We start from the raw sequence: 1,153,433 nt of genomic DNA on the forward strand, positions 1-1,153,433 counted from the left end.
GCATTATCCCCTTTCCTTCACTTCCAACCCACCACTCCCCTTTTCCCTGTGACGCCAGAGTGATCTTTCTAAACTTCGTATGTGGTGTCTGAGCTTTTTTTTTTTTTTGAGATGAAGTCTAGCTCAGTAGCCCAGGATGGAGTGCAGTGGCATGATCTTGGCTCACTGCAACCTCTGCCTCCTAGGTTCAAGTGATTCTCATGCCTCGGCCTCCCAAGTAGTTGGGATTACAGGTGCATGCCACCACACCTGGCTAATTTTTGTATTTTTAGTAGAGGTGGGGTTTTGCCATGTTGGCCAGTCTGATCTCGAACTCCTGACCTCAAGTGATCTGTCAGCCTCAGCCTCCCAAAGTGCTGGGATTACAGGCGTGAGCCACCAGGCCTGGCCTGATTGAGCTCTTTATGATGAAACTCTTTGATGACTCTCCAGTTGCCTCTGCTGAATACAGCTGAAGCTTCCCAGCACGGCACAGATGACCTCACAGTCAGGTCTCTGTCCCACACGCCTGCCTCTGCTTTTCCTTAATATTTATTCTCCAGTTATTCTAAAATACTTAAGGTTCCCCAAGCATGCCATGCCATTTTAAACTTCTTTCTTTTGCCACCTAGAATTCCCTCTGTCTGGAATGTTCTTCATGTTCTGTGCTAATTTTGAGCTTTTTATTTGTCCTTCAAAATTAATCCAGTTAAAACAAAAGTCAACCCAGTTATCATCCTTCTCCCTGAAGGGGCTTAGAAACTAATAGTAATTCAAGTGACTTCCCTGAGATGACTCGGCTGGTAGTCAGAACTGGAACCCAAGTCTCCTGACTTCCAACCCATTGCTCTCCTACTGCCCTATGATAGATTTAACCTGGAAGAGGTCCAGTGGACCCTGAATTCTCCTCTGTTTACAAAAGCACATCAGTTGCACTGGATCACCCTTATTCCCCACCCTGGCATCTGGATGGCAGCAGCAGACTTCATTGTACAGAGTTTTTAATGTGCCACCAATTATGTGCTGTCTTTCAGGTTGTGCTAATAGCATAAAATGCTTGATGCTGAATGTTTTTCTCTTATCTATTCATGTATAGTGGTAGCTCCCGGCTGTAAGCATCTGGCCTGCTAACTGCATGGTAAATAATAGGAAACATGCTGTAAGTCTTAATGAACTACTTGTCTAAAATTATTTCTGTATAATCAGAATACTATTGTTGCTATCAATAAAAACAGCCACTGGGGACAGGTGCCTGGACCCCACTCTGGCCCAATTAAATAAGAATTGCTGAGGGTGAAGCCAGGCCTTGTGATTGTGAAAGCTTCTGTGGTGATTAGTGTGCGGTCAGGGTTGAGAAACACTGGGCTCATCAGTTCCTCCTTGAGAGGAGGCCTAAGCAGGAGTGACAAAAGTTTTGAGCTATGGAACCAAAATAAGGTCATAAGGGGAAGATGTGACATTTTAAAAGAGTTATAAAATATATTTACTTTTTGGCTGATTCTAGGCACACTGCCTAGGAGTTAGCCCTGCTCTGCAAAGGTATTTTTTTAAAAAAGAAGAAAAAATAATATATATTATATATGTGTGTGTGTGTGTATATATATATATGTACTTTTTAATTGCTAAAGCTAGATGTTGTCTGTATACTAAACATCATTTTCATTGTTTCTTTATTTTTTCCTCATTAAAATATCATCATAAAGTGCTGCCTTATTGCCAGGAAAATAGAGAGGAGTTCACCTAGTTAGCTTAACCTTTCGTGGAGACTTTGTTCTACTTGATCACACTTTGTGTTCCTAACTCTCCTCGTTCCTGCAGTGGTGAGAATACAAAAATTTCTACAAAATGCTCCGTTGGCTTCTTTTCCCCCTTCCCTTTGCCTCTCCAGCGTAGCACTGGTCTGTACATTGTATCTAAATGCACTAACTGAACCCATTTTGTTTTTACATTTAATTCCTCCTAAGTGATGGATTTCTCCTCTAGTTAAAGAAATCGGTAAAATATTCAAAATTTTACAGTTTTAACAAAATCATTCTTGCTTAGTTTTGCTTTGTGCCTGGAATACACAGCATCAGGCTATCTTCAGAGTTCATACATGCCTTGGCAAGTGGCAGCAGGGCTTTCTTGGCTTTGGGGATCAGGTATGGAAAACCAAACTCCTCAGAACTTGTTCTGTGCGTCTGAATGCTGTTTTATTGTTTTACTCTCTCTGCAAACGTGCTACAAGTCCTTTTTTTTTTTTTTTTTTTTTTTGGAGACAGAGTCTTGCTCTGTTGCCCAGGCTGGAGCGCAATGGTGTGAACTTTGGCTCACTGCAACCTCTGCTTCCTGGGCTCAAGTGATCCTCCTGCCTCAGCGCCCCCCAATAGCTGGGATTACAGGTGCATGCCACCACACCTGGCTAACTTTTTGTATTTTTAGTAGAGATGGGGTTTCACCATATTGGCCAGGCTGGTCTTGAACTCCTGACCTCAAGTGATCCACCTGCCTTGGCCTCCCAAAGTGCTGGGATGACAGATGTGAGCCACCATACCTGGCCATGATACAAGTCTTAGTGAACTACTTGTATGAAATCATCTCCTTTCCTTTTGACTGGGAGTAGAAGTGCTATTTCATATAAGGAACCCATTCCATGTGGCTTGAGCAGGGCAGCCCCTGCCCTTATCTCATAGGAGGAGGATTTGACTTAGACCTGGCCAATCAGAGAGCTCCATTTCTCCATTCACAATGGTCTTTGTGATTCATAGGGAACTCAGGTTCAGAGTTTCCTGTGTCCAGCTCTTCACTTTTCTCTTTTTTTTTTTTTTTGAGACGGAGTCTCGCTGTGTCGCCCAGGCTGGAGTGCAGTGGCCGGATCTCAGCTCACTGCAAGCTCTGCCTCCCGGGTTTTTACACCATTCTCCTGCCTCAGCCTCCCGAGTAGCCGGGACTACAGGCGCCCGCCACCTCGCCCGGCTAGTTTTTTGTATTTTTTTTTTTAGTAGAGACGGGGTTTCACCGTGTTAGCCAGGATGGTCTCGAACTCCTGACCTTGTGATCCGCCCGTCTCGGCCTCCCAAAGTGCTGGGATTACAGGCTTGAGCCACCGCGCCCGGCCTCTTCACTTTTCTCTTACAGTGGAGAAATTGATTCCTGCACTTCCCAGCCATGGAACTCAGTGCCCAAGCCGTGGCAATATGTCAAACGAGAAACACATCTGTGAATCCCTCCACAAAGAGAATGAAATAAAACAGACATAGCCCATGTTCTAGTGTCTGTAGAGAATGAAACAGAAGTTCATTTTAAAGTGCTACTAAATTCACGGTAGCTTGTGCTATACGTTTTTCAATACCAGATAGTGAAAGTAAGCCTCTGTTATGGTGGGAGGTGGAGTGAAAAAAAAGCATAAATTTTTCGGCTTTGAAAAATGAGTCTTTCTCTGGAAATGGTGGGGAACCATTGTTGTGCATAAAGACACTGGTGCATTGGTGTTCCTTATACTCTCCCTTTACAATCCACAAGATGATGAGTTTAGAGCAGGGCTTCTGAATTTGAGGGACACAGCATACTCCTCTCAAACACAAGGGCTCATTGCCACGGTGATCCTCAACTAGCGCTCTGCGTGCTCCTAAGGAGAATAATTGGAATCTAAGGGTGGCCTGGGACATTGCAGTAGGCAGGTATGACTGGAAAAGAGACACCATGGTGATGTTTATACCTCTATCCCCATTCAGAATGTCGGAGAATGTGATTTGAGACTTTAACCGTAATTGCTACTTAATGGCAAAACCAAGAGGGTAAAACAGCTCAGGTACTGTTTAGTTCCTGCTCCTTGTTTTGCATCACCCACTGTTCATTCCTTCATTTGTTCATCAAAATTTTGCTGAGTGCCTCTTGTGTGCCAGATACTATAGTACTAGGCAATGGAGTTATAAAGGGAGCAACACAGACAAGATTAATATCGAAAAGAGATCTTGCAGTGTGGAGACGTTACTGCTAATGAAGAAGCCTGAGAAAGTTCTTTTGAACAGGAGCGTTCCTTAGCTGCTGGATATGGTAGTCAGGTGGACAATGTGTGTTTTCCAGGAACCACTACAACTTTCTCCAAATGGCTTTGTTTTATAGATTTTTCTCCCAACTCTGCCACCTATTTTTAACCTTGAAAAGGGAATTTTACTTGCAATGTAAAAGAAAAAAATGGTCTTGGGGTTATTTCCATCTCAAATAGAATTTACTTTCACAATACAAAATAGTTTTTAAAAATAAACATTCTGAAATTGCATTAAATTATAAAATTTCAAACTTATAGAAAAGAGCATAAAGTTTAAATTTAAAATGAAAGGAGATCTTATGACCCATCAATTCTATTCCTAGGTATTGTATGCAAGAGAAAGAAAACATTTGCCCACACACACACACAAAAAAAAGAACTGTGCAAGACTGTTTCATAGTAGCTCTGTTCATAATAGTCCCAAAGTGGAAACAACTCAGATGTCCATGACCACGAGAACAGACAAGCTGTGACAGATCCATAAAAGGAATACCACTTAGCAAAACAAACAACCACCACAAAATAACTACTCTAAATATAACAACATGGATCCATATCAAAATATGCTTAATGAAGTCCAGGCTTCAGTGAGCCGTGACTGCGCCACTGTACTCCAGCCTGGGCGACACGAATGAGACCCTGTCTCGAGTAAAACAATAACAAAAACCCCCTGCATGCCACATAATTCCATTTATGGAATTTCGAAACTGGTAAAATTCACCTGTGGTGATAGAAGTCTGATCAGTGGTGTCTTCTGAGGGAAGTGGGAATTGCCAGGGAGTGGGAACGGGGGACTTTTCTGGAGTGGTGAGAATATTTTCCCTCTTCATATGCATTTGGCAAAATTAGATTAAACGGTATATGTAAGACCTGAACATTTCACTCTGAGTAAATTATGCTTTAACTAAAAAATAAGAGATATTTTATGAATATAGTATGTTTCTGTCCCTTTCCCTATTAGCTTGGGAGTTCCTTAAGGGTAAGAAACGATGTCTTGTTCTTTATTCTCTTTTAATTTCAACATCTACCGCAGAGTAAAGATAAAATAAATGTTTGTTGAATGAGGAAGAAATAATATTATCCTATACTGATATAGTTCTTTCACATTTATAATCTTATTTAATCCCTGTAGTAACTCTGTAAGTTTACAGCTGAGGCCCAGAAAGGTGACCACCTGAGGTCACACAGCAGGGACCGGTATGGGTCTCCTGCTATCATAATGTAACTCCAAATCTCATGCTATTTCCATGACATCCCAATGAGGACATTTGAATAATTATCTGTATTTTTTTTCTTCAATTTTGTCAACATATATTATGCATCCATAACTTCAAAGTTTTAAAAAATTTAACAGTTATTTGGAGTTAGAAACTTGGCACTGTCCTTTAATATGCATTCCACCATAACGTGTCATTTTCTTTAGACTTCAGACATGATTTGGTAGCTCCTGGCTCTGAGTATCTCACCTGAGAGGTAACTGAGAATCAGAGATAAAGAGAAATCCTTTCTGTTGTCTTGAATCAGGTTGCTGTTGAAGCTACTGAAGCAGCCCTGCTAATGTTTAATGGTGTTGGCTGACAAAGAAAGGCCACCAGTCTCCTGTCCACCTTTAACATTCTGGGGCAGAGAAATCCTCTTTTCACTGAATTCAGTAGTGTTTAACCTCATGTCAATATAGTGAAAATCAGTATGTAGCTGGCATTAATGCTACTGTACCCACTTAATGGGCAAGTGAAGGAAACTGACTCACATTTATTCCACACCTACTGTAGTTTTATGTTTGTTCTCCCCTTTGACCATTACAACAACAAAATGAAGTAGGCACTGTGGCCCTGCTTTAGAGGTGACAAAACAGGCTCAGGGGGTTTGAGTCTATTGGCTAAGGTCACATAGCTAGAAAGTGGCCAAAGCCAGGATTCAAATACTGTCTCCCTCACTCCCCAAATGTGTTCCATCCACCCCTACTATGCTACCTCTTCAGGATACTACACAATGCTAAACGCCAGTTTCAGAAGGTATGGTTGGGAGAATAACAGCCTTGAAAGATGTCTATGTCCTAATTCCTGGAATCTGTGTTACCTTGCATGGCAAAAAAGACTTTACAGATGTGATTAAGGATCTTGAGATGGCAAAAAAGACTACAGATGTGATTAAATTAAGGATCTTGAGATGGGGAAGTTACCCTGGATTATCTGGGTAGGCTCTAGGTAATCACAAGGGGTCTTATAAGCATGAGAAGGAAGCAGCAGAGTCAGGGTTCAGAGTCAGGGAGAAGTTTGAAGATGTGATACTGCTGGCTTTGAAGGTGGAGAAGGGGCCAGAAGCCAAGGAATGTAGGCAGCCTCTACAAAGTGGAAAAGTCAAACAGACAGGTTCTCCACTAAATCTTCCAGAAGGAATGCGGCCCTGCTGACACCTTGATTTTAATACAGTAAGACCTGTTTCAGATGTCCAATTCAGAAGTGTAAGGTAATAAATTTGTGTTGTTTTAAGCTATGAAATTTGTGTTAACTTACAGCAGCAATAGGAAACAAGTACAGAGGAATAGCAGTTAACTAATACAAAAAGTATCTTCTTTTGGCATTGTAAAGAAGCAAATTTAATTAGGAATCCTTATGGTCAATACCAAATTAAAATGCGCTTGTATTGTGAGTCTTAGTACTGTAGGAGAAATCCAACATTGCCAAGGCTTTTGTAGAGAAATGGTAATAATTAAATATAACAATAACAATGCCTTAAAATTCATAGAGACCCAAATAATGTGGAAATTTGTTACTTTCTCCACTATTGTGGACATTATCTGACATGCCATCTTAATTATAATATTTATTACATTTATTCATCATTCATTTAATAATCAGGTATAATTATGCAGTAATAAGGTAAATGTGTAGGGGTATACATTAGTAGATAGGTAAATAGACATATCATAAGTTCTACAGGGCCCTAAGTTCTGACAGACAGATTTTCCATTTTCAGTATTAGTTCACTTGCCATCTTTGAATTAGGTGAATACATAAATGTTTAAAAGTTTACCAGGTATCTGATTACAAGAGATTATAAATAATTCAATACAGAAAATTACCCCTTTAGAGTTGATAGAAGTGGCAAGTAATATAAATTTTATAATATAAATGATAAATTTCAATCTTATACTATCAGTTGCTTTGATGATTAATCTTTTTTTCAAAAAAAGAATTAGAACTCCTACCAGAGAAAGAACACTCTGACAGCTATTAGATCTTATAAAAGGTTGATTTATTTCTTTTTTATCAGGTTAATTTTGAAACTTAGGAAAAAAAATCTTGATGCTGAAAGATATGGAAAATGATTCCATGCAGTATAACACGACCCAGTCAGAATTCCGTCCCAATCAAATTGCAAAGCTGCTCATTTTTCATTAGGCTTGCTTGTCCAGGGACCTAAAAGTAGGTCCTGCAGGGTGTGTGAGGGGCGGTGAAGGGCCTAGATTCAATGCAAAACTAAATGTATATCTGAGTTGGCCTAAGAGTGCTATTTTAAGAGTCCAGTAATCTAGATGAGCTCTTTGAGCCTCTTTTTCTTGTTAAATGAGGATATGTTCTCGAATTCTCTTCCTTTGCTAAAATGTTATCTGTTCCCAAATCATCCTGGGATTTTTCCCCCCTCATAGTAGTCTTAATATAATTATGAACTAACAATATACTCAATCTATTTAACGCTTGCTGATGGAGCGTCTTGGCATATTTAAAAACTTTGCTGCACTTGGTTGAGGAATATGAATAAACAAAACAAAGGACTTGTCTAGTGCTGTTGTGTGAATTGCAGAAAGCTGTAAAACTTGGTGAGCAAATGTGCCTTTGTGATCATTAGAAAAAATTGCCCCTTTCTCTGGGCAGATGAAGCCCCACACTAGGGCACATGTGTTGGTGAACAGAGAATGGGCTAGATGACAGCTTCTGCATCTCTCCTTGGCTAGGTCAATTTGGGCAGGCACAGCCTCTCTGACTGTACTCAGCAACTCAGTCACCACTTTGTAATCTGCTTGTGGAAATAGCACATCTACTCTACATTCAGTTCTTACAAATTGCTTCTAATGGTGCATTGTTGATTCCTCTAATGAAATCACAGGAACTAAGATATTTTCATTCTTAACAACCCTTGTGAGGAAATCACCATATGGCTGTTTGCAAACTGTTTTGTTTTGTCAAGATTGTTTTTAAATATCCAAAGTGTTTATGGATTTCACACATCTTGCATATAAAAGGGAGGTTGCTAAATCTTATATATTCATCTAGCAAACATGTTTTGAAAACTATTGTCAAGCACTAGGAGATCAGCAGTGACTGGTAAATAGACAGCCACCATCCCTGCCTGCATGGAGAAATAGTCCGGGGTGGGGGGGATTAGTAAAATAGGGATCCTGATAAAGTCTTATTCCTGCTAATATCAGGGCTTACTGAGCAGGAGTTGTTGGTTGTTGGGGCAGTGGTGCAGATGGTTGCCAAGGAAACCTTTCCCAGTTGAAAAATAACAGGTGTGGGCCTGGGTGTGCAGACGTGCGTATCGTCATGCTTAGCCTTTCTATCCTGACTCAGAAAGAAAAGGAAGCTGGAGGCTTCCCCTTGAAGGCCTGGATAGGCAGTTAGAGAGTGCCAGAGGTACTTAGGAAAATTAAGAAGGCTAATTAATTGGTTTCCTGAGCCAGCATAGCATAGCTTCTCTGAAGCTGCAATGCAGGTTGATGGGAGAGTTTCCTTGGGGACTGCATGTGCCTGGAACCTGGATGTTTGACACCTAAGTAAGAAAGAGAAAGGCCAAGGTTGTCTTTTACGTAGGAGAACCAGTGATTGAAAACAGTTCATTCATTGTAAGAAATGTTCTTAATATAGTCAAAAGTTTTTATATATTTTGATCATTCTCTAGTCTATGCTACATCTTTCACCAAAAGTTATTCATAAGCCTTAAAAATATTCAAATCCTTTTGTCTAGCAAGTCTATATCCAGGACTTTAACTTAAAACCATTAGGTACGTATATATGAATGTTAAGATGTTGATTGTAGTAGCTCATAAATAAGGAAAAATTGGAAACAACAAAATGTTTATGGGGCATCAGTTAACTAATTTGGTGTGCCCATGTAAGGGAAAGAGGAATGGTCAGTAATACCACTTGCAGACTAGCAGTTCTCATATGTCTGTACAAGCCCTAGCCTACCAAGATATCTTAATGTGAGGGTGGGTGGAGGAAAATTGTACCTTCGGAAGGAAGGTATAATTTTTTAAATGCCTCTTTGCTGATTCTGATATCCTGAGAGTGGATATATCCCCTTTTAAGAATCATGATTATAGTTAAATGATGTTAAAACCTACTAATGTAATGTTTTTAAAAATACCAAATATCAAACAATAGGTAGTCAATGCTGGTAAAAAAAAAAAGCACACCCACCCATAGACACTCTTGCACCTACCCACATGAATTTTTTTTTTTTAAAGTCTGAAGGAAAGACATGTCAACAAAATGTTGAAAGTGATTAGTTTTGGGGTAGGATTAGGGGTGATTTTATTTGATTTGTATCCTGTCTGTATTTTCCAACATCTCACCTACAAACATGTACTACTTTATAATCAGAGAAAAAGACACAACACTTTCTTGAATTTAAAAAGAATGTAAAAATTAAAATAGTAGCCAATATTTTCTGAAGAGTGTTAATTTTGACAAAAAAATTCCTGAATTGTTTGTTATACTTGTATGGTCTCTAAGTTATCCATAGTTTGCCTAGCCTGTTGGCTTATGGTAGAACCAAACCCAGACATTACTTCCCCCTCATGGCAGCTACCCACATTTCAGGACTAGTGTCTAAGAATGTGATAACAAATACCTGAGTTCTCTTCCAAATCTTTACATTCTCACTGAATTTTCTTTTCTTTTTTTTTTTTTTTTTTTTTTGAGACAGGGTCTCGCTCTGTCATCCAGGCTGGAGTGCAGTGGTGAGATCATAGCTCACTACAGCCTTCTGGGTTCAAGGGATTTTCCTGCTTTAGCCTCCTGAGTATCTGGGACTACAAGCACATACCACCGCATGAGCTAATTTTTAAATTTGTAGAGATTGGTGGGGGTAGGTCTCACTATGTTGCTCAGGCTAGTCTTGAACTCCTGACATTAGGCAATCCTTCTCTCCTGGCCTCCCAAGGTACTGGGATTATAGGCATGAGCCATCATGCTTGGCCTTAAGATTGAATTTCTGGGGAGTCAAATAGTTGTCTAAACATAGCCAGGGCCTTCTGGAATAGTCCCCAGTGACACATGTATAAATGCTATGGGCAGGTGTGTATGTTACCACCTATGTAGAGAGCTGGTTTCTTCTGTATTTTTCTCAGCACTTTGATGAGAATTTTCTAGAGGACTGGACTTTTCCATTTGTGGGTTGAAGTAAACGTGGGAGGGTAATGAGCTATAGTAGAAGATGACCAGACCAGAAGACTGATAATGGGGTTCTAGACCTGGCAAAACAAAGGTAGGAGTGCCAGGCCTTCTTGCATTCCAGGATTTCTTTAAGAATTGGATGAGATAACACTTGCAAAAGTGTCATGAAAGCTATAAAATGTTAACCCTGCATAGACTGTTATTACTTTTTAATAATAAGTCAGCCTGGATTTTTCATAATCTGAGAGTTAAGAAACCTACTGATTGGACAATACTGCTGTGGCCAATCCTTGTGAAGAGGAGCAGGCTCTTTTGCTTTGTGGAGTTGTAGCAGGACAGGCGGTAGACAAAACTCCTCAGACACCGAGTTAAAGAAGGAAGGGGTTTATTCAGCTGGGAGCATAGGCAAGACTTCTGTCTCAAGAGCCAAGGTCCTTGAGTGAGCAATTCCTGTCCCTTTGAAGGGCTCACAACTCTAAGGTCATGCATGTGAGAGGGTCGCGATTCATTGAGCAAGCAGAGGGTACATGACTGGGGGTTGCATGTACCAGTAATTAGATCGGAACAAAACAAGATATGGAGTTTCACAGTGCATTTCTATACAATGTCTGTAATCTAGAGATAACAGAACCAATTAGGTCAGGGGCCAATCTTTAACTACCAAGCCCAGGGTGCGGCACTGGGCTGTCTGCCTGTGGATTTCATTTCTGCCTTTTAGTTTTTACTTCTTCTTTCTTTGGAGGCAGAAATTGGGCATAAGACGATATGAAGGGTGGTCTCCTCCCTTAGAGTCATTTTTTCTCAGTCAGAATCACAGATGGCAGGGCCAGGGTTTGTGTCCACCTGTCACTGGCCTCACCCTGCGTGACTCTATCCCTACCCCCTAACCTCTGGCCATGCCTCAGATCTTTCGGTTCCAGGAATATTTGCTCGACCCAGTGCTATCTCCACTCTGGGCATTCACACAGTGCTTCCCTCTGCCGAAAACACTCCCCCGTCCCCTATCCCTTCAGTTCACTTCCTCAGTTGACCTTCTGGAGCAGTGTTTCTCAAAGGGTGGTCCAGCATCACCTGGGAACTTGTTAGAGATGCATATTCTGGGGGCTCTTCTCTACCAGCAGGATCAGAAACTCTGGATGTGGAGTTCAGCAGCTGTGTGTTACCAAGGCCTCCAGAAGATTCTGATGAATATGAAAGTTCAAGAACCACCCCACTAGAGCAATGATTCACAAACTTTTTTGCTTCATTGGGAAGCTTAACAACTGCTGGTGCTCAGAGCCATACTCCAGAATCTCCAGGGAGAGGTGGGACCAGGAATCCATATTTGTAAATCTCTTCAGGTGGTTCCAATGTGCAACCTAGTTGGTGAACCACCTCAGAGGCCTGATTTCCTTTGTCATGGGCTCCTATAGCACCTTGCACTTCCCTTCTGTTACACTCATACTCTGAGCCCCATAGGGATAAGGAGGCTACTTTATGTCACCAAGACCTGCCACACCATAGGCACCATGGAATGTTTTTGTTTTGTTTTGTTTGTTTTTTGTAGAAACAGTATCTCACTCTTGTCCAGGCTGGAGTGCAGTGGCAAGATCATAGCTCACTGCATCCTGGAACTCCTGGACTCAAGCTATCCTCCTACCTCAGCCTCCCGAGTTGCTAGGACTACAGTTGCACACCACCATGCCTGGATAACTTTTTTTTATCTTTTACTTTTGTAGAGATGGGGTCTCACTATATTACCTAGGCTGGTCTTGAACTCCTGGGTTCAAGCAATCCTCCCATCTTGGCCTCCCAAAGCCACTAGATGTTGACAGAATGAATTACACTGTGCTTTGATTACAGGGTATGTTGGAAGGATTGATTTAAAAATACTAATACCAAAAAGATTTCTGCATGACATTTTCTAAAATACGATTAGGGAAGTAGTATGGAAGATCATAGTAGTTTCACTGTATTCAGGATGAAGGAAGGAAGATTGAGCTTTATGGAGAGAGATGTATAGAAGTGTAGGAACAACCCCCAGGGATCTCTGTGTGTACCATGCGTGTGTGTGTGTGATAAAGCAGATCACACACAGGTGATGTGTGTGTGCCCAGTGTGTGTGTGTGATAGAGCAGCAAACTCCAGATCCACACATTTTTAAAATCTGAAACTGGATGCATTGTTTGCCCTGTTTTTCAGGGCAGACTTAATACCCAGAGATTCTCCTTTTACCATTAGGATTTATTTATTTATTTTTAAGTATTAGCTGATGACTTTGGTTAAGTTCTTATCTAACTTAGAATGTCATTTGGAATTGAGGGATAAAACCCATGAAATGAAAATTGTGGATATTAAAATGGAGCAGAAAATGGATTATTTGGTTCTGCCAAAAATTCATCTGTTTAGAGTAAAACTTTTTTTTTTTTTTTTTTTTTTTTTTTTGAGACGGAGACTCGCTCTGTCACCCAGGCTGGAGTGCAGTGGCCGGATCTCAGCTCATTGTAACCTCCACCTCCTGGGTTCAAGTGATTCTCCTGCCTCAGCCTCCTGAGTAGCTAGGCTTACAGGCACCCGCCACCACACCCAGCTAATTGTTTGTATTTTTAGTACAGACAGGGTTTCACCATGTTGGTCAGGCTGGTCTTGAACTCCTGACCTCAGGTGATCCACTCACCGTGGCCTCTCAAAGTGCTGGGATTACAGGCATGAGCCATCGCATCTGGCCTGTTTAGAGTATAACTTAATAGGATGTTCTTTGGAAAAATTATCCAGGGGAAGACACTCAAAAGTTAGGTATTTTTTTTTTTCCTTCTTTGCAATTTGTCAGCCATCAAGTGTGGTGCCTGGCACTCCATAAACAGGAAGAAAACTAAGAAGTTTACTTGTGGTAATTCATTTTACAGTGTTATTAAATGCTTTGCTAGCTTGAAATGTTTCTGCTATGACAAAGAATTTAAGACTTAAAGTCCTTTCTTTTCAATGCAGTTCCTTCTGAAGGTGTTCTCACTTGAAGGGTGTGTGTGTTTGCCTGTGCACACATGTGGGCACATATGCTTATGAATGAACATGATCATGTAGTTCTCTGGAAAAATAAATCTTATGCATTTATTTCTTAGGTATATTAATTGCCTTTGTTATGTAAAGAAATCCCATTCATTCATTTATCCGGTAGGTCATTTCTTTCAACATTATGTAGCCACATGCCAGGCCCCATGTTAGGCATGGGAGATATAATGGTGGAACTGATAGGCATGGTTCCTGTCCTCCTGTTGCTGTGTAGTGGTTTCAGCACTTGGAAAAGTAGTCTATGAGATTCTTTTGCTTCTGGGTTCTTCTTAAATTTTTATTTTTGAGGTGGGGTCTCACTTTGTCCCCCAGGCAAGAGTGCAGTGGTGTGATCATGGCTTACTGCAGACACGAACTCCAGGGCTCAAATGATCCTCCCACCTCAGCCTGCCAAGTAGCTGGGACTGCAGGCATGTGCCATCATGCTTGGGTAATTTATTTATGTTTTGTAGAGACAGAGTTTTGCTATGGTACCCAGGCTGGTCATTTCTGCATTCTTGAGTCATTCCTGACTTGATGTGTGTGTGTATTTTATTCTTGACATTAATTAGCATTTTTCTGCTACTCTTGGATGAACTTTCTAAATAAGCTGCCTTCCAACCTTATCAGTACATTCAAACCAAGTGGACATCCCAGAATAAGGTGGTGATTCTATAGTAACACAAATTAAATGTCTATTCCCCAAAATGTCTCATTGGAGAGAACAAATAATACACCACAGAGTTAATAGATTTAAAATCTTTATGGTACTTTAGCTTCATTAAAGATAGCAGCTCAGGCAAATTTAAAATTAATGGATTCTAATCTAGTCTGCCTATTGTTATTTTTGAAGTCTGTTACCGAAGAGAAATTATGCAAATGGCTGTCAGGCTATTGCTGCTGCACTCACACTAGGAATGCATTATAATTCCTTTCTTAGAGGAAACACTTATCTGGAGCAGACCAGGCCCTCGGTTCATTCGCAAGAGTCTGTCCCTTCCTTCAGATGGTCCATTTTGAGCTAATAAGTACTGTCAGGGTTGAGGTGGAGAGGCGGGGCTGTGGGGAAGGAAATTAGGATAAATTACTGGGGCACAGCGACTGAAAAGGCCTGGGGCAAATCCCTGGTAAAGACAGTCTAGCCAGTCCTCCACTGCTGGGGCATCTGGTATTTTTTTTCGCTTGGGCCTGGGCAGGCTGTCGGTCACCTTCCAGACTGTATAGCCTTTAACTCCTTGTTGCAATGGAATCCCGCTGGCCTTCTGATTTGCCTTTTCCTGCAAAAATCTGCCAAGGCAATCTTTCTCAAAGAAAATTTCCTGTGTGACTCCACTGTTTAAAAGCCTGGTGTGGCACCCTGTCACTTTTGAGGTAAAATTCCAACCCTCAGGCTGCCTGAAAACTCTGCCCTCGACTGACTCTTGTATACAAATTTAACTTCATCCGTTGATTATTTGTATAATTCTTCTACTGGAACCAGGCTGATCTTTTTAATAACCTGTTCATTTATTCATTAATTTATTCTGCAAGTAAATGGGATAAGTTCAGTCCAACTGTAGGAGTAGCAATTATTATGTGCAAATACTGTAGGAAATACAGGAAGATAGAACACATTATCCCCATTCTGAAGATTCTTATGACAGTAAATGGAAACACAAAGGCCATTATTGACTAGTGGGAGTAAGATCGCTGTCCTTTAAATCACCTTCTTCATATTTGCATTCTCTGTGTGCTGTTTCTTGGCTCTGGATTTCTCTCCTGCCTCATCTACACTAATCCTTTTCACTTCTTCATTCAAAACTGTACCTAGATTTATCTGCTCCAGGAAGCATTCCCACTCAAGTCTTGGTCCTGGGTTGAACTGACTCCTCCTCAGAATTGATGGATATAGCTTATCCAGTGTTATCTAGCTCTTGCTGCCTGCTGCTTTGCAGTCTTCAGCTATTTCACATGGGCCTATGTGTCATGTTAGCTGGCCAGAAAAGAAGCTTTCTGGGGACCCTACCTTCCCGTTTCTCACTTCCCTTCTCTCCTCTATTTTTTTTTTTTTTTTTGAGATGGAGTCTTACTCTGTTGCCCAGCCTGGAGTGCAGTGGCACGATCTCTACTCACTGCAACCTGTCTCCCAGGTTCAAACAATTCTCCTGCCTCAGCAGCTCGCAGTAGCTGGGATTACAGGTGCATGCCACCTGTAATTAATTTAAAAATTAGCCATATCCTGCTAATTTTTGTATTTTTAGTAGAGATGGAGTTTCCCCATGTTGGCCAGGCTGGTCTCGAACTCCTGACCTCAGGTGATCCATGTACCTCAGGTGATCCACATGCCTTGGCCTCCCAAACTACTGGGATTACAGGCATGAGCCACCATGCTCGGCCCCCCTCTTTCATCTTAACCTACTGTTCTGCATATAGCCCAGGGCACGCTACTGAATGCTGTTGAATAGTCGCTGTTTTATTTCTTGGTAATTCAGATCAGAAACTGATGGTGTTTCCCCTGGGTTTATCTGCAGTTTAGAAAAGTGACCTTGACTACATGCTTTGTACCCTTTGCTCACAAAAAGATGATTAGTTTTGATTGTGCAGCATTTGGAATGAAGGAATTTAATCTGGAATGAAGGAACTTTAAAAGGTTGGGGGAATATCACATTGGAACTGTTAAATGACATGCAAACGGATCTGTGAGAATGGTTTTGATTCTGCTCCGTGTCCTGGTAGGAGACACTAGATCAGGCTCACTACCAATTAGCATCATCTTAATCTTGCCTAATAGTGAAGCAAAGTCCCCAAGGATTTAGTGGATTTATCAGCTCCTCCCAAAATAGTCATCTGAGGCTAACACCTCTTGGAACCTAGGTCAAAAGAAAGTCCTTTGGTAATGATGTGTCATACATTCTAGTCATCAAAGACACCATTTTCTTGGCTTGAAGTGTTCTGGTTTTTGGAGGAATGAGAATCCAATCTCTCATAAGCCGGATTCAGAAAATAGGTCATCGATGTGAGTTGCAGTTATTTTCCTTCCAGCTTCCTTCTGTGCTTGCTTTAGATTGCTTTTCTGCAAAGGGCAGATGCAGCTGCCCTGGCTGGTGGGCAGTCGAGGGGGATGACAGCCGCTCTGGCTTTGGGCCACTGTCTGACATCACCCAGATTCCTGGGTCCTCTCAGTTAGCATCTGCCTTTTGTGTGGGTGGTTAAATTTCTATTGAAGGAGTAGAAGAAATACCCTCTTGAGTATTGCTTTTTACACACATTCGCGTGCACGCACACACACACACACACGGCATAGTTCATAGTCACTTGATTTGCCACCTGCAGTTTATAATAGAATGGACCTGTGGGATTATAAACCACTTTATTTCTGCACAGAATTTCTCAGCTTGAGGCCAAATTGAAGGGCATTAATCATCAGTAATTTGCAGATATTTTTAATGTTTTTCACTCAAGAGAGGTTTAAGGCAGCTAAAGCTAAGATAAATTTCCTCATGCTTTGGTGGGGCAATGAAAAATCTGATATTTAGTTAATCATTTGTAAGAGCTGTAGGTATGTATTGTTCCTTAGTGACTGCAATATCATGACAGGTTTGTGAATCTGGTGACATAACAATGTAAACAATAGTAGATAAATTCCATTATGCCACGATTCTTTTCTTCCTCTCAATAGTTTCATATGTTAAAGGTTTAAAATCCATAGAACGTTAGAGAAGGGAATTTAGAGATCAACCTAGTGATCACTGGATTCCTCTACCAAGCTCTGTCAAATGCCGGTCCTGAGTCTCCCCCTGGAGCATCAGGATAAATAGCTAATGCATGCGGGGCTTACTAGGTGCAGCCAACCCACCATAGCACATGTTTACCTATGTAACAAACCTGCACGTCCTGCACATGGGTCCTGGAACTTAATTAAAATAAAATTAAATTTAAAAAAAGAAAAGAAAAGAGTACATAATCAGTGGAACCATAAAGGAAAGGTCAGTTCTAGCGGGAAAATTAGGAAAAGCCTCCTAGAAAAGAAGACATTTGAGTTATACTTGAACGGGCCCTATCTAGCAGTGATTCGTGAAGAAGCCAGTTCCTACTCTTACGTCTTTACCATTGCTATGGTTTGAATGTCCCCTCCAAAGATCATGTTGAAATTTAATTGCCATTGTGGGAAGAAATGAGACCTTTAAGAGGTGACTAGGTCATGAGGGCTCTGCCCTTATGAATGGATTAATGCAGTTACTGTGGGAGACGGCTCCTAGTAAAAGGGTAAGTTCAGTCTCCTTTTTCTCTCTCTTGAGCTCTCACTCTCTTGCTCTGTCTCACTATGTGAGACCTTCCACCATGTTATGATGCAGCAAGAAGGCCCTCACCAGATGTGGCCCCTTGATCTTGGACATCCCAGCCTCCAGAACCATGAGCCAAATAAACTTCTATTGTTTATAAAGGATGCAGTCTGTAATATTCTGTCATAGCGGCAGAAAACGGACTAACAACAACTTTTATGCACTTGCTTATGTGTTGGTTTGGAATTATTCTCTAATTTGCTCACGCTTGTATGGTATGTGTTTCCTTATTCTGTGTATCTCTGGGTGTTATATTTAATATTTGTACAGACTTCCTCTGACATTTCCCAGTTCAGGTTTCTGATTTCTTCTTTCTAAAATCTATTCTCGAGATTTGAAAGCATTCTTCTATGATTTGTTATTCATATATACCATACTATAACATCTAGAAAAAAATACTCTGAATAGCATACTGAGCAATGGAGATCTTCATCATGAATTTTCTAATGAGTATAAAATGTTGCTGGGCAAGTTTCTATTTAAGTCATGCTCGCTAGGCTTGACTAACTGCAGACATTCACAGGGTGTATGCTGCAGAGGGCTTTACTTTCAACAAGGTAAGGCTGTACCTCCCTTAGGGACTAATTCACGGTATTCAACAAGGGATCAGACTAGGCCCATTTGGGGTTGTTAAGGCACTAAAACTAGCTCACGAGAAACTCAAATCAGCTCTTGAAAAGAGGGGCTGCTTAGAAGAATGCAGTAGGAAATTTCATGGGATACAAGGACAGACAGCAAAGCTTAGCAGGCTTCAGAGGGCCAAAGTGTAGAATTCATAGTGAACCCACTCACTAATCCTCTCTGTCTCACTCTCTCAAGCATGGTTCTTTCAGTTTCCTGCTTCTCCGTTTTATTTTTCTTCTCAGGATGAGCTTCTGTTTCATATGGTTTCTGCTCTCCCATGACTTCAGCACGCATCTGGGTCAATAATAGTCTCCTCTGTAGAGATCTCTTATATGTTTTTTTAAAAAGATTTATTTTTAAAAATAGAATAACATATGCACTAGCAAAAACCATGACTAAAAATGTATAATAATTTTTAAAAGCATATTAATTTCTCTCTTTTCCAAGCTCTCTGATTTTTAGTACCTCTCCCCAAAGTTTAAGAGTTTCCTGTGTAGCTTTCTGGAAAAAAAAATATATATAAGGATATACACATACATAGATACATACACACACATATACACATAAAATGACTAGAAATGCAAATATTCTTTTTATTTACACAAAAGTTGTCCTCCCTATACACTACTCAACACTTTTAAAACAAATCTTAATTGCATATTTGGCATTCTTTCCGTATTAGTTGGCACAAAATTTACCTTTTTTCTTTTTAGTGGTTACATGTGGCTAGATTGTATTTAATTTTATGTAACTATTATGATTTATTAGATAATCTCTCCATGATGATGGGCCTCTAGGTTGTATCTGGTTTTCTGTTGAAAATAATACTGTAGTGAACAATCTTGTATGTCTGTCTACTACAAGTTTAATGGAGTTTTAGCTCTTACATCTGTTTAATGATTAAAGTTAATTTTTATATGTGGTGTAAGGATAAAGATTCTTTTTTCCTTTTTGCATATTGCTATACAATTGTTTTAGCACTGTTGAAAATTTTCCTTTCTAGTATGTAGAAATACAGTTGAATTTAAAATATTGACCTTGTTTGTATCCTGTAATTTTGATAAACTCACTAGTTCTAGTAATGCTTTTATAAATTCCATCAGATTTTTAAATAGATAATCATGTAATCTTCAAATTAAGCCTATTTTACTTCTTCCCCTCTAATCTGGATTTTTAAATTTTCTTTTTCTTGACTTATTATTCTGGCTTCACCACAGTATTCAATATAAATGATGAGAGCAGACATCCTTGGCTTGTTTCTGATCTTAAGGTGAAAGCATTTAGATTTTCACCATTAAGTGTGGTGTTAACTTTAGGTTTTCCCTAGATTCCCGTATCAGATGATGTTCCTTTCAATTTCTACTCTATTGAGTTTTTTTGTTGTTTGTTTTTAAATTTTGAATACATGTTGAATTTTTTTCAAATGCTTTTTCTGCATCGATCAAGATGATCAAATGGTTTTTCTTTTATAATCTGTTAATATGAATCTAAGTGTGCTTTTTTGATTATATATGTAAAGTGAATGCCTACCAGTAGAATTACAGAGACAAAGGGTATGGGCATTTGGTAGATTTTGACTAATAATTTCTCAAAAAGATTGTTTACACTTTCATGTTGTCTCAGAATGCTTATTTCTCTTAACACTATTATCAAACTTTTTAAAATCTTGACAGTATGAGAGGAGACAAATGGTATCTCATTATTTTGATTTGCCATTTAGTGAGATTTAGCATCTTTTATACATTTGAATTTTTTAAGTCTTTTTCTTGTTTATTGTATATACTCTTGATATAATAAGAAAACTAGCTCCTGATGCAAACCTTCTTTTCTAGGTATTTTTTGGAAAAATATTAGTACTTAAAACAATTCTCTTGGTTGTAGAGACTTTTTTCCTTGTATGCAATTATGTTTATCAATTTTTTTTCTTAGGGCTTGTGAGTTTTCTATTCTACTTGAAAATATTCCTTGCCTACACCAAGACTACAATGTATTTACCTTTTTTTTTTTTTTTTTTTTTTTTTAAATTTTGAGCCACCATACTCTATTTTGGAGAAAGGAATGAGGTAGCAATCTGGCTTAACTTTTTTTTCTAAATAGCCAGCAAGTTAAGCCAGCATTATTTATTGAACAGTATTATTTAGTCCATCTTTTGCCTATTGATTTGAAATGTGATTTTTATCATAAACCCTATTTGTGTATTTGAGTCTACTTTTGGGTTCTAAAGATCTGACTACTTATTTCTACCCCTGTGGCATAATGTTTTAATTACTATAGCAGTATAACATGTTTTAGTGTCTGGTCAAATTATGTTCACTAATTATTCTTTTGCAAAATTTTCATGTTATGTGGTTTTCTTTTTTTCTTTTTTTTTGAGACTGAGTTTCACTCCATTGCCCAAAGTGGAGCGCAGTGGCATGATCTCAGCTCTCTGTAACCTACGCCTCCCAGGTTTAAGTTATTCTCCTGCCTCAGCCTCCTGAGTAGCTGGGATTACAGGCACCTGCACCACGCCTGGCTAATTTTTCTGTTTTTAGTAGAGATGAGGTTTCACCATGTTGGCCTGGCTGGTCAAACTCTTGACCTCAAGTGATTTGTCTGCCTCGGCCTCCCAAAGTGCGGGGATTACAGGTGTGAGCCACTGTGCCCAGCCCTCATGTGTTTAATTTTCTAATGAAGTTTAACATCATCTTGTCAAATTCTTAAAAAAAACTTAAAATGGCTGGACGCAGTGGCTAACACCTGTAATCCTAGGACTTTGGGAGGCCAAGGTGGGTGGATTGCCTGAGCTCAGGAGTTTGAGACCAGCCTGGGCAAAACAGCGAAACCCTGTCTCTGCTAAAATACAAAAAAATTAGCTGGGTGTGGTGGCATGCACCTGTAATCCCAGTTACTTGGGAGGCTTAGGCAAGAAAATTGCTTGAACCTGGGAGGCAGAGGTTGTGATGAGCTGAGATCACGCCATTGCACTCCAGCCTGGGTGACAGAGTGAGACTCTGTCTCAAAAAAAAAAAAAAAAAAAAAAAAAATTATAACATTTACTTTCAGACTAAATTTAGGAAGAATTGACATCTTCACAGTAACATTTTTCTATCCAAGCATAAGGTATATGGTTTTGCATTTTTTTTGTCTCTTTACATTTAATCCATTGATTTTAAGATTTTACTTTTGTGTATTCTGCTCTGCTCTCGTTTGGTTTATCTTTGGGCATTTTATTCTTTTTAATTCCTATTAAAATGGTATTTTCTTTCTGGCTGATTAGTTTTAACATATAGAAAAATATATTTTGAAATTGCTTGATTTCTATATACTAATTTTATACTCAACTCCTCAATAAATCAACTTAATTTTTTTCATTGTTAAACTTTGATTTTCCAGGAATAAATCATTCCACTATTTATTTTATTTTCACTATCTTCCCAGTGTTTATTTCTATTCTTTTTTTTTTTGTCTAATTGCAGTGGCTAATACTTCAAAAACAATGAAAAATTATATAGTGTTTGTGAGAGATACTTGTCTTTTTTCTTGATTTTTATTAGCAATGGTTGTAGAAATCCACGATTAACTAAGATGTTGTCTTTTGGTTTGAGAGAGATGTTTCTGTGCTGTTTAAATGCTAGGAAGGAATTAACCCATTTGAATTTTTCTAATGGTCTAAAAATTACAATGGATATCAAAATTTACCAAATTAATTTTGGATTTCCATTTTTAATGGTGTTTTATACTTTGATATATTAATGGGAAAATCATAGTAATATATTCCCTAATGTTGCATTATCTTCGCTAAATTCTAATCGTTGATTTTTTTTCTGTGGTTTTATGTTTGTTTGTTTTTAATTTTAAGTTTTTGTGGGTACATAGTAGGTGTATATATTTATGGGGTACATGAGATTTTGATACAGGCATATAATGCGTAATAATCACATCAGGGTAAATGGGGTATCCACCTCAAGTATTTATCATTTCTTTGTATTACAAACAACCTAATTATGCTTTTAGTTATTTTTAAATGTACAATAAATTAGTGTTGATTGTAGTCATCCCATTGTGCTATCAAATGCTAGATCATATTCAATTTTTTTGTACCCATTAACCATCCCTACTCCCCACCACCACTACCTTCCTAGCCTCCGGTAACTATCCTTCTACTCTGTCTCCATGAGTTCCATTATTTTAATATTTAGCTTTCACAAGTAAGTGAGAGCATGCAAAGTTTGTCTTTTCATGCCGGGCTTATTTCACCTGACATAATTACCTCCAGTTCCATCCATGTTGTTGGAAATGACAGGATCTCATTCTTTTTATGGCTGAATAATATTCCATTGTATATATAACCTGATTTTCTTTATCCATTTATCTGTTGATGGACACTTAGGTTGTTTCCAAATCTTGGGTATTGTGAACAGTGCTACAATAAACATGGGAGTGCAGATAGTTCTTCAGTATACTGATAACTTTTCCTTTGGGGTATACCTAGCAGTGGGATTACTGAATCATATGGTAGTTTTGTTTTTAGTTTTTTGAAGAACCTCCATACTGTTCTCCATAGTGATTGTATTGATTTATATTCCCACCAACAGTGTACAAGGATTTACTTTTCTCCATATTCTTGCCAGTCATCTGTTATTGCCTATTTTTTTGGATAAAAGCCATTTTAACTGGGGTGAGATGACATCTGATTGTAATTTTGATTCACATTTCTCTGATTATTGATTTTGAGCACCTTTTCATAAACCTATTTGCCATTTTTGAGAAATGTCTACTTAGATCATTTGTTCATTTTAAAATCAGATTAGATTTTTCTTATAGAGTTGTTTGATCTCCTTATATCTTCTGGTTATTAATACCTTGTCAGATGGATAGTTTGCAGCTATTTTCTCTCATTCTGTGGGTCGTCTCCTCACTTGATTGTTTCCTTTGCTGTTAGAAGCTTTTAAACTTGATGTGATCCCATTTGTCCATGTTTGCTGTGGCTGCCTGTGCCTGTAGGGTATCACTCAAGAAATCATTGCCCAGCCCAATGTCCTGGAGAGTTTCTCCATTATTTTCTTTGAGTAGTTTCATAGTTTGAGGTCTTAGATTTAAGTCTTTAATCCATTTAGATTTTATTTCATTCGTTTGCATATGGATAACCAATTTTCCCAGCACCGTTTATTGAGGAGCCTGTCCTTTCCTCAATGTATGTTTGTGGCAGCTTTGTCAAATATGAGTTCACTGTAAATGCATTGATTTGTTTCTGGGTTCTCTATTCTGTCCTATTGGTCTATATATCTATTATTATGCCACTGCCATGCTGTTTTGGTTACTATAGCTCTGTAGTATAATTTGAAGTTAGGTAAAGTGATTCTTCTAGTTTTGTTTGTTTTGTTCAGGATAGCTTTGGCTATTCTGGGTCTTTTGTGGCTCCATATATATTTTAGGATGTTTTTTCTATTTATGTGAAGAATGACATTGGTATTTTGATAGGGAATGCATTGAATCTGTAGATTGCTTGGGGTAGTATGGACATTTTAACAATATTGATTCTTTCAAACTATGAACATGGACTATCTTTCCCTTTTCTTGTGTGTCCTGTTCAATTTCTTTCATCAATATTTTATAGTTTTTGTTGTAGAGATCTTTCATTTTTTTGGGTTAATTCCTAGGTATTTTATTTGTAGCTATTGCAAATGGGATTACTTTCTTGATTTCTTTTTCCAATTGTTTGCTATTGGCTTATAGAAATGCTACCGATTTTTATATGTTGATTTTGTATCCTAAAACTTTACTGAATTTATCAGTTCCAATTTTTTTATAGAGTTTCGGTTTTTCCAAATATAAGATCATATCATCTACAGACAAGGCTAATTGACTTCTTCCTTTCCAATTTGGATGCCTTTTATTTCTTTCTCTTGTCTGATTGCTCTAGTGAGGACTTCAAGGACTACGTTGAGTAACAGTGGTGAAAGTGGGCATCCTTGTCATATACCAGATATTAGTGGAAAGGCTTTCAATGTTTCCCCGTTCAGTATGTGGGTCTGTCATATGCAACTTTTATTGTATTGAGGTATGTTCCTTCTATACCCGGTTTTTTAAGGGTTTTTATCAAGAAGGGATGTTGAGTTTTATCAAATGCTTTTTTGGAGTGAACTGAAATGATCATATGATTTTTGTCCTTCATTCTGTTGATATGATGTGTCACATCCTGGAATAAATCCCACTTGGTCAGGATGAATAATCTTTTTAATGTATTGTTGAATTTGGTTTGCTAGTATTTTGTTGAAGAGTTTTGCTTCTATGTTCATTAGGAATATTAGCCTGTAGTTTCCTTTTTTTTGATATGTCTTTGTCAGGTTTTGGTATCAGGTTAACACCAGCCTCATAAAATAAGTTTGAAAGTATTCCCTCCGCCTCTATTTTTCAGAATAGCTTAAGTAGGTTCGGCATTAGTTCTTCTTTAAATGTTTGGTAAAATTAAGCAGTGAAGCCATCAGGTTCCAGGATTTTCTTTGTTGGGAGACTTTTTTTATGGCTTTGATCTCATTACTTGTTATTGGTCTATTTAGGTTTTTGATTTCTTCATGGTTCAATCTTGGTAGGTTGTATATGTCTAGGAACCTATCCATTTATTCTAGATCTTTCCAATTTATTGATATATAGTTACTCATAGTAGTCACTAATGATCATTTGGATTTCTGTGGTATCAGTTGTAATGTCTCCTTTTCATCTCTGATTTTATTTGAGTTGTCTTTTTTTTTTTTTAAGTCTGGCTAAAGGTTTGTCAATTTTATGTATCTTTTCAAAAAAGAAACTTTTTGTTTCCTTTACTTTGGTATTGTTTTCTTCATTTCAATTTTATTTCTACTCTGAACTTTATTATTTCTTTTCTTCTAGTAATTTTGGTTTTGGTTTGCTCTTGCTTTTCTAGTTTTTTTTGTTTGTTTGTTTGTTTTTTGAGATGGAGTCTTGCTCTGTCTCCCAGTCTGTAGTGCAGTGGCACAATCTTGGCTCACTGCAACCTCTGCCTCTTGGGTTCAAGCGATTCTCCTGCCTCAGCTTCCTGAGTAGCTTGGATTACAGGTGTGTGCCAGCATACCTGGCTAATTTTTGTATTTTAGTAAAGACAGGGTTTCACCACGTTGGGCAGGCTGGTCTCGAACTCTTGACCTCAAGTGACCTGCCTGCCTTGTCCCAAAGTGCTGGGATTACAGGTGTGAGCCACTGTGCCCAGCCATTTTTCTAGTTCTTTAAGATGCATCATTAAGTTGTTTATTTGAAGTTTTTCTACTTTTTTTGATGTAGGCACTTGTAGCTATAACCATTCCTCTTAGCACTGCTTTCACTGTATCCCATAGGTTTTGGTGTGTAGTGTTTCTGTTATCATTTGCTACAGTACACTTTTAAGTTTCCTTCTTAATTTCTTCATTGACCCACTGGTCATTCAGGAACATATTGTTTAATTTCCATGTGTTTGTACAGTTTCCAAAATTCCTATTGGTACTGATTTCTAGTTTTAATCCATCATGGTTGGAGAAGGTATTTGATATAATTTCAATTATTTTGAATTTTTTAAGACTAATTTGGTGTCATAACATACGATCTATCCTCGGGAATGATACACGTGCTGGGGAAAATGTGTATTCTGCAGCCATTGTATGAAATGTTCTGTAACTATTAGGCCCATTTGATCTGTAATGCAGATAAAGTCCAATGTTTCTTTGTTGATTTTCTGTCTGGATGATCTGTTCGATGCTTAAAGTGAGGTATTGAAGTCTCTAGCTATTAATTTATTGGAGCCTCTCTTTAGTTCTAAAATTTACTTTACATATCAGAATGCTTCAGTGTTAGGTGCGTATATTTACGTTTGTTATATCCTTTTCCTGAATGAACCCCTTTGCCATTATATAATGACCTTATTTGTCTCTGTATAGTTTTTGTCTTGAAAACTATTTTGTCTAATGTAAGTATAGCTACTTCTGTTCTTTTTTGGCTTCCGTTTGCATAGAATACCTTTTTTTCATCCAAATAGAAGCCCAAAGTAGTCTATTTTCAGTCTATGTGTGCCTTGATAAGTGAAGTAAGTTTCTTGTAGGCGACAGATCATTAGGTCATTAAAAAAAATCTGTTCAGCCACTCTGTCCTTCGATTGGAGAGTTTAGTTCATTTATATTCAATATTATTGATAAGGACTTAATTCTGCCATTTTGTCATTTGTTATACTTTCTGATTGTTTTTGTGGTTATCTCTTCTTTCTTTCCTTTTTTTCTTTTTAGTGAAGGTGATTTTCTCTGGTGGTATGTTTTGATTACTTGCTTTCTATTTTTTGTGTATCTGTTATTTTTTTTATTTGAAGTTACCATGAGGCTTGCAAATAATATCTTATAATCCATTATTTTATTAATAAACTAATGATAACAGTGATTTCATAAGCAAACAAGCAAAGAGAAATTAACTCTTTAACTTCATCTCCTTGCTTTTTTGGCTGTTTACATCTTATTGTATTGTCTATGTCTTGAAAAGTTGCTGTAGTTATTATTTTTGATCAGTTCATCTTTTAGTCTTTCTACTCAAGATATGTGTAGTTTATACACCACGATTAGTGTCATAATATTCTGTGTTTTTCTGTGTGCTTACTATTACCAGTGAGTTTTGTACCTTCAAATAATTTATTCTTTTTGATATCCTTTTTTTCAGATTGAAGAACTCTCTTTAGCACTTCTTGTGGGTCAGGTCTGGTGCTGATCAAATCCCTCAGCTTTTGTTCGTCTGGGAAAGTCTTTATTTTTCCTTCCTGTTTGAAGGATATTTTGGATGGATATACTATTCTAGGATAAAAGTTTTTTTCCTTCAGCAATTTAAATATGCCATGTCACTCTCTCCTCTTCAGTAAAGTTTCTACTGAGGAGTCTGCTGTCAGATGACTGGAGCTCCTTTGTATGTAATTTGTTTCATTTCTCCTGCTGCTTGTAGGATCTTTTATTTATTTTTCACCTTTTGCAGTTTGATTACTAAATGTCTTAAGGTGGTTTTCTTTGGGTTAAATTGGCTTGGTCTTCTATAATCTTCTTATACTTGAATATTGATATCTTCCTCTAGGTTTAGGAAGTTCTCTGTTATTATCCCTTTGAATAAACATTCTACCCCTTTCTGTCTTTCTATCTTCTCTTTAAGGCCAATAACTCTTAGATTTGCCCTTTTGAGGCTACTTTCTAGATCTTATAGGTGTGCGTTCTTTTTTTATTATGTATTTTTCTTTTGTCTACTCTGACTATATTTTCAAATAGCCTGTCTTCAAGCTCACTAATTCTTTCTTCTGCTTGATCAATTCTGCTGTTGAGACTCTGATGCATTCTTCAGCATGTCAATTGGATTTTTCATGACAGAGTGTCTGCTTGATTGTTTTCAATTATTTCAATCTCTATTAAATTTATCTGATAGAATTCTGAATTCCTTCTCTGTGTTATCTTGGATTTTGCTGAGTTTCCTCAAAGCAGCTATTTTAAATTCTCTGTCTGAAGGGTCAGATATCTCTGTCTCCCCAGGATTGGTCGCTGGTACCTTATTTAGTTTGTTTGGTTAGGTCATGTTTTCCTGGATGGTCTAGACATTTGTGGATGTTTCTTGGCTAGGCATTAAAGAGTTGGGTATTTATTGTGTTCTTCACAATCTGGGCTTGTTTGTACTTGTCGTTTTAGGAAGGCTTTCCAGGTATTCAAAGGGACATGAGTGTTGTGATCTAAGTTTTTGGTCACAGCAGCGATATCTGCATCAGGGGACACCCCAAGCCTGGTAACATTGTGGTTCTTGCAGACTCATATAGGTACCACCATGGTGGTCTTAGATAAGATCTGGAAGAATTCTCTGGAATACCAGGTAGAGATTCTTGTTCTCTTCCCTTACTTTCTCCCAAACAGAGTCTCTCTCTCTCTCTCTCTTTGCTGAGCTGCCTAAAGCTGCGAGAGGGGTGACACAAGTACCCCTGTGGCCACCACCACTGGGACTATGCGGAGTCAGACCTGAAGCCAGCACAGTTCTGGGTCTTGCCCGAGGCCGGCAGTAACCACTGCCTGGCTACTGCCTACATTCACTCAAGTCCCTAGGGCTCTACAGTCAGCAGGTGATGAAGCTGGCTAGGCTTGTGTTCTCCCCTTTAGGGCAGCAATTTCCCCTGGTCCTACGTGGGCTCAGTGATGCTGTCTGGAAGCCAGGGGCTGAGTCAGAAACCTTAGGGATGTACCTGGCGCTCTATTATACTGAGGCTGAGCTGGCACCCAAGCCACAAAACAAAGTCCTTCCGACTCTTCCCTCCCCTTTCCATAGCAGAGGAGTCTCCCTGTGGCCACCATCCAGGCCACAGCAAGACTGCCTGACTACAGCCAATGTTCATTCAAGGCCCAAATGCTCCTCAGTCAGCTTATGATGAATGCTGCCAGGCCTGGGACTCTCCCTTCAGGGTAGTAGGCTTCCCCCACCCCTGGCCCAGAGCAGGTCTGGAAATGCCATCCAAGAGCCAAGGCCTAGAACTGAGGACCCCAAGAGCCCACTTAGTGCTCTACCCTACTGTGGCTGAGCTGCTGCCTAAGCTGCAAGGCAAAGTCTCCTTTACTCTTTTCTCTCCTTTTCTCAAGCAGGAGTCCCTCCCCATTGCTACCACAGTTAGGTAGATCACACCTGAGGCCAGCATGTCTTTGAATCTTACCCAAGGCCCGCTGCAAATACTGCCTGGATACCACCGCTGAATATTCAGGGCCCAAGTGATCTTATTAGCAAGTGATGAATCCTGTCAGGACTGGGTCCTTCCCTTTAGGGCAGCAGGTTTCCTTCTGGCCCAGGGTGTGTCTAGAAATGTCATAGAGGAGATAGGGCCTCAGGACTCTTCCTGGTGCCCTGTCCTACTGTGGCTGAGCTGGTATCCACGTTGCAAGACAAAGTCCTCTTTACTCTTCCTTCTCCTCTCCTCAAGCAGAAGGAAAGAGTCTCTTCTGGAGCTGTGAGCTGCACTGCCTGGGGTTGGAAGAGGGGTGGCACAAACACTCCTTGGCCCTGGCTGTTGTGTTACTAAGTTGCATACCCACCAAGTCCACTGACTTTGAGCCCAGTACAGCATCAGGACTTGCCCAGGAATTGCAGTCTTTGTGGCCTAGACTACTTTTCAGATTTCTTTAGAACCCCAGAGCAATTTAGTTCATGGTGGTGAGGCTTGCCAGAACTCAAGTTCCTGTCACTGGGAGGTACAATTTCCCCCTGGCTAGGTTGTTCTAAGTGCTTCCTCTGTGGGTGCTGGCTGAGTTCTGCCTGGTGTTACTTTCTACTGTGACAGGGCAGCACCGAGTTCCAATGCAAAGTTCCCCAATCACTGTGCTCTCCCTCCTGCAAGTGCACAGACTATCTATGTGTGCCACATGGCTGCCGCTGGGAGACTGGGGGAAGGGTGGCATCAGCAATTCAAGATTGTCTTTCCTACCCTCTTCAGTGCCTCTTTCAGTAATATGAAGTTAAAACCAGGTATTGCGATCACTCATCTGATTTTAGGTTCTTATGAAGGTGCTTTTTTGTGTGGATAGTTTTTCAGTTTGGTGTTCCTATAGGGAGGACTATCAGTGGAAGCTTCTATTTGGTCATCTTGCTCTGCCTCTAACCCAAGATTCTCCTATTGGCTGATTTTTAATTTAGCATTTTTATACAGGTATTCTTAAATGAGGTTGATTGTAGTTTTATTTTTCTGTGCTACTTTTATCATGTTTTGGTAGGAATATTTTGTTATCTTACTCTAAGTGATTTGAAGCTTTTTTTCTTTCTTCATGACCTGGAAAACATAAATAGCATTGGAATTATCTTTTTCTTCATGACCTGGAAAACATAAATAGCATTGGAATTATCTGTTCTTTGAAGGTCTGGAAGAATTTATTGTTAAAACTATCTGAGCCTGTGGCTTTTTGAGGGCTAGCTCTTTTTTTTTAATATTCTGAATTTCTTCCATTATTATGTCTTCTTAAGTTTTCTATTTCCTTTGGGTTCAATTTTTGTTATTTATATTTATCTAAGCATTCATTTTATAATTATTTATAATCACAAAAATATTTATAATTTACTTAGTGATTTTCAAAGTCAAAATTTTTAAATTTCTTATGCATCTTTTTCTTTTCTATTTTTATTTGTGTTTTTCTCTTTTGATTAATCTATTTTATCTATTTTACTGTTTTGTCCCCAGAGAACCACACCTTTAATTTAATTATATATTCTACTGTTTTTCTGTTTTCTAACTCATCAATTTCTGCTTTTATTTTTTTTCTACTTTCCTTATGCTTATTTTATTTATCTATTTCTACCTTTTTGAATAGAATATTTTAAAAAATTCTTTTAAATTATAATTTGCTTGGTAAAATGTTTAATTCTGTAAGATTTTGTTTTCAGCCCAGTTTCTTAAGTTTTTTGCTTAATAGTATCTTCAATATTTTTATTTGTATATACTCTGTAATTTCAGTTTTAACTTTTTGTTTTATATCAAGACCTACAAGAATTTTAATATTTTCAGGTGGCTAGGTTTCTTCTTTTCATTATTAATATTTAGTTTTATTGTAGTGTGGTCAGGGAAGATTGTTCAAATTTCATTTTCTTGGAATGTATTGAGGCTTTACTTTGTGGCTGAATGTATTTTTAAAATTAAAATATCCCATTAGTGCTTGAAAATAAATTTTATGTTAAATACGCACTTATTGATGTGCATCTAATGGGTTAATCTTTTTATTGTATCATATATTTCTTATTGTCACCTTGTTCTGTCATAGCTGACAATGTCTTTCACTATTATTGTGTTTTGTTGATTTCTTCTATAAGTTTATGCTTTTATGAATTTTGACACATTGTTTTTGATACTGAAGGATTTATGACCTCTATAAGCTTATTATTGGTTTAAACTCTGCCCATTCTAACAGTGTATGGAATAGTATCTGGTGCCTAGTAATTGCTCAATTACTATTGTTGAATGTAAAATAACCCCTTATGTTCTTTGATAGTTTTTAACTTTACTGTTTTCTGATATTAATATTATGACTCTTTGGTTTTGTTACCATTTACCTGGTTTATCTTTGACTTTTTTTTTTTTACTTTTAAAGTTTCTGAGTCATAGATAGACTGAACAGCTTGTTTTAGATGTGGATATCTATAGATCTGTTTTTTCTATGTTTTGACCTTATTTAAGAATCTTATGTTTATTGATAGAATAGATATTTACCTCTGTTTTTAATGTCTGGCTCACCACCACCTTCGCTCGTCCTCTCTTACTCCACGGATTGTCTTTTTGTTGTTTGATGTTTGTATGTGTGTTCATATGAGTAAGTGTGCTTTTTTTGTTATGTCAAAGACTTATAGTCTATTTTTAGGTCTTTTAGAGATTTGATAACTTTATGTGGTTTTAGCATCCATTTATCAATTTATCAATTATCTATTGCCTACTTACTGAAATTCGTGAGAAAATTAACATACGTATTTTCTCCTTATTAATATTGTCTTTTTGCTTGGTTACCTTAATTTTAAAGAGGATATTTAAATCTCAGTTTCTTAATTTAGCATCTAAAATATAAAGAAAAGTGAGGAAATTTCACCCTTATTTTTCTCTCTGTTTAATTTGATTATTCACTTTTATTTTTGAAATGTATAACATTTCCCTTTTGTAAACATACTTCACACTGTTGATTAGCTTTATTTCTAAGGATAAATGGGTTCAGTTCTTATTAGACTTTTTACTAGGGCTTCACATTTATCTCTCGGTTAGCTGGATTTTGGAATCATTGTGACTTTTTCAGGAAGGACTCAAGCTGTTGCATGTCTGAAAGTGTCTGTTGTTGTCTTTATACTTCAACAACAGTTTGGCTGAATATAAAAATATTCACTCACACTTTTTTTCCCTTCGGAACTTTGTACATTCTGGGCATGGTGGCTCATGCCTGTAATCTCATCACTTTGAAAGGCCAGGGTGGGAGGATCACTTGAGCCCAGGAGTTCAAGACCAGCCTGGGCTGTTAGGAAGACCCTGTCTTTACCAAAAAAAAAAAAAAAAAAAAAAAATTCACCCAGGTGTGTTAGTGTGCACCTGTGGTCCCATCTACTCCAGAGGCTGAGGTGGGAGGATTGCTTGAGCCTGGGAGGTTGAGGCTGCAGTGAGCCATGATTGTGTCATTGCACTCCTGCCTGGACAACAGAGTAAGACCTTGTCTCAAGAAAAAAAAAAAAAAAAAAAAGAGCTTTTTCATATACATGGTTTACATATTTTTCTGGTTTTGAATGTTAATTGGAGAGAAACCTGAGCTTGTGTTTTATTTGCTTTTATTTGGTTTGGGGGCTGTGTGTGTGTGCATGTATCCTATTGCATTAGGGTTCTCTAGAGGCACAGAACTAATAGGATATATGTATATATGAAAGGGAGCATATTAAGGAGAATTGACTCACATGACAAGGTAAAGTCATCTGCAAGTTGAGGAGCAAGGAAGTCAGTGGTAGAGCAGTCCAAGTCCCAAAACCTCAAAAGTAGGGAGGCCGACAGTGCAGCCTTCAGTCTGTGGCCAACAGCCTGAGAGTCCCTGGCAAACCACTGGTCTAAGTCCAAGAGTCCAAAACCTGAAGAACTTGGAGTCTGATGTTTGAGGGCAGGAAGCATCCAGCACAGGAGAAAAATGAAGTCCAGAAGACTCAGCAAGTCCAGTCCTTCCATGTTCTTCTGCTTGCTTTATCCTAGCCGCTCTGGCAGCTGATTAGATGGTCCCACCTAGATTGAGGGTGAGTCTGCCTCTCCCAGTCCACTAACTCAAATGTTAATCTCCTTTGGCAACACCCTCACAGGCACATCCAGTGATATGGACAGGAGACAGGGAAATACTAGGTAGAAGAGGGCAGTTCCCTAGCAAAGACCCCACCCACAGGCATGGAAACCCATGGCCCTAATGGGAAGAGGCATTGTCTTTTCATGCCCAAAAGCTGCCTTTTGGCATGCCATGCCCTCCTATCCTGTACCCATATAAACCTCAAACCCCAGGCTCCACAGAAGATGAGACAAACAGAAGAACGGCAGAATGGCACAGCAGAGAGAAGAAAAGGAGCATCTGAACACCAAGAGGAATTCAGCTGGGGGCAGTTGGAGAAGAGATCTGCCGCTGGACAGCCAAGCTTCAGGGGAAGATAATCTTCCCACCCCATCCCCTTTCCAGCTCCCCATCCATCCCACTGAGAGCCACCTCCACCACTCAATAAAATCCCCACATTCACCACCCTCAAGTCTGTGCAACCTGATTCTTCCTGGTTGCTGGACAAGGTCCTGGGTACCGAGGGCACTGAGCTGGTTAACACTTAAGCCATCTGCAGATGGCAATGCTAAAAGAGTGCACTATAACACAAGCCCGCTTGGGCTTTGGGAGTCTTGGGTACCCACCTCTAGATGCTAACTTGGGTCAGGAGCCCCCAAGATGCTCACCCCAGATCCTGCACCTGCCTGTCTATGTGCTCCCCATCCCATAAGGAGTTTGAGCAGGCACACAGCCAAAGAGTCAAGCCACACCCCTGTAGCATGTCCTGCGAGAGGGGTCAGGGAACTCTCCCGTTTCACGAGGAACAATAATTCGGATCTTTTAATCCAAGCAAGTCGACACTAAATATTAACCATCACACATATACCTAAAAAAATATTTCTCTACCTTGATGTTCAGTGATTTTAACAGGAAATATTTGTTTTTCTGAGAGTTGTTAATTTTTCCCTCAGATTTGTGGGTTTCTGAGTGTTAGGGGCAGCCACAGTTGATGGATATCAGCTTTACTCTTCTTTCTGAAGTGTCATTTAATGTGCTGTTTAGGGTCATTCCACCTGATAGGCAACTCCTAGAGCATGGTTTTGGAAATGTTCCTTGTTTTAGAATAGAGCCTGATTATTTCTCCTACTTCCTTTTAAGAGCCTAGTATTGGCCAGGCGTAGTGGCTTATGTCTGTAATCCCAGCACTTTGGGAAGCTGAGTCAGGAGGATCGCTTTAGCCCAGGAGTTTGAGATTAGCGTGGGCAACATGGGAAGACCCTGTCTTTACTCTCTACCCCACTAAAAAAATTAGCTGGGTGTGGTAGCACACGCTTGTGGTCCCAGCTATTAATACTTGGGAGGCTGAGATAGGATGATTGTTTGAGCCCAGGAGGTTGAGGCTACAGTGGGCCATGATCACACCACTGCACTACAGCCTGGGTGACAGAGTGAGAGCCTGTCTCAAAAAAAAAAAAAAAGCCTAGTGTTGAGTAATACATGTAAAAAGTTCTTAATAAATTCTTATTGAATGTATAAGTGAATGAACCTAGACGCATTTTCCTGCTGCTGTCTTTCCTTCTCTATTTTTCTCTAAATAGAGATGAAATGGCCTTTGCAAAAATTATATCAGTGAGAAAATTATGGCAGTGGGGGAGATTTGATCTAGCCAACCCCTCTAGTGCCGTTAGCCTTCAAGCTGCCTTCAGTTATTCCTGGGTTAGCTTTAGGAGACATTTAGTTTATAGTTATAATAGCCCTTCACCAAAACTCAGCTGCCTTTGCAAAGCTAATGAGAGAGCACCAGGCTAGAAGGAGAGGAGCCTGAATTCTGCTAAGGTGTAGACAAACCTGATTGCCAGCCATTATTTCGGAGGTCACAAGATATGCAACTTCCCCAATTACTCCTGGAGATAACATCACTATTTTTGAACCTAGGATTGGTCTTTTAAGATATCTTTTCAGGTTTTTTTTTTTGACATGTCTGACACCTGGCTCCACATGGATGACCAACTCCTCCTGTGGCCCCACCCAGCAGCAACACAGAGCAAGAGGACAGCTTCAACTCCCTGTGATTTCATCTCTGACCCAACCAATCAGCAGCAAGTACCCAGTACCTCGCCACTCCCACCCCTTTCTTCAAGCTGCCTTTGAAAAACCCCTAACCTTCAAGCTTTCAAGGAGATTGATTTGAGTAATAATTCCATCTCCCACGTGGTGTGGCTGGCCTCATGTCAAACTTTCTTTACTGCAATGCCATGAATTGATTTTGTTTGTGCAGTAGGCAGGAAGAACCCATCAGGCAGTTACAGGGAGTGTTGCTGGGATTTTTCAATATTTTGTTCCTTCACCATATCATAAATCCCATCACACTCGTGAGAAGAGAGTGAACTGCTTGAGCAGTGTGATTCCTGGGATCTTCTATCTATCATTTTCACTGACTGCTACTCTTCAAAGATTATGGCACGAAGTTATATCACTTCTTTTGTTTGATTACTGCTAGTATATTTTGATTTGTTTGCTGGATTTCAAGTTTCCATTTTAGTGTTGTTCATTCATTTTGTTTTAGGGAGAGAAGATACTTGACTTCACTTTGCCATCTCATCCCAGAAGTCATAAAATTTTTTTAAACAAATTTGGAACCTCCAGAGCAGAGCTCAGTTTCTTCTTCCTCCTTATATTTTTTGGTAGAACCTAGTGTAACTTGAATGAAATTGGCATTTATTAACTATTAACTTAATGAATAAATAACTTACGGAAATTTTGGCTAATTTATGACCTGTTATTGAAAGAAGTATAGATGGTGTACAGTCACCTTGAAAAAAGTATCATTTCTGATTAATCTTAAGAGGTGATGGGCAAAGCAGCAAGGAATGAGCAGTAAGACATGGGAGAATCAGCCACACGTTAGACTGAGCATGCTTAGTGCTCACTGCAACCCTGAAGAATTGAGTTCATCTATTGCTTTTGACCTAATGTTGGAAATAAGCTCCTAGGGCCTCTGAAAAGATACAGGTAAATGATCAGAAATTTATCAGGAGCACCTTTCTCCTTTGTTTTTAGGTTTTTTTTTCCTTCTTCACTAAACACATCAGTTTTAAGGGCACCATGTGAAATTTCGTTTTTGATTCCTTTTATTGCTAACCCCAAGGCCCACTTTAGACTATTCTTCATTTTCCCTCCAGGCCTTTCACTGGCTGCTTAAGGGCTAGTTAATGCATATTTCTCTCTTCTTTTATGTGACTCTGTTTAGCCTTGGGCAGATGTAGCTTCATGCCAGTGGGCAGTTTCTTTTCAGGGACAGGATGAGAAAAATCACACAGCTTTGTAGTGATGAGTGGTTTTGTTTATCTCAGTTTCTGCGTGTTGATCTTCTTTCTCTTTTCCTCCTTCAGAAGGAAGGAACAAGAGTTGGACGGGAAGAAGAAAGTCATTTGTATTCTTCTGACTATTGATTTTCCTTGTACCATTCAGCAGTTCAGTAGTTTTTCGTAACTATAGCTCTGCATTTAGCGGCAGTTTGGGCTGGGACATCAGCCATATTGTGGGACTGACTGTATTTCAGTAAGCAAGAAGTGGATTGAGAAGGTGAATTTCTGACAATATGAGTGTGGGTGCTTTATATTTACTTTTCACTCAAATTATCTAACATAGAGTGAGGATAAAAAAGAAGAAATATGAGTCAAACGCCTGGTTGGTTTTTGTTGGTCTTATGTTAGTGGTTTACTGTTTCTTACACAAGCAAAGTGCTCACCCACATAGACTTAGTAACTTTTTAGAGTAGTTTCAGGGGGGTGGTGGGGAAATGCTTCGGGGAGATGGGATTCACCATGGGTATGAATACCAGAATATATACTGTTACAGGTTAACGACACAGATGTCTTAAAAACCTTATTACGGAAATGGAAAAACATACAAAAGTAAACAGAACCTAATCATGCAACCCCATATACTCAGCTCCAATAATTATCCCCACATGACCAATGTTGTTTCAAGTGTACCCATTGTTATTTTCTTCTTTCCTATGTTATTCCAGACATATCATTTCATTATGTATTGTTACAAGGACACTTTTATTTTTTTGAGATGGAATCTCGCACTGTCACCCGGGCTGGAGGGCAATGACACGATCTTGGTTCACTACAACTTCTGCCTCCTGGGTTCACACGATTCTCCTGCCTCAGCCTCCTGAGTAGCTGGGATTACAGGCACACACCACCACACCTGGTTAATTTTTTGTATTTTTAGTGGAGACAGGGTTTCACTATATTGGCCAGACTGGTCTCGAACTCCTGACCTCGTGATCCTTAGCCTTTCAAAGTGCTGGGATTACAGGCGTGAGCCACCATGCCAGACCCAAGGACACTTTTAAAAAACATAACCACAAATACAATTATTGAGATGGAAGATCAATTTCTCTTGACCCTTTCGCAGGTGGGAACTGGAATGCACCGGCTCTGGGTCCAGCCAGCCACTTTGGCACTGGCAGTGACAAACTTCACTCACTGGAACCCACTGGGCTCAACCCCTCATGGGAAGGAGCACGCAGGCAAGCAGGTGTCTGGGCCAGGGCAAGTTCTTTTGGGCTCCGGCCCCATGGCAGTGTCTAGGGGTGTGTTACAATTAATGCTCTTTCAGCTTTGCTGCCTGTGGACAGCTTAGGTGTTAAACAGCTCAGTGAAGAGTCAGTGTGACAGCCTTTCTGGGTTTCTGCACCCAGTGCATCCTGAATTCTTGTCCAGAGTCCAGGAAGAATCAGGTCACACAGAAGTTTAGAAAGGTGATGAATGTGGAGAATTTTATTAAGCAGTGGAAGTGGCTCTCAGCAGAAGCGGAGCTGGAAAGGGGATGGAGCAAGAAGAAGGTGATCTTTCCCTGAGGCCCAGCTGCCTGCGGCTGGGCTCCTCTCCAAAGTCATCCCATCTGAAGTTAATCCACATCTATCCATAGTGTCCAATGTTCAGTTGCTTCTTCTGTCAATGTCCAGCTGCTTCTTTACCAGCAGAGGTCTAGGGTTTATTTGGGCACAGAATAGGAGGGGCGAGGAAGGTCAAAAAGGCAACATTTGGGCAGGAAAACAGGGATAACTGTTCTCATTTAGGGCCCTGGTTTCCAGACTTGAGGGTGGGGCCTTTGCCCGGGAACCATCCTCTTCTACCCAGTATTTCCCTACCTCCTGTCTGTATCATTATCACAACTAAAACATAATTAACTATACTTTCTTAATATCAGATAACTAGTCAGTGTTCTAATGATCTCATAAATGTTACAATTTTTTAGCTTGATGGTGTAAATCCATACTTTATTTCACATTTGATATGTATTTTAAGCTTCTTTTAATCCCAAGGTTACCCTTTTCCATTCATTTATTTTTATTTGCAATTTATTTTCTGAGGAAATTGGGTCATTGGTCTTGCAGAGTTCCTTACAGTCTAGTTTTTGCTTATTGACCTCCATGGTGTTTAACATGTTGCCCTGCCCTTTGTTGTTTCTGTAAATTGGCCATCTAGAAGCTTGATCAGATTCAGGTTTCATTTTTTTGGCGAATCTGTTTCTTAGGTGTTCTTGCATGAGGAAACAGAATGTTCGATGTTCTATCTTTTTTGTGATGCTAGAAATCTAGAGTCCAAAATCTCTATGGTGTAATGTTTGACAAAACTGAACCACAGATTATTTCATGGCTTAAAGTATGTCCTCTGCTGATAATTGAAACCACACTCTGATGGAAGTCTGTAGACATTCAATCCTGGTAAGATAAAGCAGTGGCTGGGACATCAGTTTACAGCCATATGTGAAACTACTCATTATAGTGTGATGTTTATATGTGGGCAATTTACCACTCTCTTGGGGTGGCGGTGGGAGTGGATCTGGAGCTCAGCTGTTCTCTGGTGGTGCAAGACCAGCCCTTTTGTTGTTAATCACAAAGAGAGGTCATGTTAAGTGCATTTGTTCTTGTCAAGAGCCATAGAGAGATACAGCCCCTGCCCTTTAGTTTGCTTCCTAAAAAGAAAGAAGAATAACGGCAAGCAAAACACAATTGTTCTTAACTTCTAAGGTACCACAAGGATAAAGTATTCTACTAAATTATCTATCATGCCAGGTGTGGTGGCTCACAGCTGTAATCCCAGCACTTTGGGAGGCCAAGGCAGTGGATTACCTGAGGTCAGGAGTTTGAGACCAGCCTGGCCAACATGGTGAAACCCCGTCTCTACTAAAAATACAAAAATTAGCTGGGCATGGTGGTGCACGCCTGTAGTCCCAGCTACTCGGGAGGCTGAGTTAGAACTGCTGGAACTCAGGAGGCAGAGATTGCACTGAGCCTAGATTGTGCCACTGCACTCCAGCCTGGGCAACAGAGTGAGACTCTGTGTCAAAAAACAAAAAAGAAAAAAAATCTACCTACCTACCTATCATCTATCTGATAGTGGCCTAAGTAATGAGAAGTTTGGGTATTTCCTAGATATTTGGTGATGTGTGAGCAAAGATAGGCAAATATATTCCTTTAATACCCAATTGCTCTTATTTACTAACCAGGAATATCTTCCTAGGTGATACCCGCTTTGCCCTGCTAATAACTTGGCATTCCTGGTAGTGGAAGGTTTTGGGTGCCACAGGAATATGGGGAACATCAGAATCTTGCTCTGAGAGAGTAGGCACTTTGATGAGAAATACATTTGTGGCATTGACTTACGAAATACTACAACATGCAACAACAAAGAGTGTTGACCAGATCTATATTTTAGAACAGCTGCACACACAGACACATCTGGGCCAGTAGGACTTCTGATTGGTTTGCAAACTACGTGAGCCTCCCACACACAGACAGTTGCCCTTACCCACCTCTGCCTAGGTAGACCTAGTCCTCCTATCTGTCTTTCAATGAATGTAGAACCTGTAACCTGTGTAACCTGAATTTTCTAGTCTCCTGAGGCTACTGGTTTATTTCATGCCTAAATAAATGCATGAAACCCCCATTTCTGGGGACTGTAAGAAGACCAAGTGCCTCTCTTGGGACTTCTGAGGGTCAGAGTTCTGAAGTTTCCAGGTATTGTCCCTCTCACTCCAAACTGCTGCTAACCCTTTCTCGGGTCAACCCAGACTACTTCCATGAAGCCCCAGCTCTGCCATGCCCCAAACACAGACACAGGCAGAAGTTTAGTCTACCCTCAAGGTTAACACATTGGCCAGAGGTAGCTTTTTGGCTGTCAAAAGGGTTGCTCCAGCTGCCTCCCAAGACCAGATTATCACCACCTTTATAGGCCTGTATAAGCTGCTACTGTTTGTGATGACTGTTTAATCAATCCTCAGAGAGTTTATAGAGTCAAGTATTGATTTTAAAGACAGAAGCCAGGCAATGCTGTTATGCAGTGCACCTGCTCTGTTGCACCTTTATTTAACCTTGTCTGTGGATGCCCAGAGAGTATGTGATGGACATGGTGGCAGAACCTGATTGGTCTGCCTTCTGCCCACCCATCATTGGTGCCCTCTGTAGCTGGATCCTCTGAATGAGTTGTTCTCATTTAGAAGGAGCAGAGATTGCTGTTGAGTAGGTCTGTGGGGCACTTAGCTTCCATGTGTTTGATCTTCCGTCTGTGTCTGTCTGTGCCCTGTCTCTTCTTTTTATAAGGACCAGTTGTATTGGATTAGGGCCTCCCCATATGATCTCATTTTATCTTAATACCTCTTTAAAGGCTCAATCTCCAAATATGGCCACATTCTGAGGTACTAGGGGTTAGAACTTCAACATATGAATTTGGGGAGGGGACATAGTTCAGCCCATAACGGGGGGTGTGAGGTGGGGGTGGGGGTGCTTAATTGATGGTTTTCTTAAAACGCTCTGAGGAGGTGCATGTCCTTGGAAGGTCCCAGAAGCTAGGGTGGCACATTGTCCCAGTTTGCCCTGCTCTGAGAGGTTTAGCAAGGCATGGGACTTTCAGTGCTAAAACAGAAACAGCTTGAGGCAAACCAGGATGGTTGATCACCCTATCGGGCTCCCATGGAGGGCACAGGGCAGGTGCTTCATTTCCCAGCCTACCTCAGCCAGAACTGCATCACTTCCCTCTGCTTATGTGTCCGCATGCTAATGAGATAAATTTAACAAAGGAGTTTTGATTCAGTGGCCTCCAAGGTCCTCTCCTGCTGCCACATTCTGTGTTTTAATTTCATTTGCACACATTGGAATTCAGTAGCTGGATTCAGACAAATTCAGCCATGTGTCTGAAACTAATAACTGACTGGAGCAAAACTCATTGAGTTCGTGGTTAAAAGTGACATATAACAAAAAGGGTGTTTGTTAAGCCTTGTCTATTCTGAGGCAGAGCTTGGTGCTGTGCTGTTGTGATGACAGATGGTACTTGCTGAGCTCTCACTATGCTTACTAGATTCTGTTATCCTAATAGCTGCTCTGTGAAGTAGCTAGCAGCCGCCGCCCCATGACGCAGGTAAAGAAACTGAGGCTTACAGAGATGAGTAACCAGCCCAAATCTCATGCTGGCCAAGGCAGGGCCAGGCTTTTGCAGGCAGTTTGACTTGAGCAGTACTGTGTTCTAGTGCTAAGGCCAGGTGCAGGTATCCCTGCTGATGGGGAACAGGGGCCATATTTTAAGTGTAAGGTATTGACATTTAGACTAATGGAGTCTTATTCTGGTGCTTTCTTCTATCTGGCCTTGACCAGCAAGCACTCCCAGCTGGTCCTACTTTTTGCTCTTATAAAAGCTAAGCCTGGCACAGTGTTCTCAGGTTGTCAAGAGGTTTTGGGGATCTCACAGTAAAGAACACTGAGTCATACCATGACAAATGTTATTCCTTTGCTAATTAATTCTCTTTCAGGTCTTCTGATTACATCAAGGGAAAAGTTTTTGCCAGCGTTTAATTCCTCTCCATCACTAAATGATCTCCCCTTTTAAGAAAAACAGTAACCTTAGGCTGGAGCCCAGGGGCAGCAGTATCGGGCTGGGCTTGAATAATTCTTTAGTGTTTTTAATCATCTTTTTGCAGTTAATTTTGATCTATGGTAAATGATACTGGTTTTACATTGAGGATAATACTATAAAGTGCCTTTAAAGGACATTTATTTAATTGAAAAGGAAAGTTATTTAAAAGTATTTTGTAACTAATAGCACGATGATGTACAGATAATGGCACAGATATGAAGCACGTGGTGAAAAAGACTGACTTTATAAAACACTGGCTAGGCGGAAAGGCTGCAGTTCCTGAGAATCTTGAAACCAGCACATGAAAGGCAGAGGTTGTTTGACCAGCTGAGGATCCCGCCTCAGCCCATAGTGGGCTTTGCCTGGGCCCTTAAGGTGCTGAACTGGCTGTAGGCCCCTTTGTTGTTGTTTTTGTGTTTTGATTGTAATGGTGTTCAGTGTTTTTGAAATGCTCTCATCAGACAGGGTAAAGAAAAGAAGTGAATTTTTGTGCCAGGTCAAAGGCTTTGCTTTGGGAGAATTCAGTGTAGAAAATAACTCGAATTAGAAGTGCAAATTGGAATGCCTGGCATGAGTCAGAAGTGCTCACCCTGGGTAGACACGAAGCCTCAGTGTGGGGATTGGATATGGTGGCTCTTGTTGTTGGAGCCTGATTGTCCCTCCTCTGGGGTTTAGAAGCAGACCAGAGATGGGACCTCACACCCAGCCTGAGAGCAACCGAACTTGGAGAGGATTTTTCTTGGGATCAGTTTTGGTTGACTTTGCCTGCCAAGCTTGCTGTTGATACTTACTCAAACTCCAAAGATCTGTGTCCTTATTAAATAGAGTACTGCTAAGGCAAAGTGAGTTTGCTGCTCCTGGTTAACCCCTCAGTGTGATTCCCACACTAGGTATTATTGTATGGATGAGGTCTGAGTGTGGCTAATGTTTGTAGGCCCCAAGACCTATGCAGCAATATGTGTTGTACACTGACTAATGCTTGGTACATGCACCAAACCTCCTTCTTAGCAGCCCAGACTTTGTACACAGATGTTGGGGATTAGCTTCCAGTGGCTATCAGAGAGCCCTCATCAAGGTTACCATAACCTAGGGACAAAGGTGTTAGACTTACTGTTTTCAGCCACTTTCCCTGGCAGCAGCCACCATTCAGCAGCCTATCAAGACAACTGTCCAATCATGACCAGAATATCCTCTTTGGCCATTTTACTCTCTCCTGTGGTGTGTACATAATTTCCAGTTTTAGAATCATGTTTTTAGGATGTTTCAGAACCATGCTACTCCTCGACTCTATCTTTTATTACCATTTCTTAAGGAGGGTTCAAGTTCTTTTTCAAAAAATTTAACATAGAGGAAGAAAATAAAAAGTAACACTAGGTTGCTGGTTTAGAAATAAAAATCTTTTTGTTTCAAAAGTTCACTGCCCCCAGTTCTGTGATCTGTTGCACATAACAAATTATTCTCCCTACCAGGAAACATCTGTATGGATTATTTCACTATAATCCTATGATGCTTGGACTTGAATCACTTCCAGATCCCACGGACACCTGGGAAATTATAGAGACCATTGGTAAAGGCACCTATGGCAAGGTCTACAAGGTAACTAACAAGAGAGATGGGAGCCTGGCTGCAGTGAAAATTCTGGATCCAATCAGTGTAAGTAACAGCTGTAAATTATAACCAGAATTTGGTGTTTTATGCACACTAAGTTTTCAACTTCTTTTCTTGATTTTAGGTTTAATTTTCATGAAACCTGGCATGAAATCTCAAAATGGGTCATGATTTGTCAGCTTCTCTGAATGAAGGGACTCCACTTGGAGTTAAAGCTTCCCTTGACTTTTGTTTCTTGTCCATTTTACTGTTGTTTTGGTTTGGGACCACTGGGATCTTCAAAAGTTATTCTCTTGGAAACAGTGATATGTTTTACTACCTGGTCTTTCCGTAAGTTACAAAGTGACCCAGGCTTGTGAGATTTGATCATCTTAGGCTGACATCTTATTTTAGAGCACCGAGGTTATAATGCTGTATGCTGTTTTGCACAGTGAGGTTTTACATGTCCTATTCTGTGTTAGGTCCCTTCAAGCAACTTCTCCTTAACTGCTTTGAAAATTCAGACTTTTCAATAAAACAGATATTTGTGATAGTATTATTAAAGAAAAAAGAATATCACAAACACTATAGATAAAATAATTAGGTAATAATCGAAGGTATAGGTTGTAATAATAGAATGTAATCATGTAATAATAGAAGGTATAGGTTGATATCTGAATGTCCATTGTTAGATATCTTGAAGATATGGTAATGAGATTGAAAATACCTAGTAAATATGTTTTACTAAGTACTTGAGCATGATATCATATCTGTAACCTTTACATATTAGATTTAATCCAGCTTGCATTTTTCTACCCTGTTTAGGATATGGATGAAGAAATTGAGGCAGAATACAACATTTTGCAGTTCCTTCCTAATCATCCCAATGTTGTAAAGTTTTATGGGATGTTTTACAAAGCGGATCACTGTGTAGGGGGACAGCTGTGGCTGGTCCTGGAGGTAAGAGGCTCCCATTGGGTAACCAGTGATTTGAACAGAGTGCCAGACGCCAACAGATGCTTTATTACCTAGAAGGTGTTTTAAGGTACACATTTGAGGAGTAGGTCCCTCCTGCATGTCACAGGTACCTCACCAGATGTGACGTTCTCCTCCACAGTTCTTACAGGGAGGCCATATGCTAAAGGTATTTTTGTTTCTCTGCTTCAGAGGTTTAATAATCTTTTATTCTAGTACAGGGTGAATATAGGAATATAATTGAAAAAATTAATTTTCTTCCCTAACATTTAATTGTAAACATGTTTGAATCGATTGCAAATCATTTTCAAAAATTGTTAACCCAAGGTTTACTTGGCTTGCCAAGTTTGGATTTGCCCACTCACGTTCATTAGTCCTCATTTTAGATTGGGTTTCCTGAAAACTGACTCTGAGAATTGTGTATGGAAAGTTTGTTGAAGAGTTCTTACCAGAGATAGACCTAGAAAAAAGTGAGGAAGGTAGAATCAAGCAAGGGAGACACTGAACAGCAATATGGTTATAACAGAGGCCTAAGCTGGTCCTCTGGGAAATGGAGAGCTGGGAAGTTTTTGGAATGTTGTGCTGAATTGTATCTCCACATCGGCCGTCATTGGCTGCATGCCACCCCGGGAAGGAGCGTGACTTTGGCGGAGTCAGTTCTCTGAAGTGGATGCCAACTCGGGTGAGGGGTGCAGCTGAGGACTGGGAGCTGTTGATATTTCTGGCAGCATCCACTGTGAAGAGGGAATCTGAAGGGAACAACACTGTATCCACTATAGCCCTGCATTTTTTTTCTCCAACAAACCTTCCATACACAATTCTCAGGGTCAGTTTTCAGTTATTAATGGGAATGAATGTGTGCATCTGGGTGCAAAAGAGTCAATTCTGAACAAATACAATTCCCTATGAAACTAAAATGACAAGGAAAATAATGATGATACATGAATTAACACATTAGGACAGGTCTATTGCCACATTCTCACTAGGCCTACCCTGTTTTGTTCTGGGCTCTGACCACTGAACCAGCTCATGCCTCCATGCCTGAGGTCACATAGGTGACCCAGCACTGTGTGGACACAAGTGGAAGCCTTAAGAGAGAAGTACCAGGGGAGAAACCAGCCCTCACTTCACTGTCTGGTACCTCTTATCCACATGTTTCTGGCTCTGGGAGGGCCTGAGCCTGGGACAATATGTACTGGCTGCCATGACAACCATGTTTGGGGAATTGATTTGTTATATTCAAATGGGATAATCTGCAGGGAAACTGGTTTGAATTTATTTCTGTCACATCAGTTGCCTTCCTCAGAATATAAAGATGTAAGGGATTTTGGTTTTCTGATTATCTTTGTTCCTTTAGTTGACTGGTTAAGTCATATAACACACTTCTTTGGGGTTTTATTAACTCTCCAACCCCCACTCCAACAATAGGATTTTATCTTGCCCATGAAGCTCTTTAACAATGCTATTTGGAAATGATAAAGTATTGTTCCTGGGGTCTCTGATTATATTTGTCTTCAGCTCTGTAAGACTTCTGTGTTTTAAACCTCATTGTGACTTAGTAATGGAAGTACAGTGACCAAGGAACCTCAGTTTCTGCTCATTTTTAACTCCTGACTAAAAAAGGCTCTGCATCAAACAGAGAGAACTGAAACTTTCAGGAATTTTCGAGGGCCTAAAAAGGAGCCTTCTCTCCATGCAACCAGGCAGGCAGGTGGGCTGCTCATACCTGAGGCCACCTGGTGAATGAATGTCCTTCCTGATGAGGAGTGACTCTCAGGCATGGCACCTCAGGTATGGCCAAAGCAGCCAGGAAGGTCACACATGGCCTTGAAAGATGAGAAAGAGCCCAGAACTATGAGCTGAGCCCTGTGCAGGTGCTCCCTTGCCAACTGTTTCTAGCTTTTTCAGGGTGACCACGATAATGAGGCTGCCCTAAGACACTGAATTATTCATACCTCTGCAATACATTATGCTGTAATTTATGACTTTTGCTGGTTGTTTCGATCCATGCCAAAGTGGGTGATATGAGATGCTGGATGTCCTCAGTCTTTTCTGTCCCAGGATGGGCAGTCTAAACCAGGCTGCTAGATGGTCATGTGCATTCAGTGCCTCCAATAGTCTTAGAGAAGCACAGGAATTCCTAGACTCCTAATACCGGCAGAAGCCTCTCTGTTCAGTCTCCTAGCCTTCAGATGAGGGACAGAGGCCCAGAGAGGTGAGTAATTTGCCTATGGTCACATAATTGGTTGCATGGCAGAACTGGAAGGAAAAGCACATTTCAGCACATTTTCTTTCACCATGTGCAGCTGCTCCTGTGATGCTGTCCATTGGCTCATGGAAACACAGATGTGAAATCTCTAGCTGGGATCATGGCACTTCCTGACCACACACACAGAGCTGGATGGCAACGACAGTCCACACAGTACCCTATTTTGTTCCCTCTGCAGCTTTTTAAGGCATGCTTTAGGGGACTCACACAAAAAAATTATGATCTGTTTAATATTGTTCTCCTCATCTTGTATATTAAGATTAAATTTATGTTGCCTTTGCTCTTTATTTGCCTGACTCGATGAAAGGACAAGTGAGAAACTATTTCACAGAGCAATTCTAGAGGATAGAAAAATGTTATTAATAATCCCCTTAAATCACCACAACTCTGAAAACAAAAGCAAATAAAAATGTCATTTTCTGAAATTCATTACTAATTGTTAGTAGAAAGCAAACAAAAGCTCTCTTTCATGATAGACACCTACTATATTGGAAAGATATGGAGAGAAAACACACATACATAATAGTGTTTTGGAAAATCTGTGAATGCATTTTAAGTGAATATTACATTTTTAAAAATCTATAAGTCTCTTTCACCTAAATGATATACATATTAATAAATTAGACCTTTAAGAAAAACATGATACTCAGAAAAAAATACCTAACATGTGGTAGCTAAGGCATGAACTATATTTTCTTTTTCCTTTTAGTGTAAAATCTTTGGCAGGTAGAAACTTAATTTCATCATGAATCAAGTGTTCTACTTAAAAGAAATGGTTTGGAGTACTGGTAAATGAGGCTGGAAAGTAAAACAAAAAACTTTGTTCTTTAAACCATGTATGAGAATTAGTTTTACATCTATTTTTTCCCTTCAGAGATCTCGGTATAAGTTCAGTATCTAATATGTAAAGACAAAGCAAAAATGGGGGAGGGGTCTGAGAGAGAGAGAAAGAGAGACAGACAGACCCACTGACCGACCTTTGTCCAGGTTTTGCTTTTATCCAAGGCTTTAGAAAGTATAATCTAGGCCTGAATATCACTGGAAGTGCTATACATCGAACCATTTTCACCTGTTGATACTGTGTCATGAATTAAGTTTATCAGGTTAACAAATCAGGGTCTTAGTCATACTCTGATGGACTCAAACGTAGGACTGGTGGATTTTGATTGGGCAGAAGTGGTTAGAAAGTACTGCAGCATTGAACACTGACTCAATGGGTTCCAGAGTGAGAGACACTGGAATGCTGGGAGCCAGGATGAAGGCACAGAAAACTTGAGACTGGAGAAGGGAAGGACTTTGAAATGGAACAGCATTGCATCCTACAAACATATATGTGTTCAAAAGAGAGACAGTTAAGAGGCTGAGGCGTGGGAGTGATTCTGCCCACTCTTGGCTCTATTCAATAAGGATGTGCCCCGGAAAGAGAATGAGATGGGAGGTCACTCTCAGGGCCCACTTCCCTCTCGTGGTATGAGCATCTCTCCACTCTGATAGAAGCTCGAGAGTTTCAAGTGACACAGTATTCATTGGTCTTGTGGCAAGTCAGTGACTTTAGCTGGCTTTCAGTAAAATAAACATGATTTGTCCAACACAGGAGGAAAAAATGTGCTGTTCTGAAATTACTGAGAGGTGGACAGTGTCCAACATGATACTTCCTAAGGGATTTTCTACAGTAATTTTGACTATCTTTGACTTTTCCTTTATGTTATCTGTAGAACCCAACACCCTTAAAACACAAAGTCTACTGAACAAAGGGGCACCCAAAAGAAATTCCTCTTAATTCTGCAAACTGACTAGGTCAAAGCAGCATGCTCATACAGAATCTACTTGAACGTTGGAGTCCAGGTCTGGTGATTGTGTTGCATGGGCCGTTCTTTAATAATGTGGAAGAAAGTTGATGGCTTATTGAGCAAGGAACATTTCATTGCTTGAAATTATGACTGTCTTAGCAAATGCACATACTGTGATTGAATCAATATTCAATGACGTTTTGGAAAATAGATGTGGAATGTAAATGATTTTTCTATTTTTCTTGGTTTGGAGCAAAATGCTCATTAAATTCTAGATGCATTCAGCTGCCACATTTCCTGAATGCTGAGGGTGTAGGGAGGAACTGCAGGAATGAAAACACACTTCTGTATTTGAATCTGGTGGCTGACAGAGTGGGTGGGAATAAAGGGCTGCTGTGCCAACCCTCAGGGCTGGGGTGGGAGGCTTGGTTGCCTTCTTACAATTCTAAAGGGATTATTTTACTTGATGCATTTAAATATAATTCTTTGTCATGCTTTTAAAACGTTCAACCCATTTCACTGAACATTTATTCTGATTAGACAGTTGTCAGTGTATACCTGCTTTCTTTTTTTTATATCCAAGTGCCCAGTTTTTTTTCTATAACCCATAGGCTGCCCTTGAAAACCTTGCTGGTGGACTTATCAACTTCACAGGACAGCTTCCTTTAAAAGTGTCCTGAGCAGTTTAATTATATGTTTCTGTGAGTTCTGGGAAGTCAGACAGCTCTTATACTCTGACATTTAGTGAACAAAAAGCACTGGTTGGGTAAGATTCCTTTGTTGTTTTTAAATCCATAGCTGAGTTTTGATCCTGCTGACAAATAGCTACTCTTAATCCCTTCATAGGTTCTAGAGTTACAAATAAAGTTTGTAAGTTGGCTACCTATATGAAATATTGCTGAAGAGGCCTTTGTTGCAAAAATGGTCACACTTAAAGTCGGGCGGGGAGAGAGACCAAAATGAGGTGTCAGGGGAAAATTCCAGGGTTGCATTTTCTTGGATCATCAGCCAGCATTTAACTTAAAATTTCCCTCAGTACAATTTTAATAGCATACTTGCAATGCAAGAAAGCCTGTGCCTCCCTGAGATGTGAGCTAGGGTGGGGAGTGGTCCTGATGAAGGTTCTCTCATGCTTTGAATCCCTATTACTGCCTTTGCTTTAGAGGAGCGAAGACTATTGATATTTTCCTAATTCTCGCAGTTTCCCTAGACTCTGTCTCTTCCTCATCTTTCACATGTGGCTGGTCAGAAATTCCTGTCATTTCTATCTCAAAAGTTTTCCTAATCTCTCCCTTCCTTTTATCCTCATGACTTTTTGACCCTGCCTTCCTTGATGACCTCAATATGTTCTAATGGATACTCCAGTTCCTGGTGGTGTCTTCTGTCCATCCTCCAATCTGCCGACCAAGTCATTTTTCTAGAATGGCGATCTGAACATTGAGACCTCCTGCCTAAAATCTGTTAATAGTTTCCCTTTTTTGTCTAGTGATATATCATGGTATTATATACATAGAATATTATATGGGTAGTATATGGGTATATATGATATGGGTAGTATATGGGTATATATGATATGGGTAGTATATGGGTATATATTATATGAGTAGTATATGTAGTATATTACAATAAAGCCCATACTCCTTGGCAGGGCATACCTGTCATTCCCTGTCATTGGCCTTCTTTCTCCATCTCCCTGCCCCACAATTCTGGCACCCTTTGTCCCAACAATAGTAGAGTATTTAGAAAACTCATCATTCACATGCACACTCACATGCACACTCCCCCTCATTCTTTCATGTCCCCTACATTTGCACAAGATGTCTCCATGTTCCTTTTCACAGCATCTTCTTTCCCTTCTTGCCCACCTGCCCAAAATCCATTTGTCCTTCAACCACCTTGTAAATGTTACATCCTCTGGAAAGTTTTCCTAGACTGTCTTTGCTCTCCCTCTTTGCCCTCCCTCAGCAGAGTTCACTCTTCCTTCTTTGGTGCCACCACACTACACTAGGCACAGCCCTGCTTCCACATTCCACACTGTAATTACTCATATGTCCATTACTGGGCAGTGACCTCTTTGAGGCTAGAGATTGTGTCATATTCATGATTGAGTAATAGGTAATAAACTGGACATTCACAAACTATTGAGAACAAAGAGGGGACTTTCTTCTCACTAACTGAACTAAACTGGGTTCTTGAGCCCCCAGCCTGACGAAAGGAGGCAACTGATTCTAACCCATTTTGTTAAACTTAAGTCCACTTGAGTGACTTCTTTGTGGAGTGGCATATTCCAGTGTTTATATCCAATTTTCACTGTCCAGTTCAAGGCTTAGTCGTTTGGGTAAGTACTCAGTTTTATAGGGCTTCTTCTCTCCCTCTTTCCTCTTCCTTTTCCCTGGGTGGCATCTGGATCTGGGTACAAGTACATGCTTACATGATGCCATGGTAGTGAGGGCAGAGGCCTCTGAACTGTATGGTAACCATGAAGTTCTTGTGATAATAAAACTAGTTTCTCTCTTTGGTATCTTTGATGTTCCTGGTCCCTGACACTCCCTCCTGTCATGAGGTCCTCACATTCTTCGTCCTTCTTATTTAAACTCTAACCTTATCCCTGTCCCCAAATAGAGCATGAAGTTCTGAGTGTCTTACAAGTTGTGAGCAGACTGTAGAAAACTATTATTACAATCTCAAGCGTGGTCTGCCTCACTATGTCATACTTTCATTTCACTTGACACGGACACCCCTTGTTGTCAAGAGGTCTCCTCTTAGATTTCCAAATGGGAAGAGGATCATAAGAAACTGACGTTTCTATTATCATTACCCCCTTACACAGACAGCCCCTCCCAGAGGGAGCATCCTCATTCTAATCTTGTCGTCTTAATCTCCTCTAACTCCATAAGGACTCCTCTTTTTTTTTTTGTCAGGTGAGAACTTCCCTTATGTCAAGTCCTGGGTTCTTCCCTGGTCATCAGTGGACTCTGTGGTCAATTATCCAATTTTTGTTTCTTGATATGTAGAGTATATTTTGGGGAATTCTGAAAACATTTTGTCTCTCTCAACAGCCTAGGTTTTAAGACTGTTCTATGAATTATGGCACTGAAAATGCATTCAGTGCTCAAGGATGTTAAAGTGAATACTGAATGTTATTTGTCCTTTCAGAGTCATGTGAGCCATAGTTAGAATCAAAAGAATATAGAATCCTTTGGAAGACATTATGCTGGCACTTAACGTTTGGGCCACCATCAGAGCCATGGGTGTTGAGTTGCAAGTTAAACTTGAAATTGGCAGACAGTGGATTTCAGGGTCACTTAATATAGTCCCAAACTCAAGGAATCATCATAGCCTTCAATGCATTTCACTGCTTTTAGGGTCCCTTCTAAGTCATTCTAAGTCATTCCTGAGACAGTAATTTTATGCTAGTTTTAAAGATTCCTTAATTCTGTATTAATTTTTAGTCACATACTATTGTATGGTGAAAACATGGGCAGGTTCAGTTCTAGGCTATCTTGATTTTTAATATGTCTGCAAGGTATCTGCCAAGTATGTAGCAGGGACTGATATACATGTGAAGTAAAAACATCTGTTCACCCTTTATTAAAATGTTGCAGAGCTCCATAATTAGAGTTGAATAGATCCTAATGTATTATTATCTTGATAAAAGTTATCTTCTTTCAGGGAAGCTGTTAATCTGTGCTTCCTCAGTTTTCCTTTCTTAAGAAAAGCCAGACACAGTGGTTCACACCTGTAATACTGGCACTTTGGGAGGCTGAGGGGGGTGGATCACTTGAGCTCAGGAGTTGGAGACCAGCCTGGGCAACATGCAAAATCTCATCTCTATAAGAATAAAACAATTAGCTGGGTGTGGTGGCATGCACCTGTAGTCCCAGCTACTCAGAAGGCTGAAGTGGGAGACTGGCTTGAGACTGGGAGGCAGAGGTTGCAGTGAGCTGAGATTGCGCCACTACACTCTTGCCTGGGCAACAAGAACCAGACCCTGTCTCAAAAAACAAAACAAAAAACTGGACTCTGTTTAAAAAAAAAAAAAAAAATGTAAGCTGACTTAAGCAGCCACAATGCAGGGGATCACCTGCTGTTCACTAGTTAATTATTTCCCAAATTTCCCAAATTGCAGCCTAAGTGCCAAGAGGAAACCTAGGGCTTTAAAGTAAGGATTTTACCTTGATAACACACACCTTGATAAGGTCAAGGATACTGTTGCAGAACTTTCTCCTTAATTCAGCCAAAGCTGGGTTCTTGTCCCATGCCCAGAAAAGATCAGGTTTGTGGACACATAGAAGGGTGAGGGGCAGAATTTACTGGGCAAAAAGGAAAAAAAAGAAAAAACTCAGAAAAGTGAGATGGAGCCCCACTAACAGGCCCTCTACCTCACTGATGGCTTCCCAGGTCACCACATGAGCCGAAGAGAGCAGAGTGCTCCCCTGCATAAGGCAGGGATTCCCCATGGCTGTAGCTCCACCCATTTTCCCCAGTGTGCCTGTGTGCTCCGGTTTGCTGTGGGCATGCCCAGACAAGCCCTGGGCAGGTTCCCTCATCTGCACAAAAGCAACAGATGTAAACACGTGTAGGGCAGGTCAGAGATTCTCCAGGGACCCCTTTTTATTTGCCTAGGCATTTGGCTGTCTCATTCCCTCATCTAAAGAAGTCCATCTAACTGCCATTAGAATAAGGATAAGGGTAAGGATGAAGACCACTCTTAACTGCTTCCTGCTGGCAGGGGGTGCTCTTTTGGGAAAACAGCAGTCAGATCTCCCCCAGAGGCCTATCTAAGGGTTCCCAGCCAAAAGGGCCATCATCTGAGGCTCCGGTTGCATGACCATTTGGAGTTTGATGGCATGAAGGTGAGAAGAGACAAACTGGGTTATTAGAAAACATGTATTAAAACGAAACGGGGGCGAGGGCTAAGGCTAGCTCAAAAGTCTTGAGGCCTTTTATGTTTGCACAGGAAGAGGGAGGCCAAAAGCCCAACTGGTTAAAAAAAAAAAAAAAAAAAAAAAAACCTTTTACCCTTCTGCCAGCATGTCAGGCTTTTGGGTTCCCTTCTCCTGAGCCCAATCCTAAGCCAACCAGTCTAAGGTTTGGGAAATTAACTCTTCCTAGTTTGAAGGATGCATCTGAGGGAAGTGTCCCATAGTACAGAGAGACAATTACCTATCAGTGAAGAGAGGAAGAGAAAAAAAATTTTTTTTTTCTCAAAGGAGTCCCAGGGGTTCAGGATGCATTCGAAAGGGGTACAGACTGAAGATGAATGGCTACTCATCTAGAAAGAGGAGAGCAAGGCATCCCTGGTTCCCTTCTCTTCCTAGCAAATACCTGGGGTATGTGAGGGACAGAAAGTGAGCCATTCCTCTTTCTTTCCTCCACCCTTGTATCCCCAAGTTCCAGCGACCATGACAGAATACTGCTCATGGTGTCAAAGCAGCCTTCCCCCTTGTTAAAAGGGGGTCTAGGGGCTGGGAGTATCCATTCTTAACTACGTATGCCCTATCTCCCCTCCTGTCAGTAGCCTTTGAATTTCCTAGACCTCATTTCTGCCACGGATAGTAGCATGACCTTTATCCGTGAAATGGGAAGCTTGGCTTAATTGGCAGGAATCAGTCATGTTCACCTGTGCTATGCCTTTTAACTTCCATTATCATCTACCTCTGGATCCCTCAGATCCAGTTTTCTTTCCTAGGGCTTTGACTTGAAGCTTGGAATTGAGTCTGGGACAAAAATGTGCCTCTGAGAGGGGGTGTTGCATGGACTCCATATCATAAGCCAAATGCTAAGGTGAAGCTGTGGAACTGAGTCCTCCAACAAGGGAGAGAAAAGGATGTCTTGTGACATGCCCAGATAACTGGTGGCTATAGTTATGCTTGCGAAGATCTGGGTGCATGGGGCTTGGCTTTGGTTAGCTCCCTTGGTCTTACTTTCCCAAGAAGGAAACCTCTGGGTGATGGGCACCCTATTTATACCCATCACCTGGCAGGATTTGCAGGATAATTGCTCAGAACTAGAATTTTGATCCAGGTTTTTACATCACCCATCCCTTTTATTCTTTCTAAGCTGTAGCTGGAGATTCCTGGTTGGTTCACAAGAACAAGCAGGGTTAGTCTAAAATGTAGGCAAAAACTTAAAAACAACTAATGAGTCTATAATTTAAGGACAAATGTATGATAAGTTTTGAAACATAATTTCTGTCTCTCCAGTCCTCATTTTTTGTTTAAAAAAAAATCATGATAGGACTGAGTTGTTCGCAAAATAGACTTTAGTCTTATACTTGACCTGATTATTTGCATAAAGTACAGCAAGAATAATTGTTTCTATATAGGCCTTTTAGATTGGCTTTGATGGAACTCTGTTCCACAAGGAATTTCAGGTAAGACCTTTTACAGCTGAGCACAGCCATGGGTTAGTATCCTCAAATACCTGTGAGTTGGGTGATCCTCTCCTCTTAAGGTCCCAAGATAAACTTAGAGCTCCTCGTCCTGTCATAAAGTGACAGTCTTTACTTACCACAGGTCAGGAAGCCTATACAGGTACTACATAGATAAGGGTGTGAGGCCAGTTTTCCCAAGGGGCTTTTATCAGCTCTGCAAGTCGAGCTTGACTCCTTAAAGGGAAGCATACCCTTCCAGTCAAAGCCTTGGAAAAAGTTTCTCCAACTGCATCCTACTGCAAAAGAAAATGGATTCTTATTGCACTGATGCAAACAACTACATTGCCATAAGTTAAGAATACTCACAACTAGTTTCCAAATTCTGGGGAAGCCAGGCAGAGAGAGAGAGAGAGAGAGAGAGAGAAATATATGCTCCAAATTTTGTTCACAGGAGTGTACCTTAATCATTAAAGGCCATAAATAGTTCAAAATAAGTTTCCTTGACTCTGAAAAAGAAAACAAGCATCAGCAACATTCCAAGCAAAAGTTGAAAAGATAGCTTCAGTTTTCTATGAGTTCAGTCCATTTAGTTAACTTGGTTTGATATTCATGAACATTTCAGCTCTTCATGAGTCCTATATGTTTTCCCTTTTTTCCAATGTCACAGTCTCCAAAGTTATCAGAAACCTGTATTTGAGAGCACCTGTTAGAGTCCAGTTTATTATAAACTGTCTTTTGAAAAGAACCAAAACAAGACAACAATTGTCGGGAATAACAAAATTGCCCAGGGTAGTTACAGTTAGAAACACAATTGACAAAGAAGTTTTGTTATCTCTGTGGTTTACAATAACATAACAACCTTAATTATGATTGATAGCACATACATTAGACATTAGAATTTTAGAAATCCCATACAATTTTGGAACAGACATTAACATTTTCATCAAAATATAACCTAAATATGATTGAACACCACTTTGGCAATTCCATGTAACTAAACAACTTAAATGATCCCTTTTACCTCTCTTTTGTATACTCCAGGGCCCTCTGGAGCATCCAAAACCCAGGCGTCAGGAAAGACAATTTTGAAACTGAAGTTTGATTTTGGGAAGCCTGTTAAATATGTTAGTGGTTTAAAACACTGAAATAGAATTACAGATTACCATAAGTTATTTATTTTGCCAAACGATGACTCAGAAATTTAAAAAAGCAAAAACATTTTATAACCCTTTACTAATTTTGCTAAAGAGCAGATTAGTGCCTTAAGAGTACCTTGTTGTGCTTTTATTTCAATGCTCAATTTACAGAAAAATCATATAATACCCCTTTGAATTTAGTCAATCTGTTCAAACACTGAATTTTTGCAGTACTAATTTTTACAGTCCTTCCATCATTTGTTTAAACCATCAGCTTTATTTTATCTAATTCAAAACAATCCTTTAACCCTAGGCAGGTACTTACATTTCCATGTCTTGTAATCTTTTACTAAAAAACACATCTTACTGTTCCTACATACCTTGCATGTAAATCTATTTCCAGTAGTTTCAATTACATGTTATAATGGTAACCCCTAGCAATTTTAAGTTTAATACAAAACCTGGTAAGTTGTTTTAATTATGTGCTAGGTTCAGCCAGGGTTTGATTCCTTCCAACATAATTAAGGGTGTGGTTAATTCCATATGTCCCCAGGCCTTACCAATTGTCAAGCTGACAAGTTGAAAAGTTCTTAAAAACCAAAAAGGCAGTTTATAACCTTAAAACACTTAGCAAACCTAGTATCTGACCTGCATAATTTAGTTCACCTCTGTATATTTGAAATATCTGCATTTTACCAATAATCTTTAAGGCTGTTTTTATTTCTCAAAGATTAAAGTCACATGAACTAAAACATACTACAGCTTTTATCTTCCCTTTAAAAAAATATTTGATCCAAGCAGTTGTCTTCCATTAGACCAATTAAATTAGAGCTCTTTTTTTATAGACATCACACACACAACACATATGTAACTACACAGACAGGCAAAAGAAAACCCAGAAGCCATAAGATTTTCATTTGCCCATCTCCTATTTGGATTACTGCCTCCGGGTAGAGCCCTTTAAGAGACAGGGCTAGGAAAACATGCAGCTTTTAAGGCCTAGTAAACAGGCATGACTAGGGGCAAAAACAGAGTCTGAGAGGGATCTATCTATTTTTAATTCCTGGGGTTCCATGAGAAAAACAGATTTCTTCCCAAAATGGAGTAGTGCCTCGTCTGTTTTTCCCAAGGAGTCCCATGGTCCCAGGAGTTATCTTAGGGCCTGCCATGCATGCATTGAGAGTGGTAAGGCAAAATGGAGAAAAATAATTTAGTCAACTGAGGAAAAAGTCTTTTTCCAGCAAAGCAAGATCCTAAAAGAGGAAAAAGCATAAAGGCCTTTTAAATATACCATAACTTGGACATCCACTTTTAATTAAGCTGAGCACTCTCTAAGAAAATCCTTTTTACTCCCTTATTAACTGATTTTAGCCATGCCAACCATCTAGTATTTCTGACTTTCAAACTTTACTAAAGGTAACCTCACAGGTGAAACCAACAAGCCTCACTTAAGGTTATGATTTCACTGTGAGTGTATGTGGTATTTTCTAAGGAGATAAGGGTAAGCAATTCTTACAAAATTTAGAACCTTTAAAGGTAACCCAGAGAAAGGACAATTTAAGAAAAAGCCTAGATGTTGTTCATGGTGGGGAAGAGAATCAGCAAATGGCAGAAGTCACACAGATATTAACTGGAAAGTACTCATTTCCTAAGCCAGGATTGAACCTAGGCATCCTTGCGAAATTAAAGAACAAAAACATTGCCACATGGTTACAGGTCACAATCCCAAGCACATAAAACAAGATGGAGGCCTGCAGCAAAGTTTGCTGTTGACCATACAGGAAGTCATGCAAAGCACATCAGATTGACTACAGCTTAAGACCAACCTCACAAATCCTTTTTCATAATTAAAACTTTACAGAAAATATAAACCCTGATATTTGGGGTCCTGGCCTGGTAAAATGTTTAAAAAAAAAAAAAAAAAAAAAAGCCGGCTGGGTTCTGCAGCTCAAACCTGTAATTCCAGCATTTTGGGAGGCCGAGGTGGGCAGATCACCTGAGGTTGGGAGTTCGAGACCAGCCTGACCAACATGGAGAAATGCTGTCTCTACTAAAAATACAAAATTAGCTGGGTGTGGTGGTGCATACCTGTAATCCCAGCTACTCGGGAGGCTGAGGCAGGAGAATCGCTTGAACCCAGGAGGTGGAGGTTGTGGTGAGCCGAGATTACACCACTGCACTCCAGCCTGGGCAAAAACAGTGAAATTTCCTCTCAAAAAAAACAAAAAAACAAAACAAAAAAAAAAACTCTGGGGGAAGAATCTCTTACTTTTATGCCAATGGGTTTCTCCAACAGGGAGAGAAACTTAAGAGGGCAGCTGGTGAGTCACCAGTTTGTCCCTCCAGCCAACATTCCTGACCCCCAGGAATGACATGGTGGGCAAGGCGGGGGGCATAATTTCTCTACCCTCAGAAGAAGTCTGAGGACAAAAAGGCTTAGAAGTCAAAAGAAAAAGACTTTTTGGTTTGCATGTTACTCACCTTTCCTCAAGCCCCATGTCTGGATGCCAAAAATGTTGCAGAACTTTCTCCTTAGTTCTACCAAAACGGGGTTCTTGTCACATGACCAGGAAAGATTAGGCTGGTAGACACATAAAAGGGTGAGGAGCGGAATTTATTGGGAGAAAAGGAAAAAAAGAACTCAGCAAAGTGAGATGAAGTCCTGCTAACAAGCCCTCTACCTCACCGATTGATTCCCAGGTCACCAAGTGAGCTAAAGAGAGCAGGCTCCTCCCCTGCATAAGGCGTGAGTTCCCCCTGGCTCCACCCATTTGCCCCCAGTGTTCATGTCCGGCTCCAGTCTGCTGTGGGGATACCCAGATAAGGCCAGGGCACATTCCCTCATCTGCACAAAGCATCAGATGTAAACACTTGTGAGGCGGGTCAGAGATTCTCTGGGGACCCGTTTTTCTCTGCCTAGGCATTTGGCTATCTCAGTAGCTTTCAGAATCTGGTGAAAGCTCTGCATTTTCTCCCCAGTAAACTGCAAGATGCATATACAGCATGTTGCCTACAGTTTCAGGGTATTTCCGTGCTCTGCTTAAAACAGTTAAGAACCCTTGATTTAGGATGGCTTGTAGCAAACCCAAACCTGCACATTGACTTCTGCAGTTAGTAAGAGTTATCTTTGGAAATCCTTAAGTTGATGAAAAAGTACAATATAACTGCTTTATGTATGTACTCAAACTTCAGTAAGATACAATATATGACAAAGAACAAATATGCAAAATAAAATTACAGTGTTTTTAAATTACAGACAAAAAAGAGAGAAGAGCATAAAGTTGCTGAGAGCCTAAAATTGAACACTAAAAGGTTAATAAATGCACTTATGATGCAACTTCACTACATAAAATCTATCTGCAATGGCAATTCTAGGAAGAGCTGCTGGTTGGGTTTCTGATACCTGCTAGCACTGGAGAAATCACTGAAATGTATTCTCTGTCAGGTATCAAGGGCATCCATCTTGCCTCCTAGTTTTATCCTCAAAATGCATGTTAAAAAATAGACAATATTCACATAAAGTGAAAAATATCCAATAAGTTGCCATGATTACTTATATGCTTTTTCTTTCCAAAAAATTTTCTTTCTAAAAAATTTCTAAATGTGCTTTACATTTTATTTTTATTTTATATTTGGCAATTAAAAAGTTAGCATTTTGGACATGCACTTTCACTCACAAATCATCACTTCAAATAAAAAATACATACACAGAGAATTAGATTAGACTGGGTAATGGAAATGTGAAGTCTGAGTATTCCAAGCTGGAGTTTTGTAATCTGCAAATTTACTACATTGAATCAGTATCAGTTGGCTTTTCTTCTTAATTTCTTTTTCTTTTCTTTCTTATATGTGATCTCCTGCTCTGCCTGTGTCTGGCATCTCTTCTCGCAGCTGTGTAATGGGGGCTCAGTCACCGAGCTTGTCAAAGGTCTACTCAGATGTGGCCAGCAGTTGGATGAAGCAATGATCTCATACATTTTGTATGGGGCCCTCTTGGTAAGAACATCTATCAAATGGGGTATGACAGCAAATGGGATGGTTTGTTCATTGCTTGGGTCCTTATTGCATATTAACAATGGGGAAACTGCCCTATGATATGCAAGATTATTAACAGCAGGAAGGTGTAGCCAAATGTAGACTTTCATGAGACTTTTCAATACTAGGGTTATTGCTTTAAAATAATCATGTAAATTTCCACTTTCTCTTTCCTGTTGTTTGGTGGTGGTGGGATGCCATGCAGGGCCTTCAGCATTTGCACAGCAACCGAATCATCCACCGTGATGTGAAGGGGAATAACATTCTTCTGACAACAGAAGGAGGAGTTAAGCTCGTTGACTTTGGTAATGACTGCTTGTCGTTTGTTTTCTTGATGTGTGCAGTTTAGCCAAAGGGGACAATTTATTGCAATCTCAGAAGACTGGGGCTTCTCTGCTACACCATAGGCTGAGGGACTTTTCCAGTCAAACACAAGCTAAGGGGGTGGGGGCTCCAGATGGATCACCCTAGGAGATGCTGTTTACTAATCTATTTTCAGCTTTAGAAGCAATTTTATTAAAGATTGAAAATAAAAGTGTTTCAGAAGAAGAACTTGATGCAAAAACTTTTTGGTTTTCTGCTAAGAATTTCACATCTCAGGGCAATTGTCTATAATTTACATTTTGTCATTTCTTCTTTTGCATATGAAAAGAGAAAGCAGTTTGGTCTTTCAAATGACTTTCACTAGCCTTAGGCATACTTATTCCCAGTGAGCAGAAGGTAAAATAGTCCTCTGGGCCTGGGAGCTAACATCCTTTTAAATTGTGTTTATTGCTGCTACATGTGAGGCTGGTTGAACTGGAAACATTAACGGGAGATGGAAATGTGAGAGGAAATACAGGGCAATATCACCTAAGTCCAGAGAACTATTAAATATCTCCTTGTAATATCATATGTTGATATTTACAAAACAACAAACCATTTGTTTTGTTTTTTTTTTAAAGTTTATTGAAGGTTTAGTCTTCTAAATGAATTCAACAATAGTACTTCAGAGCCATTGTTACAAATAATGAGAAAACATTTAGAGAAACACTTTAAACATGTTGTCAATGTCATAGTAAACAAGACTGATTATTTTTGAAAGATATTTGTGATAATATTGCTAAGAAAGAGTTCAGTGTAAACATGTATCAGTTCATCATTTGCTCAGATGAAATTACTTAAAAATAAATGAAGTTGCTTTAGATGTACTGGTGTATTTTTACTGAAACACAAGCAAAGAAAAATAGCAGAGGGAGCATTTTGTGTAAGTCTTATGCTCCTCTTTATAAGGAATGATGTAACTCCAATAATATGCTGTATGTTTAACATTTGAGATGTTTTTTCCACGTGATTCTGGGGACTGTAAATATATTGTGAGGGCAAACAGACTGGAAGGATGAGGATGGGATGGGAATTGATACTGATTTATTCACTCAGCAGCTTTGTGATTTGACATAGCGTAAGTGTTCCTAATCTTTCCATTAGAAGGTTCCGAACTTTCAGTGGCTGCAAAATAAATTTCTAGAAATTAAAACTAGAAAGGTATAGTTGTTTTTACCAAAATTGTGGTGGAGAAGTTGGTAAAATGGGAAAGTATCTGGGTCTAATAGAGTTTAAAGAGCTTCTTGGCTCTCTGATAAAGAGAATGTCCACAGTTAACACAACAGTCATCCCCCAACAAAACAACCCACGAACCCTTGGCAAATCTATGCCGATGTTTCAAAGGTGTGTCCTTTGCTAAGAACACACAGTGTTCAGTTTCTAAGTTTTTGTCATCAGTGACTTTAGTGGCAACTCTGGTCATTCTCTTAAGGGCTATATGAGACTTCTGTGTGGTATAAAAGAATACCTTACATGTGTAAAATGCTTTGCAATTTATAGATCATTTTCACATTTGTTCTCCTAGTTGGTCTTAAGAAGAACCCTCTGTGTTTGGTGTGACTGTTGTGATTATCCCTAGTTTGAAGATGAAAAAACTGAGGCTCCGAGGTGAAGCAATCACATAATTAGTAAAAAGCATAATTGGGATGGACAACATTGATTCTTAATCCCGTGGACCTTTACGCCCTCATGATATGAAGAAGAGAGCTGGTTAAAGGACATAGGAGTTACATTAGAATTCAGGTCCTCAACATTGAGCCCCAGATAATGTTATTAGTCATATTCTTTTTCCATTTGACAAACAGAGCTTTCTCACCAGGTTTCCAGGCTTCTAGGCAAGATAAGGCACTGAAGTCTTTTTATGTCTGTACTGATGCTCTGTTAGTGATAGCGCATGCCGATCTTCTTTCTCCATAAAATGAAGCCCCTTATTAAGAAAGAAGTCATGTGAAATAATTTGGAAGTATAATAGGACAATATTTTGGATTGATCCTAGTTGTTGATATTTTTCTTTTGATTTTTGCAGGGATATAGATAGGGATGTCCATTAGGAAAAAAAAAATCCTAATGATTTAAATAGAGTGATAAATGCTCCAGAGTTGTAGTTTGCCGGCTACAGTTAGTATGCCAAATATGACCTACCTCCTATTTTCATATGGCCTATGAGCTAGGAATGGTTTTTACATTTTTAAATGATAGGGAAAAAAAAAAACCCAAAATATTTTGTGACGTGAAAATTATATGAAATTCAAATTTCAACATCTATAAATAAAGTTTTATGAGAATGCAGCCACATTTATTCATTTATGTGTCTACTATGGCTGCTTTTGTACTATGGGAGCAAGAGTTGAGTAGTTGTGACAGAGACCATATGGCCCACAAAGCCTAAAGTATTTATTTGGCCTTTATGGGAAAAGTCTGCCAATCCCTGGTCTAGCATCATACTTGGCTCACTTTTGAATTCTGATACCCTTTCCTTATAGGTGTTTCAGCTCAACTCACCAGTACGCGTCTGCGGAGAAACACATCTGTTGGCACCCCATTCTGGATGGCCCCTGAGGTAAGCTGGAAATATCTAGTTCTTTCTTTGCATGTGTTGAATGCCTTGGTACTATGTCTTTTTATGGGTAAGTCATATGCTCTCCAGAACTTCAGGAAGAAGAAAGTCCATTATCCTCATTGAACTGTAAGAGTGTTAGTTTGGTCAGTGATGCTGGTGAGATGTAATCTCAGAAAAGCAAGATTAAGTCACAGCTATCCCATAGGGTACCTTCATGCAATTAGAAGGTGTCCCTCCAGAAGATGCAGCCCTCTGCAAGGGCTGTGGCTTGGCAAATTCATCCAGCCCTTGTATAAATTAGAAAAAGTCAACTTCCCTGGATAGATGCAGCGTCAGAGGTATATGGCTTTGTGAAGAGCCAGATTTCAGCAGCAGCTGGCCTACAGAACTATATGTGGTGGCCCTGGTTGTTTTTTGTTACCAGATACATAGCAACTCATCTTGTGTACTTTGTTGGCTCTCTGTAGTAAAACTTGGGATTTATTCCTAAGTTCGGTTTGGCATCATCATAGAACTGTTTGGAAAATGACGCATGTAGAAGTTTGGGGAACCTTCTAGCTACATGAGGCATGCTCTGTAACACTAGTGCAGTTTAGTTTGTCAGGTCATTTAATTCCACAGTATGCTGACCTTTGCCTGAGAGCAGCTTTCTGGATTAAACAAATGGGTTCTTTTAATAAACCAAGATGGTCACCTCCCTAGATGTCTTTCCATCTCTGCATGATGGTATTTCCTCTCTGTGACTGCCAAAGTGGTCTCCTAACAAAGTAAGTGGTTCATACTAATCTCTGCTTAAATTTCTTCAATGACCCTCCTGCCTCCCATCATCTATGGCTCTTTCTTTCATACCTGAGTAATGGATAGGCCCATTTTAAACAAAAAGAAAAATGCTGCAAATTCCAGTGTTTATCTAAATCTTAAATATTTCTTAAATAGGTTTTACAAAACATAAAACTAGATATAAACTCCTTGTCATTTTTATTTATAGAAATATAAAACCAAAAGAAAAAAATGTATTATGAAAAAACTATTATACAAAGTCAGTAACATTCAAGTAAGCAGCTTTAATTTTATGAGACAAATGATACTGTTTTGTGAATCTCCATTGTCCTTTGCAGTGTGCTTATGTTTCAGGACACAATCATATGGGTTATTTTGAGTCTGGCACACCTACAACCACGTACCATGTGGCGACTCAGTTCTCCTACTACTTTATTCTATTTCAGCTAGCATAATCTCTTTGTTCAAACAGCACCTCCTTTGATCTCCAACTGTTACATCTCTGTTGGCTTGATGCCAACTTAATAGTAAACATAATATGAACACTGTGTGACAAATGGTCATCCAGATGATCTAGAATATGTTTTTACTCCTCCTTCTCCCATTATTATTATTAACACAATTATCACTGAAACAAAACCAAAAACATAAAAAATTATCTAGGGACTTTGTGAACTCCACTTTGAGAAACACTGCAGGATAAAGTCAAAACTTCTTTGAATTGTGAATAAAGCTCTTAATATTCCAATGCCTATCTATCCAGCCTTATTTCAGATTACTTCTCCCAATTTACTGGTTCTTAATGCCCCAACAGTAGTGAACAACAGGTGACTCTCCAAATCCCTACTGATGTGTCTTTCCTTTAAACCCTTGGTGTACTATTATATCATCTGGAATGGCCCCCAGGCCTCTGGAAAATTCCTCCTTAATTGACAAGTCTCAAATGCTAGCTCCGCTGGGAAACATTCCCTAATCCCTTGCCCACATGGAGGCTCCTTTCCCTAAGTTTCCACCACGTCCTTCCACCCTCCATTAATACAATATCACTACTGCACTGTAGTTGTTGGCAGGCAGATCTCCCAACTGGACTCAGCTCTGGCAGGGACTTGGGATGCCTAAGCTCTTAATAAAGTGCTTGATACAGAGTACAGGCTCAAAAATAACAAATAAAAAATAAAATCTGTTGGGTCAGGAGCGGTGTCTCATGCCTGTAATCCCAGCACTTTGGGAGGCTGAGGCAGGCAGATCATTTGAGATCAGGAGTTTGAGACCAGCCTGGTCAACATGGCAAAATCCTGTCTCTACTAAAAATACAAAAATTAGCTGGGTGTGGTGGCACACAGCTGTAATTCCAGCTACTCTGGAGGCTGAGGCAGGAGAATTGTTTGAACCCGGGAGGCAGAGGTTGCAGTGAGTCGAGATGGCACCACTGCACTCCAGCCTGAGTGACAGAGTTAGACTCTGTCTCTCAAAAAAAAAAAAAAAAAAAAAAAAAAAATTCTGTTGAATGAATGAATGCATTGGTAAGAAAGCCAAAGGGATAAGATACACTTGGAGAACAGTTTGAGGATGGCTTCACAACTATTGATATTAGCAAATTTCTCTGTAGATTTAGATCTGTTCTGAAAGGAAAGCATAACTAAGGTCATTCAACTAATATTTGGGGTGGCATAACATGGAAGATGGTATTCCTGTTCTAACCTAGAGCAAATTGGTATTTTCAAAATCACAAAATATAATTAAGAGAAGCATTTTCTTGGCTTTGTACGTTTATTAAGAGGTGTTTGTGGCTGGGCGTGGTGGCTCACGCCTATAATCCCAGCACTTTGGGAGGCCGAGGCAGGCGGACCATGAGGTCAGGAGATTGAGACCATCCTGGCTAACACGGTGAAACCCCGTCTCTACTAAAAATACAAAAAATTAGCTGGGCATGGTGGCACGCACCTGTAGTCCCAGCTACTCAGGAGGCTGAGGCAGGAGAGTGGCGTGAAGCTGGAAGGTGAAGCTTGCAGTGAGCCGAGATTGCGCCACTGCACTCCAGTCTGGGTGACAGAGTGAGACCTGTCTCAAAAACAAAACAAAACAACAGCAGCAAAAAGAGGTGTTTGTGACTTTCCAACTTTAACTGGGTTGAATAAAATATGTGGAGTGTTTCTTTAGGGAACAGTTTATGGTGAGCTTCTTTTTGCTCAGATTGCCTGGAAGTGGTTCCCCTGTTAGCTGGGGAAAGCCAGCACTGCATCCTGCCTGTTGCAGTGAATCAATTGAAGAGTAAGCAGTTTAAGGTATGGACACCTTGACAGCACATTGCAGGAGTGAATGTCTGACTGTTCAGGTGCAGGATTCTCTCAGGATGCGTGATTGTGTCCAGTATGCTCTGGGACCCAGGCTGCAGCTCTTGGGAATCAGGCCTTCACCATTCTCACATTTTTATTTTCTAAATGGAGAAGTAGTTTTTCCAACAAAGTCTCTTTTTGCTTCATAATCCTCCATAGGAATGTCCACAAGAACAACCTTCCATTTTTCAGTTCAATTCAACAAACATTTATATTGTTCATGTGAGCAATGCTTTCAAGCAGTCCTTGAAAGTATAATCAGTAATGGTTCAAATTAACACTGTCTTCATATGATGGCCTGTGTAGTATATTGATCCTGGTATGTTCTCACTTCTGCTTGTATGAATAAGTGGTCTTTAGATTAAATACAACAATGCATGCAATACCAATGCCAGTGGAATAAGAGCATTGCAGATGACTTGTGCTTTATTTTTAAAATGCAGCTGAGAGATCTTTGATCCTATTTTTGAGGAATTGAACAAAATTGTTTTTTCCCTTTTTTATTTCCATTTTTATTCCACAAACCTGAGTAAGTGTAGTATTTAATTCAGATAGCTGTTCTATAAACCAGGTAGCTAATGGAATGTGACCACAGTACAATCAAATGTTGATGAGCACTCAAGACACACAGTTCACTGGGGCAGCTCAAAGCTGCAGCATGAAATGACTGTCATACTGTCAACACTCTCTACTCATGTTCTCTTACTACCTCATTTGGACACTACTAAAGTTGAAAGATACTGGCAGAGTAGTCTCAACTCAGCAATGTAGAAGAGTTCTGGGGATGCCATTAGTGTATTAGTACTTTGAAACAATACTACTAGGGAAAGAAATTATTTAGCATAGTAAAAGGGTTAATGTAAAAGTCAAGATGACTACAATTTTTTTTTAAGATGGGGTCTTACTATGTTGCCCAGTCTGGTCTCCAACTCCTTAGCTCAAGCATTCCTTCCACCTCAGCCTCCCAAGTAGCTGGGACTACAGGCATGCATCAACATGCCTGGCTTAAGATCAGAAATGTTTTTTATAAACTAAACACACTGTATGTGAGTAGCATACTGTGACTACAAGAAAGATTATCTTAAAAGAGAAAGAAAAAGTGTCACATCGAGACTATTTAGCAGATTATCATGAGCAAAATGACTTGAACATTAGATAATTAAGTTTCTTATGTAATAAGATCAGAGGTAGGTTGTTCTGGAGTTTGTTGATTTAGCAGCTCATAATAAAGTCATGAAAACTTCAGATTTTTCAATCTCCCTGGCTATGAGTGCTGCAAACTGCATGGCTTCATCGTTCAGGGACTGACTTCAGGGCAGTTACAACAACAGTGCCTGTGAATATCTGAGGGGTAGTAGTGGCTGCAACATGCCAGTAGCCACAGGTGAAGGCACGCATGGTGCAACCAAACAGCAAGAAGTTAAAGTGGGTTTTCCTCATCTCTTGGGGTTGAAGACTTGTCCGCCGTATATTTATTTCCCCGGTCTGCTCTAATCAAGTAGTACAAACTGGGTAGCTTTAAACAACAGAAATATATTATCTCACACTTCTGGAGGCTAGAAATCTGAAATCAAGATGCCAGCAGAGTCAGGCTTCCTCTGAAGCCTCCAGGGGCGGGATCTTGCTTTGTCTCTTTCCAGCTACTGGAGGTTTGCTGGCGATCTTTGGCGTTCCCTGGCTTGCAGCTGTGTAACTCCAGTCTCTGCCTTTGTAGTGCCATGGTGTTTTCTCTGTGTGTCTCTGTCTTCACATGACCCTGTCTTCTTATAAGAACACCAGTCCCGTCGGATTAGAGGCCCACCCTACTCCAGTATGACCTCATCTGAATTCAACTAATTGTAGTGCAGTGACCCTATTTCCAAATAAGTTCACATTCTGAGATTCTGGGGGCTAGGACTTCCATGTATCTCTTTTTTGGAGGACACAGTTCAACCAATAACAAGTTCCCAAATAGTAATAGTTAGCCCCCTTTCTTTGTATTAAATCATTCAAGTGTCCAAGGTAATTAGTTCACTATTTAGAACCTGCAGGGCTGCAGGTTAATAGATGCTAGCATAGTTAGAGGGATCAGCTTTGCCTGTTTACACACACATACACAACCACCTCCCCTACTCCACACACACCACACGCATACACTGTCTGTGCTCTCTCAGCCTTTGGTGTTGGAGGCAAACATGGTTCTTTCTGAATGTACAAAGCATACCAAATTGCCTTCCTGTGTGGGCTCCCAACAACCCCAGACTTTTGTTCTCTCCTACCTACTTTCAAGCAAAGCATTTTAAAAATTATTATTATCTCCTGAGATGTTTGGCCAGCTCATGGTCACTTCCTTGAACCTTCTCTTTACTTGATTAAGCTTCTCTGGTCTCCTGGCCTATAACTTTAGCCTGCATTTTACACACTTAAAAAAACCCACAAAAACAACACAGTCTTCCTATTAGCCATGTTTATTATCTCTTTTCTCCTCCACTGTCTCCTGACATCCAATTTCTTATAGTAAATAATATGAATAATAATATCCCACATTTGCATAGAATTTTTACAAATAGTATTTTAAAAGCACTATAATCTACCTGTGAGAGTGCCATTTGGGCATGATTACATTGATGTTGCAGATGAAGAATCTAAGGCTCTTTCAGGCCAAGTGTCCATAGACACAGAGTAGTAGGTGGGTAATTGTGACTGGAATCCATATTTTGTGATTCATTCAACTAAGGGATTCCAATATAACCCATGTCCACTGTCAATATTGCTCAACCAATTTTTGTATCAAACACATGCCAGGTAATATCCTGCCCTATAACAAAAGGGATACAAGCCTAGTTTATGTTGATTAATGGTAATGGCAGGGGGGTTGGGGTAGTTGATACCTAAAATACTTTTTCCACCATCACATATAGCAAGGAATTAAATTCAGTGCTTGTAAATGACTGAAACCCAAGAGAAAGAACCAATGTTGTCATTATCGTTTTTATTGAGGACACCAGTAGACTTTTAAAATAATGGCTTATATTTAGCTGATGTACACTGTGTGGCCAGGCTGCTTGTTAAAATATTAAACTGTGTTCATTCTGGATAGTAAATGGCAGCCATCCAGAGCCCCCTGAGTGCTCCTCAGCCACCAGAGGTGCCCTGTCTTTTACCCTGGAACACTTCTGACCTAATGATCCAGCAACTATGGGGGGGAAAGGTCTGTTTGACAAGCAGGGATGGCCAGTGCCACATGCCTCCTGCTTGTCAGATATTTTGAACATTACACTTGCTAAGCAGAGGCATAGTGGGAAGGAAACTTTCACTTACTGAGGACTGACTCTATACCAGAGACTATGATAGAGGCTTTTAAAATATTTCATTTTCACAACAGCTCTCAATAGTGGATATTATTTTCTCCATTTTATCACTAAGAAAGTGAGGCTTAAAGAGCTATAGGCGAAATCGTACCCAAATTCACATACCTAGTAAATATTGAAGCTGTTTGGCTTTTCAGAGAGCATGGGAATGCAAGTCCCATTTTACAGATGAAGAAACCAAGGCAGGGAAAGGATACTTGTACTCTTTCACTTTATTCTTTCACAGTTACAGTGTGTTCATGTGGGATATCCAGTGTGGAAAATGTGTACCAGCTAACTGAGACAACAGTTTATATAACAAAGACGCGCAGAGATAGAGCGGAAGTGGACTCTGAAATTGGAATGCGAGACACATCATTTTAAAAGATGCACGTGGAGGGGAGGGATGGCGTTGGGAATTATACCTGATGTAAATGACAAGTTGATGGGTGCTGACGAGTTGATGGGTGCAGCACACCAACATGGCACATGTATACATATGTAACAAACCTGCACGTTGTGCACATGTACTCTAGAACTTAAAGTATAATAAAAAATAAAAATAAAATATGCACGTGAAGGACCTATCACCTATAATTTATAGGTTGACTACACTTTGCAATTCCACCATGCATTAAGGATCTAGTATAGGCAGCATCTTCCTAAAACAGCAAAAGGTCTGTTTCTTTACTGGAAAACAGACTTGTGGATAAAATAAACATTTGCTTCTTTTTAGAAAATTTTTCCCCTCTTTACTTCCATCTGCTCATTGTTGCAAACAAGAGCTAATCAGCTGAGCAGAGAAACAGATGTGCTGTGACGGCTCCAAAAATGGGTCTCTCTCTGCCTGGCAAAGGGTCGCTGACAGGGGACGGTTGCCATAACAACTAGCTTACACCAATGCAGAAATATCGCAAGCTTTTTGCAGCCACTCTTGCCTTTGTTAATTATGCCATTCCTAGTAAATGATAAGATAATGCTATTTCCTTTGGCATTGCCAGGGCTAGAGATGACAAATGAGATATTTTGTGTCAAAGGGCTGTGAAAGACATACGACACTATAGAGTTGAATTATTATTATTGTCATTATTGCCATTTTGTTCCCTAAGCTCTAGCTAATGGGTTTGGTTCCCAAATAAGAGCTAGCATTTAGCGAGTGCTTACTATGTGTTAGGTGCTAAGTGAGTTGTGTGTATTAACTCATGTATAAATCTCGCAACACTACCAAAAAAGCTGGTGCTATTGCTAGTCCAATGTTTTAGATGCAGTAGGTGAGTCATAGAAAGTAACTATTCTTGTCCTTGGACAAGTTATTAGGGGATGCCAACAGAATTTCAACCCAGATATTTGTCTCCAAAGTCCTTACTTTTAACCACTATACCACAGCAAATTATTTAATTGTGACAACCGGTGTACCAGATAAGTCGTGAATGTTTTTTTCCCCCAATTCTTAACTTAGATGAGAATTATCCTTCCTAATATATGAAGGAAAATGTAATATTTCAGTGTGATGCTAAAAGCCAGTGTAATTATTGCCCAAGAGAAGGATATGGAAAAAATAAAGTTCTTTAGAATTGAATTTAGGAGATTTACTCATTTTCTAAAAAATGATGTGGGTCAGTTATTTCAATATGGCTTCAGTTTGAGTAAAAATGCACAAATTTTAGAGTCAGATAGATCTAGGAGCAAATCATAGATATCTGCTACCTATATAACCAGTAACCTCAGGCAAGTTACTTAGTATTTCTGACTAGTAAAATGGGGAGAAGTTAAAAGAAGTAAAATGGCGAGAAGTTAAAAGAGGTAAAATGGGGAGAAAAAACCTGCCTCAAACGATAAAATGAAATAATGTACTGCAACTGTTCAGGGCCGTGCCAGACATAATAGGGGCTTTTAACAACGGTGGCATATGTTGCCCCTCCCCCACCTCTGCTTAGCCTGTTCTCATCTGTGAAAAAGAAGAAATTGGCTTAGGCAGTCTTTGCCTTTTAAGTTCCTTTCTATTTTACAGGGAACATTTACTGTTTTTAGAGGGAAGACCCACCTTCAGTTCTCATATTCCATGGAGCTGATGTTCCACAAGCAATGAGGGTGGGACAAGTTCTCAGTAAGAGTGAACTAATGATGATGCCATGGCTGCTAGGATCTATTTTACCTGGCTTTCTGTTAAAGACTGGAGATTCATGGGACCCTGTCTGCCAGTCATATCACTGTGAGGAATGCAGGCTTTGGGAGCTCAGGAGAGTTAAATGAGAGGTTTAGAACTTCAGATCATTGGCTGAAAGACCTGCCTACCTTCTCTAGAAACATTCATCTCTGAGATTCCGTCACTTTTGCTGTTCACCGGTTCACCCCAGGCATTGTGTATCAGGTTCAAAGAAACAGAGATTCCGTCTCTGGTTCTGAGGCTGGCCCTGGCCTGCCTACATTTGCAGAGTGGTTCTGTCTTCTAAGGCACTGAGGCAGAGCCCAGACGCTCAGTGCTCCAGCAGGCGAAGGGCCCAAGGTGTGGGGTGTGGGGAGTGGATATGACTGGAGGCCGCCCCGGGGTTTTCACCTCAGCTCCAGCAGTAGCTCCCTCTCAGCTGGAGCTCTGTGGAGAGGTTGAGTCATGTGTCATACGTCAGTGTGGAGGCGGGGAGCTGGCTCTGGAGGAGCCGGTGATATGTTATTACCCTCTTCCTGGTGGGTTTAAATATAAGACCCTATCTGAGGGCTTTAGATCCCAGATGTGTAGAAGCATGTGAGGCCCAGGGCCGAGGCCTCACGTGAATCCCCTCCGAGTGCTGAGCGAGAAGTGCTAAGCCAGAAATGTCAAAGGAACAACTGCCAGGAGCATTCGGGCTTTTTAAGGCTATCCTCACTCCTCTCCGGGGAGGTGAAAAGCGTCAAAGCATCTGCTGTTGCCCCTTCTCTTCATCCACCAAAGAGGAAAAGAGGAAAACGGATTCTGTTACTGCAGGAACAGAAGTGTTTGCTGGAGGAATGTCAGAGTTGGCCTCAGCTCTTCCTGAGCTCTGGGTCCCAGATGACCCATGGCTGAGCTCCAGTCAATGCCTTCACTGCCCTGTTCTGGGGACAGTCTTAGCCCATGAAAGAGAATTCCCACCCAAGCCAAACTCTACATTTGCTTCCTTGCCTGATGGCCACTGAGCCATCATGAGAGCAAATGGAGGAGAGCAGTCAGCGTGAGGGATGGAACCTCAGAGGAGCCTTGAGTAGGATGAAATAGGAACAAGTAGAGGCAGATGGACTAGTGTTTCTCGTGCTCTATTTTAATGTCCTGGGTATTTCTCATACCTTTTTGTGGGGGGATGTAGGGGGTACAGGGTCTTGCTCTGTCATCCAGGCTGGAGTGCGGTGGTATGATCTCGGCTCACTGCGACCTCCACCTTCAGAGCTCAAGTGATTCTTGTGCCTTAGCCTCTCTAGTAGCTGGGATGACAGGCATGCACCGCCACGCCCAGCTAATTTTTGTATTTTTAGTAGAGACGGGGTTCATCATGTTGCCCAGGCTGGTCTTGAACTCCTGGGCTCAAGTTCATGACAGGCATGAGCCACAGTGCCCAGCCTCCCATACCTTTCTTAATTTTAGAGAGTTAAACAGAATCATGGTCTAATAGGAACATACAACATTCTCAAGGACATCCTTATTTGCATAGTGCTGTCAGCCTGGGTAAGGACAGAAACCACAGATACTTGCTGATGAAGGAGTATGTCCAAGTGGGAACTTTCAGATACTCTGCTTGATTTGCTTCTCTTCCTGTTTTTCAGATGCATCATGAAGGAGAAAAACATTTTTTTCCTCAATAGTTTCTGATTGGGCGCTCATGCTTCGGTTCTATCGCCTACTAGCTATGGCCTTGAGCGCATATGTCTCTTAACTTTCTGAATCTGTTTCCTGACCTGGTGTAATAATATGTGACCTGACAAGCTGTAAAATGGACTGAATTGTAGAGGTCCTCCTTGCCCTGTCCTTAACATACTCTGGTAGAAATGGAGCACTAACTGGCAAAGGAAAGGGGCAGCAAGGGAGAGTGAAGGGACAGGTAAGTGAGAGGTGGCAGGAAATCCATCTGCTTAATGCTTGCATGCTGTGTCTACGGGCTCATAGCGTAGACATTACTGTGACCGCGGCTCTCTGAATATGGAATGTATTTGGAAGTGGCTCAGCATTCTCCATCATTATGAGGATTCCCAAGAGATGCATCACACAGGAAGGTGGTAGGTAACCATGGAGTTAACTCCTTCTTTGGTCATGAACCAACTGTGTGATTTCAGACAAATCAACTGACTCTCCCCTCAGGCCCTAGTTTTCTCTTCTGTAAAAGAAGGGGGTTGAATGAGTGAACCCTAAAGGTCCTTTCATCGTCCATCTGTGTATGAGGAAGCTCTGGATCAGGCGACCACAGTGGGAATGCACTGGGAGCAAATGTACTCCTTCACTTTTTGAGTACCAAGGACACATACGAAATTTGGACATGCTAGGAGTTCTGTAGATATTGGTCCTGAGTCTGAGAAGGGGACTTAACACACAAGTAAGAATAAATGATCTGTTTTCAGGGTTTCAGGGAATTTAGGTGCAAAAATCAGCATGTGGGCTGACCTCAAACCCAGAGTGAGTTCCCCTTCTACCCTCCACTAGCCATGGTGGGAAGTTGGTGTTGTATACGCATGCTTTGTGTCTTTTTAATTTGAACCTGGCTTTATTGCTCTATAGACTTAAGCTGAACTTACAATCCTGAGAAAAAAGAGACCCATAGAATATCACAATATAATGAGAGACCTTCCTGAAGTTCGTAAGAACAGTCTAATTTAAATTACTGCTGGCAATTTTACAGTGTACAAAATGTGGATTCAATCTTAGCCCCAGTTTTAGTTTTATGAAAGACCATCCCTTGCCAAGTACTTCAATTTCAGTTCATCTAGTCCATATTCCCTTACAAAAAAAAAAAAGAACGAATCTCAAATATATCCTCCTTTGAATTTATGTATCATCTTAGGTAAGAAACTTCATTTATTTATTCAGTCTCTCAGCTTATAACACTTTAAGATGTTCATTTGCAAAAGTGATAGAAATATTTGCCAGTGGAATATTTATACTGTAACCACAGTTTCTGATTCCAGAGAAGTTCTGACTTAGAAATCTTTATGATCAATAACATTTATCAATTATGCTGCATGAATTGTGTAAGCAAAATTAAGAATCTTATTTGCCTTCCTACCTCTCAGCCCATCTTATTTGCCAGTCTATTGCCTGCATTTTTGGGCTCAAGGTCAGCCAAGGATTAATAGCTTTAGGTCTGTTTGCCTTGCCTCTTATTTAGCTGAATTTAGCTCTTGAGATAACAGCATTTTGCCTGTGTACTTGAGTGAAATTTTAATCCCGACCTTTGGTTATAATTTTGGATCGCACGAATGATTCTAGTAAGGTGAGAAATCAGAACATAGAAGGCAAACCTAATTACATTTTTAATGACATTTCAAAATATTAGTGGAAAAATAAAGTAGTCTGAATAATTCCTGTTGTTTAAGTTTGATAAATTCTTATGACAGCAAAAATACTATAATGCTATTTCCTTGAAAACATTGCTTAAAATTACATTATTGGAAGAAATTTCAGCCCAATAGCTCTTTGACATATAATTTGATAAATGGTTTAACTATCTTGTTAGAGAAACTAGGTTTTCTGAATCTGGAAGCTCATATATTGATTGCTTTTATCCCTTTCACATATAGTATAATGCAGATGCTCTTTTCGGATGATGAAGATCTTGAGATGAGGAGCTGTTAGCTCAGGTTCTTATACAGCAAGTCATTGTGCAAGAGAGAGTGGAACTCACCCTTGTCTTGGTAACTTTATTAATAAGTTCTAGTCATGGATCATGATGGCCCGAGAAAGTGAAAGTGCTTTACTCATGCCCTGTGCTTACAGCAGAAAGGGATATAGTTGGGAAGGGAATTTCATTTGTAAAACTGATTTTTAAAAATCTGCCACTGGAATAGTTATACTGTAACTACAACTTCTGATTCCAGAGAAGTTCTATTTTAGGAAACCTTATGATCAATAACATTTATCAATTATGCTACATGAATAATTATGCTTCATTCTTCTGGTATTAATCTCATGGGGACCTAGTTTTCTTCTTCTTCTTTTTTTTTTTTTTTTGAGATGGAGTCTTACTCTGTTACCCAGACTGGAGTGCAGTGGAGTGATCTTGGCTCACTGCAACCTCTGCCTCCTGGATTCAACCAATTCTCCTGTCTAAGCCTCCTGAGTAGCTGGGATCACAGGCATGCGCCACCATACTTGGCTAATTTTTATTTATTTATTTTTTATTTTTAGTAGAGACAGGGTTTTACCATGTTGGTCAGGCTGGTCTCTAACTCCTGACCCCGTGGTCTGCCTGCCTTGGCCTCCCAAAGTGCTGGGATTACAGGCATGAGCCACCACATCCAGCCAGGGACCTAGTTATATTATCAAGACACCACCTTTAACCTGCCAACTTCTTGATAAAGAATCCCAGCAGTCAACAAATACTCCAGAACAAAGAGGCATGCCCTTGAAAATTAAGGCAAACTTTTCAATATTTATTTATATTTTCAAGACAAAAAAACACAAAATTTGCTTCTTTTTATTATAGAAATAATCCATGCTCTCTATAGACATTTTAGAAAACACAAAAGGTCTTAAAGAAGTAAGTAAATAAAATAATTATTACCCATGTGTCAGTGATCCAATGATATCTACTATTAACATTTTAGGGCCACAGTAAAAGCTGAATAACCAGCATTTTCATAAGCAGTGCTTCAGATGAGGCCCATGAAAAAGGGGTTGCTTGGTTTGCTTGCAAAGAAGAGGTACAGGGAGATAAAATATTTTGTCAAAGTCACCCAGTGACTTTGGTTTTGGTGGCAAAACCAAAACAAAGATGCCAGGCTCTGGGATTTTCTAGCACTAGCCAGAGGTGAAAGTCTCTTCGTGACCCAAGGGCTGCTGACAGTTGTTTTTCTCTGCCATTCTCTGGCTGGTGGCTAAGGAAAGGAACAGCCATCTTCAACAGAACACAGCTGACCTTGCTCAAGGTCAGACAAAGGGATGATATGTGTCAAAGCAGTTGTGGATGTGGTTTCATCGCATAGATTCTCGTAGGAGAGGGGAGGTGTTCCCTCTGTGGGGTAGGAGGGAGTGACTGGGGGTAGATGTAAGGAGTCTGGATCTGTGGAACTCCTTAGCCTGAAGAAGGCTAAAGAGAATTGCCTCAAGCAATTGAAGACGGATAATGACTAGCCTTTGCTCCAAAGACCTGTCAAGCTAAGCCGTTAGTGAAAACTTGTTTCTTGTTCTCAGTCTCCAGAAAGAAAAGGTTTTGGCAGCTAAGGTGGCAATGACCAACATTTGGGAGCCTCAAGCCCACTGCCAGGTAAAATAGCTATTGGCCTTGGGCACTAAAGCTGCCAGTGCGTAGATATTGCTAGTAATCCAGCATTAGTGTTTTCTTCTTTCTAAAATAAGCAGCAGTGTAATCTAACTGTACCAGGAAAGCCGTGAGTTTGCATTTCAAGGTGGGAACCTGGACATGCTCCATTAACCAGCATCCAAACAATTGCTCGGTCGCGAAGCTCTTCTTCCTTAACAGAGGCATTATTACAGCAACCAGCATGTTGTCATAGACCTTAAGACCTTCTACAAAACATTGGCAATAAAATCCCCTCAAAGTTCCAGCCATCCTGTTCACACCTCAGAATAATGTACTGTTCACTCTAGCTAATTTGTATGGCGATGTTAGCCTACTAGTTTGAGATACTACCCAAAGATCACTTACTTGGAAATCACAAAGTCGTGGAATATTACAGCTAGAAGGGATGGTAGAGGTTATTTATTTCCACCTTGCCACTTTGTAGATTGAAAGAGGTCCTGAGGATATGATTTGTTTTCAGAGGTGAAAGGGTGTGCATTTGGGGTCCTTTGCACAACACCATCTCATTTTTATCCACTCCTTTAATGTGACTTACAGAACCTGGAAAACTTGGTCCCAAAGCAGTGCACTTACTTGCCATCCCACTCTCCTTTCTTTTTTTTTTTTTTTTTTGAGACGGAGTCTCGCTCAGTCGCCCAGGCTGGAGTGCAGTGGCCGGATCTTGCTCATTGCAAGCTCCGCCTCCCGGGTTCACGCCATTCTCCTGCCTCAGCCTCCCGAGCAGCTGGGACTACAGGCGCCCGCCACCTCGCCCAGCTAGTTTTTTTGTATTTTTTAGTAGAGACGGGGTTTCACCGGGTTAGCAAGGATGGTCTCGATCTCCTGACCTCGTGATCCGCCCGCCTCAGCCTCCCAAAGTGCTGGGATTACAGGCTTGAGCCACCGCGCCTGGCCCCACTCTCCTTTCTTAATGGAGCATCCTAGCAACCGATTCAGAGAGTTCTTTTTGAGGTCACCTTCTCCTTGGGGCAAGAGAAGAAAGACCATTCGACCATCCAAGCATCCTTAACTCAGCTTTATTTCACCTAGAGGCAAGGAGAATGTTGAGCTAAAGAGAATGATAGTACTGTTTTCTCTTAAAGAAACAGCTTCAGACTTTGGTATTGGATTGATAGGGAATCCCATTCCAGGGTGTTGACCTTCAGTTGCCCTGCGTCCTCTTAAGAGTGCTTCTTTAACTCTCATCATATGTATAACCTGCAGAAAGGGCTGTTTCCTCCTGGTGAGGAGCAATCCTGAAAGAGACCCCCGAAGAAGATGGAGTTGAAATGACAGAACTTCAGAACACCTGGCTAGTGTAGTCAAAATATGAGTGCAGAAGCTGATAATTTTTACAGTTTTAACCAACTATAACTTTTATTATATATAGCACTTATATGGCAATGACTTGTTTAGTTATTCTTCTCCCTGCCTGGGTTCAAATTCTGGCCCTGACAATTACTAGCTATGTGATGCCAGGTGAGCTGTTTAACCATGCTATCCTCAGTTTCCACACCTGCATAAGTGATCATTGCACCTACTTTGCCAAATTATTTTGAAGATTAAGTTCACTGTGTATTTGACTTTCTCTTCCCGGGGCGTACTATCCTGCCAGACTAATGGGTACTCAATAATTGTTTGTGAATTATTTTATTAGCATAATTTTCAATAAACTTCCTTGGAAGGCTGAACTTAAATAATTTCTTTGTTACATGATGCACTGAAGAGAAGAATTAGGCCAAGATATGCTTTTCTGTTAATCAGAATGAGCTGAAGATAATGTTTGTCTGTAAAGAGAAGCTGAAATCAGATACAAGTTTTGAATATTTTATGACAACACTTGAGAAATGTTAGAATATCTCTATTTTCACATTGAGATATGTTCTTAGAATTGTGTTTTGTGTCCCATCCAAGTTGGCTAGAAGCTGATTTGAATTTCCCCACAGAAGTTGTAGACTATGGGTACTGGATACTTTGTGTTGTCTTGCTTAGCCAGCAGTGGTCTCCTTCTAAAATCTTAAGCACTTAGAGCCCATATCCTTTATTGGACATGTTACTACACATTGTCTTAGGGCATTTATAGTTGTCATGGTTTGTCATTTAATTATGATAGGTTCACTTTATATTTCAATTGGCCATAGCTCCTACTGGGGAAGGACAGAGTCTTATTTCTCTCTCCCTCACAGGCCCTATCACAGTGTCATGAATAACAGTGAACTATTTGTTGATTGATAGGTCTAAAATTATGTTTGTCTTGCACTTTTGAAAGTGTCATTTCTGAAAGGAAAGGTGTTGAATAGGGATCTTTAAAAATAATGTAGGTTCTCACCTGATTGGGGTGAGAAAAGGGAGGTCTTTGGGGGCAATGAAATGGCCTTTGGTTCTGAAATTGGAATTATTTGAACTTCAGTTTGAATGTACATTTGAAAATAACATGTTAAAAGTATGACAGGATATTCTATTTAGAAGATGGGGCTGGGGCCGGGCCAAGGATGTCAATTTGTAGAAAATGTTCTCCAGCTCAGAAGAGAAGAGTACAGGGCAATTATGAGAACGAGAGCACAGGGTCTAGAGCAAGGCAGTTGGCACATTTCACCAGGCCTTACAAGTCCAATGCACTGTCTGGAAGAGAGCAGGAATACTAGTTTTCTATCACTGCCATAACAATACCACAAACTTAGTGGCTTAAAACAAACACCTGTTTCTTAGTCTTAATCTGTTTCATGCTGCTGTAACAGATTATCTGAGACTGGGTAATTTATAAAGAACAGAAATTTATTTTGTCACAGTTCTAGAGGCTGGGAAGCCTAAGGTCAAAGTGTTGGCATCTGGTGTGGGCCTTCATACTGCGTCCTCACATGGCAGAATGCAGAAGGGAGCAAACCCAGTCCTGCAAGCCCTTTTCATGGTAGTATTAATCCATTCACAAGGGCAGAATTCTCATGACCTAACCACCTCCCAAAAGGATCCACCTTCCATTGGTTGCATTGGGGATTACATTTCTAACACATGCATTTTGGGAGACATGTTCAGACCATAGCAGTTATGTTATGATTCTCTAGATCAGAAGTCCAGTATGAGTCTCACCAGGTTAAAATACTCTTCTCCATTTGGAAGTGTCCCAGGCATCTCAGACTTAATATATCCTAAATGGAGCTCCACTCTTCACCCCAAACCTGCTCTTCCTACTGTCTTCCTCATCTTAGTAAATACCAGTTCTATTCTGGTGGTTGCTCATGTCAAAAACTTTGGAGTTTTCCTTAGCTCTCCTTTCTTCTAAGCCCTGTTCAGCAAATCCAGTTGGCTCTACATTCAAAATTATATCTAGAATCTGATTATTCTCACCATCTCACAATCTCTCATCTGGATCCCTGCAGTAACATATTGAACTGGTTTTGTTTCTTCTTCTCATAATCTATCTTCTGCACAGTAGCCAGAGTGATCGTGCTAAAACATAAGCTAGATCTGTCACTCCTCTGCTCACCACAGTCGGTTGTCCCATCTCATTTGGAATAAAAAAGCCAAAGACATTATGACGGCCTAAGAGGGTGGCTCTATTACTCTGGTCTTCCTGTGCTCACCGTTACAGGTGTTGCCCCCTCACTGGTGTTTTGGATCATCAGAAATCAAAGTTTCCCACCTAGCCATGGCCATCGGTCATCCTGGTGGCAGACTTTAAGTGAAATAGGGGTTCCTGATCCTCCATGTCCTCTGGCTCACTCCCGACTTCTCCTATCGCCATTGTGATAGTCATCAGAGTCTGAGTGTAGGAGATGTTCTTGACTGACTCAATAAGTTGATAAAAACATTCCTCCACAGGGTCACGTACTCCTCAACCCAATGACAAGCCCAGGGTCATTTTCTGGTTCTGCTGCTCTTGTACCTAGTCAGGCCAAGTAACTGGAATGGCAGCTGTTTCTACGATGTACACCATTGTTGGAGTTTGAGGAGGGGAAAGATGCTCTTAGAAAAAGGGGAGGGTGGAGTGGGGTCATTTTTACTTTATATTAACCATGTGAGTCTTCCAACATCTCTCTGCTTAGCTGGTCATACTCTTGGGGATTTCATGCATCTCAAAGTACACAAACATCTTTGAGAACAATTGTTTCTTGTTATTGAATTCAGTAGCTGGTAATGAGTTGAAGGATGTAGACAAAGCCTTTCCTTAAAGAATAGCAGGGTTGGGATGGTGTGGTATACACTGGCTTTCTCCCCTTGTGCTGTTCTTGGTACTTGGACGGTTCGATACATGCTTTTTAAAAACAAAACTGACACATTTTTAAAAGTTAATGAACGAATAAGATAATAAATTAGTTACGCACAAATAAGGCCTAGAATACACACATCTCATTACTGGAATTCAATAACATTGTGGCCAAGGAAACTGTGAAGGGGGCTAAGATCAGCCCAGGGCCTTTTTAGGACATCTGATGTGGCAGTCGGGTTGATGTGTTGTGTCCCGCTTTTGTCTAATAGGTCATTGCCTGTGAGCAGCAGTATGACTCTTCCTATGACGCTCGCTGTGACGTCTGGTCCTTGGGGATCACAGCTATTGAACTGGGGGATGGAGACCCTCCCCTCTTTGACATGCATCCTGTGAAAACACTCTTTAAGATTCCAAGGTAAGACACAAGATGGCGCTCTTGACTCATTAGTACTTTGTGAAAGTGTCTAGTTAGAGGGATAATAAATAGTTTGTAAGCAATTTCCCTCCAAACCTGACAAAGCCTGATTGTGAAATATATTTTCTTTGAAAAAACAAGGGGGGTGGAGGGGGATCGAGAAGAGGATGTTCCTGAAAGATAACATACCCCAAGGAATAATAAGACCATGTTGGAACAATTGCATATTTTTTAGCACTCAGCTTTTTCTGAGATATTCATTTTTTGTACTTTGCACGATAAGATTACGAATGGAATTGTGAATTAAGTAATCTGTCTAAATGCTAGTGTTTTCTTTTTAATTACATACTTTCTCTAGTATTCAGTGTAAACATATGTGTATCATATTGCTGTATTCACTCAGACCAGTATTGAAATGTATCAGAAAATGTTACATCAGCACTATAGATCTTACTCTCCATCCCTTAATTTCTGTCTCAATGGAAAATTGTGCAGAAAGAGGTCTGTTTGGAGAGCATTTAAATGCAAGTATACTTTCTATTCTGTGTATTCATTAGGGGTTTGTACAAGAGGTTGGGTTGTGTTTCATTGGAATCGGGCTGATGTGTGGCCAGCTCACAGCTCTAGTTACAGAAAATGAAGCTATCCAGGGATGCCTTCCCAACCAGGGTGCAGATTGAGAGATAATTTGTACCTTCCAAATGTCTCTTTCAAAAGAAGGCTCTGGGCAGGCTGGGAGCCATTTAACTGCCTTAACAATACAAGTGTTGACCTTTCCTTATCTGCACAATCACACAGCTATCACAGCCTTTAAAAATTTCTCCTGATTGCAATTTGCATTTCTGATTAGGTCTATTTATATGCAGATGAGGCTCTCTGGTGTTCATCATCATAATGTTATCATTTTATACCTAATCCAGATGTGAACAACCACCAACCACTATTCCAAAAATGATTCCCACCCAAGCCAGAGTTAGTCTTTTGGCTTTTTCGAATCACAAAAACAGGTCACAGTGATTAGAGGAGCAGACGAAGCACCTGGCTTTTTAGATTAATAGTCTGGTGAGCATTCAAAAGGATATAAGAATGCAGTAGCTAAAAGCTGCATTGTGTACAGTAATAAGTCAGAAAATGGGAAATGGTGTCTGGAATGATTTGTGTGTGCGCTTTGATTTTTTACAAATGGTTTACCCCTCACCATTTATTTAATGTGGCAACATAATTTCCTGAATATCAGGATTAAGGTATAGCTTCTTATTAGCAAAATACTATGTAGTTTTGATAAGAGATCATCTATATTTTTTTCCTTTCTTGTTATGCATTTGTATATAGACCAGGTGTTCAAAAATTTCTTAAGGTGATAAATGTGAGGCAGCTAAGAGAGAGAGAGAGAGAGAGAGTGTGTGTGTGTGTATGTGTTTAAATAGACCCTTCCACTCCAGTGACTCCACTTAGCTTGCTTCTGTGCCCAGCCAAGCTTCTGATCTCTAATAATCTCTTTATTCTCTCACTACTCATCTCTTCCATCTTGGGAGAAGCCTCTAGATCTCCAGATGTGGGATACGAGTAACTAAGTCTCCACTGCCTGCCTCGGGACAGAGTGGATCCCAAGAATTGGGCAATTGTTAGAAAAGGATCCTTATCCCAACTTAGTTTAAGGCTTTGCTTCTCTCCTCCTAGTGTAACCTCCTGCCCTTTTAATGTCTCTTGGTTCCTGTGCAAATGATGAATCAGATCGAACTAGGCAATGTCAGCAATAATCAGTCAGCAGATTCTCAGTGTGATTATGTGTGCTCATGTGCGTTCAACACTTGCCATTGTCACAACCTTAGTGGCTGACTTGATGTTCTTGGATAGGAATGATAAGAGGTTTTATTTTATTATTTTAAATCTTAGCATATTTACATACATTGTACAGCTTTCTTCTTCCCCAAACCAGGAAAAATATGTTGGGTTTATATTCACCAAGTTCTTTACTTTAAAATTACCCTGTCAATTAGAATTGCACAGTTCTCTTTGAAGGGTTACGAATTGACCAAATGTGTGGGTCACGTGTGAGTGCTACTAATTTTTAGTGCTAAAAATGTATCCTTTCCCGAAAAAGCTCTTTGATGAAAAGTATAGACATTAAGCATTTATGTATTTTTAAAAGGCACTCAAATTATTTACCTGTGTGTTTCATTGGAATCGATCTCAGTCAGTGCCTGCCTGCCTGCCTGCCTGTCTGTCTGTCTGTCTGTCTCTCTCTCTCCATCCCCCACCTCAGTGGAGAAAAGCAAATGAAAAATAATGACAAAAATCCTTTGAATACATTTGGTTTCAGAATTAATTTTTTTTCTATTTGAATGTGACTATTTTCAGTGTTTTGGAATTTCTTGTCAGTGAAACAATGAAATCCATTTCAGGGTATGCTGGGATCTAGAATGCTGTGTGTGGCTTCTTCCTCTGGCTTTCCTCACTGACCTTTTCCCTGCAACCCTTTCTTTACTGGAAATAAATTGAGTACATTACCAAGTAAGGGAAGAAAATAAAACCTTGACTGAGTCAGGGAAGAAGTGACTTTCACAAGTTGGAAAAAGATTTATGAGTTAATGAAGTGCTGGTTACCTGTGAGCCTCAGATGTCAATAAAACAGGTAATTAGGAAGGTTCCCTGGGTACTGTCAGGAAATAGGAAGCAACTTGCCTTGATGTGGTTGATTCGCCTGTACATGGGTCTCCTTGCTTTTCCCTTTTCTTCCTTTATCCACTTTCTCCTTTCGCTTGACCGTCCTCATTAGAAGATCTCACACAAGGTCATCATGCCCTGTCTTTGAAATACTGTGTGACTCACAATCTTTCCCACTTTGCAACACATAGAAATTATCTGCTGATTGGCAGGGCATCCACTATTTGCTGAACCTGTCAGTATGTGTCATCTCGTCTAATGCCTTTGCTCCAAAAAAGTCACCCCTCTCTGACTGTCACTGCTCTGTCTGCTGCTATTTTTCCCCAGGAGTTATAAGAGAGCAAATGAATGAAAATCATTTCTCTCAGCATCAGTGGATTCAGCTCTCTCTCATGACTCTTTACTGAGGACTTCTTTAAAATTCCAGAGGCTTAAAAGGATCTTGAAGATGACCTGTATATATTTTTCACTTAAAAAGAGATCCGTTTCATAGATATAATTCAAGAATCAACAGAGTTAGTGGAAATACACAATTATGTTGGTCTCTTGACAAGCAGGTATCTTTCCTTAGCTTTGAGTCTTTGGCTAATGACCCCCTCAACTTCCATAGAGGGGAGCGAGGAAGACTGTGGGCATCAGTGTGATTGTGTTCACTGGTCAGTCACTGGGGAGAGCTGCATCATCTGCCCATTTATTTGGGGCCAGGTAGGAGCTGACTCTGTCCAGTGTCTCGTCACACATTGAATACTTCCACTTTATTCCTTGTGGGAAAATGCAGAATGTTTTCAGGATTCTCAGCAGAAATGTCTTTGGCTGGAAGTGGACAGAACAGGCTGGCCCGAACATTCCAGTCCCTGAAGCTGGTGATTTTCCCTTCCCAAAGAGAATTTCCCTGCAGTACACAATTCAAAAAAAGGAGAGCTCATGATAATCACCAATTTGCATTTCGGCTTGTTTCCTTCACTAAATCTAGGTTGTTCCAAAGTCACCTGGACCCAACTGTATTTGTTTCTTAGGGCTGCTACAGCAAATGACCACAAACTTGGTGGATTAAAGCAACAGACATTTATTCTCTCACAGTTCTGGAGGCCAGAAGCCCCAAACCAGCGGGTCAGCAGGGCCACACTCCCTTTGAAGGCTCTAGGGAAAAATCTGTCTTTGCCTCTGCCAGCTTCTGGTGTCTCCAGCTTTTCCCTGGCTTGTGGCAGCATGATTCCAACCTCTGGCTTCATCTTCACGTGACTGCCTTTCCCACGTCTTTGGGTCTTCTTCTCTCATCTCATGTAAGGACATAGACTTAGGGCTTATCCTAATTCAGGATGATTTCATCTGGGGATCCTTGCCTTAATTACATCTGCGAAGATTCTTATTCCAAATGAGGTCACATTCTCAGGTTCTGAGTAGACATATCTTTTGGGGTTCATAATTTAGCCCTTTATACCAACCAACTTTTATGTTTACCAAATTCCCTGAGAAACTAATTTGGGGGCAAGATACAAGACAATTAGCTCAATGATGATGGAAAAATAATAGCTGCTAAGGTCTGTCAAGTGCTAACTATGGGGCAGGTACAGTGTTCTGTGTTTTAGCTACAGAAATGCATTTAATCCCCACAGCAACTCTGGGAAGTAAGTACTGTCACCACTCTTTTTTCCAGATGAGAAAACTCAAGGATGTTAGGCAGGCTGGCTTCCTCTGGTCATGCACCCAGGGAGGAAAAATGATTTGCATCTGAGAAGTTTGACTCTGAAGCCCACACGTTTTGCTACTACATTGAAAAGTTAAAGCCCTTTCTTAAATTATATTATGTGTTGATGAATTATGTGTTGAGCACTGAGGGGACTGGGGTATATAGAAATGAATAGAAAGTGGTCCTGCCCTTTAAGAAGCTTACAGTCCAATATCTTTCCTTCTGCTCTCAATTTTAAGCCGACATTATCAACCTGAAAGTTAGAATTTTATTAGCATCATGACTGAATCAGCCAAGAAACTGAAGAACAGAAATCAAGAGTGTTGTCGTAGGTGAAAATAGGCTGTCTTTGGCTCATTGATTTATGACCCCAAGCCAGAAATCTCTCCCTTCTCCAAATCCTGCTTCAAGCAACTGCTTTTTAGTTTCTAATTTAGAACACTTAAGACAAGTTTTTAAACTAAAGAATTATAGAACACATGTTATATAAAAGCAGAAAAATACTTCAGGATATCATCATTCTCACCCAGAAATTTGTCCCATCTCACCTTCCTCGCAAAGCCGTATCTCCCACGTCAGGGCTATTTCTAGTATAGCCAACACCTTCTCCCCCTTTGCCTCTCTTATTTTTTCTCTTCCCTTTCATTTACTTATTTTTTCAGTGGGGAAAGCTCATTCTTGGTCTTGAGGAAAATGGAAATATGTTTCTGGCATCCTAAGTTGGAACACATTTTCTCATGAAAGCAGTATTTTCAATGGTTATTTGGGAGGAAGCAGTAGAATAGCTGAAGTTCTCTACTTTGGATGCATTATTAGGTTTTTGTGGCTAAATAGAACTGTATGACCTGGTCTAAGGACTTAGGCTCTCTCTAGAGCTTTATCCTTATGGAAAAAGAAAATGCCTTCCAAGTTCTAAACTACCAATGTACAAAAGCACTTTGGAGCACAGTCCACTAGGAACGTGGGAATGCCCACGTCCTCTACCCTAGGACACCTTTAACTTTGTTCATCCAGACTCAGGCTTGGATTGGGTGCTCAAGTTTGCTGTCAAGGAGCACATCAGTTTACTGCCTCCTTCTCATTTATCGGTAAAGGTGAAATGGAGAGAGTTTGTATAACAAAGAGGAGAAATTAGATTTTTGGGAACCTAGGGTCTGGATCCTTGTGGGCTGCCTGGATGCTGGGGTTAGTGGGGCTCAGATGGGCAAGTGACTGCTTGAAACATTTGTGTGTCTATTTGAAAAGCTTCCTCAGGAACTCAGTGCCTACAATCGACTCTTGTCCTAAAATAGGATCCTTGGGCTAAATTTTTATCTTACATAGGCATTTTTTTTTTTTTTAAGATTCCTTTTGATTCTGACTTTCCTAATTCACAAACCAAATTGTTCGTATATGGGAAGCAGTAGTCCCTGCCTGCTCCTCAGCTGTGAGATGCAGAGGCAGCAGGGAGCTCTGAGTCACCAGTAATTGTCTCACTATTACAGAATTGTCACAGGACATTTTCCTTTAGGGCTGTGAAATATAAAGAAAAGAAATTAAAACTAAACTATTGTTGAAGTGTAATGAGTGAGGGGTGGTGAGTGTTTAATGGCACAGTGAGGCTGGATTTGCCCTGGGGAGTGTTGGTTTCTCTTCACCAACCCAGGTCACTTAGCTATTGGCCTTTTGAGCAATGAATCCTCTCAATCCAAGCTTCACTCATAAAATAAGAAGTGCTAGAAGAATTAACATCATTTAGCATTTATTGAGTGCCTAATAGCAAAAAAAGTTTTAAAATATTCCAATACAAAAACAATGATTTCTTAGGAATCTTTTTCTTTCTTTGGGAGATTTCTAATCCCATTTTTAATGGATTGCCTTCAGTATATACCCCGCTCCAGATCCCCAGAATATCTTCTGGGCCCAGGACTTGACACTCCATTTCCTTGGAACCCAGTAGCTGGAGGCATCTGGCAGAAATGCCCCAGAAGGCTTTCACTCTGTGGAACCCATTTCCAAATTATTTTTAAATTCGAGTTGAGCAGCTGGGGCTGTTCAGTCCTGTGGAGGTACTGTTTGCTGTTCCCTGCCTGAGTCCTGGCAGGCAGGGAGAATTTAACTTTGCAAGGTTTCATCTGGGGATCAGGTGGCAAAGCAGGAGCATGCCTTCAGGGACTTTGGGTCCCCACCACCACTGAGTAAAGCTCACCCTGAGAGAAAGGCCAGAGGTGCAAGGGGTTGATTCATAGCGCTATCTGTGCCTTCTTCTCATTACCCTGGTTTCATTATTTTGGCACCACTGACTGTGGCTAATTCCAACCCAGCTCCTAAATGATGGAGAGACAGGCAAAGAGGTAGGCAAGGAAACAGAGCTCAAAATTGTACTAGAGTTGAAGCACCCTGGTTTCCTCTCTACTCCAGAAAACACTAAGGAATAAAGGTGAGGAATAATTCTAACTGCCTTTATGGGTTGGCATAATGGTAGGGGCAGGGGTAAGATAGGGATGAAGTGCAAGGAGGTGATAGTCTTAAGGAAGGTTCTTACAGGTGGAGCTGTCCATTCCTGGAGGATCCTAGAGTCAAGTGAAGCCAGTATCATTAGAAGGAAAATATAGTATAGTGATCCAGCATGGTTGTTTGTATCAGTTAACTATTAGTATGTAACAAACCATTCCCAAACTTTGTTGCCTAAACAACCAACATTTATGATTTTTCATGAGTCTATGGTTTCTCTGGTTTGCAGATCTTGGCTGGGCTTGCTCATTCATCTGTGATCAGTTGATGATTTGGCTGTGTTGGTTGGTCTAGGATAGCCTTGGCTAGGATGACTTGGCTCCAGTCCTTGTGGTTTCTTATCCTCCAGCAGGCTAGCCTGAGGTAGTTCTCATATTGGTGTCAGGATTCTAAGCATAGATAGAGGAAGGAATAGAAAATTGGACCAGTTTTGCTATCAGGTTGTTACAGTGTTCTACAGTCAATCTGCACGGGTTCAACTAGCAGCTCCATCACTTTCAAGTTCACCAGTGTGAACTTGACCAAGTTACTTCATGTCTGTGTATCTCAGTGTCCTCCCTTATAAAATGAGGATATGAATAATATCGACCTCATAGAGCTATTGTGGGAGTTAAAGAATGTAAAGTGCTCCGAATAGTTCATAGTAAGCATTCAATTCATGCTGGGTGCTACCAAGGAAAATATCTCAAGGGCATATTTATATTGTAAGGAATTTTCTTTCCCTTGTTGCTGAAGAATTGAAAGCTTCTGTTCGAAAAGAGCCACCCATGAGATCAGTCATTTGAACATTTAGCTAATTGATTGATTGATGATTGTATGAGGAATTAAGAGAGAATGAAGGATGATTTCTCAAGTCCCTATTACTTACATTGCATCTATGTGAAGGACTCTGCCATTAGTATCCATTGTCACAACTCCTTTGTAAATAGACACACTCTTAAGAGATGTGGTCACACACACCTCGCCCTCACATACATACATGAATGCTGTGACAGGAACTGCACATGAGGAAGCAGGGCTGGCCTTAGTCTCCACTCCCATGATGTCTCCAATGAGTGGTGATGCTGTTATCCTCTGAAGAGAACTAGGGCCATGGTACTTTTCTTTGCTATCAGTTCTATCAGTTTTTGTGGTGGCTTTGTGCTTAGTTGATGAGTTGTATGACTGATCTTGGCTGCCTCCTTCTATAGGGTCCTTTTAACCCCCTTAGTAGGTTCAATCTTCTCCAGGGTTCTAGAAATTTTTTTGTCTGCAGGTAAAGGGACAGTAGCAGGGGTTCTAAACTTAGGGTCATTGATTCAAAATTGAGTCCCATTTTGCTCCTATTTCCTCTACCACAGAAAATACTTTCTTTTTCAGCCCAACCTGGAAAGGCTCAAAACACTGGCAAAAGGAGAGAGAAAACTGAAGCCAGGTGAGGGGATTGTAAGGAGAGCACCTGGTTGTTGCAGATAAGTTCAGGTTTCTTTGGGGAGGAGTGATACTCCAGGTGCTGAGGGAATATGCAAGTGAGACCGCTGCCCCACTATCGGTGCTCTTAGAATTCTGGGGAGCAGGAACAGTATTAGAGGAGTGGAAAAGGGAGAATGTGCTTCAGTTCTTCAAATAAGGGAAGAGGGCAGAGCCTGCAGACTACTATCTGGTGAGCTTGACTTTCATGTTGGGATAATTACTAAAAATTTATTTTCTCCTTGAATAGTGTGTGAATTCTTAAAAAGCTGTGATCACTAGGAATTAGCATGGGTTCATTGTAAACAAGCCATGTCAGACTAATTTCCTTATTTGGTGTTATTGTGAGACTGGTATGAATGGGAACTATTTTAGACATAATGTATTTGTATCTTTGGCCTTAAGTAAAATCTGTTGTGATATCTTAGTGGCTAAGATGGAAAAGCATAGACTGGAGAATGGTGGTAGAGAGGGAGTCACACCCCGGGAAAGATTGTGTTGAGGAACACTGGATAATTGTGTCAGTATGAACACACTGGCTGGGGGAAAATTGTGTCAGTATGAACACACTGGGGGAAGTTCTGGGGGCCTGAGGCAGGACTCTGCTGACCGTCCTGCCAACTGAACATTTAAAACTATTTAATGAGTTGGAGGATATTGGCAGCCTTTCTGTCACATTCAAGGAAAGTGATGGTTGGTGTGCTGGATGACAGACTTGGAATCCCAAAATATCTTAGTTGTTAAAGGCAATGGAGGTCTCTAATTAGCAAATAGAACCCTCGAAACTGTGGTGAACTGTGTAGGCTGAGAGAGCCGTGACTTAATAGCCCATGGTGAAAAATGAATTTATTTGTATTTGTAAGCCCAGTGGGGGGTCAAACAGTAAAATACCATCTTGCATGAAACATGAGGTTTGATAGAGCGTCTACTACCACCATCCCCCAAAGTGGCTCTGTCCTAGCCAGATGGAATGATGTCTTCCTTCTGAGTACCACACCAAAACTGCCACAAGGGAATCTTACCCTGGCGGAACTCTAAACCTGAAGCTGACGTTTCAAACTGGGATTCAGATACCTGGGTTCTGGTTGTGCTCCTGCTCTGTTACTATTCCATCATTTCACCTTTCAGAGGGGAACAAATGGCTACCATTCTTAAGCAAGACTGTTCTGCACTCAGGTAGCAGGGCTTATGTGAAGTTTTCTTTATCCTCTTCACATTCTATGGCTTCTCAATAGAGAGGAATGAGAATAGCTACCAACTGCAGGGCTGGGGCCACTCACTACAGCAGCAAGTCTCATCCAGGACAGGGTCCTCAGTCCTTGCTCTAGATGAGAATACCCTGGGAGCTTTAAAAAAAATACCAGTGCCTGGGTACTGTTCCCCAAGAATTTCAATCTAATTGGTTTGGGTCAAGTTCAGCATTTATATACAAATACAATTAATTTTACAAATAAATTTTTGGGATAACATGCATATTATTGTATATTTGCAAGTACCCTAGATGATTCTGAAGGGGTTGAGTAAAACCCTTCCCTGAAACAACTATCAGACCCTTGTTTGTTTTTTTGTTGATATTTTAAAACTACGGAGTCTCCCTCTGGAAATTCTTGCTCCTTCCTTCTCTATTCCCACCCCATGGTTGAGAATTGAGAAATGAGAGATGATATCAATGGGACTCTGTTGCACATTATGAAGAATGTAAAGTAGAAAAAAGGATTCTAGCAGAATAGCCAGTGGTGATGTTATAGGTTAAACTGTGGTATGCCCCCCACAAAAAGATATGTTGAAGTTTTAACCTCCAATACTGTATTTGGAGATAGCATCATTGTGGACATAATTAGCTTACTTAAAATGAGGTTATACTGGAGCAGAGTTGATCCTTAACCCAATGTGACTAGTATCCTTAAGAGGAAAATTTGGACACGGACACACACACACACACACACACACACTAACATCATATAAAGAGAGACACACAGGAAGAAGGTCACACTAGAAGAGGCAAGGAAGGATCCTCCCCCAGAGGCTTCAGAGGGAGCATGGCCCTACCAACACCTTGATTTTGGGTTTCTAGCTTCCAGAACTGTGAAAGCATAAATTTCTATTGTTTAAAGCCACCTGACTTGTGGTATTTTCTTATGGCAGCCCTAGGAAACTAGTACAATGACTATCTAGTTTGGAGTCCATTGCTCCTAGTAGCATCCTGGAGGTCTGCCTAGGGGCATGGTTAGGGATGGGACAATGCAGGGAGGGAGGGAGGTACTCTTCCTGGGAGAGTCCTAGGGGTGGGTATGGTGGTTAGATTGGCCAGCCTTCCATTCTTCAACCCCTAAGTGGCATTTCTGTAGAAGTCAAGACAATCTTACATAACGTGCTTGTCAGGTCTCAGTCTGCTTCTGGGTATGTGAGAGATTCTTCCTCTCCCTTGCTCTAGACAGCTGAGCCAAGAACTTCCTTTTCTATCCAGACTCTTCTACAGTGCTCAGGGTGGAGAAGGGAGCTCTATATTTCTTCTCTGAGTTCTTCCCAGACTCAGTATTTCCAGAATTGAGTACAGAAGAAAGACATGGCTTTTAACCTTCAATCTTTCCATCTCAGAACAAAGTAGTACTTGGGGGCATTGAGAGGTAGCTGTTGTGGACTATCGGCCACAGGCCTATCGGTCCTTCAGAGGACCTGTCCTCTGAAGTGAGGATTTCCAAAAAGATTCAGGCGTCCATCTGGGCAAGGGTCAAGTACTTGTGGAATACGATCCAAAGAGCAGCACGATCTGCTTCTTATGTCCCAGAGGGGCTTAAAACCTGCACAGAGGGCAGGCAGCATCCTGACATCATGCTTCATCCTGGTCATGGGGAATGGGCATTGACTTCTACCACGCCTCATCAAGGTTTTGTTCTTTATCTCCACACCAAACAACTGGCCCATTTAGGGTGTCTTAGTCCATTCAAGCTGCTATAACACAATACCTGACTAGACTGGGTAGCTTATAAACAGTAGAAATTTGTTTCTCGCAGTTCTGGAGGCTGGGAAGTCCAAGATCAAGATGTCATCAGATTTGGTGTCTGATGAGGGCTCACTTTCTGATTCATAGATGGTACCTTCTTGCTGTGTCTTCACATGGGCAAAGGCATGAGGGAGTCTCTCTTAGGCCTCTTTTATAAAGGTACTAATCCCATTCATGAGAAGTCTGTCCTCATGGCCTAATTTCCTCCAAAGACCCCATTTCCTACAACAATCACACTGATGATTAGATTTCAACCTATGAGTTTTGAGAGGACCTAAACATTCAGGCCATAGCACAGGGAATGGTGAGGAGCACTGTGTGGGGAGTCCCCTCCTGAACCCTCCTCTCTTATTGCTTCCTCTACATCTGAACCTTCAGCTCTTGCTTCCTTTGGCCTCATATTCTTGGTGGCAAGTTTGGCTTGCTCTCTGGATTCATGGTTCCTAGCCCCCCCTCTTTCTGTGCCACCTGTTGCTTGGACTGGAAGCTCTTGTGTTCATGCTGCATTACTCATCAGTCTTGATTGGCAAGACACCTCCTGGCTGCCCTTACTCTTACAGTCCACACTCATCTCTGATGAAAATCTCTCTTTCCTCCTTCCTTCCAGAAGAGTGAAGGGATAGGAAGTCTCCCACTCGAAGGACTGAGGAGGGGTTTCAAATTAGTCACACCTAGGCCTCCAAGTCACAGGGATCCTATCTGCCTGATAATACTGCTTTATATTTATGTGGTTGTGATGTCTTCAGGCTCAGTCCCATACTAGCAAGATCTGAGCTGCATACCTCTTGTGTTAGTTTTAAGAAACTACAGTAACAAATTACGATAAATTTAGTAGTGTAAAACAGCAGATTTTTTATTCCCTAGTTCTGAAAGTCAGAAGTCTGAAATGGGTCTCCCTGGGCTAAAATCAGGGTGTCATGGGGCTGTATTCCTTTCTGGAGGCTCTAGGGGGCAATCTGCTTTCTTGCCTTTTCCAGCTTCTAGAAGCTGCCTGGATTTCTTGACTTGTGGCTCCCGTCTATCTTAAAAGCCACCAGTGGCTGCTTTAGTCTTTCTCACATTGCATCACTCTGATACTGTATCTTCTACCTCCCTCTCCCCCAGTTTAAAGACCCTTTTGATTATATTGGACCCACTCAGGTAATCCAGGATAATCTTCCTATTTTGTCAGCTGATTAGTAACCATACCTGCCTGGAAACTCAATCCTCCCTTGCCATATAACCTAACATATTCACAGGTTCTGGGTATTAGGACACGTACATCTTTATTCTGCTTACAACACTTCCCAAAGTATTGCCCAATAATTTTTAGAAACCTTCAAGAGCGTGCTCCTTATGTACTCAGCCATTTTGAGCTATCATTATTGTGGGACCTCTGCCTTGTCATTTCTCTTCCATTTGTTCTTCTTTGGCCACGTTTACTGCCTGCTTATCTACCATCAGAACATCTAGGCCTTTGCGGGCTACTCATTCTGGCTACTCCCAAAGCCTCCAGTCCTGGGTGCCAAAGCACTGGGTTCCACCCAGAGGAAAGGAGGTAGCCCCCGTCCTGAGCTCTGAGCCATTTTCCGCCACTTAGGTCCTTGAGCACCTCTGCTTGTGGCCAGAGCCTCACCATTTTGGCTCTCCTCTCTCAACAGAGTAACATTGACTCCCTCTATATAAACAGGCCCTTCTATTTTTATCCTTATTCTTTTAATTAGTCCAAGGAACTAGAAAGAAAACAAACCCACACCACCCTGCCCACCTTCCTCCACATTTCCTCTGCCCCAAACCTAACCCTTTTGGCCTCAGCAGTTTAGTAACAGATGTTCTTATTAGTATCAACATTTGCTTGAGGGAGAAGAGAAATAAGGGAGAGTTACCGACTATTCCTTTGGTCTCCAATGTGGGAGCACCTGAACCAATCCCTCGGAGTGCAGAGAGAAAATATTAAAACTTCTGTTCATAAGTATTTCAAATCGAAAAACAAGAAACAAATTATGCTTTCCTATTACTAGGTATAAAGATGATCACTGCTGCCTTTGCTCAGTCCAAATGTCGGACAGTCTTGTCTGGTTGGGTTTACAGATGAATCATGAGGGAGCTCCACAGCAAAAAGGCTGAGGAAGCTCCACTTGTGGGTTCAGTTCTAGAATTCTGGAAAGCATTTTCATTTAAGGGTGCCTCGTTAATGGTTATATGGCAAACGTCCTTGAGTTTCAACTAAAGAGACCTTCACAAAATGGACAAGTGGCTTTAAAAGATTTCTATAAGGAAACCTCAGACTGAATCTAATTCTTCTAATACAAGCAAAAGTGAGCAACAGAAAAAATTGGCTGAAATGCTGACACTTATCCTCCTATGACAAGCTCTTCATCAGCCACTTGAGATTTAGAACAATGACAGCTAATCAGGTCTGCCAAGAAATCATTAAAAAATTCAAAATTACCATGAAGACTATTGGAAATAGGGATTTATATTCACTATTATTGATGATGAGCCCTCTTCATAAGTGTGTTTTATGCATGAAGTGATTAGCATGACACCATCAAGATTATGCAGCATTCAGATCAGAAAGATAAACCACTATAATTCAACTACCAAATATTTTGTGGGTACTGTTAAAACATGTTATTTATTTCATCTTACTCATTTTAAAATTTAGTAACACTTGTACACAACTGATAAGAAAAGAAGTAGTTACTGGACCATGTACTCAACATTTGTTACTAATGAAGTGTGCAGTCAAAAAAGTTTGGAGACCACTGTCTTAAACCAGTAGCTTTGGGCCCCAGTTCAGCCACTGTGAAATGGGAGTGTTCCCCGACCCCCATCGCAGGACGTGACAGGGGTGTGGCTTTTCTGTTCTGTTGCCACTGCTGCTCAAACCCATTACAGGAAGGGGGGGCATGCAGATGGACAGGTGCAGGAGCCCAAGTGGGCGTGTGTTAACAGTGAGTTCCATTAGGTTTGCCATCCATGGATGGCTTAAGTGTTAACCAGTTCAGTAGATCCTCTGCCTTTTTGCAAGGGTAGAGGGCCAGTGTGATAGCCTTCTGTATCCTGAGCTCTTTTCCAGTGTCCCGGAAGAACTGGGTCACACACAGACTTGAAGAATGTTGAATGCGGGGTTTTATTGGGTGGTGGAGGTGGCTCTCAGCAGGATGGATGAGGAGCTGGACAGGGGATGGAGTGGGAAGATGAATTTGCCCTGGAGTTTGGCTGTCTAGCAGCCAACTCTCCCATTGTTCCCAGCCGAACTTCTGATGTTCAGACTCTCCTCTTCTGATGCCATTCTGCCATTTGTCTGCCTGTCTGTGCTGCTCCTTCTGGAGCGTGGGATTTGAAGTTTATATAGGTACAGGCAAGGGGGTATGGGGGGCCAAAAAGCAACTAGTTGGGGTGCAAAAACAGGACTGCCTATTCTCACTTAGGGCCATGGGTATTCAGGCTTGAGGATGGGGCCTTTGCCAGGGAACCACCCTCTTCTACCTAGTGTTTCCCTGTCTCCTGTCCGTGTCAACTGTACATAGCTTTTTTACAATTGTTTGTCCTTTCACAATTTACATTTACTGTCTTACACAGTTTCGTTGAATCTTTACTGCAACTCTGATAGGTGGAGTTTTTTGTTTTTTTTTTTTTTTTTCCTTCATGTTAGAGTTCAGAGGATTCAGGACTCGGTGTCGTGATTTGCTCAAGGTCACACAGTTAATAAAAACAAGTAAGTGGCAGAGGGCAAGCTTGAAGGGATCTGCATTCAATCAAGATTGATTGCAAAATGCACCATTTTTAGGAAAATGGTTTTTATGGGTTGAATTGTGTTTCTCAGAAAAGATACATTGAAGTCCTAATCCCCAGTGTCTCAGAATTTAACCTTATTTGGAAACAGGGTCTTTACAGAAGGAATCAAGCTGAATGAAGTCATCAGGGTGGACCCTAATTCAGTATGACTGGTGTCTTTGTGGAAAGGAGTTAATTTAGACCCAGAGACAGACACATAGAGGCCCAGGAATGCCTGGGCTACCAGAAGCTAAAAGAGGCAAGGAAGGATCCTTCCCTTACAGGTTTTAGAAGGTGAATGGTCTTGCCGAAACCTTGATTTTGGACTGATAGTTTCCAGAATTGTGAAACAATAAATATCTAAGCCAGCTAGTTTGTGGCACTTTGTTATAGCAGTTCTAGGAAACTTGATACAATGGTCCATTGCTCTGAAACGGGTCTAGGATCCAAAAGCAGCTAAAACCACTGATATAATCCAGTACAACCGTAAGCAGAGGAGGAAGCCCGGAGACCGGGAGTGAGTTTTCCTATGTGATATGGCTAGTTAGAGAGATGGCTAGTTAGATCCATGGCTGGATCTCATACATTCTGACTCCTAAGTTCAACTTTAAGGCCAGGAGAAGTGAATGTGGGGAAGTTGGCTTACCTCTCTCATCATTAGGCTTGGGGATCTGCCTTGATCCGGCATAGTTCACCATTCTTCCAATGACTTCAGAGGAACAAATGGAAAATATGTTGCATCTTTGCCTTGATGATAATGCACTTACCTGAAGATCACAGTCCTCCTGCTGGCTCCACCGTTCACTCCCTTCCTTTCCACAGCTTGCATGTTATCACTTCAGTGTCTATTAAAAAGGAAAATAACCCAACTGTTACTAAATATGTATATCTACAAGGAAATAGTTCATTGGATTGGTAATAATATGTTCTCCAACTGGAAAGGGATTTTAAAAAGTCAATGCACCTGGCACAAAATTGTAAGTAAGGAAAGAATGACCTTAGGGAAAAAATGTTTGCCAAATGAGTTTGGCAAAATACAAGGCATTTAATTAAAATTATTTTAATTCTCTAAGAGCATGTGTATGAGTAGTGGCCTACTTACACATGGACTGTAAGTTGATGCTTGGAACTAGTTTATTCAATCATTTATTAAATAGTTTTTGAGTATTTACTATGGTCAGGAACTGTGTCAGGCATGGCAGTAAACAAAACAGTCCCTGTCCTCATGGAGCTTACATTCTAGAGGGGGAAAGAAATAATAAACAAGTAAAAATAAATAATATGCTAGGTGACAATATGTGCCTGTATGAAGACAAATAAAGTGAGATAAAGAGAATATAGAGTGACAGTTGGGGTGGGGTTTGTTACATAATGTGCTGAGAGAAGGCTTCTCTGATGAAGAAAAATGTCTCAAGGGAAAAAGGGAGCAAGCCACATTTAGAGGAAGCATAAGTGCAAAGGTCCTGAGGTGGGAATGAGGTGGGGGACATGGTGGGGACATTTTAGGAATAGCGGGAGACCAAGGCAGCTGGAGCAGGTGAGAACGGTGGAAAGTGATAGGAGACGATGCCTGGAGAGAGCTGGGGACAGATCATGTAGTGCCTTGTGAGTTATTGTAGTGATTTTGAGTATTTCTGTGAATGAGATAGGAAGCCATTAGGGTTTGGAGTAGAAAAGTAACATGAATTAGCTTCTGTTTTAAAGGGATCTTCTGCATACTATGTGGAGAATGGAATGTTAGGGAAGGAGGTGGTAAGAATGGAAGCAGAGACACAAGGTAAGAGGCTCTTGTCATAATTTAAGTAAGGGAGAATGGCAGCTTGGACCAAGGTGGAGGTAGGGAGACATAGTTGGATTATGGATATAATTTGGAGGTAATGCTGATAGAATTGCTTATGGACTGGATGTAGAGCATGAGAGGGAGAGAGGACTTAGTGAAAATCTCAAGATTTTTGCTTCGAGCAACTGCAAAACAGGAGTTTCCATTTTCCAAGTTGGAGACGGTTGTGCAAGGAGCTAACTTGGTGGGAGCATGCGGCTGAATCAAGAGTTCGTTTTCAGACATCAAGTTTGAGATGCAAATTTGTCATCTGAGTGGCGACATTGAGTATGCAGCTGATTCAAGTCTGGAGTTGAGTGGAGACACCTAGACTGGAGACATAAATGCAGGAGTCATCAGAGTCTAGATATTTAATGTCATGGGATGAGTAGAATTTACCTGCGCAGTGGGGGTGTATAAAGAAGACAAGAGCTCCTGAGGGCTACTCCCACATTTATAGATAAGAAAGATGAAGAAAAACCAGGAAAGGAGTTTGAGAAGGAGTAGCCATTGAGATAGGAGAAGAGTAAGAGGGTGGTATTCTAGAAGCCAAGGAAGAAAGGGCTAAGAGAGTAAATGATCAACTGTATCAAATGCTTCTGAGTCAAGCAAGGTGAAGATTGAGATTTCACCATTGGATATGACAACTCGGAGGAAACTGGTGATGCTGTGAAGAGCTGTTCTGGGGTGGTGGGTGGGGGCAGTGATAAGACAGCTGACTAGATGCAGCCAGGAAGTGCCTCTCCCACTGAGAGAAACCAAAATATGCAGTCAATCATCACACTTTGAACAGATCTTTTGAGAAAAAACACAAAGTTCATAAGAGAAGTGATGCAGACACCAAGATTGAAGAGGGAGGAAGCTGGGAAGCCCACATGGAGTCACTGAGCACCAGGACTAGCTCCTGGTCCTGAAGAGGTTCTCAGGAAGGGGTGAATGAAGGAACTTTGTGGCACTACGCTCCTGCCATAAACCTCTGGGATCCTAGCTAGAAAAGATCCCATGACTCCTACATTGGCAGGAGGAGCTGCCTGTAGAGTAGGCAGAGGTAGAGCTTGAACCTGCATGGAGCCCAGAAGGTTACACTCATGTGGAGCAGCTGCAACAAAACACCATAGATGCCCACTCGCTAAGGCTCTCCAGTTTACTCTGAATGACCACAGCCCCCACTGACTGCCAGCCTGAGAGAGAGCAGAGCTGCCTTTCCTGCGGGACTGGGGCGCATCTGATCTGTGTGCTCCCAATGTTTCCTGGCCCCTCCCAAGACCTCCTGCCTTGCTGCTCCCACAAGACGGTGCACACAACAGAGCCACCACTGTCCTACCTGAGTGTTTTACTAGTGGGCTGGGAACAGTTCAGCACCACCCCCAGTACAGCTGGTGCTTGACCAAGAGGGGTCAGAGGACAAAGCCACAGGCATTATCCCAACTTCCCAGAGTATGAGCATACCACCCAGTGATATTGAGCTGAGATCTGTGGCTAGAGCTTGAGTGAGATAAGAGGCCCCACTCTCAGAACACAAGAGAGGAGTGAGGCACAGGTTCATGTGCCAGCATGGGAAATGGGTATCCCACCCTTTGCAAGACCAGTCTGGGAAGGATGTAGCCTGTTGACTAGCCACAGCTTCTACCTGAGTGAGCCCCATATCCCTGAACACCTGGAATGGTGCAGCAATCTGGGTGCTGCAACACCCAGCTTAGGACAAAACTAGTTGAGTGGGCCTGCTCCTGGGGCAGACACTGGAGGGAGATCTGGTTTGGGAACAGAGAGCTGGACAGACCCCATAGTCCTCTGCTGGAATAAAAGCCCCAGGCCACAGGTACCACTCCTCCATCTGCACACCCATGGCACTACTGCCCTGCCTGGGGATCCTATGCCCTTGACTCATTGCATCACCAGAACACCTGCACACATACTCCATCATCCGCTCTGACTCTGCCAACCTCAGAGGATGAGTGGGTCTCTTTGTGACCTAACCTTTGGCTTGAGCCACTGCTAAGAGAGGTGGGAGAACAGCCCGCCAGGGTCCCCCTTGGAGTGAGGAAACACAGGTGCAATGTCAGTGATTGTAGGAGGCTCCCCCAAAACCCAGGAATGGACTTGGTAAGGGAGTCATCTCTTGTGCACCTCCCCCCTACTCCCACCATCTCTCCCTTCCCAGGGCACTGCTGTGCACATACTGAAATACAAAAAAGGCACATTACTAAGAGCCTATCTGCTGGCCCTTACTCTTAAGGACTGTCTACAGGATTGCAGCCTGAATTATACAAAAATAAGTTCCTTCAGCACTCAACATGTGAAACTCAATCCAGGAAATTAGCTACAACCAAGGAACCCATACAGAGCACTGGCCCTCTGAAAGCACCAGAAACGAAGCCAATTGACTGTATATAACATACACCACAGTCAAACCCTGAAGGGGAAAAAAGCCCAGAACCCCATTTAAGCAACAGCAAAGTCAAAAGAAAAATACCAGGCCCCTCAGATGAGAAGCAGTCAGCACAAGAAATCTGGCAATTCAAGAAATCAGAGTGTTTCCTTACCTATAAAGGATTGTACTAGCTCCTCAGCAATGGATCATAACCAAATTGAAATGTCTGAAATGACAGGCATAGAATTAAGAATCTGGATGGCAAGGAGGCTCAACAAGGTTCAAGAGAAAGTTGAAATTCAATCCGAGAAAGCCAGTCGTTTATACAAGAGTTGGAAGATGACATAGCCACTTTAAGAAAAAATGGAACTGAACTTCTCGAATTGGAAAATTCACCACAGGAATTTCAGAATACAGTGGAAGCCTGAACAACAGACTAGACCAAGCTGAAAATTTCAGAGCTCGAAGACTAGTCCATTGAATCAACCCAGTTAGACAAAAATAAAGAAAAATGAATTTTAAAAATGAGCAAAGCCTTTGAGAAATGGATTCTATAAAGAGACCAAACCTATGACTTATTGGCATTCCTGTGAGAGGAGAGAGAGTTAGCAATTTGGCAAACATATTTGGGGATATAGTCCACAAAAATTTCCCCAATCTCACAGGAAGGGTTAATATGCAAATTCAAAAAATTCAGAGAACCCCTGCAAGACACTATATAAGATGGCTATCCCTAAGATGCATAGTAATCAGACTTTTCAAGGTCAGTGTGAAAGAAAACTCTTAAAGGCAGCTTAAGAAAAGAGTCAGATAACTTACAAGGGGAACCCCATTATGCTAACAGTGGACTTCTCAACAGATATCTTACAAGTCAGAAGAGAATGGGGGCATATTTTCACCATTTTCAAAGAAAATAAATTCTAACCAAGAATTTCATATCCCACCAAATTGAGATTCATAAGAAAAGGAGAAATAAATTTTTTCCAGGTAAGTAATCATGAAGGAAATTCATTTCCACTAGCCTGGCCTTACAAGAGATCTTTAAAGGATCTCTTGTAAGAATGATACCCGCTACCACAAAACTACTGTTAAGGACATAGCCCAACTACGCAATTGAGACTACAAAGCAACTACGCAATTGAGACTACAAAGCAACCATATTGGCTGGTTATTATTAGCAACCAGCTAATAACATCATGACAGGATCAAAACCTCACATAACAATATTAACCTTGAATGTTAATGGTCTAAATGCCCCACTTAAAAGGCACAGAGTGGCAAGTTGAATAATAAAACAAAACCCAACTGTCTGCTGACTTCAAGAGACCTATCTCACATGTAATGACACCCATAGACTCAAAGTAAAGAAATGAAGAGCTATCATGCAAATGAAAAATAAAAAAGAGCAGGGGTCATTGTTCTTATATTAGATAAAACAGACTTTAAACCAAGAACAGTAAAAAAAAAAAAAAGGACAAAGAAGGGCATTACATAGTGATAAAAGATTCAATTCCTCAAGAATAATTAACTATCCTAAATATATATGCACTCAACATTGGAGCACCCAGATTTATAAAACAAGTACTTCTAAATGTATGAAAAGACTTAGACACAATAATGGTGGGGGACTTCAACAACCCACTGACAGTGTTAGGATCATCAACACAAAAAACTAAGAAATTCTGGACTTAAATTTGACACTTGACCAATTGGACCTAATAGATGTCTACAGAATACTCCACCCCACAATCACAGAATATACATTCTTCTCATCTCCATACAGAATATATGCTGATCAACTGCATTCTCAGCTATAAGACAAGTCTCAATAAATTCAAAAAAATTGAAATAATAGCAGCCATACTCTTGGACCACAGTGGAATAAAAATAGAAATCAATACCAAGAATATCTCTCAAAACCACACAATTGCCTGGAAACTAAACAACTTGCTCCTGAATGACTTTTGGGTAAATAACAAAATTAAGGCAGAAATCAAAAAATTATTTAAAATAATTGGTAACAGAGATGCAACATACCAAAATTTCTGGGATGCAGCAAAAGCAGTGTTAAGAGGAAAGTTTATAGTGCTAAACACCTATGTCAAGAAGTTAGAAAGATCTCAAATTAGCAATCTAACATCACACCTAGAGGAACTAGAAAAACAAGAACAAACCCTAGAGCTAGAACTAACTGAAATCAGAGCAGAACAGAACAAAATAGAGGCCCCAAAATACAAAGGATCAATGAAACCAAAAGTTGGTTATTTGAAAAGATAAACAAGATCAATAGACCAGTAACTAAGTTAAAGGAAAGAGAGAAGACTCAAATAAACACAATCAAAGGGCCAGAGCTGACATTACAACCAATCCCACAGAAATACCAAAGGTCTTCAGAAACTATTATGAACACCTTCATACACACAAACTAGAAAATCTAGAGGAAATAGATAAATTCCTGGAAATGCACAACCTCCCAAAATTGAATCAGAAATCAATTGAAACCCTAAACAGATCAATAACAAGTTCTGAAATTGAATCACTAATTAAAAATTTAAAAAACACTGGCAACCTAAAAAGCCATGGACTAGATGGATTCCCAGCTAAATTCTACCAGACATACAAAGAAGTAGTACCAATTCTACTGAAATTATCCACAAAAGTCAAGGAGGACAGATTCCTGCCTCACTTATTCTATGAAGCCAGCATCATTCTGATACCAAAATCTGGCAATGACACAATGAATAAAGAAAACGTCAGGCCAGTATCCCTGATGAACATAGATACAAAAATCCTCAACAAAATACTGGCAAACTGAATTTGGCAGAACATCAGAAAGTTAATGTATTACAATCAGGTAGGCTTTCTTCCAGAGATGCAAGGTTGGTTCAACATATGCAAATCAATAAATGTGATTCACCACATAAACAGAATTAAAAAATCATATGATCATCTCAATAGATATAGAAAAACCTTCTGATAAAATCCAATGTTCAGTTATGACAAAAATCCTCAAAAAACTAGGCATCAAAGGAACATCCTGAAAATGAGTCATCTATGACAAACCAACAATCAATGTGATACTGAAAGGGAAAAAGCTGGAACATTTCCCTTAAGAACTGGAACAAGACAATGATGCCCATGTTCACTACTTCTATATGTCATAGTATTGGAAGTTCTAGCCAGAGCAGTCAGACAAGAAAAAGAAATAAAAGGCATCCAAATAGGAAAAGCAAGAGACAAATTATCTCTCTTCATTGATGATATGATTTGATACCTAGAAAACCTTAAAGACTCCACCTAAAAGACTCCTAGAACTGATAAATGACTTCAGTAAAGCTTCAGGATACAAAATTGTACAAAAATCAGTAGTATTTCTATATACCAATCTGGTTCAAACTGAGAGCCAATCAAGAACACTGTCCCATTTACAATACACACACACACACACATAACCTAGGAATTTATCTAACCGAGGAGGTGAAAGATCTCTATGAGGATAGCTAGAAATGAAACACTGCTGAAAGAAATCATAGATGACACAAACAAATGGAAAAACATTCCATGTTCATGGACTGGAAAAATCAATATTGTTAAAAAGGCCATTCTACCCCTTAGTAATCTATAGATTCAACACTATTCCCATGAAACTACTGATGTCATTTTTCATGGAATATAAAAAACTATTGTAAAATTTATACGGAACAAAAAAAGAGCCTGAATAGCTGAAGCAATCCTAAGCAAAATGAACACAGTCAGAGGCAACACAGTCAGAGGCATTCAAACTATACTGCAAGGTTACAGTAGCCAAAATGGCGTGGTACTGGTACAAAAACAGTCACATACAGCAATGGAACAGAATAGATTACCCAGAAATAAAGCCACTATAACCATCTAATCTTCAACAAAGTCAACACAGATAAGCAATGGGGAAAGGACTCCCTTTTCAATAATTCATGCTTGGATAACTGGCTATCCTTATGCAGAAGAATGAAGCTAGACTCCTACCTATTACCATATACAAAAATTAACTCAGGATGGATTAAAAACTTAGAACCTAAAACTATAAAAATCCAACTGGAAGCCTAGGAAATGCTATTCTGGACATTGGCTTTGGCAAAGAATTTATGACGAAGTCCTCAAAAGTAATTGCAATGAAAACACAAATTGACAAGTGGGACATAATTAAACACAAATTGACAAGTGGTACAAATTAAGCTTTTGCACAGCAAAATAAAATGTCAACAAACAGATAACTTACAGAATGGGAGAATATAGTCACCAACTATGCATCCACAAAGGTCAAATATCCAGAATGTGTAAGGAACTTAAATAATCTAACAAGCAAAAAACAAATAATCCCATTAAAAAGTGGGCAAAGGGCATGAAGAGACATATCTCAGAAGATGACACACAAGCAGCCAACAAACATGGAAAAATAAATGCTCAACATTATTAATCAGACAAATGCAAATCAAAACAACAATGAAATATCTCATATCAGTCAAAATGGCTATTATTAAAAAGTCAAAAAATAACACGTTGGTGAGGCTGCAGAGAAAAGGGAATGCTCATACACTATTGATGGGAATGTAAATTAGTTAAGCAGTGGAAAGCAGTCTGGAGATTTCTCAAAGAACTAAAGGTAGAATGACTATTCAACCCAGCAATCCCATTACTGGGCATATGCCCCAAGGAAAAGAAATCATTCTACCAAAAAGACACATGTGCCTGTATGTTCATTGCAGCACCATTCACAATAGCAAAGATATGATAGGTGCCCATCAATGGTGGATTGGATAAAGAAAATGTACATATATGTATCATGGAATACTATGCAGCCATAAAAAAGCATAAAATCATGTTCTTTGCAGCAACATGGATGCAGCTGGATGCTATTATCCTAAGCAAATTAATGCAGAAACAGAAAACTAAATGCCATATGTTCTCACTTATAAGTGGCAGCTAAACATTGGGTACACAGGGACATAAAGATCGGAACACTAGACACTGGGGACTACTGAAGTTGGGACGGGAGAAGAAGGGTTGAAAAACCACCTATTGGGTACTGTTCTCACTACTTGGGTGATGGGACCAATTGTATCCCAAACCTAAGCCTCACACACTAATGTAACAAACCTGCACATACACTCTGTCAATCTAACATAAAAGTTGACATTTTCTAAAAAAGAATTCCGTTGAGAAAAAGAGCTGTTTTGAAGGAGCTATGGGGATTAAAACCAAACTGGAATGAGACCTGGGGTGCTGGCAATAGCCTATTTCTTGACCCTAGTGGGTAATTATACTAGTGTTGGGTTATGTATGATATATTTCATAGTAAGAAGAGAGGGGAAACAGAAACAGTCATTTGAGATAGTGAGCACAGACACTCTTAGGAGAAGTTTGCTTTAAAGTGAAGCAGAAAAATGGGATGGTACCTGGAGAGGAAGATAAAGAATACATTTTTTCTTTTCTTTCCTTTTTATGATTTTGTTTTTGTTTTGAGATGGAGTTTCACCGCTGTTGCCCAGGCTGGAGTGCAATGGCACGATCTTGGCTCATTGCAAACTCTGCCTTCCAGGTTCAAGGAATCCTCCTGCCTCAGCCTCCCAAGTAGCTGGGATTACAGGCATGCACCACCATGCCCAGCTAATTTTGTATTTTTTAGTAGAGACAGGGTTTCTGCATGTTGGTCAGGCTGGTCTCGAACTCCTGACCTCAAGTGATCCACCCACCTCAGCCTCCCAAAGTGCTCGGATTACAGGCGTGAGCTACCATGCCCAGCCAAGAATACATTTTTTCAAGACTAGCCTAGGCAACATAGTGAGACCCTGTCTCTACCAAAAAAAAAAAAAAAAAAAAAAAAAAAAAGCTGGAGAGGTAGCGAACACCTGTTGTCTTAGCTACTTGGGAGGCTGAGGAGGGAGAATTGTTCCCATCACCAGATTGAGGCTGTAGTGAGCTATGATTTTGGCACTGCATTCTAGCCTGGGCAACAGAGTGAGTTTCAATGATCATCAGTACATGTGTGTTTTAAGTAGGGAGACTGCCAGTACACACGCATAATCCCATGATATGTGTGCTAAGTGGCCACATATAATGTGATCTTTCATTATGAAGTGTACACAGTATAAAAAATTTTAGGGGAAAATGCCTGGTTGTGGCATGATGCTATGTTTAGCAATGTTTCCTGCTACCTAGGATGATTTGATCCTGTCAGTATTTAATCTGCATCTTTTGGGCTGATGGTACAAATGTCTGAGAATGACATAGATTAGGCAGGCTTAATCAAAGTTCAAATATATAAATGTTTAGGAAGGTTGGAAATAGAATATAGGATAGCATCAATGCATCAATAGAAGATTTTTTATATATATATATCTACAATGTAGGAAGGACTACTCAAGGCTGGGGAGATGTGATCAGTCAGACAGAGCTTCTGCCCTTGAGAGTTCGCAGTCTATTTGAAACTCCATATTGTGACTAAGTGTACACATCAGGCAGAATGGAATGAAGGTATAAGGAAAGGGCTTTGGAAAACGTAAAGGGGAAAATGATTAATTTTGACCAAGGAGATCCAGGAAGGCCTTGTACCTCATTTAAGCTGAACCTACAAGGGGCAGAATTTTCAAAAGGATGGGGAGTGGGGCCAAAGTGATCCTTCAGAACTTTAGTGAGAGCATTAGCAAAGGAATAGCTGTGCAAAAGTGGGTCCAGGTCTGGAGTTGCTAGGGTGAGAGATGGGGCTAGAAGGTTACCTAGAGAACAGAATGCTGAGCACCTTGGTAGCCATGCGCAGCCATTGGGTGGGACTCTGGGGAACTGGAAGCCATCAGCTGCTTTGAGAACAGTGACAAGAATTTTACTTGTGTTTTAGAAAGATCCTTCTAGAGACCATAAGGATGAGTTCGGGAAAATAGGGAGGAGGAGGCAAGGTGAAATGTGAGAGGCTGTAACAAATTTGTAACAAGCAAATCAGCACAGGGCAGAGAACGGGACAATGAATTAAGAGTTGGCCATGTGGACTTGGTGACTGGTTGTGTGACAGGTTCTGAGGGCCAGGGAGAAATCGGAGCTGATCCTTGTCCACATTTGGATAGATGTGCGTCCACGGACCATGTGTGGAAGCCACGCTCTAAATCTGGGGGTCCCAGTCAGAACCCTGGGCCTGTGCTCTTCCCTGTTCAGGTTGCTACTCCAGCATCATCTTTGCTCACTCCCTTGTGTGTTTAGGGCTATTTGTGTATTTGATTCTCTCTCTCCCAGGTAGAGCCTTTGAGGTCTAGGACTATAAATTCCTGAATTTTTGTATCTGTCATAGTACCTACCATGACATTTAATGCATACTTAATCTACTCAAAATGCTTTTAAATTTAAAATTAAAACATGATGTTGACGTTACCCATGATCATTGATCATTGCATCATTAAATGACTTAAAGGAGGATAAATTGGTTTGATAGAAATTAGGAGATGGTAAAAAATTGGAGGGGCTAAGCAGCAGGAGATCTTAGAACCAGACTTTGGTTATTTATTGCTGTGTAACAAACAACCCTAACACTTAGCAACTTAAATAACAATTTGTGGTTTATCGTGAGTTGGTAGGTTAGGAATGCAGGCAGAGCTTGGCTAGATGGTTTTTCTGCTCCACATAGTGAGTGTCAATTGGAGCCATCAACTTGGCTGCTACATTCAGCAGGCAATTGGGCTGGGTTGGAAAGTCCTAGAAGTCTTCATTTAAATGCCCCAGTGCTCTGTTACATGGCCTCCTTTCTCTACCTGGCTTTTTCACAGTACAGTGGTCTCAGGGTAGTTGAATTTCCTATATGGCAGTCATCATCCAAGAGGGTCCTCTCCCAGCACAGGAAAGCAGAGCTGCACATCTTGGAAGGCTCCGTCTTGGAAGTTACACACATCACTTGTGCCGTATTCTGCTGGTCAGGACAAATCACAGGGCCAGCCCAGTTTTAAGGAGAGGACTCCACTTCTTCAGAGGAGGAGGGACAAAGAATTTACAGTTATCCTTAATCCACCATGCAGACATTCAATCTGCCACGTGCTGGTTGTGTGATTTCGGATGAGTTATGTGAACTCTTCTAGCTGACATAATATCAATGTTATTGGGTGCTATGAGGAAAGGAGATGGTAGGACAAAATACCTGATATATAGTAGTTGCTCAGTAAATAATAGCTACTATTATTACTGTTATTACTACTGTCTTATGTTCTTTTATTTTTTTTTTTTTTTTATACTCTGAGTTCTAGGGTACATGTGCATAACGTGCAGGTTTGTTACATATGTATACTTGTGCCATGTTGGTGTGCTGCACCCATCAACTCGTCAGCACCCATCAACTCGTCATTTACATCAGGTATAACTCCCAATGCAATCCCTCCCCCCTCCCCCCTCCCCATGATAGGCCCCGGTGTGTGATGTTCCCCTTCCCGAGTCCAAGTGATCTCATTGTTCAGTTCCCACCTATGAGTGAGAACATGCGGTGTTTGGTTTTCTGTTCTTGTGATAGTTTGCTAAGAATGATGGTTTCCAGCTGCATCCATGTCCCTACAAAGGACACAAACTCATCCTTTTTTATGGCTGCATAGTATTCCATGGTGTATATGTGCCACATTTTCTTAATCCAGTCTGTCACGGATGGACATTTGGGTTGATTCCAAGTCTTTGCTATTGTGAATAGTGCCGCAATAAACATACGTGTGCATGTGTCTTTATAGCAGCATGATTTATAATCCTTTGGGTATATACCCAGTAATGGGATGGCTGGATCATATGGTACATCTAGTTCTAGATCCTTGAGGAATCGCCATACTGTTTTCCATAATGGTTGAACTAGTTTACAATCCCACCAACAGTGTAAAAGTGTTCCTATTTCTCCACATCCTCTCCAGCACCTGTTGTTTCCTGACTTTTTAATGATCGCCATTCTAACTGGTGTGAGATGGTATCTCATTGTGGTTTTGATTTGCATTTCTCTGATGGCCAGTGATGATGAGCATTTTTTCATGTGTCTGTTGGCTGTATGCATGTCTTCTTTTGAGAAATGTCTGTTCATATCCTTTGCCCACTTTTTGATGGGGTTGTTTGTTTTTTTCTTGTAAATTTGTTTGAGTTCTTTATAGATTCTGGATATTAGCCCTTTGTCAGATGAGTAGATTGCAAAAATTTTCTCCCATTCTGTAGGTTGCCTGTTCACTCTGATGGTAGTTTCTTTTGCTGTGCAGAAGCTCTTTAGTTTAATGAGATCCCATTTGTCAATTTTGGCTTTTGCTGCCGTTGCTTTTGGTGTTTTAGACATGAAGTCTTTGCCCATGCCTATGTCCTGAATGGTACTACCTAGGTTTTCCTCTAGGATTTTTATGGTATTAGGTCTAACATTGAAGTCTCTAATCCATCTTGAATTAATTTTCGTATAAGGAGTAAGGAAAGGATCCCGTTTCAGCTTTCTACTTCTGGCTAGCCAATTTTCCCAGCACCATTTATTAAATAGGGAATCCTTTCCCCATTTCTTGTTTCTCTCAGGTTTGTCAAAGATCAGATGGCTGTAGATGTGTGGTATTATTTCTGAGGACTCTGTTCTGTTCCATTGGTCTATATCTCTGTTTACCAGTACCATGCTGTTTTGGTTACTGTAGCCTTGTAGTATAGTTTGAAGTCAGGTAGCGTGATGCCTCCAGCTTTGTTCTTTTGACTTAGGATTGTCTTGGAGATGCGGGCTCTTTTTTGGTTCCATATGAACTTTAAAGCAGTTTTTTCCAATTCTGTGAAGAAACTCATTGGTAGCTTGATGGGGATGGCATTGAATCTATAAATAACCTTGGGCAGTATGGCCATTTTCACGATATTGATTCTTCCTATCTATGAGCATGGTATGTTCTTCCATTTGTTTGTGTCCTCTTTTATTTCACTGAGCAGTGGTTTGTAGTTCTCCTTGAAGAGGTCCTTTACATCCCTTGTAAGTTGGATTCCTAGGTATTTTATTCTCTTTGAAGCAATTGTGAATGGAAGTTCATTCCTGATTTGGCTCTCTGTTTGTCTGTTACTGGTGTATAAGAATGCTTGTGATTTTTGCACATTAATTTTGTATCCTGAGACTTTGCTGAAGTTGCTTATCAGCTTAAGGAGATTTTGGGCTGAGACAATGGGGTTTTCTAAATATACAATCATGTCATCTGCAAACAGGGACAATTTTACTTCTTCTTTCCCTAACTGAATACCCTTGATTTCTTTCTCTTGCCTGATTGCCCTAGCCAGAATTTCCAACACTATGTTGAATAGGAGTGGTGAGAGAGGGCATCCCTGTCTTGTGCCAGTTTTCAAAGGGAATGCTTCCAGTTTTTGCCCATTCAGTATGATATTGGCTGTGGGTATGTCATAAATAGCTCTTATTATTTTGAGGTACGTTCCATCAATACTGAATTTATTGAGAGTTTTTAGCATGAAGGGCTGTTGAATTTTGTCAAAGGCCTTTTCTGCATCTATTGAGATAATCATGTGGTTCTTGTCTTTGGTTCTGTTTATATGTTGGATTATGTTTATTGATTTGCAAATGTTGAACCAGCCTTGCATCCCAGGGATGAAGCCCACTTGATCATGGTGGATAAGCTTTTTGATGTGTTGCTGAATCTGGTTTGCCAGTATTTTATTGAGGATTTTTGCATCGATGTTCATCAGGGATATTGGTCTAAAATTCTCTTTTTTTGTTGTGTCTCTGCCAGGCTTTGGTATCAGGATGATGTTGGCCTCATAAAATGAGTTAGGGAGGATTCCCTCTTTTTCTATTGATTGGAATAGTTTCAGAAGGAATGGTACCAATTCCTCCTTGTACCTCTGGTAGAATTCAGCTGTGAATCCATCTGGTCCTGGACTTTTTTTGGTTGGTAGGCTATTAATTATTGCCTCAATTTCAGAGCCTGCTATTGGTCTATTCAGGGATTCAACTTCTTCCTAGTTTAGTCTTGGAAGAGTGTAAGTGTCCAGGAAATTATCCATTTCTTCTAGATTTTCCAGTTTATTTGCATAGAGGTGTTTATAGTATTCTCTGATGGTAGTTTGTATTTCTGTGGGGTCGGTGGTGATATCCCCTTTTTCATTTTTTATTGCGTCTATTTGATTCTTCTTTTCTTCTTTATTAGTCTTGCTAGCGGTCTGTCAATTTTGTTGATCTTTTCAAAAAACCAACTCCTGGATTCATTGATTTTTTGGAGGGTTTTTTGTGTCTCTATCTCCTTCAGTTCTGCTCTGATCTTAGTTATTTCTTGCCTTCTGCTAGCTTTCGAATGTGTTTGCTCTTGCTTCTCTAGTTCTTTTAGTTGCGATGTTAGACTGTCAATTTTAGATCTTTCCTGCTTTCTCTTGTGGGCATTTAGTGCTATAAATTTCCCTCTACACACTGCTTTAAGTGTGTCCCAGAGATTCTGGTATGTTGTATCTTTGTTCTCATTGGTTTCAAAGAACTTCTTTATTTCTGCCTTCATTTCGTTATGTACCCAGTAGTCATTCAGGAGCAGGTTGTTCAGTTTCCATGTAGTTGAGCAGTTTTGATTGAGTTTCTTAGTCCTGAGTTCTAGTTTGATTGCACTGTGGTTTGAGAGACAGTTTGTTATAATTTCTGTTCTTGTACATTTGCTGAGGAGTGCTTTACTTCCAATTATGTGGTCAATTTTGGAGTAAGTACGATGTGGTGCTGAGAAGAATGTATATTCTGTTGATTTGGGGTGGAGAGTTCTATAGATGTCTACTAGGTCTGCTTGCTGCAGAGATGAGTTCAATTCCTGGATATCCTTGTTAAGTTTCTGTCTCGTTGATCTGTCTAATGTTGACAGTGGAGTGTTGAAGTCTCCCATTATTATTGTATGGGAGTCTAAGTCTCTTTGTAAGTCTCTAAGGACTTGCTTTATGAATCTGGGTGCTCCTGTATTGGGTGCATATATATTTAGGATAGTTAGCTTTTCCTGTTGAATTGATCCTTTTACCATTATGTAATGGCCTTCTTTGTCTCTTTTGATCTTTGATGGTTTAAAGTCTGTTTTATCAGAGACTAGTATTGCAACCCCTGCTTTTTTTTGTTCTCCATTTGCTTGGTAAATCTTCCTCCATCCCTTTATTTTGAGCCTATGTATGTCTCTGCATGTGAGATGGGTCTCCTGAATACAGCAGACTGATGGGTCTTGACTCTTTATCCAGTTTGCCAGTCTGTGTCTTTTAATTGGAGCATTTAGTCCATTTACATTTAAGGTTAATATTGTTATGTGTGAACTTGATCCTGCCATTATGATATTAACTGGTTATTTTGCTCGTTAGTTGATGCAGTTTCTTCCTAGCCTCGATGGTCTTTACATTTTGGCATGTTTTTGCAATGGCTGGTACCGGTTGTTCCTTTCCATGTTTAGTGCTTCCTTCAGGATCTCTTGTAAGGCAGGCCTAGTGGTGACAAAATCTCTAAGCATTTGCTTATCTGTAAAGGATTTTATTTCTCCTTCACTTATGAAACTTAGTTTGGCTGGATATGAAATTCTGGGTTGAAAATTCTTTTCTTTAAGAATGTTGAATATTGGCCCCCACTCTCTTCTGGCTTGTAGAGTTCCTGCCGAGAGATCTGCTGTTAGTCTGATGGGCTTCCCTTTGTGGGTAACCCGACCTTTCTCTCTGGCTGCCCTTAAGATTTTTTCCTTCATTTCAACTTTGGTGAATCTGGCAATTATGTGTCTTGGAGTTGCTCTTCTCGAGGAGTATCTTTGTGGCGTTCTCTGTATTTCCTGGATTTGAATGTTGGCCTGCCCTACTAGGTTGGGGAAGTTCTCCTGGATGATATCCTGAAGAGTGTTTTCCAACTTGGTTCCATTTTCCCCCTCACTTTCAGGCACCCCAATCAGACGTAGATTTGGTCTTTTTACATAATCCCATACTTCTTGCAGGCTTTGTTCATTTCTTTTTCTTCTTTTTTCTTTTGGTTTCTCTTCTCGCTTCATTTCATTCATTTGATCCTCAATCGCTGATACTCTTTCTTCCAGTTGATGGAGTCGGTTACTGAAGCTTGTGCATTTGTCACGTATTTCTCGTGTCATGGTTTTCATCTCTTTCATTTCATTTATGACCTTCTCTGCATTAATTACTCTAGCCATTAATTCTTCCACTTTTTTTTCAAGATTTTTAGTTTCTTTGTGCTGGGTACGTAATTCCTCCTTTAACTCTGAGAAGTTTGATGGACTGAAGCCTTCTTCTCTCATCTCGTCAAAGTCATTCTCCGTCCAGCTTTGATCCATTGCTGGCGATGAGCTGCGCTCCTTTGCCGGGGGAGATATGCTCTTATTTTTTGAATTTCCAGCTTTTCTGCCCTGCTTTTTCCCCATCTTTGTGGTTTTATCTGTCTCGGTCTTTGATGATGGTGACGTACTGATGGGCATTTGGTCTAGGTGTCCTTCCTGTTTGATAGTTTTCCTTCTAACAGTCAGGACCCTCAGCTGTGGGTCTGTTGGAGATTGCTTGAGGTCTACTCCAGACCCTGTTTGCCTGGGTATCAGCAGCAGAGGCTGCAGAAGATAGAATATTTCTGAACAGCGAGTGTACCTGTCTGATTCTTGCTTTGGAAGCTTCCTCTCAGGGGGGTACTCCACCCTGTGAGGTGTGGGGTGTCAGACTGCCCCTAGTGGGGGATGTCTCCCAGTTAGGCTACTCAGGGGTCAGGGACCCACTTGAGCAGGCAGTCTGTCCCTTCTCAGCTCTCAACCTCCGTGTTGGGAGATCCACTGCTCTCTTCAAAGCTGTCAGAGTCGTTTGCGTCTGCAGAGGTTTCTGCTTCGTTTGTTATTTACTGTGCCCTGTCCCCAGAGGTGGAGTCTACAGAGACAGGCAGGTTTCCTTGAGCTGCTGTGAGCTCCACCCAGTTGGAGCTTCCCAGGGGCTTTGTTTACCTACTTAAGCCTCAGCAATGGCGGGCGCCCCTCCCCCAGCCTCGCTGCTGCCTTGCCAGTAGATCACAGACTGCTGTGCTAGCAATGAGGGAGGCTCCGTGGGCGTAGGACCCTCCCGGCCAGGTGTGGGATATAATCTCCTGGTGTGCCTGTTAGCTTGAAGCGCAGTATTGGGGTGGGAGTTACCCGATTTTCCAGGTGTTGTGTGTCTCAGTTCCCCTGGCTAGGAAAAGGGATTCCCTTCCCCCTTGCGCTTCCCAGGTGAGGCGATGCCTCGCCCTGCTTCAGCTCTCGCTGGTAGGGCTGCAGCAGCTGACCAGCACCGATTGTCCGGCACTCCCTAGTGAGATGAACCCAGTACCTCAGTTGAAAATGCAGAAATCACCGGTCTTCTGTGTCGCTCTCGCTGGGAGTTGGAGACTGGAGCTGTTCCTATTTGGCCATCTTGCTCCGCCCCATTTGGCCATCTTGCTCCACCCTCTTATGTTCTTAAAGGATCAATACAGTGAAAATTGGAAAGAGGATGTTTGTTGGATATGACATTTAAGAGACTTTGGGTGATGGTTTAGTTTTGGAGAACAGCAGTAGCGAGGTAAGGAGCAAAAGCTAGTGGCAAAAGTTAAGTTGTAAGTTAAGTTGTAAGCGAGTGCAGATTGTCAGTGAAAAGGGAAATCCTGCTATCATGGGAAAATCATGTTAAGCCAAAGGGGTAAATGGAGAGGTAGAAAATGAAGACACATGAGAGGAGATAATTGTTGAGGGCAGAGTTTTAAAAAGGCTTTTTAGGATGTTACAGAATTCATATTTAGAATGCTGTAAGTATAAGCCAGAAAGCCATTGGGGTTGGCTTTCATAATGGCACCTCATCTCTTTACTGAAACTGTTCTTGCCTCCTGACAGAAGGCTCTCTTGTCCTCACCTCCCAACATCTTCCTCTAGTTGGAGACAGACTTTTAACGAATATGTAGCTCTTCTAGATTTGTAAGTCTTGGCCTCAATTTCAGAGCACCATGAATTCTTAGCCTATAAGTTACATAGCTGGAGGTTCCAAACTCTCAAAAGATTTATGCATTTCAGAAAGGTTCTAAAAGAAAGCACTCTTTCATATAACTTGGAAAGTAATTGTGATAAAAACCTACATCATATGTGAATTTGAGAGTAATTATTAGCATGGCTGGGCCAGAATCAACTAATCAGAGTTATTGGGAACACTGCCAGGTACTCAGTTCCCATGCCAAGATGTGAGTGATACAGAGACAGGGCACAGGCAAGGTCAGGCTAGGTCAGGGCATATGATAGGCATGGGCCAAGACACAAAGTTGTTGTCAGGTCAGAGAGGCATCAAACCCAGGAGCATCAAGATAGGCATAGATAATGGATGTAAAGGAATGTTAGTCCCTGGTTGCATTACAGTCCAGGTAATACCAGATTTTATTGCTTGAAGAAAATTTGTGGTCCTACTGAGAGTCTCCTTTTACCTTCCAGTCCCGTACCTTGATTTTTCTCTTTTCTCTAGTTATGTGTACATCCCTCCATTACTTGGCTCATTCTAAAAAGTATTTAAGACCATTTACAAAAGCACAGAGTATGCAACAAGATGAAAACACATGACAGAGGAATTTTGTATGAATACAACATAAAAATAGAATAGAAAAAAATAGGAAAAAGAAGATTAAGCCAAGGGGAGGCTGGTAAACAAAATGTACACCATACTTTCCTGTTCACTTGTGGACCGCACACTTACTTCTGAGCTCCCTAGCTGCCAAGGCAAAAAGGAAAATATAGTCAGTTAAACTATTTGCAGTATTCAGAAAATTAAACACAAGCAAAACACTCAGGATGGGTAATTATAATTATAATTTTTATGGTAAATCCAGTAATAATTTTTCAGTGTAGATTGAGATAATGATTATAAAGAAAAATTCAGTCAAAATTAATAAAACAATGCAGCCTCATGTATATAGCTCTCTGGTGGCTTGGCCTAATACAAGATTAATTTTTGGATTTTTTAGAGTAATGGATTGAGTGCCTACCTTGGCCATAAAACAAAACAGTTCTAAACTCAACAAAACATTAATTTTTAAACTAGCTGTAAGTCATTTCTTGGTATGCTAAGTTAAATAAATACATTTCTAGGTAACTGATCAAGGTAGTTTGTTGCTGGTTATAAGCTAATTATATTTTTGTAGGATATCTACTAGAAATTATAACTCTGGTTTTACAATACTCTTAAGGTCATTCTTTCAATGGCTGATCTATTTCTTAACAGTTTGTGTCAAAGAGTCCAGTGCTCTGCATATAGAAATGTGCTTACTATGCTTTTTCTGTCAAGCAGAGGAGTACAAGGACTCTGATGCAAACGAGAGAAGAAGTCCCAGGTTCTTATGTAAGTGTCACAATACCTAGGGGTCGATAGTGAGTTCATATTTCTTAGTTCATGACAGATTCTCATCTGTGGGGTCAAAAGTTTATGGAAAGTCAATAAAAGCTGTAAACAGCCCCATGTCATTCCTAATAGGTTTCTTCTGATGGCGATAGAGTAAAACAGTGGATCATGGAGGAATGACAACAGTTGGCATCCTCTGCCCCTCTTGGGGAATATCAGCTGAAAATGACCAAACTTGCAGTTTTCCAGGAAGGAAACTGGTATATAGATTTTATTATTTTAAAAACCTTGGCTGGGCGCGGTGGCTCAAGCCTGTAATCCCGGCACTTTGGGAGGCCGAGACGGGTGGATCACGAGGTCAGGAGATCGAGACCATCCTGGCTAACCTGGTGAAACCTCGTCTCTCTAAAAAATACTAAAAAAAAAAACCAAAAAACTAGCTGGGCGAGGTGGTGGACGCCTATAGTCCCAGCTACTCAGAGGCTGAGGCAGGAGAATGGCGTAAACCCGGGAGGCGGAGCTTGCAGTGAGCTGAGATCCGGCCACTGCACTCCAGCCTGGGCGACAGAGCGAGACTCCGTCTCAAAAAAAAAAAAAAAAAAAAAAAAAAAACCTTAAAAAAGTTTACAAGTAATTAGAATACATAAATAAGTCAAATGAAGGAAACAAACCCCACTATCTGATTAACATCTTAATATACATTTTCTCAGACATTTTTCTAGGGATATATTTCTGTATTAGTTAGAGCCAGGAAAGCTAGCTAGAAATCTTCCTGTTCTTAGTGGCTCAGCAGATGAAAGTTATTTTTTGTTCATAGAAAACTCAAATAGCAACTGGGGTTGGGGTGGGGATTGGGTTCTGCCCCACACAGTCTTTGGGGAACCCAGGCTGATAGAGGCTCTACCATATTAACGAGCACACCCGCCATCTTGCAGGGCCGCTTAGTCCTCTGCTGGATGCTCAGCATTGGCTTGGCAGACACAGGTAGAAAGAATATGGAGGACTGCACAAGAGTGGCTTCTGTTCCTTATAATTGGCCAATATTTAATCACATGGTCATACTTAATTATAAGGCTGGGAATATAATCTAGTTTTGCGTGCAGGAGGAAAGAGAATTGGTATGGCAGACTAGTTGGTTTCTGCTACTCAAACATAACATATTATTCTTCCATAAAAATAGAATTATGCTGTATATACAGTTATATATCTGTTTTTGCCATAGAGACAAGATAAATATCATTATTCACCCAAGGTGTGGAGGGTAAAGTCCCTTAACTGGTCTTGAGCTCTGTAGGGTGATTCATTCTAAAGGCTCATGCCAACTGGTCAAGACAATTTCCACTTTTCCTGTAATGAACACTTTATCTTGTAGAAACTTTCTTCCTCTTGAGATCTGATAGGAACAAAGTTGCAGATATAGTAATCTGTGCTAATATTTATTTTCAAGGACATAGATGATGGAATTTGAAGAATTGGCCTGGAGACTCAGAGTAAGAGATTAGTGTTTAGAAAATCTGGCATTTGGGCACATAGTTGTGAGAGAGCTTAGGGTTGGACAGAATCCATGTTGGAGGAAAAAATGGATAAAGAAACTATAGAAAGTCCAGGTGTGGTGGCTCATGCTTGTAATCCCAGCACTTTGGAAGGCTGAAGCGGGTGGATTACCTGAGGTCAGAAGTTCAAGACCAGCCTGACCAACATGGTGAAACCCCATCTCTACTAAAAATACAAAAAAAAATTAGCTGAGTGTGGTGGCAGGCACCTGTAATCCCAGCTGCTTGGGAGGCTCAGGCGGGAGAGTTGCTTGAACCCGGGAGGCAGAGGATGCAGTGAAAGAAAGAAACTAAAGGAATGGTGCTGGCCTTTATGCATCACATCTGGATGACAAAGGATATATAAAAGAGGAATTTGGAGGTGATTTCTGGAGAAAAGGGCAAACTCCACTAAAGTAGGATCCTATTGACTATGATGAAAACAAACCAAAATGGGTGAGAAAATGGCAGAATGATTAGACCTAGCTTTTATGGTGGTCAAGGTAGTGTGGGCAGAAGAAAAGATGAACTAAAAAGAAGGAATGGTTTGACCCAGCGAATCCAATTGTAAAATCTGTAGGCCAGAGTGACTTAAAGAAAGGATACTAGTGAAAACTGGTCAAAATATTAAATATTGAGTAATATAGCTTTATATGCATAAAACTTTGCTTTTTTAGATAGTCATTTATTCAGTGTATTGAACATTTTTGCCTACATATACCTCTACTACAAACTTGGGGGCTAGAAGGGATGAGGAAATAAATTTTAAAATGTAAGTCATATTTACTGTCCTTTAGTCCTATAGTTGTCTAGTTGGAAAGACATATAAAACCGATAAATAATGTGATAAATAAAGGGGTACCAAACTAGCAACACGCAGATGGAAAGAAAATATTTACAACACATATAACAGATAAAATTAATATACATAATATATAAATAACTTCTTCAAATAAGAAAAAGATAGGCCAAATGAAAAGAAGACAAAGGATAGAAATTAGCATTCCACAGAAGAAAAATGTAAATGGCCATTCAAAACGTGAAAAAGAACTTAACCTGGTCAAACCACTCTACGTATAAATCAAGAAAATGTGAAATAAAACAATGGGACATTGCATGATTCAGGTAACAAAAGTTCATGATAGGTGCGCCTCTGCTACCTGAATCCAGCTCATTGTAGGGATTGAGGTGGGGCAGTTCTGCCCGAGTGAAGGCAAGATGCCAGCTGTGAATCTGCTTTTGCTCAGGTGGTTGTACATCTCACAGGCTGCCTCTTAATCTAAGGGGTTTCTGCCATACAGAGTGTGTGAGCCTGGCGTTTAAAGACATGCACTTTTCATGTGACAATGCCTGCAAACATTTTAAACATTTTTCCCTGGGCTCCAGAGATAACCTAGAGATATCCAGAGATAACAATCTGACTCCGTTCTCCATATTTGGAGTGAGTGTATTGGTCACCAAAGTGGCATATTTCTAAAAGATCTTCAAAGGAAATTTTGACTATACAATATGTGGTTTTCACCTTACCACTTCAGAACCTAAATCTCTCCTTTCCCAATAGCATGTGATTTTATGCTTCCATTCTCCCCCCACCTATCAGAGTAGCAAAACTGGGAAAGACTGGTAAGAATAAGTGTTGGTGAGAATGTGGGGAAACAAGCCCTAGCACTTTCAATGGAAATATTGATAGAGGCTATTAGAGGGCAATTTGGCACTATCAAAATTTGAATAAAAATACACTTGGCACAGCAGTGGCTCTTAAGCATCCATCTATAGGCATGCCACATAAGTTCATTGAGGTAATATACCAGAATGTTCATTGCAGCATTTTCTCTTAATATTAGGAAAAACTAACCCAAAGTAGGGAAATGACCAAACAATTAGGATATATAAATTCTATGGAATAAAATGCATCAATTAAAAAGAATGTGGTAGAGCTGAATGTCCTGACTTGCAAAAATTTCAAAACCAGAGGTCCTCAAACTTTAGTGTGCATCAGAATCATCTGCAAGCCTTATTAAAACACAGATTGCTGGGCTTCCCAGAGTTTCTGATTCAGTAGGTTCGATGCGGAGCAGGACAGGAAGATTTTGTATTTCTAAACGAGTATTAGGAGATAATGATGCTGCTGGTCTGGGGTCCACATGTTGAGAACAACTGTTCCAAAACAGTGTTAAAGAAAAAATATCAAGTTGCAAATTATTGTGCACAATATAGTCCTAGTTACAGTAAATCTTTGCATATTTGACATAAACTCATGGAAGAAGGCTCAAAGGATATACATCAAATGGTTAACAGTGCTTTCCTCTGAGGAGGGGAGTTATTTTACTTTTCCTATACTCTATTATTTAAATCTTTTACACTGAGGATATATTTATATATTACTTGTGTTAAAAAGAGAAATTACAAAAACTGACAGGAAGACTGCAAACCCATTTTGCTTCACCTTTAGAACTAGTAAATGTGCTCAGTAGTGGTAATAAAAATAGTTGTAGAGTTTGGATGGGAAAGACTGATCATGATAGGATGGATGTATCCTGAATCAAGAACCAGAGATTTAAAAAAAATGATAGGGTTTAGAGCAATAGAATTCAAAGCTTTACTTTGAATTTTGCTTATCTCTCAGACTCTGGACACAACTGGCTTAGATCTGATGTATTTGTTTACTTTTCTCTGAGCCTGTTCTGTCAGATTTTGGATTAGATTTTTCTAGTCCTTGGCTTTAACTTCGTGTTGTTTAAAACTGTAGTATTCACCAACATGCACAGTTTAGGCTCCTGTCCTTGCTGCGCTGCCCTGTGTAGAAGCCCTCCATTGCCTGACAGTCACTGCTGGAGCCACTTTCTATGGAATGGTAGTTTAGGAGAGGACATAGCAGGGTTTGAGAGGGTTGGAGCTGTGACCTCAGGGAAGAAGAATACTCAACAACGGGGCTACAACCGATGGCTAGCCATTGCACGAACTTAAACATCTGGTCTTTTCACTGTGTGTTTCATAAGCCTTTTGTAGTTGAATTTGGATGGTAAATGTGAAATAAAGGAAGAAAAGTATTTTATTCCAACAACCACTACAGCCAGTTCTACAACCATAGAGTTGGATAACACTTCACCATTTACATAGCATATCCACATGTATTATCTAAGTTAATTCTCAGACCTTGAAAGGCAATGCTGTATTTATTTGCCAGATGTAGAAATTGGAGCCTGTAAAGATTGCTACTACGTAGCAACTTTGGAATCACATGCAGGTTTTGTAACCTGGTTTCCAGGAGTTCAGAAATGAGAAAGACTTCTTCCTTTTCTCTTCGCGTATTGTTTTAGTATTTGTTAATAGAGTAAAGAAATGGGTGGGGCACAGGGATTGTTTAAGTGGTGAACATTTAGCCTTTAACTGGAGCCTTTAACTGGAAAGCAGCATAATCTTAAAATAAATGTTATTTTGTTTTTAAATAATACACACGTTTCCTTCAACAAAATGAAATCATATAGGTAGCTCATACATCTCTTGTATAGGGGCCTCTGGTGCCTACAAATATAAATAAATCACACTGAGAGAATGGTGAACCATGAAATGACTCTGTTAACATGTCACCTGTCTAGAATATATTTTCAACTCTCCAACAGAAGGGTCTTAATTATGAAGCGAGGTGGCCTACCAAAGTTGATACTTTGATATTTGATGCTTTTAACCTCCTCCATTTGCTGCCTTTGCCTAAGTGTAGATTCTGGCCCAGCGCATAGAGTACAACATGGCCTAATGGCTGAGAGTCATTGTAATTGGTGATTTGAACGTGCAATGAACTCTGAAGCTCCTCAAACTGTGCTATCTTGTGAAGTCATGTATCAGTGCTACTTGTTGGGTCTTATTAAGGAATTCTGAAAATTGCTAATTGTTATAATGAGAATTTTAGCCACAAACAAGCCAAATTTACTGAATTCTTGCTTTATGCCCAGCACTGACTGATACTATAGTGGGTTTGAAAACATTCCCAAAATGACTTTTGTTTTTAAGTTACTCTGAATGTAGTCTCGGCGGGGGGCTGAGACTACAAACTACTCTGAATGTAGTTTGAGGTGGAGACTAGTAGGTTTTAGTGGCCTATTGTATTCAGGTTTCAGTATATAATAATGTGAAAATAACTCTTTGTATCTAGTAAACTCGCAGATACCAGCTGACTGGTGAGAGACTGTTATATTTCTACATTTCATCTTACTGGTTCTAACCCAGTGACGTCCCTCTTTCTAAACAGTGACAGAAGAGAAACTTTTTTTTTTTTTTTTAACTTGGCCCATGAAAATCTGCTATTCCAATGGTGCTCAAAGTTTGGTCTCTGAACCAATAGCATCAGCATCCCTAGGGAACATTTTAGAAATGCACATTCACAGGCCCTAACCTAGACTGACTGAATTAGAAACTTGGAGTGGGGACCAGTGATCTGTGTTTTAATAAGCCCTGTGGGTGCTTCTGAGGCTCACTCAAACTTAAGAATCCTGGGATAGCTCCCTTCCAGCCCCTCCATTACTGCCCTGGTGTAACCCTCATCAATTTGGACCACTAGAGCAGTCCCCAGCTGGTCTCCCTACTTCTAGAGTTAACCTGTCCAATCCATTCTCCACATCAGTTGACCTTCTTAATGAAATACTGATTTTTGTCTCATCACCAGTGGAGTACTCAACACTCTAAAGGGAGCCCAAGTTTTCCTCCTTTACTCACCCACAAGGAGTAGACCACAGTAGTGATAGGGCACGTAGAGGTGGGAGTGGTAACTACCATGGTTTAAGTGTGTCTCCCAAAAATCATGTGTTGAGAACTTAATCCCCCATGCAACAGTGTTGGGAGGTGGGGCATAATGAGAGGCAATTGGGCCATGAGGGTGGAGTGACTCTATTAGTGCTATTATTGTAAGAGTGAGTTCTTTATAAAAGGATAAGTTTGGCCTTCTTCTGTTTTTCTGTTGCCCGTTCTTTGCTCCTTTGCCATGGGACTACGAAAGCCTTCAGTTTTGTACATCTCAATCTTATACATCTCATAATACCATTCTGGTATAATGAACAGAAAATGTATTAGCTTGTGGATACCAGTGTCTGGTATTCCGTTACAGCAGCACAAAACAGACTAAGACAGTAGCCATTATGGGAAGGAGTATTGGGTCAATTGCTCTTTCTCCTTTTTCTTTTAGATGGGTGGGGTGGGGTGGTTTCTATGTGTTTCCCTTAGGATCAACTGTATTTGCCATTTGAGACTTAAGATCAAGAGGGCCAAGATTCAGAAGTGGATCTCTGGGAAGGATCCAAAGAGACTACTCAGCCTGGAGCCAAGGCCAAAAGGATACTCTGAGCAATCTGTAGTCTGGCCCATCTCACCCAATGACCATGTGGGGGTTTGAGGTCAAAGCCTCAACTGATAATTAAAAGTGATTTAGCCTGGAGCAACCCATCTGCATTTCTGTCTTGGGAACTGGAGGCAAAACTAGGGATCTCAGAATGCTGAGACCCTGGATCCTTGCTGTATATTATCCCAATAAGTCTAGGATCCTCCTCTTGCCTTACATCCCAGGATGGCCCACAGTTGCCCAAAGGATGAAGTTCAAATCTCTTGTTTACAGCCTAGAAGGCCTTTCATACTCTAGTTCCTGCTTATTTTCTCTTGACTCTGCCTAGAGAATCCTGCTCTCCAACCATATCAAATTAAGTCTCTGAAGAAGACATAGTCTGTCATTGTTCTTTATGTTGAACACATACTGTATTGTCTGCCTGGGATGCTCATTTCTTCCATCCTCTCACATACTTCATCTTCCATATTCCCCTTGGACCTGCCACTATCGACATAGTGACCATCCTTCAAAACTCAGCTCATATGTCACTTTCTCTGTGAAACCTTCCTCAAACCCGTCAAACAGGATTGGACTCATGTATTTATCACATAAAGTCAGTCTAATAAATATTTTTGTGACAATCGCTTTATTCCTGGAATAAGACATTTCCAGGCTCAAAAGGACTGCAATTCCCTAGCCCATAGCTATTAATGAGAGGCCTGGAGACCTCACTTTAAATGGGGCGGGGTGGGGCACCTGGGGAAGCCATAGATGTGGAGCTGGGCCAACCAGATTTCTTTTCTTGGAAATTTTAACCGAGACACAGGAGTCCTTTAATCCGTGATGTGCATATGAGCTGAAAAGTTGGAAGGAGTTTGGGCTGGGCTGACCATATTAGACATATATCAAGATGCATAAGCAGAGCAAACTACGAGAGAGAGAGAGAGAGAGAGAGAGATCAAGACCGAGAGAGAGAGAGACCAAGTTGACTTTAGACGGAGGGAGGGAGAGAGAATGAGAGAGAGAGACACTGAGAGAGAGAGAAGAGAGAGACCAAGCTGACATTAGACATAGGTGAGGCAATAATATCCAGGGATTAATCTAAATTTCCAGGCTTTCTTCTTTTCTGTTCCTAGCTTATTTACTTGAGGCCTGTCGGAATGTAATTTTGGGTTATCAGATTCATTGGAATTCCTTATCCCTTTGCATCCTTAAATAAAACTCCTTTAACTCAAGCTTTTTTCTCTTCAGTACAACTGGGAAAGCTTTGATGAGCACAAGGATTCTACTCGCTGTATTCTCAGTTCCATGTAGCACAGTGGCTACTTTTAGTAGGCTCAGTAAATATTGGATGGGTGAACTAACAGTAGGCACTAAAGATTTGCTGCAGAGCACCCAGAAAATTATTCTGTAGAGTCAAAACCTGAAAGGCATAGGGTTGTGTGAGAAAGGAGGGAACTGACTACAAGGAGGCATGAAGCTACTACTATTTGGAGTGATGGAAATGTTCTGTATCTCGATTCTAGTGATAATTACATAACTCTATATGTTTATCAAAATACATAGAACTCTACACCTAAAAAGGTGACTTTTACTGTATGTAAATTATAACTTAATAAACTTAACCTAAAAAGAATCAAAAAGAAAAAAAGAATGCAAAGTAAAATAGTATTTTCTCTACAACAGGTTAATTTCCTAATTAAGAATCTCAATTTTTGTTTTGCATCATTTTACCCAATTCTTTTTCTTTTTTCATATGACCGTAGGATCCAGATAATAGAAATGTTGATTATGGAACATGATAGTGCTTTTTGACTTGCTTGACATTATTCAAAATGTTGCCAAAATAGAAAGTACTATTTCTCTACTTTCTAGTTCTGAGTACTGATAAAAGCAAAATATTATGTTCAAAAAGAAATAAGCCCACATTTCTGAGCCCCAGCTTCTGCTAGATACCCATTTAATGTTGTTGCCTAAGTATTAACTATTTGATTTCAAAGCTTTAAACAATATTGATTATACTCTCCTGAGCAGGCATCTTTCAGACTTAAACATTGCTTCACAGGATATTTAAACACACCGGTTGAAACCAATAATAACAATGACAATTTACGAAGGTTGCATTCCCAAATGTATTTGGGAAATTCTAGTTTAAGCAAAGCGAACATGTTTCTTTATTTCAAGACTTCCTGATGTCTTAGAATAGTCACATATCAAGTTTCATCCACAACTTCCAGAGTTGCTATTTCTTTCCCATACCTTTACTTTGGAACTGGATTTAATGGAATTGTTATTGTTACTATGACATTTTTCATGTGTACTATGTCCTAAAAACACTCTGTGGTTGCATTCATTTTATTTTGTTTTATTTTTGAAAGACATGAATCTAGGTCCTCTTGAACTTTTTATTCACAGTTATGCTGAGCACTAGCTTACTTTAAAAAGAAGTCTCCAGTACATGTGAGGAAGACTCATTGTTAGAGCACGAAAGGGTTTTCTGCCTTTTGTTTTGACTTCTAAGGTATGTTTCTTTATTAAGCAATAGTTTTATGCTTTGAAGAAGATGCATTGTACCATAAAAACCAGTAAAATCTGTGCACTAACAACAAAACAACAACAACAAAAAAAACCTGGATTTAAACCAGTTACTTGGCATTCTGTGAGGATAAAGGAATGCATTTTTACCTTAAACGATAGTGTTTATATTTTGTTCACACAGGAAAAAACAAAATAAAAACAAGCAACTCTTGGTGATTCTGCATATAGTTATAGCGGTTGTGGGCCTTTAAATATTCTCCATCAGTTATGTTTTTTTAAAAGCAGATTTTTGTAAACTTTACTAAATTCAAGCTGCTCTCCTGTCTGCGATGGCTGAGGACATTGGAAGAATAGTTCTGTACTTTTCCATGACAGCCAGTGTCACCTCCTGGAAGGAATCATTCGTAGATTACTTGTAAATTTTACTCCTAGAATAGCAATGGTCACTTTAGACAAATGAAATCATGCAAAGAGCTGGTATCAATTTCCTACCTGTACCTACTTTCACCCATCAGGAGGGGGCGATGTGGAACCTGGTATGGGTCCAAGTCCTAAGTGAATTATTCCTAGTACAGCCCATTGAAATGGCAAATGAATGGCCACCTAGAGAATCTTTGAGTGAAACAAATTGGTCCCCTGTTATTTTTAGACTACTTATTCATAAAATCCAAGCTATATTAACTCTGGCGTCATGATACACTAAATAATTTTCTAGTGTAACACCCATATGCTTATGGTTATCCAAGAGCTTCTAAAATCTACTTTGGTAAAATGAGGAAATATTTTATATAGTATACAAACCCTGTATTTTATACAGTATACAAACCCTGTAGCCTAATGGTCCTGCCATCTTAATTGTACAGTTTGCTGCTGTAATTATTAATAGATTGTAAATTAGGGACATCTGGCCAATTATTATTTTCATAAAAATAAATCATGAAATTGTTATGAGAGCCTAAAGTGATGACCCTCTTAAAGGCAGGCAGGAATATTTTTTATTTGGTCCTTCACAGGTAAATAATGTAATGCCTGCCTAATATAATCAATTACCTTTCTTGTAAATTTAATTCTTTGATCTCCATTTCCTTTTGTAGCAGCAATTTCCTATGTAAATTTCAGCAGCAGAAAAAGAATCAGGACCCTATAATATAAAACAACTGTGTTTTTTGCTTTATAATGTATTTATGTGGATCATCATTCTCATTTCTGGTTTCTGTATCGTCTAGTCTAAAAGGCAAGGATTGTTCCCCTCCCCAAGACATGGGCCATTTTATGGATTATATAATAAATGGGCTGTAAAGGTAAATTATTATTATTCAAAACCAGCTGGTCAGGCAGGCAAGGCAGCTTAGATACAGTGAGTTCTGTTTTGCTCTAGTGGAAAATGTCATGCTGACAAGGTCAGTGCTGGGAACGGTGTCGTCCGGCGTGCAGCACCTGGGGAAGACTGAGAAGGAGGCCCCTGCTCTGTTTGCTGTTGGTCAAATGAGTGCCGGAAATGCAGGGCTTCAGCAGCACCTAGAAGCCCAGGTTTAGCAGTAGGTTTGGGGGCTCACATAATCTGTATTAGTGATTGTTATTGTTAATCACATAATTACTAGTGTGTTTTTAGAGCATATTATGCTTTAATATAGGATTTCCCAAGGAGCTAAAATGTAATGGTGTTTTTCACTGACCACAGCTGCCTTGTGGCAATCTCTTGAGCAGTCAACATCTATGGCTGGCACAATAAGTAATTAAATCAAAGTTCATCAATTACTGGTTTTCAAAGAGAGTCTTGATTTCTGCATAATGTAACTTATATAAGGGTAACTGTATTGTTGCTGAGTGTGATTGCACAAAGAACTCACTGGGCACTGCTTTAACAAATGAAAGCAGGTCAGAGGGAAATGCGTCCTTTATAAATGGCTTCATCTATTCATTCAATTTAGGAAACCATTTCTTTTAGGCTGGTAATTTAAGGATAGCACTGCTGAGGACTAGGAATTTGTTTTTACCTGAACTGTTTCATCTGATTATAAAAGTAATATATGCTGACCAAAAAAAATAAAGTATTACACAAATAAATGTCGTACAGAGAATGAAATCTGCTGAAATCCTACCCCTCAGTACCACTGTCACCAGTTTGCTGCACATCTTTCAGATATTTTCGATGTAGAATATATACACATGCATTTCTACAATTTGTTTTTCCCTTGTAGCATTTAAGGGGATATGTATTTTAGATGGACATTTTCTGATATATCTGAATATTTCCGATAGAAATTAAGTTTTCTATATATCAGCTTTTAAAAATTATGTGTGTGACTGGAATAGGTTAAGATAGAGACATTTTCAATATTTATCTCTGTAATATTCAAAATCCCTGAGAGACTATGGATAGTTTATTAGATAGAATTAGAAAGAATAACTGCAGTACTAAGCTTTTTGCTACAGAGTGGGCTTCCAATGCACAAAGCATTATGATTATTTGGAGACAATCTGTAGCCTTGGAAACAATATGGCAATAGTGACATCAGTAGCAATTATGTGTAATTTTTATCCCCAGTTTATCACCAAGGTAACCAGAGCAGGTCTCCCTGCCTGAAATTTTAAGAATGTCGTAGTCTTATATACAGCAAGGATGTAGGAAAGGATTATATTCAGAATTCCTTCTACAATTCATTCTGTTTCCCTTATAAAAGAGCTCTTTAGAATTCGAATAGCACACATCTATTTTTGGCAATAGCTGCAAATTTTTGAAGCTATTAAATATAATTCCAAATATTGTAGATACTAAAAAGAATTCATTCTAGTGCATACATCTTTTCTTTTTACTGATACAGAATATCTGTGCATATATTGAGGTACATGTGATGTTTTGTTTTATGCCTAGAATGTCTAGTGGTCAAGTCAAGGTATTTAGGATATCTGTCCTCATGTGCCTTATAATTTTATGTGTTGAGAACATTTGAGTCCTCATTTCTAGCTCTTTTGAAGTGTACAATACATTGTTACTAAATTTAGCAACCCTACTTCACTACCAAACATCAGAACTTATCCTTTTTAGCTAACTGTATGTTTCTACCCATTAACCAACCTCTCTTCATCGTCCCCCTAACCCCCGCCACACATACCCACATTATTCCCAGCCTCTGGTAACTATTGTTCTACTCTCTACCTTCATGAATTCAATTTTTTTAGTTCCCACATTTAAATGAGTACATGAGATATTTGTCTTTCAGTTTCTGGCTTACTTTACTTAATGTAGTGACTTTCAGTTACATCCTTGCTACCGCAAATGACAGGATTTTATTCTTTTTTTATGGCAGAATAATATTCCATTGTGTAATTCCATTGTGTAAATATATCACATATTCTTTATTCATTCATCTGTTGGCAGACATTTAGGTTTTTAATCTTTGCTATTGTGAATAGTGCTGCAATGAGCATAGGGGTGCGTGTATCCCTTTTATATATGGATTCCCTTTCCTTTGGGTAAATACCCAGCAGTGGGATTGCTGGGTTGTACGGTAGTTCTATTTTTAGGTTTTCTGAGAAATCTCTTTACTATTTTCCCTAATGGCTGTTCTAATTTACATTCCCATCAATAGCATTTGAAAGTTCCCTTTTATCTGCGTCCTTGCCAATACATTTGTTATTTTTTGTCTTTTTGATAATAGTTATTCTAATTGGGGTAAGAAGCTATCTCACTGTGGCTTTGATTTGCATTTCCCTGATAATTTGTGATGCTCAGCCTTTTTTCATATTACCTCTTGGTATGTCTTTTTTTGAGAAATGTCTGTCTTTATCCTTTGCCTACTTTACAAAAACCTTTTAGGTTCAGGGGTACATGTGAAGGTTTGTTACATAGGTAAACTTGTGTCATGGGGGTTTGTTGTACAGATTTATCTCCTCACCCAGGAATTAAGCCCAGTACCCAATAGTTATCTTTTCTGTTCTTCTCCCTCCTCCCACCCATCACCCTCAAGTAGGCCTCAGTGTCTGTTGTTTTCTTCTTTGTGTTCATAAGTTCTTATCATTTAGTTCCCACTTATAAGTGAGAATATGCGGTATTTTGTTTCCTGTTCCTGTGTTAGTTTGCTAGAATAATGGCCTCCAGCTCCATCCATGTTCCTGCAAAAGACATGATCTCATTCTTTTCATGGCTGCATAGTATTCCATGGTGTATATATACCACATTTTCTTTATCCAGTCTACCACTGATGGACAGTTAGGTTGATTCCATGTTTTTGCTATTGTGAATAGAGCTGCAGCAAACATTTGTGTGCATATGTCTTTATGGTAGAATGATTTGTATTCCTTTGGCATATATCCAGTAATGGATTGCTGGGTTGAATGGTAGTTCTGCTTTTAGCTATTTGAGGAATAACCATACTGCTTTCCACAATCATTGAAATAATTTACACTCCCACCAACCGTGTGTAGGTGTTTTGTTTTCTCCACAACCTTGCCAGCATCTGTTATTTGACTTTTTAATAATAGCCATTCTGACTGGTGAGAGATGGTATCACATTGTGGTTTTGATTTACATTTCTTCAATGATCAGTGATGTTGAGCTTTTTTTCATATGATTATTTGCTGTACATATGTCTTATTTTGGAAAGTGTCTGTTTATGTCCTTTGCCCACTTTTTAGTGGGGTTGTTTTTCTCTTATAAATTTGTTTCAGTTTCTTACAGATGCTGGATATTAGACCTTTGTTAAATGCATAGTTTGCAAATATTTTCTCCCATTCTCTAGGTTGTCTGTTTACTCTGCTGATAGTTTCTTTTGCTGTGCAGAAGCTCTTAAGTTTAGTTAGATCCCACTTGTCAATTTTTGCTTTTGTTGCAATTTTACCATGAAATTTTTGCCATGAAATTTTGTCATGAAATTTTTGCCTGTTTCTGTGTCCAGGATGGTATTGCCTAGGTTGTCTTCTAGGGTTTTTATAGTTGGGTTTTACATTTAAGTCTGTAATCTATCTTGAGTTGAATTTTGTATATGGTGTAAGGAAGGGGTCCAGGTTCCATCCTCTGCATTTGGCTATTCAGTTATCCCAGCACCATTTATTGAATAGGGAATCTTTTCCCCATTGCTTGGTTTTGTCAGCTTTGTCAAAGATCAGATGGTCATAGGTGTGCGGCCTTGTGTACCTGTTTTTGTATCAGTACTATGCTGTTTTGGTTACTGTAGCCCTGTAACATAAAGTTGAGTAATATGATGCCTCCAGCTTTGTTCTTTTTGCTTAGGATTGCCTTGGCTATTTGGGCTCTTTTTTAGTACCATATGAATTTTAAAATACTTTTTCCTAGTTCTGTGAAGAATGTCATTTGTAGTTTGATAGGAATAGCATTGATTATATAAATTGCTTTGAGCAGTATGGCCATTTTAATCATATTGATTCTTTCTATCCATGAGCGTGGGATGTTTTTCCATTTATTTGTGTCTTCTCTGATTTCTTTGAACAGTGTTTTGTAATTCTCATTGTAGAGATCTTTCACCTCCCTGGTTAACTATATTCCCAGGTATTTTATTCTTTTTGTGGCAATTGTGAATGGGATTGTCTTTCTGATTTGGCTCTCAGCTTGGCTGTTATCAGAATTCTCCTCCCCAAAACAACAGAATATATATTCTTCTCATTGTCAAATGGCATGTACTCTAATATTGACCACATAATTGGACATAAAACAATCCTCTACAAATGCAAAAGAACCAAAATCTCACCAAACACACTCTTGGACCGCAATGCAATAAAAATAGAAGTCAAGACTAACAAAATTGCTCAAAATCATGTTTGTATTCCTGAATGACTTTTGGGTAAATAATGAAATTAAGGGAGAAATCAAGTTTTTTGAAACTAATAAGAACAAAGATGCAACATACCAGAGTCTCTGGGACACAGCTAAGGCAATGTTAAGAGAGAAATTAATAGCACTTAATGCCCACATCAAAAAGTTAAAAAGACCTCATATTAACAACCTAAAGTCACAACTGAAATAATTAGAGAAGCAAGAACAAGTCAACCCTAAAGTTAGCAGAAGCTGAACTGAAGGAAATTGAGACACACACAAAAACATTCAAAAGATCAGTGAATCCAGGAGTTGGTTTTTTTAAAAAAAGATTAATAAGATAGGCCACTAGCTAGACTAATAAGAAAAGAGAGAAGATCCAAATAAACACAATTAGAAATGATAAGGGAATGTTACCACTGACCCTACAGAGATAAAAATAACCATCGGAATCTACTACAAATATTTCTATGCCCACTTTTTAATGGAAGTTTTTGTTGTTGTTGTTTGAGTTCCCTGTATATTCTGGATATTAGCCCCTTGTCAGATGAATATTTTGCAAATATTTTCTCCCATTCAACATGATGTAGCTTCACTCTGCTGATTATTTCCTTGCTGTGCAGCTTTTTAGTTTAATATCTTCCCATTTGTCTACTTTTGTTGTCAATTTTGCCTGTGCTTTGGGCGTCTTAGCCATAAAATCTTTGCGTAGATCAGTGTCCTGCAGTGTTTCACCTATGTTTGCTTCTAGTAGTTTTGTAGTTTGGGGTCTTAAGTTGAAGTCTTTAATCCATTTTGATTTGATTTTTGTGTATGTTGAGAGATAGGGTTCTAGTTTCATTCTTCTGCATATAGATATCCAATTTTCCCATCACCACTTATTGAAAAAGGTGACCTTTCTCACTGAATGTTCTTAGCACCTTTGTCAAACATCAGTTGGCTGTAAATATGTGGGTTTACTTTGGGTTTATCTTTATTCTGTTCCATTAATCTACATGTTTGCTTTTATACCAATACCATGCTCTCACTTTACTATAGCCTTGTAATATATTTTAAAGTCACACAGTGTGATGCCCCCAGCTTTGTTCTTTTTGCTTAGGATTTCTTTGGCTTTTCAGGCTCTTCTTTGGTTTCATACAAATTTTAGTTTTTTTCCCTAATTCTGTGAAAAATGTCATCGTATTTTAATAGGGATACATTGACTCTGTAGATTACTTTGGTTAGCATGATCATTTTAACAATATTAATGCTTCCAATCCCCAGGCCCTGGGTAGTATGCTAGAGTGGGTGCAGTAGCAGTGCAGTGGGCGGGGAAAGCCTATTCTTAGAGTGCATGCAAACACAGAGCTGTTGAGGGGTCAGGGTTGCTATCTGTGATAGCCACCCCAGGCAGGCAGGTTTGAGGCTCTGAGGAGTACATACTTTGGCTCTCCTTTCCCCAGCATGCAGAACATTGTGTGGGCTAGAGTTCTGGGGACTCTGTTTTTCCGCTGAATCCAAGTGCCATTTCACCATTGCAGTCCTCTGGGTGGACTTGGGGGGATGCCAGTGGTGTGCTCCCAAGATGCAGAGATGCAGAGGCTATTGTGCTCTGGGCTAGGATGCAGTTTGGTGGGGCTGGGCTCTCAAAATCATGCTGTGCTGCCGCTGCCTGGAACTTCAGGGATGTTTGGGACCCAGTGTGAGCTCCTTCTCTAGGGTAATGATATTGTATAGACTCTGGGAGCTCTCTACTTCAGTCTCAAGGAGAGTCAAGGGACTCTCCTGTGGCTAGGGTTATAGGAGCCTGAGGTGAGAATGTGGACTGCTGGAGATCCCTCTCTTATCCATTTCCCACACTGGGGAACCTATCAAGGTTCCCAGGGGATCCCAGCTGGGCTGTCACTTGCCTCCTTCTCCTTCATTGCCTCAGGTGTTTCCTGTCACTTCTTTACTTAGATGTTCTATTTAAAGTGTTACTATCTAGTTACTCTTTTTGTTCTTTTTGCAGGAGTTCATGTCCTGTACCTCTGGTCAGCCATCTTGACCCTCTCCCCTATAGTGTTTAAATTTTGTGATGCTCTTCCCTGTTAGAATATCTCCTTTTGCTCTTAACTGTGGTTATGGGACATACCTTTTTGGTCTTTTGGTCCTTTGTCAACCTCATACAGACTGGCTCATTCCTGAAACCAACTTGTAAAGCTACAAGCCACTAATAACAATCATAATTGTCTCTTCCTATACTGGAAGATTCTGGTCAGTTCATTGTGTGGGTTAAATATCAGAAGGCTGGAGGTGGGCAGTAGTACCTCTGGTTGAAATTGGCAGTTAAAGTGACACATTATATTTGGATTCCTGGGTTATTCTTGATAAATTTAGATAAGTTGCATACTGATTCTGAATGAGTGAATAAGTGGATGAGTGAATGCAAAGATGCATAGATATACATCACTGTGCATTATTGTAGCAATACAGTGGCTTCTCAGTTTTCCAAGAATCCCTTTGGTCCCATAGCTGAGCAGCTCTTATGAATTCTTCACGCATATATACTACTTCTAATCCTTTCCATAAGTAGAACTCCATGGAACAAATACCAGAATAATGACTACTCTACCATTCCTTTCTGATCTAGGCTGGAAAATGTTTGTGTCAGATGCCTATCATTTTAAAGCTGGGGGGAAGAGACTGAAGGAGAGGTGCAGAGGAAATGCCTCTCATTATGGGACCAATTTAATTTAAATGTCCAAATGAGCATCCTATATGCACCAATCGGACGGTGAATCAAACATGGACATTCAAGGACTCCAGAGTCTGACAGCAAAGACAGATATGTAAATATCATTATCAGTTAAACCATATGACATTCCCTGTACTCAAATGTTTTGACCTACCGAAAGCAGCAATCTCTTATGGTTCAGCTCAATACATGTCAGTATGATAGCTAGGATAATAGAGGTGTGTGTACATGCAGCAGGAGTGCAGAGAGGGGAGAGGCAGGCAGAGTGAGGACTCTGGAATTTTTTTCAGGAGTTGAGGCCTACAAAGCATTTTGGTGAATGATGGGGAAAATAGGGAGAAGAGGAAAGGGAGTGAATGAAAACTTTGGAAAATAATAAAAGAATGTATTTCCTGAGGAGAGTGGCCTACATTGTTAAATTTGATTTTGTTTTTATGTTTAAATATTTAAAACATACCAAAAAGCTTAAAAAATAATATGACCTCCCACATATTCAAAATAATGTTTTGAGAAAAAGGAGTTTGCACATTTGCTTAAATTCCTTTTTCTTCATAAATCAAATGTAATAAGGGTAAAGCGCCACTATCCTACATGTCTCTCTCCTTTCCTATAGATGACCATCACACTGAAATTGGTGTGTATCTTTCTTATGCATTTAAAAAAATTTTATTGCATATGCATATATTCATAATATAGAGTATGGTTTGATTGTTTAAAAATGTTATATAAACTGTCTTATACTGTACATATCCAATCGCATCTTGCTTTTGAGTTGCTAAACATCATGTTTTGAAAATTTATCCATGTTGATGCATGCAGATCTAGTTTATTCCATTTAACTGCTGCATAGCATTCTGTTACTGGACTATATCATACTTTATCTATTAATAGCTATGTTCTTATTAATGGGTGGGCATCTACATTGTTATTATGATACAAGTAATACTCTACTTGTCTTCTTGTGGACAAGTATGAAGATTTCTCTATAGGACATATCCAGAAGTAGAATTTTGATGTCAGCTTAATCAGATATTACCAACTCACATTCCAAAGAGGTTTTTTTGGTCTTTATTAATTTATAGGTACATCTTATATATTCAGGAGACTAATATTTTATTTTTTATGTGTTGCAAATATCTTCTGTCAGTCTGTGACCTGTCTCTCTCTTTTTTTTTTTTTCGGGGGGGGGGGAGACAGAGTCTTGCTCTGTTGCCCAGGCTGGAGTGCAGTGGCACAATCGCAGTACCTCTGCCTCCCAGGTTCAAGCAATTCTGCCTCAGCTTCCCAAGTAGCTGGGACTATAGGCATGTGCCACCATGCCCAGCTAATTTTTGTATTTTTTTAGTAGAGATGGTGTTGCACCGTATGTTGGCCAGGCTGGTCTCAAACTCCTGACCTCAGGTAATCCACCTCCCTTGGCCTCTCCAAGTGCTGGGATTACAGGCGTGAGCCACCGTGCTCAGCTGTGACCTGTGTTTTAACTTTATGGTATTTAGTATTGTGCAGAACATTCTAAGTTTAATGTCAAATTTCTCAATCTTTTTATTTTTTAGTATGCTTTTCATGTTATAGAAATCATTATTTATGTGAAAGTCATAATGTTATTTTATATATTTCTTTTACAAGTTTTAAAGGTTTGCTTTTCTCACTTAAGGTCTTTAATTCATCTGGAATTTTAGATTTTTATACATAACATGAAAGAGAAACTTAAGTCTTTCTTACTTGAAAAGCCAGTTGTTCCAATATCATTTACTGATTAGTGTTTTCCCCACTGATTTATCATGTCATATCTACCATATATCTAGGTCCCACCTATATGTGGATCTATTTCTGGTCTCTCTGTTTTGTTCCATTGATGTATTTGGCAATCCTTATGTGAGTACCACACAATTTGAATTATCGTGCTTTGATAATAATTTTTGATATTGTAAAGCAGGCCCCTTTTAATAAGCCAAATCATGGAGTGTGGTCCAGGTTTGAGGATGAGTGAGCAGAACTTCCAAAGCAGCCAAAGCAATGTAAAGGAAATGGATAGGTTTCTCCATTGCTCTGTTTTATCTCATTGAACATCAGATGATGTTCACAGTTCTTGGTAGACCTAGCAGAGTAAGACGCCTTCTACATCTGATTAACCTAAAGCTGGGAGCATGAATATATGTCAATAATTCTATACTGATTGTGGGGTCTTGCTTGTGGGGTCAGTACTGGGGCAGTTGGCTTCTATCTGTACCTGTACCATATGATCTAGGAAGTTTCCCATTTATATCTATTTAGAGGCTTTCCTAGCGCATATCTAGTCATGGTTGCTATATTCTTCTTTTCCCTTTCCTTCTCAAAAAATTGTTATGACTAATCTTGGCTTTTAACTTTTTTATATAAAATTTAGGAACAGTATGTCAAGTTCTGTCTTACTGGGAGTTATTTGGAACTGCATAAAGAGTAATTTAGGAAGAATCAACTTTTTTGAGGTATTAGTCTTCCCAGGTATCAAAATGGCCTAGACCTTCTTTAACTTAGGTCTTCTTTTATGTCCTCCAGTTAAGTTGTTTTTGTTTATATTTTTTCATTTTATTTTTTTATTGGGTAAAAATAAACATAAAATATATCAGCTTTACCATTTTTAAGTGTAGAGTTCAGTGGTAATAACTACATTTATATTTCTTTTTTCCCCTTCATCCCTCCCTCCCTGCTACCCTTCCTGGCTTCTGGTAACCATTAATATACTCTCTCTCTTTATGAGATCCACTTTTTTGAGCTCCCACATACGAATGAGAACATGAGATATTTGTCTTGCTGTGCATGGCTTATTTCACTTAACATAATGGCCTCCAGTTCTATCCATGTTGCTGCCAATGACAGGATTTCATTCTGTTTATGGCTGAATAATATTCCATTGTGTATGTCTACCACATTTTCTTTATCAATTCATCCATTGATGAGCACTTAACTTGATTCCATAGTTTGGCTATTGTGAATAGTAAGGCAATAAAGATGGGGGTGCATGTATCTCTTTTATATACTGATTTCCTTTCCTTTGGATATATACCCGGTAGTGGAATTGCTGGATCATAAGGTAGTTCTATTTTTAGTTTTTTTGAGGAACTGCCATACTGTTCTCCATAGTGGCTGTACTAACTTGCGTTCCCACCAACAGGGTATCAGGGTTCTCTTTTCTTCATATCCTCACCAACATCTGTTACTGCCTTTTTTTTTTTTTTTTTTTTCATGTAAGCGATTTTAACTGAGATGAGGTGATATATCATTGTGGTTTTGATTTGCATTTCCCTGATGATTAGTGATGTTGAGCATTTTTTCATATGCTTGTTGGCCATTTGTATGTTGTTATTTTGGGAAGTGTCTCTTCATATCTTTTGTCCGTTTTTAAATTGTAGTATTTGTTTTTTTTGCTATTGATTTGTTTGAGCTCCTTATATATTCTGGTTATTAATTCTTTGTCAGATGAATACTTTACAAATATTTTCTCCTATTATGTGGGTTGTTTCTTCAATTTCCTTTGATTTGCAGAAGCTTTTTAACTTGATATAATCCCATTTGTTTATTTTTGCTTTGGTTGCCTGTGCTTTTGATGTCTTACATAAAAAAACTTTGCCCAGATTAATGTCCTAGAGCATTTTTCCCAATGTTTTCTTCTAGTAGTTTCATTGTTTCAAGTCTCAGACTTAATTATTTAATCCATTTTGATTTGGCTTTTGTGTATGGAGAGAGATTGGGGTCTAGTTTCGTTCTTCTACATACAGTTATCCTGTTTTCCCTGCACCATTTGAAAAGACTGTCCTTTCCCCATTGTATGTTCTTGGTACCTTTGTCAAAGATGAGCTGACTGTAAATACATTGATTTATATTTGGATTCTCTATTCTGTTCCATTTGTCTATATGTCCATTTTTTATAGTACCATACTGTTTTGGTTACTATAGATTTGTAGTAAATTTTGAAGTCAGAGAGTGTGGTACCTCCAGCTTTGCTCTTTTTGCTCAGGATTGATTTGTCTTTTTGGGGTCTTTTGTGGTTTCACATATATTTTAGAAGTTTTTTTCAATTTATGTGAAGAATGTCATTGGTATTCTAATAGGGACTTAATTGAATCTGTAAATTGCTTTGAGTAGTGTTGTCATGTTAACAATATTCTTCCAATCCATGAGCAGGGAGTATCTTTCCATTTTTTCGGTATCCTCTTCAATTTCTTTCATCTGAGTTTTATAGTTTTCATTATATAGATCTTTCACTTCTTTAGTTAGATTGATTCCTAAGTATTTCATATTTTGTGTAGCTGTTATAAATGGGATTGCTTTCTTGATTTTTTTGTTTACTCTTGGCATATATAAATGCTGCTGATTTTGTATGTTGATTTTGTATCCTGCAACTTTACTGAATTTGTTTATTAGAAATAACAGGTTTTTTGTGTGGAATCTTTAGGTTTTTCTCGATATGAAATCATGTTGTCGGCCGGGCGCGGTGGCTCAAGCCTGTAATCCCAGCACTTTGGGAGGCCGAGACGGGCGGATCACGAGGTCCGGAGATCGAGACCATCCTGGCTAACACGGTGAAACCCTGTCTCTACTAAAAATACAAGAAAATTAGCTGGGCGAGGTGGCGGGCGCCTGTAGTCCCAGCTACTCGGGAGGCTGAGGCAGGAGAATGGCGTGAACCCGGGGAGGCGGAGCTTGCAGTGAGCCGAGATCGCGCCACTGCACTCCAGCCTGGGGCACAGAGCAAGACTCCGTCTCAAAAAAAAAAAAAAAAAAAAAAAAAAAGAAATCATGTTGTCTACAAACAAAGCTCATTTGACTTCTCCCTTTCTGCTTTAGAAGCCCTTTTTTCCATTATCTTTCCTAATTGCTCTGGCAGGGACTTCCAGTGTTGTATTGAATAAGAGAGCTGAAAGTGGCCATCCTTGTCTTGTTCCATTTCCTAGAGGAAAAGTCGAAAGCTTTTTAGTACAATGTTAGTTGTGGGTTTGTCTTATATAACCTTTACCATGTTGAATTTTGTTCCTTCTAAACTCATTTTGATGAGGGTTTTTATATAAAGCAATGTTGAATTTTATCAAATTTTTTCAGCATCTATTGAAACAATCAGTTGGTTTTTGTTCTCAATTCTGTTCACGTGTTGTATTATATTTATTAATTTGAGTATGTTGAACCATCTTTGCATTTCTGGGGTGAATCCCACTTGATCATAGTAAGTGACCTTTTTAATGTGTTGTTGAATTTGGTTTGCTAGTGTTTTGTTGAGCATTTTTGCACGTATGTTCATCAGTGGTATCAGCCTGTCATTTTTGTTGTTTGTTATGTCCTTGTCTGTTTTTGGTATCAAGGTGATGCTGTATTGTAGAATAGTTTGGAAGTATTTCCTTGTTTTCAATTTTTTTGAAGAGTTTGAGTAAGATTGTTACTAGTTATTCTTTAAATGTTTGGTAGAATTTATCAGTGAAGCCATCAGGTGTTGGCCTTTTCTTTGATGGGAAACTTTATTACAGCCTTGTTCTCATTAATGATTATTGGTTTCATGAGGTTTTCTGTTTGTTCATGGTTCAATTTAGATAGGTTCTATGATTCCAGGGGTTTATCCATTCTTCCAGGTTTTCCAATTTGTTGGTATATGTTCATAACCATCTCTAATGTTATGATGTTCATAACCATCTCTAATGACTCTGTATTTATGAGGTCTCAGTTGTAATGTCTTTTTTTCATTCTGACTTTATTTATTTGGGTATTCTCTCTTTTTTCTTAGTCTAGCTAAAGGTTTGTCAATTTTTTTATCTTTTCAAAAAACAAACTTTTCATTTCCTTGACCTTTTGTGTTTTTTTTTAGTCTCAATTTCATTTATTTTTGCTCTGATCTTTATTATTTCTTTCCTTCTACCAATTTGGGGTTTGGTTCATTCTTTTCTAGTTCCTTGAGGGGTGTCATTAGATTGTTTATTTGAAGTCTTTCTAGTTCTTTTGATTACAGGCATTTACTGCTATGCATTTCCCTCTTAGTATTGTTCTTACCATATCCCATAGATTTGAGTATGTTGTATTTCTTGTTTGTTTCAGGAAATTTTAAAATTTCCTTCTTAATTTCGTTGACATATTCATCATTCAGGAGCATGTTGTTTAATTTCTACGTGTTTGTGTATTTTCCAAAGTTCCTCCTGTTACTGATTTCTAGTTGTGTTCCATTGTGATCAGAAAAGATATCTGATGTAATTGATATTTTTTTGAATGTGTTCAGAGTTGTTTTGTGGCCTAAAATATGATTAGTTCTGGAGAATGTCCTGCATGCTGATAAAAAGAATGTATATTTTGCAGCTGTTGGGCCTATTAGATCTAGTGTGGAGTTTAACTCTACTTTTTTCTTTGTTGATTTTCTCTCTGGATGATCTTTATATTACTGAGAATGGGGTGCTGAAGTTCCCTACCGTTATTGTACTGCAATCTCTCTCTCCTTTTAGATCTGTTAATGTTTGCTTTATATACTTGAGAGCTCCATTGTTGGGTGCATATATACTTACAATTGTTATATCCTCTTGCTGAATTGACACTTTTATCACTATATAGTTACCTTCTTTGTTTATTTTTACAATCTTAGATTTGTAGTTTATTTTATCTGAAATAAGTATAGCTATTTCTGCTTTCTTTTTAGCTTCCAGCTGCATGGGATACATTTTTCTACCCCTTCATTTTCAGTCTATGTGTATCTTTATATGTGAAGTGGGTTTCTTGAAGGCAGCATATAATTGGATCTTGTTTCTGTCCCTTCAGCCACTCTCTAACTTTTAGTTGGAGAAGTCAGACTATTTATATTCAGTGTTATTATTGACAAGTAAAGACTTACTATTGCCATTTTGTTGCCTGTTTTATGGTTGTTTTGAGACTCCTCTCTTTCTATCTTCCTGTCTTCCTTTGTGGTTATTTTTCACTGATATTATGTTTTACTTTTTTGCTTTTTATTGTTAGTGAATCTATTATAGACATTCATGCTGCAGTTACCATGAGGCTTACAAAAAAAAAAAAAAAAAAAAAAAAAAAGAACTTGTAGATATAACAGGTTACTTTAAAGAGAAGAAAAGTTATCTTAGATCACAGATAAAATAATAGAAACAAACAAAGGCGTCTGGGTGTGGTGGCTCATGCCTGTAATCCCAGCTCTTTGGGAGGCCAAGGCAGGTGGATCACCTGAGGTCAGGAGTTCGAGACCAGCCTGGCCAACGTGGTGAAACCCTGTCTCTACTAAGAATACAAAAACTAGCCAGGCATGGTGATGGGCACCTGTAATCTCAGCTACTGGGAGGTTGAGGCAGGAGAATTGCTGGAACCTGGGAAGCAGAAGCTGCAGTGAGCTGATCATGCCATTGCACTCTAGCCTGGGCCAACAACAGTGAAACTACATTTTAAAGAAAAAACCCAAAGGCAAAAGACCACAAAACAATCTACACTTTAATCCTCCCAAATTTTGACTTTTAGTTGTCTCAATTTACATATTTTATATTACTTGTCTCTCAACAGATTGCTGTAACTATTATTATTAATATATTTTTTTTTTGAGATGGAGTCTCACTCTCTCGCCCAGGCTGGAGTGCAGTGGCGTGATCTCGGCTCACTGCAAGCTCCGCCTCCCAGGTTCACGCCATTCTCCTGCCTCAGCCTCCCGAGTAGCTGGGACTACAGGCGCCCGCCACCTCACCTGGCTAGTTTTTTGTATTTTTTAGTAGAGACGGGGTTTCACCATGTTAGCCAGGCTGGTCTCGATCTCCTGACCTCGTGATCTGCCCGTCTCGGCCTCCCAAAGTGCTGGGATTACAGGCTTGAGCCACCGCGCCCGGCCTGCTGTAACTATTATTGCTTTTGATAGATTTATCTTTTTGGCTTCATACTAGAGTTATGAGTGGATTGCACACCAAAATTATAGTAGCAGAGTATTCTGGCTTTGTCCATGCAGTTACTTTTACCAGTAGTTTTTATACCCTGAAGATTTTTCCTTTTGTGTGGTAGTGTTTTTCTTCTTTTAGATAGAATAACTCACTTCATCATTTCTTGTAAAACACGTCTGGTGGTGAATTCTCTCAGCTTTTATTTGCCTGGGAAAGACTTTATCTCTATCATATTTGAAGGATCATTTTGCTGGACATAGTGTTCTTGGATGATAGGTTTTTAATTTTCTTAAAGCACTTTGAAAACGCCATTTTATCCCTTCCTGGCTGGTATGGTTTCCGTTGAAAAGCCTGTTACCAGACAAATCGGAGATCCTTTATATGTTATTTACTTCTTTTCTCTTGCTGCATTTAGGATCTTCACTTTGTCCTTGACCTTTAAGATTTTGATTATTATATGCTTTGGAGTAGTCTTTTTTGGGTTGAATCTGTTTGGTGTTCTTTGACCTTCCTGTACCTAGATATTTATACCTTTCTCACAGTTTGGAAAATTTTCTGTTACTTCTTTGAATAAACTTTCTACCCCTTGCTCCTACTCAGTTCCCTCTTGTACATCAATAATTCTTACGTCATTTACAAGATACACTTGAAACATAATGGCTCATCAACATGAAAGGAGGGAGATTTAATAAGATATAAGACAAATACTAACAAAAATTTAATTATTATAGTAAAACTAAAATAAGATTGTATAATGACGAAGGTAACTATTCATAAGTAATAAATTATAGTTCTGTACTTTTAAAAATTGAAAGAATTACAAGGAGAAATGAATCAATTAACAACATGGTGAGAATTATGTTTAATAGACTATTTTTTAGAGTAATTTTAGTTTTGCAGAAAAATTGAGCAATTTCTCATATATCCCCTACCCTATATGTGCATAGCTTCCCCAGTTCTCAATATCTTCCACCCAGAGTGGTACAATTGAACCTACACTGACACATCACTATCACTCAAAGTCCATAGTTTATCTTTTTTTTTTTTGAGACAGAGTCTCGCTCTGTTGTCCAGGCTGGAGTACAGTGGCTGGATCTCAGCTCACTGCAAGCTCCGCCTCCCGGGTTTACGCCATTCTCCTGCCTCAGCCTCCCGAGTAGCTGGGACTACAGGTGCCCACCACCTTGCCCGGCTAGTTTTTTGTATTTTTTTTAGTAGAGACGGGGTTTCACCGTGTTAGCCAGGATGGTCTCGATCTCCTGACCTTGTGATCCACCCATCTTGGCCTCCCAAAGTGCTGGGATTACAGGCTTGAGCCACCGCGCCCGGCCCATAGTTTATCTTAAAGTTCAATCTTGGTGTTGTACATTCTATGGGTTTAGACAAATTTATAATGATATATATTCACCACTATAGTATCATACAGGGTAGTTTCACTGAGTATGAGAATTTTTAATAAGTTTAATTTGATGGTGATAGGTTGAACCTTGCCACTCACAATTAAAGGGTACACAGTAATGGAGACAAGAAGCTTATCCAATGTGAAATAAATTGCTAAACGGCTATCTATGTAGAAGCTGGAGGTGAAATACAAGTTGCTATTCTGTCTGTATAACCGCTAGTAGTTAGCGGTACAGCTACACTCACATGGTACACCACAAGAGGGGTATTCAAACAGACCTATCAACAGGAATTATTTAGACGTCTCCATGTCAATTCATTCAGTAGAAGGTTCTTGTTAACCAGGCATTGGAAACTACAAAATAGCATTGTGTGAGATTAGGAAGAGGCTACAGAACTCAGCAGAATCCTGTAATGGGGAGGTATGGGAGTCTTTATGGGCCGTAAGCCCACTCTTTATTGCCCAAAGGAGAGCAAAACCTTTCACCAACTGACCTCTGTATTAGTCTGTTCCCACATTGCTATAAATACCCGAGACTGGGTAATTTATAAAGAAAATGGGTTTAATTGGCTTGCAGTTCCACAGACTGGAAAGGAAGAGTAGTGGCTTCTGCTTCTGAGGAGGCTTCAAGAAACTTACAATCATGGTGGAAGGTGAACGGAAAGCAGACACGTCTTATATAGCCGGAGTGGGGGCAAGAGAGAGAGCGGGGAGGTCTACGCACTTTTAAACACCAGATGTCATGAGAACTTACTATTGCGATGACAGCACCAAAGGGGGATGGTGTTAAGCCATGAGAAGCCGCACCCATGATCCAATTGCCTCCCACCTGGCCCCACCTCCAACATTGGGGATTACATTTCAGCATGAGATTTGGATGGGTACACAGATCCGAATCATATCAATCTCCTTCACATATTGAATAAGATTATTAATAGGTAAGAACCATGTGAGAAATTCATAATAAGATGTACAATTTTTTCATCTTCAATAAACTTTTATCTAACATCTGTTGTGACTGAGGTATGCCACTAGGTGCTGGGATATAAGAGCTCACCTTAGAAAAAGATTTTTTTCCCCAATTCCCCTTCCATATTTTATAGGCCTGAGGAACAAAACATACCCACTGCCAGTGACCACCCCCTCCCCCAATGACATGCAGTCACAGACAGTTAAGGATGTGTGGGTATTCGTATACCTTGTAAAATGAATTCAGCTAAATTATAGCTTCCCATTTATAAAACAGTGGTAGTCTAAAGCTGCAGAGTGCAAAATTCAGAGATTGCCATAGTAACTCTGCTTTTCCCAGGAAGTAATTGAAAAAAGGCACATTTTATAAAAATAGAATATTGATGTTCATATCTATAAAGGAATTAATTTACTGACTGATAGAGAGGAAAGAAGAAAGATGAGCCATTGAGCTGCATTTTAATGTGATTGCGATTATCCCCAGGGTGGCAAGCAGCTTAAACTTGTTCTTTTATTTTTGCAGCAAAGAGCACTTTTCTTTTCAGCTTGGTTTGTGTATAGAAATAGTTTCCAGAAATATATAGAGTAATAAGGAATTAGAGAGCACATTTGGTAAAACACTGAAAGGCTCCAATTTGTTTCTTGCCATTATCAGTCTGATGAATGTTAAAATTGCTTGGAGTATATTTAATTGCTGTTCATGATTAGTACAGCAGCAATACTATAGGAATAGCTGCAAATGTACCATTAGCAATTAGGGAATTCTGGTCTATCACAGGTGCCATCATGAGACCAAAGACAAATACATGAATGAAAAATGATTAGGCTAGAAAATAATAATGATGATAATCATATTCTAGAAATACTATTTAAAGGGTTGACAGAATTTTGATGAAGACTTATGTATGTGTATATTTTTATGTATGTGGTATAAATATATGACATAAATATTCCAGGGCCTGTTCTCTGGAAATTTTCTTCTAGAGAATTAGAATTATTCTCAAGGTAATTTTTTTTTTAATTTCCCAGTCAGATCCCAGCTGGCTAAAAAATGATCCAGCTGAAAGCATCTCAGATGGTGAACTTTTAGGCCTTATGGCAGGAATAGGGAGGAGAGTTTGAGGAGAGAGCCCTCCCAGTGAGATCACACCCTTGGTAAGGTTGGTCTAGCTGGCAGGAAGTGAGAATAATGTGGTTTTTCTCTCAGAACATTTCTTAAACTAAAGGACTAGAACTTTAAAAGTTGAATTGATTTGAATTTAAAAGTTGAATTTTAGGCTGGGTGCAGTGGCTCACGCCTGTAATCCCAACACTTTGGGAGGCCAAGGTGGGTGGATCATGAGGTCAGGAGTTCAAGACTAGCCTGGCCAAGAGTGAAACCCCATGTCTACTAAAAATACAAAAATTAGCCGAGTGTGCTGGTGGGCACCTGTAATCCCAGCTACTCGGGAGGCTGAGGCAGAGAATTGCTTGAACCTGGGAGGCGGAGGTTGCAGTGAGCCGAGATCGCGCCACAGCACTATAGCCTGGGTGACAGAGCAAGACTCTGTCTCAAAAAAAAAAAAAAAAAAAAGTAGAATTTCAAGCATAGATGCCCTGGCATGAGAGTTTTGGATGGATGGAGTTTTGGAGAGACTGCACTGGCCTCTACTTAGGATTTATATCTATAGTCATACACCACACAGTGATGTTTTGGTCAATGACAGACTACATATACGACAGTGGTCCCTTAAGCTTATAATACTGTATTTCTACTGTACCTTTTCTATGTTTAGATACACAAATACTATTGTGTTAAAATTGCCTACAATATTCAGTAGAGTAACATGCTTTACAGGTCCATAGGCTAGGAGCAATAGGCTATATGATAAGCCTAGGTGTGTGGTAGGCTAGGTTTGTATATTCTGTGATGTTCACACAGGGACAAAATTGCCTAATGATGCATTTCTCAGGATGTATGCCTATCTTTAAGTGATGCATGACTGTATTATGATGTTTATATTTTGGAACAACACTGCTATTTTTCATTTATCTATTGCTTCCCCTACTAGGATATGAGCTCACAGAAGGAGGGAAGGATAGTGTCTTAGTTATCTCTGAGGTCATAGGCCTGGCACAGTTCCTGAAATACAGAGACAGAGAGTGGTCAATAAATACCTGATTGATTGATTAAATGAATGAATCCAGTGAGACAGACTCACATCCTCTCTTTTAGGGCCACCCTTGCTCCCTGACATTGCCACTGACTTGTCTGATATCACAGTCACCTTCAATGCTGCCATGATCCTTCATAGAATTTTACAATAAATTTCTTTTCAAAAAATGAAATTTCTTTTTTTTAGGAGAATGAAAAGAGTCAGTATTTATTGAATACTTGCTATAAGCCAGGCACTGGCCTGAGAGTACTTTATATGTTACTATGTACATTTAATCTTTTCCAAAACCCTGGTAGAGTGTTTTTAATATCCCTACTTTTCAGAGAGGGAAACTGAGGCCCAGAAAGAATAAGTAACTTGGTGAGATTTTGTAACTGGCAAATGGCAGGGCCAGAATTAGAAATCAAGCAGTCATCTTTCATTATTTTCCCCTTTGTTCTCAGAACACTGAGTATAAATGGAAATACACCCAATTCTTAGATCTCAGAAATTAGGGTAAAGATCTTTTCATTGTGAGCAAGGGCAGTAAGGAAAAAAAGATGCATTGCTAGATCACAGGAAGAATTATGTGGGGTCTTTGATAAAATCTAAAAACCTAGAAAGCATTTTCCAAGTATTAGAAAACATTCATGTTTACATTGTTGGGATGAGATTGTAGCATCCCAGTGTGAGAAAGGTCTTGGATAATTCTCAATGCTGTGCCACTTAATGATAACTCACTGTTGTTTTGAGCTTGCAGCTTTTAAAAATACTTTCATATCTTGCTTTGTTTGATCCTCACACCCCCTCTGAGGTATTCAGTGCCGATGGGGCAGACATTAGAGATGCTCAGTATTCTGGTTTTCTTCTTTGGGCACAGGGTAGATTGCACTTACCTGTACCTTTGAAATCGGGTCTGACTATATGAGCTGCTTTGGCCAAGGAAATGTGAGTGGAAATAACACGTGACATTTCTAGTGAAAGCCTTTGAAAGGTGACTCACCATGTTATCTTTTCCCTGCTACAATGATGAGCAATGTCCTGGATAGTGTAAGTTCATTAGCTTGTATGTTTAGAGGACTGATACGGGGGAGGGCCCATATGCAAATTATGACTCCATTATTTTAATATCAATACCTCCTATATTTCTGATTTTCTAAATCCTTATTATAGTGCATATTTTATCTGCATCTCTGCCCCCAAACACGTCCCTCTGGGGAGTAATGTGGATAACACTGGTCTCCCTAGGAGGCTGGTAATCAGGCACAAGGTGCCTGGATGAAGGTGGCAGAATAAGGAGTTTAGTATTATAGATACAAGAATACCTATTTCTCCTTTTCTCTTCATTTTTGGGCTTTGAAAAGTAGACGATCAAGCATTATAGGAAACAACAACAGTATCCAACTCAGAATTCCTGATGGCTGTTTTCACCTTGGCACGTACAGTCTGCAACCAGCTTCAAGTGCTCGTGAAACAGACATCAGAGTATTTTTCTGCTTTTTGAAACCTACCACATTACATCTTAAGTGACTTACTTGAAAATACTTATGTTTAGGGGTTTTTTGTTTTTATTTTCCAGCATCTTAAAATTAGCTAAGCATGAAGATGAAACAGATTTCTGTATGAAGACTAAAATCTCAAGAAGAGGTGCTAAATTACAAGGGGAGTTTATTTAGTTAGTCGATGAACCATGGTGGCTGCCAGCATGTAGGCACATCAGAATTTACAGGCTACATCTTTGCGCCTTGCCTGTTGAGAAGGCATCCCAGCCCAGGATATATCCTCCAAAAGGAAAGGCAGCTGGACTCTAACTGGGCAGCAGTGAGAATAATTTCTTTGAATGTTACACCATTTACTTGTCAGTGTGTGGTGAGCACTCAGCTGAACTGTAATGACCACAGGACTCTGAGTTATCTGCACCAGCTGCTCAATCAGGTTTTATTTTGGTGATTGAAATCCTAGTTAAAAGTATCCTAGTTGACTAATGAAGATATTCTAGACTTACATACGTAACTGTGTCCTAGCAATATATTCAAATGTTAAATTTAGGGATCTTGACATTTTAGATTACTTTATACATCAAATGATTTATCAGGAAACAACCACTTATAATACCTCAGATTGAATTGATAATAGTTTTAGATCACTCTATTTTTATACATTTCTGGGCACCAAATGTAATCAAAATAATGTGGGATGTATGTAAAAAATTTCTCTGCATTCAAACTCTTCTACTAAACTCAATTTACGTTTACAATGGCTGGAAGGTGAAAGAGGCAGAATCCTTTAAGCAGAATGCCCTTAGCCAGAATCCCAGCTTCCATCAAGCAAAACAAAACAATGGCTGGGAGTCGATGGGTGTTTCATGACTAAAATCTTCAATAATATGTGGGCAATAACAAATGATCGTGATCATGAGTAATTGTTTCCTGATTGTGTGATACCCAGTCATGCGCAGGGTGGCAGTGGAGGACATGTGGTCCAGTATTTCATGGCCTTTTTGTGTGTAACAGTATGTGCAAGGTGAGAAAGCCTACAGGAAACGAGCAACATAGAGCTGCCACATAGGCAAAGTGGAGGCTTTTTTTTTTTTTTTTTTTTTGGAGGCTGGCTTTTCCCTCTCAGGCACTGGCTCGATAATTAGAGCCAGCAGCAGGAGGCAAATTAAAGCCTTATTGGAAAATTCTGAATAGATAGGTGTTTGTGGGTTTTGGATATTTCTCCAAAGCCCTGAAGCAAGACTGAAATGTGGGAGCAGGCATAAGCAAGTCTTCCCACCAAGCCGGATATATCCTTTAGCAGCTCTCCAAGTTCTTAAAAACCATAATGCTGCCATAGAGAATGAGGTCTGTGTGACTTCTGATTTTAAAAAAGAGCAGCCATAATGAGTAATAACAATTGAAATTCTGTGACTAAGGTTCTTGTTTGTGGTCTTGTATTTTTATAACTCTTGCTCCACAAGGCATTTTCTTTTAGAATTAAAACATAAATGTACACAATTAATATCTACTTAAATGTGATTTATATTAAGAGTTTCTATAGAAAAAACCCTGAGCAATATTGCATGGAAGTACTTGCCTTAAATGGGTGAGTTCTCTGTTTTTCTGTAATTGAAATGACTTCAGCTGGGGCTGGAACTGTAAAATCTAAATAAGATTATTGTCCACCTAGTGACAGTGACCCCGATCTCAGCTTGAGATTTTGAAGGAACTAACTTGCTAACTTTAGAGCAGTGGTTCCCAAACTTCTTCCTGACTCAAAATTCTTAAAGCTGTAACATCTATTAGGAGGGACTTTCTATATTCTTTAAAGTTTATTCTAGTTTGCTCTAGTAAAAGTCTTGCTACACCATGGCTGGGGTGGGGGAAAAGTTATCTGGAGGAGATGAGGAAGTGTGGTTTAAAAAATTTCTCCTTCTTGTATTGAGATCACTGATTTAAAGAATGAGTCTTGCAAAAAACAATTTTACATGTGTTAATTTCTCAGGTGTTAAGCATATATTAGGAGAAAGAGCTAAAACAGAGGTATTGCCTATGAGGCAAGGATGCAGGCAGTTTTGGTGATATGATGCAGCTACAAAGAGAAGATGGTGCCTGATCTATTATTATCCCTTTAATGTCACTTATTTTTGTTTTTGTTTTCTACTTGAACATTTAATGAGCGGTTATCTTTTCATTCTTGAGTCTACTAAAACAAACATGCCATGTTTTGTTTTACATAAAAGGCAAATACCATATATAATGTTTAGGTTTTTTTCTAGTCACTTAGTTACAACAAAACTACTTCATTCTTCCTTTATGGCTTTATACTTTACTGCTGTGTAAACGTTCCAACTATGTTAATAGTTGTCTATGAATGGAAAAGTATTTTTTTAGTTTCTTGCTACTAAAAAAGTATTATAATAAATGTTTGTGTATGTACATCTTTGCTGTGCAGGGAGATGGGCATTTAGAAGTTTGGCAGATTTTGCCCAATTCTTGCTCAAAGAAGTTTTACTAAATTGTACTCACACCCACAGTGTAGGAAAGTGAATCTCTGCACCCTTGGCTGTGGTATATTGTCATTAAAAAAAATCTCCATCCATCTTATGGGTGGAAAAAATGGCATTCCATGTTCTCATTTACATTTTTAAAATGATGTACAAGGCTGATTATATTTATAATTTTTCTTAACTTTTATTTGGAGTTCAGGGGTACATGTGCAGATTTGTTATATAGGTGAATGTGTGTCATGAGGATTTACTGTGCAGATGATTTCATCACTTAGGTATTAAGCCTAGTACCCATTAGTTATGTCACTTTATTCTTTGATTGTTTTCCTATTATAAAAAAACCTGATTTTTGTTATACAAAGGTTGTTCAATATAAATATACTGTGAATCTCTCCATTAGATGGAGCCACTGTTTACAGTTTGTTTTATATTTGCCCAGATATTTCTTTTCTGGGATGTGTATCTATTTATGTGTTTATGCACACATGTGTTTCTTATGCATGTACTAATATATATTAATATGCAATTATTTGTAACTTTGATTTTTTTACTAAAATATCATACATTTGTGTTTTGCTTTTATTCGCTTAGCAATTTTACTACAGATGTCTTTCCTTATTAGCACATACATAGATCCACCTTATTCTTCTAAAATGACTGTGTTGTTTTCGATAATATAGAAGTTTCATAATATATTTAACTAGGCCCTTATAGGTGGGCATTTTGGTTCTTTCCCTTTTTTTGTTGCTGTTATAAACAAAGCTTCGGAGAATATCATTGTGTGTATATTTGTATATCTGTGTATTTGGTGTGAGAAATTGTAGGATAGTAAAAAACAGAACCTGTGAGTCAAGAGATTACTTATTTTTAATATTGACACATATTGCCAAGTTATTCTAAAAAAATGGCCATAGTGATTTATATTTTCCTTCAACAGTGTATGAAGGAAAATATTTACATTTTTATCAACACTTGATATTACTAATCTTCAAAAATTTTTCCAATATGATGGATAAAATTATATCTTATTTTCATTATTTTGATTATTGGTTGAGTTGAATATAATTCTATATATTTCAGGCCATGAACACTTCATCTAAGTGAATTGCTTTCTCATTTTTTCACCCTTTTTCTTTTTCTTTTTTCTTTTTTTTTTTTTTAGACAGAGTCTCGCTCTGTCACCAAGGCTGGAGTGCAATGGTGTGACCTCAGCTCACTGCAACCTTCACTTCCCAGGTTCAAGTGGTTCTCCTGCCTCAGCCTCCTGAGTAGCTGGGATTATATAGGCATGCACCACCACACTTAGCTAACTTTTACATTTTTAGTAGAGACGGAGTTTCACCATGTTGGCCAGACTAGCCTCAAACTCCTGACCTCAAGTGATCCACCCACCTCGGCCCCCCAAAGTGCTGGGATTACAGACATGAGCTATCGCATCCAGCCCTTTTCATCCATTTTTCTACTGGGGCTTTTATATTTTCTTGGTAATATATTATGGCTCTTAACCCTTTGACTGTTATATGTCACAAGGTATTGTTTTCCCCAGTTTTCTTTTGGCCTTCTAATTTTGTTTAAGGTGTTTTGTTTGTTTGTTTGTTTGTTTGTTTTTTCTGTAAGGATCTGACATTTAAGTACATTTAAATCTGTCAATTTTTCCCTTTATGGCTTTCGAATTCTATTTCATGCTTATGAATCTCTTTTCTGTCTCAAGATTTTAAAAGTATTCTTTATCATTGAAGTTTTATATTTAGATAATATAAATATTTTGATTTTTAGAAATTTAGATTTCTAGTTCAACTAGAACTTTTTCTGATTGATTCAAGTAGGAATATAATTAGACATTAAATATGAATAACCTGATGTTTCAATACCATGGGACACATCCTTTATTCTCTATCACTGTATAGGCTAGTTCATCCTTTCCTAGTGATTCAGAGTATCTATCCTACACTAAAACCTTACATATACAGACATCAGCTTCCTATTTTTTATTCTGTTCTGTGATTAAAATAGTACTATACTGTTTTAGCTATTTTAAGGTATACTTTCTTAACTGAGAGGGTAAGTCCTCATTTTCCGCCCAAAATGTTTCTGCTTGTTTTTCCACAGTTACTCCTCCAGAGGCTTTTCATTTTAAAATATGGTAGTGATAATCTCAAAGGCAGTTTTCTTGGTCCAACCTTTGTAGTTCGAGTTTTCTGGCCTTTCTTCCAAGCATTATCATGTCTTGAATAATAATGGGGAGAAAGAGATACAGGCTTCCCTCTGTCTGCTAATTAGTGCCTTCCCAGGACACTTTTCCCTGTGCCCATCATTTAAGTAGTCTTAGCCCTGAGATCCTGAAAATTTTTGTCCCAAGTACTTATTGCTGCATGACAGACTACTCCAAACCTTTTTGTTAATGGGCCAATTGGGACCATTAACAAATAAATAAAATAAATGTTTATTTATTACTTTTTGAAATGGGGTCTTACTGTATTACCCAGGGTGATCTCAAATTCCTGGGCTCAAGTGACTTCCTCCCTCAGCCTCCTGTGTAGCTGGGATTACAGGTGTGCACTACCACTCTTGGCTCTATCCCAAACCTTAGTGGGTTAAAGCAATGAACATCTTATTATATTTTATAACTTTGGGGTCAGGAATTCGGGCAGAGCTCAGCTGGGTAATTCTTTTATTTTACATGATATGAACTGAGGTCAGCCAATGCTAATCTGCTGGTATCCAGTCCAGTCTACCAGGTCCAAGGTGGTTTCACTCACATGCCTGGGTGCCTTTGGTGGGAATGGCTGGAAGCCTGGGCTAAGCTGGATCCCGCTCCCTATGCTCGTGGTCTCTTCAGCAGCATACTTGGATTCACATGTCTGTTCAAGGCTCCAAGGGCAGGCATTCCAAGACATCCAAGACATAGGAAGTGGAGGCTGCCATTCTTTGAAGATCTAAATTCCCAAACTGGCACCACATATCTGCAAGATACAATCAGAGCAGTTATAGAGTCTGCCCAGATTCAAGGGGTGAGGGCATAGACCCCTGCCTCTTAATGGGAAAAGTGTCAAAGAATTTGCATGTGGCAGTTTCTAATGATTACTTTGTGCGTGCTTCCATAGCATTTAGAACCTAAAATCAGACCATGTGATGACTTTATTGTTTTATGAACTCCAGAAATGTACATATACAATTTATATGAGTGTGTGTGGGTGGTGATATGGGGAAATTTGAATTCAAACAACTTGATCCTTGAAAACAGTTGGTTATCACGCAGTGACTGTTGACTGGCCGTTAGTCTGACTTGTGGTTTTCAAAATGTCCTTGTCAAGTAGAGTTCAGTTGTCTAGGGCACTGAGCCTGTGAGCCCAAAGCCAGTGTGTCCATCCCCATGTCAGACTAGAAAACTTACGTCGTTGTGGCCCTGAGTTTACCTATCTGCCATTGCATGTGTGGATGTGAAGTGGCAACATGACAGATGATTAATTTAGGGAAAAACAAGCCTAAAAAACTTCTGAACTTGGGTCTGAGGTGTCATCTTAGTGCATAAAAATCATAGTTACACGTTGCATGTGAATATTTTGCATATTTGGAGACTCTAGTAGAAAACTACGTTTTAATTAATGTTTTTTTTACAAGTAGCTTTGTGTGTTCTCAAGCATATGGAAATAGGAAAAACATTTTTTTTTAACACTTTTTATTCTCATTCACCCAAAAGTGATATAATTTTCCTTTTATTTCAAAATCTCTGTGTTTCCCAGCCAGAGGTGTCTCTACAGAGGTAAAAAAATGAAAAAATTAGCCGAGTGTGATTGTGCATACCAGTAGTCCTAACTACTCTGGAGGCTAAGGCAGGAAGGTCACTTGAGCCCAGGAGTTTGAGGTTACAGTAAGCTATGATCATGTCACTGTACTCCAGCCTAGGTGACAGAGTGAGGCCTTATCTCAAACAACAACAACAACAAAAACAACTCTGTGATTCATCATTTATTTTAGGTTACTCATAATATTATCTGCTTTTCTCTTGACTATTGGTTTAAAAATCATAGGTACTTTCACCAAAGAACGGGTTCTCTGAAACAGATAACGAATTGTTTTTAACCTGAGAAAATTAAAATGCTGTGTTCAGTGAGTCAAAAGTTTTTTTCTCAATGCTACCTTTCTTGCTGTTATCAATATAATAGAGAATTTATTGCATATCAGTGGTACATGTGACCCTCTTAAACTGTGAAATTCTATTTTGGTGTAGATTTCCTATCCTTCCATATGGTCTTGAAGTGTTGCGGGACAAGGGGGCCCCAAAACTGAGGCTCTGCCCAGGAAGTTTCTTTATTTTGCCCAGGAAGAAATTCAAAGGCAAGCTGGTGGTGAAAGAAAACAGCTTTATTGAGGCAGCAGCGTTACAGCTCCATGATTGCTCTTGCAGAGCAGGGCTACCCCATAGGTAGTGCAGCAAGAATAGCAGCTCAAGGGCAGTCAGGCACTCACATTTATATCTGCTTTTAATTACATGCAAATTCAGGGGCAAGTTATTCAGAAATTTCTAGAAAAGGGTGGTAACTTCCAGGTTGCTGTCAGGGAATGGGTGAACTGTCATGGCTTTGGTGGGCATGTCAGCCCGTCTTCAGTCTGGTCCAGAGTTGAGCCCTGCCTCCTACTTCAGAAGTATGAAGGCAAGACCCTTTGTGCAACAGATGTAAAGAATGATTTATCTCAACTAAGAATGGGAAGTCATTCTCTTGTGTCCCCACATCTAGCCTGCTCTGGCTCTATAGTAAATACTCAATAAATATTTATTGAGTCAATGGCCAGGGCAATGATTTGAATGTACTGATCTGTTTCCAGCCTTTTGTTTGCCCTATTGAACCCCATTGTCTCAGAACATGCTGTGATAATAGACTACTCTCAGGTTCTGAGAAAAACGTGAATGTTCTGTTCTAGCAACATTGCAAAAGGATGTTGTAATTGCTGTAGGCAGTGCTCTTTGGAGGCCCTTCTGGCGTGCAGAAGCCCAAAAGCAAAAATCAAAGAAATGATTGCTTCCTGTAATTATTTTTGTAGCCATGTTGCTGAGTGTGACACATACAAGGAGGAGGAGAAGGAGGAGGAGGAGGAGGAGAAGAAGAAAAAGGAGGAGGAGGAGGAAGAGGAGGAGGAGGAGGCGGAGGAGGGGGAGGAGGAGGCGGAGGAGGGGGAGGAGGAGGAAAAGAAAGAAAGAGAAAGAAAGAAAAGAAAGAAAGACAGACAGACATTGATTTGGTCCAGAAAGGCAGAACAACTCAAAGGTGGGGGATGGTTCCAGGCTATAAGTAAATTTAAACATTTTCTGGTTGACAATTTGTTGAATCTGTCTAACGAACTGGGATTAACAGAAAGGAATGTCTGGGTTAAGATGAAGGATTGTGGAGACCCAAGTTCTTATTTGCAGAGGAAGCCTTCAGGTAGTAGGCTTCAGAGAGAATAGGTTGTAAAATGTTTCTTATCAGACTTAAAGTCTGTGTTAACGTTAATGCCAGAAATGTATAATGATGCATGTTAGACCCCCCCCACTTCTCATCATGGCCTGAAACAGTCTCTCAGGTTAAATTTTAAAAGAACACTGGCTGAGGAGGAAGTCCATTCAGATGGTTGGGGGGCCTTAGAATTTTATTTTTGGTTTATAGGGCTGTTTCCACCTTTTGTCTATTGTGAACAGTGTTGCTGTGAACATGCATGTATGTATATTTGTTTGAATACCTGTTTTCGGTTCTTTTCACTATATATGTGGGAATGGAAATGCTGGGTGATTGTGTTTTAGCTTTTTGAAGAACCACCATCAAACCATTTTCTACAGCAGTTGCACCATTTTACGTCCCTACCAGCAATGTATGGGAGTTTGAATTTCTCCACATTCTCTCCAATGCTTTTTATTTTCCATTTTATAGCCATCCTAGCAGGTATAAAGTGATACTCCTGGTGGTTTTGATTTGCATTTCTCTGATGACTAATGGTGTTTTCACATTTTTTCATGTGCTTCTTAGCTATTTGTATACCTACTTTGGAGAATGTCTATTCATGTTCTTTGACCACTTAAAAATTTAACTGTTTTGTCTTTGTGTTGCTGAGTTTTAAGATTTTTTTCTAATATATTCTGGATACCAGATCCTTATCAGATATATGATTTACAAATATTTTTTCCTGCTTTGTGGGTTGTCTTTTTACTTTCTTGGTGATGTCCTTTGAAACATAAAAGCTTTAAATTGTGATGACATCCAATTATTTTTTTTCTTTTGTTGCTTGTGCTTTTGGTGTGTCATACCTAAGAATCCATTGCCAAATCTAAGGTCATGAAGATTTACCCCGATGCATTCTTCTGAGAGTTTTATGGTTTCAGTTCTTATATTTAGGTTGTTGATCCATTTTGAGTTAATTTTATATTTGTTGTAATGTATGGGTCCAACTTCATCTACTGTGTGTGTATATGCAGTTTTCCCAGCACCATTTGTTAAAGAGACGATTCTTTCTCCATTGAATGGTCTTGGCAACATTGTTGAAAATCAATCAAATATATGGGTTTATTTCTGGACTCTCCATTCTATTCCATTGATCTATACGTCGCTTCTTATGCCGGTAATCACACTACTCTGATTGCTGTTGCTTTGTAGTAAGTGTTGAAATAAGAAAGCGTGAGTACTCTTTTCTTAGTTTTCAATCATACTTTTTGCACTGGGTAACTTTCTATTTGCACCTGACTATATCTTATTTCTTTGCACACCCTCTTCTACCACTCACACAGCCAAGTGTCCTAAGATGCACATTTCTTCAAGGTTTCACCTTTTCTCACAGTCACAAATGTGTCTAGACCACAGTTCAGGTTTGTTGTGATTTCATGATATGACTACTTTAAGACTGGTCTGGGACAGGATAAATTGATAGAAGGGAGCTGAAATGTGACAAGCATCCTTCTCTGACCCATCTAGACAGCATTTACTTATCTATGAGCAAACTGAGTGTGAGAATGGCACCCCTAATAGTTAGTACAGCTCCTGGCTTTTAGTAGGGGCTTACCGTGCCTATTTAGTGTATTGCTGAACAAAGGAATCCCTGACTAAATGTGAGTAGATGTCATGTCATGCCTAGGCAAGGGTTCTGACCCCATTGACAAAGGACTTGTTGGTGGTGATTAATAAACCAGTTCTTTTTTTTTTTTTTTTTTTTGAGACGGAGTCTCGCTCTGTCGCCCAGGCTGGAGTGCAGTGGCCGGATCTCAGCTCACTGCAAGCTCCGCCTCCCGGGTCTACACCATTCTCCTGCCTCAGCCTCCTGAGTAGCTGGGACTACAGGCGCTCGCCACCTCGCCCGGCTAGTTTTTTTTTGTATTTTTTTAGTAGAGATGGGGTTTCACTGTGTTAGCCAGGCTGGTCTCGATCTCCTGACCTCGTGATCCGCCCGTCTCGGCCTCCCAAAATGCTGGGATTACAGGCTTGAGCCATCACGCCCGGCCTAAACCAGTTCTTAAGTTGTGATCTAAGTTTGATCTGAACCAAGAGGCAAATGCCATCAAAGTGAATCCTGCGTGGAAGGCTGGAGGGAAGTTTATTTTGCAATTAGCTAAGGATAAAAGAGACTTTTCCGATTTTTTCCTTGGTAGCTCTGCAGACCACTATTCTAACCACATTCACTAAGGGTCAGAGGCCAGTTTAAATCATTTCTGCTTGTTATCCAGGGAAATCACACCTACGTACAGTTTTGGGGGCATGTTTCCCTACAATTGTTGTTTGAATTCTGGTTGCACTTAAAGCTGATGAGTTTCTTGGTGCCTTCTATGGAGTGCTGATTTCCACCTACATACCTGCAAATGTTTCTAAGCTACACATAGAGGAGCTATTTATATTTCATTTGTGATATAATTATGGTGTTTTGTTTTCTTAGCCATTGTGGAATTGAAGGGCCTAGACAACTGGATATCTGTTTTAGACAAAGGCAATAAATACATTAGCATTGCCCCTTCTTCTGCTCCCAGTAATTGGCATTCCTGCTTTCTAAATTTGTGAGTTTTTGACTGTAATGAGAAATAAAATATTGCACTGTTTGGCACTTTGAAGTTGGCCTGCCTGGGTTGTTCACCTTAATACTTAACATCCTTGAGAGAGTTGTTTCACCTTTCTGAACTTCATTTTCCCCCTCTGTAAAATAAGGGTTATGACCTTTCCCTGGAAGGGCAGTAATATGGATTATGTGAGGCGTGTAGATAACATGTATGGCCAAGTGCCAAACATAGTGCTCGGTAAGTACATGAGAGCTCCCCATATACATACTAAAAAAATAAATAAATAAAGGTTAGGGGTGGGGGTTAACCTTAGAAAAGTGATTCCAGATGAAGAGAGGGAAAAACCTACAGCTGAACCCATCTTCAGGGCCAGCCTTGGTCTATGTCTAATCTTGCTGCTCTCTGATCCAGTGATAGCATCTCTGCACTTGAACACTCAAAATGTTCCTGAAAGGGACCTACATTATTCAGATATGCAGCCAGCCACCTGGACCCTAGAATCAGTTTTAATGTGAGCAAGCATGATCTCTTAAAAATGCTCCTTTGAGAATATACTGAATTCATTTTGTATTGTTTCCCCCTCTTCTGACAGGGCCTCTCTTCCTCTTTCCACGCCCACCTCTTGGCTACCCTCTCATCCCAGCAGCTGCAGGCAAGATTTCTCTCCAGCTGTCCATCAAGTCTTCAAAAGCCAGCCGGAATGTAATTGTAATCTATTTTCCACCCCTCAATAGTAGCGGGTGAAACACACACACAGACACACACACACAGACAGACACACACAGCTCAAAATTGCAAGGAGATGGGAGCCAGAGCTACCTCATGACTCACGCAGAGCCCTGCATGGATAATTACCGCCATTCATTACTGGCCCAGGAAAGAAAACAAGGGTCCAATTGGGTTTTCGTGAACCACAAGCCTGACAAGTAAGAGGGGGAAAGAAGGCGACTGTGCTCCCTCCCTACAGCCCCCCTGCCAATGCCATTTTCAGAAAAGTAACATCCTGCTGGCCTTCTATTCCCAGCACACATCTTTTATTATGTTTATTTAGTGTGCAGTTTAGAATTGGTACTGTGGCCAAATTCTGCCAAGAACCTCTCCCCAGAAGGCCTCCATAACCTTGAGCCAGGTCCTTATTTGCCTATTTTCCTGTATAAGGGCTAAATAGGTTCAGTTTCATTAATTCATGTATATGTTCAACCAACAATTTTCATGAATTCACAGAAAAGAGCTACATTCTGTAGGAAATGTCCAAACTGCATTCATCTCAATGAAGTGTGTGTGCTTTGCTCCCCACTCTAACCCCTGCCTGGTAATATCTCTTGCAGCCGTACTAGGGTGCCATGTGCTGGCTCATCCCACTGAAAGCATTCTCTCCCTCCTCTCAATTCCCTTGGTTGTGCTCTCATCTTACCACCTTTCATTAGATCTTTAACTTGTTGTGGACAGAAAACATCATTAAGAAATGGGGAGTATATACAAAAATACATCTAATCAGCTTTCAGCAGAGTTTTTTATATTGTTGGTGGGAAATTCAATTAAACTATATTGAATGAATGAATGATCAAATAAAGAACTATGTATTTTAAACTAAATGTTTTGTGGTGGCTATGGGGAGAGGCAAGTCCTAGTGAAACAATAGGATTCGGGTTAGTTGGCAGAGTTGGAAAGTCCTAGAATGGGAAGTGTTGGAAGAAAAGCATCTTGTACTGGTGCTGGGAGTGAATCTCTAGAATTAGAATACGTAGAAGACTACACTATGGCTATATTACTCAACGTTGTATTTCTTACTCAGCATTGCTCAGTTTTGTGCCCACTATGCCACTCAAGGCTGGTCCATCAGTATCCATGTATTTCATTTGGCAGCAGCCATTCTTTGCAGGAGCTCATTAACTGTATGGAATTTGTACTGGGTGATTATGGAACCAATTGACATTTTTAGGACTATCAGGTTTTGCTCCAAATTACAGGCATCTTGTTGTTCTTAATGTTTTATTCTGTTGATTTGTGGTTCTCACAAATCAGTACACAAATCTCTATTTCTTTTGCTTCTGAAAAGACTGAAGTTTTAGGAATTAGAAGCAGCATTTAACTTACGATTCCTGAGAGTCTGCATTATTTTGCAGACTGATTGACTGATTTCTCAGAAATTTGTCATACCATGTCAGAGATAATCTGGAGAATTAGTGAGAGTGCAAAGACTTACAATTTACTTATAATCCTTTTTTTTTTTTTTTTTTTTGAGACAGTCTCGCTTTGTCGCCCAGGCTGGAGTGCAGTGGCCGGATCTCAGCTCACTGCAAGCTCTGCCTCCCGGGTTTATGCCATTCTCCTGCCTCAGCCTCCCGAGTAGCTGGGACTACAGGGGCCCGCCAACTCACCCAGCTAGTTTTTTGTATCTTTTAGTAGAGACGGGGTTTCACCGTGTTAGCCAGGATGGTCTCGATCTCCTGACCTTGTGATCTGCCCGTCTCGGCCTCCCAAAGTGCTGGGATTACAGGCTTGAGCCACCGCACCCGGCCTACAATTGATTGTTATTTTGTTCTTAGATGAAATAATTGGCCTAGTATTCCATATTCCCATATCTCACAGTGTTACAATCTTCAAAACTTCAGCCATACATGCATATGCATATAGACACATATATAGGTGTGTATTAATGAAGTATATGTACATATGTGTGTGTATTAATGAAGTATCTGACTGTAAAAGCTAATTAATTATTTTAGGTGTAACAATTTACTGAATTATTTCCAAATTACTCAGAAACCAAGGTATTTCTAGGAAAATCAGTTGAAGTTCTTAAAATGGCCTTTAAATAAATCATTTCCTCTTCCAAAGAATTTGTTTTTGTCCCTAAGAGCAATTTTCCCTCACTGCATCTTCTGAATGCTCATAAAACCTTCATTCTAAACTCTGAAAAAGTCATCTTATCTACCCCCTTATGCCTGGGCAGGAAATCTGAGAAGATATTACTGTTTTTAATGACCTGTAGAGGATGCCATACCGCCTATCTTGGCAGTTTATTGCCTTTCCTAATAATCTAGCTAGTCGGCAGGTACTTCCTAATGTGTGAACAAAATGTCTTCTGCTACCTTGGCTTATTCCATTTGATTGTCATGAGACTAATATCATCTTCTTCATGGTCCTTTTCCTAAGGCCAGGAAATCACAGTATTTATAACTCAGTCAATAGTTATGGTCACATTCTAATTTCCTTAAGTGCCTCCATCTTGAGCCGCCCTCTGAGTCCCAATTTTTGTAATGTGGCTGAGGTGCTGTGAGCATGCCATCTGTTTGCAAGAATGGGCCACTGATGGCTACACATTTGACACTGAAGATGGCACTGCTCATCTAAATCAACATTTGAGACCTATAGAAGCTGGCCGCAGACACCTGTGTTGACGCTCACTTTGTAGAGAGATGTGGCTATTGAAGGTAATTGAATGGAAACATGAGCCTGGAATGTCATTTGTATTGCATTTTTGTTTATTTAGGATAACTGCTGTACTCATCTTTGTATAAAGCATGGAAGTAATAGGATCAAATTAAGAAAACCTACTTCGGTGGAATAGCAGGGAAGTTTCCCTAATGAAAAGATCTGATAGACCATGGAATAGCCTTCCCCAGGAAGGCTGGTCTTACTAAGATGTGGTTATTACCGAGAAACCAAATAGTCCCCCACTGGATGCATCTTGGGCAATTTTCATTTTGGTTGTGACTTTGATTTAATTGGAAAAGTATCTTACATCTGTTGTTGACTACCTAAGGCAGTGTTTCCCAAATTCTAGTTGTGTCACAATTGCCTAGCGAACTTGTTAAAATGCAGATTCCTGGGCCGTGTTCCCAGAGGTTCTGTTTCATTAGGTCTGTGATAATCCAGGACTCTTAATGTTCACGAAATTTCCTGGATGATTCTATGCAAAGGGCTGTAAACTCTGTTTTGAAAAACACGGAGTTAGGGCCACTTTGGGAAGATTTCAGATCGGGTAGTAAGTATATCTGTGTATTTTGATTTGTCCCTTATCCTCATCCTAATACTCTACTTTGCCCCATCACCAGAGTCCTCTTCTATTTGCAGACAGGAGGAAATGTTTGGTGAAAGGCTGGAGGTTGCTAAGAAGAGAGTATTCCTCCAAGGAGCCCTATATCCTTACTCAACCTGGCACTCCCTGTGCTTCCCATGAGGCAGCTTAGTATAGAGTAGTGTTTTTCAAAATTCTATGGGACTTTATTCTTAAAAAGGAGGTTCCATGATCAGAGAAGTGTGAGAAACATTGTGGAAAACAATGGTAACCAGATCCTTTACCGCAGGATTTCCTAGAGTTTTTATCGTGATACAGTCTTCACCATTTTCTAACTTTTCGGTCACAGGATTTCTCATGGGACTATTGATTCATGGGGCACATTGAAAAACTCAGTGAGTTGAAAGCAAGAAAAATTAGTTTATAGCTGCTACTTTTCACCCAAATAATAGAGTGATCTTGGATATGTCCTTTATTTTCCTCAAGTTTGTTTTCTCATCTGTGAAATAAGAGTAATCATGCCACCTTACGTAGGTCATAGGGTCATTTTGAGGATTGAATGAAATACATTTGTGACAGTGATTTGTAAAATATAAAGTGTCATTAGTTGTCATTGGGAAACTAACTAGTTGCATACAAGTTTGGGGAGTAGAGAGAGAGCACTGGACAGTTTATATTCATCTTTGCTTAGACTTTCCTTAGATTGACCAAATGGGACTGAAAAATCTGGTCTGTTTACTTCACCAGGGTTTGTTGTAATACCATGTTAATGGTTAACTAGAAACTCTCTTTTACTACTTTCTAAATTATTCCACTGACACAGTGATTTGACCAAATATTATAGTCCTTAATACCTTATAGTCAATGGAGATCCAGGACTGGGAAGTGGTGGCACATGGTGAAGGAGATGTTCAGGGCTATAACCTAATAGGATGGAGAGGGATAGAACCGGGAAGAACTGGGACCTGGGGTACTGATGTGGTTATTGTGCTACACCCCATGATATGAGTGGTCTTACGCCAAATTTCATTGTCTCAAAGAGTTTGGCCAAACTTGGAGTCAAATAGGTAAGAGTCATATGTAAGAGATCCAGTATACTGGGTGGCAAGAGCAGAGCATTAGGTACCTCTGTGCAGAGAAGATGTGTATAAATTCAGTAGCTGTTGTGCTGTAATTCTGAGTTGTTAGTGTGGGTTGGAGCTTGATGACAACTAACACCCAAAGGTTATGAGAATCAAGGTTCAGGCCTTCTGGAGATGAGGCCAAAAAAATCTGTGTCATGTGTTAAAATCTCACCAAGTGAGCTTAGTAGTAGCCCTAGTGGTATGACCATAGTGTAATTTAGCAAAACAATAGGGAAACCAGAATATACCTATGGAACAAGCACAGTGGAACTTGAGAATAAAGAATAAGAAAGGCTGAAGAGGTCATATATGTGGGGTTAATCTTTCTTACCCCAGATCTCAGGTTTGGAGTACAAAACTAATTTCAGATCATGTCTGCTAGGATGACCAAAATCCTACATCAGCAGTAGTCATAGCAAAAGGTTATTGGGATGCTTATTTTATGACAGGCTTTACTCTAAGCGCTTTATGTAGTATCTCAATTCTCAAACTGCACTACGAGTTAGGCACTTTTCGTATTTGCATTTTCTATGTTATAAATTTGATGTAGAGAGAAGCCAAGTAAATTGTTTTAGTTCACACAGCTAATAAATGGTGGTGTGCAGACTTGAATTCATGAAGTTTGGCTCCAGAGCTATGTTCTTTTTCACCATTTTAGGCTGCCTCCATCCCACCACAGTGATGGTGAAAAGTATAATTGTTGAAATGAAAAAAATTAATTATAGATCTCAGCAGATTAGAGATGGTAAAAGAAAGAATTAGTGAACCTGAAGAGAGATCTGTAGAAATTAACCAACCTGAAGAACACAGAGGGAAAAAAGACATTGAAGAAAAATTAACAGAGCTACAAAGACCCATGGGACACCATAATGCATTACAACATACAAGTAAAGGAACTTCCAGAAGGAGGTGAGATAGCTAAATGTCCAAAAGTTCTTTGAAAAAATAAGATGTTCAAACATTCCAAATTTGATGAAAAACATTAGTCTACACAACTGAAAATCTCAACAAACCCAAAGTAGGATAAATACAAAGAGACTGCAACCTGTACACATCCTAGTTAAACTGCTGAAAGACGAAGAGAAAATCTTGAAATCAGCAAGGGAAAATATAATTGATCATATGCAAGGGAATGTCAGTATGATTAATGGCTAAGTTTTCATCTGAAAAATAAAAGTCAGAAGGCAGTGGGATAACATTTCAAAGTGCTGAAAACAATTGTCAACCAAGAATTTTTTATGTAGCAAAATTATCCTTCAAAACAATGAAGTTAACATAAAGGAAACCCCAGATAAACAGAGATTGAGAGAACTTGTTGCTAGCCAACCTGCCTTACAAGAAATACCAAAGGTTGTCCTTCAGGGTGAATAGAAATGGTAACTGAAGTCCACAGTAAGAAATAAAGAGCGCAGGAAATGGCATAGTTATGGGTTAATATGAAAGATTCTTTAAATATATTTTTCTCATATTCTCAGTCCCCCCAAGTAACTGGTACTACAAGCATGTGCCACAATGCCCAGATAATTTATTTTTAGTTTGCTTTATTTTTTGTGGAGACAAGGTCTCACTGTGTTGCCCAGGCTGATCTTGAGCTCTTGGGCTCAAGCAATCTTCCCACCCCAGTCTTCCAAAATATTGGGATTACAGGTGTGAAACACAGTGTCTGGCCAGATGCTATTTTATAATGAAAATGTAAGAAATATATTTATTTATGACATCACATTCATAAAGCAGAAGCTATGAAAAATACAAGGAGATGCACATTGGTTGCAAAAGTTATCTAATGAACCTCTCTCATTTTATGAGAAATAGATTTAAAAATTAAGATAGATTTAAGAATAAGCAACAGTGTATGTTTTGGTGAATGTCTCATGGGCACTTGAAAAGAGATGCATTCTCTAGTTTCAAGGACAGAGTTTGAGATATCTATCTATATATACTTAGTTTTAAATATAATTATATATTTATGATATATGTTATGTGTGTCATATATAAATATATATATATATATATATATATATATATGCTTATACCTGCTGTGAAGGCTACAGAGACATTCTCAAATTTCAAAAATGTAAGTAGTACAGACAACATTCTCTGACCATAATACATTACAACTAGAAATAAATAAACAAACATAGAAAACAAAAAGTCCTTACCACCTAGGTATGAAAAAACAAAACCATCTTTAACAGGTCAGATGAAAAAATCAAAATGGAAATTGAAGAATACATAGAAAATAATAAATTTCCAAGTGCTGTATAACCAAGATAGGTACAGTGTCATGCACCTGTAGTCTCAATTACTTAGGATGTTGAGGCAGGAAGATCACTTGGGTCCAGCAGTTCAAGGCTGCAGTGCCCTATGATCATGCCTTTGAATAGCCACTGTACTCCAGCCTGGGCAACATAGTGATACCCCATCTGTTAAAAAATCGAGAAACAACAAAAAAAAAACTCCATGTCAGAATTAATGGAAAATAATTAAAGCAGGGATTAGAGGCAAATGCATAGCCCTGAATACTTATATTAATGATCCAGAAAGAATGAAAGCAAATGAATTAAGCTTTCCACCCAAGAAATTAGAATTTTTAAAAATCTAAGTAAAACATAAGAAAGGATTTAATAAAATAGAAGTAGAAATTACTGAAGCAGAATGTAGAAACATAGTAGAACTAATATATAAATCATGAGCTTTTTGGGGACAAAAATAATAAAATAGATCATTTATTAACCTAATCAAGAAAAAAGAGAAAGTTTAAATATAAAAAAATAAAAAGAGGGAAGTAACTACAGATACAGAGGAAGTTAAAAGAACCATGGAAGACTAGTTAGCTTAGTTCCTTGCGAATGAACTTGAACACCTGAATGAAATGGGTCCTTTTTGTAGGAAAATATAATTTAGTGGAAAGAAAGAGACCAGACAGACAAGAATGCAGCATTATTCACTAGTCATTCACAACTAGGGTGAAGTGGGAGCGATTACAGTTTCCTCTCAGGCATGTCCCAGACATCCATGAGGATAGTGAAATGGGCACTGAATGCTCAATGTGTTTCTGATGACTTAATGTTGATGTATTTATTTTTCATCTTAGTTAATGTGCACTATCAGTGATACACTTCCCCAGTTTCTGAAAATTCTTGTGTAAATACACTTGCCAGCACTGTGTGTTCCTACTAGAAGAGTAGGCCGGGTGCGGTGGCTCACACCTGTAATCCCAGCACTTTGGGAGGCCGAGGTGGGCGGATTATGAGGTCAGGAGATTGAAACCATCCTGGCCAATATGGTGAAACCCCGTATCTACTAAAAATGCCAAAATTAGCTGGGTATGGTGGCGCATGCCTGTAATCCCGGGTACTCAGGAGGCTGAGGCAGGAGATTTGCTTGAACTTGGGAGTTGGAGGTTGCAGTGAGCCAAGATCACGCCACTGTGCTCCAGCCTGGTGAAAGAGCGAGACTCTGTCTCAAAAAAAACAAAAAGAGTAGCAGAACTATAATATAGCACAGCTCCTCCACCTTCACCCCACTCCCACCCCAGGAAGTGACAACAGATTGAGTTTTGAAAAGAAATCTATGAAATAAACACTTATCTATAGGTCTTCAGTATCCTCTTTCCTATTTCTGTCCCCTCAAAAGGTTGCTAGGCAACCAGGTAGGAAAAAATGTCCAAAGCCCTTTTAAAGAGAAGACACACTTACAATGTCAGAAAAACAAATGTGTGCTTGCTCAGTTAGGCCCCCTTACAAACTGCCAGGACCCGCAGCATAGTCCATTCAGTAGCAGTTATTGCAACTGATCTTGAGGTTGGTGAAAACAACTGGTCATATTCTGGCTGAGTGGAGACATGACCCAAGCCATCCAGGTGTGACAGAGGGTGCTGCTGTGGTGTCTTTTGCCCTTGAAAGAGGACGAATGTTCGGTAGTTACTGCTGGGGCCTCTCTGCCCGTGTGTGATTCCATTCTTGCAGTTAGCACAGTCTCTAACAAAACCTTTGTAGAACTCACTGTTGTTGATAACCAGTCTTCCTCAGGAACTACTACTACATCTCCTCTGGCATTTCATATATCCCCCTGACTTTAAATGGAGCCTGTCAGCCTGTGCTTCTGTGGGCATTGGCATGCACATTGTTTCCGGTGACCCAGGCTCAGATTGCTCTAAGGAACTGTACAGCCTTCCTACCTGGTGTGTGTGCCAGGGTCTGCTCATGGTGACAGGTGTTGATGTTCAGCTGCTAATTTCCCCCATTAGAGACAATGTGGTAGGATCTGATGGTACAATCTGTTCATCTGAGGTCTGCCCTGATTTTTTCTGTCTAGAATATAATGCTAACTTTATGGAAACAATAAAATAAGGAAAAGATGCACAATCTGCCCTTTAAATGGTTTTGCTTTGCTGAGGGAAAAAAAATCCATAGCAGTCAATTTCTTTTTGTCTATTACAAATTTATTAACAGTGTGTTGTAATTAGGTGCATGGCTTTGCCTTAGAGGACAAATGGTGCTTGTTGAACTGTGACGTTGGTCTTATTGTGGTAAAATGACCCATTTGGTTTTACCAGCTGTGACTTTGGAGGGAGCTAAATGACAGAAAACACATAAAACTCAACAGATGAAAACATTCTCAGCTCATACTCCCTATCGCTGATCATTCAGCATCTCAAACAAAATGTTCTTTGGATTTGCTTGCTAGTGTCTTATAATCTGAAGAATGCTATGCTTAAGTTGATGGGATGAGCTAAATAGTAATATGCTTGAGTTGATGCTCACATTGATAGGATGTCAGAAGGGCAACTGGCCTATCATATCAGGCATGGATTCCCCATTAATATGATATAAATTGCTCTAGCAGAATCTAAAGAGGTGGTGTCTATAAATCCCAAATGCAGAGACAAGATGGTTGCAATTGTGGACTTTGGAATTGGGCTGCCTGCGTTTGAACCTTGGCCACACCATTACCAGCTTCTGAACTTCTCTAAGCCTCTGTTTTCTTATCTCTGAAACAGACTTGTGTATCTTCCTCATAGGGTTTATGTGAGGATTAAATCAGTGCGTTATTGGCACAGGGTTTTCACATAGTTCTCAAGAAGTGTTAGCTATTGTTATTATCATGAATGACTCAGGTTTCAGAAATAATATTAGACTTTGCAGAAAAATGGTCCAGCTTATAGGAAAGTCTTGGGTTCCTGAATGGACCTAAAAGAGCCAGGGGGAGACCCATGAATCGGCTCCCTTCGGCTGACTGCCTGTCTTTGACTTAGCACGCATGACTGAGTTGGTGAGAAATTGGGGCCCAGAAGAAAAAGGAGTTCTCCTTTTATGGCCATGATCCGGGCAAAAGAGTTTCGAATCACATGGACTTTTATGCTTTCCTTTATCTTTCTATGTTGGATTTCTGCCTAGAGGCAGAGCGACAGGAAAGTCAGAAAGGTGCCATGCCACCTGACTCTTCACTTTTTCGGTTCCTACAACATTGGAATCATAGGAATGAAAAACCATAAAGAGATTAAGTCTGTGTTTGTGGTCCTGTCCCCTCACTGGCCCCTGTGCTGGATCCCTTTTTCTACATTTTTGTTCTTGACTGTCATTTATCCCAAGGAAGTTTTGGTCAATAAAAGTTTACAAAAGGATGCCTCACAGAACATTCCCATTTTCAAATAAGGAACTTCTGGAATGAAAAACTGTGAGTCTTATTGAGGAAAGTTCATGCCCATCACAAGACATATCTTTTTAAGTAGGGGAAGAGGGTTTCTATAATTTCTTCACTATCTCTCAAATACATACAAGTGCTCCTCATGTCAGAGGAGACTGGACTCATTCAGTTGATGATAGCTTGAAGTTGCCTATTGCAAGCCCCAAACTGAGATTCCTTAAAAGCTGGTTTTTCATCTTTTTTTAAAGAGCATTATAACATTCCTGGCCTCTCTCTGTTTTCTAATTCACTTCGTTCCTGCACCTTTCAGCGCTGAATCTACCCTTTGCTCTGCTTCGTGATACTGGAGGAGACTTGGTGAACGTTTCTTCTTTGCCATGTGGCAGATGTTAAGCTTTGTCAGTAGAGGGCACTAGAAGGCCACTGCAGGAGGAAAGAACGCTCTTCCAGGTTTCAGTGTGCTTTCTCCTAATTGCTTCTGTGGCCTTTGGCTCTCGGTGGCATTTGGGACACCCTGTGGTGCTCACCCTCCAGCGAATTCTTCTGGCACCTAATCTGGTGGCTTCTCGGTGAGTTTCAAAGGCACCCCAGCAGGTGGTCTTATGCTTGCCAGACCTGGCTTGTCTCACCTCAGAGAACTTCACCACTGAGGCTCATAGTGACAACCTTTCCACTGAGGCCTGAATCTCACAGTTGGGTTTGGGGCAGGGGCTCTTTCAATTTTGTTTCTTCTTGGGTATTCCGTCTTAGTAGAGGTAGCAGCTGCTTCCAATACCTGCTATATCTGTATTCTTTAGAATTCTCTTTACTTCTTAGTATCTAATCCCCTGTTACAAGTTAAACATTCTTTTTTGTTTTGTTTTGTTTTTTGTTTTTTCGAGACAGTCTTGCTCTGTCGCCCAGGCTGGAGGGCACTGGTACAATCTCGGCTCACTGCAACCTCTGCCTCCCGGGTTCAAGCATTCTCCTGCTTCAGCCTCCTGGGTAGCTGGGATTACAGGTGCCTGCCACCATGTCTGGCCAATTTTTGTATTTTTAGTAGAGACGGGTTTCACCATGTTGGCCAGGCTGGTCTTGAACTCCTGACCTCAGGTGATCCGCCCGCCTCGGCCTCCGAAAGTGCTGGGATTACAGGCATGAGCCACCATGCCCGGCCTAAGCTAAACATTCTTTATATTAAATTTTCTTTGTTCAAATTTCCGGTGTGGTTTCTGTCTTTTGATTGGACCCAAACTGATAGATCCTAGAGGATGAGAAGTGATTTATGCAGATGGTGAGTTTGGGGAGGAACTGGTCTTGCATGGTCCTGCTCTTTCCCTTCTGCTTTCTGCTGGAAGTTAGCCTGCCTGCTTGATTGCTGTCAGCTTAGTTAAGCTCAGGGGCAAAGGCTCTGCTCCTGAGTGAGGTACCTGTGGTAGTCCAGCCCAGTCCCAAGACTGGCCAGATAAGTCTACTTCCAACTCTGCCTTTCAGTTTGAGAAAGCCCAGATGAAAGCTACATTCTCCAAGATCAGTTCTATCCATAATAAAGGTGTTATTTTGGACCTTATCTACTGACTGTGTTCATCGTGTTCAGAATCCAGGTAGGGAGAAGTCCTGCTTTTTATTGCCACTCCACTTTCCCCAACAATTTTCATATAAAACAACTAATTTAAAATAACTTGCCACCAGAAAAAGTGATTGATGCGCACGGCGTGTTTAACCTTTGGCTTTAACTGTACCCTGGCCCTCCACCATATCACTGGTTTTTATGCCACCACACGTATAAAGCTTTTTTTTTTTCCTTAAAATGCTTATCTAATTGAGGAGTTATTCTACATCTCTCATTAGACACACTGTAATGATCACCTTCAAGGAACACACTTCCAAAGAACCCAGGTAAACGGTCCAGAATGTGATGATGGGAAAGCATTTAGAGAACAACATGATCTATTTGAAACACATATCTTTAAAATCATGATTTTTTAAAAAAAATTATGCGTTTACAAATGTGTGTGAAAAAGAACAGGCTTGTGGTTTCCACTCTATGTATGAAGGACCACCTAGGAAAAGGATCGTTAGCCAGCCCTGGGGCAAACTCTACTTCCCTGACACATTGGACATTATCAGTTGGAACTGATGATATTGTTGAGTTCTTATTGAAGGAGGAAATTAAAGAATGGATGTCAGTAAAGACCACATTGGCTCAGACAGTGAGCCACACACCCACTCGTCCCTTCCATCATCTCTACTGACATGGCACCTTCTATTGTCCTTGACTTTCTCCTGCACTCTTCACGCATGGCTGAATTGCTTATGTGTCCTGTGTGTTTGCATAAGGAGAGTACAGTAGAAGGAAAGGTACCTCAATGTGCTTTAGAGATAATGAGAAAATGTGATTCATGCGTTTTGTGAACATTTAAGTTTTGAGGTAGTGGTCAAGGATTAATAGAGCTTAGTGACGCCCCCCAACCTCTGTAAGTCATTATCACAGGCCTGGGGTAATAATACTTGACATGGGAAACATGTAATCTTCATATTCTGAGATGTCCTTTGAAGCAGATTGGTGCTGGTATGTAGTAACTTTACATGTTAGGATGTATAGCCTAACATTGCAAATGGCATTATTTAAGGTATAGGACCAAACAGGTCATTCGGAATCAGAAGCAAAAGAATCAACAAGGCCGGGTGTAGTGGTTCATGCCTGTAATTCCAGCACTTTGGGAGGCCAAGGAAGGCAGATCACAAGGTCAGGAGATCGAGACCATCCTGGCCAACATGGTAAAACCCCATCTCTACTAAAAATACAAAAATTAAGGCCGGGCGCGGTGGCTCAAGCCTGTAATCCCAGCACTTTGGGAGGCCAAGGCGGGCGGATCACAAGGTCAGGAGATCGAGACCACAGTGAAACCCCGTCTCTACTAAAAATACAAAAAATTAGCCGGGCGCGGTGGCGGGCGCCTGTAGTCCCAGCTACTCAGGAGGCTGAGGCAGGAGAATGGCGTGAACCCGGGAGGCGGAGCTTGCAGTGAGCCAAGATCGCGCCACTGCACTCCAGCCTGGGTAACAGCGTGAGACTCCGTCTCAAAAAAAAAAAAAAAAATTAGCTGGGTGTGGTGGCACATGCCTGTATTCCCAGCTACTCAGGAGGCTGAGGCAGGAGAATCACTTGAACCCAGGAGGCGGAGATTGAAGTGAGCCGAGATCATGCCACTGCACTCCAGCCTGGGTGACAGAGCAAGACTCCTTCTCAACAAAAACAAAGAAGAATCAACAAGCTTGAAATTTAACTACAAGTCTTTGCTTTTCTCCTTACTACCTTTGGTAATTTCTTCAGTTACTGTAAAGTATCATTGTTATTAATCATAGACACTTCCTTTCTTAGGCAGTGGTGATCTAAGGCTGAGATGTGATTTAGGAGAATTTTGTCTTTGCTTTCTTCCAGACATTTCCCCATCTAATGTTCTTCTTATACACCTCTTCTTCTCTTCCTTTTCCCTACTTTAAGGGATTGACCCTGATTGGGAGGTGCCTTTGTGGTGGATTTAGCACTTAGCATGGATAGGATATCTTTTCCAACCTGAACAAATCTTTCACATTTAATGAGGGTATAGTATGTAGCGTTGTGATACTGATTTCTGTTTCATTTCATATCATCTATTTTCTAATTATAAATGTCTCCAACTATTTCTGTAATTTTTTGAAATGTTTTCTCTAGTGGAATTACTAGCATATGTATATATACTATAATACATATATAAATACATGTGTTTATATATGTACATATAAATACATATATAATATATAACATATATAAATATTATATACAATTACATTATATATAATACATATATAGATATATGTATTATAGTATATATACATATGCTAGTAATTCCACTAGAGATTATGTATTATATGTATTACATATATATACTATAATACATATATATACACAATATATATATATTTTCAAATGTTTTCTCTGGTGGAATTACTAGCATATGTGTACATATATATAAAATGTATAAATATATATATTTGAAAGACAGTCTCACTTTGTCACCCAGGCTGGAGTACAGTGGCTCCATCTCGGCTCACTGCAGCCTCGACCTCCCAGGTTCAGACGATCCTCCTGCCTCAGCCTCCCAAGTAGCTGATACTACAGGCACCTGCCACCATGCCTGGCTAAGTTTTGTATTTTTAGTAGAGACAGGGTTTCGTTGTGTTGCCCAGGCTGGTTTTGAATTCCTGAACTCAAGTGTCTGCCCACCTCAGCCTCTCAAAGTGCTAGGATTACAGGCATGAGCCACCACACTGGCCACATATGTATATTTTGAATATATCTTCGTCTGTATCACATATGCTGGGGTTATTACCTAGGGGTACCTACCACTGGAACAAGGTAGCAGATTCTTGCAAGTGGAACCCAGCAATAGGGTTTAAAGTTTGTAGCTGCTGGAATCCAACAACTCAAGGTCACTATTTACAGTGTGTTCTATGGCCTTTTGGCCCATGGAGCACTATTAATAATCCTGTGGGATCATTTGCTGATTGCTTCTTCCTTGGCTGTAGCTCTGTTGCCCCTACTGCTATGAAATTGCTCATTGAGCCACCCCCAGAAGATGCAGCAGTATATTCTCTCTTTGCATTTAATTTCTTGGAAGGATACTAAGTGTTCACTTGTCAGTGCTTTTGCCACCTAAGAAATATTTTAAAAGTTTGAAATCCCATATGACATGTGGCATATGTAAGCTATTTCAGCCTTCTTTCTAATAGTAACAAAAATAGAAAACCTAAATGTTCACCAATACATGAATGGCTAAATAAACTATAGTTACTCACTTTGTGGAATGCCATTTAGGTATGAAAGTGATATGGATGAACTTTAAGCGGTGTTACTGAATGGAAAAAATAAGTACCAGGACATTTATGTGGTGTATAATCCCATTTCTATGCCTTCAACTGTATTGTAAAAATTAATTATAAAAATTAAGGCCAGGAGCAGTGGCTCAGACCTGTAATCCCAGCACTTTGGGAGGCCAAGACAGATCACCTGAGCTTAGGAGTTCAAGACCAGCCTGGCCAACATGGTGAAACATTGTCTCTACAAAAATACAAAAATTAGCTGGGCATGATGGCAGGTGTCTATAATCCCAGCTACTTGGGAGGCTGAGATGGGAGAATCACTTGAACCTGTGAGGTAGATGTTGCAGTGAGCCAAGATTGCACTCCAGCCTGGGCGAGTCAACGAGACTCTGTCTCAAAAAAAAAAAAAAAATTAATGTATCGCCCGATTTATATTGTAACATATACTTACAGCACAGAAAAACTGTGTGTATGTGCATATATATATATATATATAAAATATTTATAGCAGATACTACAAATGCATATAATAAAAGGTCTAAAAGAATACAACCCATACTGATAATGGGGAGGAGATTGGTATTAGGAGTTATAATGAGGAGGAATTTTGCTTTTTATTCTCTACATTCCAGTATTGGGGATTTTTTTTTTTTTTTTTATGTAATTTCACTCTGTTGCCAGGCTGGAGTAGAGTGGTGCCATCTTGGCTCACTGCAACCTCCACCTCCCAGGTTCCAGCGATTCTTCTGCCTCAGCCTCCTGAGTAGCTGGGATTACAGGCTCAGGCCACCACACCTGGCTAATTTTTGTATTTTTCTTTTTTCTTTTTTTTTTTTAGTATGGATGGGGTTTCACTATGTTGGCCAGGCTGGTCTCGAACTCCTGACCTCAAGTGATCTGCCTGCCTTGGCCTCCCAAAGTGCTGGGATTACAGGAGTGAGCCACCGCGCCTGGCCAGGGAATGTTTTTTACACTGAGATGAGTCACGTATTACAATTAAATGTAAACTTTTTAAAATAATTGATTTTGAACAGGTAAGATGTGACTTAGGGAGAAAAGCAACTTTAGGAACAGCTGGGGCAAGATACTGAGAGAGACACTGAGAGAGACACAGACACATGACTGACTATTCAACTTTATTAATGGGATCTACCAATTATAATCAGAATGGCAGCTCTGTTGCTATAGTTAATACTATCAGGACAGTTAATTACACTCAAATGTCTTGCTTTCTTGCTTTTTTTTTTTTTAATATATTTTTTAAAATTTATTTATTTATTATTATTATACTTTAAGTTCTAGGGTGCATGTGCATAACGTGCAGGTTTGTTACATATGTATACTTGTGCCATGTTGGTGTGCTGCACCCATCAACTCGTCAGCACCCATCAACTCGTCATTTACATCAGGTATAACTCCCAATGCAATCCCTCCCCCCTCCCCCCTCCCCATGATAGGCCCCGGTGTGTGATGTTCCCCTTCCCGAGTCCAAGTGATCTCATTGTTCAGTTCCCACCTATGAGTGAGAACATGCGGTGTTTGGTTTTCTGTTCTTGTGATAGTTTGCTAAGAATGATGGTTTCCAGCTGCATCCATGTCCCTACAAAGGACACAAACTCATCCTTTTTTATGGCTGCATAGTTTTCCATGGTGTATATGTGCCACATTTTCTTAATCCATTCTGTCACTGATGGACATTTGGGTTGATTCCAAGTCTTTGCTATTGTGAATAGTGCCGCAATAAACATACGTGTGCATGTGTCTTTATAGCAGCATAATTTATAATCCTTTGGGTATATACCCAGTAATGGGATGGCTGGGTCATATGGTACATCTAGTTCTAGATCCTTGAGGAATTGCCATACTGTTTTCCATAATGGTTGAACTAGTTTACAATCCCACCAACAGTGTAAAAGTGTTCCTGTTTCTGCACATCCTCTCCAGCACCTGTTGTTTCCTGACTTTTTAATGATCGCCATTCTAACTGGTGTGAGATGGTATCTCATTGTGGTTTTGATTTGCATTTCTCTGATGGCCAGTGATGATGAGCATTTTTTCATGTGTCTGTTAGCTGTATGAATGTCTTCTTTTGAGAAATGTCTGTTCATATCCTTTGCCCACTTTTTGATGGGGTTGTTTGTTTTTTTCTTGTAAATTTGTTTGAGTTCTTTGTAGGTTCTGGATATTAGCCCTTTGTCAGATGAGTAGATTGCAAAACTTTTCTCCCATTCTGTAGGTTGCCTGTTCACTCTGATGGTAGTTTCTTTTGCTGTGCAGAAGCTCTTTAGTTTAATGAGATCCCATTTGTCAATTTTGGCTTTTGCTGCCGTTGCTTTTGGTGTTTTAGACATGAAGTCTTTGCCCATGCCTATGTCCTGAATGGTACTACCTAGGTTTTCCTCTAGGATTTTTATGGTATTAGGTCTAACATTTAAGTCTCTAATCCATCTTGAATTAATTTTCGTATAAGGAGTAAGGAAAGGATCCAGTTTCAGCTTTCTACTTATGGCTAGCCAATTTTCCCAGCACTATTTATTAAATAGGGAATCCTTTCCCCATTTCTTGTTTCTCTCAGGTTTGTCAAAGATCAGTTGGCTGTAGATGTGTGGTATTATTTCTGAGGACTCTGTTCTGTTCCATTGGTCTATATCTCTGTTTTGGTACCAGTACCATGCTGTTTTGGTTACTGTAGCCTTGTAGTATAGTTTGAAGTCAGGTAGCGTGATGCCTCCAGCTTCGTTCTTTTGACTTAGGATTGTCTTGGAGATGCGGGCTCTTTTTTGGTTCCATATGAACTTTAAAGCAGTTTTTTCCAATTCTGTGAAGAAACTCATTGGTAGCTTGATGGGGATGGCATTGAATCTATAAATTACCTTGGGCAGTATGGCCATTTTCACGATATTGATTCTTCCTATCCATGCGCATGGTATGTTCTTCCATTTATTTGTGTCCTCTTTTATTTCACTGAGCAGTGGTTTGTAGCTCTCCTTGAAGAGGTCCTTTACATCCCTTGTAAGTTGGATTCCTAGGTATTTTATTCTCTTTGAAGCAATTGTGAATGGAAGTTCATTCCTGATTTGGCTCTCTGTTTGTCTGTTACTGGTGTATAAGAATGCTTGTGATTTTTGCACATTAATTTTGTATCCTGAGACTTTGCTGAAGTTGCTTATCAGCTTAAGGAGATTTTGGGCTTAGACAATGGGGTTTTCTAAATATACAATCATGTCATCTGCAAAGAGGGACAATTTGATTTCTTCTTTTCCTAACTGAATACCCTTGATTTATTTCTCTTGCCTAATTGCCCTAGCCAGAACTTCCAACACTATGTTGAATAGGAGTGGTGAGAGAGGGCATCCCTGTCTTGTGCCAGTTTTCAAAGGGAATTTTTCCAGTTTTTGCCCATTCAGTATGATATTGGCTGTGGGTTTGTCATAAATAGCTCTTATGATTTTGAGGTACGTTCCATCAATACCGAATTTATTGAGAGTTTTTAGCATGAAGGGCTGTTGAATTTTGTCAAAAGCCTTTTCTGCATCTATTGAGATAATCATGTGGTTCTTGTCTTTGGTTCTGTTTATATGCTGGATTATGTTTATTGATTTGCGAATGTTGAACCAGCCTTGCATCCCAGGGATGAAGCCCACTTGATCATGGTGGATAAGCTTTTTGATGTGTTGCTGAATCCGGTTTGCCAGTATTTTATTGAGGATTTTTGCATCGATGTTCATCAGGGATATTGGTCTAAAATTCTCTTTTTTTGTTGTGTCTCTGCCAGGCTTTGGTATCAGGATGATGTTGGCCTCATAAAATGAGTTAGGGAGGATTCCCTCTTTTTCTGTTGATTGGAATAGTTTCAGAAGGAATGGTACCAACTCCTCCTTGTACCTCTGGTAGAATTCAGCTGTGAATCCATCTGGTCCTGGACTTTTTTTGGTTGGTAGGCTATTAATTATTGCCTCCATTTCAGAGCCTGCTATTGGTCTATTCAGGGATTCAACTTCTTCCTGGTTTAGTCTTGGAAGAGTGTAAGTGTCCAGGAAATTATCCATTTCTTCTAGATTTTCCAGTTTATTTGCGTAGAGGTGTTTATAGTATTCTCTGATGGTAGTTTGTATTTCTGTGGGGTCCGTGGTAATATCCCCTTTATCATTTTTAATTGCGTCGATTTGATTCTTCTCTCTTTTCTTCTTTATTAGTCTTGCTAGTGGTCTATCAATTTTGTTGATCTTTTCAAAAAACCAACTCCTGGATTCATTGATTTTTTGGAGGGTTTTTTGTGTCTCTATCTCCTTCAGTTCTGCTCTGATCTTAGTTATTTCTTGCCTTCTGCTAGCTTTCGAATGTGTTTGCTCTTGCTTCTCTAGTTCTTTTAATTGTGATTTTAGAGTGTCAATTTTAGATCTTTCCTGCTTTCTCTTGTGGGCATTTAGTGCTATAAATTTCCCTCTACACACTGCTTTAAATGTGTCCCAGAGATTCTGGTATGTTGTATCTTTGTTCTCATTGGTTTCAAAGAACATCTTTATTTCTGCCTTCATTTCGTTATGTACCCAGTAGTCATTCAGGAGCAGGTTGTTCAGTTTCCATGTAGTTGAGCGGTTTTGATTGAGTTTCTTAGTCCTGAGTTCTAGTTTGATTGCACTGTGGTCTGAGAGACAGTTTGTTATAATTTCTGTTCTTGTACATTTGCTGAGGAGTGCTTTACTTCCAATTATGTGGTCAATTTTGGAGTAAGTACGATGTGGTGCTGAGAAGAATGTATATTCTGTTGATTTTGGGTGGAGAGTTCTATAGATGTCTATTAGGTCTGCTTGCTGCAGAGATGAGTTCAATTCCTGGATATCCTTGTTAAGTTTCTGTCTCGTTGATCTGTCTAATGTTGACAGTGGAGTGTTGAAGTCTCCCATTATTATTGTATGGGAGTCTAAGTCTCTTTGTAAGTCTCTAAGGACTTGCTTGATGAATCTGGGTGCTCCTGTATTGGGTGCATATATATTTAGGATAGTTAGCTCTTCCTGTTGAATTGATCCCTTTACCATTATGTAATAGCCTTCTTTGTCTCTTTTGATCTTTGATGGTTTAAAGTCTGTTTTATCAGAGACTAGTATTGCAACCCCTGCTTTTTTTTGTTCTCCATTTGCTTAGTAAATCTTCCTCCATCCCTTTATTTTGAGCCTATGTATGTCTCTGCGTGTGAGATGGGTCTCCTGAATACAGCAGACTGATGGGTCTTGACTCTTTATCCAGTTTGCCAGTCTGTGTCTTTTAATTGGAGCATTTAGTCCATTTACATTTAAGGTTAAGATTGTTATGTGTGAACTTGATCCTGCCATTATGATATTAACTGGTTATTTTGCTCGTTAGTTGATGCAGTTTCTTCCTAGCCTCGATGGTCTTTACATTTTGGCATGTTTTTGCAATGGCTGGTACCGGTTGTTCCTTTCCATGTTTAGTGCTTCCTTCAGGGTCTCTTGTAAGGCAGGCCTAGTGGTGACAAAATCTCTAAGCATTTGCTTATCTGTAAAGGATTTTATTTCTCCTTCACTTATGAAACTTAGTTTGGCTGGATATGAAATTCTGGGTTTAAAATTCTTTTCTTTAAGAATGTTGAATATTGGCCCCCACTCTCTTCTGGCTTGGAGAATTTCTGCCGAGAGATCTGCTGTTAGTCTGATGGGCTTCCCTTTGTGGGTAACCCGACCTTTCTCTCTGGCTGCCCTTAAGATTTTTTCCTTCATTTCAACTTTGGTGAATCTGGCAATTATGTGTCTTGGAGTTGCTCTTCTCGAGGAGTATCTTTGTGGCGTTCTCTGTATTTCCTGGATTTGAATGTTGGCCTGCCCTACTAGGTTGGGGAAGTTCTCCTGGATGATATCCTGAAGAGTGTTTTCCAACTCGGTTCCATCTTCCCCCTCACTTTCAGGTACCCCAATCAGACGTAGATTTGGTCTTTTTACATAATCCCATACTTCTTGCAGGCTTTGTTCATTTCTTTTTCTCCTTTTTTCTTTTGGTTTCTCTTCTGGCTTCATTTCATTCATTTGATCCTCAATTGCTGATACTCTTTCTTCCAGTTGATGGAGTCGGTTACTGAAGCTTGTGCATTTGTCACGTATTTCTCGTGTCATGGTTTTCATCTCTTTCATTTCGTTTATGACCTTCTCTGCATTAATTACTCTAGCCATCAATTCTTCCACTTTTTTTTCAAGATTTTTAGTTTCTTTGCGCTGGGTACGTAATTCCTCCTTTAGCTCTGAGAAGTTTGATGGACTGAAGCCTTCTTCTCTCATCTCGTCAGTCATTCTCCGTCCAGCTTTGATCCGTTGCTGGCGATGAGCTGCGCTCCTTTGGCGGGGGAGATGCGCTCTTATTTTTTGAATTTCCAGGTTTTCTGCCCTGCTTTTTCCCCATCTTTGTGGTTTTATCTGCCTCTGGTCTTTGATGATGGTGATGTACTGATGGGGTTTTGGTGTAGGTGTCCTTCCTGTTTGATAGTTTTCCTTCTAACAGTCAGGACCCTCAGCTGTAGGTCTGTTGGAGATTGCTTGAGGTCCACTCCAGACCCTGTTTGCCTCAGTTGAAAATGCAGAAATCACCGGTCTTCTGTTTCGCTCGTGCTGGGAGTTGGAGACTGGAGCTGTTCCTATTCGGCCATCTTGCTCCGCCCCCCCCCCGCTTTCTTGCTTTTATGAGTAAGTAAATAGAATGTCTTTTTAACACATTCCTAAGTGTTTAACTGGATGTTAACAATTGTTTCTTATTTATTATACTTCATTCTTTCTATCTTCCTCTGTTTTTCCCCTTCTCCTCCAACACCCTCCTCCCCTAGTCAGCTGATTTATGTCCCCTCTGTGAACAGAGGTCCTGCTTTAAAATTCACAACTTTCAGGAAGCCTTTCTTAATTAACTCTGCCTCACTGAGAAATTTTTTACTCAGCGTCTCCTTGGTGAGTGTGCTTTAATGTTTGAGGGCTTCATTTTGCACCTTCTTGAGGCATTGCTTGCTAATTGGTTTTCGGTCATTTTTTTTTTTTTTTTTTTGCATATATGTTCTCTTAATTCATTTTCCAAACTAATGGACTCTTCATGAGATAAAATATGGGAAAGAGTGGGGCCTATGGGCATTGGAGACAGAAATACCTGAATTTAAAACCTGGTTCTTCCAATTTTTGCTGAATGTTCTTGAGAAAATTTCTTCTTTTAAGTTGCGTTTTCTTCACTTGTGAAGCTGGAATAATTCCTATTTATAGGGTTGTTGCAACGTTTAGTTGACCTATATGTGAAGCACTTGGCATGAAGCTTTGTGGTAGTAAGCACTCAACATATGATGGTTATTGGTATTCATCTCCTTCTGTCTCTGACCCACTATGTGTGTGTGTATAATGGTCGTGACATCAGCTATTGTCTACAGTGAGGTTTAAATTATGATTTTTTGCTCATTTTGGTTGTATATATTCAGGGACCTGGAGACATTTGGGCTTCAAAAGCAGAGGAATGAGGCTTATATTGTCAAATCCAAATCAAGTCAATATTCCTTTATTCTTCAAATCTGCTTGTTGTGAATAATTTAGTTGGAATTTGCTCACATCCGAAAGGGCTATTCTGTATTTGTCTAATTTTATGCTACTTTGAAGACCAAGTCATATTTTGTCCTATCACCATTTCTTGGCTTACCTACAACATGTATATGTTTGTATGCATTCATTCAAAAAATTTACTGAGTAGTTCTGTGCTGGGCACTATAGATACACAAGAAACATGAGTAGGAGCTTGCCAGGTGGACAAATTAGGGAGAGCATTCTAAACTGGAGGTACATCATGTGCAAAGTTCCTGAGGCATGAAAGAATAGGACCTGTTTTGGAGCCACAAGTACTGTGCAGCACAGTGCTATGGCATCTGGTGAGCAAGTGGTTTAAGATGAAATCAAGTAGACAGGTAGGTGATAGGCAAGACTATTTGTATATATCATGCAAAGGGGTTAACATTTTGTCATTCTGGCACTGTGCATCTGCTGAAGAATTTTGAGCAAGGAAACAACAAGGTCATATTTGTGTGTTATAAAGAAATTCTAGCTACCAAGTACAAGATGGATTAGAGGGGTGTGAGGCAGAGGGAAGGAGAAAAACAAGGAGGCCACTGGAGTAGTATGGGTATGAGATGATGAGTCACTGGACTAGGATGTGAAAGAGGGGACAGGTTATGAGTAAGGGATTTAGGAAGTAGAACTGAGAAGACTTGACATTTGATTGGTATATTAGTTTTCTATTACTATGATGACAAATCACCACAAACTTAGAGGCTGAAAACAACACAAATTTATTATCTTATAGTTCTTTAAGTTAAAAGTCTGCCATGGGTCTCAGTGGGCTAACATCAAGGTGTCAGTAGGGCTGTACTCCCTTTTTAAGCCTTAGGGGAAATTTATTTTCTGGCTTATTAAGGTTTTTAGCAGAGTTCATTTCCTTGCTTCTATAGAATTGAGGTTCTCATTTCTTTGCTAGGTATCAGCTGAGGCCCATTTCCATCTTTCAGATGCTGCCTGCATTCCTTGGCTCATGGCCACTTCCTCCATTTTCAAAGGCAGCAATGACAGGTTAAGTTCCTTTCATACGTTGAATCTCTCCTGACTCTTCTTTTTTCTTTCTGCCTCCCTCTTCCACTTTAAAAGACTCATGTGATTAAGTTGGGCCCATCTAGGTAATTCAAGACAACCTCCCCGTCTCCAGGACCTTTACCTTAATTACATAAATAAAGTCCCTTTGCCATATAAAGTAGAATATTAATAGGTTCTGAGGATTAGAATGTGGACATCTTTGAGGGAGCCATTATTCTGCATGCTCTAATTGGATATGGGAGAATGTAGAATCCAGGTTTCTGACTTCAACAGAATGCAGCCTTAAGAAAGGAAGGTGGAATGCAGCCTTAAGAAAGGAAGATGTTGTGGCCGGGCACAGTGTCTCACGCTTGTAATCCCAGCACTTTGGGAGGCCGACGTGGGTGGATCACCTGAGGTCGGGAGGTTCGAGAGTAGCCTGACCAACATGGAGAAATCCTGTCTCTACTAAAAATACACATTAGCCGGGCATGGTGGCATATGCCTATAATCCCAGCTACTAGGGAGGCTGAGGCAGGAGAATCGCTTGAACCTGGGAGGCGGAGGTTGCAGTGGGCTGAGATCGTGCCATTGCACTCCAGCCTGGGCAACAAGAGTGAAACTCCATCTCAAAAAAAAAAAAAAAAAAAAAAGGGAAAATGTTTGCTTTTGAACATGTTGACCTTAAGATGTCTCTGGGAAATTAAAATGCAACCATCTGGTAAGTAGTCAGATGCACCAGCTAAAAGGCAGACAAGAAATCAAGGCATGTTAGGAAGCTGTCAGCATACAGTAAGCCCTCAGTGAATGTATGGAATGGGAAGAGAATAGGGAGAAGAACGGGATTCTGGGATCGATAATGTTCTAACTGCAAAAGAGGGAGAAGCACTCACAAATGAAACAAGAATAACCTACATGGTTTCCCTTCACTGGTGTTCTTTCTGGGTTGTGAGAGAATTAGAATTTATATTGCCAGTCCAAACAAAGTACTGCAAAGTCTTCAAATTCATTTGGTTTTCATTATGTACAGATAATAATCTTTCACAAGATCTTGCTTTACTGAACCAAAGTAGAATGAACTCCAGGAAAGGCAGGCCATTTACAGGATCAAATGAGGTTCTCTTAACCAACTTTCTATGATGCTGGGCTCCAAAGAAGATGTTTCCTTGTGTGATGGTTATGTGAAGCCATAGAGGGTTGGCGGTGACCCGGGTGAGTGGCGGTTTGCTACCATTCTCCTCAGGCCAACAACTAAACAATACCCCCGTGCATATTTCCTGTGGAGAAAGAGACTGAAAACAGGAAGGTACATTGTTCTCTATATTAAAGTGGATATTCACCATCTATTTCTCACTGGACCCTTGCCGGGTCACTCTCTGCTTATGGAAGAGAGATGCCCCTTCCCTGCTGGGCTGGCCAGTGTTGAGCCTACTAGTGTCATTTCAGTCAAATCTGTTCAATCTGTCTACAAATGACTTAGTCACGGTGAACTGCTTTGGAGGTGAATTAAGTCTATTAGACAGTAGATTGCTTAAGCAGCTCTTCTCTGTGGGACTGACCTCAGTGAGAACAGAATGATCAGTTAACCTGAGAAGATCAAGGGAAGTACAAATCCTGGAAAGTGCTGTAGAGATGATCTAGGATAACCGACTCACTGAAAGATACAGCACCAAAGCTGCCCACAGAGGTGAGCTGGCAGGGCACGTGGATGTAAAACCTCAGATAGCCACAGGCAGTAAGAACTGCCGAGCCAAACTGGGATTGAAGCTGAAGTTATGTGATGGTACTAGGGAAAGATGAAGGCAAATATTGTTGAATGGAGTGAATGAGATAAAGAGGCAGCCTCCTCCTTTGTCTCTGATCCAGGAGAAGGGGGAAAAAAATTAACTGCTATTCTTTCTGGGTCATACACAGATAATTTACTGGTTTTTGAATTATAAGATGTGAAGGGTAACTAAATTCATATGCAGAACAGATAAATCATCTCCTTCCTCTAATCTTTCTTCCTCCTCACCTTATCCTTTCCTGCTGCTCTCTCTTCAGATCCAAAAGATCATATATAGTCTAGCCTCAAAGTTAGTTTTTTTGGACTTACTATGCTTTTTTATGTCCCTATGTCTTGGCACATGTTGTTTTCTGAGCCTGAAATAGCTTCACTTTCCTTCTGTATCTTGAAAAATCCACTCTAATTTTCAGGAGCCAGCTCAAGTTTATCTTCTTTATAAAGTATTTTGGGACTCCCTAGATGGAGTAAGCAGCACCTTAATTATTCTACCCACACACCATGCTTGTGCTTCTAGTATGTCACTTATCGTATTATGTTCTCATCATATGGTAGGAAAATACTCGGAAAGGTTATCTCACTGAGGATTAGACTCAGCTGCATGTACTAGTGGCTTGAAGAAAACGGAAGGCTATTTCTCTCTTATAAAGGAAGATTAGGGGGAAGCAGAGTAAAGCTGGTATGGCAGCTTTGCAATGTCATCATGAATCCAGTTTTCTATCTGTTTGCTTTATCATACTCAGCTCATAGTTTTCATTTTCAAGTTCATCTTGAAATTGATGTCCTCAATGGCTGCTCAAGCTCCAGCCATCATACCCATGCTCTAAAAAGAAAGAAGGGGGAAGAGGAAGAATGTCATGTCTCCCCTCTTTTAAGGAGACTTTCTGGAAATACCATATAATAATTCTATTTATAAATCATTGACTAGAACCCGGTCACAGAACCACATCTAGCCGTAAGGAACTCAAGAAATTATAATCTTTATTATGGCAGCAGTATGCTGAATTAAAAATTGCGCCATAAGAAATGAGAAGATAATGGATGTCGAGGGACAGCTTGTGGTCACATTATCTGATATATATTTATTTCTGGTAATTCTTGCTGCTTCCCATTCCTCTGCCTATTGAATCTGAGCAATCCATGGCTTTAGGAAGCAGTTGGAATCCAGGTAAAAACAAGGATCACATGTGATGGCTTTAAAATTTACAGCCATAATTCAGGTGTGCAGAACTGTCACTTTCTTCATTTTCTGAACTTGAGTTGCCCACAAGCCCCTATTTCCATGTATTGCTAGAAAAAAGTCTCATCAATTAAAGGTAATGTAGTCACTTCTGTTTTAAAATCAGATCTCTTTGGGGTATTCAATCAAATTCAGGGCTCTTCCCCCATCCCCCACCCCCCCCTTTTTTTTTTTTTTGCCCTCTCACCAGGAGGTGATCTGGTTATCTAAGGCTCTTTCTGCCATTCTCTCATTCTCTTGGACCTCCAATTATTAGGTATGGTATATGTCTGTCTCCTTCTCTACCCATGAACTTCACAGAGTCTGGGGCATTGTTTTGACTGTTTGACTTTCTCCAGCGCTTGTTGCAGAAGTTGATACATAGGAAATAGTTAAAAATGTGACTATGGCCGGGCGCGGTGGCTCACGCCTGTAATCCCAGCACTTTGGGAGGCCGAGGCGGGCGGATCACAAGGTCAGGAGATCGAGACCACGGTGAAACCCCGTCTCTACTAAAAATACAAAAAATTAGCCGGGCGCGGTTGTGGGCGCCTGTAGTCCCAGCTACTCGGGAGGCTGAGGCAGGAGAATGGCGTGAACCCGGGAGGCGGAGCTTGCAGTGAGCCGAGATCGCGCCACTGCACTCCAGCCTGGGCGACAGAGCGAGACTCCGTCTCAAAAAAAAAAAAAAAAAAAAGTGACTATGAATTTATGAGTATACTTTAAATGCATCACATAATTAATTCAAATAGTACCATAATGATCTGAAAATCCTGTACAATTAAAAGTCTATTTCACTAAAGCCCCTGGCACTATGTTTATAACTTTCTTATAGCACTAATAATCCTCAGTTCTGTTATAGTAGTTTGTGCGCTTGCCTCACCCCTCATTAGTGTGTCTGCTTCTGGAAGAATGTTCCTGATCTTTGTAACTTTCACAGGTCTGGAGAAGGCCAGGGACATAGTAGGTCTTCAGTCAATGAAAATGAATGACTACAGGAATAGGGGTTGGCACTTTATAATCCACCACTTAAAAAATGACTCTCACATGAGAACAAACAGATTTTATTAGAGCTATTTAGAATGATATCAATAAAAACAAGTTGATATTTTGCCTTTAATGAAACTCTTCTTTTTTAAGAAAAAATTGCTGTTGTTTTTTCAGAAATCCTCCACCAACTTTACTTCACCCAGAAAAATGGTGTGAAGAATTCAACCACTTTATTTCACAGTGAGTATTTCTTCCACTAAAAATTGCATATCTAGCAAGGCCTTGATCAGTGATTGGAGAAATCCAGGCTGTGGAATTTACTTGGCACTAGAGGTTGTTATGTCTGTTAGCACATTATGACTCAGGGTTTCTTTTAGTAAATGATAGAACATCCCTTTGCAAGATGTGAAAGGTAAGGCATTCCATTTGACTCTCAGTTATAATAAGTCCTTCTTATCATATGGATCACATTTATCTGAGAACCTACTTTGTCCTAGGGCAAATATTGACAACTTGTCATGTTTAATGGGAAGAGATGAAACATCTAAAAATCCGATGCCCACACTGGGACTAAAGAGAAGGAAGGTAGCAGCCTCCAACAGAGTTTTTGCAGTGTGAAAGTTGGGCTTGCTGTAGGATGTATGGCTTGGGAACAAGGGTCCAGTTTCCAAGATGACTGAGGGGCAAAGTAGAATCTCAGGCCTGGGGTACCAAGGTAAGGTATCCCAGCCAAGGCTGTGAAGGTATGAGGAACAAAATGGAGGCCAGGCTGATGGTGTGACATACCTGGTAGGAGCTATGTCACTAGGCAAGAATTACTGGGACTCAGACAGGAGTAGAATCAACAGCGAAACCAACAGTGGCTCAGCGGTGGGGTCATGAGCTTTTGGACCACACCAGTCCTAAATCTGAGAAAGATACTCAGACTACTGGAGGGGGTTACAAGACCCCAAGCTAGGGGCCTGGTGAATTGTGGGGACAGGAATCTAGACCAGGCATTACCAACCGTACCAAGGCACAGGAGCTTGGAAGAAGTGCTGTGGGATCTAGCATATCAAACAAGGTGTTCAGAGGTCATGGGAGGAGAAAAGAAGTGACCAAAATAGCTGATAAACAAGAAGCGGGGAAGGGTCAACACAAATTTTTCTAATTTATGCCTCTGTGCAAACTTAGTTTTCACAAAGAAGCCAGGCAATAAAGCAAAGTGGGTCTTTTATCATCTTCCTTAATAAATCACAATACAGATCAACAATCACTTATCCATAATTCCAAAATCCAAAGAGCTCCAAAAGATAAAAGTTATTTTGTAGTCGAGTCATTTAACAGCAAAACCTAACCTTACGTGAACTGATTTGGTTAACTATGAGGCTATTTATAGTTGTTATTTATCTTACTTAATGTGAATATTCATGTGTTTGGCGGCAGATATATTTGTTTGATTATAGTGTGCTGCCCCAGATCCTGCTGGGGCTGTTACATAATATACAGTAAATGTACCAGTTTCCCTTTCTAAAATTCGATAGAATTCTGAATTCCAAAATACATTTAACTCCATGGGGTTTGTGCAAACAGCTATGAACCTGTATTTCATTTTCATTTTCATTTTCATTTCAAATATAGTACAGTTGAGGGTCCCTGAATTCGTTTGCTTGTCCCTTCCCTCCTGAACTTTTGCCATGTTCCTCAGGAAAGGGGAGTGGAAAAGAACTCAAAGAACCCTACTAAGAAAGACTGTGTTGGAACATGACCATGAAGTTGAAGGCCAGGGGTGGAGGGTATCTCGTTGCCCCTTCAGCCCCACATTGACATTTTTGCCCTGGCTGCAGAATGCACTAGGAGCAGCCACAAGTCAAAGGTGATGGTGTCAGGCCATGTTGAGAGGAAAAACAGATACTTGTAGGAGGAATGATGCTCACATAAGAGCAGTGGAAGAGCCACTTCCAGAGGTTTGGGACCCAAAAGACTAGGCAGAGAAAACTAAAGAGCTGAAGACATGCTGGTAGCTTGGGACCACATTTCGGACCACCCCAAGGAAAGAAATCTGGGAGCTAAGGTTCCAATGATTTTGCTGGTAAAGGCTGGATCCAAAGACTTTTCCTTTTCATTTCATTGCTGCACAGAGATACCCTTGACTGACCTTGTCTAAGCTGTTGTCCTAGAAAAATCCATTACATATTCACTAATACAGCTTCCCATACCAGACTCTCCTGATGCCTCTAAAAATGTGATTAGACTCACAAAACTTTGGCTTATGTATTCTTTTTCAAGAGTATGTTTGTAATCATAAACTAAGCACAGTATTCCTTGGATGGATTTGAGAATAAAGGTACATAATTGATGACAGGGATTGGACTACACACAATGCAGTTGACTCTTAAACAATGCAGGGGTTAGGGGTGCTGACTACCCACCACCTTGTGAAGTCAAACATTGCCTATAACTTTTGACTCTCCAAAATCTTAACTACTGATAGCTTACTGTTGACTGGAAGCCGTGCCGATAACATAAGCTGTTGATTAATACATATTTTATATGTTATATGTTTTATATACTGTATTCTTACAATAAAGTAAGCTAGAGAAAAGAAAATGTTATTAGGAAAGTCATAAGGAAGAGAAATGTGTTTACTGTTCATTACTTAGAAGTGGATCATCGTAAAGGTCTTTGTCCTCATCTTTTTCACGTTGAATAGGCTGAGGAGGAGGAAGAAGACGAGGGGTTGGTTCCGCTGTCTCAGGGTTAGCAGAGGTGGAAGAAAATCCACGTGTAAGTGCATCCGTGCAGTTCAAATCCCTGTTGTTCAAGGGTCAACTATGCAGAAATTCCTCCCTAACACTGATGGTTCCTTATGGCAAATCCTATTATACGCCAATTCAGATCTGCTATGTTTTTCCCAATTCTGAGAATTTCAGATGCACTCATTCTGAGCTGCAAAAGGTCTTGAATACTAGAATGGAGGGCTAAACACAGAAAACAATGCCTTTGAATGTGTATACCATCAGGAGCAAAGCAAAAAGCATCCTGTTGAAATTGCAGGGGAGGGAGAGTCTGGAAAGTTTATAATGAATCAGGAAGGCAATTAGAAATTAAGTGATTATGTGGTTTATTCCTAGTTTAAGATGGATATATGTCATCAGTCTTCTTTTTGTTTAATGAGTTGTCTTTACAGTTTTTTATTACTGAAAAATTTTATATAGTAGGTGTTCATAGATTCCTTACGCACCTCAGCCCTCCAATCCTGCTTTCCCATAACATCTTAGGTTCTTCAACCATAAATTCTTCTGCAATATTTTTGGGAATATTTCTCAAAATTGGGGACTGATTATTATATTACATATCTTTAAATAGAAGCCTGCCCACCATTCCCAAATAATATACTTTCTTTTTTCTTTTTTTTTTGAGACAGTCTCACTGTGTTGCCCAGGCTGGAGCGCAGTGGCATGATCTTGGCTCACTGCAACCTTGGCCTCCTGGGATCAAGTGATTCTTATGCCTCAGCTGCCCGTGTAGCTGGAATTACAGCTGTGTGCCACCAGGACCAGTTAGTTTTTGTATTTTTAGCAGAGATGGGGTTTCACCATGTTGGCCAGGTTGGTCTCAAACTCCTGACCTCAAGTGATCTGCCCACCTCAGCCTCCCAAAGTGCTGGGATTACAGGCGTGAGCCACTGAGCCCAGCCCCAGATAATATCCTCTCATTTCATAGGGGAGACTGCTGACACTAGGCTGCCGTTACTCAGCCTATCAAATACAGTTTGACCAAATGCCATTCATTATATTTATTCAGATCTCTAATTCAATATAAACAATGATACTCACTGGTTTTGAAATGTCTGTTTAAAGAGAGAGGCTTAGTTTGTTTTTATACTTATCTTGCTTGTATTAGGAGGCAAGGGAAAGAAAGATGGAGGATTAAGACCTTCAGATTATAAGCTTTTCATTATTGGAGGGACTGGGCTGGAGAAGATGATTATCTGGTAATTTTAGGAAAATTTCTTTTAACCTGAATTATACAGATAATTGCTTCAGTTCCCTTTGTAAACCAAGCCACAGTAAATCTAATTGTTTCTCTTTAAAGAATAAATAGGACTAAAAGTTCCTTAACGGCTTTAAGACCTTTAATACTTTGTCCTCAAGTGACTGCTGAGCCGTAACAGAGTCGATTCAATACTCTAGGTCTTGGCCGGGCGCGGTGGCTCACGCCTGTAATCCCAGCACTTTGGGAGGCCGAGGCGGGCGGATCACGAGGTCAGGAGATCGAGACCATCCTGGCTAACACGGTGAAACCCCGTCTCTACTAAAAATGCAAAAAATTAGCCGGGCGAGGCGGTGGGTGCCTGTAGTCCCAGCTACTCGGGAGGCTGAGGCAGGAGAATGGCGTGAACCCGGGAGGCGGAGCTTGCAGTGAGCCGAGATAGCGCCATTGCACTCCAGCCTGGGCGACTAAGCGAGAATCTGTCTCAAAAAAAAAAAAAAAAAAAAAAAAAAAAAAAAAAAAATACTCTATGTCTTTTTTAGTCCATGCTGGTCACTACCCACCAAAAGATTTTGTATTACTGCTGCAGGGATCTGAACAAGCTGGTCTGGCTGCAGCCTCGTGATTATAGCTATGTAGACAGGGGACAGGGGTGTTTGTGTGTGCATGTGCATATGCGTGTAGGAGGGCCAGGGAGGTAGGAAAGCAGGAGCACTGGGGATGTGGCTTAGTGTGTTTCACATTTATTTCCAGCCTCCTTAATTTGGAGATAGTAGGAGAGATTTTTTAAAACGTCTAAAAGTCTAAAATACTTTTAGTAAACCTGTTTGGGGCATTTTAAAAGAAGCATCAGTCTGTTTGGTTCTGAACCTTTGGTTTTTAGTGATAATTGATTCATTTATACGTATTAGTTATGCATTTGTCAAAGCATGATTCCTGACAGCTTAGTTATGATAAATTTAATGCAATGTTCACATAAATTCTGCACTGCTTTTTATCCATATGCTAGGACCCTGCTTGATGTGTTTTGTCACCTCTATAATGTGTGGTTGGCTTTGCAGAGATTTCATTATCAGCCCTTTCCCCTATGACTAAAGCTATTTGCATAACAAGTTTATCTGGTTCAAGTACCAGCCAGACTTCTGCTTTGTCAGGAGGCTCCATTCAGAAGTAGCCTTTCAATAAGATAAAAATAATTTTCATTTTGTCAACTTCACCTTGGTCCTAATGGATGCCACTTTTCTTTTTAAGTTCAAACTAATTTCAGGTCTTTGGAACAAACTACAAATATACTTTCCAAGTCATTAATCAGAAGGTATTTGTGAGCTATGCTTTCTCATTTTGCCTCTAAAACTTTAGGGGTTTTATTAGGAATTAAATTTAGGACCTCATCATCAAAGGCCCTTGAGCCGATTAGTGAGACAATCAAGATGGATTTCTCTTGGTCAAGGGCAGTTCCACCAACAGCATCATGGCTCCTCAGCTTTGGATTTAATAATGACTTGAACTATATGGTCACCTGCACATGAACTGTTCTTGGAGTGGTTCGCTTGGGTGGTATAAGGGAGAAAAAGTAGTATCTTTTCCTCACCTATTGTGAGGTTAATGGCTGACAGTCCTATAACAAAAGACAGATTAACAAGAGAAAAGTGAAACAAATTTATTTAATGTAAGTTTTATGTGACACAGGAGCCTTCACTCAAAAACCGAGTGAAAACTACTTTTGTGGTTAGGTTTAATGAATGATGGACAGTTGTATAGAAGTATGATTGAACAAAAAAGGGGTATGATCTAATGGTACTCAACTGGGGGAGACTTAGCAAGTGCTCAGATTCTTCTCAGCCTCTCTGTGTAACATTTCTTCCTTCTGATTATAGGGCAGGTCACCCCTCACATGAGGATCTTCAAGAGAGAGGGGCTGGGAGAAGGTCAGAGGGACCTTTCTGTGTTTGTGGTTTTCTTAATTGTCTTCTGCTTAAAATACTCAGTATGCTGAGGAGCCTTGTTTTGGGGTAGCGTTTCCTGAACTGCATCAGCATCTAGCATACTGGAGTGTCTATTTCTCATTTCCCAGAGTGAGCATTGTGGCTGAGCCCTGCCATTTAGTCACAAATGTTGAAGCAGCCTTTCCTATCCCTCTAAATGACATTCAAATGGGTATAAGGCAGTTGCACTGAATGTTAACAAGATCACTCTGAGCCATAAAACTACGAAGACTAATGGTCATTTGCATATGTTTATTCTTTAAAAATTGAAACTCAGATCTGGAACACTTGCTTTCACTGTAGGCCTGAATGCTGATAAAGCTAACCATTTTGGGGTGGTTGTTTGCTTGACATTGATTGTATTTCCCTAAAGGCAACAATTCTCAGCTCTTAGCCTTTCTCCATTTTGTGTTTCAAGGCTGCTTAATTCTACATGGCTTATAGTGTCAATGAACAACACACTTGCAATGATAAATATCGTAACTCAGTGATTAAGTTCCACAGATATTCTTGGCTATTTAAGTCTTGTTGGATTCTCAGGAGGCCATGCGAAGGGTTAATACTTCCTAGAGTAGAAGGATACAATAACCTTTATTTACATTACTTCACAAATTTGTAATTTTAATTAAAATGAGCAGTGGTATCTCTAGTGACAGACTCTCTCCATTTTAGATTTGTTTAGCCAATCATTAGCTATTATGATTTCTTGAATTAATTAGCATCTCTTGAGCTACAGGGAATTAATGAATTAATAAAAACTCATGGAGAAGCTCAAAATTAACAAAAAAAAAAGTTAACCCCCCCCAAAATTATCCACTCCTCACTTAACATATATTGATCAATATGCTTATAAATGCAACTCAAATCCTTTCTTATTTTGAAATATTGGGATTTTGTTTTTCATGAGAAGAACAAATAAAGCTATGTGTGAATTTCAAGGTTATATCTCCCTGAAGAACATCTAATTTAGATTACCTAATAGATCATCTAAAGACTCCAAGGGCCTGATTTGATCTGACTTATACCCTACTTATAAAGTCAGCTAATAAAATCTGATTTTCTCATAGTGTAAACCAGGAAGCAGTTCAGTGTGACTTGAAGTTTGAAACATGGTACTCACATATACCTGAAATATTCTAGGAATATATCCTGTCTTCTTAGGAACCATGGCAATGTGAGATAAATGAAGGTTTAGCCTCATACAAAATAAGAAAAAGGCATAGTAACGTGAGTAATCTAGACTGTTGTCAGCGTATCCTGTTTATTTCCTGACAGATGCTGGGTTTAGATCTTGTGAGAAACCAGATCTGTAGCATATGTCATAGATTTTATGTTAGTGCTTGTGACACATTACGTTAGCTGACTTTTGTAGCTGCTGTGGATTCATTAAATTATGTCTGTACCATTTTCTCCATACTGGCTTTTCTTTCTTCTTTTAAAAAAATTACACTTGATTTTCATACTGTAAATCGAAAAGACTCTATAATTGAAATAATAGAAAGTGAGGGTGAACGCTGCATTGTCTGTGTGTGCTTGTGCCTGGTGGTGGTGGCTCACACATTCGCCTCTCCCCAGAGTGCCGCCTGGATCATCACCAGGAAGAGGCAGCTGTGGAAGAGCAGTGCTATAGCATATGTATCCAGCTGTGTCACTTACTGGCTGTGTAATCTTGGAAAAGATATTTAACCTGTTTGACTGCAGGTCCTCAGTTGTCAAATTGGGGCTGAGAGTAGTATCACTGCGAGGATTAAATTACATAATGTATATAGCGCTTGACAAATAATAATAATTAACATACGTAACTCTTTTTTTTTTTTTTTGAGATGGAGTCATGCTCTGTTGCCAGGATGGAGTGCAGTGGCACGGTCTCGGCTCACTGCAACCTCCTGGGTTCAAGTGATTCTCCTGCCTCAGCCTCCCAAGTAGCTGGGATTACAGGCACGTGCCACCATGCCCGGCTAATTTTTGTATTTTTAGTAGAGATGGGGTTTCACCACGTTGGCCAGACTGGTCTTGAACTCCTGACCTCGTGATCCACCTGCCTTGGCCTCCCAAAGTGCTGGGATTACAGGCGTGAGCCACCGCACCGGGCCTATATGTAACTCTTATGCTAGGCACTCTTCTCTACGTGTTGTATAATTTACTTAATCCTCTTAATTCTATGAAGTAGTTCTAATATCATCCTTATTTTATGGAAATTAAGGTAAAAAGAGGCCAAGAGTCCCAAGACCACAGCTAGTAAGTGGTGGAGCTGGAATTTGCACCCCAGAAAATTTGTTCCAGAGTTCACACTCAACCAGCAGTAGAGATTATTTTTATTACCCTTTGCATTTGGTCTGCGCTGCCATTCTGAAACTGTGTTTTGAAAGTGGCAATGACTTTCTCTTCTTTGACGCCAATGTGGTGTTTCAATCCGTTGTCCACTGTCTCTTTATTTAGACTTCAGCTCACTTACTTCCGCAGTTCAGGCCTCTAACACACACACACACCCCTCCACCCCTGCTTAATGGCAACAGCTCCCTCAACCTGAGAGAACTGGCTGCAACAGGAGTCAAGACAGAATCAAGCCAGATGTGGCGGCTTATGACTGAAATCCTAGCACTTTGTGGGGCTGAGGTGAGAGGATCGCTTGAGACCAGGAGTTTGAGCCTGGGCAACAAAGTGAGACCCTGTCTCCACAAAAAATTTAAAAATTAGCCAGGCGTGGTGGTGTGTGCCTATATAGTCCCAGCTACCAAGGAGATTGAAGCGGGACGATCCCCTGAGCCACAGGAGTTTGAGGTTATAGTGAGCGAATTGTGCCATTGCACTCTAGCCTAAATGATGAAAAGAGACTTTGTTTCCAAAAAAAAAAAAAAAAAAAAAATTCGACGCAGGCTCACCTTCACTTCTTTGCTCAAACCCTACCTTCCCCACCTGGCCCGGGAATACCTTCTCCAAGTTGAGTATCTCTCTTTGCTGTCAGCCAGCCACAGTCTTCTCCATGGGGAAGGAACAGTGGGAATGAAAATGGATGCCTGGACTCTGGAAGGCAGAATCCACAGTGCTTGGTAACTAACTATAGGAGGAGACAGGTACTACAGAGAGGGAAGAGTTAAACATGACTCCAGTGTTTTCAGAATGGAAACAGGGCTTTTTTGAAAATATATATTGGAGAGATTAAGAGCACAGGATCTAAAGTCAAATTGTATTCTAGCACTGCCTATTAGATTTTTGGCCTTGAACAAGTCACTTAACTTTTCTGAGCCTCAATTTCCTCATCTGCAAAATGAGAATAATAATACTTCTCTAATAATAACAGTTGGCATTAAGATCAAGTCCGTATGTGGTAGAAAACCCAAAAAACAGTGGCTTTGAAGAATTAGGCTTTTATTTTTCTCTCACATGAAATCAGCTGGGAGTTAGGCCACATATGTACTGCTGGTGTGGCAGGGCCACATGGCAGCCACCCGCGCTCCTGCCCTCAAGCTGCCCCACCAAATATGATTTCCATTCCCATGGAACCTCATGGGCCAAGATGGCTGCTGGAGCTCTGACATTCACATATGTATTTTAGCTAGAAAGAGAGAAAAATGCAAGTCTCCTTACCTTAAGACTCTCTGGGCTGGGTATGGTGGCTCACGCCTGTAATCTTAACACTTTGGGAGACCGAAGCGGGCAGATCACAAGGTCAGGGGTTCAAGACCAGCCTGGCCAACATGTGAAACCCCGTCTCTACTAAAAATACAAAAATTAGCCAGGTATGGTGGTGGGCACCTGTAATCCCAGCTACTCGGGAGGCTGAGGCAAGAGAATTGCATGAATCCGGGAGGCGGAGGTTGCAGTGAGCTGAGATTGCACCACTGCACGCTAGCCTGGGTGGCAGAGAAGGACTCCTTCTCTGGGGCAGTGGTGGGGAGGCTCTCTGGCAGTGTCACACAATGTATCATTAGCTACAACTTGATCACATGGCCACACCTAGCTGCAAAAGAAGCTAAGAAATACAGTCCTCTGACTGGGCAGCAGTGGACCCAGGTCACTACTGGGGCTCTATCCCTAAGTAAAGGGGAGAGTGTATGGACAGGAAGCAATCTGCATCATGCTACTTTATAGGGTGACTGAGAATTAAGTGAGATACAGAGTGAAAGCTCAGCAAATACTAGTGATGAGTATATTATTATCAAATGAATAGTATCAAATGACAGTGATGAATACGATAACTCACAATAGTGATGCTATCCAAAGAAATGTACGAGTCAGGGAGGGAAACTATAGGGCCCAGAGGGGGAGGAATCACAACAGAGAGGATCTTGAGGAGTAGCTGTCAGGATCCCTCTGAACCCCAGGGCTGACGTGTGGCCTGTGGGGAGAGAGAAGGAAAGTAAGGACAAGGTGGGAGCAGTAGGATGGCCGTGTTGACACCTTTCCCGGTCTTCTCCTAAGAGCTGTGATGTCTTCCTAGTTCAGTGCAAAGCTCCCAGCTTCCTGCCTGCTCTTCCATTCTCTGCTGCTTCTGTTATAGTGCTTCCACAGGCTCTGGTGCAGAAGGAAATCTGGCTCTGGGTCAGTTAGAATTTTAATTAAAAATGGAAATGCAGGCTCATGTCACCAGTACTACATTCTTTCAGCCCGGCGATGATTTCTGGCAGGGATAAAAATAACAGACATAGCCCTTTGGCACTAATGAAGAAAGGGGTGTATGTGTGGGTGTGTTTTAATGAATTAAAAATGTATAACCGAAAATTTAGATACACTAAGTCATCATAGATTCTCTTGGTCTTATGTGCTTTTGGGCATATGTGCGGCTTCCACCACCTTCTTAGTATTTTAATTCAGAACTTTCTAGGGTCATCAAATGCATAATATTTAGCTGTCATACCAGCTTAGTGAATGGAGGGGGAAATCTCATAATTTATTTTTAGTTTGAAGGGCTATTTAATGATTTTTTGAAAGAATAATTTTATTTAAAAGCCCATATTTTAGTGAATAATGAGAATTTTTGCCTTTAAAAGAGGCCCAAAGGTGGAACCCTGAGGCTCAAGCAGTGCTTCACACACACGTACAGAAAACCTGGCTTCAATCCCCCATGTCATGGATCGAATTGTGTCCCCTCAAAATTCCTATATTGAGATTCTAATCCTCATTATCTCAAATGGGGCCATTACAGATGTAACTAGTTAAGATGAGGTCATACTGGAGTAGGATGGGCCCCACTCTAGTATGACTGGCGTGTTTTAAAATGGGGCAGTGTGTACACAGACACACAGATAAGATCATGTGAAGACTGGCGTTATGCTGTCTTAGGCCAAGAACTACCAGCAACTAGGAGAGAGACCCAGAACAGATTCTTCCCTAGTACTTCCAGAGGGAGAATAGCCCTGCCGACATCTTGATCTTGGAATTCTATCCCTCAGACTGGAGACAACCAATGTCTGTTTTTTAAGTCCCTCGGTTTGTGATACTTTATTACAGCAGCCCTAGGAAATGAATACACTCCATGACTGGGTAGTTACAGGACCTTAAGGCATTTGATCTTCCAAGGCTTTGTTTCCTAAGCTGTGGGATAGTAATATTCACCCATCTACCAGTGAGGATCACATGTACCCTTGAATATTGTAGAGCAAGCTTGTCCAATCCTCAGCCCATGGTCCTCATGCGGCCTAGGATGGCTTTGAATGTGGCCCAACACAAATTTGTAAACTTTCTTAAAACATTATGAGTTTTTGTTTTGTGATTTTTTTAAAGCTCATTAGCTATTGATAGTGTTCATGTATTTTATGTGTGGTAGAAGACAATTCTTCTTCCAGTATGGTCCAGGGAAGGCAAAAGATTGGACACCCCTATTGTAGAGCATCACTACAATGTCAAGTATTAATATGAAACCATAAAACCATAGTGTATTTTCTTCCCTCCCTACCTTCCTTTTTCTCTCTTTCATGTTATTTTTTGTTTAAATATGTATTATAAGGGTTATGTTAAATTCCTCCTCCTGAACCAACTGCACAGTAGTAAAAGTGGGGAATTTCTGTAATCATCAATGATTTGCTGGCCTTCATAGAGAACCTCAGGAACTAAATATGTACTGTACCTTAAGATTTCTTGGTAACAAGTATCTCTCCATAAGGAACAAATTATAGAATGAGATGGCCAATTAGTGTCATCTTGCATCCCAGCACTGACCAACTGATCGCCTCCCTGCAATGCTGTGTTAAGGAGGATTCTGACACTGCATCTAGGATAGAGCATCATAATCACTTAGTGATATTTGCTATGGGTCTGAACTGGAGTAGTTGTAGCTCATAGCTTTGTGGACCTACACTTTACATTTCTTTTTAATGGTGACCAAGTTCTTTGTTATGTGAAAATCTTTATTCATGGCAAAATTCATTTAGCCAAAGAAAGCAAATTGGCATACGTTCAACTAAATCAGCTGTAGCCTAAAAATACCTGAGAGCTAAAATAAAAGTAGTTGAATAAATTTGAAGTTGTCTGTGTGAGGAGTACAGATAATAATATTAACAGTAAGATTTATTTAAAGCTTACTGTCAGATGTTGCACATCTGACATGGTGAAATACACTTTACTTGCATGATTTCAATGAATCCTCACTGCTGCCATATGAAGTAGGTTACTACTCACACAGGAAGCTGAGCTTCTTATAAATCAAGTGATGGGGGCGTGCGCGGTGGCTCCCGCCTGTAATCCCAGCACTTTGGGAGGCTGAGGCAGGTGGGTCACTTGAGGTCAGGAGTTCTAGACCAGCCTGGCCAACACAGTGAAACCCTATCTCTACTGAAAATACAAAACTTAGCCAGATGTGGTGGCACGTGCCTGTAATTCTAGCTACTTGGGAGGCTGAGGCATGAGAATCGCTTGAACCTGGGAGGTGGAGGTTCCACTGCATTCCAGCCTGGGTGATGGAGTGAGACTGTCTTGGAAAAAAAAAAAAGAAAGAAAAAGGAAACAAATCAAGTGATGGGTTTTAGGCCTCACAGCTGGCAAAGCTATCATTTAACACCAGGTCTGTGACATATTTCAATATCTGCTCTGACGCTCATGATGCTAGAGTGTGCATGCATGAATATGTGTGTTTGAGGTGAAATTCACATAAAATATTAACTGTCTTAAAGTGAACAATTCAGTGGTATTTAGCACATTCACAATGTGTGCAACCACCACTTTGATCTACTTCCAGAATGTTTTCATCACGCCACAAACAAACTCCGCATCCGTTAAACAGCTATTCCTCATTTCCTTCTCCCCTCCAGCCCCTGACAAACAGCAATCTGCCAGATTTACCTATTTTGGATATTTCATATAAATGGAATCATACAGTAGGTGACTCCCTTTTCTTAGTATAATATTTTTGGCCAGGTGCAGTGGTTCACACCTAGCACTTTGGGAGGCCAAGGTGGACAGATCATTTGAGTCCCAGAGTTTGAGACCAGCCTGGGCAACATAGCAAAACACTGTCTCTGTGAAAAAATGAAAATAAAGCAAAATATAATGTTTTTGAAATTCGTCCATGTATCAGTATCATGTATCGTTATTTCGTTCCTCTTTATGGCTAGATAATATTGTGTTGTTGTTGTTATTTTGAGACAGAGTCTCGCTCTGCCACCCAGGCTGGAGTGCAATGGGGCAATCTCGGCTCACTGCAACCTCCGCCTCCCAGGTTCAAGCAATTCTCCTGCCTCAGCCTCCTGAGTAGCTGGGATTACAGGTGCCTGCTACTACACCCAGCTATTTTTTGTATGTTTAGTAGAGACGAGGTTTCACCATGTTGGCCAGACTGGTCTCGAACTGCTGACCTCAGGTGATCCTCCCACCTCAACCTCCCAAAGTGCTGGGATTACAGGTGTGAGCCACCGTAACCAGCCCATATTGTGTATATTTTGAGGCAGCATATCAGCATCCTATGTACCTCCTTCACCTGGAAATATGAAGAAAACCCAAGTCTGGCTACTGAGACACCTCCTCCATTTCCCCCTGTCATTCTCACATGGTGCCATGGATGACCAGGCTGCTAAAATATCACGTGCTCTCCCTCTCCCTGGACATGGAGTGTTTGGACGTGGTCTTCTGCCCGCCTGATGCATGAGGCCAAAGCACCCACAGGCTCTAGATGTAGGAGAGCTGGCTATAGCTTAGCATATGTGCTTTCCCTAATCCACTTCTAGTAGTAGTTTTTTTATCTGGCTTTTTCTGGCTACCCAGAACATTCCATCTTATAGGTGCTGGGTGTTTCTGGGTGATGATTCAGATCTCTGCTCCAACTAGAGCAGCAGCTTTCGTAATACTCTCCCTGGATCTCATCACAAATTATCGTGCACAAAACAGTCAATGTGATCTTTCTGAATCTCTAAACCGATCAAGTCATGCCCTACTCATAATTATTCTGTGGCTTCTCAGTGCTTATAGGGTGCACTAAAACTCTTTAACACACAAGGTCATAAAGGATCTGCCCCTTTCTCTGCAATATCATTCTCTCCTCCAAACTCCCTGCACATTCTAGAAAAATTGAACAAGCGATGCTTCCCCTGACTGCCCCAGGAGGACTCAGAGGACCCTTCCTTCACGCTTTTATGTCAGCGTTGTGCCTTTTACATAACTTTATAATAGAGAGGGGAGAGGGAGCATGTCAAGCTATACTGGAAATATTTGTTTCCACATCTGTCTCCCCACTCAAACTGTAGATTCCTTGAGAGCAGAGAATGTATCTTTACTGCTTCATATCCCCAATACCTAGCACAGTTCCTAGAACATGGCAGGAACTCAGTAAAGTAAATATCCGTTCCTTTTGAAGAACCATTAATTCTTTAGAGGAAGTGATACTCTTAAAATTATACACCCCATGGCCGGGTACGGTGGCTCACGCCTGTAATCTCAGCACTTTGGGAGGCCGAGGTGGGTAGATCACTTGATGTCAGGAGTTTGAGACCAGCCTAGCCAACATGGTGAAACCCTGTCTTTACTGAAAATACAAAAATTAGCTGGGCATGGTAGTGGGCGCCTATAATCCCAGCTACTCGGGAGGCTGAGGCAGGAAATCACTGGAACCCAGGAGGTGGAGGTTGCAGTGAGCTGAGATTGCACCACTGCACTCCAGCCGGGACAACAGAGTGAGACCCTGTCTCAAACAAAAAAAAAGGAAAAAAAAAAGAAAAAAATTATGTACGTCATATAATGGACCTAGTTAGAAGTTGGATGTTAGAACTCATGATCTTTGGACAATCTCTTCTAATGACAAACACAATGCTAACGAAGAGAATAAGGGGTGGTAAAAGTGGTCAGATACACCTTCCTCTCCCAATATATACACACTATCCCAGAACAAAACTTAACATTTTTTTTCCTTTGAGACAGTGTCTCGCTCTGTTGCCCAGGCTGGAGTGCAGTGTGGTGATCTCGGCTCATTGCAGTCTCCACCTCCCAGGGTCAAGCAATCTTCCTACCTCAGCCTCCCAAGTAGCTGGGATTGCAGGCCCATGCACACCCAGCTAATTTTCTGTATTTTTAGTAGAGACTGGGTTTTGCCATGTTGCTCAGGCTGATCTCCAACTTGTGGGCTCAAGTGATCCGCCCGCCTTGACCTCCCAAAACCTGAAATTTTAACTGTAAGAAGAAACTTGATACGGATTGTTAAATTGATAGCTATGTGGTTAGCTGTGGATTCTTTTTTGGTTGCATTGAATGCATGAAAATAATGTCAAAATGAATCTTCCCTGGCAATCTTAGTGGTTATTCCTCTCCAAAAACTTCTGCCCATTCCTCTCCATCCCTACCTTCCCTCGTTTCCCACCACCAGCTCCTTCATCACGTGGTTTAGAATTCCACAGAAAGGTTGAAGAGAAGCCACTTCTGAACTCTGGATTACAAGAAACATCACCATTTGAAGGCTGCCTTAGGGAAATATGCAGAGATGATGGGTAAAACTCCAGATGTGGAAAAGTTCAAGGCCTATGAATGCAACTTTACTTCCTCACTGTAAAATAAAATTAGGTTAAAATCAAGGTGTTGGCAGGGGAAAAAAGATTAGGGGCACATCTCACAGATGTTAATTTTGGCCATGTACATTAATATCTTAATACCTTAATATGATACATATATTAATAGCTTAATGGCTTCACACTAATAGATCTTACTAAAGAAAAATGATTTAGGATGGTAGTAAGCAGAAGAAATGATTGGATAATTTTGAATTTGAAGGATTTTTGCCTTTAGATGTTTCCATGGAAGATATTTTCTATAAAGGTGATGCCTTAAGTTTATACTTTTCCAAACATGTGATATTGATAGGCCACATATATAAAGAAAAGGCCAAAAACATATTATGAAGGAAGGAAGGGAGAAAAGAAAAAAGAGAGGAAGGAAGAAGGAAGGGAGGGAGGAAGGAAGGAAGAAAGGAAGGAAGGAAGGAAGGAAGGAAGGAAGGAAGGAAGGAAGGAAGGAAGGAAGGAAGGAAGGCAGGCAGGCAGGCAGGCAGGCAGGCAGGCAGTTATATTCAGAATGTTCATTGTGATGGATGAGAATGGAACAAAAACATGAAGTGCTCAGCTGGGCTGAAGTCACAGGTCTGCAGGTGTCAAGAGCAGTGGTGGCTCCTGTCGGTAAAAAGACTAACAGGGCCCCAAACAAGACAGGATTCAGAGTTGGGACTCCTACTGGAAGCCAGTAAATGAGGTGGTTCATTTAGGCTGATAAAAAGTATCTGGGAAAAAGAATGGGATAGGGGACGGGTTATGTGATCCTGTGCTCTAACTATAGCAATTTCTTCTACATGTTCTCCATCGTCTGGAGTGATGCTCACCATCACCAAGGACCATGACTTTTAGCCATCTTCTGGCTGAGGCTGGTAGAAGGATATATAAGCAGCCAAGACCTGTAGCTGCCACAGTCATAGGCTCTTCCATATACCTACTAAGACCATGGGACAGCAGCACAAAATGCCATTCTAAAACCTGGCTCTGGGCTGGAGACCCAGAGAGCCAAGCAGACATAACCATAACGTTATTAGAATAGGAGGGTGAGCACAGGGGAAATGAGAGGGAGAGAGAAAACAAAATCCTCTTCCTCCTCACCCTTTCAGTGAGCCTGCCAACTGAAATTTCAAAACACATGAATAGATCTAAAGCTGAGGAGACAACCCACCAAAACAACGAATGAAGCATAAATTCATTTGAAATGAAATTAAATTCATGGAATGGTCTGAAGGATTAATGTAGATAACTATTAACTTTAAGAAGGAAAACAATTTGGGATAAGATATGTAAAAACTAACTCTAATCATACAGTTGGGGCAGGGACAGCATCCAGTGTGTGATTTAGGCATGCATAGGTTGTTTTTGTTTGTTTGTTTTTGTTGTTGCTGTTTTTGAGATGGAGTCTCACTCCGTTGCCCAGGTTAGAGTGCAGTGGCATGATCTCGGCTCACTGCAACCTCTGCCTCCCAGGTTCAAACGATCCTCCTGCCTCAGCCTCCTGAGTAGCCGAGGTTACAGGTGTGTGCCACAACACCTGGCTGATTTTTGTATTATTAGTAGAGACGGGGTTTCACCATGTTGGCCAGGCTGGTCTTGAACTCTTGACCTCAGATGATCCGCCCTCCTCGGTCTCTAAAGTGCTGAGATTACAGGCGTGAGCCACCGTGCCCGGCCTAGGTGCACATAGGTTTTTGTACTCAGAGAGGGGATAGAACTACTGGAAAATTTATAGTTAAGCAAACATGTTAAACTAATCTGTAGTTAAGCAAATATGTTAAAACTACAGAAAAACAATGTCTAGTTTCTAAACCAAAAGAAGGAAGAAAGGGTCTACAGAAAATTTAATCAATCTAACAGAAAGCAGGACATGAGGGAAAAAAGCATTGGAGGAAAAGGGTGGTAAAAAGAGATTTCTATCTATATGGCAGTCCTTTTGAATTATCGGGCAGTCAGTTTTTCCCAAGATTTCCAGTACACAAGCAGTGGTGTACTGGTAAATGTTTAAACTAGATGGTTGGGCGTAGGGGTGGGAGTGGGGCTGATTTTCAGTGTGTACTCATTTTCATGGTGTAAATATTCCCACCATAGCCGATTTCAAGCTATCAATCTGATATCATCCAGTTCACAGAAGTCCTGAAAATGTAACAATAATGTCTAGTAAGCTTATGCATGCTGGTTCTAGGATACTATTGTTTACTTGTTTGGGATAAACAGGAGTTCCTCATAGTCTTCATACTGCATATAACTTTTGACAATAAAATAAAAAGATTCAACAATGAGATACCACTGCATACCTATTGGAATGACCAAAATCTGGAACACTGACAATACCAAATGCTGGCAAGGATGTGGAGCAAAAGGAACTCTCCTTCATTTTTGGTGGGAATGCAAATGGTACAGCCACTTTGGAAGACAGTTTGCTAATTTCTTACAAAAGTAAACATATGCTTACCATAGGGTCTAGCCATCACCCTTCTTAATATTTACCTAAAGGAATTGAAAACTTATATACATGTAAAAATCTGCACATGAATGTTTATAACAGTTTTATTTACAATTGCCAAAACTTGGAAATCACCAAGATGTCCTTCAGTAGGTGAATGGATGAGTAAACTGTGGTATATCCAGACAACGGAACATTATTCACTGCTAAAAAGAAATTGGCTATCAAGCCATGAAAAGACATGGAGGAATCTTAAATTCATATTACCATGTGAAAGAAACCAATCTGAAGAATCTATATACTGTAGGATTCCAATTAAATGACATTCTGGAAAAGGCAAAACCATGGAGACAGTATGGAGATCAGTGGTTGTCAGGAGTTGCAGGCAGGGTGGGAGGGGAAGAATAGGTGGAACCCAGAGGATTTTTTGGGCAGTGAAAATATTCTGTATGATACTGTAAGGATGGATTACATGTCATTATAAATTCGTCAAAACCCATAGAATGTACAACACTGAGAGTGAACTTTAATGTAAACCATGGACTCTGGGTAATTAAGGTGTGTCAGTGTGGGTTCCTCAATTGTAACAAATGTACAGGTGGACGACGTTGACAGTGGGGAGGCTGTGCATGTTACAGGGGTGGGGTATAAGTGAAATCTCTGTACCTTTCTCTCAATTTTGCTGTGAACCTAAAACTGTTGTAAAAATGAAGTCTTTAATAAAATAAAACAAATTCTCTGCATGCTACTTTTCTAACTGAAATCATAAGGGAATTTATTATGAAAACAGGACTTGGTGGCATTCTGTTATTAGAGTATTCATCATATGGTTATAGAAGGCTAGTAATTTATGATCCTTGCTAGCAAAGCCAGATCAATACAGAGATAAATGTCCTTAGCACAATAGAATTTATATCATCCACATGATAATTGACCACTGTGTCATACATTCAATCATTCATCGCAGTATCTGATATAACTAGCAGGAAGGGTAATATGTCTATGATTTATTATTAATGCATACTAGTATGAAATTCATGATCCATCTAACCTGTTACCTGTCCTTAGCAACATAGCGTGTACAGTTGTCTACCTCCAGTAATAGGATCCCACAGAAAGAATCAGACAACCCTGTTTAATGCTAGGCATTGCCTGTTGAATTAGATCCAAGAAGTGCCTGAGCTAGTGTTACTCCCTCTCTTTTCTCTTCTCTTCCCTTTCTCCTTATCATGAGTTCTGGTTCCTTTTTTGTTTTGTTTTGTTTTTCTTTCCCCGGAGCACAGTGGCCTGTCTAGAGCAGAGATGAGTGGGTAAGTGGTCCTAAAAGAGCCTTTCATGTCACTGATTTGCTGCTATGAGTATATTTTGCGACAGTCATTCTATATCACCTATATATGCATGTCAGTGAATTACAGTCTTCAAGCTCAGGACACACTGTAATACCAGGGCAGGGAAGCAGCATGTCCCCTGGGGAGACAGAATGGAGAAAATTAGAAAGGAAAGCAGAAAGATAACCATTTAGAAACCCATGCATAGAGTTAACTCCCTAACAATAGGAGTCAAAACTATTCCAAACTGTCTCTCCCTCCCCCTTCTTTCCCAACCTCTTGGGAACATGTGTTGGTTGCCTGCAACGTCTGTGCTTTACTTTGCAAGGGTTAATTAGATGGCCTATTATTCAGCAAATTAAAGGCTTGGTTGCCTGAGTTCCTTTCAGAAAGGATTAGGGTCTCTGATGAGGCTTTGATGTAATGGATGGAGCTGTTCTGCTCCATCTTGTTAATGGAGGAGTTTTAAGGACTCCCCAGACTCTGTTTGGCAGTGTCTTTATTCATTCCCTTGCCTAAAAAAGAAAAAATATTTTATCTTGCAAAAATTTAATGTTTGAACAGGGCACTGGATGGACATCCTGGGGGTGGGGTGGAGGGTGAAGTGTTCATTTCTTGTCTAAAATCACACAGAAGCAGCACTTCCTGGCTTCCTTGGGTGGCCACTTCCTCTGCAAAAACCGTCTCTCCAAAAAGGCAGCAGAAGCAGTAATTTGGGCCTTGTGGTTCATTGTCCTTTGAGGCTTTTTTGCTGAGAAGTTAGGCAGAAGAGATGGCAGGTGACAGACATGGTGGTGGTTTGTGTCCTCAGAAACATGAACCAAGAAGAGTCAATAACTGCAAAATCCTAACTTGCATAAAACATGTGCAACTACATGTTATCTGACAAGATTTTTTTCCAGACTTTTTAGTGTGGTTCAGTTGTTATGAAAATCTGGCTTAGTTCATTTTCTCCAATTTGATGTTCACGTAATTGGCAATCAGCCAGAGAAGTGTTTAGTCAATTTTAGTCTACCAAAAGAACACATATTAAGGGAAGGATACAAAATGTGGGTAGACACAATGCCAGTACGACTATTGCAGCTCTAGGTCATTATCCTGCCTCTTTATCTAATCTCCTAGCCCCACTGTGTATTATGGCCTGACATTTTAGCTGGAGTAATTATTGTCATCATTTAGGGAGCAAACCGGCTGTCCTTTTGTTGCCAACTCCCACTTGTGTGATGCTCCAGTCTTATTCCTGCCCTTCCCCAACTCACACTGTTGGGACTGAATCGCTTCCTCCTTTGAGTTGCTTTTGATTCATGGGTTCAACATTTTCAGCAATCTTCTTTTCATTCTTTGCAATGAATAGCACATGGTAACTTGGCATCCACCTTTTCTTTCCTTAATCGATGCCAGCATCCAGACATTCAACATGTCAGGAATCAAGGGGCCTGACCCTATAAAAATTCACCGAGTTGCTGATAGATTTAGCAATGAATTAAGACAGATAGCTCCTTGTCTCTGTATTGGCTACCCAGGGAGTTTTTTTTTTTTTAACTAGATGATATAAGGTATCAGTTTAGATTGAAGAGTGTCATAAGAAACAGCCCTATGAAACCCATAGCTGCATTTACTAGAGGGTGATAATATTCATTACATAGCATACAGCCATTTTTTTTTCTTTTTCTTATTTTTTGAGACAGATTTTCACTCTTTTTGCCCAGCCGGGAGTATGATAGCATGATCTCGGCTCACTGCAACCTCTGCCTCCTGGGTTCAAGCAATTCTCTTGCCTCAGCCTCCCAAGTAGCTGGAATTACAGGTGTCCGTCATCACACCTGGCTAATTTTGTATTTTTAGTAGAGATGGGGTTTCACCATGTTGGCCAGGCTGGTCTCGAACTCCTGACCTCAGGTGATCCACCCACCTCGGCCTCCCAAAGTGCTGGGGTTACAAGTGTGAGCCACCACACCTGGCTGTATGGAGCCATTTCTATGAAAACCCTGGAAAGCTATATCTTTAGTCTTGTTACCTGTCATTACATCATAGTTCTCCAAATTGCTGGTCTGTTTCATTTATTTATTTATTTATTTATTTATTTATTTATTTATTTTTATTTAAAAAAAAAAAAAGTTTTAAGACAAGGTCTCACCCTCTGGCCCAGGCTGGAGTGCAGTGTTACAATCATGGCTCACTGCAGCCTCAACCTCCTGGGCTCAAACAGTCCTCCCACCTCAGCCTTCCAAGTGGCTGGGACCACAGGTGTGCACCACCATCCCCCCCGATTTAAAAACAATATTTTTGGTAGAGACAGGGTCTCCCTGTGTTGTTCAGGCTTGTCTCTAACTCCTGGGCTCAAGCAATACTCCTGGCTCAGCCTCCCAAAGTGCTGGGATCACAGACAGGTGTGAGACACTGTGCCTGGCCTAGTCTGTTTTTATATCTTGGATTTTAAGAAATATAGAACAGAATCCTCATCTCTACTAAAAATACAAAAATTAGCCAGGCATGGTGGCAGGCGCTTGTAATCCCAGCTACTCAGGAAGCTGAGGCAGGAGAATCCCTTGAACCTGGGAGGCAGAGGTTGTAGTGAGCCAAGATCCCGCCTTAAACTCCAGCCTGAGCAAAAGAGAAAGACTCCATCTCAAAAAAAAAAAAAAAAAAAAAAATACACACACACACACACACACACACACACATATATATGTATACTATATATAAAACAGACTACATTTTTTCTTTCACTTTGTCTGATATAAAGCCCAGAGCTCCATTTGTGGACACCTCTAACAGTCTTTTATTTGGTATTCTAATTCCTGTTAGATTCCAGGGGGTATCTTTCGTCTCTAATTTCCACTTTGCTTCATTTTTCTCTTTGGTTTATAATTTTTTTTGTCTTTCCTTATCATATATACCTTTATTTAAGCACCTATTGTTGTAAGATGTCTTAAGTTATTTCTGGAACAAGATGGAATATTTTGAAATTTGCATACATGGGTAGGAATGTAAAATGATGTTATGATTTTGGAAAACAGCCTGGTAGTTCCTCAAGAAGATAAACATAAAGTTACCATAACCAGCAATTCAGGGGAAATGAAAACATGTGTCCCATAAAAACTTGTACAGAAATGTTCGTAGTAGCAATAACTCATAATAGCTTAAGAGTAGAAACAACCGACTGGGCGCAGTGGCTCACGCCTGTAATCCAGGACTTCGAGAGGCCGAGGCGGGCGGATCACCTGAGGTCAGGAGTTCGAGACCAGCCTGACCAACATGGAGAAACCCTGTCTCTACTAAAAATACAAAAGTAGCCAGGCATGGTGGAGAGCACCTGTAATCCCAGCTGCTTTAGAGGCTGAGGCAGGAGAATCACTTGAACCCGGGAGGTGGAGGTTGCAGTGAGCTGAGATCGTACCATTGCACTCCAGCCTGGGCAACGAGAGCGAAATTCCTTCTCAAAAAAAAAAACAAAAACATAGAAACAACCTAAGTGTCTATCAACTGATAGATGGATCAACAAAATGTGGTATATCCATATAACGAAACATTATCTAACAATAAAATGAATGAAATATTAATATATGCTATGATATGAATGAACCTTGAAAACATGTGAAATGAAAGGAGCTAGTCACAAAAGACCATACATATTACGTGAAGTGTCCAGATTAGACAAATCTATAGAGACAGCAAGTAGATTAGTGGTTGCCTGGGACTGAGGAGGTTGAGGGAATATAGGGCATGAATGCTAATGGATACAGAGTTTCTTTTTTGGGGTGATGAAAATGTTCTAAAATTGATTGTGGTAATGGTTGCACAACTGTGTGAATATACTACAAATCATGGAACTGTACATTTTTAATGGATGAATTATATAGTATGTGAATTATATCTTATTAAAGCTATTATAAGAATTATTAGCAATAATCAGTTGTAAATTTTATTGAGTAGTTTTTGCTGATTTTCTTACATTTAAAATTTTTACTTAATGCCAGCTATGCACATTAGAGTTGCACCCACTCATTTTCGCAGAATCTACAGGCTTGTTTGGCATTGTGGGTCTCCAAGAATAGGGGTGGCCTTCTCCATAGTATGCAAATTCCCTCTATATTGCTTAATTTATACATTTGAGCTACTGGGCAAAGGCAGTAGTTATTCAGGAGCAAGTTCTAAGCCTGTGCGCATAAAAGCTGTCAGTTCTATTTTCACTTCTCCTTGTCTTTGCATACCCTATCTCCTCTGCCCTTGTCATCTTATTCCACCTGGTAATGAAAATAAATGAGCAAGAGTGGTCAGAAAAGTAAAAGAATAACTCAGAGATGTAGCATCACTACAGGCAATGAAACAGAATGTTTCAAGAAACCAGGGTAATAGTGGTCATTAGTGACCTCTTGAACAGAGAGGTTGAATACAATGAGAATTAAAAAGTGAACACAGAATCGGCAACTTAATGGCCTTTAGGGTCCTTTGAGAGAGGTTTTAGTTGGGTAGTGAAGATAAGAGATTTTTATGTTCACAGAGATTTAGCTACAGGCCCATCTATTAAATTTAAGTTTACCTAAGATTCCGTTGGTAACCTCTTCTCTTTTCTTTCAACACTCTTGACTTGTCTTCAAGTTCCAGGGCTCCAGTCATCATCTTTCCCTTTCCACTTCATTACTTCAGACTGTATTCTTCCTAAATGAAATCACTCCCTACCTCTAATCTACTCTCTAATGTGGTGCCAGTTTATTTTCTAAAGCAAATATCTAATTGTGTTATATCCTTGTTCATGAACCTTAGTTTAATGTGGCTGAGAAAGCCCAAACTTACCAGCAAGACCTTCTAGGTTCTGAAAAGATGTTCCAGACAGACTCTCACCCCCATCTCTATTATAACTGCATTGTTCTGTTCTACTCATATCCCTAGATGAGCCTTGCATTTTATACCAATGAACTTCCTCAAAAGGCTACTGTACCCTCCACTTGGAATGCCTCTTCCCTGCATTTCCTGTCAATACCCCTTTTGTTCTTTAAGACCCAAGGATCATCTCTCATGTGAAACTCTTGCTCCTAGTTAGAATTATTTACTTCGTCTGAGCTATTCTGGTGCTTATACTTTTCAGCCTTAAATTATTATTATTTATGTCCATGTCTATTCTACTACTTCTTTCTAAATCCCATGAAAGCAAATGTCTCATTCCGGGCATTGTTTTCCCCAAGCATTTGCTGTAGCACCATTCACAGTAAATACCTAGTAAGTTTTTGAATGAATCAATGAAATCAATCTCATCTGATTCTCTAAATCTTTCATACATGTAAGTGTGGTATTACCCCAGAAGCTGATAAGTTTCTTGTGGATGAATATAATGTCTTTTGTTTGATTTGCACTCTCTTAGCCCCAACCCCAGTCCTGGTATAGTCCTGAGCATGTAATGATCATGCACTGTGGAACGGATTGTTCATTTCTGTTAGAGGATGGCTGGGTACTATCTATTCTTTCTTCTTGTAGGGAGAAGAATGCATACAAATGAGAACTGTGGATTTAATTCAGGGAAGGGTGGCAAGTAGGATCACGGGAAGAAATACAATTCATGTGTCCCTAGGCATTTAAGCCTGGACTAAGAAGCAGACCATGACTGTTTGTCAAAATGGAAATTGATTTTCGAATCAAAGAAATGAGCCAGACATTAAAAAAATTACCCAAAGGCATGAACTTGAAAATGCCAAAGTTCTTTGCTTTTGCTGAATTGCCAGACCCCAGAAATTCCCTTCCACTCAGAACTTTGAAAGTTCTGATCAGGACATCTGCTATCAAACAGAAATTTGTCCTCAGTGGTAGGAATCACACTGAGAGAAAGTAGCTAACTAATGAGCACAGTATTATTCAAATCTAACTCAAGGAGCCATTGCATGTTAACATTTCCTTGTTGCTGTGGTTTGAATGTGTCTCCTCCAAAATTCAGGTGTTGCCTTTGTGATAGTATTAAGAGGTGGGTTCTTTAAGAGGTCGTTAGGTCATGAGAGCCTCTCCATGGTAAATGAGATTAAGGATTGATAAACAGGCTTGAAGGGGAGGCAGTTAGTATCTTCTTGCCTTTTGGCCTTCCACCCTGTGAAAACACAGCATTCCTCCCCTCTGAAGGAGCCATCTTGGAAGTAGAGAGCAGCCCTCACCAGACAACTGAACCTGCTGGAGGCTTGATTTTGGAATTCTCAGCCATCAGAACTGTGAGAAACTACGTATCTATTCTTTATGAATTACCCAGTCTTAGGTCATCTGACAGAGCAGTGCAAAATGGAGTAAGACACTTACATAGCACGCATACTGCTAATTATCAATAGGTGTACCACAGCTGTCTTCCTCCAGTGGACTGACTTACTGTATACCCAGCAACTAGTACAGCGTCTGGCCCAGGGAGCTGGCATTTATCAAGTGTTCACTGTGTACCAAACACTACACATGAATTATCTCATTTATTCCCCACAATAACCTTTCTGACCATTTTAGGTGTGATCTCCCAGGGACCACACCTTTTCCAGCTCTTTGAACTAAAGGGTGGCATTTGAACACAGACTAACAATCTGATAAGTTAGTTGCTAGGGCTGTGCAATGAAGTAATGGCTCATGTTTATCTGTTCCCTGACTGTGTCACATGGGTGGAGTTGCCTGGAGAAATATCTGGTTAATTGCAAGGTGCTTTTTATAAAGACTCAACCAAATAAAAAGAAAGCCAGGAGGAGGGAGAAGGTGATGACTCGGGGCCACCAGTTAACAATCCTAAAGACTGCCTTCGTTCTCAGACACAAAATTGACATCTTCTTGGCTGCCACCATGTCCAGCAGAGGGCTTCCTCATCCCCATTCTTTGTCAAATGCCGTATGACAGTTTGAAAGTGTCGCTTAAACACAAGAAGGAGGTGCCAATAACAAGAATAAAACAGCCACCTCAGTCAGTGTGCCTTCAGTGACTTTTTCTTGGAGAAACCTCTCTTTACCTTGAACCTGTGCCCTATCTTGACCTGCTGCTTGGCTCTGGCCTGGTTCACTTGGCCCTTCTAACTTCATCTCATTTGTTTAGCACTTTTACATCTCTCTCCTTTTCCTCCTGCCAGACTGATTCTGCCTGTTGTCTATAGTATAGTCTCCTTTCCTCTGTTCCTCCTCACGGTGGCTCTCCACTTGTCCCCAGACAAGCAGGGCCTGAGGATATAGAATTTTTGTTGCCACATCTCCTTCCCTAAGAACATAGTCAGTTAGTCTGGGCTTTTCTAACTATTTCATATTGACCAAGGGATTAGAGATAGAGGGTAAAGAGGTTCCTGGTTGACAGGTTTCACTCAGGCTGCAACCCTGGGGCATCACAGGGTTACACATTGCAGCTCTCTGCCTTAGTGGGGGTCTCTGATCCTGGGCCTTGTTTTTGCATAGGGACTCTCTCCAGCCACACTGGTGCATACTTCTTAACTCTAGAGGTAGATTCTGTCCCATTTGCTCAGAGATTTGATATTTTGACTTCAAACCACCCTATATGTTTTCTTTCGTCACCTTCTTTACTTTCTTTTAATGTTCTCTGGGTGAGAAAAGTAGATGTTCTTTATCCCCAAGTTTCCTGCCCAGTCTCAGGCTTCAGGAAATGCAGCATTCTTTCCTTTCCATTTCCATCCTATATTCACTTGAGCTCACTCTGGGCCATTGGTGCTGACAGCTTTGTCTAAAGATCAGGCTGACTTGCTTATCTTTCAAACCTTGCCCCAGGATCTCTGGCAAGATGGCAGCTGCCCTGTTGTCCAGTAGCCCTGTGGTCTCTTGTTTTTTACACAGACTCTGTTCCCATTACTCATTTCAAAGGGAGACTCAGCTTCCTGTTCTAAAACTCTCCATCCCACATTCTCGGGGCTTTTTGTTTTTTAGCAAATACTGACTGTTCTCCTCTGATTGATAACCATAGACCTGCGTAACTGAGTAATGCACTCCCAGTTCTCATTTACCTGTTTCAAGGGAGGACCCCACTTCCCCACCCCAAGTGTGAAGTTAGCATGCAATTTCAGTTCTCACCAGTGAAACTTTAAAATAGCATCAAATGTGATATTCAGACTTCAGGAAAGACTTCAGGAAAACTGAAATGCAGTTAAATATTCCAGCAAACAGGGGGGTGATGTTTCACAGAAATACCATGCACAACATCAGGTTTCTGAATCTGCCTTCTTTTGAGGCATTAGTCATTTTGGGAAAATGTCTGTTTGTCATAGTCTTGTCTTGCAGAATGGAAATTTTCTTCTGACACAGAGTACTGTGGGCTCTGATATTTAACCTATAATTAGTGTATCCTCTGGAGGATTTTCTCCCCTTGATGTAGAGGCCTCTTTGTCGGTCAGCCTTCTGTTTGACGATGATAGCAACCACAGGGCAGCACAGTGAATCACAGGGCAGGGAAACGCTTGCTCAGATCCAAAATGTTTAGATCTTCTGTAGCAACGGGAACACGTAACAATTCAAGAAGCAGGCCTACAAAAAAATAGCAGGCAGTATAAAAGACAGAATATTTATAAAGAAATGAGAAGAGACATAAATCCTGAGTTTTGATCTAGTTTTGCCCCAGTGTATGGAATAAAATTGCTCACCCTCATGCTTTTCTTACCCAGTTCACTAGTATTTTTAGTTTTTGCCTTTTCAGCTGCTCTCTATCAAGTGTTTTATTCATTGGCAAACAACAGTCAGAGGCTCTTGACAAATAGCTCCCCCTTGCAGGCACCGGGTTTTTGGTTACGAAATGGCAGTTTACAGGCACAGAGTAGCTGTGTTCCCAGACAGCACTATTGTCTGGGAACGGAAAGTGCACAGACACCACCAACTCGAGAGCCCGACCTTGCTTCTTGCTAAGAAATGTCTCCTTTTTGCCTGTTTTTGGCAGAAGCCAGACTGGGAGATTGCTGCAAATGGCTGCAACAACCTGTGTTTAATGTGGTGACACTAATATATTCTGAGAATTAATCTTCAGCCAAGAAAGCATGATGGAAGGTACTAGAATTTCAAATTAGGTAGTGGATTGATTTCCTTCAAGGCTGAAATTTGCTTCCTTTATCTTCTGGTGGACTTTTCTATCATATTCAAACCACCCACCATAGCCTTATTTCAGAGTCTCTTGTATATATCTCATGGTATAAATAAATTGTTATTCTGTTGTTTTGTCTTTTAGCACAGAGAAAGCATATCTAAATCCAAATTTAAAGAAAAGATTAAAAAAATCCAGGAATGAATGAAAGAAAGAATTACTTATGATTTGGGGGAAAAGTAGTTTATCTCAATCTAGTCCTTGCTACTTTTTTTCTAGAATTAAGGACTCTGGAAAGAACTGAGCTCAGGAAAATGTCTCCCCAGGTTGAAACACTGTCTTTTGCAGAAACAATAGCCCACCAGAGTGTCTCAGATGTGGCAATAATTAAGGGTTCTTCCAGTCTCCCCTCAGTCCACTGAGTTGAGGACTCTGGTGTCCATTCGAAAATCATGCGACTAATTGCTTACAACAGAACTTCCAAGGATATCATTTGTGGGGCCCAAATAAAAGACAAAGCTCTCTGTGGCTGAGTAAGTTTGGAAACGTGGGTTCGAACAGAATTAAACTTTTTTTTACCCCAGCTCTTGTAAGAACCTTTAATAGGCTTGTGTGCATTATGAAACTCCAAACTTACTTGGTTTAGAGAATCACCAAAGTTTTCCAACCTCTTTTGACTAGGAAACTAGTTTCTTTTTTTGATGGACTGCTTTGTGTGTCTAGTGCTTCCCCTAATTCACCTCACATTGGCTGGCCCCCAATCCCATACAGAGTTTAACATTGTGTGCATCCTTTTGTAAAAACTGTTCAGTCTCTGGCTGGGGGAAGACTGTCTTCATTTGGAATTTGCAATTCCTGGTTTAATGAGCAATGCCTGAAATGAATAAGTATATTAAAACTCCTTAATTTTACTTGTTTGTTCTCCAAATCACGTTAAAGGATCCTCTCTTGCTTTATAAAAGGACATGGAGGCTATCAGGAGTTTTAGGAATCCCAGCTGTCAGTTTCATTTTCATCCACTAAATCTCTGCTGACCAGGGATAGAAATGACAAGCTGACAAACTTAAACAGTAAGCATTTTGGTCAACAAACTACAAAGTCTTAAGCAATCACAATTATACCCTAGTTAAAGCTGGTGAAGGGACTAAAGGCAATAATTGTTCTTAGACATTCAAAGGAAGCAGCTTAGGCGGTGAAGGTCAGTGTTCTGGTAGCCTCCTGACTTACTGGCTTTGCAGCTTGCCTAGTCTTGCTTCTTGCATTGCCGATCTGTCCGCAGTATGACTTCTGCCTTTGCTCCCCCAGTTTAGTTCAATTTCGTTCTAAAACTTCTCCCAAGACTTACCTAGCTCAGTTTGCACCAGCTCCAGGAAGTCTTCCCTGACTACAGTTCTTCCCTCTGGCCCCGAAGTATTGTTTTGTACATTGTACCTTTGCCATTTTTAACAACACGGAGCAGAGCAGGAAGGGTCCTCCTGTAGGAGTTGAGGAATTGACCTCATCACTGTCAGGACTTGATCCCGTTTCCTTACCTCTTAAAAGAGGGGCTAGAATCAAAAAATCTCAGTCTCTGAAGCCCTATGCTTTTGTGCTATTATTTCTTACCCTAAAGATACAAGCAAACATATGGCTTTTGCTGTTCCATGTGTTTCTCTTGTCCTTCCACCTTTCCAATTAGATTGTAGATCCTTGAGGAAAAGGGTCATAGTTTTTAATTAATTTATGTATTTCGGCTAATTCTGGTGCTGTGTAATAAACATTTGCTGAGTAAATGATCTGATGCTATGCCCTGATATCTAGTAATGCAGGACTTTCTATCTGTTCTTAAGGAATAACTTTCCTCTATTTATCTGTAAAATAATAATTCCATTTCAGACTGGCTCTTTGCTCCCCATGAGAAAAAAATATATAGAGGAGTATTTTAGAATAAAGCTATACCTTCAAGTTCTTTATGCCCTTTCCCTAAAAATCCTCCAATGCAATTGGAGAGTCACCACTCTGCTTAGCATTCTTCCTCTTTACACTCAGGTTCAGTTTTGCTGATCCTGTGGCATGATGGTGTATGGGAGACACACCCGATAGCAATAATTTAACTTAAGAATATCCTGAGGATGACCCTGTATGGCAGTTGCACCTGAGTGTGTTTGGAGTTCAGAGCATACCCAACCCAGAGATCAATTCCTTGTCTGTGAGGAACATCTGAGCTCTGGGCCCTTCCTGTGGGACATCATCATACAAGGGAGTGAGGCTCTTTGTTTCGGGTTAAATGAAGGTTGCCAGGTGGAGGTTGTTAGGAGGAGGGAGTGAAGGGAAAATGCTATATAAACTGCATGCTTTTTGCATGCAGTGGTGGTTCTTCTGTCAACACACGGCTACTGCATCATCCCTGTATATCCTCCTAATAAAACCCAATGTCTCACTCATTAGTTTTGGGTCTCTCCTTCAGCCTCTTGAACCTGGTGCCATCCCTACTGAAGTTAATAGGGGTTTATCATGACAGACATTCAACCCACTTCAGTCTTTCTTACTTGGATGGAGAACTAACAAAGCCTTTTTTTTTTTTTTTTTTTTTTTTTTGGTGACAGGGTCTCACTCTGTTGCCAGGCTGGAGTGTAGTGGTGTGATCAGAGCTCACTGCAATCTCAAACTCCTGGGCTCAAGTGATCCTCCTGCCTCAGCCTCCTGAGTAGCTGGGACTACAGGTGTGCTCCGCTAATTTTTAAGTTCTTTTTAGTAGAGATGAGGTCTCACTATGTTGCTCTGGCTTGTCTTGAACTCCTGGGCTCAAGGAATCCTCCTACCTTGGGTTCCCAAAGTGTTGGGATTATGAGCATGAGCTACCATGCCTGGCCAACAGATCCTCTTGATCATTGCTTCCAGAAAGTAGAATGCTTACTATCTTCATTTTTTGCATCTTCAAGCAATAACAGATGTACTTGCTAGTTTCTTTGTCTAATTCTCTGACTTCATTGTTCACTCATTTCTTTTTTTTTTTTTTTTTTTGAGACGGAGTCTCGCTCTTTCGCCCAGGCTGGAGTGCAGTGGCCAGATCTCAGCTCACTGCAAGCTCCGCCTCCTGGGTTCATGCCATTCTCCTGCCTCAGCCTCCCGAGTAGCTGGGACTACAGGCGCCCGCCACCTCGCCCGGCTAATTTTTTGTATTTTTTAGTAGAGACAGGGTTTCACCGTGTTAGCCAGGATGGTCTCAATCTCCTGACCTCATGATCTGCCCGTCTCGGCCTCCCAAAGTGCTGGGATTACAGGTCACTCATTTCTTTTATTCCTCCATAATCTAGAGAGGGACCCTCTCCAACATATCAAATGATCTTGTGATCTTGTTGGAAGCCTTGCTTCTCCAGTGGATGCTAACATTGTGAAACAAGCTATACCACCTTTAATGGCATCCCTAGACGCCAGTGGAGACATATTTTCATAAGGCTGGATGGAGTATGGGTTTCCCAGTCTTTCTCAATCCCTGTTCAAGGAGCTTTACTCACTGAAGCACCCAAAGGACCTTGTTTTCAGGCCTCACCTGGAACACTGCCCTGAGGTACTTATCTTAAGGAGGAAGGTAGAGGCAGCTCCAGCTCACTTTCCCCTTCACATGCTATGAATTTTTTATTAATTTCCTCCTCCCACCTTCAGCCTCTGCCCCTGTGTTTACTAATTTGAAGTGTTGCCACCAGTCAATGGGCTATTGAGGGACCCCTGGTCCTTTTGTTCATTCTTTCTTTTCTTTTCTTTTCTTTTTTTTTTTTTTCCTGAGACGGAGTCTCGCTCTGTCGCCCAGGCTGGAGTGCAGTGGCCGGATCTCAGCTCACTGCAAGCTCTGCCTCCCAGGTTTACGCCATTCTCCTGCCTCAGCCTCCCGAGTAGCTGGGACTACAGGCGCCCAGCTAGTTTTTTTTTTTTTTATATCTTTTAGTAGAGATGGGGTTTCACCATGTTAGCCAGGATGGTCTCGATCTCCTGACCTCGTGATCCACCCGTCTCAGCCTCCCAAAGTGCTGGGATTATAGGCTTGAGCCACCGCGCCCGGCCTCATTCTTTCTTTTCAACAAGCATTTCCTAGTAGTCAGATGATGCTTCAACAATTAACACAGGAAGAAAGAAAAAAAAAAATGTGGGGGATGGGTGGTGGGGTGAATATTATGTGAGGAAATAGGAAATTTTTCTTCCCAGTATGTTTGGGAAATACTTCAATACTGTATGCCTATTTGGTGATGAGAAACAGACATGATGTGACTTATTAAAAAATCACTGAGCAGGCTTAGCTTCAGATCCAGCAGTTCCCGGACTCCCGTCCTACCTGTCCCCTCTGAGGTTCCTGGGGGTGTGCAAAACTACCAGGTGCATCTTCAGTAGGAACTCTCAGAGGACATAGGGGCTAAGTTTACCTTAGGAGTTTTTATACACTATTCCTAATGCTAGGAGGACTGGGCCATGCACCTATGTTACTGACAGTATAACTACCTCTCGGATTTCCTCTTTTTTCAGGAAACATGGTTATTAGCATTTTTGCATAATATCAAAGCATATTAACTTTGATAGTTACATATAGAGATGAATATACAAGGAATCAAGGGAAGATTGCTGATGTAAAGACATGAACATAGTCTTTTTAAAGCATATGCACTGATTTTTGATTTTTTACAGAAAAATAATAGATTATACCAAAGGCCCTGAACCTATAAAAGTCAAATGATGTATTTCTTCCCATGGCAAGGCAGAGGTGGTATTTATAGTCCTGCAAGCAGCCGAATGGAGATAATTTAGGTTCTGTTGGCTTTTCTGGCCGAAAGCTCCAGTTCCAATAGATAGGGAATCCCCTGAATCAATTCTAAAACAGACTGGGAAATTTACCGAACATCTTTTCAGGACTAGAAGGTAAGGGATATGAAAGTGTTTTGAACTGAAAACTGCAAAGGCTAAAGCTTTTTTTGTAAATTTAACTGTTGTGGATTGTTTCAAGAACTCCGCTTAAATGTTCTAAAAAGATGTTCAAGGTGAGGCTGAACTTTTTTACCATTTGTCAGTGAATTTCATTAAAAATATGTTGTATGTTAGATGTTGCTGGCATGCCACTATTGAGTAAACTAAAGACGTTTATTTCATGGAGTGGGCAGAATGGCATCCATTTATCCTAAGCCTCCAATGTGGGCTAAAGACTGATAGCTTAAAAGGGTGGATGTTAAAATTTCTTCCTCTCTCCAAGGGCAGCTATGCAGAATAGAAATGTGATGGCAACTGGAGGGGTATTCGTCAGATTCAATTTCACTAGAAATTTCCCTGTGTCAAAATCATCTTGAATAACACAGAAGGTGCAGCAAAATGTACTAAATCATTGTTTGCTTTGAAAAGGATTTTGAATCTAAAACAGAAAGTAGTTATGCCGGTATGATTTTAACCAATTAACCACAGAAGAGTTTAAATGCAACCCAATTTTTACCATTTTGAATGGACTTTTTGTTCCCTGTTTGTATAATTCTATCCCAATTCATCTGAATTGTACTGTAGTCACTTCCTGTTCTGTGGTGCTTCTGGTTCTTCAGAAGACATTAGAAATCAAGCGCCAAACTTTATGTGAAGGTTTCTTTATGATTAGTTTCTCTCCTTTTAACTCCTAAATGCCTTTTCCCTACCATTAAACAAGCGACATTTCATCTATTAGGATTTAATTGAGGTGGTAGTATTTAATTCTACATATTTCTAAAAGAAAGTGTATATATATATATATACACACACACACAAATCAACTTGACTCCACTGAAAATATTCTTCTGTAATGAAAATGCAGGTAGAAAATTGTCTGAGCAGTCTATATTTTCAGTGTTTTGAGTACTTCAAATTGATGGTAAAAAATTGTGTTTTCAACTTTGCTTAAAACAAACTAAGACAGATTTCTGATGTTTTAATTAATTCAACTAATAGAGAATTACTATTTTTTCTATTTTCCAGTACATATTAATAAAGGAGCTGTGTATCATTAACCAATGATCAGGTTTTATAAATGAGCTTTTACCTTCTCTCTCTCCCCCATATTCATAGGTGAACAGGGTGTCTAAGATTGTACTTTGGATTGTTTGTTGGTTTTTGCAAACAGGTGTCTTATTAAGGATTTTGAAAGGCGACCTTCCGTCACACATCTCCTTGACCACCCATTTATTAAAGGAGTACATGGAAAGGTTTTGTTTCTGCAAAACCAACTGGCCAAGGTTCTCCAAGACCAGAAGCATCTAAATCCTGTTACCAAAACCAGGTACTGTACTCTCTTTCTTCTTTCTCCCTGTGGTTGTTTATAAAAATGTCATGTCATGTGTTTTGACTTGCCCAGCATTATTACTGGTAATTATCACATCCCTGCATTTTTAAGAGTTTTATTTACATGCCATTAAGTACTCCATGCCCAGTGGATGAGAGCAGGAGAGCTTCAGAAACAAACTGCCCATTTGTGCTCTTATGGCCAATTTCTCTCAAGTGGCTGAAATCTTACTCTGCCCTGGTGTTCAGTTAGCTCTAGTTAAAAAATCAACAAATATATATATATTTACATTTAACAGAAATTTGGATTTTTTTTTTTTTTTTTTTTTTTTAACCAATAAGGGTAACTGTGGGAAAGCAACCATGGCTGACATTGTGTGAAACATCTTTACTTGGCTGTGGTAGACTGAAGAGCAGTCATGTAGGCTGTAAAGTGAGTTTTGGAAAGATTCTGAGCTAAACACTGGAGGCTGTTTCTCTGATGTGCTCTGAGACCATTTTCTCTTTAGTTCCAAACTCCTTAGGGTCGATTTAGTATTTTTAAGTAAGATTTTTCAGGTATTGTTTATTCTATCTAAAGCAGCCGTGATTCCTACCCTACCTCATCCTCCTTTTTTTTTTTTTTTTTAGAAGGTAGATTTTTATAAAAATGTTTATTTTCAGGGGCAAGTGCTTTAAACAGTATTTCTTGGTGAATCGCTAAGAAGTAGATCTTTGATTTCTGTCCAGAGGGTGGCAGAATTTCTCTTTAAAAAAATTAAATGCAAATAAACCTGCTTCCTAGGCTCAGCAATTATTTGGTTTTATGAAACCATCCAGGATGTAGATAAGCTCCAGTCCATTATTATTAAAAGAACATTTGAAGTACTAGAGGTGAAGAAAATAAAATATCATAAGTTGCAAGTTCCGGAAATACTCACGTATTCTGCAGAAAGCTGTTTAGTAATCAAAAAGCCAAACACTGGCCTCAGAACTCTTGGAGCTGGAGGCGGAGTTTCAAGGTGACTATATTTTGCTGATTTTTCTTCCCTTTTGGATAGCTCAGAGTGCATTTTTTTTCCTACTTGTTTCCTTTTTCCACTGCCATTTCTGTTTCTATGGCCTCCCTACAGAGTAGAGAAATGCAGAGAAATTCTTGTGACTTGGGGTCTGTTTGAAGCAGTAGGAACTTGTGTTTAAACCCCAGGGAGCTGAAATCTCTTGTTTTGTTCCTTTACAGCAGCCACCACCCCTACCAGCCACCTACACACACACACACACACACACACACACACACACACACACACACACACAGCACCACCACCACCAAAAATGAAGACGAAGTAAAAGAAAATACAAACTAAGCAAAAAACAAACCCAACATTTAAAGGGTATGAGTCAAATCCAACATCTCCTCCTTGTCTCCCTGTTCTGGGATTTGCCACGGAATGATTTCTAAGACTTCATTTGCCAAATTATCTGGATTTTCACATTTGCCTGACTTTCCCTGTCTAGATCTATGCTCTCTCTCTCTTTTATTCTTTTTGAAGAAAAAAGGTGCGGTGGCTCATGCCTGTCATCCCAGCACTTTGGGAGGCTGAGGTGGGCAAATCATGAGGTCAGGAATTTGAGATCAGCCTGACCAACATGATGAAACCCTGTCTCTACTAAAAATACAAAAAATTATCTGGGCATAGTGGTGGGGGCCTGTAATCCCAGCTACTCGGGAGGCTGAGGCAGGAGAATAATCACTTGAACCCGGGAGGAAGAGCTTGCAGTGAGCTGGATCACGCCACTGCACTCCAGCCTGGGCGACAGAGTGAGACTCTGTCTCAAAAAAAAAAACAAACAAACCAAAATCTTTCTCCTTTTACCATAGAAAATTGTAACACCAGCCTCTCTCATCCCCTTTCTCTAATTTCTCTTTATCTTTGTTAACTCCTTTGATGTCAGAAGCCTTATGTAGTGGCAAAGGCTTCTCACAGGGTCTTTGTAATCTCGAGTTTCACTCAGTGGTTTGTGTTTCTTTGAACTATCATTAAAAAAAAATACAACCTCACAAATAGGTATCAACACTTTAAACAATCACTTCCTTAGGATGTAGGAAAATTAATTCCAAAGGAAACACAGTGTACGTAATTGACACTTAACCTGTCACCTCTCTTGTACTATTACTTCCTCTTGCAACTGGCAAAGAGCTGGCTACGTAGATGTTTTTCAGCCCACCAGGAAAAACCCTCAAATACCATTCCATGCTGATAAATCAATATATTTAAAGCTGTGATTTTTCAAGTTAAAGCAGACAAAACAAAACAAAACAAAAAAAAAAAAAACCACACACACACACACACACACAGAAAAATTGAGGTGAGTGTATAGATGATTGAGGCCAAATTACCCACTCATCATTTTTCTACACAGTTATGGCCACCGGGCAGGCAGTGCAATGTGGTGGTTAAAACCACTGGCTTGGCAGGGTGTGGTGGCTCACACCTGTAATCCCAGCACTTTGGGAGGCTGAGGTAGGAGGATCACTTGAACCTAGGAGTTTGAGACCAGGCTGGTCACTGTAGCAAGACCTCATCTCTACTAAAAAGTTAAATAAATAATAAAAAGTAAAAGAAAAATTAGCCATGCATGGTGGCACATGCCCGTAGTCCCAGGAGGCTGACGTGGGAGGATCACTTGAGCCCAGGAGTGTGAAGGTGTAGCAAACTGTGATTGCACCACTGCACTCCACACTGGACAACAGATAAAGACCTGTCTGAAAGAAAGGAAAGGAAAGGAAAGGAGAAAGGGGAAAGAGGAAAGGGGGAAGGGGGGAGGGGAAAGGGAAAGGGGAAAGGGGGGAGGGAAGGAAGGGAGGAAGGGAGGGAGGAAGGGAGGAAGGGAGGAAGGGAGGGAGGGAACCTATTGCTCTGCCAGGTTTGGGTCTCAGGCCAGCCACTAACTGGATATGTTTTTAATCTTTCTCTTCCAAAGTTTCTTCTATAAAATGGGGATTATTTTGAGGGTTAAGTGAGTCAATACATGTAAAATGCTTAGAATAGGGCACCTTCCATAAATGTTAGTAGTAGAAGTAGTGTACAAGGCCTATTTAATTCTGAGTCTTTCATTTCTTTTTAACACTAACTACCTCTTGCTCATAATCTGTGCAAATTCATGTTTTTACTTACTGTAAAAGATCATGAAAATAAATAGTACTGAGGTGCTGAATGTTAAAAATATCCCATTTTATCTCTTATTCAATATCTAATTTAATCATTCAAGAGGCATTTATACCTGTGTATGTGTCAGGCCCTGTGCTGAACAGAAGGATTACAAAGGCAAATCAGATGCAGTTCCTGATAAAGAGCTAATAGTCTGGTGTGTGATAGAGACAAGAATCAGGTGAGAACAGTTCAACATGAAAAGTACCTAGATAAAGGAATGCCTGGGATACCTCCCAGAGCACCTGGGAAAGACACCTAAGTCAGTCTGGGGTTGGGATGGTGGGGGAAGATGCCCTGGAGCTTCTGGGAAGATGATCCTTGAACTGTCCTGAAGAACAAATCGAAGATAGTCAAGGAAAGGGGGTTATTTGGGGTAGAGGGGAAAGAATGAGCGATGAGCAAAGGGCAAGGCACAAGGGCTAGAGAGAGCTTGGGGAATCTGGTGAACAATTAGTTGACATGGCTGGAGCTTGGCATGGGGTAGGTGGGAGGCAGAGACAAGGTAGACAGCAGCCAGGTCATAATGGGCCTAAGGAGGTTGAATTTGTTTCTTAGGTGCTAGGGAGCTATTGATGAGTTCTAGAAAGTTGTTCTGATTGCAGTATGGAGAATGAAGCAGGGCAAGGCTGCAACTAAGGAGGCTGGTGAGCAGATCATAGTAATTACAAATGGCAGAAGATATTAAAATAATGGTATTGTCAGGACTTAGTGATGGACTGATTGAGGGAGATTAGGGAAAGAGAGAAGTGTGATGGGGCCTCCCCAGACTGGGCTGCCTCCCTGGCCTGGTTCACAATACAGTCACATAGAAATTGCAAGACACGTCTTCATAGTCTATCAAATGCAATGCTGAGTACTTCCAGATATTACACTAGGCTTCCAGCTTTCTGCCCGAAAGAGAGTTCTTCAACAGTCTAACCAGTCCTGGGCCCTCCAGCTGGAGCAACTCTTTTGGATTTGAGAGCTGATACAGAGTAATGAAATGTATAACCTACAGGGAAAACTTTCTTACTATTCCTGCAAAGGTAAGGAATATTCTGTCCACTTTAGTACTTTTCCCAGGGGAGAGAGAAGTTGGTAGTTTCAGCGGGGCTGCAGGGAAGAATGCGAGTTCTTAAAGGATTGGGGAACACTTGGACAGGTGAAGGGGAAGGATATATATAGAGAGGGAGACATTGAAGACAGAAGAGAGAGGAAACAATGGAGGAAGCAAGAGGGAGTGGGTCAGGGGCCTAAGAGGAAAGTTCACCTTAGAAAGAGAGAAACGCTAAGTTGGGAAAGACACAGAAAGGTTAGATAAAAGTACTCAGAAAACTTAAGTGAGGAGAGGAGGCATTGTGAGGAAATTCATGTTGAATGGCCTTTATCTTTCAAAAAAAAAAAAACAAACTTAGCAAGGTTTCAGAGTTGGGAGTGGAATGTGTACTCCAGGGAAGTGTCAAATCTTTGAGATAGTCACTATGAGGAATATGATAAAGGGTCAATTAAAGATAGACATCATGATTGCTTAATAGCATAGAAACCCCAGGTGGAACATAACTGAACAGCATCCTATTGTAGTGAAGTTAATCCGTCTCTAAGATAATGCATGTGGAGCATTCAGGACAGCATTTGGCACTAGAAACTCTCAGAAAATGTACCATCACCACTGCCGCCTTTCTCATCTGTCATCTTGATTAACTCTTAGCAGCAAGGAGTTAGGAGTAGAGAAAGCAGACATTATGGTCTTCTTCAGGCTGGAGACTGACTTCAGTGGACATGATGAGTGGGTAAGGAAGCAAAGGAATCGAGGTTAGTAGAAGAGTGGCCTTGGGATCTTTGGGGGTAGGGAAGAAAGTGACACCAGACTGGCTTATTGACTTTGAGACTGATCTAGTTCGGGGACTGGCTATTACAACAAAGATGAAGAGCAGATTCAGTGAGGGGATGATGAGGAAAGGGATTGTAGAACTGAGACCCTAGGAACTTTTGATAGATAATTAGGAACTAGGGGTAGCTGAACTTGTGGGCAACTTCAGTGGAATAGAAAGAAATGTTTTTTAAGTGTTGACAAGTTGAGGAACTCTTAGATCAGAATGTGGGAAGAGTTAACAAAGTGATTGGTGGGACATGGGGAAACCAAAGACTGATACCAGGGGAAAGGATAGAGAGAAAGGAAAATTGGGGATCACTTGCCGAAAAGGATGATATCAGAGTGTGATGTGAACTTTTAAAAGGGATTAAAAGAGATTGGTTAGGGAGAGCAATGGTTGGGAAAAGACAGAGGGGAGCAAGGAGAATACACAATATCCCTACTCTGTCACAGTGAGGGGGTGGAAGGTAGTGCTGGGAGAAGAGTATTACAGGAAGTGATCCATCTCAGTTATGGCACATATTCAACAGTATTCAAGAGCAAGGCTAAGAATCATGGAGGGCTTGTTCACATAGAGGAGAAGCTGTACTGGGCATGGAGAGCTTGAGTTTGTTAGGCCCCTGTCTCACCTTTCCTGGTGTAACCATTCAGGCTTTTCTGAGTGCTTTTTTGGAAAGCCGGGATGTGATTCATCCCTATTTCACTATATATACATACATACATACATATACATATATATACACACGCACACATACATATACATACACATACACACACCCACACACACACTATAGATATAGATACAGGACAGCAGAGGCACCTGTGGAGAAGTGACATTGTACTATTTGAGATTTGATAGATACCATTACCTGATGCTGATTACAGTGTATGTATGACACCATTGGAATTTAAGTTTTTCCAGTAAATTATAATTGTGCCAACACATATATTTGATTCAGGTACAATAGAGCGGTTATGAATCCAAGTCTTACTCTTTTAAAGGAGGTTAAGAAGCCCTAAAACTACGTGAACAGTGAGTTGAGGGTACATTGTTACTTAATCTGTTGGGGGTGTTTTTAAACTATTTGGTCATTTCCTTTATATCAGCATCTATTTCCTTGATCTGCAAAAAGGCTTCTTCCCCAAACCAGTTTCCCTGAATTCATTAGTATCATCTGGTATGTCATCATACTGTTAAGGTTCAGAGAAGTAGATTGAAAACATGCTTTTTATCACTTTACAAGGGTTATTGGGAGAAGAGTGAAACCACTCTGGAATGTGAGTGGAGGCAGGGAAAGGACGCGGTTGTCTCTGCCACTACCATGAACTCAACCGTGAACCTCAGTAAAATTACAAGATCCAGCCTGCGGTGCCCCTGCAGGTGGCTTGGTACTAGCTGAAACCACAGATGTTAAACCCTAAATGCCAAGGGTCTGTTCTAAGTATTACTTGGTAGAAGAATTGAGTTGCTGGGGTTTTGGTTTTTTTTTCTGCTCTGTTTAATGGATTGTAATTCTGCCCTTGCAATTTGCCTGAGGCTGATTAAAACAATGACTTCAGCTTTTGATTTCTTTTCAACCTGCAGCAATGACCTTTAAAAACAGATTTCTCACTATTTAACTGTCGAGTTTTCCCCAGTAATCCTTGCTCACTCTCTCCCTCTTCTACCTTCAAATGTGTGCATGCATGCAATCACATACACACACACACACACACACACAAAACACCACATATTATATACACTAATGGGTTCTTGGGTTCTTATGTAAATGAATAACTCCAGAAAGATTACTTCGTAAAGTGCTGAAGAAGCTTGACACATAGGAGGTTAAAGATCCTTTTACCTTCCTAACAGAAGAAATAAATCTACACCTTGCTATAATTAGTATCTGCTATCTATGTATACCTACATCTATCTATCTACAAATGAGCAAATAAGTTCGTTAATATTAATTTTATGCTGGTGTTACTGATTCTTGCTGCTTAGAGAAGTTGGGTATATCAAATACTGTTTAATATGATGAATGATAAGATGATGATTTATTGGGATTCTGGCCAAAACTGTGCTTAGATGAAAAATGGACAGATACTAGAATAAGTTCCACCCAAACAATTATCCTATTTTAAAATCTATGCATGGTATTGTTTGATTGATAGAGCCTTAAGTTCAGGGACAAGATACAGCTCACGTAGTTAAGGGTATCCAGCTGGTATCTCTGTCCATATTTGACTCTCAGTAGAATAACGTCACTCCTCAATGGTGTGCTATTGTTTTTCTCATTCTAGGTCCATTATTATAGAGTTATAGTAAAATAAAAGTTTCTCTTTCATTGTCTCTGTTATCAAAGGGTGTATTGAATGGAAATAAAGATTTAGAAGAAATAGTCAACATCACTGACCTTCGTGTAGTAACAGTACTCCGTTCTCAGTTTTGAGTAATGTTTTCATTCTTTTATGGAATCCATTGGATGTAGTGATAAGGGAGTGATCCCTGGGTTCTCTCTATGGCCATAGAGGCTTTTGTCCTAGATTCTTGAGGACTGACATCTTCAAGCCTGCACCTTTTCTTCCTCATAGCTGGGGAGTGAAGGGAAGAACATATCCTGTCTCACCTACATGAAGTTCTTGCAGCCCTGTTTGTACCTACCTCCATGGAAGCCTCCAATTCCACAGGTGTAATTGGCAGACAGAAAGAGGCTAATTGATTAATGAGTCACTTTTGGGCAAAATATGTTAGTCAATATAGTTCATAGGACTAGCAGCTCAAACAAAGAAGCTAGCAGGCCCAGTGATGGGATATTAGAGAGGATTGACACAGAAATGGTTTTAACCATAATGCAGATATAGAGATTAAACTACAGTGAAAGCTACAACACTTTAGGAGTTTATTTCTTGAGAATAATTCCTCTAGTATTTGAACCAGTTTGGTGCCCTCTGAAGCTCCTTTCCCACTCACTGGCTGGGCCAAAGATTTGAACAAAGACCCTCATCCTCTACCTCATCTATGCTCACTGTTGTCTTAGGGGAACTCCCAGCCTCTACCTCTGGCTCTGTCTTTCCCGTTCTTCCGATTCTATTCTTACGCTGCACCCATTTCCTTGGACTTGATGGTACAGGATTGCCCTCATTCCCACCCTACTTGATCCGTGGATTCAGGCACCAGTTTCCCCTTTACCTGATCCCTGAAACCTAAGACCAGTCCTGCTCTCCACACTCTCCCGCTCCACTGCCTCACCGAAAGCAAACTCCAGGAACCAGTCCAAGCCAAGACTTTCCCTTTAAACTCCAACTTGCAAACTCTGTTTGTCTAAGAAGCCAGCCTTGGCAGCCAACATACTTATAGACTCATAACAACAAGTAGGAAATCTGGGAAGAGCAATATAAACTTTACTGGAATTTGAAAACATCTGAGCCATTAAAATTACAGTGCCTTACCACATACTTTTGATTTAGTAGAATGTTTTTTGCTATTTATCCATTCATTTATCTATGTCTTCATTCCTCTGAGCTTTGGAATACTCAATCCAAGTAGCTTTTAGTTGGACATCTGTAATTTTCACATTACACGAGGAATTCTTCAGCAAAAATTGATAATAGATGCTATTCTCAAGTGGCGCACTAGGTGGAGCATGTGAATTTAAAGGAAATTAAGATCTATAGTTACTAATGACACAAATCACTTAATAAAATTGAAAAAAATTAAACCAAATTTATTTTTATTAATTTCAACTAAAAATAGAGAAATATAAAACAATGTAACACTTTTTGTAAGCTTATGTAAAGTCTAGGATAATGTTTTTAAAGGAGATAAAAATTGAAATAAATAATGCTTTTTCTCTACAATAGACCCTCCAGACCCCATAGCCAGAGGAGGAAAGTTAAGCAGGCAGCAGTTTCCAAATAACACTAGCTGGGGAAAGCAAAAATAGTGTTACACATACATATTTTTTTTTCTGGTTGAGAGAATGAAGTGGTCTTTATCAGAGTAGAGAAGTCTTGCCTCTACATCCACTTCTAGATTGCCTATTTCACTTTTAGGAGCAAGTATTTCTAAAGAATGTGATCGCCTGTAAGTAAGGAAAGAGGCAGTTAAAATTTTTTAAAAGTTATTTTTTGTTAATACAATATTATTGGAGAAGATTTTTTATAGGAGTCAAGCTCAGATTTACAGACAACATCTGCATGATTCTTGGAAGTTATATCTGTGAGACAGATTGGCATAGCATACAGTCTGCTTCAGGCTCAGAAGATACCAGTTTTGATCCTAGTGATATTGCATTGTGTATATTCACACTGAAAATTAAAACTTTCTACTAGACTGCATCTGTTCGTGAGACTGCAAGGAAGGTTTTGTCCACGCTTCCATTTTTAGTTGGCTATAACAATGTCATCCAATGTGAAGGTTGGTACTCCTGAAGGAGCTCAGGCTGCCATTAAGTCCAGGTCAGGTTACTGAAGGAAAAAAAAACCCTGGAAAACTCACCACTGGTTCAGTGGTATTTTGAATTCTGACTTCTTTCCCCAATCTGCCTGTTACAATTTACTTCTCAGAGTCTTAAGATAGCTACTCCATGCATTCCTTCCAGGGTATTTGGTTATCTTCAATGAGGAGACAAGAGTGGAGAGTGCTTACTCCATCTTGACCAGAATCAGATCTGAGGAAATTTTTTAATTATTGATTTTCTTTTCTTTTCTTTTCTTTTTTTTTTTTTTTTTTTTTTTTGAGACGAAGTCTTGCTCTGTCGCCAGGCTGTCATGCAGTGGCTTGATCTCGGCTCGCTGAAACATCCATCTCCCGGGTTCAAGCAATTCTCCTGCCTCAGCCTCCTGAGTAGCTGGGGCTATAGGCGCAAGCCACCATGCCCAGCTAATTTTCGTACTTTTAGTAGAGATGGGGTTTCACCATGTTGGCCAGGATGGTCTCAATCTCTTGACTTTGCGATCCGCCCGCCTAGGCCTCCCAAAGTGCTGGGATTACAGGCGTGAACCACCACGCCCGGCCAATATTTTGTTTTTTGAGTAACTTCAAGCAAAATTATTCTTAGGTTTTATGTGAAGGGGATTTTGATCAGAAATATGTTTCCTCCTGCTGTTTTATTTAACAAAATGGCTAGCTAGAGGCAGGCAGCAGCTCTTGAGTTTTAGTAAAAATCTGTATTACAAACCAATTTGATTTTTCTTTGCCATCACCAATATGTAAAGACACAGATAAATAATTATGTTTAATAATTTTAAAATGCTTAGGTTATAAATTTGATTTGATTAAATAAAAATTAAGCTTCATTCTACTTTGGACCTTTATATGAATTAGCAGCAAAACTGGTTCTAGGACTGGAGATGACTAATAGCATGCTTCAAATATCCCTTTTCAAATTTATCAGTGATGGAGATTGAAAAGTAAGATTTACTGTAATAGGCTAGAAAGAGAGAAATCAGTTTTATCTGGCCATTTCTATTTCATTATAAACTCAAGACTCAATATGAAGAGCTGATAAGTTTGCTTCTTCCTCTTTACCTACTTCTGTGAAATGCACGCCAAAGGGTGGGGTGTGCATCAAGATTCCATGACTTCTAGCTGGTACTTACCATAAAACTTTCAGTCAACACCAGCTTCTAGGATCTAGCTAGATGGTGGGTGATATCCTCATAAGCTGTGATGATGATGGGCATAAAAGTGACAGAGAAGAACCAAGAAGTTATGCTTCTGGGCTAGTGAATTTACAGTATGTAGGAGGACAGTTTATGTATGATTTTGTTTAGTCAGTGATATTTGGAGTGATGTGTGTAGTTATGCAAATCGATTCCAAATTTTAACAAGGATGTAAGAATAATAATTAGCACATGTTTTCAACTTTATTGCATTTTTATATCCATGACTATATGTGCTTTCATAGCTACCTGGGAGATAGACAGATCAGTCATGAGTAATTCTATTTACAGATGAAGAAAACTGATATACTGGCTGTTAAGGGATTTGCTGAGTGTCTCATACCACAATGCTCGCAACTCTGAAACTAGGGTCCAGAGCTCTTCTAGCCAACGTGATCCCCCCCCATAGGACTGAGTAAATAAATAGGTACATATTCATAAAGCATAATACTACCCAGTGATTAAAGTGACTGAACTAGGTAGGTAGGTAAGTGGGTAAGGTAGACAGGTAGATAGATAGATAAATAGACTTTACAAATCATCATGTTTAATGAAAAAAGTAAGCTTACATTATAAAACCTAAGTATGATATCATTTTTATAACTAAACATACAGAACCTGTATATTGCTGATGGGTACGTATATGCCTCTGACTAATATTTGAAAATAGACTGGAAGGAAACCCATCAGATAGTGGTCACCTCATGAGAGAGGAGTGGGATGGGACAAGGGTCACAAAGGGATTTCAAATAAATAAGAAAAATCATAAACAATGATCAATTATTTGTTGTTTACTATATTAATCTCTGGAAGTGTTATGTAGGTTAAAAACTATCACAAAAGTTGGGGGTGGTACTGGTAGATAGAGCAAGGGGACCTCAAGGGAAGTAAGGCATTTAAGGCTGTACCCCAGTGAGAACCATGTGCCTGACACTGAGCAGAAATCAGAGGTGTTTATTCTGGAAGTGCTGTCTTTGGCATTTAAGAAAAGCAAATACGTGTATTAGGCGAGCCCATTTGGTAACACTCCTCACTCTGGCAGAAAGTAGACCTGAACTATGGAGATCACTTTATCCCAACAGTTCTACAGTGGCAGGAGAAGCTTGCAGACCTGGACCGGACTTCCTGTCCCTGTCGCTGACGTCTCTGAACATATCATGTGATAAGATTGTGAATGAGCCATCCTTGCTGCCCACTTTCTGCTACATTATTTGCTGTCTTAATGCTTAAACTCTCTTGATAAATTTCTAGGCATGAGAGGATGCATACCAGAAGACCTTATCATGTGGAAGATGCTGAAAAATACTGCCTTGAGGATGATTTGGTCAATCTAGAGGTTCTGGATGAGGTACTAAATATTTAGTAGACAATTCTCATTGCAGACATTTGTTTCATGTGGTCTGACCTTTCTGTTGTAGAGCATGTCCTCCTCAGGTCATTTGAAAATGTAGTGGTTTGTGTAGCCATGGGATGAAGCTCAGGGAGCATTCAGTCACTGTGACCATGATCCTGTGCTATGTTTATTTAGATAGCCCCTAGAATCATGAAGAGAAAAGGATTTGGATTTTTCCAATAAAGCTCTTTATAGTGTAGCCTTAATGGTGGGTTATATCAGCTGAAAATATTTTGTTTGATAAAATTTGACAAAATATTTCAATTAACCCTTAAGAAGTTGTTTGTTCTTCATAAGAAAGAGCTTCATTTAGGGAAATCATGAAGTTAATATAGCTTGAATTCTAAATTTGAAGTCTCTGATAATCCCTACTTAAAATATGCATGTTTAATAGTGCTGTTAATTGCACTGGACCTGTTTATGCTGAGTCTAACTCTGGGGATTCTTACTTTCAATGTCTAAATCACTAAAGTGTAATAAAAAGTGTTTAATTCTGTATTTATGCCACCTAGGTTTTTAGTGCAGTGCTTTGAGAAATTAACTTACCGTTTTGTCTGTGCTCTATCAGTAGGAACAGCCCATTAAATAAAATTTTAAATAAAACATTTTGACTGGTTGAGATTAGTTCTTTTCACAATAACAAGTAAAATCTTTCTTGGATATCTCAGTGTCTTTTAGCAAGTCCTAAGTAGGCCTAATTCTTTCAATGTATTCCTATTTTTTCTTTCAAGGCAAATATTGGCATTGTTTTAATGAATTAGGATCGTTAGGGTCATTGTATGATTTAAATGAACTACTTTCATCTTTTAAAGAAAGATGTTCTTGGAAGAATAAATTTGTTGTCATTTTTAGAATCTATCCCTTGATTGGAAATAATATTTACTCTCAATACCATTTATCCTCTTCTTAGGATACAATTATCCATCAGTTGCAGAAACGTTATGCAGACTTGCTAATTTACACATATGTTGGAGACATCTTAATTGCCTTAAACCCCTTCCAGAATCTAAGCATATACTCTCCACAGGTAAGAGATGTTTTAAGAGCATACTGCTCCTTCATAGGAAATTAAAACTCACAAGGGCAAATGAAAAGAAATAAAAAGTAAGAATAAAATTATGCTACCCTAGATGCATATACTCCAAACTGCAGATAGTAATGTAATACAAATAGAATTTTTACATCTTGAGGATACCTTTTTAAAGCAAACTATAACAATCTTTATTGAGTGCTTACTGCATGTTGGACACTGGGTTACCTCACTTTTCACACCCTGTGGGACAGGTACTGTTGTTAAACCTAGTTGGCAGACGAGGATACTTAGCATAGAGTGGCTCCCTCTTACTAGCTCACGAAGCCAGTAAGTACAGAAGTGAAATTTGAACTCAGGCCTGCAGGCTCCAGAACCTGTACCCTACAGTCTTCCTAATGCAACAAGTCCCCTAATAAGTGACAGAGTCTTGGTTTCATGGGCAATAGGTAGTGGAGTATTAGATGGTCCAGGGGAAAGTTTCCTTTAATTATTTTTCCTTCAGTTTTCCAGACTTTATCATGGGGTGAAACGTGCCTCTAATCCCCCCCACATATTTGCATCAGCAGATGCTGCTTACCAGTGCATGGTTACTCTCAGCAAAGACCAGGTAAGAACTCACCTTCCTTTCCTATGGAGTCACACGGTTAAGACATGTTCTGTCTTCCTCGTCAGCTCCTAAGTCTTCCTGAAACCTTTCCATTCTGGTTGCTGGTGCCGACCCAAAGAGACAGATGAAATGGCAGCTCTGTGGAACTTGTGCATAGATAAAGCCATAGCATCAGGAGAATGTGAAAATGCTTTTCAAGAAACATAAAGCATTCACATCAAGAGCACTCATTTTCTCTGATAAGATATAATAAAAATGTTTCTAATATGAATATGATGAGAACAGAGCAAACACAACCTGATTACACGGCAATGATTGTAATAAAAATAGCATATAGAATGGCATAAGTGAAATTCTTTCCTATTAAGGTCTTAGAATTTTCATGATTCTGTCTTTTTTGTATGAAATATTGCACAGAGGTTGACAGCGACCATGCACCACACCATTTAGCTGCTGAAAAATTGTAATAGATTGGGTAGAGAATGAACAAACCTAAACTCAATGCTAAGCACAGGCTCATCCATTTTACCTTTCTAGCCTTCTAATTCACAGTGCTGATATATCTAACCTTTCATCCCTCCTTTACTTTCAATAGGTGTATTTTTCTTTGTTTCTTTATTCTGTTTGAAATAGAAGTAGTCTAATTTGGCAAGCAAATTTCCTGAGAGTATCACTGTGTGGATTTCCTAAGACCTGGGAAGTCCCAGCTTTGGGGTTTGTTGAGTAATAGATGACATTATAAGAGTGTAGATTACAAAATGGAATACATGGATTCACTGTAGCTTAGAAACTTAGCTCCTCCAAATTCTTGTTGTTCCATTGTACAGATGTACCATAATGTATTTAATCAGTCCAAGATTTACAAGTCCCAGAGACTTGTAAAATGTCGATAGATTTCATAGGGAGGAAGTAAATGGAGAGAAATATATATTGTTTTTAAGTTAAAAAGTCACCTCACTGCGTTGTCTTTTTTGACACCATTTCTGACACCAAATGTTGTATTTTTTCCAACACCAACCAATTCTCCAAGCCCAGCTGGGTGCCCGACGATTCAGTTCAATTCTGACACTACCTGGAGTTAGCACAGACTCCACAGATTAAGTGATTAGTGCTACAAGAAGGTTCCCACTTGAGATGCCAGCTGCAAATGGAGTACCTAGGCTTCTCACACTTCTGCCTGGCCGAATACCAGTCCAGGGGTTCTTGTGACTCTCTTTAGGTTTGATGATTCACTAGGAATGACTCAAGGAACTAAGGAAAACACTTTACTTACATTTACCAGTTTATTATGAAGGGTATAACTAAGGAACAGCCAAATAAAAGAGACATATGGGGCAGGGTATATGGGGGAAGGAAGGGGATGTGGCATACAGAGCTTCCATGCCTTTTCTGGGCACATCCCCCTCCCAGCACCTCGATGTGTTCACCAACTCAGAAGCTCTCTGAATCTCGTTGTTCAAGAATTTGTATAACTTAATCTTAAATTCCCCTCTTCTTTCTAGAAGTTGGGAGGTAGGGCTGAAAGTTCCCACACTCTAATCACATGTTTGGTCTTTCTAATGACCGGTCTGAAGCTATCTAGGGGCCTCACCTTGAACCACCACCTTGTTAGGAATAAACTGAGGTATGGTTGAAAGGGGCTCCTTGTGAATAACAAAAGATACTCCTACCACTGCTGGAAATTCCAAAGGTTTTAGGAGCTCAGTGCCAGGAACCAGGGACAATGCCCAATATCTAATTTTTATTATATCACATCCACTAATTTCCTTTATACATAAAGAGTTCCCTGAAATGAATGATAAAAATATCAACAATACAATAAAATATGGGCAAACAATATGGACAGGTCACGTAAAAAAAAGCCTCTTAAGCAAATGGAAGGAGGCCTCATTCGTAATTTTTAAAATGCAGAATAAAGCCACACTGAGATACCATTTTTTAAACCTATTAGATTGTCAAAAATCTAACATCCTGTTGGTGAGGCTACAGGAGAGCAGGCACTTTCATATATTGGAATAGTCCCCAGGAAAGCAATTTGGTAATATGTATCAAATTTACAAATGTATTTACCTTTTGATCCAACATCCCCATTTCTAGGAATTTCTCCTGCAGATGAACCTGCATAAAAATATGAATTATGTATAAGGTTATTCATTGTAATATTGTTTATAATTACAAGGAAAAAACTCAAATATCCCAAGATGGACTGATTAAACAGATTATGGTACATCTGTACAATGGAACAACAAGTAGCTATACAAAAGGTTGAAGAAGGTCTCTTAAATAGGAAGATTCCTAAGATCTATTTCTCAGTGAAAAATTAAGGTGTACAGTAGCGGATGTTATATGAAGCACGCAAGTTGCTTCTGTGCCATAAATTCTTCACTTGACGGTCCATTTTCTGTGCCAGTGCATTGTCATCAGTGGAGAGAGTGGCTCTGGGAAGACAGAGAGTGCTCACCTGATTGTTCAGCATTTGACTTTCTTGGGAAAGGTATGGACTAATCTGCTTTATGTATTGTGGCGAGAAGTTCCTACAGAGTAACTGCATATTTTATAAATGATGGAAGTACTGTTTTTTTTTTTTTTATTGAGGCTTACATAAAGACATTCCATCTTTGTTATGTTTGCCTCCTGATAGCAAGGCCTCTTAAGATGTCAGCATGCTATCCTTCTTTCACACCGGGAGGAGAATAATGCCAGCGCAAATTTACTAGATTATTGGCAATTAATTTTCATGTTTTCAATGTAATAGAAACATTCAGCCATTAAGTAGTAAGAGTGGTTAAGCACTAGGAACAGGATCAGGGAAGCCACTATAGTGATTAAAAGGATGGAAAATAGAAGCCTTTGAGCAAAAGTTGAGGGAAATGAAAATTTTCAGCTTGGTGAAATCGATATTGAAAGAATGACTTCAAAAATAGTCTAGTAGTTACACTCTGAATTAGTGTACTAGGTGACTAAGAATGTATGGAATTTTTATACATAAGGTTTATAGACTATTATGATAAATGCCAGAAAAGTTGCGGGATCTATTTAAAAATCTTTCTAAACTGGTTAGGCGTTTTATTTGTCAAGGGTTTTAAATGAAATATAGCTGGATTTTAAAAACTGCTGTACTAATCTAGCCAAATCTGATTCATATGCAGATCTGGGGGGTTGCTCATATGAGAAAATGATGCTGGTGGTTGATGCTAACGTCTCTTTATAAAAGGGCAATGTGGATTTGGGTGGGCAAGGGATGGGTGCCCGGCAACTTTGCTGGAGTAATGTTTCTGGAGTCTCTTCTTGACTGTTCTCTGTTTGGCACAGGCCAATAATCAGACCCTGAGAGAGAAAATTCTACAAGTCAACTCCCTAGTGGAAGCCTTTGGGAACGCATGCACTGCCATCAATGACAACTCCAGCCGTTTTGGAAAATATCTGGAAATGATGTTCACACCAACTGGAGTTGTGATGGGGGCAAGAATCTCTGAATATCTCCTTGAAAAATCCAGAGTGATAAAACAGGCAGCGTAGGTGCACTACTTTGTCACTGTGTTTTTGCCCTGCAGTAAAAACCGGGGGGCGGGGGGGGCTTTGGGAATTTTAACAGTTAAGTTTTCATCCTTGTTCTTAACATTCCCCTACCCTCCCAAGGGCAAAGAATGATTTAAGCAAAGGATCAGTGGTAGATTTTAACCTGAAAGAAATGAATGGAAAGGGTACAAAGGGCTGGGGTAGGTGTGCTTTGGGGATGGGTATGCTTGTTTCTCCTGAGCTGGTTGTGTCAGGTAGAATTTAGCAGCATTGCAGACATTTTTTAAGACCCTGAGGCCCCTTAAAATTGAACTTGTTTGTTAAAAAATAAAAAAAAAAAGACACCAGAATATTTCACACGTTAATTTTGTCCTTAGATTGAGGCAGAGAAAACAATTATTCTGTTTTTAAGGAAAGCATTTGGTAATAGAAATCAATAGCACAGACTTTGATCTGGGTTCAAATGCAGGTTCTGATACTCACTGTGTGACTTTGGGCATTTCACTGACCACCTCTGTGCCTCATCTGTGAAATGGAAATGCTACTAGTGCTGACCTCATGGGTTTGTTGTGAGGATTAACATGTTCATTTATATAAAATTACTTAAAAGAATGCCTAGTGTGGTACATCCTATCAGAGTATTAGCTACTCTTCCTATTATAATAATATAACCACTAGTGTGGTACATGCTATCAGAGTGTTAGCTACTCTTCCTGTTATAATAATAACTCTTCCTGGGGAACATCACACACTGAGGCCTGTCGTGGGGTGGGGGGTCGGGAACGGGGGGGAGGGATGGCATTAGGAGATATACCTAATGTAAATGACGAGTTAATGGGTGCAGCACACCAACATGGCACATGTATACATATGTAACAAACCTGCATGTTGTGCACATGTACTCTAGAACATAAAGTATAATAAAAAATAACAATATCTTCCTTTAATAATAATAGCTATTATAATTATTAATATTAGTAGCTATTATTATTATTGTAGGACACCAGAGCTTCTCAGGAGCATGATTCCGCACTTCCATATTAATGCATTATTGAATCCCTGCTGTTTGCCAGTGCTGTGCTTTGTGTTGGCTTGTAAGAGTAAACTAAATACAAAAGATTCTTGTATTCACGGGGCTTGGAGTATGCGGTATACAAGGAAGGAGTAGGGGAGAATCATAGGCATTAAACAAGTAAACTTAAATGTAGAACAATTGTAATAAGCACCAGAAAGCAAAGTAGGTGCTATTAAGGTGAAACAAGAGAAGGGAAGGACACATAACCTAGTCTAGGGAGAAAGAAGGTCTCCCTGTATGTGAGATCACAGGATCACTAGGAGTTAGGCAACGAGGTGGGGACCAGAGTAAGGAGGAAAAGTGGCAAAGATAAGACTGAGACCAAATCATGCAGAGCTTTGAAACCAGGATGAGGATTTCAAACTTTTTTCTAACGGCGATAGGAAGCCACTTAACGTTTTCAAGCAGGGGAGTCACCAAACCAACTTGCATTTTGAAATGATCACACTAGCTTCAATGGGGAATGGATTGGAGGAGATGCAAGGATTGTGTTGATATGATTAGGATGCTGTTGCCAAATTCATGTGAGAGAGAACGCTGGCCTAGACTAAGGTGGTGGCAGTGGAGATGGAGAGAAGTTGAGGAGTCTGAAAGATACTGTGCAAGTAGAATTTACAGGAATTGTTCTGGGCTGAGAACCCAAGCATCTTCCTCTATCATGTACTTGCAGTTTCCTCACACAGTAGGGATTGGCATGAACATTAAACAAATGAAAGATAGAGTCAGAGTCATTTACGCTTCCCTGTGGCTTTCTGATTAATTTTTATGAGGTCCCCTGCTTCTGTCTCCCCAGCTTAGGATTGTTTTAAAATTTAGGGAGCTACCTCTGACAGAATGGAAAGCATAGTGTTCTGTGTTCAAATGTAAAGTGGTCTTTTACCAAGATAGTGTGAGGAGAGTTCTCGGTCACTTAATGTGATATGTTGCTTGTTAATGTAAATATTCATATACCTTACTTTCCTCATATGCAACATGGGCATAATAATGTGAACCTCACAAGGCTCTTACAAGAATTAAGTGAGAGGAAGAGAAGATGGGGCCTGTGCCAGTCCTGTTCATCCAACTGTTGGGGTTCACCCTCTTCTGGGCACACTGTAAGGTTCCTGTGTGGCTGGGTGTGGTCACATAACTGGTTCTGGCAAGTGGGCATGTAACGGCTACCCTCCAGAGTCTGGCAAAGTGTAAGGCGGGGACTGCTCTGCCAGCCACGGCTCATGAGTGACTGCAGTGAGCACAGCCCCACCACTGACCTGCCATGGACAGGTACTCTGAGCAAGAACTAAACCTGTGTTGAGTTAAGCTACTAAGATCTTGGGGTGTTTATTACTATAACAAAACCTAGCCAATCTTGACAGATAAAGGGATGGAAATCAAACTGAATTGATGCTAGCGATGGATATCAGCAGGAAAAGCTTGGAAGAATTGAGAACTAGATGGATCTGTAGAAAAACTGTAGGAAGGTAAGACTGAGATAGGTCAGCCAAAGCCTGCACATGTAAGAGATTAAAGAACAAGTGACATTCATCTCAGGCCTTTCGGTTCCTGTCTCAGTGAAGGGTGCCACCATCACTAGATGCTCACGCTAGAAATCTAGGAGGCAGTCTCTAGGTTTCTTTCCCTCACCATCCTCATTCAGTCTATTAGGACGTTCTTTTGGTTGTTTCTCCAGAATATATATAATATTTAAGCTTACTCTTATTTTCCATCACCACTACCATTACCCTATCTGAGCTATTATGCTTTCTCACCGGGACCCCCTGACTGGTTTCCCTGTAGCGATCTTGGCTTCTTATAATGACACTCAGAGAACATGAATCCCTTTAGTCCTGTATCCCTGGTACCTGGCGCAGTGCCTACCATGACTGGCAATTAAGATGTTTATTCATTGAATAGTCACATTTTTCTATTTATATGTATATCCTATAACATCATGTTGTACATCTTAAATATACACAATAAAATGTATTTTAAAAAAATAAAAATAGGGGCTGGGCACAGTGGCTCATGTCTGTAATCCCAGCACTTTGGGAGGTCAAGGCAGCCTGGGCAACATAGTGAGACTGTCTCTACAAACACAAAAACATTAGCGGGGGATGTTGGTGCCTATAGTCATGGCTGCTTGGGAGGCGGAGGAGCAAGAATTGCTTGAGCTCAGAAATTTGAGGCTGTAGTGAGCTACGATCACACCACTGCACTCCAGCCTGGACAACAGAGTGAGACCCTGTCTCTTAACTAAATTTATTAGTTAAGAAGTCACAGAAGAGCTTTGACAGGATAAACAATCAAAGGAAGATGAGGATACCCAGGAGAGGCTGAACAGAATGAGGGCCATGCCACAAAGGGGGATAAGGGGAGAAGAAAGACAAGATTTCTTTCCATGGAGCTAGGTTGACCAAAGAAAAGATTTGCCAAAATCCAAGGGTATCTGCAGAAGAGACTGTTCTCCTCCAGAGGAAAGAAGGGGATGTAGAGCAGTGCTTTTCAAACTCTCTGTGCTAAAGGATCAGTTTTGTTTGTTTGTTTGTTTGTTTTAAATATCCCACCCATTTTGAACTAATACCTTTGTAAAATGCAGTGAAAATTAATTATCAGAAAAATTATCATGCTCTTGGATGTCATGGCAATGTCACTTGCTATAAAATGTCTAGGCATGTACTTTCCAGTTCCTTCTCTTGTTATAAACTGACAGCTGTCCACAGACTATGCTCAGAGCTGACAGCAGTCCACAGACTATGCTCAGAGTAGCACCTATCTGAAAGGACCCTGGCCAGGGTAGCCTAAAAGAGGTGGATGGCAGGAGACCAGACTAATGAATGACATTTTGAGTAGTATTTTTAAGAATACCAGCTTGGGAGAGTGAAGACTTCAGTTCTGGACCAATCCTGCTCCCTAAACTGCTGTGAGACTTGCAGGCCGCTTTCTGTCTAGGGCTCCAGTAAAGTAGAGGATTTGGCTGATGTCTGTAAGCTGGACCTCACTGTCTCTGAAGCAACATGTGGTACAAACAGAAGGCAGTAGGCATTTGGGCTGCAATAGAAAGATTTCAACATACACAACCTGAGCTGTTTCCTGTAAATGTCCCATTCTTTGAAACCTTTTGCTTGTAGTAAAGTGTGTTTAATAATGCAACATTATGACAGTTACTATACTAATCCTATCACTGTTCTGTAAGTGGGATTTATAATATTTAATTGCCTGAAAATACAAATTTGCCGTGGGATAATTTTTTGCACAGAAAGAAGATGGTGTAAAATAATTGGGATGGGGAAGCCAGAATACATTATTACTAAAGTCTTTTTTTTTTTTTTTCAGGGGAGAGAAAAATTTTCACATATTTTACTATATTTATGCTGGTCTTCATCACCAAAAGAAGCTTTCTGACTTCAGACTTCCTGAGGAAAAACCTCCTAGGTAAGTGTCAGGGGGGTTGGTTGTTAATTTTTGATGAATGTCCATTTAGCAGTTGACAAACTTGGAAGTAAATGGAGCTGTTTTCCTAACTGGAAACTCACAGTGTATTTAACTAAAGTGCCCAGGATGAGGTGGCAGGAACTATCTCACCATTTTCATTGTCTAGAAAGTTCAAAAACTCAACTGCACATGGTTTATTTTTTCTCAGCCATTTGCATCATTTGGCAAGCTGAAGTGGGAGGATCACTTGAAGCCCAGAGTTTGAGACCAGCCAGGGCAACATAGCGAGACCCTGTCTCACTATGTTTTTTTTTTTTTTAAGTAGCTACTCAGGAGGCTGAGGTGTGAGGATTGCTTGAGCCTGGGAGGTCGAGGCTGCAGTGAGCCAAGTTTGTGCCACCGCACTCCAGCCTGGGTGACAGAGCAAGACCCTGTCTAAAACAAATAAATAAAATAAAATAAAATTAGCTGGGTGTGGTGGCATACACCTGTAGTCGAAGCTACTCAGGAGGCTGAGGCAGGAGGATCACTAGAGCCCAGGAGTTCAAGGCTGCAGTGAGCTATGATCATACCAGTGTACTTCAGGCTGGGCAACAAAGTGAGATCCCATCTTTAAACAAACAACAGACAAAAAATGGAAATGCCTGCACCACTTTCCAAGTCAATGCTCATTCTGTTTGGTCATGCTTCCCTTCATTTAGGTACATAGCTGATGAAACTGGAAGGGTGATGCACGACATAACTTCCAAGGAGTCTTACAGAAGACAATTCGAAGCAATTCAGCATTGCTTCAGGATTATAGGGTTCACGGACAAAGTAAGTAATCAAGAGAGAAACTCAAGTGGCAATATTCTTATATGAATGTGAGTAAAGATGTGGATATTTCTCACTTGGGACAGGATACTTGCTTTCAAATGCCATGTTGGTCGTGTTATAAGGTCTTGCTACTCAAAGTGCGGTCCCAGGACCAGAAACATTGTTATCACCTGAGAGCTTCTTAGAAATGCAGACCCTGAGGTCTATCCAGGGATGACTGAATCAGAATACAACCATTTTAACAAGAAGCCCAGAGGAACATCAAACTAGGAGAGCACTGTTGTGAGGACCATGTGTTGATAAATTGTTATCATTGTCATCAATTCATTACACATGTAATAACAAACACCAAAACAATACTGTGGTTTGTTTTTGTTTTTGTTTTCTGATTTAGGGTTGTTCCAACCATTAAAGTGAATGGGGGGTAGGAGTACAGGAACATGTAGATTACGTCCAAGTCACAGAAATATATTTATGCAAGTAGCTCCTTAGGTAACAAGACAAATTAATTAAAATCCTTTCAACTTTCTTGCAGTTACTTCCTTCTCCATGGTACACAGTTGCACATTATTAACTATAGCTCTAAGTACTGTACTACCTTTTTTTTTTTTTTCTTTTGAGACAATGTTGCTGTGTCACCCAGGCTGGAGTACAGTGGCGGGATCTCAGCTCACTGCAACCTCTGCCTCCTGGGTTCAAGTGATTCTCCTGCTTCAGCCTCCTGAGTAGCTGGGATTACAGGTGTGTGCCACCACACCCGGCTAATTTTTGTATTTTTAGTAGAGACAGGGTTTCACCATGTTGGCCAAGCTGGTCTTGAACTCATGACCTCAAGTGATTCTCCCGCCTCGGCCTCCCAAAGTGCTGGGATTACAGGCATGAGCCACCATGCCCGGCCAATACTGTACTACTCTTATCATCCTTGATACATCCTAGATACAGGCTGTTTGTATTAAATATATGCTAGGGGCCGGGCGCGGTGGCTCAAGCCTGTAATCCCAGCACTTTGGGAGGCCGAGACGGGCGGATCACGAGGTCAGGAGATCGAGACCATCCTGGCTAACACGGTGAAACCCCGTCTCTACTAAAAAATACAAAAAACTAGCCGGGCGCGGTGGCGGGTGCCTGTAGTCCCAACTACTCGGGAGGCTGAGGCAGGAGAATGGCGTAAACCTGGGAGGCGGAGCTTGCAGTGAACTGAGATCCGGCCACTGTACTCCAGCCTGGGCGGCAGAGCGAGACTCCGTCTCAAAAAAAAATAAAAAAAAAAAATAAATAAATAAATAAATATATGCTAGGGGTGACAGACAATATTTATAACCCTGGGCTCAAATATTATTCTGTGATACATTATGTCATAGTTTCTGGGCTTCATGCCATCAATTTTGTAAAATATATAGATTCTTTTGCTTTTCCAACAAAGGGGGTGAATGATTAGGAGGTAGGTGAGAGTGTTAAATCTTAAGGGATTAGATTAAAAGACACTCCAGTTACCCTGGGATGGCCACTCCAGATAAAGGATTACTTCTGTGTAATGCAGTGTGATGGCTAGCCCTTCCCTCCCCTGCATGGTTGATTTTAGTCATAATAGCACCTTTTTTTTTTCTGTCTAGCCAGCTGTTAATTTTCTCTGTCAGCCTCCCACAGACCTTAAACTGACAGACAGTGGAAAATCCCAAAGGTCAGATAAAAATATAAATATATCTTCCTTGGCTCCTTAGAGGGGAGCAATTTAAACAGGTACCAGCATTGTTAAAGGACCTTTGTGGTTATTAACTTATAGAACAGGCTTTTTAAAAATCAAAGATGCATCCCCAGAAGAGTTAAAGCATGGTAGGAATGGCAGTGGAGCAATTTAAAGTCACCTGTGTCATGCCAAAGTATGCAGGGTCACATGTCCTTAAAAGGGTACAGGAACCATAGAGAAGTCAAGGTTAATAATCATTAATAGAGTTAATGTTTTGTTTTGAGTACAAATATAGTTATAGAATACCGTGAAGAGATTGATCCTAGCTGAACCCATTTATGCCTAGTGTTCCATTATTGGAACGCTAACCATGTGGTAGTTATTTATACCCTACTGTTCAAGGTCATCACCAAGGTCTGATTGCAAAAATTCAAAAAATTGCAACCTCAGGCTTAGGTGGGTTAAAAGAAAGTATATAATGGTGCTGTTCTAATAACAGCAATGTACTGATAATAATAATAAAACAGATGCTATCTGTTTCAGGATAAACAACATTGAAAACTGTTAAAATCTGTTTTAGTACAACAACACTAAGGCATTAAAAACAGAAGAAATTTAGTATGTTAAGTATATGTCCTTGAAGTAAGCCATCCCTAGCCTCTCTGGGAAAAAAGGTGCAATAGAAATAAATGAATGACTGTATGAATAAACATGAAAAGAAAAACATGTAAAAGATGGTGAACATTTTTAATTTGTGCCTGGTCTGTACTGTTAAATGAATAACCAGAATGTAACGGTGTCATGTGTGTATATTTTCACCATGTCCCACATTAATTCATACAGGAAATAAACCAATTTATATCAGCTGCAACCTTAGAAATGAAAGGAAGAAGCTGTATCTTATCTCTCTGACTCTGAATTCTGTAGTTCTATCTCTGCAGACAACCTGTTTTGCTGAGTTAACTCAGTTCACTTTATGTTTATAAATTCAAAGTAGTGTGACTAAATTCAGAAAGATCCAGTTGAATGTAGTCAGGAAACAGATGCCAAATGCTGATGTAACAGAACTTTCTTTTAGGTTTTTCTGGCAGACATTTCTAGATAAAGCTTAAATGAACTGGTCAATTCAATCAAAATTATGGTTCTTCTCCTTTCTTATAATGTCACTAGTTCCCTGCAGGAATCCCTTAATTTTTTCTCAAACCCTTAAAGCAAAATTATGAGTAGCAAACCTTCGTGTGGAGTCAGGAGCATGAATTTTAAATCTGGGACACCAGCCAAAGTATCTGAAAGAACACTTGACCCTGAGTTTATTGTAAAGAAATTGCCCTGGTGGAGGAGTCTTCCACTAATGATGATGACTTCTTGTGGAGGGTTGGGGGATTATCCCTAAGACCTTATTGTGAAGATTGTGCTTTTCAACTCTTATTTCTGGAGCCAAACCATACAATTATATACTTGTCTTGCTGGTAGTAATTAACATATTCAATCAATAGGGTTTTAGAGATGTTTCTATTTAATGCTACATGAAAACTTTTTGGGCAGATGATCTATGTGATGGTCAAAACTGGACGTACACTATAGATCCCCGTTGGAGAGGTTAGGGAGAAGCCTTTGAGATCGGCACAAAATTTCTTCCCTTTCTTCAAAATAGATTATGAATTGAGAGAGTACTGCTCTGAAAGATTACATGTGAAAATATGACTTGGGAGTCTTGAGGATTTCTAATGTCTTGGTGACAGACAATAGGATACCATTGGCTTTTAAGATGCCAGATGTTGTAGAGCCTCTGCAAAGGAGACCGAGAAGTGTTGGAACAGAGCCTGTAGATAGGCCCTTCAGCTGGTCCTGATGCAGTGCTTAGGGAAGAACTGATGAAAAACTGAAGAAACTTACAAAAAAGAAAGAAAGGAAAGAGAGACTGGGAAGGGAAGTAAATTCCTAGGGATATACCAGAGAAACAACTACCAGAGATGCTTATGAGCCAGGCCAAGGGGGATTTCCTTAGAGTAGCACCAGGCTAACAGAGAAAACTAAGTTTCCTCTCAACTTTTCAATTAGCCTCAACTCTGTCAAGAGAATATCTACATCAGTAAAAGAAGTGTCTTACGAGAAAAGATAAGAAAATATCAGATATCCTGCAGTGGGGCTTTGATGGAGAAACGCTCTCTCTTCCCCACTTTTGCTGATTGGTAGTGAAATAGTTTATACTCATCAACAATAAATTGAGAAACCCAGTTGGAGGACTTGGTCTTCTTGAATGAAGCTATTCCACTTTATAATATAGAAAGTTGGAAAGTGGTAGAAATAAAAAGAGATAGCAGCATAGCAAAAGTCTGCAGAAAAGGCAGAGATGCCAGGAAAAGCTCTGTAGCTGGAGATGAAGCAAGAGAAAATGGACAAGGTAAAGAAGGTGAAAAAACCTTCCCTGGCTCTCTGTGGGGAGACAATAAGAAAAATTTGATCGAAAAGGTTTAGGACAGGAAGAGTAATCCCACAGGTGGACATACAACTGATTGAATTTTGCCATGAGTGTACATGATGTTTTGACCTGAACGCAGAGGCTCCTAGATCAGAAAGGGAGAACTAATTAACCCAAGGTTATAGGACTGATGGAGTCAAGTGGGTGGAATAGCCCAGAAATATAAACTCCTTGATAAGGTGAGCATTGGTTACCCCTCTGTAGTTCTCACTAAATCAAGGAAGGAGACCCAGTCGATCATTAATTTCAGTGATTCACACAGTGTTTGAACCTAAATGTTTTTGCTCAGGGTCATAGATAGTTTTTCACTTTAAATGGTTGTCTAGGCACTATGCTGAAGAGGATATTGCCAGAGAAGCAACAGGGCAAGATGCTGGTTTCAAGGGTATAGCCTTTGACAGTCATTTTCTATGGTGATTATCTCAGTGGTGAAATGCCTGGAAGTCTTATTTTGGGAGGTTTCAGAGCTTGTACTGTAACACATGAAGAAAGAGAGAGAGAAAGAGTCTTTGTGTGATGCGTGTTTTAATTACAGGAAATACATTTATTTTTTCTAAGAGTACTGAGAGTTTCAGATAACCTCTTGAGATAACTGGGTATAGAAACAGCTGATGTAGAACTCACTGCAAGAGTCTCTGTTTTACCCCCGGGATCTGCCTCTGTGGGAAGTTGCTCAGTGTAGTGAGCAAGCCTCACACTGTATTGATCTAAGTAATGAGGTGCTGTCATGTTAAATCCAAGCAAGTCCCAGAAAACCTATTTAGTAGGTGTTCTCCTTAGCCACTCTTAAGTTGGGTGATTAAACAATGATTCTTAGAGTAAAAAACATGACATATTGCCTTTGATTTAGAAGTTGGAAGAATAACATTTATCCATTGTAGAAGCCTAGTTTAAAATCTTCATTTGTCTTTGTAGCATTATCAGGTATCCAGCAGATGTCACTATTATAGTCTGTGTTCCTCTTTTTGGCTTTACTGAGTAATGTTTACAGGAAGTTGTAATCTGTGAGGCAATGCTTTATCAGTGGTCTAGTGACCGTTCCTATTCCTTTGCTGCTATGTAGAGTACTAAATCAAGTTACCTGCCTGAATATTTTTGTGAAAGTACTTTTCTCTAAGCATAAAATGCAAAATTTTCCTATTTCATTGTTTCACATATAGAAAATGTAAGTTTTTAAATAAGTAAATATACCCTTTAATTTTTTTTTTTTACTATTAATGATACATATGTATTCAACTTTCAATATAAAAATAGAGCTTAGATAATCAGAACTGTTTTTACTCACATTTCTGACACCAAATATGTGGGGTTTTCTCCCCCATACCAACAAATTCTCTGGCACCAGCTGAGTGTCCTACAATCCACTCAATTCTGACACTATCTACCTGGAGTTAGCATCAGATCCCACAAGCTAAGGGCTCAGTCCCACAAGACTACCCTGACTCCAAATACCTATGCTACTGACTTCTATACTTCTGACTGACTGACTGTAAATTGAGAGTCCCCACAACTCCCTCCTCAGGTTTGATAATTTGCTAGAACAGTTTATAGAACTCATGAAAACACTTTACTTACCATTACTGTTTTATTATAAAGGATACAACTCTGCTGGGCACGGTGGCTTATGGCTGTAATCCCAGCACTTTGGGAGGCCAAGGTGGGCAGATCACCTGAGGTCAGGAGTTCAAGACCAGCCTGACCAACATGGTGAAATGCCATCTCTACTAAAAATACAAAAATTTATCCGGGCATGGTGGCAGGTGCCTGTAATCCTAGCTACTCGGGAGGCTAAGGCAGGAGAATCGCTTGAACCCAGGAGGCAGAAGTTGTAGGAGGTTCCATTACATTCACATGATTGGTTAATCATTGGCCATTGGGAATTAACTCGATGTCTAGTCCCTCTGTGCTCCCAGAGACTGGGCTGAGGAGGACCCAAAAGTTCGAACTCTCTAATCACATGATTGGTTCCTCTGGCAACCAGCTCTCCATCCTAAAGTTAACTAGAGGTCCACCAAGAGTCACCTGCTTGGCTGGGCGCGGTGGCTCACGCCTGTAATCCCAGCACTTTGGGAGGCTGAGACAGGCGGATCACGAGGTCAGGAGATTGAGACCATCCTGGCTAACACGGTGAAACCCCGTCTCTACTAAAAAATACAAAAAAACTAGCCGGGCGAGGTGGAGGGCGCCTGTAGTCCCAGCTACTCAGGAGGCTGAGGCAGGAGAATGGCGTAAACCTGGGAGGCGGAGTTTGCAGTGAGCTGAGATCTGGCCACTGCACTCCAGCCTGGGCGACAGAGCGAGACTCCGTCTCAAAAAAAAAAAAAAAAAGAGTCACCTGCTTAGTATAAACTCAGGTATGGATGAGAGGGGCTTGTTGTAAATAACAAAAAGACTCCTAACATTCCTATCACTCACTTTCAAGGGTTTTAGATGCTTTTGTGTCAGCAACTGGGGGCAAAGAACAAATACAATTGTCCCTCGGTATATGTGATGGATTAGTTCCAGGAGCCTCCAATTCATATACCAAAATCCAAGCATACTCGAGTCCTGCAGTCAGCCCTGCAGAACCCACATGTATGAAAAGTCAGCCCTCTGTATATGTGGGTTTCACATCTTGTGAATACTGTAGTTTTGATCCATGTTTGGTTGAAAAATATCTATGTATAGGAGGACCTGTGCAGTTCCAACCTGTATTGTTCAAAAGTCAATTGTTGGCCGGGCGCGGTGGCTCATGCCTGTAATCCCAGTACGTTGGGAGGCCAAGGCAGGTGGATCACCTGAAGTCAGGAGTTCGAGACCAGCCTGACCAACATGGAGAAACCCCGTCTCTACTAAAACTAAAAAATTAATTGGGCATCGTGGCACATCTACTCAGCTACTCAGGAGGCTGAGGCAGGAGAATCACTTGAACCTGGGAGGCAGAGGTTGCGGTGAGCCGAGGTAGCACCATTGCACTCCAGTCTGGGCAACAAGAGCGAAACTCCATCTCAAAAAAACCAAAAAACAAAACAAAACAAAAAAAACAAAAGTCAATTGTTGGCCAGGCACGGTGGCTCACGCCTGTAATCCCAGCACTTTGGGAGGCTGAGGCGGGCGGATCACCTGAGGTCAGGAGTTCACGACCAGCCTGGCCAACATGTCGAAACTCCATCTCTACTAAAAAATACCAAAAAGAGCTGGGTGTGGTGGTACGTGTCTATAATCCCAGCTACCCGAGAGGCTGAGGCAGGAGAGTCGCTTGAACCTGGGAGGCAGGAGTTGCAGTGAGCCGAGATTGCGCCACTGCACTCCAGCCTGGGTGACAGAGCAAGACTCTATCTCAAAAAAAGGTTAGTTATATATATTTCTTGTTATATAAAAATATAATTTCATATACAATTATCACAGATAATTTCTAGTGACTCTCAAAATATTTCCTGACTTCATAACTATATAGTCCATCATTTAACTTTAAAATATTCTAGGAGCCATGAATGAATGTCTTCCCAACTGCTTCATAAAAGCGATATTCCAAAGAGGTTAAGGAAACAGCTCCGCTCTTGCTTTGAACAAAAGATCATACCTGAATTTGGGAGCTGGTATTAGTTAGGGTAAAAGGCTAAAAGTGGCTTAAAGAACAAAGAAGATTAGTTATCTCTTATAACTGTTTCCAGATAAGAGGGTCAGGTTGCAGAACAACTCCCTTTATGCAATTGTTGGTCTAAGGCATCCTCATCAGTGGCATGGTTAAGGCTGGGTTGCTGGGAGTTCCAGCCAGCAATAATGAGAAGGAAAGTATAGAGGAGGTATGCTCATGCCCATAAGGCCTGGGCCCAGAAGTGACCCACATCATTCTGCTTGCTTCATTGTTAAAATGTGGTTATATGATGACCTCTAACTGCAAAGGAGTTTGGGAAATTTGGCTGTGTGTCCAGGAAAAGAGGGAGAATGGACTTTGGTAAACAACTGGTAGTTTCCACTACAGGTCTAGTGGTTCATTAGTTTGATTGGCAATGACCTTCATATATGGTTCTTGATGTCCTTTTCAGGAGGTGCACTCAGTGTACAGAATTTTGGCCGGGATTTTGAATATTGGGAACATTGAGTTTGCAGCTATTTCCTCTCAACATCAGACTGATAAAAGTGAGGTGCCCGATGCTGAAGCTTTGCAAAATGGTAATTATTTGATATTTGTGGGCTGTGTTGTTGCCAAAGCACATGCTTCTTTAGGCTCTGTAAAATATAATGCAGCGTTTGCTAGTCTTTTTTTTTTTTTTGAGACGGAGTCTTGCTCTGTCACCCAGGCTAGAGTGCAGTGGCACGATCTCCGCTCACTGCAACCTCTGCCTCCTGGGTTCAAGCATTTCTTTGCCTCAGCCTCCAGAGCAGCTGGGATTACAGGCACCTGCCACCACGCCTGGCTAATTTTTGTATTTTTAGTAGAGACGGGGTTTCACCATGTTGACCAGGCTGCTCTTGAACTCCTGACCTCATGATCCACCCCCCCCACCATCGGCCTCCCAAAGTGTTGGGATTCGCCCAGCCTGCTGGTCCTTCTAACAGCTCTGGATGTTTTCATGAACTAGTATTTCCCCAAGGATGTCCTGTGGAACACCAGTGTTCCTTCCATAAGCTGCAAGAGTTCTATAGAAAATAATTCTATGGCAGGTAATTTTGGGTATTGGTTTTTAACCTTAGTTGTTTTTGAAAAAATCATCTACAAACTGAAAAAAAATACAGGAAGTTGGGCCCATTCTGAATCCACTATATCAGCATATACAGGAGAAGAAAGCAGGCACCTGTTTATTTTTAAAGTTCCACAGGTAATTATGGTGGCACAAAGAGTGAGAATCCTCAATTATGAAAAACAAACAAACTGATTTAAATAAAGTAAAAACCTTTTTTGTGTTAAACTGTAGGACATTTTAGGGCCTTTACTATAAGAGTATATTTTGTGACTGTCTAAGGGTAAAATACAGTCTGCAGCTATTTCCCCAATTTATTTGGCAAAAGACCACCTCCTCTTCCTTTTTTTTTCGTCAAGCATCTATGAAGTAAGAGCTTTCAGAACAGTTTGGGAGATACTGTGTCAGTCTGGAAGCTTCTTGGAGTTAGGGACCTAGCCTGTTTATCTTTGAGTGAAAAGTACCAAAATGGAGTCTGGCACATAGTGGATGTTAATAAATGCTGACAGACTGAATGAACGAAGGTCTGGCTACATTCTGTGTTATCCTTACTCTTTGTTTCAGCTGCCTCTGTTCTGTGCATCAGCCCCGAAGAGCTCCAGGAGGCCCTCACCTCCCACTGTGTGGTCACCCGGGGCGAGACCATCATCCGTGCCAATACCGTAGACAGGGCTGCGGACGTTCGAGACGCCATGTCCAAAGCCCTGTATGGGAGGCTCTTCAGCTGGATTGTGAATCGCATTAATACACTCCTGCAGCCAGACAAAAACATATGGCAAGTTCCTCGGAGAGCAGAGGGCTCAGGAGAGCTGCCATTGACCCCGCCGTCCCTTAGCGTTTGCAAAAGGAAGCATTTGGTCCTCTCTGGGATTTTCTTTCTTTTTTTTGTGGAGTCAGAGTACCACTCTGTCGCCCAGGCCGGAGTGCAGTGGCAAGATCTCCGCTCGCTGCAACCTCCACCTCCGGGGTTCAAGCAATTCAACTGCCTCCGCCTCTGAGTAGCTGGGATTACAGGCGCGTGCCACCACGCCCAGCTAATTTAGGCCTTCTCTTTTAGAAGACACAATGAGATCCAGGAGAGTTGAAGCGTTTGAACCGGAGAGGCAAAAGACTGAAGGAGCCACTAAAGTGTAGTATTTGAGAGAACAGTCTTGGCTGGGAGCTGGACAAACTGGGTTCGCACCCAAACTCTACAACTTAACCCATTTATGCCTGAGGTGGCAATTTTTTGAATTTTTTCAATCAGACCTTGGCGATGACCTTGAGCAGTAGGATGTGAATAACTCCCATATGCTTGGCGTTCCAATAATGGTTTTAATCAGCTTCATGTTCTAAGTCAGTTTTCTCACCTGTAAAATGAGGAATATAATATCCTCTTCATAGTGTTGTTTTTAGAATCAAAGAGACATTTTATGAAAAATTTTAAAGCACACTATCTTACATTATTATTCCTACTTCTTCGACTACTTTTCCTTGCTCTTTCCTTAAACATAGTGGTTTCCCATATTGTGGAGGAGTTCACCACATCCGATTCTGAAGAGTACTCTTCCAGTTACCTTTGTGGGTAGATAGGTGGGAGAATAAATAAGCAACAGCTTCAACCCCTTCAAACAAAAGGACTTTTAAACATCTATTTTATATATGGAGTTCCTGAGTAAGATTCTAAAGGATTCTACTGCTTAAAAAAAAGAAGTTGGAAATGCTGTTGAAAGTCCGAAAGAACAAATAGTTTAAGACACAAACTGCTTCTTTTCTTAGGGGTGGCAGGATGCTGCTTTCCATGAGTGGCTGAATTGGGTACTTGAGTTGATAAACACTTGGGCACATATATTCTCATCATCTTGAGGTGGGTGTTTCCTCCTCTAAATAGTTTTGTTCTTCTCTCTCACGCAGTAGTGCAGAAGATGGGATGAATGTGGGGATCTTGGATATCTTTGGATTCGAGAATTTTCAGAGAAATTCATTTGAGCAGCTCTGCATAAACATCGCCAATGAGCAAATCCAGTACTATTTCAATCAGCACGTTTTTGCTCTTGAGCAGGTAATAGTGAACTCTGAGGTAACTAAATTTGATGGGGAAAAGGTGTCTCCAAGCTGCCCACAATTTGTAGCAGAAACCCTGTAGACTAACTGGCAAAAGACCCTAGAGAGAAAACAGGGTAAGGCAGTCCTGGCTAAATAGTCTAAATTTATCTGAAAAAGGTCTTGATTTCTGTGGAAAGGTACATTTCCTCACTTGAGTGGAGCTGGTGATAAGTCACTCATTTAAATCTTGCGTCAAAACTCTTTTGTGCATATTGCTCAAAATGCTGTATCTCTTCTACTTTATTTAACTAAAAATATTTATAGTTGTGTTCAAAATGATACAGATGACCTGGAATTTGGGACATAGGTTCTTAACTGCTATACTAGCCCTCGCTATCCCCTATCTGCTATGTACCAGATCCCTCAGTAACTGGAGAGGTATCTCCAGAGAAGAGTAGGATGTGTTCTTGTTTTTCTAGAAATGGAAATTGTCCCTCTGTGAGTTTAATAATAAATTGTGAAGACAGAGTGAGAAACTAGTGGACCCAAGGGATGGAGCTCTTTTCCTGGGGCAGCAGCCTACATAGCAGTCTGCTCAGCCCCAACCTTTACTTAAACCCTAAGACTCTCTTCTGTGTGAAGTAGTTGCAATAATGAAACATTCTGGCTAAGCCTCTTGGATGCAGGGATAATTGTTTTAATGCAGGCATGAGGACACACAAACTAAACTGTGATTAGATACACACAAAGACATTTCGTGAAAATACCAGCATTGCTTTTATCTCTGAAGCTGGATAAATCTGTATAGCACTCCTCTCCCATCCACTCTTGTTTCGGTCCAGGTTCCTTCCACTTATTTCCCTGGCAATCTGGAGTTTTTCTAGTTTTCCAACCCTAGATGATTCCTTTATAGAATTCCTTGCAGAAGAGAATTCTGTTTTCTTGGTTTAAACCACATTTCTCACTAAAAAAAATTTTTTTTCAGCTTTACTTCCTTGTACATTAGTTTCTAAATGATAAGTTACCAAGTCCACGTTTGACAGAGAGATTTTACTGGGTTTAGCTGCCTGCCAGAGGCCACTTGAAGTCAGATTTAAATGCACAGCTTTAATGGTGTTATATGTAGAAGATTCCTTTACTATACACATAAAACATATCCTGCTTTCCACATGCATTCAGTGTTGCTAGACCCAGAAAGTCCACGTCAAAGTATCCTGGTGGTACCAAGGCTGGTTTTGGGCTGGAGAGAATCACAATCCATTTCCCTCCAGATGGAATATCAGAATGAAGGCATTGATGCTATACCTGTGGAATATGAGGACAACCGCCCGCTCTTGGACATGTTCCTCCAGAAACCCCTGGGACTACTTGCACTTTTGGATGAGGAAAGTCGGTTTCCCCAAGCAACTGACCAGACCCTGGTTGGTAGGTACCTTCTGAGAAAAAGGCATATACATTTAGAACAAAACTTGGTTCGTGTCATCAATTGAGTGTACTTTAATGAATTTACCTTACATATTTTGTCTATGTGGTGGGTTGTAAGAATATAGGCCTTCTTTTTAATTGAATTGAAATGTAGTCGTAGAATTTGAATCTTAAAGCAAACCCATCATTATTCCTAACCCTTCCCACTTTCCTATTCCTGCCAACATGATTAGCATTACCCCATGTTGATTTCATTTTTACGCCTTCCTCTCTCTTCTTTCCTATAGCCAATGTTTGCTTCCCATCCTTTGTGTGCCCCCCTCTCATGTCTTCCCCTGGATTCCCATCCACGTCTAATTTGATTTCGTGTAGAAGCCCTTTCCAGTCTCCTTGGCTTCCAGGCTCCTACCTTCCCCATCTACCCTGGATATCGCAGCTAGTTTAGTCTTTCTAAAGCCACCTTCTCATTAGGTTGCTGTTATCTTCGGGATGAATACAGGGCATCTCCTTCTGACGTCAAAGGCCCTCTATTCTGTACCCTATTCCTCTTGAATCTTCAGTGTTTTTCACAACCTTTGTTCCTCACTTAGATTGTGAGGTGCTTGGGGCAATGAAGCCTCAGTCTTTACGTGCTTTTAGCGCTTAACAGTTTCTCACACCTAGTAGGCTTTCAACCACAATAGCAAAGATTGTGTGTTAAAGGAGGAATAAAAAGTTTCAAGCCTTTTCCCCAGAGGGAAAATTGATTTGTGGCAGAGATTCACCTTTATGAGTTGAAATTGTAACCCTCAGTGGCTTTCTTTTATATATAACATTGTCACAAGTTGCCCAGATGAGTTTAAACCAGGGTCATCTGCCTTCCATGGGATACCTTTATGGTTCTAAAACTAACTGGCAGGGCCTCTGGTGTCATCAATGTCCATGCTAGGAGTTCTTAGAAACAGCAGGAGAACATACGACCTTAGAGCACAGGCTGACACTAAAGACAACGCTACACAACTAAGCAAGGATGTGACAAATGCCCATCGTATCGGTGATCTTTCTCCACCCTTGTTAATATCAAGGCCTTATTCTGAAAGCCCTTATTCTGAGTCACTCATGGCTCAAGGAACAAGTTTTTGTTTGAAAGAGAGAATAATTCACATTGTAACTCTCCAACATAAAAATCCACACAGATAAATTTGAAGATAATCTACGGTGCAAATACTTCTGGAGGCCCAAAGGAGTGGAGCTGTGCTTTGGCATTCAGCATTATGCTGGAAAGGTGAGAGCAGTGTGATAGTTACTAGACCTGAATTTGACAAAGGGTAAGTGTCTGTATTACCCTGTCTGTGCTGCTCATGAAATTGCTTACAGATTTCTTTCCCCTTTTAATTCTTCCTGAATACCTAATCATAATTCTTAAAGTTTCTCAGTGGTGCCACTCACAGAAAGTTGCCCCTGGCATAGAAGCAATTTCTTACTGGGGTGGCCCACAGAGTTGCCATCTGCTTCTCACCTGAGGTTTGGCCTAGAACTGACAGCTCTCCAGAGAGGAAACATATTACAGCTTTTTGCGGTGTTTAGTGGTAAATGTTCACATTCTAAAGTCATTTGGAGACATGTAGGTAATGGAGGAAGGTTAATATCACAGTGGGACTCAATTTTTAGTACTTTAATCATATGTCTAAGGGCCCCAAAATGCCCAGATGAAAAGAAAAAAATCCACGTTATTATCCAGATGTTAAGCTTTTACAACTTAACTGAAATTTCCACTTTTCATACATTATGCCTCAGTCTGAATTTCAAGTTCCTGAAGCAGATTAGTGACTGATTCAGGAAATTCCCTATCTTATAACCACAAGCTCCTTGCTTATGTTACTCCCAAAGGAGCCATTTGAATTATGGCTGATTCGTTCCTCTGGGGTCTGATGAGCTGTAGGTCCAGAAAATTGGTAGGAGTTCAATAAAAGGCATTTTTGATTATTTTATTGATTTAAGATGTATTGAAATTGTCTTTCATATTCATATCATGCCGTTGTAACTGATTTTCCTGACTGGATGTTGGGAAATTCTAGTACAAGGGAAGGGGATTGTTTTTCTCTCCAAATAGTACTTTATGGTGTCTATTTTGGATCTTTGTTAGAAATTGCAATTCCGTTTTTGACCTACCTCAGCATATTAATGTCCTCCTCAGAGTCTGAAATACTGGCATCTACCCTGATTCCCCTCCTCATTCCTCTTTTTTGCCTTCCATTCCTGTCCTTCTCTTCTCACCTCTCCCTGTCCTTTTATACCTATGTCCTACCCACCCCTCTTCTTGACTCGTTCTTTTCCTTTCCTGATTTTAGGGGAAAAACTTTTTTTTGCCCCCCAGTCTCTGTGTCCTTTGCTGCATCATTTGCCATTCAAAGCTTATTTGTAGAGAAGGAATTCTCTGAGGGTGGTCCTCACAATTTATATGAACTGGATCCCCTCTGTTCTGAAAACCAAGAACTACTCAGCATCCTTGAGTGATCACTCAGATCGCATGAGGACCTACGGAGGCAGTGAGAGTGCTTAAAGTAGTTGTGAGCATAGAGGCAAACTGCCTGAGTTTTGATACCTACCTACCACCTGTGAAATGTGTGACCAGGAGCACATTCCTCAACCTCTTCCTAAGTCTCTGCCTGTCTACCAGTAAAATGGAGATAATAACAGTGTTTAGCTCATAAGATGGATGCTTTGCACATGGCATCTAATATATTTTAATAATTATTCTGATGTGATTTATCTTCAAAAAGCAACTAGACAGGCCAGTGCGGTGGCTCACGCCTGTAATCCCAGCACTTTAGGAGGCCGAGGCAGGTGGATCATGAGGTCAGGAGGTCAAGACCATCCTGGCTCACACAGTGAAACCCCATCTCTGCTAAAAATACAAAAAATTAGCTGGGCGTGGTGGCACATACCTGTGGTCCCAGCTACTCAGGAGGCTGAGGCAGGAGAATCGCTTGAACCTGGGAGGCAGAGGTTGAAGTAAGCCGAGATCATGCCACTGCACTCCAGCCTAGGCGACAGAGCAAGACTCCATCTCAAAAAAAAAAAAAAAAAAATAGACAATAAGTTAAGATAAACTGGTTGTCAAAAATCCTAATTTTTCCCTTTATCTGGTGCTGTGCATATAAAAGTGTGGCTATGTCAAGATTAGTTCTATATAGAGGTCAATTAATGACTGGCTAAACAATTTGCCAGAGTCACCAATGATGGACAGCTGACTTGGCTAATTTGCCGTTTGCTATTCATGTTACAGGTATTATATGATGCTTCTGGGGTTCTTGAGAAGAATAGAGACACTCTCCCTGCTGATGTGGTTGTGGTCCTGAGGACGTCAGAAAACAAGCTTCTTCAGCAGCTCTTCTCAATCCCTCTGACCAAAACAGGTACCTGAGAACCCTCTGATAGCCCTTCTCCCGAAGCTTTTGCAAGACCAGGTGGAATTTTTCAGTTAGTGTCTGAATACTGCTAGGGCTGCACCACTAACGTTGAATTTCTTTAAGCAGAAGTAAGGGTCTAAATTCAAGAAAAGGAAAGTGATTGTTTCTTTTGTAATTTAATTATGCAGCATCAGTGTGTACACAGACATGTGTGCACGCACACATAAACATACATACACTATCCATAACATGAACTCTTAGACTTTCTCGTCCTTCTTTTCATTCTTCCCTTTATAAAGCCATACGATATCATTAATTCATGCTAAGCACTCTAGGATAGTCTCAGTTTACCAAGACTTATCAGGAAGATTATTTCTATTTGTGTGTGATTCCAAGTGAAAAAAGGAGTATGCTGAATCAGAGGTCAGGGGATCCTCAAAGATCACCTTGGTCCAATTTCTACCCAGTTATGACCCCACCCCACCTCTCTCCTAACCAACTTGAAACAGGTCCATCACTGGCCTATGTATGTGGCCTTCGCCTACTTACAGTTACCTTCTCTTTAGTTGCTGTAGTCCTCATGCCAAAAAAGCAGGAAACTAGGGCCAAAGAACAGAACTTCCAGGTCTTAACTGTTTTTCCAAATGGATTCTAACTGAGTCAGCCTTTTAGAATGTACCTGGGATTCTGCTGCTTTTAGCTGGGTGGCCAACTCAGCCTTCTCACAGCTCTACTCTCAAAGGCTTTGTGTTTTTAGGCTAGGTCTGGAAATAGCAGTGGGCATGCTTTTAAGAAAAAAAGGAAGAGAAACCTCTTTATCACTGTTCATTGTTCACTATTTCCTCTTCTTTTCTTCCCACATCCCTCTTAACTGGTTGCCAGATCTGATTTTTAGCAACTTGCAGAGGAATGAAAAGCCTGGCTAAGAAAAAAAAAAAAAAAAGCCACACTCTACAGCCTTTGCTTCATCTTAACTTGGAAGGAAAGTTGAAATCCGGCTGTTTCTTCAGACATGCTCCTGTAAACAGAACTAGTAGCAGTGCCCATCGGAAGCCTGCCCTACAGCTTCCATTCCATGCCTTCCTTGGGGCAGCCAGGATTTAATTCAGTATGGACTCCCGGGAGCTCGGGGCAGGTGTGGAAAGGGCTGGCTGGTGTTTCCTTACCAGAGACCCAGGGATGTAGATTCCTCATCAGGCGACTTCAGCACAGAGGTGAAGAGACAACCGTTATTGATAGGGGACATGCTCTCTGGGAGAAAAATCTATCCAAATAACTCTTCAGCTGGCATTTACATCCTCCCACAAATATTAATAACGGCTTGTCAAATCTGTTCACAACTTTGGAATTTGCGATTTTTCAACCTTTGGCAAAATAAAAACCATTTAACAGCCTGGACCACTAGGTGGCGCTATGGAGAAAGTAAGGCCCTGCAGCCAGTCTCTTCTCCCTTGATTCACCCAATTGTGGGAGGAACAGGAACAAAGAGATAACCTCCGCTGCTGCTGCTTTTTCACTCCCTCCGGAAGAGCTTTCCTCTTGTCTTGTAACTGTTAATGAATCTTGTTTTGAAACTAAACTCCACACCACTTGATAGAAACGGAAGTGAAGAATAAGACTAGAAACAAACGTGATGCCCCAATAGGCTTCCCAGTATTCCTGAGGTATATATATGCGTAGTAATTTCCTTTGAGATCCTAAGCTTGAGTATAGCTTAGGATTCTCCACATTTTGAGTATAACTAAGAAGCCACAAACATCAACACTTATAAGCATGATTCTGTTGTCTTTTCCCGGAATTATTTATGTAGGAATGAATTCAATCAACAAACATTTATAGAACAGCTTCTAGTAATAAGGTCCTTTTTAGGCAGTGAGGGAAATACAGCAGTAAAGGTAATATGGCTTTGCCATACACCAACTAGAATTTTGTTTTACCTTCATTTTCTATATAGAATTTTCTGTATAGAATTGGGCGCTAATGTATCTCTTTATGACAATAGTTGCCCTCAAACCTCAATTCTAACATGATTGTGCATCCTGTGTTGAATGTCAGAATATCACTTTTCTAATTTTTAAAACACTCATAATCTATATTTTTGGGGGCTGTTATGTTACAGCCTTTGAAGATGGGAAACCTCACAGGACAGAAATAGGTTATGCTGTTCGTTGCCAATGCTTGTTTCAGGCATGTCCCTCTCATGAAGGGGAAGGTGCCTACATATCTTGACATTCCCACTAGAAGCAAGATCCCACACCATCCTGGCACTTTGGAAGAGAATATACTAATATTTTCAATGCATAAGAAACCATTTTCTTGTCATTTTTATTTTTCCTTGCTTTAATTGTTTTATTGAAATTAAATGCAACACTAGTTCAGTAAGCATAGATATTATGGGCAATTACTTCACAAACTCCTTTTGAGGAATGAACTACAGGGAGGAAGGAAAAAGATCAAAGTTGAGGCCAGACACGGTAGCTCACGCCTGTAATCCCAGCACTTTGGGAGGCTGAGGCAGGTGGATCACAAGGTCAGGAGTTCGAGACCATCCTGGCCAACATAGTGAAACCCCATCTCTACTAAAAATACAAAAAATTAGCTGGGTGTGGTGGCGGGCACCTGTAATCCCAGCTACTAGGGAGGCTGAGGCAGGAGAATCGCTTGAACCTGGGAGGCAGAGGTTGTGGTGAGCTGAGATCATGCCATTGCACTCCAGCCTGGGCAATGGTACAAGACTCCTCTCAAAAAAAAAAAAAAAAAAAAAAAAAATCAAAGTTGGCAAGCCTTGGAGGCAATTAGCCCAAAATGTAAAAGGAGGTCCAGTGCTGGACTCCTCAATTTTGAAAGAGGAAAGTACGTTTGTTGGGAAGACTCCTAAGAGATGTTGGCAGTGGTCTGGTTCCTGATCTTAGTGGTGGTTACATTATATTTATTGTGTGGATGCTTGCATTATATTTATTATGCTGTACATTTATGTTTTTCATACTTTGTGTGCATTCTGTGTCACAGTAATTTTGGTTTTTTTTTCTCCAAAAGATAGAGAAGACCCCTTAAAATGCAAAGAAAAAAAAAAGCTTGACGTAGTAGCACATGGCTAGAGTCCCAGCTACTCAGGAGGCTGAGGCAGGAGGATCACTTGAGCCCAGGAGTGCAAGGCCAGTCTGGGCAACACAGCGACACCCCATCTCTGAAAAAAAAAATTAAAATTAAACTTGTTTAAATGCAAAGAAAAACTTTAATTTCTTTATCAAAGGATTCCTGACAGTTAAGTTGAGGTTTTCTGGTAGCTAGATTGCCACTGTCCTTTGCTTTCAACAGAGCCCCAGGATCACTTTCCTATTCCTTCAAGTTGCCTCCTCTCTGGGCTGCTGGGCAGGTAACAGTCCTTCATTAGTATATATCAAAAACAGTGTAGTCACGCATAGCTTAATGATGGGGATGCATTCTGAGAAATGCATTGTTAGTTGATTTCATCGTTATACAATCATAGAGTTCTTACACAAACCTAAATGATATAGCCTATGATAAACCTAGGCTATATGTTGTAGTCTACTGTTTTGGGGCTGTAAACCTGTACAGTATGTTACTGTACTGAATGTTGTAGTTAATTGGAAGACAATGCCAAGTATTTGTGTATCTAAACATATCTAAATATAGAAAAAGTAGAGTACAACTATGGTATAATAATGTTATGGGACCACCAGTTTGTATGCAGTCCATTGTTGACCAAAATGTACATGGCACATGACACTACTGGGGCTTGATTTAATTTCTTGTCAAGGTTGAGAGGATCAACCTATGTGTTTATATGTGCAATCGTAATATAAAATCATAGATAGTAATCCAGTTGGCATTTTCTTGTTTCCAGCTGCCATTTTCCAGAGTGCTGAAGAGATTAAAAACCATGAGGAGTAGAATAATGAGGCCCAAGGTCACCAGGAGATAGGGCTTCTCCCAGGTTTCTGCAGCCCCCTTCTGCTGACACCTGGTTGCATCTGGTTGTGGAGGTGCCTGTGCCTGAGAGGCACATTCTCACTGCAAGGTTCTCAGTGACTTTCTGGTAAAGGGAGGCAGCCACAGTCAATATGAATTCTCTCTGTTCTCTTCTCATGCTTCTGCAACCAGCCTTCTGCCTGCAGATGGGCCACTTCAGACATGATGACATGTTCTTTGTAATACTTCCTATTGATAGGAAATCCTCTGAAGATTTTAGGTGTGAAAATTTGAAGTAGCAGCAACACTGCTTTCTAATCCTTCAGCTGGAACTTTTCACACTGAATAATCTAAATAGAAAAACATTAAAAGGAAGGATGTTATAACAGGGTTTCAAGGCATATTTTCCTGTTTGGGGAATGTTCCACTTGCTACTAGTAAACTGAGAGAAAAGCTTAAAAGGCTCAGGGGAAGAAAGAAAGAGGATTTCAAAAAGAACTTGAAAATTCATTTTTGTCTTTGAATCATGAATTCTGACTTCCAAATAGTAGTTTGGGGTGTTAAAGAAGATGTGAACTTGGGAGAAACTAGGAAAAATAAGAATAGCACCAGAGGGAACATTCTCTGAACCTCAAAGTTTGATTTTTGCTTCAGAACTAGAACTGGGTTTTACGCTCATTGCCTCCTTCTGTCTGAAAACTCAGGTCTCTTCCGTGGAATTTGATTTGCAGTGAAAATCAACAATAAAGTATCTCTTTCTTGACTTCTATTTGCTCCTCTTTTTCTGGATGGGGGGGACAAGATGAGCCCCCCCATTGTCATATCTATAAAGCACTATAGCACCTTCACTGCTGAAATCCTTGCTGTCAATTTTCTGAGTCCTGATTCTGTAATGCCCAAAATGAATTAAGCTCTTAAGAGAGCACCTTTTGGTATCCATCTCTCAGTTTCCATTTTCCACTTATGGCTGTTGCTCTATCCTGACAGTTTAGCAAAAGGGTCTGGCAGATGAGCTGAATCTAAGTGATGAAATTTCAAGGCCACAGACATGGATAGTGCTGGCTTTTCCTGAAATGGAGGCTCTGATGAGCCAGTTCCATCAGGGAGCCCTGGGGAGTGATTCCTCCTTACAAAGAGACCCACCTCTTTCTATTTAATTTGGGAGTGTATCTCAGTCAATCAATAATTATGTATTTGGAATCTATCTAGATATGGTGCTGTGCATAGATTATTTCTAGAAGTAACACAACAAAGTCCCAGCTAGAATGGCCAGAGATCAATAGTGCCAAATCCCAAAATGTATAAAAGATGAACAAAAAATCTAAATTCTGAACAGGCATGTAAATCCATAAGTGAAGCAATATAACAACTATATCCATACAAATAAAAATAGAAGGGAAAAGTCAGGGAAATGTCATGGGTCAACATGAAGAAAGACTTCTTTTAACTAAGAAAGGCTTATTGGACTGGTGTTTGTTGTTTGTTTGTTCGTTTGTTTTTAATAGGAGACTAGAGAAAATTGGACAGTCTGGGAGTAATGAGGCATTCTAAGCCAGGGCCTACAGCCCTGGAAAGGAGAGGGAGGTGGAAGTTAGATGATTAAATGAATAGGACGAGGAGGAAAGAACTCTTTGGGCAGAGGGAGGTTGTGTGGAGGAAGAAATGATGGCAGGCTGCTGAGCAGAGGATGACTCATGATGCTGATCTGAACTGCTGTGAGTGGATGGGCTGGGCTCTTGAAGAGAGTTTTAGGGCAAGAAAGGAAAACTTGAACAAGGGTGTTAAAGACTGACCAGTGAAAGCCAGGGTGCACCAAGGTATTGTGTGTATAGCTGTGTATGAATAGATGCTCAATTAATACTTTTACATTATAGATTTAGATTTAGGGTCCAGTTTGAGTAAATTTTTGTATGAAATGTAAGGTTAAGGTGTTTTGGTTTTTTTCTTCATAACTATGTCTAGTTGTTCCAAAACCATTTGTTGAAATAACTATCCTTTCTCCATTGAATTGCTTTTGCACTGTTGTCAAAAAGCAATTGGTTATTATTTATGTTGGTCTGTTTCATTGATCAAACTATCTGCCTCTTCACCAATACCACACTATTGCAGATTCATAGTAAGTCTTTTTTTTTTCTTTTTTTTTTTTTGTTTTGAGATGGATTTTCACTCTTGTCTCCCAGGCCGGAGTGCAATGGTGTGATCTCAGCTCACTGAAACGTCCATCTCCCAGGTTCAAGCGATTCTCCTGCCTCAGCCTCTTGAGCAGCTGGAATTACAGGCCCCCGCTACCATGCCTGACTAATTTTTTGTATTTTTAGTAAAGATGGGATTTCACTGTGTTGGCCAGGCTGGTCTCAAACTCCTGATCTCGTGATCCACCCACCTCGGCCTCCCAGAGTGTAGGGATTACAGGCATGAGCCACCACACCCAACTATAGTAAGTCTTTTTTTTGAGATGGAGTTTCACTCTTGTTGCCCAGGCTGGAGTGCGGTGGCACAATCTTGGCTTACTGCAACCTCCGCCTCCCAGGTTCAAGCAATTCTCCTGCCTCAGCCTCCCGAGTAGCTGGAATTACAGCCATGCGCCACCACACCTGGCTTTTTTGTATTTTTAGTAGAGACAGGATTTCTCCATGTTGGTCAGGCTGGTCTTGAACTCCCGACCTCAGGTGATCTGCCCGCCTCAGCCTCCCAAAGTGCTAGGATTACAGGCTTGAGCCACCATACCTGGCCCAACTATAGTAAGTCTTAAAATCAGGTAGTATGATTCCTTCAACTTTATTCTTTTTCAAAATGGTTTTGGCTATTCTAGCTCTTTTGTCTTTCCATATAAATTTTGAATGCAGCTTGTCTGTATCTATAAAAAGTCCTGCTGGGATTTTGCATTGAATTGCACTGAATCTACAGACAAATTTAGGAAGAATTGGCAACCTTGCTGTGTTGAATATTCCATTCCATGAACATGGTATATCTATTTATTTGGATCTTCTTTGATTTATTTAATCAATATTTTGCTGTTTTCAGCATACAGATCCTGTACATGTTTTGTTAGATGCAAAACAAAGTATTTCAGTTTATAGAACTAGTATAAATTGTTTGTTTATTTTGATTTTAGTTATTCATTGCTAATATGTAGAAATACAGATGATTTTTGTGTACTGACTTTGTCACTCACAACCTTGCTAAACTCATTAGTCCTAGAAGTCTTTTTGTTTTTGTTTTTGTAGATTCCTTGGGATTTTCTGTATAGACAATCATGTTGTCTGTGAATGAGAACTCTTTTGTTTCTTCCTTTCCAATCTTAATGCTTTTTATTTCTTTTTCTTGCCTTATTATACTGGTGACTTCCAGTATGATATTGGATAAAAGTGTTGAGAGGAGACATATTGCTTTGTTCCTGATCCTGAGGAGAAGACCTTCTGTCTTTAACCATTAAGTATGATGTTAGCTGTGGGTTTTATGTAGGTGCCTTTGCACTTACTGTTCCCTGTATCTGGAACATTTTTTTTTTTTTTCCTAAGACATACCCATGGCTAACTTCTCTTTATTCAGATCTTTTTTCTAAACCTACCTTTTCTGGCTATCCTATCTAAAATTTCAACCTATTCAACATTTTATATCTGCATTCCTGTTTTATTTTTCTTCTTAACATTTGTTATTACCTTACATATTATATACATTTTACTTACGTATCGTGTTTATTGTCTGTCTTCCTTCACTATAATGTAAGCCCCAAGAGGGTAGGGAATTTTTATCTCAGTTGTCCATTACTGTGTCCTCAAAGCCTTAAAATACATCTGGCATATAGTAGGCATTCAATATATTTTTGCTCAATAAGTGAATAGATAGATGAGCCAAATCTACACATCCACTTGCATTGTTCCTGTTTGCTCTATCTTCCCTGTATGTATTTTTTTTCACAAAGATACCACATGATCAATGTATCTATCTTCCTTCTGGTCTAAGGGCTTCTGAATCATCCCTGCTCTTCTTACAGATAAGATGCTCCCTACTTGTACGCAGCATCCCTGCCTCTCTTACCTCCACAAAGATTTTGATCCTGTAGGTATTTCTCATTTCTTCTGCATATCTGTTTATTCCTCTTAATGTGATTGTTCTTATCAACATAGTCTCTTTCATCTTTTCAGTCATTTCTTATGGGTTGAATTGTGTTCCCTCCAAAAAAAGATACATTGGCCAGGTGTGGTGACTCACGCCTGTAATCCCAGCACTTTGGGAGGCCGAGGCGGGTGGCTTACAAGGTCAGGAGATTGAGACCGTCCTGGCTAACACAGTGAAACCCCCTCTCTACTAAAAATACAAAAAAATTAGCCGGGAGTGGTTGCAGGTGCCTGTAGTCCCAGCTACTTGGGAGGCTGAGGCAGGAGAATGGCCGGAACCCGGGAGGCAGAGCTTGCGGTGAGCCAAGATTGCACCACGGCACTCCAGCCTGTGTGATAGAGTGAGACTCCATCTAAAACTACATTGAAATTCTTAGCCCCAGTACCTCAGAATGTGACCTTATTCGGAATTAGGGTATTTACAGAGATAGTCAACTTAAAATGATGTCCTTAGGGTGAGCCCCTAATCCAAGATGAATGATGTTCTTATAAAAAGGGGAAATCTGAACACAGAGACACACACAAGGAGAACACCCTGTGAAGTTGAAAGCAGAGTTCATGGTGACGCAGCTACAGCATCACTCACCTGAACCTGCTAACTGAACTCTGCTTCTCCACTTGCCTCATTTGGCCCAATAGCCATCTTAAAAGATACAAACAAGCCAGATGTAGTGGCTCACACCTTTAATCCCAGCACTTTGGGAGGCCGAGGCAGGTGGATCACTTGAGGTCAGGAGTTTGAGACCAGCCTGGCCAACGTGGTGAAACCCTGTCTCTACTAAAAATACAAAAAACTTAGCCAGGCATGGTGGTGCATGCCTGCAATCCCAGCTACTTGGGAGGCTGAGGTAGGAGAATCACTTGAACCCAGGAGGCGGAAGTTGCAGCTAGATCATATTATTCTTCTGTTTAAAGTTTCCACTGGATCCTCATTACACCTAGAATAAAATCCAAACTCCTTTTTTTTTTTTTTTTAACCTACAAACTCCTATGAGATCTGTCCCTGCCTGTATCTCTGTCCTCACTTCTTTGAAGTCTTTCATTTATTCTGTTTTCATTTTGTTCCTTAAGTATTCCAAGCCTTTTCCTGACTCTGCTTCAGCTGCTCACTCTGCCTGGAACAATCTTTCCCCAGATCTTTTTTTTTTTTTTTTGAGACAGAGTCTCACTCTGTTGCCCAGGCTGGAGAGTGCGTTGGCATGATCTCGGCTCACTGTAACCTCCGCCTTCCGGGTTCATACCATTCTCCTGCCTCAGCCTCCCGAGTAGCTGGGTCTACAGATGTGTGCCACCACACCTAGCTAATTTTTTTTTTTTGTATTTTTAGTAGAGACGGGGTTTCACGGCGTTAGCCAGGATGGTCTTGATCTCCTGACCTCGTGATCTGCCTGCCTTGGCCTCCCAAAGTGCTGGGATTACAAGCTTTCCCCAGATGTTTATGGGTCCATCTCTTTCTTGTGGGCCAGAATTTAAGCTCAGATGTCACCTCCAAAGAGAGGTCTTCTCTGTCTACCCAATGGAAAGTAGCCCCTCTCTTCCCCACTCATTCTATCACATCATCTGTTTAACTGTCTCCTTCAAGAGCCAACATACGTCTATCTCTATTCCTGACTCTACTCCATGCTAGCTGGTAAACAGCTTGAAGATAGAGCCCTTATTGGTCCTGTTTACTACTGTATGTCTGTGACCCAGAGCAGTGCCCAGTGCATAGAAAGTTTCAATAAATATTTGTTAAATAACTCAGTTAACTACTGCAAGATAGAAACTAAAGTTGAAGTCCAAGTCTGGACTGCCAATCTAAGGCTCTGTATTAGTATACTAGGGCTACCACCTCAAAGCACCACAAACAACAGAAATGTGTTGTCCTCATTCTGGAGGCTACAAGTTCCAGATTCAGGTGAAGGCAGGGTTGGTTCTTTCTGAAGGCTCTGAGGGAGCGTTTGTTCCAGGTCTCTCTCCCAGCTTCCAGTGGTTTTCTGGCAATCTTTGGTGTTCCTTGTTTCTGCACCAACCCTCTGTCTGCCTTCACCTTCACAAGGCGTTCTCCCTCCACATCTGTGTTTAAGTTTCCCCGTTTTATAAGGACATCAGTCATAATGGATTAGGGATCCACCCTACTCCAGTATGACCTCATCTAAACTTATTAAATCTGCAAAGGCCCTATATCCAAATAAGGTCACATTCTGAGGTACTTAAGGATTAGGACTCCAACATATGAATTTTTTAGGGACACAATTCAATGTATAACAGGCTCTTTCTGAGTGGGAGGGAATGGGGGACTGGGAGAGCTTAAGGTACTGAGGCATCACCAAGGAGGAGGGAGTGGGGCTGCCAAGCCCTAGGCCTGGGTGAGGTTGGGACCAGATTCCTGAGTTTAAATCGCCCAGTCCTGTGGGTGTGCAGGAGGCTTCAGTGAGGTCAGGTCCTAGTTTGACCTTCATGTCATTGCCAGCATATTGTCCCTAGTGAGTTGAGATTGCTCTCATTTGGGCTGAAAGAGCTAGGGAGCCCTGGTTTCCATGGCTGAGGGGGCCTGTGTGTCTGGCTTGCAGGGCAGAGGAGGGCCCATGCACCCCATACTTCCCTTGCCCTCCTGTGTTATTTCTGAGTCTGACAATAGAGCATCGTCGGTTTGTCTTTTAAAATAACTAAGCATACCATTAAAATGCATCTTTTTATTAGTAGAGGCATTATTGTATTAATATCATCACTACTAAATTTTCTCTTTGCAAAACTGTAATTTTAAGCTGGAATCTGGAGAGGTGTGGTTTCCCTGGAAAAGAGTTTCTAGACCTCTTTATTTGGGAAAAGTGCATCCCTAGATGTTCATAAAAACTCTAGCACCTAACTGAAAAATACAGGAGCTCTTAACAACAGCCAATGTTTACAACAGGGTGGAGTGTGGTGCTCGGTCCAGACCTGTTTTCCTGGAAATAAGGTCCATGAATATGCACCTCATATTCTAAGTTCAGGAAAGGTCTAAGAGTTGTTACCTCCATCCCCTGGCCCTGGGCCCCTGGGGGCAAAGGGAGAGTATGCTTTTCCTCCCCCAAACTGGGGGAAGGAAGCAGTTCTCAAAAGAATCACTGGTGAAATTTGGAGACAATTACTTAAAAAAAAAAAAAAAAAAAGATGCTTACAATTTCATCCCCTAACTGGATGCTTGCTTAGCTAGCAAAATACATAACCTTTCTCTTTGTAGAGGAAAAGGTAACTAGAGAGCAAGAGATGTCATGATGGGGAACTGTCTCAGTTCTTCAGAAAAATGGAGGGATCCTTTGTGAGCCCACAACCCTACCATTGTCTGAGGGCACAGGAGAAATCAAGGGCTTCTGTCTCATTGGGAACCAGATAGTGCAAGGCAAAAAGATGCACACATCAGATAAATGTACTGTGAGTGTTGAGCTCAGGGTCAGTTAAAAGACGTAGCCAGTCTGGCAAGGAATCATATATTAGTTTGACATGGTGCTGGAGGAAATCCCTAGCTAGTGCTAGAACCTACCAGCCTCCGAGGATCAGGATGCACTTTTCACAGATAAAGAGGTCTGGGAAACTCTTTATTTTATCTAGGGCTGCCAGAACAAATTAACACAGACTGAGTGGTTTAAACAATCGGCATTTACTTCTCACAGTTCTGGAGGATAGAAGTTGGAGATCAAGGTGTCAGCAGGTTTGGTTCCTTCTAAGGCCTCTCTCCGTGGCTTGCTAATAAGGGCACCAGTCATAATGGATTAGGACCCACTCTTACAGCTGCATTTTAATTTACTGTCACCTCTTTAAAGACCCAGTCTCCAAATACAGTCACATTCTGAAGTACTGGGGGTTATTAGGGCTCCAACATGGGAATTTTGGAGAAGAAACAACTCAGTTGATAACAGATCATTAAGAGCTTGGGCAGCTGTTGAGTGTGAGCTCCTTAATTGTGGGGCATGTAGGGACTACCACCTTTCCTTATAAAGCCCAAGGACCATTGTGGCCATTCAGAGCGGAGTGGGTCTGCAGCATCCCCAGTCAGAGAAGGAGAGCTCTGTTCCTCTCATCCCCACTCCCTCCGCCACACCCAGGGAGCCAGCCTAGAGATGAGGGGAGAGAAGAACCCTCCAAGCCATGAAAGCCATACATCCAGCCTGGGGGCAGAGGGAGAGTGGGGGAAAAGCAGTGAATTGATGTAATATTAAAGGTTAAAAACAAACAAGAATGAGGCCTGGTGGGGTGGCTCACGCCTGTAATCCCAGCACTTTGGGAGGCCGAGGCAGGTGGATCACAAGGTCAGGAGTTCAAGACCACCCTGGCCAACATGGTGAAACCCCGTCTCTACTAAAAATACAAAAATTAGCTGAGCGTGGTGGTGTATGCCGGTAGTCCCAGCTACTCGGGAGGCTGGGGCAGGACAATTGTTTGAACTGGGACCCGGGAGGTGGAGGTGGCAGTGAGCCAAGATCACACCACTACATTCCAGCCTGGGCTACAAGAGGGAGACTCCATCTTAAACAAACAAACAAACAATGAATTGTCAAAACCATACTATTTAATAGCTGAAAAATCTGTGAAATGGGACTGTGATGCAGTTAAGGAGCTGCCATCTTCACAGAAAGCTGAGTCCACATGGGTGAGGGAAGTTAGAGGGAAAAGTGAAAATGTTTCTGGATTACCCCCAGAGAACTGACATGTCTCAGTGTGCTGATTTCATGCGTGAGGCACAAGCAGAGAACCACAGAGCTTTTGCAGACCTGATCCTGGGAGGCTGGCAGGTTTTGTCACTAGCTGGGGATTTCTTCCAGCACCAACCTGGAGTGGGTGACAGATTCTTGTCTCAGGGAAAGGGCAATGACACAGAGAGTCCCTTGTGAATAATGGAACTAGCAAATGTTAATTACATGGGCTCCTCATCTCCATCAGTTTGCAGCTGGAGCTGTGCAATTCAGCACATTGGTCTAGCCAGCTGCACAGTCCTGTCTCATGTGACCATCTTGTCTGATTGACAAGAACGTAAGTGCCATGAGAACAGAAACTTGGTCCCCTGTTTCATTTATATACCAAACATGTAGTCAGTACTGGTCACATTACTTCACAGCTCCTTGCTAATTCTGCTTTTTATAATTACTTCTGCTCCCCACCCCGACCCCTCCCTCATCACCACAGCTTCCAACCTTGCCCTTCCTCTGCCTCCCCAACCTGTTTGTGTTCAAAACTCGGTCCTAGCATCACCTCTTCCAGGGAGTTTCTAGCCTGGGTTGGGTAAAATTCCTGGTACCACTAGAATGTAAGTTCCATTAGGACAGGGATTTTTGTCCATTTGGTTGGCGTCTCTTTCCTTTGTCTAGAAAGGAGTGTGACAGGGGTTGCTCAGGGAGTCTTTCTGTCCAGATAGAGAGTGCGATTTGTGGACAGTTTCCTGGCAGTGCTGGGAACGCTTTGAAAGCACATCACAAATGGGGGTCATCCTGTGATTTATGGTGCTGGCTGGAAGCCCACCAGAATCAGATCTATTTTAACAAGTTGTGCAATTCAGAAGGAGCTCCATTCAGAACTTCATATTCTGAATGGAGAGAGATGAGTATGAAGCCCTTATTAGGACTCATGCACCAGAGGAGTGCAGATGTAATTGCAATGACTTCTGGCATCTGAAACCAATTCCTGGCCCCCTTCCTGGACTGGGCGGGGTGGGGGCTTTCCCAGAAGCAAACAGTACACTTGTGGCTAAAGTACAGATCTTGAAGCATGAGAACCACGTACTCCCCTCGCATCACTTCCCTCTGAAATGTGGCTGTCTGGGGGTTCCACCCAGCCCTCTCCAGCGCCCTGACTCTGGGTGGATGTGTGAGGGTGAGTCCCACCTTACTGCCACAGCGTGCCGGGAGGACCAGAAGCTGCGTCTGTGAGATGTTGTGAGGGCTGTGCTCTTGTCCTGGCCTCATCTGGACAGCCCCAAGAGGAACTTCACACCTTCCTGGCTCTTCCCCGTTAATAGTTTTCATCCCTTGTTTAGAAGCATCTGATTTTCTTTGTAAAGTTTATTGAGGGTAAAATATGTGTGTGATGTGGCTGTGGAGTGAAAAGAGCATCCCTTGAAATTATTGTTGCCTTTTTCCCCCATCCCTGAATGCTTTTAGGTTTTAATTTGGACTCTGCAAGTGCTGTTTTGTTTTTTGTTTAAGTGTACGTGGCTTAAGTGTTTCTTTCGTTTTTAAAATTCTCCATGCAGTTTCTCCTACCCTATCAGCTATGGTGGAATGAAGAACTCTGGACTGTAAGTCAGGGCACAAGCTAAGAGCTACCTGAACTGGTACTTTGCATCTGGAAGATTTGATTTAAAGTTCTGAGCAGCTTCCACATCTGCAAAGTGAGGGATGTGCATTAAGAAGAGCCTCCAAGGCTGGGCATGGTGGCTTACGCCTGTAATCCCAGCATTTTGGGAGGCTTAGGTGGGTAGATCAAGAGGTCAGGAGATCGAGACCATCCTGGCTAACACGGTGAAACCTGTCTCTACTGAAAATACAAAAAATTAGCCAGGCTTGGTGACGGGCGCCTGCAGTCCCAGCTACTTGGAAGGCTGAGGCAGGAGAATGGCATGAACCTGGGAGGCGGAGCTTGCAGTGAGCAGAGATCACCCCACTGCACTCCAGCCTGGGTGACAGAGTGAGACTCCGTCAAAAAAAAAAAAAAAAAAAAAAAGCCTCTAGATTAGATGGAACCTTAGAATTGAACAGACCAACCCCTAATATCTCTAGATCAGATGTTCAGTCTTGAGTTACTTTGTTGTTGTTGTTGTTGTTGTTGTTATTTAAGGAGATGGGGTCTCACTCTGTTGCCAAGGCTGGGGTACAGTGGTATGATCACAGCTCACTGCACCCTGGAACTCCTGGGCTCAAGTGATCCCCTGCCTTAGCCCCCCAAGGAGCTGAGATCACAGGCGTGAGCCACTGCACCTGCCTGACTTACTCCGGTTTGGAAGTTTTTACTTGGCTCTCTTTAGAATACCTTATGGGACAATGCTGTACAATGAAATGTAAAATGTTCTATTAGCCACTTTTTTTTTTTTTTTTTGAGATGGAGTCTCTGTCTGTTGCCCAGGCTGGAGTACAGTGGCTCAATCTTGGCTCACTGCAGCCAAGGTTCTCCTTCCCAGGTTCAAGCGATTCTCCTGCCTCAGCCTCCCAAGTAGCCAGGATTACAGCCATGCGCCACCATGCCCAGCTAATTTTTGTATTATTGGTAGAGGCGGGGTTTCACCGTGTTGGCCAGGCTGGTCTCGAACTGACCTCAGATGATCCACCCGCCTCGGCCTCCCAAAGTGCTGGGATTACAGGTGTGAGCCACCATGCCCGGCAGTCACATTGTTTTAATTAGCCACATTTTAAAAGTAATAAATAACAAGTCATTGAAATTAATTTCAATAATAGATCTTCAACTCACATATCAAAAGTATTATTCAACATGTAACCAATATAAAAGTTATGGAAATAGTTTACATTTTTTGGTACTAAGTCTTCAAAATCAGATGTGTATTTTATATCTATGGCACATTTCAATTTAGACCAGCCATATTTCTTTATTTTTTTCTTTTTCCTTTTTTTTTTTTTTTGAGACAGGGTTTCACTCTTGTTGCCCAGGCTGGAGTGCCATGGCATGATCTCGGCTCACTGCAACCTCTGCTCCCTGGGTTCTAGTGATTCTCCTGCTTCAGCCTCCCAAGTAGCTGAGATTACAGGTGCCCGCCACCACGCCCGGCTAATTTTTTGTATTTTTAGTAGAGATGGGGTTTCACCATTTGGCTAGTCTGGTCTTGAACTCTAGACCTCAGGTGATCCACCTGCCTTGGCCTCCCACAGTGCTGGGATTACAGGCATGAGCCACTGCACCCAGCCTAGTCCAGCCACACTTCATATGCGCAGTAGCCACCATATTGAGCAGCATGACTGCAGAGAATCACTGCATCGGCCACAGAAATGCCTCATTCCTGCTCTCGAAGAGAAATGCAGAAATGCCAAGGAGCCCTTCTTGTTGATCCTCCCAAAGAAAATAAAGTGAGGTGGGAAAGGACAAAATAATTCTGCAGATTGGCTTCTTCATAAAATATTTGTTTTCTTGTGTGCAGACTTGACTTCAGATTATCTCCCGGTGTGTAAGAGACATTATTGTTCCCAGATTTTCAGAGTTTCAGCAAAAGCTTTTGTTGTTGTTGTTGAGACAGAATCTTGCTCTGTCTCCAGGCCAGAGTGCAGTGGTGTGCTCTCAGCTCACTGCAGCCCCTGCCTCCTGGGTTCAAGCGGTTCTCCTGCCTCAGCCTCCTGGGTAGCTGGGACTACAGGCGTGTGCTACTACACTCAGCTAATTTTTGTATTTTTAGTAGAGACAGGGTTTCACCATGTTGGCCAGGATGGTCTTGGTCTCTTGACCTCGTGATCTGCCTGCCTTGGCCTCCCAAAGTGCTGGGATCACAGGCGTGAGCCACCACACCAGGCCCATAGCAAAAGCTTTTTAGCAGTTTCCTTGGGGTTTTTTTGGAGAGAGAGAGGTGTTCCATATTATCAGTACTGAGCAATGTTTTCCAGAGTGTTTTTCTTGAAACACCAGATTTGTGTGGTGTGAAGAGGTGTGAGCTGAGTAAGATTTCCATGACCAAAAAGTGTGGGAAATATTGATTACGAATATCCAATAGGTATCTTTATTGTGGAAATACCAAGAGATGGCTCCCGTGTACCAGACATCCAAAATCAGTGAGATCCTTTTTGGGAGAAGCACCTTGAGGGTCAAGAATCATGTGGGACCTGCTAAGGCAATGTTGATCAGATGATCTCCCTAAGTCTTCTTTTTCCAGGACATCCTGCCAGTGTGGATCTTAAATCCGTTTCCAAAAGTTCCTCTTGCCTTCCTGGCTCTAAGGCCCTGTTGCTACTGTGTCTTTGAAAAAGAAAAACTAGGCCAGGCACGGTGGCTCACGCCTATTAATCCCAGCACTTTGGGAGGCCGAAGTGGGTGAATCACAAGGTCAAGAGTTCGAGACCAGCCTGGCCAACATGGTGAAACCCTGTCTCTATCAAGAATACAGAAATTAGCTGGGCACGTTGGTGCGCGCCTGTGGTCCCAGCTACTCAGGAGGCTGAGGCAGGAGAATTGCTTGAACCCGGGAGGCAGAGGTTGCAGTGAGCCGAGATTGCACTCCAGCCTGGGCAAAAGAGCAAGACTCCATCTCAAAAAAAGAGAAAAACTAAAATAAACTTTAAATAATGAGTTATGGTAATGACTCTAATCTTGGGAAAATTAATGTCTGTTGTGAATCAGATTCACCATCTTCCCCCAACACATTTTAATAGTTCTTTCATAGGTCCTGAATAGGACAGTGAATGTATATTTAAGTGGAAGTTCAATTTAGAGCCATTTTGTTTTATTTCTTTAATTATCCTGCTAAGTATAGCAAACATAGCAGCTTTGATTTTTCAAATGGTCAGAATACAAGAAAAAGGAATTCTGCTTCTCTCTGCCAGCATCCTTCTCATTCAGAGAATAGAAAAATGTTCCCATTTGAGATGAAAGATTCTTTACTTTTTCCATATTTATTTCATATTTCAATAGCTCATATTGGAGAAAAGGTGTCAAAGCCATTTATAGTTTATTAAGTCATCCCACTCTAAAATCTTTTTATAACGGGGCTTTCAGGTCATTTCCCTGCCTTAGTAACGGATACCTCCTGGCACTTTAAATCAAATAAATTAGAAACAAAACCATTATAATTATCTCTCTACTTCAAGATGGATTAAAACTTCACATTTTTCCCCAGGAATTTAGGTCATGTTAATAGAAACTGTATTTTTCTTTTTAGAACACAAGACCGCCTTCTAACAGTCTGGTCCATATGTTAGAAGCATATAAAGTTAATCATTTTGCGTTGGTGCCAATGTGTTGTGTGCAGAGAGAAGCTGTAAACCACAGCTGTGTGGAGTAACAATTGTGAACTTTACTGGCTTGCACATGTGAGTCATCAGTAAACTAAATTAAATGTTGCTTAACTGAACTCGAGAGCTGGAGGTTGCAAGGGAAGACTGCTAAGATTTTATTAAGTTTTGAATTTAGTAGAGTGGTTCCATTCTTTGCATTTCGCAAGGGACTTCAAATTATACAAAAATCAAATCAACTGTTTTCCAGATGATTAGGTTTGGCTTCTCCATAACAATAGTGATTGCCTGGTAATCAATGGGAATCACTGTTCAGTTGACCTAGTTTGGTGTGTGAATAGCCAAAAATCCAGACATCCTCTAAAGTCAGTTGGGCCCAATCAGTTTGGCCAGGCAGCAATCCTGTCAGCTACTCAGTGGTCTTCCTTGAATAAGATCAAAATCCCTGAAATGACTACGTTGTGTAATGGGAGCATCTTGATAGGTTCTCTGAGGGTTATTACTTAGTGCTATGACCTTGGGCAAGAGGCTTGAACACTCGGCCTCAGTTTTCTTTGTGGACTGGAGACATGGCTCACAGGGTTGTTGTATTAAGTAATTCATTTAAAAACACTTAGCACAGTATCTACCACATTGTACACCCTCAAAAAAGTTAGTGTTTAAATATTATTAAATATTTTTTGATCTGGAGCAGAGTGATAAATATGAGACAAAAGTAAGTAGATTTCCCCATTTATTTTCTTAATCTCTGATTTTTTTTTTTTTTTTTGAGACGGAGTCCCGCTCTGTCACCCAGGCTGGAGTGCAGTGGCCGGATCTCGGCTCACTGCAAGCTCCGCCTCCCTGGTTTACGCCGTTCTCCTGCCTCAGCCTCCCGAGTAGCTGGGACTACAGGCGCCGGCCACCTCACTCAGCTAGTTTTTTTGTACTTTTTAGTAGAGACGGGGTTTCACCGTGTTCGCCAGGATGGTCTCGATCTCCTGACCTTGTGATCCGCCCCTCTCGGCCTCCCAAAGTGCTGGGATTACAGGCTGAGCCACCACGCCCGGCCTTTTTTTTTTTTTTTTTTTTTAACAATAAAGCAGTAGATAACATTTGTTTATCCTCTTTTTTTCTTCCTCTGTCTTTTGTTAAGAGTTTGAGATTTCTGTGTTTACCTTAAGATAAACAGGGGATGCTGGGGCTTGTGCCTGTAATCACAGCTACTCAGGAGGCTGAGGTGGGAGGATTGCTTGAGCCTAGGAGTTCGAGATGGCAGTGAGCCATGATTGTGCCACTGCACTCTAGCCTGGGTGACAGAGTAAGACCTCATCTCTTAAAAAGAAGATATAAAAGAAAGAATAAAATAAACCTCCAAACCTTATATTAATCAATTTATTTCTTTTTTCCTAGTCATCCAATTCAACATTTAAGGAGGCTTTAGGCAGTAGAAAATTGGATGGTCTGTAAAACTCTGATTAACCAAAGCTCCTAATTAATAGCAGTTTTATAAATTTCAAAATATATGCTGAATTCCATAAATTTGTATAATTATTGTGTCAATTATTAATAAAAATAAAATACATATGTACATATGCTGAAGAGATCATTACTTAGCTGAGCCAACTGATTTAGCTGGAACTAAAATTCCTTGGCTAACTAGCACCTCTAAAGGTTCCATGTGGCTCCAATCAAATTCTCTGCACCATCAACATCTGCATCTCCACTCACCATTGAAAACTCTGTTAACTATAAATTTTTTAATTTTTTTTGAGATGGAGTCTCACTCTTGTTGCCCAAGCTGGCGTGCAGTGGCTCAATCTCGGCTCACCACAGCCTCTGCCTCCCGGGTTCAAGCGATTCTCCTGCCTCAGCCTCCTGAGTAGCTGGGACTACAGACACGCGCCTCCACACCGGGCTAATTTTTGTGCTTTTAGTAGAGACGGGGTTTCACTATGTTGGCGAGGCTGGTCTCGAACTCCTGACCTCGTGATCTGCCCGCCTTGGTCTCCCAAAGTGTTGGGATTACATGCGTGAGCCACCACGCCCGGCCTAAACTCTGTTAACTATAAATTTAACAGGAACACTTTATTCCTCACGCTCAGTAAACAATCATCCAGCCCTCTGTGGTGGATGAAACCCAGGTACTAAGAAGGCAAGTAAAGTCACCCAAGCTGTCCTAACAAGTATGTGACAGAGCTGAGACAAATCCCCGGTGGCTTGACCCCAGAACATACATCCTTTTTTCTTTTAATTGTTTTTAATTCTTACGTTTAAGTTTTGTAGGTACTTAGTGGGTATATATATTTATAGCGTACATAAGATATTTTGATACAGGCATTCTCTTTTTTGGAGTTGGAGTCTCACTCTTGTTGCCCAGGCTGGAGTGCAATGGCATGATCTCAGCTCACTGCAACCTCTGCCTCCTGGGTCAAGTGATTCTCCTGCCTCAGCCTCCTGAGTAGCTGGGATTACAGGTAAGCACCACCACACCCGGCTAATTTTTGTATTTTTAGTAGAGAGGGGGTTTCACCATGTTGGCCAGGCTGGTCTCGAACTCCTAACCTTGTGATCCACCCACCTCAGCCTCCCAAAGTTTTGGCATTACAGGCGTGAGCCACTGCGCCCAGCCGATACAGGCATTCTTTTTTTTTTTTTTTTTTTTTTGAGATGGAGTCTCGCCCTGTCACCCAGGCTGGAGTACAGTGGCGCAATCTCAGCTCACTGCAACCTCCGCCTCCTGGGTTCAAGCAACTTTCCTGCCTCAGCCTCCCGAGTATCTGGGATTGCAGGTGCGCACCTCCACGCCCAGCTAGTTTTTGTATTTTTAGTAGAGACAGAGTTTCACCATGTTGGTCAGGCTGGTCTCGAATTCCTGACCTCGTGATCCACCCACCTTGGCCTCCCAAAGTGCTGGGATTACAGGAGTGAGCCACCGCGCCCGGCCCCAGTACGGACATTCTTAACCACTGACTGCACCTCTGCAATCCAGGCATCAAATAGCTTGAGCAAAGAGTCTGAAATATGAAAGGATCTGGCCAGAGACCAGTAAAGAGTTCATGGTATGTGGAGGGAAGTGGGGTAAGCTAGTGTCTCCTTTTAGAGGGCTTTGGATGTCATGTTAAATTTAAAAATTTTTAAAAATATTCAGTGCCACACCATTCATCCACTCATTCACTCACAAATAATTATTGAATGCTTACTGTATGCTAGGTATATTGTACTAAGCACTAAGTATGAGGTGGTAAGTACAATAGACTTAGTATTTGCCCTCATGCAGCTTAGAATGGGGAGTCATAGACAGTGTTAGATTCATGGATAGCTTTCAGCATTGCATCATTAATTAACATCTTTGCCTTTGATGAGACTTTCTCTAGAAATATTTAAACCATAAATCTATTTCATTCAAGTTTGTTTTTGTTTGTATGTTTTGTTTTGTTGAGATGGAGTTTTGCTCTTGTTGCCCAGGCCGGAGTGCAATGGTGTGATCTTGGCTCATTGCAACCTCCGCTTCCCAGGTTCAAGTGATTCTCCTGCCTTAGCCTCCCGAGTAGCTGGGATTACAGGCATGCACCAGCACACCCTCCTAATTTTTTTATATTTTTAGTAGAGACAGGGTTTCTCCGCATTGGTCAGGCTGGCCTCAAACTCCCGACCTCAGGTGATCAGCCTGCCTTGGCTTCCCAAAGTGCTGGGATTAGAGGCATGAGCCATTGCGCCCGGCCTTCATTCAGTTTTATCATTTATCCATGGTGCTACACTAGCCCTGCAAAATGGTTCACAGTCAATTGCTCACCTCCTCAGGATAATGAGCCGTAAGTGTTCTTGGGTGATTGAAAGAAGAACCTGTGATACTGATGTTTGCCAAGAGATAGTAGATATAATCTGTCTCTAGGCAGCAAGGATAGAAACACTCTAAAATGTTCTTCTAGTTCATTGTAACTTTTTCTTTTCTTTATTGTCTATGTGAAGGCTTAGGAAAAGGGCACTTTGCAAGTCTTATAGCAGTTGTTGAAGAAATATTTTTTGAATTAATGAATGGGAGTAGAAATAGATACTTAGTACCTGGCTTCAAAGAGGTTGTAACCTTTATAAGAAGCCAAATCATTTCTAAAGATTAATACTAACATAAGATAGCATGTTTGCATCGATTTTAAAGGACTCAGACACAATTGTACTGACTAGCTACAACCTCTAGAATTAGTGTAGAGTTGTGATGCTTGTAGATTTCCTTCATCAGATAAATAATCTTTGTTGGCCTTTATTCTCATTAAGTTTTTGTCTTTCAAAAAAAAAAAATCAGTAATTGCATCACAAGTCTGTCAGATAATACTTTAATTTAGAAAGTTTTTTTGAAATCAGTTGTTTTGGATAATACACTATTACAGTTCTATAAAGCCAAGGTCTCCAAAAAACAATGCCTGTGCTTAAGAATATAAGTTATATTAACTTCATTCTTCAACACCATGAAACATATAAGGTTCAATGGAAGAAGTGTTTCTGGATACTGGCATTTTATGAATGGGTTATACATATATCTATGAGAAATGTGTGTGCATGGGTGTTCAGAAACATTATGACAATGTAGCTTAGATATGAGTGATGCTGGCCAATTGGGCACATTGCAAGTTTGGTTTCCTGTAGAATACAACCTGTTTCGGTATGCCTCTCCTTATTTTCTGGATTCTCGAGTCGCTACAGTTTTTCCAAGGATATACACATACACATCCTTTTCCCAAGGATATACACATCCTTTTCCCAAGGATATACACATCTGGATGTTTATACTAGGTCCTTTTATAAAAGAGCTAGTGACATGGAATAGTCATTCTTTAAAATATAGCAAAAATAACTGGTAAATGTGAAAATTAGACTTGGATACCTATATATCAAAAGCTAACCTTGAGTACTTTCAGAGACCCAATAGAAAAACAAAGCTCATTTAAGTGATGATTGCCTTCACATTAGCACCCAGTTTTTCAAAATGGCTGGTATTTGCCAGTATGCAAACAGAAGCATCATCTTTTACTAGAAGAATAGATGCTATAAAGATGTTGATAAATGAACACCTCAAATTCATTAATCTTAAAAACATTGAAGAAAGGGAGCAAAAAACCGTACCTCTGTCTCCTCTCTCATGGGCTAAGAAACAAGAATGATACTAAAACATCAGAGAACTGAATAAGCTCACTTGAGCCACAATAGCAAAGTAAAGAAGGAGGAATAACTGAAGAGATCATAGCAAAGAGCCGTTGCTGATTGCCTGTGTTAGCTGTGAAGAGAACACTGGCCAATTAAACATCCAGACCTCTGTAAAACCACTATCTAAGCTTCCTCCATTTATCTAAGCCAGGCTATCATCAACACCCACTTCTTCTGTTGCCTACTGAACTGCTAAGAAATAATACATTTTGCAGATTTTAATTTTATCATCTTTATTTTGTTCTTATTTCCCCCACTTCAGGGGTCTTTTAGGATATATTTCACACCTATAGATAAAATTTCAGAGCTGGATCGAAGCCGAACACTGCTTAATTTTTTTTTACTCCAACTTGCATCTAGTTATTGCACTTACTTGTTTGCTTGTTGTTCAGCATGTTGTTGATTTTTGAACAATACTGTTTACTTCCTTGATTAGCTCTCTGATTTATAACTTAGGTAAAGCTCACACATGTCCTGGCCACAGATGTCACACAATCTTTTATTTTGGCGCCAGGTTGATATGACACACTGTTTGTTGTAGTTCCCTTTCAGAGAACAGTCCACCCCTGTCTACACCACATGCCTGGCACTGATCTAGGTGGAGCTACGTAGCCACAAAGCGTGTCCATTATGGGCACCATGACGGAATGCCATGACACACACATGCAGAACCACTGATCTTCTCAACCTCCTCATTTGACAGATAATGCAAGTGGGTCATAAAGAGTAGACGTGATCTCCTTAAGTCAGTGGCAGGTTTGGGATAGGAATCCTCGTTTCTCACTTTCCAGTGTCCTGTTCATTGCTTCCATGCTAAAGAGGGAAACTCAAAAAAAGCAGTTATAGTTCCAAGCACTGAATCATACTCCTGCACAATGGGAAGTTAACAGCGTCTTGTTTGCTGAAGCCCTGTGTAACTTTCTCAGGCTTAAAAACACAAGGAAGCATAGGTGTTGTGGGAAATTATATGACTGACCTGCCATCAATCAATAAGGTATATTGTGTAAATCTTCTAGGGAGGAATTTTTAAATTTGAAGTAATTAGTTTATTCGCTCCTGCCTGAGCATTTTATTTAGGATTCTAAGACTGTGGAATGTAACTTCTCTATAAGAAACTGCCTGACCCATATGAGATTTTACTTAAGACTTTGGCCATATCAGTACTATACTAACTGGAATGAGTCTCCTAGTAGCTCGTATCCAAACCATCCACCTTTGGCCACACAGATGAATGGGCATTCTACCTGAAGGCCACCTGAAGAGCAGAACAGACTTCTGTTCACAGTCCCACCAGGGACTTATGATACCTTAGCAAAGCCTTCTTACCCATATTTTCTTCCCCCAAAACTGTCCCCATAGGTAGTATTTTTACTGTAAGGGAGTGGTGAGTAACTTGTTCTTATGTTTGCAAGGGTAAAATAATAAATGTTTTAATGCTATTATTAAATGTGTAATTTTAAAATAAGCCTCCTGGAAATTTGCCTTTCAAGCTCTCTGGAACTCTCTGGAACCCTCAGGTTTGCATTCTGTATCTGTCTTGCATGTGTCTTCCAGATACAATACCCTCCATTTCCTGTCAAACTCATGTTAAGCTTTCAAAATCTAGTTCATTCATTGCGTACTCTGCAGTGTTTGTTTTCCTTATTCTCTCATGAAAACTTAGTATCCTGTCCCCTCGTGTCACTTTATTCAGAGATTTATTCTAACACTCACCAGTTTAAATTGCAATGAACTGTTTATATGTCAGCCTTTCCCCTTCCCCCCAAGAGCTTCTCTGGGCTGTCTTCTCCTTAAAGAACTGCATAGTTGGCTCTTGAACAATGTTGATTTGAACTGTGCAGGTCTACTTATACACGGTTTTTTTTTTTCAACCAAATGCAGATAAAAAATAACAGTATTGGTTGGATGCAAAACCGCATAAATGGAGGGCCAACTTTTCATATATGTGGGTTCTTCAGGGCTGACTGTGTACATTTTGGTATACTCAGGGGTACTAGAAAGAATCCCTCATATATACTAACTGCATTCTGTTCATCTTTATAAGACCCATAGAAGGGCTTTACTGTATTATTTCAAAGTGTGAATAACTTGAGCATCGTTAAACGAAAGGCCCCCTATTTCAAAAATGTCCCCCTTACCTGGACACTAGATCATCTACAGGTTTTCAACATTCCCATCAATAGATTCATTCCATAAAAATTTTTCTTTCTAGATAGCTTTTTTTTTTTTTTTGAGACGAAGTCTAGCTCTGTCACCCAGGCTGGAGTGCAATGGCACGATCTCAGCTTACTGCAATCTCCGTCTCCTGGGTTCAAGCGATTTCAGCCTCCTGAGTAACTGGCATTACAGGCGCACTTGTAATACCTGCCCAGGTTATTTTTTTATTTTTAGTAGAGATGGGATTTCACTGTGTTGGCCAGGCTGGTCTTGAACTCTTGACCTCATGATCCGCCCGCTTCAGCCTCCCAAAGTGCTGGGATTACAAAGGTGAGCCACTGCGCCTGGCCTAGATAGCTTTTTATACCGTATAAACATCTCACCTGAGTGAATTAATGCATTCATTTGTCCATTAACAAATTACGCCTGGATTAAGTGTCAGACGAATAGTAACCTGAAGATTTGGAACAAAGACAAAAGGAGATTTGATGGGAATATGGAGGAGGTGTGTGCTGCATTGAAAAGTTCAAGGGTGGGACAATGAAGTAGGGGGAATTGGATATTGGGATAGGGAGGAGACAGCATTAAAGCCATGTTGCACCTTCAGAAGTGGAAATAGAGAGGTAAAAAGGAATGTGGGGAATTTGAATACATCCTTTGCCTAAATTGTGATTTTGCCCACGACTATCCCTGATTGTTCTGAGACTAGAATAAGCCGTTCTCACACTTCACGTCATGGGTGCTGACAGACATGTGTATGTGGCTTTTATTTTATTTTATCTTTAAATGGGTCAAGTCGTCTTGGGTAGATATTGGGTAGATGTCAGCAGTACAGGCTCTTGTAGTTTTTTGAACACACATCAGGCCATGTGGCAGCCATGTTATTTTCAAGCGAACTCCACCAAGAAAATATGGGAAGAGCTTTCTTTATCTGGCTCTAAGAGGAAATTCCTGTCGTTAAAAGAGACCTTCTGCTAATGTGGCAGTAAAGTGCAGAAAACAGAGTAACTCCACTATTGACTGTGTTAGAAGCCTTGTTAGCTCCTTGAAACAGTCTGGGATTCAGTATAGGTGTTTGCTGGACTGACATCCTGTTTACGAGTTTTAAAGCTTAAGGAGAGAGGAAGGAGTTACTATTTTTTCCCTAGCTCTACAATGTGAGATCTCTGGGTCACAAATCTTTAAAGCTGTAGTTTACATTCTAAAAAAAAAAGTCAGTGAAAACATTGGTTTGGCTTTCTTCAAGCAAATAGTGTACAGGTGTTAATTATGCAGAAATTCCTTAAAATGTCAGACAATTGCCAATTAAAAGTCAATACAGGAATAGGGAAGGGGTTTCTTTGGGGCTTTGAATTTCCCACATGCACGATAAAATTGTATATTCAGAAAAGAGTGAATTTGTTATCTGTGCATACCTTTCTTCAATAAAACAGATGGGAGGACGGTCTCCTCTCTTATTTACTCTTGATTCCTTCCCTCCACAAAACTACAATCCCTTCTATATACAGTCATGCATCACATAATGGCATTTGAGTCAATGACAGACTACATATACAACTGTGGTCCCATAAGATTACAATGGAGCTGAAAAATTCCTATCGCCTCGTGATGTCCTAGCCTTCCCAATGCATTACTCAGGTGTTTGTGGTGATGCTGATACAACCAGCCTACTGCTTTGCCAGTTGTATAAAATATAGCAGATACAGTTATGTGCGGTACATAGCACTGAATAATGATAATAAACAACTATGTTACTGGTTTATGTATATGCTATAGTAGGCTTTTAAGTTATTACTTTAGCATGTACTCCTACTTATTTTTTTTTAAGTTAACTGTAAAACTGCCTCAGGCAGGTTCTTTAGGAGGTATTCTAGAAGAAACCATTGTGATTCTAGGAGATGGCAACTCCCTGTGTGTTACTGCCCCATAGACCTTACAGTGGGAGAAGATGTGTGGAGGTAGAAGACAGTGATATTAATGATCCTGACCCTGTGTAGGCCTCGGCTAGTATGTGTGTTAGTGTCTTTGTTTTTAATTAAAAAATAAAAAAATAAAAAAAATCTTAAACATTTAAAAAGGTTTATAGAATTAAGATATAAAGAAAATATTTTTGTACATCTTACAGTGTGTTTGTGTTTTAAGCTAAGTGTTATTTCAAAAGAGTCAAAGTTTTTAAAAATTTTAAAGCTTGTGAAGTAAAAAAGTTATGGTAAGTGGTTAATTTATTATTGAAGAAAGAGAAATATTTTGTATAAATTTGGTGTAGCCTAAGTGTGCAGTATTTATAAAGTCTACATTAGTGTACAGTAATGTCCTAGGCCTTCACATTCACACATCATTCACTCACTGACTCACCTAGAGCAACTTCCAGTCCTGCAAGTCTCGTTCATGTTATGTGCCCTATATAGGTGTACTGTTTTTTTTACATTTTATACCATATTTTTACTGTACCTTTTCTACGTTTAGATATACAGATACTTTCCATTGTGTTATAACTGCCTATAGTACTCCATATAGCAACATGCTATATGGGTTTTTAGCCTAGGAGAAATAGGCTATACTATATAGCCCAGGTATGTCAACCAAAACAAAAAACAGAAACACAGAGAAAATTATCTATAAATATGCTGGGTTTACTTAGGAATAAAAATAAGGGTTATAATCTGGAATAGTATAAAATGGCAAGGCACCAGTGCATTCAGTGAGGGAAGGGTAAGGGGAGCTTTTATTAGCAAAAAGAGATTTACAGGCCGGGCGCGGTGGCTCAAGCCTGTAATCCCAGCACTTTGGGAGGCCGAGGCGGGTGGATCACGAGGTCAGGAGATCGAGACCATCCTGGCTAACACGGTGAAACCCCGTCTCTACTAAAAATACAAAAAACTAGCCGGGCGCGGTGGCAGGCGCCTGTAGTCCCAGCTACTCGGGAGGCTGAGGCAGGAGAATGGCGTAAACCCGGGAGGCGGAGCTTGCAGTGAGCTGAGATCCGGCCACTGCGCTCCAGCCTCGGTGACAGAGCAAGACTCCGTCTCAAAAAAAAAAAAAAAAAAAAAAAAAGAGATTTACATAAGCTGCTTAGAAATAGAGTTCATTGGTTCCAGAGGTTCAAAGCCAGAGTTGTCAGTTCATTGGTGGAGATACTGTTACTGGGCAAGTGTTTTTCTGAGAACATCTTCACTGAATTACTTCAGTCCTATAGAATGCCTAGTGATAAACCTTATCAAAGCAGGAGATGCATGAAGGATGCTAAAGGGTTTTTTGTGGGGTTTTTAGATAGTCCTTGGAAACAGTTCTTATCTCAGACATGTAAGCATGAGTCTCCTCTTTTTCAGGCCTTCCCAGCCCTATCTTGTCTGGGTCTGACAAAAGTGATTTCATCCTGTGTCTGTAACTTTCACAGTGTGCAGAGGCTATAGTAAGTGCACTCTATGCTGTTCACATAATGACAAAATTCTCTATGACTCTTTTCTTAGAATATATCCCTGTCATTAAGCAGCACAGCACGTGACTGTATATAAATTATCCATGTTCTTTTCATAAGACATTAGCTCATGTCCAAGTGGGCTGGGAACTCTCCCATCCTGCTCTGCCCATTTATTGATATTAACCTGAAAGCTGTAGATAAATGCTAAGGGAGAGAGTAAAAACTGCAGAACGAAATTTAACATCACACATGATCTTTTCTTGGCTTCCTACAGCTGTGTCATATTTTGTGGCTATCTTAAGTTACTTCAATTTATCACATCCAGAATAAATCCTTGTTATAAATTTAGGAGAGATGGTTATGTAAAGATGAACCAAGTTTTTGTATCATACAAAATACTATAGGTTTGTGTTTTTTTGAGATGGGGTCTTGCTCTGTTGCCCAGACTAGAGTACAGTGGTGTGTGATCGTGGCTCACTGCAGCCTCAACCTCTCGGGCTCAACTTGTTATATATAAGGTTTTGGTGCCGCAAAAGGAACAGCACTCGAATATAAAATTTTCTTTTTAATTCTCAGCAAGTCAAGGTCCTTCGTATAGAAGGGTGCGCCCTTACAGATGGAACAATGGTGAGCACATACTCGGACAAGGGAGGGGAAGGGGTTCTTATCCCTGAGGCACGTGGCCCCTGTGGCTGTGTCCTTCCCCTATTGGCTAGGGTTAGACCACCCAGGCTAAGCTAATTCCGATTGGCTGATTTAAAGAGAATGACGGGGTGAATGCTTTGGCGGGAGTCAGGGCAGAGCAGGTAGCAGGTAATTGGAATGAGTTAGGGTGGAGCAGGTGATCAGAATGAATCAGGATGGAGGAGGTAATCAACAAAGGTTGCTTTACAAGGACGTTTAGAAGGCAAAGAACTGAACATCCTGACATATTAATTCTTTGAAAAGAAATTTAGAACTTATATCTAACAAACTGATCCTACCACTTCAGCCTCCTGAATAGCTGGGACCACAGGTGTGTCACCATGCCCAGATAATTTTTAAAACTTTTTGTAGAGATGGGGTCTCACTATGTTGGCCAGGCTGGTCTCAAACTCCTGGGCTTAGGCAATCCTTCCACTTGGCCTCCACAGATGCTGGGATTACAGGTGAAAGTCACTGCACTTAACTACTATAGTATTTTTTATAGTATGTTTGTATACAACTATGTACTGAATTTAACTCCTTGCATGTTGTTAGCTACAGTGTTAGAAACTGAAACTGGAACATGTTAATTACTGCAAGTATTGCCCTAGCGTAGGTCTGTCTCAAGCTTGTTCCCAAACATTACTAGCACAACTCACTGACAGGACAAAGTGGAGTTTATTGCTTCCCACCACATCTCAAAGCTTTGGCAATGTGTTGGAGAAGGGAAGTCAAGGTCAGAGTTTGTTGAGAAATCGTTTATTTTTAGGAGGGTCTTTCAAAGTGAGGGCCTTTGATTAGGATTGGGTAAGGATCACAGTGCAGCAGTCCAGTGCTGGTGGAAACAGCAAGGGGAGGACTTTGAAAGGCGAGATTATAGGAATCATAGGGAATGAACTGTCAGGTTGGTCCTTTCCATGGAAGAGCTGATGAGTCTTTCAGGAAGTTTCTGTAATGAGCAATCTAACCGTTTGCCTGGGCTTGGAGACTCCTGAAAAAAGAAAGTCATGCTAATGGAGACAGGAATTACACAAAGTCATTGTATTGTAGACAGTAAGATGTGGTTTCGGTTCTCAGTATCTAAGCTGAATGTGGGGTACACGGTTTCAGTTCTCAGGTCTACTGAGATAAAACTTAATCTTGAAACAGATGAATTGAAGCATCTGATTTTTTATTTACAGCTCCTTATATTTATAACTATTTGACACAAACAGCTTTTTACATTTCAGCATTGCTTTGCAATCATTTCTTAGTTTATTAGCCTATTTCTTGTGTTTGGAGAGAAAATTAAAATCGGAAAATTTCTCAAACAAATGCCCACCAACAAGAACCAATGAAATCCTGCAACAAGTCCTATAAACCCAGAGGGTGCAGCAGAGGGAGACTGAATTCTATGTTTGATTATTTAAAACAACAACCTGTCCTTCGGGGCAGTTAGTAAAAGATGACTACAGATGAAACCCTGGGTTCTGGGTACTTTCCAAGCAAGGAAAATCCTCTGAAGCAGGCGGAAAATTGCCATCTTTTAAAAGTTCCAGCTCTGTCTTCAGACCACTTGTGTCTTTTCGTTTAAGTTGGAAGCAGGGAAATTGTGTGAGATCTTTGTAATCTCCAATTCAGATTCTCTCTTAACACAGTTCCCGCATAGGACATAAATTCCATTAGATGCCTCTGACTTCCATTTTCTCCTTCCAACACAGGACACATGTTGGTAGTTGCAGTTTTGAGAAGCACAGGAGGGTGTTCTGGGGCAATGAGCGATGCTTAGCTGGGAAGAGGCTGTCTAGGGGGTGAAGCACTGAGGATGCTTAACATTTGAAAGAAGTGTGAACACTGTATTTACATTTAAATTAAAATGGAAACTTTGTATAGGTTATGTTTCTGAAAGGTGTGTGTGGCGCATCTGCTGAGGTCTATTGTTTATTCATGCTGTAAATCCTTTGAAATGTGTTAAAATGCTTCCCACTCATTATAAAGCTCCTGCCACCCCTGGATTACGACTTTGATGTCACCAATCCTGCTTCAAAGGGTTCTTTCTGGGCTATTAATCACAGTTTAGCCTCTGAAGATATCGCCAGAGAAAACATTTGGACATCTTTGTGCTAGACTTGCTGAAACTTTGAAATCTTGAGCATCTTGCATATGCACAAATTGCAGCACTTCCTTTCATTAACAACTTTTTATTTTGCTACAGAATCAAATGACACTGTAGGTAAAAATGCAAACAAATCTCTTCACACACTTGGTTTGGGGGAAGAGGAATTAGAGAAGTGGTGAAGGGTGGATCTTCAAAGGTAAAAAGTGGGAGGAATCTGAGTGGCCAAGAGTTGTCCTATCATTTTTTCTCACCTTTCATAGTTTTTTTTGACTAGCCAGTGATCACACAGAGATTTGGTGAGATTTCCTGGTCTTTTCTTTTCTCCGAGACAGAGTTTCGCTCTTATTGCCCAGGCTGGAATGCAATGGGGCGATCTCGGTTCACTGCAACCTCCGCCCCCTGAGTTCAAGGGATTCTCCTGCCTCAGCCTCCCAAGTAGCCAGGATTACAGGCATGTGCCATCACACCCTGCTAATTTTGTATATATAGTAGAGACGGGTTTCTCCATGTTGGCCAGGCTAGTCTTGAACTCCCGACCTCAGGTGATTCGCCGGACTCGGCCTCCCAAAGTGCTGGGATTACTGGCATGAGCCACCACTCCCAGCCATTTTTCCTGGTCTTTTCTTGCTCTCTCCTTTGATACCTTTGTGGACAGGTCACAGAAAATAATAATAAAATACTACCTAATGTGAAATGAATAGTTGCCTTCTTGCTCTAGTCCTGTGTTGACAGTGTTTTTGTGAGTTGTCTTGCTGAGTCCCCATAATAACTCTTATGGGAGGAAAACAGGTGGTGCTGTTTTCTTGTTATGGACTAGGAAACTGAGGCTTTGAGAAGTCAACTTGTTCAAGGTCACGCTCCTGACAAATGCAAAGCCCTGCAAAACTTCACTGGCCCCCAGGACTCAGAGGCTGCTGTCTCCCACTCCCTACCCCACTGACTCACTCGGGGTGGCCAGGTTTCTCCTTATGTGCGGAGGGATTGATGGGGTTCAGGGCTCACTATCCCAAAATATGGCCCCTTGACCTACTGAATAATTTAAGCTAAAGGAATGTGAGAAACTGGCAGGCGCAGGAATGTCACTCTTAACCCCCACCCCCTTGTCCCTTGAAGCAGGTCATAAAATCTAGGAGGGATTTTTCTGACCTTCCACTAAAGCAGGCTGTGACACTGTCGTGTAGGAGCTGCTCTTCCTATACCCACAGAAAAGAAGGATCCTTATCTCTGCAGACACAAGGACACAGAGAAGAATCTGAATGAATAGGCCTTATTAAATTTCATCAGTTTCTTACCCTTAGAGGATACTTTTTCCTGTCATATTTCTTTACTACTCTCCTTTTATTTCCTTATAAAGGCTCCAGTGTCACCTAAAACTTACATTAAGTAAATTTTTATCCTTTTCACTTAGTAATCTGTCCTTTGTTAAAAGGGCCTCAACCATGAACCTAGAATGAGTAGAGAAAAAGATATTTTTCCTCCTGTGAAGGATCCTTACTGCCCGGTCTACTAATCAGTGTCTGCGTCCTCAATCTTCACAATGGTGTGCTCTATTGTCTAACTTCCTTCTCGGGTAAACTTCCTTTGGCACCTTTTTTCGTCCATATTCATCTCTTCCAGTGATTAGCAGTGTCCCAGTTGGAGACTTTTTCTTGTAGTAAAAAAAATATGTAACATGAAATCTCTCTTTTTAAGTATACAATATAGTATCAAATATGTGCACATTTTTGTACAGCAGATCTCTAGAATTTTTTCATATTATGCGACTAAAACTCAATACCCGTTGAATAGCAGTGCCCACTTCCTTGTGCCCCCAGCCACTGACAACTACCATTCTACTCTCTGCTTTTGTGAGTTTGACTACTTTAGATACCTCACGTAAGTGAAATTGTGCAGTATTGTGTTCCTGTGACTGGCTTATTTCACTTAGCCGAATGTCCTCCAGGTTCATCCATGTGGTAGTGTATGGCAGGATTTCCTTTTTTTTTTTTTTTAAGGCTGGGTATTCAGTTGTATGTATATACCAAATGCTCTTTGTCCATTTACCTGTCGATAAGCATTTAGTTTGTTTACACTTCTTGGCCCTTGTGAATAATGGTGCAATGAACACAGGAGTGCAAATATCTCTTGGAGATCTTGTTTTCAATTCTTTTAGGTAAATACTCAGAAGAGGGATTGCTGTGTCATATGGCAGATCTATTTTTAATTTTTTGAGGGACCTTTATGCTACATTTTCCATAGCAGCTGCACCATTTTATATTCCTGCCAACAGTGCAGAGGGTTCGAATTTCTCTGTATCCTCTTCAGCACTTGTTTCTGTTTCTTTGATGATGACCATCTTAATTGGAATGAGGTAATATTTCATCTCATTATAGTTTTGATTTTCATTTCCCTAATGTTTAGTGATACTGAGTATCTCTTCATATACCTGTTAGCCATTTGTATGCCTTCTTTGGAGATATGTGTAATCAAGTCCGTATTTATTTATTTATTTATTTATTTATGTTATTTGGCTTTTTTACTATTGAGTTGTAGGAGTTCCTTATATATTTTGCATGTTAATCCTTTATTAGCTATATGGTTTGAAAATAATTTCTCCTATTCCATAGGTTATCCCTACAATCCATTGATTGTTTCCTTGGTTGAGTAGAAGTTTTAGTTTTGTGTAGTCTCATTGTCTACATTTGCTTTTATAGTCTATGTTTTGGTTTCATATCCAAAAAAACTTGTTGCCAAGACTAATGTTGTGAAGTTTTTCTCCTACGTTTTCTTCTAGGAGTTTTATAGTTTCAGTTTGTTTGTTTATTTATTTTCTTATTTTTTGAGACGGAGTCTTGCTCTGTCGCCGAGGCTGGAATGCAGTGGTGCGATCTCGGCTCATCGCAAGCTCCCCCTCCCGGGTTCACGCCATTCTCCTGCCTCAGCCTCCTGAGTAGCTGGGACCACAGGTGCCCGCTACCACGCCCAACTAATTTTTTGTATTTTTAGCAGAGATGGGGTTTCACCGTGTTAACCATGATAGTCTTGATCTCCTGACCTTGTGATCCACCCACCTCAGCCTCCCAAAGTGCTGGGATTACAGGCGTGAGCCACTGCACCCGGCTATAGATTCAATTCTTACATTTTAATCTTCAATCCATTTTGATTTGATTTTTGTGTATGGTGTAAGGTAACAGTTAAATTTTATTCTTTTGCATGTGGATATTCACTTTCCCTAACACCGTTTGTTGAAGAGATTATTTTACCCCATTATATAGTCTTGGTGATTTTATCAAAGATCATTTGATCACGCATCTCTGCGTGTTTATTTCTGGGCACTCTATTTTGTTTAATTGGTTTGTCTTTATTTCAGTACCATATGTTTTGATTACTGTCGCTTGGTAATATGTTTTGAATTCAGGAAATGTGAATCCTCCAGCTTTATTCTTTTTCTCACTGTTGTTTTGGCTATTCTGGGTCCTTTGTGATTCTATATGGATTTTAGGATATTTTTGCTATCTGCAACAGATGCCATTGGGACTTAATAAGCATTACACTGAATCTGTAGAATGCTTGGGGTAGTATGAACATTTTAACAATATTAAGTCTTCCAACCCATGAACAGTGATGTGTGTCAGTTTATCTGTGCCTTCTTTAATTTCTTCCAGCAATGTTTTGTAGTTTTTGGTGTAAAAGTCTTTTGCCTCCTTGATTAAATTTATTCCTATTGTGTTTTGATGCTATTTTAAATGGAATTATTTCCTTAATTTCTTTTTTGAATAGTTCATTTTTAGTGTATAAAAATGCAACCGAGTGGCTCAAGCCTGTAATCCCAGCACTTTGGGAGGCCGAGACGGGCGGATCACGAGGTCAGGAGATCGAGACCATCCTGGCTAACACAATGAAACCCCGTCTCCACTAAAAATACAAAAAAATTAGCCGGGCGTGGTGGCGGCGCCTGTAGTCCCAGCTACTCGGGAGGCTGAGGCAGGAGAATGGCGGGAACCCGGGAGGCGGAGCTTGCAGTGAGCCGAGATCGCGCCACTGCACTCCAGCCTGGGCGACAGAGCGAGACTCCGCCTCAAAAAAAAAAAAAAAAAAAAAATGCAACCGAATTAGCCAGGCTTGATGGTGGGTGCCTGTAATCCCAGCTACTCGGGAGGCTGAGGCGTGAGAATCACTTGAACCTGGAAGGTGGAGGTTGCAGTGAGCTGAGATCACACCACTGCACTTCAGCCAGGGCAATAGAGTGAGACTTTGTCTGAAAACAAAAACAAAAATGAAAACAAAAACTGATTTTTGGGTGTTCTTTTTTGTTTTGTTTTGCTTTGGTTTGGTTTTTTTTGTTGTTGTTTTTTGAGACGGAATCTCGCTCTGTCCCAGGCTGGAGTGCAGTGGCATGATCTCGGCTCACTGCAGTCTCCGCCACCCAGGTTCAAGCAATTCTCCTGTCTCAGGCTCCCTAGTAGCTGGGATTACAGGCGTGTACCACCAAGCCTGGCTAATTTTTGTATTTTTAGTAGAGGCGAGGTTTCACCATGTTGGCCAGGCTGGTCTCGAACTCCTGACCCAGTGATCCACCTGCCTTGGCCTCCCAAAGTGCTGGAATTACAGGCGTGAGCCACCACGTCCGGCCTGGACGTTGGTTTTGTATAAGTATTATTGCTAAAGTTAGTTCTAACATTTATTAGCTCTAACACTTCTTTTAATGTGGAATCTTTAGGGTTTTCTACATGTAAGATCGTGAACAGAGATTAATTTTACTTCTTCCTTTCTGATGTGGATGCCTTTTATTTCTTTTTCTTACCTAATCGCCCCAGCTAAGACTTCTAGTACTATAATATATTGAATAGAAGTGAGTGTGTGAATCCTTGTCTTGTTTTTGGTGGTGTGGAAAAAGCTTTCAATTTTTCACTGTTTGGTATGATGTTAGTGTTACCAGAAAGGGGTCCCAATCCAGATCCCAAGAGAGGGTTCCCGGATCTTGCACCAGAAAGAATTTGGGAAGAGTTCACAGAGTAAAGTGAAAGTACGTTGATTAGGAAATAAAGGAATAAAATAATGGCTGCTCCATAGGCAGAGCAGCCCCGTGGGCTGCTGGTTGCCCATTTTTATGGTTATTTCTTGATTATATGCTTAATAAGGGGTAGATTTGTTATGAGTTTTCTGGGAAAAGGGTGGGCAATTCCTGGAACTGAGGGGTCCTCTCCCTTTTAGACCATGTAAGGTAACTTCCTGATGTTGCCACGCATTTGTTGTCATGGAGATGATAGGAGTGTCTTTTAGCATGCTAATACATTATAATTAGCATATAATGAACAACGAGGATGACCAGAGGTCACTTTTATTGCCATCTTGGTTATAGTGAGATTTGGCCAGCTTTTTCTTTTTTTAACTGCAACCTGTTTTATCAGCAAGGTCCTTATGATCTGTATTTTGTGCCAACCTCCTACCTCATCCTGTGACTAAGAATGCCTAACCTCCTGGGAATGCAGCCCAGTAGGTCTCAGCCTTATTTTACCCAGCCCCTATTCAAGATGGAGTTGCTCTGGTTCAAATGCCTCTGACATTTCGCTGTGGGATTTTCATAAATGGCCATTGTTATGCTGAGGTAATTTCCTTTTATTTCTAATTTGTTCAGTGAATTTAATACTTTTATGTTCTTTCTTTTTGCTTATAAAACTAATATAAATTGAATTTATTTACAAGTTACTTACAATTTTTTTTTTTTTTTTTGAGGTGGGGTCTTGCTCTGTCACCCAGGCTGGAGTGCAGTGGTGCGATCTCCACTCACTGCAAGCTCCGCCTCCCGGGTTCACGCCATTCTCCTAACTCAGCCTCCCAAGTAGCTGGGACTACAGGCTGCTGCCACCACGCCCGGCTAATTTTTTTTTGTATTTTCAGTAGAGATGGGGTTTCACTGTGTTAACCAGGATGGTCTCTATCTCCTGACCTCATGATCTGCCCACCTCAGCCTCCCAAAGTGCTGGGATTACAGGCATGCACCACCATGCCCAGCCACTTACAAATTATTTTAAACTTTTAAATATTATAATTTATAATTTATATCATCAAAGTTTCAAAATTTTCCAAATTTTAAAAATTCAAAGCAGATGATTTTGAAAATTCAGAAAAATCCAAGGACACAAAGGGAAAAATTACTCGTGATCCTATTCCTTAACTTTTCCTTAATTTATGTTCCTTGTGGTCTCTTTCTTAGGTAATTTGGCCCAGACAAGAGCTAGGATAACAGTGGCCTCAAGATCTTTGCCTCCACATTTCAGTGCTGGGAAAGCCAAGGTGAGTAACAGATTTGCACCAAATATGGTATGGACTTGCAGGTAGTCTTGACCCAGGGGTAATGTTAGAGTAGGCAGCATTAGTTCCCTTCATGCAGCCCTCTGCCTGGGTAGTCTAGTAGAGAGATCAAAGGCATTTAGGAAGTCAGGGGTTAGGAAATTGGAAACTTCATGAAATCCTTACAATCCTGATTATCAGAAAGAGCACGTAAGAACAATGCTACCTGAAAATAAAGTCTGTCTAAGAAAAGATAAAGCATTTCTCTGAAACTACCAGCAAGCTAGTGGACCAAGTGGAATCAGGGAGGAAAGAAACTGCAGTGTTTCCTATTGCTCTGCTTTGCCCTCTGAAAAATGAGTTGTACACTCATCTGTGCAAAGGGGTTATTAGAAGGGTTAAAAATATCCAGCTGTAAAATATGTCGTTAACTGTTCTATTCTTCCAGCTAAAGTTTAACAAGAGTCTTAAGGACTGCTTGGTTAATAGTCACTGTAAGTGATAACACGGAAACACAATTATCTTGAAGGTGTTGGAGTTAAAGCTGGTCACATTTCTGAATTTTCTTAGCTGTTGGTTTACACTGAAAATTTATTTAATAAAGAACAAACAATTTGGCCACACATTAATACTGTTGAATAGTATTCCAAAATTGATACAGATATACATATTTATACTTACTTTGCTTGAGAATAAAAGACTTATTTGCACAGAGTAGGAACTCAAATCATTTGTTAACAATAATTTTTACACCAATATTGCTATTATAATTCATTGTAATACCCTACATTTCAACTTTGCTACTTCATGGCAAGACATTAGAACTATCTGGGCCTCTAGAAGAGATTTACACATGAATTTCAGTGGTTCTGAGGGCCTCTTAATAATGCATGTAAAATTCTATCTGTATTTAATACAGTTGGTTCTCATTATTGGTGAAAGTTGTGCTCACTAAAGTTGCTGCAAACTCTGAATCAGCAAATACTGAACCATTGCTTCTAGGAGGAAATACAGGCTCAATACTTAGGCCACAATATTTTTGTGAAGTGATCAATGCGTAACCTCATTTTACACATTTCTGTTAAAAGACACCTTGTTTAATATATGTTTCTCTAAATAATTATAGTCAGTATTTTAAAATATAAAACAGTATGTCAATTGCAGCATTTGTGTCATTGAACTCACAATCAACACATGCCTGAACAATAAGTATTTTCTCGGCCGGGCGTGGTGGCTCAAGCCTGTAATCCCAGCACTTTGGGAGGCCAAGACGGGTGGATCACAAGGTCAGGAGATCGAGACCATCCTGGCTAACACGGGGAAACCCTGTCTCTACTGAAAAATACAAAAAACTAGCTGGGCGAGGTGGTGGGTGCCTGTAGTCCCAGCTACTTGGGAGGCTGAGGCAGGAGAATGGCGTAAACCCGGGAGGCGGAGCTTGCAGTGAGCTGAGATCCGGCCACTGCACTCCAGCCTGGGCGGCAGAGCGGGACTCCGTCTCAAAAAAAAAAAAAAAAAAAAAAGGTATTTTTTCCATGAGGCATATCACAACCTTCTTGTGCTTAGAAACACTAGACAGCACCACACTCGTGGGGATACCTTTTTTTTTTTTGAGACAGAGTTTCGCTCTTGTTGCCCAGGCTGGAGTACAGTGGCACGATCTTGGCTCATCGCAACCTCTGCCTCCTGCGTTCAAGCGATTCTCCTGCCTCAGCCTCCTGAGTAGCTGGGATTACAGGCATGCACCACCATGCCCAGCTAATTTTGTATTTTTAGTAGAGATGGGGTTTCTCCATGTTGGTCAGGCTGGTCTCGAACTCCCAACCTCAGGTGATCTGCCCATCTGGGCCTCCCCAAGTGCTGGATTACAGGTGCTCGCCACCACACCTGGCCCATTTTTTTTTTTTTTAGACAAGATCTCACTCTGTTGTCCAGGCTGGAGTGTAGTGGCATGATTATAGCTCACTGTAACCTTGAATTTCTGGCTTCGAGGATTCTTCCACCTCAGCCTCCGGAATAGCTAGGACTATAAGTGGGCACCATACCAGGCTAATTAAAAACAATTTTTTTTTTTTTTTTTTTTGTAGAGATGAGGTTTTGCTCTATTGTTCGTGCTGGTGTTGAACTCCTGGCCTAAAGTGATCCTTCTGCCTTGGCCTCCCAGAGTGCTGGGTTTGCAGGTGTGAGCCACCACACCCACCCTGGGTTGGGGAAGAGGGCGGGCAGCATTTTAAACAGCAAAACTACCATTGGAAAACCACAAAAATGCAACAAAAAAAAAATTTTTGGTACTTAAACAGACCTCAAAAAGGACACCTGTTTATAATATGAGAGCTGAAATAAGAAGGCAGAGCATCATCCTCTTTGACCTCAGCTAGAAATGTGTGCATCAGGGGACTGAGCATTTCTGTGAATGACTATGAAAGCATCGCAGGTATTGACTTTGGGTTACAAATAAATTTTAGCAAGTAGGCAAATCCTCAGATAATGAAGATGGATTGTCTATGTGGTTTTTTTTTGGAGTCACTGACTTCTACCAGTTTTAAAAGGGATTATGACACAGAAACATTAAAGAACCCCATGTCATGTTTTCTGTCAACCCACATTCCTCTCCTTTCCTCTGTTTGATTTTTGACTGTTGGATTAAGGCATATCCTTTGCCTTCTATACCCACAGTACCAGTGCAGTGTTGCCTCCTTCCCTGTACTATCTACATGGCTCAGACCCTGCCCACGTGAAAAGTGTGCCTTCTAGTGTGTGGCATATATTTACATCATTAAAATAATAATGTGTATGGGTCTGATGAAAATGACTAAAGATTTGTTTTCACTTAGAAAATGAATTGAAAATTCTAATCATTAAGGCATCAAAAATATGAAGTGCAAGAATAGCAATAAAAAATGAAACAAAACCAACTCCAGTTACTATCTGACTTATCCAAGGTAAAATTACAGAAGTGGCCCTAGATAAAGCTGGGCTGTATAAGTGTGGCGGAAAAGTAATATTGTTTCCTCACCCATCAAAAGGTTTATGGCTGAGACCTCTTATAACAAAAAACAGATTAATGAGAGAAAAGCATAAATTTTATTTAATATAAGTTTTAGATGACATGAGAGCCATCAGATATGAAGACCCAAAGGAACAGGGAAATCTGTGTATTTTTATGGTCAGTTGTGCAGAGTTATGACTGAAAAACAAAAGGGTGTGATTTAGTGGTAATAAACTGGGGCTTACTTAGCAAGGTCTGTTTGCTCAGATTCTTCTTGGTGTCCCTATGTGGCATTCCTTACCTCTGGGTATTCCTTACCTCAGGTCAGGACATCTGTCACATGAGGGTCTTCGGGGAGGAGAGAGGGAAAATAGCAGAGAGTGACCTTCCTAGGTATTCTGGCCTGCTTCAGAGAAGAGCTGAGGGAAGCTGAGAGTGGCCTTCCTGCCTCTGCTGTTTAAATGCCAAAGTCCCATATATTTGGGGATAGCATGTCCTTAACTCTGTCAGCTTCAACACATGGAGCGGCACTGCACAGAGCCAGTTTTCAGTGTGTCTTGCTTTCTACTCAGTACTCTAAAGATGTTTGAGATCAGTGGTGCTGTAGGGTTTTTTTCTTCTTCTTAAGGGATAGATACATCACTTGATAGCAATAAAAATTCTTCTGAAGAGGCTTTGTCAAGAAGATAATAAATATGAGCACTTCTGAGGCTTCAGGATGCAAATAGTGAGCACTTACTAAGAACAGGAGGAAATTCTTCAGTTTTCATTTATTGCCAAAATCTAGAGGGTTATGGGATTCTTTGGAGTCTGTATCTTTGTCTAAGAGTAGATTTAGTTGACAAATGAGGCAAATCTTTTTACTGATACCATGCTTTCAGACTTTTATTTTGTAAGTTATATCAAACCACATTGGGTGGTATAACCACCCAGTGGGTTCACTTTGCCTATTGCCTAGACAGAACCAGTTGATCAAGATGGGAATTACAATAGAGAAAGAGTAATTCACACAATTCTGGCTGTGAGGAGACCAGGGTTTTATTATTACTCAAATCAGTCTCCTCAAGTATTCAAGGATTGGAGTTTTGAAGGATAGTTTGGTAGGTAGGGGGCAAGTGAATCGGGAGTTCTGATTGGTGAGGTCAGAGATGAAATCATAGGGAGTTGAAGCTGTCCTCTGGCACTGAGTCAGTTTCTGGGTTGGGGCTATAAGACCAGATGAGCCAGTTTATGGATCTGGGTGGTGCCAACTGGTCCATCAAGTGCAGGGTCTGTAAATATCTCAAGCACTGATCTTCAGCCTTACAATACTGATGCTGTCCCCAGGAGCAATTTGGGGAGTTTTAGAGTCTTGCAGCCTCCAGCTGCTTGACTCCTGTACCATAATTTCTAATCTTGTGGCTAATTTGTTAGTCCTGCAAAGGCAGTCTAGTCCCCAGGTAGGAAGGGGATTTATTTTGGGAAAGGGCTGTTATTGTCTTTGTTTCAAAGCTAAACTACGAACTAAGTTCCTCCTACACCCAGGAATGAACAAGGACAGCTTGGAGGTTAGAAGCAAGATGGAGTCAGTTACATTAGATCTCTTTCACTGTAATAATTGTCTCAGTTACAATTTTTGCAAAGGTAGTTTCCGTCCCTTCCTTTGGGTTTTGTAACACCTTATTCTGTGAAGATGGAAAAAGGATGAAGACCACTCTAACATCTTCCTGCTGAACAGGGGGCATGGTGGGGTTAGGTACTGACCCCAAGGTAAGAGGAGTAGAACTGCTTTGCAGCTGTCTGCACGTACTTATAGGCGCCTGGTTGGGGTTTCAAGGCTTACATGACAAGGGTGTTAGTGTTCTCATCTATAGTTTTAATGCAGCATTTATAGAACAGCATACTATAAGGTAAATAATGTGTTCTGGGATAAGCAGTGCAATTCCAAGTTTTAAAAGTAAAGATTTGAAAGCATTAGTTTGGGGACTTGTAGCCCACAGATAATTTAGGATTTAATCCACATTGCAGAAAGTAATAAAAACTCGAGAACAACTAACAAGTGTGCTATAGTTGTGTGTTTTTTTTTTTTGGAAGTATAATTTTTCTCTCACTAGTCCCCAATTTTATTAAAGATAAATCATAGTAGGCCAAATTAACTTGCAAAATAAATTTTAGTCCTATTACGCTTGGCTTGATTATTTGCATAAAGTCCAGTAGGAATAATTATTTGCCATATAGGCTCTTTTAAAATTGGCTTTGCTGAAACTTTGTTCTATAGAGAATCTCAGATTGTACTTTTAAAGCCTTGAAGCCCAGTTACAGATTTATCTATATCTGCACATACCTGTATGAGTTGAGTGAATTTTCCTCCTCTGAAGGTCCTAAGATAACTTGGTGCTCCTGGGCCTGTCAGAAAGTAACATTCTTTATTTAGTACAGGTCAGGAACCCTGTACAGGGAATGTGTAGACAAGGCATGAGGCCAGCTTTCCCTTTATTGGCTCTATAAGTCAACTTTGATTATTTAAAGAAAGCATGCCATTCCAGTCAAAGCCTTGGTAAAATAACCAATTTCTCCAATTGTGTCCTGTTACAAAAGGAAAGAGATTCTTATTGCACTTATGCAAAAAACTAGACTGCCATAAATTGAGAATACTCACAAATAGTTTCTAAATTCTGGAGGAATCAGGTGGAGAGAAAGCAATATGCTCCAAATTTCATTCATGGGAGTATACTTTACTCAATTGCTAAATGTTCTAAATAGCTCAAAAGAAAAAGTTTTCTTGACTCTGAAAAACAAAAGGATTAGCAATGTTTATCACATCAGCTCTCCGTGAGTCCTAGAAGTTTGTTTTGTTTCCTCTATTCCAATAACACAATATCTAAAGTTATCAGAGACCTACATTCAAGAGAACCCATCAGAGCCCTATATCTGATTATAAACTGCCTACTGGAAAGGATCAAAACAAGACAGTTTGTCTGTGGATGACAAAAGTCTTAGGCAGCCACTATTAAAGCTACAATTGACTAGGAATTTTGATTACTTCTGTGGCATACAACAATTTTACATAATAATTAAAGGCTTAATATACATTAAGTTATGTCAGAATTATAGAAGCTTCCTATAATTTTTGAACACATACAAATAACATATTTATAAAAATACAGTCCAAAGAAAGCCAAACATCATTTCATAGTTGACAATGTTTCCTGTGTGATTTTTATGTAAAATAAGGCAAATACATCATTTTTGCACTTTAGGGGACCTAATATCTAAAAGATTAATTAGGTCAGAAAAAGACATACTTTATAATTTGACTTTGGAAAGTTTGTCAAATATCGAAGGTCTACAACACTGGATATCACTAAATAGAATCCCAGGTCACCATAAGTCATTCATATAGCCAAAATGATAACCCAGAAATTTTAAAAAGGAAAAAACCTTTACTCTGATAGAGAGGAGACTCAGCTTTCTAGACAATAATATCCGATGAAGACAGCATGAGGTCAACTGAATCTGTCTCTTCTCTCTCCCCTCCCTTTTTTTTTGTAGTTTATTCAAAAGGCAAACAAGATTTGTTTTAATTGCTCTTAATATTACATAAAAATCTTTTTCAAAAGAGAAAAACAAGTTTCGTGTTTGCTTTAGGGCATCTTTAATGCTAAAGCTAATTTTTAATACAATTTTATAAATTTATGTAGTTTTAATTAGTTTGACTATAAGGTAAGATTCTCATAAACTTCTTATAACTAACTCTTTACAATTTTCTGTTAAACAGATCAATTTTTTAAAAAAGAAAACCCTGTTACTCAGACACATAGGACCAGATTCTGGCTCCACATCAATGTGCTTTTATTTTACTGTTCGATATACAGAAAATTACAAAACAGTTCCCCTCAACTCTTAGCCAACTTGCTTCTTTTCACAGAACTTCCTTTACAAGATCAACCCTTCACAAACCTTTCCAACTTGCTTAAACTTCAGTTTTGACCCTTTACTCTTTTAGGTTAAGACATTCTTTAAAACCCTCTGAACTAGACAAAATTACATTCCCTTTAACAAAAACCATATTCCCATGCCTTCTTATAATTTCCCACCAAAACCACATTCTACTTTCCTTCTATACCTTGCAACCTTGCATGTAAAACTCTTTTTCCAGTGGACTCAAGTATGTGTTATACTGTTAACTTTTAGAATCTTTCATTTCTTGTGAAAAGTCTGATAGGTAAATGATTTTAATATATACTGGCTGTGGAGCCTAGGACACCAGACAGAAGTGCAAATAAGGTCTGATTCTTCCTAGTACAGTCAGGGGGTGTGGCTTATGCCACATGTCCCCAGGCCTTATCTAGAACCTAATGGCTCCAAAGTAGGTAAGTCAAACAGTTTTCAAAAGTCAAAGAAGCAGTTTATTACCTTAAAGCATTTAGCAAACCTAATATCTGACCTAATTTAGACCAAATGTCTTGATCAAATGTCTAAATTTTGAAGATATTTTTATTTTACCAATAATCTTTAAAGTTGTCTTTATTTCTGAAAGATTACTAGTCACATGAACAAAACGGCATTAAAGTTTCTATTTTTCTGACAAAATATTTTATTTAAGCCCTTATTTTGCCCCCAGTTGTTCAGAGCTCTTTCATATATAAACATCACACAAACAGATATAAATATACAGAGAGAAGAAGATCCAGTTGTTGTCAAGATTTTCGTTTGTCAATAATTGGATTATTGGCTTCAGGGTGGAGCCCTTGGAGGAATAGGGTCAGGAAAGCTTGCTGTTTCCAGGGCCTAATAAGCAGGCACAGCTGGAAGGCAGAAACAGATCACCAACATTAAGGGTGCCCTTTTTTTTTTTTTTGAAACGGAGTCTTGCTCTGTCGCCCAGGCTGGAGTGCAGTAGCACAGTCTGGGCTCACTGTAAGCTCCGCCTCCCGGGTTCAAGCCATTCTCCCGCCTCAGCCTCCCGAGTAGCTGGGACCACAGGCGCTCACCACCATGCACGGCTGATTTTGTTTTTTGTATTTTTCATGGAGACAGGGTTTCACCGTGTTGGCCAGAATGGTCTCGATATCCTGACCTCGTGATCCACCTGCCTCGGCCTCCCAAAGTGCTGGGATTACAGGCGTGAGCCACTGCGCCCGGCCGAGGGGTCCCATTTTTATATCACATCCTGGATCCCCCAAAAGAGGGAAATACTATGGAAGAAGACAGTGCAATGCTTTTACTGTGCATTTTATTACAAGGCAACCCAAAGCCGATCAGCCCATTTTGTAATCAGCCCATCCCCACGGGAGTCTCATCTCTCAGTGGAAGAGGGGGATGTTTGCATACTTTCCAGGTGACCAAGCATGCTTCTCTAATCCAAGCACGCAAAGAGCCAAGTATTCCTCCATAACAGCCAATATCCCTTAAAGTTGCTATACACCAAGGCTAAAGGCTTTCCCATAATGTAAAGTAATTTCTGATGCCCCCAAAAGTAAAAAAAAAAGGTCAGGTAACACAATGAAAAACCAAACACAGCCTTAGATTTTGAGAGATATTTATCCACTTTCAATTCCTGGGGTTCCATGAGGAAAATAGGTTTTTTCCAGAATGGGGTCTGTGGTGCCACCTCTGTTTTTTCCCAGGAGTCCAGGCTGTTTGAAATTCTTAGATTCTCTCATGTGGGCATCAGGAGCGGGAAGCAGACAAATTGGAGAAAAATAATTCCGTCAACTGAGAAGAAAAACCTGTTTCAGAAAAAAGCAATTCAAGAAGAGGAAAAAGATAAAGGCCTTTTAAATATGTATAGCTTGGATATCCATTTTAATTAAGCTGATTTTAACAGTAGAGCTCTTTTGTTTTTTAAAAAACTTTTAAAATCTCATTCAAGACTCCAGTCAGGAAAGCCAATATTTTTGACTTTTGAATTCTACCACAGGTAACCTCCCAGTGAAATTAATAAGTTTTAACTAAGGTTATAACTTGACCATGGATGCATAAGGTGTCTCAAAGAGACAGTAAACAGTTTATTTACAAGATTTAGAATCTACCCAAAGGTAATTCAGAGAAATAAAAAATTAGGAAATCAGAAGCAGTCCCTGGGGGAAAAGAATAAATGGCAAAAAGTTTCACAAATTACAAAGCAGAAAGGACTGATTTCCTAAGCCAAGAATTGAACCTAGGCTGCCATTGTCAAAAAACAAAGCCTTAGCTATGAAACTACAACATTAAGCAGTTTCTATTGTTCTTCCCAAAAGAGGCCTAGAGTAGCCAATTTTGAGCTTACAAAGGCTTTAAACTGCTTAAGATAATTTTTAGGGCTAGCTATGACATGAACCCCAAAATGCTTGTCCTCTGGATGGCAGAGACTAAAGTATCCCCACATGGTCACAAGGTTAAGATTTTAAGGACATAAAACAACATGAGAGAGAAGCTTCATCCAGTATTGGTTTCAGGGGCCTGCAGCAAAGTTTGTAACTGACAAGCCTGCCAGGCTGGCTTGAAAAGTAGGCATTTAGGGGTTCAAAGCCTGTGTTCTGTCCTGTGACACTGCCTCTCCATTACAGAAAGACAAATTCTTAGCACAAAGTACACCAGATTTGCGGCATCCTAATAAGACTAGTCTCACAAATCCTTTTTTTCTATTAATCAAACCTTTGCAGAAGAGACAGTGATGTTTACCATTCACACACACACACACATGAAAGAGAGAGAGACAGACAGACTGACCAACCGACCAACTGACCAGAAACCTGGCTGGTAAGAAATTCTTACCCTTTTTGCCAGCATACCCGGTACCAGGTTTCTGGGTTCCCTTTCTCTGCAACTTTCAGAAGAACAGAGCAGCTTTTGATGACCCCGCTCACGGCACCAAGCTGTGGGGACCCATTACAAAAGAAAATGGCCACTTTCTGTTTTATGGAACCATAGGCAAAAGCTTTCTAGTTTTGCAAGATGCCACCCAATGGGCTGCATGAGGAACCGAATTAACGTTTTCCATCCCAGCCAAAGCAAAATACACGTAACAAAACAGACACTAGTAGCCTCATTCCACACCCAAAATTGACCTAACAAGGCTCAGACTTTCTCCCGCTGGTCTCTGTCATCTTTGATCCACTTAAGGTGGGGAGGGATGACCTCCAACCAGGAATTCGATGAGTGGTCTCTTGGCAAGACGAAGAGTGGAGAATCACAGAGTCAGGCCTGTTGAGCTTTCTTCAGGGCTCACCGAATGTGATTACACTTACAGAGGGTTCTTCAAGTTAGGCCTGCTGGACTTCGGTCAGCAGTTTCTTCAGAGATCCCTTCCACACATACAAACACACACAACAAAGACAAGATGGACAGAAGGCCTTTCAAATCAAGATCCCTTGCCAAGAATTCCAAGAGTATTCCTTCCAAACTAACCTCCTATTCCCCATCTGAGAAATCTCCCCCAAATCTTCCTGATTGAGAAGAAATCTCCGGAACCAAGCCTCTTCCTACTCATTAGGTAGGGCCAACTGAGACTTTGAAGGAGCCAAAACTATCAGCAGAAGGGAGGAGGTGTTGGCAGCTCCTAGAATACTCACCAAATCAGACACCTCATAATGGGGCTACAGCTACAGACACTCCATGATTTTGCTACAGACAGAGACATACCCTGCAGTACGACTCCAGTTACAGACACCCTGTGGAGGAGCTACAGACAGACGTCCTACCGTGGGGCTGCAGTTATGAAATGTCTCCCCAGGACTATTTCTCTATTGCAATTAAATTCATGAACACTGGGCTGGCACTGACCTGCCAGTACAGACAGTGTCAGAGTCATCCTCTAATCCAAGAGAACTAGGTGGCTGCTTGGGCTGGCCTCTGGATCCATCAAAGGAGAGGGGCTACCGAACCATGGGCAGGTAGCTACAAAGGCAATCCCAGACCAGCCTCCAAATTTGTAACCACCCAACGGGCTCACCTTGCCTGCTGCCTAGACAGAGCCGACTGATCAAGACAGGAATTGCAATACAGAAAGAATAATTCACATAGAGCCAGTTGTGTGGGAGACCAGAGTCTTTTATTACTAAAATGAGAGAATTTGGGGATCTGAATTTTTAAGCATAATTCTGTGGGTAGGGGGGACAGTGCATTAGGAGTTCTGATTGGTCAGGTCAGAGATGAAATCATAGGGAGTCGAAACTGTCCTCTTGCACTGAGTCAATTCCTGGGTTGGGACCACAAGACCAGATGAGCCAGTTTATGGATCTGGATGGTGCCAGCTGGTCCATCGAGTGTAGGGTCTATAAATATCTCAAGCACTGATCTTAGGCCTTACAATACTGATGCTGTCCCCGGGAGCAATTTGGAAAAATGTAGAATCTGGCAGCCTCCAGCTGCATGACTTCTAAACCATGATTTCTAATCTTGTGGCTAATTTGTTAGTCCTGCAAAGGCAGTCTAGTCCCCAGGCAGGAAGGGGATTTGTTTGGGAAAGAGCTGTTGTTGTCTTTGTTTCAAAGCTGAACTATAAACTAAGTTCCTCCTAAAGTTAGTTCGGCCTACACCCAGGAATGAACAAGGACAGCTTGGAGGTTAGAAGCAAGATGGAGTCAGTTATGTCAGGTCTCTTTCAATGTAATAATTGTCTCAGTTATAATTTTTGCAAAGGTGGTTTCAGTGGCAGTATATAATGTTTAAGAAATATGGTTTAGGAATCAAAGTGGGTTCAGATATAGGCATGGCCGTCTACTGGCTGTAGGACTCTGGGAATTTTACCTAAAATATGTTAGTCTTAACTTCCTCATAGGTAGAATAGGAAGAATAATGTTATTTACTTCGTAGGTCATTTTGAGAATTTAGTGACATAACATAGGAAGTGTTTAGTACAGTGATTTCAGATAGGAAACACTCAATATATACTATATTACTCAAGTTTTGATAATCATTTAAAATTCCACGTGTGGAGCCCATATGTATATAGAAGCTTGCTCAACTGCTGTGGCTTGGGGACTGTAACACAATTTGTAAAACTTATTCGTGACCACTCTGAAGGCTAACCATTCACAAGGAACCAAGCAGGACGTTTATCATTGTGGACAGAAAGCACGCTTGCTCAGCTCCAGCTGACTTACATTGTTGTGTAAGTCTGTGTTATAGGAGGAAAGCATACTGGATTAGACAGACAATGGTTTTGTCCAGAATATGGCTTCTATTGATCATTTTGATATTGGTCTTATAGGGACCAAGGGAAAACTTCCTCACTCTCTGAAAGTTTGCTAAAAATAAACTGACAAGAGGCAGATTAATAGGAGAAAAAGAATACAGATGTGTTAACGAGAATAGGGGAGAATCACAGAATGATTACCTATCAGACACATGGTACACAGATGGTTATATACCCTTCTTAAGGGAGAGGGAGATGGAGAAGCGTGGATGATTTTAGGGGTATGGTAAATGATTTTAGGGGAATTTAATGGCCTTGAAAAACATACAATGGCCTGGGACAAAGTCTGTTAGGTCTGCAAAACAAACAATGGTTTGGGACAAGTCTGTTCAGTTGTGTTGACAGACTGCAGCCTTTCTTCCTGTGATATGAGTTTAGTTAATGAAAAACTCAGGGAAGGGATCACAGATAATTGTTTTCTTTGGTGGCTCTAGACTTTAGGCAGATAAAGGAATTTAGAGAACAGCTTCATCCTGGGCTATGGGAGAGACAGAGGATTAAGAGATGGGGGTTGGGGGTATCAGAGAGACCTTGACTCTTCTTTAGTTCAACATGTCAAAGTACCATATTTTGGGGTATATGTTTCTGTACCCCAACAGTTTCACTGGAACTATTTTCCTTACCAATAAATATAAAGATCTCCTTGCTGAGTTGTGTGGTAGCAGAACTCTCCTTCTGCCACTGAACGCACTTTGCATCCTTGATATTTATCACTACACTAAAACTAAACCAATCACAGTAATGATGGAAGGAGAGCTAATGTTATTTGTTATATGTGTGCAAGGCAGCAATTTTGACTAACCAATTTTATTAATGAGGAAAACAGAGGCTTTTAAAAGTTAAATACAGTCATCAGTCACTTAATAACGGTGATATATTCTGAGGACTACATCATTAGGTGATTTTTGTCGTCGTTCAGTCATGGAGCGTGCTTACGCAAACCTAGATGGCATAGCTTACTATGCACCTAGGCTATAAGCTATAGCCTATCGCTCCAAGACTACAAACCTGTGCAGCAGTTTGCTGTACTGAATACTGTAGGCAGTATAACACAGTGGTAAGTATTTTTGTATCTAAACATAGAAAAGGTACAGTAAAAATGTGGTACAAAGGATTAAAAATGGCACACCTGCGTAGTGCACTTACCATGAATGGAGCTTACAGGACTGGAAGTCACTCGGAGTGTGTGGCGAGTGAATATGAAGGCCTGAGACATTAGTGTACACTCCTGTAGACTTTATAAATAACATACACTTAGGCTATACTAAATTTATTTTAAAATGCATTTTCTTCAATAATAAATTAACCTTAGTTTACTTTAACTTTTTTATTTTATGAACTTAAAAAGCCTGCAAAACAAAGAATGGTTTGGGACAAGTCTGTCTAAAAGACTTTTTCACTCTTTTTTTATAATAACACTTAGCTTAAAACACAAACACATTGTACAACTGTACAAAAATCTTTCTTTATATCTTTATTCTATAAACTTCTATTTAAAACTTTTTTACTTTTACTTTTAAAACTTTTTTTGTGAAAAACAAAGACACAAACACATACATTAGCCTAGGCCTACACACGGTCAGGATCATCAATATCACTTTCTTCTACTAACCCCACATCTTGTCGAACTGGAAGGTCTTTAGGGCAATAACACGCATAGTGTCATCATCTCCTATGATAGCAATGCCTTCTTCTTGAATACCTCCTAAAGGACCTGCCTGAGGCTGTTCCATGGTTAACGTTTTTTGTTTTGTTTTTAATGTAAGTAGATGGAGTACACCCTAAAATAATGATTTTTTTTTTTTTTTTTTTTTTTTTGAGACAGAATCTCGCTTTGTCGTCCAGGCTGGAGTACAGTGGCATGATCGCAGCTCACTACAACCTCCTCCTCCTGGGTTCAAGTAGTTATCCTACCTCAGCCTCCTGAATAGCTAGGACTACAGGTGCCCACTACCATGCCTGGCTAATTTTTATATTTAAGTAGAGATAGGGTTTCACTTCATTGGTCAGACTGGTCTCGAACTCCTGACCTCAAGTGGTCCGCCCACCTCAGCCTCCCAAAGTTCTGGGATTACAGGCATGAACCACCACACCTGGCTAAAATAATGATTACTGGTATTGTAAATATGTAAACCAGTAACATAGTTGTTTATTATTATCCAGTGTACTGTACATTATTGTACATGCTCTACTTTGATATAATTGGCAGCACAGGTTTGTTTACACCAAATCACCACAAACACATGAGAAATGAAGTGCACTATGACATTATGATGTCTACAACATTACTAGGCAATGGGAATTTTTCAGCTCCATTATAATCTATGGTACTACTGTAGCATATACAGTTTACCATTGACTGAAATGTCCTATTTCTATGGCACATGAGTATAACAGGTGCGTGGCCACACAGCTAGCAAGAATTTCAACCAGGTGGGAGGCTGAGGCAGGAGAATGGCGTAAACCCGGGAGGCGGAGCTTGCAGTGAGCTGAGATCCGGCCACTGCACTCCAGCCTGGGCGACAGAGCGAGACTCCGTCTCAAAAAAAAAAAAAAAAAAAAAAAAGAATTTCAACCAGGTGTGTCAATAGCAATCACTCAGCCTAGGAAAGCTTTTCTGGTCTCTTTTTTTCTCCTAAGGTAAAAACATAAATACTTTGGAGAGGATTTCTTCTTTGTTAAATCCCCACTTTGGGGAAGAACTATTTGCTAGATGATGCCCTAGTAGAATCCACTTTCCAGATTGTTTCTAAAAGCATTTTTGGTTAAAAAATTAAATGATGCTACCACTATTGTATTAATGAAATTAGCTCAGGAAGAAAATCTCTTAGGCTACACAACAGCCTTCTCAGCCCTTTTGGTTTGGACTTTAGGGGCTGGCTTTGGAGTTCCACGGGAGGCCTGATTCAGAGAGAGGTCTAGTTTAAAGGGTTGAGAGAAGCAACTTCTGGTTTATTCCTTGTCAGAAATTCTCTCTTTTAGATCCATTCCAAGTTCAGGAGAACCTTATGACTATGCAAATATACAAGAGACCCCTCGACAACCAAAGACCTTTCTAAATTCTTAAATTAGAAAATACCCCAATAACATATCACCTATTCTGTCAAACACAGTACTAAGTATGTAAGTGGTGAATTACAGATAAGCATTAGCATTTCCAGGTTGTATATATCAAAGAATAGGTTTTTACTTTATTTCCAAACATCACTCTGTATGTGATTGCAAGGACAGAATTTAAAGTTCTGTTGAAACACAGATGCTGTGCAGTTAGACGGGGCTGTCACTAGCTGGGAGCTACCTTCTGACCATGTAGCCTTATAACTTTTGGAGTACAAATTGGTGCTTAACTCTGCATTTTTCCAATTTGCTGGAGGGAACCAGTGCTGATCTTGAAAACAATACAGATTATTCCTTTGATTTATTTATATTTTATTTGTGCAGATTATGGGATACATGTGAAATTTTCTTACAAGAGTATTCCTTTTAAATTGTGTTTCAGCTGAATTAATACACATCAAGGATTTTTTGGTCACTAAACTGTTAAATTCTCAAATGCCAAGGGTCTGTTATAAGTTCTGAGGGAGGGTAATAAATCAATCCATAAACATCTACCAGTAGAAAAATATAAATGAGCTTTTCAGCTGCCTGGGGGGCCTGGTGCTCACTAGTTAATTTGAATAAAAAGGGAGGGAAATGAAGGAGGAAAAGCAGGTTCAAAGCTAGAGGTGCTTCTTCAGGGAGGATCTCTTAATAAAAAGAAGGGTTGAGGCCGGGCGAGGTGGCTCACTCCTGCAATCCCAGCACTTTGAGAGGCCGAGGCAGGTGGATCACCTGAGGACGGGAGTTTGAGACCAAGGCAGGTGGATCACAATGTCAGGAGATCAAGAACATCCTGGCTAACACGGTGAAACCCCATCTATACCAAAAATACAAAAAATTAACTGGGTGCTGTGGCAGGTGCCTGTAGTCCCAAGCTACTCAGGAGGCTGAGGCAGGAGAATGGCATGAACCCGGGAGGCGAGGTTGCGGTGAGCAGAGATCCCACCACTGCACTCCAGCCTGGGCAACAGAGCAAGACTCTGTCTCACAAAAAAAAAAAAAAAAAAAAAAAAGAAAAAGAAAAAATTAAAATGTCAAACCTACAGGCAGTTGTATCATTGTTTCAGCTGCATGTGAATGGACTGATGGCATCTGCTGTGCAGCCCATTAAAATAAAGCTGCACTGTCTCTGATGTCTTCACTCAGGTCATAGGCCTGCTCACTGTTTAGGTTGCTTTTCTAGGTTTTGAAAACTTAGCACCATGTTTTCTCTCCTTCTTAAATAAACCTATTTTCTTGACCCATCCCAATTGAAGCATTTCCTTCCATTTTACACACAGTCTCCCACATACTCCTTTAGGCGAGCCTCTTTATTCACCCCTCCTAACTCCCATCCCTTTTAGCACCAATTTTTCACTTTCATTGAACAAGCCTGCAGACATCCTTATCCCATGGGAAGGTGGCTGCCTGGATGGCAGTCCACCTCGCCTAACCCACATGCTGACAGCAGTGTCTTCCATTTCAAACATTTCTGCTTTATACCCTTGCCACCTGTTCAGAGCAGATGGGAAGCTGCCACGGCAAGGCCAGTGCTAAATGCCACTCATGCACTCTGCAAACGAAAGCAGAGTTTTTGTCGTTGCATTATAATAATGGAACGCAGGCTGCTTGCAGTCGGTCCCTACAATTGTTTTCATCAATAAATTCCTTCCAGTCAGCCCAGGTAGTTGGGATAGATATTGAGAACAGGTTCATTCCATTGGGTTTCCGAGTGATTTGGTGCCTGAGCTCCTATCTGCAGTGAGCACATGGGAACTGTGGGAGGTAGGAGGAGTGTTGCAGCATCAGAGTCTGATGACATGGAAGGCAACTGGTGCTGGCCTAATTCCCTGTGGTACAACCTGGCCTTTGGGGCCATCATGTCTTTATAATCATTTGGCCTCATGGCCCTTTGCCAAGTTTCCTTGTAGGCAGTAGTTTGGTCTCATGTGACCTTACTAGACAATTTAACGGGGGTTCATTAGAAGATGGAGAAGTATCGAAATAACACAGGTTTACACTGAGACCATATGGTATTTTACAGAGTGAGGTATTGTCAAATGAGTAGAACAATGCGTATTCTTTGTTTCTATGTTTTGAAAAATTCTCCCCACAGTAGGACACTATTGTGTACTAAATACCATGGCCCCTCAGATATTCGGCCAAACAGGCTTTCAGATTTTGGAAGACGTGGAGCATGAGGTAAGTGCCTGGATCCCCAAACCACTTGCCTCCATCTTGCTTCCAGGTGGACACTCTGGAGGTGATACGGCATCCGGAAGAAACCACCAACATGAAGAGGCAAACCGTGGCTTCTTACTTCCGGGTATGGAGTCTTCTTGATCTGTATTCTGCCTACTTCCAAAAAGGACTATCCAAGCTTTCTTATGAGATGCCCAGGTAGAGTCAGTGAAACAAGGGCAAAGCACAGAGTCAAGAAACATCGGGTTGGGGAAGTGGTGGAAGCAGGGCGGGAAGAGAGCACTGGGCACACAATCCTCCTGCCCATTAAATGACTGATTCTGTCAGCATTCAAGCTGCTTCTTGGTCTTAAAGTTACTGGAGGCAGCCACTTTTCTAGCATACTGAATAGTAAAGTAGTTAATAAAGTTCCAGAAGTTGGCTTATTAAGTTCAGATACTAAGAGAATCTGTCTTAGCATTGATTTCGTTTTCCTAGATTAAATTGACCCATTGTAAAATATACTTGTCTGAGCCCTATTATTTCCCATTTCTGCCATCCCTATTTCTGATACTTCATCTAGTTAAATGCCTCCTTTGGGTAAAAACACGGTCTCTAGAAGGGCTCTGTTAAATGCACATTATATAGCAAAGACAAGACACATAGAATCTTGCAGCAATTTGCACAGATTTGTTTGTCTTCAAATTACAAAGCATTAGAGTTGGAAGGCCTTTAGAGATCACGTACCACTGGAAGCTGAGATCCAGATAGTTTCACAGTAGAAATGCTGTTAGGCCAAGCACAGTGACTCACACCTGTAATCCCAGCACTTTGGGAGGCTGAGGCAGGCGAATCACCCGAGGTCAAGAGTTTGAGACCAACCTGGCCAACATGGTGAAACTCCATCTCTACTAAAAATGCAAAAATTAGTCAGGTGTGGTGGCAGATGCCTGTAATTCCAGCTACTTGGGAGGCTGAGGCAGGAGAATTGCTTGAACCTGGGAGGTAGAGGTTGCAGTGAGCTGAGATTGCACCATTGTACTCCAGCATGGGTGACAGAGTGAGACTCCGTCGCAAAAAGAAAAAAAAAGAAATGCTGTTAGATCAAATTTAGAGCTGATCTCAGGGGCAGCGGAATGAGGTAGTAAGGTGGGGTTGGCAGAGGAAAGGGCTTGGCAGGGATGAGAGGTCAGGTGGGTGGGAAGCCGGAAGAGCCAGGCAGGCTGAAGGGCAGGACTTGGGAGCCAGCACTCTGGATAGAAGGCTCCATGGAAAGCTAGCAGGTGCAAGGATCTAAAGTGCAGAAGTCCAGCCTAGCCAACTGTGCTTCAGAGGAGGGTTAGAATTGGGCTCAGGGTATGAATTGCAGGGGCCCCAGACCTTTGAATCCCATACTCCATCATGCAGTGAGTCATGCTATAGCATCTGTGGCAGGTGGGCCCCTGCCTCATCATTCTGATGTTTGGTTATTTCTAATTGCTGCTTATTTCTTATATTGAGACATACCTGGTCCTATACCCATTAGTGGCTCTATCCTCATCTGTTAGTCCATTTTATGTTGCTATGAAGGAATACCTGAGACTGGATAATATATATATATTTTTTGAGACAGAGTCTCACTCTGTTGCCCAGGCTGGAGTGCAGTGGCGCAATCTTGTCTCACTGCAACCTCCACCTCCTGGGTTTAAGTGATTCTCCTGCCTCAGCCTCCCATATAGCTGGGACTACAGGCACGTGCCACCAAGCCTAGCAAATTTTTTTTTTTTTGTATTTTTATTAGAGACAGGGTTTTGCCATGTTGGCCAGGCTGGTCTTGAACTCCTAACCTTAGGTGATCCGCCCATGTCAGCTTCCCAAAGTGCTAGGATTACAGGCATGAGCCACCGCGCCCAGCCAAGACTGGAAAATTTATAAAGAAAAGAGGTTTATTTGGCTCATGGTTCTTCAGGCTATACAAGTGTGGCGCCAGCATCTACTTGGCTTCTGGTGAGGTTTTACTCATGGAGCAGGCATGTTACATGGCAAGAGAGGGAGGAATGGAGAGGGAACAAGACAGAGGGGGGATCCCATACTCTTTTAAACAACCAGATTTTGCATGAAGTAATAGAGTAAGAACTCACTCATTGCCATGTGGACAGCACCAAGCCATTCATGAAGAATCTGCCCCCATAACCCAAACACCTCCCACTCATGAGGCATCTGCCCACATGACCCAAACACCTCCCACTGGGCCCATCTCCAACATTGGAGGTCACATTTCAAATGAGATTTGGAGGAAACACACATCCAAACCGTATCATCCTCCTGGTAACCCTTGGTGTCTGTGTGTATTTTCCCACTGGATTTAGTGGCTCTATTTACTCTGTGAAATGATTCTCAAGATCTTAGGGCCCCCCTATCAGCAGAAAAGCCTCTGGCTTATGGTTTTTCAGAAATATACCCATAACAACCAGTTTGGTGTTCTCAAAATACCAGTTCACAAATGCTAACCCTGAAAAACAAGTTACCTTGGTAAGCTAGGTAACACCAATTTTGATCTGTAGGAGCAGTGACTATGAAATAATGGAACTGATTTCCTTTGACTTATAATAGCCCCTGAAGGTGTGCCCAGAAGAGCTCCAGCAGTGGATGCCCTCAGAAACAACTGAGGCCGCCCCCTTCACAAGCGCCCCTCTGATTTTCCATGTCCTTCCTCCCCTCTTGCTATGAGAGCCCTGTACCAGCTGCTTGGTATATGTTAGTTGATAGTCACCATAATCTTCATTTTGAATACTTCTCTTATTTTCTTTGCCTTGTTTTTGTATTTTTCTTTTCTGTCCCACTACCTTATTACCAATCGTATCAGTAGGATTTGCTTAGACTATCTGGTGGATCTTAGGCTGAAGAAGCAATTTGCCCCTTCCTCAAACGCTGGACATTTTAAATTACAGATACAGATTGTGGAACGTCACCTGGGAATACCAGCGACAAGCATTCTAGTTCTGGCAATGGAATTACAGGATAGCCTAGAGCATGTTCTTAGCTAAGTTTCTGCCATACGGGATATTGCTTGGCACTAGGTGATGTTTAAAGAATGTTTTTGAATCTGCAGATGGCTATAAGCAGGACTTATATTATTATCTCCTATTGCTGATTTCATGTTCTGCCTCGCAAAGGTCTGTAAGCCTCAAACTGCTCTAGAGGCTTCTGCAGGCCCATGTTGTAATTATCCATTGCATTGGTGGTAACCTCGTTCCTTGTGCATTTTTCTCCCTGGTAGTATTCTCTGATGGACCTGCTCTCCAAAATGGTGGTTGGACAGCCCCATTTTGTGCGCTGCATTAAACCCAATGATGACCGAGAGGCCCTGCAGTTCTCTCGAGAGAGGGTGCTGGCCCAGCTCCGCTCCACAGGGATTCTGGAGACAGTCAGCATCCGCCGCCAGGGCTATTCCCACCGCATCCTCTTTGAAGAATTTGTGAAAAGGTCAGACCATCACCTTTGGGAATGCATTCTTGTAAATGTAGCTCTACTCTGGCCATCCCTGTGTCCTAAGATTGTTCCTCCTGCCCACTCTCCTCCAAATATGTAATTGGCTAGTTGCCAGCTACCATTTAGTTCTTTGTTGAATTTTTATTGTGCTTCAACTAAACTGCAGTGATCCAGCAGTCACGTTAAGCTTCCTTCTGATCACATTATTTTAAATGTCCATATACATTTATATGTTATAAATCCTTAGGTCTCAAGTTCTCCAGGTATTTTGTTGTTATGATGAAAGTATCCCTCCATAAGTGGGCCCAGATTCTGGTGGATTGGAATGCACCCAAGCACCAGTTCTTCTTCCAGGTTCTGGCATGATATAATATAATAATTAACACTTATATAGCACCTAAAGTATCCTAAGAGTACAGGACATTTTAGGGCACTATTTAAAATGTATTTCATTTGATCCATAGAACAACCCTATAAGCTAGACTCTATTATTATCCCCATTTTACAAAATGTAAAGGTGAGAAAACTTGGGTATCAAAAGAAAGTAAGTGATTTTCCCATGGTCTCATGCTGGTCAATGTAGAGCCAGGATTTGAACCCAGGCAGTCTGGTTTCAGTATCCATGCTTTTAATCTCTTCAGTTCAGTGCAGTCAATCAATATTTATTGAAATAAATTGCATGGCACTTTCTTAACCCAGAAGTGCCTTTGTCTAAGAATGAAATGCTGCTCTTTTCTGAACAACTGCCATAGACATTATGTATGAATGTGATTACAAGTAGAATTTTCTGTGAAGAAATAAGGAAAACAATAACAAAAAAAAAACCCCTCTGAGAAGCACTGCTGTCTGAGGATGCCTGGAGAGGAATATTGAAATCCATTGTATGCCTGACAAAGACAAGGCAATCAAGAAAAAAAAATACATTGTAGAATCTGCCTCACTCCTTAAGCCATCAGTTAGTGTCTTTTTACCTCCACTCTGAAACATGTGCCCAAGGTTATTTTTTCCAACTTTTTCTCAGGAGAGGATGGGTCCTAAATAAGGTAGCTTGCTTTATCAAGTCTCCCAAACTCTGCTAAATTCCATGGAAAAGATAAGGTCAAAAAAACAAAACAAAACAAAACAAAACAAAACAAAAAACAAAGAGAAAGTTCCTTGCAATGAGAGCTTTTAAATTAAGAACAAAATGGCTTTTTTTTTTTTTTTACATGTTTTTGAGCTTCATTTTTCCTCTTAAATTTGGAGGTGAAACAAGAAAAAAAAATTTAGCACATGAATTTGACTAGTCAAGTATTTTTTGTAACAATGTTTGAATACATAAAAATATTTAAGAAAACAGGTCAAATGCTGAACAGATTGGCACTTCTTTGTTCATAATCAGAAAGTCATTAGGCAAGTATGAACAGGAGTTTCAAAATGCCAGTAAATCTGAGGATATCAAAGATTTCTGAGCCAGCAAGTTAATTGGTATTTTGATCCTTTTGAACAACTTAACAAAATAGATGAGTTAGCAGTTTTCTCCCTTGATGTTATTCGACAAATAGGTACACTTCTTATCTTCCTGTTCAAGAGTGCTGTTTTGTAAACTCTCAGCAGGAAATATGCAGACAGGACAATCAAAGACAGGAAACAGCCATTCAAGGTTTATTAAATGGAGGTAAATAAAAGATAAAAACTCGTTTAATGTTACTCTATACTTGTGTATTTTCCAGCATTCGGGACTGAAACCCCGAGTGTACACCTGGTGGTGGTCTTGGGATCATGTTGTTGGGTTCCAGAAAGGGGAAAGACTTCCCCAGTCCCCAGATGACCCAAGTCTGCAGGCTTGGCCAAACCTCAGATACTTTCTTTCCCCTATTCTCTTTGAGCTTTCTGGCAAAATGATTTGGAAGTGCCCTTCCTTATCTCCTACTCATACAGCCTTTGAGGAAGAGGGTGTCCCCAACATCCTCTCATCAATAGGACCAGGTGAATTGTAAGTCTTTATGTTCTTGACTAGGCATGAAAGAGGCCACCTGGAAATGCTGGAGCCTTACTGTTGAGGGACATCATAGAAAAGCAATCTAAGCATTTATTGTTTTTGTGGTCAATGGATTCCGATGCAGTCTCTCAGAAGGTCTACAGCGGGCAAACACATAACTGCATGTATTGGGATGTGTTCTGACAAATGTCTAAAAAATAGGGCCGAGTCAGGCTGAGCACGGTGGCTCACACCTGTAATCCCAGCACTTTGGGAGGCCAAAGCAGACAGATCACCTGAGGTTAGGAGTTTGAGACCAGCCTGGCCAACATGGTGAAACCCCATCTCTACTAAAAATACAAAAATTAGCTGGCTGTGTTGCACGCCAGTAATCCCGGCTACTCAGGAGGCTGAGACAGGAGAATCACTTGAACCCAGGAAGCAGGGTTTGCAGTGAGCCAGGATTGCGCCACTGCACTCCAGCCTGGGCGACAGGGTGAGACTTTGTCTCAAAAAAATAAAGAATAGGGCTAAGTCTAATTGTTTATTTATGAAGGTATTATAGTAAATAATGCAGTTTAGTAAAGAGACCTGAATTCTAGTCTCCTCTGGTATATAACATCTGGAAAGTAACCCAACATTCTTTAAAAGATGTTTCCTCACCTGCAGGACAAGAAGGCAGGAATATACAAAGCCCACATTCTAAAGATTTTCAAGGATTACTTGCAGATGCCCGGGGCTTACTTAGTTTCTAAGTCTTCTAGGGATTTTTGCCTTCCCAATCGAGCTCACTGGATGAGAGACCTGCATCTACCAGGCTGTGATTCATAACAGTTGTTAACCATTGAACAAAATGAAACTCTTCCCTTTTCTCTTTCATTGGCATCTTCCATTTCTTCTCATCATGATGGCGTGGAGAACCATGGTGCCTTGGTATCTCTTTCATCTCATTCTCCTTTCTATTCTTCTACTCTCTCTCTTCCAGAAACTAGGAATCACCTTTGACTTCTCACTTTCTTTAAATAATCCATCACCAGGTCCTCCAGCTGACCACCTGCTAAAGTTTCTCAAAAACGTCCCCTTGGGAATCTCTCATCCCTTCTTCCATAGCTTTAGTCCAGGCCTTTTGTTATTATTATTAACAGCTCAATTTAGATATAATTCATGTATGATAAAAGTCATCTTTTGGAAGTATACAATTCGGCCACGCACAGTGGTTCACACCTGTTATCCCAGCATTTTGGGAGACCAAGGTGGGCGGATCACCTGAGGTTGGGCGTTCGAGACCAGCCTGACCAACATGGAGAAACCCCGTCTCCACTAAAAATACAAAATTAGCTGGGTGTGGTGGTACATGCCTGTACTGTGGTGGTACATCCCAGCTACTCCGGAGGCTGAGGCGGGAGAATCGCTTGAACCCAGGAGGCGAAGGTTGCCGAGAACCGAGATCGTACCATTGCCCTCCAGCCTGAGCAACAAGAGTGAAACTCCCTCTCAAAAAAAAAAAAAGAAAAAGAAAGTATACGATTCAATGCTTTTTAGTCACAGAGTTGTATAAACATCACCACCATCTTATCATAGAACATTTCATTACCTAAAAAGAAACTCCAAACTCATTAGCCATTCTCCCCTTTCTCTTCAATCCCACCAGACTTAGGCAACCAAGGGGGATAATCTAACTTCCATCTGTATGGATTTGCCTATTATTGACATTTCATGTAAATGGAATCATACATCATGGCCTTTTGTGTCTGGCTTCTTTCACTTAGCATGTTTTCAGTGTTGGGTGAAATAAATACTGGTACTATGTACCAGTATTTTATTTTTTTTATAGGTGAATAATATCCCATTGTATGAATATATCACATTTTGCTTCCTCATTTATCAGCGGATGAACTTTTGCATTGTTTCCACTTTTTGGCTGTTATGAATAATGCTGCTATGAATATTCATGTATAACTTTTAATATGGGCATATGTTTTCACTTCTTTTGGGTATATACCTATGAGTAACGTTTCTTGGTCATATGGCAACCCTCTGTTCCAAGTGGCTGCACAATTTAAATTACCATCACCAGTGTTATGAGAGTCCCAATTTTTCCACATCCTCCTCGACATTTATTATTTTGTCTTTTTTATTTTAGTCATTCTAGTTGATGTGAAGTGGCATCTCATTGTAGTTTTGATTTGTGTTTCTCTAATGACTAATGATGTTGAGCAGCTTTTCTGTGTTCCTTGGTTATGTGTATATCTTCTTTGGAGAAATGTTTATTCAAATCCTTTGCCCACTTTATGTTGTTGATGTTCATGTATTCCAAATATTGGTCCCTTATCATATAATTTGCAAATATTTTCTCTTTCTCTTTTTTTTAAATGAGCTACTGGTCACTTTGATATTTTCTCACTCTATGGGTTGTCTTCTTTTTTTTTTTTTTCTCACTCTATGGATTGTCGTCTTCTATTTTTTTTTTTTTTTTTGAGATGAAGTCTCGCTCTGTCACCCAGGCTCAAGTGCACTGGCACAGTCTTGGCTCACCCAACCTCCGCCTCCCGGGTTCAAGCAGTCTCATGCCTCAGCCTCTGGAGTAGCTGGGATTACAGGCATCTGCCACCATGCCCTGCTAATTTTTGTATTTTTAGTAGAGATGGGGTTTCACCATGTTGGCCAGGCTGGTCTCGAACTCCTGACCACCTGACCTCATGTCATCCACCCACCTCGGCCTCCCAAAGTGCTAGGATTACAGGAGTGACCCACCGCGCCTGGCCTGGGTTGTCTTCTTGATGGTGTGCTTTGGAGCACAAAATTTTTAAATTTTGATGAAGTTCAATTTATGTATGTTTTCTTTTGTTGCTCATACTTTTGGTATTCTATCTAAGAAGCTATCACCTAATTCAATGTGACAAAAGTTTACTCCTATTATTATTCTAGGAGTTTTGTAGTTTTAGCTCTTATGTTTTAGATCTATGGTCCATTTGGATTTAATTTTTTGTATGGTGTGAAGTAGAAGTCTAACTTCATTCTTTTGTATGTGGATATCCAGCAGTTTCAACACCATTCTGTCGAAAATACTGTTATTTCCCTCCATTAAATTGTCCTTGGATTCTTGTCGAAAATCACTGGACCGGCCAGGCGCTGTGTCTCAAGCCTGTAATTCCAGCACTTTGGGAGGCCGAGACGGGCGGATCACGAGGTCAGGAGATCGAGACTATCCTGGCTAACACGGTAAAACCCCGTCTCTACTAAAAAATACAAAAAACTAGCCGGGCGAGGTGGCGGGCGTCTATAGTCCCAGCTACTTGGGAGGCTGAGGCAGGAGAATGGCTTGAACCCGGGAGGCAGAGCTTGCAGTGAGCTGAGATCCGGCCACTGCACTCCAGCCTGGGCGACAGAGCGAGACTCCGTCTCCGAAAAAAAAAAAAAGAAAGAAAGAAAATCACTGGACCATAAATTTAAGGGGTTATTTCTGGACTCTCTGTTCTTTTCTCTATATCTTTTCTGGACCTTTTAAAACTTTTGCTCATCCTCTTGCCAGTTTTCTAAGTGAACTTCCTGCCTATTTCATTCTCCAAAGAGAGAGTAGAATAGAATTTGTAAAATTCCTATCTGAGCATATTGTTTCCTTAATTAAAATGACCATCCAGGCCCCTATGGGGTGAGCTGCAGTGCTCTGGCCTGGTGTAGGGGAGTCCACCTGATTTGGCCCCTGCTTACTTTCCTAGTCTCTTCTTTCATTTCCCACATCTCAGATCACGCTCTAGCCAAAACTGAGTTACTTGGTGTTCCCTAACCACCCCAGTCTGTTCTAGTCTTTTGTGCTTTGCTCAGGCTATGTCGACTAAATCTCCCTTCTCTAAGCCCTCAGTCTGTTGTCTTAGCCAAGCTAACTCCTGCTCATTCCTTAGGCCTTTGACCAGGCATGAACTTTTCTGTGATACCCTCCTTGACTTCCCCAGGCTGGGTTAGGATCTCTTTTGATAAGCTTCTTTGGTAGCACTTACTACATTGTAGAGCAATTATCTACCTCTCATCACAACCTTAACCCGCTGGGAGGCAGGGATATTTTTCAGCTCTCTCTCTCTCTCTCTCTCTCTATATATATATATATATACACACACACACACACACACACACACACACACACACACAGAGGGTCTCACTCTGTCACCCAGGCTGGAATGCAGTGGCACAATGTTGGCTCACTGCAACCTCTACCCCCGGGTTCAAGCAATCCTCCCACCTTAGCCTCCCAAGTAGCTGGGCCACAGGCGTGCACCACCACGCCTGGCTTATTTTTTGTATTTTTAGTAGCAATGGGGTCTCACCATGTTGCCCAGGCTGGTTTTGAACTCCTGAGCTCAAGCAGTCTACCTGCCTCGGCCTCACAAACTGCTGCGATTATAGGCGTGAGCCACCGTGCCTGACCTTCAGCTCACTTTATGTCTGTATTGTCCAATGCAGTGCCTGGCGCAAATTCAGTGTTTAATAAATATTTGTTGAGTTGAATCAAACTCTTACCACTTCTTTTTCATCACTATTTTCTTTTTTCATCCCTTGACTTACCCTTTGATCCTTGCTCTTTGAAATATATGACAGAGCCGGGCGCGGTGGCTCAAGCCTGTAATCCCAGCACTTTGGGAGGCTGAGACGGGCGGATCACGAGGTCAGGAGATGGAGACCATCCTGGCTAACATGGTGAAACCCCGTCTCTACTAAAAAATACAAAAAACTAGCCGGGCGAGGTGGCAGGCGCCTGTAGTCCCAGCTACTCGGGAGGCTGAGGCAGGAGAATGGCGTGAACCCGGGAGGCGGAGCTTGCAGTGAGCTGAGATCCGGCCACTGTACTCCAGCCCGGGCAACAGAGCGAGACTCCGTCTCAAAAAAAACCAAAAAAACAACAACAACAAAAAAAGAAATATATGACAGATATCTAGAACTGGCTTTGCTGAGGTTAAGTTTTACTTGTACTGTAATGTACAACCTAGACTGACAGAATGTAAGATTTTGGGTAAATCATAGTAGCTCTTTATCAATAAAAGGTAAGAAATCTAAAAAAAGTTGATTTAAAATAAGGCTCTAACCCAGTTTGATAATGCTATTATTAGAGGTTAATACATTGAAAGGCTAACTTTAAACAAATTTGCCCCCCTTCTCTCTATAACAAAAAATGATTTTTTTTCTGAAATCCAAAGAGATAAGCTTAATAGGACAAGGAAGACTCTTTCCTTTTCCAGCTTCTTCTTTCGCATCTCCCCACCTCTCAGCTCATACTCCAGAACAAAAACCACTTGGAGCTTCCTAACACAGCATACATACATTTTATGAAAGCACCGTTCTGTGAAAGCAGGCTGGTTACTTGGTATGTTAGTCAGGAACCTCTCAATAACAAGTAACTGAAACTCAAACTAGTTGAAGCAACAATTAAAAGGGAATGATACATTGGCTTATAAAACTAGGAAGTTCAAAGACAGGTCCGGATCCAGGCAATCAAACAGTTTTACCAAGCCAGCGTCTTTTTCCTTGTATCAGTTTTCTTTTTCCCTCTTTTGAGTTTCTGATAAGGAGCCAGGTTAGCTCTCCTTACATGTTGGCAAAAATGGTCCCTGGATGCTCCTATAGAAAGCATTCTGTAGGCTTAGCAACAAGAGAGTTTCTACAAGTTCTTATGCAAGGAACTCTCTGATTGTCTGAGTCTGGATCACATGCCCCCCCTTGAACCAATTACTGTGCCCAGGGATATGATTGGCAGGGTCTTGGGTCAACTGCCAGGGATGGGGTCAGTCCCACTTGAACCATGGCCTAAAGGACTCTGTTAAAGGAAGGAGAGAGAGGGATGGGTAGGCTAAAACAATAGGCATCCATTACCCTTAGTTGTAACTATTCTGTGTCCTAGAATAAATGACAACAGTTCAGAAAGGTTCACCTTAGCCCAGGTATCTACCTACCTATAGGAGCCCTTTAATTTAGAATTTTGTAGGAACAAAAATTTTGTTGACAATAACTGAATGTTAACTTTGGAATAAGAACTAAATATGTATAGTTACTATCATTTTCACTTAAGGATGGTTATCTTATTTGTTTTGTTCAAATATGACTTCACATAGCATACTGCGGGTTATTTAAAAGTTTCCATCTCCACTTCACTAAGGGATCAGAGAAAACCCGGTCTATTCTGGCCCAGTTTGAATTCATCTTCTTGCATTTGACACAGTTCTCTGACTTTCTCACCCATGATATTCTTGTCCCACCTAGGACCCAGCCTAGAAGTGCTGGATGTCATCATGTCACTTCCCTTTCTCAGGGTCTCTTCTTCTAGCCTCTATTTGTGTTTTGTTTGTTTGAGATAGGACCTTGCTCCATTGCCTATGCTGGTGTGCAGTGGCATGATCATGGTTCACTGCAGCTTTGAACTCCAGAGCTCAAGCAATTCTTCTGCCTCAGCCTACAAACAACCCGAGAGGACATGTGCAAACCACCATGCCTGGCTAATTTTTAAATTTTTTTGTAGAGACAAGATCTCATTATGTTGCCTAAGCTGGTCTCAAACTCCTGTGCTCAAGCTATCTATCCTCCCACCTTGGACTCCAAAGTGCTAGGATTACAGGTGTGAGCCACCACATCCAGCTTATTCTCTTCTTTTGACTATTTCCTGCCATACTTTCAGAATACTAATCTTAATCTTTCAGCTGAATTTTTGCTTACACTTTGTGCCTTGCTAACTCTAGTCTCTGTTTACCTTACATGATCCTTTATACTGCCACCAGATTTATGTTTATAACAATATCAAGATGATCATGTCACTCTCAGGAATAAACTTCGGTGCCTCCTCTTCGTTGTCTGTAGCATAAAGTCTAAAGCCTTTAGCTAAGCAAAGTGAGGAGGCCAAAGCAATTCCATCTTGGACATTAACCTGCCATGTTGACTTTCGATTAACCCCAGTTCCAGTAATGCCTCTAAGATTTTTGTTTCATCTACTGTTTCTTCTGCAAGAGCATCTACTTACCAGAAATCCTGCCCTTAGGTCAGAACAACCTTGACCATAAATCTTGCCCTGAGACAGATTTATTTACACAGCATTCTTGCTTTTCCCTGGGAGGTTGACTTTGATTGTCCTACACATTCCTTTTGAAACAGGAGAGTTCCCTGACCCCCCTCACAGGATATGCAACAAGGGTGTGGCTCATCTGTTCAGTCACCACTGCTCAAATCACCTGTGGGAGGGGGAGCATGTGGATGGACAAGTGCAGGAACTGGGGCAAGTGCTTTGGGTTCCAGCCCCACTCCCCAAGTAGTGTCTATGGGTGGGGTGTCTGCAACTCCCAAAGCCCGAGTGGGCATGTTACAGTGCACTCTTTCAGCTTTGCTGTCTGCAGATGGCTTAAGGGTTAACCAGCTCAGTGGACCCTCTGCCTTTTCCCAGGGGCAGTAGGCCAGTGTGATAGCTTTCTGTATCCTGAGCTCTTGTCCCACGTCCCAGAAGAATCAGGTCATACATGGACTTGAAGGATGAATGCAGGGGTTTTATTGAGTGGTGGAAGTAGCTCTCAGTGGGATGGATGGGGAGCTGGAAGGGGGATGGAATGGGAAGATGATCTTCCTCTGGAGTTTGGCTGTCCAGTGGCCAGACTCCTCTCCAACTGCCCCTAGCAGAACTCCTCTCGGCCTTCAGATGCTCCTTCTATCTCTCTTTCTCTGCCATGCTGTTCTGCCATGGTCTGCTTGTCTCCTCATCTGCTCTGGAGCCTGGGGTTCATGGTTTGCATGGGTACAGAATAGGTGATGTAGTGGGCCCAAAGGCAACTTTTTGGGTGCAAAAACAGGAATACCTGTCCTTATTTAGGGCCAGGGGTATCCAGACTTGAGGGTGGGACCTTTGCCAGGGAACCACCCTCTTCTACCTAGTGTTTCCCTGTCTCCTGTTCATATCACTTTCCTATCTGGGTTAGGGGGTTAATGGACCAGGGATCCTCCATTTTGTCCCAGTGCCATCCTAGACACAGACATGGCTTCTGTTCATAAATCTCTATTAAATGTTTCTTTCTTTCTAAGGAACTGGATATGTTGGCCTCTTTCTTTGGCCTCTCAGCTTCCTTGGACCTCTGGGGGTAGGTTTGCCTAGGCCTGCCTACCGCAGAACACAAAGCTTTCCATGACTGGTCTCAACTGACTATTCTCATTTTTCCCCACCAGGCCCTCCAGTCCTATGCATGATGGTCAGCCTTTGTGCCTTCTCTTCACTGATGGAAAGCCTCTTCATCTGGCAGTCTTCTCTTCACCTTTTAATCCCCAGCCCAGGCACCTTCTCTATGAAGCCTGCCTGGACTCTGCCAAACTAGCGGTTGCTCCATCCTCTGTGCTCCCACAACTGGGTGTTGATATCTGTGTATTAGAACATATAGTCTTATTTTTATCTTAACATGTCTGTCTGCTCCACAAGACTGTGAATTTTACAGGGATGGAGTGGATCTTACTCATTTTTGTATCCCTAGCACTTCACATATTATAGTTTCTGGCTCATTGTGTGTGTCCAGTGTTTCCTGAATGAAGGACTCTATTAATCAGGAATACGTTTGACTGTGAATAGCAAATAAACATTCTTAGTGGCTTAAGCCAGAGTTTCTCAACCTCTATGTTGTTGACATTTTGGACCAGATAATTCTTTGTTGTGAGCTGTCCTGTGCCTTATAAGATGTTTAGTAGCGTCTTTCTAGATTCTGCATACTAGATACCAACACCTGCACCCCCAGCAGTTGTGACAATCAAAGGTATCTCTAGATGTTGTCAAATGTCTCCTGGAGGGGGAGGGGGGATTCACCCAAGTTGAGAACCACTGGCAAATAGGTTTGTTTATTTCTTCTCACATAAAAAAGAAGTTGAGAGGTAAGCTGTTTCTAGCATTAGTTCTGCTGTTCAATGATGTCATCAGAGACCTGGACACCTTCTGACCTTCTTTCATCCCTTTTGACCATCTTTAGTGTGTGAGTTGGCTTATAGTGTCATAGTCACAAGATGGCTGCTGCCCCTCCAACTATCATGTCTACATTGAAGGCAGGAAAAAAGGAGCAGGATGAATGGCTAAGGCAGCCACATCTCTACCTTTTTTATCAGGAAAGAAAAAATCTTTTCAGAATCCATTTTACATATACCTCATTGACCTGACCTGGGTCCCATGACCATTCCTAGCTGTGGGGAGAGGCTTAGAAAGTGGAGAACAGGACTGGGGCACATTGTCACCCAGAAAAAAACTGGTGTTCATTTAGCCAGGGAGAAGTGAGTGTGGAAATGGGGGAGACAGTTAATCATGTTTCTCTCAGAGAATAAATCTAATTAATTTAATTAATTGATTGAAAGAATAGGGGCTGAAAAGGCCAGGCTCGGTGGCTCCTGCCTGTAATCCCAGCACTTTGGGAGGCCGAGGCAGGCGGATCACCTGAGATCAGGAGTTGGAGACCAGCCTGACCAACATGGAGAAACCCTGTCTCTACTAAAAATACAAAATTAGCTGGGTGTGTTGGTGCATGCCTGAAATCCCAGCTACTCAGGAGGCTGAGACAGGAGAATTGCTTGAACCTGGGAGGTGGAGGTTGCAGTGAGCTGAGATTGCGCCATTGCACTCCAGCCTGGGCGACAAGAGTGTAACTCTACCTCAAAAAGAAAAAAAAAAAAGAAAAAAAAGAAAAAAAAAAAAAAGAAAGAATGGGGCTGAATGAATATTAAGTAAATATTTTGAGTTCCTTACTACCTCATTTAAGAGTCAGAAAGTGCAGAAGTGCCTGACTAGAAGCAGGTGAGATCCTGAGAATCTTCTAATTCCATGGCCTTGGAGAAGGTGTGAGGGGTGTTATTATACATTTTTTATATATATACACACACACACACACACACACACATACATACACACACATACACACAGTTGGTTTTTTTTTGGTTTTTCTTTTGAGATGGAGTGTCACTCTGTCGCCTAGGCTGGAATACAGTAGTGTGATCTCAGCTCACTACAACCTCCACCTCCCGGGTTCAAGTGATTGTCCTGCCTCAGCCTCCCTGAGTAACTGGGACTACAGGCGAGCACCACTACACCCAGCTAATTTTTTGTATTTTTGGTAGAGACAGGGTTTCACCATGTTGGCCAGGCTGATCTTGAACTCTTGACCTCAGGTAATCTGCCTGCCTTGGCCTCCCAAAATGTTAAGATTACAAGCGTGAGCCACCATGCCTGGCCCATAGATAGGTATATATATACACACATATGCATGTGTATATATATATACACACACACACTAAACCTATATATATAAAATAGGTGTTATTACATATATGTGTATATATATTTTAAAAACCTATATACAAATATATATTATGGCTGGACATGGTGGCTCATGCCTGTAATCCCAGCACTTTGGGAGGCCGAGGCAGGTGGATCACCCAGGGTCAGGAGTTCAAGACTAGCCTGGCCAACATGGTAAAACCCTGTCTCTACTAATACTATGAAAATTAGCTGGGCGTGGTCGTGCATGCCTGTAATCTCAGCTACTGGGGAGTCTGAGGCAGGAAAATCACTTGAACCCAGGAGGCAGAGGTTGCAGTGAGCCAAGATCATGCCACTGCACTCCAGCCTGGGCAACAGAGTGAGACTCTGTCTCAAAAAAATAAATAAATAAAAAATAATTTAAAAATATATATTAGATATGTGTGTATGTATATAAATATATATATTATATATGTGTGTATGTATATAAAACCTATATATTTATATATAAATGTGTATCTATTATATAGATAATTGTGTATCTATTATATAGATGTGTGTGTATATATTTAAAATATATAAATATATAGGCTTGGCTAACACAGTGAAACCCTATCTCTACTAAAAATACAAAAAAAAAAAAAATTAGGCAGGCGTGGTGGCAGGCGCCTGTAGTCCCAGCTACTCGGGAAGCTGAGGCAGGAGAATGGCGTGAACCCAGGAGGTGGAGCTTGCAGTGAGCCAAGATCATGCCACTGCACTCCACGCTGGGCAACAGAGCGAGACTCCATCTCAAAAAAAAAAGGCCGGGCGCGGTGGCTCACGCCTGTAATCCCAGCACTTTGGGAGGCCAAGGCGGGCGGATCACAAGGTCAGGAGATCGAGACCATCCTGGCTAACACAATGAAACCCCGTCTCTACTAAAAATACAAAAAATTAGCTGGGCGCGGTGGCGGGCGCCTGTAGTCCCAGCTACTCAGGAGTTGGGATAAAATATACACATATATTTTAAAAATCTATGTATAGTGTACTTTTTTTATATATACATACATCTATATAATAGAGGTGTATTTTTATATATTTATATATGAATATATAGGTTTTATATATCCACTATATATAAACATATAAGTATTATATATACACATATATAACACCTATTATATATAGGTTTAATATATATACACACATATATAGATTATGTGTATATAATATACATATACACATATGTGTGTATACATATTAATATACATATACATACATAGGTTTAATATATACACGTATATGTATATAATATATATTATATATGTTATATATGTATATATTATATACATATATACGTATCTATATCTAATAACACCACACACATATATATATTTATTTATAGGCAGAGAGAGAGGTTTTCAGCATGGTTCCTGGCTCGTAACTCCCATAACCCTTATTACAGTCTTTTTTTTTTTTTTTTTTTTTTGAGACGGAGTCTCGCTCTGTCACGCAGGCTGGAGTGCAGTGGCCGGATCTCAGCTCACTGCAAGCTCCGCCTCCCGGGTTTACGCCATTCTCCTGCCTCAGCCTCCCGAGTAGCTGGGACTACAGGCGCCCGCCACCTCGCCCGGCTAGTTTTTTTGTATTTTTTAGTAGAGACGGGGTTTCACCGTGTTAGCCGGGATCGTCTCTCGATCTCCTGGCCTCGTGATCCGCCCGTCTCGGCCTCCCAAAGTGCTGGGATTACAGGCTTGAGCCACCGCGCCCGGCTACAGTCTTTTGTTTACAATGTTGGATGTGTCAGGCCTCGGGAAACAGAATCCTTCTGCCCTCCTTTCACATGCCCCAAGGCAAGACTTTCATCTTCCCCTTTCTGATTGTGGGTCCTAAGACCCTCCCCAGAGAGGGTCCCATCATGTATAGTAGGGGAAAGAATGCTGAAGTCATGAAGCTTCCGTGATAACCCAAGAGGTTTGGATTCTGCATGGTTGAACACATGGAAGTTCCTGGAGGGTGGCATGCCCAAGCAAGGCGTGGAAGCTCTGCGCCCTTTCCCCCGTCACTTGTCCTACTCATCTCTTTATCTGTATCCTTTGCAATATCCTTTATAATAAACTTGTAAATGTGTTTCCCTAAGTTCTAAGAGTTGCTCCAGCAAATTAATTGAACCCAAAGAGGGTGTCATGGGAACCCCAGCTTGAAGCTGGTCAGTGAGAAGTTTCGAAGGCCCAGACTTGTGACTGGCATTGGGGGGTGGGGAGTGGTTAGTCTTGGGGACTGAGCCCTCAAACAGTGGGATCTGACACTATCTCCAGGTGGACAATGTCCAAATTGATTTGAAGGATGCCCAGTTGGTATCTGCTGCAGAATTAACTGCTTGCTTGTGGTGGGGAAAAACTCACACACATTTGGTCATGGAAGTCTTAGTGTTGTTGAGTGTTTTTTGGTGTGACAGCAGAAGAAAAACATCATTTGAGAGTTTTTCCCACAACAGCGTGTTTGCAGTTTTAAGCCTACAACACATTCTTTAACTCTCGCAAAGTGAACTGAATATCATCAGTTAACGTTGTGAAAAGTTCACCTGTGAGAACATGGTCCACCATATTCCCTTATTAAGCCCTAAGGTTAGTGCCTACTCACAAGATAGTATTTAGAGAAATCAACAGCACAGAAGAACCCAGACATCTCGAGACAGGCTGAATGTCAAACTTCAATTTTCAATGAGTAAAAGCTTCTGCTTTTTTCTCTGGATAGACAACAGTGAATAAGGAACAAGAAAACAGAAATCCTCCAGGACATCATTAGATTTCTTTTCTTTTCACCTATAACTACATAGATGAGAGTCTGATATAAACAGATATTAATGTGTCATCCAGGTAAGCTAGTACATCCACAGCAAAGTGAACAGCATCCTCAAGACCTGGAAATTGCTAGATGCAGTGGCTCACGACTGTAACCCCAGGAGGCCGAGGTGGGTGGATCACTTGAGCCCAGTAGTTTGAGACCTGCCTTGGCTACATGGCAAAACCCTAAAATACAAAAATGAGCAGAGTGTGGTGGCACATGCCTGTGGTCCTAGCTACTTGGCGGCTGAAGTGAGAGGATTGCTTGAGCCTCGGAGGTAAAGGCTGCAGTGAGCTGTGATTGTGCCACTGCACTCCAGCCTGGGTGACAGAGTGAGATTGTTTCAAAAAAATTTTTTTAAATTTTAAAAAGTAAAGACAAATATTCCAGGGAAATTAATTTACGTGGTGTAAGGAACCTGTTAAGACATAGTTAGGGAGGATGACAGCTTCAACATTGTGAGTAAAATATATTTCATGCTTGTGTGAAGTCTCCACATCTACCTTCTAGGGGCAGAAGTGGCATGGTGGCTTCTCTGGGAGGGCCTTTAACATTGCTGTCCTTGCGTACTATCATTTCCATCTGCTTTTCTTTGTTTAGTTGAGAGGGTGAGTTGCTACCTGCTTTCCAACTGGGCGTGTCGGTGCCTTTTAGGTAGTTTATGTATTAGAGTATTAGGGAGGTGAAACCTTGAATGACTTCTTTTCTCTTCTTAATCCTTACATTACCAGTGTTATAACCTTGGTGATATGGTTTGGTTGTGTCCCCACCCAGATCTCATCTTGAATTCCCATGTGTTGTGGGAGGAATGCAGTGGGAGGTAATTGAATCATGGGGGCAGATCTTTCCCTTGCTGTTCTCCTGATAGTGAATAACTCTTGGGAGATCTGATGATTTAAAAAGGGGAGTTTTCCTGCACAAGTTCTTTTTTTTTTTTTTTGAGACAGGGTCTCACTCTGTCACCCAGGCTGGAGTGCAGTGGAGTTGCTCACTGCAACCTCTCCCTCCAAATTCAAGTGATTCTCCTGCCTCAGCCTCCTGAGTAGCTGGGATTACAGGCGTGCGCCACCACACCTGACTAATTTTTGTATTTTTAGTAGAGACAGGGTTTCACCGTGTTGGCCAGGCTGATCTTGAACTCCTGACCTCCGGTGATCTGCCTGCCTTGGCCTCCCAAAGTGCTGGGGTTATAGGCATGAGCCACAGTGCCCGGCCCAAGCTCTCTCTTTGCCTGCCGCCATCCACTTAAGATGTGACTTGCTCCTCCTTGCCTTCTGCCATGATTGTGAGGCCTCCCCAGCCATGTGGAACTGTAAGTTCAATTAAACCTCTTTCTTTTGTAAATTGCCCAGTCTCCGGTATGTCTTTATCAGCAGTGTGAAAGCAGACTAATACACTTGGTTAGTGCAGTAAACAAAAAACTTTCTTAAAATGTCTTTTACAATATCACTGAAAGACTCTAAGAGATGGCTTGTTCCAACTTTCTCATTTACAGATCTTTATTTTCAGATCAAATTTACAGAGTCTGAGGCAATAGAGGTGAAATCACTTCCCCAAGGTAGCTCTAGGGATAGGCAATCTCAGTCTCTCCAGAATGTTATCGGCTAACGAGAACTTCTGTGACCACCTCTACTCATTCTTATGGGGCAAGATGGGTTCAAATTGGCATTGTGGGCTGAGGACCCTTTCTTAGTTGCCTCAGGCAATTGGGACAGTATCCCAAAAGTAATTCTTTTAAGCCCTGCCTTTTTCATGGAGCCCACGCTGCTGGCAGCGGCTTTTCACATAGTCAATTAGAAAAACCATTTCTGTAGTTGATAGCTCTGCAGATTTAGCCAGGAATTTGTAGTGGTGATTTGAAAAAGTGGAGGCAAGAATTAATATTGATCTCACTGTTCTCCAAAATACTGAATGGTGGCAGAATAATAAGTCCAGGCTATCTTTCCTGATTTTCCAAATGTTCTGTGTTATAAGCAACCTCATGAATTAATTCAGTTGTAGGAAAGAAGACATAATAAAGGAAAACAAGAAGAAAGACATTATGAGGCGTTAAATAATATCTGAACATTTGGATTTGCTTGGCCAGGTTACTCTGGAAATCAATGGCTGAATTAAAACTCCTTGCTTGGAGATTCTTTAAAACAAATATCAGTGGGGCTAACTTATGTTAGATAATAACAATGAAGCAGCAAAAAGAAAAAGGAATGAAGAAAATAACAACATGGAGAAAAGGGGGAAGAGGAGAAAAGGAGGAAGGAGAGTGTGAGGAAACCTCCTGGCATGGGGATGGCAAATACATGGGTATGAAGACAACTTCACTCTTCAGCCCTAGCCGCAGACCCGGCTCTTCAGTCAAGGCATGTTTTCTTCACAGCCTCAATGTGGCCTTGGAATCCCTCCCAACGTGGTGCTCCAGGAGAACACTACCCAGTCCGTCAGCTGAGCAGTTGTCCTCTTAACCATTACTGGTATAGCATGCTCTAGCTGCTTATAGTAAATATCTGCCTACCCCTAGCACGATGGTTTAGGGATGACTTAGAGAAAAGATTGCTAACTATGTTTCTTCACACGTTTGGGTAGGGGAAGAGAAAAACAGATTTTTCTTAGAAGAAGACAGAGATGGACATTTATTGAGAACCTACTTGTGGTGGGCTTCATGCTAGAGTTTTACATATATCATCTCACTTAACACTGGTAGTAGTCCCCCAGATAGATGGTATTTATTCTGGTTTTACAAATGAGGAAACTAGCTCAAAGTTACACAGAGAGTATGTGGGTGATGGAGTCAGGGTGTGAAATCCCCACCATCCTCAAAATAAATACATACAGATGGTTGAACACATCTGAATATTCACTGTGAAATCAATCTGTAGAGTTCAATCAGAAAAAATACATTAATAATTTTTCTAATTGTAAATAATCAGTTTAAACTTAAGCTTTTATTACAAATTAATTTGAGCAAATCCAGCCTCAATTTCCAATTCCCAGTGTCATTGTGATTTTTCCCCTTTAGGGGCCTCTCAAAGTTTATGAGGAGGCAGCAGCAGCAGTATCAGAAACATTTATTAAGCACCTGTTGTATGCTAAGTGCTATCTATAGTAATACTGCATTAGAAAGAAGGAATCTACAATTTCAGGACCTTTTCAATCTAATAGCACAGATTAGTGCAATTTCTTAACCCAAGGCCCAAATTTAGGAGTCTAAGGATGTAATGAATATATGGCTTTTTTTAAGGCAGCAGATGGTGGCCAGCTGTTCTCTCTCTTTACTCAAGGCCAAACATGAAGGGAAAAAATTAAAGTAACAGGGATTATGGTAAATATAAGATAGAATTTAAACTAAATCTGAATTTTTATACACACAAAGGGAAATGGGCAATTGGGGGTAATTATCAAATTATCGAATCCAAAATAGTTCTGCTACCTCTATTATCTACATAAGAGAAAATTATTTATATGGATTGAATTGTTCAGATAATTGTCTAGTATTTTGGGTCTCTGAGCAGACAGTCTGGGTGGTCATTGATATAGATTGAGGGTCCTTCTAGAAATATTTTAAAATGGGAAAAGCATTTATTTCTTTGCCATATGACTGGGGGCATTTCTACTTAGATGCAAGTAATATTGATCAAATCTGTATATTCACAATTCCTTGACCAGGATTTGGGCCCATTACAATAAAACCATAACAATTTTTACCCAATGTTTGAAGTCACTTTTTAATTATAAAAATAATGTATGAGCACCCTTTCTTCTAAAATTTTTAAGTATTACATATAAAGCTAAAATTTATTTTCCATATCACTAATTCCATTTCCCAGCATCTGCCCAACGATGTCCCCTCTCTAAAGTAACTTTAGTAGTTTTTTGTGTTTTTTTTTGAGACGGAGTCTCTCTCTGTCTCCCAGGCTGGAGTGCAGTAGCTGGATCTCAGCTCACTGCAAGTTCCGCCTGCCAAGTTTACGCCATTCTCCTGCCTCAGCCTCCCGAGTAGCTGGGACTACAGGCGCCCGCCACCTTACCCAGCTAGTTTTTTGTAATTTTTAGTAGAGACGGGGTTTCACTGGGTTACCCAGGATGGTCTCGATCTCCTGACCTTGTGATCGGCCTGTCTCGACCTCCCAAAGTGCTGGGATTACAGGCTTGAGCCACCGCGCCCGGCCTGCTTTAGTAGTTTTGTCCTTTCAGGACACACACACACACACACACACAAACACACACAAACACACAGAGAGTTAGAGGAAGAGGAATTTGCACTTTTCGCTTGTGAACCACACTTTGAATACCATTTGGCAACTTGCTTTTCTACTTAATACATGTGAGAGATAAAAACCATGTTGTTCCATAGCTCTAACAAATTCCTTTCAACCCCCTCATTGAAATTCATGATATTTATTTAGCTGTTTCTCTACTGGTGGATACCAAAATTGTTTCCAATTGTTTGCTAGCAGTGCTCAATAAACAATCCTAAATATTAAACATGTGTGAGGATTTATTTAGGGTAGATTCTGAGCAGTTGACCTTTTCCAAGAGAAAATGATGTGCTCCAGAGACTCTGTAAGTCATTTAAGCCTAACGAAGAGAAAAGATGATGGAGAGACTTGGAAGCCAGTTTCTTTATATAAATAAACTCTGTCACTGGAGACAAGTCACTTAATTTCCCTGGGATTCTATTTCTCTAAGTCAGTGGTTCTCCAGCCTTCTCACACAGCAGAAACTCCTAGAGGGCAAGCTAAAATGCAGATTGGTGGGTCTCACCCCCAGAGTTTCTGATTCAGTGAGAGAGAGAGAGGGAGAGAGAGTGAGAGAAGAGAGAATGCATTTTTTAACAAGTTTCCAGGTCATGCTGCAGCTGCTGATGCGAACACTACACTGACAGCCACTGTTCTAGGTGTATGCTGGGGAAACTATCCTGTGAAAGAGATCATAGTTGAGGTTTTAAAGTCCTTAATAGATTATCTAGGGATATTTTAGGAGGCTTCCAACTTATTATCCAAACATAAGACAATAACTGAAGATTTGTCACAGTGACAGTATTGGATCAATGATAAACACCTATTTTAAAAATCACAAAATCCATTCTTTTTAACCAAGAGAGAAGTCAACCTAGAATCTTTGTTAGAAGGAATCTTGAAGGGTCGCCCAGTCCAACTACCTGGCTAGGCTTTCGTCAGTAGCATTCTTGACCTCATCAACTAGTGTCCCATTGAACAGATTCACGGTTTACGAATTCACTCCCTAGTTCCTGAAGTAGCCCATTCCATGTGTCGAGATATCTGATCACCATCATGTCCTTCATAACCCTGACCATAAGAAACCATCCTTCAGAAGCTTCTAAGCATCTACCCCAGTTCTACCCTCTGGGCTTTACTGAACAAATCATCTCCCTTCTCTACTTGATGGCAGTCAATTATCATGTTCCCTTAAGTCAGTGGTTCTCAAACTTTAGTACTCAATATCGCTGTAGGAGTTTATTAAAATATAGACTCCCAAGGCCCAGCCCCAGAGATTCTGATTCTTTGTCTGGAGTGTGGCCCAGGAATCCATATCTTTCATTAAATCTCCAGGTGATTCTGATGCAGGTGGTCTGCATATGACTGTTTAAGAGACCCTGCTAAGTCTTTTTGTTTTTAAGCTCCATGTTCCCAGCCTCTTCATCAGTTTCTCATATGACATGGCTTGAGTTTCATCACTATCCTATTTGCTTAAGGCTGCCTGCCAAAATATACCCCCAAAGAATACTCACCTACCCTCCCACACTGATTTTTTATTCTTATCCTTATCCAAAATGATGTCCTTCATATTTTTGTTTATGTTTGTCTTCCCTACTAGAATATAAAGCTTCATGAGGGCAGGGAAATTGTGTGCATTGCCTACTCATATCATTCAGCACTTCTGTCCATGCCTGATACATCAGTAGATCCTACGTAAAGTTTTATTTAATAGAGAGGAAAAACCAATTTGATTTACAAAATGGTGAATGGTGACAGCATGGTTATACCAAAGCCCTAAAACTATACAGAGTGAATGACCCATTCTAAAAGAAGGACTTCGTTTAAAGTCTTGAGAAATAAAAAAAGTTTCAGTCTGTATAATTAGCCTTGAGATACATTTTCACATTGACTTAGGGTTGTACAAATCTCCAAGCTGGGTGCAGATGTTTCATATGCCTTTGAGTGCAAAACTCAATTGGAGGGATGAATCAAAGCAGAGCTCATTCATTATAGGTTAGGATTTCAAAGCCATCTTTAAAACATACAAATCCTTCCCTAGTGCAAAAATGCAGGAGCAGAATGACCAAAATGAGAGGTGCAAATAAAAAATGTAAGCAATCTCCCACACTAATATAATTTTTATCTAAAATGGTGATTCTTCTTTCTCCTCTCCCTTCCAGGAGTAAGAGTAACCATGAGGAAAAAATAGAGAAATAAAATTCATTGTTCATTGTGAGAGAACATCATTGAAAACAAAAGGAAAAGCCCAGCCTTTTTAATCAAGGAAATACAAATTAAAACCACAATTCAACACCATGTTATACCTATTTTGGCAGTAGCCAATAAGTCTGTTAATTCCAAGATTGTCACAGTTAGAGAGAAATGGGACTCTCATATTCTAGTGGTGAGGATATAAATTGGTGTAATCTCTTTGGGAAATAGTTTGACTTTCTTGGTAAAGTCCAACATGAACATATTCCACGAGTATTTTCCACTTCAAAGATTGTAAGTAGAAAAGTGGCAGTGTGGTTTTTTTTTTTGTTTCTTTTTTGTTTTTTTGTTTTGTGCCTACTAGGTATGCCTTTTAGGATTGCTTGGTAGCATTAGGTCTACCCAGGTGTGAAGACTTCCTACCTCAAAACTTGCCCATTTGTGTGTGTACCTTTGTGTCAAACCGGGATCTATAGCCTAGATTTCTGTACTTCTTCCTTTCCCTTATTTAAAAAAAATTTTCAGAAGAAGATAAAATCATGACTGGCATACAGAAATAAAGATGAATGTGTTAAAAAGAATTTATTTTATTCACATGTTATGAGGGAACTAGGCAGATGTTATAATCAGTTCAAAGGAAGAGTCAAAATAGCATAGCTTATATGAAATAAAAGAATGTTGGGATGAATTGCAAATGGAGATAAAACTGGTTTTCTGCAGTGGGGAGGAAGTCAGTTAGAATCATTATCAGGCTGGACAGAATTTACATATCTATTTATTAGTTGGAATTTAGAAAGAGTTGCAAAATGGCTCAAAGGGGATGAACAGGACTCCAATAATCTGATAACCCAGAAAGGCATTTTAAAGACAATGTATATAGCTTTCTACTGAAACAGAAGCACCTTACTGATATACTAATCCAATAGAATATTCTTTGGGCCGGGCGCGGTGGCTCAAGCCTGTAATCCCAGCACTTTGGGAGGCCGAGACGGGCGGATCACGAGGTCAGGAAATCGAGACCATCCTGGCTAACACAGTGAAACCCTGTCTCTACTAAAAAAAATACAAAAAACTAGCCGGGCGAGGTGGCGGGCGCCTGTAGTCCCAGCTACTCCGGAGGCTGAGGCAGGAGAATGGTGTAAACCCGGGAGGCGGAGCTTGCAGTGAGCTGAGATGGTGCCACCGCACTCCAGCCTGGGCGACAGAGCGAGACTCCGTCTCAAAAAAAAAAAAAAAAAGAATATTCTTTGCATCCCTCACATGTATGTTAAGGACAACCAGACAGCTGGTACTCAGATAGAAGAAATCAACACTTTAAGTCAAAAGCCTGATATTAAAGGTGCTGGAGCATCAAAAGTCCCTGCTAGAGAGTCAAAGATACCAGGTGCACACAGGAAGAGCTAGGAAGGTTTGATAAGTGTAGAGAAGCCTGAATTAAAAGACCTGGGTAAGCCTCAGATCTTCCACTTATTAAATTTCTCATCTTGGGCCAATTGCCTTCTCTCTGGCTTTCTCCTCTGTAGAAAGAAAGAGTTTTTATCAATGATTTTAAGTTCCCCCTCAGGATCTAAATGTTTACTAAAGGAGCCAGCCAGTCCCTTGCACAGACAGCCCTGTGGGAATGCCCAGACATAGAGAGTTTTGACACAGGGCAGGGAAGATCCGTTTGTGAGTGTGAGGAGGAACAATGAGATTGAGGTGTCCTAGATCCCCAGTGTGCGGTGTAGAAGCCCCCAAATCTGTGGGGAACTTGGGCAGTCAGTGAACAAAGAGAACAGAAATGATAGGGAAGGAAGTCACTAAAAACAACCTTCTACCATTTATGGTTTTGCACAGAACTTACCTCTACCTTTCGCAATATTGTAAGTTTATCACCAAGGTTGGCTCTGTGTCCTCAGTTTACCTACATGAGAGCAATCAGGGTTCTCCAGAGAAACAAAACCAGTAGTGTGTGTGTGTGTGTGTGTGTGATGTAGACTCAGTAAAGTCTAGAGACAGAATCCCATTTCTTCCTCGTCACGGGACTTCAGTCTTTTCCCTTAAGGCCTTCAGCTAATTTTATGATGGCCACCCACATTATAGAGGGTAATCTGCTTTACTTAAGTAATAACAATATGAATTCTTCTGACCTATAAACATGATATCTCTCTCCATTTATTTAGGTCTTCTTTAGATTTTTTTAGCCAATGTTTTGTAGTTTTCAGTGTATAGGTCTTGCACATTGTCAGATTTATCCCTATTTATTTTACATTAAAATGCTATTATGAATATATTTTTTCATTTTCAGTTTCTTTTCTTTTTTGTTTGTTTTTTTTTTTTTTTTTTGAGATGGAGTCTTGCACTATTGCCCAGGCTGGAGTGCAGTGGCGTGATCTCGACTCACTGCAAGCTCTACCTCCTGGGTTCATGCCATTCTCCTGCCTCAGCCTCCCGAGTAGCTGGGACTATAGGCGCCCACCACCACGCCCAGCTAATTTTTTGTACTTTTAGTACAGACGGGGTTTCATCGTGTTAGCCAGGATAGTCTCAATCTCCTGACCTCATGATCCACCCATCTCAGCCTCCCAAAGTGCTGGGATTACAGGCTTGAGCCACCGCACCCCGCCAATTTTTTTAAATTTTTCTTAAGAATTAGATGTTGGATGTTGTCAAATGCTTTTTTTCATTTATTAGGATCATATGCTTTTTCTCTTTAGCTTATGGTATGGCATGAAGTCATTCATAATATTTTCCTGACTATTCTTTTAATATGTGTAGAAACTAGGATATCACCAATCTCATACCTGGTATTGGTAATTTGTTTCTTCTTTTCCTTTCTTTTTTTCTGATCTGTATGGCTAGAGGTTTACCAGTTTTATTAACTTTCTCAGAAAACCAGCCTTTGGTTTCATCAATTGCTTTCCTATTTTCTATTTCATTGACTTCTACTTTGATCTTTATTATTTCCTTTATTCTGCTTACTTTGGGTTTAATTTGCTCTTCTTTTTCTAATTTCTTATGGTGGAGGTGAGGTCATGTATTTGAGACCATTCTTCTTTTCTGGTAAGTTTTTAACACTGCACATTTCTAGATACCTTGACACATTGTATTTTCATTTTTATTTAATTTAAAGTACTTTCCAATTTCCTTTTTGATTTTTTCTCTGGCCTCTGGGTAATTTAGAAGTCCCTTCATAAATATTTGGGAATTTTCCAGATATCTTTCTGTTGTTGATTTCTAATTTAATTCCACTGTGGCTAGAGAACATACTTGTGTGACTTGAGTATTTTTTAATTAATTAATTAATTTTTTTGAGATAATACTTGAGCTCTATTCCAGACCAATTTAAATCTGAATCTCTGTGAATGGGCATACATAGGTTTTTTGTTTTTTTTTTTTTTTGAGACAGAGTCTCACTCTGGTCGCCCAGGCTGGAGTGCAATGGCAATCTGGGCTCACTGCAAGCTCCACCTCCCGGGTTCACTCCATTCTCCTGCCTCAGCCTCCTGAGTAGCTGGGACTACAGGTGCCTGCCACCACACCCGGCTAATTTTTTCTGTATTTTTAGTAGACACAGGGTTTCACTGTGTTAGCCAGGATGGTCTCGATCTCCTGACCTCGTGATCCACCCACCTCGGCCTCCCCAAGTGCTGGAATTACAGGCGCGAGCCACCGTACCCGGCCATGTATTTTTTAATTTATTAAATCATGTTTTATGAACCAGAATATGGCGTATCATGGTAAATGTGTCATGTACACATGTCAGCACTTTGGAAGGCCGGGGTGGCGGATCACTTCAGGTCAGGAGTTCAAGACCAGCCTGGTCAACGTGGCAAAACCCTGTCTCTACTAAAAATACAAAAAGTAGCGAGGTGTGGTGGTGCATGCCTGCAATCCCAGTTACTCAGAAAGCTGAGGCAGGAGAATCGCTTGAACCTGGTAGGCAGAGACTGCAGTGAGCTGGATCTCGCCATTGCACCACTTCAGCCTGGGAGACAGAGATGAGACTCCATCTCCAAAAAAAAAAAAAAAAAGATTTGTTAGGTAGAACCAGAGCTGTGTTAATGACTTATATTTCCTCACTATGAAGTAAGATCCTTCTGAGTACTCTATTGTCCTATGAATTATGAGGTCAACTGGTCAGGCTGGCATAAGCAGCTGGTATTGCCAGCCCTTTGTAAGCACCAGGCACTGTTCCCTCTAATCCTCTCAGATGGTTCTTTCCAGCCTTGGATAGTTTCCTCGTATGCATGTCCCAGTTAGTACTCTGCTGAATGCTTGAGGATATCCTCCACAGATCTCTTTCTCTTTAGCTCTCTCCTAGTTTTCTGTCCTATAAATTCTAGCTGCCTAGGTGGTAGCTCTCAACATGTGGTAGTAGAGTCTGAAGTCTGATAAGTTCAGTTCAGTTTTGCCCATGTTGTGTTGAAAGAGGTCAGGTACTAGTTCTTTACCGGAAAGAAAATAACCTGAGAAATAATCCGACAACTGATCAGGAATACACAAAGATTCCAAAATTTCTAAACACTTCTTTTCCTCCATAATTAAGTTGTCTTTCAGTAAATGCAGAGCTCATGTTGAATGGAGTCCAGGGCCACCTTCCCTCTTTACTCCTTCTCCATAGTGCCCTCAGTCTCTCCTACCTGTCTTCTCTTTAAGGTCCTGCTTCCTCTGGCGGAAAGCCTGGAAGTTCTTGGAGACCTGATCGACTTTGTTTCTGGCTCTGTCCTGGAGAAGCAATGTTTGGTCGTTACAATTTCTCAGACTTATGTCCTTCACATTCTTCTGAGTGGAGCCAGAGCAAAGACCACAAACCTTGTTTTTGCTGACATGGACCAGGTCTCATGGGACAACTGTGGTGCATTTAACAAAGTCTCTTTCTCTACTCTGTCTTACCAAAGATTTGTCTTCATTTGCACTAAAGAACATAAGAAAGGAGAATGTGGGGAAATGAAAGCTCCCTTCTACCCTCAAAGGTAATACTCTTCAAGTTAAATCAGTTAAATAGGCCAAGAAATTAACCACCATTGATTTGATGAGGGATGTGTCTACATTCCGAACAACAGCATTTTGTTGGGGCCTCTCTATAAAGAGCGTAATAAAGTGTAACATGGAAAACCCATTATATCTAAACAAACAAAAGCTAAAGAGCTAAAAGAGATCAATTCCTCCCAAATCTCCAATTTTTTTCAAGTAGAAAAATTTTATTTTTCTGTAGGCAAATTTATCAGTCTTTTCTTTTCTGGCAAGAAGCAGCATTTAACTTGATTCTTTCTTGTTTTTTTTTTTTCCCCTTGCATCAAAAATTAAACTTCATTAGCTGGAGTCTTATCAGTTGTTTAAAAATATTAATGACCTGGACATCAGTAACCTTGGATAATAATTTTAGCCTCTGTCTTTTAATCTGTCATCTTGGATAAGTCATTTTTTTTTTTTTTTTTTTTTTTTTTTTGAGACGGAGTCTCGCTCTGTGGCCCAGGCTGGAGTGCAGTGGCACCATCTCAGCTCACTGCAAGCTCCGCCTCCCGGGTTTACGCCATTCTCCTGCCTCAGCCTCCTGTGTAGCTGGGACTACAGGTGCCCACCACCACGCCCAGCTAATTTTTTGTATTTTTAGTAGAGATGGGGTTTCACCATGTTAGCCAGGATGGTCTCAATCTCCTGACCTCGTGATCCACCCGTCTCGGCCTCCCAAAGTGCTGGGATTATAGGCGTGAGCCACCGTGCCCAGCCCCAAGTCATTTTATATCATTAAGAGTGGTTTTTGTTATCATTACTAGCCAGAAGACTTGATGAGCTTGAGAGATCTTTTGTGGTGGCTTTAAAATATGTCTACAAATTATTTGATATTCCCCCCTTCATTCTTCTCCCATTGAATGTGATCTGGACTTAGTGACTCACTTCTAAGGAATAGAAGAATATAGAAGAAACGAGAGTATGTCACTTCTAAGCCTAGGTCATAAAACACATTGCAAATTCTTTTCTTTCTCTCCCTCTCTGCCCCCCACCCCGACCCTGAGACCCTTTGTTCTGAGGGAAGCTATCTCCTATTTAATGAAGCGACTCAATCAGTCCCCTGGAGAGGCCCATGTGGCAAGGAGCTGAGGCCTCCTGCCAACAGCCAGTGAGGAACGGAATCTTTCCACCAACAGCCATGTGAGTGAGTCACCTTGGAAATGGATCCTCCAGTGCCAGTCAGGCTTTCAGATGACTGCAGCCATGGCTGACATCTTGACTGTAATCTCATGAGAGACCCTGGGCCAGGAATAAGCTGCTCCTGAATTCCTGACCCTCAGAAACTGTGTGATGATAAATATCTGTTTTTAAGGCATTAAATTCTGAAGTAATTTGTTATGCAGCGGTATAAAACAAACATATCCTGGAATCTTCCAGATCCTTCCAGTTTATGATTCCATAATTTAAATGCAGGAGAAGGTATCTCTAGTTGCCTGCTACTTTTGCTAATACTCCCCAAACTGCTTTGCCTGTTATATTTAAAAATTCTTCCTTGAACAGCCTGCATTTCATGCAACAAAACATTTTAGACAGAAAATGAAATGATATTTTTTGAATAGAGATATTTTTCAACTGGATATATACTATTTTGATAGCTTGTATGTTTTAATAAAATGAAGCCTTGGGAAATTTATGTCTTCCATAAAGTTCTGCAGCAGGAAGTGCTCTTTGGTCCTTGAGGGCTGTCAGAAGTTATGTGGAGCCAGGTGCGGTGGCTCATACCTGTAATCCCAGCACTTGGGGTCAGGAGTTCAAGACCTGCCTGGCCAACATGGCGAAACCCCGTCTCTACTAAAAATACAAAGGTTAGCCAGGTGTGGTGGTGCATGCCTGTAATCCCAGCTACTCAGGAGGCTGAGGCACGAGAATTGCTTGAACCTGGGAGGCAGAGGTTGCAGTGAGCCCAGATCATACTACTGTGCTCCAGCCTGGGCAACAGAGTAAAACTGTGTCTCAAAAAGAAAAAAAAAAAAAAGAAAGGTAGAAAAAAGAAGAATAAGTTATGTGGATTTCTTGACATTTTATGCAATGTGTTGTGTTAAGAGCATTTTCCAAGATAGAATGTGTATAACTTTTACCAGACTTTCATAGAGCCTTGAGCCCCATGTCCTTCTCCCTACTCAAGATAAGAGTTAAGAACCACTTATCTGGTTCCTATTCCCACCTGTGGAAAGTTAGGTACAGAGAGGTGAGTGACTCACTCACAGTTAGAGACAGAGATCTTCTGACTCTGAACTCAGTGCTCAGACTCCAATATGTAAAATCAATTCTACTTAGAAGAGGCAGCTCAGGGAAGTCTGGTTTTTGCAATACCCTCGAGTGTGCAGATTCTCAAGACTTTTACATTGATTATTTTGCTGTTGCATATCTTTTGCTTGATTAACTCATCATGCTGCTTCAGGAAAGGCGTAAAATGAATCTCTCCAGAAAACTCTGCCTTCCTGATGAACCTCTTGGCTTGGTCCTTTCAGCTTAGCCTTTACATTGAAGTACACAGGAGCTCGAAGTGATTTATCACCGTGGTACCTGGTAGAATCCAAAATTATTCCATGAAGGAAATACATTATGCTTTTCTTACTTGATTACTGTAGATATGTCACTTATATGTTTCTTCACTATATTTTGAAAACTACCTCTTTACATACAGTACTGTTACCCATCTCTTTCTGAACTAAGCTAGATATGAATATTATTATCATAATAAATTAAGATGTTTTGGTTGATGGACTGAAAACCAAAGTTAAGTTCTAATATTAGTGTTCAGGATACATTCTGCCCATTTGGAAACTAACAGTTGCTTAAAAAAAAAAAACCCCACAGATGTCTGAAAAATAAGTATAAATCTTTGGTGAATTGGAACATATCTTGCACTCCTCTTATATCTTTCAAGGTGCTGGTCATTCATTAGATTATTTAAATACTTAATCACCAGTAACATTGAGCATTCACCATAAGCAAGCCTGGGCTACTTAAAGCCAGTGGAGCCCGTGTTGTAAATGGCTGGTCCTAAAAGTATAGGAAATCCTGATTTTACCCCCCCTTTTCTCACCACAGTAGAGTTGCCAGCCATTCCCACCATCCCTGTGTGCTCCACGACACAATCTTTTTGCTGTAGCCAAAGCCAAGTCAGAGAAATCATAACGAAAACTACAGTCCTGGAGAACCTGGGGCTGAAGAATCTGTGCTGATGCCATGAACTGTCCAGAGAAAGGTCTAAGCTTGACTCCTGGCTGTCCCTCCTCCCACTTAGCTCCGGAAGATATCTGCTATGAGCTGGTTCCTGGGTTCTGCCAAATGATCTAGCATCATCTGGTCTTGGCCACTGTTCAGGTTCAGAGAGCACTGCCCTTCCTCCCCAAAGGTGGAAACAGATTTTCATAGCCTTGGAAACAGCCCCAGGGTTTCTGAATGCAAATGTTTCCAGAAAATTCAGCTTTATATCCTAACTTGAAAAATAATCTTGTAGCCGGAAGATAAAGTTGAATGAGTCAAGTACTGATTAGGTAGCCGTATTCTTCCGTAAACAGGAAGATATAGATATATTTGGCAGGGGGGAGGGATATCTTTCACATTTTGGTGATTATTTTAAGAAGTAAAAACAGCTCTATATTTAAAAGTAATTTCAAAATAGCAGATTAGTCTCATTTGAGGAATGGCAGGAAAATCCTTTGACAAAGAAATTAAATTTATTTCAAAGTTATCAAGGGGTTGAACTTAATTATAGATGGCAGCAAAGAGCAGAGAAAAAACTCCTTGCAAGTTTTCTAAAGAAAAACTAAGGTGAGATTTTCTAAAAGGATAATATATTTTAAAAGTTATATATAATATATATTATATGTATAATATATAATAAATATTTATATATATGTATGTTTTTAAATTTTGAGACAAGATCTTCTTGTGTCACCCAGGCTAGCGTGCAGTGGTATGATCATGGCTCACGCAGCCCCAGATTCCAGGCTTAAGCCATCCTCCTGCCTCAGCCTCCAAAGTAGGTGGGACTACAGACACATGTCACCATGCCTGGCTAATTTTTTAAATTTTTTGCAGAGATAGGATTTGACCATGTTGCCCAGGCTGGTCTCGAACTCCTGGGCTTAAGTGATCTTCCCACTTTGGCCTCTCAAAGTACTGGGATTATAGGAATGAGCCACTATGCCTGGTGCCTCAACAAGTTATATTTTTAAAAAACAGGGAGAATAAAGGAGAAGAAAGGAAAGGGGAGGAAAAGGCCCTTTTGGTAACGATGGACTTAAGGACACACTACCCCAAAATATGGCACTGTAACATTTGAGAAAATAGCAGAGGCAGTAAGGTCACTCTCACCTTCTCCTGCCCTTCTGCCCCGAAGCAGTTCATAAGACCCACATGTGAAAGCTACTCTTCCTATACCCAAAGAAAAGGAACATTCTTATCTCTGAAGACACAGGTACACAGAGAAGAATCTGAACAAACAGGTCTTGCTAAATTCTGTCAGTTAATTACCATTAGGGTAATAAACTCTTTTTTCAAGTCTGTTTCTCCACAATTATCTACTTCTTCATCAAAGCTGGCATAGAAATACACAAGTCTAATTGTTTCTTCAGGTTTTCATTTCCTCATGAAGGCTCCTGTGTCACTTAAAACTGACATTAAATGAATTTGTATGTGTTTCTCTTGTTAATCCGTCTCTTGTTCTAGGGGCCTCAGCTGTGAACTTGGATGGGTGAGGAAAATATATTTTTCCTGGCTGGGCAAGGTGGCTCCCACCTGTAATCCCAGCATTTTGGGAGGCCGAGGCGGGTGGATCACCTGAGGTCAGCAGTTCAAGACAAGCCTGACCAACGGAAACACCATCTCTACTAAAAATATAAAATTAGCTGGATGTGGTGGTGCACGCCTGTAGTCCCAGCTACTTGGGAGGCTGAGGCAGGAGAATCGCTTGAACCCAGGAGGCAGAGGTTGCAGTGAGCCGGGATGGTGATGGTGCCATTGCACTCCAGCCTGGGCAACAAGAGCAAAACTCTGCCTCAAAAAAAAAAAAAGGATACTTTTCCATGCTTACAATGTTTTTCTTTGAAATTCTTTCATCTGAAAGTTTGGAAGTTCAGTAAAATGAAGTAATTTAAGAAAACAAATGTGGTTTTCATGATTGTATCAAGAAAACACACCTCCTCTATACGTTGAGTAAGATGAATCCCTCCGCAGCATCAGTAGTGTTAGGCTGTGATCACTTCTGCTATCTACAAATTGCTTTAGATGGGACTTTGCAAAGCAGAGTCAAAATATATACAATGGAATTTCTTTTTTATGATAGTGATACTAATATATAGGAGTACTACTTTCACTAGAGGAGTTGTCTACATTTCAGTTTTCTAAAAGGATTAGATATTTTGATTTTGCATGCATTAGACACCAAGTATGCACTGAATATGAATTACAAAGCAACATCAAAAGGGAAATAAATACACATTGCAGAACATGAAAGTAGGTAAGAGCCAAGTTAATAAATATAAATTATGTGTCTTTTACTACCTACTATGCTATTATTGGTGCTCGACAAATATTTACTATTAAAAAACAAGGTGTGTCAATGGTCCCGAGTAATTCTACTATGCTGACTCAAATGATGACTGAAAATGCTTCACTAAACTCTTTTATTTTGCAGGTATTATTACTTGGCATTCAGAGCACATCAAACACCTCTTGCTAGCAAAGAGAGCTGTGTGGCTATCTTGGAAAAGTCCAGATTAGATCACTGGGTGCTGGGAAAAACAAAGGTAGTTTGTTCTTTATTGTTCAAATTGTCCCGTGTGATTTCTTTGTCTCTTGTCAGTGATGTCACTGGCATGAATGGCTCTGTAAGTTGTGTAGCTTAGCAAACAAGACCCCAGCCTAACAATGATCTTTGCTGGTCTTATGTCAAGAGGTTGGGGACCTTAGGGAGTAGAGGAGGAGGGTTTGCCTCCTGTTCTGTATGTAATTTGAGAGCCATTTAGCATTTCTAGAATGAAATCTTTGAGCTCATTTAAAAATGTTTCTTTTCTCAGTGCTGCTTATTCCAATACCACACGTAAATACACAAATCATGTCAATGGCAGTGATGAGTTTCTAGTAGTGTTTTGTCCATTTTTTCACTGGACTCATGTTATTTGCTACATAGCCTGATTATTAGTCTCAGCATCTGTAGCTTTTCATTTGGGAGAACATCATGTCCCCATAGGATCCCAGGTTTTTATGGTCCATCCTGATTGCCTTAAAAAAACAGCCTCAGCCTTATTGTCGATGGCAACACTGCTCCTACTCAGCAGAAATTAGATCACTGTGGATCATCCAGGTACCTCACCGTCTGAACTTCTACTGTTGGCTGGGTCATTCCTCTTGGTCAGCACCTTTATCAGAGGCTATGGGGAAAGAGAGTAGATAGGGCTCATACTGAGAAAATGGAACTCCTGACTGACATGAGACAGGCCTGGAGAGCGTTTGGAATCGCTAAAACCCTGTTGACCTCATCATCTGTTTACATCAATTATCAAGGATTGGCTCAATCTTAGAAGGAGAATTGTATTTACCCCCATGAAGTCAGTAACGTGAGCATAAGTCACATCGCTATAAACTTTATTTATATCATTGTTTTAATATTTTCATTTAGAATATGCTGTAGTAGAGTGAATATCTGTTGAGGAACCCATATATAATGTTAAAAATAATGTCTCATTTCAGGTTTTTCTCAAATATTACCATGTTGAGCAATTAAATTTGCTACTTCGAGAAGTCATAGGCAGAGTGGTTGTGCTACAGGCATATACCAAGGGGTGGCTTGGAGCCAGGAGATACAAAAGAGTCAGAGAGAAGAGAGAGAAGGGAGCCATTGCCATCCAGTCAGGTAAATGGTCCAGTTCTCATAAATACTGCTCTGGCTCTGGGTATTGGCATGCCATTAAGTACTGGGGAATACTCAACTGTTTCTTTTCTAAGTGGGTTCCCTCCCTCCCTCCTTCCCTCCATCCCTTCCTCCCTCCCTCCCTCCCTCCCTCCCTCTCTCCCTTCCTTCCTTCCTTCCTTCCTTCCTTCCTTCCTTCCTTCCTTCCTTCCTTCCTTCCTTCCTTCCTTCCTTCCTTCCTTCTTTCCTTCCACATATGTGTATCAAGTGCAGGCTGGGCGCGGTGGCTCACACCTATAATCGCTGCACTTTTGGGAGGCCAAGGCGGGCAGATCATGAGGTCAGGAGATCGAGACCATCCTGGCTAACATGGTGAAACCCCATCTCTACTAAAAATACAAAAAATTAGCCGGGCGTGGTGGCAGGCGCCTTTAGTCCCAGCTACTCGGGAGGCTGAGGCAGGAGAATTGCATGAACCCGGGAGGTGGAGCTTGCAGTGAGTCAAGATTGTGCTACTGTGCTCCAGCCTGGGCGACAGAGCAAGACTCCATCTCAAAAAAAAAAAAAGTGTATCAAGTGCCTACCGCACAGGTTCTGTGCTAGGTGCTGAAATCACAGCCATGAGCAAGACTGTGTAGGGGTGAAAGAAACTTTGTGTCCTGAAGGTTTGATAATTTGAGTCTATAAAACAAACTGATGAAGACAGATTAACAGGAGAAAAGACATACAAATTTATTAACATGCAAGTCATAAAAAGTATGAAACTCAAAGGCCAGATGGTTGAAGCTTAAATACCCTCTGTACAGGGGAGAGGGAAGTGGAGGATGTAGATAATTTTAAGGAAAGATTAAAAGATTTTCGGGGGAAATGAATGGGCCTAAAGAACAGGCAATAGCCTGGAACAAACTTCACCTGACCTCTGGGTGATATTTACTCCAGTTTTCCTTCCTGGGGTATGCATCAATTTCCCCTGGTTGACGAGCGATCTGGGGAAGGGATTCACACAGTTGAAAATCTTCTGGAGGAGCTAGCCTTCAGTAGATAGGGAGAGTTCAGAGGAAGCCCTTCCCTGCATTTGCTGCTACCCAGGTGCTCTAAGTTTGGAGTTCAAAGCAGCATATTTTGGGGAATTATTATCTGAGCCCCAACAACTGCCATGGTCCCTGACTTGCAGGTAAGCAAACATGTCTTTACAACAGAAGTGGCAGGATAGATAGTGGCAGTATCAATGGACCAATGATGTAAAGCCCCAGTCACACAGACATGTGACGCATCTCCCAGAAAGACTGAGATAATATACACTTCAGGTCTGTGGTCAGGTGTTCAGTACCAGAGTTACTAATGCCATTTCCAGAAGGCTTTTCTAGTCCAGATGGAACTTATAAACCAAGGGGACAGGTTGCTAATCTCTTCATGTGCCCTGCCTAGTCAGTAACTCTTTGTTTACATATATGTGTCATTAGTGTTACACACAACATTTAAGTTCCTGTGCAATAGACAAATGATTATGAAAGCACCAGATCTTGAACAAACTGGATGATTTCCCTTATGATCTCATAACCCAGAATCCTAATGTGCCTCAGTCGATTTTGGACTTCATGAGCTCACCCAGCAACTTGGAGAGTTGTGATACTCAGAGATGGAAGGAACAAAAAGAGACGTTATGCTCCTCTGGGCAGCTTAATGCCCCAGTTTTGTATCTAAAAGACTTACCACCTTTGCCCCAGAGAGTCCCTTCCTCTTTTCTCTCTTTTTCTTCACCTTTCTTCCCTGCCTTTTCCCTTCCCACTGCACATCTTCCTCTCCCTCAGCATACCTCTCGGCACAGAATTCACTCACAGCAAATGACAATGTTGTGCTACTTATTATTTCCCTCTACTCCCCTCTTTCTCTTCTTCAACTTTCATGTTTATATTTTTCTCCCAATATAACAGATTTTGAAAGGGTCAGGCTATTCCAGTTCCTTTCTACCATCCCTCCTAAATCCCTCCCCCTGTATCATATCCCCAAGTCTTGAAGACAGGGCTTTCTCCAGGGATTAGAATGACAGGAAACCATCTCACCTGGGGTAGGGGTCCCACGTGATTCATCAGTGGAACCCAGAGTGTTGTGGAAATCACTGCCTGAACAAAAGCAACCCCTCAGAAGCATCTTCAAAGCCAAGCTGTGAGAACAGAGAGGCCTCTCTTCTTGCCATAGCTCACGTACCTCTGCTTATTTTGTTCAGTGAGAAAGCAGGAGGGAGGATGAGACGGGCAATAGATTGGAGGGGAAAACAGCTTATATCAATTCTCTGGCACGTTCTTAAATTAATGTCATTCCTAGCACATGGTTTTATATTTTTAGCCTGGAGAGGATATGATGCTCGGAGGAAATTTAAGAAAATAAGCAACAGAAGGAGTGAGTCTGCTGCTCATAATCAAGCAGGTAATTAAAACATCATTTTCTCAGTGTCCACTTGAATATATTCTCTGACTAACTTCCTACAAGTGTAGAAAAGCTGAACGGTTAATAATTCAGGAGCACTGGAATGAGTCAGGAGTTCTGGGAGACAGGAGTCCTAGTGTTTGTTCTGACCCTCCTTGTGTGATAACTTTGATGCTAACAGTGAGCATGAGCATTTGCTGTTTGCCATACTTGGCTAGGGATGCTCTGACTGGGTTCTCTTGTATACCTGATATTATGGAGGAGGAAATTGAGGCACTGAGAAGTGAAGGGACTTGTCCACCCTCACACAGCTCATCAGTTGCAGAGCCAGCATTTGAACACAGGCCGTTTGGATAGAGGCAGCATCGCATGCTGCCACCTGAACAAAACCCTTTCCCTCTTGGAGTCACATGTCCCTCATCTGTTAAATGAGAGCGCTGGTTAAAAAGGTCCAGAAGGTGCCTTCCCATTTTGGAATTCTCTACTTATATGCAAGACCTGTCTCTCAGCATCACCGAGGAGGAATCACTCAGGGAGTTTCCCAGCACACTGAGTTTCCCAAATCCTGGCCTATGTGCAGCTATCATGGTCCTCTGGGCCCCATGGCATGAGCACGTGGCGGCTTCTATGGCTCAGCATGCCCTTGGCAGCCTGAGAAGTGTGAGCTCTGGTTTCTGACTCATCCGTCCCCTCTCTGGCTCTTCAGTTACTCTGCTCTTCTGCAAATGGCAGTGTCCACTGTGGTTGCCAGCCTGGGCTCCCTCCCTCATTTGAAACTGCATATTCCTAATCGAGGCTTTGGAGGAAACAGGCCTCTGAGCTCCAGGAGCCACAAGAAATTGGAGACAGAAGGAGAGAAATAGCTAGGCTGGTAGACTCAGCAACAGAGAGAGAGATAGGATTTCACATACAGCTGAGCTTGAAGTAAACTCTTAAATAAAACAGCTGCAACCTTTTCAAAGCGGTCCCTGCCCAGAACCTGGCTCCAAGTAAACTTCTCAGAACTCTTAGACCACTGTAGAAGCCTGATGTCTTCATTCAAAACTAAAATAGTTGGGTGGAAAGGGTGCTATTAAAATGCAAATGTTAACTTTTAACACCATCCCCTAGGAATTCTAAGCTCTACAACTTCAAAGCCTCAGGAAGAGGGATGCAATTCTTGTTACAGCTTAAGAGAGAACTCAAAGCACATCATTTGTTCCCTACTTGCCTGCTTCCCAACACACACACACACATACACATACACACACACACACACACATACACATACATACATACACACACACACACACACACACACACACACACACACACACACAGTCTCTCATTAAACTAAGGTACCGAACTGATTTCTGATCTTGCAGTTTGGTACAAAGCCCAACATGCGTTTTAAAATTTAAACTTTCTTGAGCGTATTTATTGTTGATCCACTGAGTTCAGTATTAGGAATCATAAATGCAATTTTCCCTAGTGAAAATCATCTTTAGAGTGCTCCCTGTTTTGCACTCTGTTCATGCCAAGTGAACGCTGCTGTAAAACAGAAATGGGTCTGCTTCATCATCATACTATCAGGATAGTGATAATTGTATCTTTTCAGTGGAGCACCTATGGGGTAGCTACCATGGAAGGATAATGTTGCTCAGCGGAACTATAAAAAACATACTTCTTTAAGGACATCTCTATCTTTTTTTTTTTTTTTTTTAGCCTTGCAAGCACCTAGCGGAACTTTAGAGAACACATTTCTTTAAGGGCGCCTCCTTTTTTTTAGCCTTGCGAGCACCTCCCCTTTCTTAGCCTTGCAGCCAAAGTGTTCTTGCCTATCAAGTGATGTTGAGAACTTCCATTAACTGAGTCTGCAGGGGCTTAGATGGGCATGAAGGTGGCACCAACACCACCTCTACCCTCTAAGAAGTGGTGTGGCAGCCAAAGCAAAGGCAGACAGCATCTGCCCTTCGGCCAACACCATGGACAGGAATTGGTATGCTGGTTTTGTGTTGGTGGTAAAGGTGCATGATAGGGTAGCAATGTTTGCAATTTTATGGGCAGTTTACTTTTACTTGGGAATATTTCCCTATCTTTACATTTGAAGGCATAATTGCATTTATCTAAGAAGCAAAGCAACTCATCCTGACTTTTCTGTTTGGGGTTGTGCTCTTCCCCAAACATAATCTCATTACAAGCCTCTCTTCATCCCACTAGGACATTTCCGAGTAGAACGAGACCCAGATACAGCAGCTCCCCGCTTTGGGAGCCTGCAGGAAGTGGCTTACGGATGTTATCATAGCACAACCATTTCCGGTTGTTTTCTAAGGTTATTCTCTAATTTATTATTTTTTCAAATCATTTCATTGGAAATTTAGATTCTGTGGAATGCATTTGTATTTCTAGTTCTGGCCCATAGTATTTTCTTAAGTGGTGTTGCTAAGATGGCTAAGATACGTTATATATTTTTAAAAGAGCAGCCCTTGAAATTTAGGAAGCATTTGGCCTACATGTTGCTACAGAGCAGCGCATATTGAAATTTGTTTTCCTTTCATCTCCTTCCCAATAAAAGCAGCCGTGCGGCTTATCCCTTTAGCTTCCTCAGAACTTCCTTTCAGAATTCCCGATCTATTACGGCACATTCACATACCAGAAACAAGATGCCTTTTCATGCTGTCAACCTTTTTCATCTGAAATGTAAATTAATTCTTGCTGGTATGCCTTGACAGAGATCAAAGTCAGGGAATTAACCTTCCCAGGCTTTCTCCTCGTGAGGACTGGGCGGCCACCATTAGGAACTCTGTGTCCTTGTTATCAGGCCCTCCTCCAGGCAGCCCTCAGTCTAGGAGCCACCATTTCAAAGGCTCAGAGTCCTTGGTAAATGTCCTCATCATTACTTTAAACTGAGTGAGAAATGATCTGCCTGGCTAATTATTGAGAGATAGGCCTGCTCATTTTTAATCGTGGGCCCTTCACTCAGATTCCAGGAGCAGGTTTAAGTGGTTCTGACAGCCAGTGGTCTTGGTGTGATCCAGGGAGGGACAGGGCTCCAGACTGGAAATCTCTCCCCCTACTCAGTGGGTCATTTCTTGCTTGTCAGTCTTTGAGGTAGGCCACATTTGCATTTTCAAAATAAACAGATGCCTTTCAAATACATGAGCTGGTGGTGTAGAGATCTCTGTGGGCCCAAACAGTTCACCAGCCAGTAATCAAATGCTGGAAGAGAAAACAAACGGAAAAAAATGCCCTGGGTACACAAGGATACATTTCCTATGTGTATAACACTGCACAGTCAATAAAGAGCCTTTATGAGATGTAGGGGGGAGAGGGGAGAGGAAGAGAGAGTATAGGAGCCTGAGCAAAGGTATTGTCCGTCAGTTTCTTTTTTGCAGGGCTGTGGGAGGCAGGAAGCAACTTTGTATATCACCTTGGCAAGAAGTGGCATGTTTCATTGTTTTTAGTATTGGCTAATAATTCTGACAATGGGTTCTTGCCACAGGAAAACACATTCCTTTAAATGCCAAAGAATTCAAATACATACTTTGTTAAAATCTGAAAAAAATTGTACATATTAGTGTTCAAATAGATGGTGTATTCTAAGTAAAAAGTAACAGTGATATTGATTCCATTACTAAGCTATTATATTTTTAAATTATCTTATGTTTCAGAAATTGGACCTAACTATATTTATTCAACCAAAAAATGCTTACATTCCTCAGTGAAAATTATCAAAACAAACAAACGGCAGGGAACTTTTTTAAACATCTACATATAATGTCTCATTCATTAATTTTCTAAAGCATTGGCTTTCAAACTGCCCCTCTAATTCAGGATCCACGTTTTAGATGAGAGAAAAGTTGTGGGCCTCCCTCTCTCAAAGGGGAAATGCCCTTTGAATAGGTGACAGTGTAGCCCTAGGGGCTGGAAGCGTCTCCCAGGAGGAGTGGTCTTCCGGCACTTCACTGCTACATACACACACACACACACACAGAGGAGTCGGAAGAGCCACTAGTTTTCAGGATGTTTTCATCTAATTGCTTCAGTGCTGTGGAAATTGTTATTTTCTCTTTCTCTCTGTTCTTGAATCAGCTTCCTACATACTCCCCTCCTTGGCCCTGCCAACAACACAGATGTTATCAGAAGATAACAATAGCTCTAACAGTGGCGGCCATTTCTCTTCTGATGCTCTTTGGGGAGAGTGCTTTTCCCAGCATCAGCAGGGACTCTGATGAGGCTGGCAGGGTGCCTTCCTTGAGCCTGTGAACAGGCATTTTAAGCCACTGCAGCTGGGAACCACTGGGCACATCATGGGATGCGTGCAGAGCAGAGTTGCTTTAAATGCTGCTACCAGAAGAGAAAGCAAACATCGTATCCAGACAGCCTGACCCTACATTGTAACAGAACCAAGTTTTTGGTGTTTAAAACTGCCTGAACTTTTAAACTCTTTCAGTGCAAGGTTTTCTCCTAGCCTTTTCAAAAGGCTGTTTAAAAGGCTGTTTCCTTTAGCATTGTCGGTCAGTTGGCAATGAGTAGGTGGTTGTAATTTCCTAGAACTAAATTTCCAGATACATCCCTACGTGTGTGTGCAGGACAACTATATTTAAACTGGGATATTTCTTTCATTCACTTACTTAACTACTTTTTGTTAAGCACCTACTTTATGCTGGGGCTCCCAGGGTAAACAATGAGATTTAATTTGGGGCTTCAAATTCTCCAACTCCAATACAGAGCGCTCTAAAATATGCTTTTCCTCAAAGTCATGCTGTTTGAATAAATCAAGTACTCTATATTTTGCCAACACTCATTGGAAAGGAGTTCTGTAAAATCTAAAACAATACAAAGACTGCAAATTACTACAAAACACAGCCAAGGGTGTACACTGAAATGACCTGTGCTTCTTGAAGGTAAAAATGACTGTAGTAGATATTTTTCATCCTGCTAAAGCTGTACATAAGTAGATTGTTGATCCCAAGCCAAACAAGAAGGGGAGTGTAAGTCAATGCACCATTGAGAGAAAAGGCCCATTTTGAACAAACAGAAGGAAAACAAGCATGCCCTCTGTCACTCTTTTCTGTGTCTCAATTTGTAGTTCTACCTCTATTTCACTTTTTCTTCACTCATTTCATTTCTATTTCTTAGATCCCTGGTCATTTCACACAAAAGCTTAATTCCTCAGAGTGACAGTCTATATCATAGGAAGCACAGGTCTGAAAGAAGACAAGATCCAAACTCTTCTTGGCCACAGGGCAGGAGGCAGCTGCCTCTCTTTTCCTGGTGTTATCCATATTAACATATCCACACGATAGCAATGAAACATCTGGGGGAAATAATTGACCTGGTGAACCTGAGCTTGAGATGCACTGTGAACTGCAAACTAGCCCTCCTCATCCCCCTACACCCCCATCTTCTAAACCGTTGTTTAACACAAGACAGGATGCCCTTCAGTCCTAGGCGAGAGGTCCTGCTCACTGCTCACTTCACTCTCATGCTATCTTGGTTTCCCTAGCTCTCCCATACTTGAGAAACTGGGGCTGATTTCTTTTCCTTTCTTTCTTTTCTTTCTTTCTTTCTCTCACTCTGTCACCCAGGTTGGAGTGCAATGGCTCATTCTCGGCTCACTGGAGCCTCCCGCTCCCAAGTTCAAGGGATTCTCCTGCCTCAGCCTCCCGAGTAGCTGGGATTACAGGCACACACCACCACACCACAACATGGGGTTTCGCCATGTTGGTCAGGCTGGTCTCAAACTGCTGACCTCAAGTGATCCACACGCCTCGGCCTCCCAGAGTGCTGTGCTGGGATTATAGGCATGAACTACTGTGCCTGGCCTGGGGCTGATTTCTGACAGCTGCAGGCTTAACATATCTTGTAGGGGGAAATGTCTAGGGGGCAAGCATTGTGGTTTACTTTAGGAAAACATGGCTTGTGTGTGACAAGGCTTAGAGCAAGTGGTGTAGTGCAGAGAGAGGATGGCCTGTGCCTTCGAGGTTTCTGACAAGAAATGAGCTCTGCCAAATCTCTCTTTGGCACAAACAATAGAATTTTTGTCATGGCATAGCTTGGAATGCACAGGAATCTTCTTTGCTATGGAATAAAATTATTGCCCATGCTAGGATTAAATAAGCCAGAGGGCAGAACACTGTTTACCTAATACACAGAGAGGAAGCTGCAAAGTCATTGTGGGCTTGAGGTCCACTTGTGCCCAATATCACATTGGCACGGCACACGTATGCTTAAGATGAAACCTTTGTGCAACAGTAGGTACTCCTAGGACTCGATATTATGACTTCAGAGGACACCAGTGGTTAGAGCCTCCAATTTGGAATCAGTTTTCTCCTTTATGAACCTTGCTGAGCGCTCCAGACTCTGGCTGCAAAGAAGTGGTGCCTGAAAAGGTATCTTTGCCACCTCAACACAGAATGAAACAACATTATTATGATCAATCACACACTTGAGCTGCCTTTACTCTATGTCTTTAAAAAAAATTCATGTAAAATCGTAGGATATGTTGTCACATTCTATAACTTTTAGTCGTTGTCTAGACTGTAACTACACAATAGTAAAGAAACATTTAGGGGAAAACTAACTGGGCTATGGCAAGAATGATCATACAATTTTTCTTCAAAAGACTCTTGGAAATAGAAAGGCAGGCTTTGTTTTACCTCTTAACAGATGAACCAGGAGTACAGAGAGTTAAATAAGTTGTATCTCTCCTTATGTGTCCTGCAAGGTTTTTTTTTTTGTTTTTTTTTTTTTTGAGAAGGAGTCTTGCTCTGTGGCCCAGGCTGGAGTACAGTGGCACAATCTCGGCTCACTGCAAACTCCACCTCCCAGGTTCATGCCATTCTCCTGCCTCAGTCTCCTAAGTAACTGGGACTACAGGCCCCCGCCACCAGGCCTGGCTAATTTTTATGTATTTTTATGAGAGACAGGGTTTCACTGTGTTAGCCAGGATGGTCTCTATCTCCTGACCTCGTGATCTGCCCGTCTCGGCCTCCAAAAGTGCTGGGATTACAGGCGGGAGCCACCGTGCCCGGCGTGTTCTTCAAGTTTAAGCACTGGCTTCAGAGCCCTCTTCAGAGCCTTCACTCAGTGCTCTTTCCAGTAGACCATGCCCTGCTATTGGTTTCCATCTTGAATATGGCACATTGGACATAAGGTACCAGTCAAAGCTCTGGAAAGAGTTAAAATACTGTCCTAGGCATATGGAGTTTAGAGTCAAATAATGAACTTTAAATGATGGCTATGTTGCCATTTGCCATGTAGTTTGGGGAAAATTACTTAACTTCTGAGCCTTAGTTTCCTCAGCTGTAAAATGGGACTCATTAAGGCCTAATCCTCAGGACTGCTATGAAGATCATAGCAGGTATATATGCAAAGCATCCTGCACAGTACCTGGCACATGGTACATATTCACTAAATGAAATGTGACTTCCCTCTCTGTACTCCCTTCCTAAATGTGAACTACATAGGGGGAAAAAAAAAAGTCTGTGTAATACTCTTCTATGGAGGACATAATAATGCTATAACTTCAGGCTGGGCACAGTGGCTCAAGCATGTAATCCCAGCACTTTGGGAGGCTGAGGTGGGTGGATCACTTGAGGTCAGGAGTTTGAGACCAGCCTGGCCAACATGGCAAAATCCTGTCTCTACTAAAAACACAAAAATTAGCTGGGCATGGTGGCTCGTGCCTGTAATCCCAGGTACTTGGGAGGCTGAGCGGGGAGGATTGTATGAACCCAGGAGGTGGAGGTTGTAGTGAGCCAAGATTGCACCACTGCACTCCAATCTAGGTGACGTGGTGAGACCCCATCTCAAAAAAACAAAAACAAAATGCTGTAACTTCAAAAAGATGAAACAATTTCTTTCAGTTTTGGAGAAAAATAGTACCTGTCAAATCTCAAATTCGGTTACAGTAAAATCTTCATAAAAAGAATTTTCCGGCTGAGTGCGGTGGCTCATGCTTGTAATCCCAGCACTTTTGGAGGCCAAGGCGGGCGGATCACGAGGTCAGGAGATTGAGACCATCCTGGCTAACATGGTGAAACCCCATCTCTACTAAAAATACAAAAAATTAGCTGGGCGTGGTGGCGGGCGCCTGTAGTCCCAGCTACTCAGGAGGCTGACGCAGGAGAATAGTGTGAACTCGGGAGGCAGAGTTTGCAGTGAGCCGAGATCACGTCACTGCACTCCAGCCTGGGCGACCCAGCAAGACTCCATCTCGAAAAAAAAAAAAAAAAAAATTTTCCAAGTCTTAACTTATGTCTTGTTTATTTGACAAGGAAAAAATAGAATACAACAATAAATAACATGTAAGAGATTTCAAGTGGTTTTGTTTTGTTTTTGCAAAGAGCTGTGCTCCATTCATGCTGAAAGCTTGATTCATTTGTGTATATAAAATTTTGGGGAACCTCAATATTGTTAAGACTTAGGTGTTGTGCCCCTGACATAATTTTTCCCCCTCACTAGTTTGAGGCCCTTTTGCAACTTGTTCTGAAAGCTAGCAAGTTCCCTTGTCACCCTGCTTCTGTAAAGCCAGAAATTCTAAAATCTAGGAGCTGAATATCACCCAGATTTGTTGCCTTCTGGTGTGGAAAGCAAGTTGCCTTTCAGATGTCTGAAGAGTTGGAAGATCTTGGTGAACCTATCATGTTTAACCCACAGTGACGGGTGATTGGCAGCGTAACAGCTGAGCGACAGCCGTTTGGCCAGGAGTTCAAACCTCAACACGATGAGCCATAGCAGGATCACGGTTTGATTTGCTGTGGCCATGAAGTCTGAATCACCAAATACAGACACAGAGGCAAGGGTGACAGCTGGTAGCCATTCTCGTCAATAAAGTTGTGACGGTTGAGATGTACAAGTAACTAGAGCCTGCTAATTTCATAGACTTTGAGCCAAGTGCTTAGTGTCAAAACCAGCTATGGTCAATGATGCAAATGGTTGTGAAAAGTCCTTCATCAACAGCAAGGCTCTCCCCATCGGACTCTTTCCTCCTGATGGATTAGAAGCAGATTGAATCCTGCTTTCTAGGAATAGATCCAGTTTGAAGAAAAGGAGGCCTTATTTTTTAAAATTCTAGTAACTTCTTAAAAGTCTAATTTATTAAGTATAATTTACATACAGTAAAATTCAGTTGGAGAAAACTGGATCCCCTCCGCAATCAAGAAAAACAACATTTCCAAAAAGTTCCCTCATGCCCTTCCTGATGTCCACCCCCACTCATCCTCAACCCCTGATAACCACTAATGGGTTTTCTGTCCTATAGTCTTGCCTCTTCCTGAGTCTTGTCCTTATAGTCTTGACTCTGTAAATGGAGTCATACAGTGTGAAACTTTTGAGTCTGGCTTTTTTCACTTAGCATAATGCTTCTGAGATTCATCTGCATGTTGCATTTTTTTAGTAGTTCATTTATTTTCATTGCTGAGCAGAATTTCAAGTGTATGGATGTACCACAATTTTATTCATTTACCAGCGGAAGGACCTTTGGATTGTTTCCAGTTCTTGGTGATTATGAATAAAGCTCTTATAAACATTTAGAGCATTTTCCTTTTAAGTAAAATGTATAGGAAAGTAAATAACTTTGCTTCACAGGAAACTAGAACTGTAGGAGCAGGAATGATCCTAGAGGTGGGAGTTGTTTTCTTTTTCATTAGCTGACAGATATGGTTATTTTATACTTTTGCATAGCAATTTATAGTCTATTCAAAGCACTTGCACACACCTTACTTCCCATAATTATCATTATAGTAACCCTGAGAAGTAGGCTAGGAATCTTGCTTCATTTTACAGGTGGAAGCTAGGAAATCTCCTATAATCCGGACTTCCTAATCCTTATTTGCTGTCCTTCCTTCCAAACGTTTTCTCAACATCCTGTCTGTGCAGAACATTCTGCTAGGTTCTTTTGGGGTACCCACAAAAATTTTTTTCCCATCAAGACGGAGCAGTCTTACATGGAATCAAACTGAACCCCCTGACCCAGGCGTGAGAGGAATACAAAACTGAGCCACTTAACACAGCCGCAAGAAGCAAACAGTCTATAAGCTACCAGAAGCAGGCAGGACGTAAATTTTAAGAAAGAAATCTTGAAGTTGGTGGGAGTCAGAAGAGAATGGATTGACAGTCCCTAGATGATCAGAAAGAAGGGGAATTCCCCCAGACAATACTGTTCCAGGACAAGGAAGAAACTGATTTCTAGGATAATGGAAAACTTCCCGCCTTGGCTTCCAGGTTGGGGAAAACAGTTACCAGGCAAGATTTTCTTTGAACTCAGTCAAAGTTTAACTGGGATAATGACTGGAATTAAGTACTGGATAATCAAAGTGGAAAATGCTTTCAGAGGCCTGAAATTGCTAGACTTGTTTTGTGTGGTAGAGATGGAGGCCAGGATTTCTTATGGGCTGTAGAAAAAAAAAATGTGTCAATGAGATTCTATTCTTTAAGAATCCAACTTTCTTGGTGCTGCTTTTGGTGGCATTTGCCTGTCAGACCTCCCACAAGTTGGCCTCTTTATCCTTTATATTCTGATAAGATGGCTGATGACCAGCTGTCAGTCCAAGCCAGAAACCACACGGGCTCCTTGTAAAATCTGCCAGCAGCAGTTAGGAGGGGAAGCCTGGGCTTTTGTGCCTCATCCATATGTGCCTTCTCTGCCAGATACAGTGGGTGCCCTTTGCCAGGCCCATTATGAGGGCAGGAACGTTTACCCAGCCGAGATCACCAACCAGGAAACCTACCAGGACAGTCTCTGTGAAAAAATGCCTGATCTGTCCTTTCGTTGGATCACTAAATGCCAGGCCAGGCCAGAGGCTCTTTCTGCAGCAGCTAATCTGTGGGACCATTAGAGGCCCAAGCACATGAAAGAACGTACAAAGGTCTGATTTTTTTACTTTCATTTATAAAGGGGAAAAAAAGGAGAACAGGGATTATTATTTTTAAATGTTTAAATAAATGACCTGCATCATGTAATATTTAGGAGTTCAGACATTAGGAAAAAATTTTGTGCTTGGGTTCAAATCCTGGCTCTGCCACTCTACAGCTGTGGGACTTTGGGCAAGTCATTTAACCTCCCCTTGTCTCAATTTCCTCAGCTGTAAAATGGGAATAAAGTAGTTGCTCTCTTTTAGGGTTACTATGAGGATTAAATGAGTTAATGTTTGTAAAGGACTGAGAACAATGCATAGAACATAATGATCCATATGTGTGATAATGTTTGTTAAATAAAAATAATGGAGCTTTTCTTACCTCCTCCCACCCAGTTTTCCCCCGCACCCCCCAGCCAAATCAAGCTGAAAGTACATACCTTTCAGTTTGATCTTTTCCTTCTTTCTTCTAATTTCCATCATTAACATCTGTCATGCTACTCCCCAACTCCAAAATTAGATTCCTAGGGCTGCCATAACAAATTACCGCAAACCATGCAGCTGAAAACAACAGAAACTTATTCTGTCACAGTTCTGGAGGCTAGAAGTCCATCAAGGTGTCAGCAATGTTGGTTTCTACTGGAGGTTCTGAGGGAGAGTCTGTTCCAGTCTCCTGTTGGTTCCTGGAAATCTTTGGCCTTCCTTGGTTTGTAGACCCATCACTCCACTCTCAGTTTCCATTGTCATATGCCTTCTCCCTGAGTCTCTCTGTATCTTCACATGGCCTGTTTGTAAGGACTTCAGTCATTGGCTTCAGGACCCACCTTCATCCAACATGACCTCGTTTTTAATTAACTACATCTGCAAACACCCTGTTTCCAAGTAAGGTCACATTCTGAGGTTCTGAATAGACATGCATTGTGGGATATCACTAGTCAAACTGATACACCCCCTTTAAAAGTTGCGGGTGCTTTCATATCTTTAATCTCTTTTTACTCTTACTTTCTGTATTAGAATGCGAGCTCCTTGGAGGAAGGGCCTGTGTCTCTTTAAATTTACTTTGAGGCAGCTAGAAATGTTTACTTGGCCACTTGAAAGGAATGGAGAGACAAGGGTGATAGCAAGCTGGGTGTGGAAAGGTGATGCCCAAGATGGAGGAGTCAACCAGAAGGAGGGAGAACGACAGGATTTTAAAAAATCGCATCTGAGCAAATAATAAAGGAGAAAGGTCAGAGATACCAAATATTCTAATGTGGAAGTACATTTGGAAGCACTGCTGCCAGAAATAGAAATAGCCAAAGCCAGAAGGAAGGTGCAGGAAGTGAGAACAAGGTCTAGATAAGAGGCCAGGAAAAAAGGAGATGTGGACAGAGTTAGGGTTGACTGCCTCGGGGCGGGACCAGAAAAAATCTCCTCCATGAGGAGGGGGAGTCCTGCTGCCAGTGTAGTTTCTGTCTAAAGTCGGGAGATCCAATGGAAAGAACCTGCCTTCTCCAGATATCTGAAGTAAAAGATGTTGGAACATCTTCAGCCCCTCGTGACCTTGAGGTCATGGAGAATGGAAGAAGAGATGTGACAGCTGCGAAAATCCCTAGTGGAGCCATGATTTTGGGGAATCCAGCAGGAAGTAAGCTGACTGGACAATGAGAAGCTGCCATGTGATATTCCTCAAGTGAATATAGCGTGTAGTCTATCTTCTCCCTGACAGCATAACAAAGATCTGTGATCAGGGCTGCAAGATAATAGGAAGGGAAGGGCATTTCCAAGAGGCAGAGATGTGAAGGAGAAAAAGGAGCAGCTTCTGGGAGAGAGCTCACCCTTTGGTTTACTTCCCTGGTAGTGGCAACTGAAAGACAGCAGGAAAGCTATCCAGTGACCAAACCAAGAGTCCTAGCCTGGTGCACTCATGACCCCTGTTTGTCACTGAGTTTCCCTATTTGACTAGTGTGATCAGTGACACGGTTTCCCCAAATTACCCAATGTCATTCAGCTAGTAGAAAATCTAGCCAGAACAATTATTAATTCTCCTGTTTCCTACTATTGTGCCCTTTCTCAACTAGACTGTATTAAATCTTAAAAATAAGCGCCAAGTCCATAGGTGAGATTAGTCACCTTGGTGCCTTGAACCATAAGAAAAGTGTGGATTTTCCTGGCCAACTTGTATCACCCAGTTTGGTAATTCGTCTAGGTGTGGGAGCATAACCTTGAGAAAGTCCTTTTGTTTCATTCCACAGGGGACGCTTCAAACCAAAGCAGTAGGACACATTCCCCCATCGCAGCGGGTACCAGGGGAAGTGCCAAGGTTCAAGACTGCAGCGAGCCTGGTGACCATAAAGGTGGAGTTTTTCGAGGTTTGGAATGGGTGTTCTAAACTCAGGGGTGTTCCAGAGAAGGTTCCAAAGCTGGAAGTGATCGCCTCTTATATAAGAACCTTCTGTCCGCCACTCCTTTTTTCTATAGGTGACAGCCGATTAAATTTAAGACCAACCTTGCAGAGGACTCTGAAAGGTGATTTCATAGAAGGGAATAGAATAGACAGGGATAGGCTCAGTTCCTCACAGCTGCCTCTCCACCTCCTTCCATATTACCTGGGACACTGGTCTAGTTGCAGCTCTCCTTACCAATGGCTTCTCCTTAACTCGTCTTCTTGAGGCAGACTCTGACATGTTTGTATCAGATTTACCTTAAGACTGAGGAAAGTTTTGTATCTTGGGAAGATCTGTGATCCAGAACCTGGTATATAAATCTCAGACTGATTGAGAACATTCATTGGAAGGAAGGGGTACTGTGGACAAGAAGTGGAAACGTGGGTTTCTGGTCTCAGTCCTCCACCAGTTAATATCCCTAAGCTCCAGTCATGGTAACATGAGAGAATTGGACTAAATCATGGTTTTCAAACATTTTAAAAATATTGCAGTCTCACCCTTTTGAATTTTGAAGGTCCCTGGACTTCTGCTTGAGAGGCTGTGATTTTTGAAGTACGGGCTTTAATACCAGCACCTGCATTTGATGGAAAGTGAGGACTTTGTGGTAGAATTTACAGTTACAGTTGATCTGCCAACCCCAGTGCCACTGCCCAGTGTGTAGGCAGAGAGGCTCTGGGTACTTCAGACTCCTTTAGTATCTGTCACTCAGTCTGTTTCAAGGAAATATAGAACTGGAGCTTTACCTTGGGGCAAGGAGGTTAGGGAATAGGAGAAAAAGAGAGGTAGCAGGATCCAGGAGAACATCAGTGTTTCTTGAACTTGAGGAGACTTGGGGATGGAGACAATCGGAGAGTTCATTTTCAAAAGAAGCGTGGCTGGCTGTTACTGACTGAGGCTGCGGACCACTGTTTCCCCCAGAAGTCACAAATAGGAGATCCTCCAGTATAGGAAGTCACAAATAGGAGATCCTCCAAAGATGTGTTGTGTTTGGCCAGGCACAGTGCTTTTTAAAAAACTTTGAACCTGAATGTCTTTAAGTGGGGTGTGAATTATCTGGTTCATCACAAAGCTCGCGATTCCCCAACCTCTTTGCCTGATACTTCACACATTTATATTTCTTCCTAAGTGGCCCCAAAGGCATTTGCAGCACCTCCTAATGGTGTTCTTGGTGTTTTTGTTGTTGTTGTTGTTGTTGTTGTTGTTTTATTTCCTGACAGTCAAATGCTTTTCCATCTTACTTCAAAACAGTCTGGTAAAGACTTGACACTTGACTAATTTTTCTCCTTGAAAAATATGAATGGCTCATAGAGCTCAATCAGAGTTTGGAAGGATTCAGTTCCTCCAGAACTCCACTCCAAGTATTGCTTTACTTCATTAAACAAGAAACACTTAGGAACCCTCCCTGATGAAAGGTGACCCATCTCTAGAGAAGCTTCTATTGTCACACCTGCACATTCCCCAAGTTTGGCATTTTATGAATATTTAAGTTCATAATTTTACTTTTCAGCCACGTCACTGGTCTAATTTTATATTTTATTTTATTTTTTTGAGATGGAGTCTTGCTCTGTGGCCCAGGCTGGAGAGCAGTGGAGCAATCTCGGCTCACTGCAAGCTCCACCTCCCGGGTTCACGCCATTCTCCTGCCTCAGCCTCCCGAGTAGCTGGGACTACAGGCACCAGCCACCATGCCTGACTAACTTTTTTGTATTTTTAATAGAGACGGAGTTTCACCATGTTAGCCAGGATGGTCTCGATCTCCTGACCTCGTGATCTGCCCGTCTCAGCCTCCCAAAGTGCTGGGATTACAGGTGTGAGCCACCGTGCCTAGCCTGGTCTAATTTTTTTTAACTCAACCTGTTCATACACTTAAAATGAGTCACCTTCTCTCTCTTCTTTTTCCTTCATATCTCCATTTCTCCAATTTCCTTGTTCAGAAATTCGTTTGCCAGAGAGAAGCCAGGTGATTCCAACTGTCACCAGATCATACTGAAAACTGACAATTTTGGATGCTGCTTTGAATTCAATGGTTTGATAATCTTATTTATCTCTTTAGTTTGACCCAAATCCTTCTCCCTGTTCTTCAGCAAAGCTGGGGGATGGAGGAGCAGATTCCCTCTAAGCTTTATTCAGAATATTCTGTAAGTTTCTGGTTTTATGCTTCAAATAACTCTTAAAAATCAATATTTTGATGACTGAAGTGTAAATTAATAAGAAACATGGAATAAGTTTTCCTTTCAATTACATGAACAGAAATTCTGTGGAAACCCCAGCAAAGTAGCTGGGTGCATTTGCTGAACCAGGTAAAGATGTTGCTTCCTCTCATTCTGGTCTTGGACATGGCAGAGAGTCCCAAACCAAAAGAGATTTTGCAGTTTTTTTTCTAGATCTCTTTGTGCTTTTTTCTTCTTTGGATGGCTATTGCTCCTTATAATTATTTTTTTTTTAACTGAGGATCTCAAAATAGGTACAGACAAAAGCTTGCAATCTTAGCTTTCCACAAGGGCAATATCATTTGAACTTTGATCACTGGTAGCTCTTAGTGCTGCTGAGTTGGGCCAGAGAACAAGATTAAAAATTATTTGTGGTGATTTTTCCTTCTTCACAGGGAAACAGAAAGATATTTGTATCCCTAAAGTGGGTTCCCCTCTTTTGTTTTTATTTCGGTTCTTGCTTTTATATTGCTTATCACAGCATTGCAAGTGAGTGCAGGCCAAACAGTGGTTTAGAATCTCCCAGAGCGGGAAATCCTGCCTGGTGCTCTAACTGGAGGATTTTATCAATGGAGAAAAGGCAATGGGGGAGAGGAAGGGAATTAGTTAATGAAATTCTAACAGGCTGTGGCTATTTTTCTTGATTTCTATTTTTTCCTTCTTTCAATATTGTTGCTTCACTGTTTGGCCATAATGTTTTGTCTCTGTGTGTGTGTGTGTGTAATAATAAAAATGTATTAATGTCTCACTTAAATTTTTCTCTTTATCCTTTTGGTGTTTGCAGCAATAATAATAATAACAACAACAACAAGTCTTTTTATCCATCACCTTAGCTCAAAAACTGCATTTATTCCACACAAGAAATATTTATGCTAAGGAGCCAAACTAACAATTTAAAATCAGCACATGTTCTTTCCAGAACAGTCAACACAAAAACAACTGATTTCTGCACATTTTCTTTCCAGAACAGTCAACACAAAAACAACTGATTTCTATACTTTTTATTTATTTTTCTACACTCCGTTTCTATCATGTATTCTGTAATCCTAACGTCAACCATTTATGCATCTTCCACAGTAAGTCACAATTCCCAAATGTATACATTATCTTTGTTGGTTATATTTCAGTTTGGATGGTTCTAGGTTATCTAAAATAAGGACGGCAAATAGGTGTGCAGTCTCCTTCCAACACTGATTGGTAGTGACTACTTGGAACAGCGGTTCTCAGCCCTGGCCACATATTAAAATTGTCTAGGGAGCTCTTTTAATAATTGATGGCAGCTCCCATCCCAGATCAATGTCAGAATCTCTAGGGGCTGGTCCTAGGCATGTTTAAAATCTTCCTGGGTGTTTCTAATATACAGCCAGGAGTAAGACTCACTGATCTGGAAGTAGTGTCTCTCAAAATTTAACATGGATCAAGGTCACCTGGAGAGCTTGATAAAAACACAGATTGCCAGACTCTACCTGCAGAGTCTCTGATTCACAAAGTCTGAAGTTGGGCCCAAGAACGTTCATTTCTAATAAGTTTCCAGGTGATGTTGATGCTACTTGTTGGGGGTCCACACTTTGACAACCACTGATGCGAAGTGTTAAGAAGGAACTTGAGGTTGAATTAAAGTTCAGTAGAAAAGAAGGCCATGATTGATTAGCCACGGTCACTGGAAGAAAGAATTGTATTTGTTACCCTCATTCTTGAGAAACTCATCAATAAACTGTCCTCAATCAAAATGTTGAAATAGGTTACTCCTGGGATGATTTTCTCTTTACAGTTAATCCTAACCACATCATCACATTTTGTTCCTTGACCTGTCCACATCAGCAGGCAGCCTAGCCAGCCTAGAAGCTGATCTGCTGACTTTAGCACAGTGTTGTTCCAGCTATTGTATACTGCTTCTACTGGGACCCAAATCACTTGGGGCTTCTAATCTGTTCACTCTTTATATCTATTGCCAAAGAGAGGTCGCTTGTTTTCCTTTAAGCATGAAAACAGTTTGCTGACTGGGACCAAGCATGGAACAAGACCTGGAATGGAGAAGAGCTCAATTTTAATGACATATCCTAGAAAAAAGCTATAGAAAGTCAGGGAGTGGGATGAGGGCAGGGAGAGAAGGGCTGCAGAGAGTGTAGATGGGCACCAAAACCTAACCCTACCTACTTCTGAACATATTCTTAGCCCTCCTTTCTTTTCTCTCAGTTTTCAGGGGCTCTGTAGATCATAGAAGCCATTCACAAGCAGAATCCAACAATGGTCACGCACAGACTTCAAGCAACTCTCGTGCTGTCACAGAGAAAAATGGGTGAGTGTAAGAGTTCCCTGTTGTAAACTCAGGTGCTCCATTCTAATGGATAATGAAACAGAAGTATTTCTACCACTATGGTATTTTGGTGAACTGGAGAGAGTGGAACCACAAAATGTTTCCAGGGCTGGGCGTGGTGGCTCATGCCTGTAATCCCAGCACTTTGGGGGGCTGAGGTGGGTGGATCAGCTGAGGTCAGGAGTTCGAGACTAGCCTGGCCCACATGGCAAAGCCCCATCTCTACTAAAAATACAAAAATTAGCCAGCCATGGTGGCATGCATCTGTAATCCCAGCTATTCAGGAGGCTGAGGCAGGAGAATCGCTTGAACCAGAGAGGCGGAGGTTACAGTGAGCCAAGATTGTGCCACTGCACTTCAGCCTGGGTGACAGAGCAAGACTCCGTCTCAAAAAAAAGTGTTTCCATCAGATTCTCCCATGTAATGGGCAAAGTCTTTATTCTACAGAGCAACCTGAACACAACCCTACTTTTTGAGTTCTGTTCATGGTTAAATCTATACTTAGCTTCATTAGGTTAAACATCCTTCCCCTGGATATTTAGCAATGTCTGGAGACATTCTTGGTTGTCACAACTTTGGAGGGAAGGGTTGTACAGCTGGCATCTAATGGGCAGAAGCCCGTGACGCTGCTAAACCTCCTACAATGTATGACAAACCCTCCCCGCAGCAAAGAATTGTCCAGCCTCAAATGTCAATAGTCCCACAGTTGAGAAACCTACAGCCAGGCATGGTGGTATGTGCCTGTAGACCCAGGTAATTGGGAGGCTGAGGTGGGAGTATCACTTCAGCCCAGGAATTTGAGTTCAGCCTAGGAAATATAGTTAGACCCTGTCTCTATATTAAAAAAAAAAAAAAAAAAAAAAAAAAAGGTAGAGAAACCCTAGATTTAAGCTAAAGCAAAAAGGGAGTATCATTTCCTGTTTAGCCACAGGTTTGAGTTAAATATAATCAGAGCTTGCCTTTCAGTGACCTCTGAGCTGCTCAAGCTGCAGGGCCCGATACGCTGGCTAAATGTAGGCTCAAGACACTTTAAGTCCAGCCAGGCCAGATATGACACCAAGAGCTAGAGACGCAAACAACTCCTAGGCCTGTTCTTCAGGGAAGCCTTTATAATCTGCCTTCTCTCAGATAAGGTTTCCAGAACCCATCACATATGTCACCAGGAGGAGGACACAGCTACAGGAAGGAGTGGACCATGGCAAAGGGAAGGCCTAAATAGAATGAAACTCGCCTTTCTTATTTTCTTCCATAATGATTATGGGGAACTTCCTTAAAAGTTTTAGTCAAAGATTTCAAGAAAGAAGCAGGTCATTAGAAAGTTCTTGGCTGGGCGCGGTGGCTCAAGCCTGTAATCCCAGCACTTTGGGAGGCCGAGACGGGCGGATCACTAGGTCAGGAGATCGAGACCATCCTGGTGAACACGGTGAAACCCCGTCTCTACTAAAAAATACAAAAAACTAGCCTGGCGAGGCGGCGGGCGCCTGTAGTCCCAGCTACTCAGGAGGCTGAGGCAGGAGAATGGCGTAAACCCGGGGGGCGGAGCTTGCAGTGAGCTGAGATCCGGCCACTGCACTCCAGCCCGGGCGACAGAGCCAGACTCCGTCTCAAAAAAAAAAAAAAAAAAAAAAAGAAAGTTCTTTGCATCTTTTTACCTGGAAAAGAGAAAGTCTTAATTTACAATTTTAAACATAATTCTTAAATTATTTTTTATTTCATTTTTTGAGATCTCTTAGGATTTTTGAGACTTGATAAATTAAATTCTTAATACTCCCCCAGCGGTCTCAAATTGTCATTGGGCTGCCTTTAAAGTAAAGTACTTTAGGCTACTTGCCTAAAAAGTCAGAATAGCTCATTTAAGGGCACTTTAGGAAAAGACCTAATATCTCATATTAGAATTACGAAGTTTACAATTTCTAATGTGGTAGAAAGATCACTGAGCTTGGGTGGAAGACTTAGTTTCTGATCCTAGCTAACATTTTCCAACTGTTTGACCTTGGGCAAGTCAGTGAACCAGTTTGGAAAATGAGTTCAACCCCAGTGTGACTTCCTCAACCTCAACTGATGTCTGACTTTACTGAGAACATCAGGACAGCGCTCTGAGCTCTTCTACTGCCCTTCTCTTCACCTTAGAATCTCTCCTTATCTTCACCTGTCCTTCCTTCCTTTGCTCCCATCTCACAGACCCCAGATCCTCTTCCTTGTGCTGTGTTCCTGCCATCCAGGCCCTACCACTATCAGTTAGCACCTCTCCTGCTTTCCCATCTTTTACACTCCGCTATCACTTTCCATTTTGCTTATCCCTCCCCGCATCCTAACAGGCCCGTGGCCTGTCCTTCCCTCTTTTTACTTTTACCACCAGACTTCCTCCAACTGCTATCCAGGTTCACTGCCTCATTTCTTCACTAAACCAACCCCTTTCTCCTTAGTCCTGAAATCTGATTTGTGTCCCTACAATGTCCTTAAAACTATCCTTGGGAAGCACAGCTCCCAGTTGCTAGAGCTTTATGTTCATCAGACTCTTTGTGGCATTTAGTTCCATGGGCCATGTGTGCTTTCCTTGAAGAGCCCTCTTCCAAGGGTATCTGTAGTATTGCCTTCTTCAGGTGCTTCCTCAGAGATATTCTCAGTCTTTGTTTTCTCTGGCTCCATCCTTCTTCTCTTCCACTCACCATTAAAATAAAGGCAATTCACAAAGTCTTAGATTATCTCCTTTCTCTCCTTCTCCCCTGGATGATACCATCTCTCGCCAGTGTGTTCTGGTATCAAGTCTCAGCTATGTGAGCACGAGTCCCAAGTCTCTGTTCTGAGCTCCACACTCCTACACCCAACTCACAGTGGACATATATTCCTGATTCAAACACCAAGACTTCAACAGAAAAGCCCCTCCTAAAGCACCTCCTCCACTTGCCCTTCCCACTTGTATGATTGACATAAACACTGTCTCGTGACCTGGCCTTCAAACTTGGCACAGTCGCTCTTGACTCCTACCTCTCACTTAACCTCACTTCCAGTCATTTTCCAAGTACTCTTTCCTGGTCCAGGACTGCCATTATCTCTTTTCCTTTCTCCTTCTGTCTTTACAGACCCGCTTTCATTTCTCACACTTGATCAATTGTCTTTTTTTTTTTTTTTTTTTTTTTTTGAGACGGAGTCTCGCTCTGTCGCCCAGGCTGGAGCGCAGTGGCGCGATCTCGGCTCACTGCAAGCTCCGCCTCCCGGGTTCATGCCATTCTCCTGCCTCAGCCTCCCGAGTAGCTGGGACTACAGGCGCCCACAACCGCGCCCGGCTAATTTTTTGTATTTTTAGTAGAGACGGGGTTTCACCGTGGTCTCGATCTCCTGACCTTGTGATCCGCCCGCCTCGGCCTCCCAAAGCGCTGGGATTACAGGCGTGAGCCACCGCGCCCGGCCTTGATCAATTGTCTTACAACATATCCTGACTTGTTCAAAGAACTTTAATGGCTTCCTATTTTAGACCAAAAGAAGTTCCGACTTCTCAGACTGCTGTTCCACGCCTCTCTCTAGCTCGTTTCAGTTTGTCCTCCAAGCTCACCTCCACTTTGTCCCTAATACACCTCATGGCTAACCAGAATCAGACTTCTTATTGTGCTACCAGCGCACCTACCTCTCTTCTCTCTGTCCATTCCTTTCTGTTCAACTCTTACCTTTTGGTCGAGATACACTGTCATAACAGCTATGTGAGCACGAGTCCCAAGTCTCTGTTCTGAGCTCCACACTCCTACACCCAACTCACAGTGGACATATATTGAAGTTGCTAGAGCTTTATGTTCATCAGACATAACGAATCTAAATCTTTTTAGGTTCCCTAAAAAGTTGCTTCCCTCTTCCTTTCTTCTTTGCCTAATCTCTCAACCTCCTTTGCAGCTCTCCTGCAGAACCACCGTTGGAAATTCTGGCCAATCATATGCAAGAGAAGTCTCCTGGGTGACTTCATGAAGACCTGATTCTTTTTAATGCTCCTTGAGCTGTAACTCTTTTGTAATAGTACTACTCAAAGTGCTGTTTCACAACAGGTTAATGGATTTGTGCCCAAATGTAAATCAACTCACTGCTTTCTTCATTAAGAAAGTCTTGTTACTAAAAAAAATCAGCTGAACTAAACACTGTTCTTGGTGATGAATTGATTTACATTCTGGCACTAACTCCTTATGTCATTGTGAGTAGTAACAGTTCACAGACTGGGTCCTCACACCACACTTTGGTGTATCAGTCTCTCTGGTGCTCTTTATATTTTGCCTGGTGTTATGGTTGACCTTGTGCTAGCAAGTTAGCTTCTCAACAGTGAGGACTGAGTCTTACTCTTTCTTGTATCCAGCATACACAATAGCTACTCAATAAGTTTACAGAGCTAACTTTCAAAGCCACTTCTCAGCACTCAGATTTTTATGAGGGAAGTGTTTTTCCTGGGAGTCTTTGGGTAGTGGCAACAATAAGAGGATCCCAAATAACTTACCAAACAGTGGGCCAGGGTATCCCTGATACAGGGGCTGGGATTCTGTTTGCCCCCTTATGTTTGTCAACTCAGTGTTCTGTGAATCAACAAGGACTGATAGGAAGGAGTTCTTGGGCAGAGGGTGGGGTGGGAGTAAGGAAGGGTTTGGGGTGGGCAGAGTAAGAAGAGAGCTGGATTGTGTCACTTGTGATGTTCTCGGTGGGAGTAACAGACCTTCAACCCATAGATTCAAGGATCCCTCGAGACAAAACATCCAAAGACAGAAGTTCCAGGGCTGGGTCAACCATTCAGGAATGTCAAGACACAGGCCCCTTGCATCTCTTTTCTTTGCTGTTCTCGGCATGTCATTGAGGCCCCCACTTAAGGCCATGAGGTGGCTGGAGCAACACTGAGCATCACTTCCTCACATGGCAGTGTCTGGAGCAGGAAGAAGGAAGCAGATGGAAAGGGGATTCTTCTCAGGAGTCTCTCTCCATTTGCTAGGAGGGAAATCTTTCCCAGAAGTCACCCAGGAGACTTCTCTTGCATATGATTGGCCAGAATTTGCAGTGGTGGTTCTGCAGGAAAGCTGCAAAGGAGGTTGAGAGATTAGGCAAGAAGAAAGGAAGAGGGAAGCAACCAGCAAAGTCTGCCTCAAGAGTCCTGGAGAAACAGTATGGGAGCAGACAGGTCCCAGGGAAAGATGAAGGGAAGGCAAAATCAGAGGGAAGAGTTCATAAGGAAGATCCATACATGTCAAGAAATATTGCTGCAAATAAGAACTGCAGGGAAGTGTTGAGATCATTCAGATTTATTGTTAGCACTTATTGCTATGCCAGTTTTTTTTTTTTCCTCCACATTTTATCTCATGTAATTCTCACACTGGCCTTCTGGGTTGGTGTTACTCACTCTATATTACAGATAAACCGAACCTGGGGAAAGCTAAGGCAAATAGCTCATAAACATTATCTCAGAGACCAGTGCTGGATTGGTTTCAGATCTACCTGCACCTGCCCCCCATCAGCTAGTCAGGGAATCACAGGGTTATGCAGGGTCACACAGAGAATAAATGGTGGGTCTGGGCTTTGAATTCAGATCTTCTATCTCCAACAATAATAACCGCTAACATTTGGTATTCATTAGCAACTTCCTGGGCACTGTGCGAAGTGGTTTTGTTTTTGTTTTTTGAGATGGAGTTTCACTCTGTTGCCCAGGCTGGAATGCAATAGCGTGAGCTCAGCTCACTGCAACCTCCACCCTCTGGGTTCAAGTGATTCTCCTGCCTCAGCCTCCCTAGCAGCTGGGATTACAGGTGTGTGCCACAACACCTGGCTAATTTTTGTGTTTTCAGTGGAGATGGGGTTTCACCATGTTGGCTAGGCTGATCTCGAACTCCTGACATCTAGCAATCCATCCCCCTCAGCCTCCCAAAGTGCTGGGATTATAGGCGTGAGCCACAGTGCCTGGCCTGTGCTAAGTGTTTTACACGTATTATCCTACTCAACTTTATGGGAAAGGTACAGATTTTATAATCTGTGACATTGAGAGATTACAAGTAATTTGCCAATGTTACTTAATCAGTAAAGTGACAGAATCAGGATTTGAACATGGGCCTTCTGACCAGAGCACTCATTTTTTAACTGGTACATTCTACTGCCTCTCATGGCTCCAGGCTCCAAATAATTAGTCCAGGACATTTTCTCTCTACCCACATTGTCTCCATACCTGTCATTGTTTAAATCTGAAATCACCACCCAGTGAGAAATACACCCTGATTGTTTTAACTGTCACCCTGTGATTGATGAAGAAAATTCCAGCACCCAGGTCTTGGGAGAAAGCCTCATGGGAAAGGTGCTCCCATCTGTGCATGATGGGACAGGGTTAACTTGGTTGGAGAGAAGGAAACCTCAGGTTGAAAGTAGAAGTGAGTGGCTGGGGTGATGCTTCTCTGCTTCACTTCCTATGTGAGCCTGTAACTGTGTACAGTGAGTGACAGAATGGAAATAGTCTTTTATGTTGTGGGGCTTTGTTCCCATGATGGTAATCCCCCATTTTAATGCTGATAAATACAATGGTGAGGATTATGCCCCTTAATTTAATTTGGCCTGCATATGGCAAAGCTCTCACAAGGCTTTTATGTGACATTCTTTAGCACAGCTAGCCTGTTGTTGTGTAAAAGGAACCCATATGAAGGAGGCAGGAGATTGATAATGCTGGTGCAAGTGTTTTCACAAGATGGCTTGAACACACCCCCAGTGAAGCTGCTTCGTTGTGGGCCCTTAAATGAGGATTCAGACTCAGAGGGATGGGAACTTCCGTGACTCAGGCAGCTCGAGGAGAACTGGCAGCTCGAGGAGAACTGGCAGCTCACAAGGGGAAAACGAGTGCATATTTCTCCCGTGCGTCATCCTTGCGGCTCTGAGGCTTGGAGCCAATTGGGCTGACCTCAGAATCCATGAGCCAGAGAAACAGCCTCCCAGTCAGCAGGGCTGACTGTGGGCCAGATTTTCATGTGGGCTGTGAAGTAGAGATTGCCACTTATCTTGACAAACATTGTGTGTGAGGGGTCATTGCAGAAATACATGGCAGTTCTAAGACTGTTGAACAGAACAAATCCTCCAGCAAATTTCCTTCCTCTGTGGTCAAGTTAGTGCACTAACACATTGGAGGACCCCATATGAAACCAGAGGGAAAATGGCAGCATGATGTGGGAGTGGTGGTAGGAATAGTAGCCTTCTTTGATCAAGTGCTTAAGATGTGGTAGATACTGTATGTATTATCTCATTTGAGTAGAAAAATGATGAGCTTTGGTGACAGACCTGGGTTTGAATCCTAGTTCAACTACTTACAAGCTATGAGACATTGGACAAATTCCTTCCTCTCTCTGAACCTCAGTATCCTAGACTGCAAAAAGGGAATAATTGGGAGGACTGGAGATCATCAAAGCAAAGGAACTAGCACAGTTCTAGACATGTAATGAATACTCAATAAGGGATTATGGCAAGCTGTTGTTGGTCGTGGTGATAGAAGTAGTAGCAGTAATAGTAGTAATATTAGTATGCAAAAGTTTTCCATAAAGTTAAATTCATATGAAGGGTCAAGACTTTGACTTAGCTCTAGAATCGTAGACTAAAATAAACATTGAGGTTTCCATCACCTTAGAAACTGAACAATGCTCACTCTCTGCTTTAACTTTAGAGACAAATTTTGTTTTCTTGTATTCCTGGCTCTTATCTCAGGTGTGAAACTGAGGTTGACTTTGGGTTCAGAAGTCACCCTTACCAACATTGCCAGCATGACATTATCATACCCTCAAATAATAACTTTCAGAGCTTAGTTGATGCTAGGGCTTCTTTAGACTTTCTAGATTTTTAAAATATTAATTGGTCACATGTATTTTCAAAACCTTTTTGAAGGCAGAAACCTTATAACCAGCTGAACAAAGCTTCAAGGAAAAATCTGTTTTGAGTTATATTTTTCCTTGGGGACTTGCTTATGGCCATATATAAATATTTATGTGAACTATTTCAACAAACCCTAAATCATCAGTGATCCTTATGCAAAGAATCCTTTTAGAAGATTTCTGTATGTCAAGAATGCCAGCAGTCTCTTTCTAAGAACAGATTCCGAGGACCAGAGGCCTCTTTTAAAATAGTTGGAACTGTTTGGTGGTTTTCAACATGTCCTGCTTTCATATTCTGTATACCTGTTCATGCTATTCCATCTGAACAGAATTCCCTTGCCAGTCCTGTCTTTACCTGTTGATGTTTTACTCATCCTTCAAGGTCTCATTCATGTGGCAAGCAGACAAGGGCAAGAGAAGAGCATCCCAGGCAGGAGAAACAGAGTGGGCCATAGCCAGAGGCAGGATATGCAGGAGCCACTCTTGGGAAAGTGAAAGGTCCAGTAAGAAGAAGGCAAAGGGTGGGACGGGGGTGGTATGAGGCAGGAAGAACTATTACAGGGAATAAGGCACCAAGATATGGGAGGTCTTCAGAAGTACACAAAATGTTTTGTTGTTCTATAGGTCAAAAGATGTAAACCCATAGTGTTTGGGGAGAATATAGTCTACAGACATGTTTTGTTTGGCCTGAGTGTTTTTAAATTTTTAAAATTAGATTCTAACACATAAAAATTGGAAGATTTCGTGTAATTTGAACTTCTGATAGCTCTTTAAAAACCTGAATATCTGGCAGCAATCTGCTGGAAGTGAGCAGGAGCTGTCTTTTACAGATCCCTACTCACCCGCCTGCGTAATTCATGGCTTCGCCTGCCAGCATCTGAGTTTGATTCCTGCCCGCTGTGTGCAGGGCACCATCTAGGTAGAGGAAACGATTCAGCTACAGACGCTGGCGCCGAACTGCTTCTGTTCTGGACCAGGTTTGTGTCCAACTACCTCAATGACCTTGGGCAAGTGTGTTTCTAATAATGGTACTTACCTCATGTGGCCATTGTGAGAATAAACCATAGAAAACGTTTAGATGACTACCTAGTATGTAGTTAAGTGGACAAAACTGTTAGCTCTTATTACTGTATCCCACATGAGATAATAAACGTTAGGGCTGAAACTGTTGCTCATTTCTGTAGCACCCACAGAATCTAGAATTTAGAATCTTTGGCCATAACGGGCATAAGATGAAATAATTGATGAATGGATAAATGAATATGTGCTCCTTGAGTTTTTATTTCTGTGAGGTCCAAAGCTAAATTTAATTACTTTGTTCTCTAGAAATGCTTCCTATTTACCTTGAGTTTGATTGGAGCATCCTAGTTAGTTGTTGATAAAGGAGCTAGCTTTCCCAAAAAGTCAAAAATGCTAATTAAACAAGTGAAGGGAGATTCCATTAACACTGTGTCATTTGTCGGTGATGCATCTACCTTCCTCACTCAAAAATAAACTCCAAGTTTGGGAAGATGTTTATGTGTTCTCTTTGGGAAGCTCACTTATTGGCTGGTAGCTGTCTGTGGTTAATATCTCAAATTGAAGGTCAGTTGCTAGGAACTAGGACATGGTGAACTTCAGCAGATATGATGTGAGAATGCATGTTTGACTTGGGTTTTCTTATATCCCATGATCCACACTTCAGGGCAATTTTTTTTTTTTTTGAGACAGAGTCTCACTTTGTCGCCAGACTGGAGTGCAGTGGCGCCATCTCAGCTCACTGCAACCTCCGCCTCCCAGGTTCAACCAATTTTCCTGCCTCAGCCTCCTGAGTAGCTGGGACTATAGCTGTGCACCACCATGATCAGCTAATTTTTGTATTTTTACTAGAGACGGAGTTTCACCATGTTGGCCAGGATGGTCTCAATCTCTTGACCTCAAGTGATCCACCCGCCTCAGCCTCTCAAAGTGCTGGGATTGTGTGCACAAGCCACTGTGCCCTGCCTCAAGGCAAATATTTTCATGCCCAATGCATCAGATGACGATGGACAGTTTGGCATAGGAACCAATTTTCAGTTTTTTAACACTTCTTCTATATAGCTGAAGTCACATTATCATCCCCATCAAGGCCTTCAACGTGATCGCCTGTGGACATGAACTTTTGTGTTTTCATTAACCTATCCCTAAACATACTTCCTGTCAACAATGTTGCTATACAAAGTTGACTAGCAAGGTTGGGCTCACGTGCTCTCTGGAAAACTTGAACATTTTCAAACCCATTTTAATTTAGTTTGAATAAACTTCATCTAAAACTGAATCATATATTCAAGTTTCCAAAAAATTGCTGTTGAAGTTCTCCTAATAGCTCTCTTCTTTCTAATAAAAAGTCAAATTTTTAGTATGATATTTTTAGTATGATAATGCCTCTACTTTTTCTAAAGAAATCTCAATCTCTCACACATGGACACAAAGAGGGGAGCAACAGACACTGGAACCTACTTGAGGGCGGAGGTCGGGAGGAGGGGGAGGAGCAGAGAAAATGATTATTGGGTATTAAGCTTAGTACCTGGGTGATAGAATAATCTGTACAACAAACCCCCATGACACAAGTTTACCTATATAACAAACTGGAGCTTGTACTCCTGGACCTAAAATAAGAGTTAAAAAAAAGAGAAGAAATTTCAGTCCCCTTAGATCTCTCCTTTCCTTCTTTCCCTTTTGTCCTTCTTCTCTCCCTCCCTCCCCTCCTTCTTCCTTTTCTTTCTTTCTTCTTTGTTTCTCTCCTTATACTACTTATATCTACATCTCTAAAGTTCTGGTTTCTAATCCAAAAGACAATTTCAAATAATGAGAAAATCTGATAAGATCCCTAACCATTTCTCCATCCCTTGTCCCTTCCTGTATTACCCATAGAAATTCAGCACATTGCTGCTACCTACATTGTATCCTCATCAAGACCTTTATTAGGCCAGGCGCAGTGGCTCAAGCCTGTAATCCCAGCACTTTGGGAGGCTGAGACGGGCGGATCATGAGGTCAGGAGATCGAGACCATCCTGGCTAACACAGTGAAACCCCGTCTCTACTAGAAAATACAAAAAAATAGCCGGGTGAGGTGGCGGGCGCCTGTAGTCCCAGCTATAGGGAGGCTGAGGCAGGAGAATGCCGCAAACCCGGGAGGCGGAGCTTGCAGTGAGCTGAGATCCGGCCACTGCACTCCAGCCCGGGCGACAGTGCGAGACTCCCTCTCAAAAAAAAAAAAAAAAAAAAAAAAAAAGACCTTTATTATATTCAGGCTCAGAATGAGTTTCTGCCCAAAAGACCTTTTACGTATTAGGCCTATTTTGAAAAGTTTGAGAAAAGAAAATGGACTCAAGTGGAAAATGTTACAGGAAGCAAAATTTTGTAAAAATGAAATTTATATGAGTGCTTCATTATCAACACATAAAGAAACCTAGATTATAATCCTGCAGGTTGAAAGAAGAGTAACTTTGTACATTTTCACAATTTTATTAACTTCACTTTCTTCACTGGATTACAAGGAAAACATAGTAGTGTTTCAGTTCCCAGTATATTTTGTGAATTAAATAGCAGCTTGTTCCTCACTATAAAACACAAATATGCCAATATATTTTCCACTAGCATTGCCCTGGTCACCTTAAATTAAGAAGAAATGAGTAAGTATTTGCCATTAAAAGCTGGTAACGGTAGTAATGCCACATCTCTGTGTGCATCTTAGTAACTTCTCAGACTTATCTCCTTGATGAGTAGACAAAACAGCAGGAGGGTTGAATTTGTTCTTTTTATCTGAATGGTGTAGGTGGGGAAGACAGAGAGCAATAGAGAGCTCTTATGAAACAGAGCTCTAGCAACTGCTGTGCTTAGGAAATTAGATAATAAACAGTCCTGATACCAAAATTCTAATGGCTTAAGATCAACACAGTCTGGAGACGCAGGTGGGAGTGGCCTTCCTCGCTCCGATCCAGACCCTCCCCGGAGAGCTCTTTGTGTCAACAAGAACAGCCAGCGCTCCTGGCCAGCTCCCAGGACTCAGAGTGGGGCTATCATTTTTGTTTGCTTTGCAAATATCTTAATGGGAAGTGGTTCAACACCACCTATGGGTTAATCTGAGGGGTTCTGCTTGGCAGCTGTTAGCTCTGAGAACCACATGGCCGCTCTCGGGTGCAGGGAGTCAGGCTAGCTGTTAACTACCCAGCGCCAGGTTGAGGCATCATCTTTGCTTATTGGATTTACTGACTGGCAGGAAGCACCTTGTTGACTTTTATTTTTAGTTTGTTCCTCCTGGGAGAGCAAGGATGTTATTCTCAGATCCAACTGTGCTTTTCTCTCCAAGGGAGGGCAGTTGTTTAAATTATTTTACTAGCATGAAGCATCCTTTCACCTAAGCTCATTTTCAGAATCTGAAACTTTAATTTTAAAAGTGGTGGTCTGGTGAAGGTGGAAGGGGCATTGTTGCCAGAAGAAAGATTTAGTATATTAGCCTGAAGGGAGGGCAAACAGTGGAAGCCACAGCCTTGTCTTCACCTGGGTTCTTTTTTTTTTTTTTTTTTTTTTTGAGGCGGAGTCTTCACTCTGTCGCCCAGGCTGGAGTGCAGTGGCACCATCTCGGCTCACTGCAAGCTCCGCCTCCCAGGTTCGCGCCATTCTCCTGCCTCAGCCTCCCGAGTAGCTGGGACTACAGGCGCCCGCCACCGCGCCCGGCTAATTTTTTGTATTTTAGTAGAGACGGGGTTTCACCATGTTAGCCAGGATGGTCTCGATCTCCTGACCTCGTGATCCGCCCGCCTCGGCCTCCCAAAGTGCAGGGATTACAGGCGTGAGCCACCGCGCCCGGCCCCCTTCACCTGGGTTCTAAAGAATTGGATAAATAGTGAATTTCTCTGCTCTAATGTTCCCTTAGTCCTCTCCCCCTCCCTCTCCTCCACCCCAACATGGCTTTCATTGTCTTCTCTTGACCCACAGGCATGTTTCCCTAAGCGTCACAAGCAAGTCATGCCTTTCTGGATCTGTGTCTGCTGACATTGACTCAGATGATCTCTTTCTTTATGCTTTCCTTACTGGATTGCAGGCAGAGTAGGATGGTTTCCACAAAGCAGGTTAGGAAGTACCTGAAGTGATGACAGACATGTAGACAGTTTCCAAATGCCCCATTTGTAAAAATGCAAGAAGTTCAGATTTCTCTGTAGGTCCTAGAAGAAGTGTCTAGCTACCCTCAGGAATAGTGTAACCCTGCTTTTAAAGTCTTATTCTTTCCTGGGGGTTTCCCACACCTACTTGTAGGATTGTCTTGTGGTTGACAACAAGGGCCCTACAGTCCACTAGACCTGCTACTACAGGGTTAGAACTTTATAAACCCACTTATTTTCTCAAGGCTTCAGTCTCCTCATCTTTAAATGGAAGATCAAATAGCACAATATGTACCTCACCAAGCCATGAAAGTTAAATGAGGTAGCATATACAAAGTATGTAGTATCTCATCTGATGTATAAAAAGCACTCCCAAAGCGTCGTGATTAGAGGAGTTGTTGTTATCTCTGAGGCATCCACTTTAAGTCATCCTTAGTATTATGCATTTTTTTCTAAAGTGCTCATTTTGAAGTCTGTTACTCCCAACCCTTTAAAATAATCCAGTGCCAAACTATATGACTATATGAGTATCAAAGTAAATGATGACTAAAGAGTATAATCCATTGAATAAAATAAGGTATCATGAGTCCACATGGATGGATGGATGGATGGATGGATGGATGGATGGATGGATGGATGGATAAATGGATGGAGGGAAGGAAGGAAGGAAGGGAAGAGGCTGAGCTCTTCCTTACAATAAAATATGAAATAATAAAGGTAAATGAAATTAAGAAAACAGAAAATCATCATTTGGCAACTACAAAAATAATAATTGTTTCAGGCAATAATTACGAATGGATGCCAACACTACTATGTGAAAGTTTGAGGAGTAATAAGCTATTTGCATAGTCTCAGAGTAAATCCCCATAAGAAACTTATTAATTACAAAAGGACAGTGAAGAAATCTGACAGAAACCACCTTAACCAAGTGATGAAAGTTAGCATCACCAGTAACTGAACAAACTGACAGCATGTGCTTCCTGATATGATACATTGAGAAGAAGACAACATCACTGTTGTGAATTTCTTGCCAAATGTGGATAACCTGAATTTAATCATGAGGAAACAGCAGACAAGTCCAAACGAAGGGAGCCTTTACAAAATGACCGGCCTACCAGCCTGTAGGTTCCAAAATGAAACATGACAGAAGACTAAGAAACTATTCCAGATGAAAGGGGACTAAAAGAATGTTACCTCTGAATGCAACAGATGATCTAGGAATTTCTTTTGCTATAGAAGACACCATTGAAACATTTGGAAAACTGAATACAATCTGTAGATTGGAAAATAGTGTCATATTAATATTAAATTCCTGATTTTGACCATTGTATTCTGATCATATAAGAATATGCCCTTCCTTTTAAAAACACACACACTGAATTATTTAGGGATAAAAGAGTATCAGGTAGGCTGAGCGCAGTGGCTCATGCCTGTAATCCCAGCACTTTGGGAGGCCAAGGTGGGCGGATCACCTGGGGTTGGGAGTTCGAGACCAGCCTGACCAACATGGTGAAACCCCATTTCTACTAAAACTACAAAAAAATTAGTTGGGCATCGTGGCAGGTGCCTGTAATCCCAGCTACTTGGGAGGCTGAGGCAGGAGAATTGCTCGAACCTGGGAGGTGGAGGTTGTGGTAAACCAAGATTGCGCCATTGCACTCCAGCATGGGCAACAAGAGTGAAACTCTGTTTCAAAAAAAGAAAAAAAAAGGATCAGGTTTGCAACTGACTCTCAAATGGTTCAGAAAAAAATTATGCATGTTTGTGTGTGTATGTATCAGTACAGAGAGAGAGGACAAAGCAAATATGTAAGTCTGTTGAGGAATATATAGGATTCCTTATACTATTCTTGCATCTTTTATATTAATATGATTAAATCAGAATAAAAAGTTGCAATTAAAAAACAAGTCAATGCCACTTCTTGCCCTTTAGACAGGGCAGTTCATCAGCCACTTTCTCTTTAGACTCTTGATCCCTCTCCATTCACACCTAAAAGTCTATTCCACGTCACCATTGCCCTGCTTGGTGATGGTCCTCAAGCTTCTCTGCTGTGACATTGCTGACTAGTCACCACCCCCTGCACACAATCTTGTTTAGGCTTTTCGTTTGTAAAAGTTTCTGAAAATGTCCTTCCCTTCTCTCACGCCCCCTCCCTCACTTGTCCTTGGACCCCATCATTTAGTGTCATGTGCGTCATGTACTTCATTTCAGCACTTCTTACTTCTCCTTCCCTGAACTAAGTACTGCTTTCAGAATTAACAGAGGAAAACTGGGTTAAATATTATATTTTGTGGGGGTGGGGGGGGGGTAGGGCAGTGGTGAAAAGAACATCCCCCAGTTACAGCATGAAAAGGGTATAATAAATGGTCTCTGAAGTTTCCTTTTTCTCCACAAGTCTATGCCTTGGCCTAATTCAGTCTTAAAATGCTAGAACTGTAACTCAAAAGTAGCTTAACCCACAAGTTACCTTAAGACTCCACCCAAAGGAAAAGCACAGATTCTAGAAAGGCAGCCACACAGATACCTCATCATTATTATTCTCCCTTGAAGTTTCCATGTTTACGGATTTGTCTTTCAGACGTGCAAAATCATAAACAATAAGTAACCACATTATTAAGTATATATTTTATTTCTAACTTCCGACTATATATGCATCTCTAATTATTTTAAAATCTTGTCTTGTGTTTTTATTTTGTTCTGCCCAGGAGAACAAATGTAATCATTTTTTCCTTAGCTCAGGCAAGAGTTTTTATTTATATTTTGCTGATGAAGAAGTGGAGAGGTGATTTGCCCAAGTTAGAGTTGCCATATTTGGCAAATAAAAATGCAAGATACCCACTTAAATTTGAATTTTCTAGAAACAACAAATAATCTTTTTTGTATAAGTATGTCCAAGTAAGTATTTGAACATACTTATACTAAATCGTTACAAACATACCTTGCTTTATTCCCTTTTGCTTCATTACACTTCACAGATAACTGTGTTTTTTATGAACTGAAGGTTTGTCGCACGCTGTGTTAAGCAAGTCTATTTGTGCCATTTTTCCACCAGCATGTGCTTACTTCATGTCTCTGTGTCAGAATTTTTTAGTCATATTTTGAAATTAAGGTATGTACATCTTTTAGACATAAGGCTATTGCACACTTAATATATAATAGTGTAAAAATAACTTTATATGCACTGGGAAACCAAAAAATGTGTGTGACTCACTTTATTGCGATATTTGCTCTATTGAGGAAGTCTAGAACAAAACCCACAGTATCTCTGAGATGTGTTTGTTGTTAGTCTGGAGTTCACATTCAACTGGGTGTCCTGTTTTTTGTTTGTTTGTTTGTTTGTTTCTTTGTTGAGACAGGGCCTCACTCTGTCACCCAGGCTGGAGTGCAATGGCCTAATCTTGGCTTACTGTAACCTCAACCTTCTGGGCTTAAGTGATCCTGCCATTTCAGCCACCTACGTAGCTGGGACTACAGATGTGCGCCACCATGCCTGAATAAATTTTTTTGTAGAAACAAGGTCTCACTATGTTGCCCAGGCTGGCCTTAAACTTTTGAGCATAAGCAGTCCTCTCATCGGGGCCTCCCAAAGTGCTAGGAGTGCAGGCATGAGCCACCACACCCAGCTAGGTGTCCTGTATTTTATCTGGCAACTCCAGTTCAAGTATTTTAGAACTAATGTATCATGAATATGTATGCATATAGCCTGGCTGTATATCATGAAATATATTGCTAAATCTACCAAGTGTTTCTAGCATTCCTCTGACCTCTACATGCCATAACATAGTGTTTTTTGCCCTTTAAGGGCTTTTGAAACCATATTCAGGGATATCAGTTCCTACTTATTTATTAAAGTCTTTATTCAAATGTCACTTTCCATAGCCGTTCAATCTAAAATTGCAGACCCTGCCTCCAATACCTTCTATCCCCCTTCCCTGCTTTAATTTTCCTCTTTGGCACTTAGTTGTATTTAATATGCTACATAGTTACTTTTTTGTTTCAATTTGTGTCTGTCACTTGAATGTAGGTTCATGAGCAGAGGACTATTGGATCTCCTCTGCTGTATCCCCAATACTTAAACAATAGTAGGAGACAAATTTAAAGGTGTTCAGTAAAGACTTGGGAGCTGAATGACTGATGTCTGGGAGCCTATAGAAGACCTTATATTGCACATGTCATACACATTGTTCTTATACAAAATCTCAAGGAGACTTGCCACCAGATGAGAGCCTTCAGTGCGGTAAGATGTGTATAATCTTAGTAAAAGTCCATAGATGCAAGATAAATAGAAGGTCAGGCCAGGGGGTTATACCTCCAGATATCATTGGGCTTCATTTAATCTGCCTCCTAGCAAATTGTCTAGAACTGAATGTTAGTAGCCCCAGGAATCATTCATTAAGATCCTTACTAGAATTGTGTGACTATCTGGAAGAGTCCAGTAACAAAATGCTGCTGAGGCTGAGAGGATGGGCTCTGGTTCAGCCAGATCAGGATTTGTATCTGGTTATGACCTAGGTTACTCAAATAGCCCAAGTGTGAGTTTCCTGGTCTGCGAATTGGGAACACTGGGGGACTTATGCTGCTAGCACTGGCATGGGTTGAAATGGATAGTCCAGCCAAGTCCTCAGCACAGTGCCTGACAGAAAGGAAGCTGCTTCCATCACCATCACCCAGGCCACACCACAAATTCCACCTGAGCCCACATAAAGCTCAGCTGCTCTAGCCATGCTGTGGCCCTCGGCCCATGGCTCTGCATCCCTTCAGATCACAGTGCCCTTCTTCACTACTGCATCTTTTGTTTTATCCCCGAACTTCCTCTCAGCTCCCTTGGTTGCTGACAAAGAACTGAAATAAGCTTTATGGGCAGCTCTCAGTTGAGTGTTCTTTTTTCCAATAAAGCAAGCGTTCTCAGCAGAATGAAGAAAAGCCTTCTGCTCCTACCTTAGACTTTTACACAGTGACAGCTGCCTGCAGTAAAGTAGTGAAGGAGGGAAAAGAAAATAAATGAGAATGCAAGGACTGGCAAATTAAGACTGTATGGGCTCACGGTTGGGGAAAAGCAATGAGGCAAACAAATATGATCACATTTAAAGGGCTCAGTGGGATTTGAGAAATTAGCATAAGTGCATAAATCTAACTACTGCTAACTTAGAGCAATGGCATTATGAGACAGTCATCAGCCTTTTTGAGCCCTTCTGATGAATTTGTCCTTGAGCCATGTTCTAAAACTTAAAATAATTGTGTGTTTTAGAGCAAACAAATATCCATATATTTAGATGTAACTTGCATATTCGACTCATTCAGTAATGATTGGGGTGGGATGCAGTGCATGCATTCAGAATTGTTCTAAAAGTTACTGGGTATCCAAACCTAATGAGAAAAAAATAATACAAAACCTGTGAAGCTTATTCCTTCTTGTTTCCCTTATTTTCCTGCAATAATGGTGATCTTATTTTGTACTGTTACTGTTTCTCCTTTCCTATGCTCTTTGTATTTCCTTCATACCACACATTAAAGCCCAGGAATAATGTTTTTCCTCTTTAGAAATCAAGAAATACCAATTAAAATAATAATGAGGCATGCTTTGCAGAGATAAGCAAAGATTTAAAAGACAGATTATTCCCAGCGCTGGCAATGTGACAGGAAATGGGCCCTTTCATACTTTTTGTGGATATGAGTGTTAATTTTTGTTGCTTTTTAGAGAACTTGATGACATAATTTCAAAACTTTAAAATAGAAAAAAAGTTTCTCACCCTTTGACCTGACAGCTTTATGTATAAGATTTATCCTAGGGGGATAACTGGATAAGCACTCCTAACTCTGGCACCAAATATTTAATGATCCATTGCTTATAATGTGAAAAATTTATAAACAACTTAAATATCCAAACATAAGAGATTAGTTAAATCTTGATAATCACCCAATAGAAGACTATATAGCTATAATATGATATACATGTCCCTGTGCATGTATGTGTGTTATATACAAATATGTGGAAAGATGCTCAAAATGATAAAAGGTAGGTTAAAATGACAAATATGATGAGCTATTATTATTTTTTGAGATGGAGTCTCGCTCTGTCGCCCAGGCCGGAGTGCAGTGGCCGGATCTCGGCTCACTGCAAGCTCCGCCTCCCGGGTTTACACCATTCTTCTGCCTCAGCCTCCCAAGTAGCTGGGACTACAGGCGCCGCTACCTCGCCCGGCTAGTTTTTTTGTATTTTTTAGTAGAGATGGGGTTTTACCGTGTTAGCCAGGATCGTCTTGATCTCCTGACCTTGTGATCCGCCTGTCTCGGCCTCCCAAAGTGCTGGGATTACAGGCTTGAGCCACCGCGCCTGGCCTATTATTTTTAAAAATATATTTTATGTGCATAGAAAAGTATCTGAAAAGATATATGCAAGAAACTAATTATATCTGGATATGGACATTTTCCCTAGTCTTTATTTTCTTCTCATAGAATATCTGTATTTTATACAGTACAACAATAAATATGTATTATTTTTAATCATACAAAATAATTTTTGATCAGAAAAACGGGAAAAAGAGCAACATTTTTGCCATCAGTTCTTTTAGTCATTTACTTTGGGTGAAAGGGAGATATTACTACATTTTCATTGGTTAGTGACTGGTGAATATTCAGACAACTTGGGAATTTGGAGCATTTTCATCAGCTAAAAAATAAAATACAAAGCTAATGAGCACAGCAATACCTAGAGCTCTGATATCTCAAAAGCCAAGTGGTTTGTGGTACTTGCTCTGGTTTGCTGTCCTCCCTTGGAAAATTTTATACAGGATGCTTTCAGTAGGTGATTTGCAGACACTTTTAGATGGTCAGAAAGTAGCACTAGACAAATCAGTTGCAAATCGATTTTCAGTGTGGTTATGCTCAATATATTCTGTAAATACAGCAGGCAGCCCCCAATTCTTCCTAGAGTGGAAGTAAATGGGGGAGTTGATGCAGAAAAGGCTTTTCAGAGGAGCTGACACTTGTGCTAAAGGGTAAGAATGCAATGACCAGGTGAACAAGAGAAGAGGGAACATTCAAAAGCATGAAAATCAGAATACAGCCCTTGGAGATTTTGTAGGTACTTGACAAAAGCTTATTTGTGGTGGTGGTGCTGGCAGTGAATAGGAAACAAAAGTGTTCTATAAATCCTAGCTTTCCGGTTTTTGTAATAAAACGTGCATTAATTTACACATTTTGGGGTGCCTTTTAACTTAACCCACAATGACACATAATAACACAATAGATAGTTTGTATTTTTCTTAAGACATTTGTTACCTTCCAATCCTCTGTGTCTTCAAAGCTATTTAAATAACTACATAAAGTAAGAAAAAATCCAATAATACCCAACTGATGCAAATCAGTTGATACATAATGACAATGTTGGGGGATTCATATCTGGGTGTTCTTCCGCATTTATACCCTTAGTCTTTGGAATGTTCAAATTCCATATAAAAACTAAATAAGAATGCTTGAGTTGCCAGTTGGGGTTCAAGACTATGCCAAGTTCATATGAAAATCCTGTTGGCACTTAAGTCAGCACTACATCATTAATAATGGACAGTGTCCTCTTCTCTGATGTCATTCCTTAAATGTATACCTTCATAATTTGAATTTACTAAAACCATTTCTGAAGATGTGTATGCTTTCTATTATCTCTTATGGTAATAACTTCCATAAAGGAAGTTATATGAATTGTTTATCTGAAACCTGCCTCCCTCAAGATTCTTGGGGGCCCTACTATTTAAAAGTGTCCTGGGCTCAGCCAGGCGCAGTGGCTCACGCCTGTAATCCCAGCACTTTGGGAGGCTGAGGCGGGTGGATCACAAGGTCAGGCGTTAGAGACCAGCCTGGCCAACATAGTGAAACCCCGTCTCTACTAAAAATACAAAAAATTAGCCAGGCATGATGGTGGGCGCTTGTAATCCCAGCTACTTGGGAGACTGAGGCAGGAGAATTGCTTGAACCTGGAGGGCGGATGTTGCAGTGAGCGGGATGACAGTGTGATACTCTGTCTGGAAAAAAAAAAAAAAAGAAAGAAAAAGTATCCTGGTCTCAGGAGGCTGAGATATGAGGATCACCTGAGCCTGAGAGGTTGAGGCTGCAGTGAGCCATGATCTCACCACTGTGCTCCATCCTGGGTGACAGAGTTAGACCCTGTCTCAAAAATAGGAATAATTCTGGTCTGATCATATCTTCTGCAGAGTGGTTTTACTGCTGCTGCTTGGGAATAAGAAATTGGCCTTCTCTTATTAGGAGCTCTTTGATTTTTTTTTTTTTTTTTTTGGTGGGGAAGCTGGAGTGCAATGGCACAATCACAGCTCACTGCAGCCTCTACCTCCCAGACCCAGATGATCCTCCCACCCCACCCCAGCTTCCGGAGTAGCTGGGACTACAAGGGCATGCCACCCTGTCTGGCTAGTTTTTGTATTTTTCGTAGAGACAGGGTTTCACCATCTTCCCCAAGCTAATCTCTCACTCTTGGATTCAAGGAATCTTCCCGCCTCAGCCTCCCAAAGTGTTGGGATTATAGGCTTGAGTCACCACGCCCAGCCAAGAGCTCTTTGGTTTTCGTTCAAAGTTATCAAAAAAGTAGAAACAAATTACTTGGTTATGCTGATTAGCCTTTCTTTTGGGGCTACCAAATGAGACATAAATTTACTAGGAGAAATTCTCCGAAATTTAGAGACAATGGGAAGCTAACAAAAATCAACCAACGTTGAATTTGCTATTTTGAGATTGGAGTATGCTTTCAAGTGTGAACAAATAAATGGATTTCTCAGTTTGTCTCCAAGCCATTCTAACTTAAAATTGATAAAAAATAATCTTGAAAACTTTATCAAAATTAATAAAAAGTACACAAAGAAACTAAGTAAAGTTTAGAAAATGGAGAATCTGAGGGGAGCCAGTGTGTCTCAACATCTATCCAACCAAAAAGGTACTGATTCTAACCCTAAAATAGAAAAAGGCCAGTTACTAGACAAGCTTGACTGATCAGATACATCCTCAAAGACCACCCTGCTTCTTTTGCTTTAATTCTAACGTGTAATTTAGTCTCCAGAGTGTATCAGCCAACCAGTGAGAGGAAAAGTATAGTCTGGATCATACCGTTCATTGTAAAATCACACTGGTATATTCTACATTTCAAATATGACTCTTTTGAGGTTGGTTATTGCAACTCAGCTCTCCCCAAAATCATCATCCCTCAATGAACTGACAAATTGAATTTTGGAGCCTGTGAAGCTGAGGCCCAGTCCCTGGACCACGGTGACTTCACCTAGTGCCACCAGCACAGCGTGACCGAGCCAGCTGGCCGCATGGATCTCTGCTGCAGAAGAAGGGAGATGCTGAGTATTCTCAGCAGCCCGCTACTCAGGAGCCAGCCTTCACCTTGCCCCTCATCCGCTCACACTGGGATGCGGGTTTAAGAGAGGGAATTAGATGTGAGTTTTGTCTGGGGGCCTTTTCAGGACAGATGCCCAGCAGAAGGGTTCTCAATGGTGACTGAGAGTTTCCGTCTCCCCTAGAACCCACAGTTCAGTGAACTGACTTCAGTGGAGCGGTTGAGCCCCGGAGGCAATCTGTTTGAGACTTCAGTTATGCTTCCAAGAGGCCAACGGAGCCCTAGAAATATGAGATGAATTATACAAAGAGGGACAACTGCTTTCTATTCACCACACTTTGATAGCCATATTCACTGCTTCTGCCCAGATTACCAACAGAGGTCGAGGACAGTGTTATTTGTTAAAAAAAATTTCCTAGGGATTCAAAAAACAGTATCACACTTCATAAATGAATTAATTCCTTAATATCATCTGATACCAATACATAGTCAAATTTTCCCAATTATTCTAAGAATGTCCTTTGCACATATTTATCCAGGCCAGGATCCAATCTAGAATGTTACAGTGCATCGAGTTGTTATTTCACCTAAATCTCTTTTGATATAGAGTAGTCACTTTTTTCATAACACCGACTTTTCCAGAGGATCGAGCCATAAAATGGGATTATCTCATAAAATAGCTCACCTTCTGTATTTAGCTGCTTGCTTCCTGTGGTCTCATCCAGCTTGTCCCCCATGCCCTGTGTTTTATGTAGACTGTAAGTTAGATCCAAGGACTTAATCCGATTTAAGTTAAATGTTTTTGACCAAAAGGAAAAAATGCATCATGGGCAATATCACATACATCATGTTGCTTCACATTATAAGACAATGTTGTCGTGGCATTAGTGGTGTTAAAATTGAGCACTGCATTAAAATAGTGACCTTCTGATTTCTCCAGTGTACATTGCTCCTCTTGTGAAATGAAAGAAAGTGGTAAATCACTGGTATGGTGGTACTTTGGCGCCATATGAATGTCCTGTTCCCTATTAATTGTTTGTCTAATGATTTATCAGCAATTAATGTTTTTTTGTTTGTTTGTTTGAGATAGAGTCTTACTCCGGCTGCCCAGGCTGGATGGAGTGCAGTGGTGTGATCTTGGCTCAGTGCAGCCTCGACCTCCAGGGCTCAGGCGATGCTTCCACCTCAGCCTCCTGAGTAGCTGGGACTACAGGTGCACATCACTATGGCCCAGCTAATTTTTTGTATTTTTAGTAGAGATAGGGTTTCGCCATGTTGCCCAGGCTAGTCTCCAACTCCTGTACTCAAACAATCCACCTGCCTCGACCTCCCAAAGTGCTAGGATGCCAGGTGTGAGCCACCACACCCAGCAACAATTGATAATTTTGGCCTGATAATTTCTCTCTGGCATCGCCTTTTCCATAGTCAGTATACCGTAGTCTTATGGTATACTGCTTACCTGTTATGATTTGAAGCGAATCACTGGCTTCTTGATGCTTAACTCCTTTATCTGTAAAAATAGGTTGTTTTAGGAAGCAGAGGCAGGAGGATCGCTTGAGGCCAGGGGTTCGAGACCAGCCTGGGCAACATAGTGAGACCTCATTTCTCCAAATAATAAAAAATTAGCCAGGTGTGGTGGTAGCACATGCCTGTAGTCCCATCTACTTTGAAGTCTGCGGTGGGAGGATCACTTGAGCCCAGGAGTTGGAGGCTGCAATGAGCCATGATCATGTTACTACACTCTAACCTGGGCAACAGAATGTGATTCTACCTCAAAAAACAAACAAACAAACAAAAACCAAAAAGAACCAATCCAGGTTGCTGTCAGCAGTATGTAACATGCTTTGCTTGGTGCCTGGTGGTCTGTATCCATGCAATAAGCATTGGCTTTTTTTTTTCTTTCTTTTTAAAAAATATTTTAAAAATTCAATTAAATAGAGACAGGGTCTTGCTATATAGCCCAGGCTAATCTTGAACTCCTATGCTCAAGCAGTTCTCCCACCTCCACCTCCCCAGTAGCTGGGATTGTAAGCTTGAGTCATGGCTTTTTGTTATTATTGTGCTTTTCCTTATTTTGGTAATGATGGATTACAGAGCAGTATCCAGTCTCATATCCCTGAGGCAAAAAAAAAAAAAAAAAAAAAAAAAAACAACTCTAGAAAGGAGTTGAGGAAGTTAGATTTTTTTTTTTTTTTTTTTAATTATACTTTAAGTTCTAGGGTACATGTGGATAATGTGCAGGTTTGTTACATACATATACCTGTGCCATGTTGGCGTGCTGCACCCATCAACTCGTCAGCACCCATCAACTCGTCATTTACATCAGGTATAACTCCCAATGCAATCCCTCCCCGTTCCCCCCTCCCCGTGATAGGCCCCGGTGTGTGATGTTCCCCTTCCTGAGTCCAAGTGATCTCATTGTTCAGTTCCCACCTATGAGTGAGAACATGCGGTGTTTGGTTTTCTGTTCTTGTGATAGTTTGCTGAGAATGATGGTTTCCAGCTGCAAGTTAGATTTTTTAAGAAAACTGACTTGTACCATTTTCTTAAAAGCAAGATGTGTTCTAAGAATCAGTAGTGCCTCAACATGCTACAAAGGAGAAGGGTCCATTGTTAAAATAATGTCTAGGAAATGTCTCCCATTCTTTTCCTTTCTTGAAGTCTCGTTGAACATATGATTAAACTAAAGTTTCCAGAAAGCCTCTCAGGAAAGAAACCTAGGCTAATCTTATAGGCTAATCTAGTATTTTCTAATTTATTTGCCTGTAGACACTACTCCCTGACCTCTGCCACTGACTTTTCTTAAACGCACACAAACATTACATTGAGCTGCCTTGGATTCTTCCAAAGGCTTGAATGAAGAGGGAATCAGAGAAGCCGACTCCCTGTGGAGAGTTGGGAGGTGTCTACCAATGACTTTGGATTCTGAAAAGCCACACAAGCTAGAGGAGTTGTCAAGAGGTTCAGTTTTTGAGGGGTCAGGAAAGGCATAAATTGGAGGCCTGGCAGTAATTCCACAGCTAAACTCTCTTAATTAGACTTTCTCCTAGAGGATCTTAGACTCCACCCATCCTATAGGTGTGTTACAGCTACTGGGACTTGCCTAGGCCAGACAGAAGTGAGTACTTTGGGCCAATGCTTAGATACTGAAGGGTATAGAATATATTATGGTTCAGAGGAAGAGCAGAGGATTTGGAGTCAGACAAACATGGGTAAATGCCTTTGTTCTACCAGGTATTTACCATGATACCTGGGAAAAATCTCTTAACCTCTCTGAACCTCTTTCTTCATCTATATAATATATACAATTAAAGTACTTAGACCAAATGGTTGTGAAGCTTTCTTAAATACTTAAAAGCATTTTTTAAAATGAAGTAGTATATAAATGATAGTTAATTTAATTTTAATAGTAAGAGTATTCTTACTACATGACCCCACATTTTGTGGATTGACTAATCATTGTTTTATTTATTCAAATGGTTAATATTTATTGAGCATTTACTATGTACCAGGCACTGGGTAGGTACTTACATAGAGCGTGAACTAGAGCAGATCCAGTCCCTGACTTCATGTAGCTTACATTCCATTGTGGGAGACATATGATAAGCAAATATACACACAAATAAATATAGAATTATAGTCCCCTCCTTCCAGGTACTGATGTGGGTAATTTTTAAATGGGAATATTGCTTATAATATATATTTTGAAGGTAATGTCCACAAATAAATATATGGAAATGAATTTGTCAACTTAAGTAAAGAATAAGATTAATAATAAAAAATTGTTAGAGACCTTAGGAATAATTGATCTCAATCTCCTCATTTTATAGATGAGGAAAACTAGGACCAGGAATACTATAGAAACTTACCCAAAGTCACATGTTTGTTGTGTCATGCATGTCACATGTGTGCATGTGTGTGAGGCAGGGGTCAGAACACAGATTTCCCTTCTTTACTCAGTGCTTTCCATCTGCTGGTTCTGTCTGAAAGGCATTATGAGTGGCTCCTGTTTTATCTGTGTGTTATAAGCGCACTCTTATACAACATGTTCTGATTATAAAAAATTGAGGACCCAGACCAATTGATTTTTCCAAACTTTGTTCCATGAAGGATTACAATTTTACTAGATGTTAATAGGTTATCACTTTAAGCTTCTTGGTCAAATTACTTTTGGACACCCTGCATCCCCCCTGGATCTTTACTATAGAGATCCATAAATGTATATTGTAATTTTAAAAGATTATTCCTGCAGTAAGGAAACCTTTTAAACTATGCCCAACCTAACATTCCCCAAACTTACTTGATTACAGAATCCATTTTAAATTCTGTAGCCATGAATGTGATTCATGTGCTGTGCAGGAAGTGTAGCCTTAGCATCCATTTAGTTGGCTCCTTGGTAAAGGTTGTGGAAGCCCATTAGAGCTCACTAAACCAAAGCCAATCACACAACTTTAAAAGGAGCAGTTCCTTGGATCTTAGGAATTCAGGCAGACTGTGGATGTGTGTAACATGTAGGAGCAACACTTAGTAGGATTCATTTTCTTAAGGTGACCATGTCCTTTTAACCCAGGACTGAAATGGGAAACCATGGAAGCATAAAGAGTATGTTTTGATACATCTTTGACACAATCCTCTTTAAGTTTTGCTATTATTATTTTCAAGTCTTTTGAAATTATTATTATTGTTATCTTTTCAGGCATTCACAAGCCCGGAGTTCTCCAAAAGGGTGCGATATCTTCACAGGACATGCAAACAAGGTAGCTGGATATTGTGATTCCAAAGTAACTGTGTGTCATTCCTTCAGACTCACCAAGTTCATAGGCATGAAGCTTGTCTGTGACTGCTTGGTTGGACCATCCAAATTTGAAACTCTTAGTGATATTTTGAAGTCTTTGAGACAAAAGCCCAGCTTGCTAAAGAACTTTGGTTCAGTAGAGAGACAGGGAGGTACAGTGGAGAGAGAATCAAAAGCCTGGAAATTTGCTGCTGAGAATAAATGTTAGCTGCTCCCTGAGGTGATTTGTCTGTGCACTCCACTCTCTACAGATGTTAGAGCCTCTTTTTGAGTAAGGACCCGAGGTTCTTTGGTAGCACTTTGATATCCTGCTCGAATTCAATATGTGAAATGGAGGCGTCTCTCTGTGACTTGGAGCCCACAGCAGGCTTTGAAGTCTGATCCAATTTTTGCTGCCTACTATTTGATGTTGAAAGGATGAAATGAAGAAAATGTACAGTTTTTGCCAGTAACTCTGCTGAGCATATGTAAGATTAAAAAAACAAAATCCTTTGGATGATGTACTTAGAAATGTTAAGCAGATTAATACCTTCCTATAGGTTTTCTTTTTTCTTTCTTAGAGATAAAAAATAAGTATAGGTGAAAATCAGCACATAGCTGTTTTATATTCTGGACTATAATTAATTTAACAGGAAGCTAGGTTGACTCGTTCTGAAGAAGAAATAAATGAATGAAGCAAAAGATGTTGAGACTTGGCTTCTAATTGCCCCAAGGAGAGGACCTCCATTCAAGTCTACGCAAGACGGGAGCAACTTACAAATGACTCCAATATACATATCCTCTTGCTTTTAGTCAGGGTTAAGTGCCCCTTCGTTAAATAGAAGCCATGTCCTTAAGGCTGTTTCATCAGAGGATAATAATAATATTTCTCTTACTGGGTTTTTCTGAAGCACTCAATTTCTGGGACTGATTTGCTGTCTTCTCGGATATGCCATCCTGCTCCAGATCACCAAGGATTGAGTCTCTGGGGAGCCCCTCAAAAACCTGGTAAGAAGAACATTTTGAATTGCATGCTGCTTCTACCATTTGCTTGTTTGCGTACTTTGGGCAGGACTCAATTAGATAGTAATATGACCAAATGTTGGCAAAAACTTTTGGGAAGCCATACATGCTGGATGTAAAACTTGTATTAAAGGTAGTTTTACCATGTACCCATGTCATTTAAGATTATGAACATCAAAGTCCATGCTTTTCCATTTACTTAACCTTAAACTAGGAAACTGTTCTAAAATTTCATTTTATTAAAGGGAAGATAAACAGCTGACCAGCTTTTAGTGGAGCAGATCATGCAGGGTGGAAATCTAGGAGTTGATAAAGAATATGGATTTAGAAAGTAGTTCTGCCCTTTTGGCAACATGGCCATTCTTTGAGCAAGAAGACAGACATGCCTTTGGGAAACAACTGTTTCTGGCTCATTTTCTAAATTTCTTGCTACAGAATATAGTAAAAGTCAGTTTCAGGTTTGCATGCAGCTATAACCAGTGCTTCTGGAAGATAAAATAGAAACATAATTGTAAGAAATATTTACAAGCTAGAAGATATTAAGGACTACGTGAACCTTTCCAAGAAAAGAAATGCTCCTGATGTTACACTTAATGTCAACCTCATCTGTTTTTCTGAAATATAAAGTAATTTCTCAGATCTCTTCAGTTGTCTTCTTAGCTTGTTTATCAGTAACAAAGTAGCACAGTATGAAGTGGGAAATGCATAATAAATGTGTTATGACTTCAGTCAGTCTATATGGATCTTAAACTCTTGGAGAGAGACAAGAGGATGAGTCCATTATAGCAGAACCTTTTAAATGGACGTGTAGTGAATGATAAACCTGACAAAGGAAATATTTTCCTCATAGCAAGACAGTATTCAGGAATAAGGTCACAATGAAGTGGGGGTAAAAGTAGTACAAAAAAAGAGGAGAGAATTTAGGGGAAAAACAGTACAATGGAGCAAAATTCATTATGCAAGAGTTTGGTTGGTGCTTTTCTCTATCCAAACAGATAGTCTCTATATTTTAATTGGAGTGTTTAGAGCATTTATATTTAATGTGATTATTGATATGTTTTGGTTTAAATCTATCATCTTGCTATTTATTTTCCATTTGTCCTATCTAGTTTTTGTTCTCTCTTGGTATTCTATTTTTAAATAGATGTAATTCCTAAAAAGAAAAATTTTAAGTATGGTTGAATAGCTAAACCATACTGGCAGGTTCTGGCATCAGACCTGCCTGGATTCAAATCTCTGGTCTCGTGTGTGTGTGTGTGTGTGTGTGTGTGTGTGTTTTCTCTTTTTTTTTTGAGATGGAGTCCTGGCTCTGTCGCCCAGGCTGGAGTGCAGTAGCGCAATCTCTGCTCAGTGCAAGCTCCGCCTCCCAGGTTCACACCATTCTGCCTCAGCCTCCCGAGTAGCTGGGACTACAGGCGCCCGCCACTATGCCTGGCTAATTTTTTATATTTTTAGTAGAGACGGGGTTTCACCATGTTAGCCAGGATGGTCTCGATCTCCTGACCTCGTGATCCACCCGCCTCAGCCTCCCAAAGTGCTGGGATTACAGTTGTGAGCCACCGCGCCTGGCTGGGTCTCCTGTGTTAATCAAGCTATGTAGCAACTCCTTACCTTAGTACCTATTCATGTAAAGTGAGGGAAATAGTAATGCATATCTGAGAGGTTTCACTTAGGATTAAATGAGCTAGTGTAAGTAAAGGGCATAGCATAGTGTCTGGCTCATAGTAAGGGTTTAGTAAATGTCAGATGCTGTTATGGTAATTATTGTTATTGATATTATATAAATACAGAGTTAATCTATGAGCATGAATACTAGGTAGAGAAATAAAGTTCTTTTGGTAAGACATTAAGTTTTGGTGTGATAGTTTGGGGAAGTAAAAATACATTACATTTTGAATTTATTAAAAAGAAAAGAGACTTGTTGGATTACAATAATCTTTCCCATTCTTTAGGAAAGTGTCTTAAAAAGTCAAATGTATTAATAAGTAACACATCTGATTTGCTATAAATGGCTTATATGCACGTTCTTTCTAGAGTTGTCTCTCCCTTTCAGTCTAAATGATTTTCTATTGGGTCTGCCACCATCAACATTATTGCCCCTTACACTCTTATAAACAGCATCCTAAGTAGTCTTCCTGCCTCCATTCTCCTTTAGTTTATCTTATGCCAACAGAAACCTAAGATTTCTAAAGCAAAATCCTAATCGTGATCTTCTCTCCCTCCACTTTTCAGTGACTCCCTAGTATCCCAGCATGACCTTCAAGGCTTTCTCTGTTCTGGTCCTAATCTTTTCTAGCTCTAACTTCTACTGCTCTCTCTTTTTCATTCTGTGCTTCAGAATCTCCAAACTATTCTGTTTTCTCTGAACATACCTGGTATGTTCTTTCCCTCCTCTGTGACTGTTCATGCTGCCTCTTCTACTCCACATATCCTTCTTCCTCATTTACTTTTCAAAATCCTCTCCATTCTTCAAGGTCCACAATGGCTCCCTACTCTTTTACTCTTTCTTTTTTTTTTTTTTTTTTTTTTTTTTTTTTTTTTTTTTTTTTTTTGAGACGGAGTCTCGCTCTGTCGCCCAGGCTGGAGTGCAGTGGCCGGATCTCAGCTCACTGCAAGCTCCGCCTCCCGGGTTCACGCCATTCTCCGGCCTCAGCCTCCCGACTAGCTGGGACTACAGGCGCTGCCACCTCGCCCGGCTATTTTTTGTATTTCTTAGTAGAGACGGGGTTTCACCGTGTTAGCCAGGATGGTCTCGATCTCCTGACCTCGTGATCCGCCCATCTCGGCCTCCCAAAGTGCTGGGATTACAGGCTTGAGCCACCGCGCCCGGCCTACTCTTTCTTATAATACTTATCACATCCTGCTTTGTTTTATAGTTACTTTAATGCATCTACTAGATTTAAAACTCTCTAGAATCATGTCTTCCCATTTATGAGTTCTCTCCTCACAACCTAGCCTAGGTCTCGAATTGAATTCTTGAGCATCCAAAGTGGTGATGAAACATAATGGAAGCAAGAATGAAATGAAACTTTACCTAAGTAAGGAATCAGAGAAGAGTTTTACAATGTATTTCTAACAATCCTAGAACAAAGTCAATGTTTCTGAGACAACCTCCAAATAGATATAGTGTACTAGTGGAAGAAATTAAAATAATCCAAGCTATTTCATTTTGTTACTATTGTTACTATTGCTGTTTTGGGCAGGAGAAGCAAAGAAAGTTTAGACATGAAGACATGAGAAAACATATGTAAATCGAATTCCCCTTGATCTTAGAAAACAACCAAGATGAAGAACAAAATTTTTTTTCTGTTTCATTTATATTATCAGTTGTAGAAACAAGAATATATTATTTAAGCAACACTTTTAGCAAATTATACCTTTGTGTTTAATTCTGTGCTTTAAATGACCCATTATTTTAACCCATGTTTTTGTGAAAGGTTGAATGAGAATATTGTGACCTTTTCGGTTTAAAAAAACACTAATATCCAGAAGGTTTGCCTTCTAACTTGCAGTGAGGCCTAACTTCATTATTCTAAGAAGGGGTCGGTAAGGTGAGAATGAGAGGTGGGGAATAAATCTAAAGTTACTCCATCTCAAGCTCAGCTTAGAGCAGCCATGCAAAGAAGTCTGTAAATATGGGCCTTAAATGTCTTCAGAGTATAACAAGTGTCCCTAACTGGCCCATGTGGGCCGACGCATTGCTCACATTAAGAGAAAAGCACAATATACCCGGGAAGTGCATAATTCTAGTCACTTGGTCACTAATCCAAGCAGTGAAACTATTTAATAGGACTGACAACAATGTATACAGACCTTATCTGGTTTTACTGTGTAAATGGTTATACTTCAGGCATTCGTTCTTCTAGTTATTTATTTATTTATTTATTCAAAAAATAATTATTAACTCTATGTGCCAGGAACTGACAAGTATTTCTCAAAACTTTTATAAAAGACTAATTTTTGGTTGGTTGGTTTCCATTTTACCACAGTCTGATAATTTTGTGGAATACAATAAAAATGAATTACAAAGAAAATAATCATGGACTTGGATGTTGTGTCAATATCAAAACCCTGTCCACATGATGCTACACTGTAGCAGAGGGAGACAGACAATAAACAATAAGCAGATGAATAAGTCAATTATGTGGGATGTTAGAGGGGTGAAGAGTTACGGGGAGAAAATACAACTGCAAGGGTGATAAGGAGTAGCCCAAGTGTAGAGGGTGAGTTTGGGTGGTTGTATGTATATATGTGTGTGTGTGTGTGTATATATATATGTTTGTTTGTTTTTATTTGAGATGGAGTCTAGCTTTGTCACCAGGCTGGAGTGCAGTGACATGATCTCAGCTCATTGCAACCTCCGCCTCCCAGCTTCACACCATTCTCCTGTCTCAGCCTCCTGAGTAGCTGGGATTACAGGCATGCGCTACCACGCCCAGCTAACTTTTGTATTTTTTTTTTTTCTTAGTAGAGACAGGATTTCACTATGTTACCCAGGATGGTCTCGATCTCCTGACCTTGTGATCCACCCACCTCGGCTTCCCAAAGTGCTGGGATTACAGGCGTGAGCCACCGCGCCCCTGGCCTGGATGGTTGTATTTTTAAACAGTGTGGCTTCATTAAGAATGTGAGGTTTGAGTAGAGGCTTGAGGGTGGTGAGCCAGTTCACCATGTAAATAAGAGAAGAGCGTTCCTGGCAGAAGACCACGATAAAGGCCTGGAGGAAAGAACGTGAATGGATATGAAGAGTAGAAGTCCCTGTATTGGAGCTGAGAGACCAAAAAGTAGAGTCATAGGAAATGAAGAGCCAGATAGTGCAGGTTCGTACTGTTTAATGTCCTAACAAACATCCTAGGGATCTAGATACATGAGGATTCTCATTCAGCAGGTCTGAGTGGCTCTGAGATTCTGCAGCACTAATGAGCTTGCGGGGGGTTCTGATATTGTCGGTCTGAGGTTCACTTTGTGAGTAGTGAGGGTTTAGTCTCAGTGAAATGGGAGGCCAGTGAGTGGGAGAGTGGCATGATCTGGGTTATGATTTTAACAATAACTCCAGCTTTGGAGTTGAGAACCAACTAGACATCATCAAGAAATGAAATCGTCTAAGTACATTTTCCATACAGCTGAAACTCTCTCAAACCTAAAATTACCTTTCATATTGAGTGCACAAACACAATTCTCCTTATTCTTTGTATCTAGGGGCATGATTATTAACAGCAGTTATCACATTGGGCTGTAATGCAGAGCAATCCTCAGAGACTGTTGTGAAATAGGGCCACCTACCCTTGCAGTAAATGACCCTTGACCATTATGATTTTTAGTTAATGTGCCAGATTCTCTGTTTAATTTCTCCTCTCTCAACACAAAGCTGATGTTTCTTGCTGTTGTTAATGAGCTGACTTTTTGTAACATACTTTTCTTCTCCTTCCTTTTTCATCTTTGCTATGGTCTAAAAAACAGGTTTTAAGCATTTTTTTTAAGGCAGTAAAAGAAGTGGGTTTGAGAGGGAGATCTGAGAAAATCCCCTATGAATAAAAGAACAGGAACTCTAATGTATGTAGTACATTAGTACCTATATTAGGTACCATGCCAGGCCCTTTACTTATATTTTCTTAATGTAAAGTACACAAGCTTTAGTTTAACCTTGTGACCTGTGCTTGTTAACGAACCCTCACTACCTGCCCTTGGGTTTTCTGTTATACCTCACCTAAGAGTTACCTCTGTCCTGGGTTTTCTTCCCATCTACAGTGAGTATACCTTAATCATATTTCTTTTTGAAGGTCAAAAGTAGAAAGCAGTATTCTACTGGCCTCCTGGTGGGGAGGTCATAGTTGGCAAAACACACTGTTGGGATGTGGTAGAGCCACCAGACAGCATATGGAACCTGGCATCGGGCATTAGTGATTGATTTCAGATCTTTCATGGCCTGTCTAGCCACGGCTCCTGAGCAAATCACACCATTTTCTTTCACTTAGCAGCTTCTTTAATGCCATCTACTTCATTATTTTCCTTTACCTTTCCAGTTGCTCTCATTACTAAATTTTATTGGTTTTGGCAGCAATTCAGCTGTCAGAAAGCAAACTCAGGCTGTATTTTATTCTTAAAAACGTTAATCCTTAAAGTGACCAAACATCTCAACTTTCCTGTGACAGAAATGTTTTCCAAAATGTGGGATTTTCAGTGCTTATACCAGGACAGTCCCAGGCAAACAGATGAGTTGGTCACCCTGTAATGATACACGAAATTGAGCTTGTTTGGGGCAAGATCACTGTAACAGGCAAGACTATACCTCAGATCCATGCAACAGAATCACTTCACACGGGCCGCCTGTGTTTGGAAGGGAGTGCAAGCAGCTCGCCAGACAGCAATGCTATGATCATAAAGGGGTAAGATGTCTCCCATTTGACAGGGAGAGCATGTTCCTACAACAGAGTCTCAAGGGCCGCATAATCTCCCTCAGAAAGGCACGTGGAAATCAGACACTGAACAAAGGCAAGGCTACTGGGCCTCTCTGTCCCTTATCCAAATTGGTGACTGAATGTCACACACAAGACTGTATTCATTTATGGGTAGTCTCTGAGGTTCTGAATCCCTGCTCATTTTGGCTCCCTTAGGCTAAAAACATCTTTTCTTCTTGTCTGGATGCCATTGAATTCACCTTAAACTCTCATCAGCAAGACTTGGTAAAGTCTTATCTGAGGACTTTTCTCAGTGAAATGGCAAAGGAATTACAGGTATAGAATTGTTATTGCTAGCATGTGAGGTTAGAAAACACCTCATATTAAGGGATCTTTTTAGACAGATTGCTCTCAAACTTCACTGGGCTCTCCAGAATCACCCAGAATGCTGGTTAAGACAGACTGCTGAACCCATTGCATAGTTTCCAATTCTGTGTGGGATGGAGAGGGGGATTCGTAGTGTTATCAGGTTTCCAGAGGATGAGATGCTGCTGGTCTGGGGACTTCCCTTTGAAAACCACTGCTCTGGACATTCCATATCTCTGTGACACAATATTGAATCCGAGAAAGTGGACTTTATATATGTGGCTTTCTCCTCATTTATTCAACAAACATTTATTGAACACCTACTATATGTCAACCACAGGGCCAGGAAATGAAATAAGACACTTAAGAGACTAGTACGATTATAATATCTTGGTCTTTGCAGCTGTTGTTTTCCAAAGCTAGTCTGGTGACATGTTGAGTGTCCTCATGGATCTCAAGTGATGTCATTGAATTATCGGGAAGTTGTCAAAAACAAAGTTACATTTACTTTTAGCTTTGCTGTGCAGGAAGAGGGTGGGAGTGTTCCAGACTTCTAAACAATCTATAAAGTGTTTCATTATCTAAAATTATTAGGAATTACTGCCTTTATTGTTTGTTTGTTTTTGTGAGACAGAGTCTTGTTCTGTTGCCCAGACTGGAGTGCAGTGGCACAATCTCGTCTCACTGCAACCTCTGCCTCCTGGGTTCAAGCTTTTCTCATGCTTCAGCCTCCTGAATAACTGGGATTACAGGCCTGAGCCACCACACTTGGCGAATTTTTGTATTTTTTGTAGAGACAGGATTTCACTATGCTGCCCAGCCTGGTGTTGAACTCCTGGACTCAAGTGATCCACCCACCTCAGCCTCCCAGAGTGCTGGGATTACAGGCATGAGCCACCACACTCAGCCAGAAATTGTTGCTTTTAAAGGTTATTTCCAGATTATAAACTATACTACTTCTGCTAGCCTGGCTGTAGTATATTCATTCTCCCACATGGCAAAATTACTCTAAGCCCCACCAGATCTGAATGTTTTCATATATATATGAAACATTTTGCATATATATATATGAAATGTTTCTCATATATATATATAATTTTATGTATTTAATTCTATTTATTTATTTTTAGATGGAGTCTTACTCTGCCACCTAGGCTGGAGGGCAGTGGTGTGGTCTCAGCTCACTGCAGCCTCCACCTCCTGGCTTCATATGATTCGTTCTTACATATTTCTAATATATATGTCATTGCCATAATGTTTGTTCCCTGACTTTTTGAAAAAAAAAACAAAAAAAATCTAGGCAAGGCCAACATAAGGAAGTGTACAGTTTGAGGCTTGTGGGCATGAGGACAAAGGGATGGAAGGAGACAGAAGACAGATTATAGTTGTCTTAATCCCCAATCCAATTTCTAATTTAGCTTCATTTATATTAATCATACACTTTCTCTGTTTTGCTTAAGAGACTGATATGGTTTAGCTTTGTGTCCCCACCCAAATCTCATATTGAATTGTAATCCTCAGTGTTGGGGGAGGGACCTGGTGGGAGGTGATTGGATCATTGTGGGGGGGATTTCCCCCTTGCTGTTCTCATGATCATGAATGAGTTCTTGTGATATCTGGTTGTTTAAAAGTGTGTAGCACTTACCCCTTCTCTTTCCTGCTGCCATGTGAAGATGTGTTTTCTTCCCCTTCTCCCTTCTGCCATGATTTTAAAGGTTCCTTAAGCCTCTCCAGTTATGCCTCCTGTACACCCTGTGGAACTGTGAGCCCATTAAACCTCTTTCCTTTATAAGTTACCCAATCTCACAGTCTCAGGTAGTTTGTTTGTTTCTTTGTTTGTTTTTGAGGTGGAGTCTCACTCTGTTGCCAGGCTGGAGTGCAGTGGCGTGATCTCGGCTCACTGCAACCTCTGCCTCCTGGGTTCAAGCGATTCTCCTGCCTCAGCCTCCCAAGTAGCTGGATTACAGGCACACGCCACCACGCCTGGCTAATTTTTGTATTTTTAGTAGAGATGGGGTTTCACCATGTTGGCCAAGCTGGTCTTGAACTCCTGACCTCGTGATCTGCTTGCCTTGGCCTCCCAAAGTGTTGGGATTACAGGTATAAGCCACCATGCCCGGCCAGTCTCAGGTAGTTTTTTATAGCAGCGTGAGAACGGACTAATACAGAAAATTGGTACCAGGAGTGGGGTATTGCTATAAAGGTATTACTATAAGATAACTGAAAATGTAGAAGCAACATTGGAACTGGGTAATGGGCAGAGGTAGGAACAGTTTGGAGGGATCAGAAGACAGAAAGATGAAGCAAAATTTAGAACTTCCTAGAGACTTGTTGAAGGGTTGTGACCAAAATGCTGATAGTGATATGGACAGTGAAGTCCAGGGTGAGGTGGCTTCAGATGGAGATGAGAAACTTACTGGGAACTGCAGTAAAGGTCACTCTTGCTATACTTATCAAAGAGACTGGTGGCATTGTGTCTCTGGAGACCTGTGGAACTTTGAACTTGAGAGAGATGATTTAGGATATCTGGTAGAAGAAATTTCTAAGCAGCAAAGTATTCAAGAGGAGTCCTGGCTGCTTCCAAAAGTCTACAATCATTTACATAAACAAAGAAATGACCTGAAACTAGAACGTTTATTTAAAAGGGAAGCAGAGCATAAAAGTTTGGAAAAATTGCAGCCCAATCATGTGGTTGTAAAGAAAAACACATTTTCTGTGGAAGAATTCAAGGCTGCAGAAATTTGCATGAGTAGAGAGGAGCTGAATGTTCATAGCCAAAACAATGGAAAAAATGCCTCCAGGGCATTTCAGAGACCTTCATGGCAGCCCCTCCCATCATAGGCCTGCAGGCTTAGGAGGGAAAAATGGTTTCCTGGGCTGAGCCCAGGGTCCCACTGCTCTGTGCAGCCTCAGGACATGGTGCCCTGCATCCCAGCCATTCCAGCTTCAGCTGTGGCTAAAAGGGGCCAAGGTACAGCTCAAGCCATTGCTTCAAGTCCCAAGCCTTGGTGGCTTCCACATGGTGTTGGGCCTGTAGGTGCACAAAAACAAGAGTTGAGACTTAGAAGCCTCTGCCTCGATTTCGGAGGATGTATGGAAACACCTGGATGTCCAAGCAGAAGTCTGCTGCAATTGCAGAGCCTCATGGAGAACCTCTAATAGGGCAGTGCAGAGGAGAAATCTAGGATTGGAGCCCCCACACACAGAGTCCCCACTGGAGTACTGCCTAGTGGATCTTTGAGAAGAGGACTGCTGACCTCCAGACCCCAAATGGTGGATCTACCAACAGCTTGCACTGTGTGCCTAGAAAAGCTGCAGGCACTCAATGCCAGGCTGTAAAAGCAGCCAAACTTGCAGAACCAAAACACCAAGCTGCCTAAGGCCTTGGGAGCCCGGATATGTGTGTGGCCCTTGCATCAGTGTGGCCTGGATATGAGACATGGAGTCAAAGGATATTATTTTGGACCTTTAAGATTTAATGACTACCCTACTGGGTTTCAGACTTGCATGGGGCCTATGGCCCCTTTCTTTTGTCCAATTTCTCCCTTTTGGAATGGGAGAATTTACCCAATGCCTGTACCCCCATTGTATCTTGGAAGTAACTAACTTGTTTTTGGTTTTACAGGCTTATGGGTGGAAGGGACTTGCCTTGCCTCAGATGAGACTTTGGACTTGGACTTTTGGGTTAATACTAGAATGAGTTAAGACTTTGGGGCACTCTAGGGAAGGCATGATTGGTTTTGAAATGTGAGAAGGGCATGAGATTTGGGAGGGGTTGGGGCAGAATAATATGGTTTAGCTCTGCATCACCACTCAAATCTTATGTTGAATTGTAATCCCCAGTGTTGGGAGAGAGACCTGGTGGGAGGTGATTGGATCATGGGGGTGGATTTCCCCCTTGCTTTTCTCATGATAGTGAGTGAGTTCTCAAAATATCTGACTGTTTAAAAGTATGTAGCACTTCCCCCTTCCCTCTTTCCTGCTGCCATGTGAACATGTGCTTGCTTGCTGTTTACCTTCTGCCATGACTGTAAGTTTTCTGAGGCCTCCCCAATCATGCCTCCTGTACCGACTGTGAAACTGTGAGTCAGTTACACCTCTTTTCTTTATAAACTACCTAGTCTCGGTAGTTCTTGATAGCAATGTGAGAACGGACAAATACAGAGACTTTTCTCGTTTTTACTAGATCTGGGTTTTTGGTTTCCTTGTTTTTGTTTTGCTTTATTTTGTAATTTTGAATAATAGAAACAGGGTGCTTTGGACATCAATTATAGTCCTGGTAGTTTACCTCAACTGAGGGCTCTGTTCAAAACTGGGGCTCTCTGATGGAACTCTGTAGATACCTACCAAGATTGAGCATAGTGCCTCATTTCCCTTGAAATTTGAGAATCAGGATGATAAGGAAGAACAAGGGATGTACTCCACAAAGATCAGTGCTTTTCTCCACCCTCAGCCAACTGAATCAATAGCAAGATTCTGACTCTATTGGAGGAGCTGAGGCTAGAGGAGTCTAGAGGAGGCTGGAGGGGAAAGTGGCCACAGCCGTGAGAGTAGCAGATACAAGCCATGGAGGTCACGTGCCAGGCCACCATGCCTGAGGCCGCATACCTCAGAAAAAACCTTTCACAGCCTGTTCTCATTCCTGCAACTCGTTAAAGCACATTACAGAATTGAACAGTTTTTGACATTATTTCTTCTTAGATTGTTGCTACAACGTATCTGTGAAAAGTTCTTGCTAAACTTTTCCGGTGCTTTCCTGAGTTCATTAGGTCATGATGCACTTTTTGCCAATGCCAAGTTAGGGTTTGGCATTGGCCCGGGACATCAGGACTGCAGATGCCAAACAACACAAGGCGGGTGGTGTGTGAGCCAAGTTAGGGCATTTGACTTCCCAGATTGGATGTTGATGGCATGGCTGTAAAATGTGCCTAGAGAAAATTTATTTTTAAATTCCTTTCTTATTTGATGTAATTGAAACAACACACACTCTCTAGACTGCCCTGTTAACCACAGCTGCCTAGTTTATTTCATTTTAAAGGATTCTTTCAACTTTCAAATCAAACATACAATTGTTTAATGCTAGGGGTGTAGTGATCTTTCTTTGTTTTATGTTTGTTTGTTTTCTAAGATTGAGACTAATACTTTTTTTGAGTTTTAAAAATTTAATAGACTATTTATTTGAGTAATTTTTGGCTTACAGAAATAATGAGCTGAAAGTACAAAATTCTTACATACCCTTTTCCCTCTCCTTTTCTCCCTGTTTCCTCTATAATTGACATCTTGTATTAGCATGGTTCCCTTATTACAATTGATAAGCCCATATTGATACACTATTATTACATTAGAGTTCACTCTTTGTGCTGTATATTCTGTGAGCTTTGACAAATGCATAATGACTTGTATTCATCATGACAGTATCATACAGAATAATTTCACTGACCTAAAAATCCCATCTCTACTTCTTTATTCCTCCCTCCCCACCAGCCCTTGGCAACCAGTTTATTTATTTACTTATTTATTTTAGTGCCTCTGTAGTTTTGCCTTTTTCAGAATGTCATATAGTTGGAATAATATAGTATATAGCCATTTCTGATTGACTTCTTTCACTTTAGCAATATGCACTTAAGAGGCCAGGTGTGGTGGTTTACACCTGTAATCCCAGCACTTTGGGAGGCTGAGGTGGGAGGATTGTCTGAAGCCAAGAGTTCAAGACCAGCCTGGACTAACACAGCAAGACCCTGTCTCTACAAAAAATTTAAAAATTAGCCAAGTGATGTGGTGCCTGTCTATATTCCTAGCTACATGGGAGGCTGAGGTGGAAAGATCACTTGAGCCCAGGAGGTCAAGGGTGCAGTGAGCTATGATGACACCACTGCACTCCAGCTTAGGCAGCAGAGCAAGATCCTATCTCTAAAATAATAATAATAATAATATGCATTTAAGATTCTTCCATGTCAGCCGGGTGTGGTGGCTCATACTTGTAACCCCAGCACTTTGGGAGGCCAAGGCAGGTGGATCACTTGAGGTCAGGAGTTCGAGACCAGCCTGACCAACATGACGAAACACTGTCTCTACTAAAAATACAAAAACTAGCTGGGCGTGCATGGTAGCACATGCCTGTAATTCCAGCTACTCAGGAGGCTGAGGCAGGAGAATCACTTGAACCTGGGAGGCAGAGGTTGTAGTGAGCCGAGATCACGCCACTGCACTCCAGCCTGGACAACAGATCAAGACTTTGTCTAGAAAAAAAAAAAAAAAAACCAAACCTCCATGTCTTGTGATGGCTTGATAGCTTGATATCTTGGTTGTTTGGACAATTATGAGTGAACCCACCATAAACATTTGTGTTCTGGTTTTGGTGTGGATATAACTTTTTAATTCATTTGAGTTAATACCTGGGAGCATGATTACTGGATTGTGTAGTAAGAGTATGTTTAGCTTTGCAAGAAACTGCCAAACGGTCTTCCAAACTGGCTGTACCATTTTGCATTTCCTTCAGCAATGAATGAGAGTTCCTGTTGCTCTGCATCCTTGTCAGCCTTTGGGGTCGTCAGTATCTGGGATTTTTACTTTTTTTTTTTTTTTTTTTTTGAGACAGAGTTTCGCTCTCGTTACCCAAGCTGGAGTGCAATGGCACGATCTTGGCTCACTGCAACCTCCACCTTCCGGGTTCAAGTGATTGTCCTGCCTCAGTTTCCCAAGTAGCTGGGATTACAGGCACGTGCCACCACAGCTGGCTAATTTTTTGTATTTTCAGTAGAAATGGGGTTTTACCATGTTAGCCAGGCTGGTCTCAAACTACTGACCGCAGGTACTCCACCCGCCTTGGCCTCCCAAAGTGCTGGGATTACAGGCGTGAGCCACCGTGCCCAGACGGATTTTGACGTTTTAATAGTTATATAGTAACATCTCATTATTTTAATTTGCAATTCACTGATAACATATGATGTTAAGCATCTTTTTACATGCTTATTTCTTTCACATGCTTATTTGACATCTGTGTATCTTACTTGGTGAGGTATCTATTCAGATTTTTTGACCATTTTAAAATTGCATTGTTTGTTTTCCTATTCTTGAGTTTTAAGAGTTCTTTGTATATTTTGGATACAGTCCTACATTAGATATGTGTTTTTTTTTGTTTTTCGTTCCAACTTTTAGGTTCAAAAGGTACATGTACAGGTTTGTCACACACAATTGTAAATTGCAGGTCGCAAAGGTTTGGTGTAAAGATAATTTTGTCACCTTAATAATCAGCATAATACCTAATAAATCGGGGTTTTTTTGTTTCTTTTTTTTGAGATGGAGTCTCACTGTGTCGCCCAGGCTGGAGTGCAGTGGCGCAATCTCGGCTCACTGCAAGCTCTGCCTCCTGGATTCACACTGTTCTCCTGCCTCAGCCTCCCGAGTAGCTGGGACTACAGGCACCCGCCACCGTGCCTGGCTAATTTTTTGTATTTTTAGTGGAGACGGGGTTTCACCGTGTTAGCCAGGATGGTCTCTATCTCCTGACCTCATGATCCGCCCGTCTCAGCTTCCCAAAGTGCTGGGATTACAGGCATGAGCCACCGCGCCCGGCTCAATAAATAGTTTTTTAATCCTCACTCTCCAACCACCCTGCACCCTCAAATAGGCCTCAGTGTCTGTTGTTCCCTTCTTTGTGTCCATGTGTACCCAATGTTTAGCTCCCACTTATAAATGAGAAAATGCAGTATTTGGCTTTCTGCTCTTGGATTGATTCACTTAGGATAATGGCCTCCAGCTCCATCCATGTTGCTACAAAGGCCATGATCTCGTTTTTCTTTTATGGGTATATAGTATTCCATGGTGTATCTGTACCACATTTTCATTATCCAGTCTACCGTTGATGGGCATCTAGATTGACTCCATGTTTTTGCTATTGTGAATAGTGCTGCAATGAATACACACGTGCAGGTGTCAACTATGTGTTTTGCAAATACTTTTTTCCCAGTTTGTGGCTTATCTTTATTTCTCTTAACAGTGTCTTTTGCAGAAAAAATAATCAGGGAGAAAAACGTTTTTAAATAAGCCACTTTGTCTTGATACCCACTATACCTACCTAAGAAAATAAGAACAGCTTGAGAGGAACAAGGTAGTTGGCAGTACAGAAGTTGAATACATAAGAACCATGGTGTGAGTGTGATCCCTAAATTCAATGTCATCAATTTTTAGTGCTATAGGGTGGCAAGAGAGATGTAGTACCAAATTATATAAGGAGAAAAAAGAAACTGGGTTATATGCATATAGAGATTTTCTCTCAGTTTTCATTTCTATTTTCCTCTCTTGGTTTCCTCACTATTTATGTTTGTTAAATAACTAAAACTCCTGGAAAAACTAGAAAAACTCAGGTTGTCTGCTAAAACAGTATTTAGGAAGAGATCAATTTGTTGGTTTAAATTTCAGAGGGGGCTGGGAGAGAATAAAATATACCTTTATTACTCATTCATTAGGATATTTGTCCAGCGGATGTTACTTGAGCACCCACTAAATGGGATCAAGATCCAGGCTTGCTCTTGTGAAATTTATATCCCGAGAGAGATGGACAAATAAATTTGAAAACAAGTCGCCTTTGACTAGGGTGTTGATAGGGGTGAGCACAGGAGCTGTGGGAGCTACAATGGTGGTATTTGGTCTCCAGGCAAGGTTCAGACAAGCTTACTCCAAAACTCAGACCTGCAGCGAAGAGTGAGAAAAGATGTTTCCAGCCCTCTGCCCATTCTTTTTCCACACCGGGAAAAGCTCACATGTGAGAGATACAAGATCAATGTGGTTGTTTATTTTTGTTTTGCACCCCCAACACCTATCCTTGGTTATTTTTGGTTTTGCCTTTTAAAAAATTCTGAAATGTAACATGTTTACAGAAAAAAAAATGCTTAAAACAGAGGCCGGGCACGGTGGCTCACGCCTGTAATCCCAGCACTTTGGGAGGCCGAAGCAGGTGGATCACGAGGTCAGGAGATCGAGACCATCCTGGCTACAGTGAAACCCCATACCTACTAAAAATACAAAAAATTAGCTGGGCGTGGTGGCGGGCACCTGTAGTCCCTGGTACTTGTGAGGCTGAGGCAGGAGAATGGTGTGAACCTGGGAGGCGGAGCTTGCGGTGAGCTGAGATCGTGCCATTGTACTCCAGCCTGGTTGACAGAGCAAGACTCCGTCTCAAAAAAAAAAAAAAAAAAAAAAAAAAAGAAAAAAAAAAAAGCTTAAAACAAAAATGGACAGTGTAATAAATTATTGTAATGCAAGCACTATATAAGCACAACTGAGATCACAAAGCAGACCTTGCCAGTGCCACAGAAGCTGTCAGCATGCCCTTTCAGGATTATGACTCTCTTTCTGCACCCTACAGGTAACCAACTAAGTATGCATCCCTAAATATTATAGCTTAATTTTGCCTGTTTAAGGCAAATTTAACTTTGCCTTAAATTTGCCTGTTTAACTTTGCATAACTGGAACCACATAGCATATATTCTTTGACTTCTAGCTTTTTCTCCTTTTCCCCTTAACATTATATTTTAAAGATTCACTTGTGTATTTTCATGCTGTATGGTATCCCGTTTTAAGATTAGAGCACACTTTACGAATTCATGTTTCTGTTGATGGGCATCTGGGTTGTTTCTAGTTTGGAACCCTTACAAAGAAGAGATGTCCATGGATGATGGTCCCATACCCTTGGCAGGGTGGCAAAGCTGGCTTTGGAGTCAGTCAGACTTAAATTTACATCCCAGCTATGCCACTCTAATAGCTTTGTGACTTTGGTCAAGTTAACTTTATCTCCCTATACCCCTCTTTCCTCATCTCCAAAATAGGAATAATAACAGTACCTACATCATAGGGCATAGATGTAAAGTGCTTAACACATTACTTCACATGTAGTAAGCATTCAACAAAAGTTTGGTGCTGCATGGAGTTATTCTTGTTGCTCATAGGAATATTTCATTTTTCTTTGAGGGAGTTTTCTACAGAGTTAATATGGCTTAACCCATCCAGATTTAAGATTGTAGAAGCCTTTGCGGTCCTTTTGTTCAACTCTCATTTTATAGATGAAAAAACTGCATATTTGTTGGTCAACCCAGAGCTAGAACCCAACCCAAAAATGGGCTCTAAGGAGACATAGAGTCAGTAGTACCTCTGGATCAGCTCTCTGGCCCAGGCTATTCTTTAGGGCTCATTGGATGGCCATTTAAGCTTATTAAATGTCTTTTCCTCTTTGTTCTATAAATGAACAGGGGAAAATAGAAGCCTTAAGGTGTTGACCAGTTAGCTCTATATTTGGCTGTAGACTGTAAAGTCTATTACATTATATCCAAGTTGTTTGATTATTTATTCATTGGTCAGAATTTAGGGTTTCAAGGGCTCTCTCCTAATTAGGTCTAAAGATGAGAGAGCAAAATAAAGGACATAAAGCCATGCCTGGGGGATTATTGGCATTAGGTAGAGGTGTTTTGTTTAGTTTGGACTGCTGCTGAATTTGGATTAACAATACTTGCAATTTTTAAAGAAGAACAGATACCTCTCTTATTAAACAAGCTATAAATATAGTTTAGATAATGACAGGAGGGAGAAATTCAACATAAACTGGATATTGAATGAGTCTGTAATTTTTCTCCCAACCAAACAATTCACAATGACTTCCTGACCTCCCACTTTCAAATCATGCACCCTATCCTAGACTAGAGCTTTGAGCACTGCCCACCACCATCACCCCCACACTCACTCCTCCAGTCCCACATTGTCCCCTCTTTCCAGTGTTTTGCTGATATTTAAGATTTTTATTACACTAAAATTCCCTGTTCTGTGATCTGTGTTCCTAGGTTCCTAAGAATGTGTGTGTGTTTATCTGTGTGTGTGTGTGACATGCTCTGGAAGCTTTGAGAGGATTCTGGGTCAGGACTTATCCAAAAATAAGACTCCAGATTATTAGCTTACTACATGTAGAATAATGCCTGGTACATGGTAAGCATCTAATAAAGTTTAGCTGCTAATACTGCTATTTCTCACTCTTCCAATGAGAATCACTTTTGAAAGTACCTAATTTCCAAGTTAGCAACTCCTTTCTTCTTTCCATTCAAATTATCAAGTCTTCTGGAGTGTGCTACGATTTCTAAAAAACTGCACTTAGTTTTCCCTTGATACCACCACAAGCCTCAAGAGTATATCACCTTGAATCTTTACTGCATTTGAGTGGGACCGATTTGTTGGTATTTTCTGTGTCTGGCAGTTTGTGTAATGGAAGGGAGTTTTGTTTCATTAATCCACCTAAATGGTTTCAGGAATATTTATAGCTCCCACAGACTCAGATCCCCAAGTCACCATCCAGAAAGGTATGTTTGGCTGCTTAGCAGTGAGCAATTAGAACAGCCAGTCTACCCAGACACCAGGCTGGTTTGTCTCACCTAATATACATGAAGACTCAGTGTTCCCAGAGGGATTTCTTCCTTTTTAGAGGAAGAAATTAATGATATCCCTTTTTGTTAAGTTGGTGCCAGTATTTTCCCTAAGCAGCCCATTTAAAAGAGCAAATTCAAACAGGGTCCAAGAAACAATTGCAAGAGATCTACAAAGCTCTTAGGGGATGAGTTTACACACTATCCTAATTTCAAAGGAGCCATTTTTATGCCAGGACACAATGGCTGGGTTCTCCCAATGGATGCACACCCACTTTAAATGGCAAACTCTGCATTTGTGCAGAAATCAGATAAATGGGAAAAACTCTAGGTTTGTTTCTGCTCTTAACTGATTTGTCCTCCAAAGCACAGTTTCCATGCTAACTCATTAGCATGGGTGAATGTTTGGGTTACCAATGGGGGACAGAACATCCAAGGATCCATTCTATATCTGCGAGGGTCAGATTACAAAGTGTTCATTCCTTTTTTGCCCTTCACTGCTATATTTACCCATGTCTAGAGCAGTTCAGCTCACAACACACTTATACTCTGCCTTCTGAGTTTCAACTTGGATTGCCATTAAGAAAGCAAGGACCTCCCTTCTCTTGTGCGCTGCTTATTCTTTGTCCTAGACCCCCATCCTCATATTCAGTCCATTCATGGAACCCCCATTCATGTCATGTAGCAATTTCTGTTTAACACTGGGAGGGCACTGGGAAACAGTCCATCATGTTATCTCTCCCCTTAAAAGAAGAGTTAGAATGGATACCTCCCTCTAATCTACCACCCTGAGCAAATTAACCCGTATGAGAAGGGACAACCTGTGAATAACCACTGAATGATTAGAGGATTGAACATACACTGCATAAGGGTTTTACTTACTAGTTATCTGTACCCCGAGGAGTCTAAACATTGCCCTTAGCATGACGATCTTGTCTTCAGCAGTCTAACAAATGGTCGTCCATGCTAATTTCCCGCATTCTTTTGCAGATCTTTTTACATCACAAGCCCCTCTGGGAAGCTAATGGAATCCATGCACCCCAACTCTAGAAAAATGCACAAATGTACACCTGCAACATTTTGCACATAATATCCTCAATACCTTCATGTTCCCATCAGGGTCTTGGATTAAGACCAGGTTAAGAGTTCTTGTACTAATGAGAGGAATTGACTGATTTTAAAGACTATCAATTTTATGTTCGGGAAGGTTGATCGAAGGACTTTTCTTCCCACTTCCCAATAAAGGAACAAGAAAAATGGCTATTTTTTCCTCGTGGTAGTTCTTCAAGTATTTGTAGATTGCTCTTTTTTGGTTAGATGTCTCTTTGGGGGATATATCTCTATAAATCATTAGATGACCCTCAAAAGTTATCTAAGAAAATTTTGTGCTAGGATTAAAGTCTTTGGGTTAGAAGATGTACATGCAATACATAAAAAGAATAGACCTGTGGCTTCTCAAAAATGCCAAGGTAGGTTGCTGTAGTCTTTTCCTTCTTCATTAAACAACAACAACAAAAAAGTTGATTCCTTTAAAAAAAAAAAAAAAACTCTCAGAATTCTTGAAAAAAATAAAACCATTGAATCCTGTGTTTATTGCTCCATCATCTTAATTTGTTTTTGATTTAAAAAATTATTTGGCCATTGCTCAATTTTTCATATCTACTAGAAACAGAAGGAGAATTATTAGTGGAATTCTAAAGTTAGAACATAAAGATTGGGATAATATTTCACATTTTACTTTTAGCTCTCTGCAAAGTGGTGGTAATGTTTTCTGAGTCACTGTTATATTCTCAGATAATTTATGTACAACATAAATTAGTGTTATTGCTATCCTTGAAAGCAGTTTTTTCCTGGTTCTCATTCATATCAGTATAAACTTAGATGTTAACCCTATTTTGACTTTTTAGACCACTGATTTTAAAAGAGTAATGATAGTTCCAGAGCTCTCAGATATTTTGTTTTGGAGTTTTTACATTGTCTTTAGTTTTTCTTTCATTAAAGGCTGAACTGTAATTTGGTAGAATTTAGAGAAGAATTATGATATAGAAAAATAACCCCAAAAGCCAACAAAACCCAAAAATAACAACAACCAAAACTTAACTGAAAATCTAGAGATAATGTATTTATACTTCCTTCTAGGCAGTCAATTAGCCCTCACTAAAAATGAGTAAGTTGAGTCAGATCATGCTTGAATTTCCTAAAGTCACATGGTTCTGTAATGTGAAGATATTAAATATCAGTAATGAGGCTCTGTGCATTGACAGATATTTGAGTCATCCCTTCTGCCTCCTGTAAAATGACTGCAGTTTCTGCATTTAAGAAAGTATTTTTCAAACATTGATTGTGATCCCTGTTTTAACAATTTACATCCTTCCTTTATATAGTTATTTCAGCAATTTCTATAGCCATGAAGTGGTGCTTTGAGTCTACCCGCTAAAAGTGTTTTCCTGCCTGTCATGTCAGTTAACTCTCTTCACTTTTAAAGGGAAAACTATGTGAGATGCTTGCTGGTATGGGCCTATGGCCTTTCCTCAAATCCTTCTAATAATTTTAGCTTCCTTACTTCTCCATGCAGATAAACAGAAATTGACTCAACACTACAAAGTTGTAAAACATGCACACACACACACACACACACTACACACACATTCTCTCTCTCTCTCATACACGCACACACACCCCAAGAAATGTATCAAACAGAATCTCAGCAGGAAACAGATTGCACACTCAAATTAGGATAATTTGAGTATTGTTTAATAAAGGAATTATTTTTGAAGGTATAGGGAAACCATAAAGGATAGTGTAGTTCTCCAAGGACCAACAAGAGTAAAGCCATTACCACATACATGTAAAGGAGCAAGGAGAGAGCATGGCAAAAGAGAGAATGCAAAAGGAGAGAGTCATATGGATACAGGAGTCTTGAAAAGAGAGATGACCTTCAGTTAAGGACACAGTCAACAACAAGACAACCCCATAGGAAGGGAGCTGGGGAATAAAAGAGAATCTTCTTTGTCCCTTTCTTCCATCTGATTTCCTGATAGGGCTCTCTATTGGTCAAACCACTGAGAAGCCAGACTAGTCTATACAGGTCAGTAAAATTGTGCTTCAGTTAGGAATTAGTCTCTGCTTTCAGAAATACATACTGAAATAGGGTGACTTCAACAGATAACTATTTTCCTCATGTCACCAGAAGTCCAGGGGTAGGCAATTTCTGGTGTTGGTTCAGAAGATCAAGAATGACAAGACCAAGTCTCTGCAATTCTCTTCGCTTTTCCTTCACAGTTCCAAGAACATGAAAGATGGCTACTGCTGGAGCTCCAGCCATCATGGCTATAAAAACGATTTTCCTAGAAGCTCTATACAGTGATCTGTTTACATCTAATGGGCCTCCTTTATCACAAGAGAAGCTTGTGAAGCATATTTGAGTTGATTACATTGCTGTTGCATGTGATTTAAGGATTCTGTTAGGAAGGAAGCAGGGAAGAATGGATGTTGAGTAGACAAGGAGTAGCATCTACCCAAGATGATGCTAATCATCTGAGGCACATGTGCCCAGAGCATTGTTTCATGCTCACTTCTGAACTTCAGAATTTTCAAATCATATGAATGATCACATTTCACCTTGGGTCCTTCTTCACGAGATATCAAGACCTGCAGGCAAGAGAAAGACCACATAGATGAAATGGCTATAAAATTCTAAGGCAGCCAGGTGTGGTGGCTCACGCCTGTAATCCAGCACTTTGGGAGGCCAAGGTTGGTGGATCACTTAAGGTCTGGAGTTCGAGACCAGCCTGGCCAACATGGTAAAACCCCGTCTCTACTAAAAAATACAAAAATTAGCCAGCTGTGATGGTGCATGCCTGTAATCCTAGCTACTTGAGAGGCTGAGGCAGGAGAAGCACTTGAACCCAGGAGATGGAAGGTGCTGTAGGCTGAGATGGCACCACTACGCTCTAGCCTGGGTGACTGAACAAGACTCCGTCTCAAAAAATAAATAAGTTTATTCTAAGGCAAATATTTACATGTGTCTTGTGGAAACAGTTTGTGCAAATAAAATGAAGCTATTTCTGGTAGTCTAGAAATAAGAGAAATGGAAAAGACATATTTTGTTAGCATGCTGATAGAAGTATAAAGGATACAATTTTTTGTACAAAAATATTTGCAATATTTATTGAGAGCATTGAAAAAATGTTTGGACCCTTTATTCCAAAAATTTGCTCAGAATGTTTTTTTTAAGTCCAGAAAAAGTTTAGAGAACAAGTAAATAAATTTGGTACAATCACACTGTAGAATAATATGTAACTGTTAAAGATTACATTTACAAAGTATTTAATGTATGGGAGACTTTTTTTATTATCGTAATAACCTAAGGTTCTGCTGCAGTTTTGCCTGGAGTATTCTCTAATTCTCTAAGGTCTCTCTTTTAATATCCAATTAAAATTGCTTGATTTCCCATCCCACTTAATAGTAAAATTTATATTCTCTATTCTTTTGCTGCCTGTCACAACTCAAACTGCAGGGGGAAAAATAATCCTTTAGAAAGAAATTGACAAAGGACTTTAAAGGGCAGTTCATAAAAGGAGAAAGTGCAAGTGACCCATTACTCCATGCAAAAATGTTCAACCTCGAAATTTAACGAGAAATAAAAATGTCTTTTTTTGCATATCAAACAGACTAGGATTGAACAAAAAAGATAGTACACGGGCTGTCAAGAATACAAGTAAACAAGAGCATTCATAGCATTGTGGCAGGAAACAGCCTTTTTGTAGAGCAGTCTGCCAATATATCATTTGACCCAGCAATACCTGCTTTATAAACTTATCCTTTGTATATAATTGGATTAAGCTATGCATAATATTTTTGTGACGGTTGCACTGAAACATAGGAAGAACTCAATGACGTTCATTTTGGGTCACCCTGAGAATGGTGGTAGATGAACAGAGGAACAGGAAACCTCTCAACATGGTACCTAGCACACAGTAAGTGCCTAATAAGTGTTTGCCGAATGATGAATTAATTCAGATGGGTGGTCTCTGAGGGAGAAATTGGTTTTGTTTCAAACAGCATCTTGCATCTTGCATTTTAGTCACATGTTGTAGATATTTCTTGTCAACAGTTGTAGCCATAGGACTGGAGCTCAGGAGATGGGCACAGCCATCTGCCTAGAACAGTGGGGGACTATAAGGAATGACATTTGTTTCTCTTTTTCTTTTTTTTTATATAGTCAAATTCATTATGAAAATGAAGTCTCCAAGTAAGAGTAGAGAAAGAGATTAGAAGTAGGCCTTAAAAAGTTTGCAGGGGGCCAAGGTAGACCAAGTGAGGTTACTCTGTGGTTTATGTAATTATATACAATACTTGCGATGAGAGAAAAATTAACTGGGTTATCTGATTGATAAGCATAATCATTTTAGATCAATTTGCATAGTCTATAGAGATGGTCTTAGGCCCTACTGAGAGAGGAAGGTGTAGCTTGCTTTAAAGTCTTTTCTCCTCCTCTGCTCAAATACTTTTCCCATAACACACCTCGAAAATCCCCAAACCTTTGTTGCAAAAGTCTGACTATAATAATCAGTGAAAACAACTTGAAATATTAGTCTTCATATCAGTAGGTTACAGTACATTAAAATGTACTTGGATTTTAATGATGAATATATGCTGAATTAGAAACTTCTGCAAGTTTCATTATTTTCTCAGTCATTCCCAACAGATTGTACTCAAATCATTTAATGTAAGAAAGCATCTAAAATGGGAGATTAAGGAATTTATTCTAAACTGTTTATGTTACAAAAGGATGAAGTCATGCTGCTCAGTTAGAAGGATTATTTCGGGTTAAAAGTGCAGTGTAAGTACATGGTGACAAAAATTATGAGTTCTAAAATATGGCATTGCATTATTATTTTGTTGATTGTAATGCTTGAGTGTTTTTACCATGTGAACCATGTAGGCGATAATGTTAAAATAGTTTGAAGTTGAGTCTGTTTTTGAATATGCATTAGAGCTGGAATTCTGCCACCTGCATTTCTCTGGGTTCTGCTTACCCGTGTAACTAAGTATTATTGATCTTGTAGAGGGAGTTATGAGTAGCCAGTGAGAAAATTCTAACATTTTTCACTGATCAACTTATTACTGATATCCCCACTAAGTTTATTAAAATATTGAAATCTCTGGAGTTACTACATCACACAGGTAGAAGAAAGCTCAAATTTTTAAAAATCATGCACCAAGTGTGAATGGATTTAGGATTTTGAAGAGGGTCTCATTCTCAGTAAATAAATCTTCTCTGTATAAATCTGGAATTCAAGTGGTTCTGATTAGAGCCCTGCTGTCTTATTGGTACCTCCTGGAAAGCAATTATATTAGTGGAGTGCATGAATCCTTTATATCTTGTCATGATTGAGTCCAGGATTGAAAGCAGGGCAGTAACCCTGATGAAGAACCACATCATTCTATGCCTGAGTCACAGACTCAGACTTTAACATGGCTGTTTGTCAACCATCTAATCTTTAATATTGCCATATTTTAAAATGAGGCACTTAGCAAAGTGGCATATGAAAAAGAGGTGGTAGAACCTTTGCAGGCAACCTTCTGCTGAAACAACACTTTGAGCTGTATTTATTGCATACATTGTTATGAAGAGGATGTCTTCTTGTCTTTCCAGAGCCTATTTCCTAAGAGCAAAAATTAAATAATGCAGTAGAGGAAGAAGAGGAACTGATTTAGTTCTAAACTTAATGCCAGTTATAATAATGTATTCTACTGAAATTGTCATTCTGATACCAAAACCATGACTAGATGAGTATTAATGAAGTGAATAAGGATTTCAATAAGATCTTTGTGAATTCCATCAAGGTTCTCAACTAACCATATACATTTTTTCCTGTAACCACACCTTTTAGTTGATGCTAGTGAAGGGTATGGGAGATCCAAAGCAAAGGACTAATAGAAATGTTTGAAGCCCTCTTTGGACTGGAAAGTATGACATTCCTTTGTTTTTATTGTTTTTAATCACATAATGAAATGTTTATGAAAGCTAACAGGATACAAAACTCCAATCAGAGCAGCAAAGAACAAATCATTGCGCTTTGCTTCTGTCAGCAGAAAATGTTTTGTTTCAGTCTTTGGCTGAAGTTGGAAGGGGAATGACCTTCTGAACAGCTCTTCTGGTAATGCTGAGAGACCTCCAGGCAGAAAGTCCAGTGCAAAAAGTACAACACAGCAAGAGCGACAAACTGAGTATCACTGAGAAAAGCAGACATGTCTCCAGGTATTTGGAGAGTGGCATCTTAAGTAGTCTTGACACAGACCCAAATTCTGAAAAGTTTGATGAAATTTAGACGTGGGATGGTGAAGAGCCATGCACAGTTTTATGTGCTTTTAAGTAAACTTTCATATTCCATGTAACAACTTTTTAAAGAAGTAGTAGTATAACATCACGTAGAAAATGAATACATTTTATAATGGAACTTCAAGCAAGGTGCCAAGGTGCATTGATGGATCATGGATGTATTATGGTTGTGCCAAAATATTGATACCCTCAGCTTTCAAAGCAGCCAGGCAGTCCTGGGCAACTGGAGGCACCTCTGTCTACCTGATCTCTGTTTACCAGACCAGGCTACGCAAATATTATCATTTTCTATGTGTGCCATGACATGGCAAAGCCTGAAAAACTCTGCTTTGCAGACATACTTCGCAAAACCTCTGAATTCCAATAAGAAGGGGTATGTAAAGTTATCTTATATCTAAATAAACAGAGGCAGAAAGAGTGTAGTATATATCCCCAGATAGTATGCATAATGCATTTGGTAATAACAGGGGCAGAGTATGGAAGAAGGCCAGTGAAGGAAGGCCAGGGACTTCCCGTCTGAGCTTTTCTGCTTCTTTTGCCTGACTGCACTGACTCTCTAACAATAAATATTCAGAAATTTTCTAGCAAATGCTCGGGAGTGAGGGCATATGGAGTGTTTGATTTTGTTTGTGTTTAAAATATTGTTTCCGCACAGATGGCATTGGTTTAGCTATTGTGTGACTTTGTTTGGATCTTCTTTTGCCCAATTAAGAGATGAGAACCATAGCTCTTTGAAACTCAAGCTACCAGGTTTGTATTCTGCAGTTTGCCCCACCACATTCTGCAGAGGCTCTTGTCCCATTTTGTCCACAAAGATACCTTTGCGTATCAATGAGAATACAGTGACTTTCAACAACGATTTCAATTGGCTCTTGAAATATAAGGATTAAGACATGAAAGGAGACCATGAAAATTGCATGAACCGTGGGTTTAGATGTTTAGATCTTTAGATTCCAGAGTGCAGTGACTGTAGCAGCAATCTGGCCATGATACTAGGGCTGACAAAGTCAACTCACTGTTTCTTTAAAGGTTGGACAATCTTCTTAAAAGATGTTTAGGGACAAGGTCTACAAAAGATGAACTTGGTGACATGTGTGTCCTATTATATAAGTTTCTGTTTTGTATCTAAAGATATTTTTAGACATTCAGTCTGCTATTTTTTTTGCTTCTAGCCTTGTTAGTGCTGGTGGGTAGGAGGAGAGAAAAACAAACAAACAAATAGAAATAATACCTTAAAATACAAAAATTTATAAAATTGCGAACGTTTTTCTTTTGTTTATTAACCATCATGACTACGCTTTCCTATTGCCAAGGGCCTCAATACCACTCCAGGGAACAAGAGAGTGCCTACTTTGTTTCCTCCCCTCTGTATTTAGCTTTCCTTAGGTGAACTCTTCACCCATTCTTCCGAAAGTTGGCTAAAGTCAGAGTCCCACTTTTGCATCTCCCCAGAGCTAGGCAAAAAAAAAGTCTACTTCCAGCAATACTCAAATATATGTTCTTCGCTTCACAATAATGTTGTATCTTACATAATGACTGTATAATAAGATACGCACTTAGTCACTAGCAGCCTCTAAAGGCTGTTCTTCTGGAATCTGTGGACCTGAACTTGAATCGTGTGCTAATTCATAAGCAGAAGAGCCATTTCCTTCCTGGAACCTTGTGAGAGAGGGAGAGACAGAATCTATAAAACTGGGCTGAGTTATTTTTTTTTTTATGCTTTACTTTTTGAATTATGATCCCTAGGAAACCAAGAGTTGGCCAGGTGAGGTGGCTCACGCCTGTAATCCCAGCACTTTGGGAGGCCGAGTGGGCAGATCACTTGAGGTCAGGAGTTCAAGACCAGCCTGGCCAACATGGTGAAACCCCATTTCTACTAAAAATAAAATAATTAGCCAGCCGTGGTGGCATGCATCTGTAATCCCAGCTACTCGGGAGGCTGAGGCAGGAGAATCACTTGAACCTTGGGGCAGAGGTTGCAGTGAGCCAAGATTGCAACACAGCACTCCAGCCTGAGTGACAGAGTGAGGCTCCATCTCGGGGACAAAAAAAAAAAAAAAAAAATGAAAGAAAACTGAGAGTCATGGAAACGTTTTGCTCTTCTATTCCCTAAATCCTAGAATTCAGACTGTTTTGCCAGGTATTTCTATAGGACCTGGCTCTTCTAAAAAGCTCCTCATTTTAAGACAACATGAATTATTTGAACATGAGCGTATTTCACCTACCTAAACCCAATTTAACTAGAAGAGGGTTAAGAAGACTCAGACACTGGTGTGATTCTGAAGGAAGATCCAAGATTAATATACTGAGATGCCAGAACTATTGTTTCAAATGTTGCAGAATCAGATTTAGATCTTGTATGGCTGAAGAAAAAGAGTTTTCCAATTTAGAGAGAAAACCAACTTCGCCCAGCTGCTGTAACAGGAGTAAGTGAGGAAATGATGTTTAGAGGGAAACGAGACCTGAAAGTAAAACATCAGTTTGAAGATTGGAGTTGAGTTGGTTTGTCTCTCTTCCTTTTTATTTAGCTCCTTCTTTTATGCTAGGAGACCTTATATTATGAGATACATAATTAATCTTTTTTTATGTTAGATCTCTGCGAACCAAATAAAATAATATTTCCATCTCACAGGTGAGGGAACTGCTGCTTATAAAGGTTGGGTGCTTTGGCCACACTCATTCAGGCAGAAAGTGTTGGAGCCAAGATGCAACCCAGGCTCTTTTCACTCCAGTGCCTGGGCTCTAGCAGACCTTGGTATGTCTTCCAAAGCAAACACATGTTACTCTACTCAATGTTGTAAGACACGTAACTGTGCTTTCTGGCGGTTTTCCTTGATCATTATTGTAAGGCCAGCAGGGCTGATTTTATTTAGCAAATGACCATTTTGATTATTTGTCCTTGAAGAAACAGTCATTTGCACATTATTCTGGCCTTGTTTTCGGATTCTTTATTTGATTTTTTTTTAGTGGTTTTTCAGATTTCCAGGCAGTTCTCAATTGTTGCAAAAATATCAAAATGCCCTACAAATTAGCATTATCCCAGCAACCCTCTTTGAGTCTCTTGCTCTCATTGCTCTCTGTTTGGTGCTAGGAATGTAGATGGGACTCAATCTCTGTGAAATGAATGAGGCTATCCCATCATCCTAAAAGGATCACCAATAACATATCTTTTGCTGAGGTAGGATTACCTCCAAAAAGCATATTTTTAATATAACCTTATGTTTCTCAAGATAGGTGACATGTATGTAGATTTAATTTGTCAGACTAGCTGACTTTCACCAAGCAATGACTAATTTCTGAAGGAACAGGAGATGTTAGTGGATGTTTTTGAACAAGAGCAACTAAAGGATTTATTCATTCCTGAATATACATTCATTTGTTATTTGCTATGATCCATGCCACAGAAATAGAAATATGAATGATTCTGTACCTGCCCTCAGGTGGATAATATTGTTAGGTTGTTATGTACAAGATGAAATGGGAGCCCTGTGGAAGGGCATTTAACAGGGACCTAGAAGTCAGGGAAGGCTTCTAGGAGAAGATGAGCCTGAGGTGTTTCTTATGGGGCTAGGAAGGCTAGTAGTTTGCTGTGTTAGAGTGTAGGCTGAGTTCTGAGGGATGGCAGGAGGTGAGCTGGAGAGGTAAGTAGGTGTCAGATTAGGAAGGGCTTTGTGTGCTGAAGAGTGCCTTTTTTGTTATGAATTGTTGTGGAGAACCACTAAAGATATTAAGCGAAGGCATGACATGTTCATTTAGAAGATTATACTGTCTACCATGTGGAGGATAGACAGGATGGGGCAAAACTAGAGATGAGACTAGCAGAGAGGCTGTCACTGTGGTCCAAGCAAGAACTGATGAGAGCCTGAGTGAAAGCAGTGAGATAGATGGAATGATTCATGTAGGGAGGATAAAAGTAGAGTATATAGGGCTTGGTGACTGATGTAATAGAGGGAGGAATCAGGAATGATGAGGAATCTGGAATGTTTCTGATGTGTTCTTTCTGAACATATTGCAGAAAAGTGATGCCTTTTCAACAACTTTTTAAGAAGTAAATCTCAATGACAGCTGCTAACATTATGATGAAATGATGCTAGAAAACTAAGCATGTAAACAAGGGCCCATCTTTCAATATACCATTGAAGCATCAGTGGTCAGATGGTAGCGAGGTGAAGGAAGCATTCAAAGGTTAACACCTCAACCAGGAGCAGTGGCTCACTCCTGTAATCCCAGCACTTTGGGAGGCCGAGGTGGGTGGATCATGAGGTCAGGAGTCCAAGACCAGGCTGACCAACATGGTGAAACCCCATCTCTACTAAAAATACAAAAATTAGCTGGGCATAGTGGCAGGCGCCTGTAATCCCAGCTACTCAGGAGGCTAAGGCAGGAGAATTGCTTGAACCCGGGAGGTGGAGGTTGCAGTGAGCCAAGATCGCGCCACTGCACTCCAGCCTGGGCAACAGAGTGAGACTCCGTCTCAAAAAAAAAAAAAAAAAATCTCTACAAAAAATACAAAAATTAGCTGAGTGTGGTGGTGCGCTCCTGAAGTCCCAACTACTTCAGTAGGAAGTAGAACTGAGATGGGAGGATTGCTTGAGAATGGGAGCTTCAGGCTGCAGTGAGCCATGTTTGCACCACTGCACGCCAGCCTGGGCAATGACCCTATATCAAAAAAAAAAAAGGGTAAGAACCTCCTCCTCCTCCCACCAATAGCATATGCCCTATGCTCAAGGCCAAAGTTAGCACCTTTTGATGTGATGCACCCCTTGTACAACATGGGAGATGTTCCTCTGGATAATCCTCTTTTTGAAATAATTTTAACAAACAGAAATATCTACAAATATGTTTGCTTAGTTTAAGAATCAAATGCACAATGTAACATATGTTGTGAATCTCTACCTGGTTTCTCAATTATTCCAGACCAAAATATTATGAGAAATAATTAATGACTGGTTTTTCCCTAGTTATTCCTTAGTCTCTTATCCCTTCAGTAATTCATTGTATAAACTCTAATCTCCCATGCTTAGTGTTTTGGCTTTGCCTTCTAGTTGGTCTTTGTGTTTTAGTGATCAGAGATAGGACTCTGATAAAAGGTATATATTCTTTAGAGGTACAGTATAAATCTCTAAGGCAGAACCACTCTCTCTTCTAGAAAGAGTCTTTAGAAGAATTCTGTTATTCTAGAAATTGAACTGCTTCTAGAGGATACTATATATATATATACACACCTAGTATACATATATATGTAGTAAACATATGTAATAAACATATATGTATACTATGTGTATATATATATGTATATTATATTGTACTACCAAAGTTTAACTGAATATAGAATCAAACTGAATTATCTAATAACTAGTAGGATGTAGGATGCTTATGAATCAAAGTACAAGAAGACTATAGAGTGGAAACCTGTATGATTAATTAAAAATTAATTCTTCCAAAAAGAGCTGCATATAGGCCTAAGAACATAACTCTCCTGTGGTTCAAAGGGGCTGTCAATTCCATTGTAAGTCTAGGTAACTATTTATTTTCCAAAGTAAAATGAACAGCTGGCAAAAGGCAATTAACCTTATAAATAATCAGGAATAATTTGTGCTATGTAGTGGCATGCAAATGCCACTTTAGTTGGCCTTTCATTGATATAAAATTCTCCTGAAAATATTTTGTACCATTATTAAATAAGCTCTAAGGGGAGGGAATGACTGTCCCAGCACAAACTGGAAGAATATTTCAAGGTAAGAAGTGAAAAGACAATGCTAATATATATTTTATTTTTTTAAGAAAAAAGAGACTTGTTAAAACACTAGATGTGGTCATACATAGGACATATAAGTGATCCTGCTTAAGATGAATTTCTATCAATCAACCATAGTTGCCCTTTTCCCTCCCTAGTCATTCTCAAGTTAATTATTAGCTATAATCTCAGTTAAGTTTAAAGTTCCTTTAAATTGTGTTCAATGACTGCCTTGTTATTATTTCTTACTAGTGCTAGAGTTGGAATATGCCTTAGAATTCACCATTAGAAAACACCCTGTTTTATAATATAGGAAACTGAGGGCCAAGAAAGCAAAATGACTTGCAGCAGCTCAAAGCAAACAAAGAAGACCCCCACCCCACACTGCTTCAGAACCCTGAAGCACTTAATAGAATGTGCATATATTCATTAATCAGAAACACTTTATTGTGTTCTATTTACTAAAGATAAGTAAGCCACAAAGCCTTCCCTAGTTTTGCCCTGAAATGTGACCATCTTGGTGATATGCATGCATGGTAGGTTCTCATTAACCTTTGTCAGATTTAAGTATACTTAATTCTAATTGGCTTTATTTTCAGTTGGCTGTTATTTGATTTATTGAGATTGACTAATGTAATATACAGTTTTTAGGATTTCAACACAATTTGGGGATTTTTTTTTTTTGCAATGCAGATATTTTCCTTTTGCCCAAGGTAATAATAGACAGGAATGAAAACACTACTTTAAAGAGGGTGTCTGCTCATTTACATATTTTAAAAGTATTAAGATCAAAGGTAATGAGAATTTAATCCATATGGCATGCAGAAGATAAATAAGAATATTAATACTGTATCAAATACTAATTAAAAGAAACACATGGATCTAATTTTAAGAATGTAACGCAAGGATGAAATACTCTTTGTAAAGTTAAAACACGATTCTCTTGTAAAAAGGACAGTTATGGTGAGTTGTTTTCCCCCCTGAGGGTGAAAACTGGCTGGTTCATATATACAGCTTTCTTAGAATCAGAGTAATAATTATGAGCACAGTGATTGTGCCTTAACAGTTAACAAAGTGCTTTCACATCTTTTTTGATCCTCAAAGAAAATCTTTTAGTTCCTGGAACTCTTACCCCTGTTTCACTGAAGAGGAAATATGCTCATAGAGGCAAATGAATTTGGACCTAATACATCACTCTCAGTCTTGATCTCCTTCTCCCTCTCCCTCTTCTCTTTCCCCTTTCGCTTACTGTCCCTACTCCCTTTAATAATAATTACTCAGAAGAGTGCAGGGAGATGAGCACTCTCATTCACTGGGAAGAAGGTGTATAAACTGGTTTTGAGAGTACCTATAACTTATAAAATAATCAAAGATGTCATGAAATATTTATGCCTATGAATGTTTGTGGCATTTCTAAGTGAAAAATTTTAATAAACCAAGTGTCCAACAAAAGAATATTTGGATTATATTATATCTTAAATGATATAATATTAGGACACTATTAAAATCATGTTTACAAAGAATACTTACAGTTTACCAGCAAGTGTTTGTATTTAAATGTTAGGAAAAAAATAGAAAATAAAGTATATAATTTTCATATATGTATTTATGTAAACCCATATGTTTATATATTTTTTTCTCTATATCAGGGGTCAGCAAATATTTCATGAAAGAAACCAGAGAGTCAATAGTTCAGGCTTTTCGGGTCTTAAGGTCACTGTTGCAGTTATTCAATTCTGCCGTTGTAGGGTAAAACAATCATAGACAGTACATAAATAAACATGAATGTGGTTCCAATAAAACTTTATGTGCACTGAAATTTGAACTTCATATAATTTTTATGTCCCACAAAATATTATTAGTGTTTTGGGCTTTTTTTCTAACCATTTAAAAATGTAAAAACCATCCTTAGCTCATGGGCTATCCCTAAACAGATATGGGCCAACGGTCCTATCAACCTGATTGATATTATGGACAAACATACCCTAAAATAGTCAGTTACCTCTGGGTAACAAGATTATAGGCAGTCCTTACTTTCTTCCTTAATACTTACCTGTAATTCTAATATTTCCTCTAATACATATTCTATACTTTAAAAATACAAAGAAAAGGCATTTTTTAAAAGAAAGAGTTTGTCCACGCTTAACAAATTGTAACTGGCAGGGACAGGTTTTGAATAGAAAACCCCTTTCTCCCATTTTTATTGCCTCCTAGCCTCTCATAGCTGAAAGGGTTCTTTAGAGATTTATGAACAATCTAATCCTTTATTTCACAAAAGAAATGAAGACTCCAAAAATTTAAACAGCTTACCCAAGATCATAAGGCAATTAGTGGCAGAGTCCCAGCTAGCCAAAGTCCCCAGACTCCCTATCCAGTGCTGTTTCTTTCAAGAATTTAACAATTCATCTTTTTTTAAGTTGTTAACCAATACTAGAGAACTGAAAAGACAAAAAGGAGATGCAACAGTATCCCAGAGATAATAATTTTAGGAAGCAGCTACCATTCCTAAAGCCTGAGGAACAGAGAGAAGATGTGATTGTTGGAACTTAGACTTGGATGAGGGGCCTTAAATAGTTGAAACTCAGACCTCTGTGTAGGGTTACTGTCGGGCTGGTGCTGGTCTCTGAAGGGATTGCTGAGGCTAGTTCTGGGAGTATGGGGACCCTGCAAACTGGAACGACTGCTACAGCTGAAATCAAGCATTGCTGCCACAATGAAGCTCTGTTGCTGTGGCGACAGTGGTAGAAACAAGAAGCAAACTGGAAGAAGCAAGTCCCTCTTCTCCCTCATGCCTTGTAGTTTCCCTCTAGCATCCCCTGTTGGGAATCTAACAGGGAGTCATGTGGCAAAGGAGAAGTATGATTTGTAGAGTCCCATTCCACCATCACACAGAGCATGGGGCTATGAGTGATATTATTAGGACAAGAAAGAAAGAGAAAAGAAATTAATGTTCTTGTGTGTACATATTTGCACATTAAAACAAGCAAGAAGAAAATGTATATAACTGCTATAGTCCTTGTTACTATAAGTGAAATGGTCACAAAGCAATAGTTGATGCTTATAATTTCCTTATTCCTTACTCCATGATCTCTTAGCCAGGACCTCAGCTTGTTGAGATTCTTTGCCTGGCAAGGTGAGCCTAGGCGCATTCCTGAAGGGTCTGAATCACCAGTGGTTCTGCAGATTTATGCTTGCTGTAGTTTTCTGTAAACCTTTCCTATTAGACATGCAAGTACTAAGAGGTAATCGGAGAATGTCCTGGGCTCCAGACATAGTCCTCTTTGCCCCCATTGTATAGCCCCAATCCTAGCTAATCAGGATCAATACATCCAACAGAGTAATTTCTTTGCCTATTGGTTCAGTTGCGTAAAGAAGCCAAATGCCAAGTGGCAGTGTCAACTTCTAATTTAGTGGAACCATTGTTGCATCCCTTGGTAGAAGCATTCCCTTCTTAAGTACCAAGACCTTAGAACCAGTAGAACTCAAAGTTGTGAGGACAAGGAGTAAAAAATTCTATGTGAAACTATTTTAATTATTTAAAGAGTAATTTTAAAAATCCAGAGTGGACTGATTATCTCTGATATATCATTTCCCTGAAAATACATTTTTACCTCTGACTTTAATCTCCTTGAGGACAAAATCTGTAGCTGGTTCATGTTCACATATCCAGTGGGCCTTATTGTAATACCTGTTACCTGGCAGGCAGTCAATAAACCCTGGTTGAATGGATAGGTTGATAGGCAGCTATAAACCAGCTCATATAGACTAACTGGCTAAAATTAGAAGACTAACAATTTTAAATTTTCCTCTGCTACCTTGCACGTGAAAGCTGTTTCTTCCATCTCTGGACTTACAAATAAACTCTAGTAATTTGTGACTCAGCAATTCCATTTATCAGTATTAGGTTGTTGATTACAACTATATGAATTCCGTAGGGGAGACAGTGGGTCTCCACTCCCCATCAGAGAATCGTAGCTTTGGGTAGTGTTAATATTACTGAGCACTTTAAAATGAAATATCTTAAATTTTAGAAGATTCATTTTCCTGTGAGTAACTTTAAGCAGAGAAGCATTTCATTAGCTCCTTTTCCCAAGTCCTGAGGAACTTCTGAAATGTGAACCAAAGCAGTCTTCCACTGCCCGGAGCTTCTTCACAACATCAAACACTTAATAAAAATGTTTTCCTTAAACCTCAAGCATTTCCAAATATTAAATGTGAAGAGGAAAGATTTGCTCAAACTGCAAAGTGTTCTAGAACTGCAGGGTATGTGAGAATACGTGTGTACTGTATGTGTGTGTGCACGTTTACATGCACACACAAGTATGTTTTTCCTGTTTAATATTTTGGAAATTGATTTAATATTAGGCCCAAACCCTCTCTAAACAAGGTTGCATAAACAAACATACCTGCTTATGTTTGGCTGGTCCCCAGTGTTAACGTCAAGGGTTCATTAGGAAGAGGTAGAAGGGACATACGCTCTCCCTACAACACAGACAAGCTGTTAGCCTGAGAGAAAAAGTGGGTTTTCACAGACAGGTCGCGGCCTGCGGGCTCTTGGAGTTGTGAGATCTGGAGACTTAGAGCTTAAAACCTAAGGGCCGTTGTTTGTGGGGAGGAGGAAGGTGGGGCCAAACGGGTGACAATTCAGATTAATTTGGATTGAATCTTACTGAAGCATACTTTTAAGGGACGGCCTGGACTTTTAAAATAGAACAGCTGTTTTGTATTTGAAGTTTCACTCTCTCCTGAGTTTCTACGAAGTACTTTGTTTTAAACAAACCATATCAAAAGTAGTTCCCAATGAGTGGTATTGGAAACTTAGTGCACATTTTCTGTTGAAGTATTTTGAAAGCATCGAAGGTAAACAAGTGAAGGCTATTAATTACTACTAAAATTTACATTTTACATAATCTGTGCTTTGTTAAAAATTTATTCAACATCCTAGGGTGTTAATGTATTCACTGCATTATCCACAGTTTGTACTCATTTCTCTAAACTAACTGCTAAAAAAAAAATTTCCAATGTTCACTTGTGAAACTTGCTTTAACAGGTAGATATTGTGGTCTAAGTGAACGGACCTCCAGTGCCCCGCTGCGAGGAATTGTGCTGTCCTCAGCCTGTTGTGGCATTATGCAGAGGGCCTTGAAAGCCTACCCAAGGCTTGGCTTTTTAGCAGTAGCTCTGAAGTGCTTAGCGCTTTCTTAGAAGAATGACTCGGTACTGAAATTTTATATAGTCTGGGGAACAGCAAGTTGTTGCACTCAATTAGTCTGTAAATCCTGGGCAAACTAAAGGTTATGGATTGAATATAATTACTCAGTATGTTTGCAGAGCATATCACCATAGAAACAACTATTCATATAAAGCAATAGAAGTATAATTCTTGGTTGTGTAACTAGTTATGTGGAAAATCTATGACTAGCAAAGAACTGGAGAATCTGGATCATCAAATGTAAAGATTTGCATTCTGTAAACAATATGCTTTCTTTGCATGAGACCATTTCAAGCAATTTGAGCACAGTGGGACACTACTAGTTACAACCCAATACTCAGTCCTTTGATTTTTAAAAATATAATTATGAAGTATATTATAAACAAAATATAATTATTATATTATAAATAAAATATAATTATATTTCAAACACCCAGAAGAGAGAGAAAATACCTAAAACTACCCACATAATAGGTTTTAACATTTTACCATATTTGCTTCAAGTGTTGTTAAATTGAAATTCTGTTGAAATCCCCACCATTCCTCTGTCCCAGTTCTATCCTTCTTCTCTTATCTCCATGGTAATCACTTTCCTGAATTTTTATTTTATTCCCTACCATATTTTTATATTTTTGCTAAATGTATAAATTGGCAAAAGCCAATTTATCCTGAAGCAAAGAAATACGGGGCCTCTGCTCCAGTCACTCCTACCACTTCCTCCAAGGCCCAGAAGTTGTTAGGGCCATTGTCAGGGAAACAGCCACAGCCACAGGCTGGAAACCTGGAGCACCACCACAGCCTGGGGGGCAATGCCAAGTCTGGAGTGGGTGGTCTTGGAGCTATTGGCACTACCTCCAGAGCCTCCCAGCTCCCAAGGAAAACCTGCTCCTGGTGGATCCCCCAGTTTCTCTGATGACCATATCTTATCCTGTGTGAAGGATCTGCTCCTTGTTCAGCGGCCATAGCCCAGGCTGCCCTGGGAGCCCTGCCCAGAGAGGCCAAACAGCTACTCTGCTTTCCAAGAACAGAAGTTATAGAGTTGTGATGCCATTTTTCTTCCTTAAATTTGTTGATCAACCATGCTAGAGAAAAAAATGGCATTATCTTTTTACTCTTTACAGAAAAATGTATTACCATATTAGAGTTAAAAAGAATACAACTAATAAATATAAGAAAAACAATATCAAGGTATGTCTAATAGTAATCATAAAGGTATGTCTAATAGTTAATAATATCACATTGTTTTTCTGGACTTTATTATTTAGGGTATTTGCCAGCTTTTACAAGTTGATAACTTAGTATGATTTTTTCTTATTCAAATTTGATATTCAATTTTTTACCTAATTTTATATTTATAATTTTATATTCCTTTTCTTAAATCAGGCACTCAGGCCAGTCACAGTGGCTTATGCCTGTAATCCCAACACTTGAGGAGGCTGAGGTGAGCAGATGGCCCAAGGTCAGGAGTTCAAGACCAGCCTGGCCAACATGGCAAAACCCCGTCTCTACTAAAAATACAAAAATTACCCGGATGTGATGGCACATGCCTGTAATCCCAGCTACTTGGGAGACTGAGGCAGGAGAATTGCTTGAACCTGGGAGGCGGAGGTTGCAGTGAGCTGAGATTGCGCCACTGCACTCCAACCAGGGTGACAGAGCAAGATCCGTCTCAAAAACAAACAAACAAACAAACAAAAACCACTCCTCAAATTGTATAAGCTTCAGTTCCCACAAAACCATATATATATATATTAAAAAATATATGTTTTTAAACTTTGTATAAATGCAGAATATATTTCTCACTCTGCAGGGTTTTTTTTTTTCCTTGAAATGTTTCCAATATTTATCATGTTGATACATATAGAACTCTTGTTAATTTCATGACTACAACACAATATTCTCTTTTTTATTGACATTTTGGTTGTTCGTGATTTTTCACTATTATAAATGATGCTGTGATGGATGTTCTTGTATATATCTCTTTATGTAGAAGCACAAGAAAATTTCTGGGGTATATATCTCCCTAGAAAGGAGTTGCTAAGCCACACAGGATACACATCTACCATTCAGAATATTGCCAACTTGCTCTCCATTTAGTACAAATTTGCACTCACACCAACAGACTGATGAGCCTTCCTTTTCTCCATATTCTCACCAACTCTTTGAATTTCCAGATTAAAACAATAAATTTCCGAGTCAGAAACACAAATGAAATAGCACTTTCTTTGCTTGTCTCTGATTAATAATAAAGATAGTCACTTTCTCATGTGTTACTTTTTGGTAAAAATGTCCTTTGTCCATTTTTTATTTCTTTGGTAAGAATTATTTCTATATTGTGGCTATTAATTATTTGCAGATTATATGCATTGCAAATATATTCTCCTAGCTTGTTCCTTGCCTTCTGTATGTATATGCAGCATCCTTGACTGAACAGATGATTTTAATTTTAACAGTTTTATTAGTTTTTTTTCAACGGCTTACGTGCCTTGTTTAAGAAGCCTTTCCTCCACAAACTGATAAAGATATTAAGCCTCATATCTTTTTAAAGTTTTAATATTTTGTTTTTCACACATAGGTAATCACTCCACCTCAAATTTATTTTTATATGTGATATATGGGATGAACTTAATTTTCTTTTTTTCTGTATGGATAATTAATAGGTCCCACTCCATTTATTGAGTAGTGCATCCTTCCCCTGTTAGATCTTGCTCAACCCTCACAATTTTAACTAAACAACCTAACCTCTGATTTATTATAAAAGCTAACATTTACTGTCTATACAATAATAACATCACGCTTTTGATGATGATGGTATATGTTAATAAGCTATCTTCTCAGGCAAGATTTTTTTATAGCAAGTTTACCAAAGCTGTAAAAAATGTGCAATGGAAAGGAGACAAAAGATGTGTGTCATTATTAACAGGTAAAAACCCCAAAAGTTGAGGATCACCTTAATGTAATGTGGGATATACACCAAGACTGGACAGGCCAACAGTTGTAAGGCGGCCTATTGATTTATAAATTACCTTCTATCCACTTTTGGGGAAGAAAAAAAATATCTGCAAGGGCAAAGGTTCTTCCATGCAACATAACTTTGTGAAGAAGTAGTTTTAGGACTATAATCAGATTAAAGTTCATGATGGCTGCAGAGTCACTACCGGTAGGTCTGTAGAATTCCCAGGAAGCAAAGGGACAGGAGCTTCTGGGGTTTGATGTCATTCAGAGAAGCAATTGAAGTTAGTGTAACAAGTGTTGCTTCCCTACTTCTACTCTGGAAAGGAAACAGGACAATAAGGGGTTTGGGGCAGATGTGCGTGGGGTGGAGTCAAGCTTTAGGGGAGCAGCACCGTTTGCAGGGAAGACGACCTCACTGCCCTCCTCTTCAGTTCTGGTATCATTTTTGGGCGAGGTGAATCCAACCACACATCTCTGGTGAGGGGTGCTCTAAATGGCTGCCAAGATGGCCCCTCCAATGGGCAGCACTGATTTACAGGTGCTCAGCAAGGCCTTGCTCTCCTCCGAAGCAGGAAGAAATCCCATTTCCTTCAGTGGCTTGCTTTTTCTTCCACCTTCCTTTCCCCCACTGTGCCGCCCTACCCTTCCTCTACTTCTTTCTTCCTTTCTCAACTTTTTATTTAAAAAAAAAAAAAAATCCCAGCAGGAGGTGTTGCTCCTAGTTCCCCTGGAAAAGCAAAATAAGTACTCAGCAACAGGCGTTAAATATTCAGACCTTTTGTTAGGAAAAACAATTGTCATTGTGGCTTTTCTTTCTTGAGGCCCAGGGGAGAGAAACAATGGGATTTTCTCTTTCCCTCTTCCACAGAATTCCCTCCTGAGCTTATTCTCTGGAGGTCAACAGATCCTTTTCAGCCACAGCTCACTTCAAAGGGTATAAAAGCAGCAGCTTGCCTAGGAGACACAGCCCGCTAGCCACAGAAACTAGCCTTGGACTCTGGCTGCTCCTGACAGCTCCCCCTGCCCCTGGACTGCTGCCAAACTGCAGAGTCCACCCCCCAACACCGCCTGACACCCCGCACCCCCCTACCGCACCCCCTCCACCCCCTCTCCCTTGACTGAGCTCTGATGATTATTTGAGTGTATTTATTTGTGTAACTACCCCTTGCCTCCCTTACCAGACTGATGGATGTTTTAGAGCAGGGACAAAGTCTAGCTCAATATAATCCACATTTGATCCCTACCTAGGGTTGATCACAGAGAAAGTGGTGAGGGGAGAGATCTCAGCCTGCCTCACCTGCTGACATGAGGCAGAGGCTCTCAGCGGTTGGGTCCTTTCTCGCTGAGCCTTGCCTGCAGGCCTCCAAGAACATGGCATCATTTCCAGATTTGCCTCCACCGTTCCCCTGGCCACATCGAAATCTCTAGAAGAAATGGGAATGACAGGTCAAGGCTAGAAGCATAGTTGTTTTTTTTTTGAATTTCTATTTTACTTAGGGCCACTGGTCTGTATTCATATATCAACCCAAGCCTTTGCTGTGAGGGCTCCATTTCTATAATAATTGCATTTCTCTGTAGAAAAATTAAGATGGGTACTAGGATTGTCTATGCATAGTAAATAACAGCAACCAATATTTCTTGAGCATTTTATTCTGTGCATGCAACTGGGTTAAGTGTTTTTCCCACAGTGTTGTATTTAATCCTGACAATACCTTTTTAAGTAGGCTAGTATCTAAAAGATACACTTCCCTGATGAGCAAACAGTTTGAGAGAAGTTTAGCTCCTTGCCCAAGGTCACACAGCTGGCAAATAGCACATTCTGACCTCAGACTCAGGTCTCATGGTAAGGAAAAAATATTTTCCATCTTGAAGATGTCATTTTCCATATGTAACAGTAAACTTAAAGAAAAAAATAAACCTCAGAAAGCAAGCTAACTTACAAAAGACTTTTTTGTTTTCAAGATAACCTGGCAAAGAGCTGTGTATTTGTCCTCTCCTGTCCCTGTCTTGCTTTCTTTCCTTCTGTCTATAGTTACATTTACACAATGCCAAACTAGTGGATCAAAACAAAAATATAGTGACACCCAGATGTAGAATGTCTTATGTGCATGCCACTCGTCTTCTGGCTAATTAAATGAATCTGAATTTTTTATTGGATTTTAAACTTTTCATCCAGGACTGTGGTCCCGCTATGGGGCTCTAATTCTGTGGTATATCTCCCTCCAACAAACTGGAAAACATTATGAAATTGAAGAGGGTCAGGTGTGGGTATTTATATCCAAGCTATGGATAAAGTTTTTTAATTTTTTTTTCTTTTTAAGAGTAAAACAGGATCTGTACACCCATCACCATTTTTGTAAAGTATTTATTTACCAATTAGTCTGCACTGTGAACTGGTTGATTTAATGATCTCTCGTATGATTTATGCATAACTTTTATTAATTGAGTCTGTGGAGATGAAGGGCAGATATAAATTAGTGTGGAAAATGTATCACTTGTCATTCCTTTAAGGAAATACAGTTCTCTTCAACTATCTTTGCTGTTTGTGTTTTTTCCCCCATTAAGTGTTTCTTGGATTTTAGGTAAAGAATTGCGTAAGTGCCAGAGAATACTCATAGGGATTAGGTGTTGGATTGGACCTTTCGCACTTGTTAACATGATTAATAAGACCTTTTATTGATCTGTAACTTGATTCTTAATAGTTACATTATTTCAAAGGGAGAAGGCAATAAGCGTAAGTTAAAAGGCAACTTAGAATTTCCAACATTGCCATCAGCCACGCAAGCTGCTAATGAGTTATTTTTAGGCTGTCTGCCTTTGATTCTAACCCATAGGAGAAAAATTGAAAGAAGTTTTCAGCAGACAGTAGGTAGTTATCTGGAAATCTGGGATGCTTTTAAGAAGTCAGCTTAACTGAGAACCTTTCCACCTTTGTGTTCTCAGCTCGTGAAATGCAGGTTCATGCTACTGACTGTTATTCCTCTCACGCAACAGTTGTCAACCTTGGCTACACACTGAGATCACCAGGGGAGCTTTAAAGAATATTGATTTGCTGAAGTCCCACCCCCAGAGATTCTGATGTAATTGTTCTGGGGTGTGGTCTGCCCATTGGGATGATTTTAAAGTTCCCCAGATGACTCTAATGTGCAGCCAAGGTTGAAAATGACTGCTCTAGGGACATGCACAGAAAGGAAACCTGATAAATAAGTCTTACACATAAATTCCAGCATGTCCTCAGGTTTCCACTAGCCTAAATAATGCATCCCAGGTGAATAATGTAGTACTCATAGTAATTCTTTGTGTCCTGAGCCAAGAAGAGTTTCAGGAGTCACTTGAGCATGTCTTCATTTGATGGAGTGGGGGAGGACCCAAAAAAGTACCAGTTCTTATACCCAGCTCCCCTCGGAAAGCTTCAGATGGAAAAAAAGTCACATGGATGTGCTGTCTGCTCACCTCCTCCTCCTGCCTGCATTGTAGAGCCTTGAGTTCTTGCAGAACCATCCTCAATTTTTCATACCTTTTTGAGGTTTTTCAGGAGTGGACACAATAGGCACAGGTACTCTCTTGGCCTGGCCCCCTTGTGAGATTTGTGAGATGACCAACTCGCATTAGGGGTACCATTTGCGGGCAGTGCAACAGTCCAAGTGATCAGGACACCTATAGCTCTGGCCTTGTCAGCAACAGGCTTTAACAAGCAATAAGTAAGGAAATCGAGTCGCAGTTCTTGGAGTTGGAAATCACTTCAAGAAATCACACAGTGGCCAGGTGTGGTGGCTCACACCTGTAATCCCAGCACTTTGGGAGGCCGAGGCGGGTGGATCACTTGAGGCCAGGAGTTCAAGACTGACCTGGCCAACATGGTGATACCCTGTCTCTACTAAAAATATTAATATAAAAGTTAGCCGGGCATGGTGGCGTGTGCCTATAGTCCCAGCTACTTGGGAGGCTGAGGCAGGAGAGGTTGAGGTTGCATTCCAGCCTGGACAACAGAGGAGACTTGAAAGAAAGAAAGAAAGAGAGAGAGAGAGAGAGAGAGAGAGAGAGAGAAAGAGGAAGGAGGGAGGGAAAGGAAAGGAAAGGAAGGGAAGGGAGGGGAGGGGAGGGGAGGGGAGGGGAGGGAAGGGAAGGGAAGGGAAGGGAAGGGAAGGGAAGGGAAGGGAAGGGAAGGGAAGGGAAGGGAAAGGAAGGGAAGGGAAATCACACAGTGTTTGTTCAGGGAGAGAAGGTTTTCTTGTCCTCACTTAGGAAAGCAGCAGCTTTGGCGGAGTGAATTTACTAAGCAGTGGAGTGAAAACTGGAAACTAGAATGCAGATCTTTTTCTAGTAAATGCTATATTATAATCCAAAAGTATACCTCTATATTGCTTTGGGTTTGGTCTTCGACTATGTGGGATGTAGCCATTTGTTTTGGTTGCCTTTACTCTGTGACCTAAAGTTCACAGGCTCAGTCATTTTGCAGTTCCTCTGCACTAGACTCAACAGAAACACAAGGCTGAGAGCAGTAATTTTCACAGCAGCCTGGGCCTCACCAACATGATTTATGTGTTTTTACTTGGAGAATATACTTTAATGCTGAGATTTTTCTGATTATCTTTTTGTGTGCACCCGCTCACCACATGGGCTCTTAATTTAGAAAATATTTAGCAATTACATGTGGAATTGATACTTTACATAAAAGCAAAAATGGTGCCTGTTATGTATGTTACTAAAAATTTTGATGTCTTTTATTTTTCTGGCTACAGAGATGCATGACCCAAAGAAATGGCTCATTATTTTTCATTTTCGGTGAGATGAAAAGTTCTTAATTTAAAAGTGGATCTTCCCCTGGAATAAAGGTCACATGGTAGAAGTTTTAGTTTAGTGGTCCTGAAGCCTTTGCCAGGCACCAGAGATACTGCTGTGTACTCATAAATTTTAATTGCTGATGGCTGGGAGCCAAATCTAAATTTGATTTGAACTAAGTCTAAAATTTTGTGAAATTAATTTTGATGTCAAAATCAGACACCTTGGCAGCTTTTTAGAACATAATTCTTCCATAACTTCTACTTTGACAATTGATTATCCAAACATTTAAGAGTCTGTATAAACAACACTCAAGTAAAAGCTTTGGAACTCAATTCATGTGGATTTTCTTCTTTTAATGAATGAATATGTTGGTTTTCTGTCTTGCTAAGTCTACCCAATGCCAACAAAGCAAGAATTTCAGGATTTTTGCTGAAGGGTCACTTTGTGGTAAGAGAAAAATTACATAAACATCTGTGCTACCAGTTGTGTAAAAGTATAGCACATATACTTACATATAGTACATAATTTTAGATAATGATAATACTGACTGACTTAGATATTTACTATACTGTACTTTTTATTATTATGTTAGGGTATAATCCTTCTACTTATAAAACAATGTGTGCTGTAAAACAGTATGCCATGTTATGCCAGCAGCAGCCTCATACATCTCGTGTTTACCACATCTCTTGATTGCATCATTTTCTCTTGTGCTTGATTTAATCTCATGTTGTTTTGTTCATCATGGCCCCTAACTGTACAAAACTCATGGCTAATGTTGCCAGTAAGAGGCCACATTGAGTGACTGACCTCAAAACAAAAGTGATTAAGAACCACTTAACTACAAATGTAGAAAGTCAGTGATGGTTATTGCTCACCAGTCAGGTATGTCCTATTCCACCATAGCTACGATCTAGAAGAACAAGAGCAAAGTGATGGAAGTTGTTAAGAGATCGGCTTTATTGAAAATAATGAGACTCACAAAAATTCACGAAGGGTCTATATCATGTATAGAGAAACTTTTAATGACCTGGACTGATGGCCAATCACAGAAGCACATTCTTCTCAGTACCATAATGATCACAGCCCAAGCAGAAGGTTTGTTTGCAATGTAAAAGAAAGGCCAGACCTAACTACAGTGTTGAATTTACTGTTAGCTCTGGGTGATTTAAACAACTCAAGACTTGTTATTCACTACATAAAGTAAAAGTGAGCACTGAATCTGAGTGCTGGTGTGAAAGCAGCTGAAGAATTTTTGGAAACTCTAGATAAGCTGATTATGGAGGAAAATTACTTGTCAGAGCAAATTTTCAATATGGATGAAAGCTCCCTATTCTAGAAATAGATTTCTAAATGGACTTATACATATGGATACCAAGTCAATGTCAGGTTTCAAGGCTTTTAAGAATAGGATAGGCTGGGCGCAGTGGCTCACGCCTGTAATCCCAGCAGTTTGGGAGGCCGAGGTGGGTGGATCACCTGAGGTCGGGAGTTTGACACCAGCCTGACCAACATGGAGAAACCCCGTCTCTACTAAAAATACAAAATTAGCTGGGCCTGGTGGCACATGCCTATAATCCCAGCTACTAGGGAGGCTGAGGCAGGAGAATTGCTTGAACCTGGGAGGCGGAGGTTGCGGTGAGCCGAGATCGTGCCATTGCACTCCAGCCTGGGCAACAAGAGTGAAACTCCGCCTCAAAAAAAAAAAAAAAAATAGGATAACAGTCTTGGTTGGGGGGGAATGTTGCAGCCTACAAATTAAAACCCTTTGTGATCTGGCACTATGAGAGACTCAGGGTCTTCAAGCATATCAACAAACACACACAAGCCAGGCTTGGTGACTCTCTTCTGTAATCCTAGCCCTTTGGGAGGCTGAGGAGGGTGGATCCATTCAGGCCAAGAACTTCAAGACAGCCTGGGCAACACAGTGAGACTTCATCTCTATACAAAATTAAAAAAAAAAAAAAAATTAGCCAGGTGTGGTGGAACATGCCTGTAGTCCTAGCTACTTGGGAGGCTGAGGCAGGGGGATTGCTTAAGCCCAGGATTTTGAGGTTGTAGTAAGCAATGATCTTGCCATTGTACTCCAGCCTGGGTGACAGAGCAAGACCCTGGCTCAAGAAAAGGGAGAGGGCACAGAGTGCCAGTGTACTACAGGAGCAATAAGAAGCATGGTTGACTCAACTCCTCTTTCAGGATGCCCTATTGAATTGCTATACCAGTGAAATGAAGTACTGTTTGGAGAACACCTTCCAAAATTTTGCATATTGTTGATAATGCTCCCACACAGTCTTCTTTTATTGACGATCTTTATCCCAACATCAAAGTGGCATTTCTCCTTCCAAATATCACCTCCGATCCAACCAATGGATCAAGGAGTTATAGCAGTTTTTAAGGTCTACTTCCTGAAGAGGACCTTTGTTCAGGCTATTGCTGCAGCTGAGGAAGACACTGAGAAAACACTGATGCAATTCTGGGAGGATTATAACATCTATGACTGCATCGGGAACCTTGCTTGGGCATAGGGTAATGTCACCAAAGAATCTATGAATGTCATCTGGAAGATGACACTGAAGAGGTTCATCCATGACTTTAAAGAATTTGCCAACGTTGCAAAAATCAACAAGGCTGTGGTTGAGATAGCCAACAACTTTAACCTGGGTGTGAATAAGAATGAGATTGGGAGCATCCAGAAGTGATTCCTGAGGAATTAACTAATAATTAGTTATTGGAACTGGAACAAGAACATGCAGCTGAAGAAGAGGCAAGAGAAAACGAAACTGCAGGAGAAGATGAAAAAAAGAAGAACTGCCAAGAAAATTGAGGCTTTAGCAGAAGTTTTTTAGACCTCAACAAGCTCCATAAAAAGTTTGATATCATGGACTCCAGCACTGAAAGGTTTTCAATAATATAGAGGAATGTTCATGGTATATTTGCTTACAAGAAAATCTATAATGAAAAAAAGAAACAAACTAAGTAAACCACTATGGACGTATTTCTGAAAAGAGTGACACCACTTCCTCAAGAAGAGCTCCAGGCAGGCCATTTAGGAGGTGTTTCAGAAGGCATTGTTATCGTAGGAGATGATAGATCCGTGCATGTTCTTGCCTCTGAAGACCTTCCAGTGGGACAAGATATGGATGTAGAAGACAGTGATATTGATGATCCTGACCCTGTGTAGGCCTAGGTTAATGTCTATGTTTGTGTGTTAGTTTTTTAACAAAAAAAGTTTCAAAAGTTAAAAAAAAAAAAAGATTTTTAAAATAGAAAAAAGCTTATAGAATAAAGATATAAAGAAAATGTTTTTGTACAGCTGTACACTGTGTTTATGTTTTGAGCTAAGTGTTATTATGAGTCAAAACATTTAGAAAATTTAAGTTTATAAGGTTAAAAAGTTACAGTAAGCTAAGGTTAATTTATTATTGAAGAAAGAAAAAAATTTTAAATAAATTTAGTGTAGTCTAAGTGTACAGGGTTTATAAACTCTGGCAAAGTAATGTCCTTCACATTCAGTCACCACTCACTCACTGACTCACCCAGTGCAACTTCCAGTCCTGTAAGCTTCCTTTATGTCAAGTACCCTATACAGATGTACCATTTTTTATCTTTCATATCATATTTTTACTGTACCTTTTCTAAGTTTAGATACATAATGCCATCATATTGTAATTGCCTATTGTATTCAGTACAATAATACGATGTACAGGTTTGTAGCCTAGGAGCAAAGGCTGTACTGTGTTAACCTAGGTATGTAGTAGGCTGTACTGTCTAGGTTTGTGTAAGTTCTCTATGAAGTTTACACAATAACAAAATCGCCTAACAACACATTTCTCAGAACATTATCCCCATCATGAAGTGACATATGCCTGTATATGAGTGATATGGGAAGTTATTTTCCAGGACAACAGTCTTGTTACAGTTACTTTCTTTAAACAGAACCAAAAGGGATAGGAGAGTAGATGTTTTCTATGAGTAAAGATAAAGATTTTTTTAAATGAGGGGTTTCTTTTTTTTTTTTTTTTTTTTTTTTGAGACAGAGTCTTACTCTGTCCCCCAGGCTGGAGTGCAGTGGCACGATCTCGGCTCACTGCAAGCTCCACCTCCCAGGTTCACGCCATTCTCCTGCCTCAGCCTCCCGAGTAGCTGGGACTACAGGCGCCCGCCACCACGCCCGGCTAATTTTTTGTATTTTTAGTAGAGATGGGGTTTCACTGTGTTAGCCAGGATGGTCTCGATCTCCTGACCTTGTGATCCACCCACCTCGGCTTCCCAAGGTGCTGGGATTACAGGCGTGAGCCACTTAGCCCGGCCCAAATGAGGGATTTCTGTCTCAAAAGTTCTACCTTAACTTTTCTTCTTATAGTACAAGAGTAGACACCTAAGGTGGTTGGAAAAAATGGAAATACTCGTTCATATTTTGGTTTTACATCCAGCGAAATGTCTCATTATATCCCTACCCCACCCTCACACCCCTATATTAACATATTTTTTTAAGCTGCCTGTAATGAGGCAGCCAGAGTGGGAACCCACCAAATGCACTCTCCTCACACCAGCTGAGGCTACTTTCTTCATACTTTTTTCAAACATTTCCCTGCCCACCCATTACCAGAAGTAGTATACTATATATGATTGATTGATTTTTTTTTTTTTTTTTTTTTGCCTCAAAACTGTCTGAATCTACAAAATTCAGTATCTGAAAGATCTTCCTCTTTGTATTTTCCTGCATAGACAGGGGCATGGAACTGAGCTAAGAAAAATCTGGCTGAATTTGGAGAAGAAAAAGTGGTCTGCTGCAGAGAAACCCAAGAGGGGAGAGTCGGTGGTGTGGTGCTACACTTGGACACCAGATTTAGAATTGCCTGGACCATGGGTTGTAGTGTTCACAGTGGCTTCTCTCCCTCAGGTCCTCTAGGGTGCTATGGGGAGAAACGCTTGGCCACGATACTCTCTACACTCACAGTCTCTCAGATTTTGGCTTGATAGTGGGATCTTAGAGTCAATTACCTTGAGAGAATATGTCTCAATATTCAGAGACCACAGACTCCTGCTAAAATGGGCTGGAGAAGAAAAAGGACATAATAGCAGATTTGCTCTCAACTTAAATTGCTCTCAATTTAAAAGTGAACATTATCAAAGTGGGCCTTTGGATGCTTGATTACTTCTCTCTCCCACCTTGGAGCTTTGTTTTTTCCAATTGCCTCAGGTGTAGATAATTTTTTCTTTAGGAAAATCTATTGACATAATTATAAATTTAGGTTTTTGATTGCTCTCCTTTGAGCATCAGCGGATTCCTGTGGACTTAAGAGATTGTACAGTATCAATATGTGCCTGCAATTTCAGACCTTCACAAAGGCTCATCTCATTTCCAGGAAGCCTAAAACTCTTGGGTATCTGTATTAAAGGTACATAGACCCTCTAGTATTTCTCATGATCATGCTAAATGAGTTCAAACTACTTTCTCTGAGATCAAAAATTAAAAATCAAAGAGATGCCAGGGTTGTAAACCATACTTTTTCAAATTCAATATACAAAAGAGATTTTCTGTGAAAGTGTCAGGTTAATGACAAAGAGGTTAGTGACAGCAAAGGGTGGCTAACACAGTCATTGGTTGGCAGGCCTAGTGTGGAAAGGGAGGGTGCAGCAGAGCAGCACAAAGCCTTTTTTTTTTTTTTTTCTTTTCTGGAAAATTCTTTCACAGATTTTCAGCCCTGCAATCATAGAACTTTAGAATTAAAAAGGATTTTAGTAATCTTCTGTTCCAGCCCTCTTGATTCAGGGGTGAGGAACTGAAGCCCAGAGCATGTGATTGGCCCAAGGCCAGGAAATCACATTTCCTGGTTAACTTGCTTAAGGTCTCTTCCCCTGTACTTCTGCCAAAAGAATAATGTATATGCAGAACACACCAGTATTATGCATTGAGCTTAAAAACACATTAAGCTTGGTAGTAGAAATCTAGAACCAGCTGCAAATGTTTACTTCCAGAAGTTCAACCATTTTGCAATAAACATGCAGTTGCTTCTCAACTCAAGGCAGTATATTCCATTATTAAACACATACTCCATATCAAGCATTATCTTATACACATTATCTTATTCAATTCCCACAATAATCCTGTTGAAGTTTATTTTTTAATTCCCACCTACAATGTGGAAAGTGAGGTATGAAGAGTTAAATCATTTGCCCAAAATCCCATACCCAGTGCTGGAATTCCAACCAGATCTACCTGAGCCAAAGCCCTCACCATAACCATATCATTAAAATTGTTCTCATATGTGCCATTCTGTTGATAGAGGTGCTTTTTGAGGATGTTTCGGGCATGGCAGGGTAGAAATATCCCTAAAAAGCTTTATATTATGGTGAAGTTGGTGGTAAAGGGCCAACCTGGCAATACTAATGAGGCTGTCCTTCAAAGACATAGGATTCAAGTGAAAGTTTCTCTTTAATAAGCCCATTCTGTACACCCTGGGTGAAGAGGAAAGGGAACCAAAGATTTGTAGAATTTTGGGGCAAGAAGAGAGATTAGAAACCCTCCCCAAACACCTCAGTAAACCCATGAGAAAACCAGAGCTCAGAGAAATTAAGAGCCTTGCCAACATTTCTAGGTTAAAACAAAATGAGTGAATGGATTGGCAGGCAAAGAGAAAAGAAGGCAATTCACATTTATTGAGCACTTACTGTGTACTAGGCCATGTCCCTGGGTGCTGTTTGAATTTCCTTTCTTTTCATCTGTCTCCTTCACTGACCATAAGGTTCATGAGGGCAGGGCAGGGATCATGTCCACTCTGTTTAGTGAAGTATCCTTGGTGCCCATCACATGGCCATGGTAGATGCTCAATAAATATTTCTGACTGTTGGAATACATTAATGAATGAATCACTCACCAACTCTAAGGAGTCTTATCATCTCTTACATATCTCTCTCTCTATCTATATAGATAGATATATCTATCGATACATATACATATGTAGATATATAGACAGATATATCTATATCTGTTTTATGAGATAGTTCTCATATCTAGATATCTAGATCTATATATAGATATATATAGATAAATATAGAGAGATTATATACCTAAATAGATAGATAGATGGATACATAGATCTCTAAATCTATTTACATCTCTTTCTATACATAGATCTATCTGTCTATAGCGAGAGGAGGAGATAGATTTCTAGAAAGAGAGACAGTGAGCCAGCCTTGCCCTGTTGCCCAAGGTGAAGTGTAGTGGCATGATCATAGATCATTGCAACCTCAAATTCTTAAACTCAAGCGATCCTCCCACCTCAGCATCCCAAGTGACTGGACTACAGGAACTTGCCACCACACTTGGCTAATTTTTAAAATTATTTTTTGTAGAGACAAGGTCTCACTATGTTGCCCAGGCTGGTCTTGAACTCCTGGGCTCACGCGATCCTCCCACCTTGGCTTTCCAAAGTGCTGGGGTTACAGGCATGAGCCACCATGCCTGGCCCCATCTCCATTTTATAAATAAGAAAACCAAGGTGCAGTGACCCAAAGCAATTTACCCAGGTTCATGGAGTTTACCTAAGTCAGTTGATTGCAAGGTGCGTAACCCCTTGTATACAACAGCACAGAAAAGCTACATCACCAGGCTGATAAGCGGATCTGAATATTAGCTAACACTGGCTCTCTCCTGCCTCTTAGCAAGAGCTGGAGAACAAAGACCCAAGTGAGGTCTGTTAGTCCTAAGATGTTGTTATTATCACAATACATACTGAGATCTACTTATAGTATGCTGTGAGACATCATAAGTAATTAAATGAGAACTGCACATCTTAAAATAAATGAGCTCTATACACTTGAACATGATGCAGCCTTGGCCTTCCACTGTTTTGTTTCCAGCTCTCTCTAATGTTCACCTTAGTAGTCTTTAGGAGCATCTGTAAGACTTTCCTGTGTCATGAAACATCCGAACATTTTTCCTAGAGAATCTATGTTATTTCTTGGAGCTCACTGATATTATATATTCTGATATTCATAAAGACACTGTCACCAACTGTGAGTGGTGTCAGCCCAGCATTCCTTCTCTTCCACTTTGATCATGTTACCTTCCTTCTTATGGAAAATTATACCCTAACATTCACACTGTGGTTCTGATGGGGCTGTCAGGCATATTACACTAAACCCTGGCCAGAACTTTGGGTATGTGACCCAAGCTCATCTATCCAAATCAACTATCTCCCTGATCACTGTAATTGGTCCAGAGTAGGACAAATGCCTCAAGTTAGGCCTCTCTGAGACTTTATATGTGGCTACCCCTTGACCTCCAAATCCCATCCTCCTGCCCTGTCATTTCTACCACCACCACCATGGCCAACTAGAGGAAGGCTGTATGAAGTTAAAAAAAGGTATGGTCAGTGCATGGCGAAGTTGGGGAGAAGACAGCAGAGATGAGAGATGAGGAGAGGAGAGACTCTAGGCTTACAGGGGACAGCAGAGAGAGAAGATGCAGGTTATATGATTTTAGTCCCTGGAATACCTGAAGCCAGCTCTTCTAGTAAGCCAGTGTTTCCTATGTTGGGTAAACACATTTGCAGTGGTTTCTGTCATTTGCAACTAACAGACATCTAACAGTTTTTCTAATAGCAAATAGGAATTTTACCAGAGGTTTCAGGGGGGACAGGAACATGATGGCTAACTTTGTGCTGTGAATTCATTGCCTGAGGCTGGCGGGGCCTGAACATCCCACCCAGTAGCAGATGTGTTGAGGTAAACTGTGCCACAAGCTAAGACTTACCCTTTGTGTGCGAATCCCAATCCCATCTGTATTTCAGTCGCCACCTCCTCCTTGCAGCCTTTCCTACCTTGCTTTTCTCTGGTTGTTCCAATCTGCCCAATGAGCGTGCACTCTTTCCCAGCACAGAAACACACCCTTGTTGCTGTCACTTTCCTCTCTACTTTCCTGAAGGCAGCAACTACCAAGTACAGCAAGTAATCATTAAATCCTCACTGGCTGCTCTTGACCCAGCTGAATTTGTGGTGTGAAGAGGACCTAAGGACCGTGTCGTGCCCCAGGCTTCTGAGAAAGAACCTGTGCAGGAGAGGGATATAGACATGGGCTCCGGAGCCTGATGATCACATCTGGCTCTGACATTGATGAGCCATGGAATCTCAGGCAAGGAAGTTACTTACCCTCCCCAAACCTGAGTTTTGATTTCTGTAAAATAGGAACAGTAACCATCATTTTGCAGGGTTGTGGTGAGGAGTAAAGATAGTACATGCCAATCACACCAGGTAGGGGGTGCTCCAAAAATGATAGTTCTTGCACTACTGCCTTAACTAAAGACAGCCAGATGATTGATGGGAATCTTGTGGCCACTGGAGACATGAGTTGTCTGGTGCAGCCTTAGGTGAGGAAGACCGAATTATGAGGTAGAAGCCATTATTAGCCTTATGTCTCTGCTGCATCTTAATTTTGCCCCTCTTCTCCTTGTTTACTGTTATTCTCTAAGTGCTTGTTTTTGTTTTTGTTTTATGAGACACGGTCTCACTCTGTTACTCAGGCTGGACTGCAGCGGCATGAACATGGCTCACTGCAGCCTGGAACCCCCAGATGCAAGCAATCCTCCCACTTCAGCCTCCTGAGTAGCTAGGAGCAGGCACACGCACTGCCACGACTGGCTCATTTTTGTATTTTTTGTAGAAATGGGGTCTTGTCATGTTGCCCAGGCTAGTCTTGAACACCTGGGCTCAAGCAGTCATCCTGCTTTGGCCTCCCAAGGTGCTGGGATTATAGGTGTGAGCCACCATGCCTGGCTTCTGAGTGCTTTAAGGGTATTCCCAGCTGTCCAAGGTCCCCCAGCTCCAAAGAGCATGCCATCTGTGCCTTCGTAGGCTTCCCTTCTCACTGTTATTCCAACCAACCTTTCCCCTTGCTCAGCTAGCCTAATGAATGAATGAGGCTTCTGTGGTTGCGGTTGCTAAGGAATCCACCCTCCCAAATGTGGCTGCATCTTAGTGAGGACCTTTTAAAGTCAAAATACCTGAATCCAGGTGTTTCCAACATTTTCACCATCTATTACACCTTTTATTATTCTCTCTCTTGTTAATGCTATGTTTCGAAATGGATGTCTTCTCCCAAGGGTAGGATTTGTTTAATAAAATTAATTTTCCCACTTTATTAATTATAGGAATGGTTGCCATTAGGGCTTGCCCAAGAGCATGATACAGTCAGTGTTACCACACAAAGTAAGTTAATTTTTGGCCAAAAGGAAAAAAAATTTTGAAGTACTCATTAATCTGTTTGTGATTCTGGCTGGGTTTGTTGTAATACTGCAAATAATTCAAGTCCCATTACAACCTTTCTGAGGGGCACCCCTACCTGAACTCCCCCTAAAGCTGTCACTTCAGGTAGAGGTCCTGGAGAGGACTGGCCCATGAGCCCCTTACCTGGTAGGTGGTCCCTCTTTGACTGTTACCATTTCCAGCCCCTCTGCTTTCTCCTCACCAGAGCTGGCTTTTACCTGAGTTCATCTGGGCCTCAGAGTACAACGTAAATTGTGCAGAACGATGTTTCTAACTGTTCCACATACCTACGCATTACCATGCAGTCATAATTGGACTTGATTTGGCCATGAAATTCCTTAATTCTGACTACATGTTTTCTCCCACTCGTAAGGTTTATAGGGGGAAGAACAACTCATTTAAATAGGCATATCTTCCTCTGTTCTTTTTCCATCCTCTGCCCCCAAAGCACCACTACCCTACAAACCTCCCGCTGCCCCCCAGGGCCTAGAGAAGGCACTTTAAGGGGATAAGAAAGGATGCATTTTGTAGGAAGCAACCTCCAAGATGAGTTAGGTGAAAGAAGCCATTGTTCTTAACACACATAGTCACCAGCCACAGGCCTGTAAAATAAGCTTAGATTCCTTCAGAAAAGGAGTCTCTTTGAGCAGCCTAGCCCCTTCTAACTAGGTGTACTATCTTCACCTCTTCTTGACCCTCATGAAGTTGGTTTTCTGTCTACACATTTCTCTGCTTAGGCAAGAAAATATGGCTGGGGTGGGGAATCTCTATTCCAGGAGTGTAGTGCTAGAATCCTGGGCTGTCCAACGTTTACCTTGCCTTACTCTCAGCGTCCCTGTCTTCCTTGGGAAATCTCACCGTCTAGGTGGGAAGTAGGTTCCATGTTGTCTCTCTCTCACTACAGAGCCACCATGGAACAAAACCTTGAAAGAGGCCCTGCCTCGAGAACAGCCTGGCCAACATGGTGAAACCTCAGCTCTACTAAAATACAAATAAAATTAGCCGGGCATAGTGGCTCACCTGTAATCCCAGCTACTCAGGAGGCCGAGGCAGGAGAATCGTTTAAGCCTGGGAGGCAGAGGTTGCAGTGAGCCGAGATTGTGCCACTGCCCTCCAGCTTGGGCTACAGAGCGAGACTCTGTCTCAAAAGAAAAAAAAAAGAGGCCCTGCCAAGCTGGTGCTCCTGCCAGACTCTTCAGCCAACCAAGCAAGGAGATGTGGAGGTTGGAGAACAACAGCCACAAGGCCTGTTTCTATTGCCTGGCCCTCCAGAGTGTCCCTGGATCCTGCCTATTGTCCACACTGGGTTCTCTACCCTCCCATCAATTCTATGAGTCCCTGACTTCCAATGAATTTCCTTTTTGCATAAGATGGTCTCAGTTGTTCTCACCCTGTCTAGTGGCTAGGGAAAAAAAGAAAAGACGGTCTCAGTTTCTGATGACTACAATCATGAACCCTAACGGATTGTGGTATTATCCTCAAGGTGAATGAATCTTCTGGACAAGCAGATATAATAATATCTATTATTTGTGTCTCTGTTGCCAACATTTCTGACTCTGTGTTTTGCTGTTTATTGCTCACTTAACTAAAAAGCTTCACATTCTAATACAATGAATTGGAATAAGATGGCTAGAGAAAGATCAGGACAATATCAGAGTAGGGAACAAACAATTCTAAAAGAGTCTAGTTGTGCAACCTATTGCTCAAGATAGCACCTAAACATCATAATTATAGCATTTGGGGACAACTAAAATGATTGATTTTCCAGAAAATATCTGTTGTTTAATTACAGGATCATATGGGTCTTTTGGCAACCAACAGATGCCAAAACAGACTTTAAGCACCATCTTGAGAAACTTGTGATTTGCTTAGTGTGCTTTTAATTTAAAGCATATGGTTTCACATTCAACTGCAGTGTCCAAAATGAAGACATTAGCAATGAATCACTCTATTGGAGAAAATGCAGTGCTCCCGGACCAGGTCTTTTGGTCTGTGTACTCAAATGGTTCTGTTTAGAGGCATAAACACAAAGCAGCTCTGCCTGCTTCAGCCGGCTGTTCCTGGGATTCATGAGACATCAAAGGGCCTCACGAACGAATTCCCCTGCAATGCACAGTGCTTGGCACCATGGTCTGCCTCCATCTGAATAAACAGAGTGCAGTTTGGTCACTGGAAACTAGGATTAGAATGATCAGAAGGCCAAAAAATCATTTATTTTGTGGCAACTTTTCCTTTTTGAATCTCTCAGCCTTCTAGCTTAGTCTGACACTTCATGGCCCTTGGGGAATCCAACTATCCTGTGTGGAAATTCAGAACTGCAGCCTTTATACTAAGAACCACGCTATGGCTACAGGCCACAGACCTGAGTCCATTGGGACCACATGTGGTCTACCTGCTGGTGAGGGATGGCAGTAAGGACACAGAGTGTAGTTGTAAGGATGTGGGCTCTGGACTTACATGGCCCAAATTTGTATCAACAAGCCATTTCCAAGTTATGTGAACTTGGGTAAAGGGGTCCTGGGCTTCAGTTTCAGAATCTATAAAATGGTAATAACAGTACAAATCTTTCAGAGTTGTTACGGGAATTAAATGAAATTACTCATGTCCAGAGCTAAGCTAAGAATCTAGTACATAAAAAGCTATAAAAATATAGTTAACCATTATTGTCATTATTATTACAATTATTATTAGAAATGGGTCCTGCCTCTTTGCTTCAAGTCCTTGCATGCCTCTGCTTAAATTCAATGCATATTTAATGAAGTGCCTACTGCAGGTCAGATCTGGTGTGTTAGATGCTTTTACGTACTTCTCAGAGCGCTGTATGGCTTGAAAAATCGCTTTTGTATTTCTCTGTTCATTTTCCTCAGTGTTTCCACCCATCCTGTCTTCATTTCACCCTACAGGACATTCTCCCTCACTCCTCATTGTGTTCTTAGTCATTCTCTATCTCTGTAGCACACAGTAGTAAGGACTACATCAAGCTAAAGCATAGAATACTGTTAGTACTGGTAGCACCCATTTGACTATACTCCAGGCAGTTACATCAAAGGAGAGGCATTTCAGAAGGTGAATCCAATTTATTTTCCAAAGTGAGCTCTGGGTAGAAAATCTATTACTCCCAAAGATTTGCAGTAACTCTTTACATATTAGGCACAGTAATCTGTTGTCAAATATAGCTGTTCCAAGTATCTTTTTTCCATTTGTTATTGCTTGTTTGTTTTTACTGTTAAAAGGGTTTTTGTTTTTGTTTTTGTTTTTTTGCCTGTAATCCCATAATCCCAGCACTTTGGGAGGCTGAGGCAGGCGGATCATTTGAGGTCAGGAGTTTGCGACCAGCCTGGTCAACATCGTGAAACTCCGTCTCTACTAAAAATACAAAAAATTAGCCGGGCATGGTGGCGGGCACCTGTAATCCCAGCTACTTGGGAGGCAGAGGCAGGAGAATTGCTTGAACCTGGGAGGCGGAGGTTGCAGGGAGCCGAGATTGTGCCACTGCACTCCAACCTTGACGACAGAGTGAAACTCCAGCCCAGACAAAAAAAAAAAAAAGGTTTTTTTGATGTACTCAGCTCAATACTTTAGAGTGCTCACCCTTAGCCTCATGCTTAGAAAAATCTTTCCCACCCTGCGATTACATATTCACCCATATTTGCTTTTATCACTTTTCAAATTTTTTAATATTTAGATTTAATACAAATATCCTTAAAATGTTTATCTTTAAACTGTCTAGGATTTATCTAGCAAAAATTATTAACTTCATAAGTCAGCCATGATTGTTGATTATTTTCCCCCCCTGGAGATCTTGCCTTGCTTCTTATGGCAGTGATGGCTCTGGGAAGGCAGTAATGAAGGAATGCAGAAATGGTCCACTGGATGTAAACAGCAGAGAACTCTGAAGATAAGCCCTTCCTTGTTTTTTTTTAATTATTATTATTAGTTTATTAGTATCATCTAGGACTCAGATGTTCGTATTCCTCCTGAAATTACATAAACAAATGCAAATGGAAATAATCCAAGTCAAAATTATACAACAAAACAACACTCCATCACAAAATCATGTAAAATTATAAGAACGCAGCCAGGCGTGGTGGCTCACGCCTGTAATCCCAGCACTTGGGGAGGCCGAGGCGGGCGGATCACCAGGTCAGGAGATCGAGACCATCCTGGCTAACACAGTGAAACCCCATCTCTACTAAAAAAATACAAAAAATTAACTGGGCGTGGTGGCAGGCGCCTGTAGTCCCAGCTGCTCGGGAGGCTGAGGCAGGAGAATGGTGTGAACCCAGGAGGCAGAGCTTGCAGTGAGCCGAGATCGTGCCACTGCACTCCAGCCTGGGTGACAGAGTGACACTCCATCTCAAAAAAAAAAAAAAAAAAAAAATTATAAGAACACTTTTAAAATACTGGCACTTTAAGAAAATGATAATCTCGAAAACCACAAAATTGCCAAATTGTTCCCTAAACTGCTAAGCAGATAAACATGACTAATGAATGAGTTTGGGTTTTGTAAACAAAAATCATTCAAATAAATTGAACAATTCATACTGAAATGCAAAGTTTAAGTGCCTTCCTCCTATCTACTTGGATTTATAAAGGGGCAAACCATAATATAGGAAATGTATACCCTATTTTAAAAGCTGGCCCAATTAATTAAAAATACTTTTAATGGAAAGTCTCATTTCTTGAGCAGTCCATATTTAGATAAATGGGAAAAGACATCTATAGCCAGCATTTTCATAGTCTTCACTGAGACTAATGTCAACAAAAAATTTAATTTGGCAGTCTTGTATTTTAAGCTCACGCTTTTGGGGATACATTCTCAGGTCTTCTTTAACATGAGAACTGCAAAATATCACTGCCATTACATGGTAATGGGAGTTAAAGAACAGAGTCCTCATGTAAAGGATAGAGCATCCTCTTCTGTTAGTCCTTCAAGGACAGACTTTCAAAATGTTTGCTTCTAATAATCCCATGCTGTGAGTAGATTGATTACTCTTCAGTTTGTAAATATAAGTGGGCTATGTGAAATTTCTTAACTGATCAAGATTTTGGATTTTCAGTTATGGATGAAAACTATCTCAACTTAACTTTACCCCTGTTATGATATGCAGGGTATGTAGACAAAAGCTTGTTACTAGCTAACTATATGAAAGAATAAACATGGTAATAATTCATGTGATTCAAAATGGGCAAAAGCAAAAGACTAGCTTCCCCTCAAGAAGAAAAATTTCAGACCTATGAAAAGGACAATACTAATAAAAAAAATTGTATTTACTTGGAAGCATTCAGAATGTCAACAAAACAGCTGTAACTTTTTTTTTTTTTTTTTTTTTTTGCAATTACAAAGTGGTATTCAGTTAACAGAACAACAATTATTTCATATAAGCTGGATCAGAGACAACTAAAGATAAAAAACTGTCATCCCCATAGATAACTAATTTGTGCTGTGCACCAAGAAGAACCTGCTTGAGATTTCCACTCCAGTTTACAACCCCCATACTGTACCAGGCAAGGTTAGTGGCTATTGAAAATACCACCAGGACAGGGCTCTCTAAAGACACATTTGGTAGTGTGTTAACTATACAAGAAAAGACACTGTACAGTGTAAAAACAAATCTTACACAGGCTTACATTTTAATTGTTTTTTCTTTAAAAGGAGTGAGTTGTATACAGGGGGGTTAAATGCTTTATAGACAGGGAAGAAAACTATGCTAGAACCAACTTATTCATCCATCATCTTCTTCATCTTCCTCCTCATCATCATCTTCCTCATCTTCCTCCTCTTCCTTCTTTTTCTTGCTTTTTTCAGCCTTGACAACTCCCTCTTTTGCTGTATCAGGCTTTCCTTTAGCTCGATATGCAGCAGTATCCTTTTCGTGTTTTTGCTTCAGCTTGGCAGGCTACTTCTCACAAGGCTGCTTGTCATTTGCAGCAGTGTTATTCCACATCTCTCCCAGTGTCTTCGCAACATCGCCAATGGACAGGCCAGGATATTCTCCTTTGATTTTTGGGTGATAGAGCAGAACAGGAAAAAGGCCAAAGGAGGCCTCTTGGGTGCATTGGGATCCTCTAACTTCTTTTTTGTCTCCCCTTTAGGAGGGATAGAGGTTTTCATTTCTCTTTCATAATGGGCCCTGTCCACCTTTGCGATATCTTCAAATTTTCCTTTCTCTTTAGCAGATGTAGTCTTCCACCTCTCTGAGCACTTCTTAGAAAACTCTGAGAAGTTGACTGAGGCATCTGGGTGCTTCTTCTTATGCTCCTCCCGACAAGTTTGCACAAGAAAATGTATATGATGACATTTTGCCTCTCTGCTTGTTAGGGTCTCCTTTGCCCATGTTATTTTTCCTCAGCAAGGCATATAGTCGCCCAGTGCCCATCTGGCTCTCACTTGCCCTGGTACTGTCTCTATGGAGCTCAATGTACTGCAGTGGCTGTGAGAGTGGGAGCCAGGCATAGCCTCCTCACCCTCTCCGCTCTGTAACATTACCCTTCCTTGTTTTTATATAGTTTAATGATTTATAGCGATATACTGTAATAACTTAGCCTTTTAATTTGGGTTTTCTGCTGCACTTATAACAATGTTTTGAATACAGAGTGCATCACTGTTTATTAATAGGATTTACCTTCTCAAGTGTGCTAGGGCAGGAAAAACAGTTAAATTCACTCTTAGGTCCTTTTCACTTTTTGCTTCTGCTGTTCCCACTCCAGCCAAGGCTTTCATCACCTCGGTTGGACTATTATAATGTCTTTTTTGATTCTCTTCTTTCTCTCTCTCCTCTAAATTATTCTGCATGCCACTGCCAATTACTATATGTCATCCTCCTAATCAGAAGCTCCAATGTCTCCCCAGAGCCCATGGGATAAAAGACAAAATCTTTAAGAATGACTTCCGCCAGGCTCAGTGGCTCACGCCTGTAATCCCAACACTTTAGGAGGCCGAGGAGGGCGGATCACCTGAGGTCGGGAGTTCGACACCAGCCTGACCAACATGGAGAAACCCCGTCTCTACTACAAATACAAAACTAGCCAGGTGTGGTGGCACGTGCCTGTAATCCCAGCTACTTAGGAAGGCTGAGGCAGGAGAATCACTTGAACCCGGGAGGCGGAGGTTGCGGTGAGCCGAGATCATGCCATTGCACTCCAGCCTGGGCAACAAGAGTGAAACTCCATCTCAAAAAAAAAAAAAAAGAAAAAGAAAAGGAAAATACAAAATACTATGCATTTGCTATATAAGCAATTTGATAGCCCATAGAATATTTCTTTTATTCTAAAAGATTGTTTCTCTAAACATCTTAAAACTTTCATGTTTTTTCTCTTCTCATTATTCCGATGGCATAGATTAGTGTCGCTGATATCCCCAGATTTCATAGATGAAAGAGTCACACAAACATCAGCCACCTTTTCTTACCACAAAATAGGAAAACAGTAGTTATTCCCAATCCAATTGTCTTTGGGATTTAGGATGACAGTTGTCTACTTCATATTGGGTAAAGGTTTTGTGTGCTTTTAGGCAAAGGTTTTGTTTAATCATTCAAGAAAATTTTTGGTTTCGTTTTTAAAATGCTTAGAAAAACATAAATATTCATCAATAGAAACTCGTTAACATAATGGTACATCCATAAAATGGAATACTATGGAACCATGAATAAGAATGACATAGCTATATCATCATGGACCACATAACAATGTTGTGATCAATAATGAACCACATATAGGATGGTGGCCCCATAAGATTATAATACCATATTTTTGCTGTACCTTTTCTAAGTTTACATATGTTTAGATACACAATTTTTTACCACTGTGTTATAATTGCCTACAGTATTGAGTATGGGAACATGCTATACAGGTTTTTAGCCTAAGAGCAACAGGTTATACCATATAGCTTAGGTATCTAATAGACTATACCGTCTATGTTTGTGTAAGTACACTATAGGTTATTCCAACAAAGACAAAATTGTCTAATGGCACATTTCTCAGAACATATCCTCATTGTTAAGCGATGCTTGACTTTATGCAAAAGCCTCCATGTTATATTGAAATATGAAAAAAGCAAGGCACAGAGTGTGTAAATATGCTCACATTTGAGGGTTTTGTTTTTATTTTTATTTTTGTTTTACAGGCAGGAGATGTAGCCTTAGAATTTTATGTATATAGAATAGTTCACACAAGACAGCAATGGCAACAGTTTCCTCTGGAGCAAGGGCTAGGGTTCCGGGGAGGACCTACTTATTCATCATCTTTTGTGCTATTTAACTTTTTTTCTATACCTAAAGTGTGTGAATTTTTTCAATTAAAACTGTTAATTAAACGTTTTAAAAATAAAACGTTTTAAAAATGAAATTTTACCCTCATTTAATGACCCTTAAGCGAAGAGGGAAGTGAACTATATCAACAGATACAGAAACCAGCTAGGTCAGCACTTTTGAGTTAGAGAGGAACAATAACTCTTTCTGAAACAGAAGAACATTCTTCAGTGACTGCATATCATTCAGAACTTAAGCAACAAAAAAAGACAAAGCAGGGATAGAAAAGCTGTAATAATTAAAGCAACCCAAACAATTTCCTTCCAGATATGTGAGAAAAGAAAGTAGAAGAGAAGGTGACCATTAAGGAACATGGTATTCCAGAAAGAGGCCACACAGTGCAGTTGCGCACATGTATAGCAAGTTAACTAGTTCTCAAGTCTCCATTTTTGCTGATGGTAGAAAACAATCTGGTAGCTTCCAGGTAAACTCAATCACTTATAGGATTTTTCATACTCTCTCTTTAATATAAATACTCAGTTAATTTAGGCTTCTCCTCCCTCACCTTTCTTCTTTTATCCCCTTCTTAGCCAAATTTTAAAACATTTTTTACTATACCTGTTATCTGTATTTCCCCCTAGAGAACCCTTTGGGTCCTATCCCTGTCCTGAAACACATTATCAGGGTTGCCAAAGACCTCCAGGTTGCCAGATCCAGAGGGTCTTCTCTGTCGTTTTCTCATTCTGCCTCTCAGCAGGATTTGACCAGGCTGACCCATGGTTTTCTTAAACCACTCTCTTCTCAGCTTCTGTGAAGACTCACCCTTCTGGCTTTCCCCCAGCCTCATGGCTGCTCTTTGTTTCCTCTCAAACCTCTAAATGCCAGAGTTCCTTAGGCATCAGAGAACCTTTTCTCTTCTCCCTTTATATTTATTCTCCAAGCCTGAAATTCCACTGATATGTTGACGATGCCCCAGTTCATATGTCCAGCCCAGATTGTTTCTCTGGATTTCAGACACAAACAGAGCTTCCTACTTGATATCTCCACTCAAATGTTTCCAGGGTATCCCATGCTTAGCGTGTCCAGAACGGAACTCTTGATCCCCTCATGTCTTGAAAACTTAATCCTCCCTTGGTATTTCCTGTTTTAATAAGTGGCATCATGTTTGGCTGGGTGCGGTGGCTCATGCCTGCAATCCCAGCACTTTGGGAGGCAAAGGGGGCGGATCACCTGAGGTCAGGAGTTCAAAACCAGCCTGGACAACATGGGAAAACCCCATCTCTACTAAAAATACAAAAAAAAAAAAGAATAGTCAGGTGTGGTGGTGGGCACCTGTAATCCCAGCTACTCAGGAGGCTGAGGCAGGAGAATCACTCGAACCCGGGAGGCAGAGGTTGTAGCGAGCTAAGATCATACTACTGCACTCTAGCCTGGGCGACAGAGTGAGACTCCGTCTAAAAAAAGAAGGAGTGGCACCAATGTCCACCCAAGGATCCAAGCCAGAAGCCTGGGAGCCATTCTTGATGGTCTCTCCTTTCCCTCATTTTCCACATCTAGTGCATCAGCAAATTCTGTTTTGACCTTCTGCATACATCTTGATTTTGTCCGTTTCTCTTCCTCTTCACTGCCACAATCCTGGTCCAGATAACCATCGCCTCTGACCTGTAGTAGCCTCCTCACTGGTCCCCTCACTTCGCCTCTGGTGTCATTACATATATGGGACCCCCACCAGAGACGGCGATCAGTGTTGAAGAAATAAACTGCTTCATGTTTTCTTTCTTCACATTTTCCTTCCATAGCTTCCCACTGACTTTAAGAAAAATTCAAACTCCCTCCCTGGCCATCAAAGCTCTGTATGACCTGTCCATACTCCATTTCTTCAGCTTTACCTCACATCATGATCCCCTTCCTCACTACAGTCCAGCTGCACTGGGCAGATCTGATCTGCCTCCGGGACGTGGAGATGGCATCTGCATTATGCTGTCCCCTCAGCCTGGAACACTCTTCTCATTCTTCAGACCTCAACCATCAACTCTTCAGAGAGGCCATCACCCACCACCATATCCTTGAGTTCCTTTTCCCCTGTAATTTTGACTTAAAACAACCTATTTGTTTCCTCGCCTGCAATTATTGTTTATAGTGAAACTTCATCACTAGAATGAATGAAAATCTCCATGAAGGTATCAGTCATGTCTGTCTTGCCCATCTAATACATTCCTAGAAAGTGACACATGGAGGATGTTCAATCAGTGATGAGTATTGTTGTGGCTTTAGGAATGCGTAAATATTTGCAACATTTTCTCTAACTCTGCTATGATGTTCCTTATAAAAATAAAACACAGGCCGGGTGCAGTAATCCCAGCACTTTGGGACGCCAAAGTGGGTGGATCACCTGAGGTCAGGAGTTCGAGACCAGCCTGACCAACATGGAGAAACCCTGTCTCTACTGAAAATACAAAATTAGCTGGGCGTGGTGGTGCACGCCTGTAATTCCAGCTACTTGGGAGGCTGAGGCAGGAGAATCACTTGAGCCCGGGAGGTGGAGGTTGCTGTGAGCCCAGATCACGCCATTGCACTCCAGCCTGGGCAAAAAGAGCGAAACTCCGTCTCAAAAAATAAAACAAAATAAAATACAAGTAATAAACATGCTCTTCTCTTAATAATTATAGTCTTGGAGGAAAAGCATTCATAAGTAGAAATTTGTATTCCTATTTTTCCCAGTTATAATAAGTCAAATTGTATGAGATTATTGCTTTTAGAGAGTTTGTTACTACCAAACAACAATTTGAAAAGGTACAAACTCACATATTTAGTTTAAGCTATTGTATCAGTTGGGATAGACTAGATTATGATGCAGAAATAAAGAATCCTCACAACTTAGTGGCTTACAACCACAAAGGTTTCTTTCGCACTTGTGCTATGCTACGTGGGTCGGCTGCGGCTCTGCTCTGTGTCCTCTTCACTCCAGAACCCAGGCTGATACAGCAGTTTTCATCTCGATCATCCTGGGGGTTATGGCAGAGACTTGGCAAACCACACTCTAGTTTCTATCTACAAATACACATACCCTTTTAGCCCACATTTCACTGGCCAAAGGAAGTGACACCACCATTCCTGAATTCAGCAGGGTAAAGAAGTGAATCTTTCTGCTGGGAGAGGCACTTCAGGGGTCGGAACACAGATATTTAGTGTAAAAGTAATACAGACTATCCCAGTTAGCCTGAGCAGCTAATGTTTTCACCTCGTAGTAGCTAGCTACATTTTAGTTATTAATATACATCCTAGCAGTAAATAGGACTAAGCTTATGCCATTTAGCCTATTCATAAATGCAATATTATATGGTAAAAATACCTACATTAGTGTTCTGACCTGTGCTTAACATTTCATAATAATGTAGGTTTCTTGTATTTAGTAGAAGCTCTAGGTAAAGGAACAAAGCTTGTAGAAATCAGGAATTCTAAAGAATAACAGAAATCCCTCTGCTTTGCTTGTTGATTTGAAAGATATGTTTTGTAAAGGAGAAGTAATATAATTAGGGGTCACTGACTTTTGATGTTCTGTTTTAAACTTGTACACATTTAAGGATACCTATAGACAAAATCCAGAAATGCTTATGAAGTTGCCTGAAATTTGGGGACAGGTACACTTCTGGAGGTTTCCTATTCTAAGTTAATGCCATGATGTAAAGAATAGTTACAGGCGAGGCAGAGGTTGCAGTGAGCTGAGATTGGGCCACTGCACTCCAGCCTGGATGACAGGGTGAGACTCCATCTCAAAAAACAAAAAAGAAAAAGAAAAAAGAAGAGTTACAGACATCAGAATGGTTTGGGAGCATATGGATTCTGGGGTAATTTTATTACTTACTTGCTACGTACCTTCTCTTTCTACAAGATACAGATATTTATAATATGTAAGTGCCACAGACTTCTGAGTACAGTTCATGGGCAACGAAAGAACTGATAATCAATTAATAGACATTAAAAGGATGTAAGTACTTTGTAAGCATTACTTTGACTTCCCAGTGGAATTATACAAGACTGAAAGATCCAAAAGTCAACCACAGAAGTTCCCATTAATGATGAACAGCATTTCTCTTATCCTCTCCTTTGCTTCTCCAGAGGTGGTACAGATTCTTATTACCGTTTAAATGTCCTTTGCGTAGATGCGCTCAGAAAGACATCACCCAATAGGAAAAAAACCTTTTAACTTTGCTTATGGTCCCAGTATGCTTCAACTGGCTTATTCAAGCCCAAAGAGAGAGAGCGAGCAAGAGAGAGAGAGAGAAAGAGTATATGTGTGTGTGTGTGTGTGTGTTTCAGCACTTCCAGCCTCTCATGAAATTAACCATTGATCTAAAAGTCAGAGATGCAAATCCAGAGAAAACTGGAAGCATTCCAGGGCCCACAATATAAAGTTAATTACCTAAGGAAAACTACAAGAAAGACTTTTGTTTTCCACCAAAATCTCCTCCCCAGGCTGTTAGCTATGTCGTACATGGGCCCAATCGATATATTAGCGCTTGAGAACCAAAGTCCCTTGGAATAAATTAATCTGTCAGGGAAAGCAATAAACAAAGAACAAATTAACATGTTTTAAGACATTGCTTAAATTTTCATAAATATAGACCTTGAGACGGGATGATGAGTTCCCAGGAGCCAAAGCTAATATTTGGTTGTAATTAAGAGTTGCTCTTTCATGTTTCTTCTGATGTAGGTGGGAAATCACCCACGTGCTTGCTGAGTTCCTTGCCCATACTTCTTCACAAATGCCACTGTTTACTTCATTAATGAGCAGTGGGTGCCTCACACATTATACTGGCATACTTAGCTTGTTTCACCTCTAGCTAACATTAACATAATGGAAAACTATACACAAATATACACACACACACACATACATACCACACATACACACACGTCATACAAGCAGGTATTCCTTCAAGAATCTCCATATATTTTTAGTGGCTCAAAAGGACTTAATGGCCTAATACATGATATACTAGACCCATCCAAGAGGCTGATGTTCATACCTCAGACCTCTGTTGCTAACAACCCCTACGTGCCCTTCACTGTGTGCAGGTGTGGAGCGAAATTGCTGACGATTAGCAGGGAGAGAGACAACTGTGTAAGTTACTTATTTGTAAGGACTCATTTAAATACAAGCACCAGAAAAAATCTATCTCAAACCAGCGTAGACCAAAAGACAATTTATTGGGGTCCAATGATGTCATTAGGCTGCTGTTTCTTTCTCCCTGTGGTTCAGTGCTGCTTATTCTCAGGAGGTGACATTATCAGTGCTGGTAAAGTGGCCACTGCCAGCCCTGAGCCTGCATCCATGAAGTAGAACTCAAGATCCCAAAAGACAAAGGGCTGTCCCTCTTCCAGTGTCCGTATCTCAGATCTCCTAGAGGAACTTCAGCCCTGCCTGGGTCCTGTGCCCACTCCTGAACTAATTAATCACTCTGGGTGTGGAAAGGGGGGCCAGGCCCAGGACATGTGTTCAAATTGATTTGGAAAGAGGCAGACCGGGGAGATCAGCCACATCCAAACACCTGCAAAGGAAAGAGGAGACTCTACCACAGCAGAGGGCTAGAGATGTTAGGTCAAACAACCAATGTCCACCTCAAGAATTTTATTTCCAAGGCCGGGCGCGATGGCTCACGCCTGTAATCCCAGCACTTTGGGAGGCCGAGGCAGGCAGATCACAAGGTCAGGAGATCGAGACCATCCTGGCTAACCCAGAGAAACCCCATCTCTACTAAAAATACAAAAACAAAATTAGATGGGCGTAGTGGTGGCCACCTGTCGTCCCAGCTACTCAGGAGGCTGAGGCGGGAGAATGGTGTGAACCCAGGAGGTGGAGCTTGCAGTGAGCCGAGATCATGCCACTGCACTCCAGCCTGGGCGACAGAGCGAGACTTTGTCTCAAAAAAAAAAAAAGGAATTTTACTTAGTATTCACCATGTCCAATTGCTGAATGAGCTGATTTACAGAAGAGGCCAAGATAGAGATCCTTGTGTTTATATAGCAAGTCCGAGCTCTGTTAACAAAACTGAATACCCTCTATCAGGTGGTCAAGTAACTCTCTATCAAGTTCTAAACAAAAACTCACTATAGGTCTTTAAAAACTAAAATGAGGTACCTACATATGTTTCTTTTCCCAGTTGTGGTAGCTCTCTCAAATGAATTTAAATAGCTTCCTACTTCCCACTACATCTTACTTGATGGAATGTATCTGTGCTAATTATCTTATTACTTACTGTTACTAAAGCATACCCAGGAAAAACCAACAGCATACAGTACTTTTTATCAGTTGACAACTTTTAAAATGCTAATTTCTGTGTTTGCATAATTTCATAACTCAGCACACTTGAGGATTTTGCATTTGGGTAGTAGACGAAATTTGAATTGCTTATTTTGATGTGAGATGCTTGTTCTAATTATTGAGCAATTTATATATTGTGAAGCTAGTTTATATAATTCTCAATACATGTACACAGAGCTGGAAATATGTTAATATTCTCCAAAGCTATACTATCAGGGAAAAGAGAATAGTCTCCGAACCAAGTAGTTGCAGATCCATGAAGCCAGAGGAGTCGCTGAGTCTGTTCTTTTTGGGAAGCAAGATAAGCATGGCTGGTGCTTTATTAACCTATATGTAGGACTCAGATTTACCCCAGTGAAAGGCATGGCAAATTCATCAGGACTACAGACAAACCATGTTCTGAGATGGATGGGATTAGCAGGTCAGTCCCCTCGGCAACTGGAGGGGCACCACCTAGATCCTTATGAAGCGGAGATTTGGCTGATTAAAAACACTCTGCCTCAAAATTACTTACATAACATCCATCATGTAGAAGCAGTATGTTTAACCCATGATTGGAGGAACATTTTTAAGTAAATATTCTATCGACAATGATTGGGCTCTTTTTGTTTGTTTGTTTTTTTAAAGGGCAAGGGCCAGACTCATTCTGGCAAAATAGAATCCCCAAAGACCAGCCCCTGGAATAACACTTACTGCAGCAAAGCTTCACGTAAAATGTGTAAAATGTGTGTGAAAAAAAAATTTGCACAAAATGCAGATGTTGAGGACAGTGGGGACAGTGGGAATTCTACAGATTGGAAATGAAATCAGGAGTAGTTCAGTGTTTTCTCCTTGAAAGTTATATTCCTGGGGATGGGAGAGGACCAGGCAGGAGAATTCAAAAGCCTCCTACTACTGCATTCAATAAAATAAAAAGAAGACAGTATGCTAAAGAGACTAGCAATAACATTTCATAAATCTTTGAAAATAGCAACCATGGGTATAGCACAATTAATTTCTATACGCTATCTCTTGTTCACAGGGAACTTGTCAGTTTCTCCCTCCCTATAGCTTCAGTGAGGAGTTATGGATTTATTTTGCTCTGCTACAAGTGAATAGACTGAAGCAGGGTTTTTCCTCCTATGTGGACCTACATCCAAACATAGAAACTTCACAGATCAATTTTTGAATTCCATTTCCTCCTTGGCCCAAAAATGCTTCTCAAAAAATAGAAAAATATGTTGTCTTTAGCATCGTAATGGATCTCCAGGCCAGTTCTCAGGGACACTGAGTCCTACTCACAGAGCAGCAGTGGACTGTCTGACCACACCTTCCCTTGATACCTGGGCAGGATAGGATAGCCTGGACTCAGCCATCCCTTCCCTAAAAATCTGCACTCCCACCAGTTACCATAAACTAATGCATTGTCTTGTCTGTCACCTGTTCTACTCTTTGGTCCAGCTCCCATGAACCCAAACATTTTACAGGAAAGAGCATGACAGGGCAGGCCAACCCTGGTGGCGCAAGGGCCACCCTTAGTGTGTGTTTGCATCAAGGGGTTTGTGTGAGGTGTCATCAGATCTTGGGAAAGGAAGCTTGGCAGTGCCAGTACTCAGGGCCTTAGGGACAGCAGGGCTAGTCATTGTGCCCTGACCTACAATTCCTTTTTTGTGTAAATATCTCTATCACTTTCTAACATTCTATATACCACACTTATTTATTACCCCTATTGTTTATTGTGTCTGCCCCTCATTAACTGCTAAACTCCATAAGGGCAGACATCTTTGTTCACTACCACATCCCCAGCATGTAGAACAAAGCCAGGCACAGAGTAGGCACTGAATAAAATCAAATGAGCAATAAGGAACAGATATCACCATCAGGAAGAAAAGGAGTCTGACACACTGACCCACAGGTAGCAGTGGAGGCAGGAGTTAGAGGGAGCGATGATTCTGGGTTCAACACGACAATTGATATTTGAGCTCATCTTACCTCACCTAACCTGGTGCAGGTATTGCATGGAGGAAGAGACCATGCTTGTGAACAAGTGAGAGGCCTTGTCAAATTCCCTAATACTTCAAGACAAGCAACCTTACTGTGCAGCTTTCTTAGCAGAGCATGACCCAAGGAAGATGTCTCCTGTCTCACTTTAGAAAGACTCAGGCACTGTCTTTTTGAGGACTAGAAGCTCTCACAGGCTGCGTGCATCAGAAGCGATCTGTCCTTGGTAAGCAGGGAGGCCGATGCAAAGCACTGTGACCAGGGGCAACACTCAGCTTAGGATGTGGACTGGCCATCCTGAGCAGGCAACTCCGGTAATGCGGAAAGCAGGGCCATACTCCAGCCTCTCTCACCACCCACCTGGAGCTCTTTAGGAGCTTCCCAGCTACCCTCCAGCTTTCACAAACTATTCTGTGTACCAACAACAGATCATCTCTATTAATCTCACTCACTCTCTGCAATTACTTTTCAGAAGCATGAAAACAACCTCCCGTTAACTTTTGGTTTGGAGTGCTGAACACAATCCAGACTGCCAGCTCTTAGTTCCCACCGCTACCTGCAATCCAAGTTCACACTGGCACTGATGGGACTTCACAGAAGAGGTTGTTCCATTTGATATCTGAAGTCTATGTTGAACTCTGACACACACCTCAGTCCTTCCACCCTCTACCTAGAGCATCCAAGTTCCACATTAATCCTTCCTTCTCTGCTACCACACCTGAGATTCTAAGCACTATTGCTGAAAAGCATATTAATGCAGATTGATGCCACTCACAGAATCATCATCTCCAATCCTAGCTGGGCCTTTAACACTCTCCCAAGTCTGAGTCCTGTGATGGTTAATACTGAGTGTCAACGTAATTGGATTGAAGGATGCAAAGTATTGATCCTGGGTGTGTCTGTGAGGGTGTTGCCAAAGGAAATTAACATTTGAGTCAGTGGGCTGGGAAAGGCAGACCCACCCTTAATGTGGATGGGCACCATCTAATCAGCTGCCAGTTCGGCTAGAATATAAAGCAGGCAGAAAAATGTGAAAGGACGAGACGAGCCTCCCAGCCCACATCTTTCACCCATGCTGGATGCTGCCTGTCCTCGAACATGGGACTCCAAGTTCCTCAGTTTTGGGACTCAACTGACTCTCCTTGCTTCTCAGCCTGTAGATGGCCTATTGTGGGACCTTGTAATCATGTAAGTTAATACTTAATAAACTCCCCTTAATATATATATCCTATTAGTTCCGTCCCTCTAGAGAACCCTGATTAATACAAAAGTCCCGAACAAGCTCCCACTCCCATCCCCTTCTGCATTCTATTTCAAGATTCCATCCCTCTCTTCAATCCTCGTGCTCTCTCTCCCACCTCCCCTACCACTAGGGTGTAGCAGCAGCAATGGGGCATAACAAAGAGGGCATGGACTTTGGTGAAAAATGAATCCTGGCTTGACTCTCTGCTTCTTAGTTGGATAAACCTAGTGATTTATCTTTTTCTGCAAAATGAGGATAATAATTCTCACCTTGTAAGGTTGCTAGAGTATTAAATGAGATAATTTATATAAGGCATCGAGAACACCACCTGACACAAAGCACACCACTCAACACACAGTAGCTATTATGATGGGGATCATCATTGTCAGCTGACTATCTGGATTCCTGGGCTCTCTTTGGAGTAAAGAGAGGCCACAAGGTAGGAATTCCCTTTACTTCCTGCTGGAATTTCCAAAGGTTTTTTGTTTTGTTTTGTTTTGTTTTGTTTTGTTGTTGTTGTTGTTTTGAGATGGAGTCTCGCTCTGTCGCCCAGGCTGGAGTGCAGTGGCCGGATCTCAGCTCACTGCAAGCTCCGCCTCCCGGGTTTACGCCATTCTCCTGCCTCAGCCTCCCAAGTATCTGGGACTACAGGCGCCCACCACCTCGCCCGGCTAGTTTATTGTATTTTTTAGTAGAGACGGCGTTTCACCTTGTTAGCCAGGATGGTCTCAATCTCGTGACCTCATGATCTGCCCGTCTCGGCCTCCCAAAGTGCTGGGATTACAGGCTTGAGCCACCGCACCCGGCCGGAATTTCCAAATGTTAAATCCACCTGAATCCATCATGAGCTGACCCTGCCATTTCCACAAACAAGTTGCTCTTCCTGCTCCTTACTCCTCTTCGCTGTGCTCTTAACCAGAGTTTCTCAAATTTAATGTCCTCACAGATCATCTGGAACCTTAATGTCGAATTCTGCTTCAGTAGGTCTGGAACAGGTCGAGATCCCATAGTTCTAACAATCTCCCAGGTGACGTTGATGCTGCTGGTCCAAAGTCCAGCATCTATAGCAGAAGGTTTTCTGTCACATTCTGTCCTGCTGCACCAAGGCCACAACTCCCCTCAGTCCTGACTCTCAGAATTCACAGGCTCTCTCTCTTCTGTCTTTAGAAAGTTCCCTCCCAGCATAAGCCCTCCACCCGTTGCTCTCTTCTCCACTCTTCACAGCCTCATTCCTTGGAAGGTAACTCTTACTACTGGCTCTTCTTCACCTCCATCTCCTTCCCTTGCTCACTAATCTAGCCTTTGCTTCCAACACAGTCTTGAAACTGATGTTATTTAATGTCACAGTCACTTTCTGTTTCTTATATTAAATGACCTCCCTGCCTCTCTGTAGCATTCACTACTGTGGAGTCCCTCTCCCTGTGTTTCGGTATCACACTTCCCCCTATTTTGCCCCCTGCTCTCTGATCCTGCCTTCACATGTGACAACACTTGAAAATCCCACAGGTACCTAAAACCCAACATATCTAGCTCTAGACGTATCTTTCTCCCTCACTTCACCACACATGTTTACTCGATACCAACCCATGTACCAAGCCCACTTCTAGGCACTGAAGGAAAAGCTGTGAACCAAACAGGCAAAAATCCCTGGCCCCATGGAGCCGACAGTGGGAAAGTCAGACAAGAAAGAAAATCACTTGTATAGAAGGTGGCACCTATAAGTCAGGAAGGAGGGATAGGGTGTGCTAGAGGCACAAAGCTGTCTGAGAAAAGAGCTTTCTAAAGACGGAATGGCCAGTGCCAAGGTCCTGAAGTAGGAGCAAAGCTGGTATGTTCCAGAAACAGCAAGGAAGTCAGTGTAGACAGAGGGAAGTGGGTGAGGGGAGGAGTAGTGTATTCATTATCTGTTGCTTCTTACAAATTACACCAAAACTTAGTGGTTTAAAATGTCAAACATTTGTTATATCACAGTTTCTGTGGGTCAGGAATGTGGACACAGCTTAGCCGGGTGCTTGTGGCTCAAGGTCTGTTGTGAGGTTGCAGTGAAGCTGTTGGCTAGAGCTGCAGTCTCATCTGAAGTCTCAGTTTGGGGACGAGGGTTGGGGATCCACTTCCAAGCTCACTCCCAACCACCTCTCTCACCACATGGGACTCTTCACAGGACTGTGTTACCACATGGCAGCTGTCTTCCTCTGGAGAGAGTGAGAAAAAGCACACAAGATAGAAACCAGTCTTTTTGAAACTTCATCTTTAAAGTGATGGCCCATCACTGCTGCCATATGCTTTTTTTTGTTTTTGTTTTTGTTTTTGTTTTTGAGACAGAGTCTCGCTCTGTTGCCTAGGCTGGAGTGCATTGGAGAGATCTCAGCTCACTGCAACCTCCACCTCCCAAGTTCAAATGATTCTCCTGCCTCAGCCTCCTGAGTAGCTGGGATTACAGGCATGCACTACCACGCCCGGCTAATTTTTGTATTTTTAGTAGAGACAGGGTTTCACCATGTTGGCCAGGCTGTTTATTAGAAGCAAGTCACTAAGCCCAAAGAGAGGGAATTATACAGAACGTGAATACCAAGAAGTGGGGATCATTAAAGGGCCACCTTAAAGGCTGTCCACCATAATATGAGGTAAGGCTTATAAGGACTTTGGCTTTTACTCCAAGTGAGATGATAAATCTTTGGAGGGTTTCAGACAAAGAAACAACATGATTTATTGGCTTTTTCCAAACCAAAAAACACTTCTCCATTAAGAATTTCGTACAAATACCTCAGTCTAACATTCAAGGCAAAACTCCACTTTGCTTTTACAGACTGTACTTCCATGACACATCACAGGCTGAGGCCAATTAATAAGAGTTTCTGTACTGGTTAAGAGTTCAATTCTAGAGACAGAGTGCCTGAGCTGGAATGTCAGCTCCTCTTCCATTTATTAGCTATATTAGGCAAGTCATCAAATCTCTCTGCCTCTTTCTCTATAGCTAGTGACAATAATTGTACTTTTGTCAAGAACTGTAAAGGGTCTGAGATTTTACCCGGCTTGTAAGCTAACGAGTTAGCCTGCCCCATTTTCATAGAAACTAGCAGAAGGCACGAGATTCCTATGTCAGAGACAAAAGACTTTATTATTCACAAGACAGTAGGCAGCATGAGCTTCACGTTCCCATTGGTTTCCCTTGTCCCCAAATTCCATGGGGTAGATGGAAAATGGCCCAGGTAGATCTGTGTACACAGTGGGTTTGTGTCACAGTTGAAGAACCCTGAGCTTAGGAACCTTCAGTCTCATAACAGGCTGCAGCAAATCTGCCCACCCTTTGGCCTAGAGGGAGACATTTTCTTTATTATCCTAGTCAGGAAGCGACTCTGTCCTCTGCACTGGAGGAAGACACAATCTTTAGCCTTTTACGGTGTTTGCATACAAATATTTTTGAAAAGATAGTCCAGGACAACAGTTGTCACATATGTATAGAAACACTTGGAGAACTGCTCCCTCAGGGGGTTACTTCATAGGTTTATGTTATGTTTCATTCAGTGAGTTAATTCATGAGTTAGTATCTGGTACATAGTAAGGGCTCAATAAATTATTATGACACCTCTTCTAATATAACACCTTTCTTCAGGCAACTTACAAGATGCTCTTCTTTCCCACCTTTCACACATATTTTAAGCTCCATATTAAATACTACCACTTATATGAAGCCTTTTCTTATTACCAACTGGAAATGATTTTTATTTATTTATTTATTTATTTATTTATTTATTTATTTATTTATTTATTTTTTGGAGAAAGAGTCTCAGTCTGTGTCCAGGCTGGAGTGCAGTGGCATGATCTTGGCTCAGTGCAACCTCTGCCTTCCAGGTTCAAGTGATTCTGCCTCAGCCTCCCAGGTCGCTGGGACTACAGACACGCGCCACCACACCCAGCTAATTTTTTCTTATCTTTAGTAGAGACAGTGTTTCGCCATGTTGGTCAGGCAGGTCTCAAACTCCTGACCTCAAATGATCCACCTGCCTCGGCCTCCCAAAGTGCTGGGGTCACTGTGAGCCACCAGATGTGAGCCACTGTGCCCAGCTAGAAATGACCTTTATAATCTGAATTGTGTACCTGTTTTGGAGCACATGTCACATTCTGCCATGTATTACAATTTACCTATTTTTCCCACCCATCCCCTAGATTTTTTTGAACCTTTGATGTGGCAGATGATCTTACCCTCGTATTTGCTTTGCATACAACTGACCCTCAGGAAGTAATCTTGCAACTTGGTGTCCGTGTGAAGAGACCACCAAACAGGCTTTGTGTGAGCAATAAAGCTTTTTAATCACCTGGGTGCAGGCGGGCTGAGTCCGAAAAGAGAGTCAGCGAAGGGAGATAAGGGTGGGGCTGTTTTATAGGATTTGGGTAGGTAAAGGAAAATTACAGTCAAAGAGGGGTTGTTCTCTGGCGAGCAGGAGTGGGGGTTACAAGGTGTTCAGTGGGGGAGCTTTTTGAGCCAGGATGAGCCAGGAAAAGGAATTTCACAAAGTAATGTCATCGCTTAAGGCAAAGACTGGCCATTTTCACTTCTTTTGTGGTGGAATGTCATCTGTTAAGGCGAGGCAGGGCATTTGCACTTCTTTTGTGATTCTTCAGTTACTTCAGGCCATCTGGGCATATACGTGCAAGTCACAGGGGATGTGATGGCTTGGCTTGGGCTCAGAGGCCTGACATTCCTGCCTTCTTATATTAATAAGAAAAATAAAATAGTGTTGAAGTGTTGGGGTGGCAAAAGTTTTTTGGGGGGTGGTATGGAGAGAGAATGGGCGATGTTTCTCCGGGCTGATTCAAGCGGGATTAGGGGTGGCAGGGGAACCTAGAGTGGGAGAGATTAAGCTGAAGGAAGATCTTGTGGTAAAGGGCTATATTGTGGGGTTGTTAGAAGGAGCATTTGTCACATAGAATGATTGGTGATGGCCTGGATGCAGTTTTGTATGAATTGAAAAACTAAATGGAAGACACAAGGTCTGTATAAGAGAAGTAGAAAAAACAGGTATTAAAGGACTAAGAATTGGGAGGACCTAGGACGTCTAATTAGAGAGTGCTTAAGGAGGCTCAGCATAGCCTTGCTAGCAACGATTATTTATTTACTTTAAGAGGGAATTTAGAGTGGCGGTTTGGGATAGCACTAGGAGATATCAGCTGTGATGGCTTGGAGAAACAGTGTAAACCGGCAGTGTAAACACGAGCAGGGCATGTATGAGTATTTGAGAATGGTGAATAGGAGTATGACTAGACAGAAGACAGTAGAGATGACAAGTTTTTTGGGGTGCAGTCCAAGTTGGTCTGGTATCTGGAATGAGACTGGGACCTAATAAAAAGGAGTGTCCACACAGAAGCTCAAATGGGCTGGAACCTGTAGCATTCCGAGGACAGGCCTGAATTCTGAGAAAGGAAAGTGGTAAAAGTATTGTCTAGTTCTTTTTAAGCTGGTGACTGAGCTTGGTGAGGTGTGTTTTTAAAAGACCATTAGTCCATTCTGCCTTTCCTGAAGATTGAGGACAGTAAAGGATATAAAGGTTTCACTGAATACCAAGAGCCTGAAAAACTGCTTGGGTGATTTGACTAATAATGGCTGGTCTGTTATCAGACTGTATAGAGGTGGGAAGGCCAAACTGAGGAATTATGTCTGACAGAAGGGAAGAAATGACCACGGTGGCCTTCTCAGACCCCGTGGGAAAGGCCTCTCTACCCATCCAGTGAAAGTGTCTACCCAGACTAAGAGATATTTTAGTTTCCTGACTGGAGGCTTGTGAGTGAAGTCAATTTGACTGTCCTGGGTAGGGGCAAAACCTCCAGCTTGATGTGTAGGGAAGGGAGGGGGCCTGAGAAATCCCTGAGCGGTAGGAGAATAGCAGATGGAACACTGAGAAGTGATCTCCTTGAGGATAGATTTCTATGATGGAAAGGAAAGGAGAGGTTCTAAGAGGTAGGCTAGCAGCTTGTAACCTACATGGAAGAGGTTATGAAATGATGACAGAATAGAATGGGCCTGTGAGGCTGGAAGGAGATATTTTCCTTGGTACAGGTAACAGATGAGGAAGAAATTTGGGCTTGACTGAAGTAATGGGGGCTGTCTGTGAAGGCTTGTAGCAGTACAGCCTACGTAACCTGCTGAGCCTGATGGGTGTCAGGGTCAGTCTAAGTGAAAGCGAAGAGAGGCTGGGATGAAGGGTGTAAAGGAATAGTAACGAAAGTATGTTTGAGATCCAGAACAGAATACTGGGTTGTGGAGGGAGGTATTGAGGATAGGAGAGTATATGGGTTTGGTGCTATGGGGTGGACAGGCAAGACAATTTGATTGATAAGGTGCAGATCTTGAACTAACCTGTAAGCCTTGTCTGGTTTTAGGACAGGTAAAATGGGGGAATTGTAAGGGGAGTTTACAGGCTTTAAAAGGCCATGCTGTAGCAGGCGAGTGATAACAGGCTTTAATCCTTTTAAAGCATGCTGTGGGATGGGATATTGGCGTTGAGTGGGGTAAGGGTGATTAGGTTTTAATGAGATGTTAAGGGGTGTATGATCAGTCGCCAAGGAGGGAGTAGAGGTATTTTATACTTAGGGGTTAAGGTGGGGGATACAAGAGGAGGATGCGAAGGAGGCTTTGAACTGGAGAAAAGGTGGCAATGAGGTGTGGCTGTAGCCTAGGAATAGTCGGGGAAGTAGATAATTTAGTTAAAATGTCTTGGCCTAATAAGGGAACTGGGCAGGTGGGGATAACTAAAAAGGAGTACATAAAAGAATGTTGTCCAAGTTGGCACCAGAGTTGGGGAGTTTTAAGAGGTTTAGAAGCCTGGCCATGAATACCCACAACAGTTACGGAGGCAAGGGAAACAGGCCCTTAAAAAGAAGGTAATGTGGCGTGAGTAGCCTCCGTATTGATTAAGAAGGGGACGGACTTACCTTCCACTGTAAGGGTTACCCAAAACATCTGTAATGGTCCAGGAGGCTTCCGAGGTGATGGGGCAGCGTCAGTCTTCAGCCGCTAAGCTGAGAAGGTCTGGGAAGGAGTCAGTCAGAGAGCCTTGGGCCAGAGCTCTAGGGGCTCTGGGAGTGGCTGCCAGGCGTGTTGGACAGTCCGATTTCCAGTGGGGTCCCGCACAGATGGGACACAGCTTAGGAGGAATCCTGGGCTGCAGGCATTCCATGGCCCAGTGGCCAGATTTCCAGCACTTGTAGCAAGCTCCTGGGGGAGGAGGTTCTGGAGGAACCTCTGGCAGCTGCGGTTCAGGCGTTTGGAGTTGTGTGCTGGCGATGTGGCTGGGGTTTGTCTCAGTGGAGGCAAGGAATTGCAACCCAGAAATAAGTTGCTACTTGGCTGCCTCTACTCTATTATTGTACACCTTGAAGGCGAGGTTCATTAAGTCCTGTTGTGGGGTTTGAGGGCTGGAATTTAATTTTGGGGGTTTTATTTAATGGCGGGAGCAGATTGGGTAATAAAATAAAATGCATATTAAGAATAAGACAGTCTTCTGACCTTTCAGGGTCTAGGGCTGAAAAGCGTCTCAGCGTTGCTGCGGAACAGGCCATGAACTGGGCTAAGTTTTTCATATTTGATGAAAAAGAACCTAAACGCTAACCGATTTAGGAGGGTCGGATAAAGAAAAAGGAACATTAACCTTGACTATGCCTTTAGCTCTAGCCACTTTTTAAGAGGAAATTGCTGGGCAGGTGGGGGAGGGCTAGTCATGGAACGAAACTGTAAGCCAGACCCACTGTAAGCCAGACCCGGTGTGAGGAGAGGAGGTGATAAAAGGATTATATGGTTGGGGAGTGGAGGCTGAGGAAAAACTGGGACCTAGCTCGGCCTGGCGAGGAGGGGAGAGGTTGGATGGGTCTGTAGAAAAGGAAGATCAGAAAGACTCAGTGACGCCTGGGGTTGGGACTGAGGGGACAGGCGGGAGGGAAAAAAGGAAGATTTGGGATGAGTTGCACTGGGAAGAGACTAGGGAGGGACCGATGTGTAAAAGAATGCCTGGACATCAGGCATCTCAGACCATTTGCCCATTTTACGACACGAATTATTTAGATCTTGTAGGATGGAAAAATCGGAAGTGCTGTTTTCTGGCTATTTGGAACTGCTGTTGAGTTTGTATTGGGGCCAAGCGGAATTGTAGAGGAAAATAAGGCATTTGGGTTTTAGGTCAGGTATGAGTTGAAGAGGTTTTAAGTTCTTGAGAACACAGGCTAAGGGGGAAGGAGGAGGAATGGAGGGTGGAAGGTTGCCTATAGTGAAGGAGGCGAGCCCAGAGAAAAGAGAGTAGAAACACAGAGGGAAGGAGTTCGGGGGTTCTTGCTCTCCAGAAAAGCAGGAAATGGGTCGAGGAGCAGAAATAAGGGACTGGGGTGCAAAAATAAGAGGTCAGAGCGCAAAAATAAGAGGTTGGGGTGCAAAAATAAGAGGTCGAGGTTCTTGCCCCTCCCCCAGAAAAGCAGAGAAGGGGTAGAGACAGGGAGAGAAGGGGTCGGGGTGCTTGCCCCTCCCCCAGAAAAGCAAGATTTGCCGCTAAAGGTGAAGGACCACGACAGGCATCCCTGTAGCGTGGTCAGACACCTCTGAAACGTGGGTGAGTAATCAGAGAGGAGTCCCCGCAATGATTAAACACCAAGGGAAGGCTGCCTTCCTGAGTCCATGACCGGCACCGGAGTTTTGGGTCTATGGATAAAACGTGTCTCCTTTGTCTCTACCAGAAAATGACAGGAATTGAAATTAAGAGAAGGGAGAGATTGAAGAGTGGCACCAAGATTGAAGGGAGAAAGAGGTTGTGGGATAGTGAGAGAGGTTGGAGAAGAGAGTTAAAAAGGGGCCGCTTACCTGATTTAAAATTGCTAAGATGTTCCTTGGGCTGGTGGGTCTGAGGACCCGAGGTCGTAGGTGGATCTTTCTCATTGAGCAAAGAGCAGAAGGACAGGGGATTGATCTCCCAAGGGGGAGGTTCCCCGATCCGAGTCATGGCACCAAAATGTCATGCGCGTCCATGTGAAGAGACGACCAAACAGGCTTTGCGTGAGCAATAAAGCTTTTTAATCACCTGGGTGCAGGCGGGCTGAGTCCGAAAAGAGAGTCAGCGAAGGGAGATAAGGGTGGGGCTGTTTTATAGGATTTGGGTAGGTAAAGGAAAATTACAGTCAAAGGGGGGTTGTTCTCTGGCGGGCAGGAGTGGGGGTTACAAGGTACTCAGTGGGGGAGCTTTTTGAGCCAGGATGAGCCAGGAAAAGGAATTTCACAAGGTAATGTCATCGCTTAAGGCAAGGACTGGCCATTTTCACTTCTTTTGTGGTGGAGTGTCATCCGTTAAGGTGGGGCAGGGCCTTTTCACTTCTTTTGTGATTCTTCAGTTACTTCAGGCCATCTGGGCATATAAGTGCAAGTCAGAGGGGATGCGATGGCTTGGCTTGGGTTCAGAGGCCTGACAGTGGCTATACTTGACCTTCATTTCAAAAGCCAAAAGCCAACTATTTCTACCTTTAAATTGGCTCCACCCTTCTAAATACTGAGAATCTAAATCTTACATCCTTTACTTATATAGTTCTCAAAAGAAAAATACTGAAGTTTCAACTTTCATGTAAGAAAGCCTGAACTACTTAATGTTCACAAAATCAGTAATTTCCAGTGTTGCAGTGTGGTTAATTGTTAAGGTTCCTAACCCTAGCCTAGTCTACAGTCTTGAAGCTAGAAATTATGCCTTAGTCCTTGCACAATGTCTTGCTTTAAAATGTCCTCAATCAATGTTTATTTGAATTAGAAGGGAATCAAAATGATTTTCTGCCCTGAGAAGAGGAACTTTTAAATATCATATAAAGTAATACATGCACATGTTTAAAAAGCAAGTAAAAACTTCAAACAATACAAAAGAAAGAGAAAACTACTTTCCTCCCACAAGCCTTACCCCAAGTCCTTGTTAACAGTTTCTTATGCCATTAATATGCAAGGAAATAAATATGCACATTCTTATATTCTTATAAATCAAACTCTGAGATTATAAAACCTACACCCACTAAAGGCATCAAAACCCCCAGGAGTTCACTTTACCAACAACGGTCCATACAGCATCTTTTGTGAAGCTTTAGTATAGGACTGGACAGTAGGCTTCACGTTTGGATATTTTTGCCAAACAATTTTTTTCAAAGAATCTTCCCGTAGTCTTTCCTAGGAACCCTATAACTCTGATCAGGTCTGTGTTTTCATTACTCAAGTGTCATGTTTATGTAGGCACACTTATATCCTAAGAAAACCAAAAGTCTCCGTGAGAACAGTGAGAAAGGTCAAAATCAGAGTGAGCCCAACTAAAGAACATTAAGGACAGGATTCATCCATTCCCACAGTGTTCTGTCTCTGGGACTTGCTTGTCTGTTTTTAAACAAGCTCTGTTCTGTGTAATTGGACCTCCGATTAATAAACTGTCTTGGCCAGGTTGGCCAGTTATGGGCATAAACTGTCAAAAGTTTAGGATTTGTTGATTTAAAATGATCCAGGTTCAATCCCAGAATCTTGCATTTCTTCTGGGCTGCCAGCTACCTCGATTACCCCTCCAAATGATGCCTACTTCCTGGATCAGCAGCCAGTATCACCTGACTCACCCTCTGCTGAGGCTATATCTGAAGCTACAGAGTCTTAGATCTTCCCTGTTATTTTTTCCCCATCCCAGGCATCTATAAACTGGCCAAAAGCTTCATGAGGGTAATTTTAGCAGAGGGTAAAATTATCAGAAAAGTACCATCACCATCTAAAAACAAATATACCCTGAATCCTTTTTCTTGTACTAGCTTTTTTATATCAGAACTAAGGGCATACTGAAGACTAATGTTAAAAGCCACAGAAGGGGCCAGGCACGGTGGCTCATGCCTGTCATCCTAACACTTTGGGAGGCTGAGGCAGGTGGATTGCCTGAGCTTAGGAGTTCAAGACCAGCCTGGGCAACATGGTGAAATTCCATCTCTACTAAAATACAAAAAATTAACTGGGCATGGTGGCGCACACCTATAATCCCAATTACTCAGGAGGCTGAGACAGGAGAATCGCTTGAACCTGGGAGGCAGAGACTGCAGTTAGCCAAGATCATGCCACTGCACTCCAGCCTGGGCAACAGAGAGAGACTCCATCTTACAAAAAAAGAAAAAAAAAAAGAAAAAGCACCCACACAAGAATGAACTGGAATGTAATTCCTCTAATGAACTCAGCTATAATATTAATGATCCAGTTTCCGTTCCAAGATGTCCAAATAGGAACAGCTCCTGTCTACACCTCCCAGCGTGATCGACGCAGAAGACAGGTGATTTCTGCATTTCCAACTGAGGTAGCTGGTTCATCTCATTGGGATTGGTCGGCAAGTGGGTACAGCTCACAGAGGGTGGGCAGAAGCAGGGCGGGGCATCACCTCACCTGAGAAGCGCAAGGGGTAGGGGGATTTCCCTTTCCTAGCTAAGGGAAGCCATGACCGACTGTATCAGGAAAATCGGGACACTGCCACCTAAACACCATGCTTTTCCAAAGGTCTTAGCATACAGCACACCAGGAGATTATATTCCACGCCTGGCTCAGCAGGTCCCATGCCCACGGAGCCTTGCTTACTGCTAGTCCAAGATCAAACTGTGAAGCGGCAAGCCTGACTGGGAGAGGGGAGTCCACCATTGCTGAGGCTTGAGTAGGTCAACAAAGCTGCCAGGAAGCTCAAACTGGGTGGAGCCCACGGCAGCTCAAAGAGGCCCGACTGCCTCTGTAGACTCCACCTCTGGGGGCAGGGCATAGCTGAACAAAAGGCAGCAGAAACTTCTGCAGACTTAAACATCCCTGTCTGACAGCTCTGAAGAGAGCAGTGGTTCTCCCAGCATGGTGTTTGAGCTCTGAGAACGGACAGACTGCCCCCTTAAATGGGTCCCTGACCCCCGTGTAGCCTATCTGAGAGACACCTCCCAGTAGGGGCCGACTGACACCTCATATAGCCAGGTGCCTCTCTGAGACGAAGCTCCAGAGGAAGGATCAGGCAGCAATATTTGCTGTTCTGCAACCCCCAATAGTGATACCCAGGCAAACAGGGTCTGGAGTGGACCTCCAGCAAACTCCAACAGACCTGCAGCTGAGGGACCTGACTGTTAGAAGGAAAACTAACAAACAGAAAGGAATAGCATCAACATCAACAGAAAGGACATCCACACCAAAACCCCATCTGTAGGTCACCATCATCAAAGACCAAAGGTAGATAAAACCACAAAGATGGGGAGAAACCAAAGCAGAAAAGCTGAAAATTCTAAAACCCAGAGCACCTCTTCTCCTCCAAAGGATCGCAGGTCCTCGCCAACAATGGTACAAAGCAGGACAGAGAATGACTTGTCATGACGAGTTGACAGAAGTAGGCTTCAGAAGGTCGGTAATAACAAACTTCTCCAAGCTAAGGAGGATGTTTGAACGCATTGCAAGAAAGTTAAACCTTGAAAAAAGATTAGACAAATGAGTAATTAGAATAAACAGTGTAGAAAAGACCTTAAATGACCTGATGGAACTGAAAACCATGGCACAAGAACTACGAGATGCATGAACAAGCTTCAGTAGCCGATTTGATCAAGTGGAATAAAGGGTATCAGTGATTGAAGATTAAATTAATGAAATGAAGCAAGAAGAGAAATTTAGAGAAAAAAGAGTAAAAAGAAATGAACAAAGCCTCCAAGAATATGGGACTATGTGAAAAGACCAAATCTACATTTGATTGGTGTACCTGAAAGTGATGGGGAGAATGAAACCAAGCTGGAAAACACTCTTCAGGATATTCTCCAGGAGAACTTCCCCAACTTAGCAAGGCAGGCCAACATTCAAATTCAGGAAATACAGAGACCACCACAAAGATACTCCTTGAGAAGAACAACCCCAAGACACATAATTATCAAATTCACTAACGCTGAAATGAAGGAAAAAATGTTAAGGGCATCCAGAGAGAAAGTTCGGGTTACATACAAAGGGAAGCCCATCTGACTAACAGCAGATCTCTCGGCAGAAACTCTACAAGCCAGAAGAGAGTGGGGGCCAATATTCAACATCCTTAAAAGAATTTTCAACTCAGAATTTCATATCCAGCCAAACTAAGCTTCATATGAGATGAAGAAATAAAATCCTTTACAGACAAGCAAATGCTGAGAGATTTTGTCACCACCAGACCTGCCTTACAAGAGATCCTGAATGAAGCACTAAACATGGAAAAGAACAATCAGTACGAGCCACTGCAAAAACATGCCAAATTGTAAAGACCATCAATGCTAGGAAGAAACTACATCAACTAACAGGCAAAATAACCAGCTAACATCATAATGACAGGATCAAATTCACACATAACAATATTGACCTTTAATGTAAATGGGCTAAATACCCCAATTAAAAGACACAGACTGGCAAATTGGATAAAGAGTCAAGACCCATCAGTGTGCTGTATTCAGGACACCCATCTCATGTGCAGACTCACACATAGGCTCAAAATAAAGGGATGGAGGAAATCTACCAAAAAAATGGAAGGCAAAAAAAAAAAAAAGTAGGGGTTGCAATCCTAGTCTCTCATAAAACAGACTTTAAACCAACAAAGATCAAAGGAGACAAGGCCATTACATAATGGTAAAGGGATCAATTCAAGAAGAAGAACTAACTATCCTAAATATATATATACACCCAATACAGGAGCACCTAGATTCATAAAGCAAGTCCTTAGAGACCTACAAAGAGACTTAGACTCCCACACAATAATAATGGGAGACTTTAACACCCCACTGTCAACATTAGACAGATCAACGAGACAGAGGGTTAACAAGGTTATCCAGGACTTGAACTCAGCTCTGCACCAAGCAGACCTAATAGACATCTACAGAACTCTCCACCCCAAATCAACAGAATATACATTCTTCTCAGCACCATGTAGCACTTATTCCAAAATTGACCACATAGTTGGAAGTAAAGCACTCCTCGGCAAATGTAAAACAAAAGAAATCATAACAAACTGTCTCTCAGACCACAGTGCAATCAAACTAGAACTCAGGATTAAGAAACTCACTCAAAACCGCACAACTACATGGAAACTGAACAACCGGCTCCTGAATGACTACTGGGTACATAACTAAATGAAGGCAGAAATAAAGATGTTCTTTGAAACCAATGAGAATGAAGAGACAATGTACCAGAATCTCTGGGACACATTTAAAGCAGTGTTTAGAAGGAAACTTATAGCACTAAATGCCCACAAGAAAAAGCAGGAAAGATCTAAAATCAACACCCTAACATCACAATGAAAAGAACTAGAGAAGCAAGAGCAAACAAATACAAAAGCTAGCAGAAGGCAAGAAATAACTAAGATCAGAGCAGAACTGAAGGAGACAGAGACACAGAAAACCCTTCAAAAAAATCAATGAATCCAGGAGCTGGTTTTTTGAAAAGATCAACAAAATTGAAAGACTGCCAGCAAGACTAATAAAGAAGAAAAGAGAGAAGAATCAAATAGATGTAATAAAAAATGATAAAGGGGATATCACCACCGATCTCACAGAAATACAAACTACCATCAGAGAATACTATAAACAACTCTACGCAAATGAACTAGAAAATCTAGAAGAAATGGATAAATTCCTGGACACATACACCCTCCCAAGACTAAACCAGGAAGAAGTTGAATCCCTGAATAGACCAATAACAGGCTCTGAAATTGAGGCAATAATTAATAGCCTACCAACCATAAAAAGTCCAGGACCAGATGGATTCACAGCTGAATTCTACCAGAGGTACAAAGAGGAACTGGTACCATTCCTTCTGAAACTATTCCAATCAATAGAAAAAGAGGGAATCCTCCCTAACTCATTTTATGAGGCCAACATCATCCTGATACCAAAGCCTGGCAGAGACACAACAAAAAAGAGAATTTTAGACCAATATCCCTGATGAACATCGATGCAAAAATCCTCAATAAAATACTGGCAAACCGAATCCAGCAGCACATCAAAAGGCTTATCCACCAAAATCAAGTTGGCTTCGTACCTGGGATTCAAGGCTGGTTCAACATACGCAAATCAATAAATGTAATCCATCACATAAACAGAACCAAAGACAAAAACCACATGATTATCTCAACAGATGCAGAAAAGGCCTTGGATAAAATTCAACAGCCCTTCATGCTAAAAACTCTCAATGAACTAGGTATTGATGGAATGTATCTCAAAATAATAAGAGCTATTTATGACAAACCCACAGCCAGTATCATGCTGAATGGGTAAAAACTGGAAGCATTCCCTTTGAAAATTGGAACAGGGATGCCCTCTCTCACCACTCCTATTCAATATAGTGTTGGAAGTTCTGGCTAGGGCAATCAGGCAAGAGAAAGACATAAAGGGTATTCAATTAGGAAAAGAGGAAGTCAAATTGTCCCAGTTTGCAGATGACATGATTGTATATTTAGAAAACCCCATCCTGTCAGCCCAAAATCTCCTTAAGCTGATAAGCAACTTCAGCAAAGTCTCAGGATACAAAATCAATGTGAAAAAATCACAAGCATTCTTATACAACAATAACAGACAGAGAGCCAGATCATGAGTGAACTCCCATTCACAACTGCTACAAAGAGAATGAAATATCTAGGAATCCAATTTACAAGGGATGTGAAGAACCTCTTCAAGGAGAGCTACAAATCACTGCTCAACGAAAGAGGACACAAATGGAAGAACATTCCATGCTCATGGATAGGAAGAATCGATATTGTGAAAATGGCCATACTGCCCAAGGTAATTTATAGATTCAGTGTCATCCCTATCAAGCTACCAATGACTTTCTTCATAGAATTAGAAAAAACTACTTTAAAGCTCATATGGAACCAAAAAAGAGCCCACATTGCCAAGATAAGCCTAAACAAAAAAAACAAAGCTGGAGGCATGATGCTACCTGACTTCAAACTATACTACAAGTCTACATTAACCAAAATAGCATGGTACTGGTACCAAAACAGAGATATAGACCAATGGAACAGAATAGAGGCCTCAGAAATAGCACCATACATCTACAACCATCTGATCTTTGACAAATCTGACAAAAACAAGCAATGGGGAAAGGATTCCCTATTTAATAAATGGTACTGGGAAAACTGGCTAGCCATATGTAGAAAGCTAAAACTGGATCCCTTCCTTACACCTTATACAAAAATTAATTCAAGATGGATTAAAGACTTAAATGTTAGACCTAAAACCATAAAAACCCTAGAAGAAAACCTAGGCAATACCATTCAGGACATAGGCATGGGCAAGAACTTCATGTCTAAAACACCAAAAGCAATGGCAACAAAAGCCAAAATAGAAAATGGGATCTACTTAAACTAAAGAGCTTCTGCACAGCAAAAGAAACTACCATCAGAGTAAATAGGCAACCTACAGAATGGGAGAAAATTTTTGCAATTTACCCATCTGACAAAGGGCTAATACCCAGAATCTACAAAGAACTTAAACAAATTTACAAGAAAAAATCAACCCCATCAAAAAGTGGGCAAAGGAGATGGACACTTTTCAAAAGAAGACATTTATGCAGCCAACAGACACATGAAAAAGTGCTTATCATCACTGGTCATCAGACAAATGCAAATCAAAACCACAATGAGATACCATCTCACACCAGTTAGAATGGCGATCATTAAAAAGTCAGGAAACAACAAGTGTTGGAGAGGATGTGGAGAAATAGGAACACTTTTACACTGTTGGTGGGACTGTAAACTAGTCCAGCCATTGTGGAAGATAGTGTGCCGATTCCTCAAGGATCTAGAACTGGAAATACTATTTGACACAGTGATCCCATTACTGGGTATATACCTAAAGGATTATAAATCATGCTACTATAAAGGCACATGCACATGTATGTTTATTGTGGCAATATTCACAATAGCAAAGACTTGGAACCAACCCAAGTGTCCATCAATGATAGACTGGATTAAGAAAAGATGGCACAGCCAGGCGCAGTGGCTCAAGCCTGTAATCCCAGCACTTTGGGAGGCTGAGACGGGCGGATCACAAGGTCAGGAGATCAAGACCATCCTGGCTAACACGGTGAAACCCCGTCTCTACTAAAAATACAAAAAACTAGCCAGGCGAGGTGGCGGGCGCCTGTGGTCCCAGCTACTCCAGAGGCTGAGGCAGGAGAATGGCGTAAACCCGGGAGGCAGAGCTTGCAATGTGCTGAGATCCGGCCACTGCACTCCAGCCTGGGCGACAGAGCCAGACTCAGTCTCAAAAAAAAAAAAAAAGAAAAGAAAAGATGGCACATATACACCATGGAATACTATGCAGCCATAAAAAAGGATAAGTTCATGTCCTTTGTAGGGACATGAATGTGTAGCTGGAAACCATAATTCTGAGCAAACTATGGCAAGGACAGAAAACCAAACGCTGCATGTTCTCACTCACAGGTGGGAACTGAACAATGAGAACACTTGGACACAGGGTGGGGAACATCATACCCTGGGGTCTGTCATGGCGTGGGGGGATAGGGGAGGGATAGCATTAGGAGAAATACCTAATGTAAATGATGAGTTAATGGGTGCAGCAAATCAACACGACACATGTACTCATATGTGACAAACCTGCACGTTGTGCACATGTACCCTAGAACTTAAAGTATTTATATATATATATATATATATATATATATATATATGATCCTCACAATGAGATTAGAAGCTTTGTAATATCTCTTAAAGATCAATTTATAGGGCATCTCTGTTCTGTAAGTCTAATCTGTGATCAAAAGAAATACTGTATTTTAAACATGTTTTCTTTCTTACATATTTATAGATAAGGGGGAGGAGAAGGAGATATCCAAATGTCTGAAAAAGAGAGAAAATGAATTTAATCAGTAATGTAAACCAAGTTGGTAACCACGTATATGCAATATGCAACACCTCTGACTGTCATTTCCTTGTACAAATTACCTTAGAAAGTGAGCCCAGGCTTGTTTTAAAAATTTTTAAGTTGTGTCAAAAATCACAACTTAGATGATCAGCTTGAACACAGGTTAAGCAAAGCTGTCTGTTTTTTCCTTTTTAGTCGCAGATCATATTGTAGTGTGTGGGAATATGATTAATGCATTATTGGATATGAGCCATGCCCCATACTTTAGATCTGACATATTCCAGTTACCTTATTATGAAGCATGTGTGTTATGATCTCTCGCCACTATCAAAGTATAAGAGTTTGTTGACCATACACTTGGTCTTGGGCTGGTCCCAACCCAGTTGCCAATAACTGGTTCATCATGGCCAGAAACAGGCCTGGAAATGTGAGTGCCTGGCCCCACTCTCAGAAACAGACCACTTTGAAAATAATCTAACTTCCAGGGAAGGAACCACATTGGAAATAACATAACCACTTGTGTTATGTTATTGAAAAGAAAAGATCTCCATGAAGTTCTTTTTTTTTTTTTTTTTCAATCCAGCTTTGACAGCCTCTTTCCTTCCAGATGGTGCCTGGAGCCAGGCCTGTCAGAGACCCTTAGTCTCCTGCTGCCTTTTAATGCTGGTCCTTGATTGCTAATGACCCCTGGCTGGACTGGCTTCTCAACCCATTTAACCCCTCTCTGCTGGGTCCCCATCTCATGCAGGATGAGAGGCCGTGAGAGCTGGAAGTGGGATGGTGCCAAGTCAGCCAGAGCCTCCCACGCTTTCAGAGCTAGTGGCGTGTTTCCCGGTGCCATCACGGATGTCCAAGATCATTCCAGTGGAGAGCTCATGTTCATATGATTTTCTCAATATTGTCAGATAAATGCTGCCGGGTTTCTGATTGTTAATATTTCATTTATATTATAATATAATATTTCATTATATTATAAACCAAGACAACCAAGTCCCTGAAAGAATGTTCCTTCAGGGGTCAAGAGCTGAGGACCACTGATATGAGCTTCCTGGAATATGTTCATTTAGAAACTTAAAATTACATTGCACTGGAACTATCTTTTAGTTTGGTCAAACTTCATGGCCAGAGCATTTGCTTTTGTGTGTGTGTGTGTGTGTGTAGGCAATAATTTCCTTGTGAAGACCAAAATATCACTTGCATAACACAGGAGACACCCATTTTTCAGCTATGTTAGCAACAGCTGTAACCATTTACTTTGGTTAAGCTTGGTTTGTTTTTTATGACATATAGGAAGGTCCTTATAGCTATACTGATCAGGTAGGTCACTCAGAGTGTAGGGTTTTTCGTGTGTGTGGGTTTTTTTGTTTTGTTTTGTTTTGTTTTGAGATGGAGTATCACTCTGCCGCCCAGGCTGGAGTGCAGTGGCCTGATCTTGGCTCACTGCAACCTCTGCCTCGCGGATTCAAGCAATTCTTCTGCCTCACCCTCCCGAGTAGCTGGGATTACAGGCATATGCCACGAGGCCTGGCTAATTTTTTGTATTTTTAGTAGAGACAGGGTTTCGCTATATTGGACAGGCTGGTCTCAAACTCCTGGCCTCAAGTGATCCACCCGCCTCGGCCTCCCAAAGTGCTAGGATTACAGGTGTGAGCCACCGCACCCTGCCTGAGTATAGGGATATTTAAAAGGGAAGGGAAAAAGCTGCTGATGCTAATTTGTTGAGAAATCTTGAGTCAAGTGGAGAAATTCAGATCTCTTGCAACCTCCTTAGGTCAGGGAGGGCATGAGAAGTCATCATTTTATGCATTGTTTCCATAACAAATTTTTTACTAATCTCATATTGGATTGTACAACAAGGCAAAGAAATTTAGTAGTTCTCTGTGACCCTGAAGAACTGAAATTTAAATTCTTGATTGGAGCAGAGAACTGAAAGCTTTGTGCTGCCCTACTTGTATAAATGTCTTAATGTTTGCTGGATAGTTGGACCAAATTGATTTTATAATGGACTTCAGAAATTTGTTCCAAAATTCAGCAGAAATTAGTGAAATAACCAAAACATACCTTTCTATTTAACCTTTGCTTCTCTCAGATACTTACTATTTTCTTGGCTTTTTTGAAGATGAAGACTGAAAGAATAACAACTGAATTTCTCACCACTAATACTTCATTGATTTCATTTTTACATCTTATTAATTAAATGCAATATAAAAATTACATTTGTGATTTTATTTTGGTCTACTACTCACATTCTTTTCTATTTCTGCTCAGTCTCTCTCTCTCTCTCTCTCTCTCTCTCTCTCTCTGTCTCTCTCTCTCACACACACACACACACACACACACACACACACACACACCTGGCAGACATTTGTAGATGTAACCTCCCCCAAATCATGTCACTCATACTAATGACTGCCCTCTCTATGTGTAAAAATATTTTATAATTTATGGACCTGGGTGGGTATTTGTACAGCTGTGCAATATTAATCTATACTCTGCAGGTTTTGCTCACAGCTGGGCAAAGGCTGAGTAGGTGAGAGGTTTTAATGATGTCTTTTAGCCCATCAGTAACCAAAGGACCCGGAAAGTGGTTCAGAGGAACCTACCTTGTGTAGCTTTGCTCTTTGGATGAATGAATCGTGTTAGAATGAAATTCTGGTGTATTTATGGAGAACTTTTTCCTTTGAAGCCTAAATGCATTTTGATTGGTTGCCTTTAAATTCCAACAAGCTGAAAAGCAAAAGCATTTATGTCAGTTTCACAGATGAGGCTCCAAGAGGTTAAGTGGCGATTACTCTGGAGTTATAGCATCTTAAAGTTGGAAGGGACTTTAAAGGGCCTCTGGGCTAATGGTTCTTACCCTTTTCCTGCCTTCACACTGGCTTCAGGCAACAGATCCCCATGAGGCATGTCCCTCACTGCACACAGATGTTCACACACTGGGAAAGAATGTGACTCCAAGGAGAGCAGCTCAGAATCTTCAGGCCAGAACATGTGTAATCTGCCACACCAGTGTCCTCCATTAAAAATTACTACCTGAGTCCAACCCTCTCTTTATCATTTTACACAGAAAACATGGCAGCAGAGGGGTAAGGGATTCACTTAAGGACATATACCAATATGTGTCAGAACTTGAACTATGTATGCCCGGGTCTTCTGATTCCCCCGTGTCCAGTGCTGGTTTTGCTACAGCTGACCAGCCCCTTGCACACTCACAGTAGAACTGGAACCAGCTCCTCGAAGAGTGAGGCAGAGCTGGAGACAAGTGCCCCGGGGTCCCCTGCTGCAGGGAATCAAAGACCCCGTCACAATTAGTTTAGTAAAACCAGCACTATCTGGTGTCCCATATCCGCAAGCACTTAAAATGTCATTCCAATCTTCAAAGAAATTCTTTCATTCCATTTTTATCTGCTTTTACCCAGGACATTGTTTCCCAGCTCCCCAGTAGTTCACCAGGTGATTTGCATCTCATTAGAAGCTCCAGAAATGACATCTCCCAGACTGCTGCCTGGCATCGTGGGTTCACTAAGCATCAGATCTAGGTCTTGGATTTTTCAGGTTGACACTTTTTTAAAAGCTGAGTTAATGCTGTTTTCCCACTGGGTGCAGTTTCAGTGGCCATTTTCGCCTTAATTCCTGCTCCCGTGCTGGGTTGAGGTTAGGGAACTGCCATTGTTAAAGATGAAGTCAGTCATCTCCACGTGAAAGCACGTGGTGGATGAGAATATTCTTGGGCCTCAGAATAAAGGAGTTTAAAGACTCCTAAAAATAGAAAGATGCTACATGATGCAGATATTCCAGGCATTACACAAAGCAAAACAAAAAAGCAAGCCAATAGCAAACCATTGCTGAAGCTGTATAATTCATTCTAAATGTTTGCCTTTTAAACATTTTACCCTGGATCCAACCTCCCGGGGACCACAGAGTTTTTGCCCTACATTTATATTTCGCTTTAAAGAGAGTCTCCCTAGGTCAGAATGGCTTTTTGGCTTTGTCATTTCTTCATACCACAACTTCCAGAAGAGCACTGAAGGGCACTGTACCTCTGGAAACCAGAGATAGTATTTCCATGGTCAGCAAAATTATTCTCTTGGAATAAGAGAAATATGATTTTCCCAGTGTACAGGGAAATAAGGAGCCCTTATGTCTGCTTTGGGCTCAAGCCATTTGATGCAGCTTCCAGTGCAAAGCAAATACCTGATGGTGCCCAGAGCTTCCCCCATCCAGAATTCCTTTTGTCCAGTGAATACTTCCCTGAGCCTATGCCAGCTTTTCAAAATGGCACATAGCTAATCTGCAGAATTGATCTAAGCTCTTAGGAACGGGTTAAATCCATGGTTTTTCCAACCCTGGCTACAAATTAAAATCACTGGGAAGGAGGAGGAACTTTGTTTTCAACAACTAACAATACCAGAACCCTACCCCTGACCAATTAAATTAGGATCTCCAGGGGTGAGGTCATGGTATCTGTATTTTTTAAAAACCCTTCAGATGATTCTAATATGCATCCAGGGTGGAGAACCACTCCAGTATAACAAGAAATACAGCAGCCCCTTCGCAGCACCTGCTAATGCCTCTGGCACCGTGTTTTACCTTTTCATATATTATCTGTCATTCTCACTACAACCCTACAAGGAAGGGGTCATCATTCCCAGGTGAAGGCCTCTAATAAGTGCTGAGGTGGTTATCATACTCCAGTTTTTCTGACTTCAGATTCCCACCCCAACACACGTTTCTCAAAGTGTGGGACATGGGCCACTGGTGGCCACCAAGTTGACTTTTGATGATGTGTTGATGTGACATTAAATAACATAATTCTTTTACATAATTTCTTATGTAAAAGAAAGTTACTCTTTTTTCAATTCTCAGTTTAAATTCTCCAGATTACTCTAAGGAGAAAGTCTTAGTGGTGCTAGTATGTCTTAAATTCCTCTCACATTTACTCATCTCTCTTTTTAACAAACCTTTTAAGAAACCCAGAACCTTCTATAGGAAATGGAATCTAGCACAAGTGTGATGATACTGTTTCATTTTCATTGTATTTACTATATAATTCGCTTCTATTTATGGCAAACAACATGTTTTCCATTTACAGTGGTGAATGAAGTTCCAGTTTTGAAGAAATGTATTTAAGCAAAAAAAATCAGTTGAATTTTTAAAATATTAAAGAATAAATAGTACAGGTGAATATAGTGAAAAATGCCTAATAGGTAGATATGTGACAAAAGCTTGAGAAATATTCCCCTACAACATGCTAATTTTTTAAATAGGCATATGCACACCTGTTAGCCAAGGGGACTGCTCATCTACCATCCTACTCCAACAGACTGACAACAACCTGTTCCATCCACTTTATATCCACCCAGGACCTATGAACTTTGCTGCTATTTCCAACTGAAGAGGAATCCTGAAACACAAATGGCTAACAAACTGGGAGGGTAGGGAACATTCACCCTTTTCAAATAATCAATGACATGCAAATAGAAACACAAATGAGATGTTATTTTTGCACCTATTATATTGTCAGACTTTTTCTTAAGAGCCATCTCATGCTGGTGAAGGCCTGCTTAAATGGGTAATATAGGTACGGGTGGTAGAAGTGTATTTTGCTGCACGCTTTCTGGATGGCAATTGAAAAAGAAAAATCGTAAGTTTTTAAAATATGCATACCTTTGGCCAGTAATTCTTCTTTTAGAAATTTATCCTAAGGAATAATGAGCATTTGTCAAAGACCAAACTATATGTTCCTCAAAGCACTGTTATTATAGAAAAACATTGGAAACAACTTCTATACCCAAAATAGGAAATTATATAAATCAATCATGATTCATCCATAAAATGAAATGCCACGCAACCATTAGAAATGATGCCATTTAAACTATCTCTGGAAGAAGATATCTCTGGAAACTTGTCTCAGCAGTTACTACTATTGTGGGAATGAGATTGGGTGTGGAAAAAAGACAAACTTTTCACTGCTTAACTTATTTGAACGTTAGGTTCATTTATTACCTTTTCAAAAAGTAACTCTAAAAGAAACACACTATTTCAAAAGTTGCCTAATAGAGTGGAAAAATATTTATGACTTTATTGTTAAGGGGGGGAAGCTATAACCCAAATTAAATGAATGAATGAATTTTTTTAATTAAAAAAATACATATTCCTATAAAGATATTGAAAGGACAATAGTAAAAATACTAAGGAACTTTGCTTTTAGAGACTGATTTCGTCTACCTCTTTGAAACATCTCTGGACAGTTTCCCCAGAGGTATCCCAGGATAGGAAAGACCCTCTTCCTATTGGAAGCCTGGACAAAAACATCCCAATTAACAGTCAGAACCAAAGAATAGGCAACATAGATGGAAGAGCTCTTAATGAGAATGGTGAATAGTCAGTATTCATTCATTCATTCTTCATTCATTCATCATTTGTTGAGAGTGTGCCGGGCCCTGAGCTATTGGTTTCAGGGGAAGTTACTGCCACCTCCTTAACTAATAAGTAGAAAATTCCACACAGACAATTTATAACTCCAGCGTCTTCCACAGGCACTAACTTAACTCAGGGATGTTTTCTTTGTAGCAGTTTTGCAATTTTGAAGAAGATTGTTCATGACATAACATGGCAAGTGGGAAAATTTGTAGCTTTCCTTTCATCTTAAAAAGCAGGATCTGAATTACATGCACCCCAGGAGAAAATCTCTCTTTCTGGTTGTGTGTGTATGTGTTTTACAAAAGCCCACTGAATTCCTTAGTTCCTCCTGAAGTTAGACTTGGTGAAGTGAAAACTTACGAAAACATCTCAGCAAAAGTACAAGCATCATAATAGAGGCCATGGCCTAGGCCCTGGGATTTTGAATCAAGAATCCTGAGTTAATATAGCTTAGGGGCCTAAGCTCCTTGGGCCTCGGACCTCTCAGATATAAAAGCAAGGAGCCAGACCACAGAGAATTATCCTCCGTGACATGACTTAAATTTGGAAATCTGAGCCACCAGGGCATAATTCCCCGTCTCCAATAACCTGAGGATCTGTTAGGCTCTGAGCATCCCTGAAATAGTCCATGCCTCAAGGCATATGAGGGGCAAGGGGATTACAATTCATTTCTTCATTTCTAAGGTGATGTAGATTATTGGTAGACTTTCTGGTGATATGGTTCTTATTGGGAAGGAAAGATTTAATATGGTCAAGCACAGTGGTTCTTAACGCTGACTACACATTAGAACCACCTAAAGAGATTAAAAAAAAAAAAATTGATGTCCAGGCCTTGACCTGGGCATTAGTATTTTAAAAGTTGAACAACTGGTATCATGTAAAAAAAAATACTCAGTTGGATTCGAAAAACCTGAACTCTCATTTGGGCTTTGCCTCTAACTGTATAATCGCTTAGTCTCACTATGCCTCTGTTATCTGTTTAGAGTTATTCGGCCTTCCTAAAATGAGATGAAGTAAATAAAAAGTACTTTGCAAAACAAGAGTTGCTATGTAAAAATGAAATGGTTAGGGGAAGAGACACAGAACCAGAAAAGACAGGTCATGTCTTCAGAAGCTATTTCATGGGAGTATCCACTGGAGTACCATGCGCATGGTCAACCCTCATTGAAGAGAAAGACTGTCGAGCTGACAGCTGGGTTACTGTCACCTCCAAATACCCTGAGAACCTTGGTCGGAGGAGTGACGCACCTCCCTTTATGCACAGAGTTGGCAGAGCCCTGTAAATTAATTGCACAACTCTAATCCTATTTAAATGCCCCAGGGGTATAGCTTATAACCTCATATAGGATTTGCCATCTGTAAATCTAGAACACTGAACACTCTGTTTGCTTAAAGGGGATGTTTCATTTGGCAAATGAACCTGAGAACGCCTCATCCACAAAATGGCAATCAGATCAGCAATCACACTGCTCAGAAAGTATCTATGCCTGATGAGGGACCACAGAAGGGTGCCAGGGACTATGGCTCTCCCAGGATATTCTCTCCCTTTCTTCCTAGGACCCCTGTGCATTGCCTGCCCATTCCTCAGGAGCCGAGAACCCATTCTGCCCCACCAAGCTGGGGAATACATGGGCTGCATGCCCCATCCTGCCCTTCCTTGAAGTTGTCCTTCCCTTCCTTCAATCTTGCTAGGAAACTTACCAGAACTGGCACATCTGTAGCAGGTGATGAAAACTGAAACATTAAGTTTTAGAGGACAGTGTAGGAGGGGGCATTTGTAGCCAAAATAGCTGCAACTCAGCAAGTTAAATGGAGTAGAAGACGACATTTTCTTCATCTCTGAAACCTTGGAAGAAGACAAAAGCCTCATTTGTGACTTACAACTCTGCATGAATTAGGGTTGCCAGATTTAACAAATAAAAATGCAGCACACTCAGCTAGATTTGAATCTCAGATAAATAACCAATCATTTTTTAACATAAATATGTCAAATATTTCATGGATGTAATAAAGAATTATTGGTTGTTTATCTGAAATTCAAATCTAACTGTGTGTCCTTTTTTTTTTTTTTTTTTTTTTCTGGAGACAAAGTCTCACTCTTGTCGCCCAGGCTGGAGTGCAATGGCGCGATCTCGGCTCACTGCAACCTCTGCCTCCCGGGTTCAAGTGATTCTCCTTCCTCAGCCTCCCAAGTAGCTGGGATTACAGGTGCATACCACCATACCCAGCTAATTTTTGTATTTTAAGTAGAGACAGGGGTTCACCATTTTGGTCAGGCTGGTCTCGAACTCCTGACCTCAGGCCATCCGCCCGTCTCAGCCTCCCAAAGTGCTGAGATTACAGGCATGAGCCACTGCACCTGGCTGAGCCATTGCACCCGGCCATGTCCTCCATTTTATCTGGCAACTTTAGCTTGAATATACCTGCATGTTTAATAAAGAGAAAAGAAAAATTAAATTTACAAACCAATTGTTTGAAGTTATGTGGCAGATCGACTGAATTCAGCTATTTATCTCTCACCAAGAGCTTGGGCATGTGTGCAGCCCAGTGTGCCGGTTTGGGATTAGGAAGTAAGGAGTATGCATTTGCCAGTGCTCCTGAAATGCTATCCAGATGTCTTCCATTTTCTGACAGATTTAGCTCCAGTTTATTATAAAATTCTATAACAATTCAGAAGAGAAAGATGTGTTAAAGATCTAAAATATGAAATCAGAAGGTGCAGGGCAGGGGGCTGGGGGGATGTGCAAAGATTCTTGAAAAGGAAAGAGACCTATTTTAAATGCAAACTGGTGTTCTTAACATAATATACCTTTAAAAGCACAGTAAGGAGGTAGTCGCCAATGTACCACAAAGTGGAGAGTTTGGTTTGTCTCACGGGCATCTATGCAAGGTAGTAACAAGCCACTTTCAGAATATGAGCATTATGGTCCTCAAAGTAAAAACTCACATTTAATGTGAATATTCAGGCCGGGCGCAGTGGCTCATGCCTGTAATCCCAGCACTTTAGGAAGCCAAGGCAGGTGGGTTGCTTGAAGTCAGGAGTTCGAGACCAGCCTGGCCAAAATGGTGAAATCCCATCTCTACTCAAAATACAAAAAATTAGCCAGGCACAGTGGTGGGCGCCTGCAATCCCAGCTACTCAAGAGACTGAGGGAGGAGAATTGCTTGAACCCTGGTGGTGGAGGTTGCAGTGAGCCAAGATCGTGGCACTGCACTCCAGCTTGGGCAACAGAGCAAGACTCTGTCTCAAAAAAAAAAAAAGTGAGTGTTCAAACTTGAGTTGCCCAGTTTCTCTACATAAACTAATCAAATGAACTAGGTAACTATCCAATAACCATATTGTTTTATATCTTAATGCAAACTGGCCCAAAAGTCAAAAGACAGGGTTCAAGTTTTCACTCTGCCACTTACGAATTTAGCCTTTTTTTGGTTATACTTTCTTCATATATGCAAAGAACTAACAATTTTGGTACTATGTGCCTTACTGATTTTTTAATATTTAAATTTTCAAGGGAAAAATTATGATAAAGTTCTCAATGCATGTACATGCATAGATTTAGTCAATGTGCTGTATGTTATTTTGTATTTTACTTCTTTTTCCAAGTTTTGAATTTTCTTCTGTCAACATCATACACATTTATCACTGCTTTGTCAGTGACTCAACAGTTTTTATATCTGAGTTAATGTCTTCTCAATTATTAAATATGTATCATGTTTCTAGCTTTTTTCTGCTATAAAAAGTGTTATTATGTCTGTCTTCATACAAATTGTTTCTTTTTCTTTTGGTTTACTTCATTGCAACATGTTCCTTGGAACAAGTTGCTTAGTTCTGGGGGTTTTTTGTTTTGTTTTAGTTTTTGTTTTTTTTTTTTGGAGACCAAGTGTCACTCTATTACCCAGGCTGGAGTGCAGAGGCACAGTCTCGGCTCACTGCAACCCCCCTCTCCTGAACTCAAGGGATCCTCCTTTCTCAGCCTCCGGAGTAGTTGGGACCACAGGTGCATTCCAATATGCCTGGCTAATTTTTTGTATTTTTTGTAGAGATGGGACTTTGCCATGTTGCCTGGGCTGCTCTCGAACTCCTGAGCTCAAGCAATCCGCCCATCTAGGCCTCCCAAAGTGTTGGGATTACAGGTGTGAGCCACCGCGCCCGGCCAGCTCTGTTTATTGCCAAGTTGCACTTCAGGAGGCGGGGAACCTATGGATTCTGCTGTTTCTCTGGGGCCCCTCCCACATTGTCTTTTAACCTTTTGGTGTACGAATTAATAGAGAAGCAGCAGTAATTGTTAAATTGAAGCTGTTTGTCAGGATAGTTCAACATTTTTCAGTATCTCGTTTTCTAACTATATTTCTCTGTCTCTTGCCTCAGCCTTTCCACATTATGGATGTAACTTTTATGGGTATATATCTTTTAACTGTTTTTATCTTTCTGTTGTACTTCCTTTCATCTTAGTTTTGTTACTGTCCATCATATGGAACACTTTAATATAATTAAACCCATGCGTGTCACTAGCATCTTCTTATACAGCTGAGAGAGTCTATTTCATTTCTTTCTAAAGTTTTTTGGAGATGTTTAAAATTCTCAACTATATAACTCATCTAGAATTTATTGTGGCCTGTGAGAATCAAGAAATATATTGAGAAAAGTAAAGGATTTAGAATTTTAAAAACTAAACAATTTGAGTCCAACAGCACTAGCTTAAACAGCTTTAAAGAAATCACTAATCACTTAACATCTTAAGACAGCATCCTCTACTAGATTGAAAACAGGGACTTTGTCTTATTTCTCTTTGAATTTTCTACAAAATCCAGCAAAGTACCCTGTATATAGGATAAATGTTAATATGTCTGTATTTAAGTTATATTTTTGCATATTGCTATTAAATTATTCCAATAGCATTTATTAAACAACGATCTACTTCCCAATTATTTATTTGGTTGCTTACAATGGATCATTATATCAGTGACACTCAGATTTCTTGTAATGGTAAAGCACCTGGAAGTTACAGCATTCTTTTCTGAACATTGTGAAATACGGAAAAATTAAACTTAAAATAATGAAAATTACAATTTGATGCTAAATCAGATAAATAGCTTATACCAGATTCTAGTATAGTGTAGAAACCGTAAGATTAGACACCAACAGTTGTTTTTAAGTAATGGGAGAAATATTAAAATTAAGAACATTCTATCCAATAACTTAATTCCTTATAAGAATCAGGAAAAAAAAAAAAGCCAATGAAACAGCAAGTTCGTCAAGAACAAAAGTTGAAAATCACAATGTATATAAAGCATTACCAGTTGAGACAATATAAATAAAAACCTCTGATAAAATGTAAACACTATATAAACATGAAGTCCAGCTGAACTAGGCTGAACTCTAGCTGAACCCAAAAACTTCTTAAGATCAGTCTTTTGAGTTACCATGGATGGAATTCCTGCCATATTAGAAAGTGTAAGGGAGAGTGGATGTCAGACCTCCAGAGCATGCTTCACACCAGCAGCCTGACCTAAGGACACTTCTCTTCATTGATCTATAAATCAGAAAGGATATGACACAAAAGGGACTCACAGCTTCACATTCTACCATATTGCAGAGTATGGACTTCACAAAGCAAACAAGGAGGAGGTGTGTTGGAACCATCAGAAATAATTGCTGTGTTCTTTGTGTTCTGAGAACCTTGCCAGCACGACAGGCTAGATTCCTGTGCTCTGCACAGTAATCATGAAGAGGTGGATGAGAATGTCTGTTAAGGCTGTTGGAACCCTCTGCAAGCAACATTGTTTTGCTATGCTAATTAATATTTTTCACTGAGGCCGGACATGGTGGCTCACACCTGTAATCTCAGTACTTTGGGAGGCCGAGGTGGGCAGATCACTTGAGGTCAGGAGTTCGAGACCAGGTTGGGCAACATGACGAAACCCCATCTCTATTAAAAATACAAAAAATTAGCTGGGCATGGGGGTGTCTGCCTGTAAGCTACTTGGGAGGCTAAGGAAGGAGCATCACTTGAACCTGGGAGGCGGAGGCTACAGTGAGCTGAGATCGTGCCACTGCACTCTAGACTGGGCGACAGAGTGAGACTGTCTCAAAAAATTTATATAATATATAGTACATATAGTATATAGTATATTTTATGTACTATATAGTATATTATATATATCTTGTATATAATATATAGCATATTATAGATAATATATAGTATATTATATATAGCATTTTATAGGTAATATAGTATATAATATATAGCATGTTATATATGATATATAGTATATTATATATGTTGTATATAATATATAGCATATTATAGATAATATATAGTATATAATACATAGCATTTTATAGGTAAAACAGTATATAATATATACCATGTTACATATGATATACAGTATATAGTATATTGTATATATTGTATATAACAGCATATTATAGATAATATATGGTATATAATATATAGCATATTATAGATACTATGTAGTATATAATATATAGCATTTTATAGATAATATATAGTATATATCACATTTTATAGATATATGGTGTATAATATATATCATATATGATATATAGTATATGATATATAGCATATACTATATATAGTATATCATATAATATATATATATTTTTACTGAGCTTACTTTTACTTAGACCTTTGACTTTAAAAAATGTTTCTCCTTAAGAAAGACAATATCCTATAAGCTGGGTGCAATGGCTCACGCCTGTAATCCCACCACTTTAGGAGGCCGAGGACGGCAGATCACTTGAGGCTAGGAGTTCGAGACCAGCCTAGCCAACATGATGAAACCCTATCTCTACAAAAAATACAAAAATTTGCTGGGCATAGTGGTGCACACCTGTACTTGGGAGGCTGAAGCAGAAGAATAGCTTGAACCTGGGAGGCAGAAGTTGCAGTGAGTAGAGATCGCACCACTGCACTCCAGCCTGGACAACAGCGAGACTATCTCAAAAACAAAAAAGGATCATATGCTATAGTGTAAAAAAACATTTACAAAAAAAAAAACCTATTGGAACACGAAGTAAGAAATCTAGGGTTGGGTACTACCTGGCCACTTGATCTGAGATGAGCCATTCAATTTTATGGGCCTCAGTTCCTTTTCTGGAAAAAAAAAACAAAATGGGTATTTAGAATGGATGGATCTGATAGTCTTTTTTTTTTTTTTTTGAGACAGTCTCTCACTCTGTCACCCAGGCTGGAGTGCAGTGGTGCAATCTCAGCTCACTGCAACATCTGCCTCCCGGGTTCAAGCAAGTCTCCTGCCTCAGCCTCTCGAGCAGCTAGGACTACAGGCACCTGCCGCCACGCCCAGCTAATTTTTGTATTTTTAGTAGAGATGGGGTTTCACCATGTTGGCCAGGCTGGGTTCTGATAGTCTTGTCCAAATATAGCTATGTCCCAATTCAAGAAAAATCAAGATACAAAACTTTATACTTAGGGAACAGATATTTTGCTATTAATAATGGACCTTGCTAAGTCACTCTCTACTTTAAAAATTCCCCCAGAATTTTTTTAAATTGTGGAAATCTCTGGTGAAGTTAAAATATGATTCCAAGTAAAATCCCCAACTCTTTTTAATGAAGAGTTTATAATAAACACTCTGTTCTCCAGGATAGTGATGCTTTTCTCTAAACGACAATATTCATGGACAATATTCTACGACAGGGGTGTGTGTGGTGTGTGTGTGTGTGTGTGTGTGTTGCCAGGAAATCAGAACTGCTGAGTCCTGATTCAGATATAGAGCCGAAAGGACAGTAGATCCGTGAAATCATTTGCTTGGAAGGGAGATGAATTGTGACTTCTTCTGACTCATGGTTTCTTAATCTCCAATGTGCTCTTGGTCCAGCGTTCTGAAATCAGGACAAACAGGGAGAGACTGCTTCATGTAATCATGCAATCATCCTTTCTCCTTCTCTTTTACACTACCTCCAGAAACTGCATGCATCAGTGCTATTGTTCAAAGCCTTTCAGTAAATTTTAGCTCAAGCCATTTTCTCCCCCAAAATGTATCCCACCAAAAGGTTTGCTTCTCATCTCCCCAAGAGTATGTGTGCTCCAGATGTTTTTGAACTCTCACTGCAGGATGTGGTGCAAACCATCCCTGATTGCTTTGGTTGTCCTAACACAGTCATCCCACTAAGGGCACCCTACTCTATAAAGGCTGACCACCAACTTATACTTCACCAATGTGGAAACACCAGCTTGCTTTCTGTCACCCCGGACCACTGATTCAGATCAGAAAGCTGAATGCGAAGTTACGGAAAGTGGCCCTTGTTTACACTTAGCAATCTGTATTTTTTTAGGACGGCATTTCTCCTAACATTAGCAAAGCTTTTAATATGCCCACTAAAATAGGACACAGTTTCTACTAAGTGCGTTTATGTGAAGAGCCATTTTTCACTTAATTTTCCCAACACCTGGGACAGTTTACAGCAAAGTTTTGCTATCTTTTTTCAGGTTCAGAAAATGGTCTCGCACAGAAGCAACGAACACCTCGCCGACGATGTCAGCAGCCCAAAATGCTGAGTAGCCCTGAGGACACTATGTACTATAACCAGTTAAATGTGAGTTCAAAGTGGCCATAAAGCTGTTTCACTGGCTTTGTTTCCAGTTAATAATTCTGTTATTACTACCTGTTCCAGCCCCTGCAGCCCCACCCCCACCCTCATGCTCTCGTCTTGAACATGTGCTTAGGCTCTTTATCTGTTGCTTTCATGTCAGGATGTCTGCCTTCACGGTGAATAATTGATGTGGTTTATCAAAGACGAGCAAGATGCATGCTTCATCAGGCTCACTTGAGCCCTTTGATCAAAAAAATTATGCTGTGACTTCTGATATTATCAGCATCTGCTTGCATTCAACACAAAATCACTTTGAATTAAAAATTAACGACTTGCTGCTTTGCTTTGACTGTGTGTTCTTGGCCCTCTCCACAGGGAACTCTAGAATATCAAGGGAGCAAGAGGAAGCCAAGAAAACTTGGGTAAATATCTGTCTTCTTAGTTCTAAGCAACTGTAAACAGAAGGGGTCCTTTGTGATATTACAGAAAATGCAAAACTTTCCAGAGAGGCTTCTAAAAATATGCAATCCAGATATTGCCACTCTTATTGACATTGGAAATTACTTTTACAGTAGCAAGTATACAAAACTTGAATCTATTCTGTCCAAAAAGGTTGAAATTGTCACCTAAGGGCAAATGTTATTTCTCATAATTATTCCTGGGAATTGTACTTTCTTCATAATTAGAGACATGTAGTGGGTTATATAAAACTCTCCTTCCACAAATAAGAGCACTCTACGAAATACAAATAGGCCACTTCCTCCACATTATCCTACCCCTGGGCCTTAAAACATGCACAAAGAGAAACATGCCCCACTGGTTAGACAGAGGATAGTAAGGAATTTGTCATTCGTTTGATTGTAAGCATCGCAACTGAGAATAGCAATGAAGTATATAACGGTAATAATTAGAGAATTGGAGGAGGTCAGGAGGAAAACTTTCTCATCTAGAGGGAACCAGATGGAGACAGAGAGTTCAATCCCATAAATCAAGTTGCAATATGACCACAACTTCCAGACACCGCAAAACTAGACCCATTATCAGTGCGTGACCCAAAGGTGAAGGGCTTCGTAGATCAGACCCTGGTACCTCTGTACTGGGAGACCCTGAACCACTTAAGCTGTCCGTCCCCTTCAGTGTTGGAACCCAACCCTGTTCCAGCTACTCACATGACTTTAGCTGCCCCAGTGATGATTGTAACATTTGTTTTCTTTTTTTGTTGAAAATCCTGTTGTTTTCTTTGTTGCAGCCAAATCAAAGTACTTGATGGGGAAGATGAATATTACAAATCTCTGTCACCAGTGGACTGCATCCCTGAGGAGAACAACTCAGCCCACCCTTCCTTTTTTTCTTCATCCTCAAAAGGAGACTCTTTTACTCAACACTGAATTGTACTTCCTAACCCCAAATCTGTCCAGAGTAGTAACATTCATGGTAATCAACTGTCTTTGCATTAGTAAGCACTGACATGGGGTCAGCTTCTTTGGCCATATGGTCCATGCCTGAGCCTTACTGAACAACTTGCAGATTCCAAAACATCTTATCCTATCTCTACCACTCTCCCACATCTGTTGTGCAGCCTGAGCTGGGCGCTCCCTTCCTTTCCCATCCCATGAGTCCCTGTGGGTCACTGAGAACACCTTTACAACAGTATAAACAGCCATTCATGCCCCCAGTGTCTAGGAAGATAACAGACAGTCTCACCACAGTCTAATCATGGACACTGATAATATTTCTTGATTTTTCCTATCAAGTTACTTTTCAATCCATTCAGAATCTGCCCCAGTGGAGACCCAGGAGTCCCTTTCCTGCACTCTTCTCCACTCTCCCACCTTTGCTGGGCTTTTCTATCACTCCCACCTCCCCCAGAGTCAGGGCTCCATTGCTGAGTGCCCCATCCTGGAGGATTGGCCCCAAGATCTCCTAGGACAGGATAATTGCCTGTGTTTAGGCAGAGAGGCCTAAATCTTTCAGCTTTCTTAACCCCTCTCTTGTTAATTATTATGCTGAGAAAGCCTTTGCCTCTTTATTTCACCTTGCCAAGACACCCACACTACTTTGGTAGTGAAAAGAAAGGAGTGAGAGGGAAAGTTTGGACCTGTCACTTTGGTGACACGGAAAGTCCAGGTCACTTTATTCTGTAACTCTCCATTCACTGGTCAAATAACTCCATGAGGCTCTCAGTGGCTACAGTAGAAGGACCTGATATTGTCCATCTTTGTGTGCACAGAACCTAGCACAGGGCCTCGCAGAGGGGATACCTAGTGAATGTAGACTATGTGGAAAGACTTAACTAAGTTACACAAGCATATCTGACAGGAACGTTACTTTCAATTCGTACACTATAATCTCTGATTTTTCACTACGTTTTGGATAATTCTATTGTAATGATGTTAGATAATATAATACTCAATATGATTCAATATGACAAACTTTTTTGAGCACCTGCTTTATATAAAACATGACAAAATTGCTGTGTGATGTAATCAAAAACAAAGAAGCCCTATAAGACCCTTTCTCTAGAACAGATGTTCTTAATATTTTTCTTACTCAAAAATATGTGGTAGATAGTATGCAAGAAAAGCTGGGTGCAGTGGCTCAGGCCTGTAATCCCAGCACTTTGGGAGGCCAAGATGGGCGGATCCTGAGGTCAGGAGTTCGAGACCAGCCTGACCAACATGGTGAAACCCCATCTCTACTAAAAAAAAAAAAAAAAAAAAAAAAAAAAATTAGCCCAGAGTGGTGGCGTGTGCCTGTAATCCCAGCTACTCAGGAGGCTGAGGCAGGAGAATAGTTTGAACCCAGGAGGTGGAGGTTGTAGTCAGCTGAGAGCACGCCACTGCATTCCAGCCTGGGCGACAGGGCAAGACTCTGTCTCAAAAAAAAAAAAAAAAAAAAAAAAAAAAAAAGATAGTATGTAAGAAAATACCTAAATTTTGAGAGAAATAACCTTGAAGAAAATCTCTTCAGAGTTTTGAAAGGGAACACATTAATAGGCCTTTTATGGAGATAAATAATGAAATGAGGCATTTAAAGATCTCAGAAATTGTAATTTTACAAGAAAATGAAATAAATATAGCCAATTTTTCAATAGCTGAACTTCACCCAAAAGGTAATGTTTATAAGATAAGTAAGTAGAGCAGGAAAAATGCGGATACATTTTATTTTATTGTTTAAAACATAATGCATAGAATATATAAATTTTTCATGTTACTATTAATATATGAGTGCTTTTGGAAGTTTCACTTTTATCATTGATTGTCTACTTTTGGTTTGATAATATTGCTGCTTTTCAAATTATTGAATGGAAATGTTCATAACTCCCTGCTTGTCCATGCACAATGTAATTCTAAACCTGGCTTGTTTCTCATTTAAATATATCTATAAATAAATTTAAAAAGAAAACAGAAGTAACTGTGGAATCATAATCCAGAAGCTCTGCATAGTTAAGTCGTTAATACAGCTGTACTCCTAAGAGTACTCTAGAAATGATGTTCACTTTCAGTCACAGTATAGAGAAAACAGACAGACTGTAGACATTATTCTTGGGCTAGTCACAGTGCCACAAACTCAAAAAGCTTTTTTTTTTTTTTTTTTTTTGAGATAGATTTTTGCTCTTGTTTCCCAGGCTGGAGTGCAACGGCGCGATCTTGGCTCACTGCAACCTCCACCTCCTGGATTCTCCTGCCTCAGCCTCCCTAGTAGCTGGGATTACAGGCATGTGCCACTACACCCAGCTAATTTTGCATTTTTAGTAGAGACAGGGTTTCTCCATGTTGACCAAGCTGGTCTCGAACTCCCGACCTCAGGCGATCCGCCCACCTCAGCCTCCAAAAGTGCTGGGATTACAGGCATGAGCCACCGCACCCTGCCTCAAAAAGCAATTCTTAAACCTAGTAGATGAGAATGATGCAACCTGGAATCTTGTAACTTTCATTAGATTTATCAAAGTAATATGCACATGACAAAAATCAAATAGTCCAGAGGGTTTACAGTGGAGAGCAGTTGTCTTCTCCATGTGCGTCTCTCCAGGAAGCAATCATTGTTTAAAATTATTTCTAATTCCTCTAATGGTTGCTAGCGTGCCTCTGAATAATTTGCTTCTATCTTCTTGTCATTTTAGACAATATTTAATCTCCCCCCTTATGAAAAATGTAGATTTGGCCTGGCACAGTGGCTCAGGCCTGTAATCCCAGCACTTTGGGAGGCCAAGGCAGGCAGATCACCCAAGGTCGGGAGTTCGAGACCAGCCTGACCAACATGGAGAAACCCCGTTTCTACTAAAAATACAAAATTAGCCAGGCATGGTGGCACATGTCTGTAATCCCAGCTACTCGGGAGGCTGAGGCAGGAGAATCGCTTGAACCCAGGAGGTGGAGGTTGCAGCGAGACAAGATCGCGCCACTGTACTCCAGCCTGGCGACAGAGCGAGACTCCATGTCCAAAAAAAATAAAAATAAATAAAATAAGAAAACCAGCAGACTGAGCAATAATGTCAAGGCAAACATAAATGATTCTGGGAGTAGAACATTTTTTAAAAGTTCCACTGCAGACATTTAGTGTTCATATTCTGAGTTGCTGCTTCTTCCATTTTGATCATTTGCAGATATTATGCCTTCATCCACTTTTTTTAAAACTTTTTCTTTTTTTTTTTTTTGAGACAGAGTCTTGCTCTGTCACTCCAACTGCAGTGCAGTGGTACAATCACAGCTCACTGCAACCTCTGCCTCCCGGGGTTCAAGCAATTCTTGTGCCTCAGCCTCCTGAGTAGCTGGGATTACAGCCATATACCACCACACCCAGCTAGTTTTTCTATTTTTAGTAGAGATGGGTTTTTGCCATGTTGCCCAGGCTGGTCTCAAACTCCTGACCTCAAGCGATCCACCTACCTTAGCTTCCCAAAGTGCTGGAATTACAGGTGTGAGCCACTGCACCTGGCCCAAACTTTCTTTTCAAATATAATACATATCCAGAAAAGGGCACAAATCAGAAGATTCAGCTCAATAAATTAGAAAGTCAACGCCCATGTAACCATCCTCCCATCTAGAACAGAGCATTGTTAGCACCTAACAGGAAGCCTCTCTCCAGGTTCTTCCCAATTACCACTCCTGTCTGTGCCTCCCCAAAAATAAACATTCTCATGACTTTACTGGTAAACACTTCCTTGATTTTCTTTATAGTTTTATACTTACATGCATTCCAAAACGGTATAGTTAGGTTTTGCCTCATAATTAGGTTTGGAGAACTTTATATAAATGGAATGCTACAGTAAAAAAAATTTTTAGGTCTTGTTTCATTCAATGTTGTATTTGCAAGGTTCATCTATGTCATGGAATGTAAATGTAGTTTGCTCATTTTCATGTCTTTGTAGTATTCTAATAGAAGAATATGACATAATTGATGTAGTCATTCTACCTTTTTTTTGTGGGCGTGAGACCGAGTCTCACTCTGTCACCTTGGCTGGAGCGCAGTGGTACGATCTCGGCTGACTGCAACCTCCGCCTCCTGGGTTCAAGCGATTCTCCTGCCTCGGCCTCCCAAGTAGCTGGGATTACAGTCGCCTGCCACCACACCTGGCTAATTTTTGTATTTTTAGTAGAGATCGAGTTTCACCATGTTGGCCAGGCTGGTCTCGAACTCCTGACCTCAGGTGATCCGCCAGCCTCAGCCTCCCAAAGTGCTGGAATTACAGGTGTGAGCCACTGCGCCCGGCCAGTCATTCTTTTAATGGACAAATATGAATTGTTTCCAATTTGGGGCTATTTTAGAAATTGCTGCTATGAACATTATTGTATCTATCTCTTGCTGTCTATTTTTGCATACTTTTCTGTTGGCTGTATACCTAAGACAAGAGTTGCAGAGTCATAAGGTATACATATCTTTACTTCAGTACAGAATGCCAAACTGTTTTCCAAAGTAGTCATACCAATTTACAATCCTATTAGTGGTATAAAAGAGCTCCCATCGTTCTGCATTCTCACCAACTTTTGCCAACTCTTCGCCTGTCATCTGGGGACTCTGATGGGATGCTGAATCCCAGAATCTCACTGTGATTATAGCTTATATATCCCTCATTAATGATACTGGGCACATTTTATGTATTTTGTGCCCAACTTAGATAACTTTTATAACATGACCATTTTGAATTAGTTTAACCATTTTTTTCTTTTAATGTGAAGAAACATATTATATGTCAGTTATATGTGTTGCAAATATTTTCTCCACTAGGCAGCTTACCCTTTCATTCTTTTAAAGTGCCTTTGATGCCGGGCGCGGTGGCTCAAGCCTGTAATCCCAGCACTTTGGGAGGCCGAGACGGGCGGATCACGAGGTCAGGAGATCGAGACCATCCTGGCTAACATGGTGAAACCCCGTCTCTACTAAAAAATACACAAAAAAACTAGCCGGGCGAGGTAGCGGGCGCCTGTAGTCCCGGCTACTCGGGAGGCTGAGGCAGGAGAATGGCGGGAACCCGGGAGGCGGAGCTTGCAGTGAGCTGAGATCCGGCCACAGCACTCCAGCCTGGGTGACAGAGCGAGACTCCGTCTCAAAAAATAAAAAAATAAATAAATAAATAAATAAATAAAGTGCCTTTGATGAGAAAAAAGTATGTAGTTTTAATGTGGTATAATTTATCAATCTTTTCCTTTTTTTTAACTTTTATTTTACGTTCTGGGATACACGAGCAGGTTTGTAACATAGGTAAACTCATGTCATGGGGGCTTGTTGTACAGATTATTTTGTCACCCAGCTTTTCCTTTTTGATTAGTGTGTTTTTATGGTCTGTTAAGAAATCTGGTGGCTCATGCCTATAATCCCAGCACTTCAAGAGGCCAAGGTGGGCAGATTGCTTAAGCTCAGGAGCTCGAGACCAGACCGGGTAACGTGGCAAAACCCAGTCTCCACCAAAACTACAAAAATTAGCTCGGTGTGGTGGCATGTACCTGTAGCCCCAGCTAATCGGGAGGCTGAGGTGGGAGGACTGCTTGAGCCCCAGGAGGTCAAGGCTGCAATGAACTGTGATTGTACCACTGCACTCCAGCCTGGGTGACAGAGAACAAACAAACAAACAAAAAACAACAAAAAACTTTTTCTACCCCAAGGCCACAGAAATATTTGCTTTTAGAATCTCCTGGAAGCATTATTGTTTTGCCTTTCACATTTAGCTCCTCAACCCACCCAGAACTGCTTTTGTAAATAATGTGCAGTGAAGATTGATTTTCATGTTTTCTGTAGGGTTATTCAATTGTCTCAGCCCCATTTAATAAAAAGGCCATTATTTTCGTACTGCTCTAAAACACTACCATTTATGTAAGTCAAGTGTTCATGGGTCTGTTTCCAGATTCTCTATTCTGTTAATTATTTGTTTTTCCTTGTCTTCAATACTATACCTTTATAATAGGCTTCAGTATATGGCAACAGATGGCCTCCAACATTGTTTTTCTTCTCCAAGAGAAGCTTCCCGTTAGTCTCGGCCCTGTGTACATGATGGTATCAGTCAACCTCGGAAAAACAAAAGCTGTTGGAGGGCCAGGCATGGTGGCTCATGCCTGTAATCTCAGCACTTAGGGAGGCCAAGGCAGGAGGATCTCTTCAGGCCAGGAGTTGGAGACTACCCTGGGCAACATAGTGAGACCCCCATCTCTACAAAAATACATTTTTTTAATTAGCCAGACATAGTATGGATCCCTTCAGGCCAGGAGTTGTAGACCACCATGGGCAACACAGTGAGACCCCATCTCTACAAAAAAAGAAAAAAAAAATAGTGTGTTTTTTTTTTTTTTTTTTTTTTTTTGAGACAGAGTCTTGCTCTGTTACCCAGGCTGGAGTACAGTAGCACAGTCTCAGCCCACTGCAACCTCCGCCTCCCAGGTTCGAGCAATTCTCCTGCCTTAGCCTCCCGAGTAGCTGGGATTACAGATGCCCACCAGCACAGCTGGCTAATTTTTGCATTTTTAGTAGAGATGGGGTTTCACCATGTTGGCCAGGCTGGTCTCGAACTCCTGACCTCGTGATCCTCCCACATCAGCCTCCCAAAGTGCTGGGATTACAGGTGTGAGCCACTGCGCCCAGCCAGAAAAAATTGTTTCAATTAGCCAGGCATGGTAGTGTGCACCTGTAGTCCTAGCTACTTGGGAGGCTGAGGTGGGAGGATCATTTGAACCCAGGAAGTCAAGTCTGCAGTGAGCTCTAGGTTGTACACTACACTCCAGCCTGAGTGAAAGAATGAGACTGTGTCTCTAAATAATACTAATAATGTTAAAACTATTGGGATTTCTTTCGAATTATCTTGAATTTATAAGGGAATTTGAAAGGAATCATCATGTTTACAATATTGACTTTTTCAATCCATAAATGTGGCATATTCTTCCATTTATTTAGTTATTTATTCCTTTTGGTCTCTAATGATTTCTACTTTTTTTTTTTTTTTTTTTTTTTTTTTTTTGGAGACAGAGTCTCGCTCTGTCACCTAGGCTGGAGTGTGTTGGCATGATCTCAGCTCACTGCAACCTCTGCCTCCTGGGTTCAAGCTATTCTCCTACCTCAGCCTCCTGAGTAACTGGGATTACAGGCATGCGCCACTAGGCCTGGCTAATTTTTTGTGTTTTCAGTAGAGACAGGGTTTTGCCACATTGCCCAGGCTGGTCTTAAACTGCTAAACTCAAGCAATCCACCCGCCTCTGCCTCCCAAAGTGCTGGGATTACAGGCATGAGCCACTATATCCAGCCAATGATTTATAATTCTACATGAGAATTTTGGCACAGCTTTTATTAGTTTTATTTCTATGTGCCACATATGATTTGATGTTATTTGAAAGGTTTTTTAGTTATTTTCTATTTGTTCCTGTTATATGGAAATGCGGTTGATTTTTAGCATTTGAGATCCACAACTTTGCTAAATTTACTCATTAATTCCAATAATCTATCTATGGATACCTTTGGATTTTCTGTCTATACAATTTTACTATCTGCAAATAACTATAGATTTTTTTTCTTTTCAATCTTTATACATTTTTCTTGACTTACTGCCTGTATCATTTAGCTATCACTACATTACCCAAAACAACTACATATTTCTCACAAGTCTAGGGGTTGGCTGAGTATTTCTACTGATTTGAGCTAGTCTTGCTGTGTCACTTGTGCATCTGCAATTAGCTACAAATGAGCTAAGCAGCTTTGTTGCTTTTGGCTGAGTTTCTCACATACTTGGGACCACAGCAGAGACAGCGGGGCTAACTTAGTTCTTTTCTACAGGGTCTCAAGCTCCAAGTTGCTATTATTCTCAGTGGCAGTGGCAGAGCCTCCAAGAAGGGAGGGGGGAGAGAGAGGTCTCTTGAATCTCAGAAGTACTACATTGACAATTCCACCACATTCTTTTAATCAAACCAAATCACAGGGCTAGATATTTTTAATATTGTACAACCTATTATAAGATCTTCTTTATCATTTGTGATGTTGATTGTCACTTATTTTTTGTTATTGAGTTCTAGTTACTCATATTATGAACAGAGAACAATTCAATAATGATTTCAAGTCTGAAATTTGTTGAGACTTTATAGCTGGAGTGCAGTGGTGCAATCATAGCTCACTGCAGCCTCAAACTCTTGGGCTCAGAGATCCTCCTGCCTCAGCCTCCTAAGTAGGTGGGACTATAGGCACATGTCACTGCACCCAGCTAATTGTGTGCATACATGCACGTGTGTGTGTCTGTGTGTGTGTAGAGACAGGACTCTCACTTTGTTGCCCAGGCTGGTCTTGAACTCCTGGCTCAAATAATCCTTCTCCTTTCATTCTCTCAAAGTGCTGGGATTACATGGGTTTACAGGGATAAGCCACAGTGCCCAGCCAATTTTTGTCAAAATTTTAATACATTTTAAAGCTAGAATACATATAAAACTATAATACATTTAAAAATATAATATGGGTGCATACAAACTCTTTTATCATTCTCTTGTGGCTACCCAAGAAATTACAGTATGCATCCTTAACTTATCCAATAATAGTAATCCAATAATAGTCATCTAATATTTGTATTTTTACTCTCTACCTAGACAATTCCAGGATTCAAGGACCTCAAAACACTGTGTGTGTTCATATATATATATATACACACACACAATATAATGTATATATTCCTTCTTATTTTGCCCCTATTGTGGTATATTTAATTTTGTAGCTATTGCAAGTCACATAAGACATTATTATTATTGTTTACATTACTCTTCATTTCTTCTCACATCTCTGACCTGCTATTCTGGGATTGATTTTCTTCTGCCTAAAGAACCCTCTTCAGTGTTTCCTTTAGTGTGAATCTGCTGCTGTGAGTTTTCATTTAACAGAAAATGTCTTTATTTCCCTGTCATTTTTGAAAGACGAGTTTGGTGGGTACAGAATTCTATGTTGGTGGTGATTTTCTCCTAGCACCTTAAAGGTGGTACTTCATTATCTTCTAGTTCTCGTTGTTTCTGCTGAAAGGTCAGCTGTGAGTCAAGTTGTTGTTCCTTTGAAGATAATCAGTCTTCTTCCCTGCTTTTAAGGTTTTCTCTTCCTTTGGTTTTTGGCATTTTTACGATAATGTGGTTCTTATTCATGTTTTCTTACTTTCTTGGTTATTTGTTTATTGCATGCTGGAAATTGCATTTGCAAAATTATTGTAAAGATAATTTGAAGCCCAGGATAATATTTCCTTCTTCCATAAAATAGTAATATAGTCATATTTCCTGGGGGCATGAGTAAGTCAGGATCACTTTAATCCAACTTCAGAGCTGTAATGATTTGAAACTGGCCTACAGTTCCTCTAAGAGCAGTTCACTCTCTGGTTCACTATCTCCTACAGTGCAGCTCTTTGTGATCCTAAGTCAAAGTGCAAGTGTGTTGAGGGCTAGATGTTTAAGACTTCAACTTCTGTCCCGTTGGCCCCACACTGCTCAGCCTCACAGCTTCTTAGTTACCTCTTCTGGAAGGGGCAAATGCCTCCCAGAACTCTCCTCTTAGAATTTTGTCTTCTGGCTGGGTGCGGTGGCTCACGCCTGTAATCCCAGCACTTTGGGAGGCAGAGGCAGGTAGATCATGAGGTCAGGAGTTCGAGACCAGCCTGGCCAACATGGTGAAACCCTGTCTCTACTAAAAATACAAAAATTAGCCAGGCATGGTAGCATGCACCCGTAATCCCAACTACTTGAGAGGCTGAGGCAGGAGAATTGCTTGAAACTGGGAGGTGGAGGTTGCAGTGAGCCGAGATTGTGCCACTGTACTCCAGCCTGGGCGACAGAGCAAGACTCCGTCTCAGAAAAAAGAAAAAAAGAATTTTGTCTTCTACTAGACCTTGGTTCAGTATTTCCCTACTCTCTTGCTAGCTCTCCAATGCCTTCAATAAGGTATATTTTTTATTTTGTCCTAATTTTCAAGAGGAGGCCAATTTGAGTCACCTATTTCTTTATTACTAAAAGCAAGTATCTTCTTCTATCCATTTGCCATCTTCCAGAAATACGTTGAAATCTGCCTTCTCTTGATCAGTCCCTCTTCCAGTTTTATCACTATTTTGAGCTTATTCTCTTTAGTTTTTATTTATTGTTATTTAAATTATAGGCATGTACCATCAAAGCAGCCAATTTTTAAATTTTTGTAGAAACAGAATCCCACTATGTTGCCCAAGCTGGTCTCAAACCTCTGGGCTCAAGCGATTCTCCTACCTCAGCCTCCCAAAGTATTGGGATTAAAGATGCAACTGAGAAGAAAAATCCGGAGAAATTGAGGAGATAAATGTGTACATGCTATATCTGCCATATTGTACCAGGTCCTGCTAAAAATTATTTTTAAGTAACTTAAAATCACTTGTTAATATTAGGATTCAGGTTGGGTATGGTGGCTCATGCCTGTAATCCCGGCACTTTGGTAGGCTGAGGCAGAAGGATCTCTTGAGCCCAGGGGCTCAAGACCATCCTAGGCAACATAGTGGGATTCTGTCTTTACAAAAATTTTAAAATTATCAGGTATGGTGGCACACGCCTGTAATCCCAGCTACTCAGGAGACTGAGGTGGAAGGATTGCTTGAGTCCAAGAGGCCAAGGCTGCAGGGAGCCATAATCACACCACTGCACTTCAGCCTGGGAGACAGAATGAGACCCTGTCTCAAAAAAATAAACAGAAAAATAAACATTAGGATTTGAACTATTATTTTTATAACAACTGTTTTGAAATATAATTCGCATACCATATAATTCCCCCTTTTAAAGTAAAGTCAATGTACTTTGAACTGTTATTAAGAATAAATTATTTGTGCCATGCCTTATGACAATTCTTCAGATACTACTGGGGGTTTCTGTTTGTTTGTTTTTGAGACAGGGTCTCACTCTGTCACCCAGGCTGGAGTGCAATGGTGCAATCTCAGCTCACTGCAACCTCTACCTCGTGGGCTCAAACGATCCTCCCACCTCAGCCTCCCTAGTAGGTGGGACTACAGGTGCCCACTACCATGCCCAGATAATTTTTTGTATTTTTTGTAGAGATGGGGTTTCACCATGTTGCCCAGGCTGGTCTTGAACCTCTCTGCTCAAATGATCCGCCTGCCTCAGCCTCCCAAAGTACTGGGATAATGGGCATGAGCCACTGCGCCCAGCCAGATATTACTCTTTTAAGACACTGTTGTGGAGCTGCTCCAGGAGCTTACAACATAGAAGGGGAGATGGGACACATGCATAGACATTTACAATAGGAAATGGCAAAGTAAGTAAGATGAGATGAGAGGAGGCCACATTAAGCAGTGTTTCATGAAGGAATTAGTATTTAAATTGAATCTTGAATGGTCGGTAGAGCAGAAATGGCCAGAGGTAGGATAAACTGACATCCCATCAAGTGGGTCACCAGGACTACTGGGCTGGCCCCTGCTGAGGTTTAGAGAAAGCCTTTCTGCCCCCACATTGTAAGAAGCCTTGTGCAACTGGAACAACTAAGTGTCCTGGAAGAGCCCAATCAGAGGAAATAGGAAACTTCTGGCCCTGTTGTTTTGTTTTGTTGTTGTTGTTTGTTTTTGAGATGGAGTCTCACTCTGTCAACCAGGCTGGAGTGCAGTGGTGCAATCTCAGCTCACTGCAAACTCTGCCTCCCAGGTTCAAGTGGTTCTCCTGCCTCAGCCTCCTGAGTAGCTGGGACTACAGGCATCTGCCACCACGCCCAGCTAATTTTTTATTTTTAGTAGAGACGGGGTTTCACCATATCGGCCAGGCTGGTCTTGAACTCTTGATCTCAGGTGATCCGCCTGCCTCGGCCTCCCAAAGTGCTGAGATTACAGGCGTGAGCCACCATGCCCAGCTCCCTGCTGTCGTTTTGAATAGAACATAGTCAAACTAAAAATAAAAGGTAAAACTGGAGAAGTAGTCTGGGGGTTGGGGGGACTTTGAACGCTATAGTAAGGAGTTTGGACTCTATTTAGTAAGCAATGAGAAGCCGCGGGGGATTTATTCAGAGGAAGGCCATAAACAGAGCTGAAATTTGAAGAGGGCTTGTTGGCAGTTATGTAAAGGAGAGAAGCAAGAGACAAGGAGATCAATTGGAAGATGCATGAAGTAGTTCAGCAAAAGGTAAGGAACATCTAAGCTAGAGTAATGATAGGAGAATAGAGAGGAGCTTGAGACCAACACATCCTGCAAAAACATCACTTTACATACTGGAGGGCATGGGCTACAGAAGGAAGGGGTGGAGGAAGGACACATTAAAGATGATGCCATGCAGAAGAAATGGGTTAAGATCTGGCTCCACAGTGTTTTAACTGCGTGACTAGGACAAGTCACTTTAGTTTCCTGTGGCCTCAGACAACTCCAGAAACTTGGTGGCAGAAGGAAGGAAAGAAATGGAAAGGTAATTAAAGGGGTGTGGGATTGGCCAGATTTTTAGGCTGGAAATGATCAGAAACTGAAGAGGAGGATTAGGATTAAGGTTTAGATTGAAGATGGGAGGGATTAAATATTTTCTTTTTTTTTTTTTTTTTTTTTTGAGACGGAGTCTCGCTCTGCCGCCCAGGCTGGAGTGCAGTGGCCGGATCTCAGCTCACTGCAAGCTCCGCCTCCCGGGTTCACGCCATTCTCCTGCCTCAGCCTCCCGAGTAGTTGGGACTACAGGCGCCCGCCACCGCGCCCGGCTAGTTTTTTGTATTTTTTAGTAGAGACGGGGTTTCACCGTGTTAGCCAGGATGGTCTCAATCTCCTGACCTCGTGATCCGCCCGTCTCGGCCTCCCAAAGTGCTGGGATTACAGGCTTGAGCCACCGCGCCCGGCCCTAAATATTTTCTATGTTCATGAACTAGATGAAGTTCAAGAGTGAAAAATCAGTATATTAATTGGACTTCACATTCTTACTAATCATTATAGTAGTCATCGAAACGTAGTTTGCTGAGGGCTGTGTTTGCTAATGTTGACTTATGGGATTTCATAATGTATTTATTACCAGTTCCTTGGTGACCATTAACGTCACCTCCAACAGGAAGGGCCAGTTATAACACATATACCATTTTATAGATATTTCAAAGTTCAGAGACTATCCCTAAAGTAAATGTTTGGGTATTGCTTTTTTTTAATTGCATATGGTGCCGCTTTTCTATGTAGCTTTGACAGAATTACATTAATTTTTATCCTAAATCAAATTTGTGTGAAATGGACATTTTAAAGACATACTGAGATATTTTCACTTAAATGCTTATTTGTATCCATAACTAACTCATAATCTCATATTTAATTATATGTGGTGATCTGAATTATTTGATCCATGGAGGACCTCTAATAAAGTCACTAACTGGTTATTGATCAAGTTAATTAGTTAAATGACTGAACAGGTCATCAATTCAGATTGTGTCTCTGTCTAAAAACCAGTCTGACTGCTTTTACTGAAGTGTCCAGCCAAATCAGACTTTGTTGTTGTTGTTGTTGTTGTTTGAGATGGAGTCTCACTTTGTTGCCCAGGCTGGAGTGCAGTGGAGTGATCTCAGCTCACTGCAACCTCCACATCCCAGGTTCAAGAGCTTCTCCTGCTTCAGCCTCCCAAGTAGCTGAGACTACAGCCCGCCACTACGCCTGGCTAATGTTTTGTATTTTTAGTAGAGACGGGGTTTCACCATGTTGGCCAGGCTGGTCTCGAACTCCTGACCTTGTGATTTGCCTGCCTCAGCCTCCCAAAGTGCTGGGATTACAGGCATGAGCCACCACACCCAGCTTCAAAGCTGGTTTTCATTATACTCACATTAAATGTAGAGAAGGATTTTGTGCATTTACACATGACACACACGAACCATGGACAACCTGTGAACACCGTGGGTGGCTGGGGCGGACACTATACTTGTTTAGTTGGGTAGTGCTTCCCACTTCCGTGAACCTCTGGTATTTACTGTTCTCCAAACCAGCTCCTTGGTCGGCTGACAGTAAAAAATGCTGGTTTTTGAGTCACGCAGAATGTTTTCTTCATTTGTATACTATTAATATGTTACTGGGCCACATATCATTCAAAATAAAAGAAGGGGGACAAAAATAAAACCACAAAGACAAAACCCTGATTGCCATTCACCCTGCAATGTTAAAAGCAAAGAAACTACTCCTACCAACTAACATTTCCTTGACAACACTACACGGTTGGATGCCTCTTGCCTCTACTACACAGTGTAGAGACATAAGTAATGCCATATCACTGCCCTCTACACACAAAGGCTATATTTTAGAACAGTAAGAATTCTTAGAAAATACATAGGCCAATCCACTCTTTACAGGACAAGACAGAGATCCAGTGAGTCACTAACAGAGTCAAGAATCTAGGTTGATTTTTTCTGCATTCTGGCTCGTTGGACCAAACTGCCAATGATATACTATCCAAGAACAGCCTTGTCAGCACACAGAACAGACAGCTTGCTTAGAATGAAGAGGTTTTGCCAGGTGCAGTGGCTCGTGCCTGTAATCCCAACACTTTGGGAGGCCGAGGTAGGCGGATCCCCTGAAGTCAGGAGTTCGAGACCAGCCTGGCCAACACGATGAAACCCCATCTCTACTAAAAATAGAAAGTTAGCTAGGCATGGTGGTATATGCCTGTAATCCCAGCTACTTGGGAGGATGAGGCAGGAGAATCACTTGAACCGGGGAGGCAGAGATTGCAGTGAGTCAAGATCGCACCATTGCACTCCACCCTGGGTGACAAAGCAAGACTGTCTCACACAAAAAAAAAAAAAAAAAAAAAAAAAAAAGCTGATGTTTTTATCTCATTTCTATCTGAGAATAACAATAACTGACATGTATTGAGTACTTGTGTACCAAGCCCTGGCTTTACCCCTATTGCTTCATTTAATCTTCACAAGTAACCTATTAGATAAATGTTTTCATCGTTAGTAACATTTTTTACAAGAAACTGAGGTGTAGAGCAATTTAGTGACTCACCAAAGACCTCACGGTTTGCAGCAGGGATTTGAGCCTGGGCAGCGACTCCAGAGTCCTTAATTACTACTTTACATTGCCATGTAGACAACTCCAGCCTCCATAAGAAGCTTCACAGAAGGGGCCTGGTGGTGGGTCCATGAAGAAAGTTGTGGAGACTCCAGATTGCCAAAGGTGCAGTGGAGGCAGAGGTAGAAAGAAGTCTGAATCTTTGAGACAACTATTATTAATAGTTTACACAATTATCAAAGGTCTTGAGGCAGCATGGACTAGCCTTTACAGAGCCTTGCAGAGAAATTCCCGATCTCTTGATGACAATTAATAAGGCAATTGGGGAAATGATGTGAGTCTTCTCTTTGGAGACCACCCTGAGCCATCTTTTTTCCCATAGAAGAGTGCCTAAAATTATTCTTACAATCTATGCTTCGGTTGTAATTAGTTCCTCAGATGAGTTATCTTTTGAGAGCTGGTCCTGAGACAATGAATTGGGATTAGCAAGTTTGTTGGAGATCTGCGGGCAATAAGAAGTGTGGGGCATGTACTGCAAAGGCAGATGGAGACACAAAGCAGGAAGAACACTAACAAGCAAAGAAAACCTGCAGGGATAAAGGAAAGCAGGAAAAATGGAAGACAACTTCTCTATCAGTTCTCGCTGTAGTTCTGATATTCAGAAACTAAACTGAAGAACTCAGCCAGTTACCCAACTATTGTGCAAGTATAACTCTAAATTAACAGTCTTTATTTTCAAAAGTCCTGAATTAGAAATAGTATGCTATTCCTATGCCACGTGATTTTTGGTTAGCGATCATTTCTGCTTTCATTCAAAGAACATTCAGACCAAAAATTCAAGCATATAACTCATTGGGCTTCTCCCCAGCAACCCAATAGTAAATTTATCCAGGGAGTAAAATAAATATTATAAACTTTTCTTTTTTTTTTTTTGAGACAGAGTTTTGCTTTTGTTGCCCAGGCTGGAGCACAATGGTGTGATCATGGCTCACTGCAACCTCCGCCTCCCAGGTTCAAGCGATTCTCCTGCCTCAGCCTCCCGAGTAGCTGTGATTACAGGCATGCACCACCACACCCGGCTAATTTTGTATTTTTAGTAGAGACGGGGTTTCACCATGTTGGCCAGGCTGATCTCGAACTCCCGACCTCAGGTGATCCACCCACCTTGGCCTCCCAAAGTGCTGGGATTACAGGCATGAGCCACCATGCCCCGCCTCAACTTCCTTAATTACTTACGTGCAAAATTTGCTCCTCATCTTGGCCATTCAGAGAAGTGGCATTTCTCAATGGTATGTGTTGACAAACTACCACCTGTAAGGGCCAAAGCTCCTAACCCACAGTGTTTTTGGTTTTGTATTGTTTTGTTTTTGGCGATGGAGTTTTGCTCTTGTTGCCCAGGCGGGAGAACAATGGCATGATCCGGGCTCACCACAACCTCTACCTCCTAGGTTTAAGTGATTCTCCTGCCTCAGCCTCCCAAGTAGCTTGGATTACAGGCATGCACCACCATGCCTGGCTAATTTTGTATTTTTAGTAGAGACAGGGTTTCTCCATGTTGGTCAGGCTGGTCTCGAACTCCTGACCTCAGGTGATCCGCCCGCTTCAGCCTCCCAAAGTGCTGAGATTACAAGCGTGAGCCACCGTGCCCAGCATGGTTTTTTTTTTACTAGAGATGAAGGTCTCACTGTGTTGCCCAGGCTGGCCTCAAACTCCTAGGTTCAAGCTATCCTCCTGCCTCAGCCACCCAGTTAGCTAGGACTATATTGATTGTCCTGTACCCAGCTCCAAAGTGTCTTTTTATAGATAAAGTTTTATTGGCACACCGTCACACCCATTCATTTACATATTGTCCATAGCTGCTTTCACACTACAACAGTAGCGTTGAATAGTTATGACAAAAACCTTATGGCCTACAAAGCCTAAAATATTTACTATTGGCCCTTTACAGAAAAAGTTTGCCAACCCCTAGTCTAGACTACTAATGAGAGAAATGGAGGAAAAACTTTTTTTCTAACAATTTTGGGGGGAACACCATATAAATTTGGCTTAGTAAAAGACTCTTGGACCGCCTCCAGAAAATTGTGCCAAAGAGTTTAGAAAAATAAATATACAATAAAAGTAAACACACACATACACACAAAACAGCGAACTTCAGGTAACTATAGGATGGGGGAAATGGGGCGGGAGGCTGGTCACAGAAACCTGATTGTCCCTCTCAGCTTTGGAGGGCAGAGAGAAGTACTGGGGGCAGGAGCCACCTTTTCTTCTTCAGAAATAGGAGAGAGATGAGAGGAGATTCTTGGGACCTGACCCAGGGCAGGAGGGGTAAAAATAGCAATTGCTAAGCCGGTGTTTCTTCAAGAGCCTCCCAGCCCAGTAATTCAGAGCTGCCTGCAGTGCTCAGTACAGTAGACCCTTCTCTGGGCCCACCCAGACCTGCAGAATCAGGGCCTCTGGAGTGGGGTAAGGGAAAGTCTAGACGCCAAAGTGATTTCCATGCACAAAAAAATATGAGAACCCCTGTTGAAATATTTATGAATTAATTTACAGGCCTTTAGCTTTAAATGAACTAAAACATTGATTTAAACAAGTTCGGCTAATATTATAATGGAGTTTATTAAAACTCAAGCCCTTAATGTGCCATGATAGTGACAGAAATTTACCTTGGAGTGGGACCTTCTTCCCACCCTCTTCTCTCCAGCTTCCCTGTCTCTCCCAAACCCTTTCTCCCTTTCATCATATGGGAAGGGCTGTAGGGCTAAAAACCAAACAATAAAAGCAGCAGCAGCAGCAACAACAAAGACTAAAGACCAGATGCAGGGCAGGACTAGGCATTAGATCATGGCTAAGAAAGGTCGCTGAAAAAAGCAGAGAAGGCAAAACATTTACATTTCTGTTGTAGACATTTCCATATATACATATCACATTCGATCTGTAAAGATTAACAAAACTGGCAGAATTTATCCCTGAAATAGGAATCTCCTTCCAAATTATCCCTGAAGCTAAACTTCTTAATAATGATTACAGATGATATATGCGAGTATCCCTATTGCAAGAAGTTTTCCTCAATCTCTCTATCCTGTTCTTGTGCTGCCTAAACATACTGACCACCTGGGGTCCCTTTCTTCCTCATCCTGCTGCTCTCAGAAGCCTTTTGCTCCACTGACCACTCTTCTATCCTTGGCCAGGTTCTCTCTCCATCTTCTTAACTTACCTTTGTCCCCACACTCCTACGTATTCTGTGATGCTTTAGACAGAAAGATGAAATAAATATCCTTGCCCTCCAGTCTCATGCCATCTACATGAGACAGCTATCAAATAAACCCAAATCAGATGTTCAGTTCAACACAGCTAGCTCTTCCTGGCCACTCCTCAGCTCCTTCTCTTGCTCCTCTTTCTGCTCACCCTTTAAGTTTGCAACTCTTCTCCTATGCCCTTTGCTTTTCTCTAAACATTATCTTTCTCACACATCATTGAAAACATTTTGCTAATGAGAAATACTTCCTTTGCTACGTTAAACAAAAGGCATTTGATGATGAAATCATTTTAAAATCTTAAATCATTTTTTAAGGTAAGTACAAGTACCACCTGGGCTTTCAAGAAAGAAAATAGTTGACTTCAATAGTTGTTTTATTTTATGGGATAACCAAAACGGCTTTTAAATTGCACCAAAATAAAGGGGAGCAATGAATGAAAGAGCAATATGAAAATACATGTTTAAGCCAGGTGTGGTAGTCTATGTCCATAGTCCCAGCTACTCAGGAGGTGGAGGTAGGAGGATTGCTTGAGCTCCAGGAGCTCCAGACTGCAGTGAGCCATGATGGTAACACTGCACCCTAGCCTAGGTGACAGAGCAAGACCCTGTCTAAAAATATATATATATATGTATGTGTGTGTGTGTGTGTATTCCTATCTATCTTCTTGGGCAGCCAAACAGCTGAAGCACAGTCTTTCCTATTTCTCTCCTGATTATACTGGAAAAATATGTATTGTGTCAAGACAGATACAGACAGATAGATAGATAGATAGATGGATGGATGGATGGATGGATGGATGGATGGATGGATGGATGGATGGATGGATGGATAGATAGATAGATAGATAGATAGATAGATAGATAGATAGATAGATAGATAGATAGATAGATAGGATAGATGGCAAAGTGAGAAAATTAAGTGGAGACTATGCAGGAACTAATTCATCTAGAGTTGTTGGTTAATACCTAATGGGGAAAAACACCAAGAAGAACATGAAATCACACTGTGTGAGAAGACTGTCTGTACATTAATATTTTAATTCATGCCAAAAACAAAACTACATGAGAAAATGTTAAAATGCATAGAATTGCCGGGCACGGTGGCTCAAGCCTGTAATCCCAGCACTTTGGGAGGCCAAGACGGGCGGATCACAAGGTCAGGAGATCGAGACCATCCTGGCTAACACGGTGAAACCCCGTCTTTACTAAAAAATACAAAAAAAACTAGCCGGGTGAGTTGGCGGGCGCCTGTAGTCCCAGCTACTCGGGAAGCTGAGGCAGGAGAATGGCGTGAACCCGAGAGGTGGAGCTTGTAGCCAGCTGAGATCCGGCCACTGCACTCCAACCTGGGCGACAGAGCGAGACTCCGTCTCAAAAAAAAAAAAGAAAAATGCAGAGAATTTCTCCTTAAAAGTGAAAATAGGGCCAGGCATGGTGGTTCACACCTGTAATCCCAAAACTTTGGGAGGCCAAGGTAGAGGGATTGCCTGAAGCCAGGAGTTGGAGACCAGCCTGGGCAACATAGTCAGATCCCCATCTCTACAAAAAAATTTAAAAATTAGCTGGGCATCTTGGTGCATGCCTGTAGTTCCAGCTACTAAAGGAGGCTGAGGCAGAAGGATCCTTTGAGCCCAGGAGTTCAAGGCTGCAGTAAGCTTTGATTGCACTGCGGCACTCTAGCCCAGGCAACAGAGCAAGACTGTCTCTAAACAAACAAACAAACAAAAAAAGTGAAAATAGCTCACCAAGTGGGCAGAAAGGGGATAGAGAACACTTAAACATGTTATGTTACTATACAATAAATCAATCCTCATTTAACCATCCTAATGAAGTAAAATAGCAGCCCATCAGTCTAGGATGGCCAACCAAAAATAGCATTACTATTAGACTTTAAATATATTTGAGTTATTCATTTTAACAGGGATGGGGTTCTGTTCTGAGAATTCATCAGATCTCAAACCAATTAACCAGGAATTATTTAGCGTGCTCTTATTATGTGCAGAACACTCAACACAATGTCTTGAGAGTGGCAAAGACTTGGCACCATATAGGACAGTTTAGAACATTCCTTCACATTTACATAGCATCTTTTCCAAAATGAATTTTTTTATCATTCATTCATTCATATAGTCATTCATTCAATGAATCTCTGACTTATTATGTTCCAAGCACTGCTCTGGCCCTTGGAATACATCAGTAAATAAACAGATAAAAAGCTCTGTGCCCTCACTCCTGTGGAGCTTCAATTTAGGTTGGGGGATGGCCGGTAAGCATAATGAAAAAATCAGCTACATGGTGTATTTAAGGTGCCCGACATCCTGGTTTGCTTCAGATAGACTCAGATTGTAGACATTGCCCTGGCTCCCCTCAGTCCAGTTGATGACCCCTTTCACTCTCAGAAGGGTCATATTTGATCAATAAATTGTACAGTCACTCTAAGTATGTTTGAAGTTAATAAGGATCATGGAAAGAAGGGAGAACAGAGGGTGGATTGCAATTTTAACAGGGTGGTCCGGGTGGGTCTGATCAGAGCAAGAGACATTCGAGCTAAGATTTGAAGGAGATGAGAGAATTGGCCAGAAGAATATGATTTTAAAAGTCTACATCCTTATTACAAAACATGGAAATAATACCAAAGTGTAAAAAGTTGCCTCTCTTTCTTCCCTACTTAATTCTACTGTTAAACAGTTTCTTTTGCACTTTGGGAGGCCAAGGCAGGCGGATCACGAGGTCAGGAAATTGAGACCATCCTGGCTAAAACAGTGAAACCCCATCTCTGCTAAAAATACAAAAAAAATTAGCTGGGCGTGATAGCACGTGTCTGTAGTCCCAGCTACTCAGGAGGCTGAAACAGGAGAATCACTTGAACCTGGGAGGTGGAGGCTGCAGTGAACCAAGGTCGCACCACTGCATTCTAGCCTGGGCGAAACAGCGAGACTCCACCTCAAAAAAAAAAAAAAAGTTTCTTTGTCAGGCATATATAAGCCTTTAAAACATAAGTTGTATCATATTGCATATCATATGGCATTTTAGAAGTAACAACTTGTTATGAAAACATCACATTCTACATCTTAAATATATACAATTTAATTTTAAAATAAAATAAAATGATATTTTAAAAAATTATTACTTCTCCATGTAAATCAAACGGGCTCTAGTGAAAGAAGGGAGTGAGGCATTTGGGGGAAAGCTTGGGGATAAGGGAGAAAAGGCTTAAACTTTTCTTGGTAATGGAGTTTATGCTAAGACTCAATGCATCTTGCAGTCTACAGCAAGTTTTTATAAAATATACAGCAATAGGCCAGTCGCAGTGGCTCACGCCTGTAATCCCAGCACTTTGGGAGGATGAGGCGGGTGGATCACAAGGTCAGGAGTTCAAGACCAGCCTGGCAACATGGGTGAAACCCCATCTCTACTAAAAATACAAAAATTAGCCAAGTGTGGCGGTGGGCGCCTGTAGTCCCAGCTACTTGGGAGACTGAGGCAGGAGAATCCCTTAAAACCGGGAGGCAGAGGGTGCAGTGAGCCAAGATCATACCGCTGCACTCCAGCTTGGGTGACAGAGCGAGACTCCATCTCAAACAAAAACAAAAAGCATACAGAGATAGGCCGGGCGCGATGGCTCACACTTGTAATCCTAACACTTCAGGAGGATGAGGCGGGCAGATCACAAGGTCAGGAGTTGGAGACCAGCCTAACCAACATGGTGAAACCCCATCTCTACTAAAAATACAAAAAAATTAGCCGGTCGTGGTGGCATACACCTGTAATCCCAGCTACCCAGGAGGCTGAGGCAGGAGAATGGCATGAATCCAGGAGGCAGAGCTTGCAGTGAGCCGAGATCGCGCCATTGCACTCCAGCCTGGGTGACAGGGCGAGATTTCGTCTCAAAAAAAAAAAAAAAAAAAATACAGAGATAGTGAGGATGATCACAAATAATGCTTTAAGAATAATATCTCTCTGTGCAGAAGTTGAAGAATTTGATAATCTCAGTAGCAGTGAAATCAGCAAAGAAGTATTTGAAAGATTTCACTAACACCATGAACGCATTGGATTCATTTCTTTTCTTCACTGGGGTTCCCTTCTTTCTTTCCCCTACAAACAGGGAAGAGGGTGGGTGTCATTGACATTATGGATGAGTTTTTATTTTGTTTCTCCTCCTTCCTGACTCCTCCTCCACCCCATCTGAAGAGTGGGGCCATCATGATGTCACATTAAGCTAAGGGTATCCGTAAGGATAAAAGGCTGGGTACAAGATCATGATTTATAATAGAAACACTTCTCCATGACCAGCATATTGTAAGCTCCACTTGATCAAGTTAATGTCATGGCAAGTTAAGTGTGTAATTTATTTCTTTGGGTGAAACTAGTTCTACAATAATGGTACGTTTTATGTACAATCTGTCAGCAGGCACTGGGTTAATAAAAAGACCATATCACCAAGACATTTATAGAAGCAGATTCAGTACATCTTAGTAATTGATTCTTCCTTTGGTGATTTATTATTATTGTGAAGGCATATGGGCTGATACTGGGTGTTCAGGACTTCAAAAATATCAGAATGAAAAGTAAAAAGATTCAATCTAGCATCTGGACATTATGGCCTACCATGCACCAGGCATTACTGGCTTTTTCTAAATAGTATCAGCATGTTCCCAAGTCTCTGGAGGACAAAACATCCCGGCTGAAACCATCACTTGTCAGTCCTGAATTTAGGGTATGTAGACATAGCTTAATACCATAACTCAGAAAGAAGTGGGGAAGCCATTAGCAAATAGGATAAATCCTTGTTAAGTTAGAGCTAATTAGACAGCATATATAAGACTTTCAGTGGTTTAAATTGAATTCCCTCTGAATTGTGAGGATCTTAGTCATGAATAAGAGTCTGATTAGCTTTAGTAGCTTTTCCAAAGTATGTGTTCAGGAAAATAAGACCTTCCCTCAGAGGCTGAGTCTAGCAACTCAGTCTCATAAAGCGATATGTTTATTAGTTTGTAATGTAAGTCTATAAACTATAGTGGATTTTTTGTTTTTGAAACAGGGTCTCACTCTATCGCCCAGGTTGGAGTGTGGTAGTGCGATCACAGCTCACTGCAGCCTCGACCTCCTGGGCTCAGGTAATCCTCCTACCCAGCCTCCTGAGTAGCTGGGATTACAGGCACATGCCACCACGTCTGTCTAATTTTTTTTTATTTTTAGTACAGATGGGGTTTCGCCATGTTGCCCAGGCTGGTCTCAAACTCCTGGGCTCAAGTGATCTGCTTGCCTAGGCCTCCCGAAGTGCTGGCATTTCAGGTGTGAGCCAGCACTCTTGAACTACAATGTTTTTATTAGTGACTTAATTTTTCTTACAAGAGTCCATTTTATATCAGATGATAATATTTTATATGGAATAAAATATCCTTTTCTTTTTTAAAAATTGTATCATTTAGGCCTTCCACAAAGTCAGACTACCCATCCACAGCACACACACACTCATTCTCAAGTAATGCAATTGAACTGCCCTATCATCATTATGCAAAGCTATGTAAAATAACATAAGTGCGTTAGAATGTATTTCACCCAGCTTTTGTCTATAGGAAAATCAGAGAAAAAATGAAATGGGTGTCTATCCCTAATTCCTAACAGTAAATGTCCTTGCCTTTGGACCTTTCTGTGTTCTTGGACAGAAAGAGAGAGATCAAGGTGAAAAATATCAAGGAGTAAGAACAGACAGGGCTAAGATGAAAGAAGTTTGCCAACCACCTGCTAGATGGGAAAATCCTTACAGTTCATGAGCATCTGAATTGCGCAAGATTTTCTTATAGAGAGACATAAGTTATACATAGAAGATGAATTGCCTGAGCCTCTGATTCACAAAGTCTCTAAGACCGCCTAATGTTATTTTTAAAAATGTATGAATACATACATCTTCATTTTTACTTTATAATCTGAGCTAGGGAAAATTTACTACAGCATTATCATCCAGGCCTCATTACCTCTTGGTTAATTAGCTAACATTTGTAAAGTGCTTTGAAGATGAAAAGCATCATATAAATACTAAGAATTATTAAATAATATGAGGGAGAAATCATAAAATAGCTACATTGTTAACATTAATTTGTATTTTATCTGATTATCTTCTCCCTAGCATTTGACATTTAGGGCTGGACTATATATAAAGGCCGAGGAAGTTACCGTGTCTATTACAGCTGTACTCAGGATTTTAACTAGCTCCAAATTGATACTTGCCAAAAAACAAGTTTCAAGCAGAAACAAATCAACTGTCCAGAGATCACCACTTACTGATTAAAGTGTTAACTAGTTAAGCAAACAATTTGCAACCCCCACCCACAGTTAAAAGGAAAGGTATATTAATCCAGAGACTATTAATAAACATTTCTACTTCAAAAAAACACAAAATATAGTCATGAATAGTGAGCTCAGCCAGACCATTTTGGTGTGAAACATGTGATTCCACTTTGCACCCACTGTACATTTGCAGATCCTGCTGCTGAGTAGCTCAGGGCGGTATATTATGCAGTGTTGACTGTTCCCAACATTTTGCTGTCATCAAAGTGAGTTAAACAAACTTTTCTGAAGCTGCAGTTCCACTCCCTGTCATCTCACCTCTCCCTTCCCCTAATCCCAAATGGACAGAAGGACAGGCAAACCTGCCTTAGAAAGTCTTTGGCAGCCTGCCAGGGACTGACACAAGGGGGGAAAAAGCTATAGTAAAATATTATTTAAATATATGTATCATGAAAGCTTTCAATAAAACAGGAAATAATAGATCAAGTACATTCAAAGTATTTGCAAACTGCTTAATTGAGTAAGGGCAAGTCAAACTCTTCTGATCACAGCAACTTCCTTATTGTAAAGCCCACTTCAGTGATACTGAAGTTAATCCCAAGTCCTGTTACAGGAAACGCATCCTTATTAAAGTAACATTAAGTGCTCCTTTTTTATTGATCTTTCCCTTCAGCTTAATGATAGAAACTTACTGATGTTTTAATAATAACCTCACAAGTTTTATCTCATTTTACTTTGCCTTGGTACTAAAAGATGCAGTGGAAACTAACTTAGCATAAACATTTTGCAGATGTCTTTAAAGGCCAGAGGGAGGTGAAAAAAAAAAAGATTCAATTGAGCTGTGTGTTAACAAAGATGGCTGAAAAACTAAAAGATAAAAGGGAGGCTCCAGTGTGAACATCAAAGAATTGTTAATGACAAGAAATACCATTAGGGTTAGCATCTCTTTTGTTTCAACCCTTTCACACCTGCAGTGTGTGGTGAGCTAAGCCTTTGTTCCAAAATCTGAATTACCTCCATTAGCATTTATAGAAAAATGGTTGCAAAACAACAGAAATGTACTTTTGGTTCTCCCCCCTTTGCTTGAAAAGTCAGAAATTAGCTAGGTATATGTGGGTTTCCTCGTAGTTACTGGGTGTAACTACAGAGACTATAGAGGTGGAAGGTAATAGGTTGCAAATGAGTTTGGTTGAAATGCGAGAATAGCTTTGTAACCGAAAAGGAGAGGTAATACAAGCAATGTGGAGAAGCTCACATAAGAAGCTCAGACATTAGCAATAGCAAAATCAGAGCGTGAAATTCAGATTAGCCCTCCCCAGGCTGTGAGAGGAAGGGGGTATTGCAAGACTTGGCATGGCTAAAGGTGTAACCTGTTTTATTTGGCCCCTGAAAAATTTTAACAGATGGTGGGACCAGCTGTCTTTTTCAGCCATTTAATAAACTCTTCGGTGGTAACAGTTTGGAAAGTGGGGGTTTTTCGTTTTAGGCCAGAGGAGAAAATAAAGAAATCTGTCCCAAATTGTCTTTGCCAAGTAGTAAAGCCTGGAAACATTTTGAAAAGTTAAAGGCAAAAGAAATCTAACAGACTATACAGTTGTCATCATATTTTTTAAGAGAGCAGCAAGAAAAACAAATCTGCCAAATAAGATGACTAACTACCGGCCAAATGCATTTTGTATCAGTCTTCTAATCTGGGTTTTAAATTTTGGTCTTCTAAAAAGAGATGCCTGGTTATCCTGTTTAAGGCTTATTGGCAAATTAACAGCACTGTAAGGCAACTATCCGCAGCAGCACAAAAAGAAGCAAACTAAACATTTATTAGAAGTTAGTACTCATAAGATAAATACTTATTCATAATGAAGGGGTGAATTCCCTCCAATTTACATAATTAGTCTAAAATGGCATAGAACCCTCCTAATCATGTCATGTAAATTACAGAATCCAGGCCAGACCTCAGGGAATGTGGAAAATGCTCATGTCAACTTATTTTCAGAACACGATCTAAGAGATTTTGCAATTTTGTAAAATTGGGCATTTTTTCCCCACCAATAAAATGGCAACTGTCAATTATGAGAGAAAGAGTTTACTTACAAAGATTCTCTCCAATGGCTACAAACACAACTCCTCTTTTTGCAAATGTTCATCATTCCTGGCTGAGCAACAGCTACTTCCATGTGACAAAGCTTTGTTCTGCCCACAGGCCTATTATGGATACCAGATCTATGTTGTCCCAAGTAAATTGCAACAGTAAAATGCAAACTCTTTTTAGGAGAGATTCAGACACCTTTTCAGACACTTCAGCCATTTGCAGCTTTCAATATGTGTAGTAAATCTCTTTTACTTAGATTCCAGCTTGCTTCCTTTCTGGACTGCTAGTGATGCTTGCTTCTTAAACAATTAGTAAAGTGTAGCTGGTTGAGAAAAGCATAGTGAATAATCCTACCTGGAATAAGTTATACAGTCGTCAAGCTAGTTACCAGAATTCACAGAATGCCATAAAATTCCCTGATTGCCATGATTTGTGAAATGTCTTAGACAAATTGCAGTTCTTTTAGGAACACTTTCTCTAGTCTGTAACACCAGCTATCATTCATTCAACACATTCTTACTGAGCACTTACCATATTTTGAGCACTGGGTCAGCAGCTGAAATATCATGGTGACCAAGAAACAAGATCCCTGCTCTCTTAGAGCTTACACGGCCTCACATCTTCACTGGATAAGGAATGAGAGCAAAGAGAAAGGCCATAAACATAAAGCACTTCACAGCACAATGTTTAGGATCAAATCTATGCAACTTCAAAACTATCTAAATGACACAGATGAGTTTGACAACTAAATGTGGGGGAAGGGGACTTGTCCTCCACTTTAGGAGCAATGGAAGCGATTGCAAGTTCATCTTAGCAACCCTTAGCAAAGCACCTGGCTTTTTCATTGTAACATTTTTGTTTTCCAGTCACTGGTTTCAAATAGACATCACAAGCCTCTCACTAGAAAGTATGATCATCTAGAAATTATATAAATCTAGAATTTGTATGTATTTCCTTACACATTACAAAGTGCTTTACTAAATTTTGGGAATAGTTTCAAGTGGGAAAAATAAAGACATGGAGCCTTACTTTATAGAAATAGAAGCATTAGCCAGGCATGGTGGTGTGTGCCTATAATCCCAGCCACCAGGGAGGCTGAGACAGAAGGATCACTTGAACCTGGAAGCGGAGGTTGCAGTGAGCCAAGATCGTGCCACTGCACTCCAGCCTGGACAACAGAGTGAGACTTCATCTAAAAAAAAAAAAGAGAAAGAAAGAAAGAGAAGCATTAACACTAAATGAAAACCATGTTGATCTTGTGGCTAGAAGGCAGATACTTGCAACTATTTCTAGTCCCGACCTCCAAAACTTCAACACCTTTATGTCTGTATGTACACTGCAAGTACAAAGTCCTTTAAAGACTGACAGCATAGTGGCCGGGTGCAGTGGCTCACGCCTGTAATCCCAACACTTTGGGAGGCTGAGGCAGGCAGATCATGAGGTCAGGAGATCGAGACCATCCTGGCTAACACGGTGAAACCCCGTCTCTACTAAAAATACAAAAAATTAGCCGGACATGGTGGCAGGCACCTGTAGTCCCAGCTACTCAGGAGGCTGAGGCAGGAGAATGGCGTGAACCTGAGAAGCGGAACTTGCAGTGAGCCAAGATCGAGCCACTGCACTCCAGCCTAGGTGACAGAGTGAGACTCTGTCTCAAAAAAAAAAAAAAAAAAAAATACTGACAGTATGGCCAGGTGTGGTGGCTTATGTCTGTACTCCCAACACTTTGGGAGGCTGAGGTGGGCAGATCACTTGAGGTCAGGAGTTCAAGACCAGCCTGGGCAAAATCGTGAAACCCCATCTCTACTAAAAACACAAAAATTAGCCAGGCATAGTGGTGTGCGCCTGTAATCCCAGCTACTCGGGAGGCTGAGGCAGGAGAATCGCTTGAACCCAGCAGGTGGAGGTTGCAGTGAGCTGAGATCACACCACTGCACCACAGCCTGGGTAACAGAGTGAAACTCCATCTATATATATATATATATGTAAAATAAATAAATACTGACAGCAATTCCACCAGATTTTCCAGAATGTAGAAATGTAGTTCACCCCGAACACAAGAGAAAAATTAGGAAATTCATGTGAACTCAACTAAACGTGTGCTGGAAATTTTATTTGTTTCCCTGTAGGGTATTATACTTTTATTTTTCTTTCAATATCGTCAATCAACAGGTCATCTGGGCTTAGTGAACATGGGGTTTAGGACTAGTTGCCAGCATTGATGTTTTCAGGTCAACAAAGTTAGGATCCCAGTCTGTCTGCAAGGCAAGTGCTCCAGAAGTTGCTGCCTTGGCCAAGGGTTTAGATACCCATGCATGGGACACTGTCTGCTGTGACTAGCCATGTCACCTTCACAGTGCCAGGCAGGTCACCAGCAGTGGTCATGGCCCAAGCAGTGACTAGTAGAGTAGCCCATAGAAAAGCAGCAACCCCTGGCCAGGCACGGTGGCTCACGCCTGTAATCCCAGCACTTTGGGAGTCAAAGACAGGTACATCCCCTGAGGTCGGGAGTTCAAGACCAGCCTGGCCAACATGGAGAAACCCCATACCTACTGAAAATACAAAATTAGCCTGGTGTGGTGGCAAATGCCTGTAATCCCAGCTACTTGGGAGGCTGAGGCAGGAGAATCACTTGAACCCTGGAAAAGGCAAAGGTTGCAGTGAGCCAAGACCGCGCCATTGCACTCCAACCTGGGCAATGAGAGCAAAACTCTGTCTCAAAAAAAAAAAAAAAAAGAAAGAAAGAAAAGAAAACAAAAGCAGCAACCCCTAAGAATAATCTCAGTGACACCTAAGTAGCAATCTGATAACAGACTAAGTTCAAATATTTATCCTGTCCCTAATGCCTTGCATAAATAAATGCTTTCTTTTACATCAATTTTTTTTTTTTACTAAAAGTCTCTTCTGAGATGGTAAACTGTAACATTCCTAGCAAAGACAAAAGCAATATTTTACTCTAATGGAAAGCAGGAATGACGAAATAATAAAGCCCATTAAAAGATGGTAAATGAATATTGGCCTATAAACTTCCTTAGGATTGTTGAAAAATATCATTAATTTCAGAGCTCTCTAAATATCCAGGAAACTGAAATTTAGAAAATAGTGCATGAACCCTTTATATTTATATTAGGCATTTTGTAATAGGTTAAATTCTTTTCTTAAATTGTATAATCAGTAACAGTTAAATTCTTAACATTTAAAGGAACGGTTTAATAAATTAGTAGCACATGTGAAAGTTAAATTGTTTCCAGTTTCATTGCTATAATTACAAAAATTCAAAAGGGATTGAGTACTTGACAAAATAACTCTTAATTTCACTAATATTGTTCAAAACACATTTATTGAATATTTGCTGTGTGCCAGATACCATTTATTTGGTACAAAGAGCCCAGAAAATACTAAAGGCGACAGGGAAGGAAAAAAGAAAAAAGGAGGGGGGAAAATCAAGAAAGAAAGAGGATATTTACTGCTCAGTGTTAAAATATACTATAAAATTACAAAAATAAGAGCATTTTGCTGGCACCAGAATAGACAGAGAAATAGAACAGCAAAGATAAGAAATAAACACAAGTATATCTACATATTTCTTATGATACAAGTGACATTTCAAATCAGTCCAGAAATAATTCAATACACAGCATTGAAAAAATTAAACTTTGAAAAAAAATACAGTTCAGTCCTTGTCAAAAACTGTGAGGGCCTCGGGCTTTTTACCTACTTGCAAACTACCAAGTTAGCCTGCTGTGGTTTCACAGGTATTGGCAGAAGGTACAAGACTTTTGGGTCAGAGACAAAATGACAGTAGCAGCAGCCTGGAGGTCAACTTTTGCACCGGCTCCCTGAGCCCCCATTTCCCACAGGGTGATGTGAAGAGGGCCAGATGCTGCCTGCAGGCAGCGGGGTGGATTACCGGAGAGGAATCCCAAGCTGAAGGAGCTGTGCTCTTTTGTAATGGGCCGTATGCCTGCTTGATCTTTGCCCCTGATCTTTATTACATGCATAAGCCACCAACCTGCTCTCTGCTCCTAAGAGGACACCATCTCTGTTTTCCAAGGCTGTTCACTACACACACTCTGAAAAGGTAGTTGAGGACAAAGCAGTGCCTTTGCTCAGAAAACATGCAGCAACACGAGAGACGTGGAGAATTGTCCCCCACAATGGCCATTAACTAGTGCTTTTTATAAAAGAATTCTAGGCCGGGCGCGGTGGCTCACGCCTGTAATCCCAGCACTTTGGGAGGCCGAGGCGGGCGGATCACAAGGTCAGGAGATCGAGACCACGGTGAAACCCCGTCTCTACTAAAAATACAAAAAAAAAAATTAGCCGGGCGCCGTTGTGGGCGCCTGTAGTCCCAGCTACTCAGGAGGCTGAGGCAGGAGAATGGCGTGAACCCGGGAGGCGGAGCTTGCAGTGAGCCGAGATCGCGCCACTGCACTCCAGCCTGGGGGACAGAGCGAGACTCTGTCTCAAAATTTAAAAAAAAAAAAAAAAAAGAATTCTAGATAAAGAAAGAGTTGAATATAAAAAGAACAGGGTGCATGGGCCTGTAATCCCAAATATTTAGGAGGCTGAGACAGGAGGATTGCTAGAGTTCAAGAATTCAAGACCAGCCTGGGCAACATAGTGAAACCCTGAGAAAGAAAAGAAAAGAGAAGAAAAGAAAAAGAAAAGAAAAGAAGAGAAGAGAAAAGAGAGAAGAGAGAAGAGAGAAGAGAGGGGAGGGGAGGGGAGGGGAGGGGGGCAATAGAAAACCTAGGAGAAAATATATGTGAACATATCCATGCTTCTCAGGCAAGGAGACCTTTCTAAGCATAACATCAAAGACAACTTAAAGGAAAAATCATAATGTATTTTACTACATAAAAATTTAAAACCTCCTCATGTCAAATACACCATAAAATAAATTGCACTGAGGGAATGGAGTTATTGTTTAATGTGTATTGAGTTTCAGTTTGGAAAGATGAAACAGTTTTGGAAATGGGTATCAGTGATGATTTCCCGACAATGTTAATATATTTAATGTCACTGAATTGTACACTTAAAAATATTTAAAATGATAAATGTTATATATATTTTACAATAAAAATGTTTTAAAATATTAAATTGCACCAATAAGTTGGAAAGAAAATTTGTTGCATATACGATAAAGACTAATATCCTTCCTATTTTTTTATTCAATGAATATGTATTGACTGCTATGATGCATTAAGAATATGATGGAAATCAAGACACCATGGTCTTGCCTTCAAGGACAATAATGAGCTTCTACAAACTATTAAGAACAAGAAAAACATCCCAATAAAAAAATAAAGAAGAGAGGCATACACAAGTAGTTCACAAAATAATACAAATGGATACATATGAAAAAGTGTTCAGGCCAGGCACGGTGGCTCACACCTGTAATCCCAGCTACTTGGGAGGCTGAGTGAGGCAGGAGAATCGCTTGAGCCTGGGAGATGGAGGTTGCAGTGAGCCAAGATGGCGCCACTGCACTCCCGCCTGAGCAACAGGAGTAAAACCCTGTCTCAAAAAAAAAGGAAGAGCCAGGCACGGTGGCTCATGCCTGTAATCCAAGCACTTTGGGAGGCTGAGGCGGGTGGATCACAAGGTCAGGAGTTCAAGACCAGCCTGGACAATATGATGAAACCCCACCTCCACTAAAAATACAAAAATTAGCCAGGCGTGGTGGCAGGTGCCTGTAGTCCCAGCTGCTTGGGAGGCTGAGACAGAAGAATCGCTTGAACCCGGGAGGCGGAGGTTGCAGTAAGCCGAGATCGCAACACCACCTCCAGCCTGGGTGATAGAGTAAGACTCCATCTCAAAAAAAAAAAAACAAAGAAAAGAGAAACTGTTCAACCTCACTAGTAATAAAAAAGAAATTACGAACAAAATACCATTTTGCTTTCAGAATAGCAGTTTTTTCCTTAAAGTGCTCAGTGTTGGTGAGGATACTGGGAAATGGGTACTACCACAGGTCAGCTGAAGTTCATGAATCAGCATGAACTTCCTGGCCTGCACCCAGAGCGAATACATCAGAAACCTGAAAACCATGCTTACTTCTTGCCCAGCTATTCTCCTGATAGGAAGGCATCCTGGGAGAATGGTCTGAGAATACATACAAAATGTTCTTTGCAGCACTGTATATAATAGCAAAAAAAGGCCGGGCGCGGTGGCTCAAGCCTGTAATCCCAGCACTTTGGGAGGCCGAGACGGGTGGATCACGAGGTCAGGAGATCGAGACCATCCTGGCGAACACGGTGAAACCCCGTCTCTACTAAAAAATACAAAAAACTAGCCGGGCGAGATGGCGGGCGCCTGTAGTCCCAGCTACTCGGGAGGATGAGGCAGGAGAATGGCGTAAACCCCGGAGGCGGAGCTTGCAGTGAGCTGAGATCCGGCCACTGCACTCCAGCCCGGGCGACACAGCGAGACTCCGTCTCAAAAAAAAAAAAAAAAAAAAAAAAAAAACACTGGAAACAATTTAAATATTCAAAAGTAGGGCATTAATTAGGTAATTATGTTGCCACCATTCAATGGAATAATACTCTTTAAAATGGCTCAAAAAGGTAGAAAAAGAAGCCTGGCTATTAAAAAATACGAAACGACACTATTTTTATTTTTCAAATAAGCCTAAGTAGCCATGAAAATATTAGAGACTTATACTAGAAAGTTAGCAATGTTTGTCTTTGTGCATTGAACATTTAATAGCTGTTGTAAGGAAAGCAATGTAAGGGAAGAAAGTAGCTGGCTCTTTTTACTTCATTCTATTTGTATTATTTGTGTTTGAAGAAATCTAATTAGAATTCAATTCATTCTCTAATGCAAAATACTTTTCTGAGTAATTTTTTTTAACACTGCCCAATCTTGTTTTAAATCTTTCTATTTCCTGTTAAAATGTTCTAGGAATGGACTTTCTTTTCTTTTTTCGAGTCCCTTTTTTAGAGACTGGCTCTGTCACCGAGGCTGAAGTGCAGTGGTACAGTCATAGCTCACTGCAGCCTGGAACTCCTGGGCTCAAGTGATCCTTCTGCCTCAGCCTCCAGAGTAGCAGGACTGCAGGTGTGTGCCACCACATCCAGCTAATTTTGGGGGCTTTTTTGTTTTGTTTGTAGAGACAGGGTCTCACTATGTTGCCCAGGCTGGTCTCGAGCTCCTGGGCTCAGGCAATCCTCCCACCTCAGCCTGTCAAAGGGCTGGGAGTACCAGCATGAGCCACCGTGCCTGGACTAGGAATGCACTTTCCATCAGTCATCTAGAAGAAAGACCTTATAAACTGCATAATTAAGATAATGAATAAATTATTGCACATCAATATAGTAGATTATTGTACAACTATTAGATATTACTTTTTTGTTAATTATGTAGAAATATGGGAAAATATTTATGGTGAAATTAAGCAAAAGATGTCAAGGATATGTATGTAATGAACATTATCATTCCAACAGTAAAGTAATACTTATAGAAGCCCCAGAGGTAACAGATACAGATGATTAGAGATGTGCTAGGAGATAGGATGATGGATAGTCAGACTGAACTTTACTTTTATGTTTTCATTTGAACTTCCGATAAATACAAAAAAGAGGGGCAGCATGAGACTCCGAAGTGGGTTAACACTGTGAGCTAGATGACTTAGACCAGCACACTCCGGGGCCTGCCTGCACCTTTATGGGGTTACCACTTATCAAGGGGCACAGCGTCAGCCTTGCAAGCTCAAGAACTGAGTTTAGGCCGGGCGCGGTGGCTCAAGCCTGTAATCCCAGCACTTTGGGAGGCCGAGGCGGGCGGATCACAAGGTCAGGAGATCGAGACCACAGTGAAACCCCGTCTCTACTAAAAATACAAAAAATTAGCCGGGCCCGGTGGCGGGCGCCTGTAGTCCCAGCTACTCAGGAGGCTGAGGCAGGAGAATGGCATGAACCCGGGAGGCGGAGCTTGCAGTGAGCCGAGATCGTGCCACTGCACTCCAGCCTGGGCAACAGCGTGAGACTCCGTCTCAAAAAAAAAAAAAAAAAAAAAAAAAAGAACTGAGTTTAATCTGTCTATCAAAGGGGGTTCTGGCTCTGAGGACTGATAAATATAATGTAATAGTCTTCAGAACGTTTTAAGTGAAAAGCGTTTTCTTCTCCTTAAGTCTCACAAAAGTCCATTAAACACAGAACAAAAGCCAGGTGCGGTGGCTCACTCCTGTAATCCCAGCACTTTGGGAGGCCAAGGCGGGCGGATCACGAGGTTGAGAGATGGAGACCATCCTGGCCAACATGGTGAAACCCTGTCTCTACCAAAAATACAAAAATTAGCTGGGCATGGTAGCACGTGGCTGTAGTCCCAGCTACTTAAGAGGCAGAGGCAGGAGACTCGCTTGAACCCAGGAGGCGGAAGTTGCAGTGAGCCAAGACCATGTGACTGCACTCCAGCCTGGGCAACAGAGTGAACCTGTGTCTTTAAAAAAAAAAAAAAAAAAAAAAAAAAATGCACAGAACAAGCTGTTCTAGTTTCAGAGAAGGCAGGGCCGGCCCAAGCTCCTCTCCTTCAGGCTCCCTCACCCCCAATACCCCAAGGCACCTCTGCTGAACCCTAAGCCTTTAAGCAAGTTAAAACCTCCACCTAATCTTCCAGAAGACAGATTTATAAAACAGAATAGCAGTTTATTTTCAGTAGGAAAATCTAAGCAAACTCTAAGAAGACCAAGCTAAGATGACTGGGGAGGTCGCCAGGTGTTGTGGCTCATGCCTGTAATCCCAGCACTTTGGGAGGCTGAGGCAGGCGGATCACCTGAGGTCGGGAGTTCGAGACCAGCCTGACCAACATGGAGAAACCCCGTCTCTACTAAAAATACAAAATTAGCCAGGCGTGGTGGCACATGTCTGTAATCCCAGCTACTCGGGAAGGTGAGGCAGGAGAATCGCTTGAACCCAGGAGGCGGAAGTTGCATTGAGCCAAGATCACATTATTGCACTTCAGCCTGGGCAACAAGAGCGAAACTCCATCTCCATAAAAAAAAAAAAAAAAAAAAAAAGATGACTGGGAAGGATGAGGTTACTAGAGAAGCTGTAGGCACATTTCTCAAAGTGCTGGGTGAGAACCCCTGCATGACAACCACACAAGCCAAGTCAAGTGCCTGCAGAGCCCCAGGCTCACTGATCAGAGTCTCCAAGGTAGTGCCCAGGAGTCTGCATGGAGACACTCTCCAAGGAGGGGGCTGTCGAAAGGGAGAGAGTGTGGAGTGATGAAGTCCTCATGTATCAGCTCCATCACCTGCTCTCCTACGAGGCAGGACAGGTTGTGTCAGGCCAGCTGAGCACCATTTTCTCATGACTGACAAATGCTTCTTCATTCAAGATTGTTTCCGATATTTTACCTTCATCACCATGATCCTCTGACCTTACAACATTGTTTCAGGGCAGAGGAAACACCAATAATTAAAAAACTGCTAATCCCGGCCGGGCGCGGTGGCTCAAGCCTGTAATCCCAGCACTTTGGGAGGCCGAGGCGGGTGGATCACGAGGTCAGGAGATTGAGACTATCCTGGCTAACATGGTGAAACCCCGTCTCTACTAAAAAAATACAAAAAACTAGCCGGGCGTGGTGGCGGGCGCCTGTAGTCTCAGCTAGTTGGGAGGCTGAGGCGGGAGAATGGCGTGAACCCGGGAGGCGGAGCTTGCAGTGAGCCGAGATCACGCCACTGCACTCCAGCCTGGGAGACACAGCGAGACTCCGTCTCAAAAAAAAAAAAAAAAACTGCTAATCCCGAGTGAGTCACCTGTTTAGCTGAGAGTTGGGAGAAACATCAGTCCTGTCAGTCACATTTGCAAATCATTTATGAGAGTAGTTGGAGAGATTTCCAAAGATGCAACATTCATACATGCAAAACTTCATCCATACTTATGTTATTTACAATTCAGAGAGAGAGCTATTTCCTTCTTATGCTCCTCATTTTGGAGATACGCTCTACTTGGGGTCTGAAAATCTCCATACATTAATAAAAATCAACACTTTAAATCTGAACTCCTCATAGAAAACAAGAAGAAGATAATTTAAAAATCCTTTCTTGGCTGGGTGCGGTGGCTCATGCCTGTACTCCCAGCACTTTGGGAGGCCAAGCCAGGCAGATCACCTGAGGTCAGGAGTTTGAGACCAGCCAGGCTAACATGGCAAAACTTCATCTCTACTAAAAATACGAAAATTAGCCGGGCATGGTAGCAGGCACCTGTAATCCCAGCTACTAAGGCTGGAGAATCGTTTGAACCCAGGAGGCAGAGGTTGCAGTAAGCCAAAATCACGCCACTGCACTCTAACCTGGGCAACAGGAGCGAAACTGCATCTCAAAAAAAAAAAAAAAAAAAGGTAAAAATAAATCCTTTCTTTACCAGCACTCTTTGGCTAAAATAAAAACTTCTAAAGAAAAGGTTATGTCCATGGCACTGATTTATTTAATTTCTGACGGCAGAATTCAGGGCCTAAAACTTTGCATTAATTACATTATTCTTTTTTTTTTTTTTTTTTTTTTTTTTTTTTTTTTTTTTTTGAGACGGAGTCTCGCTCTGTCGCCCAGGCTGGAGTGCAGTGGCGCGATCTCGGCTCACTGCAAGCTCCGCCTCCCGGGTTCATGCCATTCTCCTGCCTCAGCCTCCTGAGTAGCTGGGACTACAGGCGCCCGCCACCGCGCCCGGCTAATTTTTTGTATTTTTAGTAGAGACGGGGTTTCACCATGGTCTCGATCTCCTGACCTTGTGATCCGCCCGCCTCGGCCTCCCAAAGTGCTGGGATTACAGGCGTAAGCCACCGCGCCCGGCCTACATTATTCTTTTGATAATACAAGCGATGCATCTGATTCTTTGAAACAGTTGTGGCCAGATAGATGTATTGTGTGAATATGACAGCAGCTATGAAAGTTGTTGGATTGACTGCTCTGGGGACCAGAACTTGAGATTTCTCTGCAAAACAGAGCATAAGCAAAAGTGAAGGTTTTAACTCTAGGTGCCCACTCTCTGTCACTGAGCCTCAGCCCTGTCCTGCTGAGGCTACCAGCTCCAGGTGGAAGAGCAATTTGGTCTCCTCTCCGCTTAATCCTCTCCTGTCTGTGGAGGCCTCACCAAGGGTGCCAATTCTAAGGATGGCACTGAGTTTCAAACACCTGTCCACTAGGAACTGGACTCATACCCCCAACTTCCTTTCATGTAGCCACAAGACACACATCAGATGGTGGCAACTTCTGGTCCCGCCTGAGCAGATCGGTTACACACTGTCCAACAGCTCCCTGCTACAGCATCACTATTTTCCGGATATTTATCTGGCTGTGGAATTTTAAATGTAGACAAAAATAGCAAGCAAAATCTTCAGGGAGCCTTGCCAGAATTGTAGGCAACATGACTCTGCTTTCCTCGTATTTGATTCCCACAGCATTCCTTATGCTCATTGTATGTTTTGTGCATTTTAAAATGTAATTGACATTAATTTTGTGCATTGTTCTAGGTCCTTTACATTTAGGAACTGTTTTAATCCTCATAACCCTATAGGGTAGATACTGTGATTATTCCTATTTTGTAGATGAGAAAATGAGGCACAGAGAGAGGTTAAGTGTCCAAAGTCACGAAGTAGGGAGTGCAGGGGCTGGGATTCACCCCCAGGCAGTCTGCCTCCAGAACCTGTGCCTAAGGTCTACACCAGCTGTCTACATTTTGAGTATCACTAAAGCCAGGTGCAGAGAGGTTATGGCACTCACACTGCTTGACCTTACCTCTGTCAACGGAATTTCCGACTTGCTCTGCTCCCACCACCTTAGTGAGGCCTGTGGTGGTAGCCTTGTGTGCGTCCTCCCAGGCTGCGGTGTGTTTTCCTTCTGGGAACCTGACAGCTGGAAACCCCCAGCAGGAGAAGTCAGTGACCACTCAAGGCTCTGCCTTCTGCTCAGGCTTCCTTAGCCTCCACCACCCTGAGTAAGGAGCAAACCAGGACCTCCTCAGGGAACTCACTGGGGGCTAAATCCTCTCCTGCCACACACACTAACGGGACCCTGGGGTCATTCATTTGTTCATCCATTCAACATCTGTTTAATGAGGACCTACTAAAAAGCACTATGCTAAGTACCAGATAAAATGTGAGCAAGACACATGTCCCTGCCCTCAAGGAGCCCACAGTGCACATATAGATGGAGACAGACACAAAAAGAGGCAACTTCAATATCCAGGAGGAAGTGTCAGAAAAGGAACAGCCACGCTAGGGTGTTGTGGAGCACAGCAAAGGAGCTAAAACCAACAGAAGTTTCTTGGGAGGAAGTGGTGCTCACCCTCAGACTTCAGCCCCCTCAAAGTTTCATGATATACGAGCTAATGAAAGTTTGCACATAGGATCCCAGGTGATTATTGCAATAGCCACTGAGGAGTTTTAGGCCAGGAATCGACAAGACTTAAGTTCAGTTTCCAACACAATAATAAGCACTAACACTTACCGAGCTGTGTTCTAAGTATCTGTGTGCGTTATATTCATTGCATGCTCACAACAATACAATGAGCTGCCGGGTGCGGTGGTTCATGCCTGTAATCCCAGCACTTTGGGAGGCCGAGGTGGGCAGATCACCTGAGGTCAGGAGTTCAAGACCAGCCTTGCCAACATGGTGAAACCCCATCTCTACAAAAATACAAATAAAAAATTAGGCAGGCATGATGGCGGGTGCCTGTAATCCCAGCTACTCGGGAGGCTGAGGCAGGAGAATCGCTTGAACCCAGGAGGTGGAGGTTGCAGTGAGCCGAGATCACACCATTGCACTCCAGCCTTGGGGACAAAGCGAGACTCCATCTCAAAAAAAAAAAAAAATACAATGAGGTTGTTGGTGTTGCTGCCCACGTTATCGACGAGTGGCAGCGCACAGTCTCTTATTTACTCTGATACACTCCCTGCCACACAGCACAAGCTCACACAAGGGATTTAAGAAATGTTTGGGCCAGGCGCGGTGGCTCATGCTTGTAATCCCAGCACTTTGGGAGGCCAAGGCTAGTGGATCATCTGAGGTCAGGAGTTCAAGACCAGCCTGACCAACATGGAGAAACCCCATCTCCACTAAAAATACAAAATTGGCCAGGCGTGGTGGTGCACGCCTGTAATCCCAGCTACTCAAGAGGCTGAGGCAGGAGAATCACTTGTACCTGGGAGGGGGAGGTTGTAGTGAGCCTAGATCGCACCATTGTACTCTAGCCTGGGTGACAAGAACGAAACTCCGTCTCAAAAAAAAAAAGAAAAGAAAAAAGAAATGTTTGGAACATTTGGTATTCAAATATCTACGTTTTCACTTCCCCACTTAGTCCAAGGATTTTTGGCCCTGCTTTTCATTGGAATCACCGGAGAAGTTTAAAAAAAAAAAAAATGCAACAGGTGCAGTGGCTCACACCTATAATCCCAGCACTTTGGGAGGCCAAAGCAGGTGGATCACAAGGTCAGGAAATCAAGACCATCCTGGCTAACATGGTGAAACCCCGTCTCTACTAAAAATACAAAAAATTAGCCAGGCGTGGCAGCCTGTAGTCCCAGCTACTCGGGAGGCTGAAGGGGGAGAATCACTTGAACCTGGAAGGTGGGGTTGCAGTGAGCCAAGATGGTGCCACTGCACTCCAGCCTGGGCAACAGAGCGAGACTCCGTCTCAAAAAAAAAAAAAAAAAGGAAAAAAGAAACAAAGAAAATGTGCATGAATGTTTATAGCAGCTTTATTTGTAATAGCCCCAAACTGGAAACATGGGGACATTTGGTATTCAAATATCTACGTTTTCACTTCCTCACCTAGTCCAACGTTGTCCCAATATGCCCTTCAGTAGGTGAATGGGTAAACTGTAGCAGCTCTGTACAATGGAATACTATGCAGCCATAGCAAGGCCCAAAGCACAGATGCACACAACAACTTTGAACAGCTCGCACGGAATTATATTCAATGAAAACAGCCAGTCTCAGAAGGTCACATGCTGGAAAATCCCATTTGTATGACATCCTCAAAATGATAATATTAGAGAGATGAAGAACAGATTAGCATTGCCAGGGGTTAGGGATGGTGGAACACGGAGAGTGGGTATGAGTATAGAGGATAATGGGGCAGCAGGAAGGAGTCTTGCAAGGATGGAATAATCGGTCCTGACTGCGGTGATGGTTACACAACACAACAACAAAACTGCACGTGTCACAAAATGGCAGGAACTGTACACAGTGCACCCACACCGATGTTGTGTTTTTTGTTTTGGTTTGTTTTTGAGACAGAGTCTTGCTCTATCTCCCAGGCTAGAGTGCCGTGGTGCAATCTTGGCTCAGCACAACCTCTGCCTCCCAGGTTCAAACAATTGTCCTGCCTCAGCCTCCTGGGTAGCTGGGATTACAAGCACCTGCCACCACACCTGGGTAATTTTTGTATTTTTTAACAGAGACAGGGTTTTGCAATATTGGTCAAGCTGGTCTGGAACTCCTGACCTCAAGCAATCTGCCCATCTCAGCCTCCCAAAGTGCTGGGATTATAGGCATAAGCCACTGCACCCGGCGACGTCCTGGTTTTAATATTGTACTATAGAGACAGCAGACGTAATCACTGGGGGAGCCTGAATGAAGGATACACAGGACATCTCTATTTTTGCAACTTCCTACAAATCTGTAATTATTTCAAAATAAAAATATATTTTAAAAAGCCCATGCCTGCGCCTCAAAGATTCTGATTTAATTAGTGTGGGTGGGGCCTGGGTGGCATTAAGTTTGAAAAGCTCCCCAAATGATTCTCGCCTGCAGCCCGAGTTAAGCACCTCCGTGGGAATCCCTAAAGATAGAGACACTCTTTTGAGTTGAGATGTTGTCTTCAAAAGCCTCTGATAGAATGCAAGAGGACGTTTATGAGGTTCCTAGCTGTTGCCTGGCAGAGGACAGACCACTGAGATGCCAGGACCCCAGATATATCCGCATTACTTACGGGTTGGGGACGGTGGGAGGTGTCCTACAGAAGGATGCGTGATCAGCAATCAGCAGCGTCAATCCCCAATGTGCTGGTTTGGCTGGGCTCCTTGCTGGTGTTGCCTGAGGAAGTCTGAGCCCAGATGCCCACAGAGGAATCCCAGCTCCTGCATTAAGACCTTTTTCCTGCCGGATGCAGTGGTTCACGCCTGTAATCCCAACACTTTGGGAGACTAAGGTGGGCTGATCACTTGAGGTCGGGAGTTGGAGACCAGCCTGACCAACATGGAGAAACCCCGTCTCTACTAAAAATACAAAATTAGCTGGGCGTGGTGGCGCATGCCTGTAATCCCAGCTACTCAGGAGGCTGAGGCAGGAGAGTCCCTTGAACCCAAGAGGCAGAGGTTGCAGTGAGCTGAGATGGCACCATTGCACTCCAGCCTGGACAACAAGGGCAAAACTCCGTCTCAAAAAAACAAAACAAAACAAAAAAACCTTTTTCCCTTCCTGGAAGCCCTAGTCACCAGGTCCAGTTTCAGGGCCTTTTCTATTTAATCTCTTACCATGGCCTCATAGAATGGGTCGCTGAGTCCCAGATAGCCAACACTGATTTGCTGGGTGATAAGCCGTCTCCAGAACAGTCTAATACACAAAGGTACCACCTTGTACCCCGTGTATGTGAACGTTTTCAAAGGGCTTATTCAATCGGCATTGATTAAGAGCAGGTCAAGAAATCCACCGCTGATGCTTGGCAGCCAGCAGCTCAGGTTTCTGCTGGAAGTCTCCAAGAGCTCCAAAAGGGTCTCAACTCAAGGAGGGAAATAGACATTGGGTGTCTGAAGCCCCCAGCTTCCCTGAGACTGCTCATGAGATGGGAGCCACGTGTGCTCCCACGTTAGCAGAGTGGCCACCCACGGAGCCGTCTGGGCAGCTGCAGAGTGAGCCCTGGAATGCACGTTCTGGTCGTTGCATCTGGGTGAGTGGCAGACTTCCTGGCCGCCTCTTTTTCTTTTTTTTTATAGCCTCTTGGCTTCCAGTGTGCAGAGATGTTCTGGCAGCTGGGAACCTGCCTTGGGGCGGACTTGGGGTCAGGGTCCTGATGAGTGGCTTTGTTCTCTTAAATACTATTATCATCTGACTCACCTATTACTATGAATAATTTGCTAATTTTGGCCCAAAAAAACCAAGTTCTTAAACAATCTGCAGTAATGTGTCTTTTTATGTCGGTCAGGGGAGTATTTTCCTGCTTCTTCTTTGATATGGAAATGAGCCTGATAGGTTCATAGGCAGCCAGGAATTGAAGAGAGAAAAAGAAAATTGTGTCCACTGTAAAGGTGGCTTCTGATCTCTTCTGCAAGTCTCTGAAGAATTTGTTCTCAGAAAACAACGTCTCTCAAAATAAATGAACTTCCAATTAGGGTTTCCATGGGTGTGCGTGAGTACATTCTGGGTGTCTATAAAACATACATATTATGTAATGTGTTGCCTTGAATCATCTGAGACAAAGCTTCCTTGTTAAAGAAACTGGGTTAAGAAAATGAAATCATCATAAATCATGCAAATCTAATCTATGAGTTCACAGTCATATTGTCTGGCCACAGCAGGTCTGCCACCCAGGCCTACCACCACTGCAAACAAATGAGGCTGAGATCAAGCCACAGTGCAGGTGTCTTTGATTTGGCTTCCCCCGTGGTTCCCTCCTGCATGAATACAGTAGCTCCCTTTTTAGCAATCCAGCAACCCACCTGTTCCACTCACTCTCCTTCCCAGAAGTTTCTGATAAAATCACTTGCACTTGTTGAAGGTTGGTTGATTATATTCTAAAGGGCCAGAGTGCCAATCAATCTGTTACCTCAGCGAGGTATTTGCAATTTAAGACTTCTCTCCACTGCCTGAAAGCCACTGTCCTACTTTCAGGTATTTCAAGCATCAGTGGACAAGTAGGAGTAGGGGACACTAGAGCAAGCCATGCTTTTTCACTAAACTTAGCTTATTGAAGGAGGGGGGCCTGAAGTAAATAGGATTTACTCTTGCTATAGGGCAAGAGTAATTTTTATTCACTAGCACTTAAAAAGATTTTTTTTAATTTTTGGAGATAAGGTTGCTCTGTCCCCTAGAGGGCATGATTATAGCTCACTGTGCTCTCCAACTCCTGGGCTCAAGGGATCCTCCCATCTCAGCCTTCGTAGTAGCTGGGACTACAGGCATGTGCCACCACGCCCAGCTAACTTTTTAAATTTTTGTTGAGACAGAGTCTTATTATATTGTCCAAGCTGTTCTCAGGCTCCTGACCTCAAGTGATCCTCCTGCCTGGGTCTCCCAAAGTGCTAGGATTATAGGCATGAGCCACTAGCACCTTTATAAAGCCTGGCTCTTCCACCATCACTAAGTTTCCATCCTTCCCTCTCCTTCCCTCCTCTCTTGATTTTCTCTCCCTTTAACTTCTCCCTTCGCCATATCCTTTTCTCTTCCCCCACCCCCTCCTCATGTTCTAACCCCTCCCCTGGCTCTCTGCCCCACATCCCCAGGTGCATATTTTGTTGTCCAGCACAACCAAGGCTATTTCCCTTCTCCCTAATGCTATTTTAAACCCTGTAAACTTTCTTTTTGGATTACCTGTACTGCAGCCCCTCATCTCCTCATGTGGTAGAAAAGGTACTTGCTCTGAATGTCCTCAGACCCTGACTTCTGACCCAGGCGTCTACACGAACCTGCAGGGTGGCTTTCTATGAGTAACTTCTCTGGCCCTCAATTGGATTTCCAGGCCTATCTCTAACCTAAAATATTATAATCTTATCTACCTTCAGGGGCAAGGTTTCTTGGAAAAAAAAAAAAAAAAACACTGCTGTCTTGACTTTAAAAAGGAAGGAAACCCTGGCCAGGCACGGTGGCTCATGCCTGTAATCCCAGCACTTTGGGAGGCTGAGGTGGGCAGATCACCTGAGGTCAGGAGTTCGAGACCAGCCTGGCAAACATGGTGAAACCCCGTTTCTACTAAAAATACAAAAATTAGCCAGGCATGGTGGCAGGCGCCTGTAATTTCAGCTACTCGGGAGGCTAAGGCAGGAGAATCACTTGAACCTGGGAGGCGGAGGTTGCAGTGAGCCGATATCACTCTATTGCACTCCAGCCTGAGGGACAAGAGTGAGACTTCATCTTAAAAAAAAAAAAAAAAAAACACAACGGAAGGACATCCTGATGCGCAATACAACCTAGAGGAACCTTGAGGACATGATGCTAAGTGAAATCAGCCAGACGCAAAGGGACGAATACTGTATGATTCCCCTTATATGAAGTGTCTGGAGTGTCAAATTCATAGGAACAGGAAGTAAAATGGTGGTTGCCAAGGGCTGGGGGTAAGAGGAGAAAGAGGGAGTTATTGTTTAACAAGTACAGAGTTCTCATTTTGCCAGATGAAAAAATTCTAGAGATTACTTACATAACAATGTGAATATACTTAACACTACTGAAATGGTTAAGAAATGATTAAGATGGTCAATTTTTTGTGGGTTTTTTTTTTTTTTTTATAACCACAATTAACAACATTTTCTAAAGGGAAAAAAAACTGGCTGGTGGCTCACGCCTATAATCCCAGCACTTTGGGAGGCCAAGGCAGGTGGATCACAAAGTCAAGAGATCAAGACCATCCTGGACAACATGGTGAAACCCCGTCTCTACTAAAAATACAAAAATTAGCTAGGTGTGGTGGCACATGCCCGTAGTCCCAGCTACTCGGGAGTCCGAGGCAGGAGAATCGCTTGAACCAGGGTAGGCAGAGGTTGTAGTGAGCTGACATTGTGCCAGTGCACTCCAGCCTGGCAACAGAGTGAGACTCCATCTCAAAAAAAAAGGAAAAAAACCTTCTCAAACTTCACAGATAAGGGAAAATAATGTTATTACTGTATTGTTGGAATCCAGAAAGAAAAGCAGGCAGAAAGGAAATTTGTCCCTTACTTCAGGTGGCGAAAATGCATAGTCAAGAGCCTTGCTAGGGTCACACATCTCTGCCTGGGGGCTCACAAAGAGCGCTGAACTTCTTACTAGTTTGTCATCAAAAACAGGAAAGTTAAAGCCTCAGTGGTTTCTTGTACAGCTTTTAGAAGAAAACAATGTTAACTCTTCATGCTATGCCAAGAGTGCACAGCAATATACATGTTTGTCAATTATTAATTAGGTTAGTAGACAATAAAATACACAGGTGTTTTATGTGGTTCTCCCTTTTAGATCTAAATGTAAGCCATCATATTCTTAAGTTGTTGAGGTCTGAAGAGTGATATTGCTATTGTGGGAAAGTTATTAACACCCCCTCCTGGTCCTGGGATGTGTGTCCAGGGCAACACTCACTTGGCAGAGACTCCCTGGTAAAGAAAGAGATGGTGGCCTCACCCTTGACAAGCACTGGGGATCGGGGGAGGCTGACTGACCTGCTGCAGGCCACATTGAGATGCCCCTGCTGGAGTTCTGCTTTGCCCCAGCCTCAAAGGCACTTATGTTTTTGTTTGTTTGTTTGTTTATTTATTTAAGATGGAGTTTTGCTCTTGTTGCCCAGGATGGAGTGCAGTGGTGCCATCTCAGCTCACTGCAACCTCTGCTTCTCGAATTCAAGCGATTCTCCTGCCTCAGCCTCCCGAGTAGCTGGGATTACAGGTGCCTGCCACCACGCTCGGTTAATTTTTGTATTTTTAGTAGAGACGGGGTTTCACCATGTTCACCAGGCTGGTCTCAAACTCCTGACCTCAGGTGATCCACCCACCTCGGCCTCCCAAAGTACTGGGATTACAGGTGCCAGCCACTGCGCCTGGCTTGCTTTCTGCATCTTAAAAACACATCCTAATAAAATGAGCACAAGATGTTGTCATTGTGGCTGAAATAATACTTATTCTCGGCCAGGTGAAGTGGCTCACACCTGTAATCCCAGCACTTTGGGAGGCCGAGGAGCGTGGATTGCTTGAACCCGGGAGGCAGAGGTTGCAGTGAGCTGAGATCGCGCCATGGCACTCCAGCCTGGGTGACAGAGTGAGATTCTGTCTCAAAAAAATTATTCTAAAGTGACAGCTAAGTTTTAGGAGAGAGGCCCAAAGGTATCCAAAAGTCAAGAAATCCAAAACCAAAGAGCAGTGCCCTGATTTTCAGCATCTATTCCAGATAAATTCCCATATATTACTGTTAGATAAAAGTAGGGTTACTGAGTAACTGAAAAGGGGCTTCTGTTACAGAGGCCAGGTTTTTATATTTAAAATAGAATTTTAAGCCAGGTGTGGTGGCTCACGCCTGTAATCCCAGCACTTTAGGAGGAGGCCAAGGTGGGTGGATCACTTGAGGCCAGGAGTTTGAGACCAGCCTGGCCAACATGGCAAAACCTTGTCTCTACTAAAAACATAAAATTAGCCAGGCATGGTGGTGGGCATCTGTACTTCCAGCTACTTGGGAGGCTGAGGCACAAGAATTGCTTGAGCCCAGGAGGTGGAGGTTGCAGTGAGCCAAGATTGCACCACTGCACTCCAGCCTGGGTGACAGAGCAAGACTCTTGTCTCAAAAACTAATGATAAAATAATAAAATAGAATGTTTAGATTAAGTAAATATTAACCTCAACCTCAAAAATGTCCCAGGTTTAAGAGGAGCTCACTCTTGGGCTATGAGTAAAGGGAAATGAAAATAGTAAATAATGTTAACATGAACACATCATGTGATGTATGAACACCATCAAGGGCTGTCTCTACAGGGCTTGTGAAAGGTCACATTAATGAACACAGTGCATCTATCACATGCCTAATAACTGCTTTCTTGTACAGGTAAAATGTAGATGGTTAACTTGAAAATAATTACACATACACACACACAATGAAGTAGTCTTGTCATGTAGCATATAACATTAGAATTCAATTTTTGTGCTTTATTAGTATGAATTTATTTTTTCTTTTTTTGTCTCATTTGTTTTTGTTTTTGTTTTTTTTATTTTTTATTATTATTATGCTTTAAGTTCTAGGGTACATGTGCATAACGTGCAGGTTTGTTACATATGTATACTTGTGCCATGTTGCTGTGCTGCACCCATCAACTCATCAGCACCCATCAACTCGTCATTTACATTAGGTATAACTCCCAATGCAATCCCTCCCCCCTCCCCCCATGAATTTAATAATTTAGAGATTGTTGATAATCTTTTCTGAAACTGGAAGGAATTTCATCAGTCTGGTGATTGGTTGTGCTTATGTCTTCCTTGGTCAGAGAAGCAACGGTGAGAAGGAAATTCTTCCTTGGCTTGATGGCATGTAGCGTTGGCAGATAGATTAAGACGTCAGGAGGACTACGCAAAAAATTGGCATACGTTGAGACAAAACACATGCAAGCACACACTCTAAAATAATTAAATACCTAAAATAGCTGCTGGAGAGAACAGAAACGGCTATACCAGAATGCTCCTCTCAAGAGACCTTCCTCCCAAATCATCTGTGATTTGAAAAATAGCTTTCCTGGTAGATTATACATTGTTGAAGATAACAGACTTGTGTTGTTTGTTGAAGAACATTTTACCAGAAAAGATCGTAAGAGGTCATTTCACCCAGAGCCCTTAGTATAGTATAGAGATTAACCACCGCTTCCTCCCAACTCAGTTAATATTTGAGCCACCTCCCATTTACAGAGTAGAGGACTAGAATGGTAGAAAGCCAAGGTGTATCTGTAATTTTATGGATTTGGATTATATAACCCTCAAAAATATTCAGGTCAAAATTGCTAAAAATGCAGTTTTAAGGTCATATGGGAGTAGGAGAGATTAGTTGAGAAAGGAAAAGCTAACATGACAGTGCTGTTCATTGGAATGTGGCCTCTGAGCACTGAAAGTGGCCAGTCAGACTGAGGAACTAATCTTTATATTTTAATCAGTGCTTTTTAAAATGTAAATAGCCACATGTGGCTACTGGCTACCACGTTGGGCAGCACAGTCTTACAGGATGTGAGATTTTTTTTTTTTTTTTTTTTTTTTTTTTTTTTTTTTTGAGGCGGAGTCTCGCTCTGTCGCCCAGGCTGGAGTGCAGTGGCACGATCTCGGCTCACTGCAAGCTCCGCCTCCCGGGTTCCCGCCATTCTCCTGCCTCAGCCTCCCGAGTAGCTGGGACTACAGGCGCCGCCACCACGCCCGGCTAATTTTTTTTTTTGTATTTTTAGTGGAGACGGGGTTTCATTGTGTTAGCCAGGATGGTCTCGATCTCCTGACCTCGTGATCCGCCCGTCTCGGCCTCCCAAAGTGCTGGAATTACAGGCTTGAGCCACCGCGCCCGGCCTTTTTTTTTTTTTTTTTTGAGACGGAGTCTCGCTCTGTCGCCCAGGCTGGAGTGCAGTGGCGCGATCTCGGCTCACTGCAAGCTCCGCCTCCCGGGTTCACGCCATTCTCCTGCCTCAGCCTCCCGAGTAGCTGGGACTACAGGCGCCCACAACCCCGCCCGGCTAATTTTTTGTATTTTTAGTAGAGACGGGGTTTCACCGTGGTTTCGATCTCCTGACCTTGTGATCCGCCCGCCTCGGCCTCCCAAAGTGCTGGGATTACAGGCGTGAGCCACCGCGCCCGGCAGGATGTGAGATTTGCACTGAGCTTAAAGGAAGGATAGCTAGGAATTTGGTAAATATAGAAAATGACAATTCCAAACAAAAGGCCAGTGCTGGTGAAAGGGTATGGAGATAGGAAAGTATCAGTTGTGGCCCAGTGAAGATCTGATATATGGCACAAGTGGATTGAAAGTGAGTAGCAGGTTAAAGTGAAAGATAAGGTGGTAAGATTCAGAACTGAGCAGGATCTTGAATGCAAGCCTAAAGAATATATAATTAATTCCATAGTCAATGGGGGAACGAGTTAAGGTTTTTCAAGCAAGATAAAAATATGAGCTGCTTGGTGTCAATGAAAGATAACCATCAGATAATATGCAACATGAATGTGAGGGGTGTTTTGATTCCTTATTGCTATATAGCAAACCACCCTATACTTAGTGGAGTAAAACAACAGCCATTTCATTGTGCTCATGGATTTTCTGGGTCAAGAATTTGGGCTGTGCACAGAGAGGATGGCTCATCTCTGCTCCATGATGTCTGGCATCTCAGCTATGGTGGCTCCAATAATTGGAGGCTGGATCACCTGTAGGCTTCTTCCCTCACATGTTGGCTCCTGGGCTATGCATTGGTTTGACCTAAAAAGGTGGAACATCTCAAACGGGGCCCACGGGTCTTAGGTAAATTCGAAGATTTTCTGATTTGCAATTGGTTAAGGAGGTGAAGCTTCATCTAAAAATTTGGAATCAGCAGTAAGAATGTTAGCTCTGGCTTCTGGGTATGACCTCCTCCAGGCCCCTCAGGAAGAAATCTGAAACAAGGAACAGTGGTCAGAGTTCAGTCCTCAGTTCCCTCTTACCTGACTGAGGTCTGCATGCCAGGGGATCCATTTTGTGGGGTTCCAGGTTTCTAAAAAACAACTCAAGGACATTTATTAAGAATTGATTTTTGCCGGGTGCGATGGCTCACGCCTGTAATCCCAGCAATTTGGGAGGCTGAGGCAGAAGGATCTTGAGGTCAGGAGTTCAAGACCAGCCTGGCCAACATGGTGAAACCTCGTCTCTACTAAAAATGGGAAAATTAGCCGGGTATGTTGACAGGTGCCTGTAATCCCAGCTACTCAGGAGGCTGAGGCAGGAGAATTGCTTGAACCCAGGAGGCAGAAATTGCAGTGAGCCGAGATGGCACCATTGCACTTCAGCCTGGGGGACAGAGCAAGACTCCATCTAAAAAAAAAAAAAAAAAAAAAAAAAAGGTTATTTTTAGTTTCTACAGGGAACCAAACGTTCTTATGACTCTAACTTCCTTGGCTATTATTTTAAGCAACAATTACATTCTCGCTTATCCAATTGCTCATTTACTTCTGAGTTCTCACCAGGTGCCTGGAATTACCCTTAAAGGAACTCAAGGTTTTCCTTTATTTCCATGCTTGGGGGTTCCTGCTCCATCTCACTACCATGATATGTGTCTTATCTTTTGACAACTATGAATATAGGGCTGGGACTTAGGACCTGTTACATCTGTCATAGAAAAAACAAAAGTACCACCACTGTGCTTACTAGTAGGAACAACCAAAGCACAGTTCTTGCCTTACAACTGTTTACTTCTGCTTTCCAAATTTGGTATGCTGCATCTGATGGGTATGATCTAAATATTATATACGGGGAACCCTAGCTGCAAGGGAATCTGGAAAATATAGTTTTTGTTTTCTGTCTTAGAAAGAGATTGGAATAGCGGAAATGAACCAATCCAAATATCTGCTATATTTGCTAATTATGCAGTTACTTCAGGTTAATTCCTCGTCTCCATTCCTGGACCCTCACTTCTCCTTTATGGCCAAAAGCCAATGTGCTCTTTCTGCTCACTACAAATATTAATTATGGTTTAGCCAGTCTGGTCCCAGCTGTTCAGGGATTATGTCATTCAACCAGCATTTATTGAGTTCCTACAATGTGTACTCCCTTGACTACCTCTCTCTCACATGACTCCCAAATCTGTCTCCAGCTTCATCTTTATCTAGAGTTCCAGCTCTGAATTACTATCTCCTTGATATCTCCTCAGGAACGTCCCACTAGATCTTCAAAATAAATACATGCCCAGGAAACACCTCCCCTCTTCCCACTTTCCAAACCAATTTGTCTTCCCAAGATTTCTGATTGGTGTTTTCAAATTGGTTCAAGTTCAAACTCAGGTCTTGGCAGAACTGTGAATCAAACCTATTTTCTTCATAAATTACCCAGTCTCAGGTAGTTCTTTATAGCAGTGTGAGAACTGATTTATAACTTTACCTGTGTGTTAGCCTATTCTCACACTGCTATAAAGAACTACCTGAAGGGGCTGGGCGTGGTGGCTCACACCTGTAATCCCAGCACTTTGGGAGGCTGAGGTGGGTAGATCACGAGGTCAGGAGTTCGAGACCAGCCTGATCAACACCGTGAAAACCTGTCTCTACTAAAACTACAAAAATTAGCGAAGCATGGTGGCGCGTGCATGTAATCCCAGCTACTCAGGAGGCTGAGGCAGTTGAATTGCTTGAAACAGGGAGGTGGAGGTTGCAGTGAGCCAAGATTGTGCCATTGCACTCCAGCCTGGGCAACAGAGCGAGACACCTGAGACTGGGTAATTTATGAAGAAAAGAGGTTTAATTGATTCACAGTTCTGCAGGCAAGACAGGAAGTATGGCAGGAAGGTCTCAAGAAACTTACAATCATGGCAGAAGGCAAAGGGGAAGCAAGCATTCCTTACCATGGTAAAGCAGGTGAGAGAGAGCAAAGGGGGAAGTGCTACACACATTTAAACAACCAGATCTCTTGAGAACTCACTATCATGAGAATAGCAAGGGGGAAGTCCACCCCCATGATCCAATCACCTCCCAGCAGGTTCCTCCCACAACATTAGTTATTACAGTTCAACATGAGATTTGGGTGGGGACACAGAGCCAAACCATATCAGCCTATAACATCTGCCTCCCTGCCTTTAAAAACCCTTAACTGCAAACTATCTGAGAGTTCAGGTCATAAGCTTTAGCTGCCCAGTCCTTCTTGCTTGTCATCCTGTAATAAATGCCTCACTTCTCTTGCTGCAATCCCAGTGTCAAGGTTTGGCTTTGCTGCGCTAGGTGGGCAGACCCAAGTTCAGTGTGATAACAGTAGAGGTGGCATGAGTCTGAAGATGGGCAGCTGTCATGATGGCTTCCCAGGAGACAAGCAGCTTTCTGATTTCACAATCTCCTGATCCTGGCAGGAGCAGCAGCTCCCTTGTCAACCTAAGTCTGTGATGTGGCATTGGGAATCATGCCTGAAAGCTCAGTAGCAATTCTGTTTCTTCTGCCCTCCAGTCATTCTGTAAAACATTAAATATCTTTTTGTTTGTTTGGTTTTGTTTTTGTTTTTGAGACGGAATCTCACTCTGTGGCCCAGGCTGGAGTGCAGTGGTGCGATCTCGGCTCACTACAAGCTCTGCCTCCCAGGTTCACGCCATTCTCCTGCCTCAGCCTCCCGAGTAGCTGGGACTACAGGCACCCGCCACCATGCCCAGCTACTTTTTTGTATTTTTTAGTAGAGACGGGGTTTCACCGTGTTAGCCAGGATGGTCTCGATCTCCTGACCTCCGCCCACCTCAGCCTCCTAAAGTGCTGAGATTACAGGTGTAAGCCACCGTGCCTGGCCTTTTTTTTTTTTTTTTTTTTTTTTTTTTGAGACAGAGTCTCACTGTCACGCAGGCTGGAGTGCAGTGGCGCAATCTTGGCTCACTGCAATCTCTGCCTCCCAGGTTAAAGTGGTTCTCCTGCTTCAGCTTCCCAAATAGCTGGGACTATAGGTGTGCACCACCACGCTCAGCTAGTTTTTGTATTTTCAGTAGAGAGGGGGTTTCACTATGTTGGCCAGGCTGGTCTCAAACTCCTGACTTCAGGTGATCCGCCCACCTTGGTCTCCCAAAGTGCTGGAATTACAAGCATGAGCTACTGAGCCCCGCCTAGACATTAAATATCTTACAATAAGTCCGTTTCTGCTTAAACCAGGTAGAATGGGTTCTGTTCACTGTGAATGAGCCCCAGTGACATAGTAAATAAGAGACAAGCAGGGATTCTGATGCAGGTTTAGAGCCTCTTGTAACAGTCACCTAGGAGAACCTTTAAAAAATAACAAATGAGAAAGGCATCAGGGAGCAGCCATGAATAAAGCCTAGAAAAAGAGAAGAGAACAAAGGCAAAGGGGGATTGGTGCTGGTGTCCTGAAGGGAGGATCTATATCTCTGTGATTCTGCAGGGGAAGGTGCAGAGGAAGGAGGACAAATCCAACTTGAAACTACACCATGACACTGAAACCCAAATAAAAAGGGTATTGCTTCCTGAAGACCAAAAGGTCCACGGGTGAGACACTTGTCAGACCTAAAGGAAATAGAGATGATCTTTTAAATGGAAATGGGGATGGACACCTGATATTAGTGTTAGTCTGTTCCCAGTTGTACCTCTAAAGATATTGGACTGATATTTATCTATATCCTTAAAATTGGTGCCTTAAATTTTCCAAGGTAAATAGCCAATTCTGTGTGCCCCCTGGTGGCTTGGGGCAGGGGGTGGGAGAAGAAAAGAGTACTCTAGAAGTGAAAGAAAAAGTCGTCATGGATCTGAACTATAATCCTTGAGGTCAAGACCCATATTTCTCTTGGATAAAACCAGATGACAAACATCTCATGTGGGACCGACATTTTCACCATGAGGCAAATAATAAACAACCTGTAACGTGGCCAGTAAATATCCCAGACAGACTTCGTATTTAATAATTCCACCACAGACCCACATATGTGTTTGTTTTTCCAATAATAGAAAGAGATTTGCACTCAACCAAGGAGGTACTCTATTCTGGTGGTTAAAAGGTTGCTCTCTGGAGTGACATTACCTGCATTCAATACCAAGAACAAGATGTGGGATCTTGGGCAAATCACCCATCTATAAAATAGACTTATTGAGAGGATTCCGTGAGACCCCATGTTGTGATTGGCAGCAGCAGCATGACCGTCCAGCCACATGGTCAAACAAGCATACTGGGTGGGAGACAGTGTGCAGGCTGTGGTCCCCAAAAGACCACTACCAACAAACCAGAGCAAACCCATGACCTCACCAGCATGCCTCTCTCCAGCCTAAGTTAGCCAACCCCTGCCTCCATCTAGGGATGCTAGACTTAGAGGGGTAGAAATGGGGGGTTCAGACTTTATTTGCATTCCTTTATATATGACAACGTTTTTCATTAAATCTTTGTTGGGTTTGTATACAAAGTAATTCATATATATATATATATAGAGAGAGAGAGAGAGAGAGAGGGAGACGGAGTCTCGCTCTGTAGCCCAGACTGGAGCTCAGTGGCCGGATCTCAGCTCACTGCAAGCTCCGCCTCCCGGGTTTACGCCATTCTCCCGCCTCAGCCTCCTGTGTAGCTGGGACTACAGGCACCCGCCACCTCGCCCGGCTAGTTTTTTGTATTTTTTTAGTAGAGACGGGGTTTCACCGTGTTTGCCAGGATGGTCTCGATCTCCTGACCTCGTGATCCGCCCGTCTCGGCCTCCCAAAGTGCTGGGATTACAGGCTTGAGCCACCGCGCCCGGCCATAAACTGTACAATTTTTTTAAGTATATTCACAGAGTTGTACAACCATCACCACAATGGATTTGAAGCTATTTTTACCCCCACCAAAAAGCCTTACCCATTGGCAGTCATTCCTTTTTCCCCCAACCCCAAGTCCCTGGCAGCCACTAATGTGCTTTCCATCTCTGGATTTTTCCATTCTAGACATTTCATATACATGCAGACGTACAATAGGTGACTTTTGTGACTGGCTTCCTTTAGCATGTTTTCAAGGTTCATCCATATTGTAACATGTATCAGTACTTCATCCCTTTTTATAGCTGAATAATATTCCTTTACATAGATGTATCACATATTATCCATTTTTCAGGGGATGGACATTTAGGTTTCCAACTTTTTGCCTATTATGAATAATGCTGCTATGAACATTCATGTACAAGTCTTTATGTGAATGTACATTTTCCATTTTATTTGTATCTACCTAGCGGAATTATAATTCCATGTTTAACATTTTGAGGAATTGCCACATTTTCAATTGTTTTCTGTACCATTTTGCATTCCTGTTAGCAAGTATGAGGGGTCCAGTTCTGCACATCCTTACCAACACTTACTATCTTTTCTATAATCTAGTCATCCTAGTAGATGTGAAAGGGTTTCTCTCACTGTGGTTTTTATTTGCTTTTCAGTGATGGCTAATGATGTTGGGTTTCTTTTCATGTGTTTATTGGCCATTTGTATATCTTCCTTTGGGGAAATGTTTATTCAAATCCTTTATCCAGTTTTAAATTGGGTTGTCTTTTTATTGTTGAGTTGCAAGGGTTCCTTTATTAGATATATAATTTGCAAAGGATTTCTCCAATTCTGTGGGTTGTCTTCACTTTCTTGATGGTGTTCATTAAAGCACAAAAGTTTTAAATGTGGTGAAGTTCAATTTAACTATTTTTTCTTTTGTCATTTGTGCTTTTGGTGTCACATCTAAGAAGGTTTTGCCTAACTAACGTCATGAGGATTTACTCCTTTATTTCATTTTCTTTTCTTTTCTTTTCTTTTTTTTTTTTTTTGGTGGTTGTTGTTGTTGTTGTTGAGATGGAGTCTTACTCTCTCACTCAGGCTATAGTGTAGTGGCATGATCTTGGCTTACAGCAACCTCCGCCTCCCAGGTTCAAGCGATTATCCTGCCTCAGCCTCCTGAGTAGCTGGTATTACAGGCACCTGCCACTATGCCCAACTAATTTTTTGTATTTTTAATAGAGACAAGGTTTCACCATGTTGGCCAGGCTGGTCTCGAACTCCTGACCTTGTGATTCGGCCTCCCAAAGTGCTGGGATTACAGGCATGAACCACCATGCCCAGCCTCCTTTGTTTTCTTCTAAGAGCTTTAGAGTTTAATTCTTACATTTAAGTCTATGATTACGGTTAATTTGTGTGTACGTTATTGTTTTACATGTAGATATGCAGTTGTCCCAGCACCATTTGCTCAAAAGAGGAGTCCTTTTGAGTGTCCCCTTTATTTAATGTCTTATTCCAATCTGTCACCAAATTTTGCTCTTTTTCCCCTTTAAAATGTTGAGTCATCCTTTCACTACTACCACCAGTTCCCAATCAAAATTTTCACCATCTCACACCTAGGTAACTGCATTTGCATCTATCCTTCCAGACTCTGCAAGCCAACCCTTCTAGGGGAGAAGCTTTCAGAAATGGAATTGAACTCACATTCAATTGTGAGTTCAGGAGGAGTTCCTACTATAATGTATACAGCATGAGGGCAAACTCCTGGTTCTGACTTCTCTAATCTGACCCCACCATGTCCACATCAACAGATCAAAGGCCCAAAACTTCATCATAGTTCAACTTCTCACTGAAGTGGAATTCTCTTTCTGCTATCCCTTTCCCTTCACCTTCTTCCTTTCTTTGCACTAAAATTAACTAAAATTAAAATTTAGTTAAAATTCTGTGGGTCCTGAAAGTCTCCTCCAAACCCCAGCTCCTTGCTAAAGCCTCCCTTGACCACTCCAGCCCTCACCAATCCTCTCTGACTTCCTACTACATTTGTGTGCTCTGCGGCACCAGTCATTACACAGATGACGTTGGTACACAAAATTCCACTCTACCACCCAATATCAATGAGCATTTATCGAGCATCAACTGAAGATCACAGCATTGTGCAGGCAGGATACGTATCATACAAATGCTGTTTCCTCCTCCCATCAAATGAGGGAGAATTAGATTTTTAAAAATTCTTCCTAGTTCTACAACCAGTATTGTATACTGATTCAATTTAGAAGTTTAAGTTTAAAATTAATTCAAGGATTCCAGTTGAGAAAATGGTCCCATTTCCTTGGAAAGTAAACTAGCTCGGTCACCAGGCTAGGTTACCCACATTATAATTGCTTGTGACTTACTACTCCACCCTATTAATGATGACGTGCCCCCGACTTGAGATGCAGGCATTAGGGTATCTGTTATTTGATCTGCAGCTTAAACTGGGAGACCACTCCAAATCCTCAAAGTTAACTTAGAGTATCAGATTGCAATCCTTCCCCCCACCACCATTAAAAAAAAAAAAAAAAAAAAAAACTTTCAAATTGAAGAGGCAAAGTTTGATCCTTTCCTTGTTGAGAGATGAGAACAATAGCAGCTTTCTGCTCTAGCACAGCTTCAAAAGGCTGCCGAGGGACTGCTCTGAGAATTCTTGGTTGTAGATAACTGAAGAAATGCATGTGCAGCCTCCTGAGATTCAGTGCCGCATTAGCACGGGGGAAATAATTCTGCCCCCACCCTCCCAGAACCTTTAGTATAGCAACGATTTAACTAGGCAGATATAGGCAATTGCAAAGTTGAGTCTCCTTGGCAAGGAAGGGGGAGATCCAGCCAGTTAAGAAACATCTTACTGTGAAAGTCCAAAGAATTAAGAATTTGCTGAAATGATCTAAATAATATCTAGATTTTTAAAAAATCAGCTGGAGAGGGGTGACTGTCTAGTTGGATTTATGCCAGAGCCGTGCATCCCTTCTTGCTTCAAGAAAATGCCCGAGGCGAGGTACCAAGCTTGGGCTCGAAGTAGCAACCCCAGAGTTAATCCCAGAGAGCGCAGAGCTGGTCCGTCCCCTGAGCAAGTGTCGCTGCGGGTTCACCTATCCGCCTCTTCCTCTCTCAGGTGGCAAGCAGTTGGCGCTCGCCGCCCGCCCGCCCGCGAAGAAACTGCAATGCAAACTTCCCAGCCTCGGAACCCCGCTGCTTGGAGAGCAGCTCCGCTGTGCCAGCCGCAGCCAGGAGACTGGTATTCAACCTCCCCGCCCCCCGCCACGGTTAAAGTTTGCTCCACATTCGCAGCTCCCACCCCACCCCCATCTCCGCCCCGAGGCAGGAGGACCACATAGGAGTTCCTGGGTCCACCGTGCGCAAACACACCCACCAACAAAAGAAAGCCCATTAAATCTTCCCTCCTGTGAACTCGCGCCCCAGCGGATACCTCTTTGAACTGACCCCCGCCCCCGCAGCCCCCGCGCTGTCTGGGGCGCGCCTGGCCCTCCCGGGCATGCTCCCTCCCCCCGGCTGCGCACTTTTGCAGCGCGCTCGGTCTTTGATGTCTCTTTACATTATGGCAGAGCAGCCACACGCTCTTCCCGGGCGCAGGGCTTTGTGTAATGGAACTGACATTTGGCCTTGATACCTGTATCTCTTGGTGATTGCAACAAATTTCTAAAATAAATATTGTACTTTGATCTCCCAGCATTGCATTTTTAATGGACGCTCTCAACATTACTTCATTAAGAACTTTTTTCAGGAGCTCCGAGGGCCAAGGGGGTTGGGGGAGACTAAACAGCTATTCGGCAAAGTCTCTCTCCAAACTTCAGCTGGGGCCTGGGAGGACCGGACTCTGGGCGGGTTTTCACAAATGGAGATGAGGCCGAGAGCAGCCGACTGCGACCACTCAAGAGAGGGCCTTCTGTACGCTCAGCACAGTCCTAAAGACCTTGCATATATTAACTCTTAAACCTACAGCCACTCTACAAGGGGTGCACTATTGTAACTCCCATTTTACAAACCGCAAAACTGAGGTACACAGAGGCTGAGTACCTTGCTTGCCAAGGTCACCAACTAGAAAGTGTCAAGGCGGGAAAAATGTCTTCAGAGAGCTCGGACTCCGAGCTCTTAACCACCAAGCCACTAACTTTCACCCTGTTGCCCACTGATGGTGGTTTAACTGACTAGTGGGGGCATCTTGAAGAAAAAGCTAACTCCTATAACTATGGAGATGTGAAACGGCTCTTCTGGCCTTTTTGGGAAAGTAGCTATCAGATTCAACAAAAAGGGCTGCCTTCCATCCTGCTTAGCCAGGCCCTGCCAGCCTTCCTGGGAAAGGAGACTTCGAAGAGCTCAAGGGAGCTAGATAGGAAACAAGCGCTAAGGCACCAGATCGCTTCGACGGTGCGGGCATGTGCAGGCGCGAGTGCGTGCCAAGGGACTCTCTGGCCTCTGACTTGCATCCGGGAAAGGGCTCCCTCGGGTCCCACGCTTCTCCAAGACTCAAACCCTGGACCGGACCGTGGTAAGGAGCAGGTCGGCCACGCCTCCGATGAAACCACTAAGGTCTCTCCCCTTCTCCGCTCCCAGAGCAGCTGATCTCATCTTCAGAAGCCAGATCGGGTTGGCCAAGCTCTGTGGTCGCCGCTCGCGTTCTAGAGGGGACAGCTCATTGCGGGAGAAGGGCGCGGTGCGAGTGCAGGATGTGCGAGGGACCCATTGTTTTTGGGTCGCAAGCAGCCCACCCGTCTTCAGTACGATATTCTCTCCCGCAGTCTCGCCCGTGGGAGAAGGTGGGCCCGGAGGCATCGCGTCCCCGACCCCTGATGGAAGTGCGGAGGGCATCCTTATACGGCCCAGACTCCGAGTCCGCTGTAGTTAGGCTAACCTCTGACGCTGCACTGGGAGATAGGTCATCCCGTCCGTCGTCTCCCGTCCGTCCCCGGTCGCGGTGCGGTTCCGTGAGGAAGACGGGCAGAGAGGCCGGGCGCGAGCTGATTAGGGGCTCCCCCACGGTCGGCGGCCTGGAGAGTGGAGACCGTGTCCGCCAGGAGGTGGGTGGGGGAAAGGAGTAGGCCGAGCTCTGCAGTGCGGTCTCGCGAGCCGGGGCCGCTAGGCCTCCAACACGGTTCCGCGCCCCTAATGCCCCAGGGCGGTGAGGACCCCTCGGCGCCCCGCCCATCTCTTCCTCCTTCCCGGCCCGCGCGCCCTGGGGAAGCGATCCCGGGGGAAGTGATCCCGGGGTCTGCAGTACCGGGGCAGGACGCGCCTTGCGCCCTGGGCCTGGAGGAGGCAGACGGCCCTCCTCGGCAGGAAGTGAGCGGCCAGGGAGGGATGGGGATCACCCAAGCCCCGGAAAGCGCGACCCTGCCCATGGCAAAGCACGCCCCGCGCCTGGTGAGGAACTTTTTGTTTCCAAAGGTGACAGGAACAAATTTGTACTGACTTTTCTCCCCCCTTCGGGGTTCTCTCTAATATGATTTGTGGTTTGTGGAACCACAACAACCAGGCTTCCTAGACCGCGCCTCACTTTTTTCGAGTAGTTCTTGGTCTGTCAGGCTTGCGAGAGCGCGCGCTGCCTTGGCGGGGCTCCGAGCGAGAAATCACCAGCGGTACTGGGGCTTTCGGCCCCCCACAGCCCGGCCCGGGCCTCCTGGGGGTCCAGGGTGGCCTAGGGAGAAGGGGGCGGAACAGCACAGCTTCTCCCCCTCAGATGGGCATGACGGGTCGCCTTGGGTGTCCTGCCAAGCTCAGCTTTGAGGGTATGCGCGGCGCGGGTGTTTTTCCCAGGTCCACACTTTGCAAAAGTTGTGGCCTGAGGAAAACTTCCAGGTCGCCAGCAGGAACGTCACAGGAGAGCCCCGGTAGCTCGTCAGGCGGGTGGCCCTGGAGCGTGCGCGCCACCCAACGCCGCGCTGGGCGGCCGCCCGGCCCCGCCCCAGGCCGGGCGCGGTCGGTCCCACGCCCCACCGGGGGCCTCGCTTGGGTCCGCTGTGTGCGCGGGCGGGTGAGTGCGCGGCGAGGGTGCAGGGTGTGCAAATAAATACAGGGGAGAGTTACACTCCTTCCTGTCTCAAAGTCCGGCGCCTGGAAGCCGAAGGCAGATTTTTCTAGAGATAACAAAGACACTTTGTCACTTTGGGCGCTGCCTCGGTGCAAATCTTTAATTGCAAGTGTGGGGGGGGGGGGTTGGGAGGGCGGGAAGAGTGTCTCGAGCAACCCAAGCGCGGGTCTCCAGGCGGCAAGGCCCCCTTTGATCAGGAAAATCCAATTATTTGTGTATATACATTTCCCACATAGTGATTACTTCATTAATTGTCCCGCCTTTATCTCCTCCCTTCCCATCCCCCCTAATAATCAGTTCTTTTATCCAGACCAACAAACACACCATAGGAGCTTTGTGGATTCAAAGGATTTGCTTTCGCTTCTGAAAGAGCCTCTATTCTTTGATGATTGGGTAGCGGCAAACTTCAAAGCCATAAATCTTCCCTCTGACTGGCTGGCGGCCCAGCAAAGTCCTTATCAAATTCTTGGAGGTGATCCTGAAGCGCTCAGACCGCGCGCGGGGCTAGCGAGCGGGGCGCGGCGAGGGGCGAGGGCGGGGAGGGCCCCGGCGCGCAGAGCAGGCGCCGGGGAGGCAGGCTGGGCGGTCGTTCGTCCTCGCCTTCGGGTGTCCATGCCTCGGTGGCGGCGCCCCGCTCCGCAGCCAGCGGCCTGCAAGCCGTAACCATGGCCGCGGTGGCCGTCCTCCGGAACGACTCGCTGCAGGCCTTTCTCCAGGTTAGGGCCGAGCCCGGAGGGGGCGGGAGAAAGGTGGAAAAGGCCACGTCCGGATCTCTCCTGGTACTCCCTGCACCTTGAACCTCAAAGGGAACCCAACCGATGGGTGCAGCTGGAGCCTGGCCTAGGGGTACCCACGCCAACTTCACACCTAATCCGGTGTGGCCTTTGCGGGAGGGACGCGTGGATCCGGGATTGTTCGGAGGTGCCCGGCTGGCCGAGAACAGGACGGGAGCTCACCCTGCTGGGCCCTCCTGCTGACTTCAGCCTGGGGCGGGCCGGGGAGGAGCGCGAGGGCAGTGAGGACAAGAGAGCTTAAAAGATGGGAGGGAGGGTGGCCGGGCGGCGGGGTTGTGGGTGTTTCCCGACTCTTACTGACCACCGAGCCGGGAGCGGCCCGTCGGACGCCTCCCCTCCCACTTTGCGCCTGCTTCCTCTAAGGCTGGACGGCGTCTCAGTGCACCAAGTAGTTTAGCAAGAAGCGCTCGCGTGCCCCACGTTCAGGTAGTGCAGGCACCAAAAGTTTCCCGCGGCCGGTGGGTGCGTGCGTGGAGTGCGGTGGCGGGGGAGGGACGGCCGGGACGGAAGAGTGGCGGCAGTATAATAGTGGGCGTGGGGTCGGCGGGCTGGCCCGGAGTCCGCGCTTGGAGCTAACCTTTTGTCTCTTCTCCTCCCTCCCTCGCCGCCTATGCAGGACCGCACCCCCAGCGCCTCCCCGGACCTGGGCAAGCACTCGCCCCTGGCACTGCTGGCCGCCACCTGTAGCCGCATCGGCCAGCCTGGCGCGACGGCGCCCCCGGACTTCCTGCAGGTGCCCTACGACCCCGCGCTGGGCTCACCCTCCAGGCTCTTCCACCCGTGGACCGCCGACATGCCGGCGCACTCGCCAGGCGCACTGCCGCCCCCGCACCCCAGCCTGGGGCTGACGCCGCAGAAGACGCACCTGCAGCCGTCCTTCGGGGCTGCGCACGAGCTTCCCCTCACACCCCCCGCCGACCCCTCGTACCCCTACGAGTTCTCGCCGGTCAAGATGCTGCCCTCGAGCATGGCGGCTCTGCCCGCCAGCTGCGCGCCCGCCTACGTGCCCTACGCGGCGCAGGCCGCGCTGCCGCCCGGCTACTCCAACCTGCTGCCCCCGCCGCCGCCGCCGCCCCCGCCGCCCACCTGCCGCCAGTTGTCACCCAACCCGGCCCCCGACGACCTCCCGTGGTGGAGCATCCCGCAGGCGGGGGCCGGACCGGGGGCCTCCGGGGTTCCGGGAAGCAGCCTCTCCGGAGCCTGTGCCGGGGCTCCCCACGCGCCCCGCTTCCCCGCCTCTGCGGCCGCTGCTGCTGCGGCCGCCGCCGCCCTGCAAAGAGGCTTGGTGTTGGGCCCGTCGGACTTTGCGCAGTACCAGAGCCAGATCGCCGCGCTGCTGCAGACCAAGGCCCCCCTGGCGGCCACGGCCAGGAGGTGCCGCCGCTGCCGCTGCCCCAACTGCCAGGCGGCGGGCGGCGCCCCCGAGGCGGAGCCGGGCAAGAAGAAGCAGCACGTGTGCCACGTGCCGGGCTGCGGCAAGGTGTACGGGAAGACGTCGCACCTGAAGGCGCACCTGCGCTGGCACACGGGCGAGCGGCCCTTCGTGTGCAACTGGCTCTTCTGCGGGAAGAGCTTCACGCGCTCGGACGAGCTGCAGCGGCACCTGCGGACTCACACGGGCGAGAAGCGCTTCGCCTGTCCCGAGTGCGGCAAGCGCTTCATGCGCAGCGACCACCTCGCCAAGCACGTGAAGACGCACCAGAATAAGAAGCTCAAAGTCGCTGAGGCCGGGGTTAAGCGGGAGGACCCGCGGGACCTGTGAGCCCTCCCGGAGGTGGACCCCCTTCCCAGCACCTCTGCGGGAGATCTGGGGACCTGTGGGCAGCTGGCGGAGGGAAGACTCAGCAGACGGACCCTCCCTGTTGCCTGCCTCCCAAAATGGAGCCAGGCTCCCAGCTTCCCCTACCCTCGGACACAGGGACCTAGTTCCCAGGAGCGGGGAGGTAGGGTTGGTGCTGGGGCATTTGGGTTATAATTGGGAGCTCTGCCTTACCCCAGGGCGGTTCCAAACTCTAAACCGTTCCCACCGTCTGGGAGACCTACAGTTTTGGGGGACCACCCTGGGCTGGCCTTGTATATAGGAAATGCTGCTGAAATGAAGCGAAAGGAACTTGGGAGATTTGAAATAGTGCTCGGGTTTTCGCTAGGACCGGTTTGGGCTTTGTACAGGTTATTTAATAGCTTTGTTAAAAATAATTATAATAATTATAACATTAATAAAAATGTTGCTTTTGTCTTCAGCTCCATGCAGAGCTACAGCATGATATGTCTCTGTAAAGTGATCAGCAGTTGCACCGTGAAAATAAATACGTTAACTCAGGGGTCACTACAGGAAGACCCCGCTGAGCCGGTCTCATTTGATCTTTTCTTCTTCTGGGAGGCTGTACTAAGGGGTAGGGTTTCACCGGGAATTTGATGGTTCCTATAGTCTCCCTATGTCGGAGGTCTCTTTGGTTTGGAAGAATCTGGGCAAATGTGTTGGGTTCAGGAATGGAAAAAGGCAGGCAATTCCATTTTGTGGTAAAGAGGTAGGGCAAGATTTTTCAATCACAACTTGAGTTTCTCTTGCGGCCTTAGGACTTCACCCGAGACTGTTTCTCTTTCAAGTTTGCTTTTACCTCACGAATTCCTTGTGGCTTTCCATTTGTTGGTACTCTCGGGACAGGTTACAACTATGCTGGTGTTAAGAGAGGTATTAGAGGCGCGAGGGTCTGTTCACAGGTGAGACTTTGGGGAGAGGTACAGAGAAAAGGGACCCTTGTTCACCTGGGAAAAAACCAAGAAGATAGTTTGCCAGACGTTACTCCTGTATTTCAGTCCCGTCACGATACCCAGCGTTGTCTTGCTTGTTTTCTTCTTAATCTTGCTGTGGAAATCTTAACAAGTCTTATTTCACAGTAACAACCCAGGGATTTCTGGTTAGGCCAGGACGTTTAGTTCCATTTTGTATCTGAATTTTATTATGTTTTAAATCATTGAAGTAGTCTAAGATTTTCTCAGGGAAGAACCAGGAATACTCACAGTTTGGAAATGTGGAAATAGGGTATTTTTTTGTGTAGGTGCCTCGCCTTTCTCTAAAAGTTGAAGTTTTGAAGTTTACAAATGTTTTATCAAGTGTCTAACTCCTTGATATTTTCTAATATTTGAGTTTTTAAACCTGTAACTGCACGTTTAATCAGCAGTTAAATCTTCTGATTTAAGATTAGCAAAGAATAGAAAATGTTCTAAATTTTATTAACATGTTAAGCTAGCATCATTAATGCCGAATTTTAATAGAGCCGAATAATCTTTTCATGATAGTAGAAGTGTCTACAAATTGATAGGATTTCACAGTTTACAAACTGCTTTTACCTTGCCTTTTGTTTGAAGTCAAACTGAAGGATCAGTTCTTAAAAGCTTTGAGGGTTGTTCTTGAATTCTTATATGAAGTAAAACACAAACATCAACATAATTCGGGTGAAAATTACTTTTATACTCCTAAGAAATAGCATTTTTTTATTCTGTAACTTGGGACAAGGTAGTAAATGAGTATTAGATTCATAGTGGCAATATGCCATAGAATAACGGATACTGGAACTATTTAATGACTAATTAGAATGTGAGTCTTCATGGTTCTTCACCTGGTAAGAGGAGTTTGGGTTAAATTTTCAAGCGTGTGGCAGTTTTGCAAGCAATAGTGATGAAGTTGCTAGGCAGTAACATTAATATACACCTAAATATGTAATCTTAATCAAAATCATTAGATCTAAGTCATTATATTAAGATTACACATTTTGATGTATAAATCAATGTGAAAAGTTACAGAAACTCTCACCTTTCCCTAAAAAGTTACAGAAACTCCCATCTGAACCATACCCCAGGATTAACTATAGATTCAGAAAAGGATTTTTGAAAAGTTTTGGGAAAGAGGAATCCTTGTTAGAGAGTGAAAAGACCAAGGGCTTTGGTCTTTTTGAAATGATTTGAAATGATTCTTTCATCTAAAAGAATGACCTTGGTAGAGAAAGAAAAATAGCAATTTAAAAATGAGTCTACTAGCTATTATTGACAGAGCCAATCATTTATTTAGTATCCAAACAGAAGAAGTGTTGAAGATAAAGTTTTCTTATAATTTTTTTGGTTAAGCATATGGAATTTAATATCTAAAGAAATGAGATATTGGAGATAGATAACTCTGTGGTTATTAAGAGGAAAAACTAGATAAACTATATACAATTTTTTAAAGCAGAACAAAGTTATATGACAAAATAACTTTCTTATGGTTTTACTTAATTGCACCTGCAAATTGAAAAAGTATGGTCTTTAACTTGGTACAACTGAAAGGCTTGCTGATTGTACACTGCAAATCTGATAGAATTTGTAACATTTAAAAAGTAGGCAGCATTTAAAAAGTAAGTTTAATCCACCAACTTTATTCAAGGTTTCACTTAAAGATCCCAGCACACAATTCAATTAAGTTTAAAAAACTAATTGAAGAAAATATGTTAATGATTGCCTCAAATGTCAGTAGACATTGTAGATTTTAAAGCAACTGTTTTGTTAGCATGCAAATATAATGTAGAGTGTTACATTCTTTAAAAATATTAAAATTCGTGTGATGTTACTTTAATTTTAACAGTTTTTGGACCATTTTGAGCAAGAGCATGGAAACATGGAGAAATTGAAATATCAGTAAATTAGAAATTAGTAAATTGAAATATCAGTTAATTTAGAATTGTGCATTTCTGAATTTATTAACACTGTAGTTTTCTGCTTTTCTCAAGAAAAAATTGTGTAGTAATACCCTTAACTGATCACTAGTTTTAAATAGTTCTGATAATGAATGAAAGTAAATAATGTTAAAGAAAATACAACTGTAATCTCCATGTTCTAGTTTCAACTAGTGTTTAAATCTTGTGACTATATTATATTTTCTTTTTTTTTTTTTTTTTTTTTTTTTGAAATGGAGTCTCGCTCTGTCGCCAGGCTACAGTGCAGTGGCACCATCTCAGCTAACTGCAACCTCTGCCTCCTGGGTTCAAGCAGTTCTCCTGCCTCAGCCTCCTAAGTACCTGGGACTACAGGTGCGTGCCACCACACCTGGCTAATTTTTGTATGTTTAGTAGAGACGGGGTTTTACCATGTTGGCCAGGATGGTCTCGATCTCCTGACCTTATGATCTGCCCACCTTGGCCTCCCAAAGTGCTGGGATTACAGGCGTGAGCCACTGTGCCCTGCCTTATATTGTATATTCTTTTAAATTATTTTACCTTAATCAAACAAGACATGCCAATTAAAAAATGAATCTTGCCAAGAATGCCTCTTGCAGAAACCTATTTGAAACAATGACATTTGTAGAAAAGTCAGGTTTTTTTTACCCCAAGATGTACTATTTTCTATTCTAATATTGTGGTGTTTTAAGTATTAGTTTAAAGCAACATCGTCAGTGTTTTCTATTTATTTCATTTCTGCTATGACTGTTTCACAGAATGTTTTTATAGCTGTAGCTATGACTTCAAATTCATGTAAACATCTAGTAAGTTGTTTGGGACTCTAAAATTGCAAGCCACTTTACTTGCATTAGCTCATCACATTAAATAATGACAAGTCAAGGTAAGTTGACCATTCTCACTGGGAAATAGCCTGTGTTATAGAATCAGATTCAAACCTTAAGCTTTGTGTTATAGTAAGTGCAATTATAGTTTGCTAATGTCCCAAATTGAGGGCCACTCAAAACAAGTGATATTAATTTTCTGTTAAATATCATGACCTTCTTCTGGTTTGCATGATAGAGAGAACTTTAAAAGAGTAAGAGACCCAGGGCAGTTTTGAAATGTTATGCACCAACATAGTTCAATAGAGTAGGAAAAAATAAGGAAAATAGATAAGATGTATGTTGGTAATGAGATATATGTTTAGATTAATACAACAAAAGAACATGTTTCATTATTGGACCACTATAATGGTAACCTGATTAGTGTGGCATGTGATTTATTTAATATAGACAGTAAATTTTTCTCTGATGTTGTTCAGACTCAACACATTTTTGTATAAAGATCTTGATGTCCGTTGCTCCTTCCTTGATTATTTTTAAAGAATCTGATATGTTGCCAGAGACAGCAGTGTTTCAGATTAATTTATGGACATTGTGGAATAATTTAATGTTCCTGACTATAATGAATAAGTGGTATTTGTTCAACAAAGATGTAATCAAACAGCTATGGACTGATAGTTTCTCAGTTGTTTTGCTATTACAACTTATTACCAATTGAAGATTTGTACATGAAGATTGATATAGTTTCATGCTGACATTTTGATGACTTCCCTTTCTAGACCTCATGCACTTTTCTTTCCGTGTCTTCAGCAATTATCTAAAGTATAATCCTCCACTGGATATTTGAGACTTAATTCATAAATCAACCCATGCATATGAACTATAGTAGTATCTGCACAACACATAATAACCCACATTAACTAATATATTTTGGTTGTCTACCTAATACCAAAATTTAATTCAGGGTAAATAAACCCAGCTCTCAGTTTGATACCACCGGGAAAATCTGCAGCTTTCCCTTTTTAAAAAGTTGTTTTGGCAGTATGAAGATTCATTATGCCTATTTTGAAATGGAAGTTTGTTTAACAGTAAAACTATTCATCTAATATTTTCATTACTTGTCAAAATTCTGACATCAAAATACACTAAAATTTTCTAAAGTCTAAGGCAGTGTCTTCATGTCATCTGATTTTTTCATATAGTTAAACCAGTCATATATGGGTGCTTTCTAATCATTTTATGTTTAGCATAATCTAAAACACAGATGGAAAACATCTGGCCCTCAGCTTAATTTTACCCAATTCATGAGGCAAATATCAAGGCTAACTCATTTATGCTTATGGTTGGGAAAATGTGTCCTAATTTTAAAAATATTTGGTGGCAACTTCCTAAAAGTCTACATCAGATACCATGAAAGCTCATTTCTCTTATCTCTATGTGAGTTTTATTCTTATAAATTCTATGTCTTGCTTTCTTTTCCATTCTGACTTGTGGATGTCACATGTCTTCTATATATTCATGTCCATCTCTAGCATGGAAACTTTCATTTTGTGTCATGTGTCTCTCTTGCTTTTCTCAAAGTATTTATGTCCATGATTTTATTTTGCTCCCAATAATGCAGAACTCAACAGGATTCTAAACTGTAGTAGTTTAAATCTATTGTTTCGGTTTTTTATTGTTGTTGTTTGAAACAGAGTCTCACCCTGTCACCCAGGCTGGAGTGCAGTGGCACGATCTTGGCTCACTGCAACTTCTGCCTCCTGGATTCAAGTGATTCTCCTGCCTCAGCCTCCCAAGTAGTGGGATTACAGGTGCCCGGCATCACACCCAGCTAATTTTTTTTTTTTTTTTTTTTTTTTTTTTTGAGACAGAGTCTCGCTCTGCCACCCAGGCTGAAGTGCAGTGGTGCTGTGTCCGCTCACCGCAAGCTCCACCTCCCGGGTTCACGCCATTCTCCTGCCTCAGCCTCCCGAGTAGCTGGGACTACAGGCGCCCGCCACCACACCGGACTAATTTTTTGTATTTTTAGTAGAGACAGGGTTTCACTGTCTTAGCCAGTATGGTCTCGATTTCCTGACCTTGTGATCTGCCCACCTCGGCCTCCCAAAGTGCTGGGATTACAGGTGTGAGCCACCACGCCCAGCCCTAATTTTTGTATTTTAGTAGAGATGGAGTTTCACCACATTGGCCAGGCTGGTCTCGAACTCCTGACCTCAGATGATTCACCCACCTCAGTCTCCCAAAGTGCCGGGATTACAGGTGTGAGCCACCATGCTTGACTGTATTTTTAATAGACATTTGTATTCTTTGGTGTAAATTTTACAAGTGCATGAATTAAATTTATAGTTCTATTTGTTGATTCAATTCATATTTTATTTAGTACATTGCTGATGTTTCCTGTGAATTTGTGAACATCAGTAGGAAAAATACATGGCAATTGAAAGTAAAATTATAAAATATAATGGTTTGAGGTAATACTTGTTTGATTTTAGTAAGTAAAAAATATACAAATGAAGTATATTTATATACCTAAGTCATTAAACATAGCCCTTTATTTCTTGAGCTATAATTTTAATAAGGGGGAATGTGAACTAAGACCTATAAGCACATAGCTATGTATATTTCTCATTGTGGTTATTACCTTTGATGGAGACTTGTTTTTCTTTTAAGCCTTTTTCTCCCCTTTTTGATCGTTGAAGTCCATGTTGTCTCTTGATAGTACTGCAGACAACTGCCAGGAAAGTCATCATGGTAAGAAATTCTGTAGTGAGCCTGGGTTTGAAGTAGAAAGTTGCCAAATTGTTTTCTAGAGAGAAAGCACTCCCTTCGTCAGTCATGATTCAGACTTGTCAATAGCAAGCCTGTGTGCCCTGAGCAGCCAGCAGCTAGAGGCTGTGGGGCTGTGGCTGCCCCCTTGCTTCTGGAGCAGGGAGATCTAGGAATAAGGACAGGGGAACCAAATGGGGAATAACAGACGTGGGGAATATCCTATCTAAACAGGATATCAAAAGGGGTTGAAATAGGGTCATTGAGTAGAAGTAGAAAGGCAAGGTTCGAGCACCTTCTCAAATTTGGAATGGACCCCAGGAAGGAAGGTGCCTCCCTCACTCCAGGTTTTTGGAATTTTGTGTTTTGTGTTTTTCGTTTTTTTTAACTAAAGGTGAGTATGAGTAGGCTGTAGAGGAGATGTGGTGGACTTTAAGGACCTTTGGACTTGAATTATCCTTATGGTCTGTTCCAAAGCTGAAATGCCTCAGAGCTAACATCTGTAAGCCAAAAAGTCTGAATAAATCTTATTTTAGCTGGGCACAGTGGTACATGCCTATAATCCCAGCTACTTGGGAGGCTGAGGCAGGAGAATCGCTTGAACCCAGGAGGCGGAGGTTGCAGTGAGTGGAGACCACGCCACTGCACTCCAGCCTGGGTGGCAGAGTGAGATTCTGTCTCAAAAAAAAAAAAAAAAAAAAAAAAAAAACCCGAATATATGAGCTGCATACTTAACTTGATGTTTGTTATTTATAATTATTACATGTAGGAAACTAGGCACAAAACATGTATACATAACTAAATTCAATTTGCCAAACAATGATTTGAAGTCTACAAGATGTAAGGTACAATGAGGATTTAAAGATGAACACAGTCCTTCAAAGAGCTCACAGTCACAAAGGAGATAAAACATAGGCACAAATGAATGTAATACAAGGCCTAATGCCTGATAAAAGCGACCAACAAAACTCCTCTAAAAACACAAAGGAAAGAGAAATTACTTCAGGTAATAACAATGATAAACTGTTTTATTCCACAAATGGATATTCTGCTTTGAAAAACAATCTCCAAACTGCATCTATGGCATTCAGAATCCAATCAGAATCCAATTCAGAGGTGTTAGTTCAAGACAGTGTGGTCCCCAGACCTGCAGCATCAGCATCACTTGGGATCACTGGTTAGAAATGCAGATTCTCGGGTCCAACCGCCAGACTTACTAAATCAGAAACCCTGGGAATCTGTGTTTTAACCAGCCCTCCAGGTGATTCTAATGCATGCTGATGTTCGAGAACCACTGGTTTAGGAAACCGCACATTTTAACCATGTGCAAGATGGAAAATATGTAAGCAAATTCTAGCCTAAGACATTTCTCACAAGTTACTTTGGGAAAATAGAAAATGGATAGACTGGCTGGGCACAGTGGCTCACGCCTGTAATCCCAGCACTTTGGGAGGCCAAGGCAGGCAGATCACCTCAGGTCAGGAGTTCAACACCAGCCTAGCCAACATGGTGAAACCCCACCTCTACTAAAAATACAAAAATCAGTCGGGTATGGTGGCACGCGCCTGTAATTCCAGCTATTCCGGAGGCTGAGACAGGAGAATTGCTTGAACGCAGGAGGCGGAGGTTGCAGTGAGCCAAGATCGCACCATTGCACTCCAGCCTGGGTGACAAAGCAAGATCCGTCTCAAAAAGAAAAAAAAGAAAATGGATAGACCATTTGGCTGAAATTCTCACCCAATTGAGAATATTGGGCTCTAACTCTCAATGAGAATACAGTAATGGTCTTAATTAAATATTGATCCTTACATGCATGTTATGTAATTATGTAGACAATTGTCCTTTTTATAGTATGTAATACCAATAGAGGATTTACATTTTGAATTATAAATCATACATTTTATATGTTAGTGAAACTTTCCCCATTAAGTCGAACAGTGACTTTAGCAATATCTGGTTTCCTAAAGGGAATACTCAGCTAACTAAGCAATATTTAGTGTCATTAGATGATTAATAACCAAACATCATGAGTCATATATAAACTCCACCACTAAGAGTAAAAATCACATATCTATTCTGTGCTGCAGAAATGCAATGATGGCTCTTCTAAAAGATAAGCATAGTCACCACCAGCCTCTGTTTTGCTACAATAGCTTTTTGAAACTACCCACAGGGAAGTGTAGAAGCCTGGAGCTTCTCTGTAGTACACATGAAAAACTTAGAACATTGTGGACATTTAAACCAAGAATGTTCACTTTCCTCTGGTTCTACCCATTCCTCATTGGTCCACCTTTTTTCTCCTCTACAAAGTCTTTCTTGCTCAAAGTGCATTTCAGGGCTGTATCCCAGACCAGAACATGATTTAGTAAAATTTTTTTGGCAGTTTATTTCTGACCTTTGGGATTATAGAAAGCTGCTGGGAATTACCAGTACCAGGGAAGCCTGTAACATAAATGAAAATACCTCTATGATTCTATGATTTTTTTTTTCAGAGAATGGGCTCCTCACTCTGCCCCCAAGTCTAAATTATCCAATCATCATTGTTTGGGGTCCTTTAGGAGGCCCCCAGTGAACAATAACAAGAAGCTAGGATGATGCTGACTGTAGCATATTCCCAAGGTGTCCCCACTCCCTGAGAGATCAAGGGAGCTCTCAACGATGAGATAAATCTTCCCAGCCACAACTTACAGAATTTAGCATGTTGGGTTGGAGACTTAAAAATCACTGACTCTGAGGCTGGGCACAGTGGCTCACACCTGTAATCCTAGCACTTTGGGAGGCTGAGGTGGGTAGATCACCTGAGGTCAGGAGTTCAAGACAAGCCTGGCCAACCATGGCCAACATGGTGAAACCCCATCTTTACTAAAAATACAAAAATTAGCTGGGTGTGGTGGCAGGCGCCTATAATCTCAGCTAATCGGGAGGCAGGAGAATCACTTGAACTGGGGAGGCAGAGGTTGCAGTGAGCAAAGATCAGGCCACTGCACCCCAGACTGGGTGACAGAGGGAGACTCTGTCTAAAAAAAACAAAAATCAGCAACTCTGATCCTCTCATTTAACAAAGGAGAAAACAGACAGCATGCCAGATCCAATGAAACCATCATTATCCATGTGCATTAACAAGTAAGCACATTCGGCCAGGCGCGGTGGCTCAAGCCTGTAATCCCAGCACTTTGGGAGGCCAAGACGGGCGGATCATGAGGTCAGGAGATGGAGACCATCCTGGCTAACACGGTGAAACCCCGTCTCTACTAAAAAAAATACAAAAAACTAGCCGGGCGTGGTGGCGGGCGCCTGTAGTCCCAGCTACTCGGGAGGCTGAGCCAGGAGAATGGCGTAAACTCGGGAGGCGGAGCTTGCAGTGAGCTGAGATCCGGCCACTGCACTCCAGCCTGGGCAACAGAGCGAGACTCCGTCTCAAAAAAAAAAAAAAAGAAAAAAAGAAAACAAGTAAGCACATTCAATAGGAATCCAGCAGCCTAGCAAAGGGAGAGACGGTTGAGGAGCATAGAGACTGAGAGAAGACTCAGAGAAGAAGTATGGAGAGAAGCTTTGGTCTGAAGTTGCCAAAGAAATAGGAATGGTGGCTTTCAGATTTTTACATGCATGAAAATTACTTTAGATGCTTATTTAAATGGAGGATCCTGAGCTACATCCCTAGAACTGCTAATTCGTTTGGTCTAGGGGTGAGGAAGCTGGTTTCATTATAACCATCACCCCAGTGACTCTAAGACAGGTGGGTGGAAGATCACCATTAGAGAAATGCTTCCTTACGAGAGAAAACTAGTGAATGGGGTAACATCTACACATTTTGACAATGGCAAATGCTCAGGTAATAAATCCACATCTAATTTTCCTTTTTAAAAAGTCCACAGCTGATTATTGAGGTCTGACACAATATATTCCATGATTCGAAGAGGAGAAGTGACTTAGAAGCTTTATCTTATTTACCTGGGTCTGTGCCAAATGCTGTAGTAGATGTCATGATCCTTTCCCTGTCAAAATATAAGAATAAAGACACTAAATGATCGCTTGGGTTTGCTAAATTCCCAACTAAAATTAATTAAATTCTGAACCGAAGTCACAAAAATTGAGTTTATATGTTCTAGATATTTTATTCTAGGCTCATATCTTTCTGTGACAGTTCAGAATCAGTCATTGAGGTTTATAACCAAAATGATTTCAGAGTTCACCAAATCAAACCTCTTTATTGTACAGATGAAGCAACCAATACTTATCAAGGTCCAGCCCTCGTAGAGTTTGCATTCTAGTAAAGTCACCGTGTTGTAAAATCGTACTCCGTCACCTGATGTCTTACCTCTTTATCATTCCACTCACTTTTGGATTCGTGTATTCCACAAGTATTTGTTAAATATTTACAGCTGGCACAGATGAACATCCATCATGAAAAAGTCATACAAAGTTCTTGTCCTCATGGAGCCAGCAGTCTAGTAAGAAATACAGAAAGTTGGCAGGGAATATTTAGGAACACCAGGAGAGCAGAGGCTATTCACTACCACATACCAGAGCCTAATATAGTGCCTGGTACATACTATATACTCAATAAGTATTTTGTTGTGAATATAAGGTACTACAAGTATGGTCAGTGTAGTAAACATGGCATAGTTTTAACTGGTAGTGTCTCTTCCCATTGGCATCTATAAGAGGTGGGTTCAGATTAAAGACCAGAATGCCTTTCTTCCTTGAGCTGTTTGAGTGGGGATATGGTGGTGGTTCTAGGAAGCTGCTAACTGTCTCTCTCTATCTCTCCCAGATTCCTGGGTCTGATGGCTTCTCTGAGGCAATCTCAACTTCCCAATGCCTAACAGTCATTCCTTTGCATTCCCCAAGTCTCATTTCTCCAGCTTTTAAAGACATTCCCCTACCACTACCTTCCTGGCTATTATCATAATCTAAACTAACTTAGAAGAGTATGTTGAGTGACCATTCAAAGGCCAAAAAAAAAAAAAAAAAGCAAAAACCACAAGGCAGGAGGTGGAAGAAGCCACAGCTGAAGAGAGAAGGAGAGTGGCTCAGATGGAGAAGAGGTGGTAGTGGTGTGGGTGTATGTTGTGTGGAAGACTGATGGATCTGGAGATGTGGAAGGGCCATGCCTCAGAAGGAACAGGTATGGTGCTCCTAAGACAGTTAGACCCAGAGCAGCAGTCTTAATAAAGACCCCTATGTATTAGTTATTTTTTGTTGCAACAAATTACCACCAACTTAGAGGCTTCAAACAACATACATTTATTATCTCGCAAGTTCTGTGCATCAGAAGTCCAGGCACAGTTTAGTTGCTTTATCTGCTTCAGGGTCTTTCATAAGGCTACACTGAAGGTGTCAACCAAGGCTGGGGTCTAATTTGAAGCCTCGATTGGTAAGGGATCCATTTCCAAACTCAAGTGGTTATTGGTAGGATTCAGTTCTTTGTAGGTTATTGGACTGAGGACTTCAGTTCTTTGCTGGCTATTGTCTGGAGACTGACTTTGGTTTCTTGCCATATGGGCCTCCCCAACATGGCTGCTTCATCAAAGCTTGCAAGCTGCAAAGGCAATAAAGTCTGCTAGGAAAATGGAGGTACATCTTTAATAATCTAATCGTAGAAGTGGCAGCCTATCAACATTCTATTAACTTGAAGGAAGTCATTCAAGAAAAAGGGATTACACCAGGGCTCGAGTACCAGGAGACAGGAATCATTTGGGGCCATTTTAGAAGCCACCTACCACACCCTGTGATGCACATTGTCAGTAATATGGAGTTACATATATAGGCCATAAAGACTTGGGCAAAGAGTTTCTCAGCATCAGTCATGATGCTTTCCTACTGATGAGAGACTGTCAATCCCCACCCATTCATATTTTCTTTCTTCCTTTTGGTAATAGTAACCCCCAAGTTTTTGGGAGGTACATGACTGTCCATCTAGAGATGACATATCCCAGCCTCACTTGCAACTAGCAGTGGCCATATGACTAAGTTCCCACCAATGGCACATGTGAGCCTAAGTGATGTATGTCACTTCTAGGTCACATCCTTAAAAGAAAGTTGCATGCTTTCCCTTTCTTCTTTTCTCTTTCTTGAGGCTGCAATGCAGACATGATGGTGGGCATTCAACTCAATCATGTGGATAGGACAACACCCTGGAGGATGGCAAAGCAACAAAACAGAAGGCATAAGGGTCCTCAGACCATCACATGAAGCAGAGCAGCCCACCTTTCCTGGGCTGCCTACCAGCTGGACTTTTATTTGAAAGACAGACCATCTTGTTTAACCCATTGTTACTTGGTGCCTATTAGAGCAACTAAACAAATATCCTAAATGATAGATCACAAAATGCTTCTAAGGCAGTTATTAACAGTGTTCCTGGTGAGTATTCCTGGGACAGCTATGAATTACATCCTTTTAAAAGAGTACCTGAGAAAGCAAGCCCAGGTGATATCACCTTTTAAACTCCTCTTAAGCTGTGTTTGCTGATGTCCTCAAAATGAGTTCTCACCCACTCAAGGGTGTCTTCTTAGGATGCTGCTATGGAAAACTCCATCACTGTTTTCCAGTTTCGCCCATACTCAGGTACCCAGAGGACTTCACTCATGTGATTCTTCATTTATTTCACTATTTTTTTTTTTTTTTTTTGAGACGGAGTCTCGCTCTGTCGCCCAGGCTGGAGTGCAGTGGCGCGATCTCGGCTCACTGCAAGCTCCGCCTCCCGGGTTCACGCCATTCTTCTGCCTCAGCCTCCTGAGTAGCTGGGACTACAGGCGCCACCACCACGCCCGGCTCATTTTTTTTGTATTTTTTAGTAGAGACGGGGTTTCACTGTGTTAGCCAGGATGGTCTCGATCTCCTGACCTCGTGATCCACCCGTCTCTTGTCTCTTAACTGCCTCCGACTGAAGGAGACGCATTATTTCCACAAACATTCCATTGGTGAGAATTAGTCCCATGAACACACCTAGAAGCATAGAGGATGGGAAACATAGAGAAGCACATGGGTATTTGTTGAACACTAACTGTGATCTGCCAACATGCTCATCATAAAAACTCAAGTAGGTCCGGGCACGGTGGGGCATGCCTGTAATCCCAGCACTTCGGGAGGCTGAGGCAGGGGGATCACCTGAGGTCTGGAGTTCAAGACCAGCCTGGTCAATGTGGTGAAACCCCATCTCTACTAAAATTACAAAAATCAGCCAGGCATGGTGGTGGGTACCTGTAATCCCACCTACTTGGGAGGCTGAGGCAGGAGAATCACTTGAACCCAGGAGGCAGAGGTTGCAGTGAGCCAAGATCATGCCATTGCACTCCAGGCTGGGCAAAAGGAGCAAAACTCGTCTCAAAAAAAAAAAAAAAAAAAATTCAAGAGGCTGGGCACAGGGGCTCACACCTGTAATCTCAGCACTTTGGGAGGCTGAGGAGAGTGGATCATTTGAGATTAGGAGTTTGAGACCAACCTGGCCATCATGGCGAAACCCTGTCTCTACTAAAATTACAAAAATTAGCCAGGCATGGTGGTGTGCACCTGTAGTCCCAGCTACTTGGGAGGCTGACACAGGAGAATCGCTTGAACCCAGGAGATGGAGGTCACAGTGAGCTGAGATGGTGCCACCGCACTCCAGCCTGGGCGACAGAGTGCAACTCCATCTAAAAAAAAACAAAAAAAATTAAGTAGAAAACGCAAGTAGACAATAAAAGGGTTGCCTTATCCTCTACCTCTCATTGAAAAAAAAAAAAACTACTGTTAACATTTGGCTCATTCATTAAATCAACACATCTTTATGTATCACCTTCAGAGTCTCCCTTGCCCTGTCTCAGATGCTGGATATGATTCCTAACCTCGTGGCTTCCAGTTTGAGTGTGTGTGTGTGTGTGTGTGTTTGTGTGTGTGTGTGTCATTTCCTCATTTGCAAACTGGTTATAATAATAGTGTCTAACTTATAGGGTTGTTGTGGGGATTAAGTTATACAGATTAATGTGGAATACTACTCAGCCACAAAAGGGAATGAAATAATGGCATTTGCAGCAACCTGTATAGAGCTGAAGACTATTTTTCTAAGTGGATAGAATAACTAAGTGAATTGAATAACTCAAGAATGGAAAACGAAACATTGTATATTCTCTTTTATAAGTAGGAGCTAAGCTATGGGGACACAAAGGCATAAGAATGATATAATGGACTCTGGGGACTCAGGGGTAAGGGTAGGAGGGGAGTGAGTGATAAAAGACTACACAGTAGGTACAGTGTACGCTGCTCAGGAGATGGGTACACCAAAATCTCAGAAATCACCGCTAAAGAACATTTCCATGCAACCAAACACCACCTGTTCCCCCCAAATTATTGAAATTTAAAAAAGAAAAAAATTCATTCATTAAAAAATACAATATATAGATTAAATAACTTACAAAAATGGTACCTAACAAGTACTCAATAAAATTTTTTTTGCTATATGTGCACAATATAAATATTTGCTTTAATAAAAATAGTATTATACTACTTATATGTTCCTACTCTATGGTCTACTCCTTAAACCCTTTCAGTAATGGGGCTGAATTTCTACTTCAAAACATAGAAGATGGAGTTCATCATTTTAACCACTTTATCCATTGTCTGGATTTATCCTATATTTAGCCCAGAGGTTCACAGATGTGGGATTCATGAATGGGCATTCTATGCTGTTATAGATGGAATGTTTCTGTCCCCTCAAAATTCATATGTTGAAATCCTAACCCCCCATGTGATGGTACTAGGAGGTGGAGCCTTTGGAAGGTCATTAGGTCATGAGGGTGAGCCCTCATAAATGGGATTACTGCCCTTATAAAAGAGACCCCAAGGAACTCCCTAGTCCTCTTTCTGCCATGTGAGGATGCAATGAGAAGTTGGCTGTCTGAAACCTGAAGAGGGCCCTCACCAGAACCCAACCATGCTGTTACTCTTATCTTGGGCTCCCAGCCTCCAGAACTATGAGAAATAAATTTTTGTTGTTTATAGGCTACCAGGTTTATGGAACTCTGTTATAGTAGCCAGAACTGACTAAGACATATGCAAATTTTTTAATGTCCAAATTTTTCTGGAGAGTGGATCCAAACTTTAGTTGAATCCTGAAAGAATTCATAATCCAAAAACAGTTGAGAACTGTGATTTAAATGGACGAATCCTTGACCTTGATCAAGTATGTTTACCTTTTTGTGCACCAGTCTCTACATCTGTGTGTTTAGTTAAATCATTCATCTTTCTGAACTGGGCATGGTGGCTCACGCCTGTAATCCCAGCACTTTGGGAGGCCAAGGCGGAAAGATCGCTCGAGCTTAGGAGTTCGACATCAGCCTGGGCAACATGGCGAAACCCATCTCTACTATAAATACAAACAAACAAACAAACAAAAAAGTTTAGCAGAGGATGCTGGCACGTGCCTGTAGTCCCAGCTACTTGGGAGGCTGAGGCCGGAGGATTGCTTGAATCCAGGAGGCAAAGGTTGCAGTAAGCTGAGATGGCGCCACTGCCCTCCAGCCTAGGTGACAGAGCAAGACCTTGTGTTAAAACTAAATATATAAAAATCATTTCTCTTTCTTTTCTGGAAATGTGAAAGCTTTCTAGAAAATAGATAAAAACAGGAACATAGAACCCAAACCAACAATTTTACTAGGTTTAAACTTAAAGATTCCATTATATTTCCAGCTCCTCAGTGGGACAGAATGAATTGTCAACCTCTTAGATATACTTGAGTTTAGTTAAACAACCCTTAAATATCTTCCCAGACCGGGCTTTAGAAATCTGATTTTCTGTTTTCTTTCTTCATAAGGCTTTTTTCCTCTGAAGAATATGGCCTCGTTTAGAATTTTCCCTCTTTATATTCACGCTAAAGCACCACTCTTGAGAAGATACACATGTTCCATTAAACACTTGAAAAGCACCCTTTTAATGTGTTCCCAGTGCTAGAACTTAATGCTGCTATCTATAGAGTCTAAATTTGTGATGTTGAAAATGTACCTTTGAATATCAGTGATTTTAATATTAAACTGCCACAAATAAAATCTTTAAAGGAGAAAAATGCATTTTGATGCTTTGGGATTTCCAAAGAGGCACAAAGACTATGCATGATCTAGGAAAATCATTTCACTTCTCTGAGATCAGTTTCCCCATCTATAAATGGAAGAGAGATTAAAGAGTTTCCAAATGTGATTCCTTAGGATGCTGGTGACTGATGAGATATGTCAGGAGTCTCCTTGTAGATGGGGTGCTCTACTTCTGTCTGTTTCATATCTTGAGCTCCTCTGGTAACTACCAACAGCTGGGTGATCCCTTTCACTTCTGTTATGAGTCTTACCTCATAATTTTAAGCATACTCTATGCCCTTGAAGGCCATTGGTTGATAGATAGTATTTCAATACCCAGTGTTGAAAAAGGGAAAGAGAAGAAAATAGTGGAGTGGCAGAAACCACAAGGAAGAGGCGGAGAAAGACCAAGGAAGATTGAGAAAAGGAAGAATCAAGTTGGCCAGCCTAGTAAAGTGAGGGATGACTCTGATAGACCCCACAGGGAGCTTCAGTTTAAAGACTTACCCAAAGTCAGGGCCTTCTCCCCCAGAGAGCTGGAACTTTAGAGAAGAACCTGTCCCTGGCAGAACAGCTGCTGTAGTTCCAGTTGATAGGAGTTTGCAGGGCATGATGAGCATGTCTTTATTGTAATGGGAAAGGACTTCAGACTCTTGGTCTGCCAGCTAATTGCATGACTTCAGGCAAGTCATGTAACTCTGATTCCTTATCTGAAAACTGAGGGAGGAGGACTGGATGATCTCTTGAGGTCTTTTCCTGCTTGAAAATGACATGATTCTTATGAATGCTTGTGTATATAACCAGGTGTTCTGGCTTACCTGTTGCTAAGTAGAACCACCCCAATACTTAATGGCATAAAATAGTAACCATTGTGCTATGCTCATGTACTCTGCAGGACAGGAAGTCACAAAGGGCACAGTGAGAGTGGGCTGTGTCCTACAGTGTCTGGAGCCTCCTTTGGGAATGACTCCACTGGGGGTGACTTGAACACCTGGGAGCTAGAATCATCTAGAGACTGCTTTGCTGACATACGTGGTGCCTGAGCTAGCATGAATTAAAGTCTGAGCTCAGTTGAGTCTGTCAACCAGAGCACCTATTTGTGGCCTCCACACATGGCTTGTGTTTCACACAACATGGCAGCTGGGTTCCAAGAGGGAGTGTCTTTTTAATGATAATTCTGTCACATTTTATTGGTTACAAGCAAATCACTCAGGTTAGCCTAGATTCAAGGGAATCTAGTTCTGGAGTAGACTCCAGAACTTGAAGGGGGAGTGGCCAATTCACATTGCAAAGGAGACATCTTTGTTGCCATTGTAAACCAATAATAAAATTCTTAGCCCCCCAGCCAACTGAATGGACTCCTCCTCTTGGCCAAGGGCATTCCAAAGTAAACCTGAAAAACTAGTTCAAGCCATGACTATGATGATGACAGGAAGGGAGGGTTGGACATGCCTCACTATGCCCTCCTCCCCTTGAAATTCAGGCACAACTGACCAGCATTAGCATTGAAACAGAGATCTTAAGACTGACAAAAGAGCTGGCATGGTGGCTCATGCCTGTAATCCCAGCACTTTGGGAGGCCAAGGTGGGTGGATCACCCGAGGTCAGGAGTTCAAGACCAGCCTGGCCAACATGATAAAACCCTCTCTTTACTAAAAATACAAAAATTAGCCAAGCATGGTGGTGCACACTTGTAATCCCAGCTACTCGGGAGGCTGAGGCAGAAGAATCACTTGAACTTGGGTGGCGGAGGTTGCAGTGAGCTGAGATTGTGCCACTGCACTCCAGCCTGGATGACAAAGAGAGACCCTGTCTTAAAAAAATATATATATATATACACACACATATATATATGAGACTGTTTGTAACAATAAGACACCAAATTCCAGCCTGACTGTAGTATAGCATCACATGACAAATAGCAGGCCCTGAAAGTAATCAAAGTATTTTACCCCTAAATATGTTTCTTTGACATATTTTGCAATGACCCTGAAAAACTATCTCTGTTGGAGAAAAATCTCCATTCTATAGAAAATCCCCTTCTCTTTCCAGGTCTTTTCCTGATCCAGGAGAGATTAAACTAAGAATCCAGCACCCTTTAGGTTCTGATAAGAGACATTTACCATCTATTCTCTCTGAATCCTGCCAGCTGGAGGCTTCATCTACATAATAAAAACTTTGGTGTCCACAACCCCTTATCTTAACCCAGTCACTCCTTTCGATTGATTCCAAATCTTTTTGTTTTTGAGACAGAGTCTCCCTCTGTCGCCCAGGCTGGAGTGCAGTGGCGTGATCTCAGCTCACTGCAACCTCCGCCTGCCGGGTTCAAATGATTCTCCTGCCTCAGTCTCACGAGTAGCTGGGATTACAGGCATGTGCCACCATGCCCAGCTAATTTTTATATTTTTAGTAGAGACAGGGTTTCACCATGTTTGCCATGCTAGTCTTGAACTCCTGACCTCAAGTGATCTACCTGCCTCAGCCTCCCAAAGTGCTGGGATTACAGGCATGAGCCACCCCACCCAGCTGATTCCAAGTCTTTAGATAATAACTTAGCTCTTTCCAGCCAGGTGCAGTGGCTCACACCTGTAATCCCAGCACTTTGGGAGGCCGAGGCAGGCAGATCACAAGGCCAGGAGATCGGGACCATCCTGGCTAACACGGTGGAACCCCGTCTCTACTAAAAATACAAAAATTAGCTGGGTGTGGCGGCGTGTGCCTGTAGTCCCAGCTGCTGGGGAGGTTGAGGCAGGAGAATGGCATGAACCCGGGAGGCGGAGCTTACAGTGAGCTGAGATCACATCACTGCACTCCAGCCTGGGCGACAGAGTGAGACTCCATCTCAAAAAAGATAACTAAATAAAAATAAAATAAAATAACTTAGCTCTTTCCAGCAATTGCCAATCATAAAATTGTTGAATCCATCTGTGAGCTGGAAGCCCCTGCTCTGAGTTTCTCACCTTTCTGGACCAAACCAATATACACCTCACATGTATTGATTGATGTCTGCCTGTAACTTCTGTCCCCCTAAAATATATAAAATCAAGCTGTAACCCAGCCACATTGGGCACATGTTCTCAGGACCTCTTGAGACTGTGTCTCGGGCCTTGGTCACTCATATTTGGCTCAGAATAAACCTCTTTAACTATTTTACAGAGTTTGACTCTTTTCATCAACACCATCATCTTTGGAAAAGTGCCATCTGTCACAGTCCACACTCTGGCAATAGCAGCTCACATCCCTCCCACATACAAAAGATGCAGCCAACGATGTGACTCTAAATACTTTTATAAGACCTCAGAAAGATTTCAGATGGTACCTCATGAACACTTTCAGACAGAAGTCGGCCTTTCAAGGATCTTAAGACACCACTTGTGCCTTTGGCCCACAGGTCTTCCAGGTTTCGAGAAACCATCCTAAAGGGGCTGTACCTGAGAAACCTCATCAGCACTGGCACCTGATTTGATAGCAAAATCTTGAACTTTGAGCTGATGCAGTAATAGGATGAGACTCTGGAGACCTTGAGGAAAGGGAGAGTGCATTTCGTATGTGGGAGGGATGCAAGCTGCTATTGAGACTGAATTTAGTCTTAGACTGTGCCCCTAATTCAGCCATTGCACTGAGGACCTTTCTTTGAGAATGCTTTGCTAACTGGAAAGACTGATTTCAGCCCTCCATACTTCCTCTAAAGTGTGCTGGAAAACTGAACAGTTCCTCTTTCTCCAGCCATATTTCATCATAAGTAGAAACCAACTGACACTTTAAATTGTCTGCCAGGAAATATCCTTGGCCAAACCCACTGGTTCATTAGGTATATTTTCTATTTTCAGTGTTATTGTAGGTGACAATGTTGCTAAACCTTTTGTTACACTTAGCAAGGTCACTTTTCTTCCACCCTCCAGTCATAACTTCCTCCCCATCTTTCCAGCCTTCACTGACAGTCTTCTCAAGGTCAGCCCAGCTTTTAGCAACAAACTTCTCAAGGCCACTTAAGCCAGGAAGACTGAATATACATACAGACAATGACCAGACAATATATAAAAACAGGACTCTGACCCACAATCTGCAGCAACCAACCTAGAAAACCAGCCCATGATTTACAGAAACCAGCCCAAGAAGCAAGCCTACTAGAAATCAGACTGCTATCTCTAGCAACAATCCAGGAAACCAAACAATAGCCTCTGGAACAACTGGTGCCAAATGACCAAGACTTGATTAATAACTGACAGCTTCCCTAATTTTTTTATTTTTGTCTCCACTTCCAAATTAGGGCCAACCAGGGAAAGCCAAATGTGCAGCCTAACCAGTCAAAGAGGATGCTCCACTTCTAGTTAGCCTGCCTAAAGCTTCCCAATGCCAGCAGCCTCCAATAGGGCATACCCAAAGCCTTCCCTTTTTTCTACTAAAAGCTTTTCCACTCCTCTCCCTGCCTTTGAGTGTCTTCCAAAATGCAAGTAATGGCAGCTGGCTCCCTTGCTACAGCAAGCTCTAAATAAATAGCCTTTGGTTGTTCTCATGTGGTTGATCTTCCTTTATTTCCACAAGCTTCTTTCTGCTGCCTAGTCAAAAGCTGATTGCTTTCACTTATGTTTTGGGTTTTTGTTATGGGAGAATCCCACTTTCAGCTACCAAATTCTGTTCTGATTATCTATTACTCCACAACAAACCACCCCTAAAACTTAGTGGCATAGACAATAGTTATCGTATTGTGCTCACAGATTCTGTGGGTCAGGAATTCAGACACAGTAGAACAAGGATGGTCTATTTTTGCTCCACAATATCTAGGTGTCAGTTGGGAAAATTGGAATGACGAGGGGCAGGAATCACCTGGTGGCTGCCCCACTCACATGTCTGTTGCCTGGGCTGGGGTGGCTTGAAGACTGGGTTCAGCTGGGGCTGGCAACCAGAAAACCTGCCATGTGGCTTTTCCATGTGACTTGGCTCTTTACAGCATGGTGGCCGGGCCCTGTGAGGGAGTGTCCTGAGAGGCACAGCCAGGCTGTGAATGTTCTAAGAGAGAAAGGTGGAAGCTGATTGACTTTTCTGATTAGCTTTAGAAGTGACATTTGTTGGTTCAAGTGAGTCACTTAGACTAATATATATTCAAAAAGAGGGAATTAGATTCTGCCTTTTTTTTCTTTTTTAATTAATTTATTTTTGAGACAGAGTCTCACTCCATCACCCAGGCTGGAATGCAGTGGTACAATCTCAGCTCACTGCAATCTCCGCTTCCGGGTTCAAGCGATTCTTGTGCCTCAGCCTCTTGAGTAGCTGGGCTTACAGGCATGTGCCACCACACCCAGCTAATTTTTGCATTTTTGGTAGAGACGGGGTTTCACCCAGGCTGGAGTGCAGTGGTACAATCTCAGCTCACTGCAATCTCCGCTTCCGGGTTCAAGCGATTCTTGTGCCTCAGCCTCTTGAGTAGCTGGGCTTACAGGCATGTGCCACCACACCCAGCTAATTTTTGCATTTTTGGTAGAGACGGGGTTTCTCCATGTTGGCCAGGCTGGTCCCGAACTCCTGACCTCAAGTGATCCGCCTGCTTCAGCCTCCCAAAGTGCTGGAATTACAGGCATGAGCACCATGCGCTGCCAGATTCTGTCTCTTGATGTGGGAGTGACAAAGTCCCTCTGCAGAACATGTGGAATGGAAGAGACTGTTGCAGTCATTTTGGTAACTATGATTTGCCACTCCAGGCCACCCTCTTCTTGAAATCCATCTATTCATTTATTCATACATTACTTATATTTACCCTGCTTTCTTTCAAAAATAATTTGAGAGCTGAGTACAGTGATGCAAATATGTAGTCCCAGCTATGCAGGAGGCTGAGGCAGGAGGATTGCTTGAGCCCAGGAGTTCAAGACCAGCCTGGGCAATATAGTGTAGAGATGGGATCTTGCCATATTGACCAGGCTGGTCTGGGACTCCTGGGCTACAAAAGTTTTTCAAAACATTAGTGGTCCATGGTGATATGTGCCTGTAGTTCTAGCTACTTAGGAGGCTGAGGCGGGAGGATCACTGGAGCCCAGGAATTGGAGGTTACATTGAGTTATGATTGAGCCACTGCACTCCAGCCTGGGTGACAGACTGAAAGACCCTGTCTCCAAAAAAAAGAAGAAGAATTTGGGGAAACTTCATTGTAGTTAGAAGATGGATTGGTGGGCATGCAAGCAAAACAAAGGAAGTTGGTTGCTCTCAGGTGATAATTTCATACAGGTATTCATTTATTCATTCCATAGGTATTTTTTAAGCATTAACAATAAGCTCATGCTGTGGTCAGCACAGATGTGAGGGGAGCAAAATTAATACAGATCCTGTTCTCATGAAACTTAAGTCCAGTTGGCGAGGCAAACACTCTAAAATAATCACACAAATATGTAACTATGAGTGCTGCATAGCTCACAAATGTTATGCAGTCATGGTCTAGGAATGTGCAGCACAGGAGCTTGGTCTAGTCCAAGCAGTTAGAGAAGACTTCCCTAAAACAAAGCAATATTTAAGCTAATAAATAACTCAACAATGAGTAAAAGGTAATTAAACTAGGATGTTGCAAAGTATGTTACAGAAAGTACTAGTGGTACACAGATATATTATTATTGTCATTATTCTGTATTTTATAGTTTTGCGTGATTTGTGACCAGTGAAATTGGCTCTCCATTTACATTGGCATATAAAATTTCCTTGTAAAATAAATGTATTTAAATTTTAAAAGCTGTAAATATAAAGAAAGATCGTAAGAAAAATAATAGAGTAGGCATTACACAGAAAGGGCAAACATGAAGGTGTTAAGTGTAAACCTGAAGCTTAGTAAATACTGGACTAGGTGTGCTGGAGGGTGGGTTGAGGAGGGGAGTCGTGGGCAAAAGCCTGAAGTGGAAGAAAGACTCAGGGGTCCAACAAGCAGAAAGGAACCAATATGGCTGGAGCAGAAAGAAAGAGGAAGTCACTCACTGTGAGCCAGGAGAGGCCAGCAGGACCTCGATATTCAGGGACTTTCTTTCAGAACTGAAACAAAATGAGCAGCTGTACTTTTTTTCCCTTAAATATTGTACTTGTGGAAGTTTACTACAAAATCACTGAACTTCACTGAGTGTTTGAATAGTGATTGATTTATATTTTTGAGACACAGTCTTGCTCTGTTGCCCAGGTTGGAGTGCAATAGTGCAATCACAGCTCACTGCAACCTCAACCTCCTAAGCGCAAGTGATCCTCCCACCTCAGTCTCCCAAGTAGCAGGGACCACAGGCATCTGCCACCACGCCCAGCTAATTAAAAAAAAAAATTTTGTAGAGATGGGTTCTTGCCATGTTGACCAGGCCTATTCTGGAACTCCTGGGCTCAAGTGATCCACCCACCCTGGCCTCCCAAAGTGCTAGGATTACAGGCAAGAGCCACCGCACCCAGCCTGAATAGTAAATTTTTAATAGAACAAACTTAGTCTATATAGATAACAACAATATTAACTTGCAGTGTCTAAGAGCTAGTATTCCCACAGAAAATAGTGTTGTTCAATCTGTTTTAATTATTCTAAAAGCAATGGGACACCATTGAAGAATTTGGGAAAGGGGAGTGATAAAACCTAGTTTGTGAGTTTTTAAAAAGTGATTTCTATCAATGTATCCATGCATTTAAAAAACTGTACAGGAATGCTAATAATAATAAGATGCAACATTCTGCTCTCCAACCTCTTTCCCACCTCCAGAGACAACCACCTTACCTTTTTTCTGTTTGTATTCTCCTGGTGGTTTCCTCCTTCTCTCCAGAAAAAAATATGCTTTCTTGCTTTTTCACATTTAGACACTGCAGTGCATACATCACAGGTGCTTGCTTAGCTATCATAGGCTCAGCAGTCTCCCAGCCACTCAGCCTGCCCTGACCAGGCCATCCCAGTGGTAACTGACCGAGTGTGTGCATGTGGTTCCACTGCAGCAGCCATCAGGCCACGTGCCCAGATCTGGCTTCCCCAGTGGCTACCAAAGGGGCCAGGTGACACAACCTGGATGTGTGTGGGCATTAACTGCTCCAGCCAGCACATTTTGACCAGCAGAAGATAGAAGGCAAAGTGAGCTTGCAGATGCATTTTCTCTCCCTCCTGCCTTTGAGAGACTGTCCCAGGCACAGTATTTCCATAAAGCCTGCCCAAAGAGGTCCTTTGTGACTGAGCAGCCAGCCATCTGCTGAGAAACCAGCTCTGTTTATTCATGGCTCTTCATGAAGCAATGGCCAGTGCAGTCATTCATCACCTTGTACTTGCTGCTATTCCTTCCCTGCCTCTCTTCCTTTTCCCCTGGCTCTCGCAGAGCTGGGTCTGTACCTCCCGAAAAAGTGTAAGCACTTAAGCTTTGCCTCGGGCTCTGTGTTCTAGGGAAATCAGACAAAGACAGACATTGCCAATATTATTGATGAACTCAGTTATGATTTATATCACCCCTTCCATCTCTCTCCCATGTTAACTCATTGTTTCTAGTTCTATCAGTTATGCTTACAAGCATGTTACAACTTTCAATTTTGTGCTTATAACTTTACTTCATTTTCCAATCATCAGAGCCAGTCTCTTGTTTCTGATACTTTGCAAGATGAAGACATTGGTGTCCTTTCCCTTCTTTTCACCTCTCCTTCCCTGATCACTTCCAAACCTCTGTCATCATACTGTCCCATCCTTAAGGTTGAAAGCATTTACATACTGTTCTATAATCCCTCTTCTGCTATTTTCCTAAGTGCTGATTCTAAATTTGAAAATCAATATGCAGTGTCAATCACTATGATGACTATCCATTGAACAGTGAATGTTTATTAAGAGTTTGCTATGTTTTAGGCACAGTTCTCTAGGCTCTAGGGATAGAACAGGGAAGAAAATGGACAGAAATCCTTGCCTTCACAGAGCTTTCATTTCAGTAAGACAAAAAACAAGACAGATACGTAAACTATAGAGCATGCTGGGTAATGGAAAGTACTAAGAGGAGAATCAGGCAAGGAAGAATAAGAGTCGGTCAAAGGAGCTGAAATTTTAGGTAGGCTGGGCAGGGAAGACTGCTCTGAGAAAGTAACTTAAGGAAGTGAGGGATCGAGCCAAGCAGTTATTTGCTGGAACAGCATTCCAAGCAAAGGGAACAGCAAGTACAATGGTCCTAAGACAGGAGTGTGCTTATTGTATTCAAGCAACAGCAAGCAAGCTCATGTGGCTGAAGAAGATTGACCAAGAGGGAGAGTAGAGGGGAATAAAGACAGAGAAGTCATGGGGAGCAGATCACGGAGGGCCTTAGAAGCCAAAGCAAGGACTTTGGCTTTTACTATAGCAGAGGCAGATAGGCTTTGAAAGGGTTTGAGCAGTGGACAGACAGGATCTAACGTACATGCGAACAAGACCACTCTGGATATCATGATAAGAAGAGACTGAAGGGGGTGAGGAGGAAGCAGGAAAAGTAGTTGGGAGACTCGAAACAATCTAAGCAAAGGATGATGGTGGCCTGAAGTAGGGTAACAGTAGTGAAAGAGATGAGAAGAGGTCAGAATCTCGATCTATTTTGAAGGTAGAGCCAATATGATTGGTGAGTGATTGGATGTGGCAGAAAATGCAGTCAAGAATGACTCTAGAGTTTTACCTGAGCACCTGGAAGAACGGAGTTGTCACATAAGGAGATGGGGACGACTGTAGAGAGAACAGAGCTTAAAAGATACAGGCTTTGCTGTAGCCAGTTTGAGTTGCTGTTTTTTGTTTTGTTTTGTTTTGTTTCGAGACAGAGTCTCATTCTGTCGCCCAGGTTGGAGGGCAATGGTGCGATCTCAGCTCACTGCAACCTCCACCTCTCGGGTTCAAGTGATTCTCCTGCCTCAGCCTCCTGAGTAGCTGGGATTAGAGGCACCTGCCACCGTGCCCAGCTAATTTTTGTATTTTTAGTAGACACGGGGTTTCACCATGCTGGCCAGGCTGGTCTTGAACTCCTGACCTCGTGATCTGCCCACGTTGGCCTCCCAAAATGCTGGGATTACAAGCATGAGCCACCGCGCCTGGCCTCGTTGCTGTTTTAATTATCTATATTGCATAACCAATCACCCCAAAAACTCAGCTGCTCAGAACAGCAATTTACTGTCATCACTCATAGTTTCTGTAGGTAAGGAATTTGGATAGGATTCAGCTGAGCAGTTCTTGCTCGAGGTCTCTCACTGAAACTGCCCCAGTTTTAGCTCTGAAAGCCCTGTGTCCTGGCAAATCTCTCCCAAGGATATGAAAAGTTCTGGTTGTCAGTGATGGGGGCAGAAGTTGGAGAGAAAATATAACACTATACAGTGACCCTAAAAACTAGAGACTGAAAGCCGTGCTATTTATAGTGTTAAATGGATACAGCATTGACTCTCTGCCTTTGGGAGTCACTATCACTGATTTTTCCTGACCACTGAGGTTGGCCACAGTGGTTTGTGGTTGACATAATGGATCACCCATTCTGGCATCACTTCAAGTAATATGAATTAAGTATGCAACTTGAGTTGCAATCGTGGGTGTTAACAGTCTGTTTGACTTCACCTATAGATTAACCATTGTGCTTTTTTTTGGAGGCAGGATCTTGCTCTGTCGCTCAGATTGGAGGGCAGTGGCACAATCATGGCTCACTGCAGCCTTAACTTCGCAGGCTCAAGCGATCCTCCCACCTTAGCCTCCTGACTAGCTGGGACCACAGGCACGTGTCACCACACCTAGCTTTTTTTTTTTTTTTTTTTTGTAGAGACAGGGTCTCCCTGTGTTGCCCAGGCTGATCTCAAACTCCTGGGCTCAAGTGATCCTCCCACCTGGGCCTCCCAAAGAGCTGGAATTACAGGTGTGAGCCATTGCACCCCACCAAATGTCTGAGGATTAGTGTGACCACTCTGGAGAACTAGGATAAGCCCCACCCGAAGTTCAGTTCAGATGTTAAGACTCCTAATGCCAAGTACACCTCAAGAGATAATGGAAAGGTTGATTACTTACATAATTGAGGTCTCTGGAGAAAGCAGAGCGGACCTTTCTGTAAGTCCAGAATGGCTTGAGAGAGCAGGGAACAGAGACTGGTTGAGTTTTATTGTGGTTGGGGTGGGGGCGGGGTGAGGGCTGCCCCCTGTTGGGAGGAGCTTATGTAGTTTGAGTTTCTCCACAGCACAGAGAGAACACCCAGCCTTTCTTATCAGCTTGCCCAGATGTGGGGCAGACGGAGAGACAGAGAGGTGGGGCTCAATGCTGTTGCTAGCCAAACGCCAAAGAGTGGAGCCAGACTCCTTATTCCAGAGAGTGCTAGTTTAATTTTTAACATGGTAAATATTGTGGCAATATTTTCTAAAAGTTCAGATTGTGAAAAAGAGAACAACTACAATACCACCAGCACGACCCAGATCTCGCTGAAAAGGAAGGCTAAATGACTGTGTTCTCTTAAGGACAGAAGGAAGGACACATACAACTGGATTAGGGAGGTAAGTCACCAAAATGGCACACACTGCACAATATGCAGAAAGCAGCTTTGGCCTGGGCATTGCAGAAAAGGTGATTGCGAAAACACACGTGGACGCTGGATTTCACAATTCTGGGATTAGACAAGGAAGAATTTCTAAATCAGAAGAGTTTTTTTGTTTTTGTTTTTGTTTTTGTCTCCCAAAGACACCTATGCTCAGTTAAAAACAGTGACCACTGAATTGGTATGGGCATACCACATGAACAAACACACAGTATTTTATCATTCTCTTGATGGCACTATGGAAATGAGTGAAGTTACATTTCCTGATTCACAAGCTGAAGCTATAATGTCCTGTGGGCAAACAAAAGGGGGAAATTTGAGAACTGACATGTTGGGCCCTGTAATAGGTTGCTAGGGCTGCCAAAACCAAGTACCACAAAACAGGTGGCTTGACACAACAAATTTACCCTCTCGTAGTTCTGGAGGCGGAAAGTCTGCAATCAAGGTGTCAGCAGGACTGTGCTCCCTCCGAGGTTCTAGGGAGGAACCTGTTGCACGCCTCCATCCTAGCTTCGGGTGATCCTGGCAGTCCTTGGCATGCCTTCGCCTGAAGCTACAGCACTCCAATTTCTCCTTCCAGCCTCACTTGGAATCACACATCTTCCGTGTGTGTGTGTGTGTGTGTATGTGTGTGTGTCTGTCTGTCTGAATTTCCCTCTTCTTTAAGGACAGCAGTTATATTGGATTTATGGCCCACCCTAATCTAGTATGACTTCATCTTAACTTGATTACTTCTACAAAGACCCTTATTTCCAAATAAGGTCACATTCACAGGTTGCAGGTGGACATGAATTTTAATGTTGGGGGTGATACTGTTCAACACAGTACCGCCCTTTGGAACTCTTCTCATCAGATTGTACCTATGATCATGCCTCCTATAATATATCAAGAAATGAATCGAATTATAGCAACAACAAAATGTTCTCCTGCTCTTACTTTAATTTGAAAAATGGAGTTTCAAACAATTGTCTTATTTCTATGAAGATTTTAGTGAAACTACAGAAAGCACAAAACAAAAAATTGTTGATATTTTGTTTAAAAAAAACCTAGACTTTCCTCATCTATCTGCATATTCAGCAGAAAGTGCTGCTAGGAAAATCCTGGGAAATTTTATTGTTTATAAACTTCTATAATATGGACTTGATTATGGCAGAGCTGCAAGTCAAAATGAATTTACATTTGACTGTATTCACTTTTACCACTGCATAAAAGGAAGGAAGGATGTCCTAAAAGCTGCAGGCAGTTCAGAGAAATATTATTGGAAAAGGCGGCTGGGCATGGTGTCTCACGCCTGTAATCCCAGCACTTTGGAAGGCCAAGGCGGGTGGATCACCTGAGGTCAGGAGTTCGAGACCAGCCTGACTAACATGGTGAAATCCCGTCTCTACTAAAAATACAAAATTGGCCAGGCGTGGTGGTGCGTGCCTGTAATCCCAGCTACTCAGGAGGCTGAAGCAGGAGAATTGCTTGAACGATCATGCCATTGCACTCCAGCCTGGGCAACAAGAGAGAAACTCCATCTCAAAAACTAAATAAATAAAATAAACAAGAAAAAGGCAACCGAAGGTTTAAAAAAACCTACCACATCACAGGGCAGAAGGAAACATGTCATTGCAATTTTTTATTAAATATAGGTAATATTTGGTTAATAATACTATTTATGTTCTTCTTTTAAAATATCTTATGTATATTTTCTTAAGAATATATAATAATAGAACCTGCAAAATTTAAATACCTAATATAGAGTTAAAAAAAGATAAAACAAATTGCTATATCAAAGGACAAGAAGAAAGTTATTAAAATATTGTCATATTTCACTCACACATATTATGTGTTTAGTTAGTCCTATTGTTAATTACTTCTAATTGCATTATTTATTAGTCCCATTGTTTATTTACAAATTTTTAAGTAATTTAAATAGTTAATTTAAATTTATGTTTATGTGCATATGAGATCTCTGATAGTCTACTTTTGAGAATAATTCAGTAAAGCTTTTAAATAAAAATCAGAAGTAACTCCATTAATTGCATCATATGTCATAATTACATTTTTCTGTTTATTTAATGAAATAAAACTTTATAGCTGACTAAAAAAAAATTCTTTTTTTTTAGACAGAATCTTGCTCTGTCACCCAGGCTGGAGTGCAGTGGCATGATCTCATCTCACTGCAACCTCTGCCTCCCAGGTTCAAGCTACTCTCATGCCTCAGACTCCTGAGTATCTGGGACTACAGGCATGCGCCACCACATCCAGCTAATTTTTTGTATGTTTAGTAGAGATGGGGTTTCATCATGTTGGCCAGGCTGGTCTTGAATTCCTGAGCTCAAGTGATCCACCTGCCTCGGCCTCCCAAAATTCTAGGATTACAGGCGTGAGCCACTGCACCCGGCCACTAGCAACCTTTTTTGAATAGGAAGTAGATAATATTTAACACTTTATGAGAGTTGATTGTCAGTGAAATATTTCATGATATAATTTAATAAAATAGGTACTAACTATATTATTTAATATGGTACACCCAATCTGAAAGAAATCACATAAAAGTTTTATCTATAGCTTTTATTTAATATATCGTTTTAAAACTAGTAGTCTCAGAAATCATTCCAGTTACAGTGGAAGAATTGTTGTTATTAACTTACACTGATTTGATATTCAAAAAGTTTTTTCTTCCTAGCTAATAACATAGACCTAAGGATGAGAATAGTGAAAAAGGTTTTCTAATGGTTAAATACATTTAAAAAGTCTTTTTTTTTTTTTTTTTTTTTTTTTGGCCAGGTGTAGTGGCTCATGCCTGTAATCCTAGCACTTTGGGAGACCAACGAGGGAGGATCTCTTGAGCCTAAGAGTTCGAGACCAGACTGGGCAAAATAGTAAGACCCGGTCTCAACTTTTTTTAATTGACTCTAAAAAAATAATTTTTTTCTCATTAATAGTCAATAATTTACCAATCAATATCCTTACCAATATTTCTCACTAATCATCTCTTTGTTCTCCTGGACTCTCACCTAAGAATGATGTACTCTTGATAAAAAAAAAGTCTGGGTCTTTCAGTGAAAATTGTCAATGATCTACCACCCTACTCTACAATGTATAGGAACTGAAAACGCTTCAATGTAGGTCAAATGCTGACTTTCCTTGAATGGAAATATACACAGAGAAATGTTAAATGTTTCTGTGTCTTGATCAGAGGTGATGGAACTGCCCTGTGGCTTATCCCCGGAGGTATTGACCCCTGAGATTGGAGGAGGTGAGAGATTGCCTGTGTTTTGTACAGTGAGAGAAGAAATTTTGTGATGTGAATTTTAGGAAACTCCATGTAGATGTTGAGGATCTGGTAGCTAATTCCCTTCAACTCTTTTCTCCTTGGAAAGCCATCACAGTTTGAAAACCACTGGTACAGGGGAGAGGGAGAGCAGACAGACTGAGCACATGTGGTATGAGGGAGGGCTGCACTGAGGGCCTCCTGAGATTAACCAGGAAGAATCTGAAGTGAAACTGGTCATGTGTTTCCATCAGCCGCAGTCTGCTGCGCTGATACAGGCATGAAGGAGTTAGAGATCTGGATTTAACCAGGGTTGTAGATTTAACCAAGCAAGTAGTTTTGAGAATTTAAAGATGTGATACAGGCCAACAATGAACAATAGGGAAGGAAAAAAAAAAAAAAAGACCATACAAGAAAGGAAACATAATCACAGTACACAACTAGATTGTGCAGCAACACGTTTGTATAGACTTTAGCTCCTGACTCATCATACTCTCTCAGATCAGCCTGTCGTGTTCCTGATAAGTCCATTACCCATGCAGAAGCATAAAGGATTTACAGATATATGCCAGGGAGTGATTAAAATGATTGTGTCCAGATGTGGTGGCTCACACCTGTAATCCCAGTACTTTGGGAGGCCAAAGCAGGCAGATTGCTTGAGCCTAAGCATTTCAGTCCAGCCAGGGCAACATAATAAGACCCCATCTCAAAAAAAAAAAGAAAAGAAAAAAGAAAAAAAATCCAGATGTGGTGGCATGCATCTGTAGTCCCCGCTACTTAGGTGGCTGAGGTGGGAGAATCACCTGAGCCCTGGAGTTTAAGGCTGCATGAGCTGTGATGGCAGCACTGCACTTGAGCGTGGGTGACAGAGTGAGACCTTGTCTCAAAAAAAAATGTTTTTTAAATGATTGAACATGGTACTTTAGCTAGGTAGGAAAGACTGTGAGGACCCTAGGGAAGGGAAGAAGGTTCAGTGAAAAGGTGATAGCATCAGTGAATTAAAAGTTTAGTGGGAAGGAAACGTTATTAGAGGTGGAGTCCCATAGGAAGTAAGCCGAGAAAGTAGTGTTCAGTAACAGGGCGATTAAAACGGAGATTCAGGAGGATTTTCTGTGTTGATAATAAAATCTAGGGCACTGCTAATAGAAGTATAAAGTGAGTAACATATGTAATTTAAAATATTCTACCAGCCACATGTAAAAAGTAAAATGAAACAAGTGAATTTCTTTTGATAACATTTCACTTAACAAATACATGTGAAGTATTATCATAATATGTAATCAATATAAAAAATATTCATTCGATATTTCATATTCTTTACTTTATGAAACTACATCTTCAAAATTCAGTGTATATTTTACACTTGGGTACATCTCATTTTGACCTAGCCACATTTCAGGTGCTTAAAGCTAAAAGTGGCTAGTGGCTACAGTAATTGGAAAACTCAGATCCAGGGGCTGACCAAGGTCATGGATGGTAGAAGTAGGCAGAGGACACATTCATTGTAAAAGAGATCAAGGGGGCCGGGCGCAGTGGCTCACGCCTGTAATCGCAGCACTTTGGGAGGCTAAGGCAGGAGAATCACTTGAACCTGGGAGGCAGAAGTTGCAGTGAGCTGAGATCGTGCCATTGCACTCCAGCCAGGGCAACATGAGCAAAACTCCATCTCAAAAAAAAAAAAAAAAATCAAGGAGTCGGAAATATTATCTCCCTGGATATTGAAATCACCAAGAATAATGACGAGATGGTGTCAGAAACCATGGTAAGCCACAAGCTAAAATCTTTGTAAATATTTTTGTGCTGTGGTGGTTATATTTCCTTTCTTGTCCCTTTTTTTTTTTTTTCATTGTCTGCCAGGTTGGAGTGTAGTGGTGCTGTCTCGGCTCACTGCAACCTCCACCTCCCGTGTTCAAGTGATTCTCCTGCCTCAGCTTCCCGAGTAGCTGGGATTACAGGCACATGCCACTACGCCCAGCTAATTTTTTGTATTTTTAGTACAGATGGCGTTTCTCCATGTTGGTCAGGCTGGTCTCAAACTCCCGACCTCAGGTGGTCCGCCCACCTTGGCCTTCCAAAGTGCTGGGATTACAGGCGCGAGCCACTGTGCCCAGCCCGTTTCCTTAAGTTCTAAGGGTCCTCTCAGAACTCTTTTCTCAAGTATTCTCAGGAGCCCTCTCTAGGCTTGCTGCAAAGCTGTCATCTTTAGACTTCGTGTATAGTCATATATCCTGCATATCTGAAAAATGTCTTTATCCTATTGTCACACTTAATAATTTGACTTGGTATAGAATTCTCAGGACCTTGAAAGAATTATTGACTACTTTCTAGAATTAAACACTGCTGATGAGAAGTCTGATATCAGTCTGAGTCTAACTCTTTTGTAGGTGACTTTTTAAAAAAAAACTAAAGATGCTTCTTGTTGCTTTAACTTCTTGCCACTCTGAAATTTCACAATAATGTGGCATTAGGATTATCAGGAGACAGAAACCATAATAGTAACATAATCAGAGAAAATGTAATATGAAGAATTATTAGTTAGTAAAAGGGGATTGTCTAGTAAAAAGGATAAAGAATGCAGAAATATCAGATGTAAAGAGCAGCCACCACCTCTAGGACTGAAAAGAATACCCAGGAAGGAATGAACACGGAAGAGGACCTTCAATCAAGGCTGACATTCGAAGTCATTGGAAAAGATACATCATTGAAAGGGTATACTGGAAATTTGCTAAAACGCCATGGGCTCAAGCTGCAGGAAGTTACCCACTGGGATACTAGCAAAATTCCTGGGAAGCTACCCTCCAGGGTGTTGTTCAAATTTGCTGGCAGTTATGCACCATTAGCTACCTTGACAGCACTCTGAAAGAAGCTGCCTGCTGGCACCACAGAAGCAAGAAAAATGATCACTGGAACCAGGAAGGGGAGCCGCTTTCCCTTGCAGTGTCCTTCCAGTATCCTCTACTGACAAGGCCTAATCTTACATCACCTGGGAAAGGAGAAATATTTACAGGACCCACCTCCAGTAATCCAAAGTAGGGAAAGAAGGGTGGATATGGGGCACAGAGGAGATATATTGATGACTGGGACACATGTGCTTAGTGTAGTATTTTGTATTTTACCTTTTTTCTTTAGGTGCATATCTTGGTATGTTTTGTATTTTATTGACATTTATGGGCTAGGCACTTCTTGGGCCTTTTAAATCTGAAGATTTCTGATTTAGTTCAGCTCTTGGAAGTTAGCTTTTATGATTTTCTTTATAATACTCCTCCCTCCATTTTCTCTGTTCTCCTTTTCTAGGTTACACCATTTGTAGGTTACACCTTCTGGATTGATCTTGTAAATCTCTCCTCTTTTCTCCCAATTTTCTTTTCTTCTCCAATCCAGGAGATGTCCTAAATTCTATTATCCAATCTTTTTAAAAAAATAGCTTCCCAGCCAGGTGCAGATGGCTCATGCCTATAATCCCAGCACTTCTGGAGGCCAAAGGGGGCAGATCACGAGGTCCAGAGATCGCGACCATCCTGGCTAACACGGTGAAACCCCATCTCTGCTAAAAACACAAAAAATTAGCTGGGCTTGGTGGCGTGTGCCTGTAGTCCCAGCTACTCAGGAGGCTGAGGCAGGGGAATCGGTTGAACCTGGGAGGTGAAGGTTGCAGTGAGCTGAGATGGTGCCACTGCACTCTAGCCTGGCAACACAGCAAGACTCAGTCTCAAAAAAAAAAAGAAAAGAAAAACAACTTTCCGTTTCCCCTCTCCCCAGCCCCTGGTAATCACCATTCCAGTCTTTGATTTTATGAACTTGACTCCTTTAGATACCTCAAATGAGTGAAATCATGCAGTATTTGTCTTTCTATGTCTGAGTTATTTCACTTAGCACAATGTTCTGAAGATCCATTTATGTTGTTGAAAATTGCAGATTTCCTTCTTTTTAAGGCAGAATAGTATTCCATAATATGTATATGCCACATTTTCTTTATCCATTCATCTGTCAATGGATGATTAGGTTGTTTCCATATCTTGGTGATTGTTTGTGAACGATGTTGCAGTAAACATGGGAGTGCTTATATCCCTTCAAGATCCTGATTTTCAATTTTTTTGGGTACATACCCAGAAGTGGGATTGCTGGATCATATGGTAATTCTATCTTTATTGATTATATATACATGTATACATTTATTTATTATACATATATAATACATGTGTAAATATATAAATATATGCATTTAAATACATTATATATTTAATATTTACATATGCATTTATATATTAATATATAATTAATATATGCATATGTATATATTACTGTATATATATAATATATACATATAATAAAGATAGAATTATTTTATATATTTATCATTATGTATAATAAATCTATACATATAGCATCTACATTTTTTTCTTTCTCTCTTTCTTTTGAGACAGAGTCTCACTCTATGGCCTGAGCTGGAGTGCAGTGGCATGATCACGGTTCACTGCAGCCTGGATCTTCTGGGCTCAGGTGATCCTCGCACCTCAGCCTCCCAAGTAGCTGGGACTACAGACACACACCATCATAGCCAACTAATGTATTTTTTGTAGAGATGAGGGTTTGCCATGTTGCCCAGCCTGGTCTTGAACTCCTGGGCTCAAGCAATCCATCAGCATCAGCCTCCCAAAGTGCTGGACTTACAGGCATGAGCCACTGTGCCCAGTCAATTCTATCTTTAACTCTTTGGGAATCTCCATACTGTTTTTCACAGCAACTGCATCATTTTGCAGTCCCACCAATACTGTGAAAGAGTTCCAGTTTCTCCACGTTCTTACCAACATTTGTTATCTTTTTTTTTCATAGCCATCCTGACTGTGAAGTATAAAGTGTTATCTCATTGTGGTTTTGATTTGCATTTCCCTAATAATTAGTAATGATAAGCATTTTTTCATACATCTGTTGGCCATTTGTATGTGTCCAACCTTTTTAATTAAAAATGTTTAATAAATAACCATTTGCAATTTTTAAAGAGCTATTTCTTCTTCTTAGATTGATTTTGTTATGGCATCCTATTTGTCTTTTATGGATGCAATATAGTATTTTCCCAAATTTCTCTGAGGATGGTTTCTAGTATAGTATTTTATGTGTTCTTCTGTTCCCTTAATTACTGATGTCCTCTGGCATCATTTATTTTCTGATAGTTTATCAAGCTGTTTTTATTGCATGTTTTTGGCTTTTCTCTAATGTCTGGTAATCCTTGGTTGCGTGATTATATTTAAGAGGAAGGCAATAGGAATTCTGCTTCTGGCCAAGATGGAGTAATGGGAAGGGCTTTACCCTCTAACTTGAAAAAACTCCAAAAAAATATTTTTTTAGTTAATCAACAGGTTTCAAGACATTAGACATCTGGCAACAAAAGAAGTGATCCCTAAAACCACAAACAGAAAAGGTAAGCCCTATGGTTATATTGGCTTCTGCCTGGAGAGATTTTTCAGGCTATAGCACAGCAAGGGAAACCTAGGCAGACCTGAGCAGTCCACCTACATCAAACAGACACTATAGTTCACAGGAAAAAGTATCAGAGAGGAGAAAGCTGTACAGAGAAAAGACTCCAGAGATCTGCAAGGATCATCTTGAATATTCATCTGAGTAATGAGTAGTGCACACATTTGAGAAAAGTTACCAGAGGCCAAGGAAAGGATCCCATGCCAGGATTACAGCTAACAGTATACAGGACTCCACAAGGCTGTGAAGAGTGCCTATTCCCACCAGCCAAGGTGGAAAACCTTAGAACTTACAGGGCACAGAGTAGAGTGAGCACTCAGACGGGTTTTGCCTCTGTAGTGGGGAAAAGAAAAATAGCTTCAGGCTTAATGCTGTTCTGGCCTTCCCTATCAAAGCTTAAAAGCAAGACCTAAAAGTATCAAACTGCACCAGAAAACAAAGCTCAAGTATATTTATAGGAAGACAAAAATACCCAGTACCCAAAAAGTAAAATTCGTAATGTTTGACATCTATCCAAAAATTTCCAGAAGAAACAAAAAATTACTATCCACAATAAAAGGTACAATAGGCTGGGCAAGGTGGCTCATGCCCATAGTGCTAGCTACTGGGGAGGCTGAGTGGGGAGGACCACTTCAGCCCAGGAGTTCAAGGCCGCAGTGAGCTATGATCACATTGCTGCACTGAAGCGTGGGCAACAGAGCAAGACCCTGTCTCTAAAAAAGAAGCAAAAAACAGGGGGAGGGGTGTATGTATGATTAGTCACTTGAAACTAACCTAGATTTGATACAAATGATAGACTTCGTGGACAAGGATATTAATGCAGCCATTATTATAATTATCGTCAAGAAGCTAGAGAAAAGGTTGAGTATGTAATTGAAGACATGGAAGTTATAAAAAAGATCCATATCAAACTTTTAGAGATGAAAACTAAAATGTCTAATATAAAAAACACACAGGATGGGATTAACGTCAGATTGGACATTGCAGAAGAAATGATTAGTGAATTTAAAACATTTTCATAGAAACTATCCAAAATGAAACACACAGAGAAAAAAATATTAAAAAAAGAAATGAACAGAATATCAGCAAGCTGTGGGACAAGGGGCCTAATGCATGTGTAACTAAAGTTCCCACAGAAAAAAAACGAGGTGAGAGAGAATAATATGTCAAGTAGTAATGGATGAAATTTTCCAAATTTGATAAAATTATAAACCAAAAAATTCACAATGCTCACTGTATTAGTCCATTCTCAAGCTGCTATAAACTGCCCCAGACTGGGCAATTTAGAAGGAAAGAAGTTTAATTGACTCACAGTTCGACACTGCTGAGGAGGCCTCAGGAAACTTACAATCATGGGGGAAGGCAAAGGCGAAGCAGGTACTTTCTTTACGGGGCAGCAGGACGGAGTGAATACAAGCAGGGGAAATGCTGGATATTTATAAAACCATCAGATCTCGTGAGACTCACTCACTATCATGAGAACATGATGGGGGAAACCACCTCATGATCCGATGACTCCACCTGGTCCCACCCTTGACACGTGGGGATTATGGGGATTACAATTCAAGATGAAATTTTGGGTGGGGACACAGAAACCATATCACTCACCAAACCTCAAGCATAAGAAACTTGGAAGAAACTACATCAAGGCTCATAGTAATAAAATTGCTTAAAAACAGTAATAAAGAGAGAATCATAAAAGCAGACAGAGGCAAAACGATATCACATGCCAAAGAACAAAGAACAGTATGACAGATTTCTTTTTAGAAACAATGCAAGTGTAGCATGGCAAGATAAAGGTGCAAGACAATGGAGCAACATTTTTTAATGTCCTGAAGGGAGGGAAGGAGAGGGAATCACTGGCAACACAAAATCCTTTACCCAGCCAAAATCTGTGTCAAAAAATGGAAGGCAAAACAAGGACCCTTTTTAGACGTACAAAAGCCAAAATAATTTATCATCACCAGACCAGCACTACAAGAAATGTTAACAGTAATCCTCCAAGCAGAAGGAAATGGTACCAGATATAAATCTGCATCTACATAAAGGAGTGAAGTATACTGGAGATGGTAACTATGTGGGTAAATATAAAGTTTTTTCTTATTATTTAAATCTCTTTAAAAGATAACCAATTCTTTAAAGCAAAAAATAAGAAAATGTATTATCTATTTGGAAACTAAATGTAAATATAACACATATAGAAATGTAATATATGACAACAAAAGCACAAAGGACAAGAGGGGAGAAAAGGAAGCATGTTTTACATTTCTTATATTCTATGTGCAGTGGTATAATATTACTCAAAGATAGATTGTGATAAGTTAAAGATGTATACTCTATGCCTTAGCGATCACTGAAATAATACAGCAAAGAGTTATACTAATAAACCAGCAAAGGAGATACAATTTAATCATAAAAATAATTTAATCCAAGACAATGAAGAAAAATAGGAAAAAGGGAATAAAGAACAGGTAGGATGAATAGAAAACAAATAATATATAATCCCAATATCAACATAATATTAAATTTAAATGGTCTAAATACTTCAATTAAAAGGCAGAGATGTGAGATTGGTTAAAAAGGCAAGATGCAAATCTATTCAAACTACTGGGGACCAACTTTATATATAAGGACACAAATAGGTAAAAATAATGGGATAAAAAATAGATATATCATGGTAACACAAATCAAAAACAGTCTGGGGAATGTATTAATATCAGACAAAATAGATTACAGAGCAAAGAATATTACCAGGGATAAAAAGTGTCATTTAATTTTGATAAAATGATCAATTTATCAAGAGGCTATAACAATCGTAAATGTTTATGTCCCTACTAACAGAGCTTGCAAACACATGTAGAGAAGCTGATAGAATTGCAAGGAGAAATAAATAAGTATACAATTATAGTTGGAGATTTTGACACCCTTCTCTCAATAATTGGTAGGATAAGCGGACCAAAAATCAGTAAGATATAGAAGATTCAAACAAAACTATCAACCAACTTGACCTAATTGACATTTATAGAACACCCCATGTAACAACAGCTGAATACATATTCTTTTCATATGCACATAAAACATTTAGCAGGATAGACCATAGTCTGGGTCATTATAAAGTACAGATATGTTTAATAGAATTCAAGTCATACAAAGTATATTCTCTGATCAATGGAATTGAATTAGAAATCAACAACAGAAAGATCTCTTGAAAATCCACAATTATTTGAAAACTAAGCTATACACTTCTAAATACTTCACATGTCAAAGAATAAATGAAAAGGGAACTTAGGAACTATTTAGAACTAAATGAACATGAAAAACACCACATTCAAAATTTGTGGAATGCAACTAAAGTTGAACTTAGGAAGAAATTTATAGCACTGAACATTCATATTTGAAAAAAAGAAAGCCTTCAATCATTGACCTGAGAGCTCTCATCTTAAGAAGAAACTTGAAAAGGAAGGCCAAATGAAACTCTAAAGTAAGTAGAAGAAAGGAAATATCAAAAATCAGAGTAAGCCAGACATGGTGGTGCACGCCCATCATCCTAGCTGCTCAGGAGGCTGAGACAAGAAGAACACTTGTGCCAAGGAGTTTGAAGTTGCACTGAGCTATGATTGTGCCACTGCACTCCAGCCTGGGTGACACAGGGAGACCCTGTCTCAAAATAATAATAATAATAATAATAATAATAATAATAATAATAGAATCAGAGTAGCTATCAGTGACAGAAAAAAAAAGAAAACAATGCAGACGATTGATGAAACCAAAAGTTGGCTTGAGAAAACAAATAGAATTATGAAACCTCTAACTATACTGATAAGGAAAAAAGAGAGAAGACCCAAATTATCAGTATCAGGAATGAGAAGAGTGGCATCAATACATATTTTATAGGTAGTAAAAGGACAGTAAGGACTGCTATGAACATCTTTATGCCAATAATTCAACTTATACAAAATGGACAAATTCCTTGGAAGACATAAACTGCCAAAGCTCACTTAAGAAAAAATAGGTAACCAGAATAGCTCTATATCTACGAAAGAAAGTGAATTTGTAGTTTTAAAAACTTTCCAGCCGGGCGCGGTGGCTCATGCCTGTAATCCCTGCACTTTGGGAAGCCGAGGTGGGTGGATCACGAGGTCAGGAGATCGAGACCATCCTGGCTAACACGGTGAAACCCCGTCTCTACTATAAATACAAAAATTAGCCAGGTGTGGTGGCTGGCACCTGTAGTCCCAGCTACTCGGGAGCCTGAGGCAGGAGAATGGCGTGAACACGGGAGGCGGAGCTTGCAGTGAGCCGAGATCTTGCCACTGCTCTCCAGCCTGGGTGACAGAGCGAGACTCTGTCTCAAAAAACAAAAACAAAAACAAAAAAAACTTTCCAACAAAGAAACTCCATGTCTAGACGGCTTCACTTGGGAATTCTACCATTTAAGAGAGAAATTCTATACAAATTCTCCCAGAAAATTGAAGAGAAATAATACTTTCCAACTCATTCTAGAAGGTCAGTATTACTCTGATACCAAAACTAGACAGACTTTACAAAGAAAGAAAAGTAGTGACTAATGTTATTATGAATGTATATATAAAAATTCTTTTTTTTTTTTTTTTTTTTTTTTTTTTGAGACGGAGTCTCGCTCTGTCGCCCAGGCTGGAGTGCAGTGGCCGGGTCTCAGCTCACTGCAAGCTCCGCCTCCCGGGTTCACGCCATTCTCCTGCCTCAGCCTCCGGAGTAGCTGGGACTACAGGCGCCCGCCACCTCGCCCGGCTAGTTTTTTGTATTTTTAGTAGAGACGGGGTTTCACCATGTTAGCCAGGATGGTCTCGATCTCCTGACCTTGTGATCCGCCCGTCTCGGCCTCCCAAAGTGCTGGGATTACAGGCTTGAGCCACCGCGCCCGGCCAAAAATTCTTAATAAAATTTTAGCAGATTGAATCTGGCAATATTTTTAAAAGATAATATATCACGGCCAAGTTAGTTTATCCCAAGAATTTGTTAGGTTTACTAGTAGAAAAATCAATGCAATTCAACATAATAGTAAACTTTTTTTTTTTATGAGACAGAGTCTCGCTCTGTCGCCCAGGCTGGAGTGCAGTGGCACAATCTCGGCTCACTGCAAGCTCCGCCTCCCGGGTTCACGCCATTCTCCTGCCTCAGCCTCCTGAGTAGCTGGGACTACAGGCGCCCGCCACCTTGCCCGGCTAGTTTTTTGTATTTTTAGTAGAGATGGGGTTTCACTATGTTAGCCAGGATGGTCTCGAACTCCTGACCTCGTGATCCGCCCGCCCCGGCCTCCCAAAGTGCTGGGATTACAGACGTGAGCCACTGCGCCCAGCCAACATAATAGTAAACTTAAGAAGAAAAACCATATGATCATCTCAGTAGGTACAGAAAAAACATTTGGCAAAATTGAATGTTTATTCCTGACAAAAATTCTCAGGAATAGAAGGAAACTTAAAATCTTGTGAAGGGTATTCATTAAAAAAAAAAAAAATACCAAAAGCCTAATACTTAATGTTGAATGACTGACTGCTTTCCCCCTCTCTGATAAAAAATAAAGCAAAGATGTCTACTCTCACCACTTCTATACAGCATTATACCGGAGGCTCTAAACAGTGCAACAAGACAAAAAAAGAAATAATGGGCTCCTAGAATGAAAGAAAATGATAAACTGTCTTTATTCACCGATGACATGATCTTCTATATATAAATTCAGTGGAATTCACAGAACAACTACTAGAAATAAGCAAATTTAGCAAAGTCTCAGGATACCAAATCAAAATACAGAAATTACTAGTATTTGGCTGGGCTCAGTGGCTCACACCTGTAATCTCAGTACTTTGGGAGGCCGAGGCAGGTAGATTGCTTGAGCCCATGAGTTCAAGACCAGCCTGGGCAACATGGCGAAATCCCATCCAGTCTGGGTGAAAGAGGGATACCCCGTCTCCAAAAAAAAAAAAAATTAATTGGCCAGGCACAGTGGCTCACACCTGTAATCCCAGCACTTTGGGAGGCCAAGGCAGGTGGATCACGAGGTTAGGAGTTCAAGACCAGCCTGGCCAAGATGGTGAAACCCTGTCTCTACTAAAAGTAAAAAATTAGCGGGGTGTGGTGGTGGGCTCCTGTAATCCCAGCTGCTCAGAAGGCTGAGGCAGAGAATTGCTTGAACCCAGGAGGCAGAGGGTGCAGTGTATCGAGATCGTGCCACTGCACTCCAGCCTGGGTGACAGAGCAAGACTCCATCTCAAAAAAAAAAAAATAATAATTGTACTTCTATATACTAATGGCAAATAATCAGAAATTGAAATTTAAACACTCTTTACAATAGCATCAAAAACTATTAAATACTTAGGAATAAGTCTGACAAGAGATGTTCAAGACCTGTACACTAGAAACTGCAAAACATGACTGGGCGCTGTGGCTCAAGCCTGTAATCCCAGCACTTTGAGAGGCTGAGGCGGGCAGATTGCTTGAGCCCAGTTTGAGACCAGCCTGGGCAAAATGGCAAAACCATATCTCTACAAAAAAATACAAAAATGGCTGGGCGCAGTGGCTCACGTCTGTAATCTCAGCACTTTGGGAGGCCGAGGTGGGCAGATCACCTGACGTCAAGAGTTCAAAACCAGCCTGACCAACATGAAGAAACCCCACCTCTACTGAAAAAAAATACAAAATTAGCCAGGTGTGGTGGCACATGCCTGTAATCCCAGCTACTTGGGAGGCTGAGGAATCACTTCAACCCAGGAGGTGGAGGTTGAGGTGAGCTGAGATCACGCCATTGCACTCCAGCCTGGGCAACAAGAACGAAACTCTGTCTCAAAAAAAAAAAAAAATTAAAAGTTAGCCAGGCATGTTGGCAGGCCCCTATAGTCCCAGCTACTTGGGAGTCTGAGGCAGGGGGATCGCTTGAGCCCAGGAAGTCAAGGCTGCAGTGGGCCATGATTGTGCCACTGCGCTCCAGCCTGGGTGACAGAGCAAGACCGTGTCTCAAAGAAGAGGATAAAAGAAAAAAAAAAAAGAAAAGAAACTACAAAACACTGCAAGAGAAATCATTAAAGGAGATCTAAATAAATGAAGAGATATATAATCTTCATGGGTGAGAAAGCACAATATTGACAAAATGTCAAATCTCTCCCAAATTATAGATTCAATGTAATTGCAATCCAAAGTTCAGCAGGCTCTTCTGTAGAATTTGACAAGCTGATTTTAAACTTTATATGGAAATGCAAGACAAAAAACAACACAAAACACCCAAAAACCTAGACTAGCCAAAACAGCCCTTTTTTTGACACAGAGTCTCATTCTGTTACCCAGGCTGGAGCACAGTGGCACAATCATGCCTCATTGCAGCTTCGAATTTCTGGGCTCAAGGGATTTTCCTGCCTCAGCCTCCTGAGTAGCTGGGACTGCAAGTGCATGCCACCACACCAGGCTAATTTTTTCAATTTTTTGCAGAGATGGGGTCTCTTTGTGCTGCCCAGGGTGGTCTCAAACTCCGGGGTTCAAGAAATCCTGGCACCTTGGCCTCCCAAAGCACTGAAATTACAAGCCTGAGCCACTGTGCCCAACCAACAACTGACAGAGAAGAACCAAGTTAGAAGACATACATTACCTGAATTCAAGAGTTATTATAAATCTACAGAAATCAAGATATTTTGAAATTGACATTAAGATTGATGAATAAAATACATTAATGTAATATGAGAGAGTCCAGAAACATACTCAGATATATTTGGTCAGTTGATTTTTGGCAAAGGTACAAAGGCAATTCAGAGTAGAAAAAACATTTTTTAATAGTGCTGTCCGGGCACAGTGGCTCACACCTGTAATCCCAACACTTTGCAGGGCCAAGGTAGGCAGATCACCTGAGGTCAGGATTTCAAGACCAGCCTGGCCAACATGATGAAACCCCGTCTCTACTAAAAATAAAAAAAATTAGCTGGGTGTGGTGGTGGGCGCCTGTAATAAATCCCAGCTACTCAGGAAGCTGAGGCAAGAGAATCGCTTGAACCCAGGAGGTGCAGGTTGCAGTGAGCTGAGATTGCACCATTGCACTCCAGCCTGGGCAACAACAGGGAAACTGTCTCCAAAAAAAAAAAAAAAAGAAAAGAAAGAGAAAAAGTGCTGGAGTAATGGGAAAACCATACGTTTTTAAAAATAGACTTCAGGCTGGGTGAGGTGGCTTATGCCTGTAATCCCAGCACTTTGGGAGGCCAAGGCGGGTGGATCACAAGGTCAGGGGTTCAAGACCAGCCTGGCCAAGATGGTGAAACCCCATCTCTACTAAAAATACAAAAAATTAGCTGGGCATGGTGGCAGGAGCCTGTAATCCCAGCTACTCGGGAGGCTGAGGCAGGGGAATTGCTTGAACCCGGGAGGTGGAGGTTGCAGTGAGTCGAGATCACGCAACTGCACTCCAGCCTGGGTGACAGGGCGAGACTCTGTCTCTAAATAAATAAATACATAAATAAAACTAAAAATAGACTTCAATTCATACCTTGTACCATATAGAAAAATTAATGAAGATGGATAGCAGACAAAAATGTAAAACCTAAAAATATGAAACTTCTGGAAGAAAATAAAGGAGAAAATCTTTTTGGTCTAGGATTGGGCCCAAATTTCTTAGATATAAACACACAGGCTGGGTGTGGTGGCTCACACCTGTAATCCCAGCACTTTAAGAGTCCGAGGCAGGTGGATCCCTGAGGTCAGGAGTTTGAGACCAGCCTGGCCAACATGGAGAAACCCCGTCTCTACTAAAAATACAAAAAAAATTTAGCCGGGCATGGTGGCGGGCACCTATAATCCCAACTACTCGAGAAGCTGAGGCAGGAGAACCACTTGAACCTGGGAGGTGGAGGTTGCAGTGAGCCAAGATTGCACCATTGCACTCCAGCCTGAATGACAAGAGCGAAACTCTGTCTCAAAAAAAAAAAAAAAAAAAAAAAACAAAACAGCACACACAATAGTGATTTATAAAAGCAAAAATTTGACTTAGACTTCATCAAAATTAAAAGCTTCTGCTTTTGAAAGACACTTTAAGAGAATGAAAAGACAAGACAATATATATGGATTTATTTACTAGTATAAATATATATATACTATATATGTGTGTATACATTTATACTATATATGTGTGTATATATTATATATGTGTATATATACATATATTATATATATATACAGTCCTATGCCACATAACATTTAAGTCAAGGACAGATTGCAGACAGTCAGTGGTCTCATAAGATTATAGTGTCATATTTTTACTGTACCTTTTCTATGTTTAGATATGTTTATTTATTTTTGAGACAGAGTCTCACTATGTCACCCAGGCTGGAGTGCAGTGGCACGATCTTGGCTCACTGCAACCTCTACCTCCTAGGTTCAAGTAATTCTTATGCCACAGCCTCCTGAGTAGCTGGGATTACAGGCATGCACCACCATGCCCAGCTAGAGATAGGGTTTCATCATGTTGGTCAGGCTTGCCTCAAACTCCTGGCCTCAAGTGATTTATCTGCCTTAGCCTCCTAAAGTGCTACAATTGCAGATCTGAGCCACGAGCCTGGCCCAGATACGTTTAGATACACAAATACTTATCATTGTGTTATAATTGCCTATGGTATTCAGTACAGTAACATGCTATTGATGTTGGTAGCCTAGAAGCAATAAGCCATACCATACAGCCTAGGTGTATAGCAGGCTACATCATCTAGGTTTATGTAAGTTTACTCTAGGATGTTCCCTCAAGGATGAAATCACATAATGACACATTTCTCAGAAAGTATCCCCACCATTAAGCCATACAAGACTGTATATAAACCCTCCCATCTACATAATTAGAAAGGAAATTTTTAAACAGTCCCAAAATTTGAACAAAGACTTCACCAAAGAAAATATATGGACAGCAAATGAAAAAAGCACTCAAAATCATTAGTCATTGGGGATATTAAAATTAAAACTACAATGAGATAATGCAACAGACGTAATAGAATAGCTAAAATTTAAAAGACTGCCTATGGAGAATCGCTTGAACCTGGGAGGCGGAGGTTGCGGTGAGCCAAGATCGCGCCATTATACTCCAGCCTGGGCAACAAGAGCGAAACTCCATCCCAAAAAAAAAAAAAAAAAAAGTCTGCCTATACCTGGACTAGGTGAAGAAGTAGAGGAACTGGAACTTTCATATGCTGCTGTTAAGAACATAAAACATACAATCACATTGCCAGTGTCTTAAAAAGTGAAACATACATATACCAAATTACCCAGCCATTTCACTCCTGTGTGTTTACCCAAGAAAATGAAAGTATATGTCCACAGAAAGACTTTTATTTTATTTTATTTATTTTATTTTATTTTAGACAGGGTCTCACTCTGTTGCCCAGGCTGGTCTCAAACTCCTGGGCTCAAGTGATCCTCCCACCTCAGCCTCTTGAGTAACTAGGACTACAGGTACATGCCACCACAACCAGTTAATTTTTTTTTATTTTTGTATTTTTTGTAGAGACAGAGTCTCACTATGTTACCCAGGCTGATCTCAAACACCTGACCTCAAGTGATCCTCCTGCCTTAGCCTCCCAAAGCATTGGGATTACAGGCATGAGCCACTGAACCCAGCCTAAAGTCTTATACGTGAATGTTCATAACAGCTCAATTTGTAACAGCCAGAAACTGAAAACAACGCAAATGTCCATCGACAAGTGAACAAATATTGGCATACCCATGCAATGGAATACTACTTGGCAATAAAAAGGAATGAACTACTGATTTTACAACATGATTAAATCTAAAATTATGATGCTGAGTTAAAGAAGCTAGACAAAAAAGTATATACTGTATAATTCCATTGACATAAAATGGTAGAAAAATACAGAGATCTATAGTGGTAGAAAGCAGATCAGTAATGGCTTGGGAATGACAGGAGGGACAGAAGATCTTTTAAAAAAGAAGAGGGTTCATTTAATATTTTTGGAGGTACACCTTCTCCTCCTCCTCCTTTTTTGGCCTAAGGTAAGTTAGGGAATACTTGGCTACCAACTGTTCTGTCCTAGAATGAATGAGGAGGATGGTGTTCATTGTAGGCCATCACTTAACCCTCTCTTTTTTCTGTTCCATGTCACATGTCCGCCTTTCATACCTGCAGCCATCTAGTCCAAAATCTCTAGCCTTTTCCAGAAGAATCCCTTTTTGGATCTATTTTCCATGCAACATAGAGGCTTAGACTGCCTCTATCTTGATTCATCAGTCACTATTTCTCCATTGCTTTCTTCCCTCTAAAAACGTTGAACTTAACGACAGTCCCTGCCTCAATTCTCTTTGTTATGGATGTAGGCTTTTCAAAATTTTATATTATTTTAATAAATGTAATTGGGAGGAAGAGATGATACGCATAGCTGCTTAGTTTGTCACTTTGAACAAAAAGTTTTCAAATTGCATTTTAAATGACTACTCTGGCTCTTGAATGGAGAATGGATTTGATAGTGGGGACAAGAATGAATGAAGTGATATTAGGAGACAGTTGCAATAATCCAAGTAAAGGGTACTGGTCGCTTGGCCTAAAGTGGTAGAAGTGGAAATGGAGAAAAGTGCGTGGTGTGGAGAGTTATTCAAAATATAAAATTGACACGAGTGGGTTATGAATTGGACATGGGGAAAGAAAAAAAAAAAAAAGATGTTTGCCCAGCATCCTTACTCGCCAGTGGTTATAGTCACTAAGATAGGGACTGAAAGAGGACAAGATTTCTGGTAGAAAATCATTAATATAGTTTTAGAGCTACTGAGCTTGTATCATTGATACATCCAAATGAAGAAGTCAAGAAGGCTCATGCTGTATGAATTCAGAGGTGAGGTCTAAGAAGAAGACATGTATTAGGGAGTTACTGATGGACAATGAGCCAAGCTGAATGGATGAAATCTCTTAGAAAATGATTATGAATAAGAAGAGGAATGGGTTGTAGTATACTGTTAAAAAAAAAAAAAAAAAATAGGCACATATGCCTCTTGCCAAATTTGCATGACTCTGCAATGTGATTTTGTCTCCCACTAAAAGGTGGAGTTTATTTCTCCACCCTTGGAGTCTGAACTGGCCTTGTGTCTTATTCTGACCAATAGAATATGGTGAAAGTGATGAGTGGGAATCTGAGCCTAGAAGTCAAGAGAACTGGCAGCTTCTGCTCTTGCCCTTGAGACCACCATGTTAAGAAACCTAGATTAACCCTGTGAGAAGGTAAACGACAATGAGACAAAGGCTTAGCCAATAGCCACCACCAACACCCATACATGAGACTAAAGTCGTAGATTACTGAGGCCCCAGTCAGCCACCAGACAAGGTCATGAGTGACCACAGATAGGGGCAGTAGAAGCCCTCAGCCAAGCCAACCTCAACTTGCTACCCCATAGAATCATGATCAAATAAAATATTTGCCACTTTATAGACTCTAAGTTTATTTGTTTTTTGTTTTTAGACAGAGTCTTGCTCTGTCACCCAGGCTGGAGTGCAGTGGCACGATCTTGGCTCACTGCAATCTCCACCTCCTGGGTTCTAAACAATTCTGTCTCAGCCTCCCGAGTAGCTGGGATTACAGGTGCATACCACCACACCCAGCTAATTTTTGTATTTTTTAGTAGAGACAGCATTTCACCGTGTTGGCCAGGCTATTCTCGAACTCCTGACCTCATGTGATTTGCCCGCCTTGGCCTCCCAAAATGCTGGGATTACATTTAGCCACTAAGTTTCAAAGTTGTTTGTTATGTAGTGATAGACCACTGATGCAGTAGCTGAGGAGTCTTGAGAAACTCCAATATTTAAATATTCAGTAGAGAAATGTAAATTGACATACACACACAAAAAAAGGTAGTCAGAACCAGGAAGAAAATCAGAAAGGTATAATGTCACAGAAGCAAGATATAGACCCACAGAAACAAAGCAAAGTGTTCACAGAATAAAGGAATGCAATGTGTCAAATATAGCTGAAAGGTCAAATAAGATGAGATAAAAAGGTACTTTTGGATTTAATGACATGAAGGTTGTGGTCACACAGTGACAACTGGGGCAGAGGGAAAACTTACAAGCTCAGCTCTGGATAAATAGAGTTTGAGATGTCTATGGGATATTTAAGTATATTTGTCCAGCATGTAGTTAGATAATATATGACCTGAAGCTCAGTTTAGGGCCAGTAAGCATAAAGGTGGTCGATAAAACTGTTAGTGTAAATGAGATCATCAGGGAGACCATGTCGATGGGTGGGAAGGGATCTTAGTGCACAGCAAGGTTTTACAATGTGAGCACAGGCAGAAAACACACAAAGAAGCTCATGAAGAGGAGAACTGGGAGAATGAGGTTCATGAAAGACAAAAGTGTTTCAAAAAGAAACAAGAAAGGCCAGGCATGGTGGCTCATGCCTGTAATCCCAACACTTTGGGAGGCCAAGGTAGGAGGATCATTTGAGCCTAGGAGTTCAAGACTAGCCGGGGCAACACAGGAAGGCCTCATCTCTGCAAAAATACAAATAAAAAAATTACCCAGGCATGGTGGCAAACACTGTAGTCCCAGCTATTCCAGTAGCTGAGGCGGGAGGATAGCTTAAGCCTGGGAGGTCGAAACTGCAGTGAGCTGTGATGGTGCCACTGCACTCCAGCCTGGGCCACACAGCAAGACCCTGCTGATGCAGCCTAAGTGAGTCCTAAAGTGGACCTTAGTTCACTGGGTTCTTGGTTTTGCCCAGGAAATAATTTAAGGGCAAGCCAAGGGTGGAAGAAAACAGCTTTGTTGAAGAGGCAGTGTTACAGCTCTGTGACTGCTCCTGCAAAGCAGGGCTACCCATTAGGCAGAGGGTAGCAACTCAGGGCATTTTGCAGTCATAGTTATACTCATTTTTACTTGCATGCAGATTAAGGGATGGTTTATGCAGAAATTTCTAGGGAAGGGGTAGTAACCATTGGGTCATTTCTATGGAAAGGGGTGGTAACTACCAAGTGTTGCCATGGCAATAGTAAATTGACATGGCACACAGTGGGCATATCTGATTGAAAGCTGCTTTTGTCCTGGCCCTGTTTTAGCTAGTTCTCAATCTGGTCCAGTGTCCAAACCCCACGTCTCGTGTCTAGTCCTGCCTCCTACCTCACCATCTCAAAAAAAGAAAAGGCGGGGTGCAGTGGCTCATGCCTGTAATCAATCCCAGCACTTTGGGAGGCGGAGGCTGGCGGATCACGAGGTCAGGAAATCGAGACCATCCTGCCTAACACGGTGAAACCCTGTCTCTACTAAAAATACAAAAAAATTAGCCGGACGTGGTGGTGGGCGCCTGTAGTCCCAGCTACTCGGCAGGCTGAGGCGGGACAATGGCGTAAACCCGGGAGGCGGAGCTTGCAGTAAACCGACATCGCGTCACTGCACTCCGGACTGGGCGACCGAGCAAGACTCCGTCTCAAAAAAAAGGGGGGGGAGGGGGAATGAGAAGTAATTATGTCAAATGCAGTAGAAAAATCTCCTAAGGCAAGAAGCAGAAGGTCCCCTCTCACCGCTCTGAATCTGACACTATTTGCCAGAGCAGTTTCAGCAGTGCGGTGCGAAGCCAGCAAGGGCATGCTGAGCAATGATGAAAATTAGAATATGGATGCCCACATGTAGAGACTCTTGGTGCTGAGGACAGGGCAAAAAAGGGCACTTTTGAGGACCATGTGCTTTGTTTTCTATTTCATTTTGTTTTGAGACTGACTTAAGTTTATTAAATTGAGGGGAAACACCCCAGTGGAATGTTTTTCCAACATTTGCTTTCCCCAGCTTTTATGAAAAGTCCTTCAACTTGTGTTTAGTTTTAACTATATCACCTTTCATGTCACTTTATAACTGGGTACAATCCCCAGGTTTATTTGCTTTTAGGTTAGTTGATTCTCAATTGAGTGGGGGTGGGGCAGGGCCTTTTTCTCACAGCTATCTTCAAGTCACAGTCAGAGGAAGTATCTAGTACTTCAAGAGTTCCCAAACAGCACTAAGAAAAAAAGCCAAATTCCCTGGTCAAATAAATTTGAGAAAGGCTACATTAAAAAAAAAAAAAATCTCCCTCTGAGAAACTGACAAAGTATATTAGCATATTAAAGCCTCTGAGACATTCTACATTAAACAAAAAACTCTGTTTAACAGTTTAACAAACAAACTAATTTCCCCCAGGGGGAATGCTTTTTTCTCTGCATGTTAATAACATGCCAGAATTTTCACTTATCACCAGTTTAGGAAACCCTGATGTAGCTGATTGATTCTACCTACGGATTCCTTTTGGGTTTTACAATAGAGAGATTCTTCTCCATCTTATCTCTAGATTTAGGGATTCCTGTTACCTCAGGGACTTGGAACCCTCCCTAGACTATTTACAGTCAAGAATGGTGATAACATCACCAGTTATTACCTTAAGATCCCCTTTGGAACACCAGGGTCAGCGGGTACTCAACAAAATATTAGGCTGAGGGCAAGGATGATTGAGGAGAGTTCAGCAAGAGACATCTTTAACTAAGGGTAACAAAATTCCCAGTCCGTGAAAGGACTGGAAAGTTATTAAACACTTTCCTAGAAGGATATGAGTTGGTGGCAGGATCCAGGTGCCTCCCTACATGTCTGCAGGAAGCCATCAACTAAACTACAATGACTCTTTAAGATACAAAATTGGGAATGGTAACATATTTTGAAGTTCTGTTGAAATAAAAAATCATGATATTAATGCCCATGGAAATGAAAGGGCGATCAACACTACGGGTTGAAAAGGGGGAAATTGTAGAGCACAGATGTGTTCGTGTGGCAGTGTGCTGTCTCTAGCAATACTCAGAGAAGAGAGAGAACAATGAAATTCTGATTGACCCCAGTGTGAGCCCAGTTGAGGTTCAGCTGCCAACCTTCTCTTTCACATCTTATGAAAGTCATTATTTAAGCTTTAAGCACAGCCAACTTTTTTTTTTTTGAGACACAGTCTCGCTCTGTCGCCTAGGACAGAGTGCAGTAGTGACATAATCTCAGCTCATTGGAGCCTCCACCTCCAGGCTCAAACGGTTATCCTGCCTCAGCCTTCCGAGTAGCTGGAATTACAGGAGTGGCCCACCATGCCCAGCTAATTTTTGTATTTTTAATAGAGACAGGGTTTCACCATATTGCCCAGGCTGGTCTTGAACTCCTGGCCTCAAGTGATCCACCTGCCTTGGCCTCCCAAAGTGCTGGGATTACAGGCGTCAGCCACAGTGCCCAACCCAATCAACCTTTTTAAAAATAAATATTTAAAAAATTGCTATTTCACATATATGCTGGTATTTACATTTATCCACACATCAAGAATTGGAAGATAATAATCATTTCCACGAAGCCTACAATAACAATATTTTGGCTCCAGGCTCCCTCTACTGTCTTTGAAATAATAAACAAACATTTTATGGCACCATCCTGACTAGATTCCAATATTTATGAAAGTCAAAACAAACACAATCTCATGCAATAATAAAGGATATCCTTAGTATGATAATCAGGAAGTTCAATACTTGAAGAAAGTTGAAAAAATATGAACTACTTAATAAAATATTAATATAAATAAAGCCATATGAAGTTGCCATTATTTGACCATTTTTTATTCACAAATGGTAATTTCATATGGTTTGACCTAATATATGAACGTTTAATTGTCAAAGAATAGTAGGGTATGTGTGTGTTTTGTGTGTGTGTGTGGGGGGGTGTGTTGCAGGAAAGATTGTTGCTTTTAATAAATAAATATCTATTATTAAATTCCCTAAATGCATTGGTTAATTTACATGATGTTTCTTGACAAATATTAACTACAGGATATGTTAAGTCCATGTGTCATAGGAATATATGTATTATAATTTGTGTTTAGAAGAAAAAATCTGCCTTCAGATTAATAAATGTGAAAATACAAAATGTTTCACATGAAAAGGTAAATGAAAGAAATGCAGCAAAGCCATATGCTTACAAGAGGAAAGCTGGAAATAAAATAGTTAACATTTTAACTGTGAGAGAAGGAAGTAGGGCAATTTGCATAGACTTCAAACAATCTCACACTGTTGAGAAAACCAGCAAATCCTGGAAAGAATTAGAGGTAAAAGCCAAAGTCAATATACTTCAAATACCCTGGGTATTTCACAGTAACTAACAAGAAAGCATCTTCTGGGTAAGTTCACACTTTGCACGAAATAAATATTAATTCCGTTGTTGGTAGTTTTCCAGAAAGTTAATATTTTACAGTTCAGAAATTTGGTTTCTTAAATTTGCCTTTGAAGCTCGAAGAATGCCTTTTGAAGTTGTTTTCATAGTCCTAGGAATTGAGTCTAAAAATGAAAGATGCCACCAAAGATTTGTTTGCAAACTTGTTCATCAAAACTGTATTTTTACAGTTACTGTTCACCAATTAAATCTTATGTCTGGCATAGTGCCTGGTATATACTAAGTACTCAACAAATATTTTTGAAACAATGAGTTACATAAGAAAAGTTGAAAATTTTCAAATTGGGGACTGTTTGAATAAATTATGGATAAATATTATACAGCCATTAAAAATGTTTTGAGACAAATACATTTGGGAAATGTTTAAGGGGGAAAGTTAAGCAAAAAAGGATGCTAGCACTGTGTACACATCTAATGCAAATTTTATAAAGTATATATATATATATACATGCACAAAGAGGATAGAAGGAAAAATACAATTATTGATTGAGGTTATTACTCAGTGGTAAAATTCTGGATGGTTTTAATTTTTTCTTTTGTGTTTCTCTATATTCGTTTTATAATCAGAAAAACACTAAAACTGATTTAAACATTTTTAACATAAGGCACTGCTAACATTCAGATTTGTAATAAAAATGAGTCCATTAAAAATCAGGGAGTTAGCCGGGCATGGTAGCTCACGCCATGTAATCCCAGCACCTTGGGAGGCCAAAGTGGGTGAACTGCTTGCACCCAGGAGTTTGAGACCAGACTACACAACACAGCGAGACCTTGTCTCTATAAAAAAAGAAGAAGAAAAAAAAATTAGCCGGGGGCAGTGGCCTGTGCCTGTAGTCCTAGCTACTCAGGAGGCTGAGGGATACAGAGGTTGCAGTGAGCTGAGATAAGGCCACTGCACTCCAGCTTTCCAGCCCGGGCTACAGAGCAACACTCTGTTTAAAAAAAAAATCAGGGAGTTTAATGAAACATAGTTGTGGGATGATTCAATATTTATATAAGACTGGCTCTTCCTCTCCACTTTGTTAGAACAAACTCTCGCTAGACAGACACTTTCGGTAATTTATTCAGTGGTGTAAATATACAGGCCAGGGCTAAACTGTGCTTTATTTTTGAGTATAGCACCAATAATAACTTCTGCACAAAAGTTAGGTGAATTATTTCTCAGGTTATACAAATAAAGATGAAATGTAGTGCTTTTTCATCAGAGAAGCAAAGTAATCATCATGGGTTCAAATAGGCACTGGGCCAGGCACTTTACCTAATGATCTTTAATTCTTACAGCTATCCTGAAAGTAGTTTTATTTATATACAGAATATTATGGTAGAAGTAATAATAATATCTGAGTTGTTGAGGAATTGTCATGTGCCAGGCTCTGTGTCAGGGGCTTTATTTTCTCTCATTCCATGTTCTGAGCTACAGGGGCAGGTAGTGCACATATTTCCACTTGGCACTTGAAGACCTTGAGGCCCAAGGTGGAAGCCAGATCGCTCTAACCACTCGTCGATGTGGAGAAAATACTTTTATTCTCCAAGATCATAAATCTTGTATATACATACACACACACACACACACACACACACACACACACAGGGTCTCACTTTGTTGCCCAGGTTAGAATGCAGTGGCGCAATCAAGGCTCACTACAACTTCGAACCCCCCACCCCACCCGACCCGTGCCACCATGCCCAGTTATTATATTTTTTGTGGAGACAGGGTTTCGCCATGTTGCCCAAGCTGGTCTCAAACACCTGAGCTCAAGCGATCCGCACACCTCGGCCTCCCAAAATGCTGGGATTGCCGGATGCGGTGGCTCACGCCTGTAATCCCAGCACTTTGGGAGGCCAAGCTGGGCGAATCACGAGGTCAGGAGATCGAGACCATCCTGGCTAACACGGTGAAACCTCGTCTCCACTAAAAATAAAAAAAAAATTAGCCAGGTGTGGTGGCGGGTGCCTGTTATCCCAGCTATCCGGGAGGCTGAGGCAGGAGAATGGCATAAACCCAGGAGGCGGAGCTTGCAGTGAGCCTTGATGGCGCCACTGCACTCCAGCCTGAGCGACAGAACGAGACTCTGTCTCAAAACAAAACAAAAAAAAAGTGGTGGGATTACAAGTGTGAGCCACCGTGCCCGGCCCATTAATCCATTTTTGCTCCCTTTCAGGAGCAATAAGTAAACATTAAAAACACTGCATTCTACAAATGAACTTGAGCTTTTCTGTTAGGGGGAAGAAGAGTAGGTAGAGACAGTTTAATCAAATTTGACGTTTTCTTACACTTCCTTGTAGTAGATCAATGGGAATAACCAGTCAGCCATTACCCATTCATCAGTACTAAGCAAATTCAGCAAAACTAATGTTTTCAAAGGTGTTGATCAAGACATACCCTTTGCCTTGTTTGAATGAAAAGTCCTCAATCAAACAAGACATTTTCTAGTAAGGGTGTTCCTGTAATAGAGGAGGCAGTGGTCTGCTATGTCCTTATCAAACTAAGGATGTATTTGTCAATGACTCCACTGGGCTGTTTTCAAAAACTTCCATTCTGGCATTTTTCCTTTGCCTCCTACCTATCATCAAGGGCTCACAGGAGATTTAAAGAATGAACAGATGACTAAGAGAATTAAAAAATAACCATGTCTCTGTATTCTTTTGGTTCCGGAAATGGTCCAGCTGGTTCTATTTTTATTATAATAATAAAATTTGCCATTTACTAAGCATCTTCTACATATCAGAGCTTTACATATTTTTATGTCATTTTAGCTTCACAACCATCTACCAAGGTACATATCCTCAACGGGTACCAATTCCAGAGATTAAATAGGGAGTACACCTGATATTATGTGTCTACCATGTGAAAGTCGAATCCAGATTTGAGTCCAACAAACAGGCGTCCTTCAAAACACGTTGCCTAGCAACAAATTGATTCTAGTTACTTCCGGCATCCCAAGTGGAGAAAAATAACCAATTCCTTCCTAGAAGCCAAGCTTGAGGGACCTTTAGAATTCTGTAACAGAAAAGCTCCCCACCCTCTTCTGTGACCCAAGCAGTTACTTAAACACTAATACCTCCCATTGGCTGGCGTGGCAGAGCAGCAGCTCCGGCGCTAGAGGGAACCTGGGCTGCTCTCGTTGCGGGAAGAGCTGGGTCTCTGGTTCAAATCACTTGAATCTGACTTCTGGGAAAACTGGCGTCCAGGGACTCCCCCCGGAGACCCATAATCTTCTTGGGGCGACCTCAGGTTGGGGGACTAAGTCCTGCAGGGGACACTTGTTCATCCACAACCAGGGACACCCATCTCTCCCAACTCGAGACTTCTTTTTACTCCCCAAGTTTAAAACTCTGAGGCCACCCCGCCCCCTTCCCTGTCCCTCGCTTAGAATCAGGTATGAACACCGACATTCCAACCCTCTTTCCTTCTTCGGCGCTCTTGAAGGTAACCGGTGCGCGTGCGCACGTCAATCCGAGGGTGTGTGCGCCCAGTTTCCGGCGCCGCGGGACACCCACGACCGCGGGGCTGTCCCTCAGCCCGGCCGCCCGCCCCGCCCCGCCCCCCCGGACCCGCCTCCCAGCCCCGCCCCGGGCCCTCCTCGCCCCGCCCGCTCCGTCCCGCGCCCTCCACCGCCCTCCGGCCTGGGCCCGCCTCCACCCAGCCTCTCCGTGGCTCCCCGGGCTGCCCCCGCCTCCGCCCCCGCCCCCGCCCCCTCCCCCGCCGTCGCCCCATCCCCCCAGCCCCCACCCTCGGCTGCTGCCCGAGCTTCCTCCACACGCCGTGCAGTCTCCACGGCGACGCGGCGTCCCAGACTCGGAGCCCAGAGCCCAGCGCGAGCAGCTAGCCGGGCTGGCTCTCGGTGTCTGCCCTTCGGATGGTCGGCTGGAGAGAGCCGCCAGCTGGTAAGACACTCCGAGGCAAAGACCCGTCTCCCTCTCCCCAGCCCCGTGTGCAGCCTGACCCAGCCCCCACAGCAGACCACCCCCAGACCCGGCGCCCGAGCCTGCGGACTGCTCTACCGCTTCTGGTTCGGGCTCTGGGCCCCGCGGCTGCCAGGCGCCGCCGGGAAGGGAGGATGCGTGCGGCTGGGGTGCGCCTGGCTCGCGGCACCCTCCTCCCGCCATGGTCGGAAGAGGTGAGGAATAGCTGTTCGGGTCTACGCGGGTGTGGAGATAACTGGGCGATTCTGACAGGCTTGTCTACACCACCATGCTTTGACCTGCCGGTTCACACGCACCAACTCCTTCCCGGCAAATAACGAGGATGGCCCAGCTCATCCCAGGGCTTCCCGCCCCCTCCGTCAGTCCTTGCCCTTGCCGGGAATTATTTTACTTATTTTTGGAAAATTAGTGAAGACATCACTACTAGCTAGATGTAACTTGCTAGCCATACAAATTTTGATGTAATTTGGACAAATCATTTATATTCCCGGGACTTGTTCTCATCTTATGCGATGATGAAGTTGACTTGAAACTTCCAAAGTGTTGAGATTGTTGTCTTTTGACTACTCAAACTACTCTACACTGAGCCCTTGTAGCATTTAAAGTAACACATGGTATAATGATCAATTTATTGTTTGGCATAGGTGTCTTGGCTGAATCTATTTTTGCCGCAGGAGAACCCCAGGAAGTCGCTTTTTAAAAATCTGAAAAGGACACTGGACATGTCTTTTAATAGGTTTCATTTTTCTAAAAATCAAATGCAATGATCCCCAAATCCAACTTGTTATTTTTTAATTTTTATTTGTTTTTGTGAATTGAAATTGTCTTGGTTTTTGTAATCTCTGGAAAACAACAATAACAACAGCATTTCTCTTTAAGTGTCAAGAGTTTTCCAGAGCTGAATTCCAGCATCTCTGTAGGCATTTCACTGCACCCACTCCAGAATTCCAGAGCTTTCCACGTACGCTCACCGGTTGAGCCACATCCTCACTGTTTTCTCCCCTCTTTGCCCCATCCAGTTTCAGCATTTAGAACTGGCTTCATTTGTGACAGTTCACCTTCAGGACTGGCCTCCCTCGGCTGTAAATATTAACAATAGTATAGGAGGAGTTATAGTAATTGTAGTTCTAGCAGGAGATGAGTGCTACTATTATTATTTATTAGTAGCTAATTATTTTAATCCTTGCAATTTGACTCTATGAATAGGTGGTATTTTTATCCACACTTTATAGTTGAGGAACGGAATCACAGAGAGGTTAAGGAATTTGCTCAAGGTCACACAATTTGCTGGGATTTAGACATAGACAACCTGACTCCAGAGTCTGGAATCCTAGCACTATATTACGCTGTAAAGGAAATATATAAAATTTATATTTAGTCACTTTAAAGAATGAATGTAAGTGATGGATGATCCTTGACACCATTGGTATACACATTTGAAGCTATGCCATGAAATATTGTTCCTGCATCATGTAATGTTCCCCCACCAAGCTCCCTGAGGATAGAAGATAGTGCTTAATCAGCTCTGTCTCTCCTTCTTACCAGAGTTGCAGGGCCTGAGTGTGTAGCTAGCTAGCTATTCATTCTGTCTTTGCCTATTAGACTACAAGGTAGCTTAGAAAAACCAGTAGCACAAAACAGTAAAATACTTGCATAAGTGGGATGAAGAAAAAACATGTAATGTCTTCCAATATTACAAGATAAATCTAAAATAAAAATTTTTTGAAATCTGAATTTTAAATGTTGGTAGTTCATTTTATAAAAGCTGTGTTTTTTTGTTTGTTTTTTGTTTTGTTTTGTTTTTCCTGAAGTCTGTGGAGTGTGGAGTCCAAATAATACCAATTGGGGAGGTTCAGAATCTTGTGGCCTCTGGTTGTATGACTCCTAAACTACAATTTCTAAATCTTGTGGCTAATCTGTTAATCCTACAAAGGCAGTCTGGTCCCCAGGCAAGAAGAGGGTTTGCTTTGGGAAAGAGTGGTTATCATCTTTGTTTCAGTGTTAACTGTAAACTGATTTCTTCCCAAAGTTAGTTTGGCCTATGCCTGGGAATGAACAAGGGCAGCTAGGAGGTTACAAGCAAGATGGAGTCAGGTCAGATCTCTGTCACTGTCATAATTTTATCACTGTTACAATCTTTGCAAAGGCAATTTCACCTCTGTTCTTCCAGTTCTGCCTCCACTGCCTGCTGACTCTCCTTAGGTATCTCCAGTCCATGAGCCCAAAAGAAAGAATTTGATTGATCCTGGTAATCACTATTCCTCAGTTTGGATAGTATGGGAAATTACACTGTAGTCCCTTAGAGGGAAGCATTTTTTACAGTACTTTGAAGCTTGCTCTGTCACATACATATAAGAAGTTAGTACCCACTTCAACTATAAGATTCTGAACTTCTCAGAGTATCTTCATCTTTGTGTCCCCAGAGCTTAGCACAGTTATATCTGACATGTAGTAGGTGCTCATCAAATGTCTAGTATTGTATTATTTATTGTCTTTTTTTTTTTAGAGACAGAGTCCCACTCTCTTGCCCAGGCTGGAGGACAGTGGCACAGTCATAGCTCACTGTAACCTCAAGCTCCTGGGCTCAAGCCATCCCCCGACCTCAGCCTCTTGAGTAGCTGGGACTACAGGCACACACCACCATGCCTGGCTAATTAATGTTTTATACAGGCATAGTTTTGCTATGTTGCCCAGGCTGTTGTCGACCTCCTATCTTCAAGCTATCCTCCGGCCTTGACCTCCCAAAGTGTTGGGATTAGAGGTGTGAGCCACGACATCTGACCCAAATACCTGTTTTAAATAGACATTGAATAGTGCATGAAAATTTGGAACTATCATAAACTGTGCTGTTCCCATTGCCACAAAGACTGTTAAAAGATACCAGCTTTATATGTGTTCTAAATTAGTCTGCTTTTTCCCTGGAGTTACTGATCTTTCTAAACAACGGTCAGTACTTATACGGTTTAGGTAGTTTTTGAAATTAATTAAAAGCCCTCAGAGATAATCTGCTTGTCTCAATCACAGTAAAGGCCCATTTTTGCTTCCGTAAGCAATTTTAATCATCCCCATAGGACATCTTTCCAAACTTTTCTTTTAAATAAAATATTGAATTGTTTCAACAGTGTCCTTCCTATATGCCAGGCTCTGCTGAACACTTTACCCAGATTTAATTCCATTTAATCCTTGTAATAATCCACCAAAGGTGGCACCATGGTGATCCCCATTTTTCAGATGGAAGAATGGAAGCTTAAAGAAGTTAAATGACTTGTCCAGGCTCACCTGGGAAGTGACTGGAACTGGGATGTGAATCTAGTCCCTTTCACTCAAGAGCCCCATCTTTTTTTTTTTTTTTGAGATGAAGTCTCACTTTGTCACCCAGGCTGGAGGGCAGTGGCACGATCTCCGCTAATTGCAACCTTCACCTTCACCTCCCAGGTTCAAGCAATTCTGCCTCAGCCTCCCGAGTAGCTGGGACTACAGGTGCGCACCACCACGCCGAACCAAATTTTTTTTTTTTTTTTGTATTTTTAGTAGAGAGGGGGCTTCATCGTGTTAGCCAGAATGGTCTCCATCTCCTGACCTCGTGATCCGCCTGCCTCAGCCTCCCAAAGTGCTGGGATTACAGGCATGAGCCACCATGCCCATCCCAAGAGCCCCATCTTTTGAGTATTATTCTGTACTGTCTCCCAAGGAATTCAATGTAATGAAAGGAGATGAAATGGACATTTCCTAGCTAATGATAAAGCCAGACCTAGCAGAGCATGGGTCTCCATCAAGGACTGGGATCTGTCCATCCTACGTTTTCACCAGGTGAAAATGCGAGGAGAATTATATGCACGAATGTTTCATCTAGGTGAAGAGTGGAATGTTGCAATCCCTGAAGATCCTAGAGCTAAAAAGGAAAGAACTGCTCTAAATATAAAGGTGGGCCAGCACGGTGGCTCACGCCTGCAATCCCAGCACTTTGGGAGACCCAGGCAGGAGGATCGCTTAAGGGCCAGGAGTTCGAGACCAGCTTGGCCAACAAAGTGAGACCCTGTCTCTTCAAAAATAAAAAATAAAAAAAATAGCTGGATGTGGTCGTGCACACCTGTGGTCTCAGATACTCAGGAGGCTGAGGTGGGAGGATTGCTTGAGCCCAGGTGATCGAGGCTGCAGTGAGTCATGATCATACCACCACACTCCAGCCTGGGTGACAGAGCGAGACTCTGTCTCAATAATAATATTGTTAATAAATATAAATTTGATGCTCTATGGGACACACAGGTACCCACGGGATTGTGGAACTCTGTGAAGTGAAAGTGTCTCTCAGGGGAGATCGTGTTAGATTTCTTTTGTTAAGGCCTTATTTAGTTCATTATTGCTTTGTTTCCTCTTTGGAGCTTTACTGCCCTAGATAATCAGAGGAAAATCTTTCATTTATCCTAGAATTTGGTCTTCCACCACTGTGTTTCCCCAAAAGATGCTGTGCTGTTCCGATAGACTTTAGTTCTCTGTGAGCCTCTTGGAGAGCTAATCAAATTAACATATGTAATGTCTGGCTAGGTCAGGGTTTCCCAGAAAGCAAAGCCTGAGGCAAATTTTATATACAGCTGCTTTATTCAGGAGCATAAGTCAATGTAAGGGACTTGGATTTTAAAAAAGTAAAAATTTAATATGAAATAATGACGCTTCCCTTTTATTGTCCATAGTCTTGGCCCTGAATTTTATATTCCAGAAATCCCTCAGTAGGTAATAATTATGATAATTTTTAAATTCTGGTTTGGGCGTGGGAACAGTGTTGGAAGGGTGAACAAGTGAGTTGTTACTTAGGAAAATTTTAAGTGTGGCCACTCCCATACTTGAAAAAAAACCTTGAGTTTATTTTTCTCTTAACTATGAGAATGAAATTTATCCAGATATATAAAAGGCTACCTTATAGGAAAATCAGTCCTATGATCAGGTAACTTAGGTAAAAATTCATAGAAAAAACATTGTACCCTTATATTAATAAACACATGAGAACTTATGAGGTGAGGATTATATTTTAAAATCAAAAGTCATTTCTATATGTATTTAAATAATACTTTATTAAAAATACCATATTTTGAAATACTGTGGAAGAATTTCTTCTTGTTCTGGTCACATGTACTCTAAAAGGTGTTTTGTTGTTGTTGTTGTTTGAGACAGTCTCGCTCTGTTGCCCAGGCTGGAGTGCAATGGCGCAATCTTGGCTCACTGCAACCTCTGCCTCCCAGGTTCAAGCTATTCTCATGTCTCAGCCTCCCAAGTAGCTGTGATCACAGGCGCGCACCACTGTGCCCAGCTAATTTTTGTATTTTTAGTACAGATGGGGTTTTGCCATGTTGGTCAGGTTGGTCTTGAACTCCTGACCTCAGGTGATCCACCCGCCTCAGCCTCCCAAAGTGCTGGGATTACAGGTTTGAGCCACCGCGCCTGGTCTTAAAAGGTGTTTTTTGTTGTTGTTGTTGTTGTTGTTTTGTGACACCAATAAACTGGAATGTGGCAGATAAGTTACATAAAACCAAAAAGATAACAGAGAATTTCTTTTTTTTTAAACTGTTATTTTAGGTTTGGGGTTATGTGTGAAGGTTGGTTACAAAGGTAAACGTGTCATGAGGGTTTGTTTTACATATTATTTCATCACCCAGGTATTAAGCTCAGTACCCGTTAGTTATCTTTTGTGCTTCTCTCCCTCCCCAGCCCCTCCCCGCAGAAGGCTTAATTTCTCTAGATTTTTTAAACTAAATTTCATAATCCAGAAGAATGAGATTTTACAGTTAGAATGGAAATAATGCTACTAAATACAAAAACAAAATACATACTTAATACCCAACTGACAGATTGTGTTCTGTGTTCTATTTGTATTTTAAATCTATATAAGTGTTTAGAGGCTTATGAAGTAAATATTTTGGTTTTTGCAGGACTTCTGTAGACAAGACAGATACTGTAAAGGTGAGAGTATATAATTTTTTTAGGATGTTTTGGGTCTATTTTACCATCAATTTGTACAGTTTTTAAATAATCAGCTTTAGTATAAAATTGTATTTTATTCTAGATAATAGAAATGTTTACATAAAGGCTATTAGTAAATTATTTCAAATATCTCAAACTAAAATAATAATGCTAGTTTTTATTTCTGCTTCTATTTTAGACAGCAAAGAACAGACAGAATGGCAGATTGCTAATGTCTGATCCAAAGGGTAAATGATTTATTACTTTGAAAGAATATGTTTAGCCACTATTTTGTCCTCAATATTAAGAAGAATATTGGAATGGCGAGTGTCATTGAATGACTTAGCAATTAAATCCTTTATTATTTTGCCTATCCTTTTAAAATTCCTAACTATTTGCCATTTAGAAATGTATGTTAGGGACATCACTGTTAATAAAATACTGAGGGTATTTTTTTCTCTTTCAGAAAAAGTGACGATTGAATCAAATGAAGCAATGTCAGAGTAAGAAAATGTCTTTGATTGTGCAGCTGATTTCTCCCATGCCTTTTAAGCAATTAGAACTAGATAATGCAGCCATTTGTCACCCAATTAAATTTGAAAGGCCAGAAATGCATGGATTAGCAGTTCAGCTTTTGCTTCAGTCAAAGCAGTTGTTACTTAGATAAAAGGACAGTTAAAATGAAAAATGAATTTTGATAAAAATGTAGAAGTGTAGATAATATTCACTTCTACTTTTTAATGCTTAAACACCCTGGATTCTGTATTTTACTTGTATCATAATTTTCATAGCTCATTCCTATTTCCCTTTGATACTTATTTCTTTCAAAATATTTCTTCAAGTGAATATTTACTTTAAAATTAAACCAATTATTTTCTGTAACATGAATTGTTACTACTCAATAAAGAAAATAATCACCTCAACTAGTTGAAGAAACTGGTGTTAAAAAAATTACATCGTTTCCAGCCTTTTGGCTAAGATCAAGTGTAAAAAAAAAATCACAGTACAATATCAATTTAGTAACTAAATGTTAAGTATCTGCCCTGTTCAAGACTCTGATTCTGATAATCTATTAAAGCCCTTCCTGTATTCATCTCTTACTTTCTGAAAAAAAAAAATCTCTATTTATTCTATGAAAAATTACGGCTCGAAAGTTGATCATATACACATTTGTGAGGATTACTGACAAATTAGTAGATACTGTTCTGGTGGGATTCTTCTATTCAAATTTGTATTGTTTTGGTTTATTCTAAATATTGGCTGGGAAAAATTCTACCTTAGGCAGCATATATTTAAATTTTCATATTGTCAAAACTAAAAATGTCCACCTTGGCTTTTGTTGTAAATTATATATATATTACATATTATATAATACTTTTTTTTATTAAAGAGAAAGTAATGTATAGCAAATCAGTGACAGAGGACCTTATTTATTTTCATTTAAAGTTACAATCAACCAGAAAAAAAGAGCCTTGTTACATACAGTAATCTACATGTAATTTTATACGTATCCTATTACATGGTTGAAACATTTAATAAAATCTAAAAAATGTTTAGCTGTCTTTGAGGGATATTTGAAATACAACTTTCAATAATAGTAATAGAAGTTACTAGATCATAGATGAAAAGAAATTACTGTTGTATCCATGACCCCCAGTGTTCTTTGAGTGATAAGCAGTGTTGGAACTGGAGCAAGGGGTGTTCCACCTCCTGAGGTAGATAAACCCCAGGGATAAATCAGATGCAGCCTAGGCCAAAATAGAAAAGCAGAGTGGCTACTTGTTCTCTTGATCTCAGTCATAATTGCATCTGCCTCTCAAACTGCTTCTTGCAAGGTCAAAATGATCATTTCCCTTCAGTTTGCTTGCAGAGAAGGAAAAGGGTGGACAGTGTAGCCAATAAGCTTCACAAGTGTGTAGTTTTGTCACCTCAGGTACTTCACCCAGAGTTGAAGGTAAACAGGGCTAGTCCTAGAGAAAAATGATCAAGTAGGAAAAAACATCAGGGGGGATCTTTGCACGGGAAGAGTGTGACTGACCTGCAAAGTTGATGAATTTTTTCAGTGTAGCTTCCATTCCACTCTCCAGCCTGCTGCTGGCTTCATAGTCTGATTGGCAAGTGAGATTTGCCAAAAGATTTCATTTAGGTTGGGTTAGGGAAAACTCAAAGTTTTTTCATTGCTTTAGTTTTTGTATTTTTCACTCCAGTCCCAGCCACAAGAAGTATGTGGACTCTATAAACCACGAGTTTCAAACTTCTGGGTGCACAAATCCCACATTTAACATTTTATTTTTCCTTAGAAATCCTATGTGGGAAAGATTTTGTCTACCCAGCAAAGTGCTTTTAGTTGACAAACTATTTTCAGTAGTAGAAATAAAATATGTATTTAATGCTGGATAAAGTTTTCTAGATTTTGGACCTTACTTGATATTTTGGTCAAGCTTTCAAGCATAAAGATTGAGGGGAAAATGGCTGAAGCAAATCCACAGCACTCAACACTGACTGAGCCTGAAAAAAATTGTATCTCTAGGACTTTTCTTACATAATCACATGTTTTATAACCTTTTCTAAAATGAATAACGAGCTATTTTTTTCTTCCCATTTTTATACCTCAAGTAAATGTCTCTCTGGACACAGACCAAGATTGACAAGCAAACTTAATACCGCACCAACACAGATCTCTCTAAATGTAGCTAAGACATTCTCAGAAAAGTAAGTTTTAATTAATTTTGTTTTTAGGCCCATGTTTGACAAGTATAAATCATTTTATGACAAAGTTTAAAATAGAAATCTCCTGAAAAAATTATTAATTTCAATAGAAGTTTTGGGATACTTCCTAAATATACCCAACACACTGAGGGAAAAATTCTAAAACTTAGGTTATCTGCCCTCTATCATAAATATGTTCCAATGGAGTGTCTAACCTGATTAGCTCTGTAATTTTGTTAAGTACTAAATTAAATACTTTTGCATTTCCAAAGGATATTACTACATGAAGTAAAATTTTAAATCTTTCCTCAGTTGTAATTATAGTTAACAAAAACAGATCTGTTATAGTATACTAATTATCTGTTTTTCTTAAATAGTTAGGGGCCTTATGACCGTAAATAACATCACTTTCTCAAATAGAAGTCAATAGATTTTAGGTGAAGAGGAAATTGACCTTTGGGCCTCTGATTCTTTGAAACTACGCAAGAAAGACCATAGAAAGTGAACAGAAAAGCCATTTATATCTTAATGTTAAAATCAGCATTTGATTAGCTCTCATACAGGTATTTTTCTGGCATGTTCACTGCTTCCAAATAGTAATATTCCATTTATCTTCAGGTCATTGAGTATATTGGTTGCCTCCATGTGTGTTTCATTAAAATTATTATAGGCATTTCTAGTTATTCAAATACCTAGAACTATACTAGCTAAATTCCTTTTTTTAAGGTATATAACTCAGTGAATATATAAGTGCCATATTTTATTCTAAAGCACACATTTTTTTCATATTTTAACACTTTTTACAATCAATGTCATCTTACACTTGTATTTGGCAATATTTTTTCTTTTTTAGTGTACGTAAAACAATGGTATGTCTTATAATAAATAGATGGTATCTTAGATTCAATGAAATACTTTAATTCAGGGAAGAAAAAAGACATCAAAACCCTTTTATGTAGATCAGCTATGAGAACGTATAAATTTTAGTAATCACTAGTGTGGTGACCTTTTACATAATAGGAGTCTCACAATCCTGGAAACTGAATATTTCAATGATTCCACAACTTTTCATATGTAGAGTTTCTTCTTGGATGCTTTCTGTCACAACTAGAAGATCGAGCGGGGCAGAGGCAGAACAAATGTAAATCATCTTTGCTGTGCATTTTTCATTTCCAGAGAAGGGTTTTGCTTTAGCCACATGTACTGGGGGAGTAAAGATTCCATTCCCTCCCGTAGTATTAAGAATATAACAACCTGGTCAACCTATTTGTTAAATTAGTGCATAGGACCACTAACTTAACGACTAATGTTCTGGATTCACATTTCCATGAGGGGAAAAAACAGAGCCATTGTAACTTTGGGGAACAAATAATACTTTACATCTTTTTATATATTTCCATACAAACTAGAAGGTGAATTTTTAAAACTTTATGAAGGAGTCAAATTAAAAGATTCTCAAGGCCTCAAAAATAGAGACTTGGGGTTTTTTTCCACAAGTATAGGGTGCCTGTGTTTGTGAACAGAGGGCACCACATTAAGAATTCCTTGTTTCAGTGTGTTATTTAATAACACGAAGCTTCAAGCTTGAAGTCTAAAAGGGAGAGTTAACCCATTTTTAGTTAAGCTACTTAATGAGAAAGGCTATTTTATATTATGACCAAGGGCTAATATTATGCTATGCATAAGCATAGCATTTAGCAATGGCAAAAATCGATTCATAAACTTAAAAACTCAAGGCTAATTTTCTTAGTTTTATTCCATCATATCACTGTGATATACCAAAGACATTTATATAACTGATTACTTAAATGCTGTGTGTTAAAGAACTCTGAAGAGTCTAGGAATACAATAACAAATGCCAGTCAGCAATAGAATTTTAATCATCGTAAAATAATTTGTAATGCTTTTCCACAAAGAAGATACTACATTTTAGCTATTTAGTTTATTGTTGGCATATTATATTGTATGTTTATATTTAGTGTGTGTGTTTAAAGCATTAAACAGAATTATGACCTAAGAAAATATTTTTTCACTGTCTAACATAGGAAGGAAGTCCCTTCTAAGAATATTGAAAATAAAGTCTCTTTAAAGAATATTGAAAATAGAGTATCTTCAAGGAGTATCGAAAGTAAAGATATCTTAACAAATCTACAGTCTGACCTACTGTCATCTTCCTGCTTAAAAGAAAGCACAGGTAATAACATTTGTTTCATTGAATTAACTAACTATGGCTTCTAATTGAACCCTCCTTTTCTGCGACCTTGGGGAACTGACAACTTTGTAGATCTGGGGCGGGTAATGAGAATCAGTAGTTCTTCAAAGTCATGTTCTGGGTGATTCTTATATTCAGCCTGATATAAGATCCATGGATATACATTACATAAGATGATAATTACAGAGTCTTAAGTCCTGGAATAAGTTAAAATACTTATGAAAGCATTAACACATTCCATTCATTTAACAACAGTTGAAAGCCAGAGTGCCAGGCACTGGTTTAGAGGCTGTGGATACAACAGTTGGCAAAATAGGGAAAGCCTTTGTCCTTACAAAGTTTACATTCTAGTAGAAGACATACAGCTGACTATTAAAAATAAATAACAGGCCAGGTATAGTGGCTCATGCCTGTAAATCTCAGTACTTTGGGAGACCAAGGCGAGAGGATCAGCCCAGGTTGAGCCCTAGAGTTTGAGACCAGACTGGGCAATATAGCAAGACCCCACCTTTAAAAAAATTTTTAAATTGAAAAAGAAAAATTGCCAAGCATGCTAGTATACACTTGTAGTCCTACCTACTAGGAAGGCTGAGGCAGGAGGATTATTTGAATCCAGGAGTTCAAGGCTGCAGTGAACTATGATCATGTCTCTGCACTGGGTGGGTGACACAGCAAGACCGTGTCTCAAAAAGAAGTCTAAAAGAAATTGAAAATTAAAAATAAAAATAAATAATAGGCTGATGTAAAGATAGTAAATTATCCAAGTTGATTGTTCATAGCTACAGAATTAACTCCTTGTTTTACTCTTTCTCCCCTTCTCACTACTGCACTTGACTAGTCTAAAAGAAAAAACAATTAAAAACACAAACACTGTAATCTTAGCACTTTGGGAGGCCGAGGTGGGTGATCACTTGAGGCCAGGAGTTCAAGACCAGCCTAGCCAACATGGCGAAACCCAGTCTCTACTAAACATGCAAAAATTAGCCAGGTGTGGTAGGGTGCGCCTGTAGTCACAGCTACTCAGAAGGCTAAGGCACAAGACTCGCTTGAACCTGGGGAGCAGTGGCTGCAGTGAGCCGAGATCACACCACTGAACTCCAGCCTTGGCAACAGAGCAAGACCCTGTCTCCAAAAAAAATAAATAAATAAAAATAAATAAAAACACAAACACATAAGCAAGATAATTACAGGTTGTGGTAGATGCTATAATGTAAATAAACAGCTCCTGGGGAGAGGACTGCTTTAAATCTAGGGATCAGGAAACTTCTCTCATGCTGCTAAGTGTTTGTGACATGAATGAGATCATTCCTGTGACATCACAAAATGTCCCTAATTCCTCATTATGACCTCCCTTGGTGACATCAGTGCTTTGAGTCGGTCTACATGCTGGGTGCACACTGGACGATCAGGGTGGTTGTGAGCTGATGGAGACTGTAAATGAACCAGAAACAGGTAGATGGATGGCCTGAATAACACAAGCATCATACTCTTGGAAGAACTTGATATTCCTTTTCAGGGCAGTACTTTGGGTTTAGGGTCAGGAGTTTGTTTTAGAGTGATAAGTTTTATCTTTTTTTTTTTTTTGGTCTTTGTTTTCTTAACATTGTCTTCTATGAAGCTCTCCTAGATTTCCTCATTTTCTTCTTTCTAACACAAGTGGGTATACACGATTTAGAATAGCTCATGGCCACCTTCCCATCAAAGAAGGCATCTCAAAGACTTCCCAGGCACTCAAATCATACAAGAAGGGGTGGGTGTAACACAAGTTCAATTTCAAACTGTGAAAGACTTCCACAAAGCTGAAGGAGCCAGCAGACTCACTCAGTAGTATTTCCCCAGGAGACAATTTAAACTTACTTTAATAGAAGTATATTTATTTTATTGTGTATTAGTAAAAATAGTACAAGACATAGTTAAGAATATGGACTCTAGGGCCAGACCGACTCAAAGATCTACCACTTAATTAGCTGTGTGAAGTTGGCCAGTATATTTAACCTCTCTGTCCCTGAGTTTCCTCACCTATAAATGGGAATAAAAATAGTACATACCTCATTGACGTTAAGAGATTTAAATGAGTTAAAATATGTAGTGTTTTGAATATGTTTGTTATGATAATTGTTACTTTTATTAATATATCAGTTTAATGAATGGTAATAGGATCTGGCAAAATTTAATTTGCAAACTTTTCGATGTCTATTGATTAATTAGGTATATTCTCTTTTAGGTGAAGTGAGCAAAGATGCAGTCACTGTAAAGCAGGAGAAAAATAATGAATATTGCCTTCAGGATATTGATGATAAGTTGTCAGAATCAGCAGAGGATGATGATGATGATGATACCAATGATGAAGATAATGATGAAGATAGTAACCCTAAAAAGAATACTCAGGCCCCACTAGAGTTAATGGCAGAAGTAAGTTTTACTTGTGCATATAATTTAAGAAACTTTAAAATATTGAAATAACTAAAGATTGAAGATTTAAAATCACTACTGTGGGAACTAAAAAAGTGGGTATCACGGAGATAGAACATAGAATGGCGGTTACCAGAGGCTGGACGGGAAGAAGGGAGAAAAAGAGAAGTCCGTTAAGCGGCACAACAGTACAGTTAGATGGAAGGAATAAATTCTAGTATACAGTAGTACAGTAGGGAAATTATAGTTAACAGTAGTTTATTACATACTTTAAACCAGAAGAGAAAAATTGTAATATTCCCAAAGAAGAGATAAATGTTTGAGATGATGGTTAATCCAATTGCCTTGATTTGATCATTACACATTGTATACAAGTATCAAACATGTACCCTCAAAATGTGTATAATATTATATATCAATAAAAAATGAACATTTTAAAAAATTAATAAAAAGATCCTTGTCCACACACAGATGCTTACCTGGCTACCCATCTCTCTTACTGCTTTCACCATGTTAGAGGTGAAAGAAGATTCTGGAAGGGACATGCAGTATTTTGGTAAGGCTGAGGCAGGGGTAAGAGAAGTGTTGGTATAAAACTCTTCAAGGACTGATTTAAGGAAAGCTTTCTATACACTGGGCACTATGCTAGATGCTGGGGATATAGAAATAAATATGACATGTCTTTGCCCTTGATAACAGGCACATATGTAAATAATTACAATAAGATGAAATACATGCTAGTAATAAAAGTATTAAGTTTCTGGGAACAGGGAGGATTAAGGGGCTAACTGAGAAAAGAAGCAGGAGGAGCAAAGAATAAGAGGAGGATTTTTAGAGGAAGAGACACGAATAGAATCTTAGAAACCTGAAGGAAGAGGCAAGTATAGAATTCAACTGTTAAAACAAGAGAAGGCATTACTGGCATCAGAAGAGGCACATATGAAGGCATTGAAGCCTGAAATAACACACTCAGAAATTATACATGAGCATTTACTGACAATTCTATGGAGAACGAAACAATTTTACCTCACTTGTTGTGATATCACAGTCTACCTTTAATTACTATTATACAACCTCATGTATATTGTATAATAGGACACTCATTTCCCTTTCCCATCCTTTGTATTATTTTCCCATACATTTTACTTCTATTAATGCATATAAGCCCCTCGATACATTTTTTTTAATGGTTAATTCTCTTTTAAAGAGATTTTAAAATCTCTTTTCAAATGTCCTTTTTATTTACCCACATATGTGCATTTTCTGGTGTTCTTCATAGCTTCCTGTAGATCCCAATTTCTACCTGATATCATTTTCCCTTTACCCAAAAAACTTCTTTTAATATTTCTTATAATGCAGTTCTACTGGCAATAAATTCTCTCAGCTTTTTTTTTTTTGTCTTGAAAGGTCTTAATTTCACTTTCATTTAAAACAAATATTTAGCTAGAGAATTCTAGATTGCCAAAAATTTTTTTAATGCTTTGAACTGTTGCTTCATTGTTTCAGAAGAGATATCTGCTGTTCTTCTCTTTATTCATCTGTATATAATATGTCTTATACAAATTATTTCTTCCATATTATTTTATTTCACAGTTTGATTATAGCGTGCCTAGGTGTGGTTTTCCTCATAGTTCTTTCTGCTCATTAAGATTCTTGGATCTGTGAGTTTGTAGTCTTCCTCAGGTTTGGAAAATGTTCAGTTATTCTTCACATATTTTTTCTGACCTCTGCTCTTCCTCTTTTCATCTAAGGTACAATTGCTAAAACACTGAACCACCCAGTATTGTCCCAGAGGTCGGATATTCTACTTAAATTTTTTCAGTTTTTTTCATATTTTTTTAAGATAATATCTATTGCTATGTCTTCAAGTTTATAATCTTTTCTTTGCAGTTATAATCTGCTGTTAATCTCATCCTGCATTATATTTTTTTTGCATTTCAGATACTGTAGTTATCATCTCTAGAAGTTCTATTTAGATATTTTTATACCTATTATTTCTCTCATCATCACGTTCATATTTAGCTCTGTTTTTGAGCATATGGCATATATTTATAATAGCTGTTTTAACATGCCTGCCTGCTAGTCTATCATCTTTGTTAATTCTAGGTCAGTTTCTACTGATTGTTTTCTCCTGCTTATGGGTCTTATTTTTTTCCTTATTTGCATGCCTGTATTTTGTTTGTTTGTTTTAATAGATGGGGTCTTGCTTTGCCAGGCTGGAGTGCAGTGACTACCCACAGGCATAATCATGATACACTACACCCTCAAACTCCTGGGCTCAAGCAGTCCTGCCTCAGCCTCCCGAATAGCTGGGACTACAGGTGCACACCACCACACCTGGTACCTGGCAATTATTTACTGAATCCCAAACATTGTAAATTTTATGTTTTTGGGTACAAACGTTTGTTGTTTTTCTGTAAATATTGTTGGACTTCTGTAAATATTTGTTCTGGGGCACAGCTAAGGTGCTTGGAAGCAGGTATCTCTTTGACCCTTGCTTTTAAACTTTGTTAGGGAGCATCCAGGGCAGCCTTTATGTAGCATAGGGACAGTACTAAGGCAGTGCCCTTATGGGGATTCCCCAATGCTCTGCATTTAGGAGGACCTTCCACTCAGGCTGGTAAGAACATGAGCTGCTCTCAACCCTATCTGATAACCAGTGATTATTCCACCTGCTCATTCTAGTGATTCTTCCTCCAGGCTGAGATAGTTTCTTCACACTCACATGCAGATCATTACCAGCCAAAGACTCAAAGAGACACCTCGGCAGATTGCTGGAGCCCTCTGTCTTTGTGAAACTCCCTCCTCTTGAAAATTATAGCCACCTTGGCTGTAATCTCTGCAGTCCAAACTATGTCATTTCAACCCAGAGAAATCACTGGTTCGTGTTTAGATTCGTCTTCCTCATGCTGGCCCCTGGAAACAGCCTACAAGTGGTAAGCTAAGGCAATCATAGGACCCACTTTGTTTCCCTTCTCTCAGAAATGTCACTGTCCTGTGATATCTGTTGTCCAGTGTCTGAAAACTGTTGTTTCATATATTTTTGTCCAATTTTATGGTTGTTTAAGGAAGGACAGTAAGTCTGGTCTCTGTTACTCCATCATGGCCAAAAGCCTCAATTAGATTTTTAGCACAAAATAAAAAATGCTTATGTACTTCTCTTCTTAGATAATTTAATCCAATTGCTAGCCATGGAATCACATAAAGAAATCAGTCATATTATATTTACTATATTTCCTTCCTAGAATAAAGCATATATAGGAAATTTTGAAACCTCCTTAATATTATAAGGTGCTTTTAAGAAGGAAGAAGAAAAATTGATGCCAAATATTAGAAAGACTTCACTTAGTCTTCCTTTTGTCTAGACACCTAAATCTTTCTTGAATTACAGAGCATTCAATGACCCTATTTACCATAACCAGACTCTCTGGAGTTGCTTGTTTTCTTTTTTTCTTTCTTTTTCAACATTTAATTATAAAAGTCATCCATTAATTCATTTTCATGTAAAAATTCAGATAATATGAGATTGCTTACTTTCATATCTTGTTTGGTACTGTGGATGAGATTTTTTGTTTTCACAATGCACCCCTTTTTAATTGTCCCAATTTTTTATTTATTTATTTATTTTTTTTTTTTTTGAGATGGAGTCTCGCTCTGTCGCCCAGACTGAGTGCAGTGGCGTGATCTCAGCTCACTGCAGCCTCTGCCTCCTGGGTTCAAGCTATTCTTCTCCCTCAGCCTCCTGAGTACCTGGGACTACAGGCACACGCCACCACGCCCAGCTGATTTTTTGTGTGTGTGTGTGTGTGTGTGTGTGTGTCTTTTTAGTAGAGACAGGGTTTTACCATGTTGGCCAGGATGGTCTCAATCTCCTGACCTTGTGATTTACCTGCTTTGGCCTCCCAAAGTGCTGGGGTTACAGGTGTAAGCCACCGCGCCTAGCCAATTTTGTAAATTTTAAAACCTATAGAAAAAGGGAAAGAGTAGAACAATGAACACCTGAATACTCCTTACTAGATTCACTACTCATTAACATTGTGCCTCATTTGCTGTATCTTTCTCTTTTAATAGGAGAGGCATAGATATAACCTAGCCATATACTTCTTTTTTTTTTTTTTTGTTAATTTTTTGAGACAGTCTTGCTCTGTCGCCCAGGCTGGAGTGCAGTGGCACAATCTTACCTCACTGCAACCTCTGCCTCTGGGTTGAAGTGATTCTCATGCCTCAACCTCCTGAGTAGCTGGGATTACACGTATGCACCACCATGCCTGGCTAATTTTTTTTTTTTTTTTTAAGTAGAGATCGGGTTTCACCATATTGGCCAAGCTGGTCTCGCAGTCATGGCCTCAGGTGATCCGCCCACCTTGGCCTCCCAAAGTGTTGGGATTACAGGCGTGAGCCACTGCGCCCAGCTTAGATATATACTTCTGACTGAAACACTTGAAATTAGTTGTAGACATCATGAAACTTCACCCATAAATACTCAAGCTGGGTCTCCAAAGTTCATTCTTCAGTGTAACACTATATCCTTATCACAACTAAGAAAATTAGTAATAATTCTGTAACATATAATATTTCACCAAATTTAGATTTCTGAAATTATCTTTAAAATAGCTTTTCTAGCTTCTAGCTAGATTTTTTTTCCAGTCAGATTTCATCAGTGTTTATGCTTTTTGTCTAGTTGTTAAGCATGTCTTTATTCTGAATATCACAAATACTTTTGTAAACCTGTCTTCAGCGTAATTTTGGAGTGTTAGATAATCCTCATCGAGGGCTTTGGCAAAACATCCATTGCAAGAATTTCATAATTTTACTGCCTTTTGAACTGTTAAAGGAAATATATTTTATGCTAACAAAAACAACAAATAGGTCAATACAAGGGAATTTGAAATTGATTCCATACTTCTTTTCTTTTTCTGAGGCTATTATTATTAATATAATGCTTCGTTAAATACACTACATATTAGATAATATTAAGAAATTCCTAAATGTTTAGGTATGATAGTAATATTTGGGTTTTATAGTAATGTAAAATGAGATGATATCTGTAAACTGCTTTACAATAATCCAGACAGAGCGGGGGAAAGAGTGTGTGGTGATATTGATAGAACCCAAATTTTGAAGCTGAGAATTGGGAACTTGGATTTCTTTTACTATTCTATTTTTGTGTATATTTAAATTTTTCATAATAGATTTTTAAAATATAAAAATAGCTGCATATTTTATTGATCACATTCTCTGTCCATGATCAATTAAACTAGGCATTAATAACAAAAATAACAATAACAAATTAAAACCACTTAAAACTGAAAAAAATTTTTCTAAATGGCATGAATGTAAAAGAAAAATAAAAAATAAACTTAAGCTAGGTGCAGTGGCTCACGCCTGTAATCCCAGCACTTTGGGAGGCTAAGGCAGGAGAATCACTTGAGGTCAGGAGTTCAAGACCAGCCTGGCCAACATGGTAAAATCCCATCTCTACTAAAAATACAAACAGTTAGCCAGGTGTGGTGGTGCATGCCTGTAATCCCAGCTACTCAGTAGGCTGAGGCAGGAGAAGTGCTTGAACCCAGGAGGCAGAGGTTGCAGTGAGCCAGGATCACACCATGCACTCCAGCCTGGGCAACAGATCAGACTCCATCTCAAAAAAAAAAAAAAAAAAAACCTCGAAAACTATTTGGAAAATAGTGATCACCACAACACTAAATATTAAAATGTTGAAAAAAGCTTAAAATTTCAAATGCTTCAATAATGATTATGATGATGATGATTCAAGGAAGAATGACAATAAATGAAGTAAATATTAATGCCAGAAACTAGAAAAATAAAATAAACATAAAACAAGAAAAAGAATTAAAGAAACTTTAATTCAAACTAAAAACCAAATTAATGTATCAAGAGCTAGATATTTGAAAAAAGGATGACATAGATATGAACTACCAGATATCATAATTAAAATGGAAGAAAACCACAAATAGGAATGAAAATGAAAATGTCTTAACCTAGACAAGAATAGATTTTGAAAATAAAAGAATTCTATCGCATGAGTTGAACATACCATGTTAATTAGTATGTGAATGAGAATTTTGATGAAATTAATGACTTATAGAAAAATCTCTGGAAGAGTTATATTTACATTAGAAAAAAATTTTTTTAAAGCCATGGGAGAAACTGAGAAAACTGGTAGAGAACTACTTCTGAAAACAGTACCTGGGTATTTATCAAGTATCTGGAAGTGTATGAGAAGGGTCTCCTTTATATTACTATATGCCTCTATCTCTTACAGAATAAAACTCATATACCTGCATGTGGTTCAGAATATGTCACACACAGGCAAGAACAATCATCAAAGTATAGGGGATTTTGTGTGTGTGTTTTTTTAATGGAATCAGTCTAAATAGCTGTAATAGAAGATTAGTTTAGTAAATTGTAGCCTAAGTAAGTAAAAAATATGTAAGAATATTTCATGCCATGGGGAGAAAATGATCACAATCTGCGGGTTTTTTTAAGTTACTAAATAATATTAAATGTGGTAAATACATATGTGTTCATTTATGGAAAATAATACTTGAAATAATATATATGAAGATGTTAAAAATAAATGTTTATTTTTCATAGATGGTAGAAATGTAAGTGCTTCTTAACTGGGGACAGAACGTGTTTATTTAGCTTTTAAATTTCCTACATAAAAAGATATATTATTTTGTAACAAGAAAAGTATAATAAAAATAATAAAAGCAAAACTGGATGATATAAGAGCAATGCTGGAAAATATCAAATGTACATTTTGTAAGTCTGCATTTTTTTCAACTGTCATATAATTATGGACTAAGTTACAAGTGAAACCTGTATCTGAACCAAAGGAATATTAAAATAAAGTGATTAATGTCTTCACTATCTGCGCCAGTTGAATCAACCTACATATTCTCAAATTGTTCAGTAGTACATACACAGTATGGTTGCAGGAAAGCAGAGGTATCATCCTTACCCCATGTGGCTTTGCCATCAGAGGTCCTTCAATATCCTTGATTAATTGATTGGTTATAGACTGACTCCTGGAAAAACGTGAAAATGTTAAAAGCAAAACAACTAATCATTAACGAAAGATTTTCTAGGGAGTTTGAGTTGACAACATTTAAATTCACTTATCTGAAGAATTTAATGTTTTCCAGTTCCTGAGAGCAGAAATGGCCCGAGAGTACCAGTTGGCAAAAAAATTATGTCAGATGAGTAAGTACAAAATACTTTCATGTTTTCTAATCTTTGTTTTCAAAAATGAATTCGATAATATGATAATCAATCTTGATTATCATAAGTCTAGTGAATTCCCTGATAGTGTCTCAGTGATTCCTTGATAGTAAATTAGGTTGATTGGTATAAGGACTAATTTAGATCTCTAGAGTACATTTTAGTGGAATAAATTAATGTAATTACCATCACTGGAAAATAAATAAAAAATTTTACCCTCATGATGATGGGTTAGTAGCTTTATACCTTTAGTTTCAGAGAAGTGTCAGGTGATACAGCAGTCAAACCCTAACTGAACATGCATTTATCCCACAAACATTGAGTGCCTACATGTGCCAGCCACTGTTCCAGGCACTGGAAATACAATAGTCAGACAGATGACAATCCCACATTTGTGTCTAGTGTTGGAAAGACAATAAACACAGTGTGTCATGAATGTTAGGTGCCATGGTGAGAAATAAAGTAGAGAAGAAGGAATAGAAGGTACTGGAGGAAGGCAAAGCAGTTTTAAATAGGATGGCCCAGGAAGGCCTCACTGAAAGACTTGAGGAAGAGCCACATGAATATCTGGAGGACGAGTGTGCCAGGGAGGGTGAATGGCAAATGTGCTATGACAGGAGTGTGCCTGAAAGGAACAGCGAGGAGGACAGTGTAACTGGAGCAGAATGAGCAGGAGGAAGTGTGATAGGAAATAAAGTCAGAGGCGTCATGGGCAGGGGGTTGTCAGATTGCATAGGATTTTTTCTTGATTTAAAAACCTTCCTGTTTCCCCTGAGGTGGGAAAACCTCTGCAGGCTTTTGAGTAGAGCAATAATATGATCTACCTTATTTTTCTTTCTGTCTTTGGTTTTTAGTGGTTTGACTTGATGTTCAAAATAGTTGTGGGTTTTTTGTCGCAATTGTACTGTTCGGGACATTTGCTGAGTTTCTTACCTCTGTGGGTTGATGTTTCCGTCAGCTTTGAAAATTTCTTGACCATTGCCTTTTCAAATACCACTTCTACCCTATTCTCTCTCTTATTTTCCTGGGTCTCCAATTACACATAAATTTGACTTTTTTTTTTCCTGGTGTCCCATGTCTATCTTATATTCAGCTCTGGTGTGTTTTGTTTTCTTTCTTTCTTCTCTTCTCTTCTCCTCTCTCTCTTTTATTTTATTTTATTTTTTTTTTTGAGACAGGGTCTCGCTCTGTCACCCAGGCTGGAGTATAGTGGTGCAATCTCAGCTCACTGCAACCTCTGCATCCTGAGTTCAAGCAATTCTCGTGCCTCAGCCCCACGAGTAGCTGGGATTACAGGCTTGTGCCCACCATGCCCGGCTAATTTTTGTATTTTTAGTAGAGACAGGGGTTTCACTATGTTGGCCAGGCTGGTCTTGAACTCTTGGCCTCAAATGAGTCTCCTGCCTCAGCCTCCCAAAGTGCTGGGATTATAGGCTGAGCCACAGTGCCTGGCTCTCTTTCTTTTTTTCTATGTGTCAGTTTTAATATTTTCTATTTACCTGTTTTTGAGTTTCTTTATTCTATCTTCTGCTGTGTCCAGTCTGCTGTTAAAACTATTTAGTGAGTCCAAGATTGTCTTTTCCATTTTAGAATTTCCATTTAGCAATCTGGAAAGATTCTGGTTCTCTGTTGAACTTTATCATCTTTTCAACTATTTTATGCATCTTTTTCTTCTAATATATTAGTCATAATATGTTAAAAAAGAGAAAATAGCAACTCTACAATTAAACTTGTTGATAGCAGGACTCAAAATATTAAGTAGTGTTAAACTTAAATTCATTCTTACAGTAAAGTCCTTAAGTGAAAATGTAGTACAGGGATGGAGGGTCTGCCCTGGCTGGCCTCGCAAGAGTCCCAGTTGTGGAGAGGGTACTTCTAGATCATTGGCTCATTTTACAAATTGGTTTCTTGAATACTTTAACACTTCCTATCTTATGTCTGAGGTAAATAATCCTTTCAAGCACTTTTGACCTTGAGAGCCATTGAATAAAATATTTTAGTCAAAATTATTTTTGGTGACCCACAAATACAGAATTTTTTTTGAGACAGAGTCTTGCTTTGTCGCCCAGGCTGGAGTGCAGTGGCACAATGTCAGCTCGCTGCCGTCTCAATCTCCCAGCTCAGGCAATCTGCCCACCTCAGCCTCCCTAGTAGCTGGGACTACAGACGCATACCACCACACCCACTAATTTTTGTATTTTTTGTAGAGACGAGTTTTGCCATCTTCTCCAGGCTGGTCTCGAACTGCCTAGGCTTAATGGCCTCCCAAAGCAATGGGATTACAGGCAAGAGTCACTGCATCCAGCCAGAATTTCTAATTAGAAGAAATCCTGATAGAATCATGTTCAATCCTCTATTTTTATAAAAACACTAAAGTATTATTATTACTATTTTTGAAACAGGGTCTCATTCTGTCACCCAGGCTGGAGTGCAGTGGTACGATCACAGCTCACTGCAGCCTTGAACTCCTATGCTCAAGGGATCCTACTACCTCAGCCTCTCAAGTAGCTGGGACTATGGGCACATAACACCATGCCCAGGTAATTTTTGTATTTTTTGTAGAGGCAGGGTTTCACCACATTGCCCAGGCTGGTCTCAAACTCCTGGGCTCAAGCGATCCTCCCACCTCAGCCTCTCAAAGTGTTGGGATTACACACATGAGCCACTGCACCTGGCCCAAAGTGGTTTTTAAATGGAACTGAAAGTCAAGAGTCCAAAGTACTTTACATTGCTCCATTCATCTCATGAGTGACTATGAGATTTGGTGCCAATAAATCTTCCTATTTTTTGGTCACTTCACCTGTAAGTCAAAAACCTGCAGCTCAGTCTCTTTAGGGTGCCACACTTCTGCTCCCAGACAGCCTGAGATTCTCTACATAATACATGGAGGTCCTGGAAGATTTATTTCATAAATTATCAGTTGTAAATGTTAAAGAATAATGGCTCAAAAACCAAAATACTTCATGCCATTATATGTCTAATGCAAATACAGATATACTGTATCTTCTGAAAATTTCGTTCTTACAAAACCTTCTATTTATTTTTGAGTAAAATAACTCACTCTTTCCTATTAGCCTACAGTATACTTTTAAAGAAACTAGTATCTAAGGAAGCAAGCTGGAGAAATCCTCTTCTGGAAAGAAACTTAGCCTCAGAGATTTAGACTATTAATGATAAGCATATTTTAATCCAAGGTAAAATGGGTAAAAAGTTACTTTGCTCAGAAACCTTATGTGTATGTATAATGATACATAAAATACCTATAGGATCCTTAAAAGCAGCTTCTAAGCAAGCACACAGTCATGCTAACCCAGACTGATGACAAATTGTTAGTAGATTAGGAACTAAAGTCCCTTCTTTGGTGTATCAAGATAAAAGCCATGGGTCGGGTCCTATGAGCCAAGGGGTCTAGTTGAACCATCTACAATGTCCACAATGGTTCTCTCTCTCTCTCTCTCTCTCCTTTTTTTTTCTTGGAGACAGAGTCTCCCTCAGTCACTTAGCCTGGGATGCAGTGGCAAAATCTCGACCCACTGCAACCTCCATCTCCTGGGCTCATGTCATCCTCCTGCCTCACCCTCCCAAGGAGCTGGGACTACAAGCACGTGCTACCACGCCCAGCCAATTTTTGTATTTTTTTGTAGAGACAGGGTTTCACCAGGTTTGCGAAGGCTGGTCTTGAACTCCTGAGCTCAAATGATCCACCTGCCTCAGCCTCCCAAAGTGCTGGGATTACAAGTCTGAGCCACTGTACCCAGCCTCACAATTATCTCTTACTTTTAGCCAGATGAAGAGCACTCTTGATGCTTCAGTGCCCCCCTTGGAGGCCACCAAGATATTGAGCAGGAGTCACAATATTAAACAGATGATGCGGAGTTGTGAATACTCCTCAAGGCTGGTAGGAAGAAGTAGAGCGAGAATGTGGAGTGAGATCTAAAAAAGTGAATAAAATAGTCTAGACAACTCTGAAACTAAGATTATAAATCTTTCTGGCCTTTAGGATTTCAGTAACATACTAACAAGCCTAAAAAAGTCTATTGGTGTGGTCCAAAAGAAAGGTGACACAGTCACATAAAGGATCAGCAGAAAGGAATAAATAGTGCTGAAAACAATGGGTCCAATGAAGCTGGAGAACGTTGTTAAGCAGGCGACGACCAAAGTGTAGACTATAGTAAAAGTTGTCAAGATGAAGAGAAAGAAGTAACATCAGTTTCCCCTATTGGAAAGATGTAACAAAATGGCATCTCTACTATGGAAGAGGTTGCATTAAAAACAAACAAACAAAAACTTCCTCTGTGTTCCGATGAGACCTTTAGTAAAGGATGTCACATAGATGGGTGGATGACATGAGATGAAGGATTAACAGACCTCTAGGCACACAGTCTTCTCATTAGCAAAGTCTCCATATTTTGCAGGATTTGTACCTTCTTTGAGAAATGATTATGTTCGTGAAACACTCTGGCTACTGGCCTATGAGGGAAGCCATATTGAGGTGATAGAGATTGCGTTCTATGGATAGGAGGTAGAAAATATAATGAGGGCTGTGCGCAGTGGCTCACACCTGTAATCCCAGCACTTTGGGAGGCCGAGGGGGGTGGATCACCTGAGGTCAGGAGTTCAAGACCAGCCTGGGCAACATGGTGAAATCCTGTCTACTAAAAATACAAAAGTTAGCCAGGCGTGGTGGTGCACACCTGTAGTCCCAGCTACTTGGGAAGCTGAGGCATGAGAATCACTTGAACCCGGGAGGCAGGGGCTGCAGTGAGCCAAGATCACACCACTGCACTCCAGTCTGGGTGACAGAGAGACACCCTGTCTCAGAAAATAAAATATAATGAGGATCATTTATCTTCCAAAGCACAAAATATAAGTGCAGCATTTTCTCTGTTTGCACTCAGATATATTATCTGTGGTATAATTGTTAGTGTTTATCACTTTGTGCATTTCACCTGCTCTGAGTGACAGTTCAGTTTCATTCTAAGGAGCCTGTTTGCTGAAACACTGAACGTTAATAACACACATTCTGTTGTCCGTTTTCAGTCCTCATCTATGAACCAGAAAATCCTGAGGCCAAGGAGTTTTTCACACTTATTGAAGAAATGTTGCTGATGGGTAATTTTAAAAATTGAAATTCCTTGTTTCTCATAGAACTATAAGCACTCACTTTTTAAAAACCCATTATCCCGGGAGATTGTCAATACATCTTTAGAAAGTGGTTAAGAAAAGGCTAAATGGCTGTCCTAAATGGTTTAGTGAAACAGCTTGTCCTCTGTGGATGGTCACAATGACCCCCTTCTCTCTGTGGGACAGAACTGCCCAAGCAGAGCAGGCTCCCTGGGGACCAGGCATCAGGTACTGACAAGCAGAACATGCTAACACAGCTGCGTGTTAAAGGAATTACCCACAATTCCAAGGGAAGCCAAACCCTCTAAATTACCATGTCTCACTTCCTTTCAATGGACAATTTTACTACTGTCAATAAAATTCTATGATGGAAATAATTCTATGAAATTATTAAACAGAATTTCATTGACAATAGTAAAATATTTTTGTAGACCTATGTTTTAAATTATCAAAAACACCTGTATGCCAGTAAAAATATGTTTCTTCTTTGTACTACCACTTTGACCCTATGTGCAGTTAGCCAAGTCCAACTCAGTTCTTATGTTGCAAATATATGTATTTCTTGGTAGAGGGAGGGGCAAGGAGAATTATTTCTCAGAGTGAAGTATTAAGAAGCACTTTAAGCAATCCTCTTCCTTTCTGTGGCAGAGAAAACTCAGAATCGTGAGCAAGATGGTGAAGACAGTGATGAAGACAGCAGTGGTGAGAGTAAAGGAGAAAGCGATGAGGAGCTGAGTGACGAGAGCTCTGATGAGGGTGAAGATGGATCATGAGTGTTGCTGCGATACTTAAAGCTTCATGTATTTTCATTAATGTATACCATGCAAATATAAAGACGAGAGTGGCATTTTAGTCTAATTGCTCCTTATTTGGTACAGTTTCTTTTATCTATATTCTTAGCTTAAGACTCTTCCTAATATTTAGACCTTAGCTCAATATATGAGTTACTCAGAGGGGAAAATAGTTGAAAACACTTACATAGCACTATGTGCCAGGTACTGTTCAAACTGCTGTACACACATTATATAATCCAACAACCCCATTAAGTACTATTATTATGCCATTCTACAGATGAGAAAACTGAGGCACAGAGAGGGTGAATAATTTGTCCAGTGTCATACACCTATTTGTTTGTAGAGCCTGGATTTGTGCATGGATGTTATTGCCCCAGAATTCATACATTTAGTACCCTATAAATTACCACCATTTCAGGCACTTTTATATCATTCATCATTTGTTTATTTGTCTAGATAATGGGATCTTGCCACATCAACCAGGCTGGTCTCAAACTCCTGGCCTCAAGCGATTCCCCCCATCTTGCACTCCCAAAGTTCTGGGATTACAAGCATGAGTCACTGTGCCCAGCCCATTCATTGTGTGTTCTTTACAGCATGTATCACTGTCTGAAATGCTTAATTGTTCATTTCATCTTCTCCCTACCTGCCAGAGAATGTAACACCCATGAAGTAGGACTTTATCATTTTCCTCATAATATCCCTAGCAACTGGACAAGTACCTGGCAAATAATAGAACATATATACCAAATGAAGTGAAAGTTAATGGAAATATTTATATTATTTCATAAAACATTTACAAGACTTATACTTCTTATTTATCAATCTATTTTATTGTGCTGATTCTGTAGTCCTTGTTGAATCTCTGTCACCTTCAAATTAGGTTGTAAGGTAACTGTCTTAGTCTGTTTTTTGTTACTATAAGAAAATACCCGAGGCTCAGTAATTTATAAAGAAAAGAGGTTTATTTAGCTTATGGTTCTGCAGGCTGGGAAGTTAAAGATTGAGCAGTGCAATCTGGTGAGGACCTCATGCTGTTGCCACTCATGGCAGAAAGTAGAAGGGGAACAGGCATGTGCAAAGAGATCACACAGCAAGAGAGGAAGCAAGAGAAACCGAGGAAGCCAGACTGTTTTAACAACCCACTCTCATGGGAACTAATCAATTCTTATGAGAGTAGGACCTCACTCACCCCTGGCCCCCAAATTAATCTATTCATGAGGGATTCAACTCACCTGCCTGACCCAAACCCCTCCCACCTCCCAACTTCACCACATACTGGGAATCAAATTTCAGCATGAGTTTTATTTTGTTTTGTTTTTGTGTTGTTATTGAGACAGGGTCTTGCTTCATCACCCAGGCTGGAGTGTAGTGGTGTGATCATGGCTCACTGCAGCTTTGAACTCCTGGGCTCAAGTGATCCTCCTGCTTCAGACTTCTGAGTAGCTAGGAATACAGGCACATGCCACCATACCTAGCTAATATTTTTAAAAACAATTTTTGTAGAGACAGGATCTTGCTATGTTGCCCACAGTGGTCTCAAATTCCTGGCCCGAAGTGATTCTTCCACCTCAGCTTCCCAAAGTCCTGAGATTATAGGTGTGAGCCACTGCACCTAGCGCAACATGAGTTTTGAAGGGGGCAAACCACATATAGACCAAAGCAATAACTGAGGTAAAAGAAAACTATTCCTAAGTAATTTGTTTACAAATGTGCCAATCTGATTTGAGGTGAAGCATTTTGAATTTTTATCTTATGTCAGTACAGTGTCACAACATATCCAGAATGCTTGCAGCATTGCTTATTCTTTAGGCATTGCTTATTCTTGTGGCCTGTTAACATTCAGAGTAAGGAAATCTGTGGCACCAATTCATAGGGATGACCAAAAGAAATGAAGATGGATATGTGTAATCCTCTAGTTACCCTTCTTATTCTACAGTAAACTCTCAGGGCTTCATGCATAAATAACCAAATAGCATCAGAGGTCTGCCTGACAGGTCTCAGGAATTACCTGTTCTTTTCATTTTCATTTGGGTTTAATATTCATTCCACCATGGGAAAACTGCCATATCTCAATCTGATGATGCTTACCTGATTAAGGAGAACCCTCTATAAGAAGTTCATGGTATACCCTAAAGCTGACATTGAAGACTAAGTAAGTTACAATGAGATTTTAGTTGTCTTTTAAAGGAACAGGGAAGCTTTGAGGAAGAAACTCTCTAAATAAAAAGCCATGATATCACAGGCCATGTTATAGCGAAATCTAAGAATTTATGAGGTTTGTTCATTCAGGATCATCAGTACCCCCTGTCCATACTCGTCATCCTACTTGCACTCATTAATCAATGAAATGGTAAGGTATTGGCATGACCTGACAATAGGCATGTGTGTATAATAGGTACGTAGTAATAATAGCTAAAAAATAATCTGCAAATTATTGTTTACATTATTTAACCTACTTGCTTCTCACAGTCATCTGAAGAGCATGCCATTATCCCCATCAATTACACAAACTGAATTTGACGTAATTGAGGAATCTAAGGTTAAATATTGGCTAGAATGTTGGAATTCAGATGAGGAAACTGAAACTTAGAGATGCTTGGTTATGTCCCAGTATGAAAGATTTTGTGAACCTTGAACCCAGTGTTCTTTGCTACCTCACAAAGAGCTAGCCTCTAGGAACTATTTAATAAGTCTGCCAGTGAGTTATGTCTGTGTAGACAGTTCAGTTCCAGACCTGTGCCTTCTTCAATAACTTTACAACACATTGTCATGATGTTAATGAACCCAAATATCCAATAGTGTGAGAATATATAAGAATGCCTACTCAATAGACTTCAGAGGGGAACCCACTGAAAAAGTTTCATGTATTCAATAAGGATTTTTTGTTTTTGTTTCTTGTGAGACAGAGTTCACTCTTGTTGCCCAGGCTGGAATGCAATGGTGCAATCTTGGCTCACTGCAACCTCCACCTCCTGAGTTCAAATGATTCTCCTGCTTCAGCCTCCCAAGTAGCTGGGATTACAGGTGCGTGCCACCACGCCCGGCTAATTTTTGTATTTTTAGTAAAGACGGGGTTTTGCCGTGTTGACCAGGCTGGTCTCGAACTCCTAACTTCAGGTGATTTGCTTGTCTTGGCCTCCCAAAGTGCTGAGATTACAGGCATGAGCCACTGCACCCGGCCTCAATAAGTATTTACTGAAGGCCTTGTAGGTATTCTGTAGGGAACAAAACCCAGTCTCTGCTCTTAAACAGCATTGTTGTTAAATACAGGGTGATAAACTCTGCCATTGTGGGAGTCCTGGGCACTAAGGGAGCATGTGGGAGGGCAGGAGAGACACCTATTCTATTCTAACCCATTCTAGGCATCCAGGAAAAGCACTTAGAGGGAAGTGAAGTCTAAGCTAAGAAGGTAGAGGAAATGGGAATCAACTGTAAGAAAAGGGTGTGTAGAAGATAGTCTGAGTAGGGTAACACAACTTGCAAAGGCACAGAGACACAATCTGAGTTCAGAAGTTAAGCAGGTAAGGTTGGATTATAAAATGAAAATGAACCAGTTAAGAGTGGAGAAAGATGAAGCTACAGTGATAAAAGATCTGGGTGATGGAAGGTCTTAGAAGCCATGTTAGGGTTTGAACTTTATCCTTAGAGTAATGGAGGCATTGAATGACTTTAAGGAAAATAATTGTATTTTAGAAAGAGCATTGGTAGCCAGGTAGAAAAGACGTCTTCTTAAACTACACATTATGATCCATTGGTCAGTTATGAAATCATTTCAGTAAATCACAAATACCTAGGGTTTTACAAAATTAAATACATAGAATAGAAAATATCAGCATATAGCCAGGCGTGATGGCTCACGCCTGTAATCCCAGCACTTTGCAAGGCCAAGGCGGTCGGATCACGAAGTCAGGAGATTGAGACCATCCTGGCTAACACGGTGAAACCCCGTCTCTACTAAAAAAAAAATACAAAAAAACTAGCCGGGCGAGGTGGCGGGTGCCTGTACTCCCAGCTACTCGGGAGGCTGAGGTCGGAAAATGGTGTGAACCCGGGAGGTGGAGCTTGCAGTGAGCCGAGATCGCACCGCTGCACTCCAGCCTGGGCAACAGAGCGAGACTCTGTCTCAAAAAAAACAAAGAAAGAAAGAAAAAGAAAATATCAGCATATACTGCAAAAGAGTATGGCAAGTATTGTATTATGAAACTTGTTTCAGGAGTGTGTATTCCCTAGACCTTGATGAGAAATGTATTTCTTCCTATGGATCTCCATGAAAAATAAAATTTTAGAGTACAGAGAACAGACTAGAGTTGAATACAGACTCTAGCAGTTCAAAATTGTAACCTGAAAAGAGGTAGTAGCAGGGAGATGTAATGGAAAGGAGGGGTTACTCTAGAGGTAGAAAGAATTGGAAGGAATTGGTGATAAAGTAAATGTGGTAACGAGGTAGAGGTCAAGGATGACTGTCAGTGGGAGGATGAGGTATATGGTGATGCCAGCCCCTAAAGACAGGAACACAGGAAAGCAGCTTTGTTGAAGAAGATGGAGGTTCACTTGCACAAGTTGACTATGGGAAATGTATTAGTATCTTATTGTTGCTACAAAAAATTACCACAAACTTTGTGGCTTAAAAACAACATAAGTTTATGATCTTATAGTTCTGGAGGTTCTAAGTCCAAAATGGGTCTCACTGGGCCAAAAGCAAGGTGTCAGCAAAGCTGCATTCCTTCTGGAGGCTCTAGGAGATAATCCATTTCCTTGCCTTTTCCAGCTTCCAGACCCCACCTATATTCCTTGGCTCATGGCCCCATCTCTCCTCCTTCAAAGCCAGGAATGTCTGGCCAAGTCCTTTTCATGCTGCCATCTCTCTATTCTCTCTCCTGACTTTTTCTTCTGCTTTTAAAGATGCTTGTGATCACCTCGGGTCCATCTGGATAATCCAAGATAGTCTCCCTATCTTTTTTTTTTTTTTTTTTTTTGAGACGGAGTCTTTCTCTGTCACCCAGGCTGGAGTGCAGTGGATGGATCTCAGCTCACTGCAAGCTCTGCCTCCCGGGTTTACAACATTCTCTTGCCTCAACCTCCCAAGTAGCTGGGACTATAGGCGTCCGCCACCTCGCCTGGCTAGTTTTTTGTTTTGTTTTTGTTTTTTTTTGTTTGTTTTTGTTTTTTTTTTTTGTTTTGTTTTTGAGATGGAGTCTCGCTCTGTCGCCCAGGCTGTCTAGTTTTGTGTGTGTTTTTTGTTTTTTTTTTTTTGAGATGGAGTCTCACTCTGTCGCCCAGGCTGGAGTGCAGTGGCCGGATCTCAGCTCACTGCAAGCTCCGCCTCCCGGGTTTACCCCATTCTCCTGCCTCAGCCGCCCGAGTAGCTGGGACTACAGGCGCCCGCCACCTCGCCCGGCTAGTTTTTTGTATTTTTTTTTAGTAGAGACGGGGTTTCACCGTGTTAGCCAGGATGGTCTCGATCTCCTGACCTCGTGATCCGTCCGTCTGGGCCTCCCAAAGTGCTGGGATTACAGGCTTAAGCCGCCGCGCCTGGCCGAGTCTCCCTATCTTAAAGTCAGCTGATCAGCAAGGTTAACTCCATCTGCAACCTCAATGCCCCATTGCTATGTAACCTAACATATTTGCAGTTTCTGGGTACTAAGATGTAGACATCTTGGGAGCAGAGGGGTGCATTATTCTGCCTAACTCAGGAAGTATTGGGTAAGTGTTAACTAGTGTTCATGGTAGGAAGCTTAAAAAAGACACTTGGGCTGGAAATATACCTTTATTAGGAGTCATCAGTTAGAGATAGTAATCAAAAAAACAGAGTGGAGGACCCATGGAGACGGTGTAGTCCAAATAGAAGAGGATCAGGGATAGAATTATAATGACCACCAACATTTAAGTGGCAGTCCATGAAAGAGAAGTGCACATAATAGACTGAGAAAGAACAACCAAGAGGAAAATTGGGAAAGCAAATATAGGGGGCACTGTTGGTTTCCTACTCAGCAACTATCCTTTTCCCTTTCTTTGCAAAGACAGTCCTGATTCTGTTCAGATATTCACTCCCCACATACATAGCCATGAGACCCAGCCAACCAGTGCCTGGCATTTCTCTGGTGACTGTTATTGTTCCCGAGATGGACATGTGACCTACTTGTTCTAAAAAGATCGAGGACTTTATTTCATGATTGGGAGGAGATGTTCCTCCATTCTTCTGGTTAAGAACCAGGAAGCATGCTGCTCTAATTTCTGCTGGCAGTTATCTCATGATCATGAGAGAAGCTAATCTTAGGAAGAAGCTGACGCTGTGGATGGGAGAACAAAAAGAAACTAGGCTCCTGATAATGCTCAGCCACTGAATCGACCGGACTGGGAGCCAGCCCTCTGAGTTTATGTTATGAGATAAGCTTTCTTATTGTTCAAGCCAGTTGGATCAAGGTTTCTTTTACCTGCTGCCAAAAGGCTCCTAACTGATATTGAGCAGCACCACAGAAACCCAAAAAAAGAGTTTCAAGGAGGCTGCAAAAACCTGCTTTGCCCAAAGTCGCAGAGAAGACAAGTAAGATAAGAACTAAAAGGGTAATTGGATAGCAACAAAGAGGCGGTTGGTGATATTAGGGAAAGCTGTGTCAGTTGAGTGTGGATTGGGGGTGCTGTATTTCAGTGAATTTGAGTGCATTGGAGGTAAGGAAAAGGAAAACAAGGAAAGAAAAAAGATGAAGTATCATTGGAAGACATAAGGTAAGTGGAGTATTATTTGTAAAACATTTAAGCATGTTTACCTGGACAACATGGCAAAAACCATCTCTATAAAACATATAAAAATTAGCTGAAAGTGGTGACACATGCCTGTAGTCTCAGCCTGGGAAGCTGAGGCAGGAGGATCACTTGAGCCTGAGAGTTTGAGGCCACAGTGAGCCATGATCTGATTTTGCCACTGCACTCCAGCCTGGGTAACAGGGAGACTCCATCTCAAAACAAGCAAACAAACAAACAAACAAACAAATAAATAAATATTGATGAGCCTGAGCCTGTTTAATAGGATGGATGATAATAACAGCTACTGATAGCCTGTTATGTGTTAGGCACTAAGCATTCAGATGTTAATGTTTTAATCCTCATAACACCTGTATGGAATAGACGTTATTATTCCCAATTTACATAGGAAGAAAGTGAGGTGTAGAGAGGTAGAAAGTAACTTTCTAATGATCACGTACTTGGGAACTGGCAGATTCAAGTCCAGGTCATTTTATTCTAATACCCCGCCCTTCACGCTATGGCTTCCTCCCTAAGAGGCCAGTGGAGAGGAACAGATTGAAAAAAGGGATAACTTACAAGGCATTTATCTAATACTTTAGAAGATCCATGTAAGGGAACCTTAATACATGGCAGTGTTTAGTTGAACCACTGCCCCAGCAGTCCAAGTGTGGAATCAGAGCTGTGTCTCCTCTTCTCCAGTATTGGTCCTTTCATAGCCTTCAATTACCCTACATTATTTTATATACTAAACAAGGTGATAACCTGCCTTTATTTATTTATTTATTTATTTATTATTATTTTTTTTTTTTTGAGACGGAGTCTCGCTCTGCCGCCCAGGCTGGAGTGCAGTGGCCGGATCTCAGCTCACTGCAAGCTCCGCCTCCCGGGTTCACGCCATTCTCCTGCCTCAGCCTCCCGAGTAGTTGGGACTACAGGCGCCCGCCACCGCGCCCGGCTAGTTTTTTGTATTTTTTAGTAGAGACGGGGTTTCACCGTGTTAGCCAGGATGGTCTCGGCCTCCCAAAGTGCTGGGATTACAGGCTTGAGCCACCGCGCCCGGCCTATTTATTTATTAATTGAGATAAGATCTCACTCTGTTGCCTAGGCTGGTGTGCAGTGGTGTAAACACGGCTCACTGCAGCCTCAAACTCCTGGGCTCAAGTGATCTTCCCACCTCAGCCTCCTGAGTAGCTGAGACTACAAGTGCACACCCCCACCCCTGGCTAATTTTTTAATATTTTGTAGAGACTGGGTCTTGCTATGGTGCCTAGGCTGGTCTTCAATTCCTGGCCTCAAGGGATTCCTCCCACCTCAGCCTCCCAAAGTGTTACGATTATAGGTGTAAGTCACCATGCCCAGCCTGCATTTACTTTAATTACAATGTTTATTTCCCTTTAGCTTGGTCCTGGTGGACATGTAAGATAGACGTAATTGTGGTATTTGCCTGAAATATTGATGTTGGTCACGGGGGAGCACGTGAACAGAGCTCATGGTACCAGATGTGAAGTCAAGCCTATGGCCATTGGAAACATTGTGGAGTTTGGGGCAAAAGTCCTATACCATAAGGTCTTGAGAGTTCACAAGAGGCAAGTAAGATAAGGCCTCCAAGCCCAGACTAAAGAGTATAATGGTCTTTCTGATTGTCTCTCCGAATAAGCCCCCCAGTCTCATAGGATATGAGTTATAATGGAGCAGGGGGAGAGTATAGAGCTTGGAGGAGCTTGGAAAGTAAAGTATTGGGAGAAGATATTGGCTTGCATAGCCTGTTCAAAATGTACCTTTCTGAACCAAGACACAGCTTATGACACATATCATGGTTGGTTCCCCCTATATCCATTCCACCCCAGATGGTAAATCTAAGCTAATCATAGTAATCCTATCCCCTTTGCTACTAGTTATTGCTAGGCATGGGCAGAACTACACCAATATCAGCTGATGAAACATCAGCAGGAGTTGGATATTAACAGGAAGCAATGGAGCCCTCATGGCTGCTGGCGGCCATCTTAGAACCAGGAGTAGGCCTCATGCTGAAGCCAAGGCTAAGGGCAGCAGAGCACAGCGAAAAAGGAACCTGGTCCTTGAAGACATTTTCTCACTATGTAAAACAATAAATTTTCTTGCTATTTAAACCGTTTTGCTTCAGATTTTCTATCACTAGTAGCTGAGAGTATATCCAATGTATCTGCCACAGCACAATGATAATGCCAATAACATCTCCTAAGACTGTGTAAGTCAAACTGGATGCTTAGGTTGCCCTCAGGTCCCCAAGAGTTCATGGCCACTCAAAGCCAAGGAAGAGGAATTGGTGGGTCCTTCTGTCACTCAGGATAGGCAGAAATGTGAAACTGGTTAAAATGGTTATCTCTGGGTTGTGCAATTGAGGGGAGATAGGTAAGAAGAGTTTTACTTTTCATTTTACACCTTTTATTTATTCCCTTAAAATTTTAAAATCATGGGCATATATCACTTTTATAACTAAAAACTTTTTTATTGTAAACCATACATAGAATGCAATTTATCATTTTAAGTATTTTCAAGTGTATACTTCAGTGGTATTACGCATATTTACATTGCTGTGCAACCATCACCAGCACCCATCTCAAGAACTGCTTCATTTTCCCAACTGAAACTCCGTCCTCATCAAACAGTAACTCCTCATTTCCCACTCCCACTAGCCACCATTCTACTTTTTGCTTCGATGAATTTGACTACACTAGGTACTGCATATAAAAGGAATCATATATGTCATTTTGTGACTGGTTTATTTCACTTAGCATGTCTTCAAGGTTCATGCATGTCATAGCATATGTCAATACTTTATTCCTTTTACTGCTAAATAATATTCCACTGTATGCATATGCCACATTTTGTTCATCTGTTCATCCACTGATGGACATTTAGGTGGTTTTCACCTTTTGGTTATGGTGAATAATGCTGCTATGAACACAGGTGTACAAATATCTGTTGGAGGCTAAAACCTTTTAAATTAAGCATATACATGGGGTAGGGGAAAATATGGGGGTGAGGGGTTACTGAAAATGCTAACCATGGTTGCGTTTGTGTGATGAGGTTATTTCCTTTTTCATCATTCTAAAGTCATAAGCTTTCTTTAGCAAGCATATATTACTTGAAAGGAAAGAAGATGTACATTTTTTGAAAGAAAAAATCTTTAAAAGAGAATTAAGGTAAAATTGACCTTAGGATCAGAAAAGTTAACGTAAGGAAGGAAATCAACATTCATGGAGTATACAATTATGTGAGGTGTTTTAGCAGGCCTTAGTACTCTTTCTGGTATGATGGAAGCTTTTAATGAGGATAAATACTAATAAATAAGCCAATAAATAGTTCATTAAGTACAGGGGGAAAAAAATCACCTGAGATAGAAATTTGCTTATTTTCATAAAATATTAACCAGTAGTACATTTACAAATTGCCTACCCTGATGACTAATTGGATATTTAAGCAGGATTAATTGCAATCCATCACAAATAGCCCCCAAAGTCCCTGTTTTCTTAGGATTTATGATGTAGTTCCTGTTGCTGCACAACAACATGTATTTTAATACTGAATTTTCATAAGCTCCTCCCCCTGCTTTTTAATACTTCAGCTATTTTGTAACAAGGCTTTTGGTGTCCCACGCTCTCAGGTCCCTAATGTATCTTCATCTCTAATAAAGATTATTCTAAATGTCTTTCCATAAAAAGACTTGCTTGAAAGTAACTATTCTTTTTTTTTTTTTTTTTTTTTTTTTTTTGAGACGGAGTCCCGCTGTGTCGCCCAGGGTGGAGTGCAGTGGCCGGATCTCAGCTCACTGCAAGCTCCGCCTCCCGGGTTTTTACGCCATTCTCCTGCCTCAGCCTCCCGAGTAGCTGGGACTACAGGCGCCCGCCACCTCGCCCGGCTAGTTTTTTGTATTATTTAGTAGAGACAGGGTTTCACCGTGTTAGCCAGGATGGTCTCGAACTCCTGACCTCGTGATCCGCCCGTCTGGGCCTCCCAAAGTGCTGGGATTACAGGCTTGAGCCACCGCGCCCGGCCCGAAAGTAACTATTCTTTAAGATGATAGATTTCACAGTTCCCTGCCTACCACTGGACAATATGTTAAGAGGAAAATCTCTTTCCCATCAAAACAGGCACCAAATTCAGTTTCTTCCAATTGGCATCAGAAGAACCCAACTAAAGGTGGGAGCAGAGTATTTTTTTTTTTTTTTGAGATGGCGTCTTGCTGTGTTGCCCAGGCTGGAGTGCAATGGAGTGATCTCAGCTCACTGCAACCTCCACCTCCCAGGTTCAAGCGAGTCTCCTGCCTCAGCCTCCCAAGTAGCTGGGGTTACAAGTGCGTGCCACCACGCCTGGCTAATTTTTGTATTTTTAGTAAAGGCAGGGTTTCACCATTTGGTCAGACTGGTCTCTAACTCCTGACCTCAGATGATCCACCCACCTTGGCCTCTCAAAGTGCTGGGATTACAGGTGTGAGCCACGGCACCTGGTGGGGGGAAAGAGTTTTAAATCAGCAGACAACATCCTCATCTAAAGCCACCTTCTCTTAGCTCACAACCTGCCAATGAAAGAAAATAAGAGAAAAAATATTAAAAATCATATGTCACTACACAAAATTAAGGGAATACTTCAAGAAACGTATCTCAAATGAAAACTTGCTAAATTGAGCTTTCTTTGAAAACCTGTCAAGGCAGACTGGGCGCAGTAGCTCACACCTGTAATCCCAGTACCTTGGGAAGCCGAGGTGGGAGGATCACTTGAGCCCAGGAGTTCACGACCAGCCTGGGCAACATAATGAGACCCTGTCTCCATAAAAAAAAAAAAAAAAAAAACGAAACCAAAAAATTAGCCAGGTGTAATGATGTGAGCCTATAGTCCCAGCTACTCAGGGGTGGGGATGAGGTGCGAGCATCATGTGAGCCAGGGAGGTCAAGGCTGCAGGCAGGCACGATTGCACCACTGCACTCTAGCCTGAGTGACAGAGTGAGACCCTTGGCCCCACAAAGTGCTGGGATTCTAGGCATGAGCCACAGTGCCCAGCCTGCAATTTTAAATATAAGGATAAAGGAAAACCTCACTGGGAAAAGAACACTTGAACATTCGAGTAAAGACCAGAATGAGAAGGAACAAACCCTACAAATGCCTGGAAGAAGAGCTTTCCAAGCACAGGGTTAGTAATTACAGAGTTCCTGGCCCATTCTAGTTCATGTTTATGAAACAGCAAGGAGGCCATTGTCCCTAGGGTGGAGTGAGGATGGGATAGAGCAGTTCAAGAAGAGCTCAAACAGGTAACAAGGTCAGACCGTGTATGTAGGGCTTTATCGGTATTATAAAGACTTTGTCTTTTCCTTTGACATGTGGAATCATTAGAGGGTTTTGAGTAGAGGAAAGCCATGATATGAGTATGACCTAGTATTTTACATTGTGTGTGTTAGGGAAGGAAATGAGGGATAGTAAGAGCAGAAATAGAGAGTGAAGTTGTTAAAGTTTGAAAGTAGCTCCACCAGAATTTACTGACAGATTGAAAGGAAGAAGTCAGTGATAACTCCAAGGTTTTGGACCAGACCAACTGGAAGGTGGAGTTGCCTCTAGTTATTTACAGAGATGAAGAAAACTGTAGTAGGAGCAGGTTTGGAAAAAAGCATCAGGAATTCAATTTGGGACACCTTAAGTTTCAGATGCCTATTAGAAATCCAAGTGGATGGCCAGGTGTGCTGGTTCATGCTTGTAATCCCAGCACTTTGGGCAGCCGAGGCAGGTGGATTACCTGAAGTCAGGGGTTTGAGACCAGCCTGGCCAACAGGGCAAAACCCCGTCTCTACTAAAAATACAAAAATTAGCTAGGCATGGTAGCACATGCCTGTAATGCCAGCTACTAGAGAGGCTGAGGCAGAATTGCTTGAAACCATGTTGTAGTGAGCTGAGATCACACCACTGCACTCCAGCCTGGGCAACAGAGCGAGACTCCATCTCAAAAAAAAAAAAAATCCAAGTGGAAAATTCAACTGGACATATCAAACTGGAATGTTGGACAGAGGTTCAGGGTACAGATATAAATTTGGGAGTCAACAACATCTAAATTTTTTATTTTAATTTAAATAAAAATTAAGATATTTAAAACTGCCAGATTGGATGAGATTACAGAGGGAGAGAATGAAAGTAGGAAAATAGAAATTATCAAAAGATTGAATCCCAGCAGAAATCCATAATTATGTGTAAATGTCACCTCATCACAAAACTGGCTCCCTCTCTCCCCTTCCTAAGAGAGTCTGAATACTCCATCAGAAAACTTTCTCTACAGATCAAACTATCTTTGTGCACTAATAAAAACCTCTAAGGCACTAAAGAGGAGGGTTTTGAGTCCTATGTCAGGGAATGATCAGTAGCTCTAATAAAAGAAATTGGCAAAATAATACAAATATTATGCTTAGCTTATACATCTCAGGAGAACAAATTTAAATTGATCAAAATCACTGTTGAACTAAGGGGAAGGAGCAGAAGCAGCAATTAACATGTATTGAACACCATTAACTAGGTACAGTTGTGCTTGCTAAAATGGGTTCTCTCTCTCTCTCTCTCTTTTTTTTTTTTTTTTTTTTTTTTTTTTTTTGGAGACTGAGTCTTGCTCTGTTGCCCGGGCTGGAGTGCAGTGGCACAATCTTGACTCACTGCAACCTCTGCCTCCCAGGTTCAAGCGATTCTCCTGCCTCAGCCTCCCAAGTAGCTGGGATTACAGGCGTGTGCAACCATGCCCGGCTAATTTTTGTATTTTTAGTAAAGACGGGGGTTTCACCATGTTGGCCAGGCTGGTCTTGAACTCCTGACCTCAGGTGATTTGCCTGCCTCGGCCTCCCAAAGTGCTGGGATTACAGGCATGAACCACCACGCCCAGCCTAAAATGGGTTCTATGAGCATCAAATAAGATAGCCTACAAGGCTGATATTAACACCCGTTTTACTTAGAAGTAAACTTGGAGCAATCATACAATAGCCGGTAAGTAGAATCTAGATTTAAACTCAAGTCAGACTGACTTCAACGTTTTTGCTTTTCTCCCAGCAAAAGCTTCCCTGAGGGCCTCAAGAGGTTCTTGAGTCCATGGTATTTACAACATGAGAAGAGTCGCCAGTGAGAAGAATCACAAAATACCTGTAATAATAAATTGTTTCAGATGAATGAAGCCTCCTCTGGTCTTATCTTGTACCCTAACCCTCCCATTATGGGGGTCTGGAGAGATTCTGTGATTTTTCCAAGGTCTGATGATTATTGTGTGACAGAGCCAGAAGGCTTCACTGAACAAGCATAAGGCGCTGGGACTGAGGGAAGAAGAAAGCATTTCCAGTCCCCTGCACACTAGGAGTATGGTCTGGGAAGTCCTGTAGCCTCTCTGGACTTAAGTTTCCTCATCAAGAAAACAGAAGACCTCAGGTGATAATTAACTGAGAATTCATACAAAAAACACACCACACAATTTCCCTGAGACTTATTTCCTACCTCTATAATATGAGGACAATTATTAGTCATGTTGTTAAAGAGAGAGAGACTGCAAGAGAGACCGAGATACAGAGACAGAGGTCTCTAATGTCCCCCACAGACCCCAGCACCACCACTGTTAGCCAGACTGGGCCCACAGTAAGCAATTCTGGGCAGCCTATGCCAGACTTTCCCCTGAGTTCCACCTTGCTCCTGCCTTGGCTTTTTTTTTGAGACAAGAGTTGCTCTGTTGCTCAGGCTGCAGTGCAGTGGCATGATCTCGTCTCCCTGCAACCTCTGCCTCCTGACTTCACGCGATTCTCTTGCCTCAGCCTCCCAAGTAGCTGGGATTACAGGTCGTGCACCACCATACCCGGCTAATTTTTGTATGTTTAATAGAGATTGGGTTTCTCCATGTTGCCCAGGCTAGTCTCAAACTCCTGGCCTCAAGGGATCTGCCTGCCTCGGCCTCCTATAGTTCAGGGATTACAGGCGTGAACCACTGCGCCCTGTCCCCCTTTGCCCTTCTTGGTATTAGAGTGCATTCGTCAGCTATTGTCACAATATTTGATACAGTTTGGATGTTTGTCCCCTCTAAATCTCGTGCCGAAATGTGACCCCCCCCAATGTTGAAGGTGGGCCCTGATGAGAATGGCAATCAATCATGCACCCCTTCTGTTAAGGTTCTAGTTTCCTCCCCTGAGTAACTGGCCAGGATTAGGGGAAGAAACCTGGCCTGGAATAGAAATTTAAGTTATTAGATTCTCCACAACTAAGTCAGAACTTTCCAGACCTTTTCACAAGCAACAGTCCCAGATACCTATATTTGAAAATGGGGACTAAATATCTGTTATTTTAAATAGTTCAAGAACTTTTACACTAAAAGAAATGAATAAAATATTACTCTCCTCAGTCTCCCATGAATTCTGTATTTCACTAAAGCATCTCAGGTGGGAAATCCTCCTTTTTGCATCCCACCCTTTTGGGGAAGGACTGCTTTTGCCTTGGTTTCTGTTGAGATCAGAAAACACAGATATACCTTTAAAGCTCCCCATCAGAATTACAATCCAGAACTATATTTCCTTGGTTTCCAGTTTTGCAGTGAAACAGTTTCTTGCCTAATATTCAAAGGTTCACTACCTTTGGGACACAGCTAGGTGGGAAAAAAACAGATGCCATTCATCCCCTAGTCTTTCACCAAAGGGACACACCACCCTGGGTGTTTCAGGTCACTTCCGGAGCACTTCTGACCATTTGAAAAGGCCATGCTTTGCGAAATACGGCAGGGATGAGTATGAGCCTGCATTCTTCCTTGAGAACTGTTCCCTTGGGAGGCCTGTTGTTTCTTCTCAGAAATTGTAATCTATTGCCACCTGGTGGTCGTTCTGTGTTCGTGTTTAGAATAGCAAGAAGTGGGCGTTTTAAGATTTGCACAAGGAGATTTGCCCAAACACAAGTCACCCTGTCCTCCTTGATTCATTTCTTTGTATTAGAATATTTTCATCTTCTGACTATCAAGGGGGAAGGACCATTTGCCAATTATCCGAATAATCCAGCTCTCTTCTTTAGAAGTGACTGTAATTCCTAGAGTCCTCCCTCTCCAGCCTTCCAGCATTCTGCTGTTACCCCCTCCCCCCACCCTCTCGCACTCTTTTAACGCTTTCCTACCTCCCAGCTGTGAGTGTTGTGTGGTCTGTTGGGATGGGGGTGTGGATTTAGCCATGGTCCTCCAAAAAAGTCCAGAATAATTCAGGGAACTATCTTTAAAGTACAAAAACAGCAAATGGACCTTAGCTCCAACTTAAGCAGAACGAAAGGTTAAGTAACGCTTCCCCCAGTTCTCGTCTCGGGAGACAGACGTTTAAACGGTGAACACTGCGGTTTTTTTCTTTTTGGTCATAAATTAGACACTTAAAATAGATTTTAAAGAGCCAGCTGAAACAAACCAATACCGTGGCCCTAAATTACGTTTCCTGGAGGCTAAAAATTCTAAGTGCGTCAAAAAAAAATTTGACGTGTCCTGTCTACTCACCTTGACTGACCACGTTTTAGGCATGAAGATCTCCCCGCAGCCCGTTTGGGCGCTCCTTCAACGCCTCACGCTCCTCCCACCCACCCGCTTTTCCCTTTGCAGAAAAGGCTTGGCCCCAAATCCGGTTGGAATATCTTTAAACAATCCCCCACCCACCCACGCCAGGGAAAGGAATAAAGGGCATTGTGGGCGGAGGGTCGTGTTCCCAAGTCCCAGCCGTGGTTGACATAAGGAAAGATTATCCTCGGCAAGACAGGGTAGAGTAGCTGGGACTGCAAGATCCCAAATCCCTAACGCCCGAAAGAGACTGGAGGGGTCGCACATCGCCCCCTCCTTCTTCTGCCTTTGAGCGCCGCGTTCCCATTTCTTCAAAGCGCTTCAACTACAATCGAAACAGCTGGGCGGATACCACTCCCTTCCGGGCCACCCCTCATCACCGGTTCGAGTCCCTGGAGAGGATATCTTTTTTCCACCCCCATTAACCCAAGAATCCTCCCCCAGGAGTAATAAAAGATTAAAGGAAGAGTGAAAGACATAAACAAAAATATAGGTTTCAAATGTTGTTTAGAGCCGAATGACAACCACGGCCACTCTTAGTTCAAATTCCTACCCGAGAGAAGAGCAGCGGGCGAAATACCTCATGCCCCAACTAGGCAAAACAAACACTGCAGTTACTGCCAGGAGTGAAGACTGCTGGGGCAAGCCTGGTGGGTTGGCCCAGAGCTATTGGCGGAAGCGAACGAAACAGAGGCGTGGGGACCAGAAGGGCGGGCGCTGTCCTTCGTGCTGAAAGATCTATGCCCTACCTCAAAACTCAGTATCTGGATGGGGTGGAATTCCAGGCCTTCAATTCCTTACCATTCCTGCTGTGCCCAAAAGTCCGAGTTGGAGGAGATCATTGAAAATTAAATCAAATTCATGAAGTCTATAAGTCCGCTCCCCTCCCTGCCTCACTGGAATGTCCACTCTTGGCGTGCAGGATAATATAAACCGCAGGGACAATCCAAGCTCCAAAAAATTAGTGCTTGGCACACAGTAGGGGATTAATAAATACTCGTTTAATCAGTTATTGCTAATATTCAATTAAACATTCTAAACAAGGACGGGCAAGAGGCTTCCTTCCTCCCCTACTCACCATAAAGGAGAAAGAGAGGGATGTCCTCAAAGCTGGACGGACTCAGCTTCAGCTTGCGATACCTAGCCTTGCAGGAGATTTCTTCTCCAACGAGATTATTTTATTGGCTAAAACGTTAGGGGTGTTTTGAACTCTGGGGTCAAAGGAGGAAATGGTTGTAAATGTCTCAATCTCGTGCCACAGGTGAAATAAACGAATCTTCCTTTCCAAGGAATCACGGGTTTTGGGAAAAGGTTGAGGAGACAGGGCGAGCGGGCGTCTCTGCTGGACAATGAAGACCGAGGGGCGCCGGGGATGTGTTGCCTCCTCCCTCCTGTCTCCTGCCCCGTGGCTCTTGAATGATTTAGCACTGGCACCTGGCTCCCTGATTGGTGCGACCGTCTCGTTTAGGGAAGGCTCTAGGAGGGCCGGTGGATGGAATTCCGAGCTTCACCTGGTTGCGCCGAGCAGCTGCCGGTTGAGTGGTTTCGGGGGGACGTTTCCTACGTGGAGCAGGCACTCCCAGCCTGACCAGGCCCAAGTCTCAGTACACAGTGCTGCAGTCACCGCGCGCCCCGCCGTTTAGGATGTTTTTGTGTCCTTAAAAAGTGCCCAGGATTTTATTGTCAGGAGAGGACAAGGCGACAAAACAGTAGTTTCTTTAGTACCAAAGGCAACGCGATTATTTCAAACCCAACAGCGAGATCCCTCTTGCTGATCAGACCGTAACTGCCCAGGGCGGACCTTCGAGATCCCTCTTGCTTATCAGGCCATATCTGCCCAGGGCGGACCCTTCGATCTCCCTCATGGAACTCTCTGTGATTTATAACATTTTTTTGTGTTTCCATTGTGTTGTAGTGAAAGGTGATAAGGCATTCAAAGAAAACGGACGGGCCTCGGCTGAACCAGTGAGGCCCCAGACGTGCGCATAAATAACCCCTGCGTGCTGCACCACCGGGGGAGAGGGGGAGGACCACGGTAAATACCTGTAGAGGAATCACTGCCTACACAGTGTTACCCAGACACGCACAGACATCAACTTTTTTGCCCTAAAGAAAAAGAAACGGGAGGAGAAGAAAGGGGAGAATTTAAACTAGTGACAGGGCGGTGAGGCAAGGCATGAAGAGGCAGGCCGGCGCGTAACCGCCTGGCCAGCAGCTCCAGGTGTGGGCTCCTCTCCGGCGCTGGAGGAGAGACCCGGGAGCGCAGGGCCTGTCGGTCTCTGGGCTCTTGGCGCCCTCTGGTGGGAATTTCTCCATCAACGCATTTTTAAGGCGAGGGGCTTTTCCCAACGCAGCGGTTCTTTTAACCGTGCCTAAATATTGCAGTGGGAGAATCCTTAAAGCGCGTGAAATCGAAGGGGAAGTGGGCCAGGGCAAGGGGCATTGGTCCGCCCCTCCCGGGGCACCTCTGTGCACGGGTTCCCCATGCGCGTGCAGCGGCGCTCGTGCGTGTCATCAACCTTCAGACGTGATTAATCAGGAGGCCTTCTTTTCCCATCACCAAGGGGGCCAAAACGAGGAGCGAGCGCATAGCTAAAGGGACGTGGGGTCATTTTCTCTGCCGGTGGCACTGGGTAGCTGTGGCCAGGTGTGGTACTTTGATGAGGCCCAGGGCTGGATGAGGAAACTAATTCCTCGGTGGTCTGAGAGATCTCCCCTCATTTCTGCCTCCTTTGCCGTTACAACAATCCCGGCTCCGTAGAGAGCCAACGAGGACACGACCCAGAGCGCGCTTTCGCTCAAGGAAGCGTCGCAGGGTCACAGATTTGGGGGAACCCCGGGGAAAAGGACTGAGGCAAAGCCGCTGCTGGTCTCCGACAAGATATGGGAGGGGGAGGGGAAATGGGAGAGGGGAAAGGAGGGGAGGGAAGAAGAAACGCTCAGAAAGGCAGAATTCTTCGTAGGAATTATCTTTTCCCTCCTCTCACCCGACAGCCTGACTATTTCCAAAGGAAAAAAAAAAAAAAAAAGCGTGTTGAGTACGTTCTGGATTACTCATAAGACCTTTTTTTTCCTTCCGGGCGCAAAACCGTGAGCTGGATTTATAATCGCCCTATAAAGCTCCAGAGGCGGTCAGGCACCTGCAGAGGAGCCCCGCCGCTCCACCGACGAGCTGCCCCCGCGAGCAACGGCCTCGTGATTTCCCCGCCGATCCGGTCCCCGCCTCCCCACTCTGCCCCCGCCTACCCCGAAGCCGTGCAGCCGCCTCTTCGAATCTCTCTCTTCTCCTGGCGCTCGCGTGCGAGACGGAACTAGCGAGAACGAGGAAGCAGCTGGAGGTGACGCCGGGCAGATTACGCCTGTCAGTGCCGAGACGAGCCGAGCGGATCGCTGGGCGCTGTGCAGAGGAAAGGCGGGAGTGCCCAGCTCGCTGTGGCCGAGCCGAGGTGGGTAAGCGAGCGACCACCTGGACTTCCCAGCGCCCATCCATGGCTGTTCAGCCAGGTCCTCTCCGCCCGCGGCTTCTCAACCAACCCCATCCCCGGCGCCGGCCACCCACCCTCCCGAAATGAGCGCTTCCTGCCCGCCCTAGTCCCTGCTCTCCATGGGTGCGCTGCGCAGGGACCCCCACCCTCCACCCCGCCCTCGTCACTCTTCTTATCTCTGCCCGCCGGATTCAAGCCCCGGGGACGCACAGAGGCTGAGGCTCTACTTGAAGTGGGGCAACAGCGATTTTCCCTTGAGCTTCCATGCTGCGAGCGCCTGTCCATCCAAAGGGCGCCTGACCAGCAGCAGCCAAAGGCGCTACTAGGAGCGGTAACCTGTTACTTTCCCAGCGGCCGTGGTCGACCCGCTGCCAGTGTTGCTGTGCGAGTGCTCGCGCGGAGCTAGGTGTGAGGTCGGAGGGAGGGTGTGGAGGCGATAGCCGATGGGTGCTTCTCTGCAGGGTCCTCGATCTACCCAGATTCTCCCGCACTCTCTGTCCCAGGGCCTTCGGGAGCCATCGCGCCAGCGCCGAGAGTCGAGCAGGGGCGCCGCGCAAGATCTTTGTCCCCCGCCTCCTGCGCGCTGCGCACAAGTTCGTTTCCCCGGTGACGATCCCCATTCTTACCTACCCCACCCTCTCTGGATCTGCACCGCGAGGTCTCTGGGGTCCTCAAGGGGCTAGGTAGAGGAGAAACGCTGAAACCGGACCGAAACCTCGCCCTAGGCTTAGCGATGGCTAAAAGCCGGTAGGGATAAGAGGGAGACAAGCAAGGTTCCGACTCGCTGTTTTCTGGCTGTCTGGAGTGCAAGGTGACTGTGGTTCTTCTCTGGCCGAGTCCGAGGGAGAACATAAAAATATGGGCCTTTTTCCCCCTCTCACCTTGTCTCACCAAAGTCCCTGGTCCCCGGAGCAGTTAGTGTCTTTCTTTCCAGGGAATTAGCCAGACACAACAACGGGAACCAGACACCGAACCAGACATGCCCGCCCCGTGCGCCCTCCCCCCGCTGGCCCGCACGCCGGTGCTGAGTGCCCAGTGGGGCTTGTAGCGGCTCGGCTGGAAAATCGCTCACTGAGCGCTCCCCTGTACTCCTAGCCCAGTCCCCCACACCCCCGCGTCTTGTACTGGCCTTGGACCCCCACCTCGACCCTGCCTCGTGTCGGCGCTTCACTCCAGGTCGCGCCAGTGCACCGCCAGACTCGAGACCGACCCAGGGCTACGCTGCCCGCGCCCCAGTACCGGAGCTAACGTGCACGTCTCCTCCGCTGCCCCCACCCCCGTGCACCCCGACCAGGCAGGCTCGCTGCCCTCCCTTCTTCTTGTCTCTCCAGCGCCGGATCTTCAAGGGGAGTCGTCCGCGCCCCCGGCTGCTCAGTCCCTCCGGTGTGCAGGACCCCGGAAGTCCTCCCCGCACAGCTCTTGCTTCTCTTTGCAGCCTGTTTCTGCGCCGGACCAGTCGAGGACCCCGGACAGTAGAGGCCCCGGGACGACCGAGCTGATGGCGTCTTCGACCCCATCTTCGTCTGCAACCTCCTCGAACGCGGGAGCGGACCCCAATACCACTAACCTGCGCCCCACAAGTAGGTCCCGCCCCAATTTTCTGTCAAATGAACTGCGGGGAAGATGGGGGCGCTGGGACGTCGGGAGGCTGAGCTGGCGGAAAGGAAAGAGGGAGCGCGGAGATAATGGAGGCTGGGAAATAAATGGGGCTCTGACCGGGTCCCTGCCAGAGGTCATTTGGCTGTCAGGGACGCTAGGTGACTCCCAGGGCACCGGAGAGCGAGGACCACACAAGGTCCGAGTGGCGGCGATCGTTGAGGGCTTCGCGGCGGCGGAGGGGCGCGCAGCCAGTGTCGTTTTTATTCTGTTGTGTGTGGTTTCTTTGCTTCGTGGGACGACAGGGGTCAGGGCACGGGGCGGAATGAAGAGCTGGGAGCCCCAGCAGGAATAAGAGTTTTCAGTCCCCGGCTTTCGTTGAGCCAAGATCTAACCTCCTCCTTTCCCCCTGCGCTGTGCTCAAAGTCTGTAATCAGCGGAAATTTGGACGTTAATTGCAGCGTTTAGAAAACTCAGGGTCCCTAATTGCTCCAAATTTGCATCAAGCTATTGACGAGTTAGGGAGAAGCCAGGGGCGGGAAAGGTGCATAAAACTGAGACTGAGCCTTGACATTTCATACAATTAATTACATCTCAGAGACATAAATAAATAAATAAAGCGGGGAACGGGCAGCATTCTGAGTGGCAAGAGATGGGGAACTGGGAGGGGGCAAGAAGATTTATCATAGAGAGGAGAGAGCACCTCTCTCTCCTTACCCCAGGCAAGAGATCTGTCAGGAGGTGACACGTCCCGAAAAGAGAGAAAGAAAAGAGACGCCAGATAAAAGAGGGAGAAGGATTTATGCTTCCCTGTCTTAAGTACTACAGGCTCCTCAACCCGTTTCCAGAATCTATCTTTAATTTTATTTCCTACCTCTGTAAAGGCCTGAGATGAGAAAATTGTTTTTCTTTTTCCTTGTTGGAGTGAAGAAGTGTCTCCTGACCCTACCCCCCTAAAAAAAACTATCAGCTTCAGACTGTAAGGGTTCCCGCTCCCCTCTTTATTTATTTTGTTTCTGAGATGTAATTAATTATATGAATTTCCAGAATTTGTATACAGAAAGGGCTTAAGAAGGACAATGTGGTTACAGGGAGTGCTTATTGATGCGCTTTTATGGCACTTTATATTTGACAAAATAAGTATCCTCATCAACGAGGTGGGGATTATTACCGGAAAGCCCCTTTAGACGCTGGCATTTGTTCCCGGGCAGGAGGTCCTGTGTTAAGTCCTCAGGTCTCATTCCAATTTCCTTTGCAGCTCCGTCTTCCCGCCACCCAGGAGGGATACAATTACCCACACAACAAAGAGGGGCTCGGGAGAGTCGCCAGCCCTGGTAGCATATGAACCAGGCACGGGCGTTGGAGCTGGTCAGGGCTGGGCGGGAGGAATGCGAGGCCTGCGCGCCTTTGTGTGTTGCTTTCGCCTTGATGGATTTCTTTTCTGACGCTTTCCACATTTCCTACCCCCTTTTGCCGCCTGGGGGTGGGAGTGGGGGGTTAGCAGGCAGTTGTGTTAATTTACCCTTCATTCCCGGCGCCCCTACTTCCCGGTGACCGCCAGTCGCCGGTGCAAACGCCCAGTCACAGGTAGAAGACCCAACAGAGGCCATGACCTGAATCCGCACGTGGCCTGGTTTGCCTCGAAGCTACAAAAGAGAGCCGGGGACCCTGCTGTGAAAGAGCAAGCAGCACGTGTCCCAGGCACACTGTTGCGGGCCCTTAGCCTAGCTACGGCATCCGCACCCCAGGCTTCACAGGAGCGCTGGGCGCTCTATCCACTCTCACCCTCCCTTGCAGATAATACCCTTGCCCACCCAGCTAGCTCCACTTCTCTGCCCCTTTAGAGTATCCTGGGAGGTGGCCTTAGTGCAGGCAACCTTAGGCACTCTCTTGTTCCAGCAACCCTTGGGTGGGACTTGGAGCCCTCCTTGTCCTCAACCGCTAGGTCTTCCCGACCCTTGCTACATCAAAGGGGCTCTCTCGCTTGCTCTCCCCGTCTCCCCTTCCCTTTCATTGCAGACCCCAATTTTGAAAGGCAGTGCAATGTATCTGACCTACAACTTCCCTGCTGAGTGACCTTGGAAAACTCATGTAACCTCTCTGAGCCTCGATGTTTTTTCTTTGTCAAATGACTCTTAGATCAACACTGCTGCCAGTTTCATAGGACTGTTACAAGAATTAGATGAGATGATGTTTAAAGTGAAAGTACTTTATCAGGTCCAAATAGCTCTTTATCCGCCAGGTATTATTAGGGTTTCGCTTTTGCACTGATTTCCTGTCTGTCACTGGAACTCCATCTGTGAGATGTCTCACCGATGTCAGGCTGTTTCTTCTCCCTGCTGGGGCTATGTTGTGCTTCGCGTTTAATTGATGTCACTCTCCTTATCGCCTGCAACACTTGTGTGAAGCTGGAGGCACCAGGAAGGGTAGGGTAAGGGATGGGAGTGCTTGGAGAGCTTTGCTTTGAGAGATTGGAAGGGGATTTCGTGCTGGGCTCACCACACCAGCCCGCCTGGGGGCTTAGCGGGGATGGGGCTGCTTTCCACGCTTCTTGCTGGAAGTTGAGCCCCGAAGGCAGCAGGTAGACCTTGAGGGGTTTGAGAACAGCCTGGAAAAGAAGGAAAATCCAGCAGCACCCCCACCCTCAGTTGTGACTCAGAGGAAGGGTGCTTGATTCCATTTACCTGTGCCTGCTCCAGACCCAAGATGTCAGAGGGAAGGGTTAATGAGGGGCAGGTTGGGAAGAGGGGCCAGGGATGAGGAGCCGAGGCGCACTATTGTCTTCCCCACTCCCTGATCTGACTGAAGAGCAGCCATGCGAGCCCGATCATCTAGTCAAATACTATTTTTCACCCAATTAATTCTTGAACTCTTCCGCGACCCCATTTCATGCCAGTTTATTTTAAGCTGCCACTAGGCTGGAGACCCGCCAAGAAATTATGAGACGTTTCGGTCCCAGATGCCTGTGTTCCCTTTCTGGGCTGCTGTGGTCGCCCTTTGAGTCTGCGGGGCCTGGCCAGTGGGTGTTGGGTAGTTTGAGTCTGCGGGGCCTGGCCCTTTCCGTGTGGGTCAGCCTTCACCCAACTCTGACCCCACCTCCGGGGCTGCCGGGTGGGGGTCGCTTGGGGGCCCGGAGGGGTGCTGGGTGCCCCACCTCTCAGAGACACCATTCTATATTTGAAGCCAGGAGCAAGAAAGGAGTAAGATGGGGGCTCAGAGGGTATGCCTGTCGGCTCACAGATTTGGCTCCTAGCTCCTTTCAGGAAGGAGCTTTTAATGAAGAGCTCTGGCAAAGACCTCATCCTTCCCCAAGAAAACCACTGCCCTCCACCCATTTCCCCACGGTCGGACCCTCCCTGACAGCACCTCTCTCCCTCTCTCTCGTCCTAGCGTACGATACCTGGTGCGGCGTGGCCCATGGATGCACCAGAAAACTGGGGCTCAAGATCTGCGGTAAGTGACAGGGCCCGCTGGGGCCCGGCTGGGCGGCAAGGCGCGCAGACCTTTTGGGCTTGGGAGACCGGGACGCAAGCGGAGGGGAATCCCGGGTCTTGGGTCTCATTTTCTAAAGTAATTACAGCCAGCACAGCCAGCGACGACGCTCCCGTACAGGCCCTGACCCTCCTCTGCCCGCCCCAGACCCGGTCCCCAGGGGTCTTTTCCTCTGGAGTCCCCAATCCCCAAGACCCCGTGGAGCGAACGCCGGGTGTCCTGCCTGGGCGCGAAAGCGGGAGGAAAGCGCCCCCGCGCGGCAACACCACTTTCCTAGCCCCGTGCACAAGCAGCTCCCACCCGGTGCTGTGCACTCTGCCCGCGCGTCCCAAAGGTCGCGTAGAAAAGGTGAACTGATCTGGCTTGCTGGAGAGCAGACCAAAGGCGCGGTATCTGCCTAAAGCTGTAGCTGACACGTTTCCCCCGTCCCCTATTTCATCGCCTACCCCTCACTCACACCTCCACCCGCGGTTGGGTCGCGTTGAAAGTGGTCTCTCCACCTGGAGGGGTTTTGCCCTGAGATGTCAGAACGGATTCAAGTTTCTTTCTTTGGGGCTTCAGACGCTAGAGAAAAGGATTGCCTGAAGCCCTCCATGACCTGCCTGGGGGAGGCACGAGGGTTTGCCTGGCGTATCCTTGAAGGCGACCAGGGAAGGAAAAGGGGACGAGCAGAGACAAGGAGTCGCAGGGGGCGAAAGGACCGGGCGGTGCCGGATGAGATTTGCCGGGAAGGAAAAAAATAGATCAGGGAGCTGGAGAGGAGAAAGAACTGCTCTTTGGAGACAGGAGGGTCTGAAATGAAAACGCCCAAGGGATGTAGTTGTTTTTTTTTGTTTGTTTTTTGTGTTTTTTTTTTTTTTTAAGGAAAAAGGGAGATTTGTTCGAAGGGACACAGCTGAGTGACTCCGGCTGAACAATAAGGACTTGCTTTCCTTGCTACATTTCACCGTCTAAAATTCTCTAGCCTTATCGGGCCAGAAAATACGGATGTCCCCGGGCAGAGGTTGGAGAGGCGGGGGAAGATTAACGAGGGGCTTATTAAAGAGCCATCCATCAGCTGCTGCGCGCGGGAGATAGCGGCAGAGCAGGCGCAGGACACGCCCGCCGGCCCGCCCCAGCCCCGGAGCGCCGAGAGCCGCCCGCCGCCTGGGTGCTCTCTGCACCTGATCTTCCCAGGCTCCCTGGGTCCTGGGGCGAGGGCGGTGACAGTTTGCAGTCAGAGCAGAGTAGCCGCTTTGGGGAATTACTCCCTTCCCTGCTTGGCTGCGCCGCGCCTTCCCTGCGTTTCTGGGGCTCTCTCCTCTAGACCCTGGGACTTGGTGTTTACCGAGGAAGGGGCGCTGGATTCCTAGACCCAGCCATTTTCCACCGAAAGCCCAGCCCTGCCGCCGGGTGGCCTGGGGGTTTGGCCTTCTCCCCAGCACGGGACGCCCGCCCGTGGAGCGAGGCCAGGGCTGCATCCCTGTGCTGGGGCGGCCTCCGGCTGGAGCTTTGTTCTATAAATAGCCCCGTCCCACTCCCACCCCCACCTTCACTCCCACCTCCACCCCCACCCTGCCGCCATTCTGGGCTTAATGGCCCGTTTCGCGCCAGGTCCCTTCGGCGGCCGCGGCGCTCGGCTTCTGCAGCCGTCATTGTCATGCAGCCGGGCAGGCAGAACTGAGCGAGCCCCGGGCGCCCGCCGCAGCCGAGGACAGGGTAGGGGCAGGCTCTGGGTGAGGGTTCCTTACCCGCGGCGCCTGACCTGCTGAGGGTGGGGGGCAGCCCTCATTCACTCCCATCTTGCCCCCTACTGTCCCCTGCTCCTCTGGCTGCAGGCGTTCCACTTCCGCGGGAATAAAAGGTCTAAGTGCTTCTTATGGGGACATACCCGACAAGTTCAGAAAGGGTAAAGAGGAGGGAAAGAGTGGGGCTTCGCTGGGTCCGGAAATAGGGAGCCAACCCGGAGTTGGCCTCAACTCCCCCTCCCCCACTGTCAGCCAAAGCCAGGAGGGAGAGCTCCTGGGGGCTACAGTCCTCAGAGTTTCCTCCCTGTTTCTGCTCCCCACAATCCAAGGTAGTCTGTTGAAGGGAAATTGCCTTGGGCTAAAATGCTCTGCTTTTGGGGCCACAGGTTAGGAGGCTTCCCATTAGGTTTGATTCTGAAAGAAAACAAAACACTAAGAGGATTTATTTTCCATACCTTCAGACAACTTTGGCTTTCCATTTTAAGCTAGTGGAGGCAGAGTGCAGTCTTTCGTGTTGGCCCTAGGTAGGTCCACAGCTCCCTGCCTTCCTACACACACACACACACACACACACACACACACACACACCTCCCTTCATCCCTGGAGGGATGGACCTGGAGGGTCCCTTCTTGACTTGACACCATCCAGGTTGGTTTGCCCTTTCACATTAAGAGAGCAGAGGAACTCATGGTCCTCTTCCCATTTCCAAACCTATTATCCTGGATGACTCTCAGAAGCACCCTCAGTGCCTTGCCAAAATATTCAACCCCCACCCACTCTCCCCCTGCCCTTCCCCAAAAGCCACGGAATGAAGCTGCAAGGAAGGTCCTGGGCCCCACTAGTGGTAGGTACCCTTAGCTCTGGAGGCAGAATCCCCCAGGGAGAGTAATCAGCTAGAAGAAACCCATGGTCTTGCCAAGAGCTAGAAAGTAGCTGTAGGCATGGTGGCATGACCTAAATACAATGAGTTGCAGGGATCCCTAAGTTCTGGCTCCGGGCTCTGCTAACTTCCCAGGGTGTCCTTGGGCTTCCATCACTTATTTCTTACTGCCAATTACAGCCCCTGAACTGTTTTATTTAGCCTACACTGTGTGTGTGTGTGTGTGTGTGTGTGTGTGTGTGTGTGTGTGTGTGTGTGTGTGTAATTTTGTATCAAGTGCCAAACCTTAAAAATAGAAAGATTTCAAGTGTTCTCTTTTTCTGGTTTCTCTTGAAAAAAATGGGGGGTGGGGGAACATGGCAGGTGCTGTTAGCCAATGAAAATCAGAAAAAGAGGTCATGGTGGCTCACATCTATAATCCCAACACTTTGGGAGGCCAAGGTGGTAGGATCATTTGAGGCCAGGAGTTTGAGACTAGCCCGAGCAACATAGGGAGACCGCATCTCTACAAAAACTTTTTAAAAATTAGCCGGGTGTGGTGGCCGCATAGCTGCAGTCCTACTACTCAAGAGGATGAGGCAGGAGGATCACTTGAGCCCAGGAGTTTGAGATTACAATGAGCTATGATGGCGCCACTACACTCCAGTCTGGACAATAGCAATAGAGTATGACCCTGTCTCAAACAAACAAACAAAAAAAACAGAAACAAAAAATGAAAAAGAGCCCCTCCGTCTATGCATATGCAATTCCATGTCATAGCTTGCTGAACACAGAATATGCTGGGCTTCAGCTCCCACATGCCCTGTTGGCCATAGGTGCTTATGCCATGCACAGCTCAAAGCCCCACTTGGCAACAACTGGCTGGAGCCAGGAGCTTTCTAGCTACACATACGTGTGCACACATGCACACGCACATACACATACACACTCTCTCACTGGGCCCCATAAGCCTTTGAGCTTGGCAGCAGGGGTGAGGAACCCGCAGCAGGAGCTCCCCTCAGCTCAGAGGTGGAGTCATGACTTCTCCCCTTGCAGCCGGCCAGTGTGCTAGCACCCAACCAAACAACTGCAGCTTTGCCTCTCCTCTGCTTTCCTCTTTGCCTCTAAGAATGTAGAGCTCTGTGACCAGTTACTCACAGGCTTAAAGTAAGTCCTCAAAGCTGGAGTGTAGAGCAAGAGGGAGTACATTCAGCTTCATTCTCTGGGGCCCCTTCTTACAGGACCCCTTGCTAGCCAGGGAAATTGTCAAGGCACTGACCTCCATGTCATCCACCACCTCTTCATCCTTGGAGAAGCAGCTCCTTCCAGGGCATCTCAGAGCCAAGGGAAGCCTGGATCACCTACCTGTCTGAGGATCCCAGTATTTTAGAAAACAAACACCTTCCTAAACAAAGTGAAAGACATGACAATGTATATTACATGTTTAGACTAGCAAATTAATTGTTTTTAACATAAATTATAATGCAGTGTAAGTGTGCTATTCATAAAATAATTACAGGATTTAGAGAGGATTCTGATTCCTAGTACATTACTGGAAGTGCAGCCCAAGGAATGGGATGCAAGTTTAAAACTGTGTCATAGGGCCGGGCACGGTGGCTCACACCTGTAATCCCAGCACTTTGGGAGGCCGAGACAGTGGATCACCTGAGGTCAGGAGTTTGAGACCAGCCTGACCAACATGGTAAAACCTCCGTCTCTACTAAAAATACACAAATTAGCAAGGCATGGTGGTGGACGCCTATAATCCCAACTAGTCAGGAGGCTGAGGCATGAGAATCACTTGAACCTAGGAGATGGAGGTTGTGGTGAGCCAAGACCATGCCACTGCACTCCAGCCCAGGCGACAGAGTGAGACTCCGTCTCAAAAAAAAAAAGCTGTAGCATGATGATCATCCGTCAGCCTCATCAGGGCATCTCTGGGAGAGCCTGTGTCAAAACCTCAAGCCGAGTTTCTGCTTCCTGCAGCTGCCCAGACGGAAGGGGCTTCAAGGTGGGGAGACTCAGGGAGTGAGTCAGAAGCCTAACCAGACATCAGGGACAACAGAGTGGCGGTTCAGCTGGGTAGAACCTCACTGCATGAGGCCACATGGGTTTGATCTTTCAAGTCTGGCAAATTCCACAGCTCAATGTTCTGGGACGAGGGGAGCAGTCTCAGAGTTCAGGTGCCATCTGATCCTGCATCCCTCTGGCAAATGAGCGCTGGCTCCCGGCTCTGGACTTTGAAGATTTGGAGGAGGAATTCAGGAAGTAGGCAAAGAGATATGGAAAAGGATACAACCCCATCTTTATACCCAAGTGTAGAGCTCTATTATAGTGTATTTACCCCCCTTCTCATGTCATTTGGGCTTTAGTGATAAATGTAAAAGGTGCTGGGAACAACAAAAAGCTTAGTGCCTCTGCTTTCCCATTCTTCCCTCCAGAAATAGCCCCTGGCTCCCTTGTGTGGGAGGATTCTAATCACCGCAGCCTTCCCATGCATCCCTCCATCTCCCACCCATCACAGTTGAATTGTGTCCTGGGAAGCAAAGCTGAATTCTCCAGATTAACTTGCCTTTTTGCACCTCTTGGGACTTTCTTCCAAGTCTGCCTTGTGACACATGACTCTCCAAGGATCTTGGTATTTACAGAGACAGCTTTGGGGTCACCAGAAGTTTGGAACATTTTTCTCTTTTCAGTGTATTGCCTTTTGGGATAAGACTAAGGCTGAATTGAAGGAGGAGAAGCCAAGGGAAAGAGCAGGTGTGCGGGCCAGGAGCCCCACCGGGGACGGTGGAGATGTGGAGGGGAGCATGCTCTACACTGGCAGGTTCTCCTGCCCTTTTGGCTCAACTCTCCTTCCCCGTTTGCTGCTGGAGTTTGTCCTGCTGGCCTCAGGCAGGAGAACTTTCCACTCCCTCCGAGGGGTGATGAGGCACTGAGAATCCTGCCCTGGGCTCAGATCCCTCCTGTCATCTCTGTGGAGTTCTTGGATGACTATTTTTATTCCAGCATTGGTCACCATCTGGCAGGCTTGTAGGCTCCTAGAGGGCAGGGGATCTGTCTCACTCAGTTTTATCGGTCCCCCATCCTAGATGCTTAGCAAAGTGCTTTTGTACAACAGGTGCTCAATAAGTACTTGTAGAATTAAATGGCAACACATATAAGATTGAAGCTTTTTTTTGTCTCGCAATACCTTTATTCGAGGAGAGGGGGTGGTACAAGAAAAGCTGCATTCAGGTTTTCATTCAGAAAAATACCACTTATGTTCAACCCTGTGAGCATTACCTGGTGCTGGAGGAAAGTGTCTGCCCGAATCCTCATTGTTGGACCTCACTCCTTCTCCTTCTGCTGTCCTCACCCCTCCTCCTTCTGCTGTCCTCCCTCTGCAGTCCTCACCCCCCTCCCTCTGCATTCCTCACCCCCTCCCTCTGCAGTCCTCACCCCCTCCCTCTGCAGTCCTCACCTTCCTCCCTCTGCAGTCCTCACCCCCTCCCTCTGCTGTCCTCACCCTCCTCCCTCTGCAGTCCTCACCTTCCTCCCTCTGCAGTCCTCACCCCCTCCCTCTGCTGTCCTCACCCTCCTCCCTCTGCTGTCCTCACCTTCCTCCCTCTGCTGTCCTTACCCCTCTTCTTCCCTCTGTGGTCCTCGCTGTCCTTCTTCTGCTGTCCTCACTCTTCTCCCTCCATTGTCCTCACCCTCCTGCCTCTACTGTCCTCACCCTCCTCCTCTGCTGTCCTCACCCCTCCTCTTTCCTCTGTTGTCCTCATCCTCCTCCCTCTACTGTCCTCACCCTCTTTCTGCTGTCCTCACCCTCTTCCTTCTGCTGTCCTCACCCTCCTCTCTCTGCTGTCCTCACCCTCCTCTCTCTGCTGTCCTCACCCCTCCTCTTCTCTCTGCCATCCTCACTTCTCCTCTCTCTGCTGTGCTCACCCCTCCTCTTCCCTTTGCTGTCCTCATCTCTCCTCCCTCTGCTGTCCTTGCCCTCCTCCCTGTGCTGTCCTTGCCCTCCTCTGTCTGCTGTCCTCACCCTCTTCCCTCTGCTGTCCTCATCATCTTTCCCCTGCTGTCCTCATCTTCCTGGCTCTGATGTCCTCATCCCCTTCCCTCTGCTGTCCCCACCCTCCTCCCTCTGCTGTCCTCACCCCTCCTCTTCCCTCCATGGTCCTCACTGTCCTCCCTCTGCTGTCCTCCCTCTCCTCCCTTTGCTGTCCTCACCCTCCTGCCTCTGCTGTCCTCACCCTCCTCCCTCTGCTGTCCTCACTCCTCTTCCCTCTGTTGTCCTCACCCTCCTCCCTCTGCTGTCCTCACCCTCCTCTCTCTGCTGTCCTTACCCTCCTCCCTTTGCTGTCCTCACCCTCCTGCCTCTGCTGTCCTCACCCTCCTCCTTCTGCTGTCCTCACCCCTCCTCTTCCCTCTATTGTTCTTGCCCTCCTCCCTTTGCTGTCCTCACCTCTGCTGTCCTCTGCTGTCCTCACCTCTGCCATCCTCTGCTGTCCTCACCCTCCTCCTCTGCTGTCCTCACCCTCCTTCTCTGCTGTCCTCACCCTCCTCCCTCTGCTGTCCTCACCCTCCTCCTCTGCTGTCCTCACCCTCCTTCTCTGCTGTCCTCACCCTCCTCCCTCTGCTGTCCTCGCCATCTCCCTCTGCTGTCCTCACCCTCCTCCCTCTGTTGTCCTCACCCTCCTCTTCTTCGGTCCTTGCTCTCCTCCCTCTGTGGTCCTCACTGTCCTTTCTCTGCTGTCCTCACCCCTCCTTGTCCCTCTGCCATCCTCACCTCTCCTTCCTCTGCTATCTTCATCCTCCTCCTTCAGCTGTCCTCACCTCTCCTCCTCCCTCTGCTGTTCTCTCCTCTCCTCCTTCTGCTTATACAGCCCATGAACAGTGCTGGCAGCATCTTCTCTGATTGTGTCCCCTCCTTTAAAGCCCTATCCTGGGGCTGGTCACTGGAGTGGAAGCTGTCCAACTTACTTAATTGTGAGTTCACTGTCACATTCAGAGAGGAGAATGGGCTTCACTTACTGTTTTTCTCTCTTGCATGACTGGGTCTTTGCCACTGATGACACTTGGCACGGCCCCCCCTCCCTGCCTGAAGGCGAGTGGTGCCAGGGCCACTATATTTAAAACGCAGACACTCACTTCTCTTCTCAGAAGAAACAAGAGCCCTGCTTGGAGAGTTAATTCGCTCCGCAGCTGACCCTCAGGGGCTGGGCAGTTTGCAGCACTCTCTCTGAGCAGCTTTTTGTGCCATAGGCTTCTTGCAAAGGACCAACAGCCTGGAAGAGAAGAGTCGCCTTGTGAGTGCCTTCAAGGAGAGGCAGTCCTCCAAGAACCTGCTTTCCTGTGAAAACAGCGACCGGGATGCCCGCTTCCGGCGCACAGAGACGGACTTCTCCAACCTGTTTGCTAGAGGTAGCCCCTGCCCCACTCCTGCCCCATGCTAGCCAGTAGATTTCTTATTTGAGTTTCTTGACTGTTTCCTGCAATTTTACTTCTTTTATCAAGAAATGTCATTATTCTCTCTGAACCCACAAGAAACTGCTTTTCTGACTTTGGGGGAATATAATTGACTCCCTCTCTCCCTGCTGCCCAGGTCTCTATCATTTTGGAAACTGGATGAGGGCAGTCAATAAAAGTCAACTCTAAAGACACTCGAGGGAACAAATATGGATTCATAGACTCAGAGTCGAAGGAACCTTACATATAAGAAAATCTAATGATTTCCTTAATAACATTTATCCTGCAAGACTGGCCACACACATACACACAAAATCACACTGTGGGAAGTTGCATGCTGAGCCTCGTAACCGAGTGTCCTGGAACTTGTTTTCCTTTCGGAGATGTTTCACTAACCCCTGCTGCCTCACAACTCTCGTCTCAGGAGGTGCTTTACCAGTCTCTCCCAAACAGCTCACAGGTAGATCCACTGCCATCCCCTTCCATGAACTTCCCACAGGGCCACAGAAGGCAGACCAGAGTGTTAAACAATATGTCCCTAGAACCCTGGAGCTAACCCAGGGAGCCACAGAGAGTATCGTGCACAGTTGCACAGCCTGCCTATGAGCTACAGGATTGGGCCCCTACAGCTTTTTTCCCTGCCTAACCTCTAGCTTGACTACTGCAGAGCCTGAAACCCAAAGTCACCTCTGGATATCTGAAAGTCCAGGCCCAAAAGGATGAGGTCAAGAAAGAGGCAGGGGTTCCCTGTCCCACCTTCTTGAGCCCCATCTTCCAGCTCCAGTTTCCTGTCTAAGGACACCGCCAAGAACCACCCTCTTCAGGGGGGACCTCAGGCTCTACCCAGAGAGGACTTACCCTCTGATGCCAACAAACCAAGCACATCACAACACTAAACCAGATGGACAGGGACACATCTAGTCCCAGGGGAGCACGACAGATGCCCCCTCCATCACACTCCTCACAGATGCCCATTCAACCTGCAGATGACAACCGCAGTTGCAGGTTGTTCAGGACATCTCAGAGCACTTCCTTCCACGTCTGAGCAGCCTGTCAGAAAGGCTGTGAACTCCCAGGAAAACATGCCAAACTTATGTGCATGTGCATTTTTCTGGGGTATGTGCATTTTTCTGGGGATGTGGTACATCAGATTCTCAGTGCACATACATATCCCGGAATGAAATCAGGCCTATGCAGATAGCATGATTAATATTAGGGGTCTCTGGGCTGAAGAAATCTAGATATGAGTCAGGTGATAACCATTCATTGCTCTCCCAAATTCAGATCTGCTTCCGGCTAAGAACGGGGAGGAGCAAACCGTGCAATTCCTCCTGGAAGTGGTGGACATACTCCTCAACTATGTCCGCAAGACATTTGATCGCTCCACCAAGGTGCTGGACTTCCATCACCCACACCAGTTGCTGGAAGGCATGGAGGGCTTCAACTTGGAGCTCTCTGACCACCCCGAGTCCCTGGAGCAGATCCTGGTTGACTGCAGAGACACCTTGAAGTATGGGGTTCGCACAGGTAAGGGGGAGAATCGGGTGGACAGGTAGTGGCAACTCTGCCCTCCATCTCACCCTTGCCAGTTGTAAGGATATCAAACTCGTGTTGGAGGAAAAACACAGCCCTGGTGAGAGAAGGCGGCAAAGCACCCAGTGACCACAAGAACAAGCTTGGGCAGTAACAGTTGGTGGAGGGACCTGACCCAGGCAAAAGTTCATCAGCATATATCATGGTAAAAGTAGATAAAAAAGATAGAAATACTTGGTGCTAGGTCAAGTTCTGTATAAAGAGTTTTCATTCTGGCCAAGCACAATGGCTTATGCCTGTAATCCCAGCACTTTGGGAGGCCAAGGTAGGCAGAACACTTGAGCTCAGGAGTTCGAGACCAGCCTGGGCAACATGGTGAAACCTTGTCTCTACCAAAAAAAAAAAAAAATATATATATATATATATATATATATATATGTTTATACACATACGAAAATTAGCTGGGCATGGTGGCATGCACCTGTAGTCCCAGCTACTCAGGAGGCTGAGGCCAAGAGGCAGAAGCTGCAGTGAGCCAAGATCTTGCCACAGCACTTTAGCCTGGGCAACAGATCGAGATCCTATCTCAAAAAAAGAAGAATTTTCATTCTTGGATTTAGGCTATTCACAACCTAAAGAGAGCAGAATGACCCATCCTCTGCTTCTTTTCTTGCGTCCATTTTCAGGTCTATTTTATTCTGATAAATCCTGCCCTTGCCTGTCCCTGACACTGGGGAGAATTGGGCTATTTCCCCTCCCTTTCTGTATTAGTTTCCTAGGAATGCCTTTATAAATGACCACCCATTGGATGGCTCAAAACAATAGAAATTTGTTCTCTCACAATTCTGGAGGCTGAGTTTAAAATCAAGGTGCTGGCTATGCTCTCTCTGATGGCTCTTGGAGAGGATCCACCCTTGCATCTACCAGGTTCCAGGTGTTGTGGATATTCCTTGGCATTTGTTGGCTTGTAGATGCGTCACTCCAACCTCTGCCTTCACTTCACGTGGCCTTCTTCCTGTGTGTGTGTCCAAATTTCCCTCTCCTCATAAGAATGCCAGTCATTGGATTAAGGCCCACCCCAATCCAGTATGACCTCATCTTAACATGTTTACATCCGCAAAGACCCGATTTCCAAATAAGGTCACATTCACAGGAACCAGGGATTAGGACTTGAACACATCTTTTGGAGGAACACAATTCAACCCATGACACCTTTTACTGGCTAGGCCAAAAAGACACATGCACACGCCTTCTCATTCTACTGCAACTTCTGGAGCTTTGGACACTCTGAGTCACCAAATTCTATTTCCAGTGGGAGTCCTTGAGGATGTCCTCTTGCCTCCTTTTCATGTTCCAGGAGCCCTCTCTAATCAGCAATCCTCATCAAAGCAGTTGCTTTCCAATTACCTCAAGTTCAAGGACTTTGGGGCCTCTGAGATGCTTAGAAACAGCTCAGACTGGACTAAGCCCAGGAGTGACGCAGTGGTTTCTTCTCCCTATAACTCTCTCCACACTACAGTCTGGCTTTCCTGAGCTCTCAGGCAGACAGATCTAGAAGAACTGACCATCCCTAGCATAGTTGCCACCACAGGGAAAACCCCAAGGTCACAACTGGCAATCCTGTGTTCTTTCTTCTTGTCTCTCCTTCTTTATTTTCCCTCTCATTCTTCCTCATCATTTGAAGATAGATTTAAGACTGAGACTAGGAGGCTGGTGGTGATTGAGCTGAGTAAGACTATTGGATGTCAAAAACAAAGTGTTATAATGAAATAATGATGCTGGCCAAAGATGCTTTTTAAAATGAGGAATCCCAGAGAGCTGCTGAGGTCTGCCAACACCACTGGAATAAGTGTAGCTTCATTAAATAACTGCTGGATACACAAGACTCAATTATATGTACAAAGTTTATGTTGTTTGATTTTTAAAGAAAAGCACTCTATCAATTTACAATTAGTTACTTCTCATCTTGGTCAGATGGCTAATCTATTCCTGGTGGAAAACAAATAGTGTTATTTGGCTGCATTTTAAAAAGAGTCAGAATTCCCCAAGTATGTTTAACTTGACTTGCTTTGGTCTGATATTTTGAACTTTGTCAATTTGCTCTACACTTTCTCAGAGAGATGAGAACTACGTCATTTTATTATGAAAGTCCAGAATGGCGTTGTCCCTCAAATACAAATACATGATACATGATTTTGTCATAATATCATCTAATATAATCTAAAAAACCAAAGCATCTTGCGGTCAGAGAAAGCACTGACAGGCCTGGCCTGGTGACTCCCACCTGTGATCTCATCACATTGGCAGGCTGGCAGGTGGATCACGTGAGCTCAGGAGTTCAAAACTAGCCTGGGCAAAACCCCATCTCTACCAAAAATACAAAAATTAGCCGGGCGTACTGGTGTGCACCTCTGATCCCAGCTACTCTGGAGGCTGAAGTGGGAGGATTGCTTGAGCCCGGGAGGCAGAGGTTGCAGTGAAATGAGATCGCGCCACTGCACCACTCCAGCCTGGGTGACAGCAGGACCTGTTTAAATAATAATAATAATAATAATAAATTAATAAATAAAAGGCCAGGTGCTGTGGCTCACGCCTGTAATCCTAGCACTTTGGGAGGCCGAGGCAGGCGGATCATGAGGCCAGGAGATCGAGACCATCCTGCCTAACACGGTGAAACCCCATCTCTCCTAAAAAATACAAAAAATTAGCCGGGCGCGGTAGCAGGCGCCTGTAGTCCCAGCTACTGGGGAGTCTGAGGCAGGAGAATGGCATGAACCCGGGAGGTGGAGCTTGCAGTGAGCCGAAATTGCACCACTACACTCCAGCCTTGGCGGCAGAGCGAGACTCTGTCTCAAAAAAAAAAAGAGAGAGAGAGAAAGCATTGACTGTTATTAGTCCAGTGTATGAACCCACTTAGGTACTTAGCCTGCAAACATTCATTTTTGTTCCTCAGAGTTGCTTCTTGAAGCAGATATTTGTCTTTACAGAGTTCGCAGTCTTCCAAGCAATGTGAAACCTCCTGCTATATCTCAGGATGCTGGCGCTGATAAAAGCATGCTGTTGCTGCCACGTCAAAACAGCTCCTGGTTGCTGATGTGGAATTTAAGCATAGATAAGGAGCAATAGGGTAAAGCCCACAAGTAGCTACAAACAGTAGAAAGTATTTTTTCAAGGATATGAATGCATCAATGGGCTCAGCCAAAATAATGAATTGGGTTTTAATAGTGAAAACATACTGATCTGGGTATAGTCTGTGAAGAGATGATAATGGCATTTAGAAATTTCTCTATAAATTAATAAAAGACTTATTTTAAAAAATGAACCAGCATACAGAGATTTCCCATTAACTAACAGGCACTAGTCAGCCTTCAGCCACAGCAGCTACTTTAAGTGATTTGTAGATATGCTGGACTCCCTTCGTTGTTCTTTTTTAAATGTTTTCTTATGGAAAATTTTAAACTTATACAAAAGTAGAATCCTATAATGAACCCTATATACCTAATGCCCTGCTTTATTTAATCAGCTTTTACCTGTACCGCCATCCATTCCCCATCACCTACATTACATGAAAGTAAATCCCCAACATAATATTATTGTATCCATAAATATTCATTCATTTTTTTTTTTTTTTGAGTTGGAGTTTCACTCTTGTTGCCCAGACTGTGGTGCAGTGGCATGATCTCGGCTCACTGCAACCTCTGCCTCCTGGGTTCAAGCAATTCCCCTGCCTCAGCCTCCTGAGAAGCTAGGATTATAGGTGCCCGCCACCATGCCTGGCTAATTTTTGTATTTTTAGTAGAGATGGGATTTCACCATGTTGGCCAGGCTGGTCTCGAACTACTGACCTCAGATGACCCACCTGCCTTGGCCTCCCAAAGTGCTGGGATTCCAGGCATGAGCCACTGCGCCTGGCCCAATATTCATTCTTAAGAATTTTTTTTTAAAAATCCACAATGTCACTGTCATACCTGGAAAAAAATTTAAAGCTCCTTAATGAAATATTTAGTCAGTTTTCAAATTTCCAGTTGTATCATGAGCATCATAAATGCTTTAATTTTGTCAAACTCATTTGAATCAGGATCCAAATAAGTTTCTTACATGCAATTGTTTGCCATGTCTCCTAATCAAGGGATCTCCCCCTCCAACCCTTCTTTTTTTTTTTTTCTTGTAGTTTATTTGTAGGAAAGCTTTACTTTAAAAAATAATTCTTTCCTTCTCCCTCTACCTGAATTTAGGCCATGAGCGGCCCAGCACCGTATCTATCATCTGTTATTTTCATCCAATATAGAGAATTGAAATTGAAATTGAAACTTTTTACTTAATAGAAATTCTGGTAGATATAAGATTTGGGGGCTCAAGGTTGTAACCATAAACTAAAAATAAGATTTTGAAGGACTTTGTGTCCTTTATATTTTAATTGACAAAGAGATACTGTTTCACTTTGTGTTAATCTCTCTTTGTCCATCTTTTGTCTCTGCCAAACTGTATGGTTTTGATACATTATCAAATACTGTGACTGCATTTATTTACCATTCAGTCTTGTCTTAAAATGAAGTGTATATTGTTAAAAGTTTTTAAATGGATATTGCATATATATTTTAATGACTTTCAATAAAATGTGTTGTTTCAAAAGACCTCAGATTCTGTTGGCAACGAGCAAAGTCGAGTAACATGGAATCATTTCACTATCTAGGATAGTCCACATGAATATCTAGAATATGGCCCCATACTTAAACTAAGTTTACCAGTTATGCTTCTTTTAGTTTTCTCTAAAAACCAGTATTATTTTGTGAGGGCTCTTAAGATGCAGAGGTTGGTATCTTCTGATATAAGAAGTCATAGTCCAGATGTTCTGAATCACATCTAGGGAAGAATAGAGATTCTCAGAGAGGAGAGTTAGACCAGGAACATTCTAACACTAGCTCTCTGACCGTTTTTGTTTTTGTTTTTTTCAGAAGCAAAGGCAATTTCCACTGGAAACACAGCAGTCAGCATATCTTTCTAACACCAGTTCCCAGCCACACGTCCCTAGATAATCTATTGCGTTGACTCCTTCCTGACAGCTGAGCCAAGCCTGCTGATGTGGAGTTGAGTTTTCCATTGAATGCTAAGTTGGCAAAAACTTGGCAACAATCCTGAATTTGCTGAGAGCAAAGCCTGTTAAAGCATACTGTGGGTTGCACAGGGATTTAGAGTTGTGTAGCAAAAACAATTACCTCACCAACAACTCAATGAGTGAAATAGGCTGTGACTGCCCATTTCACAGAGGAGAGCTAGGTTATCTCAGCCATAAATTTAATCTGAAGGTCACCTGACTATATATATATTGGCAAAACACATCGAAACACAAAACACTGGAAAGCATGATTTGTTTCATGATATTAGATATTATTCTTTAAAAGCATGATGCTTTAGAAACATAGAAGTTTGGGGGACATCATGAATGTTAATGGTTGGTATGGGGTGGGTCAACTTGCCCTTCCTTCTTCAATATCCTTGAGCAGCCTTATTCGACATATCACTGGGATGCAAGCCCCATCAGTGTGACCCAGTGGGGCAGGCCATTTGCCTTGAAGATAGGTTGAGAAATCTGCATTTGTCTTGATGCTTTTCTGTTTCCTCTCTAGGTCATCCTCGATTTTTCAACCAGCTCTCCACTGGATTGGATATCATTGGCCTAGCTGGAGAATGGCTGACATCAACAGCCAATACTAATATGTAAGTCCCATATGTTTTCATATAAGCGACCCTGATGTATGACTACGGCTTGTTGCTTTAAAAGTTCAATTCCAGTGGTTCTATTTTATTAAAGTTGCCCTGGTCATTTTTTCTCTTAAAATCTTTAGGTTTAATCATAGTTCTGATTTAATGGTAAATACTTGATAAACTATTGTTGAATTTAATAATGGAATTTAAGAAGAACATGGTCATGAGAAATAATAACTCTGACTTCCAAAATGTAGTGTTGAAATTTCATGTTAAAAGACCCATTTCTCTTAATGTGTGTATCTAAAGAGGTTATGTTTTGAGGTATGATCTTGGTTTTACCTTTTTCTACCCAAGCACATTGGTCCTTATCATTTAGATCATATTTCTTCCATAATTAAAGCAACCATAAACCCACAAATCAATTTGATCAACCTACTGCTTAACTAAAAATTCTAAAACAAAATTCAGCCAGTACTGATACAGTATATATTCTTTTCAAAATAAGTGATTGTTTTTCTAAACGTGACATTGTTTTCATACTTATTTGTATAGGCAAAGCCTTTCTTTGTTTCTAAGTTCTTGAAAATTTACATGAAACTGACTCTAAGGTCCTGTATGGTATGGGCACAAGTTATACCTGGGTAGTCTTATAGCAGTCACCCCAAATTTTTCTCTACATACATGTGCTCTCTTTTAAGAAAATGTCAGATTACAAATCGATGGAGGGTCATCAGAGTACTGCCTTTGCTCTCAACACTACTGACAATGTTTTACCAGTATCTATACATCCAGACAATGGCACCACATTCTATTAAAGTATCCAAAGGAAAACAATAAAACAAATTATCTTATAATAATCTTAAAACAACTACATAAGAATTATATGGGTGTCCGTCACTGTGGAAATATTCAGAAAATAGCCACTCACTTTTTAAGTTCATAGAAAAGTAGATTCCAAGAAATGAATTTAGGTGAAAGGGTAGTATTGCCTAAAATGAGAAATTCCATTTGATATCAAGATAGAATGTAAATTATTGAAGTTTAAGGTATTCTGTTTTTCTTAAACTGCTCTCAGCCAGAAAACCTGAAGGGCATTTAAAATTATATAGTGACCCATGTGTATTCTAAAGCTATTTAATGCTGTGACACAAAATACGTAACTATATTCAGAAAAGTTTCTATTAATTAAGAATTCCTGTTTTCTTGGCTAATTTAAAACAACAGTGACAAATTTTAAAGAGCAAATGTGACAAGTGAAGCCTTTGGTGCTAAAAGGCATAAAAGATTAAACTGATCGAAAAACTAAAATGATTTTCATGCTCCCTCCTTGCAAGTCATGCTTAGCTTCATGGAGTGTCCATGTTGGGTCACTGAGATTTGAAAGGGCCAAGAGGAATACAGGTCAAAGATACAGTTGCTTGGAATTTGAACAAAAAGCTCCATTTAGCAATCTTTACCGTATTGTGATTTTTGAGATAAAAATATACCAGCCAGCACAGACATCATAGTAAAGTTAATTATAGTTTGAGAAAAGACATTAATGCTTAATTGTAGTATCTAGCACTAAGGAACAATTTAAATTAGGAAATATAGTTGTTTTTAACTCAACTATTTGGAAAATAAGTGAGAAAACCAGAGTAAAAAATACATATCTATTAAAATCCAAGTACCCATATTAATATAGGCCCTGAATTTACTCAGCACCTTTAAGTGTGTGTTCTGCAGGGCTCTCAGCTGCTTTTTCCATGTATATATATGTCTTCAGTCTCAAGGTAAATAAGGGACCTCCCCCCTTTCAACCACTTATGACCAGATGTTCCTCAACCAGAAAAATCCCACAAATTCTCCTTTTTTGGCATGTGTTCATAAAACCGAAGTCTTTTACTCTTCTCTTAGCTCAGCTGCAAAACACTAAAATGTGTCCCAGCCATCTGAGGTCAAGGCCAATCCAACTAAATGACATGTAGTAATTGCAGCTGTACTGAATGGGAGATATTTATAAAATATGATCGGATTCCAACAGATCGATAGAGAAAGTTATTTAAAATAGCAAAATAGTTTCTGTCAGTTCTAGAGACAGGCATTGTCTAAAGAAGTAATAACTATTATCTAGAAATTGTTCTAAGCCAGTTCCCCTGGAAGATCATGAAATGTGGCAGCACTGTCAGGAGCTGAGGCAAAATTTGCTCCCTGTGACAATTCCTTCTCCGATTGGGAACAGTGTTCAAAATAAGTCTGGGAAAGAATGGCAAAAGGATCTTTCTATGGCAGTGCAGGATTTATTTAGTGATAATGCCTGGTTTTTGGTCCTGTACTCCCATTGAGTTTAGGTGACAGCTGACATAGAAAATAAGAATTATATTCCTCAGTCATAGCCTCTTTAAATGATCCAATAACCTGACTCAGGTGCAAAGTGCAAGGTGTCTGACTATTAGAATAGAAAGACCATAGGTTGGGCATGGTGGCTCATGCCTGTAATCTCAGCACTTTGGGAGGCCGAGGTGGGTGGGTCACCTAAGGTGGGAGTTCGAGGATGGGGAAACTCTGCATTTACTAAAAACACAAACATGAGCTGGGTGTGGTGGTGGGCGCCTGTAATCCCAGCTACTCAGGAGGCTGAGGCAGGAGAATCGCTTGAGCCTGGGAGGTAGAGGTTGCAGTGAGCTGAGACTCTGCCACTGCACTCCAGCCTGGGCAACAGAACGAGACTCCATCTCAAAAAAAAAAAAAAAAGAACGTCTGTGTCCATGCCTTTATACCTGCTTTTGCACATAGCTTTGCAGTATATTCTTCTTCTAAGCAACAACTCAGTGAAGATCCAAAAAAAACTTCATAAATGTGTAGTTGTCCAAGGCACCTACAGCTCTTTTCTTCCAAAACAGGGCCGCCAAGCACAATTGTGCAGGTTGAGCAGGGCCTGAGTAAACAACAGCCTGCCCTCAAACATCTAATGGCAATACATAATCTTAATGGCAAGATCTATCATAACCCTTTGCTACGAGGTTATGATTTCAACCATCTAGCACTTTATTTTCATAGAAAATATCCAGGAGAAATTCTCTATGGGAGTTATTCATCATTTTACACCACTGGGCAGGTCATTAGAGAGGAGCCTGCGGTAAGCAGTTCTCGTTTGTCATGGAAAAGCAGCTGTGACATACGTAGACTTGGAATTCTGATGAAACACACTAACTTGGAGATCTTAAAACAAATCACTGAATTTCTCTGAACCTCAGTTTCCTCATCAGGAAAATGGAGGATAATAGTATCCATCCTACAGAGTGGTTCTGAAGACTAAAAATGGCTCCAGTCCTAAGTGCCTAGTGTATACAAGGTACAGTGTGTGCACCTAGGAAAGGCAACCACCGCACAGTCACTGTTGCTATGTGAGACCCTCCTGACTCTTTTATTTCCGTCTCTCATCATCTGGATAGTAGAGTGTTTCCCTAAGCTCCCCTCAGCTGTGTTACCTTTTAAAGTGAAGATGTGCTACCTGCCACATCTTTTAGGAGAAGAGGTCAAGAGGAGTATCAGGATAGAGTCAGCATGGAAGATTATTTCTCTCATTAAAGAAGTTCCCCGTTTGACAGTCACTAGGGATCCAGATTTTGTGTGCCTTTCTAATCCCTATTGTAGCACATGGCTCCCATCCTCAAAGTTGCATTATGGTACAGGCTGGCTGCTGGAGCTCCAGCCACCACTCCTGTGTTCCAGAACTCAGAAAGGAGGGAGGGAGGGAGGGAAGAACGAAGGGAAGGGGAGGGGAGGGGAGAGTAGAGGAGGGTAGGGGAGGGAAGGGGCAAAAGAGACATACTCCTTTTTGATTTAAAAAAAAAAAAACCTTCTCAGAAGTCTCATACATTTCCATAAAGCCTCTTTAGCCAGAACTTAGTCCATGACCACACCAAAAAAGGGTAGAAAATATAGTCTTTGATCTGAGTGAACATAAATAAAATTTAACAAAGCAAGGGAAAATTGATATGGCTAGCAACAAGCAGACTGCCACACAAGAACTACAGCTTGTTGACAGTCAATTTGCCTTCGCTCTGAGTGAACTCCTCTGGGAAGGTGAGTTGAACCCCTGAAAAAGGGCTGACTCACTTCCCGACTTGGAATATAGACATGCTCAGAATGCTCCTTTAGTGTCACTCCATAAACGCCACCATCCTACTGTTTTAAATCTTTACTTCCAATCCTATGTTCTTATGCTTCAACCCAGAGCTTCTGGCAGGTTTAGTTTCTGGTTCTGACTCTGAAATGTAATCTTGTACTTTGACTTTTAGCATCTAACCAGCTTCTTCTGAATTCATATTTGACCTTTGATCTCTTGACTTCATTTGCTTTCATCAGTCACTTAGGAAAAGGGTACCCAACCAGGAGTCCAGGTTGCAAAAGAAGAATCTCCTATAGTTCTATACAAAAGGATATGCCTATCTTCATTTTTTTACCTGGAGAGAGGGACTACAGATTTCCTAGGATTCCCAAAGGGGTCTGCGATTCCAATTAGGTGAAGAACCACTGGGCACGGTGGCTCACGACTGTAATCTCAGAACTTTGGGAGGTGAAGGCGGGAGGATCACTTGAGGCCAAGAATTGAAGACCAGCCTGGGCAACATAGTGAGACCTCCATCTCTACACAAAATTTAAAAAAAAAAAAAAAAAAAAAAAAATTGGGCGCCTGTAGTCCCAGCTACTTGGGAGGCTGAGGCAGGAGAATGGCGTGAACCCGGGAGGCGGAGCTTGCAGTGAGCTGAGATCCGGCCACTGCACTCCAGCCTGGGTGACAGCACGAGACTCCGTCTCAAAAAAAAAAAAAAAAAAAAAATTGAAAATAAAAAATTTTTAAAAACTGTTTTAGGTGAACTACAAGGCCTTCTTTAAGGCTGTGGGTGCAACTGCACAGATTGTAAACATGGCCCAGGATGGGGCGGCAGGGTCAGAAGAGGTGTCAGGAATGAAGAACATCATGACAGCCCATTTGTCAGGCCTGGCTGTGGATCAGCAGCCATGGACTGATATGCCAGCTTTCAGGAGAGAGTGTCAAGACTAAGCTCATGAGTCAGGAAAAGAGTGGAAAATTGGTCCTTTGGACTCAGGCGGGAACTATCAAACAGGATGCCGCTAAGGCCAAGAACCAGATGCTAGATTCATCCTAGTAGGTTTCCTCCCCAAGGTTGAGAATGGTGTCTTCTAATATCTTAGTTTCCTTAGTACATAGGATGTCACCTGGCGAGAGAATAGTCATTCAGTAAGTATTTGTTGAATAGAACTGAAAGAAAGTTTAGGAATCAGGTACCTGACATAGATAAGGAACCTGAAATAGATGAGATCATGATAAACTCTCTAGACTCTTCCTCCTAATCCTGAGAGTAATGGCCATGTTCCTGGTCCTTGGGGAGGCTAATTCATGCAAACCTCGGGCCTAATTAGTTTTAAATCTGAAGCATGGAGTGGGACCTATGCCTGATATTCAGTCCCATTCCCTCTCCCGTGTCCATGTGGTTCCTGCCTGGCCAACATTGACTTGACCCTAAGCCAACTTTCATCCAATCTTTGATATGGTTCTGATATTATGGTATGTGATTTCACTTGTTCCTTGCCTTACCCCAGAGAGCTTTCTTATATAGTACTGGAGATTCTAGCACATACACTGCCACCATATCTCCTCGCCATGCAAACACTTTTGTCATGTCAACATTTCCAAAAACCAGTGGAACCATTAATAACACATTTGTTCAAGAATGGTTAAAAGCCCATCATGAGTTTGCCTCTTGGTACACTTGGCAGCACAGGCTAAACCAGGAATCCTTCTCTTCTTCTTCCTTTATCAGGCCATCAGACATGAGGGAGTGTTGGTTGCTACGGTGATGGGGCTCAGAGCAGAACCAAAGCATGATTGTGACCTCCAGAGGTGATGGTAACTGCACACATGGTTTCCAAGGGTCTTCCTCCTAAATTTCCAGGGGCCTCCCAAGGAAAATGGACATATTCTTTTTGGAAATAAAATACTTCCACCAACATATCTGAGGATCCTTCAGGATCTTTTTGTCTTCTTTTACCTCCATGTGATTAATTCGACTGCTTTTTTCATCCACAATTAAAACTTAGTAGCTTCACCTGTGTCTTATGTACAACAATAGTTATCTCATCCTTACAAATAGCCTTTCCTCACATTAAGCAAGCAAGAATTCCCATTAGTCTTCAACATTAGCACTTGGCTCAAACACCCTAACCAGCGATAAAGCTTCCCTATGTCACTTAGCTGAGTCAGTCTAGGCATCTCTTTTCAGTGAGGATGATCTGAGCCCAGCCCACAGACTCTAATGCTAAAGAATGCCAAGCGAAAACAAGAAAGACAAGGAGCCTCAGAGCTTAGTAAATACCTTTTTGTTTTCTGGCTTAATTTTCTGCAGACAGACCTTCCTTGATTTTTTCTTAGGCTCCACATTTGATCTCACGATCTTGTTTCAATGATTAGTCTACCAGACTATGCCTCTGTGTTGAATTGCTTTGAAAAGAGCATTGCTTGCTACTTTTAAATCAGTTTGTTAGAAGACAAATGTAACCTGCCAAGATATCTGATGCCCACAGCTAGCTGTGTATGCCAGTTGACCGTCTTCTTGTTATTTATAATTTGTAATTAGAAAATCATCACTTAGAATTATTCTTGACAGATATTGACTTCAGAGAATTATAGAAACATAGCTGTCCTTGAGGATTATTAGTAGAAAAACCGTGTAGATAATTATATTGAGATCTTTAAAACCTGGGTCAATATTTCCAATTATCTTCACAGTTAGCTTTCAGATGTTTACATTATTTTTAAAAGATAGACTTTGGCTCTGGCTTTTATATATTCTACAAGTGTGCAACTGGCAGTCAGTTTTTTTAAAAAACAAATTGTAAACCAATTTTACGTAGAACTTGGAATGCTTTTTTCAATTAACATTTGCATTGTCCTACAATCTTAGAGGTAAAAGGGACTCAGAAAAGTCATTTTCTTTCCTTCTATTCCTCTGGGTGGACCATGCCTAAGACATTTCATTCAGATTAGAATCTATTTTGTTGGTGAAGTATCACAGGGCTGGCACTTCCACCACCTCTCTCAGTAACCCAGGCTGGTTTCTGACATTTTATGATTGGCAACTTAATGCATTTCCAGGAAATGAATCGTGTTAGTGGTTTTGAACAGCATTTTTTTTTTTAAGAACCCAACTACAAATATTAAACCAATCCTCTGTGTTCCTAAAATAAATGGTTTGACTTCTTTATTTTCTTTCATCCTTTTTCTTACCACCTTTCCAGGTTTACATATGAAATTGCACCAGTGTTTGTCCTCATGGAACAAATAACACTTAAGAAGATGAGAGAGATAGTTGGATGGTCAAGTAAAGATGGTGATGGGATATTTTCTCCTGGTAGGTTTCTCTTCTCTTCCTCTTCTCAAGGTTTGGGATTCTCAAGAATACAAAATATGAAGTAGGTTTGTAGAAGAATAATGCCTTAAAATTTTTTTGGATACTCTGACTTGCTATTTTTTTCAAGATGAAGACTAGCAAAAATGCTACATTCTGTATGAATTAACTAACAAAGCCTATGCATAAATCCATAAAAACTGACAAAGGCTGTGTCTAGATCATGCTAAAGAATCCCCCCCCCCTTTTTTTTTTTTTTTTTTTTTTTGAGACAGGATCTCACTCTGTCATCCAGGCTACAGTGCAGTGGTGTGATCTTAGCTCACTGCAGCCTCGAACTCCTGGGCTCAAGCAATCCTCCTGCTTCAGCTTCTCAAGTAGCTGGGACTATAGGCATGTGCCACCATGCCCAGCTGTTTTAAAATTTCTTTTCTAGAAACAAGGTCTCACTATTAAACAACTCCATTGTGTCAACAGCAGTTCGATTATGCTGGGGATCAGTGAATCAAGATTATTAATTAATTGATTTATTTCAGTCAAAATAGTATATCTACTTTGAATCTCTAGCTTGAAGTAGATAAAATAAGAATTTTTAAAACAAGGATAGGTATTCTGATGGTGTCAGAGACAGTGTGACTGTGTACAAGGGGAAAAGAATACATAAGAATTGCAGTTATCTAGGTAATTCAAGCAGGCCAAAATTTGCCTAAGTTTAATTGTCAGATAATTAATGTAAAACTAACTAGTTTGTGTTGGCCAAACATACATAGTTATGTCAGTTCTCCTTGTGTCTTTATTTAGGTAAACATGAGTTTGTTCTTATTTTAATAAACTTAGAGTTCTCCTAAATGACTCAGTAACAGTTGGGCTGAAGAGAGCACCTAGGCAGGTAACCAAGAAATATCATTGTTTCTTTCTGTAGGCTCCATTACTCTTTCTTTCTCTGTCTTTCTGAACTCGGAACAGATTCATCTTTGTTCAGTAAATAGACTAAGCAGAAAGTAAAGCAGGAAGGATATAACTCACCTATCCCTTTGCAGCCACTGATGCAGCTACCTCTTATATTTCTGTCTAGACTTCAGGTGGAAAGGGCACTGAAGTACATGAATCACCTCCAGCCAAACTGCCTAGATAGCTTTGGTAATAAGTGTGACTACTTGTATTCCCAGGGTAAAGGGTCCAGTGGGAAGCCCCAGCAATAGGGAAGCCAGCAAAACCTATCAGGATATTATCCTTCCGCTTCCTGACCTCCCTTGTCTCTTGAGACACCAGCTCAGCGTTCGTTTTTAGAAACAGTAATGAAAGAGCCTCAACACCTCCCAATATGTCCGCTTGCTGACAGGGGGCGCCATATCCAACATGTACAGCATCATGGCTGCTCGCTACAAGTACTTCCCGGAAGTTAAGACAAAGGGCATGGCGGCTGTGCCCAAACTGGTACTCTTCACTTCAGAACACGTGAGTCGGGGATGCTTTCTCATGGATAGAGGTGTTTTTCAGGGGACTCTCCAACTTCTAACCTCGAGCCTCTGTTTGTTGCAGAGTCACTATTCCATAAAGAAAGCTGGGGCTGCACTTGGCTTTGGAACTGACAATGTGATTTTGATAAAGTGCAATGAAAGGTAGGCAGGGAAAGTGAATATTAGGTTCTTGATGTATTAAATGTGTTCATCTGTTAAATTTGTTTTATTGTGCTTAAAGACTGGCTCAGTACAGTGTGCCAAGCTGCTAATGGTCTGTTGAAAATATCCGATTAAATTGCTTTTTGCTGCTGCTAAAGTTTTTTTCATGTGCAATCTCATTGATTCTTCATTTTAATTTCCCTCCTTTTCCAATAATTATAGGGGGAAAATAATTCCAGCTGATTTTGAGGCAAAAATTCTTGAAGCCAAACAGAAGGTATGTACTCTGTGGTGCATCTAAACCCTAGTTTAAAAATACCTTCTTTCTGCTCTAGACAAAAAAGTCCTTGATAATATGAGACAATTTTCTTGTGCTTCTAAAACTCTATTCTTAGATATTTGCTTATTTCCAACTTGTAAAATAATTTGGTTTTAAAACTGTGTCTACACAATATCAGGGATTTTTTAAACAATGAAAAATTCGGTCATTAAAATATTTGTCCTGTCGTCATGGTGCCAACTGATTGGTTTGATGTTCTTCAATAAATCAACTCTCTGAGCATCATGAAGATATAGCCTAATTGAACTTTTTACTTACTACTTGTTGGGTATTATCTCATTTTAACAAATGCCATTTTAGCTTAGGATTCTGTTTAGCAAAGTGCTTCCATGCCCTGGCAGATGGCCCATGGTACTTGGCAAATCCAGCCTCAACAAACTCTATTAAACAAAAAACTCATAGAACAGATGTATCCACAAGTCAGTGCCAGGTAGCTGTCAGGCCACTTACCAACACATGGTTGTTTTGGTTACATTCTTATACCTCCTTCTCTAATTGTAGTTATTTGCTGGGGTCTTGGCACAGGAGGTGGGTCTAAGTGTTGTAAAGACTGAGCAAGGAACAGAGGTGGAGCTGAGCTTCACAAAAGCCTAAGAGGCAGGGCTGGCATAGGAGGTTACGTCTGTAATCCCAGCACTTTGGGAGGCTGAGGCAGGAGTATCCCTTGAGCCTAGTAATTCAAGACCAGCCTGGGCAACATAGGGTGACCCACATCTCTACAAAAAATTTTTAAAAATAGCCAGGTGTGGTGGTCCACGCCTATAGTCCCAGCCACTCAGAAGGGTGAGGTGGGAGGATTGCTTGAGTTGGAGAGGTAGAGGCTAAAGTGAGCCCATGATCGTGCCAGTGCACTCCAGCCTAGGTGACAGAACAAGAACCTGTCTCGGGAAAAAAGAAAAGCTTAAGATTCACAGATTTCCCCAAATTTGTCTTAGATCTATTACTCTATTCCTTCATTTATTTTTTATTTATGTCAACATTTCACCATGTCCACTGTTAGTGAGTGTATCAGCTTTCACAGTGTATAGACCTTTTTTAAACAATCAAACCCCACAATGTTTCAGTATAATTATTATATCAATACACTTAAAACAACATAACCTCTTAAAAGAATGATGCTATTCAGAACTACCTGACCATCATTCCAATATATTCAGAACTACCTGACCATCATTCCAAACACTTACTCTATTACTCTTTCCTGCCTTATTTTTTGCCATAGAAATTATTGTTATCAAACATATTGTATATTTTGCTTATTTAATTTAGCTTATTATCTGTCACCTGCCACTAAAATGTAAACTCCGCAATGACAGAATTCTTTATCTCTTGTGCTCACTGCAGAGTCCCTAGTATCTGTGGCAGGGCCTGGCACATAAAAGGCACTCAAAAAATATTTGTTGAATATATGAATGAATGAGTGAATGAGCCAACAAAACACTACTAGACGTAGTATCTGGTAACACATAAGCTTTGCCAATTACTGTTAGAAATAAATGTTATACAATTCTGCTTCCTGTGGAAATCAGCAAATGAGAAAGGTTAAAAACACTAATCAGTCTGTATCTGTCTTACCTTGTAGGGATATGTTCCCTTTTATGTCAATGCAACTGCTGGCACAACTGTTTATGGAGCTTTTGATCCGATACAAGAGATTGCAGATATATGTGAGAAATACAACCTTTGGCTGCATGTAGATGTAAGTGCTATAACTCAGAGAGGCCAGTCCATGTCGGGGATAGAGGCAGCTCTTTTTTATGATTTGCCTCAAGCTTCTCTCCACGCCCCAGCCAGCCCTCTCTCCACACCACATTAGTTCCAGTTCTTGTCTGGACTCTAGCCAGCCATTCACAACTGGTACACACCACAGACATGGAACATCCTCTGGGACTCATCCAGTTCCTTACTAGTCGATTGCTGTCTTCTGTGTTTCATCCTAGAATATGGTCTCATTGCCTTCCCAGGTAGCTTTGTTGGGACAAATGGCTACAAATGATTTCAGAGTGAAAAAATAGAAGATACAACATACAGAAAGTGGCCATGAATGTGAACCCTCAGCTACCTGCCTTCAGTCCAGCCATCTATGACACGTCTCTTAAAAAGAATATATCTGGCCGGGCTCTGTGGCTCACGCCCGTAATGCCAGCACTTTGGGAGGCCGAGGCGGGTGGATCACCTGAGGTCAGGAGTTTGAGACCAGCCTGGCCAATGTGGGTAAAACCTATCTCTACTAAAAATACAAAAATTAGCTGGGTATGGTGGTGGGCGCCTATAATCCCAGCCACTCTGGAGGCTGAGACAGGAGAATCGCTTGAACCTGGGGACGGAGGTTGCAGTGAGCTGGGATCATGCCACATCACTCCAGCCTGGGCGAACGAGCGAAACTGTCCTAAAAGAAAAAAAAAAAAGAATATCTGCTACATTTCAGAAAAATAAGGCAGTATATGAAAGGCATTGTCAACTAAGAGACTTAATCCCAAATTTTCCCAGAAACACAAAAGATGCATTTTCTTTTTTATTATTATTATTATTATTATTATACTTTAAGTTCTAGGGTACATGTGCATAACGTGCAGGTTTGTTACATATGTATATTTGTGCCATGTTGGTGTGCTGCACCCATCAACTCGTCAGCACCCATCAACTCGTCATTTACATCAGGTATAACTCCCAATGCAATCCTTCCCCCCTCCCCCCTCCCCATGATAGGCCCCGGTGTGTGATGTTCCCCTTCCCGAGTCCAAGTGATCTCATTGTTCAGTTCCCACCTATGAGTGAGAACATGCGGTGTTTGGTTTTCTGTTCTTGTGATAGTTTGCTAAGAATGATGGTTTCCAGCTGCATCCATGTCCCTACAAAGGACACAAACTCATCCTTTTTTATGGCTGCATAGTATTCCATGGTGTATATGTGCCACATTTTCTTAATCCAGTCTGTCACTGATGGACATTTGGGTTGATTCCAAAAGCAACGGCAGCAAAAGCCAAAATTGACAAATGGGATCTAATTAAACTAAAGAGCTTCTGCACAGCAAAAGAAACTACCATCAGAGTGAACAGGCAACCTACAGAATGGGAGAAAATTTTTGCAATCTACTCATCTGACAAAGGGCTAATATCCAGAACCTACAAAGAACTCAAACAAATTTACAAGAAAAAAACAAACAACCCCATCAAAAAGTGGGCAAAGGATATGAACAGACATTTCTCAAAAGAAGACATTCATACAGCCAACAGACACATGAAAAAACGCTCGTCATCACTGGCCATCAGAGAAATGCAAATCAAAACCACAATGAGATACCGTCTCACACCAGTTAGAATGGCAATCATTAAAAAGTCAGGAAACAACAGGTGCTGGAGAGGATGTGGAGAAATAGGAACACTTTTACACTGTTGGTGGCATTGTAAACTAGTTCAACCATTATGGAAAACAGTATGGCGATTCCTCAAAGATCTAGAACTAGATGTACCATATGACCCAGCCATCCCATTACTGGGTATATACCCAAAGGATTATAAATCATGCTGCTATAAAGACACATGCACACGTATGTTTATTGCGGCACTATTCACAATAGCAAAAGATGCATTTTCACATGTGTGACTGGGTGTATTTTTTTTTTCTTTCTCTGCACATTTTCTTAGGGATTTAACTTCACACAATTGGCTAGTAGGATAATCTGCCTTGCCACTGAACTAATGACTAACAAAGGCTGTGTATCATGTGGCATCCCAATTATTCAGTAAACATGCATCATGGTACCCACAAAAATGTCTTCTTGTTATATAAGCTGTTGTGAGACCTCCAAACCCAGCAGGAACTGCTGCTTTTTGAGTTTTTCAGGAGCTGTTAGTATTCTGCTCTGGGAAGAACCAGACAGCAGGCCTCAGTTTTTTGGGCAGCTTCCAGAGCCACCCGGAGGGGGATTCACTGTGTTGGCTTTCCACAGCACATTGGGCTATTAGGCCATTGGACCTTTGGGTCTTGGTAGAACAGGCACCTCAGGCTCCTCAGGCTCAGACCTCGCCTAGCTGTATCACTTGTGCAGCTACACTCCAGAGGAACTTTGAAAAAGAAATGACAAGCAATGAAGAATCACAACTGACTGAACAATCAGTGTGGGCTGAACTTTTCAGAGAAACTTATGTTTTTCACCTTGTACTTTCTTGCTCATGTTTTACTAGGTGAAAAATGACTAGTTTTAGATTCTTAAATGTCACTGCTCCCCTCTTCCTCTCCTTTCTCTGTCCCCACAGGCTGCCTGGGGAGGTGGGCTGCTCATGTCCAGGAAGCACCGCCATAAACTCAATGGCATAGAAAGGTATGGGCCAGAACTCGCCAGGCCTCCTTCCACCCAGCACATCAAACAGACATGCTCTGATGTCAGCCTGCACTGCCTTGCCCTGATCCCCTGCATCGTATTTCGGTCTAAATTCACTTTAATTCAGCAGGCATTTGTTGAGCATTTATTGGATGATTTATTTCCCAGTCAAAGGAGTCCTGAAGGAATTCACAATTTAGAAAGAGAGAAAGACACGCCAGGTGTGGTGGCTCACGCCTGTAATCCCAACACTTTAGGAGGCTGAAGTGAGAGGACTGTTTAAGCCCAAGAGTTCGAGACCAGCCTGGGCAACATAGTGAGACCCTGTCTCTAACAACAATCAATCAATCAATCAATCAGAAAGACAAGTAAACAAGTAGTTAGAACACAATGTGATAAGTGTAACAGGAGGCAATTGCAGGTACACAGGTAGGAGAAGAGAGAGACTAACCAGTGAGGGGAATTGGAGGCCATCAGAGTTTGCCAAGGGCACAGGAAGGGCCACTGGTTCACTTTCCTCTTCCTCATTAAGCTTACTTCCACAAAGGGCAGGACACTCAGCTCCTAACTTATTTTCTTTTTTAACTGTTCAAATTCAGTGGATGTTCTAGGCCAAATATGATTTTGACCTGACTCCTAAGTGTTGATCCATAACAAAGTCACAATGATTCATTGATTCATTCCACATATATTTACTGAGCACCCATCATGAGCCAGGTAGGGGTGGATGTGAATATTCAGTTACCTGTCTTCCAGCCACCTATGGTGCTTTTCTAATAAAAATGCATATCTGATAAATGCAGAAAAATAAGGCAGTATATGAAAGGTGTTATCAACTAAGAGATTTGCCCTCCTGAAGTTTACATTCCGGTAGGCTAGATGTTCATAACAAATATTTAATCTGTCTCATAGTAAAGAAAAATAAAACAGGGTTAGGTAACAGTGAGTGACAAGGCATGCTGTTTCAGACAGGGTAGTCAGAGGCCTTTCTGAGGAGGTAACATATCAGCAGATACTGTGATAAAGGGAGACAGGAAACAAGGATATGTGGAAGAGTATTCTAGGCAGTACGAGTGGCAAGTGCAAAGGCCCTGAGGCAGGACTGTTCTTGGCAAGTGGGAGGATCATCAAAGAGGCCAGTGGGGCTGGAGCAAGGTGGGAGAGGTAGAAGCAGACTAAGGAGGGAGAGGCGAACATGGAGCAGGCAGGGAGAGCACGCCCAGGGCTCCTCCCACAGCCAGGACTCTGGCTTTTGTTACCTCTACTGTGCCTCCCCAAACTTTTGTCTCAGTTTTGAAAGACCATTGTCAACATGGGTGAGACTGGCTCTGTCAAGTGGACAACCTCGTAACTCAGAGGATAATGTAAAAAATTTCGGCCAGGTGTAGTACCCTGTAATCCCCGCACTTTGGTAGGCCAAGGAGGGCAGATCACTTGAGGTCAGGAGTTCAGGACCAGCCTGGCCAACATGGTGAAATCCTGTCTCTACTAAAAATACAAAAATTAGTAGGCGTGATGGTACACACCTGTAATTCTAGCTACGCAGGAAGCTGAGGCTGGGGAATCACTAGAACCTGGGAGGCAGAGGTTTCAGTGAACAGAGATCATGCCACTGCACTCCAGCCTGGGCAACAGAACGAGACTCTGTCTCAAAAAAAGAAAAAAAAAAAAAGAACTCTGGATGAGCCAGGCCAACTTAACTTTAGATTTCCCAGACAATTTTAATTTTCTGTCTTTGAGTCTAGGAAAACTTAAAACATTTCACACTAGACTTTTTCTTTTCTAACATTTTAAATCACATACGTCTTCTAAAGGAAATTGAATTCATATTATGTCTTATTACTTTCCTTTTGTAGCAGCAAAGAATCACTTACTTCAGACCTTTAGGATATGCAGAAAACCATTTAAGACATTTTATGAGACCTAAATATAATTTTTTAACAACTTGGTAAATGATAGCAACGAGAAATTTGACTAAATTCACTACCATTTAAATATGACCTCACACTGATGCTTTTTAGTGAGCTAAGCACTTAGTTAACTTTCCTTGGAATTTTTCACAGGTCTCTTTCACAAAGGTTTTATTATACACTGAAGGGAAAAGATCTTCAGACCTTCCTCTCTTTGCCTTGAAACACAATGCACATATGCACTAAATTATTTTGTTAGGTCCTTTAACTAAAGGACCTAAGCAGGATGAAGAGGTTGAAAGTTCACGGCAAGGGTTTAGCTCTAGGGAGAGCAGAGGCAGGATGATTCTGAGCCAATTGCTCTATCTAGGGGAAAAGATCCTTCACAGGTATTAAAATGCAGCACCTAGCTATGGGCCAGGCCTTTGAGAAGGAGTCTGCAAACCAATCAAGCAAGTTACCCATGTTTTAATCATCATACATTAGACTTAAGTTGTTTCTGTAATGCTCTAGCTAGTGTGCTCCTTAACCATCTAATTATGTCTGACAGAATGATGCAGTTGCTAGGAGACCATGCTTGTTAAGCTATCATTGCAGCCCAAACTGGCAAAATCACTCTCATTTAGCATTTAAATAATGCTGCTAGGCAGTCAGAGTCTAGACTAGTCCAGTCAAGCCTTGCTTTTAGGTACCACTCTTGATACTGCCCGGTAAGTGGGTAGGTCAGCATCACCAGCCTATAAATGAGAAAGGCAGAAAGAAGCCACTGTGTCTCCTAGAGAGAAGCAGTATAGTGGATGGTTATGAACAATGGCTGTGCAGTTAGAGGCCTTGGACTTGAATCCTGGCTCCAACACTTCCCAACTCTGTGACTTTGGGTAATATATTTAACCTTTCTGCATGTTAGCTTCCCCATCTAAAATATATATAATAACTGTACCTACATTATAGGGTTGTGGTGAGAATTATGTGTGCCAGGCACTCTTATAAGCATTTTACATTTTTTAAGTTATTTTGTCCTTTATTCAATTCTGTGAGGTACACACTTCCCATTTAACAGAAACTGAGGCACATAAGAGTTATATAATGTGCCCAAGCTAACAAATGTCAGAGCCAGGACTCAGACTTAGACAGTTTGGCTCCAAAGCCTGAGTTCTTAACCACGATACCATATTGATATAATACCTGAAAGCTCTCAAAACAATAAGACATATAAGTTATTAATAAATGTTAGCTATTGTTAATAGCAGTTACCTCTAAGATGCAGTCCGCAATGTAATGCTTCGAGACTGCCTGCAAAACATTTGTTTACTACTTGATTAGTCAATTCAGGAGGATAGGCATGAATAATATTTACTGACTTGAATTGGGATGGGTGGTGGTTTCCTCAAGAGAACAGTTGCCTCCTTCTGACTCCTGCACCTTCTTGAAGTCTCATGTGCTTCTTTCAGGGCCAACTCAGTCACCTGGAACCCTCACAAGATGATGGGTGTGCTGTTGCAGTGCTCTGCCATTCTCGTCAAAGAAAAGGTCTGTACTCCCTCCAAAACTATGCTGGAGCCCATACATTCTTTAGAAAGCACGAAAAGAGACACACGTGGGGTCTCTTTGCAGTACTTGTTGGCTGACTCATGAGATTGGCAGCCCCATTGAGAGACTGCTGCTGCTGTCCTTTCCTGCCCTTGCAGCTAACCTGGTTTCTTCTCTTGGCTCTTGCTGGCTACTGCACTTCTTCCTTGATCAGTACTCAGGGTCTGTCAGCAACTGAACCTTTAAGGGAATTATTTAATTGAGTATTCGTTCATATTTGTACAAAAAAAGTGAGAGCAGTTAGGTGAGGCATCCAATCAGTTTTGTCCTCAGTGAGGACTAAAAGCACTCACTGGAGCATACTCAGAGTTCTTAGCATGCATGTGTGGTCCCAAGAACTGAAATAAATGAGACAGAACAACAACTACAAATACCAACTTAGGGCCACAAGGAATGTTGCCCCAAAAGCTGCTGTAAATGGTTGAGCCTCATATTCCCTTCTTCACATGCCTAATAATAGGGCCCTGCCCTCCAAGGCATTGTTGCTCCCGTAAAACTTGTGCACACAGAAGAATTCCAAAAAGTCTGCCTCCAGCCTGTAGGAGCCAGAATCTGCACAGCCTCTTTAGTCCACTCATACGCGGAATCCATGTTCATGTCATAGCAGGTCCTGGAAAGGTTGGAAGACTTTTGCCAGAGTGCTTTTGGAGAGAAAAATTCTTCACAGCATGAAACTATCCCACCCACTGAGGAAGTTTCTATCTCTAACCCCGGCCCCCGAATGCCATAGCACTTCCCAATCTTGAAACAATCCCAGACATCCACACACATTTCCCCTTAGAGGGATGGCATCTGAGATGGAAAAATCACGTTCTAATCAGAGAGAGAAAAAGGGATGGCAAGTTTTCCAAGAGTGATTTTAGAAAAGGTCATCAGAACAAGCGTAAGACCTCATAAAGACATCAGAAGAAAGATTGCATATGTCCCCAAGCCTCTCCTTCCAAGCCAGCCTGGTTTTAAAGCCACCCACATCTCTGATCTATAAATGCAGATGCACCCATCTTGATTTGCATGATAGGGTATACTCCAAGGATGCAACCAGATGTGTGCAGGATACCTCTTCCAACCAGACAAGCAGTATGATGTCTCCTACGACACCGGGGACAAGGCAATTCAGTGTGGCCGCCACGTGGATATCTTCAAGTTCTGGCTGATGTGGAAAGCAAAGGTATGAAGGGAATAATTCAGAAAATAGAGCAGAAACGTAATTTGCAGAGACTGGCTGGCAAAAGAGGGGCAAAGATATATCACAGATAATTCACTATATGTGGAATCAATATCTAGATAATTGAATTAACTGTGTTTTCTTTGTGAATGAAATTATTCCTTATGTGAAATTCTCTCTCCTTTCGTTCAGTCTCCTCAATTTGAACTATTATGAAGTCTTCTTAGAACAACTAAAACTTATGCCAAGATAAGGATTTCCACAGCAATCCTTGGGGATGATGGAATTATTTAGTGCAGGCGTAGAGAAAGAGATTAAAAAAATAAAATTACTGCATTATTCTGAGTAGAACCTTGAATTCTTTCTTTCTTTTTTCTTTTTTTTTTTTTTTTTTTTTTGAGACAGAGTCTCGCTCTCACCCAGGCTGGAGTGCAGTGGTGTGATCTTGGTTCACTGCAAGCTCCGCCTCCCGGGTTCACGCCATTCTCCTGCCTCAGCCTCCCGAGTAGCTGGGACTACAGGCGCCAGCCACCACGCCCGGTTAATTTTTTAAAAAAATATTTTTAGTAGAGATGGGGTTTCACCGTGTTAGCCAGGATGGTCTCGATCTCCTGACCTCATGATCTACCCGCCTCGGCCTCCCAAAGTGTTGGGATTACAGGCGTGAGCCACCACGCCCAACCCCTTGAAGTCTTTTATGAGGCTTCTCATCATGGGATATGTACGACAGTTTTAACTTCTACTTCAATAATACCTTTCCTATTGTTTGTACTTAATACGCTATTCTGGAAAATGTATACGTTATTGTAAAAAATCCTACTGTTAGATGGTAGCATGCTGTGTCTGCATTCATCAACCTTTTGGGTTTCATTTCTGTACCTAAGGAAAAAAGCTAACTATTGGAATTTCTCCCAAAATATGAGTGAGGGCGAGGATTACCATTTGACTATTTGTTTCAAAAGTATTTGTATGCAATCAAGTAAAAGAAATTTTGATTTCATAGTTTTATATTACATACCTTGTTTTTGTTTATTGTAAATTAATTTTAATAATTTCTATGTTTAAGATTGAATCTAACTAACACTCAAACAACAAGATTTTCCAGCAAAATTTCTAGTCAAATATTTCTTCTGTAGGAAAAATTTGGTAGATTATTAGTTTTTCCTCAGTAAGTCATTTTATCTTTTTTTTTTTGAGACAGAGTTTTGTTCTTGTTGCCCAGGCTAGAGTTCAGAGGCACGATCTCTGCTCCCTGCAGCCTCCATCTCCCAGATTCAAGCAATTCTCCTGCCTCAGCCTTCCAAGTAGCTGAGATTACAGTCATGCGCCACCATGCCTGGCTAATTTTATATTTTTACTAGAGACAGGGCTTCACCATGTTGGCCAGGCTAGACTTGAACTCCTGACCTCAAGTGATCCACCTGCCTCAGCCTCCCAAAGTGCTGGGATTATAGGCGTGAGCCACCACACCCAGCTCTGTTTTGACTTAATATAGAAATAGTCTGAATTTGATTTCTATTACAAAGTAATCATAGGAATTGTGAACATATAAATAGCCATAGGCTGAGCACGGTGGCTCATGCACGTAATCCCAGCACTTTGGGAGACGAAGGCAGGCAAAGATCATTTGAGCTCAGGAGTTCAAGACCCATCTGGACAACAAAGTGAGACCCCATCTCTACAAAAAATACAAAAGTTAGTCAGGTGTGATGGTGCATGCCTGTGGTCCCAGCTACTTAGGAGGCTGAGGTGGGAGGATCACTTGAGCCCAGGAGGCAGAGATTGCAGTAAGCCGAGATCATGTCACTGCACTCCAGCCTGGGCAACAGAGTGAGACCCCATCTCAAAAAAAAAAAAAAAAAAAACCAAACCAAAAAAAAAAAAAAACCATAAATAGCAACAACAAAAAAAGGAGTCCTGTCATTTTGAAATATAATGATCACATAGCCTGTTTCAGTAATTTGTGTCTTCTTTTTCATTTCTAACAATAACCTCTTGAACCATCTGCTGGAGGTTTTTTCCATAGTGATTGGTTGCTGAAATGGGACCCTGGTGCAGGCTTCATTCCTAAGTGGACTGACTAGGGTGTACGGTCAGCAGTGACACTACCTGGAGAGGCTGATGCTTTGTCAGTGCTGGACTTCGCTCAGGCCCATTAGCAATCCACAGCCAGCCTTGTGCATCTGCTCTCCTTGTTAACACCGACCCACTCAACAACCCTCATACTGCTGTTATTAATCAGCTGTGCTGGCTTTTGAAACTCACGCTCAATCAGTTTGTCAATAGTTGTAACTATTGCAATCTCGGGGCATATACTGAGACCAATGGCTTCCCCATCTGCCTGCCTGCCTGTCACCTAAAAGGTATAACACTGTTATGTGGAAGGTAGCCTGCCTGACAGGGCATGGGACATGTTTCACAAGGACTTACTGCTGGGGAAGATGAGTTCTACAGCAGTATCTTTTGAAGTTTCTATGCTGAAGAACCAGTTATTTTTTTTTTTTTTTCACCTATCATGGACCAGTACCCTAAAGATGAATTGTTAGAAAAAATGAAGTTTAAAAACATACAAGGAACAAGCCACTATTTTTTATTAGAGTCAATAGACAAAATCCCTTTGTCCAATTGCTATAAAAGTTTCCTGTGCTTAATCTCAATTTCTACACTCATTTGATTGTAGATCGGTTACAGTTGTGGAGTGGCCTCAGTTCATAGATGACACTTTGAGTAGCACCATCCTAAAGCAAACCAGAATCAGGCATAGGTCCAGTTGAGAGTAACTACCCAAAGACCGGAGTGCCTTTCAAAGAGGAAGTGGGCACACATCATTTATTCCATGCACATCTGTGAAAAAGCTGTACATATTTGATTAGATTGTTCTTCCTAACCATCTCCAAAAATACTTTTTTGTATATTTCCCATAGACAGGGACGGCCTAGCCTTCTCAAATGCTCATCACAGGGAAACGCAACCACAAACATGACTTTTCTCTTTAAAACAGGGCACAGTGGGATTTGAAAACCAGATCAACAAATGCCTGGAACTGGCTGAATACCTCTATGCCAAGATTAAAAACAGAGAAGAATTTGAGATGGTTTTCGATGGTGAGGTAGGTAGTCATCCTGGACCAGGTACACAGTATTTCCAGAAAAGGTATTGAGGGAAGCTCCTGAAGCTGGATTTTCCCATATTGTCAGAAACTGCTTCAAAATTTTTATTCTTATATACTCTTAATTCCTCTCTTTAATTCCTACCATGTCTGTGAACTTTTCTTCTGGTAGCACTGGGACAACTTTTTCCTTTATGTCGTTTAAAACTGTGTTGTTCTTGGCCAGCTTTGGGCAGACAAGAGGTCTTTCCTTGACAGGTCTGAATCCTTCATCATTCTTGAGTTTGTTTTGTGTTGAACCTTTATGACAAAGTGTTTTTCAGGCTGGGCATGGTGGCTCACACCTGTAATCCCAGCATTTTGGGAGGCCAAGGCAGGAAGATTGCTTGAGTCCAGGAGTTCAAGACCAGCCTGGGCAACATAGCAAGACCCTGTCTCTATAAGAAAAAAATATATAACTTAGAAATTTTAAAAAATGATAAAGTGGTTTTCATTTCCAAGAAGCTTATAGGGTGGGTATATTCTTACCTCCCAAGACTTGTTCTAAAATGAGGTTCTACTTAACATAGATTCATAAGGAGGAGAGCAAGATAAAATGGTCTCTGCCCTGAGTTCATGTGCATACTGCACACAGTAAAGTATCTGTCAGAGTTTACTGAGTATCCACTATGTGCCAGGCCTCCTGCTAGGACCTAGATTCTAGAGTATTGAACAAAACAGATACTTTCTTTGACCCAGTGGAGCTCACACTTGAATAAAGAAAGATGGAATAGGAGCCAGTGTTGAATAAAAGAAAATCCACTTATAAGCCAGTATAATATAACACTGCCTACAGTCAACATTATTCTATTTATCAGGCAACCTAAACTACTAGGAACACATGTGAATCATCAAATGAACAAAAAAGAGCCCCGGACAGTTTAAAATCAATGACACTGCTCTGATCATTTACATACTACTTTAAACACTCTTAATAGCAGATTAAAAACAACAAATGTGATATCTCAAATCAATTAGAGACAGGCACAGTAATGGCAAACAGCAACTAGGAAGAAAACTTTAAAACTATAGCAAGAAGACACAGAACTCAAAAAGCACGGAATCTTTACAGGAGGGACACTAAACAGTTTGAGGCATCTCAGCAGGCCTTACCTTATGCTGTAGAACCAGTCTTTTGGGGTTTTTTTTAGGAGCAATTCTATTAATTGATATAACCAGTCTTAATGTTTATTATGATAGTCCTGATTCATCAAGAAAAGATTCAGTATCAATATAATAAACTAAATAAAATATTCAGCATCCAGGGCCGGGCGCGGTGGCTCAAGCCTGTAATCCCAGCACTTTGGGAGGCCGAGACGGGCGGATCACGAGGTCGGGAAATCGAGACCATCCTGGCTAACATGGTGAAACCCCGTCTCTACTAAAAAAATACAAAAAAAAACTAGCCGGGCGAGGTGGCGGGCGCCTGTAGTCCCAGCTACTGGGGAGGCTGAGGCACGAGAATGGCGGGAACCCGGGGGGCGGAGCTTGCAGTGAGCTGAGATCCGGCCACTGCACTCCAGCCTGGGCGGCAGAGCGAGACTCCGTCTCAAAAAAAAAAAAAAAAAAAAAAAAAAAAAAAAAAATTCAGCATCCATAAACTATGTTTCAAGTATCTTCTATATGACAAGATGGACAGATGGATACCTTTTTTAAAAAATTGCCCAAATGTAATTATTTGTAACATTTTAATGTTTAAAGTTGGTAACCTTAGTTACCTAGAAAATTGGTTGTAGGGAACAGCTCTCTTGCCAGATATGGTTGGATAAATGAGGCATTGTTCTCCCTAGTGTGGAAGTAACATTGCCTTTGAGATGAACATTCAACCTCTTTCTTTGGTCTAAGAGACTTCCACCAAGGATGCATATTGGTTTGGGAACAGTTTTCTCTCAAGTTATCATAATTTTCTTTGTTTGTTTGTCTGTTAAAATCTCTGCAGCCAGAGCACACAAATGTCTGTTTTTGGTATATTCCACAAAGCCTCAGGGGTGTGCCAGACAGCCCTCAACGACGGGAAAAGCTACACAAGGTATAGACTTGCTTTTTGTTTCATCTAATCCTCTGCAATTTCTCTGGCTGGTCAGGACATCCTCATTCCAATGTGCCTTTCTAGTGGGGGAAATATAAAAAATAAAGCCTTGGCATGGGTTTCTAGTAATGGGGTGGTGGAGAGCCATCTTGTTATATTCCTCTTGAGCCTGCATCACCCCCTTACTGTGGTTACCACAGGAACTTTTAAAGGATGCATCTTGTCTCCTTGTCCTTGGTTGATGTTCTTCATTAAAGGAGCCCTACGCAGGATAAGGGAATAATGTGCATATTCCTAGGGACGTTCTAGATTAAACTGTGTCTGTTACAATAACCTTTTAAGTTCAAGCAAACTGTAATGCTGATTCATTCTAGCTGTTTTCTATATCCAGTTTATATCTTATCCAGGGTTCTTAAGATTATATTTAATTTATATAAATTTAATCCATCCAACCATTTAACAAATATTTGTTAAACACAATCTATGTGCCAGGCAGTATCCTGGGCTCTGAGTTATGCAAAACCCTGAATTTGTGGTGTTGTCTATAAGAGTTTTTTGGTTTTGTCTTCATTTTTTATTTTACTATCATTGTTCCATGACTGACTTTCAAAATTCAGTTGCACGGTACTTTCTGAGGGAACCTGTGACCAGGTAGTCATTTGATATTAGCCCCCAAAGATTCCTGGATATGAAATATTTCTTTGCTTTTATGTCATTGTAAACACAAATAGTAAAATGCAAGTTGGGTCCAATTGTTAAAAAGAGAGGGTATTAATGTCAATCTTGAGTTTTGTTTTGTGTTTTCCATCACAAGGTGGCTCCAAAAATCAAAGCCCTGATGATGGAGTCAGGCACGACCATGGTTGGCTACCAGCCCCAGGGGGACAAGGCCAACTTCTTCCGGATGGTCATCTCTAACCCAGCCGCTACCCAGTCTGACATTGACTTCCTCATTGAGGAGATAGAAAGACTGGGCCAGGATCTGTAATCACCCTTCGCAGAACATGAGTTTCTGGGAATGCCTTTTCCCTCTGGCACTCCAGAACAAACCTCTTTATGTTGCTGAAACACATAGGCCATTTCATTGAGGGAAAACATAATATCTTGAAGAATATTGTTAAAACATTACTTAAAGCTTGTTTGTTTAGTTAGCCGGAAATAGTGTTCTTTTTAAAAAAGTTGCACATTAGGAACAGTATATATGTACAGTTATACATACCTCTCTCTATATATACATGTATAGTGAGTGTGGCTTAGTAATAGACCACAGCATGTTTCCTGCTCCAAGAGAATTCACCTTACCTTCAGCAGTTACCGAGGAGCTAAACATGCTGCCAACCAGCTTGTCCAATAACTCCAGGAAAGCTGTTTTTCAAAACGCCATGTCCTAGGGGCCAAGGGAAATGCTGTTGGTGAGAATCGACCTCCCTGTCAGCGTTTCTCCACCTGAAGTGCTGATGGATGAGAAAAACCACCACCAGATGACAAGTCACACCCTCCCCATTAGCATTCTGTTAAGGGAAAATAGTAGCAGAGTCATTGTTGTACTATGGCTGTATTTTTAGGGATTAATTTGTGTAGATTGTGTAAATTACTGTTGTCTGACCTTGGTGGCGGGAGGGGGAGATTATGTGTCATGATTTCAATGATTGTTTAATTGTAGGTCAATGAAATATTTGCTTATTTATATTCAGAGATGTACCATGTTAAAGAGGTGTCTTGTATTTTCTTCTCATTTGTAATGTATCTTATTTATATATTAATGAAGTAAGTTCTGAAAACGTTTATGGTATTTTCGTGCATTTGTGAGCCAAAGAGAAAAGATTAAAATTAGTGAGACTTGTATTTATATTAGAGTGCCCTTAAAATAATGATTTAAGCATTTTACTGTCTGTAAAAGAATTCTAAGATTGTTCATAGAGTCATATATATGGAAATCCTGTTACTTAAATAGCATCTGCTCTTCTCTTACCCTCTCTGTCTGGCTGTACGTCTGGTGTTCTCAATGCTTTTCTAGTAATTGTTGGATAATAACTAGATCTCCTGTAATTTTGTAGTAGCTGATGACCAATCTCTGTGACTCGCTTAGCTGAAACCTAAGGCAACATTTCCGAAGACCTTCTGAAGATCTCAGATAAAGTGACCAGGCTCACAACTGTTTTTGAAGAAGGGCAATTCACACTGTGCGTTTTAGAGTATGCAAGAAGAACATAAATAAATAAAAATATTCTCCATGGAGAATTTGAACAAAATTTTCTTCTAGTTTGTGTTTCATACAGAGATGTTTCTAATTATAGTTCCTTGGGTTGCCCATAGCCCATTTGCTTTCTATTGGCTGACTTTAGGTGATGCTCAGTACCCTGATTAAGCTGAAGGAGACTCGATCCACTGTCACAGGCTCTGAAGCTCCTCATCTATAAAATCATTATGGTGGTGCACACCTGTAATCCTAGCACTTTGGGAGGCTGAGGCAGGCAGATCACTTGAGCTCAGGAGTTCGAGACCAGCCTGCACAACGTGGCGAAACCCTGTCTCTGCAAAAAATATAAAAATTAGCCGGCTGTGGTGATGCACACCTGTAGTCCCAGCTACTTGGGAGCCTGAGGTGCAAGGATCACTTGAGCCTGGGAGATCAAGGCTGCAGTGAGCTGAAATTGTGCCACTGCACTCCAGCCTGGGTGACAGAGTGAGACCCTGTCTCAATCAATCAATAAAATCATTATGATTATAATTAATTCAATGTGCAGTTCAAGCCTTGAGCAAGAAAAGCCATCCCTGTTTCTCCTTTTCCTACTTGCATCTTGGAATTACATTCATTCAGTCATTCAACAAAGGACAAGTATTCCTTCTAGTGGGCACCTTATATCACTAGGTGTCTGTGCTAAGTGAATGCCTCTAAGATCACAGAAGCATAACTTCCTGCTGCTTTATGCTTGTAGAGTGGTCCCAATTCACTTCCTAGGGAAATATATTTTGGTGCTAGATCATTAGGATATGGGACCCATTTTCTACAATATTCTTTTTGTGTGTGTGTGTGTGTGTGTGTGTGTGTGTGTGTGTGTGTATGAGACGGAATCTCACTCTGTCACCAGGCTGGAGTGCAGTGGCGCCATCTTGGCTCACTGCAACCTCCGCCTCCCTGGTTCAAGCGATTCTCCTGCCTCAGTCTACTGAGTAGCTGGGATTACAGGCATGCTCCACCACACCCAGCTAATTTTTATATTTTTAGTAGAGCCAGGGTTTCCCCATGTTGGCCAGGATGGTCTCGATCTCTTGACCTTGTGATCTGCCCACCTCAGCCTCCCAAAGTGCTGAGATTACAGGTGTGAGCCACTGCGCCCGGCCCATTTTCTACAATATTCTATTCAGCTATATTAATACAATCTCACTCATTTGGAATACAAGAAGCTCTCTGTTTAGCACAGGTAGGGATTAGAGAAGAGTCCTTTGTAATTAGCACACTGATTGCATGTAACCATTGTATTAAACGACTCTATAGGGAGTGATCATAAAGCAACTTATTCTTTCTCTCACTGTTTCTTTAAAACCCCTCTGGGAGCTGATTTTTTCCATGCCCCCATTTGAATTTAGGCCAATCCCATAGCTTTTCTGGCCTCTTGGGTACACCAACAGTCTCATTTTTGCAACTGAGGGTCCAGCTTGATGTAATAAGCAAAGTTTCAATTTTTATATGATATAGAGTTTCTCCTCCCTCCCCCCGATCTGGCACTGCTTCAGCTGCAAGCCTACAGTGGCAGAGAGCAAGGCTGATGGTGGGTGAGGTCACCTTTTTTCTTCGTCTTTCTACTTATCTCCCTAGCTCCTGTGCTTCCTCATTCAGGGTCAGGCCTAGCGAGAGAAAGGGTTAAAGTGAAAAAGGTAAAATTTTACATGGCTATGAAATTGTCATCGGGCATCAAGGTCCCCGGAACATGAGTTTTTGTTTTTTGGGTGTTTTTTTTTTTGTTTTGAGAAATTTTCTGGAGTGAATGAGGATTTTTTAAATTAAGGTAAAATTTAGATACAATAAAATTCTTTGTAGTGTACTGTGTATAGTTTTCTGTGGATTTTGACAACCCCATTCAGTCATGTATTTTGATCAAGGTCTACAACAGGTTTATCACTCCAGTGAATTCCCCATCCCCCTTTGTATTGAACATCTCTCCTACTCAGCCCTTGGCAACCTCTGCTTTGTTTTCTGTCCCTAGACTTTTGCCTTTCCCACCATGTAAACGGAATCATATAATATGTAGTCTTTTTTTAATCTGGTTTCTTTTGCTTAACGTAGTGCAGTTGAAATTCATCCATGTTATCTCTATATCAGTGTTCATTCCTTTTCACTACTGCATAGTATTCCATTTGCATAGATGTACCATACTCTGTTTATCCATCCCTTAGTAGAGGGAAATCTCTGTTGTTTCCAGTTTTTTTGGCAATTAGAATAAAGCTACTGGAAACATTAGTGTGCAGATTTTTGTGTGAACATAGATTTCATTTAACTTAGGTAAATACCTATGTGTAGGATTGCAAGATAACATTAATAATATGTTTAATTTTATTAGAAACTGCTAAACTATTTTCCAAAGTGGCTGTACCATTTTGCATTCTCACCAGCAATGCACAAATATTCCAGTTGCTCCATATTCTTGCTGACACTTGGTACTGTCATTTTCTCCCCCATGCTGGCCATTCTGAAAGTATTATCTTGTGGTTTTAATTTGCTTTTTCATGAAGCACTTTTGAAGGATCCGTCTGGGGTCCTCCCAGCTCACTGCACAGGAGGCAGTAAAGGTTTATCCTCCTGCAACCACTTAGGACTCAGACCCTCAGGCCTGGGCCCCTGGCAGTCTACACTGTCCAGACCTTGTGGTTGGGATCCTTTCTTCTCCAAGTAGTACATTTGGCTGGAATGCCTTTTATTTAAAATCAGTTACTGGCCAGATGCAGTGACTCACATCTGTGATCCCAGCACTTTGGAAGGCCAAAGTGGAAAGACTGCTTGAGTCCAGGAGTTAAAGGCCAGTCTGGGCAACATAGGGAGATCCCACCTCTAAAAAAAATTTTAAAATTAGCTGGGAGTGTGGTGGTGAGCCCCTGTGGTCCCAGCTACTCAGAAGGCTGAGGTAGGAAGATCACTTGAGCCTAAGAGGTCAAGGCTGCAGTGAGCCATGATCATGCCACTGCACCACTGCATTCCAGCCTGAGCAACAGAGTGAGATACCATCTCAAAAAAACAGAAACAAAAACAAAACCCTCCTTAGATAATCTACAATAACTGATTTTTCTTTTTTTTTTTTGAGACAGGGTCCTGCTTTGTCACCCAGGTTGGAGTACTGTGGCATGATCATAGCTCACTGCAGCCTCCAACTCCTAGGTTTAAGCAATCCTCCCACCTCAGTCTCCCAAATAACTGGGACTGCAGGTGCATGCCACCATGCCCAGCTGATTTTTTAATTTTTTGTAGAGATGGAGTTTTGTTTTGGGGCCCAGGCTAGTCTCAAACTCCTGGACTCAAGTGATCCTTTCACCTCGGCCTCCCAAAGTGCTGGAATTACAGGCATAAGCCACTGTGCCTGGCCAAGAAGGGCTTTATTAGACATACATGCATAGGACAAAGGGTGGTGACATTATATTTGAGTACCCACTACTTAGCCTAAGATACAGAACATTATTATTATCATGACCTTAGCACTCTCCAACCCCGTCATGAACCTTCCCTAATTGGGTGCTCCCCACTCCCTAAGAAGTGATCACTATTCTGAATTTTGTGTTACTCTCTTATTTTTCTATATAGTTTCACCACATACACATGCATCCTTATTGTTTTGTCTTACCTGATTTTGCACTTTATGTAAACAGAATAATACAGAATTTGTATACTTCTGTGACTTGTCTTTCTAGTCAACATTATGATTTTGTTTGTCCAGAGCTAACCTGTAGGGAGACCTTGTAAAGTTTAAAATAAAAAAAGAAACCCCTTCCTTGATAGCCAAGCATCCATGTGCCAGTGGAGCTGGAATAGACTTCAGCGCCTACTCAACCCATTGGCACACCCTGCAAACACAGTCTCATGTAGAAGCCTCATGGTTTTGAGAGTCACCTTTGACAACGGCTCCAGCTGTAATTCATTCATTTTTATAACTGCAATGCTATTACAGTGTATGAACATACTCCAGAAGGATTATCCATTCTATTGGGGGTGAATATATGAGTTTTTCCAGTTTTGCCTTTAGAGATAACGTTGCTATGAGCATTCTAGTACTTGTTTTCCGGGGTCCATGTACAAAAGTTTTTCTAAGGTTTAGACCAAGAAGTTAAATTGCTGGGTCACAAGGTATTTATTGAACTTTACTGAGTAGAGCGGTCATACCAAGTTGTACTTCAAGCAGCCATGCACATTGTTCCATAATTTCACCATCAGTTGGCCTAAGATTTTTGCCAGTCTGCCCAGTATGAAATAGTATCTAATTATAAATTTAATTTGTCTCTCCGATTACAAATGAGGTTGAGCATCTTTTCACATTATTATGAATCATTTGTGTTCTGTCTTCTACAAAATGCCTAAATCATGCCTTTTGTCAAATTTTCAATTGTTTGTCTTTTTCTTTTGATTCTTTAGGTATTCTTTATATATTCCAAATCCTAATTCTTTTTAATTATGTTTGGCAAATGTCTTCTTCTAATTTGGGGCTACCCTTTTTACTCAGTTAATGGTCTTTTCTGAAAACATAAGTTCTTAAATTTAATGTGGTAAATTTATCAATTACTTTCATTGTTTCTGCTTTTCTTGTATGTCTTCTTTAAGAAATTCTTCCCTATCCCAAAGTCATAAAGACATTCCCATATATTGGCTTTTAAGTTTTAAGGTTTTATGCCTTTCACATTTAAGTCTTTAATCCGCCTTGAATTGATTTTTGTATTTGGTTCTTTTTTGAGACTGAAAGGGCTATTATTAGCCCCTCAATCTTCCATATGAATTTAGATTCAATTCATCAAGTTTCTAAAAAATTCCTATTGACATTTTTATTGAAATTTCATTGAATCTGTGGATCAACTGAAGAACACTAACATCTTTTTAATATTGAATATAGTAGCCGTGAGTATAGTATATACTTCCACTTACCCAGGTCATCTTTAATGTAGTTCAATAAAGTTTCACAACAGTCATGGACAACTTTTTTTTTTTTTTTATCTTTGAGATGGAGTCTCACTCTGTCACCCAGGCTGGAGTGCAGTGGCATGATCTCAGCTCAATGCAGCCTCGACCTCCTGGGCTCAAGTGATCCTCCCACCACAGCCTCCCAAGTAGCTGGGACTACAGGCACACGCCACCATGCCCAGCTAACGTTTTGTATTTTGGTGGAGATGGTGTTTCGCTATGTCACCCAGGCTAGTCTCGAACTCCTGAGCTCAAGAAATCTGCCTGCCTTAGCCTCCCAAAGTGCTGAGATTACAGGCGTGTGCCACCTCACCCCGTCCATGCAAAACTTTTGATAGATTTATTCCTGGGTGCTTTATATTGTTGTTATTTTTAATGGCATCTCTTAAAAATTACATTTTCTAACTGTTGCTGGTGTATAGAATGTAATTTCCTTCCAATGAGGGTTTTTTTAAAAAAAAAAAAAAAAGAAGGAAAGCAATTAAAAAGACCAACAACAAAAAACAAATGTAATTGCCTTCCGGTTGATGATTTTATATCCAGAAAACTTGCTGAAACACAAATAATTTGTTTTTTAATGCTTTCCAAACAGACAAATATACCATCTATGAATAATGGCAATTTTGCTTATTCATTTCTGATTCTTATGTCTTTTATTTTGCTTTTCCCTGATATACTACACAGTCCAGGATATCCAGTACAGCGTTCAAAAGAATTATTAGTAGCAGGCATCCTTACCTGATTCCTGATATCAGAGGGAATGCTTTCACACAGTCACCATTTGATTTCACATTTCCTTTAGTTTTTTTGTAGATGCCTTTTAACATGTTAATGACATTTCTCTTTATTTTTAGTTTCTATAGTAAATAAATGTTTAATTTCATCAACTTTTTCTGCATTGGTTGAGATAATCATGTCTTTCTTCTTCATGTGTTAATGTGGCATTATTCATAAACTAAATTTTCAATGCCTTGAGTCAGTTTTTGCGAGTTGTATTTTTCCAGGAATTTACACATACTTTAAGTTTTCAGATTTATTGGCATAAAGTTGTCTATAATATTCTCCTATTTTTAAAATCTGTTTTTATCTGTAGTTACATTCCCCATTTTTTCTTAAGTGTTAGTTTCTGTCTTCTTTCATTATTGCTTTATCTTAGCAGACGTTTGTCAGTTTCATTAAACTTTTCAGAAAATGTTTGTCTTTGTCAATACTCTCAATTGTATGATTGTTTTTTACTTCATTCATTTATCTTTCTGTTTTTATTATTTCCTTCCCTCTACTTTTTGGGGTTTTTTTTGTTTTTTTTTTTTTTTTAGTTTCGTCTGCTGTTCTTATTTCTTTTCTTTTCTTTTTTTTTTTTTTCTGAGACAGAATCTCGCTCTGTTACACAGGCCGGAGTGCAGTGGTGCAATCTCGGCTCACTGCAACCTCCGCCTCCTGGGTTCACGCCATTCTCCTGCCTCAGCCTCCCGAGTAGCTGGGACTACAAGCGCCTGCCACCATGTCCGGCTGAATTTTTTTTTTTTTTTTTTTGGTAGTTTTAGTAGAGACGGGGTTTCACAGTGTTAGCCAGGATGGTCTCGATCTCCTGACCTTGTGATCCACCCACCTTGGCCTCCCAAAGTGCTGGGATTACAGGCATGGGCCACCGTGCCTGGCCTGCTGTTCCTCTTTCTAACTTCTCAGGTTGTATACATGGATCATTAATTTTGAGCTTTTCTTCTTTTCTAATGGAGGCATTCAGAATATATATTTCCCTACAAGCATCCCTTTAACTATATACTACAAGGCTTGGCACATAATATTTTGTTATCATTTGATTATAAATACAGTGAATTTATCAATTTTCTCTTGTAGTTGGATAATTTTTGCTCTATTATTAGGTACAAACAAGTTTATCATTTTCATATTTTTCTGGTGATTTAAGCTTTTATCACTATGTAGTGACCAGTGTTGGGTGTGGGATTTTTTTGCCTTTTTGTCTAATAGTATATTTTGTCTTATATTAATATAGCTATACCGCATTTCTTTAGAAAAGTCTCTAATTGATATACATTTTCTTTTCTTTTAAGGATATTTCTGTATCCTTACGGTTTAGGTTTGTGTTGTATAAATGGCCTAGAGCTAGATTTTATCATTTCTTTTTTCTTTTTTCTTTTTTTTTTGTTTTTTGTTTCTTTTGAGACAGGGTCTTGCTCTGTCACGTGCTGGAGTGCAATGCCATTCTCATGGCTCACTGCAGCCTCCAGATCCTGGGTTCAAGCGATCCTCCTGCCTCAGCCTCCCGAGTAGTTGGGACCACAAGCATGTACCACCACACCCAGTTAATTTTTGTATTTTTTGTAGAGGCAGGGTCTCAAACTCCTGAACTCAAGCAATCCACCCACCTCAGCCTCCCAAAGTGCTGGGATTACAGACGTGAGCCACCATGCCTGAACCTTTTTCTGACCCTCTTTGTCTTTTAACTGAAGGATGTCATTCACTTTATTGATTGAGATTACTGCTATATTTTGATTTAATTCTATCATCTTATTTTGTGCTGTTTGTTTCACTTTTTCTGTTCTTCTTTTTTCTCTGCTTGTCAAAAAATTCGGATTCATTGAGGTTTGCTTTTTGTTTCTTTTGTTTTTCTGATTTTTCCCCTCTGCTTATAAGTTATACTCTCTATGTCTGTTTTTCATTGGTTACCCTAGACACAATAGCATAAATATTTTACCATTTCAAAAGTTAATAATTTTATCCTCCTTATGAGTCATCTAAGAATCTAAAATACTTTTACTCTGATCCTCTTCCCAATATGTATGCCAATGCTATCCAGTATCCAGTATCCAAAGTCTCTCTTCTTTTAACCCCACAATTTGTACATTATTTATAATTTTGTTCGGTTGATTTTTGCTTGATGTGCCCATATATTTACCACTGCGTTTGTGCATGATTCTCTCTTACATCTCAGACCTTTCATTTGGGTAATTTTCTTTTTTCCTGATCTGCATGTGTTTGAACTTTTCCTTATTGAAGCCTATTAATAGCCCCTCTCTAGAAAGGGCTCTCTACCTTTGTCTGCTTCGTGGGCATCATTTCTAAGGCTGGTTTGAAAGCACAGTGATCCAGGTGATTTGCTGCCTTGAGGATGGCAACAGTAACTCTTAGATAAAACAGACTTTGTGAAACAGGAAATGTTCCAGTCACACCACAGGGCTCTGCCTCTAGGCATTTTGAGGCTTCTGTTATCTCTTACACTTAAAGGATACCAGATACATGCATCAAAATGTACCTGCCAGAATCTTAAATCCTTTAATCTGAGCAAATGATATAAAGCAAATTTATAAAGAAAATCTCACTATATTTTGGGCTGAAAAGTGGAATTCTTTATAATAAATGTGGTATGCAAAGTTGCTTTAATATTGCAATAAAACCACTTCAAAATTCCTATTCCTGGTTCCCTTGTTCTCCATAACGGACATTTGTGTTTTATGCCTGCCTGGCATCTATTGTTTCTTCTTCTGGTCATATCACCCTCATTTTTCTTTGAGAAAATATTCTTTCTTCATTCTTTCCCAATGAAAGTAAAGGGATGAGCTCACCCTCTGATTCCAGAGGTGGTCACCCAACTCAAGTGTGGTCAATCAAGGCATTCTAATCCTCTGGGCAAAAGGGATGGACACCTGACCCTAGACAGGCTGATGAGATTCCTGGGGTGAGATCATGAAGCCCCAGACCAGTACTGCAGGCTGTACAAGCTTCCTGAGGCCTCACCAGAAGCAGAGCAGATATTGACACCATGCTTGTATAGCCTGCAGAATTGTGAGCCAGTTAAACCTTTTTTATTTATAAATTATCCAGTCTCAGGTATTCCTCTGGTGAGCCCTCAAAGCAACTGTGTGTGGGTGATATGGTTTGGATGTTTGTTCCCTGCAAATCTCACGTTGAAATGTAATCCCCAATGATGGAGGTGGGGTCTGGCGGCCTAACACAGTGGGGGGAAAAGAAGAGGGGCATGAGGCATGGCATTCTACTCTGTAGCAGGTTAATGAGTGAGATTTTCTGTTTGCCCCAAAATTGGTGCTTGGACAAAAAGCACCAATTTTGTCCAATGCTGGAGACAAAAAGGCGGTAAGTACCCCACATTCTAAAGAAAGCAGCCAACCACTGGGATGCTCACCACACTCACAGCTTACTGGGCAGGGTGGGGTGGGTATTGAGCTGGCCCTTCTTTTTTTTTTTTTTTTTGAGACGGAGTCTCACTCTGTTGCCCAGGCTGGAGTGCAGTGGTGCGATCTCGGGTCACTGCAACCTCTGTCTCCCGGATTCAAGTGACTCTCCTGCCTTAGCCTCCTGAGTAGCTGGGACTGCAGGTGCATGCCACCAAGCCCGGCTAATTTTTGTGTTTTTAGTAGAGATGGGGTTTCACCATGTTGGTCAGGCTGGTCTCGAACTCCTGAACTCAGGTGATTTGCCTGCCTTGATCTCCCAAAGTGCTGGGACTGCAGGTGTGAGCCACCGCACCTGGCCAAGCTGGCCCTTCTAACACCAGTCATAGCCTCGAACCAGTCCCCCAACCCCACCACCTTCTCAGAAAGAACAGAAGGGATTTGGTAGGGCTGTGAGTTGGGGCCCAACACCCCACTGCAGCTAGAGCCTGGAGGCTGAAGAGGAGGCAGCATCCCAGAGGTGATACAGCCCTTCCACTCTGAGGGAAGGTGGAAAGGAGAGGACCAGAGCAGTTCGTGGCCCTGTCGTGACCACTGCAGTTCCTTTGAGCCACAAGCCTGACAAGATGGGAAAATAGACAGCTTTGAGAAGCTGGAACATCTTTAATAATCAAGGGTGTTCAGGAAGTTATGGAATCCAAGCTGGTGGTGTTGCTAAGGGGTCCACTACCTAATGAGAAAGAGATAATAATTGGGAAAGGAGACAAAGACAAACAAAACCAGTTCATGTTTTACCCCAACCAGTTAGGACTGTACAAAAATGTTTACAACTAATTTACAATAACGGTGGAATAAGCACCAAGGATCTTCTTTGTGGGGGGGCGGGGGGACACGGAGTCTTGCTCTGTCGCCCAGGCTGGAGTGCAGTGGCACAATCTCGGCTCACTGCAACTTCTGCCTCCCAGGTTCAAGCGATTCTCCTGCCTCAGCCTCCTGAGCAGTTGGGATTACAGGCATCCACCACCACGCCCGACTAATTTTTGTATTTTTAGTAGAGACAGTGTTTCACTGTGTTGGCCAGGCTGGTCTTGAACTCCCGACCTCAGGTGATTCGCCCGCCTCAGCCTCCCAAACTGCTGGGATTACAGACATGAGCCACCACACGTGGCCGTATCTTTTTTTTTTTTTTTTTTTTTGGCAGGGCCTCACTCTGTTGCCCAGGCTGGAGTACAGTGGTGCAATTATGGTTCATTGCAGCCTTGGCCTCCCGGGCTCAAGTGATCCTCTCTGCTCAGCCTCCCAAGTAGCTGAGACTACAGGCACACACCACCACACCCAGCTAATTTTTTGTATTGTTTGTAGAGACAGGGTTTCGCTGTGTTGCCCTGACTGGTCTGGAAGTCCTGAGCTCAAGCGATCTTCTCACCTTGGCCTCCCAAAGTGCTGGGATTATAGGCATAGGCCGCCATGCTGGGCCAGTACCAAGGATCTTATTTTCTCCTGATAGTAGTCAAGCTGCCTTACTCTTTCCTATTAGGGAAAAGCAAGCTGGATTGTGAATATTTTCCCCCAGATAACTTCAGAGAACAAAAACAAAGAAAACGGCCCAAAGCAGACTCAACCATTTTATAAGCAGAGAAGGACAAAGAACTTTGACTAGATTTCTTATGTTCTTACACACTGGAAGGAAGGAGTGAAAGGACATGCCGTGGAGTCCAATCAAGGCAATGACTCCATGATGCCAGGGTATGGCATTAGTGAAGTGAACAATGGAGCATGGCCTGCAGACCTAGAAGAGCACCTCCCATGTTGGGCCCCTGTGCAGCCAGGGGGACCTTGGGCACATCACAGCAAGAGCTGGAGAATGTCTCCCCGCAGGGCTGGAAGAAATTGTGAATTTCTTGTGGTGCCTGAGGGCACGGCATCCCCACCTGGGGCTTTGGTTTCTTTAAGTTTTATTTTCTTTTTAATTGACAAATAATAATTACATATATTTATGGGATATAATGTGATGTTTTGACACATGTGTACATTGTGGAATGATCAAATCAGCGTAATTAACTTATTCAACACTTCAAATACTTTTTGTTTCTTTGTGGTAAAACATTTAAATTCCATTCTTTTAGCTATTTAGAAATATGCAATCCATTATTATTAACTATAGTCACCATGCCATGTAATAGATCACCAGAAAAGCAGGCCTAGAGTTTCCTCAGAGAATGCATATGGGGTAGCCTGAATAAATAGGTTTTTACTATTAATGTGGTAACCCTGTTTTTCCTTTTATGCAGATGTGGCCTGGGGAAAGATGGGAAAAAGGAGACCAGAGACAAAACTCCAATCTCTTTCCTCCCTTCAGGCTGATCTAAAAACTCACTTTTGGTTGTGTGTTGTGGCTCACACCTATAGTCTCAGCACTTTGGGAAACTGGGGCAGGAGGATTGCTTGAAGCCAGGAGTTTGAGACTGGCCTGGGCAATAAAGTGATAAAGTGAGACCCTGTCTCTACAAATAAATAAAACTCACTTTTAAAGTACAAACTGCTTTGCATTCCCTGGAAATGGCAATGTATTTGATAGGCATAGCTTTAGTTTTTATTTTGTCAGAGCAAATCCTTGTAACCTCTCACTTCTTAGGCCACACCATGCCCTCCGCCTGCGTAGACACTCGTGCACTGCATAGGCCGTGTTAAATCCCACTTAATTGATAGCAGAGATTTTCTTCTCCTACTGCTCCTCCTTCCAAAGTAAATTTAAAACGGAGCAAACTTGAAAGAAAAAAGAGAGAGAGAAAGAGAGAAAGAAGAAGGAAAGAAAACAAAAACAAATCTATGGCTTAACTTCTTACCTGTGGGTCTTGGAGAAAACCAGCTGAAAGCAAGGGATGGGAGGAGGTGAGACTTACTGGTGCTCAGTGGACTCCAAATACAACCGAATGGCAAACCGGGGGAAGCACAGACTTCTTGTTTTACTCTAGTCAGGGGGGTCTGAGAGAAGCTGCAGTCCCCCTGGGAGGGAGACTTGGAAAGACGCCTTGTTTTAGTGTTACTTTTACACTAGTGGGGGCCGTGATGGTGGTGAATGGAATAAACAGAAAGGAAAAAGAAAAGCAAAACAACATTTCCTTTGTGCGTTTTTAACAAGAAAGTCCTCATTCTCTCCTCAGGCTTCACAGACGCCACCTAGTGGGCAAACAACCAGCTGACACAGCCCGCAGCTGGGGTCGGCCAGGGTTGACGTTTCACGTCCGCCCTTACTTCATCTGCCCAGTGCAGGAGTGTAAACAGCGCTTTAGCTCCTCGAAGGTTGCCTGTCACGTTTAGAGTAGAAGCAGCAGCTGATCAGGACTGACGGAAGGTGGCTCGGGAGAATCAGGGAGCCCCAAGAGGTGGGACAGAGCAAAGGGAAGTCCTAGGGAAGGGAAGTCCGCATGCCAGCCAGCAGTCAGCAACCAGAAAGGCCGAGGACTGGTCAGGGTTCCAGCAACACCAAGGATCTGGAATCTGGGGTATCTGATGAGGCGATTTGGAACTCACTGGTCCTCAGGACAGAGGTCTAATGCTTAGAAGGTCATCACTATTCAAGACAGCAGCATCAGCCTGCAGACATGCAGTGGTGAGGTTCATTCTCGGCAGGAAATAGCTCTCCTCTGATCCACGCTATATTTTATACTACTGTGTGTGCCCTTGTGGGCCTGGAGAAGACTTCTGGGGCCCGAGGAAGTCTGGATATAAGGAATATTGAACATAAGTTTACCAATCAGTTGACCTTCGGATAGGGAGGTTAGCCTGGATCATGCAAGCAGGCCCAGGGTCATCACTTAAGTCCTTAAAGGCAGAAGGACTCAGGCATGGCAGAATGAGAAGTCAGTGCACGGTTGCTGTTTTGCAGACGAAGGGGACCACGTGAAAAGGAATACTGGTGGCCGGGCGCAGTGGCTCACGCCTGTAATCCCAGCACTTTGGGAGACCGAGGTGGGCGGATCATGAGGTCAGGAGATCTCCACCATTCTGGCTAACACAGTGAAACCCCGTCTCTACTAAAAATACAAAAAAGTAGCCGGGAGTGGGATGGCGGGCGCCTGTAGTCCCAGCTACTCGGGAGGCTGAGGCAGGAGAATGGTGTGAACCTGGGAGGCAGAGCTTGCAGTGAGCCGAGATCATGCCACTGCACTCCAGCCTGGGTGACAGAGCGAGACTCCGTCTCAAAAAAAAAAAAAAAAAGGAATACTGGTGGCCTCAAGGAAGCAAGGACTTCAGATCTACAACTACAAGAAACTGGATTAGGCCAGCAACCTGAAAGAGCTTGGAGGCTCCTCTCCCAGAGAAGCCTCGCAATGGGAGCCCGGCCTAGCTGACCTCGGGAGCCTGTGCATCTAGGCAGTGAGTCCAGCCAAGCCCACCCAGATTTCTGATCCACTGAACTGTCAGAGAATAAATGGATGTGCTGTAAATTTCCCAATTTATGGTAGCCTGTCAAGCAGCAAAAGAAAACTAAGACCAACTCTAACTGAATTAGCTGGAATGGAGGGTGACTCAAAAGTTACATGGCATAGCCACTTGAGCAAACACTCTTCCCAGCAGTTGGGAGGCTGAGGTGGGAGGTTCACTTGAGCCGGTGATTTCAAGATCAGCCTGGGCAACATTAGCGATACTCTATCACTACAAAAAAAAAAAAATTTTTTTTTTAATTAGCTGGGTCTGGTAGCATGTGCCTGTAATGCCAGCTACTCTAGTGGCTGAGGTGGCAGGATCACTTGAGTCTGGGAGGTGAAGGCTGCAGTGAGCTATTGCACTACTGCAATACAGCCTGGGTGACAGAGCAAGACCCTGTCTTGGGAAAGTTTTATTTATTTATTTATTTAAACACCTCAACTCAAACAAATTTGAAATGGTTTTCTTTTTCTCTAACCACTGCCTTCAACTGTATGAAGATACATCTTGGCCGGGCGCGGTGGCTCAAGCCTGTAATCCCAGCACTTTGGGAGGCCGAGACAGGCGGATCACGAGGTCAGGAGATCGAGACCATCCTGGCTAACCCGGTGAAACCCCGTCTCTACTAAAAAAATACAAAAAACTAGCCGGGCGAGGTGGCGGGCGCCTGTAGTCCCAGCTACTCGGGAGGCTGAGGCAGGAGAATGGCGTAAACCCGGGAGGCAGAGCTTGCAGTGAGTTGAGATCTGGCCACTGCACTCCAGCCTGGGCGACAGAGCGAGACTCCGTCTCAAAAAAAAAAAAAAAAAAAAAGATACATCTTACTGCCTACTGGATAACAGGTACTCTAACAATATCTTGGGTGGTTTATTTAACTTTCTGGTCACTCTTAGTTACTAAAAGTCTATTTAATTTCAGGTTCCAACATCATATCTGATTGAAAGCATTCCCTCCCCTCATCTCCTGAGAGCTTGTAACTGCAGGGAACTGAGTACAGGGTGTGACATGAATGACTCTTTTACCCTTCTTCCCCCATCTCTTCTGGCTGGGGTGGCTGCGGCACAGTCTACCCTTGAGACACCATCTCCACAGGACACAAGCTCCTGTGGGCTCTAGTTTCTCTGGGGGGTTGAGTCAGGGGAGGAAGAAGAGAGAAAGGAACAAGTGTCTCCTAATTCAATGGGCGGTGTTGTGGCCTTGTTCCGTGGCTGTCCTGCATCTCTGGCTCTCTTGGGTGCATGAGTTCTTCAGAAGGCTCTTAGCAGGGAGTCTCCCTACTGTACCTTTGCCCATGTAAGAATTCCAGCTCTGGCCCAGCCTCTCTCAATCCCCCTTGGCTCCTGCCAGCCCTCTTGGCCCAACCTCCTTTACCCCTCTCAGGGTCCATTTGACTGATGTGAATATCATACATCCTTGCCACTCCAGCCAGTGGGAGTGAATCCTGCTCCAAATCCATCCTCCTCTCCTGACCCTGCCATTGTTCTTTCATTCTCATTTCCCCTGCTTAGAAAGGCACAGGACAAATTCACATATCTACTCCCTAACCAGACAGACAACAAGAGAATAAAATATCTAAATCTCCCCTTTTCAAGCTTCCCCACATCTATGAGTAAATTGCTTAGAAGTCTTCTCCCATTATTTAGCTTGGAGGGGGAACAGGCATTCCCTCCCCTTCACTAAAGCAATGTTCCTTGCAAAAATCATTGCACGGCTCACAGGGATGAGGGCTTGAATGATGGATGCAAGTAGGAAAACCAATTAAGCCACAGCTTAATACTCCCAAGGGAGGCGCCCAACCCAACAGTTGGTGGCTCTCTTTAGAACATGAGGTACGTAAATCTTTGTCCTCATCTCTGAGCCCCAGACAGCAATTCCTGGGCTCCAGAAACAGTTCTCACTCAACATCCTGTTTCAAAAGTAATGGTTGGGCTCATGACTGTAATTCCAGCATTTGGGAAGCTGAGGCGGAGGATTCCTTGAGCCTAGGAGTTCAAGATTTCAGTGAGCTATGATTATGCCACTGCACTCCAGCATGGGCAACATAGTGAGACCCTGTCTCAAAAAAAAAAAAAAAAAAAAAAAAAAACCAAAAAAAAAAAAAAAATAGAAGAAATGAAAACTATCTCAACACAAATGCAAAAGTCTTCTTCTTTTTTTGCCTAATGACATAATGTTAATAGATTCACAAGACAGATATGTAGATGTGTACAAACATTGAAATAAATCAACTATACAACACAGGATAAGCATGATAAGGCTTAAAGTTCAGGTAAAAAGAAAAATAAAAAGAAAGGTTAGGAGATTTTAGTAGATGAGCTTGCAGTGTGACTTGGCCGCTAAAGCACTTAATGAAATCTGTGGCCAGACACCTCAGAGTATATTGTCCAGCACAGAATGACAATAGCCTCATTGCTCTCCACTCTGCTTGGGCTACATCTGGAGGACTGTGTGCAATTCTGGGAACCACCTGGGAAAGAGCAGGTGGTCAAACAATATTGACAGAGCTCAAAAAAAAAGCAACTGGATGAGAAGGTGCTTATAAGATGCCCCACGGGAATATTTGGACACACTAAGGATGTTTCATTTGGACGTGACTTGAGGACAGGGAGGGGAAATGATTGCTCTTTGAAGGGTGTTAGTAGTTCCAGAGAGTAAAGCTAAAGTAAATGAATGTATAAGTTACAGGAAGGAAGACTGCAACTCAATACAAGAAGAAACATCAAACTTTTCTAATCATACTAATAGTTATCACTGAGTGCTCACTGTGAGCCTAGCACTCGACTTGTATGAACTCATGAAATCTCCACAGCAACCTATAAGGCGGGTACTACTGTTCTTCCTCATTTTATGGATGAGGAGACTTAGTGGCATCAAGATAAGTAACTTGTCCAAGGTTGTAAGCTCTTGAGTGTCAGGGTTTATGCAAACCCAGGCAGTCCAGCTCCAGAACCCATAGTTCACCTGCCGCCCTACACTACCATTCCATGGAGTGGGATGCTCTCCTTCACTCCAAGGGTGCAAGGATTACAGGATTTTCTGCACTGGGTTGGAGGTTTGACTAAGAGTTCTCTGAGGTCCTTCCAAATGCTATAAGAAACTAAATGTGATTGTTTTCCACGAAAATAATTTTTCATTTAAAAGTATTCCTTCTTTCATTTGGCAAATATATGTTCACTTAGTATGGGCCAGGCCCCTGTGAATAATAGTATTCACAGATAAAGTCCTTCAAAAACCAGCTTCTCTTGTGTATTTAAAACACGACTGATAACTCTTTTATTTATCCCAAATTTTCAGAAATCCATCTATGAAGGAAATAAAGTACATGCATGCCTTTCACCTTTGCAGTGCTGATTTAGTTTGTTGTAAGTACCAGCTAAACATTTCATCACAGTAGCACTCCAGAGTCTTTTCAGAAACCAAGTCTATGATGACCTATATCTGTACCAAATATTAGTTCCTGGATTTTTTTTTTTTTTTTTTTTTTTTTTGTCTCTCACCCAGGCTGGAGTGCAGTGGTGATCTCAGCTCACTGCAACCTCCAGGGTTCAAACAATCCTCCTTCCTCAGCCTCCCGAGTAGCTGGGACTACAGGCATGCACCACCATACCCAGCTAATTTTGGTATTTTTTGTAGAGACGGGGTTGTGCCACCTTACCCAGGCTGGTCTCCAACTCCTGAGCTCAAGCAATCTGCCTGCCTCGGCCTCCCAAAGTGCTGGGGTTATGGGTGTGAGCCACCATGCCCAGCTGGACTTTCCTAAGCAACAGTTTATCAATCAATGTGCAGGGAAAATTTGCCCCATCTCTTTAGAAACTCCACAGTAGCCAGAAATAGAGCTGTTGTTTCTCCCAAGAGAGCTAACATGTTTCTATTACCTCTTCAAGATGTGGAATCCACATAGTGTTCTGTTCTGAAGAGTCAGAGAAGTTTTGAGTCACCTGGAGATCATTCCAGGAGGAATAAAAGACTTCTACATGTAACCAGCTTACATCATATCCAAAATAAACACAAGAAGTATTTAAGCATGACCAAAATGCTGCAATTATTTAATGACAAAACCACATGTAACAGGAGATGGGGACAGTTATTATAAGAACTGGTTGAAGTTTAAGGAAGTTAATTAGTAGAGGAAAACCTGCTCTTTTGTTTTAGAAAAACAGTCCAGTGGATGGATTGGTTATGAACAACTAGCCTCTTTAGGAATTAACCTAGATGGGAAAGAGTTAATTAACAAGAGTTCCATTGCTTTTCACAACAAAATCACAGAAAATTTGAACCTTTCTCTACTGTGCAGGAGACCAAGGTTGTGGAAATACAGGAGAGAAAGTGAAAGAGAAAGCTCCTGGTGGAGGGGGATCTGGGTACGATGGTGTATTCGTTTGCTAGGGCTATGTAACAAAGTATCACAAAGTGGCTTAAATCACAGAAAGGTACTGTCTCACATTTCTAGAGGCTAGAAGTCCAAGATCAAGGTGTTGGCAGAGTTGGTTCCCACTGAAGGAATAATCTGTGCCAGGACTATAGACTTATACATAGCCATCTTGCCCCTCTGTCACTTACTATAATCCCTCTATTTGTGTCTGTCTCTGTGTCCAAATGTCCCCTTCTTTTTTTTTTTTTTTTTTAATTTTGAGATGGAGTTTTGCTCTTGTTGCCCAGGCTGGAGTGCAGTGGCATAATCTCAGCTCACTGTAACCTCCGCCTCTTGAGTTCAAGTGATTCTCCTGCCTCAGCCTCCTGAGTAGCTGGGATTACAGGCACCTGCCACCAGGCCCGGCTAAGTTTTTGTATTTTTAGTAGAGACAGGGTTTCATCATGTTGGCCAGGCTGGTCTTGAACTCCTGATCTCAGGTGATCCACCCGCCTCAGCCTCCCAAAGTGCAGAAATTACAGGCATGAGCCACCACACCCGGCCAAAATGTCCCCTTCTTATAAGGATACCAGTCATATTGGATTAGGGCCCACCCTAACAACCTCATTTTAAGTTGATTGTCACTAAAAAGACCTTATCTTCAAATAAGGTCCCATTCTGAGGTACCTGGAGTTAGGACTCCAACATGTCTTTTTCGGAGAATACTCAACTCAACCCCATAACAAATGAAGAAAAGGATGGCTGGGATAAATCCCCCAGGGAAGGATGGCAAGGACCTTTAAGAAAAGCAATGTTTAATAGTCAATTTAAATGGTCTCTTATACCTGTAATCCCAGCACCTTGGGAGGATGAAGTGGGAGGATTGCTTGAGCCGAGGGGTTTGAGACCAGCCTGGGCAACATAAGATGACCCCGTCTCTACAAAAAAATTTTTTAAAGTTTAACTGGGCATGATAGTGTGCACCTGTAGTCTAGCTACTGAAGTGGCTGAGGCAGGAGAATCGCTTGATCCTGGAAGGCAGAGGTTGCAGTGAGCCGAGATTGCGCCACTGCACTCCAGCCTAGACAACAGAGCAAGATTCTGTCTCAAAAAAAAAAAAAAAAAAAAAAAAAAAAAGGAAAGAAAAAGAGGCTGGTCATGGTGGCTCACGCTTGTAATCCCAGCACTTTGGAAGGCCGAGGTGAGTGGATCACCTGAGGTCAGGAGTCTGAGACCAGCCTGGCAAACATGGCAAAACCCCGTCTTTACTAAAAATACAAAAATTAGCAGGGCATGGTGGCGGGCACCTGTCCCAGCTACTAGGGAGACTGAGGTAGGAGAATCACTTGAACCCAGGAAGCGGAGGTTGCAGTGAGCTGAGATTGTGCCACTGCACTCCAGTTTGGGTAACAGAGCGAGACCCTGTCTCAAAAAAAAAAAAAAAAAAGAAAAGAAAAGAAAAAGAAAAAGAAAGTTAGAGCCCCAAAACATCCCAGCCATGGGTGGATGAGGTGCAGATTACTCTGAGATGTTTCTCATGGTCTCCAGATTCCCCAGCGGCACCAAGCTCCTGTTGCCCACGGTGGAAATACACACTTCATTCACTTCCTTCCCCTCCTGGTCTCACTTTCCCACTGCCCCATCGGTGCTTCCTGGCTCAGCTCCTACATGAACTACTTGTGATCAAACTCTAGTCTGTGGGTTTGATACTGCATGATCCTAAAGTTGGACAATAACAAAAAATCTGCAAACTAAAACTGGGATCCGAGAGCTTTCTTAGCATGGAAAAAAATTCTAATATTCTTAATTAACGTTTGTTAATGTCTTTGATAACCCCTTGCCCTGGAAAACAATACTATATCAAAGTCTCTTGTTTCCTTCATGGCTTTCAGCATTAAATTGGAAAAGCTGGAAAACAACAAATATTTGTATTTCTGGAGTTCAATTTTACTTTGCTCCCTGCAAGCACCTTAAAACAGATGGCACCCATTCAGATGGAAATGAGGTATAAAAGTGATTTTTATTAAAATTAACATTCAATTTAGATTTTGCTTTATTATGCATACCACAAATAACTGTGTGAGTTCCCTGTAAAGAGGTTGTATATGTGACATAATTCATAGTTATTCATGCTCTACCAATTACATTGAAAAGATGACTGGAGTTGCCACAGAACCTCAATAATCATTACTATGTAATTTGCAGTTTTCTGGATTAGGGAACTCTTTAGAAGCTGCACATCACTAGCCAATTGTTTTTAGAGAGTACAGTAATGACTGTTATTACTGAGGAGTTGAATGAAGCTCCTTTTTATGCCCTGAAGAGTACCTGATGATATCATTTAAAAAAAAAAAAAAAAGTAACCAACAGATAAACAGACAGCAAACCAAGTATGTAACAGTCCAATAATGTGGGCCAACACTGTTGGCTGTGAAAATTACCACAATCTTCCATTGATTTTTATTTCTGTAGTGGGAACACCTGCCTATGCAAGCATACTTAATTAGATGGATTGCCTTGGCCCATGAATGGTATTAGAACAGGTGAAAATAAAGGGAAGATTTCTGAGATTTTGTTTGGTATATAAAAGTGCAATAGGCTGCAAAGAAGACTCAAACTAAGGCAGACTCACCTTATTCAAAACAAACCTAACTGTATCCTCCCTTCCAAACTTGTTGAATATCATGCCCAAACCCAGTTCCACTTCCCTTCAGTAACCTGACCCTGGGCTAGAATTCATTACTACAGCTCGCTTCTCGGAAAATCTTTATTTTCTATAGATAAAGCTCATTAAAATCTTTCTTACATGTAAGTAGTTGAAAGCAATATTTCCCCTCTGTATTTTTCCCTTTTAAGTTAAACCATAGTAGACTGTATTCAGACATTTTCTGGTGCACAAAAATATTTTTTTCCTCCAGAACAGACCCCAAGCTGAAGTGTTAGGCATTCACCATTTGCTTTCCATCCCACTAACCTCCTTTCTTTTTCCCCACGTCCCTCTTCCTGCAGTCACCTTTAGATGTTCAGTTACACGTCTGAGCAAAGCCTGCTTTTATGACAGTGCCTCATGCCCGCCCATGTGTTACCTTTCCCAGTGATTCCTGCTCTGTAAAATTACCACTAGGCAGTGAATAAGATTTTTGTCCTATCTTAAAGTACCTCAGCCAGTGGGTGGGGGAAGGTATTTGAGGAGGGCCAGGTAGCTTCTGAAGTCTGTGTCCCAAGCTGTACCTTGTCAAGTTATCTTCTCTAACTATGGGTATAGCTGGTGAAACTGCCCACCATCTAGATTTCCCTGCTACAAAAATGGACATCCCTGTCTGAAAACAACCACAATGACAGCACTGGGACTTAGTCTTTGATGCCCTCATTTTCTGCAGCAGTGATTCCAAAATAAAAGCTCCTGCCTTTCACTGGTGAGTTCCCCTAGAAGCCACTGTAATATGTTTATTAAGATCTTTGTGCATGCTCTGTCTCACTATTAGTATTGGGCTCCAGTTTCTAATTTTAGTAAGACTTACACTAGCCAGCTCAGCGAAATAGCCCTCATATTTTTGTTCAACGGTTCAACTCCAACTGTTTTATAACTAAACCATTTTATTTAGTAGTCCCTAAAAGCACCCCATAAAATGCTTCATGAGTGCTTTCTTGGGGCCATTTTCATGAGCAAGACCTACTACATTTTGGAAAGTCCCATAATCAGAATCTCCTTTACTTCTAGAAAACTCCAACTGATGGCAATACAACCTACAGAAAATCTATCACCAGCCAGGTATGGTGGCTCACACCTGTAATCTCAGCACTTTGGGAGGTCAAAGTGGCAGGCTTGCTTAAAGCCAAGAGTTCAAGCTCTTGGCTTTGTAGCCTGGGCAACACAGTGAGATGCCATTTCTACAAAAAATAAATTAGCTGGGTGTAGTGGTGTGTACCTGGAGTCCCAGCTACTTGGGAAGCTGAGGCAGGAAGATTGCTTGAGCCCAGGAGGTTGAGGCTACAGTGAGCCATGATTGTTTCACTGCACTCCAGATGACAGAGCAAGACCTTGTCAAAGAAAGGAAGAAAGAAAAAAAAGAAAGAGAAGAAAGGAAAGAAGGAAGGAAGGAAGGAAGGAAGGAAGGAAGGAAGGAAGGAAGGAAGGAAGGAAGGAAGGAGGGAGGGAGGGAGGGAGGGGAAGGGGAAGGGGGAGGGGAAGGGGAAGGGGAAGGGGAAGGGGAAGGGGAGGGGAAGGGGAAGGGAAAGGGAAAGGGAAGGGAAGGGGAAGGGGAAGGGAAGGGAAAGGGAGGGGAGGGAGGGGAGGGAGGGGAGGGGAGTAATGAAGGAAGGGAGAAAGGGAGAAAGAAAGAGAGAGAGAGGAAGGAAGGGAAGGGAAGGGAGGAAGGAAGGGGGAAGGAAGGAAGGAAGGAAGTAAAGAAGGAAGGAAGGAGAGAAAGAGAAAAGGAAAGAAAGAAAATCTGTTGCCTATGTGGGATGAAATGACAAATTGACAAGACTGACAGAAAGACTGAAGTAGACACATTTGGGTGCTGTTCAACTCTCCCTCCTCAGGAGACTTCCCTCCTTACCCAGTTCTACAGAGGAGGGCCATCAGCAGCTATGTTTATACTATACATCTCCACTGCCCTGGCCACAGCCAACTGGACCTGAGGGGACCATCTAACCAAAGTTGGGCCAATCCAATTCTTTGTCCCAGGAATTTGGAATTGGGACTGAGAACTCAGTTGGCCCGTATATGGTTTGCAAGCTCAGGAGCAAGGGATGGGGGTGAGGGCTGGATGTCACAAGCTGCCAGGTGGGCAGGAGAAGTAAGAAAGCCAATCTGAAGAGAAAGGAGAATGAAGGCAACAGGTAGAGAGGACAAGAGATCAAGGGTGCTGCATTGTTTTTTGGGGGATTTTTTTGCCTTTATTTATTTATTTATTTATTTATTCATTTCTTTATTTCCATAGGTTTTTGGGGAACAGGGGTATTTGGTTACATGAGTGAATTCTTTAGTGGTGATTTGTGAGATTTTGGTGCACCCATCACTGGAGCAGTGTACACTGAACCAAATTTGTAGTCTTTTATCCCTCTACCCCTTCTGACTCTTTCCCCCCGAATTCCCACAGTCCATTGTATCAGTCTTATGTCTTTAAGGTGCAGTGTTCTGACCATATCCCAGTCCCTGGGTCCAGCCCTTGCTGAAGCTCAGCTTCACTTTGGCTGCCATCAGATTCCATGAGCACCCCCTGTAGCCTTATGACAAAGCCCTCAGTTCTGCTAAAACTGGCCTCTTCTCATGGCCCATGTGATATCTTTAAAATGTATCCACACATTCTTTGACACTCCTCCCTTCCAATGATGAAGGCTAATTTCTCTCCCTTTGAATGTGGACTAGACTTAGTGACTCACTTCTAAGAACTACACTGGGGTGGAATTGACCATGTGTGACTTCCAAGGTCAAATCATAAAAGGCATTGCCACTCCACCTTGTTCCATTGCACCTCAACTACTCTGGGGCAGTCCAGCAGCCATGTCTTGAGGATACTCAAGCAGCCTGTGGAGAGGCCCAAGTCAAGAGGCAAGGAGGCCCCGCACATCTACCAGCTGTTCTTCCCAGCCATGGCATGAGCCACCTTGCAAGTGGGTCCTCCAGTCCCATCATGCCTCTCGATAACTGCAGCCATGGTCAACACTGAGACGAAATCCTCATGAAATTCCAAGCAGCACCATCCAGCTAAGTTGCCTCCAGATTCCTGGCCCACAGAAACTGCAAGGATAATCATTGTTTATTGGGTTTGTTTTGTTTTGTTTTGTTTTGCTGTTGTTTGATACAGAGTCTCGCTCTGTCGCCCAGGCTGGAGTGCAATGGCGCGATCTCAGCTCACTGCAACCTCTGCCTCTCGGGCTCAAGCAATTCTCCTGCTTCAGAGGGATTACAGGCATCCACCACGACACCCAGTTAATTTTTGTATTTTTAGTAGAGACAGGATTTCACAATGTTGGCCAGGCTGGTCTCGAACTCCCAACCTCAGGTGATCCACCCGCCTCGGCCTCCCAAAGTACTGGGATTACAGGCATGAGCCACTGCACCCAGCCTGTTTATTGTTTTAAGCCACTAAGTTTTGGGACAATTTGTTATGCAGCAGCCTTCAAGACCCACATGGTCTGGGCACCCTTTTAGTCATTTCTGGCCCCCACACTCTCTGCTCACTATGTTCTGACCATGTGCCTTGCCCCTCATAGCCTCACACAGGCATCCTCATGACCTGAAACCCTCTTCCCCCAAACAGCACTTCTCATCTTTTAGCTCTCAGCTTAAATGCCAATGCTTCAGAGAGGTCTTACCTCTAAAGTCCACTCTAAAGCCTGTCCTTCCACCACAACCCCTCTATTCCCTCACAGCATCTTGTTCTTATTCTTCATAGATTTTACTATAACTTATAATTACACATTTCTTTGGTTAGGGGTTTTCTTGTTTTTATCTGTCTTTCCATTCTAAGTTCAGGGCCAAGTATATACAAGACTCTCAATAAATAGTGTATATAAAGTAGTTTCCATTAGTTATGACCAGACTCCTAAATAATGGCCCAACACATAAACACTGGGCCAGGAAACCTAGATTCTATTTCCTCACTTACAGTAAGATGAATGATCTTTTGAGGGTATTATCATCTCTTCAAGGAAATCTGTAGGACAGGTAGATGCTCAACTAATGAGGAAGGCACCTGAGCCCAGGTGGTGAGGCTGTCAGAGGCCAGTGAAAGGACTGTGGATGAGCTGTCCTGCCAGTGGTGGAGAATCACAAGCACCAGCTCTCCCAGGCCATTTCACCACTCTCTGTCCACCCTCAGATTCCACATAACGTGTTTTTCAGCCCGTTTTAGAATGGCAGCATTTACCTTAATCCCAGAACATTAGAAAGATCTCATTATTACTGCATCTGGTGTAGAGTTCCCAATTTCCTTTCTGCAAGTGCTAGAAGCTCTTCACTCTCCTACTTTCTCTCTCATCCTGACTCCATCCTGCCCAACTTCCACAGCTTCCTCATTCATGAAGTCCCCAAGCTCTACTGCATTCTCAGACTGCCTGGCACCAACAGTGCTACCCCCACCCCGCTCCCACCTCAAGTCTGTCATGTACCTTTAAGGAGAGCTTCAGCCTCGGGGACCCCCATCCCTCAGGTGACCCACAGGGAAGGTGACGTTTCCTCCCAACTAGCAGGGCTCAAGTCTGCGAATGACACAGATAAGCTCCGGGAGTAGCCAGTTCATGGTCACAGCCCATGGCTTATGTGGCTGAATAGATAGGTAGCCACAGCTCGCTCTTTCTCTCTCTCCTTCCTAACTCCACTGGTCTCGTTCTGTGTCTGTTTCTCTCTGTGCACCCATCACATTCTTTTTTCACTCTCAGCAGCTTCCTTTTTTACTTAAACAAAGCCCACCTTATGCTCCATTTCTGCAGGCCCATGCATCACAGTACCCACAGATCACTGGGGTTTCTCTGTGTCTTTTACTTCTAATTCTCAAAACAGCTTCTGAGAAGTTCAGGTCATCTTTTTAGGCCAACCAATGCCAATCAGAGGGCACTGGCTCACCTCTGCATGGGGGCCCCTGGTCAGTGGCCTAGGGATACAGGGGCTGGGAATGGGGTCCTCAGCAGAAGGGGCAGGGACTCTTCCAGAAGGGTGCAAGGTAGGAAGGCCTCCTATGAAATGCCTCTCCTCTACTAAGACCTGCCATTCTCTTAGGAGGTTAGGTGTGATCTGAGGGTAACCCAACCACCTAAATAGATACTCCATCGAATCTCAAAGTTCAAGAAATTGTCTCCGGAAAAGTCTTGCTACTGGATTATATGTTACACACAAGTGCAACTTGAGAGTCTGACAAAACAGTACGTTAGAGACCATCTAGTCCAGGAAGAGCAAACCTGACTCATCTCATGCCAACTCGGCCTGCCTGCAGCATTGCATTGTAAAGAATGTGCCCTATTCTATCTATTTTTTTTTTTTTGAGACAGAGTCTCGCTCTGTTGCCCAGGCTGGAGTACAGTGGCGCGATCTCAGCTCACTGCAACCTCCACCTCCCCGGTTCACACCATTCTCCTGCCTCAGCCTCCCAAGTAACTGGGACTACAGGTGCCACCATGCCCAGCCAATTTTTTGTGTGTATTTTTAGTAGAGACGGGGTTTCACCGTGTTAGCCAGGATAGTCTTGACCTCCTGACCTCGTGATCTGCCCACCTCGGCCTCCCAAAGTGCTGGGATTACAGGCATGAGCCACCGCACCCGGCCGAATGTGCCCTATTCTCAAAAGAAGACATACAACTGGCCAAGTATTGTGGAAAAAGGCTCAACATCACTAATCATCAGAGAAATGCAAATCAAAACCACAATGAGATACCATCTCACACCAGTCAGGATGGCTATTATTTAAAAGTCAAAAAATAACAGATGCTGCCAAGTTTCAGAGAAAAGGGAACACTTATATGCTCTTAGTGGAACTGTAAATTAGTTCGGCCCCTGTGGAAAGCAGTTTGGAGATTTCCCAAAGAACTAAGAATAGAATTACCATTCAACCCAGCAATCTCATTACTGGGTATGCACCCAAAGGAAAATAAATCATTCTACCAAAAAGACACCAGCACTCACATGTTCATTGCAGCACTGTTCATAATTGCAAAGACATGGAATCAACCCAGGTGCCCATCAACAGTGGACTGGAAAAAAAAAGTACACATACACCATGAAATACTATGCAGCCACAAAAAAGAACAAAATCATGCTATTTGCAGCAACGTGGATGTAACTGGAGGCCATTATCCTAAGTGAATTAACATAGAAACAGAAAACCAAATACGGCATATTCTCATTTATAAGTGAGAGATAAACACTGGGTACACATGGACATTAGGATGGCAACAACAGACACTGGGGACTCCAAAAGTGGGAGGGAGGAAGTGGGAGGAGCATGGGTTAAAAAGCTACCCATTGGGTACTATGGTCACTATTTGGGTGATAATCATTCAAAGCCCAGACTCCAACATTATGCAATATATCCATGTAACAAATCTGCACATGCACTTTCTGAGTCTAAAATAGAAAGAAGAAGAAGGAGGAGGAGGAGGAGGAGGACAAGAAGAAGAAGAAGAACAAGAACAAGAACAAGAAGAACGTGCCCTACTCATTTTGTGATGTTTGGGTGTGAGTTATTTGCTGGATATTTGCTTGACACATTGAGTCGTTCACCACTGTTTTCTCAGGGGAACTATCTTTTCCCAACTCAGCGTGGTGGAGTGGAGTGTCTGTGATAGTGTCCTGTCCCTTCCATCCTCAGTGGTTGGCAAATGATCCAGGCTGAACCAATTACAGTACACCATCCCTCTGGCCTCAGTGATGGTGCAGAGAGGATATGTGATCCCTGCAAGACTGGAGTGTTTTCTATGATAGATACTCCTGGTTAAGCTAGCAAGCTGAGGTTGCCCAATGCCCTCTTCCTCATGACATAAGAAGGCCTGAGGCAGCCTGAAGCCAAGGGAAGTCCTGCAGAACAGAGTTGAAGAAAGAAAGAGAGAGAGAAAGCTAAATCATTTTATATCTTTTACAATAAGTTTTCTCTACTAGACCCAACTATGCCCAAAGAAGCCAATACATTCTTTTTTTTCCCCTTAAACTATTCAAGTGTTCTGTTACATGCAACTAACAGAATTCTAACTAATAATTCCATTCATTGTACAGATGAGGGGACTGGGAGTCCAAGAGGTTAACTGATTTGCCTATGACAAACCACTCAGTAAGTTACGTGGCCAATTAGAAAGGAGGTTCTAAAAGAATGTGACATGGATCATCTATTCCTGCTGGCTCAGAGAAAAAAAGTATTTGGATGCTGATGCTGTCATTAATTCTCTTCCAGTTCTATGTCATCTGAAAATTTGATAAGGATATCATGAATGTCAAAGCCACTACTAATATTCTTAGACAAAACAAAACTAAATCCCAAGCATCGAAATCTTTCCCCCAGGGCTGGGAGTGGTGGCTCACACTATAATCCCAGCACTTTGAAAGGCTGAGGTGGGAGGATGGCTTGAAGCCAGGAGTTCAAGACCAGCCTGGGCAGCATAGTGAGACCCACATCTCTTAAAAAAAATTAGCCAGGCACAGTGGTGCTCACTTGCAGTCCTAGCTACTTGGGAGGTTGAGGTGGGAGGATCACTTGAGCCCAGGATTTGGAGGCTGCAGTGAGCTATGACCACACCACTACACTCCGGCTTGGATGACAGAGCAAGACCCCAACTCGAAAGAGAAAGAAAAGGAAATCTTCCAGAATAACACTGATCCATTATCCAGTATTCATTTGCTATCACTGTTCAGTTGCTTACTAACCCCCTCACTGTACTACTGTGCAGTCTACACCCTTGCCACTCAAAGTGTGGCCTGTGAAGCAGCATAATTGGCAGCACCTGGTGGTTTGTTAAAATACACTCACAGGCCCCATCCCAAACTTACAGAACAAGAATCTGTATTTTAACAAGATGCCCAGGGGATTCACTGCACAGTAAAGTTCAGATGCGCTGGTTTTCTTGGTTTTCATTCCTCTCTCTGTGTCTCTATGCCTTCTAAAATGTAATGAACTTACACACACATACCCCTTATCTAAATGTCAGGCAACCCTGTTGAAATAGCCAGTGTAGTCAGTTTGATGTGTCTTTTCCTGCTGAACCTGTGAAAGTTCATATTGATCACTACCGATAAACCATAATTTTAATAAAAGGAAATATTGGCTGGGCTTACTGCCAGAAGTACAGATTAGAGGACCTTCTTCTTCTGACTTTTTGAAAACTGAGATTTTTTTTTTGAAGATTTGCCCATCTCAACTCTTTCTAAAATCACCCCTTATATTCCTCCAACACATTCCTCACAATTCCTTAAAGACAATCAAAGGAGTTCAGTAATTTCATTTGCATGTGTTTTCAATACTCTGGAATTCATCCAGGTCAGATCACTCAAGCTGATTTAGAGCACGTAGGTCAGTGGAATGCAACACCGGCCGCACATTAGAATCACAGGAGACAAATTTAAAACCACCAGAGCCTGGACCTGTCAACAGGACAATTAAATCAACTTCTCTGGGGTGACGCCCCAGCAGGGTATTCCTTTTTTAAGCACCCCAGATAATTCGAATGTCCACCAAGGTGAGAAGCCATTCACAGAGGGTTTGTGTGTATGGTTTTAAAAAATCTAATCTCCAGAGCCCACAGACTTAGAATCTCTGTGGCTGAGGCTGAAGCCTCGATAGTTTTAAGCTCCCAGATGATGTTCAGGTGCAGCAGGATGAAGAACCACTAATCCAGGTGTGCTCAATACACCTTTCCCCTATTTGAGCTCCAGTTCTCTCCTGCCTCATCTTTTCTTTCCTGTCTAAAGGGAATTCTCCTTGACAAAGAAGTTCAAAATGAGGGGAAAAAAATTTAAATTTTTTTTTTAAAAATCGAAAAAGAAAGTAAATTGGGAGGCTGAAGCAGGTGGATCGCTTGAGGTCAGGAGTCTGAGACTAGCCTGGGCAACAGGGTGAAACCCCGTCTCTGCTAAAAATACAAAAATTAGTGCACCTGTAATCCCAACTACTCAGGAGGCTGAGGCAGGAGAATCACTTGAATGTGGGAGGCAGAGGTTGCAGTGAGCCAAGATTGTGCCACTGCACTCCAACCTGGACAACAGAGCGAGACTCTGTCCCCCTCCCCCACAAAAAAGTAAAAACAAAACAAGTTCCTGATGCCTTTCAGAGAAACTAGTTGTACAGGTTTATTTTGGCATTTTTCTCTTTCCCCCTCAGGATACTTTGAAGTCTTCTAGATTTGACCAGCTTGTCCCTAAAAAACACACTTTACATTCCTCATGCAACCTACCCTGTCCCAATCCAAAACCCAAACACCATTCGCAGATATTTATAGTCAGTGGAGTGAGCAGTTTATATCGTCCACCACTTTAAGGCAATATTCCTCCCAGATTATTTTCAAAACGGGAGGTATGACTGACACCATTTTGCAGATGGAGAAACTGAAACTCAGGAAAATTAAGTGACTTACTTAAATCCATACAGCCAGGAAGTGACAGAAGTAGGATTTGAATCCAGGTCTCTTTGCTCTAAAGATCATACCATTTGTTTGTTTGTTTTGCTTCTGGTATCCTGAAAAGAAAAAAAAAAAAGATCATATCCTTTCACTACAGCATGGTGCATCCTGTGTTGTTTTTTAAAATTCGTTCCCCAGGATTTTTTAAAAAATCAAAATCTTAGGTGTGCAAAGGTTGCTGCAGATATAGGAGAATTCGAATTCTCATCACAGACAAGACTGGTCATAGAACATCTGTCTCAGATTCCCAGATAAGCTGTATTGGGCATAACCTTGAAGCAGGCAGTCTATCCCTGTCTAAATGTCACAACTATAAGATCAGACCCTGACTTTCACAAATGCTTGCATGAGCTTTTGAGCTATGGGAATACAATGCTTACAGACCACTGTATCTTCAACATGTTCTCTTGCTTGTTAAGCAATATTTTAAAATACTGAAATTCCTTGCAACTCTCTCCTTAAAAGGAAAAATCTAAATAAATCCACCCTACCTACCTGTTAACCAAAGCACTATCTCTTCTTCTGAAAAATAAGTATAAGATGGCTAATTGGTCTCAATTTCCAATGATGATAAAGCATAAAATGGATTTGAGTTATATTTCAGAAATTTAGATTACATAGAGGGAAGTTCTTTATAATGTTAAGTATGGGGACAGGGAAAGTTGCCTCTCCATTTGTAAGAGTCTCTATCAGTAAAGTCAGGGCTTTAAGAAGAGAGAGAAAGAATAACATTCTACTTCTTCAGGAATTTTTTGTTTTGCATTGGCAGTTCTGAGCTGTTTGAGATGCGTTAGGATGAGTTGCAGGAATTCTGGCCTGATACCTGAGAAAGGCAGGTGGGATTCTGAGATAGACCCAATTACAATTACTTAGGGGCCACAATAAGATGCTCTACCAAGAATGGGAAGTGAAGGAAATGTCAACTTTTCAAAGTTTAAAATGCAAGAGAAATACATTCTGGATTAGAGTAGGTAGGGTCAAAGTCACCTGAAGAAGACAGAATGCCTCCCAGGCTAGAAACTCTCCATTACAATCTTTTTTAATGTAATTTCTGCTCTTCCTCCTTCTTGCTGCCAGGAATGTGTTGAGATGGCTGCAGCTCTCCCAGCTACCTTGGATCATGAGATGACCTTGAGAAGAGAAGCCACTTTGCTGAAGACAGCAACTTAAAAGTATAGCAATCTAAGATTTTGTTGACACAGAAAAACTGCTCTAACACCACACCCAGAAGGTCTACTTCCAGATGAGAGACTGTTCTCAATTTAAGACAGATATTATGCATTCTTCTGTTATATGTGGCCTAACCTAATCCAAACGAATGCAACTAGAGTTCATCATTTGGGTAAATCCCCCAAACGTATAATCACTTGGGCATTCCTAGCCTAGGGCCCCTCGAAAGCAAGGAGAAGAGATCAGTTGAAGGAAAAGTAAAAAAACAAAATAAAAAACAGTTTAGAAAAATAATATAGCTATCAGATTAGCTCAATAACTGAGGGTATATTGTTATGGAACTGAAAATATTCCTCTAACCAACCCAAAGATGGTAAGATGACCTTTTGCCAGACCAGAAAAAAAATAATTTTAACTTTTAATTGGGTTTTGGTCCAAGTCACTGGAGAAAGCATAAGGGCAGGTAGGAGTAATAATAAAGGTAGAAGCTGGATGGAGGGAAGGAGAAGGGGCAGCCTAAGGGCTTCACCTGCCCACAGGCTAACAGTCTCCTATGCAGGTGTAAAGATACAGGAATCCATGCAGCATGTCACCCAGACCCCAAAGCTGAACTAGTGAAGCCACTTCTTTGTCACCCCGAACTAACCCCATGGCAAGGGAAGCACATATGAAGAAGAATCTCTACTTTGCCCTTTTACTAATTTCAGCTGATCTATTAATTTAATCCAACCTGCACTGAATGGAGGCTGGCCCAATTTGTCTCCTCCTGGCTGTGGGGCCTGCTTAACTATACTTGGCATCTACTTTATTACCTTAGAGTCTTTCTCATGAAAGATGTCATTGACCCCCTGGAAAAGGAAGTACTTTATAACATACCATTTTCTGGAGAGAACTTCACTTGCCAAATGGGAAAATACAGCTTGTCAGGCAGCTGCGCAAGGCATTCTTCATGCTCTGAGTGTTTTCTTTCAGCTGTTCAGTGGGCTGTGGTCCTGGGCTATTTTCAAGATCTACTGAGAGCCAGTGAACGGCTGTGCCCACACACCAGGCTGCATAAGCCACATAGAACTGCTGGCAACACTTCTGTGGTTAGGCCCCTTTTAGTTCTTCAGAGGTGCCACGTTGCTTTAGAACAAGCAATGAACTGCTGATCTGGGTTCAAATGCTGACTCATCCAATTAAGACATGGCCTGGCAACCTACAGAATGGGAGAAAATTTTTGCAATCTACTCATCTGACAAAGGGCTAATATCCAGAACCTACAAAGAACTCAAACAAATTTACAAGAAAAAAAAACAACCCCATCAAAAAGTGGGCAAAGGAGATGAACAGACACTTCTCAAAAGAAGACATTTATGCAGCCAACAGACACATGAAAAAATGCTCATCATCACTGGCCATCACAGAAATGCAAATCAAAACCACAATGAGATACCATCTCACACCAGTTAGAATGGCGATCATTAAAAAGCCAGGAAACAACAAGTGCTGGAGGGGATGTGGAGAAATAGGAACACTTTTACACTGTTGGTGGGACTGTAAACTAGTTCAACCATTATGGAAGACAGTGTGGCGATTTCTCAAGGATCTAGAACTAGAAATACCATTTGACCCAGCCATCCCATTACTGGGTATATACCCAAAAGGTTATAAATCATGCTGCTATAAACACACATGCACACATATGTTTATTGCGGCACTATTCACAATAGCAAAGACTTGAAACCAACCCAAATGTCCATCAATAACAGACCAGATTAAGAAAATGTGGCACACATACACCATGGAATACTATGCAGCCATAAAAAAGGATAAGTTCATGTCCTTTGTAGGGACATGGTTGTAGCTGGAAACCATCATTCTCAGGAAACTATCACAAGAACGAAAACCAAACACTGCATGTTCTTGCTCGTAGGTGGGAATTGAACAATGAGAACACTTGGACACAGGATGGGGAACATCACACACTGGGGCCTGTCGTGGGGTGAGGGGAGGGGGAAGGGATACCATTAGGAGATATACCTAATGTAAATGACGAGTTAATGGGTGCAGCACACCAACATGGCACATGTATACATATGTAACAAACCTGCATGTTGTGCACATGTACCCTAGAACATAAAGTATAATAAAAAATAATAATAATAAAAAGAAAAAAAAAGACACGGCCTGGGGTGACACCTCCAGGCAAGTCATCTAACTTCCCAGGGCTTCAGTACATTTATTTGTAAAATAATGAGTTTAGGGGTCCTTTTAAAAAGCGTTCAACTTTAAAATACTAGAATTTTGTGAGTTTTCTTATTTGGAAAAGAAAAATGAAAACTCATCTATATTTTCGTTGCACGTGACCAATTATTTTTTCCAGTTTTACTGAGGCATAATTGACTAATAAAACTGTATATATTTAAAGTATACCACATGATGATTTACTTTACATATATAGTGAGACGATTACAACAATCAAGTTAGTTAACACATCTGTCACCCCACATAATCAACTTTGTGTGTGTGTATGTGGTGAGAACAGTTAGAACCTACCCTCAGCAAATTTCAAGTATACAATTCAATATTACTGACTATAGCAAATTTGTATTGCTCAAATAGCTCACATTATTTGCCAAAAGTACAAATACATATTCACAGAAAGATGAAAATGTAAACATTCCATAATCTCACCACTGTTAATGTTTTGTGTGTATCCTTCCAGACTTTTATCTAATCATAAACATGCTAAAAATCTTTTTACAAAAAAATCACATCCTGTAAACTGTTCTGTCATTTTTCACTGAACACAATATTCAAAACATTTTTCTGGCCAGGTGTGGTGGTTCATAACTGTAATCCTAGCATTTTGGGAGGCCGAGGTGGGAGGATCACTTGAACGCAGGAATTCAAGACCACCCAGGCAACATAGCAAGACCTCGTCTCTATAAAACATAATAATAATAAATAAAAAAGAAAAAAAAATTTTCTATGTCATATATATGACAGATATATATATACATGTTTAATGATCATAGTATTTTATTATAAAAATATACCAGAATTTAACAAAACTCCTAGACTTTTTGCTATTATTCTGTCATATACATTACTTTGCTATTTTTTATGTCATATATACATACACATAAACGTTTAATGATCATAGTATTCTATTGTAAAAACATACCAGGCCGGGCGCGGTGGCTCACGCCTGTAATCCCAGCACTTTGGGAGGCCGAGGCGGGCGGATCACAAGGTCAGGAGATCGAGACCACGGTGAAACCCCGTCTCTACTAAAAAATACAAAAAAAAAAATTAGCCGGGCGCGGTTGTGGGCGCCTGTAGTCCCAGCTACTCGGGAGGCTGAGGCAGGAGAATGGCGTGAACCCGGGAGGCGGAGCTTGCAGTGAGCCGAGATCGCGCCACTGCACTCCAGCCTGGGCGACAGAGCGAGACTCCGTCTCAAAAAAAAAAAAAAAAAAAAAACATACCAAAATTTTACAAAACTTCTAGGCTTTTTGCTATTATAAATACTGCTGTATTAAACATTCATGTATATATACCTTGTCTAATTTCTTTGTTTCCTTATGAAAAATTCCTAGAAGTAAAATTCCTTGGTTTAATAGTATCCTCCTTTTTTTTTTTAAGACAGGGTCTCACTTTTGTTGCCTGGAATGGAGTGCAGTGGCATGATCTTGGCTCACTGCAGCCTCGACCTCCCAGGCTCAAGTGATCCTCCCACCTCAGCCTCCAGAGTAGCTGGGACTACAGGCATGCACCACCATGCCTGGCTACTTTTTTGTATTTTTAGTAGAGATAGGGTTTGCCATGTTGCCCAGGCTAGTCTTGAACTCCTGGGCTCAAGCAATCCACCTGCCTCAGCTTCCGAAAGTGCTGGGATTACGGGCATGAGCCACGGCGCCCGGCCAACAGGATCTTCTTTTTAAAGACTTTATAAATATTCCAAATTGTCCTCCAGTGAGGTGCATGAATTTACATTCCCCCAGAAGTGTGTAAAAATGCATTTCTCCATCCTCTCTCTCATTCTTTTTACTTTTTATCTTTCTGATAGATACAGTCTGTTACTTTTTGTGCGTGTGTGTGTGTGTGTGTGTGTGTGTGTGTGTGTGTGTGTGTTTTCATTTTTATTTAGTTCAAATGATTTTCCAATTTCCCTTTTCATTTTTGCTTTGGCCAATGGGTTAATCAAACACAATATTTGTGAGATCTTCCAGTTATCTTTCTGGCATTAGTTTCAAATTTATTTCTATTGTGATTAGAGAACATAGTCTGCATGATTTCAGTCTTTTAAAATTTCTTGAGATTTGCTTCATGGCCCAGTGGATTATCAGTCCTGATGAATGCTCCATGTGCACTTGAAAAGGATGTGTGTTCTACTGACGTTGGATAGAGTGTTCTATAAATGTCAGCTAGGTCCAGCTGGTTGATAGCATTGTTCAAGTCTTCTATATCCTCTGTATCCTTACGGATTTTTCTGTCTATTCGTTCATTTACTGAGAGGCAAGTGTTGAATTATTCTACTCTAATTGTGTATTTTTTTATTTTTTATTTTATTTTTTACTATTATTTTAAGTTCTAGGGTACATGTGCACAACGTGCAGGTTTGTTACATATGTATACATGTGCCATGTTGGTGTGCTGCACCCATTAACTCATCATTTACATTAGGTCTATCTCCCAATGCTATCCCTCCCCGCTCCCCGCTAGATATAGTCTGTTACTTTTAATGTAATGTTGCATTCTTTCATAACCAGTAACCCACTCCAGAGAACAGAGGAAAGAGACACAGAACTTGCACCCCTAAAGATGTGGGGGCAGCTAACACAGCCCTCTAGGTAACTATCTGAACCTTGGCTGCAGTAGCAAGCCACGGCACTGGGAGAGCCAGAGCAGCCCACCAGCTGTCATTTAGAAAAAGTGACTAGTAGAGGGCAATGTCCAGCTGCTCTACTAGCACCCACTACATATTTATGTTTTTGGTTATTTGATAAATATTTATTATTTACTATGAGCTACAAACTGTGCTCTCCAAAATAAATATGGTAAATTGTTTATACCTATTTGTATTTTGTTTCTGCAAAAGGATTCTATTTTCGGTGTTGAACATTCAGAAGACTATTTCATTTGAAATATTTAAGAGGTGTAGGATCCTCAGATCCTCAATGGAATAGGATCTGAGTACATGAAATAGAATACTTCTCCAAATGATATGTTGTTTCCATTGAACCGTGAGATTAGACAGGACCTGGAGATGACATGTAGAATGCAGAAATGCTCTAAATGGTTTCTTTGGGACCTGGGGAATGGATACAACCCTAGTCCCAGACAACTCACCACGAGGGATACGTTTTCACAAAAGGCAAAGCTATCAAGAGTTTGTACTCAGTAGTGATGGTGGTAGCAGTATTAGCCATGGTAGTAGAACATATAACAGCTTTTACAGTGATGTAAGTTAAAATATTTTAGTGCAAAAATCTCCAGACTATTGACATAAAAAAATGGAAACTTCTGAATATGATACTGTGGCAGCTGTTCAGTAATTCATTACAGCTGACTCAGAGAGGATTTCAAAATCAGTAGAGTTCAGCCCCTCTTCCTTACCTGCTCCCAAATAGCACTGTCTGGTGCAATAAAAAATCAATAGTTCAGTCAGGTGCGTTATCTCAAAGGTATAAGGCAATACAATAAATAAGACCACCCTTTATTGCCTGCTCAGATTTGTGGGGCAGTTTTCACATTTCGCCCTGGGCATACTACTTGCCCAGCCAGTTTTCCTTTCTGTGAGCTTTGTTCCAGGGGACCAGAGGCTAAATGCCACAGCTTGCAGCTTCCAGCACAGGGTAGGGGGTGTCTACAGCAATCTTTCAAATAAATTCAGGAACATAGACCTTTGTTTCAGCAGTTCAGGAGAATTCATTCTCCGTAGAGAAAACTCATTTGCTTGTGGCAGTGATTCAAGCCACCAACTTCACAGAGAATATTGCTGGAACCAAATTCTTTCTCAGTTATGGAGGTCAGAGATGAGGCAACTGTGCTTACAGGACAAAGCTCTTATGGATTCCCTTGGCTTTCTGCTTTCTTCTTTACAGCTGATTAACACCCAATGGCCATTTCTTTAAAAAAGAAAAATTCAATTCCTTGATTTAATTAACTTCCTTGCCACAGTATTTACCACAGCCTGCCAGAATTCAGACAGTGATTTGAGACTTCCTAATACTTGATTTCAGTTTGAGATAATTCATTGCTTGCAGCACACTAAATTCCAAATATCATCTCAGGGCTGTGTGGTCAAAATCAGGTATGGACTTTTAGCTCGCACACATGAGGACGCCTGAGCTCTGAGTCCATCAAAGGGGATTTTGGACAGTCTGAAACTTTTTGCCCTGAGTTTGACATTTTGCCCCCACTTCATGGTCAAAGTCCTAAAATCAGTCTTCCATCCCTCTCCCAATCCCAGACTCGTTGACAGCATGGGTTTTGTTATTGTTCATTTTAACGAACTGTGGGATACTTCCCTCTGTCTCATTTTTTGAACAATCAATAAACAAGTTTTTATTGAAAATCCAGAGAGCACAGTTTACTTTCTACATTTACTTAGTAGCTGTGGATTTAGACAATCGTATGCATTTTTATTATTTGATTACAGCTCTTCGGTACCATATGGTGGAGGCGATACAGTATAAAGGTTAAGAGGGTGACTGTTAAGTCAGTTGCCTGTCCTCAAATCTAGCACTGACATTTAGCAGCTATGTGACCTTGGGGAAATTAATTAACATTTCTGTGCCTCAGATCCCTCGTATGTAAAATGGGGATAATAACAGCGTCTGCCTTGGTGTTAAGTAGTAAATAAGCTAACAAATGGAAAGCAGTTAGAATGGAGCCTGGGCCCATAGTCAGCCCTCATCATGAGCATTTATTAGAGGATGTCACTACTGAAAGATCATTATTTCATCAAGGGGTAAGACTGTAAATTATCTACAACTAATTGTCATGTCAACTACCATTCATCTATTAGCCGGTTCATGGGTAATGGTGGGGTGATGGAGCCACAAGGGTGACTCCTACATAAGCTCTACTTTCTGGTTGCTTGGGGATTTTGCACATACATCACAATCATGTGATGAGTTGCTGCATGCAGAAGTCACCCCATTGTAGCAACCTGGCTGTGACTGAGTCAGGGCCTCGTAAATCACCAGATAATATGAAGCGTCACAGTGCTCTGATAGCCAACTCGTTATTTCCTTTAAACCTTTCTAAATTACCTCACCATTGTCTGTAGTCTGTGCTTCTGGAAAAAGCTCAGGACACAAGAAAGAAAACAATTCAGTCCCCTTTAAAGAGAACCCTGAGGAAGGTGTTACTGTATACCAGCGATTGTAAGGTGCATATTTTTTTCACTTTTTTCCTCCTCTGAAATTGGATGCAGCAAGAAAGCATTGCCATTGCCTACGTGTGCACAAACATGCTTATAGCTGCTCATCTGTCCCCACAGTTGAGTGATGTGCATTGTTCGTAGCACAGGATTTGAGATTTATCGATGTTAGAATGTCTTTCAGATTGAGATTGAAACGAAAAGTTATCACACATACAGAATGGCACAGAAACAGAGCAGTGCAATATATGATTTAAGAAATATGCCTAGTCAGCCTAAAAAAGTGCTTTCATTAAACGTAAAACAAAATTCTAAGTGCTAAGAAAGCACTGCATCATAGTTTAGTTGGCAGCATTTTCTTGTTTCTTCATGGTACATAAAATAATGATTCATTTTACAATTAAAAGCTTTTTAGATGTGATGAAATATGATACATTTCAGAGTGCTAGCAACAATCTGGAGAGCCCAAAATAGCTACCTTGAAATTTTCCCCAACATTCCAAATTTTCAACTAGTGGCAGAACTAAGTTCCACCAGCACTAATAATATTTAATTAATTTTTTTTTTTTGAGACGGAGTTTCACTCTTGTCACTCAGGCTGTGTACAATGGGGCAATCTCGGCTCACCACAACCTCCGCCTCCTGGGTTCAAGCGATTCTTCTGCCTCAGTCTCTCGAGTAGCTGGGATTACAGGCATGTGCCACCATGCCCGGCTACCTTTTTTTTTTTTGTATTTTTAGTAGAGATGGGGTTTCTCCATGTTGGTCAGGCTGGTCTCGAACTCCTGACCTCCAGTGATCCTCCCACCTCAGCATCCCAAAGTGCTGGGATTACAGGCTTGAGCCACCGCACCCAGCCATATTTAATTTTAAAACTTGGTTGGGTGCAGTGGCTCACACCTGTAATCCCAGCACTTTGAGAGGCCAGGGTTGGGTGGATCATCTGAGGTCAGGAGTTCGAGACCAGGCTGGCCAACATGGTGAAACCCTGTCTCTACTAAAAATGCAAAAATTACCCAGGCGTGATGGTGTGTGCCTGTAATCTCAGCTACTCGGGAGGCTGAGACAGGAGAATCGCTTGAACTCAGGAGGCAGAGGTTGCAGTGAGCCAAGATCGGGCCATTGCACTCCAGCCTAGGTGACAAGAGCGAAACTCCATCTCAAGAAAAAAAATTTTTTAATAAAATAAAACTTATCTCATTGTTTAAACCTAAGCACATTTCTTTTGGCAAAAAAGTATACTATTCTTGTAGATGTAAAATGAAGGTTTTGATGAGCTAGTTGAATTATTTAAATATGAATTTTTACAGCCAGGCACGGTGGCTCATGCCTGTAATCCCAGCACTTTGGGAGGCAGAGGCAGGCAGATCACCTGAGGTCAGGAGTTCGAGACCAGCTTGGCTAACATGGTGAAATGCCGTTTCTACTTAAAACACAAAAAAATTAGCCAGGCATGGTGGCATGCACCTGTAATCTCAGCTACTCGGGAGGCTGACACAGAATTGCTTGAATCCAGGGACAGAGGTTGCAGTGAGCTGAGATCGTGCCCTTGCACTCCACCTTGGCCAATAAGAGTGAAACTCCGTCTCAAAAAAAAAAAAAGAATTAAAATAAATCTATTCCCATTAAGATGAACAAAAAAGTTTGACCATTTACCACATAAAATTGTCTTACAGTAGAATACAGACAAGCACAGCATCCCTTGGGGAAATAAATTTTGATGATGTTCTACCTCCTCAGATTTATCTTTTCCTCCCAGCCAGTGAGGCAGATCCCAACCTGACATTTCCAGACTCGATTTGCATTTGCTTCAAGAAATTCCCACTAAAAAACCCTGCACAAACTGAATTCATAGACAGCTGCTGCCAACTTAGTGTTCTAGTCCTCCATATCCATAATTCCCAACTCTGACTTTTGTTACTAAGGGATGGAAAGTTTGGTGTCCTACTTTGGCTGTGATGACTGACTCTCTTGGGTCCCCAGACTTCATGGGAGACTTTGCCATGAATTCTTTTTTTTTTTTTTTTTTTTTTTTTTGAGACGAAGTCTCGCTCTGTCACCCAGGCTGGAGTGCAGTGGCCGGATCTCAGCTCACTGCAAGCTCCGCCTCCTGGGTTTACACCATTCTCCTGCCTCAGCATCCCGAGTAGCTGGGACTACAGAGCGCCTGCCACCTCGCCCGGCTAGTTTTTTGTATTTTTTAGTAGAGATGGGGTTTCACCATGTTAGCCAGGATGGTCTTGATCTCCTGACCTCGTGATCCGCCCGTCTCGGCCTCCCAAAGTGCTGGGATTACAGGCTTTAGCCACCGCACCCGGCCTACGATTTGCCATGAATTCTTACCAACATTTTGACACAATAATTTTAGAACTTTGGGAGAAAGTCTGATTTTAGCCTAGAGAAATCATTTTTAAGGTTGGTACTTGTCCTTCAATTAAATTTGTAAACCCCGTCCTATGTCTTCTTTGACTCAATAGATCATCACTTTCACCTATGGGCTGGATTCTTGTATCTTGAAGATGAGGAAATCCTGTTCATCAGCAAGTGACACTTTCCCCACTTTGCACTTCCCACTCATCATAAGACTGTTGAGTTGTCAGGGTCCTATCACAAAAAGCAGCTCATTAACTTTAATTATTTTTGAAATTCATTGGTTCAAAGTGAAGCTAGCAGGTGCCAGAGGTTCATAGATATTAATTAACAAATAAGTGGAAGCTCTTATTAGCTGACACTTTTTTAAAAATTTTTTTTTTTTTGGAGACAGGGTCTCACTCTGTCACCTAGGCTGGAGTGCAGTGGCATAATCTCAGCTCACTGCAGCCTGGACCTCCCAGGCTCAAGCAATCCACCTCAGTCTCTCCAGTAGTTGGAACTACAGCTGTGTGCCACGACACTCAGGTAATTTTTTTTTTTTTAGAGACACAGTCTCACTGTTGCCCAGGCTGGTCCTGAACTCCCAAAGTGCTGGGATTACAGGTGTGAGCCACTGCGCCCGGCTGAGCTGATACTTTTTGCTATCTTTTTTTTCCCTGCCATTTAATTAGTTCAGAGTGGGTCTAAGACTCTTCGAACTGGAAGCAGAGAAAAGGTAAGAGCTAAGCAACCAAGACACAAGAAATCCAAGTGTCAGGCCCCAGGCAAGAGCAGAGAATTTCCCTGGCTCCTGTTCCATCATTTTCCTAACTAAATCACTACTGAGCCTGGATTTAGGAAACCCACAGATCAGTTGGTGTCCAAATCACCTCCAGCTGATGTTTATGTTTAGTTAATTCCAGATAGAAGGTGACACTTGAAAGCTTTGCTAGAATCCCTCTGCATGGCAACCTGTTAAAATTATATTTAATGGCTCATGGCTGTCCTTGCTCTGTGAAGATGTGGCATTTTGCTGGTATTCTTTAAACATCAAACCAGTTATAATCTGTTGTAGATTTCATTACTAAGTGCATGCTTGTTCCAATTTATCTTTTTGAAAGTAACTTCCTAATGTGGAAAAGTAGTATCCTCCAACACTGCGAGAGGCAGCATTAATTAGTATAATCCTTCTTTGTAAATTTCTTCTGCTTTTTTTTTTTTTTTTGGTACAATCTTTCTTGAAAGCAAGATAGCTGTAAGTTTCAGATGCCATAAAATATACATATCATTTGATCAAAATTTCCACAAGTATTTTGTCCAAGGAAATAAGAAATGCAGGCAAATATTTATCAACAGAGATATTCATTACAACATTAATTACAGTACTGAAACATTAGTAAAACCTAAACATCCCCAATAGGCCAATTTGTTAAATAAATTCAAGTACGTCCATCTGAATATAATATAACCAGTGGAAGTGATATCATATAATATTTGACACAGGAACACATATACTCTATAATATGAAATCAAAGAACCATATTGCAAAACTATATATAATATGTTATTCTAATTTTATGTTTTTTGTTTTTGTTTTTGTTTTTTTTGAGACAGGGGTCTTGCTATATTGCCCAGGCTAGCTTCAAAGTCATGGGCTCAAGTAATCCTCCTGCCTCAGCCTTCTTAATAGCCAAGACTATAGGCACACTACATTGTGCCCAGCCTAATTTTCAATATTTGTATATAACAGTTATGAGTGATAGAATTACAGTAAATTTTATTTTCATTTATTTATGTTTCTGCATTTTTCAAGTTTTCTGCATTGAACAACTACCCCTCTTTTAACTACCCCCTTTTTAATTTTTTAAAGGAACATTACTTTTTTTTTTTTTTTTTTTTTTTTTGAGGCGTTGTCTTGCTCTGTCTCCCAGGCTAGAGTGCAGTGGTGCGATCTCCGCTCTCTGAAAGCTCCGCCTCCCGGGTTCACGCCATTCTTCTGACTCAGCCTCCCAAGTGAGTAGCTGGGACTACAAGCGCCCGCCACCACGCCCGGCTAATTTTTTGTATTTTTAGTAGAGACAAGGTTTCACTGTGTTAGCCAGGATGGTCTCGTTCTCCTGACCTTTTGATCCGCCCGCCTTGGCCTCCCAAAGTGCTGGGATTACAGCGTGAGCCACCGCCCCCGGCCCATTACATGATTTTTAAAAGAAAAGTAAGTGGTTTTGGCACAGTGACTCACGCCTGTAATCCCAACAATTTGGGAGGCTGAGGAGGGCACATCACTTGGGCTGAGAAGTTCGAGACCCACCTGGACAACATGTTGAAAAGACGGGGTCTCTAAAAAAACTACAAAAATTAGCTGATAGCACGCACCTGTAGCGCCAGCTATTCAGGAGGCTGAGGTGGGAGGATCAGCTGAGCCTGGGGAGGTCAAGGCTGCGGTGAGCCATGATTGTGTCACTGCACTCCAGCCTGGGTGACAGAATAAGACCCTGTCCCAAAACAACAACAAAAAAAAACAAGCAAGCAACTTTCTTGATGCATAGCACAATGGTATGCCTTAAGTCATACAGAGTATGTAAAAATCAAGTCTCTAAATTCAAAGCTTATAAAAATTAAAAGTTTTATAAAAAATCAAGCTCTTATTCTTTCTAAAAGTTCAGGAAGGAAGGAGACTATGATTTGTTGAGGGTTAGGACCTTTTGTATATATCATGCCACTTATCATCACAATAGTGCTATAAGGTGGCTACTATTAACCTTGTCTTGTGGATGAAGACACAAAATAAGAGAACTTTAAGTAGTTTAACTCATCTCAGTTCAAACAACAATTAAATGAGAGGGTCAGAATTCAGAGTCAAGTTTCATTCATTTGTTCATTTATTAATTTTTTCATTTATTTATACACACCTAGTTTTGAGAGTAAATAAATGCTTCTGGCAACCGAAAACAGAGTCTAATGTAACAAACATAGACAATAATATGGAAAATATCCATAAATTCACCTTCCAGCTTAAGAAATAAATATTTCAGATACAGATGATGCCTCTGTGTACTTATTCCCAATTCCATTCTCTCTCTTTCGACCAGCAGTAACCAGTATCTTGAACACGGGGTTTATTATTCCCATGGAAGTTTTTATTCCTTTGCTACATGTTTGTATCCATAAACTATATTCAATCAACCACTGTCCAATCAGGAAAATGGAAACCACTCTATGCATTTCACAGAAAGGAATAAGGGGTTATATTCAATTTCACCCATTTATCCGCCAGATCAATTCTCTACCTTTTTTATGCTCAGAAAAGTGGGTGGTGCAGACTGCCTCACTGGACTCCCTTTATCTCTGGCTTCTGGTTGGCTTTGGCCAATGGGAAACACTGGTAAAAGGTAAGAGGAAGAGGAGAAAGGAGATCAGAGTACCTGTTCACTTGGCTTCTTCCCTGTTGGGTTGCTACAGGTTGGCACTGCACTGCCAAAATAGCCACTGATACTACTAAAATGCTCCTCTTCAGTCACCTACTATTGCTGCTGCTGCCACTGCTAGAAGCACTGCCAGGAACAGAAAGAAAAATGGCATTTCCCTTTCTTCTGTTTTCTAATCTCCTGCTACTGCCTTGCATTGGCAAAACCTAATCAGAATCCAACTAGCAAGGAAGCCTGCAACAGGTATGTAGCTCACAGGTTTCCAGCCTCTTGCAATACAGAAGAGTGCACGGCACATAACCAGTACAAGTGCCTAGTACTGTTTGCATTTTTTTTTTTTTTGAGACAGGGGACTCATTCTGTTGTCCAGGCTGGAGTGCAGTGTGCAATCATGGCTCAGTGCAGCCTTGACTTCCTAGACTCAAGCAATCCTCCCAACTCAATCTCGTGAGAAGGTGGGACTACAGGCGTATGTTACAATGCGTGGCTAATTTTTTAAAAATTGTTTTTTGTAGAGATGGGGTCTCACAATGTTGCCCAGGCTGGTCTCGAGATCCTGGCCTCAAGCAATCCTCCTGCCTCAGCCTCTCAAAGTGCTGGGATTACAGGTGTGAGCCAACTCACTTGGCGTTGTTTGCTTTTTTTTTTTTTTTTTTTTTGAGGTGGAATCCTGCTTTGTTACCCAGGCTGGAGTGCAGTGGCACGATCTCGGCTCACTGCAACCTCTGCCTCCCAGGTTCAAGCGATTCTCCCGCCTCAGCCTCCCGAGTAGCTGGGATTACAGGCACAGCCACCACGCCCAGCTAATTTTTGTATTTTTAGTAGAGATGGGGTTTCACCATGTTGCCCAAGCTGGTCTCGAACTCCTGACCTCAAGTGATCCCTCCGCCTTGGCCTCCCAAAGTGCTGAGATTACAGGCATGAGCCAACTCACCCAGCCTTGTGTGCATTTTTAAAACTTTACATAGATTGTATGCCATACATATCCTTGCTTTTTAAACTTTATACCTTTGAGATCTATTCATGTTAATACATGTGGCTCTAGTTTTTCCATTTTTACTGCAATATTATATTCAATAATGATATTTCTTCAAGGGAACTAGTGAAGAGAGAAACACTGAAGCCCTGGCATTGGAACAAAAGAGGTATTAAATGTACTAGATGGCAAACCACAAAAAGTAGGTAAAACTAGATTAAAGGAAAATGTTTCTAAAAGCTGTTCCTTTTCTACCTTAGGCATGTTGAGTAAAAATACATAAATAGAGAAATAAATAAATAAGCCGTCTCTTCTTTCATTCAACATATAATAGAGTCATTGAGCTTCTACCATGTGCTAAGCATTGTGCTTGACACAAAGGACGGAATATAGAATACAATCTGGTCCCTGCTCTCCGGTTTCACAAGGTCACAAGTACTATGATAGAGGCCTGACTAGGATACTATGAAGGCACAGAGCTTGATAGGAAAAAAGAGACTACAATTTCCTAAATACATAAAATGTTTTACAAATGGAATCTAGCAGTATAGTGAAAAAAATAATAATATGACCAAAAAAGACTTATTTCAAGAATGCAAGTGGTTCAATATTTTTAAAAACTTATAAATACAACATGTTAAATGAGAAAAATCATGAATTAAGGGGGAATATGTCAAAAAGTCACTTGAAAAAATTCAGCAGCTTTTCCTAATAAAAACTTGAAGTAAAACAGGGTGAGTAGGAAACCATCTTAACATGATAAAGACTAGTTAGCAAAAACCAAACAAACAAAAAACAAAACCAAAAGCAAACACCATATTAAATAATGAATTATTGGCCAGTAGTAGTGGCTCATGCCTGTAATCCCAACACTTTGGGAGGCTAAGGAGGGAGGACTGCTTGAGCCCAGCCTGGGTAACATTTTGAGAGCCTGTCTCTCAACATTATGAGACCCTGTCTCTACTGAAAAAAAAATAGCTGGGTGTGTTGGCACATGCCTGTAGTCCCAACTACGCGAAAGGCTGAGTTGAGAGGATCGCGTCAACTTGGGAGGCTGAGACTGCAGCGAACTGTAATTGAGCTGCCGCTGCACTCCAGCCTGAGCAGCAGAACAAGACCCTGTCAAAAAAAAAAAAAAAAAAAGGATTATTAAATACATTTCCATTTCAGTCAAGAGTAAGATAATACTTGTAATTGTCTTGGTTTGAAAGTCAGATAATACAGCAAAAATTATTTAAAGGAAATAAAAATTAGGCATTTTAATAAGTATCAAATTATGTACTATAATATTGCTATCAAAATAGAAGAATGTTCATGATATACTATTAAATGAAAGGAAGGGAAGCACACTGCAGAGTCCTGTATATAATTCGACCCTGTTTTTGTGTGGGGGTTGAGGGCTTGGGCAAAAAGAAAACCAGTGTGTGCATAGGTGTGTATCCATTTATATTTAGCCAAAGAAGTGGAACTATATACACCACACTCTTAATATTGGTTATTTCTGAAGAGTAGAATTACAGTATGGGAATTATGAATTTTTTATCATTTTAATTATACATCATAATAATCGTTTGTATTATTTGCCTTTCTATTATTTAAAAATGGCCTGTATCCTTTTATAATCTAAAACTCTAATAGACCAGGTGCAGTAGCTCATGCCTGTAATCTCAGCACTTTGGGAGGCCAAGGCAAGCAGATCATTTGAGGTCAGGAGTTCGAGACCAGCCTGACCAACATGGCAAAACCCTGTCTGTACTGAAAATACAAAAATTAGCTGGACATGGTGGCACATGCCTGTAGCCCTAGCTACTCGGGAGACTGAGGCACGAGGATTGCTTGAGCCTTAGAGGTGGAGATTGTAGTGAGCCAAGATCACACCGCTGTACTCCAGCCTGGGTAACACAGTGAGAGCTTATCTCAAAAAAATAAATAAATAAATATAAAAATCTAATAAAGTAAAAAGAATTTTTAATCAGATGGGAGGTAGTCAAAGAAGGCTTCCTGGAGTTCACTGAATAAAGAACCAGTAAGAGGGGTGTTCTCTGCAGAAAACAGTAAGAGCAAAGGCATGAGACTAGACAAAGTTTTCAGGAAATCACAAAAACCTGAGGACAACTCAAGCAAACATGGTATATGTGTCCATCATTACTAAATTCTGGCATCTCTGGGTGTACAAGGTGGTTCTAACCAAAGAGTCGCTAACAAATTCAGCACCCTGTTGGGGCTTTAGAGGCTGTAGACACACCCCTTTTATCCTCACAGAGTTCAGAACCAACTCTGTCCTTTGAAGGATAAGACATAGGGTTTAGGCAGATGGTGACTTTTGTCATGCCATTATGATGGAGAAAGCAATTGAAGGATATGGTTTAAATGTGCAGACACAGTGGGCTTCCTAATCCTTCTTCATCCCAGCATTTACTTTTCCACTCAGTCATAGGAGGAGAGCTGGACACTGTAGAGCCTGCACGGGATGTTTACCACAGAGTGAACAACAAACCTGAAAGCCTGGTCTCTGCGGGGTGGCCCACCCAGCAGGCAGAGCCCAGAGGACTGGAACTGAGTATGCTCAGTTCCTTCCCCAGACGCTCCAGTGAGATCCGCCACTCCTCTCCCTGGACAGAGAAGCTGAGAGGATACTCCCTAACTTATTTTTCCTGGCAAGCATGTGGAAATTACCTCCCTGTAGAAGCTTGAGGAGGTCAGATAAGTGTTTGTTCTAATACTCTCCAGCTTTACGTTCTCACTTGACCCATTGGGCGTAACATTTAACTCCACAGTCAAACAGCACACGGTTGTCCCAGTGGGGCAAGACTCCTTGCAGTGATTTTAGATTTTAATTCATTTCCTCTGCTGACCTGAGAAGCATAAACCAATGAATGCCAGGCCCATACCACCTATCAAGCATAATGAATAAGGGCTAGGGAGAGATGAAAGGAGAACTCCTTCAATTTGAGACCCTTGCGAACAGGTGAGGCCAGAGGGAAATGGAGGCTCTCCTCAAAAGCAATGTGGTAATGCAAAGATCCTGACACACGGAATCAAATGCTATGGATGGAAAATTTAGGACAAATTAGTACCATGACAAGAACTTCCTTCAGTCTCTTGGAAATCATTTCCCCCAAAGAAATGAAACGTGGTTACTAGCTTCAAGGACGACCCTTTGAGATGGGTATTGTTTGAAACAAAAATATCTCATTTATCTATTACTAATGTTTTTTCTTTTCAATTCAGTCTGTTACTCTTAACAATATACCTTAGGTACTTTATCTCTAGAACTTACTTATTATTTCCTGCTCCATACCTAGCCTTGACCATAAAAAAGATTTTTTTCTGAGTAACAAAATAATTTCAGATTTCAAATAAGGTAATGATAATCTTATGGAAGGTCTGAGCTCAACCATTTGCTAGAAATCTTTTTTCTTGGAATGAAATACTACTGTCACCTGACCAGAAGGTTTGCTAAAATAGTACTTGAGAATTGTTAGTGTACAGAGAAACCTTTAGGTTGAAAAAAAAAAAATTGTTAGGGCATTGCCTCCATAAATATTTGGGTTAAAATTTGGACAACTTGCTATTAAATTATTGGCTCTTTGTTAAACAGCTATACCATCACTAGGTGTCACTGTCTAAGAAAAATCCATCAGCATTCATTACCATTCGAGTATCTTTGTCTTTAAAAACAAAACGCTGGAGCTGCTTGTTCGATTTCCATGTAGTTTTGTGGTTTTGAGGGAGTTTCTTAATTCTGAGTTCTAATTTAATTGCGCTGTGGTCTGACAGACTGTTATGATTTCAGTTCTTTTGCATTTGCTGAGGAGTGTTTTACTTTCAATTATGTGATCAATTTTAGAGTAAGCGCCATGTGGTGCCAAAATGGGCAAAGGACACGAACAGACACTTCTCAAAATAAGACATTTATGCAGCCAACAAAAATATGCTAAAAAGCTCAACATCACTGATCATTAGAGAAATGCAAACCAAAACCACAATGAGATACCACATCACACCAATCAGAATGGCGATTATTAAAAAGTCAAGAAACAACAGATGCTGGTGAGGCTGCGGAGAGATAGGAATACTTTTACACTGTTGGTGGGAATGTAAATTAGTTCAACCATTGTGGAAGACAGTGTGGTAATTTCTCAAAGACCTAGAACCAGAAATACCATTTGACCCAGCAATCCCATTACTGGATATATATCCAAAGGAATATAAATCATTCTGTTATAAAGATATGTGCACGTGTATGTTCACTGCAGCACTATTCACAATAGTAAAGAAACAGAATCAACCCAAATGCCCATCAATGATAGACTGGATAAAGAAAATGTGATATATATACACCATGGAAATACTATGCAGTTATAAAAAGGAACAAGATCATGTCCTTTGCAGGGACATGGATGGAGCTGGAAGCCATTATCCTCAGCCAATTAATGCAGGAACAGAAAATCAAACACTGCATGTTCTCACTCATAAGTGGGAGCTAAACAATGAGAACACATGGACACAGGGAGGGGAACAACACACACTGGGGCCTGTCTGGAAGGCCACACTGGGGAAGAGCAGGGAGGGAGAGCATCAGGAAAGATAGCTAAATCATGCAGGGCTTAATACCTAGGTGATGGATTGATAGGTGCAGCCAACCACCATGGCATACGTTTACCTATGTAACAGACCTGCACATCCTGTACATGTGCCCTGGAACTTATAATTTTTAAAAGGTTAAAAAAAAAAAAACTCTGTAAAGAAAATGGTAATATAAACAGTAAAGAAAGCTATGTTTATATTTACTATCATACTGATTAATAGAATAAGATTTTTGAAGCTGGCCACAGTGGCTGACACCTGTAATCCCAGCACTTTGGGATGCTGAGGCAGGTAGATCACTTGAGGCCAGAAGTTCGAGAGCAGCCTGGCCAACATGGCGAAAACCCATCTCTACAAAAAATACAAATATTGGCGGGGAATGGTAGTGGGCGGCTGTAGTCCCAGCTAATTGGGAGGCTGAGGTAGAAGGATCACCTGAGCCTGAAGTCAAGGCTACAGTGAGCTGTGATCTCGCCACTGCACTCCAGCCTGGGTGACACAGTGGGACCCTGTCTCAAAAAAAAAAAATTTTTTTTTGAAATATAACCCAAGAATGACAATTGCATTCCTCACTCATCCCTATTGTTACCACTGTGTATCCAGTTTATCGCTCTGCAAATTGGGGTAGACCTAACTCTAGAAATTTTGCAACAGTTTAAACTCTCTCCAGTAGTAGTGCACATATTTTTGCTAAACTGGGTTTATCATTAAAATGGTAAGCCAAAGCCAGGCACAGTGGCTCATGCCTGTAAACCCAGCACTTTGGGAGGCCAAGGCAGGTGCATCATGAGGTCAGGAGTTCAAGACTAGCCTGGCCGGCCAGGCGCGGTGGCTCAAGCCTGTAATCCCAGCACTTTGGGAGGCCGAGACGGGCGGATCACGAGGTCAGGAGATCGAGACCATCCTGGCTAACACGGTGAAACCCCGTCTCTACTAAAAAAAATACAAAAAAAACTAGCCGGGCGAGGTGGCGGGCGCCTGTAGTCCCAGCTACTCGGGAGGCTGAGGCAGGAGAATGGCGTGAACCCAGGAGGCGGAGCTTGCAGTGAGCTGAGATCCGACCACTGCACTCCAGCCTGGGCGACAGAGCGAGACTCCGTCTCAAAAAAAACAAAAAAACAAAAAAACAAAAAAAAGACTAGCCTGGCCAAGTTGGTGAAAGCCCGTCTCTACTAAAAATATTTTTTAAAAAATTAGCTGGGCGTGGTGGCGAGCACCTGTAATCCCAGCTACTCAGGAGACTGAGGCAGAGAATTGCTTGAACCCGGGAGGCAGAGGTTGCAGTGAGCCGAAATCGTGCCACTGTACTCCAGCTTGGGCGACAGAGTGAGACTCCATCAAAAAAAAAAAAAAAAGGTAAGCCAAAAAAAGGTAGTATCTATTTTTAAAATTTTATTGTGAGATATATATGAAATATATGTATATCTTTTTTTTATTTTATACATATGTAAATTTACCACTTAAATAGTTTAAGCATACCATTTTGTGGGATTAATTACATTCACAATGTTGTGCAACCCTATCACTATTTCCAAAGCTTTTATCTCATTAAGCAATAACTCTCCATTCTCCCCTCTCCCAGACTTCCTGTTTACTTTGTCTGTATGAATTTGTCTATTCTAGATTGTTGATATGAGTGAAATCACACAATATTTGTTTTTGCGTGTCTGGTTTATTTCACTTAGCATAATGCTTTCAAGTCTCATCCATATGTATCCATTCATCTGTTATGATCAATTGGGTTGTTTCCACCTTTTGGTTATTGTGAATAATGCTGAACATTTGGCTATTGTGAATAATGCTGAATAATGTGAACATTCATGTACAAGCATCTGTTTGAGTCCCTGTTTTCAAATCCCTTGGATATATACTCAGGAGTAAAGGTGCTAGGTTATATGGTAATTCTTTTTTTTTTTGAGACAGAGTCTCACTCTGCTGTCCAGGCTGGAGTGCAGTGGTACTATCTTGGTTCACTGCAACCTCTGCCTCCCAGGTTCAAGCGATTCTCTTGCCTCAGCCTCTTGAGTAGCTGGGGAGTTGCCTTTGCTGAGGAGTATGCGTGCACCACCATGCCTGGCTGATTTTTGTGTTTTTAGTAGAGATAGGGTTTCGCCATGTTGGCCAGGCTGGTCTTGAACGCCTGACCTCAGGTGATCCAGTCTCCTCAGCCTCCCAAAGTGTTGGGATTATACGCGTGAGCCATCGCACCCAGCTGCTGGGTTATATGGTAATTCTATGCTTAACTTTTTGAGGAACCACCAAACTTTGTTCCACAGTGGCTACACCATTCTACATTCCCATCAGCAATTCATGAGAGTTCCTGTTTCTCCATATCTTCACGAATACTTGCTATTTTTCTTTCTTTCTTTCCTTTTTGGCTTTTGGTTTTGGGGTAAATAATACCCACCCTAACTGGGTGTGAAGTGGTATCTTACTGGGGTTTGATTAGCGTTTCCCTAAAGAAGACTAATGATGAGGAACACCGTTTCACATGCATTTTGGCCATTTTGTATACCTTCTTTGGAGAACTGTCTAAATTCTTTGTCTATTTTTATTGGGTTGTTTGTCTTTTTGTGATTGAGTTGTAGGAGTTCTCTACATGTTCTGGATGTTAAACTTTTATCAGATACATTATTTTGTTTTCTCTTATTCTTTTTCTTTTCTTTAAAGACAGAGTCTTGCTCTGTCACCCAGCCTGGAGGGCAGTGGCACAATCATACCTCATGGTAACCTTGGGCTCACTATATAACTCTTGGGCTCAAGAGATCTTTCTGCCTCGGCCTCCTAAGTAGCTAGGACTACAGGTACACACAACCATGACCAGCAAATTTTTTAATCTTTTGTAGGGGACTCGCTATGTTGCCCAGGCTGGTCTTGAACTCCTGGCCTCAAGTGATCCTCCCACCTCAGCCACCCAAAGTATTGGGATTACAGGCATAAACCACTGAGCCCAGCCCATTTTCTCCTATTCTATAGGTTGTCTTTTCACGTTTTTTATAATGTCCTTTGATGTGCAAAAGTTTTTCATTTTGACAAAGTGCAACTTATCTATTTTTTTGTTGTTGTTGCCTGTGCTTTTGGTGTCGTATCTAAGAATATAGTTCCAAATCCAAAGTTATAATCCCATATGTTTTTTCTAAGAGCTTTATGGCTTTAACTCTTATACTTAGGTTATCAATCTATTTTGAGTTAATTTTCATATATAGAGTGTGGTAGGAATCCAACTTTATTCTTCTGCATGTGGTTATCCAGTTGTCCCAGCACAATTTGTTGAAGACTATTCCTCTGCCATTGAATGAACTTGGCATTCTTGTCAAAAATCAACTGGCTATAGATGTATGGGGTTTTTTTTGGGAGTCTCAATTATATTCCATTGGCTTATATGTCTATCCTTATGTTAGTATCACATTGTTTGATTAATGTATTTTTGTAATAAGTTTTGAAATCAAGAAGTATGAGTCCTCTGATTTTGTTCTCCATCTCTGTTTTTGAGACAAGGTCTCAGTCTGTCACCCAGGCTGGAGTGCAATGATGCAATCATGGCTCACTGAAGCTTTGACTTCCTGGGCTCAAGCCTCAGCCTCCCGAATGCTGAGACTATAGGCATGTGCCACCATGCGTGGCTAATTTTTATTTTTATTTTTTATTTTTTTTGTAGAGATGAGGTCTCATTACGTTGCCCAGGCTGGTCTTGAACTCCCAGGCTTATGCAGTCCTCTACCTTAGCCTCCCAAAGTACTGGGATTACAGGTATAAACCACTGCTCCCAGCATTGTTTCTGAAGAATTATTTGGCTATCGTGGGAGGTGGGAGGGGGTCTCTTGCAATTGCATATGAATTGAATGTCAGTTTTTCCATTTCTGCAATAAAAGGCTGTTGGAATTTTGTAGGTATTGCAGAGAATCTTTCGATAACTTTGAGTAGTGTTGCTATCTTAACAATATTGTCTTCCAAGCTATGAACATGGTATTTCTTCATTTAATTAGGTCTCCTTTAATTTCTTTCAGCAATATTTTATAGTTTTCATTACAGGTAGAACCTATTTTAAGTGACTTTAAAATTTTTTTTCTGGAGATACTTGACTTTTTTCATATTTCTATTGACTATCTGATTTTATCTTCTATAATTACTTGTTTGAATTATTTGCCCTACTGCCTCTTGTGATGGCACTTTTTCCTTATTAATTTGCCTTCCCAGTCCTTCTCCTTCAAGTCATTTAATGTTTTGTCATCTGTGGGTTTCATATATGTATTGAGAATATTTCCTCCCATTCTGTGACTTTCCATTTTTAACAATTGTCTTTTGAATAGGAAAAGCATTAAATTTTGGTAAGTCCAATTTACTGTGTTTTTGAAACCTATTTATAAATCTTTGCCAAATCCAAATTGCTAAGATTTTCTTCTATTTTTTTTCTTGCAGCTTTATAATGTTTGTTTTTACATTTAGGTAAAAAAATAGTCTAGGACCCATTTCAAGTTAAGTTTTATATGGTGTAGGAAGAGTTAAGGTTTATATTTTGCATTTGGCTATCCAACTGTTCCAGCATGATTTGTAGGGAAAACTATATATATATATTTTTAGACAGAGTCTCTGTCTCCCAGGCTAAAGTGCAATGGCACAATCTCGGCTCACTGCAACCTCTGCCTCCTGGGTTCAAGCAATTTCCCTGCCTCAGCCTCCCAAATAGCTGGGACTACAGGCACCTGCTACCACGCCCGGCTAATTTTTGTATTTTTAGTGCAGATGGGGTTTCACCATATTGGCCAGGCTGGTCTTGAACTCCTGACCTTGTGATCCACCCACCTCAGCCTCCCAAAGTGCTGGGATTACAGGCATCAGCCACCGTGCCTGGCCTGGAAAAAATATTTCTTTCCATCTAATTGCTTTGGTAACTTCATGCCATAGCTGAAAGAAAGGTACTAAGGTCACCCTTCCCCAAACAGGTTGATGCCCAGCCTGACAACATTCCTGTAGATGTTATCTTAAATGCTCAGAGAAGTCCTAAGCACAGTTCCACTGACATGGTACCAGTGTGCCCTACAGTGTCCAGATCAGCCTCAAGGAGGTAGGGCTTGAGCTGATCAGATCAATTTCATTCTTTACCACCAGCTAAATAATTTTCCCTTCCTTAATTCATTCTTTTTCTCCCTTTCTCATTCACTCTATCCCCAACATTGCCCTCCTTTTCCCCCAGGTGCTATGTGGCTGCACTGTGAACATCTGTACCGTAGATGGTCCAGTGATCCCTTGCATGCAATGATGGCATGAAAAGGCTCCATAGGGAAGAGCTTCTTTTCCCCAGGATACCCACCCAGTGGGAAGACCTCACTGTGGAGTTTAGTTTACTTCCAGACAGATTAGCACTAAACATACAACAAAGCTGCTATAAACAGTTATATATAGGTTTTTGTATGAACATTTTGGATGGACATTTATTTTCTGTAAATGTCTAGGAGTAAGATCACTGGATCATATGTTAAGTGTTTGTTTCACTTCATAAGAAACTGCCAAACTGTTCTCCAATGTGGCTGTACCATTTTGCATTTCCACCAGCAATGTTTGCGCATTCTAGGTGCTCTGCATCCTTGCTAGTGCTTGGTATTGTCAGCTTTTTTATTTAATTTAATTTTATTTTTTGAGACAGGGTCTCCTGTCACCCAGGCTGGAGTGCAGCGGCACCACCATACCCAGCTAATTTTTTTGTTTGTTTGTTTTTATATTTTTAGTAGAGATGGAGCTTCACCATGTTGGCCAGGCTGGTCTCAAACTCCTGGCCTATGCAGTGATCTGCTTGCCTCTGCCTCCCAAAGTGCTGCGATTACAGGCATAAGCCACTACACCTGGCCATGATTACTGATATTTTAAAAATTGGTTGATTTCATAAGAGTACTGTAAGTTTCTACATTCTCTTAAAAAATCAAATTTCACAACCTTGGACTCCAATTCCTAAACGTCCTCAATCAGGTGGAGATGAGCAGTAGCTAGCCCTTTTAGAAGGTGCTTGAGATCTCCTATTTCCCATGGCCCGCACCACTCCCACATACTCAGCCCAACGTATTTCCCTCCGTGGACATATGAGTTTGTGACTCCTGGTTATGAAGCCATTCTCACAAGGTTAGCAAGAATCCTGGACAGAAATGTACTTTTAATTGTTAATCAGGCTGCACTTTGACCCACTTTTTAAAAACTAAAAGAACACTGGATACTGATCATTTGCATCCCCATTGTTCCTAGAGATAGGATTCCTGATGTTAGAATCATGAGGCTTTTAAGAATTACTTAAGATGTTCTTCAGATCCTGAATTCCAGTGAACAGCTGACACCAAGTTTGAAGATCCCCAGAGAGGAACCAAATCAGGATGAGAATACTGGTTCTTCATCTCCCTGTCCCATGACTTCACCCCGCACTTTTTGACCAGTCAATGATCTCCACACTCCAGCCCACTCCAAAATCCTAGCCCCAAAATTCCTTGAGGAGATGAATGTGAGGTTTCCTCCAGTCTCCTTATTTGGCAGTTTTATGATTAAACCTCTTTCTCTGTTGCAGCCCATATCTCAGCTTATAGATTTGCAATGCACAGAAGGCAATGGATTTATTACATTTACAGTGACATCAGTAATATATTACTACTTAATAATGCATCAACATTTGCAAATTACATTTTCTCCACACTAAAGCAGGTTCAGAGTTTTCCTGTCATAATAGCATTCTCATCCAGTTACATTACAATACATTTTTGACGCAGGATTTTTCTCAGTCGCTTTACTAGCCAGAGATCTCCAGCCAGTGACACCCCTGCCCAGGCCGTGCTTGGACCTTGGTCTGCCACAGGAGATGCTCCATTTGCTTGGCCACCTGGGCTGCACCTGACTTGCATTCCAGCGTGAATTCCATGGCTGCCACGACTGTGGGCTAAGCCCCTGGTGGGAGAGGGTGTGTGAGCAAGTTAAGTGCAGGATCCAGCCAGTCATTCCAAGTGCCCGCACAGGAGTGGGCTCTATGCAGAGCTTGAGGCTGGACCAGGCATGTTGCAAGCCACCTCCACGGTGGACTCCAGCATCCAGATGAGAGGAACACCCAGACAGGGATGCCAGCAACCCCAAAGCCATAGAGTGGATGTTACAGCATGCTAATAACCCTTTCAGTCTCACCATCCACAGCCCAACAGATGGTGGCATGTTAACAGCTGTCAGTTCTGTTGCCCCGCTCTGGCCCATGGCTCTGGGGCTGGCTCCGCCCCGCCGCTGCTTCCCATCACGTGGAGTGGCTGCCTTCTGCTGGCAGAGGGCAGAGGGTCACAGTGATACAGGCTTCTTTGTACCCATGTTCTGTGGGTCCCGAGCTCTTGTCTCATGTTAAAGAAGAATGAGGACAGGCTGACAATCGAAGGGTGAGGAGGGCAGAGAAGTTTTTTATTGAGTGACGAAACAGCTCTCAGCAGAGTGGGGATGTGAGGGTGGCCCCCTACCCAAAGTCAGTTGGTTTCTCCCTCAGTGTGGCTGGGTCCAGAGCTGTTATAGGCTCAGAATGGGGAGTGCATGCTGATTGGTTTGTGAGTTCCAAAAAAGGCTAAAACAAAGGCACCACTCAAAGATGGGCATGACAGTGTAAAAAAACTATTAGAGAAGGGTAGGTATATGTAAAATAGGTAAAGCAGGGGGATCAATCAGAGGAAAGCATGCCAAGTGGGAAGAGGCGTTCTCAATCCAGTCCACGGATTTATCCAAGACTTGTAGCTTGGCTTTCAGGCTTTAAACTGTCTTTGGTCTCACTGGGGGCCTGCCCCTGTCTGCCTCCTGCTGCTATCACTTTCTTAAGAAAGGACTTGAATCACAGCTATCAAACTGAGAGTTTTGCATAATCCTAGATATGCCCCAGATGTGTCTTCCAAGTGAAAACCATCTGTTAACAGTGTTATGGGAGGGGAAAGAATTTATCTTAACATGAAACAGAGCTCTCCCCTTGGGGCAATTTCCAGGAGAAGTAAGGAATAATGTGTTACCAAGCCTTCTGTAAGCCCGGAAAGCCTCTTGAAATATGTGACCTTTAGACAAGAGACCTTTAGCAGTCACCTCTTAACATCACTGTATGTATCATGCTTTAACAACATGAATGACACTGTCCCATGATACAGCAGAGGGGGCAAGGAGAAATAAATTGCCTGAAATGGCAAGATACGCTCCTCTCTATTGCCCAGAACCATATGGAAACTACACCAACTTCTTCCATATTTTGAGGAAGTAATCTGGTCTAGCTCATGGGTTTTGTAAACCAAAAAGTATCCAAGACAAGTCTCAATTAATTTAGAAAGTGGATTTTGCCAACGTTAAGGACATGACCATGACAGCCTCAAGAGGTCCTGAGGACATGTGCCCATGGTTGTCGGGTTACAGCTTGCTTTTATACATTTTAAAGAGACATAATACATCAATCAATATACGGAAGATTTACGTTGGTTTGATATGGAAGGACAGGACAACTCCAAGGGTAGGCTTCCAGGTATAGGTAAATTTAAACATATTCTGATTGGCAATTGGTTGAAATAGTTATTTTCAACAGGAAGGAAATATCTGGATTAGGAAGATGTTGTAGAGACCTAGGTTTTATCAAGCAGATGAAGTCTCCAAGTAGCAGGCTTTAGAGAGAAGACTGTAAATGTTTCTTATCAGACTGAAGGTCTGTGTTGATGTTAATGCTGGAGGGGAATAATGAGGCATGTCCAAACCACTACTTCCAGTCGTGGCCTGAATCAGTCTTTCAGGTGAAGTTTTAGAGTCCCCTGGCTGAGGAGGAAGTCCATTCAGATGGTTGCGGGGGCCTGCAAATTTTATTTTTGGTTTATGTTCTCTCTCTCTTCATAATATCAAGGGGAATTAAAGAAGTATCAAACAAGTAAGGCAGGCATCAAAAGGTGAATAGTGTTCTTACTGCAGTAATGACTGACCCTACCAGTATCTTTCATCTTCAAAGGACCCACAGGTAATAATTAACCCAAGCAATTATTCCCTAAAATTAGGCACCTGCAAAGTTGCTAGAAGGACTCAACTGCAAGGAGACAGTTTGAGGCAGGCCCAGGAAGGCTGTGTTAAGATTATTTTATCTGGAAAAAAAAAAAAAAACAAAAAAACGGATTGGCAGCTTACCTTGAGTAAAAGAGGTTTTAGTTAAAAATATATATGTGTGGCCAGGCACAGTGGGTCACACCTGTAATCCCAGCAGTTTGGGAGGCCGAGGCGGGCGGATCACAAGGTCAAGAGATCAAGACCATCCTGGCTAACATGGTGAAACCCGTCTCTACTAAAAATACAAAAAAGTGTAGTCCCAGCTACTCGGGAGGCTGACGCAGGAGAATGGCGTAAGCCCGGGAGGCGGAGCTTGCAGTGAGCTGAGATCCGGCCACTGCACTTCAGCCTGGGTGACAGATCGAGACTCCGTCTCAAAAAAAAAAAAAAAAAAAAAATTAGCCAGGCATGGTGGCGCACACCTGCAGTTCCAGCTACTTGGGAGGCTGAGGCAGGATAATCGCTTGAACCCCGGAGGCAGAGGTTGCAGTGAGCTGAGATGGTGCCACTGCACTCCAGCCTGGGCGACAGAGTGAAACTCTGTCTCAAAATAATAATTATTATTTTATTTATATATGTGTGTGTGTGTGTGTGTGTGTGTGTTAATGAAGATGATGGAAATGTCAAAGAAATACAAGAATATCAGTATAATTTGGGCCTTTTATTGAGTTTGCTTGCTGGGAAGATTGTATCCAGCTCCAGAGATTCTCTTTGACAGAGGAACAAAGACAATTCAATGGAGGAAAGATTGTCTTTTCAGCACATGGTGCTGGGAAAATTGGATATCCAACTGTGAAAGTAATCCACCTAAACACATATCTCACACCTATACAAAAATTAAGTCAACATGGATCATAGGCCTATAAATAAAACTGTAAAACTTCTAGAAAAAAACTTAGAAGAAAATCTGCATGGCCTTTGGTTTGGTGATAAGTTTTTAGATAAAAATCAAAAGTACAGTCCATGGAAAATATTGATAAGTTGGACTTTATCAAAATTTAAAGTTTTGCCCTGTGATTTACACTAAGAGAATGAAAAAACAAGCCAAATCTTGGTTTCTAAATATGATTCTCCATTCTAAGGAATTCAGGGTGCCTTAAATAAATGACTAACTCTAGGGCTAGAGCAAGAAAAAATACAAGATGAACCTGAGCATCCTATAGTGCCAGAAAGTACAGGCGTGCTCAAAATACAAAAGGATAATTGCACAACAATGTGAATATATTTAATACCACTTAACTGTACACGTAAAAATGATTAAGCTAGTAAATATTATGTATGTATATTTTACCACAATTTTATTTTATTTTTTAAAGAATGGTGGTCTGTCAAAGGGACACAAAAGCCAACCTGAAAAGCGCTTCCCATGGTCAAAGCCAGTACCATTTAGCAATAAAATGTTGCATTCCCACCAGCAATGAGAGACCCTATCTCAAACAACAACAACGAAAAACCAACAAAGGACAAAATACATATACATGAACCCATATTGATATATAAATGATTTAATTAATAAATAAATGGGAAGGGGCAAAAGTCCTTACAGAATTCCAAATTATTTTTGTCATTGTTGTGTTTTTGTTTGTTTTGTTTTTGTTGTTGTTGCTGTTTTGAGACAGAGTCTTGCTGTGTCACCCAGGCTAGGGTGCAGTGGCGCGATCTCGGTTCACTGCAACCTTTGACTCCCAGGTTCAAGTGATTCTTCTGCCTCAGCCTCCCAAGTAGCTGGGACTATAGGTGTGCGCCACCATGCCCGGCTAATTTTTTTTGTATTTTTTAGTAGAGACGGGGTTTCACTATGTTGGCCAGGCTGCATTTGAACTCTGGACCTCATGATCTGCCCACCTCAGCCTCCCAAAGTTGGTTTTTTGTTTTTTTTTTTTTTGAGATTGGGTCTTACTCTGTTGCAGTTTAGAATGCAATGGCACTGGTCACGGCTCACTGCAGCCTCGATCTTCCAGGCTCAAGTGATCCTCCCACCTCAGCCTTCTGAGTAGCTGGGACTATAGGTGTGCACCACCATGCCAGGCTAATTTTTAAATTTTTTATAGAGACAGGGTCTTCCTATGTTGCCCAGGCTGGTCTCAAACTCCTGGCCTCAAGTGATCCTCTCTCCTCAGCCTCCCAAAGTGCTGGGATTACAGGTGTGTCACCACACTCCACCCCAAATTATTTGCATAGATAATCCCCTTCAGGAGGTGGAGCTTAATTCCCCTCCCCCAACACACACACACACACACACACACACACACACACACACACACTCTCTCAAGGATGCCTAGACACGGTGACTTGCTTCCATAGGAAGAAGGGGAACATAGTAACTTTACTATTAAAATGGACAGCATCTTAATGATCAAGGTTAAAATCACCATTAATAAGTCATGTTAATAGCACATACTCCTGATATGATCTGATAAGCATGGGCATTTCACCTCTGTGGTATTCCTCCCCAAAATCCATAACCCCGGTCTAATCATGACAACAGCATACCCAACAGGAGGTATATTCTTTAAAATACCTGGGCAGGGCCAGGCGCAGTGGCTCACGTTTGTAGTCTCTGCACTTTGGGAGGCCAAGGCAGGTGGATCACTTGAGGTCAGGAGTTTGAGACCAGCCTCACCAACATGGTGAAACCCCGTCTCTACTAAAAATTTAAAAATTAGTTGGGCACAGTGGCGCATGCTTGTAGTCCCAGCTACTCAGAAGCTGAGGCAGGAGAATCACTTGAACTCGGGAGGTGGAGATTGTAGTGAGCCGAGAGATTGCGCCCACTGCACTCCAGCCTGGGTGACAGAGGGAGACTCTGTCTCAAAAATAAACAAACAAAGAAACAAAACCTGAGCAGTGCTCTTTGAAACTCTCAAGGTCATGAAAAACAGGAAAGATTGAGACACAGTCGCAAACCAGAGAAGACAAAGGAGACATGACAACTAATTGTGATGTAGGCCTGGATTGAATCCTGCAACAGAAAAAGAACATTAGTAGAAACACTTGTGAAATCTGAATAAAGTTTAGAGTTTAGCTAATAATGTACAAATGTTGGTTTCTTGGTTTTAACAAATATACTGTGGTTGATGTAAGATGTTAACAATAGGAGAAACTGGGTAAAGGGGACCTATGAGAACTCTCCGTACTGGCTGCAACTTTTCCTTAAATCTAAAATTATTCCAGGCTGGGGAAGGTGGCTCATGCCTGTAATCCCAGCATTTAGGGACACCAAAGCAGGAGGATCACTTGAGGCCAGGAGTTCAAGACCAGCCTGGGCAAACTAGCAAGATCCCTGTCTCTACCAAATTTTTTGTTTTATTTAAAATTATTCCAAAATCAAAATTTTGTCTAAAAAATAAAGACAAAGAAAAATTTGACAATAAAGGTGATGGAAACAACAAAGATATATAAGAAACTGAGCACAATTTGGGTCTTTGTGGCCAAGTCTGATTGTGAAGAGAATTCCTCCCAGCTCTAGAGATTCTTATTCATTATCTGATTACCCACAAAAAAGCAGAAGTTTATTAAACATTGCTCTAATGGGGAAGTTCCCAAACGTGTGTATCAGAATCACCTGGAAACTAATGACAAATACTGGGACCAGGGTCATCGAAGTAGACTAGCACTGGGACTTCTGTATTTTTACAGGTTCCCTGGTGAACCTGATATATACTCCAGCTTGAGAACCACTGGTCTAGTGCTTTTCTGTTGACATTGTCACAAGGTCCTTAGGGTGTTGCTTTGCCAGCTGGAAACCTCTGTGATCAGCAGCACCTCTGCTTGAGTTTTGCTTGCCCCCACTGGGCTTGTCCTGCCCTCTTGGCCTGGCAGGCTGCACTTACTTGTGCTGCCGGCCTGGATCCCACACCCGACAAGGGTGAGTCAGGTGTGAAGCAGTGAGGGGTATGTGAGAGAGCGAGCACAGGTTCTTGCCTCTTTGCACAGTCAGGCACACTGGCTGCTGTGGCAGGGTGGGCAGCTCCAAGCACTGGCACAGGCGCTGGCTCCATGCAAGGCTGCGGCTGGACCAGATATACCGCAAGTGGCTTCCACTGTGGGCACCAGCATCTAGGCGAGGGGAGTCTGGTGGCACCCAAAAGCTCAGAGATGCCAGGAACTGCAGAGCTCCAAAGAAGGTGTTACAGTGTGCCACAGCCCTGGTTCAGGGAGCCCAGAGGTCTGGGCATCCAGAAGGGCTGCAGCTCTTCTCTCCTTCTCATTGCCTGTAGCATGGTGAGTGGGGGGGCGTGTTTTGGGGGGCATGTTTCAGCCCATTTGTGTTACAGCTCTTTCAGTCCTGCTGCCACGCTCTGGCCCACGGCTCCTGGGCTAGCCCAGACCCACTGCTGCTTCCCATCACATGGGGCAGCTGTCTGGAGCCTGCGGAGGGTGGGAGGGCTATAGTGTTGCAGCCCCTTTAGCTCCCACCATAGCTCGGGGAGCCATCCAGGGAAGTGTTACAGCTCCTTTCACTCCTGCCATTTGGTGGGTCCCGAGTTCTTGTCCCATACCCAGGAAGAATGAGGTTGCATGGGCAACTGGAGGGTGATCAAGGCAGAGAAGAGCTTTATTGGGCAACCAAACAGCTCTCAGCAGAGAGGAGACCCAAAGCGGGTAGCTCCTACCCACAAGCAGGTAATCCTGATGAGTCTCTGAGTCTGGCTGAGTCTGGGGTTTTCATGAGCTGAAAAGGGAGGAAGTACATGCTGATTGGTTCATGGAAAAGTCACCATCCAACTGGCCAAAAGGCATCAAGGAAGTTCTCACTCTGGATCATGAACTCCACCTGGAACTGGCAGCCAGGCCCCCAGATTTTAGGCCTGGCCTGAAGATGGGGTTTCACCGGAGACCTGCCTCTTCCCACCTAGGAACCTGTCTGCCTCCTGCCACCATCAACAGGCCATTTGTGGTGCCCAGGCTGTCTGCAGGCCCATGTCAAGCCATCCTCAACACCCCAGCCTTCCTCCCGTGCTCACTGGTGCCCAAAGTCTGAAGGGAGCCGAGGTAGCAGAGGGCTGGTGTCTCAGTACTGTCCCGAGCATACACACACCTGGTTGGGTTGCAACAGTACCTGGGCTCGGCCACAACTGTGTTCCACACCAGAGTGGGTGCTGGGGATGTGGAGAGGCCAGGGAGTGGGAGCAGGCACTTCTGAGCTTGTGGGGGAAAGAGGCTTCCTGGGCCCCTGAGAGCATAGGGATGCCTGGGTCTGGAGCCATAACTGGGCAGCTGCAGCTGCACCGAGGAGTTGGTGGGCTCCCACCCCACCAACTCGGTAAGGCATGGGAGCTCCCACTGGGATCATCTGTTCCTGGCCCCCACGGGCCAACAAGTGCACAGCCCTGGCCACACTTCCCCCACTACAGTTGGCGTCCTTGCAATGGCCACTCCATACGTGTCACCACTGCCATCAACATAACTACTAACATGATCATTCACACATTCAACAGCCATTTATTGAGTAACTATTGTGTGCCAGCTCTTTGTTAGTACGAAGAGCACAGTAGTAGACACTCAGGCAAAGCCCATGCCCTAACGGAGCTTACATTCTAATATGCAAATAAATATACACTGATGGAGTCTCTCCTTGTATTTCCCAGTTCCAAGTCCCCAAAGTGAAAACCTGATTGGTGTAGCTAGTCACTACCATCCACTTGTGGGGGGAGAACCTTTTCTAAAGGCCACCTCATTCAGTGTGAGTGCTGACTGCCTGTATAACAGGGTTCCCCTCTAGTCCAGTCAGCTGTGACTGAGAGTGCATGGCATGTAACGTGGTCTCTCATGTGGTCTCATGTGGTTTGCTCTCTCAGCAAAACAGGCTAGGTTAGGAGATCCCCGTCTGCCCTATCCAATGTGGCCCTTATCCAAATATGGTTGGAACCAAACTTTCTCAGGGTGGTCTGAAGGCAAAAAGATAAGGCTGCACTAGCCAACACCAAGCTGAGTATCACTAATCTAAAAATCCAAAGTGCTCCAATTGGAAACTTTTTGAGTACTGACATAACACTCAAAGGAAATGCTCATTGGAGCACTTTGGATTTTGGATTTTTGGATTAGAGATTCTCAACCAGTAATGTTCCAAAATCCAAAATCCAAAACACTTCTGGTCTCAAGCATTTCAGATAAGGGATATTCAATGTGTATGATAAAAAATGATCCCTCCATCATGAACCACTTATTTACAAGAACTCAGAATTGGCCAGGTGTGGTGGCTCACACCTGTAATCCCAAAACTTTCGGAAACCGAGATGGGCAGATTGCTTGAGGCCAGGGGTTTGAGACAAGCCTGGCCAACACGGCAAAACCCCATCTCTACTAAATATATGAAAATCATCTGGGCATGGTGGCGCATGCCTGTAATCCTAGCTTCTTGGGACGCTGAGACACAAGAACTGCTTCAACCTGGGAGGTGGAGGTTGCAGCAAGTTGAAATTGCACCACTGCACTCCAGCCTGGGCAACAGAGCGAGACTCTGTCGGAAGGAAGGAAGGAAGGTGGGGGAGGGGAGGAAAGGAAGGAAAGGAAGGACTCAGAATTAATGTTAATGGAACTCAGAACACACATAAAACTAAGTACTAGATACTTCTTCTGGAAGAATAGATTACTTGTGGTTTTTTAGCCTGTAGACATTTGCTTCTGTTGGACTTCGCTTTTCTGCTGCCTCTGATGTTTCAAAATACCAACCTGCCTGCAGCAGATTCTTACTCCAATTGAGGCTGACTTGACAATAATCTCCCACGTGTTCCCTCCATCATGTTATATTATTTATATTAGCTTTGGCAACATCCTTGAGATTTTATTCTTTGCCTTCTGTTGGAGCGTATTCTCCAACTAAAAGAGTAAAACAACTGGCACCAGGAAAAATGGGGCAATCATTCTCACATTTTTTTCAGTCCCAAACCAGGTGGGCCCTATACCTCACCCCCACACCCCCCACCAACTGCTGCTAAAGAAATAACATGAGATTTTACCATCACCCTGGGAATTAGGAAAAAAAAGAAAAAAGACCCACAGATTTTGATGAGACACAAATAGTAACCACAGAGGTAACTTATTAACTGATTCTGAAAAAGAAAAGGCTTTGAAGCTATTCATTACACACATTCAATTCAAATCAATAAACAGTACTACCATGTTCCCAATACTCAACCAGGAACTGGGGATCTAAAGATGAAAACACATGATCGGCTGGGCGTGTTGGCTCACACCTATAATCCCAGCACTTTGGCAGACTGAGGTGGGAGAATCATGTGAGCCCAGGAGTTCGAAATAAGCCTGGCAGCATAGTGAGACATTGTCTATGCAAAAAATCAAAAAAATTAGCTGGGTGTGGTAGCGCATGCCTGTAGTCTTAGCTACTCGGAAGACTGAGGTAGGGATGATTTTGAGCCCAGGAGGTGGAGGCTACAGTGAGCTGTGATCACACTCCTGCATTGCAGCCTGGGAGACAGAGTGAAACCCATCTCACAAGAAAGAAAGGAAAAAAGGAAGGAAGGAAGGAAGGAAGGAAGGAAGGAAAAAGAAAAAAGAAAAACATATGATCCTTGCTTTGAATGAATGGACCATAAATGGTAGAAGACAGACCTGTGATGATGACAGTGATGTTACAGAAATGAAGGAACTAACTGTTTCATGGCGAGGAGAGAGTCACGCTGACCTTAAGGATAAATAAGTAAGATTTGAGATGGGACTTAAAGGATTGGGATTTTTTCAAAGTTAGGATTTTTGTAAGTGGAAAATATAAGGAAAGGCATTTCAGAAGTAGAGAATAGCATGAATAAAATCAAGAAGGTAAGAAAGTAAATGGCTTGTGTGGAGAATAGCAAGCAGCCACTCATGAGGCTGAAACATACACTACAGCTCTAAGGAAGGCTAGACTTCCCCACGGACCACCAATGATCCACAGCCTGGGTTCTACAAGCCATGGCTACCATCAGACATATGGGAGACAACTGGTCCAAAAATTTTGACGACTGAACATGGCAACAGCTTCCATCATAAAGAGGGTTATAATTGCCAAGCAGAACGAGAACATTATAATTAGATCTAGTTCTTACATTTATTCTCTTGCACTAAATTTATTAAATTGTTGAATGAGCTGCTAGGCACTCTGGTAAATATCAAGAACATAAAGACAGCTCCACTGCAGACCCTGTCCTTGAGGAGCCTAATAACTGGAGATTTCATTTATGGATTTATGGATTTATTAGGCCTTCTAAAAACCTGCTATTCACTTGTTGATAGCAAAGAAAATTATTTTTAAATTTTAAATAATATTTTCTTATTACAAAAGTACTTCATGAACATCAAAGAATATGCAACCAGCCAAAACAAAAAATAAAACATCTCTGTCACCACCCAGAGATCACCACTGTAACCCTTGGTTCATATTCTCCTCCCACATCTTCATATACATACATACGTATTAATCTGTATTTTGAGGACATGTTTTTCATATTGTCTACAGACACATCCCATCTTGTAACCAGCTTTTAAAAAAGACAATAATTTCCACGTTTCCATGTGAATAACTACTCTTCTAATACTCAGTACATATTCAAATTTCTCCAAATGAACCAAAAATGTTCTTTACGCTTATTTCTCCAAGTTGGCCCCCAACTCAAGCCCTTACAGTGTGTCTCTTGGTTATATTCTTCGTGTTCCTTTTAATCTGGCATAGGCCCTTTCATAGGACTCTGACTCAATAAAGAGAACTGGCCAGCTGTCCTGAAGGAAAGCCCACTTCCTGTATTTGCCTGATTCCCTGTGGTGTCATTTTACTTGCTCCTCAATTCCCCTTACATTCTGTAAACATCAAACTCAAGATGCCATAGAGGCAAGTTAACCACCTTGGGCTAGAATACATCATGGGTGATAGCACATACTTTACATTGCATCACATAGGAATCCACATAATACCTGGTTGACGCACCACTAGTCCAACTGACCACAAGGCAACTGGGAGTTTCAGAGGGAGTACATGTAAGGGGCAAAAGCAGCAAAGGAATACGACAACGGAATAAGCATGAATACGACCTGGCTACCTGAAGGAGGTGGGACGGGGAACTGAACAGCATCAGGTGGTGGAATGCCAGGGAAATCCAACCGTGCTTCCCACGCTGGCATCGCTCTGATTGTGACCAATCCTCTAATCTTATTCTCACAATTACGGAGGCAGAAAAAAAAAAACCCAAACCAAAAAAGAAGTTGGTAGGTGACTCTGTGAGACTACTGTTTTATAAAGGGAGCGTTTCCTTTTATAAAATTTAGCTGAGCAGATGCAGTATGCTCTGCTCATACTGTGCAGTGGCCCCACAGGGGGCCACTATTCCCCTCAGCTGTATAGTCTGGGAAAATACCTGTACACCCGGAGAACAGAGAGCTTGCTGTGTGTGGAGTTCGCTCCTGTTTATCAGCAGCTCTTTCCCTGCCTCTGGCCACCAGGGGGACCTGCAACCTGTTCTTTCAGGCGAGCGGGAACGCGTCTGCATAAATCTGGCCCAATCCAGGGCCCCGTAGCAAGGCGCCAAAGCAGGGGGAAGCGCATTTCTGTTCTCTCGCGAGCACGACGAGGCACCTCCCAGCCCTTCTCCGGCCCTCCCTCTCCACCCTCCCGGCCCGCGCGCGCTCGGGCCCCTTCCAGTGGCTCGCGGCAGGTGGCGCTGTCTGCGGCGTCGCAGCGGCCCGGGCCGCAGCGGAGACGATCTCCCGGCGGGCTGTGCGGCCCGGCTCTCCGGCGGCAGCGAGTGCCACGTCCCAAGTGCTACGCGGAGGAGCAGAGCGGGCGGTGCGCGGGGGGCGGGAGCAGCGCGGATCCCGGCTCGGCCACACAGATCGCCCGCCGCCATGGGCTCCTCGCAGAGCGTCGAGATCCCAGGCGGGGGCACCGAAGGCTACCACGTTCTACGGGTAAGGGCTCCGACGGCGGCCGCGGAGCTGCGGGCTGGAGGTGGGGCCGGCCGCGAGGAGGCGGAGGCCCCCATGGGCTCCTTCACGGGGCAGCCAGGCCCGATCCCGCGAAGGAGAGGCTGTCGCGGGCGCTGCCTTGGCCGAGGCTGGTTCCGGAGGCCGCTGGCATCCCGCCTCCGCGGAGCGCCCTGTGCACGGGGTCCGCGGCTGTGGGAAGACGGGCTGGAGCTGGAGGCAGCTGCCGGCGACTCGGCCGGGGGGCGGCCCTGGGAAGGGGGGACAACCTTGCTCTTTTTCCGCACGGCCTTCTCTCTCTTTCACCTACCCTCGTTTTTGGCTTCCAAAGTTAGGAAGGGCGCGGAGGGAACGTTTCCAAAGTAGTGACTGTGAAGGCAGCCTTTGCGCTTTCCTAGGAGAGGGATCCTGACCCGCAGTCCGGAGGCGGGGCCTGCGGCGGCAGGTGTTAAATCACCTCGGCGCTGGCTGAGTGATTTGAAAGGCCAGTGGGGAAGGAGACGGAGATCGAAATGACCTGGAAGTAGGTTCGACGGACTTAAACAGACTTGATTTCGACAAGACTTCTTTCCCGTGCCACTCCTGACCCTCCCAAACCTCCTTCCCAAGATTTCCTGGAGTGGGAACTTCCGTTCTGTTCCGACTGCTGAGGGTGTGGTTTAGATTAAGGTTTAGATCCACAGTGGTAAAGAGGTAGTGCAGAGGAATGTTTTTTTTTAAAAAAAATCTGAGTATATAAAGGAAAACAACCCTAGCTTAACTTCCAGGAGGCAGAGAAACATAATACCTCAAAAGGCGTCAGCTAAGCACCTACCTATGAACGGCCTGGGCCTGGGTGGTACAAAGCATGTGGTCTTTTCCTCATGGAACCGAGCAACTTTAGAAGTAGCGTTGATGGTTGTGTGCTGTGACACCTGTGTGAGTGTTAACGTGAAGAACTGTCAACAGAGTGGCCGCAGCGTGTAGCGCCATTTAAGGGTGTAATAGTGTCACTCAATATTAGCTCTTCACAGGCAAGAACGTTTTCACTGAAAGTAAGAGAATGCACTTCCTGGTGCTACCTTCATTTCCTGCCCTGGGTCCCATGTTTTAGGTGAGACAACATTCTTAAATTGCCCAGCTGTCTAGGTGATAGGGCTGAGACAGATCATCTTTCTGATCTTCAGGATTATCGTATCTATTGCCTTTCCATTACACTAAAAATCCCTCCTCTAGCCATACTCTTGGTAGTAAAGGGTGATTTTTTTCCCCCAGAAAGGAAAAGGGAGCCTATAAATAAGCCATATTATCTTCCTATCCCCTTCAGCTAACCAAACCCCCAAGAGCCATACTGAGAGAGGAAATGGAAGGAGAATTGTCAGTTCCCAAATGTGAGGTGAAAGCTGTGCTTTTCTTTGTGTTATCTGATCTGATTTTGAGTTCTCTACCCTGCGGTGTTACCCAGTATTACCAGCTGTTTCTCACAGTGTCCGATTGTGATCATGAATCCTTGGGGATTCGTGATGTTTTTATAATACATGCACTCAAGGAAACTCAATAAAACACATGAATGTTAATAAGCAAAAAAAAAGTCGAGTGTTTGAAAGAAAGCCATACACATCAAAAGGATTCCAACTTAATGATTACATTACAACATAAAACAAGTTTGTATTTTCTTTATGTAAGTGCAGTCAAATCAGCGTTCATACATATTCAGTAGTGCAGATGTGTTATTAATCTATAAATCTGATTTTTACAAACACTAGGGACAACCTTAGTTACCAGTCTGCATCTGGAGCATTAATGTTGCACATGATGAAATAATTCTTACTTAGTAAGTTAGAATAATTCTTTCTTACTTACTTTATTAAAGAGAGCTTTAAAATAGTAATGATCTAGTTTAGGAGAATTTTGTGTCTGCGTTCCTAAGACCCTCTGCCCCTGATTCTGTAATTGGTTTCCTTATCTTTGTTTTTAGAGGGAAAAGTGCTGTGTTAAATCTTAACATACAAAAAGTCTTCCTTTCATTTGTTATTGCCTAGATGGACAGCGATATATTTCATTATTAGATTACCAAGCTTGTAAACTGGAGTAACTGTGGCAGGAAAATTTTGAATAAAATCACCCATATTCAACAAGTTCTAGAGTGATTTAATCAGAAGTTAGTTTTCTTGAATAACCAATTCCCTGGCCATTTCCTGGTTGTAGTAAAAACTTATATGATTGGGTTTTGAAATACCAATTATAATAACATTTATATCCACTGCTGTCTTTTGATTTTGTGAGTCCCTATAATTCAGATAGATTGAACTTTCCATTGTTTTCATTATTTTTCAATATCCATCTAAAAATCTGTAGGGGACAGCCTTGAAACAGATTCAGAAGTTCTGCTATGAGCAGTGTAGTTCCTTTTTATGTATTCTCTATGTATGAGTGCATATTTTCATGATTGGGATCATATTGTGTACCCAACTTCTTATCCCCACTCCAGAGGTAACCACTGTGGACAGTTTCTTATATAGCCTTTCAAATATATTTTATGCTTATAAAAAAGTCTCTTTGGCCGGGCGCAGTGGCTCACGCCTGTAATCCCCGCTTTGGAAGGCCGAGGTGGGCAGATAACCTGAGGTCAGGAGTTCGAGAACAGCCTGACCAACATGGTGAAACCCCATCTCTATTAAAAATATAAAAAATTAGCCGGGCATGGCGGTGCACACCTGTAATCCTAGCTACTTGAGAGGCTGAGGCAGGAGAATCACTTGAACCTGGGAGGCAGAGGTTGCAGTGAGCTGAGATCATGCCATTGCACTCCAGCCTGGGCAAAAAGAGTGAGACTTTGTTTCAAAAAACAGAGTCTCTTCTCACACCCTTCTCTCTTTGTTTCTTTTTGTTACCTTGGAATCTTGGAATCATATGATCCATGCTGTTGCACACCTCAGTCTTCACAGTTGATGACCTATCTTAGCAGTCTTTCTGTAGTAGCAAGTCAAGATCTGCCTCATGCTTTCAGTTAGCTCATGGTAGTCTGTTGTACCATAGATTGGTTAAGGAGTACCTCCTGGTGTTGAACATTTGGTTTTCTGGTCTTCTTTTGTTATATGAACATATTTACAAACTTAAATCCTATGTTTTGTTTTCCCATAACATACATCCTTTTCCCCAATTACTGTATTGAATTTTAATGGTAGCTGTCTGTATAAATGTTGATTTTTCATGTTACTAAATAACTACATTGTTTTCTTATTATCAACATGTGTCCATTAGAGAACATTTGGGGCCGGGCGCGGTGGCTTAAGCCTGTAATCCCAGCACTTTGGGAGGCCGAGGCGGGCGGATCACGAGGTCAGGAGATCGAGACCATCCTGGCTGACACGGTGAAACCCCGTCTCTACTAAAAAATACAAAAAACTAGCCGGGCGAGGTGGCGGGCGCCTGTAGTCCCAGCTACTGGGGAGGCTGAGGCAGGAGAATTGCGTGAACCCGGGAGGCGGAGCCTGCAGTGAGCTGAGATCCGGCCACTGCACTCCAGCCTGGACGGCAGAGCGAGACTCCGTCTCAAAAAAAAAAAAAAAAAAAAAAAGAACATTTGGATATGGTAATAAAGGACAGCAAAGAACCTGAATTACCTGTAATCCCACCATCTAAAGGCAAATACTGTTGAAGTATTTTTCTTAGTCCCCTTTTTTTCGTGGGCCTAACATCGCCCCTTAGCCATGTTTCACAAAGATTTTGAATGATATGACGTATTCAAGGACTATATGGCCAAAAGTTATCTTAAGAGGTTAACATTACAACCAAAATATCCAACAGCTGAGAAATTATTAAACGAATCAGGGCCTAACCACAGATAGAGTGCTATACATTCGCTCAAAATTGTGTTTGAAACACCCTGTGTATGTGCAGGTACATTTGAGTGCTCAGGAAAATAAAGCTGAAAGATAATAAACCAGGTTGTCTAAAAAATTATTAGTGGATAGTGACCTTTTTTTTTTTAACTTTAATGTATTTTCGAGGATTTCTGAAGTGATCATTAAATACTTGTATAGTCACTCAAAGCGTAGATATGCAAAATTACTTTTTAAAAAGAAGTGGACTCCTAGTGGAGGATTTAAAATTTTGTGTAGAAGTCTTTTTTAAAAAAATAACATTTCAGATTCTCTTATACAGTGGGTCAGATTTGTGCTCACTATGAATGGCACTTTTATTTTGGTCCTCCAATCCTAATGTAAGGCGGGAAACATGTTAGGGCTTCTCAGTTTTTGAAGTTATTGTAAGTTACTCCCTACATGTGAACTATGTTTAATATCAAAATTTTGCCTACATTTTTCCATTAATTATCCAGTGAACCCAACAAGACCATTTTCAAAATTAAAATTTTGGAGTGACCTCACAGATGCCTGTTATAGGACCTGCTTCTAAATTAAAATATTCATATTCTGTTCCACACTTACAAACTCTGAGATAGGGGATATCTGAGGACATACTTTCTGGAGCAAGTATTCACACCAGTGTGGAGACATGGAAAATAGCATTTTCATTCTTTCTCATGCTTTCTTCTGGGAGAGATTTCAAGGTGATGGAAGAGTCATTGACATGTAGTGTGTCTCCAGTGTAATAACAGGTTTTTATCTTCTGAGCCATTTGCTGCAGACTGGGCAGCATTTAGGTGTTCTTAGAGAAGCAAGTGACTGCAAGTGGAATTACTTCTATAGAAAATGCAATGCCTAGACCGTACCTACTATCGTATGGAACTGCTCTTTTTAAATATTTTTTTCTGTTTTGTCAGAGATGAGGTCTCCCAAAGGAACTGCTCTCTCTCTTTTTTTTTTTTTTTTTTTTTTGAGACGGAGTCTCGCTCTGTCGCCCAGACTGGAGTGCAGTGGCGCGATCTCGGCTCACTGCAAGCTCCGCCTCCCGGGTTCACGCCATTCTCCTGCCTCAGCCTCCGGAGTAGCTGGGACTACAGGCGCCCGCCACCACGCCCGGCTAATTTCTTTTTGTATTTTTAGTAGAGACGGGGTTTCACTGTGTTAGCCAGGATGGTCTCGATCTCCTGACCTCGTGATCCGCCCGCCTCGGCCTCCCAAAGTGCTGGGATTACAGGCTTGAGCCACCGCGCCCGGCCAGGAACTGCTCTCTTTAAGTGGTGCCTAACTAACCTACATGCAATCCTGTTGCGATGGGATTTCAGTTTAGTACTTACTTTGAAAAAGTTAATTTCTAATACTCAATAGTCATTGTTTTCTTCTTTATTCTTCTAACATCGTCTTTCTCAAACTTTGAAACTCATGCCATCTTTTTGTTGTTGTTTTGAGACGGAGTTCCACTCTTGTTGCCCAGGCTGGAGTGCAATGGCGCAATCTTGGCTCACTGCAACCTCCCTGGTTCTCCTGCCTCGGGCCTCCCAAGTAGCTGGGATTACAGGCACCTGCCATCACGTCCAGCTAATTTTTGTATTTTTAGTAGAGTTGGGGTTTCATCATGTTGGCCAGGCTGTTCTTGAACTCCTGACCTCAAGTGATCCACCTGCCTCCACCTCCCAAAGTGCTGGGATTACAGGTGTGAGCCACCACGCCCAACCTCATGCCCTAACACAGAAATCTCACTCTGGCTCCTTTCTCACTCATTCTGGAAACAATGTGTAAAAAGAGAACAGTAGGTTTATTTAGTGTTGTTTTCTATATATAAAATTATAATTGTGAAACCTGAAGAGTCTGACCCTGCCCCTAAAATTGATCTCTCCTTTTTTTTTTTTTTTTTTTTTTTTTGAGACAGAGTCTGGCTCTGTTGCCAAGGCTGGAGTGCAGTGGCACAATCTCGGCTCACTGCAACCTCCGCCTCCCAAGTCCAAGCAATTCTCCTGCCTCGGTCTCTCTAGTGGCTGGGATTACAGGTGCCCGCGGCACCATGCCTGGCTAATTTTTGTATTTTTAGTAGAGACGGGCTTTCACCATATTGATCAGGCTGGTGTCGAATTGCTGACCTCAGCTGATCCATAGGCCTCGGCCTCCCAAAGTGCTGGAATTATAGGCGTGAACCACTGCCCAGCCCAAAATTAATCTTTTCTAATAAAAGGCCCAGAAGTTGTTTAATAAATATTCTTTAAAATTGCTTTCAAATGTAGGAATCAGGATATCTCCGTTTATTAAAACCATGGAATACAATGTATATAAACCTTGGGATACTTTTAGGAATTATATCATTGAACATAAACTTTTTCTAATATTAATAGGCCTTGAACAAATTAGTAGTTTCATGTTGTGTATATACACTTTTTTTTTTTTTTGAGACAGAGTCTTGCTCTGTCATCCAGGCTGAAATGCAGTGGCACAATCTCAGCTCATTGCAACCTCCACCACTCCAGTTCAAGCGATTCTCCTGCCTCAGCCTCCCAAGTAGCTAGGATTACAGGCGCCCACCACCACCCCCAACTAATTTTTGTATTTTTAGTAGAGATGGGGTTTCACCCTGTTGGCCACGCTGGTCTAGAACTTCAGACCTCAAGTCATCTGCCCACCTCAGCCTCCCAAAGTGTAGGGATTACAGGCGGGAGCCACTGCACCCGCAACCCCCCACCTTTTTTTTTTTTTTTTTTTTTTTTTGAGACAGGGTCTCACTCTAGGCTGGAATTTAGTAGCACAGTCTCCACTCACTGCAGCCTCCACCTCCGAGGCTCAAGTAATCCTCCCCCATCTCAGCCTCCCCAGTAGCTGTGACTACAGGCACACACCACCATGCCCAGCTAATTTTTTGTATTTTCGGTAGAGATGGGGTTTTGCCATGTTGCCCAGGCTGCTCTCGAACTCCTGAGTTCAAGCAATCCACCCACCTCAGCCTCACAAAGTGCTGGGATTACAGGCGTGAGACACCGCGCCCGGCCTTATATGCTTTCATACTTATGTGATGAGGTGTGTTTTAATGCCTGTACTATCATCCTCAGGATTCTCACTGGGGGAAATCTGCTGTTAGTAGTTAATTATGGTTTCAGTAAGTAGTAGAGTGTACAACACTGATTCTTCTGCCTTCTGGGTCAGATACTAGCAGGGGTTTTTAATAATTCCTCTACAAATTTTATAAAAATTGAGCTTAGAATAACCATTAACATCAGTGTGTTCATTTTGCTTACTTTAATATTCTACTGAAAGGATTATATATATTGATTGATTCACTAATAAAATATCAATGTAAACTAGGAAATACAAAGTTTGATATGTGCTTTAGAAACTGTGACTTTTTTTTTTTCTTTCTTTTTTTGAAACAGGGTCTCTCTCTGTAGGATCTCACTCTGTCGCTATGGCTGGAGTGCTGTGGTGTGGTCATGGCCCATGGCAACCTTGAACTCCTGGGCTCAAGTAATCCTTTCATCTCAGCCTCCTGAGTAGCTTATAGGCATATGCTGCCATGCCCAGCTAACTTTTAAATTTTTTTGTAGAGCGATCTTTCTGTGTTGCCCAGACTGGTCTTGAACTCCTGGGCTCAAGCGATCCTCTCGTATTGGCTTCTCAAAGTGTTGGTATTACAGGTATGAGCCACCACACCTGGTCCTAAGTAGTTACTTTGAGAGACTGTACATTTCCCTGTTGGCATTGCAAATAAATTTACTGTAGCATGAAGATAATTATTCTGGGGTTTTGTTCTCTCTTTTAAGCACCAATGAGAGATGGCTCAAGCACATTGTCAGAAATAAGGAAGCTTGAGCCAGGCACAGTGGTGTGCATCTGTAATCCCAGCTACTCCAATCAGGAGACTGAGGTAAGGTGGGGGCCCAAGAGTTTAAGACCACCCTGAAAAACATAGTGAAATCCGGTCTCAATAAAAGCAAAATTGTCACTTGACCCAAAACTTTGAGGCTGCAGCAAGCTATCCTCATGCCACTGCACTCCAGCCTGGGTAACAGAGCAGCATCTCTAAAATTAATTAATTTGTTAATTTTTAAAAAAAAATTTAAGGCTGGGTGTGGTGGCTCATGCCTGTAATCCCAGCACTTTGGGAGGCTGAGGTGGATGGATTACCTGAGGTCAGGAGTTCAAGACCAGTCTGGCCAACATGGTGAAACCCCCTCTCTACTAAAAATACAAAACTTAGACAGGTGTGTTGGCGCATTCCTGTAGTCCCAGCTACTTGGGAGGCTGAGGCAGGAGAATCGCTTGAACGCTGGAGGTGGAGGTTGCAGTGAGCTGAGATGGTACCACTGAACTCCAGCCTGGGTGACAGAGTGAGACTCCATCCCCCCAGAAAAAAAAAAAATTAGAGACCCGGTTTTGCTCTGTTGCCCAGGCTGGAGTGCAGTGTCACAGTCGCAGCTCACTGTGGCCTCGACTTCACAGGCTCAAGCAATTCTCCCTCCCTGGTCTTCCAAGTAGTTGGGACTACAGGTGCGTACCACCACGTCTGGCTGATTTTTTTGAAGGGACAAGGTCTCAAACTCCTGGGCTCAAATGATCCTCTTGCTTTAGCCTCCCAAAGTGCTGGGACTATAGCTGTGAGCCACAACCTTGCCCTAATTAGTTAATTAAAAGTAAAATCCAGGCTTTGTGGCATGTGCCTGTAGTCCCAGGACTCAGGAAGCTGAGGTGGGAGGATTGCTTGAGCTCAGGAGTTCAAGAGTAGCCTTAGCAAAATATTGAGAGCTTGAGAAAGAAAAAGAAAGAAAGAGAGAGGGAAGGAGTGAAGGGAAAGAGGGAATGAAGGGAGGGAGGGAAACAAAGGAGGAAGCACCTGGTACAGTGACTCTCATCTGTAATCCCCACACTTTGGGAGGCTGAGGCAGCGGATTGCTTGAAGCCAGGAGTTCGAGATCAGCCTGGACAGTAAAGTGAGACCCTGTCTCTAAAAAAAATAAAGACAGAAGGAAAGAATCTTGTTATCTTTGTGAACATGAGTACATTGAGAAACTATCATAGTCAACCACCAGAGACCACCTTTGGGAACTGGATTCTAGTGCCAGCTCTATCACTTCATTCTATTTCCTTGAGCAACCCTTTGAAATGCTTTGAAAAGCTTCAGTCTTTGTATCTGAAAAGTGTGGATAATAGCAGAGCCACTTCCACCTTTTCCACTGAAAAACACGTTAGATACTGTGTATGAAAATAATGAAAACAATTGAGCATTATTAAATCTCTTTCTTAACACTACCTCCTTGATTATCCTGTGGATTAAATGAGATATTTCATGTAAAGCACTTAACTTAGAATGTGGAATATAATAAGGATTCAAATGTTTGGTGATGCCTTTATTACTAGCATTTGCATTATTGTGTAGAACCAGTATTGTGGCAATACTAGCTAAAATATACTACTGTGGTTGTCAACATTTTTAGTATTTTTATTTAATTAAGCAACCGTTACTTTTTGTCTGTGTACCTAACCTGTACTTTGCTGCTGTTTAAAACATAAGTTTGAGGTCAAATCTGACCCATTAATTTTAGTCATCTAGGCACACACACAAATGGTGCCTGTTAATTTCCTCCTGTCCTCATTTTTAAGGAAATTATTTTTTAATTTTAAACGGGGAGTGCCAGTATCCCTTTCATTGCATTGCTACAGTGTTACTAGACACATTAATTAAAATGGCTGAAAGAGTCTGTGTAATTAAAATGATCTTGCTGTATTTTATTTTTTTCATTGTAGAACCTATAGATAGCTTAGCAACAGTTAGACTTATTTCGTGGTGGGTCATTCAGGCTTACAGATTACCTCCTTAGCCTCCTCATTTTTGCAGTTAAAGAAAAGAAGTGCAGACCTGTAATCCCAGCACTTTGGGAGGCCGAGGTGGTGATCACCTGAGGTCAGGAATTTGAGTCCAGCCTGGCCAACATGGTAAAACCTCGTCTCTGCTAAGAAATACAGAAACTTAGCCAGGCATGTTGGTGGGTGCTGTAATCCCAGCTACTTGGGAGGCTGAGGCAGGAGAATCACTTGAACCCAGGAGGCAGAGATTGCTGTGAGCTGAGATTGCACCACTGCACTCCATCCTGGGCAACAAGAGGGAAACTCCATCTCAAAAAAAGAAAAGAAGCACAGAGAAGTTAATCTGATTTGCCCAAGGTCACACAGCAAGTTTTCTTTCCCTAGGAAACAAATCCCTAAGTTATTTGAAGAATATAAAATGCGTTAAGAAGTTGTCAGAGTTTTTGCTTCTTTTAGAGCAGAGTTCAATTTCTTCTAATGTTATTTTTCTAATATACAGATCTTTTCTGGAAAACCATTATGCAATAATGAGTTTTTATTTCCTTTTAGTTGCCATTACAATTTTATTTTAAACTGCTTGCATGTTAAAAATTATGTTAGGGTTAGTGTCAGGAGAACATGCACTTTGCTTTGTTTGTGAAGAACGTGGGAAGACAATGTTTTAGCAGGTGAGGCTTGAACTCTCCCAGTCTACTGCAAAGTTATTTACCACACATTTGTGTCAAGACCCAAATAAGGAAACTTACCCATTTGCAGACATAAAAAACAGTACTCTCTCCTTATCCACAGTTTGACTTTCTGTGGTTTCAGTTACCTTTGGTTAACTGAGGTCCAAAAACATCAGATGGAAAATTCCAGAAATAAACAGCTCATAAGTGGTAGATTGCTCTATTATTAGTTATTATTGTTAATCTCTTACTGTGCCTAGCTTATAAATTAAAGTTTATCATAAGTATTTGCATATGGAAATAGTATATGAAAATATATAGTACAGTATATGTAGGGTTTGGTACTCTGCAGTTTCAAGCATCCATGGGGGGTCCTGGAACATATCCCCTGTGGATAACGGGGACTACTATAGTTCCCTCACCCTTCCCTACTAAAAAAATGCCTATTATAACTCTGGAGGATTTAGGATTTCTTTTTATTATATCATATTCCCAGATCTTTTCCCATCATTTTGAACACCTGCGCACACATATAGTGCATGAGGATTTATGTTTATAGTTGAGGTGGGTCATCATTTAAGTATTGCTTGGATTGAATTTATTTTCTAGTCTTGTTTAACATCTCTACTGTTTTTAAAAGCGGGACAGGAGGGAGGGTGTTAGAGGAGATGATGGTATAGATAGTCATTCAGTGGGGCTTATCTACATTTTGTGTGTGGAAAAGGAATATATGCTGCAGTAATAAAAAGGAGACAGTTATACATTCTAGTAAGCCGATTTTATGATAACATTTTCATTGTTAGAAAACTTAAGGAAGATAATTTACGTATCAGCCAGAAACGTGAATAAGTGTGTCTTTGTATATCATCTAGTGAAATATGTAGTCTGGTGATATCCTGTATGCTGCAAGTTGCCTTGTGGTTTCCTTTCTTTGTTACTTTAAGGTAGAAGGTCTATATACCTCAGCTGAGAGTATGTAAGTCAATAGACCAATAAAGTTGGGAGAATGCCGCCTGACACCCAAGTCCACCCAAACACTTCTTCCCTCTTACTCTGCCATTCCTCCCTCCCCCAAGTGAAGAATTGAGAGAAAGAGGTTAATGTGAAATGATCCAAACCTAGCATAAGTAGTAGTATTTGAACACTCTTAATCCTGGAAGAAGAGATGGATGCTTCATTGGAAAGCAATAGTTAGGTCTGTGTGGTAAAAGAAAAGTTTAGGCTAAATCTGGTAAAACTTTTAATGATCTGGGATCAGAAGTGGAGGGAAAAGTCAAGAAGTTAATTGCCTTTTTTTTTTTAAACCGGGAACTTGATGGAGCAAAAGTGTTAATGGTATCTTGTAGGACAGCTTTTCCTAACTTTATTTTTATTGTAGCTCAAAGCAAAAAATGTATTTTCCATTGCAACCAGTACATACTGCATTTCATGAAGAATATAGGCCTTTATTATATCATGAATTTTTGACAAATTTTCTATTATGATACTGTGTTTTGATACTTGTCTTTTGTGACACACTAAATTGATTTCAGAACCTACTGAAATCATCCACTGTAGTTGAATGACACCACTTTAGGGATTATTTCTATAAAGTTGGTGATTAAAAAATCCAGCTTCTAATCATTGATGCAAATTTCTTTGTATGTAATAAAGATGCCCCTTTACTGTGCAGTTTCATCATAAACTTCTCATTTTTGCTTGTTGAGGGTAAAAACTGTCTAACAAATATCATCTTGTTTATTGCAGCTGTTTTTCTAGAGTGTTAGGAGAGAAGCATTTCTTTCACACTGCTGTGATTTTTATTTTGTAAGCTAACCTCAGAAGTTTGAACCTTACAACTGCCAGTTAGTGTGTTCATAATTTCTTCTACCTGTCCATGTTTTGGTAATATATCTTTTTATAATTATTATTTTGTAAGCATAATTGCTCTTTAGTATTTTCAGCTGCTTTATTATGTTTCTTAATTGAGCAAAGTAAATCATGTGGCCCTAAGAAGAATTGGAAAAAAGGGCATTGGAAAAAGGGCAACCTCAGTATACTTGTTTTGATACAGGGAGCATCTCTTAAGACTTTATATTAAAAGAGTACACACAAGTGTATAGCTTTGTGAATTTTCACAAACAACACACTTACTGTAACCAGCCTCTTATCCCTTCCCAGTGACATCCTGCACAACCCCCACCTCCACAGGATGAATACTATCCTGATTTCTAACAGCATAGGTTAGTTTGGGCTGTTGTTCTTTGTGTAAGGGGAACCACGTGCTACGTACTCATTTGTGTCTGGCTTCTTTTGCTCAGATATTGCTTGTGAAATTTATTCATGTGTATTATTGTAGACCTTTCATGTCATTAATGTATTTGGTGCCATTGAGATAATATGCCAATATTTATTAACCTGTTGATGGGCATTTTTGTAGTTTTCAGTTTGGGACTTTTATAAATAGTAGTACTATGAACAGTATAGTGTATTTCTTTTAGAGAACATATGTATACCCATTTCTGTTGGGTATATACTTAAGGCTGGAATATACAGTCAAAAGATGTGCATATTTTCAATATTAATAGATATTGCCAAGTCATTTACTAGTTTGCATTCTAACCAGCAGTAATTGAGGTTTCTAAATGTCCTACATCCTCACTCACACTTAATATTTTTCATCTTTTTAATTTCGGTCATTCTGTTAGGTGTGTAGTAGCATTGTGGTTTTAATTTGCATTTCCTTGATGACCATTGAAGTTGAGCACATTTTCATATTTCTTTATTACTTCAGTATCCTATTTTGTTTAGTGTTTGCTAAAATCTTTCCCCCATTTCTCTATTGGGTTGTCTTTTTTCTGTTTTAAGCAACTTTATTGTGATAAAAGCTACATACCAGAAAGTTCAGACTTTTAAAGTATACAATTTGGTGGCTTTTTAATATGTTCGTAGAGTTGTACAACCATCACCACTGCCTAATTCCAGAAACTGTTTATTACTCCGGAAAGAAACCCATATGTATTAGTAGCCATTCCCCCATTCTTCCACCCACAACCCCTCATAACAACTAATCTGCTTTCTGTCTCTATAGATTTGTCTATTATGACATTTCATATTAATGGAATCAAACAATATGTAGTCTTCTGTGACTAACTTCTCTCACTTAGTGTTAATGTTTTCAAGATTTTTCCATGTCATAGCGTGCATTAGTACTTCATCCTTTCTTATGGATATACCACATCTTGTTTATCCATTTATCAGTTGGGGGACATTTGGGCTGTTTCTACGTTAGGGATATTATGAATAATGCTGCTATGAAATTTGTGTACAGGTTTTTCATGGAGATATATTTTCATTTTGCTTGGTTGTTTGTATACCTGGAGTGGAATTGCTGGATCATTTGATAACTTTGTGTGTAACATTTTGAGGATCTGCCAAACTGTTTTTCACAGCGGCTACACCATTCCCACCAGCAAATGTATGAGTGTTCCATTTTTTCCACATCCTTGCCAATGCTTGTTACTTTCTTTTCAATTGTAGTCATTCCAGTGGAAAAGAAATTGTATCTTGTGGTTTTATCGTCCATCTTTCTTAATGCTTTACAGCAGTTCAAGATTTGTTCTGGATACAGATCCTTTGTTGGATATGTATTATATCTTTTTACTTTCTTAATTATACCTTTTGATGAGCAGAAGTTCTTAGTGTAGTTCACTTTATCAATTTATTTTAGTTTATGGTTAGTGCATTTTGTGTCCAGTTTATTAGGAAGCCTTGCAAACTTGAAGGTCTCAAAGATATTCTCTTCCGTTTTTCTCTACAGGGTTTATTGTTTTACCCTTGACCTTTAGATCTACCATCCATCTGGAATTGATTTGTGGGAGGCAACATTTGAAAAAATGGTTTGTCTCTCTTTCCTGCTAACATTTTTATAAGTCTTATTTTTCTTTTTAAGAGTAAAAGGTATTTAATATGGTTGCAAAAATAATGATGTGTCCAGGAATTGGTTAGCTATAAAGATTTACCCTCAGATGGTGATTGCAGAGTTAGGAGGATGAGCTTAAGATTTCTTGGCCTTCTATCATAGGCTTGAGACTTAGCTAGGCATTTCATAAACTTAACTCATCGAATCTTTACGACATTCTTGTGAAGCAGATGGCGTTATCCCTTACTTGCAAATGAGAAAATTGAGGCCCAGAGTGGTAAATAAACTTTACCAAGCTCACACAGCTCATAAGTGGACAAAATCATGGCTTAAAACCAACTCAGTCTGGCTCTAAAAGTCTATTATTTTTTCACTGTATATAATCTTATAAAATCTTATGTATTTGTGAGATGGAGTCTTGCTCTATCGCCCAGGCTGGAGTGCAGTGGCGTGATCATGACTCACTGTAGTCTCGACCTCCTGGGCTCAAGCAATACTCCTGCCTTAGCTTCCTGAGTAGCTGGTACTACAGGCATGTGCCAGTAGGCCTGGCTAATTTTTAAAAAAATGCTTGTAGAGACAGTCTCACTTTGTTGCCCAAGCTGGTTTTGAACTCCTAGCCTCAGGAGATCCTCTTACCTCTGCCTCCCAAAGTGCTGGGATAACAAGTGTGAGGCGCCGTGCCTGGCCTTAATTATTAAATTTACAAATTTAACCTGTTCATCGTAAATTGCTTTGATATTTGGCCCAGTAATAAATGTTAAATGGTCTGTGGAGCCAAGTATATATAGACTTTTAGTTAAGATGACTTGAAGAAAGCAGAAGATAAATTAATAATCAGGAGCTCTCATAGGGGATAGAAAGTATTGAAGTGGTAATCTGATGCTTGAGAGATTAGGTGCCAGGAGATTCTTGTCAGTGGATAACACTGCAAGAGAAACTTTGTCAGTGTTTGGTTTGCTATGTTGTAGATCATATTTTCCATGCTACAAAATATAGGAAATTTCCTTTAGGTATATTAGGGTCAAGGAGAGCATTTTTCTAGGGCACCCTCTGCTGACTTCCTAGCAGTAATTAAGATACCTACCTGACGTAATTGTACAGATACTAATGATGTAAATAAATTAAGGAAAGAAGTTAATTTCAAGGGCCATTAGAAACAAAGGAAATCGATGTTAGTAACAAATGAAATAGAAAAATAGAGCTAGGGAAAGGATCAAGTTTATTTTAGAATTCAAAGTTAGCTATTGAATCCTTTTTGAATTATAGGAAAAATACTTCTGATATTGGAAAATTTCCATTTCAGACAAATAGTTTAAGCTTTATACTGTAAAGTTTATACTTTAAACTTTATAAGGGTGGCCTGATAAGAATCAGCACGTAGGGTCAGCTTTCTAAATGAGTGATTACGTTATAAAAGTGCTGTCTTTGGCCCTTTATAACTAAAAGGTAAACTTCTGGCAGTTTTAGTGGCAAAGTCTGAAATTGATCAGTGACCTAGTTGGGTTCTAGATAAAATGCTATTAATAGTTCTTTGGAAACATTCAGATTCAGAGAATTAGATGATTAGATGTGGACTTTATTAGATGAGAAACTCCACTCTGAGGAGGCGCCTAAGGATCTGTGCTGTTCATCCCCTTTCACACCTGAGGCCTTTCACATCTAATTGATAACCAACTAATAGGCATTTCACATCTGGTTAATCTGACTTTGTCCCAAATAGCTGTGACTTGACCTCACTTTTCTTGTGACTCCAGGCAGCCACTTCTTTACCTTTCAGAGTTGCCATTTGAGAAGAAATATGCTATTTTGAGCCCTAGCCATTTTATTTGATAACATGTAGAATATGAAATAACTCCCATAGAAAACTGAGTATACAGCAACTAAAAACTGGGTATGGTGACTTGCTTTGGGATCCTAGTGCTTTGGGAGGCTGAGATGGGAGGATCGCTTGAGACTAGGAGTTTGAGACCTGCCTTGGCAACATAGCAAGACCCCCATCTCTACAAAAAGTTAAAAAATTAGCTGAGCATGGTGGTGCACTAGAAAAAATTTAAAAATTAGCTGGGCATGGTGGTGCACACATGTAGTCCCAGCTACTTGGGAGGCCAGGAGTAAGCTATGAATGCACCAGTGCACTACAGCCTGAGCGACAGAGTGAGACCCTGTCTCAAAAAAAAGAAAAAGAAACTGAAGACATTTAATAAATACCTTTGATATTTAACTTACTTAATTTACAAAAATGATTTGGTCCCAAATTTGCAGGAAAACATAAAAACATGATCAAACAGTTTTAGGGAGTTAGACATTGAACTGTCTATATAGGGCAACTATTCTTTACTGTAACAAAAGAAGAATATCAAGTTTTACTTCTTCTGAGACAATACTATAATTTGGCTTAAAATAATAAAAGGTAACAACATTAAGAGGTAATGAACAATTCTGATTGACACTGGTATTAGAGGGATGTATTTTAGGAACAATCTGGGTTCCATTTTGAAAGTATTAAAATGACTTGTTACTGTATAAATAGCTGTAGCTTTGTGTATGGTTGAATGTATCTGTCATTTGCTGCTGTTATTTGCAAAACTGACTATAGAACTATTTGGACTATTATAGAAAATCAACCTATAAATATCAGTGCAAACTTTTGTTCTTGTGGAATAGGTTTTTTTTTTTTTTTTTTTTTTTTTTTTTTTTTTTTTTTCCTATTTTGTTTTGTTTTGAGACAGGGTTTCACCCTGTCGCCTATGCCGGAGTGCAGTGGTGCAACCTAGACTCACTCATCACAGCCTCAACCTCCTGGGTGCAAGTGATCCTCCCAGCTCAGCCTTCCAGGTAGCTGGGACTACAGAAGCACACCCTGATACCTGGCTAATTTTTTTGTAGAAACAGGGGTCTCCCTATATTACCCAGGCTGGTCTCAAACTCCTGGACTCCAATCCTCCTGCCTCAGCCTCCCAAAGTGGCTGGGATTATAGGCATGAGCCACTGCGCCTGGCCATGGAATAGTTTTGACAGCACTTAATAATATCAAGCAGAATAAAAATTCCTTAGGAAAATATTTTGGAAAAAAAATGCAGAATGGATTATATTTGTTTTTTGCTTTTTTGTCATGTTTCTGTTACTAGCTACTAACATTTTACTACTGTACATTTTGAAAATTTGACAGTCCATTATCAAATATGGGATGATAAACATTTGAGTTGTTGAGAAGCTAAGTAATCTTTTTCATTCTATGAACTTATGAATTATATTAAAAGTAATCTCACTCTTTCATTTAAAGGCCAATAAATGTAGCTCTACTCCTTCTTTCTAGCCTTCTGTTGGACTAATAGTTTCAGGATGGACTTTCGGCCGGGTGCAGTGGCTCACACCTGGAATCCCAACACACTGGGAGGCCGAGGCGGGCAGATCACTTGAGGCCAGGAGTTTGAGATCAACCTGGCCAACATGGTGAAACCCTGCCTCTACCAAAAAAAAAAAAATTAGGCTGGTGTGGTGGTGCCCACCTGTAATCCCAGCTACTTGGGAAGCTGAGGCACAAGGATCGCTTGAACCCGGGAGGTGGAGGTTGCAATGAGCCGAGATTGTGCCACTGCACTCCAGCCTGGACAGCAGAGTAAGACTCATGTCTCAAAAAATAAAAATGAAAAAGATGGATTTTTGAGTTTCACTTCCACCATTAGGCAGCTACGGAATCATAAGCAAGACACGGTATTTTTTTTTTAACCTATCAAATGAAAGAATTGCACAAAATCCATGGTTTTTAAACCTTCTTGGAGTCATGGAGAAATCCTTTGAGAATCTAATGAAAGCCAGCAATATTAACACCCTGAAAACTGCTTATCCATATAAAAGATTGTATGTAATTTCAGGAGCTGTAGTATTCCCTGAAGCCATCCACAGACCTCAATTTAAGATCCCTGGATTAGAGGATTTCTGGGTTAATCCTAGTTTTCAAAGTCTATAATTCTCTATTTCTGTCCACTACCCTGTCGTCTAGCTACACATGCTATGATCCTCATTCTTCAAACTCCTGCTTCAGGTGTTTGCTCATATTGTTTTGTCCATTTTCAGATGTCCTTCCTACCCCCTTGACTATCTTTACCTTTGAATGTTCTACCCTCTTTTTAAACCACAATTCATTGTCACTTTTTATGTCTGAAGCTTCTTCTTTCCCTTAGAACCTTATACCAAATAGCCCTTAGCCTGTTTGGTCTTACATTATAGTGATTAGAGGGCTGTGTATGCATTGCCCCTTCCTCTTCTCACCTATTCCTCAACAGATTATAAATGTCTTGACATAGGTGACTATGTGCCTATATTCACTTTGTAACTGAGTGGTGCCTTGCTACTAGTAGTCAAGGAATAATTGCTTGAATTTGTCACTTAATTGTAGTGACTGTCTGCTGTGTCCCCTAATTGCTGAGAGGATTAGCCCCTTTCTCCCCAAAAAAAGGAGAAAGTGGTATGGAAATAGAACCACAGAGGGAAAACCTCGTATAGAAGATGAACTAGGCCCGCTGCAGTGGCTCACGCCTGTAATCCCAGCACTTTGGGAGGTTGAGGCGGGTGGATCGCTGGAGCCCAGGAGTTCAAAACCAGCCTGGGCAATAAGGCGAAACCCTGTCTCTACAAAAAATACAAAAATTAGTCGGACATGGTGGTGTGCGCCTATAGTCATCCCAGGTACTCGGGAGGCTGAGGCACGAGAATCGCTTGAATCGGGAGGCAGAGGTTGCAGTGAACCGAGATTGTGCCACTGCACTCCAGCCTGGGCAACACAGGTAGAGTCTATCTCAAAGAAATAAAATAAAAATATAAATAGAAGATGAACTTAAAGAAAGGGTAGAGTTTAGGGAGCTGGACAGGCATTATTGGGGAGAGATGAAGAGAAATGAGAGAAGTAGCGTATACTATATTTCATTATTAATGAAATTGGTCTATTTTTACTGAAAAGAGATACTCGGCTTACAATTTTCACCTAAGCTTTACATTTTTTATTTTTGTTGTTTTTGTTTCCGCAGGTACAAGAAAATTCCCCAGGACACAGAGCTGGATTGGAGCCTTTCTTTGATTTTATTGTTTCTATTAATGGTTCAAGATTAGTAAGTTCAACTTTTTGTAGTTTTGTCTATAGTATTTGTACTATCTCAAAAATGGAATTTTTTAGATGATCTGAGATGGGTGTTTATTAGTTACAATCATTCTATATAGTATGATGCCAGTTTATAGAAATAATCATGTATTAAAAACATTGAAATATCTAGAATATTATACCTTATGCTCCACTGATTATCTTAGGGAAGTCTCCAGAATCAGTGGAGTCTTTTATATGTTAAATATTTAATTTTCATAAGCAGAAAGAAATAAGATGTAAAAGATTGCTTTTTAAAGATGTCAGACTTCTGTTGGTTATTGACAAACGAATTAGTAGAAAGATTCATTCTCTCATCTCATTCTCTCAAATTGTCAGTTCTCTTGGTGCTAAGTTTCACAATATACAAATAATGTTATTAGAACCAGACAGAGAGACATGCTCCAAAGTACAAAATTAAAACCACTTTTTATACCTTTTTTAGTTTACCCATAATAAAGTTCTAAGATAAGGAAATTACATAATCTCAGCAAATTCTTAGGACAGTAGCCACTTGGTTTAATTTTTTATAACAGTCTGAAGTTTTTGTTCATTACTTATAACATCTCTGACATACAAATAAAGGCCAGATGTTGGCCTTTATTTATATGTCATCTGGCCTTTATTTATGAAATGAAATACTTAATATACTGTTTCTACTTTCTAAATAAAGTATGTAGTTAGAAATAGAGTCCAAAATTAAGGCCGGGCGCGGTGGCTCAAGCCTGTAATCCCAGCACTTTGGGAGGCTGAGACGGGCGGATCACGAGGTCAGGAGATCGAGACCATCCTGGCTAACACGGTGAAACCCCGTCTCTACTAAAAAAAAAATACAAAAAAAAAAAAAAAAAAACAAAATTAAACGTTAACCCCAGTAAATGTTTTAGATTTTTATAATCAAAGTTATCACAACTTCGTTAGTAATGTGACTTTTTATGGCATATTTTGTTTTTACACATTGAAGCCCTAGATCATTCTAAATAATGTTGGGTTGCAAATTCCATAATCCATAGTGAGCTATTAGAAAAAAGTCAGTTTCAAGTTGTTGCTAACATAAGAGTTGTTCTTAATTTCGTGACATTCCTTTTACATAGGAAAATTTAAATGGTGAAACCTTTGTTGAATGTTTTATTTATGTTGATTATTAATATTACTCTTTTAGGGCCATAGGATGCTTAAGCTAACATTAAATTTTTATTTACTAAGGAATGTGATTTCTATATGTTCACAGAATAAAGACAATGACACTCTTAAGGATCTGCTGAAAGCAAACGTTGAAAAGCCTGTAAAAATGCTTATCTATAGCAGCAAAACGTTGGAGCTGCGAGAGACCTCAGTCACACCAAGTAACCTGTGGGGCGGCCAGGGCTTATTGGGAGTGAGCATTCGTTTCTGCAGCTTTGATGGGGCAAATGAAAATGTTTGGCATGTGTTGGTAGGTATCAACTGTGAACTGTTACTGGAGGTTCATGAAGCAGTGTGGAAAGATGTTTTAACAATGGTTGTTTCTGGCTTAATAAGATTATAAGGATATTATTATTAGGCAATTTTTACCAAAAATCAGCATTCATTGCTTTTTAAATGTGGAACAATTTTTTTTTAAGTTGAGGAAGAGAAGGAAATGTAGAAGTTCAAGAACTTTTTCTAATGATTTATTCATTATGAGATGTGTTAGAGTAGATAGCTACAAAAATATTTTAAATATTAAATATTATGTAATTTTTTTGCTCAGAAGTTTAAAATATATTCTGTAGTTTCTGACATATGACACATCTCTAGCAAGATAGAAGTATACAGATTTAAAAAATCAATATAATTAAAAATTGTGACTAAACCTTGGAAGATTATATATGCTAATTTTAGGGTATGTGTTTGTGTCATTCTAGGAAGTGGAATCAAATTCTCCTGCAGCACTGGCAGGTCTTAGACCACACAGTGATTATATTATTGGAGCAGATACAGTCATGAATGAGGTAATTCGTGTGTTTATTCATAGTGAAAACTATAAAATTTTCTCATCGATGCTTGAGTTGGGAAAGATATTTGCATGCTTTGCATTTAGAGTTAAAGTTTCAGTCTTTGCCGATCAAGAATAACTTATGCCTCAGGGTGTTAAATGGAACATCTGGTAGGTGTCTTATTAGGTATAGCTGTGAGGGAAAACACATACTGTGTGGCAATTGCACAGATTTTGTGTGTAGTATACAGAAATCTCTGCATACCTCAAGTCTAAATCAAATTCTCATTTTCAATTGTTCATTGATTTCATTTGCTCTTCCCCTTTTTGTTCAGTGACAGCATTCGCACAGCTATAGTAGATCCTTTTCCTTGTCTGTTAGCTAGCAGAAGTATACATTGCTAAATCAAAAATGAGAGAAAAGGCTGGGCACAGTGGCTCATGCTTGTCATCTCAGCACTTTGGGAGCCTGAGATGGGAGAATTACTTGAGCTCAGGAGTTCGAGACCAGTCTGGGACCTTGTAGTGAGACCTTGTCTCTACAACAAATACAAAAATTAGCCAGGCATGGTGGTGCATGCCTGTAGTCCCAGCTACCTGGGAGGCTGAGGTGGAAGGATCACTTGAGCCTGAGAGGTTGAGGCTGCAGTGAGCCAAAATCATGACACTGCATTCTAGCCCAGGCAACAGTTAGAGAGACCCTGTCTCCAAAAAAAAAAAAAGAGTGAGAAATAAGGTGCCCAGACAACCAGGTCTTAATAATGGGAAGTAAAAGCAGAATATGTAGAACTTGGGTATAAAAGAATTGTACTAAGAGTGCCAACTAGATCTTAAGGAACTGGCCATAAGGCCTTGTATGTAGTAAGTAGGCTTTGCTTGAATTAATATATTGAATTAAACGTGCTTGGTGTATTGGTTTTAAGAAGTGATTTTTATGTCTAGGGCAGGGCCCAGAATCCATATTTTTTTCTTAGGTTTCTCAGGTGATTCTGATAGTAGCCAGGTTTGAGACACACTGTTCCAAAGTACAGTAACATGAAACATTTTCCTCCTGTGACACTTTTGCAGTCTGAAGATCTATTCAGCCTTATTGAAACACATGAAGCAAAACCATTGAAACTTTATGTGTACAACACAGACACTGATAACTGTCGAGAAGTGATTATTACACCAAATTCTGCATGGGGTGGAGAAGGCAGGTAAGGTCATTTTTTAGACTAAGTTATTACTGCTTAAACATACCAGTCAGATATGTTGTAAACATTGTTTTTATTTTGAAAGAAGTTACTGGTTTATTGTAAGACTCCTCTTAAAAAAGGGAAGAGCTAGTCTAGAATATTGAAATCAATTTTTTTAAAGTACATATCTAAGGAACATAGTATACATACTATAGTCCTTTTCTTTACTGACCTAAGAGCTAACAGCATTTCTTTTTTAATTTGAGAAATTATTGAACATAAGCCATAATTATAGAAAAGCCTAGAATTTGGAAACTTTCCACATGTTTTCAAAAGTTCTAATCCCATGCTGGGAAAAGGATAACTTAGTTGCTGCAGGCAGGAAAAGCCTCCATTTGCTCACAGTATCTTTACGGACACTACCTGAGATTCTCCAGCTGAATGTTTTGCCACAAGTATTCTAACTTGTTGCAGTTTGAGAAAAGTAAGATAGATGTGTCATCCAAGAGTCTGGCCTATCTGGGGCAGTACTTGATCAAATTGTCATTGTCCATTGCCCAGGTTTGTAAATGCCCAGAAATATGATCTACTCGAGGCATTCAAAATTTATTCATTAGAAGAGGCACTTCCTCATATAAACTAAATTTGCAGAGAAGCTGCTGTATTTATTTGAATAGCAAATTTTCAGTTTGCAGTAGAAAAATACCCCCTCTCCAGTTAGAAGAATACTCAAGTCAGATTAGTACCACAGGAGTGCCTGGTAAGCATGGAATCAACTGGAGGAAGAGATTCTGTGGACAGTCAAGACCAACGGCAAAGAACTCACATATTCTTTCATTTTTAATTATGTTAACTAAATTTGGCTACATTCTTTGGAAGACATTTTTTCTTTTGATGTGTTTAATACTGTCAATTGGCCATTGCATTAGCTAGGCCCATACAGAACATTTTCCTCAGTCTGCCTCTGACCTTGCATCTGGTCTTTTTGTGCCTCTTTAATTCCTTCCTCAGAGGCTGACCACATTTCATTTATTAAATCTTATTTCTCTTAATTTCATTCTTAGGCTATCTTTACGTTTGGCCAGGATCTTGCTGTTGCCTCAAGTGCATTGTCTATTACCACTTAATTACTTTGATCAATAAGCACCTTGTTTTCAAATGTAGCTACCCCTGAAAGGCCATAATTGGTTAATATAAATTATTTAATCTAAATAATATAAATTATTTCTCTAAATCTATGTGAGATCCAGTCTAGTGAGAATTGCAGGGTTTTGTTTGTTTGGAGACAGGATCTTGCTGTCTCCGCTGGAGCACAATCATAGTTCACTGCAGCCTTTAACTCTTGGGCTCAAGCTGTCCTCCTGCCTCAGCTTCCTGAGTACCTGGGACTACAGGTGTACACACTGTACTCGTTTAATGTAGAAACTCTTTTTTAGAGATGGGGCCTTGCTTTGTTTCCCAGGCTAGTCTTGAACTCCTCACTTCAAGCAACCTTCCCACCTTGGCCTCCCAAAGTCCTGGGATTACAGGTGTGAGCCTCCATGCCTGGCTGAATTGCAGTTTTGATTATGAGAGAAGAAGGAACAAATAACCGTAAGATGAAGCATCATTGTGCACGTCAGACTGGTTAAAGAGGAGCTAGGCCTGGCATGGTGGCTCACGCCTGTAATGCTACCGCTTTGGGAGGCTGAGGCAGGTGGATCACTTGAACTCAGGAGTTCAGTACCAGCCTGGGCAACCTGATGAACCCTTGTCTCTACAAAAAATACAAAAATTAGCCGGACGTGGTGGCACGCGCCTGTAGTCCCAGCTACTCAGGAAGCTGAGGTGGGAGGATTGCTTGAGCCCAGGAGGCAGAGATTGCAGTGAGCCAAGATCATGCCACTGCACTACAGCCTGGGCAACAGAATAATAAATTGTCTTGTAAATAAATAAATCAATTAATTAATTAAAAAGAGCTGCAGTTGGCCACTGCCTGCTCACCCAGCCTTTGGTGGCAGTGGAGACAATAGATGGTGTGGCAGGAGAAAGGCACAGAGATATTCATGCATGGCCTACTCTGAAAGTGTCAAGTTGTTTGGGAAATAAAAGCCATCATGATGGAAACATAAGTCGAAACCTGATTGTAGAGAGCCTTAAATACCACGGTCAGGACTTCTGATATATTTTGAGCAGTTGAGGCTGTGATAATTGTATCAGTAGGGGGTTTTGGGTTCAAATGGTAAAAACCAGCTGTCACCATCATAAGCAGGTAACATACTTATTGATATGGATTAGCTCATATAATCAAGGAAACAGCTTAAGAACCAGATGTAGAAAGGACAGGACTCAGAAAACCTCTAGGGATTTAGATAGGAAGAAGTATTTGGCAATGTCATCAGCATTCATTCTACTAAAGCCATTTTTGTTTTTTCTCTGACTCCCAAGGTTTGCAGCCATGGGCAAGAGAAATTGGCCTGGCTTTGACCATGAGCCATGCCCTTGGTTTGGGCAGGGCAGACACTCTGATTGACAGTCCTACCAGCACTGCACACAACAGCAGAGAAGTAATTCCCCAAAGGGAGGAAAGAGAAAGGAATGTTGAGAAGACATCAGACTAGAAAGAAGCAATGTGATCACATCTTACTAGAAAAATGCCTCTGGTGGCAGTGGGAGGATGAAATAGAAGTATGTTCAATCTGGGTTGAACATACATGACTGATTTGTGTCAGGGTTCTGAAAGAGAACTATGGAATGTGTAAATGATGTCATCATGCAGAAGTGCTTAGAGCTCTTCAGTGGAAAGGCTGTATATATGTCATTCATTTAGCAAATAATCATCAAATGTCTGCCATGTGCCAGCAGCTATGGAGGCAGTTAACAGACAAGGTCTCTGTCCTTAAGGATCTTAACATTTTGTTGGGGGAGATAGATAGTAAATAAATATGCAGTGTGTTGGATGGTGATGAATGCTTGAAAAATAAAGGAGTAAGGGTGGTATCCACAGTGGAGGGAAGGGTGCTGTTTTCTGTGGGGTGGTCTGGGACCTCTGCTTAGATGACATTATCTAAAAGAATAGAAATTTGTTTTTATCTTAAAATCTCAAAGAAGGGAGTGCATGTTCAGGGCAACTTGAATCTATGCTCTTGGGTTACCCCCCCTAAAAAAAAAAAACACCTCAAAGAAATACAAGCTGTGATTGATAACAATGTTAAGAAAAAAATGTTTTTATAGCCTAGGATGTGGCATTGGATATGGTTATTTGCATCGAATACCTACACGCCCGTTTGAAGAAGGAAAGAAAATTTCTCTTCCAGGACAAATGGCTGGTACACCTATTACACCTCTTAAAGATGGGTTTACAGAGGTAAGGTCACATTCTTACCTGAATATATCATAAAGTTTTTACCAAAACAAGTCATGTGTTTAGTGTATATGGCAGTAGCACTATGAAATAGGGTAGACGATGAGTTAAGTATTGATTGTGTTAAATTTGAGGTTCCGGTAAGATACCTAGATAGAGGTGAGATACATGAGTCTGGGTTATAGGAAAAAGGACAGGGCTAGAGATGCAGATGTGGGAATCATCAGCAAAGAGAGGGTAATGTAACCCAGTGGCTGTTAGGACAGCTGTACAGCTAGGGACTGGGTCTGGGCGGGTCGCCATCTTGAAAATCTGGATGGGCAGAGATCTAGCAAAGGAACGTCAGCAGGAGGCCAGAGGGAAAACCAAGCTTCAAGAAATCGGACACAGTCGGCCATGTCAGGTACTACAGAGAAGTTAGGTGAAAGGAGTGAAAAAACCATGTCCTGGGCAAGAGCAATTTCAGAGACTTGCCAGGGGACAAATGCAAATTGCAGGTCAGCAGAGTGAATAGGTAAAAAGGTGCTGCTAGCTGTTGCTTATTGTTTCAAGAAACAATTGAGAAAACAAGGAGAGCTATGTGTGTGGGGGTCATGAGGGGAGTGAAGGGGCTATTATAGGATCAAAGTAAGACTTTTCAAGGAATAAGAGAGATTTGAACAGGCTTATAGGGTTTTTGAATGTTTCTTAAGGAGGCATCTCAGGGCAGTTAACTCTTGTCTGCATAACTAAATAAAAACCAAACACCCAAAAAAGAAAATGCTGCTGTTGTAAAAACAGGGCTGCTGCCACTGTGGTTTTGTCTACACAGTTTGGCCATCTTCAATTCTAGAGGAAGGAAAGAAGAACTGCTGAGAAGTTTCACCTCCAACATTGGCTCATGGCCAGAGCCAATATGGTTACATGTTCAGACCCCAGCCACCATATCCACTGGCCCTAATCAGGGCTTTCCCAGTTGAACCTCTTTGGGTAGTCTGAGAAGATGAGAGAGTGACTAGCAGCTAGGCAAAGGGTGGGAATACAGGTTGTCTCGGAATGTACTGAAGGGCACTGGAGCTGCTGCAGACGGTGGATTATTCAGAAATGAAACCACCCATCTGTAGAGTCCATATAGACTCCTTGTTTTCTTCTCCTGAAAAGTGGAGATCTGCCTGCTACATTTATTCACTGATGAGAAGAATATTAAATGCACTCATGAGGTTGGAAATCTTGAGAAGTCTATCATGTATTAAGACTTCCAGCTGATTTCTTTCCTGAGCAGTGAAAGTTAAAACAAATAAACCAGCTGGGAATTCAGACAGAAGAGAAAAGCAGTGGTGGTTTAAAGGTTGAATAAAATGATTTCCAGGTGGTAAGGAAAGAGGAGAGAGTAGAATCTCTTCTAGTGTGGAAGTATCAAGAGCAGTGTGTGCAACTTGGGGTAGAAGCCATGTGTCCCAAGACTAGAAGTGACAGGACAGAGAGATGCTTACAGTACATGGGCCGTGACATGTACCAAAATTAGGAGGGAGGGTCTGGAGGCAGATGTGCCAAATGAAGCTTATGACAGCTCATATGTGAACCAAATATGTATCTGCAGGGCAGGTAAGAGCCAATATTTATATTTTCTTTTAAATAAACTTAAGTAATCTTCGTGTTTTTTTTTTCTCTTTTTGGAAGGTCCAGCTGTCCTCAGTTAATCCCCCGTCTTTGTCACCACCAGGAACTACAGGAATTGAACAGAGTCTGGCTGGACTTTCTATTAGCTCAACTCCACCAGCTGTCAGTAGTGTTCTCAGTACAGGTGTGCAGAAAAATATATTCTGTTTTGAGTCTATTTTATGTAATATTATTGCATAGAATTTTAAAAATTGACCAGACACAGTGGCTCACACCTGTAATCCCAGCACTTTTGGAGGCCAAGACTGGAGGATTGGTTGAGCTCAGGAATTCTAGACCAGCATGGGCAATACAGTGGAACCCTGTCTCTCCAAAAAAAATTTTTTTTTAATTAGCCGGTGTGGTGTGCACCTGTAGTCCCAGCTACTCGAGAGGCTGAGATGGGAGGATTGCTTGAGCCTCGGGGGTTGTGGCGGCAGTGAGCTGTGATTGTGCCACTGCATTCCAGCCTGGTTGACAGAGTGAGACCCTGTCTCAAAAAAAAGAATTTAAAAAATTAATGCCAGTGTACCTTGAAAACTACATATATACTCTGTGTTGACAGGTACTGGCTGTGAAAGCTTGTTCTAAATCACCATGTGGATACACATGGGGCTTAAAAGTCTTCCCTGCATATTTTAGACCCTGAGCTTTCCTTAGATTCTACAACTTGTAAAGCCAGAACTCTTGACTTGAAATTCTGTTTAACTGCTCTGGTTACTCAACACATTTGCGTGTTTCTGAAGTAGTAGGCACTGGGGATGCAAAAGTGAGTAGGAGCTCCTTTCTGAGGAGCTCAGTCTTGCTTAGGGGACATGTGCCTGTCTCCTTCCTTTTCTTTTTTTTTTTTTTGAAACAGAGTTTCACTCTTTTTGCCCAGGCTGGAGTGCAATGGCATGGTCTTGGCTTACTGCAACCTCTGCCTCCCGGGTTCAAGCGATTCTTATGCCTCAGCCTCCCGAGTGTCAGGGATTACAGGCACGTGCCACCATACGGCGACCAATTTTTGTATTTTTAGTAGAGACAGGGTTCGCCACATTGCCCAGGCTGGTCTTGAACTCCTGATCTCAGGTGATCTGCCCTCCTCAGCCTCCCAAAGTGCTGGGATTACAAGCATGAGCCACTGTACCCAGCCTCTTTCCTTTTCTTCATCCCTTGTTCTACCTGATATAGTCCTTTTTGTTTATTTTGTGTTTTATTTATTTATTTATTTTTGATAGCTTTCTAAAGATAAAATGCATATTACCATAAAATTCACCTGCTTAAAGTATACAATCCAGTATTTTTTTAGTGTATTTGTTGAGTTGTACAACCAATAACCTCAATCAGTTTCAGAATAATTTATCACATCAAAAGAAACTCTGTACCCATTATCAGTTTTTCTAAAGTTTTTAGTTTTCATGTTTTTGTAGGGATGGGGTCTCTCTGTTGCCCAGGCTGGTCTCTAAGTCCTGGCCTCAAGTGATCATCCTGCCTTGGCCTCCCAAATTGTTGGAATTACAGGTGCGAGCCATGGCTGCTAGCCTCATTATTACCTTTTGTTCCTGGGCTCTCTTAAATATTTATATTCACAATTTGTTTATATCCCACTTTGTTCTGTAATGGACTTAAAACAGCCTACCAAGATGCAGTAGTAAGGTTGACAGTTTGGTGTTTATAATTGGTCTCCTAGGTTCTCATCCCAGCTCTTTAGTCCTGGTTTTATTTCTCCAGATGAAATTTAAAATTTCAAACTTACACAAAAGAGCTGGAATTGTATAATGAACCCCATCACCCAATTTTATCAATTATCAATATTGGGATATACTTACCTTTGCCTTCTTTGCTGGTTTTCTTTTTTTCCAGCTTTATCGATAAATAATTTGCATGCCATAAATTAATTCACAATAAGTAAACAACTAAATAATTTTTAGTATATTCATAGAATTGTGCAGTCATCACCACAATCCAGTTTTAGAATACTTCCTAGATGAAATTAAATATTAATGTCATCAGTCTCTAATCATAGAGTTGAAAGGGAATTTAGAGTTTATTTCATTCAAGCAGTATAAGTCCTTTTTATGATATTACAATTTTTTGCCTACATCTCATCACATAATTCTCTGGTTTATTCCTGAATAGACTTAGTAAGGGGTAGGGTAGTGTACTTCCCAAGGCAGCAGCCCATTCTGAGTCTGAATTACTCGTATTTGTTTTAGAGTAAGCGTGTTCCAGATGCTTTTTTTTTTTTATTATTGTACTTTTTATTTTTTAGATAGAGTCTCACTCTGTTGCCCAGGCAGGCTGGAGTGCAGTGGCACTATCTTTGCCCACTGCAACCTCTGGCTCCCAGGTTCAAGCAGTTCTCCTGCCTCAGCCTCCCCAAGTAGCCATGATTGATTATAGGCACGTGCCACCACACCCAGCTAATTTTTGTATTTTTAGTAGAGATGGGGTTTTGCTATGTTGGCCAGGCTGGTCTCAAACTCCTGACCCCAGGTGACCCACCCGCCTCTGCCTCCCAAAGTGCTGGGATTACAGGCATGAGCCACTGTGCCCGGCCCTTTTCTTTGAGGCAGAGTTTCGCTCTTGTTGCCCAGGCTGTAGCACAATGGCGCGATCTCAGCTCACTGCACCCTCTGCCTCCCGGGTTCAAGCAATTCTCCTGCCTCAGCCTCCCGAGTAGCTGGGACTACAGGCGTGCACCACCATGCCTGGCTAATTTTTTGTATTTTTAGTAGAGACGGCATTTCACCATTTTGGGCTGGTCTCGAACTCCTGACCTTAGGTGATCCACCCGCCTCAGCCTCCCAAAGTGCTGGAATTACAGGCATGAGCCATTGCGCCTGGCCCCAGATACACTTCTGATTTTAGGAGATAGTTGTCATGTCTCTTCAAGCCCCAGTTTCTCTTTGACATTTTAAATCTTTTCTCATTACATTGTAGTTATACTTGTATTGTCTTTTAAGCGCATGCACAGAGATCCCTGGCTTATGGCACTGCAGAGAAATGGCTGCTTGACGGTTAAAGACAAATGTAAATAAAGCATGAATTGCTCAAAAGAGACTGAAAGAAATTGACGTCATCCCTTTTGAGTAAATAAATTTAAAAAGACTAAAATATTCTAGCATCATAACACGTGAGGAACAACTTTTTTATGGGCATTTTTCCATCTTCACTTTTCGTTACGTTGCTTGCAAATTAGCCCATACATTGTAACATAATGTAATATAATAGCCCATATAATGTAACTGTAGAGATATAAAAGTAACTGTAGAGAAATAAAAGTATATGTCTTTTTAAACTTTTTTGTGGATTTGAAGATTTCTGGATTATAAAATTTTTTAGAAAATGACTACGATTTTGAAGTGGCATTGATCATTGTGACCTGCTTGATTTTTCTGCAGTGTATCACCTTTTTCCTTTTTTTTTTTTTTTGAGACGGAGTCTTGCTCTGTCGCCCAGGCTGTAGTGCAGTGGCATGATCTTGGCTCACTGCAACCTCTACCTCCCGGGTTCAAGTGATTCTCCTGCCTCAGCCTCCCAAGTAGCTGGGATTACAGGTGCTCACCACCATGCCCAGTTAATTTTGTATTTTTAGTAGAGACAGGGTTTCACCATGTTGCCCAAGCTGATCTTGAACCACTGACCTCAGGTGACCCGCCTGCCTCACCTTCCCAAAGTGCTGGGATTACAGGCATGAACCACCGTGCCTGGCCCGAGTGTATCACCATTTTACATGCTATGTATTTTATTTATTTGATCTTTCTCCTTTCCTTTTCCTGCCCCTCATTAGAATGGAAATTTCCTGAAGGTTCTGATTTCTGTTTTCTTCATGTTGTAAAGTGCCTCAGTGCCTAGAACAATGTGTAACATACAGTAGGTGCCCCCCAAAAAACTTGAACGAATGACCACACTCAACTGTCCATTCAGCTCCTTTGAGAATCTGATGAAAGTAAAGAACCTGCCTTCCAAAAATTGTTGTATACAATTTTAGGAGCTTCACAGACCTTCTGAAGCCCGTTTATGGGCCCTAGATTTAGAATTCCTGGCTTAGATTTAGTCAGTTATTTTTGAGACTTGTGAATGTATCTATCCTTTGAGAATGAAAAGAGCTGGATGCAGTGGCTCACGCCTGTAATCCCAGCACTTTGGGAAGCCAACGCGGGCGGATCACGAGGTCAGGAAATCGAGACCATCCTGGCTAACATGGTGAAACCCCATCTCTACTAAAAATACAAAGTATTAGCCGGGCGTGCTGGCGGGCGCCTGTAGTCCCAGCTACTCGAGAGGCTGAGGCAGGAGAATGGCGTGAACCCGGGAGGCGGAGCTTGCAGTGAGCCGAGATTGTGCCACTGCACTCCAGCCTGGGTGACAGAGGGAGACTCCGTCTCAAACAAACAAACAAAAAAAAGAATGAAAGAAACTTACGTGAAAGATTTTATTGGGAAATAGAAGAAATTTGCTTAACCAATCCAAGCTGCTTTTATTTTCTTAAAACCGAGATTTCAAAACAAATATTAAAAAATTATAGCATTGCTATTGTGTTTGACCACTTACGAAGTGCACACTCACTAACACTTTGGTACAGACTAGAAAACAGCTTCTTATATTTGAGTGAAATTATACAGTCTGGGAGCTAATAGAGCATTTGCCAGTGTTTCAGTTAGACTTTTTTCTTATTTTTGCTTGCCTCTGAATTCCACAGAAAAGTAGATAAATGAATAAATAATAGACTGCCTGCATGGTTGGTTCATACTTTTAGGCACAATTTATTCCCGCTACCATATTTAAGCAGATCTGTAAGACAAAATCTGGAATCTGTGTGCTAGATAAGTGAAAATGAATGCTAAATAGGTGAAAGATGTGCTTTCATTTATTGTTTCGACATCAGCAAAACCTCGCACTGGGGTAGGTGGTAAACATGATTAGGTGGTATCCTAAGGCTTGTACATGAAGAACATAACCTCCTCAAGCTAACGTTAGTACACATGGAAATGTGTTAGACTTCGAAGGACTGTCACAGAACCTAAGGTCAAAAGGAAATGGACATTCAGGAAGCCAAGTCATTCTCTTCATCCTAGAGGTTCATGTGCTCTTTTGTCTCTTTCAAGCCACCTATGTCATTCTCTTCTTTCACAGACCAGCATTCACTGTTTCACAGGGCACATGGTCCCCCTGCAACCCCCGACTTAACATGGCATCTTAGTTTAGGAGCCCAGTTGAGATTGACTAGAATCCTTGTGTCCCATATACAAATGTCTAAGACAGTTTTCTAATCCAGCCCTGCTTGGGTCAGTTGTAAACCTCTTGTCCAGTGAGCTGGGCTGGGGTGGGACTGCACGGCCTCCTGCCTTCTTGTCACAGGCTCTGGTAACAGCCTTTGTTGAGAGCCATGGGCAGAGTTAGTGGATCTGCAGTAAAGGGTGGTGGACAGTCAGTTGCAGCTGGAAATCGGGACCAAATGAAGACCTGACCACAGGGCAAGAAGGGACTGCAGATTGTCCTAACGTGTTCTGTTCATTTTTTGTCAACTAAATTTGTTAGAGATGAAAAGATTGTGCTTTCTTTTTAGGTGTACCAACAGTACCGTTATTGCCACCACAAGTAAACCAGTCCCTCACTTCTGTGCCACCAATGAACCCAGCTACTACTTTACCAGGTAACCACCAGGGGACTAGAGATGTGGCTGTTGATAACAGTATTACTGATATTTGCATCTTTAGAACAATGAAAAATATTCTACCTATGTCATAACTTTTTATGTCTTTTAATCTCAATTTATCTCTGCAATAAGTTTGTGATAAATGAGAGCTAGGGCAGCTCTCCTTAGTAGACAGGCACATGCCACCACACCCAGCTAATTTTTGTATTTTTAGTAGAGATGGGGTTTTGCTATGTTGGCCAGGCTGGTCTCAAACTCCTGACCTCAGGTGACCCGCCCGCCTCTGCCTCCTAAAGTGCTAGGATTACAGGCATGAGCCACTATGCCCGGCCCTTTTTTTTGAGGCAGAGTTTCGCTCTTGTTGCCCAGGCTGGAGTGCAATGGCACGATCTCAGCTCACTGCACCCTCCGCCTCCCAGGTTCAAGCGATTCTCCTGCCTCAGCCTCCCTGGTAGCTGGGACTACAGGTGCGTGCCATTTACCAGCTAGTTAGCTGCCGAGCGTAGTGCTCCTTACCCTGGCCAGCGGCCACCTGCTGCCCCTGCAGTACCACAGTGCAGCATACGCCAGGAATAAGGAATCTGCAGAAGTCCATTCTCCATTGTCTCCTTAGTGAGGACTTCCTGACAGTCATTCGTGGGAGCCTAGAAGAGAAGGCTTCTTATTTGGTCTTTAGTAGCTCTAACATTAAATTAAATTTTTGTGTTTTTCTCTTCATATTCCCAGTGAAGACCAAGTTCCTTTATCCAGCCAATAATAATCAAATATTATTTTAGTGATCAAATATACTTTCATTGTGAGCGCTTTTAATGTATGACTAAAAGTGTCATTATCCAAGCATATTAAGCCATGAACCAAATATGTGCACACACAGAATGATGAAGCAAGTGTGCTGATACATGGACATGGGAATTTGGGTGAAAGGTGGATTCTTTTTACTACTTTTGCAACTGTAAGTCTGCAAATATTTTTCAGAATAAGAAATTTAAAAAGTCATAGAGACTGTAAACCTCAACCATCAAAGAAAAATTCAGTTTCATTGTCTTCTATATCTACTGAAACAAATCAGCCTTTTCTCCAAGTCACTCGGGCCATCATCATTCTTACTCCAGAGTGTTAAGAGTATTATTTATTTTCATCTTTACCCATTTAGCCACCTAATCTAATCACTTAGGTAGAGAAATATATTTCAGTTAAGTGAAATTTCGTTGCATTATGATTATGATACAAAACTGCTACACGTTAGGTGGACTTCTGGTACTGTCACTTAGAAGTGGCTGGGATTGTTTTTAATACACAAGGATTTATTTCTTCCCCAGGTCAAGTGATTTCCCTTTTTTTCTTTTCTGCCTTCTCTTCAGGTCTGATGCCTTTACCAGCAGGACTGCCCAACCTCCCCAGCCTCAACCTCAACCTCCCAGCACCACACATCATGCCAGGGGTTGGCTTACCCGAACTTGTAAACCCAGGTATGTTGCAGATCTCACCCTCCTAGGACTTTCTCTCATAAAAGTTTTATTCAGGAATGCCCATCCTCCTCAATTTTTTCTGAAAAGAGCAAATCAGTTTAACAGATTTCAGCTACTTTGAATAAATATTCATCTTTTTTGTTTAAAAAGCTTAAGAGGATCATGCCTGTAATCCCAGCACTTTGGGAGGCCGAGGTGAGTGGATCACCTGAGGTTAGGAGTTCAAGACCAGCCTGGCCAACATGGCAAAACCCCGTCTCTACTGAAAAAATATAAACATTAGCCGGGCATAGTGGCAAGTGCCTGTAGTCCCAGCTATGCAGGAGGTGGAGACAGAAGAATCACACTACTGCACTCCAGCCTGGGCAATAGAGCAAGACTTAATCTCAAAAAAAAAAAAAAGCTTAAGAGGAAAGAAGAATGTTTCTGAGTCCCTGCTGCCTCTCCTCCTCCTCCCGCTCCTCCTCCTATCTCTGCACCCTGATGGCTTAGCCTCAAAAGCCAGGGTAGCAATAAAGCACAGTGGCGTGGCCCTGCTGCATTGACTTTAATGAAGGTATGCAGGCTGCCTAGTGGAGGTGAGTGAATTCCCCGCCATTCTCTTCATATTTGGAGCCGCTGCCACTGGGGAAGTAGTGGAGCCTGTTGTGCGTAGCCCAAGCCCAGAAATTATGCCATAAAACGTCTCCCCTGCTCAGCTGACTGGGCTTGTATTTTTTGTTTTGTTTAGTTTTTTCGAGATAGAGTCTTGCTTTATCACCCAGGCTGAAGTACAGTGGCACGATCTGGGCTCATTGCAATCTCTACCTCCCAGGATCAAGCCATCCTCTCACCTCATCCTCCCAAGTAGCTGGGACTACATGCACACACCACCACACCTGGCTAATTTTTTGTATTTTTGTAGAGACCGGGTTTCACCATGTTGCCCAGGCTGGTCTTGAACTCCTGGGCTCAGGCAATCTTCCTGCTTTGGCCTCCCAATGTGCCCAGCCAATATTCTTCTTTTTTTAAAAAATGTATATATATAAAAACAAAACAAACGTGAATATCTTCCATTATTTATAAATGCTTTTATACTTAAAACTATGGGAAATGTTAACTGGACATGTCTAAGGTAGCAGATATTCCAAGTGTCTACACTCAGATTTTCTGTCTGAAAATGAAGGAGCAGCGTCCTACGAGTCCGTGTGGTTAATGATCACCCAGCATACCTTAAGCTTTGGGAGGCCTGACTTACTAGGCCATCTCAGTAGTTTGGCCCATCAGTGATGCCAGTGAGTGATCTTACAGCACCATGGTGTGCATCGTCACCATCTTGTTTCTGTCTAGATGAGAATTACCCCTCTTGTAACACTCAACATCTGTATATATTCCTTAACCTACTTAGTTTTCAGGCCAAAGGTTTAAAAATGAAGTACTAGGCCAGGCACAGTGGCTCATGCCTATAATCCCAGCACTTTGGGAGGCCAAAGTGGGTAGATCACCTGAGGTCAGGAGTTCAAGACCAGCCTGACCAACATGGTGAAACCCTGTCTCTGTTAAAAATACAAAGAGTAGCTGGGCATGGTGGCAGGTGCCTGTAGTCCCAGCTGCTCGGGAAGGTGAGGCAGGAGAATCGCTTGAACCCAGGAGGCGGAGGTTGTAGTGAGCTGAGATTGCACCACTACACTCCAGCCTGGGTGACAGAATGAGACTCTGTCTCAAAATAAATAAATAAATAAAAATAAAAATGAAGTACCAGTAGTAGTCAAACTACCATTTACTGTCGCAGCGCTCACCCCACCTTTTGTGCCCTGTATTCTTGGCTCCTCCTCTGCCCCTTCCCTAAATTTGACAGACTCTGAGTAGTTTCACCAGCTGGTGGTTGCCCTGAACCTGTGCTTTATACCCTGCCTTTCCTTTGTTTCTTGAAATAATTCTCCTTTCCTTCATTATGCATTTTAATTTTTTTTTTTTTTTTTTTTTTTTTTGAGACAGAGTCTCACTTTGTTGTTCAGGCTGGAGTGCAGTGGTGTAATCTCATTTCACTGCACCCTCCACCTCCTGGGTTCAAGCAGTCCTCCCACCTCAGTGGCGTTGTAGTCTCTAGTAGCTGGGACCACAGATGTGTGCCACCATGCCCAGCTACTTTTTGTATTTTTTTTAGTAGAGACGAGGTTTTGCCGTGTTGCCTAGGCTGGTCGCCAACTCCTGGGCTCAAGTGATCCTCCCGCCTTGGCCTCCCAAAATGCTGGGGTTACAGGCGTGACCCACCACGCCTGGCCTTGCATTTTAAAATCATCATAATGAGTCCACTGAGTGTAATAGTTATCAATCACAGGTTTTAAGCAAAGGCTGAGTATCCCTGTTGAGGACAGTGGAAAGGGCAAGAATCCAGGCCCCTCCCTTCTGCCTTTGCAAGAGGGTTGTGGCCTACCTCTCTCTGTTGTCTGTCAGGAATGCAGCTGTAACAGCTTGCAGCTGGCAGGGGTGAGCATGAGTCCCCCTGTCTGACATCCAGTGCAGCTGTGTCACCTGCTGGGTGGGCTGTTATCTGTTCTGACTGGAAGGATCCTATCTTTCTTCCCTGAGCCAGTTTCCCCCAGTGCTGGGCCAGGTCACATGGAGCCTAGAAGCTGAGAACCTATTCCTGCGGGCAGCCGCAATTGTAGGGAATAGTTAACCCTGCCAGCGCCTCTATCTGGAAATCGGACAAGGTTGTGATTTATGTTACCTCCTCAGCTTCAGTTTCCTTAATGAAATGTAAATAAAAATAGCCCTTTGACGATGCCTGCTGCCCTTTCAGTGCTGGGAGGATGTATGATCTATGCCGTTTTTGTCCTAGGTCTGCCACCTCTTCCTTCCTTGCCTCCCCGAAACTTACCTGGCATTGCACCTCTCCCCCTGCCATCCGAGTTCCTCCCGTCATTCCCCTTGGTTCCAGAGAGCTCTTCTGCAGCAAGCTCAGGAGAGCTGCTGTCTTCCCTCCCGCCCACCGGCAACCCACCCTCCGACCCTGCCACAACTACTGCAAAGGCAGACGCTGCCTCCTCACTCACTGTGGATGTGACGCCCCCCACTGCCAAGGCCCCAGCCACGGTTGAGGACAGAGTCGGCGAGTCCACGCCAGTCAGCGAGAAGCCTGTTTCTGCGGCTGTGGATGCCAGTGCTTCTGAATCACCTTAACATTGAACCGTTCTTCGGAATTGGCGTGGTATATTTATTTAACCACGGGAGTGTGTCTGGAAATGCAAACTATCATTAATTTCATACTAGTTTGTACCGTATCTGTAGGCATCCTGTAAATAATTCCTACAGGGGATACTAAACGAGGACGTGGGTTGTTTCCTGCCAAGTTGAGTGGGGCTCACGCGCTAGGGCGAGATGTCAGAAAGTGCTTGTATTTTAAACAACCAAAAAGAATTGTAAGGGTGGCTTGCTGCCAGGCTTGCGCTGCCGTTGCTGCGGGTGTGCATCTTCGGGAAAGGTGGTGACGGGGCGTCCACTAGGTTTCCTGTCCCCTGCTGCTCTTTCCGTAAGAAAATGAAATATTCTATGCCTAGTACTCACACGCAACATTTCTTGTACTTTGTAAGTCGTTTGCGAGACTGCAGACCACTTCACAAAACTAAACGGTAAAGAGATTTTACTTTTGGTCTCCGTGAGTCGCATCTCTATTAAGGTTTACACAGGAATTCCACCTGAAGACTTGTGTTAAAATTCCACAGCGCTCACTGTTAATTGAACGTCTTTTTCTTCAGCCTATACACGGATCCTTGTTTTGAGCTCTCTGAATCACTCAGACAACATTTTGTAACTGCTGCTGTTGCTTTCTACGTCCACCTTATAAAGTGGCATTTCAAAAGAAATAAAGAAAGTGTCACAGTTTTAAACCAGAAGGTGGCACTCTGTGGCTCCTTGTAGTATTATAGCTATACTGGGAAAGCATAGATACAGCAATAAAGTACAGTAATTTTACTTTTTTTCTTGTGTTACATCTAAATTACAACCCTTAATTGCCACGTGTGCACTTACTACTCTCCGGTATGTCATGCATCTTTAACTTTTCATGTCCTATGTTTGCTTTCTCCCGTTTTTAAGAGATGGTAAGTTAACTGGAGTTGATTTACTGAATGAAATTAAATGCAGATATCCATGTTTTTGAAATAAGACAAAAGTGGTTCCTCTGTTATTGCCCTGGTATAAGTCTGTAGATGCTGATCCCCTGCAGGGAGGACATGGCTGAGGTGGCAGCACCCTCACATCACCCTCACGTCACTCACCCCTGACTGCCCTGCTGGACACTTGAAGTCAACGCCAGCCCAGCACTCTCCTAGGAGTCTCAGTGCCAGCCAGTTTTGGGGGTAGATCTGTTTCTGGGGCCAGGTTTGTACTTAAAACTGAATGATGAAAGAAGTCTCCAGCCCTAATCATAGCTGCTTCTGTTTACACTGTGTAAATGTTTCTAAAATATTTCAGTTAATCCCGTTTTTTGAAAAGGAGCTTATAACAGGTGAGGAAAGTATTCACAAGCACATTTAAATGTTATAATTTTTGGCTTTCCAGGATAGGAAAACTTGAGAAAGTTACTACTTTCTAAAAGAGTTCTTAAATATTAAGATCTCCTTAATATTTGTTGTTTTTACATTAAAAGACAAATATTAAGGAGATCCCTTAGTGGAAAGCGAGTGAGTAATTTTCAAGTTTTACAAAATGATTTTTTTTAATACATTTCTTCCAAGGCAATGCTTGTGAACTCTGGTGCAGTCACAGCTCTCATCTGGGAATGATGACAGGCTGGGCTGTCTTCCTGGGCAGATGAAGTAGCATAACTGAAACACTAATCTCTAGGGAGATTGAGGGACCTTTTTTTTTTTTCTTTTTTTTTGAAACAGGGTCTCACTCTGTCACCTTGGCTGGAGTGCAGTGGCTTGATCTTGGCTCACAGCAGCCTTGACCTCCTAGGGACTCAAGCAATCCTCCCACCTCAGCCTTCTGAATATCTGGGACCACAGGTGTGTGCCACCATGATAGTGAGGGACTCTTAACACTCACCTAACTAATGGACAGACACTCAGCCTAGATTGGCTTGTTGGATCTTCCCTGAGGTGGAAAATACTTCATTATTTTCTGCTGCCTTCAGACAAACCAGTTTCAGTCTTTAACAGTGGTAGATCTGGTACCAGGCTCCAGAAACACAATGTAAGAGAGAGTTTCCCTGACAGTAGGCCACTTCCATGGCCTTGTAGGGAGACAGACCAGGGAATCAGTCCTTAGGGCCAAGGCAGAAGGATTGCTTGAGCCCAGGAGTTCAAGTCCAGCCTGGGCAACACAGACCCTGTCTCTACAAAAAATTTAAAAATTAGCTGGGCATGGTGGCATGTGCCTGGAGTTCCAGCTACTCAGGAGGCTGAGGTGGGAGGATCGCTTGAGCACAGGAAGTCAAGGCTGCAGTGAACTGTGAGGAAACTATGCAAGGCTAGGAAAAGTCTTGAGTGTTTGTGTGCATGGGGCTGGGTCTTGTGTGCTGGACTAGGGAGTTTGAGCTTTTGCTTAAATACGGTAGTCACGAAGGCTGGAGGGCAGCGCAGTGGGGTCGAGCCTCAGGAGGGACGCTCACCTGAACCTCCTTGGCTAGCTAAGTCTCTACTTTGAGTCTAGGATAATGACTCTGTTAGTCTGTTCTGACACTGCTATAAAAAAATACCCAAGACTGGGTAATTTTATAAAGGAAAGAGGTTTAATTGACTTAGTTTCACGTGGCTGGAGAGACTTCAGGAAACTTAAAATCATGGCAGAAGGCAAAGGGGAAGCAAGAACCTTCTTCACATGGCAGCAGAAGAGAGAAGCGCAAGCAGGGGAAATGCCAGAGGCTTATGAAACCATCAGATCTCGTGAGAACTCACTCTCACGATAACAGCAGTGGGGAAACCACCCCCATAGTCCAATCACTTCCCACCAGATCCCTCCCTCAACACATGGGGATTATGGGAACTACAAGAAGAGATTTGGGTGGGGACACAGCGAAACCATATCAATGATTTTACCTTTTCCCCTCTGATTTTTCTGTTTTATTTTTAGTTCATTACTAATTGTGCTTACCTGGGAGCAGTTTAACTTAGTTAAACTGAAAATTCTGAAAATCCTGAAAATTCTGAAGACCTCGAAATTACCTTGTGGCCTCTTCCTCACCTGAGAGGCACCTACTAAAGCTCAAAGATGGCTCTACCTTGGATGTCCAAACATTTCTGCTTTTGACTATAGTGAAGATGAGAGACTGGTGGGCTGCTGGAGCTACGGTAGTGACATGGAAGCCCCGATCCCACTGTTAAGGAACCTGTGGTTTAGATGGGAACATGAAGCAACTTCACGCAAACTGCAGCAAGTGAAGAGTCTCAGCTGAGCAGAGACCTGGAGAGTCTGGGTGAAGGGAACATTCTCTGGCAGCTGAAGAAGGCTTAGCCAGACCTACATTTTAGCAGGTCACAGTAGGAAAGCCATGGGCATTAAAGCCTCCAGCAGCAGTTGACTATAGGTGCATTTTATTAGAAAATTAAATACATCTTATTTAAATGATTGATTTGTGAAAAAGTTTTTTCTTCCAGAGTGGCCCTATTTTTTATCAGTAACTTGTGAAGGAAGGTTGGGCCTTCCCCCTGTGACCCTGAAGATGAAGTTCTTTAATTATCTGACTACCCAGCAAGGTTCAACCCTGTCTTCAGATTAGAATTGCCTCAATTAGAATATTGATTCCTGGACTCTTGGCGTTTTAAAAAACTTCCCCAGGGAGGGTGGACCTGTAACTGCGGGAAGTAATAGGCGCATAGGAAGGTCATCGTTCTTGCTAGGTACCTACTTTTACCACTAAGCAAAGTGCACAGGTTAGAGGAGGGGTCCTTTTGTCACATACATACATATATATATATATACACATATATATGTGTGTGTATATGTATATATGGGTTTTTTGTTTTTGTTTTTGTTTTTTTTTGCATTAGATTTAGGAAGAACAATTTCCGGCTTGGCTAACCAAAGTGTTCCTTTATAGGCCTTTTGTGTATCAAGCCAATTGATAAAATGGGGAATTAATGCCACAGCCAATTATTCAAGCACTAGAACAACAGTACGTGGAAGGGCAAGTGGGTCCCACTCCCAGCTGGGGGCTACAGGTGAGGGGAATAGGGAGGGGTGAGGAGAGTGAGAATGCGCCGCAAAAGAGCAGAGGAGTGAGGAGTGCAGACAAGTGCAGATACCGCCCCACTGCCTCTCCAGGGAGTTACACAAACGTGAGTACTCTGGTCGCTTGACAGTTTAGAGAAAACGCCACACTCCAGCCATTGATGGAGGCGGGCCACAGATTTTCAGTGTTACCAGAGTTGAGGTTACAGTGTATTTCCTGGCAAGATACAAGTCCATGCTCCATGAAGGCTGCTGGGGCTTGGGATAATAACAGTAGCCAGCATTTATTAAGTGTTTCCTGTACATGGGGTGAATAATAAGAGTGCTCTGCCCAGCAGACAAGAGGAAGCAAACCGTTTCCCCCCAGGCATGTTTCCTTTGAACTCCCCTGTATATATTAAAATATGGATTAATTGCCAACATTTAAAAATCAGAAGGTTTCACATAAATCCAGATTTCTGGTTTCTCAAAGTCACAAGTTCTGGCAACAGATCAATCCTACAGGGAAATGAACGCCCCTTGGAGTCTGTCCTCCAGTCTCCAATTCCCACAGCCCCACCTGCGTACACCAGCCCCCACGCCCACCGCCCGCAGGTGTCTGAGTTTGCAGAGCCCTGTGTTATGCTGGTAGTAACACAGCTGAGTCTGGGGAGAGGGAAGGGATGGCTGAAACCGAGGTTTCCTTACAGTCAGCGGGGCCAGAACCCTTGGGGACCCAGGATCAGGAAACAAGGTCCTTCATGGATTTCATTATTTAGGATCCAATGAATCGTGTGGAATGGGCACTAAGGTTAGCAAAATTTGAAGCAGCCACTTAGACGGTAAACCTGAGGGAGAAAATGTCCCTGGACAATGACTGGGATAGTAACAACAATTTGAGTTTCACTAGTCTCTTTTCCTAAAGCCATATGCTGGGTTCCCAACCCATTGATTACCTTAACAACCAACTCTATTAGAATTGATCATCAAGTCTCTTTTCACAACCAAGAGTTGTGAATAAGAGTTCATGAATCCCTGACTGACTTTCTTACCCTCCACTCTCCATGGCCTTGCTTCCTGGGGAGGGTCCTGTTTGCCAAGCTGGCCTGGTTTGAGACCCACACTAAGAAGTCGGCCTGAGGTTCAGGGCAAGACTCTTCCAGAAGCACTTGAATTATGGTGGCTGGGAGTGGGGTTACAGGAACTTCTCATTTCTTATAAACTTGCGTATTGCCAGAATTTTTTAAAAACACAATTACTTTTTACTTTTTTTTTTTTTTTTTTTTTGAGATAGAGTCTTGCTTTGTCACCCAGGCTGGAGTGCAGTGGTGCAATCTCGGCTCACTGCAACCTCCCAGGTTCAAGCAATTCTCCTATCTCAGCCTCCTGAGTAGCTGGGATTACAGGCACGTGCCACCACGCCCGGCTAATTTTTGTATTTTTAGTAGAGATGGGGTTTCACGTGTTGGTCAAACGGGTCTTGAATCCCTGACCTCAGGTGATCCACCCGCCTCGGCTTCCCAAAGTGCTGGCATTACGGGCATGAGCCACAGCGCCAGGCTTTAAATTGCCTTTTTTTTTTTTTTTTTTTTTGAGACGGAGTCTCACTCTGTCACCCAGGCTGGAGTGCAGTGGCGCGAATTACTTTTTAATTACTAAAAACAATAGGGTTATTTTGATCTAGGGGGTGGATGAATGGGAGACTTACAGAGCCAGAAAAAGCCTTGTTCTGGGCCGGGCGCGGTGGCTCACGCCTGTAATCTCAGAACTTTGGGAGGCCGAGGCAGGCGCATCACGAAATCGGGAGATCGAGACCATCCTGGTCAACATGGTGAAACCCCGTCTACTAAAAATACAAAATTGGCCGGGCGTGGTGGCAGGTACCTGTAGCCCCAGATACTCAGGAGGCTGAGGCAGGAGAAGCGCTTGAACCCTGCAGTGAGCCAAGATCGCGCCACTGCCCTCCAGCCTGGCGACAGAACGAGTCTCTGTCTCAAAAAAAACAAAAAAAAAAAAAAAAAAAAACAAAAAAAAAACAAAAAACGAAGCCTTGTTCCATCTCTTCTGAAGCCTTTCATTTCAGTCTGTCCAGGACGGCCCCTGCTGCAGGGCTGGGGAAGCGTTTTCCCCCAGCAGCGTTATGACTGATCAGACTAAGGGAGCTCTCTGCCAAAAAACCCCCAACACTGTCCCTAGGTTAGAATTATCCATGAAATTTCCCTGAATAGACTTGTGCTGTGACTGATTTGCAATGCTGTGTTGTGTTTGTAAATCAGTTTGGCCAGAACTGTGTAGCTCAGACAGCTATGCTGAAAGAGCCCGGAAACACAATGGCAAGAGTCCACGTTGTACCCAGGCGCTGTTTTGACCTCTAGAACTCTGGAAACAGTGTTACCATCAGGTAGTGAAGTATGCATGGTTCCAACACGTCCACTCGAGATCAATGGCTAAACAACCTGTGTGCTTCTTGGTGGTGAGGAACAGAACTGCTAGAGGAGCCTCATAAAATCAAGAAGAAACAGGTACCTGTTGTATGAGTCCAGGAGCTCAAAGGTCATTCTGATTTCAATGAACGGTTACTTGCCTTGGTCTCTGTCAAGGTTTTGTTTTTAAAGGGCATGAAACTTTAGAGACTAATTCATTTTCCCAAATTCAGGTCTCTCTTAGGTAAGTAGTACAACCTGAGAAAAGAGGACAACCCTCTGGGATCTTTGGCACCGTGACGCTGCCATATTCCAGGAGGGGACAGGTGAGGGTTCACTGTGGCTGAATCGGAAGGAGACAGAAGAGGCAGGGAGGAGCTACCGGTCAGGCCTCAGGGCAGGTTCAGGTTCAGGTTCAGAACTTGATCGCGTGGACTGGTGTTACCCAGAGTGAAGAAAACTGTCTTTCCTCCTTTAATGCCTATGTATTTTATTTTAGCATATTTTGGGGAAAAAATAATAGTTGCATTGGATATGGCTAATTTTACAAATGAACTTCAGTGAGAAAAGGGGATGGTTTTAAAGAGAAGTGCTGGGTGAGGTATTGGGTTAATTCCCCCAGGCCCCAGGAAGCAGGTGCGCCTGGAGAGCTCAAACCGAGGCCCCCGCTTCGGGTAGGAGCTGAATCTACGTAGGTCTGTCCGGTCCCACGCCTCAGTTCTGTCCCCACACGGCAGGTTCCTGGAACGACATCCACCTTTGTTCAGGAACTCCGGTCTTTACCGCCGCCCACGTGGAGTGGGATCCGAGCCAAAGGGGCCTCCTGAGCGGAGACCGCAGTGCGCGCCACTGGCCACCAGGTGGCGCCGGGAGCCTGGGAAAACCGCGCCCCGCCAGCGGCCGCGGGGTCTCCGGGCCGGTCTCACAGGGCCCCTGGGCGGGGCCGGGGCGTCGCGCTGGGGCACTTTCTGTTCTTTGGAAGAAGGGCTTTGGTCACCCGCTTTCTTTCCATCGCCGACCCAGTGCGGATGCGTGAGGGATGAGCCTGGGCGCCTTCACCAAACGAAGCCCCCTTTAATCAGATGTGAAGGCAAATCTCTCCACCGGGGGACCCGTTGGGTGCGGCGGAGACACCCTTCGGTGGCTGAGATACCCTCAGACGCCGTAGAAGCACCAGGGGTCTGAGCGCCCAGTGCGGGAGGTGCGGGGCCGGCTTCCCTCCCCGGGGCTGGAGCCTTCAGGAGCACCGCCCCCACCCGGCTTCCTCCGAGGGCAGTGCTGGTCTCGGGCCTCACCCCGGGCTGGTTGCTGCCCTTGGTCTCGTCCAACCCACACCCGCGGGCAGCGGAGGCTCCTGCTGTGCACAGGCCCGGGGGCGCCGGGGCGGGGAGGCTGAGTCTGGGCCCAGGTGTCCCGAATCCAAAAGCATCCCACTGGGCTACCTGTAAATTAGCCATTTCGGATCTAGTGATTGAGCGAGAGGACAGAATAGCCCAGAGGCTGGGTAACTAACATGTGCGGGATCAAGGAAGGCGTTCGCGGGCAGCTACTATTAGGGCACTGAAGGATGCATAGAGGTTCTCTTCGGTGGTCAAAGTGGAAGGAAGAGCTTCTCTTAGGCAGAGGGAACAGCTTCTGCAAGGACTCACAGGAATGTGGCACGTGGTGTGTCCCGGAACTACAAACAGCTCTGGTGGCTGGAATGTGAAAAGTATGGAGTGGTAGCAGTTGCCACAGAAGGGGGAGCGGGGCCAGATCGCCAAAGGCCTTGCATGCCACGCTCAGGGGCTTAGACTTCACTGCCCTGGGGAGTGTTTATAAGGGGGGTGTTTTTTGTTCTTGGCAGTGAAGTACCCAGGGAGCTTGCCCCTTACATAGGTCAGTGGTCTGAAAAACCTCCTTTTTAGCAAGCAGGGGCCTTTCGTTTAAAAAAAAAAAAAAAAAAAAAATTCATATGGAACATAGATTCAAAAGCCAGGCCAACGTGGAGCTGTCGGCAGTTTCCCTGTGAGCAGGAGGGAAAGGCGGAGCATCCCTAAGAAAGGAGCCATAGTCATTCCCAGCCTGATGGCGTGGGAGGATTCTCAGGAGTTATCCCCAAAAACTAAAGTCCAGCAAAGTGCCGTGCCACACCTCATCCCCCACCCTCCACCTGCCTGCTCTAGTTGTGACTGGAGGAGTAACTCACATTTTCCCTGGTCTTGTAGCGGACCGGGAAGAACCAAAAGCTGGATAGGGTGAGAGAGCGTCCTTTCTTCAGCTCTTTAGCCAAAGGACTCTTTCAACCCTGGGCTCAGAAAAGCAACGATGGACGAGTACTTCTCAGCCCTGGTGGCTTTGAAAAACACTGATGCCTATGGATCAGGGCAGTAGTGTGGAGATCCTCCCTCTCGATTCCCTCATTTTATAGATGAAAACCGAGAAATCCAGAAAGGTTAAATGTCTCTCCAACACGCATATGGCTAGGGGGTAGTAGAGCTGGGGCCATACCTAGTACCCAGGTGGAAATCGGAACCATCCAGGGATTCTTTCAGCAAGCCTGCGACCCGGGCAGGTGTGGGGCGGGGATGCTGGAGCAGAAACAGACCAAGGCTGCAACTGCAGGGCTGCATGGAGGACCTACCTGGGTGCAAGGTCCTTGGGCAGCTCGTGGGGGATTCTCAGAACTCAGCCCCCAGGGCTATTAGTATCTTCATTTTGATCAGAATTTAAAATAACAGTGGTTTAGGGTTTGTTTTACCCAACAAGGAGATGGTGTAGTCAGTGATCAGTCCTCGGTTGTGAAGCCAACTCGATTCAGCCTAGTCAAATGGCCGCCCGCTGCTGGGGGAGCTTCCACCACTGCAGGGGCCACACACCTGGCTTCAGCATTCTTCCTGGGCGCGGGCATCCTTCTGCCGCTGCAGACTGGCAGAGCAGCAGAGGCACAGTGGACGGCTAGGGTGAGAAAGTGCTACAATGCAACCTGTGAGGAGGGGAGGTGGCCTCAGGGGTTACACCCATCTGTCTTCAAGCCTTGGTGTCAGGGACAAAGTCTGACTTAAAGTTCTCTCCAGCACCTAGCTCCCAGCGGGCATTCACCATATGCCGCATAAAGGCACAGGCAATGAGTGTAGCTCCATTGGGTGCTAGGTTAAGAGTCGAAGAGGTGGCAGTCAGTCCCTGGCATGTGGTGGGCACTCAATGGGGTTCTCTGCCTGGGCCACTCCCTTCTCTGGACCCTGGACAGGGATTTGAGTGGGGAGGGGCCTGCCTTCCTGGGAGGAAGTTACGGAAAGGAGCACGGTGGGGAGGGGAGGAGGTTTCAAACCATTTCCCACCACCCCCTGGGGGGGCATGGGCTATCTCTGGAGGTTTGCTGTGCATGTGACCCGGTGTGACAGAAAGGCAAGGGCTACTCTGCCTCTAACACCCAGGTCCCAGGCTCTGTATTCTTGAATTTGCCATCCAAAACCACAAAGTTGTTTTTAAAAAAATCCCCACTAAGTTGTTTAAAAGATACAATTTAGGCTGGGTGTGGTGGCTCATGCCTGTTATCACAGCATTTTGGGAGGATCACTTGAGCCCAGGGGTTGGAGACCAGCCTGAGCAACATAGTGAGATCTCCATCTCTACAAAAAATGAACAAAATCAGCTGGATGTGGCGGTTTGAGCCTCTAGTACTTGGAAGGCTGAGGTGGGAGGATTGCTTGAACCCAGGAAGTTGAGGCTGCAGTGAGCTGTGATTGCACCACTGAACTCCAGCCTGGGTGACAGCGCGAGACCCTGTCTCAAAAAAGAAAAACAAAAACTACATATACACACACACACACACACACACACACACACACACACACACACACAAATCATTTGATCCTTAAAGAACAGAGCTGTCAGCCGGACGCGGTGGCTCACGCCTGTAATCCCAGCACTCTGGGAGGCTGAGGCATGTGGATCACCTGAGGTCAGGAGTTCAAGACCAGCCTGACCAATATGATGAAACCCCGTCTCTACTAAAAATACAAAAATTACCCAGGCATGGTGGCGTGTGCCTGTCATCCCAGCTACTCAGGAGGCTGAGGCAGGAGCATCGCTTGAACCCGGGAAGCAGAGGTTGCAGTGAGCCGAGATCCCGCCACTGCACCACAGTCTGGGCAACAAGAGTGAAACTCCAACTCAGAAAAAAAAAAGGGGGGGCAGGGCGGGGGGGGGGGGGACAGAGCTGTCTTGCACCCTGACTACATTTACAGACTTCACTCAGAACCAGAGAACACTATTTATACTTTTCCCCAGGTGGGTCTTGAATCCAAAGTGTTTAAGCAAAAAACTGTTCAAAATTCCCCAATACAACTGCTTTTCTGTAAAGAAAATTAAGTATCTCATTAAATAACTATAAATCTCAAAAAGCTGTATCAAACACAATCCGTGGAAGTTAAATGTAATTTATTAGATATTGCACCATGGGCCAGGCCAACCAACATGGCGAAACCTCGTCTCCACTAAAAATACAAAAAAATTGGCCAGGCGTGGTGGTGCCCACCTGTAATCCCAGCTACTCGGGAGGCGGAGGCAGGAGAACTACTTGAACCTGGGAGGCGGAGGTTGCAGTGAGCTGAGATGGTGTCATTGCACTCCAGCCTGGGCAACACCAAGATACTAAAAAAAAAAAAAAAAAGATATTGCACCATGAATTGACTGAATACTCCGCCCTGCCATTTGGTCACTTCAAAGGTTTCTGCATAGTGTGTTGGGGATTTCAGACTCTCAAAACACAAGAACATTGTAAGAATATTTGACATTTAAAATGTATTCAGGCTCACTTTGTTACTTTTATTTTTTAAAAGATGCTGATGGATTATAGAATTAGTGATGTCTAATTCAGTTGAATTTTGGAGTCAGCCAGGCTCGAGTTAAATCCCATCCCTGCTATTTGAGCAAACAACTTAATCTCTCTCCAGTGCACCCCTCCCTTCTTCCACCTACAACATGGCATAATCATAGGGTTGTTTTTGGGGATTCAAGGAAATGTAGGTTACAGTGACTGGTATACCATAAGTGCTCGACAAATTGTCTTTGTTACTCTTTCCTTAAACACAAACCCCTGTTCAAGTGAAATGTTTATTTTCTCCATCTTTGTAATTCCAAGTCAAAGTCTGTGGTAGAGTTCTTGGAAAAGAGAATCTCAAATAATTAACTGAGTCTAAAATAATCCTGGCTTTTTTCTAGAATCTTTTTTTTTTTTTCACTTAAAAATGTCAATCTAAAATATTCTGTTTTTCTTCAATATCTACACAATAAACCAATCGAAATGAACCACCAGGCAGAGGGCACGGCGTTGAGCTGGTTTGCTCTTATTCTTGGGTATGGTTCTCAAGGTTTTCCCATCCGAGCCTCAGGCATCTGTAACCACCTCAGTGGATTCCTACCGATGAGAGGTTTTCAGCTAAGCTCTTCAGGTTCCTGTTCCACACAGCTCCCAAACTCTGGCAAAAGTCATGAACCACACACTAGCTATGTATGTATGTGAAGTAGAGATTCCCTTTAAAAGGTACAAGCAGGTTACACATAAATCTGGATTGTCATATGCAAATTCTTGATGGTGACAGAGACATAGTACCTCCTGTGCAGCTGATTTGAGGCCACGACTCAGTTCTAGAAAGGAATGATAAATCTGGTCCAAAGCATTTAAGAACTAGGATGCTCCCTCCCTTCCTGCCTTCCTCTCCTGTAACTACAGATTGATGTGAATAGAACCATAAGATGCAAGCAGCCTGGGTGCCCCAGCCATCACCTGGAGAAGAATTGTCTTGTAAAGTTGCCTAGGAGAGTTACCAAGCTCACTGTGGATTTTGCATAACTGAGAAACAAACTTTGGGGGGGTTAATTTGTTACTGTAGCTTATCCTGTTTTCATTTCACACTTAGGTGCAGGGTGTGGGGCGTGGGGGGCGGGGACCATGAAGATTTCATAGTTTTGGAAAAAACAATGAAACAAGACCACCACCTAATAACATGTTCATGATGCAGTCTAGGGAAGTAGTTGAGAAAGGTACACAGAAAGCTCCCATGTTTGGCTTTTTGTCAATTAAACAATATTTACTAAAATCTGTTAAATAACTTGTATATGGTACAGTATTAGTCTATCAGAAAAGGGTAAATGGACACAGAATAGTCATTATTTTTTGTAGAGACAGGGTCTGCCTATATTGCCCAGGCTGGTGTTTAAACTCCTGGGCTCAAGCGATCCTCCCACCAGCCTTCCAAAGTGCTGGGATTACAGGCACGTGAGCCACCTCGCCCAGGCCAGAAGAGTAATTGTAACCTATGAATATTTCTTGTAGAGACCAGGATCAGACTTTAATTTTAAATTGTGTGGTAATGGCAAACTACTAAAGCTGTCAGTGTTTCCATCACGATCTTATTCAACTCAGTGACCCAGTGAAGGAAACAGCTCTAGTGCCAAGATGGTTGATTTGTGAGAGGAAAAGAGCTTTTTGAAGTGTTTATATTACAAGTTCAAAACAAGTCACTTTGTTGCCACTTTTATTTTGCAGTGCCAGGCCAATAAATAAATGGGGAAGGCCGGGCGCAGTGGCTCACGCCTGTAATCCCAGCACTTTGGGAGACTGAGGCAGAGGGATCACGAGGTCAGGAGATTGAGACCATCCTGGCTAACATGGTGAAACCCTGTCTCTAGTAAAAAATACAACAAAAAATTAGCCGGACGCGGTGGTGTGCACCTGTAGTCCCAGCTACTGGGGAGGCTGAGGCAGGAGAATTGCGTGAACCTGGAAGGCGGAGCTTGTAGTGAGCCGAGATCTCGCCACAGCACTCCAGCCTGGGCCACAGAGCAAGACTCCGTCTCAAAAAAATAAATAAATAAAATAAAATAAAATATAAATAAATGGGGGAATGCTGTTCCTTCTAACTAACGTGGCAATGAGAACTCTGCTTTTCGAAAATTGTGTCTCTGAATATAGTTTTTTACAGAGATGTGGGGAGGAGTAAACTTTATACAATGAATTTCCGTGGTGGAACAGCAGTCCCCAACTTTTGTGGCGCCAGGGACTGGTTTCGTGGAAGACAATTTTTCCTCGGACGGGAGTTGAGGGCATCGTTTCGAGATGAAACTGTTCCACTTCAATCATCAGGCATTAGATTCTTATAAGGAGCGTACAGCCTTAGATCCCTTGCATGCGCAGTTCACAGTAAGGTTTGTGCACCTATGAGAACCTAACGCCGCCTCTGATCTGACAGGCGCTGGAGCTCAGGCAGTAATGCTCACTCAACAGCCCATCACCTCTTGCTGTGCAGCCAGTTTGCTAACAAGTCACAGACCAGTACCAGTCTGTGGCTTGGGGTTTGGGGACCCTTGCAGAACATGAAACTTGGCTTAAGCAATTTCCATGGTCATTGGCGGAATGAACATCTTCCACAACCGCCACTGGAAAGTCTATCACCTGTCACTTCTTCTAAGTCTTGATCACAAATATGCCAATTTACAATTAAAGGTTACTACTTTCCTTATTGTGTAATTTTTTTAAAAATCAGCAAAGAAACATCTTAAACTGCACTTTAGCATAGCTTCATTCCCCTAAACGTTATTTCACCCCCCAAAACTACAAAGCACGTATTCTTCTAGTCAAATGTAAGGGTAAATATGTTTGAATACTAAAATGCTATTGACATAAGACAAATAACTCAACTCATGTTGCTTAAGTGTAAAGTTTCTCATACAAACTTGGTTGCTACATGGCTAATTCTGCATCTAGAAAAATACATGATCTCATTCTTCCAAGCTGAATTTCTTTTAAAGCTTTTTCACTAAAAGCTAGGTACATACATAGTCTATACTTCTGGGAAGGAAGCTCACAGAAATTAAACTTTAAAAATATTTCTACTATGGCCAGATGCGGTGGCTCACGCCTGTAGTCCCAGCACTTTGGGAGGCCGAGGTGGGTGGATCCTGAGGTCAGGAGTTCAAGACCAGCCTGGCCAAGACGGTGAAACCCCGTATCTACTGAAAATATAAAAATTAGCCTGGCATGGTGGCACATGCCTGTAATCCCAGCTACTCGGGAGGGTGAGGCAGGAGAATCACTTGTACCCGGGAGGCGGAGGTTGCAGTGAGCTGCCATTGTACTCCAGCAAAACTCCTTAAAATATATGTATGTATGTGTATATTCATTCCTACTAATGAAGTTAAAATTCATTGTCAAAGTATCAATAAATTTTGTTACATTAGTTCAGAAACCACAATAGTGTTGAATTTTCATAGCGGTTTCAACATAAACACTCTTGGGATCTAAACAGCATCCCCAAAGTGATGAAAACACAGACCAGTTGGGACCCCAACCTGCAGCAGTCCTGTTCCGCCTTGGTGGACATGCACACTTCCACAACAGCTGTGTGTACTGGAGTGGGGAAAGGAGGCATTAAAGAGCGTGCCACAGTCAAGAAGACAGGCAGGGCTCAGACTAAGCAGTTACGCACAGACATGGGTTAAATACAGAAAACTTCCAAGCCAGTAGGTAGGAGACTGCTGCCAGGTCTCCTGAGCAACTCCTCCTCACATCTCCCAACCATTCTCAGGTCCAACCCCCCAAAAATACAAAACACATAATGACCCTCTGATAGGGGCCTCTTGAATCTGTCTTCTGCATCTGTGGCATTTGTTCCATTTTGTTGCAGCCCGTGCCATTATAAGTTGAGAAAACAACTGAGCCCCACTCGTAGTTCCCATGAGGCAGGTGCTATTGAAATAGTTTACAGACAAGGAAAATAAGACCCCAGAAAGGTTAGTGATTTCTGTAAGGTCACATGTTATTAAGTAACAAAGCTGGGAGGCAAAGCCAGGTCAGACTTCCAAACCCATGCTTTCTTCCGCTTTCATCTTTCTAAATATCTCAAGAGGAAGCTATAAATTTGGCAAGTAGCAGACATAAAGAGATGCTCTTAGGATGCAATATGACGTAAGATCATTTGAAACACCAAAAACATGACTAATATTAGTGACAAATCAGTCATGCTCATTCTTTGGATCAGGTAATTTTAGTATCTGAGTTTGATGTCTGTCATATAATAGAAGTAAGACCTTAGTACCCTTGTGACATACCACACACCCAATCAAGAACAGGTGGGATGCTGGTCGTGCACATACACTATTTGACCCAAGGCATATAGTTCTGGGAACAATCTAAGGTCTTTCAGGTGAAAATGGATCACATAGAGAATCTTAAACATAATTACATACAGAAATTTTAAACCCAAGTAGAGTCACCTGATGCAATCAGAAGTACCCATTTGTGATCTTGGTGGTAGAACACCACACATAGGTAACTTCATCAGATTCAGAAGACTTCGAGATACAATGTTCAGGGGCCATATATTGGTGAACTGGTAATTAGTGAAATCTCTCTCCAAAGTTTCAGGACTTCCTTTAGAGGAGTTACTGACTTACTAGAGTCAGTTAAACTTTTTTTTTGGGGGGGGGGACGGAGTTTTGTTCTTGTTGCCCAGGCTGGAGTGCAATGGCATAATCTCAGCTCACCGCAACCTCTGCCTCCTGGGTTCAAGCGTTTCTCCCGCCTTAGCTGCCCGAGTACCTGGGACTATAGGTATGCACCACCACGCCTGGCTAATTTTGTGTTTTTAGTAGAGACAGGGTTTCTCCATGTTGGTCAGGCTGGTCTCGAACTCCCGACCACTGGTGATCCACCCACCTCGGCCTGCCAAAGTTTCGGGATTACAGGCATGATCCACTGCGCCCGACTTTTTTTTTTTTTTTTTTTAAACCAACTGGTACCACTGCAGGAAGAGGAGCCAGGTGTACTTTCTGTGCCTGTGACAGTGGGCAGAAGAAGACCTCCGTGAGGTACTTTCTGTAAGACAGGTGGAATGGGGTAGCTCATCGATGGACCTGATCTTTGACTAAAAACGCAAGGGAAAAAGATGTAAGAACAGAAAAAGGTGCAACCCACTCTCCATCTTACCTAGAATGGGTCTGTGGCAGGGGTCTGCTCTCTAGTAACTCATTCTTCATCTAACACTGAAACATTCGTAGGGCAGGCGTGTAATTCTAGCACTTTGAAGTGGGTGGATCACTTGGCCCAGGAGTTTGAGGCCAGCCTGGGCAACACGGTGAGCCCCTGCAAAAAATACAAAAAAAGTAGCCGGATATGCTGGCATGAACCTGTAGCCCCAGCTACTTGGGAGGCTGAGGTGGGAGGATGGCTTGAGCCCGGGAGGTCAAGGCTGCAGTAAGCTGAGGCTGCATCACTGCACTCCAGCCTGAGTGACAGAGACCCTGTTTCAAAAAAAAAAAAAAAAAAAAAAAAAACACCTTTAGATTTGCTCTTTTAAAAAGATGACAATAATGTTTGTAGCTATTTGGCTGTCACCTTTGAAGAGTCATGATGAGATTTAACTCACTAAGCCATGTTTACTATATACCAAGATGTTAACATAGTTAAGAACCTTGCTCCAAGGCTCCAAAAGCTGTGCTTACTAGTTATGCAGCTTTAGCAAGTTATTCCCCTCTCCAAATCTGTCTCCTCCTTTGTAAAACAGGGATACTGTCATCTGTCCTACCTCAATCAGCTGTTAGTGGCAAGGAAACTCTGGAAAATATGACAGATATCTGTGAGGAAACAGTACCAATAGGGCATGGTCCTTTTGGCAATTAGTTCACACACACAGCTACTACTTTTTGTTTCAAATTGCTACATTTCCTCACCTTCCATTTCCAGACAATCGAATCATCACTTGTTTGAAACCTCAGTCAAGCACTGTGAAAGTTATTTCTTAAAATAATTAAAATTACCACAGGAAGCAAAGCAGACTGAATTTTATAAATAGGGCTAACAGAATAATCTTGGAGTTTTAAAAAGGGATGACAATAGCAGCTTATCAGATACAGTACCTACTGTGAGCTGGGCAAGGTTGAGGGTGTTACATTCGTGAATTCACTTATTCCTTCCTTGCAGTCACTCTGCACGATGGGTAGTTATCACTCCTAATTTTCAGATGAGGAACCAGAAACACAGGTAGTAAATGTTAGTCAACATTTTAATCCAAAGACTCTGGTTCAAAAAAATTGATATCTTAACCTATTTTATTGCTCTTCTTAAAACAGTCATATGGCCCAGGCACTGTGGCTCACACCTGTAATCCCAGCACTTTAGGAGGCCCAGGCAGGTAGGTCACCTGAGCCCAGGAGTTCAAGACCAGCCTGGGCAACATGGTGACACCTCATCTCTACAAAAAGTACAAAATTAGCTGAGCGTGGTGGCACACGCCTGTAGTCCCAGCTTGAGCCCAGGAGGCAGAGGTTGCAGTGAGCCGAGATGGCGCCACTACACTCCAGCCTGGGTGACAGAGTGAAACCCTGCCTCAAATAAAAACAAAACCAGTCATACGTGTGTAGATAATCCACATCCCTATTATTTTAGACAAATGAAGATTTCCAGGTGAAAGCCATGCATTTTTGTCCTAACTATAAATAACTCTTCCACCCCATTCTCTGGCTCTCTGCAAATAACTTTAAAGGTTGATTTAAACACATTTACTCAAATCTTTCCCTTTCAAAAATTATAGAATTCCCGGGGATGGAGTGGGGGAGGGAAGGTAGGGAATCCTCACAAAAGAGAAAAGGAATGAAGGGAAAGTAGGGGAAGGTAAATGGAGATGTTTTTGTTGTAGGAAATACATCTAATTTAAATTGAAAAACAAGTTATACAAATTCTAAAATTGCTGCAGAATGAACCGAAACACAGGAACTAGAATTTCAATTTAATTCTAAAACTAGCTGCTAAAAGTACTTTATTTATTTATTTATTTATTTTTGAGCCTGTCGCCCAGGCTGGAGTGCAGTAGTGTGATCTCAGCTCACTACAACCTGCACCTCTGGGGTTCAAGTAAAACTCCTGCCTCAGCCTCCTGAGTAGCTGAGATTACAGGTACACACCACCACGCCTGGCTAATTTTTTTGTACTTTTAGTAGAGATGGGGTTTCACCACGTTGGTCAGGCTGGTGGTCTCCAACTCCTGACCTCAAATGATTTACCTGCCTCGGCCTCCCAAAGTGCCAGGATTATAGGTATGAGCCATCACTGCCGGCCTAAAAGCACTTTTTGAATTAGATTAAATCTTCAGAACACTGAAATTTAGTATATATATGTAGAAGAAAAATCATCAGATAACAGGACAAAACGTAAGGCAGAGTTAGAGAAAGACCTGTCGATGGACTTTTAAATGTGTAAGTTAAAGTTATAACATTCACACAAAAATCAAACAGCAACGTAATTAAATTTTATGAGTACATTAACAATCTAGGTTGTAAACAGAAAAAAAAAACAATCTAGGTGAACTGTACTGTTTACCACTAATACACAATGGCGTGAGGGCAATCAACATTACTGCATTTAATAAGTAATGATGAACAGCAAAACAACACATTATACTCTTCATATGTTTCACTGAAGCTCTACACCATTTTGACTTCATGTAATGAGGTGTTTGTTCACATTTTATATGCCATTTAAACTGACAGTTGTTTTAGAAGGAGATGGCAGTGAGTGTTAAAAAGAAAAGGGGAAAAAAAGATTGAGTATTTTTGAAAAACTACCAAGTATCTCCAACTCCCCACTTACAAATTAGGGTGGTTTCTACACTTACTTCCTCTCAACATGTACACACTAAAGCAAATTCAAATCAAAGAAAGATTTTTTTAAATCATATGCAAAACCGTAGATTTTACGCTGTATCAGTGCTGACTCTTAAAAGAGGCCTTGGCTCTTATCTTAGGGATGTAGGACACGCTTTAATTCTGAGGACAGACACCAGGAGACTAGAAAACAATCAAAGCCTAAAAAAACAGTAGTGTCAAAGACTGTCAGAGTGACCTTGAAATCATTTAGCAATAGATACCAACTTTCCACGTGAGGGTAAAAGTAAGTTATTCAATGTGGCTCAATTAGCCATCTTGGACCTGCTGGATCACTGGCATGTTATTCAAACTCTATAACATTTCTTTGGGAAACTTTTAGAAGGAAAACATGGGTCTGTAAGTTGATTCATCTCCTATACATCTTTGATTTAAAAATGATGACCTAAACCCAGGTCAAGAAAGCAACTTCATTTCATGGCTTGTTCTTCCCCTTTCCTGCGTTCTGACCCTAGCAGTCGCTCTCACTCATTTGAAAGTAAAATGGTAAAGCAGTGATCTCTAGGTCTATACTATTAAACTGACTGAACCTCAAAGTTAGATTTACACATTAACTTCGTATCTCCCCAAAATTTTAAGCAAACTGGGCATTTTCTTTTAGTTCAGGAATTTAAATGTTACTTTATGAACACAGGACTTTATAATTCATAAAGATGAAAACTCCAACAACGAAACTGAAAACTTGCAGGCAGCACCTAAAGCACTCAATCAATGCTAAGATTTCATTACCGTGTAGTATTTTTAAAAATAGGATTTCTATCTGCTCTACAGAGGAATGGGTATAGCCGGCCCCTTAAACCACTCTTGATAGTTCTAAGTGTTACTTACCCAGGAGTTGCCTTGATAATGGTTATTAGGTTTAACTTTAACAGCTTGAAACAATTTACACTTGTCTTGAAGTATACTTAAGGAATTTATTCAGCTGATTTTTAAGGAGCTCAGTCAGTCAATATCCTACCATCTTGAAAGCTCCCTTCCAATGTCATTTTCATAGTCTTTACATTTTAACTGTCATTGTTTATTACTGTTTTGGCTATATTCTCTACAATTTCAGCAGCATTTTAAAGAGACAATGTGTCTATGTACAATGAAAAAACAAAATGGCTTGCAACATCAGAAATACAGTTTAACTGTACAATATTAAAGAGAATCCGTGGTAAGTATAACCTCCTTTTTCTGCAACATGAACAACTTACATGTAAGTATCAGCATTATGAATGTGACAATAAAGAAAAAGTCCTTACAGGAGTGAAATACAGCATCCTGAAAAATATGGTTTCTACCCTACAAGGCAGTTAGAAAATGTTCACATTTTAACAAATCTGTACAAACCACAAGAAATTTGTTTATGGGACCATCTTGCTGATAAGAACTTTCTAGAAATGCAGAATAACCATGAACAAATTATAAATCTAGTATCTATGTGCTCCACAGCCCTAGAACCCAATAAACTGATTTAAAAAACTCAATTATGTCCAACATGGATCACTTTTACGTCTTGATTAATGACTGTATGCTTTTTAATATCTCTCTATGATGTACAGTCAACTTGCACCTTCTAGGTCATTTAATTTTTTTAGCAAAGAAGCAACAACATTTAGCAGCAATTAGAGCGCCTTCAAGAAGACTTAAAAAAAATACAATATCCAATTAGAAAAGCCATATTTTAAACATTTGTACAAGAATAAGCTGCTGAAACTTAGTAATTGAAATATGACATCTGTACAACAATTTACAATAGAGCTAGAAGGGAATTTATCATTATCCTGCATAGAACTGGTCTGCATTTGGTTACATACTGTCACCTGTTTTGATGAACAAGGCCTGGTAACAAAAGAAAAATACCTGTTATCAATTCTAACATGTTGAAAACACTGGCAATATTATAATTTAGTGAATTCAACTGATTTCAAAACAAGCAGCTCATTTTGTCAAAAGTGTAAAGTATTTAGAAATAATAGCTCTCCCTTTAATATAACCAGTGAAAGAAAACGGACATGTGATCTCGAGGTACAACTTGGTAAAAGCCAGAATAGGCAAACGACAAAGCCTAACTTTGTCCAAAGATTCTAACTCTCACATTCTATTACTACAAAACACAACTGTCACTGTCATTCAGTTCTTACTTTGGTTTCAGCAGATTAACTGCCAAATGCTGAAGAATGTATCCAGGCACTATAGTTCGTATGTTAGAAATATGTCTCTTATTTTTCCATGTGTTTTTAAATAATGAAAAACTACCCTTCATATTAGAACTCTCTAGTAACAACCAAATGTATTTAAGTATTATAAACGTTATTTACAGTGTTCCCCCAAATAAACAAAAGTTTTTTCTTCTATCTTAACATGGTATTCCTGTTTCTTTGTAACAGGCAGTCATCGTTCACTGCTCAAAATTATAGTCAGAAGTGTGCATTTATTCATTGTCCATGATCCACTCTCATACAAATGATACTATGAGGAACTTCAGTTCACAAACAGTTCTTAACCATGTCTTGTGTAAAAAAAAAAACAAAAAAACAAAAAAAAAACACTCAAATGCTCTCAAACTCAAGTGTGCATCTGGAAGCAATTCAAAGATATCATGCCAATCTTGGAGGAAAGTCAGTAAGTAATTATGCTTGAAGAAGGGGGCGTAGGGGATGCTGTCAGCCCAGCCATGTGTAGGTTTCCTGAAGAATTTGATCTTCTCATGTGTGGGAGAAGGTATGGGTCATTTGCCAGCTGGTGCACATCAAATCGATCTTCTTTTCGATATGCCAAACAGCGTCTTATAAAGGCCTCAAAAAGAGAAAGAAAAAGACAGCAATTAATGATCTTTTTCCCTTCTAAATATCAATCAACTGAATCAACAGAAGGATGGACACATTTAAGACATAAGTAGATCTCATTTTATTGGAAGTTCAAACCTTAAAAGAAAATTCTGCAGCAATAAAATTCTCACTCCAAATGCAACTCACCACTTGAAGTCCCTGCAGTGGTTCACTTTACAGTCTAAATTACTACTGCAACCATTTGAACTTATACTGGAAAGTTATTTCTGCTTACGAAATTCTGAAGACTTCCTTTTCTAGCATTTTTCTTCTGCTAAACAGTCCTCCCACCCTCATCCCATTTTGTTACCACTTCAGTTTAGCAAAGGGTAAGATGCCATTTTCAGCCATAATATTTTTTCCTACTGACATAAAGACTTTCTTTAGATGAAGAGACCACTGAAGTGACACTTCCATTAGGGATATTGTTTCCCAGGTTAACCCTATGCATCATTACACTCCTGGAAAAGCTAAATAAATGGAATATAATCACTTTTTTTTTTCTCAAACCAATTTTACTTAGTTTTTGAGAATAGCCTCTTACAAATAAAACCTTTCTTGAAGTGTAACACATTTTTAGAAATGCACACAAATCGTAAGTGCACAGCACAAAGTAAATACATCTATGTAACTGGCAACCAGATCAAGAAAAAGAACCTCTGAATCCCCCTCATGCTCACTTCCAGGCACTGGCTCTGTCCCCAGTCAAACCTGGGTAACCTTTATCTTGACTTCTAACACCAGTTAAGTTTTGATTGTTTTGAATTTTATATAAATAGAATTACAAATTATGTTCTCCTTTGCCAGGCCTCTTTCACTTAATATTAAACTTTGAGGTTCATCCTTTTTTGGGGGGGGAGGTGACAACAGATAAAATATTCTCAGGAGGTAACTGGTAATTGTTTCCCTTTCTTATTGCTGACACTAGAAATTAATATATACCACTAAACAGAAGTATAATCACATTAAAAAGTAACTATTTTGTACTTTCTTTGCTTTGAAATTCATTAGAAGTCTATTTTTCTCTAAAAATATACTAGCTATTCTAATTTTACCATAGCTTACTGTTTATCAGAAGTCAATCTGATCCCTTAGAGGTCTTATCTTTTTTATCTTTAACAAAATTTCAGAGATCACTCTGAAAAATGATTAAGAGGGAGAAAAAACATCAAGACTGATATGTTAGAGTTTGAGGGGTGGAAAGGCTATCAATAGCAAGGTTAAGATTAAGAAGTCTGCAACAAGTAATGTACTTAAAGATGCCCACACCAAGTCAGGAAACATACTCGGCAAAGGTATCTTCTGTAGGGATACAGAATATAGAGATATTATATATTACATTAAAATATTATGATATATATTATATAACTGTATCTTATTAATATTATATCCCCCCAACAACCCCTTAACCCTTCCTGGATTCCAGATCTCAAAAAGGTGACTGTGGCACCGATAAAGAGCCTAAGAAGAGAACCAGGAATGGCTAAATGAGACTTTGCCTTTGGCAGCTCCATTCCTCCTGGCCTTTTTGGTCAGTATTAAAAAAACAGATCTTGGGTCAACTAAATTCATTTAATTTCTGTTCTCGATGAGGCTACAGACAGAAAATAAGACAAGATTTAGATGCTAGCACAGTTAAAGTATTTTTTAAAGCAGTCATGTTTATCTTACAAAAATAATTCATTTTGCTTTAAAATAAGAATATTTATCTCTTTTGTTTTTTTGAGACAGGGTCTTGCTCTGTCACCCATGCTGGAGTGCAGTGGTGCAATCTCACCTTACTGCAACCTCTACCTCTTAGTCTCAAGCGATCCTCCCAGCTCAGCATCCTCAGAAGCTGAAACTAAAGGCACAGGCCCCTACACCGTGCTAATTTTTGTATTTTTTTTTCTTTTTTTTGAGACGAAGTCTAGCTCAGTCATCCAGGCTGGAGTGCAGTGGCACGATCTCTGCTCACTGCAAGCTCTGCCTCCTGGGTTCACGCCATTCTCCTGCCTCAACCTCCCAAGTAGCTGGGACTACAGGCGCCTGTGCTGCCACGCCCGGCTAATTTTTTGCATTTTTAGTAGAGACGGGGTTTCACTGTGTTAGCCAGGATGGTCTCGATCTCCTGACCTCGTGATCTGCCCACCTCGGCCTCCCAGAGTGCTGGGATTACAGGCGTGAGCCACCACGCCCAGCCAATTTTTGTAATTTTAGTAGAGATGGGGTTTCACCATTTCGCTCAGGCTGGTCTCAAACTCCTGGGCTCAGGCAATCTGCCTGCCTAGGCCTCCCAAATTGCTGGGATTACAGGTGTGAGCCACTGCGCCTAGCCTATTTGTTTTTTTGAGACAGAGTCTCGCTCTGTCCCCCAGGTTGGAGTACAGCAGTATCATCATGGCTCACTGCAGTCTTGACCTTCCTGAGCTCAGGTGATCCTCCCACCTCAGACTCCCAAGTAGCTGGGACTGTAGGTGTGTGCCACAATGCCTGGCTAATTTTTGTATTTTTGGTAGAGACCAGGTTTTGCCATGTTGGTCAGGCTGGTCTTGAACCCCAGGGCTCAAGCAACCACCTCTGCCTCCAGAGTGTTGAGATTATAGCATAAGCTACTAAGCCTAGCCCCCCCCCTTTTTTTTTAAGAGATGGGGTCTCCCTATGTTACAGCCCAGGCTGTTCCTGAACTCTTGGCCTCAAGTGATCATCTTGCCTTGTCCTCCCAAAGAGCTGGGATTACAAGTGTAAGCCACCATGCCTGGCCTATATTTATCTTTTTAATTGTCAAAATGTTCTAACCACCATTCACATAATTTACAAAAAACCAATAAAGACAGACAAAATGGAATGCTGGACAGTTCTAATAAACACAATCAGTGAGATTACACAAAACTCAGCACATTTTCAATTAGGTAGGTTACTACGACCCCAAACATCTCACAGTATGTATCTGCATTATGTAAGAATAAGAGAATATAGAAACTATATAGTGTTTGTTTATGAATTATTCTTATGGCCTGCACTATTCACACAAGAAAAAAATAGGAGCTTCTTGGGTTTGTCTTATGAATTTGACCAGGTTTAGAAAAGAGAAGCCTACAACAGCAAGTCACAGAGAAAAGAGCTTTGTGATGAATGCAACAGAGGAGTAATAAAAACACAAACACAAAAGGCCAATAGGATGAAGGCAGGAAGATACTGAACACCAAAAAAGTTTTGCTATTAATTAGAAATAGCTATTTCCTGTAATTTTATTATACAGACATATGGATTATACTGGATTAGCTCTCAAGAGCTAATACAGAGCAGCATAGAGGTCAAGGCTGTGGACTTTGGAGTCTGGAGGAGTAGATACTTGTGAGCCGCAGCTCTGCTGCCTCCTAGCTGGTATGATCCTGAACAAGGTCCTTTTGCCATGGCATGGCTGTTCTCCTCTTTTATAAAATGGGAATAACAAAAGTACCTACACCTCATAAGGCTGTTACAAGATAATGTATATAAAAGCACTAAAATAAATGGTATTTATTACTTTTTTTTTCTTTCTTTTTTGAGACGGAGTCTCGCTCTGTCACCCAGGCTGGAGTGCAATGGCATGATCTCAGCTCACTGTAACCTCCACCTCCGAGATTCAAGTGATTCTCCTGCCTCAGCCTCCCCAGTAGCTGGGATTACAGGCATGTGCCACCATGCCCAGCTACTTTTTGTAGTTTTAGTAGAGATGGGGTTTTACCATATTGGTCAGGCTGGTCTCAAACTCCTGATGGCAGATGATCTGCCCGCCTTGGCCTCTCAAAGTGCTGAGATTACAGGTGTGAGCTACCACGCCCGGCCCTATTATTACTTTTAATATTTCTTATATACTTATAATATCTCAGTATTAACATAAGCAGATAAATAATACATAAAAGGTAATGATGAGCCCAGATCTTGTGATTTTTCCCTAATTTTCAAAGTAGCAGCTGATGAACACAGACAATCAGGGACCATATTTGGCTGCTTAAAAGATAAAAACTGTAGCAACCAGAGGCTGATGCAACTCCTTTTCTGAAAGTAAATCACCAGCTCCTGCTGGACAGATCCCCTGCAGCAGCGAGTCTTGTGACTTTACTTACTTTTGGAAAGTACTTACCTTGTTGTCAGCAAAACTGATGAAAGAAAAGTTACTTCACAAAACTCATTTACAAAAATTTAATACCTTGGCTTCACTGCTTACAACAGGTTTTACAGGGAACTGGACTTCTGTGGCTTTTAATATTGTATTTTCTTGAAGAATGTCTTGTTGAGACTGATTGTGACCAAATGGCTTAAAAAAAAAAATTAAAGGTTGAGATATTTTTCTCACAAAATATTTAAACACAGATATCATTTCTGTCTAAGCGAATTCCCAAAATCCAAAATCCAAATATTTTGTGTTCCAAAATCTTCCTCAGTTATTTGAAACCTGAGATGAATTCTCATACAAACAAGGTATAATTGATAGCAGGCCAAGAAAGCCTATCTAATCAATCTTCAACATAGATTAAACGCTGTAAGAAGAAGAAAATAATGCTGTTGCAATATAAGATAAAAACATAAAAAGAAATTTAAAACTTTATTCTGAATGCTTAAACAATGAAGTTCAATTAGAGAAGAGATGAAGTAGTAATGAAAATACCTATGACAATTTCCAAAGATCAAATACTTTGTGTATCACAGGCGAATTTAAATGAAGGAGCTCTGGATGTGGAGTGAGGCGATCCCACATAAATCCCTTAACCTCTCTTCCCCTACTGATGAAGGGATGGGGCGGGATGTGGGCTAGATAATATCTATGGTAACCTGTACTTCCAACTTCAATATAAAAATGTTGGGAAATAATTAAGACTAACTTTGATGGTATCTCCCTGACAAGCAACAGGGGGAAACAGACCACCCAGGCCAAACTGTGTCTGTGGGTGGGTTGGGGGGTGTAAGAGGAGGTCAAGTGAATAGTGGACAATGAAAAGTATTGACTCCAGTATTCCCAATGGTAGACAAATATTAGCATGTTAACAGATAGTTACTTCTTCTCTTTAAAAAAGGGAAAGAAAGCAAAAAGCAGGTCAAGTAAACTGGTGTGACATTAAAATAAATTCTGATCCATGGAAATTTTAGGAAGAAATAGAGGAGAAGCCTGGCTTTCTTTAGAAGGATTTAAATTGACTTTGAGTTAGTGAAATTTTGCTTTTAGGAAGGAAAAATTCAACTTAATTTATCAATGTATAGCTGAAGGCTAGCAGAATTGAAATTTACCTTTCTACCATAAAGACACTGAAAGAAGATGACTCCAACTGACCATACATCAACCTTGTTGGAAATCTTTGGTGGCTCTTTTCCAACTACAAAACACTCAGGAGGTAAATACCTATAAGTTTTGTGGGAGAGAAAAAAGGAAAGGTTACTACTGACAATCTGTAACTTAAAATCTTCTAAGTGTAAAATCTTAGCACACTAATTTTATCCATACATAAACTCTAGGACTCCCATCAGTGAAAATCATCAACTGAACTTCTGGAGCATTTACATTCTTTTATCATTTAACTCTAGAGCCAACACATACAACATTGTGATAAAGTTCACCTCTATCCTATCTATCTATCTTATCTATCTATCTATCTATCTATCTATCTATCTATCTATCTATCTATCTATCTGATCTGCCTGCCTGCCTGCCTGCCTACCTACCTACAGAAACAAAAACTTAAGAGAGATTACAATGGTCTAATTTGGAGTATCTAATAATAGAAGAAATCCTCTCCCATCCTCTTTAACTACTGTTCAAACTGTAGGCACTTCTCTCCCTAAAATATACACCAGATCATGTGGTTCTTTTGTTCAAACAACCTCGACAGCACTTACTGCCAACAAGACCTTGTATCTCTTGTTTGTAACACAAGACCCATGCTAATCTGGCAACAACATATATTTTCAAAATCTGCACACACTATTTTCCCCCACCCTAACCCGCCAAATTGGCTAATCAAAACCAATTCACTTGCGTCCTCACTCGGCTCTCCTTTATCCTCTGAGCTCTTGAATATGACAATCACTACTCCTTCCCTAATCACTCCAATTACTTAGCATCTTTTCTTCTTCAAGACCCACCCAATCCCCATAAGCCGTTTTTGCTTCTCCCCAGGTGGCTCTGCTTTTCTCCGTGTTACTGCAGAATGGTGCAATGCCTCTATTACGGCATTCAACTACAATCACACCAGACTGTGAGCAGCTCCAGGAACTTATTCACTGCGCAGTTTCAAGCACTAGCAGTGTCTGAAACACAATGGATATTCAAAATTACTATTTTAAAAATATCTACGTCCTATTTATAAATTCATAATTTTTTTTGATACAGGGTCCCACTCTGTCACCCAGGCTGGAGTACAGTGTTACGCTAATAGCTCACTGCAGCCTCACACTCCTGGGCTCACGTGATCCTCTCACCTTAGCCTCCGGAATGCTGGGACTACAGACGTGCACCAGCACACCCAGCTAATATTTTCTTCTTTGTAGTGATAGTCTTGCACTGTTGACCAAGCTGGTGATCTGCCCGCCTTGGCCTCGCAAAGTGCTAGGACTACAGGCATGAGCCACCGCACTAAGCCAGTTCATAATTGTTAATAGATGAAGGGTAAAAATCAATCTGTCATCTCCAGTTATAAGTAAAAGATCCATCAGGGATGCAAGCATCTCACAACTCAAAAAATTTAGATAAACTTAAAATTCTCAAAAGGAATAATGTTGCTAAATGGGAATTTACTCTATTTTTTTAAAATGCAGTTTTGTATTCACTATGCTAAAATCAGTAAGATTTCAGCAGGATGTTGACAGATCTCTTAAAAAACACATGAAACTTCCTTGAAGTAAAACTACCAAAGATAACCAATAACTCACTTGTAATGTAGTAAAAAGCTGGATTTATGTTATCAATAAAAGTGTGTATTTTATGCAGGTGTCTATGTGTGTAACTGAAACAGGAATGGCTTGTAAACATTAAGCTATACTCTCTCCAGGCACGAGGTGTATGCATGCAAGGAGAGCAACCACAGAAATTGATGTCAAAGTAACTTGGGAAAAGATGTCCACCAGAATTTGAGACCAGAGAGACAAAACTAAATATTTTAAGCTTGTGAGGATGAAAGGTAATTTATAAGAGCAATATTATATGTATATTCTAAAATACACGAGTATGTACAGTGCTATCCAAATATATCAAATACAGTTGACCCCTGAACAATATAAGGGTTGGAGGCACTGACCCATGCAGTTAAGAATCCATGTATGATTTTTATTTATTTATTTTTTTGAGACCGTGTCTCACTGTGTTGCCCAGGCTGGAGTGCAGTGGTGCGATCACAGCTCACTGCAGCCTCGATCTCCCAGGCTCAAGCGATTCTCCCACTTTAGCCTCCCAATTAGCTGGACCACAGGCACACACCACCATGCCTGGCTAATTTTTTTAAAAAATGTATACAGACAAGGTCTTGCTATGTTGCCCAGGCTGGTCTTCAACTCCTGGGCTCAAGTGGTCTTCCTGCTGGGATCAGAGGCGTGAGTCAGCCACCGTGCCTGGCCACATGTCTAACTTTTGACTCTCCCTAAAAAGTTAAAAAGTTAACTACTAGGCTGGGTGTGGTGGTTCAGGCCTGTAATCTCAGCACTTTGGGAGGCCGAGGCGGGTGGATCACGAGGTCAGCAGTTCAAGACTAGCCTGGCCAACATGGTGAGACCCTGCCTCTACAAAAAATACAAAAAAATTAGCCAGGCATGGTGGCGGGTGCCTGTAATCCCAGTTACTCGGGAGGCTGAGGCAGGAGAATTGCTTGAACCTGGGAGGCACAGGTTGCAGTGAGCTGAGACCGTGCCACTGCACTCCAGCCTGGGTGACAGAGCAAGACTCCGTCAAAAAAAAAAAAAAAAAAAAAAAAAAAAAAAAAAGTTAACTACTAATAGCCCACTGTTGACTGGAAGTTGACTTACTGATAACATGAGCAGTTAATTAACACATATTTTCTATGCTGTAAGTATTATATACTAAATTCTTATAGTAAGCTAGAGGAAAAAAATTGCTATTAAGAAAAATCGTAAGAGAAAATCACTACTCATTAAGTGAAAGTAGATTATGACAAAAGTTTTCATCCTTGTCATCTTTAGGTTGAGTAGACTGAGGAGGGGTTAGTTTTGCTGTCTCAGGGGTGGCAGAGGGGGAAGAGATGAAAGGGGAGACAGACACACTTAGTGCAACTTTACAGACATACATCATAATTTGTTTTGCTTTTTCATATAATATCAATCCTTCTTCCACCATTTGTTTTAGTTTCAGTGCCTGTATTATAGAAGGGTCCATGTCATAAAAGTCAAAAGCAATGTCTTGACTAATAGAAACCCTTCTGCCAGGCTGTCTAATGTCAACTTGTTTTCTGGTAGTGTCTCTTCTACTACTTCTTTCTCATCATCTGGTACCAGTTTGGAAGCACTCATCTCCATCAAGTCACCTTAACTCCTCTGGAGGGGTGTCTATTAGCTCTTGAATTTCTCCAAGATCCATATCTTGAAACCCTTCACCCCACCTTCTTTGCCATATCTATAGTCTCTTCCATGATTTCCTTGATTGCCTCTGTCATAAATCCTGTGAAGTCACACGCAACATCTGGACACGGTTTTCTCTTGCAGGAATGTACTCTTTCAGGCTTGATGGCTTTCATGGCTTTTTCTAAAACAATGACGACATCTTCAGTCATGTAATCCTTGCAGACTTTCATGATGTTCTCTCTACTGGGGTCCTCTTTAACAGCACTGACAATCCTTTCCATAGAGTATCATGTGTAATGAGCCTTAAAGGTCCTTAAGACCTCTTGATCTAGAGGCTGAATTAGAGATATTGTTTTGTTTGAGAACAAGTAGATGGCTTCAATATCTTCAGTGTTAAACTCATGGGCTACTAGGTGGCCAGGGGCATTGTCCAGTATCAAAGAACTTTAAAAGGTGGTCCCTTATTGGCAAGGTACTTCCTGACTTCAGGGACAAAGCACTGATGGAACCAATCCAAAAAAAAGGGTTCTCACTGTCCAGGCCTCCTTGTTGTATAGGCAAAAGGCTGGCAGCTGGTATTTATCTTTTCTGTTTGAGGCTACAGAGTTAGCAGCTTTATAGATAAGGGCAGTCCTGATCATAAACCCAACTGCATTTGCATAAAACAGCAAAGTTAGCCTGTCCCTTCCTGTATCAAATCAAATTTCTCTTCCTTACAAATATAAATGTCCTCTGTGACATTTTTATTTTCTAGAATAAGGCACTTCTGTCTGCATTAAATTATCTGTTCAGGCAGCTATCCTTTCTCCTCAATTATTTTTTCTTTTTCATTCATTCATTCATGAATGAGACCGAGTCTTGCTCTGTTGCCCAGGCTGGAGTGCAGTGGCGTGATCTCACTCACTACAACCTCTGCCTCCTGGGTTCAAGCAATTCTCCTGCCTCAGCCTCCCTAGTAGCTGAGACTACAGGCACGCGCCACCACACCCAGCTAATTTTTGTATTTTTAGTAGAGATGGGGTTTCACCATTGGCCAGGATGGTCTCGATCTCTTGACCTCGTGATCCGCCCGCCTCGGCCTCACAAAGTGCTGGGATTACAGGTGTGAGCCACTGCGCCCGGCCTCAATTGTTTTCTTAATAACATGTGGGAACTCTTGGGTGGCGGGAGCTGTTTCTCCTGTTATCTTGACATTTTTAAAGTCAAACCTCTTTCTAAAATTATTAAACCATCCTTTACTGGCATGAAATTCTCCAGCTTTAGATCCTTCACCTTCCTTTTGCTTTAAAATTGTCATATAATCTCTTTGTTTTTTCTAAACTCACATTACAGTCTATGGGTATCATGCACCCAAAAAGCTGCATTTCTTTGTCCTTTTCTTTTGAGACAGGTTCTCACTCTGTTACCCAGGCTGGAGTGCTGTGGTGCAATCTGGGCTTACTGCAATCTCCGCATCCCAGGCTCAAGCAATGATCCTCCTGTCTCAGCCTCCTGTGTAGCTGGGGCTACAGGCATGTGCCTGTAATTTTTTATGTTTGGCTAATTTTTGTATGTTTATGTAGAGATGGGCTTTCACCACGTTGCGCAGGCTGATCTTCATCTCTCAGGCTCAAGTGATCTGTCTGCCTCAGCCTCCCAAAAGTTCTGGGATTACAGGCATGAGTCACCATGCACAGTTTGCATTTTCAACTAGAGACAAAACGGTGTTTTGCAAAAAGTACAAGGTTTCTGTGCCCACTGACATACCTGCAGAGACAGCTTTACAAATTTCTTTTTTTTAAACAATGATCTTTTTGTTGAATTCATTTATCTTGGAATGGTGGGCAACTATTCCTCAATCCAAACTATATACCTCAATCTATGGTACATATCAAGCAATTCAACTTTTTCTTGTAATGTCATGATTTTTCTCTGCTCCTTAAGAGCACTTCCAGCATTACTGGTGTTATTCAAGGTTGACAATATTGCACTAAACATGATGAAAAATATTTGAGAATCACGAGAGATTACTTTTTACTCTGATAGGCCTTTTACTGGAGAGATTAATTGCTCACATGGAGGAGATTAGCATCACAATGTTTTAAACAGATACTCAAAACAGTTGAGCTCCTTACAATAGTAACAAGACATAGCTACAAAATTATTACAGTACACAGTATGGGTACAGTTAATTTTATGAAATTATGATTTAATATGGCATCTTTACTTTTGTTTACATTTCTCTCAACTGCAAATAGCACCAGGTACAGTCTGTGTTTGTATACATGTTTTGATAAATTTTAACTTCTTATAATAGATTTGTGTACATTTTACAGCAGTAAATGATAAAACAGACAAGTGTCTACATTAATTTAATGCCTTAATGACATATCTTTTTCTTAATTTTTTCTTTTTCTTTCTTTCTTTTTGAGACAGAGTCTTGCTCTGTCGCCCAGGCAGGAGTGCAGTGGTATGATCTCAGCTCACTGCAACCTCCGCCTCCCGGGTTTGAGCAATTCTCCTGCCTCAGCCTCCCGAGTAGCTGGGATTCCAGGCATGCACCACCACGGCCAGCTAACTTTTGTACTTTCAGTATTTTTAGTAGAGACGAGGTTTCACCACGTTGGCCAGGCTGTTCTCAAACTCCTGACCTCAAGTGATCCACCCACCTCAGTCTCCCAGAGTGCTGGGATTACAGGCGTGAGCCACCACCTCCAGCCAAATTTTTCAATATTTTTAGGCCACATGGTTCGTCAGTGAGATTTTTCAAATTGTTGCAAATCTCCAAAAAATTTTCCAATGTATTTATCGAAAAAAAAAGCCACATAAAAGTGGACCCATGCATTTCAAATCCATTTTATTCAAGGTCAGCTGTACATAGCTAAACAACTAATATGACTGTAGACATAAACCAATTTTTGGACCACAGATTTCCCTGAGAAATACATTCCATGTCCTTATATAACAATGCCATCATTGTATCTCCTTCCAGTACAGCCCCTAAAACATAAGGTCTTTGTCTCTTGACTATCTGTAAAAGGGAAATTTCCTTGTCCTTTCCTATACTAGTGAAGCCAGAGTGAGAGAGAAACAAATATTGAGAATGTCTTGTAGAGGAAGAATAATTTATTATTTAGAACATGGTTTTCAAGCTATCTTCCATGGAATCTAAGAATCTACCAGGATGCTTTGTTTTTGTTGGTTTTGTTGATTAGAGTAAGATTTTGTTGTTAAAAAAAAAAAAAGAGCCTTGTTGCTAAAAAAGTCCAAAGACTTTGAGAATATTGACTTTCAGGGGGTTAGCAGTTTGAATAGTTTTCTTAAAATATGAATAAAAAATTCATGACATTCTTATCTTATCCATGTTCCTAGGAAATGCCACAAGCCAAATTTAAAATTTTAAAGTGGCTTTAAAAGAATACACGAATATGACTAATCCCTGCTCATTAAAAGTGGTATCTATACAGACCAGCGGCATCATGTGTAACTGGTTATGATGTGCTCAGGCTGTGTGAACACTGTTCTGGAAAACCTGAGGTCACATTTATGTTCGTAGTCACAATCCCGTTTCAATGAACTTGAACGCAGTTATCTTTCTTCCCATTAAAATGTCACTGTTTATGCTAATTTTCTCTGAGAATTAAGTTTGTTCTGAAATTTTATAGTTTATGTTCTCCACTCTGGTGAATTTAACAAGTTTGAAAATTCACGCTGAAGCAGTTTTTGTGAACACGTAGGTATACTGAGGGGGATGACAGTCATTTAGATTTGTATCTATGAATCTGTGATTATATCTAAATTTAAATCTATACATACTAAGTCTTTAAAAGGGATTTCTGAAAGTCAAGTCCAAAGAATATGCCAAATTTATCTCCCATTCACAACCAACAAAACATCCATCTTCCACAAAAACCACCAGGCAGGTGCAGTGGCTCATGCCTCTAATCCAAGCACTTTGGGAGAGGCAGATCACTTGATACTAGGAGTTCAAGACCAGCCTGGGCAACAAATTAAGACCTTGTCTCTACAAAAAATTTAGATTAGCTGGGCATAGTGGTGCGTACCTGTGGTCTCAGTTACTCAAGAGTAAGTGGGCGGATTGCTTGAGCCTAGGAGTTTGAGGCTGCAGTGAACTAAGATTATACCACTGCACTCCAGCCTGGGTGATAGGGCAAGACCCTGTCTCAAAATAAAACGAAAATCCCTGCAACCATATAACCTCCACAGAGAGGGCTTGATGCTTGCAGTTTTTGCTTGCAATAGTTAAAATATTATATTAACGTACGTATTCATATTTATGATAAACATCACCTTAACATTGTAGAAGAAAACCCATGAATGAATTCTTCCTGTTAGGAGTTTCTGACTGGCAGGTACTGAAGTCACTTGTTAATGCCAAGTCATTCTCTCTCCAGTATGCTGTTATTTGCAGTAAGAACAGATGAGAAGAGGAATGACCACAGAAGTCTCCCTCTCAACTGAGAGTTTAATATCAGTACCTTTTACCACAGTAATCTTAATGGCCACATGGAAAAAAAAAACCTAAATTTTATCATAAAAGCACTGGGCACTAATCTAGACATTCTGATGTTTTTAGTAATATACTTACCAGTAAGTGCCTGCCCCCTGAGAAGTTAGATCCATTCCATCTACACCATAGCTATCATCATCCATAATCTTGGACAGACCAAAATCAGTGATTTTGATTTCACCACATGCTGTTCCATCTACCAGTAGGATGTTTCCTAAGAATAAAATATAAGATTATTTTAATGATACATAGATGAAAAACATAACTTTAGTAACTTTAAATTTTACTAGTATTCTACTGATGTCTTAAAAGTGAAACCAAAAATCATGTTTTCAGATAACTTAATGACTTTAAAAAACTATACTCGTTTTAAAAAAAATTAGACAAATTTCATAATTACCTGGCTTAAGATCATAATGTATAATAGGGGGTTTGATCTCATTGAGATATCTTAGTGCATTTACAATCTGCATTACAATAGACCTAGCTTCTTTCTCTGACATTAACTTGTGTTGCTTCAGATAGAAATCCAAGTCATTGCCTTCACAGTATTCTAACACTGTACAAAACCTACAACAGAGAAGAGAAAAGAAATTAGACATAAGTATTATCCAAGAATTCAGAATCACAATGGGGAAATGGAGAGTATTTATATCATCAACACAGGATGGGGAAAGACAGAGTAAGCATATCCTTCCTTAAAAATTAAACCTTAATATTCACTTACGTATCTGTATCCAAGGAGAAATAATCATAGAGTTTAACTATTCTGGGGTGATCCAGTTCTTTATGTATTCTATACTCTCTGCAGGCATGTCTACAGGAAGACAGTGTATTAATTCTCCATGACCATTCAAAAAATATTCAATTAAAAAAAACCATAAAGTATTAGTATTTACTTGTGGTAGTTTTCTTTCTTCTCATCTCTCCAGCTTTTATTAAGCTGATGTATCTTCACAGCAGCATATCTTTGTTCATATAGGTCAAAAGCCTAGGATTTCAAGTCAAACACAATTAAGATGAAAGACCAATTGAATACCTGAAGAGATGTTTTTTATTTTGGTGATAATTTTTGCAATAATATGGAACTAGGACAAACCCTACAATTATTAATTATCTTCTCTGCTAAGACTATATATAGTTCAATGACACTTTTATTATCAGAAGACAAAAATTCCATGGTAATAAATCAGAAAAAACCTTAATGTGAATTTTCACATTAAATTTTATAAATGCCAATATACTGAATAGAAATAAAACAATAAAGCTATTATTGGTTTTTAATATGGATTTATTCCTCTATACTGGTAGTAAGCAGCCAGGAAAACAGACTGTACCACTTTTTTTTAGGTCGGATAAAACCTCTTAAATCTATCTTTTCCTAGCAATGCCCTACTTCTTTTTCACTTTTTAGAAAAATTAAATAGTTCCTAACAGTTATTTTTCCAACTGTTGAAAAAAAATTCTACAGTTATTATAAAACTGTTCAAACATATACAAAAGTAGACTACTATAGTAGTCTACCACCCAGTTACGCCCCACCACCCAGTTTCAAAAATTATCAATATTTTGCCATTCTTGTTTCATCTATTCCCTACTACCCTTGCATCCCACCCCCTCAACCAGAGTATTATTAAAACAAATAACATTATTTCCTCCTAGTAAACACATCAGTATTTAAATAAAAATAACCACATATCATTATCACACCTAACTACATCAGTAATAATTCCTTAATCTCGTCTAATACCTAACCTATCTTCAATTTTCCCTGGTTGTCTCAAAAAGAATTTATACTTCATTTGTTCAAATCACCAGCCTATTTCTTAGATTAAAAACACAGAATGATCAGTGTTTTAACAGCTTTATATGACTTGTTTTTTTTTTTTTAAACAATGAATACTATTAAAGAGACATTTAATAATTTTGGTTCTATTGTGATTTATACAGAAAGGTGCCCCTTTCACTTAAAAGTTTACGTATTTATTAGAAAGAAGGTCCCCATTCCCTCCCATCAATTTAACCTAAACATAAACAGGAGGGGATAAACAGTAAAGTGACTACTTTGGTACAAAACTATAAAAGTATGAGATGAGATATAATACAGCATACAGTTGTTAAGAATATTCTCTTTGCAATCAGATTAGCTTATTAACTGAGTGACTCTGTGCTAATACCCTCTCTGAGCCCCAAAAGTTAGGGTTATTGAGAGGATTAAATGGGGTAAAACATATGAGGTGTTTAGAACAATACATGGTACAGCCAAGAAACATTAGCTAATTACATATTATTAACAAAGGTTAAGTGTAAAGAAACTAAAAAGAATAAAAATAAAATAAGTTTATGTAAGGGACAAGGCAGAACAAATCTATAAAGAATTAAATTCAAAGGCAATCATAATAAAGGATAATTGAAGAAAAAACTAAGTATATAACCAATAAAAAGTTATTATCAGAGTATACTGATTATAATAAATTATATATAACACATCATCCTCCCAAGATTTCAGTTGAGTAGAAGTAAACCTTTCCATAAGATTAATAAGGCAATCACTCAGCAACTGACTCAACATCTCCCACCTTGGTATAAAATACAACTCTTTACTTCTTGACTTACAATCTGCTTTTTGTCTGGCTGTTTTCCAACAGACCTGGCAATCATGAAAGGGCTTTAAAGGGCTTAGAGAATGATGTCACTAGTATTTAGGTCAGTATAGAAAGTTCAAGTCACTGGGCCCCAATCTGCACTTTCTAATCTCTATGTAAGCCTCTTCTACAAAAGTCCTACCTATGAGGCTAAAATAGTTATTTAAAATACAACCAGGCAGTGGTAAAGGGCTGTTATGAAGGCTCATGGTAAGTTCATAAGCTCAACAACTTTTAGGCCACGCTAATGCTAACTGCACTTTTAGTGACTTTTAGATCCCAGCTGAACTATCATGATAATCTTTTCTACCTTATGTTAAGCCTACTTCACCCATTAAGTTCTTAAGGATAAACTATTATTAGAATCAGAGAAACAGGAATTGGAAGAGAGCTCAAAGATCACTTTTGATGAATGAGGAAGGTGAGGACCCTGACATGTAATGCTTATCTAAGTTAACAAAATAACAAAAAATAGTGCATGGTTGAACTGATACCAGAACTGAAGTTCTCTTAATCTAAATCCCATTTTTCCAACTCAGAACCAGAAGCGAGAAGGGCATAGTGTTTGACCCATGCAACAGTCAGGATTCCTTTTTTTTCTGAGAGAAAGTGTCTCCCTCTGTCCCCCAGCGTCCCCCAGAGTGCAGTAGCACAATCTTGGCTCATTGCAACCTCCCACCTCTAAGGCTCAAGCAATTATCATGCCTCAGCCTCCAAGCAGCTGGGACTACAGGCATGTGCCATCATGCCGAGCTACTTTTTTTTGTATTTTTAGTAGAAACAGGGGTTCACCATGTTGCCCAGACTGGTCTCAAACTCCTGTGTTCAGGCAATCTGCCTGCCTTGGCCCCACAAAGTGCTAAGATTACAGGTATGAGCCATGGCCAACAGGCAAGATTTCTAATAATCTTATTAGCTTATCTTAGATGTTCTATGTGATTTACATGTGACAACTCAGTTAATCACTGCAACAACCCTATAATGTAGGTATTGTTACTATTCCCAGAAGGAGACATGAGACAGAGATTTAAATAAGAAGCCCAAATTAATAAAATTAGTCAATAGCAGTCAGGATTTAAACTTAGCTGTATGGCTTCAGAACCAAAGCTTTTAACCAACTATGCCAATATGTAATGAAGCACAAAGTATTACAAGGAATCTGTAATACTATCAAATACACCAAATCTCTCTGAGAAGATGCAGAGGGTCAGGGAAGCTGTTTAGAGGAACTAAAGATGAGCATATACCCTTCACTAGGACTTCATTCTAAGAGCAAATGGGAAGCTACTGGCGCTTTTAAGTAGGACAGATGATCAGGTTGCCTTTTATTAAAAGTTTACTCTATTTGCAGTGTACAAAATGACTTGAGAAAAGCAACACCCAAAAGAAGACAATCAGCTATGAGGTTCCGGAAGAAGCCTTGAGCTAAGAGACAGAAGGGAAGGGTCATGGCTGAATTAGGAGAACTTAATGACATTAATAATAGCAGGAACTAGGGACTTATAATATGTGAGGGCAAGGGAATAAGGAGAAAAGAAGAGCATACGATGGTTTTTGTGTTTTTTTCACTTGAAGGACCACACAGATGAATGGCAATGTTATATACTGAAGTCAGGGAAGTCAGAAGCAGTGTTAAAAGGCATTTTAAAGGAGAGGAAGACAACTTCTATTTCAAATGTGAGTTTCCAGTACCTACGAAGCACCCACATGAGGTAAGTCATGTATACAAACACACTTTGAGGTATTGAGCTCAGAAAGAAAGTGTGAGCTGTGTATCACCTGGGGGTGACAACAAATAGACAACCCAGTGAATGAGAGAGGATAAAAACCTTCTTAAGAGAGAATACAGAATGATAAAAGGGACCTTAGGAATCCAATATTTAAAGGTTACACTAAAAGATACAACGTAAAGTACAAAAAAATAAAGAGAGAAAGGTATAAAATAGTGAACATGGGGAGTAAAAATGCCTACATTTATACATATGCATTTGAGAAACAGACTTGACATAGGTAGAAATTTGGATAAATTCAGGACATGTTAATACTTCAGACGTTTTTAAATTAAGGGGTACAATCTTTCTACAAGTGTACTGTATTAAATGGCTACCTGCCTATCTTGATTTAAATAGCTGCTACTCTTTGTATTGGACTGGTTAATGGTGACTAGGTATCAAATATCACAGGGACTGTGCAGATAGCAAACAGTCTTCGGATTCTGGAAAGAAGACAACAGAAGCCACAACAAACCCTTTTTTGTAATGAGGACATATAATCGATAAACAAAAGACAAGTACCTCTTTTTTTTTTTGAGACAGGGTCTTGCTGTGTCACCTAGACTAGAGTGCAGTGGTGCAATCATAGCTTATTGTGGCCATGAATTTCTGGACTCTGAGATACTCCCACCTCAGCCTCCTGAGTAGCTGGGGCTACATGTGTGCGCCACCACACCTGGCTGATTTTTTTTTTTTTTAGTAGAGACGAGGTCTCACTATGTTGCCCAGGTTGGTCTCAAACTCCTGGCCTCAGACACCCTCCCATCTCCCAAAGCCCTGGGGTTACATGTGTGAGCCACCATGCCCAGCCAACATAAGTACTTCTTAACCACATACTCCTATATCCTTGCTACATTAGTGTAAAAAAACAGAATAAAATTTACATTACCTTATATACTTCACTAAAGCCACCTCTACCAAGTAGATGAAGTAATAAATATCTTTCATTTAATGTTGGGTGATCTTTGAACCTTATGGGTGGGGGGAAAAAACAGACATATTAAAACACACACACAAAAATTCCTTCTACATTGAAGTTCTACTCTCTTATTCTACTCCTAGCTATTTATTTCTCAGTTACTCCACTGCTAATTTCAAATTTCATTCAATATTTCTTTTCATTCTCTACCAGTCTACCTGCACAACTACCACCCATCTTAAAGCTTTGGTGCTCACAAAACTTAACTTTTATAGCTCAATATTCAGGATCAATGACCAATTATAGCACTCTCACAAAGACCTAACAATTACTGCATTGCCAAGAGCTTCATAAAATCCTTTATGTACTCAGCATGAATCACTTCTCTGGAAAAAACAGACTTTTTATTGGGAGTTATAATTAATCAATATTTTACAGTATGGACATATGATTAAACACAATTATAAACTGGCCTTCATCATTAAATTTTACTGTCTTTGGACTTTTGTAAAATAAATTAACCACCAATTTTTAAAAAGATTTTTTAAAATTAAAAAAAAAATCACTCATAGGTAATACTACCACTATTACTATTTAGTATTTATTGTACTTGCCGTATATAGGCTGAGTATCCCTTATTGAAATACCTGGAACCAGAAGTGTTTCCGATTTTGGATTTTTTTTTTTTTTTAATTTTATTTTAGGATACTGCCAACTGAGCGTCCTTAATCTGAAAATCCAAAATCTGAAATGCTCCAATGAGCATTTCCTTTGTGCATGACCTTTGAATGTCATGTCAGTGCTCAAAAATTTTCAGATTTCAGAGCAGTTTACATTTCAGATTTCCAAAATTGGGATGTTCAACTTATGTGGTGTATGCTCTTACCTGTATTAACTCATTCAGTTTTCAACTTACTCTATCAGGTAGGTCTTATAACTATGTCTATTTTATCAATGAAGGTACTGCTGCAAAGAGAAGTTAAGTAACTTGCTTAACAGCTAATAAAAGGCAGGACTTAGCAGAAAATTATGGTTCCAAACTGTACACTTTAAAAAAAAAAAAAAAAAAAAAAAACCAATGTTAGCTTTACAATGCTAACACACTGCTTTTTTTGTTTGTTTGTTTTGAGACAGAGACTCGCTCTGGCTCATCTAGGCTCACTGCAGCCGCAGCCTCCCGGGTTAAAGCAATTCTTCTGCCTCAGCCTCCCGATTAGTTAGGACTACAGTAGGCATGTGCCACCATGCCCAGCTAATTTTTGTATTTTTAATAAAGACAGGGTTTCACCACATTGGCCAGGCTGGTCTCGAACTCCTGGCCTCGTGATCCCCCTGCCTCGGCCTCCCAAAGTGCTGCGATTACAGGCAGGAGCCAACACGCCCGGCCAAAATACATTGTATTTTTTTTTTTTTTTCAAAATCAATTGACTACAGATTAAGTAATTTAAGCTTTTTCTTGAGAAACTTGTAGATATAAGAAATTTCTGCTTCGTTTCAAGCCACACTGTAAAGCTGTAACAGTTGATTTTATTTTCATCAATGTAAGTCAGATCCACAAAATTTGAAATGTAATTTTCAGAACAGTTAGTCTTAAATTAGTTTTGTACCATATGCTCTATTAGATTTTCTTTTTTAGACAGAGTCTCACTTTCTTTTTTGACAGAGTCTTGCTCTGTTGCCCAGGCTGGAGTGCCGTGGCGCAACCTCCGCCTCTTGGGTTCAAGTGATTCTCCTGCCTCAGCCCTCCCAACTAGCTGGGATTACAGGTGCCCACCACAATGCCCGGCTAGTTTTTTTATTTTTAGTAGAGATAGGGTTTCACCATGTTGGCCAGGCTGGTCTCGAACTCCTAACCTCAAGTGATCCGCCCACCTCAGCCTCCCAAAGTGCTGGGATTACAGGCGTGAGCCACCACACCTGGCCCCTGGCCTTTTTTTTTTTTTTTTTTTTGAGACAAAGTCTCACTTTATCACTCAGGCTGGAGTGCAATCTAGGCTCACTGCAGGCTCAACATCCCAGGCTCAGGCGATCCTCCCACCTCAGTCTGCCAAGTAGCTGCGACAACAGGTGCATGCCACCATTCCCTGCTAAGTTTTGTATTTTTTGTAGAGACAGGGTTTTTCCACCTTGCTCAGGCTCGTTTTCGACTCCTGGGCTCAAGTAATTTGCTTGCATTGGCCTCCCAAAGTGCAAGGATTACAGGCGTAAGCCAGCACATCTGGCTTTCATTAGAATTTTAATCTGACATAATTTAGGTTATTCCATAACTATATTATTTCTTTCCCTGCACACAATGGAATGATCTGTGTATTTCTGAATTACACACATACATAGACATCACAAGAAGGCCTTTCTAAGCAAGATTTTATTTCACTCAGAAATTGGCCACTTCCTATTCTGATACTTGTATTAACTCATGAAGCTTTAAACTACATGAATAGTCTTAAAGATGAAGTGTAAACAGAAACCTTTCCTCTCTTTTACATCAGCTAAATCCAAGTAGTACCTTGCTTAATTTCTACTTCTACGTCTTGCTCAATTTCTATCTTTTTCATGAAGCTCCCACAAGCCCACAGATATTTTCTTTTCTTTCAATTGCTTCAACATGTACTGTCTATGGCACTCATTCTGACAACCGATTAAGAATACAGACTGTAACTTCTACTTTTCCATTTCTCTCCCAATTCTTGCATAATGTGGGACACATGGCTTACTGAAATACTTTTGGTTGAAATAATTTCTCCTTCACTACTATAACATTAACTTTGGTATTCAAATATTTGTTAAGTGCCTGCCATATGTCAGGCACTGGTCTAGGCTTTATGGATACAGCAAGAACAAAACCAAGTCCTTGCACTCATGAAGCTTACATTCTAGAGGGAGGAGACAATAACTACAAAATAAATTTATAATTTCAGATAGTGATCAACATTGTGAAAATGTAAAGCAAGGTAACAATACTAAAAGAGGATATGAAGAGGCAGAGATTGGTTTTTTTTTTTTTTTTTAAGAAATGGGGGTCTCACTATGTTGACGAGGCTGGTTTTGAACTCCTGGCCAAAGCAATCCTCCTACCTTAGCCTCCTGAGTAGCTAGAACTACAGGTGAGCAACACTGGGCCTGGCTAGGGACTACTATTTTAAATACGGTGGTCTAAGAATGGCCTTTCTAAAGAACATTTGGAGTGAGATAAGTAATTAAGCCAATTAGGTGTTTAGAGGAGGAACATCCAGGCGGAGGAAAATGGTAAGCACAAAAGCGCACTGAGATGGGAATGCCCTTGACATGTTTAAGAGAAGTGAGGACAGTTAGGTGGCCCAGGACCAGATCATAAAAGGCCTTCCAAGCCATGGGAATGACTTTGGATCTTTTCTAAGTACGATGAGACAACCCAAGAAGGAAATATTGTGTTTACGCTCTCTACGGGGCGGGGAGGGGAGGAGGAGTTTTAATAATATAAAACTGTGAAGTGCAAATAATGACTTACTGTGAATTATCTTCATTGTTTATTCTTTTCAGCTCACGTATGTGAAGATTTCTGACTCTTTCCAAACGTTCAAGTTCTGCCTGGATTTCTGCCTCTTCCTGAAAATGAAGAGAGGGGACTATAACAAGCTCAATTTATTTGCAATATAAAAAAGATATTTTTACCCATGCATCAATTTTTTACAGTGATGGGAAGAATAGTATATTATAGAGTTAAAAGACCAAAGTGCTCTTTTCAATGCCCAAAAGATGGAATGAGATAAGGCAAAAATCTATTTCAAGAAAACATCCTCCACATGAAAATCTATACCTAATCAGATGCTGGGTTGTATTCTGTACTATAAGAAATCTGTTTTTATAATGTGTATACTGTAAGGTAGTTGAAAACTGACATAACATAAAATGAGCTATTTCTAGTCCATGCAAATTTTAATTTAAGAAGGAATAATTTACTAGTAGAAAACAAATAAAATGAAAATATTTTATAATAGTTAAAAGAGGAAGAAAGAAAAAATCAGAATGATTCTTCCTACACCTTACAGCATTTGGAGTACAAATACATACATACACACACACACACACAAATTGACCACTCACTTGGATCTCACTGCAATCCTAAAGAGATATTACAACAAAAAATTTATAGATTGCTGTAGCAGACCCTAAGGTATCAGAGCAGAAGTAAATGAATCTTAAAAAAATTTAATAATCAATATAAATATTGTGACAAATACATTTTTGTCTTAAAATACACAACTTTTAGACTAGCCACCAAAACAAGTACACATATCACTCGTCATTCATTCATTCACACACACACACACACACACACACACACACACACACCCCTTTGTCAATACAAATTTGAATACTACTATAAAAATGGGTAAGACTAGAGCTGGGTGCACTGGCTCACACCTGTAATCCTAGCACTTTGGACTTTGGGAGGCCAAGGCGGGCGGATCACCTGAGGTCGGGAGTGCGAGACCAGCCTGACCAACATGGAGAAACCCCGTCTCTACTAAAAATACAAAATTAGCCAGGCATGGTGGCACATGCCTGTAATCCCAGCTGCTCGGGAGGCTGAGGCAGGAGAATTGCTTGAACCTGGGAGGCGGAGGTTGCAGTGAGCTGAGATCACACCATTGCACTTCAGCCTGGGCAACAAGAGGGAAACTCCATCCCCACTCTCCACCCCCCACCACTGGCCAGCAAAAAAAAAAAAAAAAAAAGGATAAGCCTGTGCCAGGTTTCAGTGAAAATTTCTAGGCCAATTTCTTTCTTCACTCTGTCACCCAGCTGGAGCGCAGTGGCATGATCACAGCGCACCTTAGCCTTGACCTCCCAGGCTCAAGCAATCCTCCTGCCTCAGCCTCCCAAGTAGTTAGGACCACAGGCATGCACCACCACACCATTTTTTTTTTTTTTAAGAGATGGGGTCTCACTATGTTGCCCAGGCTAGGGAACTCCTGAGTTCAAGGGATCCTCCTGTTTCAGCCTCCCAAAGTGTTGGGATTACAGGTGTGAGCCACCATGCCCAGGTTAGAATATTTTTAGTACATAATTTTGAAGTAAAGAAATACAGATCACCTTGGCATAATGTGTACCCACTAGAATCGTAAATCTAGACCACATGGAACAGAAGTTTTTTCTGAATAATGCATTTAAATATTTCATCAGCTCCTTTGTTTTCTTTTAGTAATTTATCTTTTGATATAAAAAATTCTTTACCACAAAATATAACTCTGAAATTTACTTTGAAAATATAAATATTATCATTTCATTCAAAGACAGATAGTAGAGGTATACAGCTTATTACAACGGTACCTAAGACAGAAATTCAGAGGAATATTTTAAGCATTAAGAGGAAAAAACAAATTATATCTCTATCTTAAGGTTACTTTTATTATTTTAAAATGAAATTCAACCACTACTTGTTGCAGAGACATTTAATGCACATTTGATATTACATGGCAAACAGAACATTTCAAAATAAATTCAAACGAAGATAAATCTTTCTAGAATTATTGGGAGATTTTCTAAAATAGGTACACTACATAGATTGTCTTAATTTAACTGAAATTTCCTCATTAATAGCTTCAGTCACATATATTTTTAATTTTAATTTTAAAAAATCATACCTTAGGAGATTCAATAAAGTTTCATTATAAAAACAGGAAGTAAATTTTAAAGCTTTGAGACAAAAAACTCAAAACATGGCTTAGTTATCATAGTTTAGCCATCTAAAATAGATAAGAAACTGGCCATATAGGTTTACCCAGGAGTATGAAAGAATTTAATTTACACTAGAAATCTAGAATCTAGATTCAGTTCTAATCTAGACTAGAATCTAGAAAGCAACGACTTTTCCCCTGCATATTACTAACATTTGCTGCTCAAGAACTTAATTTGACTGTCATACATGTAGGAAGCTACTCAACATTTGGTAGGCTGGTGAAAGTTTAAATAATCTGATAAAATTGTGAAAAGCCTATTAGAATAAATACTTGTTTTAACCTTTATTTGAAATTGTGGCATGGGGAGACTATCTCAATAGTGAATTTATAAAAGCTAAATTTTATTGAGTCATAAATGTATGTTACAAGATTCAAATAGGTTGCTGAGGAACAAAATTACATTTGTTTTATAACCTTCAGATGTCTATACAATGGTAGTAATCAATATTACAAAATAAATACTTGTTAAAGTAAAATGTATGTTTGTATCAGCAAATTAAAGCAAGCTTTTTTTTTTTTTTTTTTTTTTTTGCCTCTAATAACATGACAAATACGTCCCATAAAAATCTTACAAAATAAAAGCACAAGCAAGTTTTATTCCATTTGAATTGTTAAGTTTACTGGAAGAAAAACAAAATGTCAGTAGCACTAGAGAAAGAAAAAAAGATGGATTCTGGGTATTTAGAAGGAAATGTCAAGGGAAGAAACTATGTTTTATATAGATAGATATAAACCCACCATACTCAGTGAAATATATTTGTCTTTCATCTTGTAACTTAGTATATCGCAGTATCTTAGACTTCAAGCAAACTGACACACTTCTGGGGGAAAGGTAACTCTGCTACTCTAAAAATTCCACTAAGAAAAAGTACATATATTGTGATGGGCTGAATGTCTGTGTTCCCCCAAAATTCATGTATTGAAGCCCTTATTCCCTAACAGGGCAGCATTTGAAGATGAGGCCTTTGGGAGGTACTCAGGGTTGGATTAGGTTATGGGGCCTTCATGATGGGATTAGTGGCCTTATGAGAAGAAAGGTCCCCCCACCCCCATCCAAGGAGCACAGAGAAAAGGCCATGTGAGGACAAAGTGAGAGGGTGGCTATCTGCAAGCCAGCAAGAGAGCCCTTACCCAAAACCAAACTCTGCCTGATCTTGTCATGGACTTCTAGAACAAATTTCTGTTGTTTAGGTGCCCAGTCTGGTATTTTGTTATGGCCAACACACATACTTGTAGGTAAATGCTAGGGCAGTACTACCTAGCACCTTGTCCTCAGAGAATGGGGCAAGGCCCAGTTTTGGTTTGGCCCAGGGTACAATAGTTTGAACAACTAACTTATCTTTGCTACAGATCATTTCCAAAGATCTATACAGTAGCCTACATTCTCCTTGCCTGAGACTGACATTAACCTCTGGGCCATCCTCAGAATTACTCTTTTTCCAAGGGTTCAGGAGAAGACAGGATTAACTAGGCTTACAATTGATCTGAATTCATCACAGAATAGAATCCTCAAACTCATAGCAAAACTAGGCCAGATGAGTAGACTGAAAGGAGACAATCCAATCAGCTAAGTTGTGCTTAGTAAGAACACCAAGTTTCAGTCCTGAATTCATACACTAGTTGAGCAGTTAACGAAAGCAGAGAAAATCTAGAAGAAACAAAGAGACAAATAGCATCTCCAGAAATGAACTGGTCTCTGTAGGCTATTACAATGAAGAGACATAAATAAGAACAGAGTGTATTAAAGAGAGAGGTAGGTTTGGCAATTAAATACACAATAAAAGGACATGGCTCTTTTCTGTTTAAACAAAAAATACAATGGAAAATTTAACAATACATACTATAGCTATTTTAACAGTATTTTAAAATAAAATCTAATACTCTCACATAAAAAGCCAAGTCAGACAGGTATACAACAGATCTCAACACTGTCTCATTGTTTAAGTAATCTGCAAAAAACACTACCTTCTAACAATTAAAATTAAAAAATAAATGTGTACGGATAAATCCCACAGCAACTTCACTAGAAGACTTTGTCCCTCACCAGATCTTCAGCATAGAAATGCTTTCTATTTGTAATCAAAGTCTCTAATGGCAACTTAATATTCCTCTGGCTCAAGTCTATAAGCCAAATGTAGGCTGCAGCAATGCAGAATTTCTGTAAAATTCCAGGTTAAAAATGATAGGTGGTTCCTATGTGAGGGAGATGTTTTTAAAAAAGAAAAGAAAATGGCAGATGAATCTGGAGTATTTTGGAACATTTCTCATAATGGCATTTTTTTTCAAAAGGCAATTATTAAAAAGTGAAATATGGTAGGCATTAAAACTATAAGGCTTAAAAAGTTATAAAACACATTTTTATATGTAAAGCCAATACATTTCCTGAAAAAATTAAACTTGCTAGTTTAAAGTTATTTAGCAAATCCTGAATACATGTTACATATTCTCTCTACCAAAAAACTCAATTTCTAAGAACTGCCTTCTCATAAAGCCAAGATAAAATAGGAAGTATATTGATGTATTATTCTCAGCGTGCCTATAACCTATGGGAGTTGGTAGAAGAATATAGCTTGGAACAGTCTAGTCACCATAACAATACTACTTGATTAAGAAAATCAGTTCAGAATGAGGTTTTAACACCAGCTAGGTGCGGTGGCTCACGCTTGTAATCACGGCACTTTGGGAAACCGAGGCTGGTGGATCACCTGAGGTCATGAGTTCGAGACCAGCCTGGCCAACATGGCGAAACCCTTTCACTACTAAAAATACAAAGATTAGCTGGACATGATGGCGCTTGCCTGCAACCCCAGCTACTCGGGAGGATGAGGCACAAGAATCACTATAACCCAGGAGACCAAGGTTGCAGTGAGCCAAGATCACATCACGCACTCCAGCCAGCCTGGATGACAGAGTGAGACTCCGTCTCAGAAAAAAAAAACAAAAACAAAAACACAATTTAACACCAAATTTACTTTAGTAATGTGAACAATATTAATCCCTTAAAAGTTAACATCTCTAAGTCCTAAAAAAATTAAATTTTAATTTCACAAACTATTTATAATGCCATTCTAAAAGTTTACCACCAAGAAAGCAAAAGGTGAGATTAACAAAAGGCACTATTAAAATCTAATTAAGGGCCGGGTGCAGTGGTTCATGCTTATAATCCCAGCACTTCAGGAGGCCGAGGTGGGCGGCTCACGAGGTCAGGAGTTTGAGACCAGCCTGGCCAACATAGTGAAACCGCGTCTCTAGTAAAAATATATAAATCAGCCGGGCATGGTGGCAGGAGCCTGTAGTCCCAGGTACTTGGAAGGCTGAGGCAGGAGAATCGCTTGAACCCAGGAGATGGAGGTTGCAGTGAGCCCAGATTGTGCCACTGCACTCCAGCCTTGGTGACACAGCGAGACTGATTTAAAAAAAAAAAAAAAAAGCTAATTAAAAACAAAGGGCAGTGCAAAAAAACAATTGAGAAAATTAGCAATTTATTTCGAATTTATCCTTATTATGTCACCATATTATATGCTTTCCCATATCCTAAATATGAATGTGTGAGATATGAACCAATAAAAGTAAAAGCCAGCCAACCAACCAACCAATCAAAATAACCACCTAGACAAAGCAGGTCTGAATTTTGAAACTATTGCACCATAATCATATTTTTGTTTGAGAATAATTGTGTAGACTGGGGAGAAGGGTAGGAGAATGAGAAAAGACAAAGATCATTAAATACTGGCGGCTTTCTTTCCTAATTATATAAGTGTTCCCTCCACTCCCATCCCCAATCACTAAAGTGGCTTATTACTGATGAGAGCATACTGTATCACCTCAGGTGTGTTCAACTAGCTTAGAAAATTAGTACCTTTACTCAATGTTTTGCTCTCTACACACTTCATTTCCTGTTTTTCTGGGTGTGTGTGGAGGGGGTAATGGTTTATTCTCCCTTCAAATGCATAAATATGTACATTAATACCCATAACTTGGAATGACTGTTAAAATAGGCAGGTTTTAATTCTGTCAGTTCCTCTATTATAACAAAACAAAACAAAAACTACCTCCCCAGCATCAAATAAATGTTTAAGAATTCAACTGATTGGCAAAATTTAAATATCTAGCACACTTGTCTTAAAAATATTTACAGCTGCTGTATTATAGGAGTGAAATTCTGTAATGTTCCACACTAACCAAGGGGCTGACACCAAGCCTGAGCACACACTGGTGCGATGCCTTCGTGTAGTGTACTGCAGTCCTTCTTCCAGTTTTCGTTTCTGCTTCCCCGCCTCGACTTTTTTTTTTTTTTTGGTAGAGACAAGATTTCCAACTCCTGGGCTGAAGCACTCCTCTGGCCTCTGCCTCCCAAAGTGCTGGGATTACAGGCATGAGCCACCACGCCTGGCTCTGCTTCCTTTTAAACCTAGTCTTCTACAGACTCATAATGCATATGGCATGGATTTACAGTTATGATTGGGAAGGGCTGGTAGCCAAACAACTGTTTTCTCTTTTTTGTGAAAGTTATCTCTGAACTGAATTTACAGATCTGAATTACAAACCCTGCTGATGGCTAACATGATTTCTAAGATTCTTTCCAAAATGTTTTAAATTCCATTGCCTGTATAACAACAGGATTAATACTAAACACTGTGGGTCAGGCACGGTGACTCATGCCTGTAATCCCAACACTTTGGGAGGCTGAGGCGGGCAGATCACAAGGTCAGGAGTTCCAGACCAGCCTGACCAACATGGTGAAACCTCATCTCTACTAAAAAATACATATAAAAATTAGCCAGGCATGATAGCGCACACCTGTAATCCCAGCTATTCAGGAGGCTGAAGCAGGAGAATCTCTTGAAACTGGGAGGTGGAGGTTGCAGTAAGCCAAGATTGTGCCACCGCACTCCAGCCTGGGCGAACACACACACACACACACACACACACACACACACACACACGCACACACACACACACACACACACACACACGGGAAGTAAAACACCTTTTACCTCTACATTTTCATTTTGGTAGCTGAACATTATCTACTACCAAGTTAAGGTTGTGTGATTATAAATAGGGAAAAATAGAGCCAGGATAGTTTGTAGGTCCAAATGTGAGTAAGAGATAAGAACGTAAACACTAATGAGTTTTCCCATCTACAGCTATTTAATGTTCTCTCACCACAGTCATCTTTTTAGGACAACTACTCATTTTTAAATGGAAAATAGTAGTAAGGACAAATTGTAAAGTTAGAATTCCAGCACTCTTCTTGGCACCTTTCTTGCACACGCGCGCACACACACACACACACACACACACCAAGAAATCAGGAATCTTTCAACATTCTTCATGGGCTTAATCACGACTTTTTCTAGTATAGTGTACTTTTCCCAGAATTCCACTGAAAACTGCCTACACAAGCAGCATCCTGTGTCAGGTTCTACGGAAACATCATGTACAATGTAGTTGGCTTTAACTGAGAGAATTCCTAGAAGATTTCTTCCAGTCATGGCTATAAATATAAAGATGAACAATAGGTTTAAAGATTAAGCCCTCTAGCATTATACTGCTCATTATTTTCATTCAAACCTAAAGTGACAAAAAATGTCACATATGCAAACTTATTCTTTGTGGTCATACTAAGGGTTTGATAAGTCAGATGACAATGGTGTTCTAGAAAGAAAGACCAATGGGGACACCAAACTTCAAGAATATTTGGGGGTCAATTCACCTAAAGCCAACGCCCTGTATTCTCCACTGTTCAAAAGGCTTGTAGACAATCCATTGTCTTCCATTTCAACTAGTTGCATGGTCCACTGTGAAGGAGTGAGAAAAGAGCTGTGTACTTGTTCTTGACCTGTAAAGATTTCATCATGGAAGATTAATACTGATGCTGCTGCTGCCTGTTACTGGTTGTTTCTCTTTGCAGGTGCCAATATCGATCAGAGAACAGGATTTCAGTGGCAGAGTTGTTGCTATACTGTTATCTCTTCAGAACGGAGGCACAAGGAGAGATGAATGCCACATCGCAAGGAGCAAAGGAGAGAGAGAGAAAGAAATGGTGTCAGGTGGCATGTTGGATGTGATTTTTGTTTTAGTAGAGATTGAGATGACTGTAAATTGTTTAGCTGATTCCTTCGGTCTGCAAAGATACATTTGTGTTGGTGCTGATGATTCTTGACTAATCCTGTTTCAATTACAAATTGGTTATGTTTTTCAAATAAAACTCTAGCACTTATATTCAGGGCTCATAAGTCAAATGCACTCACACACACACACATACCAAAACACACACATTAAAGCCAATCCCTACTACACTATTTAATACTCCATACTGAGATGTCACACTTTCTAAACACATTCTCTCCAACTAATCAAATATTTAAAATCAAGAAGACAAAAAAATTTGAAGACAAGAAAATAAAGAGTAACATACCCACATGTTGTTCATATCACAAACTTGAGCTGCAGTAGTCTCAAGACATAGTTACTGAACCTAATAACTTTCAAAATTCTCATTTACTCATCAGTCTGGGGTATTATGACTAGTAACTTGTATCTTTTTAAAAATATGGACATTTCAAGGAATTTAATTTTGCAGGGATTGTATTTTATTTTTAGTTTTATGTGTTAATTTAGTGACAATCCTTGAAAGCAAATCCGTACCTTTTTCTTCAACTCCAGAATAAAGATCTGACTATATAATCAACCTAGCAGAGCTTCTGAATCACAAAGATAAATTGTTTCCCCATAATTTGAATTTATCAGAGACAGATATCAAAACCTGATCAACTATAAGAGCCAGCAGGTTTTTGGTTGGTTTCCTTGAACCCACAACTCCACATGGGCACAGGTAGATAAAATAGGATCATTAGAAGCTTTGCCTCAAATTAACAACTTTTTAAAGATAGGAAATTACTCTCTTCGCAACTACAAGCTTTTATTAATAACTAGGGAAGTCTGTATATAATTAATGATAACTAAAAAAGTTACTTGTTCCTTCTGAAATACTTTCAGGAATAATTTGTATAGTCTCCATATATTTTATTATACAGTTCTATTCTAAAAATTCCTTAAGATATATTTTAAAATTATTTGAGTTTTTATTAAAAAATGTTTTTTTTAAAAGGTCTTTGTTGACTGACCTTTAAAAATAAATTGAGTGAAAATCAATATATTAACTTAGTTAATAACAAAGAAATATTGTAGTTCATACAATGGTCACTAACATAATGCCCAAGGAAGAAAATATGTGAAAGAGAATGAAAAAGAATGTGTATGAAAAATAATTAACTTAAAACTGTTCTCCTTTATCTGTAATGAAAATGAAATAGTATGTTCACCCCCCAATACATCAAAAAAAAAAACTTAGGGAAAAGCAAACAGTCCAGTACTTAACAGAGATGCAAGGAAAGCCACAATGAATTAATTTTTCTGAATACAATGAATCAACTTACTATTAGTCTACAACAAAATAATTCTAGGAATTAATCACATGGGTACAGTATTGAAATAGGACTGGGAATGGTTCAAGTTTTGGCTTTGTCACTCACTGGTGGTATTACTCCAGAGGAAGTATATATAGATCTGGGCATTCAAAAAGGTGTAATTAATGTTCACTCAAAAATGGTTAAAGCTTCAAAGTCTATAAAAAGTAATATGTAATTCCATTAAAATGGGAATTTGAATTATGCCTGTGTCAGGCAGAGTATGGCAGTAAGTCACTTAATAAATGGGTGAGCAACGACTGCATAAACTGGGAACAACTAAAACAATAAATATTAGATAAAAGAATTCTTGATACAGTTGAGGGGAAAAAAAAGTGATGCTCCACAGTGATTTCCCTAATCTCAGAAGAGAAAAATTAATAAGCCCGTAAGTAAGTTTACATTTACTTTTTGGTAGTAACTAGCAACACCTATTTATTTTAGCCAAGTACTTACTTTTGGAGGTTTCTGCCTGACTCTCATTCCTTACTCTATCACACTTTGGATAACAGACTAAGGCTATGTTTGGATTTATTATTTTTCTAACCCTGAAGAACAGTATAAAATATGAACTAAACTTTGTGATTTATTCAAAGGTAAACATACTTTTTCATATTTTAGTTTAGCTTTTCAATTATAGTGATTATCATTATGAAACACAATGCATGTCATAAATTATCCACTTCAAGAAAAAGTAAACAGGCCTGTCTATTCTCAAATGTCCATATGCCATGGGTTTCCTCCATGAACTTTCGTCCTTCAGTGCTAAGAAAGTTAGTCTAATAATTAATTCTGCTTAATGTTAAGAATTTATTGAAGGGACAAAGAGCAAGAGAGTCACCTGTGCTAATGCAAAAGTATGCCAGGCTCCAAATCTAAACCACAAACTGACTGGTTATATTTCCTGTGCAGGATACAAGGGGCATCAAATATTCAGATCCAGCCTATGGCAGAAGCTGTATACTTACAAGTTGGAGTACAGTTCATGTCTGCTTAATAAACCCAGAAGCTGATAAGACAGAAGTGATAATATCTTTTCTTTTGACTCAAGCCTGTCCTGTGTGTGTTAAAAGTCTGTTTAATCTTTTTTAGAAAACAGAATGACCTTTTTTCCCACTGTGCTTCAGAATACCAAATAACTTATTTGTATACATGTAACATTGCTTATTATTTTTTAATTGTATAACTCAAAAATTAATACTCAGTTCTAAGCAGGCAACTGCTATTTATGCTCTAAGGTGACATTACTTGCTTAATTTTGTTCCCTGTATGTACTACTGGCCACTTTCTTTATAATACACTCATTCTTCTCACCCAAAATAGTCTCTCAGAAGAAAATCTGGGTATTCATGACATGAGAGTATGTTTCAGCATTATTGTTAATCCATTTCCCCAAAATATTCCACGATGAAGGTCAAAGAAAAGAAAATTTATGTTGTAAATTAGTTAAAAAGAAGATAAAGTTAGAAATCTAAGACTGCTCAGTAAATCTGATAAAAGCTAGAAAAAAAAAAGCAGGAAAAAGATTATGGAAGGGATAGTTATAGGAAAGAGTAAGTAAATACGAAAAATATAGAAGTCAAACACTGGGAAAGAGGAGAATACGAAGGTTAGAAGGTTTAGTGTTCTACAACATTTTACAAATGTCTATATAATATTTGGACACTAAGTATACCTTACGTTAGAAAAGTGTTTTTCACAGAAACCAGTGTTTTCAAAGTACCAGGAAAGCTTTAAAACCAATCAACCAAAAACAAAAACAAACCCTCCTTTGAAGCCTTTTCAAAGTGTACTTTTTGTAATACAAATAGCTAATTCTGAATTTAACTGCTTTACAATTTCAGATTTTATAACAGATTTTCATAAAATAAGGTGCACATGTAAAATGTCATCATTTAGAAAGAGTAATCTGAAATTTGGTATTACATGTGAAAATAATAACCCTTCAGTAAAACTCTCAAGTACATCTTGGAATCACTAAGTATTCCTTTATCACCACAGGCTGGTTAGAAAATAACTGATAAATCTTTACATGAGACATCAAGCATAGGCCCTTATGAACTCATTATAAAAACAGTTTAGGTGGGCACACAGATACTTATGACTCATCCTGTACTAAAAATTCCCTTTTCCCTTCTATAGTTCCTTTACATGGTTCTATCATTATCATAGAACGATTACGATAGTTCTATAGCTCCATCTATTATAGAGAATAGACTGAAGTTGTCAACTAAGTCTCAAAGAGCAGGAAAAGCAGTCAATAATTGCAATAGAACAAAATAGAACTACTTAAAAAACAAAAAGACCAAAATAAATCATTTTTGAATTCACTGTTCAAGTAGTTTAGGTTGAAGCTTTCTGGGCAGTTGGCCTAGACAGATATAGCATATTAAAGGATACTAATGCAAATTATATATAATAATTTTCTATTCCCTATAATTAAATGGTAGGAGTCCCCAGCATATTAATAACATTTCCAAAACAAATTAGTATGCAGTGTAATAGTAGCTGCTATCAGAATGGGTTTCTCTGTCCTACCTCACCCGATCCCATGGAGATAACTTCACAGATACTATCTCCACTCATTCAATTTTACCTATAATTCAGCCTATTTAAAAAATTTAAAGAACCTGACAAGCAGAAAGCACAAAAAATTGGGTCAAAGAAATAGAATTTTATGTCTGTCAGTAACTTCATTTTGAGAGAAAAAAACCTACTCTGTTATTACTACTTCTCTGAAATCATTTGAACTAAAATTAAGACCTGTAAAAACAATAAACTGATTACAATTTCAGAGTTTACAAACAAGTAGAAAGATATACATTATTTAAAAGTTTGCAACAGTAACACATAGAAACGTGTTTTCTCAGTTTTATCCCTTTATACTATTACTAAGTGCTTTTTCCTATGTACACCTTCTAATCGAAACATCACACATGCAACAAATTAAAAGATAAGCCGAAGAAATAAGTTTGCTATTTATTTACAATTGCTATTTCATTATGAAATTAACATAATACAGAATTTTAGATTTCCTCTTTAAAATGAAGTATTTTTTACCAAAAGGTAGTACTTAAATAGAGTACTCTGAAGACTTTGGAGGTCTGTCCAAGAATTATTCCTCCACTACAAGGACATGGTATATCATCATCTCAAGATTTTTAAGTTGACACAGATAAAGGAATGTTATTTTAATATACTCAACATAAAAATGTAATTTTGGCCGGGCGTGACAGCTCATGCCTGTAATCCCAGCACTTTGAGAGGCCAAGGCGGGTGTATCACATGAAGCCAGGAGTTTGAGACCAGCCTGGCCAACACAACGAAACCCTCACTCTACTGAAAATACAAAAATTAGCCAGGTGTGGTGGCACATGCCTGTAATCCCAGCTACTCAGTAGGCTGAAGCATGAAAATTGCTTGAACCAGGGAGGTGGAGGTTGCACTGAGCTTAGATTGTGCCACTGTACTCCAGACTGACAGCGAGACTGTTTCAAAGAACAAAAATAATAATAAATAAAATAAAGTAACTTTAATGCATCTCTTTTTAATCTGAAATTTTTAATTTGAAATCTTACTTTCTTAAATTTTGGCTTTTAATATAACACAACTTCCCACAAATTCTGGTAGCAAATTGAACTAAAAATGCAGCATATGTTTCACATACCTTTTTGAGATGTCCTAGTCTAAGTTTGAAAATTTCTTCCTGTTCATGATATTCTGCCAAAGTCAACCTGTCAAAAATGAAATTTTAATTCTACATATTGAGATTAATACTTAGTTTATTAACAACTAGCAAAATATAAAAATCAAATGGAAATACTAAAATGTGGACAACTTTAAGCCCAAAATGTATGAGACAAAAATCCTTTGAGATATTCTTCAGAATATATTTAATACTTTTAGATGAAACAGTTAACTAATTCTACAATGATTTAATGAGTACCATTTATCAAGTGATGTTCTAGAATTTATATCCTAAGGATACAGTGAAAAACAAGACAATTTCTCCTTACATATTAGTATGAGCTTACACTCTGGAGGTAAGCAAGTATTAAAAAAAACCCATGTGATGAAATAAATAAGTTTAAGTAACAGTTAAGTGTCATGAAGAAAGCAAAAAAGGATGGTATGGTAATGACTAATCGCATTACGTTAATTTGGACTGGGTGTTAGAGAGGTGACCTTCATCTAAATACAAAAAGACAACCACGAGAGGACTCTGGGGAGTATATTCTAGACATGAGTTATAGAAAGTTTAAAACTCTAAGATGAAAATAGTCTTGGCATATAAATAGAAGAGAAAAAATGGGAGTAAATTAGATGTAGTCAAAAAGGTTGTGAGTAGTAGGAGAAGCAACCTGGGGAGACATACTATGTATAGATTTGTAGGCAAAGTAAAGAATTTCAGTTTTACTCTAAGAGTAATGGGAAATCACTGCAAAGGGAGTCAGTTCAGTTTGGGCAGTTCTTAAAAAGAGGAAAAAAACAAAGACATTTTTCCTTTCCCTGCTTCAGTGTGTTGGGAGTAAATAGGAAAGATTTAAAAACTGCTAAAACTTTAGTCAAAGTACTAAATTCTGGCCAGGTGCAGTGGCTCACACCTATAATCCTAGCACTCTGGGAGGCTGAGGCAGGTGGATCACTGGAGCCCAGGAATTCCAGACCAGCTTGGGCAACATAGCAAAACCCTGTCTCAATCTCCCCTCACCCCCAAAAAAGCACTATATTCTTATACGCCAAATATAGAGATAGGGTCTTGCTTTGCTGTCCAGGTTGAATTTGAACTCCTGGGCTCAGGTGACTCTCCTGCCTCAGTGTCCCAAGTAGCTGGGAGTACAGGTGTACACCACCATGCCTACCTACTTCAAAATCTTAATAAAAATAGATACAGGACTTTAAGTCTTCAAAGTGCTTCATGGTTATCTTATTATCTCAAATATTCTTACCTAACTTTGAAAAATAATCAGTTTAATATATACAGAACCATAATACGAAATTATTAGGGTCTCGCTCTGTTGCCCAGGCTGGAGTGCAGAAACCATGATCTCAGCTCACTGCACCTCCACCTCCCAAATTCAAGCAATTCTCCCACCTCAGCTTCCAGAGTAGCTGCGACTACAGGCATATGCCACCATGCCTAGCTAAGTTTTCTATTTTTAGTAGAGATGGAGTTTTGTCATGTTGGCCAGGCTGGTCTTGAATGCCTGGCTTCAAGTGATCCACCCACCTCAGCCTCCCAAAGTGCTGGGATTACAAGTGTGAGCCACCACAACCGGCCCATACCCCAACTTGTAAAGAATAGCTCTAATCTATCATATTCAAGCCCTTGTTTAATTTACTTATGTGTTCTGAGGTTATTTCATTAAGCTCCTAACTCAGGTGTGATCTGTTTGGTTTCAGTCCCTCAGCAACATTTAGCATAAATGCTGTTTCCCTTTAGCTAGATGCTAATTATATTTACTAGTTCTAAAAAAGGAGTATTCAAAGGAAATAAACAAAAACAAGAAATTTGGTTAGTATTCCACTCGCAACATCTTAAGAGCCAAAAAAAATTAAAATTTTAAATTAAATCTCTCTACCCAGTTTTAGGGTGACACAACTACTGGATTTTATTACACTGAATATAGCAATAGTTGATAGATGCAGCAGTTGCTTATAGTAAATTTAGAGAATTAAATGCTGGAGTGTGAATGTAGATGAAGTGAGAGAGGGAGGAGGAGGAATGTGATACTAAAGAAAATGAGGTTGAAAACTAAAATGTATAATATCTCAACTAATCTAGAAAAGAAAAGATGTAGGAATGTTGGCAAAAAGCTTCTGGATACGGGTATAGGTTTACGCCACTAGAGGAAGTTTCCCTGTATAACAGGATCATAAATTCATATTCTTAAAGTATGGTTTTAGGTCCACTAGTAGGTCATAGGATGGGCTCATAACTAATTTTTAAAAGATATTTAAATTTGTTTTGTTTCTATATAGAAATTCTATACTAAGATTTTTACTGAATTACAAAACAGCTAAAATTTGGCATATCTTAAACCAAAATTAGTACATGACTTGAGTTACTTGAAATTTTTGTCCTACCAAGAGGTCTGGCTATCAGATATAACTGCAAAGTTCCTACACATGCACATGGCTACACTTTGTGCAATTTGAGAGAAATGGTATTTTCTTGTTGTGTGTTGTTACGCTACTCACTTTCCAGGGCAGTGATTCTTACCATTTTACAATCACAGAGATCTTAAAAGACAAAACAAAACAAAAACAAAACAAAAAAATCTGAAGGAAGTTATAAATACTCTTCCCAGAAAATTTTACATATATATAATTTTGGGATTCACAAATCTCAGTAAGAGTTCCTCTGCCAGCGTCTTGCCAATTAGAATGCAAACCCCCAAATGACAAAAGAGCCATTTCTTACATTTTCTCTCCATCTCCTACTAGGAAGTAGTAGGGATTATTAATATCTGACACATTGCAGCTTCTTCGATAATCTCTGTCCATTTGTATTAATAAAAAACGCTTTTAAAGAAATCTACGTATTTAGATAAAAGAAATTGGGAACAATCTTCTTTAAAGAAACAGGATTTTAGACACAGAATGAAAAGAGCTAAGCTAGGATAATGTTCACATCAGTGGCTTTTAATTATCAATACTTTTATGTGTGTAAGATGCTTTTAAAAAAACCTGCCCTCTCAAACAATTCAGTCGGTTAAATTACTTAGCAAATCTTTTATTCATAGATAAGGCAAAGATATAGTCCATCTCTTCCCATAGACTCACATCTGATGAGTTAAATTATTAATATTTTTATTATACACACACAAAAATATTTTTATTATGCACACATAACAATGTAATATTTTTATTATGCACACATAATATTTTAAAAGTTAACAAATTTAAACCCCAAACATAGGACTTGACTCCTGATAATCTTCCATACTAAGTCTGAGTAAATGAAAAATTTTTAAAGTGTTCTAAAAGAGTTCAACAGAAACGTGGGGTGACAGTATTTTAAAAAGTTAGTAGAAATACCAAAAAAACAGGGAATACTCATTTTAAACAAATTTGGTGTTAAATGTCTTAAAGACATTCTGTTTAAGCAAAGAATTAACCTGAAGCCTCAAAAAACACAAGCTATGGTAAACAGACTGTTAGAGGCACTTAAACAAAAATTAGCCAGATGTGGTGGTGCACACCTCTAGTCCCAGCTACTCAGGAGGCTGAGGCATAAGAATCACTTCAACCTGCGAGGCAGAGGTTGCAGTGAGCTGAGATTGTGTCACTGCACTCCAGCCTGGGCAACAGAGCAAGAAAAGAAAACAACAACAACAAAAAACCCAAGAAAACTAACATCATAGTTAATGGTGAAAATGGGAAGATTTTCTCCTAATATCAGGAAAAAGACAAGGACATCTACTTCCATCACTGGTATTCAATATTGCACTGGAAGTCCTACCAGAGCAGTCAGTAAGGAGAAGAAATAAAACACATCTAAATTGCAAGCTAAGAAATAAAACTGTATTTGCAGATGACATGCCTTTATATTTAGAAAATCCCCAGAAAATGCACAAGAAAAAAATCACTAGAACAATAAATAAATTTGACAAAGCGGCAGGATAGGAGAGCAATACACAAAAATCAGTTACTTCTATATACCAGCAATGAACAACCTGAAAAGGATATTAAGGAAGCTATTACATTTACAATAGCATCCAAAAGAATATAATACCTAAGAATCAATTTAACCCAGGAGGTGAGAGACTTGTCTACTAAAAACTACAAAATATTGCTAAGGATTTCAAAAAGAGCTAATTAGATGAAAAGATATCCTATGTCCACAGATTGGAGACTTCCAAAAAGTATGGTACTGCCATAAGAATACACATATATACCTATGAAACAGATTTGAATTCAGAAACAAACCCAAAAATCTATGGCCAGTTGATTTCTGACAAGGGTACCAAGACCATTCAATGAGGAAAGAATAATCTCATCAACAAAAAATGGGGGGACAACTAGAGAACCACATGCAAAATAATGGAGTAGGACCCCTACTTCACTCTGTGTACAAAAATTAACTAAAAATGAATGACCTAAATATGGGAACTAAAACTATTAGAAGATAACACAGGAGGCTGGGCACAGTGGCTCATGCCTGTAATGCCAGCACTTTCGGAGGCTGAGGCAGGTGGATCACTTGAGGCCAGGAGTTCAAAACCAGCCTAGCCAACATGGTGAAACTCTGTCTACTAAATATACAAAAATTAGCCAGGTGTGGTGGTGGGCACCTGTAATTCTAGATACTTGAGAGGCTGAGATGGGAGAATCACTTGAACCTGGGAGGCAGAGATTGCAGTGAGCTGAGATCATGCCACTGCACTCCAGCCTGGGTGACAGAGCGAGATCCTGTCTCAAAACAAAACAAAACAAAACAAAACAAAGGGAAGATAACAGAGGGGTAAATCTTCATGACTATAAATTTGGCAATAAATTCTTAGGTTTGTCACCAAAAGCATAAGCAACAACAGTAACAAAAGTCAACAAAATACAATTCATAAAAATTAAAAACATTAAAAATTAAAACAATTGAATTCATGGAGATAGAGAGGATGACGGTTACTAGAGCCTGGAAAGGACTGTGGGAAGTGGGGCAAAAGGTGGGGTTGGTTAATGGGTGCAAAAACATAGAATGAGTAAGATCTAGTATTTGGTAACACAAGAGGATGACCACAGTCAAAAAAACTATATTGCAAATTTAAAAATAACCAAAAGAGTATAATTGGAATGTTTATAACAAACAAATGATAAATGCTTGAGGTCATGGATACCCCATTTACCCTGATGTGATTATTACACATTGTATGCCTGTATCATAATATATCATGTACCCCATATATTGGTTGGTGCAAAAGTAATTGTGGTTTTTGCCTACTTTCAGTGGCAAAAACCACAATTACTTTTGCACCAACCAAATACTATGTACCCATGAAAATAAAAAATAAAAAAACTCCTGTACATCAAAGGATATTATCAAAAAAGTAAATGACAACTTACAGAATAGCAGAAAATATCTGCAAATCATGTATCTGGTAACAGTTTAGTATCCAGAATACAAAAAAAAAGAAAAAAATACCTCCCACAACAACAAAATAACAAACAGTCTCGTGAAAAAATGAGCAAAAGACTTGAACAGACATTTCTCCAAACAAGATATATAAAGTCCAGCAAACACATTAAAAGATGTTCAACAACATTAAGTCATTAGGGAAATGCAAATCAAAATCACTGTGAGGTATCACTTTACACCCACCAGGATGGTTATGATTTTTAAAATGGGAAAGTAAAAAGTATTGTCAAGGATGTAGAAAAATAGGGATAACTGTCATGCTGGTGGGAATGTAAAACGGTGCCGACTGGAAAATAAGCAGTTCTTGAACAAGATAAGACATAGAATTACCATAATACCCAGTACTAGATAGATAAAACAAAACATAAGTCCACACAGAAACTTGTAGACAGGTGTTTATAGCAGAACTATTTATAATAACCTAAGGGTGGAAACAACCTAAAGGTCCATCAATGAATGAATGGATAAACAAATTGTGTATAATCACACAATGGAATATTGTTCAGCCATAAAAAGAATGAAGTACTGCTACATGCTACAATATGAATATACCTTGAAAACTTATACTAAGTAAAAGACACAAAAGGTCACATAAGGTATGAGTCATTTTATATAAAACATTCAGAAGAAGCAAATACACAGAGAAAGAAAACTGATTATTTGCTACTGGAGGTGAGAAGAGAAAGGGCTAGGGAGTGATTATTTAATGTGTACAGAGTGTTCCTCTGGGTTAAGGGAACAGTTTTGAAACTAGAGAGAAGTGATGGTACATAACACTGTGAATGTACTAAATGCCACTGAACTGTACATTTTAAAATGGTTATTTGTATGTTATATGAATTTAACCTCAATTTAAAAATGTTATCACTAGGAAAAAAAATAGGTGATTGTGGGAGGGATGAAACTAGTTTTCTTATGAAGAGTCCAAATGTTCACAACATAATAGAAATTGAATTGCAATTACTTACACTTCGTATAAGTATAATGGCTGATATGGTTTGGCTGTGTCCCCACCCAAATCTCATCTTGAATTCCCACATGTTGTGGGAGGGACCTGGTGGGAGGTAACTGAATCATGGGGGCAGGTCTTTCCCATGCTGTTCTCATGATAGTGAGTAAGTCTCACAAGATCTGATGGCTTTAAAAAGGGGAGTTTCCGGCTGGGCTTGGTGGCTCATGCCTGTAATCCCAGCACTTTGGGAGGCCGAGGCGGGCAGATCACCTGAGGTCAGGAGTTCCAGACCAATCTGCCCAACATGGCGAAACCTCGTCTCTACTAAAAATACAAAAAATCAGCCAGGCTTGGTGGCAGGCACCTGTAATCCCAGCTACTCAGGAGACTGAGGTGGGATAATTGCTTGAACCCGGGAGGCAGAGATTGCGGTGAGCCAAGATCATGCCACTGTACTCCAGCCTGGGCAAAGAGCAAAACTCCGTCTCAAAAAAAAAAAAGGGCGGGGGGGAGTTCCCCTATACAAGCTCTCTTCTCTTGTCTGCCACCATGTGAGACATGCCTTTCACCTTCTGCGATGATTGTGAAGCCTCCCCAACCATGCGGAACTGTTAGGTCCATTACATCTCTTTCTTTTGTAATTTGCCCGGTCTCAGGTATGTCTTTATTAGCAGCGTGAAAGCGAACTAATACGATGACTTACACACCAAGTACCACTGTGATATGCAAAATAATGGCCAAAGATTTCCATATTCTAATCCTTGAGACATGTGAATATGTTAGGTTATAAATAAAAGGAAAATGAAAGGTACCAGGTGAAATTAAGGTTGCTTATCAGCTGACAGTAAAACAGGGAGTTATTCTGCATTACCCATGTGTGCCCAGAAGGAAGGGGCGGCAGTGTCAGAAACAGAGTAATGTGACAGGTGAGACATTTGACTGGCCGCAGCTAGCTATGAAGATAGAAGGGGATCATAAATCAAAAAATGTAGGCAGCTTTTAGAAGCTGGAAAAGGCAAGGAAATGGATTCTCTTCTAGAGTCTCTAGAAGTAACATAGCCCTGTTAACAACTTGATTTTAGCCCAAATGAAACCCATTTCAGATTTGTGATTGCTAAAACAGTAAGGTAATATTTCTGTTGGTTAAAGCTAGGTTTGTGTGATTTGTTACAGCAGCCATAAGAAATTACTGCAGATCTTCTTACCTGGAAGTAGAATGCTCCTTTAATAAATACCTAAAAACACAGAAATGGCTTTGGAATTGGGCAGGGGACAGAAGCTAGAATTTTAAGAAGCTTAATTTCTAAAGGCTGGGCACAGTGGCTCACACCTGTAATCCCAGCACTTTGCGAGGCCAAGGCGGGTGAACTGCTTGAGGTCAGGAGTTCGAGACCAGCCTAACCAGCATGGCGAAACCCCGTTTCTATTAAAAATACAAAATTTAGCCTGGCATGGTGGTGGGTGCCTGTAAATCCCAGCTATTTGGGAGGCTGAGGCAGGAGAATCACTTGAACCCAGAGCGAGACTCTGTCTCAAAAAAAAAAAAAGGCATAATTTCTAAAAAGTTTAAACAGGTTGTTAGCAGGCTAAACGTTATCAAAAAGAAAGGATAACCTAGAGAACAGAACCCTGTGCCCAAAAGGCAGAAGCACAGAAGATCACCATAAAAGATTATTCTCAGACCTTGAAACCAAATGGAGTTTGGATGGATTTTGAAATTCCACAGGAATGTCCTTCCACTGCTTTGTGTTTTGAACATGAATGTCTATAAACTGTCATCAGATACCTGTCCCACCATCGTACTGTGGGAGGAGGTAACTTGCTTCTCGAGTTTCAGTTTCACAGATGAAGAAAAACTGTGTCTCAAGGTGGATCATATCCCAAGTCCCACTCATATCTGATTTATTTGATGAGAACTGGAACTTTGAGCTTATGGGATTTAGATGCGACGTTAGACTTTGAGCCAACACTGTAACGGGGATGCTGAAATAGGGTGAATATACTCTGCATGTGGAAAGGATGTGAATCTTTGGGGGTCAGGAGGCAGAATAATGGTTTTCCCAAAATGCCATATCCTAGTCTTTAAAAAAGCTAGATTTAAATGGGTTCAAGTTTGCTCATCAGCTGATTTTAAGATAATTACTTTGAATAATACAGCTATGCACACACAGAGGAAAGGAAAAAAAAAACATTTTATTTGCAGGAAACTAGTAAAAGTCACAGAAAAGGTAATATCTGAACTAAATTAAAAAGAAGCAACAGCAGGAGGACAGGAAGAAGAAATGGGGTATTAAGAGGCATGATGGGCCCGGCGCAGTGGCTCACGCTTGTAATCCAAGCACTTTGGGAGGCTGAGGTGGGCGGATCACCTGAGGTCGGGAGTTCAAGACCAGCCTGACCAAATGGAGAAACCCCATCTCTACTAAAGATACAAAATTAGCCAGGTGTAGTGGCGCATGCCTGTAGTCCCAGCTACTTGGGAGGCTGAGGCAGGAGAATCACTTGAACCCAGGAGGCAGAGGTTGCAGTGAGCCAAGATCCTGCCATTGTACTCCAGCCTGGGCAACAAGAGTGAAACTCCATCTCAAAACAAAAAAAAACAAAAACAAAAAAACAGAGGCATGATGACCCAAGAGTACAGCATGGAGATACTCAAGCAAAAGTAAAAAGGAATGCAAACTGCAGATTAAGGAAATATCTTCTGCTTGTTTGCTAAGACTTTTAGTCACAGATCAATGTTAAATTTTATCTAATTTTTAAAAAATTTTTGTTATCTATTAAGATAATCATATGATTTTTCTGTTTATGTGAAAAATTACATATATTTTTCTAATCTATAACCAACCTTGCACATCCAACATAAACCCAACTTGGGGTCTTCATAAACTAGCATTTTATATCTTATACGTTGTGTTTGTGTTACTATTTAAGATTTGTGCATTTATTTTTACAAGTGAGATTTGCCTGTAACTATCATTCTTGTACAGTCTTTGTTGAGTTTTGGCATCAAGACTATGTTGACCTCAGAAAACAAGCGGGAAGCATATCTACCTTTCCTGTTCTTCAGAACAGTTTGTAAAAGACTGGCACTATTTCATCCTTAAATCATTGATAGAATTCTTAGATGCAGTTATTTGGACCTGCAGTTTTTCTCTGAATAAATGTTTAAATTACAGAGTCATTTTATTTAATAGTTACAGAACTATGTGGATTTTGTTTCTTCTACTGTCAGTTTTGGTTCCATTGCATTTTTTCTGTAAATGGGTCAATTTCACAAAGATTTCAAATTTAAGCAATTTATAATGTGTTGTTTCCTTTAAATATCTAGAAACAGTAGTAAATATTCCTTTTTTCATTCCTGGGGATGGCTGTGGTTTTTAAAAATCAGTCATATTAGTTTTATTAGGTTTTTCCCCCTACAAAAATTTTAACACTATTTTTAAAAAACTGGTTTATTCTCTGTATTGTATGTGTGTTTCCTATACTAATTTCTGCTATCTTTTCCCTCTTCCTTCTTTGGTTAATTCTCTTGCTCATTTTCTTTCTAACTTATTGAAATAGATGCTTAGTTTGTAAAGTTTTAGTTTTTCTCCTTTTCTTACATACGTAACTAAAGCTGTAATTTTCTCTCTAGATACTGTTTCATATGCATTTTATCAATTTTGTTATGTAGCACTTTCACTAACATTCATTTCAAAATATTTTGAAATCTTTCATTTCAAAATTTTCCCTCATTTTCATTGGCACTTTTCCACTAGCTTTTAGTTACAGATTTCTAGCTAATTGCATTGTGGTCAGGGAACATATATAATGATTTCAATCATTTTCATCCCAGAGTTCTACCAAATGACTAAAGGAGAAAGAATACCACTCTTACATAAACTTTCAATCCTGTGAAATTTGCCGAGGCTTGCTTTATAACCAATTTTTTTTTATAGTCAATATTTTTAAAAGAACATGTATTCTGCAGATGTTGGGAGGTATTCTATATATGTCCACTGCTTCAAGTTTGCCAATCCCATTAAATCTTGCATGCACTGCGTGTTTTGTTTTGTAGTGCTTTATTTTTATCTACATGTTCTGTTTCTAAGAAATGTGTTTAAATCTCCCATTATGATTTGTGGATCTATTATTATGTTTTTTATTTATCTTGAGGCCATGTTATCACATTTATATAAATTTAGAATTATTACAGCTTCCTAGTGATTTCAACCGTTTATAACAACCATTTCATTTCTAATAATTTTTTTTTTTGCCTTAAATTTTACTGTGTCTGATTTAATATAGCTTTCTTTTGGTTGGTGTTTGCCTGAATATCCTCTCTAAACTGTTATTTCAATATGTCTTTTTTCCCTCCGGCTGCTTAAGAATTTTTTTCTCTTTGCCTTAATTTTCTGAAATTTCACTATGATGTGTATAGATGAGTTTTCTCTTGTTTTTGAGACAGAGGTCTCGCTCTGTCACCCAGGCTGGAGTGCAATGGCATGAACATGGCTCACTGCAGCCCTGGCCTCCCAGGCTCAAGTGATCCTCCCACCTCAGTCCCCCAGGTAGCTGGGAGTACAGGCTCATGCCTGGCTAATTTTTGCATTTTTAGTAGACATGGGTTTTTGCCATGTTGTCAAGGGTGGTCTTCAACTCCTCAGCTCAAGCGATCCACCCACCTCGGCCTCCTAAAGTGGTAGGATTACAGGTGTGAGCCACCGCACCTGGCCTCGGTGAGTATTTCTTTTCATTCACACCCCCTGGAATTTGCTGGCCTTCATGAACCTGTAGACTGATCTTGTTCATCTGTTTCTGAAATACTCTTAGTTATCTCATCCTCAAATACTGCTTATGCTGCATATAGGATTGTTTCTCTAAAGACTATCAGCTACCTTGTCAATAGTAATAATGCAAGTCAGAAGACAGTAAAAATCATCTCTTCAAATAACTACCAACCCAAAATTATAAAACCAGTAAAGATATCCAAAGAATGAAGGCAAAATAATTTTCAGACAAACAAAAATTGGTCACTACCAACAGACCCCTCTGTAATGTTCCCTTACAAAGGAAAATCTGTAAAGGGTATTCTTGGCAGAAAGATCTTATGAGAGGTATAGAAATAAGTAAAGAGCAAAAAATAAATATGTGGATAAAGTCCATATGAACATTGACTATGCAAGACAATAATGATGTCCTACAGGTAGACACATGTATATATGTGTGGTCTGAGTATAGAAACATGCTCATACTATAATAGAGAAAAAGAATAAAATAAAAACTGGTCAATGCAATAAAAGGTGAGAAAAAAAAAAAAAGAAAAAGGGATGGAGACTAGGTAGGATAAACAGAAGCATAAAGAAAGACCAAATTTAAGCCCCAATAAGTAATGACATGAATTGAAAAATAGATTAAATTCTCCAATGAAAGAAAGATTTTTCAGACAGGATTTTTAAAAAATCAGTTATACATTTGTCAAAACCCACAGAAGGTACAACATCAACAGTGAACTCTAATGTAACTATGGATGATAATGATATGTGTCTATGCAGGTAGCATATGTGCCACTGTGGTGTGGGATGTTGACAGTAGAAGTGAATGTACCTGTGTGGGGACAGGGGTTAGGTATATGGGAACTCTGTAGTTTCTGCTCAATTCTACTGTACTACTGCCCTACTACTACTGCCCTACTACTACTCTAAAAAATAAGTTTATTAATTTTAAAAAGAGATAAGTAGTCCACTAATAACGTTATATAAAACATATCCCTTTTTTTTGAGACAGGGTCTTCCTCTGTTACTCAGGCTGGAGGGGAGTGTAATCACAGCTCACTGCAGCCTTAACCTCCCGAGTTCAAGCAATTCTCCCACCTCAGCTTCCTGAGAAGCTGGGACTATAGGTACATACCACCACGTCCGGCTAATTTTTTATTTTTTGGTAAAGATGGGGTCCTGCTATGTTGCCCAGGCTCGTCTCAAACTCCTAGGTTCAAGTGATCCTCCCGCCACAGCCTCCCAAAATGCTCGGATTACAGGGCTGAGCCACCACACCCAGCCTAAAATACATTCTTAATTTAAAATTAAAGCTATAATGGAAAAGCAATGACCTCTAAAACTTCAATAATATAAAATATGAGGTAAAATATTACTTACTTTTAACTTTGCAATCACCCTCTGTGAAACATGCAAGTCTAATAGATATAACCAAAGCTTAATTTGAAATATATATATATATATATATATTTTTTTTTTTGAGACGGAGTCTCGCTCTGTCACCCAGGCTGGTGAAATATATTTTAAGTAAAAATCTTGGTTAAAATGTATTAGCAAAGAAAAATCAATGCAAGTGTCATCAGACTTTATCCAAAGACAGTATTAATAGTAAATCCAAACTATTTACTCTGAATAAAGTCTTTGCAACTAAAATTACTAGTTATCACCTAAAAAACTGACTCTTGCTAATAGTTAAAAATAAATTATAAACCAAAAACCATGCCAAGTATATGCATTACCTCCCACAGTCTTTTCAACAGTATAATGTAGATACTTTCACAAGAAAATGGAGACTCAAAGAAGTAAAATAACTTACTAAAAATAATCTGGGAGAGTTAAGTTTGGAATACACATCTGTCTGACTAGAGAACCTAAAGTCCTACCCACCACATCTGGATTCCCCACCCCTGGGCCACAGACCAGTACCATCCATGGCCTGTTAGGCCGCACAACAGGAGGTGGGCAGCGGGCCAGCAGGCATTACCACCTGAACTCCACTTCCTGTCAGACCAGCAGTGGCATTAGATTCTCATAGGAGCACAAATACTATTGTGAACTGCTCATGCAAGGGATCTAGGCTGTGTGCTCCTTATGAAAATCCAATGACTGATGATCTGAGCTGGAACAGTTTCATCCCAAAACCATCCCCGAGCCCCCACCCTGGTCCATGAAAAAACTGTCTTCCACAAAGCTGGTCCCTGGTGCCAAAAGGTTGGGGACTACTGTACTATATAACAGTAACTTCATTTTCTATGCTAATTTCTTGATAGATAATAGAACTAAAGATTCATAACTTGACTCCTAATTATACTAGATACTCTGCACACAAGCCAAAGCCATTTTCACTAAGCAGTGATTCAAAAGAAGTTTTAAAAGATAATTCGCCAAGTAGAGATGTGAAATTTAGTGTCAAAAAAGCATTATTCAAACCGCAGTATATATGAATCAAAGTGCTTCTGTGGCCTTTTGCCCTATTTAAACCTATAATCTGATTAAGAATGCAATCAAATTGTTGTGTAGTACCCATCACTTCATTTGCCACAGAGTTAGTTTTAGGTCAACATATGGAATAAAACGGGATAGAAATGAGAGAAGACTATGACTATTAGACTACAATTAAAGTTGCTAGCATCTTGGAAGACAAGTAGTAAACAAAATACCTGTGACAAACCAGAAAGATAATCTATCAAAAAAAAAATTAAATTCAATAAAATGTGGTTTTTTTTGTTTTTTTTCCCTTGAGGCCGGGTCTCACTGTCACCCAGGCTGGAGTGCAGTGGAGTGATCACAGCTCACCGTAAACTCAAACTCCTGGGCTCAAGAGATCCCCCTGCCTCAGCCTCCTGAGTAGGTGGGACTACAGGGACACGCTACCACACTTGGCTAATTTTTATTTTTGTAGGGATAGGGTCTTGCTCTGTTGCCCAGGCTAGTCTCAAATTCCTGACCTCAACGATCTTTCCACCTTGGCCTTCCAAAGCACTGGATTACAGGCATGAGTCACTGCACCCAGCCTAAATGTTTATGTATTATAATTTAGTACTGACCACTTTCCATACACAAAACACTGTGGTAGGCATTGAGATTACAGAGATAAAACAGTGAAATAAATGCTACAATACACACAGGTATGCACAAAATATCATGGCACCTAGCTTGAGGGGCAATAGGAGAAACCGGTTTAAAAAAAAAAAAAAAAGGTTAGAGAGAACTTCCTTTTGAAGAAAGCATTTAAAGCATCTGAGCCAAGTCTAAAAGGATAAATAGGAAATGAGACAAATGAAGAAAGGTAAGGAACAAGATAAAGTCACAGAAGCAAGAAAGCACAGTCCATTTAGAGAATTGAAAAAGTTTAACTTAAGATATACATAGGGCAAATGTTGGAAAATGAGGCTAAAGTGAGAAATAAGGTTTACATAAAGGGTCTTCATGTGGGTGAATTTTATCTAGAAAGTCACTGACAGAGGTTAAACACGGTGCGACATGAAAAACAGTAATCTAGGTTAATAAAAAACCAACGTCCTAAACTAAGACAGTGACCGTGAAAATGAAGAATGGAGCAAACACGAAAATGTTATGGAAACAGACACAGAGAATGAGGGAAAGGGAAACATTAAGATGACAGGCAAGTTCCTAGTATCATTACCTAAGTGGACACTGATGCTGTGACTGAAGAGATAGAGGGTACTTACTATGGTGATACCTCAAAGTAATAAGTAACTCCCATCTTTATGTATTAAAGAAAAGCTTTCGGCCGGGCGCGGTGGCTCACGCCTGTAATCCCAGCACTTTGGGAGGCCGAGGCGGGCGGACCACAAGGTCAGGAGATCGAGACCACGGTGAAACCCCGTCTCTACTAAAAATACAAAAAATTAGCCGGGCGCGGTTGTGGGCGCCTGTAGTCCCAGCTACTCGGGAGGCTGAGGCAGGAGAATGGCGTGAACCCGGGAGGCGGAGCTTGCAGTGAGCCGAGATCGCGCCACTGCACTCCAGCCTGGGCGACAGAGCGAGACTCCGTCTCAAAAAAAAAAAAAAAAAAAAAAAGAAAAGCTTTCAGGAGGAAGCGATAACTACTGTGGGACTTAAAAGACTAACAGAAATTAAGACAATGGGTGAGAGTCTGAATGTTGACAGTGAAGTAGAAGTACTGAATGATGGCAACAATGAGGCCAGAGAAGGAAGAAGTAGCCACATCAAAAGTGCTTTATAAGCCATATTAGGACTTTTGGGTTATATCATTCAAGTATTAGAGAGCTTTGTTAGGGTTATAAGGAAGATAATGAAAGGATCACATTTTTATTTCAGAAAAATGACTGTACGACATGAAAATAGACTGCAAGAAGAAACCAAAATTGAAATGGGACGAGGGAGAGATTATAAAAATAACCCAAGTAAAAGATAGCATTAACTTGAGTTAGAATGAATGGTGTTAGTGGGAACTTACATAAAGGATGAGTGGATATATCTGCTATCTAACAGGACTGGGTATCTACAGGGTAGAGTTAAAGCGAACACACACTTTCCTCTTTTTTTTCTTTTAAAGAAATAGAGACAAAGTCACACTACGTTGAGAGGCTGGTCTCAAACTCCTGGACTCAAGCGATCCTCCCACTGCAGCCTTCCAAAGCACTGGGATGATGGTGTGAGACACCCCATCTTTCTTTTAATATAACCACCCACCAACCCAGTCATTCACCTGTGTTTTTGTTTTTTCTTAAACAAATTTACTAACTTACAAAAAGTACAGTTCTTTTTAAAAATTAATGATAGTCAAAACGTTCTAATTGTAACTTACAACAGCTCAACAAAATTAAGAAAGGCTTTAAGAAAAAAGTACATTTTGAGATGAACTTTGAAAGATTAATATTATCACCATTTAATCACTAATGGATTAAGAAAAAATCAGCAAAATCTGGCCAGGTGCAGTGGCTCATGCCTGTGATCCCAGCACTTTGGGAAGCCAAGGCAAAGAGGACGGCTTGAGCCCAGGAGTTCAAGACAAGCCTGGACAACATGGGGAGACTCATCTCTTCAAAAAATAAAAAATAAAAATAAATAAAATCTGTACTTAAAATATTAAAGGTGACAACTACAATTCTTACATGTGAGAGGATGGTAGTGCCACTCACAGAACACAGAAAAGGGGCAAGGTGTGCGTGTGTAAAGACAGACTGAATGGGAAAGATAACAGTAAATACAAGGTTTTGTTTGTTTTTAGTAAATATAGTTTTGAACAGGCTGCATTAGAAGTTCCTGTGAGACATTTAAGTACTGACAGCAACTAAGCAGGATATGATATTCAAGACTGAGAAAGAATTATCTGATACTCAACAGAGAAAAGTGGGCTTGAGATGATAATTTTGATGTCAGCAGGATGTACATGGTAACTGAAACCCTAAGAGTAGATACTACTCAAGGAGAATACGCAGAGTGAGAAATGTGATGGCCTAGGACATATCCCTACAAGTCATCTACATTTTACAGACTGGTAAGTAAACAATGCCCATAGAAAGATACTGAGAAGATGCAGCTGGTTGAGTTAAAATGGAAACTGAGTATCTTAAAAACTAAAAGAGTCTTTTTGGAAAAAAATAAGTCGACAATATTCAATGCTGCCACGTAAGTTAAAGACCCAATTGTTACAACATTTAGCCTCAGGAAGATAATCAAGAACAATTTCAGTTAAGAAAGGGGGACTGGAAGACAAGGCAGAAGAGACTACAAGGACAGGCAACTCTTTCAAGAAGCCTAGTTATGAATAGGACAGACAGAATATAGAGACTAAAGGGATTTGTAATTGAGGGAGAGTTTTTTAATGGTTTTGCTTACATGTTTTCTGAACAGAAGTTAATAAGTAGAGCACAAAGGAGGTATCAACAGAAGAGGTTCCTGATACAGTTGCGGATGGGATTCAAAGCATGGATGACAGACCATCTTTCAATAGAGGAGAAACAAATATATGACACACAAGACATTAGAGGGTGTATGTATTTTCTCTTTTTTTGAGACAAAGTCTCACTCTTGTCCCCCAGGCTAAAGTGCAATGGCACTTTGGCTCACTGCAACCTCTGCCTCCCGGGTTCAAGTAATTCTCCTGCCTCAGCCTCCTGTGTAGCTGGACTTACAAGTGCCTGACACCATGCCCGGCTAATTTTTGTATTTTTAGTAGAGACGGGGTTTCGTTGTGTTGGCCAGGCTGGTCTCAGAACTCCTGACCTGAGGTGATCCACCCACCTCGGCCTCCCAAAGTGCTGGGATTACAGACATGAGCCACCATGCCCAGCCTATGTATTTTCTACTCACATGAGTTTACATAAGTTCTTCTAGAACAGAAAATTTATATAAGTTTGGATACATCTGTATATTGAAATTTTAACAATGGTGTTCTCTGTGAAATGAGATCATAGTCTATATTATTTTATTATTTTTGTCCTATTTTCCAAATTTTCTACAATAAGCATGTAACTTTTAAAAAATGTCTTTGTCCTTTAAGTTATAAAGCATAATTCATTAAGAAAGAAAATCCAGAAAATAAAGAAAAGCAGAAAGGGAAAAACAATACCTATAACCCACTAATGAACTGCTTTCACAGGTTGAGAAAATATATAAATGGCAGTTACATTACTTCATTCTCTCTGACAAAGGAATGTGAATGGAAACACTAAATTAGAATAATCCAAAACTTTCAATTGATTCTTAACTGATTCAGACACAGAGGAAAGGGTGAATTCTGGCAACCTCTTAGCTACCTAAGTCTCTGTTTTAAAAGAGAATTGTTAAATCTCTGCTTAAAAAGGTAGAATTCAGATATTTGGGGGTATTAATTTAGAGCTAAATTTTCAATACTGCCTTCCTTCCTGGTCATAATCAATTTTGCTATCTAAGTATTAATTATAAATAACACCCACTAGTAACATTCATGCTCAATGGCAACAATTTTAAAAAAGAAAAATTTTAAATGGAGGCTTACAGTTGTGGTAAATTTGGTCTAACAAAGGGATCATTCTCTGCTCCATTGACTGCTTTGTTTTTCCTTTGTTTTGGTTCAGAATTGGTAGAGGGTGCCTGAGAATTATTAGCTGTGGGAGGTTTGCGTTTGGCTAGAAGTTTCCTTTGCCTTTCAATATCTTCCCTTTGCTGATTCACCCATTCTTGTTGCCTGTGTAAAAATAAACAAATAAAACCATATTAACCTTCCATTACTTTTCATGGTTAAATTGGAAAAAAATGCATAAAAAACATGAAAAACCATATAATATACATTTGTAACCTTCTGGCTCCACTCTTGTGAACCGACTTGTACTTATTTTTCAGGTCTCATGTGAAAGAATTTTTTTAAGTGAGGTGTTCTCTAAACCCCTAGATTAGGGAAAGATGTGTTGCCATATATAATTTCATGGGACCTTCTATCTCCCCACCTCATCCTTTCTAATAAATATCATTCCTACAGATGCTCCATCAGAAAGTGTCCGGTTAGACGACATCACCCCCTAAGAACGGAGACGGTGTCTATTTATACAGTATCCTGTTGTATCCCTAGTACCTAGTGTAGTGATCAGCACTTACCTGTTGCTCAATAAATGTTTCCTGAATGAAATAAATAAATGAGCTAAAACAAGCCCCCAAACTATTAAAGTATGGGGTACATGTTACACATGCGTCTCACCACAGTATTTGCAAACAAATTTACAAAAGGCAAATATGAGTTTAATATGAAGAGAGTTATTTTCTAAATCTACTTTTGTTAAAAAAAAAATCGGGAATGAGAAGTTGGTGTTTTGAAATCAAACAGATTAACCTTAACATAAGAAATTTATGAGAAAAAAATTTTTCATAATTTAAGGGAAAAAAAGACAAAATAGCAAGAAAACTTAGCACGGCTCTGAAAAATGGGAAAGTAACAAAAATAAAATTAATGCTTACCATTCAAGAATCTGAAACAATTTTGCAAATAGCTCCCTAATTCTAAAAACTAATAGATACCATGTCGATTATTAAAATGTAGATTAGATATTTTAGCAGTTTGAGCAGAGCATTAAGTAGTTAACAGTGAAACTTTTAAAAACCACTTATCATACAACACCTTAAGCTTATTCTAACAGTAACCATGTTCTCTTTTAGGTCACCTCACTATGCCAATAAAAATTTTCAAATCCTATATGGTTACGATACTTAGAGCAAGTCAAATATTTCATGCCCTCCTCTCCCCAACCATTGACACCAGAACTAAAGGGCTCCTACTTTGCTAATGCAGAATTGACCTTACACACATCCCCTTCCCTATGGTTTTAGTGATGAAGTAGCAGAATATGACAGGAGTGAAAAAATCAAGAAGAACCTAGGTAGAAGATTAATAGAGAAAAATCTCAAGAATAGCAAAGTGAGAACAAGACTTTAATCCAGTTTTCATTTAGAGGCAGGAATAAATTTCAATTTTTAATAACTAAATCTTAAGGCTATTTTAGGGCACCATCAGGATGGTATAAATGCAAATAAGCAGTAATAATCCTAATGATTAAAATATTAATGGAAAGAATTACTGGAATAGATATTAACAGCTGATTATTCAGGGATGACTATACAGTTTAGAGATTTTTATTACTTTTTATTTATTTATTTCTCCTCGCATCTTCTAATCACTCTGGGTTATATCACCAATTATAAATGGCTTGATATAAACATAGTAGGTCCTCAATAAATGCTTATTAGTGAAAGTCAGGACATACAAGTAATTATTTTCTTTTTTGGTAGTTATTTTTTGAGACAGAATCTCACTCTGTCGCCCAGGCTGGAGGGCAGTGGCGTGATCTCAGCTCACTGCAGCCTCCACCTCCCAGGTTCAAGCGATTCTTGTGCCTCAGCCTCCCGAGCAGCGGGGATTACAGGCGCACACCACCACTCTTGGCTAATTTTTGTATTTTCAGTACAGACGGGGTTTCACCCTGCTGGCCAAGCTGTTATCGAACTCTCAACCTCAGGTGATCCTCCCAACTCAGCCTCCCAAAGTGCTGGGATTACAGGCATGAGCCACTGCACCTGGCCTCTTTTTTGACAGTTAAGTGGAGAAATTGGAACTACTGGTAGAATTTATATTTCAGAACATTCATATTGTATGAATCATACAATTCATATATGAATTGATTCATATATGAATCAACAATCATATATTGATTATATAACCGTCTCTTTTATTCATTGCAGGACAACTACAGGTCTGGGTTTAGTAGCAGAGCCTCTTGCTCATAAAACACTAAAAATTTACCTTCTCCTGCTTTCTACTTTACTGTTGATATGTTAGTTCATGCTTTAATCACCTTTCATCTGGATATCCCTCCATCTTAACTACCAATAACATTCATCCTCTTTCTAGTAATATTTTCACATTACCATCAATTATTCTACAACTATCACTGTAGATATCATTCTGATCACGTACACTATATGTAAACCTTTAACAAGTCCCATTATCTGCGGAATTGAAACCCAAACTCTCTAATATCACAAGTACTTTATCCTTTGTTTCACTGTGGTATAACTAGCACAGCTATGTTGAAGAAAAGTTGAATAAATCTGCTGAGAGAGAAGGCCATTCTGTGGCAAGTCCTAGGAGGCAGTGTTTGAACAGCAATGTTGGTGTGATAACAAGTGAAGAAAAAGGTTTGCCTCTATTTCAAATAACTGGATACTCTGGAAAAGCTGATGTTCATGCTAGCATTACTCCCGATTTTCAAGTTTAAAAACATTTTCCACCTCCCATCCCCAAAAAAGGAGTAGCATATTTAGCACTCCTTAACACATAAACAGCCAATCAATCCTTATCTACCACCATCTGAACTCAAGAAAATATGGTAACTATAATTTCTCTGTTTTAAAGTTTGATCTGAAATGCAACAGAAAACCAAACACCACATGTTCTCATGTATAAGTGGGAGCTAAACATTGGAGACACATGGACATAAAGATGAGAATGATAGAAACTGGAGGCCACAAAGATGAAGAAGGCAGAGACAGGGGCAAGGATCGAAAAACTATTGGGTACTATGCTCACTACCTAAGTGATGGGTTCAATTGTACCCCAAACTTCAGTATCAGGCAATATACCCTGTAACAACCTGCATATATATCCCCTGAATCTAAAAGTTGAAATTAAAATAAATAAATAATAAATAGAGTTTACCTCAGAAATGCTAAAGCCACATGTTCAGTTTAACTGATAAATGATTTACTATATCTGAGGCAAAAAAGAAGTTTTTTTCCTTAGGAATAGAGAGCAGGCAAGTGCTGAATATTAACACGTAAGGAATGGGGAATGGGCAAAAACTAAGTAGGAAAATCCTAGGAGATAAACACACACACACATCTTCCAGTGAAATTAAATTTTCAACAATTTCCCTCTCAAAATATCATCCGTAAAGCTAAAGGTTCAGTTAATATGTCGGAAAATCAGAGTTAGAATAACATATTATATTCCATAGACGAATGCTAATTAATCAAGAAATCACTAAGCTAAAACTATAATACTCTTGGTTTCATATCCCTTTCAAATGTACTAAATTCTATGATTTCAGAGTAGTGAGGAACTGGAGAGCACAATTACAAATCTATAATCTTTTAAAGCAATGAAAACTCAAAGGAATATTAAAAACTTTTAAATGTTAAGAATGACTAACTTCACAAGATTCTGAAATGCAAAGCCATCTGTCCATTGTTCAGTAAATGAAGCGCCATGTCTAACTGTTGTAAAGTGCCCGAGGCGTAATCGATCTTGCATACTCTTCTCTCTGCTTGACAATTTTTCTTGTGTACTCTGAAAAAAGGAGAAAAAAAAATCGTCACTCAATTTTATTCATTAATTTATAAAAGCATACAAAGCAAAAACGGCTAATGAAGGGGAAGGGAAAATTTACTCAACTTTTAGCCTACCTTTTCAATAAGAAGTTTCTTGCTCATTGATATGCACTTATTTAATCGTTCTTTGTATTTTTCAAGTAATTTTTGTTGTTCATCTATTTGCCGTCTGAGATCACAGTTAGCCTATGACATAAGTAGAAAATGCAAAAGGTCTAGACTGGGGAATATGAAAAGCTTAGAAATATTATTAATGTTCTAAATAAATTGTATACAGATAGGAATAATAATATTAAATATCTGAGTATGATACAAGAAAAAAAAAAGCCTACTTAGCCATGAGATAATACTGTTAAATGTTACTTAAGTGTACAGTGGAAAGTACATACAGGGAAGTTTGTATCCATATCCATCGCATTCAAATCCATACTCTAAGGTTAACTTTGGCTAAGTTACAAGAACCTTAGTTCAGCTTTCTTATTTCTAAATAGAAGCAACACAATCTACCTCACTTTGTTAAAAATAACTAACATATGGTATATAAAGTATCTATCACTTAAAAATAAATGTGTTTTCCTCTATCTCATAATTAACAAATTAAATGTGAGTTTTCCTCTATCTCTTATAACAAAATATTTTCTCCACTGAACTTATAAATGACATACACAAGTTGCCTACCCAACAGCTGTCCTCACCACTCTTCCTTAGCAATAGGATACTAATTCTGTTCACTCTGTAGGTGGCCATATGCTCAGAAAAGAGGCCTCTCTCTAACATCAAAAGATAAGCCTGATTAGTACAGTGGCAAGAGAATAACCCATAGGGCTTGTTACAACAGATTACTGGGAACCATTCCCAGAGCTTCTGAATCGGGTCTCAGGAAGGACCTGAAAATTTCCATTTCTAGTAAGTTCTCCAGGAATGTTGATGCTCCTGGTCTGAGGATCACAGTTTGAGAATCAAAAGTCTAGGCCAACCATGGTAGAATCCACAAGACAAGGGCACAGTATCTTGAAAGTGCTGAGAGAAAATAATTGCCAACCTAAAATTAGATACCCAACACAATTGTTTTTCAAGGAGGAGGAAACAGAATTTAAAACCAATAGACCCTCAGCAATTCAAACAAAACCTCAACAATGTGTGTATGATGCATATGCAACTTGAAACCTGATTCTAAAATTTCTCTAAGACTGCAAAGGGCCAAAAATAGCCAAAATGAAGAAGAGGATGTATGTTTAACCATGTATCATGACTTAATATAAAGCTACATAATTATAATCACCCAAGCCCCCTTCTTCCTTAATAATGGAAATTTAATGTTTTATCCTGGATTGCTATCTGCCTAGCCAAAAGACTACAGTTCCCAGCTTCCCTTGCAGCGAAGGATGGTTAACAAGATGCAAGGAGAAGTTGTTCAATGAGACATCCAAGAAGGCTGCACACAGAATTGTGCTTCTTGTTCTCTGCTCCCATCCTCCCTCCTGTTATCTGCTTAGAAAGCAGACATCATAATTGTGACCCTAATAGATATATAGAATCTTGTTGTGACCTTTGAGATATAAGCCATGAACTAACAATGACAAGGTCCCATATGATACTGAGGAGTAATAATATCTGAGCTGCCCACTTCTGTTCTTCTCTTGAAAAATAAGCTTCTATCTCATTTGAAAGACTGTTATTTATGTTCACTGTTACGGCCAAAAACAATTGATAAAAATTGTTTTATCAACAATGATAAAAAGATGCTGCAGTACTTGTGTAGAGACACAAACAGAACAAGGAAACATGATACAGAACACAGAAATAGATACACTTGTATATTGGAAACAAGATTTTATGATGATAGAGCTGGCAGTATGAGAATGAGCTTTTAATTAAATGGGGATGAACAACTGATTATCCATATAGAAAGAAACTGAAATGAAACATCATGCCATACCAAAAATCAATTTCAGTAAGACTAATAATTTATATTGAAAGATCAGCTGGGCATGGTGGCTCATGCCTGTAGTCCCAGCACTTTGGGAGGCCAAGGTGGGAGGATCACTTGAAGCCAGGAGTTCAATATCAGCCTGCAGACTCCCAGTTCCACAAAAAATAAAAAAAAAATCAGCCCGGAGTGATGGCACAAGCCTGTAGTCCTAGCTACTCAGGAGCCTGAGGGAGAAAATATTGCTTAAACCCGGGAGTTTAAGGTTACAGTGAGCTATGATCCCCCACTGTGCTCTAGCCCGGGTGACAGAGTGTCACTTAGGGGGGAAAAAATGACCAGACTAAAAAACTTTGAGAAATAACTGCTATTACACAGTAAAATGGAAAATGCATACGCCCTGTACTCTGGCTATGTCTTTCCTAAACATATACCATAGAAAAATTCCTTCATATTTGCCCTGAAGACACGTACAAAGAATGTTCTTAGAACTGTTTATATTAGAAAAAGTAGAAATAAAATGTCAACTAAAAGCAGAAAAGATACAGAAATTATGGTATACTCAAAACTCCTTACAATACTGCAGTGAAATGAACAAACTACAGTTATACTCATCAAAGTGGACGACTCTATGATATATAACGTTCAGTGAAAACAAGCTGGGCAAAAGGGTCCATACCGGAAAATTTCATTTAACGTTCAAAAACCAAATGAAATAATATATTGTTAAGAATGTAAGCACATATTTAATACAACCATAAAGAAACACCAAGGCATGACAAACACAAAATTTTAAATAGTGGTTAAATGGTAAATGGATGTGAGAAAGTAAGTATGACAGGATCAGGAAAAAGACACACTGGATGTTTTAAAGGTACTGACAAACACAGTAGGATCACAGGTGTTGGTTTTATTGAGTTTCTATACCAGTAGTTCTCAATTCTGGCTTACATTAGAATTATCCAGGAGAGCCTTTAAAACTACCAATGTCCAAGCCCCATCATGTCATCAACTTGATCAGAACCCCTCAGGGTAGAGTTCAGGCATTAGTTCTTTCACCCTTCCCAACTGGTGAGTCTAAGGAGCATCAAGGGTAAGAACTGCTGCTTTAAACCCTTACATTATAAGTATACTTCTAGATGTATTTTTAAATAAAGCTTCCATTAAAAATCCTTCAGAACTGCAGCAGTTACTTCATCCTATCGGTATCAGATGTCAGGCATATAGTAAAATCAAAAACTTTAACATGAAATGGCTATTTGTGTTACGGTTGTTGGTCACATAAATGTTATTAACTTCCTTCCAGTTCTCCAACAGTTTCTCAATTCCCAATTTACTGAAGATCTAATAAAATATTTCACTTTAAAATTGGTATTTTCAATCACGTACTTAAATTAACAGAAAAAGCTTATTGAGTTCTAGTTACAGTATTTTTTTTTTCTGAGACAGTCTCACTCTGTCGCCAGGCAGGAGTGCAGTGGTGCGATCTCAACTCACTGCAACCTCCACCCCCCAGGTTCAAGCGATTCTCTTGCCTCAGCCTCCCGAGTAGCTGGGACTACAGGCGTGCGCCACCACGCCCAGCTAATTTTTGTATTTTTAGTAGAGACGGGGTTTCACCATGTTGGCCAGGATGCTCTCGATCTCTTGACCTTGTGATCTGCCCACCTCGACCTCCCAAAGTGCTGGGATTACAGGCATGAGCCACCGCGCCCAGCCTAGCTACAGATTTTTTTTTTGCAATGCTAAGTATTTTCTGAACAGTTTGACTGTTGCCAAATAATTTATTCAATTTTTTCCCCTCTATGACTCATTACTTACCCTGAGCAAATCATCTATACGTCCTTCCTTCTTTTCCAGGTCCTGGATTTTATTACTTTCTAATGCTGCTAATTTCAGCATTGTGAGATCAGTCTAAATGAAAAAAGTTATTTTATTATCTCCATTATATATGTTGTTTCAAGCAAACACAAAACCAGACTTTACTCCAAATTCAAAAGGTAAAGAAAAATATATTTGTGTGCATATGTAAAGTGAATCTCAAAAAGTTTTAGTGCAGTTTTAATAACTTCAAGTGTATAAACGCTACAGACTTACCAAGAAACATCTAGAAAGGTCAATTACTTAGAATATTGATGTCCCACATTACAATTCAATATATCCGCTGCTTTGTGCTATACGTTCCTCTAGCTGATTTTTTTGAATTTTGCAAAACCTGTTTTAAATTGATAAGTAAAAACCTATCTATTTATGGTATACAACACAATGTTTTGATATATGTTTACATTGTGGAATGGCTAAATCAAGTTATTTAACACATATCTTTTTTTCGTGGTGTGAACACTTAAAATCTACTCTCTTAGCAATTTTCATATACACAAAATACTGTTTTTAACTGTAGCCCCCATGATGTATAATAGTTCCCTTGAACTTATTCTTTCTAACTAAAATTTTATGTCCTTTGACCAACATCTCATGCAGCAAAACCTTTCATGATCTACTCAGTGGATGAAGGAATGTACTTGTAATCCTAGCCTCAGGATCATCCAAAGAAAGAGGTTTTGATACATGCACAACAGTTTGGATATGACCTCACAAATAAAATCTAATGGAAATAAACTGGCAAGCTGAGGTTGAAGAGTAATATTTACTCTACTCTTCCAAACCCCAGTCTGAGAAAGTGCCATTCAGAAACTACCACACGTAAAAAATTAAAATGAAGAACTTAGTGCTCAAAATTCATGAAACTAAGTAAGTGTAGAAAATATACAAATAATTCAAATAATTTTTATAGTTTGTCACATATATGTATTTACATACATACAGTCAAATGAGCGGCTTTAATGTACACTTACAAAAAATACAGCAGTTTCACAATATATCAATTACATATACTTGGAAATTAAGTTCAGAAAGAATCAGTAAACAGAAGTGACATGTTATGGTTGTTTAAAAAGCTGATAGTAAATTGTGTTTCAGTTTCTCACTCCTTCCTACAAATTCCATTGTTTTTGTTTAGTAATTACTGTTATCTTTCTCGATGTGTAATTCTGCTTTATGACTACATATAAAACAAACAGACATCTCAGTTGTTAGTAAGTTAGTCAATGGTTTCTTAGAAGCCATGGGAAAAAAACATTTTAATTATCATTTACCTGAATAATTTTAAAGGATAACTGCTTTGGTTGTACAATAGGGTGGTCCCCAAATGCTAATGCAGTAGGAGAAGGGCTATTCGGTCGAACCTAAAAAAATTATTAAAAATTTTATATTAGCAAAAAAAAAAAAAAAAAAACAGGTTTCTAATTAGCAACAATTACTTAACATTTCTGCAGAAGTTTCTATCAGAATAATACCTACATTGAAACATAAGTGACTTTTAGAAACCTTTAATCACCATTTATTCAACAAGCATTCATTAAGTACCTCCTACATAAGACCCAGTGAGAAATACAATATATTCCCTGCCCTCATGGAGCTTACATTCTAGTGCTATAAAAGAAATCTTAATGCTTTCGTACTGTTTAAAAAAAAAAAAAAAAAAAGGCCAAATAAATTATTCTGGAAAATATTAAAAATTTATTAGGATAGTTCAAAAAACAAACTTAGTACTAGGGACAATAATACATGCCCTTATGTAGTTTAATATCAATTTATTAATGAATTTCATAGTTTATCTGGTCACTAGTTCAAAAATACACTCACTGAAAGCAGATTATAACATTGTATCAACGCTATCACTACAACTCTTAAAGTTACTGTTGAATCTTATGCCTTACTTTATACACAGCAATGTGATATCCTCAAAGGTACAAAATGAGTAAGACACAACCAAGTATGTCTAAAGACAAAGACAAGAAGGGGACACAAGAAATAAAAACAAGGTGCTTGAATAAATAAGTGAAACTCTGATTCTTTAAATTACTGAAAACCAATATTGTTTTCCTAGTTAGATACTGAACTTTCACACAATGAAAGTAAATTTAAAAATGAAATCCAATATGCAAAACAATGCATATAAAAGAACTATATCTAAAACGTTAGCAATAAACCAAAAAGTTTAAGATAATTTTAAGTCCGTGATTCTTTATCTATACTAAACTACATATCCTGCCTTTTTCTTAAGGATTCCCAGAAAGGAATTATGCTATAATTTTAGTGGTTAAGAAATTCAATTGTTAAGAAAATTATAAATTAGGAATCAACAACTGAATACAGACTGATACAAGAGTACTCATGTTAGTCCCACAGACTCAACAGGCATTCTTTTAACAGAAACAATGCTTCTTGGATATAATTAATTCAGAAAATCTTTAAGAGGCTCACTTCCAGAAATAAAATTCCAATAGCACCAGATAATTTAAAAGGATTTAATTCATGCCACAGAAATAATGTATTAAAAGATAAATGCTAACTTATTTAAGTTCTCAATAAAAAACAACAAATTATAAAACTTATTCAATATACATAACCTCCCAAAGACTATGCCTGAAAAACTTGAAAGATGACTTACAGATGAGGAAGGAGTGGAATGTGAATGTGAATTTTGAGGAGAACGGATTGCAGGAGGTATGCCTCTTACTGGACTTGAGCCATTTCCACCTTGGTACTGAGTGAAAGAAAAAGGAAACATTATTATTTACCAAAGCAGGCTCAGACAGTTGTTATTTCAGATATGACATTAAGAATTAATCTAAATATACCTAATTTTAAACTAAGTAGTCATTTAAATGGATCCAGAACAAAAAAAAAACCTAAGGTCAGCCAAGTCCTAAAAGACTGAGAGACTACTGATCACAAGAACATGACAAGGATTATTACTCTATATTCTTACTATAATCTCGTATTTTGGTCAACTCAAAGACAAATAAATTCCTCCAAAGCAATAAACATATTTTGTTTTCCTCCCAAATCTTAGCACAGGTTCCCTACAAATGTTTATTGAGCCATATAGTCCCTAATCCCAAGAAATTCCAAAATGTCTACACATAGACCTTAGTGAACATCATCAACTATTTTAAACAGAATATCGGTCTCAAGATATCCAAGTGTTCATGGCACTATATAAAAAGAATTATAGGCCGGGCGCGGTGGCTCAAGCCTGTAATCCCAGCACTTTGGGAGGCCGAGACGGGCGGATCACGAGGTCAGGAGTTCGAGACCATCCTGGCTAACACGGTGAAACCCCGTCTCTACTAAAAAAAAAAAAATACAAAAAACTAGCCGGGCGAGGTGGTGGGCGCCTGTAGTCCCGGCTACTCGGGAGGCTGAGGCAGGAGAATGGCGTAAAAACCCGGGAGGCGGAGCTTGCAGTGAGCTGAGATCCGGCCACTGCACTCCACCCTGGGCGACATAGCGAGACTCTGTCTCAAAAAAATAAATAAATAAATAAAATAAAATAAAATAAAAAGAATTATAATAGGTCCCTTCCCTCTAACAGCACAAAATCCTTAAAAAATCAATTCTTCTGTACAAAGTGCATGACTTAGCTGCATATGAAGGGAAGTCAACTGATCTGTTCCATAGCTACCTTTTCTCCTATTTCAAGTTTCCATACGAAGGATGGGAAAAGAAAATAACTTGCTGCTGCAAAGTTCCTCTGGGGGTGTAGATTACTGTCCACTTCATCATTTCCTGTTTAATTACTTACATGAACAGCACAGATGGGGACTTCCTAGCATGTTCATTAAACAACTTCCTACAACCTAGGGATTTTGCCTTATTTATTTTACCAATAGAGCCTAGCATAAAATTTAGCACACAGTAGGCATTCAAGAGACATTTGTTTATTTGAATTGATCGTACCTTTGGCAAAGGTTCTTAATTAATGATATCAGTAAGTGACTGACCTCAACCAAAAAGCAAGGTATCTCATGGTCAGCAACTGCTTTACTTTAGATTTTACAAACCCAAGAAAGCAAGCAGTGGTGGATTTTAAAAAATCAGCCCTTCCCTTAATCAGCCAATTCTGCTCTCTCAAGTAAATATAAATATTTTTCAATTGAGTAGACCATGTTTGTTTTAATAATTACACTTAAAAATTTTCTAATTTAAAACGGTAGCCAAAAGTGTTTCTATATAGAAGCAAGGCAACATTCCAGATTGGGTAAGAATCTAAATTTATTGTTTTCGCATTCTCTTAGATTCAAGCCTCTATCAAATACTTAATCTCCATCCACAGGACTCAAATGTTGTTGTAATGTGATGAAGTCGGTATTGATAGTAGAGAGAATTCTGAGCTAGAGAGCCAGGGAACTTTAAGTTCTATTCTTTACTCCTCAATTCAGAATTTGCCTTAAATGGGTTAACCCATTTATGCCTAGTGTTCTATTATTGCTCAAGGTCACTGTTGCCAAGGTCTGACAGAAAAATTCAAAAAATTACAATGTAGGCTACTTTACATTTCTGGGCTTCAGTTTCATCATCTGTAAACTGAAACACTAATATGTATTTTGCCTATCTTACAGGTTATTATAAACAACTATGTGAGAAAGTATTTAGAAAACAATGAATGGCATCCCAATGTAAATGTAAATATAATTTTCCTAGAAAGAAAAGATACCACATAGTAATAAAGCTCTGCTCTAATCAAGCAAGTAATCAAAAGGTGACCTGTGCTGCTAAGAAAATATTTTTAGCTCACAGCAGAATAGTACTGAATTAGGAAAAGGAGATAATCCTCAATGAACTTACTTCAAAATAGTCGCTAATTTTGTGGCCACGTCCCCCAATACTTTTTCCTAAAATATAAGAAGCGCATGTTAGTAGGGTACTGATGGGCATCAAAAAAATATTAAAGAGTCCACAGGACATCAGCTATCAATTTCACAAATATGAAAATCAAATGACATTTCAATAGAGACATGCCAATTTTTAAAAGTTCCAGTTATTGGAGAATCATACAAATAAATGATGTAAGTGATATCCTGTTTTAAAACTACATTATTAATACTGCTTAATAACTACTAATTTCAGAAAGGCAAATCAGTAAATAAAAAAGTAGCGATTGCATCACTGACAAACTAACCTTTACCTGTAAAATAAAACAGCTTTAATTATATAAACCATAACATGATTCCTGTCAAACTGACAGTAACACGCTTCAATAGGAATGTTATTTTGTAATTGTATTTTGATTTTCTAAAAACCATTCCCAAATTAAATACAATGTTTTTTAAAAACTAGATTGTAAATATTGCTTATATGACCATACTGACAAAGTGAACTAGCTCATTAGAGATCATGCTATTTTTTAAATATTTTGCTCTAAAATGGATTCTTCATCAGTCCTTTAAGTCTTAATTTAAGAACATGCTAAGAAATATGGTGTTTACAGATGCTTTCTTAGGGGAGAAGTAGCCATCCTTGACTGGAACTATATAGAATACACGATTTCTTCAAGTTACAACTAGTTATATCACAAAGTCAAAAGCTTTCCTTAATATAAACATACATATATTTATCAATTCAATGCTGACTTACTTCATGCATTCATTTATTTTATTTAACAAATATTTCTTAAGTGGTTACTATGTGCCAGCCATTACTAAGATGAAAAACAGTATTCTTAAAAGTTCAACAACTTTAAATTTCTTCTTGGAACAAGGTGGGGGGAATTTTTAAAAACTAAACAAGTATTCAGGACTACCAATGCTACCTGGAAATTTTGAACATTAGTTCTGCACAGATTTATTTAGAGGTCAGAGATGACTGTAAAGGTCTTATGCTAAAGGAACTTCCCTTCTGTCTATAATAATTTCTCCGTAGACTGTAAAGAGGTGCTATATTTTAATGAAGACAGATGGTTTTGGTTGCCTACTCCAGAGGCTATTTCCCCAATTCTTTTTCCTTAGCTGAATGAAAATTTTGTTCTGTTAACACCCTTCACCCTACGTGGCACATGTAACTTCAGAGGAAGCTGACTCCTATACAACTTCCACTTCCAGGTCCCTTTCTCTCCTTCTTATTAGAAATCCAATTTTGTTCAAGTATCATCCCTTCTCAATACAGGCTGTATGTTTAAGAACTTAACTCCATTTCCAGTTTCAAAGATGGGCCTGATTTTTTTTCTTTTTTTAAATTTCTGACACTATCCACCTAGAGATGGCCTCATTTTTTAAGGCAATACTACCTCTGTTGGTCATACTAGTTTTGGAATGGACATATGACCAATCTAGTCCATAAGATCAGTAGTTCCCCACCTTTTTGGTACCAGGGACCACTTTTGTGGAAGACAATTTATCCAAAGACCGCGGGCAGTAGGGAAGATGGTTTTGGGATGAAACTGTTCCACCTCAGATTATCAGGCATTAGATTCTCATAAAGGAGTGCATAACTTGGATCCCTTGCATGTGCAGTTCACAATAGGGCTCACACTCCTATGAGAATCTAATGCCGCTGCTGATCTGACAGGAAGCAGAGCTCAGGCGGTAATGCTCACTGGCCTGCTGCTCATCTCCTGCTGTACGACCTGGTTCCCAATAGGCCAAGGACTATAAGACCGGGAGTTTGGGGAACCCTGCAGAAGATGAGAGGAGAGGTCTGCTTTGGACTTGAAGTCAAGTTTACTCCAAAGGAAGGGGGGAAAAAACACTGAAAGCTAGACTAAAGCAAATATAAGTAAGGAAGGTGAAATGAGAAAAAACAATTTAGGCAACCATCCTAAAAACAAAAATAATCAGACAATTCTGCAGATGGCACACCACAAAGGGAAAAAACATGGTTAAACCAATCCAGAAGGCTCATCTTATTTGGGGGCTTGTTTTTGAGTTTTCAGAACAGTTGAAATCGTAGTAATTATTATATCTTTACAATAAAAAAAGCTCAAAGTCCACTAACTACAACTTGGGGGAGCTACACTAAGACCAAAAAGGAGCTCAGTGTAAACTGAGATATAAAATACAATACACCTCAGAAAAGGCACTAAAATGACTTACCCCTTCCTTCCACAAAGACAGTTGCTGCAAATATATTCCTTGCTTCCAGTGTGCCCTATATACACCAGTAATTCATGGGTTCACAGCTATAGATCTTATGGCTAAAGATTAGCTCCAACACATGTAACATTATGTATAAAGTCATCATTATACATGATTTAAGAGCCTAATTTATTATATTTAATTTTTAGTGCTCAAATTAAATGACAGTACTATTTTTCTACTCATTATAAGACATTTAGTTTAATGAAAATAATTTTCTTAGCTCATATCACAAAAGGTAGGTATGCAAGAAAGGATGGAAAGAAAAACAGATGCTTTAACTAGAGTCTCTCATAATTATTTTTATAGCCTTTTTTTTTAAATAAAAAGGAGAAGTTTAAGTAGTTCTGTTAAAGTGAGATTGAAGCTTTTAATTCAAAAACAAGTCATTTCAAACAATACATACAAAGAATGAAAAATGAAAAGTCGTAAGTTAATGCTTGCCAGATTTGGATATGATACTTGTCTTTCTAGGACCCAAATGAAAACAATAAGGGCAACTTTGAAAAGCCTCAAAGCAATAATCATACACTAACTACCTGTGCACACACCAAGATTTACAACTTCATATTATTTTACAACTAGAATATTAACTGGTTAAAAATTAAAACAATTAATTTTAAGTGTCTACTAGGCTCTGAAGGAAGATGTTGTGTGCTTACCCTGACTACTTTCATTCTGGTTTTCTGCTTTTCTCTTTCTTCCCCTGGATGATTCCGATTGTTTCTTCTCTGGTGTCTACAGAAAACAAGATAACAGATTTTTAAATGACAGTTTTAATATACAAAATTATCACAGTCAATATAAAACCACGTTTCAAGACCAAAAAAATAGCATTCAGTAGTGCGCAAGAGATGTTAATATACTGTTATTTATACACAATTTATTTAAAAGATAAAATTTCCTACTGTATAAATTTTTAAATTCCAAGTAAAGAAGATCTTGTACATATTATCTGATATTCAGTTACAGAATTTGACATGAAGCGGATGAAAAATCCTAGAGTAATTAGCCTTGACAAGATGACCTTCCAATGCTTAACTGGATGAGGGCGGAAAAAGTCACCCTAGTGTTTCCCATTAGTTCCTATTAAGTTTTTCCTTAGTTTCCTCTACTCAAACATACTTAGTGTATAAAAGTAAACTTGGATGAGAAAAAAAGGGGCAGAACACAAACCTGATACACACAATCCCTACTAAAAAGGACCATTCACTTAAATGCCTGGCAATTATCCAACAATTATAGCCAATTCACAGATTATGCCCTAGATAACGTATCAGTAAACTATGACCTGTGGGCCTAATCAGTTTGGTCACCTGTTTTGTATGATCGAACCAGTTTTTACACTTTTAAATGTTTGAAATTTTAAAAATTGAAAACAAAAAGATTATTTTGTGGTGTGAGAATTATAAGAAATTCAAGTTTCAGTATCCCTAATAAAATTTTATTGGAACACAGCCACACTCTTTCATTTAGGTATTGTCCATAGCTGCTTTTACATACAACGGCAGAGCTGAGTAGCCACAACAGAGTCGGAATGGCCCATAAAGTCACAAATATCTGGCCTTGTACAAAAAAAGTTAAGAGATCCCTGCTCTAGATGGTGGCTCTGGTTCCAAATGACACGTGTGTTCCTATAACAGATAGCAAGTATTTTCATTAGACTAATACAAGTAATTTTTCTAGAGTTTGACGAACTTTCCTGCTTAGTCAAAAATTAAAACCAAGAGCAAAAGCACAAGGCAATGGCACCAGGCCTTCAAATTCTAGAAACTTGTAAGTACCTCTGGTGCCAGAAAAATTCCTGAACTTCACAGGAGCTCCATTAATATTTGATTGAATGAATGAATCTTACTAAACAACTTAAAATAAATCTCTTAAAGCATCATGGTCCCCCAACAAGGAAGGGATTTAATACATATTTTTATGTCTCTGAGTGTGCCTACAATTAAATATATGAATAACAATACACAGCCTAATTCTTACTGAACACATGTTGTTCCTCTAAGTACCATCTTGAGTATTTAAAGTTTTCTCACCTCTATTTTGCCAACAAGATAACAGATTCAGAGAAGTTGCACCGAATGTTCATAGCCTCTGAATTCTTTAAAAACAGGTGTTACATCTTCTCCCTACTTCACCCTCTTTCCCCACGCCTAGCATACAGTTATTACTTGATAAATACATGAATGAATATTAACTAACTTACTCAAGGTAACACTACCAGTGTAGCAGAGCCAGGATTCAAATCAAATTCAGCTCTGTATAATTCTAAGACCTAAATGCTCTTTATTTTTTCTATGATATCCTACATCAAGAACTAACTAATCTACTATATAAAAATATTTCAAAATTTTAGTGTTTGTAAATAAAACTCAATATGTCCAATGAAATGCTGGTATGTTTTCACTTCACAAACCAGAAGTCTTAGAAAAATCCACCCTAACTGGCAATCTACTCAGGAGGTAGACTGATGCACCAGCAATTTTGGGTAGGCAGTTTACTACTTTCCTTTCATTGTCAAAATTACCAAACTCAAACAATAGTCAATCTTCTGTTTTCCCAGAAATAAAAGTATCACTACATTAAAAATTATTTTAAGTTAACATTTATTAAAGAACCCTAAATCGGCCAGGCGCAGTGACTCACACCTGCAATCTCAGCACTTTGGGAGGCCGAGGCGGGCAAATCACGCGAGGTCAGGAGTTCGAGACCAGCCTGGCCAACATGGTGAAACCCTGTCTCTACTAAAAATATAAAACTTAGCCGGGCATCGTGGTGCGTGCCTGTAGTCCCAGCTACTCGGGAGGCTGAAGTGCAAGAATTGCTTGAACACAGGAGGTAGGGGTTGCAGTGAGCCAAGATCACACCACTGCACTCCAGTTTGGGTGATACAGTGAGACTCCATCTCAAAAACAAAAGAACCCCAAATCTATGTTAAAATAAAAGATCCCCAAATAATAATTTATTCATATCCTTGCTAACTTAATTTATATTAAAAAATGGAGTCAAGAAAACATAATTTTTCAGAATACTTTAAGGTTAATCTAATTTTTTAAGCATGGCAGGATCCTATTTGAATTCCATCTTACATCTTGACTAGGTACTCTTGAACAGGCAAAAATGGGGGGGGGGGAAACCCCATACAAAATGTTGTAATTCTGAAACAGTTATATTGGAAACAGCATTTTCTAGCTAGTAAACAAAATAAAATGTAAAGTTCAAAATGGTTCTGTACCATTTTCTAAAGTATATCCTAAGGAACTAGTGTTCAATGACTGGTTAAGAAGGCTATATTCTAAATGGGGGTGAAAGGGGGTGAGTTCAAATGGGGTAAACAAAATCAGATTTCAAAATGCTAACATGCATTGGCTATCTCCAAAAAAGGGATGAGGTGCGAAGATACAACAAATTTTCAAAACTTATTTGAGATAACATTCGTTAAATACTTCACTGGATATGCACTTTAGGATATTTAAGGTTGTTTGTTATTTAACATATAGATTACTTAGTGTTTTGTTGTTTAACATATAGATTACTTAGTGAAGGTTTTTTCCTCTGAGGCAGAATTTCCCAGTGTGGAGGTATGGGACAGTCCATTGGGAAAAATGTCTTTTCATTAAACCAACCAAAAAGCAAACGAATGCATTATAATTATAGTAAAGAAAGCAACAAGTTTACCTCCTTTAAACCAGAGAAGAATTTATAGATGGAGAAGAAAAAGGATAACAGGACTAAAATTAATTTTAAGACTGCTGTGCCCCAGAAGTTATTAAAGGGCAAGGAGAAGGGAAGGAAATGAGTGGCTGAGTTAAGGCTCTAGCCTACCAGAGACATATTCTATGTTACCTCTACCATGAATCTGCAAACACAGCATCTCCTATTTTAATATTGAGATTCCAGATGAGATTTCCTTCGAAAAAATAGTTCAGCAGCTTTAAAAAAATACTACTGATCATGACCAATGATTTCCTTGAGGAAATCCAAAGGACATCAACCAGGCCACGTATGTATTTGCTATATACACAATGTGCACATATCAAACATTTTATATAGAACATTTTCAAGATTGCTCTTGCTAATAATGCTGTCACTTCTTTCTTTTATTCTCTATTTTTTCTTAACTATCCTACTATAAATAGACCACTAAAGAAAAGATTAATATGGAAGGCAAAATAATAGGTTTGGCTTTGAAGTGAAGATGAAAAGAATGCAGTAATTATAAAAGGCCAAAGACCTCCAATATACAGTGAAACAGTCGTTAGGAGATAATGAAGAAAGGAGAGCCTAGTACACTTTAAATCAAGTCAGTTGTGTAAATGTTAGATTTGTAATCATATCAAAACCTGAATGACTACTCTGGCATTTAGACACTCCAAGATATTAGTGTGAATTTACACAGTATTTTCTACCAGTTGAACGTTTGTTGAAAAAACACAAAGACAAATTTAAAGGACTCAAGAGGTGTAGTGATATAATTTAACTAATCCTCCAATTTTATTTGGAACTTAGGTCAGTGATTATTAATCAAGGTTTTTATATCTAATCATGTGGCCTGCTGGTTTTATCTTATAATAAAATATGAATGAGTCTTTCTTCAATGTAAATAAGACTAAACATAAGAACACAGGAATCTCAATGCTGTTACAGAATGAGGGACAGAAGTCAACATGAATTATTCCATGGAAACAGATAACCACATGTATTAAGCCTCAAACTAGAGAGATATTTAAAATTACGGAAATAAATGCATTACAGAAAATTTAACAGTATACAAAAAGATATTTTAACAACAACAAAAAAAGAGGGTGGATATTAAAGTCTGTTCTTCATTGGGCCTAACTGAATAAACAACAAAAATCAGATATCATCATTTCTAATAAAATCACTATAGTTAATAGACACAGAATATTTCAATACTTTTTGTTAAACAAGAAAATACTTTAAAACAGAAAAAAAAGTTACTCTAATATTAAACAGTATCCTTACAAAATATTCAATCTTCAATCCTAACGGAATGAATTTTTTTCTGATAGATCCATTCGGCCAAAGACTGGTTTCAAAACTGCAACTCACTGGCTATTCTAATGATTCATACTTGGGTATCAAATTCAAAGCTATTATAATTTGAACAAATGGCATGACAAAACCTTTTTGCTGGCAGCTGGTAAAACAATGTTCAATTTTTATCCACATTTCTAGGCAAAACTTTTTGAACTAGATGTGAGACAGGAAAATGCTTGCTTCTTTGTATCCTATTTACATTTAAATAAAACGTGTTCATGAAATATGCACATCCGAATTCAAGGATGATTTTGAGCTGGTATGACCTGAAATTCACATAGTCTGTCTCTGTCCCAGAGTTAAAACTTTAATATTGAGAACTATTATCTGTAAATATTTACTTGAACCTTTGACCTCTAAAAGAAGATCTCTATTATAATGCTGATTTTAATATTTAGTATAAAAAATTTATGTATGCAAAATTTTGGAATCCTATCATCAAATAAAAGCATTTCCTTGTAGTTCTAAGTAAATCAAAATCATCGCGTCAGCAATTTGGAGTTTAGTGTATTTTCTGCTGTACTGCCTTTATTGTTTAATAACGTGTAATATAAAAGATGGTAGAACACCAATAAGAAGAAATTGGGTAACCACCCAACTAAATAAAACATGTGCTGTCTTACAGGTATACTTAAAGTATGCCAGCTCATACATTTTTGTAAAATTTTTGTAAACGCTGAAGGACTCTATTTACACATGCACAGCATTCACAACCGTTATCAGTACTCCAAAGAAATGTAATATTAAAACAATTACTTTTACGCTTAATTTTTAACAACTACCTAACTTAACATCCTCACATTGTGACTTCTGAAACTCCCATCACTTGGACCCACTGCATTCATACATGTTTAAAGGAGTATACTAAGTTTTTAATATTGATGAAAATGATTTTGTCTGTTATTTTCTTATCACTTACGTAGTCTATTTCTTGGCATTTTCCCTTCTCCGGCTATCCCTTTAAGGCTTTATTTGTTAAATACTATATACTATAAAATTAGAATAAAGTTGAACTTTCTCCCCTACTCAAATTACCTTGCCAGTAGTTTTCAAATCATACAAGAATAAAACAGCCATTTAGAACAACTGCTGAAGGGTGGGGGGCTGGGAAGTAACATTTTCAGATAATTTATTCTGGAAATGTTTGCATTTTGAGAGTGCTTATAATAGTCAAATTCAGAGCTGTGCTCTCATAACTTTTGACCCATTGTGACGCTCACAATGGAGTAACATACTCCTGTATCATACCCCTACAATTCCTTTGAACATGACTCCCTAGGTCTGTACAATTATTTCTCTGGTATACATACTTTTAAATGTAAATGCTGTATCGCAAAATATGTACACTTAGATTTTTAAAGATAATGCCAAATTGCACATTCAAAGCCAATATCAATTGACATGTTTACATTAACACTGTATAAGACTACTCAACAATCCTTTAAGATCTGCTGGGTCAAAAAGTGTTACTATTTTCTCTACACCAATACAACATTTTTTTATTATTATTATACTTTTAAGTTCTGAGGTACACGTGCAGAACATACAGGCTTGTTACATAGGTATGAATGTGCCATGGTGGTTTGCTGTACCTATCAACCTGTCGTCTACATTAGGTATTTCTCCTAATGCTATCCTTCCCCCATCCCCACCCCCTGACAGGCCCTGTTATGTGATGCCTCCCCCCAACCCACCCCACCCCGTGTCCGTGTGTTCATTGTTCAACCCCCACTTAAGAGAGAGAACATGTGGTGTTTGGTTTTCTGTTCTTCTGTTAGTTTGCTGAGAATGATGGTTTCCAGCTTCATCCATGTCCCTGCAAAGGACATGAACTCATCCTTTTTTATGGCTCCATAGTATTCCATGGTGCCAGTACAACATTTCTAATCAGAAAAAAAAGTGATCTTTTTTTTTTTCTTTTTCTTTTTATTTCAAGAGACAGGGTGGGCCGGGAGTGGTGGCTCAAGCCTGAATTCCAGCATATTGGGGGGCCAAGGTGGGTGGATCACCTGAAGTCAGGAGTTTGAAACCAGCCTGGGCAACATGGCGAAACCCCACCTCTACTAAAAATACAAAAAAATTAGACGGATGTGCTGGTGAGCACCTGTAGTCCCAGCTACTCGGGAGATTGAGGCAGGAGAATCGCTTGTATCCGGGAGGCAGAGGTTGCAGTGAGCTCAGATTGTGCCATAGAACTCCAGCCTGGGCAACAAGAGCAAAATTCTGTCTCAAAAACAAACAAAAAACCAAACCAAAACAAAACAAAAAAACAACAAAAAAGAAAGATGGGGTCTCGCTTTGTTGCCCAGGCTGGACTGTAACTCCTAGGTTCAAGTGATCCTCCTGCAGCAGGCTCCCAAGTACCTGAGACTACAGACATGTGACCATACCCAGCTTCTTTGTCCTTTTCTTAAATTGCTCTATCATATCTTTATTAGTATTGATTCTTAAGGCTGACTATACATCAATCATTTATAAAGCTTTTATTTAAAGCTCATGCTGGAATCTCCAGTCCAAATTTAACCATCTCTGGAAAAAGACCAAAGGAATCATTATTTTTAAAAAGGTCCAGAAGTGATGTTATGTATCATCAGGATTAGGAACAGTCTGTCTGTCTATCTAGGTTTATATATAAAATAATAAGTTGTATAGTTCCCACATATTCCACTTTACAGAATCTCTAAAATTAAGAATGTTATTCCTTACAATCTTCCATATTAAAGACCAAAATTATTACATATAGCAGAAAACTAATTAGGTTATAAAAAGTCAAATGGGTTGTCATGGTTACTTGGTTATTTTAGAAAAATGAGACTCTTAAAGAAAATTAGTAGAACATTCACTGTGTTCTACTGACATAAAAATACATCTTTCTAATATTTTTTAAACTAAAGAATAAAATTCTGAAACAAAATTTGTCAGTAATGTCAACTTGTGGTCAATGCTTTAAAAATCCAGTCTAAAAGCAACATTTATCAGATTAAACATTTGTGAAGTGCTGTTAGCTGAGGTATATCTTAGATTGGCAAATTTGATAATTACTGTAAGTTATCTGAAACCTAAATATTTCCAAAGAGTACCATTTTTGTCCAAAACTTATCAGGGTAATTTATATAACGAGTTATATATTACTTATATGGAAAGATTATAATAGCACAGTAGTTGAGCGCATCACTTTGAAATAAGGCATACTTTGGGATTCAAATTCTGACTCTGTTAACTTGTACCTGTGTGACTATGGACAAATTACTTACTCTGACCACCTGTTTCTAAATTTAGACATGTTAAACTTACGAAGTGGCAATCTAGCTCCATGGGTAACATGCTAAAAACTCTCTTTTTTCTCCTTCCATTAATGAGTTGGCTCTCAACCAGGCGAGATGGTATTTGGCAATATAGAGGCATTTTTGGTTGACACACTGGGGATGGGGGTAACGAGGCTGTAGATACCTAATGTGCAGAGGCAGAGATGCTGCTAAACATCCTACACTGCATGGGACAGGAACCCCACCCCCCAAAATTTATCCAGTGCAAAACGTCAATAACGTTAAGGGTGAGAAACCTTGCTTTGATGAATACATTAAGAATCATTTGTAGTTGCTACATAAAACTAACTGTATGATGTGCTTTTTTACTTTCATTCTGAGTTTACAGTGAAAATTACCAGAGGCTATATGACATGTGATGACAACTCACTGGATGATTTATGGATTATGTATTTGTGTATTCTAGGATTAAAACATTTTGTTTGAAATCCTAAAATGGTAAATACCAAATAGTTGTAACCAACATAAACAAAAGCTCTTTAGGGTCCTTGAATTTTTAAAGTTATAGAGCAGTCCTGACACCCAAAATTTGAAAACTGCTTTTGTAGATACACACATCCTGATCATAATACTAGGAAATGCTAGCAAGTGAGATGAGTATGCTAGAGGAAAAGTAGTAGCCTATTAAGGAGGTGGGTAGACAGTGATGTTACCCTGTCATGTTACCAGTCAACAACTATTTACTGAGCACCTATTATGGTAAAGCACTATACTGGGTTCCACTTTAAAAGAATGTCTTCACTCTTACAGTAATAGGCTGTTTTTCTCTTCCAATCTCGTTTCCACCAATCAGCTTAGAAGGTTCCTTTAAAAAAAATTATTTTTTAAAATCATTGTGGGTACACAGTAGGTGTATATATTTATGGGGTATATCAACTGTAACACAAAGGTGTTACACAATCCAATTATACTCTTTTAGTTTTTTTTAATATACAATTAAATTATTTTTGACTATACACACTCTGTTGTCCTAGCTAATACTAGGTCTTATTAATTCTTTCTATTTTTGAACCCATTAACCATTCCCCCTCCCCACCACCACCACTCTTCCCAGACTCTAGTAACCATCTTTCTACCCTCTATCCCTATAAGTTGCATTGTCTTAATTTTTTGCTCCCACAAATAAGTGAGAACATGTGAAGTTTGTCTGTCTGTGCCTGGCTTATTTCACTTAACGAAATGACCTCCAGTTCCACCCATGTTGTTGCAAATGACAGGATCGCATTCTTTCTTATGGTTGAATAGTACTCCACTGTGTATATGTACCACATTTTCTTCATCCATTCATCTGTTGATAGATACTTGGGTTGCTTACAAATCTTGGCTATTGTGAATAGTGCTGCAATAAACATGAGAGTGCAGATATCTCTTGGATATATCAATTTCTTTTCTTTTGGGTATATACCTAGCAGTGGAATTGCTGGATCGCATGGTAGCTCTATTTTTAGCCTTTTGAGGAAGCTCCGAACTGTTCTCCATAGTGGTTGTACTAATCTACACTTCCACCAACAGTGTATGAGGGTTCCCTTTTCTCCACATCCTTGCCAGCATTTGTCATTGCCTGCCTTTTGGATAAAAGCCATTTTAAACGGGGCGAGATGATATCTCATTGTAGTTTCGATTTGCATGTCTTAGAAACAATAATATTGGGCACCTTTTCATCAACTTGTTTGCCACTTGTATGTCTTCTTTTGAGAAATGTCTCTTCAAATCTTTTGCCCATTTTTAGATCGGATTATTATATGTTTTCCTACAGAGTTGTTTGAACTCCTCATATATCCTAGTTATTTATTCCTTGTCAGATGGATAGTTTGCAAATATTTTCTCCCACTCTGTGGGTTATCTCCTCGCTTTGCTGATATTGTTTCCTTTGTTGTACAGAAGCTTTTTAATTCGATGTGATCCCGTTTATCCTTTTTTTTCTTTCTTTGACATGGGTCTCCCTCTGTCACCCAGGCTGGAGTGCAGTGGCCTGATCTCGGCTCACTGCAAGTTCCAACTCCTGGGTTCACGCCATTCTCCTGCCTCAGCCTCTCGAGTAGCTGGGACTACAGGTGCCTGCCATCACGTCCAGCTAATTTTTTGTATTTTTAGTAGGGACGGGGTTTCACTGTGTTAGCCAGGATGGTCTCGATCTCCTGACCTAGTGATCCACCCGCCACGGCCTCTGAAAGTGCTGGGATTACAGGCATGAGCCACCGTGCCCGGCCCCATTTGTCCATTTTTAGCTTTGGCTGCCTGTGCTTGTTGGGTATTACTTAAGAAATCTTTGCCCAGACCAATGTCCTGGAGAATTTCCCCAGTGTTTTCTTGTAGTAGTTTCATAGTTTGAGGTCTTAAAGATTTTAGTCTTCAATCCATTTTGATTTTTGTATATGGTGAGAGATAGGGGTCTAGTTTCATTCTTCTGCATATGAACATCCAGTTTTTCCTACACCATTTATTGAAGAGGCTGTCCTTTCCCCAATGTTTGTTCTTGGCACCTTTGTCAAAAATAACTTCACTGTAGATATATGGATTTCTATCTGGGTTCTCTGTTCTGTTCCACTGGTCTATGTGTTTCACTGATCTATGTGTCTGTTTTTATACTAGTACAATGCTGTTTTGATTACTATAGCTCTGTAGTATAATTTGAAGTCAGGTAATGTGATTCCTCCGGTTTTGCTCTTTGCTCAAGATAGCTTTGGTTATTCTGGGTCTTTTGTGGTTCTATACAAATTTTAGAATTATTTTTTCTATTTCTGTGAAGAATGCCATTGGTATTTTGACAGGGATTACATTAAACCTATAGATTGCTCTGGGTACAATGGACATTTTAACAGTATTGATGCTTTCATTCCATGACCATGGAATATGCTTCCATTTTTTTGCATACTCTTCAATTTCTTGCATCAATGTTTCATAGTTTTTAGTGTAGAAATCTTTTACTACTTTGATTAAGTTAATGTCTAAAAGCCGGGTGCAGTGCCTCACGTCCGTAATCTCAGCACTTTGGGAGGCCAAGGGGGGCAGATCACTTGAGGTCAGAAGTTCAACCAGCCTGGCCAACATGGTGAAACCCCGTTTCTACTAAAAATACATTTAAAAAAAAAAACTGGCCAAGCTTGGTGGTGGGCACCTGTAATCCCAGCTACTCGGGAGGCTGAGTCAGGAGAATTGCTTGAGCTCAGGAGGCAGAGGGTGCAGTGAGCTGAGATCGCGCCATTATACTCCAGCCTGGGCAACAAAGCAAAAACTCCATCTTAAAGAAAAATAAAATGTTGGGTGTGGTGGTTCGCACCTGTAATCCCAGTTACTCGGAAGGCTGAGGCAGGAGAATTGCTTGAACAGGGGAGGTGGTGGCTGCAGTGAGCCGAGATGATGCCACTGCACTCCAGCCTGGGCAACAGAGCAAGACTTTGTCTCAGAAAAAAAAAAGGTTAATGTCTACATACTTCGTATTATTTATAGCTATCGTAAATGGGATTACTTTATTGGTTTCTTTTTCAGATTGTTCGCTGTTAGCATATAGAAATGCTATTTTTTTTCTAATACTGATTTTGTATCCTGCAACTTTACTGAATTTATCAGTCCTAATAATTTTTTGGTAGTCTTTAGGTTTTTTCAAATGTAAGATTATATCATCTGCAAGCAAGGATAATTTGACTTCTTCCTTTCCAATTTGGATGCCCTTTATTTCTTTCTCTTGTCTGACTGCTCTAGCAAGGACTTCCCGTTCTATACTGAGTTACAGTGGTGAAGGTGGGCATCCTTGTTGTGTTCCCTTAGAAATTCCTTGCTGTAAAAAACAAACACTGAACCACATCAAATATACTTTTCTAAAGGGTAATACTTAACAGCTGTTTGTTTGCTTGCTAAATAGCTTACAAAACCATTTCAAGATTTCATGACCTACAAGAACTCAACTAGACAGAATATATCGTAATTTCCAATTGGCTACTTAAACATTAAAAAAAGCTTCCTGAAGAATTCTGATACACATATTCTTCTACCTTTATGGAAACAGATGTACAAAGCCAGGATGAGCCTCACATTTGGTTTCCAGTCCACTTTTCCTTCCAAGACACTAATAAGCATGAACATGTTCAAGCAGGACTCACATCTTTTGCTATGAATCTGGTTAATACAATATATTTTAGTGTCAGATACTCTAATTTCTGCCTGAATATAGGTCTCTAAAATAGTGTGTCCTTTAATATATAGTGGTGAATTAAATACTATTTTCTCTTTAAAAAAAAAAAAAGTTACAAAGTAATTTCAGGTGTTTCACAGGAACTATTAAGTCTAATAACTCATGTTTATTTGTCTTAATAACAGAGAAGAGAACAAATTTAACATTCCCCTGCCCCCCTGCTTTTTTTTCTTTCTTTTTCTTGAGACAGAGTCTTGCTCTGTCATTCAGGCTGGAGTGCAGTGGTGCAATCTTGGCTCACTGCAACCTCCGCCTCCTACGTTCAACTGATTCTCCTGTCTCAGCCTCCTGAGTAGCTGGGATTACAGGCATGTGCCACCACGACCAGCTAACTTTTGTATTTTTAGTAGAGATGGGGTTTCGCCCTGTTGGCCAGGCTGGTCTCGAACTCCTGACCTCAAATGATCTGCTTGCCTCAGTCTTCTAAATGCTGGGATTACAGGCATGAGCCGCCCCTCCTGGCCACATTCCCCATTTTTTATGTTACAAAATAATACCATTTTCCATGTATACAAAGAGTACTTGCTTTCAAGACATCATTACTGTACATACTGTTCATTGTATATAGCAACATTGTTGCGTATCATGCCTCAGTAAAAACAATGACATAGGCCAGAGGTGCGGTGGCTCACGCCTGTAATGCCAGCACTTCGGGAGGCCAACGCAGGCAGATTATTTGAGGTCAGGAGTTTGAAACCAGCCTGGTCAATGTGGTGAAACCTTGTCTCTATTGAAAAAACAAAAACTAGCCAGGCATGGTAGTGGGTGCCTACAATCCCAGCTACTCGGGAGGCTGAGGCCGGAGAACCACTGAGCCCAGAAGGCGGCGGATGCAGGGAGCAGAGATCGTGCCATCGCACTCCAGCCTGGGTGAGAGAGCGAGGGAGGGAGGGAGGGAGGGAGGGAAGGAAGGAAGGAAGGAAGGAAGGAGCAGAGATCGTGCCATCGCACTCCAGCCTGGGTAAGAGAGCGAGGGAGGGAGGGAGGGAGGGAGGGAGGGAGGGAAGGAAGGAAGGAAGGAAGGAAGGAAGGAAGGAAGGAAGGAAGGAAGGAAGGAAGGAAGGAAGGAAGGAAGGAAGGAAGGAAGGAGCAGAGATCGTGCCATCGCACTCCAGCCTGGGTGACAAAGCGAGGCAAGGAAGGACGGAAGGAAGGACGGAAGGAAGGACGGAAGGAAGGACGGAAGGAAGGAAGGAAGGAAGGAAGGAAGGAAGGAAGGGAAAGAAGGAAAGGAAAGGAAGGGAAAGGAAAGGAAAGGAAAGGAAAGGAAAGGAAAGGAAAGGAAAGGAAAGGAAAGGAAAGGAAAGGAAAGGAAAGGAAAGGAAAGGAGAAAGGAAAGGAAAGGAGAAAGGAAAGGAAAGGAGAAAGGAAAGGAAAGGAGAAAGGAAAGGAGAAAGGAAGGGAGAAAGGAAAGGAGAAAGGAAAGGAGAAAGGAAAGGAGAAAGGAAAGAAAAAGGAAAGGAAAGGAAAGGAAAAGAGAAAAGAAAAAAGGAAAGGAAAGGAAAGGAGAAAGAAAAAAGAGAAAGAAACGAGAAAGAAAACAGATAAAAGAGAAAGAAATGAGAAAGAAAGAGAAAGAAAGGAAGAAAGAAAGAAATGACATAAAAATAGTAAGATTTCTGGTAAGAACAAAGTGATAAAATACTAGCAGAGAGATAAAAGATAGAGGTGGTCATTAAGTAGAACACCACAAACATCATTTATTACACTAACATATTTTAGAAAATAATTTAGGAAGCAAGACAGAATATTTCTTAAAATTTATGATAGGTGTCGAACATCTTAAGAAGCAGAACAGATTTAAACAGAGTAAGTCAAAAGCAAGGTAATTTATTCAGGGGCAAAAGTCCTAAAAATGTAACTTTCAGAGATACTTATCCCATCCATCAGTAAATCGATTTTTAAAGTCTCTTCTTTCTTACTAGGTACTCAGAGTAAGGCATTAAAAAAAAAAGATTTCTCCAGGTTACAGCAAATAAATATAGATAAATTAAAATTTAATGAAAATGTTAACAAAACTTAAGGCCAGTATTACCTCTATTTTCAAATAGAATCATAGCTAAGCACTAGTGCTTAGAATCACACTAAGCACCAGCTAAGCACTAAGCACTATTAAAAGGGTAAAAAAGAATGTATGAGAAAGTGGAGGTGGGTATGTATATAAAACAAGGTTAAATCAGGAAATGCTCTAGATGCAACAACTGTCTCAGCTTCCATATATCCATAATTTAAAATTCATAACTCAAAAATCCAAAAATATACTTTGATGAAAAATACACAGTAATTTAAGGTCAGCGGATAAAGGCTTAAGATTTGCTAGTTACCCAGGAAAATGGGGGGAAAACCACTTTGGTTATAAAGATAGTATATATTTTAACTTGTTCAAATCTGATTTAGATTATACAAAAGTATTCCAAAAGACGAATATTAAGGATTAAATTGAGAAAAATAATTTGATATATGTCTGCTTTATAAACACGAATATTATGGAGTATATTGTATATAAGCACACATGTATAAACAGACATAACTGTGCTTCTCCGACATTATTAAAAATGATGTAATTAAATGATATATTCAGTCACAAATATCCCAACTTCAGTAATAAATAAATAAAGCAGATAAATGTATCCCAGATGGAGGAAAAATGGTTATGGTTTTAATAATCATTATGAATACCAAATGAGCTAAAAGATGCATAATCTAACTTAGCATCTTGGGCTTCGGTAGAGACAGCAACTGTACAGAACCTGAAGGTGCTACGGTTTGACTATGTGCCCTGAAGTTCAACGTAGAAACTTACTCCGTATAGTAAGAATATTAAGAGGTTGGGGGGATGCAGGCGCAGTGGCTCATGCCTGTAAACCCAGAACTTTGGGAGGATGCAGTGGGCGGATAGCTTGAGGTCAGGAGTTTGAGACCAGCCTGGCTAACATGGTGAAACCCTGTCTCTACTAAAAATATAAAACTTAGCCAGCCATGGTGGCAGGCGCCTGTAATCCCAGCTACTCAGGAGGCTGAAGCAGGAGATTCCCTTGAACCCAGAAGGCAGAGGTTGCAGTGAGCCAAGATCGTGACACTGTACTCCAGCCTGAGCAACAGAGCAAAACTCGGTCTTGGCAGGGTAGAAAAAAAGAAAAAGAGGTAGGGGCCTCATGAGTGGATTAATGCCATTATTGTAGGGATGGGTTCATTATTGACAGAGCAGGTTCCTGATTAAAAGGATGAGTTGAGCCCAATTCTCCCTCTCTGTCTCACACACTCACTTCTGCCTTCCATCTTCTACCATGCGGTGATCCTCATTTGATGCTTGATACCATGCTCTTGGACTTCCTATCCTCTGGACCCAAGAGCCAAATAAACTTCTGTTCATTATAAATTACCCAGTCTGTGATATTCTGTTAGAGCAGCAGAAAATGAAGACACAAGATCATTGTGTTTGGATAGTGAAAGTGCTACAAGGAGAAGTGCAAATAGGTGGATCATGGCATGTTTCAAAACTTAGAAAACACTGAGCAGGGCACAGTGGATCACACCTGTAATCCCAGCACTTTGGGAGGCCGAGGCGGGTGGATCATGAGGTCAGGAGATCGAGACCATCCTGGCTAACACAATGAAAGCCCGTCTCTATTAAAAAAATACAAAAAATTAGCCAGGCATGGTGGTGGGCACCTGTAGTCCCAGCTAGTCAGGAGGCTGAGGCAGGAGAATGGTGTGAACCCAGGAGGCGGAGCTTGCAGTGAGCCAAGATCGGGCCACTGTACTCCAGTCTGGGCAACAGAGCAAGACTCTGTCTCAAGAGAAAAAAAAAAAAAAACTTTCAAAACACTGGTACTCAAGAAACATGGGCTCTTATCCTCATAAAAGAATGTGGGCTCTTAGCCAGCAGGTTAGGTACATGACCATATTTCTAACTCCTTCAGGTATTCTAAAACATTTAAATAAAGGATGAGTGGCCCTGGTACACTCTCTTCTCTGGTCCTCCCATAAAATTTTTCAGTCCTCAAATCCACAACCCACTCATGCTTCTTTCCTTTCAGCAGATAACCTATTTTCACTGTTAAGTAAGAGAAAGGGTTATCAGATATGCAAGTTCATCTACCCCAATTCAGGGGAAAGATGTTCCTAGTCCTGACTATGAATAACCCTGCCCACCCAGGGTCTGGATTTCACCCATTCGTTCCTCCTCCAGGAAAAGATGTTTGGTTTTGTTTCTCTGTTCCTCTCTCTTCAGCACTTTGTCTCCAATACAGCTCTGCTATGACTCTTTCCTTAGCACATGATTTGTCAAGCCTGTTTGACTCTAGATATTGTCTCCTTTCCTTCACAGTCAAGGTTCTGCCAAAAGCAGTCAATATTTGCTGTCGCTATTTCCTCATTTTCCAATTTCTCCTCAATTAACTACAATCTGGCATTTTGTTCCCATTAATCTACTAAAATTAAGTCTAAGTGTAAAATTCTTAGTCACTTTTTACAATCACTATCTTAACTGACTTCTATGACATTTAATTCTACTTACTATTACTTTCGGGTCTCCGGACCCCTCTATAACTTTTAAAAAATTGTTAAGGACCCCAAAGAGGTTTTATTTACATGTGTATAACTATAGATCTTTAACCATTTTAGGATTTTAAACAAAAACATTATAACACTAGAATATACTAGTGTAAAAGAATAAAAATGAATAAATCAGAGTGATATCACACGTTAAACAGCTTCTGGAAATTTTCATTGTGAATTCATGAGATAATGAAAGTTAAAAAGTCAAATAATGTGTTAGCACTTTTATAAAAAACACTTGACTTTGTTGACTCCTTGGAAGAATCGCAGGGGACCCCTAGGAATCCTCAAACCACACTCTAAGATCTGCTTATCTACAACCAAGCCTTTTTAATTAACACCTATGCCAAAGACCCCTAGGTCTTCTTGTCTAGCCTGATCTCCTTCCTGAGTTCCAGATAGCTTCTACTATACCATCTACACTTGTTATCTTCCTTCTGTGATGCCTATCTCAAAGGCACTCTAGCTAGATCCCTTTAAATCATCTTAGGCTCCTCCCTTTCCTTCTTTATGCTAATTCCAAGTCACCAAACCCTACTGATTCTACTTTTTAAAAGCCTAATGAAGTCTGGGCTCAAGGGCTCACACCTGTAATCCCAGCACTCTGGGAGGCCAAGGCAGGCAGATCATGAGGTCAGGAGTTCGAGACCAGCCTGGCCAACACAAACCCCATCTCTACTAAAAATATAAAAATTAGCAGGGCACGGCGGCGCATGCCTGTAGTCTCAGCTACTTGGGAGGCTGAGGCAGGAGAATTGCTTGAACCTGGGAGGCGGAGGTTGTGGTAAGCTGAGATCATGCTACTGCACTCCAACCCAGGGAACAGGCGAGACTCCAGCTCAAAAAGAAAAAACAAAAACAAAAAATCTAATGAAATCTAGAAGCTTGTTAGAAATGCAAAATTCTACCCCAGACCTACTGTCATAAACATTAAGTGATGCATTCGCACAGAACAGTTTGAGAACCACAGCCTTAGGTGGTGATAGTCTCAGTACCCAAAGTTAGAGAATCCGAAGAAGGCAGAGCCCAAACAGCAAACTTGAAAATACTAGTTAGAAGTCCTTTTATCTCAAGTTTTTCCTCCTAATATTAAACCTTGAAGGTTTTAAAGTTTTATAAAGAAGGCAGTATTCCTTAACAAAGTGATCTTCCTAACTTGGGTTTCATGTCCCTCCAATCCAATCCTCTACATTGCTATCTGCCTTTTACCTCTACTTTGTCTTTTGTTTCCCCTGTTTCAATGGCTCTCTACCTGAAGTCCAAATTCCTTACTATGAAATACAAGGGTCTTCAAAACCTGACCCCTGCCTACCTTTCCCCATTTCTGCATATACTCCCTCTATCAGAAGTCTGAAAACCAGGGGAATCACCGAAGCAGCTGGGTATTTTTTAAAGCTTTTCAGGAGATCTAAAGAGCAGTAGCGGCTAGAATCACTGTCCTCTCTTAAACTAAACTATCTGTCATACTCCCATGTAAAAGCAAACACAGATCCTAGTCCCTCTGTATACCTTCTTTTCATACCTCGCTCTGTCTTATGGGATGAATTCACGGCCTCTCTTAAAAACTCAATGATCATCTCTTCTTTGAAGGAAGACTTCTTTCCTTCCTTTCCCCTACAGGCAAATGAAATTGGTGTTTCTTGCACTTTGCTTCCATAGTATCTTGTGCTTGTATCTGTTACAGCACAGCCTACATTGTTCATGAAGCAGACTGTCTAAATGTTTGTTCTACTAAACACTGATTTCATTTGAAGGCAGGGATTGTATCCTATTCATCTTTATACTCTCTGTGATTAGGCAGAGACTATAAGTTAATAGATATGCAATAAATGTTTACTGAAAATACCCTGAGTTTTCTGGAGACTGCTGAATGGACCAGGAGTGATGTAAAATAAAACAAAATCAAAACAATACCTTCCTACCTACCATCTTCTTTCATTTACAAGAGGAAAAACTTTTTCATTCTATTTAATTCCACATTTACAAACAAAAGTCAGATTCATATATAAAATAAACCGCATACAAACTGAAATAAAAATTTCACTTGAAGTAGATTAATCAACCTAACAATGACAATTGGATGCTTTCCAGTTTTAATAGTAAGGGTAGAAGAAAACAAGAGGATTCTGGATGTCTGAAAGAGAGGATGTCTGAAAGGAGGAAACAAAGTACAGAAAAGGGATTGTAGTGAGTTAAAACCATCACAAATCCTAAGAGGGATTCAACAGAAAAAGTCCAATTGGTGAACTACAATAGGGTATGCATATTAATTATATTAAAATATGGATACAAATTTCAGGAATCCAGGGTGGGGTAAGGGTGGTAGGAGACAGCAGTTTAAAAAAAAAAAAAAGTAATAAACTGGCTGGGTATGGTGGCTTACGCCTGTAATCCCAGCTACTCAGGAGGCTGAGGCAGGAGAATCGCTTGAACCTGGGAGACAGAGGTTGCAGTAAGCCGAGATCACGCCACTACACTCCAGCCTGGGCGATAGAGCGAGACTCTGTCTCAAAAAAAAAAAAAAAAAAAAAGTAATAAACCTTCCAGTACTATTTGCTCCCAAAACCAAAAACTACTATTTTAAAAAATGTAGTAAATCAGAGAATGGATTACCAAAATAGTGACATCAGAAGACAATGAAATACTTCATAAACTTTACTACTAGGAGTACTAGGAAAAACCAAAGTACTTCTATCCTGCAATTGCAACTGTTTCTTCTCATGTTTACTTAATGATCTATAAATATCTGTATTTTGATATGTATAAAATTTCATCCCAAAGGAATTTATTAAGGTATCAACTATACAGATAAAACCTGGGAATCATTTTCCAGATAAGCAACTTCTTAAATGGAAAGATACACTAAAATAATAATAATAATAATAATAATAATAATAATAATGGTAATAGTAATTATTTCTTTGAATCTTAAGGACAATGTATAATCTGTAGTCATTTCTGTGCCACTAGACTTAACCATTAATTTGTAAAAATCCAAGACAGAGAATACAGAACAGCAAAAGCCAAAACATTTTTCTTTCTTTTTTTTTTTCTTAAGACAGGGTTTCACTCTGTCGCCCAGGCTGGAGTGCAGTAGCACAATCATGGCTCATTGCAGCTTCGACTTCCTAGGCTCAGGTTATCGTCCCATCTCAGCCTCTGGAGTAGCTGGGACTACAGGCACATGGCACCATACCCGACTAATTTTTTGTGTTTTTTGTAGAAAGGGGGCTTTGCCATGTTGCCCAGGCTGGTCTCGAACTCCTGGTCTCAAGCAATCCTGCCTCAGCCTCCCAACATGCTGGGATTACAAGTGTGAGCCCCAGTACATGGCCCAAAAGATTTTTCAAGATTTTCTATTGCTGCCCCAAATGTCAAAACTTCAATACAGATAAAGCTAAGTATATCTAATGATTAACCAAATTGTGTTTCATTGCAAATGCCAGTATGGTCTTTTAAGAAACAAAAACATGTTTTAACTAAAAATATAGCCAAAAGTGATCCTTGGACTCTTTAAAGGGAAGCTGAATTCTCTTATGGACTAATTCCTCTGAAAAAATCCAAATACTAAATCTATAACTTATATTTGGAATATGGGTACCTATAAAGAACATGTAACTGTGATAAGTGATCTAACTTCCACCATGTTTTGCTTTTTAAAAAAATCTATCAAAAATATCATATTTAGTGAACAGAAAAGAGAAGTATCTAAAATTATTTTATTGCTCTTCATAACACAAATGCCTATGAAAGAGGAGGCAGGTGAAATTACTAAATATTTCCAATTCTGGGAAAATATCAAGAAATGTTCCAAAGTCCAGGAAATATAAAGTGAGAACATTCTTGATATAGTTTTAAAAAAAACTTTGACTAGAGCTAAACCTACAATTTTCAAAGACTTAGTATAAGTATGTTAATTTTTTTAAAGCTAAACTGATAATCTGATGCTACAGGGGCTACTAACGCTTACCTCAAGGGAACCTACTGCAGATAAAGTCCCGTCACTTGCACAGTCCTTTCAGCTGCCTGCCAGTTGTTTCTGTGGAAGGGAAAGCCTGATGAGTGAGAGCCCTATGCCATACTCCTTTGGAGTGTCAGGGTGCCTGCACAGAACTGCACGCAACTCTCTACCTAGAGATTTCTAGATGCTTTCAATAACACAGAGCTAAAAAGATGCCACCTTTGAAGTTCCCTTTCTTCTGAACAGTGAAACAAAATGCCTAAGAGTCTCTGAGTGCTAATGAACTACTGGTATTATCAAGGTGATAGGTCTATACTAACCAAGTAGAAAAAAGACAAAAATGGATCAAGTAGAAATAAGATTGACAGGGAAAATACATACACACACACGTGACAGAACCATATCATCCAAGGAGAGAAAAGGCTATATCCACAAGAGTCAAGCTGTAACATCAACAAATGAATGCTAAAACCCACGGAACTTCCTGTCACCCATTTTTAAAATATGTCAAGTATATCATGCTCAGAGTAAATTATACCATGGATCCAAATGCCTGCTTGTAAAATCCCAGATATTTTCTTGGTGGGATCAGTAAATGGGTAAAAGGGGGAGGGATTAAGAGGGGAGGGAATTCTTCAGATTTTTTAAAATACAAAAAGTGAAAACCGGCAGCATGATTCCATAAGAAATTCTAAAAAGAGGGAAAAAATGTGTATCTGTATCTCAGAAAGTACATAAACTCTTACTAAGGATCAAACTAAAAGGGAAGAATAAAGAGAAATAATAGAAAACTGGGAAACCCAACATACTTAAGAACCACCTTCCTCTCACAGAATTATGAATGGCTAATAACTGTCTTCAGTAAGAATATATATTCATCATTCATTTACAAGTTCAGCTACATAACCAAAGAAACTGTATTTTCTTTCTAACGCCAAATGCAATCTTCAATCTGAATGTTGTGCTTCGTAAGGCAGAACAAAACATTCCTATAAGAAACTTTAAAAGCATTAACCTTTAGCAAAAGAACTGATGAAGAAACAAAAAACTAATTAAAACGGTGATTCCAGCTTTTACTTTAATAGCACGATATTTAAACTGAAATTACTTACCTCTGATTCTTTGTCACTTAAAGATCCCAAGCTTCCAAAACTGTGATTAGAGCTTTCGTTATTTGTTGAGGCCTGTTAAAGATTTTTTAAAAAGTAAAAATTAGGAGTAATTTTTTAAAGCACTGGAAGTAATTTTAAACAAACATATTACAAAGTACATAATCTATCTTCATAAAGTAGAATTCCTTTAAACAAGGAAGCCAAATGAGGTAAAAATAAATACTACATTCTTAACACTACAAATACTCTGAAAAGTTTTATCAAGTCAATAAACTTCCACTGTGTTTTAGGAACTGACTTCTATTAGCTGGTTTTTTAAATCCCAGTTCAAAAGCAAAGGAATTGAGCCATTGTTAGAATGACAAGATCCCTAAAATTATTACTCAATGTATTAAAACCTAATGCTACCTTTGGCTGAAAGTATTATTTGGGCTCTTCAGGTCCCTTGACAATTATCAAATTCCATCACGTTTGAAACACACCTCTTTGCCTTTCTCCGTATTAACAAACTGTCTTTTTTTTTTTTTTAATTTGTTTTAACTCGATCTCTTCAAAAAAATCTTTGACCATCTTGACCATTTTAATTAATTGCTTTGCTCAAGAACTTCTCCATTTCCTTGACAGTATTTTTGAACTGTAACCAAGAAAAAAGAGCTAACATTCTGTAGCATGATGTCTGCTTTGTTTCCAATATGCTTCTATGATGCTTCTATGCTTCTGTGACTTTTTTGTACCATCAGTACATCAGATCAAAGTCTTCCAGAAATGCTTAGACAAGGAGGCTGACAGATTATGGCATATATGTCAAAGATGAGGCAAGAATTAACATTACATACAGGCAAGCCAATTGATATCCTCATGTTTCACCTCCACTTGTAACAGGAGTGGCTGCTAATCCTACTATTAACAGGTTGCAAGTTGGACTATAATTATATAATTGAAATTAGATTAATTTCCAAAGTGACAACTCTGAGCCACTGCATACATGCCCAGTACTATGCTGGATACTGTAAAAGCTGCTGTCAACAAAGGATAGCACTTGAACTAATTACAATTCAAGTAGTACTGGGAATAAGTTATAATCTAATTATGGCAAGATTATCAAATTTGAAACCGCAACAATTAAGAAGTAACACATTAGAAAGATTCTAGGACAATAAGGGCAGTGGCAAAGTGTTTGAGCATCTGTAAATACCCACCAAAATAATGTATAAAACTAAATAGTAAACCAAAAACCCATGGGCAACATTTACAACAAAACTAGATGACAAGAATCTCCATGAATCCCCCTCAAAACAGCAGATTTAAACAAGTCAACAACAACCATAGATAATGTATGGTATCATTATCAATATGGGAGGAAACAGAAAGAAACAGATGTCTGATAACCGAAAACAAAAGACACCTAAAACAGCCAACAAGTAGGTACAGAAGCTAGGTTAACTTAAGTACAGAAGGGTTTTGCACTTTCAATTAGTGACTTAAGAGGGAGGAGTCCACGGTTACGTCTAAGAAGTGAGAGCAGTCTGGCCTCTACGAATCCTTGAAACTGATCTTTACATAACAGGGTGGTACAATGAGTATAAATTACTGGGTGTGGAATGAAAATTGAGTACTAGATAGGTACAATTACAATAATGGAAAGAGAATATTCAGATAAAGCAGGGAGGGAAGGTCACCTGGCAAACTCAGAAAGCAAATGCCACAGTTTTGAAGCATGCCTAAAAACAGCAGTAGAGAAAGCCCTGTAAGAAAAGCCATCCTGAACCACACCTGCTACACTTAAGTAAAGTAGGCAAAAGAAAATTATGTAGGTCATAAAGGTATAAGAAAAAAGAAAGTAAGATACAGAATAACATCCAGATAATAAAAGCATATCAGAAACACACATCCACAAAATAGGTAAAAACTGTAACCTACTATTTTAAAATGAGCTAAAAGATGTTACGAAAATGACTCAAGACATGAAGCAACTATATAAATCGGATTTCAAAAAACCGGAAATAAGGTAACAGAACTCAAGAAAGCATTAAAAATAAAAGAAAAAGTTTCAGAAATAAAAAGTAAATCTGAATGAACCCAAGAGCAAATATATACAGTAGATAATGCTTTAAAAGATAACTAGAAGGCGAAAAACAGCAACATTTTTGAAATCAAAAGAAATGAAGAGATAAAAAGGATTTGAGAGTAAGCAACAGCTGATGAAGCAACAAAGATCAATATACAGATAACAGAAGACCCTAAAAACTACTAAAGCCAGAAAACAGTAAAAACTGTAATTCAAGAAAATGTTTCTGATGGCTGGGCACGGTGGCTCATGCCTGGAATCCCAGCACTTTGGGAGGCCGAAGTGGGCGGATCACCTGAGGTCAGGAGTTCGAGACCAGCCTGACCAACATGGTGAAACCCTGTCTCTACTAAATATACAAAATTAGCCAGGCATGATGGTGCACACCTGTAATTCCCAGCTACCTGGGAAGCTGAGGCAGGATAATCACTTGAATCTGGGAGGCAGAGGCTGCAGTGAGCCAAGATCACACCACTGCACTCCAGCCTGGGCAACAAGAACAAAACTCCATCTCAAAATAAAAAGAAAATAAATGTCTCTGACATTTTCAGTTGTCAGGCTCTTGTTGTCAGTTGTTGTTCTTTAAATGTTCAATTAAAAAAACTGAAATTACTGACAGAGCACCATGCACACCTAAGAATAACAACCCAGAAAGCGAACATCAAAGGCAAACACTTTATGCGAGAAGAAAATGGAGTGACATAAGCTATTCAAGGAAAGAAAACAAAAGCAAAGTGTTTTATATTTAGTAAAATCTATTTTAAGCACATGGAAAGCATAGATAAACGGTTACCAAAACTGCAAGCAATTAGGGAATCCTGCTCCCATGAGCCTTTCCTAAAGAATCTACTATAGAACAAGCTTAAGACAACCAAAATGAATAGTTTATCAGTCTAAGAACTGAAGGCAAGCAATAATATGACCTATTGTTGATCAAGATTAAATGATAATGACAAGGGAGAGGATATAATAGTTAATGACTAAATGCATACAGTATTCTTAAAACTAGGGGATGGAAAGCATATACAAAATAACTGTTTTCAGTACCCACTTTGTTCATTGTGCTAATGTTATTTTGAGACCACTATGTGTGTGAAATACAGAATAAGGTAAAAAATTGAGGGATATCCAATTCTATCCTCTGCTTTATATCTTCGAGAATCATAATTCATAGTATAAAGATGCATATGAAAAAAACCTTATAATCCTGAGTTTGAACTGGAAATATCAATAAAAATTCAGGAAATATTTTTATCTTTTAAAACAAACAACAAAAATACAAGTAGGTAGGTAGATGAATAACATTCCACCACCAGTAAAAACAGAATACCTTATTTTCTACAGATAACTACAAATTCTGGAAAAAAAAGATTTAAAAAACCAACCACCCAAACCAAAAGTAGGCAGAATCTAAGTACAAGACAACACTTAGAAGAAGGGAACAGAGGCCGGGTGCAGTGCCTCACGCCTGTAATCCCAGCACTTTGGGATGCTGAGATGGGCAGACTTCTTGAGGTCATGAGTTCAAAACCAGCCGGGCCAACATGGTGAAACTCGTCTCTACTAAAAATACAAAAAATAGCCGGGTGTCGTGATGCATGCCTGTAATCCCCGCTACTAGGGAGTCTGAGGCAGAACTGCTTGAACCTGGGAGACAGAGGTTGCAGTGAGTAGAGATCACACCACCATATTCCAGCCTGGGCAACACAGCAAGACTCTGTCTTTAAAAAAACAAAAACAAAAACAAAAACAAAAAAAAAGGAAGAAGAGGAAGAGGAAGAAGAAGGGAATAGATCTAGGTAGGTTTCCTGTTTTTACAGCTTTTGCTGAGGGGAAGGTCCCAGAGATCAAAGCTGCACAGACAGCAGTTGAAACCAAGATCAAAATCTGTAGTCTTACTGGCTTGAAAAACAAGTTTCGAGCTTCCAAAGAGGCTGCAAAGTAAGGAAGGATATGCTGGAAAATAAAGATCCACAAAGGGAGAGTCCCAAATTCTGCATATTAACTCTGCCTACTTCTCTGGCTGGTCAGTGATCTATGAAAAAACGGAGCAGACGATAAGCAGCCTAGATAAAACAACTAACAGGGATGTCAGTGCTGCCCTCTGCAGGGAAACATAGTTTAAATTTCAGTCTAGCCAAGTTAACTGCCTCCTAACACAAAGAAAAATAAAAAACAGTCTCCAAAGTCACTGTAAAGTGTCATTCACAGTGTGCAGGATATAATAAAAATTTGTAACCATATGAAGAAACAAGAAAAAGTTACCCACACTCAAGAGGAAAAACAATCAATAGATACTAACCATGAAGTAACACAGATTTGGAACCAGCAAATAAATACCATAAAGCAGCTAATGTAAGTAGTTCAAACGACAAGATTGGAAATTTCAGCAGAAAAATAAAAACTGTAAAAAGAGCTGAATGTAAATTCTACAACTGAAAATTTCACTCTCTAAAACACAAAACTTACTGAATGGACTTAACAGAAGAATGGAAAAAGACAGTACTGAAGATAGGTCAAGAGAAATTACTCAAACTAAAGAACAGAGAAAAAAATACTGAAAAATACTGTCTGTTGGACACCATGAAGCAGTCTAATACACATGTAACTGGAATCATAAAATGAGAAAAAGCAGCAGAAAAAAAAATTTTTGAAGAAATGACAGCCAGAAAAATCCCAAAATTTGGCAAAGATATTAATTTATAGATTGAAGAGCTCACTCAATCTCCCAAGCAGGATAAGTACAAAGAAAACCACACCTAGGCACATCACAGTCAACTGCTGAAAACCAAAGATAAAGAAAACAGTTCTTGAAAGCAGCTGGAGAAAGGACACATTAGAACAAAAAGGGATAAAAGTAACTGCTGACTTGTCATCATAAATGCTGGAGGCCAACTTTACTATCTGGAAATAGTGAGCTAGAAGAACTCCGTACTAAGATGCATAAGGCACAGCTGAGAAAACAGAGAAGGTTAAGTAGAAAGTCTACATTAAAGAGACCCTTAGGCCCCTTTCTTGTTCTCAATTCTAAAAAGTTAGTAGCCAAGCTTTTACTCCACAGGTATGAAATGATAAAATCTCTCTCTGAGAGATTTTATAAATCCCTCATAAATCCTTCAGAGAAATGACCTAACTAGATCATCCTACAGCGAAATCCATCTATGGCTGGGTATGGTGGCTCACACCTATAATCCCAGCACTTTGCAGGGCTGAGGTAGATGGATGGCTTAAGCCCAGGAGTTTGAGACCAGCCTGGGCAACATGGGAAACCCTGTCTCTACAGAGGAAAAAAAAAAATTAGCCAGATGTGGTAGCAGGTACCAGTAGTCCCAGCTACTCAGGAGGCGAAGGTAGGATGATCACTTGAGCCCAGGAGGTAGAGGCTGCAGTGAGCTGTGATAGTGCCACTGCACTCCAGCCTGGGGGAGTGAGACCCTGTATCAAAAACACCCCAAAAAACAAAACCAATCCATCAGTCAGTAAACCCTGCCTAGTTACACAAAGTTTCCAGTAAGTGTTTAAGGGCTTAATGCACAGATGTGAACAAATTCCAACATCACTCAAAAAATTCTTCCAGAACTGGAAAGCATGTTTCTGGATTAGAAAGACACATTTTTAAAAAATCAAGCACAATGGCTTAAAGAAAACCAAACCAAGATACATCAGAATAAATAATTTTAAATTCTAGAGACAAACACAAGCTCCTAAATAAAAGCTTCCAGGGAAGAACAAATAGAGTATTTACAAAGAATCAGGAATCAGAATGGTATTGGAGTGTGCAACAGTAACATTGGAAGCTAGAAGACAATGGAACGATGCCTTCAAAATTCGGAGAAAATGATTTCCAACCTAGAATCCTATCCGTCAGATACACTAAAAACAAAGGGGGAGGAGGAAAACATGCAAGGTCTCAAAAATTTCACTACCCATATATCTTTCCTCAAGAAGCAACCAGGGAATCTGCTCCATGAAAAACAAATAAATAAATCAAGAAAGAGAAGACATGGAATACAGGAAATAGCTCAAACACAAGACAGACACAAAAGTCTCCCTGATCCTATGATGATCTTGGCTCCCTGCAAACTCCACTTCCCAGGCTCAGGTGATTCTGCCTCAGCCTTCTGAGTAGCTGGGATTACAGACATGTGCCACCATGCCCAGCTACTTTTTGTACTTTTGGTAGAGACATGGTTTCGCCGTGTTGGCCAGGCTGATCTCAAACTCCTGGCCTCCCAAAGTGTTGGGATTACAGGAGTAAGACACCACATCTGGCCTGGCTTTTGAAATTATGAACATGAATGCTGTGTCTTTCCTTCTTGATTTCCAGGAATTCTTTCCATATGTGGGACACGAATCTATGGTTTGCCTTTTCACACTTTACCGTGTCATTTCAACGTAGTTACATTTATCAAATGTTTTTCTTCTTGGCTACTGCCTTTTGGAACCTATTTACGAAATCTCTGCCAATCCAAAGTCATGAAGATAGTCTATTCATTTTATTAAAGTTTTATTGTTTTACCTTTCCCATTTAAATCTACAATTTACCTGAAATTGACTTTTGTATCATGGTAAGAGTTCAAAGTGAAGAGTTATTTATTTTCCCTTATAGATATCCAATGGATACAGCACATCTGTTGTAACAATCAACTGTTTCCCACTGCACTGCAATATCACCTTTGTCATAGATCAAGTTACTATTTACAGATGGGTCTACTGCTGGACTTTATTCTCTTTCATTGGTCTATTTTTCTATTCATGTCAATATCATACTGACTTAATGACTAACTTTCTCTTTATTTTTTAAGACACCAGGTCTTCCTCTGTCACTCAGGCTGGAGTGCAGTGCAGTGGCATGATCATAGTTCACTGCACCCTCGAACTCCTGGGCTCACATGATCCTCCCGTTCAGCCTCTTAAGTAGCTGGGAGTACAGGCACAAGCCACCATGCCTGGTTTAATTTTACCAATAATATCAAGAAATATTCTTGATATATAGTAGCATAATTCCCCCAGCTCTGTTATTGTCCTTTAAGGCTGCCTGGACCATTCTTGGTCTTTACATTTTTATATAATTTTGGAATCAGCTTGTTAATTTCCACCCTCCCCAAAATCCTGCTGGGATTTTAATTGGTATTGCAGTGAAGCTATAAATCGATTTAGTAAGAACTAACAGCTTTATAACACTGAGTCTTCCAATTTTTGAATATTGCATCTCATTTAATAAGGCCTTCTTTGACTTCACTGTTTTAGTTTTCAGTGAAGATATCTTGAGTATCTTTTGTCAGATTTATTTCAATTTATATTTTTATTGTAAATATTTAATAACATTTATATTAGCAATTTTTAATATTGTTGTATATGGTATCTCTCTAAAACTTCATTTTCTACTTTCTACTTATTTGTTGTTGATATGCAGAAATATAACTGATTTTAATATATGATTTATAATCAATGACCTTAACTAATTTACTTATTAGTTTTAATTATTTGTAGATTCCTTGTGATTTTTCTCTAGGTCATAATCATGTTATAGGGATAATCTTACATCACTGTGTTCAGTTTGTGAACATTCACTGAGTATACTTATGATTTGTGATTATCCTAAATATACTGAGGAAGAGAACTACTTATCACCTATGCTATTTATTTGAATGGTTTCTTTGCTACAAAGTCATCAAACCCTTGGGATTGTCCTAGGTATTCATTTTTTTAAATCATGTATTTAAAAAGGTTAAATCTCAGTATTAATTCTTGGGAGACTAAAGCTGGTAATATTTCCCCACAGATAAGCACTCATTTATTCTTAACGCTTTTTACGCCAGAATTCATTCTCTATCAATAAAAAATATCTTTCCTAGCTCCACTGTAAGTTCTTTTATAAGGCTTTTATTGGTAATGTTGCCAAAAGTTTGGTAAAAAGAACAATATTTAAACTAGCAAACACAATAGTTTTTTTACTAAGAAACTATTAAAATTAAATTGAAAATTAATTTCCTCAGTTGCACCAGCCATATTTTAAGTCCTCAGTAGCCACATGTGGCCAGTGGCTACATATTAGGCCACACAGATGTAAAAGATGGCCATCATATCAGAAACTTCTATTGGACAGAGTTGCTATAAGATAGGGGGTCAGCAAACTATGGCCCTCTGCCTGGTTTTTATATAAAGTTTTACTGGAACAAAGCCATACTCACTTGATTACATATGGTATATGTCTGCTTTAGTACTAATATGGCAGAGCTGAGTTGAGTAGTTTTGATAGAGATCACATGACCTATAGATATTTAGCTACCTGGCACTTTACAGAAAAAGTTTGCCAACCTCTGCCACAGACCATACGAAAATCACAAAAACCAGTGCTTGAGTTCAATGCTTGAGAGGAGCTAAATGCGTTAAGAGGGAATATTACATTTCATCAATAGATGCCCCCATCTAACCAGACATAATCTAGTATAAACATTCCTTGTGGCCGGGCGCGGTGGCTCAAGCCTGTAATCCCAGCACTTTGGGAGGCCGAGACGGGCAGATCACTAGGTCAGGAGATCGAGACCATCCTGGCTAACACGGTGAAACCCTGTCTCTACTAAAAAGTACAAAAAACTAGCCAGGTGAGGTGGTGGGTGCCTGTAGTCCCAGCTACTTGGGAGGCTGAGGCAGGAGAATGGCGTAAACCCGGGAGGTGGAGCTTGCAGTGAGCTGAGATCCGGACACTGCACTCCAGCCTGGGCGACAGAGCAAGACTCCGTCTCAAAAAAACAAAACAAGAAACAAACAAACAAAACAAACAAAAAAACAAACAAAAAAAATTCCTTGTATCCCTAAAAAGCATTAACTGTCTTAAATTTGGGGTTTGAAAATCAAGTCTTATGATTCAGAACACAGTAAACATTTCCCATTTTAGGTATTCAACCTCCATTCCAATTTCATGACAGCAACACAGTTTCTTTTTTGACAACCATCCTGTCCTTGTATTTTTGGTAGGACTGGAAATCAACCTGCCCAGCAACTATAGAAATTCTAAGGAGGGTCCCCTTCTCCCATACATAATCTTTACTCATACTTATAATCAAGAAACAAAGGGGAAAATCGATCAACTCTCTTCTACCAGAAGTTTGAATCTCAAAGGAATGATATAATAAGCATGGGATGGGGGTGGGAGTGTCTTTTTTTTTTTTTTTAAATCCACTGGAGATCCCACAATGAAAAGGATGGGCAGTTCCTGCTGCTTAGTCACCCAAGGTTGCCCTGGTTCCTGTACAACTGTGGTTTTCCAGGCCTCCAAACCATTCTGTGAATTGCCTGATACTCGATCAATAACTTCCCTTCTTTTTTTTTTTTTTTTTTTTTTTTTTGAGACGGAGTCTCACGCTGTTGCCCAGGCTGGAGTGCAGTGGCGCGATCTCGGCTCACTGCAAGCTCCGCCTCCTGGGTTCCCGCCATTCTCCTGCCTCAGCCTCCTGAGTAGCTGGGACTACAGGCGCCCGCCACCGCGCCCGGCTAATTTTTTGTATTTTTTTTTAGTAGAGACGGGGTTTCACTGTGGTCTCGATCTCCTGACCTTGTGATCCGCCCGCCTCGGCCTCCCAAAGTGCTGGGATTACAGGCTTGAGCCACCGCGCCCGGCCAATAACTTCCCTTCTTTGCTTAACGTAGCTAGAGAGCTGGGGTTTTTTTCTGCCAAAGAAAAAAAAATCCAAATTATTCTGGCAAAAAATCTGGGGTGGACAAAAGTAGAAAACGAACTCAAACATCTTAAAGAAGACTGGTCCATCAATGACATTCACTTTCACACTACATATTTTGACTATGACCAGCTATAGGCAAAACTGTAAAACGGAAGTTTTGGTTACCATCCATATTCTTATCAGCACCACCACTAATGGTTCTCTGTAGTTGTCAATTAATTCTAAATATTAATCAAAGTGTTCAGATTTTAGCTTGTAGCTGCCATCTCCCCAAATATCTCTTTAGTTAACTAATATCCCAAAATATCCATTTGCTATGCCAATAGATTTAATTAGAATGCTTCCTATTTTAACATGTTTTTTGAAATGTGGGTTTAACCTGCAAACTGTTAAGACCACCCTCCTACCCCCATGGACAAAATGATGAATATGTCCACCCGGAAGTTCCCAAACTATGCTTGCTCTTCTGTGGTTACTACTGGAACAGACTAAAAGCATCTGAGGGCAAGGATTTTGTCCTCTGTCTACAAACCAAGGACCCTAAATGGAACCTTACACACAAGTACTTTAAAATATATGCTGAGGAAATGAAGCAACTAGATGGGTATATTATTTTTCATGTGATGTTAACAGGTTAGAAGTTAGGAAAATTAGTAAAATAAACAGATACTGGCCTTATTTTCAGTTCCAAAGAGCTTGCTGATACTGGGCAGTGCTAAGAAGATAATATTAAAGCAAGTCCAGATGAACCACATGACTCCATGTAAACTCTTAAATGCAATTCAAAAATTTCCCCTAGTACTCTTAAAAATATATGCCAGTCTCAAAATTAGCCTCCTACTGCCTGACTCTCCAGATTTTCTGAATCAGGATACACTGTTTTGATTTCTTATAGTAGAAGTATTTCATTCCCCCAAAATTGAGCACATAACTACACAGAAGACACAGAGCTAAGTGCTGAGATCACTAAAATATGCCACACAGTCCTTTGTCCTCAAGAGCTTAATAGTCAAGTAAGAAACAAATAATTAAAATATGATGGGAAAAATTTTGTCTAGGTACACATAGGTGTTGAAGAGGGACACAGGAGGTCCACCAGATTTGGATTTGGGCAATCAGATGGAAAGAGGTAATCAGAGAAACATCCTTAAAGTGATACCTGATCTGACCTTGACATTCAAATAGTGATGCATCTGATGAAAAGAAAGGGCATACAGGTATGTTCAAAGGAAAGATGTGAAAAACCATATCCATTTAGGGAACCACAAATAGGTTGTTATAAGCAAAGTACAATGTGAAGAAAAGATGGAAGGTGGGGCATGAAATTGGGCTACAGTGGTAAGGCAGGAATCAGAAAAATGTCAGGTAATTCGAACTTCAACTTAAAAACTACGTGAAACCATTAAAAAAAATTCTAAGCAACACCTTCTTAATACCACTGTTAACAAGGCTAGGAGAATCAATAATTTAGAGTAGGTAAGTAAGATCAGGCCTGCTTTTCTGGTCAAATCTATGGTGAAGAATGTCCATAGGGCTACATAAAGGTAGATCTGACAGAGACTTAAGTTGATCACTTCTGCATAACGAGAAGACTCCCCTTATCCACCTGTCCCATGCTGCTCTAGATGCCACCTGATTGTAGCCAACACCAGGAGTAAGAGAAAGGAACACCTGTAAACCTCACCACCAACCAATCTACCACTACCGAGAAGACCACCAGCCTAACCAGAATGGATGCTGTGGCAAGAAAACCTTACAGGTAATTTAAGGAGCCTAACTAGCTTGCAAGGGAGAGCCCCAGTCAAGCACAGAATAGGTGGCTCAACTGGAGGAGAAATTAAGGTCAAGTAGAAATAGATCTTTAATAAGTATATTATTTGAATTTTAAAGTAAATATAATTAGAAATAAGAGAGTTGACAGTGAAACACAATTGCAAAAATTTAAATTCAGTAAAGAGTAGGGGCAGAAACACTGCTAGAAATGAAATTAGTAAACTAGAAAATGAACTAGAATCATCCCATAACATCAAAATACGAAGAAATTAAAATCATGAGTTAAAACAATAGATACAAAGGACATATCTATGGGATCTACCATGAAAACAACTGGTTTTCAGAAGGGAGTAAACAAATTAAGAAAAAAAATCAAATATTAAAAAGAAAACTTCCCTGAGCTGAAGAAAAATTAAAAACTAGAAGACACCAAAAATGGTATCTATAAACTACTGAGATACTATGAGAAAGCAAAAGAAAGACATTTTCAAACACACAAACTCAAAACATGGCAGCATGTATTCAAGAATGCTTAAAAGATTGACACTGTAAGGGCAAGCAATACCCTCAAACTAAATTTTCTTTTTTTCTTTTTTTTCGAGACAGAGTTTTGCTCTTGTTGCCCAGGCTGGAGTGCAATGGCACGATCTGGGCTCACTGCAACCTCCAACTCCCGGGTTCAAGCAGAGGCTCATTACAACCTCCAACTTCCAGGTTCAAGCGATTTTCCTGCCTCAGCCTCCAGAGTAACTGCGATTACAGGCATGCACCACCACGCTCGGCTAGTTTTGTATTTTTAGTAGACAGGGTTTCACCATGTTGGTCAGGCTGGTCTTGTACTCCTGACCTCAGGTGATCCACCCGCCTCAGCCTCCCAAAGTGCTGGGATTACAGGCATGAGCCACCACGCCTGGCCTCAAACTAAATTTTCTAAAGGGGGTGAAGAGGGTAGCAGATACAGGTTTATGTATGACTGTCATAAAGACTTGCTACAAATGACAAATATGTAGAAATTAAACAACACACTCCTAAATAACCAATAGGCCAAAGGATAAATCTCAAGAGAAACTAGAAAAAAACTTTGAGATGAATGAAAACAAAACCACTGCATATCAAAACATATGAGATATAGTTAAAGTAGTGCTTAGAGGGAAAATTGTCTACATTCAAAAAGAGATCGCGAATCAATAACCCAACCGTCTACCCAAAAAACACTAGAAAAAAGAAAAGCAAACTAAAACCAAAGCAAGGAAAAATATATATCACAGCAGAAACAAATGAAACAGAGAAAAGAAAAACAATAGAAAAAAAAAATCAATGAAACCAAAAGTTGGATCCTTGAAAACAAAATTGACAAATCTTTAGCAAGTCCTACCAAGACCAAAAGATGGAAGACTCAAATTACTACAATCAGAAATGAAAGAGCTCATGTTATTACTGACTTACAGAAATAAGAATTACAAGAGAATATAATGAAAAGTTTCATGCCAACAAATCATATAACCAAGATGATATGGACAAATTCCTAGAAAGACACAAGCTACCAAAAATGATTCTAGAAGATATAAATATCCTCAACAAAACACTAGCAAACCAAATTCAACACCACATTAACAGGATCATCATACACCAAGATCAAATGAAACTTATTCTTGAGATGCAAGGGTGGTTCAACATACATAGTCAATAAATATGACACACCACATTAACAGAAGGAAGAATAAAAATCATATCATCATCTCAGTAGATACAGAAAATGCATCTGACAAAATTCAACATCCTTTCATGATTAAAAAAAAAACCTTTCAACATCCTTTTGTGATTAAACTCTCAATAAACTAGGTATAGAAGAACTGCACCCAACATAATAAAGGCAATAAATGATAAGCCCACAGCTAATTTCATACTCAAGGATGAAAAGCTGATAGCTTTTCCTCTAAGATCTGGACAAGACAAGTAAGTAAGCCCATTCTCACCACTTCTATTCAATACAGTACTGGAAATCCTACCCAGAGCAATCAGGCTAAAGAAAAAAAAAAGAATACAAGCCATCCAAGTCAGAAAATAAATAAAATTATCTCTTTTTGCAGATAACATAATTGTGTATATGGATAACCCTGAAGATTCCAACAAGAAACTATTAGAGTTAGCTAAACTAATTCAGTAAAGTTGCAAGATACAAAATCAATATACAAAAATCAGTTGTGGAAGGGCATGGTGGCTCATGCCTGTAATACAAGCATTTTGGGAGGCCAAGCTGGGAGGACTGCTTCAGGCCAGGAGTTCAAGACCAGCCTGATCAACATAGCGAGACCCCATGTCTATAAAAAATAAAATAAACTTACACTTCCATTTATAATACCATATAAAAACCTAACAAAAATTTCAGAATAAATTTAATCAGCCCAGATGCGGTAGCTCATGCCTGTAATCCCAGCACTTTGGGAGGTCAAGGCAGGTGGCTCATTTGAGGCCAGGAGTTCGAGACCAGCCTGGCCAACACAGTGAAACTCCATCTCTACCAAAAAATACAAAAATTAGCCAGGCGTGGTGGCAGGCGTCTGTAGTCCCAGCTACTCAGGAGGCTGAAGCGGGAGAACTGCTTGAACTCAGGAGGCAGAGGTTGCAGTGAACCAACATGGCACCACTGCACTCCAGCCTGGGTGACAGAGCAAGACCCTGTCTTAAAAAAAAAAAAAAAAAAAAAAAAACCAAGGAGGTGAAAGATCTATAAAATAAAAACTATAAAGCTGTTGAAAGAAATTGAGGACAATACAAACAGAAAGATATCCTGTTTTCATGAATTGAAAGAATTAATACTGTTTAAATGTCTATGCCATCCAAAGTGATCTAGAGATTCAGTGTAATCCTAATAAAATTCCAATGGCATTTTTCACAGCAATAGAAAAAACAACCCTAAATTTATGTGTAACCTCAAAAGAACCCAAAGAGCCAAAGCAAAACTGAGTAAGAACAAAGCTGGAGGCATCACAGTACCTGATTTCAAAATATACTACAAAGTAATAATAATCAAAACAGTATGGTACAGGCATAAGAAATTTTTTTGAAATTTGGTCCAAAGTGTGGCAGTGTGGGAAGTAAGGTCTAGTGAAAGGTGCTTGCATTATATCTCCCTCATGAACGGCCTGGTGCGACTCTTGCAGTAATGAGTGAGTTCTTACTCTGGCAAGACTGGATTTAGTTCCAGCAAGAGCACGTTGTTACAAAGTAAGGTTCCCCCTCTCCAGTCCCTCTTCACACATACCCACTTCCCCTCTGGCCTTCTGTAATATGAGGCAGTATAAAACCCCTCACCAGAAGCCAAGACCATGCCCTTGAACCTCTCAGCCTGCAGAGCCAAGAGCTAAATAAACCTCTTTCTTTATAAACTGCCCAGTCTCTGGCATTCTGTTATGGCAACACAAGCAGACCAATACAGGCTATAATTTAAAAAGACAATAATAAGTGTTGACAGGGATGTGGAAAAAGTGGAACTCTTATGCATTGCTGGATTGCTGGTAGGAATATAAAACGGTGTGGCTATTTTGAAAAGGAGTTTGACAGTTCCTCAAAACATTAAACATAGAGTTAATATAGAATCAGCAATTTCACTCCTATCTATACACCTAAGAGAACCTAAAAAATATGTCTACACAGAAGTTTCTAAGAGTATTCATAACAGTTCATAACATTTACATCAAAAAAATGGAAACAACCACTCAAATGTCCAACAACTCACAAAAGAACAAACAATATGTGGCACATCCATATAATGGAACATTCTGTCATATAATGGAATGAGTACAATACATAGTATAACATCTGTGAACCACGAGAACATTATGCTAGGTTTTAAAAGCCAGGCAAAGGCCAGGCGCAGTGGCTCACACCTGTAATCCCAGCACTTTGGGAGGCTAAGGTAGGTGGATCACGAGGTCAGGAGTTTGAGACTAGACTGACCAACACAGTGAGACCTTGTCTCTACTAAAAATACAAAAATTAGCCAGGCTCGGTGGTATGCACCTGTAATCCCAGCTACTCAGGAGGCTGGGCAGGAGAATTGCTTGAACCCAGCAGATGGAGGTTGCAGTGAGTCAAGATAGCACCACTGCACTCCAGCCTAGGCAACAAGAGTGAAACTCTGTCTCCAAAAAAAAAAAAAAAAAAAAACCCCAGGCACAAAATATCTCATTTGTATCACTCCATTTATATAAAATGTCCAGAAAAGGCAAATCCAGAGATACAGAAAGTAGACTGGTGGTTGCCACGTGATGCAGTGTAGGATAGGGAAGAAGGAAAGTTGCTGCTAATGTTTGTGTGTTTCAGTTTTGGGGTAATAAAAATGTTTTAGTTTGACAGTGGTGATGGTTGCATAAAAAAGTGAATACATTAAAAAGCATTAAATATGTTAAATGAGTCATTTTTATGGTATGTTAATTACATCTCAATAAAAGTGATTCTAAAAGTTCACATTAGTGGAGGGAAATCAGAAGGAAAAAAGCTCAACAAAATACAGTATATGATCATTCATACAAACAGTATGACTGCGAGCACACATACACAGACTTGAAGTCTTCAAAAGAATAGTTTTTTTTTAAAACACCCATGAGACATTGTTTTAAGAAATATAAAAGCAACACAGGCACATAAGAAGAATTTCAATCATTACAGAAAGATAATTTCTCCTTCCCACATCAGTCCCACCACTGAGAGGAATGACTTGTTTAAAAAATGTTTTTAATTAATTTTTGAATAGGCAATGTAAACAGGCTACTGTGGTTTCTTTCTTACTGTCTTCCTAGAGTCTCTATTTCTATACAAGCAAATTAAATATATATTCTTTGGTTCCTCCCTTCTTACTCAAAGATAACATTATACAGACTGCATTGCATATTTTTCTCTTAATATATCTTGGAGACATTTCCAAATCAAAACATAGATAGTGTCTTCGTTCCTTTTTTTCTTTACTTCCTTTCTTTCAAACAGGTGCAGAGTAATCTACTGTATGTACCAGAATCCAGTAAATCCTCAATTGACCCTGCCATGGAAAATGAAGAATTTATCTAGCATCACAGTTTCTCCTTCTTTCTGACACATTTAGTTATATTTTTTATTTTTAATTCTTCAAATGGTTGCCTTAGAGTAATATATTTTTTTCTTTAAGTTCAAACTGTGTGTAATGACTCCTCATTATGTAAAATAAGAAAATATATCCTTAACTTCTCCCAACATGACAACTACACAATAAGTTTACATCATTACAGTTTTTAACATTTACCCTTCTTTCCATCTGAGAGTCACAAATTCATATGCTAGCAGGGTCTGGCAAGTAAATAAACAGGTGAAACAGGCTTAGGGTAAAACAACAGTCAAAATCTAAAAGAATTATTTAAAATTCCTCATTCTAACTGTGTTTTAATAAATTCACTATGTTATTTCTAGAACGGTTTGATACATAAAAATTTTAACTGCCTTATCTTCTTTGTGGAGACTTAGTCCTTAAAAAACATCTATCATTATACCATTCAAGGTTTTTGCCTTTGAAAAATGCTTTATTTGCTATTCATTCATGCATTCAAAAATATTCATTGAGGGCCTTGGTTCTGTTGTAGATGCTAGGGATACAGCACTGAAAAAAACAGACTCAAGTCCAAGTGCTCATGGAGTTTCCATTACGAGAAGGGAAAGAGAATATAAACAAACATAAATTTTAGTATTACCTACACAATCAGTAAGTTGTAGTATTACAGAAAAGAAGTGGAAAAACTAAGGGGCAGTGACAAAAGTATTATCTCACATAGAAGGGTGAGATAAGGCCTCTTTGAAGAGGGGAAATTTGAATGAAGTCAGCGAGAAGTGTGTTTGAGGCAAGTGGCAAATAAGCCAGTGTGGGTGCCATGGTGGGGCAGTTGTTAGCCTAAGGCCAGATCAAAAGGCCTCTTGATTTAGACGAAGGCCTTCTGATCTATGCAGAGCACAGTGAAGACACTGAAGTTTATTTGAAATGCAATGGGAAGTTTGGGGAAGGTTCTGAGTTAAGAAAAAAATTGATCTCAAATTTATATTTATATATATGTATATACATGTGTGTGCTTGTGTATTTTATATATATACATATATATATATATTTGAAACAGAAGTCATACTCTGCCACCCAGGCTAGAGTGCAGTGGCGCAATCTTGGGCAATCTTGGCTCACTGTAATCTCTGCCGCCTCCTGGGTTCAAGCAATTCTCCTGCCTCAGCTTCCCAAGTACGTGGGATTGCCGGTGCATCCCACCATGTCCGGCTAATTTTTTGAGAATGGGGTTTCTCCATTTTGGCCAGGCTAGTCTTGAACTCCTGGCCTCAAGTGATCCGCCTGCCTCGGCCTCCCAAAGTGGTGGGATTACAGGCGTGAGCCACTGCAGCTGGCCTCAAATTTATATTTAATTGTACTTTATTTTTCTTCATGATTATCTGAGATATTTTCTTTCCAGGTATTTCCAATGTTCATCATTTTTTAAGGGATGTTTCTTGTTAATAGCTTATAGATGGAGTCTCATTTATTGTGTTAATACATACCTGGCTTTATTGCTTCCATCTTATATAACAGCAGATAAAAATGAAATATTTTCTTTTTTTCTCTTTCTCCTTCTCTTTTGTTGAATTACATTTCTTTATATTCCTCCTTCTACATTCTATTCCAGCAATTTAAAAGTTCTATGTATAGCAGATGACATGAATTCATATATAGAAAACCTTAAAAGCTTCACCAAAAAGCTGTGAGAACTGATAAATTCAGTAAAGCTGCAGAATACAAAATCAACATACACAAATTAGTAGCATTTCTATACACCAACAATGAACTAGCAGAAAAAGAAATCAAGAAAGGAATCCCTGGCTGGGAGCAGTGGCTCACGCCTGTAATCCCAGCACTTTGGGAGGATCACTTGAGGCCAGGAGTTGGAGACCAGCCTGGCCAACATGGTGAAATGCCGTCTCTACTAAAACTACAAAAATTACTTGGGCATGGTGGTGGGCACCTGGAGGCTGAGGAACGAGAACTGCTTGAACCTAGGAGGCAGAGGTTGCAGTGAGCCGAGATTGTACTTACTGCACTCCAGCCTGGGTCATAGAGTGAGATTTGTCTCCAAAAAAAAAAAAAAAAGGAAAAAAAAATTCCATTTATAAGAACTATGGGCCGGGCGCGGTGGCTCAAGCCTGTAATCCCAGCACTTTGGGAGGCCGAGACGGGCGGATCACGAGGTCAGGAGATCGAGACCAGCCTGGCTAACACGGTGAAACCCCGTCTCTACCAAAAAAATACAAAAAACTAGCCGGGCGAGGTGGCGGGCGCCTGTAGTCCCAGCTACTCGGGAGGCTGAGGCAGGAGAATGGCGTAGACCCAGGAGGCGGAGCTTGCAGTGAGCTGAGATCCGGCCACTGCACTCCAGCCTGGGCGACAGAGCGAGACTCCGACTCAAAAAAAAAAAAAAAAAAAAAGAACTATGAACAAACAAACAAAAATAGAAATAAAAGTAACCAATGAGGTAAAGGATTTCTACGAGGAAAATTATAAAACACTGATCAAAAAAATTAAAGAGGACATAAAAAAATACAAAGACACCGCATGTTCATGAATTGGAAGAATACTCTGAAAATGACATACTACCAAAAGTGATCTACAGATTCAACGCAATTCCTATCAAAATATCAATGACATTCTTCACAGAAAGAGAAAAAGCATTCTAAAATTCATATAAAACCACAAAAGACTCTGAATAGCCAAAGCAATACTGAGCTAAAAGAATAAAACTGGCGGCATCACACTACTGAACTTCAAAATATACTACAATGTTACAGTAAGCAAAAGAGCATGCTACTGCCATAAAAACAGACATAGATCAATGGAACAGAATAGAAGCCAGAAATAAATCTATGCATTTATGGCCGACTAATCTTCGACAAAGGCACTAGGAACATTAAAAACTGGATATCCATATGCAGAAAAATGAAACTAGCCCCTATCTTTCACTGTATACAAAACTCAACTCAAAATGGGTTAAAGATTTAAATATAAGATCCAAAACTAAGAAATTACTAGAAAAAACCTTAGAGGAAACACTTCAGGGCATTGATCTAGGTTAAGATTTTATGAAGAAGATCTCAAAAGCACAGGCAACAAAAGCAAAAATAGACAAATGGTATTTTCTCAAACTAAAAAGCTTCTTCACAGGAAAGGAAACAATCATAAAGTGAAGAGACAACCTGCAGAATGGAAGAAAGTGATTGGTAAACTATTCATCTGAGAAGGGAATAATATCCAGAATTTACAGGGAACTCAAACAACTCAACAGCAAAACAATAAATAATCCAATCTAAAAATGGGCAAAGACATTTCTTGAAAGAAGAACCACACAAAAACCATACAAATTTTAACAGGTATATTAAAAAATGCTTGGCTGTGCACAGTGGCTCATGCCTGTAATCCCAGTGCTTTGGGAGGCCGAGGCGGGCAGACCACTTGAGGTTAGGAGCTTGAGACCAGCCTGGCCAACACGGTGAAATGCCATCTCTACCAAAAATACAAAAATTAGCTGGGCGTGGTGGCGTGCGTACTCAGGAGGCTGAGGCAGGAGAATCACTTGAAACCAGGGGCGGAGGTCGCAGTGAGCCCCGAGACTGTGCACTCCAGCCTGACAACAGAGCGAGACTCCGTCTCAAAAAAGAAAAAAAAAGACAAAAAGTAACAAATACTAGCAAGGATGCAGAGAAAGGGAAACCCTCCTACACTGTTGATGGAAGTGCGAATTAGTATAGCCATTATGGAAAAAAATACGGAGGTTCCTTAAAAACAAGATAGAACTACCAGATCCAGCAATCCTACTACTGGGTATACCCAAAGGAAAGGAAATCAATATGCTGAAGAGATACCTGCATTCCCATGTTTACTGTAACATGATTCATAATAGCTGAAGTATGGAATCAATCCAAGTGTCCATCAACAGACAAATGGATAAAGAAAATCTGGTATACATACACAATGGAATACTATCTCATCATTAAAAAAATTTCTCTCATTCACAGCAACATTGATGAGCTTGGAGGACATTGTTAAGTGAAATTAGCCAGGCACAGAAAGATAAATACTGCATGTTCTCACTCATATGCAGAAACCAAAAAGGCTGATCTTATAAGTAGAGAACAGAATAGAGGTAGGGAAGAGTAGGCGGGAGGGGACAGCCAACAGTTGATTAATGAATATAAAAGTACAGCTGGAAAGCAAGAGTAAGTCCTAGTGTTCTATAGCACTATAGGAAGACTATAATTAACAACAATTTATTGTATATCTTCAAATAGCTGGAAGAGCAGATTTTGAATGTTCCCATCACAAAGAAATGATAAATGTTTGAAGTGATGACAGATTTGCTTGTTACCCTGATCTGATCATTACACATTGTCTATACATGTAATACCACACTGTACTCCATAAATATGTAAAATTACTCTATCAATTAAAAACAATAAAAGCAGAAAAACAAAAAATGAAGCTTCTATGTACAGTATCTGTTGCTTGTGCTCACTTTCTTGCTTTCAGCAAATATACTGCTCTAATTTTCTCTATGGATAAATCAATACTCCTAGATAAGGTATTTACCTTTCTCCCTGCCCCTCTCTCCTAGAGCACCGTGGCTACCAGCAATTTGATCCTTAGATTCTAGTTTTTACTTCCAAATTACAAACTCTTGATTATTAAAATCTATTATTAAAATTTGCCTAATAATACTGCATCTCACAAGCACATTATCATCATCACTCTAAACATTACAGGAGTCCATGAATGTCACAACTGTCATACATTCTGTAGCTTCACCCATATTTGCTCTTAAATCAATTTTCAAAATTACAACTTACCCAAAAGACAAAAGAGTAAAACCAACATTAATTCAGTATCTTCATCCAACATACACCTATACTCGAATTTCCCCTATTGTCACAAAAATGTCCTTTATAACTGTTTTCCCCCAGTCCGGGAGCAAATCAGGATTCAGATTCACACACTACATCTGATTGCTATGTCTCTTTAGCCTCATTCAATCTACAACAATTCCATTTACCTCTCTTTGTTCTTTAAGGCACTGAATACTTTAATGAGTCCAGGCCAGTTGTCTAGCAGTGTCCCAGGAGTGTTGTCTCATAATTAAATTCAAATCAAATATTTCCAGCATTAAAAACAGAGGTGATTTGTGTAACTCCTACCGCACCACCTTAGGAGGCACATACAATGTCAGATTCTCTGAGATAATATGCCAATGAAAAGTCTGATCTTGATTATTATGGTGGTGAGAAATGGTGTCCATTTTAAACACATTTCTCTTTTGTAATAACTAATCTATGGGGTAAAACATTAGGACTTTGTAAATATACTGCTCTTGAAAACATTTTACTAAATGGTATTAGCATCCATTGATGATCCTTGCCTTAATAATTACATTGGGGATGCCAAATGATGAGTGTTCTGATTCTATATTGGCTGGCATTCTTCTAAGAGACTATTATGTATTATAACAACAAGCATAACTAGCACCTAGATGTTGGTTCCTAAGTACCATTATTCACTAAAATGAACCAGGAATCCTTGGAGAATGTCTGCTCATATTCAACGCAGAAATGGATGAGGTAAGCCAGAAATGTCTTGTGTCTGAAAACCAAAGACTGATAAAAGATCTCTAAAGTGACCATGTGAAGGAGTTTCCACTGGCCAAATTTGGGACAATCTGAGTTTCAAAGACAATAATGAATTATAACAACTGAATTAAAAAAAGGAGCTAGTCAGGCACAGAGGCTTATGCCTGTAATCCCAGCATTCTGGGAGGCCAAGGTGGGCAGACTGCTTGAGCCCAGGAGTTAAATGCCAGCCTGGGCAACATAGTGAGACTCATCTCTAAAAAAAATACAAAAAACTTAGCCAGGCATGGTGGCACTTGCCTATTGTCCAAGCTACTCAGGAGGCTTAGGCAAGAGGATCACTTGAGCCTGGGAGGCAGAGGCTGCAGTGAGCCAAGATTGTGTCACCACACTCCAGCCTGGGTGACAGAATGAGACCCCTCTCTCAAAGAAAAAAAAAAAAAAACAAAAAAAAACAGCAGCAGCCAGGAGACCACAGCAATACCAGAGAAAGATGGTAAAGATGTATATGAACACAAATTAAGCAAAACTGTTTATATCTTTTAAATCTAGATAAAGAATATGATGGCATTCTTTATACTACATTTTCAACTTATCTATAGGTATAGATTATTTTCAAAGTAAAAAGTAGTAAAAAAAAATCTTAAAGGGAAAAAACCCACAGGAATGCAGTTTGAAAGAGCATTTTTGGTGTTACAATGACACTCTACACTCATATACTATACTGAGTATACTGTCATAATACTACAAATAGAATATGTAACTTTATTTATTTATTTATTTATTTTTTATTTTATTTTTTTTTTTTTGAGACGGAGTCTCGCTCTGTCACCCAGGCTGGAGTGCAGTGGCCGGATCTCAGCTCACTGCAAGCTCCGCCTCCCGGGTTCACGCCATTCTCCGGCCTCAGCCTCCCGAGTAGCTGGGACTACAGGCGCCCGCCACCTCGCCCGGCTAGTTTTTTTTTGTATTTCTTAATAGAGACGGGGTTTCACCGTGTTAGCCAGGATGGTCTCGATCTCCTGACCTCGTGATCCGCCCGTCTCGGCCTCCCAAAGTGCTGGGATTACAGGCTTGAGCCACCACGCCCGGCCTAGAATATGTAACTTTAAAACATCAAGAAAAAAAATTCACATTTGTCCAATGGAAAACGCATAAAGTACAAGACGACGACATTAGGCAACAGATAGCAGAACCGAGTCAGAAAATAATAATTACAAAAAATGTAATAAACAAAACTCACCATTTAAGAGAGTTGAATGCTCCTATTGTATCAAAAAACGTATGATGTCTACAAGAAATACATGTATTTTTTTTTTTTTTAATGAGACAGGGTCTCACTCTGTCGTCCAAGCTGGAGTGAAGTAGCATGATCTCAGCTCACTGCAGTCTCAACCTCCTGAGCTCAAGTAATCCTCCCAACTCAGCCTCCCAAGAAGCTGGGACCACAGGTGCGCACCACCACGCCTGGCTAATGTTTTGAAGAGATAGGGTTTCATCATGTTGCCCAGGCTGGTCTTGAACTCCTGGGCTCAAGTGATCCACCTGCCTCGACCTCCCAAAGTGCTGGGACTACAGGCATGAGCCACTACTCCCAGCCCCAAGAAACACATTTAAAGAGAGCAAAAATAAAATAGAAAACTATATACCTAAAACAAATATCCAAAAGAAAGCTAAAGTTAACAGTAAGTAGTGTACAGTCATAAAAAGAATAGAACAAGAGATACACATGTAAAAATACTGCCTCAAAATGTATCAAGCAAAAACAAATGAATGGCAAGTAGATATACATGAATCATCAGTTAAATATTTTAACACACCTCCTTCAGAAAAAGATACACCAAGTTGACAACACAAGGAGATGTCTTAAGATCTGAACAAATACAATTAAGAGCTATCAGATATGAAATGTTTCTAAAATGAGGCACATTCAGGGACTGATGTCATACAAACTACTTTCCAACTGTAATGCAACAGATTGAAAATCCATAACAAAAGATAGCTCAAAATATCCTATATTAATAACCCTTGTGTTAAAAAGGAAACAAAGGTAATTATGAAATATACAGATCTGAACATTAATTAAAATAGCACCCATCAAAACTTACGGAACAGTTACAACAGCAGTTCTTGGAAGGATAGCATTAATCAAGAAACAAGAAAAGTTAAAATAAACGAGCTGATATTACTTCACACCCACTACACTAAAATGAAAAGGAATCACAACAAAATGTCAGGGAGGATGCAGAACAAAGTTTATATACAGGTACAAACACTTTGGAAATCTGGCAGTTTCTTATCAAGTTAAATATACATCTATCCAGCTAAGTATCTTCCCAAGAGAAATGAAAACATGTTACCAAAACATTTGTACCAAAATGTTTATCGTAATCTTACTTATAACAGGCAAAATGAAAACATCCAAATACCACTCTACTAAATGCATAACTGTGGTATATTCACACAATGGAATTCTATTCATCAACAAAAAGAATTAACTACTAAAACAGCAACAACGTGGATAAATCTCAAAAATACTATGTTAAATAAAGGATGCCAGACACAAAAGAATATACTACATACTTTTATTTACTGTATATGGAATCCAAGTACAGGCAGTGTAGCGACAAAAATTAGATAAGAGCTGGGGGAAAGGGTTTGACAAGAGGGAACTGACTGGAAAGGGGCAGAAGAAAACTCTGGAGGGATGGAAGTGTTCTATATTTTGTTTTTTGTATTACTTACACTAAACAATTTCCAAATCTAAGGGCAACATGATGAAACCCCTATCTCTTCAAAACATTAGCCAGGCGTGGTGGTGCACACCTGTGGTCCCAGCTTCTTGGGAGGCTGAGCTGGGAGGATTACCTGAGCTCAGGAGGTTGAATACGCAAATGGTTACAATACCTTTATTCCTAATTATCAAAACACTGGAAACAACACAAATGTTCCTCATCTAGAAAATGGACTAAAAAGGCCAGGCGCGATGGCTCATTCCTATAATGCCAGCACTTTGGGGAAGCCAAGGCAGGTGGATTACTTGAGGTCAGGAGTTGAGACCAGCCTGACCAACAGGGTGAACCCCTTCTCTACTAAAAATACAAAAATTAGCTGGGCATGGGGGAACATGCCTGTAATCCCAGCTACTCAGGAGGCTGAGGCACAAGAATCACTTGAACCCGGGAAGTGGAGGTTGCAGTGAGCCAAGATTGTGCCACTGCACTCCAGTTGGGCGACAGAGCAAGACTCTGTCTCAAAAAATAAACAGAAAATGGACTACAAAGAAGTGTTTATCTTCATACAGCAGAATACTATTTAGTATTCAAAAGGGTCCAACATCCAACAACATGGATCAATCTCAAATGAAGGCATTATGCTAAGTTAAAAGAAGCCATACTCAAAAAGGTACATATTGCAATATGTACCCATTTATATAACATTTCTTAAAAACCTAAACAAAAAGAACAGAAAACAGATCAGTGGTTGCCAGAGGCAACCTAGAGGAGTTGACTACAAAGGGGTATGGGAAAATATTTTGGTGAAATAAACTATTTAATATCTTAATTGTGATGGTGGTTATGCAATTATATACATTTGTCAAATCTTACAACAGAACTATACAGTAAAAAAAAAGGGTAATTTTACTAATTGATAATTATACCTTAATAAAAACCGTGGGGAGAAAGTTCCACAACCAAACACATAAGAGCTATGTATTTTACTGTATGTTAATTATGTCTATATACAAGTAAATAAACTAAATATTCAATTCAATAGCTGGAAGAAGAGCCACAGAAGCAAATCCAAACTAACAAGTAAATTATGAAGGCAGAAATCACTGGGGAAAAGGGAGAAGGAAAAAAGTGAAAAACATTAAAACAAAAATTTGTTTATTTGAAATATTCATTAAACAAAGTTCTGGCAAGAATGAACAGAAAAGGAGAATATGAAGAAAGAAAGTAACAAAGGAGGTTTTTAAAAGTATTATAAATATATACTAATAAGTTTAAAAGCTTACATGAAATGAATTAATGAACTAAATATTAAAGAAATTAGGCCGGGTGCGGTGGCTCACGCCTGTAATCCCAGCACTTTGGGAGGCCGAGGCGGGCGGATCACGAGGCCAGGAGATCAAGACCACCCTGGCTAACACGGTGAAACCCTGTCTCTACTAAAAATACAAAAAAAATTAGGCAGGCGTGGTGGCGGGTGCCTGCAGTCCCAGCTACTCGGGAGGCTGAGGCAGGAGAATGGCGTGAACCTGGGAGGTGGAGGTTGCAGTGAACCCAGATCGCGCCACTGCACTCCAGTCTGGGCGACAGAGCGAGACTCCATCTCAAAAAAAAAAAAAAAAGAAATTAAAATGACAGTAAAAGATCTCCCTGGCTGAGCACAGTGGCTCACACCTATAATCCCAGCACGTTGAGAGGCCAAGACAGGTGGATCGCTTCAGTCAAGAGTTTGAGATAAGTCTGGGTACGTGATAAAACCTGGTCTCTACAAAAAAAAGTCCGCAACAACAAAAAACTAGCCGAGTGTCGTGGTGCAAGCGCCTGTAGTCCCAGCTACTTGGGAGGCTGAGATGGAGGGACTGTTTGAGCCTGGGAAGCATAAGTTGCAGTGAGCCAAGATCACACCCCTGCACTCCAGCCTGGGTGACAAGTGAGCCCCTATATTCAAAAAAAAAAAAAAGTCTCCATTCTAAACAAACTCCAGGCCAAGATAGTTTTACAAGTGTCTACTCATATTCTCATGAACATTTCCTATCATATACAGGATGCTGAAAAAACCAAAAATAATGAAAGGGGCCCAGTTCATTTTGTGAGGCTAATGTGATAGTGAATTATAAACCAGATATGGTAGGGTAATGAAAATGTTCTGTATCTTCAGAGGAATGTAGATTACACAAGTGTATACATTTGTCAAAACTCACTGAACTACATTCTTCCAGTTGGTACATGCATTTCTCTTAAAGCATATATGTAAAAATCCTAAATAATTAATCATGTATTAAATCCAATAAATGGTGGGGTTTTCTTTGGTTGGTTGGTTGGTTGGTTTTGGTTTATTTTGAGACAGTCTCTCTCTGTGGCCCAGGCTGGAGTGCAGTGCCATGATCTTGGCTCACTGCAACCTCCGCCTGCCGGGTTCAAGCAATTCTCCTGCCTCAGCCTCCCGAGTAGTTGGGTCCCGAGGTGAACACCACCATGCCCAGCTAATTCTTGTATTTTTAGTAGAGACAGGGTTTCACCATATTGGCCAGGTTGGTCTCAAACTCCTGACCTCGTGATCTGCCCACCTCGGCCTCCCAAAGTGCTGGGATTACAGGTGTGAGCCACCACGCCTGGCCTGATAAGTGTTTTTTAAATAGTACATCATATCAAGTATGGTTTATCCCAGAAATGCAAACAAGGTTCAACATTTTAAGAATCTATTAGATTATCATATTAATAATCCAAAGGAGAAAAACCTGAGTCTTTTAATCAACACTGAAAATAGACTTTCCTAAGTTCAAAACTATTTATAATTTTTAAAACAAACAAAATCTCCTTAACTAAACAGGAATATAAAAGCTCTTCTTTAATTTGGGCATAGTTACATAATTGAAACCTAGAGCAAACATTACGCTTAATGAAGAAACTTCAGACAATTCCTCTTTCAAGGCAAGAACAAGACACAGCATTCAAGGTCATGACCAAGATAAGGAAAAAATACATATTTAAGGTATAAGAGATTAAACTATCATTTTTGGAAGATAATTATTTCTCTTAAATCTACAGAACCAACAAACCATTACAAACAATAAAAGAGAACAACAGCAAAACTGCCAGATACAAGACCAAACTATAAAAATTAAAAGCATCCTAAGCCAGCAATAATCAACTAGAAAATATAATTAAAAACAGATTAACAACAAAATTTAAAGGATCTAATAGCCAAAAATTCCTAAGAAGTCTATGGGGAGAACTGAATAAACAGGGAGACATTTCATGTACTTAAATAGGATAACCTAATCTTACAAAGATGCTAGTAGTCTCTAATGTACAAATTGAATGCATTCAAAATTAGAATTACATTCGAATATTTTAAGGAAAAAGACACAAAAAAGCTACAATAGAAGAATTCGCAAATGCTATCAAGAATATAGAGATGCTTAAATTTTATGAAAGACTAAAGATCCATAAAGAACAAAGTCAACCCTAGAAAATGAGTAAACAAGAGATTTTACTCTACCATATAAAAAAGACATACCAAAATATGATAGTATTTTTAACGTGATATTGGAGCACAAGAACACAGACCACTGGGACATCAGAGACATTTCAGAGACAAACCTATATCCTATATATACATGGCAACCACATATACTTTCTTTTTTTCTTTTTTTGAGATGGAGTCTCATTCTCGTCACCCAGGATGGAGTGCAATGGCGCGATCTCAGCTCACTGCAACCTCCATCTCCTGGGTTCAAGCAATTTTCCTGCCTCAGCCTCCCGAGTAGCTGGAATTATAGGCATCTGCTACCATGCACAGCTAATTTTTTGTATTTTTTAGTAGAGATGGGGTTTCACCATGTTCACCAGGTTAGTCTTGAACTCCCGATCTCGAGTGATCCACCGGCCTCGGCCTCCCAAAGTGCTGGGATTATAGGCATGAGCCACCACACCCGGCCCACATACACTTATCAAATATATGTAAATCATATGTGTTAATTATGTAAGTCATATGTATGATAAAGATGGCATCACAAATCACTAAAAAAAAAAGATGATTTAAGAAGCACTGTGGAGAAAACTTGTTCACTAGATGGAGAAAAATAAAACTGGATCACTACCAATACTATATAAAAGGTGGACCCTAGATGGATTACAGAGCAAGTATGACAGTAAACCTACAAAATTAATAACAGAAACTGTAGAATATCTTTATGGCCCAGGGATGGAGAAGCAGTTTTTAACAATTAGAATACCATCAAGGTCTATGAGATCAATTTTTAGTTTTTGAATTTCTTTTTTGAGCCATTCTAAGTATTTGTAAAGACTGATATTTGAGGACTTTTATTCTTAGGGATCACCCAAAAAACAAAAATTATATTTATTGTTAATAGAATAAAACTCATTCTATCTTGCAAGTATCAGATGTCAAATGGACCCTTTCATAAATCTAAAATATATTATGGAATCTCACAGATCTTATTTTTCCTATATTTTGAATTTATCACATACTAGGAATTACTTCATCATTACTTATTATTTTCATCAATTATTCCCAACTATACTAAAAAACAAAATAAAAAATCAAAGAAAAAAATGAAGAATGATGGTGTATGGTAGGCAGAATAATTTCCCCAATGATACACACGCCCTAAATCCCAGAGCCTGTGACTATATTACCTTAACATGGCAAAAAAAGGACTCTGCAGAAGTGACTAAGGGTAAGGCTTTTGAGTTGGGGAAGATTATCCCAGATTATCCGGGTTGGTCTACTCTAATCACATCAGTACATAAAAGTAGAGACCCAACCATTCCAGACTGTTGTCAGAGATGTGACTTTAGAAGAATGGTCAAGGAGATGGGCTGTTGTTGGCTTTGAAACTGGAGGAATAGCCAAGCCAAAGAACACAGCAGCCTCTAGAAACCAAAAAAGGTGGCCAGGTGCAGTGGCTCACAGCTGTATTCCAAAACTTTGGGAGGCCGAGGTAGGCAAATCACCTGAGCCCAGGTGTTCAAGACCAGCCTGGGTAACAAGGTGAAACCTCTTCACTACTAAAAATACAAAAATTAGCTGGGCATGGTGGCACATACCTGTAGTGCCAGCTACTGGGGAGGCTAAGGTGGGAGAATCACCTGACCCCGGGAGGCAGAAGGTGCAGTGAGCCGAGATCACCCCACTGCACTCCAGCCTGAGTGACAGAGCCAGACCCTGTCTCAGAGGGGGAAAAAAAAAGAAGAAACTAAAAAAGGCAAGGAAACTAACCCTCCCCTTGAGCCTCCACAAAGGATTACAGACCTATAAACACCTTGATTTTAGCCCATAAAACTAGTAATAGACTTCTAACCTACAAAACTATAGTAAATTTGTGTTGTTTTAAACACCTAAGTTTACTTCGTTTGTTATGGAAACAACAGAAAAATACAGATTTAATAACCTACAAGGATGGTGCAATAGTAAAATAAATCATCTTTCAATTTTCTTCTTGCCTTCCATTATCTTTCAAGTACTGCATCATCTTTCACCATGCTTCATCTTTTAAGAATATTTTTGAAAGACTAGAATACCATCTTTATAGTCTAATCTTGGCTTTCACTGACTCCACCAAAGAATTCAAAAATTTTCATTTTCCACCCACGATGGCTAAGAGAAGAAAATGACAGAGGAATACATCTTACAATTATTAGATGAATCAGAAAATAAACACCAACAGTACCATGTCTAGACTCTGAAGCTGATGGTGGTGATACTATTGGTAAAATCCCAGATAATCAGATAACATAAACCTAGACGAATTTTCTCAAATTCAAGAATCAATGAATTGAACAATATATTTATAAGGAAAAAAAGAAAACGCAATAAGGACTGCATCATATAATATTCTGCAACCATATTCTGGACCACCTCATTATGCTCAAAGGACGTATCACAGTATTCTTTCATCTTTTATGTTTGTGAGCCAAAATTTACTTGATACCAAATGTAATTCTTATTAAAATATCTAATAAAGTTGTTTTTCATAATACTTTTATTCCTGTGTCTATAAATTAGTAGTAAAATAACTTATAAATATAAAAATACAAAACGGTCCATTTGACCCAAATGGTTAATGGTGATGTTTATTTTTGTTAAATACCAAGGGTTAGTCAAAACTTCGGAGGTATAAACCGTAAGGCAAAAAATTGGTGAGACTGATTACAACAAATTTAGAAAGTTCAATGTGCTATGAATTCACACAACTCCAGTTCAACAGAGACCATGAACAAAGTAAGAGACATATGACAAAGTGGGAGAAGTTACTTATGATGCATGAAGTCAACAAGAAATCAACATGTAGAATATACATGGAACATGGGAAAATCAGTTCAAAAAAGAAAGTAATACTAATATAAAAACAGACAAAGAATTAAAATAATTTCTAAGACTCCCAACAAGTTAACAAGCATACAAAGAAATACTCAAAATAGGCCGAGCGTGGTGGCTCACACCTGTAAGGCCAGCACTTTGGGAGGCCGAGGTGAGTGGGGATCACCTGAGGTCAGGAGTTCAAGACCAGCCTGGCCAGCATGGTGAAACCCCGTCTCTACTAAAAATTAGCTAGGCGTGGGGGTGGGCACCTGTAATCCCAGCTATTTCGGAGGCTGAGGCAGGAGAATCACAATCACTTGAACCTGGGAGGCGGAGGTTGCAGTGAGATGAGATCGTGCCACTGCACTCCAGCCTGGGCGACAGAGTGAGACTCCCTTAAAAAAAAAAGAAAAGAAGAAGAAGAAGAAGAAGAAGAAGAAATTCTCAAAATAATTGATGGTACAAATAAAACAAAAAGATATTTTATACTTAAATGATGAGGAATGTGGATGGTGTCAAGTGTTTCTGCGATATGGAAATACAGAAATACTCATGCACTCCGCTGAAAATGCAGATTAGTACAACTGTTCTGAACATCAACCTTCTATTTATCCAATTTTAGTCGATACATACCCTATGATCTAGCAATTGTGCTCTTGGGAATACATTCTACATAAATGGTCACAAAGGTCCGTAAGAGCCCAAGTACATGAAAACTCATCACAGTTTGAGGTAGACAATCTGGGTCTATCACTGAAAGGCTGAACACAAAGATACCGAACCTTTTTGGCACCCAGGATCAATTTCGTGGAAGACAATTTTTCAATGAAAAATAGGGGGTGGGGTGGGGTGGGGAATGGTTTAGAGATGAAACTATTCCACCTCAGATCAGGCATTAGATTCTCATAAGGAGTGCACAACCTGGATCCCTCGCATGTGCGCAATTCACAATAGAGTTCATGCTCCTATGAGAACCTAACACCACCAAATCTAACAGGAGGTGGAGCTCAGGCAGTAGTGCTCACTCTCCTGCCGCTCAGCTCCTGCTGTGCGGCCAGGTTCCTAACAGGACTAGCACTGGTCCTCGGCCCAGGGTTGAGGACTCCTGGCCTAAAAGATATACGCTATTAAAGTTTTATGCAGCAATTAGAAACAGTGGATTAGATGTACAGATAGGACCATGGATAATAAAGGCAGGTAGGGTAAGGAAGTACATTGTGGGAGACCGGCAGTACAATCTACCGATCTCCTTTTTATCCCTGAAACATATTATGGTGTATTATAACATAATGCCTAATGCCCCTGAAATATGGTATACTATATTCAAAACAGGTTTATGAACACTGATCTTATTCTATACATTATAAAAGTTACATTTGCTGTTAAGCACATATGTAGGAATCCTTTACATACTATTTTAGACCATTTAATACAAAGAAAGACTGTCAAATAAAGATGAAAATTTTGCTCACTTTAGCTCCAACACTGCAACTGCCAGTACTCCCAGTGCTCCCACTTGCAACTCCAGTAAATCTAGCTTCCAATAACTCTTGCCTTCTTGGATCCAGACTATGAAGCTCATCCATTGCACCTATTAAGAAAAAAAATATACATATGTACACATATATATGTATGTGTGTATACTTTATACTTACACAAATATATATATGTGATTAGTTAAGACGTTAAAAATTTAGGAATGCTACAAGCAGATGAAATTGAAAGACTTTATTTTTAAACGCACACATCAACTTATCAAAACATCCTACAATGGATTTCCAACACTTTTGGCTGCAACTCACAGAAAGAAATGTATTTTCCATCTAATTCATACACAGTTACAAACATTCATATATTTAAAAGTTTCACAGAATACCTAATCTTACTGCAATGCAGTAGTAAGAGTCCTGTACAACAACTATTTTCTAGTCTATTCCAGTCCATTTAAAAAAGGGTGGGGTGACAGTAGTAAATAGCAATTAAATTGATTTCATAAACCAATAATGGACCATAGTTTAAAAAATACTACTCTCCTAATGTAACCACCCTATTCTAAGCATACCCAGAATTGTAACTATGTGACATTATCACTTAATCATTTTATGTATATCTTATATAACTACATTTTAAACTATAAAGAACTGTTTTATTACTGTCACAATCCTTAAGATTTTTTGTATGGTTGAGTTTTAGGTTTCCATCAGGTAAATGAAACACAGACACGTTTATCATACATACAGATGACTGAAGTAACACTTATTATTAAACAACCACCGTGAAAATTAAGGGGAAAAATTTAACACCCTGATGTTACTGTTATTACGCAGACTAAAGCATTCCAAATTCTAGATAAAGTTCAAACAAATTCTTAAAAATTACTTTATCTAAGTCTGCTAATTCTGACAAAAACCCTAGAAGCAACACAAATGAATGGCTCTCAAAGAGAGCAGGTAAGGATATTGCCAGAATCCGGAATGACTTGGGGAACATTTTTGAACTATACTAGCCCCCTTCCACACATCCTGACATTCCTCTCCTAAAGGTTAACAACTATTCCTATAGATCTTATCTTTTGAAATTGCCTTTCTTACTTTTTATCCTCACCTGGATAAAGGACTAGATGGATGGTGGCCACTCTTTCATGCTTATTTGGATCCCTGTACCTGAAAATATACCTTCCCCTGTCTACTTCCTCTAGCTCAAAAAAAGAAGTAAATCCCTCTAAAAAGCTAAAGCCTTTAACACTTGCTTTTGACCTCATTCCTTCTTGACATCTAAGAAATCTTGTATTCACAAGTACCCTACCTCTCTGGCATCTGCTCACTCCTAGTCTCCTTCTGCCCTCGCTTATGTCTTTTTAGAAGTCTACCATAGCTTCAATTTTATTGTGCTATCATTTAATTCTTCCCTTAAACTGGTTTATAACCACATCATCCTTAGTATCATCAATGCTTCCATTTTTTCTCTTCTTGCTATTACATCAGAAACTGTATATTATTCCTTTATTGAGAGGAAAAACCAAAGCAAAAACATAAACAGTTCTAGTTTTCATAATTCAGCTATACCTGTTCCCCTCATCACCTTCTTGTTCTCTCTTAACTGCAAATATTCCCCATGGCCTTCTGTTTTCTTTTCAGACCTCCTTTGGCTTCAAACATGATTCTCAAATCAAACACCTATTATATGCCAGGTCTGTCAAGTCTTAAGCTTGGCACTGAAACTTACAATCTATTGAAGTTTTGCTTTATAAAAAACTATCAATCCTTCCCTGGCACAGGACTATTTTGAAAACATTAAATCACATTTAAAAAATAAGAATATGGTACTGGCATAAAGACAGACATACATACATACATAGATCAATGGGATAAAACAGAGAGACCAGAAAACAAACCCTCACGTGAAATGATTTTCAGTAAGAACACCAACACCATTCAGTGGGGAAAGATCAGTTTTTTCAACAAATGGTGCAGGGAAAACTGGATATCCACAAGCAAACAAACTGAGTTGGATCCTTACTTTAACCGTATACAAAAATTAACTCAAAACGGATCAAATGCCTGAATATAAGACCTAAAACTTTCTAACTCTTAGAAGAAAACATATGGAGAAAGTTTCGTGGCATTCAATTTAGCACTGGTTTCTTTGATCTAGCACCAAAAGCACAGGCAACTAAAGAAAAATAGGGCCAACTGCAGAGGCTCATGCCTGAAATCCCAGCATTTTGGGAGGCCAAGGCCAGCAGATCACTTGAGGTCAGCAGTTCAAGACCAGCCTGGCCAACATGGCGAAACCCCGTCTCTACTAAAAATACAAAAAAATTAGCTGAGCATGGTGGTGTGTGCCTGTAATCTCAGTTACTCAGGAGGCTGAGGCAAGACTCACTTGAACCTGGGAGGCAAAGGCTGCAGTGAACCAAGGTCGCACCACTGCACTCCAGCCTGGGTGACAGGGAGGGAGGGAGGGAGGAAGGAAGGAATAAAAATGGGTAAGTTGGACTTAATCAAAATTAAAAACTTTTGCACCTAAAGGGCATAATCAACAGAGTGAGATGGCAACCCACAGAATGGAAATCTGAAAATTACGTATCTGACAAAGGATTGATACCCAGAATATATAAAGAACTTCTACAACTCAGTAACAAAAAAACCCAACCAAAAAATGGACAAAAGACTGGAATAGAAATTTTTCCAAAGAAGGTGTGCAAACGACCAATAAGCAGATGAAAAGATGGTCAACATTAATCATGAGGGAAATGCCAATCAAAATCACAGTGAGATACCACTTCATACCCATTAGGATGGCTGTTATCAAAAACTAAAACCCAAATATACAAGTGCTAGTGAGGATGTGGAGAAATTGGAATCCTTGTGCATTGCTGCTGAGAACATAAAATGGTGCAGCCACTGTGCAAAACAGTATAGCAGTTCCTCAAAAAATGAAACACTGAATTACCATATGATCCGGCAATTTCACTTCTGAGTATATAACCAATACAAGCAAAAGCAATGGCTAAAACAGGTATTTGTACAAACATGTTTACAGCAGCACTATTCACATTAGCCTAAAGGTAGAAGCAATCCAAGTGGCTATCAACAGATGAATGGATAAACAAAATGTGGTATCTACATACAATGGAATATTATTCAGCCAGAAAAATGAAGAAAATGTGGGGGCATGCTACAACAGGAGAACTCTGAAGATACTATGCTAAGTAAAATAAGTCAGTCACAAAAGGTGGTTGCCAGGGGCTGGTGGGTGTGGTGGAATGGGAAGTTAGTATTTAATGGGTACAGAGTTTCAGCTGGGGAAGACGGAAAATTTCTACAGATGAAGAGTGGTGATGGTAGCACAACAATGTGAATGTACTTAATACCACTGAACTTTACATTTAAAAATAGTTAACATGGTAAATTTTACATTTTGTCACAATTTAAAAAAAATGATAATTACAGGCTGGGTGTGTTAGCACCCAGCCTGTAATCCTAGCACTTTGGGAGGCCAAGGCAAGAGAACCACTTGAGTCCAGGAGTTCAAGATCAGCCTGCGCAACATGGCAAAACCCCATCTCTACAAAAAATACAAAAATTAGCTGGGTGTGGCAGTGCGCATCTGTAGTTCTAGCTACTAAGGAGCTGACTGCTTGAGCCAAGGAGGTCGAGGCTGCAGTGAGCCAAGATTGCGCCACTGCACTCCAGGCTGGGGGACACAGCAAGAACCTGTCTCAAATAATAATTTCAAGTTCTTAATTCAATAAATTGGACTTCGTCAAAAATTTAAAATGGTGCCAGTTCAAAAGAAGATGGTTACAAAATGAAAAGGCAAACAACAGATTGGAAGAAAATATTTATAAAGTATGTATGTGCTATATACTATGCCTACTCTTTGACTTGATAACTGGTTGATGGCACACTGAAATTTACCATGGAAGATGAGGGCATCAGGCCCTGCTTTTGATCTGGATCAATAAATAATAATATATTTTGTTTCCTATTGTTTTTCTCAGATGTATAGCTTCCTCTAGGACCTCAACCCTCTTCCATGAAGTCTTACAGGAAATTATGCACCCAAGCATCAATGGGTTTCTAACCAAAAACTCTTAAAAGCACAATCTTTCCTTAATTCTTAACATCTTCTAATTAGTTTTTTCTTGTTTTTTTGTTTTTTTTCTTTTTTAGATGGAGTCTCACTCTGTCACCAGGCTGGAGTGTAGTGACGCGATCTCGGCTCACTGCAACCTCCGCCCCCTGAGTTCAAACGATTCTCCTGCCTCAGCCTCCTGAGTGACTGGGACTACAGGTGCGCACCACCACGCCCAGCTAATTTTTGTATTTTCAGTAAAGACGGGGTTTCACCATGTTGGCCAGGATGCACCATGTTGACCAGAATGGTCTCGATCTCTTGACCTCGTGATCTGCCCACCTCAGCCTCCCAAAGTGCTGGGATTACAGGCGTGACCCACCGTGCCCGGCCCTAATAAGATATTTTAAAGAGGCAATATACGCAAGAGCCCCTGGTGTAATTCCTGGCACATAATAGGTGCTCAGCAAATGCTAATCCTGAACAGTAGAGCTTTGCTACTCAAACTACACTGCATGAGCCAGCAGCAACTGTATCATCAAGACACTTATTAAGAAATGCAAAATCATGGGTTCCTCCAGAAACCAACCAAACCAGAATCTGCATCTTAACAAGATCCCCAGTAATTACTACATACATTCATGTTTCAAAAGTACTTCTGTAGAATACGGATCTGTAACTTTTTCTGTAAAGGGCTCAGTCACAAATATTTTAGTCTTTGCAAGCCAATAGGCAAAATCATATAGATACTTACATAACAAGACAGAAACAATTTTTTTTTTTTTGGAGACACTCTGTCACCCAGGCTGGATACAGAAACAATTTCTACAAACTTTTTATTGACAAAATTCAAGATACAATAATGAGTATAATATTTTATAATAGGCCAGGTGCAGTGGCTCACATCTATAATCCCAGCACGTTGGGAGGCTGAGGGTGGATCACTTGAGGTCAGGAGTTCAAGACCAGCCTGGCCAACATGGTGAAAACCCATCTCTACTAAAAATACAAAAATTAGCTGGGCGTGGTGGTGGGTGCCTGTAATCCTAGTTACTTAGGAGGTTGAGGCACAAGAATCACTTGAACCCGGGAGGTAGAGGTTTCAGTGAGCCGAGATCACACAACTTCACTCCAGCCTGGGTGACAAGAGAAGACCATGTATGACAAAATAAATAAATAAATACACACACACACAATTTTTTTAAATAAAAGTCTGCTAAGAAGGAAATTCTTTTTGAGAAGACAGCACCTCAACAAATAACCTCACTTAATTGGAGTTTCCTATCATCAAAATCTATTACAAATACTCATCTGTTAAATTTTGTTTTGAGACAGAGTCTTGCTCTGTTGCCCAGCCTGGAGTGCAGTGGCACGATCTAGGCTCACTGCAACCTCTGCCTCCCGGGTTGAAGAGATTCTCCCACCTCAGCCTCCCAAGTTGCTGGGATTACAGACACACGCCACTACACCTGGCTAATTTTTGTATTTTTTTTTTTTTTAGTAGAAACGGGGTTTCAACATGTTGGCCAGGCTGTTTTTGAACTCCTAATCTCAAGTGATCAGCCCACCTGTGCCTTCTAAAGTGCTGGGATTACAAGCATGAGCCACGACGCCTGGCCTCATCTGTTAATATTGATCTGTAGGCTAAACGCAGTGGCTCACATCTGTAATCACAACACTCTGGGAGGCCAAGACAGGTGGATTGTTTGAGCCCAAGAGTTCAAGACCAGCCTGGGCAACATAGGGAGACCCTGTCTCTACAAAAATAAAAAAAATAATAAAACCTAAGGTGTGGTGGTATGTACCTATGGTCCCAGCTACTCAGAAGGCTGAGGTAGGAGGAGCACTTGGGCCTGGGACTTACAGGTTTGCAGTGAGTCATGATTGTGCCACTGTACTCCAGCCTGGGTGCAGAATGAGAGCACTTTTTCTTCTAAAAAAAAAAAAAAAAAATGGCCGGGCGCGGTGGCTCAAGCCTGTAATCCCAGCACTTTGGGAGGCCGAGACGGGTGGATCACGAGGTCAGGAGATCGAGACCATCCTGGCTACCACGGTGAAACCCCGTCTCTACTAAAAAATACAAAAAACTAGCCGGGCGAGGTGGCGGGCGCCTGTAGTCCCAGCTACTCGGGAGGCTGAGCCAGGAGAATGGCGTGAACCCAGGAGGCGGGGCTTGCAGTGAGCTGAGATCCTGCCACTGCACTCTAGCCTGGGCGACAGAGCCAGACTCCATCTCAAAAAAAAAAAAAAAAAAAAAAGATCTGTAATGAGATTGTATGTATTTGTCTTTGAAAATGTCTTTTAACAGAAACAGATATTGCCAAATATTGATATTAACCCACAATCATGATTTTAATTAAGCATATTCATTACCGGGAAGGCAGTTATCTATTGGTTCTTCATCTGATATTTGCTTTTCAGTATGTCATCACAGTGCTGATTAACTACTTCCAACTGAAGGTTAGGTAGAAAGTTTCTCCACTGCAAAATCAAACAAATTTTTGAAATATGAAACTTTCTGTGCATTTGTGTCAACTTCTGAAAAATGCTGTGGGAACCATAGTTTGAGACTAGAAAATGCGTCCACTCATATTCATGTGGGAATGACGATCTAACTTCTTTGACGGCTTGAGAAGTATATAAAGCAGCCTGAAATTATTTGGGATTTGAGTATCAGTTGCCACTGAAATGACTTTACCACAGTCTTTCACATATAAGCACTATTTTGCCTTGAAATCTTAGGTTAGGCCGGGCGCGGTGGCTCAAGCCTGTAATCCTTGCACTTTGGGAGGCCGAGACGGGCGGATCACGAGGTCAGGAGATCGAGACCATCCTGGCTAACCCGGTGAAACCCCGTCTCTACTAAAAAATACAAAAAACTAGCCGGGCGAGGTGGCGGGCGCCTGTAGTCCCAGCTACTCGGGAGGCTGAGGCAGGAGAATGGCGTAAACTCGGGAGGCGGAGCTTGCAGTGAGCTGAGATCCGGCCACTGCACTCCAGCCTGGGCGACAGAGCGAGACTCCGTCTCAAAAAAAAAAAAAAAAAAAGAAATCTTAGGTTAAATTCATTTTAAAAACATTACCCAATCTTCAGAAAAAGCTGATTTCCAAAGTTAATTAGTATTTAATAGCAGTTGAGGGCAGTTCTCTTTGTTCAAAAAAATTTCAATCTCAGCCTTTAGCTCAAACAATTGCGAAAAAAATACTTTACCACTTCTAAGCCAGTCAGGATATTCGTCCTCTAACAAAAATTCATGCAGCTGATGCTAGTTAAGTCCAAAAGAGCAAACTGACTTCACAGTTGACAATTCAGTAACACACATGGATAGATGGAAATATTTTCTGCAAAGTATCTGCCAATGAATAACAACGAATAACCATAAACTATGAACTCCTCAGTTTTACAAGCTTTGTAAATTAGTCCAACTAAGCCTTTCTCTGATCCGTATGTATTTTATCACCATCAGTTGCAGCACATCCTAGCAGATTCCACTTCAGATTGTACTTAGTGTTTTCTCAGCTTTGAAAATATTCTTGCCTGTAGTTGTTCTGCACAGACTATTCAGAGGCCAACTTTTCTGCCACTTCAAACTTGGCACTGACTCCTTGAATAAAGAACAACTGAATTGTATCAATAACATCTGCCGGCTCATGAAGAGCCAAGAAAAACCACTCCAAATCATTTGCCTTGTTTTTTAATTGACTAGTGATGTTGCTTCAAATGTCCTCAACTCTTAAATCAACTGTTCTTGCCAAAAAGCTAACAGCCTAAAACAAGTTTATTTTCTATGGATGTAATTTTTTTGACTGCTTCAATAAAATACAATTTAATTAACTCAATATCAGTAAATGGCTTTCCTTGCTTGGCAAACAAGCCACTTGGAAACTTATTTTGGAGGTAGCCTCATTTTCATTTTTATGAAGAAATTATGCTGTGATGAGATACTCCATTTTTAAGTTTTGTGATTTTTCTATTGCTTTCCTGAGAGTTGGACATAGTGTAGTATACGATTAAGGTATATTGTATTCTATTGCAGCTCTAGTGTCACTTCATAATAAGAGCAATGTTTTGCTATTAAATTCAGTAACAAAATAACCCACACTCCAGTGTGCCTTAAAAGCATGCCACTCAAAGTCTATATTTTTCTTTTCTTTCCTTGTTTTGACAAGATGGATACACAGTGGTAATAAATAAATAAATAAAATTAAAAATTCCAATCTGGTCACAGACGTGGCACTCAAAACACTGTCAAGTGATAATGGCAGCACTGAAATTTGTGGTACACCAAACAGTAGCTTGAAGTAATGAGAATGCCATATACAGTTTCTGTCAAAACTCCTCAGCTCTGCCATTATAAAGCAAAACCAGCTGTGTTCCAGTAACACTTTATTTAAATGAATAGACAATGAAATTCAAATTTCACATGTCACAAAGAATTACTTATTTTTTATTTCAATAGGTTTTGGGGGAACAAGTAGTGACTGGTTACATGAATAAGTTCTTTAGTGGTGATTTCTGAGATTCTGGTGTACCCATCACCTGAAAGAATTATTTTTTTTGATGTTTTTAGTCATGTAAAAAAGGTAGTTTACTTACTTCTGTTCTAGAAAACACATTTCAAAGATTTCAATATTTTATGGACTCAAACTGTCATTTTTGACCCTTAACCAAAAATTCTGTCCTCAAGAGAGAAATTTTCTGGGAAAAAAAACTAATTTCACTATAATCCATCAAATTCTTTATTACAATAAACGTTTATACTTTTGAAAAAGAAGAAATTACAAAAGCCACTATAAAGATCATACCATTCTTAAAGACTATCCCACTTCAAAACACAACCACCTTTTAATTATGCTACTCTTCTTACTGAACTGTTTCCCAAAATTTACAAATGTAAATCCAAAACATCACATAAAACATATAACAAGGGATGTCACTACCCAAATTAGAGATCAACCACATTCAATATAATGAAGAAAAATTTTAGGGAACACAAAGAACACAATCTGACCCATTAGTTTGTCATGTTTCATTTTAATAAACATGTTTTCTCTCTCTCCCTGTGTCTTTAACACACATAAACTCAATAAATGCTGGTTATTGTAGAAGTATGTGCTCCCAAGGATTCAAGGGTGATATATTAGAACATATTACTAGTTCTGGTTAGTCAACATCACTTTATATGATAGTTATATCACCTATATTTATGACAAGAAATCATTTTTTCATTATATAATTTTTTAGTTGCCTTAAGTCTTCATCTTGCTTGATGACAGTCGTAACAAAATCAAATGCCTAGAACGCAGGTTTTTAAAAGGTTAATACCAGTTACCAAAAAGGTAAAAAAAGAGTTTTTTCACTAAAAGCCTTCTAATAGTAGATTTAATTGCTGCTGAGCCATGACCTTAGTTTTAAATTTAAAACTTCCTGAAGTCTAAAAGCATTTTAATTCATTCCAGATTTTAACTGCTACTTTTCATATTATACCTGATAAGCTGATTTATGCAGAACAGTTAAAGCTTTTCTTATATTAATACTTTCCATATTATACTAGATAAGGCAGAGGTTCTTTTATTAAAAATAAACACTATGATAAAGAAATTATTTCTCCAAGATAAAATATTCCACTTAAATAATTCCTTTTCATTAGTTTTTTTAATGCACTCGAAAGTATAGGAAGCAAAAGAATTCAAAAGTCTGGGCTGGGCACAGTGGCTCACACCTGTAATCCTAGCACTTTGGGAGGCTGAGGTGAGCGGATCACCTGAGGTCAGGATATCAAGACCAGCCTGGTCAACACAGTGAAATCTCAATTCTACTAAAAAATACAAAAATTAGCTGGGCATGGTGGTGCGCACCTGTGATCCCAGCTACTCAGGAGGCTAAGGCATGAGAATCACTTGAACCCGGTGGGGCGGAGGTTGCACACCCCAGTCTGGGCAACAGAGTGAGACTCCATCTCAAAAAAAAAAGAAAGAAAAAGAATTCAAGAAGTCTATATTGTATAACACTGTAATTACTTCTGAATCTTGTCTTGAAACATCCATTTTAACATGGTTAATAAATAGAACATACCTATTTTCATTGACAATATTTTGTATCACATATTTAAAGAACTTAGCTATAATTTTTGTTGGCTATACTACATTTCATTGTTTATTCCACAGTTTGATTCCCTACTTTAAAAGCAAATACTCTAATTTTTTGGCAGTTAAATGAACATGTTGGTTAAATGAGCTATTACAAAACCAGCCCAATTTCTTTTTCTAACCCCTCTCTCACATGTATTCAATAAACACATTTCCTACTTTTTCTAATGATTTGAGATACTAACATTTAGAACATTAATCCATTTAGAATTATATACAGATATATAATACATCTAGAATTTTTTCTAAAGGAGAATGTCTCAATTTCTCACTAATTCAACCTTTTCCCACTGATTTAAAATATCTCTCTGGTTATCACATTCCATAAACATGGGTCTGTTTTGTACTTTATTCACTAAACTATTTATCTGTTTCTGAGTCACATTACCTATCCATCTATCTACATATATAGATACATATGTATTGCACATACACGTATAAACACATACACTTCCCAAAGATTTCACCCAAATGTCTGACAACAGTAAGTATAGAAAGCCAGGTCCCTGAATCTAGGTCTACATGTTCAATTATATAAGCCTGTGGTAGAGAAGACAGGTCTCATCTAGAATCATTCCAAGTCAGAGTAATGCTTCACCTAATCTTTTTAATATACTTGGTCTTTTTAAACACTTTTGTTGCAACCCTTACAGCAAATAATTCAAATACTCTGAGACCAAATAATTCACATAAGAAGATAGGCTTACATTAGAGGTAAACCATAGGGTTTCTGCTTCTCTCTACTGCCATGACCTTAAAAAATGAAAACAATTTAAATTTCAATTTTACTCTTACTAATAAAAAATAATCTCTGATAACTAATTTTTCTTTCATCAAAAACGTACATAGGTCGATAAGCTGTGTAAAGTTTAGTCAAGTTCTTTAACCTCTATTTTAGCTTCCTTAATATAGAAAATGGAGATAATAAAGTACATTCCTTACAGAGTTGTTAAAATAAAATAAGTTTATATGGTTTTGAACTAAATCTGTCACTTAGAAAGCATTCAATAAATGTGAACATATATGTTTGCTAAAATATAAGTGCTCAATAAATATTAGCATACATAATGTAATAAGTCCCCTTCCAGCTTTCTTCCTGGGGTTAGAAGTTCCCGGTAAGTATAATAGGATGACATATACTTCCATGCCTGATTTCTTTATGCTAATATAGCAGTAACATAACTAACCAAGTTCCTCTTCCTCTAGCCTCAAACTTGTAGCAGTCTGCTATTTTTAAAATCACTCTCTCTCACACTGTATATACACATACATACAAATGCATACACATACTCACATATAGATGTATTTTATACTAGACTGCATTTCTACATTAACATATAGTCCTGATTTTAAAAATAGAGAAATTGAGACACTGAAAGGTTAAGTTATACTGCCTTTTGTTACAGTTTATATCCACTCAGTTAAGCATCTCTGTCCCAAAAGAAGGGTCCAGAGGAAGAGTATGGGTGTGTGTGTATGTGTGTGTGCACGTGTCCATGTCAGAGACAGACAAAGACAAAGAGAAAAAAAGAGCATGTACTTGATCCTGCGGTAAGAAGGAATGTTCTCTAAGAAAACTCCAAAACAGGAATCTGATAAAACTTGAGCTGGTGATTACTCTCTCCTCACTACCAGAAAGTAAACTGGTATCTTGTCTCTAATCTAAGTACTCAAGACTCTTTTTTGGTTTCATGCCTTTCCCCCATTACCAAGTAATAGGTGCTTGCTGAAATAAATACAAAAATATAAAAGTAAAAAGTCCCAATACTTCCTTGTCTCCTAAAATCCCACTCCTGAGAGGTAACCAATTGTTATGAACCTTAAAAAGGACAGTGATGATTTACTGCTCCACAGTACTCCTTCTTGGTCTATTCTTCTATCCCAATAATATAGGGTGAAAGAAGGGCCACAGAACAGTTTTTCTTTCTTTCTTTTTTTTTTTTTTTTTTTGGAGATGGAGCCCAGGCTGGAGTGCAGTGGCCGGATCTCAGCTCACTGCAAGCTCCGCCTCCTGGGTTCACGCCATTCTCCTGCCTCAGCCTCCTGAGTGGCTTGGACTACAGGCACCCGCCACCTCACCCGGCTAGTTTTTTGTATTTTTTAGTAGAGACGGGGTTTCACCGTGTTGGTCAGGATGGTCTCAATCTCCTGACCTCGTGATTCGCCCGTCTCAGTCTCCCAAAGTGCTGGGGTTACAGGCGTGAGCCACCGCGCCCGGCCCAGTTTTTCTTTCTTAAAGTCCCTCTACAGCAGGTAAGTAAATCTCTGACCAGAAAGGAGGCTGCAAGTACTTTTTGTAAGAAGTCCAAGTTGAATACTAGCTACATATTAAAGCACAACTGAAAACAATGAATGAAAATCAATAAGGGGCCAGGAGTGGTGTCTCACACCTGTAATCCCAGCACTTTGAAGGCCAAGGCAAGCAGGTCCTTTGTGCCCAGGAGTTCGAGACCAGTCTGGGCAACCTGAAGAGACCCCATCTCTACAAAAAATTTAAAAAATTATCTGCGCATGGTAGTCCGCACCTCTAGTCCCAGGCTGAGGTGGGAAGATCACTTGAGCCCAGGAGGTAGAGGCTGCAGTGAGCTGTGAGACGCCACCACCACACTCCACCCTGGGCTATAGATAGGTTATTAAATAATATAACATAACATAACATACCTGGGTAAAATTCTAAATATTCTAAATATTCATGCAGTGATTTCAACCTATTATTTCATCAACATCATCTTTACTGTATTCTTGTAAGATTCCTAAAATGGATTTCTGTGGACATTTATTGTAACAATATAGCCAGCTGTAACATTAAGAACATGGGCTCTGTGGCCAGACTGCCTGAGTTCAAATCCCAGCTTTGCCACGTAGTGACCCTGTTATTATAAAATCTTGGTAATAATGGCTGGATACAGTGGATCATGCCTGTAATCCCAGCACTTTGGGAGGCTGAGGTGGGCAGATCACAAGGTCAGGGGTTCAAGATCAGCCTGGCCAACATGGTGAAACCCCATCTCCACTAGAAATAGAAAAATTAGCTGGGTGGGGTGGCATGTGCCTGTACTCTCAGCTACTCAGGAGGCTGAGGTAGGAGAATTGCTTGAACCCAGGAGAGGGAGGTTGCAGTGAGCCGAGATCACACCACTGCACTCCAACCTGGGCAACAGAGCAAGACTCTGTCTTGCGGGGGAAAAAAATCTTGGTAATAACTATGTCCATCACAGTGTTGTTCACAGGCAGGACACAGGGTTAATTCATAAGGTGAGTTCAATGAGATAATACATGTAAAGTTTTGGCAGGTTCCTGGACCATACAGCCTAGATGATTTTTACTTATTAAGTCCCGGAAAAATAAGCAACTTGACCAAAAATGTATGCAAAGTAAATTACATGAGAAGAGAAAGCAACAGAAGGAACATATTAGCATTCCAATTTACTCACTTTCTACTCGCCTAGCCTAAACCTTCAAATAAGGAAGAAAAAAAATTAAATTTTATCCACCAGATTTCCAATAAAACAGGGTAGCCTACGTGGGATAGGGCTCCTACCTGCTCTACACGTCCATGAAGACGTGTTTAACACAAGTTATCCTGCTTGATGAAAATTAAAACAATCTTTAACCATCACTCCCAACTCTAATGTGCTATCAGACTCCAGGGAATGCCAACTTTGGGATCCAGATACATAAATTAGCACACAATCCACATTAAGGTCATAATAGTCCTCTAGAAAGACATATTTCCAATGACTAAATCACCCCAAAATCAAAATTTTAAGATTCTAATAATAATTTCTTTTATCTGCAACCTTAATGGACACACTCACCTATAAATTTAGATAAGATACCTATATATCTCTGTGTCTATATATATAGATCTGTATCAATCTATATATAGTATATACATATTATATATATTATACATACATAATACAAGCTAAGTAAATCAAATTTGAATGAAGAATGAAAAAGTACTATTTTTAACAGGTTAAATCATAGGAAGTTACAGACACTCAACCATTTTTAATCTATAAAACAGGTTCCTATGGTTCAACCTAATACTCAATGACCAAAATGGCCTATGATATAATCAGATTTCCTAGTGTCCTCACAAATTACTGTAACTGCCATTTTTGGACAGTATTTAGTGATTCAAATAAATTGTGGGTCACATCATTCTCATGTCTTTTTTGTATTACTCTAAAAGTTGCCAAAACAGAGTGGCAGATGCAAAGTCCTAAAGTTACATGCCTGGTTGGCCTCAGATTAACACCACAGTTTTCCAGCAAACAGTCACTTAAAAATACTGACTTATACCAAGACTTCTTTCAATTATAATATTTCTGACTTCATATTTCTTCACATTTCTTCCCCAAGACAATTTATTTGCCTTATGAACAAAAGGATATTTTCCTTAAAAACTGTCAGGAAAGAAGCAATTTCACTTCTTTTCCTTTTTACCCTTAGTCATGAACGCATGGTAAAGAAAAATGGAAAAATGCAAAAAATTAGAGCCAAAAAAATCCAACTCATATTCTTACTACCCAAAGATAACCAATGTCAACATTTTGGCTTATTTTCCAGTCTTTTTTTCCACATACCTTTTTTTTTTTTTTTCTTTTTTTGTTCAACAATTGAGATTACATCTTATACAGTGGTAGCCCCTGGCATTCAAAGATGTTTTTACATTTACAATTACGAAAAGTTTTACAAAATCCTGAAAGTTCATCACGTGATATATTTATCCCTACCTGACATATTGCTAAATGAAAAATCTTACATAAAATCTCCATCCATTCAATTCTCAGCTGGGGTTTAGTTTTCTTTACCATTGTATTAGAGTCCGTTCTCACACTGCTATGAAGAAATACCTGAGACTGGGTAATTATAAAGAAAAGAGGTTTAATTGACTCACAGTTCTTCGTGGCTGAGCAAGCCTCAGGAAACTTACAATCATGGCCAAAGGCACCTCTTCATAGGGCAGCAGGAGAGAGCGTGAGTGCAAGCAGGAGAAATGCCACACACTTATAATAAACCATTACATCTTATGAGAACTCACTATCGGGAGGAGACTCGGCATGCAGGAAAGTGCCCCCATGATGCAGTCACTTCCCACCAGGTCCCTGCCATGAAACATGGAGATTATGGGAACAACAATTCAAGATGAGATTTGGATGGGGACACAGCTAAACCATATCAACAGTAGTCATATATCCAGAAACTTATAAAGTTACACTTACCCACCCCAACACAAGTTTCAGATAAATTATAAACTTACGTATTTGTGTAAGTTCATTGCATGTTAATGTTAGTACTCTAATAATACAGCGTAGTGGTATTTTAGTAAAAGTTCTTTCAATTTCTTTACAAATAGCTGTTTTCTAAGATAATTAAAAGCCTAAAAGGGACACTTAAACTTTTGTGTTTAATACTGACGGCTGTCAGCCAGGTGCTACGGCTTCCGAGTTCAAGATCAGCTTGGGCCACATAGTAAGACCTCATCTCAACAAAACATCAAAAAAGTAGCTGGGTGTGGTGATCCCAACTACTGGAGAGATTGAGGCGGGAGGATCGCTTGAGCCCAGAGATCAAGGCTGCAGTGAGCTATGAACACACCACTGCATTCCAGCCTAGGGAACAGTGAGACACTGTCTCAAAAAACGAAACAAAACACTAAATCTAAATCTCAACTCCACCACACAGTTAACTCTCAGGAACCATTTCTTTATTTGTAAAATGAGAATAAATGTCTAACTTACTGGTGTGAAGATTAACACAACTCTAAATATGGATTAAACTCCTCTTACAGATCTTATTTAAAAACGAAGGAACTATAATTTCTTGGAGCTCAATATGTAAAACTACATAATAATAAAAATAAAAGGGATACAAGCTGAGCTACTTTAGTCAAGTTGAAAATTAAACACAGTTACTTGTGAAGTACTATAGCTTCTGCTTTTTTGCCTAACAGTAGATTCCAGAGGGGATACATGGAGACATGTTAGGCAGCCATCCAGGTTAAGAGAAAACAGGAGCCTAAACTAGAGCAGTGACAGATCAGAAAAATATCTGAGACAAAAAACAAGATTTGGTGACAGACTGAATTCAGGCGCAGGCTCATGTCTGTAATCTCAGCACTTTGGGAGGCCGAGGCGGGTGGATCACGTGAGGTCAGGAGTTCCAGAGCAGCCTGGCCAACATGGGGAAACCCTGTCTCTACTAAAAATACAAAAAATTAGCCAGGCGTGGTGGCGGGTGCCTGTAATCCCAGCTATTCAGAAGGCTGAGGCACAAGAACCGCCTGAACCCAGGAGGCAGAGGTTGTAGTGAGCTGAGATGGCACCACTGCACTTCAGCCTGGGAGACAGAGTGAGACCCTATCTAAATTAAAATAAAATAAAATAAGCTTTTTTTAAAAAAAGAAAAGGGAATGGTTGTTTTCTGGCTTAGGAAATCCAAAATGCCTGGGAGCAACATGTTTTAGACTTCTGATTTTTTTTTTTTTATATATTTGTGTGTACATAACGAGGTATCTGGGGAATGGGACCCAAGTTTAAACATAAAATTTATTTATGTTTCATATACACTGTGATGGTGTCAGGCTGTCACCCAGGCTGGAGTGCAGTGGCATGATCGCAGCTTACTGCAGCCTCAATCTCCAGCTCAAGCAATCCTCCCACCTTCTCCCAAGTAGCTGGGGACTACAGAGATGCGCCACCATACCTGGCTGATTTTTTTATTCATAAAATTCATTGTTATGTGCCCAGCCAAAATCATTTCAAGTTTTTTTCTTACTCACCATGTAAACCTAAATGCCATGCACCGTTAACAGTTCTCTAAACTTATCTGCTTAACAATTTGATTATAATATATAGGCAAGGTGTGATTAATTCTATATGACACATAAAAATCAATCCCATATCTTTTTTAGTCACATTATATATATATATTTCATCCTCTCAGATTGCTGTTCATGTACTTTAAAAACAATTATGGAATGGTCAGCTTCTCTACTAGACTGGCATTTAGCAATTCAGAAATTCCCCTTACTGTTCCCCTCATTCTTGCAATATATTACCTTTGTAAGTAAGGATTAAACTATGCTAATTTCTTATTTATTCGTACTTGTGACACAGTGCGAGAGAGAAAAGAAAGTATTACTAAAATATAGTTGGCTAACAATTTGACTAACAATTGGGCAAAGAATGCGAACAGACATTTCTCCAGAGATGAAATATAAATGGCCAAGAAATGAAAAGATGCTCACATCCAGCAATCCCATTTCTATATATCCAAAGAAACTGAAATCAATATGTCAAGGAGATATCTGCACTCCCATGTTCACTGCATCACTATTCACAATAGCCAAGATACAGAATCAACCTAAATGTCCATCAACAGATGAATAGGAAAAAAAATGTGGTATATATACAATGTAATATTTGGCTTTTTCTTTTTTTGAGACAGGGTCTTGCTCTGTCATCCAGGTTGGAGAGCAGTAGTGCCATCACAGCTCACACCTCAAGGGGTGCTTGAGGTGGAGCTCTAGCAATCCTTCCACCTGAGCCTCCCAAAGTGGTAGGATTACAGGACAGGCATGTGCCACTGAGCCAGGCCTATTCAGCCTTAAAAAAGAAGGAAATCCTGTCATTTGAAACAACATGGATGAACTCAGAGGACAAAGTAAAATAAGCCAGGCACAGAAAGACAAGTAACACATGATCTCACATACATGTAGAAACTAAAAAATTTGAACTCACAAAAGCAGAAAGTAGAATAGCAGTTACCAGGGGCTGGGAGAAATGAGGAAAAGTTGGTCAAAGGATACAAAGTTTGAGTTAGAAAGAAAAAATAAATTTTTGAGATCCATTGCACAGCAGGGTGACTATAGTTAATGACGTATTACACATATTTCAAAATAGCTAAGAGAATACATTTCAAATGTCTTGCTGGAAAAATTAAAGGAGGTGACAGATATGTTCATTAGCTTGGTTTAATCATTCCACATCGCATGCGCGTGTGTGTGTGTGTATGTATACATATATATCAAAACATGACACTGTACCCCATAAATGTATACAATTATGATTTGTCAATTAAAAATATTAATTGAGCTAGGCATAGTGTCTGGAGGCTGAGGTGGGAGGATCATTTGAGCTCAGGAGTTTGGGGCCAGCCTGGGCAATGTAACAAGATCCTGTCTCTTAAAAAAGAAAAAGATGGCCGGGCACGGTGGGTCATGCCTGTAATCCCAGCACTTTGGGAAGCCAAGGAGGGTGGATCACCTGAGGTCAGGAGTTCGACACCAGCATGGCCAACATGGTGAAACCCTATCTCTACTAAAAATGTAAAAAACTAGCCAGGTGTGGTGGTGGGCACCTGTTATCCCAGCTACTCCAGAGGCTGAGGCAGGAGAATCACTTGAACCCGGGAGGTGGAGGCTGCAGTGAGCTAAGGTTGTGCCACTGCACTCCAGCGTGGGCAACAAGAAAACAAGAAAAAGATGCTCAACACCACTAATTATTAGGAAAATGTAAATTAAAAAAATACAATGAGATATCACCTCATACCTACTAGAATGGCTACCATCAAAAACATTGAAAAAAAGTCTTGTCAAGGATTATGGAAAAATGGGAGCCCTTGTGTACTGTCAGTAGGAATGTAAAATGGTACAATTAGATAGAAAATAGCATGATCTCAAAGAAATAGCTGCACACCCATGTTCATAGCAGCACTACTCACAATATGCAAGAAGTGGGAAGCAATCCATGTCCAATCAAAAGATGAATGGATAAACAAAATGTGGTACACACATACTATGGAATATTACTCAGTCTTAAAAAGGAAGGAAACACTGAAACATCATACAATAAGGATGAACCTTGAAGACATTATGTTGAGGGAAATAAGTCAGACACAAAATGACAAATACAAGATTCCAGTTGTGTGAGGTATCTAGAGTAGTGAAACTTACAGAAACAGAAAGTAGAATAGTAGTTGCTGGGGCCTAGGGGCAGAGGGGAATTAGAAAGTTGTTTAATGGGTGTAAAGTTACAGTTTGACAAAATGAAAACATTCTGGAGATTAGTTGTACAACAATAGGAATACACGTAACACTACTGACTTAGAAATGGCTAAAATGGAGGCAGGCATGGTGGCACATGCTTATAATCCAAACTTCTCCAGAGGCTGAGGCAAGTGAACCTGGGAGGCGGAGGCTGCACCACTGCACTCCAGCCTGGGTGACAGAGGGAGACCCTGTCTCAAAAAAGGACAGGACAGGACAGGAAAGGAAAAGAAAAGGCTAAGATGGTAAATTTTATGTCTCGTGTTTTTTAACCACAATTACAATTTTGAAAACAAAAAATGGCTAAGATGTTTGCATATGTACAGAGCTAACAATTTTCATCCCTGACTTTTCTTGATCTATGAAAAGTCAGAGAAACATCTGCTCTTTAATTCAAAACCTTCAAAAACTACCTGGATAGTTGGGTAACTAGAAGGGTTGAACTTCCTCAAGGGAAGTTACTTTATACAGGGATGGGCAGCAGTGACTACCATGTTAAACATTAGAAGGTAAAAAAATCAAAAGAAGACTACTTTGCGATTAGTAAAATCAATATGAAATTCAAATATCAGTGTCCATAGTAAGGTTTTAATGAACACAGCCATTCCACTTGTTAGCATATTGTCTATGGCTGCACTTTACCACACAAACACAAGGAGTTGTCATAGTTGTGACAATTCTTTTAAAAACAGTTTAGGATAGGTGTGGTGGCTCACACTTGTAATCCCAGCACTTTGGGAAGCCAAGACCAGTGGATTTCTTGAGCTCAGGCATTCAAAAACAGTCTAACATGGTGAAACTCATCTCTGCAAAAAATACAAAAATTAGCCAGGCGAGGTGACAGGATTGCTTAAGCCTTGGAGGTCAAGGCTGCAATGAGCTGAGATCATGCCACTGTACTCCAGGCTGGGTGACAGAGTGAGACCCTGTCTCAAAAAAAAAAAAAAAAGTTTGCTGACTCATGCCCTATATATTATCCCAAAATAAGGAATTAGATGCAGAGCAGAAATAAAATGAAGTAAATTCAAAAAAGAATATCAACAAATTAAAATGTTGATTCAATGAAGTGATTTTTTTAAAAATAAAAAGCCATAGTGTTTTCTGTGGCTTTCGATTTTATTTCTACCCCCAAGCCATCTACACAGACACCCAGGCACATGCACACATGTCTTATGTGTAATATCTTCAGTATCTGAAGTAAGCCTCAGTTTTAAGATAAACTTTCAGCCAGGCGCAGTGGCTCAAGCCTGTAATCCCAACACTTTGGGAGGCTAAGGCGGGTGGACTGCCTGAGCTCAGGAGTTTGCGACCAACCTGGGCAACACAATGAAACCCCGTTTCTACTAAAATACAAAAAATAAGGTGGGTGTGGCAGCGTGCGCCTGTAGTCCCAGCTACTCGGGAGGCTGAGGCAGGAGAATTGCTTGAACCCAGGAGGTGAAGGTTGCAGTGAGCCGAGATCACGCCACTGCACTACAGCCTGAGTGACAGAGTGAGACTCTGTCTCAAAAAAAAAAAAAGATAAACTTTCATTAGTTATTAAGCTCTTTGGGCACTCTTAATAAACATAGGATTTATACCACTATTCAGTTATACAGCTTTGTCTTCTCAAATAACTGGACTGAAAGTTATTTTTACTTCATACAAATTTAGAAAAGGCATTCTATAAAAGTCAATACAATGAAATTATTGAGAACTAATGATAATAAAAAGTTCACATCACTTTTATCACTTTCTTAAAAGCAAGCTCAAGGGGGTAGACATAGAGGTTGTAATTTATTGTGTGAGCTTTCAAAGACAACTAAAATGCTTGCTTATATCAAGAAGTTTTAAACAGTGTTCTAACTGGCCATGTATGTTTGTTTCAGCCAGTTAACTTATTAACATAAAATTTAAGGAAAAACAGAATTTGTTAAATACTAATATACTTAAAACGACATAATTAATATATTTATTTTGGCTTTATAATAGCAAATAGAGAGTAGATAACTACTATAAATTGATCTTCACTGAAGACCTTCAAATTTCAGATGCCAGCATTTGGAGGACAGTATGAAATAACGTAACCCCTCTGAAAAATTCCAATCATTTTTTTCTCAAGGTAGAGAAGAAAATTAGTCCAAAGAAATTTAAGTAATCTTAACATAAAAACAATCACACTCCTTGTAGTTAGTAAATACTATAGTAAGCCTTGGCAGTAATGAGCAGGAGTAACAAGTCCAAGATGAGATTTAAGACTGTTTTAATTTTTAAAACAAGTCACAAATAGAAACAGTAATAAAGATGTGGAAAACTGCTTAATCTCTTGATAATCAAATATATGTAGTAAGTAAAATAACATGTAATACCATCCCTACTTAACAAGCCACACACTTCCTAAAACTACCATGAGAGCAGTAATGTTTCCATTAAACTGGTTCATATGTATGTGTTGCTAGTGGCACTCTAAAGTTACAACTCGTACAATACAGTAACATCCCTAAAGACATTCATATTTTTTGACTAAATAACTCAATCAACAAATTGAAACAGTAACTACAATACTGTAAGATGAAATTTTCTAAAGGGATAAAGGGTATATTATACTGTAAGCAACTCTAAAAGTCTGTTTTGAAAGCTAAAACATTTTTTATATTAAATTACTGCTCAAAGGGTAATAATTTAAAAGAAGCAAAGTGACTAAAGATGTGTATCACATTTTTACTTATAGGACAAAGAATTGAGTACAGAGCTGAGAAAATACCCAGCATTAAATAGGATACACACACACACACACACACACACACACACACACACACACACACAATGTGATTTCATGAAGAGCTGTCTTTTAAAAATATATTGTAATGCTTTGAAGATTTTATCTGAATCCAAATGTAACTTACATTGGTACTAGCCAGTTGCCAAAAAAAGACTTTTAAAATAACAGTAATCTGTCTGGGCATGGTGGCTTACGCCTGTAATCCCAGCACTTTGGGAGGCAGTGGCGGGCGGATCACTCGAGGTCACAAGTTTGAGACCAGGTTGGACAACAAGGCGAAACCCTGTCTTTACTAAAAATTCAAAAATTAGCTAGGCATGGTAGCACGCGCCTGTAGTCCCAGCTAACTTGGGAGGCTGAGGCAGGAGAATAGCCTGAATCCAGGAGGCAGAGGTTGCAGTGAACCGAGATCCCACCACTGCACTCCAGCCTGGGCAACAGAGTGAGACTCTGTCTCAAAAACAAACAAACAACAACAACAACAACACAAAAACCAGCTGTCTTCAAGGCATCAAAGGCAAAGATAGTTCTGCTTCCAATTAAACCTACAACTCCAGATGGCTAACTGCTCCACAAGTTGGTCCTATTCAAACTCTGTATATAACCCAGTGGTCCCCAACCTTTTTTGGCACCAGTGGCCAGTTTTGTGGAAGACAATTTTTCCATGGACCAGGGGTGAGGTGGGGTGGGGTGGGGTGGGGTGCAGTGGAGATGGTTTCAGATGAAACTGTTACACCTCAAATCATCAGGCATTAGTTCGATTCTCATAAGGAGCGAGCAACCTAGATCCCTTGCATGTGCAGTTCACAACAGGGTCCGTGCTCCTCTGAGAATCTAACGTGGTGGATGATCTGACAGGAAGTGGAGCTCAGGTGGGAATGCTCACTGGCCTGCTGCTCACCTCCCGCTGCGTGGCTGGTTCCTCACAGGCCAGCGACCAGTATGGGTCTGCAGCCCTGGTGTTGCAGACCCCTGATATAACCAATTGATAATTTAAACAAAAGGACGATAAAGAGGCTGAGAGAAGAAGAGCATGGTTAAGAGGAGAAAAAGATTCAAATTCACCCAAAATTTCAAAACCAAGTAAAGTATTAAAAATAAGAGCAAACAAGGACTTTCTACTTCCAGTAATGGTGATCAGGTCATCAAACCAATCTCTGGCTGAAGAAACTTGAAAAGTTGAACTAAGTTTAAAAAAAGAAAAGTCTGCTTCTAGAGATCAGGCAGTAAAGAAATGGGGCCCGAATTCACGAAGTTCCCAGAGGTGAGTCTGGTATACCGTTTCTTCTCCCCTACAGGCATCTGCAGATTTAAGCAGTGACTGTGAGGCTGGGAAGCTAAGGAAAACATCTGACAGCCTCACTGGGCTAGCCAGACAAAAATGAGACCCTGAGCCTCCCTCAAACTCTGGGTTGGAATCTCAACCTCAGAGCAAAAGGAATACAATTAAAGCCCAGCTTCAAATAATCTCAATCCTTAAAAGTGAATTAAGAAAAGCAGATTTATAGGGCCCCTATATTTCTGTCAAAATTAGATGTAAATTTTATGTCATGGAAGACTACCATTATTCTAAGCCTCAAATTACTTCTATAGTTTTTCACATCAAATGTCTCATACACAATAAAAAACAATCAGAAATCCAAGAAAATAACACAAATGAAATGCAAATGAAACATGGAACAAGACCCAAAGGGATCTAGATAATTAAGTTATCAGACACAGACTGTCAAATAAGTATGCTGAGTAGCAAGACTGAAACTTTAGCAGAAAACCTGCAACTAAAGAGAATAAAACTGAAATTCTAGAACTAAAAAGTAAAATAAACTAAATTAAAGAACTCAGTGTATGAGTCTGATGGCATATTAGACACAGCCTAAGAGAAATAATGAACTGGAAGATTGGTCAGAAAAATATATCTTTAAAAATGCACACAAGAATAAAAAGATAAAACATACAAAAAAGGATGTAAGAAACATAGGGCAAATTTAAGAATGTCTAATACATGTATAACTGGAGTACCAGGAGGAAAAAAGATGACAAGACAGGAGCACTATCTGAAGTGACACGGTCTGAGAATTTTCCAAAACTGATGAACACACTCGTCAGTCCTGTACAACACAACTTTCTATTCTACTGATAGAATGATGCAACAGAACTTTCTATTCTATTGATAGAACGATGGAAACCTTCTCCATCTGCCAATACAGTAACTAACAGAAACATTTGGCTACTGAGAACTTAAAACATGAGGAATTGAATTTATAACTTTTTAAATGTTAATTGGTATCAATAGTTACATGCAGCTAGTGGCTGGCACTGGGCAGTGCAGTCCTAAGTCACAGATATAAGAAGTCCTACAAACACCAAGCTGAACAAGTAAAAGACACCTAGACATATCACAGTAAAACTGCTGAAAACTAAAAATAAACACCCCCACTGCAACAAAAACAAAAAGTGACCAGAGATCTACAAGCTAGAGTACAGTCAAAGGAGTAACAATAAGACTGAGAGTTGATTTCTCAACAGAAACTGTGGAAACCAGGTCTCAAGGGCACTGTGCATAGCTGCAACATGACAAATGAAAATAACTGCCAACCAAGACTTCTATACCCAGCTCCCTCCCCACAAAAAAATCCCTTCAAGAATAAAAAATGAAAAAAAAAAGGGATTATCAGATAAGCAAAAAAGAATTCCTCAACAGATAGGCCCAAACAGAGAGAGAGAAAAAAAAGAGGGAGTATTTTCAGAGAGAGAAAATCAACCCAGCTAGAAGCCTGGAAATGCACTGAAGATTGAAGGAAAAAAACTGAGTATATAAGCAAATTTAAATGTATAATTACTGAATAAAACACTAATGATAATATCTTGTGGGGAGTTAAAATATCAGAGAACTATCTGGCAATAGTATATAATTCTGGAGAGGGAAATGTAAAATTAATGTTTTCTAACGTTGCTGCACTGACCAGAAAGAGAAAAAAGTGCTAACTTATATCACACTTTAACACAGAAAGGAAGCATATTGTAATCTCTAGGATAAACATTAAAAACAAATTTAAAAAAAGATGGTCTAACTATTAAGCCAAGTTAGGGAGTGGGGGGTATTTGGAACAAAAAATAATAATAATCCCAAAAGCAGCAGAAAATAATAAGAGAAAGTTCAAACAGGATAAATAGAAATCATTTATTAGGAGTATCAATTTAAACCTAAATATATCAGCAAGCATATTAAATGTAAATGTACTAAATGTTCCAATTAAAGAACAAACATGGTCAAACTAGTTTTTTTTAACTAATATATGCAACTTACAAGATATAACTAAAACTCGAAAGCTGAAAGAATGGGAAAAGCTGTATCATGCAAATACCAAATGAAAGTGTATCTGTCTTAACACTAGATACGAATACTACAAGGTAAAATGCAATACTGAGATAAAGAGGGACACAATAAGAAGTTGGATTCACCAGGTAGCTTTTAAAAAGCCTTGACTTGTCGGCACTTACTAACCTAACCAAAATACATAAAACAAAAACTGACAAATCAAACACACAAACAGACAAATGTTATAATCATTTGGGGATATTTTAACAAACCTTTGTCTGAATAGGAGCAAACAAATGCAAAAGCAGTAACAATCTGAAACAGAAACAAACTTGATAGGACATATTATACCACATCTAACAACTATAGCCTATAAATATTTTGTTGTTGTACACAAGGAAGGTTTACCCAAAAAGACCGTATGTTGAACCATAAAGCAAGTCTCATATTTCCAAGAACTGAAGTCCTGGGATTTAAATCTTACTGGAGTGGAGTCAAATTAGAAATCAGGGCTGAGCATGGTGGCTCACATCTGTAATCCCAGCTACCAGGGAGGCAGGCTGAGGCACAAGAATCACTTGAACCCAGGTTGCCGTGAGCCAAGATCATGCCACCACTCCAGCCTGGGCAACAAAGCAAGACTCCATCTCTAAATAAATAAATAAATAAATAAATGCATGAATGGACAAAGGGGTCAGTAGTGACAAACTTTACTGAAAGTAAGGAAATGATATCAAATGGTAAATGAATAGACAAGTAAGGTTAGTACAACAAACTATAAAATGTATGTCTTTTCCTTATCTCAGTTTCATCAAAAGATATATCTGGGAGGCCAAGGTGGGAGGATCACTTGAGGTCAGGAATTCAAGGTCAGCCCAGTCAATACAGTGAAACCCCATCTCTAGTAAAATACAAAAAATTAGCTGGGTGTGGTGGCACGTGCCTGTAATCCCAGTTACTCAAGAGACTGAGGCATGAGAATTGTTTGAACCCAGGAGACAGAGGTTGCAGTGAGCCAGGATCACATGACTGCACTCCACACGACTGGGCAGAAAAGCGGAACTCTATCTGCCCCCCGCACCCCCCAAACAAAGGGTGATGGAATAGAGCTATACAGGACTAAAGTTTCTATATATTGCTGCAATTAAAGTAACTATGAAGTCGACCCTGATAAGCTACGATATATAAATGTAAGCCCTACTGTAATCACTAGTAATTCAAATACAGTTTTAAAATGATTAAAGAAATTAAAATGTTACACTGGGAAATACTCATGTAATACAAAAAACAGCAGTAGAGGAGGGAAAGAGGACAAAAGATAAATGAGACATATAGAAAACAAAACAGAGAAGTGGCAGACAAATTTAATCCTACCAGTAACACTAAATGTGAATGGATTAAATAACACACTCAAGAGGCAGAGAATACCAGATGGGGTTTTAAAAGAATAAGATTCAATTAAATGCTGTCTACTTAAGACATATTTTAGATTCAAAAATGCAAACAGGACAGGGTAAGATGTAAATGGATGGAAAAAAACATACCATACAAAAGAGCTGGCATGAATATACTAATATCAGACAAACTTTTAAAAATTGTTTAATGTTTTGAGAGGTAAAGAGAAACATTTTAAAACAATTATGGGTCAATTTATTAGGAAGATAGAACAATTATAATCATTTGCACTTCATGACAGAGCCCTAAATTACATGAAACAAAACTGACAGAATTAAAGGGAAAAATAGACAAGTCAAGAATAATAGTTGGAAGAATAATCCACTTTCAATAATGAATAGAACAACTAGGCAGAAGATCAATAAGGAAACAGAAAACAAACACTATAATCAACTAAATGGAAAAGACATCTAGAGAACATTCTGCCCAACAACACAATACACATTTTTCTAAAAAAGCACACATGGAACATTCTCCAGGATAGATGATCTATGCTAGACCATAAAACAAGCATCAAAAAACTGAAAAGGAAAGAAAGGATAGAAAGTATGTTCTCTGGGCCGGGCGCGGTGGCTCACGCCTGTAATCCCAGCACTTTGGGAGGCCGAGGCGGGCGGATCACAAGGTCAGGAGATCGAGACCACGGTGAAACCCCGTCTCTACTAAAAATACAAAAAATTAGCCGGGCGCGGTGGCGGGCGCCTGTAGTCCCAGCTACTCAGGAGGCTGAGGCAGGAGAATGGCGTAAACCCAGGAGGCGGAGCTTGCAGTGAGCCGAGATCGCGCCACTGCACCCCAGCCTGGGCGACAAAGCGAGACTCCGTCTCAAAAAACAAACAAAAAAAAAAAAAAAAAAAAGAAAGTATGTTCTCTGACCACAACAGAATTAAATTAGAACTCAGTAACAGAAAAAAAATCAGGAAATTCACAAATATGTAGAAATTAACATATTCCTAAATAACTAATGGGTCAAATGAAATAAAAAGAAAAATTAGAAAATACTTGAGATGAATAAAAACAAAAATGCAACATATCAAAACTTATGGAATGAACTAAATCAGTACTTACAGGGAAATTTACAGCTATAATGCCTGATTTAAAAACAGAAAATATAGGAAAACATTTTTATGCACTTGAGATAAGAAAAGTCTTCTTAAATACCATAAAGAAAAGACAAAAGCAGGCCACAGAATAGGGGGAAAAAGTTTTAATAAAAAATAAGACTTCTCATCCAAAATACAAAAAGAATGCCTTCAAATATGGTTTTCAAAAGACAAACACAAAAGACAAATGAACAAAAGATTTGAACAAGCACTTCACAAAGGATAACCAAAAGGCCAACAAACTTCATGAAAAAGTGGTAAACATCCTTAGTCATCAAGGAAACAAAAATTAAAACCACAGAGACACCGTCTTACAGTCAGGCATGGTGGCTCACACCTATAATCCCAGCACTTTGGGAGGCCAAGATGGGCAGATCACTTGAGGCCTTGAGTTCGAGACCAGCCTGGCCAACATGGTGAAACCCCGTCTCTACCAAAAATACAAAACTTAGCCAGGCGTGGAGATGCACGCATGTAGTCCCAGCTACTGGGAAGGCTGAGGCAGGAGAATCATTTGAACCCAGGAGGCGGAAGTTGCAGTGAGCCGAGATTGTGCCACAGCACTCCAGCCTGGGCAACAGTGTGAGACTCTGTCTCAAAAAAAACAAAACAAAACAAAACAAAAAAACAAAAAACAAATATAATGTATGAAGAGACAGGTATAAATGTGTTCATAATACCATTATTAATATTTTGTCAAGCAGAAACAATCCAAATGTCAATCAACAAAGTATAAAATGTAGTACATTCACACAAAGTAGTATTATAGTGCAATGAAAATTGCAGTTTCAGAAAATAATGTGGATGAATCTTACAAATAATACGTGGGGCAAAAGTAGATACAAAATATATATTGTGTGGATCCATTTATATAAAACTCAAAAACAGGAATAACTAAATCAGAATAATGGTTACTTTGGGGAGCACGGAGAAGGTAGTGACTGATGGGGAAGGAGAGTTTCTGAAGTGCCGGCAATATTCTATTTCTTGTCTCAATGGTCATTACGTAGGTCAGAGTTTACAATAACTTACTGAGCACTACTCTGTGTGCCTTTTCTGTATGTGTTATGCTTCAATATGAAAGATAAAATACCATATAAAATTTAGAAATAAAATCAGTTGAATCACACTAAAATTAGAGTACTTGAACTTCAGAAAGCAGTAACTTTTAAAGACTTATACTCATTAAAGTATCATAAAGAGCCAGGCATGGTGAAGTGTGCCTGCAGTCCTAGCTATTTAGGAGGCAGAGGTGGGAGAATGACTTGAGCCTCGGAGTTCAAGGCTGCAGTGAGCTATGATTGCACCACTATACTCTAGCCGGGACAACAGAGTGAGACTCTGTAAGAATGGGATCCTTTTGTAGTTCGTAAGTGTGATGACTGGGTGCTCACACACGAGAGGTGCCTCTCTCAAACCTTGTTATGACATCAGCATATGACCCATATGACAAGAAAATAAATAAATAAAATATAAAGAAAAACTGGCATTGAATTCAATAAAAGCATAAAAGTTTATACAACGGAAAATATTCAAATGTATAAAAGAAAAAATATGATGGTGGAAATAGTTTCATCAAATGTAACAAGAATTAACATCACTACCATCTATTCTCATGTCTAAGATACAGACGTCAAGAAAAATTGGCTTTGGGCTTTTGATAAAAATATTAAGTTCAATCTCACTACCAATCAAGACATACCAACTGAAACAAGATACCACTTAACAGCAGTTAAACTGGAGGAAAACTGTGTAACTCTCTTCTCTAGGGAGTACTTTGTTCATAACCTCTGTGGCAGAAATACAATTTCCTTCCTTCCCACTTCTCCTTTTTAGAAAACTTTATTTCACAGCACTGGAAACAGTTGCTCAATGATCCACAAGAGAACAATGCTACTGTGATTCCTGAATTTCCAGTTCCTACTTCAGTCTCCTCAAGGCCTAACTGGGGTCTAAGGGATATCCAGCTCTATAACCTTCTACTACTATAAATCTGTTTTGCTTAAGTTAATTTCTAGCAAACAAATGGCCAATGAATATAACACCTTGATATAGCTTATCTCAGAAGCTGAAAAGTGGCAACTTGGGTTGTTTTATCTAACCCACAAGGTGTTCTTCAAAAGTATAAATTAAATGTTAGAAATTATCCTTCCTCACTAGACTGTGACTAAGCTCCTAGTAGGCAAGGACTAACTTCATCATATCTGTCTTTGTTTCCTTATTACTGGACTTCAGGTCCAAAAATACTTGCTGAATGAACAAACTATGCCAATAAGGTTTCTATAAAATTCTACAACTCTGACAACTGATTCATCTCAGAGAACAATAGACTAAAATCCTAGTTATCCCACTGAGAAAACAACAGTGACAATATAGATTAAATGACATAAAAATACTCACCCCCTTTGCCCAGTAAGCCAAATCTTTGAAATGTAAAAATCAAAAAGTAATTTACAGTTGTGATCACAGCACAGTATGGCCTTGAACTTCTGGGCTCAAATGATCCTCCTGCCTCAGCCTCCCAAGTAGTTGGGACTACAGGCATGCTCCACTGCACCTGGCTTATGTTTTAACTATTACTATTACGTGTGGATATAATGATCCTTTAGAATTTAAATGTTTTCCTCTCTGTTTATGTGGCAAAGAATAGGGAACAAGTACTATCTGAATAAATGTTCCTTATAGCCATAGCATGCTTGACTTTGATGGTTTATTTCTCCAGCCCGTTGAAGAATTGTAGCTCACAGATGGAGATTTCGAATGATGTCCTAAATTGCTGCTTTCATCATCTTAGTGCCTGTAATTTTCTGTGGCTTTAGAATTGATCACATGTATAAGACACGGTTACACCATTTAAGTGTCAAGCACTAGATTTGGATTAGCAGTGTTTATACATTATATTGGTATGCAGTCATTTCTTTTTTTTTTTTTTTTTTTTGAGATGGAGTCTCATTCTGTCACCCAGATGGGAGTGCAGTGGCACTATCTTGGCTCACTGCAACATTCACTGCCCAGGTTCAAGCGATTCTCCTGCCTCAGTTTCCTGAGTAGCTGGGATTTCAGGTGCGTGCCACCACATCCGGCTAATTTTTTGTAGTTTTACTTGAGACGCGGTTTCACCGTGTTAGTCTGGATGGTCTCGATCTCCTGACCTCGTGATCCACCCACCTCAGCCTCCCAAAGTGCTGAGATTACAGGCATGAGCCACTGTGCCCAGCAGCAGTTGTATACTTTAAAGCATTATATTGCAAATTTTAAAAGGGGCCTACACTGTGTTTTCTGTGTGTTCTTACTAGTACCAAGGAGAGAGAGTACTTTATGTGCACTAGGTGCCTAATAATGTGTGTTTACCAGTGGGAATACAGGCAGTGTGGTATAGGGATTAGGACTGTGGACTTGGGTTGGCAACCTTTTTTCAATCACTTCTCATCTGTGTGACTTTGGGCATGTTGTTTGTCATTGTTGCTCTTGGTGGTGAATTTTTTCTTTTGAGAGAAAGGCGAGACAAAAAACAAGCTAATATTATGGAGTCATTGAAAAGTAACTTTTAGACTATGTTTGGTCATTTGTACATGTTCCCATATTGCACAGTTTTCCTAATTATCTTTTAAGTGAATGTATACAAGGCTGGGCGCAGTGGCTCACGCCTGGAATCCCAGCACTTTGGGAGGACAAGAAGGGTAGATTACCTCAGGTCAGGCATTCAAGACCAGTCTGGCCAACATGGTGAAACCCCGTCTCTACCAAAAATACAAAAATTAGCCAGGCGTGGTGGTGCGTAGTAGTCCCAGGTACTCAGGAGGCTGACGTGTGAGAATTGTTTGAACCCTGGAGGCAGAGGTTGCAGTGAGCCAAGATCGTGCCACTATACTTCAGCCTGGGTAACAGGGCGAGACTCTGTCTTTAACAACAACAACAACAACAACAAAAATATATATATATATAATGTATATAAAACATTTAGTTGATATACATACCAAAACTTAATCGCAGTTGTTGGTCTCATTTCTTCTCACTATATAATACTGTGGTAAATATTATGCACATAGTCATTTTCCATCCTTTGAATTGCTTTTTTTTTTTTTTTTTTTTTACATTTCTAAGATTTGCCTTACTGGGAGTAAATAAATTATATTTCTCTCCAGCCTGGACAACAGAGAAAGATCCTGTCTCTAAAAAAAAGGGGGGCGGGGGCGGGGGGCCGGCAGGGAGAAGCAGCAGCAGGAGAAGAAGAAAAGAAATGAAAAAATCCATAGTGAGTTGTTAAAGTGCCATGCATTTCTCATTTAATTTCACAACCTTGTGACATAGTTACTATTACTATCCCACCCTATCAAAAATAAAATCTACAGATAAGGCATTGAGAGGTTAAGTAACTTAGTATAATTAAGTGGCAAAACCCTTGAAACTATTATGTTATATTAACTTGTTATGCAATAATGTATTTTACACATGCTACCAACATCCAAAAAGTATAATGCTGCCAACTAGGTCAGAGAAGTAGGAGACACTGGGAGGAAAAATAAAGGAGGGGCAGGAGCTTGCAAAGTGGTACCATTTATTAGCCTTTTGGTTTTGTTGTTTAAAACTATACAACAGACTGGGCACAATGGCTAATGCCTGTAATCCTAACCCTTAGAAAGGCAGAGGCAGGAGGACTGGTTGAGCCCAGGGGTTCAAGACCAGCCCTGGCAACATAGGGAGACCATCTCTCCACAAAAAGTTAAAAAAAATCAGCAGGATGTGGTGGCATGCACCTGTAGTCCCAGCTACTTGGGAGGCTGAGATGAAGGGGTGTGCTTGAGGACAGGAGTTGGAGGTTGCAGTGAGCCGTGATCATGTCACTGCGCTCCAGCCTGGGTGGCAGAGTATGACCTTGTCTCAAAAAAAAAGACAAAGAAAAAGAAAGAAAGAAAGAAAACTGCATAATAAAAATTTTTTAATAATGAGAATTAAAAATATCCAGAGAAAATATGAAACATTTGATAAACTGCATTAGATATTTACTCAGTGTCAAGTTTGCAACCCTTTGATTAAGTGCAAGGCATGTGTTAATATTTAAGCCCAATACAGTATTTCTAAGATGAGCTGAACCCTACCTGGTTCAAAAGTACACGCTCATCTCATGCATGCTGTTGGTATATGAGCTAAGCACATGTATCCTTCAAAAAAATAATCTGGCAACATTTATCAAAAGCCCTAAAATTGTTTTATACTCTGCTCTGGTAATCCCATCACTGAAAATCTAGTATTTAAAAAAAGAGGCTTTTACTGAGTTACTATATCATTATCTATGATAGTCATAAAATTAAAATTAAAAAGACATAACCTAAATGATTCACTATAGTTGTTTTTTTCTCACCATCATCCCTTCCTCAGGAAAACTACACCTCATCCAATTCACGTCATCTCAAGGAGACTGTCAATCATGGCTTTCTGTGGGTTCCCCAACTGACCCTAACCACAGCTACCAAAGTGGCTGCCCTTGCTGTAGCTCATCTCCCAGGTTCCAATGATTGGTTAAGGAACTGACAATCAGAATTGATTACCAACAACCCAGAACTGACACATGTGGACATCAGGAAAGAGAAGCTGTCTTTCAAGTGTGGTTGCTAAGTTAAAGGTATATGTCTGGGGCTCCAGAAGCAAGAGGCTAGAAAAACCCAAAAAGGAGACAAAGAAACCCAGTGACATTACTTGCAACCTTGGATCTGGCTGTTTCCAAAGCCATTCCATTATCCTCCACATACCATTCCCACTATGTGAACCAATACACTCATTTTTTAACTTAACAAAGTTGTGTTGTTATCACGTGTAACCAAAAGATTCATGACTAACATCTTACCTAAAGAAGAACAGTTAACCAATTATAGTGCATCCATTCAAGGAAATAACACTGACAGAACAGTATAACTGTTAAGAGCATGCACTCAGCCCAGTCTGAATCCTGGCTCTGCTAAATATTCTCTGTCTGTGCCTGGGTACATTATTGTTTTTTGGTTTTTTTTTTTTTTTTTTTTTTAAGGCAAGGTCTCCCTCTGCTGCCCTGGCTGGAGTGTAGTGGCGTAATCATGGCTCACTGCAACCTCAACCTCCTGGGCTCAGGCGATCCACCTCAGCTTCCCAACTAGCTGCGACTACAGGCGTGCACCACAACACCCGGCTAATTTTTGTATATTTTGTAGAGACAGGGTTTCACCATGTTGTCCAGGCTGGTCTCGAACTCCTGCGCTCAAGCCATCTGCCCACCTCAGTCTCCTTAAATGATGGGATTACTGGCACGAGCCACTGTGCCTGGCCCTTGGGTACATTACTTAACTTCTCTATGCCTCGATTTCCTCATCTGTAAAGTAGGGATACTAACAGGACTTCATATGATTGTTAGGAGAAGCAAATGAGTTACTATTTACAAATGTCTGGAGAGTGTCCAGCATTAATAAATATGTGTATCTTTAAGTAAATGAAATAAGTATCAGAGTAGTATACAAAGTCGAGCTAAACTATATACTTACACAGATGTTTAAAAGAAATCCGCAAGGAAAAGGGAAAACTTGTATTTTTTATGAGGCAAATATACAGTATCAAAAAAGGAAAAAACTAAAACATGTCTCTGGTCTCAGGAGACAGGATGAATATGATTAGCCTCACACAAACCCCTCTGACCTTCCCCAGAGGAACTACATTCATCCTCAGATAGGAAGCACTTACCTAAGTGTCCAGTGGGGAATCATGAAGTCACACAAGGTATCATATTAACGGCAGAATTTAAACCTAGTAGTTTACTTCCACCAGCTAATTAGTTTTCAAGGAAAGGCACAAATTTATGAGTATAACCAATTATTAACAATCCATATAGATGAAAAAGAAAAAATATTTTAAGTCATCCCCCAAAAACACTTATATTTGGCTAATGAATCTATGTAGAATATAATCACTTTTATTTAACTACAGGTAAAATTGCCTTCTTGAAATTCATTAAATTTCAGACCTAATGATGAAGCCACATTGGGAAAATTTAATTCAAGTTTGACAACCTACCACCTGGATCTGCTCTGTTCTGCATATCTTTCCACTCCGTGACTAACGAATTCCTATCAGTCCACTCAAATCCTGCCTCTCAATTAGGTTTGCTACATAATACATGCTACCAAAGGTTTTGTTGTTGTTGTTGTTGTTGTTGTTAGCAATAAAAGAACTAAAACTAAATATGTTGTAAAATACTTTTTTATAGATTAGCTAGACTGCACATCAAGTCTCTTCCCCCTGCCCATATTGAATACTATTAAGACAGTCAAAGATCTGCCGCTAAAACATTATAATTTAATTTAAAGCCTTGTCCATCAGGTTATAAAGCCTCCACAATAAATAGACTGCTCACAATAAATAGACTCCACAATTAATAGACAGTGGGAAATTTTTTGTTCAAATTCTAATATTTACTTGTTATGGCTCCAGTGGGCTTATGAGGCCAAAATATTAAGATAAATGGAATTACAAATTAGATTATCTAACATGGAAATAAAATTTTTCATTGATGTATCTCTAACATTTTCCATGAATGGACAAAACTTATCTTAAAAAAAGGAAATGTAAGATTTGCACAGCTGGTACAGCTTTCTAAATTGGGTTGTTTGGTTGGGGTTTTTGTATTTTTTTAAAAATCTTATCTTCACATGTGTATAAAAACCCATGCAAGAAAAGTTAACAAAAGTTTAGAGGTAAACTGAATAAGCCTGGAAGACTGATCAGTAAGTTAAAATTTGCTTAGAAAAACTACTAAAATACTAAAAGCCACATTTTCGTATTTTAGGCAATATATCCCAGTGATTAAAATACACCAACTTGGTTCAAATTCCCATTATGTACTACTCTAGGTCACACTGGTAAGTCACTTTACTTCTCAGTGCTTCAGTTTTTTCATCTGAAAATGGGAATAACAACTGTATACATCTTAGAGCTATGAAATACAAGAATTAACGTGCGAACACAATAAACTTTAGCTATTACTGTTACTGTTATCCATATCACCCTCTAAAATATAATTCACTTTTATTTAGAATTACTAAAATAAGCATCTTCCTGGGTCTGAAATATGTGCATACAACAATACAGAGAGATGACATATGTGAAACAGTCCTTCGACAAAACTTGTAGTTGAGTGCCAACTCTGTAGAGGATGTCCCACTGTGCACTGAAAATATGGAAATTAACAAAATAGTCTCTGAATTCAAGACCTTTCTGTCTAGTAGACAATATAAATAAAACTATAATAAAAGTAGCATGATGCAGATGCTATGGAAACAGACAATCCTATGAGACACTAAACAACACAGGCACTTAACTAGGGGCAAGCACAGGGGTCTCAGATGAAATAAACTCCAGAAATATTTTCTGAGGAACAATCACCTACTTATTTCACTTCCAGGTATCACATTGTTTGTTTATGCAATTTATATCGTTAACATATTAATAAGTGTTTTCAAAAAAACAAGACTACCTATTACACTACTTACCATGCTCATAAACATAAACACCCTGTAGTAATAATGAAGATATTTTCTTTTTTCTTTTTTTTTGAGATGGGGGGGTCACTGTGTTGCCCAGGCTGGAGTGCAGTGGCATGATCATATGCCACCATACCTAGCTAATTTTTTTTTTTTTTTGAGACGGGGTCAGGCTGGTCTCAAACTCCTGGGCTCAAGCAATCCTCCTGCCTTGGTCTACCAAAGCTGGGATTACAGGCCTGAGACACAGCACCTGGCCTGATGATATTCTCTTAAAAAAACAAAATATAGCCTTGCAAAGGTTATACCGCCTCTTCAAGAAACATTTCCTTCAGCAATAAATAAAAGCTACAAACTTTCCCCTGCTAAATTATATTAGGACTAATGTCACAGGAATGACAATATTTTTGAGCTGGAAGAGACCTTTGAGAGCCTCTAATCCAATGCTCTCATTTTACAGATGAAAAGAGGCTGTGAAGTATCATGGAAAAAAAAAAAAACCAACCTGAAAGTCAGAAAACTGAATTTTGGGCCCAACTGTCTTACAGCGAAAGCCTGTGCAAATTATCTGTTTCCTCATCTGTAAAATGAGAGGTTTGTACTAGATTGCTTCCAAGATCTGTTTCAGCTCTGCAATTCTTGGTTTATGGAACTGAAGCAGAGAGAAGCAACTTGCCCAAGGTCACACAGCTAGTTAATAGCAAAGTAAAGACAACCCTCAGATTCCAACTACAATCACTTTCTCCCCTATACCATACTGCTTCTCCTACTTCATAACAATATTCCTGTAATTTATTCTAAGATTCTTGAAAATCATTAATAAGCATGAAGGAGTTTATGAAACTAAATGACTGATTTCTACAGCTCTTCTAGAGAAAATGAGCTTTAAATCCAAATGCAACAAGTACATGAGGTCTCAAGCTGGGTATTATTACTTACTACACTTATTAATATTAAATTGACCTCAAGAAAGTTGTCAGAATTTATGCTTAAATTCTCACCATCTAAAAATCCAACTCACAGAAGAGATTACGTGCCATGCAAAATTAAAATATGAATTGTTGTAAGTAATGATAAATATTATAGGTATAATTCTAGGAATAAGATGGGAATTTAAATTCTTCCATTTATGTTCTAGTTATATTTAATATGCATTTTTAAATTCAAAAGAGATCAATTTAAACACTTTTCTTCTTTCCTCTTTTCAGACTCTCTAGGTTTAAAAATATTAGAATAGCTTAAGCATATTACTTCTGAAATCATGTAACAATTACAAATAAAAGACTATATAAACTATGCTCATAGTTTCTCTTACAAAATTGAAAATCAGCCCCCATAGTATTCTAAAATTCTGTGCTGAAATATATTACAACTCTACTAAATTGTATCATAAACAGCATTTGGTTCTCTAAAATGTCTGAAGCTTATTATATTTCACAGGGAATTTAGCAAGATTTCACGAAGACTGATCTTGCTGACACCAGAAAATACAGGAAAATCCTCAGAGGAAAAGCACAATAAAAATGCAAAATAGTAATAAAGTCAACAATAGTTTCATACTACGGACTTGAAAGAACATTCAAAAACGTTAATGAATCTATAAGTATAGCTTAACTATATTTAGGGATTTTTAAAGAAACACAGAATGTTTACATTTTTAAATTGGACGAAGCCTTAAGTCACTAATCCAATAGCACTCATCATAAGAATCTACAGAATTTATCTCTACCTCCCCAAAAAACATGTCCCTGTAGTACACTTTAAACTCTCAAAACTAACTACTACTTTCCATTGTTGTTAGTTGTTGCGAGTTCCATTGTAGCTCCACTGTTCCACTGTTTGAAGTCTAGTCATACAGTTCTTACATTCTTGTAAAAAAATTAGACTGACTTCAATCTACGTCTTCCTAATTTTCACCAGTTGGTCTGCCTTCTAAAGCAGGAGAATGGATCTATTCTCCCTCCTACTTATTAAAATTAACAGGTTTTTACAGCCTATTTACTGAAATCCAGGTTTCTTAAATATCTGGAGACAGCTATCATGTCTCCCACCCGTTAGTCTCTTCTGTAAATATATGTTCCTAGACTTCCTGTAGATCCTAGAGACATTTCTGGAATACAGTGCACTTTCACATTGTAAGTAACTTTAAAAAAAAAAAACAAAAAACTGCCACTTGTTGAATTTTGATGTAATACCAAAGAATACTCACTCCTTCCTTTTCCAATCATGTATCTACATGAAGCTGGATTCTCTTCACATATCTCAACCAAAACATCACAACAGAAGGCAGACACAAAATCTAGCTGTCTTCTCCTAGTAAGCCAGAAATCAAGGTGATTTGCAAAAATATAAAACACCACCACTGGTCTAGTTTCTTTGGTTTTAGTACATATTTATTCTTCATAAAAATTCTATTTACAACACACTTTACTTTTAAATTAAAAATATTTGAAATTGTCATTTCTAAAATAGAAAATATTAGTAGACATAGCCACATAAACCTAAATCTCCTTGGGGTCCTCAATAATTGTTCAGCGAGTAAAGAGGCTCTGAGGTCAAAATGCGAAAGCATAGTCTATTTCGCATAAGATTTTCAAACCTCCATTCTGGTTTCTCTCTTTTCTCTCTCCTCTAATGTGTAAATGTACCATTGTAAAGGAGACATCTGTCACATATCTATTCATGAGCTAGAATCCTTAAACATATAACCCTGTCTTCCTCCAGCTAGCGATTTCAAAAAATTAAAGGTCTACAGGGCCATCTGGTACACCTTCATTTTTAACATCTCATTACTAAATCATCTGAAGTCAAATACTTTAATTCTTCTAAGGAATGCAGTCTTTAAATATGGAAACAGAGCAAGTTTACAGTTTAATCATACTATCATGCCATCTTTTTTTGAGAGAGTGCCTCACTCTGTCACCCAGGCTGGAATGCAATGACGCTATCTAGGCTCACCACAGCCTTCACCTCCCAGGCTCAAGCAATCCTCCCAACTCAGCCTCCCGAACCACGCCCAGCTAATTTTTCTACTTTTTGTAGAGACAGGGTTTCACCGTGTTGTCCAGGCTGGTCTTGAACTCCTGAACTCAAGCAATCCACCCGCCTAGGCCGCCCAAAGTGCTGGGATTACAGGCTTGAGCCACCACTCCCGACCCATACCAACCTTTTGGCCAAGTTTTCACTATTTACAAAAAAAAAAAAAAATCAAATTATTTATAATTGGCAGGAGCAGGAAAGAAAATGCAAGTGTTCTGTATAACCAATCATTCGATTCTCAGCAATAACCCACTCAAAAGTACCCATGTACTGATATGCAAAAAACCCAACTACTTATCTAGCCATTATGACACTAGGTTCCTAGGCTTCAACAAAGCAAAACTGGGCTTTACTTGAAAACCTTTTTAACTCCTCACTCCCTTAATCACAGGATTATAGAAGACAAAATGGGATGGAGATTATAGGTTTAAAAGATTCAACAGAAAATCTAGAGCTACATTACTGAACACCTCAAACAGAACCACAAGATTGGTAAGGTAAAAAGCTTTGAGACCCAGGGAAAAGAAATCTACACTATATTTATCATATAATTTCCTAAATTCTAATAGACTCCCAAATCTTAAAGAGCTGTATTGTGTTTGTAATAAAACTATGTGAATATGATAATGGTAATAAGGTAAAAAGAGAGAAAGAAAACCACAACATACAGCATCAAAAATAATCGGATTATAATCTTAGATTTTTGGTTTCCAACGTCAAAACTTCAAAATAAGTAACTTTTACAGATGCTTATGGCATATCTTTAAAAGTAACCCATTTTCAAAGTTAAATTTGCCTAAAAGGAGTTCATCACATAGAATATTTAAGTTCATATACATGTTCATCTCTTTGAAGTTTCAATTCTTCTATTACTCTATGTTAAACTGGCTCCACTTTTCAAGAAACAAAGTTAGTTCTCTTCTTGACACATAGAATACATTCAAGTTCCATTAATATCAATGGTTCTTACTAGCAGTAACTAGCCGTCAAAAAGCTTTCTAAAACTTCATCAATTTATATAATGTAGTAACATGTATACCTGAAAAAAGTGCTAAACACTTGTTAAAATAAAAACTGAGATTTCGCTTAATAGAAAACATCTCCATTTTGATACTCAGGGCTTCATATTCCTGTTAGCGTTAGTGAAATCTGAGAACACATCGCCAAACTTCAAAATGAATATAACCCTAGAGAGGATTAATAGTTTTAACTTGCATGCTGGTTGGTCAAAAAGAAATATCCCTCTGTAGCTATACAGGTACTTGGCATGAAGTGTAACTTTCACAAAAGCCCGTCCTATGATATCACGAATTAACAGAAACTCACTACTTCAGGTTACATAAAAACCCACTGCAATCTAAACTGCCAGAAAAAATTTATGGTTATCTGGAAGCTCAACCTAAACGATTCCAACCCCTCCAAATTTTCAAACATCAGGAAAAGTGCAGAATGTTTTTAAGTTGAAGTAACCTCAGAAACTCACAATCTAGATATTTTGTCTCCCAAATTCCCAATACTGATAACAGATGTCAACAGATAAACAATTCAATACTATGTCCTCAGTATGTAGTTCACGGACTGGCTCACAGTAATGGCTCAATAAATATTCGAGAAACGAATGAATGAACGAATGAATGATGATATAGTCTTAAATTAAGAAACGATAAAATGGTCTTTTTAAACTCACAACACTAACACAAAACATCTTAATGAAACTACAAACAAAAGTAAAAGCATGCTAAAAGCACCAACTTCTCTATGAAATACATTTTAAACCGTTCATTTGGAAATTTTCAAGTGCAAAAGAATCATCAGATAAATTTTTAGTCATTTAATACTTTTATATTCTAATAATGAAAGCTCAGCGTTGGGATAAGATGAAAGGGAGAAACGTCAGTCAATGTATTCCGCCTGTTTAATGGATCCCATAAATCAAAGCTTTCCGTGAATTTTCTAGAGCATATTCATGCCAATCTTTTAAGCCTATTGTCACTTTCACACATGCTCACAGGAACAAAATGACAAAGAATGCTATGCCTGAACCACTGGATTCAGGACACAAAACACTTGATTAACAATTGTCAAGGCTCTGAATAGTAAATATCGACAGACATTTTCAAAATAAAGTACTCCCACCGATTCCTACATAAATCGAAGCTCTTGATTTCTTTAAAACATTCACTAGACTGCTGAACTTCCAGACGTTTGAAAATATGCCTACAATCTCCTCGTGTGCGACAACTGGGAGTGAACAACCCGTTTATCAATTGCGGATGAACATCGCTAAGCGTTTTCCAGACAAAAGAGCGTTAAAAGACATTCCATGCACATTTATTCATCACCCATAAATGTGTTTTCTCCCAAATTTCATTTTATGTCGTATACTTAAAGTTAAATACAGCAAGTTGAAATTTTAGTCAAAAGCACGCCGGTGCCTTACAAGCTGTCTAACTGCTACATCTGGTGGCAGCACACTTGCTTGCAAGAAGCCAGAAAACTTAGAAAACAATTGTAACCGATCTGGTGCATGTTTGCAATAACCTTTACGCAGATATTTCCCACAAAACCCACGACCCTGTCAGAGAAGAACAGTAGCCTACTTGCAGCAGAGAATATAACGCACAAACACGCAGGAGGCAACGGCGGAGGAGAGAAAGTTGCAACCATCTGGAGGGGCGGTTTTAAAAGCCTGCCCACGAGTCAGTCTGTCGTTTAAATTGCTCTAGGGGGCCACACAGGGGATCAAAGTCTGCCTAGGTAATTTCAGTGTCTCTCCCCAAATGAGAGACCCTGCAAGCGAGGGGCATCCTCCAGGTCTGGGGCAGCAAAGCTCGCAGAGCGGGGACCGCCTCTATGGGAGGAGTGCGCGGGGGAAGGGGAGGGGGCTCGAGGACGAAGGCTCCAGCGGGAGGGAAAACCCACCAGAGACCGGAGGCCAGGAGGTTAAGAGTACTGAGTGTGCTGGCAAATGGAGCAGAAAGGGGCTCGCGTCCGGGGGGAGGCTTCCCACCCTCGCAGAACTGGCTCCCAGGAACCCCAGGCGAGTCTGTGCGCCTCGCCCCGTCCCCACCAGCGCGCACCCCCTCGTCCGTCTCTACCGCCACCCGCGAACCACCACCCACAGCCAGGGCAATACCTCCCCAGGGCCGGGGAGCCAGGCGGCCTCGCGTCCACCTCGCCACCATCCCCCACCCCGGGGTCTGGCGGAGGAGCCCCGGGGGGGCGCGGGGGTCCGCGGCACGGGAGGGGAGGCCCGCGAGCGGGCGCGGGCGCGGCAGTGCTTACCTTCCCTGGGCCTCCCGGATGGCGGCGTGTGATTCAGCAGGGACCTGGCCGCCGCCGCCGAGCCCGGGGTTGGAGACGTGGAGAGCTGGGACCAAGATGGCGGCCCCTCCAAACTTCCACTGCTACTTTGGACACTCATCAAGCTACTTTCTGGGAACCCGACTCCCCCCCTGCGACGGCAGCGGCGGCAACGGCACCGGCACCCGCCTCCGTCATGGCGGGGGCCGCGCTAAGGGCGAGCTAAAGAGCGAGGGCTGGGAGGGGAGAGTCAAGGGGATGGGGGAGGAAACCGAGAAGAGGGGCGGTGGGGAGGAAAGAGGTGAGGGAAGGAGAGGGGACAGGGAGGAGGGAAAGGGGGAGAAGCGAGGGAGCGGGCGGGCGCGCCGGAGAAGAGGCGGAGGGAAGGAGCGCGGCGGCGGAGGCGTCGAGGGGGTGCCCTGGGGCCGGGGTCGGAGCGCGGGCGGAGCGCGGGCTGCGCCGGCCGAGGAGACTTCCGCGGGCGGAACCTGCCGGCACCTCTGCAGTGCGTCGGCCCCCGGCGTCGCCCGGGAGGCGGCGGCGGCGGGCGGTGGGTGGCGGCTGAGGCAGCGGGGTAACCTCTGCATCAGTTACAGGCGGCGGCGGCGTCACGCGCCGCCTGTGCAAACACTATCGCGAGGCTCCTGCGCCTCCGGTAGCGGCGGCGGCGGCAGCGGCGGCCGCGGGAGCAGGCTTGGGGGAGGGACCTGCCAGAGACTGGAGGGGGGGTGGGGGCATGGGGAGGGAGCGAGCGCGCGAGGGAAGAGACGAGAGCGTCGGGGCGACCCTGCCGCACCCGCGGATCGCCGCGCGGCGCGGGAGCCCGGGGTTGCCGGACTCGCGTGCGCGGGGGCAGCGTCCCCGCGCCGGCCGGAGGGAGGCGCGCCCCCGCCGCGCCACTCGGGCTCGGGCGCTGCTGCCACCTGACTCCCCCTCTATTCCCGCGGAAGCGCGCCTGGCTCCTGACCCACACCCAACCCGGGGAGAAATGCTGCTGCTCTCGCTCAGCTGCCGCTTCTCTGGAGTTCAATGTGATCGTTTCTGAAAATGGAACTGAAAAGTTGAAAGTTCCTTCTTTCTTGTCCCTCTGTACTATGCAGAAAAACGTATGTGCGCCTCCCCGTCTGCAGAATGGGAATAATGACCGAATAAAAGAGCTCTGAAATGGGTAGTGGGAGAGTTGGGAAATAAAACTTTCTCGTGTTTTCTAAAAAAGAGTGAAGGAATCTTTAATGAAGAAATTGAAAATTACCGGTTTCGTAGACTGTATGGTATAGCAATTCTTGGTTTTAAAACAGTAAGTGGAAAATCTAAATGAAAAATGTGATTACTGAATTCACATACTTAGGAAAACAGCGTTCATCTTGTAGAAGGTATGGTTTCTAGAAATTTCTAATTTGTTTCTAGTATCTCCGCTGAGTCCCGACTACAAAAATCCCAAAACAAATGACAGCATTTGCTAAAATGTATTGATACAGTGTAGCTTTCTACAGACCCACACAAGTACACTCACACCAGGGACTGGGCTTCTTGTACATAAAAGAGCAGTCTAGTTCAGGAAAAGTACAACAAGGTTATTTCTCTCTAAAAAAACCAAATTGCATAGAGCACTAAAAAGATTATAACATAACGCTACTGCACAGACATGAGGAAATGGCATGATTACCAGGGGGACAAAAATGTCGTTTCTATTTTTTATTTTTATGACTTTGCATTTCTCATAGTAATGTTTTGTTCAGATAAACTATCATACTAGAAAAGAACCTTGATTGTCAGTTATCTCCAAAAGTAATTGTAGTTGCCTTGTGCTTTAGATACTTCAGTGAGTTTTTAGTCTTGTCTGCTTTTCAAACTTAAGAGGGACATCTCACAACTTTATTGGGGTATGATTGACAAAATAAACTGCACATATTTAAAGTGTACAATTTCTGGCCGGGCGCGATGGCTCACACCAGTAACCCCAGCACTTTGGGAGGCTGAGGCGGGCGGATCATGAGGTCAGGAATTTGAGAACAGCCTGGCCAATATGGTGAAACCCCGTCTCTACTAAAAATACAAAAATTAGCCGGGTGTGGTGGCACGTACCTGAGTCCCAGCTACTGGGGAGGCTGAGGTAGGAGAATGGCTTGAACCTGGGAGGCGGTGGTTGCGGTGAGCCAAGATCGCGCCATTGCACTCCAGCCTGGACGACAGAGCGAGACTCCTAGACTCCGTCTCAAAAATAAAAATAAAAATAAAGTGTACAATTTGATAAGTTTTGATATATATACATCCCTGAAACCACTTCTACAAGGAAAGTGGTGAATGTATCTATCACCCTCCAAAGTTTCCTCTATCCCTTTGTGGTTCCTCCTCCACTCTACTTCCATTCTCTCTAACCACAGATCTTCTTTCTGTCATATGGGTAGCTTTACATTTCATAGAATTTTAGATAAATGTTGGCCATACAGTCAATTTGTACTCTTGTCTGCCTTTTTTTTTTTTTTTTTTTTTTTTTTTTTTGAGACAGAGTCTTACTCTGTTTTGCCCAGGCTGGAGTACCATCTTGGCTCACTGCAGCCTCTGCCTCCCAGGTTCAAATGATTCTCCTGCCTCAACCTCCTGAGTAGCTGGAATTACAGGCATGTGCCCCTACACCCAGCTAATTGTGTATTTTTAGTAGAGACAGGGTTTCACCACGTTGGCCAGGCTGGCCTCCATCACCTGACCTCAGGTGATCTGCCCAGTTTGGCCTCCCAAAGTGCTGGGATTACAGGCATGAGCCACTGTGCCCGGCCTTGTCTGACTTCTTTCACTCAACATCATTATTTTGAGAGATTCGTCCACATTGTTGCATTATCAATAGTTTTTATTTTTAAGTAGCGTTCCAGTGAATGAGTATACCACACTTGTTTATCCATTAAACTATTGATGGACATTTGCATTGTTTTCACTTTTTGGCTATTATGAATAATGGTGCTAAGAACATTCATGTACAAGTCTTCCTGTGGACATGGACTTTCCTTTCCCTTGGATACATACCCAAGATCTTGCCATTCGATTTTTATACCTGAGTACATGCACTATAAGAGGAACAGAGTTTCTGTAATGACATGTTGATAAATGTATGCTCTTTCTGTATTTTTAAGAGTAGGCTTAGTCAGGAGATTGTGGTGAAAAGCATATGGGACAGGAAGGAAGTTAAGAGACCTGAGTATTAGTCTCAGCAGGTAACTTGATTCAATTTCTTCATCTACAAGAAAGAGGTTAGAGTCACTGAGTGATTTTTAAAGCTCCTACCTGAGACTATACAGAGCTCAGTTCCTCTCAAAAATGGTCAATAAAGCCCAACCAAACAGGTTTGATGATGGTAGGTTATCTCTCCCAACCTTCTCCAGAGCTTCAAGCTTTTCAGTTGCCCTTATACCAATTCATATTTTTTTTTTTTCAGTTGTCACCCAGGCTGGAGTGCAGTGGTGCAATCTCAGCTTACTGCAACCTCTGCTTCCCAGATTCAAACAAGTCTCATGCCTCAGCCTCTTCAGTAGCTGAAACTGCAGGTGCCCGTCACAATGCCTGGCTAATTTTTTCTATTTTAGTGGAGATGGGGTTTCACCATGTTGCCTAGGGTGGTCTCAAACTCCTGAGCTCAGGCAGTACACCCACCTTGGCCTCTTAAAGTGCTAGGGTTACAGGCATGAGCCACCACATCCAGGCTAACTCATGTTACATTTAATGCAGATTGGCTACGTTTATTTTTAATGATAACTAGACGATTACAGCATATACATGATCAAGTTACTTTCATTATATTTTTGTTGTGAATACTTCCTTAAAAGGACAATTAAATGTTTGATTCCTGTCTTCATGTAGTTTTTGATAAGACAGTACTCACCAACCTTAAAGATAAAGGCCCCTACTGGCAATAGGGAGTTATTTAAACAAACTGTGGCTTAGCCTGAAAATGGAATGTCATGCCATTATTTAAAATCATGTCTTCAAAGAATACCAAAGAAGATAACATTTTCACACTATAGTAAGTGAAAAAATGGATATGATCTGGATTTATTCCTAAGTATGCATCAAAAACAACTGGAAGTACTCAGGAGGCCAAGGTGGGAGGATCACTTGAACACAAGAGTTCAAGACTAGCCTGGGCAACATGATGAGACCCCATCTCTTCAAAAAAAAAGAAAAACTGGAGGGATGTGCCCCCAAAAGTTAATAATAACTAGCATTGGGCTTTGAGATTACATAGTTATTATTTCTTCATGTATGCTTTTCCATATTTTGTGAAACAAATCATGTATTTCTTTTTACATTCAGAAAAAGTTCAATAAATACTTTTGAAGTAATTGAAGCATAAAGAAGGCCTCTGGACATAAGTTGTGCAAATACATAATTTTATAAAATGATTATGTCAAATAGATGAAAACTTTTAAATGGCAAGTAGAGGCTTCTCCACACCTTGACATTTGCTAGGATATGGGCATTCAAAAAATGTCTGATAAAAAATAGATCAAGGCTGGGAATGGTGCCTCACACCTGTAATCCCAGCACTTTGGGAGGCTGAGGCAGGAGGATCACTTGAGCCTAGGAGTTGAAGACCAGCCTGGGCAACAGAGTAAGACCCCATCTCTATTTTAAAAAAAGAAAAAGATTAGATGGTTACAGTGATAGATTACACAATAGGAAAAAATATAGAAAAGTCAGAAGAGTCCAGATTCAGACAGAAAGAGACACCTGCCACTCTGTAGGGAAGAAGAAATCTCAAGAGCAAGAAGAGATCATTGGAAGCTTTCTGGCAATCTTCCATGGAGGAATATTCCCAGAGGGAAAGCCAGCTTGAGAACACAAAAATGAACTGAGCAAGTAAAAGGTAGTAAACCTGCCTAGAAAGAATCAGGAAGAGACTGGAGAGAACGTTCTGAGTGCTCCATGGGGACAGGGCCTTAAGCCTCTAGTACAGACCAAGGGCTCTGTCAGTGTTGTGGAATTAATGAATGATGACGATCAATGAGCTGGGATTCAGGTGAAAGGGCAATGCAGGAGAAGTCTTCAATGATGACTAGAGGATTACAGCATATACATGATCAAGTTACTTTAGTTATATTTTTGTTGTGAATACTTCCTTAGAAGGACAATTAAATGTTTGATTCCTGTCTTCATGTAGTCTCCTGATGGAAGGTCAGATGCAAAAGTGGAAGGTTTGAGCCCCGATCTGTAGGATGATCATAATTTACAATGATGTTTAGTAGACTCTTTACTATTTCTATACTATAGTAAAAATATTTACAAAGCATCCAATATTATAGACATACTAAAATGCATTTTATACTCTTAACATTTGATTACTTCTAAATTCAAGGAAAAGATTAATGTCTGAGCCACCTAAGCCCCTTTCCCCCAAACCAACAAGAAATGAGCCCAGAGGCCAGGCGCGATGGCTCATGCCTGTAATCCCAGCATTTTGGGAGGCCGAAGTGGGCGGATCACAAGGTCAGGAGTTCGAGACCAGCCTGACCAACATGGTGAAGCCCCGTCTCTACTAAAAATAGAAAAATTAGCCAGGCATGGTGGTGCACACCTGTAATCCCAGCTACTCAGGAAGCTGAGGCAGGAGAATTGCTTGAACCCAGGAGGCGGAGGTTGCAGTGAGCCGAGATTGTACCATTGACCTCCAGCCTGGGCAACAGAGGGAGACCCCGTCTCAAAAAAAAAAAAGAAAAGAAATGAGCCCAGAGACTGGATGAGGTATCCTTTCTGAGTACTCCCATACAGTGGGATACTGGAGCCTGTTCGTAATGTCCTGGGAGATTATGTACATGGCTTCCCAACTCCACTTTCAGTAATGTTACATGTTACAATTGTAGCCTGAAGTCAGCCATGGTGAGAGTACTTATAACTCCTAGGTCAGCAAAAGCTACAAGTTAGAGCTGCTTCTCCACCTCAGAGCCAGTTATTAAGCACTCACCAGCACACCACTGCTCCCATCATACATTTGTCATTGCTGTACTGTTCTCTGTTCTCTTTTTCCCCCTCTTGGCTGAAAGCCTAGGGAGGTCAAGGACCCTTCTCTGTAATGTTTACAGTTGTATTAATACCCAACATCTAGCACCTGCCTGGCATACAGTTGCGGAGCCAACCAACTACCTACACAGCTGGTTAATAAGCACTGGAGTCCCCCGAGCTAACCTGCTCATAAACATCTGAGCTGGCCATCTAGCAGAGGAAGAATAGGCCAAATGCCCCACCATCCCCTCACACTCATCCTTCATTGCCCAATGTTTGTGGTTTGATAAAGTTCACTGACCTTGTCAGGGTTTTCAGATTAAACTATGAATATTGTGTAGACCATATTTATCCCAAAAAGTTTTTTATTTATTTGAAATTCAAACTATCCGAGCATCCTGCATTTTAATTTGCTAAATCTGGCAACCCAAGCCCTTTTGAAGTAAGCAAAAAGATAGTTCGGAAGGTAGTATCTATGAAAGACGAAGATTTTGTGACCTGGCAGTTCCCTTCCAAAGAATATATCCTAGAGGAATTCTTGCTGCTATGCACCAGGAGATAGAACAAGAATGTCTGCGGCACTACTGTTTGTAGTAGTCAAAACCTGGAAACTACCCAAATGTCCATCAACAAGAGAATGGATAAATTAGAGATATGTATATTTATACAGTGGGATACTACATAATTAAAATGCTCACAAATATAATGCTCATTAAAAAGAACAAGTTACAGAAGAACAAAGTCAGTTTGATTCCTCCTAAAATATGCAGAGTCATTCAAAACTAAGTAATATATTGTTCAGGAATACATATGTGATTAAACTACAAGGAAAAAAATGGAAATGAGAAGCCAGGATCAGAGTGGTTACCTCCTTCAGGGAAAAGGGCACATGTGATCATGGGAACTCACAGGGACTTCAAAAACACTGCTAAAAGCACCACTTGTTAAGCTGGGTGGGAGTACAGAGGTATGTTTGTCCTATTCTTTCTCTTTAAACTACATATATATATTAGATCTACTCTTACATGTATGAATTATTACATTACAAATGTTGAATTGAGGAGTACTGGGCCTTCTTCCGTCTTATCAGAGTGAATTGAAATGTCAACATGGCCTCCTCTGCCTGGACTCACCTCCAGATTTTTGTTTCCTTCTTTGTCCAAAGGTATGAATACAGATCAGAGCTTTTAAGATGCCTACCCTGCAATCTCAACACGTCCCCTCAATAGTGTTTTTGATTAGTTGCTTAGACAAATGGCTCCATTACATTAGATTATGAAGAATTCTCATTTCATTAAGTTGGTTCTATCTTCATTGTACAATTCACAAAACCACGGCTTGAAGGTTTTGGTTTCCAAATCCTGAAGAGATAGTTCCAAGCTTTTGTATATAATAGGTTAGATTACACTTCCTCTGCTCTCTCCAGTGATGGAAATGTTTTCTCTCAGATTTGTCAATCCATTTGAAAAAAAAGAAAACCTTGGTCCATACATAACAAAAACTGGAATTACTAGATTCTCAAACAAAAACTGGAATTACTAGATTTATTTCACCTGAGGTTAAAAAATTGTAACCAACTTCAGAACAATAATATCCCCTCCCCCAAAGTGCACTAGAAGCTATCCTCCAAGGACATGGTATTATGAAATGTTTACAAAAACAAAGTACAACAAGCAAACAGTGCTCATATTACAAATTTTGAATCAACAGTGTACCTCTTAATAAAGCAGGCAACTTTGAAAAGTAATTAAAAATATATAAATTATAATTTATAATTATAATCTAGTGTTACACTTTACTCATCCTAAATTTTACTGATTAAACCAAAATATAAATTTATCACATTAGAGGGAAAAACAAAAATGCCCAAAATCTTACTCTGGACATTGTTTCTGCAGCATAAATTTTTTCGTAGGCAAAAGAAATGGAAGTTTCTTTTCATAAAAAAAAATCAAACGTCTTTGATTTTTGACAATATCTTTCCCACTCCATAGTAAAGATTTTCAAAATTACTTAATGCCTTCCCAGAAAATAAAAACTAAATGCCAAATCTTTCTTAATTAGATACATGACAAAGGAGACATATATAACCTCATATGTATTTAGAAACTTTGAAACAATATGGGAATGTAAAATATTGATGAGAATTTCTTCCTCCTCTTCCTCAAAAAAAAAAAAAAAAAAAAGCAGTCAAAATGCCACCATGAAGTAAGAGCGGGGATTCTGAGCTGCAAGTGATTTTTTTGTTCCATGATCCAGGTGCTGATTAGAAGTGTGTGTTCAGGGTGCGGTGGCTCATGCCTGTAATCCCAGGACTTTAGGGGCAAATCAGGAACATTCTCCCATGGATTTGACATAATTCAATGAACCATGAATCACTGAATCATAAAAAGAATTCATAGTTTGGAAGATAGGGGTTGGAAAGAGCTGATGTCTAAAACAGACTCTAGCTATAGATACAAGATAATATAAACACCAATAATGGGAGATAAGTTGATGCTAAGTCTAAAATGTTAATAGAACTATCATAATATAGTTACATGGAGATTTTATGTATAAAGATGGGAGTTATTCTGGAAGTGTGTGCTCAGGGTGCAGTGGCTCACGTCTGTAATCCTAGCACTTTGGGAAGCAGGGGCAGGTAGATCACTTGAGGTAAGGAGTTTGAGACTAGCCTGACCAACATGGTGAAACCTCCTCTCTACAACAAATACAAAAAGCTGGGCATGGTGGCATGTGCCTGTAATCCCAGCTACTTGGGAGGCTGAGGCAGGAGAATCGCTTGAACCTGGGAGGCAGAGGTTGCAGTGAGCCGAGATCTTGCCACTGCACACCAGCCTGGGCAACAGAGACCCTTTCTCAAACAAAAAAATTATTTTTGATCCACTAATTTCATTCTGGGAATCTATCTGGAAGAAACAATCTTAAATTCGAAAAAATATGTCTGTGCTAGCCGGGCACGGTGGCTCAAGCCTGTAATCCCAGCACTTTGGGAGGCTGAGACGGGCGGATCACAAGGTCAGGAGATCGAGACCATCCTGGCTAACACGGTGAAACCCCGTCTCTACTAAAAAATACAAAAAACTAGCCGGGCGAGGTGGCGGGCGCCTGTGGTCCCAGCTACTCCGGAGGCTGAGGCAGGAGAATGGCGTAAACCCGGGAGGCGGAGCTTGCAGTGAGCTGAGATCCGGCCACTGCACTCCAGCCTGGGCGACAGAGCCAGACTCAGTCTCAAAAAAAAAAAAAAAAAAAATATGTCTGTGCTTTTTCTCTTTGTACATAAAGATAATTCTATTCAACATTATGTATAAAAACAATAAAATTGAAAATAACCTAAATGTACAATATTAAGCATATAGTAATAAATTATGGCTCATCTATCTTATAGAAGGCCATTAAAATGTTTGTGAAGATTTTATAATAACCAAAAGCAATAGTTTGCTTATAAGAGCATCTCAGTGAATAAAGCAACATAAAAATATATATACAATATAGTCTCGATCATATAAAAAGTGTATAACAAAAAGAAGGAGAGGAAATATATCAAAATATTTTTATTACCGGTTCTCACTATCTTGCCCAGGCTGGCCTTGAACTCCTGGGTCAAGGGATTCTTCCACATAATTGGAATTACAGGCATGCACCACCAGGCCCAGTTGAAAATATACCAAAGTATTACGAGTGGTTGTCTTGCTGTGGTAAAATAATGGCAGATTTTTGTTGCTGGCCTTTGTACTTTTCAATATTTTCCAAATGTTTTATAGGAACAGCAATTACTTTATGGGAAAACAAATGCTGTATTTTTTCAAATGACTGAGTTTACTACCCCAGATTAAATTAGCGAAGACCAAGAAAAAGAAGGATTAACAGGGGCTAGAAGAAAAACAAAATGTTTGGTGCCTTTTTTTCCACAGTTAAAAGCTATTGTTTGACTTTTTATTGATTCAATTAAGCCAAGGTAGATTTTAAAAGTATTTGTGGACAGCTTTCAGGAACCCACTAGCAGAATCAGAGGAATGGCCATCTTTGAAAATCACAGTAGAAAATAAGAGCAAACAAAACTAAGTCTGCAGAGCAAATGACAAAACTGAAAAGAAACAGGATGCACACATGAAAAGAAAGGCACAAAAACATAGCAGCAGTGAGACTAAGCATGATAAGTTATTAAATGTAGATTCCCTATTAATAGAAAAAGCCTCCCAGATTGTGTTAAAAATTAAAATCCAATACTTTACTGCTTATAAAAAAAACTCTTAATAACACAAAAAGACTGCAAAGAAAAGGATAGGTAAATATGTAGTAAGCAAGCTTATAATAAATTAGAAAAAGCATTATTAGATTAAAATAGAATTCAAAGCTTAAAGGTTATTTTGATTTAATATAAATATGAGATACACAAAAAGATAAATGGCAATAGATACAACAATTCACAAAATTGAAAATAAATTCGTTAACTATGGGAGTGTTACAGAACCACTACCTCACTGTATCAGTTTTCCTCTTCTTCCTGGGCACATGGGAAAACTATAACTTCCAGTCCCCTTTCAGTGAGATGGGGCCACGTTATTGGGTATAGACAATGGAATGTAAGCAGACATCTGGTGTGTCTCTTCCAGGCAAAAGACTTAAGAGTCATTGCGCCACCATCACACTCTCTCTTCTCCTCTGGTAGGGATTATAGAGACCAGATAAGGATGTGAAGTCATAAGGTGAAAGTGCCCTGGATCTTCCAATCACTGCAGGGAGTGTAGCTGCCCCATAAGTTGGCACCAGACTTTGCACGTAGAGAAATAAACCTACGTTGTTTGGTGCTTTATTTGCTATTACAGCATAGCATATCCTGTCTTGATTAATGCAGTGGGCAAATGTCAAACCACCCAAATAGTCAAGAAATTTAAATTAAACAATGAAGTACTACTTTTCATCGATTAAACTAGAAAGAAAAACTTCGAATATTAATAGTCAGTGAAGTGGGGTAAAGAATAATCTTTTCAATAAATGAGGCTGGGTCAAACGGATATCCAGAGGGGAAAATATGTACTTTGACCCTTACCTCACACCAAACACAAAAATGTATTCCAAATTAATTGTAGCTGTAAATATGAAAATTAAAACAAAGCTCTTAAAATTAGAAAAATATTTTTATGATCTTAAGTTAGGCAAAGATTTCTTATACAGGACAGGACATGAAATGTGCTAACCATGTGGGATATATTTGATTGGTTAAACAATATTAAGATAAAGAACTTGTGATCATCAAAAAACTTGGTTTAAGACAGTGAAGGAGCTCGGTGCAGTGGCTCATGCCTGTAATCTCAGCACTTTGGGAGGTCAAGGCAGGTGGAGGGAGGTCAAAGCTACAGTGAACTGAGATCACACTGCTGCACTTCAGCTTGGATGACACAGCAAGACCCTGTCTGAAAAAAAAAAAAAAAGACAGTGAAAGGATGCTGGGTGCAGTGGTATGCACCTGTAGGTAGTCCTAGCTGCTGAGGAGGCTGAGACGGGAAGATTGAAAGTTCAAGATCAGTCTGGGCAAAATAGGAGACTCTTACCCTGCCCCGATCTCAGAAAAAAAAAAAAAAAAAGACAGTGAAGGCAACCACAGGGTGGAAAAAGATAGTTGCAATACATATATCTGACAAAGGACTCGTATTCAGAATATGTAAAAAACAAAACCTTTAAGAAAAAGACAGATAATATAGTAGAAACATAAACAAAAACTTGAACGGTTGTCTCACAAAAGAGAATAACCAAATGCAAAAAAAAAAAAATGCTAAATTTATTTAGTCAACAACAACAAAGCAAATAAGGCAAATGAGATACCACTCAACAGATAGGCTGAAATGAAAAATATGAAATGTCAATAAATATGTGCAACACTGGGAACTCCCACACACTGGTGAAAGTGGATATTGGTACCTGGTAGCAGTAACCATTAAAGTTGAAATGTCCATATCTGTGATCCATCAATTTCATTCCTAGGTATATACCCAACAAAAAGGCATTATATATATTCATCAAAAGCACATGGACAGGAATGTTCATAAAGCAGCACTGTTTGTAATAGCCTCAAACTAGAAATTACCTAAGCACTCATCAGAATAGATTGTGGAACATTCACATAATGCAATACTATGCAGAAATGAGAATTAACAAATCACAACTAAACACAACGAGGTAGATGAACTGTACAAAAATAATATTGGGCAAAGGAAGATAGACATGAAAGATTACATACTATGTGATTCCATTTATATAAAGTTTAAAAACAGGCAAATCATTCTGTAGGTTAAAAATCAGGAAAGTGGTTACCCTTGAGAGGATAGGAGGGAGGCTTTTGAGTGACTGGTAATGTTCTGTTTCTTAGTTTAGGTTCAGGTTACACAGTACGTTTACTTTGTGGAAATTCATCAAGCTATACATTTAGATTTGTACACTTTGGTACATGTATGTTATACTTCAATAAAATGTTTAACATATACAATAAAAATATAGACACACTACACACACAATATAAAATTATGGGAAGTATCTAGTTAAACTAGTTGATACGGTTTGAATCTGTGTCCCTGCCCAAATCTCATGTAGGATTGTAATTCTCAGTATTGGAGGTGGGTCCTGGTGGGAGGTGATTGGATCATGGGGGTGAATTTCCTCCTCTGCACTGTTCTTGTGATAGGGAGTGAGATCTCATGAGACCTGGTCATTTAAAAGTGCCACCTTCCCTCATTTCTCTCTCTTGCTCTTATTCTGACCATGTAAGACATGCCTACTTCCCCTTCGCCTTCCGCCATGACTAAAAGTTACCTGAGGCCTCCCCAGAAGCCACACAGATGCCAGCATCATGCTTCCTATACAGCCTGCAGAACTGTGAGCCAATTAAACCTCTTTTCTGTATAAATTACCCAGTCTCAGGTATTTCTTTATAGCAGTGAGAGAGCAGACTAATACTCTAGTATTCTCATAGCTTGTTGGTAAACTGGTACAAACATTTTGGAAAGTGATTTGGATATATGTATAGTCCACTTTAACTGTGTAGCATACATATATTCCCATTTCTGAGAATCTTTCCTAAGAAAAAAATCCAAAATATGGAGAAATACTATGAATAAAAATGTTTATCACAGAGTCAAAGTCAATTATAACTATAGCATGTCCTGTTAGTATAGTTTTATTCAGCCAGTTGTGACTACTTTGAAAACTCTAGTGCAACATGACAAAAGCTTTTGATATAATGTAGGGTGAAAAAGGAAACAGAAAATTGTATGCTATTATTATAACTAAGGAAATATACCAGTTAGAATAGCATAACTAAAAAGGAAAACACACAAATGATATATATGCAACTTTCTTGCCCAATCTCATCTACTCTTGTGACTCATATGGATCACATATGTACAGAGCTAGACAGGATCTCACTCTGTTGCCCAGGCTGTAGTGCAGTGATGTCATCACATCTCACTGCAGCCCCAAACTCCTGGGCTCCAGGGATCCTCCCACCTCAGCTTCCAGAGTAGCTAGGACTACAGGTGTGCACCACCATACCCTGCTAATTTTTTTTCTCTTTTTCTTTTTTTGGAAGAGGCAGGGTCTCACTATGTTGCCCAGGCTGGTCTCAAACTCCTGGGCTCAAGGCATCCTCCCCCGTCGGCTTCCCAAAGCACTGGTATTATAGGTGTGAGCCATCACATCCAGCTTAATGATGACTCTTAAATTTGTATCTTCAGCCCACATCTTTCTCCTGAGCTCCAGGATGTTAAGAATCATCCCTATGCATCTCCCCTTGGATGTTCCACAGTTTTCTCAAATGTCTTCATCCTATATTCACTATCTTGGGTAGAAACAGGACCAGGAATAAGAACCAAGACAAGAACCCAGTTAGTTATCCAAACAAGAGACCTGGGAGTCATTCTTGTTTCCCCCCAGCTCCCCATTTCCCATACTTCCATCCCTTACCACTCCCTAAGACTACAGTGTCTCTTAAACGGCCTTTTGAATCCATCTCCTCCCATTCATTCATCTATCCATCCATCCATCCTTCTTCCATTGTGTTAGTTCAGACTTTTATTATTTTTCCTCCTGGATTATTCCAAAAGCTTTCCAACTAGTCTTTCTAGCACTATGTGATTCTTTTTTATCTTTTTAATCTTGTTATCACCTGCCTATCTCCCCAGTTTTATATCTGGTTGCTGCCTCATGGGAATCCTACACTGCAGCCACACCAAAGTTATTACAGTGACCAAACAGGTTATACACTGTTTCACTTCCTTTGCCTTCTTGCAGCTTGGAATTTCCTTCTCCTACCTATTCTTTCCCATACCCTTTTCCTAATCTTATTTGCTTAACTCACCATTCAAGACACAGCCCAAGCCTCTCTCCTTGGCTGGAGAACCTTTGGGGAATCACATTTTTATATGATTGTAATCATGGGGTACACTGATTCTCCTTCTTGTTTTTATCACTAACATTAAAACGGAGCAATTTTTTAATTTGCCAAGGTGCTCTTCATAATTATTATTTAACATGCAATATTAAGCTATCTCCTTGCTCCCATAGTATACTAGTATAATTTTTATTATATCACTTATCACTTTGTTTTATAATTATTTTTGCATGTCCACCTCCTCCACTAGGCCCTGAGTTCCTTGAGGGCAAATACTTTGTCATATTCATTTCTATATCCTTAGCACAGAGCCTGCTGCAAAGTAGGAATTCACTAAATGAAAGTGAGTCAATGACTAAGTAATGGTTATTATGTTCACACAATAGTCTTTTGGGTAACATTTTTCTTCCTTTTCTCAATTCCCCAAATTTTCTGTGGCTATGTATTCTTTAGATTCACCATCTCTTTTTTTTTTAAAGGAGAAGATTAGAATGTAATTTTTAGTAATATTACCTTTAACATTTTAAATGATTTTTATTTATAAAATGCCTTATGACTCCCAACTTCACTTAATAAGTACAGTCCAGGCTGGGTGAAGTAGCTCATGCCTATAATCCCAACATGTTGGGAGGATTGCTTGAGGCTAGGAGTTTGAGACCAGCCTGGGCAACATGGCAAGGCCCTGTCTCTACACAAAATGGATAAAATCAGCCCCAGGTGCGGTGGTGCAAGCCTGTAGTCCCAGCTACTTTGGAGGCTGATGTGGGAGGATTGCTTGAGCCCAGGAGGTCAAGGCTGCCGTGAGCTATGATTGTGCCACTGCGCTCCAGCCTGGACTACCGAGTGAGATTTTTCAAAAAAAAAAAAGTACACTCAGCCCTCTGTGTTCATGGTATCTATATCCATAGATTTAATCAACTAAAGGCTTAAAATAAAATATTTGAAAAAAAAGAAATGGTAGTGGTTGCATTCTATACTGAACATGTACAAACTTTTCTTTTTTGTCATTATTCCCTAAACAATAGTGTGTAGCAACTATTTACAGAGCATTTACATTGTACTAGGTATTATAAGTAATCTAGAGATGATTTAAAGTTTATAAGTATGTAAATATGATACCGCTTTATAGAAGAGACTTGAGTATCCTTGAATTTTGGTATGGGAAGGTGGTCCTTAAACCAATCCCCTATGGATACCAAGGGACAACTGTACATACACAATGAAGAAAAACTAGAGGACCATTTGTTATCTCCCATTCTATCTGTAACACCCTTCATCATGCCTAATTAACAGTTACCTCTCAGTCGTTGTCTAACTAGCCCTCCTAGCAGTATTTGATTCAGCTGATTGCTCCCTCCTTCTTAAACCTCTGTCTTTATTTGACCTCTGGGACACTGTCCTCCCACCTTGATGCCCGCACCTTCCTCCCGTGGACCCTGGTTCTCAACCTTGACTGCACATTAGACTCACCTGAGAAGCTTTTAAAAACAACAGATACCAAATCCAGGCCCCTTTTGTAACAGAATCTCTGGGGCTGGAGTCAGAATATCAAGGGTGGTAAAGCAGCCCAGATGATTCTAATTGGGACCAGTGTTGAGCAGCACACTGTGTGGGTTTAAAAACCATCTCCATGCAGATTGATTCAGAATACACTTCTCCAGCCCTGACCACTCTCTGAGCTCCAACCTCAGCTAGCACGGCTTCTCTTGGGCTGTCTAATAACTCACATATCCAAAACGGAATTCTTGATTTTTGCCCCCAAACCTGTTCTTTCCCCAGTTTTCCCATCTCTGTAAATGGCCCCATTAGTTAGTAGTTGCTGAGGCTGAAATCCTAGGAGTTGTCTGATTCCACATTTCCCACATCCATGTAATTAAGTTCTGATCTGCTACGCATTAAAAGCACACTCTAATTTAGTTACCATTTCTCCTTTTCTCCATGGCTACCACTCTAGTCTAGGCTACCATCATCTCTTACTGAGCTAAAACAATAACCTCGTAGCTAGTTATTCCTGCCCTACATTGCCCTCTGCGTCCACAATGACTTGGCCTCTGTTCTAGAGCTTCAGCCTCCTCTCTGAGCATTCTCTGCCTTGCTCACTCTCTGCTTCATCTCATCGGCCTTTTTTTTTTGAGACATAGTCTCCCTCTGTCACCCAGGCTGGAGTGCAGTGGCGCAATCTCGGCTCACTGCAACCTCCACCTCCTGGGTTCAAGCAATTTTCCTGCCTCACCCTACTGAGTGCCTGGGATTACAGGTGCCCGCCACCATGCTCAGTTAATCTTTGTATTTTTAGTAGAGATGGGTTTTTGCCATGTTGGCCAGGCTGGTCTTGAACTCCTGACCTGAAGTGATGTGTCTGCCTCTGCCTCCCAAAGTGCTGGGATTACAGGTATGAGCCAGTATACCTGACCCCTTTTTTCTTTTTTGAGGCAGGATCTCACTCTGTCACCCAGGCTGGAGTGCAGTGGCCCGATCACAGCTCACTGACCGATCACAGTCACCCAGGCTGGAGTGCAGTGGACCTCCTAGGTTTAAGGGATCCTCCCACATCAGTCTCCAGAGTAGCTGGTACTACAGGCACACACCACCATGCTGGCTAATTTTTTGATTTTTTGTAGAGATGGTTTGTTTGCACCGTTGGTCAGGCTGGTCTCGAACGCCTAGGCTCAAGGGATCCACCTGCTTCAGCCTCCCAAAGTGCTGGGATTATAGGCGTTAGCCACCTCATTGGCCTTCTTAAAGCTATTTCTCAAACAGAACAAGTACTGCTACCTCAAGACAGAAAGCCCTTGTGAGAGACCTTGGCATATAGAATCCTAAGTGTCTTGAGGGGAGGGAAGGGCGTGGTTATTGGAAAGAGAAACCAAATTAGGAACAGAACTGGTCATCAAGGATATACTTTACCATTTTGAAAAGAACCCTGTCTCTTTTCAACTACCAAAGTGATAGAAGTACAGCAATTTTTAGACTCAAGGTCCTTATTGAATAAGGCCCCCAAAAGGATATGGGAGCATCTCCTACCAAGACTATAGTGCATTTTTGAACAAAAAGTTTTTATATTAATAGCATCCATATTTTACTACCTAGCATTTTTTTTTTTTTTTTTTAATTTTGAGACAGAGTTTTGCTCATGTTGCTCAGGCTGGAGTGCAATGGCGCGATCTTGGCTCACCGCAACCTCTGCCTCTCAGGTTTAAGCGATTCTCCTACCTCAGCCTTCTGAGTAGCCGGGATTACAGGCATGCGCCACCACACCTGGCTAATTTTGTATTTTTTAGTAGAGACGGGGTTTCTCCATGTTGGCCAGGCTGGTCCCGAGATCTCCCGACCTCAGGTGATCTGCCTGCCTTGGCCTCCCAAAGTGCTGGGATTACAGGCGTGAGCCACCGCGCCCGGCCTTGCATTTTTGAATGCTTACTATATGCTAGGTTCTATACAGAGTGTTTAAATGCATTATCTAATATGCTCCTATCAATGAACTCTATAAGATAGATAATATTGTTCTTCTCATTTTTGTAAGCAGGAAAACTCAGATTTAGAGGGATTAGGGAGCTTGTCCAACATCATGCAGATATTAAGGGAAGAAACCAGGATTGGAACCCAGGTCTGCTTGAGGCCAAGTCTGTGCTCTCAACTGTTCTGCATAGGCCTTTATTTCTTTCAGTTTCCACAGATACGCTTCTTGATTTCTGGATGGAATGTCATGGAACTTTCAGTTACAGACAGGAGCTTAAGGGAAGCTCTTTGGCTTCTCACCCTTTCTTCTCCTCCATCTTCTCTCTTCATTGACTCAATATAAGACAGATAGGCTTGGGTAAAGACACCTCATGACAACAATAGTAACCTCGGCTAGGGAGCAGGCAAAAACAGCAGTAGAAAAGTAACTCCAAGCCTGACAAAGCAGCGAAGACATATCAAGCAAAACATTAGCTGAAATGAACTGAGAATCAGTCAGCTTTATAAGGAAAACTACAGGGAAGCTTAAGATTTTTCTTGTCTAAATACAGTCAAACAAAGCTGCTGCAATATATATTGCTCTTATTCTTTTTGTCAAGCAGTTATAGACTTATTAAACAGAAGAAATTTAAATGTTAGTTTAGGCATTCTACCATTTTCCTGGTTTGGGGTATCAATTTAACTTAACATCAAAACAGTCTTAATTTTCAAGTATATGGCCTCTTACACTGATGACTATTAAATTTTATATATACTTTTTATTATGTTGGATAATTCAATGCATTTTTGGTGCTGTAATTTTGAATGACTCTTTCCAGGGTTCCGAGGTAGCTTGCACCTGCTCTAGTTAGTGCTTTTTATACCCCATCTAATGATGGGTTTGAAGACTATTCTAACATTTCTTGTTACACCAGAATGGGCCTTATATTCGATGTAAGAAGATATGGAATAACAATTACCAGCTGTATAGGGAAATTGGCAATGCTACTGTGATGACAAGTACAGTTGGAGTGGTGTGATTGATTTATTCATTTCCTTAATAATCCTCATCGTTGTAATGAGTCATCCCTGTCTCTTATTCTAAATTACAGGGCACCCTTTTATTCCCAAACAAAATAAATATACATGATGACATTTTTTTCTTTCTCATTCTCATTTCAAAGACCTAATTTTTCATAATCTAGCAGTTAAGAGAATCAGACAGACATGAAATGGAATCTTGGCTAAGAGGATAAAAATGTTAGAGAAGGTGTGGATTCCCCAATGCCCCCTATTTGTCTTCTAGAGATCTTTCAGAGGTTTTGAAACATGATAGGCTCTTTATTGCTATGAGTCTGACATTTAAGCAGTTAGCTCCTTCTATTCCTTTTATGAGGAGTAAGCGAAGAGGAGAAAAAGGAAGTAGTTTTTGGTCTGACAATCAAGCAGACCAGCTTGTTCTATTTATCAATTTCATTATTCATAAATAAGGAATAAGTAAAGGAGACATTAAGGAGCAGGAGCAGCCGGGTGCAGTGGCTCATACCTGTAATCCCAGCACTTTGGGAGGCCAAGGTTGGGCGATCACTTGAGATCAGGGGTTCAAGACCAGCCTGGCCAAATGATAAAACCCTGTCTCTACTAAAAATACAAAAATTAGGCTAGGTGTGGTGGCTCACATCTGTAATCCCAATACTTTGAGAGGCCGAGGCTGGTGGATCACCTGAGGTCAGGAGTTCAAGACCAGCCCTGGCCAATATGGTGAAACCCCATTTCTACTAAAAACAAAAAAAACTAGCCAGGTGTGGTGGTGCGTTACTGTAATCCCAGCTACTCGGGAGGCTGAAGCAGGAGAATCACTTGAACCTGGGAGCCAGAGGTTGCAGTGAGCCGAGATCTCGCGACTGCACTCCAGTCTGGGTGATAGAGTGAGATTCTGTCTTAAAAAAAAAAAAATTAGCCTGGCATGGGGGTGGACGTCTGTAATCCCAGCTACTCAGGGCCACTCAACTCTGGCTCTGGCCTGGATGACAGAGTGAGAGCGAGACTTCGTCTCAAAAAAAAAAAAAAAAAAATTGTGCCCCAGGTCCCTGTGTCTCAATAGGCAGTGTTTGTCATCAAAATTCAGATCCTAAGCTGATAGGAAGGAACGCCTTAGCATATTAACAGTTGTTTTACCCATATTGATATCTCTTTGCTTGAGTATGAATAATCGAAATCATAGATTAGCAACATGGGAGTGCTACAAAGTAAGGAGACCAATTGTTTTCTCCTTACGATTCCTGGAAACAAAAGAGGAACTGTCAGAACCAAGAAGACTACAATATGTTATGGCCTTTTACACTGATGACTATTAAATTTTATATATACTTTTTATTGCATTGGATAATCCGGTGCATCTTCAGTGCCACAGGTTTGAATGACTCTTTCCAGAGTTCTGAACATCTGCTCTGTTTGAAGCTCTGCGCTGATGTTACACAGTTCCAGTGCTCCAGGAGGGTTTTCTGCACTGGCTTTAAAATGAGTGACTGTTACTGAGACACTGATTTGAGACTACGTTTTCAGTCATGTAAATGCTGCAAATGAATCACTTGACATGTTAGGACTATGTGGGCATACAAATAATGTTAAGAGGATGCTTTTTTTTTCTTTTTTTTTTTTCACTTTAGCATAATGTTCAAAGCTGGAGAAGATGACTCTTCATGAGAAGTAAGACTGTAGGTCTAATGCAAATGTTAAAAAGTTCGGAGACTTGGGGCTTTAAAATATGATTAACTCTGATAATGATGTTTGAGGAGTTAAAGTTAGAACAGATTCATTCTGTAAAAAGCTTTGAGCACAAGAAAGGTTCTGTTTGTATAATGAACAAAAACAATAAAGGTTTGCCATTTGTTCTGATCTTTCAACAGAAGCTAGAAGAATTAATGTCTCATTGAGAGAAACAGTAGCTGAAACAAAATTCCATGTTCCTTTAATGATCTTGAAGCAAAACTTCAAAGTTGGTAGTTGTAAAACACCATCACCGAGACCCCAAAATTGTCAGACTCGCAAGTGAAATGGTGAAACTTGTTTCTTGACTTCAATCGGTATGAATCATTCCATGTGCTTAATCCATGAGGTGTCCATATAAAGACTCTGAAGCATCTGAGAAATCCGAAGTAAAAAATCAAGCCAGGACCCAAGTGCTCTAATTTTTTTGTACTTCCTAAAGCTTCCCTTCTCACATATTAGCATCAACGAGTTTCTACATCCTCATCTCAGTCCATTTTGTGTTGCTCTAAAGGAATGCCTGAGGGTGGGTAATTTATAAAGAAAAGAGGTTTATTTGGCTCCTGGTTCTGCAGGCCATACAAGAAGCATGGTGGCAGCATCTGCTTCTGGTGGGAGCCTCAGGCTGCTTCCACTCATGGTGGAAAGCGAAAGGGAACTGTTGTGTGCAGAGATCACGTGGCAAGAAAGGAAATAAGGAGAAGGAGAGGCACCTGGCTCTTTTTAATAGCCAGCTCTTAAGGGAACTAATAGAGCAATAACCTATTCCTCTCTAAATAGAGAGACAGCATTAATGTCTTCATGAGGGTTCCACTCCCATGACCCAAACACCTCCCATTAGACCCCACCTCCAACATTGGGGATCAGATTTCAATGTGAGATTCCAAGGGGTAGAGCATTCAAACTATGGCATTCCTTGTCTCTCTCCATCTCCTCCTAATCTGTCAGCTGCCTCTGGCTTTACTTCCTCCCTTATCCAGCTACGCCCCACAATCCATCTCTTCAACCCTACTCTTGCCAAGACAATTAACTTGTTTACTCCTTTGAGAGATCACTTACTGAACCTAGTCTGGATCAATCCATCCACTGGCTTTTCACTCCTATACCTGAGCATGTAGAGAAAAATCCCCATCAGACTATCAAAAAGGAATGCTAGTGATGACTATCTCTGGGAATAGGGCCATATGGAAATCACACTGTACTAACAAATGTAGATGGAATTAGAAAATCACTTTTTGGCAATCAGCATAATAAAAATACAGAAAAAGCCTCAATGGATGCTAATTTAGTGGGTGAAAGTAGAATGAGGAAGAGAATTTTACCCAATCTCAAAGTACTTTCCCCCAAATTCTTATTAATTACAAAGGAATACAAGAATAATTTCTCAGTCAGAAACCTGGCATATACCATCTTAATCAACTGATCAAATTAATACCACCAGAAATGGGACATATTGACATTATGGGCTACTTATTAGAATGCAGTAAGAACTTAGCTTCACTTCTATGATGTTCCAGCAGGATCTAGGTCAAATCAAAAGGACACTTCAGATAAGTCTAAACTGAGAGACATTCTACAATATTATTGGCCTGTAGTCTTTAAAAATATCAAGGCCTTGGAAGACAAGGAAATTGAAGAACTATTTCAGAGTAGGAGACTAGAGACACATGATAACTGGGTACAATAGATGGAATGGATCCTTTTGCTTTATAGCAAAAAGAATATACTGAGGCCAGGCACAGTGGCTCACACCAGTAATCCCAACACTTTGGGGGACTGAGGCAGGAAGATTGCTTGAGCCCAGGAGTATGAGACCAGCCTGGACAACACAGTGAGACCCTATCGCTACAAAAAATTTAAAAATTAGCCAGGTGTGGTGGGGACATGCCTGTAGTCCCAGCTCATCCATAGGTTGAGGCAGGAAGATTTGCTCGAGCCCAGGAAGTCAAGGCTGCAGAGAGCTATGATTATGCCACCGTACTCCAGCCTGGGTGACAGATCGAAACCCTGTCTCAAAAAAAAAAAACAAAACATTGTGACGCTGGACAAACTTGAATAGGGTCTCAGGACAAAGAGTTTATGGGGGTTATTTGTACAATTCTTGCAGCTTTTCTGTAAGTTTGAAGTTGTTTCAAATAAGTTATCTAAAGATAAAGTTTAAAAACCTGTTTTTCCATATTAAAAATCATGATACATTACATATACAAAAAAGAATAAGTGTAATAAATATACAATAATGACATTTAAAAATAAAAATGAACATCTATGAATTTACTACTAAGTTTGAGAAATAGAGAATTTGTCAATAATGTTAAAGCTTCCAGTGTGTTCCTCTCCACCCACAGATAAGTCTAAACTGGATAAGATATATCCTGAATATATCTTATCATTTCCTTGCTTTTCTTTAAAGATTTACCACACATGTAGAAATTCCTAATACTCCCTAATAGTGAAAGAGGTTTAGCTTTCTTACTTTCTATTAGTTACTTTTATTTTTTCTTTTCTAAATCATCTGTTTTATCCTTTGTTTACTTTCCTATCTGGTTGGTTTTATTCTTCATTGATTTTTTGATACTCTTTATATACTATGGATATTATCTTTGTCTATTTTATATATATATATATGTTGCAAATATTGTCTTCTAGTCTAGTGCTTGCCTGTTAACTTTGTAACTTTTTGTTTGTCTTTCATTATATGGATGCTTTAAATAATTTAAATATTGGGCCAAGTCTGTCAATAGTTTAATTTATGACCATTGGATTTCTTATCCTATCCAGGAAAGTCTTCCTTATTTAAAGATATCCTCCTACATTTTTTTCATACTTCGTTAGTTTTGATGTTTAGATCTTTAATACATCAGTAATTTATTCTTCATTTATGTAATGAGGTAGGACTCTAAATTAACATTTTTTTTTTCATCTGTATTAGGCAGAATAATGGCTCCACAGAGCTGTCCATGCCGTAAACCCAAGACCTATGGGTATGTTACCTTACATAGCATAAGAGATGTTCCAGATATGGTTAGGACTGTAGAGATGAGAAGATTATCCCAGATTGTCTGTGTGGGTCCAATCTAATCACACAGGTCCTTCAAAGTAGAGAAACTTTCCTAGCTATGGTCAGAGGGCGATGTGACTACAGAAGAATGGTTAGAGACGTGCGATGTTACAGGCTTTGGAGACCGAGGAGAAGGCCAAAAGCCAAGGAACAAGGGTGGCTTCTAGAAGCTAGAAAAGGCAGGGAACTAGGTTCTCACCTAGAGAATCCAAAAAGCAGAAAGCCCTGCTGACACCTTGATTTTAGCCCAGTGAGACTCATGTCAGGTTTTTGACCTACTGAACAGTAAGAAAATAAATGTAAATATATTATTTAAGCCATAAGGTTTTTGATAGTTTGATAATTAGAAAACTAGTGCCGGGTGTAGTGGCTCACGCCTGTGATCCCAGCACTTCAGGAGGCCGAGACGGGTGGATCACCTGAGGTCAGGAGTTCGAGACCAGCCTGACCAACATGCAGAAACCCTGTCTCTACTAAAAATACAAAATTAGCTGGGCATGTTGGCACATGCCTGTAGTCCCAGCTACTAGGGAGGCTGGGGCAGGAGAATCACTTGAACCTGGGAGGCGGAGATTGCGGTGAGCCGAGATCATGCCATTGCACTCCAGCCTGGGCAACAAGAACAAAACTCCGTCTCAAAAAAAAAAAAAAAGAAAGAAAGAAAGAAAAGAAAAAGAAACTAGTATATCTTTCTAACCAACATCTTTTAAAAAAATTCCATTCACTTCCTACTAAATTAAAATGTCATCCTTACTGTATGTATAATTCCTATTCAACATTGGTTTCTGAACTGTATCCTGATCCATTTATCAGAAAGGATCTCTTTTCACCATTTATAATTATGTTTTAATCACTGTTACTTTATATTTTTAAATGTATTGAATCTTCCCTCTCCATTTAATCCCCATCCTTGCCTCTTTATTTGGGATCTCATCATTTCTCCCATGTTTCCTAGCATCTTAACTGCTGTCTCTGGTTTTATCCTCCTCCAGTTCATTTTCCACTCTGTTCCTAGGATGATGTAAAAATGTAAGTATCATCAGATTTCTACCCTTTAAATCCTTCATAGTCACCCTTCATCTTCAATACAGAGTCCAAATTCGTTGGTATGGCAAATAAAAAGAGTATTGACACATGACACTGCCTATCTCACCAGTGTCATCTCCTAATAGATACCATCTGCTCCAGACACAAAAGAACTTGAAGCTTGCAGAGTGCACCACACTTTCAATCCTTTGTATCTTTGGATATGCTGCTGCTTCTGCCTAGAATATCTTCCATTCCTCCTTCAAGCCAATTAGCACTGCACATTCAAAACTCAGATAAAGCATCAACTTCCTGTGGCAAACTGTCCACATTGCTGTTAGATCGGGCTAGTGCCCTTCCTTTGTACTCCCATAGCAGCACAAATATACCTCTTCTAGCATACACTTTTACATTTTTATTGCAGTTATTGGTTTACTTATCTTTCTCTCTTGCTCTCTCCCTAGATAGTGAATTCCTTAATGGCAGGAATTGTTTTTCATTTCTATATCTGCAGTACCTAACAGAGTGCTAACAATCTCGTGATAATAAGAGTTTGAAAAATAATGAACTAAGTGGTAAATCTTATTAAAACCTGAACTAAGTGCTTTTCATAATTCACTAACTACTAAGTGCTGGCTCATAATTTTATGTTCTGTGAAACTGTTTTTAACTAAAAATAATATTGTCCAGCTTGTTCACTCATCTTACTCACAAGGCTTGGCTACAAGTGACTTTGGGATGCTTCCAAAGGAAGAAACTTTCTTCTGTTGAACAAATTCAAAAGAATATGACTCAGGCTCTAAAAGTAAACCCAGAGGGGAGGCTTTAAAATATTTTGAGTAGGAATGGCATTGTTGGATTATTTTGATAGGAATAATCCTCATCGAAATGCCTATAGGAAACACCAGATTCAGTGAGATACTTCTCCCTCTGTGCTCTCATAGCAGTGAACACAAACATCTAGCCTCACACATACCATGTCACATGGAAGGGACGCATTTAAGAATCTCTTCCTGATTACCAGTGATTCTCAGTCAGGGAGATGACACAGTCCCCTCCCCTGGAGGGATGTTTGGGGAAATTTTTGTCATAACGATGGGAGGAAGTGCCCTTGTCATTTAGTGTCTAGGAGCCAGAGATGCTAAATATCCTACAATGTGTGGGACAATCCTATATGACCAAGAATTATTCTCCCCAGAATTCCCACAGTGACTCAATTAAGAAGCAAACTTTATTTCTCATCCATTTCTCATTGGCTAGGAGAAGCCCAGCACTAAAAGTCACTCTGAACTGAAACTGCAAAGGAGTGTGGGCAGAACACCTCATCATGCTTTGTAGGTTGTGTGGGCTTAAATAATCACTTTGTAATCACTTTTCATAGTAACTTCCATATTAGTCTCTTATATAATTGATGAAAGATGAATGATAAAAGAATAAAGTCTTTAGGCCAGGCGTGATGGCTCATCCCTGTAGTCTCAGTACTTTGGGAGGCCGAGACAGGTGGATCACGAGGTCAAGAGTTCGACCAACATGGTGAACATGGTGGCCAACATGGTGAAACCCTGTCTCTACTAAAAATACAAAAATTGGCTGGGCATGGTGGCGGGCACCTGTAATCCCAGCTACTCGGGAGGCTGAGGCAGAAGAATCATTTGAACCTGGGAGGCAGAGGCTGCAGTGAGCCGAGATCATGCCATTACACTCCAGCCTGGGTGACACGGCAAGACTCTGTCTCAAAAAAAAAAAAAAGTATTTAAATCCAGGCACTTCTTTTTATTTTTATTTTTTTGGTTGGTCCAGGTAAGAGTAATTCTAACAGAAAGAGCAAAGTTCATCTTCATTACTTTCTTCCATCAATCCTCCCATCTCTAGGAGTCTCCTTTGAGTTTTGGCATCCACTCCTAGGAGCCTCATCAATTTAGCATCATCCTAGGAAATAGACATTCTAGCTGGAATATATACACTTGACACGTCATTCTTCAGGGTCCAAGGTCTTAATTGTTTGGCCTGATAACTCAGGTGACTCCCAGAGAATATTTCTAAACTATCTGCCTTCCAGTTTTAACATTCTATGACTCAATACCATTAAAAGTCTATGACAGTTTCAAAAGTCCTTCCTAAACTTACTTCTAACTCTAGCTATTAATGAGTACTTACAGTCTTTAAGGGAAGAATGTCAGATGCCATGAGCTGAAGTGTTAGAGAGAATTTTAAGAAGGGGGCACAACATCACCTCAGTCAAGTGAGAGATATTTTTTGAGCTACTGGCTTTTGAGTTCCTCCAAACATGATTTTTTAGGAAGCCAGCTCTCCACCATTCCCTAGACCCATTCCTAGTTTTAAAATATTGTTTATTGTCTGTCTGGTTTTGATAGAATGTCAGCTTCATGAGAACAAGAACCTTGTTACCCTTATTTATACTACATCTCCACTGCCTAGAACTCTATCTGTTATATAGAGGCATTCATTAAATATTTGTTGAATGAATGAATGAATGAATAAGTAACTTACTATAAGTACAGATTTAATTATATACCAATAAAACAACAGAGTGGTATATTCTACAATAAAAAGAAACTTCATATTGAAGGAAGGGAGACAGTATGACAGATTATGAACTCTGGACTGAATTATAAAGTCATGGGAGGGGCAAGAAGCAGGAATCCACATGCATAACATGAAATATAAAAACAGATATAACTAAATCATAAGGAACACATGAGCATGGTTCAAAGGTCAAGTGAAATTCACTCATCCCTTATGTTAGATCTAGGTGAAAAATACCTGGTAAGCTTTTAGCAAAAACATGATCAATTCTAAAGCAGTACCCTGAAAATAGTCCAAAGTCTCTTAGCTTAAGCAATAATCCTGTTCACACTTAAAATCTTATTTTACAGGATCCTAATATGGGCATTAAGACCTAAGCAGGCTGGGTGCAGTGGCTCATGTCTATAATCCCAGCACTTTGGGAGGCCAAAGTGGGTGGATGACCTGAGGTCAGAAAATCAAGACCAGCCTGGCCAATATGGGGAAACACCATCTCTACTAAAAATACAAAAATTAGGCTGAGTGCGGTGGCTCATGCCTGTAATCCCAGCACTTTGGGAGGTCAAAGTGGGCAGATCACGAGGTCAGGAGTTCGAGACAAGTTTGGCCAACATAGTGAAACCCCATCTCTACTAAAAATACAAAAAATTAGCCAGGTATGTGGTGTGCACCTGTATTCCCAGCTAATAGGGAGGCTGAGGCAGGAGAATTGCGTGAACCTGGAAGGCGGAGGTTGGAGGCCATTACACTCCAACCCAGGAACAGTGCCAGACTCCGTCTCAAAAAAAAAAAAAACAAAACAAAAATTAGTAGGACATGGTGGCACGTGGTCCCAACTACTTGGGAGGCTGAGGCAGGAGAATCTCTTGAACCCAGGGAGGTGGAGGTTGCAGTGAGCCAAGATCATGCCACTGTACTCCAGCCTAGGCAACAGAGCGAGATTCTGTGTCAAAAAAAAAAAAAAGAAAAAGATTCAAGCAAAATACCTCATAGGAGAATCATTTGATACATTATCCATGACATACAAAGACATTACAACAGACTCATTTACATCCTTTGTGCTTAATAAGAACTAGTAATTATTTTCATTTTACAAAAGGACAAAGTAAACATGTAAGAATTATAAGTCAGCTGTGAAAATCATCTTAAATCAATATCACATCTTAAGTGAAATATCCATGCAACCAGACTATAGAGAGGGAATTTAAATAACATCGAAAGATCAACTCAAATATTGATAGCACAGTTTTTTTTTTTTGAGATGGAGTCTCACTTTGTCGCCCAGGCTAGAGTGCAATGGCGTGATCTCGGCTCACTACAGCCTCCACCTCCTGGGTTCAAGCGATTCTCCTGCCTCAGCCTCCTGAGTAGCTGGGATTAAAGGCACCCACCACCATGACTTGCTAATTTTTTGTACTTTTAGTAGAGACGGGTTTCACTGTGTTGGCCAGGCTGGTCTCGAACTCCTGACCTCGTAATCTGCCCTCCTTGGCCTCCCAAAGTGCTGGGATTATGATAGTACAATTTTAAGATTTCAAATATTTCCTGATTTTAAAATGTTCATAAGAGGTATGGGAAAGACTTGAGAAAACAACACACATTGTTTATTGCATAGGCCAACCGATTTTTAAAATGTTCAAAGTCCCACAGGGTGGCAAAAGAAATTCTGTTACCTATATCATTAATTCAAAATCACTATCATGGGAAGCAATTCAATTTGTGATTGCATTCATTAGCAAATAACAGGAAATATGATAGATATTTTTTGTGTACCAAGAAGTCTGAAGATAGGCCGTGAAATCAGCTGGGAGCCTTCCATCTTTCTGTGCCTTTCCCTTTGTATATGGTTTTTGCCCTCATGTTGTCATTTTGTGGTCACAAGATGGCTGCTCGACCTCCAGCATTGTATTTGAATTCCAAGCAGGAAGAAAATCAAAAGGTCAGAAAGCAGTGAGCCAAAATCATGCTACTGCGCTCCAGCCTGGGCGACAGAGCAAGACCCTGTCTCAAAAGAAAAGAAAAAAAAAGGGCAGAAGGCATGTGCCAGCTAAAACACGGGAAGAGATCTATCAGACATCTCCATTCAGTGAGGAAGAGACCCTGGCAATATGTTCACAAGGTCATATATTTTTGTCAAATTTGCACAATTAAGATGTTTTAGCTGCAATCATTAATATGAGTTTTCCATTTGAACTTCTCCATCCTCACAACACAAAGTGAGTGTTGTTGGAGTGGCATGGGTTTTTGGGAGATGAAGCTAAGGGGAAAATCAGTGGAATCTATTTAGGAGGTACACAGTCACTTTTGTGTATAGTTGAGTTAGTGCCAACCTTGGAGGTATAGGAATCATTTTCAGGAAAACTCCTGCTGCCCATGGTGCTAACTCGCCTGGCACCATGATGTGAGGGTACAGGGCTCAACATAAAGCTTACTCTCAAGCCACTACACTAGGACATTGATGACAAACTGTTAAATGAGTGTCTTCAATTCAAGGAGGAATTGCATTAGTCACTCACAAGAAAATCTGAAATGCTCTCAAATCAGATACATGAAAGAGTCTAGGTAAAAGTTTTCCAAAGTTTGACAATAATCCTAAAATTTTACATGACATTTCCATGTTATGATGCTGAAAGAAAGTTTTCTAAATTACCAATTAAAAAAAAAATTCAAAGAAACTTGCTAGAGGAAAGCCTGGATTATCTTTCTATTCTATGTAAAATATTCTTTCAAAATGTGAAACCTTCATATAAAGAGGCAAACAACAAGCATGCAGCAAAAAATAGTTTTAAAAATTAAAGAATATGTCAGGCAGTTTATAAAATTTATATTGTCTTTCTTTGTGATTTTTAATGGTATTTATCAGTTTTTAAAATCTAATTTGTTGTGATTTCTTTCCTTATTTTAAATAGTCACTTTTGCCCTTAATTTTGTGTTCTTCTGGCTGGGCATGGTGGCTCACACCTGTAATCCCAGCACTTTGTGGGGTAGAGGCAGGTGGATCACTTGAGGTCAGGAGTTCAAGACTAGCCTGGCCAATATGGTGAAACCCCGTCTCTATTAAAATACAAAAATTAGCTGAGCATGGTGGTGTGTGCCTATAATTCCAGCTAGCAGGAAGGCTGAGGCAGGAGAATTGCTTGAACCCAGGAGGTGGAGGTTGCAGTGAGCCGAGATCACGCCACTGCACTCCAGCCTGAGTGACACAGTGAGACTCTGTCTCAAAAAAAAAAAAAAAAAAAAAAAAAGTTTATGTTCTTCTTTTAAAGAAGTTCCCCCTAACTCCAAATTGGGGAACTTTCAAGTCCCATAAAATCAGGATCTGCCCTTATGCCTCAAGAACCCTACCAAGAAGCAATCTTAGCCAGGAGTGGTGGTTCATGCCTATAATCCCAACACTTTGAGAGGCCAAGGTGGAAGGTTCACTTGAGGCCAGGAGTTTGAGACCAGCCTGGGCAACATGGTGGGACCCACCCCCCGACATCTCTAAAAAAATAAAAATAAAATTAGCCGCATGGTGGTGTGCGCCTACAGTCCCAGCTACTCCAGGGACTGCGGCAGTAAGATTGGTTGCGCCCAGAAGTCTCTCTCAAGTCAGAATTAGAACTGGCCAGAGATACCCACCCCTTTCTCCTAAGCCACACCCTGAATTCATTTCCTTCCTCAATGAAGGCCATCTTTAGGCATCTCACATCAGCCAGGAGAGGGCCTTGGGAGGAAACAAAGGGAAATTGAGTTTTAAATAATCTTACTTCTGCCACTGAAAACTAAAATCCCTGGTCCCACTGCCTTCCTAAGAACTTCTCTTTTTGTCATTGACCTATATTAGCAGTCTTTCTACCAAGACGTAAGAAGGGGTTTACCCAGCAAGGCCAACACACTTTCCTAAATGTGTGCTATAAACTGTAATCAGTTTAAAAACTCTGATCCTTTGATGTAATAAATTGAGGAGATGCTGAATACTGGAATCTTCTCTGAAGACTCCTAGTGCATAGTAGCATCTTCAAGGCTTTGAGAGGTTCAGATTTAATTCAGCATTTCCCAATCTAATTTGACCACAGAATCCTTTTTACCTCAGAATACATTTTGAAAATTTTTGCTCTAAATAGATGAACACACATTTATTATTATTATTATTTTGGAGAAAGAGTCTCACTCTGTTGCCTAGGCTGGAGTACAGTAGTGCGATCTTGGCTCACTGCAGCTTTGACCTCCCGGGCCCAGGTGATCCTCCCACCTCAGCCACTTTGGTAGCTGAGACTACAGGTGCACACTACCATGTTGGCTAACTTTTTTGTACTTTTTGTCAGACGGGGTTTTGCCATGTTATCCAAGCTGGTCTCAAACTCCTGGGCCCAAGTGATCTGTAGGCCTCAGCCTCCTAAAGTGCTGGAATTACAGGCGTGAGCCACTGTGACTGACGATTATTTTCATAATACAAGTGGCAACCCTCCAAAGGGCATTTGGATTTAGAAGTTATTGGTAACAGGGCCAGGTGCGGTGGCTCACGTCTGTAATCCCAGCACTTTGGGAGGCCGAGGCAGGTGGATCACGAGGTCAGGAGATCGAGACCATCCTGGCTAACATGGTGAAACCTCATCTCTACTAAAAACACAAAAAATTAGCCAGGCATGGTGGCATGTGCCTGTAATCCCAGCTACTTGGGAGGCTGAGGTGGGAGAATGGCTTGAACCTGGGAGGCAGAGGTTGCAGTGAGCCGAGATCACACCACTGCACTCCAGCCTGGGCGACAGAGAGACTCCATCTTGAAAAAAAGAAAAAAAGACGTTATTGGTGACAAAAGAAATCAGTCTGAACCACTGGACTTTAAGGTGTCATGGCCAAAAGGTTAGAGATAGTTTAAGAGTTAGGGCCATCTGTACATGCTTCAAATTCCAGCATCTTGATGACTGTTCTAGTCATTCATAAGAAGGGTCTTGAACCTGTTCACAAGAGAGGATTATTTTGGAAAATGTTGTTACTTGATCATGTTTCCATGCTATTCTTCTCAGATTTGGAATTAGCTGCTAGTGGATCGATATACTTTAACATATGTACATTTTAGTTTTTAGTTACAGAATCTATTAAATGATTATGATGTAAAGCCTGCTAATTTTCCTTGGTTAACAATAAAGCTGGTGTAAATCACTACAAGAAATCTTGTTGAAATTAGCTCTTTAAAACCTTCTGCTCAGGTACAGACTTATATAGTATTGGTAACCACACATTTGGTAAAAGAAAGCAATCTGTGAGCTCAACCATATGCTGACATAAATCAAATACATGAGGCCAGCAGCCACACTTAGAAATATCAATACTGGGAGAGAATGAAAAGTCTACTTTAGGAGGAGTGAAAATCACCCCCGCTAGGGCTTCATAAACCTCACCAAAACCGTTGTTTCTTAGATGACATAAATATGTCTCCATAGTGACTATTAATATTTTTTTGTTTGTTTTCTGTTTTCTTTTATCACTTAGGGTTTTTTTTTATTGTTGTTGGTTTTTTTTGTTTTTTGAGACAGAGTCTCTCTTTGTGGCCCAGGCTGGAGTGCAGTGGCGCATCTCGGCTCACTGTAAGCTCCGCCTCCCGGGTTCACGCCATTCTCCTGCCTCAGCCTCCCGAGTAGCTGGGACTACAGGCGCCCGCCACCACGCCCGGCTAATTTTTTGTATTTGTTTTTCAGTAGAGACGGGGTTTCACCATGTTAGCCAGGAGAGTCTCGATCTCCTGACCTCGTGATCCACCGCCTCGGCCTTGCAAAGTGCTGGGATTACAGGCGTGAGCCACCGCGCCTGGACTTTTATTTTTATTTATTTTTTTTTTTGTGACAGGGTTTCGCTCTTGTTGCCTAGGTTTTTTTTTGTTTGTTTGTTTTTGTTTTTTATTTTTTTGAGACGGAGTCTCTCTTTGTCGCCCAGGCTGCAGTGCAGTGGCACAGTCTCGGCTCATTGTAACCTTCACCTCCTGAGTTCAAGTGATTCTCATGCCTCAGCCTCCCAAGTAGCTGGGATTACAGGCACCGCCACCTCATGCCCAGCTAATTTTTGTATTTTTAGTAAAGACAGGGTTTCACCATGTTGGCCAGGCTGATCTTGAACTCCTGACCTCAGGTGATCCACCCGCCTTGGCCTCCCAAAATGCTGGGATTACAGGTGTGAGCCTCTGTGCCCTGCCGTTTTTGTTTTAATAATGCAATTGCCCTTGTCTTAGCATGTCTAGATCGTTTTTCCCTTTTAGGCTAAAAGCAAATGGCTTACACACCAGTACATGGCAGGCATAGCTGGGGCTCACCATTGACGAAATGTATTTCTTTAATCCTTATTCACATTAAACTGTGAACACAACACTTAGGAAGTGTAGAAAAATGAGCCTCAACAGTCAGGGCTGCTACATATAATTGTGCCATTTGTGGACTGTACAACCCAAACAACTATAAGCAGTCTTCAATGGGGCCTGTAATTCATCTTCCATACCTGCAGAAATAAACTGACTGAAGAAGAGAGGAATGTAAAGAAATCTTATGAAATCCTGTGATGTTTCTTCCCATACATGAGCAAGGTTGATCATTTATTATGTATCTTTAAGTTCTCCACCATTTATTATGAAACAAAGTAAAGTTTTGGGGTTGAGAAAAAGTTCAGTGAAACAAAATTTGAATAAAAATTAAAAGTAAAAGCCACTGTGGGCCGGGTGCGGTGGCTCACGCCTGTAATCCCGGTACTTTGGGAGGCCGAGGCGGGCGGATCACGAGGTCAGGGGATCGAGACTCTCCTGGCTAACGCAGTGAAACCCCATCTCTACTAAACATAAAAAAAAAAAAAATTAGCCGGGCGTGGTGGTGGGCACCTGTAGTCCCAGCTACTCAGGAGACTGAGGCAAGAGAATGGCGCGAACCCAGAAGGCAGACCTTGCAGTGAGCAGAGATCGCGCCACTGCACTCCAGCCTCAGTGACAGAGCGAGACTCCGTCTCAAAAAAAAAAAAAAGGTAAAAGCCATTGTAATTATTTTTCATTAAGAGAAAAATTCATTTGGTTATATTAGAAAAAAGAGGGAGGATTGAAACGCAAGGTTCTTGGCAATCACTACACGAATCACTACTCTGCTCATTCACTGCTCCTTTTCTAACACAGTCCTTTCCTCAATCAGTTCAAAACGCAGAATGTCTGTGGCTGGCAAGTTGAAGTCAGCAGCAAAATTTCTCTGATACGCATTTTCATATACTTGCTGTCAGTAAAGATTCAACTAGTGAAATCCTTCAAGCCCTAAACCCTTAAAGATATGAAACACTCTTCACAACTGAAAACACCCTTTTCATAACAAGATGTCAGACACTAAGAAGAATACAGTACTTGTATAAAACATAATCCACCATGAATAAGCTCTATATTTGAATATATATTATTTTCTACTGGGAAATAATGAAATATGTCATTGTCTTTTGTTCCTGAAATTAAGTATATTGTTCGTAAATAATCAACACTGTTCATTTTGTAAAATATTGTCTTCTTACATCTCATTTTGGTGGAGCATATGGATAAACACCTAAAATGATTACATTTATAAGATTTTCTGTTGAGATCCCAATGAGCTAAAAGGCATTGTAGGCCGGAAGCAGTGGCTCACGCCTGTAATACCAACATTTTGGGAGGTTGAGGAGGGCAGATCACCTGAGGTCCAGAGTTCAAGACCAGCCTGGCCAACATGGCAAAACCCAGTCTTGCCATATTGGTGTGTGCCTGTAGTCCCAGCTACTTGGGAGGCTGAGGTGGGAGATTCACTTGAACCCAGAAGGTGGAGGCTGCAGTGAGCTGAGATTGCACTAATGCACTCCAGCTTGGGCAACAGAGTGAGACTCTGTATCCAAAAAAAGAAAGAAAAAGGAAGGGAGGGAGGGAGGGAGGGAGGAAGGAAGGAGGGAGGGAGGGGCATTAGCTGTTTTTTTTTTTTGAGATGAGAGTCTCACTCTGCCTACCAGGCTGGAGTGCAGTGGTGTGATCTTGGCTCACTGAAACCTCTACCTCCCGGGTTCAAGTGATTTTCCTGCCTCAGCCTCCCAAGTAGCTGGGGCTATAGGTGCCCACCACCATGTCCAGCAAATTTTGATATTTTTAATAGAGACGAGGTTTCACCATGTTGGCCAGGCTGGTCTCAAACTCCTGACCTCAGGTGATCCGCCCGCCTCGGCCTCCCAAAGTGCTGGGATTACAGGCATGAGCCACCATGCCAGGCCTTGTAGCCAGAAGTGGTGTGACCTTTTCATTTTATTTAAATGTAATATGGATAATTATCTCCTGGTAATTAGAAAACATCAAACCCATGGGGATTTTAAAAAATGTTCTCAAAAAATTAAAATGGTTGGCTGGGCACAGTGGCTCACGCCTGTAATCCTAGCACTTTGGGAGGCCAAGGCAGGCAGATCACGAGGTCAGGAGATCGAGACCATCCTGGCTAACATAGTGAAACCCCGTCTCTACTAAAAATACAAAAAAATTAGCCAGACGTGGTGGCGGGTACCTGTAATCCCAGCTACTCAGGAGGCTGAGGCAGGAGAATGGTCTGAAGCCAGGAGGCGAAGCTTGCAGTGAGCCGAGATTGTGGCATTGCACTCCAGCCTGGGCGACAGAGTGAGATTCTGTCTCAAAAAAAAAAAAAAAAAAAAAAAAAAAAAAAAAAAAAATTTAAATGGTTACTTGGGTTGCCATGTATCTGTATGTTTTTTCTATGTCTGCTCTCGCAACCCCTTCCCAGCTACATGGACAGAGGTTACAGAGAAGTCAGTGCAGAAGGATGGATTTCCTCTCTGTAAGGTGAGCTTGGGCATCCCTTCAATGGACTCTAAAAACTAAGCAGTTTGCAGGGGAAATTAAAAAAAATGGTATGGTGTCTGAAGGCAGCAGTCTGGAGGCCACTGTCAGCCTGGTTCTACGAGAGACTTCACAGTGAGTTAGCAAAGAAAGTTGAAGACAGATTGGGAGGACTATTCCATCAAACTTAAGCATTAGTTAAAAAAGTAACAAACTATGCCTATAAGAATATAGCTCTAAAAACTTAGTAAAATTATTTCATGTTTTGCTTTACTTAAACTTACTTTCATAGTCTGTTTCAAAGTAATGGGCATATAGCTAGAAGTTACATCTCACATAAGTCATCATTTGGGCCTTTAGTTGGACTAGAGAAACTAAATGTTTCTTTCCTCCTGGAAGCAGGAGAACCCTAAGTGTGGAGAAAGTACGAAGAAAAAAATACTCAGTAGTAAACTTTGAAATCTAAACTTTTGTAAAGTAATAATATTGTTGTAACAGTGTTATGTTTTGTGTTATGGTCTAATGGAGGTGAAAAAAATAAGGAAAATATATGATAAACTTCTAGGTTTTTAGAAAAGCACTCATACATTACATTTTCTTATACTTGACTGATAATCTCTGAATATGAAAAGATTTCTTATTTAAAAATGAAAGAGAAAAAAGCATTTGAGGAAAAGGAAACTGGTTAAATAACATATTCTTTTAAATAGCTTTTTACAAAAAAACAAAAGTACCCCCCAAAAAGTAAGATAACAGTACAGACCTATAGGCACAAATATAAAACATTCAGTAGTATTCAATGTGATGTTTTGAAAGTGTTATCAATGGACTACCTGCATCAGAATCACTTGGAGCATCAGGCCGGACATGGTGGCTCATCCCTGCAATCCCAACACTATGAGAGGCTGAGATGGGCAGATCACTTGAGGTCAGGAGTTCGAGACCAGCCTGGCCAACATGGTGAAACCCTGTATCTACTAAAAGTACAAAAATTAGCTGGGCGTGGTGGTGCAGGTTTGTAATCCCAGCTACTCAGGAGGCTGAGGCAAGAGAATGGCTTGAACCCGGGAGGCAGAAGTTGTAGGGAGCCAAGATCACACCACTGTACTCCAGTCAGGGAGACAGAGTGAGACTCTGTCTCAAAAACAAAAACAAACAAACAAACAACAACAACAACAACAAAACAAAGAATCACTTGGAGGACTTGCTAAAATGCATATACTTGGGCTCTACTCCAAACTTCTAAAATTAAAATGTGGGGTAATTAGGGGTTCCAGAATCTGCATTTTTGGCTAGTACCCTTACATGATTCTTACAAGAACACTAACTTATGAAACAACTGCACCAGACAAAGTTTCTTGTGGATAGATATGATGTGTCCATTTTTGTATCCTCAGTACCTACCCTGGTTTCTGGCCTACAGTAGACGGTCAATAAATGTTTACACGAACAACTTGCATAGGGGAGATGGTCTTTCTCCTCTTAATCATAGTTTAAATCCAAGCATTTACTGAAGTATTCATCTATGTTCTATAGTTACCAGAGGTAAACAAGAACAGAGAAAAAAATGATAAAGGCAAAGAAACGTGGGCTGGCCAGCTGGAAATACATTATAAATGTATTTGATGTACATATTTAATGTGTGATATATGTGTGTAAGCACATTTAATATTCTATAAATGTGTCAGCTAATTAATTAGAGCATGAAGCTTTTCTGCTCAGAGGCATCATTTAAGAAATATCAATGGTTCAATATGGCCACAATATCTCAATTGGAAAAATAATGTAAAATATTTGCATCTTATGGATAAGTAGAATAATTTTCAATAGAAATATTAGCACATTCAAAACTGCAAGGAAAAAAATCCAGGAATGAATGTGACAAAGTAGAGGATTGGAGTGGATTTGGATAGATGTATAAAAGGGCCATTGAAACTATTCAATTAGCAGGTTGTAAGAGCAGCTGGGACTAGACAGAGCTGGTGGTTGGGTTGGCAGTGATGAGAGTGGCAAGTTAGACAAGCATCCAAGTGTTAGAAGAGAGGTCTGACAGACTAAAGGATGGAGATGAGGAATAATTATAAACGGCCTTTAAACTCTGCATGGTGAGGAAAATCTGACTCTGATAAATTTATCTTCCAACCTAGAAAAGCAAATGTTTGCTTGTTTTAGTTCTTTACTCATGACTATTTAAGACTTTTCCTATTTACCTGTTGATCAATTTTAAAGTAAGTTTATTTCCCATATAAGTACTTTATTTAATAGATTCAAATGAACAAAGCATGACTTTGACATCACCAGAATCACATTTTTGGTAATATATAACATGAATTATTAAAAGTAAAGATCAAGTCCTGTCCATCCAATAAGTTTCTAATGAAAGAATCATGTACCCAAAATTTGTTTTTCAAAAAAGTGAAAGAATTGTTTTCCAAACAGCCATCTGTAACTAAGTTGTTTGTGGCTTGGAACTAATTTATTTTAAAAGTAGTGTTATATTAGGAATGTGCATGAGTATCTGCCAGATCAGTTTTCTAGGCTAGCCCATAAAATCATGCCAAGGTCATTCTGAACTCAAAACTCGCCGAAAGCATCAAGTGCAGTGGCTCACATCTATAATCCCAGTACTTTGCAAGGCCAAGGTGAAAGGATTGCTTAAGCCCAGGAATTACAGACCAGCCTGGGAAACATATGGAGACCCTATCTCCACAAATAATTTAAAAACTAACTGGGTATGGTGGCATGCACTCATAATCCCAGCACTTTTGGGGAAGCTGAGGAAAGAGGATCACCAAAGCCTGGGAGATGGAGGCTGCAGTGAGCCATGATCACATCACTGTACTCTGTCCTGGGTGACAGAGTGAGACTTGGTTAAAAAAAAGAAAGGAAGAAATCAGAAACAAACAAACCACAAAGTGCGGAGTCTGTCTGAGCCTCTGAGCCTTGAGTCCTAAAGCCCAGAATCAGTCTGAAGTTTGAGGGATCCCTCAGCCAGTGGATCCTCCTGTAAGTGTGTGTTTGGTATGGGGCACAGTCAAAGTAGTAAATCCAGTGGGCCCTTTTGCTGGGGAAAAACTTTTCAATTATGGAGGAGGATCATATTATAAATTCAAATTAGAATCTGAAAATTTCAGAGCCTCATTTACTGAAAAGTTTCTGCAAGGTAGAAATCAAGGAATATGAGGTTGGATCTTTTCGTGTCTCCAGCATGCACAATACTGGTGAGCAAACAAACTCAGATTTTGTTGATATTTTCAACAGAGCAAGTGTAAGGGGAAAAAAGAAGCTATCCCACAATAGATCATTAGTAACTGCTGAGCAGAAGGCACACCTTTGACACAGCTTACAATAATGTCCAATGACTCAAGAATTCCCTTTTCCAGAAAACAGGAAACCACTAGCGTAAATGTGAGAGACTGGAAGGTGAGGCCAAGCAAGAGTTTTTTCCCCTGATTAAATCAGAACCAATACTATTAGAAAATAAAGCCCTGTTTACATACAAACATAAGCAAATTGTGTCTTTGGAAAATATAGTAGAAATAGAAATTGTGGGGTTTCTACTTTCCCCTCCCATCAAGATACCATTTGTCAGCATTCCACAGTTATATTACATTATTTAAAGTGTGTTTTGCTTCATCCTTCAAGTGCTTGTTTTTGCTACCCCCCACCATCCTGTATTAAATTTCAGTTGCGTGATATTGTTACTTAAAGGAGTTTAAAATTTTGGTCTGTGCAACAACAGTGGTTTGGAATTATCTTTATCATATGACTATCTGGAAGCCATGGTTCCTTTCTCTGAACTGTTAGAATGACTTGCACAGCCCAGCTTTTACAGTCCTGCTGCAATGTATTGGGATCCATTAAGGTAGGCCTAAGCTTAGGAATTTAAAATTCAGGCAAGCTAAATAAAACTGGATCAAAATCAAGATTATTTGGAATCTGGGGATGGTGCTGCATGCCTGTAATCCCATTTGCTCATGAGGCAGAGGCAGGAGGATCAAGCCCAGGAGTTCGAGGTTACAGTGTGCCATGATAGTACTTGTGAATAGCACTACACTGAGCAATATAGTGAGACCCCATCTGTAGTTTTACAAATTATTAGGGAGATTCATATTAGGTCCTTCTGAGTCTTAATTAGCATCATAAATATATTAGGATCAACCAGATTTTAGTTTATATTATTTTTATTAATCTAAATCATTTAAAAATTGCTACTGACAAGTCAAATTAGGCACTTGGCTCAAATCCCTTCTTTTTTTTTTTTTTTTCTGAGACAGAGTCTCTCTCTGTAGCCCAGGCTGGAGTACAGTGGCATGATCTTGGCTCACTGCAACCTCCGCCTCCTGGATTCAAACCATTCTCCTGTCTCAGCCTCCCGAGTAGCTGGGACTACAGGTCCATGCCAACATGCCCGGCTAATTTTTTGTATTTTTAATAGAGACGGGGTTTCACCATGGGTTTCATCCTTTTAGCCAGGATGGTCTCGATCTCCTGACCTTGTGATCCACCCACCTCAACCTCCCAAAATGCTGGGATTACAGGCGTGAGCCACCACGCCCAGCCTCAAATCCCATTTTTATATTATCTGTCTTCTTTACCCTAAGTTCATTACAAAAGTTTTTACATTCATAGAGTATGCTTGAGATTAATTTTAAATTCATTTTATCAATGCTTGTTAATTAATTACTGTTGAAATGCCATCTCATTATTTACAGATTTACACTTAATATTTTGTCATCAATCATTATCAAGCATCTTTGAAATTACTGGCTAGAGAGCTGCCATTCAGTAAGAGCCACACTATCAACATGAACCTTGCCTGACCTCACTTCAGAGCCTTTTTGAGGACAGCTGGACCATATATCCAGCCACTCAACTAGGAAATCCCATTCATGACACATTTGATAGGTGATCATCCAGCCTCAATTGGCAAGAAGGTCACTACTGTTTAGGTTTTCATTTACTGGCTCTTTAGACTGCTCTAACCACTGAGAATTTCCCTCATAGTGTGCTGAAAGCTGCTTCTAAGGAACTGTTCCACCTTGGTTCCCATCTAATGCTCTGGTACAACTCTGAAGAAATCTCAGTGATTCTTTCACTTAAAGTTTTCTGTTCTTTACAGGGAGCTGTTCCATCACCATGAAGTTCCATCTCTTCATGCACGGTCTCTGCAGGTCTTTACTACAGCTCGATGTGACAAACTGGAGAGGGCAGTGAGAACCTCAGCTCGCTGGGTCTAGATACCACTATGACTATGAACTTAGCCTAAGACCACTTTATCAGCTAGCATCTATCTATCTGTCTATCTATCTATCTATCTATCTATCTATCTATCTATCATCAATCATATATATTATCTATCTATCTATCTAGGCAATTTGCCTTGCACAGGGAAGAGGGGCTCATGGAGAAACTGGAGTTGGGAACTGTTACTAGATTTTGTTAACGTTTATTGAGTTCTTCCTATACCTAAAACATACAGTTGGCAGATGAAATACAGGATACCCAGTTAAATTTGAATTTCAGACAAACAACAAATAATTTTTGGGTGTAAGAATTTCCCTGCCAGGTGCAGTGGCTCATGCCTGTAATCCCAGCACTTTGGGAGGCTGAGGTGGGCAGATCACAAGGTCAAGAGTTCAAGACCAGCCTGGCCAATATGGTGAAACCCTGTCTCTAGTAAAAATACAAAAATTAGCTGTGCGTGGTGGCGTGCGCCTGTAGTCCCAGCTACTCGGGAGGCTGAGGCAGGAGAATGGCTTGAGCCGGGGAGGCAGAGGTTGTAGTGAGCCAAGATTGCAACACTGAACTCCAGCCTCGGTGACAGAGCAAGACTCCATCTCGAAACAAAACAAAACAAAAAAATAGAACTTTCTATTTATCTGTTAAATTGTTAGATCTGGACTACTGAACAATATTTTAAGTTATTTTCAAATCTTAATTCTGGCACATATAAATATCATTCTCATAGTTTTATTGGACAAAATATTGATCTAATTTCCAAAGTTCTTTTTGAAAATTTCCATTTCTGTAGAAGAATGGTTTTTAGCATCTTTTAGGGTCAGATATGTTTTTGGAAATTTGATGTAAACAATGGATTCTCTCTCGGTGGTGGGGGAACATACACTATATTAATATATTGTTAAGTATTGTTAATTCTTCCAATTAATTTCTTTAAAATTTAAAAAATAAAGCTAGTTGTTTTTTCTACTGCAAATGTAATTTTAGGAGAAATAAGTATCCCCATGCCCTCTTGGTGAGAGCGTAATTTTTTTTAAATGTTTAATTGTGGTTTAAAAAAAAACCCACAATATAAAATTTACCATCTTAGCCATTTTTATGGTATACAGAATGTATAGTTCAGTAGTGTTAAGTATATTCACATTTTGTGTGACCAGTCTTCAGAATTCATCTTGTAAAACTAAAACTCTATACTCATGAAACAACAGCTCTCCATACCCTTTATCCCCCGCCCCTAGCAACCACCATCTACTTTTTGTCTGTATGAATTTGACTACTCTAGGCACTCTATATAAGTGGAATAACATTGTATTTGTCTTTTTGTGACTGGCTTATGTAATGTATCATGTCCTTCAGATTCATCCACTTTGTAGCATATGTCAAAATTTCCTTCCTTTTCAAGGCTGGATAATATTTCATTACATGTATGAACCACATTTTGTTTATCCATTCATTCATTGACAGGCACTTGGGTGGCTTCCACATTTTGGCTACTGTAAATAATGCTGCTAGGAGCATGAGCATTGAGAGTATTAACTGATACAAAATATATCGGAGGAAATTTTACAGTGTCAATAAAATTACTACAGGTTGGTGATCCATGAGACATATAAGAATTATAAAAGAAAAGATGGGCCATGTGCAGTGGCTCATGCCTGTAATCTCAGCACTTTGGGAGGCCGAAGCTGGTGGATCACCTGAGGTCAGGATTTTAAGACCAGCCTGGCCAACGTGGCAAAACCCTATCTCTACTAAAAAAATACAAAAATTCGCGGGGGGTGGTGGCGCATGCGTGTAGTCCCAACTACTTGGGAGGCTGAGGCAGGAGAATCACTTGAACCTGGGAGGCAGAGGTTGCAGTGAGCTGAGATCACGCCACTGCACTCCAGTCTGGGTAACAGAGTGAGACTCTGTCTCAGAAAAAAAAAGAAAAGATGATAAAATTATGGATAAGTGAAAGGTTAAACATTTAAGTAAGCATTTTGTATAGAAAACAAATTTAAAACTTGTGATTAGATCAGAATTTAAAGGGATTTAGAGTTAGACTAGAATATTTCTCCATTACACATGGAGAAATGAACTCAAGATTTTCAAGAGAAATGCCTTTTCCAGCTCTGCCATTAAATTGGCACTTTGCAGTGCTATAGTCCTGGCTACACTGAAACTAAAATGGAACAATCTAAGTTGGAACCCCAGTGCGTGCCCAGATTTGGTCTTAAATTCTAGTAGCCATCAAAAGTAGCTAATGCCATGTCCTACGATAGGGAGAAAAATAAAGATAGACTTAGAATATCTTAATGTTTTCAGGAAGCAAAGATGTTTTTAAAATGTCAGAGTCATGTTGAAAGGACAAAAGAGCCTGCTTAAAGGCAGGCCTGGTCAACTTGTGTCATTTTGTGTCATTTGAGCATCCAAAAAAAATAACAAAAAAAGGTAGTTATGGCTAATTGAAATGATTTACATATCTGTAAGCCACTCCAAAGAGGAAAAATCTATGTATTTTATATAAAAAGGAAATTATGGACTGGGCACGGTGGTTCACGCCTGTAATCCCAACACTTTGGGAGGTTGAGGTGGGTAGATCAGTTGAGGTCAGGAGTTTGAGACCAGCCTGACCAACATGGTGAAACCCCGTTTCTACTAAAATACAAAAAGTAGCTGGGCATGGTGGCAGGTAATCTCAGCTACTCAGGAGGCTGAGGCAGGAGAATCACTTGAACCCAGGATTTGGAGGTTGCAGTCAGAGTGTGCCACTGCACCCCAACCTGGGCGATACCGTGAGACTCCACCAAAAAAAAAAAAAAAAAAGATTTTAAGTAAATAAAAAACAAAAGGAAATTATGATGTTAAATAAGGGTGAATGGAATGGAATATGCTATATTTTTAAAATGCATTTTTAATAGGCAGGTGTGGTGGCTCATGCCTATAATCGCAGCACTTTGGGAGGCTGAGGTGAGAGGATTGCTTGAGCCCAGGAGTTAGAGGTTACAGTGGGCCATGATCATGTGACTGCACACACACCAGCCTGGGAGACAAAGCAAGACCCTGTCTCTAAAAATAGTAGAATGTTGACATTCATAGGTGTTCCATCTATCGTCTATTAAATATATGACAGTTAAATTATAGAAATTATAAGATACATACTTATTGATTCTAAGACAGCTATTTTTTCCCCCCCAACAGAGTCTTGCTCTGTTATCAGGGCTGGAGTGCAGTGGCACAGTCTCAGCTTACTGCAGCCTTGACTACCCAGGCTCAAGCGATCCTCCCACTTCAGCCTTCTGAGTAGCTGGGACTACAGGCTCATGCCACTACACCCAGCTAATTTTTGTATTTTTTATGTACAAATGAGGTTTTGCCATGTTGCCCAGGCTGGTCTCCAACTGCTGGGCTCAAGCGATCCTCCCACCTTGGCCTCCCAAAGTGTTGGGATTACAGGCGTGAGCCACGGCACCAGGCCAAGACAGCTGTTTTTTGTATTTTAACATCTCTGAAATTGAAGTGGTTCTACAATAGATGGCCTTTTAATTGCTGTTGGGTGGAGAGCGGCATGTTCACACTTGGTAACAGCTGTCCATTCTCTTCACTTCAATTGAGTAATCTGTTTCATTGTTTGTTATTTTACAGATTGACTTAAACCACTATTTGAAACGTCTAAAAATAAAGGTTTCCTCTGTAACTTTGGTATTGAAACAAAATATTGTATACACAGAAAGGCAATGAAACAGAGCAGTGGAATGTACATTTGCTATTAGTGAAGCAAATCTTCATCTTTAGAAGAATGTCAGCATATCTCCCATATTGTTTTTCCAATGCGACAACTAAGTGCTTTATGGGACCCGAGAAAGAAAAGCTACCTGCAGTAAATGAAACCATGTTATATTTTGTTACTGAGATACATGCAAAAAGATTATTATTACATGTCGAGAAATACAACTGAAGATGGGACAAATGGCCAAATCCCTCATAGAAAGAAATTTCAGAGTAATGAGAGGCTATTTTAACTGATTCCTCAACTATGTAAGATTATCAGTAAGACATTGTGTCATAGTTTAATTAGTTTTTGTTCTTTCCTAGAGGCACATAACATAATGAAGCAGCTGACAATCAATAGCATCTTACATTTAATAAAATATGGAATGCATTTTTCTCTATTTGATTAAGAAAAGAAAAAGTTGTGAAATGGTGAGATAGCCAAATTATAACAAAAAACAGTAAGAACCCTACCAACATTAGGATGGATGAGAGAGGAGAGGTAGAAAGGTGATGGATTAGACAAATGTTCTAAAGAGGGAGGCTGGGCAATAAAATCTCTACCCCTTGTCTTCATGGAGATGAAACCTTTAAGGGGTCTATCACTTCTAGGGCCTAGTAGGGCATATACAGGTTCCAACAGTGCTAGAAGACCAGGTGGATATTTAATGGGGACATGATACTGGTTTATGTAATGCTGACCAAGCAAATAAAAAAGAATGCATTATTTTAGGAAAAGAGACCAGCTTGCTAGAAACTAAAATCTATGTAAAAGTGTGGACTGGACACGAAAGTCCCATTGACATGAGGAAAACCTTACTATAAAAAGGGACGTATCTCACCAAAGAAGATCTACAGATGGCAAATAAGCATATTAAAAGATGTTCAACATTATATGTCATCAGGGAATTGCAAACTAAAACAACAATGAGATACCACTACACACCTATTAGAATGGCCAGAATTCAAAACACTGACAACACCAAGTGCTGACAAGGATGTGGAGCAACAGGAATGTTCATTCATTGCTGGTGGGAATGCAAAATGGTACAACCACTTTGAAACAGTTTGGCAGTTTCTTATAAAATTAAACATACTCTTACCACACAGTCTAGCAGTCATGCTCCTTGGTATTTATCCAAATGAATTGAAATCTATGTCTACAAAAAACCTGCACATGGATGTTTATAGAAACTTTATTCATAATTGCCCAAATTTGGAAGCAATCAAGATGTCCTTCAGTAGATGAATGGATAAATAGTGGGATATCCTACAAGGGAATATTCTTCAGAACTAAAAATAAATGAGTTATCAAGCCATGAAAAGACATGGAGGAAACGAAAATACATATCACTAAGTGAAAGAAGACAAATTGAAAAGGCTACACACTGTGTGATTCCAACTATACGACATTCTGGAAAAGTCAAAACTAGGGAGACACTAAAAAGATCAGTAAGTGTATTAGCGGGAAGGAGGGATGAGTAAGCAGATCACAGAGAATTTTTAGGGCAGTAAAACCACTCTGTACGATTCTATAACAGTGGATATATGTCACCATAAATGTGTTCAAACCCATAGAATGTACAACACCAAGAGTGAACTCTAATGCAAACTATGGACTTTGGGTGATCATGATACGTCAATGTTGGCTCATCTATTGTAACAAATGTACCACTGTGATGTGGGATGTTGACAGTAGGGGAGGCTGGGCATGTTTGAGGATGGGGGGATATAGGAACTCTTTGTACTTTCTGTTTGATTTTGCTGTGATGCTAAAACAGCTCTAAAAATAAAATCTATTTTTGAAAGGGAGGGGGGTCTAGACTAGTCCTTGATACAGGATTGAATCACTTTCTTTTTATCACCCAGGCTGGAGTGCAGTGGCATGATCTCAGCTCACTGCAACCTCTGCCTCCCAGGTCCAAGTGATTCTCTTCTCAGATCTCAGCCTCCTAAGTAGCTGGGATTACAGGCGTCCGCCACCACGGCCAGCTAATTTTTTGTATTTTTAGTAGCGATGGAGTTTCGCCATGTTGGCCAGGCTGGTCTCAAACTCCTGATCTCAAGTGATCTGCCCACCTCGGCCTCCCCAAGTGCTGGGATTACAGGCATAAGCCATTGTGCCTGGCCAGGGCTTGAATCACTTTCAAAGATACAAGCATATCTCAACTAAATTAACAACACGGGCTCTCTAACGTAAATTAGTCTGATTTAGTCTTCTTTTTTCTTATTTTTTTACTTTTGGCTTTAGTAAAATTAATGTAATCCTGGCAAAGTATAGATATTAGTATTATTGCAACTTTAGGAGGGTATAAGAATAAGAATAGACTTTTTATAAAAGAAATTGAATTCATGGTGTTGCTATTTTTAAATTGTAAGTATAAGTTTTATTCTCACTGTTGTTTAAGGCATTTGAAGGATTCTAAATAATCCTTCAAATTAAATTTGTAATTAAATTTTACATTGTTGAAGGAATTTTAATTAATTATGTTTAGAATCAATGTTTAAATGCTCAAGGAAACTGATTTTCTGAGTTTTGTTTATTAGCTATATAAACTTAGAGCATTAATTACATTATGAGTGGAGAGTTCTCCTCTCCGTGCTTTAAAAACCCTGAGACTTCAAGAATCCCCAAAATAGTACAGATCAAAGCCCTAAAAAGGCATGTACTCCCAGAACAACATAATCAACTTTAAGAAATTTATTTTAAGGCTACAATTAAAATGAGCAAAGGTGTAGCTCTAAGGATATTAATCCTAGTGCTGCTAAGTGTAGCAAAAGTAGAAACAACTTAAACATTCAAAAATGACGCATTTGATATTGACACCTATCCCAAAGTTTACAACTCATTCTCTTGGGGAAGCTGTGAAAAATTAGTTACTGTTCCCTGCAGGTGGGATGGCAAAATGATGCAAAATTTTGCAGGTGGGATGGCAAAATGATGCAGAGCATTTTAGCAGTGTCTATCAGAATAATAAATGCACTTTGACTCAACAGTCCCACTCCTAGGGATTTATCTTAGCAATACACCTGCACTTGTAGGAAATAACATGTATGAGTTTATTCTTTGCCCCTCTGGTTGTAACAGAAGAAAAATTAGAGACAACCTTGTATAGAAGACACTGGTTAAGTAAACCATGGTTCAGCTTCACAATTGTACATTGTGGCTATAAGAGAGAATGAGGAAGCTCTTTATGTACTGATAATGGAGAAGCTTCAGAAATATGTTGCTTTTTAGAAAAAGTAAGGTGCAGCACAGTGCAAATAGTGTGTTCCCTTTGTATAAGAAAGTAGGGGAAATAAAAGCATGTATTTGCATTTGCTTTTATTTGCATAAGGAAACATTGGAAGAATACACATGAAACTAATAAAAGGGGTTACTTATATGGAACAGGGGCAGGATGGAAGTATTTACCTTTTTATATTGTTTTGATTTTGAACCCTATGAATGTTTTTCTTATTCAAAAAATTAAATTTAAGTTAGTACTGCTAAATAAATTATTAGGTGTCTACATGATAGAATCCTAGATAGTGATGAAAATGTATGTTGTGTTTAAATATACACAAAAATGTTCAAATATATATTGGGCAAGAAAAGCAGGTTTTAAGAAAGTAATATATACTCCTATAACTTAAGAAATTATATTCATTTATTTAGTATGGTTTACTAAAAGCTGACTCAGTAATGGGTCCTTTTGTAAGTCTATTTGTTGAAGTCCTAATTCCCATACCTCACAATGGGACTGTATTTGAAGATATGATCTTTAAGGAGGTAATTATAATGAGTTACAGTGAGGTCATTAGGTGGGCCCTAATCCAGTATGACTGGAGTCCTTATAAGAAGAGGAAATTTGGACACAGATATGTACAAAGTGAAGACCATATAAAGACAGAGAGAAGACGGTCATCTACAAGCTACAAGCCAAGGAGAGAGATCTCGAAAGAAACTAACCTTGCCTACACCTTGGTTTTGGACTTCTAGCCTCCAGAATTGTGAGAAAATAAATTTTTGTCATTTCAGCCACACAATCCATGGAACTTTGTTATAGCAGCCCTAGCAAACTAATGACAACACTGATGCACATTCTTAAAATTTCTAGAAGCTTGTAGGCACAGGCAGTGTATGAGAATGCCTGTTTTGTACCTCCTACTAGCTAATTAGGTAAATCAAAATACAGTGTCATATCTTCATTTATGTTTATTTACATTTTCCTTATGTTAAAAAGTTGTATTACTGTTATGAATTTGAATGTCATTATAATACCATGATCAGTGAAGCAACTGATTATTTTTAGATGAATAGAACTGGACTGGAATGTGGTAACCAAGGTGTGTATTACAGCAGCCCCTCTGAAAGAGAAATAAGGTTATAATGCCACTCACACCTTCACGGTCTCTCTTTTTTGTTTTTTGTTTTGTTTTGTTTTTTTCATAAGAGACAAGGGTTTCACTGTGTTCCTCAGGCTAGAATGTGGCTATAAGAGAGAATGAACTCGTGGCCTCAAGCAATCCTCCTGTGTAGCTGAGACTACAGGCACATACCACCACACCCAGCCATGATCAGTATCTTCCCTTTAAGAGTAACAGCCCTGGCTGGGGCTGCTCCCCACCAAGACCACATCTAGGCAAGTATTTGGGAAATAAAAGAATTTCAATTTCAGACATAATCAGAAAAATCTCTGATTAGTATATCCAATTAATACATCCAATGGGCTAAGAACCATAGTAAACAAAAACAATGCTCTGTGCAAAAACAAAGTCAAACAAAACAAACAAACAAACACCCAGTCTTAATGTTCACGGACACTTCGGACTCTGACTTTTTTGCATTGTATTACAACATCCTTATATCTGAATCATCCAGAGACAAAACTAAACCAGGACAATTTACAAGGGAGAATTTGCCGGCTAATTAAATTAGGGCAAGGTTAATTCATTGAGAGAATGCCATGAAATGTTGAGAGGAAATTTAGGAACTGCTAACAGGATCTAGGCTTCTCTGACTTACCAGGAGGGAGAAAGGAAGGTGCATTTGAAACTGAATATATCCGGGAGGCTGAGAGAGTAACTTCAGCCAGCAGGTATATGCAGCTGGATGTGGCAGAGACAGCAGTCATAAGCAGCCAGCCCAGAAGGCAGTTCTTCAGATACGTCTACATTATCTCCTGTGATCTTTGCAGTGACATCCTTTGGGCAAATGAAAAGCTTACTTCTGGTTGATTTCTCTGCTTCCTGCCCCATGTTACATTCTTAGAAACTAAAAAGCGCTCTGAAGACAGATGCTCAACAATTCAGAGACCTCGAATCCTACAAGATTGTTAGTGCCTGTAACACAGTTTACATTGCTGTAGAGCCTTTCATGCGACAAAAATTTAAACAAGCATTGTTTTATTACTTACTTTTACTGGCTCCCTTTCTATAACCTGTTTGGACTGTAGGAAGCCTTTTGGTTTTCACCACGAATTATATCAAACCGTTTGTCATGGAAAGTTCACTTCCTCTTTCTTTTCTTGTGTAGTTGAACTCACCTAAGATGCGTGGCTTACCCTATACTTATTTAATACACAGGAAATATAATATACAAAGATACTTCATTGAGGTGCACATGAAAGTTTAATTGTTCAATGCTATTTTGCACTGACTACCCTCAGTCATAAATGTATCTAGTGATATCTGAGTTAAATGGATGCTGATGCTCTGTTTGCATTTCCTCTCTTTTTCTTTTTTTTTTCTTTTTTTTTTTTTTTTTGAGATGTAGTCTTGCTCTGTCGCGCAGGTTGGAGTGCAGTGGCGCCATCTCGGCTCACAGCAACCTCCGCCTCCCGGGTTCAAGCAATTCTCCTGCCTCAGCTCCCTGAATAGCTGGGATTATAGGTGCACCCCACCACGCCAGGCTAATTTTTGTATTTTTAGTAGAGATGGGGTTTCACCATGTTGGTCAGACTGGTCTCGAACTCCTGACCTCGTGATCCACCTGCCTCGGCCTCCCAAAGTGCTGGGATTACAGGCGTGAGCCACTGCGCCTGGCCTCTTGTTTTTTTCGAGACAGAGTCTCACTCTGTCGCCCAGGCTGGAGTGCAGTGGCGCAATCTCGGCTCACTGCAACCGCTGCCTCCGGGGTTCATCCAAGTGAGCCATCCGAGTAGCTGGAGTTACAGGCATATGCCACCACGCTCAGCTAATTGTATTTTTTGTAGAGACAGGGTTTCACCATTTTGGCCAGGCTGGTCTCGAACTCCTGACCTCAGGTGATCCATCTACCCTCCAAAGTGCTGGGATTACGGGCATGAGCCACCATGCCCGTCCTCCTCTCATTTTAAACCTTGTCTAACAAGCCTTTCTGGACCTCCAAAGAAATCAATTAGCATCTACATAAGCTCAGCCTGGCCACTCCAGCAGTTGTTTTATCATAGAGACACATTCCTGGCTCACCCCTCGCGGCCCCCTCCCTCACCTCCCCTCCCCGCCCCGAAGCTTCACTCCCTGTTATGCTGCTTTTTGTCACTTTAACCTGACACCCCCAATTTTCTCAACATCTCTTCAGTTGATATCTTTATATCTGGTAATAGGTCCCTGACGTTTGATTTCATTATACTTTTGCCTGAGTAAATAAACGTGTTCCCCCTAAGGAAATAAAAGACATCATTTTAGACTTCCTTTATCAATGTCAGTGTAGTCTAAGGGAAAAGGATTTGGAACCAGTAGATAGAAGACTTCAGTTCCAGCACCAGCTCCTTTTAAAACTGGTTGTGTGACTTTGGAAAAGCAATTTAAGTCCTCTCTACCTCTAGCATGTAATTTCTTAACTGTAAAAAAAAAATTATAAACCCATTCTGTCCTCATAATTTTTATTATCAAAGGACATTTATTAAATGCCTGCTTGGTGATGAGAGCTTGCATTTGGGCTAAGGCAGGCAGTTAGAGCCCCTGTTAATCAGGGGTCTTTAGCAGGACATTTGAGCTTCCTATGATTGTACACAGCGTTTTAGTTTTAGTGCTCTGTGCTCATGAAGAAATAAGAGGAAAACAGCAAAAAGCATTTTGGGTTTTTTTGTTTTGTTTTTTTAAAAAAAGCAAAATGTATTTAACATAAAAAAACTTGTCTTTTATCCTAATTTCATATCTGATCTATATCTTTGCTGTAAAAAAAGTCATCTCTTTTATGAAATTATGGCCAGAGTAGACATTTCTTTGTAAAATTGTCCTTCTTACCAAAATGAAAAGTTATAAAGCCTTTTCTAAAAAAATTTTTTTTTAGAAAAAATATTTTTATCTCCAAAAGGTTTTGCTAATGGGTGAATTCCAAGTCTGGCTCCACTAGATGACTACAGGGCTCTATATCAGGCCATATCTTTCTTTTTCTTTTTTTTTTCCTTTTCTTTTTTCTTTTTTTTTTTTTTGAGACAGGGTCTTTTGCCCAGGCTAGAGTACAGCGGCATGACGATCATGGCTCACTGCAGCCTCGACCTCCTGGGCTCAGGTGATCCTCCCAACCTCAGCCTGCTAGGTAGCTGGGACTACAGGCATGCACCACTGTGCCCAGCTAATTTATGTATTTTTTTTTGTGGAGATAGTATTTTACCATATTGTCCAGGTGGATTTTGAATTCCTGAGCTCAAGCAGTCCCCTCACCTCGACCTGCCAAAGTGCCAGGATTACAGTGATGAGTCACCACACCAGGCCTGTATCTTTAAAAAAAAAAAAAAAAATTATTTTAGGTTGGGCCTGGCGCCTCATTCCTATAATCCCAACACTTTAGGAGGCTGAGGCAGGAGGGCAATATAATAAAATTACTTTCTACAAAAACATGTAAAAAACATTAGCTGGACATGATGGCATGCACCTGTAGGCCCAGTTAGTTGGGAGGCTGAGGTGGGAGGATCACTTGAGCCCTGGAGTTTGAGGCTTGTAGTTTTTTAGAGACAAGGTCTAGTTCTGTCACCCACGCTAGAATGCACTGGCATGATCATGGCTCACTGCAGCCTCAAAATCCTGGGCTCAAATGACCCTCCCACCTCAGCCTCCCAAGTAGCTGGGACTACAGGCACATGCCACCATGCCCAGTAATTAAAAAAAAAATTTTTTTTAGAGAGGTTCTTGTTTTGTTGCCCAGGCTGGTCTCAAACTCTAGCCATATCTTTCTTGAGGAGTTTGGAGCCCACCTCTAGCAGCCATCATCTTCTTTCAGACTCTGGTGAATAGTTTTAGAAAATTTTTAACGAAAAAAAAATTAGCCAGGCATGGTGGCACATGCCTATAGTTTCAGCTACTCAGGAAGCTGAGGAAGGAAGATTGCTTGAGCCCAGGAGCTCAAGGCTGCAGTGAGCTTTATCAAGCCAGTGCACTCCAGCCTGGGCAACAGAGTGAGACCCTGTCTCAAGAAAAAAGACAGAAGAAAATTCTGAGCTGGTGGTCTCTGGGCAAGGTGGGACCTAGTGTCTTCTCTGCCTCTTAGTATCCATGTGGCTTGGGTAAGTCACATAACCCTTCTACACCTCAGCTTCTTAATCTGTACAATGGGGTCTAGATAAGGTCACAAATTGTCTATCTTTATCCTAATGGGACTTCAGAGAATAACATGTGCACATGCATGGCTCTCTGTGCCCCAGTCCCCAGGCGCTAGTTGTATACAACTTCACCCATTCATACTCCCTTGATAAAGCACACCTGAATGCCAGGTGCATTAAATTGATACGATTTTAACAGTGGTTCTCAAACTGGAGTGGGCATCAGAATTGCCTTGAGGGCTTGTTAATCATTGGTTGTCAGGCCCCACCCTACAATTTCTGATTCAGTTAAGTCTTCAGTGAGGCTGAAAATTTTGCATTTCTATTAAGTTCCCAGGTTTCCCAGGTGATGCGAAGTTGCTGGTCTTGGAAGAACCATACTTTGAGGACCACTGTATGATAAGAACTTAGAATCCCCCAGAATTTAGTAACTAATCAACAGTCATAAACTGCACTTTTATTATTTCTAACAAATTACTTTCTACACTTTGTTTCAACTCCTGAATTAGTAACCCCTCAAGGTCTTCCAGCTGAAGAATTCTGTGATGTTTAAGTGAGTCAAGACAATGGGTCTTGATTCAGCAATTGAAGCCTGACTCCGTCTGCAATCAGGTTCTCTTTCAACTTTTTTTTTTTTTTTTTTTTTTTTTTTTTTTTTTTTTTGAGACAGGGCTTTGCTCTGTCTCCCAGGCTGGTGTGCAGTTATATGATCATGGCCCATTGTAACCTCTAACTCCTGGGTTCAAGCAATTCTCCCACCTTAGTCTCCCGAGTAGCTGGGACTACAGGTTGGCAACACCATGCCTGGCTAATTTTTGTATTTTTTGTAGAGGCGGCCACTTGCTGTGTTGCCCAGGCTAGTCTCAAACGCCTGGGCTCAAGTGATCTGCCCACCTCAGCCTCCCAAAATGCTGGGATTACAGGCGTGAGCCACTGCACCCACTCTCTCTCTCAACTCTTTCAGTATCCCCTCCACCTCACCTTCCACTCCACCTACATAAAGATGCTAACATTCATTTTCATAGGAAACGAGGATGGCTTATTGTGTTTAGTTTCCAACACAAATACAGAACACAGTGCTCTTCTCCAAATCTTGTCAGTTGTGATGAGAATTTTCTCTTTTCCTCAGGGATCTGAGGGAATCAAGTCTACATTCAGGCTCTGCTGTGACTGGAGGAAGGTCACACCAGGCAGAGCAAATCTGCTCTAAGAATGTCTAAGACAGGCACGGTGATGTATTGCTCTTACTCCGATAGAGCCTACAGGTCATTTTAAGTTGAAATCCAAAAGGAACCAAAGGAAATTTAAATTATATATATAGGCTTCCCTAATAGTGATATATTTTCCGTGAAAACATTTCAATCAATTGTTTTTCAGAGGTTGGTTGTCCAAAAGAAGAAATACTTCTCTGGGGGCTTTGGAAGTCTCTTGACTTTATAGTCTGTCACAGGCTAAGAAAGGCACTTTAGTAGATGTGCAGTGAGCAGCTGTCCACTCCTTGGAAGTCCGGTTCATCTTAGAAGGAGGCCCCAGTGGGTACATGCACACACTGGAACACTTTATTCCCTTTAACAATATGCTCACCAACACCCCCTTTTAGTGGGAATTGATTACAAGAATAATCAACTCATGGTTACTCATTTTTAATAAAATTAGCTAACACATATCAAGATTCTCTTTGTGCCAGGCCTTGTTCTAAGGACTTTCCTGGCATTGATTCATTTAATCCTTGTAACAATTCCATAAGTTCTGTTATTATCTCCATTTTACAGACAGCAAACTGAGGCACCAGGAATTAGTTAACTTGCCCAAGGTCATACCTGTTAGTAAGAGGTAGAGATATTATTCAAACTAATTCTGGCTCCAGAGTTGCACACTAACCACTATGCTGCCTTAAAAAACAAAACAAAACCAGAGAACAACAACTTCCTAGATTAACGAACTCCAGAATTCCAAGGTCTTATTTGACTTGTCTGTTTGACAAGTAGAAACTGTTATGGGTTGAATTGTGTCCCTCCTCACCCCCTAAAACACATGTTGAAGTCCTAACCCCTAGTACCTCAGAATAGGACCTTATTTAGAAGTAGGGTCATTACAGATGTAATTAGTTAAGATGAGCTCATACTGGAGTACTATGGGCCCCCAATACAATATAACTGATGTTCTTAAAAGACAGCCATGTAAAGACAAAGATACACAGGGAAAACGTCATGTGACAGCAAAGACAGAGATTGGAGTTATGCAGTTGCAAGACAAGGAATGCCAAAGACGGCCAGCAAACCACCAGAAGCTGGAACAGCCAAGGAAGAATTTTCTTATAGGATTCAGAGGGAATGCGGCCCTGCCTTGATTTCAGACTACTAACCCACAGAAGTATAAGGCAACACATTTCTGTTATTTTAAGCCACTCAGTGTGTAGTATGTTTTTATGGCAGCCCTAGGAAACTGATACCGAACTGATGCATTTATCCTCCCTACTTTTTCACTGTTACCTCCTACCTTCCAACAACAGTGCTACAGAACAGGAGTCCCACTTGTTAGGGAAAGAAACAAAAACCTGAGTTGTTCATTCATTCAGAGCCTGGCATAATTCCTGCCACATTATAGATACTTAATAAGTGTTTGTTGATTGAATGAATTCTTCCAACATTTATGAAGGGATTGCTTTTTGCCATGATTATATAAACATGGGACAAACCAACTTACAAATCAAGAGTAGACAGTAGATACCATTCTCCCTCTCAAATCCACAGATAACCTGGTAAGTATTATTACTGAAGTTTCCTCCAGCATCCCTAACATAAGGAAAAATGACCATTTTAAGAACTGGTTTCTGGACCCTCCTGTTCCATTGATCTCTTTGTCAGTTTTGGAGTCGTATTTCACCTCTTTTCCATTTCCTTGCCCCCCGTCTGGTGGAGGCCCTAATGAATGGAGAAGGGTATGAAAAGCAGACAGCAGGAGGGAGGAGCACACTCCTAAAGCTGATCATGAGGGCTTGGATAATTGAGAGGACACCACTGTCAGATGGCAGAGAAAGTACTCTGAACATGCTTCAGACATTAACATCTAATGAAAGCCTATAAAGGTACTTTGAAACATGTTAGCCCAAAGTCAAAGAGTGAAATGATTATTCTGAACACAAATTCAATAAACATGTTGAGTGAAAAGAGAGAACAAAGAAGAGTACATGTAATATGGTCTTATTTTTATAGAGCAATAACAAAAATTCCTGCATATATATGTGTGAGTAAAATTGTGTACATCTATAAATATTTAAAGTTGTATGAACATGGAGAAAGTTGGGGAAGAATACTGTATTAGTTTCCTATGGCTGCTATAACAAATTACTACACACTTGGTGTATTGAAATACCAAGTTTAATACACCACGTTTGTATCGGTACAAACCTGGTGTATTAAAACAATAGAGTAAGGCCAGGCACGGTGGTTCACACCTGTAATCCCAGCACTTTGGGAGGCAGAGGCAGGCAGATCACAATGTCAGGAGATCAAGACCATCCTGGCCAACATAGTGAAACCCTGTCTCTACTAAAAATACAAAAAAATTAGCCGGGTGTGGTGGCACATGCCTGTAGTTCCAGCTACTTGGGAGGCTGAGGCAGGAGGATCATTTAAACCCGGGAGGCAGAGGTTGCAGTGAGTTGAGATTGTGCCACTGCACTCCAGCCTGGTGACAGAGCGAGACTCCATCTCAAAACAAACAAACAACAACAACAACAAAAACAAAAACAGAGTAGTCAAATTCATAGAGATGGAAAGTAGAATGGTGATTGCCCATGGGCTAAAGACAGAGGGGAATGGAATGTCGTTTAATGGGTATAAAGTTTCAGTTTTGCCAGATGAAAAGAGTTCTGGAAGAGACTGGTAGTACAACAATGAAAATGTACTTAACACTACTGTACTATACACTTAAAAAGGTAGTGTCTTAGTTCATTTATGCTGCTATAACAAAATACCTGAGACTGGGTAATTTATAAACAATGGAAATGTATTTCTTGCAGTTCTCGGGGCTGGGAAGTCCAAGACCAAGGTGTCAGCAGGTTTCATGTCTGGTGAGGGCTGCTCTCTGCTTCCAAGATGGCACCTTGTTGCTGCATCCTCTGGAGGGGACTAACCCTCATGTTAGTGTCCTCATGTGGAGAGGCAGAAGGGCAAAAAAGGGGCAAATACTGTGTGAAGTTCTTTTGTAAGAGCCTTAATCCCATTCATGACAGAGGAGTCCTCGTTACCTAATCATCTCCTAAAGGCCCTACCTCTTAATACCCTTGCATTAAAAATTAAGTTTCAACATAAATTTTAGAGGGAATTCAAACATTCAAATCATAACACATGGTAAATTTTATATTTTGTGTATTTTACCAAAAAAAACACAGTTTTTCAAAGCTTTACCTTTGAGGTAGGTACTGTTTTCTAGCCCCATTTTGAAGATAAATAAGGTGCAAGAATATGCCCAAGATCACAATGATAGATTCAAATCCAGGAAGATTGGACTCTAAAGGCCTTCCTCCTAATCATACCGAAAGAAAAATAAACAGTCTCCGATTTTAAAACAAAACAATAAAAAAAACCCATAAAATTATTTTCTTTCAGTTCTGGAGACCAGAAGTTTGAAATCAGCTTCACTAGGCCAAAAGCAAGGTGTTGGCAGGGCTGCACTGCCTCTGTAGTCTCCAGGAGAGTTCATTCCTTGCCTCTTTCAAATTATGGAGGCTGCTGGCATTCTTTGGCCTGTGGCTGCATTGCTCCAATCTCTGCCTCCATGGTCACACTGCCTTCTCTTCTGTGTGAATCAAGTCTCCCTCTGTCTCTCTCTGTCTTAGTTCAGGCTGCTATAACAAAATACCATAGGCTGGGTGGCTTATAAGCAATAGAAATGTATTTCTCATACTTCTGGAGGCTGGGAGTCCAGCATTAGGGTGACAGCATGGTCACATTCTGGTGAGGGCCCTCTTTTGGGTTGCAGATTGCCAACGTCTTGTTGTATTTTCACATGGCAGAAAGAGTCAAGAGAGCTTTCTGGGGTCCCTCTCTTTTTTTGAGACAGGGTCTTGTTTTATCGCCCAGGCTGGAGTACAGTGGTGCCATCTTGGCTTCCGGCAACCTCCATCTCCTGGGTTCAAGCAATTCTCGTGCCTCAGCCTCCTGAGTAGCTGGAATTACAAGCATGTGCCACCACACCTGGTTAATTTCTATATTTTTGTAGAAATACGGTTTTGCCGTGTTGACCAGGCTGGTCTCAAACTCCTGACCTCAAGTGATCTGCCCACCTTGCCTTCCCTAAGTGCTGGGATTATGGGTGTGAGCCACCACACCCGGCCTCTGGGGTCTTTTTTTAAGGGCACTAATTTAATTCATGAGTGCTGTAACCTCATGACCTAATTACTTCCCAAAGTCTCTACCTCCCAACATTATCACTTTGGGAGCTAGGATTTCAACATAGGAATTTTGGGAGGACACAAACATTCTGTCCATTGTACTCTTTTTGAAAGACTCTGATTGCATTTAGGGCATACCTGGACAACTCAGAATAATATTTCCATGTCAACATCCTTAATTTAGTTAAATCTGCAAAGACCCTTTTTCCATTTAAGATAACATTTCCAGCCAGGCGCGGTGGCTCAGGCCTGTAATCCCAGCACTTTGGGAGGCCGAGGCGGGCGGATCACGAGGTCAGGAGATGGAGACCATCCTGGCGAACACGGTGAAACCTTGTCTCTACTAAAAATACAAAAAAAAAAACTAGCCGGGCGTGGTGGCGGGCGCCTGTAGTCCCAGCTTCTCGGGAGGCTGAGGCAGGAGAATGGCGTAAACCCGGCAGGCGGAGCTTGCAGTGAGCCGAGATCGCGCCACTGCACTCCAGCCCGGGCGACAGGGCGAGACTCCGTCTCAAAAAAAACCAAGGTAACATTTCCATATAAGATAACATTTACAGGTTCTGGGAATTAGGACCTGCTATCTTTTGGGGACCATTCTTCAGCCTCCAAAAGATATGTACTACATCATCAATATGAAGAGAGTAGCATGGCAGCCAGCCTTCAAGATGAGCCCTGGTGATTTGCCTCTTGATATTCATGCCTTTTTGTAGTCAGCTCCCACAATGAATGAGAGCTGTCTGTGTGACCAACGTAACACGGCAGAAGTGACAGTGTATGATTTCCAGACAAAGTCATAAAGGATGTTATGGTTTCTGCCTTGCTGTCTTTGGTAGCTTGCTCTGAGGGTAAGCCATCATGTGGGGACACTCAGGCAGCCTCATGGAGAGACTCACATGGGGAGGACTATCACCTCCCACCAACAACCAGCACCAACTTGTCAATTATGTCAGTGTGGCACCTTGGAAGTAGATCCTTGATCCTCAAGCAAGCCTTTAGATGACTGCAGACTTAAAACGGCTCAACTAGCCAGCCAAGCTTCCCCTCACCCATACAACTATGAAGATAGTGTTTTGTTTGGTTTTGAGTCATTAAGTTGGGAAGGTGATTTGTAATATAGGTAGTGATGTGGGAGAAGGAGAAACCAAGCCTCCTTCATTGCCCCCTCATCTCCCAAAAACCCTATCCTAAACAAACAAACAAAATCTCCTCATCCTACTCATGCATTTAAATAAAATTATATATTTTTAAAATGTTCACAGAGAGGCCAGGCTCATGTCTGTAATCCCAGCACTTTCGGAAGCCAAGGTGGGAGGATCGCTTGAGCCCAGGAGTTTGAGATCAGCTTGGGCAAGATGGTGAGTGCCCGACTCTACAAAAAATTTAAGAAACAAATTTCCAGAGAAACATTGGGGCTTATATGTTAATAATTTCTAGGAATAAGTAATGGACTTGAGTGCCATACAGCATTCCGCATTTCTGGGATCAGAGAGCACATTTCTGGTTTTGTCATACTTACCCTTTATTTTCTTTTACCAGGAAGTGTAATGAATATCTGTTATCATTATTTAGACAGTGTCCATTTGCTTTCCTTCTGGTAACAGTGTCCCACTTTTCCTCTGGGGAACTACCCTGAAAGGACAGCATAAGGAACAAAAAAATGAAAAAGAACTAGATTTGAGGTCAGAGCTAGATGCTTGGCATATGACTTCAATAATCCTTTATGAATCAAACATTTAAAGGAATGCCTATTGTGGCGCCGCCTTGCGCCTCACCTAAACTTCATGAACGCCTTGGAGGGAAGAAGATGATGCATTGCTTTATAAGCTTTTTTTAAAAATCCAAAGCTTTCCATTGCCTAAAAATTAAACATAGATTAATTTAAAGCATTCTACAATATGGTCCAATCTATTTTTCTAGTCTTCCCTTCCTCTTTGTGGCTGACGCGTATTACTCAACGCGGGCTGCCTTAACGAGATACCTCAGACTGAGTAACTTAAATAACAGACATTTATTTTCTCACAGTTCTAGGGGCTGGAAACCAAGATCAAAGTGCCAGTAAGGTTGGTTTTTGTTAGGATCTTTCCTCCTGATTTGGAGACAGCCTCCTTCTCACTGTGTCCTCACATGGCCTTTCCTCTGTACACATGCGAAAAAACATTTTTGGGGTCTCTGTCTCTATTTATATGAGCACTAGTCCTGTCAGGTTAGGGCCCTACCCTTATTGGGCCTTATTTAACCATTATTACCTCCTTAAAGTCACCATATCCAAATACAGTCACATGGGGGTTAAGGCGTCAGCATATGAATTTTTTGGAGGACACATTTACTGCTCACCAAATACCCATGCGTTCCTCAACATTTCCCAGGCCTCTTATAGTCAGTCAGGATTATGTGACTGGTTCTGGCCAATTAGCTGCTGACAAAAAATACATATGTCCCTTTTGAGTGAAGCTTTTAAATACTGATGCATGATCCTTCAGTTCTCCCTTCTTTTCTCAAGGCAAACTAAAAGTCAGCTATAAAATGCTGTAGACTCCCTTAGCCTGGGTCCGTGAATGGCTATGTGGGAACACAGCCCCAGTCCACTTGCACTGGGCATGCATCACAAATTAGAAAGAAACCTTTGTGGTGTTAAGTCTTTGGGATTTCAGGGTAAATTTGTAATTAAGCAAAACCTGCCATTTCCTAATTCTTTTTTCTTTCTTTCTTTATTTTTGAGACAGGTTCTTGCCCTGTTGCCTAGGCTGGAGTGCAGTGGCATGATCACAGCTCTCTGCAGCCTTAACATCTCTAGGCTCAAGCCATCCTCCCATCTCAGCCTGCCCAGTAGCTGGGACCAAAGGTGTACATCACCATGCCTGTCTAATTTTTTTTGTATTTTGTAGAGATAGGGTTTTGCCATGTTGCTCAGGCTAGTCTTGAACTCCTGGGCTCAAGTGATCCACTGGCCTCTGCCTCCCAAAGTGCTCTTTTTAATTTTTATGGCTACATAATAGTTTACATATTTATGGGGGACATGTGAAATTTTGATACAACCATATAATGTGTAATGATCAAATGAAGATAAGTGGATATCCATCACCTCAAGCATTTATCATTTCTTTGTGTTAGAAACATTCCAATTCTACTCTTCTAGTTATTTTGAGATATACAATAGAAATTATTAACTATAGTCTATTTATTTATTTATTTTTGAGATGGAGTCTCGCTCTGTCACCCAGGCTGGAGTACAGTGGTGCAATCTTGGCTCACTGCAACTTCTGCTTCCCAGGTTCAAGTGATTCTCTTGCCTCAGCCTCCTGAGTAGCTGGGATCACAGGCATGCACCACCATGCCCGGCTAATTTTTGTATTTTTAGTAGAGACAAGGTTTTACCATGTTGGCCAGGCTCGTTTCGAACTCCTGACCTCAAATGATCCGCCTGCCTCGGCCTCCCAAAGTGCTGAAATTACAGGCATGAGCCACTGTGCCCGGCCTAAGATATCTCTTTGATATTCTGATTTCCTTTCTTTTGGATATATACCCAGAAGTGGGATTGCTGGATCATATGGTAGTTCTATTTTTAGTTTTTAGAGGAACCTCCATACTGTTTGCCATAGTGATTGTACTAATTTACATTTCCACCAACAGTGTACAAGGATTCCTCTTTCTCTTCATCCTCACCAGCATCCATTATTTTTTGTCTTTTTGCTAAAAGCCATTTTAATTGGAGTGAGATGATATCTCATTGTAGTTTTAATTTGCATTTATCTGATGATTAGTGATGTTGATCGTTTTTCTTTCACATACCTGTTGGCCATTTTATGTCTTCTTTTGATAAATGTCTATTCAGATATTTTGCACATTTTGTTTTTTTGGAAGGACTCTCACTCTGTTGCCCAGACTGGAGTGTAGTGGCATGATCTCAGCTCGCTGCAACCTCCACCTCCTGAGTTCAAGCGATTCTCCTGCCTCAGCCTCCTGAGTAGCTGGGATTATAGGCACCCACCACCACACCCAGCTAATTTTTGTATTTTTAGTAGAGACAGGGTTTTGCCATGTTGGCCAGGGTGGTCTCGAACTTCTGCCCTCAGGTGATCCACTTGCCTTAGCCTCCCAAAGTGCTGGGATTATAGGCCTGAGCCACCACTCCTGGCAGTGCACATTTTTAAATCAATTTTTTTTTTTTTTTTTTGCTATTGAGTTGTTTGAGCTCCTTATATATTCTGGTTATTCATCACTTGTTAGATGGGTAGTTATATCTTTTCCCATTCTGTGTCGTCTCTTCACTTTGTTGACTTTTTTTCTTTGCTGTCCAAAAGCTTTTTAGTTTGATGTGATCCTATCTGTCTATTTTTGCCCAGACCAATGCTATGGAGCATTTCCTCATTTTTTTCTAGTAGTTTTATAGTTGGAGGTCTTAGATTTAAGTCTTTACTCCATTTTGTTTTGATTTTTGTATATGTGAGAGATAGGGGCTTGGTTTCATTCTTCCACATATGGCTATCTAGTTTTTCTAGCACCATTTTTTGAACAGACTGTCTTTTCCTCAATATATGATCTTGGCACTGATGTAAAAAATCAATTGGCTATACATGTGTAGACTTATTTCTGGGTTCTGTATTCTGTTCCATTGGTTGATGTTTTTATGTCAGCCCTGTGCTGTTTGGGTTACTATAGCTTTGTAGTATAATTTAAGTCAGGTAATGTGATGCCTAACATTTTGTTCTTTTTGCTCAGGATTGCTTTGATTATTCTGGGTCTTTAAATTTTAGAATTTGTTTTTTCCCCAAGAAAAATGCCACTGGTATTTTGATAGGGATTGCATTGAAACTTTAGATTGCTTTGTATGGTCCTAATTCTTAAACCTTATCCTTCTATTATAGTAAACTACTAAATAAATGGACAGATATTCCATGTTGATGGATCTAAAGTCTTAATAGCATTAAGATGGCAATATTCCCCAACTTGATCTACAGATTCAACAAAATCCCTATAAAAATCCCAGCTACTTTTTAAATTTTTGCAAAATTTGACAAACTCATCCTAAAATTTATATGGAAATGCAAGAGACCCAGAAGATCCGGAAAAATCTTAAAGAACAAAACTGTGGAAAAGTCACATTTCTCAATTTCAAAACTCACTACAAAGCTATGGCAATCAAGACAGTGATACTGGCTTAGTGATAGACATATGTGTATATCGATGAAATATAATTGATAATTCAGAAATAAATCCTCACATTTACAGTTAATTGATTTTTCAACAAGGGTTTCATGACAATTTAATGAGGAAAGAATAGTCTTTTTAAAAAGTTTCTGGAACAATTGGATATTTGTATACAAAGGAATGAATTTATTATAGACCCCTACCTCACATCATATATAAAAATTAACTCAAAATGAATCAAATATCTAAAGGCAGGCACTAAATATGACCCTAAAAGCACAGGTAATGAGAAAAAATACATTGGATATCATCACAATTAAAAACTTTTCTGCTTCAAAGGACATCAGTGAGAAAGTGAGAAGCAACCCACAAATTGGGAGAAAATACTTGCAAATCATATGTCTAATAAGGGTCTTGTATGCAGAATATATAATAACTCTTACAATTCAACAGTGTAAAGAAAACCCAATTTAAAAACAGGCAAAGGATCTGCACAAACATTTCCTCAAATAAGATATACAAATGGCCAATAAGCATATTAAAGATGCCTAACATCATTAGTCATTAGGGACTCAAAACCACAATGAGACAGCCACCCACCAGGATGACTATAAGGGGAAAATAAAGGAAAAAGGCAAGTGTCAGCAAGGATATGGAGAAGTTGGAACCTTTGTACACTGCTGGTAGGAAGGTACAATGGCATGACTGCTTTGGAAAACAGTCTTGCAATTCCTTAAAAACTTAAACACAGAGTTACTGCGACCCAGATTTTCCACTCTATACATACAAGAGAACTGAAAATGTATGTCCACAAAAAAACCCCCTAATGTTTATACATTATTATTTACAAATGAATGTTCATACATTATTACTTATAATAGCAAAAAAGTGAAAACAATCCAAATGTCCATCAATTGTTGAGTGCATACACACATCATTTTCAGTTCCTTAATGTGTCCTTATTTTCTGAAACAATCTTTCCCTGACCTAAACTGAGAATCAGCCATTTTTCCAATGAGCCCTGATTTCTTTCATCGTTGCTGAATGGAATTTAGAAACCAACGTCTAGGTGTGCTTATTCTTACGGGCTGTAATTGCTTCTAAGAACTCTCAGTAGACAGAGCTGGATTTTCTGGTATTAGGTTTGTTTATTTTAAGCATCCTAAATTACAAATTGATATAATACTCTCTCACCACCCCCCTAATATTCTCCTGTGAGTATTAACGGATTTTCCTTGGTGAGTCCCGTGTACTAGAACCCCAAGGAAACAAATTGCATGTTAATCTGTGGAAAATGGTGAAACATGTAGTGAGAATGAGAAATAAGGCTTTATTGTAAACCACTGACATTCAGCGGCCTTTGTTACAACCACATAATCTAACCTATTCTGACTGTTACAGCATAAAGCACTGGGGTAGGTACAAACAGACATTTTAATATAAATAGCAAGTAGTATTAGGAAATTAAAATCTTGTTTGCCTTCACAGAAATCAGTAAAGCATCAAAAGAGCAGAAGATCTATTGAAAATTTCAAACTGGCCAAATTTCCTAAAAGGCATCTGGTACTCAATCCTGACATAATAAGGGCCAGTCTCCACAAAACAGAGGCTGAAAACCCCATGAGAAACAGGGTAAGGAGGGCCATGTTTTCCATATAAAAATCACTTCATGAGAATATGAGGACTCCATGTCACTGTACAGATTTATGAAGAAAACAGAATTCTTAATAGAGCCTTGGGCATCTGCTCCTATCATGGAGGGAAAGCACTTCCAGAAGCAAGTAGACAACATTTGCCTAGAACCTGCTATTATTACACTCTGTGCATATGGTAGCTAAAAACTCATTAGTTTTATAATTCTGGCTGAAGTTGGCAAGCCACCTCCAGAAATATTTCATACAAGCAAAGTGACAGATGGCAATTTCCTTTGTTATAATAGGATGGTTAGGGTAGTGGTCATGCATACAAAAATCATCCAGCTAGAATGAAACTACTCTTATGTAAAATAATCAATTTATTTGCAGCTTCTGATAAGTTAATCTTCATGTAGTTGGCCTCATTTTTGACATCCTAGAATACATTCTCAGACAGATTTACATAATTTTTTAAAATGGAATTAGAAAATAAATTTCAGTGGCCACCATGAGGTAGATACAAAATCATTTTGTAGCAGCAAAACAATCAGAGAATAGTCATTTTGTTTTAACGTTTCTCCTACAGCTGCAGTTCCTTCTGCAGGGACTGTTTGTTTGATGCCTCTCTGGCATACCATCCCCACCCTCTTTCTATTGGTAAAAGTGTTCCAATCAAGCTTTGAGACTCCTACCACCCCTCCACGTAGTTGAGGTGGAGCTCACCCTCACCCCAGCCCCAAGTTCTAATGATAAATACATGACCCAGCCCTGGCTAATTAGAATAGCATATCTCCTGACCTCATGATTGGTTCAGAGGTGGGCGTGTGACTCAGCTTGGGCCAATGAGAAACTTCTTCCAGTTTTTTGCTGAAACTAATAAGAAAGAGATGATCTCTTTTCAGTGAATAGAATGACAGCCTGGAGTTGCTTCTGGAATATTTGTCACAACTGCAGGAGAGCTTGTCTAACAATGCATCCATGCAGGGGAAAGCAGGACCAAAAGCTTTCTAGCTTTGACTTTTGTGTACTTGAATCCAAATAATCTGGAAGTCACCATACCCCTGGGCTTTTTCATTTACATGAGTTAGTAAATCTCCTTTTTTTTTTTTTTTTGGTTTAAGCCAGTTGGATTTCTTTCACTTGCAACTGTAAAAGTTGTGACTAATTCACTCCCCATTTTAGAACAGTCAAACAGCCAGAAAAATATTACAGCCCTCCCTGGTCTTACCTCTACAACTTAGTCAGTAAACCAGAAACACAACACAAATAAAATTTCTTTCCAGTACAGTACATTTTCCCAAAGAATCTGAAAGCACTTAAAAATTTCAGAGAACAATACCCTGGACTATATTAGACACTGGAAGAACACTGCTAACTCTTGTTGGTATAGTTAAAAATAGCATTGAAGGCCAGGCGCGGTGGCTCACGCCTGTAATCCCAGCACTTTGGGAAGCTGAGGCGGGTGGATCACTTGAGGTCAGGAGTTCAAGACCAACCTGGCCAACCTGGAGAAACCCCATCCTACTAAAAATAAAAAAATTAGCTGGTGTGGTGGCACACGCCTGTTATCCCACCTACTTGGGAGGCTGAGACAAGAGAATCACTTGAACCCAGGAGGCGGAGGTTGCAGTGAGCTGAGATTGTGCCACTGCACTCCAGCCTGGGTGACAGAGCAAGACTCCATCTCAACCAATCAATCAATCAATCAATCAATAAAAGAACATTGACCTTTTCCTGAGCATAGGCTATAGGTCAGGGACAAGGCATTTTGTAGATGTTACCATATTTAATATTCACAACCTGTTAGGCATGCCTGTAATCCCAGCTACTCTGGAGTCTGAGGTGGGAGGATCACCTAAGGCTAGGAATTAGAGACCAGCCTGAGCAACACTGAAAGACCTCATCTCTAAAATAATGTTTTAAATTAGCTAAGCATGGTGCACACCTATAGCCCCAGTTACTTGGGAGGCTGAGGTGGGAGGATTGCTTGAGCCCAGGAGTTCAAGGCTGCAGTGAGCTATGATTGTGCCACTGCACTCCAGCTTAGATGACAGAGTAAGACCTTGTCTCTAAAAAAAACCCCAAAATAAATAATATTTAGAAGTCTTTTATTAAGTAGGTATTATTATGGTCACTTTACAGATGGGAGAGTTGAGGTTCAGATTGGTTAATATTCCCAAGTGATTCAGTTCAGCTGACAACATTTAAACTCATGTCTTTCTGGAGTTTTCTGTGTTGTTCTGAGCAACAGTGACTGTCTCTTTTTTAGCCTATATTATTAGATAATGGTTGTTTGAATCTGTGAAGGTAGCATTTTGTACTCTGGAGATATATTTTACTAAGCTAGTGGTTTAACTGCAATCAAAAAAAATTCTGTGTTGCATGCAGGATAACCTTTCTGTCAATGCCTGCCTACTCACCTCTGCCAACTGGCCTCCCTGCTCAGGAGGTCCCAGCTGCATGGACCAGAATTGGACATCTGACCTGGTCAAGCTAATTAGATTTATGCACTTGGGAATTTCCACTCAGTGGTAGATTCTTGAACTGAAAGGGCACATGCGTGACCTATAAGACACACCTCTCCACCTTAAGGAACAATATGGTCTTACATCTTTTGTTTTCCAATATTTTACTCAAGTCGTCACATGTTATTTTCCAGGATCTGCCCAGTGAGGCCCTCCCACTTAATTGTCCAAGACTTTCTTGGACAAAAGAGAGTGTCTTTCTGGGTGCAAAAGAATTGGTGCTATCAAACCTCAAAAAGGAAGAATGGGAAATCTCATGAGCTCACAGCAGTATGAGTCTGATCCCTGCCATGCAGCCTCAACATTCAGTGCCAGTCTTGTGCAGGCTAATGGATATTTGCCTGTTTTCCTCAGCCCAGAGTCTAATGCTTGGCCTCCAAGATCAGAACTTTTCTGACTTGCATTCACATATTCAACTCAACGCCAGGAGAGCTGGGCCTCAGAGAATCCAGCTATTGGCATTTTGTGTTTAGTCCAAGCTGCCAGCTTAAACTCACTCTTCCTTCTGGGTGCCATCCCTTTTGGAAGCTGTGGTATCCTGTTCTGCCAGAGGACAGAACCACTTTGGTTGACCCTGATGAACTACTGGACTTCAATTCTAAGGAAAGATTGGTAGAGTCTCTGTTCTTCAGTCCTAGGAAGTCCTTTCCTCAAGAGATAGGGTGCCAACTTTGCATTTGCACAACTAAGTAGGAGCATTCAAGAGAGCCCTCTCATAAAAACAAATCCTTTCTCCTGGCTTAGGTATTGTCTCCACCTAAGAACACAGACACCTCTCAATCAATTTTTAAAAATCGTACCTCACCAGGCATGCTGTGCCATCTTGGGTCATTGGCATGGCGAGTTAGCAGAGGAAGCTGACTGAAAGAGAGAAAGGCTTTCTGACTTTGCACAAAGCTCCAGGTTCTACCATGCACAAGGCCTTGCTGTTTTTGCCTTTCCTTAGGTTACACCCATGTTAGTAAGGTACTACCTCTGTTTAGTAGGAGTTCCCATTGCAAGTCAAATTTATATTCCAGGAAAATGCAAATTACAGTAAAAAAAGGACTAATAAAAAGTGTTTACTTCCATAATTATTCATTTGAAAAGCTAATACTTATTTCCAGAAGCCCACCATCTAACTCTTTTTATCCATTAACTGCTACAAAATACATTAAATGACACTTCATTGTTTTGCACAAATAACAAAGAAACAATAAAAGACTTTGTGATTGAAGCCATCCTCACACAGTTAACAAGAATCCTGGGCAGAAATATAGTTATAATTAAGCATTAGTCAGGCTATACTTTGACCCACTTCCTTGCAACCAAAAACTATGTAGCTCCAGATACTGCCCATTTGCATCCCCACTGTCCCCATAGATAAGATCTGTGACATTAGAGTCATAAGACTTTTTAAAGACTTGCTTAAGATGTTTTCCAAATTCCAAATTCCAGTGAACTAGCTGACACCACCCAGTTTGAAGGCCCCTATAGAGGAATGGAATCCGCAAGAGAATACAGTTTCTTCATCCCCCTGTTCCGAGACCACCCTGCACCCTTCCACCAATCAACAATCTCCACACTTTGGACCACTCTAAAACCCTTAAACACCCTAGCCCCAAACTCCTCAGGAAGGTAGATTTGAGATTTCCTCCTGTCTCCTTGTTCAGCAGCTGTACGATTAAACTGCTTTCTCTTCTGCAACCTGGTGTCTGGGCATACTGACCTGCCCCATTCATTGGGCAACAGAGCTACTACAGTTACATACATTCTGGAAAATGTTGATTCTGGGCTTGATGTCAGAACTTTTAAACATGCTGTAGAGAACACCAAAAGCCAAGACTCTAGCAACTCTTTGGTAAATGGCCAGAGTGAGGCAAAGGAGAAAACGGAACAGAGAACTGACTTCACTTTCCACTATTAAGTCTACCTGTATATCTGGAGGCAAAAGCAGCTGAGAGACATTAAAGGGCATTTTACTGCAGGTTTACACCTGCAAACGTCCTTCTCGGGTATTTAAAATATGAAGAGAAATACAGTAAACAATACACATAAACCTCCCAGGTTTGACATATAATAACTTTTGTTACAGCAGTTCTAGGAAAGAAATACAATATTGCAAATTACCCTAAATTGGATGGCTTAAAAATAACAGAAATTTATTCTCTCACAGTTCTGATGCCAGAAGTCCAAAATCAAGATGTCACTGGGGTTGGTTCTTCCTGGAGGCTCAGAGGGAGAGTCTATCTGTTCTGTGCCTCTCTCCTAGCTTCTGGTGGCTGCTGGCAGTCCTTGGCATTCCTTAGTGTGCCTTCTCCCTCTCTTCTCTTCTAGGACACTGATCATTGCATTGAGAGCCCGCCCTAACCCAGTATGATCTCATGTCAAAACCCTTAACTTGATTATATCTGCAAAGACCCTTTTTCCAAATAGGGTCATATTCACAGGCTTTTGGTGGACATAGCTTTTGGAGGACCACCATTCCACCCACTACAAGTATTTACTTTAACCCTCACAAATAAACAGTGACAGATATTGAAATTCCCTCCTCAAGCCCCTCCCATCTACTTCCCTTCATCCCCAGATATAGCAACTATCCTCAGTGTCACTGTCATGTATGTTTCATACTTTTACTATCTCTATATCCACAACGAACTTGTAGTTATTTTTATACAAATACCACCTTTATAAGATGAAAATATTTTTATAAATGATATCACCTTGTACATTTTCTTTTGCCACTTGTTTTTAAACTGATCTTTAATAGTTAAAGATTTTTCAGGCTGGGCATGGTGGCTCACACCTGTAATCCCAGCACTTTGGGAGGCCAAGGCGAGTGGATCACTTGAGGTCAGGAGTTTGAGACCAGCCTGACAACATGGAGAAACCCTGTCTCTAGTGAAAATACAAAATTAGCCGGGCATGGTGGCACATAACTCTAATCCCAGCTACTTGGGAGGCTGAGGCAGGAGAATCGCTTGAACCCAGGAGGTGGAGGTTGCGGTGAGCCAAGATGGTGTCATTGCCCTCCAGCCTGGGCAACAAGAGCGAGACTCCAAAAAAAGAAAAAGAAAAAAAAAGAAAAGAAAAGAAAAGATTTTTCTATGCTAATACATATACCTCTGATTTATTTATTTTGACTATGATATGAATATCCCTTAATTTACTTATATGTTCTTTATTGAAAGACATTTAGTTATTTATGATTTTGGATATTATAAACTTTGTGATTGTGAACATGCTTGGATGTTGTCTTACTATCCTTATATACATGTGTGAGAATTTCTCTAAGATTGATACTTTGAAATGAACCAATAATTTCTTTTCTCTATCTTTCTATTCTTTGGAAGACAATAAGGTAGGTACAAACTGTTATTTCTTGAAGGTTTGCTAACACTAGGTTGTAAACTGAGTGATGCTGTTTGGGGAAATTTTTTTTATTATAATTCAATTTCTTTAATGATTATAAGTATGTTAAAGTTTTAAAATTTCCTCTTTAGCAAATTTTTGTCATTTATCTGAAAAATTATCCACTTTATGTTTTCAAATGTTAGGACTTATGATTGTTCATATTAACATCAAATTGCAGTTTTGTAAAGTCAAAAGGTTGAATATCAGTAATTTAATGTTACTCAACATAATAATTTCTGTGGTTTAAATTTTCCTTCTTTAACTGTAATTATGAGTCTCTTTCATTCCCAATATGATTAATTGTGCCTCCTGTATATTTTGGTTTGTCACCAGACACTTCTCTAGTCTTTCAAAACATAAGATTAATCTTTATTGTTTATTTTTTATTTTATTAATCTCTACTTTTGCTTTTCTTTCTTCTTCCTGCTACCATTTTTGAATGTACTCTGTTGCTCTTTTTCTAACTTCCTTAACCGAATATTAATCATATCGATTTTTAATATTTTTTAATTCTGATGTACATACATTTAAGGCTTTAACTCTCCTAGTTGTATCCAAATTTTAATAAGTAGTCATTTTACTGTCATTTAGTTCAACATGTTTTTATTTTTATCATATTTTATTTGAAAAGTAAATTATTTAAAAGTGTACTTTTTAGTTTTTATAAACATTAAGGTTTTATTTAGCATCTTTTTAATCATTCAGTTTTAATTATATTACATTTTGTTCAGAGAAAATACACCAATGTTTGGTATTTCTCTTCTTTTATGGCCTAGTATGTAATTCATTTTTTTAAAAATTCATGCATGCTTAAAAAGTGAACATAATATTGCATATTATATTATTGGTGGTAGGGTACTATTTATATATGAAATTGATAATTGTGTGGTTCAAATTTTCTAGAAGCTTACTGATTTTTTGACCCTTTAATCTATCAGTTTTGGATACAGGCACTAAAATCTTCTACTATGACTCTGGATTTGTAAAATTTTCTCATGTTCCCATTTGCTTTTGCTTTGTATATTTTAAGGTTTGCTTATTAGGCATATAGAAGGATGACAGTGATTTTTTCCTAGTACTTTTAAGATGTTCATGGCTTTTGTCCCTCACCTCTATTTTGTTGCCTGTTGATCCAGTGTAGACAATCTGCCTTTCCTTGTTTGTTTTAAGATTTTTTCCCCTTATCTTTAATGTTATGTTATTCATTATGATTCTCTGGGTAGAACTGTATTTATTGACCCTGGACTTGAGATTCTTGTAGAGTCCCAGGGCTGTGTGGAGGCTGCCACTCAGCATCCATCTCACAGGGCTGACATCCTGGTTTAGTCTTCCCCTGAACTGTTGGTAACTCCTGAATCTTACTACTTTGGCTCTGAGTTTTCGCTTCATTTCTAGAATGGACTGCTTTATTTCTCTTACCTTTTTCTTTCTTCATTTCTTCCACTTAAAAAAATGATGTAGTAATATTTTATCTAGCATTTGTATGTGTTTATATTGGGAAGAGGTTCTTTGTCAGCTCTGTCCTCCATAGTGATCAGTCAGAAGGTCCTGAATCCTCTTTACTCTTCTGTGAGATCATAAAGAAGAACTGAAGAGCCAAATGCTTTCCACCGAGAACCCTAGCACTAAGAATCAAGGAATAACATTCTCTTCCAGCCAAAATTCCTGTGTGACTTAAGATCAGTGTGATTTTTAAAATGTGACAACTTATAGATTAAAATGTTATATAAAAGTGAGTGATGCCAGTGTGAGAAGACACGTTAGTATTCACATTTTATAGACGAGAAACTGAGGCTCAGAAGCAAAGGAACTTGCCCAAAGTTGCAAAGCATTAAGTGGCAGAACCAAGAATTTAGGCTGATTCTGAGGTCTCAAAGCACATATTTTCTCTACTATGTGGCCTCGTCAGAAATTGTAACAAGAAGAGACATTTTAAAAAGGTAAAATGAAATAATCAGAGTATATTTAAGGACCAAAATGAAAAAACTATAAAAGGAAACTATCAATGTGGAGTGTGTGTGTGTGTCTGTGTGTGTATCTTCATTCCCGTAGAGGGAAACCAAATAGCTGCATGTCAGTTGAATGCATTCCTCACAGATAGAATTACCTGTCGAGCACAGTTTTGGAAGAGCTCAGCAGATGGCATTCCAAATGAGAGATGCCCACATGGACTGTGAAGGCTATAATGCATTTCAAATGTCTATGTCTGTCTCTGGCAAGTGACATTGCTTTGAAAAGGTAGAAATATATTTTCAAGGCTATATCCATGTATAAAGAGATGCACATCTGCCTTGTTTGAATTTGATCTAAATCTATGTCAATATCAGATTATGGGTGGCAGCTGACCTAACAATACTGGGTGATTCTGAAGTTAGAGGTGCTCTAGCTGAGTTTAGAATTCCTAATATTCCCATTCTTCATTTTTTCCTAAGATAAAGAAATCTGATTTTCCAAATAAATATGCTATTTCCTGATGTAAATCTGATGATAAATGAAGTCCCAGATTTCAATTCTAACTCTTTTGATCGTTTATAACAGAAAACCCAGCTAAAAATGGGTTAAACAGTAAGGAATTTATTTTTTTCCACTTAGGAATTCTGGAGACAGAGTGATTTTTCAGATCAGTTAATTTAAGAAATTGTAGGGGCAGGAAGGTGAGCTATTTTTCCTCATCCACCATGAGGGTCACAGCTGAGACTGTGATAGCAAAAGACTGGTTAACAAAAAAGCATAGCCAATTTATTTAACCAAAGATTTATGTGACTTTGGTTAGGAACCTTCAGAAATGAAGACCCAAAGATGCAGAGGAAACTGTCTGTTTTTACACTGAGGTTCCATGAAGAATAGACAGAATGTAGAAATGTGGCTGGACAATCTAATGGTAACAGACTGATAGGGGAAACCCAGCAAAGCCTGTCTGTTCAGATTCTTCTCGGCCTCTCTGTGTAGTATTCTTTCCTCCCGGGCATGGGGCAGGACCCTCTGGAATGAGGGTTTCAAGGGAAAATGGAGAGAGTGACCTTTCTAGGCTTCATAGCTTGCTTTGAGGGAGAAGGGTTCTAGTTTCTATGACTCACCTTAGGAAAGAGGAATTTGGCTTCTATGCAGGAGACAGGGGGACAGGAGACAGAGACACCTTGCTTCTGGGGCCTTTACAATGTCCCTCAGTTGAAAGTACTCAGCATGCCAAGGTGCCATACTTTGGGCTATCGTGCTCTGAGCCCCAGCAAGCTCGACAGCGCCATCAGGGATCCTGTCTCTCGCCACGTTTTCTTGCTCCTGTCCCCAGTGTGCTAGGTTTTGTCCCCGGGTTATCTCATCATGGTTGCAGGCTGGCTGCCCATCTCCAGGGATCTTCTTCTCATACAGCAATGTTGAAACATCCCAACAGGGCACTCTGCCCTCCCAATTGGAGGAAAACTTTCCAGAAGCTACTACTTATCCCAGAAAAATTTCTTTCAAGTCTCATTCTCTAGAATTACGTCACATGCTCATTCTAAAGAATCAATGGCAGCTGAGCGTGGTGGCTCATGCCTATAATCCCAGCACTTTGAGAGGCCGAGGCGAGTGGATCAGTTCAGGTCAGGAGTTCGAGACTAGCCTGGACAACATGGTGAAACCCCATCTCTACTGAAAATACAAAAATTAGCCAGGTGTGGTGACGAGCACCTGTAGTCCCAGCTACTTAAGAGGCTGAGGTGGGAGGGAGGCTTGAGCTTAGGAGGCAGAGGTTGCAGTGAGCTGAGGTCATGTCACTGTACTCCAGCCTGGATGACAGAGAAAGACCCTATCTCAAAAAACACACACACACACACACACACAAAAACAAAACAAAGAATCAATGGCAATAAAAATGGAATTGCCACAATAGACTTTGCTAACAGAGACTCACCCTTTGGTGCTGAGGAGGGGCTCCTTCACTGAGCATGTGGCCATGGTGAGGGCAACCAAATCCGGATTCTGTTGATAAACAACGTGGGAAGAACTGGCTGCTGACAGGCGGTCAACAATATCTGCCACACTTAAGTCCTGTTGGACTGAGGAAATATGCTAACAATTATTACCGTGATCGATTGGTTAAAGAAGGGGGACCTACTGCCATTATTTAACCATCAAACTGCTATGAATGACCATTGCTTTTACCAGAAAAATTTTATCTTTTTCAGTACACGAAGCTTGAGCCTATATCTTTAAAGACTATAGCTTTGTTTGCCTAGAACAGCATCCCTCATGATTTTGGACAATCAGAAGTTTCACCATTCTACACAAGTGAATCTTTTGGGCGCCGCTAATCACTGTACCCACTCCTCTGGGAATAAAGGTGAGCATGTAGCCCAGGATGGGCCAGTTTTTCCTACCTCTTTGGCCACACTGATTAATCTATAGATAAGCACATGACTCAGGTCAAGTCAAGTCTTTCTCAAGACTTTTCTAACTGGAGACGAAAGAAAATGATACTTTTTTTTTTTTTTTTTTGAAGTGGGATGAGGGTCTCCTCCCAAGCACAGAATTATAAAGCCTGGACACAAATGTGGCCACAATTCTGGCTGCACAGTTATAGAAGACCTGAGACAATGAAGCCACACACAGAAAAAAAAAAGATGCAAAAAATAGAGGCAATAACAGAGGAAGGAGAGAGAAAAGAAAGACAGAGACATAGATATGATAGTGTTTGATTCTCTGAACCCACCATTCCTGTCCTTTCTGAGGTTTTGTGCTTTTAACCAATAAAGTATTTTTTGTTTAAGCTAATATGTACTGGATTACTCTTAATTGCAGCAGGAAGAGTCCTCACTAAACAGAGTATTTCAATAATCTAAACTATATAGTTGAGGAGGGCCAACATTTAAATTGTACAATACAGGTACTATTTAAGTCAAAGGTCAATCATGGGGCAGAAACCACACAGTAATTCAAACAGGTGAAGTTTATTTATTTATTTTTTTTTTTTGAGACAGAGTCTCACTCTGTCACCCAGGCTAGAGTACAGTGGTGTGATCTCGGCTCACTGCAACCTCTGCCTCCCAGGTTAAGAAGCAGTTCTCCTGCCTCAGCCTCCCGAGTAGCTGGGATTACAGGTGCCTGGCACCACGCCTAGCTAATTTTTGTGTTTTTAGTAGAGGCAGGGTTTCACCATGTTGGTCATGGTTGGCCAGGCAGGTCTCGAACTCCTGACCTCAGGTAATCCGCCTGCCTTGGCCTTCTAAAGTGCTGGGATTACAGGTGTGAGCCATTGCACCTGGGGTGAAGTTTAATATAAAGAACTAGTAATCATAACAGAAGATTGGAATAATTAGAGAAGTCTAGTAAGAAGTAAAAAAAATTTCTAAACAATATAGGAATATTAGATAAAAGTAGCAGCCACTACCTCTAGGGCTGAGATAAAATCACTAAGGAAGAGTCTCCCTGCCCCTCTAGTTTGAGAGCCAGACCTTGTTAGGGAGGGCATGGGCATGTGACTCCCTGAATGGAGAAGTCGGTGTGGTGCCAGGTTAGTGTAACTTGCTGGAAATTCATCCTGCCAAGGAAAGCTGTTAAGGAGGAGGTATCTTGCTGGAGATGTTCCACTACAAAACCACATAAGAGGGGTGCCAGGGGAAGTTGCTGGCTTCTGGTACTGCTGACCACCCCGTGCACAGCAGGAGCTCAGGGATGGAGAAGCCACATCCATTACCGGTTGTCAGAGAAGCCACTTACACTGCAGGAGATGGCTACAAGACACACGGGAACCAGGAAGGAAACCCTGTTCATCTTGCAATATCTTACCAAAGACTCCTAGTGACAAAACTTAACATTTACCAGTTGGAGAAGGAAAAATATTTAAAGGGCCCAGTTCCATTTTTGCAGAGCAGGCAATGAAGAGTGAATTTGGAGCTGCGAGGCAATAAATGGAGAACTTGCGAAGGCACCTTATTTGAGTGTCTTAAGAACCTCATAATGTGTTGAGCCTGGGGTAAAATAAAATCTGCTTTACTTGACCTCAAAGAAACATACAACTTTAGAAATGTTATTTCAGGATAACTGTTCCTCGAGCAATTTCTTTCAGCAAACAAAAATACTCAACCAGGGTCATTATACAAACTTTATGGTGGTTACATAAATAAATTGAACTCCAGTAGAAGATTCTGTCAAAGCAAAGCTCAAGTTGGATATCGTAGATATCCTATCCCTTGCCATGAAATGTACAATTTGTTATAATCATTTGGTAACTTTGTAAGGCTAGGGCTTAGAAAAAAATTCTCCTTTACAGCAGGGGTCCCCAACCCGCAGGCCCAGTTAGGAACTGGGCCACATGGCAGGAGGTGAGCTGTGGGTGAGCGAGTGTTACCACCTGAGCTCTGCCCCCTCAGATCAACGGCAGCATTTGATTCGCACTGGAGCACAAACCCTATTGTGAACTACATGTGCGAGGGTTGCATACTCCTTATGAGAATCTAATGTCTGATGATCTGAGGTGGAAGAATTTCATCCTGAAACCATCGCCCCCACTGTCCATGGAAAAATTATCTTTCATGAGACCAGTCACTGGCATCAAAATGTTGGGTACAGCTGCTTTACAGGGAAGAGAATATTGATGGGCAATGTGTAGCTACTGGAGTTGTATAATCTGAGTCTGAGGTTTCATTTGGCCACTTGCCATCTACCATTTCCTTCCCTATTTTTTTCATTTATAAACAGAATAATAATAGCCTGTTTCCCAATGATAGCTCTTTCTCTCTCTCTCTTTTTCTCTCTCTGCCTGCCTGCCTGCCTGCCTGCCTCCCTGCCTTCCTTTCCTTCTTTCTTTCTTTCCTCCCTCTCTTCCTTACTTTCTTTGCTTTCAACAGATTTTCACTCTGGTTACCCAGGCTGGAGTGCAATGGGACAATCATGGCTCACTGCAGCCTTGACCTCCTGGGCTCAAGCGATCCTTCCACCTTAGCTTCCTAAATGGCTGGGACTACAGGAGCATGCCACCATACTCAGTTAATTTTTTTAATTTTATTTTTTGTAGAGATGAGATCTCTCTATCTTGCCCTGGGTGGTCTTGAACTCCTGGGCTCCAGTGATCTTCCGGCCTCAGCCTCCCAAAGTGCTAGGATTACAAATGTGAGCCACTGTGCCCAGCCATTCATGTGCTCTAATTCTTGATACTTTTCTCTATCAAAAGATCTCTTCTGAGTAAAATGAAGAGACAAAGAGTGAGAAAGGAAGAGAAGAAAAGAGAAGAGAGGAGACCAGGTGCGGTGGCTCACACCTATAATCCCAGCACTTTGGGAGGCCAAGGTGGGTGGATCACGAGGTCAGGAGTTCGAGACCAGCCTGGCCTATGTGGTGAAACACCATCTCTACTAAAAATACAAAAATTAGCCAGGCATGGTGGCATGTGCCTGTAGTCCCAGCTACTCAGGAGGCTGAGGCAGGAGAATTGCTTGAACCCGGGAGGGGAGGTTGCAGTGAGCCAAGATCGTACCACTGCACTCCAGCCTGGGTGACAAAGCGAGACTCCATTTCAAAAAAAAAAAAAAAGAGAGAGAGAAGAGAGACAGACTATGAGCCCCATTCAAGTGTTTTCTCAGTCCTTTGGTGAACAAGTGGCCCGTTTCTGCTCTATTTTCCCATGCTCCAGATTAGGCTCTACTTGACTAAAGAATCTAACATTATTTGATTTTCATAGTGAAGGGCTAGGTCAGTGGCAAGAGGAGTCCATATGCTCTTCAGCTGGCACCTTCTCGGAGGAGAGAGAAGCTCTGTTTCGATTGTATTATGTAACAGATGATCGATAAAGTGAACAGTCATTGTGTCAGTTTAAATTATGCCCTCTGTCCTGACCCTAGACAAAAATTTGCAAAAGGTCCTCTGTTCAAATCACTATGCTCAGAGGAGAGGTAGCCTCCCCATGAGGCTTTTCCTCATGTTGCATTTTGGACAAAACGCAACAGTGGGACTGGAGAGAAAAGAGCCTGGGAAAGGAAAGGCCCATGGCAGTGCAGGTGGAGCCCGTTTGCTGATTGAAATAAGGAAGCGGGTCAGGAGCAGTGGCTCATGCCTGTAATCCCAGCACTTTGGGAGTCTGAGGCGGGTGGATCGCCTGAGGTCAGGAGTTCAAAACCAACTTGACCAACATGGTGAAAACCCATCTCTACTAAAAATACAAAAATAAAAATTAAAAATTAAAAAAATTAGCTGGGCATGGTGGCAGGCGCCTATAATCCCAGCTCCAGCTACTTGGGAGGCTGAGGCAGGAGAATCACTTGAACCCAGGAGGCGGAGGCTGCAGTGAGCCGAGATCTCGCCACTGCACCCCAGCCTGGGCAACAAGAGCAAAACTCCGTTCCCCTCCCGCCCCCCAAAAGAAATAAAAAAGAAAAAGAAAAAGAAATAAGGACACAACTGACTGTGTGAACTCCAGGTAGCAGAACAAAGACCCAGGAATAGAAGTGAGAGGCAGATTTGTGTATGTTGGTTCAATATAAGGTAAAGTTTCCTAATAGAGTTATTCTAAAACAAGATAGGCTGCCATAATAAGAAGTAATTTCTCCAAAGTAGACATGTTTAGGCATAAGTAACAATATTGTAGAGTGAATTCCTGCCTCGGTGGGGAGAAAGGACTAGGTGACCTCTAGACTTTCCACAATCCCATGGCATTCAATGGGACTAAGGGAGAGCTGTGCTCTGACAATCAGTGGTCTAGAGAGCTACTTGATTCTGATTGCTTGTCCAAAGACTCAGGAGGAAATCAGTTCTTCCTGGGGTATCCCGACCCACCAGACATTGTCAAGGCTTTCTTTCCATTATTGAATCCTCTCGGCAGGCTAGTATCAAATATTACTCTACCTTTACAAATGAAGAACTGAGGCTCAGAGAATTTAAGATGCCAGTCTTAATTCTAATAGAATCCAGTCTTATCTGTCTTGAATATTGTGTTCTTAATCATTTTATGACACTGAAACACTGATTACAAATGTATCAACATATTTAGGTGCTATATAAAATCAAACAAACTTTTAAAATAGTCAAACAGGTCTTGATACACACTTTTGTTACTGTGTCATTTAGTTGACACTTCATAACAAAATCTTGATTTTTCTCTTCTAGTTTTCAAAAAAATCCTTCTTTTTCTCTCAGTTTTAAAGCTTCCAGGCCTATGACATGCTAGGAATAAATCACTCTTCGAAAGTCCTAATAGATATTACAGGGTTTCTCCCACTGTGTATGTTAATTCAGAATCTTGTGGAGTATGACTTCTATGTCCTTAAAGGCAATAGTCTTTCTCTAATACCTCTTTTCCTTGCTCTTTCTTCTTTCTGTTCAGGAAAAATTATTCTCCCCTCACCCTCCTTTTTTCCCTTCTACTACTATCTGAAGTCTCTGTCTAACCACTTTGTTTCCTTTCTTATTTATTTATGTATTTTTTTAAACTTGTTTACTTATTTTCCTTTTATTTGGAGACAAAGCTTGCTCTGTCAACCAGGTTGGAGTGCAGTGGTATGATCATAGCTCACTGCAGCCCCATACTCCTAGACTTAAGTGATTCTCCCACCTCAGACTGCTGAGTAGCCAGGACTACAGGCATGTCCCACCATGCCCAACTAATGTTTTAAGTTGTTTTTGCAGAGACAGAGATCTCACTGTGTTGCCCAGGCTGGTCTGGAACTCTTGGCCTCAAGCAATTCTCCCACCTCAGCCTCCCAAAGTGCTGGGATTACAGGCATGGGCCACTGTGTCTGGCACTATTTCCTTTCAATCAGAAAAAATTTACTCTAGTAACTAAATTCCTAATTCATTCAGTTAACCTTCTCCTTAATCGCTTCTCAATTAGCTTAAGTGATTTCTTTGCTAAACCCTGCAGTTTTACAATCTGCTGTAGCCAACCTGCATCTTCAGAGAAACTTACAAAAAATCAGGGGGGGTCTCTCTGGATCTATTCTGGTTCTGGGGCTGCCCAATTAAAAAAACAAAAAGAAAATAAAACACTTTAAATACTTTTTTTTTTTTTGAAACGGAGTCTCACTCTGTTGCCCAGGCTAGATAGAGTGCAGTGGTGCAATCTCAGCTCACTGCAACCCCGCCTCCTGGGTTCAAGCAGTTCTAGTGGGTCAGCCTCCTGAGTAGCTGGGACTACAGGCGCCCACCACCATGCCCAGCTAATTTTTTTTTATTTTTAGTAGAGACAGGGTTTTACCACGTTGGCCAGGCTGGTCTTGAACTCCTGACCTCTGATGATCTGCCTGCCTCAGCCTCCCAAAGTGCTGAGATTACAGGTGTGAGCCACCGTGCCTGGCCAAGGATTTTAAAAGGAAAAGAAGAGACACTTCCTGAGTTGGTTACCAAGAATTTCCATTATTTTTGTTGTTGTTGTTTTTAATCTGCTCGTCAAAAAGGAAAAGAATTTCTATTCAAATAACTTAAGTAGGATGGGCATGGTGGCTTATGCCTGTAATCCCGCACTTTGGGAGGCCAAGGTGGGAAGATGCTTTAGCTCAGGAGTTCAAGACCAGCCTGGCCAACATAGTGATACCCTGTCTCTTAAAAAAAAGGAAAAAAAGAGATAAATATAATAAAATAAGCTATTGATTGGCTATACACTGTCCTTGGTATCAGGAATTCCAGAAACATGAACATGAAGACAGTAGGTGAGGCAGCTAGTCAGGAACAAAATGACTTTAAACAATTACCCCCAGGCAAGAGTAGGGGATGACTGCAAGCCCCACACTGTGTCTCTCTGGGCCTGCAAATCTCACAGAGCTGAGATCTCTTTGAGCTGTTTTCCTTTTCTCAGAACTATTTAAACATAAGTTATACCATGATAAAGGCATAGCTGTAGGAAGTCCATACAATTCAATTGATTTATATTCTCAAAAATGGTGTTAATTAAAATGATGTAAATGGAATTTGGTTTTCCCTTTTGAAGCTGTAAGAAGGAGATGAAGCATCTAAGGCCCTGAAGCCCATGATTTAATGAATGCTGGGTATTTATTAAAATGAAAGAAGCAAAAAACTGGAAGGAACTTTAAAACCATCCAGAGACTCCAATTCTTCTATTTTACAAATATGGAATAGCAACCTCATACTCTATAGTCAATAAATTATATATCTAATGCTGAATAGTGTACTCTAAATAGTAATTCATCACACACAACTTCAAATTTCATAACTTATGCATACACTATAGAAAGTCTATTTTAATATTCTTCATAATTTGTTCCTTGTTTTGATTGTAGCAAAGCAAAAATGAAAGGATTGTTGCAAGGAACTTTGGGCCAAGGAACTGAAAATAACTTCTCTTTTCTTCTTTTTTCTTTTTTTGAGATGGAGTCTCGCTCTGTTGCCCAGGCTGGAGTGCAATGGCGCAATCTTGGCTCACTGCAACCTCTGCCTCCCAGGTTCAAGTGATTCTCCTGCCTCAGCCTCCCTAGTAGCTGGGATTACAGGTGCATGCCACCACGCCCAGCTAATTTTGTATTTTTAGTAGAGACAAGCTTTCACCATGTTGATCACGCTCGTCTCAAAGTCCTGCCCTTGTGATCTGCCTGCCTCAGCCTCCCAAAGAACTGGGATTATAGGCATGAGCCACCACACCCGGCCGAAAATAAATTCTAATGGAAATTTTGACAAAGCTTCTTGGGGAAGTAACTTCAGGGGAAATTTTGGGGGTAGTCTTTGGGTACATGGTTCAGAAAAGTTTGTCTCATCGTCTAACTTCATAGCTTTATAAATCAAATTAATGGTGTTGAGTTGTGGTATAACAAAGTATAGTTGGTCTTTATTTGCCTCCGGTTCCCGGCACAGAGCTCCTAAATTCTGGGAATTTCTTAAGTGATAGGCGTATCTTTTGTTATTCATATTGAGCCCCTTTTGACCATACTAGAGTTTATGTTAACGAAGTGACTCAGGGTGACCTTAGACAGATTCAGGTTGGGGACTGGTCCCCAGAAAGACCAAACATGGGATCAGAGGGTTGAACATTTAGCCCTACCCTCCAACCTCCGGGGAGGGGAGAAAGGTTGGAGATTGAGCTCAATCACCAATGGCCAATGATTTGATCAATCACACCTACATAACAAAGCTTTGATAAAAAGTCTTCAACAATGAGATTTCGAGAGCTTCTGGGTTGGTAACATTGATATGGTGGGAGAGTGGCACCGCCGAAGAGGACATGGAAGTGTGACTGTAACAGGTTCCTTACCCAAAGCATGGCAAGTCGACACACTGACCTCAAGTATTGCAGCAGAGAAAGAGTTTAATAATCATAGGGCATCTGAACAAGGAGATGGAAGGAAACCTCAAACTTACCTCCCTGAGGAGTTTGTAAGGGGTTTGGAGTGGGCTGAGGTGTGGGGATTGAAGGAAGAAGTCATGGACTGGAGAGATGAAGAAACTGCATTCTCATGTTGATTCAGCTCTTCTGTGGGGATCCTCAAACTGATTGTGGATGTCAGCTGTTCTGCTGGAATTCAGGATCTGAAGAACATCTTAAGCAACTTTTAAACAAAAGCCTCATGATTCTAACATCCAAAATCCCACCTATAGAAACAATGGGGATGCAAATGGTCAGTATCCAGTGCTATGTGACTTTCAGTTACAAGTAAGTAGGCCAAAATGCAGCCTGACTCATGCTTAATTATAACTATATTTCTGTCCAGAACCTGGCATGTAATTCTTGTTAACTCTGTGATTGAAACCACCTTTGCAAAGATTATGACAATGAGAGAAATCTAACATGGCTCACTCCACCTTGCTTCTAGTCTCACAGCCTAGGGCAAGGTAACTGTGGGAGGAATATAGTTCATAGTTTAAAGCAAGAATGAGAGGAGTCCCTCCCTGAAACTGATCCCTTCTTTGTTCAGAGACCGAAACTGCCTTTGTAATGGAAGGGGCCTGAATTCTGCTAAAATGTAGGCATAATTTCTTTAATCTCTTACTGCTCAGGAGTCATGTGGCCAGAGGTCACAAGTCTTGTGACTTCCCCAATTGCTCCTGTAGGAAACATTCCTGTTGTGGAACCTAAGATTGGTGTTTTGAGATGTTTTTCAAACTTTTGTATTCAGGCAACTGATTAATTCCAACTGGACTAGTGACTTATGACTCAACTGGTCCTGTAGCCCCACCCAGAGGCAGACTCAGCACATGGGGACTGTTTTCCACACTCTTAGCTTTTATCCCCAACCAATCAGCAGCACCCATTCCTTAGCCCCCTGCCTGCCAAACTATCCATAAACACCCGAGCCTGAGTTCTTGGAGAGAGTGATTTGAATGATAACATCAGTCCTTCTGCTTGGCTGTCTTGGGTTAATTAAGCTCTTTCTTTACTGCAATACCATGGTCTCAGTGAATTGTTTTGTCTGTGCAGCAAGCTGGAAGCACCCATTGGGTGATGGTACAAGGACAGTTTCAGAAGTCCTCCACTTCCATTCACCCACAGCCTTGCCCTATGCATCTCTTACATATGGCTGTTCCTGAATTGCATCCTTTATAATAAAACAGTAATCATAAGCAAGGTGCTTCCCTGAGTTCTGCAATTTGTTCTAACAAATTATCAAACATGAGGGAGGGTCATGGGAAACCCCAAATTTGCAGCCAAATAGGATAGAAGTGTGAGTAGCCTGGAAACACAAGACTTCTACCTAGCATCTGAAGTGAGGGCAGTCTTGTGGGACCATGACTTTAACGTGTGGGGTTTGCACTAACTCTGGGTAGTTAGCATCAGAGTTGAATGGAATTGAATAACACCCACTTGGTGAGAGGTAATTGGTGAATGGGTGTTGGAACAATGTGTTGGAAAAGACACTGTAACCACCCAGTGGTTTCGCTTTGGCCACTGCCTAGACAGAGCCAATTTCTAAAGACAGGGGAATTGCAATAGAGAAAGTGTAATTCACACAGAGCCGGCTGTGCAGGAGACCAGAGTTTTATTATTACTCAAATCAATCTTCCTGAGCATTTGGGTATTCGGGGATCAGAGTTTTTAAGGACAACTTGTGGATGGGGGGAAGCCAGTGAGCTGGGAGTGCTGATTGGTCAGGTCAGAGATGAAATCATAGGGAGTTGAAGCTGTCTTCTTGTGCTGAGTCAGTTCCTGGTGGGGAGGGGGCACAAGATCAAATGAGCCAGTTTATTGAACTGGGTGGTGCCAGCTGATCCATCAAGTGCAGAATGTGCAAAATATCTCAGGCACTGATCTTAGGAGCAGTTTAGAGAGGGTCAGAATCTTGTAGCCTCCAGATGCATGACTCCTAAACCATAATTTCTAATCTTGTGGCTAATTTCTTAGTCCTACAAAGGCAGTCTAGTCCCCAGAAAAGAAGGAGGTTTGTTTTGGGAAAGGGATGTTATCATCTTTGTTTTTAACTATAAATTAAGTTCCTCCCAAAGTTAGGTCAGTCCACGTCCAGGAATGAACAAGGACTGCTCAGAGGTTAGAAGGAAGATGGAGTCAATTAAGTTAGATCTCTTTTGCTATCTCAGTCATAATTTTGCAAAGGCGGTTTCAACACCACACATTTGGTGTCAGAAAAAACTCACACATGGATATATGCAAGGTTAGGATCAATTTTCCCCCAGTTGGTTAGATGATGTCATATTGTAGCACTTCTCACACTATGTGGAACTGCTTGTTTCCTTGTCTGTCTGTTCTATTAGACTGTGAGCACTTGCAAGACTAAGATGGGCCTTAATGCATCTTCATTCACTTACCAGGGGGAAATCCAGGTCTGTGGGCCTGAAGCTTACATAGTTTGGGGAAGGAAGGATTTTTCAAAAGAATACAAAATTAGGTATGAAGAAATCACAAATTACAAGTATAAAAAGCTAATAAACACTATGACATCTCTGAAAATGAAATATTTTTCTTTATTAACTGCCTGACACATCTCTATCTTTTTTTCCTGCTTTTTCGACTTGTACTCTTCAGTTACCTCTTTCTTTTTCTTTTCTTCTTCTTCTTTTTTTTTTTTTTTTGAGACAGAGTTTCACTCTTGTTGCCCAGGCTGGAGTGCAATGGCTTGGTCTCAGCTCAATGCAATCTCCGCTTCCTGAGTTCAAGTGATTCTCCTGCCTCAGCCTCCCAAGTAGCTGGGATTACAGGCGTGCACCACCACACCTGGCTAATTTTGTATTTTAAGTACAGATGGGATTTCACCATGTTGGTCATGCTGGTCTCAAACTCCTGACCTCAGGTGATCCACCTGTCTCAGCCTCCCAAAGTCCTGGGATTACAGGCATGAGCCACTGGCTCCAGCCTTCGATTTCCTCTTTTATATGACAATAATAAGATCATTTCCTGTACTGATTAGAAAGGTCGTTCATGCTTTTCTCTAGCATGGTTGATCAACATGTTTTCTAATATTTCCTAGAAAAGCTTATTTCAGTTCCCCAATTCATTACTGCTAAGTCATGTAAATTTTCACAATGCTATCAAATTTTGGAAGCCTCTACCAAGTGTCTTACATATATGGGTTATAACATTTCAGAGGATTTCAAATTATGATAGACAGTGACTAAACTTAACTGTTCTTTGTATTGACTATACTATTAACCAGTGTATCATCAATGCCTTGCACCATCAGGTCACAACATCAGATGACTTGTCATGTTGAAGAGTAGAAGTATTCCTATCAGCCATTCCTAAGCTGGGATGGCCAGCATAGCTTAACTATTTACAGAAATGGCTGCCAAACACATAAACGTATCCCACTAAAGCTGAACTAAATGTATTCCTAGTCCAAATTACCTTAGAGGAATCTCAAAATGACTGTGAATCTCCAATGCCACTAGACACAAGGGAGAACTGTAGTAAAGGGGATGTCAAAGTGGAAAGAGATAATAATCTTAATCAATTGTGGTTAGAGTATCTTACCTCTGCAAATTTTGCAAAAACATATGACCACATAAATATATTTCTAGGTGCCCTCTTGGAAGAGGCACATGACACTGAGGGTCTTTGAAGCTAGAGATTTACTGGCTTCATGTCAGATTCCTGCCTGCCTCACACGGTAGTAGTCACAAAATAGGTACTTTACAAGTGTTTGTAGAGTGCACGAATGAGAGTTCATCTGCGTGCAGCCTGTCGAAGAGCAATAATGATAGCATGCGCAGGGAAGGAGTGAGTAAGTGCTTTGAGTCCATTACTCTAAGTCAGGGACTGTGTGCTTTCCTTTTAAAATTTGTTCCAATGTAGTAGAAGAAATAAAAGGTTCCTCTGGTTAAAAACAGTGAAATGATTAAATCTTTACAGCTCTGAAAATAACTTTTGCAGCACATACCTCATAGTCTCTCCTTGCTGCCTAAAAGCAGAGAGGGCTGGCAAATCCACTGGGTAATAAGGAGGCCTCCAACCTCCCTGCTGCCTTCATTTTGAATATCCGCCCCCCCAACTCCATCATCCCGCAAGTCACTTTGCCTCAATACCCTGACGAGCATCTTGATCATTTGGGGGCATTCTTTAGAAACTTTGATTTGAAAAGGCCTTTCTCATCTTCAGATTAGGGCTTAAGTTCTACATTCATCAAATTAAAAAGTGAAAAGAAGCTTTTAAAAATGTCATTGGCACTCACAGGCACCATCAGGAGAATGCCTGCACAAACTGTTTAGGGAACACTTCTGATAAGAAGAAGAACCAACATTTCCAAAATCTGAAAGAATACCTAACTTTAAGAGTACATATAAAAATACATTCCATTCTAATAATTTGGGCTACTGATGTCCTACCTAAAAAACAAGCTATTTGCTAATTTCACCAAGTATGGTAGAGGTCAACATTGCTGTGTGGCTTGTTTTTCTCTTATAGCTTCAATTCTGAGTTGTGCCCCGAGTTGGGATTTATGGGAAAAGGGTTGTGACTTAGCTGGGAGTCAGAAGTGAGCGTCAGAGTTGGCTAGCAGAAGCAAATTTCGCAAAGTTTGAGAAAACTAAGTTCATGGAAATAGGCTATAGAATGGATAAGGGGTCACAGATAGGAGCGCCAGAAACACACCCAGGGTAGAGGCCGATTGTGTTGGATGTATATTTGCAGTTTCTCCAATAGTAGGCAGTCCCTCACCCAACTAAAAATTCCACATAAGAGATATTTATTATTCTTGGGGTACTACTCAGCATCTGAAACTTCTTCCTATGTTTGGGGAATCCTACTTTATGAGTCTTAATGGGAAAAAGTGCCTACTTCCCGCTTCAGAAGCAGAAAATGCCAGATCTTCATTTCCCAGCTCCCATACTGGAAGATGGTGTTACACAATGTGAGCAAAGCCAATTAGAAATATCTGCCTTCGACTTTGAATCAGTGACACAGGACATAGATACTGCAGAGAATCCTTTTTTTTTTGTTTCCTTCTTAAATCAGCCAGAACTCGTTTCTGTCAGTGAAACTTGTGACCAAATTATAGCTTCTGACAGCTTGGTCACTAGTAAAATGCCATTTTAGGGGGCTTGAAGGGCACTTTGAAATCCTGAGTAGTTCCCTTTAAGTATTCAAATATGACTTTGGGCTGCATTTTAAATTTTAGGCTGGGTGTGGTACCTCATGCCTATAATCCTAGCACTTTGGGAATGAGGTGGGAGGATAGTTGAGCCCAGAAGTTCAAGCCCAGCCTGGGCAACATAACAAACTCTGTCTCAACTTAAAAAAAAGAAAAAAAAAAAGCCATATGTGTTGGTGTGTGCCTGTGGTCCCAGCTACTCAGGAGGCTGAAGCAGAAGGATAGATTGAGCCTAGGAGTTGGAGGCTACAGTGAGCTATGACTGCACCACCACACTCCAGTCTGAGTGATACAGCAAGATCTTGTTAACATCTGTTAGGATCATTGATCTTCATAGTAACAGTGAAACTGGAGCAAGTATTAGGAATCCAATTTTATAGCTTAGGAAAATGAGGCACAGAGAGCCAAAGTGCCCTGTCCAGGTGACAAAACTCATTTAATGGCAAAGCTGGGGATGTTGATATCCAGTCCTGTGATCTTTCTCTTCTTGCCTTCATAAATCTTTTTTTTTTTTTTTTTGGAGATGGAGTCTCACTCTTGTCACCCAGGCTGGAGTGCAGTGGCGTGATCCTGAATCACTGCAACCTCTGCCTCCCAGGTTCAACAGATTCTCCTGGCTCAGCCTCCTGAGTAACTGGGATTACAGGTGCCCGCCACCACACCTAGCTAATTTTTGTATATTTAGTACAGATGTAGTTTCACCATGTTGGCCAGGCTGGTCTCAAACTCTTGACCTTAGGTGATCTACCTGCCTTGGCCTCCCAAAGTGCTGGGATTACAGATGTAAGCCATCATGCCCAGCCTCCTTTGTAAATCTTTATCATGCAGACAAAAGAAAAGCAGAGAGAAAGGCACATGATCAGAACTCAATTCAAATAAAGATCAGAAAGGTCATCAAAATGACCTGATACAGCTTCCAAATCTCAAATACAGGACCTGGAAGCAGCAGAAAAAGGCTTTTGAGCCCCCTTAGATTGTGACCAATTGTGAGGGGCAGTGACAAGATAATCACTCACCAATTTTTCTCTGTTTAAGAATGACCTCTGTGAGGTTATATTAAGAGGAGAAATGACTGCTAAAATCATAGCCACAGAGTTGTAATCAGTCATAATTTTACTTTCTCTCATAAAATTCCCAAAGGAGGTATTTGTACCGAATAGCACACTTAAAACAAACCTGTTCTGCAGAATCCATTTCAGATTCCTCATAATGCTTCTGCTTCATATAAGAATTCAACTCTGTACGGAGTAACTTGAACCATCATCACTCCCAGGATATCAAACCCCAAACACTAATGTGCATTTAATGAGAACCTCAAGGAATGTTCCTTAATTTGAAAGAGGTGCTGTCTATAGGCAATGATGGTAGTTGTTGCAGGCAACCACTGAGAGTTCAGCTGTTGTGTTAAAAATAAAAGGTCAAATTCAATCTTGGGAGTTTCTCAGATTATGTTCTATTCGCATCGACAAATAACAAAATTCTTTGGAAAGTTATTCTTTTGTGTACACTATTTTAATTCCAATCTTTGTTTAGATTTGGTTAAAAAAATGTTTAGTTGATTATTTACGTCCTTTATTACCCAGACGCAGACAATGGAACACAGATTGAGCTCAGTGCAGAGTGAATCTCTGGTTGTTTGTGGAAGGCTGGGGAGTAAGTCTAGCAAAAGGAAAGGTCCACTTTTTTTCTTTCTAATAAGCTTATTATTTTAAATCAGTTTCTGATTGACAGAATTTTTGTTAAGATAGTACAGAGAGTTCTCATGTGCCCCAGTTGCTAACATCTTACATTAGAATAGTACATTTGCTACAATTAATGAACCAATATTGGTGCTATTATCAACAGAAGTCCAGAGTTCATTCAGATTTCCTCAGTTTTTTTCCTAATGTCCTTTTTCTATTCCAGAATCCCATCCAGGACAGCACATTACGTTTAGCTGTCATGTCTCCTTGGCTGTGACAGTTCCTCAGTCTTTCCTTGTTTGTGAGGACCATTTGAGGAGTACTGGTCAGGCATTTTGTGGGATGTTCTTCAACTGAGATGTGTGTGGTTTTTTTCATAATTAGTATAAGGTTATGGGTTTTGGGGAGGAGGACCACAGAGGCAAAATGCCCCTTTCTTCATATCATACCAATGGTACATACTATTAACATGACTTACTACTGTTTATGTTTGGGAGCCCCTTTCTTCCTCTCAATCTCAGGGACCTTATTCCAGGTCCCCAGGTAACACTGACTTCTCTCTCTTTGTGTGTACGTAATTTTTTTTTTTTTTTTTTGAGACAGAGTCTCGCTTTGTCACCCAGGCTGGAGTGCAGTGGCGCGATCACAACTCACTGCAACCTCCACCTCCCGGGCTTAAGCGATCCACCTACCTTAAGCTCTTGAGTAGCTGGGACTACGGGTGAGTGTGCCACCACACTTGACTAATTTTTTTTTTTTTTGAGACGGAGTCTTGCTCTTGTTGTGGAGGCTGGAGTGCAATGGCACCATCTCAGCTCACTGCAACCTCCGCCTCCTGGGTTCAAGCAATTCTCCCGCCTCAGCCTCCCAGGTAGCTGAGACTACAGGTGTGTACCACTATGCCCAGCTAATTTTTTTGTATTTTTAGGAGAGACAGTGTTTCACCATGTTGGCCAGGCTGGTCTCAAACTCCTGACCTCAGGTGATCTGCCCACCTCGGCCTCCCAAAGTGCTGGGATTATAGGTGTGAGCCACCATGCCCAGCCACTTGACTAATTTTTGTATTTTTTGTAGAGATGGAGTTTTGCCAGGTTGCTCAGGCTGGTCTTGAACTCCTGGGCTCAAGCAATCCACATACCTTGGCCTCCCAAAGAGTTGGGATTATAGGCATGAACCATCATGCCCAGCCTTTGCTTTCTCTTTTGATTAATTATTGTAATTTTGAAAGTGAAATTGGGGATCAAATATTCAAAGGTGGAGAGAATTCTACAAATTATAAACATAACCAAGGAGATGACTCTTTGTCTATCTCAGCCTCTACCTTTTCTTTGCTGCCCTGAAAAATCAAATCATCTCAGACTGACGAGACTCTTCTCACATCAGAATGTAAAGCAGGTGATAAAGGACACGAGGCATTGCCAATTGTGTCAATCATATTGTCCAGTACATTTCTAGACAGCTTTGGTTTGGCTAAATATAGTTGCAATGCATTTCTGTTGCTAAGCACCATATTTTTATTAGCCAAGGTACTCTATTTGAAAATGCAAACAGAGCCTGGGTCTTGTAGTGAAGTGCCTGGGTAAAAAGGGAGAGTCTAAATGTCAATGATTTTGGTCAGTGTGAACTTCCAGAATGCTGTGGTACAGTTTCCTAAATCCACCTTACAAAGAAGTCCAGGGAATGACCTGCTTTCATCTTGCAGCCTACTTCATTTTATTGCCATGTCTGTGTGTCTTATTTCACATATCTTTCCTGTCAGTTACAGAAAGGCTGAGCTATAGCTATGGCCACTGAGCTGTGTCTATCCACAGTCATGTGGTTCAAGTGACAACGAAACAAATAGCTCACTCAGATGAGCATAGGCTCTCCAGAGCAAGGTAATCTATAGGAGAGGAACAAAAACTATATATTTCAAATCTTTCCTTGTGAGGAGACTCTGGGATTATATCAGACAGTTCGAGGAGCCTATGAGTTGCTAAAAATTGTAGCAGGTGACCCATAGAGGTTTATGTAAAAAATTCTTCTCTGGCAGTTGAAGAAAAGCAGAATGAGTGTTTGTCTTTCTCAGTGGCTTAAGAATAACCTTCTCCCAAAACAGGCATAGACTAAATGTATTAGTCAGGGTTTTTAGTCGCAAATCAGAAACCAACGTTAGGTCATTTAAGCAGAAAAGGCGTGTTTTTGCAGAAGTCAGCAAATGTGACCTGGCACTTATTTTTGTATGGCCCACAGGCTAACAATGATTTTTACATATTTAACATATATGTAAAAATTAGTTGGACAAAGAACATTTTAAAAGATGGATATTTACGACCCATGAAAAGTATATGAAATTCACATTTCAGTATCCATAAATAAAATGTTATTGGAGCACAGTCACACTCACTTGCTTAAGTACTGTCTCTTGTTGCTTTCATGCTATAGTGGCAGGACTGAGTAATTGCAATAAAGATTCTCATATATGGCCTACAAAGCCTAAAATATTTATTAATGTCTTAGTTGGCTAAGGCTGCTATACTAATATGACATAGACTAGGTGGCTTAAACAACAGAAATATATTTTTTTCACAGTTCTGGAGACTGGAAATATAAGATCAAGATGTCAGCATGGTTGGTTTCTGGTGAGGGCTCTCTCCCTGGGTTGCAGATGATTACCTTTCTGCTGTGCCCTGCACAGCAAAGACAGAGAGAGATAGCAAACTCTGTTATTTCTTCTAATTTCATCATAAGGGCCCCACCTCATAACCTCATCTACCAAAGGCCCCATCCTCAAATACCATCACATTAGAGTTAGAGTGTCGACATATGAATTTTGGGCGGACACAGCTCAGTTCGTAGCAACTAGCTAACCCTTTATAGAAAAAGTTTGTCAATTCTTGTATTAAAGAATATTAGGACACATGCAGACTCTCCAAGGGGACCAGAAAACTAGTCTCAGGAAACAGAGCCAGGAAATTCATAAAATTACACTTCACACTGCTGATTCAGGGAGATTTCACTTGCACCACCCAAGGTCCTGCTAATACTCCCAACACTGGACAGGACTGTAGGAACCTTGGCATTGCTGCCTCTGTAAACTGGAATGTCACTTTTCCACCTCACCAGAATGGATTCAGCTAGCGCCTGCTACTTGTATACAAGCTTTGGATTCTGGTACTGGTGGATCTGATAGATGAATCCCAGATCACATGTCTGTGTTACAGCTACAAAGGAGGCTGGAACAATGAGTGTCTGGCTTTTGCAGTGATGGGGTGGGAACCCATATTGTGGGGAATTCCCTAAATATGTAGAGATACTCTCTAATAGCAAGTCACAGTGTTAAAATAACTTGTTCCTACATTGTTTCCCTTCCACTATTTTCCCAGAGAATTGTTATCAGAACTGCCTTGAATGAACACTTGCTCTCTTTGGGAAGTATAGCCATGTGGCATCCCAATATTGAACAAAGCCTTCCTGGGTCAAGAGACTGTTCTTGATAAAACGGGCAAAAGCCTGACTTAATGATTAGGAACCTCTCTGCAGTGGCATGACATGGTTGGGTCACGGAGAATGATGCCCCAAAGTATAAAGCTTCAGCTTGCTGAGCACTTTTGAGTTAAAAGAAATTGGAAAGCCTTAGAAGCTGCCTCAGAACCAAGGACTTTCTAACCTTCTCTTGTCTCCTCCCCTCAAGTGCAGGGAGAGGCTCTCTCTGGACATTCCCTTATCTGAGGAAAACTTCTTCCAAAAGAAATGTAATTGTCGGGCCTGGTATGGTGGCTCAGGCCTGTAATCCCAGCAATTTGGGAGGCTGAGGTGGCCAGATCACGAGGTCAGGAGTTCAAGACCAGCCTGGCCAACATGGTGAAACTCCATCCCTACTAAAAATACAAAAATTAGCCGGGCATGGTGCTGCGCACCTGTAATCCTAGCTACTCAGGAGGCCGAGGCAGGAGAATCACTTGAACCCAGGAGGTGGAGGTTGCAGTGAGCCAAGATTGTGCAACTGCACTCCAGCCTGGGTGACAGAGTGAGACTCTGTCTCAAAAAAGAAAAAAAAGAAAAAAGAAAAAAAAGAAAAGAAATGCAATTGTCTTAAGACCAGAAAAGATGAACCACTAGAAAAGGGAAAAAGACTAAAAGTCATCATGCCCACACAGACTCTTCATCTATTCTTCTGAGGGCTCTCTGAGAGAATACCTGGGAGACTTTACGTAATAAGACAACCTTTGTTCACAGTAAAGTTCCACCCCTCATCTTCCTGCCACCTCCCCAGAGCTCAGAGGAACTTTGTCCCAAGCCATTGTCTGTTTTTTGGACTCATTCATTTCCCTTGAAAATAATTTCTGTCCTTCATAATTGCCTACATTTTCCATTTCTCTCTTCCCTATGAAATTGGTGCTATCTAAGCTTCAGCTACCTGGCCTTTTGAGTCTCATATTTGTGGGACTCCCATGTCCACGTGCATATTAATGAACTTGCATGCTTTTTCTCCTGTCAATCTGTCTATTGTCTGTTTATTTTGCAGGATGACTCAATTATTGAATCTTCAGAGCGAAAGTTTAAATTTTCCTACAATATGCTTGCTGTGTCTCCCTCTTTCTCTTACTAAATTCTCTTCTCCAGAGATGAGCTGTTATCAGTCTTTCCCACTTTGAATTTTGAATTTACCTCCTTTCTCTGGAATTGAACACACTTTCATTTTTTTTAAATACTACCTTGGCCGGGCATGGTGGCTCACACCTGTAATCCCAGCACTTTGGGAGTCTGAGGCAGGCGGATCACAAGGTCAAGAGATTGAGACCATCCTGGCTAACAGGCTGAGGCAAGAGAATTGCTCGAACTGGGGAGGCAGAAGTTACAGTGAGCCGAGATTGCTCCACTGCATTCCAGCCTGGGGCGACAGAGCAAGACTCTGTCTCAAAAAAAGAAAAAAAGAAAAAAATTCTGTGTGTGTGTGTGTGTGTGTCTGTGACAAGATCTCGTCTCACTTTGTCACCCAGGCTGGAGTGCAGCAGTGTGATCTTGGCTCACTGCAACCTCTGCCTCCAGGCTCAAGTGATCCTCCTACCTAAGCCTCCTGAATAGCTGGGACTATAGGCGTGAACCAACATGCCCAGCTAATTGTTGTTGTTGTTGTTGTTGTTGTTGTTTTGTTTTTGAGACGGAGTTTCGCTCTTGTTGCCCAGGCTGGAGTGCAATGATGCGATCTCGGCTCACTACAACCTCTGCCTCCAAGGTTCAAGCGATTCTCCTGCCTTGGCCTCCTGAGTAGCTGGGATTACAGGCATGTGCCACCAAGTCCAGCTAATTTTATATTTTTAGTAGAGACGGGGTTTCTCTATGTTGGTCAGGTTGGTTGCGAACTCCCAACCTCAGGTGATTCACCGGCCTCGGCCTCCCAAAGTGCTGGGATTAGAGGGGTGAGCCACTGCACCTGGCCAATGCCCTGCTAATTTTTGTATTTTTTTGTAGAGACAGGGTCTCATCATGTTGCCCAGGCTGGTCTCGAACTCCTGAGCTCAAGTGATCTGCCTGCCTCAGCCTCCCAAAGTCATCCTATTTGCTGTCAAATACTAGATCTTATTCATTTGTTCAATTTTTTAATACACACTAATCATCCCCACTTGCCCCTACTCCTCCCAACTACCCTTCCCAGCCTCTGGGAACCATCATTCTATTCCCTATTTCCATGAGTTCAATTGTTTCAATTTTTAGCTCCGAAAACAACCACTTCATAAATCTTAAAAGCAAGATGCAAAATGTTCAATGTTTCCAAATAATTTAATTGCATCCCAGAACAAAGATCAGGAATATTTATAAGATTACAAAAATATCCTGCACCCAATAGATTAAAATTCACAATATTATGCATTAACAAACCTCATTAGGCATGCAAAGAAGCAGGAAAATATAACCAATAAGGAGGAGGAAAATAAACTATTTGAAACTGATAAAAAAACTAACACAGATATAGGAATTAGTAACAAGGATATTAAAATAGTAGTTATTATTATATTCCAGATATTTGAAAAGTTAAGGAGAGACATGAACTATTTTAAAAACATAAATCAGATTTCTATAGATAAAAACTATAATATCTGAGATTAAAATTAGTGAATCTGAAGACATAGCAATAGAACTGATCCAAAAGTAAAACACAAAGAGAAAAGAGAATTAAAAACAAGAACAAAAAGAGCATCAGTGAGCTGTGGGAAAACTTTAAGCAGTTTGATTTATATGTAATTGTTGTCCCTAAAGTAGGGGGAGGCACAGAAAAGCTATTCAAATGAATAGTAGCTGAAAATTTTCTAATTTTGATGAAAACTAAAAATTTACACGTATAAGAAAGTCAATAAATCCTGAGCACAAAAATATGAAGAAAACGAGTACACTAAGGCACATCAGAATCAAACTGCTCAAAATTAGTGATGAAGAGATAATACTAAAAGCATCCAGAGAAGAAAAGACACATTATGTACAGAAGACCAAGGATAAGGATGACAGAAGACTCCTCATAGGAAACAACGATATAAGTGACAAGGCAGTGGAGCTTTAAGCTAAAAGAAAAATAAACTGTTACCTAGAAATTTATACCCAGCAAAAATATTTTTCAAAGATGAAGGTGGAATAAATACTTTTTCAGATATACCAAAGCTGGAATAATGTGTCACTAACAGATCTGCAATATAAGAAGTGTTAAAGAAAATCTTTCAGGCAGAAGGAAAATAACACCTGATGGAAATATGATTATACAGAAAATTCACAGTAACAAAAATGACAACTACATGGGCAAGTATGTAAGACTTTTTCTCTTATAATTTGAATATCTTTAAAATATAATTACTTGTTTAAACAAAAATAATAACAATGTGTTGTGGGGATTACAACATATGCATGAAGAAAACAGTAGCCTAAGTGCTGGGAGGGAAAAATGGAGGTATATAATTATAAAATTCTGTGGCCGGGCACCGTGACTCACGCTTGTAATCCAACACTTTGGGAGGCTGAGGCAGGCAGATCACTTGAGGTCAGGAGTTCAAGACCAGCCTGGCCAACATGGTGAAACCCCGTCTCTACTAAAAATATAAAAATGAGCTGGGTGTGCTGCTGGGCGCCTGTAGTCCCAGTTACTTGGGAGGCTGGGGCAGAAGAATCATCTCTACTAAAAATACAAAAATTAGCCCGGCATGATGGCATGCATCTGAAATCTCAGCTACTTGGGAGGCTGAGGCATGAGAATCGCTTGAACCCAGGACGTAGAGGTTGCAGTCAGCTGAGATGGTGCCACTGTACTCCAGCCTGGGCAATAGAGTGAGACTCCATCTCAAAAAGAAAAAGAAAAAAAGGCCTGGTATGGTGGCTCACACCTGTAATCCTAGCACTTTGCGAGGCCGAGGTCAGAAGTTCAAGACCAGCCTGGCCAACATAGTGAAACCCCATCTCTACTAAAAATACAAAAAATCAGCTGGGTGTGGTAGCGGGCGCCTGTAATCCCAGCTACTTTGGAGACTGAGGCAGGAAAATCGCTTGAACCTGGGAGGCAGAGGTTGTAGTGAGTGGAGATTGTGCCACTGCATTCCAGCCTGGGCAACAGTGCAAGATTCTCAAAAAAGAAAAAAGAAAAAGAAAAAAAGGCTCCATAATAAGAAAACAACACAATTAAAACTAAGCAAAAGAATCAAATGAACGGGTGACAAATAAGCATATGAAGCATGTAAAAAGATGCTCAGCATCATTAGTTATTAGGAAAATGCAAATTAAAACCATAACTACTGAATCGCTAAAATTAAAGACTGACCATACCAGGTGTTGGTGAGGAGGCAGAGGAACTTGAACTCTTATACCTTGCTGGGCAAAGTATAAATAGTACAACCACTCTGGAAAAGTCTGTCAGTTTCTTAGAAAGTTAAACATAAACCTACCATTTTATCCAGCCATTCACTCTTAGGTATAAGAGAAAAGAAAACATGCATCTATACAGAATTATGCATAAATGTTCATAGAATCTTCATTGGTAACAGCCCCAAACTGGAAACAACCCAAATGTCCATGTACAGGTGAAACAAACTGGTATATCCACCCAGTGGGATACTACCCAGCCATACAAAGGAATGAACTACTGATACACTCAACAACATGGATGAATCCCCAAATAATTAATGCTTAGCAAAAGAAGCCAGACCAGAAAAAGAGTATGCACTGTATGAGTTCATTTATACAACATTCTAGGAAACGCAAACTAATGTATAGTGACAGAAAGCAGATCAGTGGTTTCCTGGTGGATGAGGAGATGTGGAAAAATAGGAAGAAAGTGTTACAAAAGCAAAAAGACTTTTAGAGGTATTTTCAGTACATTAATTGTGGCAATGGTTTCATAGTTGCATACATGAAAGGAAGATAAAATCTTGGAACCCCAAATTCATGAAGACAAAAGGGAAAAGTTAAGCTTGGAAGCTGAGTCATGAAAAAAAAACCAAAAACTGCCTTTATTTTTGTTCCTAAACTGCTAGCTACAGAGAGAAGGCCACAGGGGACCTCCCTTACCTTGACAATGTAAATGAACAGCTTATCTTCATGGACTCGGGGGCGGGAGGGGGTGAGGGGAAAGAGGAGATTCGAAATCCCCTCCCATCCTGAGCTGAATGCATGTTTGACTGCTTCTCCACTCTGTTTACTTTATCTTATGTAAAAGTGTAGATTTACTGAGTCAAATACATCATTGATTTTTCCCCTACCCCTTCCTTTTCATGTACAACATGTGACTTCACAAGAATGTGACCATACCCTTCCTCTTTTTTTTTCTTTCCCCTTCTGCCCACTTTTCCTCTTTAATATTGAAGCCCCCAAAATTCTCTGCAGAAAAAATAAGGGTTACAGATCCTACTGTGGCTTGTGTCTCTTTTTCCTAGGTGTCTATTCAACCTCGGCAAAATAAACATCTAAATTGATTGAGACCTGTCTCAGATACTTTTTGGTTTACATATACATATGTCAAAACCTGTCGAATTGTACATTTCAACTATAAGTTATTTATTCTAAGTCAGTTATACCCCAATAAAGCTGTAGAAACATAAATATTAGTTATTTTTGAAAATCAGTGTTAGGGGCCAGGCATGGTGGCTCACGCCTGTAATCCCAGCACCTTGGGAGTCCGAGGCAGGCGGATCACCTGAGGTCAGGAGTTTGAGACCAGCCTGGGCAACATGGTAAAACCCCGTCTCTACTAAAAATACAAAAATTAGCCGGGCATGGTGGCGTGTGCCTGTAATCCCAGCTACTCGGGAGTCTGAGGCAGGAGAATTGCTTGAACCCAGGAGGCAGAGGTTGCAGTGAGCTGAGACTGTGCCACTACACTCCAACAAGAGCGAAACTCCATCTCAAAAAATCAATCAGTCAGTCAATCAATCAATCAATCAATCAATGTTAGACTTTACCACGCTCTGGCCTTTTGATTCTTTGAAGCTGATATTCTTTTAGTCATCAACATGGTTCAGGCCTAGGAACTAGTAGTTCTTTTGTGGAGTTAGGGAGCTGATAAAAGCCTGTTCTTCTACAGACAAGTTCTTTGCAAGCCATCAAAGGTGATGGAAAGGGGATGGGGGCCACAGTGTTGAGCTTTTCTCTTTGTTCCAGGAAGAAATTAAAGACCCTTGGGGTTTTTCAATCACAATTCTCTTGACCTACTTGAGTCACTATGGGGCAGGATCCTTTGTTTTATTTCATAGAAACAAAGAGTGAGCATAAATTCTAAACAAATTAATGTATTTGTAGATGGTCTTGTCTCTTGACGCAGATATAAAGCCTATCTTCTGAGAGAGGACAAAGAGGTTAGTATGTGCCTTGCTTAAGAACAATAGAGAAATGTTACAGCCTGTTAACTCCATCTGCTTCCCAAAAGAAGAAAGAATTTTTACAATGAAGTGTCAGAGGGTCTTCAGGCCCCATAAGGGGGATTTTCCCAAGGGAAGCCCATAACAACCTTCCTGTGTATTTAAGCCAATATGTTCCAACTCTTAGAGTTGGGCTCTTTGTCCCTAATTGTGGAATAAAAGGCTTTGTCTTATTGAAAGAATTTGAGGCACAGGGAGAAGGGGAAATATTTTGGTTATGGGGAGGGAAGTCACAAGGTTGCATACTTCCCTGGCTACGATGGAATCATTTGTGTAGTGAAGAAACTGAATATCATCAAATATCGTCAGCTACCATATTCCAGAAATCATTTGCTTTCCTGAGGCACTGGGTGACTGAAGCAGATACATTGCAGGCACATGACTATAAGAAACAAGGAATTCAACTTTTTTTTTTTTTAGTCAGAGTCTCTCTCTGTCCCTCAGGCTGGAGTGCAGTGGTGTGATCTCAGCTCACTACAACCTCCACCTCTCGGGTTCAAGTGATTCTCGTGTCTCAGCCTCCTGAGTAGCTGGGATTATAGGCACCCGCCACCATACCCAGCTAAATTTTGTATTTTAGTAGAGATGGAGTTTCACCATGCCAGGAATTCAACTTTGTTTTTGTTTTTGTTTTTTTGAGATGGAGTTTCACTCTTGTTGCCCAGGCTGGAGTGCAGTGGCGCGATCTCGGCTCACCACAACCTCCGCCTCCTGGGTTCAAGTGATTCTCCTGCCTCAGCCTCCTGAGTAGCTGAGATTACAGGCATGCACCACCATGACAGGTTAATTTTGAATATTTTTTTGGTAGAGACGAGGTTTCTCCATGTTGGTCAGGCTGGTCTCGAACTGACCTCAGGTGGTCTGCCTGCCTTGGCCTCCCAAAGTGCTGGGATTACAGGCATGAGCTACCATGCCTGGCTAGGAATTCAACTTTGTAGGCCCTATTTCTCCATTCTTTCTTTTCTGGGTTTGTGGGGCTATATTTCCCTTTCCTCTCTTCCCTAATATAACTTTCCATACCTCAGCTGCCTCCCTGGCACCAGGGCTGCCACCCCAGCAGGCCGAGAGGCAGGCCACTCTGCAGAGTGATGTTTTTTATGATGTTTCTGGCCATCTTTCTAGTCTTCTGCACAAGTGGAGTGTGTGAGGGGAACCTCCGCAGGGGAGTTACTCAGTACTACAGACTCTACTCCTGGCAGGTTGCCCTGCTGGGGAATCCGGCGTTGGTCTCAGTCAGCTGGATGGGGTTAGGATCTATTTTCTATTTCCATGTTCCCAGGGCGCACGTTCTTGTTTCCTGATGGTGCAACACTGAGGCTCAGCTATATGGCTGGGGAGATCTGTGAAATAAATATGGGCACTTCATGACATGTCTAGAAATTCCCATGGAATTCTGGAGAGTGCCCCCGAAGTGAATAAAAATCAACATAGTCCTCTAGTAATGTAATCTGTCCTCATAGGAAAATCTCAGAGAATATTTTCAAACAAAGGTAAGATCTGAATAAAGTGAAAAGTGCTACTTTTATGCCCATTACCTGATGGGCAACATGAGGCTATCCTATTCTTTAGGGGCTGCTCACCAGTTCCAGAAGTCCTCCAACTATGGGAACACTGTCATGAGAACATGAAAATAAACTATATTGATTAACCTTGAATGGAACCTAACTCTTAAGTTTTGACCTCTCCCCCTCAAAAAGTACCTAGTGAATTTGTTTGAACAAAAATGACATCAAAATTTAATTTAATTGAGTAACAAATATATAAACATGAAAAAGGTTAGGCAAGAAAGGGGAATATAGGCCGGGCACAGTGGCTTATGTCTGTAATCCCAACAATTTGGGAGGCTGAGGCAGGAGGATCACTTGAGCCCAGGAGTTTGAGACCAGCCTGGGCAATGTAACAAGACCTCCATCTCTACAAAAATAAAAAATTATAAAAAAAAGAAAAAAAGAAAGAGGAATACAACGAAATAATTCCTCATCTAATCTCTGTCCCCTATTCCCCTGTTTCTCTCCAGGAAGTATTGTTAACAATTACTTAAGTACCTATACATGGCACTGGCATACACATTATATATATACACACACACAGATGGTATATGTATATATGTATATATCACATATCCTTTTTATTATTGTGAATGTCTTTATACATACAAGAGAATCTATTGTATAAGTGATGAACAAAGATTATGACTAACATGAACATTGTTGAATATCATGGTCCTACAAACAGAGGGCATGGCAAACTGAGAAACTGAAGAGAGTTTAATAAAATGACTGTTTACAAAATTGCAGGCAGGTTTAGAGAAATCAATAAAGGACAGTGCAGTACTCAGACACTTATCTAGATTTTGTGAGGCCTAATGAATATTCAGTTTTTAGAACCTTATTTAAGAAAAAGAATATACTTCTTTAAGAAAAAAATGCAAAATTATGACACAAAAGTAGGTTCAAGAATAAAATTAAATAGCTGGACGCAGTGGCACATGCCTATAGGCCCAGCTACTCTGGAGGCTAAGGCAGGAGGATCACTTGAATCCAGGAGTTTGAGGCTGTAGTGTGCTATGATCACACTTGTGAATAGCCACTGTTTTCCAGCCTGGACAACACAGCAAGACCCCACCTCTTAAAAAAAAAAAGAATGAATTTAGAATGACAAAGTACATCAAACCAAATTTCTAAGACTATAAATATCAAAATTGTCATAAAATATCATAAAGTATCAAATATGATAAAATCTAGATAATGTCATCACATCACAATCACCTCTCTTTAATACTTTTTTCCATATATATATATGTATATTGTTTTTTAGCTATGTACTTTTTTTTTTCTTTTTCGAGACAGAGTGGAGTGTAGTAGTGCGATTATAGCTCACTGCAGCCTCAATCTCCTGGGCTCAAGCAATCCTTCCACCTCAGCCTCTCAAGTAGTTAGCACTACAGGTGCACATCACCACTCCTGGGCTAATTTTTTATTTTTTGTAGAGACAGGGTCTTACTATGTTGCCCAGGATGGATATGTACTCTTTGATCACTGATGTGACTTTGTATGACATTGATATCATTCTCTATAGAAAGAATGGCAAGGTAATTCCGTCTTTCCTCTAGATGGTCTCTTTCTGGATTCTCTATTCTGTTCAATTGATCTGTGAGTATCTCCCTACAAGAGAATGAGAATAGTTCAGAGGAACATTTGGAAAAACAAATCATAGCACATATACTGCTGAGCATTGGTCAGAGGCCAATGTTATTTTTTAAGAGCAAAGATTAGGGCATTTTACAAAGCTAAGCAAACTCTCAGTTCACCTTCTATGCATAAGAATGATTTTGTCGTCGGGGTCACAGCTCCTGCCTGTAATCCCAGCTACTTGGGAGGCTAAGGCTAGAGGACCCCTTGAACCCAGCAGTTTGAGGCTGCATTGAGCCGTGATCGCACTACTGCCCTCCAGCCTGGGTGATGGACTGATACCTCATTTCTGAAAAACAACAAAAAGAATGTTTTTTTTCACTTCCTTATTACCAAGTACTTCAGTGGCTCCTGATCCCTTCAGATAAAATCTAAACTCCTCTTCATGACAAATGAGACTCTCCATCCTCTTTGTACCTGTCTGGCCTCATCCCCCACCATTTTCCTACCACCACACCCCCACCTGTGCCACACAAGTTTTACTCCAGTAACACTCAGCTATCTCGTTCCAGAACATGCTATGCTCAGTTCCATTCCTGAAGCTTTGCATACAATGTTCTCTCTACTTGGAATACCCTCCTCAGCTTGTCCACCTGGCAAACCCACCCCGTGTCTTCAAGTCGCAGATAAAATACTGCTTCTTCTGTGAAGCCTTTCTTGATCCCCTCAGACTCATTCAGGTTTTCTTCTCCTTTGTCACAATCCCACTGAAGCAATAATCTTACTGTAATGCAACTGTATGCAGGTCTGTCTCCTCACTAGTCGATAAATTTCTGCAGATCATGAACTGAGACTTCATCCTTGTATGCCAGGCACTCAGCAAAGGGCCTGGTACACTTAAGTACACTTAATAAGTATGTTTTAAATGAATGAGCTTAAGCAACTTACATATGCTTACTACTATGCTAAAATGGTCTCTCATGTTATGCTTACAACAACCCTATGAAAAAGTATTATTCTTATTTGGGGGGGGATTAGAATATGCCACCCCAAAATACGCACTTTTGCATGAGGATTATTTTGAGCTGAAAACAGTTGAGAAGCAGCACATGCCAAGAAGTATCTCTGCCCTCCTCCCTACTTGCCTAAAAGTAGGACGTAAATTTCCATTTGTGCCAGGTTTGGTGGCTCACACCTGTAATCCCAGCATTTTGGGAGGCCGAAGCAGAAGGATCACTTGAGGCCAGGAGTTTGAGACCAGCCTGGGCAATATAGCAAGACACCCATCTCTGCAATTAACAATTTTTTTAATTTAAAAAAAAAAAAATTTGCAAAGGTCTCTCTATCTCTCTCTCTCTGTCGCATACCAGGAAGAGGAAACTCTTAGACTTATAATCACTAGAGACGAGGAGATAACTCTAGCCCACAGATAGCACCAAAAGGTACCTCATAGTAAACTCTAATAAAATAACTCCTATTTTCCATTAGTTTCTCTCCACATATTTACCTCCCCATAATTTGTCAGTCCAAAAGTTTAAACCCCTTTTCCTTCATTTTGCCACATCTCTGCAAATTCACCATTCTTTGTTATGGTGCTACATAAGCCCCAAGTTCCAACTACTCCTGCAAGTTACTCATCACTGAGTTTATCCCACATGCATGTGCATTGCACACATTCATAAACTCTGTTTTTCTCTTGTTAACCTGTCTTTTGTCAGTTCAATTTCTAGGTTCCTAACTGCAGAACCTAAGAGAATAGAAGAAAAGTGCTTTTTCCTCTGCAGTTTACAGATAAACAAACTGAACCTTAATGAGTTTATGTAATTTGTGTGTAGAATTTCAACCCCGTTCTGTCTGATGCTAAAACTTTATGCTGTTTACTACATTATGCTATCCTTCTAAGCAGGTAAATTGTGTCATTTCAGTAGCACTTAAGCTAGCTGCATATGGCATGGCTGATCCAACTTTTTCTGAAATAATAGACTGCTCTTCTTTCCCTGAGAGATCAAAACCCCCATTATGTGTCTGCCCCATCCACTCCCACTGAAATTGTTCTTTTCAAGGTCCCAAGTGATCTCTTTGCTGCCAAATCTAATGACCATTTTTCTCTTATCTTTTTTGACTCTCAATAGTTTCCCACAAAGTTGACCGCTGTCTTTGTTCTGGAAATAATGTTCTCTCTCAGCTTTTGTGACAAACCATTCTCTTGGGTTTTTTTTTTTTTCCTCGCCTCCCTGGGCACTCTGTCTCAATTCCCTTTTCTGGCTCTTCCTTCTCTTCCCTACCTCTAAATACTGGGCTTCCTCAGAATGAGGTCTTGAACCAGCTCCTCTTCTCTGTCCACCTCCTGCTGTAGGTGATCTCACCCAGGTCTGGGAAATTAAATGACATCCATATGCTGTTTGCCATTGGTATATCTCCAGTCAAGAAGTCTGCTTACACTCACATGTCCAACTAACTACTTGATGTCTCTACTTGTTTCATTAGTACATCTTTAAAATCTCATTGGGAACTTAATTTCTCCTCTTAAAGATGTCCCTCTCCCAGTGTTTCAGTTACTATTGCTATGTGACAAACCACTTCCAACCTTCCTGTGTCAGGACCTCAGACACAGCACAGTGGGAATGACTTATCTTGACTTTATAGTAGCTGAATCTTCTGCTGGGAAGACTCGGGGATTGGGATTGCCTTAACAATAGGGGCTGGAATCATCTGAAGGCCTCTTCATTCACACATCTGGTGGTCAATGCTGGCTGCTGACCGGGACCTAAGCTGGGACTGTTGACTGGAACATTTACACTTCATGTGACTTGGATTCCTTCATAGCAAGGCAGCCTCAGGATAGGTGGGCTTCCTTATTCTTATTTATATGAGATCTCACTCTGTTCCCCAGGCTAGAATGGGAATGCAGAGGTGTGATTATGGCTCCTGCAGCTTTGAACCCCTGGGTTCAAGTGATCCTCTCTCCTCAGACTTTCTAGTAGCCGGGACTATAGATGTGAGCCACCATCCTCAGCTGAAGTGGACTTGTATTTTTTTTTTTTAAGACAGCGTCTCACTGTTGCCTCAGGCTGAGTGCAGTGGCAAGGTCTCAGCTCACTGCAACCTCTGCTTTGTGGGTTCAAGCAATTCTCCTGCCTCAGCCCCCCGAGCAGCTGGGATTACAGGCACGTTCCACCATGCCCAGCTAATTTTTGTGTTTGTAGTTGAGACAGGGTTTTGCCATGTTGGCCAGGCTGGTCTAGAACTCCTGACCTCGGGCTGGGAGTGGTGGCTCATGCCTGTAATCCCAGTACTTGGGAGGCCGAGGTGGGTGGATCACCTGAGGTCAGGAGTTCGAGACCAGCCTGGCCAACATGGTGAAACCCCAACTCTACTAAAAATACAAAAATTAGCCTGGTGTGGTGGTGGGTGCCTGTAATTCCAGCTACTCAGGACGCTGAGGCAAGAGAATCACTTGAACCTGGGAGGCGGAGGTTGCAGTGAGCCGAGACCATGCCATTGTACTCCAGTCTGGGCAACAAGAGTGAAACTCTGTCTCAAAAAAAAAAAAAAAAAGCAAAAACTCCTGGCCTCAAGTGATCTGCCCACCTCAGCCTCCCAAAGTGCTGGGATTACAGGTGTGAGCCACAGCGCCTGGCCTGAGGTGGACTTCTCATGTAATAGATCATGCAATGTCCTAGTAGACAAGGCAGAGGCTTCACATGGCCTTTTATGGTCTAAATGTGGACATCCCAGGGTTGGTTCCACTGCTATTCTATTGGTAGAAGCAGCCACATGCATGTCCAGAGTCAAGAGAAGGAGGTGTAGAGATTCCTTCTTAGTGGGTGTATTACTCTGTTCTCACACTACTATAAAGAAATACCTGTACCTGAGACTGGGTAATTTATAAAGAAAACAGGTTTAATTGGCTCATGGTTCCACAGGCTATACAGGAAGCATGACAACATTTGCTTCCGGGGAGGGCTGGGGAAGCTTCCAGTCATGGCAGAAGGCAAAAGGCGAGTGAAGAGCTTCACATGGCCAGAGCAGGATGAAGTGCCAGGGGTGGGGCAAGGGAGGATAAAGTGCCACACAATTTTAAACAAGTAGAACTCACGAGAACTCACTCACTGTCAGGAGAGCAGTGCCAGGATATGGTGCTAAACCATTCATGAAGGACCACCCCCATGATCCAATCACCTCCCACAAGGCCCCACCTCCAACCCTGGGGATTACAATTCAACACAAGATTTGGGTGGGAACACAGATCCAAACCATATTAGTGGGATAAATAGCACAAGTCACTATCACCTGGTACCAACTAATTGGTATAACTGCTTCCGTATTTGTCCTCCTCCAATACATTTTTCATGTAACAGTCAAAGTGATCTTACTAAAATATGTCTAGCCGGGAGCGGAGGCTCACACCTGTAATCCCAACACTTTGGAAGGCTGAGGTGGGCGGATCATGAGGTCAGGAGTTCAAGACCATCCTGGCCAATACGGTGAAACCCCATCTCTACTAAAAATACAAAAAATTAGCCGGGCACGGTGGCAGGCGCTTGTAGTCCCAGCTACTAGGGAGGCTGAGGAAGCAAAATGGCGTGAACCCGGGAGGTGGGGCTTGCAGTGAGCCGAGATGGCACCACTGCACTCCATACTGGGCAACAGAGTGAGACTCTGTCTTGAAAAAAAAAAAGTAAAAATAAAAACAAAAAAATAATAAAATATGTCTAACCTTATTCTGTGGCTTAAAAGCCACTAATGATTTCCCAGTGCACTCAGAATAAAATCCTAATTTCTTGTCCCTGCAACCTCATCTACTATCACTCTTCCCTTGAGTCAACCACATTAGAGCATGCCTCTTCTTTTCTACTTCATAGGCTTTGTGCTTGCTGTTCCCTTTAACTGAAATACTCTTTCCTTCCTTGTCACTCTTTTCCATCTATAGGTCTAGCTTTTTCTCACTCAAGACTTGGCTCTCCATGACTTGACCACTCTGACTAAAGGGACCTTCATTCAATTTAGTCCCCTTTCCATGCACTCTTCATCACCCCTTTTTTTCTTCTTCAGAACTCTTCAGAATCTGTAAGTATAATATTTATCTGTGTACTTGTTTATTTGGAACTCTCATTAGAATGTAAACTCCATGAGGATCTTATTAACTAATCTTATCCCCAACACCTACCATAATCCCTGGCACATAGTAAATGCTGAGAAAATATTTTTTGAATATAACAATAGATAGATAGATAGATAGATAGATAGATAGATAGATAGATAGATAGAGAGATAGAGAGATGATCTAGTCATTCAATGGCAGCAAGAGACATTTCCTCCTGAGTGCCTCTTTAGCCAAGAAAAAAAATTTCCCTTAAGAAGTCCTCCCCCTTGAGAACTCAGGTCTAATTCCCAGTCTTTTTGAGATTCTGGACATCTGATTCAGGCCCTGAAATGGACCTGGCATCTTGGATCACACTGTCCCTGGAGGAGGCATGTTCATCAAATGATCAAAACAATGTCACCTGCATTCACTTAGAGGCAATGACATAATCAAACCATGCTGGTTTCTGAAGCACATAGAGGGCTGTGATGGGTTACCTAGGATCCCCATTTTCTTTTAGACATCTGTTTGCAGCCAGGCCTGACCATCCACTTTTAGGTCATCCTTTCTGCAATCATCCTGCAATTCCAAACATTCAAAGACACAGACAATGGTTTACAAACACTTCGGATTTGTTACAATACCACACTCATGCTTTTTAGTACCCCCTCATCTATGAGCTATAGGCATCTATTTGATTTTTGCTGATCTGAAGAGAATCACAATGAAGTGATTTTGAAAGCATTTTGAGATTTTGCCAATTTCTTTAAGCTTGGTAAACAGCCTCAGGTGTCAAAATGCCAGCACTCCAAATCACCCATCTAAAGATCTCTTGACAATCTCGTTAATACTAAAGGTTGGTTTACCATTTCATTTGGCCTTATCAAGATGTTATTTTTTTCCCCTTTTATTCACACTGGATCTTCAGCCAAGGAAATATGCTCCCAGTTTCCCTTCAAGGAAGATTTTGCTTTTGTTGTTTTTCACTGCACTTCTTTTTCTTCATTGTTTTTTTTTTTTCTTTTCTTGCTATAGCTTGCCATGTTGCCTCTATGTTTTATTCTTAAGATGGTATTTAAGCCCGTTATATCCTGCTACCTTTATTGATAGCAAAATGGAAGTTTATGTCTTTTCCCCTTGAAACTTCGGAAGGATTTGTCAAGTGTGACTTTTTAAGAAAAAAAAAAAATCAACTGTATCTGTTTGGCAAAGATTCGCTGCCACACTTGCAATTCTCCTCTCCAGTACTTTCCTGGGACTGACAGTTTTTTGGTCTATTTCACTGGCTGCTGTAACATGTTCCCTTATACTGGCTCATTCCCAATGGTTTGGTAGCAATGAGTCATGGTGAACTGGGAAGCAGTGTCAGAGCCCTTCTCACTCTCCCTCCAGCCTGGCATAGGCCACCTCACATTCTGTACGTGTTACAAAGAGCCAGGTAACTGATTCTAATACCTGTTCACCCATCTACAAGTGGAGATTGTGCAACCTCTTTGAGCACACAACAGGGCTGCCACATCTGGATTTTTTCTGCTATTCCTTTCCCCTTGGAGAATTTCCACTGTATTAAATTTAACTTTTCTGATATCTAAGGAATAGTTTCAGAGTTAGGAAAAAGAGAGAATGAATGTTAATGAGCACATTTTTATCAATTCTCTCCAACATTACCCAAATCATTCAACTATTTTATTGCTAAAAGGAATTCTACCAACTTTTCAGGTGGAAATCCTTTGGACTGGTGCCTAATACACCGAGTTTGAGAACAATTTAATGTGACTGGGTTTTATTGTTTCCAGTTCCTTCAAAGAAAGGCAAATACTTACTACATCAGATACTTTGTCTTTAGTCAACCGATTTTTTTTTTTTTTTTTTGGAAGACAAGGTCTTTTTGAACATTTTATTTTCTTCTAAGTACTCTCTGAAAGTATTCTATTTTGCAGTGTTCTTCATAATGCTCCATCTGTCCTGGATTTTCAGAAGATTTTTTTTAATCCCCTCAGAAAATTCAATGAAAAAAGGTAAAGGCTTTACTGCCAGTAGATTTTTGTTTCTCTTCTTTCTGGGAAAGAGCCAGTTTGAGCTTAAAAATAGACCTGAGAAATATCTACAGCTTGAGAATCATTCAACCCTCTAATATTTGCTCTAGAATACAAAGGAGAGTTGATACATCTGATCTCAAATGATCCCCATCGTTATCACCTTTTTATTTCAGATCAAATAATTCACCATAGCAGCCTCCTGGTGAAGCAAATTCCATTATGTTAACCACCTGCTCTCTCTTATTTTTAATTTATACTGACAAAAGAGAGAAGGTGGGAATTTAGGTCATTCTAAGCGTCCCATGTTCAGCATTTATCAATTGATGCTGTTTATTATTTATTACCAATGGCAGTTACTGTGATCCTAACACCAGATGTCCACTGGGATAAACATATTGGGGCAATAAAAAGGAATGACTTATTTTTATAGTTTTCTTTTTTAAAAAAATTATTGATTATAATTGACATAATAAAATTCACAATATTTAAGTGTACAATGCAAGGGTTTATCATCAGCTGATAAATCTGGAAGTGTGGCTGCTTGAATTTCTAATGACAAATTAGAGTTGTTAATATGAATACATTGGTATTTGGATGTACTTCTAGGGTCAATGTCGAAAGACATTTTAATAAGATGATTTGGATGTTTTGCCTTGGAAGCAGTTCATCTATGCATACAAAATCAATCCTTTTTTGTTTGTTTGTTTTTAGAGACGGATCTCCCTACGTTGCCCAGGCTGGCCTGCAGTGGGGTTATTCACAGTTATGACCATAACACACTACAGCCTCAGACTTCTGGGCTCAAATGATCCTCCTGCCTCAGCCTCCAGAGTAGCTGAGACTACAGACACATACCACCATGCTGGGCCAAAATCAACTCTAAAGAAGCTGTGGGTAAATTTCTTTTCTCTTCTTTTTTAGACAGGGTCTCATTCTGTCACCCAGGCTAGAGTGCAGTTGCACAATTACAGCTCACTGCAGCTTCGAACTCCTGGGTTCAAGCTATTCTCCTGCCTCAGCTCCTGAGTAACTGGGACTATAGGTGTGTGGCATATGCCCAGCTAATTTTTTTTTTTAATTTTTAGTAGAGACAAGGTCTCACTACGTTGCCCAGGCTGGTCTCTAACTCCTGGGCTCAGGCTGGTCTCTAATTCCTGGGCTCAAGTGATCCTCCTGCCTAGGCCTCTCAAAATGTTGGGATGATAGGGTGTGAGCCACTGCACCTGGCCTCATTCTCCTTCTTAAATAAGTTTTTCCTCTTTTCCTTGGTAACTTATAGTTTTGATGTAATTTTATCTTTAAATTTTCATTTTTATTTTAGATTCAGGGGGCCCATGTGTAAGTTTGTTACAAGCGTATGTCATATGGGGCTGGGGTTTGGGCTTCTTTCTATTGGTCCCATTACCCAGATAGTGAACATAGCCCCCAACAGGAAGGTTTTCAGCCTTGCCCACCCTCTCTCCCTTCCTCCTTTTAGAGTCTCCAGTGTCTGTTGTTCCCATCTTTATGTCCACATTAATCCAATTATGTAATTTTAAACTTACAGAAAAGTTGCAAGAATAGTGCAAAGAACTCCCATATACTCTTACTCAAATTCACCAATTTTTATTTTTACTCCAACTTAAATAAATTTCACATTTAGTTTTTTATTTGAGAGAAAAAATTAAGGTCTAGTTCTTTTCAAAGTTTGTATTTCCATTTATCTCTAGCCTAACTGGTAGAAAAACAGCAATTAATAGCACTGTTTTACAGCAAGGGAGACTGAGACACAGAGAAGTCTAACAGAACTCTGGGGTCCAGCACCACCTATGACCAACATAAGGAAGCCAGTCACCACTCAGCTTTGCAGTCTAGCTAGGCAACCTCTGGCCTGACCTCTTCCTGGTATCCCTGGCTCCTACACAAAGCCCTTGTTCCTGACCCTTAGTTTTGATGACTAGCATTACCCTTATTGTCCCAATCTTCGATGTGCCTTTTGCCTTTGGCCATTCTGGAGATCACCACACTCAATTCAGTCCACTAGGGACCTTACCCTGTCTCAGCCCTTAATAGCAAGCAACTTAAAAAGCAGTAGTATTGTCAAGTATGCACAACTCGGGATACCAGGTATCCTAGCACCTAGAATCATAGAGCCAAGAAACTTTGGCACTGATGTGACCATGAAATCATTCAGCACAACTCTTATATCAGATGAGGACACTGAGGCCCCAAGAGATTTAATATTTTGTCAGGGTCACATAGTGAAGTGAGCTGGTAGCAAAGGCATGACTAAAATTCTAGTTTTATTATTTTTTTAAACAACATACCGTTGCCTTGTTTTTATTATTACAAATAATTAATCACATGTAAAACAGTATGGCAGTTATTCCAAAAATTAAATATAGAACTACTGGCAATTCTACTTCTGGTATATGCCCCCAAAGAATTGAAAGCATGGCTTGAACAGATATATTTGTACACTGTATTTATTTATTTATTTATTTATTTTGAGACAGGGTCTTGCTGTTGCCCAGCTAGAGTGCAGTGGCGTGATCACAGCTCACGGCAGCCTGGACCTCCTGAGCTCAAGCAATCCTCCCACCTCAGCCTCCTGAGTAGTTGGGACCACAGGCATGTGCCATCATGTCTGGCTCATTTATTTTTACTTTTTGTAGAGATGGGATCTCCCTATGTTTCCCAGGCTGGTCTCAAACCCCTGGCCTCAAGTGATCCTCCCACCTCAGCCTCTCAAAGTGCTGGGATTACAGGTGTGAGCCACCGTGCCCAGCCTGTGCTCTGTATTAATCAGCTCAGACTGTCATAAAAACCATCACAGTCTGGGTGGCTTAAACAACAAAAATTTATTTTCTTTAAGTTCTGGAGGCAAGAAGTCCAAGATCAAGGAGTTATCAGGGCTGGTTTCTGTTGAGGACTCCCCTCCTGGCTTGTAGGCAGCTACCTCTCACTGCGTCATCACACGGCCTCTTCTCTACACTTGTAGAGAAGGAGAGTGACAGAGGGGTGTCTTTTCCCTTTTTAAAAATAAGGACATCAGTCTTATTGGATTAGGGCCTCATCCTTCTGACCTCATTTAACCTTAATTACCTCCCTAAAAGCCCTGTCTCCAAATACAGTCACTTTGGAAGCTAGGGCCTCAACGTATAAATTTTGAGAGGACATGAGTCAGTTCATAACAACTATCTTCTCAGTTTTTTTTTTGTTTGTTTTTGTTTTTTTTAGATGGAGTTTCACTCTTGTTGCCCAGGCTGGAGTGCAATGGCATGATCTCGGCTCACCGCCATCTCCACCTCCTGAGTTCAAGCGATTCTCCTGCCTTAGCCTCCTGAATAGCTGGGACTATAGGCATGTGCCATCACACCTGGCTAATTCTGTATTTTTAGTAGAGATGGGTTTTCTCCATGTTGGTCAGGCTGGTCTCGAACTCTCGACCTCAGGTGATCCACCCACCTCGGCCTCCCAAAGTTCTGGGATTACAGGCTGAGCCACTGTGCCCTGCCTCTTCTCAGTTTTTTGTAAATCTAGAACTGTTCTAAAATATAAAATGCATTAATAAAATATTTAGATTCCCTAAGCAACCTAAGTGTCCATTAACAGACAAATGGACAATGAAAATGTGGTACATATCACAATAAAGTACTATACAGCCATGAATAGAGAATGAGATCCTGTCATTTGCATGATGGAACTGGAGATCATTATGTTAAGTGAAATAATCCAGGCACAGAAAGACAAACTTCAGATATTCTCACTGATTTGTGGAAACTAAAAATTAAAACAATTGAACTCATTGAGATAGAGAGTAGAAAGATGGTTAACAGAGGCTGGGAATGGTAGTTGGGGGCGGGGTGGAGTGTGGGCATGGTTAATGGGTACAAAAATATAGTTAGAATGAATAAGATCTAGTATTTGATAGCACAACAGGGTGATTACAGTCAACAATAATTTATTGTACATTTAAAAATAACTAAAAGAATATAATTGAATTATTTGTAACACAAAGGATAAGTGCTTTAGGTCATAAATACCCCATTTACCCTGATGTGAGTATTATGCATTGCCTGTCTGTACTAAAATATTTCATATATCCCATAAATATATATACCTACTATGTACTCACAAAAATTTTTTTAAAAATTTAGATACCCAAACCAAACTTTTAGAGATAAAAATACATCTGAGATGAAAATTCGTTGGGTGGGAATAATGGCAGATTAAACCACGCAGAAGAAAAACTTATGGATTTTGAAGACACAGCAATAGAAATTTCAATGAGCCGCCTCCACAGTGGGCCTGTGAGAATCGAGGCCCTCGCCAGCGTACCCAAGTATCAAAACCAGTTCACGGCCCGGTACCGGCGAATGTTGGTGGTCTATGGGATCGGCACCTGGTCTCTGGTGGGCTCAGTGCTTTGCTTTGGCTGGAAAATGGCAAAGCCATCAGGTATTGAAGTACAGCAAAAGGATGGCTCAACAAGTGGAGTACTCAGTGAACTATCTGAACCCCCAAAAGGGTTTTATGTGGAAACAATTGTTACATATAAAGAAGATTTTGTTCCAATTACTGAAAAGATCCTCAACAACTGGAAATCATGGACTGGAGGCCTTGGTGCAGAACCATGACTGGCGGCTGAATTCTGAAAACCAGGATTTGGTTCAACATTGAAATTTGATAGATGCCTTGCTTCCCATTTTGTGTTTGTGAAAAGCATATATATTTAATTTTGCTATAAAACATAATCACTAATAATGTGCAATAAATATTTTCTTGAAGGAAACTAAAAAAAAAAAGTTCACAATGAAACATAGGGAGAAAAAAAGACTAAAAAAAAAAAACCAGTTTCAATAAGCAGTGGAATAACTGCAAGTAACCTAATATATATGTAATTGAAGTCCTGAGAGAGAGTATATTAATTTGCTAGGGCTGCCATAACAAAATACCACAGACTGGGTAGCTTAAATAAAAATGTATTTTCTCACGTTCCTGGAGGCTGTAAGTCTAAGATCAAAGTGCTGACAGGTTCTGTTTCTCCTGAGGCCTCTCTCTTTGGCCAGTGGACAGCCACCTTCTTGCTGTCTCGTCTGATGGCCTTTTCTTTATGTGTGCCTCCCTGTTATCTCTTCCTCTTCTTATATGGACACCAGTCATACTGGATTAGGGCCCCACCCTTAGAACTTTGCTTAACCTTAATTACCCCTTTAAAGGCCCCATCGTCAAAAGCAGATTGAAAGGGGTTAGTTTCAACGTATGAATGCAATCCATTAACAGACAGGAAAGAAATACGAGAACAAAAATTTTTTTGAAGAAATAATGTCTGAAAATTGTCCAATTTTGATGAAAATTCTAAACCCAGAGATCCAAGAAGCTCAACAAACCCAGGCACAAGACACAAGAAGAAAACGATACCACGGCACATGACAAATGGTCCAAAGCCAGAGATAACGAGAAAAACCTTAAAAGCAGTCAGGAAAAAAAAAAAAAAAGGTTTATTATGTATGGAATAAACAAGATAAGAATGAAAGTAGAAAGACTTCTTGTCAGAAACAATGCAAACCAGAAGAAAGTGAAGCAACATCTTTAAAGTACTGACAGAAAAAAATTGTCAACGTAGAATTTTATACCCAGTGAAAACCTTATAAAGACTTCTTCAGACATATAAAAGCTAAAAGCTTTTCACCAGCAAATCTGTACTATAAGAAATGTTAAAGGAAGTCCTTGAGGCAGAAGGAAAATGATATCAGATGGAAATCTAGATTTATACAAAGGAAAGAAGAGAATCAGAAGTGGTACCTATTTGAGTAGTAATAAAAGACTCTTTTGTTATTTAGAAAAACCTCTTTAAAGTGTAATTGACCATTTAAAGCAAAAATAATAAGATATTGTGGGACTATAATAAGTACAGTTGACCCTTGAAACACATGAGTTTAGACTGTGTGACTCCACATACAGAGATTTCTAAAAATAAATATATTGAAAACATTTTTGGAGATTTGAGACAATTTGAAAAAACAGATGAACTGCGTGCATATCTAGAAATATTAAAACAATTAAGAAAAAGTCATATCATGAATGCATAAAATATATGTAGATACTAAGCCTTTATCATTTACTACCATAAAAGATACACAAATCTATTATAAAAAGTTAAAATTTATCAAAACTTACGCACACAAACACAGACCATACATGGCACCATTTGAAGTCGAGTAAAATGTAAGCAAATATAAGAATGCAGTATTAAATCATAGTTGCATAAAATTAACAGCAGTACATACTGTACTACTCTGTTGCTATTGTGAGCTCAAGTATTGGGAGTATCTGCTTAAAACACCACATGACCCTAATCTCCTTATGAGCAGTTGTCTCTTCAGTAAATTGCATATTGCAGTAAAAAGTGATCTCCCCTGGTTCTCGCTATTTTTCATCGTGTTTAGTACAATACCATAAACCTTGAATAACATCATGGGACCCATACAAAGTGCCACTAGTGATTCTGGAAGTGCTCCCAAGAAGAAGAGAAAAGTCATGACATTAAAAGAAAAAGTTGAATGGCTTGATATGTACCACCGTTTGCAGTCAGACACTGCAGTTGCCACCATTTCAGATAGATGATATATCTTGTAAATGGATGGTGTGAACTTCTGGTATGGATAAATACAGTACAGTACTGACAATGTATGTTCTCTTCTTTATGATTTTCTTAACATTGTCTTTTATCTTACTGTATTGTAGAAATACAGTGTATAATACATATATAAAATATGTGTTAATCAATTGTTTAGGTTATCAGTAAGGCTTCTGGTCAATAGAGGCTATTAGTAGTTAAGTTAGTTCAGCTTGGGGGAAGTCAAAAGCTATAGGAGAATTTTCTATTGTACAAGATGAAGGGGGAGGGCAGTGCCCCTAACCCTTGCAGGTTTGAGGGTCAACTGTAATTATAATATAAATGAGTTCTGAGTGTTGCTATGGGATTAAGCTGAAGCTGTGAGATAGGGATTGCCGCAGCAGTGTTAACTGAAACTGCCTATTTCCTCAGAGAGCTTATAACGTCGAACCATTTTTTAGTTTTTCTGCATTAATTTTATCACAAACTAAGATGACTACTGCTTTATCTGATTTTTACCACTTGTGGTCTTAGTATAGTAATATCTAAGCACACAGTTCCTCTGGGTATAAGATCCCTTTATAGTATAAAGATCCCTTTAGTCCGTCTGAGCTGAGTGTGGTGGCTCATGCCTGTAATGTTAGCACTTTGGGAGGCCAAGGCGGGCTGATGGCTTAAGCCCAGGAGTTTGAGACCAGACTGGGAAACATGGTGAAACCCTGTCTGTAAAAAATACAAAACAAGAAGCCAGGTGTGCTGGTGCACGCCCGTAATCCCAGCTACTCAGGAGGCTGAGGTGGAAGGACACCTGAGCCCAGGGAGGTCAAGGCTGCAATGAGCCGTGATGGTGCCACTGCACTCCAGCCTGGGCAACAGGGTGAGACTCCATCTCAAAAACAAAAACAAAAAAAGTCTGTCTGGGCAGACTGGAGGGGCTCAGAGTCCTGTCTTTACTAATTTCAAACACAGTCATTTAAAATAAGTTTAGACTTAGCTTCTGACTCAACTTGGATAGGACTCTCCTTTTTGGGAAAATTAGGAAGAAGATGAGGTAAAAGTGTCTTCTTAAAAGTCAGAGGCAGAAATTTAACCGGGGGATCATAGATGGGCACAGCTAACTCAATAGGTCCTTTCTCTACCAGCTCAAGGTAGAGAAACACAAGAAAAACTCAACACCATAGGCTGTGTCATAAATAGGAAAAGGGGTTTGGGTTTGTAAAGTGGTCTGGATATTTCCTTATTCCCACATTTCCTTATTCCCCCTTATTAAAAACACCACTTTGGGTCACTTTTTAACATATTTATTTTATTTATTTATTTTTTTCAATAATATACTTCTCCAATAGAAGGCCAACTCCTTGATGGCAGGGCAGCTGCTTTGAGTTCGGAAAGTACAAGAACTAGTCTCTGGTAAGTGTGGCACAATGGAGAAGGAGGAACCACGCTTTATATTCATGCAAACATAAATCAGTGAAAAGCAATTGCCTGTAGGGATCAGGCCTGAGGGTGGGAGAGCAGTTGGGCAGAGATCAGCTACCATCTGGTATGATGACCTACATTTATTAATAGGAAAATGTGCATATTATGTCACTGAGTAAAACAACAGGTAATAAGATAGTGTGTAGTGTGCAAAGATAAATACTTGACAAGCTGCGGTGTGATTTTAGATTAATTTTATTTTTCTTGTTTGTTCATTTTCATGTACTACTTTTTTTTTTTTTTTTTTTTTTTAACAGAAGATACGTTTTACTTACTAAACTAGGGGGAAATAATACGAGTTTTAAAAAAATTGAATAAGATTCTGGACCCTCACTGAGAATTCAGATACTCAAGAGACTTTTCTTTTTCTTTCTTTTTTTTTTTTTTTTTGAGACGGAGTCTCATTCTGTCGCCCAGGCTGGAGTGCAGTGGCCGGATCTCAGCTCACTGCAAGCTCCACCTCCTGGGTTTACGCCATTCTCCTGCCTCAGCCTCCCGAGTAGCTGGGACTACAGGCGCCCGCCACCTCGCCCGGCTAGTTTTTTGTATTTTTTAGTAGAGACGGGGTTTCACCGTGTTAGTCAGGATGGTCTGGATCTCCTGACCTCGTGATCCGCCCGTCTCGGCCTCCCAAAGTGCTGGGATTACAGGCTTGAGCCACCGCGCCCGGCCTCAAGAGACTTTTCAAAATTCTCACCTGTCTTCAGTGGCATAGGGTGTTCTTACTTGGGGGACAGGGATTCGGGCACAGTCCCTTCAGTAGAAAATTAGCCACTCTTCGAACAGCCCGGGCAGCTCTTGAAAATACCAGGCTACGGCATCCTCCGGAAACCAACACAGAAATACAACCAACATTTCTCAAGAACACTGGAAACAACCGAATGGCCCAATATTATGTGATTTTTTAAAGTAAATTATGGGACCGCCAGATAATTGGAATATTTGCAGCCATTAAAATCTACGGTTTATAAAAATATTTAATAACATGGGAAAATGCTCAAATTGTAACATTAAATTTAAAAAGTCATATATGGTGTTATGCTATTTGAGAAGAGAATTATATATGCAATTTAATTTCCAAAAGGAAATAGACCCAAATGTTAATAAATGTTATCCCTGGGTAATAAAAATATAAACAATTTCAGTTTCTTTACCCCTTTCTCTATTTTCAAAAATTCCTACCATGACTTAGTTTTATAATTAGAACACAAAATGTTATTATTATAATTATTTTAAAAGAAGTTGGCTTATAGAACTGGAGAGAGGTTCATGACACAGGCTCTAAAGCAGACAGCGTAGGTAAAAATCCTGGCTCCGACAAGTCAGCAAGCCACTGTCCCTCTCTGTGGCTCAATTTTCTTTTTCTTTTTTTTGAGACAGAGTCTTGCTCTGTTGCCTAGGCTAGAGTGCAGTGGCATTATCATGGCTCACTGTAAGCCTTGACCTCCCAGGCTCAAGCAATCCTTCTGCCTCAGCCTCCCAAGCAGCTGGGACTATAGGCACATGCCACCATGCCTGGTTAATTTTAAAAATTTTTTGTAGAGTCAGGGTCTCACGTTTTTGCCCAGGCTGGTCTCAATCTCCTGGTCTCAAGGGATCCTTCCACTTCGGCTTCCCAAAGTGTTGGGATTACAGACATGAGCCATCGTGCCTGGCCTAATTTCCTGATCTTAAAATAGAGATAATGATAGTACCCATTTCATAGGATGACTATAAGATTAAATGAATCAATTCATAATAAAGTGCTTAAAATCGTGCCAGGCATATAGTAAATGCCTCCCAAAGTTATTATTATTGCTATTATTATTATTGTAAGTTGAAAGTTCTAGCTTCCTACCTATTCACAAGTTTAGCTTTCCAATAAAAGCTGTTTTCTGAACATAATCACAGACCTCCAAGACAAAGTGGAGCCTGTATACCATATTTATGGCAAAAAAACTCTCAAAAATTTCCTTGTGGATCCGGTAAATTAGCTTGCTGAATTAGGCAGTGAAGAGCACACCAGTTAGAGAGCCAGCCTGTGGTTGCTTTTTTCTTTCTCTATGGCCTTGATGCTGTAGATGTGATCACTGAGTTATACCAGTTTATTCAAACAACAGAGGGGTAAAGAAGAGCTCTCTAAATTTTTCCTTGGTGCACTCCACATTTATAGTTGTATCTCACCTCTCAGAATTTGGGTCCAAATTTGGGTGAAAAGTCAATACTCAAGATTACCCAACTAATAAGAAGTAGATCTGGGATTTGAACTTATATCTGGTGCCACACTTTTTTTTTTTTTTTTTTTTTTTTTGAGATGGCGTCTCACTCTGTAGCCCAGGGTGGAGTGCAGTGGCACAATCTTGGCTCAGTGCAACCTCTGCCTCCCATGGTTAAGCGATTCTTCTGCCTCAGCCTCCTGGGTAGCTGGGACTACAGGTGTACGACACCACACCCTGTTAATTTTTGTATTTTTAGTAGAGATGGGGTTTCTTTTTTTCTTTTTTTTTTTTTTTGAGACAGAGTCTCGCTCTGTCTCCAGGGCTGGAGTGCAGTGGCCAGATCTCAGCTCACTGCAAGCTCTGCCTCCCGGGTTCATGCCATTCTCCTGCCTCAGCCTCCCGAGTAGCTGGGACTACAGGCGCCGCCACCTCGCCCGGCTAGTTTTTTTTTTTTGTATTTTTTAGTAGAGACGGGGTTTCACCATGTTAGCCAGGATGGTCTCGATCTCCAGACCTCGTGATCCACCTGTCTCGGCCTCCCAAAGTGCTGGGATTACAGGCTTGAGCCACCGCGCCCGGCCCTAGAGATGGGGTTTCACCGTGTTGGCCAGGATGGTTTCAAACTCCTGACCTCAGGTGATCCACCCTCCCCTTGGCTTCACAAAGTTCTGGGATTACAAGCGTAAGCCATCATTCCCAGCTTGACACCGTACCTTAGTGCTTAACCTATATATATGTAGTTTGTTTGTTTGTTTTTTAGATGGAGTCTTGCACTGTCACCAGGCTGGAGTGCAGTGGAGCGATCTCGGCTCACTGACTGCAACCTCCACCTCCCGGGTTCCAGCGATTCTCCCGCCTCAGCCTCCTGAGTAGCTGGGATTACAGGCGCACACCATCACGCCCAGCTAATTTTTGTATTTTTAGTAGAGACGGGGTTTCACCAAGTTGGCCAGGATGGTCTGGATCTCTTGATCTCATGATATGCCCGCCTCAGCCTCCCAAAGTGCTGGGATTACAGGTGTGAGCCACCGCACCCAGCTTAACCTATATCTTACGACACTTTCCAAATGAAAGAAGAAAAACTTCAAGAGGATCACTTTATCTATCAAAACCCAGTAGTGGGAGATAGAGAGGATCAGTTTGTTTTCCACTTCTCACTCCTAAATCTTATCAGCACAAAACAAATAAAGATCTAGCATGGCATCCGTGCAAAGATCAGCTCTTGACTCTAAAACAGAGCACAGAGCAGAAGGAAACTGTTTTCTTCATAAAACCAAGAATGAATTATAAGTGAGGCCCCAAGTGCACCATGAATTGGGCTAGAAATCTGAATCCCAGTGTCATTATTTCAGGGAAACAGAGTTTCTCAGATGAGCAACTACTCTGGGTGAATGCTTGGGAAACAACTGGTAACCTGGTGCTCTGAGAGCCTTGGGGTTTGGCCAGCTCCTGTAGCACGAATGGTCTGTGCTGTCAATCCCTATCTCTCTGTCATCTGTATCCCTGCCTACCTCGTAGTGATCTCTTTCACCTGTGTTGCTCCTGCTTAAAAACTAGAATGCCACAACCTCTGCAAAGCTTGCCCCTACCCTCTGGGGACAGTGAACCATTCTCTCCTCTACTGAGCTCACTGGCTCGGGACCTTTTCCTCCATGGCATTCCTTCTTGCTGTGGATTGATGCTTTCTGTCCTATCACACCCCAATGAACGCCTTTAGGTCGAAGCATACAACCTTTTTTTAAAAAAAAATTATTTTAGGATTGATGGAAATGCATTGAGATGATGAAAGTGAAATGATGGGCAGTGCCTGGTGCACAATAGGTGCTCAATAACTGTTCTTCCACTGTATTGGTTCTCCCACTTAGTGTTCCCAGCACTCAGTGTGATTCCTCAAACGCCATGGCTACTAAACAGATTGTTCATGTCTAAATAAATGAGTAAATAAATGAACACATTCTACCTCCTACCTCAAGGGCAGGTGTCATGTCTCCTGCTGATCTCTAGGAACATCTCCTTATTTTCATTTACATTTCTGAAACATGTGTAACAACATTGGTCACGTGGCGGGGTATAGTAAATAACTTAATTGATTTTCTTCTGTTGCAAAAGATGTTGGTAGATTGAAATTTTACCTCTAAGGCAGCTATAGGAAGATGTGTTCTCCTGTTTCATTTTGAGTAGAGTGAGATTGCCAGGGGTCTTATATATAGAGCTTTAGGTCTCTCTAATAACACCTTAGCTTAACCCACTTGCCAAGTAGAGAGTTGTTTTCCTTTCTTGATTTCTTTCTAAGCAGTCAATAACTAATATAAACTCTGGAAGAATAAGCTCTCCAAAAGTGAGGACCCTGGTGAAACCCAAACATTTACTGTTATGATCCTAAGTAAGGGCAGGGAAGTCAAATTTATTTCCATATCCCTAGTGCTAGCCTGGTATTTAATGCATAGTAGAGACTCAAAAAATATTTCTTTGATAAATGAAGTTGCTTTTAAGGCAGTAAAGAGAAGGAAATTTATTAAATCTGCAGTGTAATTTTGTGATTGTCTATGGCTTTAGAGTCACACAGTACAGAGATAAAAAAATAATAATTTGCATATCTGAATAGAATTGTACAATTGAAAAAAGTGTTTTCTCATATATTGTATAGTATTATTTACATACCATTCATTGAGCCTCTACTGTATAATAGGTGCTTTGAATATCATTGTATCTAATCCTGACAACGCATCTTGAAATGTTATTATAATGTCCATTTTATAGGTGGAAAAAACAAGCTTAGAGGGGCTAAATGATTTGCCCAAGGCCACAGACTAACTAGTATTGGTCCACACATTAAAATGTGAGCTTCACATAGGCAGCATCTGGCACCAAGAATAGCGCCTGCCATATAGTAGATGCTAAATAAAGATTTGTTGAATAATGAACCAGATCTGGCTGACTCCAAAGCCTTCATTCTTTTCATGACATCATTTCCTACTCTATAAACTGTCTTTTGAAGTATCAGAGCAAGTAGCACACTTCTTTACATCCATGAGGACCTGAGGTCCAGGGAAATGAAGTTAATTTTTCTACATTGCACACGAGTGACTGGGCCAGAAGTGGAACTCAAGTTTTCTGGCAGTATTATTTTCTTTTTTCCAGTCTGCATGGGGACCATGAGGCAGAGATAGGTTGTGGGCTGCTTCCTTTTCTCAGGAAAGTTCAGGGGTCTGGCCTGGAGAGGAACAGGTCAGAAGGAGTTATATCCAAAACTTTCCACCTAGAAAAGCGATTCAACGCTGGAGGAAAGTTACGTCCCCCGATAGAAGGATGGACTACTGGGGGCTACTTTCTTATTCACAACACTGGAATCTGATGTTTTGAGACAGGGCTAGTCCTGTGGTGAAGTCTAACCAGGCAGCTGAAACCTGATAGTGGTACTTCATCACACAATTGTATTTTTCCTAATCATATCACTTAAAATGGTCATGGGCCTTTAACTTTTTAAGGAAGAAATTGGTGTTAAATTATATATCTTAAAGTCATTATGATTTTTTTGGCCAAAAAAACCTTTTCTTCTCTTTTTTCATTGCATTTTTAACATCAAAAAAATGGGGGCTGGGCATGGTGGCTCATGCCTATAATCCCAACACTTTCGGAGGCTGAGGCGGGTGGATCACCTGAGGTCGGGAGTTCAAGACCAGCCTGGCCAACATGGCGAAACCCCATCTCTACTAAAAATACAAAAATTAGCTGGACTTGGTGGTGGGCACCTGTATTCTCAACTCTTCAGGAGGCTGAGGCAGGAAAATCGCCTAGGAGGCGGAGGTTGCAGTGAGCTGAGATCGCGCCATTGCACTCCAGCCTGGGCAACAAGAGCAAAACTCCATCTCAAAATAAAGAAAATGGCTATGAACATCTTACTGTTAGTAGTAGTTTGTAGCTATGGCAACTCATATATCTATTTGTTAAGTACCCAACTAGCTGTGTCTCCATGCTAGGTGTACAGTTAAATAAGTAAGTAGATATATACATACATACATAAATAACTACAAGTTCACAATATTCCACACAGCATTAAGGAGATCATGTAAAATTGAACAAACATATACCAGGCCCACAATCAAATAAACCTACTATCTGAGATCATGTGCAATGAAGTCATTATAGCTACACAGGTCAAGAGACTAGACCATCTCAAAGTCATTTCTTCCTTGCTTTCAACTTCTCCATCCTTCCTTTCTTTTTCCATCTGTTTGTTTTTAATCTCTAAGTATTTTGCCTGTTAATCTTTTCAAAGCATCAAAGTCTGAGTGAAGATAGACCAGAGCCCGCTCTAGTTACACCCACCTCAGGAATCCCCAAACCTAAGCTCTCAACAATAGCTTGCAGAAAAGCCATACAAACCATTCCTGGTTGGGAAAGAAGTCATCCTCATCAGCAGCTCATATGCTGACAAAGCCCAACAAAGGAGACCACATGTGGCCGTCATAACTGCATGGATATGCCTCTCACAGCTGACATGTCTCTCCCTTCCTGGATTCTCACACAGTGTCTGGTACACGCCTTGGCAAAACTCACTCCAAAGACACCACAGAGTATTGGAGCTATGTTTTCCTTGTCTCTTGTTCCTCCCCTCATCTCCACACTTAATAACTCCACATTGCACAGTGGAACACTTGGCAAGGCAAGAAAGAAATCAAGCCTGGATGCTAGGGACAGCTCCTGTCATGAGAAGGATCCATGATTGTCTCTTGCCCTTTTCTCTCCTCCTCAGTGCACTTCTGCTTTCCCCTAATTTTTCCATCTTATACATCTTTTATTGTTTTCTAAATATAGACGCGCTAAAACCTCTGTGGAAAGACATCTATTGAAACCAGAGTGATAGCAAGCAATGTGCCCAGCAGGCAAATCGCAAAACAAATAGAGGGTGCACTCAGCACTTTTTTCTTCTGCTGCACAAAAGAACCCAAATAAGGCTCCTGGAACCATGGGTTGAGTAATCAAGTCCTTTTCCTGGATGTACAACAGCACAGCTTTGGGAGATAACTAATTCAGCTCATGTAATTGTACACCCGTCTAGAAGAGGAAAAGGAAGCACAAAAAGAGAGAAAAGGAGAACAGGCCAAACTTTTAATGGCTTGCCCTCCTTTTGCACCTGCCATGACTTGCAAGCAGAATATTGTATCCCAGCTGGCCACTTGTCCTGAATCTGAGACCCCAAGATACCCATTGCCCTTGGAATTAAAGAATTATAAATGGAATTTTTGCACCTGCAAATTAAAAAGAAAAAAGATAGCAAGAAAACTTGGAAAGGTCCCTTGAAACATTTCTATCACCCTTGTCAGGCTGTGTTTACTGCCTCTGGTGAATGCTAACCAGACACATGAGTAAGGACTCTTGAGGACAATTTAGCTGTTTCACTGAAATTAATTTTGATTCCTACGGATTAACCATAAAGACATGCACTGGCTGCAGGTGTGCCAAAGCCAGCATTCGGAGAAAATCCAAACAAATTTTGTGGAGACGGTTAATGACTCCTGCAAAATTAACTTAAATTGAAATAGTCTAAGAACATATGGAAAGAATCAATCATTTCTCATTTTGAATGAATATTATTTTAGCATGCATAGATTTCTGATATAATTTTCTTCCTTTCCCTTAAGGGTCAAGAAGTACTGAAACACTAAGTCTTTTCGCAAAAGAGAAGTTTTTTTTTTCTCCAAGAAAGAGTATAAACGTGTTTCATAAATCTTTTTACTTGTCTAATGCAGAAATTTACATCTGGAGTTCCATAGACACTGTTCAAAGCCCTCTCAGAAAACACAACTCTGCTCTTGGGGTAATCACGCTTTTCTAGTGTCTGGACACTGGCTCTGACTTCCATTTAGAATAAGATCTGGGCCCACTTGTTATGCATGTCCATATTAACTAGACAAGTCATAGAATTTAAATGTGATATGAGGCGACAGCACAGAGGCAATAGAAATAGAATAGAATTAGAAAAGTCTTTTTCAAGTGTTTGGAAGGAAATTACTACATTAACAAAATCCCACAGCCACATGTTCACACTCTTGTACCCCCATTCCACGTGCAAAGCTGTCTCCAGAGTTCTATCTCCAGGGGAGTGAAACAGTGGCAGGTGCAGCCATCTTAAGCAGGGGCTCCCCCAGCGTTAGTGCCACCCATGATGTTTCTTCTCCAAGACCTTCCTCTAATCTCATTTATAGTTTATTTACCCAAGTTATTTACACTTTGTTCCAGAAAATAGTTAAGACAACATTAGTAATATAAATCCTCATCCACATCAATCACAGATATCAGCTGTCTAGTCTTTACTCATTCTTCATTCAACAAATATAGATTATGGTTTTGTATCCTACCAGGCATTATTTTAGGCACAGGGCAGGAGAGAATACAAAGAAGAAGAAAAACTAGTCCCCTTATTCTTGAGGACCATATAATTTAGGGGTCAAATGGATGCATAAACTTCTAAATAAAAACATAGCAACACTGTTCGTGCAAAAATCATGTACTAATATTTTTCTCTCTTTTAACTTTGCATTTATTTTCACATATATTTATCAAAAACCTATTATGTGTCAGGCAGTATGCTAAGAATTGGGGATATAACTCTGGATACAAAAATCCAAAGAAGAATTTCAAAACAACATTCCACAATTCCAGGGGTAGCAGGAAAGAAGTCACAGACACCTATTTGTAATGTTTGTGCCTCTAGAGATGGAGCAGAGAATTGAGAAAAATTTTTTTAAAAGTTATTTCTATGTGGGTTGGGAAGAAATCCTAAATTTTGTGGAAAGCAGAGAAATAGGGAGTGGTAAAGAACTAATGACTGCCTCGTTCAGCTTTCCTTAGGCTAATGTTACAATTAATCCCTGTTCCCTGAGCATTCATCATTCTGGGGAGTGGGGGGCTGATTGTGGAGGATTAAATCCAGATTCCAGCAGTTGGGGGACCAAGCATTAATTGTATAAAATTCACAAAAGAGGTCACCTGGAATTGGCTGTATAAATAATTAAAAAGTAGGAAAAAAAGGAAATATGAGATAGCCAGAAAAGAAAGTCTTTGAGAGAAAAGGAAAGCTGGAGAAAGATATAATAAAAAACAAAATGAGACAGTAACAGGCCAAAAGGGTAATATCTTTCCTCTGGTCCTGCTGACTAGAATCCTGGTTCAAATCCTTAGCCAATTAATTGGTGTAATCATTAGTTTATGGGCTCCATCTGCCTAGCATCCCTAGAGGACTGTGACCGTGCTCTGGTCATCCATGTCTCCAAACCTCAGCACAGTGTCTGGCCCAGAGTTGGCCTTCAGTAAGTGTTGCTTAAATAAATTAAAAAAAAAAAAAGTGAATCATGTGAAAGAGAGGATAGAAGGAAGTTAAACACACAAATAGATGAGGAGCTCTTCAAAAAAAATTCAGGGAAAATGTGTATTATGAAAAACCTACACAGATAATTCAAAATGTGTGCACAAAAATAAACTCATACTAATTTGTTATAGCATGTCTGAACAGGATCTAGTTTGGGGCACTAAGAAGGATAAGACATCAGTTTGAGAACAGTCCCCATCAGAGCAACATGAATTCTATTAATAAAACTGAAGCAACAACTAACGTCAAGGCTGGGCACAGTGGCTCATACCTGTAATCCCAGCACTTTGGGAGGTTGACATGGGCGGATCACCTGAGGTCAGGAGATCAAGACCAGCCTGGCCAACATGGTGAAACCCCGTCTCTACTAAAAATACAAAAATTAGCAGGGCATGGTGGCACGCACCTGTAATCCCAGGTACTCGGGAGGCTGAGGCAGGAGAATTGCTTGAATCGGGGAGGTGGAGGTTGCAGCGAGCCGAGATAACGCCACTACATTCCTGCTTGGGACAGAGCGAGACTCCGTCTAAAAAAAAGAAAAAAAAAAAAAAAAAGAACTAACATCAAATGTATGGTTTGGGTAGAAAAATAGTGAAATCATTGATGCTTTACAAAAAGTTTATGGAGACAATGTCCCAAAGAGATCAGCAGGGGTCTTTCTATGTTGCCCAAGCTGGCCTTGAACTCCTGGACACAAGCAATACTTCTGCCTTGGCCTCCCAAAGTGCTGGGATTACAGGGTGAGCCACCGTGCCCAGCCCTGAAATTCTTTTTGTTTTGTAATCTTAAAAAGTCTTTAGCCAAGCCTGGTGTCTTACACCTGTAATTCCAACACTTTGGGACGTTGAGGTGGAAGGACTGCTTAAGGCCCGGAGTTCGAGACCAGCCTGAGCAACATAGCGAGACCTCATTTCTACTACAAATTTAATAAATTAGCTGGGTGTGGCAGCATGCACCTGTACTCTTAACTACTTGAGAGGCTGAGGCAGGAGGACTGCTTGAGCCCAGAATTTCAAGGTTGCAGTGAGCTATGATCTCACCACTGCACTCCAGCCTGGCAACAGAGTGAGACTCTGTCTCTAAAAATAAAAATTAAAAATATCCTTTACAGGGCATCCATTTTTCTTCAGATGACAATGCAAAAAAGATTGCCCTGGCTGAGTGCAGTGGTTCACGCCTGTAATCCCAGCACTTTGGGAGGCCGAGGCAGGCGGGTCACTTGAGGCCAGGAGTTTGAGACCAGCCTGGTCAATATGGTGGGTCAACGTGGTGAACCCTGTCTCTACTAAAAAAAAAAAAAAAAAAAAAAAAAAAATTAGCCTGGCATAGTGGTGCATGCCTGTAATCTCAGTCACTTGGGAGGCTGAAGCAGGAGAATTGCTTCAACACAGGAGGTGGAGGTTGGAGTGAGCTGAGATAATGCCACTGCACTCCAGCCTGGGTGACAGAGTGAGACTCCATTTCAAAAGAAAAAAAAAAGACTGCCTTGACATGGTTACATTCCCAGGACCCTGCGTTCTTTAGGAAAAGATTAAATGGCTGGTATCATTGTTTACAAAAGTGTCTTGGACTTGATGGAGCTTATGTTGAAAAATAAAGCTTATATTTTTCATTTTTATCTTTTAATTTAATAATTTCCCATGAACTTTTTGAAGTCCCCTCTATTCTGTACACAGGAGGCTTCAGTTCTATCCCCTAAGTTTTGGTATGTTGTGTCTTCATTTTTCCTCCTTTCAAAGTACTTTTTGCCTCTCAAATTATTTTCAGATTCTCTTTTGATTTCTTCTTTGTTCTTTGACCCATGAGTTATTTAGGAGTATGTTGTTTAACTTCCACATATTGTGTTTCCCAGCATTTCCACAGGAAAATGACAATGTTAAACTGAGAGGCCCAAAAAGAACACCATTTGGAGAGGACAGGACATAGTTCAGAATGAGCAAAAGGTTTCCTGGTGACCTCTGCTAAGAATGAACTCGTCTACATACACCTGCCCTCCAGCTCTCCACCCAGAGAACACAGATGCGCTCAGCAAATACTTTTTTTTTTTTTTTTTTTTTTGAGATGGTGTCTCACTCTGTTGGCTGGAGTACAGTGGCATGATCTCGGCTCACTGCAACCTCCACCTCCCAGGTTCAAGCAATTCTCCTGCCTCAGCCTCCCGAGTAGCTGGGGCTACAGGTGCACACCACCATTCCCGACTAATTTTTTTGTATTTTTAGTAGAGACAGGGTTTCACCATGCTGGCCAGGCTGGTCTTGAACTCCTGAACTCGTGATCTTCCCACCTTGGCCTCTCAAAGTGCTGGGATTACAGGCATGAGCCACCGTGCCTGACCAGGCTAACATTTTTTGAAAGCTTCCTACGGTGCTGGGTTATGTGAATTATTATAACTATTACAATAACCTTATGAGGTAGGTACTATTATCCCCATTTTACAAATGAGTTGAGACCTAGAGAAATTAAGTACCTTTCCAAAGATCACCCAGCCCAAAAATGGCAGAATGAAGATTTGAACCTATCCTCCTAACCATCATGCCCTATCACCTGCCTGGAATTCCGATTCTCCTACGTGCTACATAGTACCATGTCTCAGACCATGCGTGGACATCAGTTTCTCATCCATGAGTTGGAAGAATATGTATTTGCTGGGCCGGGTGCAGTGGCTCATGCCTGTAATCCCAGCACTTTGGGAGGCCAAGGCACCTGTAATCCCAGCTACTCAGGAGGCTGAGGCAGGAGAATCGCTTGAACCTGGGAGGTGGAGCTTGCAGTGAGTGGAGTTGGTGCCACTGCACTCCAGCCTGGGTGACAGAGCGAGACTCTGTCTCAAAAAAAAAGAAAAGAAAAACAAAAATCCAGTGTTTTTGTTAGCACTTTGGGGCCTGGAGTTGGAAGCCTTTAATGTTAAACATGCTGCTGTACTCTTGGGCCCCCACTGATTCCTGGGTTTGAATCCTGTCTCTCTCATATGATAGCTTAGGAGACCTTGACCGGGCCACTTACCCTCTCTGCATCTCAGTGTCCTTGTCTCTCAAAGGGGCCCTCACAAGGTGATTGTGAGTAGATGAATGAATATGGGTAAAGCGCAAATAGTCCCTGACCCATGCTAAGTAGAGACCCCATCCCTACACTGATGAAATTTAAATTCTTGTTAGGGAAACAGGCAAAAACCAATAAAGAGGTAATTATGCAAAATAGTTACCAATTGTGGTAAGTGCTATGAAGGCTGAAATAATGCTTAAAGAAAGAATGGGGAGGGGAACCTACTTAAGTGATTAGGTGGTCAGGGAAGCCTTTCCCAAGGAGGAAACATTTCAGCTAAAAGCTAAAGGATAAAAGGATAAATAGAACTAAGGAACATCTTAATCTCAGCCTTACCAAGAGCTGAAGGAAATACTTTCAAAGCATAGGGAACATCAAATGCAAATGGCCAGAAATGCATTTCAGATTGAATTCCTACAATATCTGCTATTGTAGAATTCCTTAACATGAATGTATCATTTTTACATAAACATGATAGCAAGTGAGATACGTGATGAGACAAGAACATGTGTCAAATACACATTCCTGAACATTGCTCAGCATTTAATTGAGCTGTGCCCATGTGTTACAATGGTATACTAATGTGTGCAATTTTATATAAATGGACACGTGTAGACCTGAATTTTTCTAAAGCACTAATGCAGACCTAAACGTTAATAAGTGACACATTTAAGATATTCAATTAATGGATAAGCAGAGACTGACTAGAAAAATTAAAAGAATAAAAAATAATATTCAAATAAAACCACAAAAGACATAGGAGGAACTCTTGTTTTTAGGCTTGCACAAAAATTCACCTGGCAGCACAAGTTGATGTGTGACCTGTTTCCCATGTGTTAAAAATTTTGATATATAACACGTTTCGATGTGCATGTTCCTGTGCTTTAGGCGAGTTCTTTTTTTTTTTTTTTTTTGAGATGGAGTCTCATTCTGTTGCCCAAGCTGGAACGCAGTGGTGCAATCTCAGCTCACTGCAACCTCTGCCTCCGATGTTCAAGCAATTATCCTGCCTCAGCCTCCCGAATAGCTGGGACTACAGGCATGTGCCACCATGCCCAGCTAATTTTTATATTTTAAGTAGAGATGGGGTTTCACTATGTTGGCCAGGTTGGTCTCAAACTCCTGACCTCAAGTGATCCACCTGCCTTGGCCTCCTAAAGTGCTGGGATTACAGATGTGAGCCACCGTGCCCATCCTCGAGGGCAGTATTTTAATAGTTAGAAATACATATATTTAGAACAGGAAAGAAATGTCTGTGGAACCCCTAACATAATTTCATTAAACTCTTCAGTGTCACAGAACAGTTTGAAAAGGACTACTGCAAAATAATCCCAGATGGGAAAAAGTTAATTTTGCACCATCCTCCATTCTCTCCTTAGTGACTAGTTTCATTTCATTCATTCACTGAACAAATGTACTGAGCTCTGTGCTCATTACTCTTTATCCCATGCTCTCCTCCTGCCCTCACCTATTCTCCATTCTTCTCTGCCCAGGGGTGGTGGGAGTGGTCCCCTAAGGGCTACATCATCCAGGATCTCTGCCCTCTGGCTTCTGATTCCCTACAGCCAGTGGGAGCAAGATATGGTTCTGGCAGTGACGGGAACTAGAGCTCCTGCTGGGTGCTCCTCTTAGGCACCTCCAGTGCTCACCAGCTCTAGTAATGGCTTTTCCTCTCCTTTGTAGGCTAACTGCTCCCCTCTTTTGCTAGTCTCTTGGTGCCTCAGCATCCTTTGTGGGTTTCCTTAACCTTGCCCACACTTCTATAAATTGCCCCTTCATTAACATCTCTTCAAAATCCAAAATGAATGTATTTTCTTTTGCCTGCTAAGACCCTGACTCAAACGAGCCTCTACTATGTTCTAGACCATCCCTGTCCAATAAAAGTATAACAGGAGCCATATATATACTTTTAAATTTTCTAGTAGCCATGTAAGACAGTAAAAAGATGCAGATACAATTAATTTTAATAATATATCCTATTTAACACAATACATCCCAAATATTATCATTTTAACATGTAATCATAAAAATTTATTAGTGAGATAGTTTACATTCTCTGTCTCTCTTTTTTTTTTTTTGAGACAGTCTCTGTCTGTCGCCCAGGCTGGAGTGCAGTGGTGAGATCTCAGCTCACTGCAACCTCCGTCTCCTGAGTTCAAATGGTTCTCCTGCCTCAGCCTCCTGAGTAGCTGGGATTACAGGTGCCTGTATCATGCCTGGCTAATTTCTGCATTTTCAGTAGAGTCAGGGTTTCCCCATGTTGGCCAGCACTGTCTCGAACTCCCGACCTCAGGTGATCCACTCGCCTCAGCCTCCCAAAGTGCTGGGATTACAGGCATGAGCCACCATGCCTGGCTCTTTTTTTTTTTTTTCGTTGAGACAGAGTCTTACTGTGTTGCCCAGGCTGGAGTGCAGGGGTGCGATCTCGGCCTACTGCAACCTCTGCATCTCAGGTTCAAGTGATTCTTGAGCCTCAGCCTCCCAAGTAGCTGGGATTACAGACATTCACCACTATGCCTGGCCAATTTTTTGTATTTTTAGTAGACAGGGTTTTGCCATGTTGGCCAGACTGGTCTCGAACTCCCGGCCTCAAGTGATCTGCCTGCCTCAGCCTCCAAAAATGCTGGGATTACAGGTATAAGCTACTGTACCCAGCCTACATTCTCTTATTCATACCAGGTTGACAAAACCTGATGTGTGTTTTACACTCGCAACAATCTCAGTTGGAATTTATCACATTTCAAGTGCTCAATACCCACATGTAGCTGACAGCTTCCATACAGCACAAGGTACTTCTGGATACTGCTTCAGGGCTGGAGATAGATGCAAAATACAGTCTCTAACATCTTAGAGATGATGGTCCTGTAAGAAAGATGGACACACAAACTATTAGAAAACAATGCAGCAAATGCGTAATTAATGCTGTGTACAAGATGCCATGGGAATAGAGCTCTTTCCATCAATGGGGTTTACAGAGAGATAATAGATAATAACATTTGAGTAGATCCTGAATGATCAAGGATTCTGCCAAGAAAACAAGAGGGTGGAGAGGACAATGCAGGCAGACAGAGAGAATCCTCACCTTTCCATCTACCCTTGCTGTAACAGCTCTTCTCTGACTATGCTCCTGAGACGGGCACCCTGCACACCAAGGGTACACTTGGATCTCGCTAGCTACTGTGGTCCAGGTTTGGATGGACCTCTGCAGTCTTAGCACAGGCTCAAGGAGTATAAGTTTTCAAAGGAAACACAACTAGGAAATAAGGGCGAGATATGAATGTGGGGAGAATGCCTATAAACAGACATGACGAGAGAGCCTGGAGTCAGTTTCCTAAGGTAATGGAACTCTGGTCACTGATAGGCTTCATTGGCTCAGGTTTCTGGGCACAAAGCCTAACATAATTTTCCTCATCTAATCTGCTTCCTTTGCTATTCAGAAAGCATTGTCACAGGCTCATTGTTTTTAACCTTTGGCAACATTTTGGTTGTTACTGTTTTTCATCTTCTCCCCTTATATTTCTCTAGTAGTCCCAAGGACTTGAGGACCAGCACTGACCTCCCTCTAGACTATCTCTCTCATATGAAAATCCTACTACTTTTAGTCAAATATATCTCTCTTTTCCCATTTCAAAACTCAGACACCCTATAGGATAGCTCAAAAACTTCTTATTTTGGCCAGGCATGGCGGTTCACGCCTATAATGCCGGCACTTGGGGAGGCCGAGGTGGGAGGATGGCTTGAGGACAGGAGTTTGAGAACAGCCTGGGCCACATAAGGAGACCCTGTCTCTAAAAAAAATTTTAAAAGTAGCCAGGTGTACTGGCACACACCTGTGGTCCCAGCTACTCAGGAGGCTGAAGTGGAAGGATCACCTGAGCCCAGGAGGTTGAGGCTGCAGTGAGCCATGATCACGTCACCGCACTTTATCCTGGGTGACAGAGCGAGACCCTCTCTCACAACAAACAAACCAACAAACAAAAAGAAGTTCTTATTTTTGTCTCAGAGGCAATGTTTGTTCTCTACTCTCTGAAGGGAGGTTATAACTTAAGTGACCCAAGGCCAAGGAATGGTCACGTGTTTTCCGCTCTAACTTACCTTCTCAGCATACTTTGTTAGATATTTTTGGAAGATTCACCTCACTCTCCTAAATCCTCCAAACCTCAGTTTTCGAACATAAAAGTACATCACACACATAACAGCAACAAAATAGAGCTGCTCACCTTTCAAGCCTAGGGCCTCCTGGGAGTTTCTCTGATCTGCTTTGGGAAGCCATCAAGTTCCCTGCAGACCTCTTTGCGTAACTCCATGATACTTAATAGCTGGTGAGGATTTTTAAGGATACCCAAGCAGTAATGGGAGAGGAAAGGAGGATAACTATTCTTAGATACTAAAAAAGAAGTATGCACTTAACTCAGACAAACATTCTGGCGCCTTTCTGTATGAGCAGAATCCTGATTTCCAGGAGGCTGGAAAGCCATGGCTAACTGTTTACATCCTTGGTCTACAGCAGTCAGATGGTATACACTGTAGCCTTATTTTCCTTGTCTCCTTCTTAAATCAACCATAAATCATTCTCAATGCCAAGCTTTCTGCAAAAATTTCCTGTGGTTTCTTTTAGTCTCTTATTGTGATTCCCATTGGCAATAATGTCGGCATCTGTTCTCCATACCAGCACTATTTGCAAACACTTTGAGACCATGCCCTTGATTACTACTCAAAAGTTCAACTTCTGTTTTCTCAGAGCCAAAACACACACTGTATTATCCAGTTTAAATAGTTTCCAATCCTCATCTGGGCAGCAGGCTTCATCAGTTCCTCCCATTACTCATATTGTTTTTTTTTAATGCTTTTAATTCTTTTCTTTCAATTGACTCATGTAGGGATGAATAACTTTGGTCTTCAACACTGCTAACCTTCCCACTCTGAGCTGTGCTTCATTCCCTCCTCAAGGATCTCTTCCATCCATGATGTCGTGGATTCTAAGAGGTTCTTTTACTCCCCAAAGCAGTTTATTAATACCACCTTTATGTTTTTCCTCTCCATGGTCTAAATTAGATCTCAGAAAATAAATACATAAATAAATAGGATCTCAGTACGCTAGGAATTAGGCAACAATTGTATATACAGAATCAGTTATGGCCAGGCACAGTGGCTCACGCCTATAATCCTGGCACTTTGGGAGGCCGAGGCGAACGGATCACGAGGTCAGGAAATCGAGACCATCCTGGCCAACAAGGTGAAACTCCGTCTCTACTAAAATACAAAAAATTAGCTGGGCATGGTGGCGGGCACCTGTAGTCCCAGCTACTCAGGAGGCTGAGGCAGGGGAATCGCTTGAACCCAGGAGGCAGAGGTTGCAGTGAGCCGAGATCGTGCCACTGCACTGCAGCCTGGCGACAGAGCAAGACTCAGTCTCAAAAAAAAAAAAAAAAGAAAAAGAATCAGTTATTTTTAAAGAGAAATAATTTATATGGTTTACAATATCTTTTCTCTCTCTGGCTTTAAACATTTTGTTTGTAATGTGCACGTGAGTATGTGCATGGTTTGGGTTTGGTTTTGATTTTGTGAGTGCGTGTATGTATGTGGTTTGATTTTGCTTGTTTGGTATTTTTCTAAATGATTTGGTTGAACAGTTATTCAACAGAGATGATGCACCATTCTGAGCACTGTCAGGCAGTTAACATTTTTATGAGCTGCCCCTTTGGCATAGACTCTGTGTTTCTGGACTTGTGAGAAAATACATACTCGTACGCTCATATGTGCATGCCTGAACATACACACAAAACCAATACAGTAATTAAAACAACAGAGAAAGACACTTAGCAAAAACCCAGCAGACCAAATGATTACATCTATGTTTTATAAAGACTTCTAAGTTAATCAAAGATATTTATGCATTTATACAAATACCAGAGGAAATCATAAATTGTAACGAAAATCAGGAATGTTCTAATACAACTAGTACTAACATTTTTTAAAAGG

At 40.8% G+C, this 1,153,433-nt stretch overlaps 7 protein-coding genes, 5 long non-coding RNA genes and 3 pseudogenes across 39 annotated transcripts; 7 read left to right on the top strand and 8 right to left on the bottom strand.

Annotated features, from left to right (window-relative positions):
- The first annotated feature begins 18,288 nt into the window (after nt 1-18,288).
- Nucleotides 18,289-509,798, top strand: MYO3B (myosin IIIB). The gene is made up of 35 exons (XM_045367230.3): nt 18,289-18,319; nt 43,542-43,725; nt 44,485-44,619; nt 60,097-60,201; nt 60,446-60,545; nt 63,087-63,163; nt 81,545-81,690; nt 187,917-187,982; nt 222,557-222,712; nt 234,658-234,754; nt 235,710-235,826; nt 236,335-236,439; nt 238,850-238,933; nt 239,752-239,954; nt 244,346-244,444; nt 245,146-245,260; nt 253,458-253,584; nt 254,658-254,868; nt 255,987-256,134; nt 257,390-257,543; nt 258,719-258,807; nt 260,812-260,941; nt 298,623-298,702; nt 316,175-316,252; nt 319,367-319,572; nt 351,681-351,792; nt 352,736-352,898; nt 355,242-355,322; nt 368,398-368,499; nt 372,996-373,098; nt 400,138-400,198; nt 401,127-401,223; nt 506,285-506,391; nt 506,764-506,810; nt 507,638-509,798. Exons 1-35 carry the CDS (start codon nt 18,291-18,293, stop codon nt 507,774-507,776), a joined length of 4,053 nt encoding a protein of 1,350 aa, XP_045223165.2. The 5' UTR covers nt 18,289-18,290; the 3' UTR covers nt 507,777-509,798.
- Nucleotides 307,190-367,535, bottom strand: LOC135966547 (uncharacterized). The gene is made up of 2 exons (XR_010579911.1): nt 366,604-367,535; nt 307,190-307,399 (listed from the first exon to the last, which is right to left on the bottom strand). It is a non-coding gene; the product is annotated as an uncharacterized lncRNA (long non-coding RNA).
- LOC135966546 (uncharacterized) lies at nt 439,513-452,347 on the bottom strand. Its single transcript, XR_010579910.1, has 3 exons — nt 452,120-452,347; nt 441,957-442,083; nt 439,513-441,386 (listed from the first exon to the last, which is right to left on the bottom strand). It is a non-coding gene; the product is annotated as an uncharacterized lncRNA (long non-coding RNA).
- LOC135966433 (high mobility group protein B1 pseudogene) lies at nt 459,376-462,177 on the bottom strand (annotated as a pseudogene).
- Nucleotides 509,799-566,207: 56,409 nt separating the features above from the next.
- LOC102115896 (uncharacterized) lies at nt 566,208-568,228 on the bottom strand (annotated as a pseudogene).
- Nucleotides 568,229-568,653: 425 nt separating this feature from the next.
- Nucleotides 568,654-598,738, bottom strand: LOC102116247 (uncharacterized). Of its 3 annotated transcripts, none has more exons than XR_012421209.1 (4): nt 598,674-598,738; nt 581,983-582,112; nt 581,616-581,659; nt 568,654-572,131 (listed from the first exon to the last, which is right to left on the bottom strand). It is a non-coding gene; the product is annotated as an uncharacterized lncRNA (long non-coding RNA). The 3 variants fall into 3 exon arrangements; XR_006691057.2 differs by lacking the exon at nt 568,654-572,131 and adding an exon at nt 577,266-577,670; XR_282634.4 differs by lacking the exon at nt 568,654-572,131 and adding an exon at nt 577,267-577,629.
- On the top strand, nt 569,061-571,711 carry SP5 (Sp5 transcription factor). Its single transcript, XM_005573439.5, has 2 exons — nt 569,061-569,287; nt 569,982-571,711. The coding sequence occupies exons 1-2, from the start codon at nt 569,237-569,239 to the stop codon at nt 571,125-571,127; spliced, it is 1,197 nt and encodes a 398-aa protein (XP_005573496.1). The 5' UTR covers nt 569,061-569,236; the 3' UTR covers nt 571,128-571,711.
- Nucleotides 598,739-598,877: 139 nt separating the features above from the next.
- On the top strand, nt 598,878-655,573 carry ERICH2 (glutamate rich 2). 11 transcript variants are annotated; one of them, XM_045367245.2, is made up of 10 exons: nt 598,878-599,149; nt 634,991-635,021; nt 635,221-635,269; nt 635,488-635,524; nt 637,638-637,733; nt 639,776-639,924; nt 642,167-642,354; nt 649,527-649,584; nt 654,643-654,714; nt 655,375-655,573. In XM_045367245.2, the coding sequence occupies exons 3-10, from the start codon at nt 635,254-635,256 to the stop codon at nt 655,497-655,499; spliced, it is 741 nt and encodes a 246-aa protein (XP_045223180.1). In that variant the 5' UTR covers nt 598,878-599,149; nt 634,991-635,021; nt 635,221-635,253; the 3' UTR covers nt 655,500-655,573. The 11 variants fall into 11 exon arrangements, 10 of the variants coding, with proteins under 10 accessions (XP_045223180.1, XP_065381714.1, XP_045223172.1 ...); XM_065525642.1 differs by lacking the exon at nt 598,878-599,149 and adding an exon at nt 625,068-625,086; XM_045367237.2 differs by lacking the exon at nt 598,878-599,149 and adding an exon at nt 628,217-629,027.
- Nucleotides 636,434-675,849, bottom strand: LOC135966548 (uncharacterized). 3 transcript variants are annotated; one of them, XR_010579912.2, is made up of 5 exons: nt 675,073-675,849; nt 672,905-673,483; nt 649,343-649,409; nt 646,244-646,318; nt 636,434-636,991 (listed from the first exon to the last, which is right to left on the bottom strand). It is a non-coding gene; the product is annotated as an uncharacterized lncRNA (long non-coding RNA). The 3 variants fall into 3 exon arrangements; XR_012421211.1 differs by lacking the exon at nt 646,244-646,318; XR_012421210.1 differs by lacking the exons at nt 646,244-646,318; nt 649,343-649,409.
- On the top strand, nt 675,104-721,476 carry GAD1 (glutamate decarboxylase 1). 6 transcript variants are annotated; one of them, XM_005573441.4, is made up of 17 exons: nt 675,104-675,272; nt 676,747-676,891; nt 680,298-680,360; nt 688,236-688,394; nt 689,724-689,966; nt 695,600-695,690; nt 702,987-703,099; nt 704,439-704,554; nt 704,639-704,718; nt 704,941-704,995; nt 706,641-706,757; nt 709,318-709,382; nt 712,744-712,822; nt 713,901-714,050; nt 717,049-717,156; nt 719,135-719,224; nt 720,039-721,476. In XM_005573441.4, the coding sequence occupies exons 2-17, from the start codon at nt 676,810-676,812 to the stop codon at nt 720,210-720,212; spliced, it is 1,785 nt and encodes a 594-aa protein (XP_005573498.1). In that variant the 5' UTR covers nt 675,104-675,272; nt 676,747-676,809; the 3' UTR covers nt 720,213-721,476. The 6 variants fall into 6 exon arrangements, 5 of the variants coding, with proteins under 5 accessions (XP_005573498.1, XP_073865530.1, XP_065381713.1 ...); XM_074009428.1 differs by lacking the exons at nt 675,104-675,272; nt 676,747-676,891; nt 680,298-680,360; nt 688,236-688,394 and adding an exon at nt 701,513-701,592 and having other exon boundaries at nt 689,868-689,966; XM_074009430.1 differs by lacking the exons at nt 675,104-675,272; nt 676,747-676,891; nt 680,298-680,360; nt 688,236-688,394; nt 689,724-689,966 and adding an exon at nt 701,513-701,598 and having other exon boundaries at nt 695,632-695,690.
- A 68,607-nt stretch (nt 721,477-790,083) lies between these two features.
- Nucleotides 790,084-831,448, top strand: GORASP2 (golgi reassembly stacking protein 2). Of its 3 annotated transcripts, XR_010579913.1 has the most exons (12): nt 790,084-790,272; nt 809,555-809,635; nt 810,896-811,099; nt 811,551-811,637; nt 812,690-812,820; nt 816,013-816,145; nt 817,802-817,925; nt 823,335-823,421; nt 824,786-824,893; nt 827,718-828,086; nt 829,768-829,887; nt 830,954-831,448. XR_010579913.1 is itself a non-coding variant. In XM_045368282.2 (11 exons), exons 1-10 carry the CDS (start codon nt 790,210-790,212, stop codon nt 828,056-828,058), a joined length of 1,359 nt encoding a protein of 452 aa, XP_045224217.2. In that variant the 5' UTR covers nt 790,084-790,209; the 3' UTR covers nt 828,059-828,086; nt 830,954-831,448. The 3 variants fall into 3 exon arrangements, 2 of the variants coding, with proteins under 2 accessions (XP_045224217.2, XP_065381715.1); XM_045368282.2 differs by lacking the exon at nt 829,768-829,887; XM_065525643.1 differs by lacking the exons at nt 829,768-829,887; nt 830,954-831,448 and having other exon boundaries at nt 827,718-829,049.
- Nucleotides 831,449-848,049: 16,601 nt separating this feature from the next.
- Nucleotides 848,050-1,016,508, bottom strand: TLK1 (tousled like kinase 1). 7 transcript variants are annotated; one of them, XR_012421212.1, is made up of 22 exons: nt 1,015,862-1,016,508; nt 973,081-973,199; nt 940,352-940,423; nt 918,799-918,874; nt 915,852-915,898; nt 913,672-913,767; nt 912,314-912,403; nt 910,980-911,072; nt 907,304-907,414; nt 907,051-907,187; nt 903,351-903,539; nt 885,206-885,272; nt 879,783-880,040; nt 871,828-871,925; nt 868,311-868,392; nt 863,904-863,995; nt 863,732-863,821; nt 863,405-863,574; nt 863,083-863,218; nt 855,219-855,330; nt 854,143-854,250; nt 848,050-849,936 (listed from the first exon to the last, which is right to left on the bottom strand). XR_012421212.1 is itself a non-coding variant. In XM_045368284.3 (22 exons), exons 3-22 carry the CDS (start codon nt 973,192-973,194, stop codon nt 849,760-849,762), a joined length of 2,157 nt encoding a protein of 718 aa, XP_045224219.1. In that variant the 5' UTR covers nt 973,195-973,199; nt 979,562-979,669; nt 1,015,862-1,016,508; the 3' UTR covers nt 848,050-849,759. The 7 variants fall into 7 exon arrangements, 5 of the variants coding, with proteins under 5 accessions (XP_045224219.1, XP_045224218.1, XP_015287837.1 ...); XM_045368284.3 differs by lacking the exon at nt 879,783-880,040 and adding an exon at nt 979,562-979,669; XM_045368283.3 differs by lacking the exon at nt 879,783-880,040.
- LOC123568188 (small nucleolar RNA U13) lies at nt 1,002,388-1,002,485 on the top strand (annotated as a pseudogene).
- Nucleotides 1,016,509-1,076,308: 59,800 nt separating the features above from the next.
- On the bottom strand, nt 1,076,309-1,100,003 carry LOC135966549 (uncharacterized). The gene is made up of 3 exons (XR_010579914.2): nt 1,099,773-1,100,003; nt 1,091,389-1,091,533; nt 1,076,309-1,076,425 (listed from the first exon to the last, which is right to left on the bottom strand). It is a non-coding gene; the product is annotated as an uncharacterized lncRNA (long non-coding RNA).
- A 30,991-nt stretch (nt 1,100,004-1,130,994) lies between these two features.
- Nucleotides 1,130,995-1,131,378, top strand: LOC123568018 (small integral membrane protein 26-like). Its single transcript, XM_045368173.2, has one exon. It carries the CDS (start codon nt 1,130,995-1,130,997, stop codon nt 1,131,376-1,131,378), a length of 384 nt encoding a protein of 127 aa, XP_045224108.2.
- Nucleotides 1,131,379-1,153,433: the final 22,055 nt, after the last annotated feature.

The sequence above is a fragment of the Macaca fascicularis genome, chromosome 12 (genome assembly GCF_037993035.2).
Source record: "Macaca fascicularis isolate 582-1 chromosome 12, T2T-MFA8v1.1".
In the NCBI taxonomy this organism is placed as follows: domain Eukaryota; kingdom Metazoa; phylum Chordata; class Mammalia; order Primates; family Cercopithecidae; genus Macaca; species Macaca fascicularis.

Coding starts and splice junctions, on each gene's coding strand:
- MYO3B (XM_045367230.3), top strand. CDS start 18,291: ATGCTGCAGAGGGCTTTACTTTCAACAAG. Junction 235,827..236,334: donor TAAGCATATACTCTCCACAG/GTAAGAGATGTT, acceptor TTTTTCCTTCAG/TTTTCCAGACTTTATCATGG. Junction 351,793..352,735: donor GGGTGCTGGGAAAAACAAAG/GTAGTTTGTTCT, acceptor GTCTCATTTCAG/GTTTTTCTCAAATATTACCA.
- SP5 (XM_005573439.5), top strand. CDS start 569,237: ATGGCCGCGGTGGCCGTCCTCCGGAACGACTCGCTGCAGGCCTTTCTC. Junction 569,288..569,981: donor CGCTGCAGGCCTTTCTCCAG/GTTAGGGCCGAG, acceptor CCGCCTATGCAG/GACCGCACCCCCAGCGCCTC.
- ERICH2 (XM_045367237.2), top strand. CDS start 628,522: ATGAACACCGACATTCCAACCCTCTTTCCTTCTTCGGCGCTCTTGAAG. Junction 635,270..635,487: donor GCTAATGTCTGATCCAAAGG/GTAAATGATTTA, acceptor TTTCTCTTTCAG/AAAAAGTGACGATTGAATCA. Junction 637,734..639,775: donor GCTAAGACATTCTCAGAAAA/GTAAGTTTTAAT, acceptor TGTCTAACATAG/GAAGGAAGTCCCTTCTAAGA.
- GAD1 (XM_005573441.4), top strand. CDS start 676,810: ATGGCGTCTTCGACCCCATCTTCGTCTGCAACCTCCTCGAACGCGGGA. Junction 689,967..695,599: donor GAAGTATGGGGTTCGCACAG/GTAAGGGGGAGA, acceptor TTTCCTCTCTAG/GTCATCCTCGATTTTTCAAC. Junction 719,225..720,038: donor GACGGGAAAAGCTACACAAG/GTATAGACTTGC, acceptor TTCCATCACAAG/GTGGCTCCAAAAATCAAAGC.
- GORASP2 (XM_045368282.2), top strand. CDS start 790,210: ATGGGCTCCTCGCAGAGCGTCGAGATCCCAGGCGGGGGCACCGAAGGC. Junction 809,636..810,895: donor CTATTAATGGTTCAAGATTA/GTAAGTTCAACT, acceptor ATATGTTCACAG/AATAAAGACAATGACACTCT. Junction 824,894..827,717: donor ACCCGAACTTGTAAACCCAG/GTATGTTGCAGA, acceptor TTTTTGTCCTAG/GTCTGCCACCTCTTCCTTCC.
- TLK1 (XM_045368283.3), bottom strand. CDS start 1,016,000: ATGAGTGTCCAAAGTAGCAGTGGAAGTTTGGAGGGGCCGCCATCTTGG. Junction 940,424..973,080: donor GTTGCAGTGTTGGAGCTAAA/GTGAGCAAAATT, acceptor AATCTTTAACAG/GCCTCAACAAATAACGAAAG. Junction 912,404..913,671: donor ATTCCACTCCTTCCTCATCT/GTAAGTCATCTT, acceptor TAATTTTTTTAG/GTTCGACCGAATAGCCCTTC.
- LOC123568018 (XM_045368173.2), top strand. CDS start 1,130,995: ATGGATTTTGAAGACACAGCAATAGAAATTTCAATGAGCCGCCTCCAC.